General features: G+C 40.7%; 13 protein-coding genes, 2 long non-coding RNA genes, 4 other non-coding genes and 4 pseudogenes across 59 annotated transcripts; 15 read left to right on the forward strand and 8 right to left on the reverse strand.

The window, feature by feature from the left end:
* Window positions 1-32,553: 32,553 nt before the first annotated feature.
* On the reverse strand, window positions 32,554-203,671 carry ATAD2B (ATPase family AAA domain containing 2B). 4 transcript variants are annotated; one of them, XM_007971346.3, is made up of 29 exons: window positions 202,460-203,671; window positions 173,930-174,081; window positions 166,254-166,303; window positions 165,731-165,884; window positions 163,920-164,022; window positions 162,956-163,064; window positions 161,777-161,818; window positions 159,497-159,613; window positions 154,702-154,777; window positions 148,602-148,700; window positions 146,708-146,819; window positions 143,718-143,833; window positions 142,276-142,450; window positions 136,569-136,657; window positions 117,035-117,194; window positions 111,995-112,085; window positions 106,371-106,682; window positions 102,906-103,041; window positions 93,626-93,812; window positions 81,853-82,038; window positions 72,932-73,067; window positions 70,476-70,657; window positions 67,251-67,410; window positions 50,138-50,260; window positions 46,861-46,998; window positions 41,880-42,563; window positions 39,106-39,233; window positions 38,639-38,767; window positions 32,554-36,550 (listed from the first exon to the last, which is right to left on the reverse strand). In XM_007971346.3, exons 1-29 carry the CDS (start codon window positions 202,673-202,675, stop codon window positions 36,509-36,511), a joined length of 4,404 nt encoding a protein of 1,467 aa, XP_007969537.1. In that variant the 5' UTR covers window positions 202,676-203,671; the 3' UTR covers window positions 32,554-36,508. The 4 variants fall into 4 exon arrangements, with proteins under 4 accessions (XP_007969537.1, XP_007969536.1, XP_007969541.1 ...); XM_007971345.3 differs by having other exon boundaries at window positions 70,461-70,657; XM_007971350.3 differs by lacking the exon at window positions 161,777-161,818 and having other exon boundaries at window positions 202,460-203,670.
* LOC140713297 (phosphoglycerate mutase 1-like) lies at window positions 148,709-154,695 on the reverse strand (annotated as a pseudogene).
* Window positions 177,891-181,085, forward strand: LOC140713420 (small ribosomal subunit protein uS15-like; annotated as a pseudogene).
* Window positions 196,828-196,934, forward strand: LOC119627489 (U6 spliceosomal RNA). The gene has a single exon (XR_005243675.1). It is a non-coding gene; the product is annotated as a U6 spliceosomal RNA (small nuclear RNA).
* A 14,595-nt stretch (window positions 203,672-218,266) lies between the features above and the next one.
* On the forward strand, window positions 218,267-273,920 carry UBXN2A (UBX domain protein 2A). Of its 4 annotated transcripts, XM_073022808.1 has the most exons (9): window positions 218,267-218,508; window positions 229,322-229,440; window positions 236,696-236,830; window positions 238,136-238,190; window positions 249,266-249,404; window positions 254,875-254,981; window positions 259,091-259,228; window positions 260,886-261,044; window positions 268,320-273,920. In XM_073022808.1, exons 4-9 carry the CDS (start codon window positions 238,150-238,152, stop codon window positions 268,516-268,518), a joined length of 783 nt encoding a protein of 260 aa, XP_072878909.1. In that variant the 5' UTR covers window positions 218,267-218,508; window positions 229,322-229,440; window positions 236,696-236,830; window positions 238,136-238,149; the 3' UTR covers window positions 268,519-273,920. The 4 variants fall into 4 exon arrangements, with proteins under 4 accessions (XP_072878909.1, XP_072878908.1, XP_037862548.1 ...); XM_073022807.1 differs by lacking the exon at window positions 236,696-236,830 and having other exon boundaries at window positions 218,268-218,508; XM_038006620.2 differs by lacking the exon at window positions 236,696-236,830 and having other exon boundaries at window positions 218,268-218,508; window positions 229,343-229,440.
* LOC103220678 (succinate dehydrogenase cytochrome b560 subunit, mitochondrial pseudogene) lies at window positions 221,001-223,556 on the forward strand (annotated as a pseudogene).
* Window positions 273,921-278,053: 4,133 nt separating the features above from the next.
* Window positions 278,054-293,206, forward strand: MFSD2B (MFSD2 lysolipid transporter B, sphingolipid). Of its 3 annotated transcripts, XM_007971332.3 has the most exons (14): window positions 278,054-279,205; window positions 282,256-282,381; window positions 284,975-285,099; window positions 285,656-285,779; window positions 286,097-286,175; window positions 286,269-286,399; window positions 289,356-289,446; window positions 289,557-289,678; window positions 290,141-290,224; window positions 290,508-290,588; window positions 290,795-290,904; window positions 291,247-291,390; window positions 291,760-291,936; window positions 293,102-293,206. In XM_007971332.3, the coding sequence occupies exons 1-14, from the start codon at window positions 278,732-278,734 to the stop codon at window positions 293,124-293,126; spliced, it is 1,893 nt and encodes a 630-aa protein (XP_007969523.3). In that variant the 5' UTR covers window positions 278,054-278,731; the 3' UTR covers window positions 293,127-293,206. The 3 variants fall into 3 exon arrangements, with proteins under 3 accessions (XP_007969523.3, XP_072878906.1, XP_072878907.1); XM_073022805.1 differs by having other exon boundaries at window positions 286,097-286,399; XM_073022806.1 differs by lacking the exon at window positions 290,141-290,224 and having other exon boundaries at window positions 286,097-286,399.
* On the reverse strand, window positions 287,296-322,460 carry WDCP (WD repeat and coiled coil containing). 4 transcript variants are annotated; one of them, XM_007971333.3, is made up of 4 exons: window positions 322,362-322,460; window positions 312,647-314,482; window positions 307,704-307,821; window positions 287,296-305,679 (listed from the first exon to the last, which is right to left on the reverse strand). In XM_007971333.3, the coding sequence occupies exons 2-4, from the start codon at window positions 314,462-314,464 to the stop codon at window positions 305,450-305,452; spliced, it is 2,166 nt and encodes a 721-aa protein (XP_007969524.1). In that variant the 5' UTR covers window positions 314,465-314,482; window positions 322,362-322,460; the 3' UTR covers window positions 287,296-305,449. The 4 variants fall into 4 exon arrangements, with proteins under 4 accessions (XP_007969524.1, XP_007969526.1, XP_072878905.1 ...); XM_073022804.1 differs by lacking the exon at window positions 287,296-305,679 and adding an exon at window positions 308,532-308,611 and having other exon boundaries at window positions 307,731-307,821; XM_007971335.3 differs by lacking the exon at window positions 307,704-307,821.
* Window positions 320,890-320,991, forward strand: LOC119627399 (U6 spliceosomal RNA). The gene has a single exon (XR_005243595.1). It is a non-coding gene; the product is annotated as a U6 spliceosomal RNA (small nuclear RNA).
* Window positions 322,461-324,780: 2,320 nt separating the features above from the next.
* On the forward strand, window positions 324,781-339,029 carry FKBP1B (FKBP prolyl isomerase 1B). Of its 2 annotated transcripts, none has more exons than XM_007971324.3 (4): window positions 324,781-324,970; window positions 328,996-329,043; window positions 335,807-335,919; window positions 337,924-339,029. In XM_007971324.3, exons 1-4 carry the CDS (start codon window positions 324,934-324,936, stop codon window positions 338,050-338,052), a joined length of 327 nt encoding a protein of 108 aa, XP_007969515.1. In that variant the 5' UTR covers window positions 324,781-324,933; the 3' UTR covers window positions 338,053-339,029. The 2 variants fall into 2 exon arrangements, with proteins under 2 accessions (XP_007969515.1, XP_007969516.1); XM_007971325.3 differs by having other exon boundaries at window positions 337,879-339,028.
* A 3,709-nt stretch (window positions 339,030-342,738) lies between these two features.
* On the reverse strand, window positions 342,739-351,703 carry SF3B6 (splicing factor 3b subunit 6). The gene is made up of 4 exons (XM_007971320.3): window positions 351,365-351,703; window positions 348,945-349,063; window positions 343,184-343,322; window positions 342,739-343,014 (listed from the first exon to the last, which is right to left on the reverse strand). The coding sequence occupies exons 1-4, from the start codon at window positions 351,392-351,394 to the stop codon at window positions 342,925-342,927; spliced, it is 378 nt and encodes a 125-aa protein (XP_007969511.1). The 5' UTR covers window positions 351,395-351,703; the 3' UTR covers window positions 342,739-342,924.
* A 781-nt stretch (window positions 351,704-352,484) lies between these two features.
* TP53I3 (tumor protein p53 inducible protein 3) lies at window positions 352,485-360,825 on the reverse strand. Its single transcript, XM_007971321.3, has 6 exons — window positions 360,692-360,825; window positions 360,195-360,337; window positions 358,636-358,903; window positions 356,593-356,805; window positions 354,804-355,000; window positions 352,485-352,768 (listed from the first exon to the last, which is right to left on the reverse strand). The coding sequence occupies exons 2-6, from the start codon at window positions 360,330-360,332 to the stop codon at window positions 352,586-352,588; spliced, it is 999 nt and encodes a 332-aa protein (XP_007969512.1). The 5' UTR covers window positions 360,333-360,337; window positions 360,692-360,825; the 3' UTR covers window positions 352,485-352,585.
* Window positions 356,650-400,573, forward strand: LOC103220676 (uncharacterized). Of its 3 annotated transcripts, none has more exons than XR_012095231.1 (4): window positions 356,650-356,729; window positions 377,665-377,802; window positions 386,912-387,000; window positions 393,361-400,573. It is a non-coding gene; the product is annotated as an uncharacterized lncRNA (long non-coding RNA). The 3 variants fall into 3 exon arrangements; XR_492579.3 differs by having other exon boundaries at window positions 386,912-387,054; window positions 393,361-400,572; XR_005243262.2 differs by lacking the exons at window positions 386,912-387,000; window positions 393,361-400,573 and having other exon boundaries at window positions 377,665-377,939.
* Window positions 400,574-405,181: 4,608 nt separating this feature from the next.
* Window positions 405,182-415,553, reverse strand: PFN4 (profilin family member 4). 4 transcript variants are annotated; one of them, XM_073022817.1, is made up of 6 exons: window positions 415,465-415,553; window positions 414,999-415,080; window positions 414,666-414,794; window positions 413,392-413,529; window positions 411,859-411,964; window positions 405,182-408,492 (listed from the first exon to the last, which is right to left on the reverse strand). In XM_073022817.1, exons 3-6 carry the CDS (start codon window positions 414,780-414,782, stop codon window positions 408,464-408,466), a joined length of 390 nt encoding a protein of 129 aa, XP_072878918.1. In that variant the 5' UTR covers window positions 414,783-414,794; window positions 414,999-415,080; window positions 415,465-415,553; the 3' UTR covers window positions 405,182-408,463. The 4 variants fall into 4 exon arrangements, with proteins under 4 accessions (XP_072878918.1, XP_072878919.1, XP_007969490.1 ...); XM_073022818.1 differs by lacking the exon at window positions 414,999-415,080 and having other exon boundaries at window positions 415,465-415,552; XM_007971299.3 differs by lacking the exon at window positions 415,465-415,553 and having other exon boundaries at window positions 414,999-415,383.
* A 102-nt stretch (window positions 415,554-415,655) lies between these two features.
* FAM228B (family with sequence similarity 228 member B) lies at window positions 415,656-465,815 on the forward strand. Its single transcript, XM_007971305.3, is given in 11 exon segments — window positions 415,656-416,706; window positions 431,853-431,921; window positions 434,676-434,867; window positions 436,182-436,262; window positions 442,580-442,667; window positions 442,762-442,918; window positions 457,811-457,918; window positions 460,473-460,587; window positions 460,589-460,620; window positions 463,808-463,864; window positions 465,534-465,815. Coding segments are annotated over 11 exon segments (1,035 nt in total). The 5' UTR covers window positions 415,656-416,607; the 3' UTR covers window positions 465,571-465,815.
* A 92-nt stretch (window positions 465,816-465,907) lies between these two features.
* Window positions 465,908-506,425, forward strand: FAM228A (family with sequence similarity 228 member A). 12 transcript variants are annotated; one of them, XR_012095229.1, is made up of 10 exons: window positions 471,161-471,287; window positions 471,578-471,681; window positions 473,874-473,942; window positions 475,187-475,303; window positions 479,416-479,503; window positions 479,623-479,773; window positions 487,305-487,446; window positions 488,065-488,305; window positions 489,182-489,277; window positions 492,229-492,240. XR_012095229.1 is itself a non-coding variant. In XM_038006627.2 (9 exons), exons 2-9 carry the CDS (start codon window positions 471,589-471,591, stop codon window positions 492,391-492,393), a joined length of 921 nt encoding a protein of 306 aa, XP_037862555.1. In that variant the 5' UTR covers window positions 465,908-470,899; window positions 471,578-471,588; the 3' UTR covers window positions 492,394-494,435. The 12 variants fall into 12 exon arrangements, 9 of the variants coding, with proteins under 9 accessions (XP_037862555.1, XP_072878913.1, XP_072878917.1 ...); XM_038006627.2 differs by lacking the exons at window positions 471,161-471,287; window positions 488,065-488,305 and adding an exon at window positions 465,908-470,899 and having other exon boundaries at window positions 492,229-494,435; XM_073022812.1 differs by lacking the exon at window positions 488,065-488,305 and having other exon boundaries at window positions 471,160-471,287; window positions 492,229-494,435.
* Window positions 494,529-647,505, reverse strand: ITSN2 (intersectin 2). Of its 5 annotated transcripts, XM_007971313.3 has the most exons (40): window positions 647,031-647,505; window positions 614,977-615,040; window positions 604,838-604,930; window positions 603,188-603,251; window positions 601,588-601,751; window positions 599,808-600,011; window positions 599,599-599,695; window positions 597,943-598,082; window positions 593,132-593,195; window positions 588,992-589,129; window positions 588,189-588,274; window positions 586,942-587,204; window positions 585,706-585,855; window positions 582,691-582,831; window positions 580,731-580,818; window positions 573,288-573,427; window positions 571,841-571,921; window positions 562,843-562,979; window positions 558,770-558,945; window positions 557,699-557,796; window positions 552,451-552,632; window positions 551,995-552,139; window positions 548,771-548,976; window positions 545,244-545,308; window positions 542,948-543,114; window positions 541,230-541,275; window positions 540,699-540,820; window positions 538,862-538,958; window positions 538,199-538,390; window positions 512,701-512,822; window positions 509,630-509,736; window positions 507,939-508,122; window positions 504,317-504,415; window positions 502,397-502,564; window positions 501,438-501,653; window positions 500,727-500,848; window positions 499,874-499,956; window positions 496,870-496,953; window positions 495,909-496,082; window positions 494,529-495,441 (listed from the first exon to the last, which is right to left on the reverse strand). In XM_007971313.3, exons 2-40 carry the CDS (start codon window positions 615,005-615,007, stop codon window positions 495,284-495,286), a joined length of 5,094 nt encoding a protein of 1,697 aa, XP_007969504.2. In that variant the 5' UTR covers window positions 615,008-615,040; window positions 647,031-647,505; the 3' UTR covers window positions 494,529-495,283. The 5 variants fall into 5 exon arrangements, with proteins under 5 accessions (XP_007969504.2, XP_007969509.2, XP_007969508.2 ...); XM_007971318.3 differs by lacking the exon at window positions 571,841-571,921 and having other exon boundaries at window positions 558,809-558,945; window positions 647,031-647,503; XM_007971317.3 differs by lacking the exon at window positions 571,841-571,921 and having other exon boundaries at window positions 647,031-647,503.
* LOC140713298 (uncharacterized) lies at window positions 508,109-509,718 on the forward strand. The gene is made up of 2 exons (XR_012095232.1): window positions 508,109-508,210; window positions 509,477-509,718. It is a non-coding gene; the product is annotated as an uncharacterized lncRNA (long non-coding RNA).
* On the reverse strand, window positions 560,751-560,878 carry LOC119627446 (small Cajal body-specific RNA 21). Its single transcript, XR_005243639.1, has one exon.
* On the forward strand, window positions 616,898-617,766 carry LOC103220672 (non-histone chromosomal protein HMG-17 pseudogene; annotated as a pseudogene).
* Window positions 617,798-623,644, forward strand: LOC119627198 (large ribosomal subunit protein eL42-like). The gene has a single exon (XM_073022809.1). The coding sequence runs from the start codon at window positions 621,475-621,477 to the stop codon at window positions 621,793-621,795; it is 321 nt and encodes a 106-aa protein (XP_072878910.1). The 5' UTR covers window positions 617,798-621,474; the 3' UTR covers window positions 621,796-623,644.
* A 124,815-nt stretch (window positions 647,506-772,320) lies between the features above and the next one.
* Window positions 772,321-1,048,812, forward strand: NCOA1 (nuclear receptor coactivator 1). 9 transcript variants are annotated; one of them, XM_073022825.1, is made up of 24 exons: window positions 772,322-772,714; window positions 837,398-837,533; window positions 911,718-911,823; window positions 917,856-918,012; window positions 932,525-932,630; window positions 939,918-940,084; window positions 947,552-947,649; window positions 959,019-959,196; window positions 967,476-967,655; window positions 969,248-969,343; window positions 973,659-973,799; window positions 981,048-981,195; window positions 982,500-983,823; window positions 987,207-987,387; window positions 1,003,301-1,003,418; window positions 1,005,334-1,005,502; window positions 1,006,856-1,007,170; window positions 1,016,958-1,017,059; window positions 1,019,309-1,019,711; window positions 1,030,334-1,030,505; window positions 1,036,278-1,036,461; window positions 1,040,927-1,041,016; window positions 1,046,361-1,046,417; window positions 1,046,506-1,046,615. In XM_073022825.1, the coding sequence occupies exons 5-23, from the start codon at window positions 932,542-932,544 to the stop codon at window positions 1,046,403-1,046,405; spliced, it is 4,200 nt and encodes a 1,399-aa protein (XP_072878926.1). In that variant the 5' UTR covers window positions 772,322-772,714; window positions 837,398-837,533; window positions 911,718-911,823; window positions 917,856-918,012; window positions 932,525-932,541; the 3' UTR covers window positions 1,046,406-1,046,417; window positions 1,046,506-1,046,615. The 9 variants fall into 9 exon arrangements, with proteins under 9 accessions (XP_072878924.1, XP_072878926.1, XP_072878925.1 ...); XM_073022824.1 differs by having other exon boundaries at window positions 1,046,503-1,046,612; XM_073022823.1 differs by lacking the exon at window positions 1,046,361-1,046,417 and having other exon boundaries at window positions 772,321-772,714; window positions 1,046,506-1,048,812.
* On the forward strand, window positions 952,724-952,830 carry LOC119627499 (U6 spliceosomal RNA). The gene has a single exon (XR_005243685.1). It is a non-coding gene; the product is annotated as a U6 spliceosomal RNA (small nuclear RNA).
* Window positions 1,048,813-1,064,718: the final 15,906 nt, after the last annotated feature.

Below are 1,064,718 nucleotides of genomic sequence, written 5' to 3' on the forward strand. Positions count from 1 at the left end.
CCCAAGCTGGAGTGCAATGGCGCGATCTCAGGCTCACCACAACCTCTGCCTTCCAGGTTCAAGCGATTCTCCTGCCTCAGCTTCCCGAGTAGCTGGGATTACAAGCCTGTGCCACCACACCTGGCTAATTTTGTATTTTTAGTAGAGACAGGGGTTTCTCCATGTTGGTCAGGGTGGTCTCAAACTCCCAACCTCAGGTGATCCGCCCGCCTCGGCCTCCCAAAGTACTGGGATTACAGGCATGAGCCACTGTGCCCAGCCAGGGTGATTTCCATCGTATCCTAAAATCCAGTCAGGGGGCCTCACTGCCTTCTTCAGTCATGGCTGGGGCTACTCTCTAGGCTGCTGTAAAGACCTGTCTTGCTATGCTAAGGACTCCATGCCAGGCTCCCCAGGAAGAAAAGGTAGAGCGCCAGATGGGAGCGCCCATCCTCTGGCAAGGAAAGAAGTTTAGATTTCACAGATTCGCAGAAGGCAGATTGGCCAGCTTTGTCATCCCTGTGAAGAGCCTCACACCATTAATCCACAAATCTCACCAAGACTAAGGGTCTCCTTGCCAAAAAAAAAAAAAAAAAAATCGGAAGGCAGTGGTCAGGGTAGGTGAGAGAGGGAGATGTTGAGAGAACTTTATGATGAGTGGACCATACTCTTGTCAAATAAATATTTGCAGTGATACCTTCGGTCCTAAAGGATGGAGAATGTCTAGAGGATGCCAGTCATGAAGAGCTGAAATTGTAACTTGAGACAAAAATCAAGCAATCGTCCTGTTAACTCCTTTCCTGTCTACCTCATTTCCCTAAATCAAGAGAAACATGTTCTCTGAGTCTATGAAGAGTCTGTGTATTTCAGACTTAACTCAGGGACGGGGGGTGGGTGAATAAACTGCATTTTGCCATAAAAGCCATGTATGTCCACTATATCAGGAGTCTGTGAGAAAAGGGGAGGGTCCAGGTGCAACCATCAGAGCTGACGTGGATAGTGAAAAAGTTCACTGTGGTGGCTACAAACAGGACATGGTTCACATTATGCATGTGTATGATTTTTTTAAAACCCATAGCCAAAGTAAGAAGAGAACAGTCAAGAAAAATATTTGCAGTCTATATGACAAAAGATTTGTATCTTTATTAAAGAACCCATGTAATTCAATAAGAAAAGGCTAAGTGATTCCAACAGTTGAAGAGAATAGGTCTTAAAACAGACCTAACAAAGAAGAAACGCTACCAGTAAACATACAACAAAAAAGCTCAACAATGGTAGTTGTTAAATATGAAAATCATAACAATGAGGTAGTAACATCTTTTAGCTACTAGATTAGCTCCCCAAACCTCAGACAAATGAGGGGGAGAGAGACTCCAAGTGCTCATGAGGAGCTGTGAACCCCGTGAGCAGTGAAGGGTTCTGTCAACCAAAACGGCACTTTTAGAGAGTAATGAGGCAGGGGCCAGGTATCAGGAGCCACAGGAGCATTCACACCTGACCTGGTGAATCCACTCTGAGCATCCATGAGGAAATCATAAAACTATGAGAAAAGTCATACACAGCTGCCCTCCATATCCACAGGTTTCCCATCCAGATTCAACCAACCATGCATGGAAAAACCTGGGGGGTCAAAAAACCAATACAGACTAATACAAATGAAAAAACAGTATAGTGTAACAACCATGTACATTGCCTTTACGTTGTATTAGGTATTATAAGTAATCTAGAGATGATTTAACGTACACTGGAGGATATGCAGAGGTTATATGCAAATACTACCCCATTTAATATCAGGGACTTGAGCACCCAGGGTTTTGGTATCCCTGGGGGTCCAGGAACCAATCCCCTGTGGATGCTGAGGGATAACCATCACAATAACTTGCTCTCATTTACTGACACTAACAACATGCCCGACACTGTGCTAAGCACTGGCAGCATTAAGTGCTGTGTCCGTGAGACAGGTAATAATAAAGACATGTCACCATATGGAAAACACTTAGAAAAGGCAAAACAATATATATTTTTATATGATTGTGGGTATGTGATATATGTATATAAAGATATATAAGATATACATCTAAAGATAGGTAAGATATGTATATTTTTAATGACCAGATTTGCAGTCAGAAAAAAAACTATTAGTTGTATTCATGGAATTGTGGGCAATTTTTCTTCTTTCTTGTCCAGAATTTCTATAATGACATTATTTTTATTATAAAGACATATATTTACAAAAATGGGTAGTGAGGGACAGAGAGTAATCTTTCCCCAGAATTTTTTTTCTTTTTCTTTTTTTTTTTTTTTGAGACAGAGTCTCACTCTGTCGCCCAAGCTGGAGTGCAATGGCATGATCTTGGCTCATTGCAACCTCCGCCTCCCGAGTTCAAGCGATTCTCCTGCCTCAGCCTCCCACGTTTACAAGCCCCTGCCACCACGTCCAGCTAATTTTTGTATTTTTAGTAGAGACGGGGGTTTTACCATGTTGGCCAGACTGGTCTTGAACTCCTGACCTCAGGTGATTCACCCACCTCACAATCCCAAAATGCTGGGATTACAGGAGTGAGCCACTGCGTCTGGCCCTTTCCCCAGAATTTCAGTCTGAGATTCTCTTTTGTGAAGATCATCTCCTATTTTGGGTACCATAAGCAATGGAGAAGTTGGAGAGGGTTCACTATCAAGTAGCAAAGAGAATTACAAATAAAAAATATGCTGCCATGTATTCGTGCTAAAACTCTGGAATGGGTTATTAAGATCCCTGTACGTCTCCTCTAATTGAACCTTAATGTATGTATATAACATAATTACACACATTAACTCATTCTATCCTCTCAACTACCCTAAAAGGCATAGGGCCTCTTCACCCTTTAAGAAGAGGAAACAGTCTCAGGAAAGTGGCTTGCCCGGTTATAGTTAGGCCGTACCCCAAGTGCTCTATGTACACTGTTGAGTTTCATGCTCATTACAGTCTTGCACAGGATGGTCATCCCCACTGCAGGCCTGAGGCCGCGGAGCCCTGAGACCTTAAGCAGAGAGCAGGTTTACAGCATCTCAGCCTTCAAACCCAGCTCAGTGAGACTCCAGGAGCTCACACTACACAGCCCCTCCAAGTCTGCCTGGAGTTTTTAAGGCACAATCCTCTTCCCCAAGCTACCTCAAAAATCCGTAATAAGAAAACAGAGAACTCTGTGAATGGGATAGACATTCAGCTCTGTTAAAAAGTCCTCTTTATAACTGCTTTTAAAAACACCTGGTAAGAGTCTCAGCAACATAATGAAGGCTTTGGCTTTAAACAGAAAATCTGGGACTGAGGTAAGGAAAGAGTCCACTCACTGAGATGTCAGACCATCCACTGCCGCCTCATTAGAAACTCCTGCTGTGAGCCTGCACTGTGTGATGGACTCTCAAGGAGTTCCTCACATTCTTGTGGAACCACAACCCCGGCCTGGGAGACCAGAGGAGAGGAGAGAACAGCATGACCACAGCAGCCTCGGTCCCAAAGGGAATATCATGACTTTGGCATCCAAGGATACAGAAAGTTTTCCCAGCTGGATCAAGGAGCTGAATAACATAAGGACTCAACTCCAAGAAGCCTGCTGTTTTCATACAATGGTAAAAAGAGTGAGATGTGCTGTTGGGAGGAGACACAGAGGAATCCCATGGATCTCTTTACAAAAAAAAAAAAAAAAAAGACTCCAAGATGTGTGTTTACCATCCAAACTTGCCATGCATACGCTCTGCTGCCCACTCTGGAACATATGCAGGTCATTTGGGTGTGTTTCCTCCTAGAAAATGAGCACAGCCTTTGAGTGGCTCATACTAGGTCGAAAAGACTGCCTTCTCCACCTCCCACCATGGGCCGCCTCACCCTGGTGCGCAGCGCCAGCCAGATTACCCCAACTCCATTGGTGACAGCACATGAAAAAGTATAAGCAAGTGTGCTGCTGTAGCCAGCCCTGCAGTCTACAGATGACTGAAGAAGTATTAGGTTTGTGCACAAGTAGTGGCAGTTTTTGCCATAAGAAGTTTTAGTTAAAGGGTTTTCATTCACTCTGTGTACGGAATTCCTTCATTCATGGCGAAGCCGGCCACTGCTCAAATGCAAACCTGGGAACCAGAGGACCCATGAGCACTGTCTCCTTAGGGTGTTAGCCCTGGGACTTTACATTCCTGTGAGTATAAATCAGTCACTGATGCTCTTCAAGTCACCCCCTAAATTCTCCAGTCCCTTTCTATCACCACTGCCTTATTTTTAAACCCTTATCACTTCTTGCTCTAATTGTTGCTATAACCCCTTTTTTATGGATTTTTTTTAAAGTAACAGCTTTATTGACATATAATTCACATACCATACACTTCACCCTTTTAAAGTGGTTTTTCAGTATATTCACTAATTGAGCAACAATAACCACTAATTGCAGAACACTTTCATTACCCCAAAAAGAAACCTGTACCCATTAGCATACTCCCCATTCTCCCTCACCCCTAACCCTGAACAACCACTAATTTACTTTCTGTCTCTGTGGATTGCCCACTGCAAACGTTTCATAAAAATGGAATCATACAATACTTGGCCTTGTGTTTCTGGCTTCTTTCACTTAACAAAGTGTTCTCAAGGTTCATCCATGCTGGAGCATATGTCAGCATTTCATTCTTTTATGGCTCCATACTATTCCACTACACAGATACACACAATGGATATATACAAAAATGAATACATTTTGTTTATCCATTCATCACTTATTGAACATTTGGGTTATTTCTACATTTTGGGTATTATTAATAATGCTGCTACGAACAGTGATATACAAGGTTTTGAGATTGAATAAATTTGGGAAATGCTGGGTTTATCAAGGTTAAATAGGTTTTTTTACTGCAGATTTCTCAGAATCAAAAACAGACTAACAGTCACTCTAACTTTACTAAACTGGATACAAAAGGCAGAGTTTTCCCAATGTATCTGGCCATTATCCCCAACCCCAAGTTTTCTTCTCTTCTAAATTATGACACAAGCTCAAATAATCATATGGAATTCTGAGGTCAACACATTCTGCCCTCATTCCTGAAAGAAGCAAAACAGAAAGTAATCGTAATCTTGTGAAGACTCAGAAGCAAATTCTAATTTAGAATTCTCAAAATATTTCTTAAGAAAAATTGATACAGGGTCCAGGCACAGTGGCTCACACCTATAATCCCAGCACTTTGGGAGGTCAAGGCAGGTGAATCACTTGAGGTCAGGAGTTCAAGACCAGCTTGGCCAACATGGTGAAACCCTGTCTCTACTAAAAATGCAAAAATTAGCCAGGCGTGGTATTACATGCTTGTAATCCCAGCTACTCAGGAGGCTGAGGCAGGAGAATCACTTAAACCCAGGAGGCGGAGGCTACAGTGAGCCAAGATTGCACCACTGCACTCCAGCCTGAGTGACAGAGCAAGACTCTGTCTCAAAAATGTTTCATAGGAATCATCTGTCCAGAAGACTTCAGTCTCTCTCTACTCATACTGTAATATTTTTAATTGAAAAAATTCCAATACACACACCTACAATAACTACTCTACATATAAACTAAAACACCCAACCCACATATCCAATGACAGCTGCAAAAGTGTGACCCGACAATTTCTGGAAAAAGCTCTTAGATATTTTATATTTTGTTAATTTTGAACAACATGACAATCTTTTTAAGTCACCTGCAGCAAAGAATAGAAAAATCAGTCATTTGTCCCACCTATATTTAAGCATTGAAAACTTTCACGTTAACTCCAGTATTATCATTAAAATATCATATTAAAGGCCAGGCATGGTGGCTTACGCCTGTAATCCCAGCACTTTGGGAGGCCAAGGTGGGCACATCACAAGGTCAGGAGATCGAGACCATCCTGGCTGACATGGTGAAACCCCATCTCTACTAAAAATACAAAAAATTAGCCCGGCGTGGTGGCGGGTGCCTGTAGTCCCAGCTGCTCAAGAGGCTGAGGCAGAAGAATGGCATGAACCCAGAAGGCAGAGCTTGCAGTGAGCCAAGATCACGCCAGTGCACTCCAGCCTGGGTGACAGAGCGAGACTTTGTCTCAAAAAAAAAAAAAAAAAAAAATCATATTAAAGCATAAAAATTTTTTTAATATTTGTATTTAGATTAACATTGGTATTAACAGACAAAGTCGCATCCAATTCTAGCCATAAAATCTTGAGAACGTAGGGTTGATTTTCTGTTTCTGTGGTTAAACCCTGAAGTTCAAACAATGTGGAAATTAGTGTAAAGAAACATTCCAAAGATCTGTAACTGATTTTTTACAGTGTGATAGGCAATTACTCCTTTCTTTGCTCCATTTTAAACATAATCTGTTAAATTTCTTTATTAAAGTATGATAAACTACAGAGCTGACAGCTTACTGATGTTTCCATTAAATATGTGACATAAGTTGAGACTCCCCACCACAAATACCCTTTATTTCAGTAACATACTAAGTATAATGTTACTGCGGATTGTCACATTTCTTTCTAAAGGGATGTTCTGTTTGCAAAGTCTTGTTAAAATACTTGCACTCATTAAAAGGCTAAAATAGAAATTTGTAATTAATTTCCAACACTTTCCCAAGAAACGTTCAGCTATAAGGGTAACCATACACAATGTTTAGAAAGACTATTATCTCATATCAAAATTAACTTTGCTTTGTTGCCACAGTGAAAATGTTAGAACTAAGCTCTGTGCTCTATGTAGATACCATATTATAGACATATGACTAGGGCTATTTATGTATTTTCAGGAATACTTGCAAAGTTTCTTGAGCCTATGATCTTCTTTGTGGCTCTTAAACTGCTGTGATGATACACAGGCAAGGTTTACTGATTTACCATTTGCTGAGAAATTGGAAATTCCAGGGCATCTAATAATTTACAGAGATCAGGTATATTAGCCCACACCTAACGTGGGACCTTTCGTTGTTGTTGCTGCTGTTGTTACCCACGAAATCTCTGGCAGGCCTCCATCCAGCACGTTCACAAGGTCTACGACTACATTTGCTCTTTAGTTTCATTAGAGACATTCAGTTTCTTGATCCTTTCCATTGCCTCCGAATTTAGCAGCCCCACCCTGGTTTCACTTCCCAAGAATGGAATTCTTCTCCCCCAAATTATCTGACTTTCCTAACATTGTCGTCTTTCTGTTGGATAAACAAGACAAAACTTCAATACTAACTTAATTCAACTTTCAGCCTCCTCTGATGTTTCATTTGGGGTGACAGTTGCAAGCAGGGGGAAAAGCCCATATTCACACAGACTGGTGCTGGTGCCACCATGAATACATGGCCCCCACCCCCAACTGTGCCCTCACCTTACTCTCAGATAGCTCTTTTTCCTATTTCCATCAGTGACTGTGCTAATCTTCACTTCTCTCCCGTGAGTTTCCTACCTAGAACCTGTGCTTGGCAGAAGAACACACCTTTTCACCAAAATAACTTAGGAGGATGGAGGCAGTGGCCACGCGGTGTTTTTAATCGTCCAGAATTGCCCATTAAAAACAGAGAAACCAGGATGAAAAAGACTCCTGGACAACATCGAAAACAAAATTAAATAGTAAAGACTCCCTGGAACTCCAAATCCCAAGTGAGTAGGAACACGCCACTGATACCTATGAGACTCTGTGGTACACCTGTGTGAGGAAGAAAGTAGAGAAAAGTAATTGGCATGGAATGGAACTGAGAACCTAACAGGAACTCACAGGAATGCTCAGGGGCCACGCTGAGGAGGGCAGCGGGCAGTGAGAGGAGCTTTGCGCCCCAGCACTCAGGGTAGTGCAAGGGTTCCATGGCAAGGATGAGCCTTGTGAATCCTCAAAACTAACCAGCCCAAGCCTTCTTTCAGGACAGAGCCTAGATTAAGGAAAAACTACCAGGGAGAGAATCTGAATTGAACAGCATGGGGACAGAAGAAACAAAGAAAAAGAGGTCCAAATAGAAGGAGGCGAGGGGAGCAAGTGAGATTTCAGAAAGTCAGCAGCCATGTATTTCAACACTTCACAAAAATAACAGGAGAGCTCCAGAGCCTTGAAATCCAGGCTTCCTTCTAAAAGTTCAAGAAACATAATTCCATGTAAAAATAAGCAACAAAAGGATTGAGAGGAAATACTATATAAATATAAGAAAAGACTTCAAAAGGAGAAGGCTACCCCATAGGCAATAAAAGCACTGCAGAAAGACATGGCTACAAAAGAAAATGATAACCTAGTATCTTCAACACAAGCAAAAGGGCATATGACAATAATATAGGAAATGAAAGAACAATATAACCCCAAAATTGGAAAAACTCACAAATGAAGTAAAATAGCCCAGGGAGAATTAGCAAAAAAATATTTTAGAAATGCAGGCTAAACTAGAAAGGACACAACAGTGAATAAAAAAACAAATAATGCCTTAAGACAAACAGAAGGGGAAAAAGAAGGGCAGGAAGTAACAAAGAAATGAAGAAACTTCTGGTTCTGGTTAAGATGTTATAGGTACATTCTACTGCATCTTTCCCATTGATTACAGCTAAAAATCTTGAACAGAAGATATAAAACAATTATTAATGGGCTCTGAGAAATTTTTTTTTAAAAAGCCAATAAACTGGGTAGGAAAATGAAGTCAAAGAATGACCCACATGGTGGTGACTTCCCTGGGTTTGCCTTTTACTCCTTATCTCCTAGTTTATTCTCCAGGGCAGCCAGAACCCCAGAAAAAAAACACTCTCTCATTAGACTCTCCAGACCCAGACCCAGACCCAGATGAGCCCTAGGAAAGCATTAACCTCCTCACAGCAGCAGTGGCCGTGATAGCAGAAGTATCCCTAAGAGTTCTTGTCTCTCTGGCCAAACCACCAGGAAAGGGGTCTCGTAGGAGCCTGAGAGTCAGGGGAAGATCATAGAGAGTAAGGAGCTGGAGAAAGAGGTCCTTTCAATTATGACACAAAATCCTGAGCTGCACATGTGTAGAACTGACCAGGACCAAGACGGAAAAGGCTGTGAGATCTGAACTATGATGTAAGCTACCACCAGGTTCTTAGACTTACCCCTGCGTGGTGCACATGGAGAACTGTATTAGTTTCCTAGGATTGCTATTTAAAAAATCACCGCAAACTTAGTGGCTTTAAGACAACAAATTTATTATCTTACGATTTGGGAGGTCAGAAGTCTAAAATGGGACTTAGGAGCTAAAACCAAGGTGTTGGCAGACCTGTGTTCTGGAGGCTCTAGGAAAGAATCCACTTGCCTTTTCTAACTTCCAGAGGCTGCGTGCACTCCATGGCTCCTGGCCCCTTCTTCCATCGTCAGATCACATCACGCCAACCTCTGCTTTGGCCATCACATCTGTTTCCTGATTCTCCTGTCTCTCTCCTATGAGGATCCTTGTGATTACACTGGGTCCACACACTAATCCACAATAATCTCCCATATTAAGATCCTTTATCACATCTGCAAAGTCCCCTTTACCACTAAGACAACATATTCACAGGTTCTGGGGATTTGGCCATGGACACCTTTGGGGAACCATTATTCAGCCTAACACAGAGATTGAACATAAAGGCACTATACAGTTTTGGAAACTAAACTGACAATGGAAACACCGCCCACAGGAACTAGGCCAGGACTTTGGTCTGAACCTAGCCGGGTTGACTGCTAAAACAAAAAAGGTCAGCCTTCTCCCCAAGACTGTAACAGGGCCCAGAACAGTATAAAAAATATTCAAAATGTTCAGGACACAATCCAAAATGACTTGACATGCAAGGAACTAGGAATACATTAAACAACCCTCAAGAGGAAAAGCAATCAACAAAGCCAACCACAAGACTGCTCAGATGCTGAAATAATTAAAAACTTTAAAAGAAATTCTCAGCTCCAAAATGGCAGCATAGAAGCAAGCTTGTTTCACTTCCCCTACTCCATCCAGAAAACCAAAAACAAATATACACTGCCAAGACCATCACCAGAAATATCCCAGAACTCATATATGAAAATGAGACAGTTCCCAGGGTTGCAGAGAAGGGAAAAAACTCCAAGCAGATGGTAAGAGAATAGGACTTCCACATCCATGACACCCTTTCCCCCATTCTGCCTGGCACCAAGCATGTGGAAAACTTCCCCCCAACTCACTGTTTCTACACCAGGAAAAGTGAGATTAAGGTAGACAACCAGCTTCCCCACCTTCCTGGGTTCCTGGCAGGAGTCCTGTCCTTATCTTAACCCACAGAAAGCATCACAAGTACCTACAGGGAGAAATATCCCTGAGGACTGGCAGAGACAAAGTGGGAAGGCAAGACATCCCCAGCCCTGGAAACTGCTCTATAACTCTGTCAAATGAGACACCAAAGCAAATGTCTGTTAAGCAGCACCATGCTGTAGGAGGTTTGTCCCACACGTCCCCTGGGCATGAGTTCTTAGCCAACCTTCCCACACGTACTGGATATCCCCTTTAGGACCTCCCTCATTTGAAAGGGCAGCTCTCCAATCATTTACTAGGGCTGAGGTAAACCTGGGCTTAAGGTGCTACCAAAAGCCAGAAAGGAGGCAGTGACTTAGCAGCAAAAAAACCTCTGAGCTCAGGAGCAAAATGACTGACTAGAGATATCTGGCATTCATTCTTCCCATAAGAAAGGGCAAAAACAACAAATAAACAGCTAAGAATTGACTGGAGTGTCAAAGGGAGAGTGCTGGAGTACAACAGGGGAGTGTAGACCTACCTATGGTGATCAAAAGTCCAGGAGGGCAGGCCAGGCATGGTGGCTCATGCCTGTAATCCCAGCACTTTGGGAGGCTGAGGCGGGTGGATCAGCTGAGGTCAGGAGTTTGAGACCAGCCCAGCCAACATAGTGAAACCCCATCCCTATTAAAAGTACAAAAATTAGCTGGACATGATGGCACATGCCTGTAATCCTAGCTATTCAGGAGGCTGAAGCAGGAGAATCACTTGAACCCAGGAGACAGAGGTTGCAAGATCTCTATAAGAGATTGCCCCACTGCACTCCGGCCTAGGCGACAGAGTAAGACTCTGTCTCAAAAAAAAAAAAAAAAAAAAAAAGTTTAGAGGGCAGCATGGTGGCACCCAGTGTCTGCAGCCCTGTCTCCCATGCCCAAATCAGATCTGCCTGGAGTCAGGAGGGACTTCCCATCACAGGGAAAAGGTAAGCAGAAGATCCCCATCAACCCCACTGCCACTGTTGATGCCTACAGTCCTTAGAAAAAGAGAATCCCACGGTCTCCCAGTTTGGAGAGCTGCCAGGAATTCATCCAGTTGCATTGCCCCAGATTAGGAACACAAAGTGTGCCCTCCATACCCCCAACCCCACCTGCTGTGAGCCAAGCTACTGCAGCACTCTACCATCTTGAGACCAGAGCCACCTCTGAAGTGCACCCTCCTCTGCAGGCCAGTAGCCACTGCACTTCTCCAGCACCAGGGCTCCATCTTCATTCCACCAATCCCACACTGGTGGCTTAACACCACATCCCAGCAGCATAAAGCCCCAGCATCAGCTGTAACACTGGTCCTGCACAATAGGAAACTGACTCCTACCACCCTCATTTCCAGCCAGAGGAACAGTGTGGGAGTCCTGCCAGGGTGAACATGCTCTTGAGTCAGCCAAAATGCTACGTGCCCTACCCCTCAAGCCTCCAAGCAACTGACATACTTCTAGGCCAGAAGAGCAGCTAAACTTTTAGCCTGCACCCAGGGCCAGTGTAATAGCCCTGAGGTGCCCCACCCCATGCAGACAAGTCCTTGACCTGCTCAATGGCCCTAAGCCCACAATCAGAACATGACAAGCAGCTCCACAGATTACCCCTGGCAGAAATGGCCCCAGGCCAGCTGAGCAGCTATGTGCCCATACCCAGGACTGAGAAACAGCTCCACAGGCTGCTCCTGGAGGTTAAGCCCCAAGGCCAGCCAAGTAGCTGTGCACCAATGTTCCTGGCCTAAGAAACAGCCCAATGGGTCACCCCCTGCAGACACATCCCCAGGCCAGCTGAACCTGTGTGCCTATGTACCTACATCCCAGGCCTAAGAAATAGCCCCACAAGCGGCCGCAGGCAGACATACCCCCAGGTCAGCCAAGCAGCTGTGCAACCATATCCTACCATATCCTAGACCTGAGAAGCATCCCTCTGGGCCACCACCCACTAGACACACTCCAGGCCAACTAAGCAGCTATATGCCCACACGCTAAGCCAGAGAAACAGTCCCACGGGCCACGCTCAGCAGACATGTCTCCAGGCCAACTGAGCAGTCACGCAGCTGTGTCCCAAGCCTGAAAAACAGCCTTGTGGGCCTGCCCCCAGGCCAGCCAAGTGACCAATAACAGGGAGCCCGACCCCAAGCTGGCTGACCCACCATGTGCACACACACACCCCCAATCTGAGAAACAGGCTGGTAAGCCCATCCCTGGCAAGGCTGGGCCACTATTGCCACAAACTCTCTTGGCCTAGGCCACTGAGAAATTTGCAAACACCACTAGTGTGGACTGTAGCTGAAGAAACTATATGGAGACTACACTACTGTGTCCACCTAGGACCAAGGCCAAGGACCCTCACCAAACTGATAAGAACCCATTCATACAAATAAATCTTTCCCTGTGAAACCTACTCCATAAAATTGGAAGAGGCAACTTGTCCACCAGATCCATAGAAATCAGCGTAAGGACACATCAACCATGAAAATGCAAGGAAACATGTAACCTCCAAAGAAAACAATAATTCTATAGGAACAGACCCCAATTATAAGGAAATATATACATATGAAATGCCAGAAAGAGAATTCAAAATAATCTTAAGGAAACTCAGTGAGATACAAGAAAATAAAGATAGATTACAAAATCAGAAAAACAATTCATTATTTGAATGAGAAGTTTAATAAAGAGGTAGTTAACACAAAGAACCAAACAGAAATCCTAGAGCTGAAGATTTCAGTGAATGAAAAAATACAACTGAGAGCTTTAACAACAAACTAGACCAAGCAGAATTTCTGAACTTGAAGACAGGTCTTTTGAAATAACACAGACAAAATAAATAATAATAAAGAACAAAAAGAATGAAGAAGATTTATATGACACCATTAAGCAAACAAATATTCACATCATGGGCATTCCAGAACATAAAAAGGGAAAAGTTGAGTAAAATGTATTTAATGAAATAATAGCAGAAAACTTTCCAAGTCTTGTGAGAAAGATGGACATTTAGGCCCAGGAAGCTCAAAGAACCTCAAACAGATTCAACGCAAACAGGTCCTCACCAAGACACATTATAATAAAATTGACAGGCGGGGCGCGGTGGCTCAAGCCTGTAATCCCAGCACTTTGGGAGGCCGAGACGGGCGGATCACGAGGTCAGGAGATCGACACCATCCTGGCTAACCCGGTGAAACCCGGTCTCTACTAAAAAAATACAAAAAAACTAGCCAGGCGAGGTGGCGGGCACCTGTAGTCCCAGCTACTCGGGAGGCTGAGGCGGGAGAATGGTGTAAACCTGGGAGGTGGAGCTTGCAGTGAGCTGAGATCCGGCCACTGCACTCCAGCCTGGGCGACAAAGCAAGACTCCATCTCAAAAAAATAAATAAAATAAAAATAAATAAATAAATAAAATTGACAAAATTTAAAAAAGAAAAAATTTTTAAAAGCGGCAAGAGAAAACTGTCAAGTCACAAATAAGGGAATCTCCATTAGACTAACAGCAGATTTCTTAGAAGAAACCTTACAGGCTTTGCAAACTACTCATCTGACAGGGGATTAATATCTAGAATATACAAGGAACTGAAATATCTTAACAGGAAAAAGACAAACTATCTGATTTAAAATTGGGCAAACAGCCAGGCGCGGTGGCTCACACCTGTAATCCCAGCACTTTGGGAGGCCAAGATGGGTGGATCATGAGGTCAGGAGATCGAGACCATCCTGGCTAACACAGTGAAACCCCGTCTCTACTAAAAATACAAAAAATTAGCTGGGCGTGGTGGCAGGCGCCTGTAGTCCCAGCTACTTGGGAGGCTGAGGCAGGAGAATGGTGTGAACCCAGGAGGCAGAGCTTGCAGTGAGCTGAGACTGTGCCACTGCACTCCAGCCTGGGCGACAGAGTGAGACTCCGTCTCAAAAAAAAAAAAGGGCAAATAGCCAGGTACAGTGGCTCACATCTGTAATCTCATCACTTTGGGAGGCCAAGGTGGGAGGATCACGTGAACCCAGGAGTTTGAGACAAGCCTGGGCAACATAGCGAAACCCCACCTCTACAAAAAGTACAAAAAATTAGCCAGACATGGTGACATGTGCCTAGAGTCCCAGCTCCCCAGAGGGCTGAGATGGGAGAATCACCTGAGGCCAGGAAGCTGAGACTGTGGTGAGCTATGACTGCACCACTGCAATCCAGCCTGGGTGACAGAGTGAGAGAACCTGTCTCAACCAAAAAACAACAACAAAACAAATGAAAGAGAAGAAGAGAAAGGAAAGGAAGAGGAGGGAATGGGAGGAGAGGGGAAGGGAAGGGCAGAAGGATAGGGAGGGGAGGGGCAGGGAAAGGAGGGGAGAGGAGGAAAAGGAGGAAGGAGGGAAGGAGGTAAGGAGAAAGGGAAGGAGGGAGGGAAAGAAGGGAAGGAAGAAAGGGAGGAAAAGAGGCAGGGAGGGAGGGAGGGAATCTGAACAGATGTTTTTCAAAAGAACGCATACAAATGGCCAACAAATATATGAAAAAATGCTCAACATTCCTAATCCTCAGGAAAATACAAATCAAAACCACAGTGAGGATATAGGGAAAAGGGAATTCTTATACACCATTGGTGGGAATGCAAAGTAGTACAGTCACAATGGAGAATAGTATGGAGGGTCCTCACTGAAAATGAATTACCATATGATCCAGGAATCCCACTACTGGGAACTCAAAGGAAAGGAAATCATTATATTGGGAAGATATCTGCACTCCCCTATTTACTGCAGCACTACTGACAATAACCAAGATACAGAATCAGATACAGAATCAATCCAAGTGTCCAACAACAGATGAACAAATAAAGAAAATGTGGTATATACACACCATGGAATATTATTCAGCCATAATAAAGAATGAAATCCTGCCATTTGCAGCAACATGGATGGAATTTGGAATTTGAGGACGTTATGTTAAGTGAAGTAAGCCAGGAAGAGAAAGTTAAACACCACATATTCTCCTGTATCTGTGGAAGTTAAAAAAAAAAAAGTTTATCTCATGAAAACGAAAAGTAGAATAGCAGATACTACAGACTGGGAAGGGTAGAGGGAAGGGAGGAATAGGGAGAGATTTGTTAAGGATTCAAAATCACAGCTAGATAGGAGGAACAGGTTCTAGTGTTCTATACCAGTTCAGGATGACTATAGAGGTAACAATAATATATAGTTTCAAATAGCTAGAAGAATATTGAAAGTTCCCAACACAAAAACAGATAAATGTTTGATACGATGAATATATTAATTATCCTGATCTGATCACCATACATTGTATGTGTTGAAACATCCCCATGTACCCAATGAATATGTACAGTTATTGCCAAATTAAAATAAATAAATAAAAAATAAAAGTAAAAAGAAAATTCTGTATTCTGAATAACAGAGAAAGATATATATATTTTTTTAAATTGAAAAGAGCCTCAGAGACCTGCAAGACAATACTGAAAGGTCTAACATTCATGTCACTGAAATTACAACGGGAAAGGAGAAAGATATTGGTACAGACAGAGGATTTAAAGAAATGATTACTGAAAACTGCCCAAACTTGGTAGAATGTATTAACTTATAGATTTACAAAGATCAGCAAATCCCAAACAGGTTAAACTCAAAGAAATCTATGCCTAGATACATCATAATCAAGTGGCTGAATATCAAGATAGAAAAAAAAAATCTTTAAAAGCAGCCAGAGAAAAACAATGCATTATATGTAAATCATAATTCAAATGACTGTGAATTTCTCATTAGAAACCATGAAGGCTAGAAGGCCATGAAATAACATTTTAAAGTGCTGACAGGGCAGAATTGTCAACCCAGAATTCTAGATCCAGTGAACATATTATTCACAAATAAAGGCAAAATAAAGAAATTCTCAAATGAAGGAAAACTAAGAATTTGTCACTACTAGACCTTCTCCAAAAGAAATGCTAAAGGAAATTCTTTAGGTGGAAGGAGAATAAAACCTGGACTTCAGCAACAAAGGAAGAGCAACACAAACAATAAATGTCTGTGTAAATATAGCAGATTATGTCTTACCCTTTAAGTTCTTAAAAATATTTGTGGCTATTGGAGGCAAAAATTATAACCTTGTCTAGTAGAGTTTTCAATGTATGTAAATGTAATTCATATGTCAATTATAACATATGGCTGAAAGATTTCCACATATTACTTAAGGTAGAAAAATATTAACTTTAGGTATATTGTGAAAAGTTAGGTATGTATATTGTAAGCCCCAGAGAAACCCCTAAAAGCTATATGAAGAAATATAGCCAAAAAGTCAATAAAGAAATAAAAGGAAATACTACAACTTTAAATAATTTGAAAGAATCCAGAGGAATAAGAAACAGATGAGACAAACAGAAAACCTACAATACAATGGTAGAGTTAAATCCAAACACATAAATAATTACATTAAATGTAAACATGTAAACCACCTAACAACCATTAGGATGGCTGCTATATGAAACACACACACAAACAAAACTCTAGAAAATAAGTATCAGTGAGATTATGGAGAAATTAGAACTTTGTGCACTGTTGGTGGGAAAGTAAAATGATACAGTTGCTATGGAAAACAGCATGACAATTCCTTAAAAAAATAAAATGCGAGTGACACTACACACACACACCCAAAAAAATTAAAAATGGAAATACTCTATGATCCACAAAAATGGAATTCCATTTCTGGGATATACACACAAAAGAAATGAAAGTGGGTACTTCACACTCATGCACACTCATGTTATATTTGTATACTCATGTTCATAGCATTATTTCCAACAGCCAAAAACTGGAAGCAACCTGAGCGTCCATCAAAGGATGAGTGGATAAACAAAATTTGTTATATACAGCTGACTCTTCCACATGAGGTTTAAGGGTACTGACTCGTGTGTAGTCAAAATTTCTATGTGTAACTTTTGACTCCCCCAAAACTACTAATAGCCTGCTGTTGACTGATAGCCTTACTGATAACATAAACAGTTGATTAGTACATTTTTTGTGTTAATATGTGAATATACTGTATTCTTACAATAAAGTAAGCTAGAGAAAAGAAAGTACTATTAAGAAAATGATAATGAAGAGAAAATGTATTTACTTTTCATTAGCTGAAGTATCATCCTTGTCATCTTCATGTTGAGCAGGCTGAGGGTGAGAGGCAGGAGGAACGGGTTGGTCTTGCTGTCTCAGGGGTGGCAGTGGTGAAAGAAACTCCACATAATAAGTGGAAATGCATGATTCAAACCCATGTTGTTCAAGGGTCAACTATACATAAAATGAAATATTATTCAACCTTAAAAAGGAAGGAAATTCTGACATGTGCTACAACATAGATGAAACCTAAGGACACTATGCTAAATTAAATAAGCCGGACACAAAAGGAAAAATACTACCTGAGTCCACTTATACGAAGGTCAAATGGAGAGTTTTTGTGTAATGAGTACAAAGCTTCAGTTTTACAAGATGAAAAGTGTTCCGGAGACGGATGCTGCTGATGGCTGCACAACAAGGTGAATGTCCTTAATGCCACTGAACTATACACTTAAAAATGGTTAAGATGGTAAATTTTATGCTATGTGTATTTTACCAAAAACTTAAAAAAATACATTAAATGTAAATTATCTAAACACCAATTAAAAAGCAGATTGTTAGATTAGATTAAAAAAAAGATCAAGGTTTCTTTCTAAAAGCAATCTACTTGAAATACAATAATATAGATAAGCTAAAAAGTAAAAGTAAAATGATGAAGACTGCAAAGAGAATGAAAAGACGAGCCCCAGACTGGCAGAAAATATCTGCAAAATACATATGTGATAAAAAGACTAATATCCAAAACAAAGAACTCTAAAAACTCAACAAATGCCACAATTTAAAAATAGGCAAAAGATCTAACCAGACACCTTACCATCCACAGACAGCAAGTAAGCATATGAGAACATGCTCAACATCATATGTCATTAGAGAATTACAAATTAAAACAACAAAACACTACTTCACACCTATTAGAATGGCCAAAATCCAAACCACACATAGCACCAACTGCTGATAAGAATGTGGGACAAATGAGAACACTGTTGGTGGGAATGCAAAATGGCACAGCAACTTTGGAAGGCAGTTTGGCTCTTATGAAACTAACCCTACCCTTTCCAAATAACCCAGCAATCATGATGATACTTGAGTTGAAAACATGCCCACAAAAAAAACCCCTGCACATGTGTAGCAGCTTTATTCATAATTGACAAAACCTGGAAACAACCAAGATATGCTTCAACAGATGAATGGATAACAGACTCTGGCATAGCCATACAATGGAATATTACTCAGTGCTAAAAAGAAATGAGCTATCAAGCCACAAAAAGACATGAAGGAACCTTAAATGCATATTGCTAAGTGAATGAACAAATCTGAAAAGGCAACATACTCTATGATTCTAACTATACAACATTCTGGAAAGACAAAACTATGATGACAGTAAAAATATTAGTGGTTGTCAGGGGCAGGAAGGGAGGAATGAATAGGTGGAAAACAAGGGATTTTTAGGGCAGCAAAACTATTCTGAATGATACTGCAATAATGGTACATGGTATCAAACATTTGTCAAAGCCCACAGAATGTAAAACACAGAGTGAGCCCTAATGCAAACTATGGGCCTTAGTTAATAATGATGTATGAATATTTGCTTATCAATTGTAACAAATGCATCACACTAATGCAAGATGTTAATAATAGGGGAAATAGGGCAGGGGGTGGAGCAGGAGACGAGATATAAGGGAACTTTCAGTATGTTATGTTCAATTTTTCTGTAAATCTAAAACTGCTTTTAAAAAGGTCTATTAAGTTTTTTTGAAACTATGCAAAGGAGTATCTATATAATAGTTCCCTTTTGTATAAACAAAGAGGGGAAATAAAATATGCATGTACAACACTTGTTTATTTTCACAAAAGAAACACCAGGTAGATAAACTAATGAGACTGGTGCATGGTAGAGGGGTTGGGGCACTGACGCTTCTCTGGATCTAACTTGTTGGCATAGTTATGACTTTTGTGACTACGTTAATATTTTACATACTACAAAAAAAAATCAACAAAGATAGGAGGAACATTAAAACCTAACATGAACTAAAACAAAAATAAACTAAATTTTGTTTCAAAGAATAACATAATCAGAGTAAATGGTGCTGGAGAGGGAGACTAAGCCAAGTAACTTTTGAAAACAATATTTACACTATATGTCCTCAGACTAAAGACAAAAAACACTAATTAGAGTTCAAATTTTGAACTCGTTAGTAGGGGGCGTTTTTTGTTTGTTTTGGTGATATGGGTTAATTTTTATTTAGTACTTCATATGTATTTGGGGAATTAAAAAATTCCAAAATATATATGAAGGATAATAAGAGACATAATTCTCCTTGTTGAAGAAGGAAATTGTATTAGTTCATTCTTGCACTGCTATAAAGAAATACCTGAGACTGGGTAATTTATAAAGAAAAGAGGTTTTAATTGGCTTATGGTTATGCAAACATGGCTCGGGAGGCCTCAGGAAACTTACAATCATGGCGGAAGGTGAAGAGGAAGCAGGCATGTCTTACATGGCAGGAGTAGGAGGAAGAGAAAGCAAGGGGAGGTGCTATACACTTTTACACAACCAAATATTGTGAGAACTCACTATCACAAGAACAGTGAGGGGGATGTCTGTCCCTATGACCCAATCACCTCCCACCAGGTCCTTCCTCCAACATTGGGGATTAAAATTCAACATGAGATTTGGGTGGGGACACAAATCCAAACCATATCAGAAATTAAATATGCTAAATGAATTTTGTGGGAGGCTATTGTTTTGGACTGAGCTCCTGTCCAAAGATCAGACCAAACCAGAATGGAGTCACTCATATTAAGTGCAAGGTAATCACAGTGAACTTTGAAATGAGCCAATTAAAACAAAATGAAACAGGAGACTCACAGCAACTAATCAGAAGGGGACTCAGCTTGTCTGAACTAGCATAAGGAAGTCCCCCTCTGTTTTAACCGTGTAAGAAAGTAACCTGAAGTAACTGATGCTAATAATTCCCTTTTGTTCCATTTCTGCTTTCTGCAGCCCTTTTCTGCTTGTAAAGCCAGCCTCCTCTGCGCAACTCATCAGAATATCCATTCTGTTTTATGGAATAAGATGTTGCCCCATTCTAGAATTGCCATTAAAAGCAAATTAAGTATTTGCACTAAATTTGTTGTAATTTTGACTTTTGACACATATGGAAAGATGAAAGTCTAGAGGGGAAAAAAGCAAAATGATGGGGAAAGCTGTATCATCCAAATATTCATTGTTTAAAAAAGAATGAGGTAGCTATATTAGTAACAAAGTGGAATCTGAACAAGGACAATGACCAGGGATAAAGAATATTACATTATAATAAAATGTTCAATTCACCAAGAACTCATAACAATCCAAAATGTGATACAACTAACAATAGAGCTTCAAGATATATGAAGCAAAAACTGATAGAACTGAAAACAGAAACAGACAAATCCACAATTATACTTGGAGATTTCGATACTTCTCTCTCAGTAACTGGTGTAAGTAGACAGAAAATCAGCAAGGATATGGAAGACCTGAACAACACGAGCAATCAATGTGATATATAACTGCTACTAATAGAACACTCCACTCAATGACAACAGAATACACAGTTTTTTTTCAAGTGCATGTAAAACATTCACCAAGACAGATTGCATTCTGGGTAACAAAACAAACCAGAATAAATTTAAATTAATTAAAATAATACATAGTATATTCTTTGACTATCACATAATTAAATGAGAAATTGGTAACACAAAATCTGAGAAATCCTAAATATTTAAAAATTAAACAATACACATCTAAATTATTCAGAAGTCAAAGAAGAAATCTCAAGGGAAAGTAGAAAATATTCTGAACTGAATGAAAATGAAAATACAACATGTCAGGCCAGGCGCGGTGGCTCAGGGCCTGTAATCCCAGCACTTTGGGAGGCAGAGGCAGCTGGATCACAAGGTCAGGAGATCGAGACCATCCTGGCCAACACGGTGAAACCCCGTCTCTACTAAAAATACAAAAAATTAGCTGGGTGTGGTAGTGGGCACCTGTAGTCGCAGCTACTTGGGAGGCTGAGGCAGGAGAATGGTGTGAACCCAAGAGGCGGAGCTTGCAGTGAGCTGAGATCGTGCCACTGCATTCCAGCCTGGGCAACAGAGTGAGACTCCGTCTCAAAAAAAAAAAAAAAAAAAAAACCATGTCAAAATGTGTGGAATACAGCTAAAGCAGTGTTTAGAAATTTTCAACATTAAATGTTTACACTAGAAAAGACGAAAGGTCTCGAACCAACAATCTAATCTTTCAGCTTAAGAATCTAAGCATAAAGCAAGCAGAAGTGTATAAATCAGAAAATGAAAGAAACAATACCAAAAAAATCCATGAAATCAAAAACTAGTTTTTTTTTTTCTTTTTTAAAAAAGATAAATAAAAAGAGACCAATCAAGGAAAAAAAAAGAAAGAGAGAGGAGATACAAATTGCCAATATCAGGAACAAAAGAGGGGATATCACTGCAGATGAGACAGAGATTACAAACTTACAAAGATTACTAGAGTTGTGTCAATAGGACTCGGAGCAATTTGAAAAGACTCTGAGAGGCCAAAAATGGTACCATTTTAGCAGTAATAAGCATCATAATAGCGATGCATTGTAATACATCAAATATATTTAAATCTATGAATTCATAATGATACCGAAGAAACTAACTCATCACCTTTGGATTGGTAAGGAAATAATTCATTAAATTCATTGAAAACTAGTTAATGAAGGCAAAGAATCTTTCATTAATCCTACCTTTCCTCTATGACTTGCACTATTAGATAAGCAGATAATAGACAAAGAAATATTTCTCTTTGTGGCATTTTCCACTAATAAATGAATAAGGAATAAGATTACTTTAGAACTCACCATTCTGCAGGCTCTAATGAATTTGGGCATCAAGTATCAGTCACTGATGACATCACAATAAGGAGGATAACCAGACTTTATGTGCCTCCTAATGAGAACACACAACCACTTATGAAGTAGTCTTACAAAAACCAATAATAAAACCAGAGTTAAGTCTCTAGATGAGTGCTATCCAATAGAATTACAATGCCAGCTACACATATATTTAAATCTTCTAGTAGCTGCATTATTAATAGTAAAAATAACAAGGCGGAAATTATGTTTAATAAATGTAACCCAATATATCCAAAATATTATTTCAATGCAATCAATAAAGAAACTATTAAGGGCAGGGTGCAGTTGTTCATGCTTATAATCCTTCTGGGCTCAAGCACTTTGGGATTGAGGCCAGAAGTTCAAGACCAGTTTGGGAAATACAGTAAGACCCCACCTCTGTGAAAAATTTAAAAATTAGCTGGGCATTGGTGGCATGTGCCTTTAGTCCTAGCCACTTGGGAGGCTGAGGCAGGAAAATCATTTGAGCCCAGGAGTTTGAGGCTACAGTGAGCTACGATTGTACAACTACACTCCAGTATGGGTGACAAAGCAAGACTGTCTCCTAGGAGGGGAAAAAAACTATTAATGAGATATTTCATATTATTTTTTGTAATGAATCTTCAAAATTAGTGTGCATTTTGACACAGCACATCTCAATTTGTACTAACCACATTTCGAGTGCTCAGTAGCTACCATATGAAACAGCACAGCTCTAGATCCAAGTACCAGTTTATGAGAAATACAAAAGATAAATGAATATAGCCTCACCATAGGGATTCAATCGGCAAAATCCAGACTGTGGGAAATTCAATAAGTCAAAACCTGGTTTCCTCAACAAATTAATAGCGAAGAAAAAGGAGAGATTGAGGAGGAATTTGTAGATTAAGAGATTTAAATGACAAAGGAGAAAAAAATTGAAATGTGTTTGGAAATGCACACAGGTGATAAAACTACTAAGAAAAGCAAAAAAGTCATTACCATAACTGTTAGGATGGTGGTTACATTTGGAGGAAAAAAGATTTCAATTGGAGTAGAGCACAGGCAGCACTTTTGGATTGTCTAACAATGTTATTTTCTGTACCTGAGTAGTGGTTACATCTTATAAATTCATGATTAACCTATACATTTGTTTCAAGCAGTTTTCCATGTATGTGTTACATTTTATAATAAAAAGGTGTTAATTCATAAATATTTGATGGAAAAAATTGATGTCATTAGATATAAATTTCCTAAACTTCACAACATCCCACTGTACCCCCAAACTTACCATCTCTATCTATACCCCCAGTTTCTGATCTTCTGCAATAAAATACTCTTTCTTATTCAAGACCAGCACTCCTTCTGGTCTCTTTTGGAATCTTGACTGATTAATATCACCCCTCTTTCCCATCTTCAATCTCCATCTTTCTATCAACGCAATATAGGACAGCGGTAAATAACTAGGCTCTTTCGTCAGAATCCCAGGGTTCAAATCCTGGTTACGCTGTTTAACTAGCTGTCTCATCTTCAGCAAGTAAAAATCGCTCTGTGACTAGCTCTCCTCATTAGCAGAAGGGTGATAACAGTATCTAATTCACAGGGCTGATATCAAAATTAAAAGAGTTAACAGATGCAAAGCCCTTTAAAGAAGGCCTGGACATTTTCACTAAGTATTAGTTGCTATCATTATTCTCACCAACCCTAGCATCTCCATTCTCTCAGTGTATGAACATCCTCAGTTTTTTCACTTTTATCAAAATCTTGTCCTCAACCCTGTGTCCCTGTCTAGTTATGTGCTCACTCCTTCCCTTTTTCCTCAAAGCAACAAAGATCACCCAACTGCCACACCTCCTGGCAGCATTTTAGTACCTCTAATATCTTACTGACCTGTACTGGAGCATTTGACATTGTTGTCTATTTTGAACACAAAATCATCTCCTCGAGTTCTGTGACCCCACTCTTTTGGTTGTCCCACTTTTGAGAAGGTATGATTAGTCTCAATTGTTAGACATCCTCTACCTGCTGCTTAAACTTTGCTGTTTCTCTACTTGCCATTTTCATTTCATTTCAAAAGCTGCCTAAGTGATCTGATTTGCACTCATGGTTTGAACAATCATTTATAAGTAGCTAATCTTAAAAGTCTCCAGTTCTGAACCCTCTCAAGCTTTAGATATATTTATCTAAATGTGTGCTGAACCTGGATGCCAAAATGCCCAATACTGTATTCACTACAGACTGGGTCCTCCCTCTCATTCATTCTCAGTTAACATCTAATCACCCAGGCAGAAACCTAAGAGCAATTCCAGGCCCCTTCTTTATCCTCATCCCCAATATCCAATGGCTGAGTCCTACTGATTCTACCTCTAAATTTCCTAGAAATGAACTTTTTCTCACCATCCCTACTATTCCTTCCCCAGTCCCGGCCTACAGCATCTCTCACCTGGAATACACGAACAATATATAAAGTCTTTACTGACCTCTAATGCTACTTTCTTCCTTACTTTGCTTTATTCTAAAGTAAACTAGAAACACCCATAGTTGCCTAAACTTGTTTGCCTGTTTCTACGCCTTTCTACTGTTTCCCCTGCCTGGAGTGTTCTTCCCTGATTTTTACTGCATTCTTTCATTTTTTGAGATGCTGTTAATATAACTTATCCACAGGGGGGGAAAAAAGCCTTCCATGAATTACTAGGTTGGGTTAAGTTCCTGTATTAGTCTGTTTACACATTGCTATAAGAGAACTACCAGATACTGGGTAACTCACTTATTTTTGAGACAGTCTTACTCGTCACCCAGGCTGGACTGCAGTGGCATGATCTCAGCTCACTGCAACCTCCACCTCCCAGGTTCAAGTGATTCTCCTGCCTCAGTCTCCTGAGTAGCTGGGACTACAGGCTCGTGTCACCACGCCCGGCTAATTTTTTTTTGTATTTTTTAATAGAGACGGGGTTTCACCATGTTGGCCAGGCTGGTCTCGAACTCCTGACCTCAAGTGATCTGCCCACCTTGGCCTCCCAAAGTGCTGGGATTACATGCATGAGCCACTGCACCCAGTCAATACTGGGTAATTTATAAAGAAAAGAGGTTTGATTGACTCACAGTTCCACAGGCTATACAGGAAGCATGGCTGGGGAGGCCTCAGGAAACTTACAATCATGGCAAAGATGCAGGAGAAGCAGGCACGTCTTACATGGCCAGAGAAGGAGGAAGAGAGAAAGTGGGAGGTGCTACACACTTTTAAACAACCAGATCTTGTGGGAATCCCTTCACTATCATGAGAACAGCAGGGGGAAGTCGGCCTCCATGTTCCAATCACCTCCCGCCAGGTCCCTCCTCCAACACTGGAGATTACAATTCAACATGAGATTTGGGTGGGGACACAGACCCAAACCATATGAGTTCCTTTCCTCTATGCTCCCACAGCACCTCACCCAAACCATTATCATTGTATTTAACCAAATTTATTCATAATTTTTCTTAATATGTCTTTTACTGAACAGTTACTTCCAAGGGCAGACACTGTGTTTTACTTAGCTTTGTAACTTCAGTGTCTATCATACTTGGCAAATGGTAGGTAGTTACTATATCTTGTTGAAAGGAAGTCATTACTTTCCATTTCATATATTACTGCCAAATTAATATTTCTAAAATATTTTCATCATGTCATGGTGCTGCTCAAAAACACTGTCACACGATAAAGTACAAGTATCTTTACACTTGTCCTCCATAATAAGACCCCAAACTACCTATACAGCATTATCTTCCACCATAATCCCTTGTATTTACTCTTGATTCTAAACTGGTCTACTCAGTTTTCCAAACTGAGTTTTTTACCTCTAACTCTTCAAACCATTACAACTTATAAAAATGTTGGCCCTTTAAATTCAATACTTACTTAGCAACTTACTAGCAATTAATCTATGATGCTGTGTGATATTAAAAGCATCACCTAATGGATGCACACCTAAATGGAATGGTCACTAGTAACTTCCATATCATCAGCAGATGAGTGGTAGGAAAAAGGCCTAGATAACTTTTTGTTCAACTTATAAAATATATCACAAATGCAAGAAAAACATTAAACTTTTATTTTCCATTTTACCCACCTCTTTTTCCTCCAATCTCGCCTTCCTTTACCTTCCATGGCTTGAAGCTCATCAGAGAAGAGAAGAAAAGGACTAGCTGACACAGAATTTCTTTCCTTGAAGCAAACAGATGAAGTTTGCTTCATCTGTTAATCAAAATACTACCTTGAAAAGATTCTAGACAACCAGAATTCCAGTAAGGAGGAGAAATTTCAGTAGGAAAATCAGGATGTCTTATGACCCAAGTGGTCCTACACAGACCAATCATTTGTTTCTGGAACAAGAGGAGCTGTCAGGAAAACAAATGGCATTAAGTCAAGGAAAGGTGAAAGAAAGCCCGACTCCATCACCTCCAAGCACTCTGAAGGTAACTCTTGCTCCTATAGAGGAGGATGGGACCGTCTGTGTAAAATCTTGCAAAGAACTCTTTAATTCCCTGTGAGTTCTTCTATCTAATATACTGGCCTAATGGAAGGAAAATAAGGGTAGGAGGGCAAAGGTGGGAGAGAACAAAAGGATTACATCTAAGTATTCAAAAATCTCAAAATCATTTGTAAAAATAATACAACACTAAGCATTCCCACTGAGAGGCTTCTATTGTGATAATCAAGCATACTACCAAGTTTCAGGGTCAGTTCTTAAAACAGAGAATACTATTAAAGTAGCCAATATTTATGCAACTTTGCATTAATTATTTCTCATCTATACAACTCTGTCAGCTGATCTAGCTGAACAGTTCCATAAAGGAACCCCCTCAATGTTACTATCTTCAGTATTCTTCTCTTGGGCTGGTTTTATTTCCCAGGGAAGACTCTGCTACTCTCCTGTCTGGAGATTTTTGCCTTCTGAAAGCAGCTTTTCAGTCCCCAACTCTTAAATAGGAGCAGAAAGCAAAGAATTACCAAATATTTGAGGAAAACTTGTAATACTAAACAGGAACCAAAACAAACAAGAAAAGCAACTTGGAGGAAAAAGGGACTATGCAAGGAAAAGAAAACCAAAGAAAAAATCATCATGAATACCCTCAGAGAGATTAGCTGATCTTGCACCCATGAAACAAAAACAAAATGCTACTTAAAAAATCAAGAGAACTCCAAATGGCTCTTAAAACCTAATACCGAAGTAAAAATTAGGAAGGAATAATAGAACAGTGTAGAAGGGCCAAGATCTGAATAACAGTAGTTCTAGAAATGAAAAATTAACTCAAGAAAATTTCTCAGAATAAAAGGCATGATTTTCCAGAGTAGAGAGGCCCAAGAAAAGTGTAACATTTAGACACACACCCAGACAGGTCTGTGAAATTCCAGAGCATCAGAGGAAAACTGAAAATTACAAAAGCCTTAGAAGGAAACAAAATTAGGAAAATGAAACAATAAGCAGAAAAGCACCAACTTCTCAGCAGCAATATAGGATATAAATGAGAAAAGTCCAGATACAGGATTCAGTATAAGAGAAAGGTGAAGGATGTTAGTCTCCTCCCCTCCCCCCCAAAAAAAAAATGGCTATGCAAGACCTTGGTGTACACCAATGCAAAATTGGAAAGGGTTAGAATGTTCCAGGAGACATCTTCTCAAGAAAAAGAAATGCTAGAATACCTTACACGTTTGGTGATACTAAGAAGAGGGTTGGGGCCAGGCGCAGTGGCTCATGCCTGTAATCTCAGCACTCTGGGAGGCTGAGAGAGGTGGATCATTTGAGGTCAGGAGTTCGAGACCAGCCTGATCAACATGGTGAAATCCCACCTCTACGAAATAAAAATAAATAAATAATAGCTGAGCGTGGTGGCACATGCCTGTAATCCCAGCTACTTGGGAGGCTGAGGCAGGAGAATCGCTCAAACCCGGGAGGTGGAGGTTACAGTGAGCCGATACTGCGCCACTGCACTCCAGCCTGGGCAATAGAGTGAAAATTCATCTCAAAAAAAAAAAAAAAAAGAAGAGAGAGAGAGAGAGAGAGAGTTGGATTGCTGGGGATGAACTGAGGAACAAACTAGTTTTTAAAATTATTTTTTTGAGACAGAGTCTCACTCTGTCACTCAGGCTGGAGTGCAGGTGCTGCGATCTTGGGTCACTGGAGCCTCAAACTCCCGAGTTCAAGTGGTCCTCCCACCTTAGCCTCCTGAGTGGCTGAAACTACAGGTGCATGCCACCAAGCCTGGCTAATTTTTTAATTTTCTGTAGAGACAAGGTCTCATTATGTTACCCAGGCTGGTCTTGAACTCCTGGGCTCAAGGATCCTCCTGCCTCCGCCTCCCAAAGTGCTGGGAATAAAGGCGTTCTTGGCTCAAACTCATGATTATACATAAAAAAACAGGTAAATAAGTACAATGAAGACTATTATTAACAAAAAGGTGTACAAGAAAGGAAACATCATCATAGTATACTAAATAGTTCCACTGTCAATAATTTTTACATAGTCATAATCATGCAAATACTGAATAATGATCTGACCAAAATTATAACCAACTGGGAGGATGAGAGGACAAGAAGTGTGAAATGTGTGGTGAGGGCAGACATGACTATATTTTAAATGGTGGGAAATCAAAAGAAAATGACTAAAACTGGAAAATAAAAAGTAGCCATCTAAGAATAGTATTTAGAAACATCAAATAATCAGTTACAGGTGTTGAAAACAATTGGCTCCTGGGAGAATATGTCTTTTTGTTTTGTTTTGTTTTGGAGAAGGAATGTTCTAGAATCAGGGAACTGCTGGTTTTTATAACAAGCCTTCTAGAACCACTTCATTCTTTATATAAATGTGTTTCTGACTTTAAAATATATAAATTTTAAAGATGTTAATTAATCCCATGTATAGACATTTTTAAACCCACAAAACAATGTTTATAGACACATACAAATGTTTAGAATGATGACTGAAATTTCTTGGACACTTACTATGTGCCTGGTACTGCTCTAAGTGCTTTACATATATTCACTCATATATGTAATCATTGCAGTAGCCACCATGGAGTTGGTGCTATCACTGTGTCCCATCTTATGGATAAGTACACTGACCTGCAGAGGGGTGAAATAATTTGTTACATGTTGCACAGCCAAGAAGGAACATAACCAGGATTCAAACTCAGACAGTATGGCTCCAGCTGCATACTATTACCTTCTCAAATAAAAGAATTTAAAACACAGACAGGATATTCATCAAAATCATCACAGTGGCTGCCACTAGTAAAGAAAGAAAATGAATGGGATTGGGAATGGGTAGAAAGTAGACTTAAATCTTCTCTGAAAGTTTTTCTTTTCAAAAAAGAACTAAAACGAGTATGACAAATTGTTAACATTTAACACTGGGTGGTAGGAACATGTATGTTACATTATTCTCTGTGGTATTCTACTATTTAAAAACGCTCATTCGTAGAAAAACTTGAGGCCAGGCGCGGTGGCTCATGCTTGTAATCCCAGCACTCTGGAAGGCCAAGGCGGGCAGATCACCTGAGGCCAGGAGTTCAAGACCAACCTGGCCAACATGGTGAAACCCAGTCCCTACAAAAAGTACGAAAATTAGCCAGGGGTGGCGACACGTGCCTCTAATCCTAGCTACCCAGGAGGCTGAGGCAGGAGAATCACTGGAACCTGGGAGGCAGAGGTTGCAGTGAGCCGAGATCATGCCACTGCACTTCAGTCTGGGCAACAGAGCCAGACTCCATGTCAAGATAAAAAAAAAAAAAAAGAAAGAAAACTTGAATAAGGGCAAAGGAATTTATCATTCACCTTAATGATTGATGGGTTAAGAATTCAAGCTCTAAAGCCACACCACAAGATAAGACCCCCCAACCTGATGTTAGCTGTGTAACCTTGGGCAAGTTGCCTAAGCATTCTCTATTTCAGTTTCCCCTTCTGTTAAACGGGACCAACAACAGTACCTACCTCCCACAGTTGCTGTGATAATTAAATGGTTAATGCTTGTAATAATACCTGGCACTCAGTTGTCTGCTGCTACTAATACTACTGCTGTATTTATTGTCATCCAAGCATTTACCACTGTTAGGTAACATGTTGCTTGTTTACTCTTTGATGACTAGATTGTAAGCTCCAAAAAGCAAGGACCTTGCTGTCCTGTCCTCAGCTGTAACTCCCTTGCCAAGAATGGTGCTTTGGCAAATGGCAGTTGCTCAAATAAATTTGTGAAACAGATGTTGACCTGTGATGACAGAGAACTGCCTGTACTTTCCCCTGCAGCTGTCATGCTATTTCACTTCTCAGCCTATGCTTCTGTTGTTCCTTCTGCCTGGAAGTCCTTTCCCATCCTGATGCCTCAGCTCAGGCAAGGAACCAGAAAGGCTTCCTTGAGGTTAGGCTACATCCTCCTGCTCTGTATACCTACAGTGCCTAACACAAAATTCAATCTTAACACATGCCGTATTAGACTGAAATTATGTTTGTGTATCTGTCTACCCCCACAAGAAGCAGTCAAGCATAGTGATTAAAAGCATCAACTCTGGAGCCAAACTGCTTACATTTGAATCCTGGATGTGTGACCTTGAGCAAATTAATCTATAACTCAGTTTCCTGGTCTATAAAATGGGGATAATAATAGCACCTATCTCATAAGGTTCTTGTAAGGATTAAAATAATTTGCATTTGTGTCTGTACAGCACTCAGAATAGTCTCCAGCACCTAGTAAACATGATATAAGTATGTTAAATTACATTATAAAAATCTCCTTAAAGACAGACACAATGTCTTGCTCATCTTTATGCTCCCTCAATGCCTAGCACTCTGTAGGCACTGAATAAATGCTTAAATGTTTACTGAACTGACAGCTATTACACTAGTCCAGACAAAAGGATTAGTGCCCAAACTAAGATAACAGCAATGGAGAAAGGGTGATAGGTATGAGACATGCTGAGGGGGAAAATAAATCAACAAAATGTACTGCATGATTAGAATGAGATGGGTCATAAAGAAAATAAAGTTCAGGTTGACAGCTAGGTTTCTCACCAAGATAGGGAATGTAAGGGAAGCAAGAAGGAAAAAGCAGACTTCCTGGCAAGTTTTTAATAACAAAGTGCTTCATTCACTGCTTAATGAAATTTAAAAGTGCTTTAAGAGTGTTTAACAGCACCACACTTTTAAAAAATAATGTGAACTCTGATCAACCATGACAGAAACCTGGCACACAACATCAGAAAGAATTTAAGCTCCATGAAGACAAGGACTTTTTCTGTTTAGTTTGCTGCTTTATTTCTAGCACCTGCAACAGTGCCTGGTACATGGTAGGCACTCACTATGTATTTTATAAATGAATGAAAAAATGATTAAGGTAACTTTGAGCCTTCTATGTCATGCAAATCAAAAGGAATTCAATAAGTATCTACTGAATCCTGCACTGCTTCAAATTCCTATAGGGAATACAGAAGAAATATAATACTTTTCTATCTCCCCTTCCCTCATGAATAAACTACTAAGTTTTATATATTATATTTACATAGTAACTTACTATGTAATGCAGTACAAAACATGGCTGATTTCTGAAGATCAGCATATGCCATATATATACATATATATGTGTAATATATATATCACACACATATATATACATGTATATTATATATATAATACTATACAGCCCTGAAATATGGGCAGGGTTTAGATTCTATAATAATACATCTGATGTAATATGAAAGGTCACACACATAAAAAAACAAGAACAAATCTTGGTGAAGTGGGGATAGACTCTAGAAAAGCCAGAGAGAGATGAAGAGCAAATATAATACCAACTTTTTCTGAAGTCTTTCCTTATTTTCCCCATTCCTAAACATAATTAATTGGTTCCCTTCCCAGAACTCTGAACATTGTGTCCCTTCTGTTAAAGCACTTATTCTGTGGAATCATTACTACTGGTATATACACCAACTCCCCTGGCAGACTCTAAGCTACCTGAGGACAGGAATACATTATTTGTGTATCCCACATGCCTGGCATAATGCTAGGCACATAACAAACATATGAATGTGGGGGTAAAAGAGGGAATGTATATATTTTTAAATAGTCACTAGATAACTTTGTAGGTGTCAGGGTACAGGGATAACATGAAATAGATTTAAAGATTTGCCTCCGATTCTACTGTAGTTTTGAGTCTTATGGAAACTAAAACTGGATAAATAAAACTTCAATATAACTCCATCTCCAAAGTCCAAAAAACTTGATTGAGCCTCAAATTATAAGCTCTTTATCTAAACATTCAGTGTTAAAAATACGTTTTGCAGGTTTATTATTACCAATCTTTTGATACAGACAAAAGTTGAAATTACAGAATCTGAAAAATCAAGCAAAACAAGGTCTTAACTAAAATCCATCTTTTTTACTGTGATTCAAAAAACAAAAGTAAGGATTTATATTGAGGAAGATCAGTGTACTACAGGAACATGAAAAGGTATCTCAAGGCACACAGGAAAAATAGGTATTCTGAAGCCAAGAACATTCTATTCACTTGAAGTAAGCCCTTCAAAACTCTGGTATGAAATCTCTGTCCATATTATGTGCTATACTGTACAAAGTATGCTGATAACAACCCGATAAAAAGGAAAACATTTTAAACTAAATGAACCATATAACCTGATAATATGTTATCGTATAGTCTTCCAGTTAGAAAAACAAATCTCAGAAGTAATCCATTTGCTTCTACACAATGTATTTTAGACAATCTTCAACTAAAAGTAAAACCATACTTTCTCAACATAAAAAGCTTTCAGCTAAAAAATCGTGAGGGGTACTTAAAATCTAAAAGGAACATATAACACGACTTTGTGGGTGCTTAAGAAACAGCAATATGCCTCTCTGTAAAACAGTCTAAATCGGCTAGAAAAGTAGCACTGCATTTGTAGCCAACAGTGATCATAATTAAGCTAAAGAAAGACATGTTTTTCTTGTCATCTTTATTCAAGTATTTCACAGCAGTTATATTACAAATTACAGTAAATGTTCAAATTCCAGAATTCAAAAATTAAATAATTTACTTCAACTAACGTAAAATGAAGTCAAATGCAAAACATCAATTTAACACAATTCTAAATTAAAACTACAAACCCAAAATAGACCATAGTTGATGAAGTCTACTTAAACTACAAAGTAGACATACATGACTGAAACCAAATGGGACTCCCAAAGTCTAAGTAACCAGATGTACAGAATACAAAAGATGCAGGTACAAGCCCAAATTCAAGCTTACAATGTGATTACAAATAATAATTATAATAACAATGGCATTCAGCTACGGGACCTGACACTGAAGATACCTACTGAATAGCACCATAGCTGAACCAACTTAATCAAAAATGGGAAGAAATTACCCACTCCCTAAAAATAAAATCCAGTAAACCTACAAATACATTGGCTTATGAGAAAAATCAAGTCATGAAACAACATTAAAAAAAAAAAATCACAGGTGAGATTCAAGCTCGAAAACACAATTAACTCCACAGCCATCAGTTTCAACCCTAGTGCGGTTCCATCATCTTCAAAAAGCTCCCAGGGTCCCCACAGCTGAGCATGAACTATTGCTGAGCTATGCTGTGATACATATTTTACTCATCTGAGAGCAAGGTTTTACATAGGAGCTTATCATTTATAATGCTCACAATAGGAAATAAGAACAGAGGTCAATTTGTACATATTTTTGCCAATGCTATACAGCAAAAATGAAGAACTTACAGAAAGGTAAACAAAATTGAGTCCACTTAATTTCACAAGCTGCTTTAAACTATAGAACCACCAGGTATCTGTAAAATAAGCAAAACTGATAAGTGTGTTTTTTTAATTGAGGGAAAGAGGGCCAGAGGAGTTGGTACAATTTCAGCTCATTGTTCTCCCCTTGGCATTAGACTGACTTTTTCTTTAAGAACTAAACTGTTCAAAGTGGCAGTTCCTATACTGAGGTTGCCTCCGATTTCTCCAACTACATTACAGTTAAAAAAACAAACAAAAGCAACTTGATCTTTTGGAAGCATTTTAATGCTGAAAATAAATACATTTCCCTTGTCAAACTCACTGATGGCTAAAATCTTAATTAATTGTACAAATTTAGTAACCTAATAAGAAACGTGTGCGTTTTTTTTCCTTTCACAAGTGCTGCTGTTACTTGAAAAGAATGCTTCTCAATTAGAATAACTGGAATAAATATTTAAAAAAAAATAGTGCAGCAAGAACCTGAGACTTGCAAAAAACCCTTTTACCAGAAACTTGCTACAAAAAATCTGCTACATCTTATTTCATCAAATCTTTAAATTCTGTAACAATTTCCATCAAAATACAAAATGCTAATGTATTAGACAATAAAATAGTCTGAATCGGTATGATGGTAATAAATACTAAAGAAAGCATGAAAATCCTCCCAATAATCAAATTAGAGGTTTCAAATAACCTCCCCTTTAAAATTGTTCATCGTTAATCGCACTTGCCCACCTTAAAAATACAGTGTGTCTACATGGGTAGCATCTTGACTTACATGACTAACTGGATATTACGGAAACTTCACAGACTAGGTACAAAGAAAACACGCGGCATTAAAAAAAAAATTAAGCTAGAATTAGAAGGCATTAGATGTAAATGTAAATGCAAAGAAGCACTTTGGATTACTGCAGTAGGCTACGGCCAAAGTATGCTTTCTGCACACTACAAAGAGCCAGAGACAAGGAGACAAGTACCTTAGCTTCAGGATGTAAACGGTGGCAAAGTGATTACAGGACTCTGTAAACACTGTTGGTAACTAAAATACAAAAAGCTGAGGTAGCTCAGAATCTCTGCAGTAGTCCAAGACCATTTGCCCTAATTAAAACCCAAACTACATGTGTTGCATATATTGGAAAGACACACCTGCAGCTAACGGCTACAATGAATGAAGCTATCAAGTCAACTTGTCGGCAAAATTTTCTATCTTTTTGTTTAAAAATCATCTGATAAAAAAAGTCACTGCACCCTTTGCCTCTTTGCAACTGCCTAGACTTTGTCTCCAAATCTGTAGAAAGTTTTTTGTAAAACTAGTAACCCATAATTACTTTCGGATACGTACAATTCACAGAAATCACCCAACAAGATTCAAAATGGTTTCCAATCAAAATGAAGAGTTGTGAAGGTAAGCTTAGGAGATGGGATTTAAACATTAATACTGTTATTCAAGGACCATACCAGAGCTCACTTGCAATTAAGCATACAGAAAATGAATTTTATGGAGCTTCTGACAAATTCCTCTCTTTTCTGTCCATTTGGCAAGTCCTGGCTTTAAAACAAAAATAACAATTTACTACATATGAAAACCATTTTTCTCTGGGAACTCAAACATGAGTAACTATTAAATTGCCACTGACAGAAGAAAGAATGGCCACTATCTATTTATTTTCTACTCATCATTGTCAGCAATACCAAAATGTGTGGAGTTTTGTTTTTTGTTTTTTGTGTGTGGACTGTGTATTATTCATTGTTGTTATTACATGTTTCTTAAACCAAAACAGATCTTACAAGAAAACTTACCATTTTAGTATATTATGTGGCTTACTGGGTGTCTTGATTGAGCTTTGAGAATAAGACAGGCATTTCATACCCAAACACTGGTTGTCTCTTAATGACATACAGTATCAAAACTTATTTTCAAGGTTGTGACCAAAGAAAGATTTCTAATTTATTTGCTTCAAAGAGCCCATCCTTTTAGCCTTATCTTCCTCAAATGAATAAAAAGGCACGTTAAAGGCAGTTCTAAAGAGCCTAACCTAATTTCATCCAGTTTCTTCAGCTTCCCACCAGAATAGACCATAGCCAACTCTAAAACAGGTTTCAGTCCATTACCCAGATGGGGGAAAAATATGATTAAAGGGATAAAATGGAGGGGAGAAAAAAAAAAGTTGCCCACTGTTTAAACAATTCAACACAGTTAGAACTGCCCCATCCAGTTTCCTCCTGTTTGCTGGTCTGCTCCCTAAGAGAGGAGTCTCCAAAAGAGAGTGCACAAAAAGAGGAGCAGAAGCGAGAGCAGTTTCTGTAGCACCAAAATCTCCAAGCTGTGGGGTTGTATTTTTTATTTGTGGAAAATACAACATGTTTCTGAAGTTCTGTTTGGTTCTTGTAGGCTGGTTGGTTTCAGGTACCTGAGACAATAGCACCAAATTCAACAGAGAAAAAGAATGAGTGAGAGAGCACTTTACACCAAGGCTCTGCACGTAATTGGTGCAATTTGAAATTGAATGGCTCAGAAGACTGCTCTGTCAGGAGCAGATTGGAGAGGATAAACCACTCATCTTGAAAAGTTCATAGGAATGTCTCAAACATATGAACTGTTCTTTCCATCTCCTATAAAAGGAAAAAAAATGCATGTTATCTATTAAGGGAAAGACAAAAGTGTTCCTCATTATGGAAGAATTCACTTTAAATTTTTAGGGAATGAATTTGAGATACAGGTTAAACTTTGAATATTTCCCTGATTACAATACCATAGCTAATTAAGACTATCTCCCCTAGACACTTCCAAGTACCTCCTATTTTATATTTAGGCCAATAAGGATGATGATGATGATCATACTCAACAAATAACTTATTATGCCAGTAGTATCAGTATGAGGTAGGATATGATAATATGAATATAAGGATGATGATAGCAACACTCAATGAGTAACTTATTACGCCAGATACTTACTAAGAAATTTCTATATATAAAATACATAAATATAAGTAAATATTTGTATTTATATGTATGCATATATATATATATATATATATAATTTATATATATAGTTTTAACTCCCATAACATTGAAGGTTGAACATAGGTATTACTATGAGGCCCATTTTACAGACAAAGAAACAGAGGCACAGAGGGGATAAATAATTTGACAGCTAACAGGTGGCAGTCAGGATCTGAATACAGGCAGCCTCACTCCAGAGACTGAGCCCTTCCTTCCTCATTATATTTCACTAACTCCCAAAGCAAAATGAACGCATTCAGTATAGCGAAACTTATGGCAAAAAGCAGAATGCATTGTGTTCCCACTTCCATTCACTCCAACCAGAGCTGAAAAGACAGGGTTTAAAAAAAAGCCAGAATGAGTGGCTTCCATCACCACCACCATGAAAGCCACTCACTACTGATTCTGTTATCAATCCCTTCCCTCCCTAAACTAGGCCTCTAGATTATTAGGGTTCCACACTGAGATGTTTCACTGGTGACGAGTATTTAATGCATTCAAGCTAATAAAACTGCAACCATATGAACAAAGAAGTTCTAGAATTTTAAAAAATTGTGAAGAACTCTACCCCGCACATTTTACTCAGGTGGGCAAATGTCAAATACATCTAAGACACTTGCACTTTTTCCTTCCCTTTAAACAGCTCCAAAGAAATTCTATTCTACATCTCTAAAGATCTAATAGGCTGTATTAACAGATCATCATCTGATCAACAAGTTCTTCCATGTGGTCAACAAAAATCACTCCTGCTAAATGTTTTATCATATACTGCCAAATAAGAAAAGAAAATTACACATGAGAAATAACTATATCCTTTACATATACATCTTTAATATACTAAAAATATTCTTTGAGAGCAGAGACTTTGTCTTACTCATTTTTTGCATTCGAAACACCCAGCACAGCATCTGGCACTGCAGGTACTCGATAAACATTTAATAGATAGACCCCCCCAGATAAACAAACAAACAGGAAAATCAACAAGAGAGCTGAATTAAGTCATTTAGCCATTTTGTGGGTAGACGAGTGATTACATTTGCTCAGATGACCTGAAAAGGCAGAAGTGTGGTTTAATGATGGAACTTATATAAACAAAGATATAAGCTGATACTTATATGGGAAGAAGTTCCCTTGGTTCAGAGTTGTCTAGAAAGGGAATGTCTCATCTCTAAAAGTATCTAAGCAAAAGGACAGTCACTTCTTCATATGGCTAATTTACAGGAGTAGATTTAACTAAAATAAGATGACTTCTGAGTTAATGGCAAATAGGTCTCACTGCCCATGCCAATGCCTTTACATCGGCAGTGGCTACCTAGAAAGCAGTGATAAGGAGTGTGTGGCCATGACCACATCCAACAAGCCCAAGTGATAGGCTCAGTTGGCATGTCAGTTATAAGCAAGTAGGGAAAGAACTGTGACATACTACTTCTCCATATTTACCAACCCAGAACCATGGATTTCTGTGTTTTGACAAAAAAAAAGGAACCCCAGATTACTTCTTTCCAGAGACAAAATGGTACAGAAAGGCTTTATTCTTCAAACTGTAACTCTTAAAGATTCTTGTCTTAAATCTTCAAAACATTCTTCAGTTACTTGGTGAAAGACATAGATGTAGGCAAAATAACTTTTTTTTCTCTTTTCTTTGGAACAAGTAAAAGCAAATATTTGTTTATTCTACAGATAAACTGAACACTTACCTCTACAAGTTGTGATTTGTCATAATCTTTACGATGACGGTAGATGCACTGACTAAGAAGAGAATATAGTCTCTCAAGCTGATCAACTGCCAGATTGTTGCTTTTATCCACCAACAAATCAAGCAATTTCTAAGAAAAAATAGAAGAGAATAAAATGTAATTTGATTTCACTGGTGAAACTGAAATTGTATATTCAAATGGCCAGTCAATAAACACCATAAAGCTAGGATGTAACAGTGAACATGAAATTAAAAGATTCGAGGGCTTAAAATTATTCCCTTAGAATATCTTGGACTATTCCTGTATCTTTCAACTCCTTAAAATACACGTAACTCTTTTTTACTAGAAGCTCTGAGGCATTTATATTTCAGGGTTAAAGCAGGAAAACTAGTTTTATTCAATTGCCTACAAATACATTCAAATCTCCGTCCATTCATTTAAAACTGACTGGGAATAGCTAAGCTTACCTTCAATCTCTCACGATCAACTATAAGAGGAGGCACAGGCTCAGATGGCTCTTCTGGAACCAGTTCCAGACTTGTCGTTTTTGCCTGCTCTAAAATTAATTTACGGTATTTCTTTACTTTAGAAGCACCTACAATTGAGACAAAAAATACACTGCAGCAAGTAAAAGTTAAGAAAAATCAGTCTTAAGCAGCTATAAATTCTTTTACCTACCACAAATCCCTTTTGGAATGAGGAAGGGTGTATTCTTAAGTGATGTTTTTTAAAGCAACCCAATGTGGTAGATATTTTTTTTTTATTGGTAAGACTAAGTAACCCAAATTAAAGAAAACTAAGCTACAACTTAAAAAGTCAAGTCATACTAGAATACCACTTAATAAGCATATCCATTAAAAGGAAGATAAAAGCAATCTTCAACTCTAAGCACCGACTTACAAACAGCCTTCACTCTACGACAGCTATCATTTTACAATTGGGAGCTTTCAGAACCAGAAGAAGGGAAGCAACCTAGAAAAGCAGATACTAACAAAAGTGGGGCCCACCTGTCTACATATTTGCCTCCCAACCTAAAACATTGCCTGAAATTTCTTATATGTTACACTGCCTAAAATTCTATTAGAAATTGATCCAAAGTTTACCATTTTTTTCTTAAAAATATAAACCCATTAAAAGTGTAAAGGGGCTAGTGTTCTTTCCTACCTTAGCGTAAATCAGTATAATCTAATTATTTTCCTTCTAACATTTTGCTGAGATCAGCCGCACTAAACAAACAGAAATTTTAAGGTGGCTAAGCATAATTTCATGGACCAAGGCATTCTGAGGGGTAGAAAGGGTCGGTAGACCATGGAGCCCTGTGCTCCCCTAAGTAGGACTACTCTTAAGAAGAGGGTGAGTGAGGGAAAGGAACACAAAGACAAAGTTGGACTGTTTCAGAATTTCATACAGGATGTGGCCCATGTCAGGGACACTAAGGAGAACGTATTAATTAAGTGTCCCAATGCAGGGACCTGCCTCCATCCTACATTAGTCCTCTTATTTCTTACTCCCAAGTCTTTAAACTCCTCCTCCTTCTCAATGCCTGCTTTATAAAACAAACAGCAAAAGAACCAAAGTATTACCTTCAAAAACATGTATCATGATATATCAGAGAAATTTTATATTTCAGGCTGCCTTTAATGTGAAAGGCTTCATAGTTCAATTACCATATGCTAGGAGTTTTGTTAAAATCATATTGATCCTCATTACTACATCCATGGACCTCTAGAGGCCTGAAAACTCAGATCAGGATACTGTCCTGATAATTCCAAATGAAAGTTTCAGGTCAAACTTTCACACAATTATCTTTATAGTTTTTAGATCACCAACTGAACACAATGTTAATTTAAGCCTTTTTCAGCACGCTTATGGAAATCTCATAGAAATCAGCATTAAAAGAGACTCCTCTATCCTCACCCATTTGGTCTCATACCAGATTCCTTCTCTACTTTTCCCATGCTGTTATATTCATTACTTAACCCTAGCTTTAACATATTTTTAAAGTTCTGTCTATCTGATAGCCCAGAATGAATACCACTCTGAAAACTATTTTAGTATTAAATATTGAAGAATAAGATAAATGTTTAACAGGTGGCATTTAAGAACAGTAAATTTCTCTTTATCCATTAAAGGAATTCTTAGACTTTGAATATTTTCCTGCTTCCTAACTCTGCGAAAGGACTTAAAATACTGGCAGAAAAAAAAAAAAAAAAAAAAAAAAAAAAAACCTTTCCCACATAGCCCAAATCCCAGGCTGTAGCTGTGCACTTCACTCCACACAATTTAGAGAAAATAATACAATTTCAAGATAGCCTCCTATAATAGTACCTATTCAGGAAGGAAATGTATATTGAGCAGGTTAGATAGCAACTCACCCCAGACCCTGCTATGGGCTAAAGAATAATGATAAACAAAGACAGGCTAGAAAACCTTAACTCCCTCTTTCTGCTGCTTCTTAAATGAATCATGTAGCCATAAGAAGTCAGAAGCTGGGAGAGCACTCTGATTCCCTGAGAACAAGGTAAACTTGACAATGGTGCTCTGCTTCTTTCCTCCACTACTGGACTTAAAAAGCAATGAAGGCTTTTAGACTGAACAGCCCTTGGATTCAACTAACAATGACTGCCTGGAATGAATATACCTTAGTATGTGCCAGTTACCACGAGAGGCAATTAAAATACACGTTTAATCCCTGCAACAACACAGGAATAAATGAAGTTGAATAAATAGGCTTGGAGAGTGTAAATAATGAGCTCAAAGTCACATGATTATAATGAACAAGAGTGGTAATTTAATCTAGGTCTATATTACTCCTCCGAATATATCATACTGCTATTATGACCAAGTCTTCTCTGCCCACACCCAGCCCATGCCAATAATTCTTCTTGGAATTCCATCTTCTTAACACCTGTGGATTTACATAGCTTTCAGTCATAAATCCCTGAGGCTAGGGGTGATAATCAGGCAGGAGGCAGAAGAGTAAGTGGCCAGTAAAGCAATGCATTCGAAACGATACACCCTCTGAAACTTACAGTGAAATTTGGTGCATGCCTGTGTGTGTGTGTGTGTGTGCGCGCGCGCGTGTGCGTGCGCTTTTCTAGAGAACAGGATGAAAACTTTAACAGATTCTCAGAGGGGTGTAATTATTCATCAACTATTACTACTGGGAACTAGATAAAATACGCAATGAATTAACTCTGGAGTTTAAACCTTCAGAAGATTTTTCAAATATTAGCTCTACCTTCTTTATCCAGTTCTGCATCTTTAACCTCCACATCAGGGCCAGGTTCTAACTTCTCATTATTGCTACATTCCAGTGCCTCTAGTTTCTCAGGATCATCTCCATGATTTTCAATCGAAGTTTCTGGTTTTTCTTTTGACTGGTCCTCCAGAAGAATCTTTTGTTCAGAACTACATTTATCTCCACTATCACAAAAAGAAACTACTTCAAGCTTGCCATTCTGACATTCCAGAACTGGTATTCCTTCAAAACTGTCAGTGGAAGCCTCACCATTTAGACAATTTCCTTTAAGGAAAGTCTCTTTCCTGGAGGTCTGCTCCGGGTTTAAGGAACTGCTGCTGTTGACGAGTAGAGATTCATTTGAACTTTCCTCCTCAGTAGAGGCAAAGTTCTCTTTTGTGCCTGCTCCATTGTTAAGCCTCTGCCCCTGGTCCATGTCCATGATGTCACAGGATGATTCGTCATTGGTCATAGATAAGTCTCCAGTCTCTTCTCCATTTTCCTCATGGCAGTCAGTGCTTACCTCAAACTCTCCATTCTCTAATAATTTCCTGTCCTCCGTATGGTTCTCATAGTCTGCAAATTTGGTGTCTTCTTCATCTTTTTTTAAATTATTAACTTTCCTTTTCTTAATAATTCCTTTACCCCACTGTGATCGCCGCCTTGATTTTCTCCGAACCCGAACTGTTTTACAAGGAAGGAAAAAAGATATGTAGAACTTGGAATGCAATACCAATTTTACATACGTTTATTAAACAGGACCCAAAAGAAAGTAAACCCATGCTGATGTAACTTACAAACAAAAACTACTTAGCTCTTAACATTCATGCTGACTAATCCTTGCAATCTACAAATGGAATGGATATGAAGTCAGGGATGAACTCTGCAGAATAAAACATTTTTGAATGTATATCCTATTATGAGTTTATTCAGCACTAATCTATTCTACTATCCTAGATCCTACTTTACAATTGTTCCTAATTTTCAACATCCAGAAGCCACACATGTAATATACACATTTAAAGAATGACCACATTACCAGGCTGCCAGAAAGTTTGGGGTCAAAGCCCTGGATTTCCACCAGGAAGGTGGATGTGTTTGCTAGCAAAAGGTAGCTCCTACATCATGAAAGAAAATAAAGACATGATTCAATACAGCATAAGAGAACAGTTAAAGGTATCCTCACAAAGAAACCTCTCCTTTCAGGAAAAGGAATCACTCAAAGTTAAGTATGACCATGGACAGATGCCTTATGAAGGTTATTTGGACAATTTGGTGAACCAACTGTTAATCTCTTCTAGCACAAACAGTTCACCCAGCGGCATCAATTTCTCGCAAAGTTATTTGAGAATATGTAGGAAAACTAAGCCCTCTGCTATCAAGGCAACAAGAACAACATAAACAAAACATTGAAAATAAATACTTGGTCACTTATGTGAAAAGGGAGGCCTACAAAAGTTGTAAGGACTATACTCTTAGATGCTCGAAACTATCCTGAGCTTTATGAGTAGGCAGCTGGGGCCTCCAGGTGTTAATGGACCCTGGAATTTTTAATTTCTCACATATGTATCAAATTGAGGTAGATGGTTAAGTAAGTCTAGCTCATTGTCCCTTAAATAAACAAAAAGTTAACTTTTATAATTTGGGACACTTGCATAATACAGTTAAGTGTTCTTCAGAACACTTAAATATAAAAATTATTAAAGCAAACCACTTAAGCTAGAGCTGAATCACTTCTAGTATCGCACCCCAAATTCTAAATACTAGTTTGTTGAAAGTATCAGAGAACAAAAATATTCATTTTTTCTGTGGTTATGAACGTAATAATTTTAACTTAAAAAAAAGACTATATATGTTTAATACATCAAAGCTGAAAAGCTTCCTGGGCAAAGATATTTTTTAAAGAAAATATAAATATGAAATCATTAACTGTAGGCTGTTTAATCTGTAATTTAAAAATTGCTTTATAGAGACAGAAAGGAATATAGTCTTTTAATGACAACCCTTGTTTCTTATATTCACACTGCTTAATATGAATTTAGAATCTATCAACAGTATATAGCGTATTTACATACTTCTTTTATCCTTTCATCTTTAATCCCTGCTGCATCTCTGTAAATTCACAAGAAATGGATAAATTTATTTATAAATATTACTGTTTTCTTACCTAAGAATATATCTTCTAAAGGTTTCTCTTATTTAGTCATTTGGCTCAACATGTATTTTTCCTTCAAAACTGTAATCCTGTTAGCACTAACTCTTCATTCTTTTCCCCTATTTATTTCTATTTATATAATTTAAAGTTACAGGGTAATTATCACAGAGAAGAAAATTTCTGTATTAATCTACTGTTAAAATCCGGTACACAGGCTCAGGTGATAGGCATTTGTAAACACCCCATTAGCTAGAAGAAAAACTAATCTAGTTCATATAAAAAATAAAAAGCATTCAGCTTGCTCTGACTCTGAAAGTTAGAGTATTACGTTTTTACCACCTGATAGGCCATTCCTGACACTGTAACCTCTCTTATTCTCCAACCATGTAACTGAAAGTACAATAGGTCCCCTTTTTCTTTCCTAAGCCATGAAACTAGAGCAAAATGAAGCTGAACTCTGCTCAATCAAGAGTCACCTCAACTACCTGACATGCAGTACATAAGCAAAGGCTGGGAGCCCCACTGAAGCAAGTTACTCCAGGATGCTTTCATTCTGGCTAATATGTAAGAGAAAATGTTCTTAATCTTTGGGAAGTAGGACTAGAGGTATTTTTCTTTTCCTTACATAATTATTTCTAATGGTTGGTATAATTTTGGCAAAATAAGAAAAACAGATCACATTAGCTCCACAAGAAGATTTTTGTTTTAGTCACTGATGTATCTTCACAGTACCTGGCATGTGGCAAGAGTATATATATTTGTGGACCTAATGCTTAATATATCATTTCCAGCTAGGCACGGTGGCTCACGCCTGTACTCCCAGAGCTTTGGGAGGCCGAGGCAGGCGGATCACTTGAAGTCAGGAGTTTGAGACCTGCCTGATCAACATGGTGAAACCCCATCTCTACTAAAAATACAAAAAATAAGCCAGGCGTGGTGATGGGTGCCTGTAGTCCCAGTCGCTTGGGAAGCTGAGGTGGGAGAATTGCTTGAACCCAAGGAGGCGGAGGTTGCAGTGAGGTAAGACTGTGCCACTGCACTCCAGCCAGGGCAACAGAGAGAGACTCTGTCTCAAGAAAAAATAAATAATTATATATATACACACATAAACACACACACACACACACATCCACACCCACTTCCTTCATCAGGGTGCTCTGGGTGAAAAGTCCATTTAGAGACACGATCTTTAGAGTCAATTTTTTATAGCATCACTGAGTTTGTTTCCAAAACCAAGGCCTTAGGAAAGCAACTATGCCTTAGGGACATTCAGATTTATTATTTAAGTTAATGTAAAACAGAAAAATGATGGGTCACATATGCCATCTACTGGTAAGAGAAAACAAAACTCATATTTGTAGATTCAAACAGTTTTTAAAATATTTAAAGGCACTTAAAACTTCTTAAAGTGAATATTCAATGCATTTTCATTCATCAATATTTGTAGCAGATGCATAGAATGGAAAGAATTTCAAAGTTTAAAGAGAGTACTATGCTACACAATCCAAGTCATGATCTGAAATACAACTAGGCCAAATAGGCTTAATCAGTTTCATGGCATCGTTAAGTCCTTTCTCAAACTTTCTCACATACAAATGCCACTTACCAAAAGGGGACAAGCTTTAAAAAGACGGGTATAGTTTATTCATTCAAATTCAATGCCACATATTATAGCTAGCTTTACTGACATAGTACGGGTTGCGTATCCAAAATCCAACACTTTTTGAGCACTGACATGTTGTTCAAAGTAACTGCTCATTAGAGCATTTCAGATATCTGATTTTTGGATTAGGGATGCTGAACCGGTTAAGTACAATGCAAATATTCCAAAATCCAAAAAAATACAAACTCCAAAACATTTGTGGGTCCCAAGCATTTTGGATAAGGGAACTTAACCTGGATTATCACCTTTATACCAGAATAACAGCATGTATCTTCCAAGGAAGGCTATCTTCAGTGAAACAGAAGGACGCTATTAGAAAGACGCTGAATGAGTACAAAAAATCTCCGAATTTTCCTGTTAAATACATCTCACAAAAACTACAAAGAAGGCTGTGCCAATTTTTCAAACTGAACACAAAGTACTCTCTCAGAAAAATCAATTTCCTGCTGCCAGATAAGACACACCCACACGCAGGAGTGTCCATTTCCCACCCTAAGGAGAATATCCTGCATTGTGTACAAGAAGGAGTGGAGGGAAAATTAAGATAGAATGGCGCGGTGGCTCACGCCTGTAATCCCAGCACTTTGGGAGGCCGAGGCGGGCGGATTACGAGGTCAGGAGATCAAGACCATCCTGGCGAACACGGTGAAACCCCGTCTCTACTAAAAATACAAAAAAATTAGCCGGGTGTGGTGGCGGCGCCTGTAGTCCCAGCTTCTAGGGAGGCTGAGGCAGGAGAATGGCGTGAACCCAGGAGGCAGCGGAGCTTGCAGTGAGCCGAGATCGCGCCACTGCACTCCAGCCTGGGTGACAGAGCGAGACTCCGGCTCAAAAAAAAAGGAGGAGTGGAGGATAAGGACAGGGGCGGATAAAAATTCTACTGGCTCCACATAGCTATCCAAAAACCAAAGTTTAAAACTGAAAATATTCAAGCCTAGTCCAACTGTCATAGCAAATATTGAATAGGGATAGAAAACATCAAATAGAGTTAAAGAAATATATTTCTGATTCAGCATTTACCCCACAAGCTCTTCTTCACCTCTGAAAAGAGATTAAAAGAGCTGTGGGAAAACAGCAGCACTTTGGTTTGTACCAAATTCCTAACATATCTACATCATTCTCAGTTGTTCTCACTACTGGATAACATGAGCTCAAATACTCACATGCACATTTATTTGCAGAGTTGTGCCAGACATCCATTGGATTTCTTTGTTTGTGCCGAAATGCCTCTTCAACTCTAGTTTCTGTCTTCCGAGCTCCAGTACTATGAGGATTTATTTGTTCTGACGTTACTGATAAGCCTGCAAGCAGAAGATAAGCAATACCTCTTTAAATATTCCCAGCTACATAAACCAAAAGGTTTTTAAAAAATCTCAAATACAAAACTGAGTTTTAAAGTCATTAATTATACTTGGGCAGTTTGCAATTCCAATGAAAGCAGTGTCTTTTGTTTTAGGATGGGTAAGAAACTTAGATACAAAATCATAAAAATCAAACAATCTGGCAGGCCATGTTTACACTTAATGCCCAAAGGGGCCCTATTTTTATTCATTTTAATTCACAAAGGGGCACATTTTACATTATTATGACTGTGGAACAATAAGATTATACATTATCCAAAAACATGATCTCTGCCATCTTAGAATGTACAACAGTCTACTGGGCCACTAAACCCCATTCCCACGAACTGTTTCAAAATGCTATTTGCTTCCTGTCGCACCACACTGCAGTCAGTTTGGTTGACCTGCATTATAATCCTAAGACTAATCATTCTATCTTAATTTTCTTCACTAGAGATTTATTTCTTCTATGTGGTCCTTAAGTTGGTTTTTCTTCAGGTTCTCTCTGTAACCACTTTTCTTCTTACTCTAATCTACACGTTCCCCAACAAAGTATCGTGTTCAGGTTCAATTACTATTATACAATAATTCTCAAATCTGTATCTTTAGCCCAAACATCTCTGATCTATATATACAACTTCTGATCTATATATACAACTCCTTAGTTCATATCTCCAACTGAATTTCCTAAAGATAGATCAAATTAAAGATAACTGGTTTATCTTTCCCTACAAAACAAAACAGTTCATTCCTATATATTCCCTATCTAGATTGGGAGTATTAGCATCTACTAAGTCACTCAACCAGCAATATCACAGCCAGTTTTTACTCTTCCTTCACTTCACAGTGCTCTTCATCCCTGCAGCTACATATCACTTACATTAATCTCTTCTATCTCCCTTCCTACTTCATTTTTGTTCCCCAACAGCTTTACTGAGATACAATGTATATAACATAAAAGTCACCTGTTTTAGGTGTACAGTAGTTTTTAGTAGATGTACAGAGTTGTAAAATTAACACAGCAATCCAATTTTAGATAACTGTCCCAGGCAACCACTACTCCACTTTTTGTCTCTGTAAACTTGCCTTTTCTGGACATTTTATATAAAAGAAATCATACAATATGTAGTCTTCTGGGTCTGGCTATTTTTATTTAGCATAATGTTTTGGGGTTTTTTTTTTGTTGAGACAACATCTTGCTCTGTCACCCAAGATGGACTGCAGTGGCATGAACATGGCTCACTGCAGCCTCAACCTTCTGGGCTCAAGCAATCCTCCCAACTCGGCCTTCCAAATGGCTAGGATCACAAGTGTACACCACCACACCCAGCTAGTATTTTTCATTTTTTGTAGAGATGGTATCTCGCCATGTTGCCCAGGCCGGTCTCAAACTCCTTGGCTCAAGCGATTCTTCAACCTCTGCCACCGAAAATGCTGGGATTACAGGCATGAGCCACCATGTTCAGCCAGCATGTTTTTGAAATTTGTCCATGTTGTACTGTGTATCAGTACTGTGTTCCCTTTTATTACTAAGTAGTATGCACTCGTATGGGTATCCTGTGCTTTCCTTACCCATTCACCAGCTGACAGACATCTGGGTTGTTTCCAGTTTGTGGTTATTATAAACAATGGTCCTATGGAACATACAAGTGTTTGTGTGCACATGTATTTTCATTTTTCTTGGGTAGATTCCTAAGAGTAGAATCACTGGGTCATATAGTAAATCCATGTTTAATTTTTTAGAAATTGCCAAACCCTTTTCAAATGGGCTCCAACAGCTTTTAAACTGATCTCTCATCTTCCTACCCTGGCACACTGGAACTATGCTACTTCTTCCCACCAAGGCAATTCGACCAATTCATTTCACTGCTTAAAATCCTTCAATTATTTCTATTGTCTATAGCTATCAAACTGTAGTGTACATAAAATCTCTTAGGTAGTTTGTTCAAATAAAGATTTCTTGGCCTTAATATTCTCAGAGAATCTAATTCATAGGTCTAAGCTAATGTGGGTAATAGGCAGACATTTTTGAAAACACTGATCTACAAGATAAAGTACAAACTCCTTAGCATGACACTGATTTATTCAAATATTTACCAAAAACTTGTTTTATATCAGACTGGGTTCTAGGGATTGAAGTAAAGCTATAAACAAGACATTTGAAGTGCTGATACCCTAAATAAGGAGGACATGACAAAAAAAATAATAATATAATGCCAAATGCTACCAAAGCCTCTATTAGATTAGGTGGTCAGGGAAAAGCTCTCTAAAAAGGTAGAAGAAAAGTTTCTTCATAATCTTTGTGTCCTGGACCCCGCACCTCTTGAGCCCTATTTCCAGCATTCTGTATATCTTTAGCAATACCAGTTTAAAGATCTTCCAACACACATCAAGCTATTTCACACCTGTGTGCCTTTACATATGCTATTGCTTTCTCTGTTTGCAATACACCTCCTCCTCCTCTGTCACTGCCTCCCTAGTCCATTAAAGAGAACACTTCTATATTCACTCCTTACTCTGGTTCCCTACTAGGAGGTCTCTCGTCTCTGTGATCTGAACATGCTTCAACCAGTGCATACAACACACTGTACTTGATTTGTTTTACATTTCTCTCTCTCCTACTAAAATGTGAGTTCCTCAAGGACAAGATTATAAACTGAATCGACAAACCACAATTGCTAATTCTGTGTTTCTAATAACAAAATTGCATATAAATTTCACTAGGGTGGGAAAAACAGTATTCCTAAACATGTTTTTAAAGTATCAGAAAGTAAACTGATGAAAAATAAAACCTTTCCATATCTGATATCTAAATCCATTTAGAAATAAATTATTAAAAAAGATATGCTCCTACAAAACAAATTTCACTAAGAAACACTTCATTTCTGTAATACTCACTATCACACTAAAACTTTCACAGTAGGTAAAGTTGGAAAGTATCTTTGAGAATTTACATAACACGTTAGTATCAGAAATTAAATACATACATTAAATACATTACTTTCATAATACCAGCAACCCTAAAGAAACATCATTGAAGGACTCTTGGCCTGAACAGAGCACACGAGGCTTCAGTGCCAAGTTTATTTCTACAACTTACCTCTTTTTATTCTTGCTTCCTTAATTTCCTCACAAAGTTTATTAAATTCTGGATCTAATTCAGCCGCAATGATAGCATGTGCAGTGTCCTTCAGGGTACAAGCCCTGTGCCTAATTATTTTATCTGTTAAAAAAGTTGGCATACATTTATTATAGAAACAAAATAACATTAACAGAGGACATCTTAAAAAGTAAAAGAATACAAACAAAATTATAAACAGCATTGCTAGGTGAGAAAAAGTTCATTTAAAGTATAGGTAAAAAATAAATATACTAAGCTACTCAGTCAAGTTAGTAATTCTCTGAAAATTATACTTGAAGAACCTGGAAGGACTAAACCTATTACCATTTCTGAAGCAGTGTGGAGAATTACAAGAAAAAGATACCCACGGCTTTTAAATTTCTGAAAACAGAAATATGTGATTTTCAGTAAAAATTTTTAAAGTTTAGAGGATATTCACCAAATGCCCAGCCCCAGAGTTGTCAGAGATTAATATTAAGAATTCAAAAAATCTTAAATTTCTCCTAAGTTGACATTGGTCAAAACTATGATAAAGAATGCAATATATCCTAAAAGTGACTTATTTTTTTAAATGTGACAAAAACAGAGACATACAGAAAGACTTTCTAAGCTAAAGGGCGCAAGATGGTATATACATTGTAGGCAATCCAGGAGAGAAGCATAAACACAGTTCCAGGCAAACTATACCTAAAAATGGTACTAAAAGAAGAGTCTCTGCTTCACACTAATCCAGAAGTTCCCATTCATAAACAATACAATATAAACAGTGCCCCCTATGCCTGCGCAACTCAGAAATATGAAAAGGCAAGTAATATATCAAGTAACTAATATTCTAACAGTATCAAGAGCAAGAATCCAAAGTTCCAAAACATCATTTGCTTTTTCCTCTCTAGTAAAGGCAAACAGTATAGACAAAGTTACAGAGATACTTTATAACTTTTCTGATTTGAAAGTTATTATGGCTCACTGTGGTAATCTTACAAAACCAAACATGCACTACTCAAAGGCAACCACTGATATATTTACTTCCAACACATTTTCTCTAAACATTCACTCAACAAATGTTGATTGCACCAGGGAAAGCTGGATGGTGGCCACCTGCAGCAGTGAACAAAACATACATGATATCAACTTTCAAGGACTTTTTCAGACCACTACAGGAACAAATAATCTCCCATACATCCAACTTAACACCTCCTCCCTCCAAAAAAGAAAAAACCCAGAAGCAAAACACCCTGAATAACAGCTATGAAGAAAACCTACAGGGTACTGGTGTGGGTTCCAATTTAGATTGAGCAAGTCAGGAAGAAGTCTCTCTGAAGAAGAGGCATTTAAACTGACACTTGAAGCACAGACTGAAGTAGCTACTGAAAGATTAAGGGAGGAAAAAAAAATACTAGTGCAGGTTCAGAAAATACTATGTGAGAAAATCCTGTAGTAAAAAGAGTTTGGAGATTTCAAGAAACTGAAATGCAGCCAGTGTAGTATTATGAGTTCTAAATTTCTTTTCAAAGAATCAATATGTCAGTATGTTCAATTCTCTGCCTTCTACTTATAAACTTAATTTCCTCATAAAGCAAGCTTTTTCATTACCTGCTCCACCCTGACTCATTCTGATTATCTACTCCACCTTGACTCATTCCGATTACCTGCTCCACCCTGACTCATTCCAATTACCTACTCCATCCTGACTCATTTTGATTACCTGCTCTGTCATACCCATTTTTCCCACCAAACCATTTACCCGGTCATTCTCCTTAGCCAATCAGAATTAGTTTAGCCTGTGCGGTCTAACCCTAGCCAATAAGAGAACAACACAGAAGCAGGGGCTACATGCGTCAGGAATAAGAACCCCTTCCTCTCCCTTGTCCAAGTGGGTGCCCACCATTGCTCCATTTATAAGGGCGTACCCTTCTATAGAAGTACCTTGCCTTGCTGAGAATTAAAAAGAAAATTTTATATTTGAGTGCTATTTTTTTTGCAGCACTGAAACTTTATTTATAACAGTAGTCAGAACATAATAAGCAAGAGGAAAAGAGGAACTGATCATATTAAAATGATTTTAGATTGTATCCTAAGAGCAATGTAAATCATTGAAAAGATCTGCTGTGGCTGTTCTCTGATCACTGGATTGAGGGGAGTCAAGAATAACACCAAGGGGCTTTTAGTGAGAGAGGATGATGACTTGAACTGGGGTAATGGTAGTGGTGAAAGATGAGATTACAAATTTCAAATGTGCTCTCAATGACACAACTTGGTGATAAAGTAGATAAGAGGGTAATATAAATATCAAAGATGATTTCCTAGCTTCTTGCATGAAAAACGGGGAGATGGGCATACTATTTATAAAGATGAAAAAAAAAAAAACACAAACACACACACACACACACACACACACAAGAAAACAAAACCAGAATAGAGAGGAAAGGAGGAAAAGAAGTTAGAGATTAATTTTAAAGAGTTTAGCTTCAGGGATTTCAGTCTGGAGATGCCTAAAAAATATCCCACTGGATATACCATGTAGGCACATGAATATGTGTCTCAACAATTCTCTTTATGAACAAAAAACACAATGATTTTGTAATCTGATTTAGTACATATTGTACTTCCCTAAGTTTGCTTAAAAATAGACCTATTGAAGCATAATAGACATATAAGTTGCTCATACTTAAAGTATATAATTTGATACATTTTGACATAAGCACACATCCATAACATTACCACAACAATAACGATAATAAATGGGCCAGGGGAGGTGGTAGTTCCTGTAGCCAAAGTACTTTGGAAGGGAAAGGTAGGAGGACTGCTTGAGCCCAGGAGTTTGAGACCAGCCTGGGCAACATGGCGAGCCACCATGTCTACAAAAAATACAAAACTTACGCAAGCACGGTGGTGCATGCCTGTGGTCCCAGCTACTTGAGAGGCTGAAGCATGAGGATCACTTGAGCCCAAGGAAGTCGAGGCTGCAGTGAGTCACGCTCATACCACTGCACTCCAACCTGGGCAACAAAGCAAGATCCTGTCTCATGGAAAAAAAAAAAAAAAAAAAAAAAAAGGCCAATGAGCATATCTATCATCACCAAAAGTTTCCTGTGACCCTTGGTCTTCCTCCCTTCGCCCTTCCCCATAGCCCTCTATTCCCAAGCAACGAAGGATCTGCTTTCTCTTGCTATAGATCAGTTTATATCTTCTAGAATTATATATACGAGTGGAATCACAAAGATTATTTTTAATCAGGATTCTTTCACTCAGCATAATTATTTAAGCACAAAAATAATTATTTGTCCCTATTTTTGCATGTATCTGTACTTCATTATTTGTTAGTGCTGAATATTAATCCATTATATGGGTATAACACAATTTGTTTATCCATTCACATGCTGGTGGACATGAGGGATAATTCTGGGTTTTGGCTATTATAAACAAAGTCACTATAAACACTGATGAACAAACCTTTGTATGGAAATATACATGTTAATTTTCCTTGTGTTAATACTAAGAGGTGGAATGGCTAGGTCAAATGATAAGTACGGCTCTCCAGCAACCGCAGGGGATTGGTTCCAGGACTCCATCTCCCCTTGGATATCAAATTCCCAGACGCTTACATCTTTCATATAAAATGAGGTAGTGGCCGGGCACAGGGGCTCATGCCTATAATCCCAGCACTTTGGGAGGCTGAGATGGGTGGATCACGAGGTCAGGAGTTCACAACCAGCCTGGACAATTTGGTGAAACCCCATCTCTACTAAAAATACAAAAAAATTAGCCGGACGTGGAGGCAGGCACCTGTAATCCCAGCTACTCAGGAGGCTGAGGCAGAGAATTGCCTGAACCCGGGAGGCGGAGGTTGTAGTGAGCCGAGATCACGCCACTGCACTCCAGCCTGGGTGAGAGCAAAACAGAATCTCTAAATAAATGAATAAATAAATAAATAAATAAATAAAAAGAGGTAGTACAGTCAGCCCTTTGTATCCACAGGTTCCAAAGCAGATATGGAGAGATGACTATAATGCATGTTAAACGTTCTAAGAAACTTCTAGATTGTTTTCCAAGTCAGTTGTACCATTTTACATTCCTACCACAGTGCATCACAGTTCCAGTTACTCCATATCCTTGATTATATTTGATATGGTCTTCTCAGTTTCAGACGATCCTTAGAGGTGTTTAATGGTATCTCATTCTGTTGCCCAGGATGGAGTACAGTGGCACAATCTCAGCTCACTGCATCCTCTGCCTCCTGAGTAGCTGGGATTACAAGAGTGTGCCACCTCACCCAGCTAATTTTTGTATATTTAGTAGAGACAGGGATTCACCATGTTGTCCAGACTGGTCTTGAACCCCTGACCTCAGGTGATCCGCCCACCTTGGCCTCCCAAAGTGCTAGGATTACAGGCATGAGCAACTGCACCTGGCCTCATTGTGGTCTTAATTTGCATTTCACTAAAGATTAATGAGGTCAGCTGGGTGAGGTAGCTCACACCTGTAATCCCAGCACTTTGGAAGACCAAGGCGGGTGGATCACCCGAGGTCAGGAGTTTGAGACCAGCCTGGCCAAAATGGTGAAACCCCATCTCTACTAAAAATATATTTTAAAAAGGCCGGGTATGGTGGTGTGTGCCTGTAATCTCAGCTACTCGGGAGGCTGAGGCAGGAGAATCGCTTGAACCCAGGAGGTGGAGGTTGCAGTGAGCTGAGATCACACCACTGCACTCCAGCCTAGGTGACAGAGACTCCATCTCCATAAATAAATAAATAAGATTAATGAGGCTGAATATCTTTTCATGAGTGTATTTGTCTTCTGTATATCTTCTTTGGTAAAGTGTCTTCAGCTCTTATGTCCATTATTTAAATTGGGTTATTATTAAATTCTGAGACTTAATATTCTGGCTATAGGTTTTAAGCTCTTGTATTTAGGTATGTGATCCATTGTGAGTCAACTTTTGTATACAAAGGTCTTTTTTTGCATGCTGATATCCAATTGTTCCAACACTATCTGTTGAAATTAATCTACTTTCTTAACTGAACTGACTTTGTATCTTTGTCAAAAAGCAATTGACCCTCTATGTGTGCATCTATTTCAGGACTCTATGCTATTTCATTGACTTATTTGTCAAACTTCATGCCAATATACACTGTCTAGATTACTGTAACTTTGTAAGTCTTACAATAAAGTAGTATTAAGTCTTCCAACTGTTTTTATTTTTCAAAGTTGTTTTGACTATTCTAGGTCCTTTTCATCTTTATATGAATTTTAGAATCAGTTTGTCAATTTCTATCAAATGCCTGCTGGAATTCTGATTGGATGGTGTTGAACCTGTGGTTCAATCTGGGGAGAAATTACATCTTCACAATGTTTACTCTTCCAATCCATAAGCCATGACATATATCTCCATTTATTTGGGTCTTCTTTAATTTTTCTCACCAAAGTTTTATAGTTTTTAATGTATAAGTCTTACTTACATGCCTTTTGTCAGATTTATCTATATTTTATGTTATTTTTTGATGTTATTTCAATTTTCTGTTTGTTGCTAGTATATAGAAAAACAAGTGTTTTACATACTGATCCTGTCTCCTGCAACCCTAACTTCACTTATATGTTCTAACAGCTTCTTTAAATATTCCATAGGATTTTCTATGTAGACATCATATGTCTACAAACAACAACAGTTTTACTTCTTTCTTTCTGGAAGTAGGGATGCCTTTATTTCTTTTTCTTACCTTACTGCATTGGCTGAAAGCTCCGGTTTAGTGTTAGATAGAATTGGTAAAAGCAGACATCCTGGTCATGTTTCTGATCTTAAGGAGAAAGTACTTACTCTTTCATCACTAGTATGATGAGAACTGTAGGCTTTTTGTAGACATCATTTATCATTGAACTGAAAAGCCGGGATGGGGGAAAGATTTTGTTCCAGTAAAAACATTTGACTTACAAATACAGGCTGTCAGCTTGATGACAGTCTGCTGACCCTTAGAGCATTTCCTTTTAATGTGATAATATGTGATTGTTGATATGGTCGCTATTTATTTTCTACTCGTCTTATATGTTCTTTGTTCCCCTTTTCCTCTTTTTCTCACTTCTCTTGGAATTACTATATACCTTTTTATGATTCCATTTTATCTCCTTGTTGGTTTATTAGCTCTAACTCTATTGTAGCCCCTGTGTGAACTTCAAGGAATATTCCCTCTCCTTCTCTGGCCTCAGATAGTTTTCTCACACATATGCACTAACCAGTACTTAGTTAAACACTAGGGTAGGACCTCCTGGAGATAGCCGCAGTGTTCTCTCTGTGCAGCTTTCTTCTTTCTGGTAATCTTCCCTACAAATGCAAACCACTGTGGCCTCTTCAGATTCCCAGGTCTGGCTCCTCAATTCAGAGGACCTCCAGAATACGCCTGGGTTGCTCCTCCTTGGGCTGGTATCTGGAAATTGTCTCCAGGCAACCACACTGCTCCTCTTACTTGTTTCTATCTTTTGGGAATCACTGTCCTGTGTTGCCTGGTGTCTAATGCCTTCCAAAGAGTTTTTGTTTAAATATATTTTGTTCATTTTTTTTTTCATTGTTTCATGTGAGGGGGTAAATAAATTGAATCCCTTTTACTCCATCTTGGCCTGAAGAAGAAAACAAGAAGTCTCCTGGTGTCTTTTAAATACTCTTTGAAAACCAAACTTTAATAGTTGTCCAACAATCCAAAGTAGGATGTGCTTTAATTTTTCAAAAGTATTGTTCTCTTTTTGGAAGTTTTAAATTGCCTCTAATTTTAGCTACTATAAATAAAAAACTACAATGAACGTCAACATCCTTAGAAGTAGCTATACTTTCACGTTGACAATACAATGTGTGTAGCCTATGCAATACCACAACTTTCCACCACTGGCTTTCTACCTCGGCTTGAATGAAGAGAAACTAAAAAAGAGGTAAGATTAAATCTAAAGGCATGGATCTGGCATATTATCTCTAAAATAACTCAATGATTGGTCTTTCTGCTTTTTATAAAGTATATCTTCTATCCCAACACTACCCTAAATTAAGCAAGAAAAAAGAATAAATGAAGAAAAAAAAAATCCATAAAAATTTCCCACTAGTATGGAAGACAAGGAATATATTCTTTTAAAAAAATCTGCATTTGAGAGGGGACACTCCTTTTTTGGGGGGATGGGGGTGGGGGTACAAGGTCTCACTCTGTTACCCAAGCTAGAATGCGGTGGAATGATCATGGCTTATAGCAGCATCAACCTCCTGGGCTCAAACAATCCTCTCTGCCTCAGTGTCCCAAGCAGCTATTAATAGGACCACAGGCATGCGCCACCATGCCCGGCTAATTTTTGTATTTTTTGTAGAGATGGTGTCTTGCCATGTTGCCCAGGTCACATGCTGGTCTCACATTCCTGGGCTCAAGCGATCTGCCCACCTCAGTCTCCCAAAGTGCTGGGATTACAGGTGTGGGCCACTGCGCCTGACCAGGGCATTGCTTTTTCATGTGCCTATCATTACAGTTTTCAATCATTGTTTAGAAGAGTGTCTAAGATGACACCTAGCATATAATCACAAACTTAAAGAATATTAAAACTAGAAGGGATGTCCATGATAATCCTAGGTTCTTAATCTTTTTGACCTGGATCCTTATAAGAACAGAATATGGCTGGGCATCATGGCTCACATCTATAATCTCAACACTTTAGGAAACTGAGGCAGGAGGATTGCTTGAGGCCAGGAGTTTGAGACCAGCCTGGGCAACATATGGAGACTCCATCTCTACAAAAAATTAAAAAGTTAGCCAGTATTGGTGGCTCATGTGGTCCCAGTTATTCAGGAGGCTGAAGTGGGAAGATTAGTTGAGCCAGGGAGGTCGGTGGCTCAGGTCAGCTATGATGGCTACAGTGAGCCATGATCGCACCACTGCACTCCAGACTAGGCAACAGAGTGAGACCCCATCTTGGGCAACAGAGTGAGACCCCATCTTGGGGGAGGGGAAAAAAAAGAAGAGAATAAAAGTTGAAAACTGCACATGAATATAATTTTGTTTGTGGATTCAAAGACTCATTCATCATTTAAAACTCTAGGTTTAAAATCATGTGGGAATAGAAACTACATATTTATGAGTTTCTACTCTGTCTCATACTTTAAGATTTTAAGATTGTACAAATCCATGCAATTTGCAGGTTACATAAGCACAGCAAAAAAACCCACATATTGGCTTTGAAGTCAAGACAGTTCTCAATCCATTCAGTTGTGCCATATAACATCTGTGGGTTTGCACACGGATTATATAACCTTTCTGAGCCCCAATCTCCTCATCTATAAAATAAAGATATTACCACTTACATTGTCTTCAGTAAAAAGTAATTGCTACTTAGGACATATAGATGAGTATCTATAAAATTAACAGAAGCACTACTTTAATGAAAGTAACAGCAATTTCACTGTGTTGATGCTTCTTTTGTAATTGGTAAACTTTTACTTTTAGTTCATTATGAAGAAAAAAAAAATCCCAGAAGTACATTAGCTGAGGTTTTGTTCAATAAAATTATTAAGAGTAACCATATTTTTAGGAAAAGCTAATTTTCATGTTATGATTTTTCATCCCAAATAATTTCATAAATAAGAAATTTGGCTGGGCATGGTGGCTCACACCTATAATCTCAACACTTTGGGAGGATGCAGCAAGAGGATCACTTGAAGAGTTTGAGACCAGTATAGTCAACATAGCAAGACCCCATCTATAGAAAAATATTTTAAAATTAGCCAGGCATGGTGGTAAGTCCTGTAGCTGTAGTCCTAGCTACTCGAGGGGGCTGAGGTGGGAGGATCACTGGTGCCCAGGAGGTCAAGGCTGCAGTGAACCAAGATCATGCCACTGCACTCAGGTCCAGGCAACAGCGTGAGACCTTGTCTCCAAAAAAAACAAAAAATAAAAAAAAATTTAACTATATTTACTGGTTCAGGTCATATTTACATATTATTAGCATTTGTGCATATTTCTACATAATATTACCGTGTCTCCATTTTATAATTTCTACCTAATCTGAGATTCCTTGAGTTAGTATCTAAAAATAGAGGTTAGGCACAGAGGCTCACATCTGTAATCTCAACACTTTGGAAGGCCGAGGCGGGTGGATCACCTGAGGACAGGAGTTCGAGACCAGCCTGACCAACATGGTGAAATCCTGTCTCTACTAAAAATACAAAAATTAGCCGGACATGGTGGCGCATGCCTATAGTCCCAGGTACTCAGGAGGTTGAGGCAGGAGAATTGCTTGAACCCGGGAGGTGGGGATTGCAGTGAGGTGAGATCGTGCCACTGTGCTCCAGCCTGGGCAACAAGAGCAAAACTCTGTCTCAAATAAGTAAATAAAATAAAAATAGAATAATGAATAACATTTACTCATTGGCCACATTTATTAAGAATATGCTCTACACAAGATGCCTATATAGATCCTGTTCTCAATAGACTTTGAGTCTAAAACAAGGGGTAAAGATACGTAAACAAATAACTATGGGTAAAAAAGGAGTAAACGTCTCAGAAAAGTTACATTATGAGATTCAGAGATGAAGGGGTTACTTACAACTGGAAGGAAATCAGAAAAATCTTTCATGAACTTAGCATTTTAGTATTCCTTGAAAGGTAGGTGAATTTTTTTTTTTTTTTTTTTTTTTTTAGACGGAGTCTTGCTCTGTCACCAGGCTGGAGGGCAGTGGCGCAATCTCGGCTAACTGCAACCTCCGCCTCCTGGATTCAAGCGATTCTCCTGCCTCAGCAGGAGTACAGGCGCACACCACCATGCCCAGCTAATTTTTGTATTTTTAGTAGATATGGGATTTCACCATGTTAGCCAGGATGGTCTCGACCTCTTGCCCTCATGATCCGCCCACCTGGAACTCCCAAAATAGCTGGGATTATAGGCGTGAGCCACCACGCCCGGCCGGGTAGGTGAAATTTAAAAAATACAGGTGCTTTCAAAAGCTACGTGCTTTTCAGAAGTACATTTTCTTGTATGTTACTTATACCCCAATAAAACTGATTTAAAAAGAAAAACATGTAAATACTCCCAGTAGAGGGGACACATTTGACAAAGGTACTGAAAGAATAAGACTGGGACTTACACTGGGCAAGAACTGGGACCCATATTTCCTAGAAAAGGGGCCCTCCTGGGCGCCTCTCTCTTCTCATTCTACACACTGTCTATGAAATCTCATTCACTCCTCCTCAATGATGACTCCCAACTATATCTCCTGCCCACTTCTTTTAACCTCCACAACCACATATACAACTAGTAATCTCAGCAGTTTGGGAAGCCAAGACGGGCGGATCACGAGGTCAAGAGATCGAGACCATCCTGGCCAACATGGTGAAACCCCATCTCTACTAAAAATACAAAAATTAGCTAGGCATGGCAGTACACACCTGTAGTCCCAGCTACTGGGGAGGCTGAGGTAGGAGAATTACTTGAACCCAGGAGGCAGAGGGTGCAGTCAGCCAAGATCGCACCACTGTACTCCAGCCTGGCAACAGAACAAGACTCTGTCTCATAAATAAATAAATAAATAAATAATGTCTGCATTTTGTCTGGGTGTACCAAATATAACTCATACTAACACGTCCCAAATTGAATTTCACATCCTGCCCATAAATCTATTCCTCCACTGGTTTACCTTCCCAGATTTCCTCTATCCAGACCAAAACCTCAAGGATCATTCTAGGTTTTTGTCCGCCATATTCAAATGGTTAATCACTAAGACCTCTACATTCAATCCCTGCAGCCACTGCAATTAAATCTTAACTGATGTTCCAACCTCCATCAAGTGGTAACTCCCTTGACCTCTACCCCAAATTTGATTCTAAAAGGTCAAGGTTGTGTCTTAACCATCTGTATATCTCTAGCCTTAAACAGGATTTATACACAGAGAATATTTAATAAATAGAGGCTCAATAAATGTTGAGTCAGTGAGTAGAGAAGTAAATTAGTGTCCCACTACTCCTCCATGGAGGCACTCTATTCTCCAGATTTGTTGTTTTCATACCTTTGTTTCCTCGGCCTGGAATCAATGCCCTTCCCAATCTTGCTAATCTCCAAGTAGTGTCTTCTCTTCTGTGCTCCACTAACCCAGTAACATATTTCTAATAAAGTCCTTATGATACTGTCTTATAATTATCTGCTGGCACCTTAAGACATTATTCATGATTGCCACCTCTATGATATCCCTTTATCTTAATATTTGTTACTACAATCACCAATAATTTGATTAGTGTATTTATCATCTCTAAAAATTGATGACTTTCTATATAGTAGGGATTGTGTTTCATATATCTGTTACAGGCTGAACTGCGTCTCCTCAAAATTTATATGTGGAAAGCTTAACTCCCAGTACCTTAAAATATGACTGTATTTGGAGACAAGGCCTTTAAAAAGATAATTAAAATAAAATGAGGACATATGGGTGGGTTCCAATCTGACTGATGTCCTTATAAGGAGAGAAAATTTGGACACACCAAGAGACACCAAGGGCACACAGGCATAGGGAAAAGGCCATGTGAGGACAAAGAGAGAAGGAGGCCGCCATCTGCAAGCCAAGAAAAGAGGCCTCGGGAGAAACCAAACTTGCTGACACTTTTATTTTGAATTGATAACCTCCAGAACTGTGAGAAAATTAATTTCTGTTATATTTTGTTATGGTAGCGCTAGTAAGCTAATACAATTACATACAGAATAAAGCCTGCCACATAGTAGTTATCCAGTAGGCATTATGGATCTACCACAACACTGATATATATATATATAATCTTGGTCTCAAAAGGCAAGAATTGTCATAGTCATCTTTGTAGTCTAGGCATCCAGCTCAGTAATTAGCAGATAGTATTCATAAACACTAATAGAAAAATGAATGAGTTTGGTTGAAACAACTCATGAAATAGAACTACGGCAGATAAATTTAGAAATGTATTAAGAGCAGAACACAGAGGGCTCCAAAAGTTTGGGTGAATCTGGGGGCTTTAATCCTATACAATTGGTACAACACAGAAGATTCTGAGGAAACTAAAAGATTAGGGCCAAAATTTCAGCAAAACTTGTCAAATGATGGTATGTAGCATATGAACAGGCCTGGGGAATATAGGAGGGGTGCACTGCAAGACCAAAAATGGGGATGAGCCAAACATAATATATCATGTATCTATAGTGTAGTAATTAGGGTCAAATATCTGATACTGGTCACGTTTAGAACACAGGTCAATTTCTCCTTGTTCCCATCATTTAATTTCTGTTCCCATCATCCTCAAGGGAGAGAATCTGGGTCAACAGTTAGGCAACATGTATATCTTTCAAAATGTTGGCTTCTGTCTTCTATGTATATGTTAGTTTTTCCCCCAAATGGCCAAGTGTTCTGCAAAAGAGAACACTATAAGCTTCCAAATACTCATGGGAACTTGTAAACGTAATACAACATTCATGTAATTTCCACTTGCTACACAACACACCCTGAGGATGTTTTTCTGGAATATAACAAGTGGTTCTGTTGCTAAGAAAAAAAAAAAAGAGGTTGCTTGATGAAAGATAGTAAAAAAATCTAAACACAGCCAAAATAATACCTTTGAACTATACCACTTTTTATATCAGAACAAGTGAAGGAAGAAAGTTACCAGTGTACCGTGTTCACTCTGTGAGACAGAGTCATATTCTTTCATTGTGGAACTGCATTTTGTAGCAAAATGTTATTATGCACCAGAAACCATTACTTCTTCCTTAAAATATTAATATCAACATGGTTATAACTAATTACTTAGGGGGGGAAAATATGGATTGATCTTCTCAACTGGCTTTTTCTAAGCACTTAAATTCATTTTCACTACCAGCTCTTAGATTTGTTTCAAAATGAACTAAATTTAAAGTATGGTCCAGGGAATGTCATAAGGACAAAGTATAGAGGGTCATTCTAGAGCAAATACGCAGGTACCTGCTAAGAAATCAACTTATAAAAAAATTAAAGCACAATTTAAATAATTATGATCATAAGAATACAAACACCAACAGCTAACCTTTATGGAACTCTTACCATGTCCCAGCTACCCCACTCAAGGCTTAAGATATTTAGGATGAACCATATGAAAATGGCAATTTCATAAGGTTCAACCTAATACACTTTCTCATTTAATTCTTACAACTACCCCAATTAAAGAATGTTGTTATCATCCCCATTTTACAGATGAGGAAACTAAAATTTAGAGGGCTTAACTTGATCAAAGTTAAAGAGCTAGGAAATAGGAGAAATGGGACTAAAACCTAGGTCTGAATCCAAAGCCCACATTCTCATTACATATTACACAATAACAGCAGTCTCTGTGTCTTGAAAACCAGGCTAAAGGTGTAGGTACACACTGCCCAAAGCCACTACATAGACAGTTGTGTGGGCTGTACCCTCGCAAAGGACCCCAGCAAGGGAAGGGAGTGAAATGGGGCTGACATCCAGCCCATGCTTCACTATCCATCCTGTTACAGGATGGCATCCAACTGAAGAATGAGGTTCTCTCACTTACCAAAAATTGCTACATTGGCTTACAGTGGCCCTGATGCTGTTGGTATAATTTTTCTTTTTTTTTTTTTTGGAGACAGAGTCTCGCTCTGTCGCCCAGGCCAGAGTGCAGTGGCGCAATCTCAGCTCACTGCAAGCTCCGCCTCCCAGGTTCATGCTATTCTCCTGCCTCAGCCTCCCGAGTAGCTGTGACTACAGGTGCCCATCACCACGCCCAGCTAATTTTTTTTGTATTTTTAGTAGAGGTGTGGTTTCACAGTGTTAGCCAGGATGGTCTTGATCTCCTGACCTCATGATCTGCCTGCCTCGGCCTCCCAAAGTGCTGGGATTACAGGTGTGAGCCACCACACCCAGTCTGCTGCTGGTATAATTTTTTTTAATTTTTAGAGAAAATTTTAATAGTACAGATTAAAAGCCGTAAAAGATATATATTCTTTGATCCAGAAATTTCACTTTAAGGAACTTATTCTAAGGAAATAATTAAGAATCAACACAAAATCTGCATTACAAAGATATTTATCAGTGTTTATAAAAGAGGAAAAAACTAAAAAATCTAATATGTCCAACAATAGGGTATTAGCTGTTATATGAGATCTAATACGATTCAAATAATGTTGGAGACATACATTCATTAACTAATAAGCTTTTCACAAAATATTATAGGAATGACAAAATTTACAAAAATCTTAGTCATTTTAGTAAAACTAAGATGCACGTATATATTCTACATGCAGTATATCCGTGGATGGGGAAGGAAACAGAGGAAAAACACTAAGTGATGGAATTATACGTTTTTAATGTTCTTCTTTGTTCTACTTTCATATATTTTTCTATAAGATATATATAAGCTGGGTGCACTGGCTCACATGGGTAATACCAGCACTTCGGGAGGCCGAGGTGGGCAGATCACTTGAACCTAGGAGTTTGAGACCAGCCCAGGCAACATGGTGAGACCTCTTCTCTACAAACAAAAATACGAAAATTAGCCAGGTGTGGTGGTGTGTGCCTGTATTACCCAGCTACTGAGAGGCTAAGGTGGGAGGATCGCTCGAGCCCAGGAGGCAGAGGTTGCAGTGAGCTGAGGTCACACAGCTGCATTCCAGCCGGAGCAACAGAACAAGATGCTGTGTCCAAATAAAAAGTAAGTGTGTGTGTGTGTGTGTGTGTGTGTGTGTGTGTTATATAAAATAACTCAAAAACAGGTAAAGCAAACAAACAACAAAAACTACAAGAGGCAAATAACATAAAGCTGAAAAACTGTTACATACAAAGTCCAGCCACGCAAAATTTTATTCTGCCTCCTAACTTGGAAATTACTGAATTGGTGCAAAAGTAATTGCAGTTTTTCCCATTATAGAATCTGTGATATATTATGGTTGAAACTGAAGCAAAAAATACCTAATTTCATGTGAAACTGAGAAATCTAAGTCATTTTACCATATGGCCTGGGTTGAGAAGTTCTGCCTCAAAATACAGATACAAAACAAAGCACAGGCCAGGCACCGTAGCTCACACCTATAATTCCAGCACTCTGGAAGGTCGAGAGGGGCAGATTACCTGGGGTCAGGACTTCAAGACCAGCCTGGCCAACATGACAAAATCCCATCTCTACTAAAAATACAAAAATTAGCTGGACGTAGTGGCACGTGCCTGTAGTCCCAGCTACTCAGGAGGGTGAGGCACGAGAATCACTTGAATCCAGGAGGCGGAGGTTACACTGAGCCGCTATCACGCCACTGCACTCCAGCCTGGGTGACACAGTGAGACTCTGTCTCAAACAAAAAACAAAACAAAGCAAAAATTATATTCTAACTATCTTTAGATAACAAAAACTTAAATGAATGTTTTAAAAACAAGAAGCATTTTATTTTTAGTATTACTTATCAAATAAATAGAATTCTCAATAGAGTAAAAAAGCAAAAAGTGGCTCCTGATAGCCAGGAGTTGGCCTGGCACTAACAGCTACGCCTCAGGGTACTACAATTAAACATAAACAATTTCACAGAACAGTAATATCAGACAAGGCCACCCTGTGCCCATGACGGGTCAAGAGAAAAATTAGACCACTCTGTCTAATCATGTCTAAACACAGACAAAACATGAACATTGTCCTGACCACCAAAAAAAACAATAATCAGGCTGGGCGTGGTGGCCCAGGCCTGTAATCCCAGCACTTTGAGAGACTGAGGCAGGTAGACCACTTGAGGTTAGAAGTTTGAGACCAGCCTGGCCAACATGGTGAAACCCCGTGTCTACTAAAAACACAAAAAATTAGCTGGATGCGGTGGCAGGCACCTGTAATCCCAGCTACTCGGGAGGCTGAGCTAGGAGAATCACTTGAACCCAGGAGGCGGAGGTTGCAGGAAGCTGAGATCATGCCACTGTACTCCAACCTGGGCAACAGAGGAAGATTCCATCTCAAAAAAGTAAAAATAAATAATAATAGCCAATGACCAAACACAACCCTGACTAATATGAATGACTGCTGTTTCTTTCTTTTTCTTTTTTCTTTTTTTTTTTTTTCCTTTTATTTCCTTTTTATTTTGAGAAAGGCTATCACTCTGTTTCCCAGGCTGGAGTACAGTGGCATGATCACAGTTCACTGCAGCCTCAACCTCCAGGGCTCAAGTGATCCTCCCATCTCAGCATCTCAAGTAGCTAGGACTACAGGTGTGCAACCACCACACACAGCTGATTTTTGTAATTTTTTATAGAGACGGGGTTTTGCCATGTTACTCAGGCTGGCCTGCAAACTCCTGAGCTCAAGTGATCCACTCGCCCCAGTCTCCCAAAGTGCTGGGATTACAGGCATGAGCGACCACACCCAGCCAACTGCTGTTTCTTTATCAATCATAGCTTTAGCCTTGCTCCATTTTCTTGCCTTAGAAGGTTCTTAAAATTATTTCTACTTTCCAATAGCATTTAATCCACTGCAAAGCCCCACTTCCTTATACTCTAACCAAAATCACTTAACACAAGCCCAAATCTTGTATGGTTCCCTATGACACATATTCTCCCTCAGTATAATAAATCACCTCATCTTGTTTCACTGCAGATATACTCCTGGTGGTCTTCCAGGATATATCTGTTATCAACCAGATAACAAAAGTTGTGACTATTCACTTGAATACAGGATGGATTAGGAATAAAATAATTACATAAAAATACCAATAATCAAAAGAACAGATAACATTCTACATAAAAGGATCTTTTGACACATAAAATTATCCTATCATGGATTTCCATGAATTCGAAATTCCCAGTGTTTATCAGCACTGTGATTGTTGACTAATAAATTTTCAATTAAATTCGCAAATCACAATGTAAATATAAAAAGTAGAACGTAAATGAAGAAACGAACCCCTGAAAGTAATACCTATAACCATACAATTCTCTACTTTAAACACATTATTTTTATTTAGACTATGAGTTTCTTATTAACAAGTTTTGAAAAACAACAGGTCGTGAAAATTAATCTATCTAGAACACAGGCATGAGTTAGTATTTAAACGGTAAACTGCCTTCTGACTGATTATCAAGGGAAACCTTGCCCTATGCATCCTTACCTCCTGGGTCCTTGTCTGGATTATACTCTAAAGCATTGCTACAGATGAGGTCAATATCTTTCAGGAAATCCTTTGCAGTTAGGTAATTATGTTTATCAATTTTAGTTATTACTGTTGATAAGTCCATTGGTTCCTTGATTACTTCAAGATAATCTGAAACCTAAAACAAATAAGATATTTTAATAAAAATTAGTTCTGGTTTTTCATATCATCTCAGTTCGTAAAAACACAAAATAAAAACAAAGTTCTTTAAAAATTAAATCTAAATATCAAATAAATAATTTATAAAGATAAAACTGCAGTGTTGTTATGCTACCAAAGTTACTATCTGCCATACTTTCCATGAAAGCTTCAGTTTCCAAGTCATACCTAAATCAACTCTGAAATGTTTCTGTTCTTAAAATTTGAAACCATGTCTGTTTTTTTTTTTTTAATCCTTTGGGTATATCTGAGAAGAGAATGTATGGACAAAAATACCCAATGAGCATCAATAAATGTGACTTCAAGAAAAAGAAAAGGAAAATAAAAAGCAAAGACTTTTCATACTATGAGATAAGTTATTCTGATAAATCTCTTTAAATTTTCAACAAAAATTTTCTTTTTCAGTTTTCTAGAGTGAACTATTTCATGGAAAGTATTTTCCACTCCTTTGGAGTCATCACAAACATTTAGAGTCAATTACATAAGAAAATTAAGTATAGTTTTCCTAACCAGTATGAGATTTGCTGGATTTGTCCCTAGGTATAAAGAAATCTACAAACAAACAAACAAACAAAAACAAGCACGCTGCTTTCTGTGCTGATTTTCTGTGACATAACCCTAAACAAGAGATATTAAGTCTTGATTTGCCCAATAAACTGTGTATCCCCGACCAATAAGAAAGTGCTAGCAACTTATGTATCTACTGCCTTCCCCAATGCAAATCTCAAATCAAGTAAATAGGTTTGCTATAAAAGCAGTCTTAGCAGTAATGTCTAAAATTAGTCCAGGAAAGATTTCTAGGGAGATGGTTAAGTTCTACTCTATGATCATAGGGTTAGTTTTCTCATAGTTTCAGAGGGCATCTCTACCATTATTTTTAAATTTACACATTCACACACATGCACGCACATATACATAATTTATATGTTTTTTAATGTTTAGGATTACTTATAAAAAATATTAAGTAGAAGTGTATGTGTGTTTTAATTCATTTTTCACCCTTCAGGAGCTGAAAAACCAGTCAAACTCCCTATAAGAGAAGTAGCAGAGTTATACTGAAACAAACTACCTCAGAAGATATTAGCTGGATTCCTAGTTCTGGTATTTGACACAAATGCCTGTGTACAAGTGGAAACTGTTTTATAAACTAAAAAGCACTCTAAAATGTATATTATTAAAGACTATAAATGTTACCACCCTATGCTTAATTTTAAATTTAACATTTATTTTCTAAAGTTTTGTTTTCTCTGCAGTCTGCTTTGGAATTTGATAAAGTTTTCAGACACTTTAAATTCATTAGTTAAATAAAAACTTTAGTTTTAGGTTATCTTATTTCCCCCTCTCTATCCTTCCCAGAGACTCCTATGTTTTCACCTTAAGAGCTGAATGAACCTGAGAAGAAAAACAAAGGAGAAAACAAGAGAAACATAAGCCTAAATAAAATATTTATCTGACCAACATTTTCTGTCCCTTTGTACTACCTTACCATCATTTACAAAACTATTACAGATGGCATTTGAAAATCTGACAAATCTCTTCTGATTAGAAAGAAAAGAGTTTTCCTGAGCAAAAGCAAAACTGGTTTACTCTCAGCATGGGAGGCTGAGTTGGGGGCAAGCCCTTATCCTTTAAGAAGTGTTAAGAGTCCAAATATACCAAATAGGGGAGTGGAAGGAAGGGCACGCACACATATCACATTTATTTAAAATAATTTTTTAATCAGCTGATAGTTCTAAGATTATCTAAAAACACTATGGTGGGGGAAATTCCCACAAATATAAACGGATATTTATTAATTAAAAAAGCAAATTAGGCATGTCCTGTTATCCTGTTGGAAAGATATAAAGTAGCTATGATAACGAGCGTGGGCTTTGAATTTTAAAAAACTTTCAAGTCTTGGCTATGTCACTTGCCAACAAGTCTGTTTCCTCAGCTGCAAAGTAAGAATAATAATAATGATCCTACAAGGTTGTAAGAGGACCAAATGGAAAAAACAGTGTATTGTGGATAAAGGTACAAATAAAATCAGTCTCTTTATTCCAAAAAGGGGGGAAAGTATTTATTTTCAGACTTGCCGGGGGCGGGAGGAATGTAAATGCTAGCTCATTCTTCCCAGCAACAGATGACGTAATGGTTTCAAAGGAATCCACTTAGGTCCAAAAGCACAGATTTCACAATTAGGATACAACATTAAACTCTGAATCACTCATAATTCAATTATTTTTTTAAAAAAAGAAATGAATAAAAAACTAAAAACACCAAAGCTGTTCAAACATGGAGTCTGAACTATAAGAAAGAGACCAGTAAAGATTACACTGTGTTCATCCACACACTACATTATCCCAGGATAAAACAAAAACCAAAAATGTAGTTGACAGTATTGGATTCCCTAATGGAAAATTTCTTTTCTCATCATCACAAACCATGCTCCCACAAGCACACAAAATAATACGCATATAAAGTGAGAAATTTTCCACTGGGAGCAGAGAAAACCCTTAGAAAGAAAAATAACTTAGTTGCACAGGATGTTTTAACTTCAAACAGCATCCCAGCCACAGGCATTTCCAAAATATGAAAGACAAAGAAACTTCAGGTTTTTAGCTACCTCTTTTGATGAGGTAAACATAATTTGGGAAATGCCAGTATTAACTGGTATTGATTGGTTAACACCAATATACTCTTTGAGAGCAGAATTTATCCTGGAATAAAAATAGTCTAGTATGGATATTTGACTAAGGCAACTTTTAATCCTCTTCTTAAATCGAAGAGTAAGAGACCACAAAGATTAATAATAATTAAGAGGACATATATAAATTGGTTGCTAATTTCATCCAAAAGTCACCAGATATTTGCTGATGACACAGGTAGTTATCACATGGATTAAAATTTTATAGGCTAGGGGTAATATTCATCCATGCCTTTGCTTTTTTTTCCTTCCAAAAAAAGATGTCAATATTTTTTTCTTTTAGCCAGTTCAACTTCACTGTTTGCACACTACTGAAACAAGACCTCTTCAATATCCACCGGTTTGCTGAAGATGTTAAAGCGTTTATCTGTGGCCAGCCTCTTGGTTACATCCCTGAGAAACAACCGCAATTCTCTTAAAGTATTTTCCTCCTGGTCCTCCATTCGATTTTTTTCTGATTCTGATAATTGACGAGGTGGAGAAGGTAGTGCAAGAGGAAGCACTTCCATAGCACAAAGAGCTAGAGAAAACAGAAGAAAATGTTAAGATTCCAACATGATGGGCCAGGACCCTTTTTTGGCATTCTCTCAAAATGTTCTTTAAAGAAAAGAATTACAAATACAGTCATGTGTTGCTTAACAACAGGGATACATTCTAAGAAATGTGCAGTTAGGCAATTTTGTCATTGTGTGAACATCATACGAGTATACCTGCACAAACCTAGACGGTATAGCCTATGACATACCTAGGCTATATGGTAAAGCCTATTACTCCTAGGCTATCAACCTGGACAGCATGTGACTATACTGAATACTGTAGGCAATTGTAGCACAGTCATATTTGTGTATCTAAACATAGAAAAGGTATAGTAAAAATACAGTATTATAATTTTACGAGGCCACCATCATACATGCAGTCCATCGTTGACCAAAATGTCATTATGCAGCGCATGACTATATGTGTGAAACATGCAAATCCAGCAAGTAAAAATTTGCATAGAAACAAAAAGGGAATAGCTTCACTTTATAAAATAACTCACAACAGAACCCCTTTAAAAAACAAAATAATTTGATTTTGAAATATTATTTATATATAACTTACAAGAAATAATTCAAATCAACACAAATATCTCCAAGTAAAGTATTGCATACTGATTTTCTCAAGTCAACCTTGTTTAAAAACTGCTTCTTAAAATGAGATTGCCTTATATGCATAAAAAGTATAATGGGCAAGTAATATTTGATCCTTCCTATCCCCAAAAGAATTCTGATTTTAGGCAGGTCTCCTGCCCTCATATTCTGAGTACAACAGAGTAGGGACAGTGAATGGCACCTGCAGGAAGGGAGGGGAAAAAAAAAAAAAAGAACAAAAAATGGAATTCCACGGTCATGAAGAAGATGGAAAACCAGTCCTAAGTCTTATATGTAAAATCCATGGTACTCACTACCTATCCTAAGAAAAACCAAAAATCTTCTTAAAAGGTAAAGTATTAACTTTCCTAATTACAATGTTCTCTAATTTTAAATGACTTCCCTGATATCACACTAAAGTTCAGAATTAAAATTCTAAGTATTTTTCACTGATTTCTAAATAGCTCCTAAGATGAAAACTGAAAGTCAACAGAAACAACTGCAAAAGAATATCAACGGTAAACACACAAAATTCAAATCTATGAGATTAAAATATATCTAGAAGCATGAAAGACTGAAATAAATCATTTTCATAATGAAATATTTAGATTAACAGGAAGCAACAAAATAAACATAAATAAGGCATAATTTACATGTTAAACTTCCCAAGGTTTTGGGAGGGAAAAAACCAAAACTACAGCAATTTGATAGGTGTTCATTTTTAAAACACCAATAAAATTTGGAAAGGAGCCACTAAAGAACAATAAAATTACTAAAATGTTACATAATATAACCAGTGAAAAACAAAGCAAAAAGAATATGGAAAAATAAGGACTTGGCAGGGATGGGGAATGTATTGAGTATCCTCCAAGAAGGGCTCTAAGAAACATAAAAGATGGAACAAGGGTAAAGAGGCTTAAAAATTTTTACCAAACAGGATTGTTACTTCCTAGAAGAGGCTGAAAGATTAAGCAAGTAGATCTTATCCTGTACGCATCTTTAAGATTAGGAAAATAAAACCTCTTTCGAATGACTTAGAATGCAGCCCTTACTATGTCAAGGAACTGAAATCTGACAAATTCTTGAGGAACCTCATAAAGCTCAATTCTAGAGTCTAAAATTATTGAGTCCAAACCCAAGAAAAATCTAACACTTAAAACAAAGCCAGAATAGATTTTCAAATGGCTAGAATAAAATGTTAAATGTAATGGGTCCTAACTAAGTCTCTGAAAAGTCAATCAATAAATAAACTAGAAATGGCAATCCAGCCCATCAAATCTACCATGGCCCAAAAAGGAATGAGCACAACACCTGGTGTTCACAACCTGCCAGTTCAAGTCCTGGGTACTTACTGTGACTAAAGCATAGGAGAACTGAAGACTTTTTTTCTATGACTTTTTGAGCCCCATAATGTGAAATCTACCAGAGGAAGTGGCTGAAGTCATAAGAAGAAGTTCTATTTAGTAAAGCTTTAACAAGGCTATACTTCCCAATCTCAAGTCAGATGAACACAATGGACACTTCCACATGTCATCTAAAGATAAACAGAACCTGACAAACTCTCCTCACTTCCATGAAGAAAGGGCTAAAATAAACTGACTCCAAGAAAGGGCATTTCTTAACTCCATCCCCCCCCATTTTCCTGAAGGCTTTACAAACTTTACCAGCATGTTTCCTTCGTGGTGGAGCCATTGATGCCTGATTGAGAATCAATTCTTGAAAAAATTTTCTTCTGTCTTCTTCAATAGGCCTTTGAATATACAAGACCTCTTCATACTGTATTCTAAAGATACATTTAACCTACACATATACACACACACAAAGACATTAAATATATAAAGAATTAAAAGCTTACATATCATACCAAATTGCAACGTCTTCATCTTCCAGTATCATGTTCAATATTCACAGACCATTCACATGGGGTTATAGTTAACCTAGTCCTAGGCTATGCTGTTGAAGGGTTCAACCTCATGGGCTAAACAGGAATGGTAGAATGTCCAGTTGCCCAAGTCATTAATGAATGATATTATATATCGAGTAAGAGTCATCAGACAATAGCAAAAAGGATAGCTGGTTGTAACAGATGGCAACAATCTCAAAGGGCTTTTACATAAGAGCTGAAAAGTAATTACTTAGAATCTATAATAGAGAGCTGGAAGAATGTTAACACTGCCATCTCTTATCCTCATATTTCTTTGTATTCCCTATTCATTGACTTCCCTTCCTGTGTTCTTTCCCTACCAAGTCTATTTCACTGTAATCTCTGGAATCCTGGTTCCACTGCAAATAAACTATATCTCTGGTCTAATTTATGTTCCATGACACACTCCAAAAAGATTAAGCCAATTATTCTCATATCTTTCAGCTCCATCCACTTGGTGATTACTCACCTCTTCTGTTTACCTACTCAGACTTTGACCCCAGGTGTCCACCTTCCAAGATATGCTGTTTAAATCCTCTTTACCTCATCCAAATTTGTCTACTATGGCATTAAACACTGTATTTAATTTTTATGGTTTTTCTAGAATGTCTACTTTCTACCTTCTAGACACCACACTCCCTGAGAACAGAGATCACTTCTTATTCATTTGTTTTCCTACACCTATCCCAGTGCCTGGTATTTAGCATGCCTAATAAGCATGTACTGAAAGAGTTAACCTTGTGATTTTTGTTACCCAGCCCAAATCAAATTGGAAACTGCAAATAAAAAAAGGGAGAAGGTCACTAGTATGGAAAGATATACCAACCATGATACTAAGAAAATATGGATTAGAATCGAAGACATCATTTTCTTGCCCATTTAGCCACACGTTTGTGGTCTAAATTTGAATAATTCATTGAATTTGTCATTTCTAACCACTTACTAGATTAAGCCTATGAACTGAACCCTTAAAAATTCCATAAACATTATGTCATTCAATCTTTATAACAATGAGGTAAGTATTATTTCCTCATTTTACAGATGAGGAAACTGGGGCTTAGAAAGATTTAAGTAATTGGTTTAAGGTAATAAAGTGAATAAAGAAAACTAGATTATATAAACTCTAAATGCCTTTTCCAGCTCTGAAATTCTAAGAGAAGAAACAATGAAAAGTAAACATCAGAATTCAAAAACTGGATGAGGAATTATTTATCTCAACCTAAAGTCAAATCATTTAAGTTTATAAAATTTCACCTTGTGTCCTGCCAGTGCTTTTGTAGACTACCTTCATGCACAGTTCCCTCCAACTCTTTAATCTACGCTTTGCTGGCCTTTCTTTGAAAATTCTGGAAGTAAGTTTACTACTGAACATATTTTGTATGCCAAACATCATGCCAGACACTGCAGTTATAATACTAAAGAAAATGTGTTTCTTATCTGCTGTCACAGATCTTAGAGTCTCAGAAGAAAAGCATTATGATACTATGCTGGGAGTACTATAACAGAGGTAGCAAAACACAGAGAAGAGACCTTGCAAGGGATGAAAAGACTCTAGGTAAGATATAGCAGAAATCACTTACATCAATTGGTCTTGAAAAATAAGTAGAATTTAATATCCTAGACGTACCATGATTTCGTTCAAGAATGGCAAAACATTTCACTTTAACTATTCTGGTAACTTTCAAAACTATGTTAACACTTTATGAATACAAAAGCATACCAAGAACAGGCCTACAATAATCCATGGATATTCTTACCAGGTTACTACCAACACCTCTGAATCCAACATTTTATAAGTGGGATAAATTATACTTCTCTAAGTTCACTCCTAACCTTATCTTCTGACAGTCCTAGCCTCAAACCTCATGCTGTACCAAAGACAAGTCTTCCATAATTCCCAAAACAAATCATGCTGTCTTTCAGATTGGTTCACACTGGTTGTGATACATACTATTCAGTCATTCCTGACCCCTTCTTTAATGCACCACTCAAGCTGATGCTTTCTGTGTGATGCCTTCCCTAACTTTCCCAGACGCACTTAGGCACACCTTCCAGTATTTATCATTAAACTTTCTTTGAAAAAACAGTTCAATAAAGTTCAGTAAATTTTTACAGTTGTGCAGCCATCACAAGCACATTTTAGAACATTTCCATTACCCCAAAAAGTTTCCTCATGCCTATCTGCAGTCAATCCCCACTCCCACTCCCATGTCCCAGCCTAACAACCACTGATAATGCTTTCTGTCTCTAGAGAATTGCCTCTTCTAGATATTTCGTATCATACAACTGATAGTCTTTTATGCCTGGCGTCTGTCACTTAATACTTCAGGTTTTTCCAAGTTGTAGTATGTATTAGTATTTCATTCCATTTATTGTTGAATAGTATTTCATCACATTTTGTTTAGCCATTCACCAATTAAAGAACATTTGGATTGTTTCCACTTTTTACTAGAATTAGTACAACAACTAGAAACATTCCCATACAAATGTCTTTCTGTGAATGTATGTTTTCATTTCTTTTGTGTAGATAACTAGGAGTGGAATTGCTGAGTCAAACCATAAATTTATGTTTAACTTTGGAAAGTGGCTGCACCATTTACAATCCCACCAGCAGTATATAAGGACTCCAGCTTCTATAACCTATCCAATACTTGGTATTGTGTATTTTTGATTATAGCTATTAGGTTGGTGTAAAAGCACTTTTTTTTTTTTTTTTTTTTGCAGCTTTTAATGGCAAAAAACTCTTGCCCCAACCTACACTTTAGTGGGTTGCAGTGGTATTTCATTCCCGAATGACTGATAATGAGCATCTTTTCATATGCTTATCATCCATTTACACATACTCTAAGGAACCTCATATAAAAGGAATTATACAAAATTTGTCCTATGACTAATTTAGCCTGTCTTCAAGCTTCATCCATGTTGCAACATGCATCAAAATTTCCTTCTTTTTAAGGCTAAATAATGTTCCATTGTATATGCTACATTTTGTTTATCCTTTCAACTATCGATGGACACTGAGGATGTTTCCACCTGTTGGTTACTGTGAATGATGCTGTTGTGAACATGGGTGTACAAATACCTGTTCAAGTCCTGCTTTTGATTCTTTTGAGTAAATGCCTAGAACTTGATTTGCTGGATCATATGGCAATTATATATTTAAGATAATGTCATACTGTTTTCCACAGTGGCTATACAATTTTACATTCCCACCAGCAATGCAAAAAGGCTCCCATTTTTCCACATCCTCATCAACATTTGTTAATTTCTGTTTTTTTAATAATAGCCATCTTTTTTTTTTTTTTTTCTTTTGAGACTGAGTCTTGCTATGTCACCCAGGCTGGAGTACAGTGGCGCGATTTCGGCTCACTGCAAGCTCTGCCTCCCGGGTTCCCGCCATCCTCCTGCCTCAGCCTCCTGAGTAGCTGGGACTACAGGCGCCCACCACCACGCCCGGCTAATTTTTGTATTTGTAGTAGAGAGGTTTCACAGTGTTGGCCAGGATGGTCTCGATCTCCTGACCTCGTGATCCGCCTGCCTTGGCCTCCCAAAGTGCTGGGATTACAGGCGTGAGCCACTGCGCCCAGCCTAATCTGAGTTTTCAATGCCCTTACTTGATTTTTCTACTTGAAGTTACTGATTTTTCTCTCCCAGGTCCTACCATAAACCTAAAGACACAACTACATGAAACAAGTTGACAAAATGCTATATGTAATCTTATTTTCATCAGCAGAGTTGAGGAATATTTCTTTAAATAAAATTAATTTCCAATATACTGAATTACATAATCTGAAACTTGCTCATAATAATTTAATAACAAAGCAGATACTGTGAATGTCTTCAGAAACAGAAGTACAATTCTGGCCAAGGTTTATAATCCTTCCTACAAATATCTCTACTTTATCTGCTTCCTCCTTTAAGAGTCCTTTTTCTGTGCTCAACCTTAAATTAGCTCTCTTCTCTAATTCTCCATAAATATCTTGCAATTCCCATATATCTCAACTAAAATTCTCCAAGTATCTTCAGAAAGGGTTTATAAAAGTAAATTTACTTACACTACAATTCTGCATGGTTCTCAAGTGGTCAAAACTTTAAAGAAAAAATATTTTAAAAGAAGAAGAATTCTGCAGAAAGGGAGTGAGGCTGGGCAAGGGTTACTTGAATTCTATGTGATGATTCAACTGTTAGTTCCTTTTTTCATGCAGTAAACTTTTACTGAGTAATTCCCATGTGTTAGCACTGTGCTAGGAATGGGAGACGTGATGGGTAGTAACACCTGAAAGAGCTAGTGGTCTAGAGACCAGAGGTTCACAAAGTTTTGGTCTTAGGACCCCAAAGAAGCTTTTATGTATGTGAGCTATATGCATCAATATTTACATATTTTAAATAAACCCATTACATATTAACATTAAAAGAATAAAACACACATTATTTTGAAAAATATGTTTTTCCAAAATATAGAGAGAACATAAAACACATAAAATATAAAACAAAATTTAGTGAGAAAAGTGGCACTGTTTAATCTTACTTTTTTGAGACAGAGTCTCACTCTGTCACCCAGGCTGGAGTGCAGGGGTGCAATCTTGGCTCACTGCCTCCTCCACCTCCCAGGCTTAAGCGATCCTCCCACCTCAGCTTCCTGAATAGCTGGGACTACAGGCACGCGCCACCATACCTAACTGATCTTTGTATTTTTTTGTAGAGATGGGTGTTTCGCCATGTTGCCTAGGCTGGTCTTGTACTCCTAGGCTCAAGTGATCCGCTTGCCTCAGCCTTTCAAAGTGCTGGGATTACAGGCATGAGCCACCACACCCAGCCAGCACTGCTTTAAATGTTTTCAATTCTCTTTTGTGTCTGGCTTAATGGAAGACCACTGGATTCTCATTTCTGCTTCTGTATTCAATCTGTTACAATATGTTGTTTAACTGAAGTATATGATGAAAACCCAGACTCAGCAGACATGTAGTTGGAAATGAAAGTTGATAATCCCCTGCAAAAGTCTTGGGGACTCCTCAGGGGTCCTTGGACCACACTTTGATAACAGCTGGTCTGGTGCAATGATTTCTGACCTTTTTTGATCAAACACCTCATCAGTAAAAAATCTGAAAATATTCCCATCACTATATGCATATTTATTTAAATATACTATTTTGCTAATATACTACTCGGAAATAATATATTATAAACCATATACACATGAAATATACTGTACTATTAAATATACTATTTTGCTATACTATTATTAAATATACTATTAGCAAAACAGTATATTTAAGAGTACAGTATATTTTTTGTGTATATGGTTTATAGTATTATTTATTACAAACCATATACACATGAAATATTTAATACGAAAAATAAAAATGAACAGAAATGCTAATGTTTTTCCCAGGATACTAACGCACTGAGTACAAACTCATCGTGGGGACTGTTGAACTACGAGAGACAAATATATACAAAGAGATGCAAGAGAATGTCAAAGAGGTTCTAAAAGATGAACTTGTCATTTTTTCCCACTAATAAGACACGAATCATGGAAGGACTAATTATTTTGGGGTTTTCTTCTATTTTAAAAATAAGGTAGGGAAACTTCCTTTCTCCTTCATCTGTGAATAATGGGGTTTATTTTCTGATTATAATGGTATTTATTTTGGAAGATATAGAAAATAAGACAATAAAAAACTAAAATGACTACAACCTTTATATCCACAGATAATTACTATTAACATTTCTATGTATATCCTTCCAGTTGTATATTTATAAACTGGAATAATACCATACATATTGATTTATTACCTGCATTTTTTAAAACAATATATTTAAACGTATTTTCATGACATTAAATTTTCTTTTGTTTTTTGAGACAGGGCCTCACTCTGCTGCCCAGGCTAGAGTACAGTAGCACAACTGTGGTAATAGGCTATTTTTTTCTCTGAGAATTGGTTTTGTACTGCCCACTCTCTACTTCATTTCTTCCATAGATCTGGCAACTTGCTAACCTACAGCTACTTGGTCTACAACTCTCTGCGCTGCTCATTCATTCACCAAATATTTATCAATATGTGCTAAATATTAGAGACTACTATCTTAGCTTGTGACCTAAAGAAAGCAAGCAGGCTAGGTGCAGTGGCTCACGCCTGTAATCCTAGTACTTTGGGATGCTGAGATGGGCAGATCACCTGAGGTCAGGAGTTCAAGACCACCTGAGGTCAGGAGTTCAGTCTGGCCAACGTGGTGAAACCCCGTCTCTACCAAAATACAAAAATTAGCTGGGTATGATGGCAGGTGTCTGTAATCCCAGCTACTCGGGAGGCTGAGACGGGAGAATCGCTTGAACCTGGGAGACGGTGGTTGCAGTGAGCCAAGATCATGCCACTGCACTCAAGCCTGGGCGGCTAAGTGAGACTCCGTCTCAAAAAAAAGAAAAAAGAAAAAAGAAAGCAAGCATTCTAACGGTAGACTTGAAATTAAAATGAAAGGCTTAGCTGGACATGGTGGCTCACACCTATAATCCCAGCATTTTGGGAGGCTGAGGCAGGAGGATCGCTTGAGACCAGGAGTCAAGACCAGCCTGGGCAACATAATGAGACTTCGTCTCTACAAAAATAAGTAAACAAATAAAACAAAATGTAAGACTTGGGAACAGAGGAGAATTTCCTACAAGCTATTAGTATAAAACATGTTATATAATTAAAAGAGAATTCCCATAATCTTCAGTCCACAAATATGATATCCATGATAGCTTTAATAACTACTTATAAAGACAAAAGGGAGAGGGAAAGGAGCTGAAATTTCAGAATTCAATGCTGGCAAATACTATTTTAGATAGTAATTAAGGGTATTGGTAAATAAATACTGAAAAAGTTTACTAGTCAGTAGGCTTTCTGAATCCATTAAAAGTTATGACAACAGTATAACATTGAAAATGTATACGATATAATGTTAGCTTTAAAATACTAAACCAACAGTAAAATTACACATGCATATGAGCAACAGAAGTAGGCAACATAAAAACTGCTTATCAAGAAGTCAGACTCATAAAACATTTATTTAGAAATTTTTCAACCAATATAGAGGAAAATTTTCAGGGAATATTCCCTATATATTCCCAACTAGAATCCTTATTTATCCCACATTTCAACTCTTCTCTTTCTTTTTATAAAATTATAATAAAACTGAGAAAGAGGATCTAACTTGTAAAGTGGCTCCTAGGTTATATCCAGGTTCAGGCCATTCTTCTAAATCAACTTCAGCTGCATTCCTATTTTATACTACTAATACCAAACATTTAATAGCTCCATAATTTCAAAAGAAATTCACATATACTGTCTCACACCAATGACCCTGTCTGTTATTATCCACATATCATAGATGAAAATTAAGCAATTACAGGTTCAAGTACTTATCTAAGATCAAAAGACTAGTAAGTCAATACCCTGGTTTTTCTAACTCTTGCTACATACGGCATTCTGTTAAACTTTATTGGACTCTATGATAAACATTTTGATTAGTGGTCTTCATATACTATCAGATACTGAATAATCAAAAATGAATTACTCTACATTTAATGTATTTTCCTTACAAAAAGCAGTAAATTATACAAATCTATTTTAGCAAGATAATGAAAGCTGAAACATAAAAGAACTCAGTAAACAAACACTTTAATCATAAAATTCTACATAATCAAGATTTATATTATAGCATTTAAAACATGTAAATCTTTCATATAAACATCATTCCTACTTTGTCTCCTGGGAAAAATATTTCTAAGCATTTCTAAAGAAGAGTATTTCAAGACCTTGTAAGCTCGGGGTATTAAAACAATTTTTAAAAAATCAATTTCACTCAAGTAACATGATCTACTAATTTTTTCTGAATCGACTGTGATTTTACCTTAGATATGAACTCAAAGTTAGATTTCTGATTTGAAAAATACGCATATTAGAAATAACATTCAAGTTAACGTGATGCTATCAATGAAAGAGCTGAAAGGTCAAATCTCATCAAATGACCTCACAGATGATAAGGATGAGAAGGATATAACTGATAGTGATATAGCCACAATTGTCTTAGAAAGCTGAGTCACTCTTTTCCAAAATGCTTGAGACTAGATGTATTTCAGATTTCAAACGTTTTCAGATTTTAAAATATATGCACATATATAATGAGATTATCTTGGGAATGGGACCCAAGTCTAAACAAAATTCATTTAAGTTTCATAAAAACCTTACACACATAACCTGAAGGTAATTTTATACATTTTTAATAATTTTGTGCATGAAACAAAGTTTTGACTGCAACCCATCGAGTGAGTTCAGGTGTCAAATTTTCCATGTGTGGCTTCATGTCAGTACTCAAAGAAGTTTCAGGTTTTGAACTTTTTAATTAGAGATGCTGAATCTGTATATATACATGTCAGGTTCTGTTCTAAGCATAAATTATCTCAATCTTTATAACAACACTGTGGAATACCACTATACCCAAAAAGAAACTAAAACTTAAAACAATAAATAATTTACCTACATCACACAGCTAATAGGCAGTTACACCCAGGATATAAACCCTGACAGTATTGATTTTATAATAATTAAAAGGTATCCAATTTACAGGGTCAACTATTTTAGAACAATAAGGAAAGATAAATACTTAATCAGTTCTTACCTCTTCAGGCAGTTCACTGTACATGGTTTCAGAGGTAGACAATAAAAATATAGGTGAAAATGATGGTATATCTTGTAGCAATGTCAGAAAAGTTGCTCTCACAGTTTCACTGACAGCTTCCCACCAATCTCCAATGTGAGGCATGTAAACAATACTAGGTACTGTTCTTCGAGCTTCACGAAAAATCTGATTAAGGAAAAAAAACAGCATTAAACAACTCAAATTGATTATTCTAAAGTCTACCCAGTAATCTCCAAATATATGAAATGTGTCAGGCCTATTACAGTCATTAGTTTCAGCCTCAAAATTTAAGTTCAAGAAATGACACACAAGCCTTACACAGCTTCAGTCTACCCTTGCTCCACCAAAAAAAAGTACGTTTTGCCCTTTAATTATTCTTATTCAGTATATATTAACAGTGGAAGGTATCAAATTGCTCCACTTATCTAGCATGTAAAGATAATAAAGCAAAACACCACTGTAAAATATGCTGCAAATAAAGAGATAAATATACACCTATGGCACTTCATGTGATATCCATAAACTTTACACAAAGAATAACAACACAGCTTACATTTTTGAGCACCTTGACTAAAATCATACAATATAAAAATTAATCATTTTAACCAAGATGTACCACCCTAGAGCTCAAAATTAATGAACTACCTGCTGAACCAGTCATTCACCTCCTCCCATTATCTTAGTTCAATATTTTATAAAATAGTCACAAAATACTCTAACTTACCTAAAGAGCAAATGATTAGCAAAGAGCTCTGAGACACTTCCATTGTTAGAAAATACAAAATGAAGTTTTCCTCAGGTGTTAAAAAGAGTCTTAACCATAGTTTCAATCACGCTCTACCAACACACACCAGTAGGGACCAGGTTGGCTATTAGTAAGCTGCCAAGCTGAATTAATGCCCCTTACTTATTAAGTCGACAGTTTAATATCACACCAACAAATTCTGACATGTTAATAGGACATTTCTCATTATCTTTAACAAGCTGAATTATAAAAATCTTTCTTCCATTTTGAGAATTCTATTCCTAAAATGCTCTACTTATTTTCCCTTATTTTTAACACATTTCAATTAGCCTATGTAATATACAAGATACAGAAATAAGAATTAAGCTGGGCACCGTGGCTCACACCTGTAATCCCAGCACTTTGGGAGGCCGAGACAGGCAGATCACTTGAGGTGAGAAGTTCAAGACCAGCCTGTCCAACATGGTGAAATTCCATCTCTACTAAAAATCCAAAAATTAGCCAGGTGTGGTGGCACACGCCTGTAGTCCCAGCTACTCAGGAGGCTGAGTCAGGAGAATCGCTTGAACCCAGGAGGCGGAGGTCACAGTGAGCCGAGATCGCACCACTGCACTCTAGCCTGGGAGACAGTGAAACTCCATCTCAAAAAAAAAAAAAAAGGAAAGAAGAATTTAATATTTAAAATGATTGGGATTATCGGAAACTATCCTAAGAATCAAAAGTATTATTTTTCTTTAATGAGTAAGCTTACCACTTACATACATTTCTTAAATAGTGTATTTTATACAGCTTTCAACCTTCTGTGTAAAATAAAAGATACTGCCAATTGAATAATAAACCAGTTGAAAGAGGCTCAAACAGTAATTGGAAAAAATGTAGATATTATGATCACTCACATCAAAAGTAATATTTGCTCCTTCCCTTCCTTAATATTTGCATATCCACCAATCCAGAACAGTTGTACAGTACAACTCCTTCAGGACTCTCAAATTTTGACCTTTTCTGCAAACACGTACCCTCCTATCCTGGATCTTGGAAATCCAAGGATTTTTTTTTCCCAAAGTTCTTGTAGAAAATTCATAAGAGAAAAACAAGCATAAATATTGGCAAAAGGAAAGAACCATGCAGAAGCACAAAGGCAACTGAGGCATTTATTTAAAAAAAAAAAAAAAATTACATGCCACCCAAATCAGGCATGGTTACATGGAAGACAGTGACCAACTCCTTCTGTCACTTTACAGTTCCCCACTCTGTGCTGGTAAAACAAGAGACAGTCAGCAAAGAAAGAAAGGTGATCATATGAAAGACTAACCAACTATAGGTTACTAAGAAACCTCACAAAGCCAATCACTTAATTCGGCCATGCAAGCTACCACATACATGCCCAGGGTATGAGAGAAGACAGGAAAACATGCCTTTAAAAAAATGAAATTTTGCCTTTGATTTTAGTACTTCTAGGTTAGATTTTCCAGGAACATGTGCTGAGAACATCTAGCCATTAAAAAATATCAAAGAGGATGAGCAAAGCAACAGAAGGTTAAGTGATAATAATTTGACAGAGTCAGAGGTTAACTACAGGTATCTTAACTGTATTTGTAAGGGTGAACTACATACAATCATCACCAGCTCTAAGATGTGAGATTTGTTTTTTTCTATTTCTTTTTTTCCTCCAATTGTCTCAAAATTAACATGATACTGAACTCAAATTGAACATGATAGCGTACTGACCCCATTTAAAAATTTAGAAATTTTTCCACATTTCCAAAAAATTTCTTATTTTCATCTCATCTTCTCAAAATCAACAAATTGAACGTGACATCCTACTGGTCCAATAAAAAAAATCTGGAGGCTTTTTACTTCCAAAGCCTTTAGGACAATGTCCTTCTTGACAAAAAAAATTTTAAACTATATTTGAAAACTTACTGGGGAAAAAAAAATCAGGCAAGTCTAAGATGAACATGGATAAATAAAAAGGCTTCGCCTTTCTGATCTATGAGTGTATAATTACATGAATTGAGAATTAACCTAACTACATGAAATACCAACATCTATGAAATATTTTTGTAATTTTTCTCCTAAGCCTTTAGAGGAAAACCATTCTTAATTTCTAGAAATACTAAAAAGCACTATTAAAACAAGCTTTCTTTTTAATTCCTTGTTCTATGTCATCTCAGAATATTAAAATAAACTTTTATATTTTCTTTAGATTTATAACCAGTCTGTTCTAATTCCCATTTTGTAATAAAAATTCAAAAAGAACAGAGTTTGAGAATAGCATTTAAAAATTCTTAGCGTATAAGCAATAGGAAAAAAAAAAGTTTAATCCTAGTATGATTTTTTTCTGCAACATAAAAACAGCTCTTGAGCAGTTTGCTGGTAACTTTTAAAGTGTGGAGTAAAATATACTCTGTGAAATCAAATACCAGATAATTCAGAGTAGAAAAATATAGCCTAGTTTCAATGAAGCGGCAACTGGCTTGGGAACAAGTGATGCCATTTGAGAACTAGAAAAATACTCACCTATAGGGTGTCTTGGATTGGTGGATGTGCAAGGTGTAGTAGAAAACAGAAAAACTGTTATAGAAAAAAAAAAAAGACAGTAGGCCAAATTACTGAACCAACCGTTTCAAAATACCTCTGACATGACCAGCACTCTTGCACAAGTAAAATGAACAAACACCAGCATATGTGAACTGTTCATTTTGATTCTTTATTATATTATACTGCATTTCCTTCTGACCTCCTTCTTGCCACAGACATTATAAGGACCTTAGATAACAAATTTTTTAAAAACTTTATTTAAAAAAAATCACAAACTACTTCCTCTAAATATTAAAGATATTAAAGGCAAAAATCAGGCCACCGAAGTTAGAAGTAGCCATCCAAGGAAGCAGTCATGATATAAACTGCACTTATAGTTACAAGAGTTCTAATCATCTCAAAAGCTAAACTTTGAAGTCAGCATTTTAGCCATCAAATTAAAATGTTCCGTCCATGAAAATTTAGTGTATTTTTAAGAATTTGTAGTCCCACAAGCCATTTCCTTTAGAAAGTGAAAACTATACAATTTTTAAACCCAAATGTGAATGAAGCAGAAAGCTCAAAGCCAGTATCACTTTTACCTGCCTAAAGAGGGCAATACAGAAAAGAAACAACTTTTGTCATCAAGAAACTTCCAGAACTTGTCTCAGTCACTTAATAGTATTATAAATATATTAAAATTATAAAACACAGGTAAAAGAAAAATGTTGGGACCTACAACATCCTCAATGTTTATAAAAATTAAAAGGCACTAATAAGTTTAATTCTTTGTGTCATGCTATCAGAAATCATTAAAATAAATAATATCTGTGCATTGCTGGTGGCTTTATTCCATTTTTATCCCTTTACTCTATCTATTTATATTCCCTTTATCTAAGATTTATTGAGAATCTCTTGTGAAAAGAAAGCACTGTCTGGATTCTAAAGATTCAGGATTCAATAAATAAGGTACAAATTTCTTTACATGCACACAAAATAAGCCTGTTATAAAACACATCTGTACTAGTTACTGAACTATGGTAGTAACACAAATTAGCATTTTATGAAAATTAAATCACTTAAATTCTTTTTCTTTTTCTAATATTTTCATTCCCTAAGGACTTCAAGAATTTCAGTAAGTATGATACACTACAGGTCAGGATAATTTAACTTGTCTACAACTCGAAAAAAAATTATTTTTTAAGTGTTGCTATGGAAAAACTCAGATATCCATGTGAGCAAGCACAAAAGCATCCAAAGTATACACAGACTCCTACAGAGAAATCCAGAAATCTATAAGCACAAACACAAGAGCAACCAAAGTATACACACAGGTAAGTACATTAATGCCTTCATGCTATTCAACCAAAAAGAATTTCCCCTGGGAAATTCTAGATAACAATTTCTCTCTGGGGAAATAAATGCATTTAAATTTTCACCAAGAAAAGACCTTATTCACCTTTTGAAATTATTCCCAACACCACATAGTACCTAAACTCCAAAGCTTTTCAGACCATATATAAATGCATTAATTGAATCAAACCTGTCTAATAATTAAAAAGATAAAATACAGCACACTTATCAGTCCCTTTTTTCTAAACCAACAATAGAAATATACAGGAGGCAAAAAATTATATTTGAGGATGTCAGAAAAGGAGAATCATAGTTTTGTTTTGTTTTTTAAGAGTGTTAATACCAAAGGTCTTTTACTACCAATATTAACATCTCCTGCCTTGCTGTAGGACTCAATAATTACTTGTGAACTTAAGGGGGCAACCATAAATTTTCCAGGCTATACCAAGGGTTCTCATTCTCCTTCCAAAGCCCTTGGAAGACTGTGAAATGCTCAGTAACATATGTGTGTACACACATACACACACACGCGCATGCGTGCACATTTGTTTCAGTAATAAATGTTGGACTACTGTCTAGTGACCAGCTAAAGTACTATAGCTCAAAGTGAAAGCTATTGAAAACCTAGAATAGTAATATCTGAGATCCATTTTTACAAAGTACAGATTCCTGGGACTCATTCCAAATTTAGTGAATCACAATCTATGGGCATGGAGCCAGAAAATCAGAAATTTGTATAAGTACACTCAGGTGATTCTTATGCACACTAAATCTTAAGAAACAATAAGAAAAACATTGCTTTTTAATATAGTAAATACTAACTCTGCCATTTTTTACTCCAACTGATGATATTAATCAATAGCTGAGTCCGTCAGAAGGAGAAAAGAAAGTTCTCTCACGTATATTCCTGTGCATGTATGTTTTAAAGGACAGACATAAAATGAAACATGATCCCCACAATACAAAAAATATCAAGTAGGGGTCTCCCACCTTACCACATATATACATACGGCCCTTTAAAAGTGATTTAAGATTCCCTTTAAGACTGCCTTTCATGTTCATGTTACACTACTAAATACCAAACTTAATTGATATTAGGTATTTCAGAGCCTGGGGAAAAGAGAAAATATGCAAGAATAACTTACCAGACTAAACCCTTATATTACACATCGATCTAGAGAGAGAACTCTGAGTACAGGAGGACTAGCTCCCAAGAAAGGTGAAGCAAAAAGGAAGAAATGAAAAGGAATACAGAAGGAAAGATAATCTTTTTCAATCTTTCCAGTGTTTCACCACCTGATTCATGCACTCTCTTCCCTACAGCTTTTGTACCCACTTATAACCTGGTTTGCCAACCTCTACCAATTATTTTAAAATTCCTCTTACATTATATAACAGCTTCTTTTTGCAGAATTTGTTAGCAAAGACAGTGTTATATTTATGAATGTAAAATAATTTTAAATATGCACTTAAGACACATATAATCACAGATTAGCCAAGACATCCAGTCTCTGGCCAGTGTTGCAGACAGAGTGTGGGTGTCTGCTATCACGACTGCACTTCATGGCTCAGGTCGTGGCAGACTGACTATCCAGGAGGAGTCACTCTAGAGTAAGCTCGACTTCTAACCCAGAAGCTCTTAGGTATACACTGAGAAGATGAGAAGCCTTAATGTACTAGAGAAAGTGAAATACAACCAAAATGATAGTGAGTTTTTGTTGTTTTTCACTATCAAGTGACACCTCTCTCCTTCCCACCAAAACAAAACAGTAGTAAAAGACAAGAAGTGTACAAGAGACCAGAGGATGTAGAATTCAAAGTTGGCGAAGCAGGATTCTGAAAGATGCCATGAAAAACATCAGAAAAAAGAAAAGAAAAAAAAACCCTGTAACATCAATATATAGTTCACTACAATGCTTCCTAAGTGTTTCCTTACCTTTACTTAAATAACATTAAACCAGTAATATTTGTGAATATATATACAAATTAGCCATAAGGAACAACTATAAACAAAAATAAAAAAACCTTTCTCACTTTGAAAATATTTCTCTTGGCCGGGCGCAGAGGCTCACGCCTAGATTACAACCAGGACTTTGGGAGGCAGAGGCAGGTAGATCACCTGAGGTCAGGAGTTCGAGACTAGCCTGACCAACATGGTGAAACCCCGTCTGTACTAAAAATACAAAAATTAGCTGGGCATAGTGGCAGGTGCCTATAATCCCACCTACTAGGGAGGCTGAGGCAGGAGAATCGCTTGAACCTGGAAGGCGGAGGTTGCAGTGAGCCGAGATCACGCCATTGTACTCCAGCCCAGACAACAAGAGCAAAACCCTGTCTCAAAAAAAAAAAAAAAAGAAAAAAAAGAAAGAAAAAAAAGAAAGAAAGAAAAGAAAATATTTCTCTTTTAAAGTGATTTTTTTCATCTTTAGTTTGCTCGATATAGTCAAATAAAAACTTCAAAAAAGAGAATTTTCCAAACAGTATAGCATAAACTAAAAAGGCAAAGTTCACACATTTTCCAATCTTCCAGAGTCCTTCTCCCCAAGTCAAAGCAACCATATTAACAGTTTTGGGGGATACTTGCTCTTTTCACTAATGTCATCTTCATTTTTCCGAATCAGCCCACGTAAATCTACCTCATTCGTGTTAACGGCTAGATAGTATTCCTTTGTATGTCAAGATACACCATAACTAATTTTAGCTGGTCCCACGTGAAGGGATATTCAGTTTGTTTGCCTTTGTGTTTTGTGTGGCAATTACACATGACACAGTGATAAATATACTTGTTCATTTAGCATTGAATACTTGTAGCTAACATATCTCTAGGAAAAATTCCTAAACATAGAATTTCTGGGTCAAAGGGTACATGTACTTGAAATGTTATTTTCTTTTCTCACACTACACCAATGTGGTACTTGAAATTTTAAAAGACGGTGCCAGATTACACTCCAAAATCATCAAATAAATTTACATTTCCACTAAGTAAGTATGAGCATTCCACATCTCCAACAGGGCATTATCAAGCTTTTAAAAACACACACACACAAATCTGATACTTTATTTTCACTTAAGTGAAGCTTAGAATCTTTTCACATTTGTTATTGGTTGCTTTTTCTTTTCCCCCATAAATATCATGTTTCTACTTTGCCAATTTTTATATTAGATTGCTATTCTTTCTTCTTACTGATTTTAAGGCATTTGTCCATATTTAGGAAACCTGTTCTCAACATACCTGCTACAAATATACTTTTTCCCAGACTATATCTATTAATTTAAGGAATGCTTTCTATCATGTGTAATTTAAAATTTTATATAATCAAATTCCTTCATATCTTTAAGTTTTCTAGCTTTTGTGCATTGCTTAGAAATTACTTTCACACGTAAGACAATAAATACACTGACCTTGTGAATTTCTCGAGTACTTTTATAGTTCCACTGACCATGTCGAGTTCATTTTGGGCTATAGAAAAAGGTAGGAAATCCTAGTTTTATTTTGTTTTCCTTTTCCCCTATTGGAGGAACTTGCTAGTTTTCCAAGACCATTTGGTAAATAATCCATTTCTTCCATCTACTGATATGAAATGTCATCGCCATTGTGGTCATCACCATCAAATTCTACTTCTACAAAAGTCTAAGCATGAATTGTCTCTTCTAATACTTTTGTCTATTCTTGCACAGGCACACATTCTTTATTACTGTAACTCTATTATACCCTTAAAATTTTGGTAGGACCCCCAATGACACTTTTTCCTCTAGAATTCTCCTTGCTAGTCTCATATTTATTTTCTAGAAGAAACACAGAACTCTTTTTTTTAACTTCTCTCCCTAAGTCTTGAGGAGATTATAATTGGAACTTAATTTATACATTAATTTAGGAAAAAAACCTCAGTCTTTGAATTTAAAGCCTTACCATTCATTAGTTGTAAGCAGTAGCAGTGGCAGCAACGGTAGTAGTAATAAGCATGAATATAACTAACTTTCATTGAGGACTATATGTCAAGCGTATTTGATAACCTCATGGTGTCATCTCCGTTTCACAGATGAGAAAATTAAGGCTCAGAGTGTTAAGCTACTTGCCCAAGGTCACAACCACAACTGAGATTTTAGTCTGCATAATTTGACTTGAGTCTACACTCTGAATTAAATAAGTTTAACACAGTAATTACAAACAAGGTGTGCTTCTTCCTCTAAAGCTCCAGATATTAACACAACATTATCATTAGTATGAAAACACCATAAGTATTCTAGCCAGGCATGGCTCTCTCTACGAAGATGGCACTGTGAAGTATTCACTGAGATATGCCCATCCCAAATCCCCAGACTTCCTTGTTCCTATACAGTGGTTCACTCCCAATGCAGAGATCTGCAGCAATGATCAGATCATGGGAGCTGAGAGTAAGAGGTGATGAGAATATTGACATTTAATTGATATCTAAAGCAGAGAAACCATCTAAACTTTGCTATTTCTTAATATAAAGATTAATAGTGTGTACACACACATGCACACACATACACACACTAGAAGTACATTCACATATGGAGTTGAATGCTCAACAGGTTTTTAACTGCCCAAATACATTTGCAATTTATCTATGTAGAACATTCCAACTCTCCTGCCTCAAAAGAGTCGATCAGAAGACTGAAGATAACAAACAAAATTCTTGGCTTTTGGTTTACCAAATAAGCTTCTGAGTTCTCAAGGTAGAGATTTTAGTTTGAGACAACCAAATTTTGAAGTCTACAAGCTTGGTTTGAGACCCAAACGCCATATCTCTACAGATACATTTACTTCTTTGGGAGGCCGAGGCGGGCGGATCACGAGGTCAGCAGATCGAGGCCATCCTGGCTAACATGGTGAAACACCGTCTCTACTAAAAATACAAAAAATTAGCTGGACATGGTGGCACGTGCCTGTAGTCTGAGCTACTTGGGGGGCTTAGGCAGGAGAATCGCTTGAACCCTGGAGGGGGAGGTTGCAGTGAGCTGAAATGGCGCCACTGCACTCCAGCCTGGGCAACAGAGTGTGACTCCGTCTCAAAAAACAAACAAACAAACATATATTTACTTTAAGGATATGGGAAGAATACAAGAGACTAGCCCACCTCTGGCCTCCTTAATAAAGATGGCTTCCTCCCCCCGCCAAGAAGAAGACTGATGATACTATGAAAGGCAGAGAGCATTCCTAGCGGGAGGCTTCTCTGGCCTTTGGGTTGGGAAACAAACAAACAAGGTATGTCTTTCATATATTCAACTGTCCCCCTCAGCAACTTTTAGTTTTCTTCTCATAGTCCCTTCATACTGTTTCTGCTAATTCCTAGGTAAACTTAGTTGCTGTTTTAATGGGGACCTCTTCTTCTATTATATTTCTAACTTATTATAGTATTTATAAGAGAAAACTATCATTTTAAAACATTAACTTTGAAAGTGTCCACCTTACGGAATTCTTTTATTGTCTTTCATCATTCTTTAGTTGACACTGTAAGTTTTCCATATAATTAATCATATCATAGGCAAATGCTTACAAATTCAATGTATCCTTTCCAATACTTGTATCTCTCAATGTCTAACTGAATTAATCTTACATGCTTTAGTAATGTTATGTTACTCTTTTGATGCGCTACTAGATTTCATTTGTAATAGTTTCTTTGTGATCATTGCTTAAATGAGATTGGCCTACAGTTTTATTTTGTATTCCCCTGAAAGATGTGATATTGTTGGTTTTGCCAATTTCATAGCTTTCCTCCTATTCCTATGCCTTGGAACAGTTTGACTAGCATCAAAATGATCTTATCCTTTAAGATTAAAATAATTCACCTGTGAAACCATCTATGTTTAATGGCTTTAAGATACGTGCTGAATTTCTTCTTCCACAGTGATTTGTTTAGATTCTCTCCTCTCTGGGGTCAATTTTGTTGATTTATATTTTTCTACTAAATCATTTGGGTTTATTTTAAATGGTACTGAGTAATTCTCTTACTTGCATACAACCTGCAGTAATTTTGTCTCTCTAAAAAGAAAAATACGAGCAAATATATAAATCAACATTATTGGAAAACACATCCAGGATGAGTTAAATGTGTCAAACTGGGAGCAAAATACTGGAGGATAGCATTTAATTCAGGGGTTTTGGAAAGAAACCTTTAAATAGGGCTTTAAAAGTGATAAAGTGCTGGTAGGGTGTTCATATCCAGAGACTGTGAGTAAAAGAGAAACTAAATCAATACTACTATGAATTGTTTAAAAGATGCATATTTCTTGCTACAATGTAGGAAATGGCCAATTATAGTATATGTATTAAGTATCTGGAAAACGTAACTGGGAAAAAAACAACAAAATTGTGTGAAATGTTTTAAGTGTTACTACTCCAGTTATCTAACTCTAAAAGTAGGCTAAGTAGCAAACTACAAAGTGGCATTCCTTTCTCTAATTTATTTATTTGAAACACTATTATTCAAACATTTAATGACCACTATCAGCTGGACACCTTGTCAGAGTTACAAAAATGGCTTAGATATGGTCCCTTAGCTCAAAAAATGTATTACCCTCATCCCTAGTTTCAATATGACATAATATATCCATGGTTATATATAACAACTTCAAGAAATATAAACAGCCCCACTAGAACTTTGCTTCACAAACCAGTAAATACAAAATAATTGAAAGTCAAATATCAAACACACAACTATCAACACAAATATCTATAATTTTTGAACTGCTATCACTATTCTAATATGAATATTAAATTCTGATATCTCAAACTCGATATCATTTCCCTTTCTATGATAAGGCTCTAAGAAAAGACAAAAGTCTGAAACTGCTCTGAGACCACAGCTTTGAACAGAGGGTCAGAAAAAGGCAAAATAAACTCCCTTTCTACATACAATGCATAATGAAACAGGGTATTAAAATTTCAGTAAGGAAGATCATGAGAAAGACAATGAGCTCACCTAAAAAACTGTATGCATCAAAAGGATCCTTTACACTAATACTAGAATGCTAATGAATAACCAACGAAAAGTTAATATTCATATCATACTCTGAAAAATCTTATCTGTAAACACTACACACTAGAAATATTACCAAAATATAAGCAATAAGAAAGTCAGAAGTGCTCTGATGTGATACAAAACCTACCTGTGCACATGATTCCTCAGGTGTTTTGGCACTAACTGAATAAAGTGCTGGGAGATCTAGTCTGTGCACAGAGAATCTTTCTAGAGTGTGCAAAAGTGCTGGAGCAAGGTGAGAAGTTTGACCTGAGCCCCGTTCTCCAGATAGCAATAAGCGTGGCCTGTATGAGGTTGGCTGATGATACGGTGACCTGTAATACATGTAAGACACAATTATTTCAAAATCATACATTCTGAAGATAAATATGAAATATCAGGCAAAATTTTTACATTAAAACAATTTAACTCAAAATTAACAGAACTTTCCTATATTATTTTAGTACAGTGATTTATTTTTTCATTAATTATGGTTTTAAAATGTTGGTACCTCTGACCATATTAATAACCAAGATATAAAAGTATAAAATCCACTTTACGGGCCGGGCGTGGCAGCTCACGCCTGTAATCCTAGTGCTTTGGGAGGCCGAGGCTGGCAGATCACCTGAGGTCAGGAGTTCAAGACCAGCCTGGCCAACATGGTGAAACCCTGTCTCTACTAAAAATACAAAAATTAGCTGGTTGTGGTGGCGGGCATCTGTAATCCCAGCTACTCGGGAGGCTGAGGCAGGAGAATCACTTGAACCCGGGAGGCGGAGGTTGCAGTGTGTTGAGATTGTACCACTGCACGCCAGCCTGGGCAACAAGAGCAAAACTCTACCTAAACAAACAAACAAACAAATAATGAAATAAATCCACTTTAAAATAAAATAACCTTGGTATTCCTGCTATCATACCACATATATTAACTTGAAGATGCATTAAACTCCAGTATCATTTAGTTATTAATTATCCAAGGTTAAATGTTAGGAATCTCACTTTTTGACAAAGAGGTAGATCTGAAGATTATTCTAAATGTAGGACTCAATTAACAGGCGGGGCCTTTAGGAGGTGATTAAGTCATGAGCAGTCAGCCCTCATGAATGGATGAGTTATATTATCAAAGGGCTTGATAATAAAACTAGCTAGCTAGTCCCTTCAATCCCTTCTGCCATGTGAAGACATTACTGGTCACCTCCAGAGGAAGCAGTGCTCAAGGCATCATCTTAGAGGCAGAAACCAAGCCCTCACCAGACACCAAATCTGCCAGAGCCTTGATCTTAGACTTTCAGCCTCCATAACTGTGAGTAATAAATTTATGTTGTTATGTTCTCACTCATAAGTGGGAGCTGAACAATGAGAACACACGGACACAGGGAGGGGAATCACACACCGGGGCCTGTCTGGGGGTGGGAGACCAGGGGAGGGATAGCATCAGGAGAAATACCTAATGCAGATGACGGGTTGATGGGTGCTGCAAACCACCTTGGTAGGTGTATACCTACGTAACAAACCTGCATATTCTGCACATGTATCCCAAAACTTAAAGTATAATAAAAATAAATAAATAAATTTAGGTTGTTTATAAATTACTCTGTTTAAGGTATTTTGTCATAGCAGCAGGAACAAACTAAAACAATCACAATTTTTAAAATAACAAATATATATAAACTTCTTCCAACACATATTATTTCTGTAACAACAAAAACTAACTGTTCCTACCCTGACAGATGACATCTAAAGCCCCATACCAGAGAAGGAAAATATATTAAACCAAACTTGAACTTGTCATTTCGAGATTCTACAGCACCATTAAAATAACAAATGAAACAAAGTTTACTCTCACTGTGGGTAGTCCTAGACATTCTAAGGCAATACAATAAGAATAAAGCAAATTTAAAATGGAACGAATAGAAAGCAATAAAGGAAAAAATTGACACCTGTAAAGCATATGATTATGTAGTAGCAAATCCAAGAAATCAACCAAAAACTGTCAGAATCTACAAGCAAAGTAACAAGACAGAAGAAATAGAAAAATCAATAGATTTCCTAAACACCATCAATAACCAATGTAAAAAAGGAAAGGAGATCCTATTCACTGCAAAAAAATAAAAAAATTAAAAGGTAAAACAAACATTATCAAATTATAGTCTTAGCAAGAAAAGAGTAAAACTGAGCCTGAACACAAAGACTAAATATATAAAGACCTCAATTCTTCCTAATCCGTTTACTTTTTCATTTTATACGCATAGGATTTTCAAGTTGAAATCCCAAAAGAATTTTTGGGAGGAGGGGAGTTTCAACTTATTCACAACTTTAACTGAAAGAATAATCAAGTAAGAACATCAAGAAAACTTTTTAAAAACATGCTACCACTTGGGTGAGGTGGTTCACGCCTGTAATCCCAGCACTTTGGGCAGCTGAGGCTGGTAGATCACGAGGTCAGGAGATTGAGGCCATCCTGGCTAATATAGTGAAACCCCGTCTCTACTAAAAATACAAAAAATTAGCTGAGCATGGTGGCACGTGCCTGTAGTCCCAGCTACTCAGAAGGCCGAGGCAGGAGAATCGTTTGAACCTGGGAGGCAGAGGTTGCAGTGAGCCGAGATCGCGCCACTGCGACAGAGCGAGACTCAGTCTCAAAAAAAAAAGCTACCAATTTTAATGCATTCAAACATGTTTTAGTAACAAGCACTTCACAGAGATTTCTTGTTCAATTTTCTTAACAATTCTGTGAAACACATAGTTTCATTTTATTAAACAGATAAGAAACCAGGGTACGTGGAGGTTAGCTATAAAGTTGTATAACCAGATAGAAGAGTTCAAATTGTCATTCAAGCCCATTTGACTGCAAAGCCCAGGTTCTGAACTCACTATGTTAAGATGTGTCCTACTTTATACTGAAACACATTATAGAATAACAATTAATAGAATGTAGAAGATACCAAAGAAACAGAATTAAACATAAAAGGCAGCCTAGGAAATGATTAATCGTAATCATTATATGAAGGAATTTCATATAAAATGAAATAATGTATATGCATATAAATGTATACTTTATATGAATAAAATAGTTATGATTCATAGTATAATTCATATAAAATATTTTATTATTTTATTATTTTAAACTATAAGATAATATGAATTATAATATATAATATATACATTTATATTAATATAAATTTATAAAATTTATAAGAATTTGTATTTTCTTATATGAAATAATTTCATATAAGAAAAGAATCATAAAAAACAAATGAGGGCAACACAGTGGCTCACACCTGTAATCCCAGCACTTGGGAGATTCAGGTAGGCAGATCATTTGAGCCCAGGTATTCTGAGACGAGCCTGGGCAACATGGCAAAACCCCATCTCTACAAAAAATTTAAAAACAAAAAAATCAGCCAGGCTTGGTGGTATGCACCTGTAGTCCCAGCCACCAGGAGGCTGAGGTGGGAGGATCACATGTGTCCAGGAAGTCAAGGCTGCAGTGAGCCATGATGGTGCAACTGCACCCCAGCCAGGGTGACAGAGTGAGACCTTATCTCGAAAAATAAAATAAAAAGAACAGAAATGGATGATAAAATAAATGTTTAAAAACGGAGGAGTCAGGTCATTTCACAGCATAAACAAAATGAATTCTAACACAAAATTTAAATTAAAAGATTCACATATTTTTAATTCATAATAATCTAAAAACCTCTGTAACTCAAAAATTATAATCTGAACCAAATAGTAAACAACCAAATGGCATAAAGAATTTGTCATACAGCAGGGCACGGTAGCACATGCCTGTAATCCCAGCTACTTGGGAGGCTGAGTTGGGAGGATGACTTGAGCTCAGGAGTTCAAGACGCCTGGGCAACATAGAGATCCCATCTGAAAAAAAAAAAAATTGATAGAGAAAGCATAAAAAGAAAATTTAATAAAAAGAATTTGTCATAAACAGGAATGGTTCTTAATGTATAAAGAGTTTATATGCATAGTTTTTAAAAAAACCTCCATGAGCAAAGGACGAAAACAGACAATTCAAAAAGAAAATAGAAACAGGAAACTTTTTAAAATGTTTGTTTAATTATATAACTATAGAATATCTCCCATGCTGAATGCCTTAGCCCTAAGTATCAAACAATACCAGTGTTGTCATAGAGCATATAATTGAGTGGTATTTAGTAATACACAAATTACCATAATTCAATGTGATTAGTAAGTGGTAATGTTTAAGTACACAGTGCTATGGAAGATACCAATTAGAGACTCATAGAAGGCATTCCTGGAAAACTGTTACCAAGACAGAAACCCAACAGATTGGAGGTACAAGAGATGAATTCCAAGACTGCAAAACAGGATGCGCAAAGGACCAAAGGTTAAAAAGAACATGGCTCTTTGGGGTAACTGATACAGTTCATATAGCCAGTTTTGGTTTTGTTTGTTTGTTTATTTTGAAGTACTGGGGACAAGTTGTGGAGGGTGCGGTAAAGGTACTAGGGTGGGGAGAGAAAAAGGAAGGTAAGTTAGACTACGAAGGGCTACAACGGTTTTGTAAGCCATGTTAAAAGTTTGGAATGTGGCCGGGCACGGTGGCTTACGCCCGTAATCCCAACACTTTGGGAGGCCAAGGCAGGCAGATCACGAGGTCAAGAGATCGAGATCATCCTGACCAACATGGTGAAACCCCGTCTCTACTAAAAATACAAAAAAATTAGCCAGGCGTGGTAGCAGACACCTGTAGTACCAGCTACTCGGGGGGTTAAGGCAGGAGAATGGTGTGAACCCGGGAGACACAGCTTGCAGTGAGCCAAGATCACGCCACTGCACTCCACCCTGGGCAACAGACCAAGACTCCATCTCAAAAAAATAAAAATAAAAATAAAAGTTTGGAATGTGTACTGAAGACAATGGGGAAGCATTAAGATACTTTAGAGCAGCAACATAATCATATACAAGTTTAGGGCAGACAACTCTATCTCAGCATGTCAGTTTGGGAAAGGGTTTTGAAAGAAGGCAAATGAGAGGAAAGATAATCAGGCATCTGCTATAGTAACCCAAGCATGAGATGTGAATGACAGTTCAACAAGAATAGTGTTAGAGGAAGAAGGAATAGCCTGCAATGAGACTTATTTAGTAAGAAAAATCAAAAAGACTTGGTCATTGACTAGACAAAGAAAGAAATAAAAGGAAAGAAGTTGAGAATGATGTCAAATTCTAGCTGAGACAACTGAATGAATGGTGGCTCATGGGAGTCACAGGGAGAGAAGGAGCGATATAGTCCAGCTATGTATGAAAAGATCCATGGTACAACCAAGGGGAGATGGGTCACTGGTCAGGGTCTGAAGATCAAGAGCAATCTAGGCTTGAGAACGAAACAGTAGTCATCAACACAAAGATTAAAAAATTGAGAAAACAGAGATGAAAATAATGATAGACCTCTTTTATCTGTTAGATGAATAAACCAAAAATTAATTTCAACACCCATTATCAATGAGAGGATGGGAAAATTGATATCCTCATAACCAGTAGAAGAAAGCACAACTTTTCTGAAATTATATGTGATAGATCTAAAGATGCCAAAATGTATGCCCAAAAGTATTCAGTAACTCACTCCACTCCTAGGGACTCCCCAACCTCCTACTATCTTCTACATTTTTTCCCATAGTACTTATCTTCTAACATTTTATCTATCTAGCAAGCTATTACATTTATTGTTTTACTGTCCATCTCCTCCATTTAAAAATATAAGTTCAATGAGGGCCAGGATCTTACCCATTTTGTTCACTGCCCTATCCCAAGTACCCAAGACAATGTCTGGAACATGATGGGCACTTTCACAAAACATTTGAATGAGTGAATGAATATACGAAAGAACAAACGAACAATTCAACCAAACAAAAAATACTATATTCATCTATCTGGTTTGTAAAGATTTTAAAAGACAGTTCTCAGAACTGACAATGGTATAAGAAAAATACCACTCTCATACATTAGTATGAGAAATGTAAACTAGTACAAGCCTTCTGGGACGCAGTTTAACAATCTGTGTCAACATGTTAAATGTATACGTTCTGACACAGCAATTGCAGTTCTTAAAAATTTATCTTACGCTTTGAATCAGATAGTGGTGTAAAGATGTATACTTACAAACAAGTCTATTGTTTATAAAAGAAGTTTGAAACCTTCAAATTTTACCAATAAGGGTCTATAAATTGTGGAATATCCAAAATGTAAGATAATATGCAGCTATCTTAAAATAGTGGTATTAAACATATGCTGATATGAAATAATATTCCCAACATAGTGAAAAAGTAAGTTATATTAACAACTTAGAGGAGGATATAATCCAGATAATGTATGGGTCTATACATTATACATGCATAGAGAGAACATGGAAGTGTGGTCACCAAAACTTTAACAAATATTACCTGCAGGTGCTGGGGCTTTAATTTTTACTTTCTTCTTTATGCTCTTCTTTATTACTTGAATTTTCTACAGTGTATATCATCTTTCTAATCAGAAAAAACAAAGCTATTTTCATTTGAAAAACCTCAGAAAGCTCTGTTTCTAATCACCCTTATGGTAATATAAAGTAAGAAAGAAAATTTATTTTCCATCACAAGGCTTCTCTACCAGATTGGTAAACCTTAACTATCTTGACTTCTCCTTTATATTAAATGTAAAAAAAAAGAAAAGGTTTCAACACTGTTTCAGGAGACTGTTTCCAGAAATCCACCAGCAATACCCAGGCTAGTGTGACTAAAAACCAGCACTAAAGTTACATTTTCTTCTGGCCAAGCAGTTTTTTTTCTGCATTCGTCTGTAATACTAATACATCTTGCTCAAACAGAAAACTAAACCAACCAAACAAAAAAGACCATATGTTGCCCATCTTAAAGGCCTTAATTCTACAGTGTATGCTTCTTGGAGAGTGTGAAATATATTGCTCAACTTACCTAAAGAAGCAATACAATTCCCTAGCTACTTACTAAGCTCAGAAATAATTTGGAAAAATAAGATCTTAGGAAACAAACAGCACAGAGTCTGGCTCTGCCACCTGCTAGCAACATGATCATGGGCAACTTACTTAACTTCTGTGTGCTTCAGTTTCCTCATCTATAAAATGAAGATACCACAAATGCAGTATGATTGTTGAGAGGCCTATATATATTACTGAATATGAAGCACAGATCTTCACATACCAAACGTGTATCTAATTTGTAAAAAGCACTCAGATGCAAACTCCTAACCCTTCATAATGAAAAGGACAGCAAATATCACTTTCTCCTGTGAGAACTTCCCAGACTTTCAGCAGAATTAGTTCTGCTTTCATAGCACTTTCACAGTATTGCAATGTTTGTCACCCCCAATAGTGAGACCTTCTCCAAAGAAAGAACTATGTTATATCTTATTCATGCTTAGGTTTTCAGTATCTCATACAATGCCTGGCATAGGGTAAAAAAAAGAAAAATTGGATAAATGGGTAGGTGAACAAAGAAATAAGTGAATAAATATTACTAAAACATCTAAAAAATGCTTATTCTAGAATATAGTTGTCTCATTACTTAATGAAAGTCAAATCAATGAACTCGAAAAGCTTACGTAAAGGAAGCTAAAATTAAACCAATTCTTTCAGAAAAGCTAAAACAAAATGAGCCATACCAATGTCTCACATTAAATCAGTGGCAGGAAATGTCCTCAATAAAAAGTTAAAACTTAACACTGGACATGATACTTTCTAATATCAAAATCTATTTCTGTATTCCTTTATTGACAACAATTATCTTATAAAATTAAACACATGTCTTTTGATAGTTTCTTTGTTTCTGCTACTACATAATACAAATTCAAATAACTATAACTGTCAAACACACATACACACAGAGAGAGAGAGAGAGAGGGAGAGAGAGAGGGAGGGATAGAGAAGGAGGGAGGGAAGAAGAGAGGGAGAGGGAGAGAGAAGGAAGGAGAGAGAATGAGGGAGGGAAGGAGAGAGGGAGGGAGAGGGAAGGGGGGAGAGAGAGAGAGAGACAGGCTAGCCAGGTGAAAGGCAAAAAAAAAAAAAAAAAAAAAAATGGCTTTCCCATAACTATCAATAAAACAAATTTGTAAAATGCTGGAATAGCCTATAAAAAAACTTCCCTGAGAGCATAAAAGAAAGGATCTGGAGAAGAAGAAAAAAACTTACAAAGAGTTTGCTATTAAAGAACATACGAAGAAAAAAAGAGAAGATGAAAGTAATTTAGCCTCATTTTAAAAAACGAAAAACAAGAAAGGGTTATCAATGCAAATAATCAACATTTCACCAAAATCTACACAGGAAAACTTCAAGTTGGAGACTTAAATTTGTTCAAAATATTAAAAGTACACACAATCCAGCCTCTTCTAATAGAAGTGCTATTAGATCTATCTAACGGAAGCTTTATGGTTCTTCAAGTATGGGCTAATTATGCAAATGCAAGTAAAGATGCTGTTAGTGTTTGAACATTACTTGGCCTCTTAATTTAAAATCAGATTTGCACTAAAAGTGTTTACCTAGCATAGTGCACAGCAAAAGTTGCTTTAACACAGATAATAAAAGGATAAATGTAAATTGAAAAACCATGAAATCCAAATTATAAAAGTATAATGTTTCTAGAAAATCAAAAAGTTATTTAATTACTGAACAATTTCTAAATCAAAATCTCTTTTAGTAGCCTTAGAGACCTAAATGATCATCTAAAGTTTATTACAAATTAAAGTACTCCAGATCATGGCTAATATTTCATTTCTGCCCATTAAATAAAAAGCAATAAAGTTGGGGCTCATGACTTGACTTTCTAAGGGTAAGCCTTCCTCTGCCTCCATGGGGGAAAAAAAATTCACACCATTACTTTAAAAAAAAGTAAACTTGGCTGAGTGCAGTGGCGTATGCCTATAATCCTAGCACTTCAGGAGGCCGAAGCGGGCAGAGCACTCGAGGTTTGAGACCAGCCTGGACAACATAGTGAAACCCCATCTCTACTAAAAATACAAAAATTAGCTGGGCATGGTAGCGCACACCTGTAATCCCAGCTACAGAGGAGGCTGAGGCACAAGAATAGCTTAAACTCAGGAGGCAGAGGAGGCAGATGTTGCAGCGAGCTGAGATCGTGCCACTGCACTCTACGCTAGGTGACAGAGTGAGACTCTTGTCTCAAAAAAAAAAAAAGAAAAAAAAAAAGAAAAGTAGCAGGAAAGATTCTTCTAGTTGGAGAAAAAAAACACCTAAGTAGTTAACCAACAAGCTATTACCACATGAATAAGAATACATAGTAAAAGTTTTCCAGAATTGTGTCCAAACAACAGAAAAACAATATCCTCACAGTTATAACCATAAGTAAAAATATACTATAATTCTAATCATAAAGTATCAAAAATCGCTCTAAATACAAAGAAATTTGATATAAATCACTCACATTGTAAAATGAAGGTAGGGTTTATGTATAGCAGCAGCTGATGACTGTTTCTTTGGTGATCCTGAGTGACAATGGGTCTCAAAAATTGATAAAGCATTTTCATCTTCACTATCCTCTAAAATTAAAGTTTCTATATCTGTTTAAAAAAATCACAATGTTATGAGGCTCATAAAGTCATTTAATATTAGTGCCTTACCAAAGCTAAGAAAAATTGGGTTAAAAAATCAAATGACATTAATAAGTGATCTATCAAATAATACAGGCAAATTGACAAACTGCAGCTTTTAAAATAACCTATAAACAAAATTAATAAAACATTTTCACCTTTACAGACTATTTACTTAAGTATTATGAGAGATAATTTGGAAGAACTCACTGACTGGCTTAAAAAAAAAACCAAGTCTGGAAAAGAAGTGGCACTCTCATAAAATCCCACCTATTTAACTAAAAATCTCTGAGTTAATTATGACCAAAACCAGTCCATTTCATATTTGGTTTAATTAGTAGGTTAGCTGAATCAAGGCCAGTTCTTATAAAAGCAACAAGGAACAAACTGACCCTTATTTTTTAAAGAGGATACACCTTTTCAAGAAGACTTAGTCTAGTTAAGATGGAGTCAGAAATTCCGTCAAAGCTAATCTTAAAAATACACTCATTCATACAGCATTATTCTCTCTATGGGCCTTTGGTTACCACTCAGGGAACTAACTAGAACTAAAATCTCTACTGGGAATGCAACACTTAAAGCCTCACCTGGACTATCAACAGCTATACTTCAAACATGCCTAATCAAAAGTGACAATTCATTCAATAAAAAGTAATGCTACATGTGTACGGGATATGAGAGAGAATTAAGATTAAGAGAAATCATACCCTTTCAAAACAAAAAATATGCAGATGCATTCTAAAATTAGATACTAAATTATGCTGGCAGATAGAGATCTCATGTGGCTTTTAAAAGCTAAATATTTAATCGAGACCATCCTGGCTAACACAGTGAAACCCCATCTCTACTAAAAATACAAAAAAAATTAGCCGGGCATAATGGCAGGCGCCTGTAGTCCCAGCTACTAGGGAGGCTGAGGCAGGAGAACGGCGTGAACCCAGGAGGCAGAGCTTGCAGTGAGCTGAGACAGCACCACTGCACTCCAGCCTGGGCGACAGAGCGAAGACTCTATCTCAAAAAAAAGCAAAAAAAAAGCTAAATATTTAGTACAAGTCATATTTTAATCTGGGAAATAACTGAGTATCTTTTGAGTGATAATTTCATACACAAGGAAATGATATTTATCTAAGAAAAACATTAAAGGTCAAAACAAGCCAGAAAAAATAATATGACTAAATAGCTAAAAACCAATTACTGATAATCAAATAAAATTTGGTTGCTCTTCTCCACTGGTCATGTCAACTAGTTCTACCAACTGAAACTAAAGCATACTTTACATTTACACACAAAAAAGCTATAAGAAAACATAGATAATAATGCTATAAAATGGTAATTCACAAATGGAGATAAAAAGCTATGATGAAAGAAAAGGTTTTTATGATTTTCTAAAGGTGACATAAGTTTTTTGGGAAGTTTTGGTACATAAAATACATACGAAATACATTTCCAGTTATAAAATTCAGAAATAAAAAATATACAAATCATGGTATGGCGCCTGGCTCACAGATATTCAGTAAAATATTCATTCCCCTCTGCCAAATTTAAGAAATCAGGTATTCCATGTGATATCTTATGTGACTCTGTCACTAAGCAATTAAAGTTTCTGAAAAATATATTTATGACAGAAGAATTCATTGAACAACATTCATAATTTTTACTATTTTTTTTTAATGTTAGTATAATTCTCTGAATAATTTTCTATTTGGTGCGGACTACATTCCAGACAAAGTGCTAGGAACTGGAGAAATTAAGATAATCAAAAGACATTACTTTCCCTTCAAAGTTTATGAGCTTTATACTCTGATTAGAATGTTAATCTAATTTTAAAATTTTTTTCCTGTAAATGAGTGATGTTTTTAATTTGATTTATTTATTTATTTTTTTTTAAAGAGACAGGGTTTCACCATGTTGGCCAGGCTGGTCTCAAACTCCTGACCTCAGGTGATCCGCCTGCCTTGGCCTCCCAAAATGCTGGGATTACACAGGCGTGACTCACCGCACCCAACCATGAGTGATGTTTTTCAAAGTAGTGTTCCGTTTTTATCTCAGGTGCAAAGTACTATCTAGAGGCTTGATAAAACTCAAGACCCTCTACAATGGGGTTCTCATTTACTCCCTTATCAATACCTTACACTCCTATGAGCACTGCACACTGCAGAGTGCCCTACCAACAACAACAAAATGATTAGTTTAATCCAAAGAAGCAGTATAGCAACATAGGTAAGAGCAAGGGCTGTCATCAGGCTCCCTGGGTTGGGGAAGGCCCCAGAACTTATTCAATGACCTTATATTAACTGAATTACCAGGCTGGGCACGGTGACTCAAGTCTCCAATCCCAGCACGTTGGGAGGCCAAGGTGGGTGGATCACCTGAGGTCAGAAGTTCGAGACCAGCCTGACCAATATGGTGAAACCCCGTACCTATTAAACAAACAAACAAATACAAAAATTAGCTGGGTGTGGTGGCACACACCTGCTATCCCAGCTACTTGGGGGGCTGAGGCAGGAGAATTGCTTGAACCTGGGAGGCAGACGCTGCAGTGACCTGAGATCAGGCCAGTACATTCCAACCTGGGTGACAGAGACACTGTATCAAAAAAAAATAAATTACCAGCCTGTATCTCCCACTCCCCTGCTCTATATAATCAGAGTGCTTACCTGCAAGCCTGTTAAGAGGATTAATAAGCCGGGCACGGTGGCTCACGCCTGTAATCCCAGCACTTTGGGAGTTCGAGGCCGGTGTATCATCTGAGGTCAGGAGTTGGAAACCAGCCTGGCCAACATGGTGAAACCCTGTCTCTACTAAAAATATTTTAAAAATTGGCCGGGCATGGTGGCAGGCACCTGAAATCCCAGCTACTCGGGAGGCTGAGGCAGGAGAATCGCTTGTACCCGGAAGGTGGAGGTTGCAGTGATCCAAGACAGCACCATTACACTCCAGCCTGGGAAACAAGAGCAAAACTCCATCTCAAATAAAAAAAATAAAATAAAAAAGGATTAATAGGTGACAATTTGGGGCTTTAAAGGTTAACCTATTATGATAGTCAACTTTCTAAAGATAGTAATAGCCCTACATTAAGATGATCAGAACGTCCCAAAAGTGAACATTCACTCATTTGTCTTACAAACATTCACCAGGCAACTACTATATGCCAGGTAATATGCCAGGCCTGGAATATATAGTACTGAATAAACAGATATATTACAAAAGTGACACACAAATAATCTTGTGAGGAAACTATATTTATTTATTCCTGTATTTGTTTCATCTTAACAATATGAAAAAGTAGTTTAGAGTACCTTCTTTTTTGTCACTCTGGCTAATTTCAGCATGAGGAAACACTTTTTGCAAGACCGCTAGGATGTTGTTGAAGCTTCTTTCCAGCAGTGGCCTTATGATGGGGGATAGTGCATGCCCTGAAGACATCACAGCACGTTGCGAAGCAGGCACAATATTCTGCATTGCATGGTAAAAGTCTTGAGCACTAAGCACTATTGAGGAAACATCCAGCTGCAGTTTATGACTGCTAGCATAGATCTGGGGATAACGCCTCCGCAGCGCAATCAGGGCGGCTTCAGTGCACAGGGCCTTGATATCAGCTCCACAGTAGCCTAATGCACAAAAGGAGAAGGACAGAGAAGGTACATTCATTATTCCATGCACCAACTACGTTTTGTAAATATACACATCTTTAGCTAACGTCATCATCAATACTAAATCAATAACTATGTGCAATTTTACCAGCAAAATGAAAACTAGCCATTTAAAATCACCAAACAAAACTGCTGAACAAAGGGCTGAATACTTACGTTAAGATTAAAAATGTTTTGAATATTATTAATTAACAAAAACATAAGCTAACAATATTAAAACAAGCTATGTATCTTAAGTATGTCCTTGATATAAGCTTTAAAACAAAAGCCACATATTATGTGATTAACTCATTACAATGTACAACTTTTTTTTTTTAAGAGACAGGGTCTCAAAAAAATAAGTAAATAAGAGACAGGGTCTCACTCTGTTGCACACCCAGGCTGGAGTGCAGTGGTGCAATCCGGCTCACTGCAACCTCTACCTCCCACCCTCAAGCGGTCCTCCCACTTCAGCCTTCTGAGTAGCTGGGACTACAGGCATGTGCCACCACACTTGTGTAATCTTTTTCTTTTCTTTTATTTATTTTTGTAGAGATGAGGTCTCACTATATTGCCTAGGCTGGTCTCAAACTCCTGGGCTCAAGTGATCCACCCACCTCAGCACCCTGAAATGCTGGGATTACAGGCATGAGCCACCACAGCTGGCCTACAATATACAACTTTCTTTAGAAAAAAAGTTTTAAAAGAATAATAGTTTCATTTCAGTCCTTCATCAATATTCACAATCATTAGGTTAGTCCTCATGACATTATACTTACTTATAAATGACTTTTTCTAATATTATTAACTTCCAAACACGTATAAAATAGTATATAAACAGAAACTTCAAAAACAGAGCTATTCTACTACCAACTCTGAGTGCAACCAACTATTAACATTCAGTTACTCCCATAATTATCATATAAAATTGTAATTTATCTGATAGTTCCAAATATATTAAAGTAAATAAGAACATTAAAAAATATTTCCATTGATTTTCCACATTAATTTTCTTTGTTTAGTTTAAAATGACTGATAATCTAATTCTAAGTGTTATACCAACATGGGGTATTATTACCCATGTTTAATGGATGATACAATCAAATAACAGATCAAGCCCCAGTGTTTTTAAGTCATTTCATTCATCTGAGTAACAAATACATACAAACACTCATGCTCTGTTGCATCCTTGTCACAAAAAGGAAGAAAAGCTCAAACTAGCCACATTGTTTTTCCTGTTAGCAATTAAACTTGTATTTGGCCACAATTATCAGTTATGCCAGTAGGGGGAACCATTCGAATAGTTATAGAATATTAGACCCTAACTAAGCTCCTCAACAAACAATACCAGGTTTATTTTTATTTTATTTTTGGGAGACAGCATATCGCTCTGTTGCCCAGGCTGAAGTGCAGTGGATGATCATGGCTCACTGCAGCCTTGAGTTCCTGAGCTCAAGAAATCCTTCTGCCTCAGCCTGCTGAGTAGTTGAGACTACAGTGTGTACCATCACATCAGGCTAATTTTTTGATTTTTTTTTTTGTAGAGATAGGGATCTCACTTTGCCCAGGCTGGTCTCGAACTCCTGGCCTCAAGCAATCCTCCTGCCTCACCCTCCCAAAGTGCTGGTGTTATAGGCATGAGCCATCACATCTGGACTATTTATCTTTTTACACCTCACAATGACCTTACAGAACATTTAAATACTCAACTAAAAATGGTGATTACAAAGGAAAACTTATTAAAAGTTAGGGAAAAACTTAATATGACCTAGAAGAACTTAATTCAGAAGACTATAAGCAGATTAAGCACTAACATTGTTCCATGACAGCAATCTGTCTCACAAATAATTCTCTGGATAACCAAATTTACCACTAGTGTCTCATTTTATTTTCTATTTCTCAAAGAATAAACCTGGAAAAAAATTACCTTTTCCTTTTGCATATATACCTGTTTCATTAATTCAATAATGTATAGAACACTAGCTCAAAGTTATAAACAGTTAACAAAATAATGCAAGGATCTGATTATAGAATGTGAATTCTGTCTTCCATTTCAGAGGAAATAAGGAATATACTACCATCTTCAAACAATATAAACAATTACGTTTCTATTTCTTCTTAAAAGGATATACACAGTTAATGAACATACTATATGGTCCTATTTTAAGTGCAAAAGACTAAGTTTAAAAAAATTAAAACTCAGAAACTATTAAGGCAAAACAAATAATTAGCCACTAGAAGGCATTTTACATAGTAAATGTTACCCATAACATTTATGTTTGCCATAACATGTTAATTACATATATAACAGCAATGTATTATTGTTCATCTTTCCCTCATTTATTCCAGACAAAGAAATGATCAATAGACCCCATTTAATGAAGTAGATTTTCACATTAATTATTATAACCAACAGACTTATAAAGGAGGAAATTTTTTTACATTAGCTTATAAGTAAGAATTACTAGTTTATATCTGTAGTTCTCACCTTGATTATCCACCTGAATAAACACTGAAACTTAAACAAAAAAACGGATCCCCAAGCCCCACAATAAACCTAGTGAATCAGAATCTCTGGGGGCTTGATGATATGTGCATTTCAAGAAAGCTTTAGAAGTGATTCTGATACACACAAAATTGAGAACTACTGACTTAATATACTTCCTTCTAAAACTTTAAAAGTGCATCATAACCATGGCTAAATGGGTTACACTTAGGGTAACCACATGTGCTGGTTAAGCCTCTTGTTCTGCCATAATTAATAGCACACCTTTTCACTCTCAAAGGGTCCTTGTTTAGACAATAAATAATATGATCATTCTAGTAATACTGAAAATATACTACAGCCTTTTAGGAGTTAAAAGTTAATATTTTAAAAAGTATAAACATCCCTTTCATAACCATACTAAATCTACCATTACAATTCTAATACTCTGTGAATACATTTAGATATCAAATAAAGAGCATTCCTGAATATTGCTATTAAGATAGAAATTGTTCTGAAAGACTGAAAACACAGCTACTAAAGAGGTTAGACTAGAAACAAGGTCATAACAAAATTTTATGAAGTTTTAAGTACAGCATCACACATAATGAAGGCCCACAAGATAGATACTTCATTGAGACTCTTTCATTGTTTTAGCCCTCTCATTGAAAATGGAATAGAAAAATATGATTAGAGTTGAGTGTTTCATTAATCGTAAGTTCCTACTATTTATGCAAATGTTCCTGATATCAATGTATGTTGAGTTTTTCACTACGCAAAAATCACACCCAATATGCATGCAAAAACCTCTAAGAACTTGGGAATTTCAAGGTAAAAGTTACCAAATCCATAACCTCTAACAAAAGGTCAGCTATCTTCACAGATGTTCATCAAGACTACACACTCTTTTATTAGGCATAAATGTCAATGAACTGAACCTATTCATGTTAAAACATGTTTGGCATACATACACTAAGTGAGTTTGTAATGAATTTAAAATTACTATTTCACTCCCATTTGAAGATCTGAATTTGTTTTTTTTTTTTTTTTAATGTGAACCGGTTTCTCAGATGGAATGAATGTCTTAACAAAAAACAGAAGTCATTTAATTATAATGGATTTTTATGTCACTGTCCAGGAAGAAAATGGTATATAAGCAGAGTCTGCAGACATACTACCACCCCACAGAGGGGAAGAAAAACAAGGTAAGAGAAATTATCAGTCTTGTAAGAAATTATACCATGAAAACTTAAAAACTTAAGAAACTGCCTAAAAGTTAAAAAAATCACTTGGAAAAATGAGTATTGTCTTTGGAAATGCAAAAGGAAACTAAGATTCTATTATTTGGGATGAAGAATTAAACTAGAGTGTATAATATTTCAGATGGTAGACAGGATAATAGAAAGTAATTTAGAATACCTATCTCTTAGGGAATTTCCAAAATGATTTGACAACTTGACTTCTGCTTATTTCAGTTAAGGATCATTCTGTGACAAATTCACAGAAAAATCGACAAAGATTTCCCAGTCTGATCTGAACTCTAGTAAAATATCATCATAAATAAAAGGGGTCGATTTTCAAAAAGGGAAAAGACTGGATTTTATACCAAATACCACCCTCTCCCATAAAGCAGCACAAGGCTTTGCAAAGGTCAAGCCAAATTAACATGAAATGTGTTTGGCGCATGCTCTCTTATACCAGGCAAAGCTTAAACTGAAGTAGTGCTGGAGAGATTTACGTTTTCTCCTCACCAGAAGATGTCGAGGTCTTTGTGGTTCAAAAGCTGAGGGATGCTGCTTCAGAGATGGAGGTCCCTGTGGATGAAGAGGATAATTTGGATGTAGCTAACTGAATGGACTAATGTTCTATTTAAGTTTTAATTATTTGATGGTGGATCACAATGATTTTTTAAATTAAGTTGTTCTTTTTGGCTTTGGTAACTTTAAAGTTTTCCCAAGTAAGTTATTGTCAGTGGACTTATTTGGGGGATTTCTTTACAATGCTTAAAAAGTTCATGAAGATTGGTTTGTTTTTTTTTTAATTTATATTTTTCAGAGTATGAGAGGAAAACAGACAAAATAGGGGGAAAGAATGAAGGAGAAATACCTGTGTGTATTTTCAGCTGCCTAATATTGTATGCCTTTTTATTTCAGACCTAATTAGAGTCAAAACCCTGAATTCCATCTCCTATGTGTGATCATCTGTGCAGATAAAACACTCTCACCACGTCCTAGCAGGACAGTAGCGTTCATTCACTCTGTGGAGAGATCTTCCACTCTGTGAAAAATTTAAAGTTAAATTGGAAAGTTTTATATTTGGGGAAATACTACCAAATACCATTAACTATTTTCTTTGAAGACCTCTGCCACCCAACTTCTTTCTAGACCACAGGAATGAAAATGAGCCCATTGTGTAATCTGCAAAGTAAAAGTAAAAGGCCGCAGTCCTGCTTTGACATGGACTTTTCTCTCTCAAGTTTAAGCTATTCTTCTTAGTAAAATTTCTAAGAGTGAATGATATTCAAAAGGAGACCCTGTATTAATATTACGGATACCCAGCACTCAGTGAAAGGCATGTTATTATTGAGCTTTGTTAACTAAACACCTAATGGCAGTTAAAATTCTAATTTACAAGTACTCAAACTTTTAAGTGAAACAGTTAAAATAACTCTAAAATATAAAGGCAGAGCCAATCTATTGCACAATCAAAAACATAACTATCCTTATTCACATTCCAAACATAAGGGGAAAGGGAGGTTGAGCAGAATAAACAATGACAATCAAATAATTCAAACAGTAACACTCACCAACACATTTTTCAGCCAATTCACCTAAAAATGCATCTGACAATTTTGGATTCCAGTCCCTGGTATGGATCTGTAAGATGTGTTTTCTTGCCTAAGGTGAAAAGCACAGATATATAAAATCTTGTCCAAGAAGAAAAGTACAGATAAAATATTATCAATCCTTCAAATACGTTAGGTGGAACAAATTTTGACAAACCATATCTCATTAAAACTTTTATTTTTAAAAAATTTAAACACTTTAGCATCTATCTACATCAACTCTGATTCCAACAATAAATCTGGGAGACATGTAGTAGAGATCTTTTCTGTGTTTCACAACCTAAGACATTTAATGTTGTGATAGGTGAAGAAAATTGACTGGCAGCATATAACAACTAAGTGACTCATGTGGGACTAGAATTCAAAATTATATTTCACTTTTCCACCATACCACTTTTACCATTTGAAAATATATGAACAAAAAACTTTCATGTTATAAAAGTTATAGTCATAATTTTAAACAAACTTTACATTTCATAGAATTTGTGGTATTATGATCAACTATGAGCAAAATAACAAGTAACTTAAACTTGAAAAAAGCTTTTAATTTGAAAAGTATTCAAGTTTAAGTAAATATCATGCATGCCAGTTGTGGTGGCTCACACCTGCAATCTTAGCACTTTGGGATGCTGAGGCAGGAGGATCACTTGTGTCCAGGAGTTCAAGACTAGCCTGGACAACATAGTGACATCCTGTCTCTGCAAAAAAATTGTTTTTCAATTAATTGGGCAAGGTGGTGCACGCCTGTGGTTCCAGGTACTCAGGAAGCTGAGGTGGGAGAGTCCCTTGAGCCTGAGAGGTCGAGGCCTGCAGTGTGCTGTGATCACGCCACTGCACTCCAGCCTGGGTGACAAGGGTGAGATCCTGTCTCAAAGAGAGAAAAGAATATATATATATATCCTGCATATTATTACTTTGTCAGTTAGTTGATGCTTTGGCATTTAATACAAGGTACTTCAATTAAATTCATTGAAAGATCAAAGTGTTATAAACAATTTTACATTGATTTCAACATTCTCTAGCTTAAATCTACAATCAAAATTTTAACGTCTTGCTTTCAAAACAAACAGAAATTCATTTTTCTAAAATAGTTTTTTTGTTTTTGAGACTGAGTCTCACTCTGTCGCCCAGGCTGAAGTGCAGTGGCGTGATCTCACTCACTGCAACCTCAGCCTCCAAGGTTCAAGTGATTCTCGTGCCTCAGCCTCCTGAGTAGCTGGGATTACAGGCACTCGCCATCACACCTGGCTAATTTTTGTATGTTTAGTAGAGACAGAGTTTCACCATATTGGCCAGGCTGGTTTTGAACTCCTGACCTCAAGTGATCCACCCGCCTCGGCCTCCCAAAGTGCTGGGATTACAGGCATGAGCCACCGTGCCCAGCCTAAAATAGTTTTCTTAAAAAAACACTAACATATAAAAATCTATAATCAGCTGATACTAACCACCACCAACAGTCAGATCAGAATTTTGTTTTCACATCTGCCTTCTTTGGAGAAAATTACAACACTTTTTAAAAATTGAATATGCTTGTTCCCTCAACACTGCTATCTAAGCTTCCTGAGATATGAAAAAGCAAATTATAACCAAGATGATAACATCTTACTGACTTGATGAGGAATTTGGGGACCAGCAACAAAACAGAACAACTACAAAGTCATCAAGATAAATCTTGCTCAAAAAGTTGACAAAATCTGGAATCAATCGCTACAGTTTCAATTCCAACTTCTAAGTTAGGCATTCAGCTATGAAAGTTAAAGCAATGATATAACACTTATTTTCTTCCAACTTGAAGTATGTGCTTGAACAGATACTAAAAAAAAGAAAGTCCAAAAGAAATATCAACCTAACAGCATATATATTCTGTAAGATGACATTAAGAATCTATACAAACTTCATTAGCAGCACAGTACCTGTGCTGCTAAGGGTGATTACAAGACCCTTAAAATATCAAGAACATGTAAAAAAAATTATGCTGGAAGATATCCCAAAAAGAGATCCATTCTTATCCTCTCATTTCCCTAAAAAGAGGTTTAAAGTAATGAAATTAATTATCAAAGGTTAGCAAGTTATTTTCAGGTCCCTAATAATGCTCTTTCCCTATATAATCCAATCAAAGTCACCTTCCTTTTGTCACACTAAAAACAAGACATGGAATGAAGAAAAATTATTTAAATGTAGAAATCAAGAAATATTCATTATGTATTTTACTCTATATGGCATACCAAATAGTAAGTCAAAGGGCTTCCTCTAATAGAAAGTAACTTCTATTAAACATCAAAGGCAAATTCAAGCCCCTCATTTTTCAGAATCTACAAGTACACATGCAAATATATATTACTTATAACAATCATAAAAATTATGATAAAGGAAAATAAAAGAAATTAAAAAGCATTATTGCATATGGAAGGTGTGTACTATTTTATGCAAATAATTAACAAAATTATTAAAATTTGAAAACAAGATTTAGTTTTATTAATCTTTTACTTAATCAAATAGCAAGTCATGATATTCTATTGGCCAAACCACAGGACTGAGACACTGACCAGTATCACTTTAAATTAATGACCCAAATGGGTCCTTATTACTACTACCCTTAATACTTCCCTAGGTCATTCATTATGCCTTTCTCCTAGCAGACTATTTCACAGCACATCTTCGCATTCCACTGATGACCGTGCCTCCCAATTCACTGAGAAAATTGAAGCAATCAGAAAAAAACTTCCATAGATTCCCCACATCCTAATTACCAAAGATGTCCACCCATCAGCATGTGTGCCAACAATATTCTGTCTTCTCTCTATTGTCACAGATGAACCAGCCAGCTCCTATCTAAAGTCATTCATGCCACTTTTATGCTAAATTCTATCACTTTTTGCCTACTGACATCTCTCAATTTCACATAAAAATTCCCTTTTCTACTAGATTTCTTCCATCTTGAAAACAATGAAACACATTATCTTGCCCCTGCTTCCTTCAATATCATATCACCTAAATTCTTTGCTTCCCTTTGCAGAAAAACTCTTTTTAAAACATATCTATATTCACTCCCTCCAATTCCTTCCCATTTTCTCTTGAACTAACACACTCCAATTAAGCTTTTGCACCCACTACTAACTGAAACTGTTCTCATCAGATTCACTGACGACCTACATAATGATAAATACAAGACCAATTTTCTGTCCTTAGCTGAATGGACTTAACAACATGTGACACCCTCCTCATTGATACATTTTCTTCACTTGGCTACCAGAACACCCCACTCTCTTAGTTTTCCTCTTACCTTACTGACTGCTCTGTAAGAGAGAAGACTTGGTAATCTCATCTAGTCTCAGGACCTTAAAAACTATTTAAGGGAAAAAGGTAAACAGCCAGCATAGACCTTTCCACAGACCCAGGCCTGAGAATAATGACCTTATATTTCAGTTTCACAAAACTATTTGCTCGAAATGTTAGAAAGTTAATGTGGAAAACTATGTTCAAGATCCATGCTGTGCAATATAGTAAGTCATGAGCCACACAATGCCATTTTATTTAAATTTTAAATTAACTAACACTAAACAAAATTTAAAATGCAGTTCTTTAGTCACACTAGCCACATTTTAAGTGCTCAACAGCCACATGTGGCTAGTGGCTACCACAATGCATACTGCTCAAAGAACAATGCCAAAATAGAACATTTCCATCATCATAGAAAATTATATTAGACAGTGCTGTTCTAAACCTTGTTTACTGTTAAACCCTTGATTTGCGTGAACTGAACCTGGACTGTGAGGGCTGTGATTGGCATATAGACTCTGAAGCCTACTTAGCTAAGATAGTACAGAAGACAATTGGGAAATCAAGGAAATGGCTTTCCTGTGCTGTGTCTCAGAACTAAGCACATTTCCCCATGTACTGAAGAGTATAAAAGCTGTGCTTGGACTGTTGTTAGATGTCCCAAACAAAAAAGTTGATGCTTCCCCACAGTGAAGTAGACTGTACCTACTTCAGCCCTATCTGCTACAAATAAACACACCAATATGCACTCATACATTCCTGAAGGCTGCACTTGTGCAATGAAAATAATGCTGTATATGCTATGTTTCCTGTTCTGACAAAGCTAAATAAATCTGGTGCCAATTTAAAGCTTGTAAATTAGATTGTCAATCCAAATCTGAGTCAACTATTGGTGACTGTGGAGACTGATGTCAAACTCAGGAACGAACTGCTCTGCACAGGGAAGCCATTGCCTTTGTTACTCTATGGTCTTCCATACAGTCCAAATCACTAAGACTTTCACATCTAGGTATATAAACCAGGCATTTCACATAGAGGTCTAAGAATAAAGCTATACATATTCACATACAATATGTCCTTTGCATGTATCTCTTCCTCTCAGATTTGAGTTTCTAATGAAAAGCCAGTCAGATTATACTAGTCAAACCAAGAATAACATTAAAAATTTCAAGCTGAATTGGGGAAAAAAAAACAACTTCGTATATCATATTATATAACATTTATATAATCAATGATAAACATTGCCCTGTATTATTAATACATTCTTTTTAAAAAAACTTTATACCATAATGAATAACGTTTGTTGTTTTTAATTAAATACAGCAATTTCTATGAAAATTTGGATACTGGGTCCTTATTCATAAACCCACTAATACTCTATAAAAACATTATTTTACGAGAATAAAGTTACTTTGGCTAACTAGGGACACATAAACTGCCATACAGGACAACTACTACAATCTGGAGAACTAACGCACAAGTAAGTATCTACAGTGACCTATCAAGAGCTTTCCTCTTACTGTCTAAAAATCATAAACTTTCTTACAATTGTTAATAGAAAAAAACTGCTCCATAATTACAAAGGTTTTTAAAGTATTAAGTAAGATATCCTATAAGCACAAAATCTGAAAAATGAAAATTCATAAAATATCACCCTCAGAACATATGCCTTATAGTAGAATTACATATAAATATTAACATATTGAAAACAAAAACTCTTACCTTTTGATCGGGCAGGTTGAAGAGGAATTCTCTGTCAAAACGACCGGGTCTCCTGAGTGCAGGATCTATAGAGTCAAGTCTGTTTGTAGCACCAATAACAACAATTTCACCCCTATTATCTAATCCATCCATAAGAGCAAGGAGGGTTGATACTATAGAGCTGTAAAATAATTTTCAGGCAAAATTTTAAAAAAGAATTGAAAACACTGCTGCTTACGATAACTTTTATCAGTCTTTTTTTTTTTTTGAAATGGAGTGTCACTCTGTTGCCCAGGCTGGAGTGCAGTGGTGCGATCTTGGCTCACTGCAACCTCTGCCTCCTGGGTTCAAGTGATTCTCCTGTCTCAGGCTCCCAAGTAGCTGGGACTAGGCGCACTCTACCATGCCCAGCTGATTTTTGTATTTTTAATAGAGACGGGGTTTCACCATATTGGTCAGGCTGGTCTCGAACTACTGACCTCAGGCAATCCACCTGCCTCGGCCTCCCAAAGTGCTGGGATTACAGACATGAGCCACAGTGCCCGGCTTATCAGTCTTTAGTGATAACAAAATAACTGCAGCATGACTATATTTTAATGCAGGATCAAGTTATTTACAAAAATTATTTTCAAAGGCATTCAGAAAATACAGTAGACACCTAAACCTTGGCAACCAAAAAAAAAGAAAATGAACTTCATCAAAATTAAAAACTTTTCTGCTTCAAAGGATACTATTAAGAAAGTAAAAATATAACCTAAGAATATTTGTAAATCATACATTTGATAATATATATAATAAATAATTACAACTGAACAACTAAACAATACAAAGACAAATAATAAAATTTAAAAGTCGGCAAAAGGGCCAGGCGCAGTGGTGCAATGCCTATAATCCCAGCACTTTGGGAGGCCAAGGCGGGCAGATTGCTTGAGCCCAGGAGTTTGAGATCAGCCTGGGAAACACAGCGAGACCCCATCTCTAAACAAGAAAAATATTTTTTAAAAATTAGGCAAAAAATTTGTATAGACATTTCTCCAAAGACGATATACAAAACCACATCAATAGTCATTAAGCACAAGCAAATTAAACCAAATGAGATGCCACTTCAAAACCACCAGGATGACTATAATCAGACAGACAGATAATTAACAGCTTTTGATGAGGATGTAGAGAAGCTGGAACACTCATACACTGACTGATTGGTGGGAATGTAAAATGATGTTCCTCTTTGGAAAAAGAGTATTGCAGTTCCTCTGTTAAACATAAGAGTTATCAAATGATCCAGCAATGTCCACAAAAAAAAACCTTTACACGAATGTTCACAACACTTTTCATAATAGCCAAAAAAGTGGAAGAAACCCAAATGCCCATCAACTGATAAATAAGTAGAATAAAAGTGGTATATCCATACAATGGAATAGTATTCCTCAATTAAAATAAATGAAGTACGAACAGCTAAAACAACATGGATGAATCTTGAAATCACTTTGCTAAAGAAGCTAGACACAAAAGGCCACGTATTGTATGATTCCATGTATACAAGATATCCCAAACAGGCAAATCTATAGAAAAACAAAGTATATTAGAAGTTGCCTAGAGCTTGGAAGGATGAGGGGAAGACTGGGAGTGATGGCTAAAGGGTTTAAGGTTTCTGGGTGATGAAAATGTTCTAAAATTTATTGTAGTGATGGTTACACAACTTTGTAAATATACTGAAAGTCACTGAACTATGCAGTTTAAATGAGTGAACTAAGCTGGGCACGGTGGCTCACGCCTATAATCCCAGCACTTTGGGAGGCTGAGGCGGGTGGATTGTCTGAAGTCAGGAATTCGAGACCAGCCTGGCCAACATGGTGAAACCCCATCTCTACTAAAAATACAAAAATTAGCTAGGCACAGTGGCAGGCACCTGTAATCCAGCTACTTGGGAGGCTGAGGCAGGAGAATCACTTGAACCCGGGAGATGGAGGTTGCAGTGAGCTGAAGTCGCACCATTGTACTCCAGACTGGGTGACAAGAGCGAAACTCCATCTCGGGAAAAAAAAAAAATTGAGTGCACTGTACAGCTGTTATTATGGAGCCCTTGTGGGGGTCGCTTTTCTGGCTGGAAATCTGTGGCTGGTGGCACCTCTGCCTCAGTTTTGCTTAGACCTGCTGGGCTCATTCTGTCCACTCAACCTGACTGCGCTCGGCTCACACTACCAGCCTATATCCCATGCCTGCCAGGGGCAAGCCAGGCATGGGGCAGCAAGGGGTGTTTGAGTGAGCAAGTGTGAGGTCCAGCCACTGTGCACAGTCTGGCATGCCGGCTACTGCAGCAGGGCAGGCAGCTCCAGGTATTGGCACAGGTGCTGGCTCTCTGTGAGGTTATGGCTGGACCAGGCACACTGTAAGCAGCTTCTATGGCTGCCACTGGGGAACGTGGCGGTTCCTGGAAGCTCGCAGACTCCAGGAACCACAGGGCCCCAAAGTCACAGCCCTGGCTCGGGGAGCTCCCAAGTCTCAGCTCCCTGAAGAGTTGCAGCTCTTCTCTCCTCTTCACCCACAAAATGGCGAGCAAGGGGCATGTTTCAGCCCTGTTTGTATTACAGCTTTTTCAGCCCTGCCATTTGACAGGTCCCGAGTTCTTGTCCTGCATCCAGGAAGAACAAGGTATGCAGACAAGTGGAGGGTGAGCAAGGCGAAGAGGAGCTTTATTGAGTGACAGAATAGTTCAGAGGAGATCCTGGAGTGGGCAGCTCCTCTCCACAGGCAGGTCGTCATGTTGAGTGTTCAGCTCTCAGCACAGAGGAGGTCCTGGAGTGGGTAGCTCCTCTCTGCAGTTGGTCATCCCGACATCTGCAGCTCTCAGCAGAGAGGTGGCCCTGGAGGGGGTAGCTCCTAACTGCAGTTGGTCTTCCTGATGTCCATTTAGCTCTAGCTGAGCCGGGGCTTTTCTGGGACTCAGAGGGAAAGAAGTGCACACCAACTGGTCCACGGGTGGCCATGGGCAGGCCCAGAAAAGGCATCACAACTTCCCACTCCAGTCTGTGGGACTGGCAGCCTAGCCCCTAACCTTCAGGCCCTCCCTAGCCTGAAGGTGGGTCTCACCAGGGACCCGCCCCCTTCTGCCCAGGAGCTTTGTCTGCCTCCTGCTGCCATTCATGGTGTCCAAGCTGTTCGTGCCAAGGGGTGCCTGCAGGCCACTGCCAAGCTGCCCTCAGTCACCCCCTCAGCTTCCCTCCCATGCTCATCAGCACCCAAAGTCTGGAGGGGGCTGAGGCAGCAGGGGGTTGGCATGCAGCACTAACCCCAAGAGTGCACACAACCAGCCAGACTGTAACAACGCCCAGGCTTGGCCCCAACCTTGCTCCAAGATCAGAGCAGGCGCCAGAGTAGGGAGAGGCCAGGCAGTGGAAGCAGACACTTCTGGGCCTGCGGGGACAAGGGAGGCCTTCCCAGACCCCCAGAGTGCAGGAATGCCAGGCTCCACAGTCATGACTTGGGCAGCTGTAGCTGCACCCAGAGGGCAGGACTCCTGCCTGCTCCCAGGCCCCTGCAAGAGCACAAGGAAGCCCAGGTCCACAGCCACAACTTGGGCAGCTGCAGCTGCACCCAGGGAGCTCCCATCCCACCAACTCAAAAGGGGTGGGATTCCCATTTGTCCCCAGCTTCCACCAGCTCCGTGGAATGTGCAGCCCCAGCTACACCTCCCCACTACAGCAGGTATGATGACAGTGGCCACTCCAGATGGGCTGCTGCTGCCATCACTGTGAACTGTATCTCAATAAACCTGTTTTTCTTAAAAGAAAAAGAATACAATAATTTGTTTTTAATAGATAGCAATCTAGCGGGGGTTTAAATGTCTGGAAATGTATATGACATTTAGTTTCTTTTATATTAGATTTGCATTATCATTATTACTTTTGGACAAATTCTTTAGAATGGCTACCACTTTATGTTCAACTCAAAATTATTTTCTACGTATTTTAGAGTAGTTTTTGAAAAGTATGACTTAAACATTTCTGAATATAAGCGTTTCATGTCTAATTATAACAGAAACTGTAGTTCTAGTAACAATGTTCTTTCTAGTGTTTTCCAACTGCTCTCATTTCTATTCCTTTACGCTTATTGCTAACACCTGCCTGAAATAACTTCTCCAATATGTTCAACATGTTAAAGAAATCATTTTCCTTCCCAAACATACTGCTCTAGCTGTGTCCCCAAAATCTATAAGTGGAATCAAAACGCTAGATACCCAGTGTATGTGTGAAGGAAGGATGTGTGATTCTTCTTTTCAAATTGAATAACTGAAAATTAGTGACCTAGGTTTCCCATTCAAGATATAAAGGGGGTGAGGAGTATAAGTAGCCTCAAATATAAATTCATATTTAACCTCCAATTTTTCCTTAGTAGCTTCCAATTACAGACTGGCATTTCAAGTGTTTGTTGGAATCTACCTGCATTTTTAAGTGTCTTGTAACTGAAAAGTCTTCAGATGATAGTCTCAGACGTGGCCAGAAACAGAATTACAATCTAACTTAAATTATACCAAAAGTTGTCTTTAAAAGAAAAAAAAAAAAAAAAACTGAATGGCCAACCCTTGGATCAAAATCCTTTAGCAACTCCTATGATGTAGGGAAATTAAAAGTCCAAACTATTTGACACGATATTCAAGGCCTACTTGCTTGTCCCAAATTCTCTTTCCTACATTATCTTCTAAAAGTGTTGTTTCACCTTTCAAATATAGATCTAAAATCCAATGAAATTAATTGTTCTGTATGGTGTGTAGAGGAATCCAGGGTTTTTTCCCCACCAAAGAGATATCCAATTTTCCCAGCATTATTTATAGAAAAGGTCATCTTTTCCTAACAGCATCTGCACTGCCTCTTTTACCATAAATTAGGCATCCATATGTGTGTGCATTTATTTATGGCTCTGGGCTCCGTTCCATTCATCTATTTGTCTAGTCTTCTGCCAATATCAAATTTTCTTAACCCTAAGAGGCCTTAATGACTAGTAGAGCAAGTGTTCCCACCTTATAGAAGAAAAGGTAATTGGAAAATATTTATTTCCATTTATTTAATCTTTAATGTTTGCCAATCAAGTTTTAATATTTTCTGCATACACGTAACATGAGACTTCTTAGACTTACTCATAGAAACTTTTTGCTAATGAGATTGCAAATAGTAACTTTTCATTTTTACACAATTACTAGCAACAAAAATACAAAATTTGTTTATATTGATTGGTCTAAACTTCCTAACATCTATCTACAGATTGCTTTGCAATTCCTACATACATAATTGCATCATCTACAAATGATAAGAGTATTGTTTTTCCCTCTTCAATACGCATACCTCATATAGCTTTGTCTGCAACAATGCCCAGGCTTGGCCCCAACCTTGCTCCAAGATCAGAGCAGGCGCCGGAGTGGGGAGAGGCCAGGCAGTGAAGCAGACACTTCTGGGACTGCAGGGAAAAGGGAGGCCTTCCCAGACCCCCAGAGTGCAGGAATGCCAGGCTCCACAGTCATGACTTGGGCAGCTGTGCTGCACTCAGAGGGCAGGACTCCTGCCTGCTCCCAGGCCCCTGCAAGAGCACAGGGAGGACCAGGTCCACAGCCACACTTGGGTGATCTATAGAACAGTATAGATATATACTGTGATCTATAGAATAGTATTGGTCAGAAGTGTTCATAGCAAAACAAACACACTTGTCATATTCCCCATGTTATAAGAAAAGGTTTCATGTTTGAACATTAAGTCTGTTTGTTGTAAGTTTTTCTGTAGCTACCTTTAAGGAAACACTTTATATTCCTTGTTCTCTAAGATGAAGACTTTATTATGACTAAGTATTGAATTGTATCAAACATTTCTTCCACATCTATTGAGGTGATCCTCTTGATTTTTCTATAATATGAAAATGTGATAAATTAACATTAACTGACTTCTCTCATATTAAATAAACCTTGTATATTTGAAATAAAATCAATTTAGTCATAATATATTATCCTTTTTATATCTTCCTGATGTAAAGCTCTACCAATCTGTTTAGGATTTTTATATACATGTTCACAAGTGAGACTGGGTTCCAATGAATTTTCTCATACGAAGTTTTATGAAGGTATAATTGACATACAAAACCCCGCACATATTTAAAGTATACTTTAAATATATTTAAAGCATATTCTGAGATTCATCTATGTTACTGGTATGATCATAGTTTATTCTTTTTAGTTGCTAAGTAATATTCCATTATATGGATATACCACCATTTATTTATCCATTCATATGTTGATGGCCACCCGGATTCTTTTCAGTTCTGGGATATTTTGTTAAGTGTTGAAGTATGTATACCCTGTGGAACCATCACCACAACTAAAATAAGTTAACATATCTATTATGTTCTTCCTCATACTCCTTAGTTCTCCATCCATACTGACCCTCCTTGTCCTCTTTTACCCAACCCCTGGGGAACCATTCATCTGTATTCTGTCACTACAGATTACTTTGCATTACTTAAAATTTTATACACATGGGACCATACAGTAAGTACTCTTTTTATTCCTGGATTTTTGCATTCGGCATATTCTGAGATTCATCTATGTTACTGGTATGATAATAGTTTATTCTTTTTAGTTGCTAAGTAATATTCCATTATATGGATATACCACAATTTATTTATCCATTCATATGTTGATGGCCACCCGGATTCTTTTCAGTTCTGGGATATTACCAAAAACCTGCTATAAACATTGACATACAAGTCACAGAGATTTTCCCCTATGTTTTTTCTAAAAGATATCCTTTCACCTCTTAAGCTTAGGCCTTTATGCTCTTAATCTTTGATGTCTTAAAAAACCAAAACATTACATTTTGCATTCCTAATATTGCTTATCTGTCTTCTTTTTATCATGACCAAGCATGCCAGAGGTTTGTCAGTTTTTTCAAAGAACCAACTTTATTAGTTTTTTTCAAAGAACCAACTTTTGGCCTCCTTGATTTCTACTATATCTTTGTTTTCAGTTCACATATTGTTGGGTATGATTTTTGTCTTTACAACACAGGTCATTTAGACTTTGGAGCTATAGTTCTTAATTATGAACATAAAATTATCTGCTTATCTTTTTTGTTATTTTTCTGTTTTGCATATTACCAAACTTTAGAAAATTAGTTAAAATGTGCTTTAAGGCACAATATAGGATCAGTTTTCATAAACGTGGTATATGTTTGAAAAGAGTATCCATTCTATATGTCTTAGACAAGAATGCCCATTAGATCAGAGTCCTGAAATGTGGTGGTTCAAATTAATCTATAGAGCATTAAATGATTTTTTTGCTCAGCCTGATCTATCAATTACTGAGAGATGCACAGGATCTCTCCCACAATGATTATCAATTTGACTCTTCTACCTCGTGGTTCTGTCAATTTTTGTTTTACATAGTTTGAACTATGGTTATTAGGGAATTACAGATTTTAAATTGTTACTTTTAAGACAGGGTCTCACTCTGTCATCCAGGGTGGAGTGCAGTGGCACGATCATGGTTCACTGCAGCTTCGACCACCCAGGCTCAAGCAATTCTACTCAGCCTTCTGAGTAGCTAGGACTACAGGCATGCACTACCAAGTATGGCTATTTTTTTTTCTTTTTGTACATATGGGTTCTCATTACGTTGCCCAGGCTGGTCTTGAACTCCTGGGCTCAAATGATCCTCCTACCCTTAGCCTCCCAGAGTGCTGGGATTATAGGCATGAGCCACCATGCCTGGCCTAATTGTTATATCTTCTAGTAAACTGAAACTTTTATCATTATAAGATTTCCTTTTTATATGCACAGTAATGCTTTCTGCTTTATGGTCTATTTTGTCTAAAATTAATGTAGCAACACCAACTGTTAGTATTTATGTGATATAATTTTATACTATTTAATGGATTTAACTATTGTGGACATTTCATATAAACAGAATCATACAATATGTGGCCTTTTGTGTCTGGCTTATTCCACACAGTATAACGTCTTCAAGATTCATCCATGGTGTGGCATGTGCCAGAATTTTTCTTTTCTTTTCTTTTCTTTGTGGAGGGATGGGGTCTCACTCTGTTGCCCAGGCCGGAGTACGGTAGTATCATCACAACACACTACTGCCTTGACCTTCTAGGCTCAACCAATCCTCCCATCTCAGCCTCCCGAGTAGATGGGACCAGAGATAAAGGTCACAACACCCAGCTAATTTTTTTCAGTATTTGTAGAGACACTACCTTGTTATGCTGCCCAGGCTGATCTCAAACTTCTAAGCTCAAGCAATTCTCCCACCTTGGCTTCCCAAACTGCTGGAATTACAAGTGTGAGCCACCACACCCATCCAGAAGTGCATTCCTTTTTAAGGCTGAATAATATTTCATTGTATGGATATACCACATTTCATTTACCTATTCATCAGTTGACGGACATTTGGGTTATTTCTACTTTTTGGCTAGTGTGAGTAATGCTGCTATGAATATTTGTTTTTGTGCTATTTTTTTCCACTATTTTACTTCGAAACTTTTTGTATCCTTATATGTAGATGTCTTGATTATAAACAAAACATCATTATTATTTTGTTTTTTGCCAATCTGACAATCTTTGTCTTTTAACAAGAACATTTACTCCCCTTATATTTCAGGTCATTATTGATATATTTGGGTTTAAATCTATAATCATATTTTGTGCTATTTTCCCTATTGGTTATATGATTTCCCTCACTTCTCTTCTTGATTGTTTTTGGATTGACTTTAAAAATTATTCTATTTTCCCCCACTAACAGTTTTGGAATTACACATTATGTTTCTATTTTACCAATGATTACTCTAGAAATTCAAACCTGCATACTGGATACCCAAGAGTTCTACTTGCAGGTTATTATAAAGACCCAATCAGAGCATCCCTCAGAAAACAACTACAAAGCCTATGTATTATAATGCAGGAACATACACCTGACATTTCTGGTGAGTAAACAGAGACCGATGGGTTCTGGTGGGAGTTCATGGTCACTCAGAGAATGGAAACATGGTGGGAGTTCTTGGTCACTTGGAGAAGAAAAACTACATTTCCTTCTCTCTAGCTTTTAGTCTGGGGACTAACTGCAGTGACGGGGAGAGAGAATATGCAGTAGGGGTTCAGGGGGGTGCCTTATTAACTTTTCAGCATGAGAGTCTAGAAAAGAGAAGGTAGGAAGTTATTAATATTAAAGAATGAGGGTGACCACACAAGGGCAAGAGCTAGTAAGGACACTCCAAACTCAGTTTACCCAGATTTCTAGCTGGTCCTGAACAACAAAGCAGGGAGCAGACTCAAAGATCTAGCTAAAGACAAAAGGTCTCAAAGGAGATCAAAGCTCCCAGTCAAGAAACTGAATGCATTCCAAGCCTAACTCAGAAAATTGTCTCCTAAGAAAATGTGGCTCATAAAATAAAAATAACAGAATCCAGAGTCTCCAAAAACTAACAATAATAATATCCAGGACACAATCCAAAACTGCCCAACAAAGTAAGAATCAATAAAAGAACACGTTCTCAAGAGAAAAGAAAACCAAGTGGGTCTAACAGTGAGATAAACCAGATGTTGAAGCTAACACAAGATAATTTTAAAGCAACTATTGTAACTAAGCTCAATGAAATAAAATAAAACATGCTTAAATGCATGAAAATCACATTGGAAAAACAGAAACAATGAAAAACAAATGTAAGTCCTAGAACTGAAAACTAAAATTTCTGAAATAAAAAAAATGTGTTGGATGAACATCACAAAATGGACATGACTAAGCAAAAATAAGTGAAGATTGACTAAAGACAGACAAATAAAAATTATCCAAGGTGAAAACAGAAAAGACTGAAAAATGACAAATTTGTAGATACAAAATGACAAGCACCATCAGAAAGAAAGCCACACAGAGGCATGTCATGGCTAAACTGTTGAAAGTAAAAGATACAGAGCAAGATATTGAAAGCAGCAAGAGAAAACCCAAATATTACAAAATGTGGAAACAACAATTTAATTAATGGCTCTCCAATTATACGCTATGATGCAGGCAGATGGAATCCTGGCAGAGGCCAGCTAACTCACTAAGTGCAAGAGTTGGAGTTGAGATTCCAGGGAGAATAAGATGACTAGAGTCTACAGAAAGAGTACCACAGAGGAGACTGCTCCACAGAAAGAAAACTCAGGAAATGTGCAGAAAACTCCTCAGCTCTTCAATCAAATATAAATCAGTATATACATGTGATGAAACTACCCAAGGCTTGGGGGAAAAAAAACACTCAGAAGAACTAAAAGTAAGAGTATTCTACACTCACAGAGAACCAGGAATAGTGCCAGTTCCCACCCGCTGAACTGGTAAACCTCATGACTCACAGGTTATTGCCCATGAATACACAAAAGGATACTGCATCAGTAGCAGGGAACAATTAGTCCTACACTGAGGGCTACTCAAGATCCATATCACAAATCTTGTTTTGGTTTTTGTTTTTTAGAGATAAGAGTCTCACTCTGTCAACCAGGCTGGAGTGCAGTGGTGCCATCTCAGCTCACTGCAACCTCCACTTCCTGGGTTCAAGTGATTTTCCTGCTTCAGCCTACCAAGTAGCGGGGATTACAGGCACCCGCCACCATGCCCAGCTAATTTTTTGTACTTTTAGTAGAGACAGCGTTTCACCATGTTGGCCAGGCTGGTCTCAAACTCCTGACCTCAGGTGATACAATCGCCTCGGCCTTCCAAAGTGCTGGGATTACTGGTGTGAGCCACTGTGCCCAGCCGACAAATCTTAAAAGCAAGATTCCAAAGAATCAAACTGTTTTCAAGTAGATTAACTGTGTCTCAAAAGGAAAAAAACAAAACAAAACACAACAAAACCACTTCAAGAGTATCTACTTACAGAAACATAGCTAGCACTCAACAAGGTAAAATTTACATCTGGCATCCAATAAAAATTGCAAAGCATGCAATGAAACAGGAAAACACAATCCATGAGAAAAATCAATAAAATAAAACTAACCCAGAATTTTCTAATACAATATTAGAATTGGCAAAGACATTAAAGTAGGCATTATAACCATATTCCAGATATTGAAAAGTTCTATATATATAGATGAAAACAGAAACATGAGGCAAAAACATAATGAATGGGATTAATAGCACATTAGACATTTCAAAAGAAAAGATCAGTGAACTAAAAGTCACAACAACAGAAACCAACCAAAATGAAACACAGAAAAGATAATTTAAAGCAAAATTAACAAAGTTTCAGCAAACTATGGGACAACATCAAGAAACTTAACATATGTGTAGTTAGAGGCCCAAAAGGAAAGAGGAGACAGGAGGTGGGGAGGACAGAAAAAATAATGAAGAAATAGCGGCCAAAAACTTTACAAGTTTGATGAAAAACACACCCAAGAAGTTCAATCCAAGAATGGGAAAAAGGGAGAAAACTCCACCAAGATATATCATTAAATTGCACAAAACCAGTGAAGAAGGAAAAAAAAAATTAAATGTAACCAGAAAAAAGATACATACAAAGAAACACAAATAGAAATAAAAGCAGAATTCATTACCAAAGCAACACAAATGAAAAGAAAGAAGATCATCTTCAAAGTATGGAAAGAAAAAGAAAAAAGTGTCAACTTCAAATTCTATACCCAGAGAAAATACTCTTCAAAAACAAAGCCTAAGTTCTCAAAAAGTTAAACATAAAACTACCATACTGCCTAGCAGTTTCACTCCTTATCTCCACCCAAGAGCCATAAAAAATATATGTACTACACAAACACTTCCATTGAACGTTCACAGTAATATTCATAATAGCCCAAACTGGAAACAACCTAAATGTCCATCCAGTGTGTTGTATAGTCATACAATAAGAATATTGTTCATCAATAAAAAAAGAACAAAGCCGGGCGCGGTGGCTCACGCCTGTAATCCCAGCACTTTGGGAGGCCGAGGCGGGCGGATCATGAGGTCAGGAGATTGAGACCATCCTGGCTAACACGGTGAAACTCTGTCTCTACTAAAAATACAAAAAATTAGCCGGGCCTAGTGGCAGGCGCCTGTAGTCCCCGCTACTCGGGAGACTGAGGCAGGAGAATGGCGTGAACCCGGGAGGCAGAGCTTGCAGTGAGCCGAGATCGCGCCACTACACTCCAGCCTGGGCAACAGAGTGAGACTCCATCTCAAAAAGAAAAAAAAAAGGAAAGAAAGAACAAAATACTGACCCATACTATATAATGGATGTTCCTCAAAACCATTATACTTAGCAAAAAAAGCCAGACAGAAGAAACCATAGTATATGATTTTAATAACACAAAATGTCTAGAAAAGGCCAATCTATACGGAGATTAGATTAGTGGCTGGCTGTGGGCAGGAAAAGGAATTTATTGTAAATGGGCATGCTGGATTTTTTTTTTTTTTTTTTGAGACAGGATCTCACTCTCTCACCCAGGCTAGAGTGCAGCAGTACAGTCAAAGCACACTGCAGCCTTGACCTCCCAGGCTCAAGCAATCCTCCCATCTCAGCCTCCCCAGTAGCTGAGACCACAGGCGTGCACCACCACACCCAGGTAATTTTCGTAGTTTTTGTAGAGACCAGATTTCACAATGTTGGCCAGGCTGGTCTCAAATTCCTGGGCTCAAGCGATCTGCCTGCCTCAGCCTCTCAAAGTGCTGGAATTACAAGCATGAGTCACCACACCCAAACTCATGCTGGATCTTATAAGGGATAGAAAGATGTTCTAAAATTGATTTATATCAATAGTATTACCACTTCGTTGAGGTACTCTAAAAATTACTATAACTATACACTTGAAATGAGCAAATTTTATAACATATAAATATACCTCAATAAAGCTGTTTTGGCCGGACGCAGGGGGGTTAGGCAGGCAGATCACTTAAGCCCAGGAGTTTGAGACTAGCCTGGGCAACCTGGTGAAACCTTATCACTACTAAAAATTCAAAAAGTGGCCGGGCACAGTGGTTCACGCCTGTAATCCCAGAACTTTGGGAGGCTGAGGCAGGTGGATCACAAGGTCAGGAGTTCGAGACTAGCCTGACCAATATGATGAAACCCTATCTCTACTAAAAAATAAAAAAATTAGCCAGGCGTAGTGGTGCATGCCTGTAGTCCCAGCTACTTGGTAGGCTGAGGCAGGAGAATCACTTGAACCTGGGAGGCGGAGGTTGCCATGAGCAGAGATTGTGCCACTGCACTCTAGCCTGGGCAACAGAGCAAGACTCCATTTCAAAAAAAAAAGTTAGGTGGGTACAGTGGCACACATACCTGTGGCCCCAGCTATTTGGGAGGCTAAGGTGGGGGGATCAGTTGAGGCTGCAGTGAGCCATGATTATGCCACTGCACTACAGCCTTGGTGAAGGGAATGAGATCCTGTCTCAAAAACAAAACTGTTTTTTCATTTTTTTGTTTTTTGTTTTTTAATGCGTTTTAGGCCAGATGCGGTGGTTCACACCTGTAACCCCAGCACTTTGGGAGGCTGAGGCAGGTGGATCACAAGGTCAGGAGTTGGAGACCAACCTGGCCAATATGGTGAAACCCCATCTCTACTAAAAAAAATACAAAAATTAGCCAGGCATGGTGGCACGCACCTGTAGTCCCAGCTACTCAGGAGGCTGAGGCAGGAGAATAGCTTGAAACCGGGAGGCAGAGGTTGCAGTGAGCCGAGATTGCACTACTGCACTCTGACCTGGGCAACACAGTGAGACTTCATCCCAAAAAAAAAAGTGTTTTCAGATATGGAAAAGCCAAAAGAACTTGTCACTTGCAGGCCCACACTGTAAGAAATGTATGCATAAAGAAACTGATACCAAATGGAAATATGAACATCTACAAAAGACTACAGAGCACCAGAAATGGTAAGTATAATAAATATTTAAGATATTTTCATTTACATTTCTTCAAAAGTTTTTTTTTTTTTTTTTTGAGATGGAGTCTCGTTCATCACCCAGGCTGGAGCGCAGTGGCGCAATCTCAGCTCACTGCAAGCTCCACTTCCCAGGTTCACACCATTCTCCTGCCTCAGACTTCTAAGTAGCTGAGACTACAAGCGTCCGCCACCACGCCCAGCTAAGTTTTTGTATTTTTTTTTTTTTTAGTAGAGACGGGGTTTCACCGTGTTAGCCAGGATGGTCTCGATCTCCTGACCTCATGATCCGCCCGCCTCAGCCTCCCAAAGTGCTGGGATTACAGGTGTGAGCCACCGCACCCGGCCTACATTTCTTCAAAAGGTTTTAAAGTTTTAAAAATAAAATGTATGAGGCCGGGCACAATGGCTCACGCCTGTAATCCCAGTACTTTGGTAGGCCAAGGCAGGCAGATCACTTGAGGTCAGGAGCTCAAGACCCTGTCTCTACTAAAAATACAAAAATTAGCCAGGCATGGCGGCGTACACCTGTAATTCCAGCTACACAGGAGGCTCAGGCAGGAGAATCGCTTGAACCCAGGAGGTGGAGATTGCAGTGAGCCGAGACTGCGCCAATGCACTCCAGCCTGGATGCCACAGCGAGACTCTGTCTCAAAAAATAAAAAATGTATGACAATAGCACAAACCTCAGGAGAAGAAAAATGCAAGTATACTATTTCAAGGTTCCCATACTGTATATGACATGGTCTATCATCAATTGAAGGTAGATGGTTACAAGTTAAAGACATATACCATAAACTCTAAAGTTACTATGAAAATAATAAACAGTAATGGCTAATAAGCCAGCAATGGAAACAAACTGGAATCATAAAAAATATTCAACTAATCCAAAAGAAGGTGGAACAATAGGAAAAGGGAAACAAGAAACAGATAGTCTAATAGAAAATCATCTAGATGATAAATTTAAACCTAACCATATCAACGATCACAATAAATGTGTAAGTGTCCATTTTGAAGGAAATGGTATTTTCATTGTCTTGATTGTAGTCATGGCTTCACAAGTACATATGTATGTTAAAGCCTTCCAAGTTTTACTCTTTATCAATGTCAGTATTGTGTACATATGTATCATATATATTTCATGTCAATTATACCTCAATAAAGCTCTTTTTAAAAATCAATAGCAAAATTGAGACCCTAAAAAAAAACTTTCAAAGTTTCAAAGTGTTTTTTAAAAAGGCAAAAAAGAAACAGAAAAAGAGCAGACACAAATAGAAAATGCAAATGAAATGATCCCCAATTCAAATATATTAATAATTACATTAAACACTGACTAAACAAATTAAAATTAAGAGACAGTGCAATTAAGAAAATAAGACCCAACTTCATACAGTCTATGAACAAGATAGGTTGAAAGCAAGTTAATGGCAAAAAATATATCACACAAACAGCATGAAGTCTAGAATAGGTGAATTATTATCTGATAAAAATAGATTTCAAAATTAAGTGCATTATGAGATAAATATGGATATTTCATAATATAGGAAAGCAACATCAACATAAAGACGCAATAAATGTGTATGAAACTAATATAAAATTTCAAAATATGTGAGACAAAAACTGGCAGAATTAAAGGGACAAAGAAACAATTCATCATAGCTGGACATTTTAACATACTTGTCTCTGCAATCAATAGAATTAGACCAAAACATCTGTAAGAACACAGAAGAGGCCAGGCGCAGTGGCTCATGCCTGTAATCCCAGCACTTTGGGAGGTCGAGTCAGGCAGATCACTTGAAGTCAGGAGTTCAAGACCAGCCTGGCCAACATGGTGAAACCCCATCTCTACAAAAATACAAAAATTAGCTGGGCATGGTGGTGCGTGCCTGTAATCTCAGCTACTCAGGGGGCTGAGGCAGGAGAATCACTTGAATCTGGGAGATGGAGGTTGCGGTGAGCCAGACAGAGCCACTGCACTCGAGCCTGGGCGACAGAGTGAGACTCTGTCTCAAAAAAACAAACAAAAAAAAACAAACAAGGAAAAAAACCCACAAAAGAGTCTGCATAACACTATTAACACCTTGTCTTATTTTATAATTATAGAACACTATACCATAAATAGCAGAATACAAATTCACAGGACACACTGGGACATAAAGGAGAATGCAATAACTTTAAAAATGATTTTAATACAAAAAAAATTAGCCAGGCATGGTGGCATGCACCTGTAGTCCCAGCTACTCAGGAGGCTGAGGCAGGAGAATGGCATGAACCCGGGAGGCGGAGCTTACAGTGAGCTGAGACCATGCCACTGCACTCCGGCCTGGGCGACAGAGCGAGACTGTCTCAAAAAAAAAAAAAAAAGAAAAGACTTTTTAAGAGTTATGATCTCTAGATCACAATAAAACTAAATTAGAAGTAAATAACAATAAAATAATCAGGAAAAATAACCACAGCTATTTGTATATTAAATACACATCTAAATTAAATACACAATGATTGTGCCAAAGAAAAAATGACAAGAGGAATTGGAAATTATTTTGAACTGAATGACAGTGAATACATGTCAAAAAATGTGGGATATAGCTAAAGCATTGCTTAGAGGGAAATTTTACAGGTTTCAATGCCTATATTAGAAAAAAAGAAAAGTTTCAATCAATTCCTAAGCTTCCATCTTAATCTGAAAAAGGGAGTTAAATTAAAAATAAACAGAAAAGACTTGGAAGACCTGAAATACGTATTGCTATATAAAAGAAGCCAATCTGAAAAAACTACATACTGTTTGATTCCAACTATATGACATTGTGGAAAAGGCAAAATTATGGAGATAGTAAAAAGATCAGTGGTTGCTGGGGAGAGAGGGATGGCTCTGCAGGGCACAAGAGAAGGAGGGATGAATGAATAGATAGAGCACAAAGGATTTGGGGGAAGTGAAAATATTTTGCATGATACTGTAAGAGTCGATACATGTCATTACACATTTGTTGAAACCCTAAAACTGCCTGCTATGAGTGGAATGTTTCTATTCCCCTAAAATTCATACATTGAAACCTAATCACCAAAGTAATGTTGTTAAGAGGTATTAAGAGTTAAGAGCTAAGGTGTTAAGAGTGTTAAGAGGTGGAACCTTTGGGAGGTAATTAGGTCATAAGGGCAAAACTCTCATAAAGAGGATTCCTGCCTTCATAAAAGAAAAGAAAACATGTCCACACAAAAACTTGTAGAGATGCTTTGAGAGGCCAAGACGGAGGGCTCGCTTGAGACTAGGTGTCAGAAATCAACCAGGGCAACATAGCGAGACTCCGTCTCTACAAAAAATACAAAAATTAGCCAGGTGGGGTAGTGCATGCCTGTAGTTCTAGCTACTCAGGAGGCTGAGGCAGTAGGATCACTTGGGCCTAGAAGTTTGAGGTTACAGTGAGGTATGATCACACCTCCATCAGTGAGGTATGATTGCACTCCAGCCTAGGTAAAAGAACGAGACCCAGTCTCTTAAAAACGCTTGGGGCACAGTGGCTCATGCCTGTAATCCCAGCACTTCGGGAGCCTGAGGCGGGTGGCTCACAACGTCAGGAGTTCGCGACCAGCCTGGCCAATATGGTGAAACCCCCGTCTCTACTAAAAATACAAAAAATTAGCCAGGCATGGTGGCGTGTGCCTGTAATCCCAGCTACTTGGGAGGCTGAGACAGGAGAATTGCTTGAACTCGGGAGGCGGAGGTTGCAGTGAGCCGAGATTGCGCCACTGCACTCTAGCCTGGGTGACAGAGTGAGACTCCGTCTCAAAAACAAAAAAAAAAAACAAAAAAACTTCAGACCAGAATTATTTCAATTTGGGATCTTTTTCAGATTTTGGGATATTTGCATTATATTTACCAGTGGAGCTTCCCAAATCCCAAAATCCAAAACTGAAAAAGCTTCAATGAGCATTTCCTTTGAGTGTCATGTGAGCATTCAAAAAGTTTCAAATGTTGGAACATTTCAGATTTCAGATTTTTGGATTTAGGATGCCCAACCTGTAGTAGCATTATCATAATAGCTAAAAATAAAAGCAAAACAAATCTCCCATCAGATGGTACATTGAAAAATAGAGGTATACACACACACATATACATTAAGGAATACTACTGAGGAGTGAAAAAGAATAAAATATTAGCATACATGACATGGAGGCCAGGCACAGTAGCTCACACCTATAACCCCAGCACTTTGAGAGGCTGAGGCGGGCAGATAATTTGAGGTCAGGAGCTCAAGACCAGCCTGGTCAACATGGTGAAACCCATCTCTACTAAAAATACAAAAATTAGCTGGGCGTGGTGGTGGGTGCCTATAGTCCCAGCTACTCAGTAGGCTGAGGCAGGAGAATCACTTGAGCCCAGGAGGCAGAGGTTGCAGTGATCAAGCCACCGCACTCCAGCCTGGGTGACACAGCGAGACTCCATCTCAAAAAAAAAAAAAAAAAAAAAAAAAAAAAAAAAAAAAGGCATACATGACACAGAGAAATGTATTTTTTTTCTTTTTTTTTTTTGAGACAGAGTCTCGCTCTGTCACCCAGGCTAGAGTGCAGTGGCGCAATCTCGGCTCACTGCAAGCTATGCCTCCCAGGTTCATACCATTCTCCTGCCTCAACCTCCCGAGTAGCTGGGGCTACAGGCGCCTGCCACCATGCCCGGCTAATTTTTTGTATTTTTAGTAGAGATGGAGTTTCACTGTGTTAGCCAGGATGGTCTTGATCTCCTGACCTCGTGATCCGCCCACCTCGGCCTCCCAAAGTGCTGGGATTAAAAGTGTGAGCCACCACGCCCAGCCTACATGGAGAAATTTCAAAGCATTATGCTACTGCCACGCACAGTGGCTCAGGCATATAATCCCAGCACTTTGGGAGGCGGAGGCAGGCAGATCACTTCAGGCCAGGAGTTAAAGACCAGCCTGGCCAACATGGCGAAACCCCACCTCTACTAAAAACACAAAAATTAGACGTGGCAGCACATGCCTGTAATCCCAGCTGCTTGGGAGGCTGAGGAACCAGAATCACTTGAACCCAGGAGGTGGAGGTTGCAGTGAGCCGCGACTGCGCCACTGCACTCCAGCCTGGGTGACAGGGTGAGACTGTGTCTCCAAAAACACCCAAAAAATTATGCTAAATTAGGATCAGACAACTTTTTCTGTAAAAGGTCAGATAGGCTGGACACAGTGGCTCATGCCTGTAATCTCAGCACTTCAGGAGGCTGATTGAGGAGGATGGTTTGAGGACAGGAGTTCAAAACCAGCCTAGGCAAGAGAGTAAGACCTCGTCTCTAAAATAAATTAAAAAAAAAAAAAAATTAAAAGCCCACATAGTAAATGTTTTAAACTTTGCAAGGCATTCGGTCTCTCTATCACAGCTGCTCAACTCTACTCTTGTAGCACAAAGAAACTACATACAATGCTTAAGGAATGAACATGGTTGTATTCCAATATAACTTCATTTACCAAAACACACCAAGGCCTGAATTTGGCTCACAGGCTGTGGTGTGCTGACCCCTGTACTAAGAGAAAGAAGTAGTCCTCACAGACACAGATTATGTTTTAAATTTCTTTGTAAGCCTCACAGCACTTAGCTAAGGGCTAAGGCTAACTACCAAGTCAATGGGTAAAAAAGAACTCAAGATAATCAGATACGGAAAAATTACCTGTGGATCTGATCTTGTCTGCTAGAGCGAACTGGAGCTAATCCATCTATTTCATCAAAAAATATTATAGAAGGTCTCATCAAATATGCCTAGTAAAAAGAAAACAAATGATATTTATTATATTTGTTTTCATTTTTAAAATTTATTATATTTTCTTAACAGCTAATAAAAGCAAATGGTACAACGTGCAGCAAGTATGAAGGAATATATAGCAAAGAGTAAATCTTACCACCCAGTCTCCAACAACCATGTCTCCCCCAGTAAGCAACCACTGTTTTCAGTTTGTTTATTCTTCCATACATACTTATACACAAACCAAAGTGTATTTTTTAAACACACATGATAGCACACTATACACATTCTTTTTATTTATTTATTTTCGGTTTTATTTTTGTTTTTTGGGTTTTTTTTTTTTTTTTGAGACAGTCTTTCTCTGTTGCCCAGGCTAGAGTACAGTGGTGCAATCTTGGCTCACTGTGACCTCCGCCTCCCAGGTTCAAGTGATTCTCCTGCCTCAGCCTCCCGAGTAGCTGGGATTACAGGCATGCCCCAGCATACCTGGCTAATTTTTGTATTTTTAGTAGAGATGGGGTTTCATCATGTTGGCCAGGCTGGTCTCAAACACCTGACCTCAGGTAATCCACCCACTTAAGCCTCCCAAAGTGCTGAGATTACAGGCGTGAGCCACCGCACTCAGCCTACATATAACAATATATGTTAAGTAATTTCCATATAAGTACATAAAGACCTGTCTCATTCTTTTTTTTTTTTCTTTCCTTCAGACAGGGTCTTACTCTGTCACCCAGGCTTGAGTTCAGTGGAATGATCACAGCTCACTACAACCTCAAATGCAAGCAATCCTCTTGCTTCAGCCTCCAGAGTACCTGGGACTACAGGCAGGGACCAACACGCCCAGCTAATTTTTAAATATTTGGAGAGATGGGTTTTCGCTATGTTGCCCAGGATGGTCTCAAACTCTTGGGCTCAAGTGACCCTTCCACCTCAGCCTGCCAATGCGCTGGGATTACAGGCCTGAGATACTGCACCCAGCCTGCCTCATTCTGTTTCAACAGCTACATGATGTCCCACTATATGGATATGCCATAGTTAAACCTGTCCCCTTCTTATGGATACTTAGGCTGTTTTCAATATTTTCCTATTAGCAACAATATTGTAATAAACACTAGTAAAGAAATAACTGTATTTACCATTTCATATGAGTATAAACATATTAATATAATAAATCCTAAAAGTAGAACTACTAACTCAGAAGGCATGTATCATTTCTAATCTAGTTAGATATTTGCAAACTGCCATCCACTGAAGTACCATTTTACCCTCTAACCAGCAATACTTAAGGGTGCTCACCAGCAATGTATTATCAAACTTACTGACCTTTGCTAATTTTTTAGGATAAAGAATGCTATCTCATTTTATTTTCAATTCTTATTTACAAGATGAATATGTTATATATCCATAAAAGTCATTTATATTGCTTTTCCTATGTTGCCCATCACTTCACAAGACCACTAGTCTTTTGCTTAGTGAGTTCTAGAAGCTATTTATTTATTTATTTATTTATTTATTTATTTATTTATTTTTAATTTTTGAGACAGGGTCTCACTCTCTCACCCAGGTTGGAGTGCAGTGATGTAATCATAGCTTACCTCAGCCTCCACCCACTAGCTCAATCAATTCTCCCGCCTCCTAAGTAGCTAGGACTACAGGTCCATGCCAACACACCTGGCTAATTTCTGTATTTTTATAGAGACAGGGTTTCACCATGTTGCCCAGGCTTATTTATTTTAAAGGTGAATGCTCTGTCTGTAAAAGGAAATGCAAATATTTTTCTGCAAAGAGTATCATTAATCTTTTGAATTAGTATTGCTATGGTTTGAGTTTGTCCCCTCCAAAACTCATGTTGAAATTTAATTGCCGGCCGGGCCTAGTGGCTCATGCCTGTAATCCCAGCACTTTGGGAGGTCGAGGCAGGCAGATCACTTGAGGTCAGGAGTTCGAGACCAGCCTGGCCAATATGGTGAAACCCCGTCTCTACTAAAAACACAAAAATGAGCCATGCCTGGAGGTAGGCACCTGTAATCCCAGCTACTCGGGAGGCTGAGGCATGAGAATCGCTTGAACCCAGGAGGCAGAAGTTCCAGTCAGCCGAGATTGTGCCACTACACTCCAGCTTGGGTGACAGAGCGAGACTCAGTCAAAAAGGGAAAGGGAAAGGGAAAGGGAAAGGGAAAGAGAAAGGGAAAGGGAAAGGGAAAGGGAAAGGAAAGGAAGGGAAGAAATTTAATTGCCATTGTGATGGGTACTGGGAGGTAGGACCTTTAAAAAGTATGTAGATCTTGAGACCTCCACCCTCATGAACAGACTAATGTGGCTGACATCAAAGGAGTAGATTCATTATTGTGAGAGTGGGTTCGCCCCCATCTTGTGCATTCTCTCTCTCTCTCTCTTTGCCCTTACGCTATGTGATGCTGTCTTCTGTCATGTTATGACACAGCAAGGCACTGACCAGATGCCTTGATATTGGACTTCCTTGTCTCCAGAACTATGAGTCAATAAATTACTGTTCATTCTAAATTACACAGTCTGTGATCTTCTAACAGCACAAAACAAAACTAGGTATTTTGTTGCCAAGCAGAATCTTAAACTTTTTTTTATGTGCTAGATCTTTCCTTACATAGTTAGACCTCCCTACTCTGAGATTGTAAACAAAATTCTCCCATGTTTTCATCTGGTACATTTACAGTGTCATTTTTCTCACTTAAGTATTAGATTTGGAAAGAATTTGATTTAAGGTGAATGAATATTAGATAACAAATGAGAAGTTTTTATCATATAATTTACTCAAATTTATGTGGCTTATGTTTCAAAATTAAAGCAAACTTTCAGTTCACAGGAAGGTCAGTTTGCTAAGTAAGAGATACGAATTTTCCATTTCTCCTGACTAATTGCACTAAACTTTAATGTTTCCTAATAATTTGAAATGAAAGACAATTCAGGCTGGGCATGGTAGCTCATGCCTGTAATCCCAGCACTTTGGGAAACCAAGGCAGGTGGATCACCTGAGGTCAGGAGTTCCAGACTAGCCTGGCCAACATGGTGAAACCCCATCTGTACTAAAAATACAAAAATTAGCTGGGCATGGTGGCGCACGCTACGTAATCCCAGCTACGTGGGAGGCTGAGGCAGGAGAATCACTTGAACCCAGGAGGCACAGGTTGCAGTGAGCCAAGATCGCGCCATTGCACTCCAGCCCAGGCAACAAGAGTGAAACTCTGTCTCAAAAAAAAAAAGATAATTCAACCACAAGATGGGGGTTTTGGGGAAAAAAAGTTTAAAGAGCTGGAATTATGGCCCATTGCAATGGCTCACACCTGCAATCCCAGTGCTTTGGGAGTGTTGATCATTATTTTTATATACATGAAAACATGAAACAAACAGCTGGCTTTGTTTTTTTTGTTGTTGTTTTTTGTTTTTTGTTTTTTTTTACAGCTACCCCCTCACAGAATTGAAAAAAGGAGGTAGGGCATATTACTTCAAATATTTTGTGTCCTCTCAATGAAATCTCATAATAGTCTAGTAAGATAGGTATTCTTTCTACCATTGCACAAAAAAGGCCACTAAAGATTAAATGTTTTGATTTAACTAATGTTATATTCAATGGTAAAGATAAGTATAAACATTTCTGTGACACAGAAGGCCACTCTCTTAGCCAATACACGGTAGTGCCTTCATTTCACTTCGTGCATAGACCATATCCTTAACTTAGGAATGCAGAATCTTTCATTAAAAAAAAAAATCAGGAATACCAGCAATTTTCTTAAAAAATAAAGCAAACATTTCAACTATTCCTACCCACCAAGAAAACTATGAAACAGAAATAAAATAAATTTAGACAAAAGGAGTAGTATGATTTATGCTATGGTTTTAAATAAAACCAAGAGGTATCCCTAGTCCCAGTATGAAATGACTAAAAAGTATAACTTTAAAATTTTTAAATTAATTCACTGAGTAATATGCCAGCATTGCCAAGCCAATTCTTCCTTCATCTATAAATGTTTATTTTTTATTGTTTAATTATTAATGAATTCTCTTGAAGCATTCAGACTGCATGTTTGACTTGCCATTAGACACTGGACACCTTCAAGGTAAAAATCTTACTTACTCCTTTTTCTAAATCCATTACCTAGCAGTTTTTGATACTATTAATAATTTTAAAACAGTATTGGGCCAGACACAGAGGCTCATGCCTATAATCCCAACACTTTGGGAGGCCAGGGCGGGAGGATGGCTTAAGGCCAGGAGTTCAAGAGCAGCCTAGGCAACAACTTGAGACCCTGTCTTTCCAAAAAGTTAAAAATTAGGCAAGTGTGGCAGTGCACACCTGTAGTTCTACCTAGAGAGGCCAAAGCCAGAAGATCACTTGAGCCCAGGAGTTTGAGGTTGCAGTGACCTATAACCACATCCCTGCACTCTAGCCTGGGTGACAAAGTGCAACCCTTTCAAAAAAAAAATGTGAAGTACTTTAGCAATTACAAAGGACTTTCACATACACCATCTTAGTAATGGGTGCTCAATGCTTGAAGTTATTTTTTATTTCATATGTATTTCCTCAGACATAATCAAATATACGCTGCATTGCCAAATATGAATGGCATCCTTCACTAACTCAAACAATCAAAAGTGAATTTATATAGGGACTGATTTTTAATTTTTTTTTTTTTTTGAGAGACAGAGTCTCACTCTATCGCCCAGACTGTAGTACAGTGGTGTCATAATTGCTCACTGCGTCCTTGAACTCCTGGTCTCATGCAATCCATCTGCCGTGCGGCCTCTTAAAACATTGGGATTACAGGTGTGAGTCACTGTGCCCAGCTGGAATAATTCTTAAAACGTATAAGAAATAACATCTTTAAAGTTTTTGTTACAAATAAATAGTAGACATAGTCTACATATTTATTGACCTTACTCTGCCTTTTAAAAGCATTCACTCATGTCTGAATTCTTGTAGTACCGTATTTACAACTCATGAAAATAACACACTGCTTTGTGAGATTTCTTGCACAGACACTTAAGTTTTTATGCCTGTTGTAGTTCCTCAATTGGATTATAGTCTAGCAATATATATGTTATATCCTGTGTTCTCTAAAGCACCTAACTTGGTATTATAAACCCGGTAGGGACCTCAATAAATGTTTTATGAGCCATCATAAATATTCAAAAGTACTAGTGAAACTGCCATCAAATACTTCTAAGGCATACAATCACAGATTACTGATCCTAAATATAACATATTGGATGGAAAATATGCTTCCTCGTAAACAGTCTGTATATGCAGATTAAATGTATTAAACATTCTGAAGAAAATATTCTCAGCAGGTGGACTGCTTGAGCCCAGGAGTTCAAGACCAGCCTGGCCAACGTGGTGAAACCCCACCTCTATAAAAAATACAAAAATTAGCCAGGCATGGTGACACACACTTGTAATTCAGGCTACTGGGGTAGGGACTGATGCAGGAGAATTGCCAGAGCCCTGGATGTCGAGACTATAGTGAGACGAGATCACACTATTGTACTGACTCCAGCCTGGGTAAAAGAGAGAGGCCCTGTCTCTAAAAAGAAAAAAAGAAAGAAAAGAACAGAATAGAACAGAACAGGAAAGACTCTTGAATTAGATAATTTCTCTTACCTGATCAAAAAGAAGCCTAAGTTGCCTTTCAGATTCACCAACCCACTTGCTCAAACAATCTGCTCCTTTTCGCATAAAAAAAGCCACTTTTTTGTCTCCTTGGCTGCATTCATTAGCTAATGCTCTGGCAACCAAGGTTTTACCTGTGCCAGGAGGGCCATAAAACAAACAGCCCCTAGAAGAACAAAAAAAAATAAAATAATCAAGAAGTGTAAATTATATTACCATCAATGCTGATAACCAATTTTTAAAAAGTCCCTCCCTCCCATACAATTTTGTATTGAAGTATAATTATTAGACATTGATACAGCTTTTTCCAGTATGTAGACAAAAGTTTTACTTTGCTAAGTCCTTAAATCACCAAGCTTTGGCAGACAAGAAATAAAGTACAGAGTAATTTGGCAAGACATACAGAAATTTTAAATGTGTTTCCCTATGACCCAGAAATTTCACATCTTTAGAATAAATAATGTAGAAATACTCAAAAGGAATGTATAAAGATAGATTTAAATGACTCTTTAATAAGATTTTCCATATCCTTAAAAACATGAAAAATAAACTACAACCAAATCTGAATAAAAAGTGCCTCCTTAAAGAAAACAGACATTTATCAGTTTAAATCTAACAGCCTAGATGTGTATCTTCAGAATATTCTTTTTTTTTTTTTTTTGAGATGGAGTCTCACTCTATTACCCAGGCAAGATCTCGGCTCACTACAACCTCTGCTTCCTGGGTTCAAATGGTTCTGATGCCTCAGCCTCCCGAGTAGCTGGGATTCCAGGTGCACGACACCACCCCCAGCTAATTTTTGTATTTTCAGTAGAGACGAGGTTTCACCATGTTGGCCAGGCTGGTCTCGAATTTCTGATCTCAGGTGATCCACCTGCCTTGGCATCCCAAAGTACTGGGATTACAGGCTTGAGCCACTGTGCCCAGCCAGAATATTCTATTCTGCCCAATCTTCTTTAACATAATTTGTCAGTCTTTTCTAATAGTTCACCAGCTATCCACCTCATGATCAGACACAATCTGTTCCTAAAAATAAATTATCAAGCTCACCCTATTTCAAAAATACTCCATCATCAAGTCAAAGAAACACATCAATAAAACTGTGCTTCCAAGAGTAAATAACATACAGCATCAAACTCGATGCACTGGGAGCCAAATTCAGAAAAATCCATCTGGGCAATCTGGTTGTGTATTTAGGGCCCACAGAAAGAATCTTATCGAGTGCCTGACTTAAATTCTGAGATATAAACTTCAAGAACATACTTAGTTCCATGGCCTCTGGACCCTAAACAACAACATTTCATTTCTAACTGTCATTGCTAGGACACATCAAATAAATATATAGCAAACATTTATATTTACAGTAATTTACTCAATTAACATTTGAGAAAGTAACGGTAATAACAATAATAAACATCTATGACACTGCTTACCTTGGAGGCTGAATTTTAAACTTTTCAAAAATTTCTGGATATAAAAGTGGGAATACTACCATTTCCTTTAGTGCATGAATATGATGGCTCAATCCACCTATGCTATCAAACCGTACCTTGGAAAGAAGGGGAAAATTTTTATATAAAACAGTTTTATATGTTTTATAATATTTTTAAAATTTATAAGAGTCTTATGATTCAGAAATATATGCCTTTAGCAGAAGCTTTTAAACATAAGTATAAATAACTGTAGAAAAATAAGGCTAACAATAAAATCCAAGTTTACATTTCAGCTCAGGCAAATTAAGCTACCATTATTTAATCTAGTAACTCAGAACCAGGATTAATTCCCAACCTAAAACTTTAATAGGTATCTATAGGAGATTTTTATATTACACTAACACATACAATTTTTATATCACACCAGGTTCTAATGGGCCAGGCACAGTGGCTCACACCTGTAATCCCAACACTTTGGGAGCCCGAGGTGGGCAGATCACCTGAGGTCAGGAGTTTGAGACCAGTCTGATCAACATGGTGAAACCCTGTCTCTACTAAAAATACAAAAATTAGCTGGGCACGGTGGCGCACGCCTGTAATCCCAGCTACTTGGGAGGCTGAGGCAGGAGAATCACTTGCTCCCGGGAGGCGGGGGTTGCAGTGAGCCAAGATCGCACCATTGCACTATAACCTGGGCAACAAGAGTAAAACTCTGCCTCAAACAAACAAAAAAAAGTTTAAATGACTTTAAAAATATATAATTATTTTGTACATATATTCTCAGAAGGGAGTAATATTGTCCTCACAGGGGCAAAAATTGGTTCAGGGATAGGGCAAGAAATAATCTTAGCTATTTACAATAGTTTGTAGCCCTCCCAAGGTCAATGTTACCTGACAAAATTTTATTCTTTAATATTTAATTTCTCTAGTCAGAAAGAAATTTACTTTTTTTCTTCTTTATGGGACAATGATGAAAAAATGATTTTAGAAACATTGATCTATCACAAGCAGCAGCAAAGACTGTTCCTCCCACCCATAATAGTTTAAATAGCTAGAAGGCTTTGTAAGAAAAGAAGTGCACAGAAAAAAATGCTTGAAGAAAATTTTGCCCAAAATGTTAACTGTGACCGCCTCTTCCCTGCTTCTTCATTCTGTTACGGTACTCGAAAATGTTTTACAATGAAAGTATTACTATGATAGAAAAAGTGAAAGTAAACTATTAACAGAAAAATAAAAACAGAAGTTAAATAACAGAAACATTCTAAGAGAAGCTAAATTTTAAAGAAATAAGAGGTCTGGCATGGCAGCTCACGCCTATAATCCCAGCACTTTGGAAGGCCGAGGCAGGCGGATTACCTGAGCTTGGGAGTTCAAGACTAGCCTGACCAACATGGAGAAACTCCATCTCTACTAAAAAAAAATACAAAATTAGCCAGGCATGGTGGCGCATGCTTGTAATCCCAGCTACTCGGGAGGCTGAGGCAGGAGAATTGCTTGAACCTGGGAGGTGGAGGTTGCAGTAAGCTGAGATCACACCATTGTATTCCAGCCTGGGCAACAAGAGCAAAACTAAGTCTCAAAAAAAAAAAAAAAAAAAAAAAAAAGAGAAAGAATTCACTCTGCTTTGGCAGAGACATCTAAAGTTTACTAGATTCATCTGTAAATGGATAGATGAAAATAAATGAAAGGAAAATAAAAATGAAGAAAAATTTTTTTAAAAGACAAAAAAGAAATAAAACTAGATTCAAAAGAGTAAAGTGCTGGTAAGCCAAATACGCAGATCATTAGGTAAGGTCTTCTGAGAAGACGCACTATTAGAAATGGGATTCTGGTCATATGTAATACTCTAATATTTCCTTAGGGCCTGGTTAATAAAGTAAAATAAGCGTTTTCCTCTATGACTTCAGATTAGAGATAGTTAAAATTTCATCTTCAAGTATATATGCAATTCTATTTGATAACTTATTTTTAAATCCCTCTATGAAAATCACTTAAACTACATTGTATAGAGAGATTTTTAGGAACAAAAAAAAATACATCAAGTAAGCTCTTGGTTATGCAGTAACCTTATTTCAAAATATCCCCCCAAAATAAGATACTACTCACAATGAGAAAGAATCTACCATGTCCTCTGAGTCTTATGTCTGTTTTTGTCATCCATTTCCCAAAGTGACTTCACCACCACTCTTTATATTGATGACCAGTATCTGAGTTTCTAGTCCAGATATTTCTCCTTAATGCCAAACCTAAATAACCAATTACCTACAAGGTGCTTTCACTTGTAGTATACCTCAGATACCTAAACATGTATTAGTTAAATGCAACTAATTAAATCATCTTCCTGCCTCAAACATTTATTCCTCTTCTTATGTTCCCTACTCAGAGAATCAAGCCATTTTCCACCCAGACCATCCATTATCTACCTAGTCACCTAAGCTAGAAACCTGGCTAATACTCTCAAGTTGTACCTTTCCTTCATTCCCAAAAAGGAATTAATTCACCAAATTCTGTCATTTCTGAATTCAATCCTCAATTCTTTCAAAACCATTTACTTCTTCAAATCGTTATCCTACTTTCTACCATGACCACTACCCCAGATTACTAGACTACAGGAACATCCAGTCTCCCTAATGCCAGCCTTGCTTACCCCAAATTCATTAACTATATCACAGCCAGAGTGATCTACCCAAAATACAAAATCATGAAACTAGGCAATTTCAACAATAGCCCACTGTTCATCATGGTTTATGAAGCGTTGCCCCTTATAACCTTCTCAGCCCCATTTCCTACCTGTTACATATTCCAGTAACACTGAAATGAAAACACGTGACTAAGCACCACGTGGCTAGGGTTCTTAGGTTTCAAAATATATACATCGAAACATTAACACTGTCATATCTGAATTTTCTAGTTCTACTATGTCCTGCTTTAGAAACAAGAAAAAAGCTTAAAAAAAAGAAAACTTCTAGAAAAACATTTACAAAACTCACTGATTTATCAATGTTCATTGGATCAACATCAGCCAAGCTTGCACCCACTTTCACTCGTTCTCGGAGAATACCGCTAGCTAAGTCCTCTGCTCTGAAGTTCATAGGCAAACACCTGAAATTTATAAAAGTGCAAGTGAAGTTGCATTAAAAGTTTCACATTTTTAATGTTAAAATAAGTTTACATTCCTTGATGTCTTCATCTTTCTCCTTTTTCTCATAACCCAGAAAATAATATCAAAGAATTTCATTCTTTTACTCTACTTTTCTTACATTCTTGTCAAAGGCCAAAAATTAAGTTACTCACTAGATAAAGCAAACAAGATTGTTAATCTATTTGCCCAAAGAGCCCAATCTATTCCATTTTAGGAAAATATCTTAACATAACTGATTATCCCATGTCATACAACTATAAAAATAAACCTATATGTACTATAATATATGAGATTAAAATAAAATCAAGCTATTGACTGACTGAGGCAAGGTCTCACTCTGTTGCCCAGCATGGAGTGCAGTGGTGCAATCATAGCTCACTACAGCCTCAACCTCCTGGGCTCAAGTGATCCTCCCACTCCAGCCTTCCAAATAGCTGGAACTACAGACAGGCACCACTACACCTGGCTGAATTTGTATACAGACAAGGTCTCACTATGTTGCCTAGGCTGGTCTCAAATTCCTAGACTCAGCCTCCCAAAATGCTGGGATTACAGGTGTAAGCCACCAGCCCAACCTTTATTATAATATTTAAATCTATCCTCAGATATTACATGAATATGTCTACTCAGTTATATGACTGAAAAAACTGTCTTTCCCTTTTGTTCGGAAAAAAAACCAATTAGCGATCACATCTTGAATACTAAGCTTCATCTTTTGTGTAACTACCTTAAGAGAGATCTCTATACTACATTATTTAACACATTAATATATTACATTATTTAATTTCCATAAATTAATATACTCAACTTCCTCTTTTAACCTTGGGTAAACACCAAACAATGGCATTAACAGCCTCAAAAAAGTCTAGTATCTATAATGAATGTAACTTCATTGATACTTCTGAATCCTAATTTATAAAAATATATTATCAAAGGAGATTATCAGAATAGTTCGGATTAAATAAGCATAAATTATTTTATTTAAACGTGGATTTTTCTCATTTTCTTTCCATCAGTCACATGAGAAATTCTTTTTTAGTATACAATCTAATCAATCCAAACTTGTTTCCAAGACCTGCTAACTGAAAACTTGGTATTTCTACAATAAATAATAATTTGACACTTTAATTATTTACTCCTCCAATGAAAATTCTTTGAGGTTTTAGTGAGCCCAACAGTGATCAGTTAGTTACCCTAGTTAGGCAAAGATCACCATAGGCACTTGTTCAACCAACAACAAAAACAAAATAAATTTTTCCAATAAAAATCCAATGTCTCCTGAGATAATTCTATTAGAAACCATGTTTTAACCTGACTGCTATAATACTGTAATCATTATAAGTACCTAAAATCAACCTCATTAAATGGATTTAGAGTAGAGAGGAGGTACAGACGAAAAGACAGATACTGCCATATAGGCTGGCCTGTTTCCCTTAGCTCTCCTTACTTTCCCTCTCCACAAATTATTTTATCATAAGTACTTTCAGACTAAGTAATTTCAGACTAAATTTCCCAAGGTTAGATTTCTATTGGAAGAAAAACTAATTAGAAACCAAGTCAAACACTGGAAAAAAAAAAAAAAAAAAAAAAAAAAAGAAACCAAGTCAAGGTCTTAATCTAGTCTAAAATATGTGTTGAATATCAATGTTAGCAAAATGCCAGTATAGATAAGAAAATCATTTAAAAAAAAACTTAATTTTCCTTTTTTCTACCATGGAAATAGCACTAAAAATTTTACTAACCTATTTCTTGCTCTTGCCATGCTCTTTGATTTCCTTCTTTCAAAGCGTTCCTCATCAGAAGAAGTTGTGTCACTACTATGAATGGCATGCTTCTTTCTCCTATTTAAAGAGAATAAAATCCTTAAAACCATTATAATAGCAAACAACTTTTTAAAACACACTGTAATAGCTCAGAGGAAATTCAATCAGCAAATATTTATTAAGATTTGTACCCTCATACAGTTTACATGAAGTATAAATTCTTCATGTAGTAATTACATGAAGCAGTAAGTTCTGCAGAAAAAAAAGAAAAAAAAAAAAAGGCCTGCAATCCCAGCACTTTGGGCAGTCGAGGTGGGCGGATCATGAGGTCAGGAGTTCGAGACCAGCCTGGCCAACATGGTGAAACCCCATCTCTACTAAAAATACAAAAATTAGCCAGGCGCGGGGTGGGCACCTGTAATCCCAGCTACTCGGAAGGCTGAGGAAGGAGAATCGCTTGAACCGGGGAGGCGCAGGTTGCAGTGAGCTGAGATTGCACCACTGCACTCCAGCCTGGGTGACAGAGCAAGACTCCTTCTTGGAAAAAAAAAAAAGGAGAATAGGAAGCCTAAAATTTTTTAAAAAGAACAAATCAGGAAGGGAGTCAGTAACCAACTTTTTTTTTTTTTTTGAGACAGTGTCTCACTCAGTCACCCAGGCTGGAGTGCAGTGGCAAGGTCAGGGTTCACTACAGCCTCAACCTCCAGGGCTCAAGCGATCCTCCCACCTCAAACCCCTGAGTAAATGGGACTACAGGCAACTGCCACCACACTGGCTAGTTTTTGTACTTTTTGTAAAGAGGGGGTTTTACCATGTTGGCCAAGGTGGTCTCAAACTCCTGAGCTCAAGTGATCTACTCGCCTTGGACTCCCAAAGTGCTGGGGTTACAGACATGAGCCACCGCACGGGGCCAGCAACCAATTTAAATTACATCCAAATTTAGTGAATATCTGTCACTGTTTGATAAACAACATTAGAATCTCAGGAAAAAAAAAAGTTTATCTTTTTTTTTTTTTTTAATTTTATCTTTCCCAAATAGTCACAGTCCAGACATTTAAAGAACAAAAGAAAAATAATACACTGGATTACAGAGGACAAGGGCTTTAACTTTCCACTTAAGATAGTTCCATCCTGTTTGAACTTCTTATAAAATACATAAAATATTTTGAAGAAAAAAGTAGTTTATAACCAGAACTACTATGGAGAGATTAGGTAATATGCCAGGCTAAAGTCATCACAAAGGAGAAATGATATTTACTGAATGCCAGATTATTAGTATAACTCATGACATCTCTAAGAAACCTAAAAAAATACTATAATAAAACCACAACAAAACTATGTGCTCACAAAGTGTTCCAACTGAGTTCATCATATCCAAATCAAATGCTTCAACCACTTCTCTTAAACTGTACATTCAGTTAGCAATTCCACTAATCAGTAATTTGTCAAAAAAAAAAAAACCTCAAAAATCATCCTAAATCCCTTTTTGCCCACCACATAATCATTGCCATTGAGTCCTAGCCACACTCCCTGTAAATGTCCCTCATATTGTCTTTTTGTCCACCCCTACCTGGGTTTCACTTACCACTTGCCTAGCCATTTAATCACCCTCAGCTCTGCTTTACTGAAAAAAAAAAACATTTGCCATGATCTTACCTCGGATCTTGTTACCGCATGAACTGCTCTCCACCTCTGCAATTTTAAAACGTAATGGCCTACTTTTTGAACATAACCTCCTAACATACCAACTTTCAACTCATCAAGGCCTACTATACCTGAGCACCCACTGACTCAGAGTCAACTCCCTTCGAAGCTTAGTTTTCTGTCAAGACTCACAGGAAAAGCTATTACTTCAGTTTTTAATCCTCCTACCTGACTCTGTCTCCTTTTCCTTCCATTATACTTGCTAAATTTCAACTCTGTACCAATCCAAGTAATAAAAGTAGAATGCTGAACAGACTAATGAAAATCCACACAACCAGCCGGGCATGGTGGCTCAGGCCTGTAATCCCAGCACTTTGGGAGGCCGAGGCGGGCGGATCACAAGGTCAGGAGATCAAGACCATCCTGGCTAACATGGTGAAATCCCATCTCTACTAAAAATACAAAAAATTGGCCAGGCGTGGTGGCGGGCACCTGTAGTCCCAGCTACTTGGGAGGCTGAGGCAGGAGAATGGTGTGAACCCAGCAGGCAGAGGTTGCAGCAAACCGAGATCGTGCCACCGCACTCCAGCCTGGGCAACAGTGCAAGACTCTATCTCAAAAAAAAAAAAATCCACACCACCATACAAGCTGGAATCATTGTCAGTAATTTTCTTCAAGCACAAGTAGCCTTCAAAGATGCCCCAAAATCTGTGCATCAGTACTCCACTTCAATGCCCACATGTCCCATTAGCAACCCAGATTTTCTCAACTTCTCCTTAAGATCTTTAGCCCACCTCCTACTCCTTCTCTACTAATCGGAATCCTTTCATTACCTTCTGCATCCATTTTTTGTGGGGGAAGAAGGAATTGTTTTTGTTTTGTTTTTGCTTTCTTTTTTTTTGAGACGGAATCTCACACTGCCGCCCAGGCTGGATGGAGGGCAATGGCGCGATCTCGGCTCACTGCAACCACCGTCTCCCAGGTTCACGCGATTCTCTTGCCTCAATTTCCCAAGTAGCTGGGATTACAGGCACACACCACCATGCCCAGCTAATTTTACATTTTTAGTAGAGACAGGGTTTCACTATGTTGGCCAGACTAGTCTCCAACTCCTGACCTCATGACTCGCCTATCTCAGCCTCCCAAATTGCTGGGATTACAGGCATGAGCCACTGTGCCCAGCCTGTTTCTGTTTTCTTGTTTTTAGAGAGAAGGTCTCACTCTGTCACCCAGGCTGAAGTGTAGTGGCATGATCATAGCTAACAGCAGGGAGCCACAGCATCCATGGCTTTACGCACAGTCTCTTCATCCCCCAGGAACTGCATGCACCTGATGGTCTTCAAGTTCTTGTCAAATTCATAGACAATGGGAATACCAGTCGGCAGGTTCAGCTCCATGACAGCCTCTTCAGAGAGACCCTCCAAATGTTTCACAATGCCCTGGAGGCTGTTGCCATGGGCCACAATCAGTACCCTTTTCCCCTCTTTTAGGAGGGGAACTATTTCTTCATTCCAAAAGGGCAGAGCTCTGGCTTCGAGAGTCCTTCAGACTCTCACAGGAGGGTAGCTGATCCTCTCTGAGGTCTGCATACCTGCGATCCTTACTAATGTTGCTGTAGAAAGGATGGTCAGGCTCCACTGGAGGTGATGGAACATCATAGGAGAGCCTCCAGATCTTCACCTGGGCCTCACCATGCTTTGCAGCAGTTTCTGCTTTATTGAAACCAATCAGACCCCCATAGTGCTGCTCATTGAGGCACCAAGTCTTCACTACAGGCAACCACATCTGATCAATGGCATCTAGCACTGTCCAGAGGGTCCAGATTGCTCTCTTCTGCACTGAAGTGAAGCAGATGTCAAACTCATAGCCAGCATCTCGCAGCGCCTGCCTGCAACTCTTCACCTCCTCATGGCCCATCGGGCTCATGTTGGTGTTGTACCAGCCGCTGAAGCAGTTCTCCAGGTTCCAGGTGCTCTTGCTGGGCCGGATCAGCACCAGTTTGTAGGCGGCCATGGTGGTAGGCTGGGGAGGCACTGCATCAATTTTTGATACTTCCCAATTCTCCAGGAAGATAGTTGCAAAAATTATCTACTTACTCTTTGCAATTTTGGTATTTATCCTCTCCTCTACTTCTTCCTCCCCATCAGGAAAGTTCCCAAGTTTATGTGTGTATTGGGTCTATAATTTATAGAAATGTAATTAATTTGCCAATAACAGCACAGAAGGAAGTTGGTGGGAGAAAAGTTGTATTGGTCTAAGAAAACGACTTCAGATAGTAAACTGAATGCATAAGAAAAAAAAAAAGAGAACCAAAAATGGTAAATAAATTTAGAAGTTAACAATACCTATAAACATATACAGTCATCCCTTAGTATCTACAGGGGAATGGTTCCAGGACCCTTGTGAGTACTGAATTCCAAGTATGCTTAAGTCCCTTACATAAAAATGGTATAGTGTTTGCACATTGCAAATGGCCTACACACATCCTCCCATATACTTTATTTGAAAATTTATCAAAGACTTAAGAGTTACCTCCTGTATACTTTAAATCATCTCTAAATTAATTATAATACCTAATACAACACATATGCTATGTAAATAGTCATCAAGCTGTATTTTTTGTTGTTGTATTGTTGGGGTTTTTTCTCAAATATTTTTGAGGCGTGGTTGGTTGCATTCACAGATACAGAACCTGTGGCTAAAGAGGGCCAACTGTACTTGCTAATATTTCTTCCTGTAGCTTCAGTAAAAGCCATTAAATCATATAAAGTAATAATTTCAACAATGTATTGTTAGATCTGTAACACTGTTAGGTGTTATACAAATAACAGTAACACAACAAAAAGAGTTGTATACATAATTTCCCAATAAATAACTGAAAAGCCAAAATTCTAGTTGGGACTGGGCACAGTGGCTCATGCCTGTAATCCCAGCACTTTGGGAGGCTGAGGCAGCCAGGCGTGGTGGTGCATGCCTGTAATCCCAGCTACTGAGGAGGCTGAGCCAGGAGAACAGCTTCAACTCAGGAGGCAGAGGTTACAGTGAGCTGAGATCACATCACTGCGCTCCAGCCTGGGCGACTGAGTAAGGCTCTGTCTCAAAAAAAAAAGAAAAAAGAAAAAAGAGCTTAAAAGCCAAGGAGTATATATACAAAACTATACAAAACGAACTCAAACCATATACAAAAATTAACTAAGTAAATCAAAGACCTAAACATACGAGCTAAAACTATAAACTATTAGAGGAAACCACAGGAACAAATCTTCATGATCTCTGAGTTGGCAATGGATTCTTAGATAAAACAGTAACAGCATAAGCACAAAACAAAAAATAGGTAACCTGAACTTCATAAAAATTAAAAGCTTGGCCGGGCACAGTGGCTCAGGCCTGTAATCCCAGCACTTTGGGATCACTTGAGCCCAGGAAATCAAGACCAGCCTGGGCAAGGTGGCAAAACCCCATCTCTACAAACAATATAAAAATTAGCTGGGCATAGTGGCGTGTGTCTGTAGTCCCAGTTACTCGGGAGGCTGACGTGGGAGGATTGTTTGAGTCCAGGAGACTGAGGCTGCAATTAGCCATGATCATGCCACTGCACTCCAGCCTGGGTGACAGAGCAAGACCCTGTCTCAAAAATAAAAAATAAACTTTTAAAAGTAGAAACTTTCCTTTATTTCTATTTTCTTCTACATGTAAAAGAAAGGATAATTAGGGCCAGGCGCAGTGTCTCATGACGGTAATCCCAGCACTTTGGGAGGCCAAGGTGGGCGGATCACAAGGTCAGGAGATTAAGACCATCCTGGCTAACATGGTGAAACCCTATCTCTACTAAAAATATGAAAAATTAGCCAGGTGTGGTGGCGGGTGCCTGTAGTCCCAGCTACCTGGGAGGCTGAGGCAGGAGAATGGCATGAATCCAGGAGGCAGAGCTTGCAGTGACCTAAGATTACGCCACTGCACTCCAGCCTGGGCGACCTGAAATCCCAGCTACTCGGGAGGCTAAGACAACAGAATTGGTTGAACCCAGGAGAAGAGGTTGCAAGGAGCCGAGATTGTGCCACTGCCCTCCAGCCTCCAGTCTGGGTGACAAAGCAAGACTCCACTTCAAAAAAAAAAAAAAGTAGAGACCCTCCTTTGTACCTACATGTAAAAGAAAGGATAATTAGGGGGGAAAAATATCAAAGATTAACTCGAATCAATGCTTCAAATGAAAGCAATATGGGTCGCTTAGATTCAACTCTGCTAAGAGACCAAAGAGCTGTGTAGCTTCAGTGAACATAATTGTTAAAACAACAAATATTCCAGGCAAACTGTGAATCAGGAAGATAACAGTAGCATGTAGGATGACAACTACTAGTCACTAATTAAAGAAAAAAAGACACAATTAGTCTCTCATTGACAAATGCAAATGTTTCCTTTCAAAAACAAACCTTACCTAATATGGCTTCTTCTTGCTGGAGATCTATGAATATCAAACAGTGTGTTTTCCCTCTTTTTTTGATGAGCTGGTACTAAAAGGGAAGAAAAGGATATAAAGAAATAATAAATTGATAAATTAATGTATTAAAGGAGTAGAAATGACTTCAGCTCACTTTTTTTTTGTGAGCTGACACGGAGTCTCACTCTACAGTGGCGTGATCTCTCGTTCACTGCAACCTCCCCCTCCTAAGTTCAAGCAATTCTCCTACCTCAGCCTCCCAAGCAGCTGAGACTACAAGTGCGTGCCACCACACCCAGCTAATTTTTGTATTTTTAGTAGAGACAGGTTTTCACCATGTTGGCCAGGATGGTCTCGATCTCCTGACCTCGTGATCTGCCCACTTCAGCCTCCCAAAGTGCTGGGATTACAGGATAAGCCACCGCACGTAGCCCTGTTAACTTTTTTTTTTGATATGGAGTCTCACTCTGTCTCCCAGACTGGAATGCAGTGGCGCGATCTCAGCTCACTGCAACCTCTGCCTCACAGGTCCAAGCGATTCTCCTGCCTCAGCCTCCTGGGTAGCTGGGATTACAGGTACCCGCAGTCATGCCCGACTAATTTTTGTATTTTTAGTATAAACGGGGTTTCACCATGTGGGCCAAGACGGTCTCAAACTCCTGACCTCATGATCTGCCCACCTAGGCCTCCCAAATTGCTGGGATTACAAGCGTGAGCCACTGTGCCTGGCCCCTGTTAACTTTTCAAATAAAACCTAGTCATGTGCCTTCAAGTACCAAATGCTGTCTAGAAGCAAAACAAAAATAAAAATTTTGTGGCAATACTATGAAGTTGCAAATAAACATTCTAAACAGATGTTAACGTAATCTTTGTGACTATGAGTTACACAAAGATTTCTTAGATACATGATCCATTTTTAAAAATGTAGCTGGGTGCGGGGGCTCACGCCTGTAATCCTAGCACTTTGGGAGGCTGAGGCGGGCGGATCACCTGAGGTTAAGAGTTCAAGACCAGCCTGGCCAACATGGAGAAACCCTGTCTCTACTTAAAATACAAAATTAGCTGGGCATAGTTGCGCATGCCTGTAACCCCAGCTACTCGGGAGGCTGAGGCAGAAGAATCACTTGAACCTGGGAGGCGGAGGCTGCAGTGAGCCAAGATCGCGCCATTGAACTCCAGCCTGGGCAACAAGAGCGAAACTCAGTCTCAAAAAAAAAAAAAAAAGGAAAAAGAAAGAAAAAAAGAAATTTAGCACAATCCATTTAAGAAACGATTCATTAAAAAAAAAAATTGTTATAGGCTGGGCACGGTCCCGGGCCTTTGGAAGGCCAAGTCAGAGCACTGCTTTGAGCCCAGGAGTTCCAGACCAGCCTGGGCAACACGGTAAGAACCCAACTCTAGTTTGAGGCACGGTGGATCACTTAAGATCAGAAGTTTGAGACCAGCCTGACCAACATGGTGAAACCTCGTCTCTCAAAAAAATATATATATACAAAAATTAGTCAGGCATGTAGCATGCGCCTGTAATCCCAGCTACTCAAGAGGGTAAGGCAGGAGAATCACCTGATTCCGGGAGGCAGAGGTTACAGTGAGCTGAGATCACGCCACTGCACTCCAGCCTAGGTGACAGAGCAAGACTTTGTCACAAAAAAAGGAAAGAAGGAAGGAAGGGAGGGAGGGAGGGAGGAAGGGAAGAAGGAGAAAGGGAGAGAGAAAAAGAGAAAGGAAATAAGGGGTGGGGGGAGAGAGGGAAGGAGGGAAGGAGGGAGGGAAGGGCCGGGCGTGGTGGCTCACAACTTGTAATCCCAGAACTTTGGGAGGCTAAGGCAGGTGGATCAAGAGGTCAGGAGTTCAAGACCAGCCTGGACAAGATAGTGAAACCCCGTCTCTAATAAAAATACAAAAATTAGCCAGGCACGGTGGCAGGTGCCTGTAATCCCAGCTACTCGGGAGGCTGAGGCAGGAGAATCACTTGAACCAGGGCAGCAGAGGCTGCAATGAGCCAAGAGCGCCACTGCACTCCAGCTTGGGCGACAGAGTGAGACTATCTCAAAAAAAAAAAAAAGAGAGAGAGAAAAAGAAAAGAAAAAAAGAACCCAACTCTACACAAATATTTTTTTAAATTAGCCAAGCATGGTGACATGCATCTCAGCAGGCTGAAGCAGGAGAAGGCTGCAGTGAGCCATGTTTGTGCCCCTGCACTCCAGCTTGGATGACCCTATCTCAAAAAAAAAAAAAAAAAGAAAAGAAAAAAGAAAAAAGTATAAATTGGAGTTCATTAAAAATTACAAATGGGCCAGGCATGGTGGCTCAAACTTCTAATCACAGCATTTTAGGAGGCCAACACAGGTGGACCACCTAAGGTCAGGAGTTCAAGACCAGCCTGGCCAACATGGTGAAAGCCCGTCTCTACTAAAAATACAAAAATTAGCTAGGTGTGGTAGTGCATGCCTGCAGTCTCAGCTACTTGGGAGGCTGAGGCAGGAGAATCGCTTGAACCCACGAGGCAGAGGTTGCGGCGAGCCAAGACTGCACCAATGCATTCCAGCCTGGGCAACAGAGTGAGACTCTGTCTCAAAAATAAACAAACAGGCCGGTGCAGTGGCTCATACCTGTAATCCCAGTACTCTGGGAGGCCAAGGTGGGCAGATCACGAGGTCAGGAGATCGAGACCATCCTGGCCAACATGGAGAAACACCATCTCTACTAAAAATACAAAAAATTAGCCAGGTGTGCTGGTGGACGCCTGTAGTCCCAGCTACTCAGGAGGCTGAGGCAGGAGAATGGCAGGAACCCAGGAGGAGGAGCTTGCAGTGAGCAGAGATTGCGCCACTGCACTCACTTCTGCTTTTCAAAAGATACTATTGAGAGAATAAAAAAAACAAGTAACAGACTGTCTTGTCTTAAAAATATTTGCAAATGACATATCTGTTAAAGGTCTAATATCCAGAACATATAAGGAATCTCAAAACTCAATAATAAGAAAACAAACAACCCAATTGAAAAAATGGCAAGATATCTGAACAGACATTTTACCCAAGATTTACCTTCAAATCTTGGTCAAAAAAAAAAAAACACATGAAAAGATGCTCCAACACCATTAGGGAAATGCAAACTAAAACTATAATAGATACCTGTTACAATTAATTAAATAATCTGAGTATAGCAAGTGTTGACAAGAATACACAGCAACTACAGCTCTCATACACTCTTAGTGAAAGTGGTATAACCACTTTAAAAAGAGTTTGGTAACTTCTTATATCTCATCATTAAACCCAGCCTTTCTACTCCCTGGTATTTGTTAGAAATATACAAACGTATGTCCACACAAAGACCTGTTCATCACAACTTTATTTGTAATAGCCAAAAACTGGAAAGGATCATAATGTCAAGTAACAAATGAATGGATAAACAAATTGTGATATATCCACACCACAGAATGCTATTCAGCAAAAAAAAAAAAAAAAAAAAAAAAAGGAATACACAGCTGGGTACAGTGGTTCAAGCCATTACAGTGCTTTGGGAGGCAAAGGCAGGAAAATCCTTTGAGGCCAGGAGTTCAAAACCAACCTGGGCAACATAGCAAGACCCTGTTTCTACAAAAAAAATTAATTAGCTAGGCATGGTGGTGTACACCTATAGTTCTAGTTACACAAGGAGTTGAGGTAGGAGGATAGCTTGAGCTCAGGAGTTTGAGGCTGTAGTGTGTTATATTTGTACTTCCGAACAGCCACTACACTGCACCATGAACAACATAGTGAGATCCCTTCTCTAAAAGATAAACTTTTAACTTTTTCCTTCTCTCAGCAAAAAAAGAAAAAGAAAAAAAGAAAACAACTAAGTTATTGGCCAAGCTGCAGCCACATACTATTTTTGTGACCTCGGGTAAGTCGCTTAATCTCTTGGACCATAAAGATACTTTCCCTAGGCAGTGTACAGTGGCTCACACCTGTAATCCCAGCACTTTGGGAGGCCGAGGTGGGCCGATCACCTGAGGTCAGGAGTTCAAGACCAGCCTGGCCAGCATGGTGAAACCCTGTCTCTACTGAAAAAATACAAAAATTAGCCGGGTGTGGTTGCAAGCACCTACAATCCCAGCTACTCAGGAGGCTGAGGCAGGAGAACTGCTTGAACCCAGGAGATGGAGGCTGCAGTGCACTGAGATAATGCCACTGTACTACAGCCTGGGTGACTGCAGACTCTGTCTCAAAAAAAAAAAAAAAAAAAAGAGAGAGATACTTTCCCTGAAGAATTGCTGTAAATTAAAGTGCTCAGTAAACTATACAGTGTAATACAGAAGTATGAGCAGTATTACTAAATACAAGCTTCTATAAATAAAATGTACATGCTGTATGTAAATCAATACTGCTACCACATACTTTTGACTTTCTTTCAGTTGCATCTGTGTGCAGAGAAGTATATGTAGTAAAAGATACAGTATATAAAACCTATAAGAGATTTCCTTCTTTTAAATTTAGCAATACTGATTTTTTAAAAAGCAGTGGCGCATTTTTAGTAGAGACAGGGTTTCACCGTGTTAGCCAGGATAGTCTTGATCTCCCGACCTCGTGGTGGCAGGCACCTGTAGTCCCAGCTACTTGGGAGGCTGAAGCAGGAGAATGGGGTGAACTTGGGAGGCAGAGCTTGCAGTGAGCTGGGATCGTGCCACTGCACTCCAGCCTGGGCAACAGAGCGAGACTCCATCTCAAAAAAAAAAAAAAAAAAAAAAGCCGTGGGGCAGAATAAGTTACTCAACTACCAAAAATAAAAAAAGTTATTTACAGTTGCCTACCTATTGGAGGTGCTTGGTATCGATCCACTGTTTTTCTCTGTCTCAAATTATATGGTCTATCATTTTCTTCTCCTTCTGCCTCTTCAACTTCTATATCTCCATCCTCCTCTTGAGATTCTAGTTTCCCACACACAAAAACAAAAGAAAAAAGCATTGTTTTAATCCAAAAGGATTGGTCTACTCTAGAACTGAATATTTACACTTTATCCATTACTCTTTTTGCACAGGTGACATTTAAGTGCCAACATACTATGTAAAGCATACATAAGTAAAAATCAACCTAAATGGATGTAAAAGAAAATACTTTCCCTGCCAGTGATCAATACAATTATCTGCTAAATAAATTAATGTGATCATATTTTATCTCTTGATTTACTTAGGAACTTTGATTCGCTTTGGTCATACAACGCAATAATAGAAAACAGACTTAAAATTTTACCCAACTACAGCAAACCTCAATCAATGCTCAATTAACCACTAAATTAGTATTCAAATACCCTTGGTAATTCAAAAAAATATGCTTATAGGTAATTACTAATGTTACAGCAAGAGCAACTTATGTTGGCAGTGTAATGATTTGTTAGACCTGTTGACCACAATTAAGCATGGATTAGTTACATTTTGGTAGCAAAGTGCATGTACGCATTGAGATGGAGCATGAAACAGACTTCTAGGGTATTGGTAATAGTTTATTTCTTGACATGAGTGATCATTTTATAATTCTTTTTTTTTTTTTTTTTGAGACAGAGTCTTGCTCTGTCGCCAGGCTGGAGTACAGTGGTGTGATCTGGGCTCACTGCAACCTCTGCCTCCCGGGTTCAAGCAATTCTCCTGCCTCAGCCTCCCAAATATGTAGCTGGGACTACAGGCATGTATCACTATGCTTGGTTAATTTTATATTTTCAGTAGAGACAGGGTTTCGCCATACTGACCAAGCGGGTCTTGAACTTCTGACGTCAGGTGATCTGTCCGCCTCGGCCTCCCAAAGTGCTGGGATTACAGGCATGAGCCAAAATACTATTTTTTAAAAATGATTTGGCTATAGCTACAATGTAACATCTAAGTCCAGTTAAAATAAGAGTCTAGCTGGACACTAAGGCACCTGCCTGTAGTCCCAATTACTTAGGAGGCTAAGGCAGGAGGATGGCTTGAGCCCAAGAGTTTGAGTTCAGTCTGGGATAACACAGCAAGACTCCATCTCTAATTTTTTTAATTTTTATTTTTTTGAGACAGAATCTCGCTCTGTCACCCAGGCTGGAGTGCATGATCTTGGCTCACTGAAACCTCTGCCTCCCAGGTTCAAGCGATTCTCATATCTCAGCCTCCCAAGTAGCTGGGATTACAGGCACACACCACAATGCCCGACTAATTTTTGTATTGTTGGTAGAGACAGGGTTTCACTATGTTGGCCAGGCTGGTCTCAAACTCCTGACTCAAGTGATCCACCCGCCTCAGCCTCCCAAAGTGTTGGGATTACAGGGGTGAGCCACCACACCCGGCCTCTATTAAAAAAAAAAAAAAATTTTGATGAAAATTAATAAGCATATGAACCCCCAAATGCAATATGTAACTTTTTAACCACAAGAACTGTCAATATAACACAATCATATCAAAGCATAGAAAAAAATATAAAGCTGGCAGCGATACTTAGGGAAGTAGAAGACTAAAACTGCAAAGGGCTGGACGTGGTGGTTTATGCCTATAAACCCAGCACTTTGGGAGGCTGAGGCAGGAAGACTATTTGAGCTCAGGCGATCAAGATCAGCCTGCGCAACAAACATATTGACACCCCATCTCTATAAAAATTACAAACGATTTAGCCGAGCATGATGGCATGTGCTTATGGTCCCAGCTACTCAGGAGGCTGAGGTGGGAGGATTGCTTGAGCCTGGGAGGTCAAGGCTGCAGTGAACTGTGATTGTGAAAATGCGCTCCAGCCTGGGTGACAGAGTGAAAAACTGTCCCGAAAAAAAAAAAAATAAAGAACCTGCCACGGACTTTATATTTTACTCATGACATCAGAAAGCATTATTTGAAAAATTTTTATTGTTAGGTTGTACAGAAAAATCAACACAGTATTTATCTAAATAATACTATAAAATACTTGTACCTAAATAAGTTATCTAAATATCCAAAACATTACTTTTTGAAAAATGTCTGCGCTGTACCATAACACAATATTACAGGCAAAAATTCTAAATATGGCATATCTACTTTGGAAACTCTACAAAGATATTCAGTTAATGAAAAGGCAAAAATCACATTATAAATCTGTCTCACCTATACTGATTTTCTCCAAAGGAAGCAATTTAGAGGTTCTAGCTGTAACAACAATAATATTTGCTCAATAAAGTGCCTTCATTAGAAATATCACCTCTTCAAAACTGGCTAACAAAATATTAACTACAGAATTTTTTAAAAAACACAGTCTTCTCAATCTAAACTACACAAATAATGGGAACTAGTAAGATTCCCCTATAAAGTACTACTAATTTGCATTTACAATACACCAAATCTTCTGAAAATCCAATTCAATAAAGATTAATGCCAGGCCGGGCATGGTGGCTCACGCCGGTAATGCTAGCACTTTGGGAGGCCAAGGGAGGCGGATCACCTGAGGTCAGGAGTTCAACACAAGCCTGGACAACAAGGTGAAACCGCGCCTCTACTAAAAATACAAAAATTAGCCAGACGTGGTGGTGCACGCCTGTAATGCCAGGTATTCGAAAGGCTGAGGCAGGAGAATCGCTTGACCCGGGAGGCAGTCTGCAGCGAGCCGAGATCGTGCTACTGCACCCTAGCCTGAGCAACAAGAACAAGACTCTGTCTCAAAAAAAAAAAAAAAAAAGAAAAAGATTAATGCCTACAGAATTAAATCCTATAGGTATACTCTTCATCAATTTATAATCCACGGGGCCAATGTGCTGCTATCATGTTCCCAACTCCGGCCCTACAAATTCAGTCTGGGTTCTTCAGTTCAGAACCCACGAAGGCCTCAGAAAAGAATAGTATAGTCCCCTTCCACTGGTATTAGAAGTCTCTCTCGAAACTTCACTCTTTATTTCTTAGACCATACCTAAATTCAAGATCCACATAATCAGAGATTTAGAGGCCATGGATAACAAAGTAACCATCCAGTTAGAAGGTGCCTAAGTACAAAAAAGTCCTCATCTAAGAAGCAAATGAGCCCAAAGCAAATCCCATACCAGATCACGAAGGACTACCAATGGCTACTAATGAAATACATTACATAATGTACAATGTGCACTTAAAAGGATTTTTCCAAATGAAGGAAGTGAAACTCAGATTGCCAACTAAATTTAAATTATTTCAAATTATACAATATAGACCTCAAAATCCATTGTAGACTTGGTAATAGTCTACAAATATTACTTGTATATTTTATTTTTCCTCCCTCCCACCTGAACTTCCTAAAATTTCAAAAAATGCTTTACAAACCTTCTTCTTCACCCTCAGTAGAAACTTCATGATGATTTTGTATCCCATAACTATTTCTCCTTAGTGACTTTCTTCGCCTTTTCACTCTTGAATACATATCCATGTTTTCCTTTTAAAGAAAGAAATCTGTCAAATAGTAACATGACATTTATTCTCCACTATAAAAAAACAACCCAACGGGACACACCTGCTCAACAAAATTTATTGAGCACCTATTTGCATGCCATAGATTTGTGAAAATGGAGCTTCCTAAATTAAATAAACATAAGAAATAAAAAGGAAAAAAACTTACAACAAACTTATAAAAATGTAAAATACATAATGCCAGCAACATACTTTCTCCCTCAAGCAAATTACAGCCTAGTAGGAGGGAAATAAGACAATCACAGGTAATTATAAAAGAAAGTAAAACAAGTTAAATGCCACAAAGAGAGGTATAAAGTACTCTAGAAATCAAAGAGAAGACCCTCCTTTTGTTACGGGGTAAAGGGAAGGGAGGCAGTGTCTGAAATGAACCTTGAAACAAAGATAGAACTGCATCAGTCACTAACTAGAAGTATTAACAAGAGTAAAAGTTATAGGAACAAGAATGATTTATTTACACTTAGGCAATGGTATGTGAGAAAACAAAGTTGAAGCCAGATCATAAACATCAAGGTGTTTTTAATAAATTCAGTGCACAACAAAAAACCATTAATGGTTCAAATCAGAAGAGTAACAGAATCACAGTTGCACTTTAAGATGACTCATACAGCAAAAATGAAGAGGGTTTTCTTGGGAAGGTTATAGCAAGAGGAGAATGAAGAAAAGAAGCAAGCAAGCAATAAAATCCCAAATAAGTTGGAAATGAAGAGGAAGGAATACTCATGCTAATTCAAAAACATCCAACTGCTGCGTTCTCCCTTTAAATTCCTCAATTAAAATAAAAAATATTTACAAAGATTGCTACAGCTAATATACTCACAAATTCTGTATCTGTCCACATTCGAAGTCGTTCTACTTCTCCTGATCGACGATTCCGTCGGATATTAATGTTGTCCATTTCCTGTAGCACAGCTTCAGCAGTGCTACAATCATACAATAAAATCAGGATTTAGACAATGGTGGCACCATATACATAAAAGAGCTCTTTGTGAAAGCGTAATCGAATCATCTCTGATGTGTAATTATACACAACTTTTTTTTCTTTTCTGTTTTTTTTAGATAGAGTGTCCCTCTGTCACCCAGGCTGGAGTACAGTGGCCTGTTCGTGGCTCACTGCAGCCTCAACCTCCTGGACTCAAATGATCCTCCCACCTCAGCCTCCTGAGTAGCTGAGACTACAGGCATGCACTACCATGCCCAGTTAATTTTTATATTTTTTTGTGGAGATAGGGTTTTACCATGTTGTCCAGGCTGTTCTTGAACTCCTGGGCTCAAGCGATTCATTCATCTCAGGTCCCAAAGTGCTGCAATTACAGTGGTGTGCCCCACCACATCCCAATTAAATACCTCTTTCATAACCAGCATTCATCATCAGAATACAGTGCCCAATAAGAAAAGCAAAACCAGGACATCTTCTACCTTAATATACACATTAAAATAAAACTTTTTAAATATAAGGCTTTTGTTAATAAGGTCCCAATAAAAAAATCCATAATGCCTCTATGAATAATTATCAGATATATGACACTGAAAAAATACTAATTCAATCTTTTTATTAAAGATGGTGTTAAGAATAACTTGTATAAAATAAGTGTATAAAATTATTTTATTTTTATTTGTATAAAAATAAGTAATTGTATAAAATAAAACAATTTGTAAAAAGTTTAAAGCCTTATAAAGTTTACTGGAAAGACTCAGAAATTCAAGTAAAACACTGACATTCAAGAAAAACATACTAACATCTTAGCAATTTTTTTTTTTTTTTTTAAGAGATGGGCTGCTGGGCGCAGTGGCTCATGCCTGTAATCCCAGCACTTTGGGAGGCTGAGGCAGGTGGATCACGAGGTCAGGAGATTCAGACCACCCTGGCTAACATGGTGAAACCCCGTCTTTACTAAAAATACAATTAGTCAGGCATGGTAGTACACACCTATAGTTCCAGCTGCTCGGGAGGCTAGGGCAGGAGAATCACTTGAACCCGGGAGGCAGAGGTTGCAGTGAGCCAAGATTGCATCACTGCACTCCAGCCTGGGCTCGTGGGGTCTCACTATGTTGCCATGACTGGTCTTGAACTCCTGGGCTCAGGATCTTCCCACTTTAGCCTCCTGAGCAGCTATGACTACAGTCTCCAGTCACCACACTTGGCTATCTTGGCAATTTTTATTTTGTATTTTAAACAAATACTTATATAACATTTACTATGCATCTAGATACTGATCTAAGCATTTAACAATACTTAAGTTTTAATAATAACTTAAGCCCAAATTTGATGTTACCACTGTAGAATATAATTTCCTCTCTTGTCAAATAGGGATTGTACTGACCACCCTCTCCAGGCTGTTGTAAGGATTAAGTAGGATGACATATTATCTGAGAAGAGTCAAGTTTTACAGATGCAGACGTTGAATGGATAGTCAGCTCACTGACTAGCTAAGAGACTCAATCCCACATACTCAGTCTCAAAACATCTTCAATTCAAAATCTTGAATTGACCCACCACAACCAGCTTCAAGTTAAGTTTTAAAAGAACTGTACTGATTGCTAAGTCGTTTCTTATGCTATTTTTTTAAAATGTAACTGTCTTAAAAAGCAAATAATTAAATGAAATTGCTTAATACATAGCATTCATACCTATTTACTAGTTGATCAAATAACAAACTCTGGTTCACACTTTCAAATCTGTTTTTCCTGGAACGACAACTTTTTCTGACTTCCATGTCACCATTTATACAAGAAAGGTCCCCATCTCCCTTCTTTTCCCCTCGAAGGGGATGGCTTCGAAGGGCTACAAGAAGAGAGATATTTACATTTCAAAGTACAGAATACAGAAAGAAAGAAAAGAAAAAAAAAATGAAAAAGTTACTTTTAAAAGACTACAAAAAGTTTAATATAACCTTTTAAAGGCTTTAATATTCAATAATCCAAAATTTCTACAAATTTTACAACGTCATAAATAATTTAAATTATTTCAGGTACGCTGATTTCCCAAAGTTTAACAATTACATACATTTTTTTTTTTACTATGACTGAAATTCAGCCATTTCCAACTGTATGCTCAGCACACTATTAAATCACTCTATTTTTCCCCATTTTACTGCTTTCTCTAACATTGCAAGAATTTTAATACTGACCAGTTTTATAATAGAATACTCACATAAACTACTATGTCCGTTTGGTAATGTAGCACCAGGCTGAGACGTTAACCTAGAACACAATTATATTTAATATGCAAACACATCAACATTTGTTTATATAAGCAAGAAATGCAATACTGCTGGAATTATTTTAATCTTTAAAATGTTATATTAATCTTTAAAACTTTTTTAAAAGATAACTTTTTTACTGTAAGATTGGTAATATGCCAATTAATAAAATATACTAGCTAACTTAGTTAAAAGCCATTTTATTACTTCAAGAAAAGCTTTAATAACAGATTGTAAACTAAGTTTACTCTGCCATCAACTTTACAAATTAAAACCCAAAAAAAAGGCTTAAGCTTAATATGTACCATAAAATTAACTGAGACCATAAGTAGCAGGTGTCACAGGCATTAACTATTGGTTTTGGTTGTTGAAATAAAATTCAAACAATGATAAATTTATTAACACAATAAACAGTAACAAAAAAGTGCTTGCATACCTGTATCATTTAATAATTTCTTCAAAGTATGTTATTACACATCTAAACTGACAAATGAAAACAGCTCATTTACCAAAAGAGCCATTTTACAATTCTCCCTTTTGGGTGGAAGAAGAGAAATGCAAATCTCTGGAAAGTTACTAACAAGGCCATCAAAACATGAGGACTAGGAAAAAGTCACCGTACTTCTTAGTATAGTCAGAAAGTTCAAAAGTAAAAACTAAATTGTTGCATAATAAAAGAGTTGTCGATGCAAACTAAGATATTTTTGAAATATCCAACAATTATCAGTTTTGAAGATTAAAAAACTAGGGAAAGGACAGCCAGAAAATCACAAATATATGTGACTGTCATTTTTTTTTTTTTTCCTCGAGACAGAGTCTTGCTCTGTCACCCAGGCTGGAAGTACAGTGGCACGATCTCGGCTCACTGCAACCTCCGCCTCCTGGGTTCAAGCGATTCTCCTGCCTCAGCCTCCCAAGTAGCTGGGATTACAGGCATGCACCACCATGCCTGGCTAATTTTTGTATTCTTAGTAGAGATGGGGTTTCACCATGTTCATCAGGCTGGTCTCGAACACCTGACCTCAGGTGATCTGCCTGCCTCTGCCTCCCAAAGTGCTGGGATTACAGGCGTGAGCCACCACGCCCGGCCCCTATGACTGCCTTCTATGTGGTGTGCACAAACTTTTAATCAAAATAATCTAACATTTTTGGTTACTCTAGTACTCTTCGTGTCAAATTATAAATATATTGTATATCACAATACCCCTGCCCAGCAAAGGTCACAGTTAAGATGACTAAAGGTTATAAACAGAAATGCAAGCCAGGCACAATGGTTCACGTGAGCCTGTAATCCCAGCACTTTGAGAGGCCGAGGCGGGTGGATCACCTGAGGTCACGAGTTCGAGACCAGCCTGGCCAACATGGTGAAACCCCCTCTTTACTAAAAATACAAAAATTAGCTAGGCGTGGCGGTGGGCACCTGTAATCCCAGCTACTCAGGAGGCTGAGGCAGGAGAATTGCTTGAACCCAGGAGGCAGAAGTTGCAGTAAGTGGAGACCACACCACTGCACTCCAGCCTGGGTGACAGAGCAAGGATCCATCTTAAAAACAAAAAACAAAAAAAAAAAAAAAAAAACCTCTAACTACTATGCATTTTCAGATTGTCAAAAAACAACAACAAAAAAAATCTAGCCCCCCCTTTCCCCTAGAAAACAACAACAAAAAATACCTTTTCCTAGTATACTATCTTAGAGAAAATTTCATTTTTAGCACCATTGTATACAATGCACATGATTCTCCAGGTATATGAGTGTGACTATAAAGTAACAAAATGGATGTAATACAGGTATTCTTAAAATGTTGTCACTGCACAATGCGTTTCTGGAATTCTTGAGAATCACTCTCAAAATCCACTTAAAACCACACAAAAAAACCAACTTTATTACTTCATAAATATACTTTGTCTTTAGACCCAATAAAGCATTAACTCAGCTTGATCAGTTTATTCACAAGTCTTGGCACCAAATGAATTCTGACTGTACACAAAGCCAAATGGTTGGAATTTCACATCACTTGAATTGTTCAAAAGAATAACATGCAGACCCTAAAGTCATTCCACAAAAGAAATCTAAAACTTTTTGGAACAATGGCAACATCATTGGGGAAAAAAGCACAACAAGCTTTTTGTCTGCTCTAAAGAAGACAATGCTTACTTAGCTTTTATTACTAATGAAAGATCTGTTTTAAGAAAAAATTTCAAAAAACTTTTTCTTCAACTGATTCAATTACCTTATAGTCACAGATTATTGTCATCATGATCTTTATAAAAGGGAGAGAGAGTGAAAAAGGAGACATGACATGAAATACATGAGTATATTAAGAGATTTAATATACTGAGATTTATGTTTTTTTTTTGAGACGGAGTCTTAGCCACCCAGGCTGGAGTGCAATGGTGCGATCTTGGCTCACTGCAACCACCGTCTCCCAGGTTCAACTGATTCTCTCGTCTCAGCCTCCCAAGTAGATGGGATTACAGGCACCCGCCATGATACCCAGCTAATTTTTGTATTTTAGTAGAGACAGAGTTTCACCATGTTAGCCAGGCTGATCTTGAACTCCTGACCTCAGATGATCCGTTCGCCTTGGCCTCCCAAAGTGCTATGATTACAGGTGTAAGCCACCACGCCCAGCCTATACTGAGATTTTGTAAGGGTTAGCCTGCTTAAACATATGTGCCTAAAAGTTTCTGTATATATCAGTGTTCCCAAAAGTTGGTCACTTAAATTGAGTGCGTAGCTTTGTTCTTTTTTTTATTTTATGAAAAGAAGGAATGTGCGTTGGAGATTTTTTCCCTTATCACTGTTTCCTGAATTTGTATTTATTATTTATTATTTTTTGAGGGGACAAAGCCTCACTCTGTCACCCAGGGTGGAGTGCAGTGGCTCTACTTTGGCTCACTGCAACCTCTGCCTCCTGGATTCAAGCAATTCTCATGCCTCAGTCTCCCAAGTAGCTGGATTACAGGCGTGCACCACCATACCTGGCTAATTTTTGTATTTTTAGTGGTGACAAGGTTTCACCAGGTTGGCCAGGCTGGTCTCGAACTCTTGACCTCAGGTGATCCCCGCCAACCCCCGCCTCAGACTCCCAAAGTGCTGGGATTACAGGTGTGAGCTGCTGCGCCTAACCCTATTTCCTGAATTTTTAAATGGAAACTGTTTCACTTTGCATTAGGTGATTATTACATTAGAATTTTCTAGGCCGGGCGCGGTGGCTCAAACCTGTAATCCCAGCACTTTGGGAGGCCGAGACGGGCGGATCACGAGGTCAGGAGATCGACACCATCCTGGCTAACATGGTGAAACCCCGTCTCTACTAAAAAATACAAAAAACTAGCCGGGCGAGGTGGCAGGCGCGCAGCTACTCAGGAGGCTGAGGCAGGAGAATGGCATAAACCCGGGAGGCGGAGCTTGCAGTGAGCTGAGATCCAGCCACTGCACTCCAGCCTGGGCGACAGAACGAGACTCTGTCTCAAAAAAAAAAAAAAAGAATTTTCTACAGCTTTAATTATCTGGGGCATACACCATTGCAATATCAGACTTAAAAATCATACTTATTCTCCCTTTCCCATATAAACTCAAGGCATTTAATGATTTATGAGGGTTATAAACTTCAATTCAAAAAAGCCCCAGTTCTGACAGACTTCACTTAACCACTGCCACTCCTCAGTTCTAATATGCCTCAGCAGTCCACATAAGTGGTTTTATTACTAATGAAAGTTCTGTTTTAAGAAAAAATTTCATATATTTCTGCCTCACTTCACTACTTCCTCATTACCTAATCACAAAAGGAAACTTTCAAGCATGCTACTACTTTTGAGTATACAGCAAATCTTTTTTTTTTTTTTAAGACAGAGTCTCACTCTGTCGCCCAGGCTAGAGTACAATGGTGCGATCTCAGCTCACTGCAACCTCCATCTCCTGGGTTCAAGCAATTATTATGCCTCAGCTTCCCAACGAGCTGGGTACAGGCATGCACCACCATGCTTGGCTAATTTTTGTATTTTTAGTAGATATCGGATTTCACCATGTTGGCCAGACTGGTCTCCAACTTCTGGCCTCAGGTGATCCACGCCCCTTGGTCTCCCAAAGTGCTGGAATTACAGGCATGAGCCACCACGCCCAGCCAAGTGTACAGTAAGTCTTAGGAAAATTTCAATTTGTCTGTATCTTAGAGTATGCCTATTATTCTAGATACACATCAGGTTAAATAAATGACTAGTAGCTAAATAAATAACCGCTGACCAAAAAAGTCAATAAAATAGCATTCTCTACTCAAAGTATTTGTAAGCTACAAAATCTGTCTATGTTAGTATGTATATTTGGGAATTTCTATATACAATATAAAAAATATATATTAAAAATATTTTTGACCAAAAACATCCTATTTTACTAAAAGTATCAATCATTAAAATTATGTTGATACACTTGGGCCTTAAACCCAGGTTTTAGCCCAAAAGAAAACTCATAATCTATCTCAAATCACTTATGAAGATTCAGAAGTTCTAGGTCCACTTTTATCTCTATCTTCATCCAATTACCTAACTCTAAAATGGAAGTTTATTTTGCCAATTAACAGTAATTTCTTTGACCTTAGTGGTCTTTGCAAAGTTCTTTAGAATTCCTTATTTTTCATAGCTAATACTAATTCTTATCTGTATTCAATTTTCCTCCATATGAATTATTACTTCTAACAAATTTTTTTTTGTGAAATCACTTTAATAAGTTTACCTTACATGCTCATAAGAGTTTAGATTACCAAAATAAAGGAATCAAGATTCTCAGGTTCATGACATACAAATACAAGTCTTCAAGTAATTCTTAATTTTTTGTACTTATATTATCTCAAAATCGGAAATATTTTTAACTACAAGTTTTCCTTAAAATTAAATTCTATTGAATATAATAGGTCAAACTGCATTTTATTTTCAGGTCATCTGAAACATCAAAAGATTTTAACTCTAAAAGTTTAACTGTTACTCAGACTCCTAGATGAATAAACTAAAAAAAAAAACAAACTTTTTTTATTTTTTCCACAAAGACAGGTCTCACTCTGCCACCCGGGGTGGAGTGCAATGGCATGATCACAGCTCACTGTAGCCTCAAACTCCTGGGTTCACGGCATCCTCCAGCCTTAGCCTTTCGAGTAGATGGCACTACAAGCACATGCCACTGTAGCTAATTTTTTAATATTTCATAGAGATGAGGTCTCACTATGTTGCCCAGGCAGTTCTTGAACTCCTGGGCTCAAGCAATCCTCCCACCTTGGCCTACCAAAGTTCTGGGATTACAGCCATAAGCCACCATGCCTGGCCTCAAAAATCTTTTTAAATTCTGTGAGCTACTAAACATTGTCCTTTTGCCAAAACAGAAACAGTAAATGTATTAGTATTCATTATTTAAGTTTTTTACTTAAAATATACTTAGTATTTTTTTAAAGAAATACCTCACTCTAAGGTACCTAAATGATTCCTAAATGGAAGCATATCTTTCACATGCTCTCTCAAAATTTTTGAGGCCTTTTTATATGAAAGATTTCTATATGAAATATCGGCCAGGCACGGTGGCTCATGCCTGTAATCCCAGCATTTTGGGAGGTCGAGGCGGGTGGATCACCTGAGGTCCAGAGTTCGAGACCAGCCTGGCCAACGTGGTGGAACCCTGTCTCTACTAAAACTAGAAAAATTAGGCCAGGCGTGGTGGCTCATGTCTGTAATCCCAGTACTTTGGGAGGCCGAGGCGGGTGGATTACCTGAGGTCAGGAGTTCAAGACCAGCCTGACCAACATGGAGAAACCCTGTCTCTACTAAAAATACAGAATTAGCTGGGCGTGGTGGCGCATGCCTGTAACCCCAAGTACTTGGAAGGCTGAGGCAGGAGAATCACTTGAACCTGGGAGGCAGAGGTTGCAGTGAGCCAAGATAGTGTCATTGCACTCCAGCAAAACTCCATCTCAAAAACAAAAGAAAAGAAATATCAAGATCAATTTAAATAAAGGCCTGCTGGGTGGATAAAATAAGAGAAATCTAGTATATTACTTGCACTTGAATAAACTGTTAAAATCATCTTTTTTTTTTTTTTTTTTTTTTGAGACGGAGTCTCGCTCTGTGGCCGAGGCTGGAGTGCGGTGGCCGGATCTCGGCTCACTGCAAGCTCCGCCTCCCGGGTTTACACCATTCTCCTGCCTCAGCCTCCCGAGTAGCTGGGACTACAGGCGCCTGCCACCTCGCCCGGCTAGTTTTTTATATTTTTTAGTAGAGACGGGGTTTCACGGTGTTCGCCAGGATGGTCTCGATCTCCTGACCTCGTGATCCGCCCGTCTCAACCTCCCAAAGTGCTGGGATTACAGGCTTGAGCCACCGCGCCCGGCCTAAAATCATCTTAAAAGTCCAATTTTAACACTAAAAGAACATTGTTAGGAATATTTATCTGGAAGATATTTGATTCACTCATTTAATAAATGCAAAATAGAGATTATAACAGGTAGATCAAGTCTAAAAGTATAATTACATGGCAGTACTAAAGTAACATCATCATAATGATCCAGACCTGTTTCATCTCACAGATGTATGGGTGTGGGAAAGAAAAATAAAAATAAAACTCAACAGACTATGATTCATGTATTTTTCTACTTAGCCCCCATATAATGCAAATTACAAAACAAAAAATAAACTGGTACATCTTATGGAGTATATTTTAGTAAGTATAGAGACTCCTTAGGGACTAATAAATGTACGCAGCCTGTCAAAGTCTATATAACCCCAAAGATTTTTTTCCCTAGAGAATAAAAGTATCCAGAATTTACCTACACATATAAAATCAAAATATTTTTAAATACTTGAAGAATAAAAACAAAGGACTTCCCTTTTACTTCTTTCAGTCACACATCATCAGCACTTCTACTTTAAAGAGTTTAAAGAACCCTTTAGTTCCCAGACTGATGTAAAAAAAAAAAATTGTTTTTAATTAGAAAAAAATAAAAATAAAGACTTTAAACAAAACAGAAGCTAACGAATCTGATTTCAATGTTTAAATCTTTTCTATGTGGGTGCCTAACCTAACTACCATTTGGGAGTAAATTAAACTTAATTTTAGTCAGTTTCAAAGTAAATGTTGGTAATTTACTCTGAAACTGACGAAAATTGTTTTCCTGATAGGTACTGAACCAGATACAGGCAAATTTAAGTTTAAAACAGGGTAAACAGATGAAAAGATGTCTTTAAAAATTAATTTAAATGTCATTATATCTTCGTATATCAAGTGAAATAGTCAATAATCTTAAAAAAGGGAGATTTTATTTTCAAGTAAAAATATAATTCTTACCATATGTTTTATTTAAATTTTCAGCACTATAAATACATATGCATACTCAAGAGTCATCAAAATTCTTATTGTTTTACTTATGGTAGTTTCTGTTACATACTATATATCTTTATAAAACAAATATATTTTAGAGTATTATCAGGAGAAAATAAAATTACATACAAAAATTATAAAATAAGTTTAATTTACTTATAAGTATTTATAAGATACTTATTTTATAAGCTAAAAAAATTAGCATTAGTATCAGCTCTGAATCACATTCAGTAATTTAAGAAAAAACAATCAATGAGTTCTCCTTTCTCACCTGGCCTGTCCAGTTGATAAATTCCATTCCTCTCGCTGACCAGTACTTCGTGATTTTGATTTGTCTTTGCAAACAGAATCAGGTTGTTTCAAAGTGCGTTTGGCTGGAGGAGATACGTGGCTATCACTTAAACTACCATCAACTTCAGCTTTCTGAAAGACAATATTAAAAATGTATTTATTATTCCTATTAAGACAAGTAGAATTGTTAATATTAGGGGCCAGGCTCAGTGGCTCACTCCTGTAATGCCAGCACTTTGGGTGGCTGAGGCAGGTAGATCACTTGAGGTCAGGAGTTTAAGACCACACTGGCCAACATGGCAAAACCCTGTCTCTACCAAAAAAAAAAAAATTAGCTGGGTGTGGTGGCAGGCGCCTGTAATTCCAGCTACTTGGGAGGCTGAAGCAGGAGAATCGCTTTAACCCAGGAGGCGGAGGCTGCAGAGAGCCAAGATCAAGCCAGTGCACTCCAGCCTGAATGACAGAGCAAGACTGTTTCAAAAAAAAAAAAGAATTGTTAATATTCTTGGAAAATCAAGCACAGTATTTTGTCAACCAATAAATACTTACTGAATTATACTACAAATATAGCAAAATGTATAATCTGTAAATATAAAAGCAAGAAAGATTACATTTATAATCAGAAAAATGTTGTTTTTTGTTTTTATTTTGAAAAACGTTCAAGAAAGGGTATGTGTTCTTAAACGTTTGGTGTGTATATGTATCTTTTTTGTATTGACACAATCCCTCAGACCCTCCTAAATACTCCGTATATACCTCCCCAAACAAGGGCACTTTGCTACATTACCACCATACAACCCCCCTAATCAGTAAATGAACACTGGTATAATACAAAGTCAAACCACATATTCAAATTTTACCAAATGTCCCAACAACGCCTCTCTTTCTAAAGACAGGATACTAAACACATATTGCATTTAGTTAATGGACCTCCTCAGTCTCCCTTAATCAGTCTTTCCTTCTTTCCCTATCTTTCCTGTCCTTGACTGTCAAGAGCATAGGTGAGCCAGGCACGGTGGCTCATGCATGTAATCCCAACACTTTGGGAGGCCAAGGCGGGGCAAATCGCCCAAGGTCAGGAGTTCCAGACAAGCCTGGTGAACCCATCTCTACCAAAAATATATTTTTTTAAAGCCGGGTGTGGTGGTACACGCCTATAATCCCAGGTACTCGGGAGGCTGAAGCACAAGAATCCCTCAAACCCAGGAGGTGGAGGTTGCAGTGAGCAACCACTGCACTCCAGACTGGGTGACAGACCGAGACTCCGTCTAAAAAAAAATAAAAGAGTACAGGCCTTTTATTCTCTAGGATGACCCCCAATCTGGGCCCAGCTGATGTTCCTAATGATCAGATTCAGGCCACATATTCTTAAAAAGAATAGACAGAAATGATGCTGTGCATACTATACCTATCCTTCCCATCGATAGGGATAACCCTCATCACTTGGTCAACCTGGTGTCTTCCAGATTTCTTCACTGTAAAGTAACTATGTTTTCCTTTGTATTTGACTTATATATTACGGGGAATTATTTTGATAATTCACCAATATCCTGTTCCTCATCAAATCTCTACCAACCAGCCTTAGTATTCATTGACTACTCTTGCCATTATCAAATACCACAAAGATGGTGATTATCTAATTCCATCATTCCTTCTACATTTGTAGTTGGCATTTTAAGGAAGTTTACCCTGTATCCATAAATTCATTTATTCATTTATATTTGTATCAGTATCGTGGATTCTTATTTTATTCTACAAATTGTAATTCCCTACTCTATTTATTTTGCTGCTCAAATTATGTGAGATTTAGCCAGCGTGAGCCCCTTTAAAGTAATTCCTGTGTCTTTTGACACATTCTCATCATTTTGAGTACTTCCTTACTTTCTGGAACTGAATGTAGACTCATTTTATACTTTCCCTCTGTGGCCCTAAATTAGCATTTCTCCAAGGAGCCTTGGTTCCTCTTAGTCAATGATAGTATTTAGAAACCAAAAGTTGGGCACTACATGTGCTCACTGTTACTGAGGTTTCACTGCAATTAAGTGCTCTCAGCAGAGGGAGCTAAGGAATGTATAAACATATAAACATACACATGGTAAAACTCTAGCCGGGTGTGGTGGTACATGCCTGTAATCTCAGCTACTTGGGAGGCTGAGGCAGGAGAATCACTTGAACCTGGGAGGTGGAGGTTGCAGTGAGCCAAGATCACGCCATTGCACTCCAGCCGGGTGACAGAGCAAGACTCCGTCTCAAAAAAAAAAAAAAAAAATCTTTGAATCCACCTATCAGTTGTAAGCCCCCTATCTTTCCCATCTTTCCAGATTGAACCGATGTATATCTCACATGTACTTGATTGAGATCTTACGTCTTCCTAAAATGTATACAACGAAGCTGTAACTCAACCACTTTGGGCACATGTTCTCAGGACCTCTTGAGACTGTGTCTTGGTCCATGGCCACTCATATTTGGCTCAGAATAAATCTCTTTAAATATTTTACAGAGTTTGACTCTTTTTGTCAACAAGTATCTATAATCCTTTTCAATATGCTACCATACAGAAATATCTGTGGCCAGGCACAGTGGCTCACACATGAAATCCCAAAACTTTGGGAGGTCAAGGCAGGATAATTGCTTGAGGCCAGGAGTGCCAGACCAGCCTGGGCAACATAATGAGACCTTATCTCTACAAAAAAATTAAAAATAAAAATTAGTTAAGTCAGGCGTGGTGGCTCAGCCTATAATCCCAGCACTTTGCGAGGCCGAGGCGGGTGGATCACCTGAGGTCAGGCGTTCCAGACCAGCCTGACCAACATGGTGAAACCCCATCTCTACTAAAAATACAAAATCAGCCAGGCATGGTGGCACATGCCTGTAATCCCAGATACTGGGGAGGCTGAGGCAGAAGAATCGCTTGAACCCAGGAGGCAGAGGTTGCAGTGAGCCGAGATCATGCCATTGCACTCCAGCCTGGGCAACAAGAAGAAAACTCTGTCTCAAAAGAAAAATAATAATTAGTTGGGCATGGAGGTATGCACCAGTGGTCCCAGCTACTCAGAGAGGGTGAGGTGGGAAGATTGCTTGAGCACAGGCGGTCAAGGCTGCAGTGAGCTGTGATCACATCACAACATGGGCGAAAGAGCAAGATCCCATCTCAAAAAAAAAAAAAGCCACAAGGCCACACTGGTACTAAAAGGCACAAAAGAAAAAATACTTGAAATTCAAATATGAGCACGTATATAATTAAGATGGTATATTAGTTTCATAATACACCATCACTTATTAGGTTAAGTTCCCAAGAAAAGTTAGTTAGCTACTTCCAAACTAAATTCAGTACAGGGTGGAAAATCATTTAAGAAATACTTCAATCTTATAATAATCCTTTGTTAGTCAACATACTATACTCAAATGAGAGTTTCTTAATTTAGTCCTTTCATTTTTTTTTTTTTCTGTGAGACGGAGTCTCGCTCTGTCACCCAAGCTGGAGTGCAGTGGCACGATCTTGGCTCACTGCAAGCTCTGCCTCCTGGGTTCAGGCAATTCTCCTGCCTCAGCCTCCTGAGTAGCTGGGACTACAGGCGCCCGCCACCATGCCCGGCTAATTTTTGCATTTTTAGTAGAGATGGGGTTTCACCATATTGGCCAGGCTGGTCTCCAACTCCTGACCTTGAGATCCGCCCACATCAGCCTCCCAAAGTGCTGAGATTACAGGCGCCAGCCACTGCGCCCAACAGTCCTTTCATTTCTAATACAGTTTTCTCACTGTTTTTTATGTTGTTGTTGTTGCTATTGTTGTTGTTTTTTTTTGAGACGTAGTCTAGCTCTGTCACCCAGGCTGGAGTGCAGTGGTCTTGGCTCACTGCAACCTCCACCTCCTGGTTCAAGCAATTCTCCTGCCTCAGCCTCCCGAGTAGCTGGGATTACAGGTGCATGCCACCATGCCCAGCTAAGTTTTGCATTTTTAGTAGAGACAACATTTCACTGTGTTGGCCAGGCTGGTCTCGAACTCCTGACCTCGTGATCTGCCCGCCTCGGCCTCCCAAAGTGCTGGGATTACAAGCATGAGCCACCGCGCCCAGCCTCTTACTTTTTATTTCATATTTTTATTGTTTTATTTTATTTGAGACAGGGTCTCATTGCCAGGTTGTTCTCAAACTCCTGACCTCAAGAGATCCTCCCGCCTCGGCCCCACAAAGCACTGGGATTACAACCATGAGCCACCACGCCTAGCTTTAGTTTTTATACTATCTCATCCACTCCAATCTGGGATATTTACAGACTCCCAAGGTTAAAATGTGCATTAAAGGTCATCTAACTGAACTACTAATCCAAGACATCCTTTACTCCAAATCTGGTCTGTGAACCAACAACATGGGCATCATCTATTTGGGAGCTCCTTAGAAATGTAGAATCTCAGGCTCCACCCTCAGACCCACTGAATCAGAAACCATTTTAAAAAGATCCCCAGGTGATTCATGTGCACATTAGAGTTTGAAAAGCATTATTACACAACATATTCAAGACATTGTCACTGGACTGCCTGATTGCCACCATCATGAGTCGCATGCACACTCCTGGGAAGGGCCTGTCTCAATCGGCTCTGCCCCATCACTGCAAGGTTCCCACTTGGCTGAAGTTGACATCTGATGACATGAAGGAGCAGACTTACAAACTGACCAAGAAGGGTCTGCCTCCCTCACATATCAGTGTGATCCTGAGGCTCATACGGTGTTACACAAGTATGTTTTGTGACAGGCAATACAATCTTAAGAATCCTTAAGTCCAAAAGACTCGCTCCTGATCTCCCAGAGGATCGCTACTGTTTAATTAAGCAAGCAGTTGCTATTCAAAAGCATCTTGAGAGGAACAGAAAGGATAAGGATGCCAAATTCCATCTGATTCTGATAGACGAATTCACCGACTGGCTCAATATTATTAATACACGACCAAGCAAATCCTCCCTCCCAACTGGAAATATGAGTCATCCACAGCCTCTGCCCTGGTTGCATAAGTTTGTCTATGTACTCAAGTAATAAAATGACTGTTCACCGAAAAAAAAGTAGTCACTGAGAAAGCAACATCATGTGTTTTAAGCTAGAGTATATCTGTGATACAGAAACTAGCACCTATAAACTACTATGCCAATTTAGATAGCCCAGGCCAGCATTACTCCTTCTAATCAAATTTGATCACTCACCTCAAGACCCATCTCAGGACCCATTTTTTTTTTCCTTCATGAAATCTCCCTGAAGAATCTAGCCTAAATTAAGCTTATCTCCCCTGCTAGCCGCAGCCCTACTATACATTTGGGCACTTGATTATTTCAACTTAGCATTATATATTTATCATCTTTAAAGTGCCATGTCCAAGTCTTGAAATTCTAGCAAGATTTTAAGCTCCTAAATTATAAAAACATACCCTATTTTTTAAAATTCCACAGTAACCATGAAAAACAACAAACAAAATTTCTGGAAATTTCTTCACAAATTATTAATAGAAATTATTAGGGGCAAGAAAGGAGGGCTCATGGTGAAGTTTGGGAAACAATGAGGTCAAAGGCTTTTTGCTGCGAAACTTTTAAGAGTATTATCATAAAATGCAAAGTAAATCTCTAAGGATGGAATAAAGTATATAACATTTCACAAACTTATTTGATCAACCTCTCTTTTTTCATGAAACATCTGCAGGTACCAGTTTCCCAAATATACTCTGGAAATAAGTACTATGTACCACTGAAATGAAGACAAAAAAAAAAAAAGTAAAATATTTGAATTTTTAAAAGAATCTGAGTATATAGTTACTTGAATATCAATTTAAGTGAGTTTTGCACATTTATTTATTGGCCATCTGCATATTCTATGGGCTTTCTTCAATTCCACTCAGAAGTATTACTCAAACTGTTGTTTACATACTACCTGAATCAAAAATCACCTGCATTACTCATTAAAAAATACAACCGGCTGGACTGGAATCTCTGGAGGTGAAACATTTTTAATGAGGGCTTCCAAATGATTCTTAGTACACGGAAGTCTGAGGACCTCTGGCATATAACATACTTTAAGTATCATACAAAGCACATCATCCTAACTGTTACAATGTACTAGTATATTTACTTTTTTGTCACGGGAGGTTTCAATCTTGATTTGGCTCTAAGACAGAGACCTCAGAATAAAGAGCATTACCAAAGACTCCTTCTTTCCAAAGAAATCTGGGGATTTAAGTTAAGCAAGCAACCACAATGTAAACAGGTACAAAATAATTACTTCAGCACCATTTAATTAACTTCAAGCTTTGGGAAAGCGTCTATCTACAAACCCGATGCTAACAATTCACCCTTAATAGGATGATCATAATGCTCAACCTTAACTTCTTCATCTTCAAAGCATTTTACTAGCTAATGATAACCTAACCCTTTGAGAGAAGGCGTTACCAGTTTCATGACAAAGATATTTAAAAGATTATGCAATCTACCCACAGCCATTTAGCAATCTGTGTCAGAGTGATTATAATCCATGAGTAGGAAAAGTATCTCAGGCATAAGGGAAATAATTTCAATTAACTAACATCTATTGAGGACCTACTATGTACATAAGATGTGGAAGGCAGTGGTAAAAAAGATGAGTAAGAACTACTTGAGGCCAAGCACAGTGGCTCACATCTGTAATCCCAACATTTTGGGAGACCCAGGCAGGAGGATCCTTGTGGCCACGAGTGTGAAACCAGTCTGAGTAACACAGCAAGACCCATTTCTTAAAAAAAAAAAAAAAAAATTATTATAGTAATACCTAATTCTGTGAAAGCAAAAAACAAAAAACTATAACTGCTAGCAGAGATGAAGGAAGACATCATAAATGATGTGGACTTTAAAGGATGTTTTTGGCCAGGCATGGTGGCTCACACCTGTAATCTCAACACTGAGAGGCTGAGGGGGGCGGATTGTTTGAGCTCAGGAGTTCGAGCCCAGCTTGGGCAAAATGGCAAGACCTTGTCTCTACAGAAAAATAGAAAAATTAGCCAGGTGTGCTGCTCCACGCCTGCAGTCCCAGCTACTTGGGAGGCTGAAGTGGGAGAATCACCTGAGCCCCAGTAGTTGAGGCTGCAGTGAGCCATAATTGCGTCACTGCACTCTAGTCTGGGCAACAGAGCAAGACCCTGTCTCAAAAATAAATAAATAAATAAATAAATAAAGTTTTCAAGTTTTCTATAGAAATGGGAATATGTATTCCAACAACTTAATAATGGGGCACATAAAATACCAGAACACAATCCAAGGATGAGATAACTTCCAATAGAAGTATAATAATAATAATGTAAAATCCTACAGAAATTACATAAAAAAAGATACAGTCATCCCCACTTAAGTAACTTTTTAGTTTAATTCTAACCTCTTTAAATAGATAATTTTTTTCAATTTGTAAAAACCATTTTCTCCTTGACTTTTACAGTCCCTTAAACCATACTCATCAGCTACCATAAATAGTGACTATTATTGTCATAAGTCTTATAAAGTGAGGCAAAAGAACTTGAGAATAATAGAAATGAATAGATGTTGCTCTGGTTTTCAAGGAAGGCTTCGTGCCCAGATCTAAATTTGTCAGAAATCTAAAAGCTGGATTTTAATCTAATGACAAAAAAGAATGAAGTCAAGTATAGCATTTTAAAATGAGAGATGCATGGAAATAAGTGAATTAGCAGACCACTAGATTAAATCAAAACTTGATGATGGCCTCATTTAGAATTGGGAAAATCAGAAAGAGGAAATTTAGTCCAGAAAACAAAATAACTAGATTAGTGATATCAGTGCTGTATTCAAAATAAATACAGTAAGGGCAAGTATAAAAAGTGCTGCTTGTTGTTGGTGGTGGTGGTGTGGTGATGGTGGTGGTGGTGGTATGGGGAGCCAGGGAACAGGTGATGACAGGGGAAGTATAATGCTAAATTAAAAGTGGAAAGTTAGTTTGGAATTATAGCCAGAAATCTAGGGAGAGGTCTATCAGGCTATGGGAAATACACCTCTGAGATGAAGTGAGTTAAGGAGCATAGACAGATATGAAACATGGTCATAAAAGAAAATGATCACAGGTAATGTACAGAATATAAAAACAGAAGGGCAGAAGTCAAAACCTTTAAAAAAAGTCTAATTAATGGGGATAAGCACAAGAGATGTCATAAAAATCAAAGACAAATATAGTCTCTCACTAAAACAAGGGGAGTTAAACGGCTCCAAAAAGACTTAACAGAAGAAAGCTGATAAACCTGAGGATTTGTAAGTAAGAGATCATTGTAACTTCTGACAGGGCAATGTCTGTGAAATGAAGAGCAGAAATCACTAGGTGAATAATGGAGCAAGTGGTGAGCAAGTACAGGTAATGACTACAGAGCTAGTCTTACAAAAGTGTCAGAATTAAAAAAGAAAGAATAGTTTAGAGTTGCAGGAAAGGATTTTCTTTTTTTTCTTTTTTTTTTTTTTTTTTAAAGAAAAGACAACCCGGCTTCTTATAGAAAAAAAGGAAACCGTAAGAGAGAATAAAACAAATTATTTAAAGAGTAAGTAAATGATGAGAGAAAAAGCCTCAAAGAGACAAGAAAGAAAAAAAACAGAATAGGAACATTTTCCCCCAAGTTAGATCAGAAAGTGTATGGGTGCAATCAATCTTTTCCGATTTCCTTATAGGACAGGCTTTTGGTATACTTTTTTTTTTTTTAACAAGTAATCCTGTTTTCACAAGGAAGCTTAGAAGTGCAGTCAATTTCTTTTTCTTTCATTTACAAAAAGAATGCACAGAGGCAGTGGTTACCATGACTGCAAAAAACAAAACTCTGCACTGCTATTTGTTTATTTAGGGCCAACACTATTCTACAAAGTCCTGAAATGGCAAGCATACAAAATGTTCTAAATTTTCCTCAAATATTCCAAGAACAAGGGCTTACTAGTTTAGTATTTCTAAGCAATCATCATGAAAGAATACAGAAAGAGAAAAAAATACATAGAAGCGACCTGTTAGTTTAGAAGATACAGAAAGATTAAAAAACAGTCTATAATAATTTAAAATGCACTTTTCTTCCAGATAAAAATTTCTAAAAGGTAGTTTCTAAAAATCTGAAAAAAAAATAATGTGGGTACTGAAAAATGCCACATGGTCAGGCATGGTGGCTTCTATCTATAATCCCAACACTTTGGGAGGCTGAAGTAAAAGGATCACTTGAGCCCATGAGTTCAAGAACAACCCGGCCAACAAAGTAAGACTCTGAGACTTGTCTCTATACAAACTTTAAAAATTAGCCATGGGGTAGTGGTACATGACTGTGACCCCAGATACTCAGGAGGCTGAGGTAGGTGGATCGCTTGAGCCAAGGAGGTCCAGGATGCAGTGAGCCATGATTACACCACTGCACTCCAGCTTGGGTGACAGAGTGAAACCCTGTTTCAAAAAAAGAAAAAGAAAAGAAACGAAACGAAACATGCCACAGACTTTGAAGTTATACAGATAGGACCAATCTTACATTGCAGCACTACCACTATAACTCAGAAACTACCATTTACCTCATGAGATGGTTAGAAGAATCAAGGAGGTAGTATAAGTAACAAATTGTATACCTACTGCCTCACAGTAGATACAATCTCAAGTAAGAATACTTGTTTGGCTTTATAGAGTTAATGTAACTTCATAAGCTTATTAATTATTTTCAATAATTCATTCCTTCCACAAACAAAATTTATTAAGTGCCTGTTTTTGTGTTAGATACTAAAGATACTTAGCGCTACGGCAGTATCTGTCTTTCACGGAAGTTAAAATTTAACTCTTTAAATTAGCTGGTAAAGGTATATGAAAATAGTGCTGATAGTACTGGGGAATGGGGCACAAACTGGTTTAGTCTCAGTGTAAAGCAATTTGAGAAAACCTATGAAAATTTAAAATACACATTATCATTTGACCGAGTAATTCCACTTTATCTAAAAGAGAAAGGTCGGCTGGGTGTGGTGGCTCATGCCTATAATCCCAACTTTGGGAAGCAGAGGCGGGAGAATCACTTGATGTCAGGAGTTCAAGACCAGCCTCACTAACATGGTGAAACCATGTCTCTACTAAAAATACAAAAAAAAAACTGGCCGGGCATGGTGGTGGGCGCTTGTAATTCCAGCTACTCAGGAGGCTGAGACAGGAGAATCGCTTGAACCTGGGAGGCAGAGGTTGCAGTGAGCCGAGATTGTGCCACCGCACTCCAGCCTGGGCAACAGAGGAAGACTGTCTCAAAAAAAAAAAAAAAGAAAGGTCATTTTCTGCTACACTATAAAGTTAAAAGTATGGAGAAAGCCTGTGTGCCAACAGGTTAAATATGTGGCAGTATAATGATACAAAGAAATATCAGAAATATTAGAAAGGCTCCTAGTTAACAGTGTGAGGAAAAAAAAGAAATATTAGAAAGCCATCAAGAAAAATGAAATAAGCCAGGTGTGGTGGCTCACACCTGTTATCTCAGCATTTTGGGAGACCTAAAGCATGGTGGCACATGCCTGTAGTCCCAGCTACTCAGGAGGCTGAGGTAGGAGATCACTTGAGTCTAGGAGGTCAAGGCTGCAGTGAGCCATGACTGCACCACTGCACTCTAGCCTGGGTGACAAAGTGAGACACTGTCTCCAAAAAAATAAATTTTATATACACACACACACACACACACACACACACACAAACACATATATATTATACATACACACATATTGCACATGTACCTACGGGTACAACCTATGGGTTGTTTATATGTGTATATGTGTGTGTTATATGTGTGTGACACACATATAAACCCATGGTATACATGCAATGGTCAGAAGGATGTACAGCAGCTTTAACAGCGGTTATTCCTCAGAAGAACAAACTGGAGAAATTAGGGGACCAGGGAAAGGCCCTTTTTTTCTGTGTATGTCCATATTATTTGAAATATTTATTTCATCATAACGTGTAGAAAATAAAACAAAACGAGGGGGGAGGGGGGAGGGATTGCATTGGGAGTTATACCTGATGTAAATGACGAGTTGATGGGTGCAGCACACCAACATGGCACAAGTATACATATGTAACAAACCTGCACGTTATGCACATGTACCCTACAACTTAAATTATAATAATAATAAATAAATTTAAAAAAAAAAAAGAAAACAAAACAAAACAAAGTAATATTTATTTCATACTTTTTAAGTAAGAATAAAATATTTCTCCAAACAGCTGAGGTTGAGTCTTGCATAAGTTTGGGTTGCTTTTGTTTTTTATTTTGGTTTTTAAGAGATGAGATTTCATCAGGCTGGAGTGCAGTGGTATGATCATAACTCGCTACAGCCTCAAACTCCTGGGCTCAAGCGATCCTCTCACCTTAGCTTCCCAAGTAGCTGGGACTAAAGGCACACACGACCATACCAGGCTAATTTTTTGGGTTTTTTTTAATAGAGGTGAGGTCTCACTTTGTTTCCCAGACTGGTATCAAACTCCTGGCCTCAAGTGATCCTCCGACCTCGGCCTCCCAAAATGCTGGGATTATAGGTGTGAGCCACTGTCCACTCTTGCATACTCTTTTTTTTTTTTTTTTCTTTTTTGAGACAGAATTTTGCTCTTGTTGCCCAGGCTGGAGTGCAATGGCGCAATCTCAGCTCACTGCAACCTCTACCTCCTGGGTTCAAGAGATTCTCCTGCCTCAACCTCCCGAATAGCTGGGATTACAAGCATGCACCACCACGCTTGGCTAATTTTGTATTTTTAGTACAGACGGGGTTTCTCCACGTTGGTCAGGGTGCTCTCGAACTCCTGACCTCAGGTGATCCACCTGCCTAGGCCTCCCAAAGTGCTGAGATTACAGGTGTGAGCCACCACGCCCAGCCTGCAAACTCTCTTATCTTCATTGTCTGGTCACTCAATTGCAGCAATTAAAGAAAGGCACTTTCACTTCCAGTTGAAATGCTACGAATATTTTTTAAAGAGACGGTGTCAGCTGGGTGCAGTGGCTCACACCTGTAATCCCAGCACTTTGGGAGGCCAAGGCAGGTGTAAAGATTACCTGAGGTCAGGAGTTTGAGACCAGCCTGACCAATATGATGAAACCCCATCTCTACTAAAAATACACAAATTAGCTGGGCATGGGGGAGCATGCCTGTAGTTTCAGCTACTTGGGAGGCTGAGGTACAATAATCGCTTGAACCTAGGAGGCGGAGGTTGCAGTGAGCCGAAGTCGCACCACTGCACTCCAGCCTGGACAACAGAGCAAGACTCTGTCTCAAAAAAATACATAGGGTAAGAAGAAGGGAAGAACAGTGGAGGAGCGTGTTAAAAAGTCTGCAGTAAAAGGTAACATAGGCCAGGCACGGTGGCTCACACCTGTAATCCCAGCACCTTGGGAGGCCGAGGTGGGCGGATCACCTGAGGTCAGGAGTTCAAGACCAGCCTGACCAACATGGAGAAACCCCATCTCTACTAAAAATACAAAATTAGTTGGTCATAGTGGTGCATGCCCGTAATCCCAGCTACTTAGGAGGCTGAGGCAGGAGAACTGCTTGAACCCAGGAGGCAGAGGTTGTGGTGAGCCGAGATTGCACCATTGCACTCCAGCCTGGGCAACAAGAGCGAAACTCCGTCTCAAAAAAAAAGAGGTAACAATATTTTTTTAAAGAAAAAATGAGAGTTAACTGGCCAGGCACAGTGATTTACACCGGAGGCTGAGGTGGGAGGATCACCTGAGCCCAGGAGGTCAAGGCTGCAGTTAGCCTTGATTGTGCCTCTTCACTCCAGCCTGGATGACAGGGTGAGATCTTATCCCAAAAAGAAACAAGAAGAGGAGGAGGAGGAGGAGGAGGAGAAGGAGAGGAGAGGAGAGGAGAGGAGAGGAGAGGAGGGGAGGGGAGGGGAGGGGAGGGGAGGGGAGGAGAGAAGAAGAGAGAAGTGAGCAAATAAATACAAGTATAAGTCTTAAGAGCAATCACACATACACACACAAAGCAAAACATACAAGTTAAAACCAGCAGAAGGTCCAGGCACAGTGACTCAGTGACTCATGCTTGTAATCCCAGCACTTTAGGAGGCCAAGGCAGGTGGATCACCGGAGGTCAGGAGTTTGAATGCAGCCTGGCCAACATGGTGAAACCTCGTCTCTACTAAAAATACAAAAATTAGCCAGGTGTGGTGGTGCGTGCCTGTAACTCCAGCTACTCAGGAGGCTGGGGCAGGAGAATCGTTCGAACCTGGGAGGCGGCGGTTGCAGTAAGCCAAAATCGCGCCATTGCATACTCCAACCTGAGTGACAGAACAAGACTCCATCTCAAAAAAAGAAAAAAAGTAGAAGATGCACAAATTTGACTTAGTGAGTATCTATAATCCTGCACCCCTAACTGCAGAATACATATTCTTTTCCAGTGTTCATGAAACATTCACCAAAATCACCATAAACAATGTTCTGACAAAATAAGTCAGAACAAATTTCAAAAGACTGAAATCATATGTAGTATGTTCTCTGAGCACAATGGAATTAAGCTAGAAGTAATTAATAAAACTATAAACAGAAAATAGGCCAGGTACAGTGGCTCATACCTGTGATTCAAGCACTTGCGAAGGCCAACGTGGGAGGATCGCTTGAGTCTAGGAATTTTGAGGCCAGACTGGGCAACAAAGGGAGATAACAAGACCCTCTCTAACAAAAAAAATTTTCAAATTACCCAGGCCTGGTGGCACACACCTGTAGTCCTAGCTATTTGGGAGGCTGAGACAGAAGGATCCCTTGAGTCCAGGAGTTCAAGGCTACAGTGGGCTACAATCATGCCACTGTACTCCAGCCTGGGTGAGAGAGTAAGACCCCATCTCAAAAAAAAATGCAAGGAAAAGAAATGCCCAACTGTTTGGAAAGTAAGCAACATACTTCCAGATAACCAATGGATGAAAGAAGAAAGCAAATACGAAATTAAAATATATTCTAAAATAAAAATTTACTTAAAAAAATACACCAGGAGAATTTGAAAAATAACAAAAATAATTTCAACAACAACAAAAACTAGGTAGAATCTTAATATGGGGCCAGGCACAGTGGCTCACATCTGTAATCCCAGCACTTTGGGAGGCTGAAGTAGGTGGATCACCTGAGGTCAGGAGTTCGAGACCAGCCCGGCCAACACAGTAAAACCCCCATCCCTATTAAAAATACAAAAATTAGCCAGGCATGCATGCTGGCCCATGCCTGTAATCTCAGCTACTCAGGAGGCTGAGACAGGAGAATCACTGGAAGCCATAAGACGTAGGTTGTAGTGAGCCGAGATGGAGCCATTGCACTCTAGCCTAGGTGACAGAAAAAGACTCTGTCTCAAAAATAAATAAATAAATAAAAAATAGAAAGAATCTTAATGTGGAACAAGAGATTTCTGAGTATCTGACTAATCAATAAGTTCACACTACAATATATCCCATCTCTTAATGTTTTCCATCATACATTTTTATTTTTCTACATTTAACAGAAAATATACATTTATCCCCAGTACAAAATAAACATTTACCAAAACTGACAAAATATTAGGCCACAAAGAAAGCATCCAATCCTACAAGAGAAATATACAAACTATGTTAAGTGAGAGATGTTCCATGCTGTTAGGCTAACAATTTGAAGGTGTCAATTCTCTACAAATTAATCTAGGAATTCAATATATTACTAATCAAAATTCTAGTTGGGGCCAGGCACGGTGGCTCACTCACGCCTGTAATCCCAGCACTTTAGGAGGTCAAGGCGGGCAGATCATTTGAGGTCAGGGGTTTGAGACCTGCCTGGCCAACATGGTGAAATCCCATCTCTACTAAAAATACAAAAATTACCTGGGCGTGGGTGTACATGCCTGTAATCCCAGCTACTTGGGAGGCTGAAGCAGAAGTATCAATTGAACCTGGGAGGTGGAGGTTGTAGTGAGCCGAGATCATGCCACTGCACTCCAACCTGGGCAACAGAGCAAGATTCCGTCTCAAGGAAAAAAAAAAAAAAAATCTAGTTGGATCTTCTAAGTAACTCTATAATCATAATTGAAATTAAAATTGAAAAACAACCCCCAGACATCTAAGTCAACCTTGAAAAATAACAAAGAGGAGAAACTTGTCCTTTAAGATATTAAGACATAACTCAAAACCATAGTATGAAAAATAGTATTGGCCTGGTAAAATGGCTCATGCCTGTAATCTCAACACTCTGGGAGGCTGACGCAAGAGGATTGCTTGAGCCTAGGTGGTCGAGGCTTCAGTGAGCTGTGATCACACCAGGGCACTCCAGCCTGGGTGACAGAGCAGGATCCTGGACAAAAAAAAAACCACACCAGTATGGGCCAGGCATGGTGGCTTACACCTGTAATCCCAACACTTCAGGAGGCCAGGGCAGGAGGATTGCTTGACCCCAGGAGTTCAAGACTACCTGGGCAACACAGCAATAACCCTGTCTCTACAAAAAATTTAAAAAAACAAAAAAAAGTATAGTATGTCCATAAGCATAAACAGACCAACAGAAAAGAACAGAGATCAGAACACAACATACATGAGAACTTAATGTATTACAAAGTGGCACCACAAAGGACAAGTTGTCTAGCAGAATGAACAAAATGAATTAAAGGCCTAAATAGTAAAACTGTATGTATGTATAAAGTCACAATGTAAACAGTATCCTTTAGTGTGGGACCAAAAAAAGTCAAAAGTCACAAATCTCTAATTACTCTTGAAAAACAATAATAAAATAGCAACTCCAGTAGAAAATAGTGAAATGGGCAAAAACAAATCTTAACAGGCACTTCAGAGAGGAGGAAAGCAAAAAAAGTTAGCATGGACATAAAGAGTTACCCAAACTCATTAGTAACTAAAGAAAGGCTATTAAAAAGGTAGTTGATGCCAAATATTGGCAGGGAAGTGGAGATACAAGAACTCTCATACGCTATACTCCTACGAATGGAGACTAGAGTAGCATATCTAGAGGTAATATTTATTTTAAGTACACATATACTCTTCCACTCTTGGTGTCTATCTCAAAGAAATTCCCACACCAAGTCCACGAGGGACATTGCATCAGGGTATTAACTGCAGCAATATTTGCAGTAGCAGAGAATAGGAAACAATTTAGGTACCTATCTCTTGAGGGTGAATACTTAAAATGCAATGAATTGACCCTACAAAGTACTATGTAGCAGGTGGGAGTAGTGACTGTATGTATACAGAGTTACCACACAGATGAAAATATAATGGTTAAAAGAAAATAATAAAATAAGCTCTATGGCTAAATACCACTTATGAAAACTTAAAAGACATACATATAAACCAACACAGTAACCAGGTATTCTATCATCTAAACATGTTAAATAGAGGGTTGAGGGCATTAGTAATGTTTTTGGGACAAGCATAAACTGTGCATGTGCCAGGCAGGTCAGTACTATCCTAGGCTAATGCAGACATATGGTCACCCTACATATTAACCACTATCCTCTGTAACCTAGGAAAACAAAGTCATGATTAAAAAAAAAAAAAAATCCAACTCACCATGTAAAAAAAAAAAAGAAAGAGTACTGCTATGTTGTACAGGCTGGACTCAAACTCCTGGGCTCAAGCCATCCTTCCCTGCTTAGCCTCTAGAGTAGCTGGGATTACAGGTGTAAACAACCATGTCTGGCTACCAATTCTGTTTTGTTTGTTTGTTTTTTGAAACGGAGTCTTGCTCTGTCGCCAGGTTAGAGTGCAGTGGCGCGATCTCAGCTCACTGCAACCTCCACCTCCTCGGTTCAAGCGATTCCCCTGCCTCAGTCTCCCAAGTAGCTGGGATTACAGGCATGCGCCACCACACTCAGCTAAATTTTTGTATTTTAGTAGAGACGGGGTTTCACCATATTAGTCAGTCTGCTCTCGAACTCCTGACCTCATGATCCGCCTGCCTCAGCCTCCCAAAGTGCTGAGATTACAGGCATGAGCCACCACGCCCAGCCTCAATTCATTATTTTGCTTTTAACTATGCTGACTTCCCACACTTCAGAACATCAGTGAAACATAAACCACAAAAATATGCTAAAACCCTTACATAACTTATTTGGAGGTTATGATCACTCATCAACATGGATACTTACAAACTAATTACATTAATAAGTAAAATTTTGTAACATAATTTTATACCTTGTGTTACAATCTCAACCTAAGATCTCTTACAGAAAAATTCTTCCAAAAGTACATAATGCCCAAACTTAAAGAGTTCAAATCCAAAGGGTCAGTATTCCACACAGGTGTAAAACAGGGAATAGTTTTAGGTTAGGCTAAAAGAGTTCACTATTCTTGGCCAGGCACGGCGGCTCACATCTGTAATCCCAGCACTTTGGGCGGCCGAGGCAGGCAGATCACGAGGTCAGGAGATCCAGACCATCCCGGCTAACATGGTGAAATCCCATCTCTACTAAAAATACAAACAAATTAGCTGGGCGTGGTGGCAGGCGCCTGTAGTCCCAGCTACTTGGGAGGCTGAGGCAGGAGAATGGCGTGAATTCGGGAGGCGCAGCTTGCAGTGAGCCAACAGGGCACCACTGCACTCCAGCCTGGGCGACAGAGCCAGACTCCATCTTGGGAAAAAAAAAAAAAAAGAGTTCACTATTCTTTCTTTTTTTTTTTTTTTTTTTTTTTTTTTTTTTTTTTTTTTTTTTTTTTGAGGCAGAGTCTGGCTCTGTCGCCCAGGCTGGAGGGCAGTGGCCGGATCTCAGCTCACTGCAAGCTCCGCCTCCCGGGTTTACGCCATTCTCCTGCCTCAGCCTCCCGAGTAGCTGGGACTACAAGCCCCTGCCACCACGCCCGGCTAGTTTTTTGTATTTTTTAGTAGAGACGGGGTTTCACCGTGTTAGCCAGGATGGTCTCGATCTCCTGACCTAGTGATCCGCCCATCTCGGCCTCCCAAAGTGCTGGGATTACAGGCTTGAGCCACCGCGCCTGGCCTTTCTTTCATTATCTTTTCAAGGGTCAAATTTATTCCATAACTGATTCATCTTCACCACTTTTAGAGGAAAAAGTTTCTTAACACTAAAAGTTTTAAATAACACATCAAAGTTTTAATCCAAGAAGTTTAATTTTCTACATTTCTCTGAAATTAGATTCCTACCAAAAACAAAACACAATAGTTGACAATTGTTTTAAGCAACTTCTAAATTTAAGTTCAAAAATAATGGCTGACAAGTTTTTAAAGTAACTTCTAAATTCAAGTCCAAAAATATCAGACCACTCCAATCATCCTAATTCTCCAAACCCTAATCACAAAACCAAATCTGAGTAAAGTCACTAACCACATAATATGCAAGAAAGTTGTTTGGCACATAAGAATAATTCCCTCTAACCATAGGTTTCTGCCAAATCTCTAAAATAATATCCTATTTCTTCACTTAATTCTAAATTTGCCACAAAAATATAGTGTTAGACCTTAAAGGCCCAAAAGGAGACAAAAATGGGTATAAACTTCAGATATAATGATTAAACAAAAGTAACTTTAAGGTGCTTTTGGCCCCTCTCTAAAACCCACATAGGAAGTGAGCCTGGAAACAGTAGCCCCTAGGCAGGCTGCTAAGTCACCGGAACAAACGTAGATGAAAGGGCACTAGACCTGAGGGAAGGGCTATTTTTTTACGGCATGTATTTGTCTCCTCCACTAGACTTTAAGTACATCCCATGAAGCAGGGACTGTGCTTCATTCTCCACCTTACTGAATGAATGAATGAATGAACGAACAAAGGAACAAGCAAGCCTCACCATCAAAAACTAGGCTCTGGATTACCTCCAAATTTCTGTCTGGCAAGACTAGAGAACATACTTTGTGGGTATTTTAAGCACCATTTCTTTCAGGATTCCAATTTGGGTCCTAGAATACAGATATAAACTAACAATGCTAAAGATGTTTAATTTACTAATGCAAATCTTCATATATAAATATGCTATATAATGTCTTTTCAAGAGGCTTAAAGTATGAAACATTTTTTCAAATGGAAAACACTTTAGTCCCCCTAGAGATAGTTTCCCAGAGCATAAAAGCAAATGTATACACTATAAATTAATATCACCAAGTAGAGGGAAAGATAGCAGCACAAGTATACCTCTAATAGAGACCACAAGGCCCAGACTTTCAGTCTGCTTACAGGGATTTATTTTTTCCCAAAGCCAACTTAAAAATACTGAGAAGAGTCAGGTGCGGTGGCTCATACCTGTAATCCCAGCTACTCAGCAGGCTGAGTCAGGAGAATTGGTTGAGGCCAGTAGTCCAAAACCAGCCTGGGCAACATAGTGAGACTCCTGTCTTGAAAAATAAAAACACAGCTGGGCATGGTGGCTCACACCTGTAATCCCAGCACTTTGGGAGGCCAAGGCGGGCGGATTACCTGAGGTCAGGAGTTCAAGACCAGCCTGACCAATATTGAGAAACCCCGTCTCTACTTAAAAAATACAAAATTAGCCATGCGTGGTGGTGGACTCCTGTAATCACAGCTACTCGGGAGGCTGAGGGAGAAGAATCGCTTGAACCTGGGAGGTGGAGGTTGCAGTGAGCTGAGATCGCGCCATTGCACTCCAGCCTGGGCAACAAGAGTGAAACTCCATCTCAAAAAAAAAAGAAAGAAAAACTAAAATATAGGCCAGGAGCGGTAGCTCACTCCTGTAATCCCAGCACTTTAGGAAGCCAAGGCAGGAGGATTTCTTGAGCCCAAGAGTTTGAGATCAGCTTTGGCAACATAGCAAAACCTTGTCTCTACAAGAAAAAAAAAAAAGCCAGGTGTGGTAACACATGCCTGTAGTCCCAGCTGCTCAGAGGCTGTGGTGGGAGAATTCATTGAACTCAAGGTTGCAGTGAGCTGTGATTGCACTACTGTACTTCAGCCTGGACAACAGAGCAAGATTCGGTCTCAAAAAATATATATATACTACATCTATGCCTACTATGTACCCACAAAAAAAATTTTTAAATAAAAAATGAAACAAAAAATATAAATATACACATATATAATAAAATATTAAGGAAAAATATTGCAAAAACAATCTCTGCACAATATGCCTGCTCCTCTCCCTACGTACTGCCTCCTGAAATCAGGCTGCAGGAAATTACTGAAAATTATTGTCCTATATTTCATATCCCTATATGCTACTATTCCCACTTTCAGTCCCAATACACTTCTAGACACCACAATTCCAGACAGCCAGGTAGAAACTGTCTATAAACGGTAGGTACACTTACAGTATACAACAGCTGCCACCTTCACTTTTTCAGATGTTGTTGGAAACTACTGACTGAACAACATCAAAGAGTAATAAGTGAGGTAAAGAAATACAGATGAAACAAGATATACAAGTAGAGAAGACAGAACTAGATTTAAATATTACCTTTAGCCTTCCACAGGCCACTTAACTCTTAGGCAACTCAATTTCCTCAGTTGTAAAATGGGGGTACCATCACTTGCTTTATAGAGTTGTTACAAGGATTGAATGAGATAGCATTAAACACCTGGCATGTATAAGATGCTAAATAAACCTTGGCTTACTCTTCTCCTTATTAGGGTAAAATGCAACAAGTGAGTATAGCGAAAAAGAAAGATTGTCGGCTAGGCATGGTGGTGCACACCTGTAACCCTAACACTTTGGGAGGCCAAAGCGGGAGAACTGCTTGAGGCCAGTAGTTCAAGACTAGCCTGGGCAACAAAAGAAGACACCCCCCCCCATCTCTATTTAAAAAAAAAAAGAGAGAGAGAGATTGTCAATGTGAAAATAATTTAAAATGAGTCATACTTTCCATTAATTCATTCAAAAAGTATTAATTGGCCAGGCACAGTGGCTGTAATCCCAGCAGTTTGGGAGGCCAGGGTGGGCGGACTGCTCAAGCCCAGGAGTTCAAGACCAGCCTGGGTAATGTGGCGAAACCCCATCTCTACAAAAAATACAAAAATTAGCTGACTGTGGTGGCTTATGCCTGCAGGTATTTGGGAGGCTGAGGTGGCAGGATCACTTGAGCACAAGAGGCAAAGACTGCAGCAAGTCAAGATCATGGCACTGCACTCCAGCCTCGGAGACAAAGTGAGAGCTTCTCAAAGAAAAAAAAGTATTAGGGGCCCGGTGCAGTGGCTCACGCCTGTAATCCCAGCACTTTGGGAGGCCAAGGTGGGCGAATCACCTGAGGTCAGGAGTTCCAGACCAGCCTGTTCAACACAGTAAAACCCCATCTCTTCTAAAAATACAAAAATCAGCTGGGTGAGGTGGCGCCTGTCTGTAATCCCAGCTACTCAGGAGGCTGACGCAGGAGAATCACTTGAATCCAGGAAGGGGGGTTGCAGTGAGCTGAGGTCGCACCACTGTACTCCAGCCCGGGCAACAAGAGGGAAACTGTCTCCAAAAAAAAAAAAAAAGGTCTTAGGCCAGGCGCAGTAGCTCACGCCTGTAATCCCAGAACTTTCGGAAGCCAAGACAGGCAGATCTCCCGAGGTCAGGATTTCAAGACCAGCCTGGTCAACATGGCAAAACCTCATCTCTACTAAAAATACAAAAATTAGCTGGACGTGGTGGCTCATGTCTGTAATCCTGGCTACTCAGGAGACTGAGGCAGGAGAATAACTGGAACCCAGGAAGCGGAGGTTGCAGTGAGCCGAGATGGAGCCACTGTACTCCAGCCTGGGCAACAGAGTGAGACTCTGCCTTAAAAAAAAAAGAAGTATTAATTGGGCACTGACTGACACATGCTGTTCTAGGCACTCAGGATACAGGTGTTAACATAATGGTCTCTGTCTTTAAAGCACACACACAAAAAAAAGAGTTCCACCAAAACATTCAGTGAGTAGAGGACTAGAAGTCTTACCACACTAAGTACCTATGCCATTCATTTGGCACTTACTTTGAACGAATTTACCTTGTTAATAACTTCTCATTAGCATATCATGTGCACACTTACAGTACTGAGGGTAAAAACTGTGTTTTATTTATCCTCTATTCTGAAAGTTCTATAACCATGATCTTCTCAAAATGGGTCAGCTCCCTGAAATGCTATTCATTCATTCATTCATTCACTCATTTAACAGATATTTATTGACCATTTTCAGCATTGTGTCAGGCACTGTATTTAGGCCCTGGGAATACAGCATTTAGGGGAAAAATAAAATATAGTGCCTGCCTTCGTGGCACTTACGGTCTACTCTAATAGAAGAGTTTAGGAGAGAAAGACTTTAGCCAAAGGTATATATCCTATCTCCAGATAAAACTACAAAACTTACTGATCAAAAAAAAAAAAACTAACTTATATTTAAATAAAGTTAACACATATATATGATTTCCCCCCAAATATGTACTTCCATATAACTTTTTATCCAAAAATTCCCACTGCTTTTTACTCAGTAACTCATTGTTCATAGAATCCCCCTCCAGAGAGGAGGCATAAAAGAAGTATAAAATATTCCTACTGCAAGACCAAAAACCTAAGTACAAAGAAATCCACTTGGGCCAGGTGCAGTGGTTCACATCTGTAACCTCAGCACTTTGGGAGACTGAGGCGGGCAGGTCGCCTGAGGTCAGGAGTTCAAGACCAGCCTGACCAACATGATGAAACCCCGTCTCTAATAAAAAATACAAAAATTAACCAGGTGTGGTGGCAGGCACCTGTAATGCCAGCTACTTGGGAGGCTGAGGCAGGAGAATTGCTTGAACCTGGGAGGCAGAGGTTGCAGTGAGCCGAGATTGTACCACTATACTCCAGCCTGAGCTACAGAATGAGACTCCATCTCAAAAAAAAAAAAAAAAAAAAAAAAAAAAAGAAGAAAAGAAATCCACTCAAGTTGATTATGCACACAAACAAAACGGATAATGCACCCAAATGAAACTTCATTGTGTACGTCCTAAAAGAAATGCCGTGCTCGCTTCGGTAGCACATATACTAAAATTGGAACGACACAGAGAAGATTAGCATGGCCCCTGCGCAAGGATGACACGCAAATTCGTGAAGCGTTCCATATTTTAGGCCGGGCGCGGTGGCTCAAGCCTGTAATCCCAGCACTTTGGGAGGCCGAGACGAGCAGATCACGAGGTCAGGAGATCGAGACCATCCTGGCTAACCCGGTGAAACCCCGTCTCTACTAAAAAATATATTAAAAAAAAAAAAAACTAGCGGGGCGCAGTGGCGGGCGCCTGTAGTCCCAGCTACTCAGGAGGCTGAGGCAGGAGAATGGCGTAAACCCGGGAGGCGGAGCTTGCAGTGAGCTGAAATCCGGCCACTGCACTCCAGCCTGGCTGACACAGCAAGACTACATCTCAGAAAAAAAAAAAAAAAAAAAAAAAGACATGCCAAACATATCATTCAAAGTAATATGGTACTTAGATCCTTGAATAGACAGGATCACTCAACATTCAGGTGCAAACACTGGTTGGGTTTCTCAGTTCTCGTAACAGTAGTAATTCTACCACTTGTCCAGCTGGATTCCAAAAGTTATGAGTTTATCTATAATTGGGTATTTAGGAGACATGCAATAAAACATCTACCAAAGGATGGTTTAAAAGACTTATTGCCAGGGAAAATGATTTAAGGAATTAGTATGCATTCACTTCTATAGGCTTTATAAGTTTCATTCATGACCTAAACAACAGAATGTGTGTATATCTGGACTACAAAAATAGCCAGTAACTGAATTTAAGCTGCATTTTCACTTGGCTACCAGAGACAATTCTATGAACTCCACCATTGCTTTGGTTCGAAATTGCGACAGGGAACATTGTCACTGTCACGTTACAATATTACCTATATTGTACTCCATGTGAATCTGATACAGTATAAGGAAAAACTTGCTGTGTTCTGAGGAACTTATATTTTCCCCTGCTCATCTGAGAGTTACATACATTATGAGATTTCCCCCTCAGATTTCTTTTACCTCTTTAACCCTCAACTTCGACCACTCTGCTGTTATGTTGGCAAATGCATGAGTGTTGGAAAGGGAAAAGCACAGGGTGATAAAAGTATACTAAAGAAGGACCTAGGGATTTTTTAAATTAAATAAAAATAAAGTAATACAGCATTTTACTTCTAAAGTTACTCAAAATATTTATTTTGATCTCACAAGATGGGGATTCACAGTCAATGATTATCTCAAAAATCCCAAAAAGCTAGGGAAAAGTCAGAAATACCAGCAAACAGACCTAACAAGGAGAGGCAGAAAAAAGAGTTCAAATATTTTTCAAAGATTGCTGTCCAGTTTTGTGAATACAGTATTAGATTGTTTACTAGGAGTGACACCTAGGTGCAGCAAATAAACGCTAATGACTGAGGGCCAGATTAACCGACCTAAAAGAGGTCAAGCTTTATGAAAGCTTGGAGGAAAAAAAAAGCCACAGTGTATAGGAGTAATTACATCTAACTGCATAGCACTAAAAGACAGCCTGACATTTTAAAAGTGTGGGCATTGTGGGTAATGATAAGGGAGGAAAAAAAAATAAGAAAATTTAAAAGTGTGGGCACAAAGGCAATCTACAGATTGGGAGAAAAATCTGCAAACCATGTATCTGATAAGAAGTTAATTTCCAAAATACATAGGGTAGTCCTGCGACTCCACAGGAAGAAAACATTTGTTAATGGGCAAAGCAGGATTTTAAGGCTGCAGTGAACCACTCCTAAGACCCTGTCTCAAAAAAAAAAAAAAAGGTCCTAACTAAATAGACACTTCTCAGGTATATAAAAAGGGTGCTCAACATTACTAATCATCAGGGAAATACAATCCAAAACCGCAATGATATATCACCTCACACCTGTCAAAATGGCTCTTGTCAAAAAGACAAGAGACAACAAATATTGGGGAGATGTGGAAAAAAGGGAATCCTGGTACATGTCAGTAGAAATGCAAAATGGTGCAGCCACTATGGAAAACAGTATGAAAGTTCCTCAAAAAAATTAAAAATAGAACTACCATATGATCCGGCAATCCCACTTCTGGGTATTTATCCAAAGGAATTGAAATCAGGATTTCGACGGACATCTGCACTCCCATGTTCGCAGTAGCATTATTCATAATAGCTAAGATATGGAAACAATCTAAATGTCCAACAAGAGATGAATGTAGTAAACGTGGTGTACATGTGTGCATGCCCAGTGGAATACTACTAAGCCTAAGAAGGAAATCCTGCCATTCAGAACAACACAAATGCACCTAGATGACGTTACACTAAATCATATAAGCCAGTCCCAGAAACACAAATACTGTATGATCTCACTTATATGTGGAAACTAAACTAGCAAATTCACAGAAGCAGAGAGTAGAAGGGTGATTGCCAGGGTCTTGCGGGGAGGCAATCAAGTTTCACTTATGCCAGATAAATAAGTTCTGGAGATCTATATAGCATAGTGCCTACATCTAAGAATACTGCATTGCATACTTAAAATTGTCTAAGAGGGCAGATTTTATATCAAGTGTTCTTACCACAAAAATAATACTAATAATACATTCATAATAAAAGGGACAGGGAAACTTTAGGAATGATGGACATGTCTGTGGTGTTGATGGTGGTGGTGGTTTCACAAATATATACTTATCTCTAAACTCACAGAGTTATATACACTAAGTACCACCTTTTACATGTCAAAAAAGAAAAAAGGGCTTTTCATACTGAAAAAAAGAAAAAGAAAATAATTCCACTAATCTGCAGAATGCATATTTTCTCCCATCCTATGCATACACCACTTGGGAAGAAGACAAAACTATAAGAAAAGCTCGGCCGGGCGCGGTGGCTCAAGCCTGTAATCCCAGCAGTTTGGGAGGCCGAGACGGGCGGATCACGAGGTCAGGAGATCGAGACCATCCTGGCTAACACAGTGAAACCTCGTCTCTACTAAAAAAAATACAAAAAATAGCCGGGCGAAGTGGCGGGCGCCTGTAGTCCCTGCGACTCCGGAGGCTGAGGCAGGAGAATGGCGCAAACCCGGGAGGCGGAGCTTGCAGTGAGCTGAGATCCGGCCACTGCACTCCAGCCTGGGTGACAGCGTGAGACTCCGTCTCAAAAAAAAAAAAAAAAAAGGAAACCTCATAGTGCTATGACTTTTTAAAGCAAATAAAATGTCTCTGGACACAGTGAATGAAATAATCTAAAAACAGAGGGAAAAGAGGGGGAAATAGGCATCAAGTGTAGTTAGTTAAAAACATGGCACAAAAGCAGAAAAAGGAGAAACTCCTCAATTACAAACAGGAATATTATGTTACAAACAGGACTACATTTCTTTCTACAAAAATAAGGGTCTGCTAAAGCAACAACATGGGCAACCTCATTTTGCATCAAATAAGACTTTACAGACACTGGCAAATGTCTATTATAGATCCCACAGACATAGAGGGTGCCTTTAAGTACTTCACAAAGGGTGAACCAGGAGTGCTCAATTCCTACAAAACTAGAGAAGAGCTAACCATAAATATACAACCTGCTTCATAAATATGTAGTCCATAATCTTAATAAATTCAGAATTATAATTTATCCTCTTCTAAAGGTCCAATCGCTATGTAAGAGTAGTAAGTCTCTAAAAAACCTTTCAGAGAAAGCAATTAGATCACTCCATCATCTCCTAGAGCCATAACATAAATCTTCTTAAGATTGAAAAACAAATATTTCAAAGTAAATCTTTAGTAGCCTGTTATTTATGGTGCTTTAAGACATTTTAAAAGGATCTTTGAAACAAAGTTTCATTAGTACCCTTCTACAAAGAGCTCTCATATCTTTCATTCTTTTAGCAATTTAAAAGCTACCAAATGTTCATTTCCTCATTAGATTATTGATTCCTAGCCTTTTAACATCTCTGTAACAGCTGCTTGACAAATTACCTCACCTTATTCCTCAGGGGGTAAGGACAGCATGATAGCCATGAATTCAAAAATGGGACCACAAACTGATGAGTGAAGATGAGCTAATTGCTGCAGATGAGTTAGACACTGCTCTAACAGACTAGGCACTCACATAGCATGATACAATTAAATGCTTACACCCTAAATATTTTCTTTGTCCTTATATGTAGAGAAAAGATATTTTCTTAAATTGAGTTTTATTTTAAAATATGTGATAGCCTCAGTAGGTCAAGAAGCTGGAACATGTTTGGAATAGTTTCTACCGAAAGCCTCGTCTTCAAAGTACTTATTCTCAATAGTTTGCACAACTTTCAGATTTAACCTTATTTCAACCTAAGAGATTCGTAAGCCCCCAAAATAGTCTATTACATAGGACAGTTATAATGCCCAAAATTTTATCAAATAAAAGCTAAGACGATTTTCAAAGATATAATAAAAATATTTCAGAGTAGTATCGTAAAATATTCCTGTTGTCTCTGCCTAGATCCGTTCTATCAGTGTCAAAACAGTTTAAGACACAAAGAGAAAAAGCACACACAAACCGCAATCTTGTAGACCCCTAGAACATAAAATATTGCTTCCCCCCAGTAAGAACCACAAAATGGTGTGGAATTAAAGGAGCATTTTAAATAAACAGCATTTTCCAGCCAAATTACTTAGCAAGTCAGTCTCTTTTAGACAGAAGCAATACACTCTTCTCTGAATTCAGAAACAATTTCATAGTAAAATAAACGTGTCAATTCCTTTTTAAAGCAATAAATATCTGTGCTTAGCTTTATACTGTAGGTAATAAAATTTCAAGATCTTTCAATCACTTTTTTAATTCAATCACCAGGGTCTTCAAATGTCATTTTTGCAACTGCATGACAACACTGGTGTTCATTCAACTTTTGTAATATAGTCCCATAACGAAAATGTAGACACCCAAGAAACGACACAGTTTTGGCACGATAGTGCTGACTATCCGAAACATTCCACTTGTTTCTTTCGACGTGCTCCTTCTGTGACCTGAAAGCTCTGGTTCCTACTAGCACCTTGGTGAGCTAGCTGGCTGGTTCCCCAGCTATAATATCGTGTTTGATCTCTCCTGCCTGGAGAGGCGATAGCGTTGATTTTGTTTTTAAAGTTGGTGTCAGAGCAGCTACAAACTTTTTTCAGCATCCCTGCCTGGCTGCCAACTGGAGCTCTCTGTTCACTTCCTCACCAACTTGAACCACCCCCAAACTGAGAGTAAGCTGGAGTTAGACAGCGGCAGGAACTGACACACTTTCAAGAAGGGTTTGACACCGCAGAAAACTTTCACTTCTCCAACCCTGCCACCCAGGGGTTCTAGCCCTTCGCTCTTGCTTCCCCGCTAGAATTCCCCTCTGGGGCAGGACAAGGACACGGACAGCAGATCTTTCGAATGACCCCGAAAGGGACCCCCAAAGCCCTCTCCCCGGGACTCATGGGCTGTTCTTTACACAAAAGAGCCGGGCCAGCTTGAAAAGCAAAGGGGACAGCGTCGCGGCCCTTCTCCTGGGTGCCACCCTCCACCGCGCCCGCAGACCCTGTCTCCAGCCGCCCGAGCAGTCTCCACTGGAGGCTTCCTGCCCCCAACCCGGCCAGACAAAGCCTCGGCAGCCGGGCCGGCACTTCCGAGCCTCTGGACTCGGGACGCCGCGCTCTTACCCTGGCCTCATCCAGAGTGACGCTGGCGCCACCGCTTCCCCCGGCCTTGGCGGCGGGGCAGCTGGCGGCGCGGGTCTTGGAGGAGCGGGTCCGAGAGGAGATGAAATGGCTGCTGCCTCCGGTCGCCCCAGGCTCTGCTCCGGCCCCAGGCCCAGGCCCGGGACCAGGAGACTTGGACCCGAGAAGGCGGAGAGAGCTCTTCCGGGTGTTCACCATGGTCCAGCCAGGGGGACGGAGTCCACGCCGCGCCCGGGAGAGCCGAGCAAGGCCGGCCCGCCGGCCGGTCAGTCAGGGCCAGCGGAGCCGAGCCGGGCAGTGAGAGACGAGCCGGTCCGGAGCGTGCAGAGCGCAGACGAGCACAAGAGAGAGCCGGGCAGAGGAAGGGAAGTCGGCGTGAGCAAGCGGCGAGCGGGAAGCGGGGGCGGTGCTGCAGGCGGCAGCACAGACACTCTGCCGGCTTCGCCCTCCTCAGCGGGAGCTGAGCGGAGCCGCCATTTCTACCCCTTTCTCTCCCGTTCTCGCTCTCGAGCTCCGTGCGTCAGGGCTCCAGCGCCGCAGGGCCAACGAGACCGCTTCCGGCCGCAGCCGCGGCGGGGCGCTGCGAGGCCAGCCAGCCCTTCCCGGCAGCTCTCTCCTCTCCCCGCGGCCTCCAGCTGCCCCGCCCCCGGCACGGCGTCAGCGCTCGGCGGCCGGGGAGCGACGCTCTGGGCTGTCAGCTCGATGGTTTCCAGGTCTCCGCTACCGCAAGGCTGGGGGGACCAGAAAAGCCAGACTGATCAGGACGAGTTCGGGCGTGGACTTGGGCCAGAAGCTCTCGCGCCCAGCCAGGCCTGAATGGCCCCAAACCCCACCGTCTCCCCCGTGGCCTGGATGGAGCAGGGGACGGCCGGCGAAGGCGCGGGGTGGAAGGGGAGCGGCGACGAAGTCGCGAGGAGCTGACGGAATCCCCGAGCTACCCGAGGCAAGACACTGAACTTGAGTCGCACTTTTCATGCCTGTAAAAATGAGAATGACAGCTGTGATAAAAAATTGATCTGGGCGGTATCTGGAACGTGGTAAACTTAAGACGAAAAGGGTGGGGGGCGGGAAACACCACGCTAGAACCCTGCATCTTTAAACAAAGCGAGGCAGGGTCGTTTTCTATCCCCTTAGCCAGATCTAAGGCGGAGTCAAAGAACGAGTTCCCTCTAAGAGCCGCCTCTATCACCGCCCCCTGCCCCCGGCCCGCTGAAAAATTAGAATTCAAAAAGCTGAGCCCAAAGATGTAACATTTGCAATTTAACTTCCAAAGAAAAAAAAAATTAAGCCACACAATTAATATGAAAAGCTCTGCTGCAGGCCGGGTGCGGCGGCTCACACCTGTAATCCCAGCACTTTGGGAGGCCGGGGTGGGTGGATCACCTGAGGTCAGGAGTTCGAGGCCAACCTGACCAACATGGTGAAACCCTGTCTCTACTAAAAATACAAAAAAATAGACGGGTGTTGTGGCGGACACCAGTAATCCCAGCTGCTCGGGAAGCTGAGGCATGAGAATCACTTGAACCCAGAAGACGGAGGTTGCAGTGAGCCGAAATGACGCCACGGCGCTCCAGCCTGAACGATAGAGCCAGACCCTGTCTCAAAAAAAAAAAAGAAAGAAAGAAAGAAAAGAAGGAAGAAACGGAAGGAAGGAAAAAGAAAGGAAGAAAGGAAGGAGAGAAAAAACTTTGCTGTAAAGTAGGAATTAGGTTCATTTCAAAAATTCGCAATACAGGTCGGGAGCGGTGGCTGACGCCTGTAATCCCAGCACTTTGGGAGGCCGAGGCAGGTGGCTCACTTGAGGTCACGAGTTCAGGACCAACCTGACCAACATGGTGAAACCCCATGTACTAAAAATACAAAAAATTAGCCAGGTGTGGTGCCGCATGCCTGTAATCCCAACTACTTAGGAGGCTGAGGCAGGAGAATCGCTTGAACCCCGGAGGCAGAGGTTGCAGTGAGCCGAGATCGTGCCACTGCACTCCAGCCTGGGTGACAGAATGAGACTCTGTCTCAAAAAAAAAAAAAAAATTCACAGTACATTAGACATAGCCTACTGGTTATTGGGCAGAAGTTTATTAAACTCTTTATTAAACTAAGAAAAATTGAAGACTCAAGAAACGTCCTGAAAATGACCAAATGGCATCAAACTTAGAGCATTCTGGCCATCTAAGCTCCCAGTCATTCCAAAAAACTGTACGACACTGGGAATGAGAATGTTTTTTTCTGTTTGGCAACCAGTATGGATTCCAGAATAGATAAATCCTTCTGACACAATTTGCATGCCACATCCTCTCCTGGATACTTCACCTGCCACTTAGAGCTGGCGTCTTAATGGGTGTGGATTCCTCATAATGGAACCATACCTGGATTTTCCTGGGTCAGGTAGCCATCACATCCATGAGCAGAATAAACAAGTATCAATTCCTGTGGAAAGAGACTGGTTTCGGCCAGGCACTGTAACTTGCACCTGTATTCTCAGCACTTGGAGGCCAAGGTGGGAGGATGGCTTGAGACCAAGAGTTGGAGACCAGCCTGGGCAACATAGTAAGATCCTCTCTCTACCAAAAAGAGAGAGAGACAGGGTCTCGCTCTGTCACCCAGGCTGGAGTGCAGTGGCACAACCTCAGCTCACTGCAGCCTCGACCTCCCAGGCTCAAGCGATCCCCCTGCCTCAGCCTCCCCAATTGCTGAGACTGCTGGGTGTGGTGCCTGTGGTCCCAGCCACTCCTGAGGCTGAGGCGCCATCAATCACTTGAGCCCAGGATGACCAGGCGGCCGTGAGCCAAGTTCATGCCACTGTACTTTAGCCTGGGTGACAGAGTAACACCCTGTCTCAGAAAAGATTTTTTAAAAAGGGTAGGGTGCAGTGGCTAATGCCTGTAATCTCAGCACTTTGGGAGGCCAAGGCTGGCGGATCACTTGAGGTCAGGAGTTCGAGACCAGCCTGACCAACATGGTGAAACCCCATTTCTACTAAAAATACAAAAAATTAACTGGGCATGGTGGCTGACGCCTGTAATGTCAGCTTTTCGGGAGGCTGAGGCAGAATAATCGCTTGAACCCAGGAGGTGGAGGTTGCAGTGAGCTGAGATTGCACCACTGCACTCCAGTCCGGGCAACAGTGCAAAACTCCATCTCAAAAAAAAAAAAAACAGGCTAGTGTCCTGCAGAGGTGTGTGGTATGCAAATTATATACAAAGGATTTGTGTGCTTTCCTCCTTTGTTTCTGTTTGTTTGTTTTTGTAGTTCTAAATTGGGAAGGGCAAGTTACCATAACCTATACCATTTACTATCAACAAATGTTAACCTTATTTATTTATTTGAGATGGAGTCTTGCTCTGTCGCTCAGGCTGGAGTGCAGTGGTGCGATCTGGGCTCACTGCAACCTCCGCCTCCCGGGTTCAAGCGATTCTCCTGCCTCAGCCTCCCAAGTAGCTGGGGCTACAGGCGTGTGCCACCACGCCCGGCTAATTTTTTGTAGTTTTAGTAGAGATGGGGTTTCACCGTGTTTGCCAGGATGGTCTTATCTCCTGACCTCGTGATCTGGCTGCCTCCGCCTCCCAAAGTGCTGGGATTACAGGCGTGAGCCACTGCGCCTGGAGGTAACAAAAGTTAATTTTAAATCCAACTAAGCTTGAGCCCAGGAGTTTGAGACCAGCCTGGGCAACATAGTGAGACCCTGTCTCTAGAAAATATATAAGTAAATAAATAAATCCAACTGGTGTTAGGTACTCTGCTAGGCCAGGAAATACACAGATTTTTAAAAATCAAGAACGTTTAAACATTCTCAAAGAGGCGGCCGCGGTGGCTCACACCTGTAATCCCAGCACTTTGGGAGGCCGAGGCAGGCGGATCATGAGATCAGGAGTTCAAGACCAAGATCGGGAGTCAAGAGCTTGCTGTGAGCTAAGATAGCCTCACTGCACTTCAGCCTGGACAACAGAGCGAGACTCCGTCTCAAAAAAAAAAAAAAAATCCTCAAAGAACACACAGACATAGAGGGAATGAATAAGATAGGGAAGAAACCGGTAAACTGCAATACAATGTGATAAGAATGAGGCAGAGGCCATTAATTCCAGCAGGGATTTTAGGGAAAACCTCTGAGAGATAATGAACCCTGAGATAGGTGTTGAACCCCAAAATTGTAGACAAAAGAAAGAAAGACTTGAAAAAGATATGGCCAAGCAAGGTGACTCATGCTTATAAATCCTAGCACTTTGGGAGGCTGAGGTGGGAAGATGGCTTGAGCTCAGGCGTTCAAGACCAGCCTGGGCAACATAGTGAGACCCCATCTCTATAAATTAAAATAAAATTTAAAAAGAAAGAAAAAGGGCTGGTTGCAGTAGGGAGGCTGAGGTAGGAGAATCTTCCTGAGCTCAGGATTTCAAGACCAGGCTGGGCAACATAGTAAGATCCCATCTCTATAAATTAAAATAAATTTTTTTTAAAAAGGAGGCCAGGCGCAGTGGCTCACGCCTGTAATTCTAGCACTTTGGGAGGTCGAGGCAGGTGGATCATGAGATCAGGAGTTCAAGACCAACCTGGCCAAGATGGTGAAACCCTGTCTCTACTAAAAATACAAAAAAAATTAGCTGGGTTTGGTGGTGGGCACCTGTAATCTCAGCTACTCTGGAGACTAAGGCAAGGAATTGCCTCAGATTGCAATGAGCCAAGATCACACCACTGCACTCCAGCCTGGGCAACAGAGTGAGATTGCATCTCAAAAAAAGGGGGGGGCTGGGCGCAGTGGCTCTTGCCTGTAACCCCAGCACTTTGGGAGGCCAAGGCAGGCAGATCACTTGAGGCCAGGAGTTCAAGGTCAGCCTGGCCAACATGGCGAAACCCCATCTCTACTAAAAATACAAAAATGAGCTGGGCATGGTGGTGCATAACCTATAATGTAATCCCAGATACTCAGGAGGCTAAGGCATGAGAATCACTTGAACCCGAAAGGTGGAGGCTGCAGTAAGCCAAGACCTCACCACTGCACTCCAACCTAGGCAACAGAGTGAGACCCTGTCTCAGAAAGAAAATTAAGAAAAGAAAAGAGATATGGAAGAGTTGCCTGTTTTCTACAGTACATACTAGAGGAAATAACTAAAACGCTGGTTAAATATTTTTTGAACTTTAAAAAAAAACCCTGCAGTACATGCAAGAGGTGGCAAGATACTTGCAGTGAGCTGAGATCCGGCCACTGCACTCCAGCCTGGGCGACAGAGCCAGACTCCGTCTCAAAAAAAAAAAAAAAAAAAAAAAAAAAAGAGGTGGCAAGATACTAAGAAATGCTCAGATCAAAAGCTAAGTCACAGCAGGAACCCAGGACAAGTAAGCAAGGCTCTGAAGACAGCTTTCACTGCCAATGCATTTGCTCAACCCCAGAGAATTTGACCTATTTTCTCTGCTTTAAGAAATGCAAGGCCGGGCACAGTGGCTCACGCCTGTAATCCCAGCACTTTGGGAGGCTGAGGTGGGTAGATCATGAGGTCAGGATTTTGAGACCAGCCTGACCAACATAGTGAAACCCCATCTCTACTACAAATACAAAAATTAGCCGGGCATTATGGCAGGTGACTGTAATCCCAGCTACTCAGGAGGCTGAGGCAGGAGAATCACTTGAACCCGGGAAGCAGAGGTTGCGGTGAGCCGAGATCATGCCATTGCACTCCAGCCTGGGTGACAGAGCGAGACTCTGCCTCAAAAAAAAAAAAGAAAAAAAAAAGCAGGCCAGGTGTGGTAGCTTATGCCTGTAATCCCAGAACTTTAGGAGGCTGAGGCAGGCGGATCAAGAGGTCAGGAGTTCGAGACCAGCCTGCCAACATGGTGAAACCCCATCTCTACTAAAAATACAAAAATTACCGAGGTGTGGTGGCGGGCACCTGTAGTCCCAGCTACATGGGAGGCTGAGGCAGGAGAACTGATTGAACTCTGGAGGTGGAGGTTGCAGTGAGCCGAGAATATGCCACTGCACTCTAGCCTGGGTGACAGTGCAAGACTCCACCTTGGTGGGGTGGGGCGGGGGAAGAAATACAAAAGACAGTAGTAAGGCCTAAAATCTGCTAAATATATGGAATCTAATGCAATCATCCTACCAAATCCTGCTATAATAAGGATATAGCTAAGTATGAGTAAATTAGAAATAAACCCACCAACCTTCCCATCACTCATCTCCAGGAGGACTGCCCACCTTTCCCAACACTGACACTAAGAGTGGGGAGTGAGGGGGCAGGGTGTGGGGGTGGGAGGGTCCCTTGAAAATTCATAACAACACACTGATCAACAGGTTTACAGCCCGAATTCACCAAGGCTAGGTATGAAGACCCTCACGACAATAATTCAGGTTAAATAGATTTGAGTCAACAGTGATCCTAAGCATAAAGCAGAAGCAAACATAAATCATCTCAGACAGAATATACCTTCAACAGAAGGCACAAAAATAAAGTCCCATGAATATGATTCACAGTAAAAACAGAAAATCACAAAAGAATCATCATGACAGCCAGCAAAAAAAACAGACAACAGAATGAGACCCACAGATTTATATTCAGATAAGTAATATAAATAAAGAGGATGGAAGGAATTATATCTAGTACTACTGAGCACTAGATATAATTATTATTAATATGCAATAACTTATGTATTAATACACAATAACTTACTGTATATTTCAAAATAAAAGAGTGGGTTTGGAATATTACTAATACAAAGAAACAAGACTTAAGGTGATGGATATCCTAATTACCTTGATTTGATCATTATACATTGTATGTTTGTATAAAAATATCACATGTGCTCCCTAAATACAAACAGCTAGGCTGGACACACTGGCTCACACCTGTAATCCCAGCACTTGGGAGGCTGAGGTAGGAAGATCACTTGAGCCCAGGAGTTCAAGACCAGCCTGGACAACATAGTAAGACCCTGACTCTACAAAAACTTAAAAAAACAATTAGCCAGGTATGGTGGTCCGTGTCTGCATTCCCAGCTACTCAGGAGGCTGAGGTAGGAGGATCATGAGCCTGAGAGGTAGAGGCTGCAGTGAGCCATGATAGTGCCACTGCACTCCAGCCTGGGAGACAGAGGGAAACCCTGACTGGGGGAAAAAAAAAAAAAAAAAACCTGTTATGTGACCATAATAATTTAAAATTAAATAAATAAAGGAGAAATGGCTGGGCGTGGTGGCTCACGCCTGTAATCCCAGCACTTTGGGAGGCCAAGGCAGGTGGATCACAAGGTCAGGAGATAGAGACTATCCTGGCTAACAGTGAAACCCCGTCTCTACTACAAATACAAAAAAATTAGCTGAGCATGGTGGCACATGCCTGTAGTCCCAGCTACTCAGGAGGCTGAGGCAGGAGAATTGCTTGAACTCAGGAGGTGGAGGTTGCAGTGAGCCAAGATCCCATCACTGCCCTCCAGCCTGAGTGACAGAGCGAGACTCCATCTCAAAAAAATAAAATTAAATTAAAAAATAAAGGAGATATTAAAAAGAACTAATGAGCAAAAAATGACAAAACAAATTTTAAAAGAATGAAATAGATCTTATAAAAAGAAAAAGAATAGGCCCAGCGTGGGGGCTCACACCTGTAATCCCAGCACTTTGGGAGGCCGAGGCAGGCGGATCACCTAAGGTCAGGAGTTCAAGACCAGCCTGACCAACATGGAGAAACCCCGTCTCTACTAAAAACACAAAATTAGCTGGGCCTAGTGGTGCATGCCTATAATCCCAGCTACTCAGAAGGCTGAGGCAGAAGAATCGCTTGAACCCAGGAGGCAGAGGTTGCAGTGAGCTGAGATCGTGCCATTACACTCCAGCCTGGGCAACAAGAGCAAAACTCCGTCTCAAATAAATAAATAAATAAATAAATAATAAAAAACAATAAAGTATTCTTAAACATGACACCAAAGCAAGAGCCATAAATTAGTTGGGCATGATGTAAGTACCTGTAGTCCCAGCCACTCAGGAGGCTGAGGCAGGAGGATCATTTGGGCCCAGGAGTCTGAGGCTGTAGTGAGCCTTGGTCACTCCACTGCACTCCAGTCTTGGCAGCAGGGCAAGACCCTGTCTCAAAAGAGAAAAAAAAAAAAAAAGCTGTACTTCCAATGGAGCTAAAGTGAGACACTGCAAGTATATAGGGAGGCCATCAGTGAAGAGATGGTCCTGATTTGGGAGGTGTAGGATGCAATCCATGGGACTGCATCTTTAAGATCCATGAAACATTTGAGAAACACTTGAAATCAAGAGGCAAAATCAGAACTGTTGACATTAGGCCGGGAGTGGTGGCTCATGCCTGTAATCCCAGCGCTTAGGGAGGCCAAGAGGGGCAGATCACCTGAGGTCAGGAGATTGAGACCAGCCTAGCTAACATGGTGAAACCCCAGCTCTACTAAAAATACAAAAATTAGCTGGGTGTGGTGGTGCGTGCCTGTAATCCCAGCTACTCAGAAGGCTGAGGGAAGAGAATCGCTTGAATGGGGGAGGTGGAGGTTGCAGTGAGCCAAGATCACACCACTGGACTCCAGCCTAGGCAACAGAACAAGACTCTATGTAAACAAACAAAAAACAAAGAATTGTTTACATTAGAATTGTGCACTGTTCAGTGTGATTACTAGCACATGTAGTTATTTAAATTTCAAAAATTAAAAATTCATTTCCAACCAGGCACAGTGGCTCATACCTGTAATCCCAGCACTTTGGGAGGCTGAGGCGAGCAGATCATGAGGTCAGGAGACCGACACCATCCTGGCTAACACGGTGAAACCCCATCTCTACTAAAAATACAAAAAATTAGCCGGGCATGGTGGCGGGCACCTGTAGTCCCAGCTACTCGGGAGGCTGAGGCAGGAGAATGGTGTGAACCCGGGAGGCGGAGCTTGCAGTGAGCCGAGCTCGCACCACTGCACTCCAGCCTGGGCGATGGAGTAAGACTCCGTCTCAAAAAAAAAAAAAAAAAAAAAAAAAAAAAACAAATTAATTTCCTCAGTTACACTACCACATTTCAAATATTCAATAAGCAAATGTTGCTAATAGCCAATGTGTTGGATGATGCAGAAAGAGTTCCATCACAGAAAGTTCTACTGGACAGTGCTGACCTAGATATTCATCTCAAGGGAAGGAAAATGCTCAAAGATGCTCACTTGGTTTCTGTCCTGAACTGGATGGTTGGCAGGGCTACCAATTGGTAAAGAGGATGCAGGATGAGGAGCAGATTGCTGAGTACCACCCATCATCCTTCTATGTCAGTTCAAAAAGCATTCACTGAACTCTATTATGTACCTGTGAAATAGCTACTGTGAAAAGTACTTTGGAAAGTATCTAATAAACAAATTACTCAGTCTGTACCCTTAAGGAGCTTACAGTCCTGTTTGAGTGTTTGCACTTCTAACTAAAAAGTCAACAGAGAAAGAAATTAGAAAAAGAGCAAACTAAACCCAAGCCAACAGAAGGAAATAAAAAATAGAGTGGAGATAAATAGAGAATAGAAAAACAAGGCTGGGTGTGGTAGCTCATGCCTGTAATCCCAGCACTTTGGGAGCCCAAGGTGGGCAGATCACCTAAGGTCAGGAGTTCAAGACCAGCCTGGCCAAAATGGTGAAACCCTGTCTCTGATAAAAATACAAAAATTAGCTGGGTGTGGCGGTGCATGCCTGTAATACCAGCTACTTGGGAGGCTGAGGCGGGAGAACCACTTGAACCTGGGAGGCAGAGGTTGCAGTGAGCTGAGATGGCGCCACTGCACTCCAGCCCAGCCCGAGCAACAAAGCAAAACTCTGTCTCAAAACAACAACAACAACAACAAAAACCAAAATGGAGCAAACACCTAAATGTCAGAGCTAAAGCTATAAAATGCTTAGAAAAAAACAGAGAACTCTTCATGACATTGGATTTGGCAATAATTTCTTGGATATGACACCAAAAGTACAGGCAAAACAAGAATAAATTAATTTGACCAAAATTTTAAACTTTTGTGTATCAAAAGATACTGACCCCAGAGTGAAAAGACAATTCACAGGATTAGAGGAAAGATTCGCAAATCACATATCTGATAAGGGATTACTATCCATAATATATATTTTTTAAAACCCAAAAACTCCTGTAACTCAACAACAACAAAAAAAAACTATTTGAAAATTTGCAAGGAGTTAAATAGGCATTTCTCCAAAGAAAATATACAAATAGCCAATAGGCACATGAAAAGATACTCAAATCACTAGTCAGCAGGGAAATGCAAATCAAAACCACAGTGAGATACACTTCATACTCATTAGGGCGGGGTGGTTATAAACACACATACACATATACACACACACACACACAATAACAAGTGTTGGGAGGATGTAGAGAAATTGGAACACTGGTACATTGCTGGTAGGAATGTAAGATGGTGCTGCCATTTGGAAAACAATATGACTGTTCCTTGAAAAGTTAAACACAGAAATACCGTATTCTACTTCTAGGTATATACTCAAAAATTGAAAGGGCCAGGCGCAGTGGCTCACACCTGTAATCCCAGCACTTTGGGAAGCGAAGGTGAGTGGATCGCCAGAGGTCGGGAGTTCAAGACCAGCCTGGTCAACATGGCAAAACCCCATCTCTACTCAAAATACAAAAATTAGCTGACCATGGTCGGGGGGCATCTTTAATCCCAGCTACTCAGAAAAGCTGAGGTGAGAGAATCACTTGAACCCAGGAGGGGGAGGTTGCAGTGAGCCAAGATTTCACCACTGCACTCCAGCCTGGGCAACAGAGGGAGGCTATCTCAAAAATTAAATAAATAAATAAATATTCTTACCACAATAAAACAAAAATTTTTAAAAATTGAAAGTAAGGAGTCAGATACTTGTATACTAAAGTCCATACCAGCATTATTCAAGATAGCAGAAAGGTGGAAGCAACCCAAATGGCCATCAACATACGAGTGGATAAGCAAAATGTCATATGTACATACAATGGAATCTTATTCAACCATAAACGGGAATTATAATACTGACATATGCTATAACATGGATGAACTTGAAAATAATTATGCTAAGTGAAATAAGCCAGACACAAAAGAACAAATATTGTAGGAGTCCATGTATACGAGGTATCTAGAATGGGCAAATTCATAGAGACAGAAAGTAGAATAGGCTGTGCATGGTAGCTGAGACCTGTAATCATAGGACTTTGGGAGGCCAAGGTGGCAGGATTGCTTTGAGTCCAGGAGTCTGAGACTGAGACTGGCCTGGGCAACCTGGTGAAAATCCCATCTCAAAAAAAAAAAAAAAGAAATAAAATAAAAAGAAAGTAGAATAGAGGTTACCATGGGCTGCAGGGATGGAGGGAGGCTCTGTCTCAAAGAAAAAAAAAAGAAAAAGAAAAACATATAGCTAACATCATACTCAATGGTGAAAGACTGAAAGCTTTTTCTCTAAAATTAGGAACAAGACAAAGAAACCCACTCATCATTTTTTGAGACGGAGTCTTGCTGTGTCATCCAGACTAGAGTGCAATGGCGTGATGTCGGCTCACTGCAACCTCCGCTGCCCGAGTTCAAGCAATTCTCCTGCCTCAGCCTCCTGAGTAGTTGGGATTACAGGTGCCTGCCAGCATGCCTGGCTAATTTTTGTATTTTTAGTAGAGACGGGGTTTCACCATGTTGGCCAGGCTGGTCTCAAACTCCTGGCTTCAAGTGATTCACCTGCCTAAGCCTCCCAAAGGCCTGGGATTAAAGGCGTGAGCCACTTTGCCTGGCCTCATCATTCCTTTTTTTTTGTTTTCTTTTGAGACGGAGTCTCGCTCTGTCGCCCAGGCTGGAATGCAGTGGCCGGATCTCAGCTCACTGCAAGCTCCGCCTCCCGGGTTCACGCCATTCTCCTGCCTCAGCCTCGTGAGCAGCTGGGACTACAGGCGCCCGCCACCTCGCCTGGGTAGTTTTTTGTATTTTTTAGTAGAGACGGGGTTTCACCGTGTTAGCCAGGATGGTCTCGATCTCCTGACCTCGTGATCCTCCCGTCTCGGCCTCCCAAAGTGCTGGGATTACAGGCTTGAGCCACTGCACCCGGTCCATCATTTCTTTAAAAAAAAAAAAAAAAAAAAAAAAAAAATTAAGTCTAGTAACGGAGTCTCACTATGCTGCCCCAGGTTGGTCTCAAATTCCTGGGCTCAAGTAATTCTCCTGACTCAGCCTCCCAAAGTGCTGAGATTACAGGTGTAAGCCACCACACCCAGCCTCTTCATTTCTATTCAACATTGTACTGGAAGTTCTAGCTAGATCAGTTAGATAACAAAAAGAAATAAAAGGCATCCACATTAAAAAGAAAGAAAGAAAACTGAGGCCAAGTGTGGTATCTCACACCTGTAATCCCAGTGCTTTGGGAAGCCCAAGCAGGAGGATAGTTTGAGGCCAGGGGTTTGAGACCAGCCTGGGCAACACAGTGAAAGTCCATCTCTACAAAAAAAAAAAAAAAAAATTTTTTTTAATTGGTTGGGCATGGTGGCACACATCTGTGGTTCTAGCTACTCAGGACACTGTGGTGGAAGGATCACTTGAGCCCAGGAGTTCGATATTAACCTGGGTAACATAAGGAGACCCCATCTCTAGCAAATGATTAGAGCTAATAAATGAATTCAACAAAGTTGTTAGATATAAGGTCAATACACAAAATCAGTGGTATTTCCAAATACTGGCGATAAAAAAATCTAAAAAGGAAATAAACTCCTTTTACAATAGCATTAAAAACAATAAAATACTTTGAAATATATTTAACCAAAGAGGTATGAGACTTGCACATGGAAAACTATAAAACACTGCTGAAAGAAATTAAAGAAGGTCTAAGTATGGTCATGTATTGCTTAACGATGGGGGTACTTTCTGAGAAATGTGTCGTGTAAGTGATTTTGTTGTTGTGTGAACATCACAGAGTGCACTTACACAAACGTGGATGGTACAGTGTACTACACATCTAGGCAACGTGGCATAGCCTTGCTCCTGGGCTACAAACCTGGACAGCATGTTACTGTATTGAATACTGTAGACAATTGTAACACGATGGTTTTTGTGTATCTAAATATAGAAAAGATACAGTAAAAATATGGCCTTATAATCTTATGTGACCACCATCATATATGCTGTAAGTCATGGACCAAAATGTTATGTGGCACATGACTGTAAATGGAAAAATATTCATGCTTAAGGATTTGAAGACTTTATTTTTATATATATATATATTATATATAATATATTATGTATATTTTTTGAGTTGGGGTCTCGCTTTGCGGCCCAGGCTGGAGTGCAATGGTGCTATCTTGGCTCACTGCAACATCTGCCTCCCAAGTTCAAGTGATTCTCCTGCCTCAGCCTCCTGAGTAGCTGGGATTACAGGCACACACCACCATGTCCAGCTAATTTTTTTGTATTTTCAGTAGAGATAGGGTTTCACCATCTTGCTCAGGCTGGTCTCGAATTCCTGATCTCGTGATCCGTTTGCCTCAGCCTCCCAAAGTGCTGAGATTACAGGCGTGAGTCATCGCACCAGGTAGAAGACTTAATATTGTTAAGATATCAATACTCCGGCCGGGTGTGGTGGCTCACACCTGTAATCCCAGCACTTTGGGAGGTTGAGGTGGGGAGATCATCTAAGGTTGGAAGTTTGAGACCAGCCTGACCAACATGGTGAAACCCCCTCTCTATTAAAAATACAAAAATTAGCTGGGCATGGTGGTGCATATCTGTAATCCCAGCTACTCTGGAGGCTGAGGCAGGCGAATTGCTAGAACCTGGGAGGCGGAGGTTGCAGTGAGCTGAGATCGTGCCATTGCACTCCAGTGTGGGCAACAAGAGTGAAACTCCATCTCAAAAAAAAAAAAAAAAAAAAAAAAAAAGAAGATATCAATACTTCTCCATTTCAAAGCAATCCCTGTCAAAATCCCAGTGGCCCCCCATCCCTTTTTTGTTTGTTTGTTTGTTTGTTTTTTGTAACAGCAGTGGAAAAGCTGAGCTAAAATTAATATGGAATTCCAAGGGACAAAACAATCTTGAAAAAGAAGAGCAAGTTGGAAGACTCGTAGTTCCTGATTTCAAAACCCACTACAAAGCTACAGTAATCAAAATAGTATGGTACTAGCATAAAGATAAGATATATAATCAATGGAATCGAATTGAGAGTACAGAAATAAATTTATACATCCAAGGTCAATTGATTTTTGACAAGGGAAGAATCCTGTCTTCATTAAATGGTGCTGGGACTAAACAATCGGAAGAGCTCTCACAGAAGGGTCAAAGAAAAGTCTCTTTGCCCAAAGGGATCAATTTAACTCCTTATGCTTCAATAGACTCGGTCTCAGGAGCAGTGAGATTTGAACTCACCACGGGCTCCCAAAATTGCTGAACAGGAGATAAAGGAGGTGGGGGCGGGGGGAACGGCATGAGTCTGTAGGTGAGGATCAATCTCTATCTGAGTCCCAGCGCTAAAGACTTACAAATAAATCCCAATTTAGGCAAACCGAGACTTTATTCAGAAAGGATTATTGCAACAGGGGGGAAAAGGACTATTGCAATAAGGGCGGAGAACTAGTGCAATAGGAAGAAGGACTGTTGCAGTAGGGAGAATGCTGGACTATAAAATAAAAAACAAATCTGGATATACGTAAGGAGAGAGTTCAGTGGAAGATATCCAAGAAAAGGGAAAGAAACTATTGCAACTGAGAGTGGGGGTTGTGGGAGGCTACCGCAACCGGGAGAACTTTCCAACCATGAGATCTGCAGCGATCTCCTGGGTCAGGCAGAAAAGGGCTTTCCTTTTACAGAGATGAGTGAACAGGGCTAGAAAGACCCGGGTGTGGGGAAGTGGGGAGAAGAATGGAGGTGGCAGCGATGAGACTACACACATAATGTTTTCCCTGGGGTCCGTACATTTTCGGATGAGGAGGGCTGCGCGCTGGCTGCAGCTGAGGCTCGGTCACCGTGTAGAGAGGCCGGGGGGAGAGCTGCTTCACTCAAGTCCTGTCAAGTCAAGGCAGCCGGGATTTGTCCACATTGTGAGTACAGACAGGTCAGCTAACCATTTGTGAGGCGAAGAACTGGAATTTAGAGGGTCTGGGCCTGACCTTGTCACAGCTAACCACGGGGGCATCCTTGAGTCGTGACTAAGTCACATGCGGAAGGGCGTTTGCGTGTGGTAAGTCCTTTTAGGAACACAAAGCGGCCGGGTGCGGTGGCTCACGCCTGTAATTCCAGCACTTTGGGAGGCCGAGGTGTGCGGATCACCTGAGGTCAGGAGTTCGAGACCAGCCTGGACAACATGGTGAAACACCATCTCTACCAAAAACACAAAAATTAGCCAGGCATGGTGGCGGGCGCCTGTAATCCCAGCTACTCAGGAGGCTGAGGCACGACAATCGCTTGAACCCGGGAGGCGGAGGTTGCGGTGAGCCAAGATCGCGCCGTTGCACTCCAGCCTGGGGGACAAGAGCGAGACTTCGTCTCAAAAAAAAAAAAGAAAGAAAGAAAGAAAAGAACACAAAGGTGGGTGAGGGTTTCTTCAACGTCGCTGTTAAGGGCCACAGGGCTCAGGTCAAGTTCAACTTTGTCAGAATGCAGGGACGTCTCTCCACGGCTTCAGAGTCTGAGGAGGTACCTGGGTAAGCACACGCTGGGTTCTCTGGTGAGCACACACCGAGCTGCCTGCTTCTCACCAGTCCAGGGGGGCAGCCAGCCGCCGGGCCCGTGGCGGGAAGCGGAGGCCGCCATTACCGCAGTTCCCGCCGGGACCTGAAGCGCCCGGCCGCGACAAGCCCCGCCCCTCGGCGCGCCCCCGCGCCCGCGCGCGCTCCTCGGGTCTGCGCGGAGTCGGCGTCGGCGCGCGCTTGGGAGCCTGGAGAAGACCGAGAGAGGCTGGCGGGATCTCAGCGGCGCGGCCGCGGAACCTGAGACGGTCTGGGGCGGCGGCGGTCCGGATCTGAAGGGCTCCAGCCAAACGGAGCCCGCGGCCAAACGGTGCCCGCGGTGCCTAAGCTGAGTGAGGCCGAGGCCGGGAGGCCGTCCCCGGAGGTGAGCGTCCCGGGGCCGCACCGCGTCCAGCGGGGTGAGGGCGGGGCGGGGCGGCCGCCTGCCGAGTGGGGCCGAGGGGTCGCGGCCTGTGGCCGGGTCGCCGCGGATCGTCGGTGTCGGGGGAGTCTCGCACCGGAGGGCCGCGCGTTTGCGATTCGGGAAGTGGCATGGGCGGCGGAGCCCGGGCCAGGCTCCTGCCCAGTCCAGGTGAGCAGCGACCCCGAGCCCCTGCGGCTTGACTCGCCAGCTAGCTGAAGGCACAGCTCCCGGTTCTCTCGCAGGGCGTTCCGAAACTTGGAGTTATGCGCTACACAATGTTTCTATTTTCAAAGGCGAACGCTGCACGATTGCGGTCCAGTGATACAAAGTATGCCTATTAGTGACTTCACCCGTCTCCCACAACTCACTTTCTCTGATGTTTTGAAGGCCTGGTGTTCGCTGATTTCATATTTCCTTATTTTCTTCTTTGTGCCTTTTTTTTCCCTTTTCGCTGCCTGTAATAAAAAAGTTTATTACTTGTCAGCAATGATGAATGTTCGTGTGGAGTCCAGCGTTGGTTCCTGTGTACGTAATTTGAGATAAGTAAAGATAGGAAACTGCGGATTTGTTTTGATGCGAATGCAGAAAAGAATGTGGTAGTATGAAGTCTGCCCGGTTGTAGTTTGTTTTTAGGGGGGAAACTCTTTAAAAATTCATGTTGTATCTTCTGTCTAAATATGCTGAAAGTCGGATTTATTTAAAAGGCAGTTAAATTCAGTGAATTAAGAGTATCTTTGTATAATACTAACGTTAGTGCTAGGCACTGGCGGAGTCCAAAAATGTGTAAAAAATGTGTGTGGGAAGAGGGAGTGGTTAAGCACACTAACGATATGAGGCTGACTGCAGCGCGGTATTAAAGGAAGCTCACACACACTGAGCAGTTGTTTTCAGCTGGGCACTGTGGAGGGTGCTTTACTTGCATTTTAATTTAATAATGTATCATAATAATTAGCATAGACTTGATTTAATATTTTTTCATTCAAAAAAAATTTAGTACCTACTGTGTACTGAGTGCTAAGGATTTGATAGTGACAATTACAGACCCTGCCTTTAGACTATACAGTGTCGTTGGGCAAAACAAATATTAAGAAAATAATCAGGGCCCTGAGCGATGGCTCACGCCTGTAATCCCAGCACTTTGAAAGGCTGAGGTGGGCGGATCACCTGAGGTCAGGAGTTATAGAGCAGCCTGGCCAACATGGTAAAACCCCATCTCTCTCTACTAAAAATACAAAAATTAGCTGGGCGTAGTGGGGGGCACCTATAATCCCAGCTACTCAGAAAAAACTAAGGCGGGAGAATCGCTTGAACCCGAGAGGCGGAGGTTGCAGTGAGCCGAGATGGTGCCACTGCACTCCAGCCTGGGTGACAGAGCGGGACTCCATCTCAAAAAATAAAATAAAATAAATAGTCACGCAAATAAATGCCAATAAGCCAAGACAGAGGCTAAAACAAAGAATGTAAGTTGTTTGTGAGAGAAGGTAACAGGGGGACTTATCCCAGCTGGGAAGGTTTTCCTAGGAAAGTAATCTTTGAGCTCAAATATTAGGGATAAATAGGAATTAGGGGAAGATGATTCCCAAAGGAGAGAAGAAAGGCTCAGGCAAAGGAAATAGATGGCATGGAGGCTAGGGAAGGTGGTCATTTCAGGAACTTCAGCAGCTGGTGTGTGGGAAGCAAAAGAGTGTTGTGATAAAGTAGGTTAGGGCCAGAGAGATGATGCAGGGTTTTTTTTTTTTTTTTTTTTGATACATAGTCTCACTCTGTCGCCCAGGCTAGAGTGGAGTGCAGTGGCACGATCTCTGCTCACTGCAACCTCTCCCGGGTTCAAGCGATTCTCCTGCCTCAGCCTCCTGAGTAGCTGGAACTATAGCACGCCACCATGCCCGGCTAATTTTTGTATTTTTAGTAGAGACGGGGTTTCACCATGTTTGCGAGACTGGTCTCGAAATCCTGACCTCTGGTGATCCACCCTCCTTGGCCTCCCGGAGTGCTGGGATTACAGACGTGAGCCACCACGTCCAGCTGATACAGGGCCTTTTAAGCAATGTTAAGGATTTGGGACCAGCTTTTTCTGTTTCTTTTTCTTTTTTTTTTTTTTTTTTAGCTTTTATAGAAAAATTTTCAAACCACTCAAATGTAGGGAGAAAACAGTACAATGAACTCTCCTGTAATATTACCCAAATGACTTGGATGTTATTCTAACTAATAGGAAGTCATTTAAAGGTTTAACTCAGAAAAAAAAAAAATTACAGCAGGATAAGTCCTACAAACAACTTTTTCTTTTCTTTTTTTTTTTGAGACGGAGTCTCGCACTGTCACTCAGGCACGAGTGCAATGGTGCAATCTCTGCTCACTGCAACCCTGCCTCCCGGGTTCAAGCAATTCTCCTGCTTCAGCCTCCTGAGTAGCTGGATTACAGGCATGCACCACCATGCCTGGCTAATTTTTTGTATTTTTGGTAGAGACGGGGTTTCACTATGTTGGTCAGGCTGGTCTCGAACTCCTGACCTCAAGTGATCCGCCCACCTCGGCCTCCCAAAGTGCTGGGATTACAGGCATGAGCCACCCTACCTCGCCAACTTTTTATTTCAAAAAGTCGTCCTGACTACTGTGTAGAAACTGGATTAGATGGGGACAAGAATGGAAATGAGGAGACCACCTAGAGTTGATGGTGGTTGGGACTAGAGTTGTGGCAATGAAGGCATTGCAAATTTAAGAGTACCTAACTGATCTCTTCTCATGTTAATAATTTTATATTCACACTTATTGGAGAAATCATGGAAGGTTTTCAAAAGGAGTCGTATTTATTTATTTATTTGAGATGGAGTTTTGTTCTTGCCACCCAGATTGGAGTGCAATGACTCAATATTGGCTCATGGCAACTTCTGCCTCCCGGGTTCAAGCAATTCTCCTGCTTCAGCCTCGCAAGTATTTGGGATTACAGGTATGCACCACCACGCCCATCTAATTTTGTATTTTTAGTAGAGAGAGACAGGGTTTCACCATGTTGGTCAGGCTGGTCTCAAACTCCCGACCTCAGGTGACTGCCTGCCTTGGCCTCCCAAAGTGCTGGGATTACAGGTGTAAACCACCATGCCCAGCTAAGGGAGATTGTATTTAAAATGGGCTTTGCACTTCCATCCAGACCGAAACCCAAGATGGCTGCACTCTTGCTGAGACATGTTGGGGTCATCATTGCCTCTGAGCCTGCTTTAGCCCTCAGCTCTGTATCAGAAATGCTGTTCCTTTGGAAACCACGGCCAAAGAAGAGATGGAGTGGTTCTGGAATAAGAACACAGGTTCAAACCATCCCGTATCTCCCCACGTCACTATCTACAGTTGGTCTCTTCCCACAGCAATGTCCATCTGCCACCATGGCACTGGTATTGCTTTGAGTGCAGGCGTCTCTTTTTTTGGCATGTCGACCTTGTTACTCCCTGGGAACTTTGAGTCTTATTTGGAATTCATTGGTCCCTGTGTCTGGGGCCAGTACTGATCGACACAACTAAGTTTGCACTCGTCTTCCCTCTCGTATCATACCTGGAATGGGATCCAACACTTGATGTGGGACCTAGGAAAAGGCCTGAAGATTCCCCAGCTATACCAGTCTGGAGTGGTTGTCCTGGTTCTTACTATGTTATTTGTAGGGCTGGCAGCTGTGTGAAGAGCTGAGGTTTCCAGCATCATCTTCCTACACATTATTATATTCACCCGTCTTTCTGTTTGTCACTCTTGTCTCCAGCCTGGGAAGAGTTCTCCTTATTTGTTTAGATCCTTTTGTGCTTTCAGATCCCCTTGGAACAGTAGAGTACCTTCTATACCATAATAGTGGAAAAGGGTCTAGTTTTCCCCTTGTTTCTAAAGATGGAGTGGCTGCAAAAACTCCCCTTTTCTTGCCCACAGCTTGCCTAATCTGGGCCTAGAAGCAGTTATTCTCTCTCCATATTGGGCTTTGATTTGTGCTGAAGGTCAGCTTTTGGCTCCTTCCTGGGATGTTGGAAACAATGCCAGCTCTGTGGCTTCTGCCCTGGGGACTGGGGGTGAGGCTTTGGGTGGCACTGCCTGTGAGTTGCTGGCTTAAAGGACAATTCTGTTCATTGGTGAGAGCCAGGCCATTTAACACCTACACAGTGTTACTGAAAGAAGAGAGGTGGGAGTGGAGCGGAATTAGTCTATCCCAGCTAGAGAGAGATAAAGAGGGCTAGTTAGTTCTTGGAGCAGCTGCTTTGCGGGGAAAATATGTAGCTTTTGACACAAGAGGAAGATCCAGAAAATTATTGAATATAGTAAAAGTTGTTTCTTTTTCTTGCGTTTCCAGAAAAGCCTCTTAATTTTATGCTTTCTCATCCAAGTCATGTACCATTTTTTTCTGAAATTGAATTAAAATACTTATTTAAAAAAACAGGGTGGGGGGGGCCTTTGTGACATAACATAACATTTCCTGGAATGAGAATGTCCTGGAATGAGAATGTCTTGGTCAGCCCTGGAATGACTCAGTAAGTAACCTTGCCAGTCTCTGCCTAAGTGTCACCTTTCCCATAGGATTTTCTCATTTAAATTACTGTTGTCACTACGACTTTGGTCCTTGGAGTATATAACTATCCCATTAAAAATTTCTAGGAAAGGACAAAAATATATTTGTTTCATTACTATGATTACAGCTAAAATAAGCTGAAACTTTCCAAAAGATTTCATTTTCTATCACTTAGTATGTTGTAAACCAGAATTCACAAAATATACAAATGAACTGTGTTTTAAGTATTTGGTTCTGATGCTATCATAGTTAGTTGCTCTTGGAGGCTTGGGGGTCTAATCACATTCCATAGAAGATCTAAGTAAAAGGACCCCAACATGGAAATGTGATCCATTGGTTTCTTTTCCCTCATATTTAATAGCTGGAATGGCCTTATCCTTAAAAAGAAACTTAAGCTTCTGTATAAAGATAGCATGTCTGGTTGTATAATACCTTGATACAAATCCATAATCTAAAAAAAAGTGGCCAGTTTTTTGTTTTTACATTTTTTCCTCCTCAGATTCCTTTTGACCATTAAATATATATTTAAAAAAATAAAATTGTAATATGCAATTTTTAATTTTTAATTATCCATTTAATTTTTTTTTTTTTTTTTTTTTTTTTTTTTTTTTTTTTTTTTTGAGACAGAGTCTCACTCGGTCACCCAGGCTGGGCTGGAGTGCAGTGACATGATCTCAGCTCACTGCAACCTCTGCCTCCCAGGTTCAAGCAATTTTCGTGCCTCAGCCTCCCGAGTAGCTGGGGATTACAGGTGTGTGTTCCCACGCCCAGCTAGTTTTTGTATTTTTAGTAGACACAGGGTTTTGCCAGGTTGGCCAGCCTGGTCTCAAACTCCTGACCTCAAGTGATTCGCTCCCTGGGCCTCCCAAAGTGCCAGGATTACAAGCATGAGCCACTGTGTCCAGCCACATTTAATTCTTTTTTTTTTTTTTTTTTTTAAGACAGAGTTTCACTTTGACACTCAGGCTGGAGTGCAGTGGTGCAATCTCAGCTCACTGCAACCTTCGCTTCTGGGTTCAAGCAATTCTCCTGCCTCAGCCTCCTGAGTAGCTGGGACTACAGGCGTGCGCCATCATGCCTGGCTAATGTTTTTATTTATTTTTTATTTATTTTTTTTAGACATAGTCTCACTCTGTCGCCAGGCTGGAGTGTAGTGGCGCGATCTCGGCTTACTGCAACATCCGTCTCCCGGGTTCGAGTGATTCCCCTGCCTCAGCCTCCTGAGTAGCTGGGACTACAGGCACGTGCCGCCACACCTGGCTAATTTTTTTTGTATTTTAGTAGAAACGGGGTTTCACCATGTTGGCCAGGATGGTCTCCATCTCCTGACCTTGTGATCCACCTGCCTTAACCTCCCAAAGAGCTGGGATTACAGGCATGAGCCACCGCGCCTGGCCAATTTTTGTATTTTTAGTAGAGATGGAGTTTCTCCGTATTGGCCAGGCTGGTCTTGAACTCCTGACCTCAAGTGATCCACCTGCCTCAGCCTCCCCAAGTGCTGGGATTCCACCGCACCCAGCCCTATTTAGTTCTTAATATGCAGTTTTTGTATTTAGATTCTTATATACTTACTTAAAATTTTTATTTATTGATTTTAAAAAGAAATCAGTCTCCCGAGCCAGAATAGTCTCAAACTCCCAATTTATTGAATTTTTTTTTTTTTTTTTTTTTTTTTTTTTGAGACAGGATCTCACTCTTACCCAGCCTGAAATTCAGTGGCACAGGTATAGTTCACTGCAGCCTTAAACTCCTGGACTCAGGCAACTCTCCTGCCTCAGCATCCTGAGTAGCCAGGACTACAGCCATGTGCCATGATGCCCGGCTAATGTTTTTATTGGTAGTAGAGACAGGGTCTCGCTGTGTTGTAGGCTGATCTTGAACTCCTAGCATCAAGTGATTCCCACCACCTGAACCTCCTCAAGTGCTGAGGTTACAGGCGTGCGCCACTGTGCCTGGCCTAATGTAAGCATTTTAAAATACCACATTCTTAGTAGTCCAAATCTATTTTGACTGGATTTTCCTATTAGTGGACATGTTCCATAAAACTCAGTTTTCTCTGTCTCCTGACTGATTTCATCACTGTACTTTTTGGAATAATATTTGAGAAGATGTTTGGTAAACTGTGATATACTATATCAATGTAAGATGATGGTGATAGTTGGAAGTAGACTGAAGAAAAACGAAGGCAGTTCTTTTCATCTGTTCATTCTTGTGCCAACTTTATGCTGATAACTTGGGTATTTGTCAGATGGCTCTTTTTATTCTCTGCAGTATAGTAGGTGACTTAGGTTCATTCATGTCATATGACTGTGATACATTTGTGGCAGCTCACTCAATTGATATAAATAAATTTTACCTGGTTCATTTGCATATTACTAAATTTATTGTAGAAAATGCCTGTGGTAATGGTGACTTTGGTGTCTCCATGTTAAAATTAATTTTTACTTCATAATTCTATGCCATGTTTACATTTAGTAATTCAGTATATTTTTTCCTTATAAGTCCATAAAATTGTGCTAATAGAAACTGTGTCTGTCATACTGATACTGACACTTTTATCATTAGTTTTAAATCAATGCCTTGCACACATTGATGAGTGGTTCAATAAGTATATAAAAAAAAAATTTTAAGGTTTTTTTTTTTTTGAGATGAAGTTTTGCTATTGTTGGCCAGGCTTGAGTGCAATGGCACAGGCTTAGCTCACTGCAACCTCCTCCTCCCAGGTTCAAGTGATTCTCCTGCCTCAGCCTCCCAAGTAGCCAAGATTACAGGCACCCACCACCATGCCCAGCTAATTTTTGTATTTTTAGTAGAGACCGGGTTTGACCATGTTGGCCAGGCTAGTGTAGAACTCCTGGCCTCCCTCAGGTGATCCGCCTGCCTCGGCCTCCCGAAGTGCTGGGATTACAGGCATGAGCCACTGTACCAGGCTTTTAAAAAGTTTAATTCGTGAAATCAGAAGTAAAATTTCACAATCATGTCAAAATCAGGACTTTTTAGATTAAGTCTGAAGATGTTTCTTTTTCTTTTTTTTTTTTTGAGGCAGTGTCTCACTCTTGTTGCCCAGGCTAGAGTGGTGCAGTGGCGTGATCTCGGCTCACTGCAACCTCCACCTCCCGGTTCAAGTGATTCTCCTGCCTCAGCCTCCCCAGTTGCTGGGATTACAGGCGCCTGCCACCATGCCTGGCTTATTTTTGTATTTTTAGTAGAGATGGGGTTTCACCATGTTGGCCAGGCTGGTCTTGAACTCCTGACCCCAGGCGATCCACCCACCTCGGCCTCCCAAAGTGCTGGAATTACAGGCGTGAGCTTGAAGATGTTTCTTACTAATCTTTATAACAAATTATGATGGGGGATGAGGAAAGAGAAAGGAGCATAACGCTATTGTATTCTTAGTATCTTCTTTAGTCCTCAGAACAACCTGAGGGGGATAATTATGTCCATGCTATAAGTTAGGCAGCTGGGACTCAGAGAAGCTAAATGACATATGTAAGGTTACCTAGCTCAAAAGTGATGTAGCCATTATTCCGGTAAAACTCAGTTTGAATTCAAGGTCTATTCTATCTTCATTCTCTTTTGCTGTCATAAAACAAGTAAAAGCAATTTGTCAGTAGCTTATAATTGTAAAATGATGAAAAAAAGTATTTGTAATTTCCTAGACAACAGTAACCTATTATTGGAAACTTCGTGAATCCTTTAAGGAAGACGACTCTTGTAGCTTTTTTTTTTTTTTTTTTTTTTTTTTCCAGACAGAATCTCTCTCTGTCACCCAGGCTAGAGCACATTGGTGCTATCTCCCCTCCTGCAACCTCTGCCTCCCAGGTTCAAGTGATTCTCCTGCCTCAGCCTCCTGAGTAGCTGGGACTACAGGCGTGCGCCACCACGCCTGGCTAATTTTTTTTGTAGAGACGGGGTTTCACCGTGTTGGCCAGGCTGGTCTCAAACTCCTGACCTCAGGTGATCCACCTGCCTCGGCCTCCCAAAGTGCTGGGATTACAGGCATGAGCCACCACGCCCAACCCTCTTGTAGCTTTTAAAAAAAAATTTATTTGCCAGGCGTGGTGGCTCATGCCTGTAATCCCAGCACTGTGGGAGGCCGAGGTGGGCAGATCATGAGGTCAGGAGATCGAGACCATCCTAGCTAACACAGTGAAACCCTGTCTCTACTAAAAATACAAAATATTAGCCGGGCATGGTGGTACGCACCTGTAGTCCCAGCTACTCGGGAGGCTGAGGCAGCAGAATCACTTGAACCCAGGAGGTAGAGGTTACACTCCAGCCTGGGCAACAGAGCAAGACTTTGTCTCAAAAATAAATAAATAAATAATAATAATAAAAATAAATGTATGTGTAGCTGGGTACGGTTACCCATGCCTATAATTCTAGCACTTTGGGAGGCCAAGGCAGGCGGATCACCTGAGGTCAGGAGTTCAAGACTAGCCCGGCCAACGTGGCGAAACCCCGTCTCTACTAAAAATACAAAAATTAGCCAGGTGTGGTGGCATATGCCAGTAATCCCAGCTACTCGAGAGGCTGAGGCAGAAGAATCGCTTGAACCTAGGAGGCGGAGGTTGCAGTGAGCCGAGATCTCGCCACTGCACTCTAGCCTGGGCGACAGAGCAAGACTCTATCTCAAAAAAAAAAAAAAAAAAAATATATATATATATATATGTATAAATTTGTAGGGTACAAGTATAATTTTGTTACATAGATATATTGTATAGTAGTAAAGTCAGGGCTTTTTAATGTATCCATCACTGGAATAATTTCTCATCATCCCCCCACCCCCACCCCAAGGATGGCTACTCTTTGCTTTGCACTTGCTGCACACTGTGAGGGATACAGGAAATGTGTAAGTCATGGTACTTATCCTCAGCGATGTTAGATCTGGTAAAGAGAGTGAAAAGAAACAATAATAAGCAATATCAGACAATATGATTTAAATGCCAAAAATCTAAATGCTTAGGAGAAGACTATTACTAAGGGTCTAATATTTCATCTTTATGGTGGAAATGGATCTTGAGCCAGGACTTAAAGGATAGTTAGGATTTGAATGCCTAGAAGGATGATTACAATGTGAACAAAGTAGTAGAATGAACATGTTATACTTTTGAGATAATAAAGACCAGATTAAATTATGGAATTATTTTATTTTATTTTATTTTATTTTTTGAGACAGAATCTCGCTCTGTCACCCAGGCTGGAGTGCAGTGGCATGATCTTGGCTCACTGCAACCTCCGACTCCTAGGTTCCAGTGATTCTCCCACCTCAGCCTCCTGGTAGCTGGGATGACAGGCACCTGCCACCGTGCCCGGCTAATTTTTTATATTTTTAGTAGAGACGGGGTTTCATCATGTTGGCCGGGCTGGTCTCGAACTCCTGACCTCAAGTGATCCACCCACCTCAGTCTTCCGGTGTGCTGGCATTACAGGCATGAGCCACTGCACCTGGCCTATTTTGTTTTATTTTTTATTATTTTTTGAGACGAAGTTTTGCTCTTACGCCCAGGCTGGAGTGAAGTGGCACGATCTTGGCTCACTGCAATCTCTGCCTCCCGGGTTCAAGCGATTCTCTTGCCTCAGACTCCCAAGTAGTTGGGATTACAGGCATGCACCACCATGCCTGGCTAATTTTTGTATTTTTAGTAGAGACAGGTTTCACCATGTTGGCCAGGCTGGTTTCGAACTCCTGACCTGAGGTGATCCACCCACTGCGGCCTCCCAAAGTGCTAGGATTACAGGCATGAGCCACCACGCCCAGCCTATTCATTATTTTTTAATTGACAATAATTTTATATATTTATGGGATACATTGTGATGTTTCAGTACATATGTACATTATGTAATGGTCAAATCAGGCTAATTACCATGTCCCTCAGCTCAAATACGTACCATTTCTTTGTTGTGAGAACATTTAAAACCCATTCCTTTTGCCATTTTGAAGTATACATTACTATTAACTGTAGGAGATTATTTTGAATTAGTTGAAAATGTTGGAGAACTGCCAGGTCAAAAACAAACAGCCCCACCAGATTGTAATGTCCAAAAGAGCTGGAATCTTTATCTATTTTGTTCAATATGTATCCCAAGCACCTACAATCATTCATGCCTGATATGTAGTAGGTGCTGAATAAGTACACACTTCAGTTATTTTTAACAACTTTACATAGTTATAATTGATATACAGTAAGATGCATATACATGTATATTGTTTTCTTTTGTTTTGTTTTGAAACAGAGTTTTGCTCTTGTCACCCAGGCTGAAGTGCAGTGGTGTGAACTTGGCTCACCGGAACCTCTGCCTCCCAGGTTCAAGTGATTCTCCTGCCTCAGCCTCTGGAGTACCTAGGATTACAGGTACCCGCCACCACGCTCAGCTAATTTTTGTGTTTTTAGTAGAGACGGGGTTTCACCATGTTGGCCAGGCTGGTCTCAAACTCCTGACCTCAGGTGATCTGTGAGCCTCAACCTCCCAAAGTGTTATGATTAGAGGTGTAAGCCACCATGCCCAGCCTAAGATGCACATATTTAAAGCATGCCATTTAATTTTTTGTGTGTATGATGGGCTCAGTTTATCACCCAGGCTGGAGTACAGTGGCACAATCTTGGCTCACTGTAGCCTCAACCTCCCAGGTTAAAGCAGTTCTCCTACCTCAACCCCCAAGTAGCTGGGACTACAGGCATGTGCCACCAGCTAATTTTGTATTTTTTTGTAGAGACAGGGTTTCTCCATGTTGCCCAGGCTGGTCTCCAACTCCTGAGGTCAAGGGATCCACCTGCCTCCCAAAGTGCTGGCATTATAAGCGTGAGCTGCTACCACTACACCCAGCCCATTTAATATTTTTAAATGAAATAATATTCAACTATGGGTTTTTTTTTGTTTTTTGTTTTTTTTTTTTTTGAGACAGGGTTTCACTCTTGTTGCCCAGGCTGGAGTGCAATGGTGCAATCTTGGCTTACCGCAACCTATGCCTCCCGGGTTCAAGCGATTCTTCTGCCTCAGCCTCCTGAGTAGCTGAGATTACAGGCATGTGCCACCACGCCTGGCTAATTTTGTATTTTTAGTAGAGATGGGGTTTCTTCATGTTGGTCAGGCTGGTCTTGAACTCCTGACCTAAGGTGGTCTGTCCACCTCAGCCTCCCAAAGTGCTGGTATTACAGGTGTGAGCTACTGTGCCTGGCCATATTCAACTATCTTAATAATGCTTGCTTTTTTGTTGTTGTTGTTCTGAGACAGGATCTCACCCAGGCTGGAGCACAGTGGCGTGATCGTGGCTTACTATAGCCTCGACCTCCTGGGCTCAAGCAGTCCTCCTGCCTCAGCCTCCCAAGTAGCTGGGACTACAGTTACATGCCATCACACCTGGCTAATTTTTCAATTTTTTTTTTTTTTTTTTTTTTTTTTTTTTTTGAGATGGAGTCTCGCTCTGTCGCCCAGGCTGGAGTGCAGTGGCCGGATCTCAGCTCACTGCAAGCTCCGCCTCCCGGGTTCACGCCATTCTCCTGCCTCAGCCTCCCGAGTAGCTGGGACTACAGGCGTCCGCCACATCGCCCGGCTAGTTTTTCGTATTTTTTAGTAGAGACGGGATTTCACCGTGTTAGCCAGGATGGTCTCGATCTCCTGACCTCATGATCCACCCGTCTCGGCCTCCCAAAGTGCTGGGATTACAGGCTTGAGCCACCGCGCCCGGCCAATTTTTCAATTTTTTTGTTGACACAAGATCTCACTATGTTGACCAAGCTGGTCTGGAACTCCTGGCCTGAAGTAATCCTCCTGCCTGGGCCTCCCAGAGAGCTGGGATTACAGGCATGAGCCACTGTACCACTTTATTTCCTTTTTTTTTTTTTTTTTTTTTTTTTTTGAGACGGAGTCTTTGCTCTGTCGCCCAGGCTGGAGTGCAGTGGCACGAACTCGGCTCACTACAAGCTCCGCCTCCCGGGTTTACGCCATTCTCCTGCCTCAGCCTCCCGAGTAGCTGGGACTACAGGCGCCCGCCACCTCGCCTGGCTAGTTTTTTGTATTTTTTAGTAGAGACGGGGTTTCACTGTGTTCGCCAGGATGGTCTCGATCTCCTGACCTTGTGATCCGCCCGTCTCGGCCTCCCAAAGTGCTGGGATTACAGGCGTGAGCCACCGCGCCCGGCCTGTACCTTTCATTTGTTTCTTTTTTAAGAAATAAAGTGGTACACTTTATTTCTTAAAAAAGAAACAAATGAATCAAAATGTAAACATTTCTTAAATCTGAATGGTCAGGGTGGGTGTTTATATTTTTCTCTTTTCCTTTGTGTATGTTTGAAATATGTAGACATTTTTAAAGTGAAACAATTAATATTAGGAATACTAGGTTTGAAGGAAGAAATCTTATGAGAAAATGTTAGTGGGCATAGAGTTATGATTTCCTGGATTTTTTTGTTTTTTTTTTTTTTTGAGACAGAGTCTCACTGTGTCACCCAGGCTGGAGTGCAGTGGTACGATCTCGGCTTACTGCAACCTCCGCCTCCCGTGTTCAAGCAATTCTCCTGCCTCAGCCTCTCAAGTAGCTGAGACTACAGGCACTCGCCATCACACCGCCTAATTTTTGTATTTTTAGTAGAGATGGGGTTTGACTATATTGTCCAGGCTGGTCTCAAACTCCTGACCTCAGGTGATGCACCTGCCTTGGCCTCCCAAAGTGGTGGGATTACAGGAGTGAGCCATCATACCGGGCTGCTGGGTTTTTTAAGACAGGGTTTCCCTCTGTTGCCCAAGCTGGAATGTAGTGGAATGATCACAGGTCGCTGCAGCCTCAACTTCCTGGGCTCAAGCGATCATCCCATCTCAGCCTCTGGAGTAGCTGGGACTACAGCATATGCCACCGTGCCTGGCTAAGTTGTCTTTGTTTTGTTTTGTTTTGTTTTGTTTGAGACAGAGTCTTGCCCTGTCACCCAGGCTGGAGATGGCGCAATGTCAGCTGCTCATCGCAACCTCTGCCTCCCGGGTTAAAGCAATTCTCCTGCCTCAGCCTCCTGAGTAGCTGGGATTACAGGCGCATGCTACCATGCGTAGCTAATATTTTGTGTCTTTAGTAGAGACGGGTTTTACCATGTTGGCCAAGCTAGTCTCGAATTCCTGACCTCGTGATCTACCTGCCTCCGCCTCCCAAAGTGTTGGAATTACAGGCGTGAGCTACCACACCCAGCCAAATTTTTGTATTTTTTATAGAGATGAGGTCTGCCTGTGTTGCCAAGGCTGGTTTGGCACTCCTGGCCTCAAGCAATCCTCCCACTTTGACATCTCAAAATGCTGAGATTACAGGTGTGAGCCACCATGCCTAGCCTGTTTATTTCATTTTAAAATTGTGAAAAAGTCATTGATTTTTTTTTCAAGCCATAAATCAACCAAATGTCATATGAAGCTCTTTTGTTTTGTTTTTTTTTTAACAAAGTAATCTTTATTGTGGTCATAATACATCTTTTCATAGTCATTAGTTTAAATGTGGATTCGCATTACTTTTCACAGCTTCAAATTTTTGGTTTGGAGAGTAAGAGGCAAGTTATATTTCATAAGGATTCAAATCTTTGAAATTACTGCTACTCTTAGGTTATTAAGAGTAATTTTATGATAGAGCAAAAGTACTGCCTTTTAAAAAAATGAATGAAATGGCGGTATAGCACTCTAGGTGTATATATTTTTAGGGTAGAGTTTTTCATTCCAATTTTTATTATGAAAATTTTCAAGTGTGTATAAAAATGGAGAGAACAGTAAACTCTCATGTCTACTCATTACCCAGCTTGATGATTATCAAGTCGTGGCCATTTTGATTTTAATTATGTTCCATCCACTCCTCAGTCCACTTGATTGTTTGAAGCAAGTTCCAGTTATAGTATTCATCAGTCAGTATTTCAGTATGTATCTAAAGCAGTGACTTAAAAAAACTTACAGCTACAGTCCCATCGTCACACCCTAAAAATTAATCATCACTCCAAAATAACATCAGATATCCCATCACTATTCAGATGTTACTGATTCTTTTATAAGTTTTTTTACAGTTGATTTGTTTAAATCAAAATCTAAATATGGTCCATACATTGTAATACATTGATATGTTTCTGAAATATTTAAGGAATCTACTGTCATCTCTTTTTTCTCCCTAGTAATACCTGTATTGAAGAAAATGGATCATTTTTCCTAAAGAATTTCCCACATTCTGGACTTTGTTGATTGCATTCTTGTGATATCATCTGATTATGCTCCTTTGTGCCCTATATTTCCTGTAATCTGGTAGTTAGATCTAGGGACTTGAATGGATTCAGATTCACATTTTTGGCAAGAATAGATGGTGGTACCAGCTTTTACACTGAGGCATGTTTTTTTGTCTGGTTAGCTCTGTGATTTTAGCAGCCATTGATATCATTGTCTAGATTCATTATTGCATTAGAAGTTGCAAATTGGAGACATTCTCATTTTTTTTTTCTTTTTGTTTTGAGACTGAGTTTCACTCTTGTTGCCCAGGCTGGAGTGCAATGGCATGGTCTCAGCCCACTGCAACCTCCGCCTCCTGGGTACAAGTGATTCTCCTGCCTCAGCCTCCCGAGTAGCTGGGACTACCCATTAAATAACTGGTCCTTCCCCGTTCATCTCAATCCCTAGTAACCTCTGTCCTACTTTCTGTCTTTATCAATCATCTATTCTAGATATTTTATATGTTTGGAATCATAAAGTATTTGTCCTTTTGTATCTGAGTTTTTTATTCATGTAGCATCATGTTTTCAGCATTCATCCATGTTATAGTATGTATCAGAATTTCACTCCTTCTGTGACTGAATAATATTCCATTGCTTATGTACACCTCATTTTGTTTATCCGTTCATCTGTTGATGGATACTTGGGTTGTTTCCACCTTTTAGCTCTCATGAATATTGCTGTAGCCACCAAACTGTTTTCCTCAGAACTGTGGTATTTCACATTCCCACCAGCAGTGTACCAGGGTTTCAATTTCTTTACAACCTTGCCAACACTTGTTTTCTGCTTTTTGTTTTCTTTTTAATAGCCGTCCTAATGGGTGTGAAGTAGTATCTCATTATGGTTTTGATTTGTGTTTTCTAGGAACTATTGATTTTGAGCATCTTTTCATGTGCTTATTGGCCATTTTTATTTCTTCTTTGGAAAAATGTCTATTCACACAAGTCCTTTGCCCATTTTTGCATATCCTTTTTTTTTTTTTTAAGAGACAGATTCTTGCTCTGTTTGCTCAGGCTGGAGCATGCTGACATGATCATGGCTCACTGCAGCCTCAAATTCCCTGGCTCAAATGATCTCCTGCCTCTCAGCCTCCCAAGTAGCTGGGGATACAGGGGTGTGCCACTGTGCCCAGCTTGCCTACCTTTTTTTTGAGATGGAGTCTAGCTTTGTCGCCAGACTAGAGTACAGTGGCTCAGTTTCGGCTCACTGCAACCTCCATCTCCCGGGTTCAAGCAATTCTCCTGCCTCAGCCTCCCGAGTAGCTGGGACTACAGGCACGCACCGCCACACCCAGCTAATTTTTGTATTTTTAGTAGAGACAGGGTTTCACCATGTTGTCCAGGATGGTCTTGATCTCCTGACCTCGTGATTCACCCACCTCTGCCTCCCAAAGTGCTGGGATTACAGGCGTGAGCCATCGCGCCTGGCCACTTGCCTACCATTTTTAAGTTGCCATTTTCTTGATTCAGCATTCCCTTGGTTGCTATAACCCTTCTTTGACTATTTTCTAGAGTTTTGACAAAGTTGGTTCTAAGAGTTTCTACTTGTCTTTCGATATTTCTGTAGAGGGGACAGGTGCCTGGACCTACCTATTCTTCCGTTTTGCTGATGTCACCCTCAAGAGTTTAATTTTCCTTTTTCTTTTTCTCTCACTTTCTTTCAATAAGGAGTTTAAACATTTTAAGTCTGTGTATATAATCATGTGTCACTTAATGGAGGGGGTACATACTGAAAAGTGTGTCATTAGGCAGTTTTGTCGTTGTGTGAATGTCATACAACGTATTTTCACAAACCTGATGGTACAGCCAACTGTACACATAGGCTGTATGGTGTAATATTGCTCCTAGGCTACAAACCTGTACAGCATGTTACTGTACCAAATACTATAGGCAGTTATGATATAATGGTAAAGTATCATAACATATGGTATGTATTATATAATATTTGCATATCTAAACGTATCTCAACATAGAAAAGGCACAGTAGAAGTATACTATTATAATCTTATGGGACCACCATTGTATATGCAGTCCGTCATTAACCAAAATGTTGTTACACAGTGTATTACTGTATTTGGAATGTATTTTGGTTATGGTAATGTCACATTACTGTTGAGTTTATTAAAGAGTTCATCTCAGGCTGGAGTGCTGTGGTGCAGTCTCGGCTTACTTCAACCTCTGCCTCCTGGGTTCAAGTAATTCTCGTGCCTCAGCCTCCCGAGTAGCAGGGATTACAGATATGTGTCATCATGCCAAGCTGATGTTTTTTTTTTTTTTTTTGGAGATGGAGTCTCACTCTGTCACCCAGGCTGGAGTGCAGTGGCATGATCTCCGCTCACTGCAAGCTCCGCCTCCCAGGTTCACACCATTCTCCTGTCTCAGCCTCCCGAGTAGCTACGGGCACCCACCACCACGCCCGGCTAATTTTTTATATTTTCTAGTAGAGACAGGGTTTCACTGTGTTAGCCAGGATGGTCTCTGTCTCTTGACCTCGTGATCTGCCTGCCTCGGCCTCCCAAAGTGCTGGGATTACAGGCGCGAGCCACTGCGCCTGGCCGCCAAGCTGATTTTTGTATTTTTAGTAGAGATGGGGTTTTCCCATGTTGGACAGGCTGGTCTCGAACTCCTGGCCTGAAGTAATCCAACTGCCTCGGCTTCCCAAAGTACTGGGAGTACAGGCATGAGCCACCATACCTGGCCTCATCTTTTTTATTTAAAAAAAAAAAAAAATCTAGTAGTATAGACTCACATATTTTTGTTTTATTCAATGGAGCATAATCCACTAGTATTGTTATTTTTTTAGATGTTCAATTTACCAGTTTTACCCAATGGGAGCCCCTTCAGAGTGGCTTTGGAGTCACTTTTTCTTTTCATTTTTTCTTTTTAATTTATTATTTGTTTATTTTTTGAGACAGAGTCTCACTCACTCTGTTACAAGAGCTGGAGTGCAGTGGCGCAGTCTCGGCTCACTGCAAGCTCCGCCTCCAGGGTTGAAGTGATTCTCCTGCCTCAGCCTCCCAAGTAGCTGGGATTACTTGCGCCTGCCACCATGCCCAGCTAATTTTTATATTTTTAGTGGAGATGGGTTTTCACCGTGTTGGCCAGACTGGTCTCAAACTCCTGACCTCAGGTGATCCACCCGCCTTGGCCTCCCAAATTTCTGGGATTACAGACGTGAGCTACCACGCCTGGCCCTGTCCTTATCATTCTTTGGGTACCTTTACTGGGGCAAAAGTGTTCCATGTTCGTGTTTCTCTGCCCCCCCCCCTGAAGTTATCCTTTTCTCAAAGGAGCCATTTAGGAAAAACATTCTCCTTACACAGTAGAATATGTAGAAACCAAGATAAAGACACTTGGTGTGCTCATTGCTTCTGGTATATCTTTGCTTCCAGGCCTTCTCAGCAGACCAGTGGTTTGGACTACAGCTGTCACTTGGTATCCCAGATTGGTTCCAGGACCCCCATAGATACCCAAATCTGCTGATGCTCAAGTCCCTTGCATAAAATAGCATATTATTTGCAGATAACGTATGCACATCCTCCTGTATACTGTAAATTACCTTTAAATTACTTATAATACCTAATACTATGTAAATAATGGTTATGTAATTTTAAAATTTGTATTATTTTTTGCTGTATTGTTTTTCTTATTTTTTTTCCCTGAATATTTTTGATCCATGATTGGTTGAGCCTGCAGATGCATAGGGCTGTTGTCCAGGCTGGAGCACAGTGGCATGATGATGGCCCACTGCAGCCTTGAACTCCTGGGCTCAAGTGATCCTTTCACCTCAGCACCTCAACCTCCTGAGCAGCTGGAACCACAGAGGTGCACCATAATGCCTGGCTAATTTTTTTTTTTTTTTCTGAGACGGAGTCTTGTTCTGTTGCCCAGGCTGGAGTGCAGTGGTGTGATTTCAGCACACTGCAACCTCTGCCTCCCAGGTTCAAGTGATTCTCCTGCCTCAGCCTCCTGAATAACTGGGACTACAGGTGCATACCACCACACTCGGCTAATTTTTATATTTTTTAGAAGAGACCGGGTTTCACCACGTTGGCCAGGCTGATCTCAAACTCCTGGCCTCAAGTGATCCACCCACGGCCAGGCATGGTGGCTCACACCTGTAATCCCAGCACTTTGAGAGGCCGAGGCAGACGGATCACCTGAGGTCAGGAGTTCGAGACCAGCCTGACCAACATGGAGAAACCCCGACTCTACTAAAAATACAAAATTAGCCGGGCATGGTGGTGCATGCCTGTAATCCCAGCTACTCGGGAGGCTGAGGCAGGAGAATCTCTGGAACTCGGGAGGCGGAGGTTGTGGTGAGCCAAGATTGTGCCATTGCACTCCAGCCTGGGCAACAAGAGCGAAACTCCATCTCAAAAAAAAAAAAAAAAGTGACCCACCCAACCCGGCCTCCCAAAGTGCTGGGATTACAGGTATGAGCCACTGCACCCAGCCATTTTTTATAGAGACAGTCTCACTATTTTACCCAGGCTAGTCTTGAACTCCTTGGCTTAAGCAATCCTCCTACCTTGGCCTCTCGAAGTGCTGGAATTACAGATGTGAGCCATACGCCCAGTTCTTTGGCTAAGTCAAATGGTATATTATACTTTTTTTCATCATAAGTTTTAAGAAGTCTTTCTTTTTTCAGATTATCAGACTTGAAAATGTATTTTCTATCATTGCTTTATTTTGTAGATGGAAATGACAGCTTTGAGTTTGCTCACTTTTTCTTTAGACCCTTTTAAGTAACATTTTAGGACTACATGGTAACTTACATATTAAGCTTCTTACTTACTTTTTTTTTACTTACTTTCTTTTTACTTTTACAGTAAGGCAAAAGAGAATGAAAGACGTAGATAACCTCAAAAGTGTAAAACAAGAATGGTAAGTTAATTCAAACTGAATTGCTTTGTTAATGCCTTTGTTAATATCGTTCTGTGTTTTTGTTACATTTCACTGGCAGAGATAGTAGAGTAAGTTTTAATTATGTATGACTACTTCATTGTCATCTATTATGTTGAAGTAATTTTTTTACCATAGCTGCATTAAACAAATTTTATTGAAGTTATTGAATGTTTTTTGTTATTAATTTTAAAAAGTTAAATTATCTGTGTTCATACATTACTTCTGTTATTTGATAAATTAAATAACTGTTTACCTCATTAGCCTCTTGTGATAGATATACTATTTTAGTGTCATGGTGGAAATATGGCTTTGGAGTCAGATAAACCTAGGCTTGAATCCCATCTCTGCCTTGTATTATCTCTCTGGCCTTTAGGCAGCTTAGGTAAATTCTTTGAGCCTCAATATCTCATCTATAGAATGAGGATATAAATACCTACCTATCTGAAAGGTTTATGTGTGTATCTTTTTTTCTTTTTTCTTTTTTTTTCTTTTCTTTTCTTTTTACAGACAAGTTGTCTATTGCCCAGGCTAGAGTGCAGTGGTGCAATCATAGCGTATTGAAGCCTTGAATTCCTGGGGTCAAGTGATCATCTCACCTTGACTTCCTGAGTAGCTAGGACCACAGGCTTATACCACTGCACCCAGTTAATTTTTAAATTTATTGTAGCAGTGTGGTCTCACTATATTGCTCAGAACTCCTGGCTTCAAGCGATCCTCCTGCCACAGCCTCTCAAAATGCTGGGATTATAAGCGTGAGCCACCATGCTTGGCCTATTATTTATTTTTTCACTCAGGTATTTATAGGCTTACATAAATATTTGATGCTAATTATATAATTGTGAGGTTGTTGGCTGGGCACAGTGGCTCACGCCTATAATCCCAGCACTTTGGGAGGCCGAGGCAGGTGGATCATCTGAGGTCAGGAGTTCAAGACCAGCCTGGACAACATGGCAAAATCCCATCTCTACTAAAAATACAAAAATTAGCTATGCGTGGTGGCGGGCGCCAGTAATCCCAGCTACTCGGGAGGCTGAGGAAGGAGAATTGCTTGAACCTTAGAGGCAGAGGTTGCAGTGAGCCAAGATCACACCACTGCACTCCAGCCTGGGTGACAGAGCAAGACTCTTCTGTCTCAAAAAATAAATAAATAAATAATTGTGAAGTTGTGTCAGAGGTCTCCAAGACCACCTCTAGTTTTGATGATTTACTAGAAGAATTTGTAAGATTTAGCATGTAGTTATGCTCCTGATTATAATTTATTACAGTGAAGGGTTACAAAGCAAAATCAGCAAAGGGAAAAAGTGCATGGGGAAAACCAGGCACAAGCTTCCAGGGGTCCTCACCCAGTGGAGTCGCCCAGGATGTACTTAATTCCCCCAGTAACAAGTTGTGACAAATACATGTGAAATATTGTCTACCAGGAAAGCTCATTGGAGATGAGCCTAGAGTTTATAGTGGGAGCTAGTCACATCCTAAAATTTCAGACTCTCATAAGGAAAGTAGGAGTTCAATATAAATCACATTGTTTATACAAACTGTACATTGAGCCATCCTTACAAATTTAGGATGATGGGAACCTTCTAGAAATTCAAGTTTGCAGATGTGGCCAGGTGCGGTGGCTCATGCCTATAATCCCAGCACTTTGGGAGGCCAAGGTGGGTGGATCATGATGTCAGGAGATCGAGACCATCCTGGCTAACACGGTGAAACCCCGTCTCTAGTAAAAATACCAAAAAAATTAGCCAGGCGTGGTGGCGGGCGCCTGTAGTCCCAGCTACTTGGGAGGCTGAGGCGGGAGAATGGCGTGAACCCGGGAGGCAGAGCTTGCACTGAGCCGAGATCGCACCACTGTACTCCAACCTGGCTGACAGAGCGAGACTCTGTCTTAAAAAAAAAAAAAAAAAAAACAAATCCAAGTTTGCAGATGCCAGCCCAGGACTAACCTTGTAAGCAAGTCTTTCAAAAGATAGCAATCAGATCTGCTATATTAACTCATTTCTGCACAGCGATAAATTGAATGATTTAAAATGGTAAAATTAACTTAGAACAGGCCTGTTTTAAAATGGCTTTATTGAAATATAATTCACATACCATATAATTCATTCACTTAAAATATATAGTTCAATAGTTTTTAGTATGCTCACAGATTTGTGCAGTCATTACCATAGTCAATTTTAGCGCATTTATATTACCCCAAAGAGAAACCCCATATCCGTTAGCAATCCCACCCATTGTCCTATGCCTTGCCCCTGACAACCATGAAACTGCTTTCTTTTTTTGAGACGGAATCTCACTTTTTGCTCAGGCTGGAGTGCAATGGCATGATCTCGGCTCACTGCAACCTCTACCTCCCAGGTCTAAGCAGTTCCCCTGCCTCAGCCTCCTGAGTAGCTGGGATTACAGGCACGCCCCACCATGCCCAGCTAATTTTTTTTGTATTTTTAATGGAGATGGGGTTTTACCATATTGGCCAGTCTGGTCTCAAACTCCTGACCTCAGGTATTCTGCCCACCTCAGCCTCCCAGAGTTCTGGGATTACAAGTGTGAGCCACTGCGCCTGGCCCATCTGCTTTCTATTTCTACAGATTTACCTGTTCTGGACATTTCATATAAATGCAATTATACAATATGTGGTCTTTCGTGACTGACTGCTTTCACTTAGCATAATGTTTTCAAGGTTCACCTATGTTGTAGAGCATGTATCAGTATGTACTTTGAAATTTTTTTGATTTTGTTTTTTTTTTGAGATGGAGTTTTGCTCTTGTCACCTAAGCTGTGGTGCAGTGGCACAATCTTGGCTCACTGCAACCTCCGCCTCCCAAGTTCAAGCAATTCTCCTGCCTCAGCCTCCCAAGTAGCTGGGACTACAGTTGTGCACCACCACACCTGGCTAATTTTTGCATTTTTAGTAGAGACAGGGTTTCACCATGTTGTCCAGGCTGATCTCAAACTCCTGACCTCAGGTGATCCGCCCACCTCGGCCTCCCAAAGTGCTAGGATTACAGGCACGAGCCACCATGCCTGGCCTGTACTTTGAATTTTAAGTAAAATATTTAGTAAAGTACCTACACAAAAATATAGGTGATAGTTTATAATTTTCTTTGTAACAAAAATGGATTTGTAAAAATGTTTTGTCAAAAACAATGGCCCAGGGAAAAATGAAAAGAAAACTGCCTTTTTTATTTATTTATTTTTTTTTGAGATGAAGTCTTGCTTTGTCACCCGGCTGGAGTGCAATGGCGTGATCTCGGCTCATTGCAACCTCCACCTCCCAGGTTCAAGTGATTCTCCTGCCTCAGCCTCCCAAGTAGCTGGGACTGTAGGTGCTAACTTTTGTATTTTTAGTAGAGATGGGGTTTTACCATGTTGGCCAGGATGGTCTTGATCTCTTGACCTCGTGATCTGCCCACCTCGGACTCCCATAGTGCTGGGATTACAGGCATGAATCACTGCACCCGGCCTCTTTTTTTTTTTTTTTCTTTTTTGAGACGGAGTCTTGCTCTGTCACCCAGACTGGAGAGCAGTGGCATGATCTCGGCTCACTGCAACCTCTGCCTCCCAGGTTCAAGCAATTCTCCTACCTAAAGTCTCCCGAGTAGTTGGGATTACAAGCGCCCGCCACCATGCCTGGCTAATTTTTGTACTTTTAGTAGAGATGGGGTTTCACCGTGCTGTCCAGGCTGGTCTTGGACTCCTGACCTCAGGTGATCTGCCCGCCTCGGCCTCCCAAAGTGCTGGGGTTACAGGCATGAGCCACCACGCCCGGCCAAAAAGTGCTTTTGGACTTACAGTTCCACATGGCTGGGGAAGCCTCACAATCCTGGCAGAAGGCAAGCAAGAGCAAGTTACGTCTTAAGATGGATGGCAGCAGGCAAAGAGAGAGAGTTTGTGCAGGGGAACTCCTCTTTTTAAAACCATCACATCTTGTGAGACTTATTCATTATCATGAGAACAGCATGGGAAAGACTTGCTCCTATGATTCAGTTACCTCCCACTGGTCCCTCCCACAACACATGGGAATTCAAGATGAGATTTGGGTGGGGACACAGCCAAACCATATCAACGACCCAACTGAAAAATGGAAGAAAATGCCAGGTTCAGTGGCTCACACCTGTAATCCCCGCACTTTGGGAGGCTGAGGCGGGCAGATCACGAGGTCAGAAGTTCAAGACCAGCCTGACCAATATGGTGAAACCCCATCTCTACTAAAAATACAAAAATAAGCTGGGCATGGTGGCGCACGCCTGTAATCCCAACTACTTGGGAGGCAGAGGCAAGATTGCGCCACTGCACTCCGGCCTGGGTGAAAAAGCGAGACAGCGTCTCAGAAAAAGAAAAGAAAGAAAGAAAAATGGAAGAAAACGTCTGAATAGACATTTCTCCAAAGAAGACATACAAATGATCAACAGGCGTATGTTCAGTGTCACTGGTAATCATCAGGGAAATGCAAATCAAAATAAGAGTAATCACCTCACACCTATCAGGGTGGCTATTATCAAAAAACAAAAGAGTTAGTCCTGGTGAGGATGTGGAGAAAAGAGAACCCTTGTCCACTGTTGATGGTGATGCAAAATGGTGCATCTACTATGAAAAACAATTTGGAGATTCCTCAAAAAATTAACAATAGAATTGCCACAGAATGGATTACTGAATAGATCCAGGAATCCCACCTCTGGATATTATCCAAAGGAGTTAGAATCAGAATCTTGAAGAGGCTGGGTGCAGTGGCTCACATCTGTAATGCCAACACTTTGGAAAGCCAAGGCAGGAGGATCCCTTGAGGGAAGGACTTTGAAACCAGCCTGGTTCACATAGTGAGACCTCATCTCTACAAAAGAAAAATTAAAAAACTAGCCAGCTTGGTGACACATACCTGTAGACCCAGCTATTGAGGAGGCTGAGACAGGAGGATCATTTGAGCCTAGGAGTTTGAGGCTGCAGTGAGCCATGATCATGTCACTGCACTTCTCCATTCCGGGTGACAGAGCCAGATCCTGTCTCCAAAAAAAAAAAAAAAAAAAAAAAAACTCGAAAAGAGTTGAATGGGTAAAGAATATATAATACATACCCCAAATGGAATATTATCCAGTCTTTTTTTTTTTTTTTTTTTTTTTTTTTTTTTTTTTTTTTTTTTTTTTTGAGATAGAATTTCGCTCTTCTTGCCTGGGCTGGAGTGCAATGGCACAATTTCAGCTCACTGCAACCTCTGCCTCCCAGGTTCAAGTGATTCTCCTGCCTCAGCCTCCCAAGTTGCTGGCATTACAATTGTGTGCAACCACACCCGGCTAATTTTCTATTTTTAGTAGACACAGGGTTTCACCATGTTGGTCAGACTGGTCTCAAACTTCTGACCTCAAGTGATCCACCTGCCTCAACCTCCCAAAGTACTGGGATTACAGGCGTGAGCCACCACGCCCGGCTATTCAGTCTTGAGAAAGAAGGAAATTCTGCAGTATGCAACAACATAGATGAACCTTGAGGATATAATGGTGGTTGCCAGGGGCTAGGGGAAAGTGAAAATGAGGAGTTGCTAATCAGTGGGCATAAAGTTTCAGTTAAGCAAGATGAATAGATCCTAGAGATACGCTGAGCAACATAGTACCTATAGTTAACCACACTTTATTGTTCACTTAAAAATATGTTAAGAGGTTAGGTCTCATTTTAAGTGTTCTTTTAGAAAGTCCCTCACCTGAAGCTTCTGTACTTTTAGTATTATGGGAACTCCTGACATTTTAAGACGTGTTTACTGGCTGAGCGCAGTGGCTCACACCTGTAATCCTAGCACTTTGGGAGGCCAAGGCTGGCAGATTTCTTGACCCCAGGAGTTCAAGACTAGCCTGGGGCACATGGTAAACCCTCATCTCTACAAAATACAAAAATTAGCTATTGGAGAGACTGGAACTATAGGCATGTGCCACCATGCCTGGCTAATTTTTCTTATTTTGTTTATATAGATGGGGTCTCCCTATGTTGCCCAGGCTGGTCTCAAACTCCTGGGCTCAAGGGATCCTCCCACCTCAGCCTCCTAAAGTGCTGGGATTATAGGCGTGAGCCACTGCACCCAACCCTCTTTCCAATCTGTATATATTTTATTTCCTTTCTTTATCTTACTGGATTAGCTAGGACTTCCAGTACAACACTGATGAGGAATGGTGAGATGCAACATCCTTGTCTTGTTCCTGATCTTAGTGGGAAAGTGTCTAGTTTCTCGTGATTAAATATGATGTTAGATGTAGGCTTTTGCAGACATTCTTTATGAAGTTGAGGAAGTTCCCTTTCTATTCCTAGTTTGTGGGGGTTTTATTATGAATGGTTGTTAGATATTGTCTAATGCTTTTTCTGCATATGTTGATATGATTATATTATTTTTCTTCTTTAGACCGGTGATGTGATAGATTACATGAATTGATTTTCGGTGTTAACCCACTGCAGCCTCACATACCTAGGATAAATCCTGCACGGTTGTGGTGTTTAATTTTTTTTTTATACATTGTTGTATTCTGTTTGGTAATATTTTGTTGAGTATTTTTGCATATATGTTCATGATAAATTTTCTGTAGCTTTCCTTTCTTGTAATGTCTTTGGTTTTAGTATTAGCATAGTGTTATCCTTGTAGCATGAGTTAAAAGTTCCCTCTGCTTCTATTTTCTGGAAGAGGTTATAGAGAATTGGTATTATTTCTTTCTTAAATTTTTGGTAGAATTCATCAGTGACATCATCCAGGCCCAGTGCTTCTGTTTTGGAAGGTTACATATTATTGATTTAATTCCCTTAGTATCCATAAGCCTGTTCATATTATCTATTCCTTCTTGTGTGTGTTTTGATAGAGTGTGCCTTATAAAAAATTGGTTCATTTCATCTAAGTTATCAATTTTAGGGGCATAAAGCAGTTCTTAATGCCTTTGCTACTCTTTCTTCCTGTGCCTATACACTCAAAAGTGAAACAAACCCATTACCACCTGTTCAATGGAGCCAGAGCGCCCCAGTTTTCTGAACTGTATTTTATATCTCTTATTGTAGTTATTTTCTTTCTTTTTTTTTTAAAGACGGACTCTCGCTCTGTTGCCAGGCTGGAGTGCAGTGGCATGATCTTGGCTCACTACAACCTCTGCCTCCCAGGTTCAAGCATTTCTCCTGCCTCAGCCTCCCAAGCAGCTGGGACTACAGGCGCCCGCCACCATGCCCGGCTAATTTTTGTATTTTTAGTAGAGATAGAGTTTCACCATGTTGGCCAGATGGTCTTGATCTCTTGACCTCATGATCCGCCCACGTTGGCCTCCCAAAGCGCTGGGATTACAGGCATGAGCCACCGCACCCGGCCTACCAGTTATTTTCTCTCTCTCTGTCTCTTTTTTTTTTTTTTTTTTTTTTTTAATGTTTTTGTTTTTCTTTAGAGACAGTGTCTTACTCTGTTGCCCAGGCCTGGAGTACATTGACATGATCTCAGTTCACTGCAACCTTGGCCTCCTGGGCTCAGCCTCCCAAGTCGCTGGGGCTACAGGCTGCACCACCATGCCCAGCTAATTATTTTCTTTTTTTATAAAGATGGGGTTTCACCATGTTACTCAGGCTGGTCTCCAATTCCTGGGCTCAAGCAATTCTCCCACTTTGACCTCCCAAAATGCTGGGATTACAGGCATGAGCCATTGTGCCTGGCTGTATTTTCTATTATAACTATTTCCTACTATATATCTCCGCTCTACTCTACTCTTACTATACATTTCCACTCCACTCCACTCTACTGTACTCTGAACCTCTTATAAACATATACTGTTTCTTACTCATCTTCATATCTCCCTGTCACCTAGCATGTAGTAGATACTCAAAAATATTTGAGTAATTTGAATTCACATGATGAAGTTTAATAGAATTTACACATTAAATAAATAACATGAAGGAATAAAATTTCAGCTACTCTGGATGCTCAGCTTTATTGGCTTTGTATTTAGTAATTACTGATGGAGCACCAACTACCATCTGAACAGAAGAAACAGTTAAATACCAGAAAACATAAAATGGTTATAATGATATTACTAATATTTGAGAGTGTACTGTGTGCCAGTGTGTATACTGGTACTTACTATATACCATGTAAAGGCTTTTATATATGTTTTCATTTAATCTTCACAACAACCATGTGAAATAAGTGGTGGTATCTGTATTTTGCAAGCAAAGCAAATCACATAGAAGTTAAGTTTCTTACCCATTGTCAGTGTGACTAAATGAAGGCACTTAAATACAAACAGCAATGCCCAGACTTTTAGACAGTATGCTATACTGCTATGTGACTATGCTGATTAAAGGGAGGGGGAAATCACTGGTGTTATAAGAAACCATCTTAGGGTGTAACTATTTCTGTGTAAGAGGTATCATGTCATTGCTTTGGAAAAGGCATAATACTTTGTGAAAATGTGGAGTGTTTTAAGAGTATATACAAGAGGACTACCTAGGGAAGGAAAAAAATGTATACCTAAGTTAAAGCACTGCCCTGAGTATCAGCATTTTAGTAACAATATAGTGATGGCCTTTTTTTTTTTTTTTTTAAGAGACAAGGTCTCACTATGTTGCCCAGGCTAAAATGCAGTGGTTAGTCACTGCATTCTAGTGGGCTCAGTCAGAGCACACTACAGCCTCAAACTCCTGGCCTCAAGTGATGCTCCTCAAGTGACTACAGACGTGCACCACCACGCCAAGGCTCAGTGATGGCTGTTTTCCACGACAGTCTAGCATAGTGATTAAGAGCAGAGGCACTGGTAGCTTGAGTTCAGTTCCTAGCACTGCCTCCTAATAGCTTTGTGGTCTCTGGCAAATTACTTAAGCTTTTTCTTCATCTATTAAATGGGGATAAAAATAATACCTACCTTTTAGGGTCATTGTGAGGATTTGAATGAGTTGGCACACGTAAGGTACTTAGAATAGTTCTTTATAAGATGTCATGGTTAGGATCACAGACTTGGGAGACAGAGTAGTATGGTGGTAAGTTAACAGTTTCTAACTTATATTTCCTGGCACAGTATAAGAGGTATAAAAGTATGATTGTTGTTATTTATAGAATTTGAGAAATCATATTTCTGTACTTTTATAAAATTTACTGTGTGATTTCAAAAGAGAACAACCAGAAACCATCTTTTCTAGCAAACAGAATCTTAGATAATGTTTCTTTTTTTTTTTTTTTTTTTTTTTTTTGAGACGGAGTCTCACTCTGTTGCCAGGCTGGAGTGCCGTAGCATGATCTCGGCTCACTGCAGCCTCCGCCTCCCAGGTTCAAGCGATTCTTCTGCCTCAGCCTCCTGAGTAGCTGGGACTACAGGTATGCGCCACCACGCCTAGCTAATTGTATTTTTAGTAGAGATGGGGTTTCATCACGTTGTCCAGGATGGTCTCGATCTCTTGACCCCGTGATCCACCCGCCTCAGCCTCCCAAAGTGCTGCGATTACAGGCAGGAGCCACTGTGCCCGGCCTCTCCAAAACATTCTTAAAACTCAGCCAGCTGTGGCAATGTGCGCCTATAGAACCAGCTACTTGGGGGAGAATCACTTGAGCCCAGGAGGTTGAGGCAGCAGTGAGCTGTAATCATGCACTCCATCCTGGGTGACAGAATGAGACTCTGTCTCAAAAATAAACAAATCACTATAAATAAAGTCTTCAGTGGGAAATATTCTGAAGCGTGCAAAGGAGCAAAAATGCAATTGTTGCTGATGCATTATCCCCTTTAGTTCAAGAGTGTTTTCTGTTACCAAAAAATGCATAGTAATCCCTTTTAAAGTCATTTTGAACCCTTTAAAAATAACACATTTTGACCAGGAGCAATAGCTCACACCTGTAATCCCAGTACTTTGGGTAGCCAAGACAGGCATATCACTGAAGCCCAGGAGTTTGAGAGCAACCTGGGCAACATGGTGAAATCCCATCTCTACAAAAAATTAGCTGGACATAGTGGTGCAAGCCTGTAGTCCCAGCTACTTGGGGGTCTGAAGTGGGAAGACTGGTTGAGCCCTGGAGGTTGCGACTGTAGTGAGCTGAAATCGTGCCACTACACTCCAGCCTGTGCGACAGAGAGGGACCTTGTCTCAAAAAAACCTCAAAAAACAAAGAAAACACCACACATTTTTTACTCCAGACCAGTGGTTTTTAACCTGGAGAGATTTTGCACCTAGACACATTTGGCAATGTGAAGAGATGTTTTTGGTTGTTACAACACTGGGGATTGGGGATGGGCCAGGGATGAGGATCCTACTTGTTGTATCTCATGGGTAAAGGCCAAGGATACTGTTAAACATCTGCAACAGTGATCCCCAACTTTTTTGGCACCAGCGACTGGTTTTGTGGAAGACAGTTTTTCCACCGACCTGTGGGGGGAGAAGAGGAGATGATTTTGGGATGATTCAAGCACATTACATTTATTTGCACTTTATTTCTATTATTATTACATTGTAATATATAATGAAATAATTATACAGCTCACCATAATGTAGAATTAGTGGCAGCCCTAAGCTTGTTTTCCTGCAACTAGATGGTCCCATTTGGGGGCGATGGGAAACAGCGACAGATCATGAGGCATTAGAGTCTCATAAGGAGCATGCAGCCTAGATCCCTTGGATGCTCAGTTCACAGGTTCATGCTCCTATGAGAATCTAATGCCACCACTGATCTGACAGGAGGCAGAGCTCAGGTGGTAATGTGAGCGATGGGAGTGACAGTAAATACAGATGAAGCTTTGCTTGCTCGCCTGTCACTCACCACCTGCTGTGCGACCTGGTTCCTAACAGGCCATGGGCCTAGGGGTTGGGGATCCCAATCTCCAAGGCACAGGACACCTCAAACAGCAAAGCCTTTTTCATTTCTAAATGTTAACAGAACTGAAGTTGAGAAAAACCCTGCTGGGAACTAAAAAGGGGTTAATGACTTCCCCAAGGTTATGTTAACTTAGAAGAGGGCCTGAACTACAGACATGCACATAGCATCTAAGTTCAATATCCTTAACTGGAACAAAATAAGTAAATTTTTAGAGACCTAATAGTTAATAGTGCCTGTTTTTCTTTATCTTATTTAGGGTTTGTGAAACAGGATCTGATAATCAACCTCTTAGTAATAATCAACAATCAAATTGTGAATATTTTGTTGATAGCCTTTTTGAGGAAGCTCAGAAGGTTGGTTCCAAATGCGTGTCTCCCACTGAACAGAAGAAACAGGTAAATAAATGTCTATTACTTTTCTTTTTCTTCCAGTGTTTCTCAATATATGGATCTGTTAGAGGGTCCCTAAGGTCAAAATTGTTTTGTTTGTCTGAGACAAGGTCTTTCTCTGTCACCAAGACTGGAGTGCAGTGGCTCGATCCGATCTTGGCCCACAGCAGCCTCAAGCTCCTGGGTTCAAGCAGTCCTCCTGCCTCGGCCTTCCTGGGTAGCCTGGAGCTCAGGTACACACCACCATGCCCAGCTAATTGTTTTATTCTTTTGTAGAGATTGGGTCTTGCTTTGTTGCCCAGGCTGGTCTCAAATTCCTGGGCTCAAGTAGTTCTCCTGCCTTGGTTTCCCAAAGTGCTGGGATTATAGGTTTGAGGCCAAAACTGTTTTCATAATAGATATTATTTCCCTTTTTCACTATGTTCACAAGCTAGGGACACCTATAATCCCAGCACTTTAGGAAGCTGAGGCAGAAGGATCACTTAAGCCTAGGAGTTAAAAACCAGTCTGGGCAATAAAGCAAGACCCATCTCTACAAAAGAATAAAAAAATTAACTGGGCATGGTGGCATGTGCCTGTAGTCCCAGGTTCTTGTGAGACTGAGTTGGGAGGATTGCTTGAGCTCAGGAGTTTGAGGCTGCAGTGAGCCATGACCGTACCACTGTACTCCAGCCTGGGTGACAGAGTGAGACCCTGACTGGTAAGGTAAGGGTAGGGTAAGGTAAAAAACTAACTGTTCATTTTGCACTGATATTGCAAAAGTAGTGGTGGGTAAAACTGCAACACCTTAGCAGGAATCAAGGCAGTGGCAACAAACTGCTGGCAGTTACAGGTTAACATCCCAAACCCACCGAATCCAAAAATCCAAACTGCTTCAAAATCCAAAATTTTTTTAGTGCTGACATGATGCTCAAAGGAGATGCTCATTGGGGGCATTCCAGATTTTGAGTTTTGAATTTGGAAAGCTCAACCAGCAAATATTTCAGAATCTGAAATTCAAAACCCTTCTGGTCCCAAGCATTTCAGATAAGGGATATTCAACCTGTACTTTATTCTTTGCATATACTCCCAAGGGAGAAAAAAAAACTAATTTTAACTAAGAATGTCCTTGATGAAGCAGTAGAATTTATAAATTTTGTATCTCGGCCAGGCGTGGTGGCTCATGCCTATAATCCCAGCACTTTGGAAGGCTGAGGCAGGCAGATCATGAGGTCAGGAGTTCAAGATCAGCCTAATCAACATGCTGAAACCCTGTCTCTACTAAAAGTACAAAAATTAGTCGGGCATGGTGGCGCATGCCTATAGGCCCAGCTACTCAGGAGGCTGAGGCAGGAGAATTGCGTGAACCTGGGAGGTGGAGGTTGCAGTGAGCCGAGATTGCACCACTGCACTCCAGCCTGGGCGACAGAGCTAGACTTGGTCTCAAAATAAATAAATAAATAATTTAATTAATTAATTATGTATCTCAGACCTTGAATATACATCTTAATATTCTGTGTGACAAAATGCAAAGTATACATAAAGTATTTCTACAATACACAGAAGTGTCTTAAGGAAAGGTGCAGTTATTTGAGATCAACAAACTGTCTGCTTTTTCATGGCATATTGTTTCTGCAAGAAAGAATGGTTTGCATACAGACTATGGATATTCCAACTTGCTCTGTCACCCAGGCTGGAGTGCAATGGCAAGATCTCGGCTCATTGCAACCTCCGCCTCCCAGGTTCAAGCAATTCTTCTGCCTCAGCCTCCTTAGTAGCTGGGATTATAGGCGCACACCACCATGCCTGGCTAATGATTTGTGTTTTTAGTAGAGATGGGGTTTCACCATGTTGGTAAGGTTGGTCTTGAACTCCTGACCTTGTGATCTGCCCGTCTTGACCTCCCAAAGTTCTGGGATTACAGGCGTAAGCCACCACACCTGGCCTAGCAGATATTTTCTTTTTTTTTTTTTTTTGAGACAGTGTCGCTCTGTCACCCAAGCTGGAGTGCAGTGGTGCGATCTCGGCTCACTGCAAGCTCCGCCTTCCAGGTTCACGCCATTCTCCTGCCTCAGCCTCCCAAGTAGCTGGGACTATGGGCGCCCGCCACCACGCCTAGCTAATTTTTTGTATTTTTAGTAGAGACAGGGTTTCACAGTGTTAGCCAGGATGGTCTCACTCTCCTGACCTTGTGATCCACCTGCCTTGGCCTCCCAAAGTGCTGGGATTACAGGTGTGAGCCACCGTGTCTGGCTTTTTTTTTATTTTTATTTTTTAAATTTTTTTATTTTTTGAGACAGAGTCTTGCTCTGTCACCCAGGATGGAGTGCAGTGGCACAATCGGCTCACTGCCACCTCCACCTCCTGGGTTCAAGCCATTCTCCTGCTTCAGCCTCCCCAGTAGCTGGGATTACAGGCATGCACCACCATGCCTAGCTAATTTTTACATTTTAGTAGAGATGGGGTTTCACCATGTTGGACAGGCTGGTCTCGAATTCCTGACCTCGTGATCCACCCGCCTCAGCCAAAGTGCTAGGATTACAGGCTTGAGCCACCGCGCCCGGCTGAAATGTTTTTTTAAAAAACCAAACCTCTTACAGTTATGCAGTTAGAAAAAGAAGTATTTTAATAGCCTTCCCAGGATATTCTTTGACACTTCATCAATATTTAATAAGTAGTAGTAGTATCTCAAAAGTTAGTTGAGAATCTGAATGTGGAATCTGAAACTTACCAACCATCTTTTCATATACTTGTTACATTAAAATCTTTTAGTATATGTGATTCTTTGGCTCTTTTACTCATGCATCACTTTATAACATCATATATTGGTCATTTGGAAAACACTGGTTTTCTTAATTATGCAGATCTTCCAACTGCTGACACATTTAATTATATAATAAAATTTATATTTATCAAAATGACACTAATCTCACTAGGAAATTCCTTAAGTTTTGAGAAACTGTCGAGGTATGGTGGCTTTTTCTTTTCTTTTTTTTTTTTGAGACAGTCTTGCTGTGTTACCCAGGCTAGAGAGCAGTGGCACAATTTTGGTTCACTGCAACCTCTGCCTCCCAGGTTTAAGCGATTCTCATGCCTTAACCTCCTGAGTAGCTGAGATTACAGGTGTGCATCACCAAGCCCAGCTAATTTTTTGTATTTTTTAGTAGAGAAAGAGTTTCGCCATGTTAGCCAGGCTGGTCTTGAACTCCTGGCCTCAAGTGATTCACCCACCTTGGCCTCCCAAAGTGGTGGGATTACAGGCGTGAGCCACCAAGCAGAGCCTATGGTGGCAATTTTCTAAAAGTGTTATTTTCACTTAAAAAGTTGGTTAAGGCCAGGCGCGGTGGCTCATGCCTATAATCACAGCACTTTGGGAGGCCGAGGAGGGCGGATCACAAGGTCAAGAGATTGAGACCATCCTGGCTAACATGGTGAAACCCTGTCTCTACTAAAAATACAAAAAAATTAACCAGGTGTGGTGGCGGGCGCCTGTAGTCCCAGCTACTGGGGAGGCTGAGGCAGGAGAATGGCGTGAACCCGGGAGGCGAAGCTTGCAGTTAGCCGAGATCACGCCACTGCACTCCAGCCTGGGCAACAGAGCGCGACTCCGTCTCAAAAAAAAAAAAAAGTTGAGGCCGGGCGCGGTGGCTCAAGCCTGTAATCCCAGCACTCTGGGAGGCCGAGGCGGGCGGATCACGAAGTCAGGAGATCGAGACCATCCTGGCTAACCCGGTGAAACCCCGTGTCTACTAAAAAATACAAAAAACTAGCCGGGCGAAGTGGCGGGTGCCTGTAGTCCCAGCTACTCGGGAGGCTGAGGCAGGAGAATGGCGTAAACCTGGGAGGCGGAGCTTGCAGTGAGCTGAGATCTGGCCACTGCACTCCAGCCTGGGGGACAGAGCGAGACTCCGTCTCAAAAAAAAAAAAAAAAGAAAAAAGAAAAAAAAAATTTCAATCAAAATAGCATGTCAAAGCAGACTGCAAGCGGTACCAATTATGAGACCCCAGCTGATTTTTTGACTTGAGACATTTAAAAAAGTATTTATGAAAAATCCCTTCACTCTGATTTGGTTTTTAAATTAAAACTTAATCTATTAGTTGTAAAAGGCTTATGTTGAAAAGTAGCAGGCTTGTTACTCCTTGGCCCTAGCATCTACTTTCTTTTTTCTTTTTTAAGTTGGCATTTCACTCCTGTTACCCAGACTGGAGTGCACTGGTGCGATCTTGTCTCACCGCAGCTTCCGCCTCCTGAGTTCAAGCGATTCTCCTACCTCAGCCTGGGATTACAGGCATGCACCACCACGCCTGGCTAATTTGTATTTTTAGTAGAGACGGAGTTTCTCCATGTTGGTCAGGCTGGTCTTGAACTCCTGACCTCAGGTGATCTGCCTGCCTTGGCCTCCCAAAGTGCTAGGATTACAGGCATGAGCCACTGCATCTGGCCACATCTACTTTCCAGAGGCAACAAGTTATAACTCTTAGGTATTTCTACTGACACGAGCTTTCTGTTTCTGATAATATGCTAATAGTGATAGTTCTTGATTTTTCAGATTTTTGAATTATGTATTCACTTTGTATTATAGATAATAAGGATTTAACTCTTTTTCTACCTTCCCCCTCTCCCCAAATCACCGCTTCCCATTCTTCTAACATAGTTATGTTACAATTGGGGATTAAATCAATTGTTATTTGTATCTGTAAAAGTGTAAATACCATACAACTCTACAGCATAAGCGAAAGCCACCATGCCTGGCCCACCAGTTAAAATTTTTCTAAGAGAAGACTGTGGTGAAACCCTCCTTCCTTCAGTGGACTGGTTGTCCACTGGGGGAACTCTACTGCTCTTGCTCTGGAATCTATAATCCTGAGTATTCTCCTCTCTCCTGATTACTCAATTCTATGCCTCGCCCAACATCACCTCCCCCTTATATTTTAATGTTTATGAAGCCAGTTGTATTAGTCCATTTTTACGCTGCTGATAAAGACATACCCGAGACTGGGAAGAAAGGAAGTTTAATTTGACTTACAGTTCCACATGGCTGGGGAGGTCTCATGATCATGGCACCAGCAGCAGAAAATGAGCAAGAAGCAAAAGTGGAAACTCCTGATAAACCCTCCAGATCTTGTGAGACTTACTCACTATCACAATAATTGCATGGGAAAGACGGGCCCCCATGATTTAATTATCTCCCCCTTGGTCCCTCCCACAACACATGGGAATTCTGGGAGATACAATTCAACTTGAGATTTTGGTGGGGACACAGCCAAACCATATCAATGATTTTAATTTTTTGTAGAAACTGGGTCTTGCTATGTTGCCGGGGCTGGTGTCCAACTCCTAGGCTCAAGCAGTCGTGCCTTGGCCTCCCAAAGTGCTGGGATTACAGGAGTGAACCACCCTACCCAGCTTGAATAGTGATAGAAGAAATTTTCAAAGAACTTTCAATCCTACTACATTTTATTAACATGATGCATTTTGTTTCCTACTGTTTTGCAGGTAGATGTAAATATAAAATTATGGAAAAATGGATTCACCGTCAATGATGATTTCAGAAGTTATTCCGATGGTGCCAGTCAGCAGTTTTTGAACTCCATCAAAAAAGGGTGAGTAGCCAGGTGTGGTGGCTCAAGCCTGTAATCCCAAAACTTTGGCAGGCTATGGCGAGAGGATTGCTTGAGCTCAGGAGTTCAAGGCCAGCCTGGGCAGTAACACAGCCAGACCTTATCTCTACTTAAAAAAAAACATTACCCAGCCAGCCCAGCTACTCAGGATTGCTTGCACTTGGGAGATTGAGGCTACAGTGAGACATACTTGCACCCTGCACTCCAGCCTGGGCAACAGCACGAGGCCCTGTCTCCAAAAAAAAAAAGGTGGGGGAAGGGGGGCAGCGGGCATGGTGGCTCGTGCCTGTGATCCCAGCACTTTGGGAGGCCAAGGCGGGCAGATCACCTGAGGTTGGGAGTTCCAGACCAGCCTGACCAACATGGAGAAACCCCATCTCTACTAAAAATACAAAATTAGCCAAGTGTGGTGGCACATGCCTGTAATCCCAGCTACTCGGGAGGCTGAGGCAGGAGAATGGCTGAAATCCAAGAGGCGAAAGTTGCAGTGAGCCGAGATTGCACCATTGCACTCCAGCCTGGGCAACAAGAGCAAAACTCCATCTCAAAAACAAAACCAAAAAAAAAAAAAAAAACAAGGTGGGGTAAGTAATCTTTGTAATAGGAAGATACTGTAGGCATTTTTTTTGTGTGTGAAAGAATCCATGTTAATGTTCACACACCCCCTACACATTCACAGATACACTTTTTCTTTTGTACATTCACATTTTTATAAGATGAATTTTCTTAAGAGAACCACAACTACAGGTTTTTTTCCAAGATGGTGTCTCGCTCTTTCACTCAGGCTGGAGTACGGTGGCATGATCTCAACTCAATGCAGCCTCCACATTCTGGGGTCAAGTGATTCTCGTGCCTCAGCCTCCCGAGTAGGTGAGATTACAGGTGCCTGCCACGGTGCCCGTCTAATTTTTATATTTTTAGTAAAGAACAGGGTTTTACCATGTTGGCCAGGCTAGTCTCGAACTCCTTACCTCAAGTGATGATCTGCCTACTCTACCTCCCAAAGTGCTGAGATTACAGGCGTGAGCCACCACGCCCAGCCAACAGCTATAATTTTGAAGAAAGTTTAGGAACTTGAATTCTGATCAACCCAAATCTTACTTAAACTAATTTACTAAGTATTTTCTAATACCTCATTTTCTTTATTATTTAATATTTATGTTTAAATATCTTTAAAGTCTTTAAAATGATCATGGTAGAACTCTCTCTGACCCTTCTCTGGCTTGGCAGGCTGCCCGATTAATGAATAAAAATTTTAAAAGAAAAAAAAATGTTGCTGGACACAGTGGCTCACATCTGTAATCCCAGCACTTTGGGAGGCTGAGGCCGGTAGATCACAAGGTCAGGAGTTCGAGACCAGCCTGGCCAACATAGTGAAACCCCATCTCTACTAAAAATACAAAAATTAGCCGTGCATGGTGGCACATGCCTGTTAGTCCCAGCTACTCGGGAGGCTGAGGCAGGAGAATCGCTTGAACCCGCGAGGCAGAGGCTGTGGTGAGCCGAGATCATACCACTGCACCCTGGCCTGGGCAACAGAGCCAGACTCCATCTCAAAAAAAAAAAAAATTGTAATGTTTACTATATACTTAAGTATTATACATGCTTGGTCTAGAAAATTTTTTTAAGTATTAAGAACTCGAAAATCAGCCAGGTGAATCCACTTTGTATCTATCTCTATGGATTTCCGTCTCTATGTATTTGCCTGTTCAACTCATTTTCACATTTTGGGCTATTATGAATAATGCTACTATGAACATTTATATACAAGTTTTTGTATGGTCATAAGGTTTCATTTCTCTCAGGTATAAATCTAGGAGTGGAATTATTAACTCTTATGTTAACTTTATGAAGAACTGCCCAAATGTATTCCAAAGTGGCTGTACCATTTAACATTCCTACCAGCCATGTATGAGGTTTCCAATTTTCCACATCATAATACATGTTAGCTTCTGTTTTTTTTAAATTATAGCCATTTTAGTGGTTGTGAAGGGGTATGTCATTCTGGTTTTGATTTACATTTCTCTAATGACCAGTGATGTTGAGTGTCTTTTCATGTGCTTATTGGCCATTTGTACGTCTTCTTTGGAGAAATGTCTGTTCAAATCCTCTGTCCAGTTTTTTGCTTTTTTTTTTTTTTTTTGAGACAGAGTCTTACTCTGTTGGCCAGGCTGGAGTGCAGTGGCATGATCTCGGTTCACTGCAACCTCCACCTCCCAGGTTCAAGTGATTCTCCTGCCTCAGCCTCCCAAGTAGCTGGGATTACAGGCATGTACCACCACACCCGGCTAGGGTTTTACCATGTTGACCAGGCTGGTCTTGAACTCCTGACCTCTGGTGATCCACCTGCCTGGGCCTTTCACATTGCTGGGATTAGAGGCGTGAGCCACTGTGCTTAGCCTGTTTATATTTTCAGGTGGGTTATTTGCCTTTTTGTTGAGTTGTAAGAATTCTTCATTTTTTCTGAATACAAATTCCTTATCAGATACATGATTTGCGAATATTTTATCTCATTCTTTGAGTGCCTTTTAACTCAAACAGAAAAAAATAAAACAATTACATAGAATTACGGTATGTATAGAGTGGTATTTATTCACTAAAATATTTTTTAAACTTTCTTATTGAAGTATGGCTTATATACACAAAAATACAGGCCAGGTAGGCCAGGTGCAGTGGCTAATGCCTGTAATCTCAGCACTTTGGGAGGCGAAGGCAGGAGGATCATTTGAGCCCAGGAATTAAACCAGCCCTGGCAACACAGCGAGAACCTTTCTCTACAAAAGAAAAACCTAAAAAAATCACCTGGGTGGCGCACGCCTGTAGTCTTGGCTACTCAGGCAGCTAAGATGGGACAATCGCTTGAGCCCAAGAGGTCGCAGCTACAGTGAGCCATGTTGGTGCCACTGGACTCCAGCCTGGGCAACAGAGTGAGCTCCTATCTCAAAAAAAAAAGAAAGAAAAAGAAAAAAGAAAAGTACAGAAATCATAAATATATACTAAATGAATTTGTATTATTTCTGTTATCAGAATAAATCAACTACTTTATTAGAATTTGTTAAAATTTGTCCTTTGGCCAGGCATGGTGGCTCACGCCTGTAATCCCAACACTTTGGGAGGCTGAGGTGGGCAGATCACTTGAGCCTATGAGTTCAGGACCAGCCTGGACAACATGGTGAAACCCCATCTTTACAAAAAAAACAAAAATTAGCTGGGCATGGTGGCCTATAGTCCCAACTACTCAGGAGTCTGAGGCAGGAGGATCGCTTCAGCCCAGGAGGTCATGCAGTGAGCCATGATTGCACCTCTGCACTCCAGCCTGGGCAACAGAATGAGACCCTGTCCACCCCACCCCCACCAAAAACAAAAACAAAAGCAAAAAACTCAAATTGCTTAGTTAACAGCAATGCCCAGTCTTTTGGCTTCCTGGGTTACATTGGAAGAAGAAGAATGGTCTTGGGGCACACATAAAATACGAAAATACACTAATACTAACGATAGCCAATAAGCTTAAAAAAATTGCAAAAAAATCTCATAAATCTCATAATGTTTTAAGAAAGTTTACAAATTTTTGTTGGGTCACATTCAAAGCCATCCCAAGCCACCGGTTGGACAAGCTTGGTGTAGTATATAGTCATCAAGTATTTCATGACTTTAGTACTATTCTAGGTACTGCTATAAAACTCATGCTGGTTGCGGGGTGGTGGTTCACGCCTATAATCCCAGCACTTTGGGAGGCTGAGGGAGGAAGATCGCTTGAGCCCAGGAGTTCAAGACCAGCCTGGACAAGATCCTGTCTCTACAGAAGATTTAAAAAATATATGTTTTCACAATAAAAAATAATAATAATTAAAACTCATGCTATTCATGAGCTTATGGTCTTAAAAATTATATTGTTCTTGTGGGTTTTTGGTGTTGTTCTTATTATTTAACTACATTGTTTTGAACATATTTGGTTATTTCATTGTAGGGAATATTATATATCTTATTTCTGTATATTTCTACGTATTATTCATTTTTTGTATGTACAGAATGTTTTTCAGAGAAATAAAATACCCGGGGAGCTTTATCATTTTATTTCTTTGTTTTCCAAGGGAATTACCTTCAGAATTACAGGGAATTTTTGATAAAGAGGAGGTGGACGTTAAAGTTGAAGACAAGAAAAATGAGATATGTTTGTCTACAAAGCCTGTGTTCCAGCCCTTTTCAGGACAGGGTCACAGACTAGGAAGGTAAGTATGCCTATTGTCTTGTTTTCCATAGATCAAGGCTTAACTAATATTCTATCATTATTTTACCCATGTGGACCACATGAATAGAGCTTATCATTTCTCCCATTGGAAATTAGATTTTTTTTAATGTTAATTTTTATGAGGACTCCTAAGTCATAGTTACCTAAGTGTATATTCACAATGCCTGGCCGGGCGCAATGGCTCATGCCTGCAATCCCAGCACTTTGGGAGGCCAAGGTGGGCGGATCACCTGAGGTCAGGAGTTCGAGACCAGCCAGACAAACATGGAGAAACCCTGTCTCTACTAAAAATACAAAAAAATTAGCCAGGCGTGGTGGCACATGTCTGTTATCCCAGCTCTTCAGGAGGCTGAGGCAGGAGAATCGCTTGAACCCAGGAGGCAGAGGTTGCAGTGAGCCAAGATCGTGCCATTGCTCTCCAGTCTAGGCAACAAGAGTGAAACTCCATTTCAAAAAAAAAAAAAAATGCCAGCACCACACTAAAAAATCTTGGAGGTTTTTTTGGTTTTTTCAAATCAAAAGGGCTTGGCTCTTTATGGACAGAATTCAATTGGTAAGTTCTTTTCTCTCCCTTTCACTCACCACTATAGAGTACATGTGCTAGCTTTTGAATATTATTGTTCTTTTTTTTTTTTTCTTTTTTTTTTCTGAGACAGAGTCTCACTCTGTTGCCCAGGCTGGAGTGTAACAGCACGATCTTGGGTCACTGCAACTTCTGCCTCCCTGGTTCAAGCAGTCCTTCTGCCTCAGCCCTTCTAGTAGCTGGGATTACAGGCACACACCCCCATGCCCAGCCAATTTTTGAATTTTTAGTAGAGACAGGGTTTCGCCATGTTGGCCAGGCTGGTCTTGAACTCCTACCCTCAGGTGATCCACCCACCTCGGCCTCCCAAAGTGCTGAGATTACAGATGTGAGCCACCACGCCTAGCCTATTGTTCTCTTTTATGGTTACCACTGCCTGCAACATTTTGTTCTATGATCTATGTATGAATTTTGAGGTAATAAAAATGAAAATCAGTGTCAGTATCAAAGCCTTAAATTATTTTCAAGTTTTACAGTTTCCATCCTATCTAACAGAATATGCAGAGAGATTAGATAGATATGGGAGCTCTTTGATTTTTATAAATTCTCATATTTTTAATTATCAAGATTGGTAAGGTGCATACATATTCATCCACATGTACAAATATATCTGGATGCACCCTTCAGAATGATCAGGAAGTACTTTATTTAGTTTCTTTTTCATTGTAACCTAAGGACTAAGCTCAATAAAGAATTTATCATTTATTTTAGAAATTTAACCTGGGCAGTAGGAAAAGGTAAAGTCCATAGATCTGTGAACCTTCTTTAAAATTATCCATTCTGTAAAGCACTAGTCAATAAATACCAGTAATAATATATGTAGCTTACAAATTACTTGGATATGTATAGTTTCATCAGATTATTAGAACCATCATACCATCATATATTGTGGACATAAATAATATATCTTTCATTATTATTGAAGAAACAGATATAACTTACAAAAGTCTTCCTAAAAGCTATACTTGCTGTAATATTTTTATAGTAATTATTTAATGATAAAGGTTTATTGAATGGAAAAACATGTCTAACTTTGTTGTCTGGATTTCCTTAGTGCCACACCAAAAATTGTTTCTAAAGCAAAGAATACTGAAGTTGAAAATAAAAATAATTTGTCTGCTGTTCCGCTGAACAACTTGGAACCCATTACTAATATACAGATCTGGTTAGCCAATGGGAAAAGGATTGTTCAGAAATTTAACATTTCTCATAGGTGAGTCTTCAATTTCAGTATATGATTTTTTTTCACCAAGTTTAAATTTCATTTCTTCTTTTCAGTTCAGTCAACAGTTTAATTTTAGAGATAGAATCTTTGTTGCCCAGGCCAGAGTGCAGTAGCACGGTCATAGCCCACTGCAGTCTTCAAGTGCTGGATTCAAGCAGTCCTCCCACCTCAGCCTCCTGAGTTGTAGAACTACAGCCACATGCCACCATGCCCTGCTAACTTTTATTTTTATTTTTTATTTATGTATTGCCAGCTAATTTTAAAAACTGTTTTGTAGAAAGGGGGTCTCAATGTGTTGCCCAGACTGGTCTCAAACTCCTGGACTGAATTCATCCTCCTGCCTTAGCCTGGGCTTACAGGCATAAGTCATTGCATCCTGCCAAGCATTCTATCTATCTATCTATCTATCTATCTATCTATCTATCTATCTATCTATCTACCTATCTATCTATTTATTTTTGAGACGGAGTCTCGCTCTGTTGCCCAGGCTGGAGTGCAGTGGTGCAATATAGTGAGACCTCATCTCTACAAAAAAAAATTTTTTTAATTAGCTGAACATGGTGGCGCACATCCGCAGTCCCAGCTACTTGGGAAGAGAATCGCTTGAGCCTAAGAGGTAGAGACTGCAGTGAGCCGAATTGCACTACCACACTGCAAGTCTGGGTGACAGTGAGAACCTGTCTCAAAAAATAATAATAATAGCAATGAAGTATTTTCAGTCTGTTTTGGGATTTTGATTCTCATCATTTGATTCATTTTTCTGTTTAACTAGATACATAATTATAAAAGAATTATTTTTAATGTTTTGAATTAGTCATTAGCATTATATGCATACCCTTCTGTTAATTGTAGTGAAAGAATGAAAATACAGAAAAGCATTAAAAGAAATTGAAGTTCATATGAATTCCACTGCTCAGAGATAATCATTATCATCAGTTTGATGCAGTCTTTTATTTCTTCTTAAAAGCTTTTTTTTTTTTTTTTTGAGACAGAGTGTTCTGCCACCCAGGCTGGAGTGCAGTGGCACGATCTCGGCTCACTGCAACCTCCATCCCCCGAGTTCAAGTGATTATCCTGCCTCAGCCTCCTGAGTAGCTGGGATTACAGGCATGTGCCACCATGCCTGGCTAATTTTTGTATTTTTAGTAGAGATAGGGTTTCACCATGTTGCCCAAGCTGGTCTCAAACTCCTGACCTCAGGTGATCCGCCCACCTCAGCCTCCCAAAGTGCTGGGATTACAAGCATGAGCCACCATGCCCAGCCTTCTTAAAAGCTTTTTTTGGCTGGGTGTCATGGCTCCTGCTTGTAGTCCCAGCAATTTGGGAGGCTAGGGACTATTCAGGAGGCTGGGATGGCAGAATCACCTGAGCCCAGGAGGTTGAGGCTGCAATGAGTCATGATCTCACCACTGTACTCCAGCTTGGGTGACAGAGCAAGACCCTGTCTCAAAAGGAAGAAAAAAAAAAAAGTTTGTTTTGTTTTAATTAAAAATATAAACATACCATATATAGCATATGTTGTTTTTCCTTTTGTAAAAATTATTTATTTTTCAGGAAATGTAGCACAGATAAATAACAAATATACAGAGAAAGTTAAAAGAATAAGAATAAAATACATATGTACCACCTACCTCAGAACATAGATTCTTATCAGTATACCTTATGTGTCTTTCTGTGATCATGTCTCTTTTCTTCTGGGGAAGAGAGAAATAACCACTGTCCTAAATTTGTGTTGATAATTTGCTGCTTTCATTTATAGCTTTACCTAGTATATACGTATTCCTAAAATATACTAAATTGTTTTTCTTATTTTCAAATAATTACTCCAAATTTCAAACCAGCAATAACTTACAGAAAAGGTGGCTCATGCCTATAATCCCAGCACTTTGGGAGGCTGAGATGGGCGGATCACGGGGTTAGGAGATCGAGACCATCCTGGCTAGCATGGTGAAACCCTGTCTCTACTGAAAGTACAAAAAATTAGCCAGGCGTGGTAGCGGGCGCCTGTAGTCCCAGCTACTCGGGAGGCCGAGACAGGAGAATGGCATGAACCTGGGAGGCGGAGCTTGCAGTGAGCCAAGATCACGCCACTGCACTCCAGCCTGGGTGACAGAGCGAGCCATCTCAAAAATAATAATAATAATAAATAAAAAATTACAGAAAAGGTTCAAGAACAATATAAAGAACTTTTCTTGACTGGGCTCCGTGACTCCTGCCTGTAATCCCAGCATTTTAGGAGGCCGAGGCAGGCAGATCACAAGGTCAGGAGTTTGAGACCAGCCTGACCAAAATGGCGAAACCCCTTCTCTACTAAAAATACAAAAATTAGCCAGCTGTGGTGGCACATGTCTGTAATCCCAGCTACTCAGAAGGCTAAGGCAGGTGAATCACTTGAACCTGGGAGGCAGAGGTTAGGCTCCATCTCAAAAAAATAAAGCAACTTTTCTCCCTAAGCATTCAAGAATTAGTGCCAGTCTGATGACCCATCACTTGAAATACTTAGGTATAGATTATCTATAAACAAGGACCTTCTCCCACATAACCACAGTACAGCCATTTAAATCAGGAAACTTAATCTTAATATGCTTGTGTCAACTAATAGACCCTAATTCAAGATTTTCCATTTTATCTAATAACTTCCTTTATAGCAAAAGGCCATTCAGAATTACACATTGCACTTAGTTGTGATATGTCAGTTTGAAATAGTTCCTTGTCTTCCTTTGATTTTTATAACCTTGACTTTTTAAAGTATTACAAGCCAATTTATCTTGTTTGATGCTTCCTTATATTTAGGTCACTAATTTTGGCAGAGGTGTGACAGAACTAATGCTTTGTACGTCTCATTGTATTCCAACAGGTGGCATCATTTACATTTGTCCCATTATGATGATGTTAAATTTGACACTTGATTAAAGTGGTCTCTACCAGAGTTCTTTACTGTAAAGTTATTCATTTTCCCTTTGTAATTAATCTGTATTTTGTGGGGAAGGACTTTGAAATAGGATACTTATGTTCCTCACAAGACCTCAGATTGATTGATTGATTGATTGATTTATATCTATATCTACTCATAGTTTCCTATTTTATTCAACAGTTTATGAACTCTTACCATCATTATTTATTTTGATATGCACATTGTCTCAGGTAGTTTGTGAGACCTCCTTTAAACTGGTTCCTGTGTTATTTTGAAATGCTCCCATAATTCTTGAACATTTCCTTGTTTTCAGCACAAAAATTTTTTTCAAGTTCGTTCTATGCTTTTCCAGGAATCCCTTGTTCTTTTTAGTGGACAGTGATATTGACAATCTAGGATCTGGGTAGTACTAGATACGCTTATTGGGATACCACTGCTTCCAGGCCCTCTGTGTGGAAAGAATTGTTTGTGTGTGTGTGTGTGTGTGTGTGTGTGAGCGCGCGCGCACACACACACGCAAAAAAGAAAACTATTTCAAAAATTGAAGAGGGGATACTTCCAAACTCATTCTGTGAGGCCAGCATTACCCTGATAGCAAAATCAACAAAGACACACACAAAAAAACCTATACATACACATACGTGTGTGTGTGTATATATATGTATATATATGCACTTATGTTTGTATCTGTATTTATTCCTGGTTTTTTTTTTGAGACAGGGTCTCACTCTGTCACCCAGGTTGGAGTGCAGTGATACAATTAGAGATCACTGCAGCCTCCACCTCCCCAGACTCAGGTGATCCTCCTTAGTTTTTGTACTTTTAGTAGTGATGGGGTTTCACCCTCTTGCCCAGGCTAGTCTCGAACTCCTGGACTCAAGCGATCCACCTGCCTCAGCTTCCTAAAGTGCTAGGATTACAGGCATGAGCCACCACACCCGGCCTTATTTCTATATTTTTATATATCAAAAACCATGAGTCCATGTAGATACCTCCAATTTTAGTCTGGTAGGGCCAGGCGTGGTGGCTTATACCTGTAATCCCAGCACTTTGGGAGGCCTAGGGAGACAGACCACTTGTGCCTAGGAGTTCAAAACCAGTCTTGGCGACATAGTGAAACTCTATCTCTACAAAAAACACAAAAAGTAGCCAGATGTGGTGGCACTCACCTGTGGTCTCAGGTACTCAGGAGACTGAAGTAGGAGGATCACCTGCGCCCTGGGGAGGTCAAGCACTTTGGGAGCTGTGATTGCACTACTGTACTCCAGCCTGGGCAACAGAACCAGACCTTGTCTCAAAAAAAAAAAAAACCTATAAGGTTTGTTCTAATTTTCTCCTTTCCATATTTGTAACTAACTTCTACAGTGCAAGGCCTGGCTCCAGTTATAGTTAACATATTTATGTATTTAATCAGTTTTCCTATATGTGACCAATGTCCTTTTTCCACTGCTGCCTCCTACCCCACATGTAAGCCCTTGTCACCCTGCTTGGGCTTTGACTCTCCTTGTTGAATTCCAATATGGATTCCCTCCTCTTCCTACTAGACTCTCTGACACATCATCACCCCAGGGCACCCCTTCATTGGAATGCCTTCTCACACTGCATGACTTCAGGACTCCATGCCAATGACGGGTAGACTGACACTCTGGGCTGCCTCTCATCAGATGCTCTCCTCACCACTGTCTGGATCTTACACACTGCAGTCAACTGCTCTTCCATATGAATGCTTTTTTACTCTGCTTAGGACAACCTGCTCTGTTCTGATTTTTACTGGGCAATGGCTGACTGATACAGCCATGTAAACTTGCACTGTTACCAATAAAGATAGACTGAATAATTATTTTCATGTAATGGAAGACAGTAATCAAAAAATATTTGCAGCTGGGCGCGGTGGTTCAGGCCTGAAATCCCAGCACTTTGGGAGGCTGAGGTGGGCAGATCACTTGAGGTCAGGAGTTCAAGACCAGCCTGGCCAACATGGTGAAACCCCGTCTCTACAAAAAATACAAAAATTAGCGAGTGTGGTGGCCCGGTCCTGTAGTCCCAGCTACTTGGGAGGCTGAAGCAGGAAAATGGCTTGAACCCAGGAGGTGGAGGTTGCAGTGAGCTGAGATTACACCACTGCACTCCAGTCTGGGTGATAGAGCAAGACTCCATCTCAGAAGGAAAAAAAGTATTTGCTATGGCTGCACACATCAACATGAATGAGTCCCAAAAACATAATGTGGAGATAAAAAAGCTATAGAACACATACACTATGATTCCATTCATGTCAGGTTTAAAAAAGCAAAACTGTCCTTAAAAGCTACTAAGCCATGACTCTTCTTCTCCTACCCGCCAGCTTGGATATTTTCCTCACCCTACTTGGACTCTGACACCCTGCACTAGACAGCTCTTATATGGGCCACCACAACCCCCAGCATTTCTGAAACAGATGTCTTCCGTGTTCTGTCCTACTGATGGCTTGGTGGCTTTCGGATTAAATCATTTAAAAAATTGTGTTTTTCTTCCGTTTTTTCTGCTTATTTTATTAGTTACCAAGAGAATTGTGCTAAAATCTCCAACTTTGATTATGTATGGATTTGTCTATTTCTTATTTACTTCTGTTAACGTTTGCTTTATATATTTTAAAGTTATATAATTAGGTCCAGCAGAGATGAAATTGTGTTTTTCTGATTAATTGACCTTGTTGGGGAGAAAAGATTTTCTTCAACCATTGCCTAGATTCATGGCTGAGACCCCTTTAACAAAAGACAGATTAACAAAAGAAATGCATGCAATTTTATATTTTATTTTATATACACACACATATACATAAATACATATATGTATGTGTGTATTTACATATATATATGGTTTGGTTTTTTTTTTGAGACAGAGTCTCGCTCTGTCGCCCAGGCTGGAGTGCAGTGGTGCCATCTTGGCTCACTACAAGCTCCGTCTCCCAGGTTCACACCATTCTCCCTGCCCCAGGCTCCCAAGTAGCTGGGATCACAGGCACCTACCACCACACCTGGCTAATTTTTTTATATTTTTAGTAGAGAAAGGGTTTGGCCATGTTTGCCAGTCTGATCTGGAACTGCTGACCTCAGGTGATCCGCCCACCTTGACCTCCCAAAGTGCTGGGATTACAGGCATGAGCCACAGCGCCCGGCCTCCTTTGTTTTTGTTTTGTTTTGTTTTATTTGTTTGTTTTCTTTGAGACAGTCTCTGTTGCCTAGGCTGGAGTGCAGTGGCATGATCTCGGCTCTGGGTTCAAGGGATTCTCGTGCCTCAGCCTCCCAAGTAGTTGGAATTATAGGCACCTGCCACCACGCCTGGCTAATTTTTGGTGTTTTTGTTTTGTTTTGTTTTATGAGATGGAGTCTCGCTCTGTCCCCAGGCTGGAGTGCAGTGGAGAGATCTCAGCTCACTGCAGTCTCTGCCTCCCAGGTTCAAGCGATCCTCCTGCCTCAGCCTCCTGAGTAGCTGGGACTACAGGTGTGTGCCAACACGCCCAGCTAGATGAAAGGTGACATGATCTCAGCTCACTGCAACCTTCGTCTCCCAGGCTCAACGTTCGTCTCCCACCTCAGCCTCGTGAGCAGCTGGACCTGTCTTTTAAGTCCACACTCCAATCCTTCCACCTCCAGAAATCTTTCCCTAGTTCTTTTAACCTTTGTTTTCTTGCTTTTTATATTTATGTTCTTTGACATAAGCTTTAACCTTTGGTTATCCAATTTTTGGTACCCAAATGAATATACAGGACTGGGTCTTAGACTTTTTTGGTAGCCCTTACAGGTTTAGTAAAGTGGCACGTAGTGAATTTTAGTGAATTGATTGAATGAAAGAATTATTTCTTACGTAATATGCATATTTCATTAATTGTAAGTTGCACATTTTTTCACATTTTAGCATCTGTGAAATGAGGATGCGTTCTATAATCCATGACTACATGACCATTATGTTACAATTGTGACAGCCTCTCTAAAACAGCCATAATTCCTTTGTCTTACCTAAGATAATTAACAGTAGTAATTCCTTACTGTCATCAAATTTCTGGGAGTCAAACTTTAAAAGATAGTCCAAATAATCACAATTCATTTATTCTATGTATTAACATATCCAGAGTCTGGGTGTTGTGGCTCATGCCTATAATCTCAGCACTTTGGGAGGCTGAGGCAGGAGGATCAGTTGAGCCCAGGAGTTATGATGGCACCACTGCATTCCATCCTGGATGACAAAGCAAGACACTATCTCTAAAAATAACAATAATAACATATCCAGATACTTTTACCAGTTGTTATTACTATAAATTAGCTAATTCAAATTTTCATAAAATTATATTAATAGTTTTTGCTGTTTTACAGAGTAAGCCATATCAAAGACTTCATTGAAAAATACCAAGGATCTCAAAGAAGTCCTCCGTTTTCCCTGGCAACAGCTCTTCCTGTCCTCAGGTTGCTAGATGAGACACTCACACTGGAAGAAGCAGATTTACAGAATGCTGTCATCATTCAGAGACTCCAAAAAACTGCTGCACCTTTTAGAGAACTTTCAGAGCACTGATTTTTGATAGACTAAGTGGAAACTTTGCAAAGAAATGATGGTTGTAAGTGGACATGCAAACCAAAATTGGGGACTTGAGAAGTCAGACTCACTAGACTTTTGGTTTGAGTATTGTTGAACTCTCTCCTAATGAGAAGATGTTTAGATAAGTACAAGTTAGGAAAGTAGCATATGACTGGAAACTATATTCAGTGCACTTTCTCCAAAAGGCTACTCAGAAAAATAGACTTATTTTCAAATACCAGTTATCAATATATATTAAATAGCTGTATTATTTAGAATCTTAATATGGTATAAATTAGCGAATGTGTTCACAATATTCATTCAAACATCATTCCTGGACAGCAGGGATTTATTTAAATGTTAGCTGCCTCAGAGTTTTTAAAGAGCTAAATACGACCTGGCGCGGTGGTTCATGCCTGTAATCCCAGCACTTTGGGAGGCCAAGACAGGCAGATCACAAGGTCAAGAGATTGAGACCATCCTGGCCAACATGGTGAAACCCCATCTCTACTAAAAATACAAAAATTACCTGGGCGTGGTGGTGCACATCTGTAGTCCCAGCTACTCGGGAGGCTGAGGCAGGAGAATCGCTTGAACCCAGGAGGTGTGGGTTGCAGTGAGCTGAGATTGAGCAACTGCACTCCAGCCTGGTGACAGAGCAAGACCCCCTCTCAAAAATAAATAAAATAAAATAAAATAAAATTGTGGCCGGGCGCAATGGCTCATGCATGTGATCCCAACACTTTGGGAGGCTGAGTCGGGAGGATCACTTGAAGCCAGGAGTTTAAAATCAGAATGGTCACCAGAGTGAGACCCCTGTCTATATATTTTTTTAATTTAAAAAATAAAAATAAAATTGTGTAGCTTAGTATAGTGTCAAGGTTAATCTGCCTACTCACATTTCTACACTTTCTAAAAATGTAATAAAAGAAAATTCTTTCTAGAAAACCTATTCCCTTTCCATTTTATTTTCTTTCAAAAATTACAGATTTGTTTTTGGCTAACATTTGGGATTAGCCATTCATTTGCCACCACTCAGAATCTAATGCCTATATGTGTCACATTACTAATATTTTTTAAATGCATCACATAAAATATGGTTTTCTGTTTCTTTTTTTTGTTTGTTTGTTTGAGACGGAGTTTCGCTCTTATTGCCCAGGCTGGAGTGCAGTGGCACAATCTCGGCTCACCACAACCTCCGCCTCCTGGGTTCAAGCGATTGTCCTCCCTCAGCCTCCCAAGTAGCTGGGATTACAGGCATACGCCACCACGCTTGGCTAATTTTGTATTTTTAGTAGACACAGGGTTTCACCATGTTGGTCAGGCTGGTCTCGAACTCCTGACCTCAGGTGATCTTCCCGCTAGGCCTCCCAAAGTGCTGGGATTACAGGTGTGAGCCACTGTGCCCAGCTGGTTTTCTGTTTCATACATCACAGTCAACTTGTGAATACTTTTAAAGATTATTTCATTTTGATATCACGAAGAAAAACATGCTTTATATCTTAGACTTTTAATTAAATCCAGTTAGACCTCAATTTTTCACTGTCAGATTAAATCCCCATACCTGAAAATAAGTTTAACATTTTTTTTTGCAAATGATCTGTTGAATCAGATTCAAAATGAAGTATGCATTGAGTGTGCCAAGGAACTAAGTGGTCCATAGCAGCAGTAATGTTCATAGGGTACGAGATGCATGCCATGAAGCAGCAATTCTCAAACATTTTTATCTCAAGACCATTTGTTTATGTGAGCTGTATATATCACCATATTAAATATTAAGTGCTTAAAATAGTTATTTATGGGCTGGGCACAGTGGCTCATGCCTGTAATCCCAGCACTTTGGGAGGTTGAGGCGAGTGGATCACAAGATCAGGTGATCGAAACCATCCTGTCCAACGTGATGAAACCGCATCTCCATTAAAAATACAAAAAAAAAAATAGCTGGGTGTGGTGGCGTGTGCCTGTAATCCCAACTACATGGGAGGCTGAGGCAGGAGAATCACTTGAACCCAGGAGGCAGAGGTTTCAGTGAGCCAAGATTGCACCACTGCACTCCAGCCTGGCAACAGAGTAAGACTCTGTCTCAAAAAAAAAAAAAAAAAAAAAAATTCATTTAAAAATAATAACTTCTGGCTGGATGTGGTGGCTCACACCTGTAATCCCAGCACTTTGGGAGGCCAAGACAGGTGGATCACTTGAGCCCAGGAGTTTGAGACCAGCCTGGGCAATAAGGCAAAACCCCATCTATAAAAATTACAAAAATTAGTCCAATGTGGTGGCTCACACCTGTAATCCCAGCACTTTGGGAGACTAAAGCAGGCAGATCACCTGAGGTCAGGAGTTCGAGACCAGCCTGGTCAATGTGGTAAAACCATGTCTGTACTAAAAATACAAAAATTAGCTGGGCGTGGTGGCATGCTCCTGTAATCTCAGCTACTAGGGAGGCTGAGGGAGGAGAATTGCTTGAACTCAGGAGGCAGGGGTTGCAGTGAGCCGAGATTGTGCCACTGCACTGCACTCTAGCTTAGGCAATAGAGTAAGACCCTGCCATAATAATATTTTTTTTTTTTTTTTTTTTTTGAGATAGAGTTTTGCCCTTTCCCCTAGGCTGGAGTGCCATGGCGCAATCTCGGCTCACTGCAACTTGTGCCCCCCAGGTTCAAGCGATTCTTCTGCCTCCCGAGTAGCTGGGATTATAGGCACCCACTACCACGCCTGGCTAATTTTTGTATTTTTAGTAGAGATGGGGTTTCGCCATTTGGCCTGGCTGGCCTCTTAACTTCTAACCTCAGGTGATCCACCCGCCTCGGCCTCCCAAAGTGCTAGGATTATAGGCATGAGCCATTGTGCCCAGCCAATAATAACTTGTAAAACATGAAACAATTTAGTGGGAAAAGCGGCCGGCTTTTTTTGGGGAATTACTTTCTGTCATAAAGAAGATAGATGGGTTCTCATGTCTTCTACATTCAGTCTGTTATGCAGTCACATATCATGTAGACTCTGGAAAACACCACTGTACACTTGTGAAAGAGTGAAAAGGAGCAAATAACGCTTTAGTATGATTATGAAAAACGTTTTGACTTCACAGTGCCCTGAATGGGTCTCGGGAACCTCCAGGGATCCCTCAGGCACACTTTGAGAACCAATCTATATAAAGTGATGGTTCACAATGATTCTCAAGCCTTAGTTTCAGAATCATTTGGGGCAGCTTTTCAAAAATGCTATTCCTGCCACCTACCACAAGGATTCTGATTCATTGTGTCTGTGATGGGTCTCAGATCTCTGCATTTTTAATCTTACGTGATTCTTAAGTATGAGGTAGAAGTACTTTCTTCAGGAAATTCTGTTCTAAGCTTTTACCCTGAGAAAATAAAACCTGCATGCTTTCACCAGGGACAATAGAAGACTCCACTGAAACAGATCTGCTAGACCACTAAGTTTATCCTTGTCATCTAGTTTGCTCTTGGAAGAGTCTGTTACCTTTTGTCGCTGAACCAATCATGACATAAACTTGTGCTATACCTCCTGTAGCACAGCCAAGACAAGGCTGGAACATTTAATTAAGGTTTTTACTAAGGACTCAGGAATAGCAACAGGGAAATATCTATGTAACTAAATGACCTGACATAAAATCTATCTTCTGATTGCAGTCTATTGTGAGAATGCTGCTTTTCCTAGCTCCCAGCCTTCCTTAGGGCAGAAGGCTGTCTTTTTATTAGGAAAAGAGGGAGGACAAAGGAGAGCCTTTTCCCTTTGTCCGTTACTCTTAGAAATGAATAGGTACATAATAGAAAATAAATATTTATTGTTGGTAATGTTTACACAGCAATGTTAGAGCCTCTCTGTAGTGAAACAAAAATAATATTCTTACCAAAAATTAAAAATTAAAAAATGAGGCAATGGTAAAAATCAATGAACTTATCTTTCTGATATAGAAAATAACACGATGATTGTTAATACATGTTCAGGAATCTAAGAAAATGTTTCATATAGGCCTATCATGTAGCATTTTTATTTGCATAATTATGGTCAACATATGATTCTCCATATAGGGGTCTCTCATTGAGAATGTTTCTTGTGTACCAATAGAAAAGCCTCTTTGGTAGATTTTCCGGTTTATAATTATTTAACCAGAAGATACACAGGAGGTTCTATTGTATGTACCTGTAGAATACATCCCAGTAAGGGTCCTATGGAGAAAGACCTGTTGTCAGCAATAACCTTCATTATTCTAACTGTGAAACGTTCATTAATGTGAATAATATTCTCAAAGGTTCTCTACAATGAGAATCATCCAGTAAAGCTTTTTACCTGACAATTTAAAAGTTGTAAAGTTGTTAGTTAAATATGTAGAATTATCAAAAGAGGTTGACTTTGGAAAACAAACTGAATTTGCTAAGGGAAGGAAAACTTGAAAATAATCATCTTAGATGTGGAATACAATTTGACCTAAGCAATTGTTTCAAAACTGTCTTCAGTTTCTTGAAAAAAATTGTTAGGGATGATATATAGAAATACATATCTAGGCTAGGCACGGTGGCTCATGCCTGCAATCCCAGCCCTTTGGGAGGCCGAAGTGGATGGATCACGAGGTCAAGAGATCGAGACCATCCTGCTCAACATGGTGAAACCCTGTCTCTACTAAAAATACAAAAATCAGCTGGGCGTAGTGGTGCGTCCCTGTAGTCCCAGCTACTCAGGAGGCTGAGGCAGGAGAATCACTTGAGCGCCGGAGGCAGAGGGTGCAGTGAGCCGAGATCGCGCCACTGCACTCCAGCCTGGGCAACAGAGTGAGACTCGTCACAAAAAAAAAGAAAAAAGAAATACATATCTAATGTTACAGATTCTGGTTTATTGGTTAATTACTATGCATTTTTTTCAGTTTAAAAAATAATCTTATTTTATATACTTCTCTCAGTATAATTTTTCATGACATTTCAGCATGTTGATAATATGTGTGCATCTATTTCAGTGCCTTAAAGTATTTTGAGAGCAATCTTTTGCTGACAGTTAAAGAACTGTTAAGAATGAAATACTGTTCATTAAAAGGATCTGTGAAATCATTTACCCTTGTTATAAAATAGTTATATGCAAATACACTTGTCATTTTATTTGGCAGAGTCATTCAGTTTGCTAATCAAACATTTATTAGGTGCCTTTGCTTTAACCAACATTACTTTCATTTAATACTCAGAAATGTAAAGATGTGATATTTTTGAATACTAACTCAATGGCGTGTTTAATTTTTCAACTATTCTTTGTGTCATGAGCTGAACTAGCACGAAGACTCTTTAGTAGGGTTTACTCCTTTGTTCCTTTTCCTAAGTACAAACCATTTTATGAAAAAATTGCTCATTGCACTAAATCTTCAAATGGAAATGGCTTATTCAGTAGACCAATATTTGGCTCTTTGTCATTTGTTTTAATGTATTTTTTGCACAGATAATTTATATTCATTATAGAAAATTATAATATGCAGATATGCTAAAATGATCCTTAAATCACCTATTATTCTGCCTTTCACATATAACCACTGCCAGTTCTAGTGGTGCGTGCCTGTTGTCCCAGCTACTCGGGAGACTGAGGCAGCAGGATCGCTTGAGCCCAGAAGTTCTGGGGTGTAGTGTGCTCTGCCAGTTGGTCAGGTGTCTGCACTAAGTTTGGCATCAATTTGGTGATCTCACTGGAACGGGGGACCACCAGGTTGCCCACTGCAAAAGGAGCAAGAACGAATGCTGATCAGTAGTGGTATTACACCTGTGAATAGTCACTGCATTCCAGCTTGAACAACATAGGGGGAACTTGTCTCTTTTAAAAAGTGAAAAAAAAAAAGCCGGGTGCAGTGGCTCTTGCCTGTAATCCCAGCACTTTGTGAGGCCGAGGTGGGCTGATCAGGAGTTCAAGACCAGCCTGGCTAACATGGTGAAACCCCGTCTCTACTAAAAATACAAGAATTAGCCAGGCATGGTGGCGGGCACCTGTAATCCCAGCTACTCGGGAGGCTGAGGCTGAAGAATCACTTGAACCCGGGAAGCAGAGGTTGCAGTGAGCCGAGATCATGCCATTGCACTCCAGCCTAAGTGACAGAGCAAGACTGTCTCGAAAAAAAGAAAAAGAAAAAAGTAAAAAATAAAATTTAGGAATTAAAAACTACTAGTAACATTTTGATGTGCATCCTTTCAGATATTTTTTAGTGTATCAGCTTTTAGTCTTGTTTTAATTAAAAGGCAGCTGCCTTGTTTATTTTAATCCTACTTTATTGAAATCTAATTTATTTGTCTTTTACATTAAAAATTACATTATGAACTTACCGTCACTTTAAATAGAATAATAACTGTTAGGGAAATGCCTTTTATTATAATTACATTTTTTGCTGTCCAAAAAAGTTATTAATTTTTTTATTTTTTTGAGATGGAGTTTCACTCTTATTGCCCAGGCTGGAGTGCAATGGCATGATCTCAGCTCACTGCAACCTCCACCTCCCAGGTTCAAGTGATTCTCCTCCCTCAGCCTCCCGAGTAGCTGGGATTACAGGAGCCCACCACCACGCCCGGCTAATTTTGTATTTTTTTAGTAGAGACGGGATTTCGCCATGTTGGTCAGGCTGGTCTTGAACTCCTGACCTCAGGTGATCCACTCACCTCAGCCTCCCAAAGTGCTGGGATTATAGGTGTAAGCCACTACGCCTGGTCATTTTCTAATTTTTAAAATTGTTTTCACCTGCTGTAGTATAAACGACAAAGTACAAGTGTTGAGAATGCAGTATTTCCAAACCTATTAAAAATGCGTATCAATAGGATGTACTTGAAAGTAGGTTACCTAGCTGAGCTCAGTGGCTCACACCTGTAATTCCCAACACTTAAGGAGGCAGAGGCAGGAATATAGCTTGAGCCCACAAGTTCGAGACCAGTCTGGGCAACATAGCAAGATCCTATTCTTCACAAAAAGGAAAAAAAATCACACAAATTGTAGAAGTAGATTATCTAAAGAAACTTTGGCTTTAGTTTATGTTTAACTTCCAAGGAATTAAATATTTAGCGCATGCATTATCTAACCTTTCTTTGTATTTGCAATCAGGGAAACAAAATGTACCCATTTTGTAGATTAAGGAATTAAGACATAAAATGGAATGACTTGCTCTAAACTGGGTAGTGTATCCTTTAGGATTAGATTTAGCTATGACAGAAAATCCAGAAAAATAGTTGCTTACAAGGTCAAATTTTATTTCCCATGCAAAAGTTCAGAGGGAAGCAGTTCAGGGCTGGTAGATCAACCTCATAAAATCATCAGATTGCTCTACTGTTGATCTGCCAGTCTCATCACTCTGTAAACTTGGGGTCTCAAGGTAGCTGCACTGGCACCAGGCAACACATTTGTATTTCAGCCAGTAGGAAGAAGCAGATTCCTTCCCTTTTAAATTTAAACAGCTTTATTGACGTGATTTACATGCTGTGCAATTCACCCATTTAAAGTATACAATTCAGGCTAGGCGAATGAATCACTGTAATCCCAGCACTTTGGGAGGCAGAGGTGGATCACCTGAGGATCAGGAGTTCAAGATCAGCCTGGCCAACATGGTGAAAGCCCATCTCTACTACAAATATATAAATTAGCCGGGCGTGGTGGCACATGCCTGTAATCCCAGCTACTCGGGAGGATGAAGCAGGAGAATCGCTTGAACCCAGGAGGTGAGGTTGCAGTGAGCCGAGATTGTGCCACTGCCCTCCAGCCAGGGCAACAAAACAAGACTCTGTCTCAAAAAAATAAATAAAAATCAAGTATACAATTCAATGGGTTTTAGTGTATTTATAGGGTTGTACAACCATCACAATTTATTTATTTATTTATTTATTTATTTATTTATTTTTTTTTTTTTTTTGAGGCGGAGTTTCGCTCTGTCGCCCAGGCTGGAGTGCAGTGGCCGGATCTCAGCTCACTGCAAGCTCCGCCTCCCGGGTTCACGCCATTCTCCTGCCTCAGCCTCCCGAGTAGCTGGGACTACAGGCGCCCGCCACCTCGCCCGGCTAGATTTTTGTATTTTTTAGTGGAGACGGGGTTTCACTGGGTTAGCCAGGATGGTCTTGATCTCCTGACCTCGTGATCCGCCCGTCTCGGCCTCCCAAAGTGCTGGGATTACAGGCTTGAGCCACCGCGCCCGGCCCATCACAATTTAATTTTAGAAAATATTCATCCATTCTAAAACCTCATACACATTAGCAGTCACTCCCTAGCCCAGTCCCAGGCAAATACAAATGTACATTCTGTCTCTCTATATTTCCCTATTCTAGACATTTGACATAAATGGAATCATATGACTTGTAATCTTTTGTGACTGGCTGCTTTTATTTAGCATAGTGTCATCAAGGTTCATCTGTGTTGTAGCATGCATTGGTCCTTCATTCCTTTTTCTTGCCCAATAGTAGTCCATAGTATGGCTATACCACATTATATTTATTCATTCATAACCTGATGGACATTGGCTTGTGTCCTCTTTGGCATATATATACACATATATATGTGTGTATATATATGTATGAATGCTGCTAATGAACATTCATGTTCAAGATTTTATGTGAACATGTTTTCATTTCTGAAGGGTGTATACACCTAAGACTGAAATTGTGGGTCATGTGGTAATTCCACGTTTTACTTTGAGAGATTGCCAAACTTTTCCAAAGGACCGTCCCTAGTTTCCATTCCCACTAGCAGCGTATAGGGGTTCTGATTTCTCCACATCCTCCCCAATACTTGTCTCATTTTAATTACGGCCACCCTGTGGGTATGAAATGGTATCTCACTGTAGTTTCGATTTGTATTTCCATGTGCTTACTGTTCATTTATGTATCTTTAGAGAAATATCCAGATTCTTTGCCCATTTGAGAATTGGATTGTCTTTTAATTGTTAAGTTGTGAAAGTTGATTCCCGTACAAATCCCTTTCCTCCCATTCTGTGGGTTGTCTTTATACCCACTTGTTGGAATCGTTTACAGCACAAAGGTTTTCGTTTTGAAAACTTTCGTAGTTCATCCAGCTTGTGCTTTTGGCGTCCTAAGAAACAATTGCCTGGCCCAGTATGATGAAGAGTCGCTCCTGGGTTTTTTGTGTTTGGTTGGTTTTGGTTTTTGTTTTTGAGACGGAGTCTCCCTCTGTCGCCCAGGCTGGAGGTGCAGTGGCACGATCTCAGCTCACTGCAATTTTCGTCTCCCAGGTTCAAGCAATTCTCTTGCCTCAGCCTCCCAAGTAGCTGGGATTACAGGCGTGAGCCACCGTACCTGGCCCTTTCTCCTGTTTTTTCATAGGAGTTTTATATTATAGGTCTATGATGCATTTTCAGTTAACGTGTGCCCTTGTTACTGGTGGACGGTATCTGAGTCACGTGGCACCAAAATATGTAAGCGGGAAGGAATCTATATGGGTCTGCAGCAACCTCAGTTCCTGCCTCCTCAGAAGAAAGAATTCCACTGAGGCGCATAAAGCAGAAGAAGAGACTGAGGCAAGTTTTAGAGCAGGAGTAAAAGTTTATTAAAAAGCTCTACAGCAGAAATGAAAGGAAGGAAAGTACACTTGGAAGAGGGGGCCAAGCGGGTGACCTGAAAGACAAGTACACAGTTTGACCTTTTGACCTGAGGTCTTATACACTGGCATACTTCTGGGGTCTTGCATCCCTTCTCCCCTGATTCTTCCCTTGGGGGGCCTGTCCACATGGGCAGTGGCCTGCGAGCACTTGGGAGGGGAGTGTGCACACTGCGTTTCCTGGAGTTGTACCCATGCTCACTGCAGGCGTTCTTCCCTTACCAGTCCAGTGTCCCTGGAGGGTCACATGTCGGTGCAACTCCGCAGTTTGTGTAAGCCCACTTGCGCAGCTCCTGAGATCTTACCGAGAAGCTGATCACCAGTTTCAGGTTTTCTCTCTCTCTTGGGAGACTGCCTTTCCCTGGCCCCGCTGGATCAATTATCATTTTAGAGGGAGCATAACAACCGCCTGACTGTTGCCTGATGGTTGCCTGAGGCTCCTGGCTGGAAGCGTGGCCCTCTCCTGCCCTGTTCGAGTCTGACTAGCCACCTGCTGTCACCCCCCTTCCCTTTTAAGGACTTTTCTGGAATATTGCCTGTGCCACCTGCTTTTATTCGCTGGCCAGAACTTAGTTACTGGCCATCCCCGTGGTCTGTAAAGGAGACTGGACAATGTGTATTTCAGGCGTTGGGCGTCATGTGTAGCCGCCGGAATGCCTGTTCAGCCATGGCCCAGCCTGAACGAGCGGGCCTCTTGCTTCATTTTGCGGGGGAGCTGCTGCTTGCCCGCGGTCACCCCAGCGGTCTGGCGGAGCCCTTGGCGCGCAGGGCCGCTCACGCCCCTCGGGGATCCGCCCCAAGGAGAGCGGTCCTGAGGACCTGCCGGGCCTTTACCCCGCGGATTTGGGCTCCTCGCTGTTTCCCTTTGGAGAAGCCAAAGAAACGGTGCCCCTCGCGGTTTCTGCGTTTCCCCCGCGTTGCCAGCGTCCACTCGCGCCGCGCCCGAAGCCCGGAGCCGCCCCTCCCAAGGGCGATAACTCCGAGGGCAACGGCCGCGGGCGGAGCTGCAGTGGCAATGGCGGCGCCCCCTGCACCAGCCACCGAGGGGTCCCCGCAACCGGAGCCGCACGCCCCGGAGCCCGGCCCGGGGAGCGCCAGGCGAGGGCGAGAGGTGAGCGGGGCGGAGCGGGCAGGGAAGGGGCTGCGCCCCTGGGGAGCTCGAGGGCGTCGCCTCGTAGCCCCTTTTCCAGCTGGGTGCAGCCCGGCGGGGCTCGGCCCAAACCTGCCGGCTCAGGGGCTGCCCTCGCGGGGTTACACGGCTGGGAGCGGGGAGGCTGGGAGGTGCCGGCGCCGGATAGAAACTAGGACGGGAAGCCTAGCCCTAGCCAAGGAAACAGCTTGGGGATGCGTGGTCCCTGCTGTCCTGATTCCCGGCTTAGGGGTCTTGTCCGTGCCACCGCAGGTCCTCCCGGAGTCCCGAGCTCTGGGCAGGCAGGGCTTTCTGAAGCGCCTGGGGAGGCTGCGTCCTTCCCGACCTCAGGCAGCTGCTGTGGCCTCGGCCTCCCTCCCAGAACCTGGACTCGCCGGGCACCAGGCTCCCCTTGGAGGCTGCCTCAGAGAAGGTCCTGGCCATGGGCTCCGACAAGAAGGGAGGAGGGCAGGTGGGAGCGGCGGTGTCTTCATGGCCCCTTGTCCCTTGCCTGATGCGCTGGGCCGTGCTGGCCAGCGGGGCTGTGCTGGACGGGGCAAGGGGCCTGGGGCTTCCTGGGTCTCACTGAGTGCGCCTGCTCCCTGCTGGTGCCCAGGGCATTCTGTGGCCTCCCCTGACACCTCAGCCCTGGTTCAGGGCGTCCTACCAGGCACCTCGGAGCACAGGATTTCGTCCCACAAGAAAGTGAGGTGAGTTGAAGGGGCTCTCCGGGGACTCTCACTTCCCAGGGAAACTTAGAAATTCAGGGTGAGATTAACAGCAAGAAGAAAACACTCGCATTGCCGTGGAATCCTCATACAACTCTCTGAGGGGTGGCAGCCCCGGTCGCTCCAGAGACCGATGCGCAGAGGCCGAGGTGCCTGCCCTGGGTCACGCAGCTACAGACAGCAGCGCTGCGCCTCTCACCCGGAGCCGCCCCTCCCAAGGGGCTTCTCCTTGTACAGCTCACTGTCCAGCTGTGCAGGACTTTCATGGCTTTCAGTACAACTGTCATCCTCAAGACGGCAAGACGGGACCATATTCCTGGCTTCACTTGGAAGTTATTTCTAAAGTTCGAAAAACTTGCTAGGCCCATTTTGGGGGATACAAGAGTCCCCATTGAGGGAGAGGGGGACTGTCACGTTGAATTCTGCCTGTTCTTAAAGTTTTCTGGAAGCTGAAATGATGTTCACACAAATGTCAGGAAAGAATCATCCTGCCCCCAGTGTGGTTTTCCCCTGTGGGTAGGAAGAGTGTGCAAAGTGTGATAATCCCTTATCTGGGGAGACCTTCCCTTCACAAGAGCCTGCTGGGGTATCCTGCAAGATGTGGAAACGGGTGAAGCCGTGTCATCTCCACTCCCTCCGGCCCCCAGCAAAGGATGAGAAAAGATGCCCAGCTTCTTCCAAAGAAACAGCACTTTACACAGGGTCTTCATGGCCAATTTCTTGCTTCAACAGATATATACTGAGCACCTACTGTATACCAAGCTTTTTTCTAGGTACTGGAAACACCATGATAAATAAAAGAGTTCATGCTCTCAGAGAGCTTACACTCGTGTCGGGAGAGGCAGGAACTAAATGAGAACACAGCAGGCGCTAAGTACAACTGAGAGGTGAGTGGTTAGGGAAAGCCTCTTGAAGGAGGTGACATTTAAGCTGGTGACGTCAAACCAGAATGACAAGGAGTCACCTTCCAGGCAGAGGAATGGGAAGTGCAAAGGCCCTGAGGCAGCAACAGACTTGATGATTTTGAGGAATAGGAAGGAGCCGGCGTGGCTGAAGGAGAGCTATTTGAGGTGAGGTGGGTAGGCGGCCGACTGGGTGGACTGCTTAGCCATGATCGGGACTTGGAGTTTTGTTCAAACTGCAATGGCATTAACTGAATACCATGGATCTGGAAACAAACAAACAAAACACACACACACACACACACCCCCCACAAAAAAAAACCTGCAATAGCAAAGCCATCAGAGGGCTTTAATCAGAGAGGAGATGGGATCTGATTATTTATTTGTGACTGAGTGTCTGTTGCCCAGGCTGGAGTGCAGTGGCGCCAATCTCAGCTCACTGCAATATCTGCCCCCCAAGTTCAAGCGATTCTCTTGCCTCAGCCTCCTGAGTAGCTGGGATTACAGGCAGCCACTATGCCTGGCTAAGTTTTGTGTTTTTAGTAGAGATGGGGTTTTGTCATGTTGGGCAGGCTGGTCTTGAACTCCTGGGCTCAAGCGATCCACCTACCTCCGCCTCCCAAAGTGCTGGGTTTATAGGGATGGGCCACCGTGCAATTTACGCTATTACAAGAGCACTGGCTGCTGGGTGGTGTGGATTGTAGGGAGCAAGGGCAGACACAGAGAAGCCACTTAGGAGGCACTCACTGACAGACAAGAATTGGAAAGAAGAATCAAAGATGACTCCTAAGTTTGTGGCCTGAGCCCCTTGGGGACCAGCGGTGCCATTTGCTAGGAGCTGGATTAGACAATGGGATAGCCATCAGGAGCTGTATGTAGACCATGCTAAGCTGAGACGCCTGCCAGGCATCCCTGGAGGGCTGAGGGCAGGCAGGCTATGGGTAAATGAGCTACCGCCTCATTTACTCAAGAAACAACCTTGTGAAATTGGCAGGGATGTAGCATTTGACAGATGAGGAAAACAGGCTTGGAGAGATAATGTGATTTATTCAAGGTCACATAGAGGGGTAGGTGACAAAGGCAGGCTCAAGCCCAGGCCTCCTGACCTGTAGCTTACACAGCCGTGCTGACTCAGTAAATGACGGCGGCTTCAGCAGGAAGCCCAGGGTAAGATGTCCAGAAGAATGTGCCCCTGGAAGTGTTTAGAGGTCATGGTTTAAGATCTTTTTTCTCCTCTGTCTCACTTCCTCTTAGGATGACATGGGGGCAAAATGGGGCTGAGAGGTTGCTGGAAAAGCCCTGAAGACATCACAGGGACTCAGGATGCCTACTGAAGTCATAGGGTGTGGGGACCTGTTTTGTGTCTGTTGGGAGAAGGGCTTAGTTCCTGTGTCTCCTCCAGGACAGCAGAGCCAGTCGCCTCTCATTCTGTACGAAGGTGTGCTATGGCATTGGTGGGGTCCCCAACCAGATAGCCTCTAGCGCCACAGCCTTTTACCTGCAGCTCTTCCTGCTTGATATAGCACAGGTAAGTGTGGGCAGCAGCCCAGCCTCTGCTGGCATCTTCCTTGGGGTCTGGTCCTTCCACCCCCACCTCTGCTTCTGCTCCCACCATCCTTGTAGACATCGCTTCTGACTCAAGCTTAACAAAAAGCCAGAAGCTAATGAGGGCAAGGTCCTCAAAGATGTTTACTGCAGCCTGTTTGTAGTGGGAAAATGAGAAACAATGTGGATCCCCGACAACACAGAAGCAGTTGGCTAAGTAAGCTATGCCACAGCCACATAATAGACCAAGCCTGTCCAACCCACGGCAGGGCGGCTTTGGATGTGGTCCAACACAAATTTGTAAACTTTCTTAAAACATTATGAATTGTTTTGTGATTTTTTTTTTTAGCTCATTAGCTATCATTAGTGTTAGTGTATTTTATGTGTTTATATGTGGCCCAAGACAATTCTTTTTTTTTTTTTTTCTTTTTTTTGAGACAGAGCCTCCCTCTGTCACCCAGGCTGGAGTGCAGTGGTGTGATCTCAGCTCACTGAAACCTCCGCCTCCCGGGTTCAAGCGATTCTCATGCCTCAGCCTCCCAAGTAGCTAGGATTACAGGCGCACACCACCATGATTGGCTACTTTTTTATTTTTTGAGACGGAGTCTCGCTCTGTCACCCAAGCTGGAGTGCAATGGCACAATCTCGGCTCACTGCAACCTCCGCCTCCTGGGTGTAGCAATTCTCCTGCCTCAGCCTCCAGAGTAGCTGGGATTACAGGTGCATGCCACCATGCCTGGCTAATTTTTTGTATTTTTGGTAGAGAGAGGGTTTCACCATGCTGGCCAGGTTGGTCTTCAACTCCTGACCTTGTGATCCACCTGCCTCAGCCTCCCAAAGTGCTGGGATTATAGGCGTAAACCACCATGCCCGGCCTACAGCTTATTTTTGTATTTTTAGTAAAGACGGGGTTTCGCCATGTTGGTCAGGCTGGTCTCAAACTCCTGGCCTCAGGTGATCCATCCACCACAGCTTCCTATAGTGCTGGGATTACAGGCATGAGCCATCGTGCCTCACCAAGACAATTCTTTTTCTAATGTGGCCCACAGAAGCCAACAGATTGGACTAACCTCACTATCAAACAGACTGTCATGCAGCCATTCAAAAGAATGATCTATACCAGTTGACTTACAGCGATTTCCATGACGCTCTGGTGAAAAAGAAAAGTTAGTTTTAGAGAAGAGTATATAAAATGATCCCATTTTAGCAAAACAAAGGCTCCATATGTGTGTGTGTGTGGATGGATATGTACGTATATATGTATTTGTCCATGTTTAAAATGTGAGCATGGAGAAAATTCTATAAGGATCTACACCAACTCATTAATGTTAGCTACAGGAGGGAATGATGGAGAATGGAGGGTAAGTAAAACCCAATTTTTAAAATGAGGTATCCAGCCCAGCATGGTGGCTCACAGCTATAATCCCAGCACTTTTCAAAGCTGAGGAGGGAGGATCACTTGAGATAAAGAGTTCAAGACCAGCCTGGCCAATATGGTGAAACCCCATCTCTACTAAATATACAAAAATTAGCCGGGCATGGTGGCACACACCTGTAGTCCCAGCTACTCGGGAGGCTGAGGCAGGACAATCGCTTGGACCCGGGAGGTGGAGGTTGCAGTGAGCCGAGATTGCACCACCACATTCCAGCCTGGTCAACAGAGCAAGTCTCCCTCTCAAAAACAAAACAAAACAAAACAAAAACCAACAATAAAAAAATGAGGTATCCAGCCCGGTGTGGTGGCTCACACCTGTAATCCCAGCACTTTGGGAGGTCAAGGCGGGAGGACCATTTAAACTCAGGTATTCAAGACCAGCCTGGGCAACATGGCAAAACCCCACCTCCACAAAAAATTTAAAAATATAAAAGTTAGCTGGGCGTAGTGGCATGTGCCTGTGGTCCCAGCTACTTGGAAGGCTGAGGTGGAAGAATCACCTGAGCCCGAGAGGCGGTGGTTGCAGTGAGCCAAGACAGTGCCACTGCACTCCAGCCTGGGCAACAGAGAGAGGCCCTGTCTCAATTTAAAAATAGTAATAATAAATGAAATGAGGTATCCACGAATGTTTAAGATGACACTCTGATATGATCCCGTTTATATAAACTGGTCAATCTCGGGCACACACGAAGAAGCCTACGAACGGCTGATCATCAAAGCGATTCTGGCAGTTGTCTCGGGATGCTGGGATTTCAGATGAGCTTCGCTTCGTATTTTCCCACATTGTTTGAATGTTTTTCTAATTAGTGTATTACTTACATAGTCAGAAAAAACAATGAATCCTTTCCATTGTGAAACGCAGTGTCCACCTCTGTCAGCCCAGAGGCGCCCTCCTTGCTCTGAGCCAGCCCCAGATGAGGGCCTGGAGTCCTCTCCACAGGGGCGGCGTGTGCAGGGCGGCAGCATTCAGCTCCCTCCCCTGGGATCAGCGTCCTGGGGAAGGCTGAGGAGCCCCTGACACTGCGGCTCTTCCCCGGCCAGCCCCGGTTCCCAGGCCCCCCTCCTGATGGCAGGCAGGCCTGGATGGGCTCTCTGCTGCTGCCGGGCCTCAGCTCTCTATCCCCTCCCCTGTCTGTTTCAGATCCCTGCTGCCCAGGTGTCACTTGTTCTGTTTGGGGGAAAAGTGTCTGGGGCAGCTGCTGACCCTGTGGCTGGGTTCTTCATCAACAGGAGCCAGAGGACGGGGTCTGGACGGCTCATGCCTTGGTGAGCAACCACTCAGTCCTTAGGATCCAGGCACCTGGTCCTGGCCCTCTGGTCGCTGTTTGTCACAGTCCCGTTTTCTAGCAGAAACCCGCTGGGTGGTTAGGAAACAAGCCTGGATAATGTCGCAGTTGCACTGCGGACCGACTATGAGTGATAAGGAGTTCAGAGACACTCATGGGGACTCTCCCTCCCCAGATGGAATGGGGCTGGACGAAGCCTCCAAGACTCCCACGCCTGGCCTGGGGCTTTGAGTGTGGGAAGGGTGGGATGGAGCCCACGCGAGGCCTCACAGAGGAAGTACAACTCAGTGTCCCAGGGTCCACACAGGGAGTGGCACCAGCGGCACCGAGTGTGCAGCCGGAGCTCCCACGAGGAGTGGCCGCCCACTGCCTGCATGGCCCATCGCCACTTCTCCCCTGCTCTTGGCTCCCACCCAGGGAGCCTCAGCCTAGAGAATCTCAAGGGGCCAAGAAGGGGTGAGGTTCCTCCGGGCTGGGCCCTTCGTGTCCCCATGTCCTGGTCCAGGGACCGCTTCACCTTGGCTGTGCTTCCGCAGGGTGCTGGGCTGCACCCCCTTCATCGCCCTGGCCTACTTCTTCCTGTGGTTCCTGCCCCCCTTCACCAGTCTGCGAGGCCTCTGGTACACGACCTTCAACTGCCTGTTCCAGGGCCTGGCCACGGTAAGCAGGGCCCCTTCCTGGGCCTGTGCTCTGGCGAAGCCCATTGCTTGCCGTGGCCACTCTGAAGTGTGCTGTGGGGGCAGGGTCACTGCCCTCCCCACCCGCCTGTGCCTGGACCATGCCATTGGCTCTCACTGGCCTTGCGCGGGGCTGGCTGCCCCCTCCTGTCTTTGGGCCCCTAGCTCCAACTTCAGGTGGCCAGCTGGGATATGTCAGGTTGGCCTGTGGGTGCCGGGATATGACACCCGGGATTGGGGAGGTTGCCAGCTGTCACCAGGCAAAGCTGGGGGCGGTTCTAAGCTCTGCCGGCACCCCAGTTCTTCCAGGTACCCTACACGGCACTCACCATGCTGCTGACCCCCTGCCCAAGGGAGCGCGACTCGGCCACTGCCTACCGTAAGTGCAGCCATGGGTTCCGGGTTCCGGGGAGGGAACTGCCCCTGGGACCCTACTCCCTCTCAGTCACCTTAAGCAGCGCTCTGTCTCCAGGCATGACTGTGGAGATGGCGGGAACACTGATGGGGGCCACTGTCCACGGGCTCATCGTGTCTGGCGCCCACAAACACCACAGGTGCGAGGCCACTGTGACCCCGGGGCCAGTCACCGTCTCCCCCAATGCAGTAAGTGCACTGGATGGCCAGGCCCCCCAACCTGGGGTCCCCTCTGCAGGGTCACCTCCTTCCTCTAGGACTGGTTCTCCAGCCCACACCACTTTGCTGTCTTTTAGGGGGCTCACTGCCCCCACTCCTTCCTTCCCTGCTCCTCCAGTTGAGCAGATGGCCCCCAAATCTAATGTCCTCTGCTAAACCTGCCTCCTCCTGGGTTCCTTCTAGACGTAAAATAGAACAGACACTGGCCCTGCCACCTGGGCCACCTGCAGTGGAGGAGGCCGGCCCCAGAGGTGGGGCAAGGGTGGGGAAAGCTGCAGGGCAGGCTAGGGGGGGGCAGCAGAGGGGTCTGGTGTCCTCCTGGAGCTGAAGCCCTTCCTATGACCCGTGCTCCCTGCCCCAGCCCTGACCGGGGGGAGCCCCCAACCCCCAGTGTGAAATGGTGGAGAGGTGGAAGCCCCCTTCCTTCCCTTTCACAGCGGGTCCCTTGAGCATTGAGCAGATACACCTCTATTTTATCCACCACATTTACCTTCTCTTTTTCTACTTCCCCCTCTTTCCTCAAGTAAATGACATTATCATCCTCCAGCACTATCCTCTTCTCCCCTCTCTCAACCCTCCAACCTATGACTGAATCCTGCCCATTTTTTAGGCCAAAAGTCTTCTGGGATGCATCCAGCCATCTTGTACCCCACTGCCATGCCCTGGCCCGTGCCACCAGCTCCCTCCCTACCCCACAACTGCTGCCTCCACCTCCTACACAGCATCCCTGCCTCCCGCCACCTCCCCTGTGCGGTCAGGTGCCCTTTGAAAGGAGTTTGAGCATGGGTGGCCCTCACTTTCAGGACTGGGCATGGGCCACCCTCCATAGCCTTCATGTAGGCCTCCCCTCTGTGTGCCCTGTACCCTGCTGTCTTGGCCTTTTGTGCTTTTTTTTTTTTTTTGAGACAGGATCTTATCTGTTGCCCAGGCTGGAGTGCAGGGGCACAATCTCGGCTCACTGCAACCTCCGCCTCCCGGGTTCAGGCCATTCTCCTGCCTTAGCCTCCTGAGTAGCTGGGACTGAAGGCGCCCGCCACCACACCTGGCTAATTTTTGTATTTTTAGTAGAGATGGGGTTTTGCCACTTTGGCCAGGCTGGGTTTCGAACTCCTGACCTCAGGTGATTCGCCCACCTTGGCCTCCCAAAGTGCTGGGATTACAGGCGTGAGCCACCACACCTGGCCTGTGCTTGTTTTTAATATTTCGGATTTACACAAAGGCAGAGAGGCACAGATCTTAGTGTGGTCCCTGGACCAGCAGCATCAACTCCTGGGACCTTGTTAGAAAGGTAGATCCTCATGATTATAGGCGTGAGCCACTGCTGGGATTACAGTGGTGGCTCACGCCTGTAATCCCAGCACTTTGGGAGGCTGAGGCCGGCGGATCACCAGGTCAGGAGTTTGAGAACAGTCTGGCCAACATAGTGAAATCCTGTCTCTACTAAAAATACACAAAAAATTAGCTGGGCATGGTGGTGTGCGCCTGTAATCCCAGCTACTCAGGAGGCTGAGGCAGGAGAATCGCATGAACCCAGGAGGTAGAGGTTGCAGTGAGCTGAGATCGTGCCACTGCGATCTGCCTGGGCGACAGAGACTCTTGTCTCAAAAAAAAAAAAAAAAAAAGAATCTCAAGACAGTAACAGCAGAGCATTGAACCCCAGGGGCAGTGCTCTTCAGCACATGAGGCCCAGGGTGGCCGCACAGGACAAGCGCCCTGCCCTGCCCCCTCTCTCTGCTCCTCTCCCCAGAGGCAGCCTCTCCCGAACTGGCTCTGGCTGTCACTCTCGTGCATGTCTTTATAGGCATTTTAATGCACATGTATTCTTCCCTGAATGACAGGTAGCACTGTCCTGCTTCCTATATATACAGAGGCAGGGTCTTACTCTGCTACCCAGGCTGGAGTGCAATGGTGCAATCACAGCTCACTGCAACCCCAACCTCCCAGACTCAAGCGATTCTCCCGCCTCAGCCTCCCTAGTAGCTGGGACTGCAGGTGCCCACCACCACACCTGGGTAATTGTTGTATTTTCTTTGGTAGATACAGGGTTTCACCATGTTGCTCAGGCTGGTCTTGAACTCCTGGGCTCAAGGGATCCACCTGCCTCAGCCTCCCAAAGAGCTGGAATGACAGGAATGAGCCACCGTTCCCGGCCCTGCTTCCTATATTAATCTTTTTTTGTTTGTTTGTTTTTTGAGACAAGAGTCTCGCTCTGTCGCTCAGGCTGGAGTGCAGTGGTGTGATCTCGGCTCACTGCAACCTCCGCCTCCCCAGTTCAAGTGATTCTCTTGATTCAGCATCCTGAGTAGCTAGGACGACAGGCACCCACCACCACGCCCAGCTAAATGTTTGTATTTTTAGTAGAGATGGGGTCTCACTATGTTGGCCAGGCTGATCTGGAACTCCTGACCTCAAATAATCCACCCACCTTGGCCTCCCAAAGCGCTGGGATGACAAGCATGAGCCACCGCGCCCGGCCCTGCTTCCTCCGTTAATCTGAGTTACCATGTATCTCACCATGCTGTAACCGCCTGCTCCTGGATCTGTCTTCCTCCCCACACTGAGCCCTATGGATGGACAGGGCTCACTTATTCATCACTGGAGCCTCGGGGCCTAGCATGCAGAAGGCAGCAGCAGTCAATGTTTGCTTCATAGAATGTGGGAGGGAGCACTCTGGCTCCTGGGGCATCAGCGTCCTCTTTGCCATGCAGGGAACACGGGGTCAGCAGAGGGGGTACGTGGAAGGAGCAGCCCGGGCCCGGAGAGTGTGCTGTCCTGTGGGGTGATTGGGAGGTGGGAACCCAATGTCCTGGGCTTGGGCTGTGCCTCCCTCCTCTCCATTTGGGAGGCAGTCCTGCCCCGCCCCTCAGGTGTCACCACCTCCAGGGGTTGAAGACATCACCCACCCTAGTCCTGTCCTGTCCCACAGGCCCGTCTCTACTACATTGCGGCCGCCGTGGTTGCGCTGACTTACCCCGTGTGCAGCAGTTTACTGTGCCTAGGGGTGAAGGAGCGGCCAGGTATGGGGTGTGGTGAGGAGGGAAGCAGAAGCTGGGGACAGGGCTCTGCTTGGGAGTGGGTTTTGGTTTTGAACTCTGCGAAGCCAAGGTGCCACCCTCCTGCATTGCAGACCCCTCCACCCCAGCCTCAGGCCCAGGCTTGAGTTTCCTGGCTGGGCTGGGCCTCACTACCCGGCACCCACCCTACCTGAAGCTGGTGATCTCCTTCCTGTTCATCTCTGCTGCTGTTCAGGTACCTCTGGCCAGCTGCCCCCAAAAGGCTTGACGCTGGCCATGCAGACCTTGCATAGGTTCAGGGTGCAGTCTCGGCTTGAGTTTTACAGGGAGAAACCTATGGCTGGCACATGGCTCAGAGGGGCTGGTGCTGGGAGGGAGATCCCGGTAGGGCATGTGGGACTGGAGGGCCAGGGCCTAGGCACTAGGAGGCTGACAGTGTCTGGGTGATTTCCTCTCACATTACCGGAAGCGCAGTCAAGTCCACCTGATCACAGCTGTGCAGGTGCTGAGGGTGGCCTAGGAGCGGTGTTTGTATCTGTGTTGGCGACAAGTGTCCTTTGTGGGGGAAGGGACTGTATGATGGTAGCAGCAAGCCAAGGTCCCAATGGAGAGGCCAGACTCGAGACCCTGTCCTTGCCCTTGACTTCTGAGCTCCTGCCATGCCCTGCACATACCCACTTCCTGTCCATCTCCTCAGGTGGAGCAGAGCTACCTGGTCCTGTTCTGTACACATGCCTCCCAGCTACACGACCACGTCCAGGGCCTGGTGCTAACCGTCCTGGTGAGGGGACCTGGGGTGGTGGAGGCTAGGTCACTTGGGGCCCTGAGTTGGGGACATGTGTGGCCAGAGTTCTGGTGGTCCACATTTTGGCTTTGCTTTGGTCTTAGTCACCCGCATTCCAGCAGAGGGTAGAATTGGGGCCAGGATTACAATGTTCATAGCCACTGGTTTGAATCAGGTGCAAGGCTAAGGCCAGGCATCCCATCTAAAAGCCAAGGCCTTGAGGTCCCGGGTGAAGGCGCTGGCAGCACGGCCCTGGCGTGACGACACTGTCTGCTCACAGGTCTCAGCCGTGCTGAGCACCCCGCTGTGGGAGTGGGTTCTCCAGCGCTTTGGGAAGAAGACGTCAGCCTTCGGGATCTCTGTGAGTGAGGCAGGTTGGGAGTGGCTGGAGGGGAGAGGCAAGGGAGGTGACCGTGGTGCCTGAGCCGGGGTGGATCTGTGTTCCCTTGAGTCTTCAGGGCCTAGCACAGGGCGAGGCACGGGGGTCATCAGTCAAGAGCCGTGTGTGAAGGAGCAGGCCCCGCGAAGTAGCAGGTGGCGGGACAGCTGGTGTGTGTGTCTCCCCAGGCGATGGTGCCCTTTGCGATCTTGCTGGCTGCTGTGCCCACAGCACCTGTGGCTTATGTCGTGGCCTTTGTATCTGGCGTGAGCATTGCTGTGTCCTTGCTGCTACCCTGGTAGGCTGGGTGTGGGGGCCTCATGTGTGTCCACAGTGGGTGTCGCCTCCTTCATGTCAACCTGCTGTCCCAGGTCCCCTGCACTCAGCCTGTGCAGGAGATGGAGGCCACCAGCTCCATCCTCAGAGCCCTCCTGAGAGGACACCAGGCAGCAGGAATGGTGGGGGGCCCGGCAGGGGCCGGCGGGGGTACGAGCACACAGGCCATCTGCTTCTCTGGTGGCCAGTCTGGTCCTGGGCACAGAACTCAGGGATGAATCCACCTTGGCCTCGGTCCCCAGAGAGTTCACAGGCTGCTGGTGGCCAAGGGGCTGGGAGGGCTAACTCGATGCCCCTGCCACAGGTCCATGCTGCCAGACGTGGTGGATGACTTTCAGCTGCAGCACCATCACGGGCCAGGCCTGGAGACCATCTTCTACTCCTCCTACGTCTTCTTCACCAAGCTGTCTGGTGCATGTGCCCTGGGCATCTCCACCCTCAGTCTGGAGTGAGTCCCAGGGTCAGGATACAGCAGAGGCACCAAGGACCAGTGGGCGGGAAGAGGGCAAAGCCCCCCACCTACCAAGCTCGGGGCACCCATGAGCCTGAGGGCTAAGCGCCGCTCTCTGGAGAGCGTGGGGAACCATTTCCCCATGTTTCTCTGTGCATGAGACTGAGAGGGCCAGCTCCCCCATTCTCAGTTTTCTCTAAACTCTCCCAGGTCAGCCTGTCTGTCCCCTTGACACTCCTCTCCTGATCTTGCCAGGAAATGAAGTCCACGTTTCAGGAGGGGATGGGGTGAGGTGTCTGGGGCCCCTCCACTCAGGGTGCCAGGCTTAGCAGGCCCTGCCCTAATGGCTGGGTGATGTTTCTCCAGGTTCTCGGGGTACAAGGCAGGGGCCTGCAAACAGGCAGAGGAGGTAGTGGTCACCCTCAAGGTCCTCATCGGTGCCGTGCCCACTTGCATGATCCTTGCTGGGCTCTGCATCCTCATGGTCGGCTCCACTCCAAAGACGCCCAGTCAGGACGCCTCCAGCCGGCTGAGCCTTCGGAGGTAAGCCCCGCACGTCCCCTGCACCCAGGGAGGCACAGTGTGCGCTGCTGGGGGAATGACTAACACCAGTCTGCAGACGTCCCTGCTGTCACGCAGTCCTGCCTCTGGGACACTCTTTCCTTAGCTCAGGGTCACCCTTTTCTCCTGGATTTTATTCTCTTACCCTGGCCACCCCTTCTCAGTCTTCTTCCTTTGATCACCTGGTAGACTGTGGTATGTGAGGATTCCCTCCTTGACCTCCTATTGGTTTTGCTCTCCAAAGCCCCCTCAGTACCTCATCTGCTAGCCTGACCCAACTCAGGCACCCCTTGTGCCTGGTGACTGCTAGAGCTGCCCCTCCAGCCTGAGCTTCCCTCAACTTCCAGAGCCGCATATCGCTGGCATGCGTACATTTCCACCTAGTAGCCCACAAGCCTGGCACTCAGTCTCGATGAACCTCAACGGAACTGATCTTGTCCCCCCAGCTGGCTCCTCCTTCTGTGTCCCTGTCTTGGTGAATGGCATCATGGTTCCCCCTGGGGTGGAAGCCTGGGAATCTTTGGCTCTTGCCTCCCACGGGCAATGCTGAGCAGGTCTCTGACCTGGTCCTTCCCCTACCAGAACACCGACCCCACTGATGGGGAGGATCTACTCACTGTCTGATCTTCTGGGGAGGCTATGGGAACCCTGAAGGCTGGGGCTGGCTGTTTTATTCCTTTTTGTATCCCAAGAGCCCAGCACAGAGCCTGAAGCTAAGCAGGTACTAAGGAATCACTGCTGCAGCATCACCACGTCTAGCCCAGCAGACGTGCATGAGCACCCAATGTTCACCCACATAAGGTCCTCAAGCATGCACACATCATGCAGGCCCACGCAGGACAGGCAGTGGGTGGTCCCATCATTAGCCACTCCCTGCCCAGGGTGACGGCCTCGGGCTCTGCAACAGAGAGATACCAAGGGCACGCTTCCCAGTCAGGGAAGGCCAGGCAGATGGGGAACTGCTTGATGGCACCTGGAGAACCAGGGTTGTAGCTTATTTACAGGACTTGGGAGGGGAGGAGTTGAAGAGGAGTTGTTGGGAAGACAAGCAGCAGCCACCAAACCTTCCACGGGTTTCTGCGGTAGGACAGAGGGGAGGGCCCACACCACTTCCATCCTTCTCCTTGGCTTCCTTCCTTTCCCACAGGAGGACCAGCTACAGCCTGGCGTAAAGCTTGAGAGGGTGACTGTGAATGGACACAGGAGCCAGCACCCTTGGGGTCTGACATCGCCCTCCTCCACCCTTCAGCACCCGGCCTGGCAGTTTAGCACTCGGTCTTTTTCCCTGGGATGCGGAGTCTTTGGCAACATGTCCTGAAGGGACTGGCCTGTGCTTCAGGACCCCACTTGGCATTTCTTGTCTGTTGCCTTCAGACTATCTCAGATAGACCTGTATCCCTGACTAGGCCAGTAGCACCTGCCTCTAGAAAAAGGAAGCTCCTGCCCAGCCTGGCTTGTGGACCCTGTGGGAGCCCCAGGCCCAACAACCTGCGTGGATAGCAAAGCTCCCTGACAGAAGGACAGACACAAGGACTCCTGTTTGTCCCAGGGCTCCAGTGGACATCTGCTGAGGACACAGAGAGGTGAGAGTCACCACGTGAATGGGCAGAGTGTGGACAGGCAGACATGCCCAAGATGTATGATTAGGGAGACACAGACAGACCCAGGGAGGCCAACGGGCCCCAGGGAGAACGGGACAGCAGTGGGGATGGGGACTGAGCAGGGCGGGCGCTGAGGTGCTCCTCAAGCCTCTCCCAGTTCCCAACCATTGACGCGACTGTTTCTGTCAGGGTCAGAAATGGCTATTGAGCCAGCAAAGATACAGCATTTTCACAAATAAAAGCTATTTGTGGGGAAAGATTTTTCTGAAATTTTATCTTACAAAAGCACGGGAACTACAGTTTTTTTAGAGGCCATGTTTTCAGGGAAAGAAAGATCCACGGAGGTTTTTATTTTTTCAAAAACAAATTCAAGGGTTGATCTGCTATTGAGTCTGTGTAGTGTGACTGTGGACAGCCCTCTCATCCCAACTGGAATCCCCAGAGGAGGGAAAGGGGAGAAAGCCTGGTGCCCTTGAACCTGGCTGCTCCCCCAGCCACACACCCCTGACTTGCATGTCCTTAGACCAGGGACACCATGTGGGAGCGGGGCGGGTTCCTCCTTCCCTTTGGAGGAGTCACAAAGTTAAGGCTCTAGAGTGGCTCAAAGCAGCAGGCCACTGAGGTGGCTCATGGGGGCTGGGGCTGGGGGAGGGCTGGGGAAGCCGTGGGGGGTGTTATGCTCCAGCAAGTCCTGCCTGGAAAAGTCTGGCACCTAAACAGGGGGCCTGAGTGCAGACTCGCCCCTACATTTCACCCCAGCCCCCACCCCTGCCTCCTTCATGGGTTCAGCTCTCCTGAGCCCACAGCTAGGCCCCGTCCACTCAAGATCTTCAGCCGTCTCTGAGGAGCAATCCCCCTGAGGCCCAGAACTCAGGTTTGCCCTTAGATATGACGCAGTCCTCAGAGCTGAAAGCATCTCACTGCTTCCACAAACACGGTGGCAGAAGGAACCCAACCTCGCCGGGGGTGTGTGGGGTCTGACCTGGTCTTTCTGATGCCTCAACTCTCTGGCCCTTATGACACTGACATGAGTATCTGGTTCCTGAGGTCACAGGGCACCAGAGAAAGAGCTGGGCTCAGCTTCTCTGCACTGCCCTTTCTGACAGGAAGCTCTGCCTCCCCATACTGTGCATGGACACAAACACACACAGACAAGCAAGCACACATGCATGCTACTGAAAACAGGAGAGAACGTTTCTTAATGCTGGGATATCACGCGTCACGTGGAAACAGTACCCGGCAAGACAGAAGGCAATGTAGTTTCTACCATGTTATCATTTTATGTTATGCTTTGGCAACCTGGGCAATGCAGGCAGGATCAGAAGCTTGTGCCAGATTCTCTGCTATCGATTATTTCCTGGCAGTGCAGTGGCAGGAAGCAGAGCTATACGGTGCAAAGGCAGCTGCAGGGGCCCTCTGCAGAGTCAGAACCTCTGGGAGTCAGGAGTTAAAGCCCAGAGACAGGAGCTATCATGGGCTCGGAGCTGGGCAGACGCCCTGAAAGGCATCATTCCATTTCTTCTTCACAGCAGCCCTGCTGAGCATTATTCTCATTCTCAGATGAGGAAACAGGCTTAGAGAGATTAAGCCACTTGCCCAAGTTCAGTTGGTGGTAGAAATGAGTCTTTTTGTGTTTGTTTGTTTGAAGCAGAGTCTTGCTCTGCTGCCCAGGCTAGAGTGCAGTGTCACAATCATAGCTCACTGGAGCCTTGAACTCCTGGGTTCAAGTGATTCTCCCACCTCAGCCTCCTGAGTAGCTGGGACTACGGTGCACACCACCACGCCCAACTAATTTTTCTTTTTTTTGTAGCAATGAGAGTCTCACTATGTTGCCTAGGCTGGTCTTGAACTTCTGGGCTTAAGCAATCCTCCCCCTTCAGCCTCCCAAAATGCTGGGATTACAGGCGTGAGCCACCGCGCCCAGCCCATTTACCGCTATAGCTCCTCAGAGCCCAGAAGTAAGTGTTCAATATGAATGTTTGCTGAATGAATGAGCAAATGTTCCTATCACCTTCATCCTAAAACAAATACCACCACCTTTTATTTGTTCCCTTAGCTTCCTGCTCTCCAAATAATCTGCTTTACTGTTCTCCTCTCACCCCTCCCATTCCTGTCTCCTTTTCCTCACCTGCTATTCACTCCTTAACCAGTTAAACCTGGGCTTGGCTTCCAACACTGAGACAGTGCAGCCTGACAGGATGAACCCCAGCATCAAAGAAAAGGAGATGGTAATCTGTATGTTACTTCCCTCTGTTACCGTGGTTGACTTACTCAACAAAACTGAGCCTCCACTTCTTTTTTTTTTTTTTTTTTTGAGATGGAGTCTCACTCTGTTGCCCAGGCTGGAGTATAGTGGCACGGTTTCGGCTCACCACAACCTCCGCCTCCCAGGTTCAAGCGATTCTCCTGCCTCAGCCTCCAGAGTAGCTGGGATTACAGGCACCCGCCACCATGCCTGGCTAATTTTTTGTACTTTTAGTAGAGACAGGGTTTCACCATGTTGGCCAGGCTGGTCTTGAACTCCTGACCTCAGGTGATCTGCCTGTCTCGGCCTCCCAAAGTGCTGGGATTACAGGCATGAGCCGCCGTGCCCAGTTTTTTTTTTTTGAACAAATGTATACACTATTACATAAACCTCAGGATGGCTATGAGAGAAGACGTGACCAAGTACCAGACCAAGGAAACCCTTAGTGACCAGTCAATTAATGCTGACAACTCCTTTTCAAAATTCTGTCTTGGGCTGGGTGCAGTGTAAGTGTGTGAGCCTTTGGGAGGTCAAGGCAGATGGATCATACGAGATCAGGAGTTTGAGACCAGCCTGGCCAATATGGTGAAACCCCATCTCTACCAAAAATATAAAAATTAGCTGGGCATGGTGGCAGGCGTTTGTCATCCCAGCTACTCAGGAGGCTGAGGCAGAAGAATCGCTTGACCCAGGAAGGCAGAGGTTGTAGTGAGCTAACACCACTGCACTCCAGCCTGGGCAATGGAGCCAGACCCTGTCTCAAAATAACAAAAAAAAAACCTGTCTTCCCCTGGACTGCATGACATCGCCCTCCTGGTTCTTCTGCAGCATCTCTGACCATTTATTTTCTGTCTTTTCCTTCACGTCTTTCTCCTTTGATGCTCCTTAGCCATCATGGGCTTCTCAGGGCCACGTGATCCCACTCACTATCACCACCTATCCACTACTATAGACTCTTATTAACCCAGAGCTCTCTGCGGAGCTCCAGAGTCCCAGATCCAACTGCCTATCTCAGTGTTCAGGCAGTTAAAACATCATACATCCAAAATACATCACCTCTGCACACTTGTTCTGCCTCCTGCATTTTCAATTACATCAGTGTTACTGAGCAAAACAGCTTGCTGCCTGATGCACACAGAAGCCAATACTATGGCATCAGATTTTTGAGAGAAGAAAAGCCTTATTACAAATCAACCAACAAGCCAGGCATGGTGGCTCACGCCTATAATCCCAGAACTTTGAAAGGCCGAAGCGGGCGGATCACTTGAGCCCAGGAGTTCGAGACCAGCCTGGCCAACATGGTGAAACCCTGTCTCTACTAAGATACAAAAATTAGCTGGGCATGGTGGCACACGCCTGTAATACCAGCTACCCAGGAGGCTGAGGCAAGTGAATTACTTGAACCTGGGAGGTGGAGGTTGCAGTGAGCTGAGATCATGCCACTGCACTCTGGCTTGGGCAACAGAGCAAGACTCCAGCTCAAATAAAAAACCAACCAACCAACAAAATCAACCAACAAGGAGACAGGAGTCCAGCTTGAATCTGTCCTTCCTGTGTTGGTCTTAAGGTAGCACTGATACCATATAAGGTTTAGACGGTGGGTTCTGGGATTAGCAGGTGATTGGTGGAAGGAAAGGGAGGCCTGGAACGTCTCCAGGGATGCACACTTGTCTCCTCTTGGGTCACATGTGCAAATTCGGGCGGAAGTTAGTATGAAATGTGGTGGAAATTCAGGCTGTGACATCAGTAAGCATGTTCTATGCAAACTCTAGTCAGCCAACTGATTTCAGCCAATTTTGTTATATTACAAGTGGAGAGAGTTCCAGCAAGCTGTTTCTTTTCTTTTTTGAGACAGTTTCACTCTGTCACCCAGGCTGGAGTGCAGTGGCGTGATCTGTTCACTGCAACCTCTGCCTGCTGGGTTCAAACAATTCTCCTACCTCAGCCTCCCAAGTAGTTGGGAATACAGGCATAAGCCACCACACCTGGCTAATTTTTGTACTTTCAGTAGAGACAGGTTTCACCATGTTGGCCAGGCAACTTGGTCTCCCAAAGTGCTGGAATTACAGGTGTGAGCCACCGTGCCCTGCTCTATTTCTTTTCTTATCTGCCATCCTATAAGCTCAAGAATTCCTGCTGGTCACAGTTTCTTTAATCCTGTAGGGCACAGTTTATCAGCATCTTTCTAATCTACCTAAAACCAAAGACTTGGTGTCTTCTTAGGTTCCTTTCTCCTTGATTAGCTCCAATTAACTCCACTGTCTCATCCCTGTATCTACTGAGTGTGGATTGAGCAAAGGAAGTCAAGGGCAGTCTATGGCCATACCACCCTGAATGCACCCGATCTCATCTGATCTCGGAAGTTAAGCAGGGTTGGCACTGGTTAGTACTTGGACAGGAGGAGGACAAGGGTTATGGTTTGTGGATTATCAAATGGTGAAAGTTATTTGACACTGGACAGAAAGTTGTAACACCAGATATGGATGGATGTGGCTCATTAACACATGGTGACCTGACATAGCTGCCTGCTATGTTTGAGGTGTAGGCATTTCTGTAGCCTATGGAACTCAGTTCAGCTGGGTACAGTTTTCTGTTACCTAGTGTTTGTGTGTGTGTTCTGTAGAGACAGGATCTCTCACTTTGTTGCCCAGGCTGGTCTTAAACTCCAGGCCTCAGGTGATCCTACTGCCTCAGCCTCCTGAGTAGCTGGGATTACACACACAAGCCCCCGTTCCCAGCTCTAGTGTTTCTTAAGGACAAAACTGGTGTATAAGTAATAGGAAATTCACATTATGCTGTACTTGTTCTCTAATATCACAGCCATGTTAGAACAAATTTGGGTTTTCAAAGCAAACATAACTGAACAGAGTATATATGTGTATGTATATAAATATATACAAATCCTAAATGGTCCCTGTGACATAAGAAACACACATTTGGTCTCTGCCCCAGGTTCCTGGCACAGAGCTTCTAAAATGCTAGTAACTCCCTGAGTGGTAGGGGTGAGGGGAATATCTTTTGTTATATATAATAAGCACTTTTCAAACAGATCTGAGTTTATGCTAATGATGTGACTCGCAGAGGATGGGGGCTGGTTGCCAGAGAAACCAACCATGCGATTAGAAGGTTGAAACTTTCAGCCTTATCTCCCTACCGGGAGGGGACAGGGGCTGAAGACTGAGCTCATCATCAATGATTTCATCAATTGTGCCCATGAAATGGAGCCTCCACTTCCAAACAAAGGGGTTCAGAGAGCTTCTAGGTTGGTGAACACATCCATGTGCCAGGACGTCTACCCCACTCCACGGGGACAGAAACTCCTGTGTATGGGACCCTTTTAGACTTCATCCTATATACCTCTTCATCTGGCTGTTCATTCTATAATAAACCAATAAATGTTAAGTAAAGTGTTTCTCTGTGTTCTATGCATTATAGGAAATTATCAAATCTGAGGAGGGTTTTGTGGGAATCCCCTATTTGCAGCCAAGTTGGAGAGAAGTATGTATCACCTGGAGACCCACTACTTGCACATTTGATGCACTTGTAGTCCCAGCTACTTCGGGGGCTAAGGTAGGAGGACTGCTTGAGGCCAGGAGGTTGAGGCTGCAGTAAGCTGTGATAGTGCCACTCACTCCAGCCTGGGCGACAGAGCAAGCCCCTGTCTCAAAAATAAAAATACCCACTACTGGTATCGGAAGTGGGACCAGCCTGTTGGACTGAGCCCATAACCTACTGGGTCTGCACTCACTCTGGGTAGTGTCAGAATTGAATGAAATTGTAGGTGCCCAGTTCAAGTCCACAGAGAACGGAAGAATCACTTGTTGTGGAAAACCCGCACATTTGATGTCAGAAGTGTTCTGTGGTTATAGAAAAAAAAAAGTTGTTTCTCCTTTTAGTCTCATATATATTAAAGGAATTAAATAAATATTTTAAAATATACCCACAAAGAAAACACCAGACCCAAATGATTTTTCCAAGTTCTAGCAAACTTTCAATCAAGGATCATTCCTACCTCACACAAACTCCACCACAGAGCAGACAAAGAAGGCACACTCTGCTACTCATTCTATCAAGCCAGAGTAAGCTTCTTACCAAAACCAGCCAAGCACATTAAAAAGGAAAGAGGCCAGGTGTGATGACTCAAGCCTGTAATCCTGAGACTTCAGGAGGCCAAGGTGGGAGGGTCACCTGAGCTCAGGAGTTCAAGAAAAGCCTGGGCAACAAAGGGAGACTCCATCTCTACCAAAAAAGTTTTTAAAAATTAGCTGGGTGTGGTGGCATGCACCTGTAGTCCCAGCTACTTGGGGGGCTAAGGTGGGAGGACTGCTTGAGGCCAGGAGGTTGAGGCTGCAGTGAGCTGTGATAGTGCCACTCACTCCAGCCTGGGCAACAGAGCAAGCCCCTTGTCTCAAAAATAGAAAAAGGATTTACAGGCTAATCTTACCCATTAACAGAGAAAGGAAGAATCTTAAATAAAATAATAGCAAAATGAGTCTAGCAATGTATAAAAAAATAAATATACCAGGAACATACTGGGTTTATTCCAAGAATGCAACTTTAACATTAAAAAAACCTATCAGCCAGGCGTGGTGGCTCATGCCTGTAATCCCAGCACTTTGGGAGGCCAAGGCGAGTGGATCATGAGGTCAGGAGTTCAAGACCAGCCTGGCCAAGATGGTGAAACCCCGTCTGTACTGAAACTACAAAAATTAGCCAGACATGGTGGCAGGTGTCTGTAATCCCAGCTACTTGGGAGGCTGAGGCAGGAGAATTGCTTGAACCCGGATGGCAGAGGTTGTAGTGAGCCAAGATCACGCCACTGCACTCCAGCCTGGGTGACAGAGAGAGACTCTGTCTCAAAAAAAGAACACAGAAAATCTATCAAATGAAATTTACCACACAGACCAATGCAGAGCATGAACTCTGGAGCTCTGCAGAGGGGCCCCTCAATTATCCAGCAGAGGCCGGGCTCAGTGGCTCATGCCTGTAATCCCAGCACTTGGGAGGCTGAGGCGGGCAGATCACTTGAGATCAGGAGTTTGAGACTAGCCTGGCAAAAATTAGATGGGTGTGGTTGGGGGGGGGTGCACCTGTAATCCGAGCTACTCAGGAGGCTGAGACAGGAGAATGGTTTGAACCTGGGAGATGGAGGTTGCAGTGGGCCAAGATTGTGCCAATGCACTCCAGCCTGGGTGACAAAGCGAGACTCCATCTCAAAAAACAACAACAACCAAAACCCCCCAAACAAATAAAATTATCCAGCAGAATAATGACTACAGACATAAATGTGAAGACAAAACTTCCATAAAAGAGAAGATAGGTAAATGTGTGTCCTCCTTAAAGTTACAATGCTTGGCCGGGCGCGGTGGCTCAAGCCTGTAATCCCAGCACTTTGGGAGGCCGAGACAGGCGGATCACGAGGTCAGGAGATCAAGACCATCCTGGCTAACCCGGTGAAGCCCCGTCTCTACTAAAAAATACAAAAATCTAGCCGGGCGAGGTGGCGGGCGCCTGTAGTCCCAGCTACTCGGGAGTCTTGAGGCAGGAGAATGGCGTGAACCCGGGAGGCGGAGATTGCAGTGAGCTGAGATCCGGCCACTGCACTCCAGCCTGGGCGACAGAGCGAGACTCTGCCTCAAAAAAAAAAAAAAAAAAAAAATTACAATGCTTGTCCAACACACGAGATATAAAGAAAGAGGAGGCCGGCAGGAGTTCGAGACTACCCTGGCCCACATGATGAAACCCCGTCTCTACTAAAATCACAAAAATTAGCCAGGCAAGGTGGCGCATGCCTGTAGTCCCAACTACTCAGGAGGCTGAGGCGGGAGAATTTCTAGAACCTGTGAGGTAGAGGTTGCAGTGAGCAGTGATCGTGCCACCGCACTACAGCCTGCGAGACAGAGCGAGACTAGGTCTCAAAAAAAAAAAAAAAAAGGGAGGAAAGGCCAGGTGTTGTGGCTCAGGCCTGTAATCCAAGCACTTTGAAAGGCTAAGGCAGGAGGACGGCTTGAGTCTGGGAGTTCAAGACCAGCCTCAGCAACACAGTGAGACCCTGCTCTCTACCAAAAAAAAAAAAGAGAGAGAGAGAGAGAGAGAGAAGGCAAAGATAGGTCCACAAAGTGGATGAAGACACTAGCAACATCTAGATATATAAAGAATCCTAACAACTCAACATGAAAATTGAGCCAATGATATAATCAAGAATTTTGCAAAAGAAAACTTGAACAGCCCATAAACATCTGAAATGATGATCAAGCTCACTGCTGGTCTGTAAGTAAAACTAAGGGGCCGGGCGTGGTGGCTCACATCTGTAATTCCAGCACGTTGGGAGGCCGAGGCATGTGGATCGTTTGAGGTCAAGAGTTCGAGACAAGCCTAGCCAATATGGTGAAATCCCATCTCTACTAAAAATACAAAAATTAGCTAGGTGTGGTGGTGGGCGCCTGTAATCCCAGCTCAGGAGGCTGAGACAGGAGAATTGCTTGAACCCGGGAGGCAGAGGTTGCAGTGAGCTGAGATTGTGCCATTGCAGTCCAGCCTGGGCAACAGAGCGAGACTCTGACTCAAAAAAACAAAAAAAAACAAACAAAAACAAAATAAAAATAAAATAAAATAAGGGTGACAGTGAGACAGCATTTAAAACTCCTAGACAGTCCCAAGTTGAGAATGTAGAATAGGAGCTCTGATACATTGCTGTTGGGAGTGAAAGTGATATAACCATCTTGGAAAATAACTTGGTATTATCTCATCAAGGTGAACTTATACCTCGTGATCTAGCAATTCCATTTCTAGGTAAAAGACCCTAACGAGACTTTTCAAACACTTGGATCAGGAGGCATTTACGAGAATATTCAAAGCAGTATTGTTTATAACTTCAAAAATAAATCCAAGGAACAATCCAAATGTCCATGGCAGGAAAATGGATACATTGTGGCAATTCAAAACAGTGAAAATAATATAACATGCACATAACAAGGATGAATCTTAGCACCAACGCTGAGAGAATAAAAAGTAAGTCACCGAAGACTATATATAATATATACCATTTGTATAAAGCTCAAAACAAGCAAAAATAAAAATCACATTGTTTCAGCCAATGTGTATATGTGGTTGTAAAACTCCTTTTATAAAGAAAGAAAAGGAATGAAGAACTGATAATTACAACAATCAGGATAGTTACGTCTGAGGCAAAGCTATGGAGACAGGAACAAGGAGGGACAGCAGGTTGAGTGGTTTCTGGTCATGTTCTGGTTCTTCAGTTAGGCCATGGGTGGTTCATTTTATTTATTTTTTTATTTTTTATATATATATATATATATATTTTTTTTTTTTCTTTTCTTTTCTTTTTTTTTTTCTCGCTCTGTCACCCAAGCTGGAGTGCAGTGGCACAATCTCGGCTCACTGCAACCTCTGCCTCCCGGGTTCACATGATTCTCCTGCCTCAGCCTCCCAAGTAGCTGGGATTACAGGGGCCCACCACCACGCCTGGCTAATTTTTTGTATTTTCAGTAGAGACAGGGTTTCATCACGTTAGCCCAGGATGATCTCAATCTCCTGACCTCATGATCCACCCGCCTCGGCCTCCAAAAGTGTTGGTATTACAGTCGTGAGCCACTGCGCCCGGCCTCATGTTATTATTTAAGCCTTCCTATACCTTATGTTACATATATATGTAATATGTATCACATAATACCCATTCAGAATTTAGAAAAACTTGAATGCAAAATGGGATTTGTAAAAATATCTTTATGATAAATATTTTCAGTAGAACATTAAACAATACTTTGAAGAATTTAGCTCTTCTCTCCCTGCCTCCAAAGCCAGCAAATACGGGATCATTTTCTATTGTTCCAGTGACTGCAATAATAGCAGAGGCCAAGGAAACATCTCTTGTATGAGAGTTGCCATGGAATCAGATGTGTTGTAAATAATCATTTATATTCTGGACTGTCCACCCAAAGAAGGAATACAGACAACATATGCATATATAACTTCAAGATTATTGCCAGTTCCTCTATAGCAGCAATAATCACAAAGAAAATACTACCAAAACATCCAAAACAGCCACAATAACCATTAGTGATTTTACTGAAGACTTATTCACAGTATTTTGACCTGAGAAATGGTGATTGTAACATACCCTTTTAGGCGCCTACATTATCTTAGTTAACAGTCCTGTAGTCCCCTCTTAGGCTTCAAGATAATTGTGATTTCATCACACCCCAGATACTTCCAAGCGGAGGCCTCAGACTGTTCTCAGTCACCGTTCTCCCACAGCTGATTACAGACATCGCCTCTGCTTCCATTACCCCAGCAGCTGTCTAGTGCACTTGAACCACAAAATGGGCCCTCACTTCTTTCCTAACCCAGCTCCATCTTGGTAAACTGTAACAGACAGACAGGAGTCCCCAAGGGCACAAAACAGTTTCTTTCCAGATGATTTTAAAGGAAGGGGGAAAAAGGAAGCGTATATGCTAATGGAGCTTCTATGGCTGAAACAATTTATCTCCAGACGCCTAGCCATACACTGATCAATTTGTTATGCTGCCCTGACTGAAATCTGTGATTCCATCTGAAGGCAGTCAGAAGTAGTGTGTCCATCTGAAGGGGGTCAGGGCACTTACCTGACTAAGCTGATACTTTAGCCCATAAATGAAATAAAATGGCACTTTTTAGAACTACCTCAGATTCAGTTAAATTTCCAACATCCTGAAATACTTTCTCTCCCAGATTCTCTGCTGGTCTCTAAGATTTGAAAGGAGAGAAAATAAAAATATCAAATTAAAGTGACAAGTTAACTAAGGGAGCTGACTACTGGGAGAAAAACAGGAAACTTGTATGATCCCAAAACTAGATTTAAAAAAAAAAAAAAAAGGTATTTCAGGGACACTCATGAGTGGCCACAGCACAGGATCCTGCAGTAGGACTTCCCTGGGCTCGACAGTGTGCTAGCAGCACCGGCACAATCTCAGAGGAGCCCAGAGGGGACAAATTCCCTTGAAATTTCATTCAAAATTTTCTCAGTTTGTAAGAGTACCTGGACCTTTGTCAGCCAGAATTTGTTAAGGAAGCAAGAGTGTTAGGTTTAAATTCTGGGAGGTCCAGGCAACATCAGAGTCACTTCCTGTTCCTGGGAGCAGAAGCCAGTGGGTTTCTGGTCCTCCTCTGAGCTCTGCTAATTCTTGCTGGTTTGAGGTCAATACACTAGAGCACATGCCCCTCAGCTGACTCCTCACCCTCCTCTTGAAGCCCGGAAAAAGACCTATAACAATGCCGAGGTATCTTTGAAGTGCGCCTAAGACAGCTTCAACGCAGCTTTGGACAAGGGACACAAAGCCGCAGAGAAACCATAAAACAATCCATATGGCACCATAATATTGTTTTGTTCTGGGAATTCTGCCCTTAGTCAAAACCACACAGTCATGAACACACAAACACCATTTTCGGAGCCATCTAATAAAGACTGAGCTCTGCTACACAGCAGTGAGCCTCAGCCCAGGGGAAACGGGGGGAAACCACGAGAGCCAACCATAGCAAGTGCTTCGCCTGAGTGCAGTGCGAGTCTCATTGGTGAGTGTCCACAGTGGCAAGCAGGCCTTGTTTGTAATGGTCTCATCTGAAGAACTACACAGCAAGGACACTGCAGATATCAGGCCATGCCATCTACATGGTTAGAACAGCCAGTGGTATCTAAACTGGGGGCAGTAAGGCCTGTAAAGACTTTAAGAGAAGAAACAGAATCTGGACTGTGGGAAAAAGAGTCTCTGAAGACATCTGACCTGGACAGGCTGCCATCTCTTATGATTATTTCCTGTGTGGCTGTGAAGGTTAACGGGATAAAGCCCTCATTATCAGCAGTGAGAAGAATCCAGTGAGAATCTGCAAATAAAAATAAATACATAGGCAATTTAGTATATATTATTCTTATGATGAAACATATGACTACAGGCCGGGCGTGGTGGCTCAAGCCTGTAATCCCAGCGTTTTGGGAGGCCGAGATGGGCGGATCACGAGGTCAGGAGATCGAGACCATCCTGGCTAACATGGTGAAACCCCGTCTCTACTAAAAAATACAAAAAACTAGCCAGGCGAGGTGGCGGGCGCCTGTAGTCCCAGCTACTCGGGAGGCTGAGGCAGGAGAATGGCGTAAACCTGGGAGGCGGAGCTTGCAGTGAGCTGAGATTCAGCCACTGCACTCCAGCCTGGGCGACAGAGCAAGACTCCGTCTCAAAAAAAAAAAAGAAAAAAAAAAAGAAACGTATGACTACAAATTTTTTTTTTCTGAGTGAAGGAATACAGTAGTTGATAATATTCAACTCAATCCTTATCAGATTTTACAGAGAATGGGGTATTAGGAAGACTGGGCATTACTTAGGGTCAGGTAGGGGAAAAAGGGGAAAAAAATGAAATGATACTTGATGTTCAATGTGGTGGTTACTGTTACAAGAATGAGGCATAAGAAAACAACCATGCACCACATCTGATGAATCTGGCATGACTCAGTCCCTTGCCACTTAGGAGTATCCTTTGAACATCCATGTTTACTCCATGTTAGAATGGCAACTCTTCAAAGAAATACTCTGCAGGCTGGGTGTGGTGGCTTACACCTATAATCCACCGCTTTGGGAGGCCAAGGTGGGCAGATCTTGAGGTCAGGAAATCAAGACCATCCTGGCTAACATGGTGAAACCCCATCTCTACCCAAAATACAAAAAATTAGCAGGGCGTGATGGCACACACCTGTAGTCCCAGCTACTCGGGAGACTGAGGCAGAAGAACCACTTGAAACCAGGGGGCAGAGGTTGCAGTGAGCCAAGACCATGCCACTGCACTCCAGCCTGGGCGACAGAGCGAGACTTGGTCTCAAAAAAAAAAAAAAAAAAAAAAGAAATATTCTGCAATGCTGCTATGATCATTACATTTTAATGCAATATAAATAAATATTGAGGCTTTCTGTTACTTTCTTGCAGTTGTTATATACTGCTTTGTAACTCTTTTCTAATTTTTTCATACGTACATTTAACTTTTCCAGCTAGGCTGTAAGTTCCCTAAGGACAGGGTGTATATTTTCCATATGTTTTGGCACCTATACTAGGCCTGGGTATATAGTAGGTAATTAATAATACTTAAGGCTGGGTGTGGTGGCTTATGCCTGTAATCACAGCACTTTGGGAGGCCAAACTGGGAGGATTACTTGAGGTCAGGAGTTCGAGACCAGCCTGGGCAACAGAGTGAGATCCCACTATCTACCAAAAAAATTTTTTTAATTTGGCTGAGGCTGGGTGCGGTGGCTCACATCTGTAATCCCAGCATTTTGGGAGGCCAAGGCGGGCGGATTGCCTTAGCTCAGGAGTTAGAGACCAGCCTGGGCAACACAGTGAAACCCTGTCTCTACTGAAATACAAAAAATTAGCCAGGTGTGACAGTGTGTGCCTGTAGTCCCAGCTACTCAGGAGGCTAAGACAGGAGAACTGCTTGAACCCGGGAGGCGGAGGTTGCAGTGAGCTGAGATTGCGCCACTGCACTCCAGCCTGGGTGACAGAGCAAGACTCCATCTCCAAAAAAAAGTAAAAAATAAAAAAAAAAACTTGGCTGGGCATGGTGGTGAACACCTATAGTTCTCGCTAGGTAGGAGTCTGAGATGGGAGGATTGCTTGAGATCAGGAGTTCGAGGCTGCAGTGAGCTATGATCACACCACGGCACTCTGGCCTGGGCAACAGAGCAAGACCCTGTCTCAATAATAATCATAATAATAATCATAATAATAATAATAATAAATTACTTGTTAACTATCTAGAATTACTAAATGGTTGGTATCCCTCATTTTCATTACTGGCGTAGTTAAATAGATGGTGGGGGAGGCAAGGATGTTAGGTAGGGTCAATTTCTGAACATGACCTACCATGCAGCATTTCAATGAGAGAAAGGCCAAAAGTCTGCTGAACTGTACTGAGCCTTAGTTTACCATCACAGAGAAGCACCGCTCTTTTTTCAACAACAGGACCTAGATAATATGGTTTCTGCAAATAAAAAATAAAAGTTGTTAAACTGATTGCAGAAGTAATGGAGTTAACATTTCTTGAGAAAGGAATGTGTAAATACTTTTCAAAAAAAACTTATCTATTACCACTAATCAACTGGACTTCAGTTTTAAGGAGCTCTTTGCTGCATTATTTAATAAACTAAAAAATCCAAACAAAACAGCCTTAATTTATTTTTCCTTTTGTTCTACTCTTTCCTCAGGGTTCTTCATCATTAGGAACTGGCTCTCCTAGAATACAACTAATAACACTAAAAGGATGATGGACAGCAGCCTGAGAGACACAATCTGACGGTGAGAACAGCTGCTTGGCTGTTTCAGATATAGCTTAGACACTTCATGGTTTACTAGGAAAAAAAATGCTGAGTGTCCTAAGTGGTAGAGTAGCAGAGGATTTACATAAAATAAACAAACTGTGGTCAAAATTCACACAGCTTAGAAAAAGCACTAATAAAAATAAATGATTTGTAAATTGTAAAGTCATTAAACATTGGCTGGGCACAGTGGCTCACCCCTTAGTCCCAAAAGTTTGGGAGGCTAAGATGGACAGATGATTTGAGCTCAGGAGTTCAAGACCAGTCAGGGCAACATGGCAAAACCACGTCTTTACAAAAAATAAAAAAGTTAGCCAAGCATGGTGGCACACGCTTGTAGTCCCAGCTACTCAGGAGGCTGAGGTAGGAGACTCACCAGAACCCAGGAGGCAGAGGTTGCAGTGAGCTGAGAAGGCGCCACTGTACTCCAGGCTGGGTGACAGAGACAGACTCCACCTCAATAAATAAATAAATAAATAAATAAAAATAAAGGACAGTTGTACAAGTTATATGTCTAATTTATTTTGTTGTTAAGTACTTTGGGAGACCAAAGTATATGGATTGCTTGAGCCCAGGTGTTGGAGAGCAGCCTGGGCAACACGGCAAGACCCCATCTCCTAAAAAGAAAATAAATTATACGTCATTATGGTAGGATGAACCACTCAAAAAATATGTCCACTAATTTTTTTTTAAATTATTATTATTATACTTTAAGTTCTAGGGTACATGTGCACAATGTGCAGGTTTGTTACATATATATACCTATGCCATGTTGGTGTGCTGCACCCCACTAATATTTTTAAATGAAGTCACAGGAATAAACTGTAAAAGTCAAAAACAACAAATCATTTATTTCACCTCTTATGAAATGTAACTTCTGAAATTACAGGGGAAACTATTTCTTGCTTTTGATTATTTTGTTTTTTTAACTTTTACTTTTCTCATTATAAAAGGAAGACATGATCAATTTTTTAAAAGTATAATAGGGCCAGGTGTGGTGGCTCATGCCTAATCCCAGCACTTTGGGAGGCCAAAGCCGGTGGATCACTTGAGGTCAGGAGTTTGAGACCAGCCTGGCCAACATGGTGAAACCTCATCTCTACTATAAATACAAAAATTAGCTGGGCGTAGAGGTGCACACCTGTAATCCCAGCTACCTGGGTGGCTGAGGCACGAGAATCGCTTGAACCCAGGAGGCAGATGTTGCAGTGAGCCAAGATCGCGCCACTGCACTCCAGCCTGGGTGACAAAGGGAAGCTGCATCTAAAAATAAATAAAATAAAATAAAAGTATAACAGAAAAATATAATGCAGACAGTAAAGTCCCCATAATTCTATCCTCCAGAGATAACTACTGACAACAGCTTAGTTGGATTACATCATTATAAACTAAAAAACTGAGGAATTGAAAGGGCAAGAAAACCTTTTTTCTTTTTTTTTTGAGACATAACCTTGCTCTGTTTCCCAGGCTGGAGTGCAGTGGCATGATTACAGCTCACTGCAGCCTCAACCTCCTCAGCTTAGGTGATCCTCACACCTCAGTCTCCCAAGCAACTGGGAATATGGGTGGGGCCATCATGGCTGGCTAATTTTTTTATTTTTTGGAAGAGACGGGGTTTTGCCATTTTGCCCAGGCTGGTCTCGAACTCCTGGACTCAAGCGATCTACCCATCTTGGCCTCCCAAAGTTCTGGGGTTACAGGTTGAAGCCACTGTGCCTGACCAAACATGGTTGTTTTAACCTTAGTTTTTAAAAATATAAAATTTTACATTTATAAATGTTTTAAAAATGAAAGATATATTATTGTTTGCAAGTAACATAGCCTATTTAAAGAAAAATTTTAAAATAATATATTTTTAAAATAAATTTAAAGCTTTTTTATTAGATACAGAAAAAATATGGAAATATTTACATCTAACATCTAATAAAATATCTAACTATATCTGTGATTTTCTCTAAAGGTTGGATTATGGAAAATTTTTACTTTCTGTAATGGTTAAATTTTTTTCTTCAACAAGTATAGATTACTTTTGTAATTAGGAAAAAAAATACTATGCAGTTGTGGAAAAAAAGATGAAAAAAGAGCTCTGTCTGCTGATATGAAGAGCTCTCTAGGACATACTATTAAATGGAAAATGAAAAGGTGTATATATCACCTTCCCTTTTGTGTAACAAAAGGGGAAATAAAAATACATAACTAGGCCGGGCACAGTGGCTCACGCCTGTAATCCCAGCACTTTGGGAGGCCGGGACGGGCAGATCACGAGGTCAGGAGATCGAGCCCATCCTGGCTAATACGGTGAAACCCCATCTCTACTAAAAATATAAAAAATTAGCCGGGCGTGGTGGCGGGCACCTGTAGTCCCAGCTACTTGGGAGGCTGAGGCAGGAGAATGGCGTGAACCTGGGAGGCGGAGCTTGCAGTGATCCGAGATCGCACCACTGCACTCCAGCCTGGGCGACAGACAGAGCGAGACTCTGCCTCAAAAAATAAAAATAAATAAAAATAACTAAAGTCTCCTAGTATCCGCATAAAGAAATAAAAATAAAAATGGTTACCTAAAGGAGGAAAGGAGAATAGGCTGAAGAAACATGGGGTAGGAGTAAGAGTTCTTAGTATACAGTTTTTATTAAAATACAGTTTTGCTTTTTAAACCAAATAAATGAATTACCTATTAAAAAAAGATAGAAGAAAAAAAATTCTTTAAAAAGTCATAGTAGGAAAGAAATCCAAACCAGTTATCACATTTATAAATAAAATAATTTTTTAAAAAATCAAAACTATGCTGGGTGCAGTGGCTCACACCTGTAATCCCAGCGCTTTGGGAGGCTGAGGCAGGAGGACTGCTTGAGTCCAGGGCTTCCAAACCAGCCTGGGCAACAGAGCAAGACCTTGTCTCTATAGTTTAAAAAAAAAAAAAAAAAGTAAAAAAAAGTTTTTTAATTAAAAAAAGGTAAAACTCTATTACTGAAAACTTCATGTAGTTAATGTGGCAAAAATCCTCTTCAAAAAAACGTAGGGTTGGGGCCACATGCAGTGGCACACACCTGTAATCCCAGCACTTTTGGAGGCTGAGGCAAGACGATCACTTGAGCTCAGGAGGTCACAATCAGCCTAGACAACATAGCAAGATCCTGTCTCTGCTTAAAAAAAAAAAAAAAGAAAAAAAAAAATTAGCCAACTGTGGTGGCATGTGCCTGTGGTCTCAGCTGCTCAGGAGGCTGAAGCAGGGGGATCACTGATCAGATTGGTGACATATGAGGAAAAGGACAGCCTTATACATAGCTGGTAGGCGTGTGATGATGCATTGTTAAGTAAAAATCTTTGACAGGCAATCTGGCAACTCTATTAAAAGTAGAAACACATATACTCTTCAAATTTGCATTTCTACTTCTGGGAACAAATCCAACAGAAATAAAGGTACTAACACGAATGGATACATATAAGAGTACTACTGTAGCATTATTTGGAGTAGCTAAAAACTAAAAACAAAGTGAATGTCAATCAACAAGGAATGGCTAAATAAAGAGCATACTCTCAGTAAGAAGTGAAGAGTGCATATCACCCCATTTTTGTAAAAACAATGACAAACCACTCCCACATACCTATACATCTATGTACACAAAGACCTGTGTTAGATCATATAAGCATGAAGAAAGTCACGAAAGGATCCATGTTAAGCTGCTGGTTACAGCAGATTAAGGGGAAGATGGGGCAAGGCCATACTTTATAAAGCAGGAAAGTGTCCATGATAAAAACATGTATAATATGATCCCATTTGTATAATGTTTGGATATGCATGCATAAAGAAATGCATCAAAACATTTTAAATGAACATAACCTTTTCCTTTTTTTTTTTTTTTTGAGATGGAGTCTCTGTTGCCCAGGATGGAGTGCAGGGGAGCAGTCTCGGCTCACTGAAACCTCTCCCTCCCGGGCTCAAGTGATTCTCCTGCCTCAGCCTCCCAAGTAGCTGGGATTACAGGCGTCCATCATCATGCCCGGCTACTTTTTATATTTTTTTTAGAGACAGGGTTTCACCACGTTGGTCAGGCTGGTCTCAAACTCCTGACCTCAGGTGATCCACTTGCCTCAGCTTCCCAAAGTGCTGGGATTACAGGCGTGAATCATGGCGCCCGGCCAAATAACCTTTTTTATAAGTGGAGGAGTATCTCTATTATATAAGGAAAAGGTTGTCACAATGAATTAACATGATTAATTTTTTTTCTAAATATAAAGAATTATTGCAGACATTTATTTTTCCACACCATGTACCTGGTAAAATCATGATGTAGACTGATATGTGTGCCTATCTAGTTGGCAGGCTAAAAACCAACCAACCTGCAAAGGTGTACCAACTTGCCTGTAACAACATGCCCAGCTTAGTGAAGTTCAGTTAGAGCACCATCTTCCTCATCAATACGTTTCTTGCAGTACTCACCGGCTATAGGAGCTTTATGTATAGTGGTAGTTCCTCAAAGGAGAATTTACCTGGTAAATGATGTGAACGTAAGGAAGATCTTGAGAGAGTGGATACACTGAAGAGGATTTCCTCCCATTATGCAGACAGTTTGTGAGTTCAGAAAGACAACGCTGCATTTCAACCAGGTTCCTAGATAAAATTTCCACTTCCTTAGACAGCTTGTAAGTTTCCTTTTCACTTTGTAAGCTCTTTCTTTGAGGCAAATGAGGAGGCTCCAGTGTGCTGGTGTGGTCTGGTGTGCTGCTGTGTCTGGGCAGTGATGCTGGCTGGGTAACAGGCTCAGCACCTAGGGCTATGGAGTCATTACAGATACTAGACAGAGGACTCTGGATTTCTTTAATAAGTGTTCTTCCAGGCCTTCCATTCTGACTACTGGTATTAGCTGTCAGCAACAGCCCTTTGTTTTGGTGACAAAAATCTGGGAAAAGACTTTCAATTAACTTTTTTCTATTTGCTTTATTTAATGGAGCACTGAAAGTAGAGTAGGTAGTATGGCTTTCACTTGATGTTATTGAAGGTTCTTCTTCCAACATTACTTCTCTAACAATCAAGCTAATCGCATACTGATCAGACTTTGAAGAAGGAAGAAACGTTGTATCAGTGAGTTTCTGTTTTCCTACCAAAATTAGTAATAGTTTGTCTGTCAAGAAACATATCCCTTTTGGTCTTTCAGTGTTCTCTAATCGAATTTGCTGGATGTTTGGGACTGAAGATGGAATGAGAGAGTAGATCAAAATTATATTACAAGTGTTAGAAGCCACTGCCACTACATGTGCTTTAAGATTAAATGCTATCAGATCAGGAACCAGAATGCCTGGAATAGTGACTTTTCTTGTCATGGTAACTGCTTTCTTAAAAGTCACAAGAACCAAATGTGAAGAATCCTGGCCAGTTCCTGTCAAGTAGTCCTTTTCTCTTAGACAAATAAGAGAATTACCCTCAGACTTATGTTGACTGAAATGTATGTGAGTTAGATCCAGAGGTTCTAAATAGGAAGAAGAAACTGATACTTCAGAATCTGTTTCAGAATCAGTTGCCTCTTTATCAATAGAGGGTACTTCACCAATAACTGGTAAAGCATACGGAGTTGTGTCTTTACTGTTGGGTGGGACATTAAAGGTTTCAGATGCATTTAAGCCACAGATCTTATCCAGTGGAAGCTCAGTGGCTATAGCAACCTGTGAGTCCACAGTTGCTGTGATGGAGCAGACGTGGCTGTCCACATCAAACACCAGGCAGGAGGAGCAGCTGTGAAGAGTCTTCTGAGCACTGTCCCAAATATAAGAATGCAGGCTGCTGCCTACTGCCACCACCAGCCTCAGGCCATCCTGGGTCCAACATGCACAGTGAATGCGGCCCTGGGTGTTGATATCTGCCTTTACCTGGGAATTGTCAGAGTGCACATTACGGAAAATGGAGACATCCTGAGCAGTCAACACAGTCAGAATAGCACATTTTGGGTGCCACACACAGCCCTGGGGAAGGATAGGTAGTGATCCTCTAATCTCACAAGTCTGAGACGTCAGCCATCTGCTTGACTCCGTAGGGCTGGGACACAGCTGCCACACAGTGACACGCTTCTCATGCTGGACCGCGAGTAGAACAGGTGTGTCATCTGCAACAGGTGAGGCCCAGGACAACCCACAGACACATTCAAATTGTCCAATGACTTTGGAGTCCCCAAACTTGACCTCTCCATTGTGAAGCTGTAAATCAGTTAGGACAACTTGATTCCCATCAGTCCAGGCAAGGCCATGGATCGGGTGCACTGCTTGATGCAATGCATTCAGTCCAGTCCTGAGTAGTTTTCCTTTTCCCAGCTCCATCCTTTTGATAAAGGTTACCTGAAATGATTAAGAAGGAAAGTTACACCACGAGAAATCTAGAATGCAGGACATTTTATAAGACAACTGGCTTAGCCCCTTCTCAGGTTAATAATGTGGAGAGACAAAAGGACAGGGGAGTATTGTAAATTAAGAGGCTACTGAGCTGTAACAGGCGAATGCAATGTATATACTTTGGATCTTGAAGAAATAAAATCTTCTACCTAATGAAGACTTTTAGAATTGGGGAAATCTGAGTATGGAATGGATATCAGAAAATACTGTAGAGTTATTAATTTTCTTTTTTTTTTTTTTTTTTTTTGAGGCGGAGTTTCGCTTTGTCGCCCAGGCTGGAGTGCAGTGGCCGGATCTCAGCTCACTGCAAGCTCCGCCTCCCGGGTTCACGCCATTCTCCTGCCTCAGCCTCCCGAGTAGCTGGGACTACAGGCGCCCGCCACCTCGCCCGGCTAGATTTTTGTATTTTTTAGTAGAGACGGGGTTTCACCGTGTTAGCCAGGATGGTCTTGATCTCCTGACCTCGTGATCCGCCCGTCTCGGCCTCCCAAAGTGCTGGGATTACAGGCTTGAGCCACCGCGCCCGGCCTCTTTTTTTTTTTTTTTGAGACGGAGTCTCGCTCTGTCGCCCAGGCTGGAGTGCAGTGGCCGGATCTCAGCTCACTGCAAGCTCCGCCTCCCGGGTTCACGCCATTCTCCTCCCTCAGCCTCCTGAGTAGCTGGGACTACAGGCGCCCGCCACCACGCCTGGCTAATATTTTGTATTTTTAGTAGAGACGGGGTTTCACCATGTTAGCCAGGATGGTCTTGATCTCCTGACCTCGTGATCCGCCCATCTCGGCCTCCCAAAGTGCTGGGATTACAGGCTTGAGCCACCGCGCCCGGCCTAATTTTCTTAAGTCTGAACATGGTATTGTGGTTATGCAAGACAAGGTCCTTATTAAAATACACATGTTGTAGTACTTGGGCTAAAATGTCATGATGCCTACAATGTGCTTTCAAATGGTTTGACAAAAAAAAAACCCAAATTTTCTATAGACATACAGAAAGAAAACAAATATAGCAAAATGTTAATAATTGTTGAGTCTAGATTGAGGCTATGTTAGTATTTATGGTACTTTCAACTTTTAAGTTAGAAAACTTTCCAATTAAAAATTTGAGAAAAGTCTCCTCTATCATCTAATTCTATTCATCCTTTTACTGCCAAATCAATGAATAACTGATAGGCACATCTCTGACTTTATTAGCACTTATTTCAAATCCTTCCAAAGTGGCTTTTATGTCTCTACTGAAATGACACTCAAAAATCACTGTTTCTACTTTATCATATTCAACAGCACTTAATAATTTTCAGAACATTTTCACATTCTCTATTGCATTTTATCTTACAACAATCCTTTACAATAATGTAAAGTAGGTTAGGCAAGTATTATCCTCATTTTTTCACCCTGAATGTTTTTCCCCCAGGCATCTGAATCACTAAAGAAATACATGTTTAGGGCTGGGAGTGGCAGCTCACGCCTACAATCCCAGCACTTTGGGAAGCCAAGGCAGGAGGATCACCTGAGGTTGGGAGTTTGAGACCAGCCTGACCAACATGCAGAAACCCCCGTCTCTACTAAAAATACAAAATTAACCAGGTGTGGTGGTACGTGCCTATACTCCCAGCTACTCAGGAGGCTGAGGCAGGAGAATCGTTTGAACATGGGAGGCAGAGGCTGCAGGGAGCTAAGATCGTGCCATTGCACTCCAGCCTGGGCAACATCAGAGAAACTCCACCTCAAAAAAAAGAAAAAAAGAAAAGAAAAAAAAAGAGAGAAGTACACACTTAGGCTAGGCACGGTAGCTCACGCCTGCAATCCCAGCACTTTGGGAGGCCGAGGCGGGTGGATCACCTGAGGTCAGGAGTTTGAGACCAGCCTGGCCAACATGGTGTAACCCTGTCTCTAATAATAATACAAAAATTGGCCGGGCGTGGTGGTGCATACCTGTAATCCCAGCTACTCATGAGGCTGAGGCAGGAGAATCACTTGAACCCAGCAGGTGGAGGCTGCATGCAGTGAGCCAAGATTGCCCCACTGCACTTCAGCCTGGGTGACAGGAGCAAAACTCTATCTCCAAAAAAAGTTTAAAAACTGTTCCCTCCTACTCTGCGCTGGCCCCTCTTTAGCCTCTCCTCTCCCCCATTTCAAGGCCTTGATAAAAGCATCATTAACAATTTGGTGTGAAGCCTCTGAAAATGTTAAAGAAAGACACAAAGATATATAGGATTTTACATGTTATGGCTTTTCTTTTAAACAAAAAATGGGGTGGCCACGCATGGTGGTTCATGCCTGTAGTCCCAGCACTTTGGGAGGCCGAGGTGGGCAGATCACCTGAGGTCTGGAGCTCGAGACCAGCCTGGCCAACATTGTGAAACCCCATCTCTATTAAAAATACAAAAATTAGTCGGGCTTGGTGGCAGGTGCCTGTAATCCCAGCTACTCGGGAGGCTGAGGCTGGAGAATTGCTTGAACCCGGGAGGCGGGAGGCTGCAGTGAGCTGAGATTGCACCATTGCACTCCAGCCTGGGCAACGAAAGTGAAATTCTGTCTCAAAAAAAAAAAAAAAAAAAAGATACATATAGTCAGTAGACAGAATAAGGCACATTAAATTATATTTTGAAATCCTATCAATCAGTGGATACATAAATACATAATAATGGATATAAGAATAAAATGTTGCAATAATAAACACAGACTGAGAAAGACTAATTTTAGTATAAAGGCTGGGCATGGGGGCTCACACCTGTAATCCCAGCACTTTGGGAGCCTGAGGAGGGCAGATCACCTGAGGTCAGGAGATCAAGACCAATCTGATCAACATGGAGAAATCCCATCTCTACTATAAATACAAAAAATTGGCCTGGTGCGGTGGCTCATGCCTGTAATCCCAGCACTTTGGGAGGCCAAGGTGGGCAGATCACAAGGTCAGGAGATCGAGACCATCCTGGCTATTATGGTGAAACCCCATCTCTACTAAAAATAAAAAAATCAGCCAGGCATGGTGGCAGGCACCTGTAGTCCCAGCTACTAGGGAGGCTAAGGCAGGAGAATGGCGTAAACCCGGGAGGCGGGGCTTACAGTGAGTGGAGATGGAGGCACTGCACTCCAGCCTGGGTGACAGAGTGAGACTCTCTCTCAAAAAGAAAAAAACTAGCTGGGCATGGTAGTGCATGCCTGTAATCCAAGCTACTTGGGAGGCTGAGACAGGAGAATCACTTGAACCCGGGAGGCAGAGGTTGCAGTGAGCCGAGATCGTGCCATGGCACTCCAGCCTGGGCAACAAGAGTGAAACTCTGTCTCAAAAAAAAAAAAAAAAAAATTAGTATTAAAAAAATTACTGGGCCGGGCACAGTGGCTCAAGCCTGTAATCCCAGCACTTTGGGAGGCCGAGACGGATGGATCACGAGGTCAGGAGATCGAGACCATCCTGGCTAACACAGTGAAACCCCGTCTCTACTAAAAAAAACACAAAAAACTAGCCAGGCGAGGTGGCGGGCACCTGTAGTCCCAGCTACTCGGGAGGCTGAGGCAGGAGAATGGCGTAAACCCGGGAGGCAGAGCTTGCAGTGAGCTGAGATCCGGCCACTGCACCCCAGCCTGGGCGACAGAGCAAGACTCAATCTCAAAAAAAAAAAAAAAAAAAATTACTGAGCCAGGTAGCTCATGTCTTTAATCCCAGCACTTTGGGAGGCAAAGGCAGGTGGATCACCTGAGGTGAGGAGTTTGAGACCAGCCTAGCCAACGTGGCGAAACCTCGTTTCTACTAAAAATACAAAAAATTAGCCAGAAGTGATGGCACACTCCTGTAATCCCAGCTACTTGGGAGGCTGAGACATGAGAATTGCTTGAACCCGGGAGGCGGATGTTACAATAAGCCAAGATGGCACCACTGCACTGTAGCCTCGGCGACAGAGTGGGATTCAAAACAAAACTAAACAAAATGACTATTGGCCAGGCACAGTGGCTCATGCCTGTAATCCCAACACTTTAGGAGGCCAAGGCAGAAGGATCACTTGAGCCCTGGAGTTCGAGATGAGAGACTAGCCTGGACAACACAGCAAGATACTGTCTCTACTTAAAAAACAAAACAAAAACCCCCCAACAATCTACAAACATATATAAAGTGATGTTTAACCTTATTAGTTATCAAAGAACTGTGTAAACTGACAGTACTCATTTTTTTCACCACTCGTTCTCTTCTAATATACTTAAAATGAATTCCATTCCAATCTCTTCTCCAAAACATCTCTCACCAGGCCACCAGTGCTTCCCTGTCACTGAATCTAAATGACATTTTTCAGCCTTGTTTTACTAAGTGTCAAAGGCAGAACTTGAGAAGTTGTCTTCAGACTCTAAATCCAAAGAAATGTATTCTCTACCAAGCTGGTGATTTGCTTATCTGTAAATTATTTCTCATATCTCCTTGCTAGCTTTGTCCTTGCTCTTAGGATCTTATACTTTTTTTTTTTTTTTAAAGGTCTATTATGCTTTTATATATAATGTCAGATTAAGTGGTTCTGCAGCAGCTTGCTAAATGGAGAAAAAAGTCCTGTCATTACTAACGAAGAACACTGTGATCTCTATCCCACTGGTCTTATGAAAGATAATAAATGTTTTCTCCCTAATATCTATTTATGTACTTTAAAAAGACTTTTATTGATAAATAATACATGATACACTTTCATGGGCAGAGAAAATTCCTAATGGGCCAATTACATCCAAGTCAATTTATATATTTTAGGATACCAAGTTCAGTCTAATGTCAATGAGGGTGTGTGTGGCCAGGGTAGCACAAGACAAGGATTTGGGAATAAGAGAAAAACAAACATGGGAATAAGTTTACGGAGATTATTTTTTTGGGGGGTAGGGGCATGGAGTCTTGCTCCGTCACCCAGGCTGTAGTGCAGTGGCATGATCTAGGCTCACTGCAACTTCTACTTCCTGGGTTCAAGTGACTCTTGTGCCTCAGCCTCCCAAGGAACTGGGATAGGCACCCAACACCACGCCCAGCTAATTTTTATATTTTTAGTAGAGACGGGGTTTCACCATGTTGGCCAGGCTGAAACTCCTGACCTCAAGTGATCCTCCTGCCTTGGCCTCCCAAAGTGCTAGGATTACAGGCGTGAGCCACTGCAGAGGCCAGTTTACTGAGGTTTTTAGAAGAATGAATTTTAATATTGTCATCTTCAGTAACAAGAAATGTGGCACATTTTTCTCAAAAATGCAGTAATTACAAAAATCTGCTCCATTCCTTTCTACTCCTGTGTTAGCCCAGGTTCTGACTTCTCCCTTTTTATTAGGGTAAAACAAGGAGAGGTTCCCTTGATACCAGTCTCTACTTTCCAAATGAGCCTGCATACTATGTGGTGTTGGGTAGAATTATCTTTTTAAAAAAAAAAAAAAAAAAAAGCACAGCTGTGATCATTTTGCTCTTCTGCATAAACACCCTTGATGAATCCCCACATTTACAGTACACATAAAAAAGCCTCAAAATGTCTTAACAAGGCATTTAAAGTCTTATATTACCAGATATTGATATATCTTTCTAAGTTTATTCTCTGACCATAAAGGGCATACTGGGGAATTTGGAATCTTGGGGGAACCAGCATATATTCGAGTGACAATATGCAGAATGGACCTGAGAAGGAAGAAAGTTGACAAGTAATTTGAATGCCACAAAGTGAAAGTGAAGCAAGTTTGCAACTATTTCAGTAGAGAAAGAAGGCCATTATTCAGGAGATGCTTCTAAGGCAGATGGAACAGACAGTGATATCAGATAGAATATAAGTAGTGAGGAAGAAAACAGAATTAAGGATAACACCCAGATTTTTAGCTTGAGAAACTGCTGAACCATTAACCAGAGCATGTTTCAAAGGCAAGGAAGGCAGGGCAGGCTGGGTGCGATGCCTCATGCCTGTAATCTCAGCACTTTGGGAGGCTGAGGCAGGCAGATCACCTGAGGTCAGGAATTTGAGACCAGCCTTGCCAACATGGTGAAACCCTGTCTCTACTAAAAATACAGTATTAGCTGGGCGTGGTGGTACGTGCCTGTAGTTCCAGCTACTTGGGAGGCTGCAGCAGGAGAATCGCTTGAACCTAGGAGGCGGAGGTTGCAGTGAGCCAAGATTGCACCACTGCACTCCAGCCTGGGTGACAGAGCAAGACTCCATCTCAAAAAAAAAAAAGAAAAAAAGAAAGAAAGAAAGAGAAAGGAAGGGCAGGGCAGGGCAGGCACAGTGGCTAACACTTGTAATTCCAGCACTTTGGGAGGCTGAGGTAGGAGTATCACTTGATGCCAGGATTTCAAGACCAGCCTAGGCAACACAGGGAGACTCCAATTCTACAGAAAAAAATTTTTAAATGAGGTGGGTGCTCACTTTGGCAGCACATATACTAAAATTGAAATGATAGAGAGTAGCATGGCCCCTGCACAGGAATGACTTGCAAATTTGTGAAGTGTTCCATAAAAAAGAAAAAGAAAAAAAGAATAAAAATAAAAATAAAAATTAGCTGGGTGCAGCGTCACACACCTGCAGTCCTAGTTATTCTGGAGGCTGAGAGGATTTGAGCTCAGGAGCTCAAGGTTACAGTAAGCTATGATCACACCACTGCACTCCAGCCTGGGTGACAGAGTGAGACCCTGCTGGGGGGGGAGTGGGCAGGGGCAGTAGGGGAGGAACGTGTGTAGTAGGTGACCAATTGAAATTAACATGTGCTTCATGTAAGATGTCTACATGGTACCATTGTACCTTAGGCAGTCAGAGGTAAGGATCTGGAAATCACTGACTCAGGCTTAATAATTAAAAGTCAAGGTGGTGGAGAACCTCACTGTTAAAGATCAGAGGACCAGGAGGACCAAGGTTTAAATGACCTTCACGCATTCCCCAACGCTACTGATTTTGCCTGAAACTAACTGTGTATCTATTGTGTCACAATCTCCAGAGTGTAAGTTTTCTGGAGAACATGAAATCAAGAACCCTGGGTGTTTTAGGAGGGAAAAGACCACTGTATTAGTTCAGGTCTCCGGAGAGGTGGTCAGAAAACCATGAGCCGGTGCTCAGTATATAACCATTTAATTGTGTTTTTCATCTTCTTTAAAGACAACTCATGATGAGAATCAAGGGATTCAGGTGAACTGGCATTTCCAGCAGGTTTAAACAAAAGTATATCCCTCCCCCAACTTGTTTTCCAAGTTTATTGTATTTCCACTATAAAATGATTTCAAGTCCTTTACACTTATTTGAAAACAAAACTCATACACAGGAAAAAATTAAGAAGAGTTAACGAAAAAACATTCATCCAAAAAAAATTACTACATCCCTCTAGACTCTTCTATGCATAGTTTGGCTGTCAAACTTTTTCAGTCACACTGTGCAACTTTGTATCACGGTTTTTTCACTTAACATTATATATTAGCATTTCCCTATGTTATTTAAAAGTTTTATAAATTAGTTTTAGAGGCCACTTCACATACACTCAGTGAAGTGACATAATGTACTGAACTGCTCCTAGCTGTACGCAACTTTATCCCGCTATAAATAACGCTGGGACCGAGGTCTTAATGCTTAAAGCACTTCCTGACTTTGGATGACTTCCGTGGGACATATTCCCAGGAGTGTTATTCACTAGTCACAGTCATATTCCCTCGTTTACACCCACCCCCAGCTCGGTCCTCATCCCGCGACCCCGCACACGCGGCCCGCCCCATTCTCCTCATCCTCTCTGCACGCCTGAATCTCCTCCCTCCGGCCCCCCATCCCCCAAGAGCAGGTCCACTTCCCTCCCGACCCCCTACAGCCTCCCCACACCCGCCAGGCCCGGCAGCAGTGGAGACAAAATACCTTAGCTCTCACTGCCTCACAAAAACACCAGTCTCCCTGTGGCCGCCCAACTTCACGCCGCCGCAGATAAGAAGCTCTGGTCAGTCACCGGAAGCACCGGCCCTCAGTCCTCTGATAGGTGGGCGGTGATATCTGTCCTCTGATAGGTGAGTGGTCCTCTGATGGGCTAGGCAATCTCCTAGATGGCCCCGTCTATTGGTTTCTGAATGTGCACATTAGGAGAGGGTTCATCCCACTGGCCAATAAGCTCTGGCTCTGCCGCATGGATCGCTGGGAGTTGTAGTCCCCATGAAACCACCGCCCGCAAGCCCGCCACATTTTCCCTCCCTTAAGCACTTGAGCTGTTTCCCCACTTCTCCTCGGTTCTCTTGTCTAAGGAGTCCAGGAGCCCTAGGATCAACACGGCTTCTCAACCTTTAAAATCTGATAAAATCTGTCCAGGAAAATGTTCTTATCTGTACACAAAATATTGTGCATTCATCTGAAGTCGCTTCATGGGCCTGTCCCAGCTACAAATCCCTGTTCTACACCCACTCTAAGTGTGCCTGCTCTGGCCACAGCCTGTGGAGTTAGTGCATCCCTTAGGCTTCTTTAGACCAGCTACACGCTTGAAAGACTGGGCCACATCTCGGAGCAGCGCATGAGGAATTCCAGGTCCTGACCTTCACAGTACAGTTGACCATCATCTTTCTTGAACAACACAGCCAGTCCACCTTCAGGGATGCAGACAACCTCATCTGGGAGCTAAGCATCCGGGAGAGTGGGGATGGGGAAATGGAGGAAGAACACCCTTGGGGCTCATTCTGGGCCCGTTTGCCTCGCTTTTCTCCCCATGCCTATCATCTTCCAGTGCCACTTAGCAGAATCATACCTTCACAACAGTTTTTATGTTTTTCTTTTTCTTTTCTTTTCTTTTTTTAAAAAATGAAGATGGCATGCCTGTAATCTCAGCACTTTGGGAGGCGAGGCAGGCGGATAACCTGAGGTCCGGAATTCGAGACCAGTCTGGCCAACATGGTGAAACCCGGTCTCTACTAAAAATTTAAAAATTAGCCGGACGCTGGTAGCTCACGCCTGTAATCCCAGCTACTTGGGAGGCTGAGGCACGAGAATCGCTTGAACCCGGGAGGCGGAGGTTGCAGTGAGCCGAGATTGTGCCACTGCACTCCAGCCTGGCGACAGAGTGAAGGTTCTGTCTCAAAAAAAAAAAAAAAAAAAAAAAAAGAGAGAGAGAGGGACGGTATCTTGCTATGTTACCCAGGCTAGTCTTGAACTCCTGGGCTCAAGCAATCCTCCTGCCTCGGTCTCCCACAGTGTTGAGATTACAGGTGTGAGCCATTGTTCCAAAAATTGATATGCCCGGCCTCACATCAATTTTTGGAACAATGCAGGTAATAACGAGGGGAAAAAAAAAGTTTTAAAAGTCTCAATTACCTTTCAAACAAATACTACCTCCTCCAAAAAATATTTTTCTAGATTCCTGATTGTCTTTTTAGGTGGAGAGGAACTCAAAGTAGAATTCATTTACATATTCATTCATTCATTCCACCGCACTAATCACTCCATGCGGTAACTGTGTGTCCCCATCTCTCTCAGACTTAGTACCTGGAAGACAGCCATCCTGTCTTAATTCAATTGGTATCCCCAGGGCGCATTTCTTTGCCTTGAAAATTGAGTACCCAATAAATGTGCGTCGAGCAAAACTACATGAGATGGCGAACAGGGGTTTAAAGGTATAGGGGAGAGTCAGCAATGACTGGTGTCCTCCCTCCCTCCCCGAGCTCTGCTCCTACAGATCCAGGACGCCTAGCGAGGGTAGGAACCTCTTCGGTGCTTCCGCAACGCTCTGAACAGCACGGCACTGAGCGCATCTAATTAAAGTGATGGTTTCATTAGATAGCAACTCAGCGAGACCCTGTTTCTACAAAAAATAAAAAATTAGCTGGGCGTGGTTGCTCGAGCCTCTAGTCCCAGCTACTTGGGAGACTGAGGCAGAAGGATCATTCGAGCCTAAGAGTTCGAGGTTGCTGTGAGCTATGATCGCGCCACTGGGCTCCAGCCTGTGCGACAGAGCAAGATCCTCTCTCTCTAAAAAAAAAAAACACAAAAATAAAATAATGGTTTAATTGCCGGCCTTTGCCCCTTCTGTCCCCCACCCCCCACAAGTCTGTAGGACGGGTTGACTTCCCAGAGCTTAGTACAGATTAGATGCTAAATAAATGTGTATTGGACGGATGGGCGAATGAATGGATGGATGGAGGATGTGGTTGTGCTTACCATGCTCCCCGGTCAGTGGGTTAATGTCGTCAGGCGGGGCCAGGCTAGCTAACAGCCGGGTGGGGTCCCTTCCCCCGGGCCCCGCCCCGGCCGACCCCACCTTTCCGCGCGGCTCCGCCCCGCCGCCCCCTTCCCAGTGGCCCCTCCCCGCGCAGGTCCCGACTCCAGCCGCACCTCCTCTGGCTCTGCAGTGGCGGCGGGGAGGCGAGCCGGAGCGACTGCGGGGCCGGGACCGGAGCAGAGCCGGGGTCGGGCAGCAGCAGGGACCCCCGGAGGCGGGGCCTGTGGGACCGCTATGGGCGTGGAGATCGAGACCATCTCCCCCGGAGACGGTACCGGGCTCCCTCCGGAGCCGGGGGAGGGGAGGGGTCCCCGGGCGGAGCCCAGAGGGCGGGGGTCTGATTCGGAGGTGGCGCGGAGGGTGCTGAAGGGTCGGGGGGCTGGATGGGGAGGGCAGGCAGAGATCCCGGACGGGATTCTTGGGGGTCTAGGAGACCATCCTCCACCATCCTCTTCCGCGACTCACCTAGGGGAATGTAGGTGGCAGCCTGGAGGCGGGGGTCTGCGGCCCGGAGCCGGGGGTCTGCGGCCCACCACCCCGGGCTGCTCCTGTCGCCGCTGCTACCGCTCGGTTATCCGCTGCTGCTGATACCCCAGGCTGGGTTTCGGCTTAGATTTCCCTGCCCTGCTCGGCGAGCTCTGGAAAGCAGGACCTGCTCTCGGGTCTACGCTGCTCCGGGACCTCCTCCTAGCGCGTCCCCCGCCGGGCCTCCCGTCGGTCGCTTCCCTGTGGGCCGGGCTGTGAGCGGCTGTGGGGACAGACCCAGGCTGGGAAAGGGGGAAGCGCTCCCTTGCCGGCTTCCGGATCTCGCTTTATCCTCCCGCCGCGTTCAGACTCCCTGGCCACCCTGTCCACTCCCATGGCCTCCACACTGAAGCTTCTAAGCCCAGCCCTGCGACCTGCGGCCGAACTTCTCCCTGGAGGTCCCAAGATGCTCCCTAATCAGCAAGTCCAAAACAGAACTCGCGCTTCCCACCTTCTCCCCTAAGTGATCCTCCTTATCCCCCTTCCTTGTCTCACTTTCCCAAGCCCTTGTATTACTGGGTCTGGGTGTGCAAGGAATAGCCATTTCTTTATTTCTTGAAATTTAATTCATACCAAAGCTCCCATTGTCTGCAGGGTTTGATGAGCAAACTTCATACAGATATTATTAATATGAACAGCTCCCCTCCCCAGGAAATTGGAGAACTTCTTGGCTCCAGGCCATGTTCCTTGTCCAATCCCAACCACTACTTCGGATATCCCCTGGGGTACAGAATTCTTTGCCCACGCAGGAAACCTTGATGCTGGGTCCCAGAAAGCATCTCCCTAAGGCCTTTTCATCCCCCAGCAGCCCCTGAGTTAATCTCCCCATCTTCACCCTCTCCTCCCTGCCTTCAATCTCATCCCCAATCTCATATTCACTCCCTTTCTACATCATAGCCTGAGGACTCTTCTTAAAATGCGGTGGCTCATGCCTGTAATCCCAGCACTTTGGGAGGCCTAGGTGGGCAGATCACGAGGTCAGGAGTTCAAGACCAGCCTGACCAACATGGTGAAACCTGTCTCTACTAAAAATACAAAAATTAGTTAGGTGTGGTGATGCATGCCTGTAATCCCAGCTACTGGGGAGGCTGAGGCAGGAGAATGGCTTGAACCCAGGAGGCAGAGGTTGCAGTGAGCCAGTTGTGCCACTGCACTCCAGCCTAGGTGACAGAGCGGGACTCGTCTCAAAAAAAAAAAAAAAAAAAAAGAAAAGAAAAGAAAAAGAAAACAAATGCATATTTGACCATGCCCCTCCCTCAGGTAGAAGATGTTTTAATGATTCTTCCCTCTCCCCCAGGCAGAGGGGCCTTTGGTGCTGTGGTCTATTCTCATCTTCCACACTAGAGCTTCATCTCTCACCACCTGTCCTGAGCCCACCACCAACTTTTTCTCCAGCTTTCCCAAGCTGCCTGCAAGTTGTCGAACACACCACTCGTTCAGCAAATATTTATTGAACGTGTGTGCTAGGCCCTAAGGTGACAGCGTTGAAACCGACAGGGTTCCCCCTATTGCTGGACTGAAGGCCTTTGAACATGTTACATGTCATTCCCTCTTCCCAGATGGTGTTTTTTTACTTCCTCTGGCAAATTCTTACTTGTCTTTCAAGACCTGGCTTCGCCATTCTCTCCTCTATGATATTTTCCTTGACTTCTGCAGTCAGTTAGCTGCTGCCTCCTCCAGGCTCCCATAAAGTCCTCTAAATGTTGGCTCTGTGGTTAGCCTTCCCTAGGCTTTGTTATCCAGCCCCATAGCTTTAAATTCCAGCCAAATTTATACCTCCAGTGCAGACTCTTCATCTGCCTACTTGCAATATAAACTCAGATGTCTAATAGGCATCTCAAGATTGCCACCCGCACAAATCTGTTCCTCCCGTCTTCCCTATCTCAGGAAATAGTTCCACTATTCATCCACTTGCCCAAACAGAAAACCCAAGCATCGTTCTTGTTGTCTCCTTTGTCCTCATCCTGGACCCCATTTCCAATTTGATTGCATGCCCTGTCAGCTCTGCTTCCAAAATATGTCTCCAGTCTATTTCACTCTCTTCTCTGCTGCCAGCACCTTAAATCAAGCTATCATTGATTTCTTGTCTGGATTATTGCAACAGATGCCTAACTGTCCATCCTACACATAGCAGTCAGAGTGATGTTATAAAATCTTAATTCGGATTATGTCATTCTCTGGCTTAAAACCCTCCAGTGGTTTCCTATTGCACTTAGTATGAAATCCGGCTCTGCAAGCCCTGTATGATCCATCTCCTTCCCACCTCTCTCCTCCCTCCCTTCTTTCCACCTAGCCTCCTCGCTCGCTGCAAATGTATTGATTCTGTGCACTTGTTACTCCTTCCCCAAGTGCTAATTCCCAGTATTTTGCTCATCCTTCAAGTCCTAGCTCCAGGGGCACCTTCTTCAAGAGGCCATCCTGGACCACTCTGTCTGAAATGGTCTGTCCCACTGCATCTCCCTTTAATACATCATTGTGTGTGTTTTCTTTAGAGTATTCACCATAATCCATAATCGTTTTGCATATTTAAGTATTGTCTCTGTCCATTAGAATATAAAGTCCATGGCAGGTGTGGTGGCTCATGCCTATAATCTCAACACTTTGGGAGGTTGAGATGGGAGGAGCTCTTGAGCCCAGGAGTTCAAGGCCAGCCTGGACAACATGTCAAGACCCTGTCTCTACAAAAAAAAATTTTTTTTAATTAGCTGGGCATGGCAGCATGCACTTGCAGTCCCAGCTACTCAGAAAGCAGAGGCAGAAAGATTGCTTGAGCCCATGAGGTCAAGGCTGCACTGAGCCAAGATCATGCTATTGCACTCCAGCCTGGGTGACACACTGAGACCCCTACTCTTAAAAAAAAAAAGTAAACTCTAAAAGAACAGGGATAGAGATGTTGTTTGTAGTGTTCACTGCTGTATCCCTGTGATCAGGCACAGGCGTGGCACCCCATAGGTACTCAGTAAATATTTGTGGTTTTGTTTTGTTTTGTTTTGTTTTGTTTGTTTGTTGAGACAGGGTCTTACTCTGTCACCCAGGCTAGAGTGCAGTAGCATGAACACGGCTCACTGCAGCCTTGACTTCCTGGGCTCAAACAATCCTTCCACTTCAGTCTCTTGAGTAGCTGGGGCTATAGGTGTGCAGCATCACACCTGGCTAATTGAAAAGAATTTTTTTTTTTTTTTTTTAAGAGATGGGGTCTCCCTATGTTACCCGGGGTGATCCAGAACTCCTGGGCTCAAGTGATCCTCATGCCTCAGCCTCCCAGAGTGCTGAGATTACAGATGTAAGCCACCATGCCTGGCCTCTCAGCAAATATTTGTAAATGATTCCATTTATTCATCCTTGATGGATGGATTATAATCTGCATTGTAATCTGGTATTTGTGTGTCTGTTTCCCTACCTTCCTCATGAGTTTATACATTGCTCTGCATGTCTGAAGTCTGGTCCAGGCCTGGCACATAGGAGGCCAACTGTAAATGTCTGTGGAGTGGATGATGTGAAGTAAAAGGGGCAATCAAAGAAAGTGGGGGTGGGTGGTGGGAAAGCCCAGGAGAGAGCAGAGTTGAGAAAACTCAGGGGGTAAAGTAAATCCAGGCCAGAGAGGTGACGTGATTCATTCTGGCTCATACAGGGCCAGGAGCCAGAACTAGTGCCACAGGCATCTGCATGGCGTGGAGGGGAATGCAGGCTGGAGCTCTTGGTCAGGATCATACTTAATGTCCCAGGTGTTTTTCCAGCTACTCCTTCATCTGCCCTCATGTCTCCCTGCAGGAAGGACATTCCCCAAGAAGGGCCAGACGTGTGTGGTGCACTACACAGGTAAGTCTCACCCCCTCAGCCCCTACTCCAGTCCTGCCCCTCCCAAGGCAGGGCTGTCCTCTGAGCTTCTCTCCAGAGGTGTCTGCCTCTGAATCAGACCTAAAGCCCAAGGCAGCAGGGTCTCCCTGTGACCAGCCATCCCCTACTCCTCCCAGCCAGTCTAGTGGCAATCATAAAGGAGGCTTGGAAGGCCAACTCTTTCCCTCTTCTACCAGCAAGGGCCATCCATGGTGCCAGCTTCTAGGTGAGTCAAACACCTTCAGTCCCCTTCCTTCTGTTGCAGGCATGGTGGAGCCCCTGTCCCTGCTGGGTCTGTCTGATATTTAGAAATCCCTCTGAGAGCTCCCAGCAGACTCTCTCCATCCTGCAGTATCATTAGAGAAGAAGAGGAGGGGAGAGGACAGACAAGTCACCCAGAGGCTCTGATGCCATTTGAGGTGTCGGGTGATGGCAGTGCTTGTCTCTGGGTGCCGGGGGAGCCCAGAGTGGGACTGATCCCTGTTGGATGCTCTTTATCTGCAGCTGAGGTAGAGCGAGTTCCTCAGGACTGCTGGCAGGAAGATCATGAGCAGGTGTTTGTTCCAAGGGGGGCGAGCACCCTGCCTTGTGACCTGCTTCCTAAAGTGGCAAACTCAATGACAGCCATTTAGCAGACAGCAAGGCCAGGTTAATTCCTAGGACATATTCGGATGGGGCCATTTTTAGCAGTTCTGTGAGCCATTGTGAAGCACAAGGCTAATTCTACGCAGACGGTGTGGATGTTTTCAGCAGTTGTGTTGCTGGTCGCTGATGTCAGTGGGCTGGACCATGTTTTACCTCCTGGTGATGCGGCCTAATTACCATGGGTCCTCTGGGGCCTCTGACCTGTGTAATTGATTTAACAATTTTACATGTTGTAGACAGACCAGTATTTATCAAGTTACTGAAACCACAACATCCTTTTGCAAAGTCCTTTCACAATACATACATAGGGCAGCAGCTCTGGTCTTGGGAGAGACTGTCTTATCAAACACAGCAGGAGACTGTGGGACTTTTGGGAAACTTTTAAGTTAAATATAAATATAGTAGAGAACATAATGTAAGATGTCCAGGTCAATGAATTTTTTCAAAGTGATCACACTTAGGTAACTACCACTCAAGAGAAGCATAGAACATTACCAGCATCCCCAAAAGTCCCTCTGATGCCTTCTTCCAGTCATTTCACCTCCCTAAAGGTAGCTATCATTGTTTTTCTGGTTTGTTGTTGTTGCTGTTTTGAGACAGGGTCTCACTCTGTGACTCAGGCTGAGTGCAGTGGTGATCACAGCTCACTGCAGCCTCGACCTCTTGGGCTCAAGTGATCCTCCTGCTTCAGTCTCCTGACTAGCTGGGACCACAGACACGAGCCACCATGCCTGGCTAATTTTTAATTTCATGTAGAGATGAGGGTCTCACTATATTGTCCAGGCTAGTCTCGAACTCCTGTATGCAAGTGATCCTTCCACCATGGCCTCCTAGTGCTGGGATTACAGGTGTGAGCCACTGTGCCTGGCTGGCAACTATTACTCTGACTTTTGTCTCCATGGATTGGTTTTGCCTATTTTTGCACTTCATCTTAATGGAACCATAGCATATGTACTCTTTTGTGTTTGGCTTATGTCACTCAATATTATGTCTGCGAGATATATCCAGAGTGGTTTATTCCTCTACAGTATTTTAATGTATGAGTATGTTGCAATTTATGTATCCTCTCTACCGCTGATGAACATTTTGGTTGTTCATAGTTTTTATTTATTACAAACAGTGTCACTTTGATCAGTCTTGCAGGCATCTCTTAGTGTACATGTGTACAAACATATGTGCATGTTGCTGTTGGGTATATACCTGGAAGTGGGGTACCTAGACTCAGCATTAGCAGTACTGTCAGACAGCTTTCCAAAGTCATTGTGCCAATTTCCACTCTAGGCAGCTGTGTAGGAAAGTGCCAGTTACCCTGTGTCCTCCCCAACACTTGGTATTGTCAGGTTTTGTTTTGTTTATTTTTTTTTTCTTTTTTTGAGACACAGTCTGTGTTGCCCAGGCTGGAGAGAAATAGCACAATCTTGGCTCACTGCAACCTCTGCCTCCTGGGTTCAAGCGATTCTCCTGCCTCAGCCTCCCGAGTAGCTGGGATTACAGGAACCCACCACCATACTCGGCTAATTTTTTATTTCTAGTAGAGATGGGGTTTCACCATATTGGCCAGGCTGGTCTCAAACCCTTGACCTCAGGTGATCTGCCTGCCTCAGCCTCCCTAAGTGCTGGGATTACAGGAATGAGCCACCACGCCAGGCTTTGTTTTGGTTTTGGCCTGCTCTGGTGAGTATTCAGTACCATTTCATTGTGGGGTTTTTTTTTGTTTGTTTGTTTGTTTTTAGACAAGGTCTTGCTCTTTCATCAAGGCTGGAGTGCAGTGGTAAGATCTCAGCTCACTGCAACCCTGCCTCCCGGGTTCAAGCAATTCTTGTGCTTCAGCCTCCCAAGTAGTTGGGATTACAGGTGCACACCACCACACCCAGCTAATTTTTGTATTTTTTGTAGAGACGGGGTTTTGCCATGTTGGCCAGGCTGGTCGTTGTGGTTTTGATTTGTGTTTCCCTGATGATGAATGGCGTTGAGCACTTTTTCATGTGCCTACTGGCCATTTGGATATCCTCTTTAGACTGCTCTAATTTTGCCCATTAAAAAAAATTAGGTTGTCTTTTTCTTTTTCTTTTTTTGAGACGGAGTTTCACTCTTGTTGCTCAGGCTGGAGTGCAATGGTGCGATCTTCACTCGCTGCAACCTACACCTCCCAGGTTCAAGTGATTCTCCTGCCTCAGCCTCCTGAGTAGCTGGGATTACAGGTGCGAGCCACCATGCCCGGCTAATTTTTGGGTTTTTGCTAGAGACAGGGTTTCGCCATGTTGGCCAGGCTGGTCTCAAATTCCTGACCTCAGGTGGTCCACCTGTCTCGGCCTCCCAGAGTGCTGGGATTATAGGTGTAAGTCACGGTGCCTGGCCGGTTGTCTTTTTCTTGTTGATTTATAGGAGTTTTGTGTATGTTTTGGATATGAGTCTTTTGTTGGTTATATCTATCCCAAACATCTCCCACACTGTGGCTTGCCTTTTTACTCTCTTATTAGTAGCTTTTGAATAGAAGTCCTTTTTTTATTGTTTATTTTTTCTTATTTTCTTTCTTTATAAAATTTTTTTTCTTTCTTTTTTGTTTTTGAGATAGGATCTCACTCCCAAGGTGCTGGGATTACAGGCGTGAGCCACAGGGCCCGGCCATCTGGCTAATTTTTAATTTTTCTGTAGAGAGGGCGGTCTCCCTATGTTGCCCAGGATGGTCTCGAACTCCTGGGCTCAACTGATCCTCCTACCTTGGCCTCCTAAAGTGCTAGTATTACAGGTGTGAGCCACTGCACCTGGCCTGAACAGAAGCTCCTAATTTTGATGAAGTCTGACTTATCAATCGTTTTTGTTTTTTGTTTTTCGTTTTTTGTTTTTTTTTTGAGACGGAGTCTCGCTCTGTCGCCCAGGCTGGAGTGCAGTGGCCGGATCTCAGCTCACTGCAAGCTCCGCCTCCCGGGTTCACGCCATTCTCCTGCCTCAGCCTCCCGAGTAGCTGGGACTATAGGCGTCTGCCACCTCACCCGGCTAGTTTTTTGTATTTTTTTTTTTTAGTAGAGACGGGGTTTCACCGTGTTAGCCAGGATGGTCTCGATCTCCTGACCTCGTGATCCGCCCGTCTCAGCCTCCCAAAGTGCTGGGATTATAGGCTTGAGCCACCGTGCCCGGCCTAGACTTACCAATCTTTTCTTTTATGGTTACTGCTTTCTGTGTTCAGTTTAAGAAATCTTCGTCAGGCCGGGTGCAGTGGCTCATGCCTGTAATCCCAGCACTTTGGGAGGCCAAGGCGGGTGGATCACCTGAGGTCAGGAGTTTGAGACCAGCCTGGCCAACATGGTGAAACCCCTGTCTCTACTAAAAATACAAAAATTAGCCGAGCATGGTGGTGCATGCCTGTAATCCCAGCTACTTGGGAGGCTGAGACAGGAGAATCTCTTGAACAACCCAGGAGGTGGAGGTTGCAGTGAGCTGAGATCGAGCCGCTGCACTCTAGCCTGGGTGATAGAGATGAGACTCCGTCTCAGAAAAAAAAAAAAAAAAGAAATCTTTGTCTCTGGGTCATGAAGATATCCTTCTATTTATTATCTTGTAGAAGCTTTATTATTCTATCTTTCATATTTAGGTTTATGATTCATCTGGAATTGATTTTTTTGTGTGTGGATTTGGTAGGGGTTAAGGTTCATTTTTTTTCCCATATGAATATACTGTTTCCCATATGAATATACTGTTGACTCAACAACCTTAATGAAAAAAAAAAAAATCCTTTATTTACTGCATTGCAGTGGCATCTTTGTCCAATCAAATCACCGTATAAGTGGGTCTGTTTCTAGACTGCATGGTTTTGGCTGAACCTGTAGCAAGAGATAACTGAAGTTATTTATCCAAAGTAGATTAAGTCACATAAAACCTGAAGAAACTAAGGAATGAGAAAGGAAAGTTGGTGTATAAATAGTATGTGAATGTGTGCGTGTGTGTGCATATCCGTGTGCAAATTTGTACAAGTATGTATCTGTGTGAATGTATGTAGATCTATGTATCTAAATATTTTCTTAGCATCTCTTTGGCCACCAGAGCTTTTCTCCTGAGTGTGAGTGCATAAGTGCATGTGAGCATGCACAAGTATCTTTGTGTATTTGAATATCTTAGCAACCTTAGCAAATGCACGAGATTGTATTTGATCTTGTTAGCATCCACCTGCATGTACCTCTGTGTAGCCAGAAGGGTTTTCTCCTTTGCCTCATTTAGTACCCAGGGCAAAAGCCTAATGTATTTTACTGAGAGAGTAGTTAAATAAGTCTGTTTCTCTAATATACATTTTAGTTGAAGGAATTAGGAAGTGGCATCATAGATGCTCCAACACTAAGCTGGCCGCGCTTCTTACGTTAAACATGACACATCTGAGGCCCTGGAAGAGGAAGTGATTTTCCCAATGTCACACAATGAGTTAGTGCCAGAGTGAAGTCAAAACCCAGTCTCTGGACGTTCAAGCAAGATCTTTTTCTAATCCCAAACGGCCTTTTGTGGTGGTCCAGGGACTGCCGGGAGCAGTCATGGAACCACATCATTTACAGAAGGTCTGATCTTTGAGTCAGAGTCACAGAAGAATTGAGAATAGCTGTTGGGGCCTTGAGTTGTTGAACTGAGATGACATGTGGACATGGGGATGACAAGGCTTCTGAAGCAGAAGCTGGGGGACCTGGAACTGCTGGACTAGCACCTGGGGGGGTTCTGGTTTCAAACAGCCCTATTAGTACAGAGTCTGGAGGCCACCTCTGACCAGCTAGGTCACCTTACACTGTTCCCTGCAGTAGGGGATGATGCAATCTTTGGGTTTTGCCTTTTGGAGGAAACTTAAGAAACCTTAGGAACCTTATGTGAGGACTCAACCTGAGGCTGGAATAGCTGGGAAAACAGACCTTTAGGCAGAGGAAGTGACATAAAAAAGTTGAAAAGTCTGGCTGGGCATGATAGCTCACACCTGTAATCCCAGCACTTTGGGAGGCCAAGGTGGGCAGATCACCTGAGGTCAGGAGTTTGAGACCAGCCTGGCCAACATGGCAAAACCCCATCTCTACTAAAAATATCAAAAAAATTAGCGGGCGCAGTGGCAGGTACCTGTAGTCCCAGCTACTCAGGAAGCTGAGGCAGGAAAATCCCTTGAACCTGGTAGGTGGAGGTTGCAATGAACTGAGATCATACCACTGCACTCCAGCCTGGGCAACAGAGGGAGACTCCGACTCAAAAAAAAAAAAAAGTTGAAAAGTGCAGAGGAATTTGAGAAAGGCATGACCTGAATAGGACACAGAGGGAAGGGAAGGAAGGGGAGAACAGAGAGGGTCATAAGCAGGCAAGAGCTGGATCGTGAAGTGCCTGTATGCAAGGTAGGCATTTGAATTCTGCCCTGGGGAGCTATTGAAGTATTTTAAGCAGGAGAGTAATAGAATCAGATTTGTGTTTAAAGAAAAAAAAAAATCAGTCTGGATGCCAAGTGAACAACGAAATGGAGGCGGGTAAAAGAGGATCAAAAAGACCAGTTAGGAGGTTCTTCCTGTGTACAGGTGAAATAAGCTGGTTACTTGGTGGTGGTAATAGAAGCAAAGAAAAGGCCAGGAGCAGTGGCTCAGGCCTGTAATCTCAACACTTTGGGAGGCTGATGCAGGTGCTGTGGTCAGGAGTTCAAGACCAGCCTGGCCAACATGGCGAAATCCTGTTTCTACTAAAAATACAAAAATCAGCCGGGTGTGGTGGCAGGCGCCTGTAATCCCAACAATGTGGGAGGCTGAGGCAGGAGAATCGCTTGAACCTCATCTCTTGAGCTGAGATCGTGCCACTGCACTCCAGCCTGGGTGACATAGCAAGATTCCATCTCAAATAAATAAATAAATAAATAAAATAGAAATGAAGAAAATAGGTGGATTACAAAGATATGGAGGACTTAGTGATAGGTAGTATGTGGGGGTGAGGCAGAGGGAAGTGTCCAGATTTCCTGCCTGGGCAACAGGATGGATGGGGAGGATTGGAAGAGGAGCAGGTGTATGCAGAAAAGGCATTCCATTTTAGACATGTGGAATCTGAATTGGGAGTTAACTCATGACCACAGCTCTGTTGCACCCTATTCTTGCTTTGACAGGAATGCTCCAAAATGGGAAGAAATTTGATTCATCCAGAGACAGAAATAAACCTTTCAAGTTCAGAATTGGCAAACAGGAAGTCATCAAAGGTTTTGAAGAGGGCGCAGCCCAGGTAGGTGAGGATTCACATTAAAGGAGATCTGGGGACTTGGGGATCTGGGCTCAGCACTCTGCCCTCCACCTCCACCTTCACCCACTCACAGACCACTACTGCTTTGACTCTACTGCCAGGGCATGGCAACGCCATCTGGTGTCCCCTCCTGGCTTTGTGTCCCCACCCCTCTCCTTGCCAGCATGACTCTTTTGTGTCCCTGGGAGCTCTCATCCCAAGCACATCCCCTAGGCTTGCTTAGAACTACCTGAGAGGGCCAGGCATGGTGACTCATGCCTGTAATCCCAGCACTTTGGGAGGCCGAGTGTGGCGGATCACTTGAGGCCAGGAGTTCAAGACCAGACTCACCAACATGGTATAACCCCGTCCCTGCTGAAAATACAGGTGTGGTGGTGCACGCCTGCAATCGCAGCTACTTGGGAGGCTGCGACAGGAGAATCACTTGAACTCGGGAGGTGAAGGTTGCAGTGAGCAGAGATTGTGCCACTGTACTCCAGCCCAGGCGATGGAGTGAGATGCTGTCTCAAGAAACAAAACAAAAAAATAAACTAGCTGAGGTCTACCAGTTGTCTGGGACTGAGGTGGCAGAAGAGTTGGGGTAGAGTAGGCCAAAAAGATTTTTTGTTTTTTTTTGCTTTTTTGGAAAGAATTTCAGACTTACAAAAATATTACAGAAATAGTACAGAGTTCTTCTATACTCTATTCAGCTTCCCCTTCTTGCATAACCATAGTACAATTATCAAAACCAGGACATTCACACTGATACAATATTACTTACTTATTCAAATTTTTGATTATTCAAAATTCAAAAATAGATTTAAATTTCATCAATTGTCCTACTAATGCTGAGCGGGTTCTCAACAACTGCTGTGATGAGCCCTGGTTCAAGCTCTTCTTCCTTGGTCTGTCTGTGAAGTCCTTATGATGCTCCCTTACAATAGGTCTTGTTTTTGGTGTTTTTTTTTAGACAGAGTCTCACTCTGTCACCGAGGCTGGAGTGCAGTGGCGCAATCTCAGCTCACTGCAACCTCCACCTCCTGGATTCAAGCGATTCTCCTGCCTCAGCCACCCAAGTAACTGGGATTACAGGCACCTGCCACCATGCCCAGCTACTGGTTTTTTTTTTTTTTTTTTTTTTTTTGAGACATAGTCTCACTCTGTTGCCTAGGCTGGAGTGCAGTGGCACAATCTCGGTTCACTGCAACCTCCGCCTCCCAGGTTCAAGCAATTCTCCTGCCCCAGCCTCCCTAGTAGCTGGGATTACAGGTGTGCACCGTCACCATCTGCCCAGCTAATTTTTGTATTTTTAGTACAGATGGGATTTCACCATGTTTGCCAGGCTTGTCTCCAACTCCTTGACCTCAGGTGATCCACCTGCCTTGGCCTCCCAAAGTGCTGGGATTACAGGCGTGAGCCATCACACTGGCCTTTTTGTATTTTTTAGTAGAGACAGGGTTTTGCCGTATTAGCCAGGCTGGTCTTGAACTTCTAGACTCAAGTGGTCCGCCCACCTTGGCCTCCCAAAGTACTGGGATTACAGGTGTGAGCCACCATGGTTGGCCACAGTAGGTCCCCCTTGCCACCTTGCTGGTGACTCTAGTCTCTAAACCACTTTAATGAACTGCTCCTGTCACCTACTTGAGTATTTACATGTGCTATTCATATACCCTCTTTCCTAAAGAGGCCTATTCTTTGGAAGAAGGTGAACAAATGAAAGTGTTTCAGTCATATACAAATTGAATAACCAGTAATGTTTGTCAGATGCATGAATTTGAGAACGCTCTGTGAGGGTTACTGCCCCACAGTCACATTTCTGCTGAAGCAGAATCTGCATTTGTTACAGCTCTTAGCAAAATTTCAATGTAACCCATGTAAAATTCATCTGAGATCTTCAGAGTTAACACTGAGGATGGTTTGGGAAAATGCCATAGTCATCTAACTTTTTTCTTTTAAATCAAGCTGCGTCCTCTTTCTCCTCTCCCCATCTGCCCCCATCCCTGCTAGATGAGCTTGGGGCAGAGGGCGAAGCTGACCTGCACCCCTGATGTGGCATATGGAGCCACGGGCCACCCCGGTGTCATCCCTCCCAATGCCACCCTCATCTTTGACGTGGAGCTGCTCAACTTAGAGTGAAGGCAGGAAGGAACTCAAGGTGGCTGGAGATGGCTGCTGCTCACCCTCCTAGCCTGCTCTGCCACTGGGACGGCTCCTCCCGTTTGGGGCTCTTGATCAGTGTGCTAACCTCACTGCCCCATGGCATCATCCATTCTCTCTGCCCAAGTTGCTCTGTATGTGTTCGTCAGTGTTCATGCGAATCCTTGCTTGAGGAAACTTCGGTTGCAGATTGAAGCATTTCAGGTTGTGCATTTTGTGTGATGCATGTAGTAGCCTTTCCTGATGACAGAACACAGATCTCTTGTTCGCACAATCTACACTGCCTTACCTTCACTTAAGCCACATACACAAGGTGCTCAGACATGAAACGTACATGGTGTACACAGAGGGACTTGAGCCAGTTACCTTTGCTGTCACTTTCTCTCTTATAAATTCTGTTGGCTGCTCACTTAAACAATGTCCTCTTTGGAAATATGTAAAATAAAGGCTCTGTGCTTGACAAACTCCTGTCCATCCTTATTTTAGGTAGGAAGTGCTCTGTGGACCACACAAGCCAGTTGCCCCTGAGAAAGAGTGGAAAGGAAGCAGGGTTCCAAGTGGCTAGGCGAGTGATAAATATAATAGCTACAATGTGAGCATTTTACATGCTGGGCCTTGTTCTACATACTTTTTTATTTTTTTATTTATTTGAGATGGAGTCTCACGCTGTCACTCAGGTTGGAATGCAGTGGCACAATCTTGGCTCACTGCAACCTCCGCCTCCTGGGTTCAAATGATTCTCATGCTCACCACAACGCCTGGCTAATTTTTGTATTTTTAGTAGAGACAGGGTTTTGTCATACTGACCAGGCTGGTCTTGAACTCCTGACCTCAAGTGATCTACCTGCCTTGGCCTCTCAAAGTGATGGGATTACAGTTGTGAGCCACTGTGCCTGGCTGTATATAGTTTTAAATTATTACTATCGATCCTCTAAGCAACCCTGCAAAGTAGATATTACCTGCCACTCATCTCAGGCTCAGAATCCTCCTCTGCATAACTAAAGAAATATAGGCTCCAAATCTTGTAGCTTAGCAATCAGATGTGGGATTTGAGCACCTTATGTGCTCTTGCAATCTTTGTTTGGACTACAGCCAGAGGGATGAGCCCAACTCACCCAGATGGAAACAGAACACTTTGTGTGTCCAAACAAATAAAGGTGTATTAAGGGCTTGAAGTCATATACTAACTCACACTGGGAAGTTCCTTGTGAAAACAATGTGTGATTCTGAGCTTGTTTTCACATACACTGCTTAGTTTCATCTAGATTTGTTCTGACTTACATTGAGGAATTACTTTTGGGAAAAATGTATGATTCTGAACTTCTTTCCACATATAGTGCTTATTTCATCAACATTTATTGTAACTGACCAGAAACACCAGTTAGGTTTTAAAATCAACCCACTTATTGGTATAGGTTATGTATAGGTCAGAGGAGCCTGGGGCAATGTGCTCAAACATTTTTCTCTCCTTTTTTTTTTGAGACACAGTCTCACTCTATTGCCCAGGCTGGAGTGCAGTGGGTAATCTTGGTTCACTGCAAGCTCTGCTTCCTGGGTTCACGCCATTCTCCTGCCTCAGCCTCCTGAGTAGCTGGGACTACAGGCGCCCGCCACCACACCCGGCTAATTTTTTGTGTTTTTAGTAGAGACGGGGTTTCACCATGTTAGCCAGGATGGTCTCAACCTCCTGACCTTGTGATCCGCCTGCCTCAGCCTCCCAAAGTGCTGGAATTACAGGCGTGAACCATTGCGTCCAGCCTCAAACATTTTTCTTTCAGTTGGTATAGGGTGAGAAAAACTCCTGGCCATAGTTGGGGTTATTCTTTTTTTTTTTTTTTAAGCATTTATTTATTATTTTTAAAAAAATAGAGATGGGGGAATCTCACTATGTTGCCCAGGCTGGTCTCGAACTCCTGGCCTCAAGCTATCTTCTCTCCTCAGCCTCCCAAAGTGTTGGGATTATGGGTTTAAATCACTGCACTCAGCCAATAGGGTTTTCTATCAGTGATGACTTGGAATTGTTTCAAGATTGAGGAGGGAGGGGCTGGTAACAGGTACTGCTAGTGTTCCTCATAGACCCACTGATACATGTCACATGATGTCATATATATGCTATGAGGCCATATCATCTTGGCTACATGATCTACCTTTTTTGTCTCCAAGAAATCCTGGCTGTATTCCTTTGCTGAGGGTGGAGGAGCTAATGAAGAAGCAGAGGTTTAGGACGCACAAAATAAGAGAAAGGAACTGCCTTGCATTTTAGTCACCCAAAGTCCCTGTGCTCACCTCTACTGTGGGACTAGACCAGCCAGAAGGTATTTCCTTCAGAATGTCTTGGTTCCTGGCTTTCTTTGATGACACAAATGCCTATAATAATTTCGTAGAAGTCAGCCTGCATAAAAGACATATGCATATTTTCTCCTGTGACACCAATAAGATAACTAAATATGGCATCAAGGACTATTTCAGGTGCCCACTATGGGGTATATAAAAGATCTTGGTCTAGAGTATTTATAGCTGAGGTGGGTCAAAGAAGACACCCACTAAGAGAACTCCCCCAAAAGTGCAAACACATACTGGCTAGCACCTGGAGAGGACTAGGCTCTGCAGGTAAACTGGGAAATGAATCATTTTACTGGAGCTTTAAAAGATGATGCAGAAAATTATGATGCAGCATACTAATGAGTTTGGACATTGGCCTGTGAAAACCACTAAAGTTGTTAAACAGAAGAGCAATAATAAAATCAAGGTCGCCGGGCGCGGTGGCTCAAGCCTGTAATCCCAGCACTTTGGGAGGCCGAGACGGGTGGATCACGAGGTTGAGAGATCGAGACCATCCTGGCTAACAGGGTGAAACCCTGTCTCTACTAAAAAATACAAAAAACTAGCCAGGCAAGGTGGTGGGTGCCTGTAGTCCCAGCCGCTGGGGAGGCTGAGGCAGGAGACTGGCGTAAACCTGAGAGGCGGAGCTTGCAGTGAGCTGAGATCCGGCCACTGCACTCCAGCCTGGGGGACAGAGCAAGACTCCGTCTCCAAAAAAAAAAAAAAGATCAAGGTCACGTCAGTTGTTTTCAAACTTTCAGTCAATGAATTCTCTATTCATACAAATTTTTTCTTAGAAACTCAAAAATTTAACCTAGATGAAAGTCAAGCAGCTCTGGCACACATGTGTGCACATATAAACACAGTCATCTGTTGCACTCTTAAAAGCATTTGAAAAACTGAGCTTTGGATGTCTTGTGCAAAGGACTGATCGTAATTATATCCTCAGCATCTTGGTGCAGTACTGTGTGCAGAGTCGGGGGGTCAGTGTTTGTCCACTGAGTGCAAGTTCTTGTAACTTAATTGGGACAGGATATGGAATTTCCAAATTAGAGGGAAGTTTTAAAAGTCTTAACTTTAGGTCACGAAATTCAGCTAACATATATCAATCCAAATGATGGACTGGTCATGATAGCTAATAGAAGGAATTTCTCCTTGTTATTAAAACAACTACACCAGAGGCAAGCTAGCCTGCCACTTAGACAAATCACACTCTAAGTTTTAAAGTCTAATTTCAGTTTTTCTCTTACAAGAAAGTCTTTTAGAAAATTCTTTTTACATTACCTAAAGGCACACCATGCATTACAAAAACCAATAATGCACTCATAAAAGCATTCAAAAGAAAATTACAGCTCTGGCTCCTTTCTTATCTGCCCACCCTTAGAAATGACTCTACTCTCTTACACTGCTTTCAAAAAACACTCAGACACAATTAAAAGCAGAATTGATGCTCTTTGTCCATTGAAATGATTCAGTGTATGTACCCTTCAAATTGATTTTAGGTTCCAATTACACACAAAACAATTAGTCCATGTTTTTCCATTTGGTCCATGCCTAAGCAATAAAAAGCAAATCATTGCTATATTCTCCTAAGCTGCCATGATGATGAATGGGGTAATAACCATACTATTTCCATGTCATGGGAACTTATGATAATAAGAATGAGCATTAAGTATTTTATTTATGGTAAAGATATATTATGAACTAAGGTCCAAAATATATACAGATGCTTAATAACTAAAGGAAAAGGCTACATAAATACAATCTTAGACATATAACAACCAACACCACTACCCAAGCAGCTTGCTCTCAAATTTCTACCAATGTGACAACCATTATGTACCCATAATAATTTTTTAAAAAATTTAAAGAGGCAAATCTAAGTTTCTAACAATGTACTATCATCTAAATGACCATTTCTATAACAGACCTCTGTTCTAAAGACAAGGGTACCCATATTGACAAAGGTGTTTTGTTAACTATAAAGCAAGCATTATTCACATGTAAAGGCTTGGTTAATAACTGGTTGTTATCACACCAGCTTTGTATGTTAGCATTTTATTCATTTAACCAACATCATGAGCTTTGGTTTCCTCACCTGCAAAATGCAAATACCTATCTTCACTGAGTTGTTATGAAGGTTTAATTATTAACAGACATTCAATAAACAGCAAGTTCCTTTGATGGCTAAGCACTGCACCGGGCCCTGGAGGCATTAAGAATTTACATTAAGAGGTCCTGTTCTCAAGAAGCACAGAATCCCTAGGAGCACCTACAATTCTTGATAAGCTTCAACTATTTTTTCCTGGTATCAAACAGGAAGGGAAAGTTCAAGAGAAAAGATTGAGGTGTTTCACAAAAAGCTGTAAATTTATTAACACAATGTATTCTAATACGTATCAAAGTTTCAAGTAGGTCATGTTGAACCTCAAATGAGAAATCACAATATTTAGTATTAATTAAAAAGGAAAAAAAAGTGGAAAATTGTCATTCATGGGATTTAGTCCAAAATGAAAATGTAGGAAACATTTATTTTGGTGGATCTGTGTTGATGCCATATTTCTCCTTGAGAAGCTTCAACTGTTCCTCCTTTTTCTTTGTGTCCATCTTCTGAAATGCCTGGAAATGTGGCAAGCACCAAAATTAAATTACCAATCTACAGCCAAATGAATTTCATCAATAGTATTAGCCAGAAAACAAAGTCACAGTAGACATATATCATCACAGTACAGTTCTACACTAATTCTCAAATGAGATCACTACACAATGAGAACTTTGCTATACTTACCCTGTTGGCATTATAGTACAAAACCACAAGGTATCTGTTACAAACATTGAATCCCGATAGGTGATCACATGCATTCTTGGCATCAAAGATGTCCTCATAGACCACATAAGCTGTTCCTCTAGTTTCAGGTGTGTTCCCCCTGGAGAGTTAAATCAAATTTAATTAAGATACACATTTACCAAGCATTGATAGTTGACTTACAGAACTGTCTTTAAACTGGTAACTGTCTTTTAAAAACAGTAAACTGAAATATGTTTTTAGTTAAGTATTTTGAAATCAACCTGAAACCATTAGAGGAAATAAACACGGATAGATATACTGGATAAGCCTGTAATTTCTTGAATTAGGTAATTTTGTTTTTTGCTTTTAAGTAAAATATCTATAGGTCAAGCTGACTGTCACATCAGGAATACTAAGAACACAGCTACTACACAGAACAGCCTCACGAGTTGTGGGGACTACAGATGCTCCACCCTGACTGGCCCTACGATGTCTTTGTTTTGTTTTGTTTTTGTTTTTGTTTTTTGAGATAGAATCTCACTCTGCTGCCTAGGCTGGAGTGCAAGTGGCACGATCTCAGCTCATTGTAACCTCTGCCTCTCAAGTTCAAGTGATTCTTGTGCCTCAGCCTCCCAAGCAGCTGGGACTGCAGGCATGTGCCACCAAGCCCAACTAATTTTTTATTTTTAGTAGAGACAGGGTTTCATCATGTTCCCAAGGCTGGTCTCAAACTCCTGACCTTAAGTGATCCGCCTGCCTCAGCCTCCCAAGGTGTTGGAATTATAGGCATGGGCCAACACAAATGGTCTACATTCATTTTTAATACAACTCAAATGCTAATGCATGATACAGCTGTGTGACTAGAGAGAAGGGCTAGGCTTCTGCAAAGATGGGAGTGGAAGTGTGCTTGTGGATAGGGTTATCTGTGAGCCAGGGCAGAATGCTGGAAGGTAGCTGGAAGTGGAAGCTGACCTTACTCATGGATACGGGGTTGCTGTTAGTGTAGGTATTCCTGGCCACTTCCTTCCTTCACCTCACCAACTTCCTCTGGGAGAGGTAGAGAGGTTTAAGGAGCAATGGAACACTAAACTGCAGGCAGCAGATGGCCATGTGACTGTTAGCGGAGACAGTGGGTAGAGGTCTCACTCAGTTCAGACTCTGGGTGACAAGATGGCCCCCTTGCCTCTATCTGTGTCCCAACTACCCAGTGCAACTGTGTCCCAACTACCCAGTGCAACTGTGGAATGAGGTTTAAGACTGTGGGCTGACTCTCCATCTGCCACAGTCCCTACATAGGGTTGAGTAAAAGCAGTAGAGCCATGGGAAGAGGAGGTAGCTGCCTAGACTTGATCTAGGACAGGACTATAGTCTGGGCCCTGCTCAAGCTTGTGCTTCCTGTAAAATTGAAAAGGTATAGGGTACTGAGGGTGATTGGAGGATGCCACTGTCAATGAATGCGCTCACTTTGTCAGGTTGTGTGGGCCTGACGAGGGGTTTTAGAATGTTCTTTAGGCTCTGGGAAGTCTTAACAACTTTCAGACTTTTGACTTTTAAAAACTTAACAAGATTTTCAGTTCCTTAAGAGCAAAGGTGATCTTATGCGTACTTCATTTACTCCTTTAGTGCCATGCATAAGGCAGATGCTAATATGCCTTTGAAAAGTGGAGATCTACTTTCTCCTATCAATTCTCTCACACACACTTTGTCCAGGAAGCTCAAAACAAAACAAAGCAACTCTCTTTCTTCCTCTTATATCTTCTTAGGAACTAGAATAGGCATAGACACTAACCCCACTTTAAAGACTCTCCATCTTAAGTGTCCCAGCCCTAATTATCAACCTCACACCTTGAAAGCCATACTATAATTTGAACTTTTAAAAGCATGTATTTGTACCTACCACGTATTGGACACTGAGCTAACATTATTTTCTTATTTTTTTGAGACAGAGTCAAGCAATTCTTGCGCAGGTGTGCGCCACCATGCCCGACTAATTTTTGTATTTTTAGTAGAGATGGGGTTTTGCCATGTTGGCCAGGCAGGTCTCGAACTCCTGGCCTCAAGTGATCCACCCGCCTCAGCCTCCCAAAGTGCTGCAATTTTCTTGACTGGCATTAAAATCTTAGAGTAGGAATAAGAACATCTAAGCACGTAACTTAGCCTCTCTGAGCTTCGGCTGCTTCACCTGTCCAGTGCCATCAGGCTCTATCACGTGCCCTACCTTCCATGTGGGTTTAATAATCAAAAGAGGGAACAAGTATGAAAGAGTTTTAAAAAATACAAAGTACCAACTATCTGCTATATGCCAGGTAGGGTCAAACCAAATCATCCTGATTTGATTGGGACTGTCCAGGTTTTAGCACTGAAAAGTCCAGTGTCCCAGAAAATCTCTCAGTACTGGGAAAACTGGGAAAGTTGGTCACCCTAGTGCCAGGTATACAATAAAGCATGATCATAGTAATGGAACAGAAAAACAGCTGTTTCTCAATCTATAATTTAGACCTAAGCTCCTGTACCCTAAACTTCTATTAACCTATTCAACACATATAGACTATGTTCTTTCTGTGACAGGCACTAGAAATACAATAGTGAAAAAGACAAGCATCATCCCTTCCTTCCTTCAAGCTTATATTCAGGCAGTAGAAAGACATTACATAAATATGAAATCATTATAAATCTTTTTTTTGTTTGTTTTTGAGACGGAGTCTCACTCTGTCACCCAGGCTAGAGTACAGTGGCGCGATCTTGGCTCACTGCAACCTCCACCTCCTGGGTTCAAGCGATTCTCCTGCCTCAGCCTCCTGAGTAGCTGGGATTACAGATGCGCGCCACCATACCCAGCTAATTTTTGTGTTTTTAGTAGAGACGAGGTTTCACCATGTTGGTCAGGCTGGTCTCAAACTCCTGACCTTGTGATCTGCCCACTTTGGTCTCCCAAAGTGCTGGGATTACATGCATGAGCCACTGCGCCCGGCCCCGAAATAATTATAAATCTTAAGAAATGTTTCGGCTTGGCACGGTGGCTCAGGCTTGTAATCCCAGCACTTTAGGAAGCCGAGGTGGGAGGATCACCTGAGGTCAGGAGTTCAAGACCAGCCTGGCCAACATGGTGAAACCCCATCTCTACTAAAAATACAAAAATTAGCCAGGAATGGTGGTGGGTGCCTGTAATCCCAGTAACTCGGGAGGCTGAGGGTGGAGAACCACTTGAACCTGGGAGGCAGAGTTTGTAGTGAGCCAAGATCATGCCATTGTACTCCAGCCTGGGCAACAAGAGCGAAACTCCATCTCAAAAAAAAAAAAAAAAAAAGAAGTGTTTCATAAAAGAAGTAGAAAGCTCTGTAACAGATAGGGAAACAGGGAGCTACTTCAGCTAGGGAGGTCAGGGAAAACCTCTCTGAAAAGCTGACACTGAAGCTGAGACCTGAAGAATGAGAAGGAGCCAGGCATGAGATGAGCTGGTGAAAACCATTCCAGATACAAGGAAAATAGAAGCACAAACATTCTGAGCTGCTCTGCACTCTTAAGATGCCCCTGCTTTATTCCCTGTCCTTTCATTTTGGCTTTCTGAAACATTCTCTAACTTCACTGATTTAAGCATCCCTTAATTCAGTACTATCAATAAACTTTATAATGCCCTTATAAACCAATCACAACTTTTTATATTATTATTCCATTTTCTTTTCTTTTTTTTGAAACAGGGTCTCACTCTGTCACCCAGACTGGAGTGCAGTGGTGTGATCTCAGCTCACTCACTGCAGCCTCAGCCTCCCAGGTTTAAGCGATTCTCCCACTTGAGCCTCCTGAGTAACTGCATTACAGGCACGTGCCACCATGCCCAGCTAATTTTTGTATTTTTTTGGTAGAGACGGGGTTTTACCATGTTGGCCAGGATGGTTTCGAACTCCTAACCTCTGGTGATCTGCCTGTCTTGGCCTCCCAAAGTGCTGGGACTACAGGTGTGAGTCACCGCATCTGGCCTCTTCCACTATTTTCTATATTATTCATTTAGTATACATTGGGTGCTTACCATGTATCACACAAGTGCTATCAACACAAAACCAAAAATAATACATGGTACGAGCCCTGGAGGAACTCACAGCCTGCCCAGGGTGACAGATGAGTATAGAGACAACAGCAAAACCACGTGTTAACCTAGGAGAGACACATGGAAATGCTACAGGAGCAGAGGAGTGGCTAATGTACACTGGGAAGGAAAACTGATAAAGTACCTTCACAGATACTGTCTAATTTCATCCAAACTAAAATTCTTTTAAGACAGTAGGTTAGGAAGACTATTTCATAGGTAACTGAAGCCCAGATAAAGTTAAATATTTTCTCCAGTTTCATGAGAGCAGGCAAGCCAGTATTTTAACCCAGGCCTTACAACCAATCCATGCTGTTTCCACATTAAAAGCTAAAAGGCCACCACCCAGATAATCTCAAACATGAACAGAAAACCAAAAAATCTAGGCAATTAGTCACACACACGGCTAGTAACAAGGCCTGAAGTAGAATCTTGTCTCCTGATCCCCAAGTCAGGGATTCACCATGTTGGCCAGGCAGGTCTTGAACTCCTGACCTTGTATACCATTCTTTATATATCTAGAGCAGGGTTTCTTAACCTAGAGTCCATGTATCCCCTGAAATATATGCAACATGTGTACGTTCTTCTGTGGAGGGGGTCTAAAGCTTTTATCAGATGCTGAAAGGACTGAGACCTCCTAAAAAGGACAGCTGGTCTATAACACGTTCACTTTCATCCCCATCTGAGTACCAATGATCATGTATTTCCAGCTCTTGGTTTACTCCCTGGAGGGACCGTGTCATTCAAAAAGAGGGCCCTCAAGACCTTATAGTCCTAAAGCCAGGAAGGAGCTCTCAAGTCATACAATACAGAATTCTGACTAGAAATAAAAACTTTATATGTAGTCATTACTGGGGTAAAATAATACTTTTTAAAAAATAAAAGCTTTAGAAATCCTTTCAGATGGACTCTTAAGTCACTAGCCTTTTCATATGAGTTAGGGTATCAGGGGCTATGTATGGTATTGTGTAATACAGAGGTTCAATTTAGAGTCAGAAGAATTTACCACTAAGCACTGTAAGACTAGAAAGATGCTTTACTCTCAGGGCTATAGTTTTGTTGATCCAAATAAAAGCACTTATTATGGTTAATGGTATTCAGGAGATGTCCAGTAAATGTCACTTGAAGGTATGAGCCCCGATCTTTATATTAAAACATGAATGCTTGTAATTAGATGTTTTCCTCTATACTTTCAAATCTTCAATTGAAAGAGCTGTAGTTGAAAATACCATTTTTTTCTGTTACTTTTATACTTTTTTACTTATTCAGAAATTCTGGAGTTATTTAAAGAGACAGTGATGATTGTTGAGAAAACTACAGAGCTACTGCATACAAAAAACATAGTGTAACAGCTAGCTTTACAAATAATGGGTAGGCAATAAATGTTAGTTCTTTCCCTTCTCAACCAGTTTCCTCAAAGCATTCATTACTACTTCAATGAATGCTTTGAGGAAACTCAAATCCTCTTCTTGGCTCTCCTTGAGCTGGATCATTAGGGTCTCAGTAGGCTTTTTCCCTCTTCAAAAAGATCTCATCTCTTTGATCTCAATCTGTTAGTCTCTAGGCTCTTGGTAAGGGTTGCTGCACCGCACACAACACAGGGTGGCCTCATCGTCAGCTAAAATTCTGATTACAGATTATGCTATCATTTTCTTTAAATGACTCAGTAAGACTCACACTCTGATTTGACGAATAGGTCCATATTTCCCAAATATATCATACATTTCTTCAGCTGTGATTTTGTATGGCAAATTTCTTATATACAATATCCGATTTACTTCAGGTGGAAGTCGAATCTAAAATGAGAAATATGTATTGTTATTATAATTAGGGGCAGAAGTGCTACCATTTAAAAAAATTCTTAATGATACATAATAATAAAAAGCCAAGAATAAGAGGTATAATTTGTTGTTTCTGAAAATGGGAAGATCTTTGAAAAAGCAACAAGAGGCTGGGTGCAGTGGCTTATGCCTATAATCTCAGCACTTTGGGAGGCCAAAGTGGGAGGATCACTTGAGCCCAGGAGTTTGAGACCAGCCTGGACAACATAGTGAGACCCCTATCTCTATACAAAAATTTAAAAAATTAGCCAGGCATGGTGGTGGGTACCTGTAGGCCTTCGCAAACCTTACCGCCATCACTCCTGCTAAACCTGAGTTGGGCTGTACCCTCTTCCCTGCCCATCCCAGGAGATGACCCTGATTCTTGTTTCCTGGAGAAAATAGACATGACCAATTGGTAAATACTTTTCATCTATATCCAACTACTTTTCCTCTATTACTACGCCAACCTTCATCTGCTACAAACCTCCACTTCTGGACTTAACCTATCTTTCTTCCATATCATGTTTCTCACACCCTGCTGGATTGCTCCCATTGGCATAAAAACACACCTATATCACACATCTTTTAAAAAGTCAACTATCTGGCTGGGTGTGGTGGCTCACGCCTGTAATCCCAGCATTTTGGGAGGCCAAGGCAGGTGGATCACTTGAGGTCAGGAGTTCGAGACCAGCCCATCCAACATAGAGAAATCCTGTCTCCACTAAAAATACAAAATTTAGCCGGGTGTGGCAGTGGGTACCTGTAATCCCAGCTACTCAGGAGGCTGAGGCAGGAGAATTGCTTGAACTCAGGAGACAGAAGTTGCAGTGAGCCAAGACTGCGCCACTGCACTCCAGCCTGGGCGACAGAGTGAGAGTCCCTCTCAAAAAAAAAAAAGTCAACTATCATCCAATTTCCCTACTTCCTATGTACATGAGAACTCACGGACAGAGTTTCTTTGCTGTTTCCATTTTCTCAACTTTCACCATCTTTTCACCCCACTGCAATCAAGCTTTCATCCACTGAAATGATTCCTATCATCAAGGTCACCAAAAGTCTCCATTTACATATCCAATGGTCAATTATCTGTCTTTTCTTTTTTCGTTTTATTTTTTTTTTTGAGTCAGGGTGTTGTTCTGTCTCTTGGGCTGAAGTGCTGTGCAGTGGTACAATCATGGTTCAAGGCAGCCTTGAATTCCTGGGCTCAAGCAATCCTCCCACCTCAGCCTCCCAAAGTGCAGGGATTACAGGCATGAGCCACCTCGCATGGCCTAACTTCATCTTATACCTCTAAGCGTTTTACAGTTGACTAATCTCTCTTTAGAGTTGGTTTTTTTTTTTTTTTTTTTTTTTTTTTTTTTTTTTTTTTTTCCTGGAGGGAGTCTGGCTCTGTTGCCCAGGCTGGAGTGCAGTGGCGCGATCTCGCCTCCCTGCAAGCTGTGCCTCCCGGGTTCACGCCATTCTCCTGCCTCAGCCTCCCGAGTAGCTGGGACTACAGGTACCCGCCACCACGCCCGGCTAATTTTTTGTATTTTTAGTAGAGACGGGGTTTCACCGTGTTAGCCAGGATGGTCTTGATCTCCTGACCTCGTGATCCGCCCGCCTCGGCCTCCCAAAGTGCTGGGATTACAGGCGTGAGCCACCGCGCCCGGCTTTGAATTTTTTTTTTTAAGTTTCCATAACACTGCACTCTCAAACACTAGAATGTAAGCAGAAGGACTTGTTTTATTCACGGCTGTATTCCCAATACGTAAGACTAGTGTCTGGCACACAGTAGCTGTTCAATAAATATAACTGATGAATTATGTCCCACATGGCAAGCACAATACATAGTAGGTGCTCAAAAAATATTGTTTTAATTAATATATTAATGAAGGATCCGAAAAGCTCCATAATCTGAGGGGCATCCCAGGCCCCAGTTGTTGGTGATCCATTAAGTTAGTTGAGAACTCTTCTGCGCTATCGAGTTTAAGCCAAGGAGATAATCCTAACGCCAGGTCCTTAGGTGCAGGTCAAGCAAAGAGGCTACAGGGGTAACACTATGACTGACACTAGGTTAGAGACTGAGGAACTCTCAAAAGGGGTGGGGGCAGAAATGTCGCTCAAGGAGCATATCTCCGAGGATGGGGCCAGGATAGTGTCTTCGCTGACAGGATAGGAATTCTGGAGTTCTCCGCTCTGGGGACAGAGGAGGGGCAAGAATGCTCCGATCCACGCCGCTAATAAAGTCAAACCCGAAGTTCTCCCAACCTCTGCAGAACACCCGGTACTCACGTTCGCCCTCTTGGCCGCTTGCATCGCCATCTTGGCGAGCTGATAAGGTTACCGCAGCAGATACTGAAATTCCTCCGGACCCCTCCGGAGCTCGCTCGGTTTCAGGCGTTGCACCGCGTTAGACGCAGGACATCAACATCCAGGACCCGCCGGAAGCTGTTACAGCGGAACAGCGCTGTCTCACGCCGAGACGCGCTGACGTAGCAGCCCCCTTCGAATACACTCCGGGGTAAAACCGAGCCTGAGAGAGACGCGAGGCCGGAAGATGGAAACGCGAGTTCAAGACACTTCCGGGCTCTGTAGCGTAAAGGGCGGGGCGTAGCCTCCAAAAGGCGGGATGTTCCGGTAGGGGAGGCCCTCCCTGAGCAAAGGGAGCCGGGTGGAGGGGGCGGGGCCTGAGGCGGGCGGTGAGCTGGGGCGGGGCCCAGGTGAGTAATTGGGGAGCGGAGGAGGCGGGGATTGAGGAGGGTTATGACAAATAGGGAGGGGCCCAAGTGAGTAGCGGGAGGGGGCGGGGCCTGAGGAGGGTGCTGAGAACTAGAGCTGGGCCGAAGAGAGTATCGGGGAGGAAGCGGGGCCTGAGGAGGGAGGTGAGCTGGGGCGGGACCCAAGTGAGTAGCGGGAGGGGGCGGGGCCTGAGGAGGGCGGTGAGAGGTGGGGTGCGGCCCAGGTGAGTAGCGGAAGTGGTCGGGGCCTGAGGACGGTGGTGGAGGTGCGGCGGGGCCCGGATGTGTAGCGGGAGGTGGTGGGGGCTGAGGAGGGCGGCGAGAGGTGGGGTGGGGCCCAGGTGAGTAGCCAGTAGGGCCGGGGCCTGCTGTGGTGCCCCCGCGCGGGGCGCGCGGGCAGGTGCGGGAGACGCGATGGTGGGCCTGAGCCTCTAGCCGTGCTCAAGGCGGAGTCTGCGGGGTTCTGGCGGCTTGTGTCACGGCTGACGCTGTAACTATACCCAGAATCTCTAACCCTGGAGGGGCGCTCAGGTCGAGCCTCAGCTGATCGGGCCTCTGAAATCCCCGCTGCGACGCCCGCCGGACTCCCTCCCCAACCCCGCCGCGGCGGCCGCAGTCCGCGTGCCACCCTTCCAGTCCACTCTTTATTTCCTTAGACCAACTTTAAACGGCTCTGGAGGAAGCACCGAGTTTCTTGCCTGTTTATTGTGAATCTTCTCCAGGTTTGCTCTAGAAAGGCCTGGGGTGGCCGCGTCCTGTCTTGCCCCCTCCTCCTTCACTGGGGCAGTTCCAGGACGATCTTGCCTAGGTTTTTGTTGGTCTCCATGTACTTATGGGCCTCCTGGATTTCGGTCACTGGGTAGATTCTGTCCAGAACCGGCAGTAGACGTTGGGGACCCTCCGTGGAGAAGTGAGGCAGAATTTGCTCCGTGAAAGCATTCACTAGCATTTGCTTGTACTAAGACAAGGGAAAGGACAGCATCAGCCTGGGGAGAGAGCCTCACCCCGCCCTCATCCTCCTCAGCCGCCTTGCTCTCTCTGAAACCACGTATCTGAAAAAGCACACGGGGACACTTAACCCCTCACCTCCTAGCATGTGTGTGCAATACCCCTGAAGGAGTGATGTGCCATCTCAGAATATGTCTGATAGGTATATTGTTTATTTTGAGGTGAAAACGTTGGAGAAATTGTAGTTTCAGAAGAGGATAGCTGACCTGTGTCTTCTTGCATGTAGCAAGTCATAAAGATTCCTGTGGGAGGGGCACCCTCCCCATACTAGGGCAAGAAAATAGCCTTTCTCACCGGAGACTGGAAACAGGGCTACAGTGGAACTGAATAAATACACTTAAGGAAGTAACCCTTATCTTCCACTAGTTTCACGCCCCCCACCCCCATATATCTCCTAGTGACTTCCCTAGAAATTTACTATCCCTAGCCCGATTTTGCCTTATTTCTTCTCAAATTTATTGCTCTTTGTCTAAAAATTACAAAAGCATCTTACTTTAGCCAGATCACTTGAGCCTGGGAGTTTGAGATCAGCCTGGGCAATATGGTGAAACCGTCTCTATAAAAAATACAAGCCAGGCATGGTGGTATGCCTTTGTCTTGGCTACCTAGGAGGCTGATTGTGCCACTGGACTTCAGCCTGGGTGACAGAGTAAGACCCTGTCTCCATAAAAAAAAAAAAAAAAAAAAAAAAAAAAAAGGACATGCTTTTCTCCTGTCAATCTGCTGTTATCAATTTGGTTTCTAGATCCAGCCGAAGAGACCACATAGGAGCTAAAGGGGGGTTACAGGTGATCTCTGGCTCCCCTGTACCTCCAAATGTGTAACTTCTGTACCAGACAAAGACTGAAGCCTGAAGTAAAATGTTAGTGTCACTGACAGCCTAAGAATTGTTTTTTTTGTTTGTTTGTTTTTGTTTTTCTTTTTTTGAGACGGAGTCTCGCTTTGCGGCCCAGGCTGGAGAGCAGTGGTGCGATCTCGGCTCTCCGCTCACTGCAAGCTCCGCCTCCCGGGTTCACGCCATTCTCCTGCCTCAGCCTCCCGAGTAGCTGGGACTACAGGCGCCCGCCACCACGCCCGACTAATTTTTTTGTATTTTTAGTAGAGATGGGGTTTCACCGTGTTAAGTCAGGATGGTCTCGATCTCCTGACCTCGTGATCCGCCCGCCTCAGCCTCCCCAAGTGCTGGGATTACAGGCATGAGCCACCGCGCCTGGCCAAGAATTGTTTTTAAATAAATGGTCTTCACCCAGGAGGCAGCCACAGATAGGACTCATATAGGCTCAGTGCAAAAAGGATGCTTAAGTTCTCCTGTCCCCTCAGCTGGTGCAAAACCCTATGGTGGAAACATTCCCAAAGCTGGTACCTGCTAGACTGCCAGATGGAGTATTTCAGGAGCATATAATCTTTTTTTTTTTTTTTTTTTTTTTTTTTTTGAGATGTGTTTTTGCTATGTTGCCCACGCTGGGGTACAGTGTCTATGCACAGGTGCAATCATAGCTCACTGCAGCCTTGAAACTCCTGGACTCAAGCAATCCTCCACCTCAGCCTTCCAAGTACCTGGGACTACAGGTAAGTGCCACTGTGCCCAGCATGGAACCTATAATCTGTTGAAGGCCAAGGCTTACTTATTTTTTACTCACTTAAGAGTCTTTCTTAACACACTGAGATGAATTCTGCCTTTGAAAACAAAGTCTTGGAACTACTCGAAATACTTCCTAATATGGTCAGTGCTTTGTTCATTCTATTAGAATGTTCAGATAGTGCATGAAGCACCAACTACACTTCTTTTCATGATACTGAAGCCTCTATCGACCAATCTGAATCAGTTCTCTGAAATCGGGTTCCCTATTTATCTTCAGAGGGGGAGATTTCTTCATAGAAACTAACCTTCCTAACCTAAGGTAGAGCTTCCTTTCTCGGGGTAATGTAAATGAACCACACTTTTCTGGGTTAAATCACATGTTTTCTTTTCATTCATTACTCACCTTATTGTCCCGAGATCTCAGCAAACTGGTGATCAGACTTCCTCGCTTATGAAGTAGCTTTGAAAGCAGGGGCCCATTGATGTCAGCTCCTCCCATCAGACCATAGAGAACCCAGCGACCATCAAGAGCCAGGCAGTTGACGTTCTTCTCCCAGTAGGATCCGCCTATGCAGTCTAGAATAAGATTAACTCCAGCACCTTCCATAGGAAACAGATTTGTGATGCTAGTCAGATATAGAAAGCTTGGTACAAAATAAGATACCATGGTATATTTGTGGATTATAGACATAAATACAGATGCAAGTGGTAAATCTATAGGTTGGAATTAGAAACACTGCTTGAAGAACTGTTGTAAATGGAGTTTAGATAGCGGAACTCTATCATAGCATGTGTGAAGATCATCACCCTTTATGATGCCTAGCTATAGCAAGAGGGAAATGGGGCACCATGGCCTAGAGTCTCCTCTCATGCCAAAATAAGTACAGTCCCACTGACACCCAGACATGATTTAAAACAGAATACAGGAGGCCCAACCTAGGCTAGTTGTTCACATAGAAGTTAGGAAGTATCCGCACTGGGTTATTGGAATTATAGGCTTTCTAACTTTGGTTTCATCTCTCCTTTCCTTTCCTTTCCCTCCCTCCTTCCCTCCCTCCCTCCCTCCCTCCCTCCCTTCCCTCCCTTCCCTCTCTTTCTTTTTCTTTCTTTCTTTTCTTTCTTTTTTTTTTGACACTAGAGTCTCGCTCTGTCGCTCAGGCTGGAATGCAGTGGCGCGATCTCAGCTCACTGCAAGCTCTGCCTCCCGGGTTCACGCCATTCTTCTGCCTCAGCCTCCCGAGTAGCTGGGACTACAGGCGCCTGCCACCATGCCCGGCTAATTTTTTGTATTTTTAGTAGAGACGGGGTTTTCACCGTGTTAGCCAGGATAGTCTCGATCTCCTGACCTCGTGATCCGCCCGCCTCGGCCTCCCAAAGTGCTGGGATTACAGGTGTGAGCCACAGTGCCCAGCCCTCCTTTTCTACTCACATGAAAAATGGAGGCCAGGCGCAGTGGCTCATGCCTGTAATCCCAGTACTTTGGGAGGCTGAGGCAGGCAGATCACCTGAGGTAAGGAGTTCAAGACCAGACTGGCCAACATAGTGAAACCCCATCTCTACTAAAAATACAAAAATTAGCTGGGTGTGGTGGTGCACCCATGATCCCAGCTACTCAGGAGGCTAAGGCTGAAGAATTGCTTGAACCTGGGAGGCAGAGGTTGCAGTGAGCCGAGATCAAGCCACTGCACTCCATCCTCAGTGACACAGCGAGACTCCATTTCAAAAAAAAAAGAAAGAAAGAAAAGAAAAATGGAAAGGGATGAGCCAAAAATAGACACATCTGGCTTTGGAATACAGCAGCATGCACATCTACTCACTCATTTAGGGTGCTATCACCCAACCCTACCATGCCTGGCTCCAAACTTGTCTCTGCCTCCAAGCCTCCTATTAACTAAGTGTAGAATGGCTGGTTGGGAAGAAAAGGTGCTGGATAATTCTAGACCAAGTCTGCGTGGTCTAAAGTGTGGATGAATCTTATCTCTTGCAAGAATGCACATGGAAACCATCTTAGGTATCAATATGACTGCCTGTCTCCAGTGGTCAAATACCATAGTACTAGAATTTGGCCAGGGCAGCTGTTGAGCACTTAGTAGAGGTAAGACTGATAGACAGTACTGGCAACTTTGAGACTGGTGGGGATTTTATTTAATCATCTCTTAAATTCCTGCTTAACTGTAGAAACAGTTGTTTACCTTTGGTGAATTTCAGTGTTGCTTCAGAGAAATCCTCTTCTTTGTAATTGAATCCAGCAGCTGCTCCAAGCTTTTCTGCCATTTGAAGCTTCTGCTGGGAGCCAGCTGTGACCAGAGGAATAGCTCCAGCCATCCGGGTGAGTTGGATAGCAGCTGTGCCCACACCACTCAGTCCTGCATGGATTAGCACATAGTCTCCAGCCTGAACGTTTCCTGTGACAGAAAGTACAGGGTTCTCTTTACTTTGCAACTACTACATATTCCCCACACAGGCATATTTTATCAAGATCACCTGGCCGTTGCACCAAATGCCAAATCGATCTTTTGCTTTTCCTTTTTTATTTGGTGGGGTGGGGGCGGGACACTGTGACTCAAATACAAACTGTCTTGTTCTTTGGAGAAAGAAAAAGCATACTGACAGTCCTTTTTTGTCTTATTTCCTCTGGCTAAAGTGGAAAACAGCCTTTTGAAACAGGGCTATAAGCAGTCACATCCATAATCTCTATTTTATCTATGATATAACACCAAAATGCACATCTCTGACCTATACCTGAATAAGTAAGAACAACTACCATTCCCATGGTCACCCACCACCCAAAGCCAGTCCTTATAGAGTCTGAAATGCCTCCAGCTGGTCTTCCTGATCCAGGTAACAGATAACCACCAGGCTCTTCTTCCTAAGATGGCACTTTTATTACGTTATTCTTCCTCAAAATGTAAAGTGCTTCTCCATTGGCTTTTGCGTTGAGTCCATACAGCTTGATATTCAAGGACACCATGATCTGGCCCCAGCCTCATTTTTCACAAATCACGATAGTCATCCTTCACTACTGAGTGCAGTGGCTGGTCTCACCTTGATACTCTTTCCTTTTTTTTTTGAGACAGAGTCTCGCTTTGTCACCCAGGCTGGAGTACAGCGTCGTGATCTCAGCTCACTGCAAGCTCCACCCACCCAGGTTCACGCCATTCTCCTGCCTCAGCCTCCTGAGTAGCTGGGACTATAGGCACCCGCCACCACGCCCGGCTAATTTTTTGTATTTTTAGTAGAGACAAGGTTTCACCGTGTTAGCTAGGATGGTCTCGATCTCTTGACCTCGTGATCCGCCTGCCTTGACCTCCCAAGGTGAGCCGAGGCCCAGCCTACTCTTACTTTTTCTTTGAGACAGAGTCTCACGCTACTGCCCAGGCTGGAGTACAATGGCATGATCATGGCTCACTGCAGCCTTGACCTTCCTGGGAGCAGGTGATCCTCCCAGCTCAGCCTCCTGAGTAACTGAGACAACAGGCGTGCACCATCATGCCTGGTTAATTTTTGTGTTTTGTGTAGAAACAGGGTTTTGCCATGTTGCCCAGGCTGGTCTCGAACTCCTGGGCTCAAGTGATCTGTCTTCCAAACTGCTACTATTATAGGTGTGAGCCACCTTGCCTGGCCAATACTCTTTCTTAGGCCACCTTGGCATGCCTATGGCCTTCACAAGTCTACCCACCCTTCAAAGCCTTCTCTTCCAAAAAGCCTTCTGACTACCCTTGTCCACACCATCTTTTCCCATCTCCAGTTTCTATTGTAGTTAGAGACAGGGTTATCCTTCTAAACTCTATGGTCATCTGATCTTATGCATATGTTGCCTTCTCAGTCACACTGCACTGTCTAAAGGCAAGGACCAAGTCTTCGTAGATTCCCTTATGTGAGTTCTTGACTGTCCTTAATGGGATTGGGGAGGAATAAATGAGTCAATTGGCCCCTTCTGTTGCACTGGGACACCAGAGAGAAGCTCAGCATGATTTTGAGAAGCTGGGACTGCTGCTGAGCCTCCGGTGTTAAGATGTACAGAGGTCTCCTATCTAGTGTTATCCAGACCTTCTATCTGCTAACCATGATTCTCAGCCTCAACATTAAACCCTTCTAACATGGTCTGAGGACCTGACAGTACAGGTGGTACAGCAGGGCCTGGGAGTGCCCTGGAGGATTGCTGGGATTCAAGGTGGCTGATTTATGAAGGTGTTGAGCCACATTGTGTGGAGTCAGCATGGAGGCCTCCTCACCCACAAGATGTAACAGCTGGAATGCGGTGAGCCAGGCCTCCGGGATGGCTGCAGCCTGGGGCAGGGTCAATCCCTCTGGGATAGGCATGAGGAGGCTTTCGGGGACAGTGACATACTGAGCCTGGCCCCCACCGGGGAGCAGAGCCATGGCTGCATCCCCGATCTTCCAGTGTCCTTGGCAGCCAGGCCCCAGCTCTGCCACGTGTCCAGATGCCTCAAGTCCCAAAATGTTGCTGGCTCCTGGAGGTGGGTCATATTGGCCTTCTCTCTGCAGAAAAAGAAGTGTACTAAGTGGTGAGCATGATCAGAAATCTGTGTGTCACCACCCCTGGCCCCTCTTGCAATATCCCCTCTTTTTTTTTTTTTTTTGAGACAGAGTCTCAGTAGCGCGATCTCGGCTCACTGCAAGCTCCGCCTCCCGGGTTCCCGCCATTCTCCTGCCTCAGCCTCCCGAGTAGCTGGGACTACAGGCGCCGCCACCACGGCCGGCTAGTTTTTTGTATTTTTTAGTAGAGACGGGGTTTCACCGTGTTAGCCAGGATGGTCTCGATCTCCTGACCTCGTGATCCGCCCGTCTCGGCCTCCCAAAGTGCTGGGATTACAGGCTTGAGCCACCGCGCCCGGCCCCCTCTTTTTTTTTTCAGAAATAAATTTCAGGATGAAGTCAGAAGAGAAAGGAGAGGCCATTAGTTTTATGCAAATAAACTGGAGGTCACATGATCAGTGGATGTTATAACTGGTAGAGTCCTTAGCTCTTTACCTCATCTGAACCCCTTGCTTTACAGATGGAGAAACTGAGTCCCAGACAGGGGAAAAAATAGTCGTGGGATTAGGAACCTTGATGATGGTTCCCATGCATCAAGTGCTAGGCTCTGTGCTCACTCACCCCAGTCCTCAGAAGCTGTAGAGCAGAGGGACTTAACCAGGAGTGTGTGGCAGAACCACCTGAGGAGTATTTCAAAGTACATGTGCCTGGGCCCCCATCACGTTTCTTTTGTGCCCCAGGGGATTCTGATGCACATTTCTGAATGACCACAACCAATGCAGCGGGCCCAGGTCAGTAAATCAGTAGCAGACAGAAGAAAATTCTTAGAGAGTACTGCCAGCTGTCAGCTCTGGGACTCTCAGAGTGGAAAGAGTTAAGAGGTCCTTAGAGCCACAAAGACCTCAGGTTGAATCCCAGCTCTTCTGCTTGCTAATGTCATGGCCTTAGGCATACTGCTTAACCTGGCTGACCTTCAGTTTCCTTATCTGTAGAAGGAGGAGGATGAACAGGGTAGCCTGGGGAGTAAGTGCGCCCACACCCCACAACAATGTTAGTTCCGCCCTCCTTATCTGGAGGCCTGAGTGGCTACAGATTAGCTCCGTGGATTCTGCTTTGCAAATACTCCCCTTTGTTTTGTATGAACAAAAGGGGAGCCCTGGGTTTAGGTCTGGGAAGCCCCAGCGCATGTGCCTGTTGGGTGTGGGGCGGTGCACGCCTTCATGTCTCATCAACGTCCACCGAATGCTGTTGAGAGGTAGTCCCGCCCAACCCGGCACAGTTGAGCCCTGGGTACCTGGATTAAGTCCGCCCGGTTCAGGGCGCTGGCCGCCACCTTCAGGAGGACTTCACCCTCCCCAGGGCTCGGCTTGGCCACCTCCTTCACGTAGAGGTTTTCCGGTCCTCCCGGCTTGTCAAAGTGCACGGCTAACATGTTCTCTGAGGACACAGGGCAGAACAGGACAGGGCAGAGCAGGGCAGGGGCCGCTGTATCCTCGCGGAGCAGCCCAGCCTCAGGCTGTCACCGCGGCGTCCCGTGCCGGCCAGCGCCTCGCTGCCCTGGTCTCCGGCGGACCCGGCCTCTGCCCCGAGCTCCTGCCTGGGAAGTCGTCGACCGCCTCCAGACCGATCCCACTCGGAACACAGATGGGAACAGCGGGAAGTGGGATGGCGGTACAGGGCTGGATGCGGCAGAGCAGGACAACCCCGAAGAGGATCAGGCAAATCACACTCCCTCTGAGTTGGAATCCCCCAGCCCTACCCGGGTCCTTGGTGCCCGTATGAGGTACTTACTCCTGGCCCGGCTCCCCTCCCGCGCACCAGGCAGCGCCGAGCGGTTCTGGCTCCTGCGGGTCCCGGTGGCACAGCACGAGCCCCAGAGTCCCGGGACTGCCTCTGCCTCCACCGGAATGGACGGCGGGACTTGGGGCAGCCGGAGGGGTGGGGCTAAGCAGAACCACCCTCCCTCTCTTTCCTCCTACCCCCTTTAAAACGCAAAGTTAGAAGCAAACAAATCAGGTTTTCTTGTCCTTTTAGTCTCTGGAAAAGAGTCTTTCAGCTTGGCAGAAAGTGCGATTCTAGCTCTCACTGCAAGGAGAGGAGACTTCCTTCTCTCTAGGGAACGAGACCCAACCTCTTGGCAGGCAAATCGGTCCATTTTCCAGGCAAGGCCAGGCTTTTGGCACATTTATGTAGCAGGCTGGCATCCTGCCCATCTTGAGTATGGGTGGGCAAGCTGGGTGCTGCTAAGAGAAGAGAAAGGAGCCGTTGAGAGTGGGGGTGGGGAAGGAAGGCAAAACGCAGTCCTGGGATCCTTATCACGCCCCCTCCTCCTGACAGTCCCGGGGGAGAGGTTCAGCCCCAGGAGAAGGATACTGGCGATTTTGACCAGGTAAAAGCTGTATCCGTAAGCTACATGACGATTTCTCAACCTCAGTACTGTTGACATTTTGGACTAGCTAGTTCGTTGTTGTACGAGATTGTCCTGTGCATTGTAAGATGTTTAGCAGCATCCCTGGCCTCCTCCCCACTACATATCCATAGCACTCCTTGTAAATTCCTGTTTTAGTAAGAACCTCCATCCTTGACATCTGATCACCCTCAATATCTGATCAAGTTCCTCATCCTCCACCATCCCCCAAGTGATATCCGACCACCCTGGCCTGTCTATAGTAAGAATCCTGTTAAGTCAATTTAGATAGAATCCCCCTTACCCCTGATTGCTCTTCTTTTCCATCCACTGACCCCCGACACTGCCCCTTGGCTATACATTCCCACTTGTCCATGATGCATTCAGAGTTGATCCCGACCTGTCTCCTCCACTGCAATGGGTTGTTGCAGTGATGGTGCTAAATAAAGTCTTCCTTAATGCGCTTTAACAAGGATCATTGAATAATTATTTATTTAACACAACAGAGCAAAAGCCTATAGAGATGGAAATAATAAAATGATGGGACTTAAGGAAAAATTCAGGAGACCCTGCTATAAGAATAACAGGAATTTTAGAAGGAGGAAGAGGAATGGATGAAGAAGATTCAATAGTTAAACAAATAAAAGAATACAGTTTTCCTAAATTCTACCAGATTATTCAGATTGAAAACATTCACTAAAGGATGGATTCATGAGAACAAAAATGCATGCCTATATTTTATAAAATTTCAGGTTCTAACAAGTGTGGAAAGAATAAGTTACCCACAATTGGTTAAAAAATAAAAATGGCTTCCTCCCTCCCTCCCTTCCTTTCTTCCTTCCCCCCACCTTTCTCTCTCTCTCTTTTTTGTAGTGTAGGGGTCTCACTATGTTGCTCAGGCTGGTCTCAAACTCTCATACTCAAGCAATCCTCCTGCCTCAGCCTCCCAAAGTGCTAGGATTACAAGTATGAGCCACTGTGCCCAGCAAGTTTCTATCTGCAATCTGGAAACTAGAAGAGAGTAGACTAGCCTCTATTGACTAGAAGAAAAGGACTGTAACTCAATATACCCCTTTAAGATATAATTCACTCATTAGGGCAAAAAGCATGTTTGAGGATGTATAAGGATTCAGAGACGCATCATCTGGATATGCATCTGTCCAAAATTGAGGAAAGGTTTGAACCAAATAATAAATATCCTAGAACAGAGGCAGATGGAAAGGAAATAGTTGTAAATAATGAACTTTGCAAAAATCTACACTAAAACTGATTGGATTAAGAAAATGGAATGGATTAAGATAGATGGGGAATGTGTAATGTAAGTGTTAAATAAGAACTTTTAAAATGCAAGGAATTACTTTTAAAAAAATGATAATAATACCAACCACTAAGTATACTAAAGTTTCCCAGTAAAAGTAGGAGTTGAAAGTGCCTAAGATTTTATCTTGGTGAGCCCTTGGTCGATGTAATCTTGCAGTGTGTAATAAGAAACATATTTGGCCGGGTGCGGTGGCTCATGCCTGTAATCCCAGCATTTTGGGAGGCTGAGGCAGGTGGATCACGAGGTCAAGAGATCGAGACCATCCTGGCTAACACAATGAAACCCCATCTCTACCAAAAAATACAAAAAATTAGCCGGGTGCGGTGGCAGGTGCCGGTAGTCCCAGCTGCTCAGGAGGCTGAGGCAGGAGAATGGCGTGAACCCAGGAGGCGGAGCTTGCAGTGAGCCAAGATCACGCCACTGCACTCCAGTCTGGGCCACAGAGCCAGACTCTGTCTCAAAAAAAAAAAAAAAAAAAAAAAACCATATATTTTTGGTCTTTGTCCTGGGTTCCTGCAATAGCACTCCTAAAACCTCTGTTATTTTCTGGATAAACATCTCTTTCTTTCTTTTTAAATTTTCTTTTGTTTTTAACTAGATATAGGGTCTTGCTACGTTGACCAGGCTGGTCATGAACTCCTGGACTCAAGCAATTCTCCCACCTCAGCCTAAAGAACTGGAATTGTAGGCATGAGCCACTCTGCCTGGCCAATAAGCGTCCTTTATCATAATATTTTGTTCTTGTCCAGAGCTCCTAAAACCCTTGGAATTTTGTATGTGATAGAAGTGACTTTTTATATTAATAACAAACCCTTATGAGCACACTTGAGTTTATGCTAATAAAGTGACTTAGGGTGGGGGCCCTAGATAACTTCAGGATGAGCTTGTAACCAGAAAGACCCTGGGAAGGGGAAGCAGGGACTGGAGATTATGCACTATAAGAACTCTTTTTTGTTGTTGTTGTTGAGACTGAGTCACTCTGTTGCCCATGCTGGAGTGCAGTGGCCTGATCTCAGTTCACTGCAACCTCCACCTCCCGGGTTCAAGCGAATCTCCTGCCTCAACCTCCCCAGTAGCTGGGACTACAGGTGTGAGCCACCACACCAGGATAATTTTTGTGGGTTTTGTTTTTTTTTTTTTTTGAGACAGAGTCTCACTCTGTCACCCAGCCTGGAGTCCAATGGCGTGATCTCGGCTCATTGCAACCTCAGCCTCCCATGTTCAAGCAATTCTCCTGCCTCAGCCTCCCAAGTAGCTGGGACTACAGGCGCATGCGGCCACGCCCAGCTAATTTTTTGTATTTTAGTAGAGACAGGGTTTTACCAGCCCACGGTTTTACAACAGCCCAGGCTGTTCGTGAGCTCCTGAGCTCAGGCAGTCCACCTGCCTTGGCCTTCCAAAGTGCTGGGATTACAGCCGTGAGCCACCAGGTCCGGCCAATTTTTGTGGTTTTAGTAGAGATGGGGTTTCTTCATGTTGGCAAGGCTGGTCTTGAACTCCTTACCTCAGGAGATCCATCTGCCTCGGCCTCCAAAAGTGCTGGGATTAGAGGTGTGAACCACTGTGCCTGGCCCTAAAAACTCTGGAACAATGAAATTTGGTGAGCTTCCCAGCTGGTGAACACATCTACCATGGGAAGGTGGTGTGGTGTACCCCAATGCCTTGGGGGCAGAGGCTCCTGCACTTGGGATCCTTCTGGACCTCATTCTGCATACCTCTTTACCCAGCTGTTGATCACTTCATAATCTGTCTATCTATCTATGTATCTATCTATCTATCTACTTTCCTATATCTTTTTCTGAGGCAGAGTCTGGCTCTGTCGCCCAGGCTGGAATGAGATGGTGTGATCTCGGCTCACTGCAACCTCTGTCTCCTAGGTTTACGTGATTCTCCTGCCTCAGTCTCCCAAGTAGCTAGGATTACAGGTGTGCACCACCAAGCCCAACTAATTTTTGCATTTTTAGTAGAGACAGGGTTTCGACATGTTGGCCAGACTGGTCTTGAACTCCTGACCTCAAGTGATCTGCCCACCTCGGCCTCCCAAAGTGCTGGGATTACAGGCGTGAGCCGCCATGCCCAGCCTATAGTATTCTTTATAATAAACTAGTAAACATGTTTCCCTGAGTTTTGTGAACCATTCTAGCAAATTATCAAATCCAAGGAGGGAGACATGAGAATCCCTGATTTATACAGCCAGTTGGTCAGAAGTGTAGGAGGCTTGGATCTGCAGTTGGCATCTTTAATGGGGGCAACCTTGTGGGACTGAGCCCTTAATCTGTGAGATCTGACACTAACTCCAGGTAGAGAGTGTCAGAATTGAATTGTGGAACACCCAGCCTGTGTCAGAGAATTGGTTGATGTGGGATAAAACCTGCATATCTAGTGTCAGAAACAAAGTGTTCTGTGTGAGAGCGTAGAAACAGAAACAGTGTGGTTTCCCAGATATGGGAAAAAATTATATTTAGTAGAAATGTATCCAATTATGAAAGTTGGGAAATGGACCGGCTGCGGTGGCTTACACCTGTAATCCCAGCACTTTGGGAGGCTGAGAGGGGTGGATCACTTGAGGTCAGGAGTTCAAGGTCAGCCTGGCCAACATGATGAAACCCCATCTCTACTAAAAATGCAAAAATTAGCTGGGTGTGGTGGTGGGCGCCTGTAGTCCCAGCTTGTTCTTTATAAAAAGCAGTAACGTGAATGAAATGTATTGTGAGTTAGAGCTGGGGAACAAGAGATAGCCAAAGTCTGAGAGACTGGGAATGAGAAAGGAGATATAACCACAGATGTAGGAGTGATTAAAAGAAGAATAAATTAAATTATGTGAAACTCTGCAGCAACAAGTTGTAAAGTCTAGAAAAAAATGGAAGATTTTTCAGCAAGATTACTCCTTTCTACCCAATGGGTGGAGTATTTTCCTCTCATTCTGTTGATGTTGGGTTTGGCCCTGTCTCTTACTTTGGTCAGTGATGAGTGAGGAAGGCATGGTCAGTTTCCATCAGTCCCCTTACCCTCCTGCCACCCACAGGTAGCCTCTATTTCAGCTTGTCCCTGAGTGAGAAACAGGGTAGCCCCAAATCCAACCTATTGTCTTGGGACCAGCCTAGCAGAGTCACAACCAAGGAAGAACTAAACATTTGTTGTTGTAAGCTGTTGCTGTTGTAAGTTGTTAAGATTTGGGGGTAGTTTATTTTTGCAGCAAAGGCTTGTTAATAAAGATGAAAATTTCTTTAAAAAATTAGCAAGGATACAAAATTAGCCGGGTGTGGTGGCGCATGCCGAGGCAGGAGTATCGCTTGAGGCAGAGGTTGTGGTAAGCCGAGATTGTGCCATTGCACTCCAGCCTGGGGAACAAGAGCAAAACTCGGTCAAAAAAAAAAAAAAAAGGCTGGGCGTGGTGGCTCATGCCTGTAATTCTGGCATTTTGGGAGGCCAAGGTGGGTGGATCACGAGGTCAGAAGATCGAGACCATCCTGGCTAACACGGTGAAACCCCGTCTCTACTAAAAGTATTAAAAAAGCTAGCCGGGTGTAGCCAGGCGTGGTGGCGGGAGCCTGTAGTCCCAGCTACTCTGGAGGCTGCGGCAGGAGAATGGCGTGAACCCCAGAGGTGGAGCTTGCAGTGAGCCGAGATTGCCCCACTGCACTCCAACCTGGGTTACAGAGTGAGACTCCATCTCAAAAAAAAAAAAAAAAAAAATTAGCAGGGGCGGCATGGTGGCTCAACCCTGTAATCCCAGCACTTTGAGAGGCCAAGGCAGGTGGATCAGTTGAGGTCAGGAGTTCAAGACCAGCCTGGCCAACATGGTGAAAACCCATCTCTACTAAAAATACAAAAATTAGCCAGGCGTGGTGGTACACACCTGTAGTCCCAGGTACTTGGGAGGCTGAGGCAGGAGGATTGCTTGAACCTGGGAAGTGGAGGTTGCAGTGAGCTGTGATTGCACCACTGCACTCCAGCCTTGGTGACAGAGACAGACTCCCACCTCAAAAAAAAAAAAAAATTAACAAATGGAATTCAGCAACTTACATTCCCTATGACTATACAAAATCAGTATTGGAAAGTCTATCAATACAACCCCAAAACATCAACAAATTAAAGGAGAAAGCACCATATGAGCCAATCAATAGAGGCCAAAAAGGCATTGATTAAACCTAGAAGCCATTCATTATAAAACTTCCAAGCAAAATAGGGATAAAAGGAAAGTATTTATAGTAGACTTTTTTTAAAAGACAAGGTCTCATTCCGTTGCCCATGCTGGAGTGCAGTGTTGTGATCATAGCTCACTGCAGCCTTGATATGGGTTCAATTGAACCTCCCACCTCAGCCTCCCCAGTAGCTAGCACTACAGGCTTGAGCCACCACACCCAGATAGTTTTTGTTTGTTTGTTTGTTGTTTGTTTTGTAGATATGAGGTTATGCCATGTTGTCCAGGCTGACATTATTATTTAACATTACTTTGGAAGTTTTAGTCAATACAATAAGACAAAAAAGGAGGTAATAGATAAAAATACTAGAAAAGTGATAAACCGGTCTCCTTTTGTTGTTATGATTGTAGACTTAGAAAACACAAGAGATGCTAATTTTAAAAATGAAGCAAACATTTTTGTTTGAGATAATGAGATAGTTTGTAAGGCTGTCCAGATGCAAGCTACATAAACCAGAATCAATGGCTTTATTCTACTTCAGCTAAGGAACTAGAAATATTAATAAAAATGAGGAAAATAACCCTTTTACAGTACAAGCTGTAAAAGGATAAGCAATGTGTTTAACAAGGAAGATACAAAAATTATATAATGAAGACTATAAAACTATATCAAAGAACAGAAACAAGATCTGAACAAATGAAACAGTACCATGTTTTTAGATGAGAATACAGTACCCAAAATGTCAGTTTTACCAAATTAGTATACAAATTCATTATAAATTTGGTTCTAATGCCAACAGTATATTTTTTGATTAGATAAAATGGTGTTAGAGTGTATGTGGAAGAACAAATTCCCCCAAATGGCCAAGAAATATATGAAAAGGATAGTAGGGTTGGGAGTGGTGGCTCACATCTGTAATCCCAGCACTTTGGAAGGCCGAGGTGGGCAGATCACCCGAACTCAGGAGTTCAAGACCAGCCTGGGCAACATAGCAAAACCCCATCCCTACAAAAAAATTAGCCAGGCGTGGTAGCATGTGCCTGTAGTTCTAGCTACTTGGGAGGCTGGGAGATGGGAAGATCACATGAGCCTGGGAGGCAGAGCTTGCAGTGATCATGCCACTTCACTCCAGCCTGGGAGTGAGACACAGTGAGACTCTATCTAAAAAAAAAAAAAAAAAAAAAAAAAAAAGGGAATATTAGGGAAGACTTAAATTACCAGATGTCAGAAAATAAATTGGCTGAGCATGGTGGCTCATGGTTGTAATCTCCCCACTTTGGGAGGGCAAGGTGTGTGGATTATTTGAGGTCAGAAGTTCTAGAGCAGCCTGGCCAACATGGTGAAACCCCGTCTCTACTAAAAATACAAAAATTAGCTGGGCGGTGGTGGCACGTGCCTGTAATCCCAGCTATTCCCGAGGCTGAGGCAGGAGACTTGGTTGAGCCTGGGAGGTGGAGGTTGCAGTGAGCTGAGATCGCGCCACTGCACTCCAGCCTGGGTGACAGAGTAAGATCCTGTCTCAAAAAAAAAAAAAAAAAAAAAAAAAAGGCCGGGTGCGGTGGCTCATGCCTGTAATCCCAGCACTTTGGGAGACTGAGGCAGGCGGATCACAAGGTTAGGAGATTGAGACCATCCTGGCTAACACGGTGAAACCTCGTCTCTACTAAAAATACAAAAATTAGCCAGGTGCAGTGGCAGGCGCCTGTAGTCCCAGCTACATGGGAGGCTGAGGCAGGAGAATGGCATGAACCCGGGAGGCGGAGCTTGCAGTGAGTGGAGATTGTGCCACTGCACTCCAGCCTGGGCAACAGACGACAGAGCAAGACTCCGTCTCAAAAAAAAAAGAAAAGAAAAAAATTTATTTTCTTTGTTATCACTATTTGTTCATTACTATCACTAATAGTGATAGTAACAATGACAGTTTGAAACTTACTTCTAAGGAGTTTGTCCTGTAGAAATAAAACACACCAATTATACAGATGTATGTACAGAGATGTTTATTGCAGCATTGATCATAGTAACAAAAATTTAGAAACAAAGTAGATCCCATCACTAAGGGAATGGCTGGATAAATCATGAATTCTATGCATCCACTTGAAAAATGAACTAGAGCTATAGCAGTTGACATCGAGGGATTTCTGTGAAGTGTTTGTTTAACCAGAGTAACATTGTGGTAAAACAATAATAAAACATCCCTATACACATATACATGATTTTATGCACACACACACACACACACACACACACACACCATGTACATACCCTGCCCCCCGCCACACTTATATGAGTGATATGAGCATGGAAAAAATATAGACTCTTTTTCTATGTAATTATATATAACTATATATGTATGTGTATATACTCGATAATTTTGGCTTACCTTGGAGAGGATACTGTCAGAGGAGGTAGAGAACAAAATAAAAAAGGAATAAAGGGAAAGAATATAACTTTTAAGCACTTTATATAGGGAACTATGTAAAATAAATTAAGTAATAATTTTAAATTAAGACAAAAATTGAGGTAGATTGCTACACTCATGGCCCCAAAGAATCACTCCTCCCTGTAACCACACCTGCACCCTTTTCTAGTCCCCTAACACGTTGACTTTGGACTTGGCAATATGACTTGCTTCCACCAAGGGAACAATGAAAAGTTGGGCTTGCCCTCTCTTGCTGCTGGGAAATTTCTGACCATCACGTGAAGAAGCTTGAACTAGTCTGCCAGAGAATGAGACCAGGCAGAGAATCGCTTGAACCCAGGAGGCGGAGGTTGCAGTGAGCCGAGATCGTGCCACTGCACTCCAGCCTGGGTGACAGAGCAGGACTCTGTCTAAAAAAAAAAAAAAGACATTATTGGGTTCAGGTATTGTCAATTGGCTTACTTCGGTATGGAGTTCCCCCATTAACTTTTCTGCCTAATTGTTTCATTAGCTATTGATAATCATTGTCTCGATCGGTGCCTCTCCAACTTGATTGTGCATTTGCGATATAGGTTTGGTCTGGGTCCCTGCCCAAATCTCATGTTGAATTACAATGCCCAATGTTGGAAGAGGAGCATAGTGGGAGGTGTTTTGATTGTGGGGATTACTGTTCTCATAATAGTGAGTTCTCAGGAGATCTGGTTGTTTATAAAAGTGTGTAGTACTTCCCCCTTCTCTCTGTTTCTCCTTCTCCAGCTGCATAAGACGTGCCTGTTCCCCTTTGCCTTCCGCATGATTGTAGGTTTCCTGAGGCCTCCCTAGCCATGCTTCCTGTACAGCCTATGAAACTGCGAGTCAGTTAAACCTCTTTTATTTATAAATTACCCAATCTCAGGTAGTTCTTTATAGCAATGCAAGAACAGACTAATAAAATATGTATCACTGGGGGTCTTGTTAAAGTGTATGTTCTGATTCAGTAGGTCTGGAATGAGGCATGATATTTTGCATTTTTTTTCTGTCTTCAACAACACAAAATAATACATTTTGCCTTTCTTTCTTTCTTCCCTCCCTCCCTTCCTTTCTTCTCTCCCTCCCTTCCTTTCTTCTTTCTTTCTTTCCTTCCTTTTCTTTCTTTCCTTCCTTCCTTCCTTCCTTCCTTCCTTCCTTCCTTCTTTCCTTCCTTCCTTCCTTCTTTCTTTCTGTCTCTCTCTCTCTTTCTTTCTCTCTTTCTTTCTTTCTTTTTTTTTTTCCCGAGTCTTGTTTTGTTTCCCAGGCTGGAGTGCAGTGGTGTGATCTCGGCTCACTGCAACCTCTACCTCCTGGGTTCAAGTCATTCTCCTGCCTCAGCCTCTGGTGTAGCTGAGACTACCAGCATGCACCACCACCATACCTGACCAATTTTTATATTTTTAGTACAGATGGGGTTTTGTCATGTTGCCTAGGCTGGTCTTGAACTTCTGACCTTAAGTGATCCACCCACATTGGCTTCCCAAAGTGCTGGGATTACAAGCATGAGCCACTGTGCCTGGCCAAAATTTTGGATTTCTAACAAGCAAGGGTGTAGATTATTTCATTAGAGCTTTCTATTCTTTCATCAATTATTTGGTTATTCTGAGATATATAGCTTGAACATACAAAAAAGACATGATAAATGTTATTTGCCAAGCTTCAAAATAATAATCATCTTCCAAAGGTGATCAATGAATTTTTAAAAAATCAGTTATGTGCTCATAGACTTAAGTATAACTTATGTGTTTCAAGCCATTCAAGTTATTTTTTTTAAGGCTCAAATTGTCTCGTATTTGGCCAGTGGGCCCTGCGTTTTGGTTAGACAGATGTTTCAGGCTCATCTTGTGCATTTCCTGCCTCAAATCTGGAATCAATCATTCCTCAACAGAGCCTAGGTTCCTGTGATTGGAAAATGGTATTTAGAGACTACAGTCTATATACAAGGGGTGCTCATTGCTGAGATAGATATTTTCTAGCTCTATCCATTGAGAAGAACTAGAAACAATAACAAGAGGTTTCTAGTCCTTCTCAATGGATAGAGCTAGAAAATATCTTTTTATTTTTTAAGAGAAAATGCATCAAGAATTATGATAATTTCAATTTACATGGAGGGCTATAGGGCTTTAACTTAACTTCTTTTTTTTTTCTTCTGTTTTGAGACAGAGTCTCACTCTGTTGCCCAGGCTAGAGAGCAGTGGCACGATCTTGGCTAACTGCAAACTCTGTCTTCCGGGTTTAAGTGATTTTCATGCCTCAGCCTCCCAAGTAGCTGGGATTACAGTCCTGCGCCACTACGCCCAGCTAATGTTTGTATTTTTTTTTCTTTTTCTTTCTTTTTTTTTTTTTTTTTTTGAGATAGAGTCTCACCCGTTGCCCATGCTGTAGTGCAATGGTGCAATCTCAGCTTACTGCAACCTCCACCTCCTGGGTTCAAACGATTCTCTTGCTTTAGCCTCCCGAGTAGCTGGGATTACAGGCGCCCGCCACCATACCCAGCTAATTTTTGTATTTTTAGTAAAGATGGCATTTCACCATATTGGCCAGGCTGGTCTCGAATTCCTGACCTCGTGATCTGCCCACCTCAGCCTCCTAAAGTGCTGGGATTACAGGCATGAGCCACTGTGCCCAGCCTTATTTTTGTATTTTTAGTAGAGACAGGGTTTCACCATGTTGGCCAGACAGGTCTTGAACTCCTGACCTCAAGTGATTCGCCTGCCTTGGCCTCCCAAGGAGTTGGGATTACAGGTGTGAGCCACTGCACCTGGCCTAACAACTTCTTTGAGTTTTTTCTCCTGAAAATCATGGCTGCTAATGATACAGGTATACTTATTTTTATTGTTGTTGAGATAAGGTTTTGTTCTCAACCCAAGCTGGAGTGCAGTGGTGTAATCATAGTTCACTGCAGCCTTTACCTCCTGGGCTCAACTGACTCTTCTGCCTCAGCCTCCTGACTAGCTGGGAATACAGGTGCATGCCACCACACCTGCCTTTTTTTTTTTTTTTTTTTCTGTAGAGATGAGGTCTTGCTATGTTGCCCAAGTTAGTCTCCAATTCTTGAGCTTGAGCAATCTTCCCACCTCAGCCTCCCAAAGTGCTGGGATTACAAGCATGAGCCACTGTGCCCTGCCAGTATAGCCAGTATACTTATTTATAGTAACATAATTATTGAAAGTTTATAATTTTCTTGGTATCTTTTTGTTCATAGGCTATATCCCCAAATAAGAACATACAGTCAAGTTCATTCAATTTATTTATTTATCTATTTATTTTCAAACAGAGTCTCACTCTGTCGCCCAGGCTGGAGTGCAATGGCATGATCTCAGCTCACTGCAACCTCTGCCTCCCAGGTTCAAGGGATTCTCCTGCCTCAGCCTCCTGAGTAGCTAGAGTTACAGGTGCCTGCCACCATGCCCAGCGAAGTTTTGTATTTTTAGTAGAGACAGGGTTTCGCCATGTTGGCCAGGCTGGTCTCAAACTCCTGACCTCAGATGATCCGCCCACCTCAGCCTCCCAAAGTTCTGGGATTACAGGTGTGGGCCACTGCACCCAGCAAGTTATTGTGTTCTTAATTTCACATTAGTTGAAATTATTCCTTTCTGTGTGGCTAATCTATTAACTAGAAATACAATTCAGTATATTTCCTTTTTTTTTTTTTTTTGAGATGGAGTTTTGCTCTTGTTGCCCAGGCTGGAGTGCAATGGCGCGATCCTGGCTCACTGCAACTTCCACCTCCCAAGTTGAAGTGATTCTCCTGCCTCAGCCTCCCCAATAAGTGGGATTACAGGTGCCAGCTACCACACCCAGCTACTTTTTGTATTTTTATAGAGACGGGGTTTCACCATGTTGGCCAAGCTGAACCCCTGACTTCAGGTGATCCTCCCTCCTTGGCCTCCCAAAGTGCTGGGATTACAGGCATGAACCACCGTGCTCAGCCTCAGTATATTTCTTTAATTTTGATTTTAGGGATTCCTTTTTTACATTTTTAATTTTGTTTCATATACATGTAGAACATTTATATGGTACCCAAATCAAATCTTCAAAACAAAATAATTCAGAGGAGTCTAGCTCCTACACCCATCCCTTCCATTCTGTCTCCTCCTCTTCATGAAGGTGAACATTGCTTTCCCTTAGGGTTTTTTTTTTTTTTGAGACAGAGTCTCACTCTGTTGCCTAGGCTGGAGTATGATCACAGCTCACTGCCTCTACCTCCTGAGCTCAAATGTTGCTCCCACCTCACCCTCCCAAGGAGCTGGGACTACAGGTGTGTGGTACCACACCTGGCTAATTTTTAGATTTTTTTTTTTTTTTTTTTGTAAAGATGGGATCTCCCTATGTTGCCCTAGTCTAGAACTCCTGCCCCAGCTTCCCAAAATGTTGGGATAATGGACATGAGCTGCTACACCTGGCCTTTTTTTCCCTTGAAATTTGTTTTCACCATTCTTAAACTTGGCTGAAACACCTTCGTTTTTTATTCTCCTGTGGGAAAATATAAGAAAATGTGTGTGTGTGTGTGTGTATACACATACACACTTATGTTCATAAATTCCCTTTTCTAAGATAAAAGGTAGCAAATCATATTCCTTATTGTGTACCTTGCTTTTTTCACTTAACAACATATTCTGGAGATTACAGCAGTTCACCTGTCTTTATATAGTTACATAGTACTCTATCATGTGAATGTATCATAATTTATTAACTAAGTCCCCTCTTGATGGATATTTCGATTGTGGTAGAGAGATCTGAGATTAAAAATTATGTTTGAAGGGCCTATGGTGGGAGGGAGAGCCGTGGTAGAAAACGGGACTGCAGAGACAGGCATGGGTCAGTCTATACAAAGACTTCTTGGCCTGTGAGGTTCTTATTACTGCTCTACCAAGAGTGGAAGGCTATGGAAGTATATTGAGCAAGGCTGTGACATGATTAAATTTGCATTTTGAAGAGATCACTTTTACTACTGCATAGAATATGGATTACAAAAGAAAAGAGTGGGTATAAGAAGATAAATTAGAGGCCGGGTGCAGTGGCTCACACCTGTAATCCCAGTACTTTGGGAGGCCGAGGCAGGCGGATCAGGAGGTCAAGAGATTAAGACCATCCTGACCAACATGGTGAAACCCTGTCTCTACTAAAAATACAAAAATTAGCCAGGCGTGGTGGTGCGCACCTATAGTCCCAGCTACTCGGGAGGCTGAGGCAGGAGAATCACTTGAACCCAGGAGGCGGAGGTCGCAGTAAGCTGAGATTGCGCCACTGCACTCCAGCCTGGTGACAGAGCAAGACTCTGTCTCAAAAAAAAAAAAAAAAAAAAAAAGAAGGAAAGAAAGAAAGAAAATAAATTAGAAAACCATTGCAATATTGCAATAGCCCGGGTAAAAGACGGATAGCAGCTTGGATTGCGAAAGATAGTGAAATGGAGAGAAAGGAAAAGATAAAAGAGATTTAGAAAAGAAAATTGGCTACTTGGTGACCCATTGCACCTGAAGATGAGAGAGAGAAAGAGTATCAAGGATGACTTCTGGGTTTCTGAATTTTGCACCTGGATTGGTGGTTTGCTATTTATGGAGACAGGAAATCCTAGGAGAGGAGCAAGATAGTAGGTGATGATTATGTGTTAAATTTTGAACATGTTAAAGTAGAAGTACCTTTGAGATGTCTAAGTGTCAATGTATCTGGAACTCAGAGGAGGGGTTAGGGCCAGGGCTTTGTGTTAATTCAGGCTAGTCCTTTGGTGTTCAGAACTGGCCTGAATCCCTAGACCATTTCTGAAGATCAAAGGACTATCCTGAATCTGCGGGAAGATTGGATGTAGTTTATTCCCCCAAATATGAGAATTTTGGCTATGGGAATAGCCAAACAGGCCTAGGGTATAGCCATTGGAAAATAGCCCCCTCCCCTCACCAAAATCTGTCTTAATATATTTATAATATATGAACACTCTGCAGCTTACCTATAGTCTACAAAATTCCTACCTTGCCCGTTGCAATGTATTTGACAGCTCACGCAGTGCTCTTATCCCTGTGATCTCAGTTTAATTCTCTCAACATTGTTGTGAGGTAGCCTGGCCCCAGTTCTCTCTAGCCCGCCCCCTGGCCCAACTCAGCCCAGGTCCAGGCCTCCCCACACTCCCACATCCCTGACCCTGTCCCTGACAGTTCTCCTCAGGCTGGTGTCACTCATGGGCCACACCGTGTTTGAGTCAGGGCATCTCCAGGATAATTCTCCCCACATTCTGGTTGACCTCCATGTGAGAGTGGGCCTTCTGAATCTCAGCCATGGCAAAGACTTTATCAGTAACAGGCTGCAGCTGCACAGCACTCCCAGGGGAGAAGTGGGCCAGGACTTGCTCCATGAAGGTCTTTACCAACATTTCCTTATACTGAGGCAGAGAGAACAGCCCATTAACAGGATAAGGATGAGGTCTCCTTGGCCTCATACATCTTTGAGGGGAAAATCAGGACATGCCTGGATGGCCCTGGTACTAGCCTTGACTCAAAGAGATCAGACCAAACCATGGATGAGGAAAGGTCATTTATCAGTCTAAATTCCCTTGGACACTGGAACCCCTGGAATATCAAGGGACCCTGCCACCCCCCAAATCTCCAAAAGCATGGGAGTCTCAATACGAATCCTGAACTTGGAAGAGAGGAGGAGTAAGTCCGAGTCAAATGAGGAAGTAGGTGGCGGAAATGAGACTTCTGAGGGAGGAAGGGTCAAGCTAACCCTTAGGTTCCCACCCAGAGGAAGGAGAGCTGGCAATGTCAGCAAAGCTTCATAAGCAGGAATTCTATAAGCCAGGGCAGGTCAGAGTCATAACTCAAGAGCAGTGCCCAGAACCTGCTCAGCTCTGTCTGTCACCTACCTTCTGATCCCTGGACCTCAGCAGACTGGCCCACAGATTTCCTCACTTACACAACAGCTTGGAAAGCAGGGGTCCATTGACTTCTGCTCCCCCCATGACACCATACAGAACCCATCGGCCATCTGCAGTTAAACAGTGGAGATTCTTCTCCCAGTAGGAGCCATCAATGCAGTCAAGGATCGTGTTGACACCCACACCTTGGATAGTAGGTAGAAATGGCTTAGATATCGTGGGAAGGCAGATGCCCAAACTCCTCCCCTCTGGATCTAGTTTTGCACATTCTCCTGTGGCCCAGGAAACAAAGTGGGAAGCAAAAGCACTACTTCGGAGGCAAGGTGCACTTAGTTCTCCTGGAGAGCTGAGGGAGAAGTGCTAAGCCATGTGGCTTTCAGAAGACCTCAAGCTAAGGAGATATGTCTCATGATAGTTCCAAACATCGACTAACACAACCTTGAGTACTTTCTCTGGAGAGCAAAAGTATTGTTCTCCTCTGAAAAGTCAGTAGGCTTCCTCCTTAATCACCTCCTTTTTTGGTAATTAAAGCTATGTAATCACCTTGGGTACTGGAGCCCCTGGAGCTTCAAGGAACTCCCCAAATCTTTTTTTTTTTTTTTAGATAGTCTCAGTCTGTGGCCCAGGCTGGAGTGCAGTGGTATGATCTCAGCTCACTGTAAGCTCTGCCGCCCAGGTTCAAGTGATTCTCATGCCTCAGTCTCTTGAGTAGCTGGGATTACAGGTGTGCACCACTACATCTGGCTAATATTTTATTTTTAGTACAGACAGGGTTTCACCATGTTGGCCAGACTGGTCTCAAACTCCCAACCTCAGGTGATCTGCCCACTTCAGCCTCCCAAAGTGCTGGGATTACAGGTGTGAGCTACTGCGCCCAGCCACCCAAATATTTTTTTAACTCATCCTCACCATGGTTGAGATCCCTCAAATCTTTACAAGTATGAGAGTCCCAATCATTCTTCTTTCTCCTCCTCCTCCTCCTCATTTTCCTTCTTCTTCCCCTTTCCCTTCTCCTTCTCTCCTACTGTTCCCCCTTTCTCCTCCTCTTTCTCCTCCTTCTCCTCTCTCTTTTTCTTCTCCTTCTTCTTCCTTCTCTTCCCCTTCTTCTTCTCTCTTCCTCCCCCTCCTGCGCTGGGCATCCAGAAAGCTCAGAATCATGCATAATACTTGCTCACAGTTATTGTACTAACCTTTATGATGAACATGTTTTTTCTTCTTTCCTTGGTACATATTTTCTAGTTCTAATTAATAATTTTGCTTCCATTGGTTAGACCATCTTCAGGCTTTGTGAAAGATACAGTAGAGAGTGGGGATTGTAAAGGAGAAAGAAGAGAGAGTTGGGATGCAGAGGAGGAGATGGAAGATGTGGCAGGCAGCCTCCAGAATGGTCCCCTGATGACCCTCTACCTTCCAGTATTTACACCTTCCGGTCCCTCCCTTTGAGTGTGGATTGGACTTACAGGCATTCCTCTAATAAGAAGGATGTGGCAGAAGTGATGGGATGTCACTTCCAAGATTAGGTCACCAAAAGGTGGTGGCTTCCCTAAGGGACATGGGATACTTTCTTTCACTCTTGCTTGCTCTCTCTGAAGGAAACCACTGGCCATGTTTCATGCTGCCCTACGGAGAGGCTCATATGTCAAGGAACTGATGTCTCTGGCTAACATCTGACAAGAACCTGAAGCCTGTGACAGCCATGAGAGTGAACTTGCAGGCCGATTGCTCCCCAGGTGAGCCTGGCAATGACCACAGGCCTGGCTGATGCCTTGGGAGAGACCTGGAGCTGAAGGACCCAGCTGAATTGCTCCCAGATTTCTGACCCACAGAAATGGTGGGGATAATAATATGCATTGTTTTAAGCCACTAAGTTTTGGGTAATTTGTTATGCAGCAATAGATAGCTACTAATAGAGGAGAGAAAGGAGGAGGAAAGGTTACGAAGGGGAGAGGATAGGATAAGAGAGGGAGGGTTAAGCCAGGGAGTCAGGATCAGCTTGGGCTCTCCTCCAAACACACAGGCCCATGCACATGCACACACACACACATGCACACACCCTCCTAACACACAGGCCCGCGCACACACACACACACCCTCCAAACACACAGGCCCCCCTCACACCCTCCTAACACACAGGCCCGTGTACATGCACACACACACCCACCTTCCAAACACAGGCCCAAACACACACGCACACCCTGCAAACACACAGGCCCATACACACATACCCTCCAAAGACACACACACACACACCCTCCAAACACATGGACAAAACCTCCAAACATACACACACACACACACACACACACACACACACACACACACCCTGTGTGGCCTTCAGAGCCCCCTCAGAGAAGCCCTGCTTCTTATAATTGAACCCAGCTGCAGCACCCAGCCTCTCAGCTTCTGCGCCATTTGAATGTTCTCCTTGGAGCTCATGGTCACCAGGGGGGACGGTGTTGAACAGCCTGGTCGGCTGGATGACAGCTGTGCCCACACCGCCCATGCTGGCATGGATAAGCATGGTCTCCCCCTCTTGCACTCCTGTAGCAACAACACCAGAGCATCCTGAGCCAGTGAGGGCGTGGGGATGGGAGGGCGCAGGGTTGGCTTTGGAAACATAAACTCTCTGTGCCCTGAGGGTATGAGGAGAGACCAGGTTGAAGGTCATGGGGCCTGAGTCATGGAGGGTGCTGAGCGTGAGGAGCCATCGGAGGTTTTATAGTAGCAGGGGCCTTGGCCAGGACTGGGCTTGGGCAAGATTAATCCATCGAACAGGGTGGGTTGAGTGTCACAACTGTCCTGAAGGCAGCTCCTGAGCCAGGGTTAGAAGTGTCCAGAGCTCCTGGGATAGGGTTAGAACTGTCCAGAGCTCCTGAGCCAGGGTTAGAACTGTCTAGAGCTCCTGGGACAGGGTTAGAACTGTCCAGAGCTCCTGAGCCAGGGTTAGAAGTGTCCAGAGCTCCTGAGCCAGGGTTAGAACTGTCTAGAGCTCCTGGGACAGGGTTAGAACTGTCTAGAGCTCCTGAGCCAGGGTTAGAACTGTCCAGAGCTCCTGAGCCAGGGTTAGAACTGTCTAGAGCTCCTGGGACAGGGTTAGAACTGTCCAGAGCTCCTGAGCCAGGGTTAGAACTGTCTAGAGCTCCTGGGACAGGGTTAGAACTGTCCAGAGCTCCTGAGCCAGGGTTAGAAGTGTCCAGAGCTCCTGGGATAGGGTTAGAACTGTCCAGAGCTCTTGGGATAGGGAGGTCCCCAGGCCACATGTCTGGTCTACTCTGATACCTTTTTGTGTGAGAAATTAACCAAGAGTATCTCCTCCACTGCCTGTGAGGGACCTAAGCAGAAGGACTGAAGGACAGTTTCCTCCCCTCTGGGGATAGGACAAGCAGCTGGAACTGCTCTGAGAACCTTGCTTTTGCCTCATATTGGTCATAAAACTGCCCATAGGCTGGGTGTGGTGGCTCACACCTAAAATCGCAGCACTTTGGGAGCCGAGGAAGGAGGATTGCTTGAGACCAGGAGTTTAAGACCAGCCTGGGCAATATAAGGAGACCACATCTCTACAAAAAATTAAAAAATTAGCTGAGCATGGTGGTCCACATCTGCAGTCCTAGCTACTTGGGAGACTGAGGTGGGAGGATCACTTGAGCACAGGAGGTCAAGGCTACAGTGAGCCATGATTGCACCACTGCACCCCAGCCTGGGCAATAGAGTGAAATTGTGTCTCAAAAACAAAATGAAACAAATAAAAAACTGCCTGTAGTTGTCTCCATGGGGGTCATGTCTGGGCTAGCTCTGGGATTAGAGGTTAGGGCATGTCAGGGTGTTGATGGAAGGCTCACATTTTCAGGGCCAGCAGATGCATGGTTTGGGGTCAGCAGTTGGCCTCAGGTGACAGGGCGGGACTAGTGGGAGGGGATCTCTACGGGGTAGGGTTCCTCCTCACCCACACAGTGCAGCAGCTGGAAGGCAGTCAGCCAGGCCTCCGGGATGGCTGCAGCTTAGGGCAGGGTCAGTCCCTCTGGGATAGGCATGAGGAGCCCTTCAGGGACAGTGACGTACTGAGCCTGGCCCCCACCGGGCAGCAGAGCCATGGCTGCGTCCCCAATCTTCCAGTGTCCCCGGCAGCCAGGCCCCAGTTTTGCCATGTGTCTAGATGCCCAAAATGTTGCTTTGTTGCTGGCTTCTGGGGGCGGGGAATACTGGCCTGTCTCTGTAGAGGGAGGGGCTCACAGTGAGTGAGTATGATAAGAGGGGTTAAATGTCAGTCCTCCCTGTTGCTGGAGAGAGAAGGTGGATTTTGGCTTGGAGTCTACTGCAGGTGGGAGTAAATTCTAGGGTGGGAGAAAATTCAGATAGTCTCCAAATAACAGTAATTACAGAAACAACTTCATCCCGGAGACAGCCCATCTGGGAGGTCTCCCCTGTCACTCCCCTAGCCTGGCAGACAGTGCTGTGAGTCAGGGGGCTGAGGCAGCTGGGAAGAGGCATGGAGTGCAGCTTGCTGAGGTCTGAGACCCTGAGAGGTGGGGCTGGCGAGGGGACATCCTGCCATCTCAGCCCTTGTTTCTCCTACTCTGAACTCAGCTTCCACAAGAAGGTGGGCTATCATGCCGTCTTTACCAGCTAGAAACTGGATCTGCAACAGGGACGTCACGCAAACTGGCTCTCTGATTCTCTCTAGCCTGGATGAAGGGGAGTCAGGAAGGGTGCTGGCTTGGCTCTGGGGCACAGGGACTCAGACCACGGCTTCCAAGGGGCTGCATTCATTGCTGCCTGACCCAACCTGGGACTTGGATCAGAACAGGCTCCAAATAAAGGGGCCTGGGACCCTCTGCTCTCACACTTCCCAAGTGCACACTAATCCCTTTCTTCCTGAGAGCCAGCTGTCTGGACTTGGGAGCCAAATGGATCTGGGTTCAAATTCTGTCTCTGCCATTTATTCAGTCTTATATCAAATACTACACATGCTTACTATGTGTCAGGCCCTGTGGTAGGCAGAGCAGATTGCTTCTGTCCTGGTGGAACTTACAGTCTAGTGGGGGAAGACAGACTTTAAAGAAGTACACACACACACACGCACACATGCACACGCACGTACACACACGCACATACACACGTGCACACATAATCACATACACACGCACACACACAAACCAGATTTGTGGGAACTAACTGGCTGCTATGAGAGAAGAAGCCAGACATACAAAGAATGATTGAAGGGCATCCCAGGGAGAGGGAAGGGCAAGCTCAGGGCAGGCAGGCACGTGGAGTGCGGCTGGAGGGTGCTGAGCAAGGCACAGGAGCTACTGCTCAGGGGGAGGAGGTGTCAGCAGCCCAACCAGCAGGGCCCCATAGCGAGCAGACAGTTTCCATTTCGTCCTAAGTGCGTGGCCATCTCTCTGGGGGTCGCTCTGGCTGCCATGTGGAGAGGGGGCTGAAGGAAGCGCTACGAGCACCCGGGTAAAATGGAACTGGTGTGGCCCTGGATGGAGCAGTGGGGATAAGAGGGCTGACTGGAGATCTTCTACAAGGGAGGCTCAGAGACCTAGGCTCATGAAGCGGATGAGGAGTGGAGAGACCTGGGGTCAATCCCTGGCTTATGCAGTTTCCCGGGCGTCATTCACACTTTCCTCATTACTGGAATGGAGACACAAGGACCCATCTCCTTGGGTGGTTGTGAGGCTCAAGTGAAAACATCCACTCAGCACAGTGCCCGGCACAGTGTGAGCACGAAACAACCCGCAGCACCTCTCCTTGCTGATGTCTGTGCCCACTCTCCCAGCATGGCCCCAGGGGTGGGGCTAGGTAAGGGGGTGTCCCCGGCCGGCTCTGAGGGCACAATGGCAGGTGCTGCAGTCCTGCTCCTGAATCTGACACAGACACCAAGAACCCATGCCATCCATCTAGCCATGCTGGCCCAGCTCCGCCCAGCTCCCTTCAAAACTGGCTGACGATCAGTCAGTTCCTGACCCAAGCAGCTCTGCCCCAGGAGCAGGCCCTGGTCCCTAGTGCCCCACCCCACAGTGACTGGGTACCTGCAGTAAGTCCTCGCGGTTCAAGGCGCTAACCGCCACCTTTAGGAGGACTTCACCCTCCCCCAGGTTCGGCTTGGTCACCTTCTTCACGTAGAGGTTTTCCGGTCCTCCTAGCTTGTCAAAATGCACAGCCAACATTTTACATGAGGACACGGGAGTGGAGGGATGGAAGAAAGGCATGAAAACTGGGACAGATTTGAAAGGAACCCCCTTCTCCAAATTAGGATCTCCAGAAATCACCCGTCTCCACCTCCTGTTCTCTGTCTGCCGCCCCTCACCGTCCTCACTGCCCGTCTGGCTTCCCTAGCTACATCCCCAGCCGTTGCTGCTCCCTGCGTCTTCTCTGGCTGTGAAGAGGGATTTGTGGAGCGGCTTTGGAATGAAAGAAATCGAGATTCACGTCTTAGGCAAGAATGGGACTAAAATATTATTACATAATGTGCTGTCCCGGGCCCAGGCAGAGCAGGGCCCGCAGACGGTCCCTCTCCCAGGGAGTTAGCCCACCTTTCCGGGGCTGGTGGCTCTGAGAGCACGGGGATGCCCAGCCCAGGAGGACGGAAGCCCCACCTGGAGCCATCCTGCTGGGGTCTCCCTCCCTCCGTCAGCACTGGGGTGCCTGCACTTCCTGTCTCGGTGCTGCCTGCCCCTGCAGGCCTGGCTCAGGGAGGGACTATTTTATCTTTTTTTTTTTTTTTTTTTTTTTTTTGAGACGGAGTCTCGCTCTGTCGCCCGGGCTGGAGTGCAGTGGCTGGATCTCAGCTCACTGCAAGCTCCGCCTCCCGGGTTTACGCCATTCTCCTGCCTCAGCCTCCCGAGTAGCTGGGACTACAGGCGCCCGCCACCTCACCCGGCTAGTTTTTATTTTGTATTTTTTAGTAGAGACGGGGTTTCACCGTGTTAGCCAGGATGGTCTCGATCTCCTGACCTCATGATCCACCCATCTCGGCCTCCCAAAGTGCTGGGATTACAGGCTTGAGCCACCGCACCCGGCCTTGGGAGGGACTATTTTATGTCCTGGGCAGGAAGGATGGGCAGGCCCATTGCCTGGGATGTGGGTGTGCCCTGTTTGTTCATTTTAGAAATCTAATGATCAAAGTAATCTCAATATGTTACACAAGTTTGGCCCTCAAGGGCAACGACCTGCCCTGTATCCCTCAACCTGAGGCTGTGGTGGCCGCGTTCCTCTCTGCACCCCTCAAGCCGAGGCTGTGGTGGGCACATTCCTCCCTGCGCCCCTCAACCGGAGGCTGTGGTGGCCCAAGTTCCTCCCTGCACCCCTCAGGCCGAGGCTGTGGTGACCGCGTCCCTCCCTGCACGGGGTCTGACAGGCTGTCGTCCTGGGCTTGGGTAACTCTGGATGCTGCTTCTGTCCCAGGGCAGGAAGGTGGCTGAGTGCAGCTTTCCCTTAGGGGCAGATAACCCACATTTGGGGTGAAGGGGTGACCATCTTGTGTCCAGCTCTGTGCAAGCTGTGTGGTGGGCAGAGAAGGTGCAGTGCAGCCCTTGGGGGAGGGTGAAGAGGTGAAGGGATGGATGGGTGCCCAAGGGACCTCTAAAGGCTGTGGGTGTGTAAGAGGGGAGAGTGCCTCAGGCTGGGGAAAGGTGCTTGGATGTGGCAGTGCCTACTTGAGACTCACAATGTCCCAAAGAGTCAGGTAGGTGATGAGCTCCATTTTCAGGTGGGAAAAGAGATTCAGAGAGGTAAAGGCCTCATCAAGGATCACAGAGCTTGTCCACAGCAGAGCAGCCACCAGAACCCAGGCTGTCTCATCACCCCTCCCACCTGAAGGCTGACAAGGAGAAGTGGAGGGTAGGAAGGGGACCATGGGTAGCTGGGCCTCACAGCAGGAGCGGAAAAGAGGGATTGCCACATATGGTGCGGAGCTTATGAGGTTTCCCTGTGTGCTGCGAAGGTGGTCTCCATCTCTGAGTGCCTGGTTCCCCAAAAGGGGCAGCAATAGGTCTGTTGGAAGCCCCACAAAAAAGTTTGCTTTTCTTGAAACAAAGCATCCCCTGTTGTAATCCCCTTTCTTTCAAGATCCAAATTTTCGGTTTGGGTGGTAATTTGCAGTGTCTGTTTCCACAGTCCCCCACTTTTCTGGCTTCAAAAGTCTCCCGAAAAGATCATGTTTTAGCAGAACAAACAATGTCTCTGTGTTAGGCATGGGTGGAGGACTGTGCCCAGAAACCCAGCTGGTCTGAATGTGCAGTTGCTGCTGCTCATCCTGATAGTTAAATGGGTTTGGGGGGATAATCTCTCATCCAGTGGGCGCCCAGCTCCTCCAAAGGGTTCTGTGAAGTTCTGCTGAGTCACCTTGAGGCAGCAGCTTCTCTAATTCCAAGCCCAAGCTTGGGCAGCCCAACAGCTCGGGGGTGACTCATGGTCTGGAGCAGCACCAAGGTTGATACTTTTCCCACGAAGGAGCTGGAGTAGTTCAGCTCTGGGTACGGCACCAGCTTCCATGCCTGCAGGACCTTCCCTGGGCTCCTCCTCCCCTTCCTCAGAAGACGTCCCACCCTGACGCTGGTGGGCAAATCCCAGGACTGAAGACTTAGGAAGGCTCTGGGAGAGGGAAGGGCTTGGAATCTGCCCGATGGGCCCCTTGTTCGCCCTGACTTCTGGGGCTGTCTGTTTGGCTACCTGCCTCTGCCATCTTCCTGGCCACCTGCCACCATGGCTCAGGGCTCAAGGCATTTCTCCTTACTCCAGGTGGTAGTCTGCACACAGTTTTATTCTGAAATAGGCAAAAAGCATGTCCCAAAACTATGCGTCCACTCTCACTTTTTATTTTTATTTTTATTTTATTTTACTTTAAATTCTGGGATACATGTGTTGAAGGTACATGTTTGTTACACAGGTGTACATGTGCCATGGTGGTTTGCTGCACCTATAAGCCTGTCATCTAGGCTTTAAGCCCGGCATGCATTAGGTATTTGTCCTAATGCTCTCCCTCCCCTTGCACCCCAGCCCCCGATAGGCCCCGGTGTGTGATGTTCCCCTCCCTGTGTCCATGTGTTCTCATTGTTCAACTCCCACTTATGAGTGAGAACATGCACTATTTGGTTTTCTGTTCCTGTGTTAGTTTGCTGAGGATGATGGTTTACAGCTTCATCCATGTCCCTACAAAGGACATTATCTCATTCTTTTTTATGGCTGCATAGTATTCCATGGTGTATATGTGTCACATTTTCTTTATCCAGTCTATCATTGATGGGCATTTGGGTTGGTTCAGTGTCTTTGCTGTTGTAAATAGTGCTTCAATAAACATATGTGTGCATGTGTCTTTCTTTCTTTCTTTTTTTTTTTTTGGAGACAGAATCTCGCTGTGTCACTCAGGCTGGAGTGCAGTGGCATGATGTCGGCTCACTGCAACCTCCACCTCCCGGGTTCAAGTGATTCTCCTCAGCCTCCCAAGTAGCTGGGACTACAAGTGCCCGCCACCAAGCTGGGCTAATTTTTTTGTATTTTTAATAGAGATGGGTTTCACTATATTGGCCAGGCTGATCTTGAACTCCTGACTTTGTGATCTGCCCACCTCAGCCTCCCAAAGTGCTGGGATTACAGGTGTGAGCCACTGCTCCTGGCTGCATGTGTCTTTATAGTAGAATGATTTATAAACCTTTGGGTACATACCCTGTAATGGGATTGCTGGGTTAAATGGTATTTCTGGGTCTAGATCCTTGAGGAATCGCCCATACTCTTTTTTTTTTAAGACACGGTCTTGCTCTGTCACCCAGGCTGGAGTGCAGTGGCACCATCATAGCTTACTGCAGCCTTGACCTCTTGGATTCAAATGATCTTCCTGTCTCAGCCTCCTGAATAACTGGGCCTTGGCCTCCCGAGTAGTCTCATGTGCCTGGGACTGCAGACACATGCCATCACACCTGGCTACTTTTTAAAGTTTTGGTAGAGACAAGATCTTTCATGTTGCTCAGGCTGGTCTTCAACTCTTGGGCTTAAGTGATCTTCCTGCCTCCGTCTACCAAAGTGCAGGGATTACAGGTGTGAGCCACTGTTCCCAGCCTCCTCTCACATTTTTAAGTTGATATCTAAAATTATTCACCTGGAATATAAATAGTTCAAAAGATAAGGATTTCTTATTTCTTCAAATACTGACATTTTAAACTCTTACAACAGGCTTTTTTCCCCCCAAGAGACAGAGTCTCATTCTGTTGCCCAGGCTGGAGTGCAATGGTGTGATCATAACTCACTGTAACCTCAAACTCCTGAACTCAAGGAATCCTCCCACCTCAGCCTTCCTAGTAGCTAGGACTACAGGCACATGACACCATGCCTGGCTAATTTTTCTATTTTTCATAGAAGCAGTCTCACTATGTTGCCTCAGCTTGTCTTGAACTCTTGGCCTCAAGGGATCCTCCTGCCTTGGCCTCTCAAAATGTTGGGTTTACAGCCTCTCAAAATGTGGCACACACCTGTAGTCCCAGCCTACATCAGGCTTTTAAATATATCTGTTGGGCCAGGTGCGGTGACTCAAGCCTGTAATCCTGGCACTTTGGGAGGCCTAGGTGTGCAGATCACTTGAGTTCACGAGTTGGAGACCAGCCCGGCCAACATGGTGAAACCTCATCTCTACTAAAAGTACCAAAAAACAGCCTGGCACGGTGGCACACACCTGTAGTCCCAGCTACTCCAGAGGATGAGGAAGGAGAATCACTTGAACCCAGGAGGCAGAGGTTGCAGTGAGCCAAGATTGCGCCACTGCACTCCAGTCTTATATTAGAGCAATTTGATATTTATTAATATAATCATCCACTAAGAAAGACGCGAACTCTTCTTTAACAGTTAAACGTTTTACAACTGGAACAGCTCCGGTCTGCAGCTCCCAGTGTGATCAACGCAGAAGATGGGTGATTTCTGCATTTCCAACTGAGGTACCTGGTTCATCTCACTGGGACTGGTTGGACAGTGGATGCAGCCCATGGAGGGTGAGCTGAAGGAGGGTGGGGCATCACCTTTCCCTGGAAGCACAAGGGGTGGGGGATTTCCCTTTCCTAGCCAAGGTAAGCCGTAACAGACTACCTGGAAAAATGGGACACTCCCGCCCAAATACTGTGCTTTTCCCAAGGTCTTAGCAACCGGCAGACAAGGAGATTCTCTCCCATGCCTGGCTCGGTGGGTCCCACACCCACGGAGCCTTGCTCACTGCTAGTGCAGCAGTCTGAGATCGAACTGTGAGGCGGCAGCCTGACTGGGGGAGGGGTGTCCGCCATTGCTAAGGCTTGAATAGGTAAACAAAGCAGCTGGGAAGTTTCAACTGGGTGGAGCCCACTGCAGCTGAATAACGCCTACTGCCTCTAGATTGTACCTCTGTGGGCAGGGCATAGCTGAACAAAAGGCAGCAGACAACTTCTGCAGACTTAAAAGTCCCTGTCTGACAGCTCTGAAGAGAGCAGTGGTTCTCCCATCACAGCGTTTAAGCTCTGAGAACGGACAGACTGCCTCCTCAAGTGGGTCCCTGACCCCCACGTAGCCTAACTGGGAGACACTTCCCAGTAGGGGCCAACAGATACCTCATATAGGCGGCTGCCTCTCTGGGATGAAGTCTCCAGAGGAAGGATTAGGCAGCAATATTTGCTGTTTTGCAATATTTGCTGTTCTGCAGCCTCCGCTGGTGATACCCAGGAAAACAGGGTCTGGGATGAACCTCCAGCAAACTCCAACAGACCTGCAGCTGAGGGACCTGACTGTTAGAAGGAAAACTAACAAACAAAGCAATAGCATCAACATCACCAAAAAGGTCATCTACACCAAAACCCCATCTGTAGGTCACCAACATCAAAGACCAAAGGTAGATAAAACCACAAAAATGAGGAGAAACCAGAGCAGAAAAGCTGAAAATTCTAAAAATCAGAGTGCCTCTTCTCCTCCAAAGGATCGTAGCTCCTTGCCAGCAAAGGAACAAAGCTGGATGGAGGATGACTTTGACGAGTTGACAGAAGTAGGCTTCAGATGGTCAGTAATAACAAACTTCTGCAAGCTAAAGGAGGATGTTCAAACCCATCTCAAGGAAGTAAAACCATTGAAAAAAGATGAGACGAATGGCTAACTGGAATAAACAGTGTAGAGAAGACCTTAAATGACCTGATAGAACTGAAAACCATGGCATGAGAACTTTGTGATGCATGCACAACCTTCAATAGCCGATTTGATCAAGTGGAAGAAAGGGTATCAGTGGTTGAAGATCAAATTAATGAAACAAAGTGATAAGACAAGGTCAGAGAAAAAAGAGTAAAAAGAAATGAACAAAACCTCCAGGCAATATGGGACTATGTGAAAAGACCATACCTATGTTTGATTGATTTCTGTACCTGAAAGTGATGAGGAGGATGGAACCAAGTTGGAAAACACTCTTCAGGATATTATGCAAGAGAACTTCCCCAACATAGCAAGGCAGGCCAACATTCAAATTCAGGAAATACAGAGAACACCACAAAGATACTCCTTGAGAAAAGCAACCCCAAAGCACATATTGTCAGATTCACCAAGGTTGAAATGAAAGAAAAAGTGTTAAGGGCAACCAGAGAGAAAGGTTGAGTTACCCACAAAGGGAAGCCCATGATATTAACAGCAGATCTCTCAGCAGAAACCCACAAGAAGAGAGTGGGGGCCAATAGTAAACATTCTTAAAGAAAAGAATTTTCAACCCAGAATTTCATACCCAGCCAAACTAAGCTGCATAAGTGAAGGAGAAATAAAATCCTTTACAGACAAGCAAATGCTGACAGATTTTGTCACCACTAGGCCTGCCTTATGAGAGCTCCTGAAGGAAGCACTAAACATGGAAAGGAACAACTGGTACCAGCCACTGCAAAAACATGCCAAATTGTAAAGACCATTGATGCTGTGAAGAAACTGCATGAATTAACGGGCAAAATAACCAGCAAACATCATAATGACAGGATCAAATTCACACATAACAATATTAACCTTAAATGTAAATGGGCTAAATGCCCCAATTAAAAGACACAGACTGGCACATTGGATAGAGTGAAGATCCATCAATGTGCTGTATTCAGGAGACCCATCTCACATGCAAAGACGCACATAGGCTCAAAATAAAGAGATGGAGGAAGATCTGCCAAGCAAATGGAAGGAAAAAAAAAGCAGGGGTTGCAATCCTAGTCTCTGATAAAATAGACTTTAAACCAAGAAAGATCAAGAGACAAAGAAGGCCATTACATAATGGTAAAGGGATCAATTCAACAAGAAGAGCTAACTATCCTAAATATATATGCACCCAATAAAGGAGCACCCAGATTCATAAAGCAAGTCCTTAGAGACCTACAAAAAGACTTAGACTCCCACACAATAATAATGGGAGACTTTAACACCCCACTGTCAATATTAGACAGATCAACAAGATAGAAGGTTAACAAGGATATCCAGGACTTGAACTCAGCTCTGCAACAAGCAGATCTAATAGACATCTACAGAACTCTGCACCCCAGATCAACAGAATATACATTCTTCTCAGCACCACATTGCACTTATTCTAAAATTGACCACATAATTGGAAGTAAAGCACTCCTCAGCAAATGTAAAAGAACAGAAATCACAACAAACTGTCTCTCAGACCACAGTGCAATCAAATTAGAACTCAGGATGAAGAACTCATTCAAATCCACACAACTACATGGAAACTGAACAACTTGCTCCTGAATGACTACTGGGTAAATAGCGACATGAAGGCAGAAATAAAGATGTTCTTTGAAACCAATGGGAAGAAAGACACAACATACCAGAATCTCTGGGACACATTTAAAGCAGTGTGTAGAGGGAAATTTATAGCACTAAATGCCCACAAGAGAAAGCAGTAAAGATCTAAAATCGACACCCTAACATCACAATTAAAAGAACTAGAGAAGCAAGAGCAAACAAATTCAAAAGCTAGCAGAAGGCAAGAAATAACTAATATCAGAGCAGAGCTGAAAGAGATAGAGACACAAAAACCCTTCAAAAAATCAATGAATCCAGGAGTTGGTTTTTCGAAAAGATCAACAAAATTGATTGACTGCTAGCTAGACTAATGAAGAAGAAAAGAGAGAAGAATCAAATAGACACAATAAAAAATTATAAAGGGGATATCACCACTGATCCCACAGAAATACAAACTACCATCAGAGAATACTATAAACCCTCTACGCAAATAAACTAGAAAATCTAGAAGAAATGGTTAAATTCCTGGAAATATACACCCTCCCAAGACTAAACCAGGAAGAAGTTGAATCTCTGAATAGAGCAATAACAGGCTCTGAAATTGAGGCAATAATTAAGAGCCTACCAACCAAAAAAAGTGCAGGACCAGACAGATTCACAGCCAAATTCTACCAGAGGTACAAAGAGGAGCTGGTACCATTCCTTCTGAAACTATTCCAATCAACAGAAAAAGAGGGAATCCTCCCTAACCCATTTTATGAGGCCACCATCATCCTGATACCGAAGCCTGACAGAGACACAACAAAAAAAAGAGAATTTTAGACCAATATGCCTGATGAACATTGATGCGAAAATCCTCAATAAAATACTGGCAAACCGAATCCAGCAGCACATCAAAAAGCTTATCCACCACGATCAAGTTGACTTCATCCCTGGGATGCAAGGCTGGTTCAACATATGCATATCAATAAACATAATCCATCACATAAAGAGAACCAATGACAAAAAAACCACATGATTATCTCAATAGATGCAGAAAAGGCCTTTGACAAAATTCAACAACCCTTCATGCTAAAAACTTTCAATAAACTAGGTATTGATGGAACATATCTCAAAATAATAAGAGCTATTTATGACAAACCCACAGCCAATATCATACTGAATGGGGAAAAACTGGAAGCATTCCCTTTGAAAACTGGCACAAGACAAGGATGCCCTCTCTCACCACTCCTATTTAACATTGTGTTGGAAGTTCTGGCCAGGGCAATCAGGCAAGAGAGGGAAATAAAGGGTATTGAATTAGGAAATGAGGAAGTCAAATTGTCCCTGTTTGCAGATGACATGATTGTATATTTAGAAAATTCCATTGTCTCAGCCCCAAATCTCCTTAAGCTGATAAGCGACTTCAGCAAAGTCTCAGGATACAAAATCAGTGTGCAAAAATCACAAGCATTCCTATACACCATTAACAGATAAACAGAGAGCCAAATCATGAGTGAACTCCCATTTACAACTGTTACAAAGATAATAAAATACCTAGGAATCCAACTTACAAGGGATGTGAAGGACTTCTTCAAGGAAAACTACAAACCACTGCTCAACGAAATAAAAGAGGACACAAACAAATGGAAGAATATTTCATGCTTATGGATAGGAAGAATCAATATCATGAAAATGGCCATGCTGCCCAAAGTGTTTATAGATTCAATGACATCCCCATCAAGCTACCAATGACTTTCTTCACAGAATTGGAAAAAACTGCTTTAAAGTTCATATGGAACCAAAAAAGAGCCCGCGTTGCCAAGACAATCCTAAGTCAAAAGAACTAAGCTGGAGGCATCACGCTACCTGACTTCAAACTATGCTATAAGGCTGCAGTAACCAAAACAGCATGGTACTGGTACCAAAACAGATATACAGACCAATGGAACAGAACGGGGGCCTCAGAAATAACACCACACATCTACAACCATCTGATCTTTGACAAACCTGACAAAAACAAGAAATGGGGAAAGGATTCCCTATTTAATAAATGGTGCTGGGAAAACTGGTTAGCCATATGCAGAAAGCTGAAACTGGATCCCTTCCTTACACCTTATACAAAAATTAATTCAAGATGGGTTAAAGACTTGAATGGTAGACCTAAAACCATAAAAACCCTAGAAGAAAACCTAGGCAATACCATTCAGGACATAGGCCTGGGCAAGGACTTCATGACTAAAACACCAAAAGCAATGGCAACAAAAGCCAAAATAGGCAAATGGGATCTAATTAAACTAAAGAGCTTCTGCATGGCAAAAGAAACTACCATCGGAGTGAACAGGCAACCTACAGAATGGGAGAAAATTTTTGCAATCTACCAATCTGACAAAGGTTAATATCCAGAATCTACAAAGAACTGAAACAAATTTACAAGAAGAAAACAAATAGCCCCATCAAAAAGTGGGCAAAGGATATGAACAGACACTTCTCAAAAGAAGACATCCATGCAGCCAACAGACACATGAAAAAAGCTTATCATCACTGGTCATCAGAGAAATGCAAATCAAAACCTCAATGAGATACCATCTTGTGCCAGTTAAAATGGCAGTCATTAAAAAGTTATGAAACAACAGATGCTGGAGAGAATGTGGAGAAATAGGAATGCTTTTACACTGTTGGCGGAAGCGTAAATTAGTTTAACCATTGTGGAAGACAGTGTGGCGATTCCTCAAGGATCTAGAACTAGAATTACCATTTGACTCAGCAATCCCATTACTGGGTATATACCCAAAGGATCATAAATCATGCTACTATAAAGACACATGCACATGTATGTTTATTGTGGCACTATTCACAATAGCAAAGACTTGGAACCAACCCAAATGTCCATCAATGATAGACTGGATTAAGAAAATGTGGTACATATACACCATGGAATACTATGCAGCCATAAAAAAGGATGAGTCCATGTCCTTTGCAAGGATATGGATGAAGCTGGAAATCATTATTCTCAGCCAACTATCACAAGGACAGAAAACCAAATAGCACATGTTTTCACTCATAGGTGGGAATTGAACAATGAGATCACTTGGACACAGGGTGGGGAACATCACACACCAGGGCCTGTCAGGTGGGGGGCTGGTGGAGGGATAGCATCAGGAGAAATACCTAATGTGAATGAGTCGATGGGTGCAGCAAACCACCGTGGCACATGTATACTTACATATCAAACCTGCACGTTGTGTACATGTACCCTAGAACTTAAAGTATAATAATAAAAAAAAGTTTTACAACCTTATTTTTCTTCTACTACTCATATTTTCATTCCACTTTTTTCATTGAATCATATTCCGCTATATTTTATGCTTTACTGATCATTCTTATCTGCAACAAAAATACATATGTAAATTGACATTAATTTAAAAAATTATTTTCTGTAACCACAGGACTACTATAAGTATTAAATTTCTTTTTGATTTATTATTATGATATTATTAGTCCACAATTGATCAAAACAATATGTATTATTTTAAATAATAATTATCAAACGTAAAATGCAATTGGAAATACATTCTTTTTTTGTTTGTTTTTAGGGACGGAGTCTTGCTCTGTGGCCCAGGCTGGAGTGCAGTGGCGCGATTTTGGCTCACTGAAAGCTCCGCATCACGGTTTCACGCCATTCTCCTGCCTCAGCCTCCCGAGTTGCTGGGACTACAGGCGCCTGCCACCACGCCCGGCTAATTTTTTGTATTTTTAGTAGAGATGGGGTTTCACCGTGTTAGCCAAGATGGTTTCGATCTCCTGACCTCATGATCCGCCCCTCTCAGCCTCCCAAAGTGCTGGGATTACAGGCGTGAGTCACCGTGCCTGGCCTGGAAATACATTCTTAGTGGTAGTTGGTAGGGCTGAATTTTTCCCAATAGTTGTATATGTGGATGAATACTACTTATTGCTAGAATGGAACTGAGTTCGAAATTAATTATCTTCCTATTTTTTATTTTTAAATTTAATTTAATTTAATTTTTTTTTTTAAGACGGAATCTCGCACTGTCACCCAGGATGGAGCGCCGTGGCGCCATCTTGGCTCACTGCAAGCTCCGCCTCCCGGATTTACACCATTCTCCTGCCTCAGCCTCTCGAGTAGCTGGGACTACAAGGGCCCGCCACCATGCCCGGCTTATTTTTGTGTATTTTTAGTAGAGATGGGGTTTCACAGTGTTAGCCAGGATGGTCTCTATCTCTTGACCTCGTGATCTGCCCGCCTTGCCCTCCCAAAGTACTGGGATTGCAGACGTGAGCCACCGCACCGGCCCCTATTTTTTATTTTGCTAGACAAGCTCTGGGAAATCTAGTTTGCATAAATTAGATGGGAAAGAAATTTCGTTATAGGAATGCCAGCCGATTCTTTGAATACCTCTGAATTATATAATAAAAACCATAGAATGATCTATCATCAAAAGTTATTTTCAATGCTCTATGAGGTGACAACTTAATTAGATCTTGCTTCAGTTTTGTTGAAAGTAAAGACTTGGAAACCACCCAATCTGTTACTCAGTCATAAGTGTCATTCAAGTTCTCAGTTTCTGGAATTATACCAACAAAACTTTCTGAAGACTTATCAAATGCTTATTAATTATATCTGCTATTTTTTCACTTAGAGGCACCTTGTTTAAATTGATATGCTCAGGAAAGATTTAGGAAGTAAAAATGTTAATTTCAATACACTTTTGCTAAAGTTTTTGGATCAAATTCTTTTACCCTATCCCATGCTTTAAATGTATTTTCAGGCCGGGAGTGGTGGCTCATGCCTGTAATCCCAGCGCTTTGGAAGCCTGAGGCGGGTAGATCAGCTGAGGTCAGGAGTTTAAGACCAGCCTGGCCAACACGGCGAAACCTGTCTCTATTAGAAATACAAAAATTAGCTGAGTGTGGTGGCAGGTGCCTGTAGTCCCAGCTACTCGGGAGGCTGAGGCAGGAGAATTGCTTGAACCCTGGAGGTGGAGGTTGCAATGAGCCGAGATCACATCATTGCATGCCAGCCTGAGCAACAGAGTGAGACTCTGTCTAAAAAAAAAAAAAAAAAGGTATTCATTAACATATTGGAGCTGCAGACTTAACTCATTTATGGAAAACATCTGTGACATTCTTACTGGCAAAGGCAGTCCTCACTGTTAAACTAATCAGCCAAATCAAATTACTTTCTATCAGAAAAAGTTTCTCATTTTTTAATTCAAGTAATCATGTTAATATGCACCTTATAACAATCATTTTGCTTCTGAATCTTAAGAAATATAGATGGACAAGGCATGCAGCCGTCCTTTCCTGGATGAATTACGATACAAAAATGTTCACTGTTTCTCATTGATACTATTTTTGCTTTATTCTCACGGGACTCTCTTTCACATATGGTGCATTTTTGAACAATAGAGGATGAAAGAGATCATGCAATTTAAAAATATTTAGAATTTTCTCTTCCTTTGGCACCTTACAGTTCTTTTGCTCCAAGCCAGGCTCAAAGGCTCAAAGGGCTGTGTGAGCATGAGCCCTTTTGTATAGTGGGTAAAGGGAGGCTGGGGAGGGAGGCCGGAAGGTAGCTTTGACATGAGTCCTCAACTACAGCAGATCCTTTTCAGGAAAGTACATATGGATTGAGAACCTGGGAAAAAGGAACCCTTTAAATCCATTCATGCCTGGGTGCCCCTTCTAATGGTTGTGTGAACCATCAGGACACAAAGTTCTCTCGTTTGGAGACTGCTGTTACAAAAGATCACCTGCTCCCTGGGCACCTCCACAGGTGCTGTATAGCTATCACCAAAGCGTCACTTGTGTGGATCTCTCTGCATAGCTGGACCCAACTGGAAGTTTGTAATGAGAATTATAGGAGGCAACTGGAATGCCCTACAGAGGAGGCTCCAGACAGTTATTGCCTTGAGGAGGTTTATGAAAAAGGCTCCCACTAGGCACCCAGCAATGCAGCGGGTATGTTTAGGAAAGGCTGACTGGCCAGGGGGTGAGCTGCCGAGAGGCTTCACCAGGCCCGCGGAACTTCAGAGAATTGCTGTAGTCCAGGTCAGACTCCCTGCCTGTCGGCATGTGGAGCACGGGTCTACAGCTCACAGAACTGAGTTCTCAAATCCAGATGTCAGTGTGCTAATTTGTAAGGAGAAATTATTGGCATGGGGGCTGAACCCCAAAATCTACAGGCAAATCTATGTGGAATGTCAAATGGTAAGCCAGGACTCAGGACAAGATTGAATGATTGAGATTAATTGGGGGTGGAGCCAAGATGGTGGACTAGAGGCAGCTCATGTGTGCTGCTGTTATGGAGAAGAAACAAAAGGACTAGCAAACATTGAGCTACAGGACAATATCTGAGAAACCACGTTGGGACCCATCAGGGCAGTAGAGGAACACAGAGTGCAGAAAGGAGTGAAGCCAGGCACCAGCTGCCTGGGTTCAGCATGGAGCCTGGAGAACCTCTCCAACACAGGACAGGGTGAGTGAGTGAGAGCCCCCAGGGGGATTCATGCTCTCCACAGGGACCTGGGCAAGACTGGGAATAGGAGAATCCCACTGGGCCCCACACCTACCCATCGCATTTCTAGACTGAGGCAGAGAACCACTCAGATGTTTTCCGGGGCCAACTCTCGAGTCCAAGGGGACCTCTATAATAAGCCTTGGGCCTTGAGGCAGACCAGCCAGTGCCATAGCCCCAGTAGAGGCTGTAGTTGCCATGACTGGGAGCTGTAAGGTTGCTCCACCCACCCATGCTGGGCAGGCCTCAACACCAGCCTCTAGCCCAGCAGTCTCACTTCAGCCTGAACTCCGTCAGCCATTCCACCCACTCCTACCACTGGTAGCCAGGTGGGCAACACCTGCTAGAGCTTCCCGCTCAGTGGCCCTGCTTCTGTGTGAACTCAGCTAGAGGGTGCAGCTTTCTGTTGTCCTGGGAAACACCCGAACAGCAGAGTGAGTGACTCTACCCACCCCCGCCACTGGTAGCCGGTGGGTAACAACTGCTAGAGCTCCTGGCCCAGCAGCTCTGCTTCTGTGTGAATTCAGCTGGTGGGTGCAGCCTCCTATTGTCCCAGGAAGCACCCAGATGGCAAGGCACATGACCACACCCACCCTTGCCACTGACAGCCAAGTGGAGAACACCTGCTAGAGCTTCTGGCTCAGCAGTACTGTTTCTGTGTGAACTCAGCCAACAAATGCAGCCTTCTGTTGTTCCAGGAAGCACACAGACACCAGAGCAGGCATTCCCACCAGCCCCAGCCACTGGTAGCCTGACAAGTCACACCTGCCAGAGCTTTTGGCCCTGTGACTCTACTTCTACCTGAATTTGTCAAGGGACGCAGCCTCCTGTTGCACTGGAAACACCCAGACAGCAGGGCAGTCAACAGCACCCACCCCCGCTTCCTGTAGCCAGATGGGCCACACCCAGTAGTTTCCAATCCAGTGGTCCTGCTTCTGCCTGAACTCTGCAGGCAGGTGCAACCTTGTGTTTCACCAGGAAGCATACAGACAGCAGATTGGAGCTGACCTGGCAAGGTTACAGCTTGTCTGCCAACTGTGGCCCTTGCCTAAGGGAGTTCCATGGACCAGAACACCCAAAAAAGAAATGCAAGTAGAGAGACAGTAATTGGAAGGGGCTCCTCCAAGACCTAGGAGTGGACTAGAATTGAAAGCAGTTAACCAAACCCACCTTATACCATAATCAAACCCCCAAGGGCATCAAAGAAGAAAAAAGAAAAAAAAGATTTCATCCAAAGGACAGCAACTTCAAAGATTGAAGGAACATCAGCCCACACAAATGAGAAAGAACTAGCACAAAAACTCTGGCAAATCAAAAAGCCAGAGTGTCTTCTTTCCTCCAAATGACCACACTAGTTCCCCAGCAAGGGTTCTTGACTGGGCTGGAATGACTGAAATGATAGAAATAGAATTCAGAAGATGGTTAGGAATGAAGATCATCAAGATTCAGGGGAATTCAAAACCCAATCCAAGGAAGCTAACAATCAAAATAAAACAATACAGGAGCTGACAGATTAAATAGCCTCTATGTAAAAGAACCCAACTGATCTGATATAGCTGAAAAACACACTACAAGAATTGCACATTGCAACTGTAAGTATTAACAGCAGAATAGACCAAGCTGAGTAAAGAATCCCAGAGCTCAAAGACTAGCTTTCTGAAATAACCCATTCAGACAAGAATAAAGAAAAAAGAATAAAAAAGAATGAACAAAACCTCAGAGAAATATGGGATGGTGTGATTAGATCAAATCTATGACTCATGGGCATCCCTAAAAGAGACAGGGAGAAAGCAAGCAACTTAGAAGACATATTTTAGGATAATGTTCATGAAAATTTCTTGAACCTTGTTAGAGAGGCCAATATTCAAATCCAGGAAATGCAGAGAACCCCTAAGAGATATTACTCAAGACCATCCCCATACTCAAGACATATAATCATCAGATTCTCCAAGGTTTACATGAAAGAAAATATGTCAAAGGCAGCTAGAGAGAAAGGGCAGGTTACCTACAAAGTGAACTCCATCAGGCTAACAGCAGATCTTTCAGAAGAAAACCTAAAAGTCAGAAGAGATTGGGGGCCTATATTTAGCATTCTTTTTTTTTTTTTTTTTTTTGAGACAGAGTCTTGCTCTGTTGCCCAGGCTGGAGTGCAGTGGCACGATCTCAGCTCACTACAACTTCTACCTCCTGGGTTCAAGCAATTCTCCTGTCTTAGCCTCCCAAGTAGCAGGGATTACAGGCACCCGCCACCACAACCAGCTAATTTTTGTATTTTTAGTAGAGACATGGTTTGTTGTGTTAGCCAGGCTGGTCTCAAACTCTTGACCTCAGGTGATCTGCCTGCCTCAGCCTCCCAAAGTGCTGGGATTACAGGTATGAGCCACCTCACCTGGCCTCATTTCATTCTTAAGGAAGAAAATTTCCAACCAAGAATTTCATATCTGGCCAAACTAAGCTTCATATGTGAAGGAGAAATAAGATGATTTTCAGACAAGCAAATGCTGAGGGGATTTTTTTTTCCCGCCAGACCTGCCTTATAAACAGTCCTGAGAGGAGCACCAAATATGGAAGGGAAAGACCATGACTAGCCAGTACAAAAACACACTTAAGTAGACAGACTTAAGTATAAATCAGTCACACAAACAAGTCTGCATAATAACCAGCTAACAACATGATGACAGGATCAAATCTGCACTTATCAATAATAACCTTGAATGTAAATGGGCTAAATATCTCAATCAAAAGACACAGAGTAGCAAGCTGGATAAAAAAGCAAGTCCAATGGTATGCTGTCTTCAAGAGACCCATCTCACATGCAGTGAAATCTGTAGGCTCAAAATAAAAGGATGGAGAAAAGTCTACAAAGAAAACAGAAAAAAGCAGGGGCTGCAATCATAACTTTAGACAAAATTGACTTTAACCTAACAAAGATAAAAAAAGATAAAGAAGGGCATTATATAATAGTAAAGGGTGCAATTCAACAAGAAGACCTAACTATCCTAAATATATACACACTCAACACAGGAGCACCCAGATTCATAAAGCAAGTTCTTAGAGACCTATGAAGAGATTTAGATTCCCACACAATAATAATGGGAGACTTCAACACCTCACTGACAGTATTAGACCACTGAGGCAGAAAATTAACAAAGCTGTTCAGGACCTGAACTCAACACTTGATCAAAGTAACCTGATATCTACAGAACGCTCCACCCAAAAACAACAGAATATACATTCTTCTCATCACCACATGGCACATACTACAAAATCAACCAGACAATCAGACATAAAACAATACTCAGCAAAATAAAAAAACCTGAAATCATACCAACCACATTCTCAGACCACAGTGCAATAAAATAGAAATCAATACTAAGAAAATCATTAAAACCATATGATTACATGGAAATTAAATAACCTGCTCCTAAATGACTTTTGGGTAAATAATGAAATTAAGGCAGAAATAAAAAAATTCTTTGAAACTAATGAGAACAAAGATATGACATACAAGAATCTCTGGGACACAGCTAAGGCAGTGTTAATAGGGAAGTTTATAGCACTAAATGCCCATATCAAACAGATAGATCCCAAATTAACAACCTAATATTACAACTAGAAGACCTAGGGAAGCATGAGCAAACCAACCCCAATGCTATTGGAAGATAAGAAATAATCAAAATCAGAGCTGAGCTAAAGGAAATTGAGACACAAAAACCATACAAAAGGTCAATAAATCCAGAAATTGGTTCTTTGAAAGAAATTAATCAGACAGATAGATCACTAGCTAGACTAATAAAGAAAAAACGAGAGAAGATACAAATAAACACAATTACAAATTACAAAGAGGAGGTTACCACTGGCCCCACAAAAATACAAAAAACCTTCAGAGACTACTTTGAATACCTCTGTGCATACAAACTAGAAAATCTAGAAGTGGATAAATTCCTGGAAACAAACAACTTCCTAAGACTGAACCAGAAGAAACTGAATCCCTGAACAGACCAATAATGAGTTCTGAAATTGAATTAGTAATAAAAAGCCCACCAACCAAAACAAACAAACAAACAAACAAACAGGAAAAGTCCAGGACCAGAGGAATTCACAGCCAAATTCTACCTGAGGTATAAAGAAAAGCTGGTACCATTCCAACAGAAACTATTACAAAAAATTGAGGAGGAGGGACTCCTCCCCAACTCATTTTATGAGGCCAGCATCATTCTGATACCAAAACCTGGCAGAGACACAACAACAACAACAAAAAAAAAAAAAAAAAAAAAAAAGAAAAGAAAAAGAAAAATTCAGGCTGATATTTTTGATGAACATAGATGCACAGATCCTCAACAAAATGCCAGCAAATTGAATCCAACAGCACATGCAAGATTGGTTCAACATATGCAAATCAATAAATGTGATTAGTCACTTAAACATAACTAAAAATAAAACCATATGATTATCTCAATAGATACAGACCTTTCTGATGATTTTCAATAAAATTCAACATCCCTTCATGTTAAAAATCCTCAATAAACTAGCCATTGAAGGAGTATACTTCAAAATAATAAGATCCATCAATAACAAACTCACAGCGAACATCATACTGAATGGACAAAAGTTGGAAGCATTCTTCCTGAAACCAGCACAAGAGAAGGCTGCCCTCTCTCACCACTCCTACTCAACATAGTATTGGAAGTCCTGGACAGAGCAATCAGGCAAGAAATAGAAATAAAAGATATCCAAATAGAAAGAGAGGAAGTCAACTATTCCTCTTTGCTTAGACATGATTCTCTATCTAGAAAATGTCATAGTCTCTGCCCAAAAGCTCCTTAATCTGATAAATAACTTAAGCAAAGTTTTAGGATACAAAATCAATATACAAAAATCAGTAGTATTCTTATGCACCAACAACATCCAAGCTGAGAGCCACTTCAGGAATGCAATCATTCACAATAGCCACAAAAAGAATAAAATACCTGGGAATACAGCTAACCAGGGGGGTGAAAGATCTCTACAATGAGAATTACAAAACACTGCTCAAAGAAATCAGAGATGATACAAACAAATGGAAAAATATTCAATACTCATAGATAGGAGGAGTCAATATTGTTAAAATGGCCATATTGCCCAAAGCAATTTACAGATTCGATGCTACTCCTATCAAACTGCCAAAGACATTCTTCAGAGATTTAGGAAAAGCTATTTTAAAATTCATATGGAACCAAAAAAGAGCTCAAATAGCTAAGGCAACCCTAAGCAAAGCTGGAGGCATCACCTTACCCAACTTCAAACTATATACCACAGGACTACAGTAACCAAAACACCATAGTACTGGTACAAAAATAGACATATAGACCACTGGAACAGTAGAGAGAGCCCAGAAATAATGCCATACCCCTATAACCATCTGATCTTCAACAAAGTTGACCAAACAAAAGCAATGGCAAAAAAAAAAAAAAAAAAAAAAAGCAATGGAAAAGACTCTTTATTCAATAAATGGCACTAGAATAAATGGCTAGCCACATGCAGAAGATTGAACTTGACCTCTTCGTTACACCACATACAAAATCAACTCAAGATGGATTAAAGACTGATGTGTAAAAACTCAAACTATAAAAACCCTGGAAGATAACCTAGGAAATGCCATTCTGGACATAGGACTTGGTAAAAATTTCATAATGAAGACATTAAAGCAATTGCAACAAAACAGAAGTTGACAAATGGGATGTAATCAAATTAAAGAGCTTCTGCACAGCAAAATAAACCATCAACAGAGTAAACAGACAACCTACTGAGAGAAAATATTTGCAAACTATACATCTGACAAAGGTCTAATATCCAGAATCGATAAGGAACTGAAACAAATTTACAAGTAAAAACAACCCCATCAAAAAGTGGGCAAAGGACATGAACACACACTTTTCAAAAGAAGACCTATATGCAGTCAAAAAGCATATGAAAAATGCTAAACATCACTAACCATTAGAGAAATGCAAATCAAAACTACAAGATACCATCTCACACCATTCAGAATGGCTATTACTAAAAAGTCAAAAAATAATAGATGTTGGCGAGGTTGTGGAGAAAAAGGAATGCTTATACAGTGCTAGTGGGAGTATAAATTAATTCAGCCATTGTAGAAATAAGTGTGGCAATTCCTCACTGAACTTAAAACAGAATTACCATTTGACCCAGCAATCCCATTACCGGGTATGTACCCAAAAGAATATAAATCATTCCACCATAAAGACACATGCATGTATATATTCCCTGTAGCCTATTCACAATAGTAAAGACATGTAATCAACCTAAATGCCCATCAATGGTAGACAGGATAAAGAAAATGTGGTATATATACATCATCATGGAATACTATGGAGCCGTAAAAATAATGAGATTATGTCCTTTGCAGCAACATGGATAGACGTGGAGGCATTATCCTTAGCAAACTAACACAGGGACAGAAAACCAAATACCACCTGTTCTCACTTGTAAGTGGGAGCTAAACAAGGAGAACACGTGGATACTAGGAGGGAAACAACAGACACTGGGGCCTACTTGAGATTGGAGGGTGGGAGGAGGGAGGGGATCAGAAAAAACACCTATCAGTCACTATGCATATTGCCTGGGTGATGAAATCATCTGTATACCAAACCCCTGTGACACACAGTTTACCTGTGTAACAAACCTGTACGTGTACCCCTGAACCTAAAACAGAAGTTTAAAAAGTAAAAAGAGATGAATTGAATGCTTAATAATCTGGCAAAGATATCAAGATGTATCAGTCTTGCCATTGAGACGAGATGTGGTGTAGCAAAAATATATTTGGTCTTTGTTCCTGGTTCCTGGTTCCTGGCAGAGAGCTCCTAAAACTCTTGGAATTTATGAAGGGATCTGAGTGTCTTTTTTACTCATGCTAATGAGATGACTCATTTCTGGGATGGGGGGTAGGTACTAGATAGCTTCAGGGCAGGGGCTGATCACCAGAAGAACCAACCCTGTGATTAGAGGGTTGGAACTTTTAGCCTTATCCCCTGACTTCTGGGAAGGGAAAGTGAGTGGGGATTGAGTTCAGTCATATAACCGATGATTCAATCAATTATGCCTACATAACGGAAGCCCGTATAAAAACCCTGAAACAACAAGGTTTGGAGAGCTTCTGGACTGGTGAGCACATCCACATGCTGGGTAGGGCATGTGTCTGGAGAGGTGTGGAAGTTCTGTGCCTCCGCCCCATACATCTCCATTTGGCTATTCCTGACTTGCATCCTTTATAAGAAAACTGCCATCGTAAGTGCAGTATAGCCCTTTCATGAGTTCTGTAGTCATTCCAGCAAATTACCATGAATCATGGGACTCCCCAGCAAATCTGTAGCCAGGTCAGACAGAAGTGTGGGTAGTGCGGGTAGTCTGGGGACCTGGGACTTGTGTTTGGCATCCGTAGTGGGAACAGGCTTGTGGGAACTGAGCTCCTTAACCTGCGGGGTCTGCACTAACTCCAGTTAGCTAGTGTCAAATTGAATCGTGGGACACTTGGTCAAAGAATTATTGTTGGAAAGTACCAGGATACTTAAATTGTTTGCTCAAAGACCCTCCCACTTTGAATAGACCCAACCAACACTTACTCCAGTGACTCTTATGTGAGCTTCCTGGCTGATCTTTTTTTTTTTTTTTTTTTTTTTTTTTGAGACAGAGTCTCGCTGTGTCACCCAGGCTAGATTACAGTGGCATGATCATAGCTCAGTGTAATCTCAAACTCGGACTCAAGCAACCCTTCTGCCTCAGCCTTCTGAGTAGTTGGGACTACAGGTGTGTACCACTATGCCCAGCTATTTTTGCATTTTTTGTAGAGACAAGATCTTGCTATATTGCCCAGACTGATTTCGAACTCCTGGGTTCAGGCAATCCTCCTGCTTTGGCCTCCCAAGTGCTGGGATTATAGGCATGAGCCACTGCACCTGGCCCCACTTCCACTTTTTTTTTGTGGTTACACATTCCTTCTACACACATGTCAATATGTTCACATGTTCAAGTCTTGCAGGTGTGAGAGCCATTCTTTGCATGTCTCTGCTCCTGTCCATTCTGTTTTGATGACACAGCTTAACTTTAGCCTGCAGTATTGATAGCTCAATCTTTGTTTAGCTCTGGGCCTTGGCACCCCTGGCCTCTTTTGGAGTTGTGGCTAGAAGTCCTCAAATGCTTCCTGGCTTGTCGTGCAAACCTCATAAGTATCTTTATATCGTACATCTCTGGACTGCAGAGGTGTGACTGTCCAACGTCACCATGATTTAGCACTATCTGGAATAACCTGCTTCTCCAGTCTCTGACTCAGCTAGTTCAAATGTCTGCAGTATTTCCTCTCATTCTCACCCACTGGGACACTAAGACCCCCTCCACTAGCAGAGGGGACTGATAAATTAGAGCTGAATTACATACAACTCCCACCCGCCAAAAAAGCCCCTTAACTGCATGTTACAAGCTATGGTGTAAAAGTCCTTCCTTGTAAGAGACAAAACAAAAATTCCAGAGAGCCATAAAGTTGCTCAAATTCTGACCCTGAAATTCTACTTGCAGACCTAAGGAAACAATCAGAGATACAAAGAATTATGTAAAAGTTATAAACTGTAATATTATTTATGAAGTGGAAAAACTAGAAATAATCTAAATATCTAACAAAGAACAATATTATGTTTAAATTATATGATATGTAGTGATTTAAAATGTTTTTGAAGCAATTTAAAGACATGCAAGGTCTCATAGCATCATGCTAAATGAACATAGTGGAATGTCAACTCTATACATTAAGGATCTAGGTAAGGTTAAGATGTATATATTACGTGCATCAAAAAAGATCTGAAGAAAATCTCAAAACCATCACCAGAAGCTTTATTTTATTTTATTTTATTTTTGAGGTGGAGTTTCGCTCTTGTTGCCCAGGATGGAGTGTTGTGGCGTGATCTTGGCTCACTGCAACCTCTGCCTCCCGGGTTCAAGCGATTCTTGTGCCTCAGCCTCCTGAGTAGCTAGGATTACAGGTGCCCGCTATGATGCCCAGCTCATTTTTGTATTTTTTAGTAGAGGTGGGGTTTTGCCATGTTGGCCAGGCTGGTCTCAAACTCCTGACCTCAGCTGATCCGCCCGCCTCAGCCCCCCAAAGTGCTGGGATTATGGACATGAGCCACCGTGCCTGGTCTAGAAATTTTCATTTAATGTGAAATTATGACTAATTTATTTTCCCAAGTTATCAAAGTGAGTATATATTACTTTTGTAATCCGAATTTAATAGTTTTCTAAAAGTACTGTCTACCCCACAGCACTGCTTGATGTCTTTTGAGTGACTCCAAGGAGAGTAGTCTTTTCTATTTTGGCTCTATCCATCTTTCCATTTTCATCGATCACTGTCTCCCATATACTGCTTTCCAGCCACATGGAACCTCTCACCATTCTTTCCACACAACAGGCCTTTTCATCACTCTGTGCCTTGGCATTTGCTGCTCCTTCAGCCTGGAATGCTCCTTACTTTCTTCCATACTCACTTTTCTTCCAAATGCACTTCAAATGCTAGTTTCAGGTTCCTGAAGACACCATTAGTCACTCCAGGTTCTGTGCTCTGTAGTTGTTTTACACCCGCTCCAGCATTTATCATGTGGTCATGTGACTCATTTACAACTTGCCTTCCCCACTAAATTGTGAGCCTGTCTTAGGGTAGGTGTATTATTTACTGTTGTATCACAAAGCCGACTATATGCTAGGTAATGGAGATACAACAGTAAACAATACATCTAAATACACTTATTTAACATTCTTATTACAAAGAGTGCTAAATAAGTTAATTTAAACTTTACTGTTACCTCTTGTTCAAAAAGAATCAAAGGCCAGATGCACTGTCACACTCTTGTAATCTCAGCACTTTGGGAGGCCAAGGCAGAAGGATTGCTTCAGCCCAGGAGTTCCAGACCAGCCTGTGCAACATGGTGAGACCCCATCTTTACAAAAAATTTAAAAATTAGCTGCACATGGTGGCATGTGCCTGTAGTCCCAGCTACTCGGGAGGCTGAAGTGGAAGCATTGCATGAGCTTAGGAGGTTGAGGCTGTAGTTAACTGATCACATCGCTGCACTCCAGCCTGAGTTATGGAGGGAGACCCTATTTCAAAACAAAAATAAAAACCAAAAACAGGCCGGGTGCAGTGGCTCATGCCTGTAATCCCACCACTTTGGGAGGCCGAGGCAGGTGGATCACCTGAGGTCATGAGTTCAAGGTCAGCCTGACCAGCATGGCAAAACACCATCTCTACTAAAAATACAAAAATTAGCCAGGTGTAGTAGTGGGTGCCTGTAATCCCAGCTACTTGGGAGTCTGAGGCAGGAGATTCACTTCTACCCTGGAGGTGGAGGTTGCAGTGAGCAGAGATCACACCATTGCACTCTAGCCTGGGTGACAAGAGCAAAACTCTGTCTCAGACAACAGCAACAACAAAACCCCCCAAAAGAATCAAACTACTGACTTAATAAATGGATGAATGAACTAGTGGCAAGGTTGACTACCAAAGGAAAAAAAAAAAAAAAAATTCTGTGGTTCTTGGCATCCAAGCTCAGAAAAGGAATGATGTTGGAAGTAAGCTCTGTGAAAGACTATTATACAGACCTGAAAATGAGATAATGTTGTAAATACCAGCAAAAGACATCCTGCCCTAGATGGCATGTCTTTGGAATTTTGAATTCTGTACCTCACTGCCTGATCATGTCAGGAACTATAAAGGGCCTAAGATTTGATTTTACTTGATTTACAAAGGCTAGTAAGTTAGGGTTTGCCACAAGGAGGTGCTGAATCTGGGGGACAAAAAGAACATGAAAGGGCCCCCCTGTTCCACCATCTCCTGAGATCGAATGTGTTCCCTCTCCAGGTGCTAGGGTCTCTGTGGCCATGCAGTTGGTGTGTCCCATCCAGTAGCCATGTCTACACTTTTTCTCCAGTCGTGCCCTACTTGCATCCAGATACCTTGTCTGGAAGGGTCAGATGTAAGAGGGACAGGGGCATTTTTGCAAAATTAAGAGAACCATTATATCCTATCTTGGCCTGTGTAGAACCTTGTAGAGGGATCTAGAGAACAGTGTACTAAACTAAGTAGTCATTATCATCATGATATAGGACCATGTTAGTCCAGTCTAACTGAACCAGAATTAAATTTGAATTCCCTAGGCTGTCTTTTGGCAAGTAGTCGAAGGTGTTCTCTCCCCAGGGACATCTGAAGGGTATACTAACCAGGCTGGCCTGAGGATGCTGTTAGGGAAAAAAGATGCATCGTGTTTAGCAATTGTCAGTGTAGAATCTTGGATTTTCAAAATAGGTTCTATAGCTCTCCACCCTTATGGTCCAGATTATCACCTGGGAGACCAAGAGGAGATGAACTCTTTCTGGGGAAGGGTGCATTTAGTGACCATACTGCCTTACTAAGGTGTGCAGTAAGAGTTAGGGTTAGAGTCAGAAATCTTTTTGAGTTGATTTTTGAGAAGGCCTTTCCAATGGTCAAAATGATAGCAGATACCTGCAAATGGGAGCGTGAAATGTCCATTGAATACCTTGACTAGTGGTCCATTGCTGAATGGCCTTTGAAATCCCTTCTCCCAAGTCTCACAGGGGTGATGTGAGCCAGATAGATGTCACACATGCAGGGAGTTGTATTTCAGGAGGGGGACACTGAGCTCAGGGACTCCACTGCTTTTATAGCAAACAGTAAGCAAGCTTGCTCTTTGTCCTGATGGGAGACATCCCTTCGTGTTTCAAGGTTGCTTGCTGCAACCTAACCCTGAGAAATGTCCTGGATAAAGAGTGGTGAGAGCCTTGCATTCTTGGCATACTTAGCAAGGTGTGTAGGAGTATAAGAGCCTCGCAGAAAGGAGACTCCCAATAGATATGCTCTGTGAAATGATCAGTGCTCTCACATTCCATGCCAATGACCAACACTCATTAAAAAAAAAACAGTTGATCAAGTAATTCCAATGAAAGAAGAGGATCTCTTGAAGTAATAAAAATTGCTCCCTTAATTCATTCTTCTTTTTTAGTGGCTTCTATCTAGTGTTTTTTCAGCCATAAAATATTTTTTCTTTAGGCTCCCCAATTTTCTTCTAAAACAATAAAAGTGTCTTTCATGGGCCTCTGATGACTTAACTTCCTTTTTTTCTTAGGTAGTCTCCTGAAAGCAAACACAGCATGGTTATTATTTATGAGCTGAAAATTATCACTACAAATGATTCATTCATCCATTTATTATTCCACAAACATTGCGAGGTGACTGCCATGTGCTAGGCACTGTGCTAGGTACTGGAGATATAAGGGTGACTGGATAGTTGAAACACAGTTCCTGCCCTCATGGAGGTCATTGTCTAGTAGGGGATACAGGCACATACAAACATCAATTCTATTTCATGGTAATAAGTGCCATAGTAGAGGTATTTGAGCTGTACTGGAGTATGAATTGGGTTCCCATGCAAAAAAAAAAAAAAAAGGATGAATAATGCATATGACTGGGCAAAGGGAATAGGATGAGAGAGGGTTCAAGAGAATAAAAGAAACTGCTGCCCTCCTCTGCTATATGTATTCTATGACCTAGACTTAAAACTGATTACAGCCGGGTGCAGTGGCTCACATCTGTAATCCCAGCACTTTGGGAGGCCAAGGTGGGCAGATCACGAGGTCAGGAGATCGAGACCATTTTAGCTAACATGGTGAAACCCCGTCTCTACTAAAAATACAAAAAATTAGCGGGGCATGGTGGCACGTACCTGTAGTCCCAGCTACTTAGGAGGCTGAGGGAAGAGAATTGTTTGAACCCGGGAGGCAGAGGTTGCATTGAGCCAAAATCCCACCACTGCACTCCAGTCTGAGTGACAGAGTGAGACTCTGTCTCAAAAACAAAACAAAACAAAACAAAACAAAACAAAACAAAACCTGATTACAGTACTTGATGTACTTACTTTTTAATGATGGAGTCTCACTATGTTGCCCACACTGGACTCAAACTCCTGGGCTCAATCAATCCTCCTGCCTCAGCCTCTTGAGTAGCAGGGGGTACAGATGCACTCCACCATGCCAGGTAGCACTTCATTATTTTTGAGATGGAGTCTTGCAGAGTAAGTCACAATACATGCTTAAGATTCTTTTTTTAAACTGAGGACCTGGCTGGGTGCAGTGGCTCATGCCTATAAGCCCAGCACTTTGGGAGGCTTATAAGCCCAGCACTTTGGGAGGCACAAACCTGATTAATTTGTGTGACAGAAGTCCCATAGCATCCTTTTCCTAATTATTGTTTAAAGATTTTCTTTAATTAATAGTCATGCTCCTAGAATCCTTCATAATACAATTTTAAATGGTCATAATTCTTTTTTTTTTTTTTTTTTTTTTTTTGAGACACGGTCTCACTGTGATGTCCAGGCTGGAGTGCAATGGTGCTATTTTGGCTCACTGCAACCTCCACCTCCTGGGTTCAGGCGATTCTCCTGCCTCAGCCTCCCGAGCAGCTGGAATTACAGGTGCCCACCACCACACTTGGCTAATTTTTGTATTTTTAGTAAAGACAGGGTTTTGCCATGTTGGCCAGGCTGGTCTTGAACTCCTGACCTCAAGTGATCTGCCTGACTTGGCCTCCCAAAGTGCTGAGATTATAGGTGTGAGCCACCCCATTCGACCTGTAATTCTTTACTTCCCAAATTTTCTACAGTGATCACGTATAATTTTTTAGATAGAGAAAAATGTAATTTTTTAAAAAAGGAGTGAAGGAAATAAAAGACAGTCATAAGACAACTGACTCCTGAGTGGATATCAGCCTTGTCCATCCCTCCTGATCATTCAACCATTTCCAAGATAGCTGTCCCTTCCCAGAGCAGTGGGATATTAATGGCATGATGCCAGCAGTGCACTTCTAACCAGGGCACATTCTTTGGAGTCTGTGGAGTTTTTGGGGCCCTAAGCAAGAATACTAACCTTTAATGCCAGCCACATAATCTACATTACAGTAGTCAGGCAATTTTTCTGGTCTCCTCTGGGGAATCAGCCCTGAGCCCTAGCTGACAGGTTAAGAGCCTGGCTTCCTGACAGCCAAATTGCCCATCTTTCTAATCTGATATTTTGGTTATTTTAATTAGATAATTAACCTTTCTCTCTATGTCTCTGTTCTGCTGTCTGCTCCTGCGCTACAATTCTGAAATGGAGCCTCCTTCAAATCCTGACATCTGTTCAGGAAAGGTCCAATAATGCAAAATGTGATAAAATGAGGCATATCTGAAGGGTCCAATAGTGCAAAATGCGATAAAATAAGGCATGTGTGTATGTAGGTAGATAGTTTCTGTGATGGTGCTTAATTTCTCAACTGGCCCTTTAAGATTCAGCTCTCTGGAGCCTTCCCTGACTCTGCTAGGCCAAAGTAATTCATTTATTTGTTCATCAAACATGTACCAATTGCCTACCCAACATTAGATACCGTGTTAGGTAATGGAGAAGGAGAATGGTTAAGACAAGATTCTTGCCTTCCAGAGGTTCACAATCTAGAAAAACAAAGAACTGTAATGGGGATAATCATTAAGGTATGCATAAAATACATACACAAGTGGATAGAAGCCCAAGATCTGACTTGGGGTCTTTAACGATGATTAGGAATTTGCCGAATAGATGTGAGGGACAGGAAGGAAACTGGAAAATATTTTAGGCAGATAGGACAGCATGTACAGAGGCAAGGAAGGCAGAGGCTATATCTTAACCAGCTCTGCTTCCCTAATTTATCTAGGATAGTGCAGGGCACATGGTAAACACCTCTGAATATTTGTTGAAAGAATGAATGAATGGCTGCTTTTGTTACTAGAGGCTTCTATTTCAAAGGAGTGTTTACACAACTCCAGTAAACTTTTTAAATTTTAAATTTAGATTAAAAAAATCTAAAAACAAACACAATTTACCATTTATTAAGCTCAACTCTCACCGATATAATACCCAAGCTAGTTCTCTATGAGATCTTTATTCAAAAATGTATAGACACAGAGGGGGAATACACTATACACCAACAAAGTGGCTGCCTGACTCACAGTAATTCCTTTTCCTGTAAAATGTCTCTTTACATAGGGTCGACTCCCAGCAGCCACATCTCTGTCTTTTTACCCTGCTGTATCCCTCCTCCCCTATCCTGCCCCACCTACATAGCTGACCAATGCAGGGGTAAACCATATGACCTGAAACTTGCCAAATCAGGGTCCTAAGATAAATTAAGGGGTATTATGGGAGGCTTGGCCACGATATCAGCCAGGAAAGGAAACGGTTTGCTATGAGACAGAACAAAGCTGACTCATTTAGAAGTCAAGACAGAATCCTAGCAGTGTTCCAGTCCTTGAATCTACCTTCCCCATGGCTCAGCTGCACCCTGTCCTTCCAGTGGCTATGTAAATAACCTCAGCATCCTTCCAATAAATTCCTCCTTTCTGCCCTAGCTGGTTTGAGTTGGATCTCTGTGACTTGTAGTCAGAAGACCCAACTAACACAGGGAATGAAGACAGGAACTAGGAGGCCAACTTACCCAGGCTCTCTGTGGCTTCCACACAGACACTAGGATACATGCCCTCAGTATAAGTTGCCACCAGAAGATACAGATGGGTCTTCACGACAACCACACCAGCGTTCTCCTGGATAAAGAATAAAAGAGAATATTCTGCTCTTGGTTCTAATTACAGGACCAGTAGTCATGCTCCAGCTACGTTTTTCACTATTTCCTGATTTCCGTATTCCATATGTTTATATGTCTGCTTTTGGACTGTCCACTCTTTTCCACCAATTTTGTTGCCTTTCCTCAAAAAGTTTCAGACTGTTATAATAATGGTAGATGGATTCTGAAAAGTTCTGCAATTGATTATCACATACCCCATCCCAATTAGAACAACTGATGTAGGCTGGGTGCGGTGGCTCCCGCCTGTAATCCCAGCACTTTGGGAGGCCAAGGCAGTAAGATCACCTGAGGTCAGAAGTTTGAGACCAGCCTGGCCAACATCATGAAACCCCGTCTCTACTAAAAGTACAAAAATTAACCAGGCATGGTGGCAGGCGCCTGTAATCCCAGCTACTCAGGAAGCTGAGGCAGGAGAATCTCTTGAACCCAGGAGGTGGAGGTTGCAGTGAGCCGAGACCATGCCATTGCACTCCACCTTGGGTGACAAAAGTGAAACTCATCTCAAAAAACAAAAACAAAATCAAACAAACAAAAAGAAAAACTGATGTAATGGAAAGGTCGTACATTTTGGAATTGGATAGCCCTGGGCTTGAATTCTAGTGCCTCCATTTTCTGCTGCATGAATAAGCAGTGTCCTCATCTGTAAAATGAGATTATAGATTATTTAGTTTATAATGTGGATGAAGCAGCATGCTTAACCCATAATATAGGGCATCCAATGAATGATTTTCATCTCCTTCATTCCTTACAAGCAACATAGAGCTGAATTTTTTTTTTTTTTTTTTTTTTTGAGATGGAGTTTCACTCTTGTTGCCCAAGCTGGAGTGCAATGGCATGATCTCAGCTCACTGCAACCTCTGCCTTCTGGGTTCAAGCAGTTCTCCTGCCTTGGCCTCCTGAGTAGCTGGGATTACAAGTGTGCACCACCACACCTGGCTAATTTTATTTTTAGTACAAACAGGGTTTCACCATGTTAGCTAGGCTGGTCTTGAACTCCTGACCTCAGGCGATCCACCCACCTCAGCCTCCCAAAGTGCTGGGATTACAGTCATGAGCCACCGTGCCTGGCCACTGAGAGATGTTTTAAGCGCATAAATGATTATCTTTTTTTTGAAGGAGGATGTAGAGTATGAAGGCTGGACTGTATTGGAAAGAGTTCAGGCAAGGCTCAGTTAATAGATTCCGGAATGAACATTTCTCAAAACCAGGCTCTTGATAGGACTTTCTTTCACATATGTCTTCCTGGCACTAAACTGCTATCTCAAGACAGTGGCTCAAGACATTAATGGATTTAATCTGTTTTACAGAGAGGATCAGGCAGGGCAAGGAAAATTGGAGGCAAATTCTTTTCTTTTACTCAGCTCTCTTCAAATCTTGAGTGCTCACATTTTTGGCATAAAGAGAATATTCATCTGCCCGGACACATCTGTAATCCTTTTCCTTGAAATACAATCCTTCTCTTCGGGTTTGCAAAGGGTTCTTGGCAAATCCATTCACCAGTGTTCGGACATCACTGGGCATTACCTGGAGAGGTTACATAGTTAGAACAGGAGTCAGCCAACTATGGCTGGTGGCCAGCCAAATTTAGCCCACTGTCTGTTTTTTATGGCCTGCAAGCTAAGAATGGTTTTCATGTTTTTAAATGGTTGGGAAAAAAAAATCAAAAGAATAACACTTCGTGACACAAATTATATGAAATTTTAACTTCAGTATCCATAAATATAAAATCTTATGGGAACACAGTCACATTCATTCTTCTATGTATGGCTGTTTTTCCTTTACAACTGCAGAGTTGAGTGGTTGTGACAGAGACTCTATGGCCCTGTGCTGTAGTTTGAATCTCATGTTGAAATCTGATCCCCAACATTTTGGGTGGGGCCTAATGGGAGGTATTTGGATCATGGGGGCAGATCCCTCATGAATAGACTGATGCCTTCCCTGCGAGGTGGGGGAAGCTGTCAGTGAATTTTCACTGTATTTGCTCCAGGAGGGCTGGCTGTTAGAAAGAGCCTGGCACCTCTCCACTTGCTCTCTCTTGCTTCCTCTCCCCCACTGTGATCTCTGCACATGCTGGCTCCCCTTCACCTCTGCCATGAGTGGAAGCAGCCCGAGGCTTTCATAGATGACTAATCTTCCAGGCAGTAGACCTGTGAGCCAAATAAACCTATTTTCTTTATAAATTACCCAGCTTCAGGTATTCCTTTATATCAACAGTAAAAAGACTAAGCCTAGAAACCTAAAATTTTTATGTAGCTCTTCACAGAAAAAGTTCATTTAAAAGTCATATCTGGGCTGGGCACGCTGGCTCATGCCTGTAATCCCAGCACTTTAGGAGGCCGAGGCAGGTGGATCACCTGAGGTCAGGAGCTCGAGACTAGCCTGATCAACATGGTAAAACACCATCTCTACTAAAAATACAAAAATTAGCCGGGCCTAGTGGTGCACTCCTGTAATCCCAACTACTCGGGAGGCTGAGGCACAAGAATCGCTTGAGAGGCGGAGGTTGCAGTGAGCTGAGATCGCGCCACTGCATTCCAGACTAAGCAACAAGAGTGAAATTCCATCTCAAAAAAAAAAAAAAAAGTCATGTCTGCTTCATGTTTGGAAGAATAGAAATAATAAGTAAACTAAGTCTTATGTCCAAACTTGTTTTTTCTTACATTAAAACCTGGTGATGCTACACACAGGCTCCGCTCCTGGATTTTGATGAGGGCTGCACTGTCCACATGCTTGGTTCCCAAGAGGGTGTCTAACAATAAGCTCTGCAAATGGCTCATGTTCCCTCAACTCTGAAAGGGAAAGTGCAGTTGAAGCCATCGACTCTGGCTAGCTTTTAAAAGGCATGTTAATACAAATGTCCTTAGGACACTTCAGGCAGTTCTAAGATCAGCAAGTGTACTTTGAAAAGACACAGAGTGAAAACGGTGGTCCATCATTCAGGGCCCACCAATACCCAAAGAGAAAAACAGAATCATAGAAAAATCACAGCTCACACAGAGTAGGTTATGAAGCTGAGTTTGGAAAATCACAGCCTCATGATTTTCTGGCTATGTCAATGGTTTACATCAGGATCATCTGGGATTTAAAAACAAACATTGTACACTGAGAAAAACCCTGTAAAGCAACAACAAAAACAACAAAAAACAAAACCCAGGATGGAGCGCTACTCCGCTAAGTTAAACACGACTAAAAGAGATATGCGTGGCCATAAACCTACACATTCCTTTCCCGGTGACCTGCAACAGCGCCCGCTACGAAAGCTGATCAACATCCCAACGGACTAAAAACACCTTGAAGGCACTTAAACCCACATTTCCCGCACAAGTCCCCAAGCCTTGGAGCCCCTCATCAGGACCTCCGGCACAGGCGCCCCTTTCCCGCCACTGCCTTCCAGTGGTTTGGTCCCCGAGCAGGACCGAAGGCGGGGCAGGGGGTGGTGAGCGGTGAATTCCCCGGTACCGAGGACTTGAGGGAGCGGACGCCACCCCGCTCTCTGGTGCTCCGCAAGGGGCCGGCGACCAAGGACCCGCCCGTCAACCGACGCGGTTGCGGGTGGGTGGCGGCGGCGGGATTGGCCGGGCCTCGCGCCGGTCACCCAGAAGCTAGGACTCCAGCCCCTTCCGCAAACCAAGACCCGCCAGCTAGAGCCGCCGCCCAATCCCCTTTGGGCCTGAAGCAGTCCTCCGCCGCCCTGACGCCTCCCGCGCGGACTCGCTGTGGAACCCGCGGCGGAGGGGGCGGACGGTCTGCGCGGCGCTGCGTCCGGGAGACAGTGGGCGCCAACATTCGCGCGTTCCGCACACGCGGGCGGGCTCCCTTTCAGCCGCAGCCGGACGACTCCGGGGCCGTCGGGCCGGGCCCGAGTGTGGAGCAGGACGGCCGCGGACTTGCTGGCCTTGGGAGGGCAGAGAGGTGCCTGTTGCGGCGGGCGACCTCCCTGCCAGGCCGGGCGGTCCCCGCGCACAACGCGCCTGCGCGGGAGGCCCGCGACCCAGGGTCTGGCGTGGAGGCCGCAGGTGCCAGGCCTAGCGGGTGGGAGGAAGGGCCGGGAGTGGGCTCGGTGGGCGAGAGCGGGTGCGGACGCTGACGACATCCCCGTCTCACCCGGGCCTCGGGGAGGACTTCGGGCCGTGCAGAGCTCGAAGACTTGCACAGTATGACCAAAAGCCCCTCCCTGCCTTCTCTAAGTAGCTCAGCCTGTGTTTCTCTGGCTGGAAAGTTGCAGTTCTCCCCACTCGAGGCCACCAAAGTCAGAAAAGTGCTGCAAATGGGACTCCCAGAGGCCAGGCTGAAGCTGCAACACTGGCTGGAATGGGCCACCTTGGAGGGGGCCGTGGGAATTCATTCCAAGGGACGGGGGTTTCTTTCAAAGAGCATGTTGCCTGCTTACAAAGGAGGCTGGCTCTGAAGCCGTCATCTGGAGTCTGTAGTGAAGGCCTTTTGTTAGGGAAACTGGATGGTTCGTGTTCAAAATCCATTTTGCGTGTGTGCAAGGACACAGGTGGTATTAAACAGAAGAGAAAATCAGATGACTGTGAAATTTTCAATACTAAATAAGATGATTTTTAGTTTTTCTAGGGGCACTATTTATTTGTGACCACAATGAAAAATGTAGACAGTGATGATCTGGTAACTGGCGCACTTCCCAAGCTCAAGAGCTCAGAAGAATGGTTGGAGCCCAAGCCCCTATGTTTTATGGAGGTATATAACAAATAGTGTGGGATTCGGAGGTTTTCTTACTTCGGTCGTTGCAGTGGGAAGTGGCTTGTGCTAAATATATTGTTTTTTCTATTGTTTGTTTTTATTTCATTCTGTTTATCATTCCCTTCACTTTACTAACTTTGTATATTCACTTTGCTGTTTTTTTCCTAACATGTTAAGGTGGAATCATAGGTCATTGATTATATACCTTTTTAAATGTAGCATAGCTGTAAGTTTCTCTTGAGGTACTGCCTTAACTGCATCACCCAAATTTTGGTATGATAATGTATGTATTTATTTATTTATATTTGAGGTAGGGTCTTGCTATGTTGCCTAAGCTGGAGTGCAATGGCACGATCATGACTCACTGCAATCCCCGCCTCCTGGAATCAAGCCATCCTTCCACTTCCTAGTAGCTGGAACTATAGTCGCACACCACCATGTCTGGCTAATTTTTATATTTCCTGTAGAGATGGGTTCTCACTGTGTTGCCTAGACTGATCTCCAACTCCTGAGCTCAAGCAATCCACCTACCTTGGTGTTCTAAAATGCTGGGATTATAGCTGTGAGCCCTTGCGCCCAGCGAGTTATATTGTTTTTAGATTGTAGTTTCTTTTTTCTAAACAGCTTTAGTAAGATATAATTGATATACAGTAAACTGTGTGCTGTCTGGGTACTGTGGCTCATGCCTGTAATCCCAGCACGTTGAGAGGCTGGGGTGGGAGGATCGCTTGAGCCCAGAAGTCCTGGACCAGGCAAAGCAATATGCTGAGACCCTGTCTCCACAAACGAACAAACAATAATAGCCAGGTGTGGTAGCATACACCTATAGTCCCAGCTGCTTGAGAGGCTGAGGCAGGAGGAGTGCTTGACCCCAGGAGTTTGAGGCTGCAGTCAGCTGTGATTGTGCCACTGCATCCCCACCTGGGTGACAGAATAAGACCCTGTCTCAAATAAAGTATACAAATTTGGTAAGTTTTGACATGTATACACACAAAAACATCACCACAATCAAGATGGTGAACATATTCAGTACTCCCAAAGCTTCCTGACTATTCTGTTGTAATTCCTCCCTCTCTCACATCTACCCACCAACCACTGCTTTTCTTTTTTTCTTTTTCTCTTTCTCTCTTTCTTTCTTTTTCTCTCTTTCCTTTCCTTTTTCCTTTTCTTTTCTTTCTTTTGCTCTGTCACTCAGCCAGGAATACACTGGCGTGATCTTGGCTCAGTGCAACCTCCACCTCCCAGGTTCAAACGATCCTCCTACCTCAGCCTCCCGAGTAGCTAGGATTGCAGCCCTGTGCCACCACACTTGGCTAATTTTTTTGGATTTTTAGTAGAGATGGGGTTTCACCATGTCGGCCAGGCTGGTCTCAAACTCCTGACCTCAAGTGATCTGCCCTCCGCGGCCTCCCAAAGTGCTGAGATTATAGGTGTGAGCCACTGTGCCCAGCCTGCTTTGCTTTCTGTCACTGTAGTTTAGTTTGCATTTAAAAAATTTTATACAAATGGAATCTTCCAGTATATATTTCTTTTCCTTCTGTTTGGTTTCTTTCACTCATCACAATTATTTTGCCCCTCACCCATGTTGTATGTATCAATATTTCATTCCTTTTTTGGTTGAATGCTATTCCCTTATATGGATATATCCCAATTTGTTCATCCTGTTTATGGACATTTGGGTTGTTTCCAGTTTGGGGCTATTACAAATAAAGCTGTTATGAACAGTCATGTGTGTGTCTTTGATGGACATATGCTTTCACTTCTCTTGGGTAGATATTTAGTTGTGGAATGACTGGGTCATATGGTAAATGAATTTTAACTTTTTATGAAGCTGCCAAACTAGTTTCCAAAGTCATTGAATTATTTTGCATAACCACTAGTAGTATGTGAGAGTTCCAGTTGTTTCATAATCTAGCCAACATTTGGAATAGTTTTATTTACTTATTTATTGTATGGCCTTTTAAACTCAAAACATTTTAAAAAGATGTATAGTGACATCTCATTGTGGTTTTAATTTGCATTTCCTTAATGATGAGCATCTTTTCAAGTCTTACTTGCCATTTATCTGTCTTCTTCTTAGGCGAAGTGTTTGTTCAAATCTTTTGCTCACTTTAAAATTGGCAATTTTAGGTTGGGTGGTTTGTATTCTTATTGTTGGACTCTTCTTATTGAGATACAGTTTATATGCCATAAGATTCACTACTTTTTTTTTTTTTTTTTTTTTTTTTTTTGAGACGGAGTCTTGCTCTGTCGCCTAGACTGGAGTGCAGTGGTGTGATCTCGGCTCACTGCAAGCTCCGCTTCCCGGGTTCACGTCATTCTCCCGCCTCAGCCTCCCAAGTAGCTGGGATGACAGGAGCCCACCACCAAGCCCAGCTAATTTTTGTTTTTGTATTTTTACAAAAAAAAGGTAAAGAGGGGGTTTCACTGTGTTAGCCAGGATGGTCTCTATCTCCTGACTTAGTGATCTGCCTGCCTCGGCCTCCCCAAGTGCTGGGAATACAGGCATAAGCCACGCGCCTGGCCAAAATTCACTAAAGTGTACAATTCAGTGTTTTTTATTTTTTAAAAATTCAGAATTTTTATTTTCAATGTTTTTTAGTATATTCCCCAATATGTGCAACTGTCACCACTATCTAATTCCAGAACATTTAATCACTCCCAAAAAGAAACCTCACACCTTTTAGCAGTCACTCCCCATTCCCCTCCCTCTCTGGCTGCTGGCAACACTGATCTACTTCCTGTCTAAACAGATTTGTCTACTCTGGACGTTTTATACAAATGGAATCATACATTTGTTTACAAATGGAATCATGTAGTCCTTAGTGACTGCTTTCACTTAGTATAATGTTTTCAAGGTTCCTCCATGTCATAGCATAAGCAGTACTTTATTCCTTTTGATGGCCAAATAATATTCCATTGTCTGAGTATCACATTTTGTTTATCCCTTCATCAGTGGATGGACATTTGGGTTGTTTCTGTTTTTTGCTATTATGAATAATGCTGCTATGAACATTTGTGTATAACTTTTTTTTTTTTTTTTTTTTTTTTTTGAGACGGAGTCTCGCTCTGTTACCCAGGCTGGGGTGCAGTGGCCGGATCTCAGCTCACTGCAAGCTCTGACTCCCGGGTTTACGCCATTCTCCTGCCTCAGCCTCCGGAGTAGCTGGGACTACAGGCGCCTGCCACCTCGCCCGGCTAGTTTTTTGTATTTTTTAGTAGAGATGGGGTTTCACCATATTAGCCAGAATGGTCTCGATCTCCTGACCTCGTGATCCACCCGTCTCGGCCTCCCAAAGTGCTGGGATTACAGGCTTGAGCCACCGCACCCCGCCTGTGTATAACTTTTTAGGTAACATATGATTGCAGTTCTCTTGGGTATGTAACCTAGGAGTAGAATTGTTGGGTCATATGGTAACTATGTTTAACTTTTTGAGGAACTGCTGAACTGTTTCCCACAGCAGTGATACCCTTTTAAATTTTTATAGCAATGTATGAAAGTTACAATTTCTCCACTGCTCAGAGTTCGTTGAACTTCTTGTATCTGTGGGTTTATAGTTTCTGATAAATCTGTACATTTTTCAGCCTTTCTTTCTTTCTTTTTTTTTTTTTTTCAAGTGAGTCTCACTCTGTCACCCAGGTTGGAGTGCAGTGGCATGATCTCAGCTCACTCCAACCTCCGCCTCCTGGGTTCAAGCGATTCTTGTGCCTAAGCCTCCTGAGTAGCTAGGATTACAGATGTGCACCACCATGCCTGGCTAATTTTTGTATTTTTAGAAGAGACAAGGTTTCACCATGTTGGCCAGGCTGGTCTTGAACTCCTGACCTCAAGTGATCCACCTGCCTTGGCCTCCCAAAGTGATGGAATTATGGGCATGAGCCACCATGCCTGGCCTATTTCTTAAAATATTTTTTCTATTCCCTCCATCTTTTGGGAAATACAACTGTATGTACAATAACCTGCTTGAAGTCCTGTAGCTCACTTATATTCTGGTTATTTTCTTCAGTTTTTCCCCCGTGCATTTCATTTTGGAAAGCTTCTGTTGCTATGCTTTTAAGTTCACTAACTTTCTGTAATATCTAATCTGCTAATAAACCTACCTAGCATATTTTTCATCTCAAGTATTATAATTTTCATCCATAGAAGTTTTATCTGGATCCTTTTGTTGCTGTCTTTTGTTTGTTTGTTGCTGCTGCTGTTGTTGAGACAGGATCTCGCTATGTAGCCCAGTCTGGTCTTGAATTCCTAGCCTCAAGTGAGCCTCCTAGCTTGGCCTTCCAAAGCACTGAGATTACAGGTGTGAGCCATCATGCCTGGCACTTAGTTCTTTTTCAAACATTTTCTTCTGTCTCAACATGTCCACTCTTCCTCTAGCTTCCTTAACTTATGAACTACAGGAATAATAATGATTTTAGTGTCCTGGTATAATAATTATAGTGTCTTTGTCATTTTGGGGACAGTTTTGGTTAATTTTCCTTATTATTATTGGTTAAATTTTCCTATTTCTTTGTATGCCTGGTTATTTTTGATTGAATGCAATACTGAATTTTAACCATGTTGAGTGCTAGATATTTTTGGTTTGCCATAAATATTCTTTTTTTTTTTTAAGTACAAGTGCACAGATTTCCCATAAATATTCTTCATTTTTCCCCTCGGATTCAGTTAAGTTACTTGGACACAGCAGGATGTCTTGCTTCCGAAGTTTTGCTAGACAGGACCACAGCAGTGTCTGCCGTAGGGCCAATTTTGTTTCAGTACTGATACAAAACCTCTCCAAATACTCTACTCTATGCACTTCAAACTATGGGATTTTTTTTCCTCTGGCTGATGCTAAAGGGAACGAATACTCCTGGGACTGTGTGACCTCTAGGGATTGATTCCTTATTTCTTGCAGGTGTTTCTTTGCCCATTGTTCCTTTGGGTATTTTTCTCACAGGCATATAGTGTTTACTATCAGCTGAAGACTCAAGGGGACCTCTGCGGACTTGACTCTGCAGATCTCCAGAGCTCCATTCTTGTAGCCTTCCTCCCTCTAGTACTTTAACCTGTGTACTCCAACTGCTCTGGCCTCTCCAGACTCCCATCCCTACTCCTCAATTCAGGCAGACAGCTGGGCTGTTTGTTTTCTATTTCTCAGGGGCCACTGTTCTTCTTTGCCTGATGTTCGATATCTTGGAAACTGTTGTTTCATCTATTTTATCTTTTTTTTAAAGTTATTTCAGGTGGGAGAGTAGGTCTGTTTCCTGTTACTCTGTTTTGTCCAAAAGTGAAAGTTCTCATCCAGACATTATTTTTTCAAACAGTTGTTTTCTGTTCCATTCTTTTACTCCTCATTTCTGCAACTCTGATTATCCATTTGTTGAATCTTTTGATATTATCTCATAGGTCACTATGACTCTGTTCATTATTTTCTAATATTTCTTCTTCCTTTTTTTCAGATTGGGTAATTTCTAATGATCTGTCCTCAAGTTCACTATTTTTATGTCATCTCTGATCTGCTGCTAACCCATTGAGGTTTGTTTATTTCTCAAATTTAAGAATTGTATTTTCCACTTGGTTTTTTTATCATTTCTATTCTGTGCTAAGATTTTCTATTCATTAATTATGAGCATATTTTTAAGCATAGCTATCATAACTGTCCTGAAATCCTTGTCTTCTTTTTTTTTCAGATTTTCATGTCAATATAATTTTCTTTTTTTTTTTTTTCTTATTTTACTTTAAGTTCTGGAATACAAGTGCAGGATGTGCAGGTTTGTTGCATGTGCCGTGGTGGTTTGCTGCACCTATCAACCCATCATCTAGGTTTTAAGCCCTGCGTGCATTAGCTGTTTGTCCTAATGCTCTCTCTCCCCTCGCTCCCCAGCCCCCAGTTGGCCCTGATGTGTGTTGTTCCCCTCCCTGGGTTCATGTGTTCTCATCGTTCAACTCCCACTTATGAGTGAGAACATGCGGTGTTTGATTTTCTGGTTCCTGTGTTAGTTTGCTGAGTATGATGGCTTCCAGCTTCATCTATGTCCCTACAAAGGACATGGTCTTATTCCCTTTTATGGCTGTACAGTATTCCATGGTGTATATATACATTTTCTTTAACCAGTCTATCATTGATGGGTGTTTGTGTTGGTTACATACCTTTACTATTGTAAATAGTGCTGCAGTAAACGTACATGTACAGGTGTCTTTATAGTAGAATGATTTATATTCCTTTAGGTACATACCCAGAAATGGGATTGCTGGGTCAAATGGTATTTTTGGTTCTAATATCCTTGAGGAATTGCCACACTGTCTTTCACAATGGTTAAACTAATTTACATTCCCACCAACAGTATAAAAGTGCTCCTGTTTCTCCACAGCCTTACCAGCATTTATTGTTTCGTGACTTTAATAGTCATCATTCCGACTGGCATGAGATGGTATCTCATTATGGTTTTCATTTGTATTTCTCTAATGATCACTGATGTTGAGCTTTTTTTCGTGTGCTTGTTGGCCACGTAAATGTCTTCTTTTGAGAAGCGTCTGTTCATATCCTTTGCCCACTTTTTGATTTTTTTTTTCTTGTAAACTTATTTGTTTTTTTGTAGATTCTGGATATTAGACCTTTGTCAGATGGGTAGATTGCAAACATTTTCTCCCATTCTGTAGGTTTCCTGTTCAGTCCAGTGATAGTTTCTTTTGCTGTATAGAAGCTCTTTAGTTTAATTAGATCCCATTTGTCAATTTTGGCTTTTGTTGCAATTGCTTTTGGCATTTTTGTCATGAAATCTTTGCCCATGCCCTGAATGTTATTGCCTAGGTTTTCTTCTAGGGTTTTTATGGTTTTGGGTTTTACATTTAAGTCTTTAATCCATCTTGAGTTAATGTTTGTATACACTGTAAGGAAAGGGTCCAGTTTCAGTTTTCTGCATATGGCTAGCTAGTTTTCCCAGCACCATTTATTAAATAGGGAATCCTTTTATTAAAGGAATTCTTTATTAAAGGGGAATCCTTTCCCCATTGCTTGTTTTTGTCTGGTTTGTCAAAGATCAGATGGTTGTAGATGTGTGGTGTTATTTCTGAGGTCTCTATTCTGTTCCATTGGTCAATATGTCTGTTTTGGTACCAGTACCATGCTGTTTTGGTTACTGTAGCCTTGTAGTATAGTTTAAAGTTAGGTAGTGGGATGCCTCCAGCTTTGTTCTTTTCGCTTAGGATTGTCTGGGCTATATGGGCTCTTTTTTGGTTTCATGTAAAATTTAAAATAGTTTTCTCTAATTTTGTGAAGAATGTCAATGGTAGATTGATGGGAATAGCATTGAATCTATAAATTACTTTGGGTAGTATGGCCATTTTCATGATACTGATTCTTCCTATCCATGAGCATGGAATGTTTTTCCATTTGTTTCTATCCTCTCTTATTTCCTTGAGCGGTGGTTGTAGTTCTCCTGAAAGAGGTCCTTCACATCCCTTGTTAGCTGTATTCCTAGGTATTTTATTTTCTTTGTAGCAATTGTGAATGGGAGTTTATTAATGATTTGGCTCTCTGCTTGTCTATTGTTGGTGTATAGGAATGCTTGTGATTTTTGCACATCAAATTTGTATTTGGAGGCTTTGCTAAAGTTGCTTATCAGCTTCAGGAGTCTTTGGCCTGAGATGATGGGGTTTTCTAAATATAGAATCATGACATCTGCAAACAGAGACAATTTGACTTCCTGTCTTCCTATTTGAATACCCTTTATTTCTTTCTCTTGCCTGATTGCCCTGGCCAGAACTTCCAGTAATACGTCGAATAGGAATTGTGAGAGAGGGCATCCTTGTCTTGTGCTGGTTTTCAAAGGGAATGCTTCCAGCTTTTGCCCATTCAGTATGATATTGGCCGTGAGTTTGTCATAAATAGCTCTTATTATTTTGAGATATGTTCCATCAATACCTAGTTTTTTGAAAGTTTTTAACATGAAGGGATGTTGAATTTTATTGAAAGCCTTTTCTGCATCTATTGAGATGATCATGTGGTTTTTTTCATTGGTTCTGTTTATGTGATGGATTATGTTTATTGATTTGCGTATGTTGAACCAGCCTTGCACTGCAGGGATGAAGCAAACTTGATCGTGGTGGATAAGCTTTTTGATGTGCTGCTGGATTCAGTTTGCCAGTATTTTATTGACAATTTCGCATTGTAGTTCAACAGGAATAGTGGCCTGAAGTTTCCTTTTTTTGTTGTGTCTCTGCTAGGTTTTGGTATCAGGATGATGGTGGCCTCATAAAATGAGTTAGGGAGGAGTACCTCCTTTTCAGTTGTTTGAAACAGTTTCAGAAGGAATAGTATGAGCTCTTCTTTGTATTTCTAGTAGAATTCAGCTATGAATCCCTCTGGTCCTGGGCCTTTTTTTTTTTTTTTTTTTTTTTGGTAGGCTATTAATTACTGCCTCAATTTCAGAACTTGTTATTAGTCTATTCGGGGATTCGACTTCTTCCTCGTTTAGTCTTGGGAGGTGTATGTGTCCAGGAATTTATCCATTTCTTCTAGATTTTCTAGTTTATTTGCATGGAGGTGTTTATGGTATTCTCTGATGGTAGTTTGTATTTCTGTGGGGTCAGTGATGAAAATAACCCTTTTATAATTTTTTATTGTATCCATTTGATTCTTCTCTGTTTTCTACTTTATTAGTCTAGCTAGCGGTCTATTTATTTTGTTAATTAAAAAAAAAAAAAAGCTCCTGGATTCATGGATTTTTTTGAAGGGTTTTTTCATGTCTATATCTCCTTCATTCTGCTCTTAGTTATTTCTTGTCTTCTGCTAGATTTTGGATTTGTTTGCTTTTGCTTCTCTAGCTCTTTTAATTGTGATGTTAGGGTGTCGATTTGAGATCTTTCTAGCTTTCTTATGTGGGCAATTAGTGCTATAAATTTCCCTCTTATCACTGCTTTAGCTGTGTCCCAGAGATTCTGGTACACTGTCTTTTTGTTTTCATTGATGTCAAAGAACTTTTTTATTTCTGTCTTAATTTCATTATTTACCCAGGAGTCATTGTCATTCAGGAGCATGTTCAATTTCCATGTAGTTGTGTGATTTGAGTGAGTTTCTTTTTTATCTTTTCTTTCTTTTCTTTTCTTTTTTTTTTTTTTTTTGAGATAGAGTCTCACTCTGTTGCCCAGGCTGGAGGGCAGTGGCACAATCTCGGCTCACTGCAACCTCTGCCCCTAGGTTCAAGCAATTCTCCTGCCTCAGCCTCCCAAGTAGCTGGGATTACAGGCATGCACCACTGTGCCCAGCTAATTTTTGTATTTTTAGTAGAGACGGGTTTTCACCATCTTGGCCAGGCTGGTCTTGAACTCCTGACCTCGTGATCCACCTGCCTCGCGCTCCCAAAGTGCTGGAATTATAGGCATGAGCCACCGCACCTGGCTTTGAGTAAGTTTCTTAATCCTGAGTTCTAATTTGATTGCACTGTGGTCTGAGAAACTGTTTGTTATGATTTCAGTTCTTTTGCATTTGCTAAGGAGTGTTTTACTTCCAAGCATGTGATTGATTTTAGAATAAGTACCATGTGGCACTGAGAAGAATGTATATTCTGTTGATTTGGGGTGGAGAGTTCTGTAGATGTCTGTTAGGTCCGCTTGATCCAGAGCTGAGTTCAAGTCCTGAATATCCTTGTTAATTTTCTGTCTCATTGATCTGTCATATATTTACAGTGGGGTGTTTGTAAATATTTTATAGTTTGTAAATATTTGATCTGTCAAATATTTACAGTGTAAAGTCTCCCACTATTATTGTTTGGGAGTCTCAGTCTCTTTGTAAGTCTCTAAGAACTTGTTTTATCAATTTGGGTGCTCCTATATTGGGTGCATATATATTTAGGATAATTAGCTTTTCTTGTTGAATTAATCCCTTTACCATTATGTAATGCCCTTTTTGTCTTTTTTGGTCTTTGTTCATTTAAAGTCTGCTTTATTAGAGACTAGGATTGCAACCTTTGCTTTTTTTTTGCTTTCCATTTGCTTGGTAAATTTTCCTACTTTCCTTTATTTTGAGCCTATGTGTGTCTTTTCACATGAGATGGGTCTCGGGAATAAAGCACATGGATGGGTCTTGACTCTATCCAATTTGCTAGTCTGTGTCTTTTAATTGGGTCATTTAGCCTATTTACATTTAAGGTTAATATTATATGTGAATTTGATCCTGTCATCCTGATGCTATCTGGTTATTTTGCACATTAGTTGATGCAGTTTCTTCATAGTGTCATTGGTCTTTATATTTTGATGTGTTTTTGCAGTGGTTGCTAGTGGTTTTTTCCTTTCCATATTTAGTGCTTCCTTCAGGAGCTCTTGCAAGGCACGCCTGGTGGTGATGAAATCACTCAGCATTTGGTTGTCTGGAAAGGATTTTATTTCTCCTTCACTTATGAAGCTTAGTTTGGCTAGATATGAATTTCTGGGTTGAAAATTCTTTCCTTTAAGAACGTTGAATATTGGCCACCACTCTTTCCTGGATTGTAGGGTTTTTGCTGAGAGGTTCGCTGTTAATCTAATGGGCTTCCCTTTGTAGGTGCCCTGGCGTTTCTCTCTGGCTGCCCTTAACATTTTTTCCTACATTTGAACCTTGGAGAATCTGATAATTATGTGTCTTGGGGTTGATCTTCTCATGGAGTATCTTAGTGGTGTTCTCTGTATTTCCTGAATTTGAATGTTGGCCTGTCTTACTAGGTTGGGGAAGTTCTCCTGGATAATATCCTGAAGTGTGTTTTCCAACTTGGTTCCATTCTCCCCGCCTGTTTCAGGTACTCCAATCAATCTTAGGTTTGGTCTTTTTACATAGTCCCATATTTCTTGGAGGTTTTGTTTGTCCCCTTTCATTCCTTTTTTCTCTTATCTTGTCTGTATGCCTTATATCAACAAGATGGTCTTCAAACTCTGATATCCTTCCTTCCACTTGGTCTATTCGGCTATTGATAACTTGTATATGCTTCACGAAGTTCTCTTGCTGTGTTTTTCAGCTTCACCAGGTCATCTATGTTCCTCTCTAAACTGGTTATTCTAGTTAGCAGCTCCTGTAACCTTTTACCAAGGTTCTTAGCTTCTTTGCATTGGGTTAGAACATGCTCCTTCAGCTCAGTGGAGTTTGTTATTAGCCACCTTCTGAAGCCTACTTCTGTCAATTTGTCCATTTCATCCTCTGTCCAGTTCTGTGCCTTTGCTGGAGAGGCGTTGCAATCATTTGGAGGAGAAGAGGCACTCTGGCCTTTTGGGTTTGCAGCATTTTTTGATTGATTCTTTGTCATCTTCATGAGTTTGTCTAGTATTGATCTTTGAGGCTGCTGACCCTTGGATGGGTTTTTTCTGGGGACATTTTTTTGTGTTGATGCTGTTATTGTTGCTTTCGGTTTTTCTTGCAATGGTCAGGTCTCTCTTCTGTGGGGATGCTGCAGTTTGCTGGGGGTTCACTTCAGGCCCTATTAATCTGGTTCACTCCTGCACCTGGAGATGTCACTTGAGGAGGCTGGAGAACAGCAAAGATAGGTGCCTTCTCCTTCTTCTGGGATCCCTAACCTCGAGGGTACCAACCTGATGCCAGTAGGAATGCTCCTGTATAGGGTGTCTGACAACCCCTGTTGGAGGGTCTTACCCAGTTGGCTGGCACAGGGAGCAGGACTTGTTTAATGAAGCATTTTGACTGTCCCTTGGTGAAGGGGGTGTGCCTCACTGGGGGAAACCCACTTGTCTGGGCTGTCTGGATTCCTCAGAACTAGCAGGAGCAAAGACTAAGTCTGCTGGTCTGTGGAGGCTGCGGCCACCCCTACTCCTAGGGGCTCAGGCCCAGGGAGATCAGCGTTCTGTCCCTGAGCCCCTGGCTGGAGTTGTTGGAGTTCCTGCAGGGAGGCCCTACCCAGTGAGGAGGGATGGGTCAAGGTCAGGCCTGAAGAGGCACTCTATCCGCCGTCTGCCACAGCCGGTGTGTTGGGCTGGTGGGGGATACTTCTTGGGACCAAGCCGTCTAGCCTCCCTGGCTGCAGCAGGGGAAAAGTGGAGCCTGGAGCTATAAAGATGGCTCCCTTCCCTGACCCTGGGAGCTTAGTGTGTTAGGTGGCTGTCAGTCCCAGTGTTGGCTGTACCCCTCCCACAAGGAGCTCAAATGGCTTAGACAGCAGGCAGCCTCAGCTGTGGTGCTGGTCGTCCCTCCCCACAGGAACTCAGCAAGCTTAAGCAGATTCTAGCTTAGAAGCTGTTGAGAACCTGCACTGCTCCGTGGATGGAATCCTAGGCCCTGGTGGCGTGGGCTCACGAATGGGATCTGCTGATCCGTGGGTTGCACAGTCCCACGGAAAAAGCATGTTTTCCCAGGCTGAGTAGCATGCTCACTCACTGCCTCCCTTGGCTGGGGGGTGGGGGCTCCTCTGCCCTGTGTGGCTCTCAGGTGGCCGCCACACCACACTGTTCTTCCTTCCTCTCTGTGGGTCATGCCAGCCACCCAGTCAGTTCTGATGACAGAACCTGGGTACTTTGGTTGCTGGTGCAGGATTCACATGCTGTTATGGTTCTTTTCAATGGGAACCTCTGATCACACTGCTTCTAGTCGGCTATCTCAGCCCTGCGCCCAAAATCCTTGTTGTCTAATTCCAACATTTGGTTCATTTCAGAGTTGGTCTCCATTGATTGCCTTTTTCTTAAGTACGGGTCACATTTCTCTGTTTCTTTATGTATCTAGTAATTCTAGATTACATTTTGAATATTATGAATTTCAAATTTTTCAATTTCAAATATTTCAATTTCATTGTGGAGGGTCTGGATTCTGTTATATTCCTCTGAAGAATATTGAGTTTTTGTTTTAGGAAGCAGTTATCTTGGCTGAACTCGAACTCCAAACTTGTCTTTCCTGAAGTTGGCAGCAGATGAAGTCACTGTTTAGTCTTTTTTTATCTTTAGCTGGGCTACATGGAGTCTGCCTTATGCATGTACAGTTTAAGAGTTTGCCAGATATTTGGTCAGAGTTCATTTGCAGAATTTGTGGCATCCCTTTTTTGGCTCCCTCCTTTCCAGTATTTTTCCTTTCACCTTCCAGCTCCCATGATTACCCCAAACTCTGTCTTCTAATTTCTGAACCAGTTAGGCCGCATGTTTCTATCTGAGTTTTAGCCACCTCCTTTAGCTCAGACTAAGGCCCTTCCTCAGGCAAGTTAATAAAAAACTGGAAATTCATCTAGTGCTGTTTTTTTTGTTTGTTTGTTTTTGTTTTTTCCTAGTGCTGAATAGCATTCAGTAACTCCCTGCTTTTTGATAACTCTCCAGTGTCTTCAGTTTGTTGTTTTTTATATATATATTTTTATCTGGAATGTTAATTCACTACCCCCTATCTGAGTACAGACTTACCAGGAAGGGCAACTCTTTGAGGCAAAAATAACAAAGAAAACAAACTAGAGTAGACTCATTTGAGTTTTCTATGCTTCTAGTTGTTGCTTAGCTCCCATGAGCCTTGGCTTCTTTGGATGTTAATGGGGAAGGACAGTTCTTAGATGAGATTTTACTCATCTGTTCTGGAAATAAAAGCAGTGGGACTGAAGACGACTACTTCCACTGACAGTTAACTTGAGAATGTTTTATTTTTTTGTAATAACAAGAGGATCTCAAAGGCAATTCTGTGCTAGAAATCAGCCTTTTCCATTTTCTGGCAGGTATTTAATGATTGTGGAAATTTGTTATAAAAATGGAACAATTAATGCTGTCATAATTTTGTCACTAATATCACTATTCCCTAAAGATTGTGTTATTTCAAAATCTGAAAATGTGACTTGTATATAAAAACAGTATTTGGCTGGGCATGGTGGTGGCTCATGCTTGTAATTCTAGCACTTTGAGAGGCTGAGGCAGAAGCATTGCTTGAGCTCAGGAATTTGAGGGTACGGTGAGCTATGATCAGACCACTGCACTCTAGCCTAAGTGACAGAGCAAGACTCTGTCTCCAAAATAAGTACATAAAAATAAAATTTATTATTAATATTTGATAGCCATATTCACTAATGATAAATAAATTTATTACAATTTATGTCAATACTGTCTAAGAAATTTGTTTCAGTCTTTTGGGTAATTTGTCAGTGGTCATGGAAAAATTAATTAAATGAATATGTTTCCTTTTATTTTAATAAGAGCTTTCTTTCATTTTGAGAAGATCCAATTTTTTAATTATAATTTTACATTTTATATACAGTTATAAGTTAATAAAAATATAACTCATTTCCTTGATTTATTATATCCGTAGGCTTATGTTTCAGTAATTTTCAAAAACAAAATTAGTAGGTGAATTCATTATGGAAGAACACAAAGAAGAGCAGGAGATTGAATAGAAAGTCTTTCTAAGACCTTGTGTTATTGTTCACTAGTGACGTTTCTTCTATGTATAGAGTTTGCGTTAGGTGGCACTAAGCTTTTAGTGAAACTGTTAACATATTCTTGGCTAGTTCTGTAAGAGTCAAGGCTGGAAGATCAGTATGTCTTACACAGTCAGAAAGCCTCAAATAAAGGCCTAATTTAATCTATTTTAACCCAGAAAAGTAAAAGCATTTTATAAGATGTGAAAAAAGATGGATTCTATCTACCATGTGACTCCGGGAAAGACATTTGACCATTTGGGGACTCAAAATATCTGTGAGCTGAGTTACATTTTGCTGTAGCCAAGAGCAGACAGGTTGAAATACTGTTTAAAAAGTACTTGATGGGCTGGGCATGGTGGCTTAGGCCTGTCATCCCAGCACTTTGGGAGGCTGAGGCAGGCAGATCACTTGAGGCCAGGAGTTCGAGATCAGCCTGGCCAACATGGTAAAACCCTGTCTCTACTAAAAAAACAAAAATTAGCCAGGCATGTGTTGCACACCTGTAATCCCAGCCACTTGGGAGGCTGAGGCACGAGAATCGCTTGAACCCACTGGAGGTTGCAGTGAGCCGAGATGGTGCTGCTGCACTCCAGCAGCCTAAGCAACAGAATAAGACTCTGTCTCCAAAAAAATATATAAATAAAAAAATAAAAGCACTCGATGATACGATTTGGAGAAGACAAACTGCAAACTGCATGCATAGAGAACTTTCCAGTGATATGTCTGTCATGCCAAATATAATGATTCCAGATAGCACTAATAGTTTTTAAAGATTTTCTTTTCAAAGTTTAATTCTGTCCTTTCAGGTCTTAGCTAAAGAAGATACTGAGGCAGCTATTCAATCAATATTATACAGAGAAAATTATATAATTAAGGTAAGAGCTGGCTACAAAATACATCTCAGTTAAAAATTGAATGTAGTTTTTCCTTTTTATATGTAGCATATCATATAAAAACTATTTAGAAAATATGGAAAAAAGAATTAAAAGAATACTCCCTTGCACCTGGAATTAACCTTAAGGGATGTCTGAGATTGCTTTAATGGACTTCCTCCCTTCCTATACTTCGTGGGAATTCCTTCACAGAGAGGCACAGGAATTTCCCTCTACTCACTTGTTTCTTTGTCCTAGTGGGTTTCAGCAGTCACTACAAATGAGCTAATCCTTAAGAGCTGTTAGCAGAACACACTGAGTAATTATTACTCAGATATACATAGAACAGGGCTACACTGAGCCAGGATGGGCTTAATGTGACAAGAAGAACATCCATGTGAAGTGTACTAAACACCGGGGACACTGGAGTGGGTAACCTGTTTTTATTTTTAAGAAATTTCTTTAGAGTTCTTTAAAAAGAAAAGGAACTAACATTGGGAATGGCTGAAGTGTGCTATGGCCAGAGGTTAGGGAGAGACTTGGCCCAGCAGACCTTTCAGGGTTCTTAATATTTAATTTTTTTCGTTTTGAAGTTCACGCTCATCCTAGTAGTCACAAGACTTTATTTGCTATATGAAAGCTGAATAAGAAGGTTTGGTAAGAATGAATTAATTTGTAGCCTAATCAAGCACCTTCTTTGCAGGCTACTCACCACTTGGATTAGGTTGTGCTACACTTCTACCTCTTTACTCTTGCCCTTTTTTTTTTTTTTTTAAATCTGAAGGTCAGTTGTACTGAAGGTTTTTTTCCTTTTTTCTTTCTTCATAGAATGTTTTTCTTCCTCTTTTTCTGCCATCCCTTCTCTTCCTGGATAACTATTCTTTTTTTTTTGTTTTGAGACAGGGTCTCACTCTGTCACCCAGGCTAGAGTGCAATGGCACAATTACAGCTCTCTGCAGCCTTGGCCTCCTGGGCTCAAGTGATTCTCCTGCCTCAGCCTCCCGAGTAGTTGGGGTTACAGGTCTGAGCTACAAAGCCCAGCTAAGTTTTAATTTTTTTTTTTTTGAAATGGAGTCTCACTTCTTTGCCCAGGCTGAAGTGCAGTGGCGCTATCTTGGCTCACTGCAACCTCCACCTCCCGGGTTCAAGCAATTCTGCCTCAGCCTCCCAAGTAGCTGGGATTACAGGCACATGCCAGCATGCCCAGCTAACTTTTGTATTTTTAGTAGAGAGAGATGTGGTTTCACCATGTTGGCCAGGCTGGTCTCGCACTCCTGACTTCAAGTGTTCTGCCCACCTTGGCTTCCCAAAGTGCTGGGATTACAGGTGTGGGATTGCTACCACTCCTGGCCAAGTTTTAACTTTTTTGTAGAGACAGAGTCTGACTATTTTCCCCAGGCTGGTCTTGAATTCCTGGGCTCATGTGATCCTCCTGCTTTGGCCTCCCGAAATGCTAGGATTACTAGCGTGAGCTATTGCACATAGCCTAAATCCTCATTCTTAAAGACCCAGCCCAAATGTCTCCCACTTTGGGAGTCTTGGCTTTGGAAAAAAATTAATCATTTTTTTCAACATATGCAATATAAAAGTAAATATACACAATATAAAATTTGCCATTTTAACTATTTTTAAGTGTACCATTCAGTGTCATTGATTACATTCATAATGTTGTGCAACCATCACCACTATTTCCAAAACTTTTTCATTACTCCATAAGTACTTCATTACTTACTGAATACAAACTGAAAGTTTGTATTCAGTAAGCAGTGGCTCCTCATTTCTCCCTCCCCCAGGCACTTGGTAACCTCTAATCTACCCTCTGTCTCTAGGAATTTTGGCTATTCTAGATAGTTTATATATGTGGAATCCTATACTATTTGTCTATTTGTGTCTGACTTATTTCACTTTGGCATACTATTTTCAAAGTTCATCCACATTGTAGCATATATCAGAACTTCATTCCTTTTTATGGCTAAATAATATTCCATATTACACATATAAATAAATGTGGTTTGTATATACCACATTTTATCTGTTCATCTGTTGATGGATACTTGGATCATTTCCACCTTTTGGCTATTGTGAATAATGCTGGAATGAACACTGGTATACGAGTATCTGTTTGAGTCCTGAATTTTCATTCATTTGGTTAGCAGGGGAATTGTTGGGTCTTATGGTAGGTCTGTTTAAATTTCTGAGGCCCACCAAACTGGGAATCTTTTAAGAATCTAGGAAATGGTTTTTCTCTCCTCTGTTTTCAGTTATTTTATTTATAGTATGCCATATATATATGCATCATATATAAATACACATCTTGTTATATTCCCCCTCCCACTGTTTGTGAATTTGTTTGTTTCTTAGGGATGAGTTTTCACTATGTTGCCCAGGCTAGAGTGCAGTGTCCCAATCATAGTGTACTGCAGCCTTGAAGTCCTGGGCTCAAGTGATTCTCTAGCTTCAGCCTCCCAGGTAGCTAGGAGTATAGGCAGGTGCCACCTTGCCTTGATTTTGATTTGTTCTTTAGTCTTTCTCCCCAGGAGAGCACGCATGTTGCCCCAAATACCTGTGTTTTCCTTATTTGCAGCAGAGTGTATGTCATATAGTAGAAGTTAAAGCCAAAGAAATGATTGAATTAATGAATGTCTTTGCGGGTTATTCTTAGGAGTAATTTAAACTTATGAAGTTTAAGTTTTGGAAAATTTTAGAACAAGAAAGCTTTAGGATAATGTATTTGTCTTTTCTACCACTGTTTATTAGGAACTAAATAAGTATTTACAACATCATGCCTTCTTAAATGCAAGAAGAAAGGAGATGTTATATAAAAGATGGGTTGACCATGTGGCAGATCCTCTTCAGAAGAAAATTATAGAAAAAGTTTGCTCACATAAGAAGATTAAAAAAAGGAGGCAAGAGGAATTAGATGGCTTTTTAAAACATGTAAATAAAAAGGTACTAAGAGATCACTTGTTGCTTTTTTCAGTTGATTTAAAGCCTCATGTCATCTTTGTTCATTTATAATCATCCAGTCAGTCTGTCCGTGTCCCCTCTACATATGTATAATCTATACCCTGTTACATAATAGCATAAAGTATTCTTAAACCCAGGACATTTGGAAAGGACAGAAAAAGAAGATTAGGTTTAATTGTGTACATTAGAACCATTTTTCTGTATTTTCCCCATGTAATTATTAATATTATTATTATCATTATTATTATTTGAGACGGAGGTTCGCTCGTCACCCAGGCTGGAGTACAATGGCGCGATCTCGGTTCACTGCAAACCTCCGCCTCCCGGCTTCAAGCAATTCTCCTGCCTCATCCTCCCAAGTAGCTGGAATTACAGGCATGCACCACCACACTGGCTAACTTTGTATTTTTAGTAGAGATGGGGTTTCTCCATGTTAGTCAGGCTGGTCTCAAACTCCCGACTTCAGGTAATCCACCTGCCTCAGCCTCCCAAACTGCTGGGATTACAGGCGTGAGCCACTGCACCCAGGCCTCCTCATGTAATTGTTAATTTGAATTATCAAGTTAAAAAATTTGGGCTGGGTGCATGGCTCACACCTGTAATCCCAGCACTTTGTGAGGCCGAAGCAGGTGGATCACCTGAGGTCAGGAGTTAGAGACCAGCCTGGCCAACATGGTGATACCCTGTCTCTCCTAAAAATATAAAAATTAGCTGGGATGGTGGTGGGCACCTATAATCCCAGCTACTTGGGAGGCTGAGGCAGGAGAATCGCTTGAACTTGTGAGGTGGAGATTGCAGTGAGCCGAGATCACACTGCTGTACTCCAGCCTGGGTGATGGAGCAAGACTCTGTCTCAAAAAAAAAAAAAAAAAAAAAAAAATTAAAATTACAAAAAAACAAATAAATAATTTGGACTCTGGTTTCAGGACATATTTTTCTTTTGTTCTGGAACTTGATTATTTGCAAAGCTCTAAAATATAGCCGTTCTTCTAGCATTTTTTAAAAATCTGAGATGTTTGACTAGTAAGCATTTAAAAACAAATTCCCAAATCTTTTAGTGTTCCAAAATTCTTTATTAAAATCCTATAGATTTTAAGTAGATTCCTTCCTTCACTATACCTTATTGGTTGAATAAATTAAATTTCAAATGTAGCCTTCTCTTTCTTTTTGCATTTGTCAGTGATGCCACTTTCAAGCATAAGAATGATACTGTGTGTTTGACTCTCAGGTCCTGATATGCTTAAAATTAACTGTGCACCTCTTGTTCTTGTGTGTGGTTTTATTTCTTTGCTATAGGGAAATGCATTTATAGAACATTATGATCCAAAAGAGTATGATCCCTTTTATATGAGCAAGAAGGACCCCAATTTTCTGAAGGTAGGGTAGATTTCTTTTTTAACTTTGGTATTATGTGTTTGGTTGTTTTGAGCAGCCCTAATACATGAGCAGTCCTAAAGTGACTCCCTAGAAGTGCAGTAACATTTTAAGCATAGTTTCCCATCGCCCGGTCTTAGAAAGGAACAAAAAGCCAAAGGCTAAAGTAAATTAAATCTCCACGAAAGTGGAAAATACTGGATAATGATTGGGTAATACGTAGTGTTTAAAAATTCCGTAGACTTTTAAATTTGTTACAAAAGTAACACATTTTCATGATAGGTAAATAAGAAAATTGATTTTCAAATTAAGAAAATAAAAAACCAAAATTCCATTACCCAGAATTAATTCATTATAATGTTAACTCGTTAACAGTTTTCTGTATATCTAACTAGATTTCTTTCTATATGTATGTATATATTCACATTTTTATTTTATAAGAATAGAGTTACATTTGGTTTTATAATGGGCTTCCCCTCCCTCAATAGTTTATTATTTGCTTCTTTGTCAAAATATAAATAAATAATTTTCTTCATTGCATGGTATTCTGTTACTAATAGCAGAATTAATTAACCTTGCACTGAAGGATTAACCAAGTCTTAGGGTTTTTTTCACATTTATTTCTTCTTCGCTGCTACTGCATGAGGTAAGTCACAGATGAGAAAAGTGAGGCTCAGGTCACTTGTCAAAGTCACCCAGCTGTAAATAGCAGAGCACAGATGTGGTGTTTTGTTTTGTTTTGTTTTTTCAGACAGAGTCTCACTCTGTCACCCAGGCTGGAGTGCAGTGGCGCGATCTCTGCTCATTGCAACCTCCGCCTCCCAGGTTCAAGAGATTCTCCCACCTCAGCCTCCTGAGTAACTGTGATTATAGGCATAAGCCATCACGCCCGGCTAATTTTTGTATTTTTAGTAGAGACAAGGTTTCACCATGTTGGCCAGGCTGGTCTCAAATTCCTGACCTCAAGCGATTTGTCCTCCTTGGCTTCCCAAAGTGCTGGGATTACAGGCTTGAGCCACTGCGCCTGGCCTTATCTTGTATAAAATGTTGTTTTGAAATATGTGTACATTGTGGAATGACTAAACCAATGAACATACATTGCCTCACAAACACCGGCTTTTTTCTAAGTGAGAGCACATAAAATCTACTCTCTTTGCAATTTTCAAGAATACAATACCTTGTTATTAACTATAGCCGTCATGTTGTACAATAGATCTCTAGAAAAATTTTATGGCAGCTGGGCGTGGTGGCTCATGCCTGTAATCCCAGCACTTTGGGAGGCTGAGCCGGGTGGATCACCTGAGGTCAGGAGTTCAAGACCAGCCTGGCCAACGTGGTGAAATCCTGTCCCTACTAAAAATACAAAAATTAGCTGGGTGTGGTGGCATGCACCTATAGTCCCAGCTACTCAGGAGGCTGAGGCAGGAGAATCACATGAACCCGGGAGTTGAAGGCTGCAGTAAGTCAAGATTGAGTGCCACTGTACTTCAGCCTGGGCGACAGAGTGAGTGAGACGCTGTCTGGGAAAAAAAAAAAAGAAAAATTTTATGGCTGAAAAAATATAATTGCATTGCATTCAAGTTAATTTAGTGACACAAATTATTTTAAAAGGTTTATTGCACATATGAAATAGATACCCTTTTTTTCTTTTTTTTTTTTAGATGGAGTCTCACTCTGTTGCCCAGGCTGGAGTGCAATGGTGCGATCTCAGCTCCTGCAACCTCCACCTCCTGGGTTCAAGCGATTCTCCTGCCTCAACCTCCCGAGTAACTGGGATTACAGGCTCACACCACCAGGCCTGGTTAATTTTTGTATTTTTAGTAGAGACGGGGTTTCACCATGTTGGTCAGGCTGATCTTGAACTCCTGACCTCGGGATCTGCCCGCATCAGCCTCCCAAAGTGCTGGGATTACAGGTGTGAGCCACCGTGCCCGGCCTAGATATTTTTTAAAATGGTGTTTAGGGGATAATTTTTACCCTTTTTAGAGAGGTTTTATTAGAACTGGTATTGGCCCTCACGTGTGCAGATCAGTGAGAAGTCCAATATTAATTGTTTTTGGAGGCATTCAACCTTGAGTTGTACCGTCATGCTGTAGGCTTGTGCCATCCTACAAAATGGTCCCGCAGCCTCCCAGTTCTTGGTGGGGCACATCTCTGGTCCCAGGTCCAGGTTGTACTATGGTTGTTATTCCTTATGGTCACGTGCTGTAGCTCAGGTGCTGGCCCCATTTGTAGACCCAGCATTGCTGTTCCATGTCTTCAGATCCAGGTCCTTACCCATGTCTAGCAGAGACCACCTGAGAGCATCTCGGGTAGGCTCCACAGGCTGGGCTCCTGGTGTCCTGCTCTGTACTCTTTATGGACCTGGCACCTCCCAGACCCTGCTTCTGAGCTGCTGCAGAGTCTATAAGCTTGTCCTTATTCTCAATTCTAGGTTATCAAGTGGAGATATCCAACGTTATCTCCTTTCCCCCTTTCAATTTCCCCAGTACAGAAAAGGTTCATCCTGCCTCTTCTTTCAACAGTAGGGCTTGAGATGGCCCAGAACACCTGACTTCGGACCAACCCAAATGACCCTGTCTATCTTCCTTTCCTGGGAGTGGGACAGATCTGACTTTAGGAACATAGAGGCTTGATTCCTTCCCTTCAGATGGGAAGGAATTTCAGCATTTCTTTGCATGTGCTTCATGTAGCTCTACTTAAAAATTATTAACTTTACTAAGTCTTACTCTTTCAGTACACATCTTTTAGATATTCTTTGTGATGAAATAGGAGTATGCGAAGATCACTTCTGCTGCATACTGAAATATGGAGGATTGCTTGAATTGTGAGCTGAACCGACTGCTTTTTAAAATTTCTTTCATGAAACACCATGTTTACTTGAAAGAATGACTTGCAAACTATGGTTAGTAAGTCTTGGGTATTTGGCAGATATTTTCTGGAAAATGAATGAAGTCAGCTTGTCACTTTGAGAAAAACTACTGGCAATATTTGTTGCCAGTGATAAAAGGTGAGCTTTCAAGCAGAACATTTGGAATTTTGGAACACTCATATTCACTATCAGAAGTGTGACGGTGTCCCAATACTCAAAAGACTTTACTGATGAAATTGGTAATGATATTAATGAATGTGATTCTTTGATATTAAGTAATGAAATCTACAAACATTTGGAAGATCTTGCACAACTCCATGATCCAATTTCCCCCTAAATGTTACAAAATTATGCGTTGAAAAAAGATTCATTCGAAGTGCAAAATAGACTAATGGACTTAGTAGAAGAGTATGAAAAATTCGTGGATATGATTTCAAATTCCACATCGTAACTAACCTTTAAGAAAGTATCTCTTACTGAGTTTGGGTATAGTATCAAAAACAAATATCCACAATGATCTTAAAAGGCTGTTAAAATACTCCTACCTTTTTCAACTACATATCTCTATGTGGATTTTCTTCATATACGACAACTAAACAAATCTCAACAGATTGCTTGCAGAAGCAGATATGAGAATCCGCCTGTCTTCTATTAAGCAAGACATAAAGAAGTTTACAAAAATGTAAAACAATGTCACTCTTCTCATTTTTTGTTTTATTTTGGGAAATAGAGTTATTTTTTGTAGAAAGATATGTTAAACAATAGGCATATTATTATTTTAAAATTAATAAGCAATTTAAAATTTTCTGTTTTATTTTCTAATATAGTAAATTTCAATAGATCTAAGCCATATACACAAACGTTATTTGGATATAACAACCATGTTTTGAAATAGAATAGTTTTGGCCAGGCGCAGTGGCTCACGCCTATAATCCCAGCTACTCGGGAGGCTGAGGCAGGAGAATCACTTGAACCCAGGAGGTGGAGGTTGCAGTGAGCCAAGATCACGCCACTGCACTCTAGCCTGGCAGCAGAGTGAGACTCTCTCAAAAAAAAAAAAAAAAGTTTCAGAACCACTGGGTTATAATACCTCCATTTATGATGTACAAGTGCTGTCAGTAGAGATAGGCGTCTCCGGACTTATAATTGTTGATAAAACTTTAGATTTTTCTTTATTTCTATCTTCAATTTAAAACTTCAAATTTGGTCCAGGCACGGTGGCTCATGCCTGTAATCCCACCACCACTTCCACCACTTTAGAGGCCGAGGTGGGAGCATGGCTTAAACCCAGCAGTTCAAGACCAGCCTGGGCAACATAGGTAGACCCTGTCTCTACAAAAAATTTAAAAAATTAGCTGGACATGGTGGCGCACACCTGTGGTCCCAGCTACTTGGGAGGTGGAGGTGGGAGGATGGCCTGAGCCTAGGAGGTCGAAGCTGCAGTGAGCCACTGCATTCTAGCCTGGGTGACAGAGCGAGACCCTGTGGGAGAGCTTCAAGATGACTGGCTTGAGGCATCTGACACTCGCCTCCTCCACAGAAGAACCAAAATAGTGAGTAGAAAATTGTACTTGGAACACGTCATCTAAGAGGAACACTGGAATTCCACAGAGAAGTGACAAGGAAACATCTAAGGTGAGGAAGGAGAGGGAGGTGAGGCAGTCTGCTCGGCCCTGAGACTAACATGGGGGATGCCTGCAGATGGAGAGGGCTGAGGTGTGAGCAGCTGGCAGCAACCTTGCTGACTTCATCACAGGGGCCACGGCTCACTTTCTTGTGCCCAGAGGACAGGCCCCACCTGCAGCATCACCTAGGCTGAAACATACACTCCCTAACTGCCTGCCTATGCCTGCTGCCACTGAAAGCAACCCCACCCTCCACAGCAGCAGGGCCACAGCACAGCCACCAGCGCCCCTACCCGAGTACTCTGCAGGGGGCTGGGGGATCGCCCTGCGGGTCTGGAGACTGGCCCACCCAGCCTGTTGCAGCCACTGCCAACACCCGTGTAGACCACTTGGGAGACAGAGGGTTGTCTTGTCACTGCTACTGCCATTGCCCATGCCATGACTGCTGCCCAGAGGTTCAAGAACCTGCTCATCCACCTGGCCCACCACGGCCACTGCATGCACCCAAGCAAGCCACCTGGAGACCCAAGAACTGGCCCACCTGAATCTGTAACACCGGTACCAGTGTATACTGCTCTGAAGACCAAGGACAGGCACCCTCAGCCTGCCACTGCTTCCCCTGAGGCTAGGGACTGGCCTGCCTAATGTCCCCATCCCCAGCAAAGGCTCACCACATCCTCCAGTAACTGTACCCTACGCCACCGAGGAAAACACAGACACCACTGACGCTGTTTGCAGCCAAAGAAATCATGGAGACTGCACTGCTGCACGTACCCAGGATCAAGGCCAAAGTGTCCTACCCATCCAACACCATAGACACATCTCCAGGAAAAAGCCCTTCCCTGTGGACACAAATCCAAAAAGCAGGAAGAAGCCTCCATTACCCCACATGCACAGATGTCAATGTAAGGACACAAGAAACGTGGAAAAGCAAGGCTCTGACACCTCCAGAGCAGCACAATAACTCTCCAGCAGCAGAGTCCAATGTCATTTAAAATTTGATCTGCTCTTCATATGTGAATATGTCATATACAAATACCTGAAAATGATAGCACCTTTTTTTTGTTCCTTTTTAGAGCAGGTTAATATTTTCTTAATATTTTATGAGTAGCACTCTTCATACCTTCTGTAAAAGCAAACTTATACTGGGCAATCTGATCACCGTTTATTTTAACTCTAATAGTCATGATGTGTATTATAACTACCCCTGAAAAACTAGCCTGATGAGCATGAGAAAGATACATGGGTGACCTTTTAAGCTTGTGGTAGAATTTCCCTGACTAGGCCTAAATGGTGAATGTTGTTGTTCGTGAATCCTGTTTTCATATGTAGAACTGTCATTTTGATATTGATAATTATGGCCATTAACATAGATTCAGTGCTTCCATACCTTGGCTCACAAATGATCTATATGTTGAATAACTTGGTTAAGTTTTCAGTAATGTTAGTTATGTTGTTGATTATCAGTGTTAGCGATTAAGATGAATATATGGATATATTTTTTCTTTTGTGCGTGGGAAAGGAATTTTTTAAATTTGGGAACATATGATAACAACAAAATAATTTTTGAAGATTGAACCCACACTTTGAAACAAGAGCTAACTTTGTCTCTTTGACTGGAGGGCCTTAAGAGAGGTATTGATATGCCCCCATCTCTTTGTAATGTATTAAACAAATATAATGGTAAGCCTGCTATTTGTAAAGACCATTATTATTTACCCTTCCGGCATAAGAGCTATCCGTATGTGGATGCTTCGAATAGACTGAAAATGTTTACTACTCAGACTTGCAACTCAGTCCTTACACAAGTGCCTCTCTTGTAGGTTACCATCCCACCATTTCGTGACCCTTTGAAAAAAGCACAATATGACAAGGATAATGAAAAAAGAACTCTTCTTCAGTGTGAGACTGGTACTTAGTTCCTGGTTGTTTTATGATTTCATAGCCCAAGAGCAATGGCAGTTGCATGTAAGGATGTTAATTTAGATTTTTATTCTTCCTGCAGGCAAAATATATTCAATAAAAGAATTCAAAGAAGTTGAGAAGGCTCAGCTGCATTCCAGATTCCCACAAATTTCTAATTCAAGGCACTTTATGACTCCAAATGAGTGGCTGAAACTGCCTACAAGATACATAGAAAGTGAATTTTGTAAAAGGAGAAGGTAATGGTTAATATACTAGAAATTATAGAACCTTTTGGACTTTGAAAATTCTTGAGACTGTTATAAAATTTTTCATAGTTATGATTTTTAAAAATTTTCATTTTAAAAAAAATCTATAATTCTTATCTTCGTTTCTCCGTATGTGATGTTTCTTTTTTCTTGGGTACTTTGAAGATTTTCTCTTTCTCTTTGGTTTTCCTTAGCTAGATTATGATCTGTCTATATTGTTTTTTTCTTTCTATCTTAATGTTCTCTGAGGTTCTCGTATGTGTGGTTTTATATCTTTTATTATTTTGGGGAAATTCTAGACCATTATCACTTCAAATATTTCTTATTTCCTATTCTCTCTGCTTTTTTTCTTCCTTCTGAGACTTCAATTATATGTATATTAGATCACTTGATGATGTCTCACAGTGCCATAGCTCTTACTCTGTTCTGTTTTTCCACTCTTTTTTTCCTTATTTGTTTTTCAGTTGGATGATTTCTGACTTGTTTTTGAGTTCACTGTTCTTCCTTAGCTGTGTCCTGTCTGCTGAAGAGCCCATCAAAGGAACTCTTCATCTTTGATATCATGATTTTCAAATTTCTAGCATTACCATTTGAATTTTTAGATAGTTTTTATTTATTCTGAAATTCTTCATCTGTTCATGCATATTGTCCACCTTTATCACTAGATTCTTTACCATATTAATTATTTAAAACTCCCTATCTGGTAATTCCAACATTATTAATCTAGTTCTCTTGATTGCTTTATCTCTTGACAGTGGCTTGTTTTCCCTTGCTTTTTGTGCATGTCTTGTAATTTTTTATTGAGTGCCAGATATTTGATGTAGAAGAACAGTGTACATGGAGTATTTATGTCTAGAAATGGATATGCCTTTTCTTCTGTCAAGCATTAGTGTGGAGGATTAGCCTTATCTAGTTGGAGTTGAGTTGGATTTGGGTATTCTTATTGCTATTGTTACCTTTAGTGCACCACAGGCTTGAATACCTCTAGTGGCTGGGCTGCTTTTCCTTGTGCTTAGAGTGGGGGTGGGGTGCCAGAGGGATTTTCTCAAGTGTTTCTGCCTTCCTCAGTTTTCAGCTATCCATGCAAGCTGGCATCGTAGAAGTGGAGGGGTGTTCTCCCCATGCTCTTGCCTCTCCCACGGGAGTACACCGCTGTTGCATGTTGCTTATTGCAAGGCTCCTGGTGGAGGCAGAGGAATATCCTATGTTTTTCTCATGGAGCTTCAGTTTTAGGCAAGCTCTGTGTGCTTAGGCCTCAGGAGCAGGACTTTCCTGTGGTTCCTTTTCCTTATCCTTGTGGCAGCCAAACTTGACCTTGTATCTGTGGTTGTTCTTGGATGGCAGTTTCCTGTCTGTCTTCCAATGACAGCAGATTTCTGCTTAGTATAGGAATAGGAGTCTTGATATCCTTTTTTTTTTTTTAAATTTTAATGTTTGTAGGTACATAGTAGGTGTATGTATTTATGAGGTCCATGAGATGTGTTGATACAGGCTTGCAATTCATAATAATCACATAATGTAAAATGAGGTATCCATCCCCTCAATGATTTATTCTTCATGTTACAAAGAATCCAGTTATACCCTTTTAGTTATTTTAAAATGTACGTTAAAGTATTACTATAGTCCCCTCGTTGTGCTATCATATACGAGGTCTTATTCATTCTTGCTATTTTTTGTTCCCATTAACCCCATCCCTACTTACCCTTTACCCTCCCAATATAGTTCCCAGCCTCTGGTAACCATCCTTCTGCTCTCCATCTCCATGAGTTCAATTGTTTTGATTTTTAGATCCCACAAATAAGTGATAACATGTGATATTTGTCTTTCTGTGCATGGTTTATTTCACTTAGCACGATAACCTCCAGTTCCATCCATATTGTTGCTAATAACAGGATCTCATTCTTTTTTATGGGTGAATATTGGTCAAATTCACACACACTCCATTGTGTGTGAATACATTTTCTTTATCCATTCATCTGTTGGTGGATGAATCTGTTGGAAGCAACTTAGGTTGCTTCCAAATCTTGACCAATGTGAACAGTGCTGCAACAAACATGGGAGTGCAGATATCTCTTCAATATACTGATTTCCTTTCTTTTGAGTATGTATGCAACAGTGGGATTGCTGGATTATGTGGTAGGTCTGTTTTTAGTTTTTTGAGACTCCTCCAAACTGTTCTCCATAGTAGTTGTACCCATTTACATTCCCACCAACAGAGTACAAGCATTCCCTTTTCTCTACATCCTTGCCAGCATTTGTTATTGCCTGACTTTTGGATATAAGCCATTTTAACTGGGATGAGATGATATCTCATTGTAGTTTTTTTTTTTTTTTTCTTTTTTTGAGACAGAGTCTTGCTTTATCGCCCAGGTCAGAGTGCAGTGGCCTCTGCCTCCCGGGTTCAAGCAATTCTCCTGTCTCAGCCTCTTGAGTAGCTGTGACTGCAGGCACATGCCACCCCACCCAGCTGATTTTTTTATTTTTAGTAGAGACAGGGTTTCACCATATGGGTCAGGCTGGTCTCAAACTCCTGACCTCAGGTGATCCACCCACTTTGGCTGCCCAAAGTGTGGGATTACAGGTGTGAGCCATTGCGCCCAGCTTGTTGGTTGATTTGTAATAAGGCTTTTCTTCTCTCAAAAATCTAATGCCATAGTATTGGTTTCTGTGTGCATTGGGAGTGTGAGCCACCGCGCCTGGCCTGCTTGCTTTCTTTTTATTTTTTGTAAGTCTGTTGTTAGTTTTTTGATTTGTGGTTACCATGAGGCTTGCAAATGCTATCTTGTAACCCATTATTTTTAACTGATGACAACTTAAGACTGATTGCATATACAAACACACAAAAAGAAAACTAGTGAAAACTTTACACTTTAACTTTGTCTCCCTGCTTTTAACTTGTTGTTGTTCCTCTTTGTGTCTTATTGTACTATTTTTTGAAAAGTTGTTGTAATTATTTTTGATTGGTTCATCATTTAGTCTTTCTATTTAAGATAAGAGTAGTTTACACACCACCATTGCAGTGTTATATTATTCTGTGCTTTTCTGTGTGCTTACTATTACCAGTGAGTTTTGTATTTTGAGATGATTTCTTCTTGCTCATTAACATCCCTTTCTTTCAGATTAAAGAACTCCCTTTAGCATTTCATATACGATAGGTTTGGTATTGATGAAATCCCTCAGCTTTTGTTTGTCTGGGAAGGTCTTTGTTTCTCCTTCATGCTTGAAGGATTTTTTTTTTTTTTCTGGATAATACTATTCTAGGATAAAAGTTTCAGTCAGCACTTTCTTTTCTTTTCTTTTGTATTTTATTTTAGAGACAGATTCTCACTCTGTCATCCAGGCTGGAGTGCAGTGGCATAATCTCAGCTGACTGCAACCTCTGCCTCCCAGGTTCCAGTGATTCTTGTGCCTCAGCCTCCCGAGTAGCTGGGATTATAGCTGTGCACCACCATACCCAGCTAATTTTTGTATTTTTAATAGTGATGGAGTTTCTCCACATTGGCCAGGCTGGTCTTGAACTCCTGACCTCAAGTGATCCACCTGCTTCAGTCTCTCCAAATCCTCAGATTACAGGCGTGAGCCACCATGTCTGGCCATGTTAGCACTTTAAATATGTCCTGCCACTCTCTCCTGGCCTGTAAGGTTTCCACTGAAAAGTCTGCCGCCAGACATAGTGGAGCTCTATTGTATGTTATTTGTTTCTTTCCTCTTGATGCTTTTAAGATCCTTTCTTTATTCTTGATCTTTAGGAGTTTGATTATTAAATGCCTAGAGGTAGTCTTCCTTTGGTTAAATCTGCTTGGTGTTCTATGACTTTCTTCTACTTGAATGTTGATACCTTTCTCTAGGCTTGGGAAGTTTTCTGTTGTTATCCCTTTGAATAAACTTTCTACTTCTGTCTCTATCTCCCCTGTAAGGCCAGTAACTCTTAGATTTGTACTTTTGAGGCTATTTTCTGATCTTACAGATGTGCTTCATTGTTTTTTATTTTTTTTCTTTTGTCTTCTCTGAATGTCTGTTTTCAAATAGCCTGTCTCCAAGCTCACTGATACTTTTTTCTGTTTGGTCAATTCTGCTATTAAAAGACTCTGATGTATTCTTCAGCATGTCAGTTGCATTTTTCAGCTCTAGAATTTCTGCTTGATTTTTTTTTTTTTTTTTGAGACAGAGTCTTGCTCTGTCACCTAGGGTGGAGTGCAGTGGCGCAATCTCGGCTCACTGCAACCTCTGTCTCTCAGGTTCAAGTGATTCTCATGCCTCAGCCTCGTGAGTAACTGGGACTACAGGCACCTGCCACCACGCCCGGCTAATTTTTTGTATTTTTAGTAGAGATGGGGTTTCACCATGTTTGCCAGGTTGGTCTCGAACTCTTGACATCAGGTGATCCACCCGCCTCAGCCTCCCAAAGTTCTGGGATTACAGGCATGAGCCACAGCACCTGGCCTCATTATAATTTTTGGTGATTTTTTTTTTTTTTTTAAGCTCATTAGCTATCATTAATGCTGTGTATTTTATGTGTTTCTGTGTGGCCCCAGACAATTTTTTTTTTTTTTTTTTGAGATAGAGTCTTGCTCTTTCCCCCAGGTTAGAGTGCAGTGGTGCAATCTCGGCTCACTGCAACCTCTGCCTCCTGGGTTCAAGCAATTCTCCTGCCTCAGTTCCCTGACTTAGCTAGTATTACAGGCATGCACCATTACACCTGGCTAATTCTTGTATTTTTATTTTTATTTATTTATTTATTTTGAGACAGTGTCTCACTCTGTCAGCCAGGCTGGAGTGCAGTGGCATGATCTTGGCTCACTGCAACCTCTATCTCCTAGACTTAAGCAATTCTCCTGCCTCAGCCTCCTGAGTAGCTGGGATTACAGGTGTGTGCCACCACACCTGGCTAATTTTTGTATTTTTAGTAGAGACAGGGTTTCACCATGTTGGCCAGGCTGGTCTCAATCTCCTGACCTCAGGTAATCTGCCCACCTTGGCCTCCCAAAGTACTGGGATTACAGCCATGAGCCACTGTGCCTAGCCAATTCTTTGTAATTATTTCAATTTCTTGAAATAATTCTATCAAATTTGTCTGATAGAATTCTGAATTCCTTCTCTGCGTTATCATGAATTTCTTTGAGTTTCTTCAGAATAGCTATTTTGAATTCTCTGTTTGAAAGGTCATATATCTCTTTTTCTCCAGGATTCGTCCCTAGTGCCTTGTTCAGTTCATTTGGTATGCCTGTATTTTCCTGGATGGTGTTGATGCTTATAGATATTCATCAGTGCCTGAGCATTGAAGAGTTAGGTAAAATGTAGTCTTTACATCCTGGGTTTGTCCTTCTTGGGAAGGCTTTCCAGGTGTTTGAGGGCATTTGGGCCCCAAGCCCAATAATACTGTGGTTTTTGCAGACTCATAGAGGTATTGCCTTGGTGGACTTTGATAAGATCCAGAAGAGTTATCTGGTTACTAGGCAGAGACTCCTGATATTTACCCCCACCTTCTCCCAAACAAACAGTCTCTCTGTCTGTGCTGAGCCACCTGGAGCTGCGGGTGTCGTGATGCAAGCACCCCTGTGGCCACCATTACTGGTGCTGCATTGGGTCAGACCTGAAGACAGTACAGCACCGGGTCTTGTGCAAGGCCTTTCCCTTCAGGGTGTGAGTTCCCCCAGGTCCTGGGCATGTCCAGAGATGCTGTCTGGGAGCCAGGGCTTGAAGTAAAAAAGCCTTAGCAGTTTACCTGATGTTGTTTTCTACTGCAGCTAAGCTGGCATTCACACCACAATACAAAATCCTTCCCACTCTTCCCTCCCCTTTCCACATGCTGAGAATCCTCTTCCTGTGGCCACCGCCACCACTGGTCTATGGGGATTCTGCCAGGCCACCACTGATGTTTAATTAAAGCCCAAGAACTCTTCCTTCAGCTTGTGGTGAATGCTGCCAGGCCTGGGACTCACCTTCAGGGCAGTGGACTCCCATTTGGTTGAGGGCAGGTCCAGAAATGCTGTCCAAGAGCCCAGGCCCAGACTGAGGGACCCAAAAAGCCTGCTTGTTGCTCTATCCTACTATGACTGAGCTGGTACCTAAGGTGAAAACCAAGTTCCCTTTCTTCTTTCCTCTGTTTTTCTCAAACAGAAGGAATCTTTCACCATAGCCACCATAACTGGGAATGTTCTGGGTCACTGCTGAAGCCAGCACATCTCAGAGTCCAGGGCCCCCGGTGTACTCCCTGAGTGTCGCTGCTGCTGGTTTTCAGGGCCCAGGGGCTCCTTAGTCAGCAGGCGATGAATCCTGCCAGGATTGTGTCCTTCCCTTCAAGGCAGCAGATTCCCATTTGACCCAAGATGTGTCTAGAAAAGTCGTCCCAAAACTAGGGCCAGGAATGGGGACCGCAGGACCCTGCCTGCTATTCTATCCTGCTGTGGCTGAGCTGGTATCCGAGGTGCAGGACAAAGTCCTCTTTGCTCTTCCCTCTCCTCCAAGCAGAAGGAAGGTGTCACCTTTGGAGTTGCTGCAAGCTGCACTGCCTGGGGTTGGGGGAGGGATGGTGCAGGCACTCCCTTAGCCATGCCAGCTGGTGTCTCCATAGGTCATGTGCCACCCTAGTTTTCTGGCTCTGAGCTCAGCCCAACAGGAGGAATTGTCTAGGAATTACAATCCTTGTTCTTAGACTGCCTTTCAAGTTTACCTAGGAGCCCAGGATACTTCAGCCTACAATGGTGAGGCTTGTGGAGAAACTCAAGTTCCGATCACTGGGCTGGGCACTTTCCCTCTGGCTAAGGCTGGTCCAAATATTTGCTTCCTGTGCGGGTGCTGGCTGAGCCCAGCATGGCTTTATTCTCTCTTGTGACAGGGCAGAACCAAATTCAACATAAGTCCCCTAGTCACTGGGCTCACCCACTCCAAATGCACAAACTCTCTGTACACACGGCTGACTGGGGAATAGGAGAGGGGTGGCATCAGTGATTTAAGACTGTCCCTCCTGCCCTCCTCAATGCCTCTTTGAGTAATGTGAAGTCAAAACAAGGTACTGTGATTGCTCACCTGATTTTTGGTTTTTGTGATGGTGCTTTTCTGTGTGCAGATAGATGTTCAAATTTGTTGTTTCAGTGCGGGGAATAAAGGGTGTGGGCTTCTATTCCACCATCTTGCTCTACCTCCAGCATGTTTTCATATGCTTCTTTGCTATAGACTATTTTCACATGTTGATTTGTCATCTTTGTGTCTTCTTTGGGGAGGTGTCTGTTGTTCATTTGATCATTTTTAAAATGGATTGTTTATTTTCTTATTGTTGAGTGTTAAGAATTCTTCGTATATTTTGAATGTAAGTCCCTTATCAGGTATATATTTTGCAAATAATTTCTCCCAGTTTAAGGCGTATCTTTTCATTCTCTTAACAGTGTCTTTTGCAGAGCACACATTTTAAATTTTAGTAAAGTCCAGCTAATCATCAATTTTTTTCTTTTTTTATCTGAGCATGAGAGCATGAAAGGAAAAAGAGAGGAAGCCACCCTTTCCTCTCATGTTCTACCAAAGGCGAAGCAGGTTTTTTGTCCTGCTTCTTGTGGGAGGTACTTGTCTTTGGAATTCAGTTTACTTCTTTGCCTTGATATCTGATGGGCTCAATAAAAGTTATGTTTTTGTAGATTATCTGGCCTTTTTTGACCTTGGGGTGAGAGCACCATTATTTCTAGAACATCATTATTTCTATTTTAGGATGCTTTCTACATCCTAAATGGAAGCAGAACTAAAATCATTTCATTTGTTATTTTTAAAAAGTGGCCACAAATGGCATTGTGAATGTTACATAAGATAGAAATAAACCTTAAGACAGAATTCTGAAAAAAATGGCTGTTACTTTTTTTTCTTTGTCTACTTTGAGCATCATAATCCTAGCTCTAGTAATTAAATAGGTTCTATCCAAACCAGGAGTCTATTTATAATAGGTTTAACTCTGATCATGTATTAAGATGATATTTAGAATATTGATTTTATAGTGAGCAATTAATGGGCATACGGTGAGTTCCAGTCACACTGTTTTCACCCTTACTAAGGTGCTGGTGGTGACTAATGTGGTAAAGAAAATGTCCTTTTTAGATGATTGTCATATTATCTTCTGTGGCCTCATACTTCTCTAGCCTTATGGGGGCTGGCATGTTTGGGGGTGACTGGCTTTTTATATGAGCCCTTTTACTGAATCTTAGTCTTTACACACTAAGCAAGTGTGTGCCAGAAGTCATTGAAGACCATGCTCATATATATATACATATATATATATATAGTTTGTTTGTTTGAGATGGGTTTTCGCTTTTGTTGTTCAAGTTGGATTGCAGTGGCCCAATTTTGGCTCACTGCAACCTCCGCCTCCCGGGTTCAAGCAATTCTTCTGCCTCAGCCTCCCGAGGAGCTGGGATTACAGGCATCTGCCACCATGCCTGGCTAATTTTTTGTATTTTTGGTAGAGACAGGGTTTCACTACGTTGGCCAGGCTGGTCTTGAACTCCTGACCGCAGGTGATCTGCCCGCCTTAGCCTCAGTGCTGGGATTACAGGCGTGAGCCACTGCACCTGGCCACTATGCTCATATTTTTATTTTTTATAGAGGAATTTCCTGTATTTCCTATAGACGAACAGCTTCTCTCCAATATATTTTTCAAATTTTGAAGATAATTGTGATGCCGCTTTTTGGTCTCTGGCCTGAACACTTGGGGTCCACATCCCATACTGTTATGCAGAAGGTGCTGATGGGGCCAGGAGTCTGAGAGTGGGAAGAAGCTCAAGTGCTTAACCACTAAGACAGTTCTGGAATGTCTTCATGAGACAGAGAAGACTGTAGCAAGATGAGTGTGCCTTCTGTGTTCCAGTCACAAATATTCAATTGTCTGTTTTCCACACATAAGTCAAATTCAACCTATCCAAAAGTGCTTGTCACCTTATGCATCTAACTTGCTTTTTTTGTGTTCCTGGTTATAGGAAATATCAGGGTTCTTCTTTATCGCTCATTATCCCTTTACTTAATCCAGCACTGGGCTCTGTCATATCCATTCCTAAATCTCCTTCTAATTTGCCCCTTCTGGCCAGGAGTGGTGGCTCACACCTGTAATCCCAGCACTTTGAGAGGCTGAAGCAGGTGGATCACCTGAGGTCAGGAGTTCGAGATCAACCTGGCCAACATGGTGAAACCCCATCTCTACTAAAAATACAAAAAAATCAGCCAGGCATGGTGGCACAAACCAGTGATCCCAGTTACTCTGGAGGCTGAGGCAGGAGAATCGCTTGAAGCCTGGAGGCAGAGGTTGCAGTGAGCCAAGATCGTGCCATTGCACTCCAGCCTGGGCAACAAGAGCAAAACTCCATCTCAATAATAACAACAAAAACAACAAAAATAATAATAATAATAATGGCCGGGCGCAGTGGCTCAAGCCTGTAATCCCAGCACTTTGGGAGGCCAAGGCGGGTGGATCATGAGGTCAGGAGATCGAGACCATCCTGGCTAACACGGTGAAACCCCGTCTCTATTAAAAATACAAAAAATTAGCCGGGCGTGGGGTGGGCGCCTGTAGTCCCAGCTACTTGGGAGGCTGAGGCAGGAGAATGGCGTGAACACGGGAGGCGGAGCTTGCAGTGAGCAGAGATCACGCCACTGCACTCCAGCTTGGGCGACAGAGCGAGACACCGCCTCAAAAAACAACAACAAAAAATAATAATAATTTGCCCCTTCCTAAACATTCCCGTAAACCAAATTCCCATGATCATATCCAATCTATAACATTTATTATTTACTGAGCTCCTATGTACCAGACACTGTTACACATTCCTTTTTTTCCCCCAGCTTTTTGTTTCATTTATCTTTTGTGTTTTTTTGTTTGTTTGTTTGTTTCAGTTTCATTTAGTTCTGCTCTGATCTCGTTATTTCTCTTCTGCTGGGTTTGGGTTTGGATGGTTCTTGTTTCTCAGGTTCTGTAAGGTGTGGCCTTAGACTGTTTGTGCTCTTTCAGACTTTGTGATGTAGGCTTTCCTTTTAGCACGACTTTTGCTGCACCCCAGAGGTTATGATAGGTTGTGTCACTATTATCCTTCAGCTCAAAGACTTTTTAAATTTCCATCTTGATTTCATTGTTGACCCAATGATTGCTCAGGATCAGGTTATTTAATTTCCATGTATTTGCATGGTTTTGAGGGTTCCTTTTGGAGTTGATTTCCAATTTTATTCCACTGTGGTCAGAGAGAGTACTTGATATAATTTTGATTTTCTTAAATTTTCTGACACTTGTTTTGTGGCCTATTATATGGTCTATCTTGGAGAACAGTTTAAAGTGCTGATGAATAGAATGAGTTGTACACTTCTTAACGTGCTAATTTTGTTTCATGTTCATAGAAACTTTATTTGGTAGGTACTGTTACACAGATGACTTAAGGACCTTGTCAGTTTTATAGCAGGATTTTTCAGCTTTGGCTTTATATCAGAATATCATGGAAAATTAAAAAAAAAAAAATCCGGCCGGGCGTGGTGGCTCACGTCTGTAATCCCAGCACTCTGGGAGGCTGAGGCGGTTGGGTCACCTGAGGTCAGGAGTTTGAGACCAGCTTGGCAAACATGGTGAATACCTGGTCTCTACTAAAAATACAAAAAATAGCCAGGCGTGGTGGTGCATGCCTGTAATCCCAGCTGCTCAGGTGTCTGGGGCAGGAGAATTGCTTGAACCTGGAGGCGGAAGTTGCAGTGAGCCGAGATCACACCACTGCACTCTAGCCTGGGCAACAGAGTGAGACTCCGTCTCAAAAAAACAAAAACAAATTTTCAATATCCAAGCCATGCCCTAGACAAATGAAGTCAGAATCTCTGAGGGTGGGATCTAGACATCAGTCTTTTTTCGAGATCCTCAGATGATTCCAACACATACCAGATTGAAAACCACTTATTTATAGCCATAAGGCAGTAGATTCAGAAACTAAACTAAGGTCTCTGACTCCACAGCCTACATTTTAAAACACAGTGCCATGCTTTCCCTTATGTTACATGGTGCTACCAGGGTGAAATGTGGCATGTCATGTTACTGCCTGACTTAATCTCTTTAGTGATTCCTGTGTCCTTCAGTTAAAATGTTATCTCTTTGGTATGACATACAAGACTGGGCTGATTTTTCCCTCCCTTCTACTCTATACTCCAACAATACCAGGTTTTCCACAAAGTACCTGAATAAATGCTATTCTTCACACATGCTTTCTCTCTGAACCGTCTTTTTTTTTTTTTTTTTGGAAGACATTGTTTCCAAGACTCTGTTAAAATGCCACTTTAAAACTTTCTCTCTGAAGTTGTTCCAAACCACTTCCTTACACTAGGCTGTACAGATTAGTCTCTCTTTTGTCCCACCGTGTACTTTTTCATCGATCACACAGTTTGCACCTGTTTACTTGTCTGTGTAATGAATGAATGGATGACCAGTCACTGATTAAGTCTGTGAATCTAGGTTGTAGCCATTTTGCAAAGAACATTCAATACTGCTGAAGAGTTGGGAGTTTATCATGTAGGGAATGGGGAGTCAGTGAGGATAGATGAGGAGGGGGGTGAGATGCTGGAGATGGTGCATTTAGAAACTTTAATCTGACGTGTGAGGTATGTGACAGTTTGGATATAGTATAGGACTGGAGGTTGGAGGTCACTGAAGAGTTTTTTTAAAAAATAAGAATCCACATTTTTGGTAATAAGAGCCTCAGTCACGATTGTGACAAGAGGAGTGAAACAGAGATCGATAGGATGACACAAGGGAATTCTAGATTTTGGTGACTACATTTGGAGGTCCAGGGAGAACTAAGAGTCAGAGAGGAGCTCAAAGTTTTGAGAATTGTTGTCGTATGTATTAGTTTCCTGGGCTTGCCGTAACAAAACACTGCAAACTGAGCACTTGGAATGACAGGAATCTATTCTCCACAGTCCTGGAGGCTGGAAGGCTAACATCAAGGTACTGGCAGGGCCACTCTTTCTGAAGGCTCCTTGTCTCTTTCCTAGCTAGTGATGGTTGCAGCAATCCTTGGTGTTCCTCGGTTTATAAAAATAAGAATCCACGTTTTTGGTAATAAGAGCCTCAGTCACGATTGTGGCAAGAGGAGTGAAACAGAAGTGAAACGCTTCAGTTATAGCCTTATTTCTGCAGTCTCTGCCTCCATCTTCACATGGTCTTCTCTCTGTGTCTGTGTCCAAATTCCCGTCTTCTGATAAGGACACCTGTCAGTGGGTTAGGGTCCACCACCCTAATTCAGTATTACCTCATTTTAACCTGATAACATCTGCAAAGACCCTATTTCCAAATAAGGTCAAATTCACAGATGCCAGGGATTAGGATTTGAAGATATTTTTTTGGGTGCATGCAATTCATCCTATAACATTACATTAATTCATTCCATCAAAGAATCATGTATTGAGTTGTAATTGTCTTTAAAGCATTCACAATCTAATAGAGAAGATAGATATTTAAGCAGATCATTCTATTACAATGTTATATGCACATATTATTATGGACACGCAAAGAAGGGTCATTTAACCTAGCCTAATAGAAAGGAGACAAAGGTAGAAACTTGGATAAAAATAGAAAAGGAGGAACAACAGTTTCTTGGGATTTGAATCACTCAATGCTTTGTTTTATAATTTTATTAATTTAATAAATGACCTCTAGTTTGGGTACATCCATGAGGAAACATCCCATCTGAAGTTACCAATAGGGATTCGGTACAGTTCTGTAGCAGATATAGATATGGGAGATAGCTACAAAGAGAAAGGAATCCATATGCATCCCGTCCCTCTTTCCATTTTTTTTTTTTTTGAGACGGAGTTTCACTCTTTTTGCCCAGGCTGGAGAGCAATGGTGCGATCTCGACTCACCGCAACCTCCGCCTCCTGGGTTCAAGCGATTCTCCTGCCTCAGCCTCCCGAGTAGCTGGGATTACAGGCAGGCGCCACTATACCTGGCTAATTTTGTATTTTTAGTAGAGACGGGGTTTCTCCGTGTTGGTCAGGCTAGTCTTGAACTCCTGACCTCAGGTGATCCACCTGCCTCAGCCTCCCAAAGTGCTGGGATTACAGGCGTGAGCCACTGCGCCCAGCCCCTCTTTCCATTTTATACCAAATTTCTGGGATCATTTTCCTTTGTTCTAAAGTTTGGCCTTTACAATTCAATGTTTGTTTACCTTTGAAGATAATTTGCCAAGCACACGATTCTAGGTTGACATTTATTTCGCTTGATGTTTTAAAGACATAGTTCTCTTGTGTTTTGGCTTCTATTGTTTTTGAGAAGTCTGCTGTCATTCTGATTTTTTTGTCCTTTTTCTGTGGCTGCTGTTAAGATCTTCTCTTTAGGTGTCCTGCATTCTCACTGCTGGTGTCTGGGTATGGGTTTCTTTTTCTTTTTTCTTGAGATAGGGTCTCATTTTGTCACCCAGACTGGAACACAGTGGTGCAATCTTGGCTCACTGCAGCCTTGACCTCCTGGGCTCAAGCGATCCCCTGTCCTCAGCTCCCCAAGTAGGTGGGACTACAGGCATGCACCACCACACCCGGCTAATTTTGTGTTTTTAGTAGAGATGAGGTTTCACCATGTTGACCAGGCTGGTCTCGAACTCCTGGATTCAAGGGGTTTATCCATCTCAGCCTCCCAAAGTGCTGGGATTGCAAGCGTGAGCCACTGCACCCAGCTGGATTTCTTTTTATTTAACCTACTGGTATATGTTGTGCTTCCTGGATCTCTGTATTCATGTTTATCATCAGTTCAGGAAAATATACAGCAATTATTTTAAATATTGCTTTTACTTAATTCTTTGCATTCTGCTTCTGGGCTTAGATTAGATATATATTAGGCCTTCTTATTATCTTAATATCTTTTAATATGTCCTTTATATTTTCCATTTTCCTAGGCAATTTCTTTGTATATATTTTCCAGCTTGCTAATTCTTTCTTCACTGTGTTGGATATTAAGATTTTAATTTCTTAAATTTCCTTTTTTTCCCCCGATATACTTGTTCCTTCCCGATAGGCTCTTATTGCTTTCTTATCTTGGTGATTGCTTCCTTTTCTTCTTGAAGCGTTTCACACATTGCTATACTACATTCTATGCCTGCTCTGTGCTAGCAAAATGTATGTTCTGTTCAGGGCCAATATCACCGTTCCAGTCAACCCTTCCGTGGGTGCAAGATTGGAGGACTCTAAGGTACCTCTCTGCCACCGCATGGCAAAGGACTGGGAAGTGGAATGTTTGGATTCTCTCTAGGGAAAAACATTTTACATAATGCTTATAAATGACACAATTTCTGTGGCTTATTTTTACTACAGATTTTCAACTCTTAGTGGATAGGGAGTACTTTAAACTTTGCTTAACTGATCCTTGGTTCTCAGTGAATAGTAAATCAATCTCCATCATGGTTTCAGAAACTCTAAAACAACTAATTTCATCCAAGAATATATACCAGTTTGGAGTAATGATGTTTTTGTCTCTATATTTAGTAGTCAGTGTATAATAATACTTCCTACATAAATGTAAGCTAGTATTGTTTTCAAAACATTCTTATACAGCCAGGCGTGGAGGCTCATACCTGTAGTCTCAGCACTTTGGGAGGCCGAGGCAGGAGGATCACGTGAGGCCAGGAGTTTGAGACCAGCCTGGGCAACATGTTGAGACCCCATCTCTAAAAAAAATAAAAAATCCTTTGGCGTGGTGGTGCATGCCTGTAGTTCTAGCTACTTTGGAGGGTGGCTGAAGTGGGAGGGATCCCTTGAGCCCAGGAGGTTGAGGCTGCAGTGAGCTTTGATTGCACCACTGCACTGCAGCCTGAGCAATAGAGAACGTGTCTCAAAAAACAATATTAAAAAAGAACAAAAAACCTTCTCAAACTTGTTATCTTGTTTAAGGTTAAAGGTGAAAGTGAATTTTAACGACTGTAGTTTTGATTTGAAACCCTTGGCAAGAGCTCCTTATCTTTTGGAATCCCAGGAAGAAGAAAAAACAGTTATTTACAAGTAAGTCTGTTCTTCCATAGCTTTTCTTTTCTTTTGCTAAGATGCTAGACTATGCTGTCATCCCCTGCCATCCTTTCATGTTGTTGAGACAGTGCTGAGGCACACACCAGGCTCCATTGTGGGAGGACACCGGGCATATCCCACCACTGTGTCTGGTGAGGTGGCAACACTTCCCAGGCTTTTCTGGTCTTAAAGAACAAGTAGGCTGGGTGCGGTGGCTCATGCCTGTAATCCTAGCAATTTGGAAGGCCGAGGTGGGTGGATCACCTGAGGTTAGGAGTTTGAGACCAGCCTGGCCAACATGGTGAAACCCTGTCTCTACTAAAAATACAAAAATTAGCCAGGCATGGTGGTGGGCACCTATAATCCCAGCTACTTGGGAGGCTGAGGCAGGAGAATTGTTTGAACCCGGGAGGCAGAAGTTGCAGTGAGCCAAGATTGTACCACTGCACTCCAGCTTGGGCGACAGAGCAAGACTCTGTCTCAAAAACAAACAAACAAAAAACAACAACAACAAAAACAAGTAGCTAATACAGAAATAACACACACAGAAATGGAAAAAAAATTGTTAACAACTTGTACTAAAGCTAAAAGGTTAGGAGATTTAAAATTGAATTGGAGTAGTATAAATGGAGTTTGGGACTGGTTTGGGTGGGTAGTAGCTGTTACAATATCTTACCCAGAGTGAAAGATGTTATAATCAGAGAAGTGGTACATACTATCAAATACTATGTATATAATGTGAGGAATCATCTCAGCTAACTGGTTATAGAATTAAGAGATTTCTCTGCATAATTACATAACTTGTAACTATCTGGTTAAAAGTCATGCTGTCCCTCAGATATTGCTGGAGGGAATGTAAAATGGTGCAGCAACTTTGGAAGGCAGCTTGGCAGTTTCTCAAGATGTTAAACATTAAATTATTATGTGACCCAGCAATTCCGCTCCTAGGTTTCTACTCAGGAGTAATGAAAACATATATCCACACAGAGGCTAGGATGTGGGTGTTCGTAGCAGCATTATTCACAAGAGCCAAAAAAGTGGAAACAACCCAAACGTCTATCAGCTGATGAATGGATAAACAAGATGTGGTATATCCATACAATGGAATAGTGATACATGCTGCAGCATAGACAAACTTCAAAACCACTGTACTCAGTGAAGGAAGCCAATAACAAAAGGCCACATATAGTATGTTTTAAAATACAAAATGTTCAGAAAAGGCAAATCTGTAAAGACAGAAGGCAGATAGTAGTTGCTTAGGTCTGGGGATGGGAGTGGAGAGTGACTTAATGAGCATGGAGCCTTGGGGTTGATGAAAATGTTCTAAAATAAGATTGTAGTGGTGGTTGCACAACTCTGTAAATATACTAAAAACCATTGACTTGTACACTTAAAATGGGTGAATTTAATGTCATATAAATTATACCTTATTAAAATTGTTGATAACAATAAAAAAAAAAACAAAAAACCTAGCCAGGTGGAAGAAAAGTGAGCTTATGTGACTTTCTAGGAGATGAGCTTACAATTCTCTGTTCCTAAAAAGTGCCCAAAGTAAGCTGCAGTAGTTTCTTTTCCTGAAGAGGCTCAGAATTTGTTGAATAAATACAGTGTGGCAGAAGCTGGAGGGCTTTTAGAGATGCTGGTATGACCAGCAGAGAGAATGACTGATTATCTCCCGAGGACCTCAGTGATGTAAAGGAGAAACAGATGACAGCTGGGGAGGGCACTGGCCAACATGGGCTTACTGTCCTTGAGGTGTGGTTTAACCATTTGCTGGGTTGTCTTTTGAATAGGAGCCACAATTGAGGGGAAAAAGGAAGTGTCCAAACTAAGCCCTATTTGCTTGGTAGCTGAAGGCCTTAACAGATACAATGATTGATTGAAAAGATAGAATTGAGAATCAGTCTTGCATATTAGGTTCCAAAGCAGTAAGTTCCTCTGCAATCACTAATTGCCAGAGTCTCAAATAGACCTGTTTGGGTAAGACTTTAGGATAAACGGCATCTTAATTCTATTTAATTTTGATAAATGATATAAAAGGAGAGATTTTGTTCTCAAATACATCTTCTAGCAGAGCGAGACCCACATGTGAAGGAGGATATTGCGTTGCTGGAGTAGTGGGGTCCTATATTTTAGACTAGAGGCTTAAGTCTAGGCTCACTCTAGAAGGAGGAGGAAGACTGGATTCTCTTCCATGAAAAGGGAAGCATCCCAATTCTGGCAGCAGGGGTGGAGAAGGCACATTTGTCTTTGGCAGAGTTAGACCTTCTCAGGGAGGGCAAACTGGACAGCTCTGTGAGGGATCCTTCACTCCAAAGGACCCAAAGCTGTCTGATGAAGCAGCACAGAGATTACAGATGAAACAGTGACTAGAGCAAGGCAATACTATTTATTTGGATTTATTTTCACACAAAAAAACATGTAAATACATTTATTTTCACAAAAATACATACATTCACATAGAACTCATCACCTTCAAATTTAAATAAAAATATTAAGTGCTACAGTTGAGAGTTAAGAGAATCCCTTCCTTTCTGGTTCCTTCATGCAGAAACAAAGGGTCATCCTTTCTAGGAGGAGAACAGCCGTGTTATCGAGACGGAAAGAATCCAAGTGCCAAAGAGGCCACCTCTGAAGGGTATTTTTCTTCCTTGAGCCTCAGCCAGGAAGGAGGCAGAACAGGAGGAAGACCAGAATGGGTAAGAGCTGGGGCTGTCCCATTTCATCATACATAAGGCGGCAACCACTGATACCAAAATCTGAGCACCTGGGAACTTTCTTTGTATGGCAGGCTCCCAGGAAGAGAGGAGGCAGTGGAGAATAGGTTAGAAGCAGCTGAGGGGCAGGTGCCCTTTATTCAGAGGGAATGGAGAGAGCCACCTGGCTCCCTGGTGGAGCCACCCCGGTGGGTGGGCCACGCTGTCCAGGATTTCCCTAGCCCCTCTCTCATTCTGCCATCTCTACCCTGTCTCTACCGTCTACCACTTAGCATAGCCAAGCCAGGGCCCACATTTTGTTAACCTTAAGGCAGTCAAGATAGGTAGAAAATTTTCAAAAGGACCAATACTAAATTAAAGTAGTAAAATTTGGGAAGTGAAAGCCCCCATATTGAGAGATTGCTGGCAGCAGAGAGGAGCACCCGTGCTTTCTCACTCGGCACCTCGTGACTCCTGGATTGCATTAGGGCCGAGTGAGGGCTTGTTCTCTGTGGACCCTGGAGTAGGCCCTGTGACTGGTGAAAAGGATCCCAGGAGAAAACTCATGAATAAGGGAGAAAGTGAGACTTCAGACTGAAATTACTAGAAATGCTTGGAAGTAAAGGAGGAAAATGAAACTGAGGAACCAGACCAGTTAATTAAAACCTGGAGTAACCAGGAGATCCAGAGTTTCCTAAAAGAATGGGAATTTCTTGCATTTGAAGAGTTGAGAAGAATCATGAATTATTGAGAGGAATTGCCTAGTGTCTCAAGCAGAGGGGCATAAAGAAGAGCTGGCGCCGATATCTCCAGTTGACAAACTTTCAGGGCTCATTCTGGACTCCTTATGAGGCCAACTGAAGGCCAGGGAGCAACCCTGGCCCTGTCCTTACAGAGGGGCCCTACACAGGATTCTGGGATACAGATAAAAGGACAATGCCTTTTCAGGTCCTCTGTGCAGATGTGATCGTCCCTCCAACTCCTAGTGCCAGCCCCTGTCTGCTCTGAGGCTCTGCTATTAGTCCCCTATGTGATCTCCAAGAAGGATCTTCAGGTCCCAGATGGGGGCCTTCCACGGTCAGCTCCATGCCTGTCATCTGCTGTTGTCCCTGCAGCCCCCAGCCCCTAGCAGCAGCTGTCAACCTCTTCTGACCCTGATCTCAATTTTGAACTTAAAGACATTTAGAACCTGGATTCTTGATTCTGTGTGAGTGAACATGGAAGAGCACAATTTTATATGGTGCATGACTCCTTCCTCTCCCAGAATGTGCAATAAATGAAGAAAAAAGCCCTAACATTTAAAATGTAAAGTTTATAGAAATACTAGGTGTTGGGCCATGTGTGGTGGCTCACGCCTGCAATCCCAGCACTTTGGGAGGCCGAGGTGGGCAGATCACCTGAGGTTGGGAGTTCGAGACCAGCCTGACCAATATCAAGAAACCCTGTCTCTACTAAAAATACAAAGTTAGCTGGGCGTGGTGGAGGGCGCCTGTAATCCCAGCTACTCAGGAGGCTGAGGTAGGAGAATCGGTTGAGATTGCGGTGAGCTGAGATCATGCCATTGCACTCCAGCTCAGGCAACAAGAGCAAAACTCCCATCTCAAAAAAAAAATCTCTATAGATAGATATATATTTAACATATATATTTACATATGTATAGATATACACATCTATATTTACATATCTATCTATCTGTCTATCTGTCTATTTATAGGTGTTTACAGAGCATAGATTTCACATCCTAAGGTAATGATAGTTAAACTTAGTGGCCATTTGACTGAGCTAGCCCAACCTACCATTTCTGGGTCTAGGTGGAGCTTCTCCCTCCAGTTCTCCTGTCCAGAGTCAGCTTCTTAGGAGTGTATGCGAGAAGTCATGGCCTTCCTCCCCACGTGAATGGCCTGTCTTCTGAGTATCCTTCAATCTTGCCATCTTCCTTTCTGACTGTCTCTCCAGTTCCCCACTCCTATCCCTAAAGGACAGGGGCGCTACTTTTTTACTCATTCATGAAAATTTACTAACCTTTTCTTTTGTGTGTTTGAGCTCCTTTTACTGCCATGTTTTGGTATCCTCTCATGTGCTTGCTTGCTTCCTCAAAATTTTAACAAGCGCCAACTCTGAGCCAGGCAGTGTTTGAGGGGCTGGAGACACAGTGGGAAACAAAACAGACGGCTCCTATTTCCTGGAGCTTACATTTTGGTGGGGAAATAGACAATAGTCAACCAAATAAACACATAACATCACGTGAGTTAGTAATAAGGAAAACAAAGCAGGTAGAGGGGTGGGGGATGAACGAAGAGGACTGTTTTAGGTGGAGAAGTCTGAGGAGGCTTCTCCTCTGAGATGACGTTTGTGCAGCAGCCTGAGGAACCCAGGGAGTGAGGCGTGGAGAGATCTGGGGGAAGAGTGCTGCGCAGATGGATGGGCCCAGGCAAAAGCCTGAGATGGGAGTGAAGCTGGTGTGTTCAGGAAACAGCAAGAAAAAGTGGGGAGGCTGAAGACAGTGAGTGCTGAGAGAGGGCGGGAGGTGAGGCTGGAGCAGAGGCAGGAGCCAGGCAGGTGGGGGTTACAGGCCGGGACAGGGAGTTAGAATAAAATTCAAAGTGTGAGGGGAAGCGGTGCGGAGGTTTGGAGCAGGGGAAATAACATCTAGTCAGCACTGTACAAAGAAGAACATGGCTGCTGCATGAACAACTGTGGATGCTGGAGCCGAGGCAGGGCCGTCAGGCAGTGAGGGTTCCAGGCCACGTGACAGCGAGGACTCCAGGCTCCAGTGTGGGTGGAGGGGAGCTGGCAGAGCTTGTCTGTAGTTGTGGAAGTGGGTGAAAGCGAGAAATCAGTGCAGAGGGGCCTGGGTGGATTGTCGTCGTAGTCACTGACCCCTTAGGGAGGTCTAGGGGGAAAGCAGGTTTGCAGGGAGAGAAGTACAGAAGTGAGGAGTAATCGTGTTTGGGGCTGATTCCATTGCAATCATTACAATACCGAAGGAGGATTTGTAGGGTGTGATTTTAGAGCAACTGAGCTCTTCCCCTCACTGTCCATTTAAACCTGTTCTGTTGGGGTTGGTTCTTCCCCTGCCCTGGGCATTCTCAGACAGTAAAAAGCCTCTGGTTATGAAGACAGTCTGTTCAGTAACTAACATGGCCAGTCTCGTATAACATAATGACCAATGCTTCAATCTTCATTTAAGGTCTCCCTCCCCCCGTTTGGGGCTGCTGAAGCCGGAGCTGCAAGAAAGAAGAGGGAGGTAGATGTCTTCTCTCTTTCCCTTCTTACTGCCCTATTCCTTACCCCTCTTTCTTGCCACTGTGATTTCTGATATCTGCAGAGTCCACAGTGGGAGGGAGGAAAGAGAAGTAATGGGTGGGCAGGAAAGTTCTTACCTATTAATTTTATGACGATCTAGTTTAGTGTAGGGCATTCTGTGGGCTTGGCAGGGGTTTGAAGCTATGGTTTTTCTCATGGGGCACTTCCAAGTAATCTTCAGAGAAAATTCCTATTGCTCGGAATTTCTTGCCGGATTTCTTTTCCAGCTGTTTGCTTAGGACTGTCTCTGGCTCTGAGTATCTGATGGAACTGCCACTACTTCATTCTTCACTTAGGAACATAGCCTCTATCACCTAAAGAGATGCCGAGACTAAAATTAGATCCATTTCAGTATCTTTGTAGATGCCCATCCTGCACCCAGGAGGAGATATACAGTAGGCAGGTGGAGGTACAGGTCTGGAGTTCAGGGGAGACTGGGGGTGGAGATAGGTTTTTGAGAGTCATCTTCATATAGATGCTATGTGAAATCATGCAATCACCTGGGGGTGAGTGTCAAAGAGAAGAGGGCCGAGGGCTAGTCGTGCGGAATGTCAAGATTTAGAGGTTGGGGCAAGGAGGCAGAGCTGGTGAAGGAACATGCGTGGAGTGAGAGGCTGGTATGAAAGGAAGCAAAGCAGAAGTGTGTGCTGCTGCAGAGGCCAGTAGAGAAAGAGTTTCAGAAAAGAGGGCACGCTCTGCCACGTGGCAATGTAGCTGAGAGGGAGGTAAAATGAGGACTGGGAGATATAGGCGTAACTGCTGATTTTCATCAGAGAGGTTAAGTGGAGCAGCTGAAATGAAAGCTGATTAGAGTGGGTTCAGGAGAGAATTGGGGTGAGGATGTGGAGACAGAATAAGCAATGCTTTTGTGGGGTTTTGTTATAAAGTGGCTGGAGAAGGTAAGGCAAGGGAATGTTTTCATCAGCGATATTGATATGATAACATGTATGTTTCCTGATGGGAATGCTCCCGTAGAGAGGGAGATTTGATGATGCTGGAGAGACAGGCGGCAGAATAGAAGGGCAGAGTCCATCCACAGGTGAGGAGGTAGCACCCCGGACTCAGGTGGACAGGACACTCTATCCATTGTATGAAGACGGAAGGCCGAGTACATGGACGTAGGTCAAACTAGCTCAGTGGATTTTGCAAAAGAGTATTGTTTCCTTCTATTTACTCATTTTCTCAATGAAGTGAGATCATCAGCTGATAGGCAGAGAATAGAGATTTTTTAGAGGTTTGAAGAGAAAAGGGAAGAAAGGAACCTAGTATTTTCTGAATCACAATAATCCAAGTGGAAATTAGTACTCCAAACATGTTGACATCTGAAAGTTGAGACCACTGGAGTTCCCTCAAATCACGTCACACATCAGTGATCTGCCCCATCTATGTGACCACATCCCTGAATCGCAGTGCTTCTGACTCCAGACAGCGTGAGGAAAGGCTGAGGCAGGAGGCCTAGGTGGAGACCCTGCCTGAGAGATGAGTCACTGGGCTCTAGCAGGACAGGCTTCAGGGGGATCAGCCCAGCTTAGCTGGGGAACGCTTTCTGCTCTTGCAAGCCCCTCATCCCCATACCACACTCAGCTCTTCCGTTTTGTCACCTTCAAAAGGTTTCAGCAACCAAGGAGCACACACTCTGATCCTTGATTGGTGAAAGGATACGCAAAATCAGGCTGCTTCAGAGGAAGTCATCTGCTCGCAGGAATCAGGGTGAAGGCCAAGGAAGGCACTCAAGAATTGTCCTGTCTCTAAAAAAAAGCATCTGCAACAAACTTCCTTTAATTTTTGAGTTCAGTGTCTGTGATAATTAAGAAATGGCAATACCATGTATTTTCCCCAGAAGTTAAGAAATATTGCTGAATGAACCAATAAAAATAATTACAGCTCCCTTACTAAGTGTCCATCTTTGTTTATTTGGTTTGTTCCTAAATTAAGGTATGCTCCCTTTGGTCATGCACCCTTCATGACCACAGCCACATATCCTCCTGAGGTTTTTTCAACATTAGAAAATTTAAAAATTCATTTGGGGTTGGCCAGGTGAGGTGACTCACACCCATAATCCCAGCACTTTGGGGAGGCTGAGGCATGTTGCCCAGGCTGATCTTGAATTCCTGGGCTCAAGTGATCCACCCGCCTCGGCCTCCATCTGAACACCTGACTTGAGGTCAGGAGTTCAAGACCAACCTGGCCAACATGGCAGAACCCTGTCTCCTCTAAAAATACGAAAATTTGCCAGGTGTGATGGCACACACCTGTAATCCCAGCTACTTGGGAGGCTGAGGCATGAGAATTGCTTGAACCCTGGAGGTGGAGGCTGTCGTGAGCCGAGATTGCGCCACTGCACTCCAGCTTGGGTGACAGGGCAAGACTCCATCTCAAAAAAAAAAAAAAAAAAAATTAATGTAGGGTATAATTACTTGCTTGCTGATTCTAAACATCGCCTTCTGGCTTTTGTTGAATTTGAATCTTTGTCACAGGAAGACACAGTAGGACACAGAGCATAGGAGTGGAATTCTGTTTTCCTTAGGCAAAGGGACACCATAGTAACCTTTTTAAAAGACTTGGGGGAGTCTGATTTCTTCAGTTCTGTCTGTTCCCCACATACATATAATTCCAAGATCCCCCTCTTTCCTAGTCAATGCCCTAGATTTTGTATAAAAGACTGGCAGCAATGTTAATCCAACTGGAGTTGCAATTCAGCAACCTACAGGATCAATTTATGAACTTGAGGGTCACAGATGGAATAAGATTTATTAAAAATGGTGGCCCTATATTTTAATGCCTTTCACATTCTGGGATCTGAGTTTCATATTGTCTTGCTTTAAATTATCCATTTTTCTCTCATTCCATATTCCTCATCCTCTTTATTCTACCGTGACAGTTATCTAGTCTCCCAATGTCTCACCCCCAAACAACATATGGTTCTAAGTGAAACTAGATTTTCTTTCTTTCTTTTTGAAACAGGGTCTCATTCTGTTGCCCAGGCTGGAGTGCAGTGGCATGATCATGGCTCACTGCAGCCTGGACCTCCCAGGCTCAAGCAGTTCTTAGCCTTTCAGCCTCCCGAGTAGCTGGGACTACAGGTGCACACCATCATGCTTGGCTTATTTTTTGTAGAGAAGAGGTTTCACCATGTTGCCCAGGCTGATCTTGAACTCCTGGGCTCAGGCGATCTACCCACCTCAGCCTCCCAAAGTGCTGGGATTACAAGCGTGAGCCACTACACCTGGCTGAAAACTAGATTTTTAAAAACTTTATACTATAAACAATTTCAGAGAAGTATAGAAAAAATAGTGATAATTGTATAATGAATCCTTATGTATCTGACATCCAGCTTCAATACTGATTACCTCATGGCCAGTCTTGCTTTGTGTATATGCATACCTACTTCTCAACTCTAACTGGATGACTTTGAAGCAAATCCCAGATATAGTATCACAAATATAGTTGCTCATTCCATATGGTGAAGAGAAGATGCCTTTCCTTTCCCTGCACTTTGACATGAATACCAATTCCAAATACCTCACATTTCCTCTGAAGCCTTGTACTATTTCTGTATTATTTGAGATCATTTGTGTTGTAAGTAACAAGCTAACCAGAGCTAACATAAGCACAAATGGAATCCATTGGTCCCTAGTGGTCTAGTGGCTGGGATTAAAAAGAAAAAGAAAAAAAAAAAAAAAAGAATTTGTTGGAAGAGTGCCAAAGCATCTTACAGAACCCTGAGAAAAAACTGAATTCCACAGGAAGGGCAGGAACCTTGATAGCACTGGCCCCTGAGCAGCAGTCATCTCAGACCCTTCTAGGCTGTTGTCATGAACGTGACTCACACACCTTTCCAAGTCTCTGTTTTGGTTAGAAGTCTGTAATCCTAAAAGAAAGCCAGGAGAATCTGATCCTAGACTTGGGTCAGGTGTGCACTCCTTGACCAATTAGTCACAGAGAAGAACAGGAAGGTGCTCCATCGAGCCAGGTGAAGTGGCTTACGCCTGTAATCCCAGCACTTCGGGAGGCCGAGGCGGGTGGATCACCTGAGGTTAGAAGTTCAAGACCAGCCTGACCAAAATGGCGAAACCCCATCTCTACTAAAAGTACAAAAATTAGCTGGGCATGGTAGGGGGGCACCTGTAATCCCAGCTACTCAGAAAAGCTGAGGGGGGAGAATCGCTTGAACCCAGGAGGGGGAGGTTGCAGTGGGCCAAGATTGCGCCACTGCACTCCAGCCTGGGCAGTAGAGCAAGAGACTCCGTCTCAAAAGCAAACAAACAAACAAAAGTCTACCTCTGTGAGTGGAATCAGGGATTTGCCAGAGAGATGGGACCACGCAGGCATTTCTAATCCACTATGTGGAGCAAGGAGGCCAGGAATCACTGAAGAAAGCTGAGCCCGAAAAGGCAGACAGGAATCTTACACGTCATGCTAAAGGGTTTGGAATTTATGGGGAGACCCTGAAGGATTTTATAATACTCTATAGTTTTTGGCATTCTTTCCCTTTTATATTACCTCATCAGTCAAAACAGACTTCTAGAAATCACACCAGCATTAAAGGGATATTGTTACTTCACCTTGACTTTATATAGAAGGAGAAAAGTTTCAGTAAATCAATTCTGTTCCATGAATCAGTCATTAATGCCTTCTCCATAGCCATTCCTCTGTTCAAGTGAGTAAGTTTAGAAATTCTCTTAAGTTTTCTTTATAAAAGGCAGCCTAAATCTATTTCACACTTTTAAAATAAAAATCTAGGTGCAAGTTTGTTCTTATGGTTAAGATTAACATGTACACCTCACAAACATTGGGACTTTTGTTTTGTTTTCTGAGACAAGGTCTTGTTCTGTCTCCCAGCTGGAGTGGAGTAATACAAGCACGGCTCACCTCAGCCTCAACCCAGACTCAAACAATCCTCCCTCCTCAGCTTTCTGAGTAGCTGGCACTACAGGTGCCCGCCACCATGCCCAACTAATTTTTAAACATTCTGTAGAGACAAGGTCCCATTGTGTTGCCCAGGCTGGTCTTGAACACCTGGTCTCAAGCAATCCTCCTGCCTTGGCCTCCCAAAGGGCTGGGATTACATGCATGAGCCACCATGATTGGCCTAGACTTTTTGATTTAAAGAGACTCTTTGGATAGAAATGCTTTTCTCTGTTACAGTTATAAATGACTAAAAACACTAGCCATGCCAAAATGGCAACCAGAGGCCAACTGCAAAGCTTCAAAAGGTTTGATGCTCTCCTGGTAGACAAGTCTTCAGTCTCTTAAATGTTTTTTTAATATGTTGACATTGAAATTTCATTTTGTGTAGATGTCGGGGTTATGTTTCATTCATTCATTTATTCATCATTCACTTAGTAAGTATCTAAGTGCCTGTTTTTCCCAGGTGCCCTGCCCGGTTCTGGGGATATAAGGATGAGCCAACATAGGCCCTCTGTCTTAAAGTTAGTAGGAGAAACAGTGACAAAAGATTTTAATACTATGAGATTAACTTAGTTGTGATATGTAGAAAGAGACTCAGAGCCTGCAGCAAGAGCCTAGGTGAAGACTCAGTGAAGCACTACCTATTGAAAGGAGAATCTTTCAAATCCTTAACAGTTATTTCCACCATGTAAAAAAGGTGACATTACCAGGGAACATCAAAGAGACAAATGCTCAGGTAAGCTTTTAAATCATATGAGATTGAAATAATTTGATTCAGTAAATCAGGGAAACTTTTATTTTCAAATGAAGTAAGGAAGAAGCTAGGTAGAAATTAAAAATCCTATTTTGAATCACCTTTTGCTTATACTTAATGTAGTTTAAGCCATCAGTGTATTATACTTTTCTGCTTATGTCTACTCAACAGGAATTTTCTGTTTGCCTGCTATTTGGGTCAATCATAGATGGTCCCATGTTATGAGAAAGATGTAAAGATGAGATAGATTCAGCTCCTTTTCTCGACAAGATTATACCATATAAGGAACTAATTTGCTGAATGGTCCCTCAGTTAGCCTGACTAGAATCTCTAAATCATGGTCTACACAGCAGTAAACGAGGAACTTTGGCCCCTCAAGTATCAATGAATGCTAGCTGTGGCACCTGGATTCCTATCTCCACCTGGCAGTAATGAGGTAACCTCATTAACCCTATTCGATTGGTGTTGGAGAAAGCCAGCTAAAACAAAGTTTAAAATCCAGAGTCTCATAATATAAACTGAAAATGTTCAGACTTCAATAAAAAATAATCATACCAAGAACCAGGAAGATCTTTAGTTGAATGAAAAAGACAATAGAGACCAACAATGAGATGACAAAGATGTTAGAATAAGCCCAAAAAGACTTTTAAAGTTGCTATGAGAAAAATGCTTCAATGAGCAAATATGAATACACTTGAAGCAAATGAAAAAATAAAAATCCTGAGCAAACAGGAGATATAAAGAACCAAATGAAAATTGTAGACCTGAAAATTACAATAGCCAAAATAAAAAGCTCAGCAGGTAAGCTCAACAGTAGAATGGAGAAGATGGAGGAAAGAATCAGTGAGCTGGAAGATAGAACAATAAAAATTACCAAATCTGAAAAAATGAGAAAATAGACTGGGGTGGAGGAAAGAACAGAGGCTTAAGGGCTGTGGGGGCTATAATAATATTCATATCATCAGAATCCCAGGACGAGAGACACAGGCAGGACTAAAAAAAATACTTGAAGAAACATTGGCTGAAAACAGTAATCCTTGTTAATATCCTGTATCTTGATGTAGCTATGTCAAATCTTGGTTGTGATAATGTACCATACCTTAAACTATTAACAATAATTCCTAGATATCATTAAATATGTAGTCAGAGTGTTGGTATTTTCCTGATTGGCCCAAGTGTTTTGAAGTCGGTTTCTTCACATCAGAATCAAAACCAGGCCCACCTGTGGCACCTTCACCCTTCAGTGGGAGTGAGAAGCCGGACGCATCACTTAAAACCATTCCTCTTACGCTGTCGCCCTCAATCTTACAGGTAAATGGCAAATTCTCTTTCGTATTAATGTACAGGCCTCGATGAAAGTCCAGAAGGGCGGCGGGGGCCTTGGCGGTCGAAGGCCCGCGTGCCCGCCGGGGCCGCGAGGGAAGGGCGCCCCCGAGGAGGGAGGGCGAGGGCCAGGCGCTGGGCTGCATCACTGCGTTTCCGTTTGCTGTGAAATCAAATGGCGCCCTGCCCTTTCCCGGGACGTCGGCGTCCCCTTCCAGCTGGCGTCGGGGCAGCACTAGGGGCTGGCGTGGCGCATGCGCCCCGACGCGCGGGCTCGCGGGCTCCTTTCTCCGTTGCCGTTCCAGGACGCGGCCGCGGGGGAGCCCCACTGGCACGGAGCCGTGGGGCCTGCGACCACCCCCGGGGCTGGCCTGAGGTGGGGCCCGGGGAGGCCTGCGGGCCTGGGTGTCTCAGAGCCCAGGGAGGGCGGTGGCAGGGCTAGGGCGGCGCGACCCGGCGGAAGGGCCCGCTTTGGCCCAAGGACTACACGGGAGCGGGTAGCCGGGAACTGTTGAAGCGCCCAGGGCGCCGAGGATCCCGGTTTGTTGGGTGACTGGGCCCAGCTAGAAAGGGGCCAAGCGGGATTCGAACACTCCCTCAGCCCACAGGCCCAGCTCTCAACGGTAACCGTTGTCCTCAGCCTCAGTTTACCTTTTCTTCCCTCAGGGATTCTGTCCATGGCTGCCACCAAAACTTGGATTTACGATGAACATTTCAGGCCAGAAAAGTTAAGAGAATGGCCGGAGCCCGAGTCCGTTTCTTTAATGGAGGTGAGAGAACGTGGCGTTTTGAGACGTCATTTTGGCGGTGGGTCCCCTCGAGTCTGGGAACTGTTTATCTTAATCTCGCTTCTGTTCTCAGGACTGGGACAGTGCCTGGTTTAAAGCAGGCGTTGAAGGGGAGTGTTCCGGGCTCAGATTTGGCCGAGAGTGTGGCCAAGAGTGTTCCCAGTCGCCAGCCTGGGGACTGGTGCACCGACGGGGGCAGGCGGGTGGGTGAAGGCAGCAACCCCAGCTCCCCGGCAGGAGAAGCCAGGTCTGGGCTTGCCAGTCAGTTCTGCTTTAGGATCTGGTAATGATTTTCTCATAAAGTTTCATTGTTTTGTATCATTCTATGATTTGCCTCGCCGTGAAAAACTCTTGGAAATTTCCCCTTTTGCCCTGGTGGCAGTCGGAGTAGTGAGACGCTTATTTTTCTGTGTGTGTGCGCACAGAAAGCCGTGGATTTCAGAAGTGCTGCTGCAAATCATGACCTTTTCCTTATATTTCCTGACAAAATCACAAAGAAGAGCCATCAAAGACAAACTTTAATTTCTTTAAACAGAAAAAGATTATTTGACAATCTGACTCAAGAGTGTACATAACATTTGCTAACAGTCTTACTAGGATGTTCTTTAAGAAGGTGACTTCCCAAGATGCTTGTCAACGTGTTTCTGCTTCTCCAAATAAATAAATAGATTGATTCTAAATTTATATTGTAGTGTCAGGATACATGTTTAATTGTTTTACATACTTTTTCAGTTACCATCTTCTTTTTAATTAAAAAAATATTTTAGAGACAGGTTCTTGCTCTGTAGCCCAGGCTGGGGTGCAGTGGCCCAATCATAGCTCACTGTAACCTCAAACTTCTGGACTCAAGTAATCCTCCTGCCTGGGCCTTCGAAGCACTAGGATTACAGACGTGAGCCACCCTGTCTGGCCTGTCATCTTAAAATAAGTCTGAGAAGGCTTTAAAGCAAGATCCTCTTCATATTACAAAGAGCTTTATTTTAGAGAAGACCTGGGTAGCTGTTTGAATGTCATTTTAGATCTCATGTGAAGCTATTAAATATATGGGTAAAAACAACTTTCCTTTTTGAGATTTCTCTTATTCACAGATTTGGTGTTTGAGTTTGGGGTTTGGTTTGTTGTGATGCAGTGTGGCAGAACAGAAAGAAGAATCAAATTGAATAACAGTTCTAAGAACCTTTATCATTTTTCATCAATAATTTTTAATGTAATAGTTTATCTCTTCCAGATACTGGATTTTTATTGCCTTTTCATTTGTTCACACTTAGTCCTATAAGAATAAAAGCTAGAGATTAGTTCATAGTGATCCAACTGAAAAAGTCGGGATTAAAATGCATCGGCTTTACCTAAACTCATAATGGAAACAGCAAGTCCTTAGATGTGGATGATACTGGTTGGAGGCCATGAGCTCCACTAATTAGCTCTGAGACTCTGGACTAGTTGAACTAAAGGGAATTTTCTGTGGTTTTTGACTTATGAAGAGATCTAGCAAAAGGCGGAAAACTTCAAGGGCCCTTTAAAACACACCTACTGGCTGGATGGGGTGGCTCACACCTATAATCTCAGTACTTTGGGAGGCCAAAGTGGGTGGATCACTTGGGGTCAGGAGTTCGAGAGCAATCTGGCCAACATGGTGAAACTCCGTCTCTACTAAAAAATACAAAAATTAGCCAAGTGTGGTGTCATGTGCCTGCAATCCCAGCTACTTGGGAGGCTGAGGCAGGAGAATCACTTGAACCTGGAGGGCTGAAGTTGTAGTGAGCCAAGATTGTACCACTACCCTCCAGCCTGGGTGACAGAGCCAGACTTTGTCTCAAAAAGCAAACAAAAAACACCTACTGAATGCCTGAAAAGAGGATTCCTTTAGTAAGCTTTTTAGTGCTTTAAAACATAATTTAATAATATACTATCAGGGATTTGTTTTAAAATAGTCTGGGTGGGGGGGTGCTGAAAAATGAGATTTATTAGATGACATAAGATTGACTCAGAATTAATCACTCTTGAACCTGGTTGATGGGTTCATGGAGAATGGGTTTAGAAATTTTCCATATATTTATGTTACATAATAAGCCTCAAGATTTACGCTGAAACTATTGGGTAAAGTACACTGAGTTTCGTCATTGTAGTTTGTTGCTTCAGGATTTACAGCCTAATATCCAATTCTGTAATTTTAGGTATTAGCTAGAGAAGACATTGATGAAGCAGTACGTGCAATATTATTTAGAGAAAATTCTGTTGTGAAGGTAAGAGTTGGCTCCACACTGCATTCTAAGTGTGTTCTAGGGGAGCAAGAGTATGCAGAACGACATGGCCAAGAGTCATGTCACCATGATCCAAGAGACTCATTTTGCAGGGGGAGTGAGGATCCTGTAATTTACTTGTTTGTACTACATGGATCTGAGGTCATGCCCCCTTCTTGCAGGATCACTAAGAGGTCCCTAATCCCACTTGGATCTGTCCTGAAGGGATCTGAGAAATTGTCCTAATTGCTCCTTCTCTTCGTCCTGGTACTGAATAGAAACTCTTTCCTATTCACACTTGCCTCTTTCTCATGTGTTCCCACTTGCAGTGGGGATATAGAAAATCACTAGAAACAAAATAAACTTTTAAGGGTTATGACCAATCAGTAACTGATAGTCACTACGAAATTAGCTTAAGGGACATTTAATTTCAATGAGAGAGATGGAGTTATAATACTTTGGGAGGCTGAAGCAAGAACATTGCTTGAAACCAGGAGTTTGAGAGTTTGAGACCAGCCTGGGCAACATAGTGAGGCCCCGTCACTACAAAAAATTCAAAAATTAGCCAGGCATGGTGGCACGCACCTGTAGTCCCAGCTACTCAGGAGGCTGAGGCAGGAGGATCGCTTGAGCCCAGGAGGTTGGGGCTGTAGTGAACTGTGACCATGCCACTATACTCTAGCCTGGGCGACAGAGTGAGACCTTGTCTTTTAAACAGACAAGAATAAAGCTTTGACATTTGAATTGCGATTTACAATTTATAAAGAAAGTGCACATAAATTCCCATTTAAGCATCCGAAGAGATAGATGAGATTACCTCTCTTTCACAGGCCAGAGAGAGGTGTCACAGTCTGGTGTGCTTTCTACTCTACCAATTTTGTCACAGACTTTCCTGATGGTGAAGGCTAGACACAGGATGGGTGACCAGGGAATGCTTGGAAATCCTGAAAAAGAAACAAGAGTTTCACATGTTAGGAATAGCTTAATCTGATTCATGAGTTAGATGTGGTTTAATCTGAAGGCACAGTTGTGGTTTAGAAGTTTATATGAGTTCTTCTGCTCTGTGTTCCCAGCTTCTCTTACTGTACTTTATTCTGTGCTTCAGTTATCTTATACTGGGACTTTGCAACCCAAATGTGGCTGAGAGCTTAGTAGTGGGAACAGATGTTTTTTTCCCCCTTACTCAAATGACAATAAGTGAAACATTTCTTTATAATTTATTTTCCTTGTTTGTATCACTTCACTAGAGATTGGATACGTATTTTCAGCATCTGGATACTTTTAAGGAAAGAAGAAAAGAGATGTTACATAGAAAATGGGTTGAAAACGTTGCAGAGCCTCTTCAGCAGAGAATTATGGAAAAAGTAATTTCATATAAAGGGCTTAAAAAAATGAAACAAGAGAATGTTGAATATTATTTACAGCACAGACATAAAATGGTACTGATGTTTTATTTTTCAAATAAAGTATAATTTGAAGAGTTAGTCTAACAATTTCACTGGTTATACAAATAGCCTCCAGCTTATTTTTGTATTTAAGATGAGTTCATTGAATTGTAATACATGTACTGCATTCTTAAGCCTGAGGTTGGAGGGGATAGGAGTGTTGACTTGGAACTAGATTTGTCAGGAATGATTTTATGTAGATGTTAATGGAGTTTCTGTGGCTTAAATCATAAGGGCATTTATCATTTACTTCACAAGAAATTGAGAGGTAGGTGGTCTCGTGGTGGGTTCTGATAGCATAACAATGTCAGGTTTTTTCCTATTCTATTCTGCTATCCTTAGTATTTTCAGTTTATCCCCATCATTCTCACATTTGCCGGATGGTTGCTTATAGCTCCAGACATTAGGTCTTCATTCAGGGCAGGAAGAAGAAGGGGTAAGGAATGGTGCCAGGGGCCTCTTCTCTTACACTACTCCTTTGCAGGAAGCAAAAAGAGTCCCCAGAGGCCCCTAGTCAGCTTTCCCTTAGGTCTCTTTGGCCAGGACTGGGTCATGAGGCAAGTCCTAGCCATAAGCAGGGCCTGGAAAGCCACTGCGGCTTTCTCATCTCTCTAGTAGGAAGTGGGCAAAAGAGAATGCTATTGCATGGCTGAGTTAGCCAACCAGTAGCTGTTAGGACTAACAGTTTCTATACTCTGTTCTACAGTTTGGCTTTACAAAACAACAAAATTTGGTTTCTCAATTTGAAGATTTTTTTTGATTTTGAGGTCAGGACTCTCAGAATTTAGGTCTATCTATTTGCAGTACCAAATGCAAATCTGTTAACTTCAGGTGTGCACTACTGGATCTTTTTTTCTTACCTCCACATATCTAGTAGATATCTAGAGTAGTGGCTGGGTGCAGTGGGTCACCCCTGTAATCCCAGCACTTTGAGAGGCTGAGGTGGATGGATTGCTTGAGTCCAGGACTTTGAGTCCAGCCTGGGCAACATGGCAAAAACCCGTTTGTACAAAAAAAAAAAAAAAAAAAAAAAAAAAAAGCCAGGTGTGGTTCTTTGCACTTGTAGTCCCAGCTACTTGGGAGGTTGAAGTGGAAGGATCACTTGAGCCTGGGAGTCAGAGGTTGCAGTGAGCCATGATCGTGGCACTGCACTCCAGCCTGGGTGACAGAGTGAGACCCTAGAGTAGGTTAGCTGAAATATTGGAGCATTTAAGTATATTTACTGAGCACAGTTTCTGAATATTTACCTTAAATACTTTTTCCTACACACTCTTAAGGGGCAGAGCTCAAGATTGAATCCAGATCTCCAAAGTGCAGAGTCTTATATTTGTGTCCAGAAATGTGATTTCATGGGTATAGGGAGGAAGATCTTAGAAATGGCATGTGTCAAAGTCCAGGTGATTTTAAATGTCAGTGAAGTCATTGTGAATCAGCCATGTGAGCTGGATTCCCAGAAAACATACAGCTCTCAGGCAAGAGAGGCTGTGCTTAGAGTGGGAAGCATCAGAGTCTTGGTCCATCCTGTCCTCATCCTGTCATTCCTGATGTCGCACTGTTGAAGGGACACTCATCAGTTGCAAAACCTTTAGAAAAGAGTTGAGTCTTGACACCACTTTATAGGAAGAAAACTGGAAAGAGGTGGGGTATTTGGCCCAAGGAAAAGACGACACGAGGGGGAATGAACCTTTTAAGTATTTTAAAGGCAGACATTAGCCGATGAATTAGATGTATAGAACTAGTGTCTGAACTTGCAAGTTACAAGGCAGATTTAAACTCAACCTACGGGCAGACTTTCTTGAGGTTAAAATTACCAAAAAAAGTACCTGCCCCATAGAGCAGAAAGTTCTCAAAGGGCCATGAATGACTTCAGACCAAAGCTAGATGATTACTTCTCCCAGAAGGTGGTGGAGTCTCATTGCAGTCTAAATTACTTCAGCAGTTTCTTCCAACCCTTTGAAGCTATGCTTTTATATAAAAATGAAATACAGTATTTGACTTTTATAATATGAATCTTGCAAAACAGTTTGTATCTAGTGATTTTTCCCTTAAGTATATTTTGTATCTGAAGGAAATTATATGTGAAGACCGTTATAATCCTGAAGTATACAATCCCTTTTTAAATTTTTTAAATTTTTCTTTGAGACGGAGTTTCGCTCTTGTTGCCCAGGCTGGAGTACAATGGTGCAATCTTGGCTCACTGCAACTTCCGCCTCCGGGGTTCAGGCAGTTCTCCTGCCTTAGCCTGCCAAGTAGCTGGGATTACAGGCATGTGCCATCACGCCTGGCTAATTGTTTGTATTTTTAGTAGAGAAGGGGTTTCGTCATGTTGGTCAGGCTGGTCTTGAGCGCCTGACCTCAAGTGATCCACCTGCCTTGGCTTCCCAAAGTGCTGGGATCATAGGTGTGAGCCCCTGTGCCCGGCCTACGATCCTTTTATATGAAGAAAAACCAAATTATAAAAGGGTAGAGCAGGTTTCTTTGGTTTTTTATTCTTAGGAGCTCTGGAGTTGGGGAAAACCTAGTCATTTTAGAAGTCTTGTAGTTATTCTCTATTAAAAAAAAGTCTATAAAAGCATTTCCTTTGAGTTTTAGAGTAGGAACTCAAAGTAATTTAGACTCCCATGGAATTTACACTGTGCACAAGGCACGGATACGTGTGATCACTTGTTCATTCATTTACTCACATTCAGCAAACTTGAAGCACAAGGAGAGAGAGAGGTGTGGCAGCTTGTGCAGTGGAGTGCGGCGAGTGTCACAGAAGTCAGCACAGGGATTGTGGGACTTGGGAGGGAATACTCCTTTCCAGCGGAGATACAGGAGGAATTTCAGCACAGGCTGCCCGTGAGAGCTCATACTTGAGGTTGTAATGAGTCTTCAGATTTTTAAACCGCCAATACAGGGTTAAAATTGAGAAATGTAGGTTTCAGTTTTTCGCTCCCATGCAGCAGAAGTAGCTACCTGATGTGACTATTACTTTTTTAAAAGATATGTATGGCTCTGAAGGTGGAAGCGGTTTCTTTTGCTTCTCCCAGAGAACCAAGCCAGGTTGGTCATATGAAGATGAACAGATTCTTTTGGTTCTGGGTAGAATGTCATCATCTGGGGTGCTGGAGGCAGTACATGTTATGCTGCCTGGTTTATTCAGTAATTGTTTACCTAGCACTTCAGTCCAGCACTGCGATGAGTGCTGTGGGGGAAATGGAGGGGAAAAATAGTCCCTCTGTCTAAGGCTTATCAGGAGCGGGGAGAAAAAATACTTCTGTATGTCCCTACCCTTTGACATAAACTCATAGCTCTGGTCACCTGACCCTCTGTTCTCACAGGCCTTTACAGACCAGTCGTCAGCTTCCCCAGGAGACATGCGTCCTCCCAGTCTGGGTTAGGAGCACTGCCCCTGCTCCTACAGGATCCTGAGCTGGCCCCTCTCAGGACTAGATTGTCACTGTAGATGACTAGGCTGTTCTAGACTAGGAGATCCTTGAAGACAGGATCTAGCCTGGATGTGGCACACAATGGCAACACAAATATTTACTGGCTGATGCAATGACACAGTAGAGCACTTAACAGAAGTGCGTCTCTTCTCTCTGGGCGGCCCTCCCTCTCTCCCTCCCTCAGTTCAGCCATTTAAGGCTCTGTGCGACATCCTCATCTGAGGTGATGCCCTTCCACTGCTGTGTAGATTGGCACATTCCTGGGCCTTTCTTCTCAGCTGCTTTGGTGTACAGTAAGGGCATACTTGCATGCTTAGGTCAGACTTTATTTATTTAAATTTCAACGTTTGGATTCGGGGGTATACATATAGGTTTGTTACATGGGTATATTGCATGCTGCTGAGGTTGGGGTGCGATTGAATCTGTCACCCTGGTAGTAAGCAGAGTCCCGAATAGGTCGTTTTTCAACCCTCGCCCCCTCCTGCCCTTCCCACTCTTGTAGTCCTCAGGGTCTATTGTTCCCATCTTTATGTGGAACACATTTTAAAAGCTTAATACAGGCTGCACTCTGGTCCTGAAAGAGTCTCATTTTTCTTGTAGGTTACAGTCCCATCATTTGTTGATCCTCTGCTTCAAAGACAGCAAGAGGTGGATGAAGAGAAGAGAACTGGTCTTCAATGTGAGACAGGTGCTTTGTGATCACTGGGCCTCATTTTTTTGAGACTGCTAATTGTCGAGTGACTTCTCACTCCAAGAGCAATTGGAGTTCTTGAAGAGTGTTGATTTTGATTTTTTATCTTCCTATAGGAAAACGACATTCCATCAAAGAATTTAAAGAAATAGAGAAGGCCAGGCTGCATGCCAGCTCGCCCTACTTCACTTTCACTTCACATCGTGTGATTCCAAAAGAGTGGCATAAAGCCTCCGCAAGAGCCAGGAGTAAAACTTACAAATACAGGTACAGATGAGCAGAACAAATATTTGTTTAACTTGCAACTTCCTTTATTTCCTACTGAAGCTCTCGTAACTAGTCACACTTTTGTCTTTTAGTAGTTTATAGTTTTATTGTTACTATCACATTTGTATTATGAAATATATGTAGAGGACAGAATAAAACATAAACAGTTTAACAAGTCCCTGAGTCAGTCCTGTGGAATCACTAGCCATTTCAAGAAAGGGATCCTGCCCCCTCCCAAGACAGTCTCCTCCCTGCCCCAGAGCTCTCTTCACTTTATAAGTGTTCACTTCCTTGCTCTCCCTGTGGTGTTATCAACTAACTTTGTGTCCTTAAACAATATAGTTTATCTTGCATATTTTTGAATTTCATATAAACAGAACCTGAAAGCATTTATTCTTTTATGACTGACTCTTTAAAAAACATCTCTATTAAGATATAATTTACAGGCTGGGCACGGTGGCTCACGCCTGTAATCCCAGCACTTTGGGAGGCCAAGGCAGGTGGATCACCTGAGGTCAGGAGTTTGAGACTAGCCTGGCCAACATGGTGAAACCCCATCTCTACTAAAAATACAAAAATTAGTTGGGCATCGTGGCAGATGCCTGTAATCCCAGCTACTCGGGAGACTGAGGCAGGAGAATCACTTGAACTCAGGAGGCAGAAGTTGCCATGAGTCGAGATCACGCCACTGCACTCCAGCCTGGGCAACAGAGTGAGACGCCATCAAAAAAAAAAAAAAAAAAAAAAGATGCAACTTACATACCATAAAATTCATCTGTTGGGGTTTGTACATGTCCAGTTCATTGTGTGACTGCTTTTGCTCACCATTAAGTTTTTCAGATTCCTTTCTGTTGTTCATATAGTGTGTTAACTTCTATTTTCGGAGTGTATTCCAGTGTGTTAACTTCTATTTCCGGAGTGTATTCCATTGTATTTGACTATGCCATCATTTAAGCAATGCACTGTTGTGGACATTTGGGTTGTTTCCACATTTTGGCTATTATGAACGATCCAGTTTGGTATTTTGGTTCCCACAATCCACATTTATTATTTATTTAGTTAGTTAGTTTTGAGTAGGAGTCTCACTCTGTTGTCCAGGCTGGAGTGCAGTGATGCGATCTCGGCTCCCTGCAACCCCCCCCTCCTGGGTTCAAGCAATTCTCTGCCTCAGCCTCCCAAGTAGCTGGGATTACAGGTGGCCGCCACCATGCCCAGCTAATTTTTGTATTTTTAATAGAGACAGGGTTTCACCATCTTGGCCAAGCTGATCTTGAACTCCTGATCTTGTGATCCTCCTGCCTTGGCCTCCCAAAATGCTGGGATTACAGGCGTGAGTCACTGTGCCTGGCCCACAATCCACATTTCTTAGGATATATACCCCAAAGTGGAGTTTGTTGAGTTGTGGGATAATATTAAACTGTTTTGCAAAGAGACTGTTTCAGTTTACAGCCCCATCAGCATGGGGGAGAAATACTGTTGCTTCTCATTCTCCTTTACCCTTGGTGTATAATATTATCATCTGAGTAAAGCTGGCAGCTATATAACAGCATTTTCCACATTATCAGTGAAACTGAGTACTTTTCATGTCTTTATTGGCTGTTGGGTTTCTTCATTTGAGAAGCATCTGTTCGAGACTTTTGCCATTTTTTTTCTGTTGGGATGTTTGGTCTTTCTTACTGATTTTCCTTACATATTCTGGCTATAAACCCTTTTTCAGTTATTTGTGTTATAAGTATCTTTTCCTATTTTGTGGGTTGCATTTTTACTCTTCCTAATGGTATTTTTTAATGAATAGATATTCTTAATGTTGATATAGTCAAACCTATTTTTCTTTTCCTTTATAACTAGTGCGTTTTATACATTATTTTAAAATGTCTGTTCCAAAAGCTGTATAGCTTTTTTTGTTTGTTTGTTTGTTTTTTTGAGACGGAGTGTTGCTCTATTGCCAGGCTGGAGTACAGTGGCACGATCTCGGCTCACTGCAACCTCCGCCTCCCGGGTTCAAGTGATTCTCCTGCCTCAGCCTCCTGAGTAGCTGGGACTACAGGCGTGCGCCACCACACCCAGCTGATTTTTATATCTTTAGTAGAGATGGGATTTTACCATGTTGGCCAGGATGGTCTCTATCTCTTGACCTCATGATCTGCCCACCTTGGCCTCCCAAAGTGCTGGGATTACAGGCATGAGCCACCGTTCCTGGCCTGCTTTTATAGTTTTGCTTTTCAAATTTAGGCTTATAATCCAGTTAGAATTGCTTTTTGTATATATTTTATGTGGGACCCAGTTGAATTTTTTCCCTTTAATGATACCCATTTTCCTCAGTATCATTTATTGAAAATATAATTTCCCTGCTGTTCTGCAGCATAGACTTTTATACAAATTCAGTGCAACATGTTATGTATACTTAATTTCCAGGTTCTCCATCGTTGCCTATTTGTTTCCTATAGCTTTTTAATGAGTTTTGATACCTGATAGAACAAATACACCAATATATATTTTATAATTAGCTCAAGTTTCATGTAGTTTCATTCACACACATACAAACAAATTCCCAAACAAACAAAAAAGTAATGGCAGAAACCACAATTACTTTTGCACCAACCTAATGCTTGGGATTTTGATTGGGATTGTATTGTATCTATAGATCAATTTAGGGAGAATTGACATCTTTACAATTTTGAGCCCTGTAATCCATGAACATGGTATCTATCTCTCCATTAATATGGGTCTTATTTTACGTAAGGGAGTGGTTCATAATCAAATTGGTTAAGAAGCTGGCAATGTTTGGAGACATTTTTGGTTGTCAGGGGCGTGAGGTTCTACAGGCATGTACTGGACTTAGGGCAGGGGTGTGGCCAAATATCCTACAACAAAGAATGACTCAGCCCCAAATGTCAGTAAGTACTATGGATAAGAAACCATGTCTGAAGGTCTTGTAGATCTTTGTTTAGATTTATTCCTACTTATTCCTATTTTATTATTATATGTAATTTCATTTTCTAGGTAATTGTAATGTATAGAAATAAAAATGATTTCATATATTGAATTTGTATTTGGCAACCTTGCTAAACTTTATTATGAGTTCTGACATTTTATCTATAGAGTCTTTTGGATTTTCTATGTACACAATATTCTTTTTATTTTTTTGAGATTGAGTCTCGCTCTGTCACCCAGGCTGGAGTGCAGTGGCATAATCTTGGCTCCTTGCAACCTCCGCCTCAACCTCCTGAGTAGCTGGGATTACAGGTGTGCACCACCACACCCGGCTAATTTTTGTATTTTTAGTAGAGATGAGGTTTCACCATGTTGGCCAGGTTGGTCTCGAACTCCTGACCTCAGGTGATCCACCTGCCTTGGCCTCCCAAAGTACTGGGATGACAGGTGTGAGCCACTGCGCCCAGCCCACAATATTATCTTCTAATAAAGAGAATTTTATGTCTTGTTTTCCATTCTTTATACCTTTTATTTCTTTTCCTTACCTTACAGTACCAGTTAAGATCTCTGGCACAAAGTTGAAGTGGTGAAAATTGACTTCCTTGTGCTATTCTTAAAGGGAAAGCTTTTGGTGTTTTTTGTGTTTGACATTATTTTTAGATTTCCTTTAGTAAATTAAGGAAGTTCATTTTCTTAGTTTGCTATGAGTTTTTTTTTTTAGATCATGAATAGATTTTGACATATATTAATTTTTATGCATTTATTGATATTACAATTTTTTTCTTCTTTGTTCTGTTAATGTGGACATTTTAATTTTATTTTTTGAGATGTAGTCTTGCTCTGTTACCCAGGCTGGAGTACAATGGCACGATCTCGGCTCACTGCACCCTCTGCCTCTCAGGTTCAAGTGATTCTCCTGCCTCAGCCTCCTGAGTAGCTGGGATTATAGGCGCCCACCACCATGCCTGGCTAATTTTTATATTTTTAGTAGAGAAGGGGTTTCACGTTGGTCAGGCTGGTCTCAAACTCCTGACCTTAAGTAATCCACTCACCTTGGCTTACCAGAGTGCTGGGGGATTTATAGACGTGAGCCTCTGCGCCCCTCTTGTGGAAAATTACACTGACTCATTTTAAAAATATTTTATTACAAACATTTTCAAATGCTCTGAATGTGGAGAATGCAACACATTCCTGTGTACCTATCACCCAGGTTCAGCAGCCATCAACGTTTTGCCGTTCTCTCTCTCTCACTTTACCCCACTTCCCCTTTTGTGCTCACCCTTTTGTGGGAAAATTCTAGGTCTCAGGTCATGTCATTTATACTCTACTATATACCTCATGACAAATAACACAGAAATATTGTTTCCCAGTTTTCATAAATGTGCATTTGCTCATGAAAAATCTCTGTTTGCTTTAAGACATCTTTATTTCCCTTCTTTTTTCAACTTAACTTTATTTTTCATAACAAATTTTATGTTCACAGCAGACTTGAGTGGAAAGTACCTAGAGAGTTCTCATATACCTCCTGTCCCCCAACAAACACAGCCTCCCCGACTGTTGACATCCTGCACCACAGTGGCACAAACTACATTATCACTCAAAGTTGATAGTTTACATAAGGGTTCACTCTTGGCGTTGTACATTCTATGCCTTTTGACAAATGTACAATGACATGAATCCATCATTCTGTTCCAGTGTCACACAGAATAGTTTCATTGTCCTAGAAATCATCTCTGCCCATTCATCTCTCCTCCCCACTAACCCCTAGCAACCAGTGATTTTTTAATTTTTTAATTTTTTTACTTTTACTTTTAATTTTTATTTCTTTATTTTTTACTCTATCCATTGTTTTGCCTTTTACACAATGTCATGTGGTTGGAATCATACAACATTTAGCCTTTTCAGACTTCACCTTCATTCTTAAAGGGTGTTTTCAGGATTAAGAATGTTAGGTTGGCAGTTATTTTCTTTCAGCATATATCTTGTTGTCTTTTACTCTTTCAATTGAGAAGTCACTTGCTGGTCTTACTGTTGTTCCTTTGAAGGTAATCTGTCCTTTCCCCTGGATGCTTTTATGATTTTCTCATTGTCTTTGATTTTTTATCATTTTACATGATGTTTCTAGATGTGGATTTCTTTTTATTTCTCCTACTTAGAATTCATGGGTCTTCTTGAATCTGTAGGTTAATGTCTGTAGTTAGTTCTAGAAAGTTTTCAGTTATTTTTTCCTTGTTACCTCTGCCATATTCTCCTCTCCTCTCTTTTGGGTACTCTAGTTAAACATATTTTAGATTTTCTCACTGATTCCCTCTCTGTCTCTTATCATTTTTGTATATTTTCTATCCTTTTTGTGTTTCCATGTGTGGTTTCAGATATTTTATTATCTCTTTTGTTGTGTCTGTTTGTTGTTAAAGCCATCCATTGAATTATTATTTTCAGTTATTTTATAGATCTAGAATTTCTATTTGATTTTTAAATTTGTTATTTTTAGTGCTAGCATACACATGCAGGTTGTGCAAGTTTGTTACACAGGTAAATGTGTGCCTAGGTGATCAACCCATCACCTAAGTATTAAACCCAGCGTGCATTAGCTATTTTTCATAATGCTCTCCCTTCCCCCTCCCCACTCCTCCTTGATTCTTTTTCAAATAGGTTTTGGGGAATGCTGTCTGTACTTGGGGCCTGGAGAGTTCTGTCCTCCATTGAGAAACCAAGTGCATTGCTTGACTTGCCTATTAGGGGGAGGGTGATGTTGAGAACAAGGTTAAATACCCACCTGCCAGGACATCAACCAGACCCGAGGAGAAAAAATCCACCAAAGATGTTAGAAGCACAGAGGAATCAGTCTCTACTCTGGTACTTAATATTGGTGACCTGGTATTTAAAATGCTCCCACAGAGGAAGGCAAGAGTTGGAGATTGTCAGCTAATTCCTGAAGGCTCTCCCATCTCTGGAATTGTTTTTAAAGCTGTTTAGTGATTTTAAAATTCTTATTTTTGATGGTAAATTTTCTGTTTTTTCTTCTCTATTTATTTCAGCAGGATTTTTAGCCTGTGCCGACTTCTATATTCTACACAAACATGGAAGTCTGTTATACTCTCTCAACATTTTGTTTTCATTCCCCATCCTGAGTTTTGTTGGAATAAACAGTGCTACTTTGTTTCTGCTTCCCCTAGTGATTTTGAAGTTTTATGTATTATTTCTGGTTTTATGGTTCCTTTATCATTTTAACAAACATTTTTATTTAAACAACAGTAATTACACAACCCCCCACCCCTGCAACAAGACAAAGGCTTCATCTTGCTTTGTTGGCGTCATCTCCCCTCTGGCTCCTCCGCTGGTATTCCTTCAGGCTGGTCTCCTCCAATCCATTTTCCGCCCAGCAGCCAGAGTGGTTTTTTAAAAGTGATCAGCACTCCTCCACTGGAACCCCTCAGTGCCATTCCCCTTACGACAAAGCCCAGGCCCTCAACATGGCACATGAGGCACCATCTGGGCCCTACCACCCTTTCCGGTCTCAGCCCAGAAGTCCCATCGACCTAAAGAAAAGAAAGATTGATTAACCACAAAAACCTCTGGCTCAAGTCAGCACATTCGTAACTCCCTGACCTGCCAGGCTGTTGCCTGCCTTTGCTCCCTCTGTCTGTCCCTGGCCATTCCAGTGCAGGCAAGAGGGCAGGTTATCACAGGGACACAGAACTCTCCAGCCCCCTACTGGCCCTTTCCTCCATCAGCAAGCCCCTTGAGGGCAGGGACTGTGTCTTACTAATCTTGGTGTTCCCAGCACTTAGCTGGAGCATAGTAGATCATGAATAAGTGGTTGTTGAATGAATGAATGGAGGAAGAAAAGAGAAGGCTTATTTCCCTCGATAGGGCTAGGCTTCCTGGGGCAGAAATGGTGGCAGCCCTGGTGAAATTCCTCCGGGAGGATACACTCAGAGGATGCCTCGCGTGGCTATTTGATGAAGTAAGAAAAGGACTTGAGAGTATGTGGTGAGGTGAGGCAGAGACAGTTTGATTACAAAAGCCAGAGTCTTTCTCAAAGGAAAGGTGGGAGAGGGGCTCCATGTGTTAAAGAGCACGGGTATGTCATGGAAGCCAAGCCAGGAAGGGAGCCAGGCTGCTCGGGGGACCAACTGGGAGGCTGGAGCCAGGCTGCCTCTTTGGGGCTATGTGGCACTCACCATCACTTCTCTTTGTGAACCGGCTCCATTTCTCTTTCTTTGCACACGGGCTTTCTGTGCTTTCCTGTGGGTGCTGGCAAGTGGAGGCGCCGTCCTGCCTGACTTTCTGGTTTAAGTACTCGGAGGCTGCCTGGAAGCCCCTTTGTCCCAACTACAGCAATGATTGAGGCTCTGGACCTGGTGCCTCAGCCATGGCTGGGAAAGGGTTCCCGAGTCACCACCTCCCTAGGAATTGGGCCAGCAGAGGTACGGACCGGGCAGGCAAATTGAGGCATAGTCACCAGTGATGGCTGGTCAGTTGTTCCTTCTCAGAAGTGACGATTGAGTTCAATACATTAATCTTCAGAAACTATTTGATGGTACAATTCCATCTGTGCTGAATCGAGACAATTTTTTTCTGCTTTTCTTCACAGTCCTGAAAAGCTCATCGGTGCAGACAAGAAACAGAAAAGAAAAGAGAAAAACACCACTGACCTAAGTCAGGCTGCGTTTGAAAGGCAATTCCTTTCCTCAAAACTCAGCCAGAAGAACAAAGTGGGTGAAAGGAAGGATCTGGTAAGCAGAGACCTGGGGCGGGGCTGGCATGCAGGGCTTTGCAGCCCCCACAAGCAGCACATACTGGTTCCAGGATGAGCCACCGCCACAGCCCTCCCTGTCAGACAAGCACTCAAGGGCGGAGGAGGCATGGCCCAAGAAGAAGGGCGTGTAGAGGAGGAGGGAGAAATGGCAGGTGGCCTCAGGCTCAGCACTGCAGCTCTGACTGGGCCCCTCAGGCGGGGAAGCCTTGTATGAAGAAAGTCAGACAGGTGGTAAATGTGGGACCTGGACCCCACTTCCTGGAGGCAGATCCTGTCCTTCCAAGGTGAGGGCCAACCTGGCCACAGGGGCTTTTCCCCCTGAGATTTCTTCAGCGCCTTTGCCTTTCTGCCACTTTCCCGCCATTTTCCACTTACTCCATCCAAACTGCACCAAAAATCGTGTTCTTCTTAGTCCACACACAACAGGTGGGAAGTTTTTGAAATGAAATTTATACCAACAAATTAGGGCAAGATGAGATTTTTAATATTTAAAAGGTATTTTTATATGTAAGAATTTTTTGAGTACAGATTTCTTATCTGGAGCTCATGGTTCATTTGACACGGTTTTCAGCTCCTGGTCTATTTCCCCTTCCAGTCTCTCTGCCGCGCCCCGTACCCTGAGGCCTGAGGCGCAGGACCCCCCCCAGGGAAGGCCTAGGGGCCTCAGCTCAGGACCTGACAGCATCACTCCCACCCCTCACCACCACACACACGGGATGGGGGACTGCTGCTGCTCTCCAGCCTGTGAGCCTGGATAGCTATTTTGTGACCCAGCTCCTGCTCAGTCTCATTGCTGTCCCCGGTCTCTCCAGGGAGTAAGGGATTCTCCATCTGTGGTAAGTTACCTGTGACTCTTCAGCAGTTTCCTCTGAGCATAATTATATCTGAGAGCACAGGGGGCTCCTCATTCCATATATTTTTCAAATGTTCAAGATGTACAACGTGATGATTTGCTATAAGTATTCATTGTGAAATGTTCGCCACAGTCAAGCTTGTTGACATACCCACCAGCCTACATTGACTTTTCATGTGTGTGTGGTGAGAATACTCACGATCTCCTCTCTGAGCCAATTGCAAGTATATGTTATTAGTAACTGTAGTGTCCGTGTTGTCCATTAGGCCTCTAGAACCTACTGTTACTTGTGGAGGGTCTTTGCTATGAGTTGTCCAGGTCCTTGGCATTTTGAACAAAGAATTGACCAAAACACAGAGTAGCAGAGGAATGAAACGCGGGGAGCGAAGCAGCGAAAGCAGGGATTGATTCAAGAGAGAAAGCGCTCTGCAGGGTGGGAGTGGGCCCAGCAAGGGCTCAAGGGTGTTAAGTTCCCTGTTTGAGGTTCTTATCTGCTACTCCTTATCTGGATGAAGGATTTGGTCCCTGGCTAATTAAAGGCTGAGGTGAATTGGCACCCTATGCAGATGAAGGGGTGGTCCCTGCATTGCCTACAGCTAATCCAGGGCACTCTCCCTTTCCATCTGAGATGTTGTAGGGAGAGTAGGCTTTGATCCTTTGCTGCTCGGCTTGGGGACAGGGGGTTTTCCTTTTGGTTCTGCTTTCAGAAGTGTGTGTTAATTGGCCTCAGGTTCCCTGCCCCCAGACCCAGGTGTTTTCCTTTTGATCCAGCTTTGGGGAGGCAGCTCCAATTGGCCTTGGGTTTCCTGTGCCCAGACCTTGCTGTTTTCTCAGACCTTGCTGTTGTCCCTGTCTCCAGACCCTGTTCTCCAGACCCTGTTCTCCTGCCTCAATGCTTACCATGGAAAGTTTGTACCAACACCTGTCACCTCACTGCACCCACGCCCTGACTCTGGTAACCACCTTTCTACTGTTTGGTTGGGTTCGACGTCTTTAGATACCACTTATCATTACAGGAAGGGGGTCCTGATCCAGACCCCAAGAGAGGTTTCTTGGATCTCAAGCAAGAAAGAATTCAGGGCCAGTCCACAGTGCAAAGGGAAAGTAAGTTTATTGAGAAAGTAAAGGAAGAAAAGAATGACTACTCCATAGACAGAGCAGCCCCTGAGGGCTGCTGGTTGCCCATTTTTATGGTTATTTCTTGATGGTATGCTAAATAAGGAGTGGATGATTCATGCCTCCCCTTTTAGACCATATAGGGTAACTTTCTGACCTTGCAATGGCGTCTATAAACTGTCACGGCGCTGGTGGGAGTGTAGCAGTGAGGACGACCGGAGGTCACTGTTGTCACCGTCTTGGTTTTGGTGGGTTTTGGCTGGCTCCTTTTTATTAGCCTGTTTTATCAGCAAGGTCTTTATGAACTGTCTTTTGTGCTCACCTCCTATCTCATCCTGTGACTTAGAATGCCTCACCGTTTGGGAATGCAACCCAGTAGGCTTCAGCCTTATTTTACCCAGCTGCTATTTAAGATGGAGTTGTCCTGGTTCACACACCTCTGACAATATGAGATCAGGCAGTATTTGTCTTTCTGTGCCTGGCTTCTTTCACTTAGCATAACATCCTCCACATTCACCTATGTTGTTGCAAATGACAGGACTTCCTTCTCTTCTCAGGCGGGTTAATGGTCCGTGGTATGTGTACCATATGCATTTTCTTTACCAGTTCGTGTCAGCAGACACTTAGGTTGTTCCCATTTCTTGGCTATTGTGAATAATGCTGCAATGAACACGGGAGTGTGGATATCCCTTCAAGATAGTGATTTCATTTCCTTTGAATATATGTATATACACCCAGAAGTGGGATTGCTGAATTGTATGGTCATTCTGTTTTTAGTGTTTTTGGAAACCTCCATGCTGTTTTCCGTAACGGCTGTAGTAATCTACATTCCACCAACAGTGTACAAGGGTCCTGTTATATGTAAAGTTTCGGTGCCACAAAAGAAATAGCACTCGAATATAAGATTTTCTTTTTAATTCTCAGCAAGGCAAGGTACTTCTAGTTATTGTTGTTGACCAACTAAAATTGGTAATGGCTATCTAAATTTACTGTCCCCATTGTACTTTTTTTTTTTTTTTTTTTTTGAGATGGAGTCTTGCTCTGTCACCCAGGCTAGAGTGCAGTGGCTTGATCTCGGCTCACTGCAAGCTCCGCCTCCCAGGTTCACACCATTCTCCTGCCTCAGCCTCCCAAGTAGCTGGGACTACAGGTGCCCACCAGCACGCCTGGCTAATTTTTAGTAGAGATGGGGTTTCACCGTGTTAGCCAGGATGGTCTCAATTTCCTGACCTTGTGATCTGTCCACCTTGGCCTCCCAAAGTGCTGGGATTACAGGCGTGAACCACCGTGGCCGGCCTTTTTGAAAAGGCAAGGTACTTTTGGATAGAAGGGTGCGCCCTTACAGATGGAACAATGGTGAGCGCACACTTGGACAAGGGAGGAGAGGGGGTTCTTATCCCTGATGCACATGGCCCCTGCTGCTGTGTCGGTCCCCTATTGGCTAGGGTTAGACCGCACAGGCTAAACTAATTCCGATTGGCGAATTTAAAGAGAATGACGGGGTGAGTGCTTTGGCGGGAGTCAGGGCAGAGCAGGTAGCAGATAATTGGAATGAGTTAGGGTGGAGCAGGTAATCGAAAAAGGTTGCTTTATGAGGAAGTTTAAAAGTAGAAGCCAAAGAGTTGAACATACTGACATACTCTTTGAAAAGAAATTTAGAACTCTTATCTAACAGTCCCACACAAGCAAACACTTGTGATCTTTCAACTTTTTCCATTTAATCAGCCTTAACAGGTGTGAGGGGACATCTCATTGTGGTTTTGATTTGCATTTCCTTGATGATTAGTGATGTTGGATATTGAGCACCTTTTATACCTGTTGACCATTTGTACATTTTTTGAGGGGCGGGAGGGAGGCTTTGGAAAAATCTCTGTTGAGGCTCTGTCCCCATTTTTAAATTGGGTTATTTGCTTTTTTCCTATTGAGGTGAATGAGTTCCTTATGTATTTTGGATATTAACCCCTTATTTGATATATGGTTTGGAAATATTTTCTCCCTTTCTGTAGGTTGCCTTTTTGTTTTGTTTCCTTTGCTGTGCAGAAGCTTTTTAGTTTGATATAGTCCCACTTGTTTATATCAGATCTTATGTGACTGTGGTCAGTTCTACCCTTAATGGTTGGGTGGACTACACTAGTAGACCCAAGTGGACTGAGGTTTAAATGCAGTAGCAGTTAAGTTTTGCTTATGTCCCGGCACGTCCCAGTGGGTCAGCAGGCTGTCCCTCCTTCGTGCGGTCTTTTGGGGCCCTATCTCATGGGCCTGTGTCATCTTCAGCACCTGGCTTCCGAGGTTGCCCCAGGAACTCATTCCTGTCAACCTGAAAGGGGAAGAGATCGTGGATGAGTTCTTCCTGGGAGTCAGGTGTATGTGGTCCGGGCTGGAGGCGGCATGTCACTTCCTCTGATGTTCCCTGGGCTAGGACCCAGTCCCATGTCTGTCCCTAACTGTAGGGTGCAGGGGCACGGGGAAAAGTATTCCATGGCTGGTCTGCCCACAATAGCAGGAGAGCATTTTGTGGACATCTGGTCATCCCTGCTGTACATGACACAAAAAGATTAGTTCTTTGTGGAGTCCAAAGATACAGACAGCCTTGTCTGAGAGTTGCGGGAACCAGAGTGAGTGAGAGAGAGAGAGAGAGGTAAAGCAAGAGGGCTGGCTGGAAACCTGCCTGAAATGGGGGTCTCAGCTCTAGCAGGAGGGCTGAGTGTGGGGCAGAGTCAGCGGGGTCCTCCCTGCACCTGTAAGCCCCACATCCCTGCACCACACTTAGCCCTTCTCTTCTGTTGCTAGGTTTTAGGAACCAGACAGCAGAGACCCCGCTCCTGGGCTGCTGGGGACAGCCAACAGCACAGGGGTCCTCAGCCTGTAGGAAGAAGAGTGATGACAGCTGAGGTCCTGGGGCAGCACCTGGCTTCCCTGCAGAAGGCGGCCAGGCAGGGCCACCCCTGGTACTGAAGTTTGGTGGACTTGACTTGGCAGTGTCTGTACAACAGTTAAAATACTCTAAACATACTTTCTTTTTCCAGAAGTGGAAATAAATTGCAAGAAATACCCAAATCACAGTAGTTCTTGTTTATTGAGCTCCTGTTGTGAACCAGGAGCCCTGTGAGGTACTTTGTTCACTGAAAAGTTTTCGCAGTAAGACACTATTATCCTCTCCCAACACACAATGCTCTGAGGCTTGGTGAGTAGCTCAGAGGTGGCAGTCCCCTAGCCCAGAGGTGGCAGTGTTCTCTCAGGCCAGTCCCTCAGGTGCCACATAGCATGTTTATCCCCCCCTCACGTGCACTCAGACTTGATCATCAAATTGCTCAGAATATGGGTTGCCTTTAAGAGAGTGGAGTGCCCCTCCCCCGCCACAGCACCTGCTCCTGAAGAGTACTGGAGGGAGCTGCTGAGGGGGTCCTCAGCAGAGGGGAGACGTCTGGGCGCATGAGGCACATATGCCAGGTCCTGCTGGGGTAGAGGTATATGGACTCAGGCAGTACAGAGACTCGGGGGGTACAGAGTCTTGGGGTATGGAGAGTCGGGGGTATGGAAACTTGGGGTATGGAGACTCGGGGGTATGGAGACTCGGGGGATATGGAGACTCGGGGTATGGAGACTCAGGCACATCCCATATCCTCCCAAAAGTCAGGCCTACATTTGATTTCTCAAGGGGCAGGTGTGTACTCCTAGGCATAAGGGGACAGCTGGAGTGGCCAGGTGTGCCGACGCCCATGTGGTCTGTGGTTTCATAGAGGTTGTCTGACTCTGGTCCTGAGGCTCCTCTGCCCTAAATCTGACCAAAGAGTCCTCTCATATCTAGCAGTGGAGAAATGGCACTCGCCACAGTGAGGATTACAGTCCCTGCAGCCCTGGGAACACAGGATGGTTCTGTAGCTCTCGTTCCAAGTAAGCCTAGAGCTGGTTTTGAGTCATCAGGGGCAGGCTTGCTGCTGACATCAGCCAGGCTGGCCTTGTGACCAACAAGCCCCAACCCTAGAGACAGCCAGCAGTTCACTCTGTTCCATGAGACTGGGCCTGACTAGCCAGACTTTCCCATAAGCAAAAGCAGTATGTTCAGTTGTTTCAGTTTCATATATCCAGTGACATCTCTTACCTTTTTTATGTCTATATTTTAACCAATCAGTGCCCAGGATCTATAGCTGAGTGAGTGAGTGATGGATTTTTAAATTTGAATGTGCCGGTTCTGTTTCCCAGTCCTTTGTCCAGCGATTATGTTTAAACAGAAGCAGGGGCTATGGTGGAGGCCCAAGCCTTTGGGACATTGAATCATTCCTGGTTCCTCCAGCTGCCTGGAGACCTGCTCCCTTAGAAATCAGGGCCCTAGCAATCCAAATTAGTCCTTCAAAAAGACATACCTGGCCAGGCACAGTGGCTCATGCCTGTAATCCCAGCACTTTGGGAGGCTCAGGCAGGCAGATCACTTGAGGTCAGGAGTTTGAGACCAGCCTGGCCAACGTGGTGAAACCCCATCTCTACTAAAAATACAAAAATTAGCTGGGTATGGTGGCGGGCGCCTGTAGTCCTAGCTACTTGGGAGGCTGAGGCAGGAGAATCACTTGAACCCAGGAGGCGGAGGTTGCAGTAAGCCGAGATCGCACCACTGCACTCCAGCCTGGGTGACAGAGTGAGACTCTGTCTCAAAACAACAACAAAAGGACAGATCTTTTCCCAGTTTTTACTCATTAATCAGGGGGTTTAGTGTCTAAGACCTTTGTGCATTTCTTTACTGTAAGTTACCCTGAGGTTATCACTTGATGAGGCAAGCTGAAGGACACAGAGGGTCAGTGGCTCCCACCGAGATCATCCATTTCACCCATTAAAGAAACCCAGCACCCGAAGCATAAGGTAGATGCACCAAAGTCACAGAGCAAATTAGTGGCAGAGTCAAGGTGAGGCGCTGGGTCTCCTGACCTCATCCTCACTCTGTCCTTGGTTTTTCCCACATACCAGGAAGGAAACTTGGTTTCATTATAGGCAACTTCTGAAGGTACCTTTTAAGAGCCTTTCATCTGGCTGAGAAAATTAAAAAGAAAAAAAGAAGCTTTCATATAGAAAGTAAATCAGTCAGACTTTGACAGAAGTTCCATCCATAAACATATGTCTTTATTCTCTTTCTGTACATATTGGCAATGATAAAGCTTAAAGATGCATGTCCTATGAAATGCAAAAACAATGAATTTACATAAATAATTTATACTTCAGAAAATTAAAGTTGAAAAATATTTTCCACATTATTAGAGTTCACAGTATTTAAATCAAGCTTTCCCACTTATACTCCAGACTATATTGTCTTAGCAGAGACTGATAAAATCTAATCAGGAAAAAAATGATCAAGTTTCTGTTTTTATTCAGTGCACGAGTAGACGCTATTTCAGTATCAGGCTGCGCAAGCGTCAAGGCTGCAGCCTCTCATCCTGACCCTTCCCCTCCTGAGTGGCTGTGACCCAGCAGAGGTCACTGGCGTGGAATGGTTACAGCGTCACCAAACCACTCCACGGTGGACACATTCAACCGAGCGGTAACGTCTGGTGGTCTGATGCCTCATTTCCATGTAATACTTTTTATAGCCCTGAAAATGGAAACCTTGGCATCGAAACACAGCTGAACATGTGAACACTAGGACAAGGCACTGTACTACGGGGTTTGGTTTCTTTTTAGGAAAGGTGTTTGCATAGATTGCTAGCTATTTAGTGTGCAGGAAAACAGAGCCCCCAGCGTGCGTGGCTTTGTGAGGGGTGAAGCTGCATGGTGCTCCCTCAGCCCTAAGAGAGCGCAGTCTCTTGTTCTCCAGCCCCAGCCTTGTGGGCTGTCCCACTGGTGCTGTCCTTTAGAACCCCTACAGGAGAGTTTTTTGCTCAAAAAGCTGCAAGTCAAAGCGGACCCAGACCTCCCCGGTGGGGACCTCGTGCAGTAGCAGTCGGCGGGTCACAGGGCCTTTGCTTTCCTGTTCAGTTCGAATTTTGGCCACTGGAATTTCAGTACGACCCAGGAAATCTGGTGAATAAACAGAGGAGAGTCAGAGTCTTTCTTCTTTATAAAATCATTAAAGAGCTACATCCGGAAGAGTGTCTGAAGTAGGATTCATAAAACCTTCACATCTGAAACAAGGAACTTCTTCTGGTTCATGGCTGTTGAATATCATGAATGGGTGTGTGGGGAATGGTGGCAGGTTTATGTGTGAGAAGTTGCCACGTGGAATTCAAATCTCCATTCTGAGAATGCTCCAGGAGTGGTGTTCGCGTCGTGTGTGTAGAGAGTGACGGGTCAAAGGCCTGAAACTATCTGAGGCCACCCCCTCCCCTGAGGAAGGCCACCCACCTCCTGCCAAAGCGAGATGACACAGGCCTGTGTCAATTCCCCGAAGTGGCAAGGGGTCTGCACACAGCTGAGGCCCCTGGATCAGGACTCCAGGATCTAGGAAACTGGAAAGCCTTTAGATCCCCTGGCTGAGCGACACTTACCATCTGGTGAAAACTGGTCTCTGTCAAACAGGGTGAGACACAGCACATCTTGGTACAGATCCTTAATGAAGAACTGGCAGTTAAAATTCCACTTGGGATTGAGTGTGTCCTGGATGGTCCTGGTGGTGTAGCTCTGGGAGCCCATGCTGATTTCACAGTATGGGTTGCTCTTCCCTGAACAAAAACAAACCACAGACACATGTGGTGCATGCAGGTAAAATGAAGTGACTGACAGTGCCCTCCCTGAGCAGAAGCAGGATCCCAGATAACGGGTCACTCAAGACCATGGCAGCAGGAGCCACTGCCTCGGGCACCGTATCCCTGTGGTCTAGTAACAGGGTCTTCAAGTTCCCAGTGCTGACAGCAGCATTAACCGGGGAGTGGCTGAGAGCTCCACCACCAGGACCACTCCCCACGGAGCAAGGCTGGGCGAGTGTCACTGCAACCTGCTGCATGCTTCCCTGGCACACACACTAGGGAAGGCGGGCACTGGCACTTACTGGGAAAACAGTGATGAGAATATTGGTCCAATATGTGCATTTTAGTGGCACTGGACACACTATTAGAAAGCATTCCTTTATTCAGTGTTCAGAAGAGTCATCAGTGGCCGGGCGCGGTGGCACTTTGTCAATGACAAAGTGCTGTAATCCCAGCACTTTGGGAGGCCGAGGTGGTTGGATCATTTGAGGTCAGGAGTTCGAGACCAGCCTGGCCAATATGGTGAAACCCCGTCTCTACTAAAAGTACAAAAATTTGCCAGGCATGGTGGTGCGCACCTGTAATCCCAGCTACTCGGGAGGCTAAGCCTTGAGAATCACTTGAACCCCAGAGGTTGCAGTGAGCTGAGATTGGGCCACTGCACTCCAGCCTGGGTGACCGAGACTCCATCTCAAAAAGTCATCAGCAAAAACTGGGGCAGGGCAGTTACCATGTCTGTTGAAGGAATGAAAGCAGGATTTACCATTTGGTTTGCAGGCTTTTAATTCTGTAGCTTCAATGACATGCACCATCAGGCGCCCAATGCCTGAAGTCTTTTGGGAGCGGGCTACAAGAGAGGAAGACAAGTCTTGTTCATCTCTTCTCCATGGATGCAGACCCTCACTGTCTTGCAAACCAACCATCACACTACTGGCTCCCTGTCCCCATCTGCCACTGCCCTGGGCCCAACAGCCCAGCATCTGGCTGCCCTGTGCCTTTCCCCAGGCTGTGTCGCCTGCTAGAAAGGCCCTGCTTGCTATTTCTGCCCTGCCTGCTTTCTCTGCCCATCAGCATCCTACTCATCCTTCAAGATGCAGGTCTGATCCCACATCTACCTCCCAGATCCCTTCCCTCCTCTGCATCCAGTATCCCTGGCTTATGGGCAGCCCACAGCCTGCTGGGTCTGAAATCCTGTATAATGTCTGTATCCTCTGCCAGACAGGAGCCAGGGTAGAGCATGGAGTGTTTCGATCATCCTTGTATTAACCCCTCAAGTACCCAGCAAATAGTAATATTAATAAAATAATACAGGGTATTTGTGCAGCACTTAATAGAAGCTAACATTTATTGGATACTTACTTTGTGTTAGGCATGTGCCAGACTTATGTAAGTTATATTATTTAAACTGCATAATTATCTGATAAGGTAGCTCCCCATTTTACTGATGAGAAACACTGAGGCTTAGAAAGGACTGTAGTGTGATCCACTCAGAGCTGCTAAATGGCAGGGTCAAAATTTAAACATCAGATACCAAAGTCCAGGCCCAGTTAAGCCTAGCACAGAGCCTGGCACAAAGTAATCGACAAATGTGGGAAGGACTGAACACACGGACGAGGCACAGCAACATATGCAGATGCTGATGGGAAGCAGAACTCAGGCAGAAAAACTGGATTGACATCTTTGGCCAATTAAGAGATCATTATATGCGTTATGAAATAATCATTGATTTTTCAACAGCAAGCTTTTAAAATACCATTAAAATAACATTCAATTAGCAAAAGCTGTTTTAAACATACCTTTTAGGAGTATATAACAAAATAGGGGAAACCTGAATAAAAAAACATAAAGAGCTGCAACTATAGCAGCCAGGAAGCTGGCGGGAGGCCCGGGCAGGAGGACAGGCTGCATGGGGGGCCGGGTGGGGAGGAAGGTGGAGGTGCGGCTGGCTCAGAGCACAACCCTCCCCACCCCGTGGGGTGGAGGCCACAGGCCGGCCTGGCACAGCTGGAGATGCAGCAGGGAGGTTGGGGCCTGGCATTCATGTGGAGGCTGGAGAAGAATGTGGGAGTTCTGGTCGGAGGGCCTCGGTGGGGCGGGGTAGGGTGGCAGGTGCTTTACAAAGACCACTGTGGCTCCACTGAGCAGGTGAGTAATCTGTGCCATGAACAGAGAGGACACCACCAATGCAACAAAGCTGGAGCCCCACCGTCATAAGTCACACTCCGGGCCCGATGCTGGGGGAGTTGCCTTGAGGGAGCTTATGGCCATTAAGTGAGAAAAGCAGGGACTGAGGGGGCGTAAGCAGAGACAACAGAGGAGGAGAGCCGGAGGATGATCGCAGCCTCAGGACAGTGGGGGCTCCAGGTAGAAGTCACGCTGGCTAGGGCAAGAGGGAAGGTGTCATGGAGGAGGCTGTGTTTGACGTGGGCCTCGAAGAATGGGAAGAATTTAAGGTGGGGGCAGAGCACTTCAGCTGGAGGGTGAGCACACATAGGAAGGCCAGGCAGGGCAACGATGGGCTGCTCAACTAGGCAGCTGGATGGGCCGGGCACAGCAAAGAGCTGGGCATGGGGCTGGGTGGCAGGTAACAGTGGGGATGGGCCCTGAGCGCGGGATAAGAAATGTGTCCTTAATTTGGGAGGCAATAAGGAAGATACTTCAGCAGGAAGAGGTGTACTAAGAGCAGCTCTGGAAAAAAGAATACTCCAGAAATGAAGAGGATGGGTGGCAGAGAGGAAGAGAGCCTTGTGCTGCAGCCTGGGTGGGAGATTGGGGGCCTGTGACACGGGGACAGGAAAGCAGGGTGATGGGAAAGTTGCGAGGGAGGAGGACTGCAGCACAGCTGACCAGGTGTGAGGCGCCAGGGAGGGGCCTGGGTGGCTGGGGACCACACTGCGTTCCACAGGGGGTCCCAGGAGGAGGAGCTGCTGCTGGAGGGAGGCTGGTGGTCCCCTGGGAAAAGTCGTGTGATGCGGGAGCAGTGGGGCAGGTGGCTCTCTGGAGGGCGCTGTTCAGAGGCGCGGGCTTGGGGGAGTGTGGCCAGCCTGACCCTGAAGCTGGGGGTCGGTGGGGTCCCCGAGCAGAGAGCTACAGAGGCGGGGGAGAGGCCTGGGCAAGGGTGGAAGAAGAGCTGGGAAGGCGGCCATGGGGTCCAGAGGGAAGGCAGAGCCTCAGTGACTGTCATCAGTGCAGGGAGCTGGGGCAGGGAAAGTGAACTGAGCCACTAACTAGGCCACTGGTGTCACTGGTGGGGACAGGACGTGGACTGAATTCTGGTGAGGTGAGAAGGGGGAGGAGGCAGGGGCAGAAGGATGGGGAGAGGGCAGACTTAGGGTCTAGGCCCCCTGGCTGCAAAGGGAGAGGGTGGATGGCAGGCCCTGGAGGAGGCTGAGGAGGAGCAGGGGCTGCTCAGGAGCTGCGGGGAGACAGACCACAGGAGCGGCATGTAATGGAGCAACACAGCCCAAGCAGAGGTGAGGTGAGTCATGGAGAGAAAGGAGTGGAGAAGGTGCAGTGGAGGGGGAGGGATAGAGGCGCTGCAGAGTGGGAGGTCCCGGAGCTGGCACTGCCAGCCCGTGTCTGTGTGGGCAGGGGCCCCAGGGAGGTTTGCAGTGGCAGCTTCAAGAGGGGAGGGCTCTCTGGTCTGATCCCGCAGCAGGTCTGGTCTTTCAGGCCTGTCTTCATTTCATCAGCCTGACTGCAGGAGCAGTGGCCGGCATCCCTAGGGCACCTGGGGGCTGCGTCCCACCCTCCAGGCACCCCGATACCTTGGTAAGCTTTCTCGCGCTTCTTCTTCTCAGTGTCGATGTATTGCTCAGACGCCGCCTTGATCTTCTGCACCCAGGCGGTCCTGCGGGAGAAGCAGGGGCAGCCGTTGGTGGCATCCCACCCTCACAGGTCAGCCCGGAGCCCCAGAGCTCTGCCATGTTCTTCAGTCTTTTGCTAACCTCAGCTTTCACAAGTTTCCTATCAAAGACCTGATATTAGTCAACTGAAAGATGCTTATGCTAATGGAGGATCCAGCTGAGAGCTGCTAATGCCCCTTCTTGACCACAAAATGCCAGGCACTCGCAAAGCGGTGGGACCCGGAGACAATGCATTGGCCCCACGGATGACATTTGGCATGAGGGGTTCTAGCACACACACATGAGCAGCAGCACCTCCCGGATGGGCGCCCCGAAGGCGCTGTTGGAGCTGCAGGCTGAAGGAAGTTGGGAACAGCGGGGATGGGACTCACACAAGGGCGTCTGGGGGCGAAGAGCTGCAGGTGGAGGGCGGGGGGCTGAGACCTGTGGCCCAAGGAGGCCTCGGAAACCAGCAAAGCACAGTGGGTTGTCACCTGCAGGCAGCCCCTGCAGGGACTGTAGCAGGGCCTGAGGTGCCAATCTGCCATTTGGGAAGGCTGCTGAGTGGTGTGGGGAGCGAAGCCCGGAAGCATGTTAGGGGGCAGCTGCGGTGACAAAGGCCTACCGTGGGGCCGGAGCAGAGGGGCGTGTTAAGAGAGGTTCAGGATACAGAATTAGTGGGGCTTGAGCACAGCTGGAGATGGGTTTATGGCAGAGGGAGACGTCCAGGCCTTCTCCCAGAGTTCAAGGCAGGCCACACATGGTCAGGACTGACCTCTCATTAATGTTGTCTGTTCGGAGGGTGTAGACCCGATCAATGTGGGAAATGTGGAAGACAGGCTCATCGCTGGAAGGGTCTGTGGGCAGTTTCACCAAGACTTCATTCAGGAAAATGGGCTGAAAGAATTAGGGCCAAAACATAGGCTGTGAGATGGGTCAGAACTCTACTCCACCCGCCTATGACCAGAGAGAGTTCTGTTTGTTCTAAAGAGCCTTGCTGAGAAGGAGAAAGGGGTCTAGTGCCAAAGGTCTTCTACACAGAACAAATGAAACCCCCATTTGTAAGAACAATGAAGCCTCCATTTCTGGAAAAGTCACCATCAAGGTGGGTCAGGTGTTGGGACTGGGGACAGGAGCTCCGAGCACCCACGACGGCTGGTGCAAAAGGCTCTCTCTGCTACCAACGCTGGTGCCGTGCTGGGGCTCGACTTACAGAGACCCAGTGCTGAATGCGGACGGCGGTGAGCCCAGGTGCCACGCGAGGCCAGAATCTCCGCTGGAGTCTGGCTGATGGCCAGCAGCGGGTGGGGAGAGCCCAGCTGCCTGGGGCCTGAATGTGTGGGAAGCAGCAAAGGAAGCACCAGCGAGCTGGAACCAGGTAAGGAGGGTCCCGTAAGGTCAGCTCAGGGTCCGCCAGGAAGGCCCTTAAGATAGAGGTGACACCTCATTAGGCCCCTGATGCTACCTCCAGACGTGCGATACTCACCGTTTTATACATTTTGAATTGAGCATTGGACTTCGAGCTGAAAAGTTTCTCAGAGCCAGAGGAAACAGCAAACTGCTTGACCATGTAGGTAAGAAGCAGGAAGTCATTGAAGAGGAATCCGTGCAGTTCCTTATTGCTCTTGGTCTTGTATAATTTCCCACTGTGCAAGAGCTTCCGGGGCCCCAGGCAGTTGGTGAGAGAGTTGAAAATAAGTTGCTTAAAGAGAAAGAAAATTTCACTTTTTAAATCCCGGCACAAACCATCCAGTGCCCCTGAGGCCAGTGCCCTGGGCCTGAGGATACTGTAGTGGAGTTTTCTAGGTGGGAGTGTGGCTAGAACCATGCACCTTGCATGAAAGATCCTCAAATACATTACTCTTCAGAGTTCAAACTGGCCCAGTGAAAATCATTACTTCCAGCCACAGAACACTGATTCTACCAGCTGAATTCAAATAACTCAAAACAAAAAATCCCAGTCTTCTCTCCTTAGGAGAAAGGAGAATGCCCTTCAGGCCTGCAATCCCAGTACTGTGGGAGACCGAGGCGGGAGGATCCATTGAGGCCAGGAGTTCAACACTAGCCTGGGCAACATGGTGAAACCGCAGCTCAACTAAAAATACAAAAATTATCTGGGCGTCGTGGCAGATGCCTGTAGTCCCAGCTACTCGGGAGATGGAGGCTGGAGAATCGCTCGAACCCACGGAAGCGGAGCTTGCAGTGAGCCGAGATGATCTCGCCACTGCACTCCAGCCTGGGCGACAGAATGAGACTCCGTCTCAAAAAAAAAAAAAAAAAAAAGAAAAAGAAAAAGAAGAAAAAAAAGAAAGCCTTTGCAGGGGCAGGGTGGTGAGTCCACGCAGGCTGCCTGAGGTGGAGACTGTCCATGCGAGGGAAGGCTCGGAGCTGGTTCCCCACCCACAGCCTCCCTGGAGGCGCACGGCTTAACTGCACAGGCCTGACCTCCGCGAGGCCTTCGCACTGCACGTGCGCCTGGATCCACTCCAGTCGGTCCGAGTTTTCCTTCTCCCGAACTCCCTCATTCACTTGAGAGCACAGCTCCTCTGCGCGCTCGAGGGCCAGCTTTAGGGAGGAATGGTCCGCGTGGCTCTCCGGGGTGTTCTCCAGAATCTGGAAGAGAGTGGGCAGCGTCACATGGGAGGAGCTGCGTCTCTCACCCGCCCCCCGGGACCCTCGCTGGACCGCTCCGCTCCGCCAACCCCCGTCACGGGCTGCTTCCATGCCCTGAAGTGCGGCGGGGAACAAGACGACGCTTTCCGCCCTTGAGAAACTCGTACTCCCACACGTTCTTGGGGACACAGGGACAGGTAACGCTGCTGCGACAAGGTGACAGTGCTAAACGGATCAAGGCTCTGAACTGTGTGGGTCTCTGGTTGCTCTCTGACTGGCTCCTGGTGATAGGCGGGAGCCTCCCTACTCCTCCCGAAATTTAGGCCATGTAAGGGCGAGCCCTCCAGAGTAAACTGGCTGCAGCTGTGGTAAGCGTGAAGTTGCTGAATAACAATGGTTCATCACAATCTGGGGGTCACTGATCCTTTTGAAAATACCTGATGAAAGCAATGACTCCCCTGCCACAGGAAAAATACAATAAAATCACATTGTCGGCATGTGGAAGAAATGCATTCTGTTCATTCTGAAGCGATTTCAAACGAGGCATGCTGCAACTGTGAATGCTTAGAGGCCAGAACACAAACGTATGTGGTCCCTCCAGAAATTAGGGGCCATCACCAGACGCCCCCTGTCTGGACTCTCTCACTCTAGTCGGATGAGTCCACAGTCCTTCGTTTACAATTCTAAAATGCAGAAAAGCCTGAGAGCCTAAAGTTTTTACTCACTATCTATTTGGTGGCAAAATCTGACCTAAACAGAAGAGATATATTTACTTACTCTACTTACAGCGATTGTTCTTATGTTTCACTGTAGGAATATTAGTGTGTCTGGTTGTAAGTGCTGCCCTAAGGCTCAGTTGAGGAGTCATATATTATATGGTATTTGAACTACATTCCGAATTCTGAAACACATCTGGCCCCAAGTATTGCAATGAAGGGGCTGTGAACCTGCATTATGGTTCAGTTTAGTACAGGCATCTATCACATGAGGTCTATATTGAGGACACACAGCTAACAGACCAAAAGTCAAGGAATCATCAATAGAAGTAACAGGCTTATCATATGCCTGCTGTTTTTCTTTGTAAGTTACTGTAATCAATGGTTAATTGTGGCGTAATCTTTTGTAAAGTCTGCCTTTTCCTTAGAAGGCTTATGGGCTCAAGAGGGCCATATTGCTTATGGAAAAGAAAGCCAGAAGGAATTTTAGAAGGAATGTCAAAGCCGAATACAGCGAGGGACACAAATGAACTCTGTTTAGGACGTGCCAAGTGGAGCCTCCTGGGACATCTAGGAAAGGTGTTCAGGGGTGGACGGAGGCAGATCTCAGAGGAAAGACTGGAGTCTAAGGTTGCCCTGGTCTCTCTCTGGGTTCCAGATAGGCTCCAAAACTGGAGACCTGGAGGGGCCTTTCCCTGCCTGGACAAGTACACTTATGACTTTGAGATGCTGGGGAGTTTCTTGAAAGGTGGATGACAGGTTACCCAAGTGACACTGGATTCCTCTCTGATTTGCCCACTTCAAGGATTCGGCGTGTTTCTGTGCGCGCACGCCACACACACACACACACACACACACACACACACACACACACACAGAGGCGTCTGGTCCCCGGGACAGTGGGATCGCTTTTGCGGCGTCACACTGTGTGCAGGGTGAGGTGGCACGGTCAGAGCCTCCCTGAGGATCCGGCCTCTGTGGACCTCAGCGCATCCTGTTCCTAACTCAGACCCCACCGCCCGGCCTGCACACTCACACTTCTGATGAGCAGTGGGTAGCGGGTGATCCTCTGCATGGGTTTCAGCAGGAAGCTGGAGAGGGGCATTCCTTTACACCGCGGGTCAGATGCCAGCTTCTGCAAAACAACAGCGAGGCTCGTGAGGAAATCATAGCTCCGACCACAGGAAGCATCGGTCTTTGATCACCTTTTAGATTTCACATTTCTTTTATTTATGTATGTTTCTCCTTGTCTTACTGTTTTTTTTTGTTTGTTTTTGTTTTTGTTTTTTTTGAGACGGAGTCTCGCTCTGTCGCCCAGGCTGGAGTGCGGTGGTGCGATCTCAGCTTACTGCAAGCTCCGCCTCCCAGGTTCTCGCCATTCTCCTGCCTCAGCCTCCCGAGTAGCTGGGACTACAGGCGCCTGCCACCTCGCCCAGCTAATTTTTTGTATTTTTAGTAGAGACGGGGTTTCACCGTGTTAGCCAGGATGGTCTCGATCTCCTAACCTCGTGATCCGCCCGTCTCGGCCTCCCAAAGTGTGTCTTACTGTTTTATAATTTTTTTTAGGTGCATGTTTTATTTTAAAATGTGTATATATTCACAACATAGAACTGTAATTTTGCTACACTGATACTTTGCACTGTAGTAAAGTGAGGGCCTTCAACTTTCTTTTAATAACTCAGGATCTAAAATGATACCTATTGGGTTCACAGTAGGAATATCTCACCTCACGTGCCAAGCTCAGCGGATGCTCCTCAGCTTTCTCACGAATGTGAGAGCCTCTGCTGGGACTGTCCCTGCCCTGTCTTCTCGGGGCTGATTCACACCCGACCCTCAAGACTCAAGTCCTGCTTCCCCTTGTCCAGGCTCTCCCCTGGGACACCTTCCCTCCTTTCCAGGACCCTCCCTGGCCACACCACATGTGCACCAGGTGATATAGGGAGAGGCATCGTGTTTCAGTGTCTCTATTCCACACCCGACTGAACGCCAGGCCCAGGGCCCACATCTTACTTGCCTCTACCCCTGGCACTGGTACACTGCCTAGAGAGCAGCTGCTGCTCTAGGGTGGCAGTTTTTAATGACGGAAAAGCACACTCACTGTAGCCTACCTGATCATTTCCCCACTACTGGATATTCAAACTGCCCCCTTTTGTTTTGGCCATATCTGTATATGTTGCTGTCACAAGGATCTTCGTGCTTCTTATTTTCATATTTTTCTGAGTCTTTTTAAAAGTAACATTTTAGAACACAGCTTATTGCTAGATTTTGCTTTTTAAGGTAAGCTATAGCAGGCCTTTCATTATGAGGCAGTATTTTTATTTATTTTTACTATTGTTACAATTGTGATGACATTGAAATCCTATTTACATCATTATTGTTTTAAAACATGCACATATACTAACAATTCTCAGTTTATCTCATTATTCTGATGAATGTTTAAGTCTATGATCTTGGTTTCCATGTTTCTTCCAGTTCATTTCGAGGCAACTCCCCGCCTCCTACCCTTATCACAAATTGAAGGGCTCTGTCCTCAGTGCCTTATATTGAATCATTTTTGCATCCCTGAGATCATAAGGAAAAATACGATAATCATTTATTGAATGCTAATAATAATGTGTTGGTCTCTGAGTTAAAGTCCTTTAAAAGTATTGTATGATAATCTCCTTTTATAGATGAGGGGACTGAAGGCTCCTACATGTTAAATAACTTGCCTCTGGTCACACAATTAAAGCCTCTCTTGTTCTAAGCATGGTATACTATAGCCTCCTGGGATAATCCTATTTGGTTATGACAGACTCTTCTTTTCGTGTAATGCTTCATTTTATGAACTGTTACTTTAAGAGTTTAACAGCTGTATTTGTAAAAGGTAGTGGGTTTTAATTAAACAGGCCTGGAATCATGGCTACTTTTGCTTTATAGAATGAACTACGTGACCTCTCTACTTTTTCCTGTGATCTGTGACAGTTTGTATAATATAGAATAATCTATTCTTTTAGAGTTGGAAAGAATTCACTGTTAAATCCATCAAGTGAACCCAGCTCCTTTTTGGGGTAAGTTTCTCAATTTTCTCTTTGGTTAACAGTATCTTAATAGTAAGATTTTCTATTTTTAAAAGATGTTCTATTCTTATTGAGCCAGTTTTCAGGTTTTAATAGAAAATTACACATTTTGTTTATGTTTTCACATTTGTTAGCATGTCTTTTGAAATTACATGCGCTTTAATTTAAGAGATCTCCTTACATACATTCTGACTGTTACTTGTGTTTTTTCCTTTTTCTGTTAGATTCATCAGTTATATTTTATTGCTTCTCTTCAACATACCAGTTCTTGGATATATTGATATAATTTGTGCTTTTTATCTTTATTATTGCCTCCATTTTCCTTTTGGAATTTCTATTTTCTGCCTAAACATCTTTATAGTTTCTTCTTCTTTTCTATTCTTTTCTGACAATGAAAATGTTTAAATTATGTACTCTCTCCCTTAAGTACTGATATGGCTGTTTAATAGATCCCAATATGCAGTATTTCATGAACAAAAAAACCCAACAGGAAATATGAAAAAAAGCCAGAAAACAGATTTTACTTTCTATTTCCTTACCATTTTAACAGCTATAATAATAGTTTCTACTACTGAACAACATTAATGCAAATGACTTCTCAAAATGTGACTTTCTATTGTGATAACTTATATGAAGGATGTTGTTGACTCATTACATTATACACAGTGTTTTCTCTCTGAGTACAGCTGTAGCTTTACTTCTCATATTTAACTTGTGACGTGGCATCATGGAACTGATCCTTTCTTCTTCTGCTCATCAGTTTCTGGAAGCTTTGATGACGTCTGTGCACACTTCTGGTATATGTACAGGATCACAGATATGCATTTTATATATTATCCTAATTCCTGTTTCCTACTCTCATTTCCTTTTGTCCCAGTTTATTCATCTAGTTATTTTAAATTTTATCTTGTTGCATTTTATACGTTTGAGTAAGCTATTTTAGGGCCGGGTACGGTGGCTTACACCTGTAATCCCAGCACTTTGGGAGGCCAAGGTGGGCAGATCACCTGAGGTCAGGAGTTCGAAATCAACCTGGCCAACGTGGTGAAAACCCGTCTCTACTAAAAATACAAAAAGTAGCCAGGCATAGTGGCACATGCCTATAATCCCAGCTACTCTGAAGGCTGAGGTAGGAGAATCTCTTGAACCTGGGAGGCAGAGGTTGCAGTGAGCCGAGATCACACCACTGCACTCCAGCCTGGGCAACAGAGCGAGATTCTGTTTCAAAAAAAAAAAGAAAAAAAGTAAGCTATTTTATACTCTTTCTGGAATAAGATAGGTATTAAATGAATGCAATTTACAAAATTAAGAAAGTGACATTCTGGGTGTTTCTTGGGAGTCTAAAGTAGCTGATAAGTAAGTATGCTTAAAAAAAAAACACTCTGTTATTAGATGGGGAAAAAGTTATGGTCCCAGTGCCAGGAAGAAATCAGGTCTACAAAAAGGCAACACAAAACAATGGGAAAATTATCTGCCGTCCTGGTGTTTCCTTTGATGGGGATGCCCTTCTCCACTGCCGGGATTCCCTGCTGGGCTATTGTGTGCTGTTGCCCCCAGCCTCAGAAGGAGCCTGCCATGCAAGGCCCAGAGTGGAATTACCTTTAAAAATTCTTTGAAGTCTGTGTCTTCATCTGTCTTCTGCTGTAGCAGAGCTGCTCCATTAAGCTGGCAGCTGCAGAACCTGATGTAGGCCTGCATGTGGGACAGCTCAGCTGCCAGGATGTCCCCAACCATCTGCACCGGCATCTTCTCGCCCCCGGTCTTCTTCCGCACCCGCAAAGCCCTGCAAAAAACACACCCTCATTCTGTGTTTCTAAGTGAATGTCTCAGCTAATTGAAGGATGAATCCCATGGCAGATGGCAGAGCAATGGTAAGGATAACCAGTGAGTTACCTGAGACCCTCTGGCACTGGGAAGGAAAAGTCGAGAGGAAGAGGAGATAGCCTGGGCCAAAAGCTCTGCTGGTCAAGCCAACCTGGGTGTGATGTTAGCAAAGAAAAAAAAAGTAAATAAAGTCCATACATTTGGGTGGGCCGGGCACTGTGGCTCACGCCTCTAATCCCAGCATTTTGGGAGGCCAAGGCAAGAGGATTGCTTGAGCCCAGGAATTCGGGACCAGCTTGGGGAAACATAGTGAGACCCTGTCTCTACAAAAAATGAAAAATTAGCTGGGCATGGTGGTGCACACCTATAGTTCCAGCTATTCCAGAGGCTAAGGTGGGAGAATCGATTGAGCCCAGGAGTTCAAGAGTGCAATGAGCTATGATCACGCCACTGCACTGCAGTGTGGGTGACAGTGAGAGCTTGCCTCTAAAAATAATAAAAATAAAAATTAATTTTAAAAATGTACACTTGGGTGGCTGGGCGTGGTGGCTCACGCCTGTAATCCCAGCACTTTGGGAGGCCGAGGCAGGTGGATCACAAGGTCAGGAGATCAAGACCATCCTGGCTGACACGGTGAAACCCCGTCTCTACTAAAAATACAAAAAATTAGCCGGGTGTGGCAGCGGGTGCCTGTGGTCCCAGCTACTCAGGAGGCTGAGGCAGGAGAATGGCGTGAACCTGGGAGGTGGAGGTTGCAGTGAGCTGAGATCGCGCCACTGCACTCCAGCCTGGGCGACAGAGCGAGACCCCATCTCAAAAAAAAAAAAAAAAAAAAAAACACTTGTGTGTTTCAAGGCCTTTAGAATTGTTTTGGTTTCACCTTAGCTTCTTGGCAAAGTTTTTTGAAAGATTCTAACTTGTTCTCAGTTGAACGAAGAAGGAAATTTTCAGTCTGTAAGAGAAAAAAGGGAGCAGGAGCAGCAGGGGCCGGGTGTGGAGGCGGAGGGGCACTATCTCCGAGGGAAGCTGGGACTGCTCATCCTCCCTTGGGGGCCTGTCCTCACAGCCACGAAGGATGGACAGTCACCCCAACAACAGAACCTACATGGGGATGGAGACTTAGGAGAGCACCAAACTAGGCAGTTTTACCTGCACTGTGAGCTGCAGCTCTCCTCTGACTCTTCTGCCCTGCCAGGGTCAAGGACATCTTATATCTTGGAATCATAGATATGTTGTGTAATGATTTAATCTTTTCTTTACCAAAATATTTTGTTATATTTCTTTACTTTCTTCAATACTTATGTATCTTACAGTCACAGGACATTTCATCAAATGATAATAAAATAACAAGCCTGAGGGAGCAGCTGAAGTTCCTTTGCTAAGAAGCCCCTGCAGAGGGTTTTGTGTGAGTCTCAGTCTGGGGCCTCTGGGGTCAGCGGCAATGACAGGTGATGCTCAGGACTCACTTCAGCAGCTTCGTGTTGGACATGATGAGCTCTTTCCAGTTAACAAAAATCAGGGCCATCTCCCCTTCAGTGAGAAAGCCTGACTCTGCCATGCGTTTCTGAAAAACCTAAAGTCAAAACATAGAAAAACTAGTTAGTTTAAGTGTGGATACACAGCCTACGTGTGGTCTAAACCAAACAATGTCTTCATAAACTGAAACTAACCAGATCAAACAATGTCTTCATAAACTGAAACTAACCAGATCAAACAATGTCTTCATAAACTGAAGCTAATCATCCAAGTAAGCATACTTATGACACATTTTATATTGCATAATGTTCTTTCTTTTTGCTAGCGTAGCTCCTATCAAGGCTGATTCCAAGGACTGACTCTAGTAATCTCCTGGTTAAGAGGAGATTGTCAGATTTCTCTCTTAGGGATGTTATGAAGGTTAACTAGAGCCAAGGGCATAAACACCTCTGCACTGTATGAGCTTGCAGAATTGAGAAAGCAGGCCATTGTTAGGCGGAGCATCTCAGAGTTCTAGACAACAATTTATGAGACATTCAACGGGAGAACCAGAGTAACAACTTATGCCACCCCTAAGATAACTCTAAGCAGATGTGCGTTTCAGAAGTTGGCTCCTGAGGAAGAAGTAATAATACTCTACATCTGTATTACATGACACTTGAGGATTTACAAAGCACTGATATGTACAAATATGCAGATGCTTGTGTGTATGTACACGCATGCGTGTGTGTTTGCAGGGTTCTCAATTAGCTTCACAGGTGATGGAGGTGAAACTGAGTCAGGTATTATTATTCCCAGTTGACCCATGAAGAAGTAAAGGCTCAGAATGAGACTTGCTCAAGGTCACAAAGACTGAGGACTACAATTCAACAATTCAACTCTTTTTGATTCTAAATCTAAGTTTCTACTGCATAACTGAGATTCCTAGGGAATGAATGACTTTAAACACCTTAAGGAAATAGAGAAGTTATCTGAGACACTCTTCTCCTATGTCATCTTTCCAAAATGCCCATGACATGCCGCTCTCCACTGGAATCGCTCAGAGCTCTCCACTGTCCATGTGAGAAGACGCAGATTCCTCCCGGAGGTTCCAGGGCCTATGAGACCTGCCCCTGCCGACCTCACCAGCCTGGCCCTCAGCTACTTCACACTCCAGTCACCCTGGATGGCCTGTAGGCCCCTGAATCCCTCCATACATGCCGTCCCACTTCCGTATCCTCCTCCTGGAGTAGCAAACTTGTCCTTGTCCAAAGCATAACTGGGAATTCCTTCCTGGCTGGGGTGGTCACTACCCCCCGGTTTCAGCCTTGCTGGCCCCACTGTACCTCTCTCCATCTGCCAGGACTCTGACTTCCTGGGGGACAAGAACTGGCTTTCATCTCTGTTCTCTGGCATGGCCCTTTGCACATCATGGTTTGTAATTCATGTTTACTGAGTTGAGTTGAACATGGATTCACATAATTCAAGTAAAAGTGCTGGGCACTCTCTAAAGAGAGTTTTACAGTTCCAGATCACACTGGAAACACCAGGCCACTCCTGTGAGAGCAGCCCTGGAAAGACGGCCGGCCTGCTCAGAGGCTGCTGTGGAGGGACAGAGAAGCGTCTGGCTGTGCATCTGTTTGTTTATTCGCTGATTCGTTCATGCCCCTCTAGCCATCCAGGTAGCTGCTTTGTGCCGGGCTTGGTGAGGTAAACAGATGGGAATAAGATGGTCAGGCCTCTGGGAATCTTCATGAGGATGGTCATAAGAAGGCCTCACCTGTGAATGGTGCTTTTCGCCCTGAATCCTGGACCCGGACCTGACGCTTCACTCCTCAGAGTATGGGGCAAGCACCCAGTGCCTGCTCACCTCTGTCCTAGTGTTAGGGAGACCGCCATACCTACCTACAGTCCCTTAGGATTGGAATCTGACCAGCAGCAGGGCTGATCCTTGTAGGGGGTCAAAATGATGGGCTTTTCTTCTAGGCCATCTGTCCTGGCCAGAGAGGTGCAGACATAAACACACCCAACTCACTGACTGCTTACGGAAAGGCCGAGCAAGGGCCAGGATAAGTTGTGGGAACACAGGATGGAGGCTGCACAGTCCCTGCTCTCAGGGAGCCACAGGCTTGCAGGGAAGACAGATATCACCAACTGAGAAGTGCCATATAGTTTGCATGGGAGGGGAACAAGTATTCCATGTCTGGATATCCCAGGCATTAGGCCTGCGTTTAAGGTGGAGAGTGAATCCAGGGCAGGGCTTGCTGGGGAACAGCCGCAGAAGGACGCAGCCTCTGCTCCATTCTGCTATGAAAGGCATGGCCAGGTATACGCTGCACCCGTTGGGTATATGGGGGTGGGGGACGCCTGTTCTTTTCAGGTGGTTTGTTAATTTAACTGGTCTTCTCACCTGAGGGTCTGTACACTGGGAACTGAAAGGCATGGGAACGAAGGTATAGTAGAAATAGAAAGTCTTATTTTGTTCACTGAAGCACAAATCATTTTAAAGTGCTACTTGAATAAGGATAGCTGTTATCAGCATAGAGGTCACTGGTGTAAACAAACAGTAGCTATGTGATATTTGGGAACTATTTTACAGTATGCTCCCATTGGGTTTTCCAAACTGATACAAACATGAGGTGAACACTTCCACTGTTTCACAGTTCCTCCAGAGATACCAGTTTACGAAAATGTCAGATGTTAAAACAGATATTAGGCAAATATCGGAGGAAGCTACGGTCTGCCGTAGGCCCTTCCCATCCACTCTATCCCCGTCCTTCCTTGATGGGGCTCCTGCCACATCCAGCGAAGCCATGCGAATGCCCTCTTGTTCTCCCGCTTCACTCTGAGTGACCTCATCTGGGGGAAAGAGCTCACTAGAGACTTTCAATCTGAAGCATTATCCGGCAGGCAGAGACGGCATTTGGAGGGTGTGAGAGCTTCCATCCCTATCTGTGAATTCACACATCCAAAGTGCTGCCTTGCTTTGCCTCTGCGTGGAAGCAGCCCTGAGTCTGGTTCCCACCGTCTCTCGTGGGAGACAGCAGATACCCCGAGCGCTAGCCAGCAGCGGCCTCCTCACCTCGACGACGAGCTGAAGGTCGGCCATGTACCGCTCTTCGGTCTGAATCAGCTCGTGAATATAGCCCTGTCTTTTCCTCTCAATTGGCTGCATTGTGTCCAGGGTTTGCAGATCAGCACACCCTGTGGAAAAAACAGGGTAGTTTAAAATATTACTTTAGTCAACTTTGTAGAAAATAGACATTTGTCAGCAGACATGCTGGGTTTACAAATGCTGCTTTGAAAGAATGACGCAGCCTTAAAAAGAGCGCTGCTAACTTCTGCAGAGCGGCATGCGTACGCGGAGAGTTGGCATTAATGAGCCGGCACTCACAGCTCCAAAGCGGCAAATCAGCAATGTCTGTAACGTTTCAATGTGCTCCTAATTTCTTTTCGGAACTGTGCAGAGCGTGTGAAGAATCTCACCATCTCCAGACATTTTTCAAAGTTACTGAAATGATTAAATGAATCAGATGCTTCAGACCACTCCAAACTGCAGGTCATAAGCCATTACTGGGTCATTATATCATTTTGGTTTTTAAAATGCTGGTCAGGCCCAGCATTAAAAAATAAACAAACAGAAATTACCATGCATATGGCTTTCGTAAATCTTGTGAAATGTTTAGTTATATACGCATTCGAAGTGTAAAATAGATTTCTCACGGTGAGCTACTGGTAAAGAAATGAAAAACATGTCTCCAGATTTCTCAAAGGAAAGTTCTAAGGTTATAAAACCTGAAATTCCCAGATCCCAGTAATTCCCCGAAGACCACTGCCTCATCTCACTCGAACAAATAACTCCTGGTACCCTCCCGATATCCAGCCACAAATGACAGGAAAGTCACAAGCAGCCTCGCATCCGAGTGAGAGGTACTGCATTCACTTTGGATCAATTTACAGGCACATCAGAGCTGAACTAGATGTCAAACTATGAAGTGACAGAATTCCAGAGTCACTTAACGAGTGGCTGAGGGCTTGTCTATACACAGTGATGTGGTGAAATACCTCAGGATACCCTTCTTAGAAAAAAAAAAGCAAAAGCAGTGGAAGTTGTCAGAATCAAAATGGAGTCACTTGTGTTAAAAATCCTGACAAAGGGCCAGGCAAGGTCATGAAGAGAGAGTTCTCATCCATGAATGCTTGATAACTAGAACTATCACAAAAGACTGCAAAACCACAACCTTGCATAAAGGCCATGGTGACCTTACACAAAATCATCCTGCAAAGGTTATTATCTGCCCAGCAGCTGCCTGTCCAACCTCGGACTGGTGCCACCCTTGTTACTGATTCTCACGGCCAAGGATATTTATTTTTATATATATATATATATATATATATATATATATATATATATATATATATAAAATTATGTGATCCTCTTCATTTTTCCTTTAAAAAGTTTTGTCCTCCTTTACCTCTCTGAATATGCACCTGTTGGCATGCATATTCCCACTGCAATAACTATTCTTTTTTTTTGGAGGGGTGGGGGACAGAGTCTCGCTCTGCCACCCAGGCTGGAGTGCAGTGGTGCAATCTCGGCTCACTGCAACCTCCGACTTCCGGGTTCAAGTGATTCTCCTGCATCAGCCTCCCGAGTAGCTGGGATTACAGGCATGCGCCACCACGCCCAGCTAATTTTTGTATTTTTAGTAGAGACGGGGTTTCACCATATTGGCCAGGCTGGTCTCGAACCCCTGACCTCGTGATCTGCCCACTTTGGCCTCCCAAAGTGCTGGGATTACAGGCATGAGCCCCGCGCCCAGTGCAACAACTATTCTAAATGAACGTCTGTTTATCTTAGAGTCTCCCTCTCTGTCTGTCATTTAGGTTGACAGCATGTAGGTACCCAGCAAGCTACAACATGAGGCAGCAAGTGCTTGTGTCAGAAAACTGGGAAAGAGACGAATGAAGTAGGGAAGACCTTCTGTAGCTCAGGCAATCAGGAAGGGCAGCAGAGAGAAGGCGCACCCCTGCACCTGCCAGGACACCGTGCATCCAGCAGGGTGTGTTGCTCTTTCCACTTTCCTTTGCATTTGCATATATTTTGTATGGATCTGGGCTTACAGACAGTTCTAAGGAAGACAGCTTTTCTATATCCTACAGATGGTGCCAACAGCTTTAAAGAAATTACTCCCACAGAGAACAACAACAACAAATAATAGGACAGGTTATGTTTGGTGTTTCTAAAAAGAAATCATAGACTGGATGTGATGCCTGTAATCCCAGCACTGTGGGAGTCTGAGGCGGGAGGATCACTCGTGCCTAGGAGTTGAAGACCAGCCTGGGCAACAAAGTGACTACCAAAAAAAAAAAAGCCAGGCTCGGTGGCATGTGCCTATAGTCCCAGCTACTTGGGAAGCAAAGGCTGGGAGGAGTGCTTGAGTCTGAGAGTTCAAGTTTGCAGTGAGCCGTGACTGCACCACTGTACTCCAGGCTAGATAACAGAGTGAGACCCTGTTCCAAAAAAAAAAAGGAAAAGAAAGGAACAGGGAAAAGGAAGGAAAAAGTGAATGTAAGGGGAAAGGGAAGGGGAGGGGAGGGGAGGAAGGAAAGAAAGAAGGAAGGGAAGGGAAGGGAGGAAGGGAAAGAAAAGCAAAGGGGAATGGAAGAAAGAAAGAAACGAAAAAGAAAAGAAAGAGAAATAAATCATAATGCCACTGTCATGTTCAAAATTGTTAAGCTTTTAGGGGGACAGTATTTTATCTTCTGCCGGGGGAACTGCAGAGAGTGACTGAGTGTTAAACACAGGCTAATCCAAACGTCTGCTTGATGAGGCTGTGGAGCAGGGAGGAGAGGCTGGGTGACCAGACTCCTGGCGAAATGGCTCTGATCCTGATATGATCCAGTGGTGCTACTCGGTGTGGCCAGGTGATTGATGGAGGGAACTGAGGCCAGTTTCCAAGGTTGCCCCACCTCCCACACCAGTGTCTTACAAACTTCATGTTCTGCTTTCAAGACTTTCGCCACATCCACATTCCATCTCTATTATTATTTACTTAATATTTTTCTCTAAACGTACTCATGTTTGAAGTTAAATGTGCTCATTATGTTTCTTCTAATAATCATTAAAGCAAATATATAATCATTCAAATAAAACAGGTCCATTTTGTGTACCACTGCGTTGAGTACCATGAGGATACAACATCACACTTCGGGAAACAATGATTTACATTAAAAACCACAAGTGCTGGCCCCTCTATCTGGAATAATACCTTGGAATAATAGGAAGAACCTCAGATATTTGTTTCTAAAGCTGGACTATACATTGCATCAGCTTTAGCAGGACAATGTGGGGACACCCTGGCATGCCATGCCTAGCTGACCCTTTTGCATTTCATCACGATGGCTCTTCAACTTTTTTTTTTTTTGAGACAGTCTCACTGTGTCGCCCAGGCTGGAGTGCAGTGGTGTGATCTCGGCTCACTACAACCTCCGCCTCCCGGGTTCAAGCGATTCTCCTGCCTCAGTCTCCGAGTTGCTGGGACTACAGGTGCCTGCCACCACGCCCGGCTAATTTTTGTATTTTTAGTAGAGACGGGGTTTCGCCATGTTGGCCAGGCTGGTCTTGAACTAATGGCCTCAAGTGCTCTGCCCATCTCGGCCGCCTGAAGTTGCTGGGATTTACAGGCACGAGCCACCGCACCTGGCCTGCTCTTAAATTTTTAACCTCTGTTTAAGTTTCCAACCGGACTCCTACCCTCACTTTCAGACGTTCTTACCTCTGATGTCAGGGTAAAAATAAAGACACAAGGCCCCTCTTCCTCCCCTCTGTCTGTCCACTTGTCCCTGTGTCCTTCCTGAGTCAGGGAAGGAGGGGTCCTGTTTCTTTCTAAAGCTAGCCTGTAACTGGCCTCTCCTCCAGGGCCCCTCCCTTTCCTTCGTTTTCTATGTTCACTCTTCGCCATTTCCTTCTCAGCCTATAAACTTTGCTAAGTGTCCCTCTTACCCCACTGTTTGAAACCAACCAACAAGCACCCTTCCTCCAACCCTGCCCACTCCTCAGCACCGCCTTTCTTTGGTCTCACTGGCAAATGTCACTGGAGGGGTTTACACCCATGGCCAACTCTCACCAGCTCTCCCTGTCACATCTCCACTCGGGATTCTGGTTTCTGCCCCACCGCCCCTGACACTGCTCTCGGGAAGGTAATGATGACCTCGGCATTGCCAAGTTCAGCAACCCCTGCTGAGCTTGCACCCTCCTCTGCCGGCCCACAGCACGGGTGCCTTGGATGAAAAGTCTTTTTGGAGGCTCGAGTCTGCCTCTCTCAGCCCTTGCGCCTCTCCTCTTCTTGGTGTTTCCTTCTGTCTTCTGCCTCTGCCGGCTGCCCAGCTTTCTGCTCTCCACAGTCCAGCAAATGTCAAAATAGGCTCCTGACACTTCTGTCCTGTGCAGTCAGATGAATCCAGACAATGAAGCAGACTGTGTATCTCGCTCGCAGGGCCCCAGTGCACATGAGCTTATCAGGCAGTGAGAAACTCTACAGAAAAATTTGATGAGCTCAGAGTTTCCAACACGTATTCGACCACAGAATGCTCTTTTTGAGAGAAGGGAGGGTAAAATCTTTTTTATCCTGATAAAACTCCTGATAAACTGAGGAATTCGGGTCTTATGGATAGGATACACCCCTTTGCCACCCTCTATACCTGCACTGTCAACAAAGTAGCCCTTAGCAACCTGTGACCACTGCACACATGCAGGGTGGCTGCTCCAAATAAAGACATGCTGTCAGTGTCAAACACACACTCAATTCGGAAGACCTGTTCCAGAAAAACAGAAATGGGAAATGCTGCATTCATAATATATTGATTGCATACTGAAAAGATATTTTGGATAAATTGGATGAAGTAAAAATATGAACATTAATTTCATCTGTTTCTTTTGACTTTTTTAAGGTGGCTACTGGAAAATTTTCAGTTACATATGGGGCTGCATTTGTGACTCACACTTGATTTCTATTGAACAGCTCAAGCCAGCCACCACATATTTTGTGTTCCTTCCCTCACAAACGTTCAACGGCTTTCATTATTTGCAGAATGAAGTCCTAATTCGGTGGCAGAGGCTCCAGAGTCTCCAGAAGCCAGCCTCGGCCTACCCTTCCAGCCTCAGCTCTGACTATGCTGCCCGCCTTTCCACCTCAGCCCTGACTACGCTGCCCACCTTTCCTCCCCCAGCCTCATAGGCTGCACACACTTTCCACAGCTCTGCTGTTTTTGCTCCTATTGTATCCTCTGTCCACACCTCATTCTCCACAAAGAACCATCCTTCTTTGGGGGAAACCTTCCCCGTCCCTCTGACACCCCCAGACCTGCCTCTCCTTTGCATTTCCGTGGTACTGGTTTGTATCTGTATTTTAACATTACATGTCGTCTAACTGGTGCTGCTGTTACTCTGTGTAGTTAGTGTGTCTGTGGCTCTCACTGCAGATCAGGGACCGTGTCTAACACGTTTCTGTAGTAGCAAGCTGAGCACAGTGTTTCGGCTGCCAGCAGTCAGGGAATATTTGTTAGGGGGTAGAATATTGTGTTGGTCCTAGGCCTGTTTGTGCCCAGGCCCATTTCTCTCTTTTTTCCTGTTCTGCTCTGGGCTGCAGAAAAGCCAACCCTGCAGGCTGTTTTTTCTAAGCTTCTGTTCTAGTTGGCCTCTGCCTGGGTTTGACCAATGAGAGGAACTCTGGCAGGACACTGAATATTACAGGGTGGAGTAGGAAAAATGTCCTCTCTCCCGAAGAGTGACATGATTAAAAAGTTTTCTGTCTGTTAAGTAATGAATGCAAATGCTGGGCTTGCATCTTACACAAACTTGGAGTTCAAGAATTCAGATGAATTAACACAAAAAGTGGCCGGGTGTGGTGACTCACACCTGTAATCCGAGCACTTTGGGAGGCCGAGGTGGGCAGATCACTTGAGGTCAGGAGTTCGATTAGTGGTAAATGCACTCAGACTTCGTCTGAAAATGTGTTTATAATTTCTCTCTCATCCGTGAATTACATTTCCAGCTGGACAGTCACTTTCTCTGTGTTGCGTGTTATGTGAGGCCAGTCCAATTGCTGTTCATGTGGTTATTCTGGTTTTTCTTGGTGCTCACTTGAGGTCTGAGCACAAAGGAATCGATATTACTGTAGAAAAATGTTTACTGAATGTAGCTGGAAAATTACACATTTAACATTATTTTCAGCTATTTCACTTTAAAGCAAAAGAACTTCCTAATCTCCCCAGGTAGCCTCCTCTGTTATTCTACTTGACCTATTGCTAACATTTAGTAGAGATGAAACCCCGTCTCTACTAAAAATACAGAAATTAGCCAAGCATGGTGGTGTCCGCCTGTAGTCCCAGCTACTTGGGAGGCTGAGCCAGGAGAATCACTTAAACCTGGGAGGCAGAGGCTGTAGTGAGCTGAGATTGTGTCACTGCACTCCAGCCTGGGCGATAGAACAAGACTCCATCTCAAAAAAAGAAAAAGGAAAAGAAAAAAGCACAAAAATTGGTCGCCCACTGGGGATACCCTTAGGGTGACTGGCCAAAGGCATGGCGCAACTGGCCTGGAGGGCCACACTTACAACTTTGGCTCCACGAGATTCCAAAGAAAAACGAAGTCTCATTAAAGATGAGCTCGAAGTATTAAAAAAAAAAAAAAAATCACAAAATATGGGAAAAAAATCCACCATAAATTAAAAAATGAGGATTAGAACACCAAGAACATATGATAGAACAAAAATACACATGGAGATGTAAAATATATATGTTTAACATTAACTCAAGACACATAATGAAGGGCTTGAAGCCATAGGTAGTCTATTAAAATAAAGAATAAGCAGAGTTGAAAAAGAATAAAAATGGCAAATATTGTCATGGAAATGATATATTAATAGATTAAATAGCAGATTAAACACATCTTAGGAATTAGTAAACCTAAAAACAGATCTGAAGAATTACTTAAAATGCAGCCCAGAAAGAAACAGATATGGAAGGCTGGGCATGGTGGCTCATGCCTATAATCTGAGCACTTTGGGAGGCTGAGGCAGGTGGATCACCTGAGGTCAGGAGTTCAAGACCAGCCTGGCCAACAGGGTGAACCGTCTCTACTAAAATACAAAAAATTAGCTGGGCATGGTGGCAGGTGCCTGTAATCCCAGCTACTCAGGAGGCTGAGGCAGGGGAATTGCTTGAACTCGGGAGGTGGAGGCTGCCATGAGCCAAGATCATCGTGCCATTGCACTCCAGCCTGGGCAACAGAGTGAGACTCTGTCTCAAAAAAAAAAAAAAGATGGAAAACATACAATGGAGGTTAAGAGACACAGAGGACAGAATGACAAGGCCCAACATACATCTGACAGGTAGTCTAGGAGAAGGGAATAGAAAGAATTGAGAGAGGAAATATTGAGATTATAATGGCTGAGACTTTTCTAGAATTGAAGAATGATACAATGTCCCAAATTCTGAACAATGGCTTCTGATTAGGAAAAAATCAAAAACAAATCCATACCAGAACACCAAAGAGGGAAGAAAAAACATGATTAAACAGTCAGAAAGAAAAAACAGAATAACCACATGAACAGCAATTAGACTGGCCTCACATAACACACAACACAGAGAAAATGACTGTCCAGCTGGAAATCTAATTCACAGATGAGAGAGAAATAAACACATTTTCAGACAAAATCTGAGTGCATTTACCACTAATAGACATGACTGGAAAAACTGTTAAAAGATGTATTTCAGGAAGAAGGAAATTACATAAGAAGGAAAGATAAAAGAGATATGAGTAATGGTGAGCCAAAATACTAGTAAATGTGTAAGAAATCAAAATAATCACTGACTGTATAAAACAACAATAATAATGACTAAGTTGGCAGGTATAAATACAAGGTGAAGTTAAAACACAAAAATATAATAACATGAAAGACAGAAGAGAATCATTAGCAATAAATCATCCTTGCATTGATCAGGAGAAGGAAGAGATATTGATCAAAGGTAAACACATATGTTAAAAAAGGAAAGGTAACCACTCAAAGAACAGACATAGAATACATAATTTCCCAACCAGTAGAGGGCAATAAAAGAAACAAAGAAACTTAATCAGTGCAAGGGAAAAAGAGGCAAAGAAAATGCCTGGTAAATAGAAAATACATAATAAAATAGATACAAATAAAAGTATTAAATCGTTTTAATCAATGTAAATGGCTTAAATCTGTCAGTGAAAAGAGAGGCTCTGGATTAAAAATCAGGTCAAAGAAATGTTGGAAGTAGTGGGCTAGAAAAAGCTATCCAAATAAAAATTCTAAAAGCAACTGGGGAGGTTTTATTACAACAGACAAATTAGGCTTTAAGGACCCATGTGAGATGGTAGAAACAATTCACCAGGAACAAGAATAATTCTGATCTTATTTGCAACTAACAGGAAAGCCTCAAAGTGTAAAATAAAAAACTAAGACCCGTACCCCACCTCCCTCCAAAATAAAAAAGAAAAAGAAAAAACTGACATATCTATAATCACAGTAGTAGAGTTTAATATAGTTCTCTCAATGAAAATTAATGAGAATATGAAATATTTGAACACTATTAACAAGGTTAACATATGAACACACATACAAGAGACTATACATTCTTTTGAAGAGCCCACAGAACCAGGCCAGAGGTGCTGGCTCACGCCTGTAATCCCAGCACTTTGGGAGGCCGAGGTGGGCAGATCACTTGAGGTCAGGAGTTTGAGACCAGCCTGGCCAACATGGCAAAACCCCATCTCTACTAAAAATGCAAAAATTAGCTGGGTGTGGTGATGGGCGCCTGTAATCCCAGCTACTCAGGAGGCCGAGGTGTGAGAATCGCTTGAACCCAGGAGGCAGAGGTTGTAGTGAGCCAAGATTGTGCCGTTGCACTCTAGCCTGGGTGACAGAGTAAGACACCGTCTCAACAACAACACAAAGAACCCATAGAACCAATTTCAATAAACACCAAGGAATCGATATTACTGTAGAAAAATGTTTACTGAATGAAGCTGGAAAATTACACATTTAACATTATTTTCAGCTATTTCACTTTAAAGCAAAAGAACTTCCTAATCTCCCCAGGTGGCCTCCTCTGTTATTTACTTGACCTATCACTAATGTCTGTGATGCTGATGACCCCCTCCTTGTGAGATCCTTTTTCACTGTCTTCCAGGTCACCACCTCGCCTCTCCTCATATTATCCTCCCACCTCACCGGTCTGCCCTCCCACAGTTCCTTTGCTCGTTCCTCCTCAACTCTCCCGACTTCCAATGTCGCAGTGCTCTAAGGTTCAGTCCTTGGAACTTTCCTCTACATACTCAGAGCCTTGGTGACCTAGTTCATTCTCTGGGCTTATTTATGTACTGATAGGCTCCCAAATTTACACTCCAGCCTGAACATCTTCTCTGAACCTCTTCACATGTTCTGCTGCATACTCAGTATCCCCATTTAGATGTCTAAAAGGTACATCACAGTAACATCCAAAGCCAAACCCCTAATCATCTCCCAACCTGCTCCTCTATGATTTTCCACCTCAGTGGATGGCAATATCAATCTCTCCAGCTGCTCAGGCCACCTGATACTTCTCACACTTCACATTCAATCCACCTGCGGGCTCCATCTTCCCAATACATCCAGATCACTTCTCACACGTTCCCCCACGGCCGTCCTGATCCGAGTTATCATCTTGTGCTTGGATTACTGAACTAGCTTTCCAATGAATCTCCTGGCTTCTGATCCCTTCCCCCTCTTTAATCTGGCAAGGCAGAGCAATACTGTTAAAACACATCAGATCATGTCACTCCTTTAATTAAAACCCTTGGCCGGGCACGGTGGCTCACGTCTGTAATCCCAGAGCTTTGGGAGGCCGAGGCAGGTGGATCACCTGAGGTCAAGAGTTGGAGACCAGCCTGGCCAACATGGTGGAATCCGGTCTCTACTAAAAATATAAAAATTAGCTGGACGTGGTGGTAGGCACCTGTAATCCCAGTTACTTGGGAGGCTGAGGCTGCAGAATCGCTTGAACCCAGGAGGCAGAGGTTGCAGCGACCGGAGATTGCACCACTGCACTCCAGCCTGGGCGACAAGAGTGAAACTCTGTCTCAAAAAAAAAAAAAAAAAAAAAAAAAAAGAAGAAGAAGAAGAAGAAATAAAAATAAAAATAACAAAAACTCTCCAATGGGTTCTTCTCAGTCCAGGCAAAAGCCAAAGTTCTTATAAATAGCCCACAAGAACCTAAACAATCTCCCTTATTTCCTAGGTCACACCCAGACCCTCGCTTCCTCCTCCTCTCCTGCTCTTCCCTCCATTTCCACCACACAGGCCTCGCACTATTCCTCAGGCACCACAGGATGCTCCTGCTTCAGGTATTTTGCATGTGCTACCCCCTCTGTCCAGAATGATCTTCCAGATATCCACACGGCTCCCTCCAGATCTCCTCATACCCCTCCAGTCTCTGCCCCCCGTCACCATCTCAGAGAGGCTTCATCTGAGTATTTTATTCAAAATAAAATCCCTCTGGATCCACCTCCCTGCAGAACTCCCATTCCCCTTCCCTGCTTTATTTTTCTAAGACACTACACACTTCATTTTGTTTGTTTTCTGTTTTAGCCTACTCAAACACCAGCTCCAAGATGGCAGAAATTTTTGTTTGTTTTATAATTTGCCACATCCCCAGTGTCTGACACACAGGAGGGCTTCAATAAGCATTTATGGAACGTGATGTGAAGATAAACTCAGCTTCAGGAGACAGTACAGCAGTGTTAACTATAGGCAGTCAGAGCAATTGACGAAAACTTCCTGGTAGGTCCTTTCTGGTAGACAGGAAGAGTGGGCGAAGAAGAAAGATGAGAGATCACGGCTACTACCATGTTCCCAGAGGAGTAATTAGTAGTGGGCTGGGCCACAAGACCCATCCCCATGCTGTGGGAGGCTGTGGAGACTGAGAGACAAGTTATGAATCATAAGTAAGTCGCACCACAGTTGGGAACCACTATTCCAAGTTACAGTGCAAGCAAGAAGCAGCAGCAAACAAGAGATGCCTAGAAAAGGAGAGGGGAAAGATCTGGGCAGATTCCAGGAGGTAAAGGACAAAAGACAATCTGTGGTGACGAACACAGAGAGTGCTTGTTCAGATTATATCACAAGTCCCAGAAAAGTCCTTGCCCATTTGGAGGAGAGCAGTGCCAGTGAACAATGCTATTCTCTGTGTGCCCAATTATGCAGCCAGAGTATCACATAATGGTTTCCAGTTATACTGTAAAGCTCAGTGAAAAGATGAGACTTTAACAGTAAATCTAGATGAATAAACTGCATTTTCTGAAGGCGATCTTTTTATTGAAGTTTTATCAGGACACTAGCAAATTACAAGATATTTTATTTTGTAAAAGAATAGCTTTTCATCCACTTAGCAAATATTTATTGAGTACCGGGTAGCATGCTTCCACCACAAAGCCAAAGATATTTGTTTTTCCTTTTGGAAATTTAAATAATTACTGGACAAATTTCTAAATTCATGTCTTTTTGAGGCCTGTCAAGGTCTACTCCATTAGGAGTTATGTTGCTCATGTAAGCACAAAAAGGAAAGAAGTTCAAATCATATTTTAATGTTGCAGACCATCAGAAAGTAAACTATTTGGCTCAGAAAATAGTCATATTCTAGAATTTCCAAAAGCAACTGTATTGACAAGTGCAAGATAAAGAAAAATTTTATTGGTTTTATCTTTACTTTTGAATTTACTGTAAAAGGTCATAAGCCTAAGACAGCAACAACCTCCTACTGATAGACAAAAGGGCAGACCTGGCCTCACAGAGTAGTTAGTTCAGGCTAAACTCTGCAGCAACCTTCTAACCTGCCAGACCTGTACCATGTCTCAAGTGACGGAGTTAATGTGAGATGTAGGATATAGAATATTATAAAGAGATATCATGAAATAGTAGTTTCATCATGTTAGAACTTTCAATTCTAACAATAAAAATAACTATACCAATATGTATATACTGATTTACAACCCCTGAACAATCCTCTGAATAACAGATAACAACTCTGACCCCTGCTCTATAAGTAAATAGAGAATCTGAAGCTTGGTGGTGAAGAGACTTACCAGAGAAATTAGAGCTACTACATATCTAAATCTAGGTAACTTGTTTCAAGTCTTATATTTTGTAATGGCAGGCCATTTAAAATGGTGCTTACATTGCAATCACTGGAGATTCCATGTATAAACCTACCAGGTCCTAAGCTTGGTGAACTGAATTTGAAAGGCAAAAAAGGTTTAGGATAAATATTCTGAATGCCAAAGCCCAAAGCAATGAAAAGGCAAACAAGGCCCTTACTCTCCTTTAACTCTTTGTTATGTCTAAGTGACATAATTGTTCCCTTACGCACCCTTCTGCTCTGTCACACACACAGTTAGGCCCTTGTATTTAATAACCAGTTCCAAATAGACTGTTCCATGCACTGTAGCACTTTGTATGAGTACACCGATTACTATAGCTCTGTCCTTGGGCAGTAGGGGTTTCATATGCACATAGATATTTTTTGTTAGTATTACTGAACAGCTTATGACACCATTAATCTCCCCCAGTGGTATGTTCACATGACTTGTATCTTCCACTTGTTTATGACTACATACATAACTGGAGACTTCGCCCCAAATTGCTGAGTTTAGGACACACAAATTCTATAGCACTGTCTGACTCTGACTTCAGGTGGCTAATGGATGACCACTGGTGACACAGGGATCCCAGTGGCAGGTTCTTCAGTACCCTGGAATGTACCTTGACCAGCTTGGATTCATTTAAAGCAGTTAATTTTCTTCACCCTCCATCTTGCAATTAACTGATGACTGTTCTGCTTTTGTGGTTGGGAATAAGAGCAGCTCCCAGTTAATGGAAAGCAGCATGAGAGAATGAGTTCTGGAGTCAGATCTGGACGCGAGTTCCAACTCTACTACTTACTCAGACAACCCAAATGATTAGTTCATCACTTGGTACACAGCAAATGTTTACTAAATGTTAGCTGTTATTTCTAGTATCTATTATGTGTCAGACATTAAACTAGTGCTTTACAAACCCCTTAAGTCTCATATGCAATGTGGGTATTATTATTCTCACTTATACGGACCAGGCTAAGGCTCGGAGGGGTGAGCTGGCTGAGACAGGAATCAAAGCAATCCTCCCACTATACTTCCCACTGCACTCATTTATCCTTCTCTTTGAAAGAGTAAGTGATTTTTGCCTTTTGACGAGCGTTAAAACATCTCTCTGAAGAATGTCCTTCATAATTTGTTGTTCTTTAAAGCAAAGTTTAAAAAGTGATTCTAAAACTGATTCTAAAAGTTTATACGAAGAGGCAAAGACCCAGAATAGCCAACACAAAATTAAACGAGAAGAATAAAACTGAAGAACTGACACTACCTGACCTCAAGACTTACTATAAAGCTGCAGTAATCAACACAGTGTGGTACTGGCAAAAGAATACACAAATAGATCAATGAAACAGAAGAGAGTCCAGAAATAGACCCATATAAATAGAGTCAACTGATCTTTGACAAAGGAGCAAAGGCAATACAATGGGGCAAAGATAATCTTTTCAATAAATGATGCTGGAACAACTGGGCATCCAAATGCCAAAAAAAAACTTTCTTTAAAATGAAATGTAGACACAGGCCTCTACTCTTCACAAAACTTAACTCAAAATGCATCACAAACCTAAATTTGAAACACAAAACCATAACGCTCCTAGAAAATAACGCAAGAGAAAATCTAGATAACCTTGGGCTCAGTGACTCTTTAGATATGATACCGAAGACACAATCCATGAAAGAAAGAGTTGATAGGCTGAACTTCATTAAACGTAAAAACTTTCATTCTGCAAAAGATGTGGTCAAGAGAATGGGAAGACAAGGCACAGACTGAAAAAAAACTTGCAAAAGACATATCTGATAAAGAACTATTATTCAAAATATGGAAAGAACTCTTAAAAGTCAACAATAAGAAAACAAATTAAAAAATGGGCCAAAGACCTTAACAGATGCCTCATTGAAAAAGATACACAGATGGCAAAAAAGCATATAAAAAGATGCTTTCTATCCTATGTCGTTGGGAAAACGCAAATTAAAACAAAAACGAGATACCACTACACACCTGTTAGAATGGCCAGGATCCATAACACTGACACCACCAAATGCTGGCAAAGATGTGGAACAACAGGAACTTTCATTCATTGCCGGTGGGAATGCAAAATGGTACAGCCACTTTGGAAGACAGTTTGCCATTTACAAAATTAAACATACTCTTAAACTATCTGATCCAGCAGCAATCACACACCTTGGTACTGACCCAAAGGAAGTGAAAACTTACGTCCACACAAAAGCCTGCACACAGATATTTATAACAGCTTCATTCAGAATTGCCAAAACTTGGAAGGAATCACAGCATCTTTCAGTGAGTGGATAAACGTGGTACACCCAGACAATGAAATATTACTTAGCACTGAAATGAAAGGATCAAGCCATGAAAAGATCTGGAGGAAACTTACATGCCTATTACTAAGTGAAAGAAGCCAATCTGAAAAGGCTGCGTACTGTATGATTCCAATCATATGATATTCTGGGAAGGGCAAAACTAAGGAGACAGTAAAAAGATCAGTGGTTGCCAGGGGATGCAGGGAGAGAGAGCTGACCAGGTAGAGCACAGAGGATTTTTAGGGTAGTGAAAATACTCTGTATGATACTGTGATGGTAGCTATACGTCATTACTCATTTGTACAATCCCACAGAATGCACAGCACCAAGACTGAGCCTTAATGTAAACTACAGACTTTGAGAATGACATGATGTAGGTGCATCAATTGTAACAAATGCACTGCTCCGGTGGGGGTGTTAATGGGGGAGGCTATGCTTGTGTCAGGGCAAGGGACATATGGGATATCTCTGTGCCTTCCTCTCAATTTTGCTGTGAACCTAAAACTACTCTAAAAAATAAAGTATTTTAAGAAAGTGATTATGAAGACAAATAATTTTAAAACGGGCAAAGGATCTGAATAGACTATCTCCAAAGAAGGTATACAAATGGCCAATAAGCACATGAAAAAATGCCCAATATCATTAGTCATCAGGGAAATACACATCAAAACCACAATGAGATGTCACCTTATGCCCACTGGATGGCTATAATAGAAGTCAGATAATAAGTGGTGCTGGGGAGGATGTGGAGTAACAGAAAGCCCTGTACACTGCTGGTGGAAATAGAAAATGGTGCAGCCAGTGAGGCAGGTCCTCAACAAATTAAACATAGATTTACCATTTGATTTGGGAATTCTACTCCTAGATATCTATCCATAAGAAACACGGACATATGTTCACACAAAAACTTGTATACAAATGTTCACAGCAGTATTATTCACAATAGCCAAATGGTTGAAACAACCCAAATGTCCATTAACTAATGAATGGATAAACAAAACATGGTATATACACACAATGGGATATTAATTTGGCCATAAAAAGGAATAATGTACAGCTATATGCTGCTACATGGATGAACCCTGAAAACATTATGCTAGGTGAAATAAGCCAATCACAAAATGCTACACATTTTGATTCCATACATACGAAATGTTCAGAATAGGCAAACATGGAAACAAGATTAGTGCCTATTTAGGGCTGGAGGTTGGAGGGGGCTTAGGGAAATGGGGATGATAGCTAAATTGTACAGAGATTCATTCTGAGGTGATAAAAACGTTTTACAAGTGATTGTGGAAATGGTTGGACAACTTTGTGAATATACTAAAAACCACTAATTGCATGGCAAGTGAATTATATCTCAATGAAGCTATTACCAAAAAAAGTGATTTAAGTTCAGTTTTATCCTTCTGGATACTATTGTCATAGAGTCTTGTCCTTGCTTATTATGTTCAGTCTTTGACTCTTTGACTCTTCTCTGTGTGTCCTTTTTACACAGAGAAAACCCTGTGCAATCTCTGATTTTTCCTTTTTTTTTTTTTTTTGTCATAGGGTCTCATTCTGTCACTCAGGCTGGAGTGCAGTGGTGTGATCTCAGCTCACTGCAGTCTCGACCTCCCAGGTTCAATTGACCTGCCTGCCTCAGCCTCCTGAGTAGCTGGGACTACAGGAGTGCAGCAGCACCACTCACAGCTATCTATCTATCTATCTATCTATCTATCTATCTATCTATCTATCTATCAATCAATCATCTATGTATCTGTGTATCTATGTATCTATCTATCTTTAATTTTTTTTGTAGAGACAGGTTTCATCATGTTGCTTAGGCTGGTCTCAAACTCCTAGGCTCAGGGTAATCACCCACCTTGGCCTCTCAAAGTACTGGGATTACAGGCATGAGCCACCATCCTGCTTTCGTTTCACTGGTATGAGTAATGGTTGTACTCCCGAAGTTCATTATTAGGGGATGGTGGCACACTAGTGTAGAGGCTAACAGCGTCGACTTGGGAGCCAGACCATGGACTACCTCTACCACTTACTAGCTGTGGAACCCTGGACAAATAATCGAATCTGTTTGAATTTCTGTATCTCAAAAAAGAAAACAATGAAGAGGTAATACATTCAAGGACCTTAGAAAAGTACATAGACTAAGAAGTCCTCAAAAAAGAGCACTTTTCCTCTTTTTACTGGTGTGAGAGATGGTTGCAGAGCCAGAATTTCATTATTTTTTTTAAAATCGTGAAAATACAACAATCTCTTTCTCATATAACCTGTTTCCCGTCTTTGGGTTCCTTTCACTATCCAACCCTTAACTGCTGATCTTCTTGGAGGTCTGATCTTCTTCCCAAGTAATCTCATCTACTTTCACTGGTTCCACAACTACCCATATGTATGTCATTCCACCAGGTGGTGTACATCTGATGTTGTCTATCTTATCTGACCACCTGCTTGACAATTTCTGTGTGGACATCTCATAGGTGCTCCAAACTCCTCCTCTTCCCCCAACTCTAATTCTTCACTGCAGTTGGTGGCACCATTATCACACCCTGTCCCTCAAGACACAAATCTGGAAATAACTGACTTCCACCTACACTCATATCCCATCAATCCCCAGTTCCTGCCAATTTTGCCTCAGAACTGTTTCATAATTTTTTTCTCCACCTTGGATGCATATCAGAATCATCTGGGAGGCTTTGAAAGACCCCATGATCAGGCCGAACTTCAATCCATTTAAATTAGGACCCCAGCGACTATAGATTTTTAAAGTTTCCCAAGTGATTCCAACATACAGCTGAGCTAGAGAATTTCCGACTCAGCCCTTGGCCTGCCTCTCAAGCCTCAACTTTCACAGTTCCTGGCTCTGTTATTTCCATTCTAACAATACTGAAATGCTTACGACGACACTTCCCCACTTCCCCACCATGCCGTTTCTTGTCTTTATCATACACTCCACCATCCTACCCACCGAATCTAGCTTATTGCTACTTATCTTATGGACCTGGCAGTTGCTTCCTCCAGCAAGTCTCTCGTTCACCAATCTGTGGTTGAATTTGGTATTCCTTCTATGCAGTCCTTAAGTGCCTGGTACATATCTATCACTGTGCTGAATATGCTGTTTTATAATTATCTCCATATGGGCCTAATCCCCTCAAAGAACTATGTACCACCTAAGACGATGGCCACTTGACACTCAGTTTTGTATCTCCAGCACCTGCTTGGCCTTATGTAAACACTTAATACAAGTTAGTTGAGTAACTTTCCAGAGATGAGGAAAGGCTTTTTGGAAAGAGGTTGGTTGTGCTAGATGTTGACGGATGGACTGGATTTAGATCCGTATCTTTCTTTCCACCCAAGGGCTTATATAACCACCAACACGATTAACTTTAACACTGCTTAACTTTGATGCCTCCAAGCATGCACTGCTGCTGCTTTTACATAAACTCTTATTTTGTACTAAAGGTCTTACTCTACATTTGCAATGAGTATTCATTTGTAAGTTCCATCAATCTTTTTAGAAAAAAGTTGCAGTAAAAATTATGAAAACACAATAGTCTATTATTAGCCTAGATTATGTTTTCCTTACTTTTGTGAGCAACAACATATTAAAATCAAACTTTATTTCACTTTTGAGATACATATGATTATCTCCAAACAAATTCTTTTCATCTTGACCACTTAAACATTTCTTTTGCCCTCTATGATATAAAACAATTTGCTGGCCTGTACTCATGAGACTACATTAAGGAAAAAAAGACATTCCAAAGACATTTAATCATGACTAAATAAAAACCATTAAAAGTAAGTTTTAAAGAATGTTTCAAAAGAAATACACAATACAACTAATATAGTTTGTGTTCTTTTAATAAACGCACTTGCATAGTTATATTACAATTTTGTAAAAATAAAAACAGATTATCTCATGCCAAGCGTGCCCAGCATTTGCACAATCTCAATACCTTTAATACTATAGTTTTCAAGACACACAAAATAAAATTTTAAGGCAAAAACAGCACTTTGCAACAATTTAATAATTTATTACATTACAGTAGCATCACAGCAGCATTCAATAATGCCACTTTAGGCAAGTCTTTCAGTATTTCCATTATAGATTCTGCTTACAAGAATTCATAAATTGGTAAAAGTCACCCTAAGAAAACTTGGCAAATAAAGCTTTGGACTGGAATTGGCATTTCTTTCTCTACTTTTCCTTCTCCCAGTTTCTTTCTTTTAAACAACAGTATTTATATTTTTAAATGTTTTATTTCAAAACATTTATATATCAGTTACATTTTTAATAGTTATATTATTTTAAAATTAAGATAAAGTTTTAGAGAAACTATATTATGGATAGGGCTGATTTACATTTTCAAATTTTCTAAAAATCAGCTTTGGTTTTAGAACTGATTCTTTTCATTTCTGGAAAACCTAAAAGGTTTAATCAAATAATTTAAAAGTGATTATTATATATTGCAATTTGGTATTTTGATTCTTTACCTCCTACAGAAATTCAAATTCATTCAGTTGAACTCACATTTTAAAATTCTATGTTTCTGATGAACTCTAACCTTCTAATGTTGCCTTCTAAGAAAATTGAAAGCTGCCTTATACTGAATGAGGAAGAGAACAAATACTTGGCTGAATGAGGTATTGCAAAAGACTGCATGCACTTTTAAGACAGACTTAGTTATTATGTCATATGATTTCCATTCTTTTTAGCTTTTTCTTAAATATATGACAAAATGTCATACGATTTCCATTTTTTTTTAGCTTTTTCTTAAATATATGACAAAATACCTACACAAAGAGTGGTATTTCAGTTAATATAGTAAATTTATTTTCCGGACTGACATTCAGCTTAAATATGCCAGTATATGATTTAATCCATAGGTACCTGATGAACACATTATTTTCAGATTGGTTACAGATGCCAAATGCTATCTGAAGGTCATTCCTAGTAATTTATATTTATCAGTGTAAAAGTGAAGTGATTTGCACTATAAAAATACCTTTGAAATAATTCATCAATGTATTAGATAAACTCAGTTTCAGAATTATAAAGAAAAAACGTTAGACCAAAATAATGTGGCTAATTAACAGTGGTATGATTTCTACCCCGAGGGTTTAAAAATGGATTTGAAGTAACTGTCTTTGAACTCAAAAGAATGCAAAAGCAGCAAGTTCAGAAAATAAAAGGCAAGAACAGGTAATTAATACGATTTGAAAGAGTCAGTTGAATTCACAAGGACCCAATCTTTGCACTCTTTCAGTGAATGCAGGCAAATCTGTTATTCCATCTGTAAAATGATATTATTGCTTTCCTATTAATGTCATATTTATAAAAGTATCATGAGGATGCCAAATGCTAAAAATAGAGGTGGTCTAGTAACTAGAAATTGCCACCCTAGGGAGCACACATACGTATCTCCCTACAGCCTAATAATGTGATGTATTTTGAAACACAGACATTAGAACTTTATGAAGTTTTAACTGTTGATTCTTTCCCAAGCATCATAAAGTTATGATTTAGGCAATGTATGACTGAAATAATTCATTCATAATGTACAGGCACATTAACATAAATATTGCACAAAATATGCCTCTAACTGAAACTGAGAGGTATACAAACATATTTCACTCTTTGTAAATAACTTTGTGAGGAAATATGACTGTGATTGTATATACACTTTTCCTGATACTCTGACATTCACAAACAGTAGATTGCACTGCAGTTTGTAAACATTTTAAGTTGTAAAAACTTCTCCTTGATTTTCAAATATAGTATAATACTGTCTACTAAAACTCCTTTTTGTTTCAACTAAGTACTCTCACATATATTAGTTTATAATAATGTTTGTTATTATTTTTTAAAGTGTTTTCCATTCAAGGAAAAGAAGTAAATTTCTATGTCAAAGTAGCCAATGTGGTTGAAGAACAGGTATTAGCCAGAGAAGTCTGAGCCTCAAAGCAGCTCCATGAACACAGAGGAATGCCAGGTGTTACATAGCTTTCCTTCACTCTAATTCATTCTTGACTAGAGCCTGCATGTCTGTTTCCGGGACATTTAAACTCTTAAAGGATTTCTTATGATCTTTACTAAATACATGAAGAAGAATGTCGACCAGTGCCCTTTTGTATACTGGGACATGTATTCACCTGATTAAAACAGGTAACAATGAACTCTGACTTTAAAATGACTGTAGATATAAATGCTCTAAGCTAGGAAAGGTTTTTCACATCTCACAGTCAACGATGGGAGCCTTTCATTCCTCAAAAATAATCCCTTTTTAGGTCATTGAAAGAGAATATAAACGCTGCAGCACATGATGCAGTATCTTCATCAGCCCAGAGCACATAAAGATTCTAAGGGAACGACCATAGGACAAGGCTCATTCTTGGGACTGAAACAAATGAAACACTCTATTCTGCACATGCCTGCAGAGCAGGCCACTTTCCTCTTCTCTGAGATTTAAAAAGCTCCCCCAAAATGTTGTTATTCCCATCCCGAATACACAGAAAACAGGGCATGGCTGTTTCCAGTTCTTGGCCTTTAAACAAATCTAAATGTCAGTACTCATAGTGGCATATTACAAAGTAATAAACAGTGTGCACTTGAGGGCAAACCACATATTGAGCGAATTAAGAGCTCACTGTGATTAGGATTAGATTAAACATAATAGCAGAACATAAGCAAATTTTATCTGAATTCTGTAAATGAATACACATGTTGCAATAACATTAAAAAAGCATGGCAGCCTATTACAAACCAGTAAGAATAGTTTGTGCAAATAGTGGGTCTTTGTGTGTTTGAACTCCCACCACATAAGGGCAAACTCAATATGCATGCTAATGACCTACAATTATCAAATTAAAAAAGAAGAAAAATGCTAAAGATGCCAGAGTGAACAGCAGGGAAAGCCACACAAAGACCCACTATCCTTTAACTTTTTACAAATAAATTTAAACTATAAGTTAGAAACACAAAAAAATAATCACAAGTGGCTCTAACATTCAAACGAAGTAAACGAATTGTGTAGGAGATATTTGATCAGGGCTGCCTGCCCTGCCTCCACGCTAGAGTGAAACTTGGATAGTGGGTCTCTGGGGTGCTTTCACAACTGGAAGACAACATTGGGTCCTAAAAAAAGAAAATGAGGAATAAAATGAACATAATGCAAATTAGGTGGGTGAGATAAAATTTGACTAGTAACAACGTGCAACATCAACTAAACAAATTTGAACTGTTAAAATTCTCTATTTTAAAAAAAGTTCTAATTATGTAAAAAATGAAAAATAATACTTATAAGGACCAAAGAAACACAAATGGTAATCTGTAATTTAACTAGCTTTCATTGACTATTACAAGGACTACAAACAGATGATTCATTTATAAAAATCCGGGTAGGTACAACAAGGATCTCATATCTATTCCTGACTTTAAGGATTAAACATTTTCTGAACCATATCCTACTAAAATTATAGGTTAATATAAATAATGTGAGTGAAATTCATAGCTACCAACATAATTAACATTACTCTTCATCTTCTTTGAAAAAGCAATTATGACTCTTGAATTTCTGATAAATTACTTCAAATAAACAAAATCGGTACTCCTCACTTTCCTAGATAATTTAAACAGTTGTTTTATAGAAACAATAAACCATCTCAGAGGAATTTCTCTGGAAGTTATCCTTAGAATTACAGAATTGAGAGCCCTTTTATTCCAGGATGGATGACAAGCCTTTAGCCATTCATTTAGGCAAAACAATAAAGTATTCAGTTTTTAAGATCTGATTAAACTAAAAAAAAACCCCACATACACCAGCCAGAAACAAGGTAATAGGTAAGTTACTGCTAATAACTTTATAATAAAGAGAAATTTGAAACTACTCTTATTTTAAAATAACCTCTTGAACATTTTGCTTTCCCAGCTGTCAGTATATAAAATGACCAAGAAAATAATAAGTTCCTCCTTGCATCCCCAACATCTGCCATTCCAGCAAACCATTACTACTTATCCTTCATGTACCAGCTCAAATATCTTCTGTTACATCTTTCACAACATGCCGTCTTTCTCCATAAAGATTTAGGGGGTCTTTTTCCAAAACATATTTGTATAAATATTCATTACAGCAACTGTTATATTTATCTGAATGTTGTTCCCCACTAACCTCTAAAGCTACTTCAGAGAATGGATTGTCTTTTCTTGTTTGTATTCCCAGTACTCCTAGTCAGTACAGAGTAGACACTCAAATAATACCAAATGATGAATTTCTTAAATGAACAGTGGGAAGAATGTTAACATAAAATCCAAAAACCCCATAAAAAAGTAAAATCTGAAGCACATAGGAGCTATAAAATCATTGTGTAGGTCAATAATGACTGAAAGACAATTACTCTTTTTCTTCTTATTTTAATCTTTCAATATTTCCTTGTTTGTTTGCTTTGAGACAGGATCTCATTCTGTCACCCAGGCTGGAGTACAGTGGCATGACCATGGCTTACTGCAGCCTCCCACCTCAGCCTCCCAGGCTGCTGGGACTATAGGCATGTGCCACCATACTCAGCTAATTTTTAAAAAATTTTCTGTGGAGATGAGGTCTCCCTATATTGACATTCAAACGATCTTCCTGCCTCAGCCTCCCAAAGTGTTGGGATTACAGGTGTGCGCTACTGTGCCCAGCCCTGCTACTTCCATGTTTTATTTCAGGGAGGGCTTGCATTACAGTTGGTTGTCTTCTAGAGGTGTGCTGTCTAACACAGTAGCCATAGGCCACAAGTGGCTTTTCAGCTTAAAATTAAAGTTAAATTAAATTAAAAATTGAGTTTCTCAGTCATATTAGCCACACTCCAGACAATCAAGTGACTAGTGGCCACTGTATTGGAGAGTGGAGATACAGACTATTTTCTGTATTGCATAAAATTCTACTGGATAGCGTCGTTTAGACTGGGTATCTCTCTCATCTACAGGTGGACTAAGGCTCTGCCAGTTCTACCCATACTAAAACAGTAAACGAAGCATTCTCTGGGCAAAAGTAATTTCCATGACAAATGTGTCCTTGAATAACTAATAACTAACAGATGATATCAATCTATTTTCTGTCTCATTAGTGTATTAAACTTTTACTGACAACCAGAAACTATGCTGCTTCTTTTTGGATTAAAAAATTGTCACTGAACTCTCTGGGAAAGTTACTTTCCAAGGAGATTGTTACTGCCTTGAACTAGTAGATTTCTTCAGAGTAATCTTCAAATTATCTGCAGAGGGGAAACTGAAAGGACCTTCATAAAATAGGCAGGGGAAAGGTATAAGACATGGGGCCACAGTCCTGTCCTTCCTTTCAAATGGCTTTTGTCTGTTCTTTATATTCCCTATTATATGAGACTTAATTGGAAAAAGTGTTTCAAACAACAACAACATATTTGAAAAACCTAACTTTAGTTCATAGATGCTATAAAACCAAATGTACTGACACACTGGCATGCCTTCAGGGATCCCTAGCCGAAAATCTTCCAAACCCAGTAGGTCTGAAAAGTATTTTCCATTCTCAACACCAAGAAAGATGCCACAGCTAATTAGATAAACTGGTTTCTAAGTAACCACTGTGAACTGCCAAACCATCAGCAGAGCTTAAAAATGATCATTTATTAGGCAACCCAAGTTACAATTTTCTTCATCACTTCTGAAATCCTGTAATATTTTTGGGAATATTCAAATCACAAAAAAACTGGATTCCTCCCATCTCCAAGTTGGGAAACTTAGTTGCTTTATCTAAAGGGAAGGTTTCTCCCAGGGTCAGAACTATCTTTATAAGCTCTAAAGTGAAAATAATGCACAAAATTATAGATATAGTATATATTCATAATCCTTACACTGAATCATAAGTGTATCTCAGTTTTGTTTGGGTTACCATTTATATATTCTCAGCAACTGAATTTAAATGAAACGCTAAGTATTTTACATTTCGTAAGACATATATCATGAGATATTTTAAAAATAAAACTAAAAATCAAAGAGTGGGAAAAAGTGACAATCGTTTCATAAAGGTAAAAAGTTATTTCCAAGTATTATTTATTTCCTAATTTATTACTAATGCTGTATTTATTGTCAACCAAAAGAATGGCTAGGTAAATACAGAGAGATGATTTTATATAATACCAAACTTCACACTTCGAGATCTGGACCCCTGTTCTGAAAATAATGAAATAGACCTTGATTTATACATCCCTTGTGGAAAAAGGTGGGTATCTAAAGAATCACCTGACAAGAATTTTGCAACAGTCATAAATATTTAATTTTTAATTTTCTTCCAACATGGATATGTAAACAGCGAGAAATAAATGAGACGGTTGGAAATTTAACGGCTTCTGTACGCTAAAAGAGTAATTTTGAATAGGTGGATAGGGTAATTGCTACCTACTTTTTTTTTTCCCCTTGAGACAGGGTTTCTCTCTGTTGCCCAGCCGGAGTGCAGTGTGTGAGATCATGACTTACTGCAGCCTTGACCTCCCGGGTTCGAGAGATCCTCCCACCTCAGCCTCCCAAGTAGCTGAGACTACAAGCATGTGCCACCACAGCCAGCTAATTTTGGTATTTTTTGTCGACATGGGGTTTCGCCATGTTGCCTAGGCTAGTCTCCAACTCCTGGGCTTAAGGAATCTTGCACACCATGGCCTCCCAAAGTGCTGGGATTATGGGTGTGAGTCACTGTGCCCGGCCACTAGCGACTTTTTATTAAACCAAAAGAGAACATGGGACACTGAAAAAGAGGAAGATAGTGAAAAGAAGCTGCAGTATAGATGGCAGTCATACCAAAGGACTCGTAGGAAAAATTATATATTCTTTCAGATTAAGTCTAATACTAAGGTCTGGAGCTAGCAAGTATTTAAAATAAAGCTGTATAACTTCTGACCTTGTAAAAAGTTTCCTTTTGTTTCTTCTCACTTTAAACACTAATCTACATTTGCTGTGAATGCTGAGTTTAGGATCTAATCCAGAAAAGGAATAAATGCAGTGCTATATATTAAAGTTTCATACTAGGTGAGAGGTAAATAATTTAATATTACTCACACTGTTGACTTGGATCTGAGTCTGTCGTCATCTTAACGTAGTTTGAAGGAAAGAGACCAGTCACCCCATTGATCTCTCCTTGCCACCAATCAGGATCATCTTTGTTCATAACATTAATGAGTTGTCCCTTGGAGAAACTGAGCTCATCTTCATTATTGGCTGCATAGTCATACATAGCAATCACCTGACATACTATCACAAGAATAACAAAATAACACATTAAACAAATTAATTATTTCTTCAAGGGTCAATCATTTGAAATCTCCCTAGGATTTAAATTATTTTAATATTAAAATTAGGCTAAAATTTCCCTTGAACTGCTCTCTTTCTCACCCTCCTTCCCCTATTCCTGGTCTTACAAAAACAAGAACTTCCCAACTACAGTTAACAATGCAAGTGAAGTACTTCACTTTAAGTATGATGGTGTAACAATTTCACATTGAAAGATTTCAAGGAGTTGAAGTGGTTCAAGTATCAGTGAATAAGCTGGCTGTTCCTACACTGAACTTTTCATAAAGAAAATTCTCAGTGGCATGTTACTTTTAAGCAGACGTAAAGAAAGAACACATTTTTAATGTTTTTCAAAGAGTGAGCTAATGTAAGAAGTTGCTGAGTTTTAACAAACTCCTCTAAAATGAAATACAAATTAACCCACTTCCATACCAGGATGAAAGGCAGGTGTGGCTCTTTCACTGCTTGGACCCAAAAGTTTAACATGACTGGCAGGAAACCATCCTTTCTGTCGCTTTTTTCCTCTGGCCTATAAAATTAGCAAAAGAAATATACAATTGAAAGATGAGATTAAAAACAATCATTGAGACATAACTTAAAAATTAGAAAAACCATAAATGTGTAGTAAATAATTTAATCTTGCCTAAACAGAGGTCTGGTCTTTGCCCTCAGCTCCTTGGAAGTAATCTCTAAATCCTTAGACTATCCTGACTGGTAAGAGTGTCTTAGTTTACCTGTGGGTGCTGGGCCATGCCAAATCTAACAATGCGATGTATGGTGGGTGCTTTGGGTCATGCAGTATCAGCTCTACCTTGGTAGGAGATGGAGACTGATTTCAGCCAAATGGGCAATCAACTATATCTATGTGAGGAACCCCAGTCAAAACCCCAGTCAAAGCCTGGACACCAAGGCTTTGCTAATTGGCAATACTCTGTGTGTACTGTCACACATCATTGCCAGGAGGAGTTAATACTGTTCACGACTCCACCAGGAGAGGACAACTGGAAGCTCTGTTTTTGGAACTCTACTGCACTCTGCACCATGTGTCTCTCAACTTGGCTGTAACTTGGCAATAAACTGTAACATGAGTGTAACAGCTGTAGTGAGTTCTGTAAAGTCCTTCTAGTGAATTACAGAAATTGAGAGTAGTCTTGGAGACCCCCAAGCTTGGAATTGGTTTCAGATATGAGCATGGTCTTGGGGGCCTCAAACTCAGCATTAGCCTTTCAAGTCAACATTAAACAACTGGAAGACACACTAAAACACGCATCTCAAACTGCTGCTGAAAACAGCATCTGCAGAAGTCTATGTGGAGGTCTTTCAGACTCAGAGTTCTCTGAGTATTTCACAAAAATATTTATATTCTAAAAAGACATTTCTAGAGTTCTCCTAATAAGTTCAAGTCAACCCTTAAAATGGTGCACCCGACTTCTTGGAGCTTTGTTAATAATTAATCAGGAGGTCATAAGTAAAATTTGTAAAGAGTCATGTTTCCCACTTAGTTCAGTCCATCTTCAAAGTAAATCAGAAGGTGGAATTTCAGGGGGTTATTCAAGAAGGTATTACATTTGAGCCCCCATTTTTCTTTAGGAATCCTAAGACTCCCGATTTGCAAGAATGAAGCTATGTTTATCCTCCATATTACAATTATATATCACTCATAAAAATATAGTTATTATATCTCTTGTCATCTTTCAATCCTTCAAACGCTTTTTAGTTTTAACTAGTAAGGAAATTTTAGAAGTCAGAGAAGAACTCTTTTCCTGTATCAAAACACATGCAATAACTTAACATTTTAGGGAAAAAACCAGGTTCATCTATGTCCATATTGTTTTTCCTTGCACTGCTGTTTCAAAAACATAAGACCACTCGCGGACAGCCCAATTACTAGTATTTTCTCAGCACCACCTAGATCATGTCTTTCTCCGAGAGGCTATACTGCAAGCCTGGGACTATCCCAGGGAAAGATGATGATGTGCTTTCCTTTAAGAACCTGATCTTTGAATTATAAAGGAATGCATTATTGGAAAACAATTATGTCTTTGGAGAAAATTATTCCTTAAATTGTTACTTATAACATCAACTCAACTGCGCTAAAAATGTACACGTAAAAGACTAAAGGAAATGTAACGCAGTAAAATATTGATAATGATTACCTCTAAGTGGAGTGATTATGGGCGATCTAAAAATGTTTATTAATTTTATCTTTTTTATGGAACATGCAGTACTTTTATAATAAAATTTATAGATGCTATTTAATGAAGATTACCTGTAACTCTCCTTGCCACCACCCACTTGTATTTTTCTTTAGAATTAATATTAACTGTCCTGGTGCAAGGCTAAGTTGTTCAGAACCAGAAGCAACATATGCTGAAGTTACCTGAGCAATCTCTGAAAAGAAGACAAACAAGAAACTATGAATTCAAGATTGCAACAGAGCAAACACTTTAGCAATTTTTTTTTTTTTTTTTTTTTTTTTTTTTTTTGAGGCGGAGTCTTGCTCTGTCACCCAGGGTGGAGTGCAGTGGCACTATCTCGGCTCACTGCAAGCTCCGCCTCCTGGGTTCATGCCATTTTCCTGCCTCAGCCTCCCGAGTAGCTGGGACTACAGGCGCCTGCCACCACGCCCGGCTAATTTTTTTGTATTTTTAGTAGAGATGGGGTTTCACCGTGTTAGCCAGGATGGTCTCGATCTCCTGACCTTGTGATCCACCCATCTCGGCCTCCCAAAGTGCTGGGATTACAGGCTTGAGCCACCGCGCCTGGCCAGCAATTTTTTTAAGATCATTACTATACATACCAGGTTTTTTATTTGATGCTCCAGACTTGCTAGCACTCCCAAAACTCTACAAGGAAAAGATACCATATTGTTTTATTATTTCCAACAATACAGAAGTAAAAGTACAAAGGTTAATGGGAATTAGAGATTTCAAATTCCCAGCATTCCTTTTTCTTTAAATGAAGATGAAAATGACAATGAACCTCATGCAGTATTAACAAATAAGTGAAAAATCCAACACTTATGAGGAGATCTGGTCTGCTAATGTAAAACATTATATACAAGTGGTTGATGTCGTCAACCACTGACTCAACAGGAAGAGCTTGTTTTCTGAAACTTAAATATTAAACATGACCCTCCAGGCCAAATGCACCCCATTCATCAATGGTGTTAGCACCAGTGCCCACTATGCACAACATATGTGTCCTGGATATGTCAAGGTATATGTTATTTTGCTCCTGCTTTCTCTAAGGGATCCTGACTTATCTATGGATCTTGATGAACAGGAGACAATGTTTTTATTTTTATTTATTTATTTTACCATGCTCCCCCCAAACTGACTAAATCTGACCTAAGAACAAAAAACCTCTATCCTGTGTAGCAACTATTACTTCTGTTTCACTTTGAAGGATAAACTGGCCCAACCACATTTCCTCTTCATAGGAATTTGAACAACAAAAGGGATGGGATTAAAACGAATTTTGCTCTGTTAGTGAACACAGCTGCAGTACAAGTATTAAGCAGAGCGGATGGCAGTTAAAAGCTAACGTTTTCTGAGTACCGTGTAACAGACACTGCTCTAAGAGGTTCCATATGTTCTGCTATTTAATTTTCACAATAACATTATTAAGTATGGTTATCTCCATTTTACAGAGAAGGAAACTGAGGCACAGAAAGGTACAGTAACTTGTCCAAGGTCACTGAGCCTCTAAGTGGTACAGCTGAGAGTCAACCCAGGTGGTCTGATTCTACTACACCAATGGCTCTCAGCATGTGGTTTTCAGAACCTGGAAATAGTCCTTGAGCCTCTTTCAGGGGTCCGTGGGATAAAAACTATTTTCATAAAAATACTAAGACATTATTTGTCTTCTTCATTGTGTTGACATTTACAATTGTGGGTAAAATCATTGGTGCTTTAGTGTGAATCACAGCAGTGGCACCGAATGACACTGAAGTTACAGTAGTGTTCTTCACTGCCATGCACTCCAACTAAAACATAGCCAGTTTCACTTAACAATGTCTTTAATGAAGCAGTAAAAATTTTATTAAATCTTAACCTTCAAGTCCATACCTTTTAAAAATTCTGTGTGAGTAAACAGAAGTGTGCCTAAAACATCTGTGCTGCATACTAAAGTATGACGGTTGTCTGAAGGAAAGCATTTGTGTGACTAAATTGTGCACTCAACTAAGTTTTTCATGGAACAACATTTTTACTTCAAAGAACCAATAGAAAAACTACTTAGCCTTGGGATTTAGCAAACAAAAATGAAGTAAGCCTGGTCCCTTCAAGGAAAACAGCTGACAGATTTTTTTGCCAATGATAAAATTCAAGATTACCAGGGAAAATTAAAATTTTAGAAAATTTGTACATACCACTGATCAAAACCATAAACATGATCTCTGTTTTAAGCATAAATCTTGATTAACAAGAACGGGTTGATCTTATTTTTAATACCAAAATAATTTAAGTATAAACCTCATTAACCAGATGGGTTGGTTTTATTTTAATACCAAACTACCTCTTGATCCTTTGGTTTGACATAGTTTGATGGAAAAATTCCACTTCTATCTCCAATACTTCCTGTCCACCACTCTCCATCTTTCTGGGTCACCAATATTTCTTCACCTTCTGTGAAAGTCAAATCTCCAGGTTCCACACTTGAATATGGATAAAGTGCAATATATTCTGTAGGGAATAAAGTAAAAGAAAAGCAGATTCTGGTTTTAAGATTACAGAAGTGAAAAAGAAATTAGGTTATTCTCCAAGACATTGTATAAGTTTGCTGTGAAAGACCTTGTGCCTTCAGGAAACCTAATATAAAAAGATGTAAAGGACGAAGCAATTATTTAATAATTCCTTAGAAAAAAGTTATTTAACTTAACATAAAACTTTAGAGTTTCTTTTATTCTCAATTGTTTTATTTTTTATCACAAAGAATTACCCAAAACTACAAACAGATATTAGTATCTCTATAGATAAAGACACCCAGGCTTAATGAGATTAAGTCACTCAGTTATTTAGATAATGGAGTCAAGATAGGAAAATATATTTTTTAACATTTTTATACAAGAAACATTTTAATCTGCTACATTATTTTCTCTTTAATTCTTTTAAGTACACAGTTATGGAAATACTCAATATCCAGAAGACAGCAGTACTAGAAGCCAAGTTCTATCATGATGACCCAGCTTCTAGCACAGTACTTGACTTGGAGTAGATGCTCGATAAATGTTAACAAATGACCTCGGCTGGGCGCAGTGGCTCACACCTGTAATTCTAGCACTTTGGGAGGCCGAGGCAGGAGGATCACCAGGTCAGGAGATCGAGACCATCCTGGCTAACACGATGAAACCCCATCTCTACTAAAAATACAAAAAATTAGCCAGGCGTGGTGGCGAGTGCCTGTAATCCCAGCTACTGGGAGGCTGAGGCAGGAGAATGGCGTGAACCCAGGAGGTGGAGCTTGCAGTGAGCCCAGACCGCACCACTGCACTCCTGCCTGGGCAACAGGGCGAGACTCTGTCTCAAAAAAACAAAAACAAAAACAAAAAAAAAAAGGGAAATATCTAAATTTTTATATTGCCTTTGATTTTTGTTTCTGTGATTGTTACTACTTAGAAGGAACAGTTGGTGACTTGGTTTTCTAAGCCTTTTTCTTTCTTTCCAGTTTTATTTATATTTGCCAACATGGAATTTGATCTTAATATCATAAACTGGAGATGATCAGAAACACCATTTGCAACCAATTATTTACTATTGGCATTCCCAGTATTACTCAATTAATTTAACAAAATTCAAAGTGATTACAAGGTTTAGGTACGCTGCAATAAAAGTAGGGTCCTTTCCAACATGCTCCTCACTACTTTCCTATGCTCACCTCAGAGCACTCATTCCACAGTACACCTATGATTCAGCTTCACTGGTGACATGTGGTTCCCCCGTTCCTTGACTCACTCCATTCCCTCTGTCTAGAAGTGCATTCTCCTCTGTCACTATGCTAGATCCTACTCAATGTTTAGGATGATGCAATACTGCCATCTCTGTGGATTCATACGTCCTACTCTAAATTAGTTTTCTTCCCTCATTAAATAATTTATCACAATTGTATGCTCCTTTCTATTCTGAGGACTTTGGAAACTTTCATTCATCCTTGTACTTTCCAGGCTTTACTATAGAATCTTCAACATAATAGATACTGAATTTTGTTCAATTTAACATCAGACTGATATTTTTAGCAAAACATAAAATGTACCTCAGCTATTCAACTAACTTTATAATGGACTTATACATTTCATTTATAAATTTATGTAACTATTAAATAAAAATATCATCTGAAATTAGGGTGATCTTTCATTTTTCCTCACATTAACAAAGTCAAAATAATTTATTAAACAACCCAAAGGGATATAGAAAAAAATTCTTCGCAATATTTATGATAAAGTATACCTTGGTACTCCTTAATGATTCATATGGTACATTATAATTAAAATTTATAAGCAACTAAATGTATTGAAATGTCCTTACCTCCTAAACATCTACAATCAATAATTGCAACACTTTTTATTTATGATGTTATTCATCAAACCAATCTATGCTGAATTTTCATAGCACTGCCTTTCTAAAGTGCCAAGTATTTTCATTCATGTTTTTTCTATATTCTCAATATTCACGTGAAATAGATAGGGGCAGATTTTCCTAATCTCACTTTAATACTGAAGACACAGAAATGGGGAAAACAGCAACTATGTGAAGTCAGGTAGTTAGTCAAGAGCTAAATTGATTACCATCTAATTTACAAATTGCCAAAAGCTTACCTTCTCCAACTGAATAGGCTGCCGAGGTAGGTTTCTTATTAATAGCTGCATACAAAGCTTCTGGTCTACCAAATATATAAACAAAAAACAACAAAACAAACAAATACAAGCAAAAATAAGACAGGTGATTTGATGCACAGGTTTTAGTAGTGCATTTTTTAGGGCTTTCTCAAATTAATCTAAATATAGTCTCAGTACACAGAACTGGGAAGACTTATACAGAACATCCTGCAGGATTAAGAACAGCCTAATTATACACTTCTACATTTTAAAATATATTTTCAAAATTTCAATATGATTTATAAATAGTTTTTCAAATGTGAAATATTTCGCCTTTCTAAAGAAACTTAAAAGACACCCACAAATTGGTAAGTGGTAAGCACATATAGGGCTTAGTTTAGTGTAGGAAAAAACAAGGGCAATATATAAATTTATTATCTGTTTAGAATGCACTACATTAAAAAAATAATAAAACGTTTTTATTATCTCAGAACAGCTGTAACATTAATTTCCATTTTAACCCAGGAATCTGTTTTCAAAAAATCTAGAAGACTGTCCTGTTTAACTAGACACCTGTGGGATGCATCAGGGCTCCTCAGGACCTGTGAGTAAATTACACAGTGAGGCAGTTTTTAACAAACAGAAGGGGAACCTTATTACAACTACTGGTCACAACTGAATGGACTGTCTTGTTTAATGCTAAATTCTCCGTTATTTGCAGGTTTTCAAGTTACATGACTTATCTGTTAGAAAACACTGGTAACTGTATGAAAAGTTAGAAGAAATGCCCTTTAAAACACTGAAACTTAATCTGTTTTTGCTTCAGTTTTCTTCTCTGTAAATGTTATGGACATAAAATAAGACAATTTCTATAAAGGAATTGTCTATAAAGGGCCTAGCACAGTGCATGCATACAAATGCCAGCTATATATGGTGGTTGTTACTATTATTACATTCTTCTAAATCCAAAATTCGGCCAGGTGTGGTGGCTCACACCTGTAATACCAGCACTTTGGGAGACCAAGGTGGGCAGATTACCTGAGGCCAGGAGTTTGACACCAGCCTGGCCAACATGGCAAAACCTTGTTTCTACTAAAATACAAAAATTAGCCCAGTGTGGTGGTGCATTCCTGTAATCCCAGTTACTTGGGAGGTTAGGCAGGAGAATCGCTTGAACCAACGAGGCAGAGGTTGCAGTGAGCTGAGATTGTGCCACTGCATTCCAGCCTGGGCTACAGAGTGAGACTCTGTCTTGAAAAACAAATAAATAGGGCTGGGCATGGTGGCTCATGCCTGTAATCCCAGTACTTTGAGAGGCCAAAGCAGGCGGATCACCTGAGGTCAGGAGTTTGAGACCAGCCTGGCCAACACAGTGAAACCCGTCTCTACTAAAAATACAAAAATTAGGCTGGGGGCGGTGGCTCACGCCTGTAATCCTGGCACTTTGGGAGGCCAAGGCGGGCAGATCACCTGAGGAGGTCAGGAGTTCGAGACCAGCCCGACCAACATGGAGAAACCCCGTCTCTACTAAAAATACAAAAAAACTTAGCCAGGCATGGTGGTGCGTGCCTGTAATCCCAGCTATTTGGGAGCCTGAGGCAGGAGAATCGCTTGAACCCGGGAGGTGGAGGTTGCGATGAGCCGAGATGGGGCCATTGCACTCCAGCCTGGGCAACAACAGTGAAACTCTGTCTAAAAAAAAAAAAAAAAAATTAGCCGGGCGTGGTGGTAGATGCCTGTAATCCCAGCTACTTGGGAGACTGAGGCAGAATTGCTTAAACCCAGGAGGTGGAGGTTGCAATGAGCCATGATTGCGCCACTGTACCCAAGCCTGGGCGAAAGAGCGAGACTCCATCTCAAAAATCAATCAATCAATCAATCCTAAATTCCATATCAGGCTGAAAAGCAAATTTTTAGAAACTGAGCACTACCTTCCAGAAACATAGAAACTCAGCAGTGAAAGGATCTTTAAAGATTATTTGGCTTAATATTTTAATTCAATCAATTAGAAAACTGAAGATTAAGTAGGTTATTCCTTACAGCCTGGCAAAAATAGCAGAGCCAAAATTCAAATCTCTTGACTGATAAAGAACAGCATCTTTTCATCAAATCAGACGGCTTTTCTACCAACTTCCATATAAAACACAAGAGACAGTTACCCATAGCTATATTATAGTACTTATTTCCTTGTATTATATTTGACAACTTGACTCCCTACAGAGTAGGAAATAAAGGCCAGAGACCTAACCTATCTAGTTTTTAGCTGTTTTCATTTGAAAATTCATTCGATTGTTCATTCATTCACGCCTCTCCTCATTCACTCAGCTAATATGATTGAACAGCTACAATGCATTATGATTAGAACAGGCATGAAGAAACTGAAAAATGAACAAATAAAAAAAGACATTAGATCATAAGACCTCATAGAGCTTATGGCCTAATAAGGGACATTGGTTTAAAAAAAAAACCAGTAACTATCATGCAGACTGCTATAAGCAGTAAGACGTTATATTCAAGGAATCTTGGAGACTCAGAAATGGGAATGCTCAATTTGGCCAAGAGGAGGCCCTCAGTAAAGAGTTACTTAAATATTGACAATTTATTTATAGTAGACAAGGGAGAAATGCTTGAAAGAAAATGAAAGGTAACTTTTCTAACTGATTTATGGTACAAAGAAATGGCCAGGTAAGGTGGCTCACACCTGTAATCCCAGCACTTTGGGAGGTGGAGGCACGAAGATCACTTGAGCCCAGGAGTTTGAGACCAGCCTGGGGTAACACAGCAAAACCCCATCTCTACAAATAATTTAAAAATTAGCCAGAGTGGTACCATGCACCTGTGGTCCCAGTTACTCGGGAAGCTTAGGTGGGACGATGGCTTAAGGCTGGGTGGTCAAGGCTGCAGTGAGCCATGATCCACCACTGCACTCCAGCCTGGGCAACAGAGTGAGACCCTGTCTCAAAAACAAATTTTAAAAAGCAACAGATCTAAAATTTTGAGTAGCTTGAAAATTTTATGAATCTGAAATAACTAGAATGAAAGACATTCTAAACTGAAACAAATATCTGAAGTATGCTTTTTTCATCCTAAGAATTACCTTTCTTTTTTCTCTTTTGATACAGGGTATCACTCTGTCACCCAGGCTAGAGTGCAGTGGTGCCATCTTGGCTCACTGCAACCTCTGCCTCCTGGGCTTAAGCGATTCTCCCACCTTAGCCTCCCAAGTAGCTGGGACTACAGGCATGCGCCACCAGGCCCGGCTAATTTTTGTAAGTTTTGTAGAGACAGGGTTTCACCATGTCGCCCAGGCTGGTCTCAAACCCCTGGGCTCAAGTTATCTGCCTTCCTTGGCTTCCCAAAATGCTGGGATTACAGGTGTGAGCCACTACGGCCGGCCAGAATTACCTTTCTGATATTCAAACTCAAGTATAAAACTGTTATTTTATTATACACTCAATCAGACCATGGCTGACCCATTAGAGAAAATACCAACATCCACATCCATGAAAACACATAAAGATGCTTACTCTTCCCGTTTTACTTCACTCCCAGGAATGATCTTGACATAAGATTTTGGAAACCATCCTCTTCCTCCATGCACCTCCCCAAACCACCAATTTTCTTGCTGCTCCAAGACAGTAATAATGTCATGTTTTGAGAAGTTCAAGTGGTTATCTTTCTTTGCAGTCCAGGAACAAAGGGCCTGTGCTTTTAGGTTTTCTACTACTTGTCCCTGTGAATACAAAACCACCAAAATTTTTAAAAAGGCAGTGGTAACCATGATTTCTGTTTCTGTGTATATAACATACTTACTGTTCAAACAGCAGACCAGTTTGGTGTGGTGGTGACTTAAGATAACTTTAGTCTATTAACTGACTTTAAATTATACATGACAGACAACTATGTGACTAGCCTTCTGTTAAGACAGACTGAAAACCCACCATTCAAAGAAACCTCATCACATCACTGGTAGAGAAGGTAAATAATGGGTACTCAAGAAATGTATTCATACATCTATGAAATATACATCATGGAACAAATAAAAAAGGAGTGTTACTGTAAATCTTTTTTCTTCTCCAGCTTGCAATGTAATTCTGTTTACTCCACTAGGGAAGGAAACTGGCATGCTTGGCTCCCACTGTTTCTCAGATTTTCTCTTAATTTCCTCTATTCTATTCATTCTTCTTTCTTTCCCTCCTCTCTCAAAGGAAGGAGTGTTTTGTTCTTTTAATAAGGCTAAACTCTTATTCTCCAAGTCTTCTATTACGCCCTTTTATTTTCTAAAAATAGTTTATAACATTAAGTCCTTCTCTTCAATCTACTTCTCTACTTGCTTCTACTTCTGAATTCCTTAAATAATAGTCTTAAACTTGTTTTCCAATTTCACTCCTCAATCCCTTCTACTTTAGATTCAGCACTCATCACACTACTGAACCTCTTCCCGACAGGTTTATTAATAATAACATCAAAGCCAAAAGCTTCTTCCAAACACTTATTCCTCTTGATCTCTAAACAGCTAACATCAATCCTTGTAGTTCCTGAAGCTGACTCTCTGGTGATTGATGGCTCCTCTTTTGTCCAACACTTTTCCCTTACTGTTTCACAGGACTTCCCTGAATACTCTTAATTATGTCTATGACTTCTCAAACCTACATTTTCAGTGTAATTTTATCTCCTGAGCTCCAGACTTGTATATCAAACTGCCTACTGGGTGTTTCTACAAAGCTGTCCCTAATACACATACCTTAAACTTAGCATGGCTGAAACATAATCATTTTTAGAACCTACCAAACCCATTCCTCCTGCACTGTCTACCAAAGACAAGGATACTACTAACCTTTGGTTGCTCAAGCTAAGGCCTCTGAAGAATTATCTTTAACTCCTACTGCTTCCTCACTCTCCACATTCAATGGATTATCTATTTTATATCAATTCCTAATAATCTTCTAAATCTATCTCCTCTTTCCTATATCTTAATTACCACAGCACTTGTTCAAACCATCATATCTTGTTATTTAGCTATTGTAATATCCTTCCTTAATTGGTTGTTTTCTTCTGCTAATCCAGCCTCTATGTTAGTGCCAGAATTATCTTTCCAAAACACACAACAACTGCACTCTTAAAAATCTTCAGGGACTTTCCACTGCCAAGTTGCCTAGCACAGTATTAAATGCTTCCCAAATAAACCTCAACTTCTCTCTCCAACTTCGCTTAACCCTTTCTCCATGAATCCTGTACTCTAGTCATATTATTCACAATTCCTGTTTCCTGCAAGTATCTTGTGTTAACATGCCTTGGTGACTTTCCCCAAATTGTCCTTTCATGGGAATAACTTTCCTTCTCTGTTTGGTGAAATCTTATCTTTGAAGGCCCTACTCAAATACCTTGCCCTTTGTGAAGGCTGCTCCAATTCTCACCAATTGAGTAAGATGCTCTCTTCTCTGCATACCCCCTAAAGACCTTGTAGATATCTTTAATACAGCATTTCTCATGCTTTACAGCTATTTATGTCTGTCATGTTCATTAGATTATCATCCACTTAGTGGCGAGTTTGAGTTTCTGCTTTGTAAAAATTTTTTTTAGAGATAGGGGCTCACTCTATTGCCTAGGCTGGAGTACAGTGATATGATCATAATTCACTGCGCCTCAAACTCCTGGGCTGAAGTGATCCTCCCACTTCAACCTCCCAAGTAGCTAGGACTACAGGTACATGCCACTACGCCTGGCTAATTTTTAAATTTTTTGTAGAGATGGGGTCTTGCTATATTGCCCAGGCTGATCTCAAACTCCTGGCCTCAAGCAATCCTCCCATCTTGGACTCCCAAAGAGCTGGGATTATAGGCACTGAGTCACAGTGCCTGGTGTCAATGTCAGGTAGCTTTTGACTTATTTTTTCCTTAAATTTCTAGCACATAATAAAATGCCTGGAACCTATGCCATTGTATGTTTTGAGAGAAGGTGAAATCTGGAGGACTTTATTCTGATGAAGTCTGCAATTTTAAAAAATAATGTTAACGTAACCCTATTGCTGTGGTTATATCTAAATCAGAGGTTAAATATATGTTAAAAAGTTCTGATGTTCCCAAATAACTTTAAGGAAAAAAAAAAAAAAAAACCTCAAGCCCAAGTCTCTTATCTTCTTCTTATAATAACTACAAATCAAGAACAATATATCATGAGATTTGTAAAAATAACATTTTGAGCTTAGAAACCTTAGCTGCTAGCAACTTGATATTATGGAAAATAATTGTTGAAAAACCTAGGCCGGGCACATGGCTCACACCTGTAATCCCAGCACCTTGGGAGGCCAAAGCGGGTGGGTCACCTGAGGTTCAGGAGTTCTAGACCAGCCTGGCTAACATGGTGAAACCTCGTCTCTACTAAAAATACAAAAATTAGCTGGGCATGGTGGCAGGCGCCTGTAGTCCCAGCTACTCAGGAGGCTGAGGTAGGAGAATCGCTTGAACCCAGGAGGCAGAAGTTGCAGTGAGCCAAGATTTTGCCACTGCACTCAAGCATGGGTGACAGAGCAAAACTCCGTCCCAAAAAAAAACAAAAAAAAAATTGTTGAGAAACCTCTAAGTAATAGTCATTTCCTCAACTTCACATCACATGTGAATGAGAAAGAAATTGAATGTTACAAACTGGCTAAATGAGTGAATGGTCCCTTTGTACACAATTTTCATTTTATTTTATATGAATCAGGAGCAAATTCAAAGAATAAAGCCCACAAAAATAACAGACAACATACCTGTCCATGAATAGGTGACACAGATCCAGGGGACACAGTTCGAGTGAAGGCTGATTTTTTCTGCCATGATGTATTTACAGTTAGGTTTGAAAAAGATACATTTTGATAATCAGTCACTGATGCTGGTTGATTTGAAGAAAGTGGTCTGCAAATATAACACTTTGATATAAGTATACTTAATTGTTTAGAACTTAATGAAGTACTACCAATTTATCAACTTGTATATTATACACGCTGTGCTTACACACAATTTGTGGGAAAAGAAATAATTCATTAACAAACTACTGACCCATGTTTTCACTTACTAAATTTCAGTATTAAATCTGAAACAAAAAGTACTCTTGAAGAGTACAACCCAGATTACACTGTGATGAAGCAGTAGGCTGACACCACTATCTATTAGGTATTTACACATTTGCAGAACTATATAAACTTTACTGTCAGCTAAAAACTTACTCAGAGGAAGTTGAGGTAGCAGATAAAGAAACTGTAGGAGGAAGTAAGGCCTTCTTTGGAGATACAGCTTTTTCATTTTCACTTGATGGCATTTTTTCTACATAATTGCATGGAAACCAGCCAAAATTTCCTTGAAAACTGCCGTAAAGCCAACCAGGTTCTCCTATGGTTTTTTCATCAACCTATGGAAATAAAAAGAAGGATTAACAGTGCCTAGAAATTCACACATTTACAATGGAAAGAGACGAAGACTATTGTATTCTCATTTTCAGAATTAAGCCCATCTAACTAAATAGTTAAGGCATTTTCTACAAATTAACAGGCTACTATTTCTAGTGATTGGCAAGTTGTCTTTCTAAATTTTAATTTTATCCAAGTTACATGAAAATATTTTACAAAGACAAATAGCATTATATATGGCTAATGAAGGAAAATAATCCTCTACCTCATGGCTCCTTATGCCCTGATTTTCACTCCTAACCTGCCATTCTTCCTGGCTTCTCCTATATCACCATTTATATTTCTGAATAACATATTTATACTGCTATTTCTTGAATTTTTTCAATTTTAGACATTATCTATTAGCTTTTGGCTATGGGAAATGAAGACTGACTTCTCTTTCATTGCAGCCTCTTACTCTACCAATACCGTTACATCTTAATCTTTATTTAAATTATATTTAATGCTTATAATATTATGACTATGTTTAAATATTTCACATCTGAGTCATGCAGCATGCTGTTGATTAAATTTCCTTTTTCATAAACTTTTTATTTTCCTATAATCATTACTTTGTTTTTGGCTTAGTTTTTTCTGTTCCTGTTACATAGGTCTTTTGAACTCTCTAACAGAACAATAAGATCTTCTCTGAATACTATTTTCCAACTGGTAAACATGTCAGGTGATTTATCAGTTTCACTTCTTCTCCCAGACATTTTCATCCTACAGTGTGACATCCTCCATCCTCACAGTGTTTCTCCCTCTGCTTCTTGGTCCTTGTTCCTTAAACACTGAGGACAGCCTCAAGTTTCATCACTGGCTTTCTTTCCTCATTCTATACCCTTCCTGAATAGGCCCACTTACTCCCATAGTTTGATCAGTCCTCTGTGCAATAATGAATCCAAAAGCTATGATCTCAGTGCTACTTCTTCCTGAAGCCTATACTTTCAACTACTTGCAAGGTATCTTCAAGCGGATGCCCCACGGGAACTTCCAAGTCAAATTTAAAACTGAACCTTTCTCCTCCATCCCCCTGCCTTCTCCTAAATTCCTCTATTATTCACACCACCAAAAATTTAGTCATTCTAAATAAAAAATCTTTGGCTCTTATCTCTTTTACACTTCCACATCCAAACTACTGAGTTTGTCATTAAAGACTCTTCTAATTTGTCAACCCACCCTCACTGCCCTACTTCAGGCTTTTTTTCATTTTGCACTTAAGATTATTATGATTTTTACTCATCCTTCAAGATTCTAACTTCCCCCAACCCAAGCCAGAGTTATCTCATATATAACTGTCATAATTAGCATTATATACATTATATATACATAGTTACACTTAATTATGTAGTTAATACCTAAGCATATGTACTTACTACAGATAATTATTTATATATAATGACTTATTTACATATCTCTCTTCCATTAGTCTGTGAGCTTTTTTATTGATCCCCACTGTCTAGCATAGTAGAAATCACTTAACTCACTGAATAAATGAATATGGCAGCTGTGTCTCTGTTCTCCAATTCATTTTCCATACCTTTCTAAAACACAGACTTGACAGTGTCATATATATTAAAATCATGTTGAATCCATTCAGATTTTTAAAAACTGCTTTTTGAGATATCATTAATATAAATTTCATGTTTAAGGTGCTAAATTTGATGTTTTGACATATGTATATAACTGTGAAAAATCACCACAATCAAGACAGCAAACATTTCCATCACTCCCAAAAGTTTCCTCTTGTTCCACTGTAATTCCTCCAGCTTGCCCCTCCCCATGACCTTCCCCGCCATCTCTATGTAAACGCTGGCCTGTTTTCTGTCCTATATATTAGTTTACATTTTCTAAAATTGTATATAAATAAAATCATATTATATGTGCCCTTTTTGTCTGCCTTTTTCCACTCAAGGCATCCATACAGTATGAACAGTTTGTTCTTTTTTATTGCTAAGTAATATTATATCATATACCACAAGTTGTTTATCCTTTCAAATGCTGGTAGACAATTACTTTTTTTTTAGTTTTTGGCTATTACAAATAAAGCTGCTATGAACATTTGTCTTCATATGGACATATGTTTTCAATTCTCTTGTGTAAATACCTAAGAGTGGAATGGCTGAGTCACATGGTAGGTACATGTTTTAACTTTTTTGTTTTTAACAATGGCTTATGGAGATACAATTCACATTCCATATAATCCTTCCATTTACAGTACACAATTAAATGGATTTTAGAATATTCAAAGAGTTACAGAATCATTACCACAATAAATTACAGAACTGTTTTCCTCAAAAAGAAACACTAGGCTGGGCGCAGTGGCTCACGCCTATAATCCCAGCACTTTGGGAGGCCAAGGCGGGTGGATCACCTGAGGTCGGGAGTTTGAGACCTGACCAACGTGGAAAAACCCTGTCTCTACTAAAAATACAAAATTAGCCAGGCACAGTGGCGCATGCCTGTAGTCCCAGCTACTCGGGAGGCGAAGGCAGGAGAATTGCTTGAACCAGGAGGTTTTAGTGAGCTGAGACCACACCATTGCACTCCAGCCTGGGCAACAAGAGCGAAACTCTGTCTCAAAAAAAAAAAAAAAAAGAACACTATTTCTTAGATTCTTTGTCATATCTAAGAAGCTAAAAAACTTCGAGTAACCCAAAGTTGTAAAGATTTTCTGTTTTCTTCTAGAAATTCTACAGTTATAGGTTCACATTTTACATTTCATATTTTATCTATTTTGAGTTAATCTGTGTATATGTTGCAAGGAATAAATTGAAATTCATTTTTTTGCATATGAATATCCATTGCTCCAATACCATTTGCTGAAAAGTCTGTCCTTTCTCCACTGAGTTGCTTTTGCACCTCTGTCAAAAATCAGTTGTTTATACATACATACATACACATACACACACACACACACAGCATGAATCTGTTTACCTACTGTGTTCCATTGATCTGTTTTCCTGTCTAGATGTAATATCACAACTGTTTTGACTGCTGTAATTTTTATAATAAGCCTTAAATTCAGGTACTAAAAGATCTCCAACTTTGTTCCTTTTCAAAGTTGTTTTGCTTTTGAATCATCTCATCATTTGTTACAAAAAAAAAAAAAAAAAAAAAAAGCTTGCTGAGATTTTTGTTGTTGTTGTTGTAGAGATGAGGTCTTGCTTTGTTGCCCAGGTTGATCTCAAACTCCTGGCCTCACATAATCCTCCCATTTTGGTCTCCCAAAGTGTTGGGGTTACAGGTGTGGATCACAGCACCTGGCTGCCTGTTAAAAGTTCTGATTAAAATTGCTTTGAGTCTGTGTAAGAATTGAGAAGAACTGACTTGTCTTTTTCTAAAAAATTTGTTTACACAGGACTTAAGAGAATAATTGACTTCTTATCAATACTGAATCTTCCAATCCATGAACCCTATATATCTCTCCATTTATTTAGGACTTCAATTTTTCTCAATAAAACTTTGTAATTTTCAATAAACAGGTCTTGCAAATCTTTTATCAGTTTTATCTGTATTTCATATTTTTATGCAATTGTAAACGTTATTTTAAATTTCAATTTCTGAATAGTCATCATTTCTATAGAGAACTACAACTGATTTTGATTGATCTTGTATTCTGCAACCTTGCTAAACTCATTTAAATACTTTTAGTAGCTTAACAGATTCTATGAGACTTTTTACATGGATTATCATGTCTTCTGCAAATCAATACAGTCTGTCTTCTCTTTTTCCAATCTTGATGCCTTTTACTCTATGGTAAGCCATTTCAGACCCATTAGGATTTTTCTCTTAGCAGATGTTGTCTCCCTAGTTTAAAGCTCTTAAAAAGTTCAAACTTCTTAGTGTAGAATTTGAATACTCTGAAATTGCAGTTTGTCAGGTTTCAACTTACCTTTCTAGCTTCGTATCCTACCATTTGTTCGATATTCTAGGCAAATAGTTATATGACATTCTTTAAAAACATCTGGTACATGCAAGCCTCAATGTTTTTATTTAAGGTATTCCCACCTGCCCAGAATATTACACGTTTTAGAGGAAATACTACAGACTTGAGAGTTAAAAGAACCACATTTCGGTCTTAGCCATGTCACCTGGTTATCCTTCGTTAAGATAATGAATGTGATCTAGAGTGCTTTGTCATCCACAAATTTGGGGGGAAATGCCTGCGCTGCCCTCCTTGCAGAATTAAATTGAGTATATTTATGAAAGCGCTTTGGAAACTGTAAAGCACTAAGCAAACATAAGGCATAACCCTTTAAGGCCTTCCTCCATCCTATTCTTGGGAAAAATCTTCCCCAATTCTATTTGGTTGTTTTTCCTTCATTCTCTGGGTTCCCACACTACTTTATTCATACCAATTAGTACTGAAATTTATCATGTTATATTTTGTATAGTAATATACATTTCTGTCTTTTCCTAGACTGTGGTCTCCTTACTCGTTTTTGTATGTCACCAGAGGCACATGGTTACAAACTCAACAAATGTTAACTTGAATGGACTATTCTAAATTTGATGAACAACAGACTTAAAGCTTAATTAATAATAAATGGATTATTAGGGAAACTTCATTTGTGTTTATGGTAAATAATTCTCATTTTAATGTTTTATGTCTGGCTATTTATTACATCATGAATGAAATATTTAGAAAATTCCTAAACCAGAGCTATTCTGGTTAAACTATATGGCGTCACAGTAATGTAACTACCATAAAATGGTATTCTAAAATAGTTAGAACGAAAGAAAACACTTATGAAATATTATCCTGTAAATCTAGTTTAGACTAGTTTCAAACAGCTAAGCCAGTCAGGCATGGTGGTTCATGCCTATAATCACAGCACTTTGGGAAGCCAAGGTAAGACTGTCTTACAACAAGTATGTTGTAAAGGCCAAATGAGGTAATGTTTAAGAAATATTTTACAAAGGTAAATATATGAAAGTAATAGTCAACATTACTACAGAAACTAATATATTACAATGTATTCAGGTTATTCAAGATTAAAAAAAAAAAAAAGACTTCATTTCCTACCTGAATTATATCCCCAGAATTAAAACTCATCTCATCATGGTTCCTTGCTTCAAAGGGGTATAATGCTCTATAATTCACCAAAACACTAGCTGTCTCACCTAAAGAGAAGACAATTGTCATTATTTGCTACTTACATGTATACGTATCTTTGCTATGACTCAATAAAGAGCTCCTAAAATCTAAAAGAAAAAATCGAGCACCAAAGAGTACACCAAAGTATACTCTTGATACAAGACTAGTCTTGTATCTTGACTAGTCATCTAATAAAAAAGCAAACAAGGATGCTCATCTTAAGTAAGGTAGGAGGCAGCAAAACAAACAGATGACTTGCAGGGTGAAGCACATACATGGGTAGAAAGGAAAGTGCAGGAGTGGGGGCCAGGCTGAGCTATACGAAGTGGAAGGAGACCAAGCAAAGAGAGCTTGGTTTGATCTGTGGAGGTCTGAATATAATAGGGAAGAAAAGGACAAAAAGCGGGGGGTCTGAAAAGAGAAGATTAGCAAGTTAACAGGGATGGCTGAAGAAAAATCTATAGATCTATCAGAATGGTTCTAAAAGGAAAATAGTAGAAGAGTACACAAACTGAATTTGATAAGAATAAAATTTTTTACTTTGTTCATCTTTAGAATAAATACTTTCACTTATAAAATTTCAACACACTGTATCATTAACAATGATTCAAAGGGTTTATGTATCTAAAAGAGATACAATAATACTAAAAGTATTGTAGAAATGGACTGAGGTGTATCAAAATTTTATTGTTGCTTCATTAAAATAAATAGCTTATAGTGGTTGAATAAAATATTTAAAACTATTTTACTTCAATTATGAAAACCATGTCAGAGTCTTTTCACAATCAGTAGTAACTCTCTTCTTTTCTACTGCTGTGTTAAGATTTCAGTCTGTTTTAATAAGCCTACATGCATTTTATCCAAGTTTAATTTATAAAAAGGTTTTTTCTGACTCTACAATTAGTATCTTTCTCATTTTCTTCCCTTGTTTTGTCTCCTATCAGGTCATTTTTTTCTTGTTGCTTTTGTTCTACTGTCTCGAAGTATTCTTATCCTTACGTTGTTTCTCCTCAGCTTTCAAAGTATCCTTATCCTTACGTTGTTTCTCCTCAGCTTTCCGTTCCTCTTCTTGAATTTTTTCTTGTGTTTTTTCTTCCTGGAGTCGCTTTTGTTTTTCTTCTTCCTCCCTTCTAAGATTTTCTTTCCATAAGTTTTCTTTTCCTTGCTTTGCTTTCCTTTACATAAAAGAAAAAAAGTTTGCATAATGTCCTAGAAATTGTTTACACAAAATAAAAACATCCTATAAGATCCGGTTCTTGTCAAGGTGAAGAACTGGCAATGAAGTATTAGTACAGGGGTGGGGAGAAACTGCTCAGATCAGAGGTGAAAGGAAAACAAATCAATCAATCAAGAAAAGCTTTGGAAGCTTTGGATTGATTAGTGGATGCACTGGGGTGTATGACTGACAACTTTCCACACCCTAAAATTCCCTCCTGTTAACCAACCTCCAAACTCAAGAAAAAAAGAAAAAGGTTGAAATGGAACCATTCCGCAAATAAATCTAAAAATTATATTTAAGTTTCCTTCCTTTCTCTCCAGATACTTGACAAGAACTGCCTTCCAGCTGTTATTCCCACTGTCCTACTTAATCTTTGTTTCAGGGGTTTAGTCATTGTTGCTGTGGAAATAGGAAACGCTTCTAGAAAAATAACCTACTTTTTTTTTTTTTTTTAAGAGAGAGGGTCTTACTGTATGGCCCAGGCTAGAGTACAGTCGTTCAATCATAGGTCACTGCAGCCTGATCTCCTGGGCTCAAGTGATCCTCCTGCCTCAGCCTCCAAAGTAGGCAGCACTACAGGCAAATGCCACTATACCCAGCAACTTTTTGATATCTTTTTGTAGAGTCAGGGTCTTGCTATGTTGCCCAGTCTGGTCTGGAACTCCTGGCCTCAAGTAATCTTCCCTCCTTGGCCTCCAAAGTGCTGAGATTACTGGCATGAGCCACTGCGCCTGGTCTACTTTTTATATTGTTACTTCAAAAAGCCTTTTTTGTTTGCTTAAATAGAGCATTTCTCCTCTCTAGGTCCACATGTTTTGGTCAACATTTCAATGATATCTAACACAGCTACAGTTTGGTTTCCAGCCAGTCAAGGTGATCTGTGATCAATTATTTTAGTATTAGAACTCATGCATCTTACAAGTTGATGGGTGCTGACGAGTTGATGGGTGCAGCACACCAATATGGCACAAGTACACATATGTAACAAACCTGCACATTTGTACACATGTACCCTAGAACTTTAAAAAAAAAAAAAAAAAAAAAAAAAGAACTCATGCATCTTATAGTTCTCCCTTGCATGTATTTTCACAACCTTACTCAGAGCGGCTACCACTAAATTTAGCACCTTCTCCAAGTCTCAGCACTATCGAGGCAGTGAAATTATAGCCGGATACATTCCTGAGATTTGTCAGCATATATACCCTACCGAAGTGGGAACACTGGCATAATTCCACATCTCTATTCCTTAATTCCTGAAGGAATCTGGAAATCCTGGATAATTCAAAATATTGTAGGCTCTTAGTCATCAATGTTTTCTCCTTATCCACCAACTGTTTCAGACTTCATACTGCTGGTTCAGTAGCCCATTTACTAGATTCCTTCCAACACTTTCCAAACCTCCTTCATCCTCTATCATGTTATAGAATGCTTCCTCTGGCAACTTTCTTAACTGACTTCCGGTTCTCCTGTGAGGAAAATGCTTCTCTTGCAGTCCTCACTTAATTTCAACTAATATCCCCTTTCTCAGTTCCTCTGTAACTTTCCACGACATTTTTACAAGCCTAGTAATTAATACCCAGTTAGCTTTCATTTGAATTTGTATAGCATTATAAATATCACTATCAGAGTACTTAGCACATATTTAGCACAACAACAACAACAAAAAAACCAGAGGGCTCATTAAATTAAACATTTCTATATATTTTTTTAAGCTCTTCATTCTTTCCATCAACTCCTCCTGCCAGGTTATCATGGCCACATAAATATGGGACTAGGACAACCTGGATAAGGCTCCTTGCTTAATTTAAGGAAAGGATGCCAGGCTCCTCTACTCTAGGCTTACTGAGGGGTGGTACTTGGCTGAGCTCAACCTGCAGGAAACCAGGCCAGAATTCTGGCAAACTTTATGTAAGAGTTAGTAGTTGAGAAACTGGTCCAGTGTCACAGGATGCCTCAGAAGCTGGGCAAAGGGCAAAGAGGCCACATCTACAATGTGAAAGCCTATTACCAATACCTTGGGGGAAAGAAGGGAAATATACCTGGGCAAATGGCCAATCAAACCAAGATGTGGTACTAAGACACAGCTTCAGACTGAGTAGGTCCTACACGTAATTCTGTTCTCTTTGATTTATCTTCTCTACTACCTATGTGCAAGGATGATTAATGAAATAAAATGCGTATAACTAGTATAATCTTTTGGCCTGAAAGGAATTGTGAACATGATGAAGAAGGATTAGGGTAACTGCACATGTCAATAGCAAGTTCTGAAAAAGGATTACCTGTGTAACTATTGCACAGCTCCCTTATGTAATTAAGGGACACAAGTTAAGCAGTAAATAAGAACTACTTCGTTTGAACTTTACTTTCTCTACTTCTATATTATTCTATTATCTCATTAGGAGGCCACAAAAATAGGGGTCTAGATCACCAGGCACAGTGGTTCACATCTATAATCCCAGCACTTCAGAAGGCCAAGACAGGCAGATCGCTTGAGCCCAGGAGTTTGAGACCGGCCTGGGCAACATAGTGAGGCCTCATCTCTATTAAAATTGAAAATAAATTAGCAGGGAGTGGTGGTGCATGCCTATATTCCCAGCTACTCAGTGGGGGCTTAGGCGGGAGGATTGCTTGAGCCCAGGAGGTTGAGGCTGCAGTGATCCCTGATCATGCCACTGCAATCCGGCCTGGGTGACAGAACAAGGACCCTGTCTCAAAATAAATAAATGGGGGTCTAGGAGTACACAATATTATAGTTATTTGTTTAATTGTCTGAATCCCCTATTAGAATTATGAGAAACCCAGGGGCAAGGAGTAATCCAAAGTCCACCAGCACCACAGCCAACAACAGCCACTCAAAAAAACGTGTTGGAGGTGGTTACTTCGAAACTCATTCAGAATAGAGGCCTGATAAATGCTGATGTGTCTTTCTTGCCTCCCTAGTAACTATAAGCTTTTTCATAGAAATTACTCATCTACTCTTTACCAAGGCAAAGAAATACTGGTTCATCCATATTTGTTAACTAATTATACCACTTTCTGACACTAGAGAACTTGGAAGAAAAAAGAAAGAGAGGAATATATTAGAAAAATAATCTTAACGGCAGAAAAATATCATGCAAAGTTTCTAAATGAATAATTCTAGGCTTCGGATACCACAAATGTCTTACTTGTCCTTACTATAAATGGAGGCAATTAATATATCTCACTGATAAAAAGAGAAATGCATCAGTGTGGCATTCTACATTCAGTATTACTATATACAATTATGATCTTTCAGGAAACTAACAGATTTACCAAGGAAAGATGGAATTAATGAGTGTTTACTATGTGCAACAAATTATACTTAGTTCTTTAGCTATATTATTTTATTTTTTAACTTAAGAGACAAGGTCTTGCTGTGTTGCCCAGGCTGGCCTTGAACTCCTGGGCTCAAGTGATGATCCTGCCTCAGCCTCCCAAGTAGCTTGGGACTACAGGCGTGTGTCACCATGCCCAGTTCCAGCTACATTATTTAATACAATTACCTACGAGATATGCATTATTGTCTCTCTTTTCAGATGGAGTAACTGAGGTTTAGAAAGATAAAATAACTTAACCAAGGTCACCCAGGTAGTAAGTGGTAGAGCAAGAATTCTAATACAGGTTTGACTCCAAAGTCTGTTATTTTTCACTAGTGGAAAATAAAATCAGTTACTGCAAACTTGATCCCTAAAAGGACTGAACTTATGAGATCTAGAATCTGATTAGGATAATCCCTTTATTTTCCTTAAATTTTCATAAACTAAAGATATGAGCAACAAAATTACAATTCTAATGCAATCTAGCACAATAAACAAATCAGCTATATTACTACCTTGCAGCCTCATCTTCTAGTTTCTTTTTCTGTATTAGTTCTAATCTTTTTCTTTCAATTTCCTTCAACTTGTCACGTTTGATCTTATAAAGTTGTTCAAGGGCTAACTGCTGTGTGTTGCAGGTTTCTCTCAATTCCTAAGGAGAAAAAGAAAATAAGTCAATATGTGAATGATTTAAATATGCTTGTCATATGTATTCACGTGGCATTTGCATTAAAAGATAAAAATCCTAAAGCAAGTTGAACTACATTTAAAAGATTTAAAGTTTTAAAAAATATCTAGATGATTAAAAAAAACCTTAAGTATCTAAATCATATAGCCCCTGAGATAAACACATTAAAATAGTGTACTTTTCCATCAATTCATTTCTATGGAACACACTCTTTCACAAGCCAGTGCTTTGATTTGGTACCTAATTTTCAATTGAAAAAAGCAATCCATTAAAAATATGGGGGAATAATTTGCTTGTTATAACATCTGAAGAGAAATTGTTCAGCCATGTTTCTGACATATATAGTTCAACCAAATTATTTTTATCCATTATGATCTTGAACTAAACACAGAATTATTAAATAATATAGTTCAAAACTAAAAATGGAAAAGATGTCTACCTAAAATCATGACTACAATGAACCAAAATAATGAAAAGTATTCCAAACAGGAGTTGAAATAAACAACTGCTTATTGAGCATCTAGTTGTATGCTAAGTGCTATAAAGCATTCCAAGGGGATCCAATACCAGGCTGACTCCAAGTCTAGACTTTGCCTTTAAAGAGTTCACAATCTCAGTGTAGTGGCAAGTGTCAACATGCAGGGCAGAGGTAAATTCCTTAGTAGAAACTTGTGATTATCTGTTTAGCATTTTCTTTTCCTCTTCTTCAACAGCACCCTGCCTTCCTCTGGGAAACTGATCTTTCCGCCTTCCTCCCAACATCTTATGTGGTTTTAAAAGGTCTGCCAAACTCAGAGCTCCTCCCATTCCCACCAGGCGCAATTGTTTATTCCTGACCTAAAGAATCACAACGCCTTACTTCTCTGCTCAGAAATGATTGGTCCAAAGGACATAAGCATAATCCAAGCTGGCCCAGAATATTTTCCTGGGATTCACATATGTTGAAGTGGGGAGAAAGAAACCTTTCTTCAGCTTATTAAACTGAGATAAAGTAAACCTGGAGCTGCCACACAACCAAATAAGACCTGAGGATAGGAATAAAATCAACTCAGAAAAAAGAGAAGGAAAGATTAGAGACTGAGGCAGAGAGAAAGGGTATTATAGAAGCTGAATGTTCAATATTATGGCTCGGAGACCTGGGAACTGCCCCTGTCCAGCAGCCCTTCCTTGGATTCAGTTACTGGTCCTAGGATGCTTCTAATAATCACTCATTAGCTTCACTATTTTGAACTACATTTCTTTCATTTGGAATCCACAGAATCCTGAACTAGAGAGTAGAAAAAGGAGGCTGGAGGAAAGAAGTGGGGGCAAGCGGACTTAAGAGTAACCAAAAGAAACTTCACGGCAAAAGTGAGAGCTGGACAGTATTTGGGTAGAATGTTTTGGTAAAAAGTTTTTTTGGTATCAACCTATACACAATAACACAACTCCAAACTCCATTTCTTTTCAGAGATAACTATTTTATAAGTGAACCTTTTACTTGATTTAAAAGGCAGATTTGATCTGAGTACAGCATGCTGTCCAGAGACTATGTCCAACATGTCTGAGCAAAACATATACGACTTAAGCCAATAATAACGCAAATACTGCTTTTATAGCAAATTTTCCACAGCTCTCAGCTTCTAGGGTTTCATTTGTTGTACCTTTCTCTAAATTCTATTGAAAAGCAGAAGAATATAGTGGTTACAACATATGGAGAAGCAAGGTAGTTTAGTGATGAGGAACATGGATCTGGAATAAGACTAACAAGGCTTGACTCAGGCTCTGTATACCAGCTGTATAACCTTAGGAAAGTTATTTTATAGTTTCCTCATCACCAAAATGAGGTTAATTATAGTGCAAGGGTGTCCAATCTTTTAGCTTCCCTGGGCCACATGTAAAGAGGAAAAACTGTCTTGTGCCACATGTAAAATACACTAACAACAGCTGATGAGCTAAAAATAAATACATAAATAAATAAAATTGCAAAAAAAAATCTCACAATGTTTTAAGAAAGTTTACAAATTTGTGTAGGGCTGCATTCAAAGCCGTCCTGGGCCGCATGTGCAGGTTGGGGAAGCTTGTTATGATACATGCCTCACAGAGTTGTTGTGAGGATAAAATGAGTTATCCCCATTTTACTAAGTATTCCCTTACTAATCCCATTCCCTCCAGTGTCAGAGTTAATGAGCTTCCTCGTGCCATTCTGTATATTCCTCTATCATAGTGTTTTCCAACTATATGATTGCCTCCTCCACTAAAGTGAGTTTCTTGACAAGACTGTCTTTCATCAAGGTGTCTCCAGTCAACAAAGAACCTAGTACAATATGGATATTTAGTACTTATTGGACAAATGAAAAATGCATAAACAATAGTCTATGCAAATTAGTAAGATTTGAAGAGCACCACAAAGCTTGCCAAGTATTTCTTCTACTTGACTATGGTGATGTAAAAATTCCTATCTTTAGACCTATTCCTCTGGGTTAAGTCACTACTTTCAGAAGGTCCTTGTAAAAATAAACCAATCAGAATTCATTAAGAGTTGTTCTCAATCTTTTTTTTTTTTTTTTTTTTGAGATGGAGTCTCACTCTGTCGCCCAGGCTGGAGTGCAGTAGCACGATCTCAGCTCACTGCAACCTCCACCTCCCAGGTTCAAGCAATTCTCCTGCCTCAGCCTCCTGAGTAGCTGGGATTACAGGCTCATGCCACCATGCCTGGCTAATTTTTGCATTTTTAGTAGAGATGGGGTTTTAACATGTTGGCCAGGCTGGTCGTGAACTCCTGAGCTCAGGCAATCTGCCCGCCTTGGCCTCCCAAAAAGCCAAGATTACAGGCGTGAGCCACTGCGCCCAGCCAAGTTGTTCTCAATCTTAATAGAATGACAGATTATCTCCTTCACATTAAGGAACCTCTATTACTAGTTTGCTAATAAGTTTTGCTTTTAAAATCATGAATGGATATTAGGCGGGTGGCTCATGAGGTCAGGAGATCGAGACCATCCTGGCTAACACGGTGAAACTCGGTCTCTACTAAAAAAAAAATACAAAAAACTAGCTGGGCATGGTGGCGGGCGCCTGTAGTCCCAGCTACTCGGGAGGCTGAGGCAGGAGAATGGCGTGAACCCGGGAGGCAGAGCTTGCAGTGAGCCGAGATCGCGCCACTGCACTCCAGCCTGGGCAACAGAGCGAGACTCCACCTCAAAAACAAAAACAAAAACAAAACAAAAACCTTTCCTGTATCTAATGAGATGAGCATAATCTTTTTCTCCTTTAGTCTGTTTATATAGTAAATTACATTAAACTTTTCTGTACGTTAAATCATCTTTGTATGGCTGAGGTAAATCCAACTTGGTCATGGTGGGTTATGCCACCTGGAGGGGTATTACTAATGCAGATTACCCCAGATTCTTGGAAGCAGAGGGTTAAGACCTAACTCATTGAAGGAAACCACAATTCTACCATTAACAAAACACTAAAGATTTGGAGATTCTGACAGCCCCTTTCTTAAGAAGAGTGGGGGAAGATAATTTTCTTTTTTCACAAATAACAAAAATATTTGTGTATTTGTATATAAGAGTTTACAAAGCATTTTCATCTACATGCTATTTCATTTAATCATAAGACTCTGCAAAGAAGACAGGCAGATAATGTCAGCTTGTTTTGCAAAGGATGAAAGCAAAATTTGGAGGGTAAATGACAAATCGTTACACAACTGGCAGGTGGCATGGATAAGACTAGAGTTTACTTTTTTAGATTCCTAGGCCAGTACAGTTTTCATTGCACTTCACTGCTAAAGATGTGTGAATATTTTCTCTTTTTTTTTTTTTTGGGACAGAGTCTCGCTCTGTTGCCCAGGCTGGAGTGCAGCGGTATAATCTCACCTCACTGCAACCTCCGCCTCCTGGGTTCAAGTGATTCTCCTGCCTCAGTCTCCCAAGTAGCTGGGACTATAGGCACCTGCCACCACACCCGGCTTTTTGTACTTTTAGTAGAGATGAGGTTTCACTATGTTGGCCAGGCTGGTCTCAAACTCCTGATCTCATGATCTGCCTGCCTTGGCCTCCCAAAGTGTTGGGATTACAGGCATGAGCCAGAGCACCTGGCCAGATGTGTAAATTTTCTTAACGGTATAATGGCCTGTCAAATGTCTCACTTTTGAATCCACTGGCTTTTTTATTTGTCTTGGTATAACTTAAGCAAGAGTAAAAATTATTGATTCTGTACATGCATATTGCAGGTTCCAGTAAAACATAACATTCTAAGATAAATAATTTTAAATATTTTACTTCTGTTGTCACTACAAGTAGCCTAAAGGAGCAATTAACCCAGATGCTCTATCACAAAGGACCACAGCATTAGAACTAAGTGCCTGTCCTCCTCCAACACTATCAGGACCAATTCCATCTCACCTACTGATAAGACACAGCCTTTCTTCTCATTCCTTATCCCCTGAATTCTTATCTCTACAGTGCTGTTTATCCCTTAACCTGACCCAATCACCTACTCATTCTCTCCTTAAACCTCTCCACTCTCCTAGAACTTCCTCTATGTGATCAGGAAACTATCACATAGCTACCAATCTTCTCTGAATGAAAATTCTCTTACCTCTTCGCCTTCTTGGCTGACCCCTCAGGATACCACTTTTCCGCTAGTCCTCTCTCAGTTTATTATCATATACTCCATTTACATCAGGGTCAGAAGATAACTACGGTATTTTCCTTGCTCTTCATTGCCACTTTCAGATGGTTATTTCCCCCTCACTCTTACCAACTACATGCTTTTCTGGGGCTCCCACCATCCAGCAATACCATTCTCTCCTTCCTTTTTATTGTCATCTATTAGTCACCTGGTCATTCACTCACCTCACTGTTCTCCAAGTCTTTGACATCCACATAAATGATGCAATCAAAACCTCAACTCTCAGGCTGATCTCTTCATCAATGACCTTTTTAACTCTACTTAATCCATCATTCCCATTATTACACCCTGAGTCTTACTATAATCAGAAACAGAACTACCACTGACCAAATACCCCATTCTTCAAACGTAAGTTCTTACCCTTCGAACTTTTCTTACACCTGGTACATCTATATCAATAGTGTTGGTTGGTTTGTTTCTTTTTTCTGAGACAGCGTTCTGCTCTTGTTGCCCTGGTTGGAGTGCAATGGCGTGATCTTGACTCACTGCAACCTCCACCTCCCAGATTCAAGCAATTCTTCTGCCCGGGGAGCTGGGATTAAAGGCACGCACCACCACACCCAGCTACTTTTTTGTATTTTGGGTAGAGACAGGGTTTCATCATGTTGGACAGGCTGGTCTCGAACTACTGACCTCAGGTGATCCACCTGCCTCGACCTCCCAAAGTGCAGGGATTACAGGCATCAGCCACCACGCCCAGCCATCAGTAGGTTTTCGACCTCACTGAGACCATTCTGTTGACTCCCATCATTCTCTCTCTTTATTAATACCCCTTCCTCTCTTCACATCCTTCATGTCTAGTTCATGTTTCAGAGTTCATCTTCATCATAATGTTTTTGTCAAATCTGTAACTCTTTTGTCCTTCTCTTTGTGCACGTCCATTAAAGCCCCAAACCTGTAGGAACCATGAACCTATTTCATCAGCTTTCTCTGTGCTTATACCTAAACAGCTGAACATTGGTGAGGAAAAATCATACAATTAGGCATACTGTTTTCAATTTAAATACATCACCTCCAACTTCAAATAGACATTCAACACATTCAACATTGCTCAGCACACTTAGGTTTTCCTCTACTAAGCTTACATATCTGCACTGAAATGTCTATTTCATGCCTATTTCTCTCCTGAAACTTCCTAATCTTCCAGCCATTCTCCTCACTACCAGCTATAAACCTTGCCTCATTAGGCCATCAGACTACAGCTCTCTCATCTTTCCACCTCAAAATATCGATAGAACTTCCAGCATCTCCACCCCTCTCCTTCTGGCCTAGGCTGAGTTATATCATGTCCTCCTCTACCCAGGAAGATTCTTTCTGACGGTTCAACTTACTTCTGATTATAAGTCTTGAAGCTGTCGGTAAGGGAGGGGGCCAGTGAAGTACTGGGTAGAGAAAGGCGGGTTCCTGGCTAGGGCTTCACCCTCAGGCCTCTGCCCATGAACCTAGGTGAGGACAGGCACTCCTGCCTTCGCACCCAAATGTTGCATCTTCTAAGACCACTCTGGCCTGCCACACCCCCATCCTGTGCCTATAAAAACCCAAGATCCTAGAAAGGCAGAGACATAAGCAGCTGGACGTCGTGAGGAACACATTGGCGGAAGATGACACAAGAAGAGCTGGTCATCAAGAGCATGCCGGTGGAAGAGCATGTCAACAGGCACCGGCAGGCCAGCAGGCCACTGACCAGAGGAACAACGCAGAGTTTGGCCAAAGCAGTCAGAGAAGTCAGGTTGCAGCCCGACTCCAAGGTAAAACCATCCCCCTTCTGTCTCCCCCATCTGCTGAGAGCTACTTCTACTCAATAAAACCTTGTATTCATTCTCCAAGCCCACGTGTGATCCAATTCTTCCAGTACACCAAGGCAAGAAACCCTGGGATACAGAAATCCCTCTGTTCTGTCCTTGTGATAAGGAAGGGGTTCTGACTGAGCTGGGCAACACAAACTGCCTATAGACAGCAAACTAAAAAAACACCCTGTAACACACCCCCACTGGGCTTCAGCTGTAAACATTCACCCCTAGACACTGCCCTGGGGTCAGAGCCCCACAGCCTGCCCATCTGTTTGTTCCCCTAGAGGTTTGAGCAGCGGATACTGAAGAAGTGAGCCACACCCCCATCACTTGCCCTTCGAGCGGGACAAGGGAACCTTTCCTGTTTCACTGTCAACTTCCTACTCTCCACCACAAATTTACCTGCATTCATATCCATCTTCTCCCCATATGTTACACTGAAAGTATTCTTTTTATCCATTCTTTAATCTGTGCTCTCCATTCTATCTTAATCTGCTTCTTCAGGGACTTTGCTCCATCAATTACCACAATCTCAATCTTTCTCTCTTTCCCCCGCCTCCTCCTCCTTTCTTTTCTCTTTACTATTTCCTTCAAGTCTTTCTTAAAAAACAAACAAAAAAAAGGTTTTCCTTTGACCCCCATGCTTTTTTCTTTTCATTCTAAGGGTTGCTGCTACTCACTTAACCCTTCCTCAACTCTCACTCATTCCCGATCCACTGCAGTCCAGCTTCTGCTTATCACTCAAGTGAAATGGCACTTTTAGTAAGGTCTTCAAAAGTTTCCTTTTGACAAATTCAATGGATATTTTTCTTTTTCTTTTTCTTTTTTTTTTTTTGAGACCGAGTTTTGCTTTTGTTGACCAGGCTGGAGTGCAATGGCGTGATCTCAGCTCACAGCAACCTCCGCTTCCCAGGTTCAAGCGATTCTCCTGTCTCAGTTTCCTCAGTAGCTGGGATTATAGGCACCTGCCACTATGCCCAGCTAATTTTTTGTATTTTTAGTAGAGACAGGTTTTCACCATGTTGGCCATGTTGGTCTCGAACTCCTGACCTCAGGTGATCCGTTCACCTTGGCCTCCCAAAGTGCTGGGATTACAGGCATGAGCCACAGCACCCGGCCAATATTTTTTAGTACTATGTTAACTAATAACTCTATCATTTTCCAGTGACTACAGAAGACCTCTTTTCTCACTTTCTGTGACAACACAGTCTCCTGACTGCTCTGGCAGTATAGATTTCATATCTCTTTAGTTTCCTAAATTGCTCTGATGAAAGTATCAATAAGCAGTGTAAGTCTGGAAGGAAGGAAGCAGAAGGAACAAAGTAAAACAAGGGACAAGAATAACTGCTGGCCTGTGGAGAATCAAATGCTAATTGAAAGAATTAGACTATGTGAGGGAGAAGAGTCCGCAAAACATCATTAAACTTCACTTTACAGATGAAGAAACTTAGTTTAGTTTCTATGCAATCCGTAGCAAAAGTTTAAAAATCATATAATCTGGTCATTCATGCCATAACCATAAAGGCTAAAATATGGGTCCCTTGCTGCTACCATCTTTCCAATTTGCCCTACCTTTGCTCAGGTAACAAATGAACTCTACTTATCATGTTTCTGTCTTCACTGTGGTATATATATGCAAACAGGCAACTGCCCTATTGCCATCCATTTTAGTACTGAGTACAATGTGTAGTCAAAATCTGCTAGAGTCAGCAAGCAGTAAACATAAACCACATTTCTTTAAGCTCTATTAAAATATGAATTTATTGACCATTTTAAATACTCTGTATGTTATACATGGCGAAGATAACTATTTACATAATTTAAACATTTTTATTTGATGTGCAAGCATGTCTAAATATGAGCCTGGTAACTAGACCTGACTAAAGTTGCCCCTGCATTATTGGTTCTTTAAAATTGTCCTTATAACAGTATTAGGAAGCAGCTTGGTGCATATATGACATAAACTTGCCCTAGATTTCATAAAGTATTAAGTTTTATTTTAAACATTGATTTTCAGTGATATGGGTAAGTGATTTAATCTCACATTTTCCTTTGAACAGAGTTAGTAATCATCTTATCACTTAACCCACTCACAGGGATGTTGTAAAGGAACCAAATTATATTTCTAAGTGTCCTGGGCTTCTTTGGAGAAAGGTTACTGTGGGCAACCTTACTGATTTCTGGCATTAGACTCGAACAGGCAGTTAGACAGCAGAAGGATATTCAAGCAAGCAGAAAGAAAAAGGTTTATATTGTATATGTTATTTCAAACAAAGATACTCAGATAAAGGCAAAGAATAGTTTAAAAAAAAACAGTAAAGTAACTCAAAGAAAAGAAGCTAGATATTAGAAAATAACCTTAAGTAAGAGGAAGAGGTTGTTGAGACAGCTTAGCAGAGACAAAAGGCACTGAAGAACAGAGTCATCCATATTCCCACACTGTAAGATAAGGCAGATAAAAAGCCAATTAAACTATGTACAGATTTTTTTTTTAATTAATATATTTTTTTTTTTGAGACGGAGTCTCACTCTGTCGCCAGGCTGGAGTGCAGTGGTGTCATCTCGGCTCACTGCAACCTCCACCTCCTGGGTTCAAGCGATTCTCCTGCCTCAGCCTCCCAAGTAGCTGGGACTACAGGTGCATGCCACCACGCCCGGCTAATTTTTGTATTTTTAGTAGAGACGGGGTTTTACCATGTTGGCCAGGCTGGTCTCGATCTCTTGACCTCGTGATCCGCCCGCCTCGGCCTCCCAAAGTGCTGGGATTACAGGCGTGAGCCACTGCGCCCAGTTACGTAGATTTTTTAAAGAAATAATATAGGGAAGATAAGTTGGCTGGCTTGTCTAACCAGCAATGACAAATGATTTCGTTTTCTACAAAATTTTTTTCTACTGAATATATGCTTGTGTAAAGTGTATTAACATTGTTCACCTCAAATTCCCCTTCCTTACCTGAAGCCACCATGTTGTCCTTTCTTTAGCATGCTGTTTACTCTGTATTTGGTGTTAATGTTATTCTAAATAAGTCAGCATGATAAAAGCCATATGAAGAGGGAGATTTCTTATACAAAAGCTTTATGAAAAGCTTTATTTCTTACAGAGAATACTTTACGCTCTGGAAAGTTTATATTGTTAGCAAGGAATAACTGAGACTATTCCCAAATTTACATTATATGCCATGAGTCTGGTTTTTAGTTTCTTTCATAGGTATAGCTTCAGTATACAATGAACACTGTGGTGAATGATATGCAGACAGTCTATGTTTTGGACATCTGCTCTGCCACTGCGGCAAATAAAGAAACATTAACTTGCTTTTCGTGCAAAGTTCATAGTGCCAGATTCTGTTTTAGATTCCATTGATTATTGCATTATTTAACAAAGGTTAATTAAATTACACTTAACAAGGAAACAAAAGAAAAACTGTGTTGAAAGAGCCTCTACCACCTGAATTATTTCAAATTTTCCATATTTCCCATTTCTGAAAATTGCCTAGTATCACGTTGGCTGAGATCAGTTCTGTCATACTGACAAAGGCAATTGTTCTGGAAATGTATAGATGCCAATACAAACAGCACATAGTCATCAAAAACTGGAAACTGTGATAAAGTATATGTTTAGTTATATGACACTATGTCATATAACTAGAACATTAAAAACAGTCTTGAAATTCTTGTAGTGTTGAAATTATAAAATAAATTATGAAAATGTAATACATATAATAGCTTTAGCTATTTATTCTATTAAATCAAAATAATGAAGGTAAGAAGTTAGTTACCTAAAAATAAATAGTATCAAAAATAAATACCTTTAGTTGATTGTTATAAGAATCCATTTCTGATAGCTTAGATGCAGTTTCTTTTTCAAGAGCATCTAATTGTTCTTTAAGTCTTTGGCATAATTCTTGCTTTTCTAATGATTTTTTATGAAGTAAACTGACCCCTGAATCTGAAAAACAAACATCAGAGAGTTTACATTTTGTAGAAGTTCATATGTTATTACCAGCATGCCATTTACTGTTTGGTCAAATTGATGTAACTAGACCAACACGAAGGATGTATAGACATAATGTAGACCAGTACAAGAGAAAACAGTTGTTATTTCCACTTCCCAGATTATATGCTGGAAAGAGCATCAGAGGAAATGGTTATAAGCCTTGGTTCTCCATTCAAAAGGACTAGGACTTGAAGTGCAATTCTACTTTAGGAAAAATACTTCACCAATCTAATCCTCAGGTTTTTCATCTGTATAATGAGCATTATACTACATTAAATGAGGTGATGGATATAAAGCCATTGTATACTCTGGCCCACACTTAATATTCAATTAATAGAAGCTATAGTTAAAGTAGCTTTCCATTTATTCTTAGTGCTCCCAAGAACAGGGAAATATTCACAGCCAAGATTTAATAAGTATTACTAACTAGATTATTTAGTAACATTATTTTAGGAGGTAAGAACAGAAGGTTTCATTTTATATTATCTTTTTTTACATATTCATGCAGGGACGAAGAAACCAGATGGAAATATATAATGCAGAATACATTACAATAAATTAAAATAGCAATATTATCTATTTAAATGCCTATTTTTAACTTTATCATATTTTTAAAGTACAGAAGTACAAAATTTAAATAAAATGAAACATATAGAGTAAAAAATTAAAAGGCCTCCGTCTCAACTGCAAGTTCATCCCCCTTTTAGGCATTTACATTTAGATGTGTACATATTCGACTTTTATTTCCATGGGTTTTAATAGAATCATATTGTCTACATTGCTGTGCAACTTGTTTTGAATTTAATAAGATACCTTATCGATCAGGACAAATAATCTAGTTCATCCTTTTAAACTGCTCCATGGTAGTCTACATTATGGCTACTGCATAATTTATATTATCATCTTTCTGACTGGTATGAGAAGATGTGGGTCTGTACCCACTGATCAACACCTACCCATTTCCACCTCTCTCTAACCCCTGGTAACCACTCTTCTATTCTCAGTTTCCGTATAGGAATTCAACTTTTTTAGATTTTATATGTAAGTGAGGTCATGCAGTATTTGTCTTTCTGTAACTGACTTACTGCATTTAGCATAAGGGAGTGCAAATATCTCTTTGAGACAGTAATTTTGTTTCCTTTGAATATACATTCAGAAGTGAGACTGCTGTATCATACAAGAGTTTAATTTTTTTTAGAAACCTTCATACTGTTTTCCATAACAGCTATACCAATTTACATTCCTCCAACAGTGTACATGGGTTCCCTTGTCCCCCCTCACTACCACTCGTTAGCTCTGATCTTTTTGATAACAGCCATCCTAACAGGTGTGAGGTGATATTATATTTCAGTGTGGTTTAGATATGCATTTCCCTGATGATTAATAATGTTGAGTACCTTTTTAAGTACCTCTTTACCATTTTTAAGTCTTCTTTGGAGAAATGTCCACTCACGTCCTTTGCCCATTTTGAAATTGGGTTTTTTGATTTTTGGTATTGAGTTATATATATTCCCTGTATTTTGGATATAAACCACTTATCAGATATATGGCTCACAAGTATTTTCTCCCATCCCATAGACTGCCTTTTCATCTTGTTGTTTCCTTTACTGTGCAGAAGCTTTTTAGTTTGATGTAGTCCCACTTGTTCATTTTTGTTTCCTGAACTTTTGGAGTAATATCCAAAAAATCATTGCCAAGCTCAATGTCAAGAGCTTTTGTCTATGTTTCCTTCTAGGAGTTTTATGGTTTCATGTCTTATGTTTAATCCATTTTGAGCTGATTTTTGAGTATGGTATAAGAGTCCAATTTCATTCTTTTGCAGGTGGATATCCAGTTTTCCCAATGCCATTTATCGATGAGGCTATCCTTTTCCCATTGTGTCTTCTTAATGCCCTTGTCAAAAATTAGTTGACCATATATACTTGGGTTTATTTTTGGGCTATTTCATAAGTCTATATGTCTCATAATTGAGAAAAAATTGTATATATTGTATGCATGTTGTTTTAAAATATGTTTACATTGTAAAATGGCTAAATTGAGCTGATTAACATATGCATAATTGAGCTGATTAACACAATGCATACGTTAATTAGCTGGGCTCTCTATTCTATTCCATAAGTCTGTCTTTTGTACTCAACAATTAAAAAATGTATATACAGTATGCATGTTGTTCTGAAATATATACACATTGTAAAATGGCTAAATTGAGCTAATTAACATATGCATTACCTCACATACTTACCATTTTTGTGGTGAGAACACTTAAAATCTATTCTCTTAGCAACTTTGAAGAATACAATGCACTGTTACTAACTATAGTCACCAGGTTATACAATAGATTTCTTGAACTTATTCCTCCTATCTAATTGAAATGTTGATTTCCTTTGAGCAAACTCCCAGTGATCCCCTTTTCTCCCACCAGCTCTGGTAGCCACCATTCTATTCTCTACTTTTATGGATAAATATACACACTCCACAAATAAATGAAACCATATTGTATTTGTCTTTCTGTGCCTGGCTTATTTTGCTTAATGTAACATCCTGCAGGTTCACCCATGTTGCCCCTATGTCTGTCTTTATGCCAGTACCATACTGTTCTGATTACTATAGCTTCATAATATTTGCAAATAGGCAGTGTGATGCTTCCAACTTTGTTTTTCTTTCTCAAGACTGCTTTGGTTATTTGAAGTCTTCTGTGATTCCATATACGTTTTAAAATTGCTTTTTCTATTTCTGTGAAAGTGCTATTGGAATTCTGATAGGGATTGTGTTGAATCTGTATACTGCTTTGGGTAGTACGGATAATTTTAAAAATAATAATTCTTCCAATACATGAACATGGAGTATCTTTCCATTTATTTATGTCTTTTTCAATTTCTCCCATCAATGTTTTACAGTTTTCAGTTACAGATATTTCCCCTCCTTGGTCAAATTTATTCCTAAGTATTTAATTATTTTTGATGCCGTCATAAATAACATTGTTTTCTTGGTCTCTTTTTTGAATAGTTATTGGTGTAAAAAATGCAACTGATTTTTGTATGCTGATTTTGTGTCCTACAACTTTACTCAATTCATTTATTAGTTCTAAGTTTTATAGACATCTTCAGGGTTTTCAACATACAGGATCATGTCATCTGCAAACAGGGATAATGTTACTACTACTTTTATAATTTGAATGTTTTTTATTCCTTTTTCTTGTCTGAGTAGTCTTGCTAGTACTTCCAGTATTATGTTGAACAGAAGTGGTGAAAGTGCATATCCCCACCTCATACCAGATCTTAGATCGAGCTTATCCAACCCATAGGCCGTGGACCGCATGCGGCCCAGGATGGCTTTCAATGGGGTCCAACACAAATTCATCAACTTTCTTAAAACATTATGAGATTTTTTTAGCACTCATCAGCTATTATCAGTGTCAGTGGATTTTATGTGTGGCCCAAGATGATTATTCTTCCAATGTGATCCAGGGAAGCCAAAAGATTGGACACCCCTGTCTTAGATGAAAAGTCTTTAGTTTCCCCCCATTGATTATGATAGCTGTGAGCTTTTCATAAATGGCCTTTATTATGTTGAAGAAATTTCCTTCTATATCTGTTTTTTTGAGAGTTTTTATCATGAAAGGATGTTAAACTTTGTCAAATACTCATTCTGTTATTTATTGAGATGATCATGTGGTTCATAGATTTTTGTCTTTCATTCTGTTAATGCATACTTTAAATTTTGACAGAAATTGCCAAACTACTATTCCAAAAAGCTGTATCAACTTACGACACCAACAATACCTGTTTCTGCAAACCCTCATCTATACTGGATATTATTAATCTTTTTTTCATTTTTGCTAATTGGCAAAAAAGAAACCTGATTGTTATTTTAATTTATATTTTCTTGATAACCAGTGAAGTCAAAGAAACATCTATTTATGCTTCCGGCCACGGTCTTGAATTGTTAGGTCTTATCCTTTGCCTATATTTTTCTATTGGGTTGTCGTAATTTTTGATTTGTAGAAGCTCTAAATTCTTGTATTACATGTACTTCAAATTTTTTAGTGTTTATGCTGTCTTTCATTATGACTTTTTCATTTTTATATCATCAAATCTGTAAATAATTTTCTTCATGACTCTATATATTGTTTAAAGAGACTTTCCTCATACCAAGATTATAAAATATTTTCCAGTTTTATAATAGTTTTTCTTAAGTTGTTTTTATGTTTAGCCTGCTAGTTTATCTAGAATTTATTTCTGTACACAGAGAGCAGTAAAGAGCTCCCCTGCAACTCTTTCAGATAATCCACTGTCTCCCAAATCACTTACTGAAAGTCCATCTTTTCCCCACTAATGTTAAGTGCCAACTTTATCTTATCCTAAGTTGCCATTCATGCATAGGTTTTTGTCTAGACTCTATTCAATTCCATTGTTCTACTTTTCTATTTCTGATCAATAACAAACTATTTTAGGCACTCTAACTTTCATATCTTATGTTTTGATATCTGATAGGGTTAGTCTCCTCCCCCCTACCAAAGTTTTTCTTTTTCAAGTTTTGCCTAATCTTGTACAATTTATTTTCTAGATGAATTTGTCAGTTATCTTGCCAAGTTTCATTTAAAGAAACCCAAAAAGAACAGAATATATGAATTAGGAGAGAACTGACGTAGTATTCATGTATAATATAACATTAAGCTAGTTCATTTAGGAACACAAAATGTCTCTAGTTACTCAGGAATCTATTTTTTTATTTTTATTTTTTGAGACAGAGTCTCACTCTACTGCCCAGGCTGGAGTGCAGTGGCACCATCTCAGCCCACTGCAACCTCTGCCTCCCACGTTCAAGTGATTCTAATGCTTCAGACTTCCGAGTAGCTGAGACCACAGATGCGTGCCACCACCCCTGCTGATTTTTGCATTTTTAATAGTGATGGGGTTTCACCACGTTAGCCAGGCTGGTCTCAAACTCCTGGCTTCAAGTGATCTGCCCACTTCAGCATCTTAAAGTGCTGGGATTACAGGCATGAGTCACAGTGCCCAGCCTATTCAGGAATCTTTCATGTCTATCAGCAAAGTGTTATAGCTGCATATTTCTTCTTCTTTTTTTTTTTTGAGACAGAGTCTCGCTCTGTCACCAGGTTACAGTGCAGTGGCGTGACCTCAGCTCACTGCAACCTCCACCTCCCAAGTTCAAGTGATTCTCCTGCCTTAGCCTCCTGAGTAGCTGGGACTACAGGCGTGCGCCACCATGCCCAGCTAATTTTTGTATTTTTAGTAGAGACAGCATATCACCATGTTGGCCAGGATGATCTCGATCTCTTGACCTCGTGATCCTCCCGCCTTGGCCTCCCAAAGTGCTAGGATTGCAGGTGTGAGCCACTGCACCTGGCCCATATTTCTTCTTTATTCATAACAATGTATATCACTAATAATGCATATTTTAATACCAAATTTGATGATATACATGAACACTATGTTGGCTAACTGGAAGATAAGACAAAGAACATGGTAGTACAGTGGGCTTTACAGTCAGACATGAATTTGACTACTATGATTGCATCATCCTGGGTAACTACTTAATCTCCTGAACCTCAGTTTTCCTGAGCTACACAATGGGAATAATAACTATACCACAGGGTTATTGTAAAGATTAAAGGAAAGAATGCAACAAAACTGACTTACACAGTGCTTGGCACATGGCTGGTAATCTTAAATGGCAACTGTTATAGGGAAAGGAATCTAAGGGATACAGGGTACTTTTCAAATCCCAAACAAAAGCTTCCTATTTTAAATTGGACTATGGCTAAATAAATAAATAGGTAACAGCTGCACTGGATTACATTTCACAGAGAAAGAACAGCCCCATCACGTCCTCAATAAGAGATATTCTATATTTTATTCACAATTCAAATAGGAACAACGACAACAATGACAATAATAAAGACATATTTCTGCCACTGTGCAGATCAGGTGGGTTAGCTCGCCCTGCCTCTGGAATGCCTGTGTAGGGGTGAGGTGGGGGCTGATATACTTTGAACAGAAAAGAATCAAGTATAAGGAACACTGTCTGAGCAGGGACATGGACAGACCACATCAGTGGAAGGCGGGAGAAACAATAAAAATAGTTCACGAGAGTGAACTTTATTTCTGATACTTCTTCCACATGAAGGACCCTGTACTAGCCCAACAATCCCAGCTTCTTTCCTTCCTTTCACTAAATGGTGAGCTCAAGATAAGGACCTAGGAATGTACAGCCTAGACTCCTCCTAGCCCTCGCTCTCTAGAGACTTAACTGCCCACAGGAAACCTGCATTCTACTTTGTTCATGAATTCAGTGTTTTATAGGTGCAACTATACCACCCACAGATAAACCATGCTGCCTAAAATCAGCTTCATCAATAATGAGATAGTGATTTGGTCTCTCATTTGTCTTGTTCCTTTGCCTTATTTCTTAATTTGTTCAGAACTTGGGCAAAGAAGGGGATACAATTTACTGAACTTCGTAAACAGCCAAAAGTATAATAAAGAGACCTACAATGGAAAAACTGACATGATAGAGACTTAATGAGTGACATTTAGGATACTTGAGTCAGTTGTAACACAACATCTGCAGATTTGCTTTTCTTTAAATAAACCTTGTTTCTGCTACACTTTTATTGGTATGGTATCCAATACAGAGAATTTTTTTCAGTTTTCTCATTGGGACCTGAGCAAAAACAAAAAAAGTCACAATCCCATAAATTATCCTGGAATGTTTAGTTCCACCAGTGTCAGAGGGCCAAGATGGTAAAATTCTTTGTATGAAGCACAGAGTTAGATAATACAAAGGGTCTGGGCAGGGCATACCATCCTGCTTAAGCCTATGACTGCTGCATGCTAACACCCTAGAATTCCAGGTGCGGCCCCACCGTAAAGCCTCCTCCTGAACAGGTCTTTAAAATCAGTGCAGGACTTTTCAAAATGCACATGTAGTCTTGTGTTAGAGCCAAATTTAGATCTTATAGTCTAATACTTTCTTTGATATTTCAATTATATAAATAAAAATATCATCAAGATATGAAGTCATACCACAATCATTACTATTTTATTTTTATCTACTTTTTATCACTAAAAATGCTCTAACATCTGCGATAATGTTTTTCACATTATTTTTAAACTTACAGGCAAAAAGTGTTATTTATAACAGAATACTTTTTCTAATTTTAAAAAAGTAACAAGGTTACTGACATATTCAGAAAAGGATACAAGTAATCAGACAAACCTTAGAGACTTACCAGGTGTGTTACTGAACTGCATGTTTTTAATTCTTTCATTTAATAATTGCTTCTCAGGTACCAGATAGATAAGCTTATTCTGATACTCCTTATAAAAAGAAAAAAGTAGCAGATTAAAATGTTATAATATTGTCCAACAGTTTTTTTGAAAACTTTAAAACAGGATTTACTCATCTTTGAAACTTACTTTAGAAATAATACATAGTTGTAAACTGCTTACAACTTATGAAGCAACTAGAATGAAATTATGCCAAGAAATATTTAAGCCAAAGTCAATTTTGAGTGACTGGCTGAAATTAAAAGGCAGTGAAGAAAGTCTTTGTAAATGGGGTGTCTAGAAGCCTGCAATTTTCAGATTATTGATGAATGACAGCAGAGCGGAGCTAGATGGTGTGTATAAGCATGCCATGACACTCCAGGATGAATATGTGTATATCAAAGAGGGACTAAACACCAGGTGCCAGGTGCGGTGGCTCACGCCTGTAATCTCAGCACTTTAGGAGGCCAAGGCAGGTGGATCACTTGAGGTCAGGAGTTCAAGACCAGCCTGATCAACATGGTGAAACCCCGTCTCCACTAAAAATACAAAAATTAGCCAGGTGTGGTGATGGGTGCCTGTAATCCCAGCTACTCAGAAGGCTGAGGCAGGAGAATTGCTTGAGGCTGGGAGGCAGAAGTTGCAGTGAGCTAAGATCATGCCACTGCACTCCAGCCTGGGTGACAGAGGGAAAAAAAAAAAAGAGGGACTAAAAACTAGGAAAGCAGGTTTAAATCAGATAGAAAATGTTTTTGGCTTTTATCTCTCCTGTAACAAAGCAAAGACTGATTAATTGCCAATTCATGCAGTAAGAGAAAATGGATAAGAGAACTCTAGAGATGCAGAAGGCTTCCCCAGCCCCATTGTGCAAATAGTAATTATTGAACCAGACCCTACTGCACAAGTAAAGAAGAGAATTACCAGGACCCCAAGGGACACATTCAAGTTCTCATCATAATTTTAAAAAGAATAACTTAAAGTCAAAATTTCCTGAAATTAGTAGCAATAACCTTATTTTAATGTATGTTATGGTCTGAATGTTGATATGTCCCCAACATTCATATGTTGGAACCTAACTCCCAATGCAGTACTATTAAGTAGGGCTTTAGGAGGCTCCACACTCATTCATGAGATGACTGTCCTTATAAAGGAAGTTGAAGGAACTGCCTTACCCTTTCTGCATGTGAAGATTCAGCAAGAAGGCATTAGTTTTAAAGGAGACAGCAAGCCCTCATCCCACACTGAATCTGCCAACACCTTGATCTTGGACTTCTCAGTCTCTAGAACTATGAGTAATAAATTTCTGTTGCTCATAAATTACCCAGTCTAAGGTCTTTTGTTATAGCAAAAGTAATGAATTAAGAATGCATAAACATTGTTAAAGAGTTAAAACTCAAAGTGGTAAATGTCCACTTATGTACATATATTAAGCAAAACTTAACCAGACGTGTAGCAGAGTTTTAGTTTTAGTAGGTCTATGGACTTCCCGATATTGTATACAGGATTGTGTGTATTTAGATCACAAGTCTATTAAAGACTCAAAGGTTATTGACCCCCAAAACAAAACTCTATTGGAAGAACTGTTTTGTTTTTTGAGATGGATTCTCGCTCTATCACCCATGCTGGAGTACAGTGGTGCGATCTTGGTTCACTGCAACCTCTGCCTCCTGGATTCAAGCAATTCTCCTGCCTCAGTCTCCGGAATAGCTGGGATTACAGGCATGTGCCACCACACCCAGCTAATTTTTTTGTATTTTTAGTAGAGACGGGATTTCGCCCTGTTGACCAGGCTGGTCTCGAACTCCTGACCTCAAGGGATCCACTCGCCTCAGCCTCCCAAAGTGCTAGGATTACAGCCATGCTCAGCCCAGGAGAACCAGTAATTGTATATGTTTAAGAACAATTTAGCAGCGAAGGGCTTACCTGAAGTTCCTGTTGAAGTTGCTTGATTTCCATAATTTCCAAGTCACACTGCTTATCCAGAACTTCCAGCTCAGTCTTTTGAGTTTGCTTTTTGAGTCGGACATCCTGAAGTCTGCCTGAGATCTGCTGATGTTTGCCATTCTATAGGAAGATCATATAAATATAGAGTAACATAAAATGCTAACAGAAAATGTTTCTACAAGGAGAATAATATTTTTAGTTAAATTTTAAAACGTCAGTTATATTCATATTCATCCTGAAACAAATGCTTAAAACCAAGTGGAATGTGTTTCAGAGTTGTGTCTGTTAACTCAAGTTATTAGTGGGAAACATACTGTCAGAGTGCAAGATCCCATATGTTAGTATGGGAAAGCAGAAACATAACACATTGAATTTTTTTCTGAATTCAGCATTAATTAGACAATATTAATTAACAATATTAATATCAGAGACACTCTCAAAGAATGATGAGGAGGAATAAATGTTTGCATGTGATGTTCAGCATTACCTTCTCTGAACTTCTATTTCTACCCTAAATATTGCCATCTAATTTCCTCTAATGAAACAGTGCCCAGGAGGAACGTTTTGGCAACAGTTCTGTTCTATACTAATATTCTTCTCCTTTTTTCCTCTTCTTCTGCAAAGAAATCAAACCAAACAGCAGAGATTCTCAACAGGACCTAAGAAGAAGGGTGACATGGGGGGTTATGGGCTGAACTGTGTCCCCCAAAATTCATGTTAAAGTCTCAAGCCTCAGTACCTCAGAATGTGACAATATTTGGAGACAGGGCCTTTAAAGAGGTGATTAAGGTTAAACAAAGTCATACGGGTGGACCCTAATTCAGTCTAACTGGTGTCCTTATTAGAAGTGGAAATCTGAACACAAAAGGCATCAGAGATAAACACGCTCAGAGAAAAGACCATATAAGGACACAACGAACGATGGCCACCTGCAAGCCACCAAAAGAGGCCTTGCAAGAAACTAAGCCTATGGATACCTTGGTCTTAGATCTTAGGAGCTGTGAAAAAATTAATTTCTGTTGTTTAAGCCACCTAGCCTGCCGTATTTTGTTACAGCAGCCCTACCAAACTAATAGAGTAGAGTGAGGGGAAATGACATCCCTGGTTAAAAATCACTGATGAAAAGTTTTACTGAAGAGTATGTTTCATATTTGAAATACATACACTGAAAGGAATATGTGTATCTATGCTGGAGCTCACATTCTTATCCTCAGCATGGGATATGTATAGGCTCTGGACCTTTCCAGACTCTGCACATTCACCTGTTACTGTGCTTCGTGTTATGCACCAATTCTTGAGGGAAAACCAGTCAATCTTAAGGTCTCTTCCCATTATATATAGTCAAGATGACACATACATATTAAAATAGTGCAAAGAAGTTAAAAGTTTTTTGCAACTGTTTTGTAGTACTCTGGCATGATTAATACTTGTGGTATGTATGTCTATCCATTTGAAGGCATAGAATATCTCTGACTAAAGATATTGTGATGATTTAAAAAGTAATTTTTAATGTAATTCAAGTCATCAACCAAATAAAATGTTATAATCACACAAGATCTAAATCTGGCTCTACTACACGACTAGGTATGCATTTTTGCAAAACCCTACTATATGATCAAGGTAGGCTCATGGGATTCTAGGGTTGTGGCAGAATAGTGCCAGATCTTTTATATCTTCTCACCACGCATTTCAAACAAAGTCTTTTAACAACTTGATCCTCTAACATCTGATTTGTAAAAACTGCTTAGTGGCCAATATTAGCTAAGAACTACAATCCTGCAGAACTGGAATTGTAAGAGATCATTTAGGTCAGCAGTTTCAAATCTGTTGTCTTTTTAATAGTAGAATCTTTTTTTTCCCAAGCAAATCTTGAGTGAAACACCAAGAAAAGTAAAGCACATAAATGTCAAGTTTCTCTGTTGTGAAGTGTGGAAAGAGTTGGGGAGAGATCACTGTTCTGCTGCCCAAGCTTCCCCTCTCCTGCCTCTACTTGGTCCTCCTCAGACCGTCTTACAGAGACCAATCTGAAAACTGAAAATCACTCAACTAACACAACTCTTGATTTCATGCAAGGGAAAAGTGAGGCACAGAGAAAGGAAATGTCTTGCCCAGGAGTACATGGTTCATCAGTGTCTGAACTGACGCTACAACATAATTCTCAGCATTCTGAGTCATTATCCTTTTCTCAGTAAACCATATTGTACAGTCTGTTTATATGAAAATGTGACTATTTAATGACATTAAGACATAACTAATTCATGAGAGATTTTAAAACACAATTACATTTTTCTTTTCTTTTTTTTTTTTTTTGAGATGGCATCTCACTCTGTCACCCAGGCTGGAGTGCAGTGGCGCGATCTTGGCTCACTACAACCTCCACCTCCTGGGTTCAAGTGATTCTCCTGCCTCAGCCTCCCAAGTAGCTAGGATTACAGGCACCTGCAACCATCCACCACAGCTGGCTAATTTTTGTTTATTTGTTTGAGACGGAGTCTCACTCTGTTGCCCAGGCTCGAGTGTAGAGGCGCGATCTTGGCTCACTGCAGCCTCCACCTCCCAGGTTCCAGTGGTCCTTCTGCCTCAGTGTCCCGAGCAGCTGGGAATACAGGCGCACACCTGTATTCTGTGCACTCCTGGCTAATTTTTGTATTTTTAGTAGAGACGGGGTTTTACTATATTGATCAGGCTGGTCTCGAACTCCTGACCTTGTGATCTGCCCGCCTCAGTCTCCCAAAATGTTGGGATTACAGTGAGCCGCCACGCCTGGCCCATGTCCACCTAATTTTTTGTATCTTTTTTTTTTTTAGTAGAGATGGAGTTTCATCATGTTGACCAGGCTGGTTTTGAACTCCTGACCCCAGTTGATCCACTCGCCTTGGCCTCCCAAAGTGCTAGGATTACAGGTATGAGCCACTGCGCCTGGCCCACAATTACATTTTTCAACAAGTAGCTCTGGCATCATTCAGATAGATTTCACTTAAACTTCAGCCATACCAGTGCTTCCAACTCAAGATGAAGACTCTTCTTTTTAGAGTTTAACCTGACAATTTCTTCTTGTTCTCTATTCTTTTGATTGAGAAGTTCCTGTCGCCGAATTCTCTCCCATTCTAAGCGACGTTGTCGTTCAAGTTCCTGTTTTGCTGCCTGAAAAAAAAGGAATTAAACTTAATTTTTAAATTAAAAATTTTGCATGATTCAAAAACTGGGAAGACAATAGAAGTTAGGCAGAGTTTAGCACTTAGTGGCTATAGTGGCTAAGGGTAGCTAGGCAAATCTAGTTTTATTAATGGGTCTAAAGACTTCCAAAAAAGTGGCTTCATCTATCGTATTTTCTGATTTCTTCAAGAGTTTTTTTTTTTTTTTCCATCCCCCAGACAGCATCTCGCTCTGTCACCCAGGCTGGAATGCAGTGGCACCACCTTGGCTCACTGCAACCTCCACTGCCTGGGCTCAAGCGATTCTCCTGCCTCAGCCCCCGAGGTAGCTGGGATTACAGGCACATGCCACCACGCCTGGCTAATTTTTGTACTTTTTGTAGAGACAGGGTTTCACCATGTTGCCCAGGTTGGAAGACCATCCTTTTGTTACGGTCATTTTTCTCTTAATAAGTTACAGAATGACTCCATAAATATAAATGTTAACAGGAATAATTTCCCCTCTATTCTGGTATCTGGGGGAAAAAATTCTATTTATATTATTTCAGTGCGCAATAACTTTCTGTGATTCATCCCTGGCCCTTTAAAACACAGCCAGTCCTCCTAAGGACCCTTCTTTCCCAGCAACACTATCCCAAAGGCCTGTGTAAGCCCATCCTCTTGATTCCTCTCTAGAGAGACTTTCAATGCCCCACTCTCATCTTTCTGCCTCTCCAATTCCTTGGACTCTTAATCTGGATCTTAAACTTGCTTTAGTCTAATGACTTGCTCAGCTGGCTAACTAACCTTAGCTCCTCACTCAACTTAGCTCTGCAGTCAATCCTCCTTTCATTGAGATATCACCTGCAGAGGATGCTTTCTCTACCACTTACCAGTTCTGAAAACTCCTTATAAGCAAGAAGCCTCTTTCCCTCCTCAAGGGAAGGAAGGATCAGATTTGTATAGGATGAGGACGAAATGATGCAGAGCAAAAGGCAAAACAAAAATTCAAAAATAAGCATTTTTTAATCAAATGAAATACAGTCACTTATTAAATGTAATGATTTTCTTAAGAAATAAAAAATTTAAAAATAACCTCTCGTCTTTCTATCTCTTTTCTCCTTTCTTCCTCTCGTTGTCTCTCCAATTCCCGTTGCTTCTCCAAGCGTTTTTCTAATTCAAGTTGTTTCTTCCATTCTTGTTCTTGTAATTCTCTCTGTTTTCGTTCCCACTCTTCCTTTTCTTTCTGGGCTTTACGTTCTGCCTCCCTCTGTTGCTGCTCCATCAAGGCTTGGCGTCGCTTCTCTAGCTCCATGTTCCCTCGCTCATAGTTGGCTTTCCGTTTGTCCTCAAAAGTAACTGAACAGGGTATGCCATCAGCATCCACACACATGAACAGCCTACAGAACCTATAATCTAGTTTCTACAATACTTATGCCTTGTGATCATTTGAGTGCTATTAGTATTTGAATACTTCCCCTGAGGATAATTTTAACTCAAATCTAAGTGGAAAAATATCTACTTTCTTCAAGGATATTCAATTTTAGAAAATAAAATTTTTAAGTTTGAATCCATTCGAGAGAGAAATAATTTTTATAAACTTGCCAATAAAAATACTTTTTTGGCCGGGCGTGGTGGCTCACGCCTGTGATCCCAACACTTTGGGAGGCCAAGGTGGGTGATCACCTAAGGTCAGGAGTTCAAGACCAGCCCGGCCAACATGGTGAAACCCCGTCTCTACTAAAAATACCAAAAATTAGTCAGACATAGTGGTGGGCACCTGAAATCCCAGCTACTCGGGAGGCTGAGACTGGAGAATTGCTTGAACCCGGGAGGCAGAGGTTGCAGTGAACCGGGATTGTACACTCCAGCCTGGGTAACAAGAGAGAAACTCCGTCTCAGGGAAAAAAAAAAAGAACTTTTTTGACTTTTTTCTCTTCTTCAAAGACAATCAAAGCTGTGTGGTTATACATTTGTTTTGATGTCATTAGCATCCTAATATATTAAAACAGCTACAAATGTATTATTTCAACCAATATTTAAATGTTTTTAAAGGTAAAGATTTCATTACAAAGTTTGCTCTAATAACTCAGGCTAAAGTAGGAGAAATACTTTAACTCAGACGTCTATATTCCTGTCAAATACATATAATTGTCTCTTCTTCATACTCTTTTCATTTTGACCATCTTAATTTTATATCAAAATACATCCCATCTATCAAAGTTTTTTCTCATATAGCACATAAAATATTAAAAATATAAACATTCTAAATATTCAGTTACACTTAAAGGTAGAATTTAAAAGAATTCAGTATAAATATACAACTTTGACACTCAATGATACCTGGTAATTTCTTCTGAGGTTCCTCTTCTTGTATTTTCTGATATGAAGGCAGAGTTCCATTAATGGAATCAATTTGCTTTCCTCCTCTAAAAAAATCAAACAACAAAGTTAGCATCGTGCAGTCTGGACATTTTCAGACTAGATTACACAGACTACCAGTGATTACAGCAATTTGATATTGGGAATATAGTATTAAAGATATTTAAAACAGTTTGGTATGTCATTACAATATATAGCCGTATATGGATATTCAAGACAGAGAAATCTGGATTCAAATCATGGTTCAGCTAATTTTTGTTCTTGGGCAAATTTTTCTTTATCTCCTTAGTCATTAGCTGCCTTATGCATAACATGATGAAAACACACTCACTTTTTTTTTTTTCTTTTTTTTGAGGCAGGGTCTTGCTCTGCTGCCCAGGCTAGAGTGCTGTGGCATAATCACAATTCACTGTAGCCTCTAATTCCTATGCTCTAGTGATCCTCCTGCCCCAGCTTCCAGAGTAGCTAAGACTACAGGCGCATCTGGCTAATTATTTTTATTTTTGCAGAGACGGGGTCTCACTATGTTGTCCATGCTCGTCCTGAACTCCTGGCCTCATGTGATCCTCCACCTCAGCTCCCAAAGTGTTATGATTACAGGCGTAAGCTGCCATGCCTGGCCCACACCTACTTCTAACATGTACCCTTTTCCAGTATTACTCATTGACTACTAAAATAAATGGCAGTGCAAATATTTAACTCTCTTCTAAATCACATCTGCCAAGTTATCAAAACCATAGCTCTCGACCTCCAGGCACACTCACCTGAAAGATGGAGGCACAAGCTCAGGAGGTAAAGTCAGTGGTAATGGCTGTCCAGCTTTGGCCATGTCAGTAAGGTGCATCGCAAGAATAAACTCTTCTGCTTTTAGCTGTCCATCACCATCAATGTCAGCCAGAGTCCTAAAGAAAATAAAATTCACAACTTAATAAAGCCTATTTGGAGTAAAATATTGCTTCAGAAGTTCAATTTTTTATTTTATTTTATTTTTCTGAGATGGAGTCTAGGTCTGTCGCTCAAGCTGGAGTGCAGCGGCAGTCTTGGCTTACTGCAAGCTCTGCCTTCCGGGTTCACAACATTCTCCTGCCTCAGCCTCCCAAGTAGCTGGGACTATAGGTGCCCACCACCATGCCCGGCTAATTCTTTGTGTTTTTAGTAGAGACGGGGTTTCACCATGTTAGCTAGGATGGTCTCGATCTCCTGACCTCTGATTCGCCTGCCTCAGCCTCCCAAAGTGCTGGGATTACAGGCATGAGCCACCCGTGCCCGGCCAATTTTTTATTTTTAAAAGAAGGATAATGATGGTAAAACTGCTGGGTACACTTATTTTAGTGAAATGTAAATACATACATTTACATAACTCACTATTGAATGTACATATTTACATTCAATAGTGAGTTAATTTTCACCCTTGATTTTCATGACGTAAAAGAGAGTGAAGAAACTTTGAAACAGAAAGAGACCTACTCCTTCTGAGAAAGTGGTTTATCTTACTCCATGGTTAATTCACCTACCAAATCACATTTACCTATATTAAAAATGAGATACTCTCTGATTCTCCATAGAAGGGATTAGATCAAAGAAAACAACAGTTTTTCTTGTAAAATATAGTCATGAACTGCATAATGACATATCAGTGAACAATGGACTGCACTTATAATGGTGGTCCCATAAGATTATAACGGAGTTGAAAAATTCCTATCACCCGCAGACATTGTAGCTGTCATAATGCAATGCATTACCTATGTGTTTGTGATGATGCTACTGTGAACAAACAAACTGCACTGCCAGCTGTAGAAAAGTACAGCATATACAATTATGTACAGAACATAACACTCAATAACAATAAACACCTATTAATATGCTACTGGATAATGTATTTACTGTACTGCATTTTTTATATATATATATTTTTAATCTTTTTTAAAATTATTATTACTATTTTTTAAATTATACTTTAAGTTCTAGGGTACATGTGCATAACGTGCAGGTTTGTTACATATGTATACTTGTGTCATGTTGGCGTGCTGCACCCATCAACTCGTCAGCACCCATCAACTCGTCATTTACATCAGGTATAATTCCCAATGCAATCCCTCCCCCCTCCCCCCTTCCCACGATAGGCCCCGGTGTGTGATGTTCCCCTTCCTGAGTCCAAGTGATCTCATTGTTCAGTTCTCACCTATAAGTGAGAACATGCGGTGTTTGGTTTTCTGTTCTTGCAATAGTTTGCTGAGAATGATGGTTTCTAGCTGCATCCATGTCCAAAGGACACAAACTCATCCTTTTTTATGGCTGCATAGTATTCCATGGTGTGTATGTGCCACATTTTCTTAATCCAGTCTGTCACTGATGGACATTTGGGTTGATTCCAAGTCTTTGCTATTGTGAATAGTGCCGCAATAAACATACGTGTGCATGTGTCTTTATAGCAGCATGATTTATAATCCTTTGGGTATATACCCAGTAATGGGATGGCTGGGTCATATGGTACATCTAGTTCTAGATCCTTGAGGAATCGCCATACGGTTTTCCATAATGGTTGAACTAGTTTACAATCCCACCAACAGTGTAAAAGTGTTCCTATTTCTCCACATCCTCTCCAGCACCTGTTGTTTCCTGACTTTTTAATGACTGCCATTCTAACTGGTGTGAGATGATATCTCATTGTGGTTTTGATTTGCATTTCTCTGATGGCCAGTGATGATGAGCATTTTTTCATATGTCTGTTGGCTGTATGAATGTCTTCTTTTGAGAACTGTCTGTTCATATCCTTTGCCCACTTTTCGATGGGGTTGTTTTTTTCTTGTAAATTTGTTTGAGTTCTTTGTAGGTTCTGGATATTAGCCCTTTGTCAGATGAGTAGATTGCAAAAATTTTCTCCCATTCTGTAGGTTGCCTGTTCACTCTCATGGTAGTTTCTTTTGCTGTGCAGAAGCTCTTTAGTTTAATTAGATCCCATTTGTCAATTTTGGCTTTTGTTGCCATTGCTTTTGGTGTTTTAGACATGAAGTCCTTGCCCATGCCTATGTCCTGAATGGTATTACCTAGGTTTTTTTCTAGGGTTTTTATGGTATTAGGTCTAACATTTAAGTCTCTAATCCATCTTGAATTAATTTTCGTATAAGGAGTAAGGAAAGGATCCAGTTTCAGCTTTCTACTTATGGCTAGCCAATTTTCCCAGCATCATTTATTAAATAGGGAATCCTTTCCCCATTTCTTGTTTTTGTCAGGTTTGTCAAAGATCAGATGGCTGTAGATGTGTGATATTATTTCTGAGGACTCTGTTCTGCTCCATTGGTCTATATCTCTGTTTTGGTACCAGTACCATGCTGTTTTGGTTACTGTAGCCTTGTAGTATAGTTTGAAGTCAGGTAGCGTGATGCCTCCAGTTTTGTTCTTTTGACTTAGGATTGTCTTGGCAATGCGGGCTCTTTTTTGGTTCCATATGAACTTTAAAGCAGTTTTTTCCAATTCTGTGAAGAAACTCATTGGTAGCTTGATGGGGATGGCATTGAATCTATAAATTACCTTGGGCAGTATGGCCATTTTCACGATATTGATTCTTCCTATCCATGAGTATGGTATGTTCTTCCATTTGTTTGTGTCTTCTTTTATTTCACTGAGCAGTGGTTTGTAGTTCTCCTTGAAGAGGTCCTTTACATCCCTAGTAAGTTGGATTCCTAGGTATTTCATTCTCTTTGAAGCAATTGTGAATGGAAGTTCATTCATGATTCGGCTCTCTGTTTGTCTGTTACTGGTGTATAAGAATGCTTGTGATTTTTGCACATTATTCAGTTAGGAAAAGAAGAAGTCAAATTGTCCCTGTTTGCAGATGACATGATTGTATATTTAGAAAACCCCATTGTCTCAGCCCAAAATCTCCTTAAGCTGATAAGAAACTTCAGCAAAGTCTCAGGATACACTGCATTTTTTATTGTTATTTTAGAGTGTACTCCTTCTACTTACAGAAAAAAAAGTTAACTGCAAGACAGCCTCAGGCGGGTCCATCAGGATAAATTCCAGAAGGCATTGTTATCATAGGGGACAATGGGTCCATGCGTGTTATTGCCCCTGAACACCTTCCAGTGAGACAAGATGTGGAGGTAGAAGACAGTGATACTGATGATCTTGACCCTCTGTAGGCCTAAGCAAATTGGTGTCTTTGTGTATCAGTTTTTAACAAAAGTTTAAAAACTAAAAATAAATTTTAAAAATAAAAAGAGCTTTAAAGAATAGGATATAAATATCTTTCTGTACAATGTGTTTGTGTTTTAAGCTAAGTGTTATTACAAGAGTCAAAAAGTTTTTTTTTTTTTTTTTGAGACGAAGTCTCACTCTGTCACCCAGGCTGGAGTGCAGTGGCCGGATCTCAGCTCACTGCAAGCTCCATCTCCCGGGTTTACGCCATTCTCCTGCCTCAGCCTCCCGAGTAGCTGGGACTACAGGCGCTCGTCACCTCTCCCAGCTAGTTTTTTGTATTTTTTAGTAGAGATGGGGTTTCACCGTGTTGGCCAGGATGGTCTCGATCTCCTGACCTCGTGATCCGCCCGTCTCGGCCTCCCAAAGTGCTGGGATTACAGGCTTGAGCCACCACGCCCGGCCTAAAAAGTTTTAAACAATTAAAAAGTTTATAAAGTTAAAAAGTTACAGTATGCCAAGATTAATCTATTGTTGGGGAAAATATTTTTTGTAAATGTGGTGTAGCTTAAGGGTACAACAACATTCTGCACAATTACATTTGCCTCCAAGCTTAATACTAACTTTCAAATGGCTGTTTTTATAGAGCATCTCTGAGTCACAAACTTTTACAGAAACAGTATCTTTCTCATGATAGGGAAGAGACAGTTTAATTAATTAATGCATAGTTAAATTAATCAAATGTAATTAAGGGACAAACTTACCAAATGGTAGCTAGCTGAGTTTGAGAAAGATTTGACTGAAGAAGGGCATTTCTAGCTTGAAAACCTGATTAAGCGGAGAAAATCACAAAGGAATTCTTTAGTCTCTTTCAAGTTATGCACAACAAAATAGCTATATCTGTAAAATAACAATGCTACTAGGGTATCCTGGGAACTTTTAACATCAAAATGTTTTTACCATGTGCTAGGTGCTAAGCATTCAGTAGTAATCAAACACAGTCACTGCCCCAAGGAATTTCAAATCTAGAATTAGTGGTATCAAGTGCTCTCCCCTGTCTTTTCAGCAAGATAATAATACACACAAGTGGCTAACATGAAAGAACAAGACATCAGGCACATAGAGTACTAGAGGCCAAGATTGTGGGCCCTCTTGTACTCCCAGCAGGTGCAGCACTTCCCACTCCTAGGTGTCTGAGCTGTGAGTAGCAGAAAAGTCAGGCGCCACTCTGGGTTCAGCCTGAGTCAAGGTCTGTCCAAAACAACTCTCACACAAGAGATTACATCTGCCAACACTTCCTCAGCAACAGCTCCAACTACAAGAAAGCCAGCCAAGTGCAGCTAGATTTATTGTCCCACTGGGCTTTCAACATAGGACTAGATAATTAAAGCAACCATGTATTACAATATGCAGCTAAATGTTTATGTTACATAACTTTTAAAGCATTTTCATTTTACTTTTTCAATCTGGACATTTAACATAAATCACATAAAAACACTGGAAATTAAACTCGGAGCCTCGCCCTACTAATTACTCCTCAGATTTCACTTAGGAAATTGATTTGAGTAGGTCTTTGTGTTAAAAGGAAGATTCTTCTAAATAAGAGAGATGGAAGGCTATTTCAAACCTGAAAAAAAGGTTCAAAACTATTTCAGCTTTTGGACCAAAAAAAAAAAAAAAGATGCTTTTGGACTGAAAGAAGATCCCTTAGCATCAGGCAATAGAGCAAACAGAAGAGAGGAGGAGGAGGAATGTAAATGGTTAAAAATCATACTCATGGAGGGCTTTATAGGTGTGAGGCAAAGTCTGAGTAATACAAAGGGCCATAGAAAGCCAGCAGAGTATCTTACTAAGGAAAGCTCATTGGAACATGTACACTTTTAGTCGGCCAAGCCTCTGGATATCCTATATCCTCTGCTTAGAATGCCAGACTCTCCATTCTTTACTTTGTAGTCTATCCTCTAAGATCTGGCTCTAATGTCTTTTCTTCTGTGAAACATTCTCTCTTATATCCTTGGAGTAGTCACTTTCTCATCTACATTAATCACAGCACTTTTAAACAAGTAACTAAACACCTTGATTACATGAGCTATATACTATGGGCTCTTCAAAGGTATGAACCATGTCTTCCTCCTCTCTGTATTCCTGTGCCTAACAGAGTGCCCAGAAAGTATATGATTCAGGAAACAGTTACATCAATGACTTAATCTAAATTTTTAAAAACTATGTTTAGGGGGAGAAGAAGAGAAGGAAAAAAAGGAAAAAACAGACTACTGGACAGGCACGGTGGCTCACGTCTGTAATCCCAGAACTTTGGGAGACCAAGGCGGGCAGATCACCTGAGGTCGGGAGTTCGAGACCAGCCTGGCCAATATGGCGAAACCCTGTCTCTACTAAAAAAAAAATTAGCTGGGTATGGTGGCGTGTGCCTGTAGGAGGCAGGAGAATCGCTGGAACCCGGGAAGCAGAGGCTGCAGTGAGCCAAGATCGCACCACTGCACTCCAGCCTAGGTGACAGAGCCTAGGTGACAGAGCAAGACTCTGTCTCAAAAAAAAAAAAAAATCACCAACTCCTACATTTATTGAAAAAAACAAACATGTAAGTCCAGGTTAGCCTCATCCTCATATTCTTGGGGCTCATGCTCAGCTTAAGGACACCAGCAGCAACTATTTTTTTTATAGAACACCTTGTCTTTACCCACAGATACATAGCTTTACCCTTGTAGGTCTCAGAATAATAATGACATTCTCTAAAAACACCACAATACACAACCTTCATACAATGTGGCATACACTAATGAAGTTATATTAGGATCATTTCCCCACAGTTGGCTCCCCATTCACTGCCCTTCATATCTCAATGCAAAATCACCTCTGTTTATACTGTTACATTTACAGTACTTATACAAAGTGTACTACTCTTAAGTATGCTAATGAATTTTTTTTTTTTTTGAGACATAGTCTAGCTCTGTAACCCAGGCTGGAGTGCAGTGGCGTGATCTCAGCTCACTGCAACCTCTGCCTCCCAGGCACAAACAATTCTCCTGCCTCAGACTCCAGAGTAGCTGGGATTACAGGCGTCCACCACCACGCCTGGCTAAATTTTGTATTTTTAGTAGCGATGGGGTTTCACCACGTTGACCAGGCTGGTCTCAAACTCCTGACCTCAAGTGATCTGCCCGCCTAAGCCTCCCAACATGTTGGAATTACAGGTGTGAGCCACTGCACTTGGCCTAATGAATTTTTACATAGGTATGCACATACACACCGATATCAAGATGCAGAATGTTTCCAGCAACTCAGAAGGTTTGCACATGGTCCCTTCCCCATATAGTAAACACATTATTCTGATTTCTATCACCATTAATTAGGTTTCCTGTTCTTCAGTTTCGTATAAATGGGTTAAATGGTATGGTCCTTTTGGGATGCTTTCATTCAATACAATACCTACAAAAGTCATTCAAGTGGTTGCATGTATCAGCAGTTCATTTGGTTTTATTGCTTTTAAGTATTCTGTTACGTAAATATACCGTCATTTACCTATTCTCCTGTTGATGAACATTTAGGTTGCGAACATTTTTGTACGCATCTTTTTCATCAACTTTCGTTCAGCTGAAAACAAATAACTTCTTTTTATTAGAGAGATGGACTCTCACTAAGTTGCCCAGGCTGGACTCCTGGGCTCAAGCAATCCTCCTGCCACAGCCTCCCAAGTAGCTGGGACTACAGGCACATGCCACTATGCCTAGCAAAGAGAATCTTTTTTTTTTTTTTTCTTGAGACAGAGTCTTGTTCTGTCGCCAGGCTGGAGTGCAGTGGCGCCATCTCGGCTCACTGCAACCTCTGTCTCCTGGGTTCAAGCAATTCTCCTGCCTCAGCCTCCAGAGTAGCTGGGACTACAGATGTGCGCCACCATGCCCAGCTAATTTGTGTATTTTTAGCAGAGACAGGGTTTCACCATGTTGGCCAGGGTGGTCTTGATCTCTTGACTTCATGATCTGCCCACCTCGGCCTCCCAAAGTGCTAGGATTACAGGTGTGAGCCACCACCCTCGGCCAAAATAAACTTTTTAAATGCAAAATGTAGGGTACAAAGAAGTTAACTTTTTCAAAGAATAGGAATTATGACTTTATATTAATCTCCAGTATGGTTCAATACCATATTTCACAGAATCTAAAATTCCACTGGCTATAAGACATACTATTATTTTATGCATAAGAAAGCACTGCTAACAAAACTATGACACAGTGCTAAGACATCACTAATTGTAGCACACATCCTAATTTTAGAGACATTAAAATGTAAAAAAAAAGCGTGTCAAAGAAAGCACACCTTGTTTCATGCAATTTGATAAAATTACAGAAAATCTTAGTTATGTAATATGAAATAAATGTAAAAATACAAAGTATATATATAAGAAGTATAATAAGTAACCCGTGAACCTACCACCCATCTTAAGAACTAGATTATTACTAAATGCCTTGAATCTATGTGTGTTCCTTGACTTATTCCCATGCTTCCACAAGAGGTAACGACTACCCTGAATTTTGTATGCATAATTCCCTTGCTTTAAAAAATAGTTATCACATAGTTATGTATCTTTAAATAAAATACTGTATATATTTGCTGTCCAATCAATTCCAAAAGTCTTACCGCTTGTTCCCTTGCCTCTCTGCATAACTACTGACCCTAGACTCCTATTTCATAGACTACTTTTCATTCTCCAAATAGGCCATGTACTTTTTGCTCTTAATTTCTTATTTGTCACCATCAAATGCCCCCACATTAAATCTCTGTCGAAATCCTGACTTTTTCATGGAGCTTAAATGCTCCCTTCCTATAAGATACCTCATCTGAACTCTTCAGCTTTAATATATCCCATTCTATGTTACTTAGCACTTAAAGTTCTATTATTTTTAAACACTTATTTTACTGAGTCCTAAATCATAATTTCTTGCTGAGTGAAGAGGGTGTGGGAAAGTTAGAAGGTGGGAACTCTACTTGCCTATTACCCTCTGTTTATGTCTCCTTTGCTGTTTTCAATTAGTACAGTTTGGATGACGTTTTAGCCTGGACTCAAATGTTTTACAGTGAACTAAGGCCAAGTTTTACAGGCACATTTGGGTTAGAGCACTAAAGGGTGAGCAATGCTCACCTGAGGTTAACTTTATAATAGGGTAAGCAGAGAAAAAGCCCAATGCAGAGGAGGATTCTCAGGAAAAGTGAGCTGAGGCTAAGTTCCGCACACTCTCTCTTGTGACCCACAGCTCTCCATCCACTGCAAAGCTTAGAGGATGAGGTTTGATCTTCTTAAGGGACAGGTCTTTTGCCAAAAAGTTGGGGGTATATCTGGTGCCCGACTTGACAATAAGAACTTTGAAGCAAGCAATCAAGTTGAATCCATCTTTGAATCCTTATACAACTTCAGGTATTTGTATTTATCAAACGCCTGCTAAATTTTTTGGATGTTAAAATGTCAGATGAGCTACACAATACAAATTCAAATGAGAGTTCTTCAATGAAAGTCCACACAAAAGACCCTTTCTCATGCTCCTCAGCACTGTATGCTGCTTACCTGAGAGATATCCACTCATGCTTTTGTCAAGACTATTAAATTTTTGCCGATATTTTAATCTTGAAGGCTGAGGAACTGCCCACTCTGAGGTCCCAGTCTTGGGTGAGTTCCCTGAGAGTGAAGCAGTCGAGGAAGTTGAGCTATAAAAAAATTTATTTAAAATTTTTATGTTGCTAAATAAAATATATTTAATTAAACTTTGTAAGATCAAGGCATTAAGAATCTTATATACCAGGGGTCCTGAACCGTCGGGCCACAGACCTGTTAGAAACCAGGCTGGACAGCAGGGGTCGGTGAGTGGCAGGTGAGTCAGCACTACTACCTGAGCTCCAGCTCCTGCCCAGTGAGCAGCGGCATTAGATCCTCATAGGAGTGCGAATCGTATTGTGAATGGCACATGTGAGGGACCTAGGTTGGATGCTCCCTTTGAGAATCTAATGCCTGATGATCTGAGATGTAACAGTTTTATCCTAAAACCATTGCTTCAAGTCTGTGAAAAAACTGTCTTCCATGAAACCAGTCCCTGGTACCAAAAAGGTTGAGGACCACTGTTATATACTATAATGGTGACTGCCTTTTTTGGGAGACAGAGTCTCACTCTGTTACCAGCCTGGAGTGCAGTGGCACGATCCTGGATCACTGCAACCTCTACCTCCTGGGTTCAAGCAATTCTCCTGCCTCAGCCTCCCGAGTAGCTGGGACTACAGGCACATGCCACCAGGCCCGGCTACTTTTTGTGTATATTTTTAGTAGAGACAGGGTTTCATCATGTTGCCCAGGCTGGTCTCGAACTCCTGAGCTCACGCAATCTGCCCACCTCAGCCTCCCAAAGTGCTGGGATTACAGGCGTGAGCCACTGTGCCTGGCCAATGGTGACTGCTTTTGCATTTTACATTTTTTTTTTTAATTTTAAGCAATTATCACTATTCTTAGTAAAGCAAAGACCATAAGAAGTATAGAACTCCATGAGACTACCGCATATAAAGAATCCGCTCTGTGCCAGACCTTATATCGTACTAAGGCCTTTACAAATATTTCTAAAATCCTCCCAACAAACTTAAAAAATATTACAGTCCCCATCTTTTAGATGGGTAAACTATGGCTCAGCAATGTTAAGAAAAAACAAGGTCACAGAATCAGTGAGTGTTCAACCTGGGATATGAATGTTGTTCTTCTGGGTCAAATCTAATACTCTCCATACACTACCCTGAAGAGTATAATAGTGATTTATATGAAGGATGATTAATGTAATGAATACTGATGCATTTGTGCTTTGTAAAATTTAAAAGATACCAAATTAGTAGAATCTGCTCAAGAAAGAAATTAACAATGTACAATGAGTATGACACACCTTGGGAAATATACACATCTTTTAAAGGAAAAGTACACAGCTTTAGGCAAAAAAAATAATTAAAATATAGAGTATTTTTAGTTTACATGAAGTATTTTTTCAAAACTAAAATGCCACAGACACTTAATAATTCTAAAAATAAATAATATATTTTATGTGAGTTGTAAGTAGTAAATTTACCTTAAGTATTTGTACTTGGCCATTATAAAGTAAAACAGGTAAGCTCAAAGCTTTAAAAAAATCATTTGCTAAAAAAAGACTTCTTATTGAAAGAATACAAAGCTGTCAGAGTTATGTAGTCATACCTACTAGATCCTAAATCAATCAGAGACTGCGCTTTCTGTATACTAGCACCTCCAAATCCTCCCATCATCAGACTGTAAGATGACCCATGAGGCAATGCTAAAAAAGAAAAAGAAGGAAAGGATAAAAGAAATTTGCATCTGTTCAAACATAAATATAATAGTTTCTTTCTTTACATGAAATAATGACTCATTAGAAACAAAGTACTCACTTGAAGAAGAATAAGGAATGGATAAAGGCTGAATGAGACTGGCGGTTCCATTTGGTAATGATGATGTGCTAACAGAAGGCACTAGGGGAGCGGGCATCATTAAGGGAGGAAGGTTGGTCCCTGAAGTCGCAGAGGACAATGATGTTATAGGTGCAGCTGCAGGCAATGGCTGAGGAATGGACAGATTGGGCATGCTTCCCATTCCTAAAGTCAAAAGAAAACACTTTCTCCAATGCTAGAAAATCAATTCTAAAACACATACAAAAAACAAGTTTACAGTACAGTGGGCAGACTCTATGTTTACCGAAACACCACAGAGAAATTATCCTTCGACCCAGCAATGAGGGAGGTAAACTGCTGCTCTAATACTAATATTCTGATCTGTATGAACTAAGAAAATACCTAGTAAAGAGTTAATTATTCTCCTCTCTCATCATGAATAAAACTAAGCAGCCTTTTCCAATTGAATATAAGTATCCTCAAGGAAAGAATATATTACCAGTTCCAACAAGGTTTTTGTGATAGGATAATACAGTGCTACTAAGTTACTTAATGCACACACACTCTCACACACACACTCTCACACACACACACACACACTCACACTCACATACACCCACACACACCCACACACACACCCCACACACACACACACACTCCCTCTTCTCTCTCTCTCTCACACTCCCCCCAAACAAAAAGATTGTAAGTAGTATTTTATGAGATCCATTTATGCACATGCATTATTTGCAAGAAAGTGTCATATATTTTCCTTTTCTTGTAAGTAACATTCCTATGAATTCAAGGACAAGTCTTTAAAAAGAACAAAGTGATGACTTTTATTCATTTATTAACTGCAGAATACTAATATATAAATATGGTCACACAATGATTTGGTATTTATCTCCAGAATTCACTACAATAGTGAAATAATTTTGTGGAGTTTGTTGTTTGTTTGAGATGGGGGTCTCACTATGTTGCCCAGACTAGAATGAGAAGTGGCTATTCATAGTTATGATCATAGCACGCTACAACCTCAAACTCCTAGACTCAAGCAATCCTACCCACAGCCTCCCAGGCAGCCAGAACTACAGGCACACACCCCTATAACCAGCTCTAGAATTCTATGTTCTAAAATATGTAGTGAAGGAACATGTTTCAGATACACAGACATACCTAATTGAATGTTCCATTCAAAATGAGTGTTTCTCACATATAATTATAAGAAATTGCCTGATCAAAATTAACAGAAAACATACCACCTGGTTATCACTGATGAATATGTAAACCTATGAGCCCAAAGTCTGCAACTTTTGGCCCTAAATTTAGCTGGCTAATTAACCTTTAAAAAAAATTCAACTTACATAAAATTTTAAATTATCTCCCAAATCAAACCATTTCAAGTGAGTTTAAAACTGCTCAAAATTTTTTCTATATTACTAATATATATATAGAGAGAGAGGAAACTAAGACTAGTATTTGGGATTGGCTATACCTAGGGAGACCATATAATTTATCACACAACTAGGAGTTGTAAAAGGAGACACTAACTGGACCAGGTGCCAGGACAAAAGGCATAAATCAGAACTGTCCCTAGAAAACCGGAACACATGGATTCCCTACCTGTGACAGTGAATTTAATATTTATTATCTCTAAAATGAAAATTAACTTGGAATTTGGGGATTGTCATTTTGTGCTAACAAATCCTTTTCTAATACTCAAATATGTCTAGGGACAAAGTTTAAGTAGCAGATACAGGTATTTAAATTAATACACACTTACCAAAACGAGCAGAAATTAATGGAGAAAACATAGGGGGTTGCTTCATAATGGGAGGGAGAACCACAGGCAATTGCTGGCCTTGAAGCTTCAGTTTGATGAGTTTCATAGCTATGGAGAACTCTTGCTGATCCATCTTCCCATCCTTGTTTAGGTCTGATAAAGCCCTAAAAGGAGCATGAGGGTAGGTAGATTGGTATGTGGGGTGGTGGTGGGAAAACTAATGTTATTTTGGAGGTTGACAAAGTAAAAAAGATGATATGGCATTCACGTGTACATCATCACTAAATTTAAAATATCTAATACGTAAAATATATAATAACAAAAAGACAAAACCTACACATTAAGAAATACTGACCAGAGATAACAACTAATAAAACACTGACTGTCTATATAGAATCTAGAGACCTTTGGGCTGAATTCCACCAGTTTAGGTACAAAAAAATTCAAGAGTATAATATTTCAAATTTAATTTATTCATTTGTCCAAATATTTATTGAATACTTGCTATGTACCTCATACTCTGCCAGGCATGAGAATATTCCAAGTGGAAAGACGAGGTAGGGGTTGTTACTTATTGTAAACGTTTTTAAAAAAACAGATATTATGAAGAATCGTTTCTTCAAAGAAGGAGCAGGGGAAGCGAGGACTAATTTGGGGTTTATGTATTATGTAAATGAAACTACAAAATAACAGAGGATTTTGAGATTCTGCCAAATTACAAGGGAATTTTTCTCAATGACAATGTATATATCTTCCCTTAGAAAATTCTAATGAAATTAGAAATTAGAGAACTATTTCTAATTAATGAAATTAATTAATCTAAATTAATCTAATTAATGAAATTAGAGAATTATTTTCAATCATTTTATTTGCTCAATAAAATTTATTCTCCAAAAAACTGAAGAATTTTTTTTTTTTTTTTTTTTTTTTTAAGAGAGTCTCATTCTTTCATCCAGGCTAGGGTGCAGTGACACAATCATAGTTCTCTTTTTTTTTTTTGAGACGGAGTCTCGCTCTGTCGCCCAGGCTGGAGTGCAGTGGCCGGATCTCAGCTCACTGCAAGCTCCGCCTCCCGGGTTTACGGCATTCTCCTGCCTCGGCCTCCCGAGTAGCTGGGACTACAGGCGCCCGCCACCTCGCCTGGCTAGTTTTTGTGTTTTTTTTGGTAGAGACGGGGTTTCACCGCGTTAGTCAGGATGGTCTCGATCTCCTGACCTCGTGATCCGCCTGTCTCGGCCTCCCAAAGTGCTGGGATTACAGGCTTGAGCCACCGCGCCCGGCCAATCATAGTTCTCTTAAGCACTGAATTCCTGGGCTCAAGCAATCCTTCCATCTTGGCCTCCCTGAGGAGCTGGGACTAGAGGTGTGGGCCACCACGCCCAGCTAATTTTTTTTTTAATTTTCTGTAGAGACAGGGTTCTCACTATGTTGCCCAGGCTGGCCTCAAGCAATTCTCCTACCTCAGACTCCCAAAGGGCTGGCAGAAATATTCTTAATAACCAATAGAATGCAACTAAACACAATTTTATGTTAACACTATATTACAAAAAAAAAAATACTATCAGAAAATTAGGTTCATCTATAAAAGAAAACACTTTACCATATTTCAGCTAAAACAGGGGCCGGTAGACCTGATTGTAGGAAAAAATTACGTGCTTGATCACCTGAAAGCAATAAAAACAAAACCCAAGCAGTACATTAGTAAATGAAATTATTCCAATGCTTCTGAATAATAATGGGTATATGTTAATGATTTATAATTTTAATATCAATCATTAAATAATGCAAAAGAAACACAAATAAAAATTATTTACAACTTTAATAAGACAGATTTTTAAAACAAAAGTCACATCTGCATTTCTATTATATATTAATCAGTGATGAAAGATTATTCATCTTAGTTTTTCCACAATTGGGATCTTCCTTAAAAATACTTCCACTTAGTAAAATTTATATTTAAAAACATTATTCCCTAAAAGAGTTTCAATATAAAAAGTACCAGGTGTTAGGAGACAGTCCTACTGGAGTTTCTTCACACTACTATGTGTCTTGCTTTGTATATCAATAATGTAAGACCCTAACTGCTCTCTGTCTGGGTCACTTCTCAGAATTGGGTTCGTAATGAGCAGTCTTAAGGAATCAGGTAATGTCTCCCACTGAGACAAGGGACAAACTTGCTTTACTGCTTGCTACAAAAGGGTGGGTTCCCCAAATTCAGTGTTCCTCTCCTGTAACACAGCATATGTAGCATTCTTCTGGGCTCTCTGCATTGTCTCTGTGGTACTTAGGGAACACTAAAGGAAACAGAAAGATAGATGCCAATGCTGATTTTGCTAGTTATGCTGTTAGTCATAAGGTTCTTTGTCTTTGACTCAGGAATCTTGGGTCTTCCCTCAGTAATGGACAAAGTTATTAACCAGTAAGCAGGGTAATCAAATCCTAATACCAGGTAAGGTAATTACTACCATAGCAGTACAAATAACATGGTTAAGCAGATGGATTCAAAAGTCAGGCCGAATGGTTTCAAAGCCCAGATTAACACTAACCATCTTTGTAACCTTAGGCAGTTACATAACATCTGTTAGTCTCAGTTTCACTATTTGTAAATATAGACAACAATACTGCCTACTTTATAGGGTTGTTGTAAAGGTTAAATAAAATAATGCACTTAGCATAGCATCTGGTATATAGTAAAAATTCAATAAATATCATTGTTCTCATAGTTACTACTATTGTATGTAAAGCACTAAGTTACTTTGGTACAGAAAAAAGTTTAATTAATAGAAAAAAATTTCAAAGGCACACCTAAATTAATCCTATTTTGGCTCTGGTGGTCTTTCTGCAAAACAAGGGCTAGCATCAACAATCAGTGCTTGGTATAGCCTCAAAGACAGAGGGCTAGGATTAGGAAAACAGATTCCAGAACAAAAAGTCTAGATTTTCCATGAAATGAATCTAAGAAATAAACTGAAAACTTTCTAGATATAATGTCAAACTGTGAAACTAGACAATTACACAGAAATTCTTGACTATCGTTTGGGATTCAGGAAAAATCTTCCATATCCCAAATTCAAAACAACAAATTAAGACAGTTCCAGGAAAAATAAGAAAGCTACCATTTCTTTAATTTCTAGAATTCTGACTGATATGAATTTTATCATTAACACAAATTTGATGGCAGTCAAATTAAAACTAATTCTTAGATATCACATAAGGACCATAATTCACAAATAAAATTATAAACACAAACCTGTTATGTAACCTCCTGAAGGTTTGAGGTTATCAAACTGCCTGTCATGCTTAGTACGTTCTTCAGAGGTAATAGCCCACATGTTTGGTCCTCCTGAAACATAAGTGGAATAAACTACAGTGTATACATGAGAACGCTCAAAATATAATTCTAAAATGTAAACAGAAAACACAAGTGTTCACTTTATGACAGTATTTACTATTTGAGTGACACAAAGAGTAGAGCTGTATCATAACCATACATAGCACAGCCCTAAGGCTTTTCACTCATTCGCTCAGTTAACATCTATTGAACAAGTACTATATAACACTCACTGGAAATGGGCATCAAGCTAAATACTGGCAATAAAAAGATGAGGAAAATATTCCCGTCCTCAAGGAATTCACGCTCTAGAAAACTAACAGTACTTACAGTATTCACCTGTGAAGAATCCTAAGCGGAAATACGTACTGACATAGTTTAGCCCTGAGTCCCCACCAGAACCTCATCTTGAATTGTAATCCCCACATGTCAGAGGAGAGGCCCGGTGGGAGATGACTGGATCATGGGGTGGATTTCTCCCCTGTTGCTCCTGTGATAGTGAGTGAGTTCCTCACGACAGCTGATGGTTTTAAATTGTGGCACTTCCCCCCTTGCTGCTTCTCTCTCTCTCCTGCTGCCACATTAAGATGTGCTGTGCTTCCCCTTCACCTTCCACCTTAAGTTTCCTGAGGCCTCTCCAGCCATGTGGAACTGTGAGTCAATTAAACCCTTTTTTTCATAAATTACTCAGTCTCAGGTAGTTCTTTATAGCAGTGTGAAAACAGACTAATACAGATACCAAAATAGCTGTGCCAATTCTGAGTTAGAAGCACCAAGGATGAGATGACAGGAAAGAGAACACTGAGGCAGAGCCTTGAAGCTTAGTTTGAATTTTGCCACGTGAAGAGGAGGGATAAGAACATTTCACACCGTAAGTGCACAGCATGAGAAGTCAAGGCTTGTGCAAGGTGCTGTTAAGTGCACTGAGCACACTAATAACTAGAGTTAGTAATAATAAACAGGTAGGGTGGAATTAACTGTAAAAAGGTCTTAAATACCATCCTCAAGAGCCTGACCCATATCCTGGAAGTTACAGGCTAAGGGGTGGGGGATCACAGGAGATATACAGACCCATTGTGAAATTTCAGGATTCTACTCTGACCACTCCTGCACATGACGCATCTTTCTAGCCCCTAACAAGAACTGCAGGCAGGCTTGGTTCATAAACCTTCCAGCTGGGCCACTGAGGTAAAATGGGATCTAGAGCAGGAATTTCCAACCCCCGGGCCATGGACTGGTACTGGTCTGTGGCCTGTTAGGAACCTGGTCACACAGAAAGAGGTGAGCGGTGGGCAAGTGAGCATTACCACCTGAGTGGCACCTCCTGTCAGATCAGTGGCAGCATTAGATTCTCACACGAGTGCAAACCCTATTGTGAACTGTGTGTGTGAGGGATCTGGGTTGCATGCCCATTATGAGAATCTAATGCCTGATGATCTGCAGTGGAACATTTTCATCCTAAAACCACCCCCCCTCCACCATCCTACCCCAAATTTGTAGAAAAACTGTCTTCCATTAAACTGGTCCCTGGTGCCAAAAAGATTGGGAACCAGTGATCTAGAGGATTCAAAGTTAATTCTGGTTAGGGTTTATGAAAATGTCCCTCTTACATCTAACTCTTCTGGAGTTATTCTGGATCACTTCTGGATCCAGAAGTGGATCACTAGGAAATGGTAAAGTTATAGCTCTGAAATAAGAAACCAAGGTTTAATAGCAGTAGAGAGCAACAAGAAGGCACCTGAGGAAGAAATGCCTTAGATCCCAGGAGGTATGGTATTAAGAGAGGAATTAATGATTTTTACTCTTGTAGAACTGCCCCTGTACCCTTCTCCAAGAAAAAATGCCTTGGTATGGCTCTCCTAAATTGTAGGAAGCACCTTATGAGTCTGCCATTCCCCATCAGGAGCCTTATCAAGAGTCTATCAGGAACATCAGGAATGACCCCAGCAAATGTACCTCCCGTCCATATCACTTCCAGAGGTCTTTCCCCACCCCCAATCTCAGTAGTGGATGAATTCCACTCAGCTGGTAGTGAGGACAAACAAAACAAGTGGGACTAATTCGGGCAATCCCTCCAAAAACAACGACTAGACTCCATCACTCAAACTGCACTGGAAACCCTCAGACTTGCCAGTCATCCAGGAAGCTATGTTAGAGGCACTGTCAACCTGTGCCCCTCTTCTGATGTAGGTCCCACGGCAGTGGGAGTTGCGGGGGAAATAACTGTAAACATTTTCTTTCCAAGCATAACCCATGCGCACCCTTGATCTTCTACTTCTTCTGTGGAAACCATGCATTAACTTGCCTCCCTCCAAAAACACAATAATGTACATGAAGAGATCTTCAAGTGTTTAAAAAAAACACTTCCTCAGTCCTGGAAGGCAATCAGGTCAGCCTCGACTCACTGGTCAGGGCTGTTAGAGATTTACCCTAGATTTTCTTATTTGCAGGCCAAGACAAAGTGTGTGCAATTATGAATACAACCTGCTGTACCCAGATTACTGATTCAGGCCAGGTAGAAAAGTTAAAATAAAACTTAAGGAGAGGCCGGACGTGGTGGTGCACACCTAATCCCAGTATTTTGGGAGGCTGAGGCAGGACGATCCCTTCAGCTCAGGAGTTTGAGACCAGCCTGGGCAACATAGTGAGACCCCATCTCTACATAAAACTTTAAAAATTAGCCAGGGGTAGGTGGCTCACACCTGTAATCCCAGCTACTTGGGAGGCTGAGGTAGAAGGACTGCTTGAGCCCAGGAGATTGAGGCTGCAGTGAGCAGTGATCACACCACTGTCTGGGTGACAGAACAAGACCCTGTCTCAACAACAACAAAAAACAACAATAACAACAACAACAAAAACACATTGTTTTTTAAGGAGAAAGCCACCTGGCTTTCTAAGGGAGACACTGATGATTTATAGGATTTGTTTAGCTGGGACCCTGCAGAGCACAGCTGAGAACATTGCAGGCTGAGACCAACCTGCTGCTTGGAGTCCTGTTGATTAGTCTTAATCAAATGCTGCATAAAATAAATCAGACCTAGTCCCAGCCCCTGTTTTGTCAGATTAATCAGAGTGGTCAACTTAGTTGTATGTGTACTCATGAGAAAATTTGCTAGAAGTCAAGACAATGGAGAAACAAGGGAGAGAAACTCTTGGGAGACCATTCTCCATGAGTTTCTCATGTTTCTGTACATCTTCTAAAGAAAAGGATTGGTAGCTTTTGTTCCAGACTCTCTTTGAGGATGTCTGCATTGCAAATACAGGGGTTTCTTCCTGAGCTTGGGATTAGCTTTTTGTTGTCCACTCTTCCCATGTGGTTATACCAGCTCTCTGGAGGTTTCTGTAAAGTTCTGCACATCCAACACGACTAATCACCATCTATACTTCTGACTACCTTTTCAATTTATTCCATTTCTGCCAATAAGGAACCAAATATGTTTAGGTATATAAACTCATACATAATTCCTGCTTGTATTGTATAAAAATCTGCCTTACAATTTCCCAGGAATGTATATCATTGAAAAGTAGGTGCTCACTATAATTTTTAACACTAATATAGATTCAACAAATTATTCTTAGTCCTAAGTGACTGGATTAAAAAATCTATAAATATCCTCTCTTTAAGAGAAGTTTTAAGATTATAGTTAAAAATAAAGAAACAGATGTACTGAAGAACTAAGGACCTAAAATAGCTAAACCTACACACTTTCTAAATAAAGAAATACCACATATGTAGTAAAAATCCTACTTGGTTTATCAGTTTATCAGAAAATAAAATAAACCTGTCAGGATTCCTGTCACTAGGAAGGCAAGTAGTGTAGCCACAGAACTGATTTTCTATTATATGACTTCGGAAAAATGATGATGCTGATTTTAAAAACAACAAAAATGACAACAACAAAGGATGACAAAGATGGAAGCGGCTCACCTTTATTGAACCCTGACTACTGTCAGGGACTTTATATGCAGTAACTCACTAAGCCCCCAGCATTAACCTATAAATTAAAGTACTATTATTATTCTCATTTTATAGGTAAGGAAACCGAAAACCCATGGTGATAAAGCAACTTGCTCAAGGTTATACAGTAAGTGACAGCGCTGAGATTAGAACCTGGGTAGCCTGACTCCAGAGCCTGCATGCTGAACTCTGCACTATACTATGTCCCAACATATATGGATAAGATGCTCATGTTCTTTGTAATTCAGATGCCACCTCTATAAACTAGGAATATTATGTAACTCCACAGGCCTGTTGTAAAGATTACATGTAATATACCTCCGTTATAACTAACACTTAATGAAACTCACCGCGTGTCAGGTACTTTTCTAAGAGCTTTACATGTATTGCTTCAAGTAAGTCTCATAAGAATCCCATGAAGTAACTATTGCTATCACTGTTTTTCAGAGAAGGAAACAGTGGTACAGAGATATTAAATAATTTGCCCAAGGTAATAAAATTGGTAAGTGTTGAAGGCAAGACTAGAGTCTACTCAGGCTTAATTAAGAGTCTTAAACTATCTGTCTTGTTGGTAATTAAAAAGAAATACACTCACAAATATATTGTCCATTGATTTCCAACAAGATGAGAAGATAATCCAAGGTAGAAAACAGTCCTTTCAGAAAATGGTGCTGAAAGAACTGGATATCCATATGAAAAAAACAACAAAAGAACCTCAACCTTCCAGCATATACATGAATTAACTCTCAGTGAATCACAGAACTAGATATAAAACTTCTGGAAGGCCGGGCGCGGTGGCTCACGCCTATAATCCCAGCACTTTGGGAGGCCGAGGCGGGCGGATCACGAGGTCAGGAGATCGAGACCATCCTGGCTAACACGGTGAAACCCTGTCTCTACTAAAAATACAAAAAATTAGCCGGGTGTGGTGGCGGGCACCTGTAGTCCCAGCTACTCGGGAGGCTGAGGTGGGAGAATAGCGTGAACCTGGGAGGCGGAGCTTGCAGTGAGCCGAGACTGCGCCAGTGCACTCCAGCCTGGGTGACAGAGCGAGACTCCATCCCCAAAAAAAAAAAAAAACTTCTGGAAGAAAATGTTTGTGATTTTGGATTATGCAATGACTTTTTGGAACACAAAAGGCAAAAATCATTAAAACATTTTGACAAACTGGACTTCATAAAAATCTAAAATGTCCACTCTGTTAAAGGATGCTCTTAAGGAAAAGACAAACTACAGACTGAGAGAAAACATTTGCAAAACATATTCAATAAATATAGGTCAGCATATATATAGAACTATCCAATTCAAAAATTAGAAAATAATCCCTCCTCCAAAAAAAAGGAACAAAAGATTTGAACAGACACATCAAAGATAAACAGATGGCAAACAAGCATGTGACAAGATGCTCAATATCACTATCATCAGGGAAATGTAAATTAAAGCCACAAAAAGGTATCATTACATGTCTATTAGCATGTCTGAAAATTTAAAAACAAATTTAAAAAAAATACGGAGTGCTGATAAAGATGCCAAACAACTGCAACTCATATATGCTGGTGGGAAAGCAAATGTGACAGTCACTTTGGAAAACAGTTTGGCAATTTCTTGTGAAGTTAAATATATATTTCCACATGACCCAACAATAGACTCTTGAGTATTAACAAAAGACTCTCGGGTAAATACCCAAGAGAAATAAAGACCTATTTCCACATAAAAACCTGTTCTCTGATAGTTATAACAGATTTAGTCATAATCACTAAAACCTGGAAATAACCCAAATGTTCTGCACCTGAATGGCTGAACGGATACATAAATTGTGGTACACATTTATACAATGGAATACTACTCAGCAGTAAACAGGAGAAATGCATGCAACATTATGAATGAATCACAAAGGTATTTTGCTAAGTGACAGAAGCCAGACACCAAAGGCTACATATTGTGTATTCCATTTATATGACATTCTGGAAAAGGCAGAACTGTAAGGACAGAAATCTGATTAGTGGTTGCCAATCATACGTGGCTAAAGGTGGAGGTATAAGGGTACAGAGAACTTTTTAGGTGATGCAAATGTTTTATATCCTAATTTATATGACTAAACACAGTTTTAGACACTCATCAAACTGTATTACTTTAAAAGGGTGAATTATACCCCCAATAAACCCAACTTTAAAATAAACTAAAACAAAAATATAAAGCATCTAATACATGCCTGCCATGTGAAGAGTGCTCCATAAATTAGTTTCCTTATTCAACCCAATCCCAGGGAACAATATAATTAAAAAGAAGTCAGAGCATTCAAATCTCTCTCAGGGAATAGCCTGAAACTAAGGCTCTTTAGTTAGAAACCTTAAGACTATTTTAAGTCTGAAGAGTTTGGTTAGGAAGGCTTAAAAGCCGCCCTAACATACACGGGTATATATCCCCAGGCAGTGATAGACTCCACTGCTGTCTTAAGACAAAACAGAGTTCTGCTGCATCACCAGTGCTCATCACAATATGATGCTGTCTTATATATATTACTATCTCCTCATATTTCCTTGGCTATGTGTTTTCACAGGGGCTAACTCAACCCATCTGTTTATGTTTACTGCTTAGTTCCTCATGTCTCCAATCAGTAATCTTGACACCTTCATATTCATTCATTCAGTAAACATTTATGGGGTACGAAGATGAATAAAATGAACCATTGGGTTGGGCACTTCGGAAGGCTGAGGCAGGGGATCACTTGAGCCCAGGAGTTGAGACCAGCCTGGCCAACACAGTGAGACCCCATGTCTAAAAAAAATTTTTTTAGGTAGATGGTAATGGTGGCACATGTCTGTAGTCCCAGTTACTCTGGAGACTGAGACAGAAGGAATTGCTTGAGCCTGGCAGGTTGAGATTGCAGCGAGCAACGTTCATTCCACTGTACTCCAGGGTGGGTTGACAGAACAAGACCCTGTCTCAAAAAACAAAACAAAAACAAACAAACAAAAAAAACACCTTAAAGGAACTCACAGACTCTAATATTTTGAAGAGACTCCACCAGCCAAGAAAATCACACACAACAATCATGGTTACATATTATAATGATTAATGTAACCAACAGAATAAAAATGTTCTAAGGCATTTTAACAAGGAATAATTTTTTAGTAGTGTTCAAATAACCTTTTAAAAACTTAATCATATTAAAACATGAAGTATTAATGCACCAAGAATTTTCTAGGAACAAAAAGATAACACTGGTCAGGTGTGATAGCTCATGCCTGTAATCCAAGCACTTTGGGAGGCTAAGGTGGGAGGACTACTTGAGCTCAAGAGTTCAAGACCAGCTTGGGCAACATAGTGAGAGTCCCACCTCTACAAAAAATTTAAAAATTAGCTAGGTGTGGTGGCTCACGCCTGTGGTCCCAGCTACTCAGGAGGCAGAGGCAGGAGGATTGCTTGAATCTAGCAAGTCAGGGCTGCAGTGAGCAGTGTTCATACCACCACACTCCAACCTGGGCAACAGAGTGGAGACCCTGTCTCAAAAAACAAAACACTGAAATCAGAAAACTGGGCAATACATGTAATTCAAAGTCAATTTTAAAATAGTTAATTCAATCCTGGCTTTCTTATTTAGATGTATCAACTAACAGAATGCTTTGACAAGGCAAAAGTTTGTTACTCTGAACTTCAAGTAAAAATCTCCCAATCTTAGTCTATATTTATCTGTAAGCCTTACTGAAGAGGCAGAAAAATCTAAGTTTGGGGGTTGATGTCTAATATATCCCTAAAAAGCTAACAAACTTTTACAGTATCTAATAATCATGTTAGAAATACATTAAAATTCTATCCACTTCCCCCAACTCATAACTGATATTGAAAATATGGGATTTTCATAAACATTTCTGTTGCTTATTCTCCTCTCACCTGCTAGCTCTTTCAAACAAGTTCTTATAGTCAGTGAAGAAAAAAAAGTTCACATTAACAGAACATCTACTATAGGCTAGATCTCATCCAGTAAGTAGTCTCATCTCTGTTTTTACACACACACACCTACACATACACACATACACACACACACATATACATTCACACACAGGCATACTTACAGACAACTCCCAATAGCAATGGGCATCAAAAAAATTTAACAATCTATGTCAGGATTACTAGAGGAGCAAAGTTTTGTACTATACATGAATGTTGCTCTCCAGTAACATCTTAAACCCTGAATTGAACTTAAATTAGATATGTCTAAGTTATCGTCAATCTTCTAAGTAGGAAGGTAACACAGTCTACACATGCAATTAATTCTTCACAAGTTTAAAAAAAATTATCTGTATGCCTATATAGCACTTCTAAACGCATTTTCCAATATTTTAGATGATTATTCACATAATCATTCTTTTGTTATTGAATATTTCACTTGTTCTCAATGTTATATTTTGTATAATGCAATGAACTGCAAAGTAGATATATAAATGTTTATGGATGGAAGCAGCAGAATAAAGAAGGACCGGGACTGTACCGCTTTATGTTCATTTTGCTTATAAACCTGATTAATATGTTGCCTGAAGTTTACAATTCAACTGTTTAGTGCAAATTCCTTTGTATGGGGCATAAAAATCCTCAAACTTGAGTAGAACATGTTACTACTACAATTACTGCCCTACTTTTAAACTTACATGTACCACTCATTATGGAAAAATTATTTAATTATTAAAAATTGTCTGTGGCATCAATCTTTATAATCCCACACCATTTTCCCAATAGGAGCAATACATTAATCCTTAAATAATAGGTTGAAAAGGTAAAACACGAAACAATAAAATCTTTACTTCAAGTCTATCCTTAAATGACACAGGATCTTATCACGCATTAGAATTTGATTCTACCTTTTATACAAATAATTTACTTCTCCAAGATTTTCCTAAATCCTGAGGCATAAAACTTTAGATATACAGTGTGTATTTTTGTTATTAATGTAATGATTTGGTCCTATGTCTGAAAATAAGTTTAAAAAACTGATTAACACTAGATGGTAATATCAAAACAGAACGGCTTTATGAAGATGGTGGAATGGTGATTCTTCCCTCCTTTTTTTTAATGCTCTGTAACATTACTGTTTTCAACTTAAATAATAAATAATTATTGAGTTTATTCTCTATTTCCTGATACTTATCTACAATTAGCTAATACAATTTACCATAAAATTAAGAACTCAGTATCTAGATTTCTTTAGCGATTTAAAAATATAATGCATTTTTTTCAATTAATTATAAATGACAAACACAGTAACAATACCTATTAAGGGTAGTTAATTAGTATTTGGGGGAAGAAAGCTACAATCAGAACAAAACTTTAAACATTTTTCATTATTGAAATTACGTAAGCATTTTCTTTTTCCTTTTCTTTTTTTTGTTTTTGAGACGGAGTCTCACTCTTTCCCACGCTCACTGCAACCGCCACCTTCCAGGTAGTTCAAGTGATTCTCCTGCCCCAACCTCCCAAGTAGCTGGGATTACAGGTGCCCATGACCACGCTCGGCTAGTTTTTGTATTTTCAGTAGAGATGGGGTTTCACCATGTTGACCAGGCTGGTCTTGAACTCCTGACCTCAAGTGATCTGCCTGCCTCAACCTCACAGAGTACTGGAATTACAGGCATGAGCCACTGCACCCAGCCAGCACTTTCTTTTAAAATGTTTCATATTAAACAATTATGTATGCAGGCATACGCAATCTTATCTAAAGGGAAAACGTAATCTTACATAAATATTACTAAGTTAATCTTTATTGGCTTCATCAGTTTACGATCATCTTATGCCATCAAAATACCTTTAACATTCACCTTATAGCACTCTGCTTTTTGTCATCCAGTTTTATGCATCAAACACAATATACCTTTTGGTTATTCCTAACTGCTCAATGGCAAACACACATTCCAGAATCTAGTCATGGGATTTACGACATAATATTCTTACAGAAGATATATGCAGTGTTCCAAAATATTTTCAAGAAGAATACTTCAAGTTTTGTATTTATAAGCTTAAGGAAAATTATCTACATGAATATTTTAAACCTCTACCAAAAAAAAAAATCATAACCTCATCTTGCCACAAGCACAAAGCTGCTTACCATTCATAGCTGTGGGAAACTGAGCCATCATGGTCCTGAGTTTTCCTTGCTAGCTCTCGGCCATCTGCAACATAAAAATATTGTGCCGTTGGTAATACAACAAGGGCAGATCACAGCTTAGTGCACCCGCTAAGCAGCAGGAATGTCTGTCCCCTTCAGCTCACACTTCCAACAGAAAACAATGCAGAGCTTCTGCTGCTGCTGAACAGGCAGAATTTACATTTGAGGAAGGGTAAGAGATTCTGTTGGGTAATCACGCTGCCTTAATACAGAAAAACAGTCACATATTCAATAGCAGATACTGAATAAAGAAACCCTTGGCATGAACCAACATTCTTGTAGAAATTAATTTCGGAGAGAAGAAAATAAATCAACTGTATAAGTATGTAAAAATAACATGGAAATCCTTTTTTTTTTTTTTTTTTTGAAACAGTCTCACTCTGTCACCCAGGCTGGAGGGCAGTGGTGTAATCTCAGCTCACTGCAACCTCTGCCTCCTGGGTTCAAGCAATTCTCATACCTCGGCCACCTGAGTAGCTGGGACTACAGGAATGCTCCACCATGCCTGGTTAATTTTTGTGTTTTTAGTACGGATAGGGTTTTGCCAGGTTGACCAGAATGGTCTCAAACTCCTGGCCTCAAGTGACCCGTCCACATCAGCCTCCCAAAGTGCTGAGATTACAGGCGTGAGCCACTGCACCCAGCCCATACTATCATTTTTCAAAAACTCCCAAACAAGAAAATTATTCAAAATAAATGTAGCATAGCTGTTTAAGTGAGCTCAAGGGGTTTATAAAATAGTCTAAAAGTAATTACTAACACACACACATAATTATTAAAATACATATATAACATAACTAAATGTGTTCGGCAAGCACTCTAAGAGAAGGGACTTTGGAAATTCACAGCTCTGGGTTCAAACCCAGCTCTGCTATTCTCCCATCTGTGACCATGGAAAAGTTATTTAACCTTTTTTGAGACTCAGATTACTCATCTATAAAAAATATTTGCAGAAGTATTTTTTAAAGTGTTAAACATAATCCATTAAACTGCCTGCCACATAGGGTGTTCAACAAATGGCTATTTTGCAAACATCCAGAAAAGGAGAGTGCAGTATCATTCTGAACCCTGAATTCATTATTCAGCTGTCAATAAATTCAAAATTTGTTTCATGAATATTTTTGTAAGTTTATTTATTTTTTTTTTCCTTGAGACGGAGTCTCGCTCTGTCGCCTAGGCTGGAGTGCAGAGGCACAATCTCGGCTCACTGCAACCTCACCTCCCAGGTTCAAGTAATTCTCCAGCCTCAGCCTCCTGAGTAGCTGGGTCTACAGGCACACATCACCATATGCCCAGCTAATTTTTGTTTTTTTGTTTGTTTTAGTAGAGCCAAGGTTTTACCATGTTGGCCAGGCTAGTCTCGAACTCCTAAGCTCAAGTGATTTGCTTCCCTCAGCCACCCAAAGTGTTGGGATTACAGGCCACTGCGTCCAGCCTGTTCCACAAATTTTGAGAACAGGACCAGTTAGGAAGTGAAGGCCTAGCAAATTTACCACAATGCACTTAGTAATTAAAACCATGGATCATAATATTGCAGGAAAATTCTACTATATTAAAAGATCATGCTGCATCTCATATATTTACCCAAATCATTTAAATATTTATATTTTTAGAAGCCTAAGAAAAATATTTGCACAGCCATTTTAAACAAAGAAGGCATTAAGTAGTATATACATCACGGTCAATGTTTGTCACCATTTTATAGCTAGCTTAAAAATGAACACAGAAGGAAGTCCCATAAATCAAGTTATGACTACAACTTCCTCAAATACAGAAATACTGCAAACAAATATAACATTTTTACTTCTTCAATTTTAAATCATAAGTAATGTTAACTCAAAATAAGCTATATGCCTGAAAACAAACTATCTACTTAACAGATATGCAGTAGCAAGGGCCTTTATTAGTTTTCTGTGGCTGAGACCATCTTAAAACGTGGGAGAAAACCCACTATTGCAAATAATGCATTTTCTAACTCTGCATAATAGCATGTAAATTACTAAAGATGGCTCTAACAACAGAAAAACCAATGAGGAATGGGATCCCATGGACACAAGGCCTCAATCAGTTGGGATCTAGGTCTAAAACTTAAAAATCATCTGTCTAGAACCATTTGTTGGTCATCACGTATTCTGTGAATACAAAAGAATGTCAAATAGAGAGCAGTATGAAGAAGAGGCGAGAACGAACCCTGGACTGACCAAAGCCTGCATGCCACTGCACCCTGTGCCAGGTGCTTACCTCCCACCACCGTCGCCACCACCATGCCCAAGAGAAAGGGTGAAGGGGATGCTGAAGGAGATAAAGCCAAGGTGAAGAACGAACCACAGAGAAGATCCATGAGGTTGTCTGCTAAACCTGCTCCTCCAAAGCCAGAGCCCAAGCCTGATAAGACCCCTGCAAAGAAGGGAGAGAAGGTACCCAAAGGGAAAAAGGGAAAAGCTGATGCTGGCAAGGAGGGGAATAACCTTGCAGAAAATGGAGATGCCAAAACAGACGGGGCACAGAAAGCTGAAAGTGTTGGAGATGCCAAGTGAAGTGTGTGCATTTTTTATAACTGTGTACTTCTGGTGACTGTACAGTTTGAAATACTATTTTTTATCAAGCTTATAAAAATGCAGAATTTTGTTTTACTTTTTTTTTTTTTTTTGAGATGAATTCTCACTCTGTCGCCCAGGCTAGAGTGCAGTGGCGTGATCTTGGTTCACTGCAACCTCCGCCTCCTGAGTTCAAGCGATTCTCCTGCCTCAGTCTCCTGAGTAGCTGGGATTACAGGCAGGCACCACCACGCCCGGCTAATTTTTGTATTTTTAGTAGAGATGGGGTTTCACCATGTCGGTCAGGCTTGTCTCGAACTCCTGACCTTGGGTGATCCACCTGCCTCAGCCTCCCAAAGTGCTGAGATTACAGGTGTGAGCCACTGCGCCTGGCCACATTTTTTTTTTTTTTTTTTGGTAGAGTTTCACTCTTGTTGCCCATGCTGGAGTGCAATGGTACAATCTCAGCTCACTGCAACCTCCGCCTCCCAGGTTCAAGCAATTCTCCTGCCTCAGCCTCCCAAGTAGCTGGGATTACAGGTGTGTAACATCACACCCGGCTAATTTTTTGTATTTTTAGTAGAAATGGGGTTTCACTATGTTAGCCAGAATGGTCTCGAACCCCTGACCTCAGGTGATCCACCTGTCTCAGCCTACCAAAGTGCTGGGATTACAGGCATGAGCTACTGCGCCCAGCCTACTTTTTTTTTTTTTAGCTATGTTGTTAGCACACAGAAAACTTCATTGTTGTTTTTGGGGGAAGGGCCATATGTCACTAATAGAATGTCTCCGAAGCTGGACTAATGTGGGGAAAACACCTTTCCCTTCTAGTTTTGAGAGACTTCCTCTTGGCTCCCAGGAGGAGGGATTCCCTGACTTTAACACACATGGCCACCTTGGCACGTAAAACCTTGTGGAATGGAAAACAAATTTGTTTTTATGTCCTCTTCTCCCTTTCCATCTTTCAGCAGAGACTTAACTCCCTTAAACCCAGACATCTGTTGGGACCTGACCCCAATCACTAGTTACCAGTGTGTAAGGCAATCTGGACTCTCCAGTGATGCCACTGAGATGGCATCCGTCAAAAGAGCATTGGTTCTTCAGATAAATTCTGCTATTTTCATTTCACTTCCTGAAAGTCAGGGTCAGCTGGTGAAAAGTTGTTAAACAATATGCTAAATGTGAAATGTCAACCCTCACTCTAAACTTTCCCTGTTCACAGCATCAGATGAAGACTTTGTTGGGTTTTAGAGTGGCTTTCTGATTTTTGGTCGTCTACTGAAGAAGGGAGTTTGAAAGTTATGGCCAGGCGCAGTGGCTCACGCCTGTAATCCCAGAAATTTGGGAGGTCAAGGTGGGCAGATCACCTGAAGTCAGGAGTTCGAGACCAGCCTGACCAACATGGTGAAACCCCACCTCTACTAAAAATACAAAATTAGCCAGGCATGGTAGCACATGCCTGTAATCCCAGCTACTCCGGTGGCTGAGGCAGGAGAATCGCTTGAACCCAGGAGATAGAGGTTGCAGTGAGCCAAGATCGGGCCATTGCACTCCAGCCTGGGCAACAAGAGCGAAACTCAAACATCAAAAAAAAGAAAGAAAGAAAGAGAGAGAGAGAGAGAGACAGAGAGAGAGAGAGAGAGAGATAGGGTTGGGGGGAAAGAAAGTTGTTGTATACTGTTAATGACTGTCTTCCCATGTCCTGCCTGAAATACCATGATTGTTTATGGAAAGTATCTCTACTAAAGCTGGATACAGTTTTACTTGGGAAAAAAAAAGAATGCCAAATAGCAGATGCTCAATAATCACAGGCATAATTCTGAAATAAAACCTGAGAATGAACCAAATATTAATAATATTACTGGCAACAAGGGCAAATCCCTTGGGTAAAGCTGAAGAGCTGAAGGTACTAGTATTACAGAATCTTTATCATCTGGTATGTGGAATTTAGCCACCCATGCATATAGGTACCATATTATATGTAACATTTATGTTGTATGTAAAATATGGGAGTATATTTTGTTGGAACCAATAAGCTTTTAAAACATATTTCATATCTATTACATTTACATTCTCTCTGCCCCACTGTGGAATAATTACCTAATGCTTAACAATTCTACTAGTCTATTTGCAGAGTAGTACTTAAAGAATAATTATAATTATAATTGAAATTTTGAAAATGCAGCAGATACGAAAAACTTTGTTTTACATTTTTCAAAAAGCAATTAATAAATTAACATTTACTGTTTACCATTAATTCAATACACTTCTGTTGATCACAGTAGAGGTGCTGTGTCATGATGAATGTTCACTGAGAATACAATATGTTTCAGGTTCTGCAGAGGGAGCTTCAGACACTGAGAAGCTTGTAGACTTATCTACCAGGTGCCAGATACTGCTACGCACCTTTGATAATACGGATACTCCTCTCACATATCCCTGCAAGGCAGATGATACTGTACTCATTTCACAGAAGAAACTGAAGAGGTTAAATTACTTGCCCAAATTCAGTATGTCATGAAGCCAGAATGCAACCCCAAGTCTGTCTAATTCTAAAGCCCATGAACTTCCCATGGGCTTTATCTGCCTCTTCCTCTCTTAAATGGAGATAATGCACCACAGGTTCCTGTAAACAGCAGGAGAACTTACTGTTAACACATTTGTCCAGGAGAAGAAAAACAAGCCAGAGATGACTCCCAACACACTGGACAGCATCAATCACATACATAAATTAGGGAGTGCTAATTGTTTCTTATCTCTTGGTATAACTCTCTGAAAGGAAGAAAAGGGTAACCAGCATATCCCCAGGTACATGACCGGTGCCTGTTTCAGGCAAGTGCAACTAAAGTTGGCATCCAACAAACACCCGTTTCTACTCTTCACAGGGGATGACATGTAGTGACGGGCAATTTTGGCAATGTGTAGTCATCATATATTTTGAATACTGTTAGTTACATATGGTTTTTAGAATATTCATATGATGTTGCTGCTCATTAAAAATTAATGGAGAACTGGCATTGTTACCTTTGTAGAAACCAATAAAACATACTGGGTAAATGGTAGGCATAAGGCAAAGAACACTGCTTCAATTTAATATAATTCAGATGCAATTTGGAGTAATTGCTAAACAGACAATGTAGAAAATATACTCACACTAAGACAGAAAAAAGTAGAAATGCTAGAACAAAAGCAGGAAATCCTGTTTTACAAAGGGTCAATAAGACTCAGAAAAAGTCACAGCCATTATAAGTGAAAAGTCGCTTAATTAAGGTTTAGGGGTTTTTTTGTTTTGTGTTTTGAGATGGAGTCTCATTCTCACGCAGACTGGAGTGCAGTGGCACAATCTCGGCTCACTGCAACCTCCACTTCCTGGGTTCAAGCAATTCTCCGGCCTCAGCCTTCTAATTAGCTGGGACTACAAGCGCACACCACCATGCCTGGCTAGTTTTTTTTTGTTGTTGTTTTTTGAGATGGAGTCTCCCTCTGTCACCCAGGCTGGAGTGCAATGGCGTGATCTCGGCTCACTGCAACCTCCGCCTCCCAGGTTCAAGCGATTTTCCTGCCTCAGCCTCTCAAGTGGCTGGGATTACAGACGCCCACCACCGCGCCCAGCTAATTTTTATATTTTCAGTAGAGGTGGGTTTCACCATGTTGGCCAGGCTGGTTTCGAACTTCTGACCTCAGGTGATCTGCCTGCCTCGGCTTCCCAAAGTGTTGCAATTACAGGCATGAGCCACCATGCCCAGCCTAATTTTTGTATTTTTAGTAGAGATGGGGTTTCACCATCTTGATCAAACTCCAAACCCCTTGGCCCAGCCAAGGTTAAAGTTTTTGTTTGTTAAGAAGCACAGTTACAGAAAGAATTACAATTACCTTCCATGGCAACAGCACTCATGCAAACATGGTGAACATTCCTAAAACCCACAGAATTTTCTGTAGTAAGTGTGGCAAGCACCAACCCCACGAAATGACACAGTACAAGAAGGGCAAGGATTCTCTGTATGCCCACGGAAAGTGGTGTTATGACAGGAAGCAGAGCGGCTATGGTGGGCAAACTAAGCTGATTTTCCAGAAGAAGGCTAAAACTACAAAGAAGATTGTGCTAAGGCTTGAATGCACTGAGCCCAACTGCAGATCTAAGAGAATGCCGGCTATTAAAAGATGCAAGCATTTTGAACTGGGAGGAGATAAGAAGAGAAAGAGCCAAGTAATCCAGTTCTAAGTGTCATCTTTTCTTTTATTATAAAGACAATAAAATCTTGAGTTTATGTTTAAAAAAAAATAATTACAATTATCATTTAGTCCAAAACCCTCAATTTTCAAGATGGAAAAACTAAGAAACTTGTAAAAGATCACAAGTTAAGAGCAAAGGTCCCAGAAACTGCATCTCTGATGTAAATGTCCAGTGCTCTGGTTTTTTAAGACAAAGCATCACTCTGCCATGCAGGCGGGAATGCAGAGGCATGATCTCAGCTCACTGCAACCTCTGCCACCTGGCCTTGAGCAATCTGCCCACCTCAGCCTCCTGAGCAGCTAGGACTACAGGCACGTACCACCATGCTCCGCTAATTTTTAAATTTTTTGGTAGAGATGTGGCCTCACTACACTTCCCAGGCTGGTCTCCAACTCCTGGGCTCAAGCGAACCTCCCACCTTGGCCTCCCAAAGTGCTGGGATTACAAGCAAAAGCCACTGCACCCAGCCTTCCAGTGCTGTTTTTTCTTTTCTTTTCTTTTTTTTTTTTTGGAGGCAGAGTCTCACTCTATCCCCCAGGCTGGAGTGCAGCGCACGATCTTGGCTCACTGCAACCTCCGCCTCCCAGGTTCAAGTGATTCTCAGGCCTCAGCCTCCCGAGTAGCTGGGATTACAGGTGCTCACCACCATGCCTGGCTAATTTTTGTGTTTTTAGTAGAAATGGGGTTTCACCATGTTGGCCAGGCTGGTCTTGAACTCCTGACCTCAGGTGATCCGCCCACCTCAGCCTTTCAAAGTGCTGGGATTACAGGTGTGAGCCACCATGCCCAGCCCAGTGCTCTGTTTTTAAGTTTCCCAACTTGCCCACTCATATCACCTGGGATCCTTACTAATTGTACAGTATGAATAGAACCTAAATAAATGTTCTTGCCTTGAGACCCTTCCACACAGCTAGTAGTTTTTTCTTAAAGCTCTAATTAATGCCCCTTTCCTTAGAATATGCTTAGAAAATCTTCCACTGATTACAAGTTAAAGTACAAACTTCTTAGTGTAAAATACGGCCCTCTTCAGTATCTCAATCTACCACATTCTCCAGGTACTTTCCATTTCCATATGTCCTAAGTATACCAACCTTTTTTGAAAGTCACTTTTGTTCTCTCCTCTACTTCAAGAAGAGTTGCTCCCTTTGTCATGGTCATCACACTTTCTTCTCCTTCTTTGATTCCCAATTCAAATGTCATCTTGTCTTTGAAAGACTTCTATCCTCCCAAGTAATCACTATCTCCTGTGTGTGTCCATACACTTGTTTACACCGCAATAATCTCATTTATTACACTATTTTAATTTCATGATTGCCTGTTTCACATGTCCTGGGGAGAGACCACTTTTATTTACCTCCATATGCCTAGTTTCTAAATCAGATCTTCCAAAGAAAACACTCGATAAATATTTGCTGAACAAATGAATTGGGTAAATAATACAGTTAAGATACCAAAAAAGATGTGAATAAAGCAAGCAGGGAGAGGCAACGATAAATGAATATACAGAAAAGAAACCAGCAGAAAGCAGAACAGGCTCCAACCTACTTCCATTAAACCCTGCAGAACGGCCGGGCGCGGTGGCTCAAGCCTGTAATCCCAGCACTTTGGGAGGCCGAAGCAGGTGGATCACGAGGTCAGGAGATCGAGACCATCCTGGCTAACATGGTGAAACCCCGTCTCTACTAAAAAATACAAAAAACTAGCTGGGCGTGGTGGCGGGCGCCTGTAGTCCCAGTTACTCGGAGGCTGAGGCAGGAGAATGGCGTAAACCCGGGAGGCGGAGCTTATAGTGAGCCGAGATCGCACCACTGCACTCCAGCCTGGGTGACACAGCGAGATTCCGTCTCAAAAAAAAAAAAAAAAAAAAAAAAAAACCCCTGCAGAAATCAGAGTTGTGTAACATGGCTCTCCTGTAACTTGGCTTTTCTTTCTTTTGAGTATACTTTTAAAAGAAAGGTTTATTTCCCATTGAATTCTGAAGGTTTTTTATTGAGAGTGAGGAAGAAGGCTCAGGTTTTTTAATTACTTCGTGATTCAATATTTTGAATCATTTTGATTAAATAAATTTGACTAATGGTTTGACATTTGAAAGCACAATCATCAATCATCAAGTTCTTGCAGGGGTGTGTGTGTGTCTATATGTATATATGTGGGTATAGATATCTTTTTTTTTTTTTTGAGACAGATTCTCGCTCTATTACCCAGGCTGAAGTTCAGTGGCATGATCTCAGCTCACTGCAACCTCAGTCTCCTGGCTTCAAGTGATTCTCCTGCCTCAGCCTCCCAAGTAGCTGGGATTACAGGCATGCACTACCATGCCTGGCTAATTTTTTGTGTTTTTAGTAGAGACGGGGTTTCACCATGTTGGCCAGGCTGGTCTTGAACTCCTGACCTCGTGATCAGCCCACCTCAACCTCTCAAAGTGCTGGGATTACAGGTGTGAGCCACCGTGCCTGGCCTTTTTTTTTTTTTTTTGGAGACATGGCCTTGCTACGTTACCCAGGCTAGACTCAAACTCCTGATCTCCAGAGATCCTCCTGCCGCCTCAGCCTCTCGAGTAGCCAGGACTACAAGTGTGCACCACTGTGCCCAGCTTCCTGCAGGTATATTTTATAAAACTTTCTCTAGGGTGTCTGCCACTCCCAGCATGTGCTAGGTACACACAGCCAACGTCCAAACTATACTTGCTGATCAGCTGAGAAAAATGTTCCTGTCTCATTCAGTTCCCAAGGAGATCAAGGCCAGTTTTATATGAATGTAAACCAAAAATAAAATTCTAAGGCCCCCCCAACCATCTGAATGGACTTCCTTCTCATCCAGGGCACTGTTAAAATTCAACCTGAGGCTGGTTCAGGCCATGATGGGAAGTGGGGTTCAGACATACTCATTAAACCTCACTGGCATTAACATCAACACAGACAGTCTGATACGAAGCATTTACAATCTATCCTCTCAGAAGCCTGCCACCCAGAAGCTTCATCTGCATGATAAAACTTTAGTCTTTATAACCTCTTACCATCATAACCCAGTCTCTTCCTTTCTACTGATCCCAGATCTTTAGATAAACTCAACCGATTGTCAACCAGAAAATTTTTAAATCTACCTATAAACTGGAAGGCCACCCTCCCCTTCGAGTTGTCCCACCTTTCTGGATGGAACCAATGAATTTCTTAAATGTATTTGATTGAAGTCTCTTGTCTCCCTAAAATGTATAAAACCAGCTGTACCCCAACCACCTTGGGCACATGTTCTCAGGACCTCCTAAAGGCTGTGTCACGGGCCGTGGTCACTCATATTTGGCTCAGAATAAATCTCTTCAAATATTTTAGAGAGTTTGGTTCTTTTCATCAACATGAGAAGAGCCTGAGCAAAATTACCTGCTAGTTTATAGTTTCTGCAGTAAGATGAAATTTACAGAATACATATATTCCCCACCTGAGCATTCATTCATTCTTTCATTCTACCATTAATTTATTCATCAAACATGAATGGTCATTATAATAAAGGGATTTGGCCAGGTGCAGTGGCTCACACCTGTAATCCCAACAACTCAAGAGACTAAGGCAGGAGGATTGATGAGGCCAGGAGTTTAAGACCAGCCCAGACAACACAGCAAGACCCCATCCCTACAAAAATAATAATAAATAATAAAGGGATTTGGGGAATGCCAAGAGAACCCAGAGAATAGAACAAACACTACTTCAGAGGCAAATCAAAGTAAGGTACATGTAATCACGGAGGTAACATTTGTGAAGAATTATCTGAGGTCGGTGGCAAACTGAATGAACTCCAAGTGTCCTTGGAGTGAATGACATTGCATAGTGTGCGGATAGGCTCTGTTATAAAGAAAGGAAGTTTCTGAACCTAAGAGAAGGACTAGTTAAAAGGAGGAAAGCACAAGAGCCAGTGTAACACTAAAACCACTCCTACTCCTATTCAAAAACTGTGTGATTTGAGAGTGATGTAATTTCAAAGAAGTCACTTCATCTTAAGAGGTGCAAGAGGCCAGGTGTGGTAGCTCACACCTGTAATCCCAGCACTTTAGGAAACCAAGGCAGGCAGATCGTTTGAGTCCTGGGTAATACAAGGAAACACCATCTCTACAAAAAATACAAAAATTAGCCGGGTGTGGTGATGTGTGCCTGTAGTCCCAGCTACTCAGGAAGCTGAGGTGGGAGGGTAACTTGACCTTGGAAGGCGAAGGTTGCAGTGACCTGAGATTGTGCCACTGCACTCCAGCCTGAGCAACAGAATGAGACTCTGTCTCAAAAAAAAAAAAAAAAAAAAGAGAGAGTTAAACCTTTAGAAACCCAGTAGTCTTCAAATTACGCTCCTTGGAGTGTTCTAAACATTTCAAGGTGGTACAATAGAGGTGGGGTAGGGAGGAAAGGGGGAAGGTTGGAACGGACACCAACTTCAATGAGAGTGGCTCTGTTTTTGTGTTTTATATTTTTTATATTGTGTATTTATATTTTGAGGCTTCTCCGTAAGATTTCATCCGTTTTTGTTTTTTTTTTTTTAAGAGATAAATTACAACATACTGAACTCCATCCTCTTCATTTCAGAAACAACTAAATAGGTCAGGTGTGGTTCACGGCTCATACCTGCAATCCCAGCACTTTGGGAGGCCACAGTGGGAGGATCACTTGAGCCCAGGAGCTCAAGACTAGCCTGGGCAACACAGGGAGACTCTTTCTCTACAAGAAATTAAAAACTTAGTTGGGCATGGAGGCACACACCTGTAGTTCTAGCTACTCAGGAGGCTGAGGTGAAAGGACCATTTGAGCCCAGGAGTTCAAGGTTACAATGATCTATATTATCACACCACCGCACTCCAGCTTGGGTAACAAAGTGAGACAGTGTCTCTAAGATAAATTAATGTAAAAAAACAAATAGAAGCCAAAGAGATTAAGTAACCAAGATCACACAATTTAAGAAAAACAGTAAGCCATGCTATTGATTTTGGACATTGCTGTGCAAGTCATGGAGAGCCAGTATTTAAAACACAGTATAAAGGTAAGTGTACTTGGCAGGGCACAGTGGCTCATGCCTGTAATCCCAGCACTTTGGGAGACCGAGGTGGTGGATTACCTGAGGTCAGGAGTTTGAGACCAGCCTGGCCAAGATGGTGTAACCCCATCTCTACTAAAAATACAAAAATTAGCTGGGCATGGTGGCGCACACTTGTAGTACCAGCTACTTGAGAGGCTAAGGCAGGAGAATCGCTTGAACCCAGGAGGTGGAGGTTGCCATGAGCTGAGATCACGCCACTGCACTCCAGCCTGGGTGACAGAATGAAACCCCATTTCAAAAAAAAAAAAAAAGTTGAATGTACTTGTTTACCCAGCACCAAGAAAAAGAAAGTCAAAATTGTCGCAGTCCCCCAAGTCCCCTTATGCTCCCTTCCAGCCTCTGTCCCACCAGTGAAACATGATCCCAACTTCGAATACCATAGATTCATTCTGTCTGTTAAGGTACTTTATATGAATGAAATTATGTAGCCCGTTGTGCCTCTGTTGTTCAGCATTTGTTCTATAAGTTGTGTCATTATAGACCCTGTGTTCTCAAAAAAGAAAAAAAACCACACACATATATAGTATATATGTGTTAGATATATATTAGTTAGAGACCCAGATTTGGTAGTTATCAGAGATTAGGAATACTTGTAATGTCAGTGAATTACATTATCCAGGGAAAGTACATATAAAAAAAATACATAAGAAGAATGGTCTTTTAAAAGAAGAGGAAGACAACTCTGATAAGCAGTATAGGAACAAACTGGATTTTTGAGTCTTGAGACAAACATACCAATTATGAAGTGACTAGCATAGTCCAGGCAGTGAGAACTTGAACTTCAGCAATGGAGAAGAGGTATTTCAAAGGTAGAATAGACAGGATTTTCTGATGAGCTAAATGTGGAAGATGAAAGAGGAGCATCACAGATGGGTTTCTATCTTGGGTGACTGTAGAGCAGTAATATTAACCAACACAGAAGCTCTAAGAAAGTAGGAATCTAGACATTACATTTGGGGGATGAACAACAAAATGTTCAATTTTGAGCATACCTAATCTGATCCACCTACAAAGACATCTAGATGGAAGCGTTCAAGAGATAGTAAACACTCTATCTAGAAACTCAGATTTTGTAGTCATTAGGGATTGGGAGTGGTTGTAATCATGTGGGTGAATGACACTATCCAGAGAAATAATGTATAAGAAAAAAGAGACAAGATTAGTCAGAAACAGAAGTTCAGAAAAAGGAGAAATCAGGATACAGAGTTAAGAGTTTCAAGGAGAAAATGGAATTGACACAGAAGTTAAGACTCAGCTATTAGAGTTGGCAATCTGGAGTGAGTGTAGTTCTAGTACAGTGACGGCCATAAAAGCCAAACTGAAGTAAATTAGGCAATAAATGTTCAAAATAAGGGCAAGAGCCTGGGCCTGGTGGCTCACACCTATTATCCGAGCACTTCGGGTGGCCAAGGCAGGCGGATCGCATGAAGTCAGGAGACCAGTCTCGTGGTCAACATGGTGAAACCCTGTCTCTACTAAAAATACAAAAATGAACCGGGCATGGTGGTGAGTGCCTATGAGGCGGGAGAATAGCTTAAACCCAGGAGATGGAGGTTGCAGGGAGCCAAGATCGCACCACTGCCCGCCAGCCTGGGCGACAGAACAAGATTTCCTCTCAAAAAATACACAGGAAAAAAGGTAAGATTTAAGAAAGGGAGGCAGAGTTATCATAAGGCTTTGGTTTTTAGGTGACAGAACAAAACTATTTTTAGACGAAAAAAAAAAAAAAAAGAAATAAAGGTTTAATTTACAAAAAGGAGATGGAAGACAAGTTACCTAATGGAAGTTAGGGCCAGAAAAAGAAGTAGTAGACAGCTCTAGAACACCAAGTTAGAACCTGGGACAGATACTTCTGTCTCTGAGAATGAAGTTCAGGAACAGCAGTAAGAACGAACACACACACACACACAAGTTTAGAAGCAGAAGAAAGAGCAGTTGGGAAAATACAGATTTTTTTCTACCATTTTTCTTTTCTTTTATAGATACATATCTTTTAGAGACAGTCAATGTTGCACCGGCTGGAGTGCAGTGGCATAATCATGGCGCACTGCAGCCTCGACCTCCCAGGCTCACGTGATTCTCCCACCTCAGCTTTTCAAGTGGCTGGGACCACAGGAGTGCGCTGCCAAGTTCAGCCAATTTTTAAAATTCTTTATAGAGGCGCAGTCTCCCTATGTTGCCCAAGCTGGTCTCAAACTCCTAAGCTCAAGAGATTCTCCCACCTCAGCCTCCCAATGCAAGCTTTCTTCTTTGTCTCTCTTCTTTAGGCTCAGATAACAGTCCAAAGGGCAGGGCTAAAGACAGACTCCTTGATCTCACAGGCCCTCAAGAGTCTAAGCACAAATTTCTCTCCTCTTCAAGCCAAAAAAGAGAAAGACACATGCAAATCAGTTCCCATGACTCAACCAGTTATGTGCATTTCAGCTTGCATTCAAATTAGCTTAGGCCCTACACATCAAAACATTTGTTAAAATGAATGAATATGAAGGAAAACATTCTAGGCAGAGGTTACTCTGCAAAAGCAGAATAACTAGTGTGGTCTGGAAAAATAAATTACTTATTCACATGTAATAGTGAAGGGCTGGCCTGGCACAGTGGCTCATGCTTGTAATCCTAGCACTTGGGAGGCCGAGGCGGTGGATCACCTTGAGGTCACGAGTTCAAGACCAGCCTGGACAACATGGCGAAATCCTTCTCTACCAAAAATACAAAAAATTAGCCAGACGAGGTGGCATGAGCCTGTGGTCCCAACTACTCAGGAAGCTGAGGAGGGAGGACTGCTTGAGTCTGTAAGGTAGAGGTTGCAGTGAGTCAAGATCATGCCACTGTACTCCAGCCTGAATAACAGAAGGAGACTCTATCTCAAAAAAAAAAAAAAAAAGAATAGTGAAAGGCGAATAACAATGCAAGGAACCATAACAGATACAAAAATAAGTTACTACGTCAACGCCTAGATGATAACGAATGTCAATTAGCACAAGATCCTTAAAACAATCGGAAAAATTAAACATTTATATATATATAAAATAGTGAAAGTCCATTACCAAGAAAACAATCATTAGCAGTTTTGAATAGATTGTTCCAGATATTTCCTATTTATGTACTAGCAAATACCACTTTAACAAAAATGAAGTCATACTTCATTGTTCTGCTTTTTTCATGTTACCAATTTTTCACAGTGAATAAGTAATCTTCTATTTTTCCAGACCACACTAGTTACTCTGCTTTTGCTCATACTGCAACCTCTGTCTAGAATATTTCCCTTCACATTCATTCATTTTAACAAATGTTACAATTAATGCTACAATAAACATTCTTCATACATGTGTGTACATATAGGTCTGTGGAAAGATGTGTGTTTCCAAAGATAAATTCTATAAGTGGAAGTAGCAGGTTAGAGAGTATGAACATTCTAATTTTAATAGATAATACCAAACAGCCCCCTAAATTGAACTTTACCTATAAAGTCTCTCAATACAGGCTGATAGCATAACACCAATAAGATAGGGTTTAGAGACACAACCCTCTAACTCTGACTTAATTCAAAAGACATTTTAGAGTACCTATACCAGTAATATACTGCATTTCCTCTAAGCAATTTTCCACAGACATTATTTCCCTTAACTAAGCTTTCTTCTCCAAACACATGTAATTTATAAGCACATGCTCCACAAAAATCTCAAACATGAAAAACTTACTAAGCAGACTCCACAGACAGGGGAGGAGGGGTGAATTTGAAGACCCAGTCCTGATTACCACAGTTAACAGTTTGGTATTTGTTTTTCCAGATTTATCTGATGCATATATAAACAAACATGTTATTTTCAAACCCAAATAAAATTATGCTAGTGAATTAATATTCTATTATTTTCATTACATATATTATGGATATCCTTCCATAGCAATATATAATACATCAATCATATCCTTTTTTAAATAGGTGTACAGCATTTTATTATATGGATGTACCAGAAATTAAGCTATCTCCCATTGGTGGACATTAAGACAGTTCCCAATTTTTTGCTTAACAAACCATACTACTTTGAACATCCTCATAGATACACTGAGTATTTAGGTAGGACAATACTTCTAGAAGTAGAATTAATGGGTATCAAGTTGCTTTCCAAAATTATTAATAGTACCATTTTATATTCCCACTGGTATGTAAACATACTTGTTTCTGTATAATCTTGCCAATATTTGATATAAACAATTATTTTATATATTGCCAACCTGAGAGGCAAATTTTTTCTAAATTTTCATTTCTCTGATCATTAGGGAACTCAGCATCTTTCATATATCTATCATGTATATTTCTCCTATGAATTGCCTATTCATTTATTTTGTCCATTTTCTATAGCATGCTGTTCAATGGAAATACAACACAAACTACATAATGTAATTTTAAATGTTCTAGTAGCCACATGTTATAAAGTAAAATTAGGCCAGGCGCAGTGGCTTATGTCTTTCCCAGCACTTTGGGACGCTGAGGCAGGTGGATCATCTGAGGTCAGGAGTTTAAGACTAGCCTGTCCAACATGGTAAAACTCCGTCTCTACTAAAAATATAAAAATTAGCTGGGTGTAGTGGCGGGCACCTGTAATCTCAGTTATGCAGGAAGATGAGGCAAGAGAATCGCTCGAACCTAAGAGGCAGAGGTTGCAGTGAGCCTAGACTGCACCAGTGCACTCCAGTTTGGATAACAGAGTGAGACTCTGCTTCAAAAAAATACATAAAAAGTAAAAATAAACAGGTAAAATCTGTGTTAATATATTTTAATTAGTTCGTATCTAAATATTATCATCTCAACATATGATCAGTATAAAAATTCTTAAGACATTTTACATTTTTGTACTAAGTCTTCAAACTCCAGCTTTTACACTTATTATACACTTGGAGTACTTCTTAATATAGAACTAGCCACATTTCATGTGCTGATTAACCGCATGTTGCTAGAGGCTACTGTATGGGATAATGTGGGTCTACAGGATCTTTATATGTCAGAGCTCAGATTTCCCCCATTTCAGCCTTTTTTCCCCCTATATTTTTATTTTTACTGTACAAATAATTTAAAAGCAAAGGCTTCAAATAATGTAAAATTATGAAGAACAAAACATGACAGTCATTCTTTATTACCTCACAGTACCATCTCCAAGATAACCATATCAGCCATTGAAGTACATTTTCACAGCCTATTTTTACATACTATGTAAATGTATATATATCCATATGTATTTTACATTGTCTTAACCTTCTTCTAAGATAATACCCATCAGAAATACCATATTCAACTCTACATAATATTCAACAGGATGGACAGATCAAAATTTATTTTTTAATAGACATGTAATACATTTATATTCTCATTGTAAAAACTTAAAACATACAAATAAAGTCAATTTCTTTTGACCACCCTTCCCCATAAGTCTCTTAAATTACCCAGCATTGTTAACAACATGACCTGTATCCATGGATCTTTTTCTATGCATTACAATAATAGATATTATATTAAAAGTAAGCTTTACCTGTAACATATGCTACAAATGCTTTTAATCTAGCTTGTTTGTCTTTTAATTTTAGGGCATCTTTTGTTATGCCAATTTAAATTTGTTTATCTTTCCTTTATGACTTGCCACATAAAGTCATAAAGTGAGTGAGTGTCTTGTCATACAAAGAAAGGCCTGTCTCATACCAGGTCTTATACCAGAAAATTGTCCTATATTTTATTCTAGTACCTCTATGATTTTGGGGTTTTATGTACATATTTGATCTACGTGGATTTTATTTTGGAGTGAAGAAATGGATATGAGTCTGAATCAGACATAAGATTATTAACCAAGGGATATATATGGGAACTCTGCTCTATTTGCTCCATTTTTCTCTAAATTTAAAACTGTTTAAAAAACAATTAAGCCTATCAATTTTTTTTTTTTTTTTTTTTTTTTTTTTTTGAGACAAGTCTCACTCTGTCGCCCAGGCTGGAGTGCGGTGGCCAGATCTCAGCTCACTGCAAGCTCCGCCTCCCGGGTTTACGCCATTCTCCTGCCTCAGCCTCCCGAGTAGCTGGGACTACAGGCGCCCGCCACCACACCCGGCTAGTTTTTTGCATTTTTTTAGTAGAGACAGGGTTTCACCATGTTAGCCAGGATGGTCTTGATCTCCTGACCTTGTGATCCGCCCATCTCGGCCTCCCAAAGTGCTGGGATTATAGGCTTGAGCCACCGCGCCCAGCCCTATCAATTTTATAAAAAGCAAATTAGTAGAAGAGTATAGGTAAACACGTGCCTCTAATTTTGACCACATTCATTAAAAACAAAATACCCACTGGATCCATATAGAAATTTATCTTTTTTTTTTTTTTTGAGACGGAGTCTGGCTCTGTCACCTAGGCTGGAATGCAGTGGCATAATCTTGGCTCACTGCAACCTCCACCTCCTGGTTTCAAGTGATTCGCCTGCCTCAGCCTCCCGAGTAGCTGCTACTACAGGCACCTGCCACCACACCCGGCTAATTTTTTTTTGTATTAGTAGAGATGAGGTTTCACCATATTGGCCAGGCTGGTCTTGAACTCCTGACCTTGTGATCTGCCCACCTTGGCCTCCCACAGTGCTGGGATTACAGGCATGAGCCACCGCAACCTGCAGAAATTTATCTTTAGAAAAAAATCTAAAGAAGGAAAATAGATTGCAAGGATGCATAGTACAGTTTTACCAATATTAGAAAAAATAAAAATAAGCTAATTTATTTGAAAATAGAGAAAGAAGCAAAAAATTAAAGTTATATTCATTCAGAATATTATTTACCTATTACAAATGATAATTTCAAGGCTATAGGAGATAGGAAATGTTTATTATATAACGTAAATTTTTTTAAAAAAAATACAAATTGTAGGCCAGGCGCTATGGCTCACACCTGTAATTCCAGCACTTTGGGAGGCCAAAGCAGGTGGATCACCTGAGGTCGGGAGTTTGAGACCAGCCTGACCAACATGGAGAAACCCCATCCCTACTGAAAATACAAAATTAGCCGGGCGTAGTGGTGCATGCCTGTAATCCCAGCTACTCGGTAGGCTGAGGCAGGAGAATCGCTTGAACCCGGGAGTCGCAGGTTGAGGTGAGCCAAGATCGCACCATTGCACTCCACCCCAGGTAATAAGAGCGAAACTCCATCTCAAAAAAAAAAAAAATTGTAGAATATGAATGCAAATTTGGGTATTCCTTTTTTTTTTTTAAATCTTACATGAACCACATATACCAAAATGTTAAGTGATTAAAAACAGACAAGGCTAAACACGGAGGCTAATGCTTATAATCCTAGCGCTTTTGAGAGGCCAACACAGGAGGATCGTTTGAGGCCAGGAGTTCAAGACCAGCCTAGGAACGTAGTGAGACCCCATCTCCACCAATAATTTTAAAATTAGCTGGGTGTGGTGGGTGGTGTGCATCTACAGTCCTAACTACTCAGGAGACTGAGGTGGGAGGATCACTGGAACCCAAGAGTTCGAGATTACAGTGAGCTATGAACATGAGACTGAACTCCAGCTGGACAACAGTGAGACCCTGTATCTGTAAAAATAAATAAAAAGTAAAAGTAAAAAACAAATACTAAGATCTTAGTAAAGATCTTACTCTTCAGTAAAGAGAAGTCTATGGTAAACTTACAACTAGTTTTTCAAACACTTTGTTGTTTTTTTTTTTTTTTTTTTTTTTGCGACAGAGTTTCACTCTATTGCCCAGGCTGGAGCGCAGTGGCACAATATCGGCTCACTGCAACCTCCGCCTCCTGGGTTCAAGTGATTATTCTGCCTCAGCCTCCCAAGTACGTGGGAGGTGCCCACCACCATGCCTGACTAATTTTTTGTACTTTTAGTAGAGACATTTAAGTAGAGACAAGGTTTCACTATGTTGGCCAGGCTGGTCTCGAACTCCTGACCTCAAGTGACCCGCCTGCCTCAGCCTCCCAAAGTGCTAGGATTACAGGCATGAGCCACAGCACCCAGCAGCCCTTGTCTATTTTTCAGTGTATCATAAATGATAACAAATAACAAGTCTCTTTTACTAAAAGCATTTAACTGAAATTACCATTTCATCTCAAATCCAGTCATGCTACATCTTGTGCTAAAAACTACAGAGGAAAAGTACACTACAACAAACACACCCTACTGCAGGGGCAGAAAGAGCGGGGCATCTAAGCTGATGCCACACCCCACAAGGGCCTGCATGTGAGTAACTTTTATCTGTGATTGGCAGTTTCAGATCTCAACCAAAAGGCTAACAGAACAAAAGAGTAAAGAAATTCCAAGTAGCAGCTAATGGGCAGAAAAGCATTCGTCCATTTTCCTATGCTATCAAGCCAATTAAATTTTTTTTAATTACCAATATACGTCAATTACTACAAATAAAGCATACTATCGCTGCGCAAAAATAGCACTTTTGAACATAACATCAAAAGAAACATCCAAGAAAGCAAACATAAAATAATAATAAATGTGGGCCGGTTGCAGTGGCTCACACCTGTAATCCCAGCACTCTTGGAGGCCAAGGCAGGACGACAGCTTGAGCTCAGGAGTTTGAGACGAGTCTGAGCAACATAGTGAGACTCTGTCCCTACAACAACAGTCGTCATCATCATCATCATCATCATCAACATGCAATGAGGATTTGTTTAAAGCAAACTCCAAAATCTAACAGGGGAAAAAATTACCAAGAAAAAATAAAGTAGAGATATTGTAACACAGAATTTGTTACACTAAAACCAATAGCATACCCAGAAAACATCCTTCACTCACACCACCACCTAACCAAAGCAAGGTCTCACTTCCCCCAAAGATTTCAAACCACAAATTTACAAATTCTTTTCATCAACCTGAATTCTTTCATTTGGATGGTCATGGACTTTTTTTTTTTTTTTTAATCTGATAAAACCTATGGTTGTTCTCCCTGGAAAAACACAAATGTACAAAGTCTGGCACATAATTCCAAAGGTTTCACACCTCCAAAGCCAACTGTAGACTTTCAGACAATTCATGTATTCCATAGCTTAAATGTTTAATAACATACACAAACCCTCATTCTTAAAAAAAGATAAGTGGGCAAGACCCTTCCAATTATGTAATCCATTCATTCCCAAACTATTTTTTTAAAGGAATAAAAGAATGGCTACTCCATAGGCAGAGCAGCAGCCTCACTCCCAAACTATTCTAACCATCACCCACCTAAGTAGGACAAGAGATCTAACCTTCCTACCTCCTCCCATTTTCTAGTACACAAATAACTCCCTAATGAAGAATTGTAGCAATGTAACAAGCACACAAGAGCAAAACGGTCCTCAAAAATTTAAATGTAACATTAATTCTACAATTATATTCATCCAAAAATAACAGCAATTGGAACCACAGCCAATTTGAGACAACACCACTGATGCAGTGAAAATAATATCTTCTGAGTGTGGGCATGTATAGGATTAATTTTCTAGTGCTGCCAAAGCATGGTATAGCTGGCAGATTTCTTAGAAGAAAACTAAACTAGAGCCCTCAGTAAGTTCTAGAAGCCGGCTAATTTTAGTTTGTGAATACTAAACTTCAGTAATCCTTAGTAACTCAGATTATTGGTAGGCAGCCTATTCTAATACATAAATATCAGAGGTTATGGGAATGGAATAACAACAACCCCTGAGAAATGAGGGACAACTTGTTTTTCTGGTTCATTATCCATTAGGAAAAGCTTCTGATCTAGTGTGTGTCTTGGACAATACTGAGCAAGCATGAATCTAAGCCAATAATTTTCAACAATTTTTCCACTGTGATTCTGAGTAATGGCTTACCAATAGCATAAAATGAACCTCCTAAACTGGAACCCACATACCTCGCTAGAGGGGAATATAAAATAGATCAACTGCTTCGGAAAACAATTCAGAATTTCCTCGAAATGTTAAACATAGGTTACCATGTAAGTCAGCAATTCCACCCCTAAGTATGAGCCCCAAATAAATAAAAACGAGTCTCAAAACCTGTATACAAATGCTCACAGCAGCATTATTCATAATAGCCAAAAAGTGGAAACAACCAAGTGGAAGCAAATGTCCATCAAATACAGATGAATGAATAAACAAAATGTGGTATATCCTTATCATCCATAAATTATTATTTGGCCATAAAACGGAATGAAGTCTGCGATAACATTGATGAATCTTGAAAACACTATGGTAAGTAAAAGAAGTGAGTCACAAAAGACCATATATTGTATAATTCCATTTATATGAAATGTCTAAGATAAGCAATTTCATAGACACAGAAAGGAGACTAGTGGCTACCTAGAGCTAGGGGAGTTGGAGATGGAAAGTGACTGCCATTGGATATAGGAGGTTCTTTTAAGAACGATGAAAATGTTCTAAAATTAGATAGTGATACTGGTTGTGCAAGTCTGTGAATATACTAAAAAACACTGAACCATAAACTTTAAAAGGGTGAATTTTGTAATATGTATCTTAATAAAGCTGTTTTTTATCTATTCAAATGACACACAAGGTGTTTTAGGCTCTACCTTCTGCCTACCTTTCCAGGTATTTCAACCTCCCCACCTCCACCTCCATTTGATCTTATTCCCATGCCCCCTCTCTTTGCACCTGTGGAACCACCTACCTTCTGAGCGACACTTCCACTAATGATAGCTTCCTTTGCCACAGTCCCATTTCATCTCATATTATCTCATTAAACTACATACCAGCTAGTATTGTTACTTTTATTTTCATGCCTGCCCCACTTCTATTAGACTGTGAGCTCCTGAATGGCTCTTTAACTTCAAATACCTAGTGCCCAGCAGTCAGCCACGTGGTAGGCACTAAAATATTCTTTAATAAGCACAGGTTAGCATCCTTTCAACTGCACAGAAGACAAACAAACCGAGGAACTTGAGTTTGAATCCCAGTGCAAGTACTTCCTAGCTCTGTGGACTTCCACAGGACATAGGTTCAATTTCCTAACCAAGTAATGTGGATACAGTAGACCCCCTTATCTGTAGTTTCACTTTCTGAAGTTTCAGGTACCTGTGGTTGACCATGGTCTGAAAATATAAAGTGGATAATTCCAGAAATAAACACTTCATAAATTTTTAATTGTGCACCATCCTGAGTAGCATGGTAAAATCTTGCATTGCCCTCCTCTGTCCCAACCAGGACGAAAATCATCCCTTTGTTCAGGCTGTATCCACTGTGTCTATGCTGCCTGCCCGTTAGTCACTTAGCAGCTGTCTCAGTTATCAGATCGACCGTCACAGTATCACAGTGCTTGTGTTCAAGTAACCCTTATTTTATTAATAATGACCCCAAAGTGCAAGAGTAGTGAGGCTGGCAATTCAGATATGCCAAGGAGAAGCAACTTCCTTTAAGTTAAAAGGTGAAAGTTCTCAACTTAATATGGAAAGGAAAAAATTGTATGCTGAGGTTGCTAAGATCTACATAAGAACAAGTCTTATATCTGTGAAATTGTTAACAGCATATTGTTATAATTGTTCAATTTTATTATTATTAATCTCTTACTGTGCCTAATTTATAAATTAAACTTTATCATAGGTATGTATATACAGAAAAAGACATAGTGTATATAGGTTTCTGTACTATCCATGGTTTCAGGCATTCACTAGGGGTTTTGGAATGTATTCCTTGCAGATAAGCAAGTACTACTGTAATTGTACCTAAATGCCAGGTTATTTTAAGGCCTAGATATCACATCTGGAAAACATCTGGCGCATAGGTGTCCATAAATAATGATTATTACAACAATCATTTCAACATTATTTTAATTATAATCACTAATCAACTTGTTTTACTGAAACAAATTGGAGTTGTACCAATTATTAATAAAGGGATTTGTTTTTCTCACTGTAATCAATATTTGAGAAAAATGTTATCATTTCTATCTAGAGGTTTAGGGTCCCAAATATACAAAGCATTAAGACCTAAAAGCCTCAAAGAAGATAACTTCTCTATACAAACTTAGTTCTTAATTCTAGTTCTGCAATTTAACAACCTCCGTATAGATTTTTATGCACAAATTATAAGCTCAGATTTTTATAAATGTTGAGTTTAGCCTTCAAAAGATCAACCAATAAGCCAGGAGACATAAAAGAACAGGAATAGTAAACTAATACCGAAGTGGTTAGTACTCAAATTCTATTGAAGACTTAAATCAAAACTAATTTTTGAAGAACAGTCAACAACTCTGAACAAGACAACTCACCCACACAAAGGGGGATAAAAATACCTAAGAATAGCTTGTGACTCAGCCTGCATTTCTATAAGGGGTGCAAGGGGACCTGACTATTTAGCCTATTGTCATCTATCTTGTATCAAGACTAAATATTACAGCAAAACTATTTACGTGGCATGAATAAAAAGTACAGAGGGAAAGAAATTCAGATAGATGCTTCACTTTCAAGTAAAATATCGCCTCTTTGAAACAAATACAACTTTTAAGTTTTGAAGCCATACAAGAAAACAAAAGAATAAACAGATTCTATATCATCTATATAATAAATATTTAAAATTTCCTTGAAAACAAACTTAAAAGGTAAACAAATGGGGAAAAATCACAACACATCATAAGTAGTTAATATTTTAATGTACATAGGGCTATTAAAATAGATAATGAAAACACTAAAACCTCAAATAATCTACGAAAGAAGAAACAGAAGAAATAAAAGTAGTTAATAAATGTTAACATCATTAATATTAGGAAAACGAGGCTAGGCACAGTGGCTCATGCCTGTAATCCCAGCACTTTGGGAGGCTGAGCAGGGACAAATTGTCTGAACTCAGGAGATCGAGGTCAGTCTGGGAAACATGGTGTAAACCTGCCTTCAGGAGTTCGAGGCCAACCTGGGAAACATGGTGTAAACCTGCCTCAATAAAAACTACAAAAAAATTAGTTGGTCCCAGCAGGAGGCTGAGGTGGCAGGATGGTTGGAGCCCAAGAGAAGGAGGTTGGAGTGAGCTGAGATCCCGCCACTGCACTCCAGCCTGGGCAACAGAGCCAGACCCTGTCTCAAAAACAAAACAAAACAAAACAAAACATTGGCCAATATCCAGAGCTAGCAAAGGTGAATGAAACTGGGTGCTTGCAGGCATAGCCCATGGGAGTATATATTGGTATAACTCTTCGGAAGGCACTCTGAAAACATATATCAAGAGTCCTACCAATATTCATATCCTGTAAAGCAATAATTTCATTTCTGGGAATCTGTCATAAGGAAATAACAGTAAATGCGGGAAATGCTTTAATTACAAAGATATGGCAGCATTAGTAATTACTGAAAAAAACTAAAAATGAATGTTCAAAAATAAAAGAATATACTAAGCCAAAGTATCACGCTTCCACTTAAAATCAAATTCATATCATACGTGAGTTATATCTCAATAAAGCTACTTTGTGATCAAGTTCAGTTAGACCACATAACATGGAAATTGCTTATGTTCTTACAATTTAAAACTTACATTTTGATATAAATGTGCATATTTATCATTATGAAAAATTAAAACAGCAGCCATCCATCATCAATATTTACTAAGTGCCAAGCCCTACACTACAAGTCATTACAAGTTATCATGGTTACCTCGTTATCACTGATACCATCACCAGGCCCATGGAAGGGTCTCAGGCCCAGGGCCATCACCAACTGTGGGGCTGGCCCAAGATAAATTACACTTTAAAGAAGGCCTCACTAAACATTTTCATAGGCTCCTTGGGAATGTTAAAAACAAATTTGGAAATTGAGCCCAGTGGGATTGTGGGTCTGTTCTACTCTACTTTCCAGCCCTCTTATATAAATTATTCCAATGGTAAGATTAAAAATTAAGGGCAAAAAGGCTAATTTCCTTTCCAGTCACCGGGTAAAACAAAGACCAAAATAAGAACTATGTTAGGTTAGTTTGAAATTTCTCAATGAACCAAGTTAAAAAAAATAGGCAACATTAGGCACTTACACTGAGCAGAAGTCACTGTGCTAATAAGCACTTTAGATTACATATAACAACACCAGGAGCTAGGTAATATTTCCCTATTTCACACATGAGTAAACAGAAATTGAAGAGAATTAAAGTAACTTGCCCAAGATTATACAGTTATTTGGTGTCAGAGCTGGGAGCAGGAGGTCTAACTTCAGAGGCTGTACTCTTATCTTCTATAGTTATGATGAAAATAAATGAAATTTTTATTAAAATCACATATACTTTACCTAAAAGGAATATGCATTTGTGAAGAAAATGATCTAAAGAATATGAAACAGTTTTAAAACGAGTGTTTACCGTCTGATAATAGTCCCCTAATCCACTAAATGTCTACCATAATCCACTGCTGAATAGCTCCACAAGTAAATAAATCATTTAATGTCCTGATGTATCTATGAAATTATATTTTAAATGAACCTCCTGAAATAACACTATACATTCTGCAAATGAAATATGCTGCCCTCCTGGAGCTGTGAAAATACATATTTCTTGTAACTGTCCTAATTATGTTCAGTTTCCTCCCTTCCTCTCCCACTTCCTCTTTGCTCTCAGATCCTTTAAGACCAGTTCAGCTTCTCCTCCTCAAGAATACCTATATTCACACTTTACCCAAGAGAACTCTAACATTAGTGTCTGCGCTCTACAGCGGTAGGATGTTACAAAATCCAAAAAATGAACTCAAGTAAAAAATACAGTATTTCTGATGTACCTTCAACTTTAGATCTATCCACGTACAGAATTAATTATAAACATTCTTATTTTTCTACTTCACACTTGGAATTCTGCCTTTAAAATCAGCACACAGGCCGGGCGCGGTGGCTCAAGCCTGTAATCCCAGCACTTTGGGAGGCCGAGACGGGCGGATCACGAGGTCAGGAGATCGAGACCAACCTGGCTAACACGGTGAAACCCCATCTCTACTGAAAAATACAAAAAAATAGCCAGGCATGCTGGCGGGCGCCTGTAGTCCCAGCTACTTGGGAGGCTGAGGCAGGAGAATAGCGTAAATCCTGGAGGCGGAGCTTGCAGTGAGCTGAGATCTGGCCACTGCACTCCAGCCTGGGTGACAGAGTGAGACTCTGTCTCAAAAAAAAAAAAAAAAAAAAAAACCATCAGCACACAGTAACCAAAACAGCATGGCACTGGTACCAAAGGAGACATATAGGCCAATGGAGCAGAACAGAGACTTCAGAAATACCACCACACATCTACAACCATGTGATCTTCGACAAACAAGACAAAAACAAGCAATGCGGAAAGGATCTCCTCTTCTGTAAATGCTGTTGGGAAAACTGGCTAGCCATATGCAGAAAACTGAAACTGGACCGTTTCCTTACACCTTATACAAAAATTAACCTGAGATGAATTAAAGACTTAAATGTAAAACCCAAAACCATAAAATCCTAGAAGAAAACCTAGGCAATACCATTCAGGACACAGGCACGGGCAAAGACTTCATGACAAAAATGCCAAAAGCAATTGCAACAAAAGCCAAAATTGACAAATAGGATCTAATTAAACTAAAGAGCTTCAGCACAGCAAAAGAAACTATCATCAGGCCAGCATGGTGGCTCACGCCTATAATCCCAGCACTACAGGAGCCTGAGGTGGGAGGATCACCTGAGGTCAGGAATTCCAGACTAGCCTGGCCTGCATGGTGAAACTCTGTCTCTACTAAAAAAAAAAAAAAAAAAAATACAAAAAGGCCAGGCATGGTGACTCACACCTGTAATCCCAGCACTTTGGGAGGCCAAGGCAGGCGGATCACCTGAGCTCAGGAGTTTGAGACCAGCCTGGACATGATGAAACCCCGTCTCTGCTAAAAATACAAAAATTAGCCGGGCATGGTGGCAGGTGCCTGTAATCCCAGCTACTCGGGAGGCTGAGGCAGGAGAATTGCTTGAACCTGGGAGGCGGAGGTTGCAGTGAGCTGAGATCGCACAACATTGCACTCCAGCCTGAGGGACAAGAGCAAGACTTCGTCTCAAAAAAAAAAAAAAATGTTCGGCGTGGTGGCACATGCCTATAATCCCAGCTACTCGGGAGCCTGAGGCAAGAGAATTGCTTGTACCTGGTAGGCAGAGATTGTGGTGAGCCAAGATTGCACCATGGCACTCCAGCCTGGGAGACAGAGCAAGACTCTGTCTCAAAAAAAAAAAAAAAAAAAAAAAAGAATCTATCACCAGAGTGAACAGGCAACCTACAGAATGGGAGAAAAGTTTTGCAATCTACCCATCTGACAAAGGTCTAATATCCAGAATTTACAAGAAACTTAAACAAATCTACAAGAAAAAAAAACAACCCCATCAAAAAGTTGGCGAAGGATATGAACAGACACTTCTCAAAAGAAGACATTTTCGAGGCCAATAAACATGAAAAAAAGCTCAACATCACTGATCATTAGAGAAATGCAAATCTAAACCAAAATGATGGCTGGGCATGGTGCAGTGGCTCAAGCCTGTAATCCTAGCACTTTGGGAGGCCGAGGCAGGTGGCTCACCTGAGGTTAGGGGTTTGAGACCAGCCTGGCCAACATGGCGAAACCTTGTCTCTACTAAGACGACAAAAATTGGCAGGGCGTGGTGGCGGGCGTCTGTAATCCCAGTTACTTGGGAGGTTGAGGCAGAAGAATCGCTTGAGCCCAGGAGGTGGAGGTTGCAGTGAGCGGGGATCGTGCCATTGCACTTCAGACTGGGCAACAAAAGTGAGACTCCGTCTCAAAAAATAGAAAAACACACACACACACACACACACAATGAGATACCATTTCATGCCAGTCAGAATGGTGATTATTAAAAAGCCAGGAAACAATAGATGCTAGTGAGGCTGTGGTGAAACGGAACGCTGTTGCTGGGAATGTAAATTGCTTCAACCACAGTGGAAAATAGTATGGCGATTCCTCAAGGATCTAGAACCAGAAATACCATTCGACCCAGCAATCTCATTAATGGGTATATACCCAAAGGAATATAAACCATTCTACTATAAAGATACATGCACATGTATGTTTATTGCAGCACTATCTACAATAGCAAAGACACCGAACCAACCCAAATGCCCATCAATGATAGATTGGATAAAGAAAACGTGATACTACGCACCATGGAATACTATGGAGCCATAAAAAGGAATGAGATCATGTCTTTCGCAGAGACATGGATGAAACTGGAAGCCTCAGCAAACTAACACAGGAACAGAAAACCAAATACCGCATGTTCTCACTCATAAGTGGGAGTTGAACACTGAGAACACATGGACAGAGAGAGGGGCATAACACACACCAAGATCTGTTGTGGGGGGGAAATGAGGGGACTTAGAGGACGGGTCAATAGGTGCAGCAAACCACCATGGCACACGTATACCTATGCAACAAACCTGCACGTTCTGCACGTGTATCTCATTTTTTGGGTTTTTTTAAGAAGTAATTTTTTTTAAGAATTAATTTTTTTAATTTTAAAAAAAATCGGCGCACAGGAAAGTCTGCCTTTCTTCAAAAATAGTTTTCTACAAATTTTTTCCATAAGTAAGGTACTAAAAAAACTTGAATCAAAAAAATGGAAAAGAAAATGCATGTTAGATGGTAATAAACATATCACATTTTTGGTAATGTAATTTGCTTATTCTGAATCATTTCTGCAACTTGTTAATATGTTTTACAAGTAAATATAATATGTAAAAATGCTACCCAATGGACTAATATGTACTTTCACTCATTCACTCAACACATTTTTTTTTTTACTGAATGTCCATATAACTCTTTTTTTTTTTTTTTTTTTTGAGATGGAGTCTCACTCTTGCTCAGGCTGGAGTGCAGTGGCACGACCTCGCCTCACCCCAACCTCCGCCTCCCAGGTTCAACGATTCTCCTGCCTCAGCCTCTTGAGTGGCTGGGAATACAGGTGCGCACCATCACGCCTGGCTAATTTTTTGTATCTTTTAGTAGAGACAGGGTTTCACCATATTGGCCGGTCTCAAACTCCTGACCTTGTGATCTGCCCGCCTCAACCTCCCAAAGTGCTGGGACTACAGGCGTGAGCCACCGTGCCCGACCTATATAACTCTTTTTTAAATTTATGAACCAAGATGACTATACCAGATAAGGCACAGGTGCTGAAGTTAAAAGGATCTTGGTTTGAAACCCGGCTATTGTACTTACTAGCTCAGAGACCTAAAGTAGTCAAACTTCAGGTTAACATTTCACTTATCTTTTTGATGAGAGGATAATAATTACTCCTAGGGCCTTAGTAAGCTTTAAATGATTATGTAAAACACTTGGCATAGAGTCTAACATGCAGTTACGAGCTCGATAAATGACAACCATGGTAAACATATTTTATACTGAACAAAGTATAGTTGAAGGAGACAGCCAATATGTGATCCTTTTGTCTTACTAAAGATGGAAATTTGTGAAACTCTACAATACATTAAAACTAAAAATCCTAAGGTTACATACGAAATTTCCCACTCTTTAAAAAAGATACACTAACTACATAAGGTTAAATGATTTTTTAAATAAGAAAGAAAAAAACAAACAAAGAAAAGCTTCTTGAAAGCTGCTGAGTTTGGGTGACGGGTACATGCTATTTTTGTGAAAATACAAATTTTTTAACACTATTAATCCAATCCCCAGAACATGCCTAATACACCTCCTCATATTCAGGAGAGATCAAGATGTTAGCCTTGAGAGGTATTGAACAATGGTACCTTCCTGCTGAATAATTCTGTACAGGTCAAGTTTTCTCGGACGAGTTTACCTTTCATTATAAAGGTGGGCACAGGAAATAGTTATCAATACATGGAAGGGAGAAAAAATGCAAGCTTTTCAACTGCTTATTAATACTACATCAAAATAGCAGCAATGAACATTTTTTCCACGTTTTCAAAAACATAAAATACATCCACTTTATTTACTTTTGTAATTACAAGAGAGTGACAGGCACGGCCAAAAAAAGCTCAAGGTAAACACATCAGAGTTGTCAGTATCTTTAAATTTTGAAGGACGTCATTACTAATTCGTGTAAATGTTTTATGAGATGTCTCTAGGTAGCTTTTAGGTTTTACCATTGATTAACAACATAGCACACCAGCACAGGGAGAGAGGCAATTTTTCGAAACGCTTAAGAAGCTTTAACCTACAAGAGCTTATGCTACCTAAACTGAGCTAATAACGTAAAATTTCAAGTCACACCTTGCCTATTTCTGAGTAAGCAAGCAAACACCAGTGAAACAAACTAGAAGCACAGAGCAAAGCAAGTCATTTCTGTGCTAACCTTAATTCCTATCATAACGGGGTTGGCTTCCTTAAAACATATTCCTATTTCGGTATTAACACAAGTTTCAAATAAAGCACACTTGCCATTGGTAATTCTGGAGCGACAAAGCGCATAATTAATAAATCCAAATGGAGCATCTTTCTACAGGATGCAAAGCCATCTGCAGTTTCAGCTTCGGTTTACCCACTCACTATGCATATGCAGACGTCTTTAAAAAAAAAAAAACAATAAACTTTATCTGGCCTGAGAGATTACATCTCTCGGTGCTTCCTGTATATTCTGGAAGTCAATAACGCTGAAGGTAAATTTAACATTTCCAACTCCGGAGGAACGCGAGCGGTGGACGCCAAGCATCCGCCCACTGTCCTCTCGTGACTCGGGCTACTTTGACGCACTGGGATGCGGCTCACCTGACATTCCGCACCAACCCTTGCCAGGAAGGAAAACCAACTCCGCGAAAATAAAATGGGTCCCGGAGGAGGCGTGCGGGTGCCCCCACAGCTCTCTTCTGCTCGCACCCCGAAAGTGAGAGGGCCACGCCGCCCCCCGACCCTTGCCGGCGTCCGCCACCTGCCAGACGAGGCCGCGGTCGGGGACCCGGGCTCTGCCGTAAGGAAGGGGCAGCCCAGCCCAGGCCCCCTCGGCGTCCCCCTCGGCCGGGCGGCAGGGGAAGGAACCCGGGGCCGGAGGTTTCCGCCCGGCACGGCCGAGCCCGCCAGGGGCCTAGCTCGGGGGCCGCCCGTGCTCCCGAGGACCCGTCCCCGTCGTGCGGAGCGCGCAGCCGCCTCAGCCCGGCCGGGGGAGTCTCCCGGCAGCGGGCGCGGCGCCCGCACCTGCCCCGCGCCTTCCGGCAGCCCCGCTAGCGGCTTCACCCACCTGGCGCCCTCGCCGCGCCTCCCGCACGTCACAGCACGACTCCGCGCTCCTCAGCACCGGCAGTCTGGGCGCGGGCAGACGCCGGGAGACCCTGCTCTGCCGCCGTCGCCGCCGCTGCAGCCGGCTTGGTCGTCAGGCCGCCGCCAGCGAACCTGTTGCGTAGCCTGTCACGGCCGCTCAGGGCTCCGCGGGCGCCGCCTCAGCCCCACAACAACATGGCGGCCGCGGCCTCCGCAGGAAGCCGGGGGGCGGGGAGGTAGGCGCCGGGCCGGGCAGCTGACGGCCCGCCCGCTGCCGGGCACCGACTCCCCACCCTCCGGAGCCCGAAACTGCCCGGGCGTGGCTCCTCACCCCCGGAGTTCCGGGGCACTGAACCCTGAAAGTCTGCTCCGAATCGGTCGGGTCCGAAGCGCTCCTCTCTGCCCTCGGGGAGGCCCCGAAGCCCCAGACCGGGCAGCCCTTCCTGGAGCTGCGGAGACCCACCTGGCTCCTCCTCTCCGAGGTGACATGTTGAGCTTGGGTGGTGCTTTTCCTGCCACGGCAGACCCCGGTGTTTTGGAAAGTCCCAAGCAGTGCCTGCCACATCCCTGTTGCACCCCGCCACGGGGCTCTCCCTGGAACCTTCTCACTCGCCGAAGTTTTCTTCACTGATGTGGGGGCACAAATTCTCTGGGAATTGGGGGGTGGAAAGTGGGAAGGAGGTCGATCCCACCCTTGCCCATGGGTCTGTTACAGGCCTCTTGAACCCTTCTCAGGGACCTGGAGGACTTAACCATACCCTGTGTCATCCATTCACCATTCCTCGCCCTCCTCCATAACACACGCGGAGCGCCCACAAGGAGCATCCTCTACGCTAGTCACACAGTAGGAAGACTCTGTCCCCATAGAGCCTAGCACGACGAAGCTAAACTTTCCTCCCCACCCGTCGCCAAGGGAAAGGCCAAGGTCAAACTCAGAATTTGTTTCTTTTCTCCCCTCTCGGTTCCTGGTCTCCTCACAAAAGACCAGGCTTCAACTCAAGTCGCCACCGTATCCCAAAGGCTTGCCCTTGACAAGAAGCTCCGTCAAGGGAAAGGCTTTCTTTTGATTTGGGTGAGGGAGGAGTTAGTGTTTCCTAATGAACGTAACCAAATGTCGGCTGGGCCCAGCGGCTCACGCTTGTAATCCCGGCACTTTGGGAGACCGAGGCGGTTGGATCATCTGAGGTCAGGAGTTGGAGACCAGCCTGACCAACGTGGTGAAACTAAAATGCAAAATTTAGCCGGGCTTGGTGGCAGGCGCCTGCAGTCCCAGCTACTCGGGAGGCTGAGTGAGGCAGAGAATCGCTTGAACCTGAGAGGCAGAGGTTGCAGTGATCTGAGGTTGCACCACTGCACTCCAGCCTGTTGCCAGCCTGGGCAACAAGAGCAAAACTCTGTCTAAAAAAAAAAAAAAAAGTAACCAAATGTAAGACTCAAGATTTCTATTTTTTTTTTTTTCCCTGAGACAGTCTCACTCTGTGGCCCAGGCTGGAGTGCAGTGGCGCGATCTGTGCGATTGATCTGTGCTCACTGCAACCTCCGCCTCCCAGGTTCAAGCGATTCTTCTGCCTCAGCCTCCAAGTACCTGGGATTACAGGCACTCACTACCACACCCAGCTGTTTGTATTTTTAGTAGAGATGGGTTTCACCGTGTTGGCCAGGCTGGTCTCCAATTTCTGACCTCAGGTGATCCGCCCACCTCGTCCTCCCGAAGTGCTGGGATTACAGGTGTGAGCCACCACTCCCCGCCAAGACCCAAGATTTCTTTTGGCTTTTAGAAGCAGGATGAGGGCTGGTCCGGGGTCCAAAACTCATATCCCCATGATTTGATCTGTGTAGATCAAATTACCCCATGGCATCCTTTCATTCCTTACCTGTTGAGGCAGGTGAAGGTGAAATGGCTCCAAACCCAGGCCTATCTGAACTGGCCAGCCAGCTCACAAGGAATTTACCAAACTTCGATGATGATAAACAGGCTTTTCCCGCTCTCACACTCAGTGTTTTTCCTAACTCTTCGATTAGAACCTGACCAAGACCTGACAAACAGGTCCTGAGCCTCAGTGACACAGAGAGGCCTAACTCTTGTATCAGTCTAGGAGGCCCCTCACTTGCTGGGGACCAGCCAATCTGTCCCCATCTGCAAACAAACTAACCAGGCCAAGGATAGCAATCTTGAGCACATGGCCTCATTCGCATTGCACACTTCACCGGTTAACTGATGTGCCCTTTTGGAGCCCATGTTTGAGAGTCAAAGCCCCAGAATCCTTCACAACATAGTGCTCCAGAGAGTTGGCCTGAGAGGTAAAACCTATTTTTTATTCCTGTAAGGCACATAGCTAGTCTTCATTTTTCTCCCATCCTTTGACCAATGTCATTTGTGTTTTGAGGTTCTAGACCTGGTGCAATTCACCTTGAGTCCTCTTTCCTTCTAAAAGAGGTGCCAAATCCTCGGCAGGACAAAAATGGAATTTGTAGAAAGAGATGCTTATAAAGAAATTTAAAAAAAATTTAAAGCCTCCCTACCAAAAAGCTAACAACCTCTGGTGGAAATCAGGGTCCCGAATGCATGCCTACGGTATCCCAAGCACTAAAATAACTGTATCCCAGAGTTCCCTTCAGAACTTTGAGGCCAGTTTGTCCATCCTGTTCTACTCTATCACAGTCCAAAATACAAGCACCTCTAGTTATCTATCTTCTCTCTCACACATAAATCCCACCCTGTGTAATTCAGGGATAAATTTGGGCAATATTAAGCATTTGGTGATTGGATTTGGTGATTGAATATTAAGCATTTGGTGCTGGAGTGCAATGGTGCGATCTTGGCTCACTGCAACCTCCGCCTCCCAGGATCAAGCGATTCTCCTGCCTTTTCCTCCTGAGTAGCTGGGATTACAGGCTCCCACCACCATGCCCAGGTAATTTTTTGTATTTTTAGTAGAGACAAGGGTTGGTCAGGCTGGTCTTGATTGGTCTTGATTGGATATAAGGAACGAGAAGAAGGAGTAAAGAGTTCTCGGGTTTTTGGGTAATGGTAGTTCTATTCAACAAGATAAAGAATGGAATATAGGAGGGAAGCACAGACCTTGGAAGTGGCTGAAGAAACATTTTCCTTGCTCCTCGACTGCTTCCAGATCCTAGTTTTCCACCCACATGCAAAAACCCCTTCTCCTATGAGGCTTATAACACTAGCTACACCCATCCTCTAGCCTCATCCTTATCATTTACCATCTTACAGGGCACTCAATATATTCATCAATAATTTCTGCACGTGGAGCAGCCAGTACTGTCTGCCTAGAACCTTCATCATCCTTAGTGTCTCTCAGTGTTCATGATTCACTTATAGATGATGCAGCCGCCACCCCAGTTCCTTGACTTCCTCTTCTCATAGGGCGGCCCTTGAAGTTATCTGTACATTTCCTCCTTAGTGTTCTCCAAATCTCACCACTTTTTCCTTACTTCTGGCACCAGCTGGAAATCAAATACCTGGAGGAGCTAAGTCCTACTGGGTTACTTTTCTCTTCCTCTAGCTCTGCCACAATCTAGGCAAGATTCTTAGACTTGTTCCTGGTGACCTAGCTTTTACCCTGGGAGCGTTTAGTCTCCATCTGTTTTCTTTTCCATGTATTATTGATCCTTCTTCTCAACCATATATATCTTATGTTCTATCAATCTCCCCTTATGTTAGTTTTCAAAGATTCCATTCTGTACCCCATTTCTACCATGTTTACCCTCAAAACAAGCCTGCAATGTAAAAGAGTATAGAATAGGTGGAAGCAGCAGTTCCAGACTCCAAGCATCCCATAAGATAAATACATTATCATATAGAGTAGGAAAACTCTGAGAACCTGGGGCTCATATTTTGTTATACTTTTACCTCCATGACAATGCTATAACTTTGGGGGGGGGTTGTTTCTGTTTTGTTTTGTTTTGTTTTTTGAGACGGAGTTTTGCTCTTGTTGCCTAGGCTGGAGTGCAATGGTGCGATCTTGGCTCACTGCAGCCTCCACCTCCCAGGTTCAAGCGATTCTCCTGCCTCATCCTCCTGAGTAGCTGGGATTACAGGCTCCCACCAACACACCCAGCTAATTTTTTGTATTTTTAGTAGAAACAAGGGCTGGCCAGGCTGGTCTTGAACTCTTGACCTTAGGTGATCCACCAGCCTCAGCCTCCCAAAGTGCTGGGATTACAGGCGTGAGCCAAGTTTTAAATAAATAATTTATAAAGAAATTAATAGGATATGGGCAATAAAAATAGTCTTGATTTAACCAGATATTTATTATTTTGGGCACTCTTCATGCTTTCCTGAGGATCCGAGTTTCCATATGATAATATTGCCCACCTGCCAAACAAACTAACCCTGAAAATGGATGGTGCTGGAGGAGCAGAGGAAGAGGGAGGAAAAGGACTGAGCAGATGGCGTCATTCCCCATTTTTCAACCCCCCAACCCCAAGCTCCCAGCCCTGCAGACGCTCTGCCCTGAGACTTGAAGCCTGGGGCACAGGCCTGTTTGGAGCCAATGCAGGCGCAGATCTTGGCGGTCGAAGCAAATATTCAGATGGGAACTTTGAAGGCCGAAGTGGGGAAGAGTTCCATGTGAACAGCAGTAGGTATGAGTTATATATTTTTTTAATTAATTAATTAATAATTTTTAAAAGACCTTACCATGTTCTGGCCACTAGAAACAAGGACGTCGTAAGGAGTGAGCACAGGTGAGGAGCAGTGGAGACTCAATTCACAGGAATGGTGAATGGGACAAATTTGGTCCTTGGATCTTTTCTTAGCTTCTTGACCTTACAGATCCCCTTGTGGAGTCCAGGGCAGAAGAAAAGCAGAGAAGTGGAAATAGGAGTGACTTCAGGGGAAAGAGGAGAGAAGGGAAATTCCCAGCCCTGGCATAGAAGGAAGGAGTGTTCTCATTATTGGGCCACTTATGTTGTGCATAACTTGAGACTCTGGCTTGAGGCCTGATGGTACCGGAAAGGCAGTACCAGGCAAACTGAAGGGGGAAGTTAGCCCAGACTTGGGCCTAGGCCAGCACTGCAGGGTGGAGTCAAAGGCCAGACTGGGCGAGGCCCTAAAGTCCCTGGACAGGACGTGTTCATTCATCACCAAATCACCAGGGGCTTCCAGTCTGGCAGGTGTAGCTCAGCGAAAGGGAATTCAATCTGTGTTCAAGAGTCAGAAATGCTTCCTGTCTGGCAGATATGCCCAGTTGTCTGCTTATGTCATTGCTGCTGTCTATAGCACAAACCTGGAGTGATACCAGTTCCCTTCTTATAATAACGTAACTAATATCAATGTAGCATTTTGTACTTGGCAGAGTACTTTCATTATTTCATTTAATCCTTATAACAATCCTGGGAATTAGAATAAAGTGCTGTTTGTGATTGTCTCACTTTGGTTGGTATGAAGAAAGAGAGGTAAAATCAGGCTTTTGCCTTGTGTTTGGAGAATTTTCCCATGCCTAGTTGTGATTTTATTTTCCTTATTTAAATAGAGAAACATAGGCCATGCTCTTCTGGGGTTAGGTAGCAACAGTTTTTTAATGTAAAGTATACAATGGATCAGATCATTTTGTACTGCTTGGCCCGGTCTGGCCAGGCTTTTTTTGTTTTTGTTTTTTGTTTTTGTAGTATTGACATTTTCTTCTCTCAGATAATGTCTTGAGCCAATGAAATGTCCCACTGTGGCCTCCCAAAGTGCAGGGGTTACAGACGTGAGCCAACATGGCCAGCCCTTAAGTCAATGAAATTTAAGAAAGATAACTGCTTAACTGCCTCTACCGCGGCCCTAGGGAGATGGAAATGGAATAGCTGCCCTTGGTCTAATGCCAGGGGACAGAACAATCTACAAGGGTAAGCCACAGACAAATGTGAGGCCACATTTTGATTGTTTAAATGACATACTTGACACTTGTCCTGTCTAAACTTCTCTCATGAAAACAAGATGAACATCTAAAACTTAGAGCTATGAAATCACTGCCCCAAGTGGGGCCCTGCATCCTCAAGCTGGTTAACATCCTCATCTGCCCTAGGGAGGAATGGCCAGATCAGGAGAGTTTTCTGCATTGGGACTCAGACGGAGATTAGGATTTGGGTGCTTGGTGCTATTTGCCGTTTCTGTTTTTGTTTTTTGTGTTGCATGTATAGAGTGGATATGTTTTTTTCCTTTTCTTGTGCCTATAGTTTAAGGATGTTTAATTTAGTAGAACCATAAAGGAGAGCAAGAAAGAACAAAAAGTACACTGCTTGCAAATTAACCTCGGAAGCCATTCCTCAACAGGATAGTTCTGGCTTTTATTTGTTTGTTTGTTTGTTTTGAGACAGAGTCTCGCTCTGTCCCCCAGGCTGAAGTACAGTGGCTCAATCTCCGCTCACTGCAACCTCTACTTCCTGGGTTCAAGCAATTCTTGCTGCCTCAGCCTTCTGAGTAGCTGGGACTACAGGCACCTGCCACCATGCCTGGCTAATTTCTATATTTTTTAGTAGAGACGGGGTTTTGCCATGTTGGCCAGGCTGGTCTTGTGACCTGCCCGCCTCAGCCTCCCAAAATGCCGGGACTACAGGCGTGAGCCACCGTGCCCGGCCTTCCTTATTTATTTATTTATTTATTTATTTATTTATTTATTTATGAGACAGAGTCTCACTCTGTCACCCAGGCTGGAGTGCAGTGGTGCAATCTCAGCTCACTGCAACCTCCGCCTCCCAGGTTCCAGCAATTCTCCTGCCTCAGCCTCCCAAGTAGTTGGGACTATAAGCGCCCGCCACCACACCTGGCTAATTTTTGTATTTTTAGTAAAGATGGTGTTTCACCATATTAGTCAGGCTGGTCTCAAACTTCTGACCTTGTGATTTGCCCGCCTTGGCCTCCCAAAGTGCTGGGCTTTTTTATTGATAAAATTATTTTTCTCTGTGAACTATTCACATTCTCCATCTTCTATGGAGTCAATGTTGTGTCCCCCCAAAATTCACATGTTGAAATCCTAACCCTCTAGGTGATAGTATTGGGAGGTGAGGCCTTTGAGAGGTGATTAGATCACCTAATCACAAATAGGATGGGTGCCCTTTAAAAGAGACCCCAGGGAGGCTGGGTGCGGTGGCTCAGGCCTGTATCCCAGCACTTTGGGAGGCTGAGGCGGGCGGATCACGACGTCAAAGAGATCGAGACCATCCTGGCCAACATGGTGAAATCCCATCTCTACTAAAAATACAAAAATTAGCCGAGTGTTGTGGCGCACGCCTGTAGTCCCAGCTACTCAGGAGACTGAGGCAGGAGAATCACTTGAACCTGGGAGGCGGAGGTTTCAGTGAGCCGAGATCGCACCACTGCGCTCCAGCCTGAGTGACAGAGCAACTCTCCATCTCAAAAACAAAAAAAAGGAGAGACCCCAGGGAGCTACCTGCCCCTTCCACCACGTGAAGACACAGCTAGAAGGCATCATCTATGAAACAGAAAGTAGGCCAACACCAGACACTGAATTTGCTCTTGGATTTCCCAGGCTCCAGAACTGTGAGAAATAAGTTTCTGTTGTTTAGAAGCTATGCAGTTTATGGCATTCTATTATATCAGCCTGAAAAGATTAAGACACTGTCCATTTATGTTTTATGGTATTCTTATTTTATCAATTCATATGAATTTTTATATAAAATATTCAAAAGATGGTTGTTTTTAAATCATCATTTAGATATTGTCTCATCACACAAATTGTTTTAAACATGGTGCCTTGCTCCATTAAATGTTCACTAAATGCCATTGGATGCTGAAAAAGATAAATATTATGACATAAGATATGCCATCTACATTTCAGCAAGATTAATTCTCTGGAGTCCTTCAGGGGATTTTTAAGATTCTCCTACCAAATAAGAATAGTCAGGTGGTTCTTTTCCAAGTTCTGTCTAGTTTCTTCTTTTTCCAAGATATAAGCACTAATAGCATTTTTTTGTAGAAGTTATCTATTACTACTTTGTATGACCTGTTTAAACAAAAGCTGGTGGTGGTATCCTGGGAGAGGCCCAGTTTATTTTCGTTGTATAATAGAATAGTTCTAGGCAATAGAACTCTTCAAACATAATAAAAGTCTATTTTTATGATTTTCAGTTCAATGTTTTCTAAAGCTTTTGATACATTCAAAATAAAGTTATTCTGGGCAAAGATAGTGATCAAAGCCTTGCAAAGAACATCTCCTTCAGTGAAATCTATTGAACAAAGCTTCCTTAAGCCAAAGGCTCACTGTGGTGAGATTTTTTTTCATGTGTTTCAAAAAGTAATAAGCCTCACTTCCCATTTCAGTAATTTCAGCAGGTGCTTTTCTTATGCCTTTGTATAGGGAAACATAAAACTCTTAATTTTGTATGTAAGTGACCAGATATTTGTATCAGTTAAGATGTTTGCAAATAACAGGGATCAACTCAAAGGGCTTAAGCAAAAAAAGAATTAATTATGTACAAGGTAAGAGGAGTGTGCCAGTGTCACCAAGGACAGGAGTAGGGCCAGGCAAAATGGAATTAGGGACTGAACACTGTCCAGGGACCCTCTCTGTCTCATCTCTGCACTTGTGCTTCATCTTCTCAATAGAGAGAGGGTGGGATGTATAGTGGAGCACAGATAATTTTTTTTTTTTGAGACAGCATCTCATTCTGTCGCCCAGCCTCAAGTACATTAGTGAGATCATGGCTCACCGCAGTCTCAAGTCACCCTCCCCCAACTTAGCCTCCCAAGTAGCTGGGACTGCAGGTGAGTGCCACCATGCCTGGCTAATTTTTTTTTTTTTTTTTAATTTTTTGTAGAGACAGGAGTTTCCCTATGTTGGCCAGGCTGGTCTAAAACTCCTGGGCTCTGGCAACCCTCCTGCCAGCCTCCCAAAGTGCTGGGATTACAGACATGAGCCATCATGCCTGGCAGATCACCTTTTTTTTGAGACGGAATCTCACTCTGTCGCCCAGGCTGGAGTGCAGTGGTGCAATCTCAGCTCACTGCAACCTCCACCTCCCGGGTTCAAGCAATTCTTCTGCCTCAGCCTCCCAAGTAGCTGGGACTACAGGTGTGTGCCACCACACCCCGCTAATTTTTGTACTTTTAGTGAAGATGGGTTTTCACCATGTTAGCCAGGCTGGTCTCGAACTCCTGACCTCATGATCTGCCCACCTCAGCCTCCCAAAGTGCTGGGATTATAGGTGTGAGCCACCACGCCTGGCCCTTTTTTTTTTTTTTTTTTTTTTTTGAGACAGAATATTGCTCTGTCACCCAGGGTGAGGTGGCACAATCTTGGCTCACTGCAATCTCTGCCTCCTGGGTTCAAACGATTCTCTCACCTCAGCCTCCCAAGTAGCTGAGATGACAGGTATCTGACACCACACCTGGCTAATTTTTGTATTTTTAGTAGAGACGGGGGTTTCACCATGTTGGCCAAGCTGATCTCAAACTCCTGACCTCAGGTGATCCACCCACCTCAGCCTCCCAAAGTGCTGGGATTACAGGTGTGAACCACTGCGCCCGGCCAGCCTGGCAGATAACTTTTAAGGCAGCAAAACTACTCTGTATGATACAGAGTAGTATCTTTGCCCTTGCTATTAATTTGATCAGTGCAGTGGCTCACTCCTGTAATCCCAGCATTTTGAGGGGCAGAGGCAGGTGGATCGCTTGAGCTCAGGAGTTCGAGATCAGTCTGGTCAAATGGCGAAACCCTGTCTCTACTAAAAATACAAAAATTAGCTGGGCATGGTGGCGCATGCCTGTAGTCCCAGCAACTTAGAAGGCTGAGGCAGGGAACAGTTTGAACCTAGGAGGTGGAGACTGCAGTGAGCTATGTTGGTACCCCTGCACTCTAGCCTGGGCAACAGAGTGAGACTCTGTCTCAAAAAATAAATAAAGTGAAATAAATAATAATAAATTTGTACAAACCCACAGAAAGTAGAACTTTGAGAGTGAACTATAACTTAAACTATGAAGTTTGGGTGATAATGATGTATCAATTCAGGTCATCAGCTGTAATATTGAGGGATTATTGATAATGGGAAAGGCTACGCATGTGTGGGGGTATGGGATATGTGGGGAACTTTTGTACCCTCCACCAAATTGTTACTGTGAACCTAAAACTGTTCTAAAAAACAAAGTCTATTTTAAAAATCTTTTTTGCAATATGCACTGTCTGAGAGAATATTAAGATGGATTGATATACTTTAGTTCCTTGAAATGCTTAGGAGGAATCTAGGTGATAGCAAAGGGCTTTCTTTTACAATTGGATTTTGTCATTTGGAACAACAGGAGAGCGTAACTGAAATTGTATTACAACTCTAACATTGTCTTCTTAAGTTCAATGTTCTTTCCTGGAACAGCAGCAATGTCATTGTTAGAAGATTAAAAATACAAAATTCTACCCTCAAATCAACAAATTCTGGTTAGAATTATAGTAACTTCTTAGAGATTTACAGAAAGAACCAACCGGAGGCACTAGCTCTCACCTGTAATCCCAGCACTTTGGGAGGCCGAGGCGGGCAAATTACCTGAGGTTGAGAATTCGAGACCAGCCTGGACAATATGGTGAAACCCCTTTTCTACTAAAAATACAAAAATTAGTCAGGTGTGGTGACGGCTGTAATCCCAGCTACTTGGGAGGCTGAGGCAGAAGAATCTCTTGAACCTGGGAAGCGGAGGTTGCAGTGAGCCGAGATCACGGCACTGCACTCCAGCCTGGGCAACACAGGGAGACTCCGTCTCAAAAAAAAAAAAAAAAAAAAAAAAAAAGAATGGAAAAGAAAAGGAAAGGACTTTGAACTTTTTGCGCCTTTTGAGTTAGCCTTGCTTTTAATTTGATGTAGTGTGTAGTCTAAATGGATTCAGTTTTATCATTTATACAGTAAGCCTTGAGGCAGGGACCAGGTTTTGACATGTACTTATCAGCTTATACTACACTCTCAATATTTAGAAAATAATAATTAATGGTTGGGTATTGAGTGTTTGGCACAAAAATCCTGACTCTAAGTATAATTAAGTTTAAGAGTTATTTTGGTGTCTGATGAATGCTTTTCATAGCTTCTTAGAATGAGTCAGGAATGTATCCCATGGCTGAGACATGTTGAAATTTAGAATACACAAATATAAATTGCCTGGTGAACATGAACATCATGTGATTCTAATTTAAAAACTGTAAAAGGCTGTGCACAGTGGCTCACACCTGTAATCCAGGCACTTTGGGAGGCCAAGGCAGGTGGATCACTTGAGCACAGGAATTCAAGATCAGCCTGGACAACATGGTGAAACCCCATTGCTACAAAAAACAAAAAAATTAGCTGGATATGATGGCATGTGTCTGTAGTCCCAGCCACCTGAGAGGTTGAGGTAGGAGGATGGTTTGAGCTCAGGAGGTGGAGGTTGCAGTGAGCAGTGATCATACCACTGCACTCCAGCCTGACGGACAGAGCCAGACCCTGTCTCAAAAACAAAGAAGTTGTAAAAATACTGGAATTGGTATCACCAAGATTGAATTCAGTGTTTAGAAGCCCTAAACACTAAAACACCGATATATGAAATTAAATAAAAAGAAAAACATGAAATAACTTAGCCAGGTGTGGTAATGTATGCCTGTAGTCCCAGCTACTTGGGAGGCTGAGGCAGGAGGATGGCTTGAGCCCAGAAATTCAAGGTTGCAGTGGGTCATGATCATGCCACTGCACTCCAGCCTGGGCAACAGAGCAAGACTTTGTCTCAAAACCCAAAAACAAAAACAAAAAAATTGCTTGATAACTACTTCAACGCTTTTTTTTTTTTTTTTTTGAGATGGAGTCTTCACTATGTCGCCAAGCTGGAATGCAGTGGCACAATCTCAGCTCACTGCAACCTCCGCCTCCCAGCTTCAAACGATTCTCCTGCCTCAGCCCCCTGAGTAGCTGTGACTATAGGCACATGCCACCATGCCCAACTAATTTTTGTATTTTTAGTAGAGACAGTGTTTCACCATGTTGGCCAGGATGGCCTTGATCTCTTGACTTTGTGATCCGCCCACCTTGGCCTCCCAAAGTGCTGGGATGACAAGTGTGAGCCACTGCGCCCGGTTCAACACATTTTTTATAAAAATGCAGAATTATTTCTAAATAATTTTGTGTGTGTGTATGCACATGTGCAGGCAGGTATGCTCAAGGCCTGCCCTTGCTTGGCCAGGCCCAGGAAAATGTGCTTACTTTCCTTTTTGAGTGTACCTTCTGCAACACCCCTTTTTGGGTGTTCATTAGAACCCAGGATGTGGAGTAGACCGTGTAGACTTGGCTTCCTATCATGGAAACTCTAGGTAGGTAAGGTGGCAACCGAGAAAGCTACACCCAAGGGTCAACTACTTTGTGACCATCTCAAGGGAGAGAGCTGTGCCAGGTATCTACCAATTTATGTGATACGGGCTTAGTTTTATACTTGTGATGAGAATTTTGCCCAAGCTTGACCCTGACTGAGGAGCAAGTAAGCAGTTCCTGAAGGCCTTATGTGGTTGTTCCCAACTTCTTCACCAAACTCACACCAGATTTTATTATCCCACCTCCTCTTCCTGACTTGTATTTTTTTTTCCTAATTTTTTTTTTTTTTTTCCCCGAGACGGAGTCTCCCTGTGTCCCCCAGGCTGGAGTGCAGTGGCGTGACCTTGGCTCACTGCAAGCTCCGCCTCCCAGGTTCACACTATTCTCCTGCCTCAGCCTCCTGAGTAGCTGGGACTACAGGCGCCCGCCACCACGCCTGGCTAATTTTTTGTATTTTTAGTAAAGACAGGGTTTCACCATGTTAGCCAGGATGGTCTCAATCTCCTGACCTCGTGATCTGCCCGCCTCGGTGTCCCAAAGTGCTGGGATTACAGGCGTGAGCCACCGTGCCCAGACCTTTTTTCCCTAATTTTTAAAAACTGCATTTAATATATAAATTTGTTGCACTGGACACGGTGGCTCAGGCTTTGTAATCCCAGCACTTTGGGAGGCCAACGAGAGTAGATCACTTGAGCTCAGGCGTTCAAGACCAGCCTAGGCGACATGGTGAAATTTCGTTTCTACAAACAATACAAAAATTAGCCTGGCATGGTGGCACATTCCTGCAGTCCCAGCTACTTGGAAGGCTGAGGGAGGAGGATCACTTCAGCCTGGGAGGCAGAGGTTGCAGAGAGCTGAGATCTCACCACTCCACTCAAACCAGGGTGACAGAGTGAGACTCTGTCTCGGGAAAAAAAAAAAAAAAATCCCTTTTAGGATGGGAAATTAAGAAAGTAAGATCATGATCAGTGTTAAACTACCCAAATAAAAAATTGCAGAGAAAAAATAGACAAAAATTAAAGAAACAGAATGGGCCAGGCCGGGTGACTCATGCCTATAATCCCAACACTTTGGGAGGCTGAGGTGGATGGATCACCTGAGGTCAAGAGTTCGAAATGAGCCTGGCCAACATGATGAAACCCCGTCTCTACTAAAAATACAAAAGTTAGCCAGGCGTGGTGGTGGGCATCTGTAATCCCAGCTACTTGGGAGGCTGAGGCAGGAGAATCACTTGAACCCAGGAGGCAGAGGTTGCAGTGAGCCGAGATTGTGCCATTGCACTCCAGCCTGGGTGACAGAGCGAGACTCTGTCTCAAAAAAACAAAAAAAGGAAAAAAAAAAAATTGGAATGGCTCCAGATCAGAACAAACTGTGACTGTATGTATTAAGAGTGCAATCTGAAGGAAACAGGTTTGTTAGCCTGGGCAGTTGTTATAAAAGAAGAATCTCTAAGATTCTTCCAGCACTTTGGGAGACTGAAGTGTGAGGATCCCCTGGGGCCAGGAGTTCTAGACCAGCCATGGGCAACACAGTGAGACACCATCTCTATGGAAATAAATAAATAAATAAATAAATAAATAAATAGCTGGGCACGGTGGCATGCACCTGTAGTCCCAGCTACTTGGGAGCTGAGGTGGGAAGATCACTTGAGCCCAGGAGTTTGAGTTCAAGGTTACAGGGAGCTGTGATTCTACTGCTACACTCCAGCCTGGGCAACAGAGTGAGACCTTGTCTTTACAAAATCAAAAAATAATAAATTTTGGCAGTGCACATTTGTGATATGGTGAAATATATATTCTGGTCTTTGTCCCAGTTTCCTGACATGCAGCTCCTAAAATCCTTGGAATCTCTGGAGTGTTAGGAGTGTCTTTTGTATGCTAATGAGATGACTGGTGGCTGACAGCCCTTAGGTAGGTAGCTTCAGGATGAGCCCTGGTCACCTAAAAGATTAAGGCATGATTAGAGGAATAGGACTTTTGGCCCCATCCCCTAGTGTCAGAGGACATGAGCGGGGCTGAAGACTGAGCCGATCACTAATGGCCAATGATTGAATCAATTAAGCCTATGTAATGAAGCCACCATAAAAACCCAAAGGGACTGAGTTTGGGGAGCTTCCAGATATCTGCACAGGTAGAAGTTCCTGGAGAATGTCATGTTCAGAGAGGTCATGGAAGCTCTGTGCCCTCTTTGCCCTTTGCATCTCTTCCATCTGGTTGCCATCTGTATCCTTTGTAATATCCTTTACAATAAATTGGTAAACATAAGTAAAGAGTTTCCCTGAGTTCTGTGAGCTATTCTAGCAAATTATTAGAACCTGAGAAGAGTTTGTGACAACCCTCTTATAGCCAGTTGTTCCGAAGTTCCAGAGGCTTGAACTTGTGACTGGCATGTGAGTGGGAGGAAGTCCTACGAGACTGAGCCCTCAACCTGTGGGATCTGATTCGGTCTCCAGGTAAACAGTGTAAGAATTGAATTGAATTAGAAAACACACAGCTGGTGTCTGCAGAGGAACCAGCTGCAGAATTAATTGCTTGGTGTGCATGGGAAAACTCCCTACACATCTGAGGTCACAGAAGTATTCTGTGTTATTACAGTAGGAAAAACTGAATTTTATTTATTTATTTATTTATGTATTTGAGATGGAGTCTCGCTCTGTCACCCAGGCTGGAGTGCAGTGGCACGATCTCTGCTCACTGCAAACTCTGCCTCCCGGGTTCAAGTGATTCTCCTGCCTCAGCCTCCCAAGTAGCTGGGACTACAGGCACCCGCCACCACCACCAACTACTTGTGTGTGTGTGTGTGTGTGTGTATTTTTAGTAAAGAAGGGATTTCACCATATTTGGCAGGCCAGTCTTGAACTCCTGACCTTGTGATCCACCCACTTCGGCCTCCCAAAGTGCTGGGATTACAGGCATGAGCTACTGCACCCGGCCAATTTTTTTCTATATCCTCTTTTTTGAGACAATGTCTCACTGTGTTGCCCAGGCTGGAGTGCGGTGGCACGATCTCGGCTCACTGCAGCCTCCGCCTCCTGGGTTCAAGCAATTATCTGCCTCAGTCTCTTGAATAGCTGGAATTACAGGCACCCACCATCACGCTCAACTAATTTTTGTCTTTTTTGGTAGAGACGGGGTTTCGCCAAGTTGACCAGGCTAGTCTTGAACTCCTGATATCAGGTGATTCGCCTGCCTCGGCCTCCCAAAGTGCTGGGATTACAGGCATGAGCCACTGCACCCAGCCTGCTTTTTTTCTACGTCCTTATACCATCCAGCCACTTTCCTGGGAAGAAATAATCTCAAACTGTGGTATTTATGGTTCCATTGGCAAGACTATGTATATTGAAGGGATACTACCTGTTTATTTTAGCTGGGTTCCATTAAACTTTTAAGTGACTACCTGCTACTGGTATGATTCCAGGGTGAGCAAGCCACATCCTAATTATAAGTTAGTTCCCTGTGTAGGTCATCTCTCAGGGAAAACGTATGCTGGTCATGCTAAGAGTACTACTTTGGCTACTCGGGAGGCTGAGGCAGGAGAATGGCGTGAACCCGGGAGGCGGAGCTTGCAGTGAGCTGAGATTGCACCACTGCACTCCAGCCTGGGCGACAGAGTGAGACTCCATTTCACAAAACAAACAAACAAAAAAAGAGTTCTACTCTGGCCTGTGTGACTGTGATAATTCTCAGTACCAATTAACACATTGTCCCTGTTTGTTCACCAGGCCCTGTGAGTTTGGTTAACATAAGAGATGATCTCAAGTGGGCTGACAAAATGGGGTTGTGAAGCCAGCAAGGCCGAGAGCCAAGGAACATCAGCAAGGAATGTGGCCTTTAGACTCTTGGAGGGCAGGGTGTGTGCAATTCATTTCTCCCTAGCTTGCAGCACATGGCCTGTCCCCAGTAGAAGCTCAGTGTTCATTTATCTGAACTAGACATCCTTAATAGTAAAGCACATTTTATAATTGCAATCTTATTTTATAACTAATCAAAGCATATGATCACTAGAGTTTTTTTAACCTAAAAAAATTTACTCAGGTAGGCCGGGCACAGTGGCTCATGTCTGTAATTCCAGCACTTTGGGAGGCTGAGGAGGGTGGATCACTTGAGCCCAGGAATTCAAGACCAGCCTGGCCAACATGGGTAAACCCTGTCTCTACTAAAAATACAAAAATTAGCCGGGCATGGTGGCACATGCCTGTAGTCCCAGCTACTTGGGAGGCTGAGGCATGAGAATCGCTCGAACATGGGAGGTGGAGGTTGCAATAAGCCAAGATCATGCCACTACACTCCTGCCTGGCTGATGGAGTGAGACTCTGTCTCAAAAAAAAAAATTTACTCTAGTAATGTATGTTTTTAAGAAAAATTATAAAATGGTTATAAGTAAAAAGAAAAAAATAACCATACATATTTTTATTACTTAGAGAAAACCATTGTTAACCTTTTGGTATGGCTGGGCGCGGTGGCTCATGCCTGTAATCCCAGCACTTTGGGAGTCTGAGGCAGGCGGATCACGAGGTCAGGAGATCGAAACCATTCCTGGCCAACATGATGAAAACCTGTCTCTACTAAAAATACAAAAATTAGCTCGGTGTGGTGGCGGGTGCCTGTAGTCCCAGCTACTCGGGAGGCTGAGATAGGAGAATCGCTTGAACCCGGGAGGCAGAGACTACAGTGAACTGAGATCATGCCACTATACTCCAGCCTGGCAACAGAGCAAGACTCCATCTCAAAAAAAAAAAAAAAAGCAAAAAAAAAAAAAAACCACATTTCAGTAGATACCCTTTCAGATATTTTTGTATGTGTACAAATGCATATATATTTAAATATACATATATTCTTACACAAACGGAATCTTACCATAATGCTGTTTTGTAGCTTGCCTTTTTTTTACTTACATATACAGTAAAAATTTTTCTATGTCAATAAAAATAAATAATCTAATTTTTTTTTTTTTTTTTTGAGGCAGAGTCTTACTCCATCACCCAAGCTGGAGTGCAGTGGCTTGATCTCGGCTCACTGCAACCTTTGCCTCCCGGGTTCAAGTGATTCTTGTGCCTTAGTCTCCCGAGAAGCTGGGATTACAGGCGTCCTCCACCACACCAAGCTAATTTTTTGTACTTTTAGTAGAGACAGGGTTTCACCACGTTGGCCAGGTTGATCTTCAACTCCTGAGCTCTAGTGATCTGCCCACCTCAGCCTCCCAAAGTGCTCGGATTATAGGTATGAGCCACTGCACCCAGCCTATGAAATAATTTTTAATGACTGCATAGTATTCCTTAATATGTATGTACCATAACTTAAACGTTCTTCTCTTATGAACCATTAAGTTGTATCTATTTTTTGGTATTATACACAACACTTTAAATAACACATTTATTATTTTTGCAGAATAAATTCCTATACAAGATCTTGCTAGGTCAAAGTATATTCACGTTTTATATATTTTGATATATAGCCAAATTGTGTTCTAGAGGGCCCATTTTCCCACTCTTGACTGTCTGCAACTTAATATCTGACATTGGCCAGGTGCAGTGGCTCATGCCTATAATCCCAGCTTTTTGGTAGATTGAGGTGGGCGGATCACTTGAGGTCGGGAGTTCAAGACAAGCCTGGCCAACATGGCGAGACCCTGTCTCTACCAAAAACACACACAAAAAATTAGCCGGGCATGGGGATGTGCGCCTGTAGTCCCAGCTACTCGGGAGGCTGAGTCAGAGAATTGCTTGAACCTAAGAGGCAGAGGTTGCAGTGAGCCAAGATCGAGCCACTGCACTCCAGCCTGAGTGACAGAATAAGACTCTGTCTCAAAACAAACAAACAAACCCGAGTATCACATGATATCCCTGGAGCTTAGGGCCACTACAACCCACAGGATCCTCAGCAACTAATTGGAACGCCAGATTCAGCTTTGTAATCAGCCTCCCTTTCCTCCTCCAATCTCAGCCTCATCCCTCCAAACCTGAGCTCCAGCATCTCCCTCCCTCCTCTTTTCCTTCCTTCCTTTCTTCCTTCTCTCATTCCTTCCAGGTTTTGCAGTTCCTTCAGGGAAGCCATGAATGGCTCTGGAGTAAAAGTGCCCAGTTTAATTTCAGTTTAAGATCAACAACAAATATTGCATGGGACAATAGTAAAAATAATTTTTAACATAAAAATTATCTGAATTGAAGTTTAGTTGGGTGTTCTATATTTTCATATGCTAAATCTGGCAACTCTATCTGTGGATTCTTTTTTTCTTCTTTTTGAGACAGAGTTTCACTCTTCTTGCCGAGGCTAGAGTGCAATGGTGCAATCTCAGCTCACTGCAACCTCTGCCTCCCACGTTCAAGCAATACTCCTGCCTCATCCTCCCAAGTAGCTGGGATTACAAGTGCTGGCCACCACACCTGGCTACATTTTTTTTTAAATTTTTTTTTAAATTTTTTTAGTAGAGTTGGGTTTTCACCATGTTGGTCAGGCTGATCTCAAACTCCTGACCTCAGGTGATCCACTTGCCTCAGCCTCCCAAAGTGTTGGGATTACAGGCATAAGCCACTGTGCCCAGCCTATCTGTGTATTCTTGTTTTTTAGACAGAGTTTCACTCTTTGTGGCTGGAGTGCAGTGGCGTGATCTCGGCTCACTGCAACCTCCGTCCCCTGGGTTCAAGTGATTCTCCTGTCTCAGCCTCCTGAGTAGCTGGGATTACAAGTGCCCACCACCAAGCCCGGCTAATTTTTTGTACTTTTAGTAGAGATAGGGTTTCACCACGTTGGCCAGGCTGGTCTCGAACTCCTGACCTCAGATGATCTGCCCTCCTTGGGCTCCCAAAGTGCTGGGATTATGGGTGTGAGCCACTGTGCCCATCCCTATCTGTGTATTCTTTAATCAGATGCCGTTTGCCCCAAGTCTAGCAAAATTCCTCAAAGTGTCTAATATTTGCATACCTCTCTTCTCTATCTTCAGTGCTGATGTAAAGTTTTCCTTGTTTTTCATCTTTAGCCTTTAGTGACAGAGTAAGACTCTGTCTCAAAACAAACAAACAAACACGAGTATCACATGATATCCCTGGAGCTTAGGGCCACTACAACCCACAGGATCCTCAGCAACTAATTGGAACTCCAGATTCAGCTTTGTAATCAGCCTCCAGTTCATTTTTTTGAACTGGGAGGGAGAGGAATCAACCATGTCTTCTTAAGCTGCTATCTTTTTCTAGAAGTATAAAAATCATTATTTTATTTATGTATTTATTTTTATTTTTGAGATAGAATTTCACTCTTGTCGCCTAGGCTGGAGGGCAATGGCACAGTCTTGGCTCACCACAACCTCCACCTCCCGGGTTCAATCAATCCTCCTGCCTCAGCCTCCTGAGTAGCTGGGATGACAGGCATGCACCACCACGCCCAGCTAATTTTGTATTTTTGCTAGAGACAGGGTTTCTCCATGTTGGTCAGGCTGGTCTCGAACTCCTGACCTCAGGTAATCTGCCTGCCTTGGCCTCCCAAAGTGCTGGGATTACAGGCATGAGCCACCGCGCCAGGCCTAAAAATCATTATTTTAAAAAGATGACTTTGAAGATTATGAGATTGTTCATGACATATTATTTGGAAATAATAGGTTACAAAGCATGTGTTATGATGCCATTTCCGTTTAAAGTATATTACTTGAAAATGATAGGAATGATTTTAGTAAGATTCTATAGTCAGATCCCAATTAAACTCCTGATTCTGCCTTTCCAGCAGTTTTGCGTTGGACAATTTAGCCTTTCTAAACCTTTTCCTCATCTTTAAAGGGGGCATACAATCTCTTTTGTAAGTTTATTTCAAGTGAGGAGCTATCAGGCACAGTGCCTGGCACATCCCAGGCCTTCTCTACTTATACACTGAGTAGGAAAGCACAAGGCAGTCTTAATGCTTGGATTGCTCTGTAGTTTATTCAATTTTTGCTTTTTTGGTAACACATGCTAGGGAGTCTTAGATTAAATTTAGGCATATTATTATCCAGGCTTGGTGGCTCACACCTGCAATCTCAGCACTTTGGGAGGCCGAGGCAGGTGGGCCACCTGAGGTCAGGGGTTCGAGACCAGCCTGGCCAACATGGTGAAACCCCATCTCTACTAAAAATACAAAAATTATCAGGGCATGGTGGCACATGCCTGTAATCCTAGCTACTTGGGAGGTTGAGACAGAAGAATTGCTTGAACCCCAGAGGTGGAGGTTGCAGTGAGCCAAGATCGCACCACTGCATTCCAGCCTGGGCGACAGAGCAAGACTGACTCAAAAAAAAAAAAAGAGTAGGTGTATTATTTAATCTATTTTCTAGGTCTAGAAAAGCAAAGGCGCTTTAATATTTAGATACCTACTTTCTAAATCATTATGTATATGTGTGTGTGCACTTGTGTGTGTTTGTGTATCTGTGTTTACTATTTCAGCCAAATGCTGTATCATCAAAGTTAGTTGTGTGCGTGAAAGAGAAACTTTGGATCCTAGGTGGACAGCCCACTAGATCTTTGAGAAAATACATATAAATGGAGAATAAGAACATTAGTTACTGTTTTGCAGGCTGGAAATGTGGCCCCATTCCCTCTCTAATCTTCTAAGCCAGGCTGGACTTCAAGATCAAGGCCTAGCTAAAAAGTAGCCTCCCAGGTCCTTTACCCTCAGGGTCACACTTTGATTTTACCCTAGAAAGGGTAAAAAAAAAAAAAAAAAAAAAAAAAAGAATGGAAAGGGAAACCAAGAGAAAAAGAGCCCTTTATCTATAAACCTGGACCAAGAGTTTCTCCTCGGCTGAACTTTAGTCAGGCTCCTCTGATGGTCCTCTGCACTAGGCCTTGGGCCCTGTCCTTGCTGGGCCTGCATAGCCCAGTTTCAGCGAGAATCCTGCCCAGTCAGTGTAGTGAGACCCTCACACCCTTGATAGCTGGGTTCTTCATTCTCCACCCACAATGTCTGAGTCCTTGGATTGCCTTTAGCAACAATCCTATTAAGTTTGTTTAGCAAGAATCCTCCTACCTCCTCTTAGTAGTTTTCCGTCCGTTGACTCCCTCACTCTGCTCCTTGGCTAAAAATTCCCACTTGTCCTTGTTGGATTGGGGGTTGAGCCCAACTTCTCTCCCCCACTGCAAAACTCCATTGTAGCAGTTCCCCAGAATAAAGTCTGTCTTACTGTTCTTTAACACAGGTCAGAATAATTTTTTCTTTTTTTTTTTTTTGAGACAGAGTCTTGCTATGTTGCCCAGGCTGGAGTATAGTGGTGCAGTCTCAGCTCACTGCAACCTCCACCTCCTGGGTTCAGGTGATTCTCCCGCCTCAGCCTCCCGAGTAGCTGGGATTACTGGCACACGTAACCGTGCCTGGCTAATTTTTGTATTTTTAGTAGAGATGGGGTTTTGCCATGTTGGCTAGGCTGGTCTTGAACTGCTGACCTCAGGTGATCCACCCACCTCAGCCTCCTAAAGTGTTGGGATTACAGACGTGAGCCACCACACCTGGCCTAAATAATTTTATCTTTAACAACCCTGACAAATCCATCCCAGGCTACCTCAGACAACTACCTTTCTTTCTTTTTTTTTTTTTTTGAGATGGAGTCTCCCTCTGTCGCCTAGGCTGGAGTACAGTGGCGCAGTCTCGGCTCACTGCTGGGTTCAAGTGATTCTTCTGCTTCAGCCTCTAAAGTAGCTGGGATTACAGCCGCACGCCACCACACCCAGCTAATTTTTGTATTTTTGTAGAGACAGGATTTCACCATGGTGGCCAGGCTGGTCTTGAACTCCTGACCTCAGGTGATCCACCTGCCTCGGCCTCCCAAAGTGCTGGTATTATAGGCGTGAGCCACCGCGCCTGGCCAGAGAGCCACTTTTTAAAATCCAAAGATTTATTTAATCTTATTTATGTATTTATTCATTTAGAGACAGAGTCTCTTTCTGTCGCCCAGGCTGAAGCGCAGTGGTGCGATCTGGGCTCACTGCAACCTCTACCTTCCGGGTTCAAGTCATCCTCCTGCCTCAGCCTCCTGAGTAGCTGGGATTACAGGCGCCCACCACCGTGCCTGGCTAATTTTTGTATTTTTAGTAGAGACAGAGTTTCGCCATGTTGGCCATGGCTGGTCTCGAACTCCTGACCTCAAGTGATCCGCCGTCCTCGGCCTCCCAAGGTGCTGTCATTTCAGGCGTGAGCCACTGCGTCCGGCCAAAATCCAAAGATTTAAATAGAAACCAGCAGGAAAGGACATTCCATGGGTGAGCAAATGCTTCCAATCTCTTAGCTCCTTACATTCTTACTAAACTTCACCCTTAGCAATAACTAAGCCCCAAAGTCTCCTTGACGTGTGTATTTTTTCCGCACTGCAAAGGCGTTAATGTGAGCAAATCCTTGTGCTCCCCCTAGAGGTTAGAGGGTGCATCCAGCACGTCCTGGCAAAGTGTGTGTGGATGGGGCGGGGTGGGTGGGGTTGTGGGGGATGGCTGTTGCTGTTGTTTTACTATTAAAGTCAGGAAAGCAAGGGTTTTGTGCTCTCTCTCCAGGGAGCTTTGCAGAGTACCAGAAATGTCTTGTCTGCACCTTCATGCAGTTGATTTTTCAGTCTTTGCTTGTTCTCCACCTGGGACTCATGAAATCAGTAGTTCTGCCCCTTTACAAGTGTTCCTTTGATGCAATACCCAGGGAGCCAGAGAACTAGGTCAGGACGTTCTATCAAGCATAATCCAAGTATTTTTCCAAGTGGACCACCTACATTAAAATATCCTGAAGAGTTTATTTAAAATGAAGAATTCTGGGCCCCACCCCACAACTTCTGAATTGGCATTTCTGGAGGTGAGGCAGTTCTTATGCACATTAAGGTTTAAGAACCAGTGCTATACCCTACTTGAGAAGAAATTTCTCCCTTCTATATCTCGTTTAAAATTATGCTGTAGGATGCTATAATCAAACCCATCAGACAGTGTTACAGATCTAATGAGCCCAATAGAAAGATAACATAACATGCTAATCTTTCTCTCTGAAAACAGAACTCAGCGGGCGAATCACGAGGTCACGAGTTTGAGACCAGCCTGGCCAACATTGCAAAACCCTGTCTCTACTAAAAATACAAAAAATTAGCTGGGCATAGTGGTGGGCGCCTGTAATCCCAGCTACTTGGGAGGCTAAGGCAGGAGAATCGCTCGAACCTGGGAAGCGGAGATTGCAGTGAGCCAAGATCACACCACTGCATTCCAGCCTGGGTGGCAAAGTGAGACTCTGTCTCAAACAAAAACAAAAACAAAAACAACAAAAAACTCTTCCCAATTCAATCCTTTGAATCTAAATCCTCAAATATGTAGAAAATGCTTGTCTCTTTTTTTTCCTTTTTAAAAAAATTCCTCCCATTTAAAAAATGTTTTAATTGTTGTGGGTACTTAGTAGGTATATATTGGTTTACATGATAATTCTTTTTATTTATTTATTTTTTTAAGACAGAGCCTCACTCTGTTGTTCAGGCTGGAGTGCAGTGGCGTGATCTTGGCTCACTGCAACCTCCGCCTCCCAAATAGCTGGGACTACAGGCAACGCCACCACGCCCCGCTAAATTTTGCATTTTTAGGAGAGACAGGGCTTTGCCATGTTGGCCAGGCTGACCTCAAGTGATCCACCCACCTTGGCCTCCCAAAGTGCTGGGATTACAGGCATGAGCCACTGCGCCAGGCCTAAAAATCATTATTTTAAAAGGATGACCATGCCCAGCCTACATGAGATGTTTTGATACAGGCATGCAATGCATAATAATCACATCAGGGTAATGAAGTATTCATCACCTCAAGCCTTTATGCTTTGTGTTACAAATGATCCAATTATACTCTTTTAGTTTTTTAGATTTTTATTTTATTTTATTTTATTTTTTGAGATGGAGTCTCACTGTGTCGCCCGGGTTGGAGTGCAGTGGCACATTCCTCAGCTGCCTGCAACCTCCGCCTCCTGGGTTCAAGTGATTCTCATGCCTCAGTCTCCCGAGTAGCTGGGATCACAGGCATGCTCCACCACACCTGGCTAACTTTTCTATTTTTGGTAGAGATGGGGTTTCATCACATTGTCCAGGCTGGTCTCAAACTCCTGACCTCAAGCCATCTGCCCGCCTTCCAAAGTGCTGGGATTACAGGTGTGAGCCACCATGCCCAGCCTCTCTTAGTTATTTTTAAATGTACAATTAAATTATTTTGGGGCTGGGTGCAGTGGCTCAGACCTGTAATCCTAGCAGTTTGGGAGGCCAAGGCAGAAGAATCTCTTGAGCCCAGGAGCTCAAGACCAGCCTGGGCAATGTAGCGAGACCTCATCTCTACAAAAATATAAACACAATTAGCTGGATGTGGTGGTATGTGCCTGCAATCCCAGCTACTTGGGAAGCTAGGTTGAGGCTGCAGTGAGCTGTGATCACACACCACTCCACTCCAGCCTCGGTGACAGAGCGAGACCCTGTTGAAATAATTTTTTTTTTTTTTTTTTTTTTTTTACTACAGCCATCCTGTTGTGCCAGCAAATACTAGCTCATTTAATCTTTCTAAACATTTTTTTTTTTTTTTTGACACGGAGTTTCACTCTTGTTGCCCAGGCTGGAGTGCAAATGGTGTGATCTTGGCTCACTGCAATCTCCACCTCCCAGGTTGGAGCGATTCTCCTGCCTCAGCCTCCCAAGTAGCTGGGATTACAGGTACCCGCCACCACACCAGCTAATTTTTTTTTTTTTTTTTGGTATTTTTAGTAGAGATGGGGTTTTACCATGTTGGTCAGGCTGGTCTTGAACTCCTGACCTCAGGTGATCCACCTGCCTCAGCCTTCCAGGGCTGAGATTACAGGCATGAACCACCGTGCCCTACCCTTTCTAAACATTTTTGTACCCCTTAACCATCCTCACTTTCCCTCTGCCCCCCAACTCCCCAGCCTCTGGTAACCATCCTTCTACTCTCTATGTCCATAAGTTCAATTGTGTTGATTTTTAGGTCCCACAATTGGTCCCTGATGCCTTATTTAGTTCATTTGGGGAAATCACATTTTCCTGGATGGTCTTGATGTTTATGGGTGTTCATTTGCATCTGGGCATCAAAGAGTTAGGTATTTATTGCAGTTTTCACAGTCTGGGCTTGTTTGTACCTGTCCTTCTTGGAAAGGCTTTCTAGGTACTTGGAAGGACTTGGGTGTTGTAATCTAAGCTGCCTTAGGGGACTCCCCAAACCCAGTAATGCTGTAGTTCTTGCAGATTTGTAGAGGTACCACCTTGATGTCCTTGGATAAGATCTGGAAGAATTCTCTGGATTACCAGCACAGGCACTTCTCTTCCCTTACCTTCTCCCAAAGAGACAGAGTCTCTCTCTCTCTCTCTCTCTCTCTCTCTCTCTGTTCTGAGCCACCTGGAGCTAAGGATGGGGTGACAGAAACACCCCTGTGGCTGCCACCACTGGAACTATTCTGGGTCGGACCTGAAGCCAGCACAGAACTGGGTCTCAGTTCTAAGACCCACTGTAACTACGACTTGGCTACCGCCTATGTTCACTCAAGGCCCTTGAGTTCTACAATCAGCAGTTGGCAAGTCCAGCCAGGCCTGTGTCCTTCCCTTCAGGACGGCAAGTTCACCCAGGCCCTGGACAGGTCCAGAGGTGTCATCCAAGAGCCAGGACCTGGAATAAAAATCCTTAGAAGCCTACCTGATGTTCTATTGTACTACAGCTGAGCTGGCTCTCAAACCATGAGATGCTGTCTTTCCAGCTCTCTCCTCCCCTTTCCAGAGGCAGAAGAGCCTCACCCAGTGGCCACTACTACCACAGGCCCATGGAGAGTACTGCCGGGCTATTAAGGCCCAACGGTTCTTAAGCTCACTGTACCTGGCTGTAAGTTTTATTTAACACTGTTGTTCATGGAAGACATTTTCTGCTCTTTTCGGATCAGCCCAAACTGTGCATTAGAATGTGTCATAGGGTCAAACGGAGTGGCTCACACCTGAAACCCCAGCACTTTGAGGAGCTGAGGTGGGTGGATTGCTTGAGTCCAGGAGTTCAAGATCAGCCTGGGCAACATGGTGAAACTCCATCTCTACAAAAAATACAAAAATTAAATACAAAGATTAGCCAGGCATGGTGGCATGTGCCTGTGGTCCCAGCTACTTGGCTGGCCGAGGCGGGAGCATCCCCTAAGCCGAGGAGGTCAAGGCTGCAACCTGGGCCACAGTCTTGAACTCCTGGCCTCAAGTGCCTGCCAAAGTGTTGGAATGACAGGAGTGAGCCACCACGCCCGGCCTGATCTCTAAGTGCTGGAATGACAGGAGTGAGCCACCGCACCCGGCCTGATCTCTTTTTTTCTGTCTCTCTATTTATTATTTCTCTCTAAATCCCTCTACACTCTGTTCATTACTATTTCTATTTCTATTCCTGTGTAAGTCTGCTGGTGATGAATTATCTTCGCTTTTGTTCATACCAAAAGTGTCTTAATTTGCCTTCATTCTTTTTCCCAATGTTTTTATTATAGTAAACTACACAAACACAACATTTACTATCTTAAACATTTTAAAGTGTGCAGTTCAGTAGGGGTTTTTTTTTTTTTTTTTTTTTCTTGAGATGGTGTCTCACTCTATTGCCCAGGCTGGAGTGCAGGGGCATGATCTTGGCTCACTGCAACCTTCCCCTCCCAGGTTTAAGCGATTCTCCTGTCTCAGCCTCCTGAGTAGCTGGGATTACAGGTGCCCACCACCACACCCAGCTAATTTTTGTATTTTTAGTAGTATTAAGTATATTCCAATTATTGGGCAACCATTGTAATCACCCAATGGGTTCTTCCTGCGTGCTGCACAGGCAAAATCAATCCACTGAGACCATGGCATTGCAGTAAAGAAAGCATGTAATTGATGCAAGGCTAGCTATGCCATGAGTGAGACAGAGTTATTAGTCAAATCAATCTCCCAGAAGTCTCAGAGGCTAGGGTTTTTCAAGGAGTTTGGTGAGCAGTGGGCTAGGGAAGGGGGCATTCCAATTGGTTGGGGATGCAATCATAGGATGCGGAAAACAGTCCAGTCCTGGTGTGATGAGTCAGCTTCTGGGGGAGGACCACCAGAGGTGTCGCTGGTCTGGGTAGGGCCATCCAGTAGTCAGAAATGCAAAAGCCTGGTCACGCAGGGTGGCTCACTCCTGTAATTACAGCACTTTGGGAGGTTGAGGCAGGAGGATCACTTGAGGTCAGGAGTTCGAGACCAACTTGGCCAACATGGTGAAACCCCATCTCTACTAAAAATACAAAAATTAGCTGGGCATGGTGGTACATGCCTGTGATCCCAGCTACTCAAGAGGGTAAGGCGTAAGAATTGCTTGAACCCAGGAGGTGGAGGTTCCAATGAGCCAAGATCACGCCACTGCACTCCAGCCAGACTCTGTCTCAAAAGAAAAAAGGAAATGCAGAAGCCTGAAAAGATATCTCAAAAGGCCAATCTTAGGTTCACAATAGTGATGATATTTACAGGAGTAATTGGGGAAGTTGCACATCTTGGGACCTCTGGAATAATGGCTGGTAATCATTTAACTATGCACATATCTTAACAGAATTGAGGACCCTCTTATCCTCCTAACTTGGTGGCTTTTCATTAGTTTTACAAGGGAGGCTTAATTTTGGGGGGAAGGGCTACTATCATTTAAGCTATAAACTAAATTTCTCCCAAACTTAGCTTGGCCTACACCCAGGAATAAGCAAAGACAGCCAGCCTATGAGGCTAAAAGCAAGATGCAGTCAGCTATGTCAGATTTATCTTACTGTCATAATTTTGCAAAGGCAGTTTCACCGTCACCACCATCCATCACCAGAACTCTTTTCATCTTGCAAAAACTCTATATCCACTAAACAAGAACTCTCATTTCTCCTCCCAGCAGCTCCTGGCAACCATGATTCTACTTTGTAAGAATGTGACTATGCTAAGTACCTCATACAAATGGAAGCATACAGTATTTGTCTTTCTGTGACTGGCTTAATTAGCATAATGTCTTCACGTTTTATCTGTGCTGTAGCATGTGTCAGAACGTACTTCTTTTTTAAGGCTGAATAATATTCCATTTTATGTATACATAACATTTTGCTTATCCATTTTTCTGTTACTGAATACTTGAGTTACTTCCACCTTAGAGCTATTGTGAATAATGCTGGCATGAACATGGGTGTACAAATACCTCTTCAAGACCCTACTTTCTTTTTTTTGAGATGGAGTCTTGCTCTGTTGCCCAGGCTGGAGTGCAATGGCGTAATCTCAGCTCACCACAACCTTTGCCTCCCGGGTTCAAGCGATTCTCCTGCCTCAGCCTCCTGAGTAGCTGGTACTACAGGCACGTGCCACCATGCCCAGCTAATTTTTGTATTTTTAGTAAAGACGGGGTTTCACTCTTTTGGCCAGGCTGGTCTCGAACACCTGACCTCGTGATCCATTTGCCTCGGTTTCCCAAAGTGCTGCGATTACAGGCGTGAGCCACCTTGCCTGGCCAAAATCCTACTTTCAATTCTTTTGAGAATATACCCAAAAATGAAATTGATGAATCATATGCAAATTACATTTTTAATTTTTAATTTTTTTTTTTTTTGAGATGGAATCTTGCTCTGTCACCAAGGCTGGAGTACAGTGGCATGATCTTGGCTCACTGCAACCTCCACCTCCCAGGTTCAAGTAATTCTTGTGCCTCAGCCTCCCGAGTAGCTGGGACTATAGGCATGTGCCATCATGCTCAGCTAATTTTTGTATTTTTGGTAGAGATGGGGATTTGCCATGTTGGCCAGGTTGGACTTGAACTCCTGGCCTCAAGTGATGGACCCACCTCAGCCTCTCAAAGTTGGCATTACAGGCATAAGCCACCGTGCCTGGCCCCATTTTTAATTTTTGAGGAACCACCGTAACTGTTTTCTGCAGCAGCTTCACCATTTCACACTCCCACCAACAGTGCACAAAGATTCCAATTTCTCCACATCCTCGACAATACTTGCTATTTTCTGGAGTTTATTTATTATATAGTTTTAAAATATATTTATATAGTTTTAGCCATCTTGTTCAGGCTGGTCTCAAACTCCTGAGCTCAAGGGATCTGCCTGCTGCAGCCTCCCAAAATTCTAGGATTACTGGCATGAGTGATTGTGTCCAATCCGGGAGTTCTTGTTTTGTTTAGAGTAGCCATCCTAATGGTGTGAAGTGGTATCTCACTGTAGTTTTGATTTGCAATCCCCTAATGATTAGGGATGTTACTCACCTTTTCTTTTCAGTTTGCCTTTTTTTTTTTTTTTTTTTTTTTTTTTTGAGACAGAGTCTTTTCATTTGTCTTCTTTTTTTTTTTTTTTTTCTGAGACAAAGTCTTGCTGTGTCACCCAGGCTGGAGTGCAGTGGCGCTCTTTTGGCTCACTGAAACCTCTGCCTCCCGGGTTCAAGTGATTCTTCTGCCTCAGCCTCCCTAGTAGCTGGGATTACAGACGCCCACCCACCACACCCAGCTAATTTTTATATTTTTAGTAGAAATGGGGTTTCACCATGTTGGCCAGGCTGGTCTCAAACTCCTGACTTCAGGTGATCTACCTGCCTCGGCCTCCTAAAGTGCTGGGATTACAGCGCCCGGCTGCCTTCATTCTTAAAGGATGTTTTGCTGGATTGATTGACTTGTTTTTTGTTCCTGTAGTTGAAGATACTGTTTCACTGTCTTCTGATATCTGTTATTTGTAAGGAGAGACAGCATTCATTTGTATCATCATTCCCTGCATACAGTGAGTTATTTTCTCTGGCTTTCAAGATTTTCTTTTTATCTTTGGTTCTCAGCATTTTGACTATACTGTGTGCAGGTATGGTTTTCTTCTCCTTTTTTTTTTTTTTTTTTTTTTTTTTGGTGGGGAGAGGGTTGCTTATCATCTTAAATCTATAAATTTATCTTTCAATCTTTTTAGAAAATGTCAACCTCTTTTTCCTCAAAATAATTTTTCTGTCCCATATTCTCTTCTTTGCTTCTGAGACTCCAGTTACACATATTTTAGATCTTTTGCTATTTCCCCTCAGTTTCCTGAGAGTCTGTTCATTCCTGCCCTCTCCCATCCATTTTCTCTCTGTTACTTAGATTGAGTAATTTTTATCGATTTCTCATCAAGTTTTCTGACTTTTTTCCCCTGTCATCTTCAATCTGCTTCTAACACTGTCCAGTAAATCTTTAAATTTCAGATACTAAACTTTTCGATTCTATAATTTACATTTGGTTTTTATAGTTTTTATTTCTCTGCTTGTATTTTCTTTCTTTCATTAATTTTGAGCAATATTTTCCTTTATATATGTACTCTGTTTGGCACAATTTTAATAGCTGCTTTAAAGTCTTTGTTATAATTCAACATTTGAGGCATGTCAGTGTCAGCCTCTTGAGTATGGGGATCACAATTCATTTTTATGTCTAGTGATTTCAGATTGTACCTTGGATATTGTAAAAGACATGTTGTAGAAGTTTTGGATTCTGTCATATTTCTCCAAAAGGGTTTGTTTGTTTGTTGTTTCAAGTAGGCAATGCATATATCCCTTTCTTCTTTTGTTTAAATGTTGATTTTAGTTTTGCCAGTTGGGTGCAGTGGCTCATGCCTGTAATCCCAGCACTTTGGGAGGTGAAGGCAGGAAAATCACTTGGTCCCAGGAGTTTAAGACCAGCCTGAGCAACGTAGAGAGACATCATCTCTACAAAAAATAAAAAATTAGCTGGATATGGTGGCATGTACCTGTGATCCCAGCTACTTGGGAGGCTGAGGGAGGAGGACCCCTTGAGCCTAAGAGGTCAAGGCTGCAGTGAGTCATGATCATGCCATTACCCTCCAGCCTGGGAGAGGCCCTGTCTCTAAAAAAAAAATAATAATAATAATAATAGTAATTTTTGTCAAAGCGAGATGTATACATAATTTTTGAAAGTCTAACACAATGGCAAGACTTGTAATGACAATAGTAGAACACTATATCACCATTTCCACCCTGAAACCTGCCCCACAGGAAGAAAAACTTTTAATTCTTCCAGCTGTTTCTTCTGTTTACATCTACATTTCTAAAAACATTTCTAAAAATATTCATATATATATAGATATACACACAATTTTCATGTGTACATGTACATATATATGTATATTCATATATACACACACACTTATTTTTTGAGACAGGATCGCTCTCTGTCGCACAGGCTGGAGGGCAGTGGCATGATCATAGTTCACTGCAGCCTTGAACTCCTGAGTTCAAGTGACTTTCCTACCTCAACCTCCTGAGTAGCTGGGACTGCAGTTGTGCACTACTCTGCCTGGCTGATTTTTAATTCTTCTTTTGTAAAGACAGGGTCTCGCTATGTTAAACAGGCTGGTTTCTAACTCCTGGGCTCAGGTGATCCTCCCGCCTTGGCCTTCCAAAGTGTTGGGATTACAGGCATGAACCATCATGCTTGACCTCTTATATTTTTATTTATATGTTATCTATTGACATTCTAGTATGGAGTCACAAAATTTAGCACACTTAAAACCTCCTTCCCTCTCTTCATACCCCCAATATATTTGTAGTACCTTTTTGTTTATATCAATATTTATACTGTTTATATTATCTCATTATATAACACTTGCTCAATATTAAGTCAAGTAATAAAATACTGATAAGATAAATTTTTATTCATATTAGAATTAATAATTGCCCTGTGGGTTGTTTTAGCAGTTTTCTATGTAATAATTACTAGTTCAACCTTAAACTTAGCAATATAATGGTGATACCCCTCTGAATACTGATAATTCCTATTGCCTTCAGCTGTGCCTGGTATCCCTCTGTTTAGATGCTGTAAGTTTTTTAACACACAGTCAGTCTTCTACTGGAGTGGGAAAGAAGGTCCATCTGTCTTTGAAAAAGGAGTTCTGGCCGGGCCCAGTGGTTCATGCCTGTAATCCCAGAACTTTGGGAGGCCGCAGCATGTGGATCACTTGAGGTCAGGAGTTTGAGACCAGCCTGGCCAACATGGCGAAACCCTGTCCCTACCAAAAATATAAACAGTCAGCCAGGTGTTGTGGTGCGCACCTGTAGTCCCAGCTACACGGGAGGCCGAGGCAGGAGAATCGCCTGAACTCGGGAGGCAGAGGTTGCAGTGAGCCGAGATCATGCCACTGTATTCTAGCCTGGGCAACAGAGTAAGACTCTGTCTCAAAAAAAAAAAAAAAAAGAAAAAGGAAAAAGAAAAGAAAGAAAGAAAAGAAAAGAAAAATTGAGTTCTAGGGGTCTGAGTGAGCCATGTAAAGTTTTTCAATGAATCCTTCTCTTTTCATCTGTAACACGAATTTCTGCCTTTAGAGATACCTTGTGCCTCCTAATTCTGAGCATTTCCAAGATTCTCTGGCGATATCAGCTTTCTTCTCATTAGCATACTCTTTTAGTTTTAAGCTTTCATAATTCAAGTAACACTAGTAATTTCTATCTTCCAGAAATCTGCTGACATCACTTGTCTGCGCCTGTGTTCGTTCTGTGTTTTGTCCCTCCATATCCATTCTCCATATTTTTCTGCCTCGCTCCGTATCCTGAGAAGATAACACCTGTGGACTTGGACTCCCTTGATTTTTGGCATCCAGTTCAATTCAACTAACTGGAGTGACTGGAAGAAAACTGCAGAGTGGGAGGGGATAGAATAATAGATGTAAGTGCATTTAATCCCAGTGCTGTGCCCCCTTTCTTTGTGCTGCTTCCCTGGAGGCCGCAGTGCTGGTAGTGGCAGAAAACTTCTACGTAACCCCATGGCTTCCCTAGGGTGACTTTCTCCTATGCCTAGAGTTCTTACCAGGTTCCAGTAATTATTCTTTCCACTTGCTCCTTGAGGCCTAGGGATGGTGACAGCTTTCCAGTGTTGCTAGTGCCTGGGTACTTTAGCATCTCTTTTTGGTTCTCTTAATCCTGCCCACACCTCTGTAAATAGTTTCCTCATTAAATTTTCTTCATTTCTCCTTTGAGCGTGCCAATCTGTTTCCTGCCAGAACTCTAACTGCTATGTTGCTGTTCACGTTCCCCCTTTACTATGTTTATTCATTTCAAAAATTTTATTCTCATTTTAGCAGACTTTCTGGAGGCAACAGAAATAAGTGTCATATGCTCAATCTGACACGTTTAATTATTGAATATCCTTTTCTCCACTATCCCTATGCATAAGTATTTGACTCTACTTTCTTTTTCTTTCTTTCTTTTATTTTTTTGAGACAGAATCTGGTTCTGTGCTCAGAGCTTTCTAGCAGCCAGCTCAAAGAAAGAAGCAAAGTTGGTTGCATGTCCACGGTATTCATAAAAAAGCAGAAGCGTAGGAGAAGATGTAATTTTCTGATCCTGTGAATTGAGAAAAATTTCTTCCAGTGTAGAAAAACACACCCGTGTGGGTGCAGTGAGGGTGTGAAATGTCAACAGCGTTAGAGCCAGCAGCTTCAGCAGTGACAAGAAATAGCATCCATCCGGCAGGGCGCAGTGGCTCACACCTGTAATCCCAGCACTGTCACAGTCTCAGCTCACTATGCCTCCTGGGCTCCAGCCATCATCCTGCTTCAGTCTTCCAAGTAGCTGGGAGGAACTACAGGCGCATGCCACCACTCCTGGCTAATTTTTGTACTTTTTTTTTTTTGGTTGAGATAGGTTTTCACCATTGTTGCCCAGGCTGCTCTTGAACTCCTGAGCTCAGGCAATCTGCTTGCCTTGGCCTCCCAAAGTACTGGAATTACAGGCGTGTTTTATCTGAGTTCCTTCCTCAGGAAAGAACCTTCAGGCCTCTCAAAAAAAGTAACAAAGAACTAAAACTCACCAGAACACCACATCCTGACAATGAGATACTGGACCCCTCATTCATCATAATTGCTTCCGTGTACCTCCCTAACTCAGGTTTTCTTGCATATTGTTATATTTCCTCCCTCCTATATAAACCCCTAGTTTTAGTCGGTCAGGGAGATGGATTTGAGATTGAGCTGCCGTCTCCTCAGCTGCAGCACCAGGTGAAAGCCTTCTTCCTTGGCAGTCCTCGGCATCTCAGCGATTGGCTTTCTGTGCCACGAGCAGCAGGACCTAGACCGCCCCCCTGGCGTTTCGGCAACATAAGCAGTATCTCACCAATGTTCTGTGACTTTCTTCTTTCAGTTGCCTTGAAGTTTCTGATCCTGCTCTTCTTTCTACAGAGGCCAGTTGAAGGCCACACCCCTGTCTGCTGTTGGCTCTCACTGATTTGTCTAAAGGCTGTGGGTACTTGGGGTCAAATTGTTGATGTTTGTGCTAGCGATGCTACTTCTTTTTTCCTTTCTTTCTTTTTTAATTTTTTTGGAGACAGAGTCTCCCTCTGTTGCCCAGACTGGAATGCAGTGGCAACATCTCGGCTCACTGCGACCTCCACCTCCCAGGTTCAAGCGATTCTCCTGCCTCAGCCTCTTAAGTAGCTGAGACTATAGAAGTGCATCACCACGCCTGGCTAATTGTTTTTTGTATTTTTAGTAGAGACGGGATTTTGTCAGGTTGGCCAGGCTGGTCTTGAACACCTGTTCCCAAGGAATATTCCTGCCTTGACCTCCCAAAGTGCTGGGATTACAGGTGTGAGCCACTGCGCCCTGCCGGATGGATGCTATTTCTTGTCACTACTGAAGCTGCTGGCTCCAATGCTATTGACATTTCACACCCTCACTGCACCCACACGGGTGTGTTTTTCTACACTGAAAGAAATTTTTCTCAATTCAGAGGATCAGAAAATTACATCTTCTCCTACGCTTCTGCTTTTTTATGAATACCGTGGACATGCAACCAACTTTGCTTCTTTCTTTGAGCTGGCTGCTGGAAAGCTCTGAGCTAAATTTGCATTGTATTTCCAGAGGGTAGAGAGGGTCTTACAGTTTGTATGTATGTTTGAATAGTGGGCATGTGTGTGTGTGTGTGTGTTGTTTTGTTTTTTTTTTTTTTGAGACGGAGTCTCACTCTGTTGCCCAGGCTGGAGTGGAGTGGCGTGATCTTGGCTCACTGCAAGTTCTTTTTTTTTTTTTTTTTTTTGAGACAGAGTCTCGCTCTGTCGCCGGGACTGGAGTGCAGTGGCCGGATCTCAGCTCACTGCAAGCTCCGCCTCCCGGGTTCACGCCATTCTCCTGCCTCAGCCTCCCAAGTAGCTGGGACTACAGGCGCCCGCCACCTCGCCCGGCTAGTTTTTTTGTAGTTTTAGTAGAGACGGGGTTTCACCGTGTTAGCCAGGATGGTCTCAATCTTCTGACCTCGTGATCCGCCCGTCTCGGCCTCCCAAAGTGCTGGGATTACAGGCTTGAGCCACCGTGCCCGGCCAAGCTCACTGCAAGTTCTGTCTTCCAGGTTCATGTGATTCTCCTGCCTCAGCCTCCCGAGTAGCTGGGACTACAGGTGCCTGCCACCACGCCCGGCTAATTTTTTGTATTTTTAGTAGAGACGGGGTTTCACCGTGTTAGCCAGGATGGTCTCGATCTCCTGACCTCGTGATCCGCCTGCCTCAGCCTCCCAAAGCGCTGGGATTACAGGCGTGAGCCACCACACCCGGCCTGATTACTATAACTTTATACTGAGTCTTAAACATGGATAATATGATTGCTTCCACTTTATTCTTCTGTTTTAAAATTGTTGACCTGGCACAGTGGCTCACGCCTGTAATCCCAGCACTTTGGGAGGCCAAGGCAGGTGAATCACTTGAGGTCAGGAGTTCAACACCAGCCTGGCCAACATGGTGAAACCCCATCTCTACTAAAAATACAAAACTTAGTAGGGCATGGTAGTGGGTGCTTGTAATCCCAGCTACTCGGGAGGCTGAGGCAGGAGAATCACTTGAACCCAGGAGACAGAGGTTGCAGTAAGCCGAGATTGCACTATTGCACTCCAGCCTGGGCAACAAGAGTGAAACTCCATCTCAAAAAAAAAAAAAAAAAAAAAAGGTGTTTTAGCTATTTTGTTGCTTTGCCTTTTCTATAAATTTTAGAATCAGCTTGTCTATATTCACAAAATCACTGCAAGGATTTTTAATAACACTTTTATTAAACTATACAACTGAAGTCATAGTTATCTGCATTGTGATAATTCTATTTTTTTATTTGTGTTACTCATTTGTCTAGCTTAAAGTAACAATCTTTCTCCTGTCTGGCAGGAAAGCAGGTGCATGGAGAATACTCCACTTGACAAATTGCTTTCTGATCGTATTCCTCTGTTTTCATCCACAATATTTGGCTTTATCGGAAGCTTTTCTTCTCTAGCCTTGTTTCTGTCCCACTGTGAACACAGAGCCTTGCATGTTATTCCACGTTGCTCCCTCGAGTAACGTAGCTCAGTATCAAGGGAGATTTGAAATGGAAAAAAGCAGGAAGCTCTGGCTATCTACGGGTTGTTTGGGTAGTTTTTAATATCCTGTTTTAAACTTACCTATTCTGTGTATTTAGAAATGATGACCTAAAAACTTTAGGGAATTCCATACAAATTACTTTTGGAGGGGGGTGGACTTATATTTGAAGATCATCTCACTGTGGCATATTTTGCTTTAAGAGAAGGTGATAGGTTGATATATAAGTAGTCACGAAAATGAAAACCCAGCAGATAAAAGGGCAAAGACTAGAACAGGGACTTTACAGAAGAGAAAACCCAATGAGACAATAAATACAGGGAAAAATACTCAGCCTCATTAACCTCAAGGAAATGATACATCGAGATACAATTTTACACTCACCAGGCTGGCAAAAATAAAATCTGATAATATTGAGTGTTGACATTGTGGAACAATGAAAATTGTAATTCCCTGCTGATGGGTGACACAATAACTTTGAAAAACAATTTGGCATTGGCTAGTAAAGTTGAAGAGGTGTGTGTCATATAACCGGATCCTACTTCTAGGTATGAGTCCTAAAGAAACCCTCAAACATGTGCGCCAGGGGACATGGACCAGTCTGATCAAAGCTGTTCTATTTAGGATAGCATCACATTAGAAGCAGCACAAATGCCCATCAGCAATGGAATGGATAGATTATAGCATATCCGTAGAATGGAATACTATACAACAGTAAAAATAAAGCAATTACAACAACATGGGTGAATCTCAGGAAGATAATTTCGAATTTTTTGAATGAAAAAAATGCAAGTCACACAATGCATGGAATGTGATTCCATTAAATTAAAACCTAAAATCATGCATCTAAACGATGTAAGTATATAAACCTGGTAAACCTCTAAGAATTGCAAGATAACACAATATTTAGGATAGCATTTATTTCTTTTTCTTTTTTTTTCCTGAGACAGGGTCTGGTTCTGTCACCTGGGCTGGAGTGCAGTGGCAGGATCTCCGCTCACTACAACCTCCACCTCCCAGGCTCAAGTGATCCTCCCCGCTCTCAGCTTCCTGAGAAGCTGGGACTACAGGTGTGCGCCACCACACCTAGCTAATTTTTGTATTTTTTGTAGAGATAGGTTTTCATCATGTTGTCCAGGCTGGTCTTGAATTCCTGAGCTCAGACAATACGCATGCCTCGGCCTCCCAAAGTATTGGGATTACAGGCGCGAGCCATCGCACCAGGCCTTGGGTTTATTTCTAATAAACAAAGGAAATGGGAACAGAGAAGGCCACACAGATGATGATAATATTCCTTATTTTCCTTTTTTTAAAGTCATATGAATGTCAGATCATAACCTTATTTTCTTAACTGAGTGATAGACACACAGGTATCTATGCTTTTTAATCTCATTCTCTGGAATATATATTATATATATATATTATATATATATTATATATAATGTTTATCTTCTTAATAATAAAATTACTTTTAAGTGAAAAGGAAGGTCACTGAAATGTTACTACATGTCTTTAAAGTTACAAAGTGGGTTCTCACGTTTATTTTTGACTACTCAAAAAATTGCTCTTGCAGTTTAGGCAAAATGCTACCCCAGATACCACAGCCAATGAAGTGAGCTGCAAGGGATTTAGGTCACTAGTTTTAGTCACGTATTTTCATCATGTGCTTTCACTTTTAAATAAAAGAATGTCTTTATTCTTTAAAACGTTTGCTTAAGATATCGAAGCAGGTAATATTTTTAAATAGTGGGTCTTAGCTCCTGGCTGTACATTAGAATTGCTCAGAGACTTAAATAACATAAAATGTTGATGCCCAACCCCCATCCCAGATTAAATGAGTCAAAATCTCTGTTGGTGGGACCTGGGCTTTGGATTATTCTTGAAAAATTCCCAAGATTACTCTTACTTAAAGGCGTAACTGGAAAGTACCATTTTAAAGCAACTTTCTAAGCCAGCATTTCTAAATGTGGTTTACTGTCTACACCACATTGTTGGTGCAAAATTCTTATGTGGATAGGAAATAAATTTGGTAGGTTTCTAGCATTTTGAAAATACAAGTAATTAGGAATAGAAAAATATCAGAGTGGGCCCGGCGCGGTGGCTCACGCCTGTAATCCCAGCACTTTGGGAGGCTGAGACGGGCGGATCATGAGGTCAGAAGATTGAGACCATCCTGGCTAACACGGTGAAACCCCGTCTCTACTAAAAAATACAAAAAATTAGCCGGGCGAGGTGGCGGGCGCCTGTAGTCCCAGCTACTCGGGAGGCTGAGGCAGGAGAATGGCGTGAACCCGGGAGGCGGAGCTTGCAGTGAGCTGAGATCCGGCCACTGCACTCCAGCCTGGGCCGCACAGCGAGACTCCGTCTCAAAAAAAAAAAAAAAGAAAAGAAAATATTAGAGTGTATTCATATTTTTATTTCTGAGATGTGTGTTTGGGAGGGGTTGTGTTTAATGAGTGGTCATGTAAAATACAGGATTTCATACCGTGAGCCACAATCTGTTTGAAAAACAGTTCTAAACAAACCTAAGGTGCTATTAGGTATTCTTTTAAAACATTTTTAGCTGACAAGTAAAAATTGTGTATATATATATAAAATGTACACCATGATGTTTTGATATATGTACACATTGTAGAATAGCTAAGTCAAGTTAGGTATTTTTCCCTCCTGCAAAGTTGATCAAGCAGTAATATTGATACAGGAGTTAAGAAGAAATTACTTAGGCAGATAGTGAGGGCACAGAACTCCTCAGTAAGGTTTTCCTTTTAATGAAAAGTAGCCCCAAATAATTTAATTTTCTTTTCTAACAAACAGCAGCCTGTAAAATGAAATTGAGCTACACACACAGATGCCACAGTTATGCCAAGCATGTTCAAAATGGCGGCTCCATCTTCCAGTCTCTGACAGCCACGTGCACGGAAGAAGCAGACAAGGTGGCTGGCCAGAGGGAACGTTCATTTACATAGTATGATTAGGGTGGGTCTGCCAGCCTTCTCCTTGTGCTATGTAAACATCATACCTGATCAAACCAATCTGTGAGCCCTGTGTAAATCAGACACTGCCTCCTCAAGCCTGAGTATAAAATCTAGCGCATCCACTGCCAGCCTTTTCCTCTCCAAAGTCCCCTCTCTCTCACTAAAGAGAGAGCTGTTTTCCTTTCTCTTTCTTTCTTTTGCCTTTTAAACCTCCGCTCCTAAATTCCTCATGTGGATTTGTGTCCTAACTTTTCTTGGCGTGAGATGATGAACCCTGGGTATTTATCCCAGACACTGTAGCCACTTCAATATCATATGATGGTTGCAATGCCTGTGTCTGAATCCTGGCTTTTCCACTCGCCAGCTGTATGACTTCAGGCAAATTACCTAACCTCTTTGTGTCTATTCCCTCATCATAAAAATCTCTTATAGTGCTTGCAGAAGAGTTGAGCAAACTGCACAGTCAGAGGGCACAGTCCTTCAAAGACTGCTCTTCAGACACCAGCTGCAAGTTTCAAGGGCCCCAAGGCCACCCTCAGTACAGACCAACGGGCTACAAATTCAGAGGTGCCCATGACCACCGTCAGGATACAAATTAGAACTAGCCAGAGGAAGAGAATGCGTATGTCGAAGTCTGGCAGGGCTCCAAATGCAGAACCGCTGTCATCCTCAGGCTGTGTTCCCCTCCCATCAACAAAGGGGACAAGACTGAGAAGGAAACTCACCCAGCTCTTATGTCCAGAATTTTTATTAGGGCTTCATAGCATAGGCACAATTGATTGAATTATTGTCCACTTGGTTGAACCCAACTCCCAGTCTCCCTCCCCTCCCTGGAATTCAGGCTGAAGTGACGTGGCCCAAAGCCCCAGTCTTCTAATCACTTGGTCTTCTGTCATGGCCACTCCCACCTTGAATCATCTTGTTAACATAAACTATCTTGTAACCTCACCATGAATGGCCTTGTTACTGATAACTATCAGGTGTGGTCCAAGGTGCTCATCATGAATAACAAAAACATTCCCACACCTGGAAAAAAAAACTCAAGAGTTCGCCAGGTGCAGTGGCTCATGCCTGTAATCCCAGCACTTTGGGAGGCCGAGGCGGGCAGATCGCTTGAGTCCAGGAGTTTGAGACTAGCCTGGGTGACACAGCAAAACCCTGTCTGTACAAAAAGTACCAACATTAGCTGAGCATGGTGGCATGACATGTAGTCCCAGCTACTCAGGAGGGTGAGGTGCGAGGATCGTTTGAACCTGGCAAGTGGAGGTTGCAGTGAACTGAGATCACACCACTGCATTCCAACCTGGGCAACAGAGTGAGACCCTGTCTCAAAAACAAAAAACAAAACCAAACCAAAAGCAAATCTCAAGGGTCTAGAAATGACCCCCCTGAACGAGGACAAAAGCCAGACCTCACTTTGGAGGTCAAATTCCTTACTAAACACTGGTCGTGAGGATTAAACGAGTATACGTATATGGGAAACTCTTAGAACATTGCCTGCTATGTGGTAAGTGCTCCTAGATACTATTACTATTGTTCTTAATCTTCACCCCTTTTATTTTCAGTCCTTGACTTCTCAGAGAGCCTTGTTGCTGTTTTAATTTTCACTTTAATCCAGCCAACAGCCTTCGCTTTCCTAGTTTCTCTCTCATTGAGCATAAGGGAGAAATTACTTGGCTGAAAGTGGGAAGGAAAGGGTAGGAGGAAAGCTAGAGGCTTTTTAACCTCCCCCAACACACCCTTGTCGCTTCCATTCTCAGCTGTTATCCCCCTTCCCTTCTTCACTTCTCTCACTTCATTCTTAACCACCCCTCCCCTCTCTCCTACCTTTTCTTTTCTTTTTTTTTTAATTTAAAAAAAACATTTATTTTAGGTTCAAGCGTCCACGTGCAGGTTTGTTATATGGGTAAATTGTATGTCACAGGGGTATTGGTGTACAGACTTTGTCACCCAGGTAATAACCATACAACTGATAGGCAGTTTTTCAGTCCTCATCCTCCTCCCACCCTCCACCCTCTAGCAGGCCCCAGTGTCTGTTGTTCCCCTCTCTGTGTCCATGTGTACTCAATGTTTTGCTCCCATTTCTGAGTGACAACATGTGGTGTTTGGTTTTCTGTTCTTGCATTAGTTTGCTTATGGCTTCCGCTGCAGCTTCATCCATGTTGCTGCAAAGGACATGATCTGATTTTTTTGTTTGTTTTGAGACGGAGTCTCGCTCTTTTGCCCAGGCTGGAGTGTAGTGGCACAATCTCGGCTCACTGCAACCTCCGCCTCCTGGGTTCAAGAAACTCTTCCGCCTCAGCCTCCTGAGTAGCTGGGACTGTAGGCGCTACCACGCCCGGCTAAGTTTTGTATTTTTAGTAGAGATGGGGTTTTGTCATGTTGTCCAGAGTGGTCTCAAACTCCTGACCTCAAGTGGTCCTCCTGCCTCAGCCTCTTAAAGTGCTGGGATTATAGGTGCGAGCCACTGAGCCTGGCCAGCTATTCCTATTCTTGATCTCCACAACTCGCACATCATTTATGTTACCCAGTTAGACCCTGTAGGATATAATTTTGCAACCACAAGGTTAGAGATTATTACCATTTGTCCCTCAATCTCTTACCAATAAACAACACCGGAAGCATTACTAACAAATTTACCAAAATTCTCTCTCTTACTAAAACACACACACTAAGTTATAGGTTTAGAGCAAAGCTTTAATATGTAAGCACATGTTAATTTGTAAATAAACTGAGCTCACACCCTGCCATTGTACCCAAGGAACAGTGCTTCTATTCTTTAACTTATGTTGCCTACAAAATAAAGATCCTTGGATAGAAATCTTGTGTGATGGGGCTGGGTATGGTGGCCCATGCCTGGAATTCTTTGGAAGGCTAAAGCAGGAGGATCATTTGAGGCCAAGAGTTCGAGAAATTCTATGTGATATAAAGCAGGTGCATAAAATTTGCCCACATCTCCAACTCACTTATCAAATGTTTTTTTCAAGAGACTGGAACTTCTAGTGCATAAATACAGTTTTGGTTTAAAAATCCAGAATCTGGAAAAAATGGCTCTACTTAAAAAATGACTGGTTTTGGTAGTTAAACAGTAATTTCAAGGGCTCTTCAGTGACATTAGAAATCATTCAATCCAATTCCTTCCTTTTAAATGTAAGGAAGCTATCAAAGAAGAAGAGAAGTCCTATGCTGTGGTTTTATATTTTGAAGCTATTAGAACCTCTTAAAAAATTAACCACTGTAGCAGGGAGAGAGCAGAGGGTCTGCTTCTTCAAATATTGGCGATCACGCCATGGTTTTATATTGTTTTGGAAATAACTTTTAGTTGAAAAACTTCGAGGAGTTCATTTTAAGTTCAGTTACAGCTAAGGGATATAATTTATTGTAATTTATTAGTCGTTGAATATCCATGTGCTCCCCACACTCCCCAGCTCCCTTGCAGTTAGGAGGGCCTATGCGACTCGTTTTGACAAATGAACCATGAATGGAAATGACATGTGTCACTTCTGGGACAAAGCACAAAGAGAAGAGCACTTTTTCCTTCTTGATGTCTCTCTCTTTTCCTGCCGCAGTGACAGCCGAGGCCAAATGTGGAGATGGCATAACCAGAAGAGGGAACGAACTGGCCTGGATGTGACTCATACTTGGAAGGGAGCTGTCTGGAAAGGCCACAGTACCTGCAGCCAACTTTGTGTGAGTGAAAAATAAACTTAAATAGGTTAAACCAATACAATTGGGGGATTGTTATTGCAACATAACATAGTCTATTCCTGGTTAATGAATTAACAATGCCCTCTCTTACAGTAGCCGCGTTTTAAACTTCCTACACTTATCTAAACCGTAGTTTATAATCTCTGACATTCATACTAATTTAAAAGTTTAATAATCACACAGGGAAGACATCTCTTGTCTAAAAATTTTGATGACAAGGGAATTATTTATTTATTTATTTAGAGACAGGGTCTCACTATGTTGCCCAGGCTGGACTCAAACTCCTGGGTTCAAGTGATTCTCCTGCCTCAGCCTCCTGAATAGCTGGTATTATAGGTGCATGCCACCATGCCCAGCAGAATCATTATTTTTTCTTTTCTTTTTTTGAGACAGTCTTGCTCTGTCGCCCAGGCTGGAGTGCAGTGGTGCCATCTCAGTTCACTGCAATCTCCACCTCCCGGGTTCAAGCGATTCTCCTGCCTCAGCTTCCCGAGTAACTGGGACTACAGGCGCATGACACCACACCTGGCTGATTTTTGTTTGTTTGTTTGTTTTGAGGTAGAGTCTCACTCTGTCGCCCAGGCTGGAGTGTAATAGTGCAGTCTTGGCTCACTGCAACCTCCGCCTCCTGGGTTCAAGCAATTCTCTGCCTCAGCCTCCTAAGTAGCTGGGACAACAGGCACCCGCTACCACGCCCAGCTAATTTTTTGTATTTTTACTAGAGACAGGGTTTTACCTTCTTGGCCAGGCTGGTCTTGAACTGACCTTGTGATCCACCCACCTCGGCCTCCCAAAGTGCTGGGATTACAGACGTGAGCCCCTGCACCGGGCCTAATTTTTGTATTTTTAGCAGAGATGGGGTTTCACCATGTTGGCCAGGCTGGTCTCGAACTCCTGGCTTCAAGTGATCTGCTTGCCGCAGCCTCCATAAGTGCTGGGATTACAGGCGTGAGCTGCCATGCCCGGCCAATTTTTTCATCTTGAGTAAGAAGAGAGCTCAAAGAAAAATGTGTCACCTATGATTGATACAAGACATAGTCAAATTTATTCTTAAGATTCTGACTCCATCTGACCAAAATTATTTTTGTTTAATTTATTAGGTTATACTTTTTTTTTTTTTTTTTTTGAGATGGGGTTTCGCTCTTGTTGCCAAGGCTAGAGTGCAATGGTGCAATCTCAGCTCACCGCAACTTCTGCCTCCTAAGTTCAAGTGATTCTCCTGCCTCAGCCTCCCGAATAGCTGGGATTATAGGCATGCGCCACCATGCCTGGTTAATTTTGTATTTTTAGTAGAGACAAGTTTTCTCCATGTTGGTCAGGCTGGTCTCGAACTCCCGACCCCAGGTGATCCACCCACCTTGGCCTCCCAAAGTGCTGGATTACAGGCGTGAGCCACCACACCCAATCTTATACTTACACCTTTATTATCTTTATCAGCACAGACTAAGACATTTTGGAGGATAGCACAGTTCTTTCAGGATTAAGTGATTTATTTAATATTTTTTCCCTTTAATATTTTCCTTTAATCAATTAATTTCCTTAAAGAGAAGGGGGATCCTGGTGCGGTGACTCACAGCTGTAATTGCAGCATTTTGGGAGGGCGAGACAGGACGATCACTTGAGCCCAGGAGTTTGAGACCAGCTTGGGCAACATAGTGAGACCCCATCTCTACAGAAAATTTTAAAATGAGGCAAGAGGATGGCCAGAGTCCCAGAGATTGAGGCTGCAATGACCAGTGATTGTGCCACTGCATTCCTGCCTGGGTAAGGAAGCAACACCCTGCCTTGGAAAAGAAAAAAAGAGAGAATTGGGGTGGGTAGGTGGTTAATTGTAATTTGTTTTAACAAAATTGAGAGTCAAAATGTAGGGAGTTAGCCCTAAACCCTGTAACAAATTAACGAAGAAGGCAACACTGAAACCCAGCTCTCATTGTTTTCGTTGTGTCTATGCTTCCTCTAAAAGTCACAGAATAGGCCAGATGTGGTGGCTCACGCCTGTCATCCAACATTTTGGGAGGTCGAGGGGGGCAGAACACTTGGGCCCAGGAGTTGGAGACCAGCCTAGGCAACATGATGAAACCCTATGTCTACAAAAAGATACAAAAATTAGCCAAGCATGGTGGTGTGCACCTGTGGTCTCAGCTACTCAGGAGGCTGAGATGGGAGGATCGCTTGAGCCTGGGAGGCGGAGGTTGCAGTGAGCAGAGATTGTGGCCCTGCACTCCAGCCTGGGCAACAGAGCAAGACCCTATCAAAAAAAAAAAAAGTACAGAATGGTAAGGAGGAGGAGAAGAAAAAGTTGAGGTCAGACTTCCATTTCTAGGAATGTGGTCAGCCATTTAGAGAAATGCTCCATTGAAGACAACTATAAGGCTGGACAAAATCTAAAACCATCTTCCTAAAAGCAGCAGACACAATAGTAAGGATTTCCTAGGTTAAGATCTGGAGAAGAAAGAAATCCATAGATGAGCAGGGGTACGGGTGCCACCTTTGTCCTGAGGATATTCAGTGACCCAGGTCAGGCAGCTAAGAGACTTAACAGTGCCTTTGCAGTTAGGAGAGCAAAAGTTGGAGTCTGGGGCCCATCCAGGAAGGGTAACCTGCACCTTCAGTTGACACTAAAAAGACAGACACTGGAAATCAGAATGAATTTGAAAATAAACTAACTGTTCCATGTAGCGCGGTCTGTCTTTGAATCATCTGGGTAGCTCAGAAAATTTCAAGCTTAGAAACTGAATTAGGGTAATCTTGGATGATTAGTTTCCCTTGAATGCCTGACAGAAGCAATACGAATTCTTTTTGTAGAAAGAGAATATCATAGTAGGCCTGAAATTATTATTATTGTTGTTATTATTTTTTGAGATGGAGTCTCGCTCTGTCACCCAAGCTGGAGCATTAATGGCGTGATCTCAGCTCACTGCAACCTCTGCCTCCCGGGTTCAAGCAATTCTCATGCCTCAGCCTCCCAAGAAGCTGGGATTACAGGTACCTGCCAACACGCCCGGCTAATTTTTGTATTTTTGGTAGAGTCGGAATTTCACCATGTTGGCCAGGCTGGTCTCAAACTCCTGACCTCAAATGATCCACCTGCCTCGGCCTCCCAAAGTGCTAGGATTACAGGTGTGAGCCACCGCGCCCAGCCTGAAATTATTTTTATAAATAATTAAAAATATTATAGTCAGGACACAGGAAAAAATAAGGAAGCATACAAAATGATAAAACACCATAAACAAGAACAAGAAAATACAAGAGACTATAGAAACAGACCCTCACGGATATCAGATACAGGTTGTGAAGCAGCTGTGCTTATCAAGTTTAAGTAGACCAAAATGAAGCTTGTCTATCTTAGCAGAGAACTGTAAAGTATTTAAAATCAATAGAAATTCAGTTTTTTGTTCGTTTTTTGAGACAGTCTTGCCCTGTCACTTAGCCTGGAGAGCAGTAGGCTAATCTCGGCTAACTGAAACCTCCACCTCCTAGGTTCAAGCAGTTCTCCTGACTCGGCCTCTGGAGTAGCTGAGACTACAGGCATGAGCCATCACACCCGGCTAATTTTTGTATTTTTAGTAGAGATTCACCATGTTGGTCAGGCTGGTCTCGAACGCCTGACCTCAAGTGATCTGCCTGCCTTGTGAGCAGATGCTGGGATTACAGGTGTGAGCCACCACACCTGGCCCCCAGATAGAAATTCTAATAGTGAAAAATAGAGGAACCTAAATTATGAAATCAATGGATGAATTTCGGAACACATTGGAAACAGTTAAGAAAGAATTTCTGTACGTAAGGACAGATCAGAAGAAACCATTTACAATGAAGAGAGAAATGAATGAACCAAGAAAAGAGACAGAATAGAACGAAAATGTCTAACCTGTTCAACCAAAGTCTTGGAAGAAGTATAAGAGAATTAAACAGAAGCAACACTTAATGAGATAATAGCTGAGAATTTTGCTTTTTTTCCTTTTTCTTTTTTTTTTTTTTTTTTTGAGATGGAGTCTCGCTCTGTCGCCCAGGCTGGAGTGCAGTGGCCGGATCTCAGTTCACTGCAACCTCCACTTCCCAGATTCATGCCTTTCTCCTGCCTCAGCCTCCCGAGTAGCTGGGACCACAGGCGCCTGCACCACACCCGGCTAATTTTTTTTGTATTTTTAGTAGAGACGGGGTTTCATCGTGTTAGCCAGGATGGTCTCGATCTCCTGACCTTGTGATCCACCCGCCTCGGCCTCCCAAAATGCTGGGATTACAGGTGTGAGCCACCGCTCACACACTCAGACACTCAGGAGGCTGAGACACGAGAATTGCTGGAAACCAGGAGGCAGAGGTTGCAGTGAGCCAAGATTGCTCCACAGCACTATATCCTGGGTGAGAGAGAGAGACTCAGTCCCCCTCCGCCGCAAAAAAACCTAACAAACAAAAGAAAACAAAACAAAAAACCCAAAAAACAGATTTGCAGAATTAAGCACAAAAGATGTTTGTTTTCCAGTTTGAAGAACTGAGATACAAGAACATGCAATCCTTGAACTTTACAGTTGAGGGGAAGCTGAAAGATGACCTGGTTGGATTTTATGTGATATTTAAGCTTCCTTCACAAAGTCCTGTCCGGCTATTGATGCCTACATGCCTCTTGTGATGAGGCCTCCCTCTGCCCTCGGGAGCAGCCTGTTGTGTCTTTGCATGACTTCTGGTGAAAGTTCTTCCCTATCATGAGCTCAACACTTTCCTCCTCAAATTTCACAGATTGTCATAGTTGAAGCAAGAGGACAGGTGTCAGCTGTGTGGGGATGTTATCTTACTAATACATTTATTTAACGGCTTTCTGAAGGAAATGATTAAAAGAATCTGGCTTGATATTTTTGTTAAAAAAAGAAAAACCACTAGCTCAAATTTAAACGAATAGTATAGTTTAAGAAATAGTTGTTCTTTAAGAATGGATTTTTGAAAGTTGGTCCTTTGTTTTAGCCTTTGCAAGGCAAATATATAACCTCTAAAGTTAGTATGTGGTATTTTTATTTTCATTTTTATTTTTATTTAAGACAGAATCTCACTCTGTCACCCAGGCTGGAGTGCAGTGGCACAATCTAGGCTCACGGCAACCTCCATCTCCCAGGTTCAAGCGATTCTCTTGCCTCAGCTATTTTTGTATTTTTCGTAGAGATGGGGTTTCACCATGTTGGCCAGGCTGGTCTCGAACTCCTGACCTCAAATGATCCGCCTGCTTCGGCCTCCCAAAGTGCGGGGATTACAGCGTGAGCCACCGGGCCCGGCCAGTATGTGGTATTCAGTATGGCAACCACAGATCAGAAATTTGAGGAGGAGCTATATCACGTAGGAATGACTTTGGTTGACATCAACAGAATATCCAATTCGAAGTGGCTCAACCCATGTGACCCATAATAAGCCACTTAGAATCCCTGGGCTAGGCACAAATTTGAGGTTTCCACGGCTTTCCTCTTCTGACCACAAGGTGGAGCAGCTGCTCTAAACATTATATCCTCAGAGGGCCACGATTAAGAAGGTAGGAAGGAGACTGGAGCAAAAAGGCTTTCTCTTAAGTCCCCCTAAACAAGAATTTAAACTGGAGCCCCCAGACTTTTTCGGTCAGAATTTAATCACATGTCCATCGCTAGACCGACAAAAGAAAAATTAGAGAACCATGGTTTACTTAGAACCTAAAGCTGGGCACATGGTTGCCTGATCAAAATAGGGCTTTTATTTATGTACTTAATTTTTTAGGCGAGAAAGAAATGAAGTATAGCCATCGAGTAGGCTGCCAATAATGCCTGCCAGAGACGCTCAGGAGAAATTATACGCTGAATCCACCAGGCCCTTTGTCTAAGAGCAGGACGTCGCCTCTTCAGAAACTGTTTTTCTTCTTGTGGTAATTATTAATTCTCTACAGTGATTTAGAAGAATTCTTGTACTAAATGTCTTGCCATTAAAAGTTTGATGAGTATAGAAACTGACAGTAAAACTATTTTTAAAAGTCATTCTGCTTCTAACCCAGACTTGTTACTCTACCTATTATTTTACCACGACGTGAGTTGTACGAATCACCTCCAATTTACATATTATGGAAGAGCCTTACATGGAAAAGAAGAAATCATTTTCAAAGAAATCATTTTCAAATTAGACATTCCATCTAGAACTGTCAGTAGCTGATTCCCATCACTGTCTTTTATTTCTTCATGCTTTTAGATGAGAGTAATCATATCTGCAGTAATTCCCAGGATAAAATTTTCTTTTTACAGCTCATTTTATGAAGTTTTTTTTTAATTTCAAAGAATAAAGCAATTATTCTTGCTTTTTAAAATTGCATATCGTCCAGAAACATTAATGATTCTTTCTTTTTGAAATTGCATATCAAGTTTAGAAATATTGACTTCTTTAATTTAAAATATTAATGTCAAGTGATGGGTATAAACATCTATATTCTACCCTCTTTCTTTCAGTGTACTTCTTGTTCTTGGCAGATCCTCATTCCTACTGGATATCTGTTACACACCAATTATCTTAGGCTACAGCTGTTTACTGACAGCTGTTCTCTCCACTGCCCACCAGGCAGCCACCCTTCTGTGGAAATCCCTGCCTCTGCCTCCCAAGTGGGGCTGCTTTGGCTAGGGCTTCACCCTTGGCTCAGGCACAGAGCTTCTGATCTAAATCAATCCAAAGCTTGCATTTCCAGCAAAAGCATCATTTCTTCTCATTGGCTATGAATGAGGCTTCCATTCATCAGTCATTTTTCCGGGGACTTCTGAGGGAAAGATTCTTTCTCTGTCCTGCTAGATTTTTACCTGAGAGAATGTGAGGCCCAAAGTTGCTGCAGCCATCTTGACATCTTGAGTGGGAGCCAGTCTGAGAACAGAGGTGAGAAAGAGAGAGAGAGAGAGAGAGAGAGAGAGAAGCAGACCTTTGTGATACATTTCAGCCTGTAAGCCTCTTATAGCAGCAAGCCCTATTTCCAAACTTTTCAGTTACATAATCAAGTAAATATCCTGTTTTGTTTAAGCATCTCTCTCTTCCCCTCTCACCTGTCATGGGATGACACAGCAGGAAGGCCCTTGCAAGATGCTGACACCTTGATATTGGACTTCTTAGGCTTCAGAACTGTGAAAAATAAATTTCTTTTCTTTATAAGTTGCCTAGTCTCTGATATTCTCTTATAGCAGCACAAAATGGACTAAGACGGGCACAATAGGCTGACCTGGCTGTGTGACTGCAATCTCTGGGTTTGGCTGAGGGCCATTTGTGCCTGGAATTGGAGGGCACTGTGAAGACATTGTCCATTTCAGAAAGGCTTTGTTCCTAGGTCAGTGCTACTAGCCTTCTCCACAGTGACCTTTGCCACACTCCACCCCAGGTGTCCACATTCTTGTCAAAGGGTGAGAAATCTTTTGTGACTGGCCATGATATGCCATTGTAACACAGGTGGCCAACCAGTTTATACACCTGTTTATCCCTTAAAACAGGTCATTTATTTTCATGCACAATTGAAACTGTAAGTCAAACTCTGCTTCTTTATGGTGGTAAATGGCATGTTGATTATGCTAAAGAAAGATTATTATCATAAGTGAGCACCTCTGTCTTCTATCACGGTGGTACTACATCAGGGAAACCTGGTGGTCTGTTTTATTTATTTATTTATTTAAAAGACAGGATCTCATTCTGTCACCCAGGCTGGAGTGCAGTAGCACAATTGTAGCGCATTACTCTAACTCCTGCGCTCAAACAATCCTCCTACCTCAATCTCTCAAGTAGCTGGGACTACAGGTGTGTACCATATACTCGGCTAATTTTTTTTTTTTTTTTTTTTTTTGAGACAAAGAGTGTCTTGCTCTGTCGCCCAGGCTGGAGTGCAGTGGCACAATCTTGGCTCACTGCAACCTCTGCCTCCCAGGTTCAGGTGATTCTCCTGTCTTAGCCTCCTGAGTTACTGGGATTACAGGCATACACCACCACACCCAGCTAATTTTTTTTTTGTATTTTTAGTAGAGATGGGGTTTCACCATGTTGCCTAGGCTGGTCCTGAACTCCTGACCTCAGATGATCACCTGTCTCGGCCTCCCAAAGTGTTGAGATTACAAGCATGAGCCACTGCACCTGGCCTAATTTTTTTTTTTTTTTAGATTTTGTAGAGGCAGGGTCTTCCTATGTTGCCCAGGCTGGTCTTGAATTCTTGGCCTCAAGTAATCCTCCCACTTTGGCCTCCAAAGCACCAGGATTACTGATGGGAGCCACCATGCCTGGCCATATTTTATTTTTAATAGGAAATTTGTTCCCATGGCTGAAAGCTCAAAGGGTACAAATAAATGTTTGTGAAAACTTTCCTTCCCCCTCCTGTTCTCCAGATGCCCAATTCTCTTCCCCAGAGCTAATCCATTTCATACTTTTGATGTAGCCTCCCAGAGTGACTTTACATATTTAAGCAAACAATGTATTATATTCCCCCTTTGCCTCCACACTGGTGTATGGACCTTCTGAGCCTTGCTCTTTTCACTGAAGATATCTTGGATGTACTTGCATGTAGTACATAAACAGCTTCCTCATTCTTCTTGGTAGCGTCTAAGTATCCCACAATTTCATAATAGCATGATTTCATTAATGTCTATTGATGGACATTTCAGTTGCTTTGTATCTTTGGCTCTTGAAAATAATGCTGCAATAAACAATCTTGTACATATGTCAATCTGCGCTTGGGTAAATATATTTTTGCAATAAATGACTAGATGTAAAGTTTTTGGGCCAAGGATATATGTGTTTGTATATTCTCCCCAACACACACTTTTTTAGTTTAGTTTTTTTTTTTTTTTTTTAAGACAGAGTCTTGCTCTGTTGCCCAGGCTGGAATGCAGTGGCCCAATCTCGGCTCACTGCAACCTCCGTCAACCGGGCTCAAGCGATTCTCCTCCCTCAGCCTCCCAAGTAGCTGGAATAATAGGTGTGTGCCACCATGCCCCGCTAATTTTGTATTTTTAGTAGAGACGGGGTTTCACCATGTTGGCCAGGCTGGTCTCGAACTCCTGACTTTAGGCGATCCACCTGCCTTGGCCTCCCAAAGTGCTGAAATTACGCCAGGCTTAGGTTTTATTATACTTGAAAAAATAATGCCTACCATGGGAAGAAAATCCGAATAGAATCAAAATGTATATATATAGGCCGGGCATGGTGGCTCACGCCTGTAATTCCAGCAGTTTGGGAGGCCAAGGCGGGTAGATCACAAGGTCAGGAGTTTGAGACCAGGCTGGCCAACATGGTGAAACCCCGTCTGTACTTCTGTATTAAAAATACACACACACACACACACACACACACACACAAATTAGCTGGTCATGATGGTTCACGCCTGTAATCCCAGCTACTCGGGAGGCTGAGGCAGGAGGACTGCTTGAACCCAGAAAGCAGAGGTTGCAGTGAGCCGAGATTGTACCACTGCACTCCAGCCTGGATGACAGAGTGAGACTCCGTCTCGGAAAAAAAGAAAAAAAAAATCTGCTTTTATTTCCTTTTCTGGAAACGCTCCATACTTCTTATTTTTTTTGGCCCATTTTTCTGTTGTGGACTGGTCTTCATTTATAAGGACTCTCAATAGATTGGGAAATTTGCCCTTGTCTGTGATATGAATTGCAAAAATTTGGGAAACTCGATGTTCATAGAAACATCAAAGAAGAATTGTATTCCCTCCACAACTAATACATAAACCTTTCAACCGTTGGGAGAACACTGCACATGCAAAGTTCCACTTCAAAAATGAGATTTGGCTTAGAAGGTTGTCATGCTTTGCAAAAAAAAAAGCAAGTGTATACTATTGTTCTGAAACAAAGGAATGGATCTGTGCAATCAACAATATAGTTTTTGGATAACCTTTGAGGATTACAAGTTAATGTTATTATTACAAGTTTATTATAGGTAATATAACCAATTGGGTCTCTCTGATTAAAATGTCTCAATATCCCTTGGTTCATTGCAGGCACATGGAAAGTTGAAAAGTCATCTCTATGTGCTTCCTTGCTGCCATAACTTTCCGAGATTATTATATCACCTTAAAATAAAGAATAAGATCACAGCTTGGGTGATCTATCTTCAAAATGCATACATGATGTTCAACAGTGATATCTACATCTCAGAATGTAAAGGAGAAGAGTTGGGACTTCAGAAAATAAAACATTATGGCCAGGCGTGGTGGCTCATACGTGTAATCCCAGCACTTTGGGAGGCCGAGGTGGGTGGATCACCTGAGGTCGGGAATTTGAGACCAGCCTGACCAACATGGAGAAACCCTGTCTCTACTAAAAATACAAAATTATCCGGGCTTGGTGGCACATGCCTGTAACTCCAACTACTCGGGAGGCTGAGGCAGGAGAATCGCTTGAACTCGGGAGGCGGAGGTTGCAGTGAGCCGAGATCACGCCATTTCAGTCCAACCTGGGCAATAAGAGTGAAACTCCATCTCAAAAAATATATATATATATATGTGTATATATATGTTATTTGGCCTCCAATACAGCAGAAGACAGCTTGTGAACCAAAAACTGGGTATAGAAAATTTTAGTTGGTTTACTTGCATAAATAAAGTCACATTCAGAATACCTAGGAGAGGTGCTGGGGATGGGGTGGAAATAGAGAAGAGTGACTCAGTCCTCCTTAGATGTGGAATAATGGATGTAAGGATGTAATTAAGTCATCCTTTATGAGCTTGAACCAGGTGAGTAGTGATCACTGGCTTTGATTTTAATTAGCCTATTCTTGATATTAAACATTTCCTATACTCTCTCATTATATATGACTTTCTTCAAGCATGGATAATTGATAGAAGTCATACATATTTAGAGCCTTTTTATTCCTTTTCTTGATGTCTACACATACCTTGATCAGTCTCTACATATAATGTCTGTTAATAGATCATCCTAATCATTAATAATAAGTAATAATTAGAATGAAAAATAATGAAAAACTTCCCACACTAAATTCAGGTCTTTGGATTTACTCTGGCTTAACTGATTTTTTGTGTGTAACTGGCTCATTGAACAGGCAGGACTTGTGCTTTGTGACCATAGAAGCAACTTTATTTTTATCTCCTACTTTCCCTTTAAAGCTGTTCGGTGCAGGAAGCCCTTGCTTTCCCTTCTGGATGAAAACTCAAGCATTTCCATCACATCTCTACTCACTCTTGGGTAATAAAAATCCTTACAATCCCTTTAGTTCACATTCACAGGCTGAACCTAGTGATTAAGCTTCTCCCTTCCTTCAGCTGGGGCCTGTTGCAGGTGAGAGGCTGTGATCCAGGAAAGGTGGGAGGGGTCAGGAAAGGTGGGAGGGGTCAACTGCTGCTCTTTTTTTCACCATCACCCTCCTTTCCCCAGACTGCCTCCCAGCTAGATCCTGTCTCTTAGGAACTTTTACCAAGAGCTAGAACGGAAAGGACATGGAAGGAAGGAGAGGAGAAGTGGGAAGACAAGAAAGTACTTACGGAACTGGTCTACTCTCTGGGCTAAAGGGACACACACAGGTACAGACTCCTGACTTATAACAAGATTCCAATGCAATTCGGTGGGAAAATATGTTCTTTTCTTTTCTTTTCTTTTCTTTTTTAATTTAAGAGATTGGGCTCACGCCTGTAATCCCAGCACTTTGGGAGGCCCAAGCAGGCAGATCACTTGAGGTTAGGAGTTCAAGACCAGCCTGGCCAACATGGTGCAACCCCTGTCTCTACTAAAAATACAAAAATGAGCTGGGTGTGGTGGCATGTGCCTATAGTGCCTGCTACTTGGGAGGCTGAGACATGAGAGAATCACTTTAACCCAGGAGGCAGAGGTTGCGGCGAGCTGAGATCATGCTGTTGCACTCCAGCCTGGGTGACAGAACAAGACTCTGTCCCACAAAAAAAAAAAAAAAAAAAAAAAGATAAATATAAGAAATGGGTTTTTACTATGTTGCCCAAGCTGGCTCTAAAGTCCTGGACTCACATCCTCCTACATCAGCCTCTGAAGTAGCTGGGGCACACAAGCTACCATGCCTGGCTTAGATGTTATTTTCAATAATGGTGCTAGGTTAACTGGCTACCCATATAGAAAAGAATATGGACCTTGACTCCTACATCCCTCCATACATCAACATTAATTTGAAATGGATCATAAAAGTAAATGTGAAAGTGGGAGAATATTTTCATGACTTTGAGGTCAGCAACAACTTCTTAAACAGGGAGCACAAATTACCAAATATAAAATAGAATATTTGTAAGTTGGACCTGATTAAAATTAAAAACTTCTTTCCATCAAAAGACATCATTTGAGTGAAAGGCAAGACACGGATGGGAATAAAATACTTGTATTTACATGTCTGACGAAGGACTCCTATCCAGAATATATGAAGAACTCCATATCAGTAAGCAAGACAGACAATCCAATAAAAACTGGGATAAGACTTGAACTGGTACCTCACAATAAACAAACACATGAAAAGGTTCAAAGCGTCAGGGAAATGTAAGTGAAAAAGCCAATGAGGTGCTGTTCCCAGAATGGCTGAAACTAAAAGGAAAACCAAGTGGAGGCAAAGACGTGGAGGATGTGTTCCTGATGTAAATTGGTACAGCCACATTGGAAAACTTAATGATGCCAAAGCGAAATATACATACACTCTATGACCTAAAAATTCCACTTCTTTGTATATTCCTGATGAAAATGAATGCTTATATTCACCAAAAGACATGCATAAGGATGTTCATTGCAGCTTTATTCATAACACTTACAAATGGAAACAACTTGAATATTCATGCTTAAATATATTGTGGAATAGTCATATAATGGAATACCACACAACATTGAAAAAGAATGAACTACAGCTCTCCACAACTATGTAGATGACTGTCATAGGCATAAGGTAAAGTGAAAGAACCTAGATATAGAAGAATATCTACTCTATGTTTTCATTTATAGGACGTTCAACAATAGGCAAAACTAATTTATGGTGGATGATAGAGATCAAAACAGCAATTACTTTTGACTGGGAGGGGGCAGAAAGGAGTCTTGTTGGATGTGGAGAATGTTCCATATCTGTAGCAGAGTGGTAGTTACATGGGTATGGTTACTTGAAAAAAAATCCATTAGGCTATACATCTAAGACTTTATGTAATTCTACCTCAAAGAAAACATTAGTGCCAGCTCATTTTTCATCTTCAGTTGCTTTGTCATTTTTTTCCTTGAACTCTTGTATCTCTGCTTTGAGTGCTTGTTATATAGAGATTATTTTTACTTTAGTTCCTAGAGTTTATGGAGATTTATGGTAGTCTCACAGTTTTCTTTTCTCAATTTCAGTTACCAAGGTCTAAAACTAGGTGCAGTACAGAGAGAGAAATCATATTCACATAAGTTTTATTATATTACATTATTTAATTTGTCCTATTTTATTAGTAGTTATTGTCATTAATCTCTTACTGTGCCTAATTTTTTATGATGATAATTATTTTTTGAGACGGGGTCTTATTCTGTCACCCAGGTTGGAGTGCAGAGGCTTGATCATGGCTTACTGCAGCCTCAACCTCCTGGGCTCAGATGATTCTCCCACCTCAGCCTCCCAAGCAGCTGGGACTACAGGCATGCACCACAATGCTGGCTAATATTACTTTTTGTAGAGACAGTTTCGCTGTGTGGCCCAGGCTGGTCTGGAACTCCTGAGCTCAAGTGACCCTCCCGCCTCAACCTCCCAAAGTGCTGGGATTACAGGTATGAGCCACTGAACCCAGCCTTACTGTGCCTAATTTAGAAATTAAACTTTATCAAATAGATATGCACATATAGGGGGCCAGGCACAGTGGCTCACACCTGTAATCCCAGCATTTTGGGAGGCCAAGGTGAGCAGATCACTTGAGCCCAGGTGTTTAAGACAAGCCTGGCCAACATGGTGAAACCCCCTCTCTACTAAAAATACAAAAATTAGCCGGGCATGGTGGCTCACGCCTATAGTCCCAGCCACTCGGGAGGCTGAGGCAGGAGAATGGCTTGAACCCAGGAGGTGGAGGTTACAGTGAGCAGAGTTCACACCACTGCACTCCAGCCTGGGCAACAAAGCGAGACTCTGTCTCATTTAAAAAAAAAAAAAAACAAAAAACAAAAAACCACATATAGGAAAAAAATGTAGTATAAAAAAAACATAGTATATAGGGTTTGGTACTAAATGTGATTTTGGGCATCCACTGGGGGTCTTGGAACGTATCCTCTGTGGATAAGGGCAGGGGACTACTGTACTTGGTCATGATTTTCACCAGTTTTGAGGCAAGATGTTTCTGTGTTCTTTACCTGCCAATTGTTTCCCTATTGATTTCCTCCTTTCTCCTTCTTGTATCTTTCTAAAGATTTGTGTGCTGTTTCTCTTTTAGTTACTTCTCACCTTTGAATGAGGGTACTTTCCCTGCAGGGTTGACACACACTATTTCCAATGGACAACATCCAAATTGTCTTCTCTCCAGGGGGCGCCATTGACGTGGAATACAACATGAATAGTGTCTCCTAGAGCCCCTGCGGCCTAGACATCTTCTTTGCTGTGGGAAGGCACCACAGCAGAGTGGCAAACCCCTACCTGAGCCCCCATGATCCCAGCAGGGATTCGTCTGTGTGCTTGTGTGAGCTGGTCTACCCTTTGCTCCTCTACAGAGAGAAAGGCTATATCTGCAGGGCTGCTTATGACTGATAGCTGTCCCTCCACCCTGTGTCACTGTGCCAAGATTCTTTCCTCACCCTGCTGCCCCTGCCCCTTTGTGGTCTCAAATGGGTTCCAACGGAGCTTCAATAACTGGCCTGCACAAAAGCTTGTTCTAAGCCAGATATTTTGGTTTTGCATTCCAGAGTATCCACTCGTGTTGGAGCAGTTTGAGTCCTGCCAGCTCTGCCTGCACTCTGCACTCTAGCTATTGATTTGGTTCTCCTTCTTACCCTAATTGGATTATCACCATAGAAGACAGCCTTCCTTCATATATATTAAAGTTCCAGGTAAAAGCAGTTTAGTCATTTCATCAAGATAAAGTTTCTTATTCTTCTTGTTGCTTTCAGGTGATTTAAAATATTTTGTTCTCACACACAATGCTGCAATTGTACATAACTCAGCTTCTATGTATGCAAGTGTATCTGCAGAATAAATGCCTATAATTGGAATACTGGTTAAAAGGGTAAACGCCTTTATAATTTAAATAAATACTACCATCATGCCCTTCTAGAAGTTTTACCAATTTATATTCCTGTTGCATGCCCATTTCCCCACAGCCTTGCCTCAGATAACAGAGATATAAATGCACTTAACAGTATAAAGAAAAACCCTAAGACTGATACTATAATTAATTACATTGGGTCAGATTCTTGGTTTCAACAATAAAGTTTATGCTAACTAGCTTAGGCAGAAAGGAATTCATTAAGTAGCTCATATAAGCATTGGAAGGGCTGGAAGAACAGGCTCTCGGCTGAGCTTCCAATAACAGCCCTCAGAACCATAGTGTGGAACTGGCCTGGTGAGATGGCTGCTGCCACGGCCATATCCAGGATGATACTCCCTGTAAGCTGCGAGCTGCTCCTCCAACTGCAGAAACGCGTCCCCGGCTGCACAAAACACTCTTCACTCAAGAGAACCACGTGGCTCCCTCCCCAGGCCAATTCCCAGTAGGTATTCCTGCCCAGCCCAGGCCCCACAATTGGCTAGTCTCTTCTGCCTGAAGTCACTTCAGTTGGGTTTCTCAGACCTTGCTGAGTCCAGTGGTGTGGGAGGCTCTGTGCCATACAGCTGGCCTGACCATTGCCTATGGGAAGTCAGCTCAAGGGGGGAAACCTGAAGGCTTTGAACACTTATCCCAAAAGTGAAGATATAGCTCATCAAGGCACCTGGTATAGACAGCCTGATCTTCATGATTTTATCCTCACCGGGTCTTCCAAACCTCCCTCCTGTTTAAATGCCCCAAAGCCCCCCACCTGTGTGGCAGTGACATGTGCCAGGCTGCATGCCAAATGCCAGATATACAAAGATGAAACAGGGAAAGAGGAAACAAAATCTCACTACCTCTCGCCGGAGCAAGTGAAATGAAGCACATTGCCGAAGGTCAGATATTGGTTTAGAGCCAGAGGAAAAATAAGATGAAAAAAGCAAGTGAAATTTCTCCTATCTGGTTGGGAGAGTTGAGTGTGTATGGCAGGGAAACCCTGGATCATGGGGGGAAATGTGATTGGAATCTGTGATCAGAGAGCAGGGTGCTGGGAGGCCCTGGGGGCTGTAGGAAGTGAGTTCTGGGATACTTAGCTGTGCTCTTCATACGGTCCCCACTACCTGTGTGCGGCTATTGGGTACTTGAAATGTGGCTGGTGCAGTGTGTTGAAATGACAATATTTTCAATATATTAGGTTAAATAAAACACATTAATAAAATGCATTGTTAACATTAATTTTATCTATTCTTTTTATACCTTTTTAATGTGATATTAGGGAATTAAAAATTATATATATGGCTTGCATTCTATTTCTGTTGGACGGTGCTGAGCTAGACAATCAAGACAAAGATCAATGGGATGGAAGCCTTTGCATCTCTTCTTTCACTCTCTCTGGTCCTTTCCTGCCTTCTCTCTCTGTCTCTCTCTCTCTCTCTTTTTTTGAGATGGAGTCTCACTCTGTTCCCCAGGCTGGAGTGCAGTGGTACAACCTTGGCTCACTCCAACCTCCGCCTCCCAGATTCAAGCAATTATGCCTCAACCTCCCGGGTAGCTGGGATTACAGGTGTCTGCCACCACGTGCAGCTAATTTTTGCATTATTAGTAGAGACAGCGTTTCACCATGTTGGCCAGCCTGGTCTCGAAATCCTGACCTCAAGGGATCTGCCTGCCTTGGCCTCCAAAAGTGCTGGGATTACAGGCGTGAGTCACCGCGCCCGGCCAAAGTTCACGGATTTAAATGTTAATCTCATTCAAAAACACCTGCACATAAAACATCCAGAATAATGTTTGACAAAATATCTGAGCACCATGGCCCACCCAAGCTGGCACATAAAATTAACCAACATATGGGGATATAAGGCAACAGGGAGTGGGGGAAGTAAGGCTAACTAGAGACTTCATGCCTGTCCCAGGACACAGAAAACCCAATGTCAAAACCCCACACATTGGAGCTAATACAAAAACAGAAGCAAAAACCAGTAATGCAGACTAAATTTGGTCCCAAGTCCTTAGAGCCTTAATAATGAATGGCCTTGGGCTTAGAGACTCAGTGTTTAAATACGTCAGTGTTTTCAACCTTCACCTAGCATTACTCATGCTATCCACCTGCCCCATGACAATTCCTGGCTTTAATGCTTTTCTACTTTTGAAACAACTATGTGGTTTTTTTCCTCCAGGAACAAGGAGAACCATTTTCCGAGAAGGAAGAGTGGGCGCCACCTAATTGTGTATGGAGTTGACTGTCAAGTCCAGATTCTAACACAGAATCAAAAGATGCTGAGAATATCTTGTGTTGAGCTCTCCCTGACTTGTAACTTGCCTTTAGGGAGTTAATTTGATTCGAGGGCTAGTATCCATAATATTTGTAATCATCTGTTATTTAATTGATTCCAATATTGTTTTGTCATGTGGGACAGCCTCTTGAAGCTAAGCAAGACAAAAGCTGCCCCAGTTCATTGTTGATGTCATTCCCTTTCTTCTTTGTTTTTGAGATGGAGTCTCGCTCTGTCACCCAGGCTGCAGTGCAGTGGCGTGATCTTGGCTCACTGTAACCTCTGCCTCCTGGGTTCAAGCGATTCTTCTGCCTCAGCCTCCCAAATAGCTAGGATTACAGGCGCCCGCCGCCACATCTGGCTAATATTTTGTCTTTTTAGTAGAGACAGAGTTCCACTATGCTGGCCAGGCTGGTCTCGAACTCCTGACCTCATGATCCACCTGCCTTGGCCTCCCAAAGTGCTGGGATTACAGGTGTAATCATACAGACTCCCCAGTGGGTTCATCCTTTTCCCAAATCTGCATACCACGTTAATGCACTCTGTGGAGAGATTATTTTTAGTCATCAAATTCCTCAACATGTTGGTGATGAATTTTCTGCTACAGAATTTTTTTTTTTTTTTTTTTTTTTTTTTTTTTTTTTTGCATTTAAAAAAATCAAATCACAGCATGGCTTTCATCTTGGAACCACATGTCTAGGAAAGTAATTATTTCAAACCCAAGGGCACAACCAATCGTAGCTAAAATGGATTCAGTTTTTGGTTCTGTCATACCTGCTCAGAAAGCACTGTGCCCTCAATAAACTCACTGTGCTACATACACATTGGGCAGTGTCCACCAGCCTCAAAAATATCTTCCTAAATGACTGATATTGGGGACCTGAAGTTTGAGGGAGTTTGTAGTCTCTGGAAACGGAGAACAGGAACCAGGTAAAACTGTCAATTTTGAAGGATTCTGAAGTGATAGGATGCAGATGCAAGAAAACAGAACTACAGGATAATTTTACAAAATCTGCTATCTGTATTAATGTTGACTGTGCTATGAAAGGAAATTAGATGGTAAGTTCCTTCATGGAAAGGAAGTAACTTATCCTTAGCACATACTTGCTTAGAACAGGTGATTTCGTGATGAAAGGAAATAAAACCTTGACCTCGCAAAGAAAAAAAAAACTAGTGTCTCCTGTAGCTGCATTTCAATCAAGCATCATGGAATGAGGGCAGAGAATGATAATTATACATCTTAAAGAGTAATTCAACTAAACTTTGCGTCTGTGTTTATCAACATCCGTGTAGGTAAGTGTCAGCTTCCTCAGAAAGGCATTTTCCCAGTGGAAAAAGCTGCAGACTGAAGGGGAAGACTTGGATCTTGATTCTGAGACTTGTAAATGTTTGACCTTGAATATGCCACCAAATGTCCCCAAGACTCTGTATTCTGTAGAAGTCATTTGCGAAAATATAGTGGGCATATGGACTAGTGCATTCATTCGGGACAGGAATCCAACCTTCCCCAGAGAAGCTGAGTGCCAGGAGCCTTTTTGGCCCTGCAACCCCCAAGAGAAGCTCACTTCAGACCCAAAAGTTCACCTTTATGAGGATGTTCATTGCACGTAAAGAGTGTGTGTTAGCGGGCATGGTGGCTCATGCCTGTAATCCCAGCACTCTGGGAGGCCGAGGCACATGGATCACTTGAGGCCAGGTGTTCGAGACCAGCCTGGCTAACATGGTGAAACCCCATCTCTACTAAAAATACAAAAATTACCTGGGTGTGGTGGTGCACACCTGTAGTCCCAGCTACTCAGGAGGCTGAGGCAAGAGAATCACTTGAAACCGGGAGGCAGAGGTTGCAGTGAGCTGAGATCGCACCACTGCACTCCAGCCTGGGCGACAGAGTAAGACTCCATCTCCAAAAACAAAAAAATGTGTGCGTCAAGCTAGTATCCATCTCTAGGGAAATGAATAACTAAAATATGAAGGATCCTTATCACAAAACACTCTGTAGCAATTAGAAGTGATGAATTAGAGATACACGGAGCAACATGGATGAACTATAATTCATAGTACGGCGTGAATAAATGAGAAATAGAACAATATCACGTTGGCTGGTTAAAATCACATTCATGGAACATAACCCACATAGCTATCAAACATAAATAACTGTCTCTGAGGACATACCCCAAACATACTAGAGAGGATGCCTATGGAAGTGAAGATTGAGGAAATGGCAATATAAAATACGAGAGGGGCCTCTTGTCCAGAACCAGTGACGAAAATGTGGCAAACAAACACCTCCAGCTTAATGAGAAGCACAGCAAAAACTGCCATTCCTCACCCCTTCAGAGTGGGAATCGCTTCACCCCTTCTGCTTGCTATCACCGGATTTCTTGTTTTTAAACTGTTCTCTGGGAGTCCCTGGCCATGACTTTTCCGACACTCTGTTGAGTGATACCATCGATAAAACTTAGAACTTATGTACAGTTTGCAAATATCCTTTTGTTCTTTAGATTTTCCTAGTCAAATTAAGTATTAGATGTGGATATAAAGTAATGAGTTTTTAAGCTTGATCCAAATGAATGTTATTTCTTCCAAAGCAGTCATAGATTCCACCAGTTCTGCCAAAGCTTGAAACATTTTTGGAACTGTGTGTTCCAAAATATGTGTGTGTGTGTGTGTGTGTGTGTATGCATGTTCACATTGTGTGAGTGTGTGTGTACAATGTGCTTAAGGACCGGTCAAACTTTATATTTCAAATCTAGTCTTACGTTACCTGATCACTGCCCACCTAGCCAATCTCATCTTATCCTACTCTCCCCATTTAGCCCACAGTGTTCTAGGCACTCCTGGCTTCTTTTAGTTTCTCCAGCACACACAATGCATTCTTGCTGGGGGTAGCTGTTCCATTTGTCTGAGATGCTCATCCTTCTGGCCTTCTTTCTCAAGGTGGGCTCCTTTCTGTTGCACAGGTCTTACTTAAATGTCACTTCCTTAGAGAAGCTTTCTCTGACCACCCAAACCAAAGAACTGTCCACGGACTTGCTATCTCACCATCCTGCTTTTAATTTTTCCACTGTCACCACTATCAGATATTTGCTTGTTTAATGACTGTATCCCCAATTTAAATAAAAGTCACATATTCTCACGGGGCACGGTGGCTCACGCCTGTAATCCCAGCACTTTGGGAGGCCGAGGCATGCGGATGACTTGAGACGAGGAGTTTAAGACCAGCCTGGCAATATGGTGAGACCCCATGTCTACTAAAAAAACTACAAAATTAACTGGGCATGGTGGCACGTGCCTGTATTCCCAACTACTCAGGAGGCTGAGGCAGGAGAATCACTTGAGGTTGGAGTGAGCCGAGACCATGCCATTGCATTCCAGCCTGGGCAACAGAATGAAACTCTGCCTCTTAAAAAAAAACAACAACAACCCTCACATATTCTCATGGCCAAGAAAGGTGCCTGCCACATAATAGGTGCTATGAGAATGTTTGTTGAACACACTGGAGTATGATGAACTCAGATCTCTGCCCCTGAGGTCCAAAAAATTAGCAACTTAAGTATAAGAGTTTATTGTAGATTTTCTCCTTTGTTAATTGGCTTATTCTTTTATTACATCACTTCATTACTTACTTTGCATCACATATATTTATTTATTTATTTATTTATTTATTTATTTATTTATTTATTGAGACAGAGTCTCACTCTGTCACCCAGGCTGGAGTGCAGTGGCACAATCTCGGCTCACTTCAATCTCCTCCTCCCAGGTTCAAGGGATTCTCCTGCCTCAGCCTCCCAAGAAGATAGGACTACAAGAGCGTGCCACCACGCCCAGCTAATTTTTTGTATTTTTAGTAGAGACAGGCTTTCACTGTGTTAGCCAGGATGGTCTCAATCTCCTGACCTCATGATCCACCCGCCTTGGCCTCCCAAAGTGCTGGGATTACAGGCATGAGCCGCTGCGCCCGGCCTACATATCCCTATTTATAAATGTATCTGTTTTCCCTACTAAGTTGTGGGCCTCTGGAAAGAAAGAACTATGTTTTAAATTTTTCATATTCCCTAGAGGATTTAGCATAAAACTTTGGTATTCTTAATACTAGAGATATATTGTTATCAGATTGAACGGCATCTGATTGGTATGAATAAGTGTGTTTTTGTAAGTATGTGTGCGTGTGTGTGTGTGTGCATTACAAGTATAGTGAGAGACAAGCAGAGAGAACACATTTGCAGGGGCCTGTGTGGGTACATTTTGTGCCAGTGATTTTTAGACTGATTTTGAGGGTCTGCTTACATTTAGAAAGTACAAATTTGGACAGAGATCAAGTTTCTGTGCCATGTTGTCATAACAACCTAAGTTCTGCAGGACCTGACATAACTCAGACAAAACGTGATAAGGTCATGGACTTAAGATGGTCTATACCCAATGTACATGATACTCTGCTCTTTTTTACATGACGAACAGTGACATAAAGAAGTTAAAGAGCGATAAGGCCACAAAAACCATGGTTACCCCAATATTTCACTGGAGTAGGCTGAGCTCCTTGAGGACTGACCCCATGTCCTGCTGATTTTTCTCTGCAATGACTAACACAATGCATCATAATGTATAAGGAACACTTAACGAAAGCTTGCTAAGTGATGGACTAAATGAAAAACTGAAGAAAAGTAATGAGATTGATTCTTTTATATGACTCATGAATTGGCTCAGAAGCCATTGGCTCCGAAGAAACTCAGTTGAAGAGTTCCAAAAACACAGCATCGTTGACCTAAGTGTGTGGTCTCTATAGAACACATATTCAGCTGTAGAATGTGGCATTGCTATCCATCAAGTCGCCATCTTTCAGACTCTCAGGCTAGAAACTTTAGAAGCTGACATGAGTCATCCACCGTTCTTCCCTTCCACATCTAAGCAGTCATTAATTCTTGCCAGGTTTACCTCAGGAATAGCCTCAGCCCACAGTGCCTCATTGTCTAATATCTAGACAATAGACGCCAGTCTCTCCTGTTTGCAATCAATCCTTCCCCAACTCCCCAAAGTTATTCCCCTGTAACCAGTACATGAAACAGGACGGATTTGGGATGGCTCAAACAGAAAGCACTTGTCCTATCTTATAACTGAGCTGTGGTTTGAATGTGTCCCCCGAAATTCACATGTTGGAAATTTAATCCCCAATGCAATGGTGTTGAGAGGTGGGATCTTGAAGCCGTGATTAGGTCATGAGCGCTCTGTTTTCATGGATGGATTAAGGTCATTATTGAGGGAGTGGGTTCATTACTGTCAGAGTTGTTCCTGATACAGGGATGATTTCAGCCCTCTCCCCTCCCCTCATTGTCTCCTTCTCCCCTCTCCTCTCTCCCTCCTTCCCTCTCTCCCTCCTTCCCTCTCTCCCTCCTTCCCTCTCTCCTTCCTTCTCTTCCTCTCTTTCATGTGCATGCAAGGGTCCATGCTGTCTTGCCTTCCACCTTTTGTCATGGGATGATGCAGCAAGAAGGTCCTTGCTAGGCCGGATGTGTTGCTTCATGCCTGTAATCCCAGCACTTGGGAAGGATGAGGCGGGAGGATCTCTTAGCCCAGGAGTTTGAGAGCAGCTTGGGCAATAATACTGAGATCTCATCTCTACAAAAAATAAAAAAATTAGCTGAGTGTGGTGCAATAGTGAGACCTCATCTCTACAAAAAATAAAGAAATTAGCTGACTGTGGTGGCGTGTGCTTGTAGTCCGAGCTACTCTGGAGGCTGAGGTGGAAGAACTGCTTGAGCCTGGGAGGTCAAAGCCACAGTGAGCCATTACTACACCACTGCACTCCAGCCTGGGCAACAGAGCAAGACACTGTCTCCAAAAAAAGAAAGAAAGAAAGAAAGAAAGAGGCCAGGTGCAGTGGCTCACGCCTGTAATCCCAGCACTTTGGGAGGCTGAGGTGGGTGGATCACGAGGTCAGGAGTTCAAGACCAGCCTGACTAATATGGTGAAACCCCGTCTCTACTAAAAATACAAAACTTAGCCAGGTGCGGTGGCGGGCGCCTGTAATCCCAGCTACTCAACTGAGCCTGGAGAACTGCAGATCATGTCACTGCACTCCAGCCTGGGTGACAGAGTGAGACTCTGTCAAAAAAAAAAAAAAAAAAAAAAAAAAAGAAGAGAAAGAAAGAAAGAAAGAAAGAAAGTTATTTGATCAATGCGGGCCCCTTGGACTCAGTAGCCTCCAGAACTGTAAGAAATAAATCTCTGCTCTTATTAATTACTCAGTGTCAGGTATTCTGTTATAGTAGCACAAAATGGATTGAGAAAGACGGTCCCTCCTCTCTCAAATCTTTCTTCCCTACCCATCCATGATTTTTTCTTTTTCTTTTGAGACAGGGTCTTGCTCTGTCATGCAATCACAGCTCACTGTAGCCTTGACCTTCTGGGCTCAGGTGAGCCTCTCACCTCAACCTCCCAAGTAGCTGGGACCACAGGTGTGCACCACCACATTCAGCTAATTTTTGTAGTTTTTCGTAAAGACAGGGTTTCCTCATTTTACCCAGGCTGGTCTTTAACTCCGTGGCCCAAGTGATCTGCCCACCTCGGCCTCATAAAGTGCTGGGATTACAGGCATGAGACATGGCACCCAGCCCCTACCCATGGTTTTCTGTTTATCATTAGGTATTGAAAAGTTCAGTCCAATCTAATATCAACATTTTAATTTCTTATCCAAATTAAAGTTCTCCCTGACACTAGTGTGAGCAAACTTAGGCTTGTAAGCATACAGGGAAGAAGTGGGTTCCAGTCATTTTCTTCTCTTTGTTTCACCTCTTCTTGCATTAGCTGGGCCCAGGAGAGAGGGGATTAAAGAAACAGAGGCCTTCGGTGGCTCTGTAATCACAGCACCCTCGGTGAGTAGCAGATCTAATGGGTATTTCTCTAGTGAGGTGCTTTTGAGAATTTGTTTAGAGATCCTTCCTCCTTTGACCCTCCTGCTAAGCATTCCCTTGGCTTGGACAGCGCCTATTTCAGCTAGGCTCTTCCATTCTCCCCTTTATGACTTGAATTCCAGTTGACTGTCCTGCATAGTGTTTCTTATGTTGGAATCATCCAGAAGGTCCTCTTAGATAGGGTCTGTAAGATGACTCAAGTCCAGCTTTCTTCCTCATGTCCACCTGGCACAAACTTCCCCACGGTTTCTGCACGTGTGGCTTGTTCCTTCTGGGTCCCCTGGCTTTGCTCTACTGCCACCCACCAGCCTTCCACTGAAGAATGTTTTCCATTGATATCAGAAGGCAGCCTCTCTGTCCCTTCTTTTAGGAAGCCTGGAGATGGGTGAAGGTCTAACCATGGCAGAACTGGCACAAGGCCACTCGCTTTACAAGTCCTGCCTAGACAGTCTTGTGCCTCACTTAGGATGTGGAGGGGGGACTGAAAGCTATTGTTCTCAGCTTTGGAGCCTCAGCCAAAACTCTGAGAAAGGAAAAGCCCTATTTTAACATGCTGTTACATTCCTTTAAAAACATCACATATTGTTTTGTTTTGTTTCAATTAACTGTTCCAAGTTGTTTTTTTTTTTCTTTTTTTGAGATGGAGTTTCGCTCTTGTTGCCTAGGCTGCAGTGCAATGGCTCAGTATTGGCTCACTACAACCTCCACCTTCCGGGTTCAAGCGATTCTCCTGCCTCAGCCTCCCGAATAGCTGGAATTACAGGCATGCGCCAACAGGACATGCATCCAGCTAATTTTTGTATTTTTAGTAGAGACGGGGTTTCGCCACATTGGCCAGGCTGGTCTCGAACTCCTGACCTCAGGTGATCCACCCACCTTGACGTCCCAAAGTGCTAGGATTACAGGTGTGAGCCACCACGCCCGGCCCCAAACTGTTTCAAGTTTACAATGCTTGATTTTTGAAGTCCAGACTCAGAACAGACATCTAAGTGGATCAGCGGACCCCCAGCATTTTGCAAAAGAGGAAGCGAAACCCAAGGAAGTTCACTGACTTATGGAAGATCACACAGCTGGTAATGACTGAAACAGAACTTGATCCTAGATCTTTCTTTGGCTTCCAGACCTTATGTTCTTCCTACTACATTGTCCTGCCTGAAATGCCTCTTCTTTAAAGGTACCAGAGATATTTGCTCCTGATAAAGCTGCTTATATGTAAGGATCAACTGAAAATAATATAAACTTTTAACGATTTTCTTTTTTTTTTGGAGACGGAGTCTCGCTCTGTCGCCCAGGCTGGAGGGCAGTGGCCAGATCTCAGCTCACTGCAAGCTCCGCCTCCCGAGTTCACGCCATTCTCCTGCCTCAGCCTCCCAAGTAGCTGGGACTACAGGCGCCCACCACCACGCCGGGCTAGTTTTTTGTATTTTTTAGTAGAGACGGGGTTTCACCGTGTTAGCCAGGATGGTCTCGATTTCCTGACCTGGTGATCCGCCCGTCTCAGCCTCCCAAAGTGCTGGGATTACAGGCTTGAGCCACCACGCCCGGCCACTTTTAATGATTTTCAAAAAGCCTAGGGCTGGGTGCAGTGGTGTACACCTGTAGTCCCAGCTACTCAGGAAGCTGAGCACACCCCAGGAGTTTGAATCCAGCCTGGGCAACATAGCACGACCCCATCTCTGGTTTTTGTTGTTGTTGTTGTTGTTAATAAAAAAAAGCCTATGAACTAGATGCTGTGATTATGGTGATTATGGATGATTTTAATTTTTTGGTTTATGTTTTCTAAGCTTTCTATGAAGATTATATATTTCTCTTATTGTAGGGAAACAAAACATATAAAATTACTCTTTTTCATGTAGGTCTCTATTTTAGAAAGTAATTCCATATAAATGAAAACAAAACTGCATCTATCCAGATTTTGAAAAGTCTGTTTGAGTAGAATAATAAGACCTAACTTAAGGTCCTGGCTCTTGTTAACTGTGTAACCTTGAGTTACTCCCTTGACCTTTGGGATTCATTTTATTAAATGTAGCATGGGGAGCCTGGATGGTATAAAATCTGAGCTATTTTCTAATTTTGAAAATAAAAATTTTTTATTAGAAGCGTTGTAAGGAGCAATTATGAAAACTTACATGAAAAGTCTCAAAATATAAAACTTCATGTACATTTTATGGCAGTAAAGGACCGTGACTTCTCATGCTTCTCTACCGTGAGCCTTCCAGTCAAGTGAGATCAGCTGTGTCATTTTACCCACGTAAAGCACTTCTGACTTTGAAGACCCTGGAAGTCTTCACTGATCCTCAAGTCCTACCTCCTCGGTGAAGTCTCCCTGACTAGTCCAGCCCTCGTTGGCCCACCTTCCAGTCCCTACAGACTCTGAGCCCGCACTACACTAGTTAGCTAATCATCTGATGCTCTTCTGTGTTGTACACTGTGATTTCTTGTGTGTTCAACTTTTATTTAAGAGACAGAGTCTTGCTCTGTCACCCAGGCTGGAGTGCAGTGGAATGAGCCTAGAGTCCTATAGCCTCAAACTCCTGGGCTCAAGCAATCCTCCTGCCTCAGCCTCCTGAGTAGCTGGGACTACAAATGCATGCCACCATGCCTGGCTAATGTTTTTTTATTTTGCATTTTGTACAGACGGGATCTTGCTATGTTGCCCAGACAGGTCTCAAACTCCTGAGCTCAAGCAATCCTCCTAAAGCGTTGGGATTACAGGCATGAGCCACTATGCCCAGCCTGTATTTGTTTTTTTATCCAAGCCATTGACTGCAGACAGCAGCCATGCTTGCTGTCTCTGTTTTTCCCCTGCCCTTGCTCAACATAGGCTGAACCCTCCCAGGGCCCTCTGTGTATGTTTGTTAGTGAGAAGTGTCTGTTAGAAGAAAGGGTCTGAAAGGTTCAATTAGAGACTCAAGATCTGTGGGGTTCCCAGCTGTCCCTGGAGCAAGGTACCCTTGACAGCCAGTCTATGGTCTAGGAGAGAGTGAAGTTGATTCCTTTTCCTCCAGCTTCCTTTGGGTCTTTCCCCAACCTGGCCTCGGGCAAGGCTGACTCTGGGTTGCTTTTCTGTTGCTGTTAATCCCTGGAATTGGACCCATAGTTTGAGCCTCCTCTGGAAAAGGGATCACAAGTCTCTCCTTACACTGCTGGCTCCAGGTCACCTCTTGTAGGCCAGGCCTAGGGGGTGGAGTCGGCCAGAGTACTAAACTATCTGGGGTATGCTCTGGGCCTCCTGGCTGAGAAGGCTAAAACACTCACCATCAGTTCTGCTGTCTTCTCTCTCCTCAGGACCTGGGGAGAAAGGAGGAAGAGCCACTTCTCCTATCATGCTCTTTGGCCGGTCTCATCCATTCCTCTTCCATCCTTCACGCCTCCTCCTCTCTCTGTGTTGCGGTCCCCGTTTTCTTCTCCCCGACCACTGTCCCTCTGACAGTCTGTCCGACTTCCAGAGTTCATTTTCAGGCCTCTTTTCCTCATCTCCTCTCCTTTCCCACCTAGACTGAGCTCTTGTCAGCCCACTTTTCTGTTTCTGGCTGTTTCCACTGTTGCTCCCTGTCCACAGAGCAAATGGGGCAGGGAGGTGATGCCACTCTTGTGGGCCCAGCAGGGAGCTGGGTGATTTTTAAGCGTTTTTCTCATTTTAAGGGCTAGGTGACAGAATGGTTGCCTGAGGCCCCACCTCAGAAGCTGGCCTAGAGTCCTGACAGGAGTTGTCTCACACTCCGTCCCACAGAACTGGAGGCGAGGTGGTGGCGGTGCTGGCATCAGACCACAATGTTAGGGGAGTAGCTGAAGCCCTCCAAAGTAGGCCACGCCTGCGCCATTGCACAGTTCGGAGCTCTCCCATCAGCCCTTCCGAGCACACTGCCTCAAGTCGCACATCCAAAGTGAAATGTGGGTGTTTTAATCACTGAAGAGAATCCTTAATACTGCTCCTTCAGCACATAGCTGTCTCTCCTGTGCCAGGAACCGCAGGGAGCCTATTGCTTTCCATCCTGAACTGGATCCAGAAGCATTAGGTGAGGCTCAGTACAATTTTCAGTTGTTATCATGGCAGGCCCTTAGAGACGCTTCTCAATTCTAGCAATTAGCCACACAGGGGTCAACCAAGTGTTCTCAGCTCTAATTAACAGCTGTGTTGAATCTGGGACACATACAATTCCTTTGGGGATGTGCTCTTCAAACAGAAAGAAAGCCAGAATAGCAAGCTCTTTCCTCCTTATCAGAGGCTATGAAGTCTGAAAATGACTGCTGAGGGGATTCTTAATGAAAATACCGGGAAGCTGAGTGGCCTCCGGGCTGCATGTATGAATTTAAAGGCAAAAAGACAATCTCAGCTCGACTATGAAGTTATCCACTGGGGCTCAGGAGGCTCCGGGGAGCGCTGGGGGAGTTAGGTGCCTCTTAACTCCACTCCCATAGCTCAGTACACCCAGCAGGCTACATGATAATCATCACCACACAAATCAAAGGCTTGCTCTCTGGCTTCAAAAGGAAAAGGAACAGGAACAGGATACTCTGTGTTGGGACTCCTGCTCTGAGCGGGAACTATGCTGATGCCTGTTCAAGTTGTTCCCTGGGTATTTTGGCTTCTTGCCCTGCCTGACAGCTGCAGGAGTTCTGTAAGAAATCTGAGGGAGAATTTCCTTTGCAACCATGACTGAGAATCCAGGATCAAGAGCTTTGCAGACAGAAAAGACATTACCCTTCAAATATCCCAAGCCATCTATTAGGGTCAGCAAGCAGCCGGCAAAAAGCGGGGCAGCTGGCGGTCCAGCCCGGGGTGGAGAAAGTGGATTCCATCGGGAAACAGCCAGTTGAAGTTTTCTTTACTAACTGAGAGCAAATGCACCGAGGCATTTAAAAATAAACATATGTTCATACTGGAATATTTCAAATGAACAGAAGCAACACCTAAGGCCCAGATCAGTAAATAGTAACTTTGTGACACATTTACTTCACAACTTTTTCTAAACGATTTGTGTATACATTAAAACCTACCCCTTCTTCCCCTGGCCCCAATCCCCACTCCCATCCTGAGGTTAGTAGGTATTTTTCTAGGTAAACGACAACCAGGGGTTTATATTCTTTTTTCTTCTTCTTCTTTTTTTTTTTTTTTTTTTTGAGATAGAGTCTCGCTCTGTTGCCAGGCTGGAGTACAGTGGTGCAATGTTGGTTCACTGCAACCTCCGCCTTTGGGTTCAAGTGATTCTCCTGCCTCAGCCTCCCAAGTAGTTGGGACCACAGGTGCACGCCACCATGGCCAGCTAATTTTTGTATTTGTAGTAGAGACGAGGTTTTACCATGTTAGCCAGGATGGTCTCGATCTCCTGACCTCGTGATCTACCCACCTCGGCCTCCCAAAGTGCTGCGGTTACAGGCATGAGCCACCACGCCCGGCCTATATTCTTACTACGTACGGATGCATCTATAAACAAAGATATCCTTCTCTCTGTTTTTGAAATGTAAGTGGTATCATTTTGTACTTCTCTTTTTGCAAAGTGTTTTTATTTCCCTTACCATGTTTCAGAATCAGCCACATTAATACATGTAAATCTTTGAAAATTATTTATTTTTTGGGACAGAATCACGCTCTGTTACCCAGGCTGGAGTGCAGTGGCGCAATCTCAGCTCACCGCAACCTCTACCTCCTGGTTTCGAGCAATTCTCCTGCCTCAGCCTCCCAAGTAGCTCGGGCTACAGGCTCATGCCACCATGCCTGGCGAATTTTTGTATTTTTAGTAGAGACAAAGTTTTGCCGTGTTGGCCAGGCTGGTCTTGAACTCCTCACCTCAGTTGATCCACCCACCTTGGCCACCCAACATGCCAGTATTACAGGGGTGAGCCACCACGCCCAGCCAATACATGTAAATCGAATAAATTCATTTTTAACTTTAAAAACATATTTTATTATGTGACTATATCAAAAGGTATTCGTCCATAATCTCATTGAAAGACATTAAGTAATTTAATTTGGGGGGTAATCACAAACATTGTTGCAATGAATAGTCTTGTATGTGTCTTTTGGAGAATGGGGGAGTTTTGGGGTTTTTTTTGAGACGGAGTCTTGCTCTGTCACTCAGGCTGGAGTGCGGTGGCACAATCTCGACTCACTGCGACCTCTGCCTCCCAGGTTCAAGCGATTCTCCTGCCTCAGCCTCCCGAGTAGCTGGGATTACAGGCGTGCACCACCACGCCTGGCTAATTTTTGTATATTTAGTGGAGACGGGGTTTCACCATGTTGGTCAGGCTGGTCTCAAACTTCTGACCCTGTGATTCTCCTGCCTCGGCCTCCCAAAGTGCTGGAATTACAGGCATGAGCCACCAAGCCCAGCTGGAGATATTTTTCTTGGGGCAATTGTTCTCAAAGTTTTGCTTTTGGGATCGTCTTATACTGTTAAAATTATTAAGGTCCCTAAGTAGCTTTCGTTGACATGGATTATATCCATTGGTATTTATAGTGTTTGAAATTAAAACTGAGAAATGTGAAAATATCTATTTATTCATTTAAAAATCATAAACCCGTCATATTTTAACACAAATAACATGCTTTTTAATGGAAAAAAACCCAAAACTATATTTTACCAAACCAAGAAAGTTAAGAGGGGCATTGTTTTGTATTTTTGTAAATCTCTTTCATGTCTGGGTTAATAGAAGTCAGCTGCAAGTCTCGTATCTGCCTCTACCTTCAACGTGTTGCAACATGTTGTCTGGTTAAAGTACATGAAGAAATGCAGGCCTCACACAGATATGCAGTTGTGAAAGAGAATAGTATTCTAATAGCCTCAGTAATTTGGGATATTCTTTATGAAAAAAACTAAATCAAAAGTTAGTAAATAATAGTTTCTTAAAGATTAGTTGCAAAGTGGAATCTGAAATCATATCAATGTATTTCTCATACTCTATTATGTTAAAACCTATTGATCTTTCTTGATCATTTCAAAATATTAATTCACTGAATTATGTATGTCTTACAAATGTTGACAGATTTCATTCTACAGTATCAAAAACCCACATTTATTTATAGCACCACTGATTTAATCATAAAGGTTTTTAAAAATTGGGAAACCATCAAGTTCATGGTGGTGGACATAAGTTTTCCAAAAATCTAATTTTTGCTTGAAAGCTCAGAATTTATCGTTAGCAACAGATGCAGTCAGTCGCTTTCCTTGAAGTGACAGGCTCATTTTGTTCATTTTTTTGAGAAAAATGCCTGCCAAATTCTCAAGTCTGGATAACTATAGTTTGTCAGTCTTTCTTTCAAGTAAAAATGGTCTTCTATGAAAAAGTGGCTAGTTCAGCTCATAGCCCAAAGCGATACATAAGAGGTTTTCCTTGCGAAAAGTACCACCATTCCTTGGTGTGGAAAAGTGCTTTCTGTGTCTTTCCCATCTCATTACACAGAATATTAATATTAAAAAACGTGGGCCAGGTATGGTGATTCATGCCTGTAATCCCAGCACTTTGGGAGGCCAAGGCAGGCACATCACTTGAGGTCAGGAGTTTGAGACCAGCCTGGCCAACATGGTGAAACCCCGTCTCTACTAAAAATGCAAAGATTAGCTGGGCGTGGTGGAGTGTGCCTGTAGTCTCAGCTACTCGGGAGGCTGAGGCAGGAGAATCACTTGAACCCAGGAGGCAGAAGTTGCAGTGAGCCGAGATCTTGACACTGTACTCTGGCCTGGGCAACAAGTAAGACTTTGTCTCAAAAAAAAAAAAAAAAAAGACATTTACTCAAGAGACCAGGTGCGGTGGCTCACGCCTGTAATCCCAACACTTTGGGCGGCTGAGCTGGGAGGATCACTTGAGGCCAGGAGTTTGAGACCAGCCTGGTCAACATAGCAAGACCCCATCTCTATTCAATTTATTTATAGTAAATTATAAATAATAAATACAATAAATTACAATAATTTATTATTAAATGATAATAAATAAAAGAAATTTAAAAATAATAAAGACATCTACTAGAGAGTTGAGATGTAGTAAGTTTTGCCAGTGATTTTTACTGCTTCATCTGAGTTGTTGGAGGCTCAGTGTGGGCACATTGGAGAGTTAAAGGCTCCGGGAAGTTTCAGTCCTGGTGGCCCCCACACTTCTGTGGGTTTTACTTCCAGGAGCCCTTCACAGTCTCATGGTCAACACTGGAGATGAATCCCCTGTCCTTCTGGCAGGGAGAGGGGAAAAGTAACCATTTCGAAATATTCTCAGAACATTCCATTCTCCTCAACAAGGCCAGCCCTCAAGAGAAACTGTTTTACCAGGGCCTAACTGACTGGGGTTTTACCAGAGACTGACTAACCTGATGGAAAGGAAATACTAAATTCTGGCCCCCTCTAGCCTTTCTGTGTCACCTAAGGGGGGAATAAAAAGAAAACAAAGCTGAGAAGAACTTGTGAAGGTCAGGACACGGGACACAGACTCACTAAAAGTCTGAGACCTAATCATAGGTCTACAGAACCCATCCCTTCTTCCAACACCTTACCAACACAGCAATAGGGCTCCTGTATGGTAACAAGGGAATACAGCTGAAAGAATGGCATGCCTTACACACTACTTAAGAAATCTCTAGGGAAATGTAAAGCCGATAGGGGAGAGAGAAACAAAGACACCAGAGGAAATGTTAGCCTCTGACACCTACAGCTGCAGCAAACAGAAAATAAAGCCTGACTCCCAAGCAGATAAACATAAAACCTCACATGAGAGGCCTGTCCACCTCAGTTCCTTTTAATCAATATCATGTCTGGTTTACGACAAAAAATTACAAGGCCTGCTAAGATGCAAAAACACAGTTTGAAGAGACAGAGGAAGCATCAAAACCAGAATTCAGATATGGCAGAGATGTTAGCATTATCAGACAGGGAATTTTAAAATAATTATGATTAACGTGCTATGATAGTATTATTTGTGTGGTTCTAATTCTGACCCATTTTGTTTGATTCTTGTGCTGGATCTCCAGTATAAAGTTAAATGGAAGTCAGGATAGCAGTCACTTTTGTCTTTTTTTTCCCTGAATTTAAAAATGTTTCCAAAATTTCACTTTTTTCTTCTTTTCTTTCTTTCTTTCTTTTTTTTTTTTAGATTGGGTCACAGTCTGTCACACAGGCTGGAGTGCAGTGGAGCAGTCACGGCTCGCCACAGCCTTGACTACTTGGGCTCAAGCGATTCTCTGCCAATCTTTTTTTTTTTTTCTTGAGACAGAGTCTCAAGGCTGTCTCCAGGCTGGAGTGCAGCGGCATGATCTTGGCTCACTACAACCTCCGCCCCCTGGGTTCAAGCAGTTCTTCTGCCTCAGCCTCTGGAGTACCTAGGATTATAGGCGTGCATTGCCATACCCAGCTGATTTTTTGTATTTTAAGTAGAGATGGGGTTTCACTATGTTGTCCAGGCTGGTCTCAAACTCCTGACTTTAGGTGCGCCCACTTCAGCCTCCAAAAATTCTGGGATTACAGGCATGAGCCATTGCGCCTGACCTCTCCGCCACATTTTAAAAATTATTTTGTAGAGATGAGATCTTGTTATGTTGCCCAGGCTGGTCTCAAACTCCTGGACTCAAGCCATCCTCCTGCCTTGGCCTTCCAAAGTGCTGAGATTACAGGCATGAGCCACTGTGCCCGGCCCATCATTTCACTGTTGAATACAACGTTTGCCGAAGGTTTTGGTAGATATCCCTTTTCAGGTTAGGAAAGCCTTCTATTTCTAGTTAGCTAAGTCTAGTTAGAGTTTTGTGTTTTTCTGAGTTATGAATAGATGTAGAATGTTATTGACCGATTTTGCTGTATCCTCTGAGATAATGACATGGTTTTCCTTAATTTATGTATGAATTGAACTGAAATAACAGATTTTTTTTCTTATGCATTTCATTATTGCATTTGTGCGACAAACTCAAATTGCTCATGATTGAAAAAAAATAACCACATTCCTGGATTTGAATTGCTATTATTTTGTTTAGGGTTTTTACAATTTATATTCATAATCAAAATTTTCCTTTCTTGTACAGTCATTGGCTTTGATATCAAGGATATACTAGTTCATAAAATGAACTTTCCATCTTTGAACTCATTTTTCTGGAAATAAACTTTCCTATAAACTCATATGAACTTTATGTTTTCTTTGTGAGAAATTTAACAATTACTCCATTTCTTTTATGATTATAGGTCTAGTAATAATTTCTATTTCTGATTAAATGTTATAATTTATATTTATCTAAAAAATACATGTCATTTGTCTTCAAATTTATTGGCACTAATTTGGTCAAAGTATTTGTATTGTAATCATAGTTATATCTTTATTTCATTTCCAATATTGTTTATTTGTACCTTCTTTTTTGGTTGTTTTTGTTTTGTTTTGTTGTTTGCTTGTTTGTTTGTTTTTTGAGATGGAGTCTCTGCCGCCCAGGCTGGAGTGCAGTGGCACAATCTTGCTTCACCACAACCTTCACCTCCCAGGTTCAAGCAATTCTCCCACCTCGGCATCCCACGTAGCTGGGATTACAGGCACCCACCACCACACTAGGCTGATTTTTGTATTTAATAGAAACCGTGTTACACCATGTTGGCCAGGCTGGTTTCGAACTCCAGACCTCAGGTGGTCCGCCCGCCTCGGCCTCCCAAAGTGCTGGGATTACAGGTGTAAGCCACCGCACCTGGCTCATTCTTCTTTTCAGAATATATACATATGACACAGTAAATTTTCCTTACATGTTCCTTGTCCTATAAGATTAATATGCAATATTTTCAGTTATTTATTTTAATGCAGTTTATATTTGTTATTATTTTTCTTTGAGAACTGAATTATTAAAACATATTTCTCTTATTTATTTCTGACTTTATCCCATTGTGCTCAGAAAACATGATCTCTGTAGAAATTATTTAGTGTTTGTTAAGATTTCCTTTATGATATGTTTCATAGTCAATATTTGTAAATGTTTTCTATGTGATCTTGTAAATGATCTTGAAAAATTACACCTTCTCTAATCGTTGGGTGTAAGGTTCTATATGTGTCCATTGAATTTGTTAAGTCAGTTATACAAAATAGTCTATATCTTTAACTAAATTTATCTATTTGATATTATTTCCTGTGTGAAGAATGTTAAAAATCTTCCAGGATAATTATGGTTTATCAATTTTTCTGTAGACATTTTTCAAGTTATTCTCTGTACATTTTGAGGCTATGCTGTTAGGTCTGTATCTTCCCTATGATTTAATCAACCATTAATTTATTGAGCATCTGTTATGTCCCAGACATTGTTCAACACATTGAATTAAACAGTATTGAACAAAACGTAATTATTCTTTTTAGGCTGGGCATGGTGCTCAGTCCTGTAATCCCAGCACTTTGCGAGGGGGAGGCGAGAGGATCACTTGAGCCTGGAAGGTCCAGGCTGCAGTGAGCTGTGATTGCGCTACTGTGCTTGAGCCTGGATGACACAGAGTCCCTATCTCAAGAAAAAAAACAAAAACAAAAAAGAATTATTCTCTGTTTTTCTTTTTTCTTTTCTTTTCTTTTTTTTTTTTTTTGCGACTGAGTCTCACTCTGTCACCCAGGCTGGAGTGCATGATCTCGGCTCACTGCAACCTCCGCCCCCTGGGTTCAAGAGATTCTCCTGCCTCAGCCCCCTAAGCCCAGCAAATTTTTGTATTTTTAGTGGAGACTGGGTTTCACCATGTTGGCCAGGATGGTCTTGATCTCTTTACCTCGAGATCTGCCTGCCTCGTCCTCCCAAAGTGCTGGGATTACAGGTGTGAGTCACTGTGCCCGGCCTGTTTTTCTTTTTAAAAAATTTTTTTGACACCAGGTTTTGTTCTTGTTACCCAGGCTGGAGTGCAGTGGCATGATGACACCTCACTGCAGCCTCAACCTCTTGGGCTCAAGTGATCCTCCTGCCTTGGCCTCCTGAGTAGCTGGGACCACAGTCATATGCCACCATGTCTAACTAATTTTTAAATTATTCGTAGAGACAGGATCTTCCTATGTTGCACAGGCTGGTCTCAAACTCCAGGGCTCAAGTGATTCTCCTGCCTTGGCCTCCCAAAGTGCTAGGATTACAGTTGTGAGCCACTGAGCCCAACCAAAAGAGTTATTCTTTTTCTTATTATTATGTAATAATATTCTTTCCACTAAAAATATCTTTTCTTTAATGTTTACTCTGTATAATAATAATATTGGTGTATCTGATTTTTAAGAGATATATATTTTCCTCATTTTTTCCATCACTTTTTTCTCATCAGTAAATGGCAGGGCATTATTGTTTTTAAAATTCAATCTGAGAATTGTAGACTATTTTTTTTTCCAAGATATTGTCTCAGACCGGGCACGGTGGCTCATGCCTGTAGTCCCAGCACTTTAGGAGGCTGAGGCAGGAGGATCACAAGGCCAGGAGTTCGAGACCAGCCTGGCCAACATGGTGGAACCCCATCTCTACTAAAAATACAAAACAATTAATTGAGTGTGGTCGTGCGCACCTGCAGTCCCAGCTACTCCGGAGGCTGAGACATGAGAATTGCTTGAACCCGGGAGGCAGAGATTGCAGTGAGCTGAAATAGTGCCACTGACTCCAGCCTGGGCAACAGAGGGATACTCTGTGTCAAAAAAAAAAAAAAAAAAAAAAAGGCAATGTCTCACTCTGTCACCCAGGCTGGAGTGCAGTGATGCAATCATAGCTCACTGCAACCTTGACCTCCTGGGCTCCAGTGAGCCTCCCATCTCAGCCTCCTGAGTAGTTAGGACCACAGGCATATGCCACCACACCTGGCTAATTTTTTTTTTGTAGAGACAGGTCTCACTATGTTACCCAGGCTGGCCTCGAATCCTAACCTCAAACAATCCTCCTACCTTAGCCTCCCAACATTCTGCAATTACAGGTGTGAGCCACACTGCCCAGCCTGTATACTTTTAAACGACAGAAATAATTTCTTTTCTTTTACTTTGATCACTGATATACTTGGTATTAATTTTAACAAGTTATTTTGTATTTTCTGTTTGCCAGACTCATCATTTGCTTCTCTTTTTCTCTTTTCCTGCCATCTATTATTTTGATTCTTTTAAGTCCTCTTTTCTTTATCAGCTCAGAAGTCACATATTCTATATTTATATTTTTAGAGGCTTTTTTGCTATTGTTAATATTTAACATGTACATTTGTCTTAACAATGCTTAAAGTTGCTCAAGAATTCTATCCTCTTGATAGACCAGCCTGTTGGCCAGGCTGGTCTCGAACTCCTGACCTCAGGTGATCCGCCCACCTCATCCTCTCAAAGTGCTAGGGTTACAGGGATGAGCCACCACGCCCTTGTATTCTTTAAATTTGACCTCCCCTGTTTCCCATTTGATATCTTATTCTTGATTGGTATTTTACTTACCAGTCAATAATTTCTATTGTTTCTATAATTTCAATTATTTCTAACCCCGAATTGGTTTTCAATATTATTACTATAGTTTTTACAATATTTGTATATATTTAATTTACATGTTTACCCATTTATCTCAACCTTTTTTTGCATCTCACTTCATCATTTTTGTTTCAATTTCTTTCTTCAGGTACTCCAGGAGGAAACAGTTTTCATAGATTTTCATAGATCTCCAGTGATATCCTGCGAATAATAAACATTTTTTATTTCTCTGAAAACGTTCTCATTTTAGCCTTATTTTAAAGGATCCTTTAGTTATAAATATGATTTTAGCTTAAATAGTTATATTCTCTTAGTTCTTTGAAGATATTAATCAAGTCTTTAAGATGCTGTTGCTGCTGATGAGAAATCTGCTGTCAGTCCAATTGTTATTATTTTGTAGTCATATGTCTTGTCTCTGGTTGCTTTTGAGACTTTATCTCTGATATTCTGTAGTTTCACCATCATTCGTATGTGTGTGTTTCAGCTTGTTCCTTCAATGTAAGGACTTAGATCTTTTTTGTAAGTCTGGAAACATTTGATCTATTATTTCTTTAAACATTGCCTAGCCCTCTGTCTTCTCCTTCAGGAACTCCTATTGGAGGTATATAGTATTTTCTGATTATGTCCTCTGTGTCTCTTAACTTTTCTTATACATTTACCATTCCCTTTAATCCCTTTGTACTGCATTCTCTGTGATTTATTCAAATCCGTTTTTCAGTTAAGAAATCTCTCTTCAGCTATGTCTAACCTGCTGCTTAACTTGTTTAAACTTTTCATTTCAGTGACAGTGTTTTTATTTCTTAAAGTTATATCTGTATTTTAAAAATCTGCCTAGGTTTTTATCAGTATGGTTTCTTTTTTCCTTATGTATCTTTAATCATTTATTTAATTCATGCTTCACCAATTTTTTTTTTTTGGAAACGGAGTTTCACTCTGTCTCCCAGGCTGGAGTACAGTGGCATGATCTCAGCTCACTGCAACCTCTGCCTCCCAGTTTTTTTTTTTTTTTTTTTTTTTTGAGATGGAGTCTCGCTCTGTCCCCCTGGCTGGCGTGCAGTGGCGCGATCTCGGCTCACTGCAAGCTCTGCCTCCCGGGATCATGCCATTCTCCTGCCTCAGCCTCCTGAGTAGCTGGGACTACAGGCGCCCGCCACCTCGCCCGGCTAGTTTTTTTTGTAGTTTTAGTAGAGACGGGGTTTCACCGTGTTAGACAGGATGGTCTCGATCTTCTGACCTCGTGATCCGCCCGCCTCGGCCTCCCAAAGTGCTGGGATTACAGGCGTGAGCCACCGCGCCCGGCCTGCCTCCCAGTTTTAAGTGATTCTCCTGCCTCAGCCTCCCAAGTAGCTGGGACTACAGACACATGCCACCATGCCTGGCTAATTTTTTGTAGTTTTAGTAGAGACGGGATATCACCGTATTGGCCAGGGTGGTCTCGATCTCCTGACCTCATGATCCACCCACCTCGGCCTCCCAAAGCTCTGGGATTATAGACATGTTTATGTGTGTATGTATGTGTGTGCAGTTTTAAGAAATTTTATTGCATGTATAACTTCGGTGTTTTTTTTGTTTTGTTTTGTTTTGTTTTTTGAGACACGGTCTCGCTCTGTCACCCAGGATGGAATGCTGTGGCATGATCATGGTTCACTGTAGCCTTGACCTCCCCAGTTCAAGCAATCCTCCTGCCTTAGCCTCCTGAGTAGGTAGGACTACAGGTGCATGCCACCACACCTGGCTAATTATTTTGTACTTTTTGTAGAGACAGGGTTTCACCATGTTACCCTGGCTAGTCTCAAACTCCTGGGCTCCTGGGCTCAAGACCTCTACCTCCCAAAGGTGAGTCACCAAGCCCAGCCATATGGATACCTTCGTGTAACCACCACCACAATCAAGATACAGATTGTTCTGTCGCCACAAGGCTCCCGCATGCTGCCTCTTTAGAACCACAAGCATTTACCTCATGCTTCCACCTTATCCCCAACCCTTGGCAACCACTAATCTGCTCTCTACTTCTATGATTTTGTTATTTCAAGAATGTTATATGAGTGGAATAATACAGCATATAACCTGTGGAGATTGGTTTTTTTCAGTCAGCATAATTCCCTAGAGATCCATTCAAGTTCTATGTATTGATAGTTTACTCCATTTATTTGTTTGTTTAGAGACGGAGTCTCACTCTGTCGCCCAGGCTGGAGTGCAGTGGCGCCATCTCACCTCACTGCAACCTCTGCCTCCCGGGTTCAAGTGATTCTCCCACCTCAGCCTCCCAAGTAGCTGGGACTACAGGTGTGCACCAACATGCCCAGCTAATTTTTGTATTTTTAGTAGAGATGGGGTTTCACCATTTTGGCCAGGCTGGCCTTGAACTCCTGACCTCAGGTGATCCACCCACCTCGGCCTCCCAAAGTGTTGGGATTACAGGTAGGAGCCACCGCACCCAGCCCTGTATTTATTTTCACATGAAATATATGGTCATATATTTTGCCCATTTTAAAATTAGATTTTTATTTTATTTTATTATTTTTTACTGTTGAGTTTTGAGAGTTCCTACATGTTCTAGACACAAGTCCTTTGTTGGATATGTGGTTTGCAAATATTTTCTCCCAATCTGTGGCTTATCTTTTAATCATCCTCACAGAAGTTACAGAGCAGAAGTTTTAAAATTTGATGTCAACTCCTTAATAACTGTAACCTAAATAGATATTTAGGGTAGTAAGTAGTCTCCTTCCAATTTGCTGTTATAGCTAGTTCTTAGGATACTAATTCTTCCTATTGTGCATAGGAGCTCTCCCTCGTCCTGGTTCATTGATTCATCTCTTTTATATTTTATGAACTTTTGAAGAAGGTGTTCTTTTTCCTTCATCTTAGTGCCCTGAACTGTGAGTGTCACTCTACTTTGATGTTTCACATTTTCTCTTGCTAGGGCTTAAGAAATTTTATGGATCCTGGACCAGTTTGGGGATTTCTGTAGCCTAGAGGCATAAAAAATATCCACTTTTCCAGTTTACTACAGCATAATTGGATTTACTGCACTAATTTAGATCACTCTTTGTTTTTGGCATTTGTGGTTTCCTTTTTTTTTCTTTTTTCCTTTCTTTCTCTCAATCTTGACTATGTAATTAAGTTTTTGTATTATTTTATAAAGCATTTTAGTATACTTGTAGTGAGAGTTCATTCACATTAGCTTAATATCCCATGTTGTCAAAACAAAAACAATCCATGTAAGTGTTTTAATCTTGAAGAAAATCACATATAATTTTGGTACGGAGGGTGAAAACTTAAGAATTAAAAAAAATTAAAAGAGAGATAAGATAAACAGTGAAGTTAAAATGAAACATTTGACAGGGAAGCCCCTAATATTTCTTTACCCATTAAGGTACAGATTTGGACGGAAAGCACCAGATTTTCTTTGATCTTTCTGATTGTTTTTTTCCTCTGATCTCATTTCTACCGCCCTTCCCTTTAATAGACTTTTTTTCCTTTGATTTCCCAGGACATACTCAGTGTAAATTGTTCTGGCTTTCTCCTGAGCTTTGTTTTCTGAATTTTCCTCCTCACACCCTCTCATCCCCAATCCTGAGTTATATTTTTGGAGCTCTTGTTCTAACTTGACAACTAGTTTCTGATTACCCAGCCACTTCCCATACTTATCATCTGGCCAGGATAAACCAGGCTTATCTCAACAATTCTAGTGCTAATTTTATATCTTTAATCCACAAATTGCTTGCTGTTCTTAGTCCCCAACATTTTCATGCCAAAAAGTTTGCATAAAGTTAGTCTCTTTATGGGGAGAATTTTGATAAATGGAAGGAGTGTGCACAATTCTCTATTGCCATCATTAAAGTGGAAGTGGAAAGGCTTTGCGTTGTGAAATAAAACCATTTCTTCATTCTCACATTTAGTTTTTTTTCAAGTCCACACACATTTCTACTTCTCTGTTTTGTGTAAACAATGGTGCTTCCTTTTTTTTCTTTAAGAGAGAAAATCCCTGTCACCCAGGCAGCCTCACCTTGAACTAGTGGGCTCAAGCAATCCTCCTGCCTCATCTTCCCTAGTAACTGGGACTACAGGAAAACACACTGTGCCTTGCTATTTTTTTTATTTTTAATTTTTAGAGATTGGGGTCTCACCCTATTGCCCAGGCTGGTGCTTCTGATTGAAGTCCTCCAAAGGATTTTCATTGCATTTAGACTGAAGTTTAAATTTCTCACAGTGGCCTACAAGGACCTACATGATCTGACCTTTGCCTAGTCTTCTTACTCTGTATCTTCCTTTCAATGGATAGATTCAGGTATTCTTTTATTTCTACACATTTTTATTAGATAATTATAATTTTAAATATTAGTTCTGTTTTAATTTTTTTTTATTCTTTATAAACTCCAATTTTCCATATGTTGGATCTTCTCTGCTGATCTCTGATAGATACTACTCTGAATCAATTTTACATAAATGGATATCACTTCAACTCAAGCATATACTAAGTGCCAAGTATGCTAGAATATACCCTAGTCAGTGATTTTTTTTTTAAGAGATCACACATGTTTCATTTTGCTCTCTATGAGCTGATAATTATACAGAGGCAGTGCATATGGAGAAAACAGCTTGAGGCTGGGCATGGTGCCTCGTGCCTGTAATCCCAGCACTTTGGGAGGCCAAGGTGAGCAGATTGTTTGAGCCCATGAGTTCAAGACCAGCTTAGGCAACATAACAAAGCCCTGTCTTTACAAAAAATATCAAAAAAGAAAATTAGCTGGGTGTGGTGGCATGCCTGTAGTCCCAGTTACTCAGAAGGCTGAGGCAGGAGGATCACTTCAGCCTATGAAGTCAAGGCTGTAATGAACAAAGATTGTGCCATTGCAGTCAAGTTTGGGCGGCAGAATGAGATCTCATCTCAAAAAAAAAAAAAAAAAAAAAGAGAGAGAGAGAAAATGGCTTGATAAAAAGTGAAGGTGTCAATAATAGAAAAGTAACTACTAAAACAGGATGAAGGCATTAGATGATATAGAATCGAACTGTGTAGCCAAAAACAGTAAGAAAGGCTGCTTATAAAATTCAGGTTTAATGGGATCTGTGGAAGAAATCTTATCTTTTCCATTCATTTATTAATGCTCACATTGATCTTTATTTCAACACTCACTGACATTATATTTATACTTTATATTTTCTTATCTTTATGCTACTTTGTGTGCTTTGAACATTTATGTGCACCCCCCGCCATCCCAGAATTCATATTTTGAAACCTAATACCCAACGTGAGGGTATTTGGAGGCAGGGCTTTTGAGAGGTGATTAGGTCATGAGGGCAGAATGAATGCTCATGAATGGAATTCATGCCCTTATGAAAAAGGCTCCAGAGAGATTCCCACCCCTTCTACCATGTGAGGTTACAATGAGAAGATGGCCTTTCTATGAGAAAGTGGGTTCTCATCAGGTGTAAAATCTGCTGGCACCTTTATTCTGGACTTCTAGCCTCCAGAATTATGAGCAATAAATTTCTGTTATTTATAAACCACTCAGCATATAGCCTCTTGAACAGCCTAAGACACTACTAAATAAATGTTCCCCTGGCAGATATTTGATGCTTTTTCTGTGTTCCTTCAGAATTTTGTACAGACTTCTATTACAGCACTGATCCCTTGAGCTGTAAGATAGTTTAGCTCAGTGGCCCAGAGTGGTGACTCTAAAGTCAGACAGATGTGACATAGATTCTTACTAGCCTTGTGACCTCAATCAAATTACCTGACCTACAAGCTTCATTTTCTTGATCAGTCAAATGAGGGTAAGAATAGATTGTCATAAATGCCAAATCAGACATTGCATGTAAAGTGCTTAGTACAGTGTCTGGCACATAGTAAACATCAATTCATCTTCTTTTTTTTTTTTTTAAGAGATGGGGTTTCGTCATGTTGTGCAGGCTGATCTCCAACTCCCAGGCTCAAGAAATCCACCCACCACAGCCTCCCAAAATGCTAGATTTACAGGCATGAGCCACAGTACCCAGTCAATTCATCTTTATAGGCACTTGTCTGCCTTACTATACTACAGTCTCCATGAAGATGGGGACCATGGTTTGTTCTTTTTTTGTACTCAAGTACCTGACAGGGAGTAAGTCCTAGTGCTTGTTGGGTGAGTTTGCAGCTCTGTATAATAGTCCTTTTTCTTAACCAAAGGTCATATGCCATGTTGGTTCACTAGGAGACTTTTAAACAGAGAACAGAGAGCCTAGCATGTGCTCATCTGGTAAGGCGTGTACTTCGGGGTAAATAGTTATTGATACTTGTAACTCTTTTTAACCAATGATCTGGAAAACCCCATTAGTCTGGCTTTCCCCAATGTTCTTGTGCCCATTAATTTGTCTGTCCACAGAGTATTTTACCATCCCCATTGAAGGCATGCCTGCGGTTTTCTGGGATGACTAATTATTTTCTTTTAAATTCACCTCTAAATCTTTATTCCAGAGCATCCTGTATGCAGCTAAAGTTATTAATATTTTGCATTTGGCACCCCAAGAAATATCAGCATCCAATTATGGGCCACATTCTCCTCTTTTCTCTAGTTGCTCCAATGTTGCATTTCCCATGAAGTTTATTAAGAATTTAAGGAGGGAGGAAAACAACCCAGCTATCTTTCCCTTTGACTGCACTAATTTAAATTTTCCCTTTAAAAGTAATGTGTGGTGATACGGTTTGACTGTGTCCCCACCCAGATCTCATCGTGAATTCCCACGTGTTGTGGGAGGAACCTGGTGGGAGGTAATTGAATCATGTGGGCAAGTCTTTTCCCTGCTGTTCTCAGGATAGTGAATAAGTCTCACGAGATCTGATGGTTTTAAAAATGGGAGTTTCCTTGTACAAACTCTGTATTTGCCTGCTGCCATCCATGTAAGACGTTGACTTGCTCCTCTTTGCCTTCTGCCATAATTGTGAGGCATCCCTAGCCATGTAGAACTGTAAGTCCATAAAATCTCTTTCCTGTATAAATTACCCAGTCTCGGGCATGTCTTTATTAGCAGCTTGAAAACAGACTAATACATGTGAATATATTGATATAGATATAGGTATTATTGTGGCTATACTGGAAACATATATATAGTTTTTTATATGGATGAAAAAGTCTGGAAAAATACATCTCAACAAGTTAACAGTGGTCATGATTGGGTGGTGATATTATCAGTGTTTAGTTTTTCTTTCTACTTCTCAAAATAAGGCCTTGATGGGTTGGTTTCTTTTCTGCTTTCACTTTAGCTGTAATAATTCTCTGAGACTATTAACTGCTTTCAAAGTCTATTTTCCCATTCGTTTAGGTAATAGGACCCTTGCTTTTTAGGTGAATACAAGATGACCAGAATAAAGACTACGTTTTCCAGCCTCCCTTGAAACTAGCAAGAGTCGTGTGTCCACCTTCTGGTTAATAGGATGCAATTAGAAATGTCATGTGCAATTTGGGGAAAGTGTCCTTCAATGGAAGATGCACTCTCCTTCCTTTCTTTTCTCCTTCTTGCTGACGGGGAGGCAGATATAATGACTAGAAGTTGAGCAACCCTTTTGGACCAGAAGAATAAAAGTCACACCCTAGGGATGGCAAACTGAAAAGCTGAAAGAGGTCTAGGTCCATGACAATCCTGCAGACCTTGCCAAACTGGCCTTAGACTTCTCTAGATGTTTTACATGAGAGCAACATATATGTTTAAGGAATGACTAATTTGGGTTTTATGTTATAGACAAATCAAATCCTAACTGACATGAAATTAGTGTATAACTCATATTTTCCTTTGCTTCAGTAGTGAAGAATTTGTATTATATGCTCTTCCCCAGACGCGCTTAACATAATTTCTGTAAGTGAACTGTCAAACTTTAATTCTTAGGCAGTTTTAAGATTGTTAAATCTTGTAAATCTCTAGTTCAGTGAAAATATTAGCATATGTTTACCAGAACACACATAAAAAATGTTCATGGCACAATCCATTTGTAATAGCAAAAATTTATTAAACCACTGATAAACATGGTTAAATAAATTGTGGTACATTCCTGCTATTGATTGTTACACAATGGTGAAAATGAATAGAGTATGATCACAACATTATTGACCAACCTTAGCAATATAGTATTGAGCCAAAAGAACAAGTCCTAGAAGACAGCATATAATACATTCAAAACAAATAAAAGTAGTATACTGTCGAGGCCCACGCAAATGTGTAATAAAATATAAAGAAGAGCAAAGTATGATAAAAACAAAATTTAAAAGAATAGTTACTACTGAGAGGAATGTTGGGAGCTGGTATGGGATGGAACACGTAGGCAGATATATGTCATGGAGAGTTTTTGGCTTTTGGGTTGAGAGGTGGGGTTATGAGTGGTTTCTTGTATTATTATAACGCATACAATGTAAATAAATGAAGTGAGTTTTATGTAAAAACCAATGGGCCAGTCATAGCCCTTGATTCATGACATACTATTAACATGAATCAGAACTGTGATTAATCCAGTTCTGTGCTTCTGAAGTTCATAAAACAATCATTCCACTTAGGAAGCTGCCTATTATGCAGGCCTGGTTTTATTTCTATAAACCAGGCAACAAGGATGGATGTGTTTCTATTTGTGTACCCAACTGTTTCCCTAACCAGGTTTTTAAAAATAAACTTTTAATTTTAGAATACTTTTAGATTTACAGAAAAGTTGCAAAGATAGGACAGAGTTCCTGTAACACCCCCCTACCATCACCACTTCCCCGACTGTTAACACCTTGCATTACTGTAGTACATTTGTTCCCACTAATGAACCAATGTTGATACATTATCATTACCCCTAGCCAGACTTCAGGCTTCCTGAGAGCATAGTCCACGCATTTTAGCATTCCCCATTTTGCATCTAGTCAGTATTTGGCATGTGTTGAATTGATGAGGAAATAAACTTTCTAAATGACCAAATTTTCTGCAACAATAAGCTCCATATTTTATAATCATTTATAATTTGCTTTAAGCAGCTTTAGCTGCTTTGAGATAGAACCCTGAGCTAAGTTGGGTTCTTAAAAGTCATTGTTTCTGAATTAGTTACCAGCGTTCTCATTAGAATGAGCCCGGGAAGCCAAATGCTGAACTGGTTATTTTTTTTTTTTTTCTTCCCTAAGTTTCTTTCCTAAATCAGGTCACGGAAAATAGATGCTATTTCTTTAAATAATATAACCAAGCTGATCCCTGGATTACAATTAGGTTACGTAACTTGCTTATGAGCTGCTTTTCATTAAAACTTGCAGTGGGCAATGGGGCTTTACGTTTCAGAGCAAAGCCGGGGAGAACAATCCTGCCGAAAGCCAGAACACATGCGGTGTCAGTGGCAGAGACTGCAAGAATTTCAGCACGAGATTGAGTTCAATGTAGGCGACTCCTTTTCTCTTTAAATCCTGAAAACATCCTTTGTCCTACCAAACTTGCTGGTTCCAAATACGTCTAAAATGTACATGCTGAGGGCCCGCTCCGTAAGGGAAGATCGCGTGGCCGGTCCCCAGAAGACTGTGGAATGAGGAGCCCTCCAGGGAGAACATTATAAGTTTCTGCAGAACCATAGCTCAGTTTTATTTCTTGCAGAACACACATTACTAGGAAACATTTTAAAGATGTGGACGAGGGAGGTAACAAAAACCCTAGTTCCAGCCTATAACCATACATTCGCAAATAAGCATTTCATAGGTACAAAAATAAAAGTTTAAGGTGTCAGATCAGGCAGAAAACGAGAAGCATGGTGTCAAAATCCAAAGAAAAGAAGTCTGAAGAAAGTCGGGATAAGGGTTCATCAAAAAATACAAACATCTGTTCTGAAAAATGGAGAGAAAGCCAGCTTTCCCTAGAAAGGAAGTTGTTCGTTGCTGCTATACAGGATACTCACTACAGGCTGAAAGCCTTTTTTTATTTTTTTTATTTTTATTTTTTGAGACAGAGTCTTGCTCTTGTCGCCTAGGCTGGAGTGGTGTAGTGGTTCACTACACCTCTGCCTCCCGGGTTCAAGCCATTCTCCTGCTTCAGCCTCCTGAGTAGCTGGGATTACAGGCGCACGCTGCCACATCCTGCTAATTTTTGTATCTTAGTAGAGATGGGGTTTCACCATGTTGACCAGGCTGGTCTCGAACTCCTGACCTCGTGATCCACCCACCTTGGCCTCCCAAAGTGCTGGGATGACAGGCATGAGCCACTGAGCCTGGCCTTTTTTTTTTTTTTTTTTTTTTTTGAGGCAGAGTCTCGCTCTTATCACCCAGGCAGTGCAACGGCACAATCTCAGCTCATTGCAACCTCTGTCTCCCGGTTCAAGTGACTCTCATGCTTCAGCCTCCCAAGTAGCCGGGATTATAGGCATGCACCAACCTGCCGGCTAATTTTTGTATTTTTAGTAGAGACGGGGGTTTCACCATGTTGGCCAGGCTGGTCTTGAACTCCTGAACTCAAGTGATCCGTCCGCCTCAGCCTCCCAAAGTGCTGGGATTACAGGTGTGAGCCACTGCGCCTGGCCAGGATGAGAGCATTTTCGATACTCATATTAAGACTGTCTCCTAGAAGATGATAAATGCTAGAAATCAAAGTTTTACAATTAGAGTGAGCAAAGTTGTCAGAGAATGGAACAAAACCCTCTTGACGATCAATTAATGGGGGAGAGCTCTGCTGGAGATTGAGGCAGAACAGGGCCATGGGAAGAAAGGACAATATAATGCCAAAATTCTACCAAATACAAAATTCTTTTTTGAAATGGAATGATTGCACAGCGATAAAAATAGCAATCAGGAACAATTAAATGAACTTGGAGCCCTTCATGTACTTGAAGAAACACCTGTAATTTACTATATGGGAACAGCAAAAAGGATAATTATTTAAGCAGCTAAATTAAAGCTTGTTTCTTAACTTTTGATAAATGTGATCTCTTACAAATTCTCAAAGTAGAGAAGGATATTTTATTATACAGTTGTCTAAAATATTGGTTAAAGAGAACTTTTTTGTTTTAACTTATAGTTAACTTTTTAAAAATTATGGTTAACTTTTAACTTTCAACTACCAATATTTCATATTTATAATTGGCCTTTGTAAGTTTTTAAACTGAAAAGTAAACTTTTAATCAGCAATATGACCAATGTAAATGTGAACTATATGCTTGGATGCAAAGCAGTTCATTAATTCTAATGGTATTGCACATTAATCTTGGCTTCAGCACAGTCCAAAACTTGCCTAAGCCCTGTTGGTTGCTGGGGAGTTTTTGATTCTTGTGTATGTGTCTAATTTACTAATGAACCTTGGTGTCATTTAGGGCTGAACCAAGCGCATCTGAACGGGTCTGGCCGATCGCAGGCAGCTGGGGAAGGACACCCCGGTGTACTGAGCAGAGCTGGAAGAACACCAGCGCCGGGATGAGTCAGAGGCTCTCAGAGTGTGTAGTGAGTCAGAATCAGTGCCCCCATCCCCCAAGCTGTAGCAAAAAATCAAAAAATAAAAAGGAAAAGAAAAAAAAGGAAGGTATTAAAGGACACACCACAAACCCCCTCCCCATGACCCTTGGTACCCTGAGTGTTGTGGACCTTGCCTATTCCAAGGAGGCACAGGCCAGAGGCCATAATGTAAGCCATGGCCAGAGGTGAAACCAGCAAATCTAACTTCAACCCTAACTCTAACGTGATGGACAGCAAGAAAGGGGACAGGTGGGCCAGCATCTGTCACTGGGGTGTCATCACCAGTGATGCATCTTGGGGAATCTGCAGGTGATCTTGGGAGCTGAGAAGGCACCAGAATATGTGAGCTCTGGTGTCTTAGAGACTTTGGTTTAAATGCAAATCCTTCCTTTGTCATTAAGCAGGTGTTATTGGGACAAGTCTCTTAAACTCTGAGACACACATCCCTAATCTGAAGGTAATAATGTCCTTTCTCATTAGATGGTTGGTTTGGTGGGGGTGAGGGGTACAGATTGCTAAACAGGATTTCATGGTTTCACTTAGCTCAACACTGAGCCTGACATCAAAGACATACTCCTTAAATATTTGCTGAATAAATGTCTAAGTGATGCCACCACTAGATCACCCAGCTGAGGCTGTGCTTGACACCTGGTTGACATGTTTTCCAGGACACAGTCTCTTAAGACCCTGTTGCCTATCCCCTGGAGATCAGGAGCAGAGTCTGTTTCCTAATCTGGGAATTTTCTGTGTCCTATAGAAAAAGCTTATGCAGAAAACTTACACATGGAAATATCTCAAATATTCAAAAGCACTGTTCAATAATCTACAGACATGCACAGTGTTTGTGAAAATGACTCTCCTAGCCAATACGCCACTGGTGAAGATTAATATCTTGGTGATGAGAAACCAGAGGCTTTTGAGGCTTATTTCAGTATTTGTGCTCATTTTTGGAGAACTATCATCCAGAATTCTTTTGAGCAAATTTTACTGAAGGCTTCTCCTCTGCAAGGTTTTGTTTTAGGTCCACCCAACAGAAAGAATGACAAGATAACATTCTGAAGCTCTATCTAAAGCCTGCAGTCTTATAGAGGTAAATGACTGCACAGATGCCTGTAGTCCAGGGGCAAGCCATGGAACAAGAAGCCTGAAGACAGAGTTGTGAGACTGTCTCATTAATTTTCGTAATTCTCACTGGATCTATTATTCTGTCACACAGAAAATAATGATCATAATCATGATAATGATGATGAGGATGATGATGATGATAGTAATGTAATTGCAAACATCCTGAGTGCTTCCTATATGCCAAACACTGTGCTAAGGGCTCCGTGCATTCACATATTGCTTCATTTAAGTTTTACAACTCTGTCGGGTAGCTTCTCTTTTAAACTTGATTACAGATAAGAGAATTAAGGCAAAACCTTTTTCTGGAAGATGCAGAAGACATTCATTTGCTCGTTCATCTGAGTTTCAGCATCATATAAAAATTTGGGAAACAAAAATGGAATAAAAAATGTCTTATGTTTCTAGATGGTGCTAGAAAGTAGACTTTGAGGGAAAAGAAGAAGAAAACTAACATTATTTGAATATTATGATGTGCCAAGCACCTTTACACATATGATTTTGTTTAATCTTAATTTTGCAGGTGAAAAAAAATGGAAGATTAGAGAGTTAACATAAGTTGAGCTCCCAAATGCCTGACTTTAAAGTCCACATTCTTTCCATTCTATCACGGAATTCTGGCTCTGTCACTTACTACCCATCTCTGACTTTTTTTCTGTCTTTCTTTTTTTTTTTTTTTTGGTCTCACTCTATGGCCCAGGCTGGAATGCAGTGGTGCAATCTCGGCTCACTGCAAATTCCGCCTCCTGGGTTCAAGAGATTCTCCTGCTTCAGCCTCCTGAGTAGCTGGGATTACAGGCACGTGCCACCACTCCTAGCTAATTTTTGTATTTGTAGTAGAGATGGGGTGGGGGAGTCTCACCATGTTGGCCAGGCTGGTCTCGAACTCCTGACCTCAAGTGATCTGCCCACCTCAGCCTCCCAAAGTGGTGGGATTACAGATGTGACTCACCACGCCTGGCCCCATCTCTGACATTTTTAAAACTTCGGTGTTGTAACAGTAAAATGGAGATTAAAAGCCTGACCACCCACCCCCAAGGATGTTTTGAGAAATCATGTGAAGTAATCGAGATGTTTGACAAAAATGAAACAGGCATGGATGTTGAGAGCAAATAATCCAAATTCGAATGAAGGAGATATGAGCATAACTATGATACAAAACATTAGCATCATCATACTTGTTTGAGCAAAATGCCTGCAGCACAGAAAAGAGTTATTGCTGTTGCCTGGGTGAGCCACGGAAGAGTCTGTAGAGAAACTGACATTTGAGCTAAGCTCAAACGAGGAGGGTTTCATTAGGTTAAAAAAAGAAAAACAACAGGGAAGTTGAGGAAGGGCATTGTAAGGAGAGGCCACAGTGGAGGCAAAGGAATGGAGGTGTGAGAGCTTGTGATATGTCCAGGGCACAGTGAGGTGTAGAGAATACCAGAGGACCATGTGCCCTGGGAGTGGCAGATGACGAGCCTGGAATGACTGGACCAGATTTAGAAGGACCTTGAATGCCACCCTAAGGTCTTTGCACTTAATTCTGTAGGCAACTGGGAGCCACCAAGGGTGATTACCCAAAGAATCCATAAGGACAAAGAGTCTGAACAGGGCCTTTTGCCATTCTGTTCTTGTGATGATCACAAAGTCCCATGTTCAGAACATCACAGTCTGTTGCCATGGAAATAGTAATGGGCCTCACTATGGGAATAAATTATCCTCATCATTATACCTTTCTTCCAAGGAACTCAAAGTGTTTGTTGTATGTGTTTTCTTTTCTTTCTTTCTTTCTTTTTTTTAAATAGAAGCACCAGATGGTGGTTAAGGGAAAGAAGAAAGCCTAAAGACTGTTGAATTAAAGGAGATTTCAAAGGAATGGAAGGAAAAACACAAGTTGAATTTTGAAAGGTTTAATCAAAACAGATGGCAGAATATCTCAGCCTGAGGGAAGGGGAAAACTGTCTCAGAAGCCATCTGATTTAGGAGCTTCTTCACCCTGGCTTCCTGGGTCCCTGTCTGCTCCCGCCTGCAGGCTGACTGTTCAGACTGGTTAATGAGGAAGGAAAGGTGTATGTGTGCACACGCATGCATGTGTGTACCAGATAATAGATATGCCAGACACGAGAATTAACATTGTTAAAATGCCCTTTTAATTAAAGTTCTATAAATACTGGTTTATTATGCATGGAATCTTTATTTTCAGATTGATTTTTTAAAAATAATCCACAAAGTTTTATTATCTTCACAAAATTGTATCTGCTGTTTCCACTCTGGGAGTAGAAGAAGGAAACTATTGTTTGTGCTTATCTAATTTGCACACACTTTCCTATATCACCTTTTTATTTTTTTTGTTTATTTTGAGTCAGAGTCTCACTCTGCTGGAGCACAGTGGTGCCATCATAACTGACTGCAGCCTCGAACTCCTGGGCTCAAGCAATCCTCCTGCCTCAGCCTTCTGAGTAGCTGGAATTACAGGCATGTACCACTATGCCCAGCTAATTTTTTTTTTTTTTTTTTTTTTTTTTTTTGAGACAGAGTCTCACCTCTCTTGCCCAGGCTGGAGTGCAATGGTGCAATCTCGGCTCACTGCAACCTCTACCTCACGGTTCAAACGCTTCTCTTGCTTCGGCCTCCCGAGTAGATGGGACTGCAGGTGTGCGCCACCATTCCCAGCTAATTTTTTTTTTTTTGTATTTTTAGTAGAGACAGGGTTTCGCCATGTTGGCTAGGCTAGTCTCAAACTCCTGACCTCAGGTGATCCACCCGCCTCGGCCTCCCAAGGTCCCGGGATTACCAGCGTGAGCCACAGCGCCTGGCCTAATTTTTGTATATTTTGTAGAGATGGGGTTTTGTCAAGTTGCCCAGGTTGTTTTTGAACTCCTGGAGTCAAGTGATCCACCCACCTCAGCCTCCCAAAGTGCGGGGATTACAGGTGTGAGCCACTGTGATTGGCCCAAGTATCATCTTGTTTTAATTTATTGCTCAGGATAGAATAATCCTATTGTTATTCCTTGTTACAGAGGTAGGCCCACAGAGATTGCAAATATTGCCCATGTTATTTCTAAGTGGCAGATACATAGCAGAGCCCTGGTCTGAACTGTGGTCAGCTCAGGCTCTTTCCAAAACTCTGAGAGATTTCTGGACCTGACACTCCAACTGAGAGAATCTGAGCAAGTTACTCATTCTGCCTGAGCCTCAGTTTCCTCCATAGGATGGAAAAGCAATGCCTTCTCCAGCGTTCTTCCTTTAGGGGCGTGGGCATGGAATGGAACTTGAGTCTGAAGAATGGTAGACACTATGTACAGTCCTGATATCCTGTGCACCTCATTTGAGACCTCTGTGCCCCTGTCTTGCCAGGCTGCCCAGGTTATTTTGAGCGGGCAACTCAAGTTCTAAGGATTGAAATAGTTTTGTTTTTTTTTTTTAATTATAAAATGCAAAAGACAGGAAGAAGTTAGGGCATTGAGGTGCTGGAGAGGTTACATTTATATAACAAGTATTTAATGAGTGTCTACTAAGTGCCTTCACTGTGTTAATTGGTGGGAATACTAAAATAAGCAAAATGCACAGGGTCCGGCTACCTTAGAGGGCTTAGAAAAAGAGCAGGCATGCAAGGGTTTCTACCTGGAAGCTGCATTTGAAATGAGGTTTTAGCCATTATCCTCCACGAAAGACAGCTTCCTAAACTGATATCTTATTCTGTCTTCAAGGAGGGAAGGAAAAGCATGTTTTTCTTAACCTGCTCTAACAGTCTTAGGCATCCGTCCCCACTCCCTGTTCTCCTCAATACAGATCATCCTTACCACATACAATGCTTTTCAGCCTCCTGAATATTTTTGGTTTAGATATGAGCCTCAAATTAGATGGATCAAAATGCTTGAGGATGAATTCTTTATCATTCTACTGTTTATGGACAGCCCGACTGCATAGAAATGCACTGCTGGCTGATAACCCAACTGTCTGGCTGCAGATTGTGGTTTTACTGTGAGTAGGAAGGGGAAGAGAGCAGGGCGAGGCAGCTGCTGCAAAAGAGGAGCAGAGTGAGTACACAGAACCCCAGCCCCCAGGGTTCCCGGCTCATCTGCAGCCTGATCTCAAATCCTTCCAACCTGCCACAGCTCAAAAGGGGAACACTTTTCCATAAAAAGCCATGCCTTTCGGTTTGGATGTTTCTCTAACACACCCTGTCTCTAAAGTGGTTGGTTTTCTCTGCTCACCGACTTTGATTCACCTTATACAGTTCTGCGCACGACTACATTTTACTGAAGCTTAAGTGAATTTGAAAGAGTTTCTTACCCAATGTCGTTGGGTATTGGGGCTGGTGGGAACATAAAAGAACCTTTTCTGAGGAGGAGGACTGAGGTTGGAACCAATGATGCATATCCCGAACAGGCTACAAAATGCCAGGAAGTCTTTAGAGAACTGAGAAAAAAACAAAACCAAACAGGGCTTAGAAAACCTGGAAAGGGCCGGGCGTGGTGGCTCACGCCTGCAATCCCAGGACTTTGGGAAGCCAAGGTGGGCAGATGGCTTGAGCTCAGGAGTTCAAGACCAGCCTGGGCAACATGGTGAAACCTCATCTCTACTAAAAATACAAAAATTTAGCTGCATGTGGTGGTGTGTGCCCATGGTCCCAGTTTGGGAGGCTGAGGCAGGAGCATCACCTTGAGCCCCAGAGGTTGAGGCTGCTGTGAGCCGTAATAGCCATGACAGAGTGCTCCTCCACACTCCAGCTTGAGTGACAGAGTGAGATCTCACCTCTAAAAAAAATTTTAAAAAAGAAACAAAAAGAAAACCTGGAAAGACAATGATGAGAAGCAGCAGTCGGGAGCAGAGAAGAGAAAGTGACCAGGAGGAATGCAGAAGAGACAGAGGCCGTTATGAGGGTCTCCTGGATTTTTATGGTCATCCCAGGTTCATTCTAGGGCAAGAATAGATGGACTTCAGTAGAATTGGCCATGGCCATGGAAAGGATTTTGGATTTTATTTTAGGGTTCATTGAAGTGGATGTTGGGAGTCAAGGAGAAGGACTCAAGGACGTCAAGTTGAGCAACTGATGGTGCCATTTATGGAGAGGAAGGCCAGGGTCAAGAGAATCTAAATAATTTCATTTTGCCATTGTAAATTTGAGTTGTGTTTGGATGCAGGAGTCTGAAACTCAGAGGAGAGGTTTGAATTGGAGAAACGAATTTGGGAGTCGCCAACACATAGATTCTTATTGCCATAGGAATGGAGGTAATCATCCAGGAAGATAGTCCTTCTCATAACCTGTGTTTTAAAAGGGGAGAAAATTGAAGCTGGAGGAGGTCAAAAAACTTGTTAAATAGACCCATTTTGCCACCAGTGAATGATGGAACCTAGATTCAAACCAAAGGCCACAGTGGGTATAGAGTAGCTACCATTATTGCTGTTGTTGTTCCTATTGTCATAGCTATTATTTCTTGCTGAGGTTAAGGGCTTGGCTCCATTACATTTATGTAAAACCAGCTCAGCTCCTTAAACAGCCCCCATAAAATTCCTCTGATGATACTCCAGTGCCCTGGGAAATCCTAAGGCTCTGCCTCCCACCTGCCATTCAAAATTGCTTGTCCTGTCCTGGGAGCGCCAGTTCCTGTTCCACTGCCTAGCACCTGGTTATTTCTGTCACGTTTCCCAGATTCTTTGACTTGACACTTCAGTGGGACTCTCTGTGTGGCATGCGCCCAGCTTTGCCCATGGGTGCTATCTTTCCCTTGGCTCCATCAATTACAGCCCATGAGCCAGTTGTGCCTCATCTCTGAGACCACTCCTGACTCTCAGATCCCTAAAGCAAGTATGGTTCCCTGTGTACTTGCCTGTCCAGGAGGAAAGTTCAGGCAGTATCTTGGCTCTGTCCTTCAATCTATTCTTTCCGTTAAAGGCATCCTGGATATTCTTCTGAGGCCTACCTTATTTTTCCAGACTTGAGCTAATCTAATAAGATTTTTCATTCCATCATTTTGCCTCTTCTGAGCCTTTTCTTGCTTTTCTCTTCCATTCTTCCCTTATAGTCTTTAATGCTTTTCAAAAAACCTACTTTACCTCCTTCTTCTTGTTTTAAGGTATTCTTACTTTTTTTTCTTCTTCTTTTTTTCTTTTTTTTTTTTTTTTTTGAAGACCTTTCACAATTTCGTTCCTAGGTATTGCTTTCTCCCACACCGTGCCTGATTATTCCTAGCTTCAACATTTTAAAAAATAATAATTTAATCTTCATTGTTACCTTTTTTTTTTTTTTTTGAGACAGAGTTCACTCTATTGTTCAGGCCAGAGTGTGGTGGTACTATCTCGGCTCACTGCAGCTTCCACCTCTGCCTCCTGGGTTCAAGCAATTCTCCTGCCTCAGCCTCCCCAGTAGCTGGGACCACAGGCATGCACCACCTTGCCTGGCTAATTTTTGTATTTTTAGTAGAGATAGGGTTTCACCATTTTGGCCAGGCTGGTCTCAAACTCCTGGCCTCACATGATCTGGCCGCCTTGGCCTCCCAAAGTGCTAGGATTACAGGTGTGAGCCACCACACTCGGCTACCATTACCATTTGACATTGGCCGATTCTACCTTGCTCTGGGGTATCTTATCAAAATTCATGAGTATTGTTTGGGAGAGGGCTAGGAATGTAATCCTCCATTTTTCCTCCATTGCTAAGAGACCTTCGGGTAGAATGCATCTATTGGTTGTTGATGGTCAACATTCATTCAGATTGTTCAGTAGCCATGCTGACCAGCTATTTAATATTTTTGAGATTCTCTCCCTTCAAATATCAACATTTCTACAATAGAGGCATACAGAGACTGACAACTTTTTTTTTTGAGACGGAGTCTTGCTCTGTAGCCCAGGCTGGAGTGCAGCGGCCGGATCTCAGCTCACTGCAACCTCAACCTCCCCGGTTCACACCACTCTCCTGCCTCAGCCTCCCGAGTAGCTGGGACTACAGGCGCCCGCCACCAGGCCCAGCTAATTTTTTGTATTTTTAGTAAAGACGGGGTTTCACCGTGTTAGCCAGGATGGTCTCAATCTCCTAACTTCGTGATCCGCCCGCCTCGGCCTCCCAAAGTGCTGGGATTACAGGTGTGAGCCATCGCGTCCGGCCGAGAATGACAACCTTTTAACTTGAATAACCAGCCTGAGAATTCACAGAACCTAAATATCAGTTTGTAAGATTTTAGGGGGCCCACTGACCTCTACATTCTTTCTGGAAATAATATGAAGAAATAAGGTCAGCAAAAACTCAAAACAGAAGGTTTATAGGGCTTCCTTGCCGAGAATTGATGCTGCTATTATCATTCAAAAGTGAGGGTTCCCTGTGCCTCCATCCAGTAATTCTCAACCAGGGACACTCTTGACTCTTAGGGGAAATACAAGAATTCCCAGGTGCAGGGGAGGGGATAGTTTGAAAAACATACATTCTAAGATTGCGCATGTTTTTTCAAAGTATTTTATATATATTATATAGATACATATTTCTGTTTTTTTAAACTCCATCTTAAAAATATATATATATGTGTATCTATATGTATTTTTTTCTAAGACAGAGCCTTGCTCTGTCGCCCAGGCTGGAGTGTAGTGGTGCGATCTCAGCTCACTGCAACCTCCGCCTCCTGGGTTCAAGCAATTCTCCTGCCTCAGCCTCCTGAGTAGCTGGGATTACAGGTGTCCACCACGATGTCCAGCTAACCTTTGTATTTTCAATAGAGACGGAGTTTCATCATGTTGGCCAGGCTGGTCTTGAACTCCTGACCTTAAGTGATCCACCTGCCTCGGCCTCCCAAAGGGCTGGGATTACAGGCGTGAGCCACTGTGTTCAGACTAGAATATATTTTTCAATATTTGAAAAATAAATGAGGCATTTTGTTTTCATCATGTGAATTAAAGAAAGTAAAACTGAGCCTGGGCAACAAAGTGAGACTCTGTTTCTGCAAAAAATTGGAAACAAAAACGCTAGTCAGGGCAGGGTGCAGTGGCTCATGCCTGTGATCCCAGCACTTTGGAAGGCCGAGGCAGGTGGATCACTTAAGCTCAGGAGTTTGAGACCAGCCTGGCCAACAGGCCAGTAGATGGTGTAACCCCATCTCTACTAAAAATACAAAAATTAGCCGGGCATGGTGGCATGCACTTGTAATCCCAGCTACTCAGGAGGCTGAGGCAGAAGAATTGCTTGAACCCAGGAGGCCAAGGTTGCAGGGAGCCGAGATTGTGCCACTGCACTCCAGCTTGGGCGACAGAGTGAGACTCCCCTTCAAAAAAAAAAAAAAAAAGTTAGTTGGGCCTGCTGTCATGTACCTACAGTCCCAGCTACTGGGGAGGCTGAGATGAGAGGATCAACTGAGCCCGGGAGGTCGAGGCTGCAATGAGCTATGAGCAAGCCCCTGCACTCCAGCCTGAGTGACAGAGCAAGACTCTATCTCAAAAAAGAAAAAAAGTAAAACTGGACATATGCAGAAAATAAAATAATCTCAATAGAGAGGCCAGCGAGAGGGAAATGTTTTCCTAATTTTTTGTTGTGAACCACAGTAGGAAATACATTTTACATCTTAACTCAGTATACATTGTGTGTGTGTGTGTGTGTGTGTGTGTGTAATTACAACCACCAAAACATCTGTTTTTTAAAACAGTACATACTGTTCTTTTTTAAAAATGCTGGTCAAGACCATTCAAATTGACTTGATGACCTACAGTTTGAAAAACGTTGCCCTGAGGTGATAGGTGATAGTGTCCGAATCTTGAGAGAGGGTAAGATTTTTAAATTTATCAAAAAAGAAGCATTTTTAAGAGTTGACCATGTCCTTAAGAGTGTAGACTTACTTTTCTTTTTCTTTTCTTTAGGGTCTCTTTTATTCCTACTTACATGAACAGTGAGTGAGATTGCAAAGCCAGTTTACTACAGCACGTGGAAATCTTAGATGATATACTACATGAAGTTGGTAAATCGCAGGTACATGGTTCCATTGTTTAAACTTAAATTAGTCTAACAACATATTAAAAGCTTGTTTAATAAATAGTTTATCATGTGGTTTTTAGTTCTATCAGGTCAATTTTACCCCCCATTCTAAATGCAGGTCCAGTTCTTAGCTCACCTGGCTCACAGGAAAGCCAAGTCCTATTTTCCCTACATACTTGAGACTTCATCCTCCCATACAGGACGGGTCACATTCCACTCAGTCTCTTGAAATCCCAAGCAGTGACATTCTCTTTTCACCTCCACCCACCTATCCATCAACATACCTTGCAACTGGCTTCTCTTGCTGGTTTTCTACTTAAACTACTTTTAAAGTAAAGCCCTTTCTAAGAGTGACTTTCTAATCTTTTCTCCTAGATCCTGATCTCACAGTTCCTATATTCTGCTTCTTTCTACAGATCCATTTCCTGTCTATTGACAGCTTCCTCTGCATTATCATTGTTTCTTGTCTCTTGAACTTTGGTTGGCAACTTGCAGTCCTTTCGATTTCAGCCACCACTGCTTTGTTTTTTCCTTAGTCCTAAGCCCTGAGAGAGGGAAAGCGACTTGCTTAGCTCACCTTTTTTGCACCAGATGGCCCCAGGTCGGGGGCCCCGTCTTTTTTCAGTCATTAGTTTTTTGGTTACCTTTGGAGGGAGATGTGGTGTAGCATCTCCAGGGGACTTACTCAAGGAGAGGTAGTTGGGAGAGAAGGTAGAAAATCGGTTATCTCTAGTTGAACTTAAGGTTCAATATCGTCTTTATTTTGATCTACAGAGTCCTAGTAGATGACAATACAGGTCTATAAACAAGTGATAACTTGTGCAATCAACCAATTCATCCATTTCACATTGCAGCTTTCTTGCACATCATCTTATTTGTGCCTTACAAAACCACTATGTGGTGAGCAGAGACACTTTGCAAATGGGAAGAGTGGGCTAAGAGGGGTTAAGTCACTTGTTCAAAGTGGTAGGGACAGGTCTTCTCACTCTCGGTCCTATGCTTTAAGCTCAGAGGCACTACTCTGCTCCTCAAGCTAACAACCTTATGGTTCTTTCTGTTCCTTTTTCTCTTGCATGTCCCATGTCTAACCCATCAAAAACTTATCCTATTTTTTTCTTCTACAGTGTCTCCTACTTGCCATTATCGAAGCAGTTAAACAACTGCCTTCTTGGTCTAGGCCCTCATCTGCTCATTTGTGAGTCACTGTAAGCATCTCCTGTTTTCCACATTTCTATTCTTTTCTGCTCTAATTCATCCAAAAGACATTTGTTAGAATATTGTTTATTTTGCACATTTCCTCTCTTTCATATCTTCTCTTTTTTTGCCATGTGCATTTTGAGGTATAATTCTGGCTTCCTGTCAGACTGGAATGAAGGGTCCACATACCAGTTGTTGGGACAGCTAGTAATTACCTTAGTAATTCCCACGCCTCACTTGAATAGTAAATACCTGTGGATAATTGGAAAAATAACGTGTGAAGATGCTGCTCTCATGTTATCACTCCCTTGTGACCCGCATCAGCTTTCTATTTCCTGTTTTGGAAAATGCAAACCCTGCAGGTCCTATATCCAAGACTGTCTATTAACTGAATTTGCAGACCCTGCCCTAAGTACCAAGGTAATGTAGTATTCATGCCATCTGTCCCAAATTCAAGGGTGCTTGTAGCCAGGGGGCTCCCTTCAGGGGAATAAATGATGTATAGCTATACATTTTGGTGATGCCAGAAGTAACCCAAATAATATGAAAAAAAGCAACACGTACTGTGTTCCTCTTTGATGTCACCAACAACTCTGGTATTTTACCTACTTTATCTAATTGAATGCCAACATCAACTCTGTGAAGCAGAAAACACAGGGTGGGTGCAGGGAATCCCAGCTGGGCCGACAAACCTAGGTTCAACCCAGAGTTCTGAAAGATCTATAAATGTCTGGAAGTCTGGTGGGAAGGGATCTGTTTGCTTGAAGAATCAAGGAAGTCCAGAGAAAGAGCTCATTCTAAGGACAATAGGGCAAATTTGGGTGAAAGTGGGAGGGATGTCATTAATATTGTAAGCTGCTTGTCACTAACATTATATGCTGTCTCTGCTCTGGGGATTTCTGCCTTAGTCTAGTAAGACTGAATAAAAGAACAGAAGCAAACAAACAAAGCCACTGCACTTGAAAGCTATTAAGGCAGGATAGTATGACCTGAAGCACCCTTGCTGGGCAGCGTACATGGCAGAGCCATGGGGTTCTGAAAGGAACCAAGAGCACTCAGTGATCTGGGAGCATGAAGGCATTGGGAACCTGCAGCCTCAGACTAAGCCTTCACCATCTGGCCACAGACTTCACTCCAGGGTGCCAGAGGCAGAAAACAGGGAAATGCAGACTCTGTTGGCTGCTTGGACAAATACAGTGCTTTAAGAATACATTTTAAAAAAGAAGAAGAGGCCAGGTGTGGTGGCTCACGCCTGTAATCCCAACACTTTGGGAGGCCGAGGCAGGCGGATCATAAGGTCAGGAGATTGAGACCATCCTGGCCAGCATGGTGAAACCCCATCTCTACTAAAAATACAAAAAAATTAGCTGGGTATGGTGGCATGCGCCTGTAATCGCAGCTACTTGGGAGGCTGAGGCAGGAGAATCTCTTGAACCTGGGAGGCGGAGATTGCAGTGAGTCAAGATTGTGCCATTGCACTCCAGCCCGGCAACAGAGTGAGATTCCCTATCAAAAAAAAAAAAAAAAAAAAAAAAAAGAATACATATGAGAGAACACTGTCTCCATGTTACATGTCCCCTCCGCACTCCCAGAGTAATGTGGGAGGAAATCAGAGGCCTATTTCACAAATACTAGTGAGGAAGCAGGACCAGGGAAATGGTAACTATTTAAAAAAATGTTTTTTAAATAATAGAGACAGGTTCTTGCTATGTTGCCCAGGCTGGTCTTGAACTCCTGGGCTGAAGCAATCCTCCTGCCTCAGCCTCCCAAATTTCTGGGATTACAGGCATGAACCACTCAGCCCGGCCACTATTATTATTTTTGTCAGCATAATTTCAGCTACTACCTATTCTCACATCTGATTAGTATGGCCTGGGAAGCAGGTCACAAATAAATTTTCATCTCCGTTATACATGACAAACTGAGGCTTGAGAAATTTAAGTCACTTGTCTAAATTAATACAATTATGAAGTGGCAGAGCTCGGGTTAAGAGTCCAGTCTTTTTGGTTTCAAAGCCCATGTTCTTCCCACTACATTATTTATTCAACAAACATTTATTGAATGCCCACTATGAGTCACTCACAAGAGGGGATAAGGAACAAAAAAGCCCCTACCCACATGAACCTTCCATCCAGCGGCAGAGACAGCTAGCTGTTCACCAAAATCTGTAGTCTCCTCTTCTTCCTGCACTCATAGCTAGACTACATTTCCCAGCTTCCCTTGCAGTTAGGTCTCTAGCCAGTCCAACATGAGTGGAAATGAGTGACACTTCTAGGCCTGGCCCACAAGAACCTCCCTCCCATGTTTCTGTATACCGAGAGGACTAGTGCAACCTTGGAAGTCAAGTGTGGAAAATGGCAGGGCTGCCTCCACTGATGAGGAACATGTGACTTGGCCTGTTATATGATCAATAACTCAATTTATATTGTGGTTGAGACATCATAAATTTAGGAGGTTTTTTTTTTTGAGACGGAGTTTTGCTCTTGTTGCCCAGGCTGGAGGGCGATGGTGCGATCTCGGCTCACCGCAACCTCCCAGGTTCAAGCGATTCTCCTGCCTCAGCCTCCCTAGTAGCCGGGTTTACAGGCACACACCACCACGCCCAGCTAATTTTGTATTTTTAGTAGAGACGGGGTTTCTCCATGTTGGTCAGGCTGGTCTTGAACTCCAGACCTCAGGTGATCTGCCCGTCTCGGTGTCCCAAAGTGCTGGGATTACAGGTGTGAGCCACTGTGCCCAGCCAGGAGTTTATTTTTTATAGTATTAGCTACATCTTAATTAAAACATACTTCTAAAATAGATCAGTATACCAAAAAGACACATGTGCTTGTATGTACGTTGCCACATTTCATACATAGTAAAGGCATGGGATCAACCTAGGGGCCCATCAATGGTAGGTTGAATAAAAAAAAAAAATGTGGTAGAGATACACCATGGAATACTATGCAGCCATAAAAAAGAATGAGATCATGTCCTTTGCAGCAGCATAGATGGAGCTGGTGGCCATAATCCTAAACAAATTAATGCAGGAAAAGAAACCAAATACTGTATGTTCTCACTTACAAGTGGGAGCTAAACATTGAGCACACACAGACATAAACATTGAAGCAACAGACACTGCAGGCTACTAAAGGGGGAGGAGAGGCAGTGGGGCATGGGTTGAAAAACTACCCACTGGGTACTATGCTCCTATCTGGGTGCAATATACCCATGTAACAAACCTGTACATGTACCCCACGTGTCTAAAATAAAAGCTGAAATTTAAAAAATACTCCTACATGAATACCTGCCTAGACTGATTTTCGTTTTACCAGAAGAATTATAGATAAAGTTTCTTCCTTTTTCAACTAAACTACTCCATTGAAAATCTAGTGGTGTTGGATGTCAAGGATGTCAAACAATCACCTGCTGGCTCAAAGGGGCTCCTGTTGGCTGCATGGGTACCATGAGGGACGCATGTGAGAAGGCCCGCCTTGATCCGGCATGGCCTGTGTGACTGAGGGGGTAATTCCATCTATGTGTGGTTTTGTCTTAACCATCCCACTTTGCAAAAACACTTGACGCTACACTCTGCAACTTGGCCTCTAATTGATTATAATAAAGGTGATATTTAATCTCTCTCTGCCACTCTTTTGTATTATTTCTCCATTTGTTCAGAACTCAGGTTGGGAAGACGGTTGTTACTTATTGGGCCACCATAAAGACCTCAAAAGTTATCATAATTTTTGGATAAATCAGTAGTCAGGGATTGTATTATGATAATTGTGTAAATAATTGTCACTGTCGAACCAAGTGGTATATTGTGATTATGTCTTGTTTCTAGTTTGATTTTTTTCTTGAAGTTAATGAATGCTATGTTTTTGGTTCTTAATTTATTTTTAGTTTTATATGAACCTATACTATTTTTCCAACTACTGTAATTTCTCTGTCAAAAAATTTTTCAAGCAGTACACTAAAAGCACTAACCCTAAAGGAAAAGCCGGGCCAGGCGTGGTGGCTCACGTCTGTAATCACAGAACATTGGGAGGCTTAGGTGGGAGGACTGTTTGAGCCCAGCCTGGGCAATCTAGTGAGACCCTCATCTCTACAAAAAAATTTCTAAAATTAGCTTGATGTGGTGGTGCATGACTATAGTCCCAGCTACTTGGAAGGCTGAAGCAGGAAGATAGCTTGAGCCAAGATATTCAAGGCTGCAGGGAACTATGATTATGTCACTGTATTATGTCACTGTACTCCAGCCTGGGCAACAGAGCAAGGCCCCGCCAAAAAAAAAAAAAAAAAAAAAAAAAGAGGAAGAAGAAGAAAGAAAAAAGAAAAAAGAAAAGAAAAGGCAACAAAATGAAAAAACATTAATTTTAAGAACTTAAGATCATCAAATGATAAGATTAAAAGAGTAAAAAGGAAAACCACATAATGGGAGAAGACATATGTAATTCATATATATCCCAAGAAGGATTTTTGTCCAGAACATATAAAGAACCCCTCCAGATCAATAAGAAACAGAGACAATGCAATCAGAAGGTGGGCAAAAGATTTTGACAGGCACCTCAAAAAAGAACATTTCAAATGGCCCTTAAACATATGAAAAGATAATCCACTTCACGAGTCATCTGAGGAATCTAAGTTAACATCACAGTAAGATATTGCACACCTACCAGACTGGTTAAAATTAAGAATTGTCAAGGATGTGGAGCAACTGGAACTTGTACGCACTGCTATTAAAAACATAAATCTGGGCCGGGCTTGGTGGCTCATACCTGTAATCCCAGCACTTTAGGAGGCTGAGGCGGGCGGATCACAAGGTAAGGAGTTTGAGACCAGCCTGGCCAATATGGTGAAACCCTGTCTCCACTAAAACTACAAAAATGAGCTGGGCATGGTGGCAGGCACCTGTAGTCTCAGTTACTTGGGAGGCCGAGGCAGGAGAATCGCTTGAACCCAGGAGGCTGAGATCATGCCACTGCACTCCAGCACTTTGGGAGGCTGAGGTGGGTGGATCACTTATGGTCAGGAGTTCAAGACCAGCCTGGCCAACATGGCAAAACCCCGTCTCTACCAAAAATACAAAAAAAAAAAAAGAAAAAGAAAAATTAGCTGGGTGTGGTAGCTTGCACCTGTAGTTCCAGCTACTCAGGCGGTTGAGGCAGGAGAATCGCTTGAACCCAGGAGGTAGAGGTTGCAGTGAGCCAAGATCGTGCCACTGCACTCCAGCCTGGGAGACAGAGTGTGACTCTGTCTCAAAAATAATAATAAAAATAAATAAATAAAAACACAAATCTGTACAACCACTTTGGATAACTGTTTGTACTACCAATTAATGCTGAACTTGTATAAAACATACTCTTTGAACTAGCAATTTCACTCCTTGGTATATACCCAGGCTTGATATATACCCAGCAGAAATGAGTGGATATATTCACAAGAAAATATGTACCAGAATGTTCATAGCAGCACTATTAGTAATAGTCAAAAACAGGAAAGAACGTTCATCAACAGTAGAATGGATAAACAGCAGTGTACTCATAAAACAAAATACCACACAGCAAAGAGAAAGAACAAATTACTTGTAGCGTCATGGGTGGATCTCATAAAACGTAATGTTGAATGAAAGAAACCAGAGACAAAAGAGCACAAAATATATGATTCAACTTATATAAAGCGCCAAACCAGGCACAATTCACAATGGAGACAGAAGTTAGTTTAGCAGTTACCTTTGTCGGGGGAAGGGAGGGCATCAGGGGATGTTCTGGGTTGCTGGTTAGATTTTATTTCTCAATCTGGGTTCTGATTACACATATTGTTCACTTTGTGACAATTGTTTGAGCTGAGCACTTATGATCTGTGTATTTTTCTATATGTATTCTAAATTCTATACTATTTTATGCTATAATCAGAAAAATTTGAATCACCAGATCGTGCAGACATATTGAAAAAAATATTGAAAACTTCCAGGAAATGAGACCCATGTAGATAACCTCCAAGTCCACGAATTCATCTTTATCTGTAGGCTTTGGTCTCTGGAATGATAGATGTCAATTCTAATGTGTAGACTTCTCAGAGGTAGAAAGGAACTTATGCAGCATCTTGTCTAATCACCTGTTCATCCTCCTTTGAGGGTAAATATCTAAATGGAAATGCCCAGAATGCATATCAATTATTTTTTGTCTTCCTAGAATTCCTTCCTTGGGGACTGCCCCTGGACATCCAATACGTGGTTTTGACAGGTTTGTCAATCACAAAACCCTGCTGTCTACTCCCAACATAGAGGTTGATGTTTGATCTTTGTTTGGCCAATAACACTTTTTTCCCACAGAAATTTAAGTTTTGAGTTGGTTGCTGAAACCAGCTGAAACACTGACACAGCAGATGATAAAGCTACATTATCTGATAGCAGTGCCGTAGAAAGTTACAAGTCCCTGCTGCTACGATCCTTGAAGCTTCTTTGAGTCTGGCCTTTTGAGGCCAAATTACCCAACAAATCTTTTTATTCTCTGACCTGTCCTATATCTTTTCAATAAATTAATTTTTGTGTCATACCAAGGATCTATTTCTATTGCTTTCAAGCAAATAATTAATCCAGCATTAGACCTTCAACCTGGAAAGTCTGGAAACCCAGTGCTATTAGTTCATCCAAGAATTATTAGGTTGCAAAGAAGTGACTCATATTGGCCAAACTCATAGAAATTTGATGTATACACCACAAGATTTATGGATTACTTTATTCTAGGAGATATTCTTAGTGTTAGAACAAAAGCAATCACTTTGCAGAGGCCATTCATTTCACATTTCACATTAATATTAACTAAGACCTGCCTGTTAGGTATTATGGTGAGCAAAGAAAAGTCAAACTTGGTGTTTTCAAAGTGATTTTTATAACTTTAAAAATCATGGCAGCTGGGCACAGTGACTCACGCCTGTAATCCCAGCACTTTGGGAAGCCATGGCAGGTGGATCACAAGTTCAGTAGATCAAGACCACCTTGGCTAACACAGGCAAAAAATTTGCCAGGCATGGTGGGATGCGCCTCTAGTCCCAGCTACTCAGGAGGCTGAGGCAGGAGAATCACTTGAACCCAGGAGGCAGAGGTTGCAGTGAGCCGAGATCATGCCATTGCACTTCAGCCTGGGCAACAGACCGAGACTCTGTCTCAAAAAAAAAAAAAAAAAAAAAAAAAAAGTCTTGGGCCAGGTGAGGTGACTCATGCCTGTAATCCCAGCACTTTGGGAGGCCAAGGCAGGCGGATCATCTGAGGTCAGGAGTTCGAGACCAGCCTGGCTAACATAGTGAAACCCTATTTCTACTAAAAACACAAAAAATTAGCCGGGCGTGGTGGCGCACGCCTGTAATCCCAGCTACTCGGGAGGCTGAGGCAGGAGAATTGCTTGAACCCAGAAGGCGGAGGTTGCAGTGAGCCAAGATCATGCCATTGCACTCCATCCTGGGCAACAAAAGGGAAACTCCATCTTCAAAAAAAAAAAAAAAAAAAAAAAAAAAAAAAAAAAAATCATGTCTGGGTATGTTATCCTTTCTAACTCTGTTCCTACAGTGCTACTTAATTCATTTTTCTAAATACCATTCTGTTGGCTTCTGGTCTATAATCTTCACAGTGATGACCCCATGCCATCTATATATTGTCTAAAATGCTGTCGTTCTCTTAATGGCACCCTCCCTGTCCCCAGACAAGGCTTTTAGAAAGCTCTTGTGCTGCATTCTGGGGCCTTAGGGAGTTGCTGCAGGTGCTGCTTCCCACTTCGCTTTCAAAGCCCGCTCTGCCCTAGCCTCTCTCAGTCAGCCTGGTTGCCTCATAACTAGTTCTGCCTCTCTGATTAGTTTATCTTGATTCTAGCCACGCCCCAGTTCGCTGTCTCTTGATCTCCCTCCACCCTACACTTTGCAATCCCATGTGTCAGTCTTTCGTTTCTTCTTCTCCTGCCTCAGCTCCCAGATTCAGCCTGGAATAGCGCAGAAGGAGTTACAAATGGATCATGTTCTGAGAACCCTCCAAATGCTGGGCGCGGGGGCTCACGCCTGTAATCCCAGCACTTTGGGAGGCTGAGGTGGGCGGATCACCTAAGGTCAGGAGCTCGAGACCAGCCTGATCAATATGATGAAACTCCGTCTCTACTAAAAATACAAAAATTAGCTGGCATGGTGGCATGTGCCTGTAATCCTTGTTACCTGGGAGGCTGAGACAGGAGACTTGCTTGAACCTGGGAGGCGGAGGTTGCAGTGAGCCGAGATCACACCACTGCACTCCAGCCTGGGCAACAAGAGTGAAACTCCCTCTCAACAACAACAACAACAACAACAACAAAACCAAAAAACCAAAAACAAAACCCTCCAAAATGCGGTGCACTTTCTTTACATGAGCATACCTCTCTACCTGGAACAAGTATAAATTCTCTCCTTAATAAAAAATAAAGGGGGCCAGGCGCAGTGGCTCAAGCCTGTAATCCCAGCACTTTGGGAGGCCGAGACGGGTGGATCACGAGGTCAGGAGATTGAGACCATCCTGGCTAACACGGTGAAATCGCATCTCTACTAAAAAAAAAAAAAAAAAAAAAAATGCAAAAAACTAGCCAGGCGATGTGGTGGGCGCCTGTAGTCCCAGCTACTCGGGAGGCTGAGGCCGGAGAATGGCGTGAACCCGGGAGGCGGAGCTTGCAGTGAGCTGAGATCCGGCCACTGCACTCCAGCCTGGGCGACAGAGCGAGACTCCGTCTCAAAAAAAATAAATAAATAAAACATTTCCAACACTCTGCTTCTGTTTACATTGTTCTCTCTTCTAGGAGTGCTCCCTACTTCTTCCCTTCTTTTCTGAATCCTAGCCATCTTTTAAGACCTGCTCTTGAAGCACCCACAAATCCTCTCACAGATCCCTCAGTATTCAAGGGATTATAATCTTATCTCCTAGTATAATTATCAGTCTGCAACTTCTCGAAGCTAAGTTTTCTACCATCAGTCCTCAGTGTCATAAAATTTTCTTTGAATATTTTCTGTGATTAAGTCTTGTCAGGAACCTGGCCTGTCAGATACATGATGAGAGTGGGTGGCAGATATTGGGGATAGTTGCAGGCTAGTGAAGGAAATTGGCATATGGATTAAGGAAGGGCAGGTCTCATATAGGTGCTGCCAGTTCACGAACTAGATTAGTCAAGGATGACAGATATCAAGACAAGTGGCCAGTATGAGGCGTTGCTGAAGTTTGGAGGACAAAGTTGAAGGAATAGTGAGTAAGGCCTTGCTCTACTGGACAGAGAAGCATCAGGCTAAGAATTTGTGGGGAAGAAGTTGCTTCTGTAGCATGCGACATTGCTTTGCACACTCTCTCTTCCACTCAGCAAGAGAGCCTTTTAAAAACGTAGCACTGTTGGTTTCTGAGTATCAATATAAGCAATAGCCATGTGCAGTGCTGATAGTATGGACAGGTGCAGCCACACTGGTGGCTTAGGGTTGGTCTGTTGGTCAGCTTCTGAGTCATATCCATTGTTAAAAATGTTTAATATCCCCCCTATATATATGTATAATGTCTCTATTTGTTTTGTTTAATTTCTATCAAGGGCACCAGCTGCTCTGCTATTCACATCAAGATTTACATGATAAATTTCATTTGGCACTGAAAACTCAGGATGATGAATAACTTCATGCTGTAGTGTACAGTTCCAATTAATATCAGCACTGAAGTCCCCAGAACTGTCAGTTTCTCTCTACGGCAGTGACTACTGAAAATTTGTCTTGGTTTCTTGGATGTCATCCAATATATCGGCCAAAGAGGCCAAAGCAGGCATCTGTTTTATATTTCAATCTCCTTCTTGCCTCTTTTTTTTCCCCTTCCTTAATTTGGACTTAAACTTTTGCTGAGTACATAAGTAAAGCACTGGAAGGTCCCCTTATCATTTGTTCATTCATTTATTTTTCCAACAGATCTTACAGAGCTCCTACTGTGTGCCAAAACCTGGTAAGCAAAACCTGACGTGGCCCTTGTCCTCATGGAATTTAGTGTCCAGTAGATATGGCAGAACAGGATAAGCCAAGAAGTCATGTCACCATTTGTGGCTTTAATTTCATCCCCTAAACCTTGTTTGGTCTTTTTTTTTTTTTTTTCCTTTCTTTCAACTTCAATCTTCTCTTTTCTTTTTCTTTCTTTCTTTCTTTCTTTTTTTTTTTTTTGAGACAGAGTCTCATTCTGTCGTCCAGGCTGAAGTGCAATGGCAGGATCTCGGCTCACTGCAGCCTCTACCTTCCAGGTTCAAGCGATTCTCCTGCTTCAGCCTCCTGAGTAGCTGGGATTACAGGTACCCACCACCATGCCTGGTTAATTTTTGTACTTTTAGTAGAGATGAAGTTTCGCCATGTTGGCCAGGCTGGTCTTGAATTCTTGACCTCTGACCTTAGATGATCCACCCACTTCAGCCTCCCAAAGTGCTGAGATTATAGGTGTGAGCCACCACGCCTGGCCTCTCAACTTCAATCTTTTCTAATAAATGATCTTCTCCCTATCCCCACCAGCATGTTTATGTCTCCCTTTTCCTGAAATGATAATCTTCTTTACTTTTTTTTTTTTTATTTTAGGTTCAGGGTACATGTCCAGGTTTGTTATATAGGTACACTTGTGTCATGGGGGTTTGTTATAAAGATTATTTTGTCATCTAGGTAGTAAGCCTAGCAACCAATAGTTCTTTTTTCTCATCCTCTCCCTCCTCTCACCCTCCACCCTCAAGTGGGCCCCAGTGTGTGTTGTTCCCCTCTTTGTGCCCACATATTCTCATCACTTAGCTCCCGCCTCTAAGTGAGAACATGTGACATTTGGTTTCTTGTTCCTGCATTACTTTGCTATAGATAATGGCCCTTAGCTCCATCCGTGTTCCTGCAAAGGACATGAGCTCATTCCTTTTCATGGCTGCATAGTATTCCATAGTGTATCCATACCACATTTTTGTTATCCATTCTGCCATTAATGGGCATTTAGGTTGATTCCATGTCCTTGCTATTGTGAATAGTGCTGCAGTGAACATATATGACCATGTGTCTTTATGGTAGAAGGATTTATATTCCTTTGGGGATACACCCAGTAATGGGATTGCTGGGTTGAATGGTAGTTCTGTTTTTAGCTCTTTGAGGAATCACCACACTGCTTTCCACAATGGTTGAACTAATTTACACTTCCACCAACAGTGTATAAGCATTCCCTTTTCTCTGCAACCTCTCCAGCATCTGTTGTTTTTGACTTTTTAATAATGGCCATTCTAACTAGTGTGAGATGGTATCTCACTGTGGTTCTGATTTGCATTTCTGTAATAAGAATACTCTTTTCTTCATTTAAGTTATTTATTTATTTATATTTATTTATTTTTGAGAAGGAGTATTGCTCTGTCACCCAGGTTAGAGTGCAAAGGCACCATCTCAGCTCACTGCAACCTCCACCTCCTGGGTCCAAGTGATTCTCCTGCCTCAGCCTCCCGAGTAGCTGGGATTACAGGCGTCTGCCACCATACCCGGAGAATTTTTGTATTTTTAGTAAAGACAGGGTTTCACCATGTTGGTCAGGCTGGTCTGGAACTCCTGGCCTCAGGTGATCCACCCACCTTGGCCTCCCAAAGTGTTGGGATTACAGGCGTGAGCCACCGCACCCAGCCCATTTAAGTTATTGATTACATCTTCTTTCCCCATCAACAGACTTCACAAGGGAGTCAGCCTTGACCCCTCACCGCCCACTTACTTCTTGACCACTAGTAATCCTGCTCCTACTCCCACATCTCCAGGTGGCCAGGTGCTCTGTGCATTACCTGTATTTGGGTAACTGAGGGGTTCTTTTTCATTTCTATGCTAACAGGGAACAGCAGGCAAGCACAACCCTTTAAGTCTGTGAAACTCTGTCCCTGAAAACCTTTCCCTAGACTCACTTCAGCAAAAATGCCCCCTGTAGGAAGCAACTAAGCATTTGACCTTGGATAAGTCACTTAATTTCTCTGGGCCTCAATTGTTTGATCTGTAACATGAGTACATTGTACCAGTAATTCTTTCCTGCCTTAGGAGTCTGTGGATGTAGGAAACTCAGTCTAATTAGATGAGGAAAGCACCAAGAAAGTGTCGCCAGTGTCTCCTGACCCTAGGAACAATAGGAATGCAAGGGGATGGCAAAGTCTCTGATAGCTCCGAGAGAAATAGTAGTTAGGGAAGAGGGAAGCAAGGAGAATTAGGCAGTGTAGAAGAGAGGAGGGGTGAAATGAACTCTTAGAATCATAGCTGTACACATTGTGCATTGAATGAGAAGCTAAGTGCAGGTTCTAAGCTTGTGGACCCCGGATGTGCTGGCTGCATGAATGGAAGTACATACATCTCCCCTCCCTAAACGAAGATATGTAGAACCACCACTGACTATGGTGATTAGTTGAATACATTACACTTCTGTATTAGAAGATGAGTGTCTGGAGGGCAGGGAGCCTCTTTTTGGTCTTTACAGTTTTCGAGCCCACTGTAGGAAGTAGGCACTCAGTTTGTTAAATTGAACTGAAAATATTCTTAGATTTTATTCAGCTTGGTACTGAAGAGAAATTCTGGGCATGAATCAGAGTGATTAATACATTGAATCATTTTAGCATTAATGTTTGTACTTTATATGTTCTACTTACATAAAAGCTGTCCTCATTTATTTACTTGTTTATTTATGTATCTTTTTTTTCTGCAATGTAAACTTTTGAGGACAGAAATTTTCCACTGCACTCCCAGCACTTAGAATAATGCTTGGCCCATAGTGGGCTTTTAATAAATGTTTACTGAATGATTGCCGGAGTGAATCTGATTCCTGTATTTGAAAGCTTGGGGCTTGTCAGCTTGCCTTTGGGATTGAGGAAGTACAGCTGGGAATTTCCCCTTTCTGGTTTCTCATGCCTTCCCTCTGCCTAAGTGGCAGAGTTTAGATAGCCCCCGGAAGGTGAGAGGGAAAGAGGAGTGTGTCCCCTCATCTCCCACCAAGCTGAGAGAGTGGGCCCTTCTCACCACCTAGCCACCCAGGAGGTTCCACTACCACCTGCTTGAACCTGGTGCTGTCTGCAGCTTGGTGACGTTATGGGAGTGCGAAGACATTTTGGCCATGGGATAGCCAGCCCTCCATGAGTTGTCTAAGGGCTCACCAGAAAGGACCCCTTCAGAAAGGCCTGCCTGGGGACTCTTCAGAGGGCACTAGTGGGCACCCCCATGAGCTATCACCCATGTATCAGCTGCCTTGCTAGATCCTGTTTCTCAGCACTGGCAGTGGGGAGGGGCCATCTTCATGAGAAAGTTCACCGTCATCATTGGTCAGCAGAGATAGGAAGGAATGAATTGGTGTGTCAAAAGCTGTTTAGTTGCATCAGCACATGAAGTGCACAAGTGTGCATTCTTTTGAAACCCAAATCTAATAAAAAATAAGACTGTTGGCATTATGCTGGACGCAGAGGTCCCACCCTCAGGGAGCTTAAAAGCTGGTGGAATCCACTATCTAATGAAGGTGGAAAGAACGTCATCTTAGCAACTATTTCCGTTGTTCTCAGACAGGCTGGTTGAGCTAGAAAAAGGGTAACGTTTCTCTTCAGTGGCCTCTGCCTTCCTTTCTATTATACTTACTTCTTCCAGGGTCCTTACCTTCCCCAAATGGGAAGAAAACCATCAGCTTGATTGAATCCATGAGAGGCATAAGGCACAAGTAATTTTCTCCTCCTTTTACAAGTATTTGAATTCTTGATAGTGATAGCTGATAGTGATATGAATAACAAAGTTCAGGCTGAAGTGGTATCAGATGGAGATGAGGAACTTGTTGGGAACTGCAGCAAAGGTGACTCCTGCTATGTTTTAGCAAAGAGACTGGCAGCATTTTGACCCTGCCCTAGAGATGTGTGGAACTTTCACTTGAGAGAGATGATTTACAGTATTTGGTGGAAGAAATTTCTGAGCAGCAAAGCATTCAAAAGGTGACTTGGGTGCTGCTAAAGGCATTCTGTTTTAAAAGGGAAACAGAGCATAAAAATTCAGAAAATTTGCAGCCTATGTGATAGAAAAGAAAAACCCATTTTCTGGGGAGAAATTCAAGCTGGCTGCAGAAATTTGCATAAGTAGCAAGGAACCTAATGTTAATCTCCAAGACCATGGGGAAAATGTCCCCAGGGCATGTCAGAGACCTTCACAGCAGCCCTTCCCACCACAGCCCTGGAGGCCCAGGAGGAAAATGTGGTTTTGTGGGCCTGGCCCAGGGCACCAGTGCTGTGTGCAGCCTAGGAACTTGGTGTCCTCAGTCCTAGCCACTCCAGCCATGGCTGAAAGGGGCCAATGTACAGCTTGGACTGTGGCTTCAGAGGGTAGAAGCCCCAAGACTTGGCAGCTTCCACGTGGTGTTGAGCCTGTGGGTGCACAGAAGTCAAAAATTGAGGTTTGGGAACCTCCGTCTAGATTTCAGAAGAAGTATGGAAACACCCGGATGCACAGGCAGAAGTTCGTTGCGGGGTCGGGCCCTCATGGGGAACCTCTGCTAGGGCAGTGTGGAAGGGAAATGTGGGGTCAGAGCCCCCACACAGAGTCCCTTCTGGGCCACAGCCTAGTGGAGCTGTGAGAAGAGGGCTGCCGTCCTCCAGACCCCAGAATGGTAGATCAACCAACAGCTTGCACCATGTGCCTAGAAAAGCTGCAGACACTCAACACCAGCCCATGAAAGCATCCAGGAGGGAGCCTGTATCCTGCAAAGCCACAGAGGCGGAGCTTCCCAAGACCATGGGAACACACCTCTTGCATTAGCATGGCCTGGACGTGAGACCTGGAGTCAAAGGAGATAATTTTGGAACTTTAAAATTTGACTGCCCTGTTGGATTTCAGACTTCCACATGCCCTGTAACTCCTTTGTTTTGGCCAATCTCTCCCATTTGGAATGGCTGTATTTACCCAATACCTGTACCCCCATTGTATCTAGGAAGTAACTAGCTAGCTTTTGATTTTACAGACTCATTGGCAAAAGGGACTTGTCTCAGATAAGACTTTGGACTGTGGCCTTTGGGTTAGTGCTGGAATGAGTTAAGACTTTGGGGGACTGCTGCGAAGGCATGATTGGTTTTGAAATGTGAGGACATGAGATTTGGAGGGGCCAGGGGTGGAATGATATGGTTTGGCTGTGTCCCCACCCAAATCTCAACTTTTGAACTGTATCTCCCAGAATTCCCATGTGTTGTGGGAGGGACCCAGTGGAGGTAATTGAATCATGAGGGCTGGTCTTTCCCGTGCTACTCTTGTGATAGCAAATAAGTCTCATGAGATCTGATGGGTTTATTGGGGTTTCCACTTTTGCTTCCTACTCATTCTCTCTTGCTGCCGCCGTGTAAGAAGTGCCTTTCATCTTCCGCCATGATTGTTGGACCTTTGCCATGTAAGAAGTGCCTTTCATCTTCTGCCATAATTGTTGGACCTTCCCAGCCACGTGGAACTGTAAGTCCAATTAAACCTTTGTCTTTTGTAAATTGCCTAGTCTTGAGTATGCCCTTATCAGCAGCATGAAAACGGACTAAGACAATCAACTTTTCAATTTCATGTATGGGAAAGGAAAACAAAATACCAAAATGTTAACAGTAGTGGTTTTTGAGTTGTGAGCTATAGGTAATTTCTATTTTCATTTATTAACTTCTCTGTATGTTCTCAATTTTCTTCAATAACCATAATTAGGGAGGAATTATTTGTTTAAAGGATTACCCTGAGATAGCAAATTATAAACCCAAAGGAATGAATCTTTGTTGTTGAAATTGTAGGCACTATGGTAAGCTTGGGGGTGGGGATATGTCTGGCATCTCTCAGAGCACACAACACAGGCCACTGCCAATCCAATCCTCCTACATGTACAACTGGCTTTGGTATCCAGACTTCAAAACTGAGATGCCGCTACAGCAAGTCTGATTTAAGCCCACATATGTTAGGGAGGCATGCCTGTGTTTTACCCCATTAATACTCAGAAAATAGATTATCTTTTAATCTCAGGAGGGTGCAAGGAAAGCATTCACTGCAGTGTGCTTTTAATAGTGAAAGATTTAAAATAACCAAAATGTCCACCATAGAGAATATAATCTCAAAAATTTAGATCTAAAAAACAGAGAAATTTTATGGTACCTTCATCTTCTTAGTTAAGATGAATGTGCATGAATAATATACACCTTAGGAGAAACAAGACAATTGTTGAAACTAAAAGATGTGAAGTGGTCATTCAGGAAAGGAAGACTAATACTTGCACATGTTTATACCTACCTTGCTATTGGGTCCAAGACCCAACTGGTGTGAACATGTTCAAATATCATTCTTGGAACTGAATATAACACTGGAGAATTCACCACCAAGCATGAAGCAAGATAATATTGCTAAGTAGTTAGTTCTGAAAAGTGAATTAACTAACATAGAATCTAAGAATATTCTAAAAAATAACTGCTGCATAATGTATGGAAATAAAGTTACAGTAACTAGTCAACAAGATCTGCTGAAGAGATCAGAGATCCTATTTTTTGATAATGGAACACTGACATAGTGTTTTTTATTTGACTTTTAAAAATCAGGCCGGGTGCGGTGGTTCATGCCTGTAATCTCACCATTTTGGGAGGCTTGAGGTGGATGGATCACTTGAGGTCAGGAGTTCGAGACCAGCCTGGCCAAAATGGTGAAACCCCATCTCTACTAAAAATACAAAAATTAGCTGGGCGTGGTGGCAGGTGCCTGCCGAGTTCGTCCCACTGCAATTCCGCCTGGGTGACAGAGTGAGACTCAGTCTCAAAAAAAAAAAACCCAAAAAACAAAAAACCAGCTTCCTGGGCAATAAGTTTTATCACCCAAGTAACTGTTTAGGGGGGTACTAGAACTGAAAGAAACTCTAAGAAACTTAATCCCAGACCAGTTTCACATGGAGGCAAAAACCATTCAACTTGCTTAACTGTGGCTAACTTCACAAATACCATTTTTTTAATTGTTAAAAATAAATTTGTAAGATGTTCCAAATGGAACTCTATGAATATGTAATACATACTTCTACTTAATAACACATGCTAGAAGATAGTAACCTTTAGCAGAGCCAAGATACAGTTTAAATAAAGCAGAATTTTGATAGACTCAAAGTAAAGCTTAGCTATGCGTAAAGGGGTCAATGTCCAGCCCGGACTGCAAAGTAGACTGAGAATCGTGTTGTTCAGAAACAATAAAGTTAAGATAGGTGTACAATGCTATGTCTAGAAACCCCCCCACCCAAAGCACTGCACCTGGGTCGTAAATTGGGGCTGCTTCATTTTTACTGATATAATTGCAAACACCAAAGTCTGTGATGTCTATGATTTTAGAGAACAGTGTTTCTGAGTGAGTAGGAAAGCTGCAGTCACTTGAAGAAGGCGGTTATTACTTTACAGCTGCAGCACGTCCTTAGGAGACACTGCATCCTGTTAACTTTGCAGCTGGCTTTATCTGTGCCTATTTTTCTAGCCTGATGAACAGTTGAGCAGATTTTTTACCTTCTCAGTGTGAGCTAATATTTACTTTCTCATGGGCAATCCTAAATGTCAAATACTGTATTGAGTGCTTTACATACATTATTTCATTTAATCTTAGCAACAATCCTTTGAGGCAAGTGCTAGCATCCTATTTTACAGATGTGGACATTGAGTCTTGGAGATGTTGAAGTGGTTTGGCCCAGGTTTCACACAGCTAGTAAGTGGCAAAACCATTTCAAACCTGGGTCTCCCTAACTCTAAACCTAGTCTTCTTAACATCTATCCTTTAAGCAGATGTAGAAATTAAAGATTATTCAAAGTGAAATGAATAAAATCCAGAGCTGGTTATGGGCAAGTTGTAGGCTCATGCACTATAGCTAGGACCACAGATTGAAACAATTTTTCTGGAGGCCAGTTTGGTAAATAATGTAGTAAAAAAATTAACATGTACCCTTTGAGCCAACAATTAATCTTCTAGAAATTTAAGAAAATAATTTCTAAACTGCACAGAGGCATGCATTAGAATTACAGCATGATTTACAAAAATAAACATACAAACAAAAATAGAGACAATGTAAACATTTTTAGTAAGGAATTAAATGGCTAAACAGATATACAATGCAAGAGTATTCAACTATTAGTGATGAATTGTACAGTAAAAGGCACCAGATTACTGATGAGCATTTATCATGTGATTTTATTTATTTTGAGATGGACTCTCACTACGTTGCCCAGGCTGGAGTGCAGTGGTGCGATCTCGGCTCACTGCAGCTTCCACCTTCTGGGTTCAAGCGATTTTCCTGCCTTAGCCTCCTGAGTAGCTGGGATTACAGCCGCCCACCTCCACACCCAGCTAATTTTTGTATTTTCGGTAGAGACGGGGTTTCACAATGTTGGCCAGGCTGGTCCTGAACTCCTGACCTCAGGTGATTCACCTGCCTCGGCCTCCCAAAGTGCTGGCATTACAGGCGTGATTTTATTTTTATGTAAAATTGACTACATATAGTGTATTTATATGTGCAAATATATAGAGAGAAAGGTGTGAAAACATGTTTACTATGTTTCTCTCTGGCTTGAAAAAGTTTATTTTTAAACTTTTTGTACTGTTCTTTATTGTTTGAATATTTTGTGAGTCTGTATCATTATTATAAAACAAAAAACTATTTGAAAAAAAAGAACGTCAAAGTTAAATCAATTCTTGCCTCAGTAACTGGAGTAATTTCAGGCATACTAGCCATATATTTTGTAGAACTGGAAATCTATTATGCTTTGGAGAAAATCCAACAGGTATGTTCTAGATCTTGCCCGTAGAACTAGGGTGTTTTTAGTCCACCAAATGATTATTATTAATTTATGGAAACAATACGGTTTGGACTAAAACCAGCTCTATCTGGGCTACAAGAGTTAAATGTTGTCTTACATTTTCATTTAAAAATATCTTCAAAGCATTTACATTTAATCGGAGTTAGTCTTCCTTGTTGATTGGCATTGTATTTTGGGAGTAAATAAATTTTAAACAGCTAAAGTAAATGGATTTTAGAGAGGCTACCTGTAGAGTCACGAAGTAAATCTAACGAATCTTTTGGCCTTGTATTTAGGGTTGCTGGGGATGGATTAGTAAAATGGGCCTGTTTAGTAAAAGTAGATGGAGTCTGAGAGAAGTTGAATATGACCAGAGAAAAGATTACCAATTGGAGACAAAGTGATTATGACTTGTATAGGAAGGAGAAAAATGTCAAAGGGTTATTATTTAAGAAACATTACCAGGCGCAGTGGCTCACAACTGTAATCCCAGCACTTTGGGAGGCTGAGGCAGGTGGATCACCTGACGTGAGGAGTTCAAGAACAGCCTGGCCAACATGGTGAAACCCAGTCTCTACTAAAAATACAAAAAATTAGCCAGGCATGGTGGCGGGTGCCTGTAATCCCAGCTACTCAGGAGGCTGAGGCAGGAGAATCACTTGAACCCAGGAGGCAGAGGCTGCAGTGAGCCGAGATCACGCCACTGCACTCCAGCCTGGGCGACAAGAGCAAGACTCCGTTTCAACAACAACAACAACAAAGAAACAGTACCATTCTAGAAAAGGAACTCTTTAGCATGCATGGATGGTTATGGCGATATAAATTAACACCTAAATAATTTGTCATTCAACAAAATCTTAGCACTGCGTGTTTTGAGGATATTTTAAAGTTGATTACGACCCTGGGCTGCAGAGTGGGAGACTGGAAGAAGGAAATGCAGCAGTTGTTAACAGTTGAAGCTGTGGAAATAAACAGTCAGCCGAAGCCAGAGGAGAGGAAGGAAAAAAATGTTGGTATCCTACCAACATTTGTTATGGCCCTGTAAAAAGGAGCAACCCAAGAAAAGCACACACGAACGGAAGTTCAGAAATCAGGTAGAGAGACTCATGTTGAAGACAGGGGAAGAGAGTTTCAAAAAGGAGGAGTTAGCAGTATCACGTGCTGTAGAAAGGCCACATGAGAGAAGGACTGAAGTGACCACTAGATTTGGCCTTCAGCAGTCTAGAGTACAGTGGAGACAGGAGTACCTTGTACAGGTGGCTCATTTGTTGGCGCCAGAGGCCAATACAAGGCACTTTCACACAGTCTGCATTGGACTAGATTGGGAAGTAGGCGCTACATTAGGGGATGAAACTGGTGAGTGCCCGGGTATTTTCAGCTGTTATTGGGGATAGGGACTCTGCAGGTGGCTAGAGGTACTGCTAAGCCAGAGCTCAGGAAATGCACCTAGGGCCCCAGTAGTAGGTCTCCGATAAGAATCAGGAGAATGAATCTATAAATGAATGAATATATGAATGCATGTGGGGGTGTGGTCTAGCGATTGCTTTATGAGCATGACCAGGACAGGAAGAGGATGGTGAGAGCATACAGTAAGTACCTGCCTGTGGAAGAGGCTGCCGTTGACTCAGAGAGGTGCCAGGGAGGTTGGTGTTTTCAAGGCGGTCAGGTTCCCCAGTTGGGAGAAGGGTGCGAAGGGCTTAAGGATTTACAGATTGATTTAGGGGAGAACACACAGGAAGCGAAATATCAGGAACGCCGGGAGACAGCAGCAGCAGGACAGGATTGAGGAAGGGTAAGAGCGCGAAATGGGGTAAGAATGCAAGAAAGGAATGGACAGATGTATGCTTTACAAGGCACTTCCACGGCGAGTGACTCATTCATCCTTACGACAACCCAGGGAGAGAGATGGGTATATATTGCATTGCCAGCCTTTGGAATGAGGGATGCGGTCCAGGTAAGGCCATCGCGGCTCAGAGAGGCTGTTCAGCAGCTGTTCGATTCCTCTGGTGACAAGGACCACTCTACTTTTGGAAGTAGCACTTCTATTAGACAAGTAGAAAAAAAAAAAAAAAAGAGGGAGACAAGAAAGGTGTGGTCCCCTTGAGGGAAAAGATCTGCGAATGACAGACATTTTACATAATTCATGGAATTGCAAAGCCAGAACGTGTCAGGCAGATCTTTTCATCTGTAAAACTAAGGGGGCAGAAGATCTTCCTTTTCTCTTGTCTAATAGCCTGTGAAATCATCTAGGCAACCACCTCCCAATTTTACAGAATAAAAAACGAGGCCTGCGGGATATGTCTCGCTCAAAGTAACAGAACACCCGAGTGGAGGGATAGGCCCGGAGCCGACTCCGCCCCGTCCGCAGGGCCTCTCGCCGCTCCGCCACCTTCCCAGAAAGATAAAGAACAGCGGGAGGCGGCAGGCCCGGCGGCCTAGCTGCGAGCGCCCTGGGGTTCGAGGCCGCTTCCCGGCAGCAGTGGGAGGAACGCCCCGAGGGGAGGACAGGAGAGGGGCGGGGAGGAGTTGAGACGGGCGGGGAAGAGTTCGGGCCTCCTTTCCCACACTTCGTTAGGACGCGGGCTGGGGCGGGCCTGCAGCCGGCAGAGGGCGCGGGCAGACTCCTCGCTCGGCGGGCGCGGCAGGCCCGGCAGGCCCGGCGGGCTGGGGGCGCGCTGTCGGAGCTCGCGGGCACCGGGTCGCGGCGGCCCGGGCGGCCGGAGCCGGCAGGGGAAGCGCGGCGGGCGGGCAGGCGGGCGGCCGGGAACGGGCGGGGCGGGGCGGGGCGGGGCGCGAAGGGGGCGGTGCCGCGAGCGGGGGGCGGTGGCGGCGGCGGCGGCGGCCGAGGAGGAGAACATGGCGGCCGCGGAGAGCGGCTGAAATGCCTGTTCTTCAGGCTGGGCGAGCGGGAGTCTGACGCGATCTGCTGAGCTCTGTACTCCGACGGCTGCACCGCGGCCTTGAGCGCCTCGGCCGCCTGTTCGTTGCTGCTCCCTCGAGCCAAGCCTGCGTCAGGTTCCTTCTGCATCCCCCTGCGGGGGGACCCCTGCTCCGGAGGAGGGGGCCGGAGAGCCGCGGCGGCGGCGGCGGCGGGCGCCTGGGCCCAGGGGGCCGGGCGCCGGGCCCGAGGAGCGGCGGAGGCCGCGGCGGCACCGCAGCCACGGTCGCGGACGAGTGCGGCGCCGGTGAGCGCGGCCCAGAGGCGGCGGCGGCAGGTGAGTGGCGGGCGGCGGGTGCGGAGCCTCCCGGTGGGTGCAGCTGTCACGAGCCGCGCGGCCGCCGAGGCCCTAGGGGGCGGGGAGCAGCTGGCGCCCCTCCGCCCCCTGCTCTCCTTTCTCCCGCTCCATCCCCCTCCCACTTCCCCGAGTTCCCCTCGCGGCCCCGCGCGGCTGGAGGGGGCGGAGGTCGCAGCTGTCACGGGCACCAGCTGGGGGCTGCTCCCCGCCGAGGGAAATCGCTGCAGCAGCGACTTCTCTCCGCCTCTTTTCCAGTTGCCCTAGTTAGCGCGGAGAGGGCGAGCATCCGCGGAGGGGGCGCGAGCTGCGCGGCCGCCTGCCCGGCGTGGGGAGCGGGCGCCCCGGGTCGTAGCCGAGAGGGGGAGCCGGAAGTCGGCGCGGGCGCCCCTCGGCCCCGACGACGCCGTGACCTTGGCCAGCCCGCTCACCTCTCGGAGTCTCGCCTGCCCGGACCGCGAAATGGGGGCGACCGCGGCGTCCCTCTCCGTCAGCGCAGCCCTCGACGGCGCTCGGGTTTGACCCCGGCGCGCTTGCTCGCCCCTTCTTCCGAGAAGGGGTTTCGGAGGTAGACATGGGATGGACACTGGACATGTTCCTGTCGCGGCCGGTGTTTGGTCCCCTTCCTGGGATTCAGCCGAAAGGGCCGAGGAAGGGAAGCAAACATGTTGACGAGGGGCGATTGGGAGGTGGGGTTGGTTAGTGGGCAGTGACAGAATTCAGGCCGCTCTCTAGTCCCTTGGAAAAGACCTGAAGAAATCGGACACCAGGGTCTCCAGTCCTTACTACCCAGCTGTGGTGGCTGCTTTTTAATTTTTTTAAAAGCAGTTACCCCCATGGGTAGACACTGCCCAGTCTGACGACGTTAGAGGAAGACGGAGGGGTTGACAATACAGCCTGTGTGTGTGTGACAAGGACAGGCCACGGTGTTGTGGCCGGAGAGTTTCGTGGGAAGGAAAACTTTTAAGCTGGAGGGTCTGTTAGCCTCTCATGCTTGGCCCTCCTCGTTTCTTGTAGAGGTGTTGAACAGGCAGGTGTCCTTGTGGAGAAGGTGACATTTTTTCTTCGGAGACGGTGAATTTTTAATGTCGAGTGTGATGTTGGTAAGTGAAGGGTTCTTGAGTGACTTGCAGCCCCAGCACCCTCTGTGGATGCCAAGAGGAATCTCTGTGGCGATGATTTGTGAGGGCTGGTGCTTACATTTCAGTGATTAAGAAATCAAGTGTCTGCTTAAAACATTACTGCCGTGAAGCGTAGATTATATGGTACAGTTGAGGGGTGGATCTCAAGGGTTAAATTTGTTTGAGGTTTGTCTCCTCTTTTGAAATTGGTTGGAGACTGGTCTCAAAAAAAAAAAAAGCAAACAAAACAACAACAACAATAACAACAAAAGTTGACCAGAGGGGCCTCAGCTTGTTTCACAGAAGCTATGATGTTGTAGGAAGGGGGTCGGATTTCTTCATGTTGAGAATAATGTGAAAAGAAAGTATTATTTGCTTGGGTCTCTTGGCTCTTGAACTAGAAATAGTTTTGGGTTAAAGGTAGCAGTGGGGTTTGATTCAGCTTAACAAATAGTCATTCCTTGAACTATTTGCCATAAATTAGATAAAAATGGAAGTGTTTCTGTTTTATCTCCTGTACTTTGTGGAAAGGTCTAATTTGGTTTTGTGAACGAATGTCCGAAATGTTTTCTCTCTGTTTCTTCTTCAGACTCGATGCTTTGGGAACAGTGGGTCACAAAGAGGGTCTGAGTTGGGAATATATGGTTTAGAGAGAAAATAGAGGACTGCTGCTTATAAGAACAGGTGTTTAGTTTGATTTTTGTAGATGTTTTCTACTGGTTATTTAACAGCATTGAAGTTTGCTTTATAAGGTGCAGAACGTGAATTTTACATAGCTTATACTTGATCTCTTCCTTATTTCTCTCAGAAAACCTGTAGGATTGTGCCTATTGAATGGCTTTTTGTGTGGTTTAAACCAAGGGAGTGTTTTAGATCTTCAGTGGTTTTACTGGGGGGGGGGGGGGGGAAGCACTTGATGTAGCTAATGGTGATTGTTTCACTTAAACTACGATTATATAGACATTGCTTTTTCCTCCCTCTTTCTGCGAACATTTGTTTTTGTTTCTCCCTCAATTCCAGGGTTTCATTTCTAGAAATCTGGGCTCAAAACAGAAGCAGCAGTTTGTATAATCCCAAGAACTTGCTTATGCCAGGAAGCTGTAAGGGTAGCATGAAGTGGGTGTGATGGAAAGACACTGCTCCTGCTTAAGACATTTAACTGTTGAGGGAGTCTAAGGTCAAACTTTAATTTTTGTTGAATTTCCTGTTTTCTACTTATGTGTTAATCTTTTGGTGGGCAGAAGATTGGGTTGCTATGGTGCTAACTGGTGTATATTGTGAAAGTGCTGGCAACATTTCATGCTTTTACTCTATAGGGAAGGGTGGTAAACAAGCCTAAATAATTTAAAGATGTTCTCAGAATGGAATGTTCTGTGCATGTCCTCTTGATCCTGCTAATCCAGTGAGCGGTCTTCACTAGGACTAAATGTTGAGTAAGTGATGAGGGTGGTAGAGAGGTGCTGAAAGGTCGAGTGGTTGGAGAGGGGGTATTGGGCATTTCTTGAAATTCTTTTTTTTTTTTTTCCTTTTTGTGGAGAACCGGGTCTCGCTATATTACCCAGGCAGGTCTCGAACTCCGGGCTCAAACTGTCCTCCCGCCTCTGCCTCCCTGAGAGCTGGGATTACAGGCATGAGCCACTGCGCCCAGCCGAAATTCTTTTCCCTATTATCTGTATGGGGAATCTGTATACCAGACTGTGATTTATAATTGTTTTTCAAGGCCGTTTTCGTTCTCCCTGTTTGGTTGTCTTCAATTTCATATACCTTCTCTTCGATACTACCTCTGTTCTGTACTTTAGTTTGTCTTTTTTCTGTGTCTCCCAAGGACTCCACATTGTTTGAATGTTACGTTGCATGTCTTACAAAGTTGGTTGGCCTTAAGCCATGTGGCTTAACATCGTTTTCATTTTAGGGCAGGTGTGGGAGGTCAATACTAGCGCACAACACGGAGTAGAATCTAAGTCATGGCGCATAGGAGATCCCCGTGATGCTCATGATTGTTTTGGCAGTGGTTTTTGCCTTCTAAATATGATTATAACAGAGATTCTCAGAGGACCTCCTGGCAGAGGTCCAAAAATGTTTTGGAGGGTTCCATTTTGCATTACTTGCAAATATTGAATGCTGTGGTGGGTGTGGGCTTGGGTGAAAACCATGTGTCTCAGGAGGTGGATGTCAGAACGCTGTATCTGATTTGGGCCGCAGAACCGTATACATTTCTCCCTATCTTAGATAACTTTCCTACCCATTTGGGAAGACTAGACTGTAGGAAAGGACTTTTTAAAATTGCGGCTTTCCCAGATTAGCCAGTAGTTTAGCCGTTGGCGATTGGCAACTAAGGATAGGCCTCATGTTCTATTCTTAACATTGAAGATGAGGTCTAGTCATTTAAAACCTTCCCTTTTCTTTATATTTTAGTTAGACCTTGCGCCTTTCAACATTTGATGTCAGAGGTCGTAAAATGGCCTAGTGGCAACTAGGTACCATTCTTGCTTGCTTTTTTTATAGCTTAGTTCTGGAAAATGGTTTGTGGTCATGTAGTATTTGGATTAATGTATAGAAATCATTATTATGTATTTCTGCAGGATACATGGCTGAATAAGGGAAATTATTATAAAACACTGATACCAACATATAAGTCCAATTCGATAAGTTTAAGTAAAGTGAGTTGTATCTGTGCTTCTTTCCCCATAACCCCATCTGCAACACTGAATTTCTGAGGCTCCTTGGAGTGATAGGCTTTTAGAAAAGCTTAGTATGGTTATCATATTTAAATGATAAGTAGCTTATGCCAAAATAGAAGCTCTAGTCACTCGAGGAGTTATGGAAGACCCACCCTCATCTTAGATATATTTTGTTCTTACCGCTCCCCGAGAGTGTGTTTTAGTGTGTGGAGGGCAGGGATGTTTGGTTTTACTGAGTAGCCCTGACCTGACCATGAGGCACAGACAGGCCAGACTCATAAAAATAGGTGCAAGCACAGAAGCAAAATGCAGCCATTATCAGGACCAGAATTCTAATTGCACTGGATTATCCAGTTTTTCCAGAGTGATGCTTCATTTTTGCCCTTTCAGCTTATAATTGTGAAGCAATTTTAAAGCATCTTTTAGAAATGGAGCACTGACTTCAGACAGAGGTGTCTAGCTCTTCCAGATACTTAGGTTGGTGTAGCCTTGAGCTATAACCACACTAAACTTCAGTTTTTATATTTAAAATTGAAGTAATGTACTTGTCCTCATATTGTAATCTTTAAAATAAATTATTAAATATGTTTAGCATGTGATTGGCACATAGACATTAATGACTAGCTAACAAATGGGTGTTTCATTAGCGAATTCATCACCAGATTCTCGCATTCTTTTCTTTGTAATTTCTCAATTTTTTTCCTTTATTTCTGGTTCTGCAATCTGGTCCTCCTGTCATTTGCACATGGAGTAATAGGAGTCACATTGACTCTGTGGGCCTGAGTTTCTTTATCATTAAATGAGCATATTGGTCTAATTTCACATTTCTTCTTGTTTTAAAATTCTATGATTTATAGATTTACAGCTGTTTGCTTGCATGCATTTACCTCTCTAATTTATCCTACACATAAATGCTGAAGAAATTCCCTTCTAAAAAAAAATTTTTTTTTATGTTATTGTTTTCAGAGGAGACTTTCTGTGGGCAAATTTATCAAATGTAAATCATTTAAACTGATTCTTTCATTTCCCATTCCAGAAAATTTGCTGTAGATGGCATATGCAGAAATGCTTCGCAAACTGTAAAGTGTTAAACAATGAAGAAAGTATTATGATAATCATAGATATCTTGCGTCTCTGCTTTTACATGTTCCATTTTCTTCTTTTAAATTGGATTTCCTTTATGTTCTCATGACCTTCAAAAACAGCATCAAAGCTGGTATGTTTTCAAGAAAGCTTGATTTTTATCACTCCCTTAGCATTAGTTATTCTGTTCTATATAATAAACTTCTCTTTCTTGCTCCTTCTTTTGAGAGAGATTCTCTTTTTAGTGTATGTTGATTGGTTTTCCTAAACAGATTGGAAAATGTTTGAGATGCCGTGAACTACAACATTTAGAGTAAAAGAACCTTAAATGATCATTTAGGACGGCCTTCTTAATGTTACAGCTGAGCAGACTAAGTCCATGCAGATGCAGTTGGGAATGGGGTTTCTTTATGAGAGTTACTTTTTGTATTGAAAGTTACAATATCACAAAGAGATTTTAAATTATAAGAATTCTTGTAAGCTTTTGAGTAATGTGTAAGCTAGGAGGAAGGGAGCAGTTTTTTTTTTTTTGACTGAAATTTGACTCTAAAATATTGTAAGAAGGTATTAATCAGGAATTAATTAAGACTGTTCTCTCAAAAACTACAAAAAATACCTGCAGAAAAATGTCTGCTTTTCTTGTAAGGCCCTCATTCACAGTCAGCAAATATTTACTGAATATTGTCTCTGAGCCAGGTACTGTGCTAGCTCTACATATTACATTTCATACATGAGGAAACAAGGCTCAGGGAAGTTAAGTGGCTGACGTAAGATTGCACAGCTTGTAGGTGTTAGGGATGACATTTGAGTTCAAGCCTACTGAGTGGAAATCATATTCATACCTTTCAATTGACTTCTCTTCAAGCATGTTTATCACACTTGGCCACATTATACTTTTTTTTTTTTATTTCTGAACTTTCTTTCTCTTGAATACATGTGTTGTGGAGACTCCTACAGTCTCATTCCTTTCTGATAACCCGGGAGCCATACATACCAGTTCCTTAATGAAAATGTCACTTTAAGATTCTTGTGGACCGGGTGTGGTGGCTCACGTCTTTATCCCAGCACTTTCGGAGACTGAGGCAGGCAGATCATGAGGTCAGGAGTTCGAGATCTGGCCAATATGGTGACACCCCGTTTCTTTTTTTTTTTTTTTTTTTGAGGCGGAGTCTCACTCTGTGGCCCAGGCTGGAGTGCAGTGGCCAGATCTCAGCTCACTGCAAGCTCCGCCTCCCGGATTTACGCCATTCTCCTGCCTCAGCCTCCCGAGTAGCTGGGACTACAGGCGCCCGCCACCTCGCCCGGCTAGTTTTTTTTTTGTATTTTTTAGTAGAGACGGGGTTTCACTGTGTTAGCCAGGATGGTCTCGATCTCCTAACCTCGTGATCCGCCCGTCTCGGCCTCCCAAAGTGCTGGGATTACAGGCTTGAGCCACCGCGCCCGGCCCCGTTTCTATTAAAAATACAAAACTTAGTGTGGTGTGGTGGCGCAAGTCTGTAGTCCCGGCTACCCAGAAAGCTAAGGCAGAAGAATTGCTTGAATCAGGGAGGCAGAGGTTGCAGTGAGCCGAGATCGCGCCACTGCACTCCAGCCTGGGTGACAGAGGGAGACTCCGTCTTAAAAAAAAAAAAAGAGATTCTTGTGCCATTTCTGGTCTCACCTTTGTACTTCAGTAATGTTGGTTCTTTGGTGCTTTTACCCAGGTAAGCTTATCTTTGGTTGGTTTTGGATTCTTAGCCATAAAATTCTGCCTCTCAAGTTTTGTTGGTATTTAAATAGCTAAAGCTTAGCGTGCTTTGGTTTTGTTTTTGTTTTTTTGGAACAAATTGCTTGGTCATTCTCTGTGATTCCAGTTGTAATTTGAATGGTTGATTTTATCTTAAAATTTCAGTTTGCCTATGTGGTTAAAACATTTACATATTTTTATTATCAAGCTTAGATTTGATTAGTTAACAGAAGATATTCTATTGTGAGTATATGTGTGTATATAAACATATCACATCGTATTTGACCAGATAGTTGAAGGATGAAATGTCCTTGAGTTTTGAAAACATCTGTATGTGTAATATTGACTTTACTTTGGTGAATTTGTTTGGAAGAAATAAAAAGTTACTCTGCAATGTCTAATATCTCCCTCTCTATCCTAAATGGTACAGGTAGTCTGTAATTGAATTTCTAAGTAGCTACTCAATCATTCGTTCAAGACATAGTTATATGAGTACATACTTTGTTCAAGGTAGTGTGCTGTAAAAAGATAGCGGGTTATTGGGAAATTAACCGGTAAGATATAGATCCTGTTCTTAAGGAGATTATGACCTGAGAGAGGTGATAAGACAAACATACAAATACCTGTACTACTAATTGAATGTGATGAGTGCTGTGAGACAGGTCCTGAAACAGTACTTTGAACATTCAGGGAGAGGGAGTGATTATTGTATTTTCATTTGAGAAAGATCAGGGCAAGTTTTATGGAGGGCTTGGTGGTAGACAAAAGCATTGAGGGCAGGGGATTATTTCTTTAAGAATAGGGACAAGGAGAACAGTATATTCAGGAAGATTAAATAGCAAAGATGAAAAGACAGGAAGTAATGCAGGGGAAAGTGCAAGGAGTGTGGCATCAACTGAAGTGGGAGAGGGAAGCATATCGTCTAGGTGTAGTAACAAAACATTGGTGGATTTTAATGGAGGGAGGTGGTGGGGAGCAGTATGTAGTAAGTATGTAGATATGGATGAAAATGAGAAATGTCAATTTTCCAAATTTACGTGGATCTTTTCTTGGCAGGTTTTATACCCCAAATTTTATATTTTTGGTTTTTGAAATGATTCCATATGTAAGGCTTACCCACACTGGGAACTTATTCACTCATTTTAATGTATATTTAAATACAGATTATATATATATATATTTTTTGAATAGAAGTTAGTACAAAATCTTTTTCACTGCCTTATATTTTTTTGAATTAACTTTTTTATTTTTTACTTTTGATTATGAATTATGCCTTAACCTACATGTGATGTGAGATATGCATATTACATGATACTTGCCCAAGAGTTAGCCAGTTGATCCAACATGATTTATTAACGTATTCATTTTAATAATTCCCCACTATTTTGAAGTCTACATTTTGATGTGCTGTTTCTATACTCCCTTTTCTCTGATTCTGCATTATTTATTCCAAAAAGAGATACATCTATTTAATATATGACAGTTCCTTACTGGTTTATATATTGTTACTGATAAGGCAAATCCTGCCATCAACTTTAAAAAAGTATTTTAACCTCCCAGTGGTTCTTAGATGCTGATTTGAGTTTATTAAATATATAGATGAATTTTGGACCAACCAGGATTGCATTATTCCAACATTCCTCCAGCATTGTTCTATGGCCCTTTGTTTATCAGGTCTAATTTCATCCCCTCTAGATGTCCTTTATATTGTTCTTCGTGTACTTCTTTTCCATTTTATCTTCTGTTTCATACCACAGACTTTTTTTTTTAAGCAGTAAGTATTCTTTTTTTTTCTTTTTGAGATGGAGTCTCTCTGCCGCCCAGGTTGGAGTGCAGTTACGCAATCTCTGCTCACTGCAACCTTTGCCTTCCAGATTCAAGTGATTCTCCTGCCTCAGCCTCCTGAGTAGCTGGGATTACAGGCGCCTGCCACCACGCCTGGCTAATTTTTGTATTTTTAGTAGAGACGGGCTTTCACTATGTTGGCCAGGCTGGTCTCGAACTCCTGACCTCGTGATCCACCCGCCTTGGCCTCCCAAAGTGCTGGGATTACAGGCGTAAGCCACCACAGCCAGCCTTTTAAACAGTGTGTTATCACTTGGCATTCTTTAAGATGATGGAGTGGACTTGTTTGTTCAGTGTAAAATTGTCTCTTTGTATAAATATAAGTGTATCTGATTGTATAAATGAGATTGGTCATATAAGTTGGAAGCCCCTGACTCTCATTTATAGTTCATGATTTGTTTTACTGATTTATTTATGCCTTGCCATGTTCCAAAAAGGATTTAAGGCAGGATGTGTCATGAAGAGTCTTGGACCTTGTTCCAGCCCTGTCTGTTATTGGACTGATGCCCCTAGCCTATGTTACTCATTACACGGAGGGAACAGCGTTGAAGACAACTAGTGTCACTGAATGTGCTGTGGTGTGTCTTTTGCCAAACTGGTGGTAATTCAGAGATGATACATTGTAATTGGGGTACCTTTAAAGATAGGTCCTTTGAAACTTTGATAGCATACAGCAGAAATTGGTTGGAAGTATCCCTTCAAGTATCCCTGCTGGGTAGGCTGTTAAAGAGCCTTCACTCCTGGGACCCCAGGCACTTTTAGCACAGTAGTTTCTTTTTTTCTTTTCTTTCTTTCTTTTTTTTTTTTTTTTTTTTTGAGGTGGAGTTTTGCTTTTGTCGCCCAGGCATGTGCCACCATGCCTGGCTAATTTTGTATTTTTAGTAGAGATGTGGTTTCTTCATCTTGGTCAAGCTGGTCTCGAACTTCCGACCTCAGGTGATCCGCCGGCCTTGGCCTCCCAAAGTGCTGGAATTACAGGTGGGAGCCACCGCGCCCAGCCAGTAGTTTCTTAACATTAAATTATCTGCGAAATGGAAGAAATACTAGAGGTCTATGAGGATGTTTCTTCTCTTTCAGTCTGTTGTGGTGGTTTGTAGTTTACAGGGGCTTGGGTAACTGGATTTTAGGTTTATTATTTTAAATAGTAGACTATTTTGTATTGCAGTAGAGATCACTTATGCAGATTTCTTTTATACTATTTCATAGAGATTAACTGGTCATCTTGTGGCAGAGGAGTTAAGAATGATCTAATTTAAAGATAACTTACTCAGTATTTTTTCACAAAAAGACAAATGTCCCAAGTTTGTTACCACCTTCTGTGAAACGTGGCTATACATGGTATGTTACCTAGCAAACACACTTAATCTGCCCCTTTGAGATAATAGGATAAGTTCTTAACAGTGATTCAAAAAGTAACTACCTTTCAGAACAACAACAAAAAATTTAATGCTGTAGAGAAAGGATATTGAAAATGGATATTTAGCCGGGCGCGGTGGCTCAAGCCTGTAATCCCAGCACTTTGGGAGGCCGAGACGGGCGGATCACGAGGTCAGGAGATCGAGACCATCCTGGCTAACACGGTGAAACCCCGTTTCTACTAAAAACACAAAAAACTAGCCGGGCGAGGTGGCGGGCGCCTGTAGTCCCCGCTACTCGGGAGGCTGAGGCAGGAGAATGGCGTAAACCCGGGAGGCGGAGCTTGCAGTGAGCTGAGATCTGGCCACTGCACTCCAGCCCCGGCGACAGAGCAAGACTCCGTCTCAAAAAAAAAAAAAAAAAAAAAGAAAATGGATATTTAGAATTATTTCTATTATGGAATTTAATTGCTGAAAATTATGTGTGTTACCCTAAGAGCTTTTTGTATATGTATACTTGAACTTGGAAACAGAATTTTCTAACCTGTATAAAAATCTTGTAAAAGAGGTGTTTAGTGGTTTTGAGCCCATCTGCTGAAAACACAAAAAGGCAATACCATCTGATTAGTTTATAAGAACAACTGATTGCCATCAGAAGATATGGAAATGCATTAGCTGACTTTTGGCAAAAACCTTTGCTTAAATGGTGAATGGGATTGGAAATTGAATATCATGTTTTATTCAGTGCACCCAGTAATGGAGTTCTTCTTTGGTTTTATTCATCTTTGTGAGGTAACATTTTTCAGCTATGATAACCATTAAAACCAAATAAAAGTTATATCTCATAAAAATGAACCGAATTTAGAACCAGACCTTCAAGTTGCTATATTACAAAGTATGAAAGCAAGATATAAAAACAACAAACCATGTTAATTTACATTGCTGTCACAAAAAGTAGTGAATGGTGTTTATTAATAACAATATTGGGAAAAGCACAGAGTTTTTGTGCCATCAATAAGAAAAGTAAATGTTTAAAAATTTGTTTACTTGCTATAATAAATATTCTTTTTAATTTCGATTTTTGTGTATGCTATATGTACACAAATTTATTGATTTGGTGTGCAGTATATATAAATTATAAATAAGTATAATGGCTTCTTATTTAGAAACTTTTAAACCATGAGATATGTCATAAAAATGGTTATCATGATTCTATACCAAAAATTCTTAACCTGGGGTTCATAGAATAAGAGCCCCTAGATAGGCTTTAGGGGATCTGTAAGCACTTTGAAATTGTATGTAAAATTTTGTGAGTCTGTATATTTATCTGGGGAGAGGATCTAGAGCTTTCACCAAATTCCTGAAAGGGTCCATGACCTCCCACAATGGTTTAGGATCTCTGTTTTTGAGGAGTGGGACCTCAGTAACTCTATTCATCCAGTTGTACCCTCTTGCCAAGTTTGATGGATGTATCTGATGTCATTACTCAAGCCCACTGTATGACTAGATGTGCAGTCTGTTTTTCCACTTTGCAATAGATGTGATTGCAGTGCCTTTGGCTTTTATAGATGTTTGAGTTCTGTCTGTTTATTGCACAACTACCTGGCCCTCCATCCCTTGGCTGCTTTTATGTTATTTTCCATCTGTATCACCTTAACCCCCAATTAAAAAGAGTGGACCTATTGTATGGATGTAGAGACAGAAATATATATAAAGAGCCCAGTTTCAATTCACTTTGCTTCAAGTATCCCTGCTGGGTAGGCTGGGATTCACAGTTGTTGTGCTTTTGACCTATCTTTAGCATCTGAATTTCAGCTTTCTAGAATTCTTTGGGTCTGATTTGACATATGCTAAAAACACTTTGCAAGTTCTGTAGGCTCTTTTCTCCTCACTGATACCATTCTAATTCAGGCTTAATTATTATTCTTTTCTTTTGGGGCTTAATTATTGGTCAGACAATTAATTAATTGGTCAAGCAAAGTGGTCCCACCCCCCAGTGAGTTCCTTCTTTGTGTATGTCCCAAATTTTGATTTGGAATGATTATCCTAATTTTTACTTTAATGGTACTGTTTTGCTCAAAAAAACCTTCAGTGGTTCCTCATTACTGTCAAGATAAAGTTGTTCCTTAGCCTGGCATTTAAAGCTTTCCAGTGTCTGGCACCAACTTTCTTTCCTGGGTTCATTTCCCACTAGTCTGCCCCAATAAATTGTGTTTTGAAATAAAATTGTCAGTTTTTTGTCCTCTAAACATCTCTTGAGCTTTTCTCTTTCTACTTCTTTATATATTATTTTCCAAGGAATGTTCTCCCTTAATCTAGTCTATGCCTCTTGAAATTCTACCTATCCTTTACAGCTCAACTAAGATTTCACCTTGCTTATTAAGTGTTCAGACCATAAAATTTAAAAGTAATCAATTCCTTCTGTGAACTCTCAGTATTTATTTTCCTTGTTATTCACTTAATACTTCACATGTACAACCTTGTACCTTATGAAATTTTTTGTTTTTGTGTGTCCTGTTTCCTATATTAGGGTGTGAGAATGGCAAATGGGGATTATGTTTTATATTTTGTCCTCTGCGTTGTCTTACACACATAGATATTACAATATTTGCCAAGTCATTGATTAAATCATAATGCTACTTACGAATATACTTAAGAGAAATAGACCTTTTGTGGGTGTGAATGTGTGCATGTGTGCATGCATGTGCGTGTTCCTGGAATACTCGCAGATAAACTAGGGATTTTCTTGACTAGTTTCAGGGTATTTAGGGAATTGAATTGGAAATCTGATATTGCTTGGAGAACTTGTTGTTCCACAACATAAGAAGTTGGCTGTAAAGGGATATGCTCAGAAGTCTGGAGTAGCCTGGTGAGTCATTGTTCTCCAGTGTAGAGCGCTACCTGTCCCGGGTGACAGAAAAACTTGGGTTCTTTCCTCTGTCTTCTTTACAGTGATGGAAACACAAAATCCTCATGTATTGAGGATTACTACATTTCTGTTTTAATTTTTCAACACAGTCTTCACAATAAAATACAAATTTTAATTGCATATCTGTTGTTTGATAATATGGGGCACCATAAAGTAGTTATATTTTAGGATTCTCGCCTTTCAAGGAGATTATAACCCCTATAAGGGAGTCTCATTTGCTATAAATCATACATGAATTTAAAAATAATATACAGCAATATGAAATATGTCACGAGAGAGTATATGGCTTAGTTTTTAACTGAGATATATGGAAACTTATCTAACACTTAACTATTTTTTCACTCACTTGAAATTTATTATCACGTATACTTGTCTATTTTTTTTTTTTTTTAAGATGGAGTGTTGCTCTGTCGCTGGGGCTGGATGTAGTGGCATGATCTTGGCTCACTGCAACCTCCGCCTCCTGGGTTCAAGCGATTCTCCTGTCTCAGCCTCCCAAGTAGCTAGGATTTCAGATGTGCACCACCACACACAGCTAATTTTTATGTTTTTAGTAGAGATAGTGTTTCGCCATGTTGGCCAGGCTGGTCTTGAACACCTCACCTCAGGTGATCTGCCTGCCTCGGCCTCCCAAAGTGCTGGAATTACAGGTGTGAGCCACTGCACCTGGCTACTTGTCTCTGTTTTTACGTGTATTCTTTCCTTCCAGGTTGTAAATTATAGTGGATAGAGACTATTTATTGTACTAGTTTGTACCACAGTGCTTTCATAATGCTCTACCCACAGTATACATACATGTTTGTTACCGATGATACTAGAAGGCTAGTATGATCTGGGTAGGTTTTCTAGAGGAAGTGGGTTTGAATTCAATTTGTGGGCTTTGGAATGTTGCTTATGGCGTAGTCCCATGGAACGTGAAAAAAGCGTTTTTAGTTAATAAAGTAGGTTTGGTGTACTGTCTAGAACATGAAGCCTCCTTGATTACTGTGGCTTTGGCCCTAAAGTGACTCACATCAATTCTTCTTATAGACTGTCGGCTAAAAGTCGTCATAGGGTACTAGGGTACTACTTAAGGGGCCAGGAAGTGTGGGTAAGAACATGAATATTTGGTGAGGAGTAAATGATTTTGCCTTACTATCGCAGAATTGATTTTCTTTAGCGATGAGTACCAAAATTGGTAGACCCTGCTTGGAGTTATTGAAGAAAAGAGGAATTGCTTTTATGTGTCAACCTAAATGAAATTTTTATTATTAAATTTATTTGTGAAAAGAACTTACAAGTACTGAATGGTAGCCTTTGGGACAATTAAAGGAGAAATTTTACTAGTGTGTCTATTTTAGGGGTAAGTATTATGGATTTTTTTAGTTTGCTACCATCTTTAGAGTGGATATTTGAAGCAGAAAGTGAATATTTGACTTCAGTATACCTGATCCAGGACTTTCCTACATATATGGTTTAACTGGTAAGATTACAGGTAAGAAAAATGATAGAGGGTGGGCCGGGCGCGGTGGCTCAAGCCTGTAATCCCAGCACTTTGGGAGGCCGAGACGGGCGGATCACGAGGTCAGGAGATCGAGACCATCCTGGCTAACATGGTGAAACCCCGTCTCTACTAAAAATACAAAAAAATAAGCCGGGCGAGGTGGCGGGCGCCTGTAGTCCCAGCTGCTCGGGAGGCTGAGGCAGGAGAATTGCGCGAACCCGGGAGGCGGAGCTTGCAGTGAGCTGAGATGGGGCCACTGCACTCCAGCCTGGGTGACAGAGCGAGACTCCGTCTCAAAAAAAAAAAAAAAAAAAAGAAAAATGATAGAGGGAGTAAAGGGCTTAGATACTTTTGGAGACTTTGCTGTCTGAGGAGTTCACAAAATTTCTCTAGTATCCTTAGAAGTCATTTTCCCCCATTATCAACATATTGCTAATTAATTAAAACCTGTTTTCTCCATTTTTTTGTTTGCCTTTCTAATGCTTGGTTTGTTAAGGACTATTGGGTGGTGGTTAAAATAGTTGGCCAACTATCAGTGTTGGCCAAGTGTGCAGAACTGCTAGGAAGCTTAGATCCTTATTTGTTCATGAGGCTTGTTTTTTCCCTGTTTTATTCCTAAAGTCATCAATCCTGAACTTTTTAAACCTTAGACTTTCTGACTATGTTCCAATATTTTTTTCTTTTTTCTTTTTTTTTTTTTGAGACGGAGTTTCGCTTTTGTTGCCGAGGCTGGAGTGCAGTGGGGCAACCTCGGCTCACTGCAACCTCCGCCTCCTGGGTTCAAGCGATTCTCCTGCCTCAGCCTCCCGAGTAGCTGGGATTACAGACATGCACCACCATGCCCAGTTCATTTTGTATTTTTAATAAAGACGGGGTTTCTCCATGTTGGTCAGGCTGGTCTTGAACTCTCCACGTCAGGTGATCTGCCCGCCTCGGTCTCCCAAAGTGCTGGGATTACAGGCATGAGTCACTGTACTTGACTGTTTTTTCCTTTTTAATGTTGAATAATGAACCATATAAAATAAATGATGACATTTTAATAACAAATTCAAAGAAAAGGAAGTATATAGAGTTAAAAAGTGAAAGTCTCTGTCTTGAAGACTTTTTTTATGGTAGCTGTTAATTTAGACTGTGTAGTAAACACCCCTTCCCCCATTCTTTTTAATTTTTTTTAGGTCATAGCATCCTTCCCTTTGGCCCAGAGGATGGGCATGTGACTCAGGCTTGGTCTGTCATAACACTTAATTCTCTTGGACACAGTGATTGCTGCCGGATGGCCATGTGACGACCTAAGTAGGTTGAGTCCTTCCTTGAGATTGAAAAACATGTTAGATGAAGGACAGGTTGATCCCGTTGGAGTTGCTAAGCTGAGTTAACATAGAGAGTGCCTTGAAGGAAGCCCATCTGCCATAGGAAAGAATGAGGCCAACATACAGAGTAAAGCAGAGCTGACTGAGACAGACAGACTCACTCACACACACACTCACTGTCACATGCTTCAGTGCATAAGCATTGGGAGCCATTGGAGCCTTTAGATCTAGTTGCACTCTATATTAGATCCACCCAATATTTCCCAGTTAAATGAACTAATCAGTTGCCAGTTTGCTTGTGCTGGTTTGCATTGTGTTCCTGTCTTTTATAACTGAAAGAGTCCTTGCTAATCCAGACCCCTGTTGGCATCATCATCATCATCATTAGAATCTATGTAGTAAATTTTTTTCCAGGTCTCGGTACTAGGAAAAGCTGTGTTTCCTTTGACTAGCTGGTTCGCTTGTATTACGTAGTCATCATGACTTTTGGAACTGATAGTTATTTCTCTCTTTGGCTAATGATTTAGTTAGCTGGGGGTACATGTCTCAGTTGGACGCTCTATGGCTGCTTTATTCAGGTGATTTATGGCTCAGCTGAATGCTGGGAAACTCTTGCTTTGAGGACTTTGGGGTCAAAATCATTGTGATGACATGGAAGGCTAAAGAACTTTGGGACTCAATTTGACTGTCCATTGGTGCAGATTCAGAATCATTTTCAGAGGGTAATTTCGGCTCGTTACTTTCTTGGCTCACCTCCGTGGAGAGGTGGGTTGGCAGGCTACTTAGGCATCTTTAGTGGTTATATTCCTTAATTATCGTAAGAGAATATTCACTTGACTGCATTTGATTGACTATGAAATATATATAGTACCTATAATTGGCAGTATGGAATAGCTTCACTCTAGCAAGTGTGTATCCACATACTCTGCCACCTGATTTTTATTAAAAAACCTAGAAACAGCATTTTTTTGAGAACTGCTTAAAACACATTCAATCCATTGCTTTAGAAATAATCAGTTTTTACTGGACTAGGCAAGAATACCAGAGAGTATGTTGATTGCATTGTTTTAGACTGGGATAGAATTGCTTTTGCAGAGTTGTTCTTTGGTATAATGCAATAAACATTTATTGAGAGCTATTAAAACAAACAGCTTTATGAAATTTAGCACTCCTCTTGTAGAATTATTGTGAGGATATTATCTCCTTTATCTAAGTGTCCTTGTTGATGTTGTTACTACTATTACAGTACTACTGTTACTATTAGTGGCTCATCTGGAGGACTAAGATGAGCTCATAAAATGAGCTAGTATATGATGGACAAATACTGTCTTTAGCTGGAAGCAAATACTTATATTCAAAGGGAGACAGCTTTGTGGATGAGGGTCTGTGTTAGGAGTATGGGCTCTGGAGCCAGATTTCCTAAGCTTGAATTCTGGCTGTCTCTGCTACTACCTAGCTGTTGTGTTACTTAACCTCTTGGCGCCTCAGCCTTTTCATCTATTAAATAGGGATGATAGTATCTATCTCCACAAAGTGGTTGTGAGAATTTTGTGAGTTTATATGTACAAAATGCTTAGGTCATGCCTGGTCCAGAACATATACAGTAAAGGTGAGCTGCTGTTTTTTTTTTGTTTTTGTTTTTTTAAATGTTTAAAATAAATAGTACATAGTTATGGGGTGCCTATGATATTTTGATACATGCATATAATGTATAATGATCAAATCGGGATATTTAGGATATCCATTACCTCAAACATTTATCATTTCTTTATGTTGGAAACATTTCAGATCTATTGTTTTTTATCATCTTCATCATCATCATTAGAATCTATGGTAGTAATTCTTTCTCTGGGTCTCAGTACCAGGAAAAGCTGTGTTTCCTTTGACCAGTTGATTCACTTGTATTATGCAGTCATCTTGACTTTTGTAACTGATGGTTATTTCTCTCTTTGGAAGGGAACTCAGAGTCAAATGTGTGTTCCTTCTCTTATAACTGTATAGGACCTTATGGCATATGGTTTGTGTGGTAAACTGACCTCTGACTTTATCTTATTTTCCTCCCTCATTTTCTCTATGCCCAATTTCTTCTTTCTTTTTAATTCTAATACACCCTGTGAACGGTCTCAAATCCTGTTTGGAGTAATTTGGAAAGAAGCAAGTAATTTCGTTGTAGCATGTGCTCATATTGAAATTTCAGATTAATTTTCATTTAATTTACCTTAAGCTAGCTACTTCCTCCTGACAAGGAGGAGCTATAATTTTTATTAAGATATCTCAAGTCATATCATAGATGGGTTACTTCTGGGAAGGTTCCCTTTGACAGCTAATCCTATTGATGGTGTTAGCTTTCTTTTAAGCTTTAATTACAAAGAAAACTGTGAAAATTTCATTTTATAATTATGACTTTTATTCTCATTTTTTTCTTTTTCTTTTGCTCCAGCCATCTTTTGTGGATTTGGGAAGGAAAAGGGGGGCTTATTTAAAAAATTTGTGAACCCATCGTCTTAAGAATACTCTTCAGAATAAGACTTTTATATTAGGTTATAGCATAGGCAGAGTAAAGTCTGTATGTGTTGTTATTGTCTTTCTTTTACAAACCAGAACATTAATTAATTTATTTGCAATGACAAAAAAAGTGGAATGTCCCAAAGTCTAGAATATTCCTGAATATTCTGGTTATGTCATTAGCATAATCATTTCCCCAAGCAGATGTACATGGGGCTGATATTGCCTTTTTTGGGGGAGAATTTAAAATAATTTTAATGAATGAAATGTCTCAAGTCTTTTTTAAAATTTGTAGATTCCTTCTTCCCCCCATCCCCTTTTTTTTCTTTGTAATTTACTTTTGAAGAACCCGAGTGGTTGTCCTGTAGAATTTCCTACAGTCGGGATTGCAGTTTGGTTAAACATGTTGCTCTGCCCTCTATATATCCTATAAATTGATAGTTTGATGTAGAAGCTTGATAAAGGTTTTATTTTTTTGGTGGGGGGAGGACAAGACAACTTTATAGATGGTATGTGAGACACACAAAATCTCTGGTTATCTCTTGTGATGTTAGCAGTTGTTGGTATTACTATTGGCTTTTGCTTCTTAAAATCCTAAAGTGATCACCATGTTGTCTAGAAGAAAACGGGGAGGCATTGTCTGGAAATGATAAGAGTCTGCTTTGTACAAATAGGACTCCTGGTGTGACCATTTGAGAATGAAGCAATATTGTGTGGATTCAAGAAGATCTAGGTTTCAGTCTTGGCTCCTCTGTGTAGGATCTTGCATAATCAACAAAATCAGCAACAATGACAGCAGCAGCTACATTCACTTAGTGCTTGTTTTGTACTAGATTATGTGCTAAGTGCTTTATGTACGTTGTGTAGTCTAATCTTTATAACAATCCCGTAAGCCAGACATTATCATATTTATTTTTGCAGTTCAGAAAGATTAAAAGTGTCCAAGGCCACATTGCTACGAAATAGTGAAACAGGGAATTCAAGCCCTGCTTGACTCCAGTCTTGTGCTCATAATCACTTTGTTTTTCTAAATCTGTAAAAGTGGGTATACAAATAGCTGCCTTATCTACTTTGCAGGGTTAATTAGATGTTTGTGAAAATGCCTTGAAAAATAAGATAGATGTTAAAGTGAGAAGTGTGCTGGGATGACCATTCATGAGGAAAGGTGGATGGTGGAGGCTTTGCCTGTGACTAAGTGACAGTGAAAAGTTTGGATGGAAAGAACCCTGTGGTCATTTTCTGACTTTCATTTCTATTACTATTGCTGTTGAAATGTGGAAGTGTTTTCTTCTCTTGTTAAAATTGAGAGTGATAGAGATTTTGTAGATGGTACATGTTGCATGTCAAGTTGCTTAAGAGTCCCTGGGTGAACAAGGATGTCTTAGTTTTACTCCATTTGCCGTATATGTAGGCTTAGTACAGATGGGTTTAACCAAGAGAGAAAGAGTGTAGTCACAGTTCAAATTCTTTTTTCTAAAAGGGCAAATAAATATTTAATAAATATTTAAATTTATTTAATATTTATTTAATAAATAAATATTTAATAAATAAAGTAGGAGAAATTATAATTGAATGTATACTATTTTATCTCTTTAGCTGGGTAGTGGGTGTATAATATACATTAAAATTATTTTCAGTACCTCTTTATATGTCTGAACTGTTTTATAATGAATAATACTATTAAAGTACTGACCACTAATATTTGCATGTGTGACAGACTAAGAAAGAAATAGGAGTGAGGTTAGTACCTTTAGGTCTGCCTGCCTGGGACCGAAGGGCAGACTGTAGGAACGTGCACTTTTTTTGAGACGGAGTTTCACTCTTGTTGCCCAGGCTAGAGTGCAATGGTGCTATCTCGGCTCTCTGCAACCTCCACCTCCCAGGTTCAAGTGATTCTCCTGCCTCAGCCTCCCCAGTAGCTGGGATTACAGGCGCCCGCCACCACGCCCAGCTAATTTTTTGTATTTTTAGTAGAGATGGGGTTTCATCATGTTGGCCAGGCTGGTCTCAAAGTCCTGACTTTAAGTGATCCGCCTTGGCCTCCCAAAGTGCTGGGATTACAGGTGTGAGTCTGCACTTTTTTTTTTTTTTTTTTTTTTAAAGGAGATGGGATCTTGCTCTGTTGCCCAGATGGGAGTGCAGTGGCATGATCATAGCTGACTGCAGCCTCAAACTCCTGGGCTCAAGTGACCCATCTTGGCCTCCTAAGTAACTGGGACTATAGGCATATACCCCCTGGCCTAGCTAATTATTAAATTTTTTGTTAAGATGGATTCTCCCTGTGTTGCCCAGGCTGGTCGTGAACTCCTGGCTTCAAGTGATCCTCCTGCCTCAGCCTCTTTGTAATCCCAGACTGTTGGGATTACAGGCATGAGCCACTGTCTCTGGCAGTGCACTTTATTTTAGGTAAACTCTGGTAATGTGTTTATCAGAAAGCGTTAGGGCTTGACCTGCACACATTTTCTTGGTACTTTGCTTCTTGCAGTTCTTTTCATACTCTAGGGACTTTATTGCCATATTTTCTTTACTATGGTGAAATATCTAGTATTTCATTCTGATATTCCAAAGAAAGTTTTCCTATTTTATTAAGATATAAATCATATTCCATAAGTCACCCTATTAAAGTGTACAATTTGGCAGCTTTTGGTATATTCACAAAGTTGTACGACCGTCACCATTGTGTAATATCAGACTGTTTTGTTTCCTCAAAAAGAAATTCCATGCCTGTTAGCAGTCGCTCCCCATTCCTCCCTTCCTCAGCCACAGGCAACGACTAATCTACCTGCTGTCTCTATGGATTTGCCTATTTTGTACATTTCCTATAAGTGAAATCATACAATATTTCACCTTTTGTCTGACTTGTTTCACTTAGTGTAATGTTTTTGAGGTTCATCCATGTTGTAGTATGTATCAGTATGTGTTTCCTTTTTATGGCCAAATAATGTCCCACTGTAATCCATTTTGACTATTATGAGTAATGCTTCTCTGAACATTCATGTACAAGTTTTTGCATGGACATATGTTTTCATTTGTCTTGAGTATATGAATTGTGGGGTCATATGATAATTGTGTTTAACATTGTGAGAACCGCAGAACTGTTTACCAAAGTGGCTACATCATTTTGCATTCCCACCAGCAGCGTATGAGGGTTCTGATTTCTCCACATCCTTCAGTGAAGTGGCATCTCACTATAATTTTGATTTGCATTTTCCTAATGACTGTGTTGAACAGTTTTGCATATGCTTTTTGGTCATTTGTACATTTTCCTTAAAGAAATGTCTCTTCAGATGTTTTGCTTATTTTAAAATTGTGTTGCCTTTTGTTATTGAATTGTAAGAATTCTTTATATATTCTGGATGCAAGTCCTTTATCAGATATATGATTTGCAAATATGTTCTCCCATCCTGTAGTTTTTCTTTTTACTTTCTTGGTGGTTATTTTTTGAGGGACAAAAGTTTCTAATTTTGATGAAGTCCCATTTATTGATTTTGTTCCTTCTTACGCTTTTGGTGCCATATCGAAGAAACTGTTGTTTAATCCAAGGTCACAAAAATTTATGTCTTTTTTTCCTAAGAGTTTTAGTGCTTACATTTAGGTCTTTGATATATTTTTAGTTAATTTTTCTATATGGTATGAGGTAGATCCCAATTTTTTTTACAGTGGGGGCAAAAGCTCACTATCTTCCAAATACGTACATCAGTAGCACTTTCAGTTTCCACCTTGCTTGATAATATTTTAATCATTACATGATTCTGCCACTTCATTTGTTTCACCCTCGACTCCCTGCTGAGTATTTGCTGTACCAAAACTACACTAACTTTTGCACTTATCGTAGAATGTGAAAGTTAGGAAGATGTTTATTGATTATGCAGTTGAATCTCTATTGGAGTAGAACCCCCTGCATCTGTGACAGAAGAGCTTTCAACTTCTGGAACAGTTTTAGAGGTGGTTAGTTCACTGAAGTGTGCTGTGTTATAATACAATAGTTGTATTAAGAAGTCTTACCTATTCAAACATCATTTTATAAATAAAAAAAGTTTCAGAGGGAACAGGGGTTTAGGAGCTCAATAGTTTTAATAAGTTATTTTGCTTTTAGCAGTTTAAATTAAAGAGAGTTGGTGATTGCATCAAAACCCACAGTGTTTTATAATTAAATGAGAACTTTATATCCACCAGTGTAGTAGGAGAAATGCTTGTATTCCTAAAGCAATTCAGGTCAGTTTTTAAAAGCTCTAATGGCTACAAAGCTTATTCTTTTGTTGAGTTGGAATGTTGCCCTTGGTAATGACTACCCATTTTATCAAGGTCCTCTTAAAACTCAGAGTCTAAAATTAAACTTCACTTATGTGCAGAGTGGTGCAGAGTGTAATTGGCTGATAGTTTTTTTGTTTTTCCTTTTCATATAACCCAGAATTAAGCTGTTATTGGAAGCCATGCTATCTTTGGGGCTCATCTGGAGTTTGTTATCGGTGAAACCCCTCTCTAACAAGAGTTTCTAAGTGCGTCTCCCGTTCCTTTGAAACACTACAGTTGTGAAATGTGCTTTGCATCTATAGATCTGGACTCATCTCTGTGACTTCTTGGCCGTGTCACCTTAGCCAGAACACCCAGTTTCTTTGATCTCAACTCGCTTTTCTGTTGAATGGAGTTAATTCCTCCATTTTTGCAGTATTGGATGATTAAATGAAATGATTTGTGTGTATGGGTGCGTATGGCTCTAGTGATGAAAGTAAGGCTTGTGAAAACAGCCTTCTGTCACAGGTACTTCTTTGCTGGCCTTACTTAGTCAGATATTAGCTATTTGTTAGCATCCGTCCAGTTCAGATGTCTTTATATCCTGAATTGATAGGAAATATTTCAAACATGCAGAGAAGAATAAATAGTGGAAAAATCATTCTGTGCACCTTCTGCCCAACTTAGATCTTAACATTTTGCCTTATTTCAGATTTTAAAAAAAGAAGTAAAACATTGTGGAGTTGAACCTTCTGTGTACCCTCTTTCTTTTACCTCTTCCCCGTTCCCCAGAGGAAACATTGTTCTGAATATATTTGTATCTATACATAATGTAATTGTTTTGCATGTTTTAAACCTCAAATACATACTATACTGCAATACGCTCTTGCAGTAGCCTTTTTTTCCTCATCCTTTTTTTCCCTGCGATTTCTGTTTCATGGCTACATCACAATTTATTTACTCATGCTCCTCTGGGTGGTTATTAAGTAATTTCCATGTTTTATTATTGGACAATGCTGTAGTCAACATTCCTGAACATATTGCTTGTGAACGTATGTGCATTTCTGTAGAGAGCTTGGAAGGAGAGAGTGTGTGTGTGCGTGCACACACATGTACATGTGTGCTTGCATATAGGATTGGAATCTCTGGTTGAAAAGTATATGCATCTTCAACTTTGGAGAATAATTTGACATTATTTAATAAAGTATACCAATTTAAACATTACTGTCAGAGTGTGAGAGTTTTACATTCCTCACACATTTCCAGCGTTCCATTTCTTAGCATTATCTAAAATGGGATTCATAAGGTTCTAGATGGTTAGCAGCTATTAGGTTCAGCAATTTCTCCGGCCAACTCTAGAAGCACTTGGTATATGTAGAAAACATTTATTCTATCAAATGAACAGGCTTCTGGCACTGTGTGGCTCAGGATCTATGACTAACTTATTCTGGTATAAAGCCACCCAGAATTCATTTGACCAGTTTACTTGAAAAATAGCAAATTTTTAGTCCAGGAGCGGTGGCTCATGCCTATAATCTCAGCACTGTGGGAGGCTGAGGCAGGCGGATCATGAGGTCAGGAGTTTGAGACCATCCTGGCTAACACTGTGAAACCCCATCTGTACTAAAAATACAAAAAATTAGCCGGGTGTGGTGGCGGGCACCTGTAGTCCCAGCTGCTTGGGAGGCTGAGGCAGGAGAATCTTCAACCCGGGAGGTGAGGTTGCAGTGAGCCGAGATCGCGCCACTGCACTCCAGCCTGGGCAACAGAGCGAGACTCTGTCTCAAAAAAAAAAAAAGAAAAAAAGAAAAATGGCAGATTTTTATCTCTGAGTCACATAAGCATTGGTAATAGTCTTCATTACCTGTATATTACTTGATTAAGCTCTATGTGAGCAAGTAAAGTGAGTATCTGGCAATTGTGACTTAAAATAAATATTATTAAGAGATTAATAAAATAAGCATAGGTTAATCTGTAATAAAATGTAAATATAGGACCAGGTGTGGTAGCTCACAGCCTTAATCTTAGCACTTTGGGAGACTGAGGCAGGTGGACCACTTGAGCCCAGGGGTTTGAGACCAGCCTGGGCAACGTGAGGAAACTCCATCTCTACAAAAATACAAAAATTAGCCGGTTATGTTGGCAGTATGCCTCTGAGGTGGGAGGATCGCTTAAGCTCAGGAGGTCGAGACTGTAGTGAGTGGTGATTGGGCCACTGTGCTCCCACCTGGTGACAGGGTAGAGTGTCTCAAAAAGAAAAGAAAAGAAAAGAAAAGAAAAAAAGTAAATGTATAAATAGATAAATTTATATGGCTTAAGATTTTGACGTTAAAGACATCTAGGATAATTTAATGTGAAGTGTAGTATAATGAATGTTAGGTGAATATGCAGAATTAATAAAGTTACATTAATCATCCATAGCTTAAAGACAGATGGTACAGATTCATTGGATTAAGAAGCAAGTGTGTGAGCCAGAAGAGTGCTTTATCAATTTGTGACCTTTGCTTGGACTCCAGGCATCAGAATAAGTTACCAGAGTTGTTTAATCTAATTTAGCATTGAGAAAGAACTTACCTGAAAGAGATTGTTTTCAAGTTTTGTATTAAAAACATGTTTCTTATGACAGTCCTAAATTATTAAAGGTGCATTTAGGAACAACTTATTTTGGGGACATTTATTTTGGTACCTTTTTATTTATTTTCATTTTTATTATTTTTTTGAGATGGGGTCTGGCTCTGTTACCCAGGCTGGAGTGTGGTGGCGCGATCATGGCTCACTGCAACCTGTGCCTACCAGGCTCAATCTGTCCTCCCATCTCAGCCTCCCAAGTAGCTGGGATTACAGGCTCACACTACCATGCTCAGCTAATATGTTTGTTTTTGTTTTTGTTTTTGTTTTTGAGACGAAGTCTTGCTCTGTCACCCAGGCTGGAGTGCAGTGGCCGGATCTCAGCTCACTGCAAGCTCCGCCTCCCGGGTTTACGCCATTCTCCTGCCTCAGCCTGCCGAGTAGCTGGGACTACAGGCGCCCGCCACCTCGCCCGGCTAGTTTTTTGTATTTTTTAGTAGAGACGGGGTTTCACCAGATTAGTCAGGATGGTCTCGAACTCCTGACCTCGTGATCTGCCCGTCTCGGCCTCCCAAAGTGCTGGGATTACAGGCTTGAGCCACCACGCCCGGCCTGCTCAGCTAATATTTTAAAACTTTTTTTTAAGAGATAGGTTCTCAACATGTTGCCCAGGCTGGTCTCAAACTCTTGGGCTCAAGCAGTCCTCCTGCCACGGCCTCCTAGAGTTCTGGGTATTACAGGTGTGAGTCACCGTGCCTGGCCTTTGGCAACCTTTTAATAATTTATCTCTACTTTTGGCATTTTGAGTGATTAAGAGTGATTCACGTTATATTACTTGGAGGAAGACTGTCTTGTTTTCTTGCTTGCTTGTTTGCAGTATTGGATGATTGGTCCAAAGTTATGAAAAGAATATTGGAACATTATTTATGGAAACTAGGGGGAAATGTTAAAAAGTAGGAGGGAGAAAAAACCCGTAGAGCAAATAAAGTAAGCAATAACTACCTATACGTAGTACTATCCCTAAACAAAAGCCCTTGGTGGGCTTCTGAAAGTTAGTCTAGATTTATAAATTTATTCAGTTTTTTTCCTAAAGCTAGTCTATAATTTATAGAACCAGGAGTTAAAAGCAAAACAAACAAAAAACAGAAGCCTTCAGTGAAGCTCCTTCAAGAAAGAAGTTATTCTTTTAGTTCTACTTCTGCTCTTTGTCAGTGCCTCAGAAGCTCTTACTAAGGAAGAGCCTTAGCTCAGCCGGCAAGCGGTCACTGTAGTGGCTTGACTCCTGTGTGCTAGCTGCTTGGTAGGCTGAATAGACTGAGCCATGATCTGCATGTTATAAAGGCACAAGTGACATGGACCCTGACCTATGAAATAATTTTTTTCTCTTTATGAATATAAATAGGTTTTGCCTTTTTTTTAAATTGAGGGGTGGAGCTAAGACGAAAGTTCGTTACATTGTAAATGCAAATATGTTGCTGCTGTTAAACTGAGCCAAGCTAATGGCCACATTAATTAAATGTCAGTGAATATGTTAGTACAGATTAAGAATTTTTTTAACTTGGTTTAATCCCCCTTCAATTCTCAGTCTGATACCTGACCCTTTTCTCTCCTCTCTCACATGTTAGCATCATCTTTCTCACTTCCTCTCTTATACCTCTGTTATACCCATTGCTGTGAAGTTGCCTCTCTGGCCTTCATTCCGATGTACTTTCCTATTTCTAGCCAGCTTTTTTTTTTTTGTCATTTTAAAAATATATCTTTATATACCAGTGTTTTTTCCTGTGCTCCCCCTTCAACCACACACACACACACACACACACACACACGCGCGCGCGCATCGTTTTATTTAGACTTCCCAGTATTTTACTGTATGTTGAATTTGAATGCTTTAAGGCTAGTGCATACTCTCTTCAGTTAGGTCTAGGCCCAATATTTTCCAATTGGCTTAAACTTGCCCCATTTACAGACTTTTTAACTTTGGTTCTTGTAGAGAATTGAATTTGTATTTTTTGTACTGTATTTTCTGCTGTGAGTGTCTTACTTTTTTTCCTTCAGTTTCTCCCTTCTTCCGCTCTGTGTGGAATCTCTTCTGCTTGTCACTACTCTTCTGTTTGCACACTACCCACTCTTTTCCAAGACCCAGTATGTACCAACTTTCTCCTCTGAGCAAATGCATTTCATTTGTACCTGGAGTACACATTGCATTTTCTCACAGCCAGGCCCTTCTTGGATTTCCCTTATCTGGAGCTGAGGTTTTTCTCTCAGGGTTTATGTCTGCGAGAGCCTTTTCACACTGACAAGGTGTTTTTGCCACTGTGAGATTTCCTTTCACAGAAACTAGAAGGCTAATTTACCTAGCATGCATGCCTTTGACATACAGGTATTTATTTATCTGGCTCAAACAATTAGAACTAGAATATTGGAAACAAGGTTGTTCTTAGGAAGATTTTACTCAAAGCCACCAGAGCATACATGTGAAGTGGTTATCATTGAGCTTACTTGTTGCTAGCTTTTTCATTTTAAAATAGTTTTATCTTTGTATTAGGGCACAGGATGGTAGAGATAGTATGACTGGGTGTTTCTAGTGATAATTATGATAATTTGCTAGGATTTACAACTAGGAAGGGAATTATTTAGAATTTTAGTTAGTGAAATGATAATATAGTAATAACGTCAGAATTTTGGAATGTGCCTCATGATTTCACTACGCTCTTTTAATTTTTACATAGTTCCTTCTGGTAGTTGTCTACAAGTGTATGTATTTTGTGTAGATATTCTTACCATGTTTTTTTGTTCTTGTATTCTGTTTCTCATTTAACATAACTAGTAGTAATAACCATTTATTGAGTGAACATGTATTTTAAAAGTCCTAACAAAATGTTAGCAAATCAAATCCAATAATATATAAAAAGTATAATACATCATGGTAGAGGTGACCTTGGGAGTGCAAGATTGGTTTAATATTCAAAAATTAATAAATGTATTTTACCATGTTAACAGACTAAAAAGGAAAAAAATGAACATCTAAATAAATGCAGAAAAAGCATTTGATAAAAATTCAGCAAATTAGAAATAGAGATAAGAATTCTCAGCAAATTAGAAAAAAGAGGGCTTCCTTAACCTGATAAATGGAGTGTATTTATGAAAAGCCTACAGTTTAACATTATACTTAATGGCGAAAGACTAAATGCTTTCCCTCCATAATCGGGGACAAGGGAAGTATATCTCTTCTTACCACTTCTCTTTCACATTATACTAGAGGTTCTACTCTGTGTGGTAAAGTAAAAAAAAAGAACTAAAAGGCATCCAGATTGGCAAGGAAGAAGTAACTTTTTATTTGCAGGTGACATGATTATCTACAAATAGATTCTACAAAAAAGCTACTAAAAGTAATATGTGAGTTGAACAAGGTTGTAGGATAGAAGATCAATTTGTAAACCTGAATTGTATTTTTGTATATTGGCAATGAACATTTGGAACTTGCAATAAAAATTAATGCCATGTATAAAAACATCGAATACTATGAAATACTTAGAGAAAAATCTGAGAAAAGATGTTTAAGACTTGTACACTGAAAACTATAAAGTGTTCCCAAGAGATGTTAAGATGACCTAAGCAAATGGAGAGAGAGATTGTGTTTATGCAACAGAAGACTAAATACTAAGATGTCACCTTCCCCCAAGTGTTCTGTGTGTACTGTGCAATCCCAGTCAAAATCCTAGCAGGAATTTTTTGGTACTGATTGACAAGCTGATTCTAAATTCATATAGAAATACAGAGGACCTAGAGCAGCCAAAACAACTTTGAAAAAGAAGAAAATTGTTGTAAGACTTACACTATTTATCTTCAAGTCTTATTATAAAACTATAGTCATCACAATAGGGTGGTATGGGTTTCAAGACAAGTAGATTGATGGAACAGAATAGAAAGTCTGGAATAGATTCATTTACATATGTGAAAAACAAAATGTATATGTATACAATGAAATATTATAATTCAGTCATAAAAAGGAATGAAGTACTGATACATGCTACAACATGGATGAACCTTTAAAACATTAGGCTAATTGAAAGAAGCCAGTCACAAAAGATCACTATAGAGTGGTCTCTGTAGAAACAGAAAGTAGATTAGTGGTTGCCTTAGGGCTAGGTTGGAAGGACTAGGGGACAGGGTTTCTTTTTGAGATGATGAATATGTTCTAAAATTGACTATGGTGATGGTTACTTATGTCTTTGAATATACCAAAAATCATTCACTTGTACGATTTAAACAGGTGAATTGTATGGTATATGACCTATCTCACTATAACTGTTAAAAAGAAAACACGGTTGGGCATGGTGGCTCACATCTGTAATCCCAGTACTTTGGGATGCCAAGGCTGGAGGATCGTTTGAGGCTAGGAGTTTGAGAACAGCCTGGGCAACAAAGGCCCTGTCTCTACAAAATAAAAAATTTAAAAATTAGCTGGGTGAGGTGATGCATGCCTAATACTAGTAGGCATAGTCTCGGGAGGCTGAGATGGGAGGATTGCTTGTGCCCAGAAGTTGGAGGCTGCAGTGAGCTAAGATGCCCCCCAAACAGAAAATTTAGTAGCAGTATTTTTTGAAAAGTATGAAAGAACAAGCCATGTGTTGAGAAAAAAATATTTGTAATTCATTTATAAAGGATTTAATTCCAGAATGTATGGAGTTATCAAAGCTCAATATTAAGGAAACATAAAAACTAATTCAGAAATGAGCAGAGTACCTGTACAGAGAGTTTACTAACAGAGATACACAGATGACGGATGAGCACATCAAAAGATAATAAACATCATTAATCATTACAGAAGTGTGGATAAAATCCATAATGAGAGATCACTAACACCTTTTAAAATGGCTAACACTGCCATAAGTAGAAAGCTGAAACTGGATCCCTTCCTTACACCTTATACAAAAATCAATTCAAGATGGATTAGAGACTTAAATGTTAGACCTAAAACCATAAAAAACCCTAGAAGAAAACCTAGGCAATACCATTCAGGACATAGGCATGGGCAAGGACTTCATGACTAAAACAACAAAAGCAATGGCAACAAAAGCCAAAATTGACAAATGGGATCTAATTAAACTGAAGAACTTCTGCACAGCAAAAGAAACTACCATCAGAGTGAACAGGCAGCCTACAGAATGGGAAAAAAATTTTGCAATCTACTCATCTGACAAAGGGCTAATATACAGAACCTACGGGCGGATCACGAGGTCAGGAGATCGAGACCATCCTGACTAACACGGTGAAACCCCATCTCTACTAAAAAATACAAAAAACTAGCCGGGCGCGGTGGCGGGCGCCTGTAGTCCCAGCTACTCGGGAGGCTGAGGCAGGAGAATGGCGGGAACCCGGGAGGCGGAGCTTGCAGTGAGCGAGAGAGCGCCACTGCACTCCAGCCTGGGGCACAGAGCCAAGACTCCGTCTCAAAAAAAAAAAAAAAAAAAAAAAAAAAACTCAAACAAATTTACAAGAAAAAAACAACCCCATCAAAAAGTGGGCAAACGATATGAACAGACATTTCTCAAAAGAAGACATTTATGCAGCCAACAGACACATGAAAAAATGCTCATCATCACTGGCCATCAGAGAAATGCAAATCAAAACCACAATGAGATACCACCTCATACCAGTTAGAATGGCGATCATTAAGAAGTCAGGAAACAACAGGTGCTGGAGAGGATGTGGAGAAATAGGAACACTTTTACACTGTTGGTAGGACTGTAAACTAATTCAACCTTTGTGGAAGACAGTGTGGCGATTCCTCAAGGATCTAGAACTAGAAATGCCATTTGACCCAGCCATCCCATTACTGGGTATATACCCAAAGGATTATAAATCATACTGCTATAAAGACACATGCACACATATGTTTATTGCAGCACTATTCACAATAGCAAAGACTCGGAACCAACCCAAATGTCCATCAATGACAGACTGGATTAAGAAAATGTGGCACATATACACCATGGAATACTATGCAGCCAGAAAAAAGGATGAGTTCATGTCCTTTGTAGGGACATGGATGCAGCTGGAAACCATCATTCTCAGCAAACTGTTGCAAGAACAGAAAACCAAACACTGTATCTTCTCTCTCATAGGTGGGAATTGAACAATGAGAACACTTGGACACAGGAAGGGGAACATCATACACCGGGGCCTGTTGTGGGGTGGGGGGAGGGGGCACTGGGGAGGGATAGCATTAGGAGATATACCTAATGTAAATGACGAGTTAATGGGTGCAGCACACCAACATGGCACATGTATACATATGTAACAAACCTGCATGTTGTGCACAGGTATTCTAGAATATAAAGTATAATAAAAAAAATGGCTAACATTAAAAGGACTGACTGTGCTAAGTGTTGGCAACTGGAATGCTCACACACAGCTGGTGGGAATCTAAAACCATATACTACTTTGGGAAATAGCTTGACAATTTTTTTTTAAGTTAAACATACTTAACATGTGACCCAGCCATTCTACTCTTAGGCAATTTACTTAAGATAAATGAAAGCATATGTCCATATAAAATTTGAACTTGAGTTATTATTATAACTGTGTTATTTTTAATACTCCCAAATTAGAAACAATCCAAGTGTCCTTAATAGGTAAATGGATAGAAGTGGTATATCCATTAAATGGAATAGTACTCAGCAATAAAAATGCAATAACCATATGCACAACAACTTGAATGGGTATCAAAATAATTATTCTGAGTTAAAGCTGCCAACCAAAAAAGAGTGCATTCTGTATGATTCTGTTTGTTAAAATCCTGGAACATGCATCTTAATCAGTAGTGAAAGAGTGCAGTTCAGTGCATGTCTGCGAATTGGGTTGAGCACAGGGAAGTGTGGGAATGAGGGATCATAAGATGCACAAGGAAACTTATGAGAGTGATGGATATTGCATTTATCTGGATTATGGTGATGGTTTTATTGGTGTATACATGTGTCAAAATTTATAAAACTGTATATTTTAAACACATGCAGCTGATTATGTGTTCATTATGCCTCAAAGCTGTTTGAAGTAAAATAAAGTCTTGCGAATGGGAAAAAGCTCAAAGTCTGTGTAATGTCCTACAAAGCTCTGTATGATCTGGCCCTTGTTATCTTTCTGACCTTTTCTCCTATTGTTCTTTTTCCTTGCTCATTCTTTAGCCAAACTAGCAACTTTGCTGTTCCTTGACTATTCCAGGCTGCTTCCTGCCTTAGGAGAATTTGCTTTAGCTTTTTTTTTTTTTTTCTCCCTGCTTTTGATGTTCTTTTCCTTAGATACTTGCTTCATAACCCTCTCAACTCTTCAAGTCTTTGCTCAAATCTTACCTTGAGTAAAGGAAGTCTACCTGTTTATTTTTTCTCTCTTTCCAGCTTTGTTAGAGTATAATTGATGAATAAAAATGTTACATGCTTATGGTATACAACATGATATTTTGATATATATATGTGTTGTGAAATGATTAAATTAAGCTGATCAGCGTATGGGTCACCTCACATGTTTTTGTGGTGAGAACTGTCTTAGCAATTTTACAGTGCATTATTATTAGCTATAGTTACCATGCGGTACAATAGAGCTCTAGAATTTATTCATGTTGTCAGAGTGAAACTTTATAACCTTTGACTAACATCTCTCCATTCCTACCCCTTCCTGTCTTCAGCCTCTGGTAACCATCATTCTATTCTCTGCTTCTATGAGTTCAACTTTTTAAGATTCTAAGTATTTAGTGAGATCATGTAATATTTGTCCTTCTGTGTCTGGTTTATTTCACTTAGTATAAAGTCCTCCAAGTTCATCCATGTTGTCACAGTTTACAGGATTTTCTTCTTTTTAAAGGCCAAATACTATTTCATACACATACTACAGTTTCTTTATCTATTAGACCATCTTTGGATACTTAGGTTGTTTTTATATTTTGGCTGTTATGAATAATGCCATAGTCAACATGAGAGTTAGATATCTCCATTTCCTCTGGATATATATCCAGAAGTAGGATCGCTAGATCATTTGATAACTCTGTTTTAAATTTTTTGAGGAACCTCCCTACTATTTTTCATAGTGACTGTGCCAATTTACATTCTCACCAACAATGTATAAGGTTTCCCTTTGCTCCACATCCTTGCCAAAACTTGTTATCTTTTTTCTTTTTGGTAATTGCCATTCTATCAGTTGTGGGACATCCTGTCTAGTATCCTCATCCCCTTCACTCCAATCCCCTTCCTTCCCTATTCTCCCAGCCCTCCATACGTACTACCTTCTAATATAACATATAATTATATATTTTATTGTTTGCCTCTCCCCAATGGAATGTAAGTTCTGTGAGGGCAGAATAGAATAGTACCTGGCTTGTAGTAGCCTCTCATTACATATTTGTTGAATGGATGAACTCCCAGCTTTTGCAGCATGGACTGACTCATTTTCTCTTAATCACTCACCATAATATATACCTTCTCTAACATTCATTATTGAGTTTTCATAATGACTTAGTTTTTATAGTGATAATTCAGTAACACTACACCACTTCATCTAGTTGTGGTCTAATTTATTAAACAGTTTCTTATCATTTAGTTTATTCCTGAAGAATAGAGTCATTCATTCAGCAAACATTTAGAAGTCTACAGTGTTCAAGCTTTGTGTGTCAGCCTCATAAAAATGAAGAAAATATGGACCTTGCTCTCAAGGAACTCTCCAACTATAGTGGAGGTAGATATATCAACAGTTATTATAATGGTATCTGATAAGGGGGCATATCAGAAGGCATTTGAAGGTACAAAGAGCATACACCAGACTGTATACCAGATGGAGTGCCCAATTATGAGAGCTGGAGGTTAGATCCTGATTTGGCAATGGTATAGAAATGGGAGGAGGAAGAACAACTGAGTAAGAGAATGCAGTAATCAAAGTGTATGTCAAGAGATGATTTGGGCCAGATATTAAAATAGATTGGAAAGGGGCTAAAGATTGTCAAAGATGGAAAAGATGAAGTAAAAATTTAATTATTAGCCATATATTAATGTTTTCTAGTAATTCATAATCTAATACATTATTATTAGAGGAAGATTCTTGCTTTTAAGGATTTGAAAGAGGTAATACATTTAGATTGCATTTGTGTTAAAGTTTGTAGTACTCATACTCTTAGGAGAAGGGAGGATTGAGTATTTAGAATTATCTTAAACTACAGTCAGTGGAAATTATAAGCTAATAGTTGTAGAAGTGAGCACTTTTTGAGTGCTTATCTTGTATCAGGCCTTACTCTAAATTTTTTACATGTGTTAATTGAAAATAATCTAATTTCACCCTCATTTATTTGTATGATCAAGTCAATTATCTGTAGGTAGGTTATTTGCATTTGGGGTTATCCATTCATTTCAGAAAACATCTTCATGGACTGTGTCATTCTGTTCTCCCTTAATATCTTTCTCTCAGTTGTTTTTACTGCTCCAATCAGCTTTTTAAAACAAATAATCATACCTGTTTTTAAAAACTGCTAAATAGATTGTTGTTATTAGAGTCTCCCTTCTCCCCATACATCATGGGTACGATTGTTAGAAACTGGGCTTTTTGGCCGGGCACAGTGGCTCACGCCTGTAATCCCAGCACTTTGGGAAGCTGAGGTACTTGGATCATGAGGTCAAGAGATCAAGACTATTCTGGCCAACATGGTCAAACCCCATCTCTACTAAAAATACAAAAATTAGCTGGGCGTGGTGGCGCGTGCCTGTAGTTCCAGCTACCTGGGAGGCCGAGGCAGGAGAATCATTTGAACCCGGGAGGTGGAGGGTGCAGTGAGCCAAGATCGTGCCACGGCACTCCAGCCTGGCAACAGAGTGTGACTCCTTCTCAAAAAAATAAATAAATAAATAAAATAAAAGAAAGAAACTGGGCTTTTTAAAGGATTTGAAGACCCAAAATCTTGAGGAAGGAGAAAAGTTGTGAGGCAGTTCATTTATGGGAGCTGATTTCAGACAGAGCCTGAACTTTATGACAAATGATGGACTTTGCACAAAAATATCTTCATCCCCCACTGTCTGATGATTTTTAAATTTTAGTTTATGTTGCTAGAAATTCTGTTTATTAAGCATTAATTTGAGTAGGCAAAAAGCTGTTTTTCAGATAGTTCTGGTTAGGCTAAGAGGTTATAATCATTTTAATAAATTGTTCAAATCAGATTGCCTTTCAACTTCTTTTTATTTAACTTACTTTTAATTTTACTTATTTGTTACTTACTTTTTTCCTTACATACTTACTTTTTATTTTACTTTATTTTTTAGACAAGGTCACACTCTGTTGCCAAGGCTGGTGGAGTACAGTGGCACAGTCATGGCTCACTGAAGCCTCAACCTCCTGGACTCAAATGACCCTCCCACCTCAGCCTCCTGAGTAGCTGGGACTACAGACGTGTGCCACCATGCCTGGCTGCTTTTTAAATTATTTTGTAGAGATGGGGTCCCACTCTGTTGCCCACACTGGTCTTGAACTCCTGGGCTTAAGCGATCCTCCTGCCTCGGCCTCCCAAAATGCTAAGATTGGGTGAGTCACTGTGCCTGGCCTCCTCTACTTCATATATGTATATATATATATTTTTTGAGATGGAGTTTCACTGTTGTTGCCCAGGCTGGAGTGCAATGGCATGATCTCGGCTTACTGCAACGTCCGCTTCCCGGGTTCAAGTGATTCTCCTGCCTCAGCCTCCTGAGTAGCTGGGATTATAGGTGCCTGCCACGATGCCCAGCTAATTTTTCAGTAATTTTAATAGAGATGGGGTTTCACCATGTTGACCAGGCTGGTCTTGAACTCCCAACCTCCGTTGATCCACCTGCCTCGGCCTCCCAGAGTGCTGGGATTAAGGCATGAGCCACTGCGCCCAGACTACTGCATATTTTTTGAATTTACGGAGTGGAAACTGTAATTAGAAGGGAGAAATGTAATTTTCGATATCAGAGTACTGTGGTAAATTTGGCATCCGGTCTAGGGCTAGTGCAGGGTACTGTGGTGTGGGAAGGCTTAGAGAATCTGAGGGTAGTGAAATTAAGGGAGAGGAGCTTGTGCACAAAAGTGCAATATTGCAAAACACAAATTGTTTCATTAAAAAATTACTAGGGATGGTACTTTAGGCAGTGGCCATTTTAGGGGAAGTAAGGGCATTTTTTCTTCAAGTCTGTCGTCTAATGACCTCTCACTTACTTGCTCAGAACTCATTCATTCTTCATTGGAGTCTCATTTTCCAAATTTGGGAGACTAGTAGTGGAGTTAAAGATTAGGATGAATTTGGAAAAGATAAAAGTGAATCAAATTTATGGGAAGGTGCATATAAAATGATAATAAATGACAAGCATACAGATAAAATCAAGGATACAGAGAACAAGGGTGGCATGTTAAGGATAAGCATTAGGAAAGCAGAATCGGAGATTTGATCTGTAAGGAAGCTGATTTTTTTTTTGATCTCACTTCTACGTGATTATCTTTAGTAATGTGGAAATAGCTACTTCAAGTTATAGTCTTTATTATGTTAGAAAGTTCATTTTTTTTTTTTTTCGAGACAGTCTCTCTCTGTCGCCCAGGCTGGAGTGCAGTGGTGCGATCTTGGCTCACTGCAGCCTCCACTTCCCGGGTTCAAGTGATTCTCCTGCCTCGGCCTTCTGGGTAGCTGGGATTACAGGCATGTGTTACCATGCCCGGCTAATTTTTTTGTATTTTTAGTAGAGATGGGGTTTTACCGTGTTGACCAGGCTAGTCTCAAACTCCTAGCCTCAAGTGATCCGCCCGCCTCAGCCTCCCAAAGTGCTGGGATTACAGGCATGAGCCCCTGTGCCCAGCCTTATGCTAGAAAGTTCAAATAATCATCCTTAGGTCTGCTTCCTTATGTTCTCTTCTTATTGCTCCTAGTTCTACTCTCTGAAGTTGCATAGGACGAGTCTGTGTCCATTTTGGTGTATTAGGCTTAAGATACTTGATGACTGCTTTGATGTCTGTATTTGAAGATCGCTGTTCTATCTTCCTATATGCTTCTCTTTTCCAGGCTAAATTTTACTGGCCTAATTGTTTCATGGATATCATTGTTTTCAGACTCTTTTGGAAATCCTTATGGATATTCTCTAATTTGTAACTCCTTTAAATTATGATTTCAAAACCTCACATAATAGGTAAGATGTGATTCTGGTGGTTCAGATTAGAATGGGTCTGTTTAATCAGTGTGATTATAGTAATCCAAGTTTGCAGTTAGGTTTGTTTGTTTGTTTTTTTAATGGTTGTATTCCACATTTTGTTTTCATTGACTACTTTGATCATGTAAACCTATAGGTTAATACATTTCTCCCCCTTACTGTCCCCCTTTCCTTTCTACCTCTTTTTTTTCATAATTGGCTTTCATTCTAGAATAGAAAAGAGAATGGTGTAGTAACATGAGCCATGGATTTTAGGGGCAGAAAGATTTGGGTTCCTTCATTTATTAGTAAAGTGTCCTTGGACTATTGATCTTTTTTTAAAAAAATAGGCTATTAATTTATTTTTACTAAGATTGTGGTGAGATTTCCATGAAATAATCTAGGGGAAAGACTTCATACTATTCTTCATTCTCGTGCTTTACTTATCCTCAATTTTGAAAAATGTTTTTAAAAATAAATTTTATTGGCTGGGTGCAGTGGCTCACTGCACTGCAGCCTTCGTGACAAGAGCCAGACCCTTTCTCAAAAAATAAAATAAATAAATAAATTCTGTTGTATATATTTAAGGTGTACAACATGATGTTATGAGATACATGTGAAGTTGGCCCTCTGTATCTGTGGGTTTTGCATCCATGGATTCAACCAACCACAGATCAAAAATATTTGAAAACAAATTTAAAATAACAATACAACAAGATATAATGCAAATTAAAAAAAATACAGTATAACAACTATTTACATAGTGTATACATTTATTAGGTATAAATAGTCTTGAGATTATTTAAAGCATATAGGACAATATGCATAGGTTATATGCAAACCATTTTACATAAGGAAGTTGAGCATTCTCATAATTTGATATCCTGGGGTGGGGTCTGGGAACTAATCCCCCACGGATAGGAGGAACAACTATATAGTAAAATAGTTACTATAGTAAACAAATCAACATATCCATCATCTTACTGTTAACTACTGTTTCCCCATGGCAAGAGCAGCTATCATCTATCTACTCTTTGAGCAAAAATCCTGAGTAAAATATACTATTAATTATAGTCCTGATGTTGTACATTAGATCTTTAGATTTGTATATCCTACATATCTGCTACTTTGTATCTTTTGACCAACATCATCCAATTTCCTACCCCAACCCCTGCCCCTGATGACTACTGTTTTATCCTCTATCTCTGTACATTTGACTTTTAAAATATTCCATATGTGAGGTCATATAATCTTCTTATTTTTGTGTCTGGCTTATTTTACTTAGCATAATGTCTTCCAGGTTCATCCACGTTGTGGCAAATGGCAGGATCTCCTTCTTTTTTAAGGCTTACATAATATTCCATTGTGTTTATATATGTACACCACAGTTTTTTATTGATTTGTTTATGATTAATGGACGACTAGTTTGTTTCTATATCTTAACTATTGTGAATAATGCTGTAATGAATATGAGAGTGCAGATATGTTTACAAGGTGGTAATTTAATCTCCTTTGTGTATATAACCAGAAGCAGGATTGCCTGAATCATGTGGTAATTCCATTTTTAATTTCTTTTTTTTTTTTTTTTTTTTTTGAGACGGAGTCTCGCTCTGTAGCCCAGGCTGGAGTGCGGTGGCCGGATCTCAGCTCACTGCAAGCTCCGCCTCCCGGGCTTACGCCATTCTCCAGCCTCAGCCTCCCAAGTAGCTGGGACTACAGGCGCCCGCCACCTTGCCCGGCTAGTTTTTTTTGTATTTTTTAGTAGAGACGGGGTTTCACCGTATTATCCAGGATGGTCTCGATCTCTTGACCTCGTGATCCACCCGTCTCGGCCTCCCAAAGTGCTGGGATTACAGGCTTGAGCCACCGAGCCCGGCCCCATTTTTAATTTCTTTAGGAACCTCCATAACATTTTCCATAATGGCTGCACTAATCTACATTTCCTACCAACAGTGTACAAAGGTTCCCTTTTCTCCGTACCCTTGCCAACACTTATCTCTTGCCTTTTTAATAACAGCTATCCTAATGGGTTTAAGGTGGTATCTCATAGTGTTTTGATTTGCATTTCCCTTGTGATTAGTGATATAGAACACCTTTTCATATACCTGTTGCCCTTTTTTATGTTGTCTTTGGAGAAATGTCTATTGAGGTCCTTTGCCCATTTTTTAATTGAGTTATATGTTTTCTTGCTATTGAGTTGTATGAGTTCTTTATAAATTTTGGATGTTAATGCCTTATCAGATAGCATGGTTTGCAAATATTTCTTCCCAGTCCATAAGTTGCCTTTTCATTGTGTTGGCTGTTTTCTTTACTGTGCAGTAGCTTTTTAGTTTGATATATTTATTTTTGCTTTTATAGCCTGAGCTTTTGGTGTGTTGTCTTAAGAAATCATTGCCAAGGCCACTGTCAAGAAACTTTCCCTTGTGTTTTCTTCTAGGAGCTTTATTGTTTCAGGTCTTACATTTGAATTAATTTCTGTGTATGGTGTCAAATAAGGGTCCAATTTCATTCTTTTTTTTTTTTTCCTGAGACAAGGTCTTGCTTTGTTGCCCAGGCTGGAGTGCAGTGGTGTGATCTCGGCTCACTGCAGCCACAATCTCCTGGGCTCAAGTGATCCTCTCACCTTAGCCTCCCAAGTAGCTGGGACCACAGGTGCATGCCACCACACCCAGTTAATTTTTGTATTTTTTTGTAGAGATGGGTTTTTGCCATGTTGCTCTGGCTGATCTCAAACTCCTGGGTTCAACCGACCCACCCACATTGGCCTCCCAAAGTGCTGGAATTACAGGCATGAGCCACTGCCTCTGGCTAATTTCATTCTTTTGAGTATGGAAATCCTAAAAAAAGTTTAAAAATGTTTAATAGATGCAAAAGAATGTATACAACTATTAACATATAAAGAATACAGCAAGTACTCATGTACTTATCACCTTAATTTATGTTTAGTTTATTTTTAACCTAGTGTTAAACCCTTTGGCTGACTTACCTTTTTTTTTTTTTTTTTTTTTTTTGAGACGGAGTCTCGCTCTGTCGCCCAGGCTGGAGTGCAGTGGCCGGATCTCAGCTCACTGCAAGCTCCGCCTCCCGGGTTCCCGCCATTCTCCTGCCTCAGCCTCCTGAGTAGCTGGGACTACAGGCGCCGCCACCTCGCCCAGCTAATTTTTTTTTTTTTTTTTTTTTTTGTATTTTTAGTAGAGACGGGGTTTCACCGTGTTAGCCAGGATGGTCTCGATCTCCTGACCTCGTGATCCGCCCGTCTCGGCCTCCCAAAGTGCTGGGATTACAGGCTTGAGCCACCGCGCCCGGCCCTGACTTACCATTTTAAATTTTCATTTATTGTATTGTCTGGCCTACTCAGCTTTGTGTTATCAACAGATACGATGAAGAGGTTTTTTTTTTTTGTTTTTTTGTTTTTTTTTGAGACAGAGTCTCACACTCTCACCCAGGCTGGAGTGCAGTGGCGCTGTCTTGGCTCACTGCAAGCTCCACCTCCCGGGTTCACGCCATTCTCCTGCCTCAGCCTCCCAAGTAGCTGGGACTATAGGTGCCCGCCACCACGCCCTGGTAAGTTTTTTGTATTTTTAGTAGAGACGGGGTTTCACCGTGTTAGCCAGGATGGTCTTGATCTCCTGACCTTGTGATCCGCCCGCCTCAGCCTCCCAAAGTGCTGGGGTTACAGGCATGAGGCACCGCGCCTGGCCTGATGAAGAGTTTTTGAATTGTTAGAACGAGTCATTGAAAAAATATTTAACAAGGTAAGCTGGGACTGAGCACTGAGGCAGACCACAGTTCTATTCATTGGTTGATACTGTGTCATTAATCACCATTTTCTAGGGCAGAGTTGCTTATTTCTTTAGAGATGGGACCTCTTAACTGTTGTCCAGACTGGAGTATAGTGGCACGATCCTAGCTCACTCCAACCTTGAATTCTTGGGCATAAGTGATCCTCCCACCCTGGCCTCCTGAGTAGCTAGGACTTCAGGTGTGTGCTACCATACTTGGCTAATTATTTACTGATCGATTTATTTGGTTGATATAAGGTCTTGCCGTGTTGCCCAGGCTGGTCTTTAACTGCTGACCTCAAGCATTTCTGCCATCTCAGCCTCCCAAAGTGCTGGGCTACAGGTAAAAGCCATAGCTCCTGGTCTAGGGCAGAGTTTTCATAGTCAGTTTAACCTTTACCTGAAAGTACCTTTAACTGCTTAACTTTTTAACACTTTCCTCCATAAGAGTATTTGAGAGATAGAAGTCAGATATATATTCTCTTTAGTACTGGCCTAATTTATCTACCTATTTTTTTCTTGCTGGTTATGCTGTAAAAACTTATGTTTGCTAATTTTATGAAAAAGCAGCCATATTTAGCATAATGATATAACCTAAACACTTAGATATTTTAGCTAGTGATAAAATATACACATTCTTTACTTTTAGCATATTTCAGATTTTTAAAAAGTGGTTTTCAATTTTTTTTTTTATAAATTTTCTTTCCAACATACCATGAACTACCAAATTCTCTACTACTTCTCAGAAATAGCATTTTATTAAATAGATTCAGATTAAAGATTGCAAAGTGCATCCAAAGAGTTGCAACCAAAGATTTCCAGGTTTAGAGTTGACAGTAGCTTTTTTTTCTGGCATCACATTTGTACGTCTTTTAGCTCTCGGTGAGCAGAATATCTGAAAGAGTGTTGGACAAAAGATATTCAGTGCAGTTTTGATTTAAGCAAAAAATGATTGATCTGTGTAGTGTTCAGAGCTAGAGAAGAATCACTGGTTTAATAGTTACATTTGCCTTCCCATTTATGTTGGAATGTTTTAGTGAGAATCTTTATTGTGACTAATGCTGTGGAATTTTAGCTAATCACAGGTATTTTATTTTGAGAAATAAAGACAAATGTGATGAGTGGAAAAACCTGTTTCTTACACACTTTTGCAATAATGTGGTCCTGGGTCTGTGTTTCGGATTTTTGACTTTTGATCATCTTGCCTTTCAGGTAACTTTTGTATTCTTTTTTCTGCTGAGGATAATTATTCTTAATTTACCTGCCGTTTCCACATAGCTTCTTCCCACTAGTTCATCATCTATATGCAAATTAAACAAACAATATGCAGTCCACTTCATTTGTATTTTCCTTTTATTTTGTTCAGTACTTTAAAATGGCAAAGCCCAGAGTCCACATACATTTAGACTTAGGTATATTAGACCTTTGCAGATCTCTTCAGTGCTGGTAGAGAAGAGAAACAGTGAGAAATGTCTTGAAAGGGAAGAGTGAGGAGAGGAAAATGTATTCATGAATATTTAGAATAGAAGATACCTTTTAAAAGGGGTTGATTACTATGTGGCCAAAGTCTTATTGGGATTTCTTACATATCAGACTTCTTTATAGCCTCATATCAGCAGTATTATAGCCTCACAATAAAAAATGCTCTTATAGCATTCTGAGTGTTAAAGTGCAAGATTATCTAGAGTGACTGTGCTGGACTGGCTTAGTTGAAAACCATAGTGAATTAGGTACCACCTCACACCCATTAGGATAGCTATTATTAAAAAGGCAAGAGATAATAAGTGTTGGCAAGGGTGTGGAGGAAAGGGAACCTTTGTACACTGTTGGTAGGAATGTAGATTAGTGCAGCCATTATGGAAAACAGTATGGAGATTCCTAAAGAAATTAAAAATAAAATTACCACACGACCTGGCAATCCCCCTTATGGTTATATATGCAAAGGAGATGAAATCACCACCTTGTAAAGATATTTGCACTCCCACACAATTCACAATTGGAGAGATATGAAACAAACCAAAGTGCCCATCAGCCAATGAGTAGATAAGGAAAATGTGGCATATATACAACATGGAATACTACTCAGCCATAAAAAGAAAAAAATAATGTCTTTTGCAGCAACTTGGGTGGAGCTGGAGGGCATTTTCTTTTTTTTTTCTATTTAAGTTCTAGGGTACATGTGAACATGTGTACATGTGCAGGTTTGTTACATAGGTATACATGTGCCATGTTGGTTTGCTGCACCCGTCAACTCGTCATTTACATTAGGTATTTCTCCTAATGCTCTCCCTCCACCAGCCCCCTGCCCCCTGACAGGCCCCGGTGTGTGATGTTCCCTGCCCTGTGTCCAAGTGTTCTCATTGTTCAGTTCCCACCTATGAGAGAGAAGATACGGTGTTTGGTTTTCTGTCCTTGTGATAGTTTGCTGAGAATGATGGTTTCCAGCTTCATCCATGTCCCGGCAAAGGACACGAACTCATCCTTTTTTATGGCTGCCTAGTATTCCATGGTGTATATGTGCCACATTTTCTTAATCCAGTCTATCATTGATGGACATTCGGGTTGGTTCCAAGTCTTTGCTATTGTGAATAGTGCCGCAATAAACATATGTGTGCATGTGTCTTTATAGCAGCATGATTTATAATCCTGTGGGTATATACCCAGTAATGGGCTGGCTGGGTCAAATGGTATTTCTAGTTCTAAATCCTTGAGGAATCGCCACACCGTCTTCCACAATGGTTGAACTGATTTACACTCCCATCAACAGTGTAAAAGTGTTCCTATTTCTCCACATCCTCTCCAGCATCTGTTGTTTCCTGACTTTTTAATGATTGCCATTCTAACTGGTGTGAGATGCTATCTCATTGTGGTTTTGATTCGCATTTCTGTGATGACCAGTGATGATGAGCATTTTTTCATGTGTCTGTTGGCTGCATAAATGCCTTCTTTTGAGAAGTGTCTATTCATATCCTTTGCCCACTTTTTGATGGGGTTATTTTTTTCTTGTAAATTTGTTTGAGTTCTTTGTAGGTTCTGGATATTAGCCCTTTGTCAGATGGGTAGATTGCAAAAATTTTCTCCCATTCTGTAGGTTGCCTGTTTACTCTGGTGGTAGTTTATTTTGCCATGCAGAAGCTCTTTAGTTTTATTAGATCCCATTTGTCAATTTTGGCTTTTGTTGCCGTTGCTTTTGGTGTTTTAGTCATGAAGTCCTTGCCCATGTCTATGTCCTGAATGGTATTGCCTAGGTTTTCTTCTAGGGTTTTTACGGTTTTAGGTCTAACATTTAAATCTTTAATCCATCTTGAATTAAATTTTGTTTAAGGTATAAGGAAGGGATCCAGTTTCAGCTTTCTACATATGGCTAGCCAGCTTTCCCGGCACCTTTTATTAAATAGGGAATCCTTTCCCCATTTCTTGTTTTTGCCAGGTTTGTCAAAGATCAGATGGTTGTATATGTGTGGTGTTATTTCTGAGGCCCCTGTTCTGTTCCATTGGTCTGTATATCTGTTTTGGTATCAGTACCATGCTGTTTTGGTTACTGTAGCCTTGTAGTATAGTTTGAAGTCAGGTAGCATGATGCCTCCAGTTTTGTTCTTTTGGCTTAGGATTGTCTTGGCAATGCGGACTCTTTTTTGGTTCCATATGAACTTTAAAGTAGTTTTTTCCAATTCTGTGAAGAAAGTCATTGGTAGCTTGATGAGGATGGCATTGAATCCATAAATTACTTTGGGCAGTATGGCCATTTTCACGATATTGATTCTTCCTATCCATGAGCATGGAATGTTCTTTCATTTGTTTGTGTTCTCTTTTATTTCGTTGAGCAGTGGTTTGTAGTTCTCCCTGAAGAGGTCCTTCACATCCCTTGTAAGTTGAATTCCTAGGTATTTTATTTTCTTTGTAGCAGTTGTGAATGGGAGTTCACTCATGATTTAGCTCTCTGTTTGTTATTGGTGTATAGGAATGCTTGTGATTTTTGCATATTAATTTTGTATCCTGAGACTTTGCTGAAGTTGCTTAGTGCTTAAGGAGATTTTGGGCTGAGACGATGGGCATTTCTAAATATACAATCATGTCATCTGCAAATAGGGACAATTTGACTTCCTTTTTTCCTAATTGAATACGCTTTATTTCTTTCTCTTGCCTGATTGCCTTGGCCAGAACTTCCATCACTCTGTTGAATAGGAGTGGTGAGAGAGGGCATTCTTGTCTTGTGCCCGTTTTCAAAGGGCTTCCAGTTTCTTCCCATTCAGTATGATATTGGCTGTGGGTTTCTCATAAATAGCTCTTATTATTTTGAGATACATTCCATCAATACTTAGTTTATTGAGAGCTTTTAGCATGAAGGGCTGTTGAATTTTGTTGAAGGCCTTTTTTGAATCCATTGAGATGATCATGTGGTTTTTGTCATTGGTTCTGTTTATGTGAAGGATTACGTTTATTGATTTGCATATGTTGAACCAGCCTTGCATCCCCGGGATAAAGCCAACTTGATTGTGGTAGATAAGCTTTTTGATGTGCTGCTGGATTCAGTTTACCAGTATTTTATTGAGGATTTTCACATTGTTGTTCATCAGGGATATTGGTCTAAAATTCTCTTTTTGTGTGTGTCTCTGCCAGGCTTTGGTATCAGGATGATGCTGGCCTCATAAAATGAGTTAGGGAGGATTCCCTCTTTTTCTATTGATTGGAATAGTTTTAGAAGGGATGTACCGGCTCCTCTTTGTACCCCTGGCAGAATTCGGCTGTGAATCCGTCTGGTCCTGGACTTTTTTTGGTTGGCAGGCTATTAATTATTGCCTCGATTTCAGAGCCTGTTGTTTGTCTATTCAGAGATTCAACTTCTTCCTGGTTTAGTCTTGGGAGGGTGTATGTGTCCAGGAATTTATCCATTTCTTCTAGATTTTCTAGTTTATTTGCATAGAGGTGTTTGTAGTATCCTTTGATGGTAGTTTGTATTTCTGTGGGCTTGGTGGTGATATTCCCTCTATCATTTTTTATTGCGTCCATTTGATTCTTCTTTAGGAAGGCTAGAATGAACCACGTGGTACTGAATTAGAGTTTGAAACATAAGCATTGAACAAACATTTACCTTAATATTGATACAGATTCAGAAATAACTACAGATATGTATGTATACATAGCGTAGTATACATACATTTATTTACTAGCTCTGTCTGCTGAGAGGGCCTAGGAGCAGTGACAACCCAGTAGCATGAGCACACCCAGCATCAGATCTTGGTTTCTCATACCATTCTCCAATAGAAAGAACTAAGGCTCCTTGGAAAATGGCTGATTCTAGGGCTGGGGCAGGGAATTTGCAAGATGAGCCTGGAACGTTGTAGAGTGCCAGAAAATAAGAAAATATGCAAAATGCAAAAGGACAGGGGATTGGCAAAGGGATACAGGAACCAACTAAAAGAGCACCCAATGACTGAAGCTAGAACAATTTGAGCAATCAAATAAATAATATCATATTATTGGATTATGACCCAAAGCATAAAATAAATATCCCTAAGTCCACACTGATTAAAATAAATGGTTAAATAAATAACTGTCCCTACTTATTTATTTATCTTGTACAGAAGAATTCCAAATAATTTGTGCAGACACTTCCCTCCTCAAGGAAGTGGAACTTAACCTCCCACCTCCTACAACCCCCTTGAGTATGGGCTGCACTTGGTGACTGAGAAGGAATGGTTATTTGTATAGATTCTGTTTGAGATCAGTCAAGGACCAAGGTATTTACATAGGATATAGCATTAAAGAATGTTGGTGATCTCAGAGGGAACAGTTTGTGGGGAGAGGTAGATACTTGTGCTCTTTATGTATATGGCTCTAAATTTAACCGGCCTTATAGAATATTTATTCTGTGTTTTTATTAGATTTATTTATTTTTTTGAGTTGGAATCTCACTCTCTTGCCCAGGCTGGAGTGCAGTGGCATGTTCTCGGCTCACTGCACCCTCTGTCTCCCAGTTTCAAGCAATCCTTCTGCCTCAGCCTCCTGAGTAGGTGGGATTACAAGTGTGAGCCACCACACCCAGCTAATTCTTGTATTTTAGTAGATATGGGGTTTCACCATGTTGGCCGGGCTGGTCTTGAACTCCTGACCTCAAGTGATCTGCCTGCCTTGGCCTCCCCAAGTGTTGGGATTATAGGCATGAGCCACCATACCTGGCCTGTTTTTTTTAGATTTAATCACAAACTGACAGCTATTTAGTGTCTACCAAAAGTTCACTGAAGCTATGATTGTACCACTGTACTCTGGCCTGGGCGACAGAGCAAGATCCCATCTCTTAAAAAAAAAAAAGCTAGCTTACTGCAAAAAGATTCACATCAGATATGAGACAGACAGTCTAATGAATATCTAATTATGAGTTCATGTAGTTTCTTGTATTAAGTCTTCAGAGAACAAAAGTATCAAGACCACATCATCTTAGTCTCTCTGACATGAAAAGGCCTGTGCTTAGTTCTGATTTAATGATATGTTATTTGTCTGTATAGAATCAGTCTGTAAGAAACATCATTTAAGTGATGTGCATTTTCTAAAAATTTCTAAAATAATATTTGAAACTATAGTCCTAGGTTCATTGTTCTTTGTATAAGTGCATCTAGTTAAGATATACAATTTACATGTTTTCATTTTCTTCTTACTGAAAAATGAAAACTTATAACCTGGAAAACATGGACCCAAATTTGACACTTGGTGTTTGTAATTTGCTGATATCATGAGCTTGATAGTGTCTGTTTCAATTGTCTACAGCAGTGATTTATAATTTTTACAATTCTTTGGATCAGGAGTTTGCACAGGGTTCAGATAGGGGATTCTTCTGCTCTGTGTGGCATCGGTTGGGATCACATACTCAGCGGGTAACTGGTGTGGGCTGAACAGTCTCAGACTTTCTTCATATGTCTGACACTTTTGTATGCCTCCATATGGCGTCTCCACAGCATTGTGGTGTCAGGGTAGTTGGATTTCTTACATGGCTTCTGGCTTCCAAGAAGAGGGAGTAAGGGGAAGCTGCCAGTCTTCCAGGTTCCTGCAGTTTCAGAATGTCACTTTGACCACATTCTTCCTGCTGGTCAGAGCAAGTCACAAGGCCAGCCAGGATTCAAGGGACTAGGAAATAAAGCCTCATCTCTTAATAGGTGGAATGACATGTGCACATTGGTAAGGAAATAATCAATGGCAGCCATGTTTGGAAGATAGTATGTGGCCATACCATCTATTACAGTATCTAATCTTTTAATTTATTTACATGATTTTATTATGATTAATCCTCTTTATCTTGTATTTTAACTTGTAACAACATAAGTCCTCTTAGAAATTAGGTTATAAATCTCAAATTAAAATTATTACTTTAATTTAATAGAAAATATTTTGGGAGAATGGGAGGCCTGAATAAACCTCTTTTTTGTTGTCATTCATTATACATTTGTCTTGTTATTCACTATAAATTTAATAAGTATTTTGGATTATTTAGTTGAAAGTCTTCAAAAACATCTTTGCTTAGTAATTGCAGCTATATTATGAGAATTTACTCTTTCATCTTAGTTTTCCCTGAACTGGATGGCTTACTGACACGTGTCCGTGTTTTTTTAAGCCCTGATAAACTGTGTAGAGCACAGTTTAGCAGAGACTATCATAAATGCAGATACTCTTTGACTCAGTAATTCTGCTTCGTGAGTACAGAGATACAGCATTTTCTGTATGGCAAAATATTGCAAATGACATAATCAGTGAGAGGCTGATTACATTGTGATGTATTCATATATCATGAGATTGTTAAAAAAAAAGGATGAGGGTATTCTATAAGGAATGCTATGAAATGAGTGCTAAGATACACTATGTTAAAAAAAAAAAAGATATGAAACTCTATAGTATTGTGTTACTCTGTTTTCATACTGCTGATAAAGACATACCTGAGACTGGGCAATTTACAAAAGAAAGAGATTTAATGGACTTACAGTTCCACATGGCTGGGGAGGCCTCACAATCATGGTGGAAGGGGAGGAGGAGCAAGTCACGTCTTACATGGATGGCAGTAGGCAAAGAAAGAGGGCATGTGCAGGGAAACTCCCCCTTATGAAACCATCAGGTCTTGTAAGATTTATTCACTACCACGAGAACAGTATGGGAAAAGACCTGCCCCCATGATTCAGTTACCTCCCGCCAGGTCTTTCTCACAACATGTGGGAATTCAAGATGAGATTTGGGTGGGCACACAGTTAAACCATATCATTCTGTCCCTGGCCCCTCCCAAATCTTACATCCTCACATTTCAAAACCAAACATGCCTTCCCAACAGTCCAAGTGTTAGCTCATTTCAGCATTAACTCAAAAGTCCACAGAGCAAAGTCTCATCCAAGATAAGGCAAGTCCCTTCCACCTGTGAGCCTGTAAAATCAAAAAGCAAGTTAGATACTTGGGGGTACAGGCATTGGGTAAATACAGCCATTCCAAGTGGGAGAAGTTGTCCAAAACAAAGGGCTGCAGGTCCCAAGCAAGTCCAAAATCCAGCAGGGCAGTCAAATCTTAAAGCTCCAAAATGATCTCCTTTGACTCCATGTCTCATATCCAGGACAAGCTGATGCAAGGGGTGGGTTCCCAAGGTCTTGGGCAGCTCTCCCCCATGGCTTTGCAGAGTACAGCTTTCCTCATGGCTGCTTTCATGGGCTGGTGTTGAGTGTCTGTGACTTTTCCAGGCACATGAAGCAAGCTGTTGGTGGATCTACCATTTTGCAGTCTGGAGGATGGTGGCCCTCTTCTCACAGCATCACTAGGTGGTGCCCCAGTAGGGACTCGAGCCCCCACATTTCCCTTCTGCACTGCCCTAGCAGAGGTTCTCAATGAGAGCCCCGCCCCTGCAACAAACTTCTGTCTGGGCATCCAGGCGTTTCCATACATCTTCTGAAATCTAGGTGGAGGTTTCCAAACCCCAGTTCTTGACTTCTGTGCACTCACAGGCTCAACACCACATGGAAGCTGCTAAAACTTGGAGCTTGCACCCTCTGAAACAACAGCCTGAGTTGTACTTGTCCCCTTTTAATCACAGCTGGAGCGGCTGGCACACAGGGCACTAAGTCCTTAGACTGCATATAGCAAAGGGACCCTGGGCCTGGCCCACAAAACCATTTTTTCCTCCTAAACCTCTGGGCTTGTGTTAGGAGGGGCTGCCACAAAGGTCTCTGATATGCTGTGGAGATATTTTCCCCGTCTTGGTGATTAACGTTCAGCTGTTCATTACTTATGCAAATTTCTGCAGCCAGTTTGAATTCTCCTCAGAAAATAGAATTTTCTTTTCTATCACATTGTCAGGCTGCAATTTTCCTACATTTTTATGCTCTATTTTCCTTTTTTTTTTTTTTTTTTAAAAAAGACGGAGTCTGTCTGTCACCCAGGCTGGAGTACAGTGGCGCGATCTCAGCTCACTACAAGCTCCACTTCCTGGGTTCACGCCATTCTCCTGCCTCGGCCTCTTGAGTAGCTGGGACTACAGGCACCTGCCACTGTGCCCGGCTAATTTTGTTTTTGTATTTTTAGTAGAGACGGGGGTTTCATTGTGTTAACCAGGATGGTCTCAATCTCCTGACCTTGTGATCCGCCTGCCTTGGCCTCCCAAAATGCTGGGATTACAGGCATGAACCACCACATCCGGCCTCTATTTCCCTTTTAAAACTGAATGCCTTTAACAGCACCCAAGTCACCTCTTGAATGCTTTGTTGCTTAGAAATTTTTTCTGCCAGATAACCCTAAATCATCTCTCTGAAGTTCAGATTTCCACAAACCTCCAGGACAGGGGCAAAATGCTGCCAATCTTTTTGCTGAAACATAAGTTTTAGCAAACAACTTCCTCATCTCCATTTGAGACCACCTCAGCCTGGCTTTCATTGTCTATATCATTATCAGCATTTTGGCCAAAGCCATACAACAAGTCTCTACAAAGTTTGAAACTTTCCCACATTTTCCTCTCTTCTTCTGAGCACTTCAAACCGTTCCAGCCTCTGCCTGTTACCCAATTCCAAAGTTGCTTCCATATTTTTGGGTATCTTTTCAGCAGCACACCACACTTCCAGTACCAACTTACTGTATTAGTGTATTTTCATGCTGCTGATAAAGACATACCGAAGATAGGGCAATTCACAAAAGAAAGAGGTTTAATGGATTTACATTTCCACGTGGCTGAGGAGGTCTCACAATCATGGCGGAAGGGGAGGAGGAGCAAGTCACATCTTACATGGATGGCAGTAGGCTGAGAAAGAGCTAGCGCAGGGAAACTCCCCCTTATTAAACTATCAGATCTTGTGAGATTTATTCACTACCATGAGAACAGCATGGGAAAAGACTTGCCACCATGATTCAGTTACCTCCCTTCAGGTCCTTCTGACAACACATGGGAATTCAAGATGAGATTTGGATGGGGACACAGCCAAACCATATCAAATATGCCACCTTTGTTTTTGTATGCTTTTATATGCATAGAATATCTATGAATACACAGTAAACACGGGAAGGGAGCTGGATGATTGGAGGGAAATTCCTGTTCACCGTTACTTGTTTTGTACAGTTTCCTTTTTGTACCAAGTATTTGTATTACCTAACTTTAAAAATGCTCTGATAGGCTGGGCACAGTGGTTCATGCCTGAAATCCCAGCACTTTGGGAGGCCGAGGTGGGCGGATCACTTGATGTCAGGAGTTTGAGACTAGCCTGGCCAACATGGTGAAACCCCATCTCTACTAAAAATACAAAAATTAGCTGGGCATGTAATCCCAGCTACTTGGGAGGCTGAGACAGGAGAATTGCTTGAACCTGGAAGGCAGAGTTTGCAGTGAGCTGCAATTGTGCCACTGCACTCCAGCCTGGGTGACAGAGGAAGACTTTGTCTCAAAAAAAAAGCTCTGATAGTTTTCATTTGTGGTTGTCTTTTTGTGTAAGGCAGAACCAGGCAGGCAGGATGTGTTCTGTTTCAGACAGCATAAAGACCAGTAGGAAAGATTAAACATATGTACCATGTCTCTAGACTGCTTAAGAGTTGTCATTTTTGCATTGTCCAAATATTCTGCCCATTATTTTTACTGAATTGTTTATTTTTTTATTATTGTATTGAAGAGTTCTTTATGTCCTGAAGACAAGTCCTTCGTCAGATATTTGTTTTGCAAATATTTTCTCCAAATTTGTGGCTTGTCTTTACATTTTTATAGCACTATCTTTTGAACAGCAAGTTTAAAATTTTAATAAAGTGTTATTTATTTTTCTTTTATCGTTTGTGTTTTTAAGCATCATATATAAAAACTCTGCGTCAGTGAGAGGTTGGCAAACTAACGACCTCATTCAGCCCACTACTTGTTTTTGTAAATAAAATATTATTTGAATATAGCTGTGAACATTTGTTTATGTATTGTCTATGGCTGCTTTCATGCTGCAATGGCAGAGTTGCGTAGTTTCAACAGAGACTGTTTGACCCTCTGCAGGATAAGTTTACCAACCCCTGGGCTAACCTATAATCCCAAAGATGTTTTCCTATGTTTTCCTAAGTTGTATAGTTTTGAATTTTTTATATTTAGGTCTATTAATTTTTGTATAAGACATGAGGTGTGGGTTGAGGGTTTTTGTTTGTTTGTTTTGGCACATAGACTGCCAATTGTTCCAGCACCATTTGTTGCAAGACAATTCTCTTTCCATTGAGTTACTCTGGTACTTTTGTTTGAAATCAATTGACCATAATATGTAGATTTATTTCTGGACTATCCCTTTCTGTTCCATTGATCTTTGTGTTTATCCTTATGGCAGAATCGCAGTATCTTAATTGCTGTAGCTCTATAGAAAGTCTTGAAATCAGTGAATCTAAGTCTTCCAACTTTGTTCTTCTTTTTGAAAAGTATTTTGACTATTCTAGTTTCTTTGCATTTTCATAAAATTTTAGAATCAGCTCTTCAGTTTTTATAAAAAGCCTGCTGGGATTTTAATTGGATTTACATTAATTTGGGGGAAAATTGACATCTTAACAATATTGATTGATCTGATATGTGAAAATAATGTATCTCCAATTATTGAGGTCCTTCATTTCTCACTGTACTTTATATATTTTATATATATAATACGTGTGTGTATATATAATGTGTATATATATATTTTTTGAGATGGAGTCTCGCTCTGTTGTCCAGGCTGGAGAGCAGTGGCATGATCTTGGCTCACTGCAACCTCTGCCTCCTGGGTTCAAGAGATTCTCCTGCCTCAGCCTCCCGAGGAGCTGGGACTACAGGCGCATGCCACCACACTGAGCTAATTTTTTGTATTTTTAGTAGAGAAGGGGTTTCACTGTGTTAGCTAGGATGGTCTTGATCTCCTGACCTCGTGATCTGCCCGCCTTGGCCTCCCAAAGTGCTGGGATTAAAGGCGTGAGCCACCGTGCCCAGCCTGTACTTTATATTTTTGAGCACACAAATCTTGCATTTATTTTGTTATATTCTATTTCTTTTTAATGCTTATACAATTGCTACTATTTTGTGAATTTATTTCTAATTATTCATTACTACCACTAGAAGTACAATTTAATTTTGTGTGTTGACCTTGTCTTATGCAATTTTACTCAATTCATTTAATAGTTTTAGTAGTAGAAATTTATTAGGTAAATTCAGTACATTAATCCTTTGGGATTTTCTATATAGACAATCTTGTCATTTGTGGAAAAAACCAGTTTGGTTTCCTCTTTTAAAATCCATCTTCTGGCTTTTATTCCTCCTTCTTACATCACTGTACTGACAGTGTAGTACAATATAGTACATTGTTGAATAGGAGTGGTGAGAGCAGACGTTCTTGCCTCCCTCGTTCATCATCTTAGGGGACAACGTTTAATCTTTTGTGATTATGTATAATGTTAGCTATATATTTGTTATAGATACATAGGTTGAGGATGTTCTCTTCTGTTTCTGGTTTTCTGAGAGTTTTGAATCATGAATGATTGTGGAAGTTTTTCAAATGCCTTTTTTTTTTTTTTTTTTGAGGCAGGGTCTCACTCTGTCGCCTAGGCTGGAGTGCAATGGGTGATCTCGGCTTACTGCAGCCTCTGCCTCCCAAGTTCAAGTGATTCTCCTGCCTCAGCCTCCCGAGTAGCTGGGATTGCAGGTGTGTGCCACCACGCCCTGCTAATTTTTGTATTTTTAGTAGAGACGGGGTTTCATCTTGTTGGCCACGCTGGTCCCAAACTCCTGACCTCAAGTGATCTGCCCACTCGGCTTCCCAAAGTGCAGGGATTACAGGCGTGAGCCACTGTGTCCAGCCCAAATGCCTTTTTTTTTTCCATTAATTAAGATGATCATTTATTTTTCAGTCTGTTGATGTGGTGGATTACATTAGTAGATTTTCTTTCATATGTTGAACCAACATTGCATTCTTGGGATAAATGGTATTTGGCTATGATACATATTTCTTGCTGTATATTGGCTAGATTCATTTGGTTAAGATATTTTCCATCTATGTTCATGAAAGTATGATGGTCTGTAGTTTTCTTACAGTTTGTTTTGGTCTGATTTTTCTATCAGGGTCAATACTATATTCTCATAAAATGAATTGAGAAATGTTTTCTTCTTGTTTCTGGAAGAGTTTTTGTAATTTTGGTATGATTTCTTCATTAAATGTTTAGTAGAATTCACCAAGGGAGCCTTTGTCATGGAACTGTTTTCATGGGAAGGTTTTAAATTATGAGTTAAGGAATTGGTACATTTTATCTAAGTTGTGGAGTTTATTGCCATAAAATTGTTCAGAATATTCCCTAATTACCCCTTTAATAGCTATAAAATCTCTAGTGATGTCTCCCTTTCATTACCAATGTAGGTAATTTGTGGTTTCTGTCTTTTTTTTTGATCACTCTGGTCAGAAATTTATTTAGTTTCATTGAACTTTTCAAAGAATTAGATTTATGTTTCATAGATATTATCTATGTTTTGTTTTCCATTTTTTTTCTTCAAATTGCTTTGTATTTAATTTACTCCTCTTCTTTTTCTACCTCCTTAAGATGGAGGCTTAAATTATTGATTCAAGACCTTACTTGTTTTCTAATGTAAGTATTTCATGCTGTAAGTTTCTAAAAACTACTTTAGTAGTATCCCTGTTTTTTGTTTTGTTTTGTTTTGTTTTGTTTTTCATTTTTTAAGGAGCAGAGGTTTAATAGGCAAGAGGAAGAGAAAGGAAAACAGCTCTGTCTCTAATGAGAGAGAGGGGACTTTGGAGAGGAAAAGAGGACAGGAGATATGGCAGTCATGAACAGGAAAGAAGGAAATTACGATAGAAAAGTTGGAGATCCTGTTGCTGACACCCCTTTGGGCAGTTGGAGGCTGAGGTCAGTCCAGAAACCTTTGGATAATACCAGGGGGTAGTCCCAGCCAGAAATCCTCAGTTGCTCTAGAACCTCTTCCAGCCTTTCATGACGGCTAAATCCTCTGTGAAAGGAAGCTGGTTCAAACATGGCTAACATGGCCAGCAACCTGTGGATGCTGGGGGATTCTTGATGTTCTCTCTAGTAAGTCACACATCCGAGTCTTTAAGAATGGCAACCACGCTAACCGTGTTTTTAGCTGGCTGACGGATGCCTGTTATTGATTTGATTTGATTCTAAAATGGAGGCTGAGAGCTCCAAAATGAAAGGACAGGGTTGGAGTCCGCTTTTCTACTTACCATTACCATTTCGATGAATGTTGTACCTTGTTATCCCAGACGAGGTTCCCAATATGAAGTGGCTGTGTTGTCTGGGGTAAATACCTGGAGTTCATCAGCTCACACCAGGAAAATTTAGGACACAGATACACACGAGGAGTTTAGGAGCAGAGGTTTAATAGGCAAGAGAAAGAGAAAGAAAGAAAAAGTAAAATAGCTCTCACTATAGTGAGAGAGAGGGGACTTCTGAGAGGAAAAGGCCCTCCACACAAATGTTGATATTTTCTCTTTTAATTTTCACTCAGTTAAAAATATTTTCTAATTTTCCTCACTTTTTTATTTTACCCATGGAGTATTTTAGAAACATGTTGTTTAATTTCCAACTCTTTGGTATTCTTAATCTATCTTTCAGTTATTAATTCTAATTTAATTCCATTTTGGCCAGAAAAAATACATTATTTGATTTGAAGTATTTTAAATATCTTAAAGTTTGTTTTATGGACCAGAATACGGTCCTTGTTGGTGAATATTCCCTGTGCTCCTGAAAAGAACATAGTTTTTGCTCTTATGTAGAGTGTTCTGTAAATGTCCAATTTGATCAAGTTAGTTGGTAATGTTTTCAGGTCTTCTGTATCTTAGTTATTTTCTGTCTTCTTCTTCTATTGATTAATAACAGGAGTATTAATCTCTATAACTGTAATTGTGGATTTGCCTATTTCTCCTTACAGTCCTATCAATTTTTGTTTCATTTAATTTGAAGTTGTATTGTTAGATAGTAACACATTTAGGATTGCTATGTCTTCCTAATCAATTGATTCTTTGTGATTATATAGTGTTCCACTTTATTACTGGAAATATTTCTTGTTCTGAAGTCTGTTTTGTCAGATATTATTAAATCAGTTCTGTCTTTTCTTTCTATTCTATCCTTTTTACTTAACTTTTCTCTTCATATTTAAAGTAGGTATCTTGTAGATAGGATGCAGTTGGATCTTGTTTTTAAAATTTGACCTCATAATTTATTCTTTTAATTAGGATACTTAGATTATTTCTATTGAATTATTGATGTTTGGATTTAAACATACCATCTTGCTAGTTTTCTGTATTTTGGGCCTTTTTTGTTTATTTTTTCCTCTTTATTTTATTTTCAGTTCCAGGATACATGTGCCAGATGTGCAGGTTTGTTACATAGGTAAACATGTTCCATGGTGGTTTGCTGCACCTATCAACCCATCACCTAGGTGTTAAGCCCAACATGCATTAGCTATTTATTCTGATACTCTCCCTTCCCCCACTCCTGTGACAGGCCCCAGTGTGTGTTATTCCCCTCCCTGTGTCCATATGTTCTCATTGTGCAGTTCCCAATTACAAGTGAGAACATGTGGTGTTTGGTTTTCTGTTGGCTGTGTTGCTTCCAGCTCCATCCATGTACCTGCAAAAGACATGATCTCATTCTGTTTCATGGCTGCATAGTATTTCGTGGTGTATATGTACCCCATTTTCTTTAGTTTATCATTGATGGGCATTTGGGATGATTCCATGTCTTTGCTACTGTGAAGAGTGCTACAGTGAACATATGCTTGCATGTGCCTTTATGGTAGACTGATTTATATTCCTTTGGGTATATCCCCAGTAATGGCATTGCTGGGTCAAATTTAAAAGAAGAAAGCAACCCCATTAAAAAGTGGGCAAAGGACACGAACAGACACTTCTTGAAAGAAGACATTTATGTGGCCAACAAACATATGGAAAAAAGCTCAACATCACTGGTCATTAGAGAAATTTAGAGAAATGCAAATCAAAATCACAATGAGATACCATCTCATGCCAGTCAGAATGGCTATTATTAAAAAGTCAAGAAACAACAGATGGTGGTGAGACTGTGGATTAATAGGACACTTTTATGCTGTTGGTGGGAATATGCATTAGTTCAATCATTGTGGAAGACAGTGTGGCAATTCCTCAAAGAGCTAGAACCAGAAATTTTTTCTCCTTTTCTTGCCTTGTATTGAATTAATCCTTTTCCATGATTCCACTTTATCTCTACTCTTAGCTACTTATTTACCTAGTGCTTGCTATAGGTCATGGTTCCTAAACCTTGATACTATTGATATTTTGGGCCAAATAATTCATTGTTGTTGTTGGGTGGGAGGGTGGCTATCTTGTATGTATTGTAGGATTTTTAGCAGCATCCTCAGCGTCTACCTACTAGATGAGTAGCAACCACTCCCCATTCCCAATTGTGACAACCAAAAATGCCTTCAGACTTTGCTAAATGTTTTCATGGTGGTAGCAACGGTGGGTTGGGGGTGGGAATTGCCCTTTTTTGAGAACTGCTACTCTAGAGTTTGAAAGATATATAACTTATCACATTCTTCCTTTAAATAATATTATGCCCCTTTATATGTCATATAATCATTTTACAGCACTGTACTTCAATTTTGTACCTCCCCTTTTTATGTCATGTTGTTACACATTTTACTTCTATGTGTTACTAACCCTACAATACAGTCTTATTAATTTTTGCTTTAGTTGGTAAATAACTTACAGTGAACAAAGTAAGAAAAAGTAGTCTTTTATATTTATCTTCTAATGCTCTTTGTCTTTACCACCCTCTCTTTCTCCCTCTCACGTCGCCCCTCCCCTCCCCTCCTCCTCCTCCTCTTCTTCTTCCTCTTTCTCCCCTCCCTTCCACCTTTTTTGATAGATCCAAATTTTTACCTGGTATTATACTTCTGCCTGAAGAACTGCCTTTAACATATTCTGTGTCTTCAGGGAGTGAATTATCTCAGGTATTATTAGTTAAAAAAAAAACACCTTTATTTTCAGAAAGTATATTTTCTGGTTATTGAATTCTATACATAGAACTGAATTCTATGTTTAGTTTTTTTTCTTTCAATTCTTGAAAGGTATATACTCCGTTCTCTTTGGCTTGCCTACTTTGCTGATAAGTCTTCTGTAATTTTAATCTTGGTTCTTTGTATGTAATGTTTTTTTCTCTCTCTACCTTTGCGATTTTTATCTTCGTTTTCAGCAGTTTGACTATGATATATCCATGTATGTTTGTTTGGTGTGTTTGCTTTTGGTGTTTATTATGAAGGGTTCTTTGGGATTTTTTGGATCTCTGGTTTGTTGCCTTGGGTTCATTTGGGAAAATTCTTGACCATGATCTCGTCCCATATTTTTTGTGTCCATTATTTTTTTTTTTTCTCCTGGGAGTAGTAGACATTCCGATATAATTCAGCTCTTGAATACTCCAAACTGTATTTTTACCCCCACTCTTTTTAACTTTGGTTTCATTCTGGATTGTTTTTATTGACCTCTCTGCAAGTTCACTTGTTCTTTCTTCATCCCTGTCCAGACTACTGTTGAGCCAGTCAAAGTGTTACTGAACTAAACTAAGTTTGTTTGCCTGTGTGCAGCGGAAAACTGTATTAGTCCATTTTCACGCTGCTGATAAAGACATACCCGAGACTGGGAAGAAAAAGAGGTTTAATTGGACTTACAGTTCCACGTGGCTGAAGAGGCCTCAGAATCATGGCGGGAGGCGAAAGGCACTTCTGAAATGGTGGTGGCAAGAGAAAATGAGGAAGACGCAAAAGTGGAAACCCCTGATAAAACCCATCAGATCTCGTGAGACTTACTATCACGAGAATAGCACGGAAAAGACTGGCCCCCATGATTCAATTACTTCCCCCTGGGTCCCTCCCACAACATGGGGGAATTCTGGAAGATACAATTCAAGTTGAGATTTGGGTGGGGACACAGTCAAACCATATCAAAAGCCAAACACCGAAGCAGTAGGTTTTTGTAGAGGGAAAAGTTTATTGCAAGGCCGCCAAACTAGGAGACAGGGGAGTGGCTCAAATCTGTCTCCTGAGCCGGGGCATGTTTTATAGTCGGATAGTAATGAGGCATGATCTAATTGGATCTTGCAGTGAGGTGGTACCTAGAGGTGTAATCTGATTGGATCCTGTCTTGGGGTAATGCCAGGGCTTGATCTGATTGGATCCTGAATCCTGCCACAGGCTGTCTGCTTCTTAATTCAGTCCCTGTTCCTTAGTCTGATCGCTTAGGTTCCACTTGTGGTTGCATGCTTGGTTTATCTGGGCATGCTCAGGTTGTGTGACATTCAACCTGGGGGTCCATGGCAACTGAAAAACAACTCACAACTTTGTTACATAAAAGTTGAATCAGACTGGGGTAGTGCAGTCAGAAAAAGGATTTTTCACCTCTGGTATCTTTTTCTTTTTGTTTTTAGCTTTCATATCTTTTTAAAGTTTCCATCTCTCTGCAGAAAGGACAAGAGAGACTAAGGTGATCCTCTTTTGCTGCTGCCTCTTGTTAGGTTGTTTGTATTGGAGGCTGAATCAGTGTAATCAAGAGTTGAGCTGATTTTGGGTTTTGTCACCGTCATTACCCTCTCAGTGCACCACAAGCTTCATATTTCTCTAGCAGTTGGCTGCTGGTCCCTTGTGTTTAGAGAATGGCATGTCGCTCTACAAGATTTTTCTCTGTGTTCCTGTATCATCCTCATCTTCCAACAGTCTTTGCACATCTGTGCAACAGAAGTACCAATATTTCGTTACCCCTCTCCCAGTGATAGCCTATTGTTTGTTATTCAGTGCCATGCTTGTGGTACAGAACAGGCTTCTCTTTTGTTCTGGTTCAGACTCAGTTGTATTCAGGTCATTTGTCCTGGGCATCAGTTGGGCTTTCTCAGCCTCAGCATTCCTGCCCTCTCTTTCTTGTGACTTGCCCTTTCTTCCGTGTATTTGTGGTAGGTCATGGACAGGAATATCCTTCTTTTCCCACAGTGGTGGTAGAAGTCTCTTTGGTATTGGTGCAGGATTTTCCTGCTCTGTACTCCACCATGGTGGCAGAGGTTCTTTTGCCTCTACCCCTCTCCTAGCAACATTATATCTTTCCCTGTCACATAACTGAGAGTGTTTGTCTGTCTCTTCCCCAGAGGCAGAGGCATTTTGCTTCTGTTCTGCCCTGAAGCAATGGATTTTTGCCAGGACCTTTGGTTAGAGGATTTTCTGTTCTCCTAGTGGCTTGAGGCTTTTTTTCTGTGTTAGAGAGCACAGTTGGGGAATCAGGCTTCAGCCTTGTCCTAGACACCTCCTGCACACTTCCCCTAATGATGAGGGCTCTCTCTGGTTTCCTGTCTTACTATTATACTAATCTTTCTTGTGAGCACCTGGTCAAGGCACGTGGAAAATCTTGGAACTGAGTGAGAACTTTCCTTATGTCTGGGGTCCCCAGCTATTCTAAACTGACATAGAAGGTTACACTTGGTCTTTAAGAATTTGTTAAAATTTTAGCTAATTATTTCTTTTACTATTGTATAGTGGCCACTTCTTTTTCTGTGACCTGCCGAAGGTCAGACAGTTTGTGTGTAGTCTTTGCTTGGAGGAGTTATCCCTCTAAGAAGAGGAATAAAATGTACTTGGAATTTTATTAAATTTGCTTGATTGCCTTGTAACCTCTACTCTTTGTTAGACCAAGAGAAGTTTTGATTTTATAGATATGATTTTTTTTCTCATTAGGATGGAAATGACATTCTTTTGTGGCTTTCTGCATTCTAAGCAGAAATAGAACTACTTAGAGTTCTTGACAATTTAAAAATTCTGTTTATGGTGATCCTCCTTTAATGTTTTCCCTTTTCCCTCATCTGCCTCTCGATCACTTCATCTTTTAGGATTGAACCCAAGCTATTTCCTCCATGAAGCCTTTCCTGATTCCAATAAGTAGAATGGAGCATTCTTAACTGTGTCTCTTGTAGAACGTGTTTTATGTTTTTGCAGGCCCATTGAAACCCTCAGTGAGATTGGGCAGTTTCCCCTAAGATTTTGCAAGTTTATGAGCATAATGGTTGTTGAGTTTTTATATAGGATCATAGAGTAAACTTGAGATAAAAGATAAAATGACGTACAAGGAAGCTCGTATTTATTAATCAAATACAAATTTGTGAAATCACACCACAGAGGTTTCTGTGCTGTTTGTGTAGTTATTGCCTTTGAACTAAATTATTGTCAGAAATAAGACTTAAATTCATAAAATCTAATTTTTGAAAAATAAGGAATTCGTTATACAAACACTAGTATATATTGATGCAATGGAATATTGTAGAGCTGTAAAAGCAATAAAGAAACATTTCCTAACTTGGATATCCAGGACATACTGCTGAATAAAAAGTAAGATGCAAAACTGAACATTTTTTGTAAGAAGGCAGGAGGAATAAGACTGTATTTGTAGGTAAACGTCTTTGCGTAAAGCATTGCTGGACGAATATACAAGAAACTAGTAAAAGTGGTGACCTACAGTAAGCAAGGGCAAAGTGACCTGCATATGGATGATGTGGGAATGAGGCTTCTTAGGTATAGGTTTCCTTTTATATCATTTTGATTTTTAAATCATGAATATAGCATGTATTCAAAGAATGAAAACCAATAGACATAACTATGTAGATATTGAAAGATAGGAAGATCTGAAAAATTCTTCAGAGCTGATAAAAATGTTAGTCTATGAAACAAAAACTGGATGTGAGATGCTTTTATTTTACATAAGCCAGCTTTCACCAATGAGAGAGTGAATACAAAGTGTGGAAAATTGTGAAGGACAAGGTTTTATGAATCTGGCTCCAGATAGAGAAATATGTAAAAAGGTAGCTTTCTAGCACAATTAGGAAGGTTTTGGTTTTAGATGCAGTAGTAGTGTGGATGATCACTCAAAGTAGAAAGGAGCACTTTGTATAGGTAAAAACTGTAACAGAGGTACACAGTACGTGGAATGGGCAAGGCAGCCATTTCTTACTCCTGAAATCACCAGGAATACCCTTGGAATCTGATAAGATGTGTTTATTGTCAGAAAAAATAGATGAAAATACTAAGAATATTCTTATCACAAATTAAAACGTGTAAAGAAATAATAATTACTTAAATAAATTGTAGCTCAGAGACCAACCTTATGGGCAAACAAATGAAATATAAAAGAAGAAACTTTGTAAACCAAAGGATGATGAGAATTCCTTAATGTGGCTGGGAAAAGCTGGTTGGTAATTTGAAATGCAGGTCAGTTTAGAGCCAAATCTCATTCTATACATTATATGAAATGAAGTATCGAGAAGATTAGTCCATAGAAAAATGAAAATCAGAGTATTATCTACTATTATTAAAGGGGGAGAAATTTCAAAGCAGAGAAATAATAAAAGATATGAAAAATGCAATGATGGGCAAATCCATCCACCTGAAAATAAAATCTTCTGTATTAAGGGCCAGCGATAAGACTGGAGAACATGTTAAAAGTAAGCAAGATAAATAGTACAAGTTGAGCAACCCAAATTTGAAAATCTGAAATCTGAAATGCTTCACATTACAAAACTTTTTGGATGCTGACATGCGCACAAAGGAGCATTTTGCATTTCAGATTTTTGGATTTCAGATTCTCAACTAGTAGGGGTAGAGTGGCAGAAGTTTGGGAAAAAGGCAGTGTGAATTATGGGAGAAGGACCTAATTAATGGTGCATTAAGGGTTGCTGCACAGCATTTGGTGTCTAGTTGAATTTTGAGACCATAATTTTAAAGCAGGATCAAGTCACATGGTTGTGTGATTGTTCTCTAGCAGGCAATTGGATTAGGAGTTTGAGGGTGGTGAAGCTGAAGCAAGAAATAGCATACTATGTGGATTTATAGTTGGGGAGATAACCAAGATTTTGAAACTGGAGATAACAAGCAACTAGAATAGAGAAAGAGTAGGTAGAGTGCATCCAAGGGAATGAGTCTAGACTCAGGTTAGAAAAAATAGAGTGAGATATTGAATGATAAATTGAAGAAGAGAGTCATACAGCCAGATGGGACATCACAGGGAAGGAAGGAAATTGCTTGTGAGGATCTGGAAGTGTCACTCTGGAGAATTTTGTCTCTACCGTGTTATCCTTCACTCTAAAGCATTATTTTCGAGAGCCAGATTTAGCCCAGTGGTTGAAAGAGTTGGTCAGTGATGGTCAGTGATGAGAGCTGGCCAGTGAGTGGTCAGAGTTGGTCATCATTCTCAGTGATGAGAATGTATAGATGATTTGTTTTACTTACGTAAGAGGGATTTCCAGAGGTCCTTGTGGAAAAAGTTGGAAGGAAGGGTAGCAGTGGGAGACTAAATGGAGTAGATGAGAAAGCATAACTGGGGGCATGCAAATAGGACAGAGGGTAGTTGGCTAGAATGGTTTGTGTTTTGAATAAAGTCCAAGAGTGATAGGGGTAGGAGTCACAGGTAGAATTTACTAGCCCTACATTTCTGACCTGCGGTATAATGACCATCTCTGGAGCCTGATCCACTGCCTGTCTTTGTGATTATAAAGAGAATGTTAGTAAAAAACTTAACCCTGGGTGGTAAAACCTAAATTAGTTTGGCCTTAAATAGCAAAAGCCAGTAAAACTCTCTTTTTTTTTTTTTTTTTTTTTTTTTTTTGAGACAGGATCTCACTCTTTCACCCAGGTTGGACTGCAGTGGCGTGATCCTAGCTCACTGCAGCCTCAACCTCTTGGACTCCAGCCATCCTCCTACCTCAGCCTCCCAAGTAGCTGGGACTACAGGTGCATGCCACCAAGCCCAGCTAATTTTGTATTTTTTGTAGAAACAGAGTTTTGTCGTGTTGCCCAGGCTGGTCTTGAACTCCTGAGCTCAAGCAGTCTGCCCACCTTGGCCTCCCAAAGTGCTGGGATTATAAGCATGATCTACTGTACCATTAATTTAGTAAAATCTAATTTGTAATATCCCACTTCCAGTGGCCTGGGATGGAATAATAGCCATGATATCAGGTGCTTCTTTATTACAGAGTTCTTCTGCTAGGAACCTTGTTTCCTTTTACTGTTCCACTTTACCTGAAACTGGATACTCAGGCTACTGCTGCTGGAGTGACTTCAGCAACTTCCCTGGAATACCAAGGCAAGCCCCAATTGATTGCATACCTCCTTTGGGGATCTGAGCTTTTAAAAAAGCCAGCAACTACCTTTTATCAACTTGATATATTTATTATATCTTTAATCTTTAAATTAGTTTTTAAAAACTTGTTGGTGCTGACAAGAATGAGAATTGACATTTCTTGAATAACTAAAGCATCTGTGTAAGAATCTGTGTATGCTTACAAACAGTGGTGTGTCACAGTACCTAAAATCTGTAATGTTTTCAATGGCCCAATTGTGTCTTCTGTCTCCTGCTTTAGATCTATCCATACTAATGGAAACGTAACTGGAACTGACTCTGATGATAAAATCAAGGACCATCAAGCAAGATCATGCAGTAGGCAACTTTGCTTCCACATGAAGTTACCAACATTTAGAATTTCTACTTATTCTAAGGTATTTGAGACGCAATTTTACTTTAGTTTTGACTCCTTAGTAGTCATTTTGTAGTGTTGATTTCTAGATAATAGGTTTGGTGAGTTTAAAAGTACTTAATATGTTAGAATGCTTAGCTCTTAGAGAAGAGTTCACTTCCCTCCTTTCCCACTATACTCCCAAAGAAACCAACTGAGAAGTGATCCCAATTTTTTTTTTTCCAAAAGCCTACAGTACTCAGTATTCCCATGTGGTCTCACAACCAAGTACTAACGAGGCCTGACTGTGCTTAGCTTTTGAGATCAGATGTGTTCAGAGTGGTATGGCTGTAGACAAGATTTTAAAGGGATCTATTTATTAAAATTAGGAAAGCATATCAATTATAAGAAATACATTAAGTGTAGATTAAGTCTCAGTAACTATATTAGAGGAACTGGAATAAATAAATATCAATTTCATAATTATTTACATTATGACCCCTGAGAGAAACAACTGAACGCAGCACTCTGAGTCCACCTGCATGATGTCAGAGACCTTATTGATCTTCCTTTAGATGGTTTGAAACCTTTCTCGCCTTTCTTCCTAAATTTATTGTTAGGGATTTTCTATTCACCAGTATGTGTCACTGTTACTCTCTATAAGCTGTCCCTGTAGGGCCTTTGGGAGCTAATGAATTACTTGGGCCAGAAAACCAAGATATTTAGTTAAAGAATCAGGTGACACTTCCAAAATATGGGGTGGATCCCCACTTGAAAGACCACATAAGACAAATAAAACAAAAAGGAAATATAATGTCAACAGAAAGCAAAACCAAAAATAATTCTATGTTTTCACATAAATTACAAATAGGTAGAGTGACTTAGGTGTTTATTTAAAAACAAAATATTTTTTATTTTAACGATATTTTTCCAAATAGGCAGAAAGTATGGAAACTATTTTAGGGGACAGGTCAAAATTTGTTGATTTCTCTGAATATGTTACAGAGTTTTGTGAATTAATATTTTGCTAGAATATAGAGAAGGTAAAACCTGAGAAAAATGTAAATATGTATCACTTACTGCTAGGATTCTTAACTTTGTTCTGTTCTAGAAGACGACTTTGTAAAGCATAAATTCCAAAATAATAAGAATTCATGATATTGGAAATCCTTAATGTCATGGGCTCCTTGGGATGTCATCTCTCTGAGTTTTGCTCGGGCCCACTGGGCCCACTCAGCCTGGCAGGCTGTGTGCAGCTCACACTATTGGCCTGGATCCCATGCCTGCCAAGGGTGAGCAGAGCAGTGAGGGGTATGTGAGCAAGTGAGTGTGGGGTCTGGCCACTTTGCATAGCCGGGCACACTGGCTGTGGTGGGGCAGGCAGCTCCAGGCACCAGCATGGACACTGGCTCCCTGCCAGCTGTGTCTGGACCAGGTGTATCACAAGCAGCTTCCCTGGCTGGCACCAGGGAATGCAGTGGTCCCCGGAAGCTTGGAGATGCCAGGATCTGCAGAGCCCTAAAGAGTACGTCAAAGCCTTGGCTCGAGGAACTCCTAGGTGTGGGCTCTCTGAAGGGCTGCAGCTCTTCTCTCTTCTTGTCACCCTCAATGTGGCAAGCAAGGAGCGTATTTCAGTCCTGTTTGTGTTACAACTCTTTCAACCCTGCTATTCAATGTGTCCCAAGTTCTTGTCCCACACCCAGGAAGAATAAGGTACATGGATAAATGGAGGGTGAGCGAAGTGAACAGGAACTTTATTGAGCGATAGAACAGCTCAGAGGAGACTTGCAATGGATAGCTCCTTTCTGCAGCCAGGGTGTCCCAATGAGTGCTCAGCTTTCAGCAGAGAAAAGACCATGGAGTTGGAGTGGGTAGCACCTCTCTGCAGCTGGTCATCCCATCCTCTCCTCAACTTTCAGCAGAGAGGAGACCCTGGAGTGGGTGGCCCCTCTCTGCAGCTGGTCATCCTATCCTTTCCTCGAATTTGGCTGAATCCAGGGTTTTTATGGGCTTCAGAGGGGTTGAAGTACATGCCAATTGGTCCATGAGTGGTCTCAGAAAAAGCACCGTAAGTTTCCTTTCCAGTCCACGGGACTGGCAGCCTGGCCCCCAGGCTTCAAGCATTCCCTGGTTTGAAGGTGAGGTTTTCAGGGACCTGCCCCTTTCTGCCCAGAAGCCTATCTGCCTCCTACCAGTCTTCGTGGTGCCCAGGCTGTTCCTGCTTTGGAGCACCTGCAGGCTAGCATCGAGCCTCTCCTTAGCCTCCCTCCCGTGCTCGTCGGCACCCACCCAGCTGGGTTGCAACAGTGCCTGGCCTTGGCCTCAACTTTGAGATTGAAGCAGGTACTGGGAGCAGGAAGAGGCCAGGCAGTGGGAGTAGGCACTTCTGAGCCTGCAAGGGCATGGGGGGCCTTCCTGGGTCCCCAAGAGTGCAGAGAAGTCTGGGTCCACAGTGGTGGCTGGGCAGTTGCAGCTGCACCCAGAAGGGCAGGCCTTCTGCCTGCTCCCAGCCTCTGCCAGCCCAGTGGAGCACACAGCCCTTCCTACACTTACCCCACTGCAGCCATTCTAGATGTAAGCCATCAGTAAGACTGCCTCAGCTACCAGAAATGGATTACCTCCTGGAAGGGGTTAGTGTAATTGAGCAATTTTTGCTAAAGAAAATTATCTCAAATCAAGTAGCAGATGAAAAAGAGGTTACTTTGATGATAAGTTTTGAAATGTCCCTGGCAACTAGTAAATGTGTTGTACTTTTCTTTGTTTGCTTGATGTCATTTGAACTCAAATAGTAATGATGATTAAATATATAGTTTGTCTTAGTACCAGAGCCATTTTACTTGTTTTTAGGTGTATCTTTTCTCCTTACTTTCACTTAGGAACATTAGCGGAATGCCCAAGCTTTGTAAAGAATGATTCTAGATATGGGGAAGAATATAAATCATTCTGTAACTTCGTTATAAATGAAATTGAAGATGTCTTTTATTCAGAATGCTTACTCTTGGGCTAGGAAGACTAGATACACCCATCCGAAACCATTTATGTGCAGTCATAGAATGCGCACATCAAGTCATAATCTAGAGTCCCTTTCTAAGTAATATACTTAAGTTCTATATTCAGACCTTAACAAAAGTAAAGATTAGGGAATAGGAAGTTTTCATCAATTGAATTTGGTAATTGGTTGTGTGAAAGTGCCATATAGCCTAAATTAGGTTGCTTGAATTTTTAAATTAGGAATTTCTTATTTATCAGTTTCTTTTTTTGAGACAGAGTCTCATTTTGTTGCCCAGGCTAGAGTGTGTGGTGGCATGATCGTGGCTTACTGCAACCTCCGCCTCCTGGGTTCAAGCAATTCTCCTCCTCCCCAGTAGCTGGGATTACAGGTGTGTGCGACCACACCTGGCTAATTTTTGTATTTTTAGTAGAGACGAGTTTCACCATATTGGACAGGCTGGTCTTAAACTCCTGGCCTCAGGTGATCTGCCTGCCTCGGCCTCCCAAAGTGCTGGGATTACAGGCATGAGCCTCTGCACCTGGCCATTTATCAGTGTCTTATATCTCCTCACTGTTTTTCAGATGTTCACAGAGTGATAGCCCCTATTCATATTTTTCATTTTCCATTTTGAAAATGAAGTGAAAAATCTCACAAATTTGTGCTTGGAAGAGTTATATATTTGAACTTCAGATTTAAAGAATATGGCATTTTGTTGTTTTGGGGGATAAGAGCAAAATCAATACGTGAGACGGTAAGTTAAGGCCCTAGAACATTTGCAAAGTTATATGTCCTGGATTACAGTTTACATTAAGTTAAAATGGTACCTTTTTAAAATGTTTTGTCTGAACTCAGTAAAACATTGGAAAGCAAATTTTGGCAAGTTATATTAAGGGAATGGATATTCCCTGCTATAGTTTTTTTCTGTGCTATGATGGAAAGAGCAGAAGCTTTACTTTCATGCTACCTTGGGAGAACTGAATTAATATTTCTTAGTTTCCTTTTCTGTAAGAATTAAGTTTTAGAGGTGATGAAGAATGAAATGTGTGTGAAATAATGAAAAATAATGCTTCTTAATGTGAAATTAATGAATGTTGTTGCTAAGACAGGGAGGTGCACATTACTGTATCATTCAGAGGTATCCTTTTCACAGCAAAAAACAGGTCTACTCACTATTGAGAAGCTTGTAAAACCAGTTTCAAAGTTAATAGCAAGTATTATGCTTGCAGAGAAAGTAAAATGAGTTTTTGGCACAAATCCTTTATCAAAGACATACCATCTGAAAAAGCAATTACTGTCATGTGCACATGCCAGTATTTTGTTTTTCAGCTGGATGAAAGCACTGATGTACAGAGGATATACTAGTGCTTGATACAGGTGTGTTACTGTTTATCACTGAAGAATCACTATAGCAGAAGAGTTTTATGTTTTGTTTTTGGTCGATTGTTTTTTTACGCCATTATAGCCTAGAAAAGCTGCATTGTGTCCTTCTGATCAAAGCACCAACAATTATAGCTGCAGGAAATGGTCTACTTGCTTTTTAAGTAAAAGAAGTTGCAGCAGGATATCAATTCATATCCCACTTTTTTCAGAGAGGAGAATTGGCATTTAGTAATGTGACTTTTTGTCATGATTTAGTGTTGAATAAAATAGTAAAACTTGTGAATGTAAGCAGTTTTGGCCACTAAAGCCACCTCTTTTCAGACTTTTATGACAAAATAGCAGCAACAGTATTTTGCTTTTTCACAGTGGTATGCTAGCTGTATAGGAGGAAAGGGCTTATATGTTTGTTAATTAGTTTTTTAGTAAAATGAGATAAATACTTGCTACTGATATTGTCATTTCTATGATTTCAAGGGACCTACCTTACCTAGTAGCTGTGATATTTCAAATAGTCTCAACTTACAACTTTATATTCATGATATGATGAATTTCAATGTTAAGGATGAAATATGAGGATTTTGTAAAAGTCTGAATTACGGTGCAAAATAATTCAACCTCTGAGAGTTTGACCGTATCCTCAAACTTGATGGTTTTACTAATTTATTATTTGTTTTAATGAATTTGAGCCAGGCACGGTGGCTCACGCCTGTAAACCCAGCATTTTGGGAGGCCTAGGCAGGTGGATCACAAGGTCAGGAGTTCAAGACCAGCCTGGCCAATATGGTGAAACCCCGTCTTTACTAAAAATACAAAAATTAAGCGGGTGCAGTGGCAGGTGCCTGTAATCCCAGCTACTCGGGAGGCTGAGGCAGGAGAATCGCTTGAACCTGGCGGGTGGAGGTTGCAGTGAGCCAAGATTGTGCCACTGCACTCCTCCAGCCTGGGCAACAGAGTGAGACTCTGTCTTAAAAAAAAAAAAAAGAAAAAAAGAAAAAAGAAAATTTGTATTATACACGTCTAAAAACCACAACCAAATTTTGAAATAGAACATGAAGAAATACTTTCCAGAGTCAAAATGCAAGCAGAAAGTAGATTAGGAATCCTTTTTTCAATTTCTTAAGTTGAAGCACTTAATTTCCAGCTTTAAGTGGTATATACTTTTTTTTTTTTTTAGCATTCAATGGAATGCTGAAATTAAAAATCAGTGAGAAATCTTGCTATGTAATTTCTGGGTCCATATTCAATCATAATATTCAGGCTGTATAATGCCACTGATTTATGATTTATAATTAGAGATTTTTATGTAGTAAAAATAAAGAACAAGAAAGAACCAGCTGAATATGAAAGTTGGTTTATGGTTCAATCTGATTCCAGATGTGGGGTTTGAACATCTTGCAGTGAAGTTATCAAACACTAATAGGGTTGTGACAAGACAACTCAGGTGCTTAATTGAATGGGCTCTGGTTGGTCAAAGAAGATGAGACCATCTGAGCATCAGTAAACATTAACTGCAATATAATGAACCATATCAAATATGTTTAAATCCGTGAGTTCATAATGATACTTTAAAAACTCATTAGTTTTCTTCAGAGTATGCTAAGGAGCCAACTATACTTCAGAGCAACTAAATAGTTGCAGAGAGGAAGTTTCTTTTCTCAGATAGAATAAAACATCACCATTTTCTAATGAATTCCTGGACCTAAGCAAAGATCATGAATGGCTGCTAACAGCACAGGAAGAAACGGACATTAGTTTTCTCTTAATGAAAGTTCACAGGGCTGCCCATGAAGTGTTCTTGCCAAAAAAGTTGAACCTGAATCTGATCAAGTCTCTAGCTCTGCCAGTTTACAGGAAACACAGAAGACAGAGAAACACATTAAGTGACACCATGTGAATGCAGTTAGCAAAATATAGGTTACAGGGAACTCTTAGAGACATATGACTTGTTGTTTTTCAACAATCAAATTGTAGGGACAAAAAAGAGAAATGGAGGAGGAAACCGTAGATTAACAGCAATGCCTGGACTTTGAGTCTAGATTTTAATAAACGTTTACGAAATAGGGACATTTTAACACTGACAAGATATTTGATATTAAAGAATTATTGTTAATTTTTAGGTGAGATGATAGTATGTAGTTATGTATTTTTTTAAAAGCCCTTACCTTTTAGCGACACACAATGAAATGTTGATGTAATGAAAGATATGCCTGGACTCCTGCTTCATTACTATCTGGAGTACAGGGGAGGTTGTGGGTAAGGATTAAGTAAGATTGACCATTAGTTGATCATGCAACTAGACACTTGTGATTTGGGGGACAGCGCGTGAGGGGGTGGGAGTAATTCTTGATAATATTCCATAAACTTTTTTGAAAAATTCCATAGGAAAAAGGTCCAAAAATACAGTTGAATTATGTATATTTAGCAACCTGCTGAATCATATTTCTAATAATTTCTTGAGTCTGTTGAGTGTACTATATAGAAAATCCCATTGCCTATAAGGGACAGTTTTACTGTATAGTGCTTACTATTTACCAGGCTCTATTCTCAGCAGTTTATACATATTTACTCTTTAGATCCTCACAAGAGTGCTTATGAAGTAGATATTAACTTGCAAAGGTTACCCAAGTGCTATGTTTTAGAGCTGAGATTTGTATCCAGACTTTCTAGCCCTAGAGTCTATGCCTCTCTAGTTTTTGTATCTCTCTTTTATAACTTTTTATTTTTAATCCCTCTACTCCAGTCCTTACACCTTTTATTTCTTTTGTTTCTCTTAGTGCATTGGCCAAGGAGTTCAGCTTTTAAAGACCAGTTTTTGTTTATAATTTTGATTTTGGAAGTTGTCTTAATACTTAGGGAATCCAGAGTCCAGCTGACTTTGCTCCTTTACAAATACAAGGTACTTACTAAGAGGCTAGAATTAGCTTACTGTGTATCCAGAAACCAAAGGATCAAGTGTATTGTAACAGTGTTTAGTATTTTTTATTATATTTCTCTTCTGATCTGTAAGCAGCTCATTCATGGCTCATTTTACTTTTAATTACTTGATTTTATTGGTATTACTTGCTGAATTTCTTTCTGATACTTAGATAAAATTACTCCTTCCTCCCCTTAACTCCTACACGTGTTATGTAGTTACCTCCTGCTTGACTTTATGTGGATTACATGAGATAATCTTAAAGCACTTAGTACACAGTTTTGCACATAATAAGTATCTAGTAAATATGCTTTTTGGTTTAAGAGACAGTCACTTCATACTTTTGATCAAAAATTGTTCTTTATTCTTTAGGTAACTTTTGAAATGGGGTGGGAAGAATATGGCTTAGTCACTTTAAGAAGTCCTAGGCCTGGGACAGGTGGGTAAAACTCGATAATGTGTTAGGGTGGTTTAATGAGTAATCTCTGTGTTCTCTGCAAGGAACTTTTTAATGATAGGCTCTGAGTTCAAGAAAGATTACTCACTTGAGTTGGTTTCCAAAAGAATACTTGTCTATTGGGGATGAAGTGGGAACAATTTAGGGAAAACGTGGCCTGTCCCAACTTCCTGAGTTTTTTGGTTCCTCTTGAGCCAACTGCAAAGGACGTTATGACATAGTAAGATACTACAATTCATGAAAGGAGGCACATAGGCACTAGTAAGAAAGAAAACTTTTGATTTCATTCATTTGAGAGAAGGATCACAATTACAGGCAACTTTTTCTTGAAGATTATGGAAGGTGACTATCTGAAGACCTGGGGTAGCTAGTTAAAAGTTGTGTGGCTCACGCCTGTAATCCCAGCACTTTGGGAGGCTGAGGTGGGCGGATCACGAGGTCAGGAGATTGAGACCATCCTGGCTAATACGGTGAAACCCCGTCTCTACTAAAAATAAAAAAAATTAGCGGGGCGTGGTGGTGCGTGTCTGTAGTCCCAGTTACTCGGAGGCTGAGGCAGGAGAATAGCGTGAACCCGGGAGGCGGAGCTTGCAGTGAGCTGAGATGGGCAACTGCACTCCAACCTGGGTGACAAAGCCAGATTCCGTCTCAAAAAAAAAATAAATAAATAAAAGGTTGTGGTATTTTTCTTTGCTCCATCACCTCCCTCTCTCCACCTGAGCTGCACCTGTTATTTTATATAGGAGTATACTGAAGCAACCTTTTAACATATCTTTAATTGTATTTTTGAAAGTGATGTTGAAGTATTTAGAAACTGAAGACTGTGGCCACAGAAAGTATCTTTTATTTTCCAAAGGTCAGTTATTATTATTGAGTGGCATTGCTATTGAAATTGCATCACCAATTACTTGACTGTGTTAAAGAAGGGGATTTGCTTTTGGGGGCCCATAGGTTATTGATAATATTTTTTTGAATAATAAATGTGTATGACAGAAACCCACTCTCAGATCTAATCACGAAATGAAATGCTTTCCAATGAAATCTGGATGTTCTGGAAGCCAAAAGGTGATATATAAGAGGAAGCATAGTTGAGAGGTGCTGAATTTAACTTTTGTTATCAGTTACTTGGTGAAGGCATTGAAATGTTTATTGCTTTGAAGATTATCTTAAATGAGGAGGCATAGTTAATGTGGTCTATACAGAATGTGAGATGAAGTGAATTTAAGGGAAAAGAAAGCGGATACGAGAAAAACAAAAATAATAAGAAAATAGCTAATATTTAATGATTGCTGTGTATCAAGCACTATGATAGATATTTTGTACATATTTTCAGATACTGTCCCAATAACCATTTAGGTGTAAGTTACTAAACACCTATTAAAGTTTTTGAGAATTTTTGACATTTCTTGAAATTAGAAATTCCTTACATTATTAAGAAACACTCTTTGGTTGACCTTTGCCAGCCCAGCAAACCCAGAGTTAGATTAGGTGCAAAATTGAGAATCTCTGTCCTTACTCTTCATATCGTATGGATGCATTTAATGCTAGTAAAAATTGTAAGCCTGAATAAATGTAGTGTAAAACCTGCATTGATGATTTGGGGTTTATTTAGTTACTTATGAAGCTTTTATCTAAATTTGGGATTAAGTTGATTTTTCCAGTTTTCCAGTTAATGCAACATTTTAAAAAAGTTTTAGATTAAACCACAAAGGAAAACCTCAGTAAATTCCAGAAAAGCTGAAACTACGTATGTCCATTCTCTGACTACAACGGAAGTTTAAAGTGTACAACTTTAACCATTTGGACAAATCAAACAGAAAAATTACTTAAATAAATGTAGGGTCAAACAGGAGATCAAATATACAATAACTGGTCATTTAGCACCTGAAATGAGATTCAGGCCAAGACTCATACTGTGCTTAGAAGTAGATTAATAAGTCTTTGTTAACTTCACTGTTAATGAATGAAATAAATGTACTAAGTACTAACCCTTAGAATTTAGTAAAACAAACACTCAACAAAATAAATGCCTAGTTTCTGAGAAAGGGAAGATACTAATAAGATAAAAGCAGAAATAGGTGACTTAAACAGAAACCACAGAAATGAAAAATCTAAAAGCTGTTTCTTAGGGTTGAAAAACAAAATAGAAAAATATCTGACAAATCTTACCAAGGAAAAGATGGAAAACCAAAATTAAGTTTATAAAGCAGATATAAGAATAGAACAGATATTTTAAAAATAGTAAGTGAGTACTATTTATTAACTCTAAGCTGATTTATTTGAAATGAATTATGAAACACCCAAGCTGATTTAAGAAAAGTTGGTCTGGGGCTACATCCAGCTAGCTCCAGAACCAACTTTTGCCGGTTAATTCTTTTTAGTTTTCAAGGAACATATAATTCCTATGGTGAGAACTATTTTAGAGATTATAAAAAAGATGGAAATATGCCCAATTAATATTATAAAATCAGTATAACTCTCTTAATGGTTCAGTGGAGAAGAACTCTTTTGGGGGAGTTTACTGCTTTTTTTTAGTTTCTGTTGTAAGAACAGATTTTTCTTGAAATTAAAACAATTGAGAAAAGAAAAAAAAACAGAAGCTCAAAACTTAAAGATATCGTTTATATTTATTAACGTATTTACCATTGCTGGCACTCTCCTTTGTATAGATCAAAATTTGAATCTGATATTCTTTTTCTTCTGCCTAAAAATCATTTCTCTGAGGGCATAATCTGCTGGTAATGGATTTGTCTCAGCCTTTGTCTAAAAACATTTCCACCTTCATTTGAAATATATTTTAACAGGGTACAGAATTTGAGGTTGACAAGTCTTCCCCCCCTTCCAATCTTGCTCCATTGTTTTCTTATTTGTATAATTTCTGATGAGAAGTTTGCTGCCATCCATACCTTTCTTTTTCTGTACACAATCTTTTTTCCTCTTCTGGCAGTCTTTAACATTTCTTTCCTCCCAATCACTGGTTTTCAACAATTTGATTATGATAATTGTTGGTATGGTTTTCTTTGTTTATCCTGCTTGGATTTTGTTGAGCCTCTTATGAATCTGTAAGTTTCTGGTTTTGATAGCATTTGAAAAAATTATGCTCATTATTTCTTCAAATAAGTTTTTTTAAATCTTTTTTTCCCTCTGTTTTTTGGACCTCAGTTACATTGATCTTAGCTTGTTTGTATGTTGCTGCAAATCAGTGGTATTCACTTCCATTAATTTTGTATTTTTCTCCTTTGTGCTTCATTTTGGTTATCTTCTATTGCTATATCTTCAAGTTAGCTAACCATTAAATCTGCTGTCGATGCTATGCAGTGTATTTTTCATTTCAGATTTTGTATTTTTAATTTCTGGAAGCTCCAATTGGGCCTAAAAAAAATCTTGCACTTCTGTGTTCAACACTTCCATGTCTTTCTCTGCTTTTTTGAGTGTATTAAAAATATGTATAACTATTTTGGCATCTCTGTTTGCTATGCTCTCTGTCAGTTCTGAGTCTATTTTTATTGATTTGTTATTCTCCTGGTTATAGGTCATATTTATATGTCTGGTAAATTTTGATTGTCAGACATTGTGAATTTCATGTTACTGGATGTTAGGTTTTGTGATAAAGAGGCCTTTTTCTTTTTCTTTTTTTTTTTGAGACGGAGTCTCGTTCTGTCACCCAGGCTGGAGTGCAGTGGCGCAGTCTCGGCTCACTGCAACCTCCGCCTCCTGGATTCATACCATTCTCTTGCCTCAGCCTCCTGAGTAGCTGGGACTACAGGCGCCCGCCACCACGCCTGACTAATTTTTTGTATTTTTAGTAGAGACGGGGTTTCACCGTGTTAGCCAGGATGGTCTTGATCTCCTGACCTTGTGATCCACCTGCCTCGGCCTCCCAAAGTGCTGGGATTACAGGCGTGAGCCATCACGCCCGGCCAAAGAGGCCATTCTTTTAAGTAATATTAGTCTACGTTTTGGCATGCAGTTAAATTTTTTTTTATGCCCTTTAAGACTTGTTTTGTTTTACGGAAGCTTTGTTAGGGTGAGTCTGGAGCAGTGAGTAGACTTTTCTCCTAGAGCTAATTTAGAAGTTGATTTCCTTCTGAGGACTTTACATGATATTTCATGGATTAGGAGGTCTTTTCACTCTACCCTATTGGAATACAAACTATTCATAGCCTTGTTTGAGAGTTTCAGAAATTCTTCGGCCTTTTTTTTTTTTTTTTTTTTTTTTTTTGGTTTGCTAGTCCTTCCTCCAACCTCAGGTGGTTTCCTTCCACACAGGACATATCAGCACTCTCCCAACAGCTTGTGGGAACTCCTTTGCATGTCTCCAAGGCACTGTCTCTGTATGTAGTTTCTTTCTCTCTGTTAGGCTAGTCCACAAATTCTGGCTGCCTTGGCCCCACTGTCAATCTTAGTGGCCTCAACTCTTTGAGACTGTGAGGTTCTGTTTAAGCCCCATCTCCCCTCTGTACACTACATCCTGTAAACTGTTTCAAGGGTGTGAGGTCAGGCAAATGTAGGACTCACATCATTTTTTCATCTTTTCTCAGGGATCCCACTCTTGCTCTGACTGTTATCTAATATCTGAAAGCCATTGTTTCATCTGTTTTATCCAGTTTTCTGGTAGTATAAGCTGAGAGAGCAAATCTAATCTCTGTTCCTCCATCATGGCTATTTGTGGAAATTCTTGATTAACTTCTTCTCCTCCTTTTTCTGTGGATTAAGATGTGGGTCTAAGTTAAAGAAGTTAAGAAACAAGTTGGTTTGATCTGTGTTTCAGGTATTTGGCTTACCAGTAACTGAGGCAGAAGAGTCTCCAAACTCTTTGATGACGATAAACAAATGATTTCACCTCATGCATTCCCCTCTCACTTTCACTGTCTGGAACCTACTGCAGTAGTAGGGTGGTTGATCAAGAATTATGGTATTCTGAGTTTTGGTCAATTGCCAAATTGAACTTATAGTTTAAATAAGTTCTTAGTACTTTTAACTGAATTAAGACCCATACTTATTTGCTTTTTCTCAGCTATTTCTGTTTGCTGGTATTTACTTTTAATTTTATCAGATTTTTTTGTTTGTTTCTGTTAGTTGCTAGTTTATCTAACTGGTTGTCATTTTTCAGCTGGATTATATTTTCTTTATATATTTTGTATTTTTCTGCATCACAGTAATGTTTAGGCTCTTGAAAGTGTTTGATCTTCATGCATTATATCTTTAGTTTTGTTATGTGTTTTTCTAATCTTGCTTTTCTCTACTCAAATGAATGAGTGAATAAATTAGTAACCGAATAAATGTAGACACATATACTCACACACAAAGTGCATTTTCTCAATTCAAACACTATTAATTGTGACATATACCACAGGTTTAATATATTTTCATGAAAAAAGAAACATTTAGTTTATTTTTTAAATCCTTAAAGGTTTACTGACAGAAGTACACATTTATCCATTTATCCATATGACTTCTACCTCATCTTTTTGGGAATCATAAGATTGAGTCTAATTGTCTTCCAAATTCTGACATGCTGCTTTTCCTTACCTGTGCTTGCTTTCTTGGTCTCTTTACACATTATAATTGCCAGTATAATTTTGAGTCATATGAGAAATGTGTAGAATTTAACTGCTTTTCTTTCTGGTTGAACTCATGGTTTCAGTTTTTTTATAGATAAGCCGTGAATTAAATAACTTCCTTTTTGAGTCAGCTGGAAACTTTTGACAGATTGATATCCAGTACTTGGGTGATAGTACTTTGTAAAATGCAAATTAGTCCCACCAGTGTCTTCTATCTCTGATTATTCTATGATCTGTTTTGAGAGAGTGTGCAATTTTTACTGCTTTTAATTGCCCTTGCTTGGCTTGCAACAGACAACTTTTGCATCACAATAGCTTTTTATTTCAGTGCCTTGTCACGGTTCAGTCTTTCTGAAAACATTTTCAAGCAAGTTATGCTTTCAGATTTAAGTTAAAATTCAACTACATCTGAGTTTACCTATGCAGCTAACTCAGCTGTGGTCATAGTTGGATTGACAGATACCTTCCTTGGGAATGTATTTTCTATAGGTTTATACATGGGTGGGCAGTGACATACCTCACAACTTACTCTTTTGCTTGGCTACTGGCAAATTTTTTTGGATTTTGATTCTGATACTTCTAGTTTCAGAAACCTGAAAATTATTTTAAGAAAAGCAAGTATCTTTAGTATTGAGAAAATCTAGTTTAGTAATTTAGTATACAATGAGCAAGCATAAAATCTGTCAGTGGTAGAATTGTTTAATAAGTTTTGGGATGATCAGATAGCAGTTAGGAAAGTTCGTGTAGAGCCTTTTCATATGCAAATGTTATGGTTGACCTTTTTAAAATGGAAAAACTAGTGAAACTGCAAAGAATAGTAATCTTCTAAAGTAAGAAGACTGTAAAGAAGTGATTATAAAAAGTTAAGCACATCTATATGAAGAAAGCCAACACAATTAAAACTAAAAAGAAAAATAACAAAGTGGAAAACACAGATAGGACCTTACATGATTATTGTATTATGAAAATATTTACGACACTAAGATTCCGGCAACTACATTAATAAAGGACATGCCCATTAGCTCATAAGGAAAAGAGTTCAACCTCATTGGTAATTAAAAACAATAGTGAATAACTTTTTTTATGCTTATTGAGTAACCATAATAAAGAAGTCCATAGGGAATCAAATACTCATGCATTGCTTTTGGAACTGGAACAACTCATTTGAGAGGTAGTATGGTAGTGTATATCTTAAAAGCCATAAACATATCTAAGGGCATGGATTAATGATCTTGCTCTTGGGAATTGACCCTAAGTAAATAAAACAAAGAATAAAAAAACTATTTTAGAGCTGCATTCACAATACGATTACTTGTCATAGTAAAAGCTGAAGACAACCTAATTGGTCAACAGGGAAAATTTTGATATGTTATGCTAAATTAATACCTGAATAGTTCATATTCATTTCATCTAAGTGTAAGCACTGTGACAACAGGGACTGTATCTTTTCTTTTGTTCTCTGCTGTAAAACCAGTGCTTACAAAAGCTTGGCGTGTGGTGGGTACTGAAAAATTATTATTAGTTTTTTTTTTTTTTAAATGAGCAACAGAATAATATTGAGTTAAAAAAGAATTTAAACATACACATACAGAACCTGTTCTCACATACCTTAATGAGTAAGGGAGAGGGGAAGCAAGTTGCCTGATGGAGTTTTTAGAGGAATTTGAACTGGGGTTTGCAAGTTTAGTAGGATATGGATTCTCTTGGGAGCCAGGAGGTGGGAGTGCTACTCCAGGAAGAGGGATTTATCTGAGGAAAGACCTGACAATGGGAATTGACTGGAGAATAAGGCAGGAAGTTAGTCATTTATAAGGACAGAATTCTGAGTGGACTTGTAGAGTTAGCTAATGAGGTGGGACTTTATTCTTCTGTATGAGAAGTCATTGATGCTTTTTCAACAGAGTTTGATATTGAAAGAGCTATGTAATTCAAGGAGTTAATCCACCTTTGCCATATAAGACAGGTTCACTCAGGGAGGTCAGTTAAACCAGGGGTTCCAAACCCTGGTGAGAGACTGTTGGAGTTCATGGTTACCAAGGTAGCTAGAGCTTGAGTGGCTAAGACAGTCACAGAGAAGTGAGCTTAGAAGTCTGAACCTTGTTTCCCTTAAGAGTTGTCACAGTTTAGTAAGCAACACAAACCAATAAGCAGGAAAGTTGAGCAGAAAGTGGCTGCTAACAGACTAAGAAGCTCAGCAGAGTTTTCGGCAGTTTCATGGTGCTAGAGATAGCGGCGTCCTGGTAAACACCCTAGGTTGAACAACTGCATCCTAGCGGTAAGAGTGAACCAGAAGTACACTAGGTCTTAATAAGATTGAAAACAAGCTTCACATTAGCTTGATCTCTGATTTGATTAGCTCCCACTGCCAACCAGAAAGTAAAGAAACTCTTCAATTGAAGATAAATTTCACATCCTTTATAGTTTTTAATGATACGGTATTTGACATTGAGTCCCCAGATTCCAGACATGCCAAGAGCCAGGAACAAGAGAAAAATCAGATGCAAAAATAGACACAGATGATCAGGTGTGGACGTCAGTAAAAAAATATTGTGCCATTTCTTTCATTTCTCCTTTGTTTCTGATGAGACGTCTGCTGTCATTTGAATTATTTTCTCTTATAGGTAAATTATCGTTTCTCTCTTACTGTTTTTATTACATTTTCTATGTCTTTAGCTTTCAGAAGTTTAACTGTGATATGCCTCGATGTGGATTGCTTTGGGTTTATCCTGTTTGTGGTTCACTCAGCTTCCTGAATCTGTAAATTTATGTTTTGCCAAACATGGAAAGTTATCTGGTTTTATTTCTTAGAGCACTTTTTCAGCCCTGCCCACTTTCTTCTTTCCTTGTTTGACTCCATGGCAGAAGATAGATCTTTTGTTATAGTCACATAGGTCTTGAGGCTCTAATTATTTGTTTTGAGGCTATTTTCTTTCTGTTGTTTAGACTGGATAATATCTATTGTTCTATATTCTGGTTCAGTGATTCTTTTCTCTGTCCCTTCCATTCTATTGTTGCATCCATCCACTACATCTTTTGTTTCACCTATTACATTTTTCAGTTCTGAAATTTCCATTTGGTTCTTTATATCTTTTCTTTCTTTGGGGTATGTTCTTTATATCTTGCTTGGTTTTTGAGACTCAACTATTTTGTTGTTTCAAGTATGTCTGTAATGGCTCCTTGAGTCATTTTTATGACAGCTGCTAAAAAATGTTTTTCAGATAATTTTAATACCTCCATCATCTTGGTATTGGCATCTGTGGATTGTCTTTTTTTCATTCTGTTTGAGATATTCCTGGATCTTGGTATGATGAGTGATTTTTATTTGATACCTGGACATTTTTGGTATTACGTGTCGATGCTCTGGGTCTTATTTAAATATTCTGATTTAGTTGGCATCCTCTGGCCCTGCCCCTACATGAGAAGGAGGGAAGCCTCATTACTATCCTGTCGGGATACAAGTCCGGGTTCTCTACTTTGCCTCTCTTGACACTCAATTTAGGGAGAGATTCTTTGTTACTGCTGGTCGTGGGTGGGAGTTCTGGCCCCCGTTGATTTCTTCCTGGCTGGCAGGGGCAGGAGTATGTCATTATGGTTCCCCACATATCCTCTACCGGGGGATAGTCTCTTTACGGTGTGGTGGTGAAAGGCCTGACTCTCTAATAGGCTTCTCCAAAAACAGCCTATGGCAGAAAGAGAGAAGGGTACCTTGTTACTACTAGGTGAAGGTCCAAGCTCTCCCTGTGGTCTTCACTGACCCTGTGGAAAAGGAGGTCTCATTATCACGTGGCAGGGACTGGCTCCCTACTGGCCTTCTCTGACATCACCATTGTCGGGAGAATTGAATGCCTTATTACAGCTAGAGGAGAGCAGACATCTAGGCTCCCTACCTCACCTTTGCTGGTGTGGGTGGGAGCTACAGACACAGAGTTGTTTTTTACTTTTGTTTTTGTGTTTTTGGTGATGTTTGGCTAGGTATAATGGTCTCTGTCTGGATTGTCTCTTTCCTTATTTTTTGCCTAGAGAGAACAGGATTTTGTTTTGTTTGGCTGGTTGGTTTTGTAGGGGAGTCTGGGCCTATGGGTTTTTTTGGGCTGCCAGCTTCTTCAGCTCCAAGGTCATGATATATAACAAAAACAGAAAACTACAGGCCAATATTCCTGATAAACATAGATGCAAAAATCCTCAACGAAATACTAGCAAACTGAATCCAACAGCACATCAAAAAGATTATACACCATGCCTAAGTGGGATTTTTCCTAGGAATGGTTCAACATATGCAAATCAATAAAAGTGATTAATCACATCAACAGAATGAAGTACAAAACAGTATGATCACCCAATAGATGCAGAAAAAAATCATTTGATAAAATTTAATATCCCTTCATGCTAAATCTCTCAACAAATTAGACATAGAAGGAATATATCTCAATACAGTTAAAGGCCATATATGACAAACCCACAGCTAACATTATACTGAATGGGGAAAAGTTGAAAGTTTTTCCTTTAAGAAAACGAGTAAGACAAGGATGCCCATTTTAATCAGTCTTATTCAACATAGTACTGGAAGCCTTAGCCAGAGCAAATAAGCAAGAGAAAGAAATAGAGGGCATCTACATTGGAAAAGAGGAAGTCAGATTGTCTCTGTTTGCAGATAACATGATCTTATATAGAGAAAAATCTAGAAACTCTACTTTTTTAAAATCAGTTTTAAAATTGATAAACAAATTCAGTAAAGTTGTAGGATACAAAATCAACATAACAAAAATCAATAGCATTTCTATACATCAGTAATGAACTAGCCTGGAAAAGAAAGCAATTCTATTTACAATAACTATGAAAAAACCCCACCTAGGAATAAGTTTAACCAAGGAGGTGAAAGATCTCTACAATAAAAACTACAAAACACTGATGAAATAAATTGAAGAGGACATACAAAAAATGGAAACATACTTCATGTTCATGGATTAACAGAGTTGATATTGTCAAAATGACCGTACTACCCAAAGCAATGTGCAGATTCAACACAAGCCCTATCAAAATACCAATGACATTCTTCACTAAAATAGAAAAAAAGATCCTAAAATTTGTTTGAAACCACAAATGACCCCAAATAGGCAAAGAATTCCTGAGGGGTGGGAGAGGACTTTGGAGGCATCACATTATCTGACTTCAAAATATACTGCAAAGCAGTTGAAACCCAAACAGCATGCACTGGCATAAAAACAGACACATAGACCAATGGAGCAGAAGAGAACCCAGAAATAAATCTACATATTTATAGCCAACTGATTTTTAACAAAGGCACCGAGAACATACATTCAGGAAAAGACAAGCCTCTTCAATAAATGGCGCTGGGAAAACTGGATATCCATATGCAGGAGAATGAAACTAGACCCTCATCTCTCGTTGTATACAAAAATCAACTCCAAATGATTTAAGACTTAAATGTAAAATCTGAAACACTTCAGGACATTTATATGGGTAAAGATTTTATGGCTAAGACTTCAAATGCACAGGTGCAACAAAAGCAACAATAGACAAATGGTATTACATCAAGCTAAAACACCTCACAGCAGAGAAAACAATCAACAGAGTGAAGAGACAACCTGAAGAATGGGAGAAAATGTTTGTAAATGATTCTTCTGATTAGAGATTAATATCCAAAATAAGTAAGAAACTCAACAGCAAAAAGCCAATAATTCAATTAAGAAGTAGGCTAATGATCTGACTAGACATTTCTCAAAAGGAATATGCAAAAGGCCAATATGAAAAAATGTTGAACATCAGTAATCATCAGGGAAATGGAAATCAAAACCATAATGAGGATTATTTCACCTCAGAATGACTGTTATCAAAAAGACAAAAAATAAATGCTGGCAAGGATGTGGAGAAAAGGGCACTCATACACTATTTGTGGGAATGTAAATTAGGACCTCCATTATGCAAAGCAGTGTGGACACTCCTCAAAACTGAAAACAGAACTGCCGTGTGTTTCAGCATTCCCACTACTAGGTATTTATCCAAAGTAAAGGATAACAGTATGTTGACGAGATATGTATATTCCCATGTTTATTGCAGCATATCACAGTAAGATATGGAATCAACCTAAATGTCTATCAACAGATGAATGGATAAAGAAAATACGGTATATATACAAAATGGAATACTATTCAGCTATAAAAAAGAATGAAATTCGGTCATTTGGAGCAACACGGATGAGCCTGGAGGACAGTGTATTAAGTTAAATATTTAAGTCAGACACAGAAAGACAAATATAGCACATTTTCACTCATATTGTGAGAGCTAAAACTAAGTTGAGCACATAGAAGTAGAGAGTATAATTGTGGTTACTAAAGGCAGGAAGGGTAATTGGGAGGTAGGTATTGGGAGAGGTTGGATAACAGTTACAAAATTATAGGTTAGATAGGAGGAATAAGTTTTGGTGTTCTGTAGCAATGTAGGGTGACTATCATTAACAAGAATTTAGTGTGTATTTTTAAATAGCTAGAAGAGAGGATTTTGAATGTTCCTAACACAAAGAAATGATGAATGTTTGAGGTGATTGATATGCCATTACCCTGATTTGATTATTACTCATTCTATATATGTATTGAAATATCACTGTACCCCATAAATATAGTTACTAAATGTCAATTTTTTAAAAAGCTATTTTTCAAATGATAAAAAAATTGTTTTGTAGAATGTTAATTTTCTCTATTCCATTTTATTAAAATATATGCAATTTTATTTTTGTTTGCTTCAAGAGAAATGTCCCAGTGTAGTTTGTATATTAATTATGCATATCTTAATGAATTCAGAATAGTACTTTAAATATATTAAGTTTACTTACTGCTCCCCCACCCATTTTCCAAAGTAGACTGCATTAATTTCATGTGATTGATCCAAGTAGATCCAATTGATTGACTTACTGTTTTCCTAATTTCAGATTCCAATTACAGCTACATCAGAGAATGAGTTAATCTCCTCAGAAATCACTAAATACTACTCTGAGGGGCTTAGAAATTAACAGGGTAAGTTGAATATCATCTTAAATACTATCTGAATTTTTACAGTGAATTCCTAATTTGGGCCTATAGTGTGTGAGGAAACAAGTTGGACACTGGGAAGAAGATTCTTACTTTTATTTTCCATGCCTGTAGTGGTTTTCAGCTTTCTTTTGAATCAGGGCCCCTTTGAGAGTCTACTTAAATCTGTGTAGATCTTTTCACAAACATTCACACATGTTCAGTCAGAGTTTGAAGATCTTCAAAAATTTCCTAAAGTTCACAGACCCTTGGGCAACCCTGTGCTTTGCAGTTTTTCAGACATTTTTGCAGGCTTTGTTTCTCTTTTAAATATTACAACTCTGTGAATTAATGACTGGTATTGATATTTTACATTGAAGAAACCGGTGCTCAAAATGGTATGTGACTTTTCTTGTAATGCAGCTGTCAAATGTGAGGCTAGAATTGAAGACTTTCCCAAATTTTAATAATACTGTCGGCTTTTTTTAAGGTTTTTTCTTCTTAGTATGTCAGATTGCTCCTTAGTAAGATTGTGTCGACCTTTGCTCATTGTCAGCAAGTGAGCATGTCTGCTTCACCACATTATCCCACTGGTGTTCCCCCACCCTAGTGTTTGCTAAATTGGCATGTAGATAATTGCATTTCATTTTAATTTGTTTCTTTGTTGTATTTAGAGTTCTCTATCCACTTATCCATTGGAGTCTTACCAATTTTTATACTATTGTGTATGAATTTTGAATATATTAAGAATATTAACTTTGTCATGTTTTGTGCAAATACATTTACCCTTTCTATTTGCCTTTTTACTTTGTGATTTTTTTATGTATAGAAGTTTTGAAATGTTTAAGTATTCAGACCTACTTTTTCCTCTACATTTTTTCTCTTTTTTTAGTGTAGAAATTTCTAAATGTTTGATACATCTCAGTGAATGCAGACACTTACATTCACAGATTTTTTTTTTAACATAATGGCAATCTAAATGATTAAAAAAGGAATGTCAGTTAAGTTACAGTTTTTTGACTTTGTCATGTGTTTATTGGTTTTTCATCTTCTTTGAATATTTTAAAATATTTAATCTTTCATAATTTTTATAAATGATATGTAGAAATCTAGATTAGTTCTGATAGCATTTAGTAAATGTTTCATTTTTACCCAGATTTCAAAGTATAGTTTACCCAGTGTAACATTTTCACATACACGTATATTTCTTTGTCTCTACTAAAGTTCCTTTGATCTAATTATCTGTCATGGCATAATTATATATTTTTAATGTTATTGTAGCTTTAAAGTGTTCTTTTATGAGTTTTTCAAAACTGTTTTATTCTTTGGTATTTTTCCAAATTAACTTGAGAATATATTCATCAAATTAAAAAGTAAACATATGAAGGATTTTTAATTATGATTGCATTGAGTTTAAAGATTCATTTGGGGCCAGGGGTGGTGGCTCACACCTGTGATCCCATCACTTTGGGAGGCTGAGGCAGGTGGATCACCTGAGCTCAGGAGTTGGAGACCAGCCACGGCAACATGGAAAAACCCCGTCTCTACTAAAAGTACAAAAAATTAGCTGGGCATGGTGGTGGGCTTCTGTAGTCCCAGCTACTCGGGAGGCTGAGGCAGGAGAATCCCTTGAACCCAGGAGGTGAAGCTTGCAATGAGCCGAGATCATGTCACTGCACTCCAGCCTGGGAGACAGAGCGAGACTCAGTCTCCAAAAAAAAAAAAAAAAAAAAAAAAAAAAAAAAAAATTAGCTGGGCCGGTGGTGTGCACCTGTGGTCCACGCCTATGGTCCCAGCTACTCGCGTGACTGAGGTGCGAGAATTGCTGGAGCCTGTTTGTTTGTTTGTTTTTTAAGACAAATATCTTCCTCTCTCGCTCAGGCTGGAGTGCAGTGGCATGATCTGGGCTCACTGCAGCATCTACCCATCAGGCTCAAGGGATTCTCCCAGCTCAGGCTTCCTAGAAGCTGGGACCGCAGGTGCACAGTGGCACAATCCCAGCTCTCTGCAACTTCTGCCTCCAGGGCTCAAGTGATCCTTCCACCTCAGCCCCAGAGTATGCCCAGCTAATTTTTGTTTTTTGTTTTTGTTTTTGTAGAGACGGGGTTTCACCACATTGCCAAGGCTGGTCTCAAACTCTAGGCTCAAGCAGTCTGCCTGCCTTGGCCTCCAAAAGTGTTGGGATTATAGGTGTGAGCCACCATGCCTGGCCAGCTTTTATATTTCTTTGTGCTTTTTCTACACATAATGCAACTTGGAATTAGATCTCTGTCCTCTCAGAGACTTTCCTTATGCTGTCTGGCCCCCAGGAGCCTCTTTTCCTAGTCCTTTCACTGGTAGCAGGGGTTTCTTTCTCCTCGAGTCTTAGTGTCCCCTTCCCCCACTGTTATGCCCCAGAGAAATACATAGTGAAGATTCTTCCCATATTCTTCCTACTACTCTGGCCCCTTTCCCATTTCTCAGGACAGAAGGACAGGTTTCTTTTAGGCTTTCAGATGTGCTGCCTCAGTAGTGCAGCTTCATGACTTAGACTGGCTTTGAGGCAGAGTCAGCAGAGAAGAAAAAAAAAAAAAGAAGAGTAAAGAAACTGGGAACTCCCCTCATACTGCTCCAAACCACATACTTTGTAGCCCACAGATGCTTGTTTTATACCCACTAGAAAGAGGGGGTTTCTCCTGGAGTTTTGCCATGTATGTCTGCTGCTTAATTCTGGGACTCTGCCCACCCTCAGGTCAGAGTGGTAGATAAAGAAAGGATTAAAAAAATAGTAAAGTTACCTTCATATTGGTTATTCTTCACATTTTGTCTTTCTTCTCCAACATACCTGACATTGTTACTTTTCAGTTTTCAGGAAGTTGCTTTTAGTATTCTGCCCAGAGTTTTTAGTTGTAATCAGTGAGGGAGATAGGCTGTAAAGGGCTTATTCCATCTTGACATTGACTGAAAGTCATATTATTTCATTTTGAAAACAATTTTTATTTTCCCAAAATTCTTCTTGTTCCTTGATTATTATAAGAACAGATTTTTTTGTTGTTGTTGTTGTTCTGTGGATATATTGGCCTCTTGAATCTCTCTCAAGATACCAATAAAGTTAGGAAAATTTTATTTATTTTTGTTGCCTTACTGTATTTTCTTTGGGTCATTGTGTCTCTACTTCTTCACCTTATTGCCTCCGTTGGTTTTTATTAAGTGGCCAGTGATGGTTAGCTTTCTTCTTTACAGTATTTTCAAGTAAAGGTCACAGTCAGTGGTTGTCTTACTTCAATGTATATAACCATTGCTTAGCGGCCCAGGTAGAATGTAGGTTCCTGGTCCTATGGACAAAAATCTGATTCAGTAAGTCTAGAGTAGGGCACATAAACACCTTAAATTATTTTGATGCTGATAGTTGAATGATAGCCTTTGAAATCTTGGAAACTGGTGTAATTCTGTACAGATCATTATTCCCCTTCACAAAATACTGTTTTACCCACTGAGCATCGTGGCTGACCATGGGACTCTGTAGTTGGCTTCCTGCTTGCTGTGGTGAGTGAGAGGTGGGCTTTCCTTTACCCTCCCCTCCCCTGTCCCCCATCTCTCCTCCCCTCCCCTCCCCTTCCTCATCCCCTCCCCTTCTTCATCCCCTCCCCTCCCCCCTCCCTCCTCCCCTCCCTCCTCCCCTCCCCTCCCCTCCCTCCTCCTCTCCCCTCCCTTCCCTCCTCCCCTCCCCTCCCTTCCCTCCTCCCCTCCCCTCCCTTCTCCCCTCTCCTCCCCTCCCTCCTCCCCTCCCCTCCCCTCCCTCCTCCCCTCCCCTCCCCTCTGTAGAGGTGAAGTCTCTGTATGTTGCCTACGCTGGTGTGGAACTCCCAGCCTTAAGCGATCCTTCCACCTCGGTCTCATTGGGATTACAGCCCTGAGCTACCGTCCCTGGACTCATTTTTCTTATCATGCACTTGCAGAGACAAGGCTGATAGCAGGGCCCTGTCCCTCAGTTTCTGCTGTAGGAAAGGAATTTTTCTGCTGGAAGAGTTCTGATTAGTTCTGAGTTGTCTTCCTTTCCCCACCCCCTCTCTCCACTGAGATTGTCTATAGCCTGCTATTATCTCCATTTCAAAGTTCACACTATAAGCCATCAGACAAAGACTTTAGACTCATGATAAATGCTGTGGCTGACACTTACTTGTCATTAGAGTTGTACTGGCCATCACTGGTGGTTTTTCACTCAGTTGTTTTGTGACCTGCCCTTCTGACCTGAGGTCTTTAGTAGGAGAAGAGGTAGATGAATGGGCTCAGTCTGCCATCTTCAACTGAATGTCCACTGTTAATCTTAAGGTGATATTGGTTTCTAATGTGCGAAGTATTTCTGTTCAATTCTCAGATAAAATAATCATCATGAAATCTGTAGTAGGATCACACCTTATTCATACTCAGGTGTGCAAGAAAATATAGCTTCTTTATTTTTCTTATCTGTTCCTTTTGATGAACCCTGGTCACTGGATGGCCTGAGGAAGAGTACCAGACTTAACTCCCATCTGGTAAACTGGGTCTTATCCAATAGTTTAAATTGTTCTGTTTGGATATTTCAGCTTCTGGATACTACTCATTCAAATATTATCTCCTCCTCAGACCTGCCCATAACAGAATCTAGACTTATGGGTTGGTTTGTGTGAACTTGTAGTGGTGGAAGCACACCAAGACCCTCAGTCTATGTACTATCTTCTCTGGTTTCTTACTGGTCTCTCCCTGGAACTGTGGCCACTGAGGTTTACAACTAGTAAACTAGCAAACGATATTACCCGAGACCTGTTCTTTTGACTCCTGGGATTCATTGGCCATCTTTCCTGGTGTCACAGATAGCCTGAGGTCTGGGTTGGCCCTCTGAGCCAGGTATTCTCTCTTCCAGGCCTCTTGCTGTGGAATTACTTTGCCCCTCTGGCAAACTTGTCATTCTGTATCTTAAGTTACCTTTCCCGTACTACTTTAGAGCACACAGAAATTTCCTAGTACCTTCCATGGCACATGAGAAATAAGGGAGATGCCAGAGCTGATCTCACATTCCTCCTCAACCTTCCTGGTTTCTGTGCATATATTTTGGTGTGGCTATCTCCAGCTTCTGTTGAGTAGGCATAGGGAGAGGAAAGAAGTTGGTGGTGTGTGTGTGTGTGTCTGTGTGTGTGTGTGAGAAAGTGTGTGTGTGCACATGTGGCAGGGAAGTTCCTGGAAGGCAGTCATTTTGTACAGTCTTAGTGGGAAGTGAAGCTGACCGTTCTAGCTCCCAGATTTCCTTACTCCCTCAGATATTCTTTTCTTCTGCAGCCTTTGCCTGAAAGATGATGGGAGTATTGGTCACTTGCATCTTCTGTCTCTGTCTCACCTTTTAATCCCACAATCCTTTGTCCAGAATCAGGTGTTTGGGGATATAATTTATACTTTTTCTAATTTATATCATCTTTCTACCCTAATTGACAGGCCCCATGTTCTAACTGTCATGAGCAGAAGGGATATCTGCTCTGTACTATGGAAGAAACTATAATCCTACTCTTTCAATCTTGGCCAGAATATATTAGTGTCTAACAAATTCCTTCATTGGGAAAACCAGACTTTCAAAAACTTTTATCTTACTGTAAAATTCTTTCTTTAATTCATAAGGTAAATATTAACTATTTCTTTCTCTTTTCATTTTTAAACTTTACCAAAGATATATGGATGCTACTCATAGAATAGGAGGGAAGTCAGTGGAAGGAAAAGCAAATGAGAAAAGCATACTGGTATCTTTTCATAATCATGAGAGCATATCTACTTTCAGTACTCCCATTTCTCAAGACTTCCTTGGCTTTTCTTACATTTACTTTTTTAATTGTAGTAGAGATTCTTATAAGATTATGTTTCTAAAACATGTTATAGTTACTTGATTTGTATTAAGCTTATAACTTTGATATTTTTAATTATAGTCTTCTCAAATAGGAAAATAGTATGTGTCTCTATTTTTTCAAATCTTCTTAAAATATTTATCAATAAGGTTTTATAAAATTAGGAATGTGGATTTAATATATAGGTCTCACATTCTTTTTGGGAATTTTTTTTTTCTTTTTAGTTTTTTTGTTTTTAAGAGAGTAAAATCCAGGTTGCAACTCAGTTTCTTGTGCCTTGCAGCTCTTCCCTATGTGGACCCATGGCACTTTGTTTGTCTTTTGTAGAATTCCTCATGTTTGTGTTTTCCAAACTGTAGTCAGCTCAATGCAGGGAATCAGACATTGCTTGTCTTTATTTGCCTTAGTGCCAACAAATTCCTGCTCATGATAGGCATGGGGAAATCAGCAATTCTTTTGCTCCTTTCCTAATTTCTTTTCTCCATAGGACTTACCATATTCTAACATACTATATTGCTTATTTGTTTTATTTATTGTCTGTCTCTTCTCACTAAATTATAAATGCCATGCAGGCAGAGATTTTGAACTGTTTTGCTTACTGCTGTATTCCTAACACCTAGTGGGGCATCTGTCACGAAGATGACCAGTATTTGTTGAATGATTAATAAATTATCAAAATTTAGATATTCACCTAAATTATATGATCTATAAAATACTGTAAGTATAAACTTCTGGTATGAAAAAAGTAGTAACGTAATTGGAAAGGTACATTAAAAGCTAGGAAGACCTTAATATGAAATCTACTCCTGTTCCATTTTGTGAAATGAGCAAGAGATGAAATAATTTAAGCACAAAGGCCAAGCTAATTGTGGAAATGGACCAAGAATTTAATGTCACCTGGACATGTGGTAAGCAGTATTTATGATTGTAGTTAAGAAAAAGTACAGGTTCTGCAATCAGACATTTCTAGGCAAGTTTCTTGATTTCTCTGTGCCTTAGTTTCCTCCCCTGCAAACTAGGAAAAAATGTATCTTTCTCACAGATTGTTCTAAGACGTCTATGAAATAAAGTGCAGTAACTCTTAGCACACTGCTTGGCATTTAGTGAAGGCTCAAAAAGTTAGCTTCCATTATTACTGTTTGGAATATCTGCCATCTGTAGCTTGTGGATGTGACAGTTCTTTAGTTTTTGGTGGGGCTTTAAAAAAATAGTTTCTAGAGACCAGGCTATCAAATCTTTCCTTCAATCCCTCTAATATGCCAAGCTCCCCAGTTCTCCGAATTGATGCATCTGCTCTTCTGTTGGCCTAGAGAACACTCTTCTCTGACGTGCTTTGCTCCTTTAACACCTACTTATCTTTCAGGTCTCTTCCTATTTCTTTCATTTTTAAATTTTTATTTTAAGAATTTATAAATATATACAAAAGTAGAGAGTATGATGAATCCATCACCATTTCTATGTATCCATCAATAGCTGTGAGGATTTGATCTCTTGAAAACCACCATCAATAGCTGTGAGGATTTGATCTCTTGAAAAATTAAAGAAAGTTTTCTTGAAATCCCAGTAAATACTTTTTATTATTTTCTTCCTAGCACATTAACACAATTTGCAGTTATGTGTTTAGTGTCTCTTTTCTCCATTAGTTTATAAGCTTCATAAAAGCTTGAGTTTTGTCTGTTTTCTTTATTGTGATGTATCCCGTGTCTCATACAGTGCCTGAAATATGATAGGTTCTCAAGTATGAAAGGAATGAATTATTTAATAACTGACAAGGTCACTAAGGGGTTTGAAAAGATGAGCATTTGATGAAAACTTTTTGAAAAAGTTGGTAAGAATGACTTAGACAGCTTTATATTAAAATGATAGGTACCGTTTTAGGCTCAGATTCATATACTTATTAAGCAACCTTGTGCTCTTAATTTTTTTCCAAGTAAGCTTCTGTGTAAAGCAAACTCAGTGACCTTGTGACGAGAATATTAGTTGAGTTTATAAGATATCGTCCATAGTCAATACCTAAATTAGCTTTGGGGGATCACTCTTGGGTAAGGTAAAATGATCCCTTGAGGTGCTGGGCCTTCTGGGCTGAGAGATCAAGCACCCTGATGGCTCTTAGAGACATTATCATGTTGAAGCCTTTGCCCAGCCATCAGCCTACTCCTTGTTGCTATAGCTTCATTTGACAAAATTTAAAAAAACTGTTTTTCTCCTCAAATTGCTATCACCTCCTTTTTTTTTTTTTTTTTTTTTTTTTTTTTTTTTGATGCTGTTTTGAACCAGTAACCATGGTTTCTTATAGAGGCTCCTTGGGAGCTTTAAAAACATCAGTCAGTTTCACAGCTGGAAGCAGAGTGATCTAGATAAAAGCATAAGAAAAAAGCTTACTGAGGGTTCCTCCCCCCCCCCCCAGCCCGTTACAACAGTTCTTTCATTAGGGAGCACTTTGCATAAAGTGAAATGTTCTCTGTTCCCACGGAAGTAGACATTTTAATTTAAATCAACAGTAAGGTAGCACCTGGTTCCTTTTTAGAGTCTAGAAAAGGGAGGTAATACTACCATTCACCTGTCTTTCACCTGAACCTACCCTGTCTCTGTGCCCTTCTCTTTTGTTTCTATTTTCTTACCATCTTTCTGGGCCAATGATGAGTGATAGTAATACTGACATTTGGGGTTCAAGATGGATGAAGTCGTGAAGTTGTAGCTTTGAATTAATGAGGGAAAAAGGAGTTAAGTAGCAATAAAAACGTGATACAATGGTACCAGAAGTTTATTTGCCAGGATCAAGAAGAGTCAAGGACTGACTCTTGTCAGAAGGCCAGAGTGAGTAATTTGTTAGAAGTCAAGGTTGGCAGCAAGCACTGTCTTGATGGATGGCACTATTGAGAAGGGAAAGGCAACCTATATTTATTAAACTCTTTACAGAAAAGCTTGCCGACCCTCATTGAGATAGACTGGATCAGTCTACCTTGGATTGGATATGAGAATGGTTATATTGCGGGGAAAGCACACTCTTAGGTTATACTGCTTGTAGATATTAGTATAGCAGTGGCATAAAAGGAGGGTGCTGTGGATTTGGATGAGAGTAGTGGGTCTTCTGGGCCTTTCTTTATGGAAAGTCTAAACCCTGCCTGTGAAAGGAAACTTCAAATGTAAACATTGAATGTTTATTTTTTTACACATTCCTTTGCCCTTCCTACATGTATACCTATGTCCATACTCTCACATGGATTTACTGTAATTCTGTTATTCATATACTTACATAAATGTGGAGTTACACAAGTATCTTAATTGGAAATGACCTTGGAGATCATGTTTCAACATCCTTATTTTACAGGTGGCAAAAACTAAGTCCCTTATAAGTTATATGCCTGATGTCACAAAAGCAGGTTAGTGGCAAGTCTTGGGAGTGAAACCCTGGTTATTTGAATTCCTGTTGTCATGCGTACAGGTATTCACATATAAAGTCTGCCCTGTGAGGCCTCACCCAGTTTATATCTTTAGCTTTAAGTAGCCTTTCTTAGAAAACTAAAACAGCTGAAGAGGAGAGAAGCATTAAATCTAGATTCTTCTAACTTAACTCTTCTACTGATTATCTTTGCAATTTTTAGGAAGTGTACCATTCTTTGATAAACAGAAATAAGAATATAGAAGATAAATTAGAATTATAAAGATTACTGTGTACTAAGATCCTGGTATTTGCTTCATTTCGTGATCCCTTTCACAGTGTAATTTACGTGAAGGAAATGTACAGTTATTCAAGTAAACACAGTGCTAGATTCACAATTCCTAAGTATAATAATTTATAAGTGGAACATTGAAGAATCCAGAATTCATGTTGCTGTAAATATGTTACATAGGCTTGTTTAAATGTTTTCCTTTTGTGAATTCAATAAACAGTAATTTGTAATTTATAATAAAACATGCCTAATTTATGATTTCATAACTTACTGAAAAAAACTTTAAGAAAATTAGGTATCGCACCGGGTGCCGTGGCTCACGCCTGTAATCCCAGCACGTTGGGAGGCCGAGGCGGACGGATCATGAGGTCAGGAGATTGAGACCCATCCTGGCTAACAGAGTGAAACCCAGTTCTACTAAAAATACAAAAAAATTAGCCGGGCATGGTGGCGGGTGCCTGTAGTCCCAGCTACTCAAGAGTCTGAGGCCAGAGAATGGCGTGAACCCAGGAGGAAGAGGTTGCAGTGAGCCGAGATTGCACCACTGCCCTCCAGCCTGGGCGACAGAGCGAGACTCCGTCTCAAAAAAAAAAGAAAAAAAAAGAAAATTAGGTATCATTCAACTGAAAAAACAAAAGGAATATACCAGAAATTATAGCCATTTTATTTTCATGTTCCTGATGGGGGGTATTGCTGTCACAAGTGGGGCAGAGTCATTATTTTTCTCAAATTCAGGATTAGAAAGGTCTTTACTTTTACTGCATCAGAACATAATCATAGAATTTCTTCTTGCTGGTTCCCTGGGGACCCCCTTTAGACAAGAGACATCCTGGGGGAAATTTGCACAAAAGATGTACGTCGGAAACTAAACTACAAGAGCAGATATTAGCATCCTTTTGGTTTGTTGTGCAGATGGTTTGTAAAAACCTTAACATCGGTATTACTTGCCTGTTTTTAATTAACCTCTAAAGAATTGTGTAATTGTTACTTCTTTCCTTCTCTATGATAAGTTAGGCCTCTGAGCTTTCTTTCCTCTTACATTTGAAAAGCATTTAAAATTTTATCCTTAGAAATACAAATACTGAACAAATTAATGTTGTTGTTTCAACATACTTAACCAATCTTAATTATAAATTAGGATGTGATGAGACTGTTTCACTTTTAAAATACATGATTGATGTTTAATCTTTCAGGAATTTAAGCCATTATAGTGATGTAACTGCTTATACTTAGTTTTATGTTTTTATTAAAGTCCTGTCTTTAAATGGATTGTCTCATTGAAGAAAATTAAATGAGCCAAATGTTTGTTTAACTTTGGGATTCTAAATAAATATTTTTCTTATAGTTGTTTTATTAGAATTGGGATTGACATTTATGTAATAATAATGGTTTGATTGTCACTTATCTGGAACTCTGACTTACCAGCGCAGCTCAGTTATCTAAGCTAGTATTTTTCAGTTTTTCAAAACTATGTTTCTATTTGATAGTTGTGAAATCACCTCTTCCTCTTTGCTATTGTCTGAAATTTAAAATAAATAGAACATAACTTGTTTTTAAAAATCAAAAGAATTTTTAAATTCTTTTAATCTTAGATAGTTTAATCTTAGTAGTTTAATCTTAGATAGAAAATACTGCTTTGTTTTCAAACTTATTAGCACACCTCCAATGTATTGAATTCTATTTAAATTTACAAAACGGAAGTTTCTTACATGAGTTTCATGGACTACTTCAGAGGCTCATTAAATCTGATATTATATATAAAGTTTTATCCATGTGGGAATTCTTTTGAGATGAAGTATCTGTAGCTTTATTGGAGTCTTGACGCTTTCTATCACCTAAACAAGGTTAAAAACCGTTTTTGTAGGACCTCTGAAGTATCATACTTTCCAAAAGAGTATTTAAGGTAAATTTGCTTTGCTTTCTAGAATCAATTATAGAATCTTGGTGTAGCCAGCCTCCATTTTTTCAGATGCCACAAGTTGTGATTTACCCAGTGATATTGTAGTTTAATCTTTGTCAAATCAGCAAGGGACACAATGAGGCTTTTTTGATGTCCTAATTGATTTCTTAGGGCCTTTTTAGCCTTCCAACCTCTGCACAGAGGTTATTGAGCTTTCAACTAGGCAAGCAGGTATTAGTATTTGAATACAAAGCTTTTATGGGCACAATAGAGATCTCTGATAATTTGCCTCAATTACTTCGTGAAGTGTTAATGTGTCTCATGTCTTTGCTGTATATGGTGTATGTTCTCACACTGTATGTGGAAGCCCCTGTAGTTGCAGAGGAAAATCTATCTTTGACAGCATCTGTGTTGAGGTGAACTTTCAGGAGTGAGATCATGAGATTTCAGACTATAAGAATCTCAGACCTGTGAGCATTTCATTTATTCATTTAACAAAGATTTATTGTGTGCCTGCTTATGGAGATGGAAGTTTTACTGGTTTTGTGATACCAAAAGAACCCCATTGTGTCCCCTGCTAATTTGACAAGGATTAAACTACAGTATCGTTGGGTAGATCACAACTTGTGGCATCTGTAAAAATGGAGGCTGGCTACACCAAGATTCATTCAGTGATGAATGCAAAGCAAATTTATCTTATAGAATACTTGTGGAAAATTATAAGATCGTGTTCATTTAATAATATCGGTTTAGTTAATATTGGGAAATGTTTTTCTGATTACTTAACCTAAAGAATAAAATGCCATACAGTAATACTGACAGCAGTTCTTATAAAATAGTCCTCAGCATAGTAGTCTCACAGAGTTATGAAATTCTCAAACTACTAGGAATTAAAGAAATCTCCTAATTTAAATATAGGACCAAAGCCAAAAAAAAAAAAAACAAAAAACTTTGTTTTATTTACCATTTTGTACGATTTGATTAAGATTTGACTATCAGGTTTAAGTTAGTGATTTTTTTAGATGTTTTAATTTAGAGGTTATGTTTCACATTGTAAACTTAGATCCTGAATTTTTATATTTAGTAATATAAGATGGCATACTTACAAGTGCAAAGGCTAGAGCAAATTAATTGAAAGTATTCTTAAATAAACTTAAATTTTAATCATTTTTGTGTATACTTAAGATGATTTCAAAATAAGGATTTTATGATTTAATGTGCTATTACATTTCAAAGAATTAAAGACTTATGCTATTCTACAATATTCATTTTAACTGGTATGCTTGAGGTTTATGAACCGTGAGCTTTTGTGTGTATCTTTCCAATCCCTGTTAATCCATTTGGCTTTTCAAACTGGAACAAGATTCTTCAATATTCTAAGTCCTATTTTAAGATTCCTTCGCCAGTTCAGCTCGTGTAAGGAAATAATCCAAAAGGAATATTAACAATGTAATATTTATATTGTGTTTGTTTTTACATACTGTGCTTTTGTGTTTTTACTTTATATGCTTAGGGTATATAATTGGTTTCCAAGGGTCAGTATGTGATGAACAGGGTTTTACCTATGGGAAGTGGGGTTCAGTTGGTACAGGAACCTCAATTATACATCCTTCCTCTTTGTTTCCATGAGTAGTATCCTGAGCTCATAACCTTATGATATATACATGTTATTTTAATTATCTCTTTTCTCAACTAAATCTCCCTCAAATCCTTGAGAACAGAGACATCAGTTAAATCAACTTTGAATCTTCAGAATGTAGCACACAGCAGACATGCAAATATTTTTTAAATGAATGAATCAATTGTGAGACATAAGGGCTTATCTTGGATCCTCTATAGTCACTAAACAAGGTTTTAAACTGGAGAATAGTGTATTGGCCAATGGTTATCTGGAATACCATAATCAATAGGAGTATTGTTTGTGTTTGTGACAGGGGCTGGGGCTGGGGAAGATTTTCAGGAAATGGCTCAGTGGTTGTAGGTGCTGGAGAGTCTGAAATCTGTAGAGTAGGCTGGAAGGCTGGAGACCCAGAATCAGGTGTTACAACTTGATTCTGAAGGCAGTCCTGATGCAGAATTTCTTTTTCCTTGGGCCACCTCAGTCTTTTTCTCTTGAAAGCCTTTAGCTGATTAGATAAGGCCTACTCATATTATGAAAGATAATCTGCTTTACTCACAGTTTACTGATTTAAATGTGAATCTCATCTAAAGAATACCTTCTCCCAGACAGCCAAGCTGGTGTTTGACCAGATATCCGGGTACAATGGCTTAGTTAAATTGACATGTAAAATTAACCAAGTAAGTCATTAATTTCAGTGGGAAAATTCAGCATTCTTATAAATGAAATTAGCTATAAAAAATTGAAATTATTATAAGGAATAGTAACAAGTTATAAAAGAAACGTTCATTGCTATGGCCAGGAATATATTGCTATATTGGAATCTTTAAGGGCAGAATGGAAAAAAAATGAAAGCATATGAACAATTATTATGTAACATATAAATCAGGAAATTTTAAAGGAGAAATGATCAGAATAGGGTGAACTTAGGAAAGTATTCTTAAAGGATATGAATTTTGATAAAAATTTGAAGAAAGTCTGCGTGCTATGCGTATATATGGAGTTGGCAGAGAAGCCTGATAAGTAGAGTACCACAGGCCTTATGAGAGGCTTGGGGAAGGAAGGACAGGGAGAAATTGGCAAAGAGCCTTGCGTACATTTTGAATTTGTTTAGCTGGAGAATTAAAAAAACAAAAATGAAAAAGTTCTTTTAGGAGTTAATTAGGAAGGAAGAGATTAAATGAAAAAATTTCTTTTAAATTTTTCTTATTTTTAAATTTTAAAACATTATTTTAGATTCAAGGGGTACATGTGCAGTTTTGTTACATGGATATATTGCATAACTCTGGGATTTGGGCTTCTATTGAACTCATCGTTCAGATAGTCAAGCTCGGACCCAATTGATAGTTAAAAAAAATCATTTCTTAAAGATCTAGTTTTACATGTATGATGGACTAGAGTGGTTGCTAAGCCCAAGCACAGGAGATGAGGACCTGGACAGAGATTTATAAATAGAAACAAAATCCAAATAGAGAATTGAGACTTCTCAGAGATTGCTGAGAGAATTGACAGAACTGTGTGATTTAATGTTGGAGACAACACAAGAGAGGACATACTAATTTTGCCTAAATTGTCAATCTAGTATTGTAAGAATGATGTTGTCAATTTTGATAGTGATGTGGCAATTTACCAAGATGGGCAAGTGGAATATAAGGAATGATGTACACATATGACTCAGATATTCTCTGGGGTGAAAGTGGTTTTATCATTGTATTCCAATATACTGGACATTCTGAAACACAAAATATAGTATCTTCCTATTAAGGGATGTTATTCTACTTGGTGAAACCGGCATACTTTTATTATAAATTTCATAGTATAACATATAATATTTGAAGATATCAGATATATCACATAAATGGCAAATCATCTCTCTCAGTATAGTCAGTGTCTACTGTGACAAAGCAACAAAAACTGTAGCAGTTTAAAGTGGGAAGGTATTTACAAGTATTTTCTGGGAAGGATTGATGAGTGTCTCAGATTTAGGCCCTTATAGATAGGATTTTTTAAAGTTTTATTTACACAGTGGGGCAAATAGGGAAGCAGAAAGCCCCACAAGTTGGAGGCTTAACTATGGCTTAAATATACTATATTTTTTTCCCCTAAACTATTAATTTGGAATATCTTGTAACTTATATACAGCCCTTTTACTATTTTATTATGTATGGTTAATCTTTTTTTTTTTTTTTTGAGACCAAGTCTCACTCTTTTGTCCAGGCTGGAGGGCAGTGGCATGACCTTGGCTCACTGCAGCCTCTGCTTCCTGGTTCAAACGATTCTTGTGCCTCAGCCTCGTGAGTAGCTGGGATTACAGGCATGAGCCACCATGTCCAGCAAATTTTTGTATTTTTAGTAGAGATGGGGTTTCACCATGTTGGCCAGGTTGGTCTCAAACTCCTGACCTCAGGTGATCCACCTGCCTCTGCCTCCCCAACTGCTGGGATTATAGGCATGAGCCCAGCCAATTAATCATTTTTATATGCTTCAGACTTAGTGCTATTATAATAAAGCCGAACCCTGTAGCTTCAGTTTTATAATTTCCTTTTATTGTATATTCCCCATTCACTTCTTTAGTCTGTCAGTCTCAAAAGTTCATCAAAGTATTGGGCATTTCTTGGGGGCAGCATTGAGATTATGTTTTTTGTTGTTGCTGTTTTTGTTTTTGAGACAGGGTCTGGCTCTGTCGCCCGGGCTGGAGCTCAGTGGTGGTGTGATGTTGGCTCACTGCAACCTCTGCCTCCCTGGCCCAAGCCATCCTACTGCCTCAGTCTCTTGAGTAGCTGAGACTACAGGCATGTGCCACCATGCCCTGCTAATTTTTTGTATTTTTTGTAGAGACAGGGTCTTGCTGTGTTGTCCAGGCTGGTCTCAAACTCCAGAGATCAAGTGATCCGCGTGCCTTGGCCTCCCAAAGTGCTGGGATTACAGGCTCGAGCCACTGCGCCTGTCTGCAATGAAATTATTATGTTTTTTGTTTCCCATTCGTTATTATTTTGTTGTTACTTATACTGTGTATGCCTTTGCTTTCATTACTTTATTTGGCCATAGTCCTAACAATGGCATTAATTGGGATATTCCTTGGGCCAGAGATATATATTCTTATGTTGTCACTGTGCTTGAACTTATATCCTCTTGCTTTCTTTCCAGATAGAAATTTCTTTCAGTGATAGTATTTATTCCTGTGCTTGTTTCTCAAGCCCTATTCTAATTTCCATCCTCTAAACCTTATTGCCTCTTACTGTTATTACTCTCATAGTAAATATCTTCTTTGGATTGCATTCATAGCAATTTATATGATATGCATAGAGTGTGAATTACTGAAATAAAACTATTCTGTTTACCTCACAATATTCTGTACCTCAGTTTTCATCAAGTCAAACTGATTTTCTCTGCAAGTAGTTTGTGTTTTCAATGTTTTAGTACATGTTATTATCTTACAGTATGTAAATAGTAGTGTAAAGATTTGTCATAAAATTACTAGAAAAATAGAATATTTAAAATATGCATGCAATTTACATGGGAAGCTTTATACAATTCTATAGTTTTAGTTTTTTTTTTTTAATGCTGTTCATTTATAAGAGTTAATGAGTCAGTGAAACTACATTTTTAACAATACCAGGAGAAAAGGATTTAATAGATCTTTAACATCTTCTGTTTTTTTGGTTGTTTTTTTTTTTTTGAGATAGAACCTCACTCTGTCACCCAGGCTAGAGAGCAGTGGTACAGTCAGAGTTCACTTTAACCTCCAACTCCTGGGCTCAAGCGATCTTCCCACTTCAGCTTTCCAAATAGCTGGCACTACAAATATGTACCACCATGCCCAGCGAAGTTTTAAAAAAAATTTTTAGAGATGGCATCTCACTGTGTTGACCAGGCTGGTCTCGAACTCCTGCCTGCAAGCTGTCCTTTCACCTCCGCCCCCCAAAGTGCTGAGATTACAGCCATGAGCCACTGCATCTGGTCAGATCCATAACATCTTAATGTCTTTTTCTGACAGTTTTATTGCGGGATTCCTCTAGAGATCATTCTTTGGAAAACAGCTCCTCCTTCCTTCTTTCTTCCTCCCCTCCCCTCCCCTCCCCTCCCCTCCCCTCCCCTCCCCTCTCCTCTCCTCTTTTTTTTGAGGTGGAGTCTGGCTCTGTTGCCCAAGCTAGAGTACAGTGGCATGATCTTGGCTCACTGCAACCTCCGCCTCCTGGGTTCAAGCAATTCTCCTGCCTCAGCCTTCTGAGGGACTGGGATTACAGGCACACACCACCACACCCGGCTAATTTTTTTTTGTATTTTTAGTAGAGACAGGGTTTCACAGGGTTTCACCGTGTTGCCCAGGCTGGTCGTGAACTCTTGAGCTCAGTCTATCCACCTCCCTTGGCCTCCCAAAGTGTTGGGATTACAGGCGTGAGCCACTGCCCCTGGCCCCTTCCTCCTTTGTTTACCGGAGGTCAGAATACAAGAATTCCTTCCTTATCAGGTAGTTTAATTTTGGTTAGAATTATTATGCCTTCACCATTTAATTTTTTCTTGTTATTTCTTCTGTCGTTTCAAAAAATATTCATTATAATTAAAATTTAGGAAGAACACTGGAACTTAATGTAGCTGTCAGAGATATTAACTACAATTTGCTGACAAGACACGTGATTGGGGAAGACTAGCAACAAGTAATTGGATTGTTAAGTAGTAAAGTTTAGCAAGTTTAAAGTAAAGACAGGGTCTCAGTTTGTCACCCAGGCTGGAGTGCAGTGGTGTGATCTCAGGTCACTGCAGCCTTGACCTCCCAGGCCCAAGCAGTTCGCGAACCTCAGCCTCCCCCAGTAGCTGGGACTACAGGGGTGCGCCACCACACCTGGCTATTTTTTTAATTTTTTGTAGATATGGGTTCTCACTATGTTGCCCAGGCTGGTCTCAAACTTCTAAGCTCAAGCAGTCTGCCTGCCTAAGAGCTGGGATTACAGGCATGTGCCACTGCGCCTGGCAACAGTAAAGTTTTAAAAAATAAACTCTAAATTATTTTCTAAATTTATGTAGTAACTAGCACTTTCTTGAATATTTCTTTAGGTAATCAAGACAATCAATATATTTTGGCTAATAAGAAGTAAGGTTAAATTAAAATTTTAAGTTATTTTTATATGAAATATTTAAATATTATTTAAATAAAATATTTTAAATAAAATATTCTCCAATCTCTTTAATCATCTTATAAAAATTTGTTATCCTCCATATAAAAGTAGATATAAAAACATTGTTTAGTATGTTAATGTGAACTAAGCAGTGTCATGTACATCAGCCTCAGAAATGGAATTTTACCAATACTGTGGAAACTCCCTGTGTAAGCCTCTCTCAACGTATTCCTCTTCCTGCACTGTTCCCCAGTGTGTGAACATTATGCTGAATTTTGACTGTTTTGCTCTTGATTTTAAAGAAGGTTTTACTGCATATGTATCTATGCCTAAATTATCTGTTGACCCACTTATTTTATCAAACTTTATAAAAATGATAAGACATACCTACAAGATATTGTGGGTTCAGTTCCAGACTACCACAATAAAGCAAATATTGCAATAAAGTGAATCACACAAATTTTTTGCTTTCCCAGTGCTTATAAAAGTTACATTTATGCTATACCATAGTCTATCTAAAGTGTGCAATAGCATGTCTAAAAAATAATGTATATACCTTAATTAAAACATACTTTATTGCTGAAAATTGCTAACGATTATGTGAGCCTTCAGTGAATCATAATCTTTGCTGGTAGAGGGTCTTACCTCAATGTCGATGGTTGCTGACTAATTAGGATGGTGGTTGCTGAATATTGGAATGCTTGTGGCAATTTCTTAAGACAATGAAGTTTGCAGCATCGATTGGCTCTTCCTTTCACAAAAGATTTCTCTGTAACATGTGATGCTGTTTGGTAGCATTTTTTACCCACAGTATATCTTCTTTCAAAATTGGAATTAGTTTTCTCAAACTCAGCCACTGCTTTACCAAGTTTCTGTAATATTCTAAACCCTTTGTTGTCATTTCACCAGTGTTCACACAGTATCTTCACCAGGAGTAGATAACATCTTTAAAAACCACTTTCTTTGCTTATTTATAAGAAGCATCTCCTTATCCATTAATGTTTTATCATGAGATTGCAGCTATTTAGTCACTTTTCAGGCTCCATTTCGAATTCTAGTTCTCTTGCTGTTTTCACCATATCTGCAGTTAGTTCCTCTACTGAAGTCTTGAAGCCATAAAAGTCATCCATGATGGTTGGAACCAATCTATTCCAGACTCCTGTTAATGTTGATATTTGATCTCCCATGAATCACGAATCTTCTTAATGGCATCCAGTATGATGAAGCCTTTCTAGAAGGTTTTTAGTTACTTTGCCCAGATCCATCAGAGGAATTACTATTTATGGCAGTTATAGCCTTATATAATGTATTTCTTAAATACTAAGATTTGATAGTTAAAATTACTCCTTGATCCATGGGCTGCAGAGTGGATGTTATGCTAGCAGGCAGGAAAACACATTAATCTCTTTGTCTGTCTCCATCAGAGTTCTTGGGTGGCAAGGTGCAGTAACATTTTGAAAGGAATCTTTTTTTCTGAGCAGTAGGTCTCAACAGTGGGCTTAAAATAGTCATTAAACCATGCTATAAACAGACATGCTGTCATCTAGTATTTGTTGTTCTATTTATAGCACACAGGCTGAGTAAATTACACATAATTCTTAATGGCCATAGGATTTTTGGAATAGTCACTGTGCACTGTCTTTACCTTAAAGTCGCCAGCTGCATTAGCCACTAATAAGAGTTAAGTTAGCCTGTCCTCTGAAGCTTTGAACCTGGGCATTGATGTCTCCTCTCTAACTATGAAAGTCCTGAATGGCATCTTCTTCCAATAGAAGGCTGTTTCATCTACATTGAAATCTGCTGTTTACTGTGGCCACTTTCATCATAGTTAGATCTTCTGGATAACTTGCTGCAGTATCTCCATCAGCACTTGCTGCTTTATCTTTATCTTGCACTTTTATGTTATGGAGACAGCTTCTTTAACCATCATGAACCAATCTCTGTTAGCTTCAAACTTCTGCAGCTTCCTCATCTCGCTGTCTTCATAGAATTGAAGATAGTTGGGGGTCTTGCTCTGGATTAGGTTTTAGCATAAGGGAATGCTATGGCTGGTTTGATCTATCCAGACCACTAAAACTTTACCCATATGAGCAACAAGGCTGTTTTGCTGTCTTACTGTTAGTGTGTTCACTGGAGTAGCACTTTAAATTTCCTTCAATAACTTTTCCTTTGCACTCACAACTTCGCTGACTGGTGTAAGAGGCCTAGTTCCAGCCTGTCTTGGCTTTTGACGTGCCTTTCTCCCTAAGCTTAATCATTTCCAGCTTTTGATTTAAAGTGAGAGGCATGTGACTCTTTCTTTCACTTGAACAGTTAAAGGCTATTGTAGGGTTATTAATGGACCTAATTTTAGTATTATCGTGTCTCAGGTAATAGGGAGATGGCTGGTTTGGTAGACCAGTTAGAACATACACATTTGTTGATTAAGTTCACTGCCTTATATGGGCTTACATGTTCATGGTGCCCCAAAACAATTACAGTAGTAACACCAAAGATCACTGATTACAGATCATCATAAAAGAAATAATAATAATGAAAAAGTCTGAGATATTGTGAGATTTTCCAAAATGTGACACAGAGGCACAAAGTGAACACATGCTTTTGGAAAAATGGCACCAATAGACTTGCTTGGATCAGGGTTGCCACAAACCTTCAATTAATAAAAAACACAGTATCTGCAAAGCCCAGTAAGTCAAAGTGCAATAAAAGGAGGTATGCCTGTATATTGTATGTGTTCTTCTACTATCTACGTTTTACGTTTTTTCAATTTTTAAATACTTATTTATGTTGCTCTGTAGGACATTTATTTTCCTGGCTTTATACTATTCAGTTATGGGTATGTGACAGTTTGTTCTATTGTTGATCGATACATTGTTTTTTTCTACTATGAACAACTGAGCGATGAGTATTCTTAAACTTATTTTGTGGTATGCGTGTGCAAAAGTATCTCTTCCTGGAAGTAGAATTGCTGAGTTATGGGGTTTGTGCATATTCAATTTCAGATAATGCCAAATTATTTTCCATTTTGGTTTGTGGCAGAGGATGGCTAGATATACACTGAAAATTTCCTCTTCTTCCTGGGCACAGAGTTAGGTTGAATTTTCCACCTCTCTTGCATCAGGAATGGCCATGTAAATGAATTCTAGTCAGTAGAATGTGAGTAGAAGTAATCTATGCCACTTTTAGGCCTGGCCCACAAAAATCTGCCATGCATTATCGTTTAGTTTCTCTTCTCCCATCTTTTGGCCAAGTTTTGTTTCTTTCATACCAATTCCTATACCTTTTTCTACCTGTTACTGTGCTGGCTAGACTTGTACAGTGTTGGATAGAAGTGGGGATTAATGAGTGTTATTTGTAATTTTAAAGAGCATGCCTCATGTATTTCACAGGTATCTACAGTGTGTTCTGTGTTCTCTATATTACCTTTATGAAGCAAGGAGGTTCTCTTTAAGATTTTTTTAATTTTATTTTATCAGGAATGCTGAGTTTAATCTAATGTTTTACCAGTAATGATTGAGATGAACATTTGGGATTTCTCTTTTGTTTTCTTAATCTTGTGAATGATATTTATACCTTCATAATTTTTATTTTTTTAATTTTTATTGTTATTATAAATTTCTTTGGTGACAGAGTCTCTGTTGCCAAGGCTAGAGTGCAGTGGTGCGATCTTGGCTCACTGCAACCTCCCTCCACCTCTCGAGTTCAAGAGATTCTCCTGTATCAGCCTCTCAAGTAGCTGGGATTACAGGCGCCTGCCACCATGCCCAGCTAATTTTTGTATTTTTAGTAGGGACAGGGTTTCGCCATGTTGGCCAGGCTGGTCTCGAACTCCTGACCTCAAGTTATGCACCCGCCTCGGCCTCCCAAAGTGTTGGGATTACAGGCGTGAGCCACAACGCCTGGCCTCATACTTTCATAATGTTAAACTGCACTTGTATTTCTAGCATAAACTCAGCTTGGTCATGAGATGTATTAATCTTTTGTTCATCACTTTCTTCAGTTTGAAGTATTTTTTATATGAGTATTTCAGATACTCCCAAACTTTCCAGTTCATGGTATCCTCAAATCAAAGAAATACCTAACAACTACATTTGTTTAGTTTCAAACAAGTTAGTATGTATGTCCTTACAACTTGTTAGTTATTTGAAAAAATCATACACTTAAATTCAATATATTTTTATTTTAATTGTAAATAACCACAGTCCCTTGCTAATGGGATATGTGTGCACCTCAGAGCAATGCATAACTTCTCAAACCTTGGAATCAGATAAGGCATTGCGGTTGCCATGCTTACTTCTTGTTCCATGTTGATTTTCACTCAGGGATGCTCTTTTTCTTTTCTTTTCTACTCTTTTCTTTTCTTTTCTTTTCTTTTCTTTTCTTTTTTTTTTTTTTTTGAGACGGAGTCTCGCTCTGTCGCCCAGGCTGGAGTGCAGTGGGGCGATCTCGGTTCACTGCAAGCTCCGCCTCCCAGGTTCACGCCATTCTCCTGCCTCCCAGGAGCTGGGACTATAGGCGCCCACCACCACGCCCGGCTAATTTTTTGTATTTTTAGTAGAGACGGGGTGTCACACTGTTAGCCAGGATGGTTTCAATCTCCTGACCTCGTGAGCCACTGCACCTGGCAGGGATGTTCTTTTTCACAGCAACTACCATAAACTCAGATTTATAAGGATAATACATCATTGAAAGGAAAGCGGTACTATTTAATTTTGAAATTATTTGGTGTCAGACAGATGTTGTATTGCATAATTTGGGAAACCCTGAATTTTGGAGAATCAGTAGTTAGAATGTGAACAGTGAGGGATACTGTGTTTTTTTGTTCTTTGTTTTTTTTGGAGTCTATTTGATATTTATATTTTATTAAGATAAGTTGGAATAACAGGATATCAGCTATATCTTTAATAAAATTTACTATAGTCATTTTCTGTGTTGAGTTTGAATTATGAGGGATACTTGTGTCTATGTACAATTTTGCATCTATGATCAAGAGTGAGACTGGCCAGGTGCGGTGGCTCACGCCTGTAATCCCAGCACTTCGGGAGGCCAAGGCGAGTGGATCACGAGGTCAGGAGATCAAGACCATCCTGGCTAACACGGTGAAACCCCATCTCTACTAAAAATACAAAAATTTATCCGGGCGTAGTGGCGGGCGCCTGTAATCCCAGCTCCTCGGGAGGCTGAGGCAGGAGAATGGTGTGAACCCGGGCGGGGGGCGGAGCGGGGCGCGGGGAGTGGAGATCGCACCACTGCACTCCAGCCTGGGAGATAGAGTGAGACTCCGCCTCAAGAAAAAAAAAAGTGAGATTGACCTACTTATTTTCATTTCTTACACTATATATTTTCTCTTTCTTGAAGAGTTTACATAAGACTGAAATTGTTCTTTGAGTTTGGTAAAACTCAACTTTCTTTGTGAGATTTTAAAAAATTATTGTGGTTGAATTCGTTTTTCTTTTTCATACCTGTATTTTCTTATGTAATACCATATAATACACCTTTAAGGCTGGACAATCTTATACCAAGAACACAAAACAAAGTCTGTTTGGAGTTGATTCTAAGTAAGTTTATCGCTTAGTCACTAAATGTTGTACTTTTAAGCAAAACTAACTCGTAGTTTTAGAGAAGATTGTAAATTATTGGTTTAGTTTCCTTCATGACTATAGGATTATTTAGTCTTTTCATGTCTTCTTGTGTCATCTTTCAGAAAACAACTTTTTTAGCAGTAATTTTAGATTTACAGAAGAGTTGCAAGAATAGTATATTGAATTCCCATTTGAAATGACTTTTAAAAATACTGTCAATGACCCAGTTCCCCTATTATTATTATTATTATTTTGAGAGAAAGTCTCGCTCTGTCTCCCAGGCTGGAGTGCGATGTCACTTTCTCTGCTCACTGCAACCTCCGCCTCCGGTGTTCAAGCAGTTCTCCTGCCTCAGCCTCCTGAGTAGCTGGGACTACAGGCACGTGCTATTTTTTTGTATTTTTAGTAGAGAGGGGGTTTCACTATGTTAGCCAGCATGGCCTCTATCTCCTGACCTCGTGATCCGCCCGCCTCAGCCTCCCCAAGTGCTGGGATTATAGACATGAGCCACCACACCTGGCCAGTTCTCCCATTAGGTACGTTTGTCAAAACTAAGAAACTGACACCGGCTCACTGAACTTTAGACCTTATTTAGATTTCAACAGGTTTTTTTTTTATTGTTTTTGTTTGTTTGTTTGTTTGTTTCATTTATATCCTATATGCTCTTTCTGTCCAGGGTTCCCAGAGTATCACATTGTATTTAATTGTCATGTCTTCCCAGTCTCCTCTGGTCTATGACACTTCCTGGTTTTCTTTATTTTTGTAACCTTGATTTTTCCTCTTGAGGAGTACTGGGCAGATACTCTCTCTGTCGGCGTTTGTCTGATGTTTTCCTTGTGGGATTGTGGGAAAACTAACATAGAGAGGAAAGGCCTTTCTCATCACATCATTTTAGGGGGCATGTAATATCCATGACATCACTGATGGTGTTAAATTAACCTTCATCACTTGGTAAAGTAGTGATTGCCATGTTACTCACTGTAAAGTCATTATTTTTTCTTTTCCCTACTTAATTGTTTGAAAGCAAGTTACTAAATCACCTTCAAGGCTGAAGACCTGGGAATTAAGTTTCACCTCCCAGAGGGAGGAGTAGCTACATAAATTATTTGAAATTCTTCTGTAAGAAAGATTTGTTTCTTGTTCTCCATTTAAAATATTTATTTAACCATATGTTTATATCACTGTGTCCTAGGTTAGTTTTAGTGGGTTATGTATCTTTTTAATTGAATTTACTGTTTACATTTGTTTTCAAATCTATTAGTTAAATGTTTTCAACAAAAACATTGATCTTTGCTTTCTCAGTTGTTAAGTTCTCCCTTTCATTTTTAATTACCTTGTGTTATTTTCTTTCTTGATCTCATTGGCAGTATTTTTAAAAGTCATTTCAAAGAACCAGGCTGGGTGTGGTGGAGCAGGGCCATCCCAGCAACTCTGGAGGCTGAGACTAGAAGGATTGCTGGAGTCCAGGAGTTAAAGGCTGCAGTGTGTTATGATCATGCTTGTGAATAGCCACTGCACCTCCGTCCTGGGTAACATAACAAGACCTCTTAAAACATAAAAAAGGACCAACTTTTGGTTTAATTATTCTCTTTGTTGTGTGTTTGATTTCTGTTTCATCAATTTGTGCTTTTATATTTGTGCCCTTTTTTTTTCTTGGTGAGGAAGTTCTTTCTGGTAACTTCTTAGACATTTAGCTCAATTTTCAGTCATTCTTCTTTTCTAACGAAAGCATTGATGGGAATACATTCTCTGAGTATTGCTTTTACTACATTTTATGATTTCGAAATGTGGTGTTTTCATTATTTTTTCATTCTTGGTTTTAAATATTTATAGCTTTTTCCTTGAGTCATATGGTATGGTTTTAAGTTTTGAAATGTATGACAATTTTATGTCTTTTTCTTATTGACTTTGAATTGCATTGTGATCAGGGAATGTAGTCTTTCTGGTAGTAATCGTTCCATTTTCTCTAGCATGTCTTTTAACCTCCTATATTTTTCATTTCTTTGTGACTGTAAGTTGCATTCTTTTTTTTTTTTTTTTTTTTTTTTTTTTTTTTTTTTTTTTTTGAGACAGAGTCTCACTCTGTCACCGAGGTTGGAGTGCAGTGGCGCTGTCTCTGCGCACTGCAACCTCCGCCTCCCAGTTCACCGAATCTCCTCCTCAGCCTACGGAATAGCTGGAACTACAGGTGCTTGCCACCATGCCCGGCTAATTTTTTTTTTTTTTTTTTTTTTGTAGAGTCAGGGTTTTACCACGTTAGCCAGGTTGGCCTTGATCTTCTGACCTCATGATCCGCCTGCATCAGTCTCCCAAAGTATTGGGATTACAGGCGTGAGCCACCGCGCCTGGCCTGTAGGCTGCATTCTGAATAGTTTTGTCATTTCTGTGTTAACAGTTCACTGACTCTGTTTATTTACTTCTTCCATTATGATTTTACTTGTGATGTTTTTCAATTCTTGTAGTTCTATTTGGTTATTTTTCAGATTTGCCTGTTCGTTTTTTTATATTCTCTCGAGCTTTACTAGTATTTTTGATTTGTTCCATCTTTTTCTCTTAATGTATTAAGCATATTTAATATTCTGTATTTGATAATTCTAATATCTGAAATTTTACTACAAATTTTGTTGTTTGTTTTCTCCGGCTCTTTCTAATAGTGCCTTATTTTATTTATTTATTTATTTATTTATTTTTTTTTTTTTTTTGAGATGGAATCTTGCTCTGTCGTCCAGGCTGGAGTGCAGTGGCGCGATCTCCACTCACTACCAGCTCCACCTCCCAGGTTCACACCATTCTCCTGCCTCAGCCTCCCAAGTAGCTGGGACTACAGGTGCCCGCCACCACGCCTGGCTAATGTATTTTTATATTTTTAGTAGAGATGGGGTTTCACAGCGTTAGTCAGGATGGTCTTGATCTCCTGACCTTGTGATCCACCCGCCTCGGCCTCCCAAAGTGCTGGGATTACAGGCATGAGCCACCGCGCCCGGCCTAGTGCCTTATTTAATTGTACTTGTTGTGAATTTTTTTTTTTTTGAATCATGAGCTTCTTTTTTTAATTGGAATCCTGTGTGACTGTGGTAACTCTTTAGACTTGGGTTCACAGTGCATTCCTCCAGGGAAGATTTTTTTTATTTCCTTCTACTATGTGCTTGGAGTTAGGAGTCTATGAAGATAGGTTTTAACTTGAAATTCTCCCCTCTTAAAAAAAGTTTTAACTTTTATTTTAGATTCAGGGGGTACATGTTCAGGTTTGTTGCATGGGTATATTGTGTAATGCTGAGGTTTGGGGTATGAATGACCCTGTCACCCAGGTAGTGAACATAGTACCCAACAGTTAATTTTTTAACCCTTGCTCCCATCCCTCCCTCCCTGCTGTTAGTCCCAGTGTGTCTTTGCCATCTTTAAGTCCATGCCCAATGTTTAGTTCCCACTCATAAATGAGAACATGCAGTATTTGATTTCCTGTTCCTGTGTGTTAATTTGCTTAGAATAATGGCCTCCAGTTGCATCCATGTTGTCGCAAGTGGCATGTTTTTATTCTCTTTTACAGCTGCATAATATTTCCTGGTATACGTGTGCCACATTTAGTTTGTCTGATCTACTCTTGGGCATCTAGGTTGCCTCTATGTTTTTGCTATTGTAAAGAGTGCTGCAATGAACATAAGAGTGCATGTGTCTTTTTGGCATAACAATTTATATTCTTTTGGATATGTACGTAGCATTGGGTTTGCTGGGCCAAATGGTAGTTCTGTTGTAAGTTCTTTGAGAAACCTCCATATTGCTTTCCACAGTGGGTGAAGTAATTTATATTCCCACTAACAATGTATAAGCATTCCCTTTTTTGTTTTATGAGTTGGTGCTCCAGTGTCCAGTAGGTTTATTTTTAGGATAGTTAAGTCTTTTTGTTGAATTGAACCCTTTATTGTAATGTAATGTCCTTCTTTGTGCTTTTTTTACTGTTAAAGTCTCTTTTATATGATGTAAGAATTGCAACCCCTGCTCCTTTTTGTTTTTCATTTGCATGATAGATCTTTCTCCAACCCTTTACTTTGAGCCCATGGGTATTATATGCGGGATGGGTCTCTTGAAGGCAACAGATAGATGGGTGTTTTTTGTTTTTTGTTTTTTTAAATCCAGTTCAGCTCTGTGCCTTTTAAGTGGGGCATTTAAACCATTTACATTCAAGGTTAATATTGATATGTGAGGTTTTGATCCTATTGTGAAGTTGTTAGCTAGTCACTTTGTAGTTTCTATTGTGTGGTTGCTTTATAGGGTCTGTGAGCTGTGTGCTTAATTGTGTTTTTGTGGTTGGAGGTTATTTTTCTTTAATTTCCATGTTTAGAATTCCCTTAAGGATCTCTTGTAAGACTGGTCTAGTGGTAACGAATTCTCTAGCGCTTGCTTGTCTGGAAAAGATTTTATTTCTTCTTTGCTTATGAAGCTTAGTTTGGCAGGATATTAAATTCTTGGTTGGAATTACTTTAAGAATGCTGAAAATAGGCCCCCAATCTTATACAGTTTCTGCTGAGAAGTCCACTGCTAGCCTGATGGAGTTTCCTCTGACCTTTTTCTCTGACTGCCTTTAAGATTTTTTCGTTAGCATTGACCTTGAATCGTTTTGTGATTTTTTTGTCTTGGTGATGTTTATTTTGTGTAGTATCTCACAGGTGTTCTCTGAATTTCTTGTAACTGGATGTCTACCTTTCTTGCAAGATTAGGGAAATTTTCTTGAATGATTCCCTCAAATATGTTTTCCAGGTTGTTTTCTTTTTCTCCATCTCAGGAATGCAAGCAATTAGTAGGTTTGGTTGCTTTACATAATCCTATATTTCTTAAAGACTTTGTTCCTTTTTTTGAATTCTTTTTTCTGTATTTTTATCTGACTAGATCAGTTCAAAAGATCAGTCTTCAAGCTCTGAAATTCTTTGTTCTGCTTAGTCCAGTCTATTGATAAATCTTTCCCTAATGTTTCGAAATTCCTTAAGTGAGTTTTCAATTCCAGAAGTTCTGATTGACTTCTTTTTAAGGTGTTTATTGCCTCGTTCATTTCTTAGAATGATTTACAAGTTTCTTTGTGTTGATTTTCAACCTTTTTTTGGATCCCAATGAGCTTCCTTGTAATTCATGCTTTGAATTCTTTATCCATCATTTCTGAGTTTCCATTTTGGTTAGGGACCGTTGCTGGAGAGCTAGTGTGATTATCAAGTGGTGTCACTACATTCAGAGTTTTCGTTTGGCCAGAATTCTTACACTGGTTCCTTCTCATCTGGAAACACTGGCACTTTTGATTTTTGTAATTATTTTCATGCAGGTAAGATTTTTTCCTTTTTCTTTTCCTGTCCCTGTAATGTTTTTTTTCTTTTCCTTTCCCTTCCCCAACTCCGTAGGGGATATGATTGTAGAGAATGCTGGGTAGCATCTTTTGGCTTTGCTTCTATAGCCTTATATACTTCTTTGGGCAGATTTTATATTGGGCTGTAGGTTTCGACCTACAAGCCAGTAGATGGCGCTTATGGGTAAGATCACTTAGCCAGCTGTAGCCAATGTGGCTAGCTATGCACTTGATGCTTGTTTACAGGAAGAAACTCTCTGTTGCCTCAGGCATTGGGCTGATATGTGGAGTGCACAGTGGCCTGAGCTCCCTGCTCAGCCCCAGGGAAGTGGGAAGCAAGATGGGTGGGGCCAGGCCACCTACAGTCCCCTGATGGCAGGTACAATCACTAACACTGAGGGAGAAGCCAGTGGGCAGCCACCAAGCACCCAGAGGTAGGCATGGAGCTGGGAAACCTCCTTGGCCCCAAGTTCTCTGCACAGGCAGGGGTGGAGGCCTGAACTCTTAATCCAGGAGAGTGGGTGCTCCAGGTACCTGGAGATCTGCCTGGGTGCAGAGTGCAGAGGGCCCTGCTATACCACCATCTCTACACAGGAAGGATGGGGCGTCTCAGGCTGGCAATCCAGGCAAACGGGTCCTCTGACTGCCTGAAGCTATGCCCGGGAATGGGGCAAAGAGTGCCCTGCTTTACCATGGTCTTGGCATAGGGAGAGTAGGCTGGCTCAGCCTGCTGATCCAAGTGAATGGGTGCTCCAGTTGCCTGGAGATCTGCCTGGGCATGAAGCAGAGAAGGTCCTGCTGCACCCCGACTTTTGATTTTTAGGACTATCCACATAGCATAGATGATCCAGGCCATGATGCCTTTGGTAAGGCCAAGAGGTTACTTTTCTTTGATGTTTGCCTTTGAAGGTGTTTTTAATGTTTGAATTTACCCTTTTCCTGATGTTATTGTCCTTCTTGGGCCCTGTCTTTGTCTGATGGTGTCTTACCTGACTTCAGAGGCCTAAACTTTTTTCTCAATCCTTTCTAACTCTAGGTTACTAGGATTCTCATATGCCCCAGGAGTATCTGGAAGCTTCATTACTTGCTTTTCTGCTTATTGCCTTGATTCATTTTCATTCTTTTTTTTTTTTTTGATATGGGGTCTCATTCTGTTATCCAGGCTGTTGTGCAGTAATGTGATCACAGCTCACTGCATGCAGCCTCAACCACCCAGGGTCAGGGGATCCTCAACCTTCTGTGTAGCTGGAACTATAGGTATACACCACCACACCTGGCTACTTTTTTGGTTTTGTTTTGTTTTGTTTGGAGAGACAGGGTTTTGTCATGTTTTTCAGGCTACTCTTGAACTCCTGGGCTCAAGTGATCTGCCTGCCTCGGCCTCCCAAAGTGCTGGGATTACAGGTATGAGTTATTGCGCCTAGCCCATTTTCATTCTTTATATCAGATGTTTAAAATAGAAATGTTTTAAGATCTCTAGCCCAGCATATTCTCATATCCCAGGGAGTGGGAATCCTCTTGGAAAATTTTCAAAAGAATAATTTCTAAAGCCCACCCCACACCTACATGTCAGAATCTCTAAGGTGCAGGGCCTGTGGGTATGTTTAAAAGCCTCCTAGATAATTCTGATGCATTACAAGTTTGAGAACCACCGACATAGAAAAAGTTGATTATTTCTTCATGTAAACTTAGATAATTAAATAATAAAACCTAATGCTATTGAAGATAAGGTAACATATATTGTAAGCATGCACTAATTCTAGCTGTTAGTATTAATATTGTTATGTGCTAGGCTCCATTCTAAGCCCTTCACATATCTTGTCGTTTATTATTCACAAGAATCCTATAGCTACCACTTGTATTCCCATTTTAGAGATTAGCAAATCAAAGCACAGAGAAATTAAATTATTCAAGTTTATATAGCTAGTGGGTAGCAGAATTGTTACTTGAATCCAAGTAGTCATTCTAATTCCAGAGCATGTAATCTTAACCCACCATCTTTACAGTCTTCCAGGTAATTCACAGAGTTAATTTTATTGATTCCCAAATGGTTTGTAACATTACAGAATGTAGCAAGAAAAATATATTTGGATAAATTATGTATGTATGTAGATTTCATGTAGGTATTGAGGAAGCAGAATAACAAAGTAGAAATCGCCTCAGTTTAGTCAGATAGACTTAGGCATTAATCTCTCCTCAACTGCTTGTTACTATGTAGCTATGAGAAAGTAAATTATCACAGAGCTTTTATTCTTTTGTTGGTAAAGGAGGATAATTATTTTTACTTCATGGGGTTTTTGAAGAAATAACATAAAATATAACCTGTAATATATTGCTTTGCACACAGTAGATGGCTAGTATCAGAACTTAAGGAATCCTCTAAGGAAGTTATGTTGGCTTCTCAGCAGGAGATTGTAGTAAGCCTTAGTCTAGGACGTTGTTGATGGAACAACTGATGGGTACTGGTTGATGGTGCTGGTGGGGGCCAATGCTGACTGTCAGTGTTGAGAATCTACCAAGTGCCAAGCATCGTCCTAGGCTCTGGAGATAAAACAGTGAGTGAGACATAGTCTTACTGCTTTCAAGAAGCTTGCAGTTATCTATATAATCAGACAGATATATATGCAATTACTTTCTTTGCTAGATGCTAGGACACATAGGAGGGGGTTACTCAGCCAAACTATTGCAGATGAGGAATGACTTTTTTTTTTTTTTTTTTGAGACGGAGTCTTGCTCTGTCGCCCAGGCTGGAGTGCAGTGGCCGGATCTCAGCTCACTGCAAGCTCCGCCTCCCGGGTTTACGCCATTCTCCTGCCTCAGCCTCCCGAGTAGCTGGGACTACAGGCGCCCGCCACCTCGCCTGGCTAGTTTTTTGTATTTGTTTAGTAGAGACGGGGTTTCACCGTGTTAGCCAGGATGGTCTCGATCTCCTGACCTCGTGATCCGCCCGTCTCGGCCTCCCAAAGTGCTGGGATTACAGGCTTGAGCCACCGTGCCCGGCCGAGGAATGACTTTCTAGAGGGAAGAGGATGAGAATGTGAGGGATTAGATTAGTAAGTCCAGATAGAAGGAAAAGTAAAGGTTGGCAGAAATTTGTCATTACTATAAAGGTGTTCCATTCATCCAACATTTATGAAAATATCAGGGATCTTAGGAAAGAAACTTTTATCAGTTCACTGTTAGAATATTAAGAGCCTACTTTTAGGTTTAGTCTTTACTAAAGCAGACAGTTTTTCAAAGTAAAATAAAAATGGCACTATTTGTATGTAATACTGAATTTTCTGTCAAATAGCACTTTTTGGAGTCTATGTGCTTGTTATTTGGTAGTATTGTCACATTAGGTTGTACATCAGAGGAAGAGAGAAGAAGAGAAACAGAGGAACAGTAACCTTCAGAGGATGGAAATGATGATTTGTATGTGGGGTGAATTTCATCATGCACTGTGTCTGCTATTTGCACATTTCCCTTTTCCTATCATCCTTTTTCACATATGATGAAAAATAATTTGTTACATAGTTACCATAGTACATAGTTTTAATTTGATACCATTTGTTGCTCTTGTATGGGTTTGATGGTTGAGATTTCTTTACATCTTTCTCTAATGCTCCCAATAAAATAGCATATTAAAAATGCAAGGGAAAGACCATTTCTTTTGGCAAAACTGGGAAAAGTGAAAGGGAATGAATAAAAAATTTCTTGGAAGGGGAGGAATGTGAGTCTAGGGGAAGGAAGATGATGTTGTAACAGATAAAATGATATTGGGGATTACAGGAAAATGAATGAAATTGGTTTTGAAAAATAACCCCAAAGCAGAGGCAGTAGTTCTGCATGTTTTGGTAACCTGATGAGTATGACTTGATGTAAGAGTACACTTTTGATCTCCTACTTGTATATCTATATGACACCTACCTATAAGTACTGTAGTTTCTTATATGTACTATAGTCCTGCTCAAGACATGAGCAGTCTCTGACTAGAACTGGGGAAAGCGGAGCAGCAGTTAGTGTGGGTATTTGGAAACATTGGAAAACAGTTGTTAGGGGACTTAAGCTCTTAATCCCTGAGGATTTAGCAGAGGCTAGAAAGAGGAAGGGAAAAATGAAATCAAGTTAGTAAAAAATTGATTCTGAAAATAATACTTTGGAATGTTTACAAAATGAGGTTGAAATTGTGAACATAGACATGTTTACTGATGACAAATCTTAGTATACTAGGAGTAGCCAAAACCTTGAATGGAGAGATGCAGTTTTAGACACCACCCCTCAAAAACAGAGTTTATAATACTGTCCTACAAACTTACCATCAAATACTTGTTTGCATCTTTATGGTATGAAGTTGGGGAGGATGGTAGAAATGTAGAATATAAAAGCGTGTTGCTCCAATGACTGTGGTGTTGTTGGGGTATGTTGAATTTCAGGGCCCTTCGAGAGAGAAGTATTCATGCCTCATTGGGGTTTAAATTTTAGCAGACTCTTCACTATCTTTGGGCACTTTTTTCTAAGAGTTTGTTGTTATTGTTTTGGCAGGTACAAAAATGCTTCTCGAAACTGAACGTTATGATCTCTCCACCTCAACTTCTGCTGGTTTCCTTTTACCTCTATCCATTTTCTCTCTTTTTCACTTGTTCTTCCAGCTGTAACTGTCTCCCTCTTTAAATATTGCAGTGCTTCCATAGTAATCCATTCTGTTCTCTTTCTGCACACGTTCTGTTGGTCATCTCATACACTGCACTATCATCAATGTGTTAGTGATTCCGGAATCCTTTATATTCTACCTCTTTGAAAGCCATCTGAACATATCTTCTTGGGTGTCCTGTTGCCACCTCATGATTAATGTGTATGCAACTGAGTTCATCAGCGTCTCCCTCAGACATCTGTTATCTCCCATAAACTCAGGCCTGGCTAAATGGCATTAATGAGTCCCCCATGCCAGGAACCTTGGTGTTCATAGGAGCTTATTTGGAGAATATAACCAAAGTTTTATGCTTCATCACAGTACCTGTATTGTATTTAATACCAAAAAAAAAAAAAAACAAAAACAAAAAACTGGAGCCAATCTGAAGTCCTAATCACTGCATTTCTTAAAAACTGTGATACACACACATGCACACACACACAAATATTTTACAGACAGTAAAATCTCTGTGGAATATTTAATGACATGAGAAGGAACATACGTAAACTTAGTGAAAAAAAGATGCTCTTAAGCAATATATTCACTATGATTCCATAATTATTAAAATAAAACTATATATATAGATATTTATAGAAAGAATGCATATGCAGATATTCACTTTAATTCTAGATAGTACAGCTATGGGTGATTTTAATTTTATTTTTATTTACCTGTATTTTCCAACGTTGTGTAGTAAAAACGAATTACTTTTGTAATTCACACAAGCGGACAATTTGGCCTCCCTTTTTTACTCCCAACACTTGTTGAAGTAGTTTAATATCTTCATCACTCCAACTATTGCTGCTTAGTTCAACTACTCATTATATCCGGATGAGACACAGCACCCTGTTGACTTTGCTGCTTAGCTACCGAGCTCCCTTCCGGAAAATCCTAGTTGATGCAGTTCTTCACTTGTATAACTGTTCCAATTAGGTGGCTGTATATTAAATCTCAAAAACCATCAAGAACAGAGGAAATTGTGAATGTTATTCCTTGTAACTAAGTTTACCATCTGGTCTGAAGACCTTCAGCTGATGGAATTCTGCCAACTCAAGATTTAATTTAATATATTCGCCTACCTTAACCAAGTCACTTTTAACCAGAGCATATGGATAGTTATGCAGATTTGGGGTGAGGAGAGGTGAAGGAAGGGAGGGAGAGAAAATGTGATTTGAACTCAGGCCTTTACAAATCTATGCTCATTCTTTCTGTTCTTCCTCTACAAACTGCCATACTTTGTCCTTGCTGGGTGTATGTTCCCTCCTCCTATATTCAATAGACAGTTCATTGGTTTTTTTGAGCATTTAGCCAGTAAGAACAAATAGGCAGATAATGAAAATCCATCCATTTTAGTGCCAGTTATTCTATCAGCAGATCCTATTAGGAGTATTTATTGAAGCATGTCATGCTAATAGTCCCAGAGTATAATTATACTTGCAGATTTTTCTTGCTTTCAGAGAGTTTGTAATATGTTCCAGATGGTTAAATAGGAAAGAGCAGACAATTTATACTGTCTTTTCACTTATGATTAAAAATTTGATGTTACTTACTACTTATGTTACCATTATTGCTTTGTTGGATTTTTACATGAGAGGAATTTAAACAAAATGTGTGATTTTTTAAACTCTTCTGCTATAGTCAACAATTAACAGGACTTGTCATAGATTCTTTCACCTTGTTGTTTAATTGCTTCTATTTAGGCATCATTAAAATGATATAATTTTGTCTTAAGTAGTAATTCTTTTATGCATGTAGCCTTTATTCTTGGAAAGTATTCACTTGGGTTTGTTTTAGACTTAAAATTAAATGGTGAACCTTCTTGTGAAAGCTTACATGAAACTGAAAAAGAGTAATTTTCCAAACTGTTGAAGATTCTTTGACCTTTTCCCACAAACTATCAATAATATGGCCTTAGATTCAGAATTAGTGAATCTACTACCAATAGTAGGAGTGATGATTTCTCATCGATTCATTCATACTCTCTTGACTACCCTTATCTGACTAATCAACTACTTATTTTGAAAGGCAGCTTACCAAACATTGTGAATATAACCTGTGAACTCAGTTTAGAACAGTTAATGGATCAAAGGGGTCCAGACCCAGAACCCTTGGCTTCATTATGACCTTGAGTTAACCAATAAACTGACTGGTTGGTTAACTTGGAGAAATATGTTATTTTTCAGTAAGAGACAGAATACTAAAGGTGTAATCATTTGGTCGGGGCAGGGGGACAGATTGGTTTTGATCCTTAGACTACCATTCTCTGTCCTTGAAGTTCTCTTCCAGACTTCTTACAAACAAGAAAACAAGCCAAATATTATAAAAATAATTATAGAATTACAAAGATAATTATAAACTTATATTTTTGGTGATAAATAATAGAGATTATTCCCAAAGGGTTTTTTGAGGGAGATAAAGGGAGTAGTTTGATCCAGCAAGATTTACTTCCTATAAATTGCCTTTAAGAATCTTTGTTCTTTTTCAGATTTTCTTGTTCTTCTTTAACCTGCCACATCCTACCTCTTCCTGACTTTCTCTTCCCAAAACAGCCTACCCTCTCAGCCTTTTCAGACTCCTCAGTCCTTCCTCTTACTTACTGTACAGAATTCTTTCCAGGCCGGGCACGGTGCACCTGTAATCCCAGCACTTTGGGAGGCCGAGGTGCGCAGATCACCTGAGGTCAGGAGTTCGAGACCAGCGTAAACATGGAGAAACCCCATCTCTACTAAAAATACAAAATTGGCTGGGCATGGTGGTGCATGCCTGTAATCCCAGCTACTCGGGAGACTGAAGCAGGAGAATTGCTTGAACCTAGGAGGTGGAGGTTGCGGTGAGCCGAGATTGCGCCATTGCTCTCCAGCCTGGGCAACAAGAGTGAAACTCCGTCTCAAGAAAACAAAAAAAATTCTTTCCAGTTTTTCCAGGTAAAATTCTTATCCCTTCTACAAAATTTAAATTCCTTATCAGCAAGATCAAAGCCCAAACTAGGACTAAGAAAAGCATGCCTTTGGGGAGACTCAGTTCATCTCGCAATAATAAACTGGCAATAATTTCAGATTTCTATTTTCATGACTATTGCCAAATTTTATATAATTTGGTTTGTTCAGCTTTTACAGCGAACCTCATGTTCAAATTATTATTAACTATTCAATATTGGCTGGGCGCGGTGGCTCACGCCTGTAATCCCAACACTTTGGGAGGCCAAGGCGGATGGACCACCTGAGGTCAGGAGTTCGAGACCAGCCTGACCAACATGGAGAAACCCCGTCTCTACTAAAAATACAAAAATTAGCCAGGCGTGGTGGTGCATGCCTGTAATCCCAGCTACTTGGGAAGGCTGAGGCAGGAGAATCGCTTGAACCTGGGAGACGGAGGTTTTGGTGAGCCAAGATCGCACCATTGTACTCCAGCCTGGGCAACAAGAGCGAAACTCTGTCTCAAAAACAAAACAAAACAAAATTATTCAATGTTATGAGTCTTTCTGGGAATATGCAATACAATATAGGCAAATTTAATTCTTATTTTTGTTGTGTGTTTTTAAAGTGTTCTGTATTTTCACTTGTGCACATGTATAAAAATTTGATTTTATACAGATGTCTTAAGATGGGATAAGTTTTTTAGAGAATGATTCACAGAATTTCATCGAATGGAATATTGTAGCTTTATATATAAAGAATGGAATTTGGCTTATAAAAGTTTAGGATATGCAGGACCTTTCTACACTGTTTAAGTAAGAATTGCATGTATGTGGTGAAATTTAAGCTAATTAGGGAAAATATCTTTCTGGGTTAGTGGTAAGAGATAATAACAGGATATTTGAAAAGAAATGCTACTTTGAATTTATGATACCATGTTTCTTCTTGTTAACTAAGCTAGAAACTTTTCCTTATTCCTTCTTTGGAGTATCCCAGCCCTCTTATCTACCCTGCTTTCATCATGGGAAGAGTTGTTAACTGTGATTCTCATAATCTTGTGTGGTATGTGGGGGGTGGGGAGGAGTTCCCTTATTCACCTGGCCCTTTTCCTGGAATATGGCATGTGAAATGCCTTGTCTTGTTGAAACATTTAGAAAATTACAGTAATGGCACTTCAGTCCTCATCTTTCCTGAGGCTTCCTTTGTCCCCTTAATATATATCTGGTATATTTTAAATCTCTTGATTTTTTTTGTTTTCCCTTTGAACACTTGAACCATGGCACTTCAGTGTTTAATTGAACATTGATATTGTCTAGAATTTTTTGTGTATGTGTATGTTCAGGCAGCTTTCTTTCTTTCTTTCTTTTCTGAGATGGAGTTTTGCTCCATCTCAAGGCTGGAGTACAGTGGTGTGATCTTGGCTCACTGCAACCTCCACCTCCTGGGTTCAAGTGATTCTTCTGCCTCAGCCTCCTGAGTAGCTGGGATTACAGGCGCCTGCCACCACGCCCAGCTAATTATTTGTATTTTTAGTAGAGACAGGGTTTCACCATGTTGACCAGGCTGGTCTCGAACTCCAGACCTCAGGTGATACACCCGCCTCGGCCTCCCAAAGTCCTGGGATTACAGGCATGAGCTACTACGCCCAGCCATTCAGGCAGCTTTCTAAGCAGAGCTCATGAATTTGAATCCCCTGTCTAATTTGTACCTAATCTCTGTCTTTCTGTATCCTAGAAAGGATTAGGTCTAATTTGTACCTAATATCTGTCTTTCTGTAGCCTAGGAGGCTTTGTTAGGAATTGGTATATGCCTTTGTCTCATTTCCCCAAACCTAATGTTTGACCTTATACTGTTAGCTGACTGTCAAGTTCTGTTCACAGAGTGACACCTCTAGTCCCCTTGTGTTTTGACATGTTAACTGTGTGAGAGGAAAATGCTCAGACACTCCTGGGAAATCAGGCTGCATCCACTTACATATCCAGCAAAATAGATGATGAACGTAGGAGAAGGAGAACCATACAGTAGTTTGGTTTAATGCACACTGACCTCCAATATAGCCAGTTAGTATACAGGAATTTGGCCTAAATAAGAACTGTTGGGTTTTTTTTCCCCCTTCTGAGGAGGAGCAGTTGTAGCCACAATGGTAAAAAATAGTTTATCCTCATATACCACTGTTTCTCAACAACACCACTGTTGACTTTGGGGTCAGATAATTCTTTGTTGTGGGGACTGTACTATATGCATTGTAAGATGTTCAGCAGCATCTGTTATCTACCTAGTAGACATCTGTAGCACTCTCCACCCTGAGTTGTGATAACAAAAAATGCCTCCAAACATTACCAGTGTTTCCTGGGAGGTAAGACAGCCCCAGTTAATAACTACCGCCCTATACTTATGATTGTATCTTTGTACTTTTGATTATATGGTGAAGACAAATTCTTAGAAGATAGATTGTACATTGTAATTATTTTGGTAACTCCAGAAGGATATACCAATTTCTATTTCAAAAACAATATAAGACATTATATATTTCCCTAGACCCTTACCAGTGCTGGGTTTTGTCAGTTTTTTTAGTCCTTTGCCGTTTTGATAGATGAGTAATTATATTGCCATAATTTTAATTCAAATAGTTATTAATAAAGTTGGATATATTTGAATTTTTATTATCCATCTGCAGATCATCTTTTGTGCATTGCTTGCTTTTGTCCTTTGCTCATTTTTCTGGGGATATTAATTTGGTCATTTGTGGTTTCTCCTAGTAGGTTGAATTTATTGAGGTGTCACATATAAGATACTCAATAGATTTTTAAGTTGAATGTAGATACTCAATAGATTTTTCTTTCTCTAAAGAAAGAGGGTATGTATGTGTTGCATGTGTTTGTGCCTGACCATGTGTACACATGTACATATGTTCATGTGTATATATATATTCATGGGCACAGAAGAGCAGAGGGCCAGAGTCTGAACTGTATGTCCACATTTACCAGGTATTACAAGGATATTGAGAAGAAGTGGAGGACAACCAGTATACTTTTCTTAGAATATATCTGAAAGGTCAAAGAGAAAAGGGACTTTAATTTGATAGGAAGTTCACCTCAAATCTCCCTAGCCAAATTCTGTAAGGTCAAACAAGTGATGAATATTCAAAGGACCAAAAGAAGTTAGAGGTAGAAATTCAGAGAAGTGATATAGTAAGGGTATGAGAATGGGAGGCTTAATTTTCATAGCATTGTCTAAGTAATGTGGTATGTGGGAGAGCTAAGTATAGATTGGTGAGAGAACCCAGCTTATATGGATTACCTATGGAATTTTTTTACTTTCTCATTTTTATCAGGGGATTTATCTTCTTCACTGTTCTTGGATATCATCTAATTTTCTTTTTCTGGGCTCCAGATCTCTGTCTTTGTCTTTGAAAGGATCTTTGCCCTCTTCTTTCAGAGCACATACAAAGATAGTAATAAATATGTATCTAGGGCAAAAGTTCTCATCATATGGTCTGCACACCCCTCGGAGGGTCTGTATTAGGCTACTTGGGCTGCCATAGCAGAATACCACAGACTGGGTGGTTTAAACAACAGAAATTTATTTTCTCACAGTTCTGGAAACTGAAAGACCAAGATCAAGATACCATCAGGGTTGGTTTCTGGTGAGGCCTCTCTGTATTTGGCTGCCATCTTCTTGTGTCCCCACATTACCTTTCCTCTGTGCCTGTGCACTCCTGGTGTCTCTTTCTCCTCTTATAAGGACACCAGTCTTATTGGACTGGGGCTCCACCCTTAGGACTTCATTTAACCTTAGTTACCTCCTTACTAGGCCTATCTCCAAGTACAGTCACTCTAGGGGTTAGGACTTCAACATATGAACTTGAGAGGGGGACACAATTCAGTCTATAACAGAGCCCCTAAGACCTTTTCATGGAGTCCACAACATCAAAATTGTTTTATTAATAATATTAAGATATTGTGTTCCTTTTCTATTGTATAGATATTCTCACCAATAGTGCAAAAGTAATGGAGGGTAAAATTGATGCCTTCTCATAAACTGAGGCTGTAGTACCCAATTGTATTCTTGGTTATTATTTTCTTTGTTACTACATAATTGCAGTAAAGAAAAAAATGGGTTATTAAAGGGCTATTCTCAGTTTTAATTTATAATACAATAAATATTGGTAACTCATATTAATTAAACCTCTTTGGGTCCTTGATAATTTTTGAAAGTATAAAGGGATCCGTAAACCAAAAACATTTAAGAACTGATGATCTATGGGAAAGAAGGGGCTATTAATCAAGTAAATTTTTCTATTTTCTATTCTTGATTCATAAGGCAAATAGTTCTGTCGTAATCAGAGATAATAAGCTTTTATTTTTAGAAAGTAGACAGATTACATTTCTGTCTTTATCTTTAATAAAAGCAAAAAGTTTTGAATGTCTGCATATTCAATTTTCAATAGATTCTCTGCCCCTGTTCTTTCTGCCTATCAACCCTGCTTCCCCCACCAGCTTTGGTCTTTGCTTCTGGTGAGAAGAGGCGAGGTAGTTTTTCTTAAGTCTGGTCCATTGCTTGTTGTTCAAATGCTACTGTTTTGTTGATGAATGGCAGATACAATTCCTTTCTTAGGGAAGTTGCTGCTAAATGGTGAAACAACATATACCGATGCAAGATATTACTCTACATATTAATATAGAATATTTTGAACAGAATATTTTCCAGGAAGTAAAATGACATTTCTTATAAATGGGTATTGAGCAGACTCTTGGGGTGGATGCATGAATTGACAGAGAAGAGAGGAGGAGGAGAAAGAGTATGTGTAGAGAAGGGTTTGACAAACTTTTACTGTAAAGGACCAGATAGTAAATGCTGTAGACATTGCCAACCATACGGGAGGTACTGGGACTCAGCTGATGTAGTGTGAAAGCAGCCATAGACAATAAGTCATAAACAAATGAGTGTGAGAGTATTCCAACAAAACTTTGTTTATGGACATTGAAATTGAATTTCGTGTAATTGTGTTGTGTCATGAAATATTATTCTTCTTTTGATTTTTTTCAACCATTTAAAAAATGTAAAAACTGGCCAGATGTGGTGGTACACACCTGTAATCCCCATTACTCAGGAGGCTGAGGCATGAGAAGTGCTTGAACCCTTGAGGTGGGAGTAGCAGTGAGCCAAGATCGCACCACTGCACTCCAGCCTGGGTGACAGAGCGAGACTCTGTCTCAAAAAAAAAAAAAAGTGAAAACCATTCTTAGCTCACAGGCCGTACAGAAACAGGTGGTGAACCTGATTTAGCCTGAGAACCATAGTTTGCTGACCCTGGTATAGAAGATTAAGAAGATTAGCAATTCTAAGAACCAAGAACCAAATGAGAGATGAGTGCCATTTGTGTCTGAAGGCTAGAAGATGCCTGCCATATTGATTTCAGACAAGGTTGAAAGAAAGGTGAGAGTATGTTCATGGCCACATGAACTGGGCATTTAAAAATTTTGTTGCTCTTTTCAGGGAACTAACTTTTGCTTTGTTAATTTTTTCTACTGTTTTATTTCTTTCACTGATGTCTGCTTTTAGATTATCTTCTTTCTTTTACTTCCTTTGGGTTTACTTTGCTCTTTTCTTCCTAGCTTCTTAAGATAGAACCTTGAAATCTATTTCCCTCTCAAGGAGACATTTAAAGCTATAAAATCTTCTTCCTCCCCTCTAAACACTGCCTTCTCTGTGTTCTCCAGATGTTTATATGTATTTTTATTTACACTTTTCATTACATTCCATTTGAAATAATTCAGTGTTTTCTGGGGTTTTTTTTTCCTCCATGGATTATTTAGAAGTGTGTTGGCTTTAAACATTTGAAGTTTTGGAGTTTTTCTAAACACTTACTGGTTTTTAATTTATGTCAGTTGTGTACAAACAACACACTCTGAGAAGTTTAATCCTTTTAAATTTATTTTGATTTATCAGCATAAGTCATATCAGTCTTGGTGAAATTACATGTACTCAAAAAGAATGTATTCTATAGTTGTTGGGTATAGTGTTCTAAAAATGTCACTTAGGTCAAGGTGGCTGATCAGATCTACCATGTCTTTATTGATTTTTGTTTTAGAGGGGTCTGGTTCTTCTATCAAATGCTAAGAGAGGGACATTAAAATCTTCAGCTGTAGCAATGTGTATGTTTTTCTCTAATTTAGTCACTTTTTCCTCATGTATGTTTAAGCTCTGTCATTGCCGGTTGTGATAATGGGAGACCTTGAATGCAAGGTAGCAAGAGTGGGAATTCTTTATGGAAAGGCACTATTGGGTGGTGACTAGGAGTGTGACATTGTGACATGGGATGTGGGGACTTGTTCAGCAGGATATACTGCATAGGCAGACCAGGGATAGTAGTTAGACGTGCTGCTAAAGTGCTTCAGACTTGGATTGCTAACAGTATGGAGTATAATGATTTAAAAATAATGAATGTGATGCTGTTCTGATAAACACTGGAGAGAAAGAATCAGCAGATTTTAATGGATTGAATATAGGAAAAGCAAGGAGAGCTGACTGAAGCAGTTCTAAGGACCAAGAGAGCTGGGAAAGTGGTGGTATGGTTGCTGGTGATAGCAGTGTATTTAGCAGTGACTTTAAGTGGTAGAGATGAGGATTTTCTTTTTGACCTAATAAATTTTGGATGTTACCTGGATATCTAAATATGGGCGTCATTTTGTTAATAGTGAGAATTTCAAGATTGGTAAAAGAGGATAAGAGTTTCTACTGGGTTTTCATTGCATGCATACTATGAAATAATTGATTTCTGAAGAATTGTGGGGTTAAGATTTTATATGTGGTCTTAGCTCAGATATTCCCCTAATGTATAAACTCTTCTTAATCACTCTTCTAAAGTATCTCTCCTAGTCAGTCTCTACTTCATTATTCTGTTTTCTTTTCCTCCTACTAGAATGTAAGCTAAAGGAGAGTGGGGCCTTCAACTCTTTTGTTCACTGCTGTATCCCTAGCACTTGGTACAAGACAAATAAGCCTATCACATATTAGGCTTTTAATATTTGAGAATTGAATGACTGCCTGTTAGAAAAGAGAAAATATGTATACTGAGTAAAAGAAATAAAAAGCACATGTTTTATAATTTGATTTTAAAATACCTTACTAATGTTTAATACCTTTTTTTTTGTTTTTTGTTTTTTGCTTTTTGTTTTTCTTTTTTAAGTTAAGGCTAGGTCTCTGTTTATCATTCCTTACCCCCTACCCCCACTACTGTGCATGTCACCATATGGAAAGTGATGGTTACATGTGATATAAATTAGCACACTTTGTTATATAATTAAATTTTGCATCCCCCAAAAATGGAATTACTTATTAAAATTTCTAAGTACATATGCTGGTCAGTACTCTACTTTAAAAGGTAATATGTAATTTAGAAATATGATAAAAATAAATCTAAATACTTGAAAACAGTTTTACTGTTAACTTTAGTAGCTGTTCTTTGCTATCCTTAAGGGGTACAAAGAACTGGTAAGACTGTCGTTGTCAGTTAACAGTGTGGTAGAGTAGATAGAACCTGCACATAGAAAAAATTAGTAATGCAAACAGTTATCTGATAAAGTGTATGACAGTTTTAACTGTCACCTAAAAAGATTTAATATTTACCTTTTCTTGAGCCTTAGTAGAATGCCATCTTGTAATACATATAAAACCTATATTGGAAATTAAAATCCTATCTGAGTATCCTGTCATAATGTTTTGGAGATTTAGAACAACTTGGTTTTGATGGTCCTCAGTAGAAGCTTTTTGATTAAGTAGAGTCGTTCTTTAGGAAAGAACTAAACACTTGCAGTTTAGGAGTTTAATTTTTAGCTTTTTGAGTGTGGATTTTCTCTGACATCCTGTTTTCTCTCGCCTTGTGGCAAATACAGAGAGAAATTGTATTGCAGAATGATGATACAAAAATGCTCTTCCTCCTAGTAGTAGAAGCTAATCTAGCAGTTGTACTAATTGTGCTTTAGTTTTCCTTCCTCCCTCTATTATCACCTTCAAATCTGTGCCTAATTCCTTATATTAATAATCTGGGAGGCCGGGCACGGTAGCTCACACCTGTAGTCCCAGCACTTTGGGAGGCCGAGGCAGGTGGAGGACCTGAGGTCAAGAGTTCGAGACCAGCTTGGCCAACATGTTGAAACCGCGTCTCTACTAAAAACACAAAAATTAACTGGGTGTGGTGGCGGGTTCCTATAACCCCAGCTACTTGGGAGGCCGAGGCAGGAGAATTGCTTGAACCTGGGAGGCAGAGGTTGCAGTGAGCTGAGATTGCGCCATTGCACTCTAGCCTGGGTAACAAAAGCAAAACTCCATCTCAGAAAAAAAAAATCTGGTATGTACCCCACCCCATTCTGAAGCTCATGGGTTTACATAGAAAAATTTGTAATGTTCTTTGACCAGTTTAATGATCAGAGCTTATTCTCTTTGAGCTTTTAACTATATTAGGATTGTTGAGTTAGAGCAGGTTCATTAATTTCATACATTAATTTTTTTTAATGTTGTGTATCTACTCTGCTCCAGATTAAAAATACCTACGTGGAGCTTACAGTTGAGTGAGAGAGATACGCAATAAACACATAATGACACAACAAATATGTAAATAAAAATAGTGGAAAAAATGTTGTGAAGAAAAAGTAGAAAATGTCATGAAAGTACATGGAGGCTCATTTAGATTACTGGGTTAAGAGAAGTAGAATTTTAGCTGAAGTTTGAAGAATGCATAGGAATTGGATAGGTGAAGAAGGTATGAGGGATTATTCACAGCAGGTAATATATTGTAGGTAAGGCTGTAGAGTAAGGAAGAAAGATTGGGGAACAGGAGAAACTTTTAATAAAGACCAATGTGGTTAAAGCATAGTATGCTTTGGGGAGAGTGGCTATGCTGTGAGTTTTGAATTTTATCATAAGTGAGATAAAACCCTGTGGAAGGGGTGTGTAAGCAGGAATAGGATACTGGATTTGTGTGTGTGCAGGGGAATAGATAAGGTGGGGCTTGATGATTGAATATATAAGGTGTGATAGTGTAAAACTTTAAAGGGTGGTGATATCTGGGATTTGGGTAGCAGCGATTGAATGGGTATGAAGGTACCTTTTTGTAGATGGGGAAAAGTAAAGGAGAGTGGAGGAATTTAGTTTAGAACTTAATAAATAGGCAAATGCTTGCAGGCACTTATAATAGAGCATTGAAAAAAGTAGCAACACTCTTTTGAGAATAGTTTGTCTTCAAAATAGATGTGTTTATACTGCACCCAGAATTAGTAATATTGAAATCTACTAGTGCTTTCCTCTTTAACATGAATATAATAATGCATGTAAGAGTCATGAATATTTTTGATTTAGTAGTTGATATACAGACTTTTAAACACCCAGTTTATAAAAGTTTATAATCTACCTTTTTTCAAAAGGAACAAGAAGTAAAAATTAAGATATAACGAAATACTCTGGATTGACTTCTTACTGTACTGTTTGGGTTTTTTGGGATTTTTTTACACTTTATCATTAAACTTAGAATGTAAACTTTAATCTCTTCCTAGAAACATTGAGATTTGGGGAAAAAAAGAAAAAAAGATACCTAATATCTCCTGAATATATGTTATTGAAACAGGAGGATATAAATGAATAATTGAAGGAATGTGTGAAACCCAAGTCAGGGAAAAACTAAGGGAAAACATGATGCTGCCATCATTTATTAGAAAGGTGGCTGCCAAGTAGAAGACAAATTAAACTAAATTAAATTTAGTTGGCTGTAGTCTGGTTATTATTAATCAGACATTTTCATGTTGTTTATCATGTGCCAGACACTGTTTTAAGTAACTTAAAAATATTAAATCTTTACTTTCTGAACAATTATTGACTAGGTACAAGTGTTATCCCACTTTTTGTAGATGAGGAAATGGAGGCATGGAAAGATTAAGGTCAAAAAGCTATAAATGGAGTTGGACTCCAGAATCTATACTTTTAATCTTAATGCTATACTGTCTTGGTTATAAGAAGGGAATGTGGTTACCTGTAGGCAGATGTGGATAACTGAAGCTGTTAATTTATTTCACTGGTGTGAAGTTTTATTGTATCAATATACCAGATTCTATTATTGATGGGCATTTGAGTTGTTCCTATTTTTTGCTCTTATAAACTTTGTTAGCATGAACATTGTTCTTCATATGCCTTGTTGCACGTATCCAAGAGACTTTCTCTGAGGTGGTGGTTCTCTTTATTACTGGTCCACTGGTGGAATTCTTGCCACTTACTAACAGTGCTCAGATATATTACTTGCAATTCTTGCTCTGGCCACAGAGCAGCAACAGGTTTCATATCTTTCTAACATAATGCAATTATGTCTTCTAACAGCACTCATGAATTCTTAGATTTTTAAAGTCACCTAAAAAATTATGTGAATAAATGAGTTCTTTTCTGGAGAGAGACTGCAAGTTTTTCATAAAAGCATTTTGTAATCATAAAAACAATGAAATCACTTTTATTAAAGTGAAAGATAAAAAAATAAGTAAATACTGCTTGTCTTACGTGTCCATGTGAAGAGACCACCAAACAGGCTTTGTGTGAGCAACATGGCCGTTTATTTCACCTGGGTGCAGGTAGACTGAGTCCAAAAAGAGAGTCAGCAAAGGGTGGTAAATTATCATTAGTTCTTACAGGTTTTGGGATAGGTGGTGGAGTTAGGAGCAATGTTTTGCAGTCAGGGGGTGGATCTTGCAAAGTACATTCTCAAGGATGGGGAGAATTACAAAGAACCTTCTTAAGGGTAGGGGAGGATTACAAAGTACATTGATCAGTTAGGGTGGGGCAGAAACAAATTACAGTGGTGGAATGTCATCAGTTAAGGCTATTTTCACTTCTTTTGTGGATCTTCAGTTGCTTCAGGCCATCTGGATGTATACGTGCAGGTCACAGGGGATATGATGGCTTAGCTTGGGCTCAGAGGCCTGGCACTGCTATTCTACTACAAAAAGCAAAAAACTTTATTTTAAAGTCTATGGAAAAGTCAAATAAACTTTATACATGTATCGAATAATTTACAGCATTTTCAATGTTTACAGTGTTTTTAACATTAATATGGATGGTTTGATTTCAAATTTTATTTAAATCTTTTTCATCTTCAATTTGGAGAGCACGACTTGTGTCATCATTAATAAGAAAGTTGGTAATATTCTTTCTTCATTCTTTTATTAAAATCTTGCATTTTTTCACCCAAAATTTGATCTCATAACACCTTCTTTTTCAGGCACCTTCTTTTAAAATTTTATTTGGGGTAAAATAATAAGTTACTATGGAATTGTAACTCCATGCCACCAAAATAATTTATAATTGCCATTAGTGTTAATGGTTTATTTATAGTGACTCACTACTGGATGTCAGTATAGCTAACCTAAACTGTGAGTCCCAGAACACTGGGAATTTTGACTAACTTTATTCTTTTCTCTCCCCATCAAAAAGTATATCCTAAAGAAGATAAGTTAAAGCCACATTATAATAATCTTGAATCTACTCTAATTTTAAGTAAATAATATGTAAATCATTGGTATTTTAATTGTTTTTGATAATAAACTTTCATCACACCTCACAGTTAGTATACCGGAGTGAGAGAATTTACTGTCCTTTAGGTATACTAAATACTGTACTCTAGTTGGTAAGTTTGTTTTTTTACTTCCTTACAAGAGAGAACATTAAGCGATACTTAGATAAAATAGACTTAAGAACAGTGATAAAAAAGAGAGAACATTAAACCACAATTTCTTTTGACAGGCATATCATAAGGCAGTATATGGTAATGAAAGATGGATTTTTTTCCTGCCTTTTAAAAGTCACAATCCATGGTTTCAGCTTGTGTGTACAGAAGGACATTCTCTTGGTCGAAAGCTGGTTCTTTTCCCAAACCTTTCCAATAGCCTTGCTGCCTATGGTTAACTCTATTTCTGTCATATAATTCTTTATGTTATTGAGTAATTTCTGTTGCTTACGGGTTCTCAAGAATGTCAGGAAAGTGGATTTTTAAATTCTCAAAAAGATTAAGGTGATAATATATACATGAAGTAAAAATTTTTGAATAATTACAAAATAACAGGAAGATTGAAATAAATAAAATGTTAGAAATAATAATATATAGTCTTTGATTCAGGGTAAAAGTGGTAGATTGAGCACTTAGTATTGTTCCCTCTCAAAACAACAGTTTAGTTAAACAACAACAAAAATAGGATAAGTAAGGATTTTTAAAAAGTCATAAATCTGGGGAGACTAGGAGAATGGGAGGGAATATGACAAATTTTTTGAAGGGGTTGAATAGCTGGAGTAGTAGTAGTAATCTCACTAAACTTGAAAAAGCCACTTTTAAGGGAAGAAATCTGATGACCAGTTGAACTGATACTGGTGAATCTTCAAAAGGCTCAGATAGTAGTATTATGTAACTCTGGAAGTTAAGAAGGGAAGTGAACTAGAATGAGGAAGATGGTTTAAAAGCTTTTTAAAAAGCCGTTAGTTGCCCTGATCTCCTTCTTCTCTCTTTGTCACTGTGCTTATGCACTTCTCCCATCCTGACAGGTGGGAGACTTGAGGTCCATCTTACACATTAAAACAGAGCGTCTCTTGGCTAGTGGACACCAGTCACATTGAAGGTGGAGAGGAATTGAGTATTGGCATTTCCAGTGCTCAGAACTCCTGGCCCCCTTCTCTGTTACTGGCTCCCAAATTGAAAACTAGGCCCTTTAGCATCCAGGCAGGAAACAGGAGGAATCTTTTTGGGAATCTCACCAACTCAAGGAGAAAAACCTAAAGACAAAAATAACTATACATAAATACTGTACTCCACTTGGTAAGTTTGTTTCTTCTAGGGGTATAGGTTAACAATATGAAACTACTTTACCTGTATACAGGTGTTTGAAAAATAAGCTAAGCGTTAGAAAATGGGAGCCAGGTTTCTCACATAAATATCTGTGTCCTCACAAAGAGCCTGGACAGATTGCCCTGTTGTAGGGAAGGTCATAATCGATAAGCCCCATGTATGTAACTAGAGCTTTCAATCAACTTTGTGTACCCGGAGAACTGACTACCACAGGGCATCTGAGGAAAGCTTCTAATATGAATAACAGAAACCAAAATAAGCAAATAGAAAAAAAAATGGAGAAAATAGACCATGCCGCCTAGAAAACTTTATGTATATGTATGCATGTACACACATATAAACATACACACATGTACACATACAGCCATATATAGATACATATACATACATACACACACACACACACACACACACACATATACAAGTACCCAGGTATGTACATGCAGAAAGACTGGATGCTGCACCCATAAAGCTAGAATGGGATATTTTAAAAAGAACATTCAGAGAGCAAAAAAGAATTTTTACCAATTGAGAACATATAGTAGAAAAGAAAAACTCAAAGAAATATTGGACAATAAGTTGAGGAAATTTTTCTAGAAAGTAGAGCAAAAGGGCAAAGAAATAATAAACAGAAGATAAAATAAAGATACTAGTCCAGGAGGGCCAGCTTTGTATTGTTAAACATTCCAAAAAAGGGAAAACAATAAATGAAAAGAAAGAAAAAATGAATAGTATAATTCAAGAAAATTTCTCATAATTGAAAGCAAAGTGCTTATTGAGTGCCTAGTGTAATGGATGAAAAGAGACCAATACTCATTTAAAGAATAGGAAATATAAAAAGCAAACTTAGATGCCTAGGCTCCATAATATTCAGGGAAATGCAAATTGAAAGGAGATACTGTTTTTCATCCATTTGATAGGGTAAAAAAATTAATTATATCAAGAATTGGGAAGGATATGGGGAAAATGGCTCTCTCAAACCACACTGTGGTGGAAGTCTGAAACAATTATTTTGGTAAACGGTTTGCCAGATGGCAAGTGGAGTTGTACATATGCAAATATTACAGTCTAGAAATTCTACTTCTGGATATTGCCATTAGAAATTCTTGTACTTATGCATATAAAGATCTGAACAAGATGCTGTGTGTAAGAACATTCATTGAGCCATTATTTGTAATAATAAAAACTATGGACAACCTAAATACAGAAATGGCTAAGATGTGGTATATTCACATACATATATGAACAGAACACATGCACACTTCAACATGGATAGAACTCCAAAACATAATGTATGAAGTCAGCAAAATGCAGAATATGTATGGTATATATACATTTTAAACGTGTATTTCAAAACATAAAACATTACATCGTTTATGGATATATGTATGTCTAAAAATGATATAAAAATTGACCAAAAAGATATGTACCAAATTCATAATAATGGTTACCTCTATCAAGGGGAGGGGGAAGGAACAGGGTGGGCTCTGAGTGTGGGGACTTTAGCTTTATTGGTGATGCTTCATTTCTTTAAAAAGAAAATAAATATATCACAATGTTTACTGTTGTTACTTCTGAGTAATAGATCTATAGGTATTTAGTTGTTGTGTTTTTCTTTATAGCTTTAAATTCTGGCCCTTTGCCTAACTCCAAAATAACAAAGCAAGAGTGTTTTCTAGATTTCCTTTTTACTCCTTTTATGTGTTAGGTACGTTATAGGCGGTCTTCTGTCACCTTGCTTTCTCATCTGATTCTTAAATGGGAATTGAGGTACTGCATTAGCCAGTACATATGACAAAATCCCGCATCAGAAGCAGACAATGAAGATAGAAGGGCCTTTACCATGAGAGACAATTTTAAACTAGGAATTGGAAGCTTCAGGCATGTCCAATAGCTGTGGGGGTTTATTATGGGTTTGCTCCATCTGTCTCAGGTCTCCTATCCTAGGGGAGGAACACCGCCCCCACTACCGAGACAAGATCATGCTCTTTCGCCCAAGCTGGAGTGCAGTGGCACAATCATAGCTCGCAGCAGCCTTCAACTCCTGGGCCCAAGCGATGCTCCCATTTCAGCCCCTCAACTGAGTAGCCAGGACTACAGGCACACACCACCTTGCCTGGCTTATTTTTAAATTGTTTTGTAGAGACCGGGCCTCACTTCGTTGCCCAGGCTGTTCTCAAACTCCTGGCCTCAAGTGATCTTCCTGCCTGGGCCTCCCAAAATGTTGGGATTACAGGTGTGAGGTACCCTATACCTGCCCTAGAAAACACTTTCAAAATATTGAACTCTGGATTGCACAGGTGATCATGTAGTAATCATGTAATAATTACTAAATAATTAATATTTAGAAGAATAATCTTACTGATTCCATAATAACAAACATCAGATGATCTGCATCATCCTTTCCCCCCTATTCCTTCATAGTTCTCATTTTTTGGTCTCTGTGTGTCACCTATCTCTTGGTTTTTATATTTTTCACTTCTCACCATCTGCATATCTTTTTTGAATATGGATTCATCATGTACTTTTCTGCCTTCGTGCAGTCCCTAAGTGACTGTGCTCAGCCTCCCATCAGCATGGTTTCCCTGTTCCCTTGCATGACTGGCCATGAGTTCGTCAGCATGAGCAAGCTGTTCTGGGGACCCTGAATCATTAGTAGGAATCTATCTGACTTTAGTTACTGTTTGGTTTTGAAAAAGTACTCTAAATAAATAATGTACTCATGAAAACTCTCAGGTTTTATAAAAGATGGTGGTATTATTTGGCTAACATAGTAAAGTGCACAAATGATTTTCAGGAGTGCCTTTTCTTGGAAGTCAAATAAGAAGACAGAACCTGGGTTTGTGGATGACTATCTTTGCCATATATAATGACTACTTATCAATTACAAAGTAGTAATCAAAAGGAATATCATCCCCTATGAAATGTTTTAGGGCATTAACTTTATTACAAATGCAGGTAAACTAGACATATACAATGAGAACAATGGGCTAATCTAACTATAAATCCCTTTCTTTAATAGTTTAACTATAAGCCAATATGAAGAGCTGGAAGTTTAAGTTTCTTTGAGTTTTCGAAGTATGAGCTTAAGTCAAGGAAAGAAAAAAATATTGAAAATATAAAAAGCATTGAATTGGGAGGGGCAGTAAGAGGTCAGGATCCAGTTGATAGGAGCAATTCAGTTTGCTAACATTAAACATTCCACCTTAATATGGAATTCACCATTGGGGAAATCATCATGATTTAGAGAAAATATAGTTTTTTTATAAAAAGCAAAAACCCAAAACAGACATTAAAAAACAATTACAAATGTATTGTTATAGGTTTGTATTTATTGATAGTAAAATACATCAGATATGCATAAAGTAAACCATTTTCTTTTTGAATATATGAATTAATCTGGGAGTGGACTAACATCTTCACACTATTCAGTCTTTAAACCCATGAACATGTTAAATCAGTGTTTTTTATATCTCTTTTTGTGTCTTTCAGCAAAGTTTTAAGTCTTGCGTAGGTTTTATTAAATTAATTCCTAAGTATTTTGTTTTTGATGCTATCATAAATAAAAAATAAAATTGTTTTTAAATGTTATTTTCCAATTGTTTGCTACATTTGTATAGAAACAATTGATATTTGTATATTCACCTTGTGAATTCACCTTACTAAATTCACTTTATTGTATTCACCTTTGTATAGTATATTCACCTTGCCAAATTCGCCTAATTCTAATAATAGGTTCTCAGATTCCTTAAAATTATGACCAAAAATTCATTTTTAAGTAAATAAAGACAATTTTAATTCTTTCTTCCCTAACTTTTATTTCTTTTTCTGGCCTTTTTGCCCTAAGTAGGAGCTCCACTATATTCAACACAATGATGAATAGAAGTGGGGAGAGTGAACATTCTTGACTTGAACACAGTATTATGAGAACTTGCAATATTTTACCGTTGTGTAAAGTACTAGCTGTAGGTTTTTCATTTATCCTCCTTATGAGATTGAAGGAATAACTTTTAACTTTCAGCTTACTGAGAGTTTTATCATGAATGGGTGCTGATTTTTCTCAGATGCTTTTTCCGCATCCATTGGGATTTTTTTTAAGATTCTGTTAATATGGTAAATTATTTAGATTTAAATTTTTTATGTTAATTTTTAAATTTACAAATAATAATTGTACATATTTATGGGATAGATAGTGATGTCTGATACATATAATGTATGGTGATCAGCTCAGGGTGATTATTAATAGCCTATCCATCATCTCACACATTTATCATTTCTTTATGTTGCATGCATTCATTATCTTCCTTCTAGCTGTTCGAAACTATACAATATATTGGGGTTTTCTGTTTTGTTTTGTTTTTTCAGGTGGAGTTTTGCTCTTGTTGCCCAGGCTGGAGTGCAATGGCATGATCTCGGCTCACCGCCACCTCCACCTTCCGGTTCAAGCCATTCTCTTGCCTCAGCCTCCCAAGTAGGTGGAATTACAGGCATACGACACCACGTGTGGCTAATTTTGTATTTTTTAGTAAAGACAGGGTTTCTCCATGTTGGTCAGGCCGATCTTGAACTCCCGACCTCAGGTGATCCACCCGCCTCGGCCTCCCAAAGTGCTGGGATTACAGGCGTGAGCCACTGCACCCGGCCAAAACTACACAATATATTGTTTATTGTAGTTATCCAACAGTGGTATAGAACACTAGGACTTATTCCTCCTATCTAGCTATAATTTTGTATCCTTCAACAAATCTCTCTCTATCCTTATCCCTCTTCCCCCTACGCTTCCCAGCCTCTAGTATCTTATATTCTGCTTTTATTTCTATGAGATCAACTTTTTTTTTTTTTTTTAAGCTTCCACATAGGAGTGAGAACATGTGATGCTTAATTTTCTGTTTCTGGCTTATTTCTTCCAATTCCAGTCACATTGCCATGAATAGCAGGATTTCATTCTTTTTTATGGCTGAATAGTACTGTATTATGTATCTATGCTACATTTTCGTTATCCATTCATCTGTTGTTAGACACCCAGGTTGATTCCATATCTTAGCTATTGTAAATAGTGTTGCAGTCAACATGGTAGTGCACATGTCTCTTTGATATACTGATTTCCTTTTCTTTGGCTAAATGCCAAGTAGTGGGATTGCTGTATTATATGATAGTTCTATTTGTTGTTTCTTTTCTTTTGAGGAACCTCCATACTGTTCTCCATAGTGGTTGTACTGGTTTACATTCCCACCAACAGTGTTTAAGAGTTCTCTTTTCTCCACATCCTCATCAGCATTTGTTATTTTTTGTCTTTTTGATAATAGCTATCATCCTAACTGGGATGAGATGATTACCTCATTGTGGTTTTGATTTGTATCTCCCTGATGATTAATGATGTTGAACATGTTTTCATATATTTGTATGACTTCTTTTGGCCATTTGTATGTCTTTTGAGAAATGCCTGTTCAGATTATTTGCCCATTTTTTAAATCGGATCGTCGTTGTTGTTGCTGTTGAGTTCCTTGTATATTCTGGATGTTAATCTCCATCAGAAGATTGGTTTTTGAATTTTAAATCCTTGGGTATACCACTTGATAATAGTCTATTCTTATATATGTCTGGATTCAATTTGATTTTTTTTTTTAATAAATCTGTACTCATGAGGCTGATTTTCTTTTCTGTTAATATCTTTGCCAGGTCTTAGTATTAGGGTTCTGCTAGCCTAATAAAACACATTGGGAAATATCCCTCTCCTACTTTCCTGGAAGTGTATAAGATTGCTGTTATTACTTCCTTAAATGTTGGATACAGCTTACCTGTGATGCCATTTGGACCTGGAGTTTTGTTTTGTTTTTAATTACAAATGTATTTAATACATACAGTCTGTTTCTTTCTGTGGTTATTTTAATAAATAAAATAAAAAATTTAATTTTTTGAGATTTTTCATTTTATGTTAGTTACTGAGTTGATTTGTATAATGTTGTTCAGAACACTATATTTGTACGATCTGTGGTGACATCCGTCACATTTCTAGTATTAGTAATTTGTGTTGGTAACTTTTTCTTGATCAATCTTGCTAAAGTTTTATCAATTTTTTACCTTTTCAAAAAAACAACTTTTAGTTTTAGTTTTTTTCAGTTGTCCATATTTATTCCATTGATTATAATATTAAATGTATTATTTTTAGTTTATATCTGTGATTTTGAACTTTTTAAAAACTGTAAGCAGAGTATAGGCCGGGCGTGGTGGCTCACGCCTGTAATCCCAGCACTTTGGGAGGCTGAGGCAGGTGAATCATGAGGTCAGGAGTTCAAGACCAGCCTGACCAACATAATGAAAGCCTGCCTCTACTAAAAATACAAAAAATTAGCCAGACGTGGTGATGGGCATCTGTAATCCCAGCTACTTGGGAGGCTGAGGCAGAAGAATCGCTTGAACCTGGAAAGTGGAGGTTGCAGTGAGCCGAGATCGTGTCGCTCCACTCCAGTCCAGGAGACTATGTCTCAAAAAAAAAAAAAAAAGAAGTTGTGTGTGTGTGTGTGTGTGTATGTGTATGCAGAGTATAAATACAGCTTCAGAGTCATTCAACTAATGTTGATGTCATTTGTTTACTTTATTTCAGTTTCACTTGTTTTCTAATCTCCATTGCATTTTCTTCTTTCACTGTAGGTCATTAACAGGTATGTTGTCAAATTTCTACCTATTTAAGACTTTTCTGGATATGTTAATGGTTTCTAATTCCATAGTAGTGAGAGAACATACCCTTTAAGATTTCAATCTTTAGAAATGTGTTGTATAAAAAATGGTTCACCATTTGTTTCATGTTGAATAATAGTTTCATGTGCACTTGCAAATAAATGTACATTTGCCAGTTGTTGGATGTACTGTTCTATGAATGTTCATTTAGGACAAGCTAGTTATCACTGTTCGTCAAATCTCCTATTTCCTTACTGGTTTTAAAAAATCTATTATTGAGAGAGGAATGTTAAAATCTTCAATGATATGTATGGATTTTTCTATTTCTCTTTTAAGTTCTGTTAGTTTATGCTTCATTTATTTTGAAGCTCTGTTATTATTTGCATAACTTATGATTCTGGCTGGGCATGGTGGCTCACACCTATAATCCTAGCACTTTGGGAGGCCACAGTAGGAGGATCACTTAAGCCTGGGAGCTCAAGACCAGCCTGGGCAAGACCCCATCTCTAAAACAATTAAAAATTTCTTTAAAATTATGATTCTGTCTTCCTGATGCATTGAATCTTTTATGAAACTTCCCTTTTTATCTTTAGTTACATTCCTAGTCCTGAAGTCTACTTTCGCTGATATTTATATTGCTTTCTTATGTTTGCTGTTTGTGTAATATATTCTTTTCCATTTTTTAAACTTTCAACCTATTTGTGTCTTTATATTTAAACTATATCTCTTATTGACAGCTTATAGTGTGGGTTTGCTTTTTCTCTAGTTTCCATCTTTTAATTGTAATGTTTAGTTATTTTATATTTAATGTAATTAATATGGTTAGGTTTAAGATACCATTTGTTCCTTGTTCTTCTTTTCCTATTTTTGTGCCTTCTTTTGGGTTAACCAAATATTTTTTAGTAGAGTACTGATAATTCCTGTTAACTTTTTAGCTATACTTTCTTATATTTTCAAATTCCTTATAACCTTTTGAACACTACTCTTTTATAATTTTTAAGTGGCTGCTCTAGGAATTACAATATATATCCTTAATTTATACATTTATTTATAGTTAATGTTGTAATAGTGAAATTTAAGAGACTTGCAACAGTATAATTGCATTTATGCCTTCCCATCCTTTGTGTTATTATTGTAATATAATTAACATTTAATACATTACAAATGCCACAATATTTCATATTTTAAATATATTTTATATAATCACTTATCTTTTAAAGAAAGAATACATACATCTTTTAAAAAGTAAAAAATACATAGTCCTTTTTATTTACCCTCGTATTTATGATTTCTGATGCTTTTGCTTCTGTTTTGTAGATCTGACTTTACCTAGCATCATTTCTCTTTAGCCTGAAAAAGTTCCTTTAGTATTTCTTATGTATTAATCTTACAACAGATTATGTTTGGTTATGTTAAAGTGTTTTAAATTTTGCCTTCAGTTTTTTGAAGGATATTTTTGCTGGATATAGAATTGTGAGTTGATAGGGCTACCCCGCCTTCAGTATTTTAATGGAAGAAATTATTCCATTATCTTCTTGCCTCTGTTGTTACCAATGAGAAATCAGTTACCATTTATATCTTTGTTTTCTTGTATGTGATGTGCTACCTTGACCAAGCTAGTTTCAAAATTTTATGTTAATTTTTTTTTAGTGGTTTGACTCGACTTTGCCAGAGTTGGTGTCTCTGTATTTATTCTGAGTGGGATTTATTGCGACACACTGGATCTGACAGTTTATTTTTCACCAAATTTTGAAAATTTTCAATCATTATTTCCGCATAATACTATTTCTGCCCCAGTATCTTTCTCCTCTCATCAATTACATGCTTGGTATTGCCAACAGATTACAGAAGGCGTGTGTGTGTGTGTGTGTGTGTGTGTGTGTGTTTGTGTGTGTTTTCTCCAGATTATAGAAGGGGTATGTGTGGTTGTGTGGTTTCTTTTCTCTTTCTTCTTCAGACTGGGTATTATTTTCATTTCAAGTTCACTGACTTGTTTTTCTGCTGTCACAAATCTACTGTTGTTAAGTCTGGCCAGTGAATCTTGAAATTTGCTATTGAATGATCTAGCTCTTGAACTTCCATTTATTTCTTTCTCAGTTTCCATTTGCTGCCAGTATTTCTCGTGTGTTTACCCATTATATATAAATAAAATATATGTATATTTTTAAAATCTTTAAACATATTTATAATAGCTACTTTCACATCTTTGTTAGGAATTTCCAACACGTAAATCAACTTGTGGTGTGCTGCTGTCAACCACCTTTTCTTCTGATCTGGAGTTACATTTTCTAGCTTCTTTGCATGTTTAGTAATTTTTTATTGCATACTGGATGTTGTGGATGACATTGTGCATTGTTAACTCTTTTTGAAGAGTATTGATTTATCTTTTAGTAGACAACTAAATTACTGGCTAGTAAACATACACTTAACTATACAACTCAGCAATTACAGTCCCAGGCATTGTAATGAAAACGAATGTTTTTACAAAAGCCTGTACACAGATATTCATAGCAGCTTTATTTATAATAGCCAAAAACTAAACACAACCCAAATGCACTTTACAGGACAAATAGTGAAAAAAACTGTGGCACCACTGTACCATGGAGCAATAAAAAGGAATGAACTATTGATACATGCACCAAACTGGTTGGATCTCAAGGGCATTATGCTGTGTGAACATGTACCCTAGAACTTAAAGTATAATAAAAATAAATAAATAAAATAAAGAAAAGCCAACTTGAAAAGATTCCATGCTATATGATTCAATTTATGTAGTATTCTCAAAGTGACAAAAATTATAGAAATAGGGAACAGATTGCAGTTGTCAAGAGTTAAGGAAAGGGGAAGGGGGATGTGATTATAAACAGCATGAAACAATTCACCTGTGGTGATGGAGCAGTGAATCTCATTGTGGTATAGTTACATGAATCTGTACATGTGCTAAAATGTCATAGAATTGTAAAAAAGACATACAAAAAATGAGTGCGTGCAAAAACTGGCAAAATTCAAGTAAGATCTGTAATCTAGTCTACTCAATTTCCAGCTTCCTTTTAGCTCTGATTTACATTCTTTAATGCCTCAAGCCAATAAGACTGTGGTTTTCTCATTTAAACTTAGCCTCTCTGAGCTTAAGTGGGAGTGCTGGGAAGAGTTCCCTTCCAGGAGAGTCTCATAAGTGTGTATCTCACTCAATATAATTCCTTTCTTTCAATGATCAGAACCCCTACAATTTCTGTCCACTTTGGTCACTTTCCAATTTCTTCAAACACTTGTTTTTTATGTTTTGTCCAGAGTTTATAACTGTTATCCGTGGGCAAATTAGTTCGATATAAGGTAGTTCATCATCACTAGAACCAGACGTCAACTACTATCTTTTTGAAGTATTACAAATATAAAATGTTTGTAAACTTTTTCAATTAGAAATTTGAAGATAAAATATTATAGGAGTGTTACATAACTAAAGAATTATGTGATAACTGAAAATATGAAAAAATCAGAATTTGTAAGTAGGAAAAAGGATAAATGCACAAATGCAGCCCGAAACAACTTTTAAAAGTCATATAAATGAGTCTTTCAGAAGTTTAAGGGTAGAATGCATTTATGTTTTACCTAAGCATCATTCTCAAACAGGAGTACTTAATCACCAGAAAGGACTTAAGCTGTAAAATGAGATCTTTATCCATTGTGTTTTGGAAATATTTTTCCATTTCACTCTGAAAGTTGCATTTTTTTCTTTTTCTAGCATATCTGACCTTCATTATTAATTGGAGAATAAAATGGCAATCTAACATCCCTTCTGCTTTTATTTTTGTCTTTTTATTCTAGTTGTTTATATAATTGGCCTTAAATGAGGTGAGAGTGAAGAGACTAGAGCCATCTCTGGAAAACATCATTATCCCATTCCCCAGGAAGCTACCCTCTGGAACACGAGATTTGACCATATCTGTTTTGAGGATTCATTATGAACAAAGAAGTCTCCCAGGTAGGAATTGTAGTTCTATTTTTAAAGAGCTTTGTCTCTGCAAAAGTATGGAAGGAAAATGATTACCTGTTGACTGTTATCTTTTATGGAAATATGTGTTTGATCTAGGATGCTTCAAGGTTAGTGTAAAACAGGTGCTGACATTCCTAAGTGAAAATGATAGGAAAATTCTAGGGTACACTTTATGAGCTATTTTAGTGTATGTTGAAATCACTTATGATGAGACCCTCAAAGTCCTTACTGAATTGAAAATGGCAGCAGAAAAACTGTAGTAAACCATCTCCAGATTTGCTTCATATATTTCTAACATATATCCAGTTAATTTTATACATATATGCATAAAATTACATAATATATACCTATATAATTATAAGTATACCTGTATAATATGTAGGTATACCCATATAATATATACCTTTGTAATTTATTATATATAGTGTCCATATGGGCATTTTTACATTGTTACTGTTTTAGAGTTTGTGAGCTAGCTGAATAGAACCAGTATATCCATGAACATGCCAATGGGAGCAGTAGAAAAATAAACATGTACCAAGCCAAGACAGTAGATAAAAGAGTTGAAGAGTGATCAGAAACTGATAAATCAGTAAGGGAAAACTTCCAGGAGAAAATGTGTTAATTAATAGACTTTTAATTGAATTATACGTAGATAAAAATAAAAAATTATAAGCATATAACTTTTTATTATGTACTGAACATATTTGTGTAAACATTGCCTGGATTAAGAAGTAGAACAATACCACCACCCCAGAAATCCTCTTCATCCATGTGCCCCAGCTGCACGCCCATTCACTTTTAAAGGAGGAGACAGTTGTCACCATGGAAAGTGATACCTGTCAACCTAGAGCGTGGGGTTTTATAGATCATTGAAGTTAAAGGCAGTAAAATTTAGTTGGCCAGCAATGCCTGTGTTTGGAATTAACAGTGAGTTTGGAAGTTGGCAGAGAGCTTTAAAGCAAGGACTAGAGGTACAAAATAATTTAAGAAGGTATTCATCTAATCTTACTATCTCTGCCTCTTTAAAATTTCATCAGTTTTGGCTAGGCGCAGTGGCTCACGCCTGTAATCCCAGCACTTCAAGGGACGCTGAGACGGGCGGATCATGAGGTCAGGAGATTGAGACCATCCTGGCTAACACGGTGAAACCCCGTCTCCACTAAAAATACCCAAAAAAACCCCGGTGTGGTGGCAGGCACCTGTAGTCCCAGCTACTTGGGAGGCTGAGGCAGGAGAATGGTGTGAACCTGGGAGGCAGAGCTTGCAGTGAGCCAAGATCAAGCCACTGCACTCCAGCCTGGGTGACAGAGCGAGACTCCTCTCAAAAAAAAAAATTTTTTTTTTTTTTATCAGTTTCTAGAGCAAACACAACTCTTGGTTTCTGGCTTTTATTAACTGATGATACATTTGTATTTACACGTTGAGTGCCCCGTATCTGAAATGCTTGTCGCTAGAAATGTTCCATATTTTGGATTTTAAAATATTTGCGGTATACTTATCAGCTGAGCATCCGAAATCTGAAATCCTACATGCTCCCGTGAGCATTTCCTTTGAGTAGCATATTGGTGCTCAAAAAGCTTCAGATTGTGGAGTGTATCGGATTTTGGACTTGGGATGTTCAGCCTGTATTAATTTATGTTTTCTGTAGTTTCCAATCAGACTGTTGTTTCTCCCTAAGAAGCAATAAATGAATTAAGTATTCTGATTAAAAAAGAAAGTTTTGCGGAGTAGGATGTATTATCATAAAGAGAAATTTTAATTAAGTAGGAGAGCCATGTCTTTAAGAGTTTTCAGGAAAGGAACGTTAGTACCTCAACTTTATGAAAGAGAAAGGGAGAGAAAATTGATAGAATAATGCAGTGACTGAACATTAGCTTGGTGTCTGTCTTTCGTCACTGTTCACTGAGTGACTCTAAAGTCATATTTTCCTCATTATGACATTTTTAATCTTTTCGATTTCTTCTTAACATTAAAAACAATTGCACATGTACCAAATAGATACAAAATTGCTAGACTGAACATCTGCATGCCCATTGCCCAGTTTCACCAATACAAACATTTTATGGAATTTGCTTTATCTCTCTCTGTATTTACTTTTCCTTTTCCCCTTCCCCCTTTACCGTTACAGTGATGATGATGAACCATTTGATAAAAAGTTATAGACAATCATGATCCTTCACTCTAAAATATTTCCTACTTAACCACAATATAATAATAAATTCAAGAAACATTGCTGTTATCTAAATATAGTTCATATTAAAATTTTACAGTTGTTCTGATTCACAATCATAAATTGCATAGTTGTCACATTTGTTTGGTTTCCTTTAACCTGGAATAGTTTATTAGCTTTTATTTGTTTTTCATAATAGGACCTTCCATGATAATAATGTTGGAGAAGAGTACAGGCCAGCTATTTTGTACAGTGGTCATCATTTCAGGATTGTCTGTTTCCACCTATTTCTTTCCTAAAAAGACTGTGATATGAGATGGAGATTCATGGATTTTTCTTTTTTCTTTTTTTTTACTGAGAAGGTTATCTTAAATAACAAAGCCTACAAAGAGTTTTCAGGATACAGTCTATTGGAACAAGGAAAATTCTAGAAAGTAGAATCACTAAGATAATTTAGATGTTACTGAAAGGAATTACACACACACACACACACACACACACACACACATATATATAAAATTTTAGAATCCAAGATTTATAAACTTTGGAACAAAAATTAGGGTTTGCAAAAAGCAGAACTTTTTATTTTGATGGAACAGTGCATTTTATTTTAAAGTCCTTGACATCTTATAAGAAAAAATTGGTTTTATATTATAGTGTACCATAGAAGGTAAGTCACGATTAGCTATATGAATAACTTTATTTTCATGTGATGTTTGGACTAAGAATAGAAAAGATTCTTTGTTTATGTATTTGAGTACCTTATATACTACCTAGTTTTTAGATGAGGTATATTTTAATGTCACCTTTTCTGTAAGTCTCTTATTGGGTAAATTAGGGAAATGTTTTGATGTGGAGGCCAAGCCAAAAGAATGGGGCTATATTGATGACTTTTCTGTTTGTTAGTTATGTGACTATAGGTTAGTGATATAACTTAAAGTGAATACAAATTCTGGAACCAGATTACCTAAGACGTATTTCTTCCTCTGCCATTTAAGTGGTTGGGCAGATTAAGTAACCTGTCCATGCCTGTTTTCTCATCACTAAAATGGATTATAATATTACCTACCTGATGTTCATGAGTAAATGAGTTAGTAAGGTTTATGAGGGAATTAATTAACATAGGTTAGGTGCTTAGAACAGTGATTGGCATATAGTAAATCTTATATAAGTGTTAGTATTCATTATCATCATCATCATCATCAGAGCATAGTTTATTAGTATGATAAAACTGTCAAAAAGGAAATAATATATACTTCATAGGGCAGTTATGAGGAATAAGTGAATTAATGCATATAAAACATATAGTACATGTTCAGTATATATATAATATTGTCACATCCTTTAGTTAGATGAATATTAATGGGCTTATATTTTAGCTTACAAACTTTTTATTTTGTATCTCTCAAATTATTTGTTGCTATGGACTTTATAATGTGAAAGTAGCAACTGGAAGGGTAAGCATGCTTATACCACTAAAGTGGCCTATAGTCTAAATATTTGAGAAGTACTTTACTGGGTGACAATTGCAGGGGTCCTTATTCTAAAAATTTAAAAGTCTGCATCTCCAGTTTAAAATGTATGAGCATTATTTTTATTGTTATTATTCTGTTTTCATAATTATTTTGCTATTGAGAACCCTGGAAAATGGAATTTGAGTTTCACTTGTTCCAAGTTAGTCTTTTTAGCTGGTCATTGCAGCAGAAGGAATATAGCTAGCCACATTTAGTGTTAGTATTAAGAGGATATTGATGCTATTTAACCAGCCATTTACATGAAATGCTTGGGATTTTTTTTTTTTTTCATTTTTCAATGGATATCAATAAAATAATGCCAAATATAAATGAATCAAGTAAGATGACTTAGGTTTTAAGCTGGACTTTACAAAATGCGTATCTTTTCTATAAATGTGGTCAATGAAGATTGGCTCATATTGTGATGATTTTTTTTTTTTTTTTTTTTTTTTGAGGCGAAGTCTCACTCTGTTGTCCAGGCTGGAGTGCAGTGACGCAATCTGAGCTCACTGCATCCTCCTCCTCCTGGGTTCAAGCAATTCTCTCCCTCAGCCTCCCTAGTAGCTGGGATTACAGGCATCCGCCACCACACCTGGCTAATTTTTGTATTTTTAGTAGAGATGGGGTTTCACCATGTTGGCCAGGCTGATCTCGAATTCCTGACCTCATGATCCACCCTCCTCAGCCTCCCAAAGCGCTGGGATTACAGGCGTGAGCCACCACACCTGGCCCTCATATTGTAATTTTATCTGTGCCGTTTCCCTTTCAGGTTGGGAGGGTGACCCTGAAGTTAACTGGAGGTTTGCCTGACTTGATCATTTTATACCACCCTTAAAATACAATTCCATTGTTTTGGTAAATTATTTTGAGCCATTTGGCTCTATGACTTTGGTACTTCTTCTACCATATACCATTAAAGAACAAATTTTAGTGTATTTATTTTTCTTTTATTGGTATAGATATATATATTTATACTGTATTCTGAAATGAGTTTCTAAAATAGTTGATCAAAATTCAACAGCTTCTGATCTGGGGCTGAATTCTTTATTTTAGATATTGGAGTAATTTTATGTATAAATGTGGTTATTTGGTTTTGGATAATCATTTGTGGATTATCTGTATCTAATGCAGATCTTCATTCTCTTTTGATTCTGGCTTCTAGCTAGTTTTCTGCCCACTATTATCTGAATCTCTGAAAGAGGTTGGTAAAAAGAGACAGACATTAAAAATTTTTTAAATTTTTAAAATTTATTATTATTATTATTTAAGAGACATAGTCTGTCTGTGTAGCCAAGACCACACTTGAATTCCTGGCTCAAACAATTCTCCCACTTCAGCCTCCTGAGTAGTTGGGATTATAGACACATGTTACTGCACCCAGCAACACGAAATTTTTATCACTCAGTTTTGTCTGTGCAAATGACAAAGCAAAATAATCATCATTTTCTTTTTTAAGGCTGCTTCTGCTAAACTCTTATAAAACTCTTCTGTACACCTGCAAGTAAATATTAAGTACTTATATTCTTGTTTATACCGCTAAAGATAGCTATAGTTAGGAAGACTGATTTTTCCTCAAAAAATACCAACACAAATTAAAGTGGATTTTGGAAGACATGTGCAGTATACTTGCATAACTCTATGCCACTCTAAGATAACTGGACTCATAGTTTCATAAGGAAATGCTGAGTTATTTTGCTAATTTGTTCTAATAAGATAGCTGCCACAAATATGTGTTACAATGCTATTTTTCCTCAGTCATGAGTATACTAGGAATATTTTAATAAGGCAAATGTTTATTCTTCATCTTAAAATTAAATTTTAAATGAAGCCAATATGAGGAAAATACTGGATTTTAAAACGAATTTGGTTTTCCCTTTTTTATGTATTTGTTAATAGAAAACAAAATAAACTTTTTTCAAACTTACTCTTTGTATTTAGAAAAAATTAATGCAAAGAAAAAGGGCATTGTCTCTTTATCTGTGGAATAAGTTTTTAGTGGTAAATACAAACGTATTAAATATATTGTTTCAAACTTTAAAGATACATTTAGAGGTTACATTACCAAATCCTTGATAATGTCTTTATTATTAGCATAATAAATTTAAAAGACTGCACAAGATTCTCTTTTACAAAAGCACTTTAAGAAAAATCTAGTATTTTATAGAATCAATGAAGTAAGATTAAATGGTGTTTTGATTTTTAAGAATTCATTGATTGCTTTGAATCCATTTATTTGATTTTGCTTTTTATTCTTGGCCATAATAGTTAAGGCGTTGGCAGGTGATTTATGGTAGAAATTTAGGGGAGCAGGGTCTCTTCTCTGAGCCAAGGATAATTACCATCTCAATTTGGGCCCCTGGCGTTGTAGATTTTGAGAGAATTTTTGTTTCCAGAGATTTCAGGAAATCACTACCCATTCATTAGCTTCAAAATATCTAGCATTCAACAAAAATTAGGAGGCCTGCGAAGAAACAAAAATGCATGGCCCATATACGGGAAAAATAACAATCAGTAGTATCTGTCCCTAAAGGGACCAGACATTGGACCTATTAAAGAAGAAAAAGTAGGTAAGTTGGACTTCATTAAAACTAAAAACTTTTGTTCATTAAAGAATACTATAAAGAAAATGAAAAGAGAAACCACAGAATTGGAGAAAATAATCTGTAAGTCATGTATCTGATAGGGGTCTAATATCTCGAATGTAAAGCACTCTTATGACTCAATAAAAAGACAAGTTAAACCCAACCCAAAATCCTACAACTCAATAGCAAGAAAACATATAACCCAAATAAAGATCAGGCAAAGGACCCGAAAAGATATTTCTTCAAGGATGACATAAAAATGGCCAACAGGTATATTAAAGGTGCTCAACATCATAAAATGATCAAGGAAAAGCAAGTAAAAGCTGCTGTATCACCTCACATCTATCAGCTATTAGGATAGCTATTACAAGTTGAGTATCCCTTATCAAAAATGTTTGGGGGACCAAGATTGTTTCATATTTTGGATTTGTATGGATTTTAGAATATTTGCATTATACTTACCAGTTGAGCATCCAAAATCTGAAATGCAAAATGCTCCAATGAGCATTTCCATTGAGTGTTATGTTGGCATTCAAAAATTTTTGGATTTTGGAGCATTTTAGGTTTGGGATTTTTAGATTTGGGATGTTCAACCTGTATCAAAAAGACAAAAGATAACAAGTGTTGGCAAAGGTGTTGAGAAAATGTACACTTTCGGTGGGAACTTAGAATGGAGCAGCCATTATGAAAAACAGTATAGATACTCCTAAGGAAATTAACATATGACCCAGCAATACCTTTTCTGGGTATATACCCAAAAGAGATGAAATCAGCTCATAAAGCTGTCTGCACTTCCATGTTCATTGCAGCATTATTCACAAGAGCTGAGACATGGAAACAACTTAGGAATTGGTCACTGGACAAATAGATAAAGAAGTTGTAGCATATATATACAATGAAATATTATTCAGCCATTAAAAAGGAGGATATCCTGCCATTAGCCACAACATAGGTGAGCCTGGAGGACATTTTGCTAAGTGAAATAAGTCAGACACAGAAAGAAGAATATTACGTAATCTCATTTACATGAGGCATCTTTAAAAACAAAGTCAAATATACAGAGATAGAGAATAAAACATTGTCATAGTGGAAAAAAGGGGTAACTATAGGAGATGATGGATATGTTCATTTGATTTGTTTATTTACAATAATAAATATATAGTAACCATTATAATATATAATAACCATTTTACTATGTATCCACATCTCATGACATCATGTTGTATATCTTAAATATACACAGTAAAATTTAGTTTTTAAAAACTAAGCAAAGGAACTGAATAGACACGTCTCCAAATAAGACATACAAATGGCCAAAGAGTGCAAGAAAAGATGCTTCGTGTCATTAGCGATTAGGGAAATAGAAATAAAAACCATAATGAGATACCATTTCACACCCTCTAGGATGGCTGTAATTTTTTTAAAGGCAGGAAATAACTCTATTTGGCGAGGTTGTGGAAGATTGGAATCCTTGTACATTACTGGTGGGAATTTCAAATGGTGTAGTTACTGTGGAAAACTGGTTTTGACAATTCCTCAAAAAGTTAAAGAGTTACTGTATAACCCAACAGTTCCACTCCTAGTTAAACACTCAAGAATTAAAAATATGGCCACATAAAAACTTGTACATAAATGTTCACAGCAACATTATTGATAATATTCAAAAATGAAAACTACCTAAATATCCATCCACTGGTGAATGGATAAACAAAATATGGCATCTCCAAACAATGGAATATTATTCAGTTATTAAAAAGGCAGTGAAAATCCTAAAGTCCCTATCCTTCCTTAACACATGAGAAAGATTTTGGTTGTCATTGAAATGAAAAGCTAAAATGAAAACTTGTTTCAAAGACCCTTATATGTCTTAGGACTCCAGTTTGAGAAACATTTTTTATGGAAATTACCTAGTTTAGATCTTTATTTATCATGTTTTTCCTGTGAGATGCCCTTCATACAACTATTAACTTGGAGATATTTAGCTCTCAGAGTATCCTTCTCACTATATATAAATGCTTCTTTGTGCTAACTGCCTGCTAAACATTTTAAAATATATTATTAGAAACGTTTATTAACTAATTGACAGGGACTTTTTAAAATTATGCAGTTCTCAGCTAAATCCAAGAAATGAATGACAGATTTCTTGTGTAGAAATTTAAATTCAACTGAATTATAAGGCACTGTTCTATTTCTTTAGCCTTCACCTGTTTGGTTTAATCTGGTACGTTTGAACAGAGATAGATGTAGTTTCTAGTTCCTAAAACTACTCTCTAGATTGCATAAGATTGGGTATAATTTAGCAACTCTTTTTAAATCAACAAGGGTACTTTTACTTAGAAACCTTACCTCTTTTTAAACAGCAATATGTAAATTGGTTTCCTGAAACCAGCATTTATTTTCTTAATGATCTTTATTTAAGTACCCTAACTGCCAAATATAAAGCCATTCCACGTAAATACAACATAATAGTTTTTCCTCATCAGAAGTTTTACATTGCCCTGTTTATTGTGTTTTGTAAACAGGAAGCAGTTAATACGAGAATCATACTATCAGCAAATTGTGGGTGACTGTCTCATAGCTCTTCAGCTTTTGGCTCTTATTTCAGTAGGCCAGCCTGTCTGGCTGCTGTTGAGTTGTTTGTTGTTTGTTCTCCCTAGCCCCAGAATCTCAGATATAGCAGTTGTGAATCTCCAGCTAGTAGTCTAAGGGTGTCACCGTATGGGAATCTTGCTTTAGATCCAGATATATTTATTACTCAAAATTATTCAATATGTGAGATTGTATTATTCAGATCATATAACTGCAGCGTGGCTTGGGTCTGTAGTACTGTGAAATATCACAGGTGGTTTTTTTTTTTTTTTTTAAACAAAATAGTAGATCTTTACTTTTTCAAAATTAGAAGAAATATTCCCTAATTTCTAGACCAAGAAGGCAGTTTGCTGTTTTTTTCCCCATTGAAAGTAAGACAATAAGGATTTCAAGAAAGTTCATGTTTTTCAATTATAAGAAATAACTTCAAAGATTTTAAAAAATATTTCAGAAAATATTTAACCATACAAACTTAAATATCTTTGTTTTAGAAATCTTAAATGTTGTATTAGTAAGATAGGTTAATTGTTTTTAATTCATCACCTATTTATTTAGTTTCTCTATCCTTTAGGTATTATGTTAGATATTGGATATATATACAATAAAAAGATGTAGTAACTGGCTTTGAGTTCACAATCCTGAAAGGGAGACAAAAGAATTGTAACTTATAGCGCATTATAATAAAAAACATAGGCCCGGGATTATTTTGAGAACAAGTAGAATTTCAGATGGATAAATTCTTAGATGGACATAACCTAATTTCATTGGAGGCCGAAAAGATGAGCAGCTAAGGAAACAAAAAATGGTACCTGAACATGAAGTAAGCATCAGCTAACTCTTTTCTTTTGAATTGGGCAAATTCTAAAGTCATGTCTTTCAACTTCCTTGTTTAGCATTTTCTTCTTTCTTTTGTTTCTTCTTTTGTAGAAAAGTTTAGAATTGATGCTTCATTATTACAAATTTATTGCATTATTTCATTTTTAGATTACTAAATTTTAAAATGCATTTAATTTATATGAAATTAAATGACTTCTTTACTTCTGTGATCTTTGGTTGATCTTATTTATGCTTCTGTGAATCTCTACAGGGAAACAAGATGTATTTGTTAGTTGCAGTAATACAATGAGCCAGTTATTTTTATTTTGTGTTTGAGTTTTAGAATGGATGGTAGCAAAACCATGTTGGTCTTCTGACTTTGTTTTGTGGTAGTTGTTGCAAGTCTGGTATATTTGCCTTGCATTGGTATTGTTCACCTTAAATTGTAAAATTTGCAAAGGCTAACTAGGCTTCTATATTTTCCTTATTGTGTGTTCCTTCCTCTCCAGTCGCCCCCATAGAAGGTTTGATAAATTGTTTTTTAAGACATTAATCTGTAATGCAGTTCATCTCATTTATCATTAACAGAAATCTGAAATTTAAAAGTATATCATTTTTATACATGTTTAATTTGAGGTGACAATGGGATATCCAAATGAAAACATCCGGTTAACAAGTGGACATTCAGATACCAGATTACTAAGATGAGAAAGATTGTACTTATTCTTCATAGAGGACATCTTAGAATAAAAGTCAAATCCTGTCATCTTTCTGTTGTTAATCCTCCAGTAACTGCCTCAGTCACTGGGACTTAGTCCTTACAATGACTTTTAAGACCTTACATGGTATAGCCTCCCATTATCTCTCTGATCTCATCACTTATTCCCCCATCCCCTGGTTCTAGCCATGCTCACCTCTTTCATGTTTCTCAAAAAGCAGTTATGCTCTTGCTTTAAGGTCCGTCTACCTCCCCTTGCCGGAAGCACCCTTCCTCCATTTATCATTCTCTTGACTCTCTCCCTTACCCCTTTCTTACCTTTGCTCATATCTCTCACTTTTTCAGTGAATCCTTTCCTAATTACCTTACTTGCTTCCCTTCCACTTCCACATACCTAAGCCTCTGTTTTTGCTTTATTTTTCTCCATAGTCTTATCACCTTCTAATATACTGTATAATTTACTTTTTAATTTCATGTGTTGTTGTCTCCCTCACAATAGAATGAAACTCAGTGAGGACAGTTATTTTGTAAATTTTATTCACTGCTGTATCTCTAGTACCTAGAACAGAGGTTGGCATATGGTAAGAGCTCAGTAAATATTTGCGGCTAATTTAAGTTGGTCTGCTCCCACATTGAGATCAATTTAAAGTTTTTTGGCTAATATTTACCTTTTTGTCTAATATTTACCTTTGCTGAGAACATGAGATATTATTACCAAGGATTTTATTTTTGAAGTCTTTTCTTGAGGTTGAAACTAAAGTTAACATATATAATCTATATACTTGTATATACAGATGATATATATAACAATTTATTTATATGTAGATTATATAGTAATATATAATACATAATACACGGCATATATAATCTATGAACACTTGATTGGACCATCATTTAGTAACTCATTCACCAGATCCTATAATAGACTCACACAATAGGTGAGAGCTGATGCAAACTTTGTATATTATGTTTAGGAGGTTGGATGTTGTCCTGTGGGCATTGAGGATTTAGTGAAGGGTTTTAAGTAAGAGATTGACATGATTAGACATACACTTGGTAGACTACTCTGGTGGGTCTGCAGAGGATAAACTTAAGGAGGACAAGACAAGAAACAGGGAGAAGCTATTTGGGAAACTATTTTAGTAGTCCAGCAAAAGAGTTAAATGAGAACCTGAACTGAAATTTTGGTAAAGGAAAATATGAAGAAAGGATAGATTTTGGAAATATTTAAGAAGTAAAGGCCGGGCGCGGTGGCTCACGCCTGTAATCCCAGCACTTTGGGAGGCCAAGGCGGGTGGATCACTAGGTCAGGAAATCGAGACCATCCTGGCTAACGTGATGAAACCCTGTCTCTACTAAAAATTAGCCAGACATGGTGGCGGGCACCTGTAGTCCCAGCTACTTGGCAGGCTGGGGCAGGAGAATGGTGTGAACCTGGGAGGCGGAGCTTGCAGTGAGCTGAGATTGGGCCACTGCACTCCAGCCTGGGCGACAGAGAGAGACTCAGTCTCAAAAAAAAAAAAAAGAAGAAGAAGAAGAAGAAATAAAAACTGGCAAACCTTAGTGTTTGCTTGCATGCAGAATATGAGAGAAAAGGCTAGAATGACTGCAGTGTACCAACTGAGACAAGACATATATGAGAAGGAAATAGGTTTATAGATAGACTTTGCCCAAGGACAGGCAGGTAGTGTTTAATCCAGGACTTAAACAAGGTTTTTCTGGCCCCAAAGCTCATGCTGGTTTTGTTTTGTTTTGTTTTGTTTTTGCTTTTATTATTATTTTTAACTGATGCATAATAATTGAATGTATTTATGGGGTACAGTGTGATACTTCGATACATGTGTACAATGTGTGTGATCAAATCAAAGTAATTAGCATGTTCATCACGTCAATCATTTTTCATTTCTTCGTATTGGGAACATTCAAAATCTACTCATTTTACTATTTGAAAATAAATTGTTGTTAATTATAGTTACCTACAATGCTATGGAACACTAGAACTAAATCCTCATATTTAGCTGTACTTTTGGATCTATTAAACAACCTCTGGCTTTCCTCTCCTCCCCACATCCTTCCCAGCCTCTAGTAACCACTATTCTGCTGTCTACTTCTGTGAGGTTAACTTCTTTAGTTTACTCGTGAGTGAGAATATGCAGTATTTGTCCTGTGGCTGGCTTATTTCACCTAGCATAATGCCCTCCAAGTTTGTCCATGTTGCCGTGAATGAAAAGATTTGATTCTTTTTTGTGGCTGTATGGTATTTCATTGTGTATATATACCACATTTTCTTTATCTGTATATCTGCTGATGGACACTTAGGTTGATTTCATATCTTGGCTTATTGTGAATACTGCCACATAAATATTGGAGTGCACATATCTCTTCAATATACTGATTTCATTTCCTTTGGACATACGCATATTTGTAGGATTGCCGTATCAGATATATAGTAGTTCTATTTTTAGTTTTTTGAAGAACCTCCATGCTCTTTTCCAAATGGCTACACTAATTTGCATTCCCACTAAAAATGTATAAGAGTTTCCTTTTCTCCTCGTTTCTTCCCAGCACAGAAGCCCATCCTTTTAACTACCGTGTTGCAGTAGGCAAATCTAGTTGATTCCTTATCAGGGAAATGAGACCTTGAAAATGATATTTAAGCAGGGATGCTTTTGCTGCTGTTTATAGGGCAGATTAGAAGTGAGAATGACTAGAATTGAGAAGTGAGATTAAAGGATCTTGCATTAATCTACAATTAGGTATTTGGTTCCACATGAGGATTATAACCATATCTGGGAATGGAGAAGGAGGAGACAACCTTGTTAAGGAAAAATTAGCAGGATTTGAATGCCAGTTAGAAATGAGTAAAAGAGAAAGAAGAATAAAAAATTGTAAAATTGTGATCCTAAGAGTTGGAAATTTTAATAAATAGCACTTCTAATATGGAGAAATTGAAAATGTGCCTTTTTGGTTGCATGAAATAATAAGTTCATGATTAAAATTTTAGGGATTATTTGTACACCAAAAAATACGACAGTTACTGGTCTTCAGAAAAGGGCTAGAAGCGGAGTCAGTTTTAAGACTAGAGGAAAGGGTTTACTCAAAAATACCAATTAAAGCCATGTGAGAGACTTTCAACATTCTTTATAATAAAGTTTCTCAGTATGGCTGCTAACATACAGTGCTGTCGTTTAATAATTTAGAATTTAAGGAAAAGCTAAAGGTTCTCCCATTTAATGAGAGTTTTCTTTCCTTTTGTAAGGGTAGATGGAGTAAAAGAGAATGGTGAAGTGTGTTGTTTGGCACTAATAAAATCCAAAAGGTAGTGATTATTTTAAGACCAAGGATAGGACTCTGAGTTTCATTAGGGATTATGTGGAGAATAATGGTTGATGAGGGACAGATCAGCAGGGATCTTTAAGTGCAGTCACTAACTGGTGCAACATGTGAGAGACCTGGCTGGCGTGCTAGGGGGAATGACTTTGTGTTCTCTGGGATCTATACCAAGATCCTAACATAGACTAAACATTTGATCTTTGTTGCCTGACTACATAAACAAAAGGTTAGGAGTATAGAACTCAAAGCGTAAAGTACAATTCAAAATCTAAATCTAGTTTATCGCTTTAACTTAATTATATATATATTATTTATCTTCCTATCAATATAAAATCGCAAACCTTATGAGTGAATGTTATTTTAAATTATGTTGAAAGCAGGTTCTAAATAATAAGTGCACAGAATAATTTATCTGACTCCAGTTTAACATTCGGCTTTTACATTTACACATGAAAATGATTTTTTTCTCTTTGGAAAAAAAAAGTCTCAGTATCTGTTTAATTATTCTAACCACGTTTTCATCCTAATTGGTTGTAACAATTTCACAAAGGATGATTAATTTTATTTTACAGATGTGGAAAAGAAAGCATAGAAACACTGTCTGATGACCTCTGTACTTTTATATAGATCCTGATATTTTTATGATGGCTGTAATTATCTATTCATTGAGATAGCACAGTTTTTAGAAATTTTCTAACAGAGGGGAGCTTCCCTACCTTTATTTGGTTGGAAAGGTCATAAGGGTAGATTTCTTACTGTTGTCCTTCCTGTTTAGGTGTGAAGTTTTTCAACATGAGTGGCCTCGGGGACAGTTCATCCGACCCTGCTAACCCAGACTCACATAAGAGGAAAGGATCGCCATGTGACACACTGGCATCAAGGTAGGAACACTCCTCTTAGTCTATTTTTGGCAGAGCTGCTTTATTACTTTCACTGCCACTTCAGAGCTTTTGTTTAATCTACTCCAAGTTCAGTGACTTTCTTTGAGTCTTTCATACTCACCATGTTGTCTTCCTTCCCCCAGGGTCTTTGCACATGCTTCTCCCTCAATCCAGCTTGCTTCCTCTTGATTTCCTTTAGTTAACACCTACTCATCCTTGAGATGTCAGCTTAGTCATTACATCCTTAAAGAGAGCCTTCTCTTCCTTCCATAACTGTTAGATCAAGTTCCTTCTTTCATGTAACTGTCTCAGATGTTTTTATAGCCATGATCCATAATTGCAGATTTTTACTAGTGTGATTATTTCATGAATTTCTGGCTTCCCTGCTAGACTCTAAGCTGCCACTTGGTAAAGGACCTTGTCTGTTCTTGCTCATCATTGTATCTTTAGTTCCTAACACAGTGTGTGGCTTATATATAGTAAGAACACGGTAAAGATTTGTCAAATGAATAAATCTATTATATACCTTTAATTGCTGTCTCAGAACATTATGGCATTAATGGAACTAAGAAATATCAGACTTTAAAAAAATGATTATTGTATAGTTAAATATTTGGTTATAAGAAATATGACCACCTTAAACAGGCTAAAAGAAACCTAATGCTAAGGAGACCCTCACAAATGCCAGATAGAGAAGAAACCTCAAATGCCAGATAGATTTAAATATGCATAGTTATATTCAGTCCTATTAACTTTTGATTAGTATTGCATTACATGAATATACCACATTTGAAAAAGATGTTTTTATGCAAATACATTCCCTAGCTGCTCATTTAATATTAGATTAAAAGAGCAGCTAACTTCCTACCTGAGAGTAGCTTCCTACATTGAGTGGAAATTTTATTCCACTCATCTTCTAGGATTTAGAGGAAAGTTTTTCAAACTCCACACTATTGACATTTTGCATCAGAAAATTTTTTGTTGTAGGGGAGCTGTCCTGTATTTTGTAGGGTGTTTAGCATTATCCCTGCTTCTACACACCAAATGTCAATAGCATCTTAGTTGTGACAACCAAAAATATCTCCAAACATTGCCAAATGTCCCCTGGGGCCAGGGAAAGCAAAATCACCTCTAGTTGATAATCACTGATCTAGAGAATAAAGCTACAGAAGACTCTTCTGTCCTTGGGTTACATGCTGCTTTCTCATGGGAGGAAAAAAGGGAGGATTTTAACAGGAGAATGCCAGGGCTCCAGGCTTGAGAAAGAAAAGTGACCATTTATCTTACTCAGCTCGGAGAGCTGTCAGAGAGAGACAATAACCTGAGTATTCATAATCACAAGTAAGTGTCCAGATGCTGGGAGGAATGTTGAGATCAAGATACGATCTAGAAGTGTGTTGTCAAAAATTAATGCTCTTGTTTTTATCTGTATATAAAGTCAGTCGTTAAAGAAAAAGTTAAGAATAAGTAACTATCTTTTACATTTAATTTTTTGTTTGGGGAAATTTTTTAAATATGTAAAAGAATATAGACTAAAACTATATCCAACACAATGTAATTGATAATATTCACATTATTATTTTGTTAATATTTTATCATATTTGCATAATCCTCTTTAAAAGTAATACAATATTGATTTGTCTGCAGTATTTTAATCTATTTTTAATAATCATGTATTTTATATATATACTCACACAGGTATCTGAGCAATATAGAACATTAAATTTACATAATTTATATGATACTGTATATATTTTCTTTTTTTTTTTTTTTTTTTTTTTTTGAGATAGCGTCTCGCTCGGTCGCCCAGGCTGGAGTGCAGTGGCGCGATCTCGGCTCACTGCAAGCTCCACCTCCCGGGTTTACGCCATTCTCCTGCCTCAGCCTCCCAAGTAGCAGGGACTACAGGTGCCCGCCACCACGCCCAGCTAGTTTTTTGTATTTTTTTTAGTAGAGACGGGGTTTCACCGTGTTAGCCAGGATGATCTTGATCTCCTGACCTCGTGATCTGCCTGTCTCGGCCTCCCAAAGTGCTGGGATTACAGGCTTGAGCCACCACGCCCGGCCATATATTTTCTATAGTGTACTTTTTCAACATGGATTTTGAGGTTTAAATGTGCATAGATATATTCAGTCCTATTAACTTTTGATTAGTATTGCATTACATGAATATACCACGTTTGAAAAATATTATTTTTCTACAAATGTATTCCCTAGAAATAAACAGCCCTGTTATAAATTTTCAATGTTACAGCCAGCCCTGCAACAAACATCCTCACACGTATCTCCTATTTTATACATAAGAGTTTCTTTGGTCAGGCACAGTGGTTCACTCCTGTAATCTCAGCACTTCGGAAGGCCAAGGAAGGTGGATCACCTGAGGTCAGGAGTTTGAGACCAGCCTGGCCAACATGGTGAAAACCCATCTCTACTAAAAAAAAAAAAAAATTAGCCAAGTATGGTGGCAGGCACCTGTAATCCCAGGTGTAATCCCAGCTATTCAGAAGGCTGAGGCAGGAGAATTGCTTGAACATGGGAGGTGGAGGTTGCAGTAAGCCGATACAGTGCTACTGCACTCTGGCCTGGGCAACGAGCAAAACTCCGGCTCAAAAAAAAGAAGAGTTTCTTTAATATCTGTATAAATTTTTATGTTCACTAGGTAAGTACCACATTGTTTTTCAAATAACAGGCATTGAGAATTCCTTTTTTCCCACATTCTTACTAACACTGTTCTCTTCTCATTTTAGTACTTTGCCAATCTAATGGGTGTGGGGTTATAGTTTTAGGGGCATTTCCATGATAATTAGATAAACTGATCATCTTTTTTTGGTCTTTTACTCATTTATATTTTCCTCCTTTGTGAATTTCTTAGTTGGTTGTATCTTTTGCCCATGTTCCTGCTGGGTTGTTTGTTCTTTTCTTTTTTATTTCTAAGACTTATTTTAAATTTTCTGGTTACTAACCTTTTCTTGCTTATAATTGATGCAAGTATCTTCTCCCAACCTGTTGGTTAACATTATTTATGGTGTCTCTTGACATACAGAGCCATAGGTTTTCATGTGTCGAGCTTTTTAGGGTCTTGTTTAATAATTTTTCTTCTACTCTAAGGTTTTAAATATATTTTTGTAATGTTTTCTTCTAATACACGTTTAAGGTTTTAATTAATCTGAAATTTATTTTTGTGCATGGTGTAATGTAGGGACCTAATTTTATTTATTGTTTTTCCCAGTTATAAGTAATGACACTACCCTTGACTGTTTTTGTTCTGTTATCTTTATTATAAATCAAGTTCCTGTATATATAGGGATCTTGTCTGAGCTTTTTTACAGTTGCCTTGATATGTGATGGAACAAGTTGTTCTTCTTGGTTGTTCTTCAAATCCATCCATTGTGCTGAATCTTCTTACGTGTTCTAATGGTTTATCTGTAGATGCTCTGATGTTTTTGTGTATATAACATCATTACAAATATAAAAATTTCGTATCTTCTCTTCTTTAGATATCTTAAAGATAATTATCTTCACATTTGCTTTAAAAATATTTGAAAGTACCATCTCCTTGAGGTTTGTAACTGAAATATGTGCTTCAGTTTTAACAAAACGATATATTTGATATGGTAAACTAAAAATTTATAATATTGAAACTGAGTTTATGTATGAATACCACCTTGTAATGTTTCTGTCTCCCCAAACAGAAGTGAATTCATTAAACTTAAAGAGCATCTGTTAGACATCAGGGTATTGCCAGCATTGTGGACAGATCCTTGAATAGGAGAGTTTCTCAGCAATTGTCTGGTGGGGTGAGATATCTCGTATCTCCCTCCTGTTACCTCTTCTCCATTCATTCATTCTTCTAGGAGAATGAGGATTAAAACGTTAATCTCAAAATTATAGGTAGCTGTGTTTGTGCTTGTTGAGCATTTCCAATTCAACTCAGGTACACATTAAGTGCCCGCTCTTCAGCCAGCACCGTTTGCATGATATTTTAAGGATACAAGTGAAATGTGAGACGTTTCTGTCTTTAGGGAGCTTACAAATCTGGTCATGGCACTCATTCTGCTTTTTAAATTTCTGGGCTCCCCGTGTCCCTGAAAATAAATAATTATAATCAAAACGATGGTAATAGATAACATTTACTGAGCTAAAAGTATATGCCAGGAACTCTGCCAAGCATTTTACATGTATTCTCTTTTTTGTACAAAACTCTGGGAAGTAATGTCATTATCCTAGTTTTACAGATAAGAAAATCGAAGCTTAGAAAAGTTAACTTTCCACTAAGTGACTTGCTCGGGGTTGGATGGCTAGTAAATGACAGGAAGTTTGGGCCTGTGCATTTTTTTTTTTTTTTTGTTAAGGCACAGGATCTCATTCTATTGCCCAGGCTGGAGTGGAGCAGCACAATCATAGCTCACTGCAGCCTCCAACTCCTGGGCTCAAGCAATCCTCCTGCCTCAGCCTCCCAATTAGCGCATACCAGCATGCCTGGCTAATTTTTATTTATTTATTTTTTTTGAGACAGGGTCTTGTTGTGTTACCCAGGCTGGTCTTGAACTCCTAGCCTCAAGCATTCCTCCTGCCTCTGTCTCCCAAAGTTCTGGGATTACAGGTGTGAGCTGCTGTACCCAGCTGAACCTGTGCTTTTAAGTAGTATACCATGCTTTTTATCATGGCGTGCAAGATCCCTGTGATCTGATCTGTACCACATCTTTTGCCCTTTTGTTTCTTATCTATAGTTTAGCTATACTGAACTACTTATAGATTTTTTAACTTGGTATTTTCACTCTTACTTTATACCTTTGAAAAAGCTGGTTTTTTCTTTCAGGAAGCCAGCCTCTCCCTACACTAAGTTCATGCATCTTGTTCTCTAGGTCTAGGTGTACTTCTGTAGTATTCTAGTCTTGCTGCATAGTATTGTAATGGCCTGTTTTCTTTGTTTTCCAACTAATTGGGAGCTACATCTAATTTATTTTTGGATCCTCCAGACACAGTACATGATTATCTGGCATATAATAAGTATAGGAGTATTTGCTGAGTTAGCTAGTTTGTTGAAGGAAAAACGGTACACACATGAGATACTAACTCAGAATAGCATTAACTAGGAGGTCTGCAATATAAATGGTAATAAAAAGGATTCGTAAAGAGAGAAATATAGTTGACCCAGAGTAATAAAGGAAGACTTCTTTTCCATTAAGGTAGACTTTTTTTTTGCCATCTCCACTTTTGGCTTTGAACATATCTGCTCTCATTTTATCTCCTTGCTTATTGGTTACTTCATTTCATGGTGAGTTTTTGTAGTCTCAATCTCTAGTCATTTTATAGACACCTTGCCAGTTCATTACTTTTAGCTTCTTGCTTTCTCTATCCCCTCTCTGTCTGCATGTCCTGCCTGTTCTATCACTTTTTTCTTTTTCTGTATACTGTCTTCAAGTTCTTTGGTTTTACACAAAACTTACCATCAAAAACATATTTGAGAGCTCCACCAAGAGAGTTCAGTTTAGTCTAAATGTTGAAATTTAGATCCATGGGTTTAAATAGATCATAACTTTAGACTGAGTTTACTAAATATACCTTATATCAATTAGTTTCTCTAAGGTAAAAGTAGATGTCTTCAAACACTGTCAGGTTGCAGAGCTGAGGTTCTCTAAAACCTTGTATGTATCAAAATGTATGTTACTCATTTTATTCATGACTTGGTGTGTAATTTGTCAAAATATCTTGCTCCATTTTCTTGTTATGGGAGTTATAAGATACAATTTTAATAACTACAATTGAGAAAATTCCTCAATAATGAAAGACTTAAAAGATGAAAGACAGAAATGTGATGGTTGCAGTTTTAAAATTTGGTTTTGTTTTGGCATTTGTAATATTTTGTTTTGTGTAGGTAAATACATTTGATTAGTTGATTCTTTTCAACTTACTATATTATTTTGTGCTGTTGTTTTTATAGTCTTTAATATTATTAAGAAAGGTAAATGGGGCTGGGCTTGGTAGCTCACACCTGTAATCCCAACACTTTGGGAGGCTGAGATGGGCGGATCATGAGGTCAAAAGATGGAGACCATCCTGGCCAACATGGTGAAACCCTGGCTCTACTAAAACACAAAAATTAGCTAGGCGTGGTGGCATGTGCCTGTAGTCCCAGCTACACAGGAGGCTAAGGCAGAAGAATTGCTTGAACCCGGGAGGCAGAGGTTGCAGTGAGCCGAGACTGCACTGCAGCCTGGCGACAGAGTGAGATTCCGTCTCAAAAAAAAAAAAAAGTAAAGTAAATGGTATCTTAATTGTTGCCAGTTATGAGCTTTATAGCAACCGATCTTCCCCTCTTCTCTCCTCTTTTTTCTATTACTTTTCTATCTAGCCAAATGATTTTGATTGCTGCTTATAAAACAAAGAGCTACTTGTGACCGGTTCTCCTATTATATTAGTTTGATAATAACAAAATTTCAAAGTCATACTTAACTGTCTTTATATGTGTTACAAAACAAGTTACTTGATGACTTGGCTAAATAAACCAGGGCTAAAGACTGAAAGGCAAAACCGAATCATAGTCATTGAGTACATTTGGTATACTTTTTTAAAAAGGTGCTACCTGTATGCGCTGTTATTCCTTGTTCTCATTATTTTGCTTTAAGATAAATTGTTTGACTTTGTTTATTGCATTTATAGGAACTTAAAAATAGTTTTTTTTCTGTCTTTTTAGGACACAGCTGTATACAGAATACATTGTTCACTGTACCTTCATCTCTATTATTATCCTTCTTATTTTGCTTTTGAATGGATACTTTTTTGATGAGGATCAACTAATGGTTTAATCATAAGAATTAAAAGTTTATCAGAGTTACCGGATTTCTAACTGTAACTTTTGAATTCTAGTATCGTTTTCCCTGCTTAATTTATACCAGTTATTTGAAAATTGAGATTTTTCTATTTTAAGGAGTTATTCATAATATAAAGTAATTCCAAATGCAACTAGTGTATTTATTGTATGTTTGCTTTTAATATCTAGTAATTGTTAGTTATTTGAAAATATTCAAGGTGTATATATGATTGGGGAGATATATCTGTTATAGCAGTCAATTTACTTTATATATTTTAGCCAGAATTGTTTTCTAAACTTTGGTATTTGGTAGTGTCCATTTTTTAGATGTGAATTTATATCACTTTCTAAATCTGGTTTTATATTTTTAACAAAAATAAAGATCTCACTAAATGTGTAAGCATAGATACTTGATCAGAGAAGGAAATATGGTGATACAAATGTACACTAACTGGATTTTCTTTGTGTGACAGCACTGAAAAGAGGCGCAGGGAGCAAGAAAATAAATATTTAGAAGAACTAGCTGAGTTACTGTCTGCCAACATTAGTGACATTGACAGCTTGAGTGTAAAACCAGACAAATGCAAGATTTTGAAGAAAACAGTCGATCAGATACAGCTAATGAAGAGAATGGAACAAGGTAAAAAACAAACAAAAAAAAACCCCCATGGCCGTGTGCTTTGTTATTAAGAAATTTATAATATGTCATTTGACTTTATTATTATTATTATTTTTTTTTTTTTGAGACAGAGTCCCACTCTGTCACCTGGGCTGGAGTGCAGTGGCACGATCTCAGCTCACTGCAAGCTCTGCCTGCCAGGTTCACGCCATTCTCCTACCTAAGCTTCCCAAGTAGCTGGGACTACAGGCGCCTGCCACTACACCTGGCTAATTTTTTTGTATTTTTTTAGTAGAGATGGGGTTTCACTCGTGTTGGCCAGGATGGTCTCGATCTCCTGACCTCGTGATCCACCCGCCTCGGCCTCCCAAAGTGCTGGGATTACAGGCGTGCACCACCGTGCCCGGCCTACTTTTTTATTAAGAAATTACATTGAACATTATATATAAATAAATGTCTTTGTAAAATGCTGTTTATTTTAGAAAGAGAACCTGAGAATCTTCTTGTTATAACAAAGTGTCTTATTAAGTTAACTCAAAAGCTGGTTGCTTTAGATTATGGGACTCAGTATCATAAGAGATTGAGTCAGAAGACACAAGTTGTGGAGTTGGACCTGAGGCCCTGGCATAGAGTTCTTTAGGACAGTAACTCCATGAAGGGAAAAATCTCTCCAGCTTTATGAGGAAGTTTGTCTCTACTTGGGCTCTTCTCTCAAAAAACCCTGATTTTTAAAAATTTTTTATTTTATTTTATTTTATTTTTTTATTTTTTTATTTTTTATTTATTTTGAGATGGAGCCTTACTCTGTCACCCAGGCTGGAGAGCAGTGGTGTGATCTCGGCTCACTGCAACCTCTGCCTCCCGGGTTCAAGCAGTTCTCCTGCCCCAGCCTCCCGAGCAGCTGGGATTACAAGTGCGCGCCCCTATGCCCAGCTAATTTTTGTATTTTTAGTAGAGACGGGGTTTCACCATGTTGGCCCGGCTGGTGTATTTTTAAGGTTCATATTTTTACTACCTGTATTTACTGGGAACCCCATACCATCAAACCTCCTTGGTTGCCTACCAGAAAGAAAGGCAAAGCACTTTGAAGAAACAATCCCACAAGCTGGCCCCATGGGAGTGCCACAGAACAAGTGCTTCTGAGGGTGATTTTACACTGCAAAGTTACTTAACAGATGAGGAAATAATCTAGAGTAACAACACAAATAATAAACAGAAGGACTGACCCCAAAGAACTTCAGATTATTAACATTAAAGTTTTATAATTTTAAGATTTTAGAAACTGGAAAATGGATAGTCTAGTGACAACTGACTTAGCAACGGGAGAAACCATACTGTAAAACTGCAGAGGGGAGCACTGGCAAGAGGCCTGGCTAACACTAACAGCCTGGCTCCTGCTTCCTAAATTGTGGGTGGCAGGATTCCTCTGGGTAAACTGAGCAGTCGGAAGGTGAAGTCATGTGGGGATGATCCTCAAATGAAAAAATTCATTCCTTATCTTGCCCCCACTCCTCACATAACTGCATGTTCTGTTTAATGTGAACAAAAAGCCAGATATTGGAGGAAAGCCTGTAATATAAAAGAGCAAACCAAGCAAATAAACAGAAAAAAGGAAACTCAGATGAAGCAGAAACAATGCAGGGAGCTGAAGAAAACTTAAAAAGATACCAGTCCCTCGGAGACATGAGGGAAGATATTTCATCAAAAAATGAGAATAAGTCCTATAAAATGAAACATTCAAAAGAAGAAATAGCTTTTGGAACTTAAAAACAGGATAGCTGATAAAAATTTTACTTGTTTCCACTCTTTGCCTCCTCACACTCTGTGCCCTGACCAGTTGCAGGCACACCCTGCCCCCGCTATTTACACTTGCTGTTCCCTCTGTCTGGAATGCTCTGTCTCTAGATATCCACATGCTTTATTCACCCTTTTCATGTCTTTGCTCAAATATGTCTTCTGAGTAAAGTTGTTCCTAACTAAACTATTTGAAATATTTTAAAAACCAGAAAACAAAATCTATGCATCTTTTTACACCTGCTTTATTTTCCCCACAGTACATCTGACATATGACATATTTTATGTATTATTTGCCTGCCCCCACTAGAGTTCCATGAGGGCAAGGATTTTTGTTTGTTCACGACTATATCCTCAGTACCTAGAACAGCACTTGGGTACATAGTAGGCTTTCAATGCATGTTTGTTGAATGAATGGATGAAGGGATGAGAATTGAAGAAATCTCTTAAATAATAAGCAATGGAAAATGAGAGAAAAAATAAGAAACTTATAGGATTAGTTCAGGAAGTCTAACATATGATTAATCCCAGAAAAAAAAGAGAATAGAACAAATAGAAGGGAAGAAATGATAAGAGAAATAATGCAAAAATAATGTGAACTAGTGCAAAATAGTGCAAAAATAATCAGATCTAGAAGAATATTAGTTTCCAGATTGAAAGCCCTCATGTAGTGCCCAGCACAGTTGTTGAAAAAGAAAGATAAAGTAACTTATACTAATGCACAATTTAGTAACATTTCAGAACACCAGGGAGAAAAACAAGAGAGAAGAAAAAACAGGTCTCACACATACTAGATTGCTTTCAGAATAGGTTCAGATTTCTAAATAACAACATTGAAAACTAAAATTCTAGACCCAGAATTCTGTGTTCATCCAGTTGAAGTTATGAGTGCCAAATAGACATGTTCAGACTTTCAGAGTCTCAAAGGTATTACCTCCAGTTATACCTGTTTCAGAAATCTCTATCCAATCCAAGACAGTAATGCTAGAAAGAAGAGCATAGGATCTTAACCCAGGGAAACCATGGAATCTTAACACAAAGCAAGGTAAAAGGAGACCCAGGATTACAGTTGCGCAGTAACCTAGAAAATAGCCAGTCCTAGTTGCAGCAGGTGGATAGAGGACTCTAGGGAATATTTCCATAGGAAAAAAGGAACGCATAAGAGTATCTGCTAACTGACTGAATCGAGGTGAATTTTTCAGCTTTGGAGGGAAGTTTAGGGTTGAATTAAACTATACATAACATCTGAAACACTAAATATAAGAAAAGAAGTGTAAATTATAACACACACCTTGGCTCCCTTATAAAGTATGTTTATATGACCATAGTAACATATATATTAAATATTGGTTACTCAAAAAATTGTTAAAACTATACTGAAAGTAAGAGAGGAGGGGTAATTTGTGTAGCAGGTTGGTGTAAATAACTTAAATTCTTTACCTTTCATGATAGCATGTCAATAGATTCTGTCTAACATGGACAAAATCAGGTTGTAGCAAATTAGCATGTTACTAAGAAGTATGAAGCGTATTAGGATATAGGCTAGGCTAGTATAACAACACACCCAAAATACAATGGTTTTAAAAAGATGGTCTAGGAAGGTGTCAGGGATTGACTCCTTCCATCTGTTTTGCTCTGCCATTCCTAGGGTATTGCCATTATCCATGTGGTTAGACATGGCCCCCTTGTCCATGTCCCAGCTAACAAGAAGGAGAAAGAAAAAAACAAGAAGGCATGCTTCTTTTCCATTACAGATAAGACCCAGAAATTGCATGTCACTAATGTTCACGTTCCCTTAGACCAGAAACTAGTCACGTAGCCGTTCCTACCTTAGGTTTTCCCTAAAATGTTAGATGTTTTGAACTTCACACAAAATTATTTAATCTGCTTGAACTTCATAGTTTTATGTTTTTTAGAACTTGTTTACAAACAAAAGCCTTTCTTACCCTCAAGTAATAAAACACATGAAATGATGAAGGAAATGTATCTTAAAATGAGAAACTCCTGCACCATAATAATAAAAAGATAACATAATTTAAAAATAAACAAAGACCCTGAATAGACATTTCTCCAAAGAAAATGTACAAATGGCCAACAAGCACATGAAAAAGATGCCCAATATCATTAGCCATTAGGGAAATGCAAACTAGAGTCACAGTCACATACCATTTCACACTCAGATGGCTGTAATCAAAAAGACAGATAAGGCTGGGTGCTGTGGCTCACGCCTGTAATCCCGGCACTTTGGGAGGCCAAGGTGAGAAGATCGCTTGAGCCCAGGAGTTTGAGACCAGTCTGGGCAACATAGCGAGACCCTGTCTCTACAAAAAAATAAAAAATTACCCAGGCACTGTGGTGCATCCCTGTAGTCCCAACTATTTGGGAGGCCGAGGTGGGAGGATTGCTTGAGCCCAGGAGTTTGAGGTTGCAGTGAGCTATGATTGTGCCCCTGCACTCCATCCTGGGCAACAGAGTGAGGAGTGTCTTAGGAAAAAACCAAAAAATGGTAGTAACAAGTGTCGGTGAGAAATTGAAAGCCTCACATACTTCTAATGAGAATGGAAAATGATAGAGCCACATTGGAAAACAGTCCAACAGTTTCTCAACTGGAGGAGAGTTTAGGGTTGAACATAGAGTTAGCTATCATATGACCCAATAATTCCACTTCTAGGTGTATTCCCAAGAGAAATGAACACATGTCCATACAAAAATTTGTACATGAATGTTCACAACAACATTATCACAAATTGCTAAAAAGTAGAAACTACCCATATGTCCTATAAAAGGACATATACCCCTATGAAGGACTATCATTAGGCAATAAAAAGGAATAAAGTACTGATAAATAATTCAACATGGTTGAACTCTGAAAACATGCTAAGTGAAAGAAGCAGCCCAGTCACATATGACCACATATTGTATGATTCCATTTATAGGAAATATCCAAAGAAGGCAAATTCATTGAGACAAAAAATAAATTGGTAGATATCTCAGGCTTAGGGGTATTGGAAAAATGGGGAGTGACTGGTAATGGGAATGGAGTTTTTTGGGAGGTGATGAGAATATTCTAAAATTGTGATGGTAGTTGCACAACGCTGTGAATATACTAAAAATCATTGAATTGTGTGCCTTAAATGAGTTAATTGTATGTTGTGTAAATTATAGCTCAAGAAAGCCATTATTATAAGTATGATGTGAGATAACATACCATAGGTTTGCAAAAATTAAAAACTATAATATTGTTTTCAGTGAGGATGCAGAAGAGCCAAACCAATGTTACAACCTCTTTGGAGAGCAGTTTGTCAATACCTAGTAATATAAGTTATACAGACCTTATGATCCTGCAATTTCACTTCTAGTATTTATCCTGAAAAAACTGACACATGTACAAAAGAGGAAATATCAAAAATAGTTTATTATAGGACTGTAGTTATCAAAAGACCTACCAGTAGGGGAATAGAAATCCACTATGGATTATTTATATAATGTAATACTCTTAACAGCAGTTAAAATGAATGAATCAGACCTACATGTATCAATGTGGTTAAATCTCAAACATAATATTGAGTGGAAAAAGTAAGTTGAAAAAGTTTGTACAGTTGTCCCTTGGTATGTGTGGGGGGTTGCTTTCATGACTTCCCACTGATACTAAAATCTGAGTATGCTCAAGTCCCTGATATAAAATGGTGTACTAGCCAGGGGCAGTGGGGCATGTCTGTAATCCCAGCTACCTGGAAGTCTGAGGCTAGAGGATTGCTTGAGTTTAGGAGTTTAGGGCTAGCCTGGGGAACATAGCAAAATCCCTGTCTCTTAAAATAAAACAAACAAAATTTAAAAATAAGATAAAATGTAATAATTTTTTAATATAATTGATCCTCCCATGTACTTTTTTTTTTTTTTTTTTGAGATAAGCTTTCACTTTGTCGCCCAGGCTGGAGTGCAGTTGCGGGATCTCGGCTCACTGCAACCTCTGCCTCCTAGGTCCAAGCAATTATTATACCTCAGCCTCCTGAGTAGCTGAGATTACAGACATGTGCCACCACACCCAGCTAATTTTTATATTTTTGTTAGAGGGAGGATTTCACCATGTTGGCCAGGCTGGTCTCCAACTCCTGATCTCAAAAGATCTGCCTGCCTTAGCCTCCCAAAGTGCTGGGATTACAGACGTGAGCCACCTCGCCTGGCCCATGTACTTTTAAATAATCTCTAGATTACCTATTATGATACCTACGACAATGTAAAGGCTATGTAAATAGTTGTACTGTATTTTTAAGGAAATAATGATGAAAAAAATCTATATGTATTCAGCCCAGACACAGTTTTTTCTCAAATATTTTTGATCTATGGTCAGTAGAATCCATGGATGGGGAGGACTAATGGTATATATAACTACACATTTATGTAAACTTTAAAACATGAAACAATAATATATTGTTTATATGTATGTTTATATATATAAAACAATAATATATTTTTATGAAATCCTACATATGGAGTAAAAGTATAAAAACATGCTTAGAATGATTATGGCAATCTCAGAATAATGGTTGCTTCTGAAAAAAGGCACAGAGGAGGGAGGGCAGACCTTTCACTGTATTTGCAACATGTATTTACTTAAAAAGGAAAAATATGGAGCAAATGATGTTAACATCTGTGAAAACCGAATGGTGGCTATATTAATATGTGCTGTATAATTTTCTGTATTTTTTGGAATACTTGAAATCCTCCTTTTTTTTGAGACATGGTCTCATCCTGACACCCAGGCTGGAGTGCAGTGGCACAATTATATAGCGCACTGCTACCTCAAACACTTGGGCTCAAGCGATCCTCCTACCTCACCCTCCGGAGCAGGTAGGATTACAAGCATGCACCACCACACCTAGCTAACTTTTAAAATTTTTTGTAAAGATAAGGGTCTCGCTATGTTGCCCAGGCTGTTCTCAAACTCCTGGCCTCAAGCAGTCCTCCCACCTCTGCCTCCCAAAGCACTGAGATTACAGGCTTGGGGCACTGCACCCAACCCTGAAATACTTCCTGTTTTAAAGTGAAAATATGAATTTTTATGCTCAATAATATAATACCATATTTGGCTTTTGGTTAACTAGTCTGACAATCATAAACTTTTATTATTTAAGTATGATTCTGCTTTAAGATAATGGGATATGCAACATCACTTCACAAAAGAACTCCGAATTACTTACAAGTTACAGTTTTATCAGTCAGAGTATCACGGCATGAATGTGAAATGTTAGTGAGTTCATGCAGGCTCTCAAAAGGAAAAATTATATTTTCATTCTCTCTTCAATGGCACTTGATCAAATCAGAAAAAGAAAGAGAAAACTTGAGGAAATAATTTTTCTTTTACAACTTGCCCATTTCTCAAAACTTGGTATGGACTTTTTAAAAAGGCAATATATTTATAGCATTTTTCTCATTGTTGAAACACTGGATGTAGTATTCAAATCTTCATGCTACCATGTATTAGTTACGTTTTCAGGCACATTACTTAACCTTTGTGATGTTCCATTTTATAATCCATAAAATAAGTATAATTAAGATTAGTGTGAAAGTGCCTAGATACTGACTAAATGTTATTTGAATTTGACAGTTGGTGAATCTGTGTCTTCATAAACTTGACTTTATGAAAATGAGCTCTTTTCAGATATGTGATTTTTTAAAGTTTCTTTATTATAGAGAAATCAACAACTGATGACGATGTACAGAAATCAGACATCTCATCAAGTAGTCAAGGAGTGATAGAAAAGGAATCCTTGGGACCTCTTCTTTTGGAGGTAGGTGTCTTCATTGACTTAGAAAATGATTAAAATCTTTGTTGTAGCCAATTTGGTTTTTTCTTTTTTTTTTTTTAATGCCTTATATCCAGTTAATAAATTATAAAACAAAGAACTTCTTACAATTTTATCATGATAACCATTTGACAGTTGTTACTGTTTCAGAATCAAAAGTGAATAAGGAACATAAGAAATTTTCATGAAGGCATTCTGAGCAGTGAGATGGAAAACTTGAAGTTTATTGTGTATGGCTTTGCCTTTTATTTCTGTGGTGGTCAGGCCTAACTGGGAAAATAAAATATTAATATTAGATTTACTTGGCTAGCTAGTGTTATCTATATGTATACCATAGAATTTTACTTTTGAGTGAAAGATCCCACAGTTTATTGCAGTACATGATTTTCTGCAGTTTTCTGAATAAAAATATTTAAATTATTTATATAAACATTCTAAGAGAATTACTATTTTAACTGTCAAACTTTGTAATGTGAAGAACTTTTAAATTTGAATGACTTTGTAATTACTGTGTAATTTTCACCCCTGCATTTTCTATCTAATCTTTACTTCCTGCATTCTTAATATAAATGTCTTGTTTCCAAGCATCCTCATTACTTTAAATGCTTTCTCTCCTACATGAATGTTTAAAGACATATGTATGTATGTATATACTCATCCCTCACAATGTACACTTTCTATCTCTAGGCCTAATTATGTATATTTATTTATGTAAGGATATATAAAACAAATTATCCTTTCCTTATCTTTCCTAAAGGCTCTCCTCTCTGATGAAATCTTCTTAACTACTCAGACTTGCATAGGTCTCTTTATTTTCTAATTCCTTTATATGTTTTGTGATATTACCCCACTTCCTCCTGTTTTTGTATTAACCATAATTCCCTCTACCTACTGCTAATGTAAGAATAGTCTTAAAATTCACTTCTTTTACAGCCCCAGAAATATCATGTATTCTCGTTGCTTCACTTTTTATCTCTATAGAGATGATACTCAAATATGTACGTTTTGCTTTTACCTCTTCCCATACTTCATTCCTATAATGAATAGACACTAATAATAATAAATGCTAAATACTTTCAACTCTCCTATTAGCAACTTCCCCCTCTGAATCTAAATTCTTTATTTCCCTTCCACATTATACAAGTACTTTATTACTTTAGACTTTTGCTTTTAATTATTTTTATTCGTGGAACAAGCTCATAATTTTGTAGAATTATAATATATGAAACACATTGGCTGTTGAAACTAGAATGGAAACTACTCTCTGAGCAAGTACATACACATGTAACTGGTGAGGGGAGCTAGTACGTATGATGAATGTGGATTTCTTATTGTCAAAAGAAATCAAAAAATGACAGGAAAACATTCATTCAAAATTATTATAAGACGACAAAGTAGGAATTAACTTTTTTAGCTGATGAAATTATTACTCTGAAAACCACTGTGAATCAAAGGAAAACTGTAGCACATTACATATGAATTAAATGTCATTATGCAAGCATTTTCAAATATGAAAGAACATATCACATTAGAAATTTAAAAAACAGTATGGAGGTGTATTTAGGTTCTTGACTTCAAGGAGCTAATAATATTTTTGTTTATGAATTACAGATATGTGAAATAAAGACAATCAAATAGAATTATAAATTTTACAGACAACAGATACCTTCATTGACAACCTGTTATACCTGATGTCTTTTCTATCTTTTTTTTTTTTTTTTTTTTTTTGAGTTGGCGTCTTGCTCTGTCGCCCAGGCTGGAGTGCAGTGGCGCAATCTCGGCTCACTGCAAGCTCTGCCTCCTGGGTTCATGCCATTCTCCTGCCTCAGCCTCCTCAGTAGCTGGGACTACAGGCACCTGCCACCACGCCCCTGACCCTGTCCCTGTTAACTTAAACTTTATGGAGTTTCATCCATGGAAGCTAAAACAGGAAGGGTAGAAAAGCTACCAAGAGATGTTTTCATTGAATAATCCACGTTACAGTCTTGAGATGCACTGTTCAACATAATAGCCAGTAGCAACATATGGCTATTAAAATTTAAATTAGGGCCAGTCACAGTGATTCACACCTGTAATCCCAACACTTTAGGAGGCTAAGGCAGGAACATCATTTGAAGCCAGGAATTAGAGACCAGTTGGGTAGTGTAGTAAAACCCCATCTGTACAAAAAAATGAAAAAAGGTAGCTGGTCATGGTGACACATGCCTTTGGTCCCAGCTACTTGGGAAGCTGAGGCAGGAGGATTGCATGAGCCCAGGAGTTTGAGGCTACAGTGAGACTTGATTGCACCACTGCACTCCAGCATGGTCAACAGAGCAAGACCCTGTCTTTATTTAAAAAAAAAAAAATTTTTAATTAAATAAAGTTAAAAATTCAATGCTTCAGTCTCACCAGCCATATTTAAAGTGTTTGGTTTCCATATGTGGTCAGTAGCTACTGTATTAGACAATATAAATATAGAATATTTTCATCATTGCAGAAAGTTCAGTTTGACAACACTAGTGTAAGAGGGACTTGCCCAGATAGAAGATACCCAGAGGTAAAAAATGAACAAATATCCACCACCATACTATGAGAAATTCTCACCATTCAGAATTGTTTATTTCTCCATTTATTTATTTATTTATTTATTTATTTATTTATTTATTTTTGAGACAGAGTCTCTGTCACCCAGGCTGGAGTGCAGTGGTGCGATCTCAGCTCACTACAAGCTCTGCCTCCCGGGTTCACGGCATTCTCCTGCCTCAGCCTCCTGAGTAGCTGGGACTACAGGTGCCCACCACCACGCCTGGCTAACTTTTTTGTATTTTTAGTAGAGATGGGGTTTCACCGTGTTAGCCAGGATGGTCTTGATCTCCTGACCTCGTGATCCACCCACCTCAGCCTCCGAAAGTGCTGGGATTACAGGTGTGAGCCACTGCTCCTGACCTATTTCTGTTTTTAAAAGTATAAAATAAAGTTAGCACGGGTAAAGAATGAAGATACTGGAAGAAATTTTTGCACTTCTAAAGAGAAGGTGACGTTAGAATTTATTTATTCAACAAAGATTTGTTGAATACCTAGAGTGTGTCAGACACTGGATATCTACATCATGGAATTACTATAAAAATTAAGTGACACAATTTCTTAGCAGAGTACTTTACACATAGTACTCATTAAGTCCAGTATAGGCATTTTTTTAAAAGCTCATTTCCTCCCTTTGCTGTCTAAAATTCCTCTGCCTGCTGGTCAGAGTTCTGCATTATCTGACTGTAACCCTCCTGTTTCCTTTGGTCCATAAGAAAACTCTTATTTCAGTCAGGGAGGTCTCACTATGTCTTGCACATGCATTCTAGCTTCGTCAACTTGCTTTGTACGATTCCCTACATTTCTTTGGTTTTTTGTTTGTTTGTTTGTTTTTTGAGATGGAGTCTTGCTCTGTCGCCCAGACTGGAGTGCAGATCTTGGCTCACTGCAGGTTCCGCCTCCCGGGTTCACGCCGTTCTTCTGCCTCAGCCTCCCAAGTAGCTGGAACCACAGGTGCCTGCTACCATTCCCTAATTTTTTTTTTTTGTATTTTTGTAGAGATGGAGTTTCACCGTGTTAGCCAGGATGGTCTCGATCTCCTGACCTCGTGATCCACCCGCCTCAGCCTCCCAAAGTGCTGGGGTTACAGGCATGAGCCACTGCACCCGACCACCATTCCGTACATTTCTTTGTGGCTTTTGACACTTGCTGACCACTCATTCCCACTACCTTAAACATTCCATGGCACCTTTCAGAGTGTTCTTTCTCTATCCCTCTGGTTACTCCTCAGCCTTTTTCTCAGATTTCTTTCTTTAATTACCTCTTAAATGTTAGTATCCCCCAGGATTCTAGCCTTGGCTCTTTCCCTTTTTTTATTCTGTACACATTTCCTGGGAAAGTTTATCTGTGTCTTTGTCTGCATAACATATACACATATATGTGAATTACATGTATGAAATCAATTGCAATTCTCTGATTTCACGCAATAGAAATCAACTCTGACTAAGCAAATATGAATTTATTGGAATGCTATTTGGATTTCATAGAACCATGTTTGGAAATGGGATGAAATCAAGGTACCTTGAGGCTAGAAAGCAAAAGCTTTGTTAACAGTCTCTTTGAAAGATCTGGGCAATGCCCTGCTGCTAGAATGAATGTACTCCTGCTATGTTTAGCTTTTTATAATTCTTAAGATTCACATTTAAGGAGGAAGTCTCCCAGTGGCCTGATTAAGTATCCCATAAGACTTTATGTAGTGGGGAAGAAAATTTCCCAGAGGAAATCAGAGTATCCTTTACTAGGGGAAAAGATGATTGTAGTTAAAAACAAATAAACAGGCTGGGCGCAGTGCGTCACGCCTGTAATCCCAGCACTTTGGGAGGCCGAGGCGGGTGGATCACTTGAGGTCAGGAGTTTGAGATCAGGCTGGCCAACATGGCAAAATCCCATCTCTACTAAAAATGTAAAAATTAGCCGGGCTTGGTGGTGAGCGCCTGTAATCCCAGCTACTCAGGAGGCTGAGGCAGGAGAATCGCGTGAACCTGGGAGGCGGAGGTTGCAGTGAGCTGAAATTGCACCATTGCACTCCAGCCTGGGCAACAGAGTGAGACTCCGTCTCAAAATAAATAAAGTAAAAAATAAACAAGAGACCCAAATGATTACTATATGTACCTGTGAATCACAAAGGTCTATCCTTAGCCCAGATCTCTCTTCCAAGCTTCTGTTTCAATACATCCTGCTGCCTTTTAAAGATTTCCAGTTTTCCCAGAGTGGACTCAAACTTTGGAGGTTGGAGGTATTTTGGGGCTTCTCAGCAGACTTGTGACAGTGGGGTCACCTCAAGTTTTGGAAAAGCAATGAAAAATGACCAGTGCTGTGATAACATCCAGTTTACTCACGTGACCTGGGATAGTTCATTTTGTACTGTCCGTCCCAGATTTGTTGCCGTAATCTGGGACGGACAGTACAAAATTTGTTGACATGACTTGGGGAGGAGAGTTCCTTGTGCTCCCTTTTCATTAGCATTCTGGAAAGAAATCAAAACTTGTATGTGGTGCTCACTTTGGCAGCACATATACTAAAATCGGAACAATACCGAGAAGGTTATCATGGCCTCTGCACAAGGATGACACACAAATTTGTGAATTATGTCATATTTTTCAGCTGAACCCAACTTATACCACAGGCAAAACCTCAAGGGCATCAAAGAATATAAAAGCAAAAAGCTTCACTGAAAGGACAGCACCTTTGAATATTAAAGGAACATCAGATACAAAAGAACCAGTGTAAGAGCTCTGGAAACTCAAAAAACCAGAGTGTTTTCTTACATCCAAACCACTGCACTAACTCCCCAGCCATGGTTCGTAACCAGCCTGAAATGATTCACGTGACAGACTAAGAATTCAGAATCTTGATGGCAACAAAGATCATTAGGATTCAGGAGAAAGTTGAAACCCAATCCAAGGAATGTTAGGAATCCAGTAAAATGATATTAGAGATTAAAGATAAAATAGCTGTTTTAAGAAAGAACCAAACTGATCTGATAGAGCTGAAAACCTCACTACAAGAAAAATTTCGTAATTGGAAATATTAATGACAGAATCGACCAAGCTGAGGAAAGAATCTCAGAGCTCGAAGACCAGTTCTTCAGCCAACTTAGACAGAAATAAAGAAAAAAGAATAAAAAAGAATGAACAAAACCTCTGAGAAATATGGGATTATGTAAAGAGACTAAACCTACAGCTAGTGTCCCTGACCAAGAGGGAGAGTATATTAGTCAATTTCCACACTGCTATAAAGAATACCTGATATTGGGCCAGCTGCGGTGACTCACGCCTGTAATCCCAGCACTTTGGTAGACCACGGCGGGCGGATCACTTGAGGTCAGGAGTTCGAGACCAGCCTGGCCAACATGGTGAAACCCCGTCTCTACTAAAAATACAAAAATTAGTCTGGCGTGGTGGCACATGCCTGTAATCCCAGCTACTCAGGAGGCTGACGCAGGAGAATCTCTTGAACCCTAGAGGCGGAGGTTCCGGTGAGCCAAGATCACGCCACTGCACTCCAGCCTAGGTGACAGCAAGACCCTGTCTCAAACAAACAACAAACAAAAAACCCCTGAGACTGGGTAATTTATAAAGGAAAGGGGAGTGTTTTTGTTTGTTTGTTTGGTTTTGTTTTTTGAGAGAGTCTCGCTCCGTCGCCCAGGCTGGAATGCAGTGACACAGTGTTGAATTACTATAACGTCCACCTCCTGGGTTTAAGCAATTCTTGTGCCTCAGCCTCCCAAGTACCTGGGACTACAGGCATGTATCACCAAGCCCGGCTAATTTTTGTATTTTTAGTAGAAACGGGGTTTTGCCATGTTGGCCAGTCTGGTCTCAAACTCCTGGCCTCATATGGTCCACTCGCATTGGCCTCCCAAAGTGCTGGAATTACAGGCATGAGCTACTGTGTCTGACTGGAAAGAGGTTTAATTGACTTCCAGTTCCACGTGGCTAGGGAGGCCTCAGGAAATTTACAATTACAGCAGAAAGTAAAGGAGAAGCAAGTACGTTCTTCACCAGGCGGCAGGAGAGAGAGAGTGAGAGAGAGAACGAGGATGTGCCACACTTTTTTTTCCTTCAACTTTTAAGTTCTAGGGTACATGTGCAAGATGTGCAGGTTTGTTACATAGCCAAATGTGTGCCATGGTAGTTTGCTGCACAGATCAACCCATCACCTAGGTATTAAGCCCAGCATCCATTAGCCATTCTTCCTCGTACTCTCCCTCCTGCCACCCCTGCCCCCAACAGGCCTCAGTGTGTGTTCCCTCCGCCATGTATCCACGTGTTCTCATTGTTCAACTCCCACTTATAAGTGAGAACATGCAGCATTTGGTTTGATGTTCCTGCATTAATTTGCTGAGAATAACAGCTTGCAACTCCATCCATGTCCCTGCAAAGGATCATGATCTCATTCCTTTTTATGGCTACATAGTATTCCATGGTGTGTATTTACCACATTTTCTTTATCCGGTCTATCATTGATGGGCATGTAGGTTGATTCTAGGCCTTTGCTATTGTGAATAGTGCTGTGGTGAACATACATGTGCATGTATCTTTATAACAGAATGATTTATGTTCCTTTGGATATATACTCAGTAATGGGATTGCTGGGTCATGGTATTTCTGCCTCTAAATCTTTGAGGAATCGCCACACTGCCTTCCACAATGGTTAAATTAATTTACACTCCCACCAACAGTCTAAAAGCATTCCTTTTTCTCTGCAACCTTGCTAGCATCTATTGTTTTTTGACTTTTTAATAATCACCATTCTGACTGGCATGAAATGGTATCTCACTGTGGTTTTGATTTGCATCTCTCTAATGATCAGTGATGTTGAGCTTCTTTTCATATGTTTGTTGGCTGCATGAATGTTTTCTTTTGAGAAGTGTCTGATCATGCCCTTTGCCTGCTTTTTAATAGGGTTGTTTGGTTTTTTTCTTGTAAATTTGTTTAAGTTCCTTGTAGACTCAATATTAGACCTTTCTCAGATGGATAGATTGCAAAAATTTTATCCCATTCTTTAGGTTGTTCACTCTGATGATAGTTTCTTTTGCTGTGCAGAAGCTCTTGAGTTTAATTAGATCCTATTTATTAATTTTTGCTTTTGTTGCAGTTGCTTTTGGCATTTTCATCATGAAATCTTTGCTCATACCTATGTACTGAATGGTATTGCCTAGATATTCTTCTAGGATTGTTATAGTTTTGGATGATGTCTTTTATTCCTAGAACTTTGTCCAGTCACAGTCACTGGGGTAGTCTCATTTAAAGCCAGGGCCCTATGAGAATCCTTGGCTAATGTGAACTCTTCCATGAGACACATGGTGGTCTTTTTCAAAGGATGACATCCTGGGCAGAGTTTGGAAAAGTTCTCAGATTGATTACTGAGTGCATAGGCATTTGTTGTCTTCTCTGTATGTAGTAAAACCAGCTGTCAGGTCTTGGAGGAACAGAAAGTTTCCTTCCCAGGAGCACACTTTTTAGTTAATTAGGTAAACAACATATGAGGGAAACTTGTAGAACAAGAACAAGTAATAACAGATTGTATTAACCAGACATACTTTTAAAAAATAGAGATGCTTCTATATTCATGGGAATAGTCTCAAAAAGTATTCCCTGAAATGTTACTAGTCTCTTGAGCGCGGAATTCTGGCAGATCTTCCACTATCAACCTCATTTTTATATTTTCATATTTTAATTTTTTATAAGTATATATTTATAAGAAAATGCAAGTTAAATTGTATTTATACTGATGCAAAGAACATTTTAAAAGAAGTTTCAGGTCTGTTTTTGAAAAATAAATCTGTTTTTAAATTATTTCTATTTTTATATAAACTTCAAGGCATGTAAATATACATTGATCACCTACTATGAGACTTATAGCTAATCTGAGTGGTTTTATAAACCCAATTTAGATATGAGGTACTTTCCCATGCTCATCTAAACCCAAAATATTTTTACAAAGAGTTTATCTAGTATTGAGATTTTAAAGATTATTAATCACATCCCTGTCTCCTTTGCATTATGGACTAAGTAAGTCACAGCAATCAGGTAGAATAAAAATAGCTTTATTCCTTTTTGTTCTTGCTAAAGAAAATATTAGCAATATTTTAAATGAGAACAATGGGTTGTGCTTCAATCTTGCTTTAAATCTTGTTTATATTCTTTGTGATGAAGTGATAATGGAGATGTATTACTAAATTTAATTTAATATTTGGTTTAAATAATCTTGTCCATTCATCTGTTGGCAGACACTTAGCTTGATTCTCATATCTTGGCTATTGTGAATAATGCTGCAGTGAACAGGGGAGTGCAGACATCTCTTTGACATACTGATTTCATTTCCTTTGGATATATACTCAGTACTGAGATTACTGGATCATATGGTAGTTCTATTTTTAGTTTTTTGAGGAACCTCCCTACTATTTCCCATAATAGATGTTCTCTTTTCTTCACATCCTCACCTACACTTAACAGATATGAAGTGATATCTCATCATAGTTTTAATTTGCATCAACCTAAGTGTTCAAAAATGGATGAATGGAATAAGAAAATGTGGTATATACACAGAGCGGAATACTACTCAGCCTTTATAAAGGAAATCCTGTCGTCTGCGACAACATGTATGAACCTAGAAGACATGTTAATTAAAAGCCAGACACAGAAAGACAGATACTACAGGATCTCACTTACATGTGGGATCTAAAAAAGTCAAACTCATAAGAGAGAGTAGAATGGTGGTTACCAGGGTCTGTGTGAAGGGTGAGTGGATTGGAGGGATGTTGGTCAAAAGATAAAAACCTTTCCAATTAGGAAAAATAAGTTCAAGAGATCTATTGTACATTATGGTGACTGTAGTTAATAACAATTCTTTTATACTTGAAAATTGCAAAGAGAGTAGCTTTTAAGTGTTTTCACCACAAAAAATGATAAGTATATGAGGGAGTGCTTATGTTCATTAGCTTGATTTGGCCATTCAACAATGTATACATACTTGAAAACATGTATACCATAAATATATATTAGTTTTTCTCAATTAAAAAAAAAATCATCGTAGCTGAAAAACGCACCTCACAAAAATAAGGTAGAGGCAAATGGAAAACTATGTCATTGGATGTGTTTACTAAATTATGATACTCATTTTTAAATCCCACCCACAAACTTTGCAAAGGTTTTTATTGACAGTCCAGTTTCCTTGATTTAAAAAAAAAAAAAAAAAAAAAAAATTCTTCCAAACATCAGAAGGTGTTGCATTTTCACATTTAAAAAAAAAAAAAAAAAAAAGGGCCTGGCGCCAGAGGCCCATGCCTGTAATCCCAGAACTTTGGGAGGCCAAGGCAGGTGGATCACCTGAGGTCAGGAGTTTAAAACCAACCTGGCCAACATGATGAAACCCCATCTCTACTAAAAATACAGAAATCAGTGGGGCACGGTGGCACATGCCTGTAATCCCAGCTACATGGGAGGCTGAAGCAGGAGAATCACTTGAATCCAGGAAGCATAGGTTGCAGTAAGCCAAGATTGCGCCACTGCACTCTCTCAAACAAAAAAAAAAGAAAAAGAAAAAAGGGCCACCACTGAGAATCTAATTGGAACATTTTTCAACAGATAAAATGCTCTGATGAGCATTTTAAACTGATGAGATAAGATAAATTGTACAAGCTATTCACGTCATTTTCAGTATCACTGTCATTTTCAGAAACAAAATTGTAACAGTGGTAACATTTCCAAACATCCATTTTCACATGCTCTCTCTATAGCGTTAGTGTCTTTTTAAAAAGCAGTTTACTTTTTATTCATTGTTAAAATTTCATCTTAATCCTGAAGGAAAAAAAAAATGTGTTTACTTCTTGGCGAGTATCTGCTAGATAGCTAACTTGGTACCCTGGCCTTTTTTTAAAAGAAAAATGAGTAACCCGTCAACATTGTTAGACAGGTCTTTTAATTTTGCCGTAGATAACCAGCAGACCCTGTATGATCCAAAGGATTTTTATGGTCATTTTACATTTTGTTACAAAATTCTGTAAATGTTCTATTTTTTCAGGATCTTGATTGTATTGCTTATATATGTTCTGCAGCAAGTAAGCTGCAACATGTTGCAATAAATGAAAAGATTACAAATAAGTAAGGTGCTACAGTCTGCATTCTGGCTCTTCCTCAGGATACCAGGGTTTCTGTAGTATGTGACTGTCTGCACTGAATCAGGCACCAGAGTGTTAATACGCTTAAGCTTAATTTCTTTATTATGTTTTAGTTTACAATATACATAGAGGTTCTAACTTTTCCCCTGCACCTTTGTGGATATTCTATGCCCCATAGGATGCAAATGTCTCCTTTTGGAGACCCCTGGCTCCATCTCAGTGCATAGGAAGCCCCTGTGATTTGGCTCCTGTCCACCTCTGCTGTACCATATACTCCAGCAGCTCCAAACTGCTTGTTCGTTTTCTTTTTGTGCTATGCTCTCTCCACTTACTGGAATGTTCTTCCTTCAATCCTCTTCCTCCTCCACTATGCCTTTTATATGTTAGGTAGGGGTCTGTACCTTTCTTTGACCCCCACCCTGATCCCAAATTAGGCATCCGTCTGTGTGCTTGTAGACTATTTTGTGTATGTCTCTGATCTGCATTTTATCACTGATATTTTATTATGTTTATGTCTTTTTCTCCTATAGTACCACAGTTTCCTTGAGGACAGAGACCAGGTCTTGACATATATTTCTGATCTCTTTTTTAATAGAAAAATGTATAGTTTAATTTTTCTTTTATCTTTCAACATCCAAACCATTGTTTTCTTTTGATTTTGCAGGCTTTGGATGGATTTTTCTTTGTTGTGAACTGTGAAGGGAGAATTGTATTTGTGTCAGAGAATGTAACCAGCTACTTAGGTTACAATCAGGAGGAATTAATGAATACCAGCGTCTACAGCATACTGCACGTGGGGGATCATGCAGAATTTGTGAAGAATCTGCTACCAAAATCACTAGGTAAACAGAAATGTGTTTTTAAAAAGAATGCTAGCTCTCTGTATCTTCTCCTTATGTAAAATGTATAATCTATAATACCTGATTATTACATTTATAATACATAGTATTATATATGTTATATGTATTTAAAATATTTTTTCAATGTAGTTTCAGTCTCCGATATAAATATGAAGGGGAGTTTCATCAAATAACTGATGGAGAGCATTCCTTTCAGCTTCTTCCTTTATACTGTGTCATGCCACAGTAGTTGGAGAGAATTATTTTCAATTTTGATTATGTTCAAGAAAGAGACAAATATATATCCTTTCCTTTACCCTGCTCACAGAAAAAAGAATAGAAATGAGAAAGAGAGGGAGTGAGAGGGAGGGAAGAAGGAAAGAATATATGTCATATACCTACTAAAATTAATGTTTTTACACTTAAGTGCTTTAACGGAGGAGTTCCAAGTATGGTTGGATGGGCTATTCACTGCTGAGGAGCCTAGCTGAGAGGATGGATGGAGTCTAATTTCTAGTGTCTCTTCTATTCACTGAACCCTGTGCCTTGGGGCAGGGCTGGGACTTTAGGAGTTAGGGGATTTTTTCTAATTCTTGTAAAGGCATGGATGGACTAACAGCAGGCCTTTGTTTACTTCTTGAATTTTCAGGCTCCTCTAAAGTTTTTCAGTGCTCAAGTTCCAGTTACTACTAGTGATTGCGTTGCTACCTTTACATCTGAGTGTGTGTATTTTTCAATAGTATACATTTTGTAGATAAATAAGAAATTTTTCATATTACTTTTCAGATTCCAGTCTGTTTTAGATTTTTTGTTCCTTTTTTTCCACATAGTTTATTTGTTCAGTGAACTCTGAAATAAAAGCAGTTTATCACGCAGATAAATTTACCACACATCAGTTTTTCAGACAGATACTGTGTGATAAAGTATCTGAGTTGTAGAGTTAGGACTCTACCATACCGTTTAGTATGGAAACTGAGGGATGTGGTCAAGGAAGTTAAACAATGTAAGATTCCCCTGATGTCACTGTAGGTAATACTTAAGATTTCTTTCCCTAGCCATGGACTGTAGATTCTTTTGTTCTACTGTTCACAAATTTTGAGGACTACTGGTGTATGGATTTAACTGAGCTATTGCATTTTATTTTGTATCCAAAAAAACTAATTTAATTTTAGTCTCATGTTGAGTAACAAGATATTTGTTGGGTTTAGCAGCCTTCCTGGTTGGAAAGAGGCTTGCAGTCACAGAAAACAAGGATGAGCTGTTTTCTGACTTCTGAAGAAGGGGCTTGTTGTTTGTGGAAGGGCCACATTACCTGTTCTTCCTGGTTCTCAGGATGCTATAGATCTGTGACTATTCGGGTTCCCCCAAATCTCTGCCAGTAGGTAAATGTGGAGGGAGTGTCATCTACTAGCTTATGTGCTTGCTGGTGATGCTGCTCCTGGCTACTTACAAGACAGTGATCCTTAGCTGGCCTGACAATTCATTGTTGCCTCTCTGAGCAGCCTTTCACAATAGGGAGGAATATGAAATTTTTGCTATGGAGTATCTTTCTCTCACTCTCCCAATAATAGAAAAACAGAAACATTGAAAAAATAATACTACTTTCTTATACAGTAGTGTAGACAAACAAAGATAGGGCAAGCTCAGTAATAATAGAATAGATCACATAATCTTACAGTGTTGGTTGATCATCCATTAGAACCCAATGAGATGGTCCCACCAAAAGAATAAAGGCCAACTACACTAACTTAGAAAAGCCAATAGCTTCTTTCAAGGTATTTCCAAAAAGCATTTAGAAGAAAATAAATTATAGTACCTATGTTTAAACCTTTATTATTAGAATAATCAAAGTATTAGAAAATTAAGGAAAGAGACTAAGTAGAATCATTTTATGTGTATTTCATTATTAACCACTGGGGAAAACAAAAATGAAATCAAGATTCAGAACCTATCAAGGAAGAAATTTGAAGAAAAATTTAGGATCATTATTTATATATGTACTCACCTTATATAAATATACACATGATTCAAAGCACTGCCTTCTTATTTTTGATTTGTTATTTCCAAGGAGAAATTTTGAAGAAAAAAGTTAAAAGTCAAACTTTTAAAATTGCTTTTGAATTTACAGATTTAGAAGATTTCAGTGTCTAAAATCTGTACTTTTTAAGCATAACATTTTATTTATAAGAAACAAAATCTGAATGCTGGGAAGCTGGTATGGTGAGAAATTTTGTCCAAAAGCACAAGTGTACATGGATATACTTATACTTGCACAGATGGTTATAAAAAGATTATATTGTGAAAGGCTAAGATTACAAAGAATGAGATGTTAGTGAACATAGACTTATTTGTGAAATTCTAATAAATTGGAACTTGAAGTTTGAAAAAAGAAATTTTAGAAAGCAAGTCTTTTTATAAATTCATACCATTTATATCTCAAATGATGGAGACACGATAGTACTTAAGAGCATAGCCTTTCTGGTATAAAACAGAAATGGGCTGTGCATTCTGACTCTGCTACTTAATTAGCAGTGTGACCTTGGACAAGACATTTGACCCCTCTACTCCTCATCCTTGATCGGAAGGTTAAGGGGTAAGTGTTGATTAGCATATTTCTTGGCTCGTATTAAATTCTTTTTATTTTAGCTATTATTATTATTCCTGTTACTGGCTTTTTCTAAATGTTTTGGAGCTTTTAACTTCTGAATGGTAGATCTTCCATTATTATTAACAATTACTAGCTTGTTTTGATTATGCTTTTAGCTTAGAAATTGATGTGAAGGAAGGACAATCTTGTCCTTTCATAGTGTGCTCTTAGAAGCACATAGAAATTATTCTGTAGAAATTGAGGCAAATTTTTTTTATAGATAACATTCAGTAGGATAGTTCCATTTTTCTTTTTTCTTATTTATTTATTTATTTTTGAGACAGAGTTTTGCTCTTGTCACCCAGGCTGGAGTGCAATGGCATGATCTCAGCTCACTGCAACCTCCGCCTCCTGGGTTCAAGCAATTTTCCTGCCTCATCTTCCCAAGTAGCTAGGATTACATGCGCCTACCAACACACCCAGCTAATTTTTGTATTTTTAGTAGAGTTGGGGTTTCACCATGTTGGCCAGGCTGGTCTCGAACTCCTGATCTCAAGTGATCTGCCTGCCTCGGCCTCTGAAAATGTTGGGATTACAGGAGTGAGCCACCATGCTGGACCCTGTTCTTCTTTTTTAAACTGTAGTGCTAAACTGCTACTTTTACCTATACAGGGGCTTTTGTTAGTCATTTTTTAATACTTTGGGTTTGTTTTACTAGGTTTTTAAAACATTATCAGTGGCATTTATCCTTTTAAAGAGGAATCATATGGTGAGTTAAGAAAGGAATTGCATGAAGATTAGGCATGTTGCTTTCTAGCTAGATAGTGAAAACTGCACCCTCCTGCACACAAAATACTGAATTTTGTCAGAAGCTTTGTACGTCTAGTATAGATCTATCCTCTTGTTTCCATTCCACAGAGTATACGGGACCTTATGTGTGTGATGCTGTTGTCTTTTTGCATAAATATGTAGCTCACTACCTACTGTTTAAAAGAAGATTCAAGTTCAAAAAAGTTTTGTCATGGTAAACTATTAATAGTTCAGTTAACTTAAAACAATCTAACCTTGTGAAATCAGGGTATCTAAAAAGATCACCTAAAATATTTAGCAGCTTATATTTGAGGGGCCTATAAGTTTGGAATTGAACTTGCTGTTAATTATTGTTGTTTTAAGAAGATATGATAGTTGACATGTAAATTATTACCAAAATGACTTTAGTTTCTTTTGTTGTGGTGATTATTTTCAACTTTTTTTTTTTCACATCTCAAAAAGTGTTTTATACAATTTAGATATACTGACCACCATAACAGGTCATGAAATTAAACTTCAAGGAAGCACCTTTCTCATCTTCATCACTGTCTGCTCTTCTCTTGGCTCCTTAATCCTACCTTAATTCCTAACCATTCCTCCCCCTCTTTTCCTTTTCTCTACCTTCATTCCTTTTACCTGAACTGAGTGTGATTAGATATTTAGTTCTTCTTCTAGTAACATTCTGCAAGTAGCTTTCTTTGTAGACACCTTCAGAAAGTTGAAACTGTCCCTGATAACCGAATAGATCAGGGTAAACATTATCGAAGCCAAGCTGTAAACAAAAACATAAAGCCTTTTTTTTTTTTTAACTTCTATTTTAGGTTCAGTGGTACATGTGCAAGGTGTGTTATATAGGTAAACTCATGTCATGGGGGTTTGTTGTTCAGCTTATTTCGTCACCCAGTGTATTAGTCCATTTTCACACTGTGATAAAGAACTTCCCTGAGACTGGGTAATTTATAAAGGAAAGAGGTTTAATTGACTCGCAGTACCACATGGCTGGGGAGGCCTCAGAAAACTTACAATCATGGGAGAAGAGGAAGCAATTGCCTTCTTCACAAGGAGGCAGGAGAGAGAACAAAGGAGGAACTTCCAGACGCTTATAAAACCATCAGATCTCTTGAGAACTCACCATCAGGAGAACAGCATGGGGGGAACTGCCCCATGATCCATTCACCTCTCTCTCCCTCAACACGTGTGGATTACAGGTCCCTCCCTCAATATGTGGGGATTACAATTTGAGATGAGATTTGGGTGGCAACACAGAGCCAAACCATATTAACCAAGGTACTAAGCCTAGCCCCCAATAATTATTTTTTCTGATGCTGTTGCTCCTCCCAGCCTCCACCGTCAAGTAGGCGCAGTGTCTGTTCCGCTTTGTGTTTGTGAGTTCTCATCATTTAGTTCACACTTACAAGTGAGAACATGCATCCATGTTCCTGCAAAGGACATGGTCTCAGTCTTTTTTATGGCTGTATAGTATTCCATGGTGTATATGTACCACATTTTCTTCATCCAGTCTGCCACTGATGGTCATTGAGGTTGACTCCATGTTTTTGCTATTGTGAATACTGTGGCAATGAACATACACTTGCATCTGTCTTTATGGTGGAATGATTTTTGTTCCTTTGGGTATATATCCAGTAATGAGATTGCTGGGTTAAATGGTAGTTCTGTTTAGTTCTTTTAGGAATTATCACACTGCTTTCCACAATGGTTGAGCTAATTTACACTCCCACCAACAGTGTATAAGCATTCCCTTTTCTCCACAGCCTTGCCAGCATCTGTTAATTTTTGATGTTTTAATGATAGCCATTCTGACTGGTGTGAGATGATATCTCATTGTGGTTTTGATTTGCATTTCTCTAATAATAATCAGTGATACTGAGCTTCTTTTCACATGCTTGTTGGCCATATGTGTGTCTTCTTTTGAAAAAGTGTCGATGCCCTTTGCCCACTTTTTAATGGGGTTGTTTTTTCCTTGTAAATTTCTTTAAGTTCCTTATGAATACTGGATATTGGACCTTGTCAGATGCATGGTTTACAAATATTTTCTTCCTTTCTGTAGGTTCTCTTTACTTTCTTGACAGTTTCTTTTGCTGTGCAGATGATCTTACATTTAATTAGGTCCCATTTGTCAATTTTTGCTTTTGTTTTCATCGCTTTTGGCATCTTCATCATGAAATCTTTGCCCGTTCCTGTGTCCAGAGTGGTATTGCCTAAGTTGTCTTCCAAAGGTTTTTATAGTTTTGGGTTTTACATTTAGGTCTTTAATCCATCTTGTGTTGATTTTTGTATATGGTGTAAGAAAGAGGTCCAGTTTTAATCTTTTGCATGTGGCTATCCAGTTATCCCAGCACCATTTATTGACTAGGGAGTCAATTTCCCCATTGCTTGTTTTTGTCAGCTTTGTCGAAGATCAGATGGCTGTAGGTGTGCAGCCCTATTTTTAGTATTGGTATACTGTTCCGTTGGTCTATGCGTCTATTTTTGTACCATGCTGTTTTGGTTACTGTACCCCTGTAATATAGTTTGAAGTTAGATAATGTGATGCCCCCAGCTTTGTTCTTTTTGCTTAGGATTGCCTTGGCTATTTGGGCTCTTTTTTGGTTCCATATGAATTTTGAAATAGTTTTTTCTAGTTCTGTGAAAAATGTCATTGGTAGTTTGGTAGGAATAGCATTGAATCTGTAAATTGCTTTGACAGTATGGCCATTTTAATGATGTTTATTCTTCCTATTCATGAGCATGGGACATTTTTCCATGTGATTTTGTCATCTCTTTCTTTGAGTAGTGTTAACAAATCCTTTTCTTTTTTTTTTTTTTTTGGAGACGGAGTCTTGCTCTGTCGCCCAGGCTGGAGTGCAGTGGCGTGATCTCGGCTCACTGCAAGCTCTGCCTCCCAGGTTCACGCCATTCTCCTGTCTCAAGCTCCTGAGTAGCTGGGACTACAGGTGCCCGCCACCATGCCAGGCTAATTTTTTGTATTTTTAGTAGAGACAGGGTTTCACTGTGTTAGCCAGGATGGTCTTGATCTCCTGACCTCATGATCCACCTGCCTCAGCCTCCCAAAGTGCTGGGATTACAGGCATGAGCCACCACGCCTGGCACAAATCCATTTTTTATCATAGGGTCTATTTACTTTAGTTGGAGAGTTTTCCTAATAATTAGACAACTTAATCCATTTATTCAGTACATGAGAAGAGAGCTCTAAAAATGAATGGATATGCTAGTTTTTACATTCATTTTTCTTTTTTTCTTCCCTTTCCTTCCACTCTTTAGCCTATATGTGCTCCAAAAGTGGAGGGGAGGACCTTGGACAGAAATCCTATATAACTAAACCAGACATGCATATAAAAATGTTATTCATAGCTCTTCATATTCCACATTGTTCCCCCAACAGAATAGAAACTTCATTTCCTTTTGAAAATAGTAATATGTGTTTGTTGTAACTGGGGACTTGAAATGATTGTTTCTATTAAAATCACTACTGATATTTGAATCAAGCATCAAGGTATCTTATGTATTTTATTATGAAATTTTAAAGTATAAATGACTTTAGAGATAATGTAGATTATTTTATTTTAAAAAATGAGACAATGAGCATCAAAGATTAATTAACCCAAACCTTAGAACTTGCTAATAGCAGAACCCAAGACTTCTTACTCCAATATGGGTTTGTTTCCCTGAATTCCTCTAACACTTAATAAAGGATGAGATGGAAAAAAGGAAAGAGGGTCACTGAAGAGTTTAAGGTAGGAAAATGTTTGGAACAGTAAAAAAGTAGCCTTGGCCAGGCATGGTGACTCACACCTGTAATCCCAGCACTTTGGGAGGCCGAGATGGGTGGATCATGAGGTCAGGAGTTTGAGACCAGCCTGGCCAACATGGTGAAACCCTGTTTCTACTAAAAATACAAAAATTAGCCCAGCGTGGTGGAGCACGCCTATAATCCCAGCTACTCGGGAGACTGAGGCAGGAGAATCGCTTTAACCCAGCAGGCGCAAGTTGTGGTAAGCCGAGATCGCACCATTGCACTCCAGCCTGGGTGACAAAGTGAGACTCCATCTCAGAAAAAAAAAAGGCAGCCTTAAAAACCCTCTGATCATCTCATGACTGCATGATTTAAACATGACACTATGACTGGGAAATTATGACCTACCACACAGTGGTTTTTACTTGAAATGGATACCTTTTCTGCAACTGAATTCATTTTTCCTATACTGGATCAGGTAACATTCCTTTTTTAGCCATTTTTTTAATATAATAATATTGATTATCCACTATATCCAAGGTATTGTAGCATATGAACTGTGCCAGTTAAGTAAAATAAAGCACAAGGAGAAAATGGTTATGAGAAATTGAGATTGCTCTATATTCTTAATATTTTTTTGAGTCACAGACTCTAAGAAAATTGAAATCTCCCCCAGAAAGTTGCACATCCACACAAAAGCCAACCTTAAGAATCCATGATTGCCAAGTTAAAACCCCACTTATCAATATACCTGTGGTTTTGAATCATTTTTTCATTGTCAAAGTATAACTGGAAACCAACTGAAAAACTCATTAATTAACTGCTATAAAATTCTGAGCAAAATGACTAGTAAGTTTTAATTTTTAATTTTTGTCTTTGATGATAATATTTGAGGGGAAGATCATTTGTATTTTCTTGGAAATGTTACAGTTTTCTAATTGGTAGACATTTAGATTTGCTAGGGAGATAAGTATTCTATTGCCTCAGGATAATGTTAGATCTGAAGAGGTCAGTCTGTCTTTTAATCTGAGTGTCTAATTAAGCAGATCGCTTAAAGTACATCTTTTGTATCTTCAGAGTTTGTGCTTTTTCACCATATTCACAAGCACGTAATCAATTTTTCTTCCTCAGTAAATGGAGTTCCTTGGCCTCAAGAGGCAACACGACGAAACAGCCATACCTTTAACTGCAGGATGCTAATTCACCCTCCAGATGAGCCAGGAACCGAGAACCAAGAAGCTTGCCAGCGTTATGAAGTAATGCAGTGTTTCACTGTGTCACAGCCAAAATCAATTCAAGAGGATGGAGAAGGTAAAGCCAAATGTTCATTTTAAAGTGTTTATTTATTCTGTTACTTTAAGGAAAGGAGAGGAAATTAATTATAAACTGCCTTTTTCAGATAGTATTTTTGGTTACTATAGTATGTATCATAGTAGCTATTCCATTTGCTATATATTCTTAATACTTAAAAAACAATAATTACCTCTAGAATCATTCCTTTAATATGCCACCCAGATTCTTAGTTTTAAGCTGGCATTCCCACTAAAATGTCAAATAATTCAGACCAACTTGCTGTCTAGAAATAAGAGATGTAACTAACTGCTGCCAGTTGGAAATGTACCAGATGCAGCAGACTGTTGAACAGCTCTGATTTTTAGAAAGTTTCAAGTTTAGAGTGTAGGGAACATTGGAGAATAGAGTTGGCATTTTTCAGGCTATACAAGGTAATTTATAAGGAGAAAACTTATGAACAGATGGAAACATGCTGAAGCTCTAATATGAACATGGTGTCAACATGGAATTAGTTAAATATGTGACAGTGGATGAGTTTTCCATGTAAACTTAGACTGGGCTAAGTTTAGAAAATCACAAATTGGGAACTGGAGTAAGGACAAGGGAAGGTAGTAGACAAGAAGTCAGTCAGATGCAAAAAAGTCATATACATAGCAGGTCTCACCAGGAAATGGAGGTGGCAATCAACTAGAGACTTTTTACAAAATACACATGCCAAGTCTTATTTGATTAAAGTTCATTTTTAGCTGTGTGATATTGTGTTTAACATCCTCAAAACAAAATTTGGGAATAGGACTTAGAAAAAATTGTATATCCTGAAAACATGAAGTCATCTGTCAAGAGCAAAATAGTGCTTCAGAGTTAAAGGTTGTTTTTCTCATATAATTATCTACACCGTGGTTATAACAATAATCTTTGCAGCCATTAAGTACTGGTGAATATAAGAAATTGACTACAGGCTGGGCGCGGTGGCTCAAGCCTGTAATCCCAGCACTTTGGGAGGCCGAGACGGGTGGATCACAAGGTCAGGAGATCGAGACCATCCTGGCTAATCCGGTGAAACCCCGTCTCTACTAAAAAATACAAAAAACTAGCTGGGTGAGGTGGCGGGCGCCTGTAGTCCCAGCTACTCCGGAGGCTGAGGCAGGAGAATGGCGTAAACCCGAGAGGCGGAGCTTGCAGTGAGCTGAGATCCGGCCACTGCACTCCAGCCTGGGCGACAGAGCGAGACTCCGTCTCAAAAAAAAAAAAAAGAAAAAAAGAAATTGACTACAAAACTGTATTTTAAAAAACACTGTGCCACTTATATCTAACCAAAACTACTACTTCTAGTTGTTATTATCCATACATGAAATGCATCAGTCTGCTCTAGTATATATAAGAGCATTCAATAGGAAGGAATAGTTTGTGCTGACTAACTCTCTACCTGGAGCTGTCAGTTTTTGGTTGCCAGCAAGTTTATTTCTAAGATACATTAGATAAGAATGATTTCAATATTATGTCAGGTCCTGTAACATGTATTGTTTTTTTGAAAACCATTAATGGCAAGTGATAGAGGTAAACCATTTTCTACTCTCTTTCCTTCAATTTCCCCTTCTTGTTTTGGGCAGATTTCCAGTCATGTCTGATTTGTATTGCACGGCGATTACCTCGGCCTCCAGCTATTACGGGTGTAGAATCCTTTATGACCAAGCAAGATACTACAGGTACTAATTGTAAAGTTCAGAATGTTCCATAGGTATTAATAATGTGACTCTGCCCTTTAATTATATCCAGACTGTCTTTCTGTTCTATGAGATTTAGGCTTTGCTCCCTAGTCTTATACAGAAAACATTTTAAATGGTGCTCTTAGATACTATAATCGTTATCATGGTCAGGGTGCTGGAGAGAACACTTTTTATAACTTTATATACCTATATTTGTTTGATTATAAATTATTTTTCATAATCATGGAATAAAATGCTTAAAGAAATTTAGAAGATATAGATATGTAAATATGTAGATATATATACATTTATTTAAAATAGATATGAATACGGTAGTTTTACTATTATGCTTAAATGTATCTGGCTATTTCTGGTTTTTTTTTTTTTAATTCTTTTTCTCTAAATTTATTTAGCCCATACTGATTGAGTCCCTAGAAGTGCCTGTCACTAGGTGATTCCTCAAGATGTATATGGTTGAACAAAAATAATTCAATGACAAATTGTGTTATTTTTGATGATGGAAAAGTTATGAGAATGGTATAAGGGAGGATTTATGAAATTAGTTGGTCAGCAAAGGCCTATCTGAGGAGCTGATACTGAGCCCCAAAGGATGAAGTGGTGCCCACTATTTAAAGTGTGGGTCTTGGAAGGGGGGCAGCAACGAAGGGTCTTGATGCAGAACGGGTACTCCTAATTGAGGAACCAGAGCTGCAGAAGTCTAAAGATAAGCAAGACAGAGAGGTAAGTTAGAAGTGCTAGAAGGAGGGCAGGAGAGCCTCAAACTGAGTAACAGACTGCCTATAAATAAGGCATTCTTAAAGGCCTACTTCAGATTTTATTTTCAGCAAGGACAAATTGTTACTGTTCTTTATAGCTGATGAAGTATTTTTCTTATATTATTTGATTTTATCTTTACACTAACACATTGTATGTGCATGCTTTTACAACAACCAGGGTTACATATATCTCACTTACCTCTCTAATTTTAAAATAGAGATAAATATTAGAGGTATATTTTCTAGCAGACTAAGATTTTAAAAATCATTTCTTCTGAATTTTCTGCTTTGTGAAAGTTTAGTTTTAGTGTACATTTTGACTTTTACCACCTTTTTATAAGATCCTATTTCATTATATATTCATTTTTTAGTCCCAATAATCTAATATTCCAATGTTGTATGCTTTGTGCATGTGTTTTTAGTGATAAACTTCCAGCTGCTCTTACTAAAGAACTAGTATGGATAAATTAGCACAGATAATAGAAAATGGTGAAGAGAATGTCTCTGAATGCAGAGAGATGGCATCTAAGGATAGTAATTATTAATTATCATCCCTTTCTTCATTCCATTTTTGAGTCTGCCATGTATTGTGTTCCTTTCTGGTCTCTACCATGAACAATACTGGAAAAATTTAATAAGCTTACTATGGATGTGTGGGTTTGTGCCAAAACAAAAATTTCTTATTTAAATTTAAAAAATTATTTTTTAAATTATTGAAAATTGAAAGTATTTTGCATGAAGGAAAAATAGAGTCCATTGAAAAGGAAAATTGGTCAGTCACCAGTTAACCTAAAAAGAAACCAAAGAAGGGCTTTGTGAGGTAGCAGAATGAAAACATGTTGAAAAGGGTTATTGTGAGGTCACAGAAAAAATGTCAGAGATGAGGAAGGCCTAAAAGTTATGAGGCTAATTTAGGAACAATATGTTTCAGCTTTTCCTCATATTGCATTTCTATAAGTTGAATTCTAAATTGGATTGTTTTAAGGACTTTATTTTCTCATAGGAACAGTGTTATCCGTGGTAGTTTTGTTTCTAAGAACCCAGGTGTTAAAATTTTAGATATACCTGGTAATATGTATAAATATATAAAAATAACCATAATCGTGTAAAATAAAAGATTAGCCTCTGGGCCATAAAATAACTATATATTTTATAGTTTGAGGCAGCCTCAAAGATCACAGAATCCAACCTGGATTTACAAATGAGGGGATGGTGATTTGATCAAAACCATACAGCCCTTTGCCGAGAATGGACACCTTTAGGTCCTAATGTGGAGCTCTTTCTTGTATTACGTTACTTTTCACTAAAGCGCTATTAAAAGGGCATCACTATACTGTACACACTTATTGTACAAAGATATCAAGGAAATATAAAATATACTTAAAATGTAAAACTAACATTTTATTGTATAAATCATAGAATTGACTTAGCTAAAAAGAATAGGTATAATAAATGTTAAACATTTCTTAAGTTTTTGTAGTACTTTTTAACTGTTTATGGGATGGTCCATATCTCTTAAAAAAAAAGAAAAAAGTCTTTTACTAGGAAATGTAAAAAGGTTTTTTATTGTTGTTTGGTTGTTTGGTGGTTGGTTGATTGGTTAAACTTTCCTGTAGTAGGCAGAGGTATTCTAAATCAAGCTGTTCATGATTCCTCACTAAGATAGTCATTACATTACCCATCTGGTACCATTGCTGATAACTTAATCACTTTCTCTCCTGCCAGTCCCCAAACTCTAAACTCTCATGCCCTCTCGTGGGGCCAACCCTGACATGAACACACACACATGCATACGCCTCCCTTAGTCACTGCCTGTGAGGCGCGTTCTTGTATAGGAAGATTATGTAGCAGTGGAATCCCTGCTATAACCAACTTTTTATCTCTGACATAAGAAACAAGGGTTGAACTATTAAAATTCTTAAAAATCTAAGATCTTTTATAGTTTCAGTTACAGTGTTCACCAGGCTTTCCCCAAACTGTTCTTAAATGACAAAATTCCCTTATTTGAGTTTCAGTTTATTTTCTTTCTACTGTTTACATTTATGCCAAGACTTAGGTGATAACCTGATCAAGTAGGACTGGGTACATCAGATTCAAGACCCTAAGTTACAAAGGTCTAATGAATATTTTATTTCTAAGCAAACCAAATGAAATATATAAAGAGGGAGTTAGTTCGATGAGGAGGCACAAACTGGATGATAGATTTGAGTTGATTGTATGATGAAGGGGAAGATGGGGAAAATGTTTAATCAGGCATTCATAGAAGAGGAAACATTAGTGGTGAACTCTAATAATTGGGGAAATAAAAATTTAGACCACAATGAGATAGCATTTTTCACCTACTAATTTGAAAACGTAAAGAAGCCTGACAACACAAGTGATGGAAAGGATGTTAGATTAGCACTAGCTCCTATGCATTGCTGGTGGAAGCATAGAGTGGCACAAGTTTCAGGAAGACAGTTTAAAATTAATATTATAAAGTTGCATTCCCATAACCTACAATCTAACAATTCTGTTCCTACGTATATACCCTAGAGAATGCATGTACCATGCAACATGTGAAAGATGTTCATAGTAGTGCTGACTATAATGGCAAAAAACTGTTAACAGTCTAGATGCCCATTCACAGGAGAATTTAAAGAGGGGGTAGTGACAAGGGAGGAGTGCACATGTGATGCAGCAATATTGGTAACGTCAAGTTCTAAAGTTGAGTGGTGGGTTTGCAGGTTTTTATCTCATTAATATAATGCTTAATTTATATATATATTCTATATATATCTTGTATTATTTTGTGTGACTGTAAGATTGTGTAAAACATGATAAAACAGGTCTTAATATTTACAAACTGGATTAATTGGCCCTCTGTTAACTGAGGAATAACTTACCTGAATTCTCTCATAGCCATTTAGGAAATTTGTTTAAATATGATAACAATGGCGAATCACTATAAATTTTATAAAGCATGTGTTCCGTGTGCATACTGCCTAGCAAATCTTAATGTTCTCACTTACCGTTTTTCTGATTTAACTTTTGTTGCCTTCAGTCTTTGTTTAGTCTTAAATACAGTATTGCCTACAGCCCAACAAAGGGTAGAGAGGGAAAGCCTTGCTTCTTTTCTCATATTCTCTTCTCTTAGTAATTAGAAATTAATTTAAACCAAGCAATATACTTCATCTTTACCTCTCCTTTCCTATCAGTCATCAGTATACAGAGAGCAGAATCCAAAGACCAAGCCAGAGGAGTTTGAACTGCATTAGTCTCAGCAGCGTCAGGTCATTATGGTATGACTTTAATCCTAGACCTGAATTGAATTTTATAATATGACATACTAGGACGTAACAATTCCAAAACCAAAACAATTTATGTCAATAACATACTTCATAACTATATGTAATAAAAATTAATAGTGCTTTTTATTGCTTTTGTTTATTGAGTATTTGGAAAGAAAGAATATTTCTTAGACTCAGTTGTTAGTTTTGAAATATGGATGGTTTATATAAAGAGGCTGTTATAAATGTAAACTTTTGTTCTTTGTACAGGTAAAATCATCTCTATTGATACTAGTTCCCTGAGAGCTGCTGGCAGAACTGGTTGGGAAGATTTAGTGAGGAAGTGCATTTACGCTTTTTTCCAACCTCAGGGCAGAGAGCCATCTTATGCCAGACAGCTGTTCCAAGAAGGTAAAGTTTTCTCTCTCAATTATTTTCATTAACCTTTATCTTTACTTACATTTGAATAGTTTGTATAGAACTTATGGCTTGATAAGTGTTTTCTCCAAATTATAGTTTTTGCAATAATCAGTTTTAGGAAAGGAGGAAATGGGTAAGCAAAGTAATTCATGAGTGGATCCTGAAATTTGGGATACATGTTCTAAAGAATAGGATGTTGTGTGGTGGTCACTCATTCATTCATTCATTCATTCAGCAGGCATGTATCAAGTTCCCAACATACATAGAACACTATATAAGGTGCCAGGGGTACAGTGATGACTAAGAAAGAAAGTTTTGCCCTTAAAGAGCTTATAATACAGTAGGAAAATATATGACAACCCTAAAGATCAGTTTGACATGGGATATGATAGAACCATAACCAAATAAGAAAAAAATTAATTCTGACTTGAAGAATCAAGGATGACTTTAGAGAATAAATAATATTTTGTTTGGCTCTCAAAGATCATTCCCAGCAGAACAAGCATGTTAAAGGCCTTCTGGATAATACAGAGATCAGTGTCATGCATGTTTACTTCATGACTGTTGCAGAACCTGTATCTCTTGACTCAGGTTGAAATTTCAAGCCAAAAAGTACATCCTGTGAAATTATTAATTATTGCATAGCTGCTGGGTCTTAGTAAGTATCATGGAAGTATAAGATACGTATATTACCTGCCCTTAGGAAACTTAACAGTACTACAGGAAAGGTGGGAAAAGTTATTTGAGAGTTAAGGCCAGAAAGTTTACAGAAGTTCAGAATTAAATGGCTTTGATATACTTTAAAAATATTGTCGTTTAATTATGGTAGCCTAACATTCTTTTTCCAATGAAATTTATTCTCTAATCTCTAGATAGTTTCTTTTGTAAGAATCTCGTTGTATGGCTTTTTCTGAAAAACAATTTAAAAATATTATTATTTCATCAGTCTTAATTTTAACATTTTTCCCATAACATTAGATTTCCTAAGTTTATATATGATTTTCCATTCATTACATTTCAGGTCAACTGCTTCCTAGTGATATATGGAGAAAGTAGTTTGATTTTTTTTCTTTTTCCAGGAAGTATCTATATAAATATCACAATCCAGGTATTTCTGGAACAGCTTTGTACAGACTAGTGGTTCTCTAGTGGGCTCCTTACTAGACTTATACCACCCCGTAAGATTGTATTTCACTGGGTAGAGCCAAGAATCTGTATTTTTTAAAAGTTTCCCAGGCAATGCTGAAGGGCATCCAGGTTTGGAAACCATTACAATAAGTAACTAATGCTGTCCATTGGATGTGAACTTTGTGATTTCCTCTGCCAAGAGTGATGCTTGACTTTTGCGTAGGTTTGGGACTCAGCACTGTCTCCACTCATTGCCTCAAGTTCTCAAGTATATGGTACTTTTGATTTTTGCCTTAAGTTGGACCTTCCAAGGCTTTACTTAAAAGATTTAATTTATTTGCCTATAACTTATGTACATTTTCACCAAGGCAAAGCAGATCTGGCTTGTCTCATTATCCAAATGGCTAGGCTCCCCATAGATGTGACTAGGTCATAAAACAAATTGATTAAAGTATAATAAGCAACTAGTTTGTCATTAATATATAAACTGAAATAATTTAGAGTAAAATGTAAAGAAATGTAAGTATAATCCAATACCTCTTCCCCGTTAGTCATTTTTTAATGTTCCCTCATTCTACATTTTTTAGGAAAAAAAATCTTCAATAGAAATAACTTGTATTTTTCTTAGAATTAAGTTGTCCAAAGTTCACATGACTGAATCTAGTGTTTTGGAGATTCTAAACAACCTGACAAACAGGTTTTGTGGATTGAGCACAGCCTTTTCTGATATTTTCTATTCAGCAGTATCTAGCCAGATATGAGAAATATGGTCAATGAAACACTGTCATGAGAATCACCTGTTAAAGCTATTGACCTGCCGAATTAAAATATCAGATGAAGGCCTTCCCAGATATCTTAACAAACCTTAAAGATAGTGCTTAAGTTGGCTGGGCGCAGTGGCTCACACCTGTAATCCCAACACTTTGGGAGGCCGAGGAGGATCACCTGCGGTCAGGAGTTCAAGACCAACCTGATCAACATGGAGAAACCCCATCTCTACTAAAAATACAAAATTAGCCGCACGTGGTGGCCCATTCCTGTAGTCCCAGCTACTTGGAAGACTGAGGCAGGAGAATTGCTTGAACCCGGGAGGTGGAGATTGCGGTGAGCTGAGGTCGCACCATTGCACTCCAGCCTGGGCAACAAGGTGAAACTCCATCTCAAAAAAAATAATAATAAATAATAATAATAATAATGCTTAAGTTTGACAACCATTGATCCATCAAGATTGGAGAGAGGTGTTGTTTACATTTGCAGTTTTCTTGCTGCTTTTTCACTTAGGACAGTATAAAAAGAGTGAAACAAATTATGTACCATCTTCTTGATTTTGTGTAGAACTTTATAGTGAATGATATTTAGGCAGGAAAAGTTTGTCCTCCATTTGTTGTCTTTCTTTCTTGCCCATTAACTTACTCTTTGATGGCAGCAACTAGTCTAAAATCCTAATATGCATTAAAATTTCTAGTTTTAGTTTAGTTTTTTAGCTACTCTTGACAAAGTCAACTCATGAACTGCTGTCAAAGGGAATTTACTATTATATTTTCCAGAATCAAGTTTGAAAACACATTTCAGTCAAAGAATATTTGGGAACTACCTAGCATGAATTAGATTAAAGCCATGGTTTTACATTGAGATTGGAGAGAAATAGGTATCAGGATTACTTGAGGAACTTTTTAAAGTAGAAGAAGATCCATTCAAGTGTGTATAGTTTGGAAAAAGTTCCCAGGTTCTGTTCAATTCAAAACTGTTACTTTAAAGAAATATCTAGGTCATGGTGCTTCCCAAGGTCCCTGGTAAGATAGATTCAGCTGGGTCAGTTGTTAAACTAGATTTCTGGACCCCACCCCAGACTACTGAATCAGAGTCTATAGTCTAAGATGTTTACTTACAGAGAAGTTGGTAAAATATGAACCTAGGTTCCACAAACTTAATAACTATAACTAGGAAATGATGTTTTACGTGTAATCCCACTTTAGGGGATTTATAAGATATATTTAAGGTATTTAAGTTTCTGAGAAGTTCTACATTAAAAATACCTTTTAAATTTTGTTACTGAGACTTTTTTTTTCACAGAATACTTTTTCTTGGAGCACATCTATCAGCAGTTAGATAGTAGTCATGGGAAATGTCAGGCTATACAACCTAGAAACTAGTTGTATGAAAGTTCTGTTTACATATATATAATGATGTAATGGATCATCTTTTCTTGTCTTTGAAATATCCATGATATATCGTTATATTAAAAAGTAGGTGGCTGGACACAGTAGCTCATACCTGTAATCCCAGCCCTTGGGAGGCTGAGACAGGAAGATTGCCTGAGTCCAGAAGTTCAAGACCAGCCTGGGCAACATGGTGAAACCTCATCTCTACAAAAAATAAAAATACAAAAATTAGCTAGGCATGGTGGCACACAGCTATGGTCCCAGCTAGTCGGGAGGCTGAGGTGGGAGGATTGCTTGAGCCCAGGAAGTGAAGACCAGTTAGCCTCGATCATGCCACTGCACTCAAGCCTGGGTGACAAAGTGATACACTGTCTCAAAAAACAAAAAAAAAGTAGACCAAGAGAGCACAGCATATATAATATGATCTCACTTTTAGATATCTATTTATCCAATTCTGGAAAATTAACAAAATTTTAACTGATTATCTCTGCATGATGGAATTACAAATGACTTTACTTATTCTTTGTTCATCTCTCTATTAACTTTATATTAAAATAAAGCTATTTTCATCTTTTAAAAAATATAGTTAAGGCTGGGCATGGTGGCTCACACCTGTAATCCCAGTGTTTTGAGAGGCTGAGGTGTGAGGATCACTTGAGCACAGGAATTCGAGCTCAGCCTGGCCAACATGGTGAAACCCCATCCTATTAAAAATACGAAAATGAGCCGGGCCTGGTGACGTGAGCCTGTAATCCCAGCTACTTGGGAGTCTGAGGCGGGAGAATCCCTTGAACCCAGGAGGCGGAGGTTGCAGTGAGGCGAGATCACGCCACTGCACTCCAGCCTGGGTGACAGAGTGAGACCCTGTCCCAAAAAAGAAGAAAGTATATCATGAGTCAAAGCTGGAAGGGGTTTATGGTATTAAGTTTGGAAGCATTGCTATACAACATAAAGTACCCATATCAATGATTAATTAGAATGTTCTTTGAGACTTGCGTAATGTGGTTAAGTCCACGGTCCATGTGACAATTAACTGAAAATCTTTTTATATCAAACTTTGTTAAAAATTTTTAAAATGTGAGTTTACTGTCCTGTTAGTGATTTTGATATAATAAATAGAATTTACTCATTGGTGATTGAGAATTTTAGAACATTTAGGGGTAATTATTTTTTCTGTACCTAACAACAATTTTTTAATTCTCTCTCTTTTTCTGCATATGTTTAGGTGACTACCACAAAGAAAAATAAACCTGTACCAGCATTGACCCATAGTACCTTGCCACACATTTTTTATCTTTTTTGTTAATATCCGTAAGGCATGCTTGTTTGAGGTTATCTCGCCACCAAATTGGGAGGGATCAAAGACCCAAAAAGCTTTGCTTCTACAGCTGCTGTAGCCAGGGAAATTTTAATGTTTCTTTTGCTTTGTGGCTCTGTTGAGGCCTATTTTTGGTGGGGGGGGGGGGTGGGGTACAGCTGTCATGTTAAAGTTTCTTTGGAAGGATTCTGAGGTGTCAATAATAGTCCTTCAATAATATCTTTCCCCGCTAAGTGTTCTAAAAAGAAATGAACACAGGAATCAGAGATCAAAATACTAGCTATAAAGATGACAAAATTAGGTCAGAAAACTAGGCCAGGACCTATAAACAAAATGAGATTCCAAAACTAAACCTTGAAACCCACTTAAAGGGAAAATTTGATGTGTAGAGCAAATGTTTATTGAACCAACTCTGTGAAGAGCTGTGGCTACCTTACTCATCTCTTAATTCAAAGTATTAGTGATTGCTAGACAGAGTTGAAGCTGTTGCCATAAATGGTGTCTAGGGATTGACTATGTGTATAACTCAGAACATAAGTACTTTGGAAGCTGCATATTTGTTGGGTTTTTTTCCCTCTGATGTTTATTGAGGAAAGATTCGTTCAATACCTGCTATGTACTCTATGCTAGGCTCCATGCTAGATATTATCTTACAATGTTATTGGCTCAGTTTTAGTAATGAGTTGACTGAGATGGGTGAACATTAATTTGCATTAAGTCTTAAACTTGTAAATGACAGTGAGAGGTCAAGCCTGAATCTGACTCCTAGGCTCTTACTCTTTTCATTGATTTATGCTGCCTTCCTTTGACCTCTTCATCTGAACAATTAAGCACCAGAATTTTAGTTAACTGGAGAGTCTTACTGAGTTCTAATTAATTGAAGTTTTACCATATTAGATATTGCCTTTTTCTCATTTCCAAGAATGGCTGAATGAATTATAAAATGCCAAATCTTAGTCCATACATTCTCATCCAAAACAAGTAATCTAATTTCAAAACATGAAGTGTGGTAATTATCTTGTATTAAATTAATAAGCTTCCCCAAATTCGAAATTTTTCCTAGTTTAGATACATTATATTTAGTAACTATGCCAGTGATTTAGCTGAAATTTGCCAGATGTGTAAAGAATGTGGTTGGTTAGATATAAGTCTTATCCTTTTCAATTAGATTCATATTCTGGTTTTGGTACTTAGGCAGATATATTATGATATAGATTTATAACAAACTATACCTTTTTCAGTTGGTACTGTATACACAGGACAATAAAATAGAACATGTCTTGTTTACTTCAAGTAACATGTAACTTCAAAAATTATTTATTAATTAGTAATTTTAAGCCTCTTTCTCATGTCCTTTAAAATGTAATCAAAGCCCCTTCTGAAATGTCTTTGAAAAATTGGACTAACATTTATCACAGGCTAAATTATAATAGTCATTTGTGGTAGTACTCAATCTTTCTTAAAATAGAGTTATATGGTATTATCAAAACATCAGTGATATTTTATTACATAATAGTCTGGCATAGCCTTTACATATTTAATAAATACTTACATGGTTAGAATTTTTTCTGCTGTTTGTAAAGCTTTAAGCCAAAAGTAAATTATGCTGCTTATAAAGTGACTTGACTGTCTTAACTTAGTTTTTGTTCCTTATACTAATAACCATTGGCTTTATCTTAATTTGCTTACTAAACTTTAAAAATTCAAACATTAAAAATAGTCCACAGATTTTACACATATTTATAAATAACTTGTCGAATGGGACCTTAGTGATTCACATTCCTGAGTGAAAACTTAAATTTGAATATTAGTTAAGGAACTCTATAAGCTGATCAAAACTTAGAGAATAAATTTTATGCTGTGTGAGTCATATCTTAGTAGAGCTGTTATTAAAAAAATCAGCCAGCAAAAGAGGAAACAAACTTGTTAAAGGTAATACTGAGAGTGAGAGGAGAGAAAAGTCTTTTCTGGTATTTTTAATGGAGACTTAATAAATTTGAAGAGCTGCCCCTAGTATAGAGAAAGATTAAGGTTGGGCCAGACATGGTGGCTCACACCTGTAATCACAGCACTTTGGGAGGCCAAGGTGGATGGATCATTTGAGGTCACGAGTTCAAGACCAGCCTGACCAACATGGTGAAACCCTGCCTGTACTAAAAATACAAAAATTAGCCATGGTGGTGGGCGCCTGTAGTCCCAGCTACTCGGAAGGCTGAGGCAGGAGAATTGCTTGAACCCCAGAGGCGGAGGTTTCAGTGAGCCAAGATCGTGCCACTGCACTCCAGCCTGGGTGACAGAGCGAGACTCTGTCTCAAAAGAAAAAAAAAAAAAAAAAGATTAAAGTTGATGTTTCCCAGATTTAGGGTTTCCTCATAATTTTAACTTATGTGAGGAGGCACCCATTCAACTATAACTCAATTAAACCCTGTCATCAAGTGGTATATTTCAACTGGAATCATCTTTCCCCCTCAGATATCTGCTTTGTCTGAACTATTCTTTATTCTGAGTCTAAGCAGTCAGCAGTTGGGAGGGCATTTAAAATGAGGTTCTAAGTAGAAATAAAGCCTGGTGACTTAAAGCCAGCGTATAAGTATCAGAATTTTAACTAGGTTTCTCTTTTGTTTGAAACAGTGATGACTCGTGGCACTGCCTCCAGCCCCTCCTATAGATTCATATTGAATGATGGGACAATGCTTAGCGCCCACACCAAGTGTAAACTTTGCTACCCTCAAAGTCCAGATATGCAGCCTTTCATCATGGGAATTCATATCATCGACAGGTACTACTTATTTGGAGAGCTTCATATGAAATAAGCCAGTTCACATATCTCTTATTAGAGAAATTTTTTATACTCTTGATGGCTAGAAAGCAGATATTCTAAATTAGGCATAAAACTAGTGTGATGAGTATATATAATCAATATATCCATATTGGGTTTTATAGTTTTATCATGTAATAGCTTTGTTGTTCATAAAGGGAGGTAGGAAAGCGGAGGGTGAAAATACGCTTTTTAGAGGGTAAAACCAAAAAGATGGCTAAAAATTTACAACATTCCGTATGTGAATCTTAGATTTCAGAGTTTGTTAACATTGTTATTTTTATTTTTGAAAGTGCTCTATTTTCATTTTGGCATACTTGGTGGTTCCTGAGTTCAAGTTGACAATTTCTCACAGAAATTACAAATCATTAAACTATCAACTTGATTTTTGAATGCCATTGCCTCTAATTTGTTCCCCTCTCTAAGTATGTTTTACACTGATATATGGTAAATTCTTGAAACTATTCTTTTATCCTATGAATTATTAGAAATCCTACATTTAAAATGGTTAAAATGTAGCATTAAAAACAAAGACATTTCCCCTCACTTCATCTTTTTCTCATCTAATGTATTTGCTTATTGGAACATGGTAATGCCAGTCACAAATCTGTTGTCATAATTATGAATTTGAGTAAAAAACTCACTGAAAACCTGAATTCAGTATTCTGGTGTTTTCTACTTTTAGTTTAAATTATGCTTGTGAGTGGAATTAGCACAGTTCTTTTTTTCATATTGTGATTTCTCTTTCAAAACATCTGCTATGTCTGCATATCACTCTTTTTAATTTTTACATCAGTGACACAGTATTTTCCTTACCCAGTCTTCCTCTTTGGAGTTGAAATACTTAAAAGCTGTAACAGGAGTCATAAATAAATGCTTTATAAACAGAGGTGTGTGAGAAGTTTCTTTTTCAACCAAAAAATTATTATAATGTTAAATGTGTATATTAAGTTTAGAAATTGTTTAAAAGAACATATATTGGATTTTTTCCAAAACCAAGAAAAATTTATTTTACATATAACAAGACCATTATCAAATGTAAGAGTCAATAAGCATTATTTCTTATTAAGTGGTGCTAATATTTTACAGTAGTTTTTTTCTTAATTTAAGAAACTTTTTTCTTAATTTAAGATGATACAGAAGCTCTTTACTTGATAGCTTGCAATATTAATGAGATCAATGATCTTGTTTTAGAATACGTATCATGAAAATATTTTAATAGAAACAAATGAAGATGTTTGAATAATAATGTCTTTTTCCCCCAGGGAGCACAGTGGGCTTTCTCCTCAAGATGACACTAATTCTGGAATGTCAATTCCCCGAGTAAACCCCTCGGTCAATCCTAGTATCTCTCCAGCTCATGGTGTGGCTCGTTCATCCACATTGCCACCATCCAACAGCAACATGGTATCCACCAGAATAAACCGCCAGCAGAGCTCAGACCTTCATAGCGGCAGTCATAGTAATTCTAGCAACAGCCAAGGAAGTTTCGGATGCTCACCTGGAAGTCAGATTGTAGCCAATGTTGCCTTAAACCAAGGACAGACCAGTTCACAGAGCAGTAATCCCTCTTTAAACCTCAATAATTCTCCTATGGAAGGTACAGGAATATCCCTAGCACAGTTCATGTCTCCAAGGAGACAGGTTACTTCTGGATTGACAACAAGGCCCAGAATGCCAAACAATTCCTTTCCTCCTAATATTTCAACATTAAGCTCTCCCGTTGGCATGACAAGTAGTGCCTGTAATAATAATACTAACCGATCTTATTCAAACATCCCAGTAACATCTTTACAGGGTATGAATGAAGGACCCAATAACTCCGTTGGCTTCTCTGCCAATTCTCCAGTCCTCAGGCAGATGAGCTCACAGAATTCACCTAGCAGATTAAATATACAACCAGCAAAAGCTGAGTCCAAAGATAACAAAGAGATTGCATCCATTTTAAATGAAATGATTCAATCTGACAACAGCTCTAGTGATGGCAAACCTCTGGATTCAGGGCTTCTGCATAACAATGACAGACTTTCAGATGGAGACAGTAAATACTCTCAAACCAGTCACAAACTAGTGCAGCTTTTGACGACAACTGCCGAACAGCAGTTACGGCATGCTGATATAGACACAAGCTGCAAAGATGTCCTGTCTTGCACAGGCACTTCCAACTCTGCCTCTGCTAACTCTTCAGGAGGTTCTTGTCCCTCCTCTCATAGCTCACTGACAGAGCGGCATAAAATTCTGCACCGGCTCTTACAGGAGGGTAGCCCCTCAGATATCACCACTTTGTCTGTCGAGCCTGATAAAAAGGACAGTGCATCTACTTCTGTGTCAGTGACTGGACAGGTACAAGGAAACTCCAGTATAAAACTAGAGCTGGATGCTTCAAAGAAAAAAGAATCAAAAGACCATCAGCTCCTACGCTATCTTTTAGATAAAGATGAGAAAGATTTAAGATCAACTCCAAACCTAAGCCTGGATGATGTAAAGGTGAAAGTGGAAAAGAAAGAACAGATGGATCCTTGTAATACAAACCCAACCCCAATGACCAAACCCACTCCTGAGGAAATAAAACTGGAGGCCCAGAGCCAGGTGGGTAACTGCTTGCTTCACAGAATGGCCATTCCTAGTAATTTTTTTTTTCATTTATTCTATTCCATCTATAGACCAGATATGAATTCATACTATGTTTTTTCCTATCCATTGGGCATATATTAAGAAGTTAGTATCAATAATTGATCACAGCATGCCCTCAAAAGTTTTCTTTAGAACTTCAGAAGGCTACAGTTTTAATGGAGAATTCTAAAAAAGGAGATTTTTCTTTCTCTGTAAAATCAGAGTTCACATCTTTAGACCTTTTTTAAAATACCTTCCCTGCCCCTTCTTCCCATCCCTACCTATTGAATGTAACGCTCTAGGAATAAAACCTAGGAACCAACCCTAAGTTTGGGAACCTCTGATGTAAATGAAGTGGGAGAGAAATGTAAGGAGGTGGACAAGGTTACCTAGTCTGGCTTGTTTTTTATTTCCTTTGAAGCATTTCCTAAGGCTGTTTTCCTTTTCATCTGATTCTGACCACCCTCAACCATCAGAGAATAGGGACTTGAATATTCCGGGTAGCAGAATATTGTCCTTATAAAACATGACCTGAAACAGACGTAAATAAAGACAAACCTTTCCGTAAGTTGTTATGGATTAGAAACCTTTATGTTTAGGATGGGGTGAAACTGGTGTAAAAGTAAACAGGTATCTTCATTTATTGTATAATTGCTTATGGACTCTGAAGGAATATAGTTTTAAAAAAATATGGCCCTTCCTAGGAGTTTTCACCTTATTTAGAGACAGAATATAGACATTCATTCATCAGCAGACAGTGTAGGTACAAAGCAGTTTATCCACAAGACTCCGTTCTAAAACACGAGTCACACTTAGTATGCATAGGTCCTTCGGTTTCTTGAATCAGCTTAGTTTTCTGCTGTCATCTCACAAGAGTCACTCTCTTCCCTCAGGAATACTGCATTCTAGGCAGATGGAAATCCTTGTCATTCCTAGAATAAGCCATTTCTCTTCTAAACATATTCTGCCTTGCTCTTCCTTCTGTGCCCACTGAACTTCTATTCATCCTTCACAAACCAATTCAAATAACATCTGCATAAAGCCTTCCCCAAGTATCCCTAGTTAGACATTTGCTGCCTCTGTCCTCTTGTAGTGCTTCATATGGTCTCTGTTTACTATTTGTAGTAACACTATTTTGACTGGTTCTGTACATGTGTGTTCTTTGAGGATAAGGCTGTCTCATGTTTCTTGGTACAATGAAACTAATTTTTAAGCAGAAAACAGCATTAAATAATAAGTATACTAACTTTAAAAGGAAAAGGTTTATAAGATAATGCCATTGTGTTCAGTTCTGGTGCATCTGTTTTGTGCACATGTGCATGTATTTCTGTTGAATTGATTCCTAGGAGTAGAACTACAGGATCATAAGATATGCATATGTCCTTTTTCGTAGATAATGCCAGTTTTCCTAGTGTATCAGTATTTTTTCTAGTTGCTCCAAGTCCTTGTTAATACATGATATTATCCATATTTTAGATTTTCAGCTATTCTGAGGGTGTATTCTAATTTGCATTTCCCTGATAAATATTCATTGGTCATTTGGATATCTTCTTTTGTAAATTGCCTAGTCTAGTCTCTTGACCATTTTTTAATGTGTTTTTATTTTGCTTATTGACTTTTAAGAGTTCTTTATGTATGAGTTCTTTATTGGACATATATTTGCAGATATCTTTTCAATGCTAAGGCTTACCTTTTCATTCTCTTACTGGCACTTTTTGATGAAGTGGAGTTATTCACTTTAATATAGTTCAGTTTGTCAATCTTTTCCTTTATGGTTTATGCTTTTTGCACATGTGTGACAAAAGACATGTTCACAAATGTTTTTAACAGCTTTATTCGTATCAACCAAAAACTAGAAGCAACCCAAAAATCCATCACAATAGAGTGGATAATTATGTTGTGACATATTCATACAGTGGGACACTATTCAGCAATAAAAATGAATGAACTACTGCTAAATGTGACAGTGCCCAAACTTCAGAAATATAATTAAATACATACATTTAGTTCTGTTTATATACTCTAGAAACAAAAATTTTAGTTGAACTAGATAATGAAACCCAAAAAGTAATCATAATATAGCAATATTATGAAATAAAGGCCAGTTTTCTTCTCTACATAACCTAAGACAGATTTAGGAACTCCCTATTTATTCTTTTTTTTTTAATTTTTTTAATTGTATTTTAATTTTTTTGTATTTTAATTTTTTTAATTGTATTAATTTTATTTATTTTTTGAGACGGAGGCTTGCTCTGTAGCCCAGGCTGGAGTAAAGTGGCACGATCTTGGCTCCCTGCACCCTCCACCTCCCAGGTTCAAGCGATCCTTCTGCCTCAGCCCCACTAATAGCTGGAATTACAGGCACACGCCACCATGCCGAGCTAATTTTTGTATTTTTAGTAGAGACAGGGTTTCGCCATGTTGGCCAAGCTGGTCTCGAACTCCTGACCTCAGGTGATCCACCTGCCTCGGCCTTCCAAAGTGCTGGGATTACAGGTGTGAGCCACTGCACCCAGCCTCCCTATCTATTCTAAAAGATATGTTTCTTATACTGTTAAGTCCTTAAGTGGGAAGTAATCTTTTTGATATCTTTAAAGCTGATACATAATTTATGAAAAAGTTTCCCAAACTTTTTTAAATTATAAAAAAGTTGAATCAAGGCCGGGCGCGGTGGCTCAAGCCTGTAATCCCAGCACTTTGGGAGGCCGAGACAGGCGGATCACGAGGTCAGGAGATCGAGACCATCCTGGCTAACACGGTGAAACCCCGTCTCTACTAAAAAATACAAAAAACTACCCAGGCGAGGTGGCGGGCGCCTGTAGTCCCAGCTACTCGGGAGGCTGAGGCAGGAGAATGGCGTAAACCCGGGAGGCGGAGCTTGCAGTGAGCTGAGATCCAGCCACTGCACTCCAGCCTGAGCAACAGAGCGAGACTGCATCTCAAAAAAAAAAAAAGTTGAATCAATATAAGTTTAAGTCATTTTATGAAATTTTGAAAAATATGACAGGAAAAAATCAATAATAATGCCATCATCGTAACACAGTACTACTGACACTTTTTTCCAGTGCAATCTTTTTTTATACATAGATTTTTATACCAAGATATAGTAGCCGAATATATGTATATTATTGATATCCTGCAGTATATGAATACTATATCAGAAGCATCCAAATATTTTCCCCCATGGAATAGTTAGCTCGTGTAATTTCCAAGTAGCCCCAATCATTCTAATTATTTCTTCTTTCTTTCTTCTCTCAAAGTCACACTGAATTCATAGTTTAAAGAAGCAGCCTTTTTTCTGCGTTGTTTCAGGTGAAAGTATAGAATATATGTCGTCTAACTTTGGTTTCCATTCTTAGTTTACAGCTGACCTTGACCAGTTTGATCAGTTACTGCCCACGCTGGAGAAGGCAGCACAGTTGCCAGGCTTATGTGAGACAGACAGGATGGATGGTGCGGTCACCAGCGTAACCATCAAATCGGAGATCCTGCCAGCTTCACTTCAGTCCGCCACTGCCAGACCCACTTCCAGGCTAAATAGTATGTTTTGGGGACAACACCTCATTTTAAACGTTTAGTGATAATGTGGATTAGCATTTTGTCTCTCACCAGTATTACACAGATCCTTGGCTTAAGAGTGAAATATCTTTTTATTAATGCCGCTATAAATAATAAAACAGTTATATTTAGGCATGTGAACTTCATGCATCATGTGTATTTTAAATTATAACCTCTACCCTTTTGTAATTAATGTTAAGGTGAGCAGTTGATGTTAAGGAGAAAAATTTTGTTGTCTCACCCAAAACACCCCATAACAGGACTTTCAGAAATACAGTATTGGGTCAGATTGTTTCCAGATATCTTCCTTGAAAACTAATCCTGTGAGTTGCAGAAATAAAAGATTTGGTACTAAAATACACTGGGCAAATGCTACGTATTCCATACATTTTGTATTGATGTTTCAATGCCTGTTAGTAGTTTTGAGAAGTCTTGTATTAAAGAAAGTAGTTTAGATTTCTTTTACCCAACATTTCCCAAACATTCCTGATTATGGAATTTCTTTTCTCAAGTAATACATGATACACCAGAGAATGAGTTTTCCGTGAAGTTGCTTAGGAGACAGCTGTGTTAAAATATGTTATTGTTCTAACCCAAGTTAGCATTTTCCTAGTTGAGAGACACTTTGATAGTTTAATACATTAAATTTATGAAAATAAGGCTGTCAGATTTTTTTACCCATCACATTTTGATGTTGAAAAAACCAGTGGTAAGAATTCCATTGTATGACCTTGAAACTAAAGGAAACTAATCAGCTCACTTTCAAAATTAGTCTGGATTTCCGACCTTAGTCCTGTCCCTTTTCTGATGGTATCGGATGTGGGACTTCAGTTATTTCAATCCAACTGGAACTTTTAGCTGTCATGACCCAGTTACTGATAGTTTGCCAAGATTTCAGACAGCTGCAAAGAATAATCTTGAATCATCTGTGACATTTTTGGAGGCAGTATTTTAGCTGACCAGAGCTTTAGAGGAAGAGTCAGAAGCCTAGATTCAAATCTCACATTCTCCAGTCATTAACAGTCTTACCTCAAGGAAGTGCATTTTTTGAACCTTAATTCTCTTTATCTGCAATATAAGAATAGATTAAATGATTTTGAAAGTTTCTTCTAATTGAAGCAGTGAGACTCTAGACTGGAATACCAGGCACAGTTGAGGAAACAGTAAGATGCAAGGCTGAAAAGAGATCAAACGAAAGTCTGCATATTGATTGGTTTGGGGGTCCTTATCTCCTTCCCCATCCAATATGGCGGACTGGAAGAATTTTCTCAGGGGACATTGAATGGGCAGAAAGATGTCTGGATGTGAGTATATAAGTACAAAAGCCATTCTGCTATCTCATCATCCAACAATGAAGGATACCAGGAGAGACAAGCCTAGCACTCAGCCCTCTCAGTCCATGTTTTAGGACACTGACTTGACTGAACAGACACAGTCAAGAATCATCAGTACTTGGAGGAAACTCCGCAACTTGAAAGGGAAAAAAAATAAACAGAAAAAGTATGCAGTGGAAATACATAATAAATGCATAAACCAAAAAAGAAAAAAACTACTAGAAATCTTAGAAAGATAAAAATGTGTTACCCCTGAAAATGTGGAAAGGGAAAAAAATGGACAAAAAACAGAAAAAACTCTTAGAAATTAGGTATCCAACTTTTTTTTTTTTTAAATGAGAGAAATGTAAGATCATACAGCTTAGAAAAGCTTCCAGAAAGAACAAAAAGATGCTCCCAGAAAGACAAATGGGAAGTAGGGCAGAAAAAGTTAAGGAAATTACAAGGTCCACCTCAGAGGGCCAATAATGATTAAGAATTATACAAACAGGCCGGGCACGGTGACTCATGCCCGTAATCCTCGCACTTTGGGAGGCTGAGGCAAGTGGATCACCTGAGGTCAGGAGTTCAAGACCAGCCTGACCAACATGGTGAAACCCTGTCTCTACTAAAAATATACAGAAATTAGCTGGGCATGGTGGCAGGCACCTGTAATCCCAGCTACTCGGGAGGCTGAGGCAGGAGAATCACCTGAACCCAGGAGGCAGAGGTTGCAGTCAGCCGATATCGTGCCATTGCACTCTAGCCTGGGCAACAAGAGCAAAACTCTGTCTCAAACATAATTAATTAATTAATTTAAAAAATTTAATTTAAAATAAAAGAATTAAACAATTAGGGGGAAATTTATCAAAAAATATAAGAGAATTTTCTGTAACTAACTAAAGGACTTGCTTCCCCGGATTACAATGTTTCAACAAGTACCCAACACAAATGGAAAAAAAAAATACTTGTACCAAAGCTTGTCATCATATCATTCTGGAACATGAGAGATAAAGAAAAGATTCTAAAACCTTTCAGAGAGAAGTTGTTAATTCCATACAGTGAATCAGGAATTTCTCAAAGGTAATGTTGGAACTAGAAGACATTGATGATTTGAGAAAGAGGACTTCTACTTTCAACTGTGACAATAATAATTGGCACTGGTCTAGTCCTCCTACTGTAAATAATGGGAAAAAGAGCAAATATATTAAACAATTCTTGTAAGACAATAGATAATAGGCAGTGTGAGACTGTGATCTCTCTGAGAAGGAAGCAAGTCAGGTGAGCTCTACAGTCATCTCAACTTTTTTCTTGGAGACGTTTACCAAACCAAGTAAAGGTAGGAGGAACCCAAAATAAGCATGGATATTTTACTAAACTCAGAAAATAGTGATAGGAGTTCAGTGACATTGGGGCAGCTATAACTTGCTGAACAAAGTACCTGAGAAGAGAAGGATATGTAGAAAAAGAGCAACAGAAATCTGAATCAAGGTTCTTTTAAATCCTTGGCTGAATACTACACTGTGCATGTTTTCAACAATACTCCATCAAGTGGGGCAAAGAACAGTTTATGAAGGAAGAACAGCTATCAGGAAGGAGTGAGCTGAACAACTACCAGAACTCACACAAGATTGGAAGATAATCAAGTCCTGACCAGTCTACCAAGGATTCGGTAGACCTTCTTGTACATCTGGGACATTTAGTAGAAAATGGCCTCACTTTAAAGTGGATTTACTCTAGACCTGCTTTGACATCTTAAAAACAAAGCTCAAAAGGATCAAGCTGATGTACAAGTAAATTAACTGTCTGAAAGAACAGTATTCAATAGTTTTTAAAGAGGACACCAAAATTCAGACATTCAGCAACATTATATTCATAGTCTCCAACATATAATAAAAAAATTAAGACACATGATGTAGCAAGAAACTGTGACCCATACCCAAACAAAGTCAGTTAATAGATCCAGAAGTGACAAAGATGTTAGAATTAATAGAAAAAGACTTGAAAATAGCTATTCTAAATATGTTGAAGAACTTAAAGGAAAACATGAACATAATGAAGGAAGAGATATAAACTTCAAAAAAAAAAAGATCCAAGTAGAGCTGGTAGCACTGAAAAATACAATATTTAAAATGAAAAATTTGTTGGAGGGCCTACCAGTAGATTAGACACTGCAGGGAAAAAAAAAAAAAAAAAGAGCAATAAACATGACATAGTATTAGAAACTATTCAAATTAGAGGAGAAAAAAATACCACAAAATTATCAAGGACCTCAGTCACCTGTGGAACAATACATAGCAGTCTAATATACACATCATGTACAAATAATACATAATTATGGAAGAATGGGGAGCAGGTGAAATTTTTGAAAAAATAACAGCCACAAATTTGTGGAAATTTATAAACCTACAAATCCAAGAGTTTAATGAATCCCAAGCAAAATAAACACAAAGAAAACTACTACAAGCCGTGTCATAATCAAATTGCTAAAATAAAAATCTTAAAGAAAAATGACACATTATGTCAGATAAACAAGAAAAAAACTAACTTTCTATACTTAGTATCATTCAAAATGATAGAGATGAAAAAAGATAGAAAATGATATACGATGAACAAAGATAAGAAAACAACTACCTTTCTGTATCCAGTATCATTCAGAAATGCAGGTAAAATAAAGATGTTTTCAAACAAACCACACTGAGAAAATTTGTCACCAGCAGATTACAGTATTGTTCAAGCTAAAATAAAATGAATCCAGATGGAAACTCTAACCTACAGAAAATAATAAGAGAGCCGGATAAGTAAAGGTATGAATAAATGGAAAATTATTTTTTCTCATTTGTTAGTTTATTTAAATGAAAAATAACTGTTTAAAGCAAAAATAATAACAGTGAATTATATATGTAATATGTAGAAGAAAAATGTGTGACAGTAATAGTACCACAGATGGGGTAGAATAAATGGGAAAATACTGTTTTCTATGAAATAGTATAATATTTGAGGCTAGAGGCTAAAGTTAAAAATGCATTTTGTTAATAGAAAAATACTCTATAAGTGTCCTGTGTGTAGAAAATCCTAAAGAAGTGAGAGGAAAAGCTACTTGAATTAAATGAACTTAGCAAAGTCACAATATGTGTACTCAGAATTTTAAAAAATCAATTGTATTTCTATATATCAGTCACATACAATTGGATAATGATATAGAAAAAGCAATTTACAAAATACATAAAATGTTAAGACATAAATTTTAGATGGAATAACATGTGCAGTACTCTACACTGAAAACTACTTTGCTGAGAGAAATTAGAGGGGGCCAGATATATGGAGAGGGATACCATTTTCATGGATTGTAAGACACAGTTTTGTCAAGATGTCAATTATTCCAAAATCGACCCATGTAAATTTAATGTAATCCCAATAAAAATTCCAGCAGGCGGCCGGGCACGGTGGCTCACGCCTGTAATCCCAGCACTTTGGGAGGCCGAGGCAGGTGGATCACAAGGTCAGGAGATCAATACCATCCTGGCTAACATGGTGAAACCCCGTCTCTACTAAAAAAATACAAAAAATTAGCCAGGCGTGGTGGTGGGTGCCTGGTGTCCCAGCTACTCGGGAGACTGAGGCAGGAGAATGGTGTGAACCCGGGAGGCTGAGATTGCAGTGAGCCGAGATCACGCCACTGCACTCCAGCCTGGGCAACAGAGCGAGACTCTGTCTCAAAAAAAAAAAAAAAGAATCCCAGCAGGCATTTTAGTAAAATTTGACAAGCTTTTTGTAAAATGTATGTGAGAATGCAAAGGTCCTGAAATAACCAAAACCACTTAAAAAAAAAAGAAAAGAAAACTTGGGAGTATTTATACTACTTGATTTTAATACTTCTATAAAGCACCAGTCATCAAGATGGTGTGGTTTTGGAATAAAAATAGACATATAGATCAATGCAAAATAATGGAGAGTCCAGAAACAGACTCACATTTATATGGAAAATTGACATTCAACAAAGACACCAAAGTAATTAAAGAAAAAATAATCATTTCAATACATGGTGATATAACAACTGAACATGTAGAAAAAAATGAACCTTTACCCCTTTCCTCATCCCATACACAAAAAAGTGAACTTATTTTGAGTTGATCATAGGCTTAAATATAAAACTATAAAGCTTTTCAACAAAAAAAAAAAGTCATTGAGATAGACACATTTTTCATGGGGCACAAAAAGTGCTAATTGTGAAAGAAAAAATATTGATACATTAGACTTCATTAAATGTTAAATCTACTCTTTAAAGACCACCTTGAAAGAAAATGAATCAATAATCAATAACCTTTCAAAACAGAAATCACTGGGCTAAACCCACTTGTAATTCTAACAAACATTTAAGGAAGAAATTATATTCTCTATAATCTCTTCCAAAAAATAGAAGCAAAGAAAATATCTCCTGACTCACATTGTAAAACACATATCTGATATAAAGGAGTGATACCCAAAATAAACAAAAAACTCTTAAAATGAAACAATAAGAAAACAAGCAACTCAATTTAAAAATGGGCAAAAGATCTGAACAGACACCTCACCAAAGAAGATATACAGATGGTAAGTAAGCATATGAAATGATGCCCAACTCGCATGTCATTAGAAAATTGCAAAATAAAACAACAATATGCTGGCGAGGATGTAGAGCAACAGGAACTCTCGTTGCTGGTGAGAATACAAAATGGTACAGCCACTTTGGAAGACATTTTGGCAGTTTCTTACAAAACTAAACATACTCTTACCATATGATCCAGCAATCGCACTCCTTGATATTTACCCAAATGAGTTGAAAACTTATGTTCACACAAAAACCTGCACATGAATGTTTATGGCAGCTTTATCCATGGTTGCCAAAACTTGGAAGCTATCAAGCCATGGAAAGACATTGCTGAGAAGAAGCCAATCTGAAAAGGCTACATCCTGTATAATTCCAGCCGTATTTTGGAAAAGGCAAAGCTGTGGAGACAGTCAAAAGATCAGCAGTTGCCAGGGGTTTGTTGTCAGTGGTTGCCAAAGGCAAGGATGAATAAAGAGAACATGGGATTTTATGTGATAAATATCATACCTAAAAATCTTTCCCTGTGTTCATATTATGTGTATATAAATAAATATATATAGACATATACACTTACATATATATAAATCATGTCTATGCAATGACATGTATCCTGTCATTATGTATTTGTCAAAATATCAAAACCCACAGAATGTACAACACAAAGAGTTGTACATGTAAGTCTAATGTAAACTGTGGACTTTAGTTAATAATGTGTCAATATTGGCTTATCAGTTCTAACAAATGTACCGCACTAATGCAGTAGTAGGAAAAACTGTCCAATCTAAAAACTGGGCAAAGGATTTTAAAAGACATTTCACAAAGGAAGATAGGAAAATGGCAAATCAGCACGTGAAAAAATGGTTAGTATCTTTTTTTTTTTTTTTTTTTAAGTCTTTCTGTTGCCCAGGCTGGAGTGCAGTGGCATGATCTCTGCTCACTGCAACCTCCGCCTCACAAGTTCAAGCAATTCTCATGCCTCAGCCTCCCGAGTAGCTGGGATTACAGGTGTGTGCCACCATGCTTGGATAATTTTTTTGTATTTTCAGTAGAGATGGGGTTTCTCCATGTTGGCCAGGCTGGTCTAGAACTTCTGGCCTCAAGTGATCCACTTGCCTTGGCCTCCCAAAATGCTGGGATTACAGGCATGACCCACCGCTCTCTGCCAAGATACTTAACATCTTTAATTGTCAAGGAAATGCAAATTAAAACTACAGTACAATACCACTGCATACCCATTAGAATGCCCAAAAACTAACAATACCAAATGATGGCAAGGGTGTAGAACAATTTGAACTTTTACATTGCTAATGGAATGTAAAATGGTGTAGCAAATTTGGAACATCGTTCAGCAATTTCTCATAAAGTTAATCATGCATTTACCATGTAACCCAGCAATCCAACTTTTAGGTATTTAACCAAGAGAAATGAAAGTCCATGTCCATAAAGATACTTGACTACAAATATCCATACAGCTTTATTAAAATAGCCCCAAACTGGGTAGGCGCGGTGGCTCACGCCTGTAATCCCAGCATTTTGAGAGGCTGAGACAGGCAGATCACTTGAGGTCAGGAGTTCGAGACCAGTCTGGCCAACATGGTGAAACTCCATCTCTACTAAAAAAAATACAAAAATAGCCGGATGTGGTGGCAGGCGCCTGTAATCACAGCTTCTAGGGAGGCTGAGGCACGAAAATCACTTGAACCTTGCAGTGAGCCGAGATAGCACCGCTGCACTCCAGCCTGGACTACAAAATGAGACTGTCAAAAAAAAAAAAAAAATACTCCTACACCGGAACAAGCTAAATGTCCATCAACAAATGGTGTATTCATAAAATGAAACACTGCTCAGCAATGAAAAAGAAGGAAACATAATACTATTACATGGGATGAATTATTCTTGGAAACATTCTAAGTGAAAAAAGCCATATATATTCAGAATTTTTTTTTTAAGCTCTCAGGCAAAACTAATCCGTAGTAATAGAGGTCTGATCATTGTTTGCCTGAGTTAGGGAAGATTGATAGCCAAGGAACATGAAGGAAATTTTAGAGGTGATAGAAATATTCTGTTTTCTTGATTTGAGTGGAAAGTCCTGGGTTTACACCTGTCTCAAAATTTGTCGAACTGTACAAAATTTGAACTTAAACTGGGTGCATTTTATTGTGTGTAAATTATATATCAGTAAGGTTTAGTTTAGAAATATCTGAGAGTAGAATGATTTCCAGCCAATAATTAGGTATCACATTTCTAGTAGTTGTAAAGAAAGAATAAAGCATTTTCAGATATAAAAGGCCTCAGGTTTTATTTGCTTGATATATTCACCTTTTCTAGCAAAGGTCCTGGAGGATGTACTTAAGCAAACAGGGGAAAACCAAAAGAGACAGAGGAAGCAAAGGATCTGAAAGGAAGCCCAGGAATGACACCTGATCAACAAGATTAGGGAACAACCAGTGCATATTGAACTGGGGGCCTGACAAATCCTCTAGAAAGGAGGCCTCTGGGGAAGAAATGAATTGATCTCCTTGAGTTTATAGAAAATGTTATTGATAGATTTATGTCAAAAAGTTGAAACATCTGATAAATTCTACTAGAACCACTGACAAATGAAAAAATAAGAAAATTATTAACTCCAGAAATAGGGCACAAGAGAGGAGGGTCAAACAAAGTGCACAATTTGACTTAGCAGTGAGCAATATTTGCATAATCATAAGAATCAAAATATTAACTTTTGATTTTATAAAAAACTATGATCTCTGTTAGGGAATTGGGAACCAGGATGGTAGTAAGAGAGGTACATATGGAAGAGCTAAGACCTCATCTATAATGAGGGAAAGTCAGTAAATCTAAAATTGAGACATCAATAAATAGCAGTATATGCATGTTTAGAAACAAATAGGGAATGCCAAAGTAAACAATTTTCAGAGTTGCAGATGGTTGCCTCTATGGAGAAGGAGGTAACTAAGTGACTGGAAGGAGTGAGGCAAGAAACTGCTATTATTTATTATGGGCCTCTTGGTTCTGACTTATTAAATTATGTATGTGTGTTAACTTGATGAAAACTAGAGTTAATAGAAATAGAAAGTATCTGCTAGCTTTGCACGTTGTGAAAGTGGGGTGTTTTCTTTCATAGTCTGTATTGAGGCAAATAACCTTTTTCTCCCTTGAGGCTTCCCCTCCTGAGTACAGCTCCATAAGTGAAAGTATGTAAATAGGCCAGAATCTGTTTCACCTTGTGCTGATATGTTTGCAAAGGCCAAGAGCATAGAGGGGAAGACACCGAGGTAGATATGGGGAGGTCAATAGATGGAGACAACCAGTCTACAATGTGTAGATATAGACAGGAAAGAAAAAAGAATTCAGAGGCCATAAGGCTAGGGAAACAAGTTGGATGTGAAAAAGGAAAAAAGAATTAAGGATTGCAGAAGGAAAAAGAAAGAAAAAAGATGGAAACAAAAATATGATAGCATATAAAGAGAAGAAAAGAATCATTTCTGATTCTCTGTCCCACTCTTACCTCTAAATTGTCCATCGCTACTGTTTACTATAACCAGAGTCTACTATTTATTGACCCACATCTTAAGCTTGTGCCCGCCCGGGAAAATCAAGCACCTTTCTTTACTTTAGTCTTCAATCTTAACTAAACTGTATCAAGTTCAAATATCTTGCATAAGATAGTTTATCATCCTCCTTCACCACCTGAGATACACAGTTAGAAGTAATGGCTCTATCCCCCATGACACTTACCTTTTTTTCTAATATTTTTATTTGCCATTTTGCACTGTGTTCTGAGAGAATCTCTGAGCTTAACTTTCCAGATCAAAACTAAATCTTTAGCTATGTCCATTCTGCCCTTCAGTCCATCTATTGAGATCGTTTCATCATAGCTATAATTTTAAGATTTCTAAACATTATTTTTCTTAGGAGTCTATTACTTTTTATGGATGCAATAGACTTTTTAATCTGTATGATGATATTTATTGTGATTTGGGGTTCACTCATTTTCTATACTAACCCTTTTTTCTTCAACATTACTTTCTTTATTAAAGTTGCTTTCTTACTACTGTTGGCTTTTCTTGAAAGTTTGGTAAATTTTGACTGTCTCTCCATATATATTGAAAAAGGTCTAGAATTTTAAAATATTGGCAGCTAGTGTGTTTCTTTAGCTAAAGTGAGAAGCCCTTTTCCCCTGGCAGTGAATGTAGATTCTGATTATAGAAGCCCTACTTCTCAGTTGTTGTGAGTAATAGGCCTTGGAGGTGGGGAAACCCCTTGTGGCAGCCCGAGCATCCCCTTTGGGAGATTCCCTGGGCAGAACTCCCATTTTTAGTCATATGCTCACAATTGTAATCCCATGGACAGGTGCCAGAGTCAGCTGCACTCAGAGCAATGGCCTGGCAGCAGCTGTTCAGCCATCCATAATTATCCCAGCAATTGCCCATGGCCTGTTCCTTTATTTGCTCAAATGACCACTGAGCCTGGAGTTGTTCTGGTGTTCTGAGAAAATTCCCCTCTTTGGAAAATCTCTTTCTCCTGTTGCAAGTGTTTTAGTTTAGTTGAAGTTTCACAATCAGTTTGTTTCCATTTGTGTTTTGTCTTTCAGAAATCCTTTGTTGTTTTAGTCTGCTGCCATGAAAATTTCTTCTGCCTTTCCTTCAGCTGTAGATTTCTGTTCCCCTTTTTTCTTTCTTTAGTTATTTCAGTCATGTTTTTGAAGAGAAAATAAAATATAAGTGATAAATCTGCCACATTGAACCACAAGTCTCCTTGGGTTCGTTTACAAATGAGAAAACAAAGGTCCAGAGAAAAGGGAAACACATAAACACACACAGACAAAAACTTCCCCAAAGTAATACAACCAATATTTGTAGAATAACCAGGATTTAAATCTCAATCCACCTGGTTTCAAAACATGCTATTTGTATGCACACACACACACCCCTCCAAGCAATGTGGCCAAGTGATTTAAATAATTTTGTTAGAAATATTCTACCAGAGCACATCCAGGTAAATACTGCTTTTTCAATGGAGACAGCTTTTATGAGGGTATTGTTGATCAGAATGTGTACAGCATGCCTCTTTGGGGGTACCTTCAAAACCTTTGCTGTGTCCTTTTGACTGTCTTCAAATCCCTATTCTTTGAGGGTAGATTTCACTTTTGAAAATGTCCAGAGTTATGTGGAACCAAATATGTTGATCTAAAAAGAATAATGCTTTTTTTTTTTTTTTTAATCAAAAACTAAAAATAAGTGTACCTATGAGGAAACTTAGTTTCTTGAAGGACATGTGGACTGGTTGAGTTCCTGAAGAATTCCAGAAATATTTAAGCATTGACATCACTGGAATAAGTGAATGACCATGTGAAGCAGTTGTTTTTGTGTTCTGTGAACATATACATTCTGGGATAATTTATTTTAATGTTATTAATTTGTAGTACATCAAAAATATTATATAACTATAAACATCATTATGTTCACATGCAACATTTTCAGTACTTAAAAAGATCAATTTTTCAGCCTGGGCAACATGTTGAAACCCCTTCTTTTCTTTTTTTTTTTTTTTTTTTGAGGCGGAGTCTCGCTCTGTCGCCCAGGCTGGAGTGCAGTGGCGCAATCTCGGCTCACTGCAAGCTCCGCCTCCCGGGTTCACGCCATTCTCCTGCCTCAGCCTCCCGAGTAGCTGGGACTACAGGCGCCTGCCACTGCGCCCGGCTAATTTTTTGTATTTTTAGTAGAGACGGGGTTTCACCATGGTCTCGATCTCCTGACCTTGTGATCCGCCCGCCTCGGCCTCCCAAAGTGCTGGGATTACAGGCGTGAGCCACGGCGCCCGGTGAAACCCCTTCTTTACAAAAAATACAAAAATTAGCCAGGCATGGTGGTATGCGCCTGTAGTCCCAGCTACTTGGGGAGCTGAGACCAGAGGATCACTTGAGCCCCAGGAGGTGGAGGTTTCAGTGAGCCGAGTTCATACCACTACACTCCAGCCTGGGTGACAGTGAGACCCTGTCTCAAAAAAAAAAAAAAAAAAAAAATCATTTGAGGTTACATTTCATGGTTTTTGTTCATTTATTTATTTATTTTTAGTGATTAAGATACATGATTCAGCATTCAAAAATTTTTTTTAAATATGTACTGAAAAATCTCTAGCAGTATTGTTTTTTCTGTACCTTCAAAAATTACGTATGTAGACTTCCCTTTTTAAAATACAAATAGTGTCATACTATGCACATTAGCTGTTCTGTATCTTAGTCATTTTTTCACTTAATGTTCTATGGATGTCATTCTATATCAGTGCATAAAGAGCATCTTTATTCTTTTTTTATAGCTGTACAACTTCTTACAGTTGTGCCAGAATTTACTTAACCAGTAGCCTGATAGGTATCTTTTGCTATTACAGAGCTGTAATAAATAATTTTTTTTTTTTTTTTTTTTTTTTTTTTTGAGACGGAGTCTTGCTCTGTAGCCCGGGCTGGAGTGCAGTGGCCGGATCTCAGCTCACTGCAAGCTCCGCCTCCCGGGTTCACGCCATTCTCCTGCCTCAGCCTCCGGAGTAGCTGGGACTACAGGCGCCCGCCACCTCGCCCGGCTAGATTTTTGTATTTTTTAGTAGAGACGGGGTTTCACCGTGTTAGCCAGGATGGTCTTGATCTCCTGACCTCGTGATCCGCCCGTCTCGGCCTCCCAAAGTGCTGGGATTACAGGCTTGAGCCACCGCGCCCGGCCAATGAATAATCTTATACAGAGATAATTTACCACATGTGACAGTATATCTGAGATACAAATTCTGAATAGAATTGCTGGGTCAAAAGATAGATATTGCCAAATAATCCTTTCCAGCAATTGTTTCAGCTTACACCCTAACTGATAATGTTTCCATTTCTGTATATCCTTGCCAATACATTGAATTATGTACTTTCTCATTTTTGCCCATCTGATGGTTTTATTTTTTTAGGTATCTCAATGTCATTTTAATCTATATTTCTTTTATCGTGAATTAGATCATATTTGAATGATTTTATATATTCATTTATGTTCATATTCTCTATTTACCTATTGTTGGGTTTTATCCTATTGGTTTATAGAATTTTTTATATATTAGAAAAATTAGTTCTTTGTCGACATCATGTTTTGAAAAAAATAAAACACTGTAACTACTGTGCAGTTACTGCCAAATGCAACCCAAAACTAAGCCAGAAACTTCCTTACCAACAGCTGAAAAAATTAACTGTGAATATCAGAATCAGTAGATACTAAATCAACTGTTAGAAGAGTAGAATGTGCAAAAGCCACCCTTATGGTTGAGAAAATGCTCTCTACTTGGTGTACAGAATTTTTTTTTCTATAGCCTAATCTTGGAAGTAACAGAAATGTTTAAATTATTTCTTAATATAAGGGTTTTTGTTGGTTTTTTGTTTTGTTTTGTTTGCTGGATTCAGTGTCCCTTTTAGCTATATTTTAAATGGAGGAAGTATGATGTCGAGCCCTTTGCAAAGATAACAAATGTTAATAGCTTGATCAGGGGATCCCTAGGGCTTGTTTTCTGTCCCTACTTCAGCTGCCTGTTTCCAGCAGAAATGACTATATTGTCTTGTATTACATGTATACTTACTCATGTTTGTATCACAGAAATGACCAAAAATATTTCATTTATTCTCTGGACAAAGAGAGAGAGCCTGTGCATTTCATAGAAGTAGGTGAAACAAACCTTCACATTTTTTACAGAAGGCAGTTTCTAAAGGAAGTCGCAAAAGGTTGAAATGACTTTCAGAATAAAAACCAACTTCTTTTAAGCATACAGTCTATCCAAATAAAACTTTTTATTGAATCAAAATTTTATTAGTATGGGGATTTTTTTGTTTATTTTTGTTTGCTTAGTCACCAAACTCAGTATGTGAGTCTTATTTTGAAAATATTTTATCCAACTTATTTTCTTAACATTTTTTTCAAGACTAGTAAAATTAGATACTGTGTCCTATTATTGAGTCAAATAAACTATCTTGTAAAACTTAATATTGATAGTAGACACTGGACAGCCATGTAAATTTTCTTAGACTTTTAATTAATTTTGGTTATAATCATTAAGATTAGATTTATTGAAGTAAGATTAAGGAATTAACATGTAGGCAGAGCAATGGGACAGTTTTAGATAATCTTTGACCAACTTTCTGATTTAAATAATGACAGAAAGTAGGTGATTATTTCCCATTTTTGTTGTTGTTTTAGTTTGTTTGTTTTTGTTTGTTGTGTTTTTCAGAATCCTACAGAATTTGATTTCTCTATCATTTGTCATGATAGAGATGAGGTTAATCGAAAGCTGTAATTATATACATTTAAAAGTAAATGTGTTTATATAACTTTTATTTCTCTCTTATACTAAATATTGACTATACTTCACTTAAAAGTGAGCCTTGCATGAATTACGTAGTTAATAATGTTCGGTAACTATCATTAAGTACATTTTGGGAGGCATCCTTAAATCTACTTATTCTTCATTCATTCAAATGAGGGATTCTACCTCAATAAACTTTCCCTTAAAACAAACTCCAAGGCTATTTTAGTTTTTAAAAAAAGATTCTGTTTGGGCTACTATAACAAAATACCACTGACTAGGTGGCGTAAACAACAGAAATTTATTTTCTCACAATTCTGGAAGCCTAAAGTAGTTTTGATTTCTTCTGAGGCTTCTTTTCTTGGCTGGGAGATGGCCCTCTTCTCTCTGGGTCAGGGTATCCCTCTGTCTGTATTATCTTTCTCCTAATCTCCTCTTCTTGGAAAGACACTAGTCTTACTGGATTAGGGCCCACTGTAAAGACCCATTTTGACTTAGTTACCTTTTTAAAGGCCCTGTCTCCAAATATAGTCACATTCTGAGATACCAGGGGTTAGGACTTCAGCATATTAATTTGGCAGGAGGTACAATTCAGCGCATAACAATGATCAATTAATATATATTCATTTTAGGTTAATCGAAAGCTGTAATTATATACATTTAAAAGTAAATGTGTTTATATAACTTTTATTTCTCACCATTGGTTGGTTGTAATACCAACCATTGGATGGTTATTTGTAATAACCATCATAGAAAGAAAAGTAGCCTTTAATCTGACTACCTAAAGTGGACCTAAAGTGTGTGTGTGTGTGTGTGTGTGTGTGTGTATCTGTGTGTATCCTCCCAGAATTTTTTTATATTAATATATATGAAATAGTTTATAAAAACAGAGTCATCTTGAAAATAATGTTTTGGAATATGTTTTCTTTTTTCATTTAACAGCACATTGTCAGTATCTATGCCATAATTCATTAATCAGTCCCTCAATTTCTGGAATTTAGGTTATTTATAAATTTTTTTCTAGTATAAATAGTACAGAGATGACCATAAAGCTTTCCAAAAAAGCCTTACAGAAAAACTTTCTAAAATGCATATTCCGTTTTCTTCAATTACAAAACATAATTCGACTTCTTTTTTCATTTGAGCCATCATTATAAGTCTCAGTTCTTATACTGTTACTGTACAGCTGTATTCTGAGATTAGCAACTGTAGAGCTGTGTTCATTTGCTACATGACCTCAGATTCTAGTTTCTGTTCCTACCCCTGATAGAATGTATTTTATCTTTTGCTCACCACTCTCATTTCATGGTGATGACACTGTGTTACTTAAAGCATATTCTGTTACGATGTGACTGAAAAGCAGATAACCAAAACTGTTAAATTTATCTTTAAAATAAATAATTTCTGAGTGATTCTGGATAACATTAACCTATGTACAAACTTTAATATCAGATTTTCCTTGATTCAGAAATCTTTTTTCACTTTCTCATTTACTTTTTATTATATAGTCATACTAGATAGTTTAAATTGCTGAATAAGTGACCTTTGTATCATTGAAGTCATATTTTAAAGGGGAAATCTCACTCTCCAATATATTATTTTTGAAAATACTATCATTTTATCCTCCACTAAGATAATGACTTCTTACCTTTTCTTCTTCAATCAGGATTACCTGAGCTAGAATTGGAAGCAATTGATAACCAATTTGGACAACCAGGAACAGGCGATCAGATTCCATGGACAAATAATACAGTGACAGCTATAAATCAGAATAAATCAGAAGAGTAAGTAATACATTTTGTATTTTATAAGATATCAGATACCAACTTCTAAACAGAGAACTATTTTTTCCAAACTAGATTTCAGTCTACAGTGGTATTTTGTGAGATATTAATAGATGTAAATACTTATTTAAAAAAAAAAAAGTGGGCCGGTGCAGTGGCTCTGGCCTGTAATCCTAGCACTTTGGGAGGTGGAGGCAGGTGGATCTCCTGAGGTCAGGAGTTTGAGATCAGCCTGGCCACAATTGTGAAACCCTGTCTCTACTAAATATACAAAAAATTTGCCAGGCGTGGTGGTGCATGGCTGTCATCCCAGCTACTAAGGAGGCTGAGGCAGGAGAATTGCTTGAACCTGCGAGGTGGAGGTTGCAGTGAACCAAGATCGCGCCATTGCACTCCAGCCTGGGCAACAAGACTGAAACTCCATCTCAGGGAAAAAAAAAAAAAAAGCGAGGGTAGTGGGGCAAGGGAAAGACACTGAATTAAATAGATTTATTGACTGCATGACCACAAGGCTAGTATACATTGTAATCACCAAGAGATTGATATAATATGTAGCTATTGTTTTATATTTCATGTATAACTTTAATTGATTACCATGATGTGTCTGGGACCTATGGATGAATTGGCCTCAGTACAATAATTATGTTGCTCTTGAACTTTTAGTTATATTTGTCCAGCATTTCTCTTCATTTGGTGCAAGAAGTTATAAGAAAGGAAAGTATACTTTTTCCATCTACTCAATGCCACATCTTGATTAGAACTGAATTTCTTGACCGGGTGTGGTGGCTCAAGCCTGTAATCCCAGCACTTTGGGAGGCCGAAACGGGCGGATCACGAGGGCAGGAGATCGAGACCATCCTGGCTAACACGGTGAAACCCCGTCTCTACTAAAAAATACAAAAAACTAGCCGGGCAAGGTGGCGGGCGCCTGTAGTCCCAGCTACTCGGGACGCTGAGGCAGGAGAATGGCGTAAACCCGGGAGACAGAGCTTGCAGTGAGCCGAGATCACGCCACTGCACTCCAGCCTGGGCGACAGAGCGAGACTCCGTCTCAAAAAAAAAAAAAAAAAGAACTGAATTTTTTACTCCCCACAGGCAGCCGTATTCCATAACGCAGAGTGCATCTCATACCTGCCAACCATGGGAAGACTAGATAGTGCTGATTGTGGTTTAGTGCCTTAACTAGGAACTGTATTCCCATTTACCTTCCCAAAGGAAGAGTGCTAATAATTGTATCATTGTATTAGTGTTATTAGGATTAGTTTTATTTTGTATATATTTCTGTTTTATGTATCAGTTGGTATTAATTTGAATTAGACTGTGTATTTCCTACATGTAATCAATGAATAATTTGTTTTGTTGCTTAATACCTAGCATATTTCATTTTTCCAGTTTGATTTCTTTTGTAAATGGTAATCATGTCATGTTAACAATCAAGATGATTTGGTCATCTTTAAAAGTTAAGTAATAAAATATGTACTGTTTTGGTTGTGGTTCAGTTATTAACAGTTAATGGCATTCATAAAATAGATAAATAGAATAAGTAGAATAAATCTGAATATAGGCTAAATGATTTTTTCTGAGTTTTTGGCTGATTTTGTTTTTACTTTTATTATAAGTTATTTCCCCTTTCTTAACTATGTTGGTTAATTTTCCAGGCTATTTCTGTAACATGAAGAATATGGGAACAAAGTTCAATGATTGACAAAAGAACGAAAAATATATTCAAGCTACATACCAAATACTCATTTAATTTCTGCACATTAAACATAGAACATTCCATAGCATTAGAATTGCCAAGCATCTCAACAGAGAATTTTCTAAGACCAAATCTGCACCTATATATGTATATGTATATAAAGATTGAATAAATTATTTGCTATGTCAGTCTGAAACTTGTTTTTTAATCCTGCAGCCAGTGTATTAGCTCACAATTAGATGAGCTTCTCTGTCCACCCACAACAGTAGAAGGGAGAAATGATGAGAAGGCTCTTCTTGAACAGCTGGTATCCTTCCTTAGTGGCAAAGATGAAACTGAGCTAGCTGAACTAGACAGAGCTCTGGGAATTGACAAACTTGTTCAGGTATTTATTAAAGTCAACATTATTTAACTGATGGAGCCTTAAGAAGCTAGAAAATTATTTTAAGCAAGATTGTAAAATATTGTACCCACTGTGCTTTAGCTGTTTTATAATTTACCCCTTGTGAAACTTATCAAAATATATAATACATAGTGTTTTTTTAAAGAAAAGTATTATAATAATTAGAATTAGAAATAAGTCTTAGCTTTTCACCATGGAACAGAATCTTACAAGCTCCAGCCAGAATAGAATCCAGATTTATAGCATCATTTCTCATTTTAGAGCTTAATTTATCCTTCATTCACGCTTGTCTTCTGCCAGTATAATCCATGGTATTCCAACTTCCAGGTTAGCCTTTTTTAGATGATAGGGTGATAAAATCACTTTAGTGCATCTTGACCAGCATTTTTAAATAGAGTAGAATAGTGTAGAATACAAAGTGTGAGAATGCATAACCCATAAAAAGAAGTCATGTTTTATGAAACTCCTTTCAGTTGCATATACGCGCACACACGCATACACACATGTGCGTGTGCGCAAATAGGTCACAATTTATATTTCTTACAGTGGGTAATAGTGAAAACATTTGGAAACCATAACACTACAGCTTTCTGTTACATCAGCTGTGGATTTTTTTTTTTTTTTTCAAATAAAAGCATGAATTTTATATCTGAGATAGAAAAATGCCTGCTTGATCCTTCCTTTAAGAATCTACTTCCTATAGGCCGGGCGTGGTGGCTTAAGCCCGTAATCCCAGCACTTTGGGAGGCCAAGGCAGGCGGATCATGAGGTCAGGAAATCGAGACCATCCTGGCTAACATGCTGAAACCCTGTCTCTACTAAAAATACAAAAAAATGAGCCGGGCTTGGTGGCAGGAGCCTGTAGCCTCAGCTACTCGGGAGGCTGAGGCAGGAGAATGGCATGAACCCGGGAGGCAGAGCTTGTGGTGAGCCGAGATGGTACCACTGCACTCCAGCCTGGGCAACAGAGCGAGACTCCGTCTCAAAAAACAACAACAAAAAAAGAATCTACTTCCTATAGTAAGCTATTAAATGTAAAGTTTATTGATTCTTAGGCTTTGCAATGAAGTTTTTTCCCAAACCTTTTAGTTATATTTCATTGATTTGGAGCCTTTATTTTAACTATATTGCCATCTCCGTACGGACATTTTAAATATCTCAGCTATCTGTTACTCCATTTCAAAAGCAGCTTTTATAAATGATTTCTTTAGGTAGTAAACTTCTGGAGAGCATGAATTCAGAATGAATATATGATGATATTTTCTAGAAATACAGAAGCATGTCACTTATTGGCAGAAATTTATTTGTAAAATATTCTGGCTTCTTTTCTAACAGGGGGGCGGATTAGATGTATTATCAGAGAGATTTCCACCACAACAAGCAACACCACCTTTGATGATGGAAGAAAGACCCAACCTTTATTCCCAGCCTTACTCTTCTCCTTCTCCTACTGCTAATCTCCCTAGCCCTTTCCAAGGCATGGTCAGGCAAAAACCTTCACTGGGGACGATGCCTGTTCAAGTAACACCTCCCCGAGGTGCTTTTTCACCTGGCATGGGCATGCAGCCCAGGCAAACTCTAAACAGACCTCCGGCTGCACCTAACCAGCTTCGACTTCAACTACAACAGCGATTACAGGGACAACAGCAGGTGAGTGCTCTTGTTTAGCAGTTGATACTTTTTTTTTTTTGGAGATGAAATTTCACTCTGTCTCCAGGCTATTGCGCGGTAATGGGATCTCAGCCCATGCAACCTCTGCCTCCCAGGTTCAAGCAATTCTCCTGCCTCAGACTCCCGAGTAGCTGGGATTACAGGTGTGTGCCACCACTCCCAGGTAATTTTTATATTTTTAGTAGAGACAGGGTTTCACCATGTTGGCCAGGATGATCTGGATCTCTTGACCTTGTGATTTGCCCACCTCGGCCTCCCAAAGTGCTGGGATTACAGGCGTGAGTCACCACGCCCGGCCGGCAAGTACTTTTTAAAGGTACATTCCAAAACTCTGTGCAAGGCAGCCCAGTTGCTACAATAAAAGTGTCAAGTCCACTCCCGGAACCTTCATGAAAGATTTGAAGAGCCGTCCTTGATCTCCTAGGAAAGGGATAAGGGGCCTTTCACTCAGTTAAAGACAGTAGGCTCCTAATAAAGCACTTTGAGACCTACAACTTAAAGACAATTTAATTTTTATTTTTTGAGATACAAACCATTTAAGAGGAACATCATACGATTGTTAAATTAAGAGAACCAGCTTAATTTACAAAGTAGACCATCAAGAGATACTGTTTATAATTATTGGAACAGAAAATAAAGTTTATTTATATTGTTTGAGGTTGGAGAGATTGATGCCTAGTGATGTTATTATATTAGGAGAATGAAGGAAAGGATAGTTTGGGGGCCTGGGAGTTGTGAGTGAGTTAAATCTTCTCTCTTATGACAGAAAATGAGTAGGCGTAGTGGCATAAATATTTAAGATTGTATAAGCAGCAGATACGGAGATAATCATTAAGGACCACAAGAGCAAATGGTTAAAAATGTCTGCTATGGGCCAGGCGTGGTGGCTCATGCCTCTAATCCCAGCACTTTGGGAGACCAAGGCCGGTGGATCACTTGAGGTTAAGAGTTCGAAACCAGCCTGGCCAACATGACAAAACCCCGTTTCTACTAAAAGTGCAAAAAATAAATAACCGGGCATGGTGGCACATGCCTATAATCCCAGCTCCTATGGAGGTTGAGGCAGGAGAATCGCTTGAACCCAGTAGGCGGAGGTTGCAGTGAGCCGAGATCATGCCATTGCACTCCAGCCTGGGCGACAGAGTGAGACTCTGTCTCAAAAAAAAAAAACAACAATGCTGTGGAAAGGGGGACCTGAGCTGTAGATTGTTGCTTCTTGTTATGAATCTTGTAGTTTCTAAAATCAGATTTGTATATTGCTTTGAATTTTTATGAAAGTATTTAAAGAGGTTCCCTGGAGACTTCAGGAACGAAGAGAAAGAAGTAGATAAATTATACTGGAAAGGCAGTGCGATATAATGGTTTTAAGAGTTCTAGTTTCGGCCGGGCGCGGTGGCTCAAGCCTGTAATTCCAGCACTTTGGGAGGCCGAGACGGGCGGATCACGAGGTCAGGAGATCGAGACCATCCTGGCTAACCCGGTGAAACCCCGTCTCTACTAAAAATACAAAAAAAAAAAAAAAAAAAAAAATAGCCGGGCGATGTGGCGGGCGCCTGTAGTCCCAGCTACTTGGGAGGCTGAGGCAGGAGAATGGCGTAAACCCAGGAGGCGGAGCTTGCAGGGAGCTGAGATCCGGCCACTGCACTCCAGCCTGGGCGACAGAGCGAGACTCCGTCTCAAAAAAAAAAAAAAAAAAAAAATAGTTCTAGTTTCAAGTCCCAGTTCTAAACTTAGGTGGTTTGCCTTAATCGAATGATTTACCTTTTAAAGCCTCTAATTCCTCATCTATAAAAAGAGTCTAATAAAGAATTCCTTTCCCTCACTGCTGGTTGTGTGGAATAAATGAGACAAAACATGTAAAGCTTGTAGCATAATGTCTGGCATATTGTAGCAGTTTATAAATACTAGCTATTACTATAAAGTTGCATTCAATAAACATAAATGTGATATAAAATGTGCTTCCATTCTGTTTTAAAAAAGGAAGATGATGAAAGAGAGGAAGAGAAAAGGAGAACTAAGAAAGGGAAATTTTTTTTAAATGATAGAATAACAATAAAAGGAATAATTTTTTAAATGCTAGGGTGGAGTAAAGGATTCAAAGAAGAATTAAAGGAAGAGAGAGGAAAAGAGAAAGAGAAGGAATCATAAATGTTCTGTGATATTAATTGAAGACAAACTACTTCTTGTAGCTTTCCATTCATCTTTAGATAGAGGGCACCAGAATAAGAAATGCTTAATAGTTTCCCCGTGTTTAATTTTTCACAGAGCATATTTAAGGGGACTGTACTAGGTACTATAAAGAATACAAGGAATAAAAGAAACAGGCAACTGCTTGGCTTTTTGACTACAAAACCGGAAACCGTTTTGACTACATACCTGAAAAGTTAAGTGACGCTGCAAGCAGTATGTGATTAAGGGCTAAACCAAAAAAGTAAAGGAAAGTGTAGGTGTGCTAGCTGCTCATTTTACAATGTAAAGTTCTGTAAATACTGCCTAATATTAAAGGGTCAATGAGCAAGGCCAGACCAAGGGTCTAGGTCAGGTTCATGAATGAATGGAATGATGATTCATGCTTGGTTCAGAAAAAAAGCTGTTTTGGCTTTCTTTTGCTCCTGAAACAGCTGATAAGCAGAGAAGCCCTGCAAAGGTATGAGAATAAGATGCAAATAGGTGAAAGTTGCTGTTCTTTGCTTCCTTTAAATCTCATGGATGCCTATCCAGAGATGGCATGGTAGTCCAACAGAGTATAAAGTATCCACCAAGTCGAAGAAGCACAGAATTTGGGGCTCACTATGTTATAAACCCCAGATATGTCTATACGCAAAAACAACTTCTACTGCCAACTAAGACAGTAACTCTGCTATCTAATGAGCCACATATCCAGGCCTGTCCTTTCTGTTCTAAGCCATAAGTTCTTACTGTTTCAGCAGTAGGTCACTCAGCTTCACTTGTACTGCAAATACTAGGAATTTTCCATGTGTCCACTTAAGGGCTTTCTGTGAGCAGGTCTGGCCAAGGTTCTCAGTCATTGTCTTAGTTAAGATGCTTTCAGCCACAAGGAAAGAAAAAAAGATGAACTCAGCATAGTAAAACAATAAAGAAAATACTTTGACCCAATTGACAGTTCAAAATGGAGGCAGACCAAGGTATGGTTACTTCAGAGATTTAGGGATGTTATCAAGGACCTAGGTTCTTTCTCTTTTTGCTCTGCAATCCTTGGCATGCCATGATTACAAATATCATAGGCAAACAAAACTATAACTAGCAGAAGAAAAGGGACTGTTTCTTTCCTATGTACCTCTTTCCAAAAACCAGGAAACTTTTTCCAGAAGGTCTTCCCACCCCATCCCCCACCAAAAAAAGAAAAAAAAGAACCAAAAAAAAATTTAAAAGGGGGAAAAATACTTCACATGTCTGACTAGTCAGAACTGAGTCAAATGTACACCCTTAGCCAGTGGTTCGCAAAGACTGACTGAAAGTACTCCTGCATTACCCCTGGAGTTGTGTGATTTGGGATGGTCAGCTGAACAAAATCTATTCTGTCTTCAAGAAAGAAGGGGAGAATAAATGGCTGTGGGTTGGCAATAACAGTGCCTGATTAAATCAAGAAATTGAGGTTTAAATGTATTGTTTAAAGTCATATAGTTAAATTCACAGTTGGGATAAAATAGTGAACTGAGGTAGTATCCTGACTTAAATCCTATTAAATGACAGGTTGTATTTTTTTGTGTGTGACTAAGTACATGTCAGTGTAGACAAAAAATGAATACCATTAGTGCACTAAAAATTAAGTCATTTTGAAATATAAAAAGCAAACATGAGAAAGAAACAAAATTATATGTAAATAATACAACTGTTTATATAGAAAATCCTAAAGAATCTATAGGGAATTTAGAACAAATAGAGTAGTTCAGCAAGGATTTTAGATAAAAGAACAAGAAATAAAAATGACAATTCTTTTTACTAGAAAATTAATTAAAAATACATTCAGACCAGGCACAGTGGCTCATGCCTGTAACCCCAGCACTTTGGGAGACCGAGGCCAGAGGATCACCTGAGGTCAGGAGTTTGAGACCATCCTGGCCAACATGGTGAAGCCCCATCTCTACTAAAAATACAAAAATTAGCCAGGTGTGGTGGCATGCTCCCAGGTACTCAGGAGGCTGAGACAGGAGAATCACTTGAACCTGGGAGGTAGAGGTTGCAGTGAGCCAAGATTGTGCCATTGCACTCCAGCCTTGGCGACAAGAGTGAAACTCCATCTCAAAAAAAAAAGAAATTCACACTGTTGAAAACTCAGAAGACTGAAAGTCATAATTGAAAGGCAAGAAGAATATCCAAATAAAAAATACTCATGAAAGAAATTATATCTTCTAATTCGTTGTTGCTAGTAAAAAGATGGCAATTGTTCCAAATTTAAGCAGTAAATTCAGTGGAATTCCAACAAAATCTCAACATGGAATTTGACAAATAGATGCTAAATTTGTTTTAGAAGCATCAATACAATCTTGAAGTATTAATAAAATGAGGATATACTTGCTCTACTGATATCAAGATTTAAAACAAAGCTTTAAAGATTAAAGCAGGCCGGATGTGATGGCTTACACCTATAATTCCCCCATTTTGAGAGGCTTAGGCAGGAAGATTGCTTGAGGTTAGGAGTTTGAGACCAGCCTGGGCAACATAGCAAGACTCTGTCTCTACAAAAAAAAACAAAAAACAAAAAGCCAGGTGTGGGGATATACACCTGTAGTCTCAACTACTCAGGAGGCTAAGTTGGGAGGATGGCTTGAGCCAGGAATTCAAGGCTGCAGTGAGCTGTGGTTGTGCTACTCATTCCAGCCTGGGTGGCAGAGCAAGACATTGTCTCTAAAAAAAAAAATTAAAACAGTGTGGAACTAGCATGAGGATAAATAGTTCTACCATAATAGAGTTCTACATAATAAAGGGTTCTGCATAATAGCTCTACATAATAGAAAGCCCAGAAACACACCCAGACATATTGGAGAGACTTAATAAGAGACAGAGGTGACAATGGGGAAAGAATGGCATGCATCATAAATGCTGGTACATTTGACTATTCATGAGGAGGAAAAAATTAGATCCTCATCTTATACGAGACACAAAAATAAACTCTAAGTGTTTTAATGACCTAAATATGAATATGAAAATATCTCTATAGCCTCTTTAAAATGACGTAAAGGAAAAAGTTAATGTTCACATTAAAATTTAAGACCTACAAGACAAAAGACACCATAAGCAAGGTTAAAAGGCAAGACAAAGACTCAAAGAAGATATTTTCAACCCATATGACTGGCAAAGGACTAGTATCCAGAATACACCCAGTTTGTAATCTGCTATTCATAATATGTTTACCTCACTGGATTGATACCCATCTGTTTACTTATTGGTTATATCATCTCCTTCCCTCTTCCCAAATACAGGAGACTATAAGCATCTCATAGCAAGAATTTAGCACCATGCCTAATGATTTGAGAAAAGAAAAGAGGAATATACTCAGATATACATTACAGTTTGTTTCTTTTTAGTGAATTTTAAGATCAGTTTAAAAACATGTTAAAAAAATAAAATATATAAATAGATATCATTTATTGACCCTAAGTATATCTCACTGGCTAGTATATACTTTTTACTCCTTGTGTAAAGGAGTAAAAAGATTATAACATTTTAAATTCAATTATAGAGTTATGAATAAATCCCCACTTGGGAGGAGAGATATGGAAAACATCCTAGGAAACTAGTGTATCTGTATTGGTTGAGACTTTCAAAAAACAGCAAAAAGGAAGGAAGGAGCTGATGATTAAAAAGTAATACAAAGTTACAAGCCATTAGGTGTGATACCAGCTTACTTCTCAAATGAGCAAAAACCCAAGAAATATATCCATAATATCAATAAAGGACGTTTAAAATTCTATTTCGGGAAAAAGAACAACAGCAAAAATGGGTAGACCTGCTGCTTTTAGAAAATGGTGTCATAGCTCGGGCATGGTGGCTCACGCCTGTAATCCCAGCATTTTGGGAGGCCAAGGTGGGCGGATCACGAGGTCAGCAGATCGAGACCATCCTGGCTAACACAGTGAAACCCCGTCTCTACTAAAAATACAAAAAATTAGCCAGTCGTGGTGGCGGGCACCTGTAGTCCCAGCTACTCGGGAGGCTGAGGCAGGAGAATGGCATGAACCTGGGAGGCGGAACTTGCAGTGAGCCGAGATAGCGCCACTGCACTCCAGCCTGGGTGACAGAAAAAATCATAATAAAAAAAATGAAAAAATAAAAAGAAAGCTGGGCACGGTGGCTCACACCTGTAATCCCAGCACTTTGGGAGGCCAAGGCGGGTGGATCACCTGAGGTCGGGAGTTTGAGACCAGCCTGACCAACATGGAGAACCCCTGTCTCTACTAAAAATACAAAATTAGCTGGGTGGTATGCCTGTAATCCCAGCTACTTGGGAGGCTGAGGCAGGAGAATCGCTTGAACCCAGGAGGCAGAGGCTGCGGTGAGCCGAGATCTCACCATTGCACTACAGCCTGGGCCGCAAGAGCGAAACTCTGTCTCAAAAAAAAAAAAAAAAAAAAAAAAAAGAAGAAGAAGAAAAAGAAAATGGTATCGTATTAGCTGACAAAACATACGATTTTTCTACTCCAGTTTTGTTTTCTTCTTCCCCAGCAAGGATCATGATCTTCATAACTATCAAGAGGAGAATAATGTAAAGAAAAAGTGACAGGGAGACATATAAACAAATATGGTATAGTTAGCAATCTTAAAACAAGTGAAGTCCAGATTTGTATGTATTAGGGTACTGAACAAATGTATATATCTAATTTTATAAGAACCACCATTGATCATCTTTTATATATTGTAGAGAATAGAAGTGATCAGAAAACAGAATTAGGATTAAAGGACAGAAAAGAAGACAAACATTTTACCTTCAGGTTTCTGGCAATAAAAAATGCCTGATAGAACAAGAAACTTCTTTAAAGAATACTTTTGTCTTGCAAGAATTTGTGCAGTAGCTAGCTCAGGGTTTCTCAACCTTGGCACTTTAACATTTGGGGCTGGATAATTCTTGATATGGGGGAGATGTTGTGTGCATTAAGGATGTTTAGCAGCATTCCTGGCCTCTGCCCACTAGACGTCAGCAGTACCTCCTCCCCAAGTTGTGATCAGCAAAAATGTCTTGCCAAATGTCCCTTGTTTGGCAGAATCACCCCTAGTTGAGAACCTCTAGGCCAGATAATCATCTTTTAGGTTTCCTATAGAAGGACTTCTTGGTAAAGCATTGGGAAGAATATCCATTCCGGCAGATAAAGTGACAGCTAGCCTGAACTGCGTGTGTTTATTTTATACTTGTGAATGGGTTTGCCCTCTTCCACTGGCCACAAGCCCTACATTTCCTTTTGTTCTACAACAAGCCTTTTAACCTGTGTTTGTGTCTAAGGACTAACAACTAATCTCCTCCCATCCCCCACCTCCCTGACAGTTAAGATTTCCAAGGAGCTAAGGAATGGAGTGATCCTTTTGGGAAGGCTTTGTTGGAATAAGTGGAACTTGACCTACTTGTTAAAAAACAAAGCATTTTAATAATTGGAGAAAAGAAGCAGGTCAAAGTAGGACAGATGTACACAGCACTAGTCAGGTTGCACACACAGATAGTCAAGGGGAGGAAAAAAATGAACAAGGGTTAATTCAAGCGCAGAAATAGATCGGGTTTCCTATAACAGAAAGTACTTGTAGATTTATGCTATTTAGAATAATTCCTTCTTCTTAAAAAGAGCCTGTTACTATTTATCAGGCATCTTTCTTCCATCCCTACCCATTTCATTTGTATATTATCTCACAATTCAAAGAATATATAAATCTATATGTTTGGAATGTATTTTTACCTGTCCTCATTGCCTCCTCTCCTGTTTTTATACTTGCTGTTCCCTCTGCCTCAAGTTAACTCTGCCCTCCTCCTTGCCACCTCGCATTCTCATCCTTCAAGACTCTGTTGAGCTCACTCATGCTTCATGGTCCCTGTCTTCATCCCTAGGCTGAATGAGCTGCTCCCTCTGTGCTGCCGTAGGTGTGTCTGTCTATGCAGACAAAGCACCTGTGCATTTTACTGTTGTGCATTGGCTTTTGCCATTCAGTAGGGAACTCCCAGAAGGACAGGAATTTGCTCACCTTTGTAACTGCAAACTTTATACAGTATCTTGAATGTACTGAGTTTTTAAGTAAATCTTTATAAAATTAACTTGGTTTATTTAAATTTATGTTCATGGTCTTTCAAGTTTAAGAAGTATATCAGTTTTGGTATTTAAGAGTCTTTTTGACTTTTAAAGCTATAATGTTGGTATCTTTCTTTTTGAAGTAACTCAGAACTTCAAAAAGAAGTTTTAACTTATTCCACAATGCCTTAGAGTTGTCATTTTAACATTTATATTATAATGAGCTTTTCCCAAAAATTGGTTTGTTTTCTGATCTAATGGGAGTCAGAAAATGACTGAAGCTAGAATTAAGAGTTGAGCTATTTGGTGACAAGAGATTTAATCACATTCATAGCTCTTTGGATTCTTAGAAAACTTTCGTAGGCTTTCTAGTTTATGTATAATATATTGAAATATATTAATGTATGATATATACATATAATTTGTTATACAAGGTATCATATAAACATAAAATAGTATTAATATTATTGTTACTGTTATCTTCCTGAATAGTTTATTCATATCAAATTATTGAGGAAGAAATGTTTTAATCTATAGATTGTTGTCAAGAAAATCTCATTTCCAAGAATACTTCTTTTGTTACCAGATACAGTTAAGGCATACCTGGCATGCCTATGACCTGGAACCCTAATCCTGGTCTAGACTGATCTTCCAAACCAGTGTTCATAGAAAACTGTTCTGGGAGATGGGTGTTAATGGTTAGATGTCAGAAAAAAAGGTTCATGATAAATAAATTGCATAGTATATCCCTTCTTGGAGATCCACAATGTGCTTTTGGCCAATTAAAGGCTTATAAAATTTCTGCAGTAAATAAATCTATTTTACCTTGTATAACCCATCATTTCCAATACTTCATATGGCACAGAATGCTGTTTTCCCAGCACATCTATTAATATCCTGCAGAACAATGTTTTTTAGCATACCAATTTGGGAAACTGGTCTAAAGTAATTACTTTTTCTAGTTAAATAATCCATTTTTTCAGACCATTTGTTTCTTACGTAATACTGTCTAGCTAATGAAATCATATTGGATTTTCCCCAGATAGGTATTCACCAGACATAGTACCTCCAAGTGAGAATACCATGCAGCTTGCTCAACTTTCCCTTCATCTTCCAGACCTTTGTAAAATGTGCCCTTATTGTATACCTGCTTTTACATTTATAATATTTTAAGACCTAAGGCTGATATTTCTTCTTCTCCATTACAGCAGTTATCTAAAATAACTATTAACATGTTTTTTTTGTTGTTGTTTGTTTGTTTTTGAGACAGAGTCTCGCTCTGTCACCTAGGCTGGAGTGCAATGTGTGTGTATCCCACTTTCAAATACTTTGCCATAGTGTTTTGGAAGCAAATAAGTGTTTTATAAATGTTGGAAACTACCAGCCTTTTGGAAAATAAACATAGGAAATAATTTTACCAAACCTGCAACACTAAAACTTTTTAGTAGTCAATAGAAAGTTTATGTTACTTTCTAAGGCCAGTGTTGTGCTTGTGTGTAGAAATATGGTATCTTACTGTTTCCATTTTTCTCTAGTTGATACACCAAAATCGGCAAGCTATCTTAAACCAGTTTGCAGCAACTGCTCCTGTTGGCATCAATATGAGATCAGGCATGCAACAGCAAATTACACCTCAGGTAATGTGAGAAAACCAGACGTCATTAGTACTTCTTTAATCCACACAGTGTTTCGTAAAGTGTTGACTTGAGTGTCTTTGAAATGGTCTGTGAGCTGATCTTTTAATGATGTTTGTAGTGTAGTTTTCTTCTAGAATGAATGAATTACTTTGATACCTCTTACTGATATTTGATCTAAAGCAAATGGTGCTTTGTTTTGTTTTATTGTTATTATTGTCATTGTTATTGGATACCGGATGACTAAGTAGAAAAAGCTCTTATTGCTGTAGTGAATAGCACCAGTAACAGGAAGCCTCTGATAGGAAACTGTGTGAACGGTACCCGAAACCTGATCAAAGCCCAGTCACATTGCTAAGCTGTCTTAACTATCTTGTGTACTATATTCAGTCTGAACATCAGCATTTTCTAGCTTTTATTTATTTTTTAAATCCCTTTTTTAATAAACCCAGTGCCATTAGAACTTTAAACATAAAAAGAACTAGGTGGACTTCTAAATGTTACCTAGTACTCACTCCCTACTTTACCCCCATACATACTTAAAAATTTTTTGTTTCAACTACTTACTTTTATTTCATAACAAAGTTGATGTAAAAGTCTGAGAGATAAGGAATTTTAGAGAGGATTCAAACAGTATTCTTTTCCTCTCCACAATATGAAACTAGATGGATTAGGGGCAAATACAGGAAGCCAGCACCTGTATTATTAAAGGGATAAGTACAGCCATGCAGCACTTAAAGACAGGGATATGTTCTGAAAAATGTGTTTTTAGGCAACTTTGTAATTGCGCAAATGTCAGAGAGTGTATTTACACAAACCTACATGGTATAGCTTACTTATACATCCTGGCTATGTGTATATCCTATTGCTCCTAGGCTACAAACATGTACAGCATGTTACTGTACTGAATACTGTAGTCAATTGTTATGGTATTTGTATATCAAGACATACCTAAACATGGAATAGGTACAGTAAAATACTGTAGTACTATAACCTTATGGGACCACCGAATTTGGTCCGTTGTGTGCAACTGAAATGTCTTATTACTAAAATGCCTTATTGCTGAAATGTCTTTATGCATCACGTGACTGCATTGACGGAAGCTGTTGGTAAGCAGCGGATATTGACATCTTCATGGATCCAGATTTCAGTTTCTGTGTCTTACAAATTATCAATCTTAGTGCTAGCTAATTCAGAAGTAATTAGGTTGTAAGGAAACAAGACCCCACTTTTGGATTCACATAAAGATAATTCCTATCAGAAAGTCTTATTTCATAGTGTCTTCTAGATTCAACTGTATGTAGTTGGCAAGAGCTGTATGCTTTAACCAGATTCTCAATCTGAATTGACATTTTCTGAAGAAGCCTTTATTGATATGCCATGTTATATTGAAAAAGTGATTTTAACCTAATTTGACCACTTTTTTCCTCATCCATAATATTACAACTGTTAAACCACTTACACTAATGCCTGGAATAATCTGAAACTCCAATAATACTACAACATAGCTCTTTTCATTTTTTTTTTTTTTACTATTTTATTTCTACTTATTTTCTTTTTAAGTGATATTTTCTTAGGCATTGGATCCTAGATTTCTGAATCTTCCTTTTTTAATGGTATTTGTAGGTTTTTTCTAATTGTAAAGGTAATACATGTTCATTGTAGATAATTTGGTAAATACAGAAAAGCATAATGAAGAAAATTAAAATCACCTATAATCACATTTAATTTGTTTAAATAAAGTCGGATAATGATCTCAGTGAGGAAAGAGGAAAACTAAGTTTCTTCTTAACAGAAACACAGTAAATTTTTTGGAATTGAAAAAGTCTTCTAATGATCTAATGAAGGATAGGACAGAAGTAATTAAGCACATTTTCTTTCACCTCCTTATGGTTTTCATGTTTCTCTTAATAATGTTCATGGCCAATATTGTAATACTAATCAATATATACTTTCTTTGAATTTTTCAGTTCTGTGTAACTTTTAATTGAGAATTTATGTGCTCGTTTATAATGGTCAGATATTGTTTAGCATTTCTTGACTACTTTTAGTCTGTAAAATGTACTTAATTCATTTTTTCTCCTGTGTTTGTTACTTGAGGTTTTTGTTCCTTTTCTGTTTTAGTTTCCCTTTACAGTGATAATTGCTATGTACTTTATTGCCCCACGAAAGTAGGCTTTAATCCAATAAACTCTCCAGGATAGAGAGTGATTATAATAATTGTAGTAAGTGAGTTTTGTCCTGCTTTTCAGCCACCCCTGAATGCTCAAATGTTGGCACAACGTCAGCGGGAATTGTACAGTCAACAGCACCGACAGAGGCAGCTAATACAGCAGCAAAGAGCCATGCTTATGAGGCAACAAAGCTTTGGGAACAACCTCCCTCCCTCATCTGGACTACCAGTTCAAATGGGGAACCCCCGTCTTCCTCAGGGTGCTCCACAGCAATTCCCTTATCCACCAAACTATGGTACAAATCCAGGAACCCCACCTGCTTCTACCAGCCCGTTTTCACAACTAGCAGCAAATCCTGAAGCATCCTTGGCCAACCGCAACAGCATGGTGAGCAGAGGCATGACAGGAAACATGGGAGGACAGTTTGGCACTGGAATCAATCCTCAGATACAGCAGAATGTCTTCCAGTATCCAGGAGCAGGTAGGAGGGTCACAACTTTATGTTGTTCTAAGTAATCCATACAGGCTTAGGTCTCTCTCCACCTTCATGTCCTTGCTCGGACATTAAAACAGTGTGTGGAAGAGGAAAGACACTGACATGGGAGTCTGGAGACCCAGGATTCAGACTCAGCTTTTGACACTAAATGATTGACTGGTTTGAGGCTTATCTCCCTTTTGTAGCTGAGATGATTGAATTAGAGGATCTGTAAGGACCTGTCTGACTCTAAAATTTTGAGCATTTTGTATACAAAGTACATTCCCTTTTTTTTTTCTTTTTTGTTAGACAGAGTCTCGCTGTGTCATCCAGGCTGGGAGTGCAGTGGCGCAATCTCAGCTCACTGCACCCTCCACCTCCTGGGCTCAAGTGATTCTCCTGCCTCAGCCTCCTGAGTAGCAGGGATTACAGGCATGCGCCACCGCGCCCAGCTAATTTTTATATTTTTAGTAGAGACAGGGTTTCACCATGTTGCTCAGACTGGTCTTGAACTCCTGACCTCAGGTAAGCCACCACACCCAGCCTGTTCTCTTATTTTTTAATTTCTCTCATTGATCTCTATGAGAATTCAATGAAAGTGTTCCCCACACAATGGATTTTAGTACATTAATTCAAAATTCGCATGTAGTTTTTTCATTGTGTGTGAGATTTTGTTTTTGCCAATTTGCACAAGGATAATTTATCTCCACAGGGTATCTCAGACTACTCATTGGTGTCATCACTCTCAGCTGCTGCTGTTGCAGCTTCCTCTCCAGCCTCAGTCAACTTTCTGGCTTCCAAAAATTTTTTTCTTTTTTAATCTTTCTTTGGCACTGACTTCCATTCTCTTTGTCCTGGGTGATAATATCTTTTCTTATTTCTTTTCTGTCACTTTGAGATTCTAATAGGTAATGACAGTGATACACACCTGATTAGTCTACTCTGTTTAATCAGACTTTTATGCAAAATTAATTGTCAATTCCTGAAAAATAATTGAAATAAATCCCTTGATTATATAAATGAAAGAAAATAGGTAAATTTTAAGACTGCTTAAAAATGAATTTCCATGAGAAGGCTGCTGTTTGACTTGAATAAAATGTCGAAGTTATACAGATATTTTTGACATGGCAGTATGCTTATCAGTTTTGACAGCCAAATCAATTTAGAGTTTCCATTGTGATGGTAGCAAGTACTAAAATCCTTTGACTATCAAATTAAGTATCTATAGATTTGTGCCAGAGCACCAGAACTTTCAAAGACATTTTAATCAAAATTATGCCACATCAGTTTCTTTGTCCTCAAGACAATGAAGTCATCTTTGGCTGGTTTATATCACTGACACTATCTGTGTGGGCAAGAAAAGGATTATAAATCCATATTTTAATTATATGGTTGCCTGAACAAGAGTGTGGCCTTCAAAAGGGTTTTGTTTCCATGTGTCTTACAATTTCTGTATGCAAAGAATTTGACAAAGCTTTTTCACTTTAGCTTGCAGAAGTACTTCCTCCAACATTAGAAGACTTACGTAGTTATCTGCATCCCCATTCCTCCTCCAAAATGACAATCTAACTAAAACAGCAAATGGGTTTTTAGCAGCATTCCTGATATTGATTGCAGAGCCCTAAATCAAAATATTTATCTCCTGCGTTAGGGGAAAAAACTAACTAGAAGTAAGCCAAACATTAATAAATTCCTTATGAAATTATTCTAAGGATTTTTTTCTATTAAAAAAATAGAAATAGTATTTCTGTCCATTTTCAGGCATGCACTTTAAAGCTTCCTCCGGAAAGTCAAGAAAGGAGGACTTTATATCCTGCTTTCATTCCTTGACAAAGCCACCTGGAAAGGTGGGCCTTCAGTGCCCCGGTTCTCGTGAAATTGACAAGTTTCTTTCACAGCTGTGGGTCTAGTCTTTGATCTGAGTTGTGTCGGCATAGAACAAAGTGAGCTGAAATAATGGAGTGGGTGGAGCTTCCTCTTTCACCGTACCATGATGGGAAAGATGTGTTGTCACCTATCATGAGTATCTGGTGCCTCGGTTTTTCTTCCAGACCAACTTTTGATTGACAAAAATATTTTCACAAAATAATAATTTGCTTTTTATAAAGTCAGCATTCATACTACAAACAAAACCCAGAAGCTGCGTGCAGTGAAGAGAACAGCGGTTTCATCCAGTTGCAAACTGGCAGGGCTGTCAGTTCTTCCATGGACTGCTTCAAAATAATACTGGAAAAATGTTTAGCTTTTCTGGAAAGAGTAAGAACGTTTTTTGTTTTTTTGTTTTTTTGAGAGGGAGTCTCGCGCTGTCGCCCAGGCTGGAGTGCAGTGGCCGGATCTCAGCTCACTGCAAGCTCCGCCTCCCGGGTTCTCGCCATTCTCCTGCCTCAGCCTCCCGAGTAGTTGGGACTACAGGCGCCCGCCACCTCGCCCGGCTAGTTTTTTGTATTTTTTAGTAGAGACGGGGTTTCACTGTGTTAGCCAGGATGGTCTCGATCTCCTGACCTCGTGATCCACCCACCCCGGCCTCCCAAAGTGCTGGGATTACAGGCTTGAGCCACCGCGCCCGGCCGTAAGAACGTTTAAAGATGCAATATTTTAAATTTCTGTCACCACTCTTAATTATAAACTTGCTCCAAATTGATCGGCAGTCTGGTAGAGGACCAGGTTTTGTGTTGGCACAAAATCAAGTTCTGGAAAAGTTCCAGCCTTTTCAAAAACAAAAACAGTTTATTGTGGCTTAAGGAAATCCAGATAGAAGGGCTCTTTGGCCTTTGTTGGTTTTATGCTTCTATTCCTAAGAAATAGGAAGTACCAAAATATATGTGTTCCCAACATGTTTCCAGGTTTGACAAATTAAGGTCCATAATCCAGCCCACTTGTTTTGGTTAATAAAGTTTTACTGGAACACAGCCATACTTACTGCTCTATGTATTATCTATGGCTGGTTTCACACAGAAGAGTTGAGTAGTTGTTAAAGAAACTTTATGGCCTGCAAAACTGAAAACATGTATTATCTGGCCCTTTGCAGAAAAAGCTTGCTGATTTCTGTGTTAAGTGATGACAGTAAAACCAATGAATAACTGCATTAGCTTTGCTTTATATCCTTCGCTTTCACCTCTTTCTGATTAATATAGGCCCCAAGTAAATAAAGGAACATGTAAGTCATAGTAATGGCAGAGTAAGTTTTCTTGTATTTCTGAAAACAAGAAACTTCTAGGCTACCATGCTATGATGATGAGTGTGCAAGAACAGAATCAGACATTTAGAAATTGTTGTCTATTAACACAGTATTCAAAGTAAATATGAGAAATTGGTTTCTTTAGTGTATCTGCCCACTTCATGGGGAAGCCCATTTAAAGACCTCTTTTCTGTGAACTACAATAAAATCCTCTTCCACCTATTCCTCCTTAGTGATCTCATCTCCTTTTGGGGTTTCAGGGACCTTTACATGCTAGTGACTTCATTCTCTATCTCTAAACAGTATCTCTCAGCTCATATGTACAGCTGCCTACTGGATGCACATACTTGCATTTTCAACCAACACCCCAAACTTAACTTGTACAAACCTAGGCTCATCAACTCCACGTTCCCTTTTATAGTTCTGTGTTCCAGCTACAGTAAACTTTCTGAGTTCTGAGAAACAGCACAGACCTTGTTCTCTTTTACTTCCAGGGGCTTTGTACATTCTCTATACTCTATCTAAAGTATTATTCCTTTACTTCTCATTCCTATTCTTCCCTCCTCTCAGATATATCTCCCCTGCAGAGTCTTCCTGGACACTCCTAATCATAAAGTACTTGCCACCCTGTCTTAAAACTACTTGTTAACCTAGGTGTCTTTCTTTTAAATAGCAAGTTCCTTACGTGAGCAGAGTGTGACCTTTTTAACCATTGTTTCTCCAGTGCTTAGCACAGTGGTCTCACGGTAAATAGATGCTCAATGAATCTTTGAAGAAATAAATTAATGGAAGTATGAATTCTAATTCTAGTTGCCACTGTCACGTGTCTGCAACGCTGGTTATGGTCAGTCTAGCAGAGAGACTTAACATAGTCTAGGCCGGCTGGGCACAGTAGCTCACACCTATAATACCAGCACTTTGGGAGGCCAAGGCAGGCGGATCACCTGAGGTCAGGAGTTTGAGACCAGTCTAGCCGACATGGTGAAACTCCGTCTGTACTAAAAATACAAAAATTAGCTGGGTGTGGTGGTGAATGCCTGTATCAGGAGACTGAGGCAGGAGAATTGCTTGAACCCAGGAGGCGGAGGTTGCAGCTAGCCAAGATCACACTACTACACTCCAGTTTGGGCAATAGAGCAAGCCTCTGTCTAAAAAAAACAAAAACAAACATAGTCTAGGCAAAGATAGAACTGTAAAATTTTTCATCTAGAAGAACTAGATTATCTGACTGATGGAAGTTATCCAAGATCCAGTGTAGTGGCAGAACTGGGACCAGAACTCTTAAGTATTCCTCTAATTCATTACCCACAGGCTAGTTCTTTCTACTAAAACTCGGTCATTTCACAGAGGATTTTGAGAGAAATGAAACCACTCTCTATGATACTATAATGGTGGGTACATATCATACATTTGTCCAAACCCATAGAATGTACAATACCAAGAGTGAACCCAAATGTAACCTATGGACTCTGGGGTATGTTGATAATGAAGACAGCTATACATGTGAGTGAGTGGAGAAGGGGTATGTAGCTTCATTTACATAATCTTTACCAAAAATAAATAAACCCTATCTAGTGAAAGAAGAAACTGTAAAGTCTAAAGTTAGGAATTCTCAGTACCATCTACTCAGTTTTGCTTTGAACCTAAAACTTCTCTAAAAAATTAAGTCTTTTTTAAAATAATAAAATTAAAAGACCAACACTAAAAACAACAACAACAACAAAACAAACAACAAAAAAGTCACAAGGGAAACTGTTCATTCCAGTATGGACAGGTAGAATGTGAGATGAGGCCAGAAAGAAATATCAAAAAGCTTGCTCTTGTACTTGGAGTCTCTTATTTATTGTTTACTGTTGACTCCACAAAGTAATATCCAGAATACAATAAGCATCTTGTACCTCTCACATACATATTTTTCTTTTTCTGTTTTTTCTTTTTTTTTCTCTTCTTTTGAGACAGGGTCTTGCTCTCTTGCCCACGAGTGGCATGATCTTGGCTCACTGCAGTGTCCAACTCCTGGTCTTAAGTGATCCTCCCACCTCAGCCTCGTGAGTAGCTAGAACTACAGGCATGTACCACTGTGCCCGGCTAACTATTCTATTTTATATAGAAACAGATCTCACTATGTTGCCCAGGCTGGTCTCAAACTCCTGGCCTCAGGCCATCCTCCCACCTTTGCTTCCCAAAGCACTGGGATTACAGGCATGAGCCACCACACCAAGGCTATATTTTTTCTAAAAGAAATTAATTTCATCATAAATGAGGTTAAAAACACACTAATACAAGAGGTTTTTCTTTTAAGGATCACAACCAAAATAGTTTAAAATGGCGGCGGGTTAATGCAAAGACATTAGAAGTGAAGATGGTGGCAAAACAAAAACAAAAAACCCACCCTCTAGAGTCATTCAGGAAAAAAAAAAAAGCTGGGCGCGGTGACTCACACCTGTAATCCCAGCACTTTGGGAGGCCGAAGCAGATGGATCACGAGCTCAGGAGATCAAGACCAGCCTGGCCAGCATGGTGAAACCTCGTCTCTACTAAAAATACAAAAAATTAGCCAGGTATGGTGGCGCGCACTTGTAGTCCCGCTACTCGGGAGGCCGAGGCAGGAGAATCGCTTGAACCTGGGAGGCAGAGGTTGCAGTGAGCCGAGATCACACCACTGCACTCCAGCCTGGGCGACAGAGTGAGACTCCATCTCAAAAAACAAGAAAAAGAAAAAAAAAAAAAAATGGATGCTAGGCGCAGTGGCTCATGCTTGCAATCCCAGCACTTTGGGAGGCCAAGGCAAGTTGTCACCTGAGGTCGGGAGTTCGAGACCAGCCTGACCAACATGGAGAAACCCTAACTCTACTAAAAATACAAAATTAGCTGGCCATGGTGACACATGCCTGTAATCCTAGCTACTCAGGAGGCTGAGGCAGGAGAATTGCTTGAACCCAGGAGGCGGAGGTTGTGGTGAGCCAAGATTACACCATTGCACTCCAGCCTGGGCAACGAGAATGAAACTCTGTCTCAAAAAAAAAAAAAAGAATAGAAAAAGAAAAAAAATGGAGACCCATATATTCTAAATCAAAATTACTTACCTTACGTATAGAGAAAGCAGCAAGGAGAAAATATGTAGCTTCATTTATATAATCCTTACCAAAAATAAATAAACCCTATCTAGTGAAAGAAAAAACTGTAAAGTCTGAAGTTAGGTCAACTTTCACAGAAAATTTGAAATAGTTTTAAAATTGTAGCCGAGCGCGGTGGCTCAAGCCTGTAATCCCAGCACTTTGGGAGGCCGAGGCGGGCGGATCATGAGGTCAGGAGAGCGAGACCATCCTGGCTAACACGGTGAAACCCCGTCTCTACTAAAAATACAAAAAATTAGCCGGGCGTGGTGGCGGGGGCCTGTAGTCCCAGCTACTCGGGAGGCTGAGGCAGGAGAATGGCGTAAACCCGGGAGGCGGAGCTTGCAGTGAGCTGAGATCCGGCCACTGCACTCCAGGCTGGGTGACAGAGCCAGACTCTGCCTCAAAAAAAAAAAAAAAAAAAAAAAAATTGTAGCCTGTAAGACCGGGCACGGTGGCTCACGCCTGTAATCCCAGCACTTTGGGAGGCCGAGGCGGGTGGATCATGAGGTCAGGAGATAAGTCCAGCCTGACCAATATGATGAAACCCCATCTCTACTAAAAATACAAAAATTATTTGGGCATGGTGGCATGCGCCTGTAATCCCGGGTACTCGGGAGGCTGAGACAGGAGAATTACTTGAACCCAAATGCTTGAAGCAGAGGTTGTAGTAAGCAGAGATCACACTATTGCACTCCAGCCTGGGAACAAGAGCAAAACTCGGTCTCAAAAAAAAAAAAAAAAATGTAGCCTGTAATAAAAAAAGAGTAAATTAACTACGTCTCTGGCAAATATAATGATTTTTTTTTATTTAACCAAATAAACCAAGTAAAAAGAGAAAAAAAAATCATTGTATTAAAAATAACAAAAATTACATTAATAGTGGCAGAACACAGTAGATATTACACAGGCATATATGCATGTGTTTGCAAAGAGACATCAAGGACATAGAAACATGTTTATGATGTAATGTTGAGTAAAAGAAGCAGGTCATGGAATCTTACAGGATTTTATAAAGATGTAAAGGAATTATACTAAATTATGGGCAGTCATACTATGGTATCCTTTTTTTGCGCCTTCGTAACTTTTTCTGCCTTAAAAGTATTTAACTGTGAGATGTGTTTTGTCAGGAAAAAAACAAAACAAAACAAAAAAAACAGAGTGCTAGCACTAAACATTTTTTAGAAAACATTTTACTCTTTTAAATTGTTATGGATATCTACTTTTGGCCAAAGGAATAACAGGGACCAGATTTATTTTCCCATCTGAAACAAATAAACAAAAAACAGACAAAGTACGTTCAACAGTAGTTCTTGAGATTGTCCAGACTGTGCTGCAGGGAGGGAGAATCCAGTAGGAGTCAGGACATTTCCCTGAGCTGAGGAGGTAGAGCTGGCAGTCTGGGAAAGCCAAGGCACCTAGAGGTAGCAGGGCACCATACCAGAGAGGACAGCACTACATAGAGAATTGTAGGATATGCAGAGGGTCCCATTCAGCTGAGAGCTGCTGCCCACACGCAGGCACGCATGTATGTGTGTACAAATCAAGGCCAGAGAAAACCACCTGAAAAGCTAAGAGGGAACAATCTTCAAAGTTCACACAGGGCCAGCTGCTCTTCCTACCAGCCAGAGTAGAAAACCCCATAATTCAGAGGGTATCAAGTAGAATACTCAGAGATGGTTTGCCTCGGTAGTGGGGCAAATTCATAAGGCCTAAACTCTGCTCTTGTCTCATTAGGCACAAGACCTAAAGAATTAACCTGTTTCCATGTAACCTAACCATAGCCCAGACAAAGGTCAAAAATATTTAAAAGAATAGAAAAAAATCCAACACCTAACAAGGTAAAATTCACTAGGTCTGGAATCTGATTTTTAAAACTACCAGGTATGCAAAGAGATAGGAAAATACAACCTGTAATGAAGAGAAAAATCAGCCAATCAAAAATTCAGAAATTACACAGATGATAGAATTAGTAGATAGAGACATTAAAGCAATTATAAATTATAAATTCTGTATGTTCAAGAAGCAAGAGGAAGCTTGAACATGTTAAATAGAGCCGTGGAAGATACAAATAAAACCCAAGTCAGACTTCCAGAGATGAAAACTACAGTGTCTGAGATTTAAAAAAAAAAAAAAACTCTAGATGTGATAAACAGCAGATTAGAAATTACAGAAGAAAAAATTAGTGAACTTAAAGATATAACAATGGAAACTATCCAAAATGAAATCAGAGAAAAAAGACTTTAAAAAAAACTGGTAATTTACTCAAAATTGATCTTATAATTCAATGCAGAATTTCAGCGTGCTTTTTGGAGACATTAACAAACATCCTAAAATGTGTATGGAAATGCAAAGGACCTAGAGTAGCCAAAACAATTTTTAAAAAGAAGAACAGCCGGGCGCGGTGGCTCAAGCCTGTAATCCCAGCACTTTGGGAGGCCGAGACGGGCGGATCACGAGGTCAGGAGATCGAGACCATCCTGGCTAACCCGGTGAAACCCCGTCTCTACTAAAAAAATACAAAAAACTAGCCGGGCGAGGTGGCGGGCGCCTGTAGTCCCAGCTACTCGGGAGGCTGAGGCAGGAGAATGGCGTGAACCCGGGAGGCGGAGCTTGCAGTGAGCAGAGATCCGGCCACTGCACTCCAGCCTGGGCGACAGAGCGAGGACTCCGTCTCAAAAAAAAAAAAAAAAAAAAAAGAAGAACAAAGTTGGATATCTGCCTAATTTCAGAAATTGCCATAAAGTCACAACAATCAAGACAATGTGGTACTGGTACAGCATAGAGATCACTGGAACAGAATAAAAAGTTCAGAAATAAACCCTTACTTTTATGGTCAGTTGAGTTTTGACAGTTCGGTCAGATGGCTGCTAATAAGCATCATCCTAAATAAAAAGGAATAGCCTACTGATAAGTGCTCCAAAATGGCTGAACCTCAAAAACATCATGCTAAGTGAATGCAAGCCAGACACAGAAGACCATGTATGGCTACATTTACATGAAATTCCCCCCAAAAAGCAAATCCTTTAGAGACAGAAAGCAAATCAGAGGTTACCTGGGACTAGGGGTGAGAGCAAGGATTGACTACAAACAGGTACAAGGGAATTTGGAAAATGATTAGATGTCTAAACTGGATTGTGGTAATGGCGGCACAACTCTATAAATTTACTAAAAATCATTGCATTATGCAGTTACAGTGTGTCAATTTCATGTCGTGTAGATTATGTCTGAATAAAGCTTAAAAAGGGGAAGGAGGAGGGGAAGAGTGGCTAACAAAACTTTCTCATTATTTTTTATTTTCACACGTGACTTCTTTTTTTTTTCTTTTCTTTTTTTTTTTTTTTTTTTTGACAGTCTTGCTCTGTCACCCAGGCTGGTGTACAGTGGCACGATCTCGTCTCACTGCAACCTCTGCCTCCCAGGTTCAAGCCATTTTCATGCCTCAGGCTCCCAAGTAGCTGAGATAACAGGCGTTTTTGTATTTTTAGTAGCGACAGGGTTTCTCATGTTGGCCAGGCTGGTCTCAAATTCCTGACCTCGGGTGATCCACCCACCTCGGCCTCCCAAAGTGCTGGGATTACAGACATGAGCCACCGCACCTGGCCACACATGGCTTTCTCTTAGCTATTTTTTCCCTTTTCAAGTTTAATTTACGGCCAGGCGCGGTGGCTCATGCCTGTAATCCCAGCACTTTGGGAGGCCGAGGCAGGTGGATCACCTGAGGTCAGGAGTTCGAGACCAGCCTGGCCAACATGGTGAAACCCCATCTCCTCTGAAAATACAAAAATTAGCCAGGCGCGATGGCAGGCGCCTGTAATCCCAGCTACTCAGGAGGCTGAGGCAGGAGAATTGCTTGAACCTAGGAGGCGGAGGTTGCAGTGAGCCAAGATCATGCCACTGCACTCCAGACTAGGTGACAGAGCAAGACTCTATCTCGGCGGGGGGGAGGGGAGTTTAATTTACTACACAAGTAATTCATCATGTATGTTCATACATATTTTTACACTTAAAAATTCATATAAGCAAAAAAGAACAGAAACAGATCATATACAATCCTCCTGCACAAATCAACATCTTAGTGAATGGAAAGCATTATTCCAGATTTACATTTATTTATCTATTGGTTTATGCTGAGATTTCTTGACCTAGTTTAAGATACTAAATTTTTTCCATGCTCTGTTGAATATATTTGTAAATATGTTGCCTGACACAAAACAAGGCAAATAAGAAAGTTATTTGTAAATATATTGTGACAGATCGTTTCGGGTTTTTTCATTTATGGAGTTAATAAATTTATAGTATATCAACATAAATTAATTTGTGTCAATTTACAGGAATGGTTCCCCAAGGTGAGGCCAACTTTGCTCCATCTCTAAGCCCTGGGAGCTCCATGGTGCCGATGCCAATCCCTCCTCCTCAGAGCTCTCTGCTCCAGCAAACTCCGCCTGCCTCCGGGTATCAGTCACCAGACATGAAGGCCTGGCAGCAAGGAGCAATAGGAAACAAGTAAGGGGGCAGTTTTTATATATGAGCATCCTTGATACTGTGATAAATCCCTGATACTGATAAATGCTACAATGGTTGAACCTCAGGAACATTATGCAAAGTGAAAGAAGGCCGGACACAAAAGGCCGCATATGGTTACATTTATATGACGTTTCCCCGTTTATATGTGGAGACAGAAAGCAGCACATAAGAACAGCCATGTTTTCATGGGCTGATTGTATTCATAGGCTAAGTAGAAGATTATTGGCTACTTCCATTTGCATAATGGAAGGAACTAAATTTTATATTATCAGCAAAGAAAAATGATTTTTAAATCTTATAAGTATCAAGTCACTTCTAAGGCAAATTTGTGTGCCAACAGTACAGAAAAGAGATCTAGTGTCCCCAACCTTTCCATCCTAACCTGAGCACACGTGCAGAATATGATGAGCTCACAGCAGTAACAGCTTCCCTGGGACAGACATAGAAATGGGTACTTTTAAAAAAGTTTTTCTTTATAAGAACACTTTAAAATCTTATAAATCTGAAACCAAGAATGGCAAATGTCAGAATTCAATAGAGCTGAGTAGTGGGCACACAAGTTTCACTTTTCCCGGTGTATTTAAAGACTTTATAACAATAACAAAAGTTTTTAAGGCTTACTCCTTTTTGAATCTCTAGATTTTTAGTGACCTTGACTTACCCATCTTGCTTAGAATTATCTCACTAAAGTCTTTTTTTTTTTTCCAAATCCTGGCTGCTGAACTTTTCACACATCACTTTGAGTTTTATAAGGATTTTAATTTGGTTGTGTCTTAGCTCTAATGACAGGGAAGCTGTCTGATCTGACAACATAATAAGTAAGGCAGTTAAAGTTGAAAACACAAGACTATATTCTTCTAAAGTTCATTGAAAGGTGAGAGAAAATCTTCATGTTAGAGAACTGTGTAAGTCTCAATGAAGACCATGTATAAATTAGGTAGAAATGGAACCGTATCTGGAATATAAGAGGAATTTAGTCTTCTAATGTATTCCAATCCCAACTTCCTAAACTCGCTCTGGATTTTGTGGCCCATCATTATAATCACTACCTTACAGGCACTCTGACTCCCTTGCCCAGCTCTCCCTCTGTTGTACTTATGCCTGGCAAAATTCTCCCTAATGAAATCCAACTAAACTCTTACTTTGTTCCTCCACCTAATCATCGAAATATGGCTTGGGGAAAAAAAAACAGTCATGCTGACATGTCTCAATAACCTATTTCTCTGCTCCCCTTTACAGTTAAAATTCCTTAAAAGATGATACTCTATCCACTTCCCCTACTCCTACTCCTTGTTGAACTAATCAGGCTTTCATTCCTATCATTCCACAAAAAAGTGTCCTTGTCAAGATAGTTAAATGTCCTCTTCAGTGCCAAAAGCAATGCTCATCAGTAGCATTTGACATATTTGAGCATTATTCTTTCTTGAAGCTCTTCATTTGGTTTCTAGAACAACTCTCTCAAGAAAAGTGACTCTCCTCCTATCACTTAGTCTCCTTTAGGATCTTTCTCATTTCCATGACCTCCATTTGAGGGCCCCAGAGTTGATTCTAGGACCTCTTCCCCATACCCACTCCCTCCTTTGGTTACATCACCCATCTTACTATTGTCAATGCCTATTTCTATATTTGACTCCCAAATTTAAACCTCCAGTGCAGATGGCTTTCCTGAACACCATACTGTATATCCAGCTGCCCAACCAATATCTCCACTTACAAATCTAATAGGCATCTCAAACTTAAGATGATGAAAACTAAAGTGATATTTTCACCAGACCTGCTCCTCTGGGTTACTTTTTCCCATTTCAGTAAATGACAACTCCATGTTCCACTTGTCCAGAAGAAAAGTCTTTCTCTTTCTCGCATCCCACATCCAACACATCAGCAAATCATGTCAGCTTCTTAATACCTCTCTCTTCTTACCAATTCCACTTGTGCACCTTAGTGCAAGCCACAATCATCTTTTCCCTGGGCCATTCCAGTAGCTTCCTCTCCTGCTTCCACCCTTGTTGCACCATCATTTAATCTCCACATGGTAGCCAGAGCCATGCTTTTAAAACGTAAGGCAAAGTATGTCAGTCCTTTACACACAACTCATCCAGTAGCACCCCATCTTACTCAAAATACAGAATAGGGCCCGTAAAACCCCATATCATCTTGTTCCTGGATACCTCTCTGATCCCATCTGTTATTCTCACTGCTTGCTCTGCCACACTGGCTTCCTTTTATCCTTCTGCTCCTCAGATGTGCTAAGTACACTGCAAACTCAGGATGTTTGCATTTTTTAATCTCTCTGCTGGAATGTTCTTCCCTCAGTGGCCACATGGTTTGTGTCTCACACTTCAAGTCTTTCCTTAAATGTCACTTTATTAGAAACAGACGTTAAATGTCACCTTATTACACTTTCCTGGCCATCATTTATGAAATAATAGCATTTTCTACCCCTGGCGCCTCCTTTCCATTCTTTTTTTTTTTTTTTCGTAGTGATTAACACTTGACATACTGTGCGATAGTCTATTTATTTGTGATTTTTCTTCTCCATCTAGAATATGAGCATCATAAGAGCAAGAACTATATTTTGTATTACTTCTGTGTCTCCATCATCTGGAATAGGGAGGCCCTTTATCTACATCTGTTGAATAAATGAGTGCAAATACTCCCTAAGTCAATGTCTTGGATTCAGATTCAAATATGGATGTAGGTTTTTGTTGTATTTTAGTAGTTTTTGCAAACTTTGACTTTCCAGATCATTTGGGAAAGAAAACAGTTACCATCAACTCTTGAAACACTCACACTTGTTCATTTGGTTCATATGCAGAAGTTTATTAGTCAACATAAGCATTGTGTATTAGCGTATATCACCTGGAGACGGTGACCGCTCACTATCTCTGTCACACAACCCAAGATACCATGAGGAACACTGAAAACCCCTGCTACCAATTAACGAAGAATCTAGTTGGTGAGGGGGCAGGTCAGAGAGAATCAAAACATGAAACGGTCAGAGAACCATTAAGTAGAATGATGTAATAGAGTTCAGAGGTAGTGCAATGTAATTCTTTTTCATTATCTCTCTGGTGGCAAGAGAAAGAAATGGTTAAACGTGTGTGTCCTGGAACTGGGTAGTGCTTCTGTGTAAGGCTGGTTGATGGGAGAATCCCATTGCGTATTAGCATTTTAAAGGATAAGAGTCCTGTTGTTTAACCTTTTGTTTCTCAGACTTATTAGACCAGGGACTCCCCTGCTTGTTAATACCTGTAATATCTGTGGAACCCACTCTGGGTCAGAGTATTCATCCTCCTCTTTTTCCCATCATTTAGTGACTACCAAAGACCTAGTGCTACCCTGAGAAAACTGTGATAGCTGCTACAAAGCAGACAGGAAAGCAGAGTGAGGAAGAGGGCCTGTGAGTGTTGGACTTTAGGTGCCAGTGAACCCAGATGTCTTTCTAGGACCTGGGACGGTGGTTGCAGCTGCAGAAGAGCTTGGTCTTCTTCCCTTAATGGAAGATGCCAAAATGGAACTATTGGCAGGAGCAATTTGAAAGAACTTAAACTAATATACAGTCCCAAATATTAATTTGAAAGGATATTAAGCCCTAAATTTTTTTCCATAAGTATGACATCGTTGCAGTCCTTGAAGCTTCCACATGCATTAACTTACATAGCTTTGCTCCTCCACAGTGGTGACTTACGTATCAATTGACAAATGAGTACTGTCTTAGGCAGAAATGTTCTCATTAGAAAATAGGCATAGAGGCTGGACGCGGTGGCTCATGCCTGTAATCCCAGCACTTTGGGAGGCCGAGGCAGGTGGATCACCTGAGGTCAGGAGTTTGAGACCAGCCTGACCAACATGGTAAAACCCACCTCTACTAAAAAAAAAAAAAAAATACAAAATTAACTGGGTGTAGTGCTGCATGCCTGTAATCCTAGCTACTTGGGAGGCTGAGGCAGGAGAATCGCTTGAACCCGGGAGGCGGAGGTTACGGTGAGCTAAGATTGCGCCATTGCACTCCAGCCTGGGCAACAAGAGTAAAACTCCGTCTCTGAAAACAAAAGGCAATAGACATAAATTAATAGGCTTTTTTCTCACCTTTAGTTGTAGGAACACTGCCCCACAAGCATACACACTGTGCAGACATCAATGGTCCACAGGTGTATTATTGACTATTTCCTAGGCATATAATTTTCTGTGGGCATCTGTGTTTTATAATTACTTGGGGGAAAATTCTGTACTTTTCTTCAGACATAATAAATAGGCTGCTTCTTGGCCTGTCAATGCAGTATGATTACCTTAGTCTACTAGAAACTGTAAATGTCAGTATATCCTTCTTAACACTAAGAGCTGGCAAGGAATAGATAAACTATTGATGGGGAAAATTATTTTTAAAATCATATTCTATAGAATTAACATTAAAATAGGTGGAATTTTACCAGCAGTTTATTGTTAACAATTAATATATAATCATAAAATATTTGGTGTTTATAGAACTTAGGAAAGACAGAATTAATATCATTATCCTTTAGATTTGTATATCTGTATCACTGAAAATTTTCAGGGTTCAAATACAAAGTGTCAAGTTGAATTTACGTGGAGTTTATTGCTTACTATTCTACTTCCTAATAGAGACTGATTTTACAGTTGAGATCTTTGGCATAACAACAGTCCAGAACTTGGCCGTGAAGAAGGAAGTCAATAAAACAGGCTCTCTGAAAAACATAAGTGCTTACGTATTTTTCTTCCTAGAAAAGACATGAAGCTATGTTCAGGCCTGGTAAGACCTTGGAAGTCTTTAAAAGGATTGAATTTGCCACCTAAAAACATTTAGTTATATACATCTGGTTTCCTCTTAATTTGTAGCATATTGAAAGCGACCACAAGCTAAAACATTGAGAAGTGACAATAAGCTAGGATATTGAATAAAGGCTCTCAAATTTTAGTGTGCCTGAGTAGTTAAAGATGGATCTTTCTATACGCACCCCTGGAAAATGTGATTCACCAGGGTTTGAGTAAAACCTGGGAGTCTTGATTGTCCATGAGTCCCAGGGTATTCTCTTGTAGATTTTCTCTGCACTACACTTCAAAAAATTTATGCCACTTCACTGGCACAGATACAATAAAACCAATTAGTAGGAAACAATCTGAACTGCACCATTTGACAGCACCAAATAATAACCCATGCCATACTTCATTTATTCATCAGGTATTTACTGAGTGCCTGCTATATGTCACATGTTAATAGAGACAAGAAATAAGTGGAAAATGATACCATCATTCCCCTGAAGTATTAAGTCTAAGAGGCTATACAAGCAAATACAATATAAGGATGCTGTCTTTGAATCATTCATTCCTGTGCTAATTCATTCAGTGAACATTTGTTGAAGATCCATATATATATATGCCAGACACTTTGCTCAAATAGGACATTCTCTGTTTAGATAGGTAAATGTCAGTTACCTAGAAGATTTACTTACATGGAAAACTTCCTTTCTTAATTATTTACATGATTGCAGCCTATCATCTCTGATATTATGCCAGATAATTGTTACTTAAAATGAGTTCTTTTCAGTTATTTAATCCCTTTTGTAGACTTCAGAATGTATCTGAATTATATTAATTTTTATATATTTTAAGAAGATACAGTCATACTTGCAATTTACGGATGTAACGTATTTTATTTGGAAACAGGATCTAGTCACATTATCCCTTGTTCATGATCAGTGGATGTAATCTGGATTGTTTTTGAGTTTACAGTGTGTTCAGTCAAGCTGTCCAGAACCAGCCCACACCTGCACAGCCAGGAGTATACAACAACATGAGCATCACCGTTTCCATGGCAGGTGGAAATACGAATGTTCAGAACATGAACCCAATGATGGCCCAGATGCAGATGAGCTCTTTGCAGATGCCAGGAATGAACACTGTGTGCCCTGAGCAGGTAAGTGGCACAGCTGGCACACTTGCCACACTACATCACAGTTCATTATTCTGAGGAAAATCAGGTATGTTGACAGTTACTCATCAGAAACAGCCACACTTCTTTATTTATTCTTTCCCACTAACTTTTAATAATTACTGGCTCTTAAGATATACAATGAAAATTTTTGACAGACTTTTTTTTTTTTTTTTTTTGAGATGGGGTCTCACTTTGTCACCCAAGCTGGAGTACAGTGGTTCAATTACAGCTCACTGCAGCCTTGACTGCCCAGACTCAAGGGATCCTCCTACCTCAGACTCATAAGTAGCTGGGACTGCAGGCACATGCCACCCTGTCCAACTAACTTTTTTACTATTTGCAGAAACAAGGTCTCACTATGTTGCCCAGGCTGGTCTTGAACTCCTGGGCTCAAGCGATCCTCTTATCCCAACCTCCCAAAGTGCTGGGATTACAGGTGTGAGCCACTACTCCTGGGCCTTGACAGACTTTATAAATAAGATTTTAGTTTCATGAGATTTTTAGTTTTTTAGATTTATTAAACAGTACATGGTGGCTCCCAGCACTTTAGGAGGCCAAGGCAGATGGATCACAAGGTCAGGAGTTTGAGACCAGCCTGGCCAACACGGTGAAACCCCATCTCTACTAAAAAAAAAAAAATACAAAAATTAGCTGTGCATGGTGGCATGCACCTGTAATTCCAGGTACTCGGGAGGCTGAGGCATGAGAATTGCTTGAACCCGGGAGGCAGAGATGCAGTGGGCTGAGATTGCGCCACTGCACTCCAGCCTGGGCAACAGAGCAAGACTCTTGTCTCAAACAAAAAAAAAACAAACAAAAAAACAGTACATGTAATATATTGTCTTGGAATATTCCTTTATATCTTGAACACATTTTCTTCATTTCTACCTTTTTTAATTCAGTAAGCATTTATTCAGTACTTACTGTGTACAAAGATAGCCTTGTACATGCATATGTACAAGTTGGAGAAGACACAACATGAACAAAGGGTCATTTTAATCATAGGACAAAACAAGTGTGTTAAGAGATGGGTCATACGTGTTTCTGTCAGATGAGGAGTGTATGCACAGTTGACTACTGAGGGCTTAAAAGAAAAAAGCCCTGATCAAAAAAGCCATTATGAAAAAGTTGCCTAAACAGAATAGAAAAAAAAACATTCAAGATTGGTTATCACAGCATGACCTAGGCAGGATAGGGGTTGAAAGCCTAATTAATGTTAAGGGGATATTTGTGTTATATTTAGAGAAGTAATGTGGTAAGCTTTTTGGATATGTTTCATGCCATCTAAGTGTGTGGAATTTATCCTGGAGCCTCTTACAGATTTTTAGAAGAGAATGACTAAATTCAAAACGATATTTAAGATTATTGGAATAACTCCCTATAGTTGCTATTCTTGTTATTCGTATCGGTAACCACATAGTACACCATAGTAAGTAGGCTGTTACCATGCAGCCATCATTTATAGCAAATCATAAAAATATATAAACACTGATTACCCTTTTAATCTTCAAGTGATATAATATACACCTCTATACATGAGGTGATGTAATATATGTATGTATAGAGGTATAATATAATGTATAGAGGGGTATATAATGTATAGCACCTCATTATAGTTTATTTCTATTTTGTCCCTCCTGTGCTACTGTCATCATACATATTATATCTATATATGTTCTATTCCCTGCAGTTTATTTTTTCTTTAGTCAATTATAAATTATAAATTTATAAATTCTACTTACAAATTTATAAATTAATTATAAACTATAATTGACTAAAGAAAATTTAAATAAAACCTTTTTTTATATTTACCCACATAGTCACCACTTTCAATTTTCTGCGTTCCTTTTTGTAGTTCTAAGTTTCCATTTGGTATTATTTTCCTTCTGCCTGAGGGTCTTGCTTTAACTTTTTTTTTTTTTTTTTTGAGATGGAGTCTCGCTCTTTAGCCCAGGCTGGAGTGCAGGGGTGTGATCTCAGCTCACTGCAACCTCCACCTCCCAGGTTCAACCGATTCTCCTGCCTCAGCCTCCCAAGTAGCTGGGACTACAGGTGCCCGCCATCACGCCTGGCTAATTTTTTTGTGTGTATTTTTAGTAGAGAGGGGTTTCACTGTGTTAGCCAGGATGGTCTCAATCTCCTGACATCATGTTCCGCCTGCCTCGGCCTCCCAAAGTGCTAGGATTACAGGTGTGAGCCACCGCGCCCGGCCTTGCTTTAACATTTTTATAGTGCAGGCCTGCAGCTAATGAGCTTTTCTATGTCTGAAAAAGTCTTTCACCTTCATCTTTGAATGTTCTTTTCCCTAAACTCTAGCTTGGCAGTTTCAGCTTTCAGTACTTTAAAGATGTTGGTCCACTACAGTATTGCTGATGAGACATCTGCTGTCATTTTGTCTTTGTTCTTCCATATATGATTGATGTTTTTCCCTGTCTAGCTGATTTTTAAGATTTTTCTCTCCCCCACTGGTTCTAAGTAATTTGCTTATGATATGCTTTGGTGTATTTTGTTCATATTTCTTATTCTTGGGGTTCATTGAGCTTCTTGATTCATGACCATATAATTTTCACTAAATTTTGGAAAAAATTTTTGTTGTCATTTTTTGGTTTTTTGTGGTTTTTTTGAGACAGAGTCTCACTCCATCACCCAGGCTGGAGTGCAGTGGCGCAGTCTCCACTCACTGCAACCTCCACCTCCTGGGTTCAAGCAGTTCTCCTGCCTTAGCGTTCTGAGTAGCTGGGACTACAGGGGTGCACCACCACACCCAGCTAATTTTTATATTTTTAGTAGAGATGGGACTTTGCCATGTTGGCCAGACTGGTCTCAAACCCCTGACCCAAGATGATCCACCCACCTCGGCCTCCCAAAGTGCTGGGATTATAGGCATGAGCCATCACACCCAGCCAAATTTTGGAAAATATTGATGATTATTTCTTCAAATAATTTTTGTCACCATCCTCACTCCTCTCCTTCAGAGACTTCAATTGCATGTATAATAGGACACTTGAAATTGTCTCACATTCACTGATTCTCTAGGTTTGGGGGGCTTTGGGGCAGTGGGATGAGGTTCAGTTATTTTTTTCTTTGATTTTAGAACATTTATATTACTGTAGCTTCAGGTCCACTAATTTTTTCTTTTGCAATATCTAATCTGATTATCCAGTGTATTTTTCATCTCAGACACAGCAGTTTTCATATGTAGCAGTCATATTTGGATCCTTCTTATATCTTCCATATCTCCAACATATTTTTCATATCTGTTCAGTCTTTCCTCTTGTTTCTTAAACAAGTGGAATATGGTTGTTACAGTAAATGCCCTGATATTCCTCACCTATCAGTTCTATTATCAGCATCATTTTTGAATTGATTTCAGTTGACTTTCCTTTTCATTATGCATCATATTTTTCTGCCTCTTTGCATGCCTGGTAATTTTTTATTGGATGCCAGACGAATTTTACCTTGTTTATATTCCTACAAATACTCTTGAGCTTTGTTCTAGGAAATGGTTAGATTACTTGGAAAATTTGATCCTTGCTTTTTTGTTTACTGTGACCAAAGCAGTATTTTTTCTAGGACTAATTTTAACCTTACCACCAAGGTAAAGCTATTCTAATATGCTACATGATACTACATGAATTATGATGTTTTCCACTCTGGGGGGTGAAATCAGGGCCTATTCCCAGCGCTGTGGGGACTTCGGGAATTGTTCCGTGTCATCTATTCAGGTGATTCTTTCCCCTGCCTCTATAAGCTGATTAGTACTGAGCTACAGACTTGAGAGCCACTGCAGATCTATTCCAGAACTCTCTCTGATATTCTGCTCTGAGGATTCTAGCTGCATCCCCTTAACTCAGGGAGCCTGCCAGCCGCTGCCTGGGTTCCCTTTCTCCATGATACAGCCGGAAGTACGCTCCAGGCAATAGGCTGGGCAGTTGCCACAGTAGGGACTGCTGATCACTGTCCTTCATTGCCTTTGTCTAATGTCTTAAGTGCCTTTGTTTCACATATTTTATCTGTTTTTTTAGCTGATTGAGGCAGGAGGATAAGTCTGATCCCTGTTACTAAATCTTGACCAAAGTGTGAGTCTATCACTAATTAACATACGTATGTGTGAATTAACTTTTTATTAAAGTATCATATATAAGAATATAGAGAAAAGTGTACAACTCAATGGATTTTCACAAAGTGAACACACCTGAGTACCACTCAGATCAAGAAACAGAATGTCATCAGTACTCCAGAGGTTCTCCTTGTGTCCCTTACACACTCTCCACCCCGACATGGAGAACTACTATCCTGACTTGTAACAACACAGTTAATTGCTAAGCTTTTCATTTTTGCTGTGCTGCTCTTACTTTTCTTTCAGTGAGATTGTTTTTCATTGAAGAATTTGGTTTTCAGCTTAAACAACTAGCTTGTAATTTGATCTTATATTTATCTTTAATAGATAAACGATCCCGCACTGAGACACACAGGCCTCTACTGCAACCAGCTCTCATCTACTGACCTTCTCAAAACAGAAGCAGATGGAACCCAGGTCAGTAAGGAAATTCTAAGCCCAGAGCTGTCAAATGTACTCTAGATACACAGAGGATTGTGTAGCATCATTAAGAGCCTGACCTTGGGAGTCAGACCTGGATGTGAGTCCTGGCTCTGTTCTTAGCCGTGTCGTCCTGGGCATGTTATGGAGCTTTCCTGAGCTGCTGTATAACCACAGAACTAACATGACACCTGCTTATAGGATTGTTGAGAGGATTCAATGAGATCAGTTCAGATGGTTTAACTCAGTGCTTAGGATAAAGTGATCACAAATGATGGCCACTAATTGTTATTTTGTAAATAAGCACAGTGCTAAAAACTCATCTGTAATCAGAGTACCTCAGAAGATCTCAGTAAATTCAGACAAAACAGAGTGCCTGCTGTATACTTCACCTCCTAAGAAGTATGTTTCAAAACAGCATAAACAGCAAGGGTGGCCACTTTCCTATATTAACCTAATTTAGAAATTTTGGAGGAAGGGCTTAATTCACTTTTGTAACTTTGGTTGAACTTTAGAACTTTAGTCTCTGTCTCTCTCTCTCTCTCTTTTTTTTTTTTTTTTTTTTTTTTTGAGACGGAGTTTCGCTCTTTTGCCCAGGCTGGAGTGAAGTGGCGTGATGTTGGCTCACTGCAACCTCTGCCTCCTGGGTTCAATTGATTCTCCTGCCTCAGCCTCCCAAGTAGCTGGGATTATAGGCACCCGCCACCATGCCCGGCTAATTTTTTGTATTTTCAGTAGAGACGGGTTTTCACCATTTTGACCCGGCTGGTCTCGAATTCCTGACCTAAGGTGATCCACCACGCCAGGCCGAACTTTAGTCTCTTAATAAACATTTTTAACACAGGGATTATGCCACAGATGGCAATAGGAAGACACATAATATATGTTCCGTCAGCATTAGGTGAACTGTGGGGAGAAGTGAGGAAAGGAAATTTCATTTGTGAAATGCTTGTAGTTTGCCAGGCACTGTGCTATGCACTGTATGCATTATCTCATTTAAGCCTCACTGTAACCCTATGAACGAGGTAGCATTCCTTTTCTTCACAGATGAAGAAACTGAACATGAAGAGATTTAACTACATGTACCATTCACAGTGCTAGAAAGAGGAAGAGCTGAGGTTCAAACCCAGGTGTTTCTACTGCCAGAGTGCACACTGTTTCTGCCATACCAGTTAGGGACTCCTGAAAGATAAAACACATCAATATATGCACATAAACTGTCATTTAACCAAAGAAGGCAAATTATTAAATTTGTTACAAGTAATGAAGCATAAGCATTCAAAGAAAGGAGAAATTGCTGAGATGGTCAGAAGAGCATTTTTGCAAGAGATAGAGCTGAACTGAGCCTTGAAGGACAGTTACCAAGGCAAAGAGAAGGAAAAGGATATGGTAATTGTTGGAGGCTGGTGCAGACGTAGATTGAGAAGTAGAAGGAACTGGAAGTAGAGGCCACAGAAACAGGGAAATAGTAATATCTTAGCATAGTCCTGGGAAACCAAATCAACTACAGGTAAAGGGTTTATCATAACTATTCGTAGGAATTAAAATTGGTAAAGTGGCTTGGGGAAAATTTCCAGAGGCCTTGAATGCTAAACTAAGGGATTTGGATTCAACCCTATGGACAGAAGAGTCATCCCTGAAAGGGAACATCGATAGAAGTCCTAGCGTAGACTTCATCTTGGGAAGAAGGTGAAGGAAGATGTATTGGCCAGTTGAGAAGGACAAAGATTAGAAGACTGGGTTCACAGGCTAAGCATTAGGAAATAGGACCTGAGTCCTCTCAAGGTAAAGAGAAGGCATTTTGGCCGGGTGCGGTGGCTCACACCTGTAATCCCAGCACTTTGGAAGGCTGAGGCAGGCAAATCATTTGAGGTCAGGAGTTTGAGACCAGCCTGGCCAACATAGAGAAACCCTGTGTAAAAATACAAAAATCAGCCAGGCTTGGGGGTGGGCACCTGCAGTCCCAGCTATTCAGGAAGTTGAGGCAGGAGAATCGCTTGAACCCGCAGGCAGAGGTTGCAGTGAGCCGAGATCACACCACTGCACTCCAGCCTGGGTGACAGAGGGAGACTTCGACTCAAAAAAAAAAAAAGAAAAGAAAAAGAAGAGAGAAGGCATTTTAAGATCTGGGAACTGGGCGCGGTGGCTCATGCCTGTAATCCTAGCACACTTTGGGAGGCCGAGGCAGGCAGATCACAAGGTCAGGAGATCGAGACCATCCTGGCTAACATGGTGAAACCCCATCTCTACTAAAAATACAAAAAAAATTAGCCAGGTGTGGTGGCGGGCACCTGTAGTCCCAGCTACTCGGAGGCTGAGGCAGGAGAATGGCGTGAACCCGGGAAGCGGAGCTGGAAGTGAGCCTAGATTGTGCCACTGCACTCCAGCCTGGGCGACAGAGCGAGACTCCGTCTCACAAAAAAAAAGATCGAGGAATGAAGAGTCTTCATTCACCAGGTGTTTGTGAAAGCCTCAAACCCACAGAGACATTACTGGGCAGCTTGACAAATTAGTTACACCCAAACGACCATGTTTTAAAGTTCCAAAGCCCTGCCCTGAAACAGTATTTCAACTGAAGTAAAAATTATACCAGAAAATCTTCAGAGGTTAGGACTCAGCTTTCCCATCAATCTTCTCACCTGGGAGAACTGAAGCTTCTTTTGTGTCACACTTTGCCTATCAGAGAAGTCATGACAAATATTAAGAAGTCCTTTGTGGACTGGTCTAAGACACCCCCTTTTAAGCAATAGTTTAAAGTGGCTGAAATGGGTTTTAGAGTTTGTTTAGTCTTTTCAGTTTTCTCTAATTTCAATAATACACTTTTTTTTTTTTTTTTTTTTTTTTTTTTGAGATGGAGTCTTGCTTTGTCGTTGCCCAGGCTGGAATGCTGTGGCGCGATCTTGGCTCACTGCAATCTCCGCCTCCCAGGTTCAAGTGATTCTCCAGCCTCAGCCTCCCAAGTAGCTAGAATTACAAGCGTCTGCCACCACACCCAGCTAATTTTTTTATATTTTTAGTAGAGACGGGATTTCACCATGTTGGTCAGACTGGTCTTGAACACCTGACCTCAGGTGATCTACCCACCTCGGCCTCCCAGAGTGCTGGGATTACAGGCGTGAGCCACCGTGCCCGGCCAGTACACTTTTTTAATTTATTTGAGACAAGGTCTTACTCTGTTGCCCAGGCTAGAGTGCAGTGGCACCTTCACAGCTCACCGCAGCCCCAATCTCCCAGGCTCAAGTGATCCCCCCACCTCAGCCTCCGCAGCAGCTGGGACTACAGGCACACACTACCACGCCCAGCTAATTTTTTTTAATTTTTTGTAGAGATGGGTCTCACTATGTTGCCCAGGCTGGTCTCAAACTGCTGGCCTCAAGTGATCCTCCTGCCTCAGCCTCCCAAAGTGCTAGAATTAGAGGCATGAGCCTCCATGCCCACCCTAGACTATGTTTTTAAAAGTTGTATTTTTAAAGAAGCAGAACTTTCTAGTTTGTTTCATCCTGCCTTTATCAAGAACTTTTTAAGAATTTGGGTACAAAAACACCTTATGCTCTGCCCCAGTGTTTCATATGTAGAAACATAAACATGAAATTTTATCTGTTGACTTTTTTTAAAATCAATGCCTAAAAAAGAACTATAGTTTGTGATCATGTGAAGTTTCAGTGGTAGAATTTTCTTTCTGTTGTGGCCAGTCATGAAATCTCTACTTGCTCCAGTGTTTTTGTATTTACCAGACAGCAGCTGGGGAGTGAGTTAGACAGAAATATAAAGACAGATGTACAGAAAGGGAGAAGAAAAAGATGAGGAGAAGAGGACTGGAGGAGTAATGGGACTAGCTGTACTGCAGAACTGGGATAGAATGGGGAGGAGGTAAGGCAGGAGGGAACAAGAAGAGAACCCAAAGAACAGAGGAGTGGGAAGAGGGATGGCAGGAGGAGGTAAGACAGGAGAGAACAGGAAGAGAACCCAGAGAACAGAAGAGCGGGAAGAGGACTGGCAGGAGGATCATTGACCTAGGAAGAGAGGAAGGCCTGGTGAAGCTCTAGAAGGAAAGAGTCAGAATGAGACGTTACAGACCACAAAGGCAGGGTGAGGGCACAGAGGCAGCTGGAGAGCAGACTGGGTGCGTTGGTGTGTTATAGACACAGGAGAAAGAGCCCAGAGGAGGCAGTAACAAATGGGAGCATATAGGGACTAGAAGCCACATTTGGGAAACTAGGGAAAGGGGAAGAGAAGGAGAGAAAAGCAGTGCAAATCTAACTAGAGATTTGATTCCTTAGGCACTAGGAAAGCTCAGCTTGGGGGCTGTCTGAGAGGGAGGAAAGTGGAGCTATAAATGGATTAAGAGGATAGGAGACCAGGGGACAGACTGATGTCCAAATTTGATGCATACGACATTTGACATTTGGCTAATGAAGGTTGATGGAAAACAACTTTTATTCAATTAGGATAGAAAAGTTTTCAAAAAAAGCTGAGTGTAACTAGCATGAATTAGTGATAAATGACCAAAAAAAAAAAAAAAATACACCACTAATCTAAACTACTTTATGACCTATCAAACAGGAGACACAAGTTTATCAAAAAGTTTGAGACACTTAGATGCCTTAGAAGGCATCTCCATTCCTGGTCTGGAACATTCACAAGTGTGGTATTAGCCTTAATCAGTTCTACGAACAACTTTTTAATAAGGCTGGTTGGTAAAGACTAACTTCTGGCTTTGTCTTCCCAATAGAATATGCTAGAACTGTGCAACTTTAGACATTTTTAAGGAATAAGTGTATTGTTACTGAAAGTAGTGAAGGGAAAATTCACACTGTTCTCAAGGCTAGTAGACATACTGTTATTTTTAGCTCATGTGTTTAAATGGATTGTCTGTCGGGAAAAAAGTCAAATATAAAATTGTTCTAATGATAATTTGCTGTTATTCTAAAGCCAATATGTGAAAGAGCTATGTAATAGTATATTTAAATACTAAAAAACCTTTGGACATTAACCTTAGATGCTGATGTCCTATTGAGTTGTGGTTTCGTTTTGCTAATACTGGTTGAAAGCCCTTAATTTTTCAGTGACGTCATAAAGATTTTTTATCCTACTGAAATCATCCATAGAATGGTTTTAAACCAGTTTTCTAAATATCACGTATTTTTTAAAACCTATCACTGGATACCCAGACTCTGAAACTGGGCTTCTCCCAATCTTGGCAACATTAGCAATGATACTCACTTTCAGTATTGATGGCAACCCTATAGGAGGTGTGACCATTCCAATTTTGATTTTATTTTTAAAGTGTGAACTTTCCAGAACCCTGAGCAAAATGAGTGCAGCGATTTTCTTTTTGTAGGACAAGAAGACAGAAGAGTTCTTCTCTGTGGTGACTACAGACTAGAGGAATGCTCTAGTGAGTTTCCACTTCAAGTAGTACCCACTCATAAGCCGGGGGGGCAGACCCTTCTGTCTAAACACATCTTTTATTTGTGTTCCAGCAGGTGCAACAGGTTCAGGTGTTTGCTGACGTCCAGTGTACAGTGAATCTGGTAGGCGGGGACCCTTACCTGAACCAGCCTGGTCCACTGGGAACTCAAAAGCCCACGTCAGGACCACAGACCCCCCAGGCCCAGCAGAAGAGCCTCCTTCAGCAGCTACTGACTGAATAACCACTTTTAAAGGAATGTGAAATTTAAATAATAGACATACAGAGATATACAAATATATTATATATTTTTCTGAGATTTTTGATATCTCAATCTGCAGCCATTCTTCAGGTCGTAGCATTTGGAGCAAAAAAAAAAAAAAACAAAAAAAAAAACAGGAGTTTGCTTTTGTCGGGCGATTGAAAGATGTTTTTGTTTCTTTCTTTGTAAAGGCCTTGGATATTGAAAAATACCAAGGCAGAACAGTTGGACAATCTATTTCTTGAGCCAAATTTAATTATTCTTATTTTTATAATCAGTCATTGGCTTCTTATCTGGATGAAGGCTTTTGGAGGAGAACCAAAACGACAAGTTCCAAGAAGAAGATGAAGCTCCACCTCCGCCGCTCAGTCCCAGCCCTGCCCAGGAAGAAGGGCCCGTGGGGCTTTGCCTGTGCCCGTCCACCAAAGGCTGTCACGTGTCTCGAAATCAGCAGCCCTCCCCATCCCAATCCCAGGCAGCTTGTGTGTACAATCAGCTTCTCTAGCAACTCTGTATCTGTTGGCTTCAAGAGAATATTTTGCCTCCACATATGTACCCCTTCTCCTTTTTTTAAAGATGGATTTAAACCAAGATGCCTCCAGGAAAGAGGGCGAAATGAGTATATTCACAGAGGAATCCAAAAAATACAGTTTGGGGGAAAATGCAATAATTTTTGATGAGATGGGTGAAGGACAAGAAGTGAGTTCTGTCAATTATTGTAGATACAATATTCTGATTAAATCTGGAAAAATAAAAGGCAGCCTGTTTTTTCTGCTTTTATTGTATTAACAGCTGAGGTAGGCTAAAGTTATTTAAAATAAAATTAAATTTATGATCCAAGTAGCTTATTTTTCCCTTTAAATCTCATTGTAAATATATTTGATTTCTTGTAGAAATTGATTTCCTTCTGTTTAATTTTATGCTTTTGTTATACTCTTGATTTTTCTAAATTTGTGTGTGAAATATAACATTGATTGAATTGCAGTTACATTTGGTTAGTAATATTTCATTATTTTAATAACTGTGATGCCATGTATGGATTTACTTTGGGGTTCAAATCAAAATGTCACTGCCAGAAAGAGCTGTTCCAGCTGATCTAGAGCATACTGCCCTAGAGTGTCCCTGGGATCATCTGAACAGAAGTGCACAGGCTACTTGTACAGAGAAAAAATTAATACTCAAAGGAAATCTTCATTTTTTAGATTGACTTTGGGAATTTGAATTTTCATCAGTGCAAATATAAATTTCTCTATCCTGCTCTGAGGCTAATTGGTACCATATTTTTCCTTTGTGTCTTGTCACTCTGCCACATCCCATCTCATCCTGGCCTCTGAGTCAAGAACCCAGTGAACTGACTTTCTAGTTCTAGAAGTTCCGCTGCAAAGCCAGGAAAGCTTGAGAAAGGTATTGTGGAAGAAGCAAAGGTAGACCCCCATCACTGACCTTTGTCTGCATCCCTGGGCCTGTGAATGATGACAGCACCTGACATTCTGCACCAGCTACCTCTGCCTCCATGGCAGAGAAAAGGCCATAAGAACAGTGGAAGAGGAGCATGGACTCAGACTTCAAGGAAGAAGCCATTTCCCCAGGTCCTTCCTTCTGCATCTCACCACCCCTAGTTACAAATAACTCCACTGAACAGCATCTATTCAGAAACTATACCGAATAAAAAGATTGGTGGAAGGGCTCATGTGGTTAGCAACTATGAAACAGAAACAGGACACTCAGTTACAAACATTATCTCCTTTAGTTTTTCAGAAAATGCATCCCTGATTTCATTCATTTCCAGCTTGAAAGCCAGCCATATTACTCTAGTCCCTACCAAACTGCTCTAGGAGGTCATTTCCATTTTGTTGGTGATATTTAGACGCGCAGACTGCAGGAAGTTCACCTTTAACTTCAGCATTCCAGATGAAGTTTCCTGACTCAGTGCTTTTGCATAAGGAACTAGAAAAAAAAAAGTGGTAAGGAAAATTGGAGATGCTAACATCCTCCCCCATCCCAACTGCACCTTAAAATATGCATGTCACCTTCAAGGTTTTATAATTGCACTGTTTGTTTTATGTATGTACAGATTAAAATTATTGCTACATTTGAGGAAAATAAAATTGCTTGCTTCTATGTAATTCCTGTCATTCCACAGGAAATTCACTTTTCCAGCTACTGAATAGAATTTGTTTAACAACCTCATGGGTTGCCTCTTCATTTACAGGGAAGAAATGAAATGTATATTCTGCAGAAGTCGCCAAAGCCCAAATTAACTAGAGTATTATAAAAGGTTAATAAAGCATCCCTGAAGCCAAAGATCCTCAAAGTCATCCTAATTTGAGCTAGACCATTGAAATTTGAGAAGGTCGAACTGAAGTCATGATAGCAGGCCTTGAGGGGTTCTAACTGCGAACTGAAGTCATGATAGCAGGCCTTGAGGGGTTCTAACTGTGACATTGTCTGATGATTAAAGACTTCTAGGCCTGCTGTTTCTTAACTCAGAAGATCTGGTCCAGGCAACACTTCATGGCCATAGATGCCATGTCTCTATCAATTATTGTTTTTTTTTTTTTAATATATTAACATTTATCAATAATCGGTGTTGTCTTACTTGAGGAGTCTCCTTCAATGTGAGAATGCATTTTATAGGAATTAGGGCCTGTTGTTTGTTTTTAAAGCATCCTAAATCCATCAACTTGGCTAAGTAGGACTAGGGTGTAAGAGTTACAGAGGAAAGAAATGCAGCTCAACAGTTAAAGACAGATTTATTTTAGAGAAAATAAACCTGAGAGGGGCTTCTGGCTGATTTCCATCAGGAGTGCTTTCTTTTACAGAGTAAGAGTATACATTGGTTTTAGGGTGAGGGGGCTTATCACAAGCTTGGAACGTTTCTATGTGAGGGAGAAGTTTTATGGCGGGGTCGGAATGTCTGGGCGGAGGGGAGGTTATCTTGGGGCTGATGTCTTTCTAGCCAGAGCGGGCTTATCTTGGGGTTAGCATGTCTTTGGTTAGGGAGGAGTTTGGAGTGTTTCTGGTTGGAGATGTTATTTGTAGTTTATGGTTGTGCTGACCTTAGCCATTAGGCTGATGCCCTTTGGGTTTAGGTGGTTTTTGATTAAGGTGGATTTTAGAATGAGGGGCTTGTCCAAGATTGCGATGTTCCTGCTGTGTCATAGGGTAAATGTGATCCCAGAGGGCTCAAGGAGGGTATACTTCCCACACACATTCCTAGACCTAAATTTACACAGACTTGGTAACTGTTAAGTCATATTTATGGGGGACAAAACCTTTTTTTTCCACAGTTGGGATAGGTAAAAATGAAACTTCCCTTAGAGGAGGCTGAACATTGATTTAAAGTTATCCTGAGATATAGGAGTGAGGAAAACAAATACAAACAATTGAGAAAAAACTGTGATTGTTATAAGGAAGTTTCACCTTTTTGGTTTCACCTAAAGTAGGTTCCATTCCTTAGGAAGACCTCAGAAATGGTCTCCTAGACCCTGACAAAGAAAAATCAAGGACTGTTGTCTGCTTACAGAGGCAGTTGTACTGATTTCCTGGTTGATAGTAACTGCTCTTCCCAGAAGGGCACCTCCACTTAAATAAAATGAGTAATTCAGAGCAAGCTTGAGCAGTGACCATTCCTGTGCCCCTGAAGATCTTGATTTAATTAAGCCCATAAATTCTTTTTATTGGAGAAAACTGCCCAAGGAAGCATGCCTCTGTCCAGAACCCTTTCTGCCAGCACTAAATTAATTTTCTTTCTGTATTTTATTTTCATTGCCCCCAGAATTCTTAACAAGATTGAAGGAACACAAAGTTCTGGCCTCATTCACTCGTTCAACACATTGTATTGTCTTTATCTGAGGAACTAGGGCTATGAAAGGATGCCAACAGGCATGCGCCCTGTCCTAGTGGAGCCTCTATTCACATTAGGGGACTTAGATTGAGATAATCACAACTGGATTAAGTGGCACACAGGAGAATTCCAAGTAGGAATTTCTAAGCAGGGCCTCGTCTGGAGGTGAAGGCAGGTTCCCTTGAAGCAATGGCATTCAAAGTGAGGTTTGCAGGTGATGAGGAAGTAGCTCAGTGGAGAGCCAGTGAAGAGTTGTGAGAGGCAGCATGTGGGAAGGTCTGGAGACAGAGAGGAGCCCCAGAGAGCTGCTTGTTTTAAGTTGTTAACTAGCGCTCTCCTGAGCTGGCATCTACATTAGAGTTATGTCAGTCCGTGGCTCCAGGAGATATAGCACTAGACATTGGGATCCTCACTTGGAAATTGTTTCAGCTCATACCTAAAGTCTTTTCCACAACTAGCCCTGTCCTGCCAGAAGTACAGGCTTCTGTGTCTTCTACACAGTAGTCTGTAGCTGGTGACAGTATTAAAAGTACTCAGAGATAATAAATTTGTAATAATTTCTAAAATACTTTTCTGCACATTATCTCATTTAATCCTCTGCTGTCGTTGTAGAGCGTTGTTAGAAAACAAGCTCTAGGCTGGGTGCGGTGGCTCACGCCTGTAATCCCAGCACTTTGGGAAGCCGAGGTGGGTGGATCACCTGAGGTCAGGAGTTCAGGACCAGCCTGGCCAACATGATGAAACCCTGTCTCTGCTAAAAATACAAAAAATTAGCTGGGTGTGGTGGCGTGCGCCTGTAATCCCAGCTACTCAAGAGGCTGAAGCAGGAGAATTGCTTGAACCCAGGAGGTGGAGGTTGCAGTGAGCCAAGATCACAACCTTGCACTCCAACCTAGAAAAACAAGAGCAAAACTCCGTTTGGGAAAAAAAAAAAAAAAAAAAAAAAAAGGCTAGGTGCAGTGGGTCACGCCTGTAATCCCAGCACTTTGGGAGGCCGAGACAGGCGGATCACGAGGTGAAGAGATCGAGACTATCCTGGCCAACATGGTGAAACCCAGTCTCTACTAAAAATACAAAAATTAGCTGGGTGTGGTGGCGCACGCCTGTAGTCCAAGCTACTCAGGAGGCTGGGGCTGGAGAATTGCTTGAATCCGGGAGGCGGAGGTTGCAGTGATCCCAGATCGCACCACTGACCTCCAGCCTGGCAATAGAGCGAGACTCTGTCTCAAAAAAAAAAGAAAAAAAAGAAAAAGCAGGCTCTGAAGGGTTATGACACAAACACTACCATTTATCAGTGGAAATTGGGAGTTGAAACCAAGTCTAATTCCAAATTCTGGGTTCACTATCCTGGACGATATGATTTAGGATGGATTCTGAGTCTGTAGACTTTAATCTCTTTTGTGACCTTAGACAGTGCTTTCATATGTGAAATAACTAAAACAGCTTTGAAAAGAGGGGCAAGAACTCCGGGGTTGAGAAGAGAGGACCTGGCCCCTTCTCTGGAGGCAGTCAGAGCCTGCCCTTTGGAGGCCTCAACTAAATGGGGGTTATCTTTGGCATATGGTCAGCAGGGTGTCCCACTACCGTTTGGGAGAAGCATTCTGTCCCTGGGTGTCTAAACAAGGAATGAAGAAGGAGCTCTATGAAACTATAGGGTCATCCCTTAGCTTAAAAGAATTTTGGAAAATATGGGTTCCTTGTGGGGCAGGTTTAAGAATGACTGACAGAGGATCCTTTTTATGAGGCCGAGGAATTTTAGGACCCTGCAGTTCACCCTAGGATAGTAGGTTTTTTGGATCAGACCTTGGAAGCACTCGCCTTTCCCTGGCTCTTGATCCTACTGTGGACAAAGAATCATTCTCTTATGCTGTGGAGTTTGGCCCTGGTCTAATTATTTGTGCTTGTCTCTGAACTGGTAGTTTGTACAACCAGCAGAAGCAAGCAGTGCCCACGGGTGTCCGTAACAAACTTGAGACATTGACTTGAGAAAAGAAGAATTACATTGAAAGGAATAACTTCTGTCCTATAAGATTTTCCTCCCATTCCACTGTCTAGGAGCCCTCAGGTAAAGCAGAACCCAAGACTACAGTATGGTATTTACTCCTTTTTTTCTTTTTAGAGTCAGGATTTCTCCCAGGCTGGAGTACAATGGCACGATCATGGCTCACTGCACCCTCAAACTCCTGGGCCCAAACCATCTTCCTGCCTCAGCCTCCCAAGAAGCTGGGACTACAAGTGCATGCCACTACATTCAGCTAATTTTTTTTTTTTTTTTGGTAGAGGCAGAGTCTTGCTGTATTGCCCAGGCTGGTCTTGAACTCCTGGCCTCAAGTGATCCTCCTTCCTTGACCTCCCAAGTGCTGGAATTACAGACATGAGTCACCAAGCCCAGCCTTTGTTCCATTTTGATTTTATTCCATTGTCTCTGTACTTCACACACTGCTGTACTATGGGAAGTACAGAGACATGCTCTGAAGCTGCTTCTTTCCTAACAGTGGAAATTCTACATCAGTTAACAGATTTTTCATTTCTACTCTGCAAAGCAATGTACTAGGCTAGTAACCCACTTTTGTGTGAATAATTTCTTACATTTGTATAGCACTTTCACATATTTGATCTGCAAAATCCTATAAAGCAATTACAGTAGGCCATTTTACAGATGGTGAAACTGAAGCTCAGGTTTATAGTCAGGTGACTAACAAGTGCTTGGCCCAAGAGTCAATCCCTGGGCTTTGGAATGAAACCTGCCAGTGGTTCCACTGCACAATACAAGTACTAGAGATAAAAGCACCCGGCCAGGCGCAGTGGCTCATGCTTACAATCTCAACACTTTGGGAGGCCAAGGCGGGCGGATCACCTGAGGTCAGGAGTTTGAGACCACCCTGGCCAACATGGTGAAACCCCGTCTCTACTAAAAACGCAAAAATTAGCCAGGCATGGTGGTGCATGCCTATTAATCCCAGCTACTCGGGTGACTGGGGCAGGAGAATTGCTTGAACCCAGGAGGCAGAGGTTGCAGTGAGCTGAGATCACACCACTGCACTCCCGCCTGGGCAACAGAGCCAGACTCCATCTCAAAAAACAAAACAAAACAAACAAAAAAAACACATCATTAGATGATGACACAATGACTGTGGGAATTCTGATGAGTTAAAAATTATTATCTGGAAGTCAAATTCCTTACAAGGCTCATAGGGATTTCCATTTTGAAAACAAAACTAGGTCAGGCACAGTGGTTCACACCTGTAATCCTAGCACGTTGGGAGGCCAAGGCGGGGGGATTGCTTGAGGCCAGGAGTTTGAGACCAGCCTGGCCAACAGAGTTCTAATTGTGAGTTTGTCAAAGTATACATGTTTTAAATGTATGTGAGGATAATGTTTCTCAGGCAGGGCCTTGTCCACTCGCTGAACAACTCTTCCCTTGAACTCAGTACCACTTACACGTGTATACATCTTAAGTCCACTCTTCAACATCTCTCTCATAATCCAGTTTTAAATTTTCAGCTGGTGAGCATTACCATGTGGATCCCACCCTTCCACCTCCAGCACCTCAAACTTAAGTCCCAAAGCAAATAACATTCCCCACAAATATGTTCTTGTGTCCCCATCCAAATTAATTGCATCATCATCCTGCTAGCGGTCATTTTCAACAACTTTTTCCCACTCGTTTCGCTAAATTGCAAGAAGTCCCACTTTGTAGTGCTGCATAGCCATCCTCTCCTTTCTAGGCCTATTACTCACTGACCAAATTCCGGACTTAATTATTACAGTCACCACCTTCAATGCCTTTTACACTCATCCTTCACATAATCATCAGAGAAATCTTTCTAAACACAGCCTTCAGAATCTTAAGTGACTGCTTCTTGCCTAGAGTTGATCTGAAATCAAGTGACCTTTTGAGCCTCATTGCCCTCTACGCTCTCTCTAAACAAAAAGGCCCTGCCACAAAAATGATCCAGTCTTTATTCTTGAATTTACCATGTTCTCACTTTCATTGCCATCCCCAGTCTTTTCCCTCAGCCTGTATGCTCTTCCCTTCTACTCATCCTTCAAGACTTCAGTTGAGGCCGGGCGCAGTGGCTCACGTCTGTAATCCCAGCACTTTGGGAGGCCGAGGTGGGTGGATCACGAGGTCAGGAGATCGAGAGCATCCTGGCTAACATGGTAAAACCCTGTCTCTACTAAAAAAAAAATACAAAAAAATTAGCCGGGCGCGGTGGCGGGCGCTTGTAGTCCCAGCTGCTCGGGAGGCTGAGGCAGGAGAAAGGCTTGAACCCAGGAGGCAGAGCTTGCAGTGAACTGAGATTGCGCCACTGCACTCCAGCCTGGGCAACAGAGCAAGACTCCATCTCAAAAAAAAAAAAAAAGACTTCAGTTGAGAAGTTGAGATGCCCTTGCCATGAAGCCCCCCCTGGTCCCCACATTCTGATATAGCCCTTCCTTTGCTCTGCCTTGCTGTGGTGTTTGGGTCTACATTGGCATGCAGTTATATGTACATCTGTTTCTTCACTAAATTGTAAGCCTCTTAAAGAAGAGATACACACACTCCTACCACCCCCAGCCTCCCCCTGAACCTTCTACATAGTAGGATCTTTTTTTTTTTTTTGAGACGGAGTCTTGCTCTGTCGCCCAGGCTGGAGTGCAGTGGCCGGATCTCAGCTCACTGCAAGCTCCGCCTCCCGGGTTCACACCATTCTCCTGCCTCAGCCTCCCGAGTATCTGGGACTACAGGTGCCTGCCACCACGCCCAGCTGATTTTTTGTATTTTTAGTAGAGATGGGGTTTCACCGTGTTGGCCAGGATAGTCTCAATCTCCTGACCTCATGATCCGCCTGCCTTGGCCTCCCAAAGTACTGGGGTTACAGGCGTGAGCCACCGTGCCCGGCCCAGGTAGCCCTTTTCTATTGGCACAGCTGTCAGCATTCACCCGTGCACGCTTCCAGCTTGCTTATCTATGACTGCAGTTTGATTTTTCAGGCTGCTCTTTGTTAGAAAAGAAATGATTGGGGGACTCTTTTTGTTAAAAGGGAAAATTCGTCAAGGACTCTGTTGCCCTCACTATCTGCCCAAATAATTTCTTTCTAGCTCCTGTATCAACTGTTTTCTTATTTCATGAAAGGTGAGTAAATACAAGTCCTTTTCACTAGAAGTTTTGAAATTCTCACACTCTTGGAGCCTCCACATCGTTGGAGAGTTTACAGAACATTAGCAGTTATCGGCAATACTTCATCCAGCGCTCAGCTTTATAGATGATATATGCTTCGGTTAAACCCTTTACGCTTCTCCGAAATTATCTTCTCACTGAAAGTCAGCCGACTGAGTTGACTACCATCTTAACTGAGAAAGCAGGAAAGGCAGATCGGTAAGACAATCCCTTTCAGTCTTCCCTACAAAAATGAATATATAGTATAAACCAAAAAGTGTCTGAGACAGATCTCAACTGATTTAGAGGTTTATTTTGCCACAGTTGAGGTTGTGCATGCAAAAAAGAAATACAAATTACAATAGGATCTATGGCCTGTGCTTTTTTCAAAGATGGTTTTGCAGTATTTAAAGGGCAAAGAGTGGACAGGAGGGGTAGGAGGAAAGAGAAAGGGGGAAGTTAGGTGGTGAGGCAAATTGTTACATTCTTGTGAGGCTTTGATTAGCACTCACTGAATTCACATTTTACATTTGAAAAGACAGGAGTAGGGGAAAGTCAATTATGCATTTTTCCTGCACTGGATAAATCTTTTTTTTTTTTTTTTTTTGAGACAGGATCTCGCTCTGTCACCCAGGCTAGAGTGCAGTGGCATGATCTCAGCTCACTGCAACCTCCACCTCCTGAGTTCAAGCAATTCTTGGGCCTCAGACTCTCGAGTAGCTGGGATTACAGGCACGTGCCATCACACCTGGCTAATTTTTTGTATTTTTAGTAGAGACGAGGTTTTGCTATGTTGGCCAGGCTTGTCTCAAACTTCTGGCCTCAAGTGATCTGCTTGCCTTGGTCTACCAAAGTGCTGGGATTACAGGTGTGAGCCACTGTGCCCAGCCATTCCTTTTACACATAAGATAAAGTCAGCATGTGAAATCACAGCCATCTGTTTAGGAATAAAAGGAAGGAAGTTTTTGTGTGCTTCAGTTCCCAAGTTTAACTTTCCCCTTGGCACAGTGCGTTTGGGGGTCCCCAGATTTTTCTTTTCTTTTCATAATAATATGTCCTATTCACTCTTTTACCTATAATAAAATGCTGCTGAGAAGCAATTCATGTTGAAACAAGAATAAGATGACTCCTTATGAAATTTATTATCAGTTTGGCCTTTAAAACCAATGCCTCTAAAAGCTGAGTGACTTAACTCAGAAAGTGGACGCGTCAACAAACAGGGTGACCTTCCTCTAACAGGAACAAAGTGCTTGCCTGGGGTTTCCTTCCTCAATCCTGAAGCAGTCCAGCCCTGCTTAGTTCTGCTTCTTTTTCAAGTCCAAAGTAATTTATCACATACCTGCCTATACTTAACTTTAGGTTGCATATTTCCTGATTATTTTCCCTTTTGACTTGCAAACTTCTATTTTTAAAAAAGCATAAATTGTCCGGGCACTGTGGCTCGTGCCTGTAATCCCAGCACTTTGGGAGGCTGAGGCAGGTGGATCGCCTGAGCTCAGGAGTTTGAGACCACCCAGGGCAACATGGTGAAACCCTGTTTCTACTAAAAATACAAAAAAATTAACCAGGTGTGGTGGCGCATGCCTGTAGTCCCAGCTACTTGGGAGGCCGAGGCAGGAGAATCACTTGACCCCTGGAGGCAAAGGTTGCAGTGAGCAGAGATTGCACCATTGCACTCCGGTTTGGGCCACAGAGTGAGACAGTGAGACTCTGCCTCAAAAAAAAAAAAAAAAAAAAAAAAAAAACAGAAAAGCATAAATTTTAAAAATTAGCTTTCCATTTTAACAGCTTCTAATGCTAGCAATTATACTTTAAGTAATAATTACTTAGCAAGCTAGACTTTAAAGTTCAAGCAAAACCAGCTGGGGAAAAAGCTCCCTATAGAGCACACCCTATTTAAAGACTCGCACAACTCTGAGCTTAGGCTTTAAATTTTCATCCTACCTTCAGCTGAAAGCTTCTAAAAAGCTTTTTATTAAGGAAATTTTTAAGTGTCTGTGAAAGTAGAAAGAATAGTATAATGAACCAGTTCTAGGTTTTTAATCAGTCTTTTGGTATGTGATTTTTATAACCCCAAGGAAAGAGATGACTTCAGTCACTTTATTCATTACCAGCTCAAAAGCAAGTTGTGGCTAGTCATCCTGGGAATCTTTAGACCTAAGGATTTGTCTTTAAAATTGCACATTAGTAGCCGGGCACGGTGCTCATGCCTGTAATCCCAGCACTTTGGGAGGTTGAGGTGGGCGGATCATGAGGTCAGGAGTTCAAGACCAGCCTGGGCAACATGGTGAAACCCCATCTCTACTAAAAATACAAAAATTAGCCAGGCATGGTGGTGGGCGCCTGTAGTCCCAGATACTTGGGAGGCTGAGGCAGGAGAATCGCTTGAACCCAGGAGGCGGAGGTTGCCGTGAGCCAAGATTGTTGCCACTGCACTCTAACCTGGGCAACAGAGCGAGACTCTGTCTCAAAAAAAAAAAAAAAAATGCATATTAGCTATTTTAAATAATGACTATATCACAAGTAATTTAATAGTAGTGACAGAATATATATATTTTCAACCAGCAGATATTAGCTGAATACCTACTATTTGCCAGGTACTATTTCAGGCACTGGGGCTACCTCAATGGAGAAAATACAAATCCCTGCCCTCATGGAGCTTGCATTCTAATGAAGGTTGGCTGACAAACCAATAAGCAAAATATATGGTGTGTCAGATGACAAGGGCTGTGGAGAAAAAGTAAGTAGGGAAGGAGGGATAGGAAGTAGTGGAGTGGAGTGGTCACAGTTTAAAACAGGAAAGTCAGAACATGCCTTCAGAGAAGGTAACATTTGAGTGACAGCCGGAAGGAGGTGAGATAGTGAGCCATGGCAATATGGAGAAAGACCTTGCTCAGCAGAGGCACAAAGACCTTGAGGCTGGAGCAGAATGACTGAGGAGAACTGTAGGAGTTAAGTCAAAGAGGCAATGAGGGACAGGAGGGTGTGGGGCCTCGTAGACCAAATCAATTCTTTGGCTTTTAATGAGATGACAAGGCGCTACCGGATTTTAAGCAGGAAAGTGGTGTGCTCTTGCCTGGGTTTTATCAGGGCTACTCTGGGCTTTGTGTGAAGAGTTGTTATGGAGAAGGCAGATGCAGAAGCTAGGAAACTTGTTAGGAGGCTATGGCAGTCATCCAGGCAAGAGATGATGATTTGGACCAAGAGGGTAGCAGTCGAAATCGGGAGAAGTGGTCACATTCTGGATCTATTTTAAAGGTAGAGACAACCACATTTGCTGACATACCAGATGTGGGGTGTGTGTGAGAAGAATCAATAATGACTCTTGGCTGGGCACGGTGGCTCATGCCTGTAATCCCAGCACTTTGGGACACCAAGGCGGGTGGATCATTTGAGGTCAGGAGTTCGAGACCAGCCTGGCCAACATGGTGAAACTCTGTCTCTACTAAAAATACAAAAAATTAGCTGGGTGTGGTGGCAGGCACCTGTAATCCCAGCTACTCAGGAGGCTGAGGCAGGAGAATCGCTTGATCCGGGAAGCAGAGGTTGCAGTGAGCAGGGATCGCACCACTGCACTCCAGCCTGGGTGACAGAGCAAGACTCCGTCTCAAAATAATAATAATAATAATGACTCTCACGTTTTTGCCCTGGGCAACTGGAAGGATAGAGTTGCCATTAACAGAAATGGGGAAGAGAAGCAGGCTTAGTTCATTTTCTGTCATGATAAGTTTAAGATTCCTATTAGACATCCAAGTGATCTCAAATCAGCAGCTGGATATATACGGGCCTAAAATGTAGGGGACTGACTAGAGTTGAAGATATAAATTTGGAAGATATCAGTATACAGTTAATTTTAAAGTCATGGTTTTTGTTTTCTATTTTGTTTTGTTTTGTTTTTTGAGATGGAGTTTCGTTCTTGTTGCCTAGGCTGGCGTGCAATGGCGCGATCTTGACTTACCTCAACCTCCGCCTCCCGGGTTCAAGCGATTCTCCTGCCTCAGCCTCCTGAGTAGCTGGGATTACAGGCATGTGCCACCACACCCAGCTAATTATATATTTTTAGTAGAAACAGGGTTTCTTCATGTTGGTTAAGCTGGTCTGGAACTCCTGACCTCAGGTGATCTGCCTGCTTTAGCCTCCCAAAGTGCTGGTATTACAGGTGTGAACCACCGGGTCTGGCCAAGGTCATGGTTTTTTAAAGACTAAAAGATGACTGGAAACCAGGTATCTTAACCATCTCTCTCATGTTAAATAATCATGGCGAGTAGAGTTTATCACAGGAACAAAGATGGTTCAATATTTGAAGTCAAGGAGTACAATTCACCACAGTAACAACAGAGAACAACCACATATGATCATGTCAGTAAATGCAGGAAAGGTATTTAGAACATCCATTTATGAATTGAAAAAAAATGTTAGCCAACCAGCAGCAGAAGGTAAACCCCTTAATCTAATAGAGTATTTGTCAAAACTCTCAACAAATAACATACCTAACAGTGAAGGTCTCAGAGCATTCTCACTAAAGTCCATTGCGAGTCAAAGACACCTGTTAAACTGCTATTATTGCACTAGAAGTCCTGGCCAATGCAATAAGATGAGAAAAAGAAATAAGTATGAAGATTGTATTAAAAGAGACTAAATTGTGGTGATTGTTATATAGTGCTTTTATAGGGTATGGTTTAAATTAGTCTTCACAATCCTGCTAAAACGTATTCACAGGTGAGGAAACTGAAGCTAAATTGCTTAGCCATTACGTTGCAGAGTTGAACCCTAACATCAAGTCTTCTGGGATTGTCACCTGCCTTGCTCTTTCCATTTCTATCACAAAGAAGTAACAGCATATTTCCTATGGTTCAGTTTCTGTACCTGCAGCCACATCATGACAGTCTTGTGTCTTGAGTATTTCAAACAGTCTCCTGACTGATGTCCCAGCCTTCCTTCCCATTCCCAGGAAATAATACTGTTGCCAGATTAATCTTCCACTTTTATCATGAGTACTTCTTATTGCTTACGTCCAGTGTTGGGGCAGAGGTAGAATGTTTCATCCTCAACCAGTGTTTTCTTCCTTTCTATTGATGTAATGCTCCTATTATATTGTTCTACCTTACTCTTCCTCCTCATGGAGGTAGTTGGTGGGTGATTGCCTTTGGTCCACATCTGTCAGTTGAGTGGAACCAATCTATCAACGTTTGATAGAATGTGGGGAATTCATTCTTACTTCTCCACATGACCACTAGGAAGCATCAACTTCAGTGAAGTATGTGCTCTGTATACTCACACTTTTCCTTAAGATAGGGAACTAGCAATCCTATTTAGGCCATCACATAATGCTATATCTTCTAACCAACTGAAAATAAAAGTGATATTTTGTTTATCTGCTTTGTGTCTCATTTCTCAAGAACCTAGGATCAGACCTTGGGTGCCACTTATTTGACCCTTAAAAATCCCCTCAGTTGGCTGGGTGCGGTGGCTCATGCCTGTAATCCCAGCACTTTGGGAGGCCGAGGTGGGCGGGTCATGAGGTCAGGAGATCAAGAACATTCTGGCCAACATGGTGAAACCGTGTCTTTACTGAAAATACAAAAATTAGCCGGGCGTGGCAGTGTGCGCCTGTAGTCCCAGCTACTTGGGAGGCTAAGGCAGAACTGCTTGAACCTGGGAGGCAGAGGCTGCAGTGAACTGAGATTGCGCCATCGCACGCCAGCCTGGGCAACAGAGGGAGACTCTGTCTCAAAAAAAAAAAAAAAAAAATCCCCTCAGCTAAAATCCAGCCTTAGGCCAGCAGTCAATACCCACCATATAAAAAAAAAAAAAAAAAAAAAAAAAAAACCATCATATCTGGATGTTAAAGAAGGACAAAAGCTGGTGCTGTGTTAAACTTGCCCTCAGAGGACAGCTAAAACCTGTCAGGCAGTCAGGCAGTCATAGCTGAGGGCAGTGGTTCTCAACTGTCTTTCCACACTAACACCTTCCCGTCGGTTAGATGGCTCACTACTGCCAAGATTCTCAACCAGGAAGCAAAAAGGAATTCACACCCTTAGGACAGCATCTCAGAACCTGTGGGAAAGTTCTGTGTTGATTAAACAATATAACAGGCAATTCTTAACCTGTCCCTGGAGGGGAGCCCTCTGCGCTCTGCCAGCGCCATGAGAAGCGGTGACCTAGGCTTTGACCCTCAGCTTTATAAGTTCAGAAACTCAACTTTGTTAGCTCATCCAGTGATAATTGGGCTCTAGGGTGTTGAGTCGCAAAACTTATAGTCACAGGAGGCTGATTTATAATCCACAATGTCAACCAATTACAAATGGAAGATACAGCTTTTCAGCACTTGAACTACTCGTGACCCCTTTTCAAACTACGCTCCAGTATCTAGATGGCTGGAAAACCAAACTGGTAACCAACTACAAGATATTAGAAAAACTGCTGAGTGCAGTGGCTCATGTCTGTAATCCCAGCGTTTTGGGAGGACAAGGTGGCTGGATCACTTGAGGTCAGGAGTCTGAGACCAGCCTGGCCAACATAGCGAAACCCCGTCTCTACTAAAAATACAAAAATTAGCCAGGCATGGTGGTACGCACCTGTAATCCCAGCTACTCGGGAGGCTGAGGCAGGAGAATCCATTGGACCCAGGAGGCGGAGGTTGCAGTGAGCTGAGATTGTACCACTGCACTCCAGCCTGGGTGACAGAATGAGAGACTCTTTCTAAAAAAAAAAGAAAAAAAACTGAACTGACAAAAGACCTGGTTTTCAATCCCAGTGCTGCCATTGTCTTTGATCTTGGCAAGTCAAAGCCTTTCTGAATCTGTAAACTCTGAGACTAGATGGCCTGCATCACAAAAATTGTCAGGATTGATTCATATGGGAGCACTTTGTTAATTATACAATGTTTCTCACATGTAAGAAACCTACCGGCCAGGCGCAGTTGCTCACGCCTGTAATCCCAGCACTGTGGGAGACTGAGGCGGGTGATCACCTGAGGTCAGAAGTCACCTGGACAACATGATGATGTCAGGCCTCTGAGCCCAAGCCTGCATATATACATCCAGATGTCCTGAAGCAACTGAAGGACCACAACAGAAGTGAACATAGTTCCTGCCTTAACTGATGACATTCCACCGTTGTGATTTGTTCCTGCCCGACCCAAACTGATGAATTGACCTGTGACATTCCTTCTCCTGAACAATGAGTCTCAGAAGCTCCCCACTGAGCACCTTGTGACTCCTGCCCCCGCCTACAAGAGAAAAACCCCCTTTAACTGTAATTTTCCACTACCTACCCAATCCTATAAAACTGTCCCACCCCGATCTCCTTTTGCTGACTCCTTTTTCGGACTCAGTCCGCCTGCACCCAGGTGATTAAAAAGCTTTATTGCTCACACAAAGCCTGTTTGGTGGTCTCTTCACACGGACGCGCGTGACAGATAAAACCACCTCTCTACTACAAATACAAAAAATTAGCTGGGTGTGGTGGTGGGCACCTGTAATCCCAGCTACTCTGGAGGCTGAGGCAGGAGAATGGCGTGAATCCAGAAGGCATAGGTTGCAGTGAGCCAGGATTGCTCCACTGCATTCTATCCTGGGCAACAAGAGCCAAACTCTGTCTCAAAAAAGAAAAAAAAAAAGAGAAAAAAAGAAACCTATCAAAGCGTCAAAGCCTAAGAGATTCTTTTCAAGGATGTAGCGTCTATTCTAGGGCTTGCAGCACAATCTTTGCCCTGTTGGAGAAATCATAATTGTCTGTAACCTTAGTGTGCATGGCCAGATACAGTGCCCTTGGTGCCAGATTTCTGCTATTTGATGCCTTCCTGTGAGCACTTTACCCTCTCGTAATGTGTTGATTCTAAACCACACACATTTGTGGTTCCCCTTGTAGGTTGGCTGTCTCCAGGGCCCAGGCTGTTTCTAGGTAGCACTAGAGCCTCCACTTCAGTGGGTCTGGGGTGGGGCCTGATAATTTGCTTTTCTAACAAGTACCCAAGTGGTACCGATCTAGGGATCAGACCACCGCTTTGAGAGCCGCTGATCTAGTTCAAATGATCATGGTCTTAAGCTGATACCAATAAGAAAATCGAACGCTTCCCTGCTGCCGTCTTGCTCTCACTCAGCGCCAGCACATGAGTTCATGTTCTTCCCCACCTGGGCTAGACGCTTAGGCTCTTTGTGCTCAGATCTCTGCTTTAGGGATTTGCCTAAATCTGCTATCTCCCAGCTGTGTCTCATTTCTGTCTAACTTTTTTTTCCCCCAGGCAAAGTCTCACTCTGTTGCCCAAGCTGGAGTACAGTGGCGCAATGTCGGCTCACTGCAACCTCCACCTCCTGGGTTCAAGCGATTCTACTGCCTCAGTCTCCCAAGTAGCTGGGACTACAGGCACGTGCCACCATGCCTGGCTAATTTTTTTTTTTTTTTTTTTTTTTTTGAGACGGAATTTCGCTCTTGTTGCCCAGGCTGGAGTGCAATGACGCAATCTCTAGCTCACCACAATCTCTGCCTCCTGGGTTCAAGCAGTTCTCCTGCCTCAGCCTCCCGAGCAACTGGGATTACAGGCCACCATACTACCCAGCTAATTTTGTATTTTTAGTAGAGATGGGATTTCTCCATGTTGGTCAAGGTGGTCTCAAACTCCCAACCTCAGGTGATCCGCCCGCCTCGGCCTCCCAAAGTGCTGGGATTACAGGCGTCAGCCACCGCGCCTGGAGTTTTTTTTTGTAGTTTTAGTAGAAGACAGGGTATCACTATGTTGGCCAGGCTGGTCTCGAACTCCTGACCTCGTGATTCGCCCGCCTCGACCTCCTAAAGTGCTGGGATTACAGGCATGAGCCACCGCGCCTGGCCTCTCTAGCTTTATACTATGTCTTACTGAAGAATTCAGAACTTAATTTTTTTTTTAAGATGCAGTATCATTTAGAAACATTTTCCTAATGGGCTTGAATGGAAATGGTACTGGATTCCTGGATGGCATCACTCCCTAACAGAAAGGGGTAGACAATGGCCTCCTTCATGGAGAGCTCTTGGAGAGCAGCTCGGAGGGCTATGCCAT

This window comes from Chlorocebus sabaeus, chromosome 14 (assembly GCF_047675955.1).
Source record: "Chlorocebus sabaeus isolate Y175 chromosome 14, mChlSab1.0.hap1, whole genome shotgun sequence".
Taxonomy (NCBI): Eukaryota; Metazoa; Chordata; class Mammalia; order Primates; family Cercopithecidae; genus Chlorocebus; species Chlorocebus sabaeus.

What these genes read in the sequence shown, in the direction of transcription:
- FKBP1B (XM_007971324.3), top strand. Translation starts at nt 324,934, where the DNA reads ATGGGCGTGGAGATCGAGACCATCTCCCCCGGAGACG. An exon ending in GACCATCTCCCCCGGAGACG is followed by an intron (nt 324,971 to 328,995) that starts GTACCGGGCTCC and finishes GTCTCCCTGCAG; the next exon opens with GAAGGACATTCCCCAAGAAG. An exon ending in GTGTGTGGTGCACTACACAG is followed by an intron (nt 329,044 to 335,806) that starts GTAAGTCTCACC and finishes TTGCTTTGACAG; the next exon opens with GAATGCTCCAAAATGGGAAG.
- MFSD2B (XM_073022805.1), top strand. Translation starts at nt 278,732, where the DNA reads ATGTGTAGCCGCCGGAATGCCTGTTCAGCCATGGCCCAGCCTGAACGA. An exon ending in TCTGGACGGCTCATGCCTTG is followed by an intron (nt 285,100 to 285,655) that starts GTGAGCAACCAC and finishes GTGCTTCCGCAG; the next exon opens with GGTGCTGGGCTGCACCCCCT. An exon ending in CGTCAGCCTTCGGGATCTCT is followed by an intron (nt 290,589 to 290,794) that starts GTGAGTGAGGCA and finishes GTGTCTCCCCAG; the next exon opens with GCGATGGTGCCCTTTGCGAT.
- TP53I3 (XM_007971321.3), bottom strand. Translation starts at nt 360,332, where the DNA reads ATGTTAGCCGTGCACTTTGACAAGCCGGGAGGACCGGAAAACCTCTAC. An exon ending in CCAGCTGTTACATCTTGTGG is followed by an intron (nt 356,806 to 358,635) that starts GTGAGGAGGCCT and finishes TTTCTGTCACAG; the next exon opens with GAAACGTTCAGGCTGGAGAC. An exon ending in TGAGATCTCGGGACAATAAG is followed by an intron (nt 352,769 to 354,803) that starts GTGAGTAATGAA and finishes CCCTTGTCTTAG; the next exon opens with TACAAGCAAATGCTAGTGAA.
- FAM228A (XM_038006627.2), top strand. Translation starts at nt 471,589, where the DNA reads ATGGCTGCCACCAAAACTTGGATTTACGATGAACATTTCAGGCCAGAA. An exon ending in TGGTCTTCAATGTGAGACAG is followed by an intron (nt 479,504 to 479,622) that starts GTGCTTTGTGAT and finishes ATCTTCCTATAG; the next exon opens with GAAAACGACATTCCATCAAA. An exon ending in TGGGTGAAAGGAAGGATCTG is followed by an intron (nt 487,447 to 489,181) that starts GTAAGCAGAGAC and finishes CCCTGTCTCCAG; the next exon opens with ACCCTGTTCTCCAGACCCTG.
- SF3B6 (XM_007971320.3), bottom strand. Translation starts at nt 351,394, where the DNA reads ATGGCGATGCAAGCGGCCAAGAGGGCGAAC. An exon ending in AAGCGGCCAAGAGGGCGAAC is followed by an intron (nt 349,064 to 351,364) that starts GTGAGTACCGGG and finishes TTCTCATTTTAG; the next exon opens with ATTCGACTTCCACCTGAAGT. An exon ending in TGTACTATAATGCCAACAGG is followed by an intron (nt 343,015 to 343,183) that starts GTAAGTATAGCA and finishes CCACATTTCCAG; the next exon opens with GCATTTCAGAAGATGGACAC.
- ATAD2B (XM_007971345.3), bottom strand. Translation starts at nt 202,675, where the DNA reads ATGGTGAACACCCGGAAGAGCTCTCTCCGCCTTCTCGGGTCCAAGTCT. An exon ending in TGTGGACAGATACAGAATTT is followed by an intron (nt 163,065 to 163,919) that starts GTGAGTATATTA and finishes TTTCTTTAAAAG; the next exon opens with GAAAACATGGATATGTATTC. An exon ending in CCAGAGTGACAAAAAAGAAG is followed by an intron (nt 103,042 to 106,370) that starts GTACTCTAAACT and finishes TTTTTTAAACAG; the next exon opens with ATATAGAAACTTTAATTTTA.
- ITSN2 (XM_007971313.3), bottom strand. Translation starts at nt 615,007, where the DNA reads ATGATGGCTCAGTTTCCCACAGCTATGAATG. An exon ending in CATGAGTGGATATCTCTCAG is followed by an intron (nt 593,196 to 597,942) that starts GTAAGCAGCATA and finishes CCGCTTAATCAG; the next exon opens with GTTTTCAAGCTAGAAATGCC. An exon ending in AACTTCAACAGGAACTTCAG is followed by an intron (nt 580,819 to 582,690) that starts GTAAGCCCTTCG and finishes TCTTTTTATAAG; the next exon opens with GAGTATCAGAATAAGCTTAT.
- NCOA1 (XM_073022819.1), top strand. Translation starts at nt 932,542, where the DNA reads ATGAGTGGCCTCGGGGACAGTTCATCCGACCCTGCTAACCCAGACTCA. An exon ending in AATTCAAGAGGATGGAGAAG is followed by an intron (nt 967,656 to 969,247) that starts GTAAAGCCAAAT and finishes TGTTTTGGGCAG; the next exon opens with ATTTCCAGTCATGTCTGATT. An exon ending in CAGAAGCAGATGGAACCCAG is followed by an intron (nt 1,041,017 to 1,046,502) that starts GTCAGTAAGGAA and finishes TTTGTGTTCCAG; the next exon opens with CAGGTGCAACAGGTTCAGGT.
- UBXN2A (XM_073022808.1), top strand. Translation starts at nt 238,150, where the DNA reads ATGAAAGACGTAGATAACCTCAAAAGTGTAAAACAAGAATG. An exon ending in AAAAGTGTAAAACAAGAATG is followed by an intron (nt 238,191 to 249,265) that starts GTAAGTTAATTC and finishes TATCTTATTTAG; the next exon opens with GGTTTGTGAAACAGGATCTG. An exon ending in AAATTTAACATTTCTCATAG is followed by an intron (nt 261,045 to 268,319) that starts GTGAGTCTTCAA and finishes GCTGTTTTACAG; the next exon opens with AGTAAGCCATATCAAAGACT.
- PFN4 (XM_073022817.1), bottom strand. Translation starts at nt 414,782, where the DNA reads ATGAGCCATTTGCAGAGCTTATTGTTAGACACCCTCTTGGGAACCAAG. An exon ending in TAGCATCACCAGGTTTTAAT is followed by an intron (nt 413,530 to 414,665) that starts GTAAGAAAAAAC and finishes TAACCTCTCCAG; the next exon opens with GTAATGCCCAGTGATGTCCG. An exon ending in ATTCTCTTTATGCCAAAAAT is followed by an intron (nt 411,965 to 413,391) that starts GTGAGCACTCAA and finishes TTCTTTATCCAG; the next exon opens with GAGAACGCTGGTGTGGTTGT.
- LOC119627198 (XM_073022809.1), top strand. Translation starts at nt 621,475, where the DNA reads ATGGTGAACATTCCTAAAACCCACAGAATTTTCTGTAGTAAGTGTGGC.
- WDCP (XM_007971333.3), bottom strand. Translation starts at nt 314,464, where the DNA reads ATGGAGCTGGGAAAAGGAAAACTACTCAGGACTGGACTGAATGCATTG. An exon ending in ACGTTCACATCATTTACCAG is followed by an intron (nt 307,822 to 312,646) that starts GTAAATTCTCCT and finishes TTTTATTTGCAG; the next exon opens with AAACCATATTATCTAGGTCC. An exon ending in TCTCATTGAAATGCTGCATG is followed by an intron (nt 305,680 to 307,703) that starts GTAGGTCATGTT and finishes TTTTATTTGCAG; the next exon opens with ATTCTCACTGGATTCTTCTC.